Source organism: Nycticebus coucang, chromosome 17 (assembly GCF_027406575.1).
Source record: "Nycticebus coucang isolate mNycCou1 chromosome 17, mNycCou1.pri, whole genome shotgun sequence".
Lineage (NCBI taxonomy): Eukaryota > Metazoa > Chordata > Mammalia > Primates > Lorisidae > Nycticebus > Nycticebus coucang.
Genome location: NC_069796.1, coordinates 85877982 through 86962586, shown reverse-complemented (window position 1 = coordinate 86962586; position 1084605 = coordinate 85877982). Strand labels below are relative to the sequence as shown.

The 1084605-nt window shown below is 49.4% G+C and overlaps 7 protein-coding genes, 1 long non-coding RNA gene and 3 pseudogenes across 22 annotated transcripts; 5 read left to right on the top strand and 6 right to left on the bottom strand.

Annotated features, from left to right (window-relative positions):
- The first annotated feature begins 6356 nt into the window (after window positions 1-6356).
- Window positions 6357-9032, top strand: LOC128568725 (trafficking protein particle complex subunit 2-like; annotated as a pseudogene).
- A 270-nt stretch (window positions 9033-9302) lies between these two features.
- Window positions 9303-12492, bottom strand: CCDC96 (coiled-coil domain containing 96). The gene has a single exon (XM_053566531.1). The coding sequence runs from the start codon at window positions 12426-12428 to the stop codon at window positions 10782-10784; it is 1647 nt and encodes a 548-aa protein (XP_053422506.1). The 5' UTR covers window positions 12429-12492; the 3' UTR covers window positions 9303-10781.
- Window positions 12493-12714: 222 nt separating this feature from the next.
- TADA2B (transcriptional adaptor 2B) lies at window positions 12715-25514 on the top strand. Its single transcript, XM_053566532.1, has 2 exons — window positions 12715-13335; window positions 23093-25514. The coding sequence occupies exons 1-2, from the start codon at window positions 12715-12717 to the stop codon at window positions 24083-24085; spliced, it is 1614 nt and encodes a 537-aa protein (XP_053422507.1). The 3' UTR covers window positions 24086-25514.
- Window positions 25515-25997: 483 nt separating this feature from the next.
- GRPEL1 (GrpE like 1, mitochondrial) lies at window positions 25998-36242 on the bottom strand. Its single transcript, XM_053566533.1, has 4 exons — window positions 36100-36242; window positions 33697-33859; window positions 31868-31949; window positions 25998-30737 (listed from the first exon to the last, which is right to left on the bottom strand). The coding sequence occupies exons 1-4, from the start codon at window positions 36195-36197 to the stop codon at window positions 30391-30393; spliced, it is 690 nt and encodes a 229-aa protein (XP_053422508.1). The 5' UTR covers window positions 36198-36242; the 3' UTR covers window positions 25998-30390.
- Window positions 36243-104484: 68242 nt separating this feature from the next.
- LOC128569019 (ATP synthase subunit f, mitochondrial-like) lies at window positions 104485-104897 on the top strand (annotated as a pseudogene).
- Window positions 104898-140516: 35619 nt separating this feature from the next.
- SORCS2 (sortilin related VPS10 domain containing receptor 2) lies at window positions 140517-668940 on the top strand. 6 transcript variants are annotated; one of them, XM_053566734.1, is made up of 28 exons: window positions 140517-141007; window positions 333710-333777; window positions 447292-447391; window positions 551180-551344; window positions 562978-563051; window positions 571100-571164; window positions 573936-574054; window positions 578293-578382; window positions 588022-588201; window positions 591914-592060; window positions 598293-598395; window positions 604007-604083; window positions 609694-609785; window positions 610599-610706; window positions 616829-616949; window positions 618045-618178; window positions 619004-619132; window positions 623566-623737; window positions 630111-630297; window positions 631678-631811; window positions 632986-633109; window positions 634347-634459; window positions 635354-635479; window positions 638525-638624; window positions 639214-639316; window positions 641637-641740; window positions 644380-644435; window positions 668857-668940. In XM_053566734.1, the coding sequence occupies exons 1-28, from the start codon at window positions 140582-140584 to the stop codon at window positions 668905-668907; spliced, it is 3468 nt and encodes a 1155-aa protein (XP_053422709.1). In that variant the 5' UTR covers window positions 140517-140581; the 3' UTR covers window positions 668908-668940. The 6 variants fall into 6 exon arrangements, with proteins under 6 accessions (XP_053422709.1, XP_053422708.1, XP_053422710.1 ...); XM_053566733.1 differs by having other exon boundaries at window positions 641634-641740; XM_053566735.1 differs by lacking the exon at window positions 668857-668940 and adding an exon at window positions 645687-646831 and having other exon boundaries at window positions 641634-641740.
- Window positions 363023-364756, bottom strand: PSAPL1 (prosaposin like 1). The gene has a single exon (XM_053566741.1). It carries the CDS (start codon window positions 364739-364741, stop codon window positions 363182-363184), a length of 1560 nt encoding a protein of 519 aa, XP_053422716.1. The 5' UTR covers window positions 364742-364756; the 3' UTR covers window positions 363023-363181.
- Window positions 668941-674008: 5068 nt separating the features above from the next.
- On the bottom strand, window positions 674009-879077 carry AFAP1 (actin filament associated protein 1). 2 transcript variants are annotated; one of them, XM_053566739.1, is made up of 20 exons: window positions 878948-879077; window positions 844907-844956; window positions 805442-805540; window positions 802987-803115; window positions 799698-799795; window positions 782239-782347; window positions 759114-759325; window positions 755176-755355; window positions 739318-739413; window positions 736197-736278; window positions 728475-728624; window positions 720359-720570; window positions 715250-715395; window positions 708120-708237; window positions 704055-704306; window positions 701141-701255; window positions 697477-697641; window positions 695625-695815; window positions 683838-684002; window positions 674009-678642 (listed from the first exon to the last, which is right to left on the bottom strand). In XM_053566739.1, exons 3-20 carry the CDS (start codon window positions 805491-805493, stop codon window positions 678616-678618), a joined length of 2499 nt encoding a protein of 832 aa, XP_053422714.1. In that variant the 5' UTR covers window positions 805494-805540; window positions 844907-844956; window positions 878948-879077; the 3' UTR covers window positions 674009-678615. The 2 variants fall into 2 exon arrangements, with proteins under 2 accessions (XP_053422714.1, XP_053422715.1); XM_053566740.1 differs by lacking the exon at window positions 704055-704306.
- Window positions 879078-879302: 225 nt separating this feature from the next.
- On the top strand, window positions 879303-885288 carry LOC128568900 (uncharacterized). Its single transcript, XR_008375244.1, has 3 exons — window positions 879303-879438; window positions 881668-881775; window positions 883876-885288. It is a non-coding gene; the product is annotated as an uncharacterized LOC128568900 (long non-coding RNA).
- Window positions 885289-895371: 10083 nt separating this feature from the next.
- ABLIM2 (actin binding LIM protein family member 2) lies at window positions 895372-1080500 on the bottom strand. Of its 9 annotated transcripts, XM_053566085.1 has the most exons (22): window positions 1080386-1080500; window positions 1011958-1012116; window positions 1002710-1002893; window positions 995777-995892; window positions 989265-989391; window positions 986555-986648; window positions 969993-970080; window positions 964802-964860; window positions 958702-958779; window positions 952301-952447; window positions 950039-950071; window positions 947587-947707; window positions 945321-945419; window positions 937989-938090; window positions 937384-937437; window positions 928159-928211; window positions 927202-927343; window positions 919205-919266; window positions 912437-912491; window positions 910909-910916; window positions 910630-910710; window positions 896955-897084 (listed from the first exon to the last, which is right to left on the bottom strand). In XM_053566085.1, exons 1-22 carry the CDS (start codon window positions 1080393-1080395, stop codon window positions 896971-896973), a joined length of 1986 nt encoding a protein of 661 aa, XP_053422060.1. In that variant the 5' UTR covers window positions 1080396-1080500; the 3' UTR covers window positions 896955-896970. The 9 variants fall into 9 exon arrangements, 4 of the variants coding, with proteins under 4 accessions (XP_053422058.1, XP_053422060.1, XP_053422057.1 ...); XR_008375159.1 differs by lacking the exon at window positions 950039-950071 and adding an exon at window positions 929229-929348 and having other exon boundaries at window positions 896968-897084; window positions 910630-910916; XR_008375161.1 differs by lacking the exon at window positions 950039-950071 and having other exon boundaries at window positions 896968-897084; window positions 910630-910916; window positions 927202-927340.
- On the bottom strand, window positions 941710-945304 carry LOC128568433 (S-phase kinase-associated protein 1-like; annotated as a pseudogene).
- Window positions 1080501-1084605: the final 4105 nt, after the last annotated feature.

Here is a 1084605-nt window from a genome sequence, read left to right as displayed (position 1 = left end):
GTTTTTATGGAGGTTGGATTGTAGCGGTGCAGCCTGTGGAATCAGCACGTGCGCGCACACACACACATCCCAGAAGACTGCTCCTGTAAGAATGTTCTCCTTTGCCTCTGTCCCCTGAGCAGCTGGATCAGTCCTAAGTGCCAGTGAAGTCCCTCCTTGCACTTTTGGCTTTAGAATAAGTGTTTCCTAACCTGCTGTAGAGGTGAGGCAACATGCATCTGACAGCCCAGTCAGAACGCTCAGTATCTGGACCATCAGCGCTTTCCCATTTGAGCTGGTTTTTCCAAGGTCATTGGCGAATTTTATGTTCTAGCTTTTCCTTGGCTCATTTTGAGAACTTGTATAAGAACTTTTGCTATCCAAATTCACAGAAATGAACAGTTTTTGCAGAGAATAGCCTAAATGGCGGGCTAGTGTCTGTGGAAGCAGGTTCTGACATGCTGTAACCAGCTGGTCTTTGGGAGTGCCCGGCAGAGCAGGTTTGGGGGGGACAGTGAGCTGTGCAAGATTGCCTCAGTGTGGTCTGCACTCTACAGCCCCACAGGGAACACCCCCATGCTGATCTAGTTTCTGACTTTGAGGAGTCTTTGGCTCTTTCAATATAGCATGCAATGGGGGATGGGCTGGGGAGTAAAGCCTCACAGTGGCATTATTTTTCTAGGTTTTCTTTTTCTGCCGTACTGCTAATGACTCTTGTAGGTTCAGTAACAAGTTGCCGACCCGGGGGTCATCCTCATGCCTTCCATCCCAACTCTGAACCTCAGAGTGCCATTTGTCCTGGAATCTCCTTTCTTCCCCTTCTATTCTTAACTGACTTTCCAGGGAGGTTGCTGAGCACCATGGACACCTTTCTGCCTCAGCCTTTAAATGCTGACTCGCCTCCCTCTTGGAGGAGGCGTCCTGTCTTCACTGGAGGTCTTGGCAGCCTCCAGACCTAGCCATTTTCTGACATCTAGATGCTGAATGTAACCCAGACTGAGCTGGGCTGGGGTGGGGCGGGGGTGTGGGCCACCTGAGCCCTGTGCACTGTCGCTCCTTGCAAATGTACTTATTTTTGTTCCATGATGTGGGTGTTCGGTTCTTTAAAGATGTATATATTTTCTTACTGTACATAAAGATGTTCCTTAAGTCGTACAGAAAGAGATGCAACAAGGGGCCTGTACAGCTTGTTCAGAATGCAGTTATAAACTTTGTGTGTATTCAAAACTCAGCTCTTAGCATTTCTTGTCAAGCAGTTTGACATAGATCCTTTTAGATATGCATTAAGTCCTTAAACAGAATTCTTTGCCAATCTGGAATGTACACCACATCTGGAGTTCAGAAGAGGATTTTTTATTTTTTTGAGACAGAGTCTCAAGCTGTTACCCTGCGCCGAGGGCCGTGGCATCACAGCTCACAGCAAACTCTTGGGCTTAAGCGATTCTCCTGCCTCAGCCTCCCAAGTATCTGGGACTACAGGTGCCCGCCACAACGCCCGGCTATTTTTTGTTGTTGTTGCCATTGTCATTGTTGCTTTCTAGCTGGCCCAGTTTGGGTTTGAACCCACCAGCTTTGGTGTACGTGGCCGGCGCCCTACCCACTGAGCTACGGGCGCTCCCAGAAGAGGTTTTTATGACCTGTTCAGGGATTATATGAGGTCTTGCTAGTTCAGTGCATCCTCTTCAGAGGCCAGAAACTTCCGAGTCGCCGTCCGGGGTCACTCAGTCCCTTCCCACAGAGGCTGCCTTGGGGCATGGAGTCGTGCCTCTCTTTCTGTGTCATTGCTGAGGCCACCTGGGAACAGACGCTGCCATGCTGTGCTTGGAAAGTCTGCACATTCTACTTCAGATGCCCGTGGCTTTGGAGTCTCAGACTTCAGCCTGGGACTGTTGCGGCTTGTGCGCGAAGGCGAGCACTGTGTCTCCGCAGTCACTGAGCTCTCCTGTAGAAACACTGTTCTTTCACAAGGGACTTTTTAACTGCTCAGTTTTTGACTATTTTAAATAGTTTGCTGAAAACTTATAACACTTGCTACATATCATGTTTTAATTGGCTTGTACAGTTAACCTTTTATTTAGTAAAGTATCTAGGACTTTTTTGGATTGTAAATAATGTGGTTTTATTAAATAAAAGTCATATAAAATTGTTACTTATGTTCACTGTAGTTTGATTTAAAGTTGGAATTCTTGGCTGGGTGAGGTGGCTCACACCTCTAATCCCAGCACTTGGGAGGCTGAGGCGGGTGGATTGCCTGAGCTCACATGTCCAAGACCAGCCTGACCCAGAACAAGACCCTGTCTCTAAAAAATAACTGGGCATTGTGGCAGGCCCCTATAGTCCCAGCTACTTGGGAGGCTGAGGCAAGAGAATTGCTTAAACCTAAGAGTTTGAGGTTGTTGTGAGCTGTGATGCCACAGCACTCTACTGAAGGTGAAAAAGTGAGACCCTGTCTCAAAAAAAAAAGTTGGAATTCTCATTTGGAAGCATGATGAAAATTTGACTTGAGCATTTTGCTATTTGAGTATTTGAAAATCCACTTACTAGGCTTATTAAACAAGAAGATGGTGCAGTTATGGTATTTTAGTCAAGGAGTTCAAGAGTTGGGTGCACCCCTTCCAGACTGGGTTGGAGCCCCAACCCTGCCATGTCTCTTCAGCCTGGCCCCACCCCAGTGCCTACCACACACACTCCTGAGCCTGCTGCACCTCTTTTAGCATGCAGTTGGCGCTTACTCTGTACCAGTCCTTGGACCAAGGGCTCTTCACATTCCTTTAGGAACCTTCTCAGAAGCCTGTGAATCCGGTAGTGAGGACTCTGTTCCCCAGCAGCCAGTAAGGTGACATGTGCTGCCTGTGGGGTACAGTCAGTGTGCTCTGGCTGTGAGGGTGGAGAAGCCATGAGGCCATTTGGAAGCAGGCAGAGCAACTGTTCACAGGTGTGCTTACCCAGCCTGGAGGCTCGGACGGAAGAGCACACCCAAGTCCCAGCTACAGCGTGTAGAGCCCTTGGGGCAGCTTTCTCTTTTGTCCCCTCGTCCACCAGGAGAATCCCTCCTTGTTCACCAGGACTCTTCTCCTGAGCAGACGCAGCTGCTCCTCCATCTCTGGACCTCTACGGACTGCTGGGAGCTTTCTGTTCTGCCGCAATCGTTGGCTTCCCCACCCTGTCCTGCCGGAGACAGGCATTTTTGTGTATGTCCTGGACCCCTGCAGGATGCAGAAACAGTGCCTGCCTTCCCTCTGGGGGTCCTGTTAGGTATTTCTTCACCCCTGCAGGGCGTGGGCCTAGAGGACAGACCACAGGGGCTAACAGTTGGTAGCAGTCACATTTGCTGCAGGCTGGCTTGCTGCACCAGCCACACCAGGTGCTAGACTGAGTTGCTGTCCACGAATCATCTCGCTTAATCTCCATAGCAACTCTGTGGAAAAAGTCATTATTGTCCTGATTTCAAAGATGTGACACAGAGGAGTGATTTGGTTAGGCTCCTACAGCCATTTATTGGCAATGGTGGGGCTCAGACTGACACCTGTGACCCCCTTCCCCCACTAAGCCCTTGTTCAGAAATACATTCTTGTGCTGAGTATAGTAGCTCACGCCTGTAATCTTAGCACTCTGGGAGGCCAAGGCAGGTGGATTGCCTGAGCTCAGGAGTTTGACACCAGCCTGAGCAAGATCAAGACCCCGTCTCTACTAAAAATAGAAAAATTTGCCAGGTGTCTTGGTGGGTGCCTCTAGTGCCAGCTACTTGTGAAGCAGCTAAAGCAAGAAGATGGCTTGAGCCCAGGAGTTTGAGGTAACTTTGAGCTGCGATGGCATTATGGCACTCTACCCAGGGTGACACAGTGAGACTGACTCAAAAAAAAAAACCTTCTCAAGAAGATACACTTGCTCTAGGACCTCTGGTTCCTCTAGGTCTGACCGTGATTCCAGCGGCAGGGTCTGAGCTGTTGGTCATCAGGCAGACGAGGGGCAGGGCCTGCCCAGGAATGGGAAGCCTCAGAGCTAAGGGCCAGTCCTCAGATGGGACCATGTTAAGATGCAGGGTTCCCAGGGAAATTGGTAGGTCTGCTCTGCCCTCAGTGGACCACACCACGGCTGTCTCCCGGAACTAACTGCCAAAGCTTTATTTCCTAGGATACTTGAGCCATGTGGGGTTCTGTGTGGAGTGAGGGGAATGGCCTTCTCCGTAAACATTAAAATGAGTTACTTATGGATTTGAAAGCATCACTCTGGTCTTCAGATTCTCGTGAATTATTTTACGGGCAGGCACCCCATAAAATTTGTCTTAAACATTATTCCTTTAGCTTCTTGCCCCTGCTTTTGGAACTCATGGTAGAAATGGCTCCAATGAAAAATAAACCCAAGTTTAAGGTGCATTTTGGTTGGAAGTAAGACCAGGACCCTAGAGCTAAATCTCCTTGACAACTATTGCCATTTAGTGTTTTTTTGTTTTGTTTGTTTGTTTTTTGAGACAGAGTCTCACTTTGTTGCCCTTGGTAGAGTGCTGTAGCATCATAGCTCACAGCAACCTCAAACTCCCCAGTTTAAGAGATCCTTTTGCTTCAGCCTCTTGAGTAGCTGGAACTATAGGTGCCTGCCATGAAACTGGCTAGTTTTTCTATTTTTAGTAGAGATGAGGGTCTTGATCTTGCTTAGGCTGGTCTCGAGCTCCCAAGCTCAGGCAATCCCCCTGAGCCTCCCAGAGTTAAGGGATTATAGGCATGAACCACCACACCCGACCTGACATTTTCAATTCTTATCAAAAAAAATTTTTTTTTTTTTTTTTTTTTGTAGAGACAGAGTCTCACTCTACCGCCCTTGGGTAGAGTGCCGTGGCGTCACACGGCTCACAGCAACCTCTAACTCTCGGGCTTACGCGATTCTCTTGCCTCAGCCTCCCGAGTAGCTGGGACTACAGGCGCCCGCCACAACGCCCGGCTATTTTTTTTTTTGTTGCAGTTTGGCCGGGGCCGGGTTTGAACCCACCACCCTCGGCATATGGGGCCGGCGCCCTACTCACTGAGCCACAGGCGCCGCCCCGCTTATCAAAAAATTTTTTAAAAGATCTAGCTTCAAGCCGGGCGTGGTGGCTCATGCCTGTAATAGTAGCACTTGGGGAGACCGAGGCAGGTGGATTGCTTGAGCTCACAAGTTTGAGACCAGCCTGAGTAAACACAAGACCTCATCTCTACTAAAAATAGAAAAACTGAGGCAAGAGAATCTCTTGAGCCCAGGAGTTGGAGGTTGCTGTGAGCTACGATGCTACTGTCCAGGTGGTAGCTTGAGATTCTGTCTCAAAAAAATAATAAAAAAATAAAAGGTCTAGGTTCAAATAACATCTCATTAAAAATGTATTCAGTGCCAACATTTTCAGGGCGCTGTACTTTTTGACAAGGACATGAAAAGGCAGGCTTTGCTTTTAGGACTTATAAAATCACCTTAGTCTAAGAGGTTTCTAGTTCAACCCTTGGGGCCCCTGAAGGCAATCCCTGCTGGAGTTAGCAGTGACTTCCAGCTGCTGTGCTTTCTGGCTCTGCCTGCAACCCTACCTTCCTGCCATTTCCCCAGTTGGTTCAGCTTCTTGAGAGATCTTTTTGCCTGTAATTATTTTTGAATTCAACATAAGACTTAGTGCCTAACACATAATAGGAATTCAAGTTAACACCTGTTATCAGAAAATGAACTAGATTGGCATTGCATTAATGTATTAATCCAACAAATGTACTGAGTACCATTTATGTGCCAGGCGATGTGCTGGCTGCTAGGGAGAGTTATGAACCAACCGTCTTTGCCTCCTGCAGACTTTGTCTCATTGGGGTACAGAGATCTAAATACAGATAATAGTCCTTAAGCAGTCAATCAAAGACTAAATGAGGCTGCATACAAGCCTCTGTGGGGACACACACAGGAGCACTTCAGTAAGAATTTGGGATAGACAATGCTTTCAGGTCTGTGGAATTCTTCCTCAGAAGTAATGGATCTGAAGAAACAGTTTGTAAATGTGTTGCTATTTCATGATTAAGTGCTCTCCTATAATTAGAAAGAACCTGCTGGGAGGCAACGGTGGATGGATCACCTGAGCTCAGGAGATCAAGACCAGCCTGAGCAAAGCAAGATCCCATCTCTACTAAAAAATAGAAAAATTAGCTGGGTGTTGTGGTGGGCCCCTGCAGAACCAGCTGCTTGGGAGCCTGAGGCAAGAGGATCTCTTGAGCCCAAGAGTTTGAGATTGCTGTGAGCTGTGACGCTACTGCACTCAACCCCGGGGAAACTGAGTGAGATTCTGTTTCAAAAAAAAAAAAAGAGTTGAGATTGAGGTGCTGGCTTCCTGGACCTACTCGAGCAGCAACTGTTCATGCAGCGCTGTGAACTCCTGTGATAATTAACCAAGAATAGCTTTGTTTGTACAACCTCACTCCTGAAGAATAAAATGGCTTTTGCTGAGTTTTCTTTTCATGTGCCAAGTCTGAAGGAGCTTGCTGGAGTTGTGCAGAAAGGACTAAAAGATAACTTTGCAGGTGTCCAGGTCTCTGTAGTTGATTGCCTTGACTTGACGAAGGAACCATTTACCTTTCCATACAAGGTCGTCCTCCTCCCCTCAAGGGCTTGGTACAACCTGGCATGCCAACAAGCCGGGTGCTGTTTAGCCGAGAGCTGGAGGCACGGGAAGCTCGGAGAGGAAGCTGGACCTAGAGTCTGAGACACCCTACTCTTGACCCTGCGAACATACCCGCCCCTGGCTTCTCATGGAGACTCCCCTCTCCTTTATTTAACTGTATTTAACACTGAGAAGAACAGACTTTCTGCAGAAAAACTTGGGGGAAGCTGCCTTGATAAATGGCGAGAAGCTAGAATTCCCTTTGGAAAACTTTGCTTCCATTGATTGTAACAAGCAAGGACTATAAGGAAGGGGTCAGGGGTCTCTCACCCAGGCTGATTAGCTAAAGACCTCCCAAGACCCCCCGGGACGGTTCTGAGGGGAACCCTGACTTCTGTATGCTTCCTCCCCAGAATGTTGAATAAAGGGAATTAAAATTAGGGATGTGCTTTAAAAAGTTACAATAAATGAAACTGAAGCTGCAGAGTGCGGGTCTCTACAGCATGAATGGACTGGGCGTTGCCATTGTCTGCGTCTCGCTACAGGAGGCATATTTTGAAGACAATGTCTGGAAGCTTCTACTTTGTAATTGTTGGCCACTATGATAATCCAGTTTTAGAAAGTGTGTTTTTGCCAGCTGGGAAAGCGGAATCCAGAGACAACCACCATCATCTAAACCAGCTCATAGCTCATACTCTCGACCTGGTAGATGAGAACATACGGCTGTCAAACGTGTAGTTAAAGACTGTGGACAAGTTCAACCAGTGGTTTGTGTCTGTGTTTGTCACTGACAGGCATGTGAGATTTATCATGCTTCATGACATGAGGCAAGAAGAAGGAATGAACTTCTGTGATTTACATGTCTATAAGGTTTGCAATGAATCCATTTTATGAACCCAGTTCTCCTATTCAATCAAGCGCATTTGACAGAAAAGTTTAGTTCCTTTTAAACACTTTCTAAGCTGAATGCAGAAAAACTTCAAAACAATGTTGCAACAATGGGTATACTCAGGAATGTGTACATTGTAAGTAACTTGATTAAATAGCCCAGAAAACGTTTTTTAAAAAATTACAATAAATGGCATTTCATATGCATATGTTAAAAGAAAAAAAAGAGGTCAGGTGCAGTGGCTCATGCCTGTAATCCTAGCACTCTGGGAGACCAAGGCAGGTGGATCGGTTGAGCTCTGGAGTTCACTTGCCTGAGCAAGACTGAGACCCTGTCTACTAAAAATAGAAAAATTAGCTGAGGGTTGTGGTAGGCTCCTATAGTCCCAGCTACTTGGGAGGCTGAGGCAAGAGGATTGCTGGAGCCCAAGAGTTTGAGGTTGCTGTGAGCTGTGATGCCATGGAACTCTACCCAGGGCAATAGAGTGAGACTCTGTCTCAAAAAAACAAAAATAAAAAAACAAAAAACACGTTAGGAAGTAATCAGAGGATTGGCTTCTAGTCAGTCATAACATCTTCAGCATACAGAACTATAATCTGAAAGAACATTGGTAACTTACTATGAAATCATTTACATAGGACACTGATGATTTGCTTTGTAGCTTAAAGCAATGCTAACTTCATCAAACTTCTTTATGTCTTTGTGCTCTGAGAGATCTGCTTGTTTCTAGGTTCAGTGCTAGTGTGGGAGTGTTTGATTGGATCTAGGTAATTGCTGATTAAAAATCATCTGAAAATCATCTTTTATTTCTGTGATTCTCCCATTAGTGAGCCATAGAGATAAAGGATGCTCTGCCTTTGAAGCCTCCTACAGAAGAGCCAGTGGGCTTGTTCTGCTTTTATTAAAGTTTGAGACACAAAGCAAACCAATTTCTACTTGCCAGGTACTGCTTCACTTTGGCCTTGATGAACAGGAGAGAGGAAAGACTAAAATTGTAGAGTAAGGAAGAGAATGGAAGCTAGAAGCCAAAGCTTTTTCTTTTATTCCCCTCACTTTTACATTTGTGTGGTTTGATATAAAAGAGTGTATTCAAGCCATGGTAATTAGAAAAATAATTTTATTCAACCTTCTTTGGCATCAAAGGGAACACATACTTTAGAAAACAAAATCATGTCATCAAAAGATTCTCACAGCCAACTGAGTCACCTGCCCAGAGTGGAGTTTCTACCATTTTTTTAGAGGTATCTAGTACCAAAAAATATATCATCTTTCTAATGATCCTCTTAAGTTTAGGAATAGAATACTTTGAATCCCAAATCTGCACCTCGTAAAATTCAGCCTAGGAAATCAAACCAAGCCCCTGGCTCCAAGGTGATTACTGATACTGTGCTAAGGAAATAGACCTATCAATTATTTTTTACCCTAACACAAGGAATAATGCCATTTTAATAATTGATACAGGCCTTTTCCTTCATGGCAGCAGTGGAGGACTCTTCATCTATGGCAAACGTATTCACTCTGTAAACCTACATCTAGCTCTTGTTCTGTAAACCTACCATTCTTTCCCAGTAAACTGTTTCATGCTTGCCTTGCTTTATTGGGTCTTGTCATTCTTTGGCCAAGAACACACGAAGAACCAAGTACATAGGCAACTGCCTGAACCCCAACACCCCAACTGTTTATGGGCTCAGAATCTGGAAGCAAGACCATCTGCCCTCATGTCCAGGGTCTTCCCACAGGTGGAGCTGAAGAATGAAGAGGCAAAGAGTCTGCAGCAAGAGCAAGATCAGTATCTGATCTTTCTACACTGGTACGCAGCAGCTGATCAGCAGCTGATCTAGGAGGAGTCACTGCACAGGGAGCGCCTGCTACAGACTCAGGCCCTGGAAGAGCTGCAGGCACAATGGCAGCTGAGATAGCCCACCAGGAGTTGGAGGAGACCCAGGAGTGCCTGGAAGTCACTAGGTAGCAGAATGAACAGCTGCAGGCCTAGCTGAGTCTAATGGCTGACCTTGGAAAGGGAGATGGATTGGACATAGATGGACAAAAGGAGTCCCATGAAGGAGGGAGTAAAGGAGGTGCCTGAGATCAAAGGAGTAGAGGAGGAGGAAGGGAGAAGGAGTAATATTTTGTATATTTGGGGGCAGGACCATTCCCTGTGTCATACCGGAGGTTGGAGTTGGCAAATGGGGAGGAGGTCTGGAGCTATGATGACCTTTAAAAAAAAGGGGGAGGAGGTTCTAATGATTTTTGTAGAGCTGGTAAACTTATTTATTGATGTCATAGTAGAGTTGAAGGTTGAAGATGATAGAGCTCCTGTTTATCTTCTTATTTCCACATAAATGGATTTAGGCATAAAAAATTTGACACAGAGTGAATTCTTAAGCATAATAAGAGTCCTACTGTTGAGATCTAAAAATATCCAGGTCAACTAGAAGGCTGTGGCCCCAGGCCCTGGAAGAGCTGCAGCAATAAAAAGCTGTGGTCACCTCTACAATCCCAGCAGCCACCATTCCATGTATTTTGCACTTGGCAAAACAATATAGCTGTCACGTTTTCACTGGAAAACAAAATTTCATTTTTTGTGGGGGATACAGATCAATATGTTTCTTCAGAAGATCCAAGAAAACATTTAATTAGAATTGAAGACTGTCATTGAGCCAGAAACAAATCTTAATTCTTGGTAGCCTGAGCTTCCTTTCATTGAAAAAGGAAAGATGAAGGAACATCCGTTCCTTTTCCTGTTTATCATTTCTCCTCTTTTCTGGATATTTTTTGTTACCCCAGAAGCTAGTGCTATTTACATATAAAACAATTTCAGCTTAAGACTAATCTAGAGAATTATTGAGCTTCTAATTGAAACAGGAATTCAAGGCTACACAGTTTAATAATTCCAAAGTTTAATAATTAGCTTAATGCACATGAATATTTTTGTACACTATCCATTGCTTGAACTTTCAAACCCTTCTAACACATGGAAAAGCGACAGTGCTCCTTAGTTTTGTTATCAAAACTATGGAATCGCTCAGATATAAAGACTTTGAAAGCTTTTTGTGAGAAGTCAGTTATGTTAAATAACCCGTTTGTTTTCTCTGGACCTATTTTGCTTAGTCCTATATAAAACTCATTGCTGACCTAATTTTATGCTCAGCACTAATTTGGAAGCTAAATAATTATGAGGGAAATATAAAATATAACTCTACCCCAAATATCAGAGGCCTTTTAAAGAACGGCAAGAAAAAAAAAAGGGAAAATAGGAGCTAAAAGACAACATATGCTGAGAGTGAGAATGTTTTGCTGACTCTTCTTACTGTATCAAGAGGGGAGAAAGGCTTTGGCTTCCCTTATCTTCTGCCTCACACCTCTGCAGGACAGAGTGAGCCCGGCATGATGGCGCTTCAGGGACTCCAGGCGCTGGCTGAGCAATTCTGTCTTTTCCACCTTTTCTTCCAAATCTTGAAGGAGGGAGTCCTTGCCCAGAAGCCCACACTTCTGATTTAGCTTGATGTTGTCAACCCGCAGGCTGTCTCGGGCTTGCTTTGTCTTGGTCAAGATGTCCCTTCCTAGGGCTACCTGAGCCTCAATTTCCAGAAGCTGTGTCTTTTTGCATGCATTCTCCATATCCATAAAGTGCAACTTCTCCTTCACGTGGGTTATTATTTGCACATTGTTGGTCACTTTGTTGCGCAGTTTTAAAAGTTCCTCATTTCGTTCCTCAACTTTCTCATTGAAGGTCTGGTTCTCAATCTTAAGCTGTTCAAAATCAATGAGGAGCAGACCCTCAGACAAGTCCTCCTGTGCCCTCATCCTGGTTTCAAAATGCGCCACGCTCTGCTTCAGCTGCACGTTCTCCAGCCGCACAGAGCTCATCTCCTTCTCCTTCTTATCCTCCAACGCCTGGATCTGCTCCACCTCCCTCAGAGCGGCCTGGCGCCCGCCTCGCATCCGACAGCTGCCCATGGCTTGCATCACTACTTGCTTCTTCAGCGCCTGAAAGCTTCGCCACTCCTTCTCCACCCTAGTGACCTTCTCCTGGCACTGCTGCTTCATCTGGGCCAGCTCCTGGTGGTACCACTGCAGGTCATCCGCCTGTTGCTTCTTCAGCTCCTCCAGCACCGCCAGATAGCGCAAGTACGATTGCTCCTTCTCGGGGGCCTCGGTCTCCACGCCCTTATCCGGCAAATCAGTGGCTTCCAGGCCCTTTTTCTTGCGCAGCGCCTCGCAGATCCTGTGCTGCAGGTGTACGTTGTAGCGCTGGTAGCGGTTCCGGTCCACCAGCAGGGAGCGGTATTGCTCCAGGAGCTCGCTGCGCAGCTGCTGCTCCTGCTGCTTCTGGACCTCCTCCGACCACTCGAGATCCTCATCCTCCACATCCAGATACTTCCCCTCCTCTTTCGCCCCGCGGCCTGCCCGACCTTTCATTTCATTTTCCTCACTCACTCTCGGCTCCTGTTCCTCCTCCCGCTCCAGCCTCCCTTCCTCGTCCCCCTTCAGGGCTGGCACAGCCTCTTCCTCGCCAGTCGTGGTCAGCGGCGTGGCGAACCGGGCTCGGGGTTCCTTCTTCCCCTCCGCTGCCTCCTCCTCCAGCTCCACTGCCTCCTCCGGTTCCTCGGGGCCCGCCTCGGATACTGGCGTGGCTGGATCTTCAGCCCTCGCCTCGACCGGCTCTTCGGGCTCGTATTCGGGCTCGGACGGCCATCCCGGCTCTCCAGGCCCCTCCTCGCCCGCAGCCTCCGCGGCTGCCGGCCCAGTCGAGGTCTCGGCCTGCTCGTCCGCGGCGGCGCCTCCCCCCACAGCCTCTACCTCCGCCTCCTCTTCGGGCTCAGGCTCCGGCTGGAGCTCGGGCTCCGACTCTGCGGGTTCAGCAAGGAGGCTATGTCTCGACTTGGTCTCGGAGAACAGGCTTTCCACATCTCCATCGTCCTCTATCAAGTCCCCGCTGTGCTCCGACTGGCTGTCCATCTTCCACCGGCTCCGCCAGGGCCGCGGATCCGGGTTGCAGACGGTTAGGTTTCCCGGGGCAACCAAGGGCCCACGCGGTGGATCCGCTGATTGGCCAGGCGTCAGGCCGACGCCCTGCCCCTCAACCGCCTACTCTGGCAACATCCGACCAATGGGAGGCCGCTAGCGGGCGACGGGCAGGATTGATTGGAGGCGGGGTTGGGCGGTCCCCGTAAGGGGCGTGGTGAGCACGCCAGGCTTCCTGCCAGCCCAACTCCCATCCCCAGGCCTGGGGCGGGGCGTCTTGATGTTCTGGGAAAGGCGGTGGCAGCCGGCGCAGGGGGCGCGCAGGCGCAGAGCGGCGGGCCTGGCGTCCGCGCGGTGGCGCGCGCGGAGCGCCTGCGCGATGCGGCGGGGCGACGACGGCGGCGGCGGCGGTGGTAGCCGGGCCGGGCCGGATGGCGCCTGCGTGCTGAGGCGGGACGCGGCCCGGCTGGCTGGCTCCGGCGGCGCCTGGGCGGGGGCCGCGGTGGCGGCAGCCGCGGCGGCAAGCGGCAGTTGCTCGTGCGCGGCGGCGGCGGCGGCGAGCCCTGCGGGCGGCGGGGCGCTGACGGCCGGGGGCGCGGCGGCGGCGGCGGCGGGCGGCGAGCGGGGGAAGATGGCGGAGCTCGGTAAGAAGTATTGCGTGTACTGCCTGGCCGAGGTGAGCCCGCTGCGCTTCCGCTGCACCGAGTGCCAGGACATCGAGCTGTGCCCCGAGTGCTTCTCGGCCGGCGCCGAGATCGGCCACCACCGCCGCTACCACGGCTACCAGCTGGTGGACGGCGGGCGCTTCACGCTCTGGGGGCCCGAGGCCGAGGGCGGCTGGACCAGCCGCGAGGAGCAGCTGCTGCTGGACGCCATCGAGCAGTTCGGCTTCGGAAACTGGGTGAGCGGCGGCGCGGACGGGAGCCGGGCCGGGCCCTGCCTCGGGCACCCGCCCCGGGCAGACCGCCGGTGCCCTGAGACGCGTAGCAAGGTTCTTCTCGCTTAATAAAGTACATAAGCAGCACATGACTAGCTCGTTCGATCCACGCCCCAGAAGGTCTCAGAAGGTCCCAGAAGCAGAGTGTGTGAACATTGCCAATTTACAGTCGGGGCCCACGCTCAGGTTCAGTGACGCCAGCAAAGCCGGCGTGAACTGGGCGGTCTGACAGCAGAGCCCTGCCCCAACCTTGCGGACACCTGTGATAGGTGTGTCCCCAGTATAGGCTTTGCACAGGACCCGTGTCTCACCTGAGTTCGTGGACACACGCCGGCAGACTTCACCTGCAGCTGTGTGAGCACTGAGGGAAGAGTCGGTTTCTCCCGCAGCACAGTGGCTTGGCTCAGGGTCTGGGACGCTTATTTTGTGCTCAGGACCTATTTGCTTTCTGTGGTTGTCTGCCTATGCCATGTGGTCTGCCAGTGTACACACACGTTCTTTGTGGGTAGCCGTGCCTGGTTTATTCTTGAGTCTCCACAACACCCCAGACATTGTATGGTGAGTGGTCAGTAAATAATGAACAAAGGCGCCTGGGCTGGGAGGCATTGATCCTGGGTGTGTATCTCTGCAGATGTCTCTGTGAGAGTGAGAGCTGAGAGCTGGGCGGCATTCACTTTGGCTAGCAAGATTGTGTGCTCAGCTCCCGTCCTTGATTGAGAAAATTGGTTGTTCTTCTTTAGGTGGTTTCTAAGCAGCTTTCTTCCATTCTGGAAGAGGAAGCTTTCATCTCTGTGAGAAAGGAAAGATCTCTAGCTGTGTTCCCACTTGTAACCACCAAGGATAGGTAGCCATCGTCAGGCATTTGTTTTTTTAAATTTTCTTATTATTTTTAGAAACAGGGTCTCACTCTGTCACCTAGGCTGGAGTGCAATAGTGTGATCATAGCTCACTGCAGCCTGTAACTGAGCTTGAGCTCAAATCATCCTCCTGCCCCAGCCTCCTGAGTAGCTGGGACTATAGGTACATGCTACCACGGCTGGCTAATTAAGAAAAACATTTTTTTAGAAATGGGTCTCAATGTGTTTACCAGGCTGGTCTCAAACTCCTGGCCTCAAATGATCCTATGTCCTAAGCCTGGAAAAGTGCTACATCTTCAGGTGTTCTAAGAAGTAGGGAAGTGAGGTACAAACCCAGTGCCCGAACCTTGCCTACCTCTTTCCTGCTTCTCCTGCTCCCACCACTCCTATAGAACCACCTCTCTTGTGATACCGTCTCTGCTTTTTCCCAAACCTGTGGCGCTTTTATGTCCTTTTGCTTTCTTTCCCTAAAGTAAGCCCTTCTCTAGGGACCATTCTGTATCCCCATTGAAGCCCTGGAATCTTTATCCTATCAACTCCTTAGAGAAGATGCTGCTTTAGAAATCCTTTACCTAATTGCCACCCACATTGTGATCACCCACTAAAAACTGCATCCCATTCTGTCCTTCCATGCTGTTTATTGATGGAATAATAAGCATCTGTTCTGTGTAGAGTCCAGCGTGGTGAAAGAGGAAAGAGAAGTGTCGTGTTCACTTGGGCCTGGGCCTGGAGCCCTTCTCTTAGCTCCAGTCTTCCATGTCAGGCTACTTCCCCACATCCTCCTGATTTCATGGCCATCTCGGCCATCTCAGACCACTTTACTCACAGGACTTGGGCTGCAGACAGCCAGCCAGCTTTGGTTCCTTCCTCCATGTCCAACTTAACAGCCCTTTCTTCTATGCCCAGAACTAACCGCTGTTTGTGATCTTACTCCAGGCTGATGTTTATGTCTTGTCATGACTTACATCTGGGACCTCCTAACTGGTCTCCCTGCTTCATTCTTATCCCACAGTCATCATAGTCATCTGTAAAAGCATAAGTCTCTTCACATCAGCCTTCAGTGGCTTTCAGGCCTCTCTGGTTAAACATCCCAGTGTACGGGCCTTACGGTGTGTTGATTAATGAAGTTTCACCTGTTACTTCCTATGATTGCTTTTTATTTGTTCTGTCTGCAGTGCCCTCCCACCAAATCATGTTTCAGGCTTGATGTTTCTGCTTAGGTATCAGTGCCTCAGAGATCCCTCCCCTTTCCTACATCAGCGCTTATCTCTGCAGAGCTGATGTGGCCAAGAGCATTGCAGAGTGGCAGACGCTGTGTTAAGCTCTTTGTGTATATCTCCTGAGATCTCCCCGATGGTCCGAGGCAGTAGGCTTTGGACGGAATAGTTTGGACTCAGACTCTGCACTCCTAACTAACTATACTTGATCTACCTGTCCCTCTATATCAGTGTGAGAAATACGTAGAACATACGACCCAAGAACTAAAACACGGTGTATTGGAGGAAGCTTCAGGCTGGAAGGGGGGCTGGGGCTCTGTTGTAGAATAATGCTTCTCAAACTTTGATGTACACACAAATCATCTGGGGAGCTTGTTAAAAATACAGGTTCTGACTCACAGCTGTCAACATGTATGTCTCTTAGTTGTTGGAAGACAAAGTCAAAGAGGAAGGGCTCAGGGCTTGGGTGCTGTCAGGGCCTTCTCCCTGCTGAACCTATGGTTGGTTGAGGGCGTGGCCTGAGCTGCTGCGTTGCTAGCCAAGCCTCAAGGGTTGTCCATGTTGCTGGCCCACACTGCATGCCAAGTGGTGAGGCTGTGTTGTTTCCTTAACTGTGCTATCAGGCTAGTTGGTTTACCCCTCTGGACTTGATTTTCCCTCATCTGAGTCTTTTCTACAGCTCTGTGATGTGTGGCCCTCTTCTGAGCCTGTACATAGATGTGTGCACGGACCTAGTGGGTCTCATTTATGACGTCTTTAGCCTGGGCAGGTTGGGGGCGAGGTTATTCCATATATACCTTACCATCCAGTAGGGTTCTTATTCTTAGTTTACAGTGGAGAACAGCTACTAAGCAACTCATCCATATGCCATGGCTTTTCATATGGTAGAGCCAGAGTTGATTTTGTCTCATTCCAAAGACTGGGCCTTAACCCCTCCATGTAAGAGCATTAGTGATGTGGGTCAGAGGCTGGAGGTGTGTAGAAGGGCCTGCCCTGCCTAGTTCTATAGAGATTAGTGTGGGGGAGGTGCACGGAGTGAGGCTGGGCCCAGGTTTCATTGGGCTCGGGTGTTGTATGTGGACAGAGGCAGCGTAGGGATCAGAGACAGTGCTGCAAAGGAAGATGAGTCCTGATTTCAGATGGTAAGTGATGACAAGCGTCCTATGGGTTTCATAGTGATCACACTTTGCACTAGCCTGAGTTGTGGGGTCCAAAGGTTGTGTAGCTGAGGAGTGGTGACAGAGGCCAGGAGCATTTGGGGACCAGCGTGGCCAGTTTCTGGTGCAGCATGCCTCCATGTTGTTTGGTAGCGAGTGGCAGCGAGGACAGGTGAAGGGACTTTCGCTGCATGGGGAGGAGTTGGCCTGCAGACCCACCATCAGATCGACAAGGGTGTTGAGCATTCCTAGGCTGTTTGAGGCAGATTCTCTACTTGACTAGACAGAAGATAGAGATCTGGCCAGAACACACAGACACAAACATAAATCCCGAAGTAAAATATTTGAAGGCAGTTTGAAATTGGTGGAAGAGCCATTGGTGGAAGAGATATTGACTGACTGCCAAAAAATTGCACTGCCCTGAGGAGGCCACGTGAGGGAGGCCAAAGATTTTGTGCAAATGGTCTTCAGGGGGCCTTAAAGGGAGCGGGGCTCAGGCTAGCTCTTGAGGCTTTGAACTAAGTAAATGCATGAAGTTCCCTGTATATGTCTAGGGCCTGTGCAGGTGTGCCTACATTCAGGCTGCCTGCTGGGGCAGGTGGGATGACAGTAGGTACTCAGAAGGCTGCAAAATACCAGGCTTGTAGGTGGTTGTGTGCATTCGTTCACTCATTCCACTAGCATCGACTCAGGGCCTGTGCTCCGTCACCTGGCAAGGTGAGGTGTGGGCAAGTGGGGCTCGGGATGTTCTGTGGAGGGAAGGACAGGAGACACTGTCCTGGTGGAAGGAGAGCATGGGGGAAGGAGGGGTCTGTGTTCTAGGAATCTGGTATGTTCTGGGGCCTGGAGCCAGCTTTCCTGGAGTGAAGGACTGGAGTTGGGAGCACCCCCAGTGAGGTGGTCAAGGAAGCTTGTGTGGAGTCCCATTTTGAAAGCCTTGAGCACCAAGCACGAGGACACAACTGGGGTTTCAAAGCCAGTTCAGACTCTGCCTGCTGGGTGCCAGGCCCCGAGTGGGTGTTTTGACACATACTCTCTTGCTGTACCCTACCCCCAACCCTGAGGCAGAGGCTCCCCCTTTTTACAAATGAGAAAACAACTGTGGAACTGTGGGTGGTGCAGGAACACAGCAGAGCTAGAATTTGAATCCAAGTCTTTTTTTTTTTTTTTTTTTTTTTTTTGAGACAGAGCCTCAAGCTGTTGCCCTGGGTAGAGTGCTGTGGCATCACAGCTCACAGCAACCTCCAACTCCTGGGCTTAAGCGATTCTCCTGCCTCCGCCTCCCAAGTAGCTGGGACTACAGGCACCTGCCACAACACCCAGCTATTTTTTGGTTGGAGCCATCATTGTTGTTTGGCAGGCCCAGGCTGGATTTGAACCCGCCAGCTCAGGTGTATGTGGCTGGCGCCTTAGCCGCTTGAGCCACAGGCGCTGAGCCAGAATCCAAATCTTTTGACTCCATGCCTAGAGTTGTCTGTGTCATTGGTTCACCTGAGACCACACCAGGGAACCAGGTGAAGGTGTTTGGAAACCAAAAGAGTTCCCACTCCTTCCCACCAGAGTAGAGGCTTTCTTTGTGTTGGTGGGAATGAGTAAGTTCCACCCCTTGAACATCTGGGGGAGGGAGGAGAAGACTTAGGAATTGCTGTTAAGGATGGGCAGGATGAGGGGAAGCCTGCGTTCCCAGATGGCAGCACAGGGTGTGTGGAATTGGGACCCGGCATCAGGACACCTGGCAGGGCTCCCAGCAGGGTGTGATCAGCTCAAGTCAAGCCTTCTGAGGGTGCTAGTCAGCAGGCTGAGTGGGGCCTGAGAACTTTCATTTTTAACAATTTCCCAGGTCATGCTGATGCTGCTGGGCCCAGGGACCCACTGTGAGAACCACTGAAGTAGAATAGCGAGACATGTCACTTTAAAAAATGTTTAGGTTATTAAAAAAAATTATTAACGTTTACTCTGGTAAAATATACATAACATAAAATTTACCATTTTAATCCTTTTTAAGTGTACAGTTTGGGGGCATTAAGTATATTCATATTGTGTGGCCATCACCACCTTGCATTTCCAGAACTTTCCCATCTTCCCAAACTGAAGCTTTGTCCCCATTCAACACTAACCCCCCAGCCCCTGGTACCAACCAGTCTACTCCTGCCTATATGAATCTGATAACTACGGACCTCACAGAAGTGCAGTCCTACGGGTTTTGTCCTTTTGTGACTGGCTTAATGAGCATCATGTCCTCAAGGCCCATCAAGTTGTAGCATGTGTCAGAATTTCATTTTCAAGGCTGAGTAACATCCCATTGTAGAGCCAGAGCACATCTTGTTTCTCCATTTGTCCATCAGTGGACACTGCTGTCTTGAATACTGCTGCTGTGAACATGGGTATGCAAATTTCTCTTAAAGGTCTTGCTTTCAGTTGTTTTGGGTAAATACCTAGAAGCAAAATTGCTGGATCAAATTCTATGTGTAATTTTTGAGGACCTGCCACGTTGTTTTCCACAGTGAAATTGCCACTCTTGTCTTCTCTTTCACAGGCAGCCTTATTTGGCTTTAGTCACCTTGAGCGCTGATGACAACTCTGTAAGCTGGTGAGGTCTCTGAGTGAGTTTAGAGAGGAGGGTGCGGACCCAGAGCTGAGGCTTACAAGGCTTCCCTTGTAAGAGGCCAGGAGCAGTGGCCAGGGAAGGTCTGACACCCTGGAAGGACAGGAGGCAAAGCCAGTATGAGTCCCAGACCTCTGGTGTCAGTGCCTTGTGTGAGGCCACAGGTTGGAGCACTGGAGCAATTTCCTGAAGTTCCGGGATGGGGGGTGGGGAGGAGAGGGCCAGAAGGGTGGCAGGAGGGAGGGGACAGGGCTGCCCCCGTGCCCTCATCTGTCCTTCCACTTTAAAGGTGAAGAATGTGGCTGGAAGAGAGAAGAGCTGTGTCCAGAGTCCCACTGTGTCACGGTGGCTGAGCTAGTGTGCCACCCCTGGAGGGTTGCTAGCATACAAGCCCTTCTTTGCCTTGCTTGTCAGCTGCAGGTGGCCCTGGCTGGCCAATGTCTGTGGTGGCATCAGAGCAATTCACTTGTGGAAGGTGACAGCAGGACCCAGCAAGCCTTGTCAAGCTTGGTCACTTGTATAGGAGCCCATACTTGGGAGAAGAAGCTGTGCACGGCACTCCCAGCGGAGGTGGTGTCTGGGTGGCAGGGCCCTCCCAGGTCTCTTTTGTGAACTTTGGAGTGGCTGGATTGGCAACATGTCAGGAACCAACAGGAAGTAGGATCCTGAACTCAGACCCTGACCTCTGGGGAGGGGACGCATGGAAGCTATCTTCTGCCTCGCTCTGTTCCTCCTGGCTCTATAGGTGCCACTGGTGTGCCTAGTGGTGCCTTAAAGGATGTGCTGTCACAGCACCTTCCCTCATAGGCCTGGGGAGCTGCCTTCTGCTGCTCCTGTCCCTTTGAGCCTCCTTCACTTGAAAGAGAAGGAGCTGGCCCCCACACTGCCCAGGGAAGAAGCCCAGCTGGGTAAGCCTAGTCCTTGGCTGCTGGGTGAGGAGGGACAGCAGAGCTTCCCAAGGGGCAGCAGGGGCCTGTGGTGCTGGCGTGCTACAGATGGGGACAGGAGCTATTGGGAGGCCCATGGATCTGGCAGCCTTCGTCCCTGCATTTAACCCTGTGTCCCGGAGGGCAGGAGTAGCCTGATCTGGGTGCTCCCAAACGTGTGCTTGGTCCATAAAGCCAAGGCCATAGCAAGCATGTGATGATGGCATGACTTTTGGGCCAGACTTGCTGGGAGCACCAGGGCTTAGCACTCACTGGCCTGTGCTTTTGGTGGTTGCCCAGCCTGAGGTTTAGTCTTCTTGTCTATAAAATGTGGGTCATCATAACCCTGCTGCCAGGTGGGGAGTGCCATGAGGTGAGGAGTGTAGATGCACCTGCCTGTTACTATATTTATCCCAACAAAATCTGCAAGAGGATGGATCAAAGGTCGGGAAGCAGGAGAAGCCTTGAGGATGGCAGGTGAGGTGGTAGCAGTGTGATCCAGCCCTGGAGGTTATCAAAGGCTTCTTGGAGGAGGCGACCTGGTCTCGAGGGATAAATACAGGTTGTGGGGGTGAAGCTACAGAGTTGGGTACGCGGAACCGCTAACACAGGTGTTGAAACCATGCTGTTCCTGGGCCCTGGCCTTCTCACCTGGGACCCTCACATGGAGAGGCCCTCCTGGCAGGACACAGCTCACAAGCTAGGAAGGCCTGCCGAGGAATGGGGCTGACCTGATGGAGCAGGCTGCCCAGGCTTTCCCAGTTCAAGACCAGTCAAACTGAAAAAAGTATTTTGGAGGATGACAGTGTTACTGACATTAAAATTTGTCAAGGAAGATTGTTAAAGAAAAATCTCAGCAAGTGAGAAGACTTGAGGCCTCTTCCTGTCAGTCTTAACTGGCTTGATAGACCAGGGCCACCGCCAGGGGCCTGGTCACTCACCTTGTCACGGGGCTCAGTTACCTTGTCACCTTGGATAAGAAGCCTGGTACCTCCAGGCCTCCAGTGCCTATCTCAGAAGTACCCAGAAACTGGAATCTGAATCCAGAGTATTTGTGTCAGGCCCTCCGCCAGCCTTGGACAGAAGCTGGCGCTGAGGCTAGAAAAGGTGCTCAGGCCAGGTCCAGTTGCTGCTGGCTGCCCACCTTGGGTGGGAGAGGCATAGACCAGAGGGCTGGGCCACACATTTCCTCACAGATGGGAAGGTTCAGCAAGGACTTTCCTACTTGACCTGACAACCTTCAAAAGGACGATGCCAAGACTTTTTCTATTAGATAGTAGTGGCTACAGTCTCCATCCCAGAGTTCAGTATAGATCATGGGCCAGGAAGGATTGATCATGATCTGGCAGCCTGGATCTCCTCCCCCTAAGGTGGGGTGGGGGGAGAATGAGACTGGTGGCTGCAGCATGGGGGTGGGGGCCACTGTTTCCACCCTCCCTGTGGAGAGCCCACTGCAGTGCCGGAAGCCCTTTCACACCCAGCGAGGCAGGGGGTCGCCCTGGTCCTTCAGTCTCCTCTACTGGTGAGGATCAGAGACTTGGTGCGGCCAGCCTGGGTTACACAGAGGGGTGGTAGGTGCTGGAGGGACTTGCGATTTGGTATGGTATTACGTTTTGTTTCGAACCAAATGCTTTCTGGGAAACTAAAATGAATAGATTTGATGCGAACAGTAATGTTTTGAAAAGAAAAAATCCTCATCCCTGTAAGAGCAGAATGTATTTTTAGTGCTAACCTTTACTTTTCTCCTCATGATTCTCAAAAAGACCCCACAGTTAGGTCTTGGTACTCCCTTGACCACACCCATGACACTTTAGTCACACCCATGACATTCCCAGGACTAGTGGGAATGGTCCCAGCACTGGCTCCAGGAGTATGTCGAGGAAGCCCAGCTTCTAGTCTGTCTTCAGCCTGAGTAGACTGACTGACCCCAGGGTCCCAGGTGGGCTTTGGTGCTGCAGAGACAGGGCTGGCCTTGCGGGCTCCACACCCTGGCAGGAGGGTAGAAGGCGTGCTGGGGGCTGTGCGGCAGGAGGGTGGCGGGGGAGTGAGTGCACAGTTTGGGCAGTTACTTTCTGAAGTGGCTTTAGCGGTTGACTTTGAGGAAGAGGCCTCTTGGCAGAAGGAAAAGGTTGAGGGAGTTATACAGTTTCCTCCCACTAATAAACTTCGTATTTATGGCTTACCCTCTTGTAGGAATGATGAATGCTTTCAGTCTGTGGCAGATTCTCAGTGAACTTCTTAACTGTGGAAGGCATAAGAATTGAAGGCCTTCTCCCTAGAAAAGCCATGGGCCAGTCACCTGCAGTCACTGCCGAGGAGAGGGACAAGCTAGCCCTTCCATAGCACAGAGGCTGGAGTGGATGCATGGCCAGGACAGGTGTCCAAGACACGTCCTGGCCCTTTCTGTTTTGGGAGGCACAGCGGGATGGGGTCCCTTCTTGTAGTTGGCTCTGAGTCCTGGACCCGGTCTTGCCATGTGCCCTTGGACAAGTTCATTTTCTAGTCTGGGCATGAGAAACGTTAGGGCATTCCTTTCCTGTGCTTGCTTATGTCCTGTGACTTTCAGGATAAGATGGCCTGAGAACGTGGAGCAGGTGACAGGGCAGCTGGCAGGAGGTGGGCGCTGCTGGTTCCATTGAAGGAACGAGGACAAAGCGTGGATCTCAGATGGGATTCTGGTCTCAACTCTGCCACCAGCTTGTCCCACGACCTTGGGCAGGCTCACACCTCTCACAGACAAAATCAGGGCAGGTTCCTTCAACTTTGCCATCTCTGCTGAACTAAGCGCCAGGGAGAATGTGTAACTAAACGTCCTTTGGGAGGGAGGATAATGGCTTTGGTAGAAAGTCCACTAACTGGGTAAACCTTTGCGAAAATGTTCATACAGTTTGTATGAAACTTAAGTATGACTTAAGTAGACTCTGATTTTGGAAATAACTTGTGACCTTTGTCATTATAGGAAGATATGGCTGCTCACGTTGGTGCTTCCCGGACTCCCCAAGAAGTGATGGAACATTACGTGAGCATGTACATCCACGGCAACCTGGGCAAAGCCTGCATTCCTGACACAATCCCCAACCGGGTGACAGACCACACCTGCCCCAGTGGAGGCCCCCTCTCGCCCAGCCTCACCACCCCGTTGCCTCCCCTGGACATTTCCGTGGCCGAGCAGCAGCAGCTGGGCTACATGCCCCTGCGGGACGACTATGAGATTGAGTATGACCAGGATGCCGAGACACTTATCAGCGGGCTCTCGGTGAACTATGACGACGACGACGTGGAGATCGAGCTCAAGCGTGCCCACGTGGACATGTATGTGCGGAAGCTGAAGGAGCGACAGCGACGGAAAAACATTGCCCGCGACTACAACCTGGTGCCAGCCTTTCTGGGGAAGGACAAGAAGGAAAAGGAGAAGATGCTGAAGCGCAAGATCACGAAGGAGGAGAAAGAGCTGCGCCTGAAGCTGAGGCCACTCTACCAGTTCATGTCCTGTAAGGAGTTCGATGACTTGTTTGAAAACATGCACAAAGAAAAAATGCTCCGAGCCAAAATCAGAGAACTGCAGCGCTATCGGCGGAATGGAATCACTAAGATGGAGGAGTCGGCAGAGTATGAGGCGGCACGCCACAAACGGGAGAAGAGGAAGGAGAACAAAAACCTAGCAGGTTCCAAACGGGGCAAGGAGGACGGTAAAGACGGAGAGTTCGCTGCCATTGAGAACCTCCCGGGTTTCGAGCTCCTGTCAGACCGGGAGAAGGTGCTCTGCAGCTCTTTAAATCTGAGTCCAGCCCGTTACGTAACTGTGAAAACTATTATAATTAAAGATCACCTCCAGAAACGACAAGGAATCCCCTCCAAAAGTCGCCTTCCTAGTTATTTGGACAAAGTCCTAAAGAAAAGAATTTTGAATTTCCTCACAGAGAGTGGCTGGATATCCAGGGACTCGTCCTGAGGCCGGAACAGCTCGGGAGCCACGGTGACCTGGGGGTGCTTCCCCCATTGTTAACTCTTTTTTTAAACAAATTGAGTTCTTTTTTTAAGATAAAAGTTCTTTTCCTGGTCCTCTGAAAGCAGCAATAGTAACAATCTTATGTTGGATCATGGGGGAAAGAAATGTGTCTATTTTAACTTAATCCTTAAAGTAATACTTAAAGATGATTGCCCTTTACCTGGTCGGTTTGGAGAGTATTATGAGATTGGATAATTTACTTTTATTTTGTGAGTGTTTTTTCCCTTTGGGTACAAAAACGATTGTGCTATGGGTAACAGAAGCATGGTTTTCCGCTGGACTGCCAAGCCATCAGCGCTTTCCTGGTGACACAGCTCTTCTCAGGCAGGGCTGCTGGAGGCTCCCCTTCTCTGAGCCCTTGTGAGCCCAGCTGACCCGGCATGGCCCCGGGCACACAGCACTTTATGTGGAGGCAGGTCAGGCACAGACTCCACTGTGTAGAAGGTGAAGAAAGTGGGGCCAGAGAACAACAGGAGGACATTTCCATGGAAACTTGAGGAAGAATTTGTGGTTCAACATAATGACCAAATCACTTTGCACTTAACTGTTGGCAGCAGCAGTCTGTGGTCCCCAGATCCCCAAACTGAGCCTTGCTTCATTCTGTTCTGGGTAAAGCCTGTAGATTCACTTGGTAAGAGCAGTTCCCCACCCCACCCCACCCCCACCCCCGGGGCAGGCTCCTTCAGTGTGGCCATGTCCCTTCTGAGCAGGAAAGCAAGCTAGTGGTAGGGACAGGCCTTCTGGGGGCTGGGGACTGCTGCTGTTCGTATGTGCAGTGCGTTTGACTTGGAAGAGCCCATTCAAGGCTGACAGTTCTGAATTCACAGTTGCAAGCAATCTTTTTGTGGAAAGTACAAGCGCACTCGTCAGTCACCAGGCCGGGGCAGTTCTGACCAGCGTCCTGAGCCTTGCTTCTAGCTTGCATGCGGCTTCTGTATGCTGTCCTGAATCAGACTCCAATGGCTTCTTCCCAGTCCTCTCAGTTTTTCTCTGGGGCTTTCTTTCAAGGATGTACACGGTACCTTCTTCCTGAAACTTGAGGAAGTCAATTTTGTCTTCCGGCTGCTCAGGGTTCTCCCGTCTAAGACCCTGCTTTATGGAGAGTCTGTGGAGTGACAGGGTCCCCAGCACCCCCTTCTTCCAGGAGCTGTCTTGCCTCTCTTGCCCCCATAGGTACCAAGAGACTGTTTACCTCCCACAGTGTTTGGGCTTGAAGTTACATTAAAGTGAAGTTATTTGAAAGAAAAAAAAAAAAAAACCTCATCATTTCCAAGGATAACTTAAATACTGTGCCTTTTCCTTTCTTTTTACATCCTTCTCTCCCCTAGGGTAAATTTTTCAGCATTAAATAAAACAGTTCAAATATATTGTATATGGCTTAGTTGTAAAATGCACCGCATGCTGGCAGAAGCACTCCCTATTAACTGAGTCCAGAACTCTTGACGATACAAAATACTAAGCAGTGGTATGACTCCTGAGGGCCACTTCCACATCACCCCTGCAGGACAAATATGATTGGCAGAAAGCTGATACTGTCTACCACTGAACATAATGGAGATGGTGCTAAGTTTTTACAGTCATCTTGGCCAGTCATTCTCTTGAGTGGGTTTCCTGGCCCTGCATCAGTGTCGCCCCCAGGAACTTGTTAGAAGGTTAGACACTCAGGCCTACCCAGTCTCTGGAGTCAGAAATTTTGGGGGTGGAAACCAGAGAACTGTTTTTACAAGCCCTCCAGTTGATGAGATGCAGTCTCAAGTTTGACAACCACTGGCTTCAGCTATTCTGGTGTCTCATTCCTTGATTTAACACCAGAATCCTAATTTGATGAGGTTTTAAATTTAGTCTTATTTTTATAAAAAAACAATTGCCAGACTTATATTAAGCTTGAGGAGCAGAAAATCCCTGTAAATGTGTATGGCCCAGGCCAAGAGCTCTCAAATGAAAAACTTTGTGGTGAAGCAGGTTTTTAGTATGTATTTTTTTGATGGTATGAAGAATTTATTTAGGCTTGACTGTTTTAAAACACCATAATGAATGTATAATTAATTTATGTTAAAGTATTAACACTTTGTTACAAGGGAAAGGTAATTTTATGATCGGCTGCCTCTTAAGTCTCTTAACTCCAGCTGTCACTGTCACAATAGTGTTTACTTCTGCTGGTAGCTCAGAGCTGCTACATTTTTACATTTAAATTACCTATCATAATCCCATGGAATTAGGTCTTTTTTAAAAAATTGAAGCAACTCCTTGAGTCAAAAAGTTGGGTAATTTTCTTCAGCTGTTTGAAATAATGCTCACTGGATGGCCAACATTCCAAGAATGTATTAAAAACCGGAACTCTGACTACCATTTTTATTATCCTTTTACATATTAAACAAGTTGAGAATGAAATGGTGTTACTGCTTGCTTCTTGCCACTAGTTCCTGGAAGCTGTTTTTCAGAGCACACAGATCTGGATGTGAGCCAGTGCTCTCACAACAGGCAACTGTCATGTGACACGGTCCATTCTGACACTTCTGTATCAAACCAGTTTTCACAACTGTTTCAAACCAGTTTTATTAGGCAGCAACCCTTTCATGTCAGCCCTTCTCCCTGAAAGTAACAACATATCCAGAGAAAGACCAGTCTTCCCTGGAGCCAGGCTGATTTTCAGATGCCTCAGGTCTGTTGTAATGTCGATTAGACTATCCACATGTACAACTTACCCATTTTGCCAAGTAGGCAAAATCCAGACTAGAATGCAACAGAACAGATCTTTAACTTACAGTATAAACATGTACATAATTAAAAGAGGTTTTCCTGTAACAAGTTTAGTGTCCCTAATCTGAAATGCTCCAAAATCTGAAAGTTTTGAGCTCCAACCTGATACTCAAAGGAAAGACTTGTTGGAGCATTTTGGAATCAGGGTTTAAGGGTGCTCAACCAGTAAGTTTAACTAACAAATAGTCTTCTCAATGATGGACCACCTACATGAACATGGTTCCATGAGATTGTAATACCTGGTTTTCACTGTACCTTTTTTTTTTTTTTTGAGACAGAGCATCAAGCTGTCACCCTGGGTAGAGTGCCGTGGCATCACAGCTCACAGCAACCTCCAACTCCTGGGCTCAAGCGATTCTCCTGCCTCCACCTCCCAAGTAGCTGGGATTATAGGTGTCTGCTACAATACCCAGCTATTTTTTGGTTGCAGCCATCACTGTTTGGCGGGCCCGGGCTGGATTTGAACCTGTCAGCTCAGGTGTATGTGGCTGGCGCCTTAGCTGCTTGAGCCACAGGCGCCAAGCCATTTAAATTTTTCTTTTCTTTTTTTTGTTAGAAACAGTCTCACTTTATCACCCTTGGTAGAGTGCTATGACATCACAGCTCACAGCAACCTCCAACTCTTGGGTTTAGGCGATTCTCTTTCCTCAGCCTCCTGAGTAGCTGGGATTATAGGTGCCTGCCACTATGCCTGGCTATTCACTGTACCTTTTCCATGTTTAGACACATTACAACTCACCATCGTGTTCCGTAATAGTTTTTTCTTTTTTTGTAGAGACAGAGTCTCACTTTCTGGCCCTCGGTAGAGTGCCGTGGCCTCACACAGCTCACAGCAACCTCCAACTCCTGGGCTTAAGCAATTCTCTTGCCTCAGCCTCCTGAGTAGCTGGGACTGCAGGCGCCCGCCACAACGCCTGGCTATTTTTTGGTTGCAGTTAAGCTGGGCCAGGTTTGAACCCGCCACCCTCGGTATATGGGGCCCGTGTCCTACCGACTGAGGCACAGGTGCCGCCCCCACCATGTGTTCCAAACGCCTACAGTATTCAGCACTATAGTGCAGCCTAGGAGTGATGCTTGCACAGTAAAAAAAATGCCTGATAACACATTTCTCTGAATCCCTATTAAGTGCACATTTGACTATTCCAAAACCAAAATTCAAAACTCTGGTCCCAAGCATTTCAGATAATACCCAACCTATAGTAATGACCAGATTGAAACTTCCAGTGAAGAAATTCTTTGCCATGTTTAAGCTATACTGTCTCTAGGTTATTAAGTTTAGTGCTTTTTTAGCAATTGTAGTTCTAGACGAAAAGGGGATTGTACACAAAGAAGTTAGTATGAAAATTTACTTTTCTTAAATTCAGCCTTCATTTTACAGATAAGTTCCAGAGAGGTAAGTGATGTACTCACTGCTACACACCACAGAAACTCCCAGGCATGTTTTCTCAAATATGCCATGCTGGGCGGCACCTGTGGCTCAAGGAGTAGGGTGCCGGCTCCCTATACCAGAGGTGGTGGGTTCAAACCCAGCCCCAGCCAAAAACTATAAATAAATAAAAATAAAAGAGATTAGATCTAAAAAAAAAAAAATACACCATGCTGCCTTTAGTTCAGGGCTTAGTTTTTTTAATAGTTGTGGTCTCATTCTTACCCAGGCTGGACTTGAGCTCCTGAGCTCCAGTAATCCTCCTGCCTCAGCCTCGAGTAGCTGGGACCACAATGGGGTGTATTTTTGACCAAATAATGCAAGGAAGCTTAAAAGGAGAAAAATATTTGAAATTTTAATTATGGGACTATACATCTTCCAAAATTGTAAGTACATGGATCACAATGAAAGTTTTAAGACAGACTGTTTGCTCCATGATTTCACTTCTAAGATGCAGAGTCACTGTGCCCTTTCTCTGTATTTTTTTTTTTTGCAGTTTTTGCTCGGGGCTGGGTTTGAACCCGCCACCTCCAGCATATGGGGCTGGCGCCCTACTCTTTTGAGCCACATGCGCCGCCACTGTGCCCTTTCTCTCTCTTTTTTTTTTTTTTTACTGTGCCCTTTCTCATTCACCCGTGTAGGGTTCAACTTGCTTGGGCTTGTTGGTGTTGCTGGGAAGGCTTCAATTTGTTTCTGTCTGTGGAACTCGATGTTTCTTGATTTTCGTGTATCTCAAAACTTTTGTAATGACCCATGTAAAGTAAGTTGACTGTGCCCATCTTTTCTGGGCAGTAAACAGTATTGCCCTTCAATCCTGGAAGTACCTCTTTAGAAGCAAAGGTAGTAGGTTTTTTTTTCTTATTTAGAAGATACTTCCATCACTCAACTTTTCTCCCAAGCCCTAGATATTAAGGTAAATGAGAAATAGAGGTCCTTTGGCTAGAGAGTCCTACAGTCACCTTTTACAAATCGTGTATACTCCCGCTATGGTTCCTGAGTGTTTTCAGCCCCCCATGTGTTTTGTGTTCTTACTCTGACGGGCTGCAGGGCCGCACGTTCACCTGCAGCACTGGCCCAGGCACGTGCCAGCCAGGGGCTGCATGAGGGGAGAACCTCCCTCTGGGTATGTCAAGCCGGCAGCTTCAAGGCTGGGACAGAGAGAACGGGAAGGCTGAGCCATGTTTGCCTCAGTGCCTCAAAGGTCTCCCTCCCCAGGGGACACAAAATTGTTAACAGAAAGTAGGAAAGTAAACATTAGGGCTTTAATCCTCTTAAATAAAAATTTTAAACAACATTTAAGACGTGTTAAGACATTGAACACGCATTCCACTTATTTTGAGAAAGTCCATCTTACTAGGGAGGATACCTTGAGGTGGTTAGTAACTAGCTGATTATAGACTTAAATATTTCAACATTTAGATGAACAACACAGAGAAAAAGGAATTAATTCTGTCAAACTCAATTACTGGCAAAATAAAGGTGGTAAGAACTGTTGAAGTACATGTGTTTACATATATCTGGAGAAAAGGTAGAGGTCCGTCATGTCTAGCAGCTAGGTGGTGAATGATTATAAATGAACTCACATCCTTCACCAGGGTCATATTTTTTTTTAGCAAGAAAAATGTCTCAACTCCAATGTACAGTGGGCTACGTGTGCCAGTAACAATGTGACAGTGAGCACAGAAGACACACAGTGCAGACTGGTGTGTCCAGGAAGCCAAACAGCGGAATTCCTGAAGACCTTTTATTTGTTCAAAATACCGTGCCTTTCCCAGAGTGTGAGCGGAGACACCGTTCTTCCCATGAGTCTGGAGGCCCTGCAGTCTCCCACTGGTGCTCTTCTGTAAGCTCGTGGAACTAACAATCAGGGAACAGACTCCTGAATTAGAGTTCATTAACACAATGGTGCAACTGGCTTAATTTTCTCTTTAGCCACTGGCTACTTAAGCTTTCCAACAGGGTTTGGGAAAAAGTCAAATTATTCATAGATGAGAAAAGTTAAACCAGCTTTTAAAAAGTTATAGCAAGTGATTTAAAAAAACCAAAACCCTGCAATAGGCAGCTAAGCTTCCTTCACCACCCCCACCAAGGCGGGTCTCAGGGTGCGCCCATGCAGCTTGTACCCCACCTTGTTAACTAGTGCCACTGTGCCTGGCTCCTTCCCCTCAACTGGAGTGTGGAACAAAGCCTCGTGTTCATAAGGGTCGAACTTGGCTCCAACAGGATTCAACTTGAGTAAGCCATGCTTTGTGAACACCTTCTGAATCTGGACTTCAGTCATTACGAGGCCCTCGTAGAGGTTCTTCAGGTGAGGGTTATCGTCTTTGATTTCTTCTTTTGGGACACACTGTGTTGCCTTCTCCAAAATGTCTGCAACCTCCAGTAAGTCCTTACAGAAGGCCTGGATGCCTAGATAGAAGTTAAGAAGATGATATGCATTCTGTATCGACTGCACGGGCTGACCCAACACTGGGAGCACTGCTTACTTCATACACGGGTTGTTAAATAACTTGTTAAATCATTCTTTTGCTGTAGAGTTTCAATTTCTTGATAATTAAAAACTTAATAAAACCTCCAAAAGCCTTTTCTGGGACAAGACCTAGAATTTACTAAAATGTGGATGAAATGAAGCACAGGAAGAGGGGAAAATACCCTTGAAGCATCTGGTCAAAGATATCAAGTAAGCAATAGGATATATGGGACTAGGACTCTGGGCAAACATCTGAGCTGGACGCAGAGACCCATACTCCAATGCCCACTAAATCCAGGAGAGCGCCCAAGTCACCCAAGGAGCACAGCAAGAGAGAAGAGGCCTGGTACCACATCCTCAAAAACCCCAGCATTCTGAGGTCAGACAGGTACGAAGCCAACAAAGGGTATTAGCAGAGAGGAGGAATGAGGAGGAAATCGAGCTGAACTCTCAGGAAAACAGTGTTTCAGGAGGGCTTTGTTACCTGCGCTGCATGTGGCGATGGGTAAGATATGGGCCTTGTCTCCACCCGTCCTGGGGCAAAGCATTTACCCTTTCACTTGAGCCTTGGGTTCCTCTTCTGTACCACCTGACTGCTGCGATGATCCCCAGTGAAAACTCAAAAGCTATCCTACGTCCAACAAATAGCACTCAATGCCACTGCCATTACTTACTAGCTCTAAATGAGAGGCAAGTCAGTAAGCCCAGTGATCTCAACTATAAAATGGGAAGGACAGCAACAAAAATATCCAAAGGTGACAATGTAGTGGCATGCTGGGAATTCTGAAGGGCTCTGCCTCTGGGATAGCTGGGGGGATGGGCTTGGGAGGCAAACTCACACCAAGGTGTCTGTTCAGGGTGCAGTAAACCCACTCACTACGAACAGGCTCACCTTAAACAGTTCTCAGCATCAGTCCTGACTGAATACTTTCTGTTCCTCCACACACCTTTATGCTAACCCATTTTAAAAAACAGGAGGGAGTCCAATCGCCACCCTCCTTCCCCTCCATCTAGTCCTTTGACATCCACACATACACGCATCCTTCCCCCACATCACACCCATAGTCACCATATAACTTTGCCTCCTCCACCAACTTCTGGCTCCTCTGCCTCAAGTTCTCAGTATCCGCCAAAGCTCGCTTGTATTTTTCCTAAAAGAAAAAAAGGAAAAATAGAGATTTCTGTGAATAAAACATGGAACAAATTTGAAAGTAAGGCCGATTCGAAAATGATTACTTGACAAGCTCCAAGTCGAAATACAAATAACGTCTACTATTATTTTTGGAATTTGGACTAAGTGCAGCTTAAGAAGAATAATTTATGCCTGTGCTTTCCTGGGGTTCTCATGATCTTGTCACAGCTGAGAACCATTAATTTCCCCAGTATAATGTCCAACTTAAGGGAATCCTGGAACCCTAGTTAGGGGCAGACCCATTTCAAGAATCCATACCTTGGAGGAAAGGTTAGGAGGATGATGCACATGTGTGGCATGGTTTAGGCCTCTTTTCCATCAAAGAGACAAAACTCCCTGAACAACCTTTTGGTATTTTTAGTGTTGCCTAGAGGGTGACTCAGTTTAAACATTCATTGCCAAGAACCATCTGAGTTCTGGTATCTTCCGATTTCTCACTACTGTTCTGTGAACTCATCTTCTGAGCTTTTCTAACATTTACTAAACTACACTGTGGGGGCCTCTACACTGCACTTATTTTTAGTCTTTGGGCAACTACAAGGCACCAGCAAGAGCTCCAAGTCCAGGTGGTAGTGGTTCAAACTCTAGCTCTGCCAGAATTACGGTAAGGATTAATACACAAGCTTAGAACAGTCTCCCACACGAGAGAGTTTTGAGAGTTTTATTATTCTTAAATCCTCAAAGCATTTGATTTGAGCCATGTATGCTCTTTATATGGAGTAATAAACCATATTACTATCTAGAAGAAGTTTATAAAACTTCTACTTACCTATGAGGGAACCACATAACCACACTCCTGCCCTGAACTCTGAACTCTTGCACTTAGAATTTTATGATTCCAACTATATTATGTGCTACTCATTTGTAAAGACCATTTTAAATCTTTTTAAAATTTATTTTATTTATTTATTTATTTATTGAGGCTTGACAAAGCCTCAAGCTGTCGCCCTGGGTAGAGTGCTATGACATCACAGCTCACAGCAACCTCCAACTCCTGGGCTTAAGCGATTCTCTTGCCTCAGCCTCCCAAGTAGCTGGGACCACAGATGCCCGCCACAACACCAGGCTATTTTTTTGGTTGCAGCCGTCATTGTTGTTTGGCGGGCCAGGCTGGATTCAAACCCGCCAGCTCAAGCTTAGCCACTTGAGCCACAGGCACCGAGCCAAGACCATTTTAAATCTTAATATAAGTATAGTGGCCGACTATGGTGGCTCATACCTGTGATCTTAGTACTTTAGGAGACGGAGCGGGTAGGACTGCTGAAGGCCAGGAGATCAAAACCAGCCTGAGCAAGACCCTCTCACTACAAGACACAGAAAAGAACCAGGTGTGGTGGCATGTGCCTACAGTTCCAGCTACTCAGGAGGCTGAGGCAGGAGGACTGCTTTAGCCCAGAAGTTTGAGGTTACAGTGTATTATGATCATGCCACTGTACTCGGGCCTGGGCAGAGTGAGACTCAAAAACAAACAAACAAACAACAACAAAACAAAACAAAACAAACTGTGGAAAGACCGTTCGTATGCCAGTGCCACATCATCGAGTCTTAGTTCTTGCTTTGGCAGTAACTTCCTATTGAGCCTGCTGCAGGCCATGGACAAACAACTGACCACCTCTGGCTTTGGTCTGTCATCAGTGAAACTTGGAACCTTTATGTGGCCCCTGGGAGAACTACACAGGGCATGCACATCCCACCAAAGCCCTCACCGTGGTCTCCTTCAGCTGCTCTTCTAACTTGACCTTCTCTTCTACGAGAATCTTCTCTGTAGAAGGAGGCTCTGTCTTCTGTTCACCTTGACCCACGTCTTCTTCTAAGTTCTGCCCATTGTTCTTTTGTTTTGTGGCTGTACACAACAACCGAGGAGAGGATCTAAAGAAAAGGCCACACATTAGAAAGTAAGCCTTTGGTTTTTTGCTTGTTAAAGTCAGATGTATAACTTGAGAAATCTGGGATGATTCCAAACTATTTGCTATTGACTTGTTAGGAAAAAAAGATCCAACAATGGCAGATTATATATGAAGTGACTTTAGAGATAGAGTCAACTCAGACCTTGCCATGGACTTAATGGAGTAGCTACTTGTAGAAGTTGAGGCCCTCTGCTGATGCCAAAGATGGATGGATCAGACACCTTGCCCACGTGGCTCTTACCATCATGCTAAAAAGGGAAGATAACTACACACAAAGAACTGTAATTTGGGGTTTAAAGGTAATAAAAGAGGAAACCAAATGTTTTAGGAGGTGGAATAAGAGGATATACCTGGCTTTGGGAAAGGATCTGTAGGACAGGGAACAGTTACACACGTGGAGTCTGGTATGGACAGGAGAGATGTGCTTTAGGAAGAGGAAACTGCTTGGGTGATAGCATGGAGATAGGAAAGAGGGAGGCACGTACAATCTGATCCCCAAATGAAAAAGGTTAAGTGATAAGCCCAAGGTCAAAAATCCATTAGTGAATGACAGTATAAAATCTCACAAACCCAGACTTCTTCAGGACCAGTAGAGCCCTTTTTCATTATGCCATAGTCCAATCTGCGAATAAACTACATTCAATTTCCCTCCCAGACTGAAAGGTTACTGTGAGAACTATGACTACCATTCAGCTTTCTTGCCTCCCCCTAGTTGAGCACCTTCCAAAGACCACAACTTCAGAGATGCTGACTTAGCATTTTCTGGCAATTAATTCCAAATACAAAACTACCAATGACTTCTGTCAAAAATCTTCTTACTCAAGTATTCCAAGTGAGGTCACTACTTTTACCTCCTATGTTGTTTTTTGTTTTGTTTTTTGACACAGAGCCTCAAGCTGTCGTCCTGGGTAAGTAGAGTGCGGTTGCATCACAGCTCACAGCAACGTCCAACTCCTGGGCCCAAGCAATTCTCTTGCCTCAGCCACCCAAGTAGCTGGGACTACAGGCACCCACCACAACACTCAGCCATTTTTTGGTTGTAGTTGTCAATGCTGTTTGGCAGGCCCCCGCTAGATTCAAACCTGCCAACTCTGGTGTATGTGGCTGGTGCCTTAGCCTCTTGAGCTACAGGCGCCAAGCCTGTTTTGTTTTTTAATATTAATGTATCTTAACAAAGCTGGCACTCACCCTTAATCACCTCTATAAGTGACTTTGACCTGGCTGCCTGGTTTCCTCATCCAAGTGAATTCTCCTCTTAAGGAAAAAGACCAGAACCTGACCACACTCCGCCCGGTTTCTCCCCAATGTTGGCCCCCAGTAGCTTCTCTAATCAATAATTCAGTCCTAAACAACTCCTCTGACAGAGAAGATGCTAAATATTTGCCATGGTAACTTCAGAGGTACAACTTTCAAAAAGCAGAAGCCACAGGTTAGAAGAAAAAAAGAATCATTGACTCTTGTGACCCTAAGCTGTAGAGTGTGCACTTGTCTAAATAAACTCCTCTCGCCCAAGGCAGGGCGGGCTCTATTGCTCTTTTGACCCCAGACGGCAGAGAAGGTGTTACTGGAGGAGGAATATGAACAGAACTTTCTGGAGTTCCTCTCTGGCCCCAGCCTTGAGCTGCGCGTTGCAGGTCGGAAATGAGTCAGTCACTGTAACTGGGGCGCACCCGGCCGGGTTCTGTCCCGTCGTGTGACCTCGGGCAAGTCTCGGGCTTGCTGGATTTTCTTCTACCACTTTAGTTGAGGCGGCCTCTGTACCCGTGAGCATGTGTGCCGAGGACGTAGGTAGCGGACGTGAGTGTGAGGTGTCGCCGCAGACGCTCGGCCACACGCACACGTGGGCCAACGTCCTTCCCGCTCCTCCCCGCGCTGCGGCCACCCTGCCCGCCCGACCACCGCGCACGGAGGCTCGCGCTTCCCGGCGCAAGCTGCGATTCTCGCCCTCTCCCGGGCCGCGTGCGGGCGCGGAGCAGGTCTAGCGAGGTGGCCCTCGCTCCGCACCGGGCCCCACGGGTCCAGGGATGCCCAGCTCCGGGGCTGAAGCCCCCAGCGGGATGCTCCGCACCGGAGAGCTGAGGGTCCGGGGATGCTTAACTCGGGGCCTGAAGCCGGGACGGTGGCTCCCAGGGCTGGGAAAGGCGCGACGCGGAGGCAACCCCGAGGAGCCTTGCTCCCCTAGGGAAGCGAGGTGCCCCTTACCTGAGGGACAGCGTCAAAGCCGGGAGAGTGCGCCGCGCTAGCCTCACGCACTGAGCCGCCATGACTGCTGCGGCAGTCACTGCGCACGCACCGGGCATGCGCGTTGACGGCTGCCCCTTCTTCCCCGCCCCACTACTTCACCGCAGCCAGTCCGTGAACAGCTTTACTGTGATGAACAGGCAGTAGTCACCAATAGTTACGGGGCACGGGGTCTGAGGCGTCCTGGAGCCCCAGAAGGAGAGAAGGTGAAAGGTGAACTGCACGGTGGGAGGAGCCGCTCCCCGGGCGCCCGGGGCGGGGTCGGCAGGAACCAATGGGAAGGAAGCGTGCGAGCCCCGGGCGGCCGCGAGGGGCCGCCGGGGAGGGACGTGGGGCCGGTGTTGTCTGTGGTCTCCGCTCTGGGTTTCGCGTTTCCGGTTTTCCGTCTCCTGATTCACAGTCACAGGCACGGACCTCTGGGTCTCTCACTGCTCCCACTGCTCGTAGAGTAGACGTGACCGGTCAGCTCCGGGCTGTCCTCGCTCTCCGCCAGGCGCCGGCGCTCTGTTTGCCTAATGACAGTGAAGTCAGGCTGATGCAAAAAGCGATCAAAAGGGTGGTCGCAGGTGTGCAAGAAAATAGCGGTTAAAACAACCGCCTTGGCGCTGGCTGCCCTTTGTGAAGGAGGGGAGGGACAGGGGTCTCCACCTCTACCAGTGAGTTTTATTTCCTTTTATTTTTAGAGGACGGGTCTTGCTCTATTGCAGAGGTACTATCATAGCTCACTGCGGCCTTGATCTTCTGGGGCGATCCTCCTACTTCAGTCTCCCAAGTAGCTGGACTACAGATGTGCACCACCATGCCCAAATACATTTTCCATTTTTTTTAGAGGGTGGGATCTCGCTATGTTGAACTCCTGCGCTCTAGCGATTTTCCTGTCTCTGCTTCTCAAGGTGCTGGGATTACAGGCCTGAGTCACGGAGCCCGGTCTACCAGTGAGTTTTAGTAAAACAAGATGCAGGAAGCAAGTGTGACTAAATGTTAGTTTTGATACGGAATGATGAGATCGTGGGTGTTTGTTTTGTACTTTTCTATCGCCTTCAATTTAATTAAAACACAGAAACCCCCCAAATAAGAACATCATATAGGTAAACTTGGGGACACAATTAAGGCTTCTAAATTTAGATGTTTTTTAAAATCTGAATAGAGGTGATACTATAGCACATGTCCATATGCACAAGGATAAGTGCTGGAAAAAGAGGTGCCTCTTGTTCTTATATAATTTGTGCTGTCCTTCTGCTGGGTCTGCACTGTAACCCTGACTGCCTGGATCCCGGGGCTGAATACTGTAGCCTGTCCCCAGATCCCAGGTCTGGAATCCTGTGGCTTCCACTAGGTTCCCAGGGCTGGAGCCTGTGGCCTCCAAAGTTGAGTACTGCCTACTGTGTTGAGTTTGTGAGGACCAAACCTTTATTATTCTGCTGTGCTCCCCTTAATATCATTCATTAAAGTAGGGCTGCTTGACCACCTACTGTTTGCCAGGTACTGTGTCACCTGCAGAAGGGGGCAAACTTAGCCAAATCCAGAATGTGGGAGGGTTTATAGGACAAATGATACTGTTTGTTAATTAATAATTAATTTTTAATTAATTCAAGCCTGGAGAGAAAATAATTAATTTTTAATTAATTCAAGCCTGGAGAGAAAAATGGAACTGTTAAAGAATAAACGAGCTTAAAGATATGATTGAATTGACTGTGCAGAACTTAATTGGATCATGATAGACAAACCAACTTTTTTTTTTATTAAATCATAGCTGTGTACATTAATGCGATCATGGGGCACCATACACTGGTTTATAGACCATTTGACACATTTTCATCACACTGGTTAACATAGCCTTCCTGGCATTTTCTTAGTTATTGTGTTAAGACATTTACATTCCACATTTACTAAGTTTCACATATACCCTTGTAAGATGCATGGCAGGTGTAATCCCACCAATCCCCCTCCCTCCGCCACCCTCCCCTCCTTTTCCCCCTTCCCCCTATTCTTAGGTTACAACTGGGTTATAGCTTTCATGTGAAAGCCATAAATTAGTTTCATAGTAGGGCTGATAAACCAACTTTTAAAAATGCATTTGTGAGGCCACAGGGGAAATTTGAATGTAAACTAGGTATTAGATGATAATTGGGAGTTGTTGATATTTTGGTTAGGAAGTGATAATGGGTTGGTGTGGATGTAAAAATGTCCCAATTGTTAGAGATGCAAACACAAGTGTTTACAATAAATTGCCACAATGTCTGGAATTCACCTTATAAATACTCCAGTAAAAAAAGAAAAAATGAGGATAAGGGAAACACAGTGGCAAATGTTGATAGTGTTTGAAGCTAAGTGGTGAATATTGTGGGCATTATTACTATTTTCTCTTCCTTTGAATATGTTTGAAATATTCTGAAATAAAACAATATCTCATATTTCTCATTGGCTCTGACCAAATCACATAACTGCTTTCCACCTTGATCTACTTGCTGTAAAACTAGGATGTTATCATTTGTTGGGAGATTTAAAAGAGAAAAAAATGTACATTTTTTTTGGGATGGGCATCATGTAGCATCTTGTAGCTCAGAGACCGATGAACAGATTTATAGCTGCTGTGTCTCAAGACAGACAAGCACAGGTCTCTGAGCCAGATGTCATGTTGGGAACCTCAAACCACCCAGGCACAATGCCATGCCCTATATCTGAAGCCAAAGGATTGGATTTTTCAGATCTGCCAGGAAAGGCCTGCCCCCTGGTGGCCACATCAGGAACAGCTCCAAAGAGACTGCAGCTCTTGGGAACCTACCTGCTCAGGTACTTCCCTGAGGTTTGAAACTTTACCGCAGTGCAGGGAGTCTCTGCGTGGAGGTGGGGCTGCTTGCACGAAGACCCCTGGATCAGACATCTGAGCTTGTGGCCAGCAATGGGTATGGGTGGTGCAGGTGGGGGTTGGGAGTTCAGGAAGAACAAACTGAACAGCATGTTATGCTCCCAACAAGGATGTGGTGGTATTTAAAAAGGAAAAATATCCTCAGAAGAAGATCATGCAGATGGTTCGCCAGCATGTGGACTGTGGCTGTGAGTCTCGTAACAGCCGAGTGCCACCTGGGCGCCAGGTTCTGTGCTGGGTGCCTCAAAAGTGCCTTCTTGTGGATTAGGAGGGAACCAGGGAACATGGCCCCAGGTGACATGACTTGAACAAGGTCATGGAGGTCATGGTGGGTGAGACAAGGCAGAACGTTTGTGAATTTCTCCTGATGGATTCCAGAATCTGTGTCTGCCCACCCGGAATGCCTGCTGCCATGAGCTGTGGTGTTATATCCCCTCAGCAGGCTAATGCATTTTCATGCTTTTATTTAACTTATAATAGATAAGCAAATTAGAAAGATATGAGTATGATGTGTGTGGCAGACAGAATTCTAAAGATGGGCCTGAGACTACCCCAGATTATTCAATCAAACACTAACACAGGTGCTGATATGCAGAAGCTTGGAAGATTTGGCCTTAAGATTAGAGATTATCCGATGTGCTTGATCTTGTGAGCCCCTTAATAGCAGATAGTTTTCTCCAGCTGGCAGCAGAAAGCAAGGTCAGATGATTGAAAGCATGAGAAAGGCTGGAATTACCATTGCTGGTTTCAGTGTGGGAGGGGTCAGTTGAGAAGGTGTTTGGGTGACTTCTGGGAGCAGAGGGTGGTCTCCTGAGGACAGTTGGCTGGGAGCTGGGGACCTCAGGCCTGTGGCTGCCAGGAGTTGGACTCTGCCAGTCACCTGACAGAGCCTCTGGGTAAGCCCAGCCTGACCAACACCTTGACTTTGATCTTGTGACACCTGGAGGGGAGAACTCAGTTCAATGCACTGAAGGCACATAGCAGTCCTGGGAGGCAAGCATTATTTCTACTCTCCCACTTTAGTTTGGACTTCGGGACACAGAATAGATTCACCATAAAACTTGGTTCCCGTTATGGTCTACTTCTGTGTGTTCGTTGAGGTGCTACATCGGGCCCCTTGGGGCAGAGGAACTGAGGCTCCCAGCCTAAGAGACATCCCTGGAGAATGGAGCCTAACAGGCTGGTGGAAAATTCATTGCTGCTCCCCCAGGCACACTCACTGGCTCCAAAGTGAAAATGATATTCTTGGTAGGAAAAATACCAGCAGAGGGGGCCACGGACGTTCAAGTTGAAATAACTTTCTGCAAAAAGAGCCAGGCTTCATGAGAGGTGGCTTAATTGGGATAATCAGTTGCAAAGGGAATGAGCAAATGTAGTTAATTAACAGCCATTTTCCTGTGAGCATTTGAACAAGCGATGTAGCCATCTGGATCTGTATCCAGGTGCAACTCAGGTGCCTGCTCTGGGCATGGTCATCTCTTCCCTAATGCGGCCAGGGCAGCCAGAGAGGTGGGTGTGAGGGGGGGCCCTTGGCTGACCGGAAGGACAGCACAGGAGCAGGGAGATGAATCCCTGGGATCCCAAGGAGAGCTTCTTAGAAAGCCTGTGGAGAAGTAATTTGGATCAAAAGCTGATTAAATTGTTCCTTACGAGCCCACTGTCATTTGAACCCTCCTGTGTGTCAGTTGAATCAGTCATTAGGCAAAAAAAAGAAGAGAAGCCCTGTGGGTGAGGATTGGCAGGAGGGAACATTTCTCATTATAAACGTAATGGATGTTTGTTATGGAAATATTAGAAACTGTGAATGGCAGGGTCTTAAGAATATTAGCCTCCCCGCTTCTGTGTTCCTTTCTTTTGCCCATGTAGGACTCTGTCTCCTTGACTATGTCCTTGACTGATCCCAAACTCAGAGCAGGAGCCAAAGGAATCCTGACTTTATGGTCCCAAAGTCTGTGATGCTGAGGGATATTGGGTCTCTCTGAATCTTGGTCTCTCAGTCTTTGGACTAATGACACTTGCGTTACTGTGAAAAGCAAGTGGCCTGGTTGCGCTTTCCTCCAGGTAGCGATCAGTTTCAGCAATGTTGGCTTTCACTACTGAGGGGATGCAGGCACTGGTGCCCCAGGGATCTGCTGTGTACGGCACCTTCTCAGTCCTACGGAGCACTTCCAGATCCATCCCAATGTTGAAAATCCAACTACAAATTAGCTTCATTTGCTAAGGGTGAATTGCACTGGTCTTCTGTCACTTAATCACTGACGGCCCTCACCAAAATAAGTCCTGAAACCACACTTGAGGCAGGCATCACAACCCCACTGACCGGCAAGGGAGTGAGTGGGCCAGGTCCCAGACCCTGTGCTCTTCCCAGAGTACACTTGTCCGTCTGGTGTCGTCGTAATATCCTGATGCCCACAGTGCTCCTATTTTATGGTCTTCAGTCAAGACCCCGAGGCCCAGATCCTCAGCCAGAGCTGCAGGCGGCCCCACACCCAGTGCCAACACTACCTGTGGGCAGGAGGGAAGTCAGGCAGAGGCATGAGTGGCCACACATTGATGTGTTGTGACAGAGACCAGGACTGATGGAGGTCAGTCCACCCACAAACATACAGGGCTGCTGTTGCTAAACGTTTGCAGTTAATCTTGCTTGAGGTAATGAAAGTAACTTCAGCAACAACAATGGTGCAAATGAAAAGAGCAGCCTCCATGCTTCAAGCTGGCTTTGTGTGCTGGGATCTCAGCTGGCAGAAGGTGGGTGGAGGGCTTCATTCTGTTCATGAGGAGTGGATGGAGCGTCAGCAAGGTTAGTGAATGGATGAATGTCTCACGGGACAGAATGGAAAGAGATGGGGTGAGAATGGTATCTGACCTACTGCCCACGGCTGATCGGGTTTATTAGAAAGACCAGCTTTGGCGTCTGTGGCTCAAGCGGCTAAGGTGCCAGCCACATACACCTGAGCTGGCGGGTTCGAATCCAGCCCGCCCGCCAAACAACAAGGACGGCTGCAACAAAAAAATAGCCAGGCGTTGTGGTGGGCGCCTGTAGTCCCAGCTACTTGGGAGGAGAAGACAGGAGAATCACTTGAGCCCAGGAGTTGGAGGTGCTGTGAGCTGTGATGCCATGTCACTCTACCCATGGCAACAGCTTGAGGCTCTGTCTCAAAAAACAAAACAAAAAAAAGAAAGAAAGAAAGACCAGCTACATGCAGGCCAGGATAAAATCCTCTGCATTATTTAAAAAAAATTATTTTAATTGTAAATAAATTGTAATAAATGAATATCCTCTTGCTAAAATTCAAATGTAGAATGAAAGTCCCCATTGCTTACAGTAGCCACAGAGCTCAGCTACTTTTAAAGGTTGCTATGTAGCCTTCCACCTAAGTTCCCAGGTGTTCACATAGTGTGCACATATGTATGCACATACATACGGATAGCTAGCTAGCTTTGTTTTATAAAGATGGCATCCTATTATTTCAATGTTCTCTAATATTTTGAAAAACTTTTCCTGCAGTTTTTTTTTTTTTTTTGGCCCAGGCCGGGTTTGGAATATGGGGCCAGTGCCCTACTCACTGAGCCACAGGCACCACCCCAAAACTTTTCATACCAATAAATACACTCTTTACTAGCAACTATAAATTTAACCATTTCCCTATTGATAAACATATTTAGGTTGTTTCCCATTTTTTGCCATTAAAACCAAATTTTCTCCAGGTGTGGTGGCTTATACCTGTAATCCCAACACTTTGGGAGGCTGAGGCAGGAGGACTTTTTGAGGTCAGTAGTTAGAGACCAGCTTGGGTAACCAGTATATCAAGACACCATCTCTAAAGAAAATTTAAAACTTTAGCCAGGCATGATGATGTGTGCCTAAAGTCCCCCCTAGTTGGGAGACTGAGATGAGAGGATGACTCGAGCCCAGGAAATTTGAGGCTGCTAATGGTCTCTGCCTGCTGTAAAGAAGCAAAATCACACCATTGCCCTCTATCCCAGAGAACAGAGCGATACCCCGTCTCTAAAACAAAACCAAATTTCTTCATTCTCTTTTTCTCTTCCAGGTAAATTTAGGATTGGCCTCTCAGTGCTGTGAACATTCATTAGAATTCTGACTTTGATGGGATTAAATGTATAGATTAATTGGGGGAGTACTGGAATTTTTTTTTTTTTTTTTTGAGATAGAGTCTCAAGCTGTCACCCTGGCTAGAATGCTGTGGTGTGGTAGCTCATAGCAACCTCCAACTCGGGCTCAAGTGATTCTCTTGCCTCAGTTTTTCTATTTTTAGTAGAGACAGGGTTTTGCTTTTGCTCGCTTTTGCTCAGGGTGGTCTTGAACTCATGAGCTCAAGCAATCCACCCACCTCAGCCTCCCAGAGTGCTAGGACTACAGGCGCCCAGCCTGGAATCTTTTTTTTTTTTTATTTTTTGCTACAGAGCCTCAAGCTGTCGTCCTGGGTAGAGTGCCATAGCATCACAGCAACCTCAAACTCCTGGGCTCAAGTGATTGCCTCTGCCTCTCAAGTAGCTGGGACTACAGGTGCCCATCACAATGCCCAGCTATTTTTGGTTGCAGCTGTTGTTTGGCAGATTGTTTGGCAGGCCTGGGCTGGATTCGAACTCACCAGCTCAGGTGTATGTATGTGGCTGGCACCTTAGCCGCTTGAGCCACAGGTGCCGAGCCTGGAATCTTTTTTTTTATTGTTTGAGATTCATTGAGGGTACAAAGAATTAGGTTGTACTGATTGAATTTCTTAGGTAAAGTCCCTCTTATGATTGTGTCCCGCCTCCAAGAGATGTGCCATACAGCAGGACCTCCCATCCTCCTCCCTCCCCTACCCCCGCCTTGTATTAGCTCATCTACTGCCTTCCCATTAGACTTGAGTACCTTGGGTTTTTGCTTCTCCATTCTTGTGATGCTTTCCTAAGAATAATGTGTTCCAACTCACTAGGTTAATCAAAAGATATAAAGTCTCCATTTTTTTTAGTGACTGAATAATATTCCATGGTATACATAGAAAAATGATATCATTCTCATTTTATTCAGATCTTAAAAGTTTTTTTTATTTTTATTTATTTATTTATTTATTTATTTATTTATTGCAGTTTTTGGCCAGGGCTGGGTTTGAACCCGCCACTTCCAGTATATGGGGCGGGCGCCGTATTTCTTAGAGCCACAGGCGCCGCCCCCTTAAAAGTTTTTTAGATTTTGTTGTCTTCTTTTAGATTTTGTTGTCTTCTTGCCTATATTTTTCTTTAGAGATGTCCTTGGTATCATACAGGATTTGTGGCTTTTGTGGACAGACTGCTTTAGTACATTTCAAATTGGCTGTTGCTGGTGTGGAGGGACCCTTTCAGGGTTCACATCTGACCTCAGCTCTGGTCCCCTTATGTAAAGGTGGCCCCTGCATCTTGACCCTCTGTTGTTTGCTGCTTCTTCTTTTCTTTTTTTTTTTTATATTGTTGGGGATTCATTGAGGGTACAGTGAGCCAGGTTACACTGGTTGAATTTGTTAGGTAAAGTCCCTCTTGCAATCATGTCTTGCCCCTCCAGAAGGTGTGGCACACACCAAGGCCCCACCCCCCTTCCTCCTTCTTTCTCTCTCTGCTTTTCCTTCCCCCACCCATGACCTTCATTGTCATTAATTGTCCTCATATCAAAATTGAGTACATAGGATTCATGCTTCTCCATTCTTGTGATGCTTTACTAAGAATAATGTCTTCCACTTCTGTTTGCTTCTTTGCAGCAGGCAGAGACCATTCGCTCAAGGTCTGCTAGCACCAAACCCAAGTTTTTACACACCCAGTTCCTTTTAAATATAGCCCAAAGAAGCATTATTGTTAGTCATTGAGAACCCGTCTGCTTTGCACAACCCATCCCCGCCCCATCAAACTGTACCCAATACCTGCTAGCCACAGATAAGACAAACCCTAGGGCTATCTAAGACCTCAACCAGCTGCTCCCTGCTAGAGGTCCCTGAACCTGGGGCTCACAGAGGCAGGTCAGCCCTTCTAGCCAGGGTCCCTGTGCCCTCTGCTCCTTCTGGGTGTGATGTGGCCCAGTCTCTGGAAAGCTCCCCCCAACACCCCATCTGAAGCAGTCCAAGTAGAGCCTGGTCCATGCCACCACCACCTTGTGGTCGTATCTTTTTCCTCGATCAACCCTGAAGTTCCCAGACTCACTGGACCTTACTGAATTCTCTTACTGTTTCAAATTGTTTTCAGCTGATTGATATTATTTTCAACTAACTGTGTAGTCTTCCTTTCTGTTATTTACACCTCATTTCACTCTCTTGTCTTATGGCGTCAGCCTTGACTTCGTGTTGTTTTGGCAGTGATGCTGGCCAGCCAGTCACCACAAGGTGATTGAAGGTTTTGCTATGTAGAGTGACGCTTGCTTCAGCCTCCCGGTATTTTAAGGGTGATCTGTTCGACACACATCCAAGACACCTCCCTTCCTGTCACCTACGTGACCACGGCTGTACTCCAGACCCCCAGCCTACCCCACCTAGGTGAACGCACTGTGCTCTTTTCTCCTCCCTACACTTGAATGGCCTCTCCCTCCCAATCTGTTCTCCACAAAGCAGCTTAGCTGTCTAGCAGAGTAAGAAACCAGATCGTGGCTCTTTTTTGATCAAAACCTGCCAGTGTCTTTGCATCACATCAAGAATAAACCTGTATTCCTTTTAGCAAAGACCCTCACAGTGTGGCTGCAGGCTGGGCTCCCCAGGGGGTGCCGAGAAGGAGGTGGGATTCATGGTATTGAGAAGGTTCCTAGGAGCTGGAGGGTGTTAGGGCAGAGTGAGAAGGGCAACGCTTCTGCCAGCCTGGGTTGGGCTCTTGAGTGAGGCCGGGTCAGAGTGCCCCTGCGACTGAGGGGCTGGGGCACTGTCCCCACTTTCTGGTCACCCAATTTAAGCTGCTTTGGAGATGGTGTGCTGTGCTTACAGCTGAGGCAGTTGCATGCTCCTCATTGCCTCTACATTTCATTTCTTCCTGCACTTAATTTCCCTTTTGCTGTAGTGCAATAGCAATGCCTCTCCAGATGAGAGGTCAGCGAGTGTTTTCTATAAAGGGCAGAGGGTTAGGCCAAGGACCTCTGCACACCTCTGCTGTTGTAGCACAAAAGCGGCCATGAGAGTGAACCAGCATGGCTGTGTTCCAGCAAGGCTCCCTTCACGAACAGGTGGTGCTCCTTTTTGACGGTGGGCTGGATTTTGCTGCACCCTGCCCTAGATTTCTGTTTTCATTACTTCTTCCAAATGTTTAGTTCATTTTCCTCAGATTCCTGCTTCTAGGCTGGGTCCCTGGATCCTCCAAGGGCCGCTCAGTGTTGGCGGGAGCCCCCTGCTGGACCTTGGCTTCCCCCTTTCCCAGCAGCTGGAGCTCTTTCCTCCCTGGTTGGTTCTGTCTGCAGTGCAGGTTTTTAGGCATCATTCCCCCTTACGCCTCCGCACGCCTGCAGGGTGGAGAGCTTTTCCTGCAGCTGCTCTGCGTGCGGACTGCTCAGGAGGTCCCACCGGCTGTCTCTCTCTCGGTGTGGTTGGGACATACAGAGTGAGGCAGAGCACACGGGGTTTCCAGTGTGGTCGCTTTGCTCTGTGACTCTGTCACCTCTGATTCCACTGACAGCTGCTGCTCCTGCACAGGCTGCTCAGACAGCAGCACAAGTCAGCGCCGCCTTTCCAAAAAGAATCCCGCCTGTCTGCAGGGAGGGGCTTACACACGTGCATTGCCACCTCCTGACATGCACACAGAGGAAATGCTCAGAAAAGGGACAGAAGTACGTTTCATGATCAGTAAAGCAAAGATGTGACACAGTCAGCCGTCACCGAGTTTACATGGGAGAACACACAGAAAGCCCTGGGTGAGATATTGTAGAAGGTGTGGGATAAAATGTTATTTCTACACCATAAATCCAATGATGTAAAAGAGCCTGGAAGAAAAAACACCCCAAAGTCACCAGTGGCAATGTGCAGATGATGGCCTTGGGGCAGATTTTTCTTTTCTTTTTTGGACTTTGCTATTTTGTCTGTTTTTATTTATAATGGGCATACATTAACTTTTTAAAAAAAGTTTTATCCGATTTTATTTTATTTTTTAGGTTTTCCCAACAACTTTCAACAGTAAAATACTTTATCTGAACTTTAGTTGAAAAAAAAAAAAAAAGTCAGGACAACTTAGAGGTTGAACAGTAAGAGACCAAGACCAGAAGTTTTATTTAGACTTTTAAGAGCCTCTGAGAACCAGATTTTATTTTGGAATGAAAAGTTGTTTTAATACATAATACATGCACATGAGTAAAAAGAATTTAAACCACATAAAGTGACATTTGGAGACAGTGCCCGTCTCCAACTCCCCCACATGGCAACTGCTCCCAAGGTTTCCCATGGGTGTCTGCGGAGATGTTTTATCCATTGGCAGTCATGTAAGTGTACACAGCACTCACATTTTTTCAAAAATGTTGCATTTTATCCATGTTCTTCTGTTCCTCTTTTCTTGTACGTAACTGCTACACCCAAGATGGACCATGTCTGTGCAGACAGATCTGCTTAGGCTTTTCACTGTGGTGATCTGTTACCTTGATGTATCATAATTTATGTAATCGAATCCCCACATGGGTACATTGAAATACTTATAATCTTTTAATTTTTTCAATGTATTTTTCTCTTCTTTTGAAAGGTTCATATACTAAATACAAATGTTTCTAATATTTTGCAGAAATATGAACACAGAGGCATATATAGACGCATTTAAATTACTAGATGATACAGAATTGTTCTAATCACTTCTAACAATCTGTAATATAGAAAGATGAAAATAAAAGGGAGCCTGGGCAGCACCTGTGGCTCAAAGGGGAAGGGCACCAGTCCCATCTGCCGGAGGTGGTGGGTTCAAAACCCAACCCCGGCCAAAAACCACAAAAAATAAAAAAATAAAATGAAGCCTTCCTCAGGGTGGGGTCATTGTCCTTTCAAGAAATGATTCTGGGTGAACCAGATATTTATATGGGAATGACTTACCCTGATCTCTACCTATTGTTCTAATCACTTCAAACAATCTGTAATATATAAAGTCGAAATAAAAGGAAGCCTTCCTCAGGGTGGGGTCATGGTCTTTTCAAAAAATGATTCTGGGTGAACCAGATATTTATATGGGAATGACTTCCCCGATCTCTACCTCACCCCATACATAAAAATTCCATTCTGTATGCCTTGCAGATCTCAGTGTGGAAGGTGGGAAAAAATAAAGGTTTTAGAGGAAAATGCAAGAGGACATCTTTGTGACCTTGGAGCAAAAAAAGATTTCCTAAAACAGGCTTGGTGCCTGTGGCTCAAGTGGCTAAGTCTCCAGCCACATACACCTGAGCTGGCAGGTTCAAATCCAGCCCGGGCCTGCCAAACAACAATGATGGCTGCAACCAAAAAATAGCCGGGCATTGGGGCGGGTGCCTGTAGTCCCAGCTACTTGGGAGGAAGAGGCAGGAGAATCTCTTGAGCCCAGGGGTTGGAGGTTGCTGTGAGCTGTGATGCCATAGCACTCTACCCAGGGTGACAGCTTGAGGTTCTGTCTCAAAAAAAAAAAAATTTCCTAAAACAGTACTCAAAAAATGCTGAGCGTAAAGTAAGAAATTGATGAATTGGACCGTATAGAAACGAAGAACTTTTGTTCATCAAAAGATACCATTAAGAGAGCATGAAGGGGGTGGCGCCTGTGGCTCAAAGGGGTAGGGCGCCGACCCCATATGCCAGAGGTGGTGGGTTCAAACCCAGCCCTGGCCAAAAACTGAAAAAAAAAAAAAAGAGAGAGAGCATGAAGGAAACCCTCAGAGGGACAGTTGCAAGATGTGTATATATATATATATATATATATATATATATATATGTATATATATAATCCGTATATATCTGTGTGTGTGTGTATATATACACACATTCCCAAAATGACTTGTATATAGAAAATACAGAGAACTAGAGCAAATTAAGGACAAGACAGATGAGCCTATGGAGAGATTGAGATACTTCACCAAAGAGGATTAGCCAAATTATCAATGATCATGAAGAAAGTGAACAGTCTTACTGGTTATTAGGAAATTGGGAATTAAAGCCACGTCTGATGTTCACTACCGCCCCCCCATGCCTGAAGTGAGAAAGACAGCAAATTTCTTTTTTTTTTTTTTTCTGTGGCATTCTTTTTTTTTTTTTTATTGTTGGGGATTCATTGAGGGTACAATAAGCCAGTTACACTGATTGCAATTGTTAGGGAAAGTCCCTCTTGCAATCATGTCTTGCCCCCATAAAATGTGACACACACTAAGGCCCCACCCCCCTCCCTCCATCCCTCTTTCTGCTTCCCCCCCCATAACCTTAATTGTCATTAATTGTCCTCATATCAAGATTGAGTACATAGGATTCATGCTTCTCCATTTTTGTGATGCTTTACTAAGAATAATGGAAAGACAGCAAATTTCAAAAGTGAGTGAGCATGTTTGTGGTGGTTTCAAGTTGTTAGGTTTTGGGGTGATTTGTTATGCAGCAATAACTTGCTAACATGTTTAGTTATTTGGAAAGGGTACATTTTGGGAGACAGATTTTTAGAGCAGTTTAGTCTTTTCCATCAATACATGGTGAAAAATGAAAGCAATGATCTAATTTGACCAAGGTGATAATAACTCTATTTGGAATTTTTCAGCCAAAGTTTATGATGTCCCTTTTATTTTGATTGAATTTCTTCATAATGGTCCAGATCCCCATTTCACTTGGTGGGGACGACTCAGTCTTGATCTCCAAATTTCCTTCCAGCTCTGGAAAACTCTCTGGCAATTCTAGACCATCACCTCTCTGATGTTGCTGGGTCCAAATATAAGAAAGGAAAGAGAGGGCGGCGCCTGTGGCTCAGTCGGTAGGGCGCCAGCCCCATATACCGAGGGTGGCGGGTTCAAACCCGGCCCCGGCTGAACTGCAACCAAAAAAATAGCCGAGCGTTGTGGCGGGCGCCTGTAGTCCCAGCTGCCCAGGAGGCTGAGGCAAGAGAATCACTTCAGCCCAGGAGTTGGAGGTTGCTGTGAGCTGTGTGATGCCACGGCACTCTACTCAGGGCCATAAAGTGAAACTCTGTCTCTACAAAAAAAAAAAAAAAAAGAAAGAGATTTCATCCGAGAAAATGCTTGCACGCAAGAGAACACAACTCTAGCATGTCATAAAGACTTGAGCCTGACCTTTAAAACCTATTATCAGGGTATCCACAGAGTGCTGTGATAAACTAAACACTCACCCAACGTAGCTGAGCAGGCTTCAGAAACCCACACCACATTGCTTCTCCCAACTCTGCCCTTTACTAAGACTGTTCCTCCTCAAACTGCATAATGTCCTAGCACCTTTCAGCTGGAAAAATCCCCCTTCCTCAAACCTCCTCAACATAATGACACAGACATCCTTAAAAGGAAAATTCCGACAGTACGGGCAGGCACTTGCCCTTGAGCTTGGCTTTTCCTTACCGTACTTCTTTCCAGGTGGCAGCCAGTTGGGCGAACACTGTTTTGGAAAGTGCAAAGCCACCTCGGCCCACAATTATAATAATTCTAGGCATGGGAAAGGAGCAATCCTTGCCCAGAAGGGCGAGTTTTCAGGAGTTTTCCAGCCTCCAAATGGTGCATGGCCTCAGGGCAGCGGGCAGAGAGGGGAGCACCCTGGCACGGGCACTGCTTAGTCTCCACAGCCTTGTGAGGATTTTCACCTCTGTTGTCAAACCCAGGAGGCAATGCTCCTGCAAGTGCCGGTGTGTGGGCAGGGCCACTGTGCCTGCTGGCACCCCAGACCTCCCACAGTGTCTCCGGGGCTTATACTCCCACAGAGGTTTCCTTCTTGCCCATGTTTGTGCTCGAGCATCAGCTCCCCCGGGGGCAGAGAAGGACAAGCTCTTGCTGGCTCTTCTCCTGTGTGTGGCCACTCTGCAGCCTGGGTGCAGAGGCCGAGGAGCCCCTTCCCTGCACCTCTCTCTCTGTCTCCGTGTGAATGTGTATATTCGTGTCTTACCACAATCCTAGTGTTATTTTTATTTTTCAAATATAATCAATGTCTGATTTTCCTCTGATTTTTTTGTTGCCTATTTTTCACTTCAGGATACTTTTTTCAACGGTAGTCTTTTTTTTGAGAGAGAGTCTCACTCTGTCACCCGGGGCAGAGGGCCGTGGTGTTATCACAGCTCATAGCAACCTCCATCTCTTGGGCTCAAGTGATCCTCTTGGCTCAGCCTCCTGAGTAGCTGGGACTGCAGGCGCCGCCCCGGAAAGCGTGCTGGCGCGTTCACCAGCGGGTTCTTGGGGGATCAAAGAACGAAAGATAAACCACTAATGAACGCAGAGCCACAAAAACAGACTAGAACGGGTGACTGTCCCTTGTGAGAAAAGAGCCAGAAAAAAGAAAATCTGCTTGCCACCCTCACGGGCAATCCATCCATCCACGTTCCTTCCAGGGAGGCATTTCGAGCCACACCAGGGTGTACCCTGGCCAGAGACTTTCAGTTGACACACTCTGCTGAGCAGACAGGACAACCAGGAGACAGGACAATCAGGAGCAGACAGGACAACCAAAGAAAGTACAGGCCACCTTAGAGTGTTTAGAGTTTACGGAAAGACATAAATAAGCTCTACAAAAGTTAACACAAGGCTTAACAGTAGCGGGGTTGCAGAAACAGCTCACTAGTCCTTACTCAAATTTTTACTTCTTTTTGGCAAGTCTTTTTTTTAATTATTAAATCATAGCTGTGTACATTAATGCAGTCATGGGGCACCATACATTGGTTTTATAGACCATTTGATACATTTTCATCACACTGGTTAACATAGCCTTCCTGGCATTTTCTTAGTTATTGTGTTAAGACATTTACATTCTACATTTACTAAGTTTCACATGTACCCTTGTAAGATGCACCGCGGGTGTAATCCCACCAATCACCCTCCCTCTGCCCCCGTCCCCCTCCCTCCCCTCCCTCTCAACCTTCCCCATGTTCTTAGGTTGTAACTGGGTTATAGCTTTCATATGAAAGCTATAAATTAGTTTCATAGTAGGGCTGAGTACATTGGATACTTTTTCTTCCATTCTTGAGATACTTTACTAAGAAGAATATGTTCCAGCTCCATCCATGTAAACATGAAAGAGGTAAAGTCTCCGTCTTTCTTTAAGTCTGCATAATATTCCATGGTGTACATATACCACAATTTATTAATCCATTCGTGGATCGATGGGCACTTGGGCTTCTTCCATGACTTAGCAATTATGAATTGGGCTGCAATAAACATTCAAATTTCTACTTCTTAAATACCCAAAGCTACCCTTTTTTCAATGTGATATTCTTTCTTAATTTGCATAGTTCAAAGCAAAGATCCCATTAACCCTTAATGTACGTAGCTCAGTGACCTGTTACAACACTCTACTTCAAGAGTTAATCTCCTAAATCAGTCCACCTGAACTACTCAGGATAGGCATCTTTAGGGTGGGAGCTAAATTTACAAAACAGTAAGAATGGGAGACAGGGGGTGAAGGTCAGGTAGGACCTCAACTGACCAGGCCAGCTGTGTCATGTCTGCCCCAGCCTGACAGACTCCGTCTTTTCTCACTACATGTGCTTTCACCTTGGTGCCAGATCAACCTCTGTTGTTGTATCCGTCTCAGACAGAACATCATTTACTCTGCAAGAAAAACGACTTCCCTGCCTTCTCACAGCCCCTCTCAGTCTACACAGGCGGGCCTGCCCTGCTGTCTCAGACCCTAAGCTTGTTTTGCTAATTCTAACTATTTTCCTCAGGGTTGCTCTCTGCTTTACAGAGTTCCTCTGTATAGTAGACAGGGGCTGCTTTTTGCTTTGTGGGGAAGAGACACCTTCCCCACAAACCAGCTAGTCAATAGCAGTGTTGCTGAGCATTTATTCCAGCTGAATTCCATCTGATTCAGGGCATGTGAGCACATTCTAACAGCCGTCTCAAACTGGATTTGTAAGCCTGCGCGTAGAATTCCTTAAGTCCACCCACACTTTTTTTTTTTTTTTTTGAGACAGAGTCTCACTATGTCACCCTCGGTGGAGTGCTGTGGCATCACAGCTCACAGCAACCTCGAATTCTTGGGCTTAAGAGATTCTCTTGCTCAGTCTCCCAAATAGCTGGGACTACAGGCACCCACCACAACACTGGCTATTTTTTTTGTTGTAGTTGTCATTGTTGTTTTCAGCAGGCTTGGGCCAGGTTTGAACCCACCAGCCCTGGTGTATGTGGCTGGTGCCCTACCCACTGAGCTTGGGCGCTGAGCCAACCCACACTTCTTGAGAGTTTCCTTGCTTAGAATCATCAGGCTGGTATGATTTTGAGCCTCTGCCTCCCTGACTGACCTGAAGATGGAGTGAGTAGCTGTGCAGAGACCATTAGTCAGGAAGGTCACCTGTCAACTGGGTCTGTTCCCCACAAAACAGGTTTGAGTTTCCGGGAGGTTGTTAGAAATCAATGAGAGAATTGTTTTCCTCTAATTAATTGGATAATTGGGTGAGATCAACATGCAGGGTACTGAAGATTTTTGACAGTCAAAAATACCTTTTTTCTGATTTTTTTTTTCTTTTAGAGATAGTCTTACTCTGTCACCCTCAGTAGAGTGCTGTGGTGTCACAGCTCACAGCAACCTCCAGCTCTTGGGCTTAGGCGATTCTCTTGCTTCAGCCTCCCAGGTAGCTGGGACTACAGGCCCCCGTCACAATGTCCGGCTATTTCTTTGTTGCAGTTTGGCCAGGGCCAGGTTTGAACCCGTCACCCTCGGTGTATGGGGCCGGTGCCCTACTCACTGAGCCACAGGTGCGCCCCTTTTTTCTGATTTTTGATGAGCAATTCTCCTCCAAAAGAATTGAAAACAGGGACTCAGACAGACACCCGTGCGCCAATGTCCCCGGCAGCATTAGCCAGGAGGAAACAACTCAAATGTCAATGGATGGATGAACGGATGAACAAAATGTGTTGTAAACATTCCATTTTTGAGCCTTAAAATGGAATGAAATTCTGACACAGGCTACAACATGAATGCAGCTTGAGGACTTTATGCTTAGTGACATAAACCAGCACAAAAGGGCAAATGTTGTACGCTTTCACTTATATGACATGTCCGGAATAGGCACATCCGTAGACAAGGAAAGCAGACCGGTGGTTCCCAGGGGCTGGGTGGGGGCAGGGGGCCAAGCTTCCTTTTGGGAAGATGAACGGTTCAGGAGGTGGATGGCGGCGGCGGTGCAGTGATGTGAAGGTACTTAATGCTGCATAAACATTTGTGTGTGTGAAGAAAATGGCCAGACGATTTTCCAAAGCAGCTGTAGCGTTTTACATTCCCTCTGACAGGGTATGAGAATTCTGATTTCTCCACATCTTCACCAACACTATTGTCACCTCACTTTTTTTTTTTGTAGAGACAGAGTCTCACTGTACCGCCCTCGGTAGAGTGCCGTGGCCTCACACAGCTCACAGCAACCTCCAACTCCTGGGCTTAGGCGATTCTCTTGCCTCAGCCTCCCGAGCAGCTGGGACTACAGGCGCCCGCCACAACGCCCGGCTATTTTTGTTGCAGTTTGGCCGGGGCTGGGTTTGAACCCGCCACCCTTGGTATATGGGGCCAGCGCCCTACTCACTGAGCCACAGGCGCCGCCCCTTTATGTGACTTTGATTCTAGCCATTCTAGTGGGAGTGAAGTCAGGGGAAGTCATGTGAAGTCATTTTTCACTGTGGTATTGATTTGCATTTCCCGATGACCAACGATGTCTGTTGTCTCTTTACATGCTTTTTGGCTGTGTAATTTTTGGGAAGGTCTGCTTAGATCCTTTGTCCATTTTTAAATTGGGCTATTTGTCCTTTTATTTATTTATTTATTATTTTTTGAGACAGTCTCACTATGTCAACCTAGGTAGACTGCCGTGGAGTCACAGCTCACAGCAACCTCCAACTCCTGGGCTCAAGTGATTCTTTTGCCTCAGCCTCCCGAGTAGCTGGGACTACAGGCACCCGCCACAACGCCTGGCTACTTTTTTTTTTGGTTGTAGTTGTCATTGTTGTTTGCAGGCCCGGGCTGGATTCAAACCCGCCAGCTCAGGTGTATGTGGCTGGCACCTTAGCTGCTTGAACCACAGGCGCTGAGCCTATTTGCCCTTTTATTATTGAGTTACATGTGTACTTTATATATTCTGGGTAAAAATTCTTTATCAGATATATGATTTGTCATTTTACTTTCTTGATAGTGTCCTTTGAAGCACAAATGTTTTGAATTTGATGAAATCCCATTTACCTATCTTTTTCTTTTGTTGCTCATCTGTTTGGTGTTAAAGCTAAGAAGTCTGCCAAATTTGAGGTCATCACAGTGTACCCAAGGACAGAACTGGCCCCTGTGTGTGTCAGTTTTAACAATCTGGAGATGAACCAGGCTTCAAGGGAAGCTGAGAGATCAGCTATGGGGTGCACACCCCCTGAGGGCCTGTAGGCTGGAGATGAGGGGAAGGGATCCACAGCAGGGGGAGGCTATTGCCCTGTGGAGGCTTCAGGTGAACTGGGCAAGGAGGGGTCTTTCTGAACCTTGCAGACAGGCGGCTGTCTGCCCTTCCCTGGTGGGGTTTCCATCATTGCACAAGGAAGACCCTCTTTGTGGGTCCTCACCTTCCCTCTTCCAAAACTTCAGGGCACTGCAGAGAATATGGGCTGAAACAGCAGCATGTTAGCTGTGGAGAGCGATGCTCCCCACTTTGTCACAGCCCTGTCTTGCTTACTCGTGGTGGCACTTTCTCCTTCTGGGCCTTTTCTTTCTCCTTTCCTGTCTTCAGACACCTGACCTTAACCCTAACCTGAGTCCTTTCTTCTCCTCATCGTAGAGGGCTTTTTTCCCTTAGACAGTACTGGTCTCCACGCCTACCCAGCACCTCTCTGCTCTGGTCGGGATCTGGATTCCGGTCCCAGTCCTGAGCCCTGCCCCCAGGTCGCCACCTCCTTTCTGAGCCCCGCCCCCAGATCTCCAACTCCTTCTTGAGCCCCGCCCCCAGGCCTTCACACTCCCTCCTGAGCCCCGCCCCCAGGTCGCCACCTCTCTCCTGAGCCCCGCCCCCAGGTCGCCACCCTCTCCCATGAGCCCCGCCCCCAGGCCTCCACCCTCCCTCCTGAGCCCCGCCCCCAGGTCTCCACCTCCCTCTAGCCCCGCCCCATGTCTCCACCTCCCTCCTTAGCCCTGTCCCCATGTCTCCACCTCCCTCCTGAGCCCCGCCCCAGGTCTCCACCTCCCTCCTTAGCCCTGCCCCCATGTCTCCACCTCCCTTCTGAGCCCCGCCCCAGGTCTCCACCTCCCTCTTGAGCACCAGGTCTCCACCTGTCCAAGCCCCACCCCCAGGTTTCTGCCCGGTTCTGAGCCTCTCTGTCCCGGTCTCTGCTCCCAGGTCTCTGCCCCTGGCCCCAGCTCAGCCCCCAGGTCTCTGACCCATCCCCAGCCCTGCCTCCAGGTCTCCTCCCCCCCATTCCTAGTCCCGCCCTAGGTCTCTGTCCCTCTACCCTGAGCCCCTGAGGCATCCTGCAGGACCCTGGGCTGCTGGCCACATGCAGAATTTAGGGAGTTCTTCGAGCTGAGGACTCAGGGTGTCAGGCTGCCTGGCCACTTTTACTCTATTTGTAAAGTGGACTCAGGCTTGATGTTGACCATATCTTGAAATGCTGGAATTCGTGTCTTTGGTGACATTCTCTTTCTGGGTGCCGCTCCTGGACATCCAAGCTATATTTATAGCTGCCATGAACACTGGCTGGGCATACCACCCTCTGGCCCACGCAAATCCTCAGAACAGAGGGAGAAAGCTGTGGGTGGGGAGTCTGGGGACCTCGTCTCCTGTCCAGGCCTGTCCCTAACTCACTGTGCCATGAGGGTGAGGTCTTTCCTGGACCCCAGCTTTTCATGCCTGGGTTACATGGTGGGTCCGTTTGGCTCTTGACAAAGTTGAGTATAAGCTCCTCTAGTTTCCTCATCTGGTCTCTGCTCAGATGACAGGGCCCTGGGCTTCTGTCCTCCCAAACCCAGCATCAAATTCCTTCTGGTAGTGTCCTCTGCCACTGGGGAGGAGTTCCTCCAGTGCTCACCTCCGGCCCCTCCTTCTGATATCTGCCATCAAGAGCCCCGCATTTCCTCGCCCCGGGGTCACAGGTACCTGCCACACTGGGGAGGTCTGGGGTCAGTTTGCCTAACACTGGCATCCATGTCAGGAATCTCACTGGCCTGCAGACAGGAACTACATTTTTCAAAATCAGTTTCCCAGCAATGAAGGAGGCGCTTTTCCTGATCTCTCCCCTGTTCAGAGCATGGGAGGGGTGCCATCAGCTGGGCCTTCCATGTACCTGATCAGATGTTTCCTTTTACCATCTCTGGATGAAGCTCACATCCTCATGCACCACTGACCTCCAGCCTCGGCCTCCTGCCTGAGCCCCTGACAACCACACTAGGCGTCTGCAGACTCTCTGTTCCATGATGCACGAGGCCTTTGAAGATGCTGTGACTCACCTGAAACATCTCTTCCCGCCCCCTGAACACCCTGGCCCGAGCTTCCTTTGCCTGGCTAATAGCTATCTTTTGATTCAAGTCCCAACCTGGCTGCCACCTCCGCCGGGAAGCATTCCCAGATTTCCCAAACTGTTTTAGGTGTCTCCTCTGTGCCATGGCCATACTGGGAGGTTTTCACTTTTGCCTACACTGAGCACAATGGCCTTTCTGGGCTACTGGGTGGAACTGCGGTGACTCAGAGCTGCAGGTTTCTCTCTGGGAAGTCTGAAGAAACTGTTTCTCCCTCCTGTTCTTCCCTGTCCCCCTCGACCCCCGGGGTTCATTTCTTCTCCTACATTCTATCAATTGCCCACATGCTGTGATAACAACAGAGGCCTCCTTCAGAGCTCCAGACACTGTCCCCCAGCCCAGCCTTTTCTCTGGGCCCTCTCTGCCACCCATCCCTCCACACAAGCCTTGAATTATTGGACAGGTCAGGACCATTTGCTGGATTTCTGGCTCCATCTGGAAGCGAGTGTAGCTCTGAGGTGATCAGTGTGGCTGGGTGCGGTCCAGTGCTGAGGCAGCGCATTCAGGGCAGCCTGGAGCCACCCACCCGTTTCCCCAGACTCTGCAAAGAGTTCAGCCAAGGAAACAATTTAAGTATGTCTCCCCTACAAAAAAGTAAATATGTCTACCTAACTTTTCTTTGTTCCAGCAAATATCTTGCACACACTATTTATGTTTTGAATAAAAAAATCAATGCAACAAATTGCATTCAATATGCTCCTTAGCTGAAAAAGATGGAATTCTTTTTGTTCCTGTATTTTTATTCCCGACGGCAGGAAAGGCACCTCACAGTAGATAAATGCTCATTACCATAATGCATGGTGGTGTCTGGGGATTTGCTTTCAGAAAGCTGAGGAGGAGCAGGAATTTTGACTGCTTTGTGCCACTGGTGGAAATATTTGTACCCCTTGTGTCATGAGTGTTTTGAGTGAAAAATGTGAATATATGCCTGGAATTCCTCTCCCTGGGGCTCTGTGTTCAGACAGGGTGAGAGGTAACTCTGTGGAGGCTGGTGGAGCAGCAGGGGCCAGGGCTGAAGTAGAACCCCCCCTCCCAAACACCTCCTGCAGGGGGCTGGCATCAGAAACTAGGGACCCCGCTGTGTGACTTGAACAAGACCCCTCACTCTGGCCAGGGACTTCACACTAATGGACCAAGGAAGCTGGAGAAGATGATGATCAAACGTATATCGCCCCCACTCCAGCTCAGTGTTTCCCCTCATGTGTGACCCCCCAAACACCCCTGTCCCCACTCTTGGTTGGCCTGGTTCTTTCAAGACCCTCGTTCATACTCTGAGCTGGGGGCCCCACACCATTCTCTGGCCCAGCCCTCCTCAGGGCTTAGTGGGCACTGAGGTGGCCATCTGACCCATCACCCAGTGCCCAGTGTGGGGCTCCCTGCTGTGGCAGGGCACGTACCCCTGCCCCCGCTGTAGCTCGGAGTGGCTTTTCTTTTCTCTTGTCCCCTCTCTGTTCCCGAAGAAGGCTAGGAGGATTGCATCCCCTAATATGTAATGTCCATCCAGCTCTCTAAGGCCCGGATGGCACAATGGATCTGGCTGCTCCTGTGATGGGAACCTGAGGGGCTGGCATAGGCTCTAGGGAGGCAGGAGGAGGGGCCACTGTCCCAGGGCAGAGGACATCATGGAAAGGCACCTGTGGCCTTGGCTCAGGGCACTCCTAGGGATGGGTGTCCCAGGGAGGGAAATGGCTACTTGATGCTATGCACAGACTCTGCCTTTCCCAGCTGGCCTCTGCTGCCTCTTAATGCCGGCCCCTCATGGACTGTATTGAGCTCAAAGTCTGGGTTCCCTGCGCCCTACTAATCAGATGGCTGCAGACGCCTCAAACATAGGCAATCAAATGCCTACAAGGCTGTGGCGGCTGGTTAAAGCATGAGCCAAGCTTGGACCTCAGCTCTGTGCCTCACAAATGTGCAACTTGGGCAAACTGTTTAACTAGTCTGGGGCCTCAGTGTTCTCATCTGCACAGGGGGAGGAATGGCTCCTCCCTGCTAGACTGGAGGGGTGCCTGACATGAATTGCTTTGCACTGTGCTGAGAATGAGAATGAAAATTTCACCATCACTTGGAGGCCCAGGCCTGCGGCCAGGGGAGTGTTTCCCCCCCACCCACCATGTGCAGGCCTGTGCCTGGGAGGGCATGAAGTTCCCACTGCCCTTCTCACTGGGCACCTCCCAGGCCCAGGCTACCTGGGGTTCCACCTGTGCCCTTCTCAGTGGTCCCTGAGTCTGCCTCTGTCCCTTTCCCCCAGGAGCGGCTGAGTCAGTGTTCCACATTTCAGAACCCAGGGCAATTTAAAGTGGGTGGAATCCACTGAACAAGAGCAGTTATTTTTCTGTATTATTAGTTTCCAAATCCTTAGTCTTTAGTGAATTTTTCTGCCCAATACCATCACCTGGGATTTGCCGGGGCAGCAGGAAGACACCTTGTTTGGGCATGTCCCTTGAGGATGTGGCATGAGTGGACAGATGCTTACTGGCAAAATTTAGGACTGTAATGTAGCAAACTTCCAATTTTTAAAAATCACGTAAAGAGAGAGTGTCTTTTTCGGGCTACTTAGGCTGTGGGGTGGAGGGCTCCATCTGAAAAGTCCTCAGATACGCCGACAGCACCTGCATCTCTTCCAGATCCCCATTTTTCACGTGTACAGTGGCTGCCAGTACCTGGGACTTAGCCTGCCCCATGGGTAGCCCAGAACCAGTGCTGACACCCGCTCAGCCAGCATGCACGGAGGGCTGCTCTGGGCTGGAGGGGCAGGAGGACAGCCCTGTCCTGCCCTCAGGTGCTCACTGCCTGTGAGTGAGACCATCAGACAGGAAGCATCACATTGAATTAACTTAGTGAAAGCTGGCTTTGGAGTAGGAAGGGACGAGTGCACAGAGCTGCCTCCTCGTGGTGTGCAGCCTTTTGTTTGGCTGAGTGTGGCTGAGGCTCGCTGTCAGGGCCCTATGGCAGTAGGGGGATAGAGGTGGGAGGTGCAGCCAGGAGGGCTGGACCCTGGATGGGGCAAAGAGAGAGAAAGACCCAAGTCCTGGATGATGGTGTGGCCAAGAGTCCTTTATTAGGGATAGACTTGGAAGAGCCTTGTCATGGTGCAGCAGTGAACAGTTCTCCCCAAATCCTGACTCTCCTCAAATCCCTGCCCCATGACCTTGGCAATGCCTGGCCTTCTGATGCTGGCCAGTATGGCAGGAGTGGAGGGTGATACTTCTCCTACCTTACTGGACTAGCCAGTTCTCATGTCTTTGAAGACAACTAACAGCTGTGTTCCAGCTGGCCACCTCTGCCCCAGAGCTCGCTAGTAGAGTGGAGGGTGGGCACCCTCACTTTCCTGGCCTGCAATAGGCCTTGGACCATGTGTCCTGAGGAAATGGGGAGGCTGAGGGAATCATAGGTCTTGGAAGCAGAGAGTTGGCCACGGCCCCATACCCAGAGGAGGCCTAGGCGAGGGCCCAGGGCTCCTGCCCCCAGGATCCTAGCTTCACAGCCATAGGATGGACATCTCCTAACCCTGTCCCACCAGTAGCCATCTGTTGTGGCTGAACTGTGTCCCCACAAATTCCTATATGGAAACCCTAACCCCCAGCACCTCAGAATGTGACTGTCCTTGGAATTAGACTTTATTTATTTATTTATTTATTTTATTAAATCATAGCTGTGTACATTAATATGATCATGGGGCACCATACACTTGGTTCATAGATCGTTTGACACATTTTCATCACACTAGTTAACATAGCTTTCATAGCATTTTCTCAGTTATTTTGCTAAGAACTTTAAGTAAAACCAGGTCCTCTGGGTGGCCCTGGTCCAATCTGCTAGGTGTCCTTATAAGAAGAGGAGATGAGGACATTGACCCCCCCCAGAGGGACGATCATGTGAGTACAGGGAGAAGGTGGCCATCTGCAGGCCAAGGAGAGACTTCAGAGGAACCAGCCCTGCCAACGCCTTGGTCTTAGAATTGTGAGAGTAAGTTTCTGTTGTTTAAGACTCTCAGTCTGTGGCTCTTTGTTATGACCACTCAAGTGGACTGACATACCCTCTCCTCACAAGGAGGCATCTAAGGACAATTCTGAGAGCAAGGTCTCCCTGAGACTGAGCTGATTGCATCTGCCTGAGCCCCGGTCACCAGCCATGGCTCAGCCCTGATGCCACTAGAATGGAGAATGTCGTGCTGGGTCCCCCATAAGTTGAACCCACCTGCGGAAAAGGCTGCTGAGCACCATGTGGGGCAGCCAGAGGAGGAGAGGGAACTTTGTCTGAGGCATTAGATCTGTGCTTGGAGTAGGACTTCTCTTTCTTTCTTATTTTTGTGAAGGTTTTATTTTCACATATTTATTTTTATGTTGTCATTTATTTTGCAAAAGTATCAAAACAGCTGCTCATTTTTAATTGGTTAAAAAGAGCTATCAGTTGGAAAATGAACATTCCATGGCAAGAATGCAGGCAGGGTCCTTCCCAGCGCCTCCCCGGGTGTACAGGCATGCCCCACTCTGGCGGGCTTGCCCTGGACTTGCAGGCTTCCCCACACTGTTCTGCTGGCCCAGGGGATGTTTCACTTGCCATGACAAATATAGATTGTCTGTTATTGAGCTCTGTAATTATTAATACCAAATCTGGGCTGGAGGCCCCACATGCTCTGAGCCCTAAGCTCTTGCATGCTGGCTGAGGCAAAGATGTAAACAAAGGCACTGAGGGGCCCCGGCAAGGGGGGTACTCTGGGAAGGAAGGACGTGGCATTTGCCAAAATCCCGAGGGTGACGACACTATTTGGGAGATTTAATGAGATTAGAAACATGAAGTCAGAAAAGTGATAACACTGGTGAATGCTGCCTGACTTGTAGGGATGTCTGTGATATATTATTAAGGGGGAGACATCCAGTTGCCTCATAATTAAATTAATGACTTTTTCCAGTGAAGAAACATCATATAATCTCCCTCCACATGGGGCATTTTCTCATATGAGCTTGCAAGGGCCAGGAGCTGATGAGGAGACTGGAGAACAGGCCGTAACATCAGTCACACTAGGGAGATGGGATGGATGTAGGGTCTGGGGAGGGTAAACTTTGCCCTCACTCATCGTTGTATGGTTTGGATTCAATGTCAGGCAAGCATGTCAGGCAAGTTATAAGTTTACGCTTATAACTTGAGAAACATCAAATAAAGGATAATGTACATTGAAGGGGAAAAAGATGAAAAGAAGATATTAATATAAACCAGAGAGGTGAAGGCATATGCAGACCTCGTGAGGTGGCCTGGAGATGAAGTTCAGCTGACATGGGGGTGCACTGGAGGTGAAGACATGTCACTGAGATGCTTAGAGGCTCAGAGAGGTAAAGAGGAAGTGATGTGAGGACAGTGTGGCGGTGACATTGAGGTGACACGGTGGCAGTTTGGACGTGACATGGAGGTGACACAGTGGCAGGGTAGAGGAGACATGGAGGTGACATCATGGGAGTGTGACCCGATGGCAGTGTGGAGGTGACATGGAGATGACAGAATGGCAGTGTGGAGGTGACGTGGAGGTAACAAGGTGGCACTGTGGAGGTGACATGGTGATAGTGTTGAGGTGACATGGAGGTGACATGAGGTAGTGTGGAGGTGACATGGAGGTAACAAGTGTCAGTGACATGAGGTGACACGATGCCAGTCTGGAGGTGATGTGGAGGAGACACAGTGGCACTATGGAGGTGACATGACGTTGACACTGTGGCCATGTGGAGGTGATGTGGAGGTGACATGTGGCAGTGTGGAGGTGACATTAAGGTAACATGAGGCACTGTGGTGACATGGAGGTGACACGGTGGCAGTGTGGAGGTGACATGGAGGTGACATCGTGACAGTATAGAGGTGACATGGAAGTGTCACACTGGCTGTGTGGAGGTGACATGGAAGTGTCACAGTGGCTGTGTGGAGGTGACATGGTATCAGTGTGGAGGTGACATGATGGCATCGTGGAGATGACACGGTGGTGACATGGTGGAGAGTCTGTTGGTGACATGGACATTCCACAGTGATAGTCTGGAGGTGACATGGAGGTAACATGATGGCAGAGTGGTGACATGGAGGTGACATGGAGGTGGCACTGTGGCACTATCGAGGTGACATGGCTGTGACATGTGGTAGTATGGAGGTGACATGGAGGTGACACATGTCAGTGGTGGTGACATGATGACAGTGTGGAGGTGACATGGAGGTTACACGATGGCATTGTGGAATTGACATGGAAGTGACATCATGGCAGTGTGGAGGTGACATGGTGACAGCATGGAGGTGACACAGAGGTGACAGAGGTGACATGTTGGTGGTATGCAGGTGATGTGAGGCAGTGTTGGGGGTGATGTACAGAGGGGGGGCCCATAGTGCCGCGTGGCCTACCCTAGGGTGCTGGACTGCCTGTCTGCTGCTGTGGGACTTGGGTCAGTACATGGGACGGCTGGACTTCCCTCCAGCTGTGGGAGAAGTCACGGAACAGGTTTGCCAGAGCTCCAGGGGTGCAGAGCTGAATCTTGGTGGGTTTCCTCATTTCTGGGAGGAGAGCCATTGGCACAATGTTACTGGGGACCCAGTGACATCAATCAGCTTCCCTGCCCCTCACTGCCTCAGAGGGTGCACCTCAGGCTCAGTTACCGGAAAGGACTTCTCTGGTGGTGTCTAGGGCAGGGGGAAAGGGCACCAGTGTTGGGGTTTGACGGACTCAGTTTTCACCCGCTCACTTTTAGAGTGGGAAAAGGGCAACTCACTTTTCCCACTCTACCCCCAGGCCTCTACTTCCTCACCTAAAAACTGTGGGGAGATGCGGGTTCATAGCCCTGTGCGGGCTCATGGGGGTGCTCAGTAGATAGCAGGGGTCGTGGTGGTGAATACTTCTCTGGAAAGGGCAGATTACTGGAGCAAAGACACAGAATTTCCAGAAACACACACACTACCCTAGGGTGCTGGACTGCCTGTCTACTGCTGTGGGACTTGGGTCAGTACATGGGATGGCTGGATTTCCCTCCAGCTGTGTGAGAAGTCACGGAACAGGTTTGCTGGTCAGGGTGCCAAGGACATGCAGTTAGCTGTCCTCTGATCTGAGCCTGGCCGCCAGCCAGGCGTGGGATGTTAGTCACGCCACTTGGCTTTTCTGAGCTCTGTGAGATGAAGTATTACAAACTCAACACTTCATTGGCCAGGTGTAAGACTGTAAGGCATGGTGGAGACTGTGGCCGCCTGGGTGGAGACTGCAGATCTGTGCAAAGGTGAGACTGATGAGCAGCCTGTGTGTGCATGCAGGGGTGTGGCCACACCTTGTGTCAAAGGGATTAAATCCTCCTGCACGGGCCTGAAATCCTGCTGTACCCCTGTCACCTTGGGTTCCCCTGCCTCTGGCCAGCAGGGCCCTCTGGAATCTGCCTCAGTACCAAGTCTGAGTCCATTTCAACTGGTTGGGGCTGGGGCTGTCCCAATTGTTAACTAGTTTTGATTTCACTCCTGACAAAAGGCACTTACAGTAACATGTCTTTAAAAAATATGGTTCTGACCAAGCGAAACATAGCTCAGTCTTGATTGGCTCTTGGTTGGGATTTCCAGTGTTGGGGTGAGGGGGACAATGATGATGGGTCTGGGACGCCATCTGGCTGAGTGACAAAAGGTATAAACCCTGCCCTTTCTCCCCAGGGACATCCTTAAACATAACAAGCAGGTCATGGTGCCCTGGCTTTGCTCTCAGTGTGAAATGCCCATTTCCTTTTGCCTTACTATGTCCTCTATGATTGGGTCTGACGCTGCCCCCTCCCGGAAGCCTTTTTTTTGGTAGTTTTTGGCCGGGGCTGGGTTTGAGCCCTCCACCTCCGGCATATGCGGCCAGCGCCCCACTCCTTTGAGCCACAGGCGCCGCCCCAGGAAGCCTTTTTTGACAACATAGGGGTTGGGTGCTTTCTGGGCCTCCGTACAATGCAGTATTTCTCTCTGTCATGGCCCTGTCAACCGTTATTAATCTCATGTCTTTGTCTTTCTGTTTCTCCTGGACTTTCTTGATGGTGGTGCCCAGTGCAGAGGAAGAGCTTTGTAATAAATGGTTGTTGAGAGAATGAACAGAGGATAGGGGGATGGATGGGTGGATGTATGGATAAATTGATGGGTGGGTGGATGAATAGATGGATAGATGGATGGATGGGTGAATATATGGATAGATTATGGATGGGTAGATGGATGGATATATGGATAGGTGGGTGGGCAGACAGAGGAGGCAGGGTTGTATGGGCAGGTGGGTAGAAGGATGCTTGAGTCCAGCACATTTTGTTGGCAAGTTTCTGTGGGATGTGCTTTCCAGCCTCACGTTTACACTCCCTCTGGTGGAGCTATCCCACCCTTCTTCCACTTTGCCCCTCTCTTTCTTTGAATGTCCAAGTCCTGATCCCTTGGGAGCTTTCCTGGCAGCCTCAAGTCCTGCCCATCATCTTTTCCAGGCGCCTGTAGGGATTTTATATCTCGTGGCTCTTCTGCAGTCCCAACTTCTCAGGGCAGGCTCACAGTCCCCCGCTAGACTCCCGCACACTTCTAGCGCCTAAATTTGGTGACTTCCTGAGTCTGGAGGAGGCAGTACAGATGGCGGGAAGAGGCCAACTTGGTTACTTTATTTGAAACAGATTCTGTCCTTTCCCTGTCATGTGGCCTCGGACAAATCACTTACTGCTCTGAGCCTCTGTTTCCTCATCTGCAAAATGGAGTGAGCTTGCAGTTCTGTGAGAAACAGACGCTGAGCACAGTTCTGTGACAGAGAGACAGGCAGCCCTGTGAGGTTGCCCTTCCCCAGAGCAGAGGGAACTGGGGCTTTCTAAAGCTAGAGTCTTCTTTGGAAAGTTCACCTCACCCCGTCATCTCCAGGATATGCTGCAAGAGAGGCACTGCAGCAGTGACCACTTGGGTGGTGCTGTCACTTAGCCTCCGTACTTGGAGGGCCAACAGTTTCTGAGGGTTTATAACCCTGCATGTTATAGGAATCAATCAGGGTTGTACTCTTTCAGCACTGAGAGGAAGTCACTCAGGAAAGCAAGAAGTGAGCCCTGGTCAATCCCTGAGGAGCAAGGTCCTGCCCAGACACTGAGGATGGCTGCTGGCCCCCCTCGGGGAAGATGCTGAGGGACCCAGAGAGGCCTGGTGTCCATGCGTGAGTGATAACCTGCTGGGAGGTGGCCTTCTCTTGTGATTGTCCCTGATGTGAACAAATAGTGTGTGTGCCACGTCTGGGGACTTAGAGTGGACTCTGTGGGGTCTGGGAAAGGGCTGTTTCCCCTGGATGTGGGGCAGGGATCAACTATTCCAGAGAGCAGCTCCCCTCTCTCCTGAAGAGGTGCGTGTGAGCTGTGGAAGCCGGAAGGAGAAGGACAGGCCCTAAGGAAGTGTGGGAAGCCTGGAGGAGGAGAGGAGGGGTGAAGACTTGGGCCGAGGGCAGGCTGGGTGTCAGAGCCCCCTCCTCTGGTTGCAGCGTGCACAGGGCTGGGGCAGGGATTGTAGTCACTGAGTCTGAGGTGACCCTCAGCAGGTAAAGTAGAAAAAAGCAGAAAATAAGTGCTTATTTTTGCTGAGTACTAGGTTTGAACCTGCGGAAGTTTATGTTTCTCCTGTAACAAAAAGTCCGGAGGGTGCCGCCCCCAGACAGGGTTGGGCTGCTGCACAATGCCATCAGGACCTAGGCTGTGGTATCTCCGGACATCACATCCATGTCCCAGGCAGGCAGATAGAGGACAGGAAAAGGCCTTTTTCCTGGAGGTCTTTGCTTTTGTGGTTAGGAAGGAAAGGGCCCAGCAGACTTTCCCTTACACCTCATTGGTTAACAACCGATCATATGCCCGCCCTCTAACCAATCAGGGTCTGAACTGCATGGTTGCCAGGACTGGTGTGGACCAATCAGAATTCAACCCCCTTTCACTGGGCGTGAGACTGAACCTTCCTGGAGATCTAGGGAACTAGATAGTGTAGGGTTTGGGAAGCTAGATGGGAGGTGGACACTGGGGAGGCAAAGGACAGTGATCTGCTCTGGTCAAAGTGCATGAATAGGGTTGGAGGTGTAAATAAGGCTTCCAACCTGTTCGGGTAGAAGCTGGTTTTCACATACCCCCCCACCCTCTATTAAACCATCTGTGTGGGTGGCATCCCTCGTTTGCACACCTCCACTGTCTGGGCTTGGAGGCTGAGCCTGTCAGAAGGTTTTTCCTTGGACTGAGCTGAAATCTGGCTCCCTCGGGCCCACTTCTCAGTGATGGGGCACTCTCCTCATCATGGTGATCTTTCATGTGGCAGATGCCATGGCCTTCTCTGGGGGAAGATCCTGACTTCTCCCACTGCTCCCTGCAGCCCCATCCTGGCAAACATGAGCTGAGCAGGAAGGCAGGGGATGCTGGGATGGCCAGGCCATGGCTGGGAACAAGAGCCCTGAGCTCACAGCCCAGCTTCTGCTCTCACATGCTTGATGGGCAGCATCACCCATGCACCTGGCAGGTCACAGTCCCTGGACCTGGTGGAAAGCAGGCAGCATGGAAACCAGGCCTGGAATGTTCTAAGCACACTCCAGACTCTGGTCAAGATGCATAGAGAAAGAGTTCAGATGTCAAGGCCTGAGCCAGGTCCATGGTCAGAGGTCAACCTGTCTGGCCCCTACCTTCAAGCTTTGGAGCTGTTGGTGGAGCTTCCTGCTGGCCACACTGTCTTGCTGGGACAATCTCCCCAGAGTGCCCCAGGCTTAGTGTGAGCAATTAATTAGATTCCAGGGGTCTTTAGAAGGTTCTTTCTCTCTCTCCCCTCTCTTTCTTTTCCTCTCACCTCTTTCCTTTCTCTTAATTCTATCCCTCCTCTCTCCCACCCCCATGCTATAAAAGATTCTTAACAAAAAACACCTTGAGAATTTCCAGGGCCTGAATTGAGCTGCCAAAGAAACCAAAGATTCTGGGAAACAAACCATTGGCAATGATCCTTTGGCCCGTCCAAGGAAAGTGTGAGCAAAGATTCACGCCCTCCCCTCCTGCCCCCAAACACAGAACCTGGTTTCCAGGAAGGTCCAGAGAGGGGGCACCAGGCTATTCTCACTGAGGTACTTGTGTGCCAAAGGTGGCCAGATTTTTCCTGAGATAGATGAGAAAGGGGGTGTTGCTCTGCTGGGGAGAGAATATGGCCATCAGCCATTATTTCCAGACCCTCTGCCAAGGTGTGTGCTGTTTTCCAAGGTCTGACTGCAGGGACAGGAATGGCTGCTGATGGTCAGCCAGGGAAATGACAGGACAGAGACCCCAGGATGTTGGAGAGGTGAGGAGGCTGTGTGCTTTTGCTGGTTCAGTAAAGACAAGAGCCCTGGCCACAGCCCATGTTGTGAGACACTGTGCTACAGGGAGACTTTGAGGCAGGGCAGGGTCTGCCTCTTCCCTTACTTCTCGCCTTCCTCCTCCCACCTTCCTGCTGCAGAGTGGGTGGGGAGGGTCACATGCTATGGAGCGAGATAGCTCTGAGGGCCAATCTTGGCCTGCATTTCTTTGCTACCCACTGCCTCCCTGAGCCTTCGAGCTCCTCTGTGTTTGAGACCATAATACCCAACTTGGCTAAGTCGTGCTTCAATGACAAATGACTCCCTCACCTCAAACCACCGGCTTGAAGCAAAGGCTTATTTCTTGCCCAAATTCAGTGGCCTGCCTCCTGTCTTTCTCATCTTTCCAAAAGCCAAACTCAAGGTAAACCTTGGTATTTGAGCAGTTTATTTGGGAGTGTCAGTGGGAAAGTGGAGAAATGAGAGGGGAAGAGAAGGGAAGTTAAACAAGCCTGCTTTATACTGAGCAGGTGACCACTGTGGGTTGCTGGGCTCAATCCCACTGGGGGTCCACCTCGGAGCTACCCCACCTAAGTGTAAGAATTCTGGGGTAGTCCTCTCCATCCCTGCCTGAGAGCTGATTTCAGAGGTGGCAACTTCTGGCACATCCAGCCTGCCTGTGCAGAGACACAGCTGAGGACCCAGGGACGGGCAGAGGGAACTCTTAACATATTTTTACCCTTGGCCATTTTAAGTCTTTTGTCATCCACCCTTACTGCTTCATTCTGATGCTTTCCTGAAAGTTTTGCAAGCAGGTACAACAAAAAGCAAGAGATTCATAGAAAAGACTGACAATTACAGGTTTCTGATAAGATCATATCATTGCATTGGGGTTGTTCTTAGCCCTACAGCTCCCAAGCTGAAGCTGAATGACTTGGTGTAAAGTTCAGAGCCATTGCTGCGAGAGCTTGCGTAGGGGCAACATTCCTGCCTGTTGATATGTGAACCATGGATAGATTTCACCAGAATCCTGGTGACATCATCACCAACCATCAGCACCAACCCGGTGAATTTCATTAGATAAAAACTGTCATATTGGGCGATGCCTGTGGCTCAGTGGATAGGGCGGGTTCAAACCTGGCCCAGGCCAAACTGCAACAAAAAAATAGCCGTGTGTTGTGGTGGGCACCTGTAGTCCCAGCTACTTGGGAGGCTGAGGCAAGAGAATTGCCTAAGCCCAAGAGCTGGAGGTTGCTGTGAGCTGTGATGCCACCGCACTCTACCCAGGGTGATAAAGTAAGACTCTGTCTCTAAAAAAAAAAAAAACCTATCATATTGGCTTGGTGCTCATGGCTCAGTGGTTAGGGTGCTGGCAGGTTTGAACCCGGCTGGGCCTGACAAACAAAATGACAATTACAACAACAACAACAAAATAGCTGAGCATGGTGGAAGGTGCCTGTAGTCCCAGCTACTTGGGAGACTGAGGCAAGAGAATCACTTAAGCCCAAGATTTGGAGGTTGCTGTGAGCTGTGAAGCCACAACACTCTACCCAGGGCAACAGCTTGAGACTCTGTCTCCAAAAAAAAAAAAAAAAGAAAATGATGAAATGGAGAGCATAGTTTAGATATAGTCCAAGGCCACCTACCTACAGGCACATAATAAAAGTGAAGTCATCTTAATTTTCCCCAAAACACTAGCTATAATTGTAAATAAAACAAATTGTAAGCTTTATGTTCCTGTCAGCATGACTCTGTGAAATTAAACTGATCAGCCGTGGCTCACACCTGTAATCCTAGCACTCTGGGAGGCCGAGGTGGGTGCACTGCTTGAAGTCATGAGTTCAAGACCAGCCTGAGCAAGAGTGAGACCCCTGTTTCTAAAAAAAATAACCAAGCATTGTGGCAGGCACCTGTGGTCCCAGCTACTCGGGAGGCTGAGGCAAGAGAATCACTTGAGCCCAAGAGTTTGAGGTTGCTGTGAGCAGTGACACCATGGCACTCGACTGGGAGCAACAAAACGAGACTCTGTCTCAAAAAAATAAAAAATAAAAAAAAGGAAATTAAACTGATCAGCTATAGGCAAATCAGTTTTAACAGCTTTGCCAACCTTAAGAAGAAAGATAATGCAAGAACAGCTCATCACAAAAAAGGTCCCCAAACTTCATTTTATGCTTTAGGAACTGTGGGGGGACTGTGGCAAGTGGAACTTCTTACCAGTGGTTTAAAGCACAGGTCACATGCTATCCTTTCTGTATGCATAATAGGCTTCTAGACTTTCAAAATGTGACCAGATTTTTGATGGTATTGAGCATTCAGTCCCCACCTTCGTTGGTTTACCCGAAGCACATGCCGTTTTGTCTCCCGTATGGATGGGAAGCAATTGTGGTTTTTTCTTTATTGGTTGATGGGTTAAGGGGCATATAGTAGAAACTGGGGGCCTACTGCAGGGATATGGAGAACCAAGTGGAGCTTTGAAGGTCACCAGGGAGCCCTCGGATTGATCTGCCTGAGTCTGTCTGCTTCTGTCAGTCTCACAGCCTGTACCCTGGACCAGGCCACTGTCATTGCTCCCCTGTTTCTGGCACTGCTTCTGCCTGCCTCCCTTCCTCAGTCTCTCTCCTCTAATCATCTTCCATGTGGTAGCCAGAGGCATCTTTCTAAAAAGCAGATGACCTTGGTAATCCTGTGCTTAACCCCACTGGCCTTAGGACAAAGTCCCTCCACTTAGCTGTGAGTTATGGGGTGCTCCCGGCTCTGGCCCTCCTTTTCCTCTCTGACAGCCTATCTTCCTGCTTTACTTCCTAAACACCAGATGGATGGGGTAGATTTGGGCTCAGGACTTGGCACATGCTCTGTCTGAAGACTTGTGTCTACCCTTCCCTCCTCCCTCCCTGTGCCTCAGGTCTGTCTGGGTGCCTCCCTGCCACTCTCTGCCCAGGCTGCACCCAGGGCCCCTTAGTACACATGGCCATGGTGTGTCCCTCACGCGCAGGAGAGGCAGCACTGCACAGCAGCCGGGAAGGAGGGCTCTGGAGCCCAGCTGCCGGGGTTCAAAGCACAGCCACAAACTGGCTAGGCGACCTTGGCCAATTTTCAAGGTCTTCATTCCTCAGTTTCTGCTTCTATAAAGGGATCATCCTAGCCCTACCAGATGGCCAAGCTGTGCAGAGGTGAGGTGGTGGTACATGTGAGCATGTGACCTCGGACCTTGCACTTGGCATTTCTCCACGAATGCCTGGGTGGGGGCGGTGCCTGGCCTGGAGCAGGCAATCAAGGAATGTTTGCAGTCACCTTCGGTGGTATCTCTCTTCTTGCCATTAGACCACGAGCTCCCAGAAGGCAAAGGCTGTGTCTACTTATTCCTACTGGGTCACCACTGGGACCATATCACCACATGATTGCAACATTGTGCAGCTGCCTGGGAGCATAGAATCCTCTGGTGTGAGTACACCTCAATTTGTTTCTATGTTCTTGCTGATGGCTATGAACTCATACTTTTGATGACTACTTCATGATGCCTGAAAAACTAACAATTAGGGGTTTATGTACAGAGCCCCCACTGGGATCCCTGAGCTCCAGGGTCTCTTATGTCCATACTCTGCTGATATTTGTCCCCCAATCTCCTTTTTTTCTTTCCTCCCTCTCCTCCCCCCTTTCAGCCTATACAGCAGTGGTTCTGAACCTTCCTAATGCCGTGACCCTTTAATACAGTTCCTCATGTTGTGGTGACCCCCAACCATAAAAGTATTTTTGTTGCTAGTTCATAACTGTAATTTTGCTACTGTTATGAATTGTAATGTAAACATCTGATATGCAGGATGTATTTAGGCAACCCCTGTGAAAGGGTCGTTTGACCCCCAAAGGGGCTGTGACCCACAGGTTGAGAACCGCTGCTATACAGGGTGTCCATAAAGTTTATGTGAATTTCAAATAGTTGTCTATATGGCCACCCTGTATTTAAGCTCCTAGTGTTACTGTTAGGTGCTCAAGGTTCAAAGGTGAATGAGCCATGCCCTTGGCCTCATGCTATGGTCTCCTGGTAGAGTAAGCCACAAGGTCATTCCAATTAATCTTCAAACAGGGCATAAAAGGAGGGTGAAGTGCAAAGGTGACATGTAGCCAGGGGGATAGGGAGTAAGCTGGCTGACATGATCAGCAGTGCAGCTGCTAGACTGCTGAGTCTGGGGACCAAGACCTGGGATTCTGGTCAAATTCATTACTTTCTAGTTGGATAATGACCTAAATCTCATGAACACCCCATCCTTATCTCTAAAATGGGCTGATATGTACCTGCTAGGTTTGTTTTGAAGACTAAATGGCCATGTAAGATCTTTGTAAATAATAAAAACATGTACAGATTTTTGCTTTACTGACTCCTGCCATCTCATGTGAATGAATGTTCCTGTTTAAGTGTTTCTTTTAAATTATAAGACTAAAACACAAGTATTGAAAAAAGTTGGGGTGGAGACAAGATGGCTGACTAAAGCCAGCTTTCCACAGAGGCTCCTGTCCAGAAGGAGAGTTAAAGGACAGAAATTTAGCAAGTAACCTGGTGGATTAGAGCTGCACTAAGAGAGAAGGTTGAAGAATGCACATCAACCCCGCTGAGGCGAGCTGCGACCCCAAGGATACAAACAAAAGGTACAAAATCATCACCAAGTGGATGGGAGTCCCCTCACCCATGAGAACGGCTCAGAGTACCCTACAAACAAATGAGCAGAGTTCAAAGGTCCTCCCACTATACTCCATGGGAGAGACTCTCTAAAAACTGGACCTACCTCCCCTACTAGGGTGTCATGGCGCTCTCCTGCCAGGCATAAAACTGTATAAAACTGTATATATTCTCTACCTGCAATGCTGAGCTCCCAGAACTCCCTTCCACTCTCACTCTGAGCTCTGGAGGCCTGTTCCCCCAGGAGTCCAGATTCTTGGGTGATTTCTTGAGGGGTGTGGACAGGGCCTGGACTGCAGCTGCTCAGTGCTGATTCTGTGGTAGGGGAGTGAGGAGAGGATGGTCGGCTAAGAGGGAACCACACTGGAGCGGCAGTGCCCCAAGGCACAGAGCAGCAGCTGTTTTTGACAACAATAGGGCTCACCCCTGGATATTCTGAAGTCACACCCCCTGTCTCTCTGGGCAACCAGAGGAGGCTGGGCATCTTCTCAGGTGGCAACCATTGTGGAACAGATCGGGGATGGAAATGCAGGCCCTGCCAGTAAAGGGTTTGCCTGAGGCAGTACTGGCCTGGGTGGAGCGCAGGGACTAGAAAACACACACGCAGAGGAGGGAAATTCCCAGGGTGGGGCTGACCCAGAAGACCGCTTTACTGAGCCTAAGATGCACCTGGCCCCAGGGGACCATCAGCTTAAACAAAGGAGGGCAGGCAGAGGCTGGATCTGACAGGTAACCGTGCTGTGAATACAAACTACAGTGGCACAGACAGGGCCTGAGGCACACATTCTGGGAACTCAAAACAGCTTCTCTTCTGCAGGGAAATTTAGCAGGGACAGAAATAAATTCCCGCAAAGTTGTTGTATTGTCAGTAACATTGATCAGGGGCAGGGCTGGAACTGAGTGAACACCCCCAGCCTCCATCAAGTGCCCGAGGTTGTCAGGCCTCACCTCCCCCTGCTGGATAGAGGCAGAGCCCAGCAGCCTGGCTGAGCAGACATAGATTTCCTTGTGATTCAGGCAGGTGCAACCCCTTGGAGTATCTGCTCATTAGAGGCAACTGGGTCACAGCCCTGTGGGATTATCAGTGACTGGGTGTGACAGAGGTGCAAGGTGGGGAAGGAGGCATCAACCTTCCCAGACTAGTCTATTTGCTGGGTGGGTCCTCCTGACTTCACGGAGCACTGAAGCAAGTCATATTTGAGTTGTCAGCAGACCCCTGAGATCTAGTTGCCAGAGACCTTTTAAACTCTCCCACCTGAGACAGATGCTGACTGAGGCAATTGATTTGGACCTTTTGAACTGAGCCAGTCGCCCGAGGACTATCCAAGTGGTGCCCTGGGTGTGCGGTTGTAGGAAGGTTTGATTTTTCATTCCAATTGTTACCTGTGGGGGATGGGGTGACTTAATTGCTGGTATTTCTCCACAGCTGAGACTTCAACCCAGAGTAACTGTTTCACTAGGGTCGGACAGAGACCAGCTGAAAATAAGACAGAACCACTTAGCCCCACCACACCAAACAGGTCCCCAGTTTCTCAGGCCGTAGCATTGTACGGGTCCTCGACAAAGATCCAGGGGAAAAGTCAAATGGTGTAAAATAATCATGGGGCAGAATCAGTGGAAAAACTCTGGTAACATGAATAATGAGAGTAGATCAACCCCCTCCAAAGAAACACATGGCAGATACAACTGAAGATCCCATTAATAAACAGCTGGCCGAGATGTCAGAGATCGAATTCAGAATTTGGATTGCAAACAAGATTAATAGAATGGAGGAAAATTTGGAATTAGAAATTCGAGGAGAAATTCAAAAGTTGTCTCAAGAATTCAACGAATTTAAAGACAAAGCCACCAAAGATTTTGACACACTGGAGCAAGAATTTGCAGCCCTCAAAGATCTGAAGAATACAGTAGAATCCCTCAGTAACAGAGTGGAGCAAGCAGAAGAAAGGATTTCTGACATTGAAGACAAAGCTTTTGAACGCTTCCAAACTCTCAAAGAGGAAGAGAAATGGAGAGCAAAAATGGATCATTCTCTCAGAGAGCTCTGGGATAATTCAAAGAAGGCTAATATCTGCCTCATTGATATCCCTGAAAGTGATGAAGTGGTTTCCCAAGGCACAGAGGCCCTTCTCCAAGAAATTATGAAAGAGAATTTACCAGACATGCCAAGAGATTCTGAAATTCAGATACCAGACAGTTTCAGAACCCCAGCACAACTCAACCCGAATAAGACATCTCCCAGACATATCATAATTAACTTCACTAAAGTTAATATGAAGGAGAAAATTCTGAAAGCAGCCAGACGTAAGAAATCCATTAGCTACACAGGGAAGAATATTAGAATGACTGCAGATCTCTCTGCTGAAACTTTTCAAGCCAGAAGAGGTGGTCATTGAATTTTAATCTCCTAAAACAAAATAACTTTCAAGCCTGGATCCTGGATCCAGCTAAACTGAGTTTCATTTATGATGGAGAAATTAAATACTTTAATGACATTCATATGTTGAAGAAATTTGCCATAACCAAACCAGCTCTTCAGGATATTCTCAGACCTATCCTCCATAATGACCAACTCAATCCTATACCACAAAAGTAAACTCACTCAGAAACTTCGGATCAAACTCCAATTTCCACACTGGCAAAAGGATTAAAAAAGTCCACTGGACTTTCGAAAAACTTGATACCCAAAATTTTACCAGACTTATCAATATTCTCCATTAATGTGAATGGCTTAAATTGTCCTCTAAAGAGGCACAGGTTGGCTGACTGGATACAAAAACTCAGGCCAGATATTTGCTGCATACAAGAATCACATCTTACCTTAAAAGATAAATATAGATATAGACTCAGGGTGAAAGGATGGTCATCCCTATTTCAGGCAAATGGTAATCAGAAAAAAGCAGGTGTGGCAATTCTATTTGCAGACACAATAGGCTTTAAACCAACAAAAGTAAGGAAGGATAAGAATGGTCACTTCATATTCGTTAAGGGTAATACTCAATATGATGAGATTTCAATTATGAATATTTATGCACCCAACCAGAATATGCGTCAATTTATAAGAGAAACTCTAACAGACATGAGCAACTTGATTTCCTCCAGCTCCATAATAGTTGGAGATTTCAACGCTCCTTTGGCAGTGCTGGACAGATCCTCCAATAAGAAGCTGAGCAAAGAAATTTTAGATTTAAACCTAACCATCCAACATTTGGATTTAGCAGACATCTACAGAACATTTCATCCCAACAAAACTGAATACACATAGTTCTCATCAGCCCATGGAACATACTCCAAAATCAATCACATTTTTGGTCACAAGTCTAACCTCAGTAAATTTAAAGGAATAGAAATTATTCCTTGCATCTTACTCGGACCACCATGGAATAAAAGTTGAACTCAGTAACAACAGGAATCTGCATACTCATACAAAAACATGGAAGTTAAATAACCTTATGCTGAATGATAGCTGGGTCAGAGATGAGATTTGAAATCTCATCTCTGAGATTGGAAGGAAATTGCCAAATTTTTGGAACAAAACAACAATGAAGACATGAATTATCAGAACCTCTGGGATACTGCAAAGCCAGTCCTAAGAGGGAAATTTATAGTACAGTAAGCCTTCCTCAAGAGAACGGAAAGAGAGGAAGTTAACAACTTAATGGGACAGCTCAAGCAACTGGAAAAGGAAGAACATTCCAACCCCAAACCAGTAGAAGAAAAGAAATAACCGTTTTGAGCAGAACTAAATGAAATTGAAAACAAAAGAATTATACAACAGAGGGTGGCACCTATGGCTCAAAGGAGTAGGGCACTGGCCCCGTATGCCAGAGGTGGTGGGTTCAAACCCAGCCCCGGCCAAAAAACTGCAAAAAAAAAAAAAAATTATACAACAGATCAATAAATCAAAAAATTGGTTTTTTGAAAAGGTCAATAAAATAGATAAACCTTTGGCTAACCTAACTAGGAAAAAAAGAGTAAAATCTCTAATTTCATCAATCAGAAATGACAAAGACGAGATAACAACAGACTCTCAGAAATTAAAAAAATCCTTAATGAATATTATAAGAAAATTTATTCTCAGAAATATGAAAATCTGAAGGAAATTGACCAATACTTGGAAGCATGTCACCTTCCAAGACTTAGCCAATATCAAGTTCTGAAATAGCATCAACCATACAAAATCTCCCTAAAAAGAAAAGCCCGGGACCAGATGGCTTCATGTCAGAATTCAGAAAAAATGTTGAACCACATTCGCGTTGATGAAATAAAATGTGGAAGGGCTCTCTCTCAACCTCAAGGGTTGCTGCTGCCAACATTGCACTCTCTGCAAATGCAGAAACATCTAGAAGACTTTGGTCTTCAGTGTGTGGATACAGATGTCTGCCAGCTCTTCAGGGCAGGAGGGCCCTCCCGTTCCTCTTCTACGTGCCCTCCACTGGCCGTGCCGGCTGCAGACTCCTCAAAAGTCCCCACTGCGGGTGGATGGAGGGTGCCTACGACCCTCAGACTGAGCACCAGGGCTGCTGGCTTGCGGTTTATGAGAAGCTTCCACACCCTGGTCTGTGACGTGGAAATAATTATGAGCTGTGGTGAGGCTTAAACAAAAATAACATTGATGAGACCTAGAAAGACAAAGCCATCGTGGGGTAATCCAATCTCTTTTGATTTTTCTCTCACCCCCTCTTCCAGCGGGGGTTGGGTGGCAGGACCCTAGAGGGGGTTTTTGCAGAGCTGCTGCTGTGGGGGCTTTTTCTTGGCTTCTGCAAAAACCTAAACTCATTGGAAAGATGTTAGATGCCTGGTCGCCTGGACCTGACCTGGGCCTGGCAGCACAGGTGCAGCTGGGTGGAGGGGTTTGATCAGGAGATTAGGGTCAGGGTGGTAGACGGCTTAGACATGGGAGCCTGGCCAGGGGGACGGGGGGTGGGGGGTGGGGTCACACAGGAGGTTCCTCCTGAGAATAGAGGTAGGTGGCGGTGCCAATTCCTGAGCTGTGTGGGGAAGGGAGGAACAAGGCTTCCATTTTTGAGGTGCACATGCCAAGCTCTAATACCCAGTGGGAACTAAAGGGAGGCAACAGCCTGATTGTCTAATGACAACCTTTATTTATGGCCTCTCTGCCGTTGCTAGGCAAGGCCCCACGTGTGTGGGTGCAGAAACCCGTTATTTATTCCTGACAATCCACCCCCAAGTATCTTCCTCTCTCAAATAGTTTGTAAGCTCAGAAGCGGTGCGGCCCTGCTTCCGGTGCTGGAACAAAACAGCCCAAAGCCCGAATAGAGTGAGAGGGGAGTGACAGCAAACACGAGCAGAAACAAGGCTCATGTTCTCTGGAAGACTGCGAGGGGCGCTCCACGGAGCGGACCAGTGGCCAGGGGCTGCCTGGGGACCAGCGCTAAGGAGGAGGGACAGGCCATGGGTGGAGGGGGCCTGGAGGGCTTGAGCCAGGGAGGTGGCAGGGCCTGGATGGGGAAGAACTTGGCTCTGCCGTCCTAGTTTAGAGTTCATATTTTCATCATTCTGGTGAAGGAGAAATTGGAAGTGTTGACCCTAAATCAAAAAACAGAACCCAGATGGCCTTGAGCTCTGCACTGGCTTACGGAGTTTTTTGAAAGTTTAACTTTGCAATAATTTTAGAAGAGCTAATATCAGCCTCTCCTAACGTTAACATCAAATTTCCTTTTTTGGATAATTATTTAGAATATTAAATAGGTAATATAGGTACATGGTACAAAGTTAAAAGTGCACAGAAGTTGCACACGGGGCAGCCGGTTGGCCTCCCTCGTGGCTTGCCCCAGCCACTGAGGTCTCTGAAGGAAGGGGGAGGTCGCAGTTTGGGGACTCCAGCTCACTATGGCCACCAGCCCACTGCCTCCTGACCTGAGTTGGAAATAGGCCCCCAGTGGAATCTGAATTCTAGATAAACAACAACTACTTTTTATTGTAAGTATATCCCAAATAATACTTGGGACATATTTATGCTAAAAATTATTTGTGTATCTAAAATTCAAATTTAACTGGTTATCTTTTTTTTTTTTTGCAGTTTTGGGGTGAACCCCAGTTTTGGGGTGAACCCCAGTTGAACCCAGGGCTGGGTTTGAACCCGCCACCTCTGGCATATGGGGCTGGCGCCCTACTCCTTTGAGCCACAGGCACCACCCATTAACTGGTTATCTTGTATTTTTATTTGTGGAATCTGGCCATCCTGTTGAGGAGAGGGAGAGATCTGTGAGAGGGAGATTCAGCTCTGAGGATAAAAACCGAATCCCCAACCAGAGCTGGAGTATGTCAACTGCTTTCGGGATGCATTCATGTCATTTTTATTTATATTATGTAAACTGTCTCTGCACATCTTTATTTTCCATTCATTCATTCATTTATTTATTCAACACAAAGCACCTACTCTGTGACGGCCGAGTTTTCATAAACCAGCAGCACCCTCTCTGTCACTTGTTAGCCCTGAGACCTGGACCCCTGGGTCTCCATCACTGCTGTGTGGCCAATGTTTTGAGCAGGGTCCTGGACCTAACAGGCTTTTAATAATTATTTGTTGTATGAAAGACTCTGAAAATGTGTACCACAAATCAACAAATTCACGTGAGACTCAGCATCTGGGGGGCATGTCGCGTCCGGGCATTTCCTGTACTTGAATCATTTTATAGGAATAGTTCCAGGGAGATGTGTCCACGCTAGAGTGTGTCTGGCAATGATTCCTCGTGATGACAGCTCAGTTTCCCTTTTGCCCAGAGGATTCCAGGGTGGCTTCTTGGCCAGAGCTGTTTGTTGTCAAGGGGGCTCTCTAAGCCCTGGGTTCTCCCCTCCACCCTTCCTCCCTAAAGTCAATGGTCTCAAGAGGGCATCATGCAGGGCTATTGGCCTCTGCCTGCAAGTTGGGGTCCTGGATTTAAAGGAAAGCTCTGACCTGTACTTTGCAAAGTGTGGGGGTGCATACGGAAAGGTAGGTGGGGAGGGGAGCCAGCACAGCTTTCCTCTGCATGTGTGCAGACTGTGTGACTTTGGGCAGGACAGGGACCCTGTTTCCATGCTTGTAAGATGTGCCAGATGAAGGGTGATAACAGAGGTGACCAGCATCCCCATGGGGTGCCATGAGGCTCACTTGGAAAGCACCTTCTCTGCTGAGCTGTGCTCTCCGCAGAGACTTGGCAGCGCAAGCATCCGGCTCACGGCCTTTCAGACTTGGAGCTGCTGAAATGTGTGCGTGGCAAGGTGTTCAGAGGAAATAAGAATTTGGCAGGTACGGGGCTCAGTGGGATTTTTATGGGGTGTCTCCTGCTTTGGGGCCCCTACCTGCACCTTCTGCAGATCAGTGAGGCCCCGTCCCAAGCCTTCCATCTGGCTGGTGCCTCCTCCCAGACTCTAGGGATCAGAGCTGAAAGCAGTGAGCAGCCAGCCTCAGGCCTCGATACAGCTGCACCCGGGAGGCTGTGGCTGTTGTCTTCCCGGAAAAGCGGACGGGCTCTGTGGTGAGGCTGACAGTCTGGCTTCAGGAACAGAATGCCTGAAGATGACAGAATCCATCTCCCTTAGGGCCCCACCCCAGGGAGACACACATGAATCGGCTCCCTGTGTCTTTCTGACATCCTTGAGTCTTGGGGACTGCTTGCCTCCGGGTGGAGGGTGTTGTGCGCGTGTGGTATGGTGAGTGTGGTGTATACCGTTTGCCTGGATGTGACGAGTGCAGTGTGTATAGTGCGGTGTGTGGTGTGTGTATGTGTGGTAAGTGTGTCTGAATGTGGTGTGTGTGTGATGTGTGAATGTGCTGATTGTGTTGTTTGTTGTGTGAGTGTGGTGAGTGAGTGTTGTGTGAGGAGTGTTGTCAGTGTGATGTGTGTGGTTAGTGTAGAGCAGAGCGTATGAGTATGTGGTGTGTGGTGAATGTGTGTATGGTGCGTATCAGTGTGGTGTGAGTGTGAGTGTGCTGTGTGTGAGTACTAGGGGTGTCTTTTCTGGGCTGGGACCTGTGTAGGTGCAGGGTGGGGATTGGGCGGGGCTGAGCACCAGTGACCTGTGCAGTCAGGACGGTGGGGTCTCCACGGGCACCTGGGACAGTTTCAGGCCAGGACCTTGTTTGGGTCTTGCGTGAGGAGTAGTCAGGCGGGGGGCTCGCTCCATCTCCTGGGGACAGAGTGCAGGGGCAGGCCCCGTGGCCCTGATGGTAGGGGCACGTTGTGCAGACCTGGGAGAAAATAACTGCTGAGTATGGGCTGCTGTCTCACAGGCTGCTGTGTGGCCACGCGACCACTGAAAACTCCTAACAAGGTGGCTTCCGAGGCAGAGGTTTTGACAAAGGCTGCAGAATTAACACCTGGGAGGATTAAATTAAGAAAGAGCCTCAACCAACAGCCTTAACACACGTGCTTACTGCCTGCACATTGCAGGGAATCGATTTTGGAATTTCTAAAAAGGAAATGTTTCCCCTAGTAGCAGCCTCAGGGCAAGTACCTCCTCCTGGGACTTGGTGTTCATACACCAAGGTGCTTTCTTTCTTTCTTTCTTTTTTTTTTTTTTGTGTTGCAGTTTTTGGCCTGGGCTGGGTTTGAACCCACCACCTCCGTCCAGCATATGGGGCTAGCACCCTACTCCTTTGAGCCACAGGCGCTGCTCTCAAGGTGCTTTCTTAATGTTGGCTAGCTAAAAGGTGGAGCTGGGATTTGAAGCGTTGTCTCCTGATTCAAGCAGTGTTTGTTGCAGGCCACTAAGTGGACATGTGTACAAGTGCCGGGGTGGTGCTTGCACACAGTGGGTGCTTTTTCAAAGTTGACCAGCCTGAAGGTGGAGCTGGGATTCGAAGCATCATCTGATTCAAGAAGGGCTGGGTGTGGGCCGCCAAGCAGGCGTGTGTGGAAGTGCCTGGGTGGTGTTCCCACACAGTAGGCGCGCAGGGCAGTTCCTTTCCTTCTCTTTATTTGGTAGTTCCCTCCAGAAAGGAGTATCTTTAGAGCCCCGTTTCTCCAAGCCTTTGCCCCTGCGCTGTGGCTGCACCCTCCCTCCCTGGATGCACCATTCCCTGTGAAGGCCCAGAGGCTCAGAGCAGAGGGTATGAAGGAGGTTGCCAAAAATGCAGGCTTGAAACTGGAGATGTTTTTTTCAAGAAGAGGAAGAATTTAAAAATCTCAGCCTAAGAGTTTTCTTGCAAGAAGAAAAAAAGTGAGTACTGATGTTTCTGTAGCTTCTCTGCAGCTCCCCTTCCCAGGAATGGTCTTTCCCTACTGAAGACACCCCAGCCCTCCTGGGCTTCCTAGGCTCAGCTCAGACACCACCTCCTCTGTGGAGCCTCTGTGCCCTCTGTGCTTTCACGGCCAGGGGCAAGCCCACGGACTGAACTGAGATGCAGGCCTACATGGGCCTGGCAGGTCCCCAGTGGGCCTGGGCCTCAGCTTCCTCCCTGCGTGGTGGGAGGGTGAGGGTTGCACTTACTTGGGGGTCACTGAGAGGGCAGAGCAGCGTCTATCCTTAGTTGGGCCTGGCCCAGGGTGGCAGCGGGAATTAGTGTTTGTCACTATCCATGGGTTTTGATAGAAACCTCACCTTTTGTGACCATCCTAGGTTGAAGAAGGGGCTTGTTAGGAGTGCAGCTCAGTGGTTTCCTGGCTGGCTCCCTCAACAGCACTTGGCAAAGTGGGCAGTGCACGAACTCTGAATCCCACCCCATGGATCCCCTGGGACTCTGGCTAATTTGACATTTCTCCCTGTAGGGGCCAAGCTTCCTCTTGGCTCTCTGAAGGTTTGCTGAAAAATCACTGACAAGATGCAGAATAATTAGAGAAAAGGCATAAAAAAATTATTTAACGTGTATACATGGGAACCTTCAGAACAAAGACCCAAAGATATAGAGGAAATTGTCCATTCTTTTTTTTTGTAGAGACAGAGTCTCACTGTACCGCCCTCGGGTAGAGTGCCTTGGCGTCACCCGGCTCACAGCAACCTCCAGCTCTTGGGCTTACGTGATTCTTTTGCCTCAGCCTCCCGAGCAGCTGGGACTACAGGCGCCCGCCACAACGCCCGGCTATTTTTTTGTTGCAGTTTGGCCGGGGCTGGGTTTGAACCCACCACCCTCAGCATATGGGGCCAGCAGCGCCCTACTCACTGAGCCACAGGCACCGCCCCAAATTGTCCATTCTTATGCTTAGGTTCAACAAAGTATGGGCAGCTGTGTAGAAGTATGATTGGAAAAAAAGGGTGTGATCTGATGTTTGTAGGGGGAGACCCAGCAAGGCCAGGCGTGATCTGATGTTTGTAGGGGGAGACCCAGCAAGGCCAGGCGTGATCTGATGTTTGTAGGGGGAGACCCAGCAAGGCCTGTGTGTCTAGATTGTTCTTCGCCGCTCTGAGCAGCATCTTTCCTTCTTGGTGGCAGGCAGGGTTGGTCACAGAATTTCTCCGTGGCCAGTTTTTACACAGAATAGTGTAGGTTTTATGGCTGGCTTTCGAGAAAAGGGGTTTGGCTTTTATGATCTGTCATAGGGAAGAGGGATTCTAGTTTCTAGGGCTACCCTCAGGGGAGAATGGAATTGAGAGACAGAGGGCAGGAGGTCTGAGAAAAACTTTTGCTTCTGAGACTCCGAAGAAGCCTTCATTTTGGGGTGCTGTTTTCTGAGCCCCCAACACCCCACAGCTCTCTGAGATTTCTTCAGATTGCTTGATCAGGTGCAGACACTCATCATCACCTGGCAAAGGCTTGACGTAAATTGATGCAGCTTAAAAAACAAATGCCATTTATCAGCCTTGGCAGCTGTGAGACAAGGCAGCCTTGATGCAAGTGACCTGGTCCTGGGTTTTCAGGGTTCCAGAGTCATTTTGCTGCCGGTGTGCAGGTTTCTCCCTCAGAGAGGTGGGGAGGCCATGGGCAGGATAAGACCTGGGTGCGGCCTTGTTAATGAAAGGGGGGAAGCAGGAGAGGCTTGGAAAGACCTGGGTTTGGGTCTGTCTGAATTCCCATTATGCCCTGGCCAGCCATGGGCCCTGGGAAAGTTTCTCTCCTGATCTGCACCCCAGGTCTCCTTTGTGGGAAGAGAGAATATCCTCTCCCTGGGAAGGAGCTGTGTGGTTTGGACAAGGCAGTGTGCTGAGCTGACTGGTCTACCAAGGTGAACAGAAGAGGTTGGAGCCTCTCTGCAGGGGCCCTACTTATGTGTCCAGGAAAACTCCTTAAAATGTAAACTTCAGCAGGTGACCCTGGGTCAAAATCTTGTGACTTAAAGAATAAAGTCAAAACTCTTTTGTGTGGTATTCAAGCCCTGCCAGCATGTGGCCTCTGCTGTCTTCTGGCTCTGTGCCCTGGGCTCCCCATCTTTTCTCCATCCAACCCTAAGCAGAGCTGCCAGGCCACACCCATACTCAAGAACTTTCAGCAGCTCCCTATTGCCTGAGAAGCAATAAAGCATCAACACAAAGAGCTTGAGCTTTGGAGGCCTAATCTTGGCTCAAGCTCCTTAGTAACTGAATGGCCTTGGACAAGTTTTTATCTTCTCTGTTCTTTGGTTTTCCTTTCTGTACAAAGAGGGTAAGGACACCTACCTTGGGCAGCGCCTGTGGTTCAGTGTGTAGGGCGCCGGCCCCGTATACTGAGGGTGGTGGGTTCAAACCCGACCCCGGCCAAAGTGCAACAAAAAAAAATAGCTGGGCATTATGGCAGGTGCCTGTAGTTCCAGCTACTTGAGAGGCTGAGGCAAGAGAGCTGCCTAAGCCCAAGAGCTGGAGAGTCTAGATGCCATGGCACTCTACCGAGGGTGACAAAGTGAGACTCTGTCTCTAAAAAAAAAAAAAAAAACCAACTCAAATGAACACCTACCTCACAGGGTTGCTGGGGGATAGGGTGAGTTAGCGTCAGGCAAGGCCATGGGGCAGCTGGCACACAGTGTGTGCAGGTGCTTTGACTTCCTGGGGCCTGTACCCCTCAGCCTCATTCCTCCACCGTCCCCTCACACTCTGGACAGGGGCAAGGACTGCCCTGCCCCACCCCCTGGCACCTGCTGTCCCCACTGCTCAGAAGCCTTGTGCTCCCCTTTTCTTGAGCTGCCTCACCCCGAGCAGCCCCTTCAAGGACTCAACCAGGAGTTCTTTCCCCAGGAAGCATCCTGGTCCTGCCTGTGGCTGTGCGTCTCCAGCCCTCGGGCCAGCGGCCACAGTGCTCAGGCCCTATGGACGGGCCAGTGCTCTTTGCTCATCTGTACCTCACAGACCTGGGCACCATAGGTGCGGGCTGGGTCCTATTCATTTTTACCTTCTCTGCTGCCAGGTACAGAGCCTGACCTGGGCTGGGACGTGGAGGGGTCTGGGGGCTGAGCGGCTTTCCAACCCTCAAATCTTCTATGTTGAGTCCCTGCACCTGTCTCCCTAGCCTGGATCCCTGTCCTGGTTTTTAGGGGGACCTCTGAGGGTGAATGTTTCTGGGCACCCCCAGCTATATTGGTGCCCGTGGCCAGAGATTCTGGCTGGGAACACATGGGGAGCCTTGGGCTCAGCACCCAGAGGGCTGGGTGTGTTCTTGGGGCTGGGACTCCGTGTGCTGTCCTGAGCTGCATTGTGGGAGCTGTTGTCCTCCCTAAAATCTGTGACTGTGAGCATCTGTTGTTATCATTAGGCCATTTTGGCACAGGTGAGGATTGTACTAGAAAGGACATTTGTCTGTATATTGTTGGCTCCACAAAACAGCCACTAGGACCAGAGTATGTCTGTTTCACTGTGTCCTCACATTGCCAGTGCCTGGCACGTTGTGGGTGCTCATTAATGAATGGATGACTAGGCAAAATGGCTGAGTCACCCAAGGGTGGGGCCAGGACCCAGTGTGTGTTTCCCACATGGTGTCTGGGCTCAGGGGCAGGAATGCAGTCGGTTCCTGGCTGCTTTGGGGGCTGCAGTGTCTGGATCCCTGGCACATCCCCCCTCCCCTCAGATGCCACATACTATGCTGGGTTTGCCACTTCAGGGCCAGTCCCTGCTTTACTGGGGCCTGCGGTTGTGCCTGTAGCTGAGTCTCTCAGAGACAGGGCCCTGGCCCTAGGCGGGACTGCTCCAGTCTGGGTCACGTCGCCTGTGTCCCCCTGCAGGCCTGGTGGCCTGGTATAGTGCTGGGAGCCCCGGCAGGAGGGGGATGGCTGCCCACTTGTCGCTGTGTCTGTTTCTCTGAGGGCCCCTCCTTCCTGGGCTCCAGCACTTTATTTACAGCTGACTCAAGGGACTGGCTCCATCGGTCTGGTTTTGCTCCATGTATCAGCCACTCCTGACAAGGCCGATCATGGCCTCCTGGGTCTCCTCTCCCCCTGCCTTCTGCATGCAGCTTCATTTCCTCTCTGCCTTCCCTTCCCAGCCTTTATTTTATTTTATTTTATTAATTGAAACAGTCTCACTTTGTCGCCCTCAGTAGAGTGCTCTGGTGTCACAGCTCACAGCAACCTCAAACTCTTGGGCTCAAGCGATTCTCTTGCCTCAGCCTCCCAAGTAGCTGGGACTACAGGTACCTGCCACAACGCCCAGCTATTTTTAGAGATGAGGTCTCACTCTGGCTCAGGCTGGACTCGAACCCATAAGCTCAGGCAATCCACCTGCCTCAGCTTCCCAGAGTGCTAGGATTACAGGTGTGAGCTGCCATGCCTGGCAATTTTAGAGGGAGGAAGTAGGACACAGAAGGTAAGGAAACTTATTTATTAAGCATTTCTGAAAGGCAAAAGTCACAGTGGCCTCTAGGGGGCTCCTCCTGCACCATTTCCATCACCTGCCTCCTCTACCAGCAGTTCTATAAGGAGGGTGTGAGCCCTGTTCACAGAGCAGAAACAGAGGTCAAGGCACAGTGAGGATTCGAACCCAGGCAGCCTGGCCCCAAGTCTGTGCTCTTCAGCTTCTGCCTCTCTGCTCAGCTGCTGTGTTATTACCAGAGAGAGGCCACAGTGAGGGGACAAAAGGACAGAGCCTTTTGTCCACTCGTGCATCCAACAAAGGCTTCTGAGTCCCTGGGCGCTGGGAACCCAGAGATGATAACCACCGCAATGGCTGTTGGAAACATTTTGTTTGCCTTGGTTCATTTAATGTTCCATAGTAAAACACGAATACATTGGGTACTTTTATTAACTCCATTGTACAAATAAGGAAACAGAGCAGAGGTAGTGAAGAAAATGGGGCAGACAGGATCTGGGCCCCGCTGTGTCCTGCCTTGGAGACCTTCACAGTCCAGCTGGACAGACAGGAAGAATCCCCTTGTCACCACACAGGGCCTTCGGGTCCCAGGAAACACTGAGGTGTCTGGACACACAGGAGGCGTGGAGGCCCAAGGGTGCTTGTTCTCCGCCAGTCACCCCGACCCCACACTCGGGCAGTGAGGTTCACCAGCCTGCTCAGGATGCTGGGGACACTGTGCGAATGGGCACGGCCCCTGCCCTTTGGGGGCTCTTCTGGCAACAAGGGGTGGCAGGAAGGTCCAGCTGCTCACGACCTGGTACCGAGGCCCAGAAGAGCTTGCAGTCCTCCATCATGCCGAGGGCCACCTGGTCCAGGGTGGGGTTGGGGCGGGGAGCCACGTGCCCCTTCTGTTGAGAATGTGAGTGTTTTAGTAGTGGATCCTGGCATTGGGATGTGGCAGCCCAGTGTCCTGCTGTCTGGGGAGTTCCTGTCCTACCGTTCCCTTTCACTCCATGGCATGGATCTCCTTCTGTCCCTGGCCTCATCTGGTAGGATGCAACTTTGTGGTTGGAAACCTGGTTTCACTGAGCCACTAACCATCTCTCTTTAGTGCTCATGTGGTTTCGACACTGTGCCCCTTGTTACCCTCTGCACACTCCTGGGCCTTTGACTTGTAGAGAAGGGCCGAGAGAAAGAGCCTACTGCAGACAGGGAGTGGAAGGGAAGAGTGAGGGGCAGGGGGCTCTGTGCCTCTGGGTATGTACCTTAACCTCTCTGTGCATCAGGGCTCAGGGATGGAGAAACCTACGGTGGGGAGCTGTGGCCACTATACGAAATATCCAACCTCTCGGTGACCGAGAACCTTAGTTTTCTTTTTCTTTTTTATTTATTTATTTATTTTTTATTAACATTAAATCATAGCTGTGTACATTAATGCGATCATGGGGCACCATACACTGGTTTTATAGGCCGTTTGACACATTTTCATCACACTGATTAACATAGCCTTCCTGGCATTTTCTTAGTTATTGTGTTAAGACATTTATATTCTACATTTACTAAGTTTCACATGTACCCTTGCAAGATGCACTGCAGGTGTAATCCCACCAATCACCCTCCCTCTGCCCATCCTCCCCGCTCCCTCTCCCCCTTCCCCATATTCTTAGGTTATAACTGGGTTATAGCTTTCATGTGAAAGCCATAAATTAGTTTCATGGTAGGGCTGAGTACACTGGATACTTTTTCTTCCATTCTTGATACTAAGAAGAATATGTTCCAGCTCCATCCATGTAAACATGAAAGAGGTAAAGTCTTCATCTTTCTTTAAGGCTGAATAATATTCCATGGTGTACCTATACCACAATTTATTAATCCATTCGTGGATCGATGGGCACTTGGGCTTTTTCCATGACTTAGCAATTATGAATAGGGCTGCAATAAACATTCTGGTGCAATATCTTTGTTGTAAAGTGATTTTTGGTCTTCTGGATGCTGGATATTATTAAAAGCTTTTTCTGCATATACCTAGTAGAGGAATTGTAGGATCGAATGGCAGGTGTATTTTTAGATCCCTCAGTGATCTCCAAACATCTTTCCAAAAGGAACGTATTAGTGTGCATTCCCACCAGCAGTGCAGAAGTGTTCCCTTTTCTCCACAACCACGCCAAAATCTCTGGTTTTGAAATTTTGTGATGTGGGCTAATCTTACTGGAGTTAGATGATATCTCAAGGTAGTTTTGATTTGCATTTCTCTGATGATTAAAGATTCTGAGCATTTTTTCATATGTCTGTAGGCCGTGCACCTGTCTTCTTCAGAGAAGTTTCTCATCAAGTCCCTTGCCCAGCCTGCGATGGGATCACTTGATCTTTCCTTGCTAATACATTTGAGTTCTCTGTGGATTCTGGTTATTAAACCTTTGTTGGAGACATAACCTGCAAATATCTCCTCCCATTCTGAGGGCTGTCTGCTTGCTTTACTTACTGTGTTCTTGGCTGTGCAGAAGCTTTTTAGAGAACCTGAGTTTTTATCTTTAGGGCCACACTGTCCCCAGCCTAGTTTAGCTCCTTGCTAGGGAACATATTTTCCTATGTATCACACACATTCCACTGGGCACACAGGATGCTGTGCCCTCTGTGACATCTCCAAGACACAGGAAACCTTTTGGGGGTGATGGAAACGTTCTCTATCCTGATCGGGGTGGCGTTTCCATGATGGCATGTATTTGTTAAAACTCACAGAACTATACACTAAAAAGGTGAATTTAACCAGATATGTATTGTATATCTGTTAAGAAAATTTCTCCATCTATTTATTAGATTTATTTCTAATTAATATTTTTTGTTGATATTAATTGGTAGCTCTTTAAAATTCCATTTTCTGTTTGTTTCTTCTCTGTGTATAAAAATGTAATTGACTTTTTAATATAGAGATTAAATCCAAAAACCTCTCTGAATCCTCTTAGTAATTCTAATAATTTGATTGTAGATTTCTTTTAGTTTTCTGTGTAGACATGTTATTTGTGATCAATGAGAATTTGTTTATTGTAATTCTTTGTCTTGCCCTATTTCACTGGGTAGAACCTCTAGTGCAGTGTTAAATAAAAGCAGTGAGAGTGGACTTCTCATCTTTTTTTTTTTTTGAGACAGAGCCTCAAGCTGTCGCCCTGGGTAGAGTGCTGTGGCATCACAGCTCACAGCAACCTCCAACTCCTGGGCTCAAGTGATTCTCCTGCCTCCACCTCCCAAGTAGCTGGGACCACAGGCGCCCGCCACAGCACCCATCTAGTTTTTAGTTGCAGCCGTTGTTGTTGTTTGGCGGGCTCAGGCTGGATTCCAACCCCCCAGCTCAGATGTATATGGCTAGTGCCTTTTGAACCACAGGCGCCGAGCCTGGACTTCTCATCTTGATCTTTGTTAGAGGGAATACCTGTGAAGTTTCCTCCTAGGAAAGATTGCATTTGTTGGAGGTTTGGTACATGTACTATTTTTTCAAGGTAAGAAAACATCATTCCAGGCCTCCTTGGGGTGACGTCAGAGAACCCTCTGCCACCTCTGTCAGCAGCTGCCCCTGGCATGTCATCACAGGGCACCAGGGCCTGGTTCCCAACCAGGAAGAGTGCAGGGGCAGCCCCCAAGTTGATGGCTGTCGGCTTCCGGGTATATGAGCTGCCCCCCTACTCCGGCGGAAATCCCATCTCCACACTGAATAGTTTCTCACATTGCAACTGCCTGTTCATTTGTCAGCTTTCCTCCCGGTTTCTCCCCATACATCAGCCCCGCCATGCAATTTCCCAGCCCGCCCGTCCCTCTGCTCCGTGGATCCCGGTGCTGGCGCTGTTCCCCCTCTGGCTGCCCAGGCTGGCTTTCCTAATCTCCCCTCATAAATCACAATCTCAGCTACTCATTGTATTTGTCTCTTGGAGCGATCTTGGCTTCTCTCCTGTGGGTAACAGTGCGTGTCCCCTTTTCCTACCCACAGTGGAGACTGATTTCTTTTTCTGTGTGCACAGAGATGGGAACTGTCATGCTGCGCGCCTGGACGTGTCCAAGGAGTTGGAAGTCAGCGGGTGCAGGGCTCCGTCCCCAACACGCTGCTCCCAGGCTTCCTTAGTGCTCAGGGGCCTCATGTGTTGGTGCCTGATTGCTCTGCTTGGTCAAGGCTGTGCCTCCAGACAGCCATAGATGATGAAGGATGGTGTGGACGCTGCCACTCCACCCTTGGCCTTGCTCTGCTCACCTTGACGGGTCTCACTGTCTCTCCTTGATAGCTCTCCCCTCTGTGGCATCCACCCTATGCCCCTGCCCAGGTACACACCGTCTCCTACCTGGATCTGTGGAGCTGCTTCCTTCCTTGTCAGCCATTCACTCTGTGTGCGCCTGTCACACTTTAGCTAGAGTGACTCAATCACAGGCAAGGCTGACCCTGCCATGTCTGTTAATAACCTCATTATGTTCAGGAGGGCCCAGGTCCATGGCCTGGCTACGAAGGGCTATCCTGGTCACATTCACAGGCACGATCCAGTCCTGGGTTCTGAGTGTGTTCCTGTCCTCTCTCTGGGCTCTGGACCTGTGTGTATGCATAATGCTTCCTTTCCTGGGTCCTGGTTCCAGCTTGTAATAAAATAACAGCAGCGGTGACAGATTGCTGACATCCATTGCCCTCTTCCACTGGGTTGGGAGCTGAGCTAAGTGAGTGCTTGACATTTGTCATCTCATGTCACTGTCACCGAGGTCATGTGGGATTGCTATAACTTTGAGCCCCATTTTCCAGGTGGGGGGAAACTGAGGCTCAGAAAGTTTAAGTGAATTGACCTAGGTCTTATAGCTAGTGTGGGAAAGCTGAGATTTTAAATCGGGTCTGTCTGAATCCTGGATCTGACTTCTTTTTTTTTTTTTTTTTTATTGTTGGGGATTCATTGAGGGTACAATAAGCCAGGTTACACTGATTTCATTTGTTAGGTAAAGTCCCCCTCGCAATCATGTCTTGCCCCCAGAAGGTGTAGCACACACCAAGGCCCCACCCCCTCTCTCCTTCCCTCTGCCCACCAACCCAGGAATGGATTAACAAGCTGTGGAATATGTACACCATGGAATACTATTCAGCCATTAAAAGAAATGGAGACTTTACATCCTTCGTATTAACCTGGATGGACGTGGAAGACATTATTTTTAGTAAAGCATCTCAAGAATGGAGAAGCATGAATCCTATGTACTCAATTTTGATATGAGGACAATTAATGACAATTAAGGTCATGGGGGTGGGGGAGGGAAAAGCATGGATCTGCCTTCTTAACTGGTGTTTGGAGACTTCCCTGATCTGGAGGGCCTGCTCAGTGCCCCTTTGGGCTTCTCTCTGTCACATTTGAACCTGAGAGGTCAAAGACCAAAAATAAAAGATGATTCCAAAACATGAACAAAAGTAAATGGAGTCCAGGTTCTATGTGGGCAACATTGGCTTTTATTTCCACCCAGGTGAGCTAAGCTAGAAAAAGAGGTCAGCACGTGGGTTAAGGTGGATGGTAGTTTTAAGGGGTTGGAAGGGAGAGGGTGGGCATATTCTCTCTTCCCTGGGTGGGACATCCTATTTGGGTGGGTCGATTCTATTTGACTCTATCATCCCTGTCTTTTTAGTCTATTGTAAGGAGGCGGGATGATGGACACGGTATCTCTTTGACTGCTTCCTAGAGGATGAGGGGTGGCATGGACTACCTGTAAGGAAAAAAGGAAAATGGAACATGGGAGAAGAAAAGGGGTGGTGTTTACAGGAATGTTCTTGGGCTTTCAGTTCAAACTGGTTGATATCCAGGCAGGGTGAGGATATGAGCAGTTGTTTTCTGGGTGACTGCCTGGTCAATAAATCAAGAGATGAGATGGAGAATTACTGGTCTGAAACTGAGAATGAGAAAAATCATAATTAGTGACCTTAACATAGGAAATAACCAAGGAGGCCATGATTCCAGCACCAGGAGGGTAGAGTAGCCTGAGGGTGCAGTAATTACCAGTATTTCCCACTACCAAGATCTGTTTGTTTTAGAGGACCTTTATAAGATGGCAGTGTGGAAAAAGCTGTTCCTGTTTATTAGAAAAGAAATCGGCTTACCTTCCACTAGCAAAAATACCTGGAGTTTAAATTTTGTGATTGTCCAGAGGACATCCTGATTTTCTGGGAATCAGTCTTTCACAGCTAGGTTCAAGAGGTCGGAAATTTTTGCTAGTTCCTGAGAGTGACTGAGAAACTAGATCTTCAGAACGAGCTGGGCAGTCAGATTTCCAGTGAGGACCTCTGCAGGCTGGACATGGCTTGCAGGGAGGATTTGGATTTGGGCACTGCTTTGCCAAGTGTCCCGGCCTACTACATTTAAAACAGAGTCCTGGGGGAGATTTTCTTTTTTCTGGACTGCCTAGAGGAGGGAATCTGTGACCATTCACCTAATCTTTGACAGTAATTATGAAGATCAGTGAGAATTGAGAAGTCAAATGTGCAGTTTTCAGGCCATCGAGAGCCATTGTCTAGTCTATATAGGCCAAGCAGTCTTACAGAAAAAGATGAGACGTTTAGCTTTAAGGTCAGGATAGAGCCTCAGACGCTTGAATGAGTTAAAGGCAGCTTAAAGATGAAGAAGGGGGAATCCGTGACTGAGTGGTCCTCATATTGGAAACCGGAGGTAAGAAATAAATGAAGTTAAAATGAAAAGGTAAAGAGAGGCTTGGTGCCCATAGCACAGTGGTTACTTGCCAGCCATATTCACCGAGGTTGGTGGGTTCAAAACTGGCTGGGGCCTGCTAAATAACAATGATAACTATAACAAAAAATAGCTGGGTGTTGTGGTGGGTGCCTGTAGTCCCAGCTACTTAGGAGGCTAAGGCAAGAGAATCACTTGAGCCCAAGAGTTTGAAGTTGCTGTGAGCTTGTGACACCATGGCACTCTGCCGGGGGGTGCCGAGAATGACATAGTGAGACTTCCTCTCAAAAAAAAAAAAAAAAAGGGCGGCGCCTGTGGCTCAGTTGGTAAGGCGCCGGCCCCATATACCGAGGGTGGCGGGTTCAAACCCGGCCCCGGCTGAATTGCAACCAAAAAAATAGCCGGGCATTGTGGCAGGTGCCCGTAGTCCCAGCTACTCGGGAGACTGAGGCAAGAGAATCACTTAAGCCCAGGAGCTGGAGGTTGCTGTGAGCTGTGTGATGCCACGGCACTCTACCCAGGGCCATAAAGTGAGACCCTGTCTCTACAAAAAAAAAAAAAAAAAAAAAATGTAAAGAGAGCCTTTGAGGAGGAGGAAGGAGGTGGGTGAGGGCTGGGGTCAGGGAGGTTATTAGACCTCTGCATGTGAAACCAGCTGGAGGAAAGTGGCCCAGGCCTGCGGAAGGGCATCCCCACACACGAAGCACTGGACGGCTGGGGTCAGGGAGGTACTAGGCCTCTGCTGTGAAACTAGCTAGAAAAAGCTAGGCTGGGGTTAACCAGCGGGAAGAGTGGCCCAGGCCCACAGGAAGGTGTCCCTAAACATGAGGCATTGGACAGGCGAGCCTGATTCGCCGGGGTTAGGCACAGACCAGCAGGATTTAAAAAAAAAAAACTGAGAGAGGGGCTATATACAACTTACAAGCTTAAGAGCCCCAGAGATGGAGGGAGAGGGAAAGAGAAGTTAAAAAGGTTCAGAAAGGGGTTCTAGATAAAGGCTCACCTCACCAATAAATAGATGAATTTTGGATGGGGGTCAGAGGGGTTCCCCATTTCCCTTTCTCTCGTCGGAATCAGAGTCCCTTTTGTTGGATCCAATAGGGTGTATTTTGGCCCCCCAAGGGAGCTTCTCTCCGATCCAAGTCATGGCACCAAAATGAGAGGTCAAAGACTGAAAATAAAAGATTACTCTGAAATGTGAATGAAAGGAAATGGAGTCCAGGTTCTATGTGGGCAACATCGGACTTTATTTCCACCTGGGTGCGGGTGAGCTGGGCTCAAGCAGGAAGTCAGCATGTGGGTTAAGGTGGATGGGAGTTTTAAAGAATTAGAAGGGTTGGGGTAGGCATATTCACTCTTTCCAGGGTGGGACATCGTATTTGGGTGGGTCAATTCTATTTGGGTGGGTTGGTTCTGTTACAGAGTGCGAGATTTTAAAGGACCATCAGAGACATCAATTAATTAAAACCAATTTTAGGAGTCTTTATTAGACTGGCCAACTGATTGTCCCCCTACATGGAGACAGAGGGAACAGCCCAGGTTGTGAGAAGGGAAGGGTTTATTTATTTATTTATTTTTGAGACAGAGCCTCAAGCTGTCGCTCTGGGTAGAGTACTGTGGCATCACAGCTCACAGCAACCTTCAACTCCTGGGCTCAAGCAATTCTCCTGCCTCTGCCTCCCACGTAGCTGGGACTACAGGCACCCGCCACAACGCCCAGCTATTTTTTTGGTTGCAGCCATCATTGTTGTTTGGCAGGCCTTGGCTGGATTCAAACCTGCCAGCTCAGGTGTATGTGGGTGGCACCTTAGCCACTTGAGCCACAGGGGCTGAGCCGAGAAGGGAAGGGTTTATATAGGGTAAATTGTCTATACTATCAGGGGGCTACGTGCAGTCCAGCCAGCAAGCAAGCAACCGACTTTCATCATTGGTTTGTTACAGAAGCAAAAACATTACAGCACTTACAGTTACAGGAGTCACAGATCACAAGGCTGGGCAAGAAAACAATGCTACTCTGAACAATGGGTCAGGCAATAATTGCAGTGCCACACTGGCGGCTACTCTTGTTCCTGAATTTTTATTTACTTCCTTCTTTCAAGCAAGGGTAAGGGGTTTCGGGGGGTTTCCTATCCCACCTCAGTTCTATTATCGGGGTGGGTCCCTCCATTTGACTCTATCGGCACCTGCGTCTGTTCACTTCTCCTGTGAGCTCACCTGTGAGTCCTAGAGCCCCAGGACCCAGCTTCAGAGACTGGTGTGTCATCAGTGCCCAGGAGATATTTGTTTGGAGAATGAACAAGCATTGTGGGGAGCGCCGAGTAGGCTCCCAATGGCCTTGCTAAGGGAGCGTTTAGTGCATGAGTGACTGGGCCACAGGAATGCAGGGGCGTGTTGAGGGGAGCAACACGAGGGCGTGCTGCAGTAACAAAGACACCAGAGAGTCCCACTTGGGGGTTCTGCTGTGACCCTCCTAGTTGGTTCTCCCCCAAGTAGTGACTCCGGCCTGGGGCCTCTCATGACAAACTGCCACCATTTCCCAGAGGATGAGGGATGGAGATAGGCCAGGAGCGTGGATGGAGTGTTCTCTGGCCAGGCCCGGCAGTGGGGTGGCTCCATCTCTCCCCAATGTACTGGCCAGACCCAGGACCACAGCCTTACCTGACTACAAGGCCAGCTGCTGCTCTTGTCTGTGCCTGGGCAGGGGAGAGATGGTGTTGGTGGCCTTGGACAATCTCATGACACGGAGAATGTTTGAGCTGCTGGCTCAAGCTTCTGTCAAAGGGTGTCCAGTTATGTCCCTGAATATAACTGGGGTATTCCCACCTTGCTGAGCAAATTGAGATGCTCAGTGCTATGAGCTGAATTGTGTCTTCTCCAAGCCCCCCCCACCGAAATTCTTATATTGAAGCTCTAACCCTCAGGACTTCAGAATGAGACTGTATTTGGAGACAGGTTCCTTAAAGGGGGTGACTAAGGTAAAATGAGATCTTTCGGGGGGCCCTGCTCCATTCTGCCTGGTGTCTTCACAGAAAGAGGAGATTAGAACGCAGAGACGCCAAGGATGTGTGTGCACAGACAAAAGAGCCTGTGAACACACAGCAAGCCCAGGAGAGGCCTTGAGGAACCAGCCTGGCCACACCTTGGTCTTGGGTGTCTGGACTCTAGGACTTGAGAAAGGAATTTCTGCTTTTTAAACCACCCAGTCTGTGGTACTTTGTTATGGCAGCCCAGGCAGGCAAATGCAGTGTCAGGGGGAGGATCAGCAGCTCTTCCCTCACCCCCAGGGTGTGCAGAGAGGCTGAGCAACCTTCTAGGGACCCTGGGCTGGAGCCCCCCGACTGCTGACCGTGTCTGGCACATTTTCTGTAGCTGGAGATGCAGGGCCAGACCCCCTCACCAGCACCAGGCTCTTGGGCCTGGCTGAGGCTGTTCAGGGTTGCTGTCATGTCTAGTGGAGGGTGCAGTTGTGGATCCGCCATCTCCCTATTGGGAAAGCTAATGCCACGTCCAAGGTCACAGTCGGCTCATGTGCATGCTGCTGAGGCATTTCTGGGCCTTTCTGGAGCTGGTCAAGATTCCTGACTATGGTGTGGAAGACAGCTTCTCTGGGTGGGGGAGGAATCTCCCAAGAACACAGCCAGCTGTGGGGGAGCGGCCTGGGAAGCATGGGGCCCTCTAAGCCTCTATTCAGCTGCCGTGCATCACACTGATACAGGGTTCCCCCACTCAGGGCTGGACAGGAGACCCCAGTTTCCTAGGCCTGGGCAATTTCATGAAGGGAAAGCCCTGCCCTTTTACCCCCAGCTGGAGGGACTGCATTCATTCATTTGTTAATATGCTGGTTAACATTGAAAATGTGTCTCTTCATCTACCAAATCCTGGGCCAAAGTAACTCTCAAGCACTGATAACCCTGGACACAGAACCCAGGCAGAGACTTCCCACTTGGGTCTTTCCCTTTGCCAGAAGCACTGGTGCTTTTTATTCCTTCTATATTCCTTTCTTTCCTCCTTTTTTTTTTTTTTTATTGTTGGGGATTCATTGAGGGTAAACAGAACCAGATTACATTGATTGCTTTTGTTAGAAAAGGACCCTCTTATATTTGTGTCTCGCCCCCCAAAAGTGAACAACACCCCTTGACCCCTCACCCCCCTTCCCTTTCTCTGCTCTCCCCATCCCCCATCCCCACTGTGAGGACTTAATTGTCCTCATATCAGAATTGAGTACATAGGATTCTTATTTCTCCATTCTTGTGATGCTTTACTAAGAATAATGTCTTCCTCTTCCATCCAGGTTAATACAAAGGAAGTAAAGTCCCCATCTTTTTTGTGGCTGAATAGTATTCATTGGTGTACGTATACCACAGCCTGTTAATCCATTCCTGGGTTGGTGGGTATTTAGGCTGTTTCCACATCTTGGTGATTGTAAATTGAGCTGCTTTTGTATTCCTTTCTGTCTAATAAATCCTAGCTTACCACTGATTTGTGGTCTGTGGGTTCATCCTTCAAATGCTGGGACCAGGGACCTACAGCAGAAAGAAATTTGGGTAACAACGTCAGTCTGGTTCTCCGCACCTGGGGGCTGCCCAGGCTGCTGTGTAAACCTATTCGTTCATGTTTGAATCTATTCACTGCGAGTGCCAGCACACAGTAGGAGCACAAGTTTGCTGGACCAGCATGTGAGTTAACACCTCCGTGGGCTGGGCTGCCTGTTACTGTTCTGGTCTCTCTGGGGCATCGAGCTGGGCAAGCTGAGCATGGAAATTCAGTTAGCTGCAGAGTCCTGGAGTGCTGCGTGGGCAGCCAGTTAGGAGCAGGCCTTCTCACTGAGGTGAGCCTCGGTGGAGGAGGGAGGCTGGCTGTCGGCAGCAGAGCCTGTCTTTGCTGGGGACTGCTGTGCACCGGAGAAAATGCAGGCAAGAAATGAAACCCCAAGAGGCCTTGGGGTTGGTTCAACAGCAGGAGAGAGCACACTAAAGAGTAAACTGACAGAAAGGAGGAGAAAGACAAGAAGACTGTGTGACCCCAAGCCAGGGGCTCCACCCTCGTTCCTCCTGATAAGAAAGACCCCTGGAAACATTTGCCGTTGCCAAAGAAATGTGTGAGTCTCCGCAGGCTATGTCCTGTGGTTCTCAGCAGCTAAGCACACAATGGGGAAATTGGAGACCACAAGATTTACGCCTTGGCTTGGGGCCCGGGAATTGCCCACGTGCTGAGCTCTGGCCATGCCCTGGGTGTTTCTGAGAGCTGCACGGGGAGGTGGGGGGGGGGGCTTGCAACCCAGCAGGGCGGGGCCCAGTGGCACCGATGGCCACTCCAGGAACAAGGGTTGGCTGGATTCGCTCCCACCCAGGCCACACGGTGCCACTCTCAAAGGTGAGTTCAGCAGGGCTGTGGATGGATGAGGTGGTCTCTTCATACCCCATGCAAAGTGTGGACGCTAATTGGAGACAGATTTGCAGGTTCCCTGGGCCTCTCCCAGCATGCTGTTCCACTGGGCTGTGCCTCTGCCATCTATAGCTCCAGGGGCAGCAGCTTTGAGGCTGGTGCTGGGATCCCTCCCGGATCTGGATGTGCAGTTGGCAGTCTCTCTCCCTGGCGCCATGGTCTTTGGGCCCCAGCAGGGCACAGACAATCCATCAGAGGGTGTTTTAGTTTCCTCTGGTTTGGAGGCCAGAGTCCAAAATCAAGTCATCTGCAGGGCCATTCCTGTGAGGGGGTCAGAGGGAGAGTCTGTCTCCTGCCTCCCTCTGGGCTTCCTGTGTCACAAATTCTCCAAGATGTTTGCTGGCCTGAGGCTTCATGGCTCCAGTCTGCCTCCATCTGCACGTGGCCTTTTCCTCCACGTCTTGTCTCAAATCTTCCTTTCCTCTCTTTCATTTGAACACCAGTTACTGGATTTAGGGACCATCTAGGATGATCTCATCAAGAGATCCCTAATTATATCTGCGAAGACCCTATTTCCAGATGAGGTTATCATCTCCTGAAGGGTTTGACTGAAAGGGACTGAGGAAGGCACCTGTTACAGAGATACAGCGGTAGAGTAAAGGCTCCACCTAGCAGGGGAGGCGCCAGGCCAAGGGCAGGAGGCTGTGACCCAGAGCAGGTGATACCGTGGATAGAAGGGGAGCTGTCTGGGCACTGACAGCAGATCATACATAGCAGCAGGGTGGGGGGAGGGACAGTGGTTGGAATAAACCCCCCACCCCACCTTCTGGCTCTAGCCTCCCATTTGCTGAGACCACCTGGATGCCAGAGGGCATGGGAGGTGGGGATGGGGCCCTTGGAGGTCAGCCTCCCAGACCAGCAGAAGAGTGGGGTGTGGCAGAAGGGAGGATTAACCAGCAGAGGCCTGAGAGGTGGAGGAGAGGAAAGGGGTAGGGTCCCACTAGCACTAGAGACCCAGGCAGCTATCCTTGGTCATTGTCACTGACTCCCTGCCTCCCTCCTCTCCTCCCATAACCACAGTTGGACTCAGAGGATAAGTCACCAGTCCAGGACAAGACAGATGACTAAGGGCCCAAGAGATGGCCTGGGGGTGACAGGCTTCCACCCCTAGTACCATGGGGGTCTGAGCTGAGTTCTGACCAAGGGTGACGAGGAGCCAGGGACAGCAGCACTCAGGCTGTGTTCTGTGCCCCGAGGGGGACCACATGGGTGAAGGACACAGGAGGAGACAGAGCAGCCAGTCCTCCCGGTCAGCTCGACTCGGACAGCAGCTGAGTGCATTGTCTGTTGTCTTATTCAGCCTTCACTGAGCTCTCCGAGGTCACTGCCCTCTGGGAAGATGATGTGACTACAGGTCTTTCTGGGGCAGGGCTTAAGGTTGTAAGGAGATGTCAGGGTGTAGCTGAGGAGGCTGCCAGGGGAGGGGTAACGGTTAGAACAAGACTCTGGAAGTAAAGTTGGAAATTACCTTGTCCAGCTCCTGAAATTGACATCTGCCAGCAAACCTGAGTCTTCACCAACCTTCCCCCTCCCAGCCATGTCTTTTCTCGATATTCAGACAAAGTGGAGGGTCATGAAGTATTTTTATTTCTGTGGCATCTCATGATAAGGAATTGAAATATTGCATTCAACTAACCCTGTCCCAACAGATGTTAACCATATGGGAAAATCTTTTATCCCCAGATTTTATTTAAAAGTTGCATGCCTTTTGTAAGGAATGTAAACATCACATGGGTATATATTTTTAAAAAAATAGAAAAAAAAATAGCCAAGCACGGCGGCAGAACCTGGAGTCCCAGCTACTCAGGAGGCTGAGGCAGGGTGATTGATTACTTGAACCCAGGAGTTTGAGGCCGCAGTGAGCTAGGCTGATGCCATGGCTCTCTAGCCTGGGGCAACAGAATGAGACTCTGTCTCAAATAAATAAAAAAAAGAAAATACGTGTACATGTAGAAAAGTACACACATCATACCCGTATAGCTAGAAGGGTTTCCACTAAATTTTCTAACCTGTGTAATCAGCATCCAGATGGAGAAACAGAACTTTACCTGCACCACAAGGACCCCCTTGCTCCCCTTCCCCAAACTGCCTGTTCTGCAGAGGGTGGGTATTAGTGTGTTTCTGGTTTGGGGCTGCTATGCCTGATATTTGCACATGGCTTTCAGTGAACATGTGTGTGCACGCAAGTTACATCCATGTCAGTGGCACGGTAAGGTACAGCTCCTGTGCTTACTTGTTTTCACGAAGTTGTTTTTGCAGCTTTATTCCTATTATTCTAGGAATATCTTCTCTGCTGCCTCTGGTTCTTCCTTTGGACCCTGTAGTCTAACCCACCTCGGACCCTGGAAAGGATGCTCAGGCTGCCTCCAACTTCCACCACCCTGAACAGCCCTGCAGGGGCAGGTGCACACAGTCCCCAGCGGTTCATGTGAGAAGTTCTCTGGCAGGTGTGGCCAGGGGTGGAGTGTGCCTTGCTAATCCTTGACACTTTGGCTGCTTAACATGGATTCCAGAGGCTTCTGCAACCAGCACCCTTGGCAGCGTCCCTACACTGGGCTGGCTGTGAGCGGGGTCTAGCCATACCACAAGAGTGGAACAGAGCTTGTCCTTCAGCTGAAGAACCCCATGTCCTAGAGAGAGGTGCCAACAAGGAGGCTGGGCATCCCCAGGCCTCACCCAGGGTGAAGAACCCTCCCCAGCTATGGCGTGGCTTTGTCCCAGATGCATATCCAGACCCAGGTCTAGTTGTACGCAGGTCACAGCCATGTCTCGCTATATCTAGGTATCCGGCTGGACCCTCAGGAGCATTTTAGCGGGGACTAGAGGGCCTGTTTTTGGATTTCCTTTTGGTTATTTCTCACTTTATCAGCAGTTTCCTTCATTGCTTCCATCATTTCCTTCATTGTTTTCATCATCTGTATTCTAAATTCCCTTTCTGTCACTTCTAACATTTCTTTATAGGTGGAATCCTCTGCAGTAGCTACCTCATGGTCCGTTGGTGGGGGTTTCTCTGGACTGTTTTTTCATGTTGCCAGGATTTTTCTGCTGACTCTTTCTCATGAGTGATTTCTTTTATCTGTTTTCTTGCCCTAATTTTCCTTTCACTTCCTCTTGCTCTTTAAATTGCTGTGCCTCTGGACTAGGGTTTCAATAAGTCCTTTTGGTACAGGACCAGAAGGATGAGAAAGTTTAAGAACAAGAAGGGAAAAAAGAAAAAAAAAAGAAGAGAAAAGAAAAAAGAGAAAGGAGAGGGGGTGGGTAAAAGGGAATATTGACAAAAAGAAGAGAGGCACAGAAAGTGGGAGACAGAGCAATATAGGTGTACAGTAGGGTACTTTGACCCAACTTTAAAAACTCCCAACCTCTGGGGGTGCTGGGTTGTTCCCTTGAGGTCAGCAGCTCTTTGTCAGCCTGTTCAGGCACAGTACCCCACCTCCACCAAGTAGAGAGTAAAGACAAAAATGCTATGAATCAAACCAAAACAAGCAAACAGAAAACTTTATAGGATAAAATTGGGGTAAGACCCAAATAATAGGGGTAGAAACAGTAGCAAAAATGAAATTCTAATTGTGGAAAAAGGCACCAATGGAAAATTGTATTTAAATTAGAAAAATGAAGAAAGAAAAGAAAGAAAAAAAAAGAGAAGAAAAATCTATAGGGAAAAGGTTGAAATTTAGAAACAAAACAACAACAAAAAGCAAATAAAAAACCAAAACCCAAAACAAAGCAGTATATATATATATATATCTTGCTGAATATTGTCTGGGCAACAGGTGATCTTATGGGGTATGAGATGTTAATCACAATGCTGATACACCTGAACCAGATGGAGACTGGAGGCCTCTGCTGATTTCTCAAACCCCGCAGGGTGGAGAGCTTAAATCTCTCCTGAGCCTTCCTAAAAGGCACTTTAAACTGCTAACCTTGGCTAAGCAGAAGCTTTCCCAGGAAAGCACTTGTTACTGGGATCACTCCTGAAGTGGCTGTCCACTTACCCAGTGTGCCAAAACTGGTCTCACTGTATGCCCCTGAGGGCTAAGGCTGTAAGGCATCTCAGTCCCTGCCTTTAGGCTGCTCAGTCACTAGATTACTCGTTCCCACCTGATCCTTGCTCTGGGACCCTGAGGGCGGAAGTTGCCGGGGCAGTTCTCCCACAATGGCTCCGCCCGGCCCACAGCCGAACACTATTAGCTCCATCTGGCTCAGCAGCTCAGTCTGGGGCTCTAGACAACACTTAAAGTCCTCTGCACTCTTGCCCAAGTTCTCCCAAGTTAGTTCAACTGAGTGCCAAGTCCAAAAAAACCAAAGCAGCTCACAGGTAAGGCCTTTCCAGTTTACAATCTCACTGCCGCTGTACTTACAGCTGCCGGCAGGATTAGACCCAACAGACACACACAACCACTTGCCAGTTTTCCACTGCTTTTGTCCTCCTCCTGGGGTCCAGAAGTTTCTCTCTGACTCCCCCTCACTTCAAAGAGGATTGCAGTGAGTCTGTCCAGGGTATAACCAGAGTCTCATGCACCAGAGCTAGATAGGAATGGGGACTCCATCCCTCTCTAATTAACTTGCTATGGCTTCCACCTTGTTTTCTGATAAGTGCCCCAGTGTTTCTCCTCATGCAGCCGAGATTTAACAACTTTAATATTTCACTGCAGTGGTTCTCTCTCAAGTATATACATACATGCACAGGGAAATCCATATAGAACATATATGTATACATACACACAGGACACATATACAGAGAATATGTTTGTGTGTGCATATATTACCAATAAAATACACACATTTTTCTGTTTTCTGAACGATTTGAGAGTAAATTGCAGGCTTCATGATACTTCATCCCTAAATGCTTCAGCCTGCATCTGCGTAATCACAACACAGTTGTGTAGTTGGAGTTCTCCAGAGAAACAGAACCACTAGAGGGAGATTTATAACATAGAGGGTGTGCGTCCCAGATCTGCGAGTGGGCTGGCAGGCAGAGGCCCTGCAGATGAAGTGTAAAGGTGTCTGCTGAGGGCCGGGAGGCAGATTCTGTTGTATTAGTCAGGTCTTGGCCTGATTGGGTGAGGTTTGATGTGGTGGGCAGTCACCCATTTAAATGTAATCTCACCCTCAAGCATCCTCCAACTTTACTTGTAAAATTAACTATCATGATGACCAGACCTCCGAGATGGCGTCAGCAGTGTCAGTGAAGGAGAAGAAACTCGTGGATGTCAAACTAGGGGAGCTGCCAAGTTGGATTTTGATGTGGGATTTCACGCCTAACGGCATTGTTGGAGCCTGTCAAAGAGGTTACTACTGGTATTACAACGAGTACATCAACGTGAAGAGGGGAGCATCGGTGGTATTACTATGGTGCTGGCAGCTTACGTGCTTTTCAGCTACTGTCTTTCTTACAAGGAGCTCAAACATGAGCGGCTATATAAGTACCACTGAAGAGGAGCCCATGGGGGGTGCCTTCTGCACTCATGACCTTGGCCTCCTTGGCCCAGCACCTTCTGTGAGGAACTCAATCATAATCAAATCTTTTTACATCCTAGTGAGAATTAACCTCCAAATAAAAGATGACTGGTAATGTGAAAAAAAATTAACTATCATGACAATGATCGTGCTCAAGGAATGGAACATTAATACAATATCACTACAATAGAAAACAAATTTCTATTCAGATTTCCTCAGTTATCCCAATAATATTCTTTATGGTTTTTTTTTTTTTTCAAAAACAGATTGAGTCAAGGATTACACATTGTATTTGATTGTCATTGTTCCTCATCTCCTTTAATCTAGAATAGCTATCCCTCTTTAAAAACTTTTGTAACATTGACAATGATGCTTTAGAAGAATTTGAGCTACTTGTTTTACAGATCACTGGCCGTTTGCTCTTTAACAGATCCTGGTTAAATATCTCTGTTGGTGAGGCCAAGTTCACTGACCTGGTCAGAGTGGTATCTGCATGTTTCCTTGGTAATGAGTCAGTCATCTCTGAGTTGCTGCTTTTAGCCTGCATAAGTAGCCTTCTCCCGGGGTTTTAGTGTCTCTCTGGTCCTTGCTTCAGTCAGTTACTAGAACAATGGCTGCAAGACGCTGATGTTCTGATTATATTGTTCTGTCTAAGTATTTATATTACCCTGTCTATGTTTAATGGTGGCCATTCTTCTGTAAAGTCTCCTCTTCCCCAGTGTATGGGTTCTTTCTCTCTCCCAATGTGCTATAATCCATTACTGTCATTATTTTTTTTCTGTTCTAATTACCCCAGATTTGGCAGGTGGGAGCCCCCTCCTGTCCTTCTGACATCATTTTCTGAATTCCTTATTAATTACTCTTTATCATACAGCACAATGTTCTAGATCCATACAGTATTGATCTTGCCCCTGACCCAGAATCAGCCATTTTTCCTAGTTTTGGTTCCTTCCAGTGGTAAGATGAGTTTTAGAAACCAGGGTCTTGGTATTAGGTAAGCTCACGCGTCAAAAGGTTTTAAGCTAAAGCGGCTGATCCATTACTGACTGACCTCTCCTTCTCACACAAAAGCACTGGAATGAGAGCAAATGGATTTGGCCACTCTCAATAGTGTTATCTGTCAGGCCGAGACCCCCAAGGGGGGACCCTTCTCCTTCCTGGGGTATCGTCCTTCTGAAAGCTGATTCCTTTGACCTGATGGAAATGCTGCTGGATTAAGCACAGTCTAATCCTTCCTTGGAGTGGGGGTGGGTCATTTTCCACGCTTTCTTTCTGGTGCATGGTGGGGAGTGGGGGGACAGAAATTGTCCTTGGGAAGGTTGCAGTTCTAATTACACCCCCACTTGGGGCCTCTGGAGGCATCCAAGACTCCCAGGCCACCTGGCCACAGCTTGTCTCTGTCCCTGGGGCAGGACCACTCCTTCTTATTGGGGGAAAAAAGAGTGTATGTGAAACAAATTTTCTGAAAACTCAAGGAAAGAACAATTCTCTCTGTGTCTGGGTTGAACTAGTTTTGTTTCCAAGTTCTAGGACCTTTTCCAGACTCATCTGGGCCAGAGAAAGCATTTTCAAAAGCAAAGAACTTGGCTCGGTGCCTGTAGCACAGTGGTTATGGCATCTGCCAAATACACCAACGGTGGCGGGTTCGAACCTGACCCCAGCCAGCTCAACAACTGCAACAAAAAAATAGCTGGGTGTTGTGGCAGTTGCCTGTAGTCCCAACTACTTGGGAGGCTGAGGCAAGGGAATCACTTAAGCCCAAGAGTTTGAGGTTGCTGTGAGCTGTGATGCCACAGCACTCTACTGAGGGTGACATAGTGAAACTGTCTCAAAAAAAAAAAAAGGCAAAGAACTAAAATGGAAAGGTGCAGGATTTGAAATGAGGAGACTTGTCTCTGTGACGCACTTGCTGTCCTGGTTGCCTGAGTTTCTCCAGGTCTGAGCTGGGAGGCACAGCACGGTGGGCTGCAGAGATGCTCATGTTCAGACCATTGCTCTGTCACTCACTGCAACCCCATACAAGCCTGTAGAGCCTCAGCTTTCCCGCTTCGTGGTTTTGATGATGATGGTCTTAACAAGCATGAGGCTTGGTGAGAGAGTTATAGGAGAGAATAACTGGGAAAGGGCATATCTAGAATATGGCACATGGTTTGTAATTAATAAATAATGCCCACAAAAGTGCCAAGTGGGTAATGACTGTGAAACTTAAAGTGTTCCATAATTATGAAATCTGTTAATTTCTAAATAAAACTCGGGGATCTATAGGAGTCTACCACTAATGCTGGCACCTAGGAAACCCTAGCTCAGCCCTTAGGGGGCTCTCACTCAGGATGTGGCTCCTGCCTGCTGCCCTTTCAGTGCAGAAAGAACACGGCAAGCTTCTGTTCCTATCGGAGCGGGACTAGCCTTCCCAAGACAACTAGACAACTAGAAAAACAGAACAGCAATAACACTGGAAACTTCTATGTGGAGGTGTGAGGGAAGAAACAAGATTGCAAGGAAACAGTGAGGTGGGACCCAGAGTAGTTGGGGGCAGAATTTGGCTCTACTGTGACCCTGACAGCATCGTGTGGTGAAGGGTCAGGAGCTGAGTCGGGGCCGTGGTATGCTGAACCCTAAGCTTGTGATATTTGGAAACTGTGAATGTTTCCTCAACTTTGCAGATGTGATTAGGATCCCGAGATGGAAGGAATATCTTGGCTTGACTGTGTGAGCTCCATATGTAGTAACAAGTGTCCTTATAAGAGGAGGCAGAGGGAGATTCGGCACAGAAGGCACAGGCCATGTGACCACTGGCATACGATGCAACTGTGCTGGCTTTGAACATGGAGGAAGGCCCTCATGCCAAGGAACATGGGCAGCCCCTAGAAGCTGGAAAAGGACAGGGAATGAATTCTCTCCTGGAGCCTCCAGGAGTGCAGCCCTGCAGACACCTTAGTTTCAGCCCAGTGAGGCTGATTTTGAATTTCTGACTTCCAGAACTGCAAGAAAATAAATAAGTGTTGCTTTACACCACCAAGTTGCAGTAATTTGTTTCTGTAGCCACGGGCAAGGGACACAAGGACCTAGCAAGGAAACATATCCTGGTAAACCTGCCTCAAGTTAAGACCCCAGGGGCTGCATTGTAAAAGTAAGGGGGAGCCACAGTACACAGACTTTCACAGATGCGTCCTTGAACCTGTAGTGAGTCATCCCGGGTAGCTGGTGTGCCAGACAACTGGCAGATGCACATGTAAATTCTCTCTGGACAGAGGTATAACACCAGGCCAATTGCTCAGACCAGAAGATTGGAGTTGTCCTTGAGTGTTATCTTCCTCCCACACCCCACAGTCAACCTATCAGAGCAGCCCGTTCACTCTATCCTCTGAATATGTCCAGAATGCCTCTTCTACTCTCTCCTTTTCCTGATAATCCCACCATGATTCAAACCATTACTTGCTGACATCTGGATACCGAAACAACCTCCTCTCTGGCCTCCCTGCCTCCACCATCACCTCCTTCTAGTCTATTTTCAACTCCGCAACCAAAGGGATCTTTTGAAAACTGTCAGACCCTGTCACCCTGCTGTCAAAGACCTCATTGTTTATGGTGTTTTGTTATTAGTGGCTCCAATGGACCAAGGTGTCTTCCTGGAACCTGCCTAAAAATGGCCCCACCTCCCTCAGACTGAAAGCTGCAGTCCTCCTGCCGGTCGCCAGGCCTGCGTGGCCCCCGCTGCTTCCTCTCTGACTGCAGTTCCTCTGTCCCTCCTAACTCACTTGCTCGTTCCTGCCCCAGTGGCCTCCTGGCTAGTCCTGGAAATCACCAGGGGAGGCCGTTAGTTAGGTTGTTCCGTTCCTGCATTATCCACACTATTAGTTTTCTATGGCTTGGTGACAAACTGCCACAAGTTTAGCAGCTTAACACACCACAGTCTGTGCAGGTGGGGCCTGGTGTGGGTTCTCTGCTCAGGGTCTTGATGGCGCTTCCAGCAAACTTCCGGTGTCTCCACCTTGGAGCAACCCCATCCCCTCTGGACTCCTTGTTATTGTTTAAGACATTTTGAGTTGAGATTTAAGTATGTGCTCTCAAAGTCTTCCTAAGTCACAAAGTGCAGCTCAGAGAGGTTCAGACACTTGATCCAGGGTACACAGCCAGCAGCGAGAAAGTGGCCAAGGTTTGAACTCAAGGCTAAAACTCTTTCACATAACAGTGAAGAATAGCATATCAGTCAGCTAGGGCTCTGTGACAGGACCACAGGGGTAGCCCATACAACAGAAATGTGTCATCTCCTAGTCTGGAGGCCTGAAGTTCAAGAGCAATGTCTTGGCAGATTTGATTCCTTCTGAGGGCTGTTGAAGATAAACAAAGCTGGACACTAAAGTGGCATGAATGATTTTATTTTATTTTATTGTTATTTTTTGAGACAGAGTCTCAGTCTGTCACTCTGTGTCGAATGCCATGGTGTCAGCCTAGCTCACAGCAACCTCTAACTCCTGGGCTCAAGTGATCCTCTTGCCTCAGCCGCCCACGTAGCTGGGACTATGGGCACCTATCACAACACCCAGTAAATTTTTCTGTTTTTGGTAGAGATGAGATCTTGCTCTTGCTCAGGCTGGTCTCCAACTCCTGAGCTCAGGAAATCCACCCACCTTGGTCTCCCAAAGTGCTAGGATTAAAGGTGTGAGCCACTGTGTCCAGCCAACATGAACAGATTTTAATCCAGAATGGCCATTGTAATAGGGAAGAGAGTCCAGTGTGAATTAAATTCAACTTTGGTTTGAACAGAGGAGATTAGGAGTTTTAAAAGGGGATGGGCCAGGTAGGTGAGCAGGGCCCAGCAGATTCAGGGAAGGGAAAGCTCAGCAAAGGTCAGGGGTGGAGGATCCCTGTGAGACCTATGTGGGTTTGCTGCCTGTTGCTTACTGAAGTCAGGGTCCTGCCCTCCCCCTAGGCTGAGAGCTGGGGCCCTATCAGCAGGTATTGGGTGGAACAAACAGCAGGTCCTTTGGTGGCTTTGGGTTTCTCTGGCCTTTAATCCTAGCACTCTGGGAGAGAGAAACCCAAGGCTGCCACTTGAAGGGGGCCAGGGTCATCCTACGGATGTCACCTTGAACTGTCAGAATCATGCTGGTGTTTATTTTTTTTTTTTGCAGTTTTTGGCCAGAGCTGGGTTTGAACCCGCCACCTCTGGCATATGGGGCCAGCGCCCTACTCCTTTGAGCCACAGGCACTGCCCCATGCTGGGGTTTATGTCTTTGTATGCCAAGCTCAAGGTTTCTCAAGAGAAGGCTTCAGAGGAGCCTGGCTGGGGTTTGATCAACGAGAGACTCTTTCTGTGCCCAACCCTGCCTTCTGTTCCGTGTTGGCAATCCTCGGTGTCCCTTGTCTTGTAAAGCATCACCCCAATCTCCACCTTCATTTTCACATGGCTTCTTCCTGGGTGCTTGTCTCTGGGTCAGGTTTCTCTATTTTCTAAGAACACCAGTCCTTTTTTTAAAATTTTTATCTTTTTTACATATACATGTGTTTATTAGGTTTCCACTTTTTGCCTTCACAGAATTAAAAAGACTTAAGATTTAATAACAATAACAATGTTTAAGATAAGGACTAGAAACAAAAACCTCGTAAAGAACAAACGAAGATAAATACATTCAGAAAAGAAATCAGATGATTGCTGCATCGAAATATTAAGCAATAATAATTATAATGCAAAGAACGTAACATTCACATTGTCAGATAAGAGTTTGTCTATTATAGAATGCTTGACTCTGAGGTTCAGTATAGAGTCATCAGTTAACTTCTTCTTTTTTTTAAAGTCTCAAAAAATAGACAACTAATATTTATAAATAAAAGTAAAAGATAATTTCAAAAAACAGATCATGCTAAATCTTACAGACAATAGAAAAAGAAGAAATACTTCAAAATCATTCTACTTAATCTGGATACACCTGATATTAAAATTGGAGAAAATATATTATTATAAAGGGGAAATTACAAACATATTTCACTTATAAATGAGGATGCAGTATCCTGTGCCCTAAACAACATATTAACAAGTTGAATTAAAAGTGAATGTTTAAGTAATGTACTTTGGTCAAAATTAAATCCAATTTATGTGAGAATTAGTCACTATTTTCTTTTCTTTTTTTTTCTTTTCCCTCACCCCCTCCCTCCTTCTCTGTCTGGTCTCCCCTTCCCCCATGCCCCACCATGTCATTAATTGTCCTCATATCAAAGTCGAATACATAGGATTCATACTTCTCCATTCCTGTGATGCTTCACTAAGAATAATGTGTTCCACCTCCATCCAGGTTAGTACAAATGCTTCAAAATCTCCATTTTTTTAATGGTTGAATAATATTCCATGGTATACAGCTTACCAATCCATTCCTGTGTTGAAGGACATTTAGGCTGTTTCTGCATTTTAGCAATTATAAATTGGGCTGCGATAAACAGCCTAGTACAAGTGTCTTTATAATAAAAGTTTTTTTTTTTTCCCTTCTGGATAGATGCCCAGTAATGGGATTACAGGATCAAATGGGGGGAGGCACCTGTGGCTCAAAGGAGTAGGGTGCTGGCCCCATATGCCAGAGGTGGTGGGTTCAAACCCAGCCCTGGCCAAAAACCGTGGGAAAAATAAAAAAAGGATCAAATGGGAGGTCTAGCTTGAGGTCTTTGAGGTTTCTCCAAACTTCCTTCCAAAAAGGTTCTGTTAGTTTGCAGTCCCACCAGCAGTGTAAAAGTGTTCCCTTCTCTCCACATTCGAGAACACCAGTCTCGTTGGATTAGAGCCCACCCTGCCCTAGTCTGACCCTGTCTTAACTGATTACACCTGCAACAAACCTATTTCCAAATAAGGTACCATTGCCAGACACCGGGGTTAGGATTCAGCATTTGGATTTGGCGGGGGGGGACACAATTCAATCCACGACAGGCAGTCACTATTGTTGTGTGAAAGTTGCGTGGTGCGGTGCTGCAGAGATTAAGACCTGCAATGAAATTGTATGGCAGATAAGAAAGGCTGTAGCTCTCTCATGGCATGCAGCAACTTTATTTCTTCCACCAAAGCTTATATAGGCACAACTAATCAATAAACAGATGACTTAAACCTTAGCCCCAGGCCTCTCACTGCCTAGCACCTACGGGTCTATGGAATAACCACTCCACTAACATTATATAAAGCTCTTCTTATGCCAAGTAATCAAAAAACAAAACCACAAAACAAGCTTCTGTGGGAATAAGCTGTTTGAATGCTTGACCTTTAACAGACCATCTGGAGGCAGTCATTCGTCTTTAGGGAGTAGTCTGGAAATTCCTGAGATATCCAGGTATCTGCCTGCAGGCCTGCCCCCATGAAGCCAGGCCTTTAATCACTTCTACACGACCAGGCCTTTAGCCACATATGGAATTCTATCCAGGTTTTTTTCCTTTCTAACTCACAAAAGACTTCAAACCTGCCTTCACAACATGGAACTATTTAAAGGATTATTTATAGGCTTTTCACCTATATACTGTTATCAACCTCACGGCTTCATTTGTATTTCTGCCCCACCATCCACCTCTGTGAAGCCTGGGAACCAAGGCTATGTTGGTTTCACAACAAGGGAATGGAGGGAGAGGGTGGGCCAGTTGCCTACCATGCTGGGGGCAGGTCTGACACTTAGGGAACACAAAACACATTGAGACGGCCCTGAGGTCTTAACACATGGGGTGGTTTGTCCAGAACATGGATTCCCTTCTGGGAAAACTGGATATCCACAGGCAGAAAAATGAAACTAGACTCCCATTTCTACCTGGGGCTGAAACTAGGAAACTACTAGAAAACATGGGGGAAAATCTTCATGATATTGGTCTGGGCAAGGAATTTTTGGATAAGAACTCAAAAGCACAGTTAATGAAAGCAAAAATACTTTGAGCCAGTTTTGTACAGCAAGGGAAATTATCAACCAACAGAGTAGAGGGACAGCCCACAGAATGAGAGGAAATATTTGCAAACTATGAATCTAAAAAGAGAGTAATATCGAGAATGTATAAGGAACCTAAACAACTCAATAGCAAAAAAGCAAATAATTCAATTAAAAATGGGTGAATGACTTGAATAAACATTTCTCAAAAGAAAACATACAATGGCCAACAGAGACAGGAACAAATGCTCAACATCAGTAATTATGAGAGAAATGCAAATCAAAATCATGATCAGATATCATCTCACTCCAGGTAGAATGGCTACTATCAAAAAGACAAAAAATAGCAGATGTTGGAATGCATGGAGAGAAAAGTGAACTATTATACACTGTTGGTGGGGTTTATAGGTTAGTGCGACCAGTACAGAAAACAGTATGGAGGTTCCTCAAAAGACTAAAAATACAACTGGAATATGATCCAGCATCCCCACTACTGGGCATTTATCCAAAGGGAAGGAAATCAGTATTTACCTCTCAAACATGAGAGATATTTACACGCTCATGTTTGTTGTAGTACTATTCGTAATAGCCAAGATGTGGAATCAGCCTTAGTCTTCATCAAATGATGAATGAATAAGGAAAATGTGATCTTTATACACAAGGCTATACTGCTCCGCTATGAAAAAGAATAAAATCCTGTCAACCGTGGCCATGTGGATGAACCTAGTGGACATTATGTTTGTGAAGTGAGAAGGCACAGGGAGATAAATACTGCAGAGTCTCACTCACGGGGGAAGTGAGAAAGCTCATGTCATGAAAGTTCAGAGTGGCATGGTGGTTACAGGGGTGGGGAGTGGGCAGGGGGAGGATGATGAGGAGAGATTGGTCAGTGGGTACTAAATTTCAGTTAGATAGGAGCAAGAATTTCTGGTGTTCTAGCACAGTAGGGCGAACAGTATGGTATGTATTTCAAAATAACTGGAAGAGAGGAATCTCAATTATCTTACCACAAGAAATTATAAGCATACGAGATGATGGATATGCCAAATACCCTGATTTGATCATTACATCTATGTATTGAAATATCACACTGTACCCCAATAATTATGTGTCAATTAAAAACAGAGAAAAGAACATGGATTCTCTAATGTCCAGGAACCAACACTTGAGGGGCTTGGGCCGGGGAGAACCTGGCCATGTTTCTCGGGCTTAGAGCTGGTCTCGGTCCAGGCTGCTCCTAGGATTTCCTTCCCAGTTTTCTCCCTTTCCCAGAGTGGACTTGGGAAGCTGCTTGCTGCTGGTTTGCCTCCAGTGCACTCCCTTCATATCTGGATGTGGTTTGGAGTGGCCAGGGCTGAGCGCCTGTCCCAGATTTGCTGTGTGTCCTTGGGCAAGTCAATTCATCTGTGAAGTGGGGACAGTGGGGCACCAGCCTTTTAGGGCTTTTAGATGACTTTTGGTAAAGTTGACAAAGACCTGGCCCAGAGATGGCACCAGCAGTGACCAGCTGGTGAACACTTGAAACCATGCTCTGGAGATGGAAGTTCAACCTTCCATTCTCTACTGAAACTTGCCTTCTGTGGGTGCCTCCACTTGGGAAGGCAGCATGCCCTTCTCCAGGGCAGTCCACGGGACACATGCCCTGATCTAGCAGTCCCATCTGAAGTCCTCCTCCTCCTGGGAGATGTGGGCTACAGGGCCTGCTCTGGGGGCTCCTACAGGAGAGCCCTGTCACAGGTAGAATGGCCTGGGGCCACCTGGTGTACATGATAGGGCTATGTTCATGAGATGGGATTCTCTATGAGTGGGAGGCTGTGGGACACTCCTGGAGACTGCAGAGGTGAGCCTCAGAGACAGGCCACAGAATGGGAGAAGCTGACTGCATGATGGTCACATTGCAGGCAAAGCTGAGCCCTGGGTTTAGATGCGGATGTGTGAGTCCAGCCAGGCAAGGCAGCAGTGGACTCAGAGTCAGGGTTAAGAGCAGGAAGGGCGTCATGATACCGCTGGGGGCCTGTGATGTTCTGCTTGTTGACCTGGGGGACTGCTGTGGGCAAAAGCTTTATGATCGTGATGACGCTGGGCATTTCTGTTTCACGTACCTTTTTTTTTTCATTTTAGAGATTCATTTTTATTTATTTTTTGCACATGTTGAAATACACAGTACCCCATACACACAGCAGTTCATCCATCTATTAATCCACTGGTCCATCTGTCCGTCCAGACATCCATACTTTCTTTCTGAATTCACACATTCTGACTACTTATTAAGGAAGGAGATGAATTTATTCAGTTTTAATATAAGTAGAGGTATTCTGAGACTAAAATGTTGTATTTATAATTTATTCTTGCCTTTTCTTTCCCAAATGTATGCTAATCATACATTTCTTTTTTTGGGGGGGCTTTCTGATTTTTATTTATTTGTTTATTCACACCAAGGCCCAACCCCCCCCCTCTGCTCTTCCTTTCCCCACCTCCCTCCTTCTTTCTCTCTCTGCTCTCCCCTTCCCCCACCCCCACCATGACCTTAATTGTCATTAATTGTCCTCATATCAAAATTGAGTACATAGGATTCATGCTTCTCCATTCTTGTGATGCTTTACTAAGAATAATGTCTTCCACGTCCATCCAGGTGAATACGAAGGATGTAAAGTCTCCATTTTTTTTAATGGCTGAATAGTATTCCATGGTATACATATACCACAGCTGGTTAATCCATTCCTGGGTTGGTGGGCATTTAGGCTGTTTCCACATTTTGGCGATTGTAAATTGAGCTGCAATAAACAGTTTAGTTCAAGTGTCCTTATGATAAAAGGATTTTTTCCTTTCTGGGTAGATGCCCAGTAATGGGATTGCAGGATCAAGTGGGAGGTCTAGCTTGAGTGCTTTGAGGTTTCTCCATACTTCCTTCCAGAAAGGTTGTACTAGTTTGTAGTCCCACCAGCAGTGTGAAAGTGTTCCCTTCTCTCCACATCCAGACTATGAACTATTGGCTCTGTGCCCATAGAAAGGCAACTTTTCACCATATTCTGTCTTGTATTTCATTCAAAATTCACAAAGTACAAGACAGAATATGGTGAAAAGTTGCCTTTCTACCTTACGTCTTTTGCTTCCCGTGAGTAACCTATCCCAGAAGCAGTGAACATTACTAGCCTTTGTATTCTTGTGGAGAATTCTTACATTCTTCTGTGCCCGTACAAACAAACACAGATGCATTCATTACATGGCATATCTTATACTATTATGTATCTTACTTGCTTTTTTCCTTTAACAATAGTTCATAGTCTTTTTTTTTGAGACGGAGTTTCACTGTGTTGCCCTCTGTAGAGTGCTGTGGTGTTGCCACTCACAGCAAACCTCCAAATCTTGGGCTTAAGTGATTCTCTTGCCTCAGCCTCCCAAGTAGCTGGGACTACAGGTGCCCGCCACAATGCCTGGTTGTTTTTTGTTGCAGTTGTCGTCGTCGTTTTGGCTGGCCTGGGCTGGGTTCAAACCCACCAGCTCAGTGTATGTGGCTGGCACTGTAACCACTGCACTATGGGCACTGAGCCAGTAGTTCATAGTCTTTTAAAAAATGCTCCTTCTCCTTAAAGCTGTATAGGAATGTGTCATAAACTCTTGGGTTGTTTCAGACTTTATATGACATTAAAAAAATACGTTTGATGCCAGCCAACATATCATTTGAACATATTTACACATTTCAAGTGCTCAGTATGCCCCTAGTGGCTAGTGGCTCCCATATTGGACAGCACAGGGCCAGGCTTTTGTCAGAGGGTGAGGGGCGCTGGGATCTCAAGGTTTGCTGTTTACTCATTCAGCCTCGGCCTCCATTGGCTCTTTTTAGATGTTGATCTTCCGTCTATTTCCTGCCTAATGGGGTGCACTGGACAAGGCTGTGAAAATAAAGAGCCTGGTAACCTAGAGTGTGGAGGAGGCTGGAGCGGTCTGAACCCGTGCACTTGCATTCCTTACTGTTCTTGTTGGGGACCAGGATCCTGAAGGTCCTTTTGTCCCAGTTAAATATGTCAGTGGCTGATTTTCTTGCACCTCTTTCTGATGATGCCATGCCCTTGTGGTCTGCCACTCTGCAGTGTCCCTCTGAGCCTCTGGCTTTGCAGAAGAGCCCATCGATCCATGAATGGATTAATAAATTGTGGTATATGTACACCATGGAATATTATGCAGCCTTAAAGAAAGATGGAGACTTTACCTCGTTCATGTTTACATGGATGGAGCTGGAACATACTCTTCTTCGTAAAGTATCTCAAGAACGGAAGGCCCCTCCTTTTGCCCCCTTTAGGCCTAGAGTAGTGACATTACCAGCTGCTCACCCTGGAGAGCTTTACCTACCGGAGGCCTGTACGGAATCCTCCCCTGACCCTATTGCAGCTCCTTTGAGTGAAGCCCCTGTGCAGCATCTCACACACCTCCCGGAATTACCCAGAGCCCAGCGTGGTGCTCGCTTTAGAGAGGAGGTGTTTAGCCAGTGTTCCCTGAAGAATCCACAATTTTCAAAGGGTCTGAAGCCCTTGGATTACAGCATTTTATAAGTGCAAAGTTATATGATTATTCATATGTTATTTATTCAGGGAGTCTTGGAATTGCTGCCGACACAAGCTCCCAGGCTTTTGGGGGTCTCATTTGTTTTCTGTAATGAAAGCAAATGCCCTTTGTGGTCTGGCTTGTGTTTTCTTTACCTGTGTTTTTCTGTACCATTGACATTGGGTGGTGGTGGTGGGGGTTCTGCCTGAAGATAAGGAAGCCTAGAAAAACAAGGGAGGGGTAGTGAGGCCTCCTTTGGCGTCCCAGGATGTGTGGGTTGGGGCTACCCTGGGCATTAGTCTGGGAGTTGACGCTTCTATGTGAGAAGGGCATGAGCTGGTGATTGAGCTGGGGAAGGTACAGACTCTAGAGAGCTCTTTCCAGAGGGCAATGGGGCAGCCTCTCCCTGCCTCAAGGGCCTGCAGTGACTCCCCAGAGCCTGTAGGAGAGGATTTGAAGCCCTTCCAAGCCCTGCCCCAGCCCACCTCTCCAGCCCCACTCCCACTGCACAGCTCCCTCCTTGAATTATTGATAGCTTCCTAAATCTATTACCTTGTTTCCACCTTTGTGCCTTTGTCATGCTGTGGGCCCTGCCTATGATGGTGCAACCTGCAAACAAACCAATCTCAATGGAAAGACAAATGTCAAGGGTAAGAAACTGAAAACCTCACTTTTTTTGTGGGTGAGTGAGAGCCTCCACTGGGAAGCTGCTGATCCTGGGACCCGAGTTCCAGGAGGAAGGGCGATGCCTGGCTCTTGGTGGTCCTGGCTCTTCCCCCACCCCTCCCTGTTGACCCAGTTGCCTTCTTGGTGGTCCCGACACTGGTGAGAACCTGTGGCTTTGGCGCCAGATGGCTGTGGCATTCGGTTCAGCTCTGTCACTTGCTAGCAGTGGGGCTCTGTGTCAGTCCCTCTTGGAGTCTCGGTTTCTTCGTTTGTGATGTGATGGTGCTAACGCCTGCCACACACGGCCCAAGAGGTGACCTGTGAAAAGATGAGACCAGCACATTAGAACACACACCCTAAATGGCCTTGCCTGTGATTTTAGGGCAGGGGTTCAGCGGCAGCATTCCTCTCCTTGGTCTGCCTTGGGGCAGACATTGGGTCCGGGACTTGTTCTGCAGAGTTATAATAGGATCCTTGACCCAGAGGTTGGCATGTGAGCAAATGACAGGCCTTGGACTTCAGGCCCCTCACATCCTCCATCACCTCCCAGAGGCCCTGTCTCCAAATACAATCACATTGGAGGTTGGGGCTTCAGCAAATAAATTTGGAGAGCACACACCTACTCAGTCCACAGCAGAGCAAAGCCGCAGGCCTGGTCCATTTGTCTCCAGGCCTCTCAGAGCACCATGAAATCAGTTTTCATGAGTATTTGAAATTTGCTGATTTTACCAGATGAGATCAGCCACAGGGAAACCCTAATCCCCTCCTCCCCTGCTACCCTGTCCTGCTGATCTCCAGCATGGTTGAGGGGAATTGCACACTGCAAAAGATCTGTGCTTTGGAGAGGATAAAACGCCCTCTAAATGTACGTTATTGTTATTTGTATTATGGGCATCAGAGCAAAACAGCCTGTTCAAAAGAGCTAATTTAGTTAGATCAGAAATAAGTGCTACTTGAGTGGAGAATTCATTCTCCTTTGCAATATTTTCTTTTGGGTATAAACCTAGAAAAGGGCTTTTAAAATATTTTTAGTATAAATGTATTTCAATCATATGATCAGTCACCTCTTAGCACTTACTTAACAGGATTGCCACGTGATTACTGAACTTGAACTTGCCTTGACAGCTCAGCAATCCTTTCCCGTCATACCATATTTGATGTCACCTGTTTGAAAAGGGAGTAGGGAACATTTCCCATGACTCTGCATGGAAAATCAGCTGTCCAGCCCCTGGGTGGGTGGGGGGGCTCTCCACCACAGACCTGACCTCTACACAGAACTGGGAATGACTCTGGTGGGGGCTTCGCATCAGGGCTCTGTGAGAGTTCCCCCTCTGTCCTCTTCATGACCCTCCCCACAGTTACACAAGGTGCTGGAAATCCCACTATTCAACACGAAACCCCGGGCCTCCTATTAAAGTCCAAGGTCTCTGGAAGGCCAAGCACCTTGCACCAGGACTGATATAAACACTACCCAAAGCTGCTGACATCTCCTGAGCCCACTTTAAATCCAGTATAACCTCATCGTGAGATCCTTAACAGAATTACATCTGCAAAGTGCCTATTTCCAAATAAGGTCACATTCACAGGCATGAAGGGCTAAGATGTGGACATATCTTTCTGGGAGACAGAAGTCAGCCCACTGCAGATCTCCAGCCCCTAGACCAGCCCTCAAGATCTGGTGGGTAAGTCAGGCCCCCTAATTGGTAGCCAAGACAGAGAAGGTGTGCGCCCATGAGTAGAGCGTGGGATCCTTAAGGCTGCGAGGCAGAGTTAGGGGAAGCCCCATCACAGGGCGAGGGGGAGCACAGACACCTTCATGGCTGCACAGAGACCTCTGTCTCTCTGTCCTCGGGTGAAGGTGATGAGGTCACCCAGGGCTGGGGAAAAGCGTGAGAGCCCCGAGCTCCCACAGGTCAAGGTGAGGGGGTCGGCAGTGTGGGCTTGACTCCAACAGTTAGTGGTCTGTGTGACTGGGCACACCACACGCAATGACTTCAGGCCTTACTCTTCTCATCTGTAAAATGGGATGATGACAATAGCACCCAGCTCACATGGATGTGAGGGCTGACAAGGGGAAGGAAGGGAGCTGGAGATGCACAGGGACCTCTCAGCCACCCTCAGCTGCCGGCACACAGCACACAGCACAGACGCTCAAGGGATGACAGTTGAACGAGAAAAGCCTGAAGCAGGTTCCTTTCCTTTTAAAAAACAGTTTTTTGAGGGTATAATTTATACGCCCTGAAACTCACCATTTTAAGTGCCTCTATAGTTTTGTGCACGCTTCGCACAATCCAGTTTTAGGCCGTACCCTTCACCCCCCCTTGTACCCTTGTTGTCCCTTCCCATTCCCAGCCCAGCCCGAGGCAACCACTGACCTGCTTTCTGTGTCTGCAAATTGATCTTTTCTGGACATTTCAAATAAATGGAAGCACACAAAATGTAGTATTTTGTGGCTGGGTTTCTTTCACTTGGCAGAATTTTTTGAGGTTCATCCACGTGGTAGTGTGTTTTGGTCGTTTGTTTCTCTCTTTTTCTTTTTTCGATAGATAGAATTTCACTGTGTATGTCTGCCCCATGTTGCTTACCACTGCACTCCTCAGCTGGGCAACATTCGGATTGTTTCCCGTTCTGGGCTATTGTGATAAATACTGCCCTGAGCATTCACATCCAAGTCTCTGTGTGGACGGATGTGTGTTTTATTTCTTCTGGGTAGATTCTTAGGAGTGGAACTGCTCTCCCATCTGGTAACGTGGGTACTATTAATCACCACCCCATTTTATAGATGAGAGTAAGCCTCAAGATACTGAGAACGTTAACTAAAGTGCACGTTCACTTTCTAAGGAAACTACTGTTTTTTTTCTCAAAGTGGCTGTGCCATTGTACATTCCCACCAGGTATGTGTCAAGTTCTAGTTTCTTCTATCTATCTATCTATCTATCTATCTATCTATCTATCTATCTATCTATCTATCTATATCTATCTATCTATCTATCTATCTATCTATCTATCTATCTATCTATCTATCTATCTATCTATCTATCTATCTATTTTTTAAGACAGAGCCTCAAGCTGTCACCATGGGTAGAGTGCCATAGCATCACAGCTCATGGCAACCTCCAACTCTTGGGCTCAAGCAACTCTCCTGCCTCCACCTCCCAAGCAGCTGGGACCACAGGCGCCCACCACAATGCCCGGCTATTCTTTGGTTGCAGCCGTCATTGTTGTTTGGCAGGCTCGGGCTGGATTCAAACCCGCCAGCTCAGGTGTATGTGGCTGGCACCTTAGCTGCTTGAGCCACAGGCATCAAGCCTCTATCTTCTTTATTATAGTCACTTTAGTGGGTGTGTGGTAGTTTTGGTTTGCACTGCCCCAATGAGTAACAATTCTGAGCATCACTTCATATTCTTTTTCTTTTTTTATTGTTAAATCATAGCTGTGTACATTTGTGCAATCAAGGGGGACAATGTGCTGGTTTCATATACAATCTGAAATATTCTCATCAAACTGTTCAACGTAGCCTTCATGGCATTTTCTTAGTTATTGTATGTAGACATTTGTATTCTGCATTTAGTAAGTTTCACCTGTACCCATTTTAAGATGCACTGTAGATGTGGCCCCACCCATTATCCTCCCTCCACCCTAACCTCCCCCCTCCCTTCTCCTTCCTTGGCCCTTTCCCCATACTCTTGTGCTATAGTTGGGTTATAGCCTTCATGTGAAAGCTATAAATTAGCTTCATAGTAGGGCTGAGTACATTGGATACTTTTTCTTCCATTCCCGAGATACTTTGCTAAGAAGAATATGTTCCAGCTCCATCCATGTAAACATGAAAGAGGTAAAGTCTCCATCTTTATTTAAGGCTGCATAATATTCCATGGTGTACATGTACCACAATTTGCTAGTCCATTCGTGGCTCGATAGGCACTTGGGCTTCTTCCATGACTTAGCAATTATGAATTGGGCTGCAATAAACATTCTGGTACAGATATCTTTGTTATATTGTGATTTTTGGTCTTCTGGGTATAAACCTAGTAAAGGAATCATAGGATCAAATGGCAGGTCTATTTTTAAGTCTCTAAGTATTCTCCAAACATCCTTCCAGAAGGAACGTATTAGTGTGCATTCCCATCAGCAGTGTAGAAGTGTGCCCTTTTCTCCACATCCACGCCAACATCTCTGGTCTTGGGATTTTGTTATGTGGGCTACTCTTTCTAGGGTTAGGTGATATCTCAAAGGAGTTTTGATTTGCATTTCTCTGGTGATTAAGGATGATGAGCTTTTTTTCATGTGTCTGTAGATCCTGCATCTATCTTCTTTAGAGAAGTTTCTCTTCAAGTCCTTTGCCCACCCTGAGATGGGATCACATGTTCTTTTCTTGCTAATACGTTTGAGTTCTCTGTGGATTCTGGTTATTAAACCTTTATCAGAGGTATAACCTGCAAATATTTTCTCCCATTCTGAGGGCTGTCTGCTTGCTTTACTTACTATGTTCTTGGCTGTGCAGAAGCTTTTTAGTTTGATCAGGTCCCAGTAGTGTATTTTTGATACTGCTTCAATTGCCTGGGGAGTCCTCCTCATAAAATATTCACCCAGGTCGATTCCTTCAAGAGTTTTCCCTGCACTTTCTTCAAGTATTTTTATAGTTTCATGCCTTAAGTTTAAATCCTTTATCCAGTGAGAGTCTATCTTAGTTAATGGTGAAAGGTGTGGGTCCAGTTTCAGTCTTCTGCAGGTTGCCAGCCTGTTCACCCAGCACTGTTTGTTAAATAGGGAATGTTTTTCCCACTGAATGTTTTTAATTGGCTTGTCAAAGATCAAATAACGGTAAGTAGCTGGATTTATCTCTTGGTTCTCTATTCTGTTCCAGACATCTACTTCTCTGTTTTTGTGCCAGTACCATGCTGTTTTGATCACTATCAATTTATAGTACAGTCTCAGTTCTGGTAGCGTGATTTCTCCTGCTTTTTTTTAATGTTGAGTAATGTTTTGGCTATTCAAGGTTTTTTCTGATTCCATATAAAACGAAGTATTATTTTTCCAAGATCTTTAAAATATGACAATGGAGCTTTAATAGGAATTGCATTAAAATTATATATTGCTTTGGGTAGTATAGACATTTTAACAATGTTGATTCTTCCCAGCCATGAGCATGGTATGTTTTTCCATTTGTTAACATCTTCAGCTATTTCTTTTCTTAAAGTTTCATAGTTCTCTTTGTAGAGATCTTCCATGTCCTTTGTTAGTTATACTCCCAAATATTTCATCTTCTTTGGCACTACTGTGAAAGGAATAGAGTCTTTGACTGTTTTTCGGCTTGGTTATTGTTGGTGTATATAAAGGCTACTGATTTATGGGTCTTGATTTTGTAGCCTGAGACATTGCTGTATTCCTTGATCACTTCTAAAAGTTTTGTAGTAGAATCCCTAGTGTTTTCTAGATATAAGATCATATCATCTGCAAAGAGTGAAAGTTTGATCTCTTCTGACCCTATGTGGATACCCTTGATCGCCGTTTCTTCCCTAATTGCAATGGCTAAAATTTCCATTACAATCTTCAGGAGCAATGGAGACAATGGGCAACCATGCCTGGTTCCTGATCTAAGTGGAAATGATTTCAATTTAACTCCATTCAATACGATATTGGCTGTGGGTTTGCTGTAGATGGCCTCTATTAGTTTAAGAAATGTCCCTTCTCTACCAATTTTCTTAAGTGTTCTGATCATGAAGGGATGCTGGATATTATCAAAAGGTTTTTTTGCATCAATTGAAAGAATCATATGGTCCTTATTTTTTATTTTGTTTATGTGCTGAATTACATATATAGATTTATGTATATTGAACCAGCCTTGAGACCCTGGGATAAATCCCACTTGGTCATGGTGTATAATTTTTTTGATGTGTTGTTGGATTCTGTTTGTTAGGTTTTTATTGAGTATTTTAGCATCAATATTAATTAGTGATATTGGTCTATAATTTTCTTTTCTTGTTGGGTCTTTCCGTGGTTTGGGGATCAAGGTGATGTTTGCTTTACAGAATGTGTTGGGTAATATTCCTTCTTTTTCTTTATTTTGGAAGAGGTTTAGTAATATAGGTACTAGTTCTTCTTTAAAGGTTTGGTAGAATTCTGACGTAAAGCCATCTGGCCCTGGGCTTTTCTTTTTAGGGAGATTTTGTATAGTTGATGCTATTTCAGAACTTGACATAGGCCTGTTCAACATTTCCACTTCATTCTGGCTAAGTTTTGGTAGGTGGTGTACTTCCAGGTATTGGTCGATTTCTTTCGGATTTTCATATTTCTGAAAGTAGAGTGTCTTGTAGTATTTGTTAAGGATTTTTTTAATTTCTGAGGGGTCTGTTGTTATTTCATCATTACCATTTCTGATTGATGAAATTAGAGATTTTACTCTTTTTTTTTCCTGGTTAGGTTGGCCAAAGGTTTATCTATTTTATTGGTCTTTTCAAAAAACCAACTTTTGGATTTATTGATCTGTTGTGTAATTCTTTTGTTTTCAATTTCATTTAATTCTGTTCTGATTTTGGTTATTTCTTTTCTTCTGCTGGGTTTGAGGTTGGAATGTTCTTCCTTCTCCAGTTGCTTGAGATGTCCCATGAAGTTATTAACTTCCTCTCTTTCCGTTTTCTTTAGGAAGGTTTGCAGTGCTATAAATTTCCCTCTTAGGACTGCCTTTGCAATATCACAGAGGTTCTGGTAATTCATGTCTTGATTGTTGTTTTGTTCCAAAAATTTGGTGATTTCCTTCTTAATCTCATCTATAACCCATCTATCCTTCAACATAAGGTTGTTTAGTTTCCATGTTTTTGTATGGGTCTGCAGGTTCCTGTTGTTATTGAGTTCAACTTTTATTCCATGATAGTCTGAGAAGATGCAAGGAATAACTTCTATTTTTTTAAATTTGCTGAGGTTAGGTTTGTGGCCTAGGATGTGGTCAATTTTGGAGTATGTTCCATGGGTTGATGAGAAGAATGTATATTCAGTTTTGTTGGGATGAAATGTTCTGTAGATATCTGTTCGGTCCAGATGTTGAATGATTAAGTTTAAATCTAAAATTTCTTTGCTTAGCTTCTTTTTGGAGGATCTATCCAGCACTGCTAAAGGAGTGTTAAAATCTCCAACTACTATGGAACTGGAGGAGATCAAGTTGCTCATGTCTGTTAGAGTTTCTCTTATAAATTGAAGTGCGTTCTGGTTGGGTGCAGAAATATTAATAATTGAAATCTCATCATATTGAGTATTACCTTTAACAAATAAGAAGTGTCCATCCTTATCCTTTCTTATTTCGGTTGGTTTAAAGCCTATCACGTCTGTGAATAAGATCGCAATGCCTGCTTTTTTTCTGCTTTCCATTTGCCTGGAGTATAGATGACCATCCCTTCACCTTGAGTGTAAATTTGTCTTTTAATGTAAGATGCGATTCTTGTATGCAGCAGATATCTGGCTTGAGTTTTTGTATCCAGTCAGCCAACCCATGCCTCTTTAGAGGACAATTTAAACCATTCACATTAATTGAGAATATTGATAAGCCTTTCCAGAGTCCAGTGGACATTTTTAATCCTTTTGCGACTGTGGAAGTTGGAATTTGATCAAAATTTTCTGGGTGGGTTTACTTTTGTCGTGCAGGATTACGCTGGTCTTTATGGAGGATAGGTCTGAGAATATCCTGGAGAGCTGTTTTAGTTATGGCAAATTTCTTCAACATGTGAATGTCATTGAAGTATTTAATTTCTTCATCATAAATGAAACTCAGTTTAGTTGGGTACAGGATCCTGGGTTGAAAGTTATTTTGTTTAAGAGATTAAAAGTTGATGACCGTCCTCTTCTAGCTTGAAAGGTTTCAGTAGAGAGATCTGCAGTTATTCTAATATTCTTCCCCTTGTAGGTGATGGTTTTCTTTCGTCTGGCTGCTTTCAGAATTTTCTCCTTCATATTAACTTTAGTGAAATTGATTATGATGTGTCTGGGGGATGTCTTATTTGGGTTGAGTCGTGCTGGAGTTCTGAAACTGTTATCTAAATTTCAGAATCTCTTGGCATGTGTGGGAAGTTCTCCTTCATAATCTCCTGGAGAAGAGACTCTGTGCTTGTGAAGCCACTTCATCGCTTTCTGGGATCCCTATAAGATGAATATTGGTTTTCTTCGAATTATCCCAGAGCTCTCTGAGAGAGTGATCTGTTTTTGCCCTCCATTTCTCTTCCTCTTTGCGAGTTTGGGAGTGTTCGAAAGCTTTGTCTTCAATGTCAGAGAGCCTTTCTTCTGCTTGCTCCATTCTGTTATTGAGGGATTCTACTGTGTTTCTCAGATCTTTGAGGGCTGCTACTTCTTGTCCCAATGTGTCAAAATCTTTGGTCATTTGGTCTTTGAATTCGTTAAATTCTTGTGATATCTTTTGGGTTATTGCTTGGAATTCTAATTCGATCTTATTTGCTATCCAGATTCTGAATTCAATTTCTGACATCTCTGCTATTTGTTTGTGCATGGGATCTTGTGCTGTGTCTGCCCCATTGTTCCTTGGGGGAGTTGATCTACTGTGGTTATTCATATTGCCAGAGTTTTTCTGTTGATTTCGCCTCATGATTGTTTTTCACCGTTGCCTCTGGCCATCCTCAGAGTTGGGGAAGTGTCTCTTGAAGATTAGACCCCAGTGGGATCACGCTATTGTTGCTGGATCTTTGTAGGGAATGACTCTGTGTAGTTCCTCTGGGGCTGCCCCAGCCAGGGAGTTCTGGTTGTGGAAACAGCTCTGGAGTGTGACACACCCGGATCCAGCAACAGGGCGGGTGGTGGTGGTGGTGGTGCTCATGGTTCTGGGATTGCCTGGTGCCCAGTGACTTTGGCACAGAGAGTCGAAGGCCCCAGAAGTCTCTGGCCAGAAGAAGGGCTCCATGCAGCAGCATGGAGGGTCTGGAGGGCACACAACTACCAGAGTCCCTGGCCAGATGAGCAGGCCAGTGTGGAGGCAAGGAGGGTACAGGAGGGAGGACGCTGGGTATGCAGCTCCAGGATGGGAGGCCCAGTGGGCGCAGTTCAAGGGTTGGGGGTCACAGTGCAGCTCTTTCCGAGTCCAGGTGGGCGCCAATCATAGTCGCGGCACTGGTCACAGCCCTTATGGACGTCCAGGCGGGTGCCCATCGCTGTTGCGGCGCAGCTGAGAAGTTTAGCAGTGGGGCTGTCCTCAGGCATGGCTGGATACCTGGTTCTTCTCCTTGAAGGTCTGCTTTCTCTGGGTAGGCTCCATTCTCAGAAAGGCTCTCCTGATGTAACCATGAGATGACTATAGCAGTTCAACCACATACATCCAGGATTAAGCCCTAGGTAAAGTGTGTTTATATTCTTAATAGTCATTTACATATGTTTATCTATGCAATTCTTTTGTTTATGTTTAAATTTTTTGTTTGTTTTTTTTTGGTCTTCTTAAGTTTTAAGAGTTCTTTATATATTCTGGGTACAAGTCTGTCCTTTCCCCAGTTAATTGTTTTGGCACTTTTGTCAAAAATGAATTATCCTTAAATATTTATAATTCTGTTACAATTCTCTTCCATTGATGCCTACATCTGGCTTTCTGTGAATGCACTCTCTTGATGATTAAGACTTAATAGTAAGTTAATATTAAATTTGAAGTCAGGTAGTGTAAGTTTTCTAACTTTGTTCTTTTAAAAATTGTGTTGGGAATTCTAGGTCCTTTGATTTTTCCATGTAAAATTTAAGATCATCTTATTAACATCTACAAACAAGTCTACTAGGATTTAATAGAGATGGCATTGGTTTGTAGGTCAGGAGAATTGACATCTTGACAATATTGAGTCTTCCAATCTGTGAACATAGAATGTTTCTCCATTTATTCAAATCATCTTTAATTTCATCAAGGTTTGGTAGATTTCAATGTAGGTCTTATACTTATTTTGTTAAATTTATTCCTAAGAATTTTTTTCTTTTTTGCTATTGTAAATGGAATTGTTTTCTTAACTTTATTTTTGGATTATTTGTTGCTAGAATATAGAAATACAATTGGCTTGTGTATATTATCTTTATATCATACAATCCTACTGAATTTCTTTTTTTTTTTTAATTTGGCCGGGGCTGGGTTTGAACCCACCACCTCCGGCATATGGGACCGGCGCCCTACCCGCTGAGCCACAGGCACCGCCCCATACAATCCTACAGGACTTATTTATTCTATGAGGTTTTTTAACGGATCCTGGAATTTTCCATATAAGAGATCATGTCGTCTGTAAACAAAAATACGTATAGTTTAACTTCTTCATTTTGAATCTTGATGCTTTTGATTATTTATTTCACTGTACTGCCCTAGTTAGAACCTCTAGTACTATGCTGAATTAAGGTAGTGAGAGTGGACATCTTTATCTTGTTCCCTTACTCCTGATCTTATGGGGAAAGCTTTTGGTCTAGTCCTTTTGGTGTGATGTTAGCTATGGATATGTTTGTGGATTCCTTAACCGGGCTGAGAAAGTTCTCTTCTATTCCTAGTTTGTTGAGAGTTGTTTTTTTTTAATCACAGATGACCACTGAATTCTTTCAAATGCTTTCTGAGGTTTTCCCCTCTTTGTTGTATTAGTAATAATATGGTGTATTACATTAATCGTAATTTGGATGTTAGATTAGGCTTGTACTCCTTGGATAAATCCCACTTGGTCATGGTGTATAGTTCTTTTCACATGTTTCTAGATTCAGCCAATATTTTGTTAAGGATTTTAGCATTTGTTTAACGAAGGGTAGTGGTCCGCAATTTTTCTTTTCTTGTGATGTCTTTGTCTGGCTTCAGTGTTAGGGTAATACTGGCTTCAAAGAATGAGTTGGAAAGTGTTTTCTCTGCTTCATTTTCTGAAAGTTTGGGAAGGATTGGTATTATTTCTTTGTTGGTAAAATTCATCAGTGAAGCCATTTGAATCCTGGCTTTTTATTATGGAAAGATTTTTTTTTTATTATTGTGGAAAGATGTTTAATTATTAACTAAATTATTTAGTTGCAAGTTTTATATTTCATCATTAGTCAGGTTTCATAATTTGTGCATTTCCAAGAATGCGTCCATTTATCTAAGCAGCCTAATTTGTTCACATGATGTTGTTAATTTGTACATTTTCTTTTTATGGTTTATCTAGCTAAGATTTTGTCCATTTGTGATCTTTTTAAAAGTCCACCTTTCAGTTTCATTGATTTTCTCTATTGCTTTTCTGTTGTCTATTTCAGTGATTGTTGTTCTAATCTTTCCTTTTTCCTTTCTTCTGCTTGCTTTTTATTTATTTAAGACAGAGTCTCACTATTTCCCCCTTTGTAGAGTGCTGTGGTGTCACAGCTCACAGTAACCTCAAACTCTTGGGTTTAAGCGATTCTCTTGCCTCAGCCTCCCAAGCAGCTGGGATTACAGGCACCTGCCACGTCTGGCTCTTGTTTTTGTTGTTGTAGTTGTCATTGTTGTTTAGCAGGTCTGGGCCTGGTTTGAACCTACCAGTCCGGTGTATGTGGCTGGCACCCTAACCACTGAACTACAGGCACCGAGCTCCTTCTGCTTGATTTTTAAACAAAGGTTTTCTATTCTTTTTGTAGCTTCTTTAATAGAAGCTTAGGATATTTAAGACCTTGCTTTTTTTTCTGATCTAGACATGGAAAGGTATAAATTCCCCTCTAAGCACTGTTTAGCTGAATCCCATATATTTTCATATATTGTGGGGACTTTTTCATCTACTTCAAAACATCTTCTAATTTCTCTTGTAATTTCTTCTTTGACACTTAAGTTATTTAGAAGTGTGTTGTTCAATTTTGATATATTGGGGCTTTCCCAATTTTGATATATTGGGGCTTTCCCAAATTTCTATCTAAATTAAATATCTAATCTAAATTAATCTATCTAAATTAAATATCTAATTTAATTCCACTGTGTTTGGAGACCATGTGTATGTTTATTGAGCCTCATTTTAAGGCTCAGCATATGCTCTATCCTGGAGTGTCTTTAAGTCTTCGATATCTTTGCTGATTTTTAAAACTTAATCATTCGATCAGTTATTGAAAGTGAAATATTACATCTCCAACTATTGTCTATTTCTTTTAAAATTCTATTGTTTTTCTTCCTCATGTATTTTTTGTGTGTGTTTTTTTGTTTTTTGGCTGGAGCTGGGTTTGATCCTACCACCTCTGGTATATAGGGCCGGTGCCCCACTCCTTGAGCCACAGGTGCCGCCCTTTCCTCAGGTATTTTAAAGCATCATTATTAGGGGTGTGAACATTTATACTGTCTTATCTTTCAGGTATATTGACTTTTATTATTATGATATGCCCCTCTTTGTCTCTAGTGATATTTCTTATATTAAAGTTTATTTTGTTTTATATATTATTTATTTTTAGAAAGAGTCTCACTCTGTTACCCCAGGCATTAGCGTAGCTCACAGCAACCTCAAACTCTTCAGCTCAAGCAATCCTCTTTACTCAGCCTCCTGACTAGGTGGGGCTACAGGTGCCCAACACAACACCTGGATAATTTTTCTATTTTTAGTAGAGATAGGGTCTTGCTCCTTCTCAGGCCGGTCTCCAAACTTCTGAACTCAAGAGAGCCTCTTATGTTGGCCTCCCAGAGTGCTAGGATTGCAGGTGGCCACCAGGCCTGGCCAGCTCCCTGTGGTTACTGTATTCTAGTATATCACTGTTATATCCTTTTACTTTTAACCTATTTATGTCTTTGGATCTAAGATAATATATAGTTGTATGTTGCCTATTTATTCATTTCAGCAATCTCTGCTTTTTTGTTTGAGTGTTTAGAATGTTCACATTTAATGTAATTTATATTATATTCACTTAAATTTACCATTTTGCTGTCTTTCATGTCTCCTGTTTGTTGTTGTTTTGTTCCTTTTTTACTTCTTTACTGCTTTCTTTTGTGTTGCATAAATATTTTTAGCGTCCATTTTAATTATTCTTTTTTTAAAAAACCTTATATCTTAAGTGATTTTTTTTTTGAAAGAGAGAGTCTCATTTTATTGCCCTTGGTAGAGTGCTGTGGCATCACAGCTCACAGCAACCTCCAACTCCTGGGCTTAGGCGATTCTCCTACTTCAGCTTCCCGAGTAGCTGGGACTACAGGTGCCTGCCAGAATGCCTGGCTGTTTTTTTGTTGCAGTTTGGCCAGGGCTGGGTTAGAACCCACCACCCTCAGTATATGGGGCCGGCATCCTACCCACTGAGCCACAGGTACCTCCCTTAAGTGATTTTCTTAGTGGTTGCTTTAGGGAATATAAAATACTTTTAATTTGTCACATGCTATTTCAGATTGATACCCCGTTTCCCCGAAAATAAGACATCCTCCGAAAATAAGACCTACTTACAGGAAAGATAAGATGTCCCCTGAAAATAAGACCTAGCGCATCTAAGAGACTGTCTTATTTTCGGGGAAACAGGGTACTAACTTTTGACCAAATACAGGAAGTTTTCTTCAATATAGTTTTATTTCTTCCCTCTCTTTGTACTTTTATTGTCACATACATATTATCTATATATCTTTTTGTATTATAAACCCAGGAATGTACTATTACAATTATCGCTATGTCTTTTACAGAATTTTGGAGAACATATTTACAGAGCATTTTATATTAACCTTAATGTTTACCATTTCTAATGCTTTTTGTTTCTTCCTATAGATTTAGGTTACTATCCATCTGCTATAATTTCCTTTCAGCTTGATGAGTTTCCTTAGGTATTTCTTATAAGGCAAGTTGGCTAGCAATGAATTTCATTAATGTTTGTTTATCTAGGAATGTCTATATTTCACTTTTATTGTTGGAGGATAGTTTTGTTGGGTATAAAATTCTTGGTTGCCAGATTCTTTTTTTTTTTTTTCTTTTAGTTCCACCACTTTCTGCTGTTTTTTCTCCCTGATGAGAATTCAGCTGTTAATCATTTTGTTCCCCAATACTTGGTGAATTGTTTTTCTCTTGCTTCTTTTGTGATTTTCTCTTTGTTTTATAACCATTTGATCATGATGTGTCTAGGTGTATACCTTTTAAAAAATTTAACCTACTTGGGGTTTGTTGCATTTCTTGGATGTTTAGAATCAAGTGTTTCATCAGTTGTGGGAACTTTTTGGTGACTGTTTTTCCATTTGTGTTTTTAGTTCCCTTTTCTCTTTCCTCTCCTCCATAACTCCCATTATATATATGTTAATGTGCTTGATGTTCTACAAGTCACTGAGCCTCTGTTTATTTTTCTTCTGTTCTCTCTGTTGTCCATAAGGAATATATTTATTGCCCTATATTCAAGTTCACTGATTCTTCTATCTTAAATCCATCATTGAACTCCTCTAGTGATTTTTTTTTTCATATTGTATTCTTCAACTCTAGAATTTCCATTTGGTTTTTAAAATATTATTTCTTTCTTTTATTCAGAATCTATATTTATTGATTTTTTATTGGCGAGCTTTCCATTAATACCTTGATCATAGTTATAATAGCTTTTTGAAGTTTTTCACTACCAAATCCAACTTCTAGAGACCCTCAGAGGCTGCTCTTCTCTCCCTATACCCCCTGGAGAATAGGTCATATTTTGCTGTTTCTTTGCATTTCTCATATTTTTTATTATTAATTGGATATTTTAGATAATATGTTATCTCAAGTCTGGATCTCCCTTAAGAAGGCTGTTGCTCTTTTTACTTGTTCATTTGTTTTGTAACTTGCCTGGGATATATCTAGGAAATCTGTTTCCCTTGCTATGTGTAGCTGCTCATGCTCAGATTTAAAAAGAAAATTTCTAATTTTTAAGTCTTCTTTTTGTGCTCCTTGTCTGCACAACATATAGGTTAGCCAGAGATTATTCTTAAACACCTCAACCTAATACAAATTCTATATTCTAGAATTCTACACTCAAACACCTCAACCTAATAAGAATTCTATACCTCACCAAAATATATAGGTTAGATCAGAGGTTATTTTCAAACACCTCAACCTAATAAGAATTCTGTATTCACTCTGTCAATGACTTGTGAGTAGAGGAGCACATTCAACATTCAGGCATTTTTCAAGTCTGCTCAGCTTGTACTTTTCACTAGGCCTCTCTGTTGCCTGTGTGTATGCACATGACCTTGGGTCAGCTCGGAGTCATGGCTGGCTTTGATACTTTCCAGTCTCTTTTATGCACGGATGAAGCCTCAGCCATTCCATATAGCTTCTCAGATTATCACTCCCAATGACCATGCCAGGGACATGAGCATCACTCACTGCTCCAAATTGTGTATTTCCCCCTTCAACTCATGGCCTTTCCCACCTTAAAGAATCTCTAAGTCTTTCTTGCTAGGAGGGCAGTATGGGGGCAGCCTAGGGCCAGAATCCAGTAGACCAGCACTATTTCCACCTGAAGTTCAACATTTTTCAAGCATAAATACTTTTCAGATTGGTACATGCTGTCAGATAGTTACCAGAGAAATGGAAATGGTTGATTTTTGTAAATTCTGTGCAACTTTATAATTAACTATGGGGAGAGAATTTGCTAATCTCCTCACTTGGCCATAAACTGGGAATCTAGAAATGTATTTCTGACTGAGAAGTGTGGTGGGCAGAGATATCCTTGGATGGATAGGATAGGGGCCAAGTGGTTGGATATGAGGCCGTAAAAGTTATCTGGAGATGGATCATGAGACCTTATTTGGCACAGGAGAAAAATAGCAGCACCCATGGAGACAGGGGTTTTCTTAAGTTCTCAAATGTCACTTGATGGAGAGATGACACTGAAATCTAGATCTTCTGACTCCCATCCATGGCTCCATAAATATGATGGTGAACAAAAACTGACACATTCCCAGGGCTCATGACTCTTACAGTCTCAGAGTAGAGACATTTTGGTCTCAGGAAGGGGCAAGGGCCAGTTTTAAGAAATAGTCCATGCTTATCTATTAGTGTTGAGTAAAGCGGGAACCATTTCCAAGGAAAACAGTAAGTTTTAATTAACCCCCAAGCTGAAATCTCTCAAAGCATGATATTCAACCAAAATATTATTTGTTAAAAAAAATTTAAGTGTGTAAAGCATTTAAATGAAAAGAAGTCAATTTCATGTTCAATAGTTTGATAGCAAAAGTCTTGATTTCTGAAATGAACCTGAAAGGCAAGAATACTGTGAAGTTTCTTTCAAAATGCCTATTAAACTAAAAGGCTTTCAAAACGTCTTCTCCAGAGAATCTGTAATTATGAGGCCCCTAGCCCTACATGGTGGAGCATTATGGAGCACCATAGTATTTAAACACTTGCCAATTGCTTTTAGCTGCCTATGTGGTGCCAAGCACCATATGGCAACTGAAAAATTCAGCAAAAAATCTGGATGCCTTGTCTATATGACAACAAATAATCAGATATTTGGAAACAAAAGATTTTTGACTAAATCTTGAGTCATCCTCTGGAGATTTCTAAATACAACCTCAGAGGAATTTATGGTGTTATATATTTTATCTCATCCTTCTCTGGTTTCTTCCTGGGTGATCTCATTCAACAATCATGCCCAGATCTATGTCCCAAGCCCTTATTCTCTCCTGGTTACCATTTCCAAAGACTTTCTAAGCTTCCCGTCTAGCATGGCAGTGACAGCTAGGACTTGCCAAATGTCCCAGGCTCCCTTGTAGGTAGACAGAGGCCAGGAACCTGGGTTTAGCCAATGGGCTGTGAGTGAAGGAGTGACTTCTCGGTCCCATCCTTACAAAACATCCTGTGAGTTTTTGGCTTTCTTTTTTACTGTCATGTGGCCTTGGAGTCTGCTTGTTCCAGATGGCAAAGCTTCACCTGATTTTGGAGTAGCGTCATACTTAGTGAATGAGTGAAATGAATTTTTTTCTCAGTGGGTTCCACCACAGAGATTTGGGGTTAGTTTGTTACTGCAGCCCAGCCTAGCCTATGCAGACTCATACCTGCAGGATGTCCCACAGATACTTCAGAAGCCACATGTTCAAGGTTGTGCCAGGTACCTCCTTCTTCAGATTTGTTCCCAGCCTAGGCAATGGCATCATTGTTCCCCCCAACACCAGATTCTCTCTTGTCTCCTCCCTCTTCTGCGCAAGCAGAGGTTCTGGGGACCCACCTCCAGCTCTTCTTCTTTACCCTTCCTCTTCTTCAGATCTCACCACCTCTCACTTGGGCCAGTGTCATGGGCTCCACCTGACTCCCATGTCTCTCTTCCCTCCAGTTTCCTGAAGCTGCCAGAATTAACTTTTGGAAACACAAGTCTGACTATGTCATTCTTTTTCTTGAAAACCCCAGAAGGTTCTCTTTGACCTAAGAATAAAGCACAGATGCACCCAAGATCTGTAGCGCCTGTGCCAGCTCCTGTGCCCAGCTCACTTCTGCTGCTCTGCCCCACACAGAGGCAATGCTTTCTACTCCCTATGTGGACCATGCACCTCTGTGCACGTTGCACTCGCTGTTTCACTTCAACTGGGTCCTGACTCATCATTTAGTGCCTGCTCAAATGTACTTTTCCCTGATGACAACACCTTAAGCAGAATAAATTCTTCCCTCTTTCTTCCACCATACTCAGCACATATTTCCATAATGGCTGTCTTCTCTAGGGTGTTACTAGCTGTTAAGCAGAAATAGACTAGAGAACTACAGGGTCAAAAAGTGGGGGGTGAAATGGAATTAATCAAAGTCAAAAAGATTTTTTTTTAAATTGAGCTTCTTTGCCAGCATGGAAGTCTTTTCAGTCCTTAATAAGCAAATGTCACATGACTACGGGAAGGTCATCTTTTCTAACGGGATCCATTTCTGCAAAGTACCTCCTAAAGCCAATGTTCTTTGGAAGTCCTGATGTAGTCCACCTCATTTGACAAGGGGAGAAACAGGCCTGGAGTGCACAGCTGGGAGTGGCCATGTAGAGACAACTGCTGTCATTGGAGAAGCGTGCTTGCTGGGGTTCCCTCTTCTGGCAGAGGGTGGCACCCTCTCAGGGCCACTGGCCGACCTGGCAGGTGTGGGACTCATTGCTTGGCCCCCACCTTGGGAATGCACACTGTCATTCAGCTGGGCATTGGGGAACTGGAGTGAAGACTTCAGATCGGACAGTCATGGACCATCACATAGTTGAGGTGTGGGTGATACAGATAGGGCTGGCTGTGGGCTATTTTTCTTTGCCCCATGGGAAGGTCCACTGTGCAGCATGCCTCTCAGCCATGCATTCCAGTGTTCTTTTGGGCATTACACAAAGTAACCTATGAGGCAGGTGCTATTAGCATTCTCACTGAATATTGGGGAAACCAAGGCACAAAGCCGTCCAATGATTTGCCCATTTTCCTGCAGGGCCAAGACTTGAGTTTAGGTGCTCTGTCCCAATCACCATTGCAAGTTCATGTTCTCCAAAGAAATATTACATACTGTGATGGATACTTTCAATGACAGACCAACCCCCTCTCAGCAGGTGTCCCTGCCCTCACTACTCCCTCTGCTATGGTTTGGGTGATGGTGTCCTCCCCGAAATTCATGTTGAAACTTAATCCCCAAAGCAACAGTATTAAGATGTGTGGGGAGCAAAGCCTGCAGATGCCCCTGGTTGGCTGTGGGGCTTGAGTAAGTCTGTCTATCCTTTGGGGCTGTGCCTCAGTTTCTTCTTCTATAAAAAGGAGGTGATGAGCCCCACCCCTGTCACATACTGACGTGACAGAGGGACCTCTTGTGACCCGGCATGAGGAGGGAGAGTTGACCTGAGTGGAAAGGTGGGAAGGGAAGAAGAGGGGCACGCACAAAGAGGAGAGACAGGAGGGTGTCACGAGGACTGACGCAGCCGATGGCTGCAGCCAGTGCCTGAACGCAGAAACAGATTTATTTATATAGTCTCTTAACAAGGTTACATAAATCTTAACACATGGGGTCGAAATCATCCTTCAAGAGGAAAACTTGTGTGCTTGTCGATACCAAGGAAAGTATGCCTGGGCTCCGTGACTTCTGGCAGGTGGAAAGAATGTTGGTAAAGGAGGAGAAGCAGCTGGTAGTCATTCCCTGCACACCGCTCCAGGCTGTAGGGGCCCTGCTGCCCACAGCCCGCTCCCCACACACCCCCACATCATGGTGGGGGCTAGCGAGCTAACTCTGCACAGCATCTAGGGCAGAGATGGCACATGCCTGGTGCCCTGGGAGGCAGCACCATCTCTGACCAAGTGCCAACCCCAGAGCCTGGTGCCCCTCAGTGGATGCTGGATCAACTGGCGAAGCCCCAGTTCTCACTGCCCTGCCAAGCATGGTAAGTGCTCAGTGGTAATTATGATCATTACTGTTACTATTTCCTGGAACTATTACTGTCATTGTTACCTGGCAGGGTCACCTGAAGGTTGTCCTCTGAGCAGCCTTCCTCCCTTCGCCCCAGACAGTGGCTCTCCCCTTGCTGGGGCTCCCAGGTACCTTTCCTGGAGCACCTGTTTCCTTAACGTCACGGTCTGTTCACCTGTGTGCCTCCCCTACCCGGCTGTGAGGTCCCCAAGAGCAGTGACCAGGTGTGACTCAGTCTGGAGTCTAGTGCCCTGTATGGAGCTGGGGCTGTCCACAGATAAGATCCCCATGCTGTGAAGAATCATTAGGTTTTTCCACTCCATAGAGTGCTTCATATTTATCTGATGCCCCCTGCGTGTTGGTTGCTGAACTCAAGCATTGGCATGTGGCTTCCTCTGGCAGTGTCTGCAGAGGCCTCACAAACAGCTCCCCCATGAGGCCAGTCGTCATGCCCCACGCCTGTTGTGCCCCCTCACTGGGCACTGCCAACACCCCCCTGCAGTCTCTGGCCCATTCTTTCCGCAGGGCACTTCAGACATGATGCCTGGAGGGGTCAGCCAGCTATCTATGTTTTTCCATGTCTTTTTCTTGCAGCCATGTCCCCAAGTTCCTGATGTGGGTCACTAAGGACAGTGAGTGCAAGAGCTGTGGGAGGCACCTTGGCATAGCTCACCGATCCTTGTAGGCTTCTTTCCTTTAATGTTGCCTTGCCAGAGCTCCCAGCCACTGCCAGCTCTCAGCCTCTCTGGACCTTGGGAGGGGTAGCTTTCTAAGTGGCTTCCAGCACTTATCCTTACAGCTACCAGAATGATGGCTGTAAAAATGCCCATCATCTCAGTCCCTTGCTTAAACACCCCTGTGACTTACTATCCAACTGTGAATACAAATCAGGCCTCTAGCCGCCTGCTCCTCCCCGAATGCACCAGCCCTCTGAGCCGGGGTTGCTGCTCAGGGCTCTTCCCTCTGCTTAGATGCTCTTCCCTGCACTGAATGTTACCTGCCCCTGGGGCTGGCCCACAGAGGGGGTGAGCATTCTTCATCAGGTGACTGCTTCATTCTCTTCTGGGCACTTGCTATTTGCCCAAATGACTTTTCCTCAGCGTCTGTCTGCCCCACCAGGACAGAGGCTCCTAGTGAGTGGGGGCCTTGCCTGTCTCTGTCACCTTTGTGTCCCTGTGCCCTGTAGAATTTGTGACCTGAGTGATGGGGGAGGGTCACAGTGTCTCTGAGCTCTGGATTCACAGAAGGGACAAATCAGTCCCACTCTTCCCTATGTGTAGCCTCATTATTGCAAAGGCAGAGATTGTTTTGGAATGTTTCCTAAGGAGGTGTCATACCACCTGCATTCTAGCTCTGGACCTTCTCCCCAATTTGTTAGGGACTTAAGTGACTGATGTGAGCCTTTGTTTGAGCCAGGGTGGGGGAGGGTTGAGGTGGCAGCTTATTCTACCTCCCTGCCTAGTCAGTCAGCCACAGAGATGCAAAGTGGCAGAGAGCCCATACACAGATGACAGCAACTCAGGTGGTGCCAAGAGTGCCCCTTTGGGGTCAGAAAACCTGGGGTGGAATCTGGCCTTGAGGTGGTACTGGCCAGGTAACCTTGGGCAGTCACTGAACTTCTCTGAGTCTGTTTCTTCATTTGGGGACAATTATACCTGCTTCGCAACCTGGCCAGGAGAATTAAATCTGATAACCTACAAAGCAACCCTCCTCCCACCTAGGGGTGCGCCCAGCAAGTAGTTGGTGCTCAATAATTGTCACAGTCAAGTTTCTCGAGGATAGTACTTAGAGGCCTTCTTTTACTTCAACTTCAAACCAAACCAGACCAAAGCAGCACACACTGGAACAGACCCTAGAGGCTGTGCAGTGCCCCTCATTTCACAGTTGGAAGCTCGGGAGTTGGGGAATGCCCTGTGGCTATTGGTGTCCCAGCTGGGGCTGGCCCACCTCTTCTCTGCAGCCTTCTCTTGGCCCCCCACTTTGCCTTGCCCACCCCCCCAAAGCCTCACACTGATGCTGCTGTGTTCTCCTCTGCTCCCTGCACTAGACCAGATGTTCCCCCACAGCTGCATACTGTCCCTTCCTTCTTCCCACCCTTGAGTTTGAACCTGACAGGTTTGGAATTTACACACTGGAGGAGCTGAGGTCGTGTTCCGAGGAGGGAGGGCTCTTAGACATCTGGACAAACCTTCTCCTTCCCCCACCCCTGGTGCTGGGCACAGGGTGAGCCCTGGTAGCCAATGCTTAAGTTCTGGCATGTGATTTCCTGGTGAGGGTGCTGGGTGCCTCTTTAGGGGCCAAAGGGAACTCCCAATACCCCACTTTCCCCAAACATTTGAGGCTTTGCTGTTCTGCTCTGTTAAGTTCTCTTTCTCTCTGGAGCAAAGAGAACCTGCTGGGAAGGATGCTGTGACAGGGACCCTGACCCTGAAGCTGTCTATCTGACACAGGGCCCTTGGAGTGGCGGGGGGCAGGAGGTGAAGGGTAGGGTGGCCCTGGCCTGGTAGAGCTCAACACCAACGCTAACCCTGCCTTGCCTCCGGCAATCTTCTACCCTGTCTGTTCTGACTTGGCCCACATGTGATGGGGGGGTGGTGTGGGGGTGAGATAGGTGGTTCTTGTTATGGAGATTGAACTACAGCAGTCACAGGGCCTTTGTGTGGGGGGGTACTTTCAGTGCTCTTAGCCTCAGTTTCCATGTTCTTCACTGTGGTCTTCTAGAGAGGTCCCCTATCTCCTCTGAACATTCCCCCACCTGGGCAGCTGTCCTGTTTAGGGGCTGCCCCCTTGGTGGCCCCGGGTTAGAAGATGAAGCCACCGTCTGCGTAGCCTAAAAGCCAGAGGCTTGGCTTGGGGTAGGTCCCCCTGAGTCCACCTGGGGGCCTTTGCACACTCTTCACCTCCTGGAAAGTGTCCAGGACCTTATGGCCCTCAATCCCTCCCCATGGCCATCTCTTCAGAGGCCCCTAGAAGAGGACACTTTATAAATCTGTCTGGCTCTTGGAGTTACTCTGTCTACTTGGGTGTGATCTGTCTCCCTCCCAGAGGGTCAGCTCCACACGGGACCCGGCTGTTGCTCACTCTGCACCCCGGCGCCTGGGACTAGAGCCGGCCCAGAGCTGGTGCTCGGTAAATACCGGAAGAAAAGGAGGGAGGATGAAGGAGCGGAGCGGGCAGGATAGGGACCGGTGCCGTTGGAGGAGGGGCCCCGCTCCTGGACCCGGTTGGCCACCAGCCCTGCGTTTGGGCTCGCGCGGCCGGCCGGCAGGTGGCGGTGCGCCCTCGGCTGCGCGGCGGCGGCTGTGGCGGCGAAGCCCGAGTCCCCTCCTCCCGCCGGCGCCCTCCCCTCTCCGGCTCCTTTCTGCGCGCTCTCTCTCGGCTCCCCAGCGCCCTTCGCTCCCCCGGCCGCGGTTTCCCTCACCCGCGCCGCCTGCCGCCGCCCCTCGGCGACCATGGCGCACCGGCGGCTCCTGCGCGCCCCCAAGGGCCCCGGTCCCGCTGCCCGAGCCCCGAGCCCCGGGGCGCCGCCGCCGCCGCTCTCGCCGCGCTCGCGGCCGCTCCTGCTGCTGCTGCTGCTGCTGGCCGCCTGCAGGGCGGCGGAGCCCGGCCGCCTGGGTCCCCGCGCCCGGCTGACCCGCCTGCCACGCAGCCCGCCCGTGGGGTGCGCGGAGCCCGGTGGCGGCGAGGAGCCCAGCGCCCTGGGTCCCGCTCCGGGTCCCGGAGAGGACGGCGCCCCTGCCACGGGCAAGGCGCGCTGGACGCGGGCGGCACCGGTGGCTTCGCGGGCGCAGGTCTCGCTCATCAGCACGTCGTTCGTGCTCAAGGGGGACGCGACGCACAACCAGGCGATGGTGCACTGGACGGGCGAGAACAGCAGCGTAAGTGACCTGCTCGCGCTCCCCGCAGCCCCTGCCTGGGACACCTCGCGACACCCCGGGGGGCTGCCACGGTCTCCCACTTTTGGACTTCCCCGTGGTCGTCCTGGGCGTTTTTTGGTGACTTGGGGACGCGGGTCATCTCAGCGGCGGCTTCCAGTCACTGGTTACTGGGGGAAGAGGTCCTCAGATACGTAATGAGAGGACCTCTCTCACCTCTGGGGACATTTCCACAGATTTTTGGATTCTGAGCCGCCTCGCGGACTACCCAGATGGCCTCTGGGTCACGGTTAATAGGGAGGTCCCCGGGGGCTTCCAGAGCTCTGCCACCTCGGGACGCTCCCAGGTCCGTGAGGACCGCCCCAGACTCTGCCGGCTCCCCTGAGGGTCGTGTCCTAGGATTTCTGGCTCCAGGGTCCACCCACCCTTGTCTACTAGGGACCTTGCCGGTGGCGCCTCCGCAGGCTCTGGGACTTCCAGACCTCCTCCGTGTCCTGTTCTAGGACTCTTGATTCCAGGGTTACCCTTCTTCCCGGAATCCATAGTGTGGCCCATGGCTTCCTGGGCCCCCCCATCCGCGTGCCCCCGGGTTCATCCCCAAGCTGTGCTCCCCGCGGAGCTCCTGCGAGGCTCCAAACTGCCTGCCCTCCCCCACATTCCTGCTACTTTGGCTTCACTCCCACCTGGAAGTTTGCCACCCCCTCCCTCGTAGCTACCTCTGTGAGGGACCTCTCGGCCCTTCAGCCTCCAGCCTGTGCTTCTTACCCGGGGCGGAGTCTGCCCATCCTTTGGTGGTGTCCCCAGGACTCAGGGATCCCCGCTTATCCTGCTTGTGCCTGGGAAAGGGCCAGTGGTCACTCTGGTGACCCCAGGTGTGTTCTCTTCAGCTTTGCAGGTTTGGGAGAAGGGTTGAGGTGGAGAGATGGCTCCTGGAGTCCCTGGGTGGGGTGGGGGGGCACGTTGGCATAGTGAAGGGAGATGGGAACTCCTCACACCCCAGGCATGGCTGTCCACTCTGGTTGCCTCTGGTGGCTGACACCCACCTCCTCTCCTTGCTTCCCAAAGTTCTGCCGAGGCAGCATGGAGCCAGGGTCCCTGAAGGCATTGGTAGTGGCACATGTAGGTGGGAATCACTGGCTTCTGCAGCCAGGAAAGGAGGTCACGTGAGCTGGTCACTCACCCTTCTTCTTGATCTTGATGTGGCCTGGGGTAGTCCAGGGGGCTGTGGTCTGTGCTGGAGGAGGAGTAGGGAGGGAATGTGTTGAGGCAGGGGCAGCCCTGAATGGACTTGCAGTCAAGAGCTCCAGGTCCTGCTGACACCCTCCCCAAACAGCTGGCAGCTACCAGGGTGCAGGTGCTAGGTCTCTGGACTCTGGTCATCGCTGGCATCTGCAGTCAGGCTAGCAGCCTCAGAGGGCAGAGTTGGTGCCCTGGGCAAAGCCAGCCAGAGAGGGCAATCAGGGTGCTGATGGGGGGTTTTCCAGAATGCAGCCGTGCCCCTCCCTGGATGAGCCCTGGAGGTGCCCGCCCCATCTGCATCTTGAGAGAGGGCTGGACACTAGGTGTGTAGCCAGGCCTCACTTCAGCACTGCCTGGTACCATAAGCTGGAACTCAGGCTGAAAGGTAGCCTGAAAACCAAGAACTCAACGGAGCAAATACAGTAAACACAGTAAAAGTAAATCCTGTGGAACCAGAAGTATCTAACCCCCCCACCCGCATCTGCCAAGGTCATCGTTTCAGCAGCTTATTCTCACCTTTTGTCACTAGCTTCATGAGGAGGGGGTCAGAGAAGAGACAGAGATTCCAGGGTGGAGGAGCCCCAGGAGACAGGGCTGGCTGCTTTCAGGAGGGGCTGACACCCAGTCCGACCCTGTTCACGGCATGGGGAGGCTTCCCAGGGAGAGCTGAGGAGGGGCTTGGGCCCACATGCTGAGGCACGGGGGCTGGGGACTGCCAGAGGAGCCTACCTGGCTTTGGTCCTTGAGGCAGTGACAGGGTTGAGTGACTCCTCTGTGCCTGGGTGGGCCTGCATCCTGGCTGCAGGCAGATGCACACTGGGGAGGAGGATTGTGAGTGGGTGGTGGGAGTATGGGCCCATGTGGACTTCTCTTTAGTAGGGGGTGGACAGTCCAGGAACTGGAGAGGAGCATTGAGAGATGTGTGCTCTGGCCAGTGGGAACCGAGGGACAGGGATGAGGTGTGGCATGTTGGGCACAGCCTGGCATTAGCAAACCCTCAGGAGGTAGGAGCCAGGACCACCCCGTGCCTGTTGGTGAGTGTGGCATTGGAGAAGGGTTCAGCAAGGAAAGACTAGCCCAGGCATTCAGCTTTAAAACCTTGGTGCTGCTGTCTGCCACATACCCCGTTCTCCAGCCTGGACAGTTGGGGAGACTGGAGTTCTTTCTGGGTAATTTGGTTTTCCCATGGTAGGGGAGCAGGGAATGCCATAGAAATTTCGTCTTGCCTGCGGAAAACTCAAGCAGTGCAGAGAGAGGTTGCTACCAACAGCTAACCGAGAAAAACTGTTTCTTTCTTTCTTTTTTTTTTAATGCTGTTTTCTCTGTGCTTATTGCATGCATAGCATTGTTTTCTTGGCACACAAAGTTCCTGAGAAATACACTTTACTCCCTCTTTGCAGGGGCCAAAGATTTTACCCAGCCGTTGGCAGTTGGTTTCCTTCTGGCTTGAAAACTCCCATCTCTGAAAGCTGTACAGAAAGAAACAAACTTGAGGCTGATTCGCTGAATGGAGGCTTTTATAAAAATGTCTTTACTGGGCAGCGTCTGTGGCTCAAAGGAGTAGGGTGCCGGCCCCATATGCCGAAGGTGACAGGTTCAAACCCGGCCTGGGCCAAAAACTGCAAAACAAAAAAAGTCTTTCCTCTGACTTGCTCACTGCCCTCTGTAGACATGGTCAACATGAGTAGAGAGAATGTTTACTATGTCAGGTGTTCTTCAAAAATGTTTTAAAAAAGCATTTGATGAGGGGGCTAGACTTTTTACAGTGGCACTTGAGAGCATCCCATGAAAAGGAACCGTAGGATTCAAGCTGGCTGGAGACAGGGCTGCTGGAGCTCTGTGAACACATGTGGGTTTTCCTTCCAATGGCTTGAGTTTTCCTGCTCCCGTGGAGATATGGAAGGGGACTTGCTTGGAAGTTCAAATGCTGCCTCCCAGTCTGATGTTGAGAAGCAAATTCTTTACATTCTTTTTTTTTTTTTTTTGGTAGAGACAGTCTCATCCTATGGCCCTCGGTAGAGTGCCGTGGCCTCACACAGCTCACAGCAGCCTCCAACTCCTGGGCTTAAGCGATTCTCTTGCCTCAGCCTCCCGAGTAGCTGGGACTACAGGCGCCCGCCACAATGCCCAGCTATTTTTTGGTTGCAGTTCAGCCGGGGCTGGGTTTGAACCCGCCACCCTCGGTATATGGGGCCGGCGCCCTACCGACTGAGCCACAGGTGCCTCCCCGAGAAGCAAATTCTTATGTGTAAATTAATGTTTCACTGAAACCAAACAGTATTACTTTTTGATGGATCCAGAATGGACTGTGTGCAGACGTCGCCAGTTTTTCTGTGTCCTGTGCTGCCCTCAGAGGCAGTGTTCTTTGCAGGTGGATTAATATCACCTAGAGCTGGGCTCTGCTTCTCTAGTTGTGGTTTCATGTTACCCCCATGGGAATGTGTTTCTGGGAAATCCTTTGCTTATTGCATGCTTATTGCATAGCTCACCTGGGCTCCTGCCCTCATGGCACTTGAACTTTAATTCTCATGCATTCTTTGACATGAACATGAGCTTCCAGCAGCCAGGCCCAGTTTGTTCACCCCTGTCACTGTCCTCCACCAGCTCAATACCTCCCCTTTCCCTTGCTTCTTCTCCCACCGCATTTTCCCAGTCTGCTCTGTGCTGTGTGTGCCTGCCTTGTAGGGAAAGATGATGGGAGTTGCGTGCAGAGATCAATCTGAGCAGATCGCCTACACTCTGCTCCCTGTCTCCATGAACTTGATATTTGTGCATATTTCATAGGTACCCAGAGAACTAGAGGTGCAAATCAGAAGAGCTTCTGAAACTTGTTTCTCTGAGTTAAAAGGTCAAGAACAGGCCATGCATGGAAATTTCTTCTATTACAACACCCATAGGTTCTCCCTGAGTTGTGTGGGAATTCAGTTATGACACCTGCCAGACGTCAAGCTCCTTAAGGGCAGGTGTATACCTTTGCTGGGGCTGCCATGACAAAGCCCCACAGACTAGGTGGCTTAAACAAAAGGAATGTATTTTTTCACAGTCCTCGAGGCCGGAAGGTGTCAGCTGGGCTTGTTTTTTCCAAGGCCTCCCTCCTTGGCTTACAGATGGCCACCTTCTCCCTATGTCCTCACGTGGTTGTCCCTTTGTGTGGTCTGTGTCCTAATCTCCTCTTGTAAGATACCAGTCATTTGGGATCAGGGCCCGTCCCATAAAAAAAATTACTTCTTTTTACCTTAATTACCTTTGTGAAGACCCTGTCTCCAACTACAGTCACGTTCTGAGGTACTGGGGGTTATGACTTCAACATATTGGTTTTTGCAGGGATACAGTTCAGCCCCTAATGGTGGGTCTGAGTTAAAAGGTCAAGAGTCTCAGTTACCGCTGCATTCCCAGAGCTTAGCCTAGCGGAGATCAGAGGAGTCCACTGGGAGAAAAGAGATGGACAGGAACAGATAGGAAACGAAGAGGTGGTGTCATCTTATCCTGATGACACTCATGGGAAATCAGGGAAGACTGCATGGAAGAGGTGGCATCAGGGCTGGCCTAGGCATGGATGGAGTATATGGGAGATGGAGAACATTCCAGAAGGGGAAACAGCTTGAGCAAGTGCTGGTAGATAAAACTTTAAAGGTTCATATGTGTTATATAAAGAGACTGTGAATGTATGGTGCGTAGAGAGAGAAAAGAGGAAAAAAGTTTGGAAAAAATATGTCAGTTGGTTCCTGATAGACCCCCAAACATGAGGCTGAAGAGTCCAATATGGCAGTGTGGAGAGGTGGATATTCCAATTAAGCTTCAGAGCCAGCTTGCCTGGGTTTGTGTCCTGGCCCTGCCCTTCTCAGGCTCTGGGACCTTGGCAAATGAACTAAATTCTCTGGACCTAACTCTTGAAAATGGGAAAAGCGAAGGCTCATAGATTTGCTGTGCAGGTTAAATAAGCTATTCCATACAATGCTCAGATAAGAGCCTGGTTTGTAGTAAGAGCTCAAGAATGATGTCAAGGTAGAGTCTGATTCAGAAAGAGTTGTGGAGGCCGTGTGAAGGGTGGGGTTGGTGAGGGCTGTGGGGGTGAGACCTCTGGACAGAGGCTCAGGGAAGAGGCTGTTGCAGTGGTGAGGCTCAGACTGGGGCGGTGGAGTGGCCTGTGGGAGGGGAGAGTGGGTCTGAGAGGTGTCTGGGTGAGGACACACAGCACGTGGCCACCTGGGCTCTGCAGGGCTCTCTTCTTCCTGAGTGGTGCTGGGTGTTGAGGCCTTAGGTCAGCCTCCAGTGTGCAGAGACCATTTGTGTTCTTAAAATGAACGGGTCCAAATCTAAGAGGAAGCTGATTTCTAGTCTTGCATGGATGGCTGTGGTTTTGTGATGTGACATCAGCGCCTTCCTTCCAATTTGGAGGTGAGCTTGGCGGCTCCATAGTCTAGGCTTTGCATTTAAGTCTGCTGATCTTGTGCATGACTTTGGAATTTCTCTAGTGTTTGGGGTAGAGACTAGATTGGCGTCTGCGTGGGAGGAAGAGGGAGTATTTCCAGGCTGTGTGGCTGGTCAGCCTGTTGTAGGTGGCAGCCTCTGTCCAGATGAAGTTCCTCTCTGTCATGGCAGCCATCACCAAGGGTGTCCAGCAGCCACCTCGGGAAGGATGGAGGCAGTTAGAGGCCCAGGGAGGTATGTGGCCACCAGTGCTGAGTGCCCGTCACACTTGCTGTCAGGAGCTGGCCGCTGGCCTTGTAAGCCCTCTGGGACCCTGGGAGAAAGAATGACACAGGAGCTGGGGAAGCCATGTGGCAGCACAGGCAGCAGCAAAAGGGGACATGGATAGGGCTGCCAGAGTCGGGGAAGTCTCAGCATGCAAGGCCAGCAGTTGCCACCCCACAGCCAGGGTGACCAAGGTCTTCTGCCACTCACTCCAACCCCTCACCGTACAGTGTCAGTGCTGGGAAAGGCCACAGGTAGGTTGAGAGCCCCCAGGGAGAAGTAGAGGTTATTGGATCCAGAACTAGAAGCCTCCACATAACTTCACATTAGTCCCCAAATCCTCTGCCTTTTACAGGGGTTGGAGGGGGGTGAGAAGCAGTCGGCAGGCCTCACTTTGTAGACACCTGCCTGAGGGCCGTGGGATGTACTTTGTAGAAATCAGGAGAGGCTGTCTCTTTGACTTAGGACCTGGTTTGGTGGTCGTGTGCTGGGTGGGAGCCCTGGGGCAGTGAGAAGGGTTCTGGAGCCATTAGGATGGTTTCCTTTCCTTGAAGCATTTGTGGTCCAAAGGAGGCAGAGAGCTCTGCGGCCTGCACTTCCCATGGAGTGAGGTGGGCAGGTGTGGAGGCATAGATGGGGGAGGGGATGGTGGGAAGGGACAGTTCATTTCAACCGGGGAGGGGTCTGGATTACTAGGAATGGGTTAGAGGGGGAGGAAGATGAGGAGGCTGGGGAGTGGGGAGCAGCTGAGATGCCCAGGGTGGAAGGGTAGTCGTGGGGGAGGGCCAGTGCCTGTGCAGAGAGGCAGGGCTTTCTGAGGGGCTCCTGTCCCTGCATCTCCTGCAGGAGGCCCAGGGAGGCTTTTGCCTGTGGACTGGCCAGCACCCAGCCATCTTCCTGGCCTTGGTGGGACATCTCTGCTCTGGGGACTGGAAACCACCTTCATTTGTCTTCTTATCCAAGTTCAACAGGTGAGGTCTTACCTGTGGGTTTAGGTTCTCTTGCTTTCTCTCCCCCACATTCCATTCTGTCCTCCTCAAATGCTGATCTATTCATGTCACTTCTGTGGACCCCGAGAGGCCTGCGAACACCCTCTCCCACCCTCTGACATTGGCTTGCCAGACCTAAAAGAGCCCTTCCCTGCCGAGTCCTTGCCTGGGTGACATATTGCCTAGGAGAGGGGCTGACACTCCAGGGAAGTGGGAGCAGGGGAGGTTGGGGCTAGAAGCCCGTCCCTTTGGTATACCTTGGAGGAGTCTCAGTGTCTGGGCAGACCTGGGGATGGCTGCACTGTCTTCAGCAACCCCAGACACAGGGGTGTGGGGCTCTGCCACACGAGGCCCGTGCTGCTCTGGAGGTCCTATGCCCACCTTGCTGGACATGCTCAAAATGAGCATTGATGTCTGTGATCCAGGTCACTGCAGGGGTGGGAAGCTGGGCCGCTGGGGGTTGGCTCAGTAGTTCAGAGTTGCTGGCCCTAGTCAGACCCCAGTCAAGTGTGCTCTGTGTTACTGCTCTTGGCCCCTGGCTCTGACCCCGTGCATACCTCCTTGACTCCCCTCAATACCCGCTCTGCCCCCTCTCCTAACTTTCCCTTCTTCCCACCCACCGAAACCTGGGCTTTCTCTTTCTCCAGCACTTAGCTGGAAGCTGACCCTCCTGTGTGCCTGTTCTTTCTGGCTTGCTGGCCACTTGTGAACCCACTCTACCTTAGGCCTCAGTTTCCCCATCTGTAAAATAAGTGGAAGGACCAGACTCCAAGGTCACTTATCAACCCCAATGTTGTATGTTTTTAGTGTACACTGGTTAATTTATTTGTATTTTACTTATATAAATGGAAACTAGGAATGAAGCAGAAGCAGCCTTGGGAAGCATACTGGGGGCCTTTAGCTTTGGGTGGGAAGCTGGACCATCAGGGGTTGGCTCAGGAGTCCAGAGTTGCTGGCCCCGGTCAAGTAGGGATGCTGGAACCTCACTGCTATGCCCCACCCCCCTTTCTTTGCAGTTTTTGACCGGGGCTGGGTTTGAACCCACCACCTCTGGTGTATAGGGCCAGCGCCCTACTCCTTTGAGCTACAGGTGCCACCCCCTCACTGCTACCTCTTTAGGTGATAATGAGGAGAGGTGGGTTTTCATGCCGGCTGAGCACCAGGCTCTGCTGGTCTCACACTGCATCTGCTGTTTGCTCTTGGAGGTGGACTGAACTCTCTGACACTCTGTTTCCTGGTCTGTCAAATGAAGATAATTCATCCTGGCATGTCAGATCAGCATGGGGCACCCCACGGCCGGGCCTGGCTAGCAGAGCCACCAGTGTCCAGCTTCATCTTGCGGTTTTTGAAAAGCATCAACATTTTCATTCTCTTCTTACTACGAGCTCAAGATCTGGCTCAGAGTAGCTGTCTGACTCAGCTATGAATATTGTTTATGGAGCCTTGCTTGCGTGCTCAGCACTGTCAGGTGCCCAGGACACACTGGTGAACAAAAGCAAACTTGGCTTCCACCCTGGTGAAAATTCGGTCTTGATGGATTCAACTCAGAGCCTTCTTGGGGTGAGTCTTCTCTGGGAAGGTCTCGGAAGACTTCCTGGGGGAGGTGAAGATGGCAGAGTGCTGGGCTGAGAGGAGGGCTGGGCAGGGAGACTGTTAGGGCTGAAGGAGGGGTGCGGCGCCTGGGATGCTGCCTAGCTCACTGGCAGGGAAAGGACACATCTGTAGATCAAGAAGCCTGGCTTGAAGGCATAAAGGCAGCCCTGTGAATAGAGCTCCTGAACACATTTCACAAATCCACTTTTACTTTAATAAAGGGGCTATTTAATTTGTAGTTGCAGGAAGGTTCCTGAGAGTATTTTAAAGAGGTCATAAATTAGCCTTATTCTTTGGCACACCTCTTCAGATTAGAATGCAGCCCAGCGCCCATACAGGCCTTGCAAAGCATTGCTGTTGCTTTATTTTATGATTATTTTTCAAAGTCAGGCTAAGACTTGTGAGGATGAAGCCAGAGGGCCTGGAGCTGGAGTGGACTGGAAAGTCAGCTAGAGCATTGCAGAGGATCCTGGCGCCTTTCCATGGTAGGAAGAAACCATGGAGGAGCTTATATGTTGCCTTCTGCTTTTGGGGGGCTCTTTACCTTTCTTTTTTTCAGACCCCAAACAATGGGTTACTGATATGTTGTTACCAATGGCCCACTTCATCCTTGGTCCTCCTCAGTCCCCCGTTTGGAAGGGTGCTCTGTGGATAGCACAGGGACGCCCAGGAAACCATCTGGTGCTGCCCACATCCTCCCCTGGGGAAGCCCCTAGGACAGCACCCCTAAATCTGCACCTCCTGTTTCTGCTGTGGGACTCACTGGGAAGTCTCGTCCTGGATGTGAGACTGGATTCTGGGAGTAAAACAAGTGCAGCCCTAGTTCTTTGTTACTTTCTGTTGAAGTGATTCGGGGATGGGTGGACAGCAGGCGCGAGAGGGCCCTGCACCACAGTCCTGCAACTCTGCAGGTCCCCACAAGGGCAGACCACCCTTGACCTGACTGGACATGCCTGGCGAGGTTGTAAAACTCAGGCTTAGGCATTTGTTCATGGCTGATTGATACACAGCCCACTGAGGGCAGCAGCTGTCTTTTCTCTTCAGCCCTGTGACTCAGGGACACTGTCACTGACCGCATATTATGCATTGGTCATCCTCTTCTTCCAGTGAAGTGCCATTTGTCATTTTAAAAACTGAGTAGTGATACTTGAGTGGTTTCTCTCATTGGAAAACTGGAGGGGGGAGTGGAATTAAAACTCTAGTGTTCTTTTGAGATGGAAAAGTTCCTTCTCATTTTGCATTTCTGTAGCAGTCAGTTACTGTGTTTGCCCAGAAAATTACAATCATTTAATTAGTTTCTTCTCACACCAGCTCAAAGATCTTAAAATAACAGCACTCTCCTTGCTTAGTAATTTTCTTGCAAAAGCAGATGATTTCCTGCAATGCTGAGCTCGCCTTGACTCAGAGGGAACGCATTTCTTGCAGGGCGCCATTTCCTGATGCTTGGAGATAAATTAAGTTCAAATTAAAGTAAGAAAAGAGCCAGGCAGAGTGCGGCTGCTCCTATTCAGATCAATTTTAATTCAGAAAGAGTTCTTTATGAGGTTCCTTTGCTGGGCGTATTTCTGAAGCATCGGAAGTAGAGATACCATCTCCCAGGCCTCAGCCAGGGAGATCCGTCAGCTAGGATTCCCGCCAGCTTCTGTCTGATGTAATTTTACCTTGTAATAATAACTCCTCACTATTTACACAGTGCTTCTCATTAGTAATAATAAAGTTAATGATCACAGCCCCCCACCCAGGTGCTATGCCAACCGCGTCACACGCATTACCTCATTGGGTTCTGGAAAGATACCTATAAAGTAGATAACCATTATTATATTCATTTTACAGATAAGGACACTAAGGTTCAGAGCTGGGAGAGGACTTGCCCCCAGTCACACAGCTCGTAGGGGTCCGAGACGTGATCTGAATTCCTTCGCTCTTGAGTTCTTTTTTTAGAAAAACGTTTTTTCTATATTTTTATTTTAACCGTTTCTGATCCTGTGTTGGGCCTCTTCTGACAAAATGTTTCTTTTTGTTTGTCAACAGAAATAAGCAAAAACATTTCAGTTATCTTATGTAACCTAAAACAGGTAATAAAATCATCAGGTGAGTTCATATTTATGTTTTTCTCTTTTAAAATTGTAGTATAATTACAGGTAATCCACTGACCTCTTCCTCCCACCCCTGCCAAAAAATAAGAGCTGGGGAGTATTTGGGTGGCAGACAAATTGTTTGGAAAGGGTTAAAAGTTGTGGTAAAATATGTGTAACATAAAATTTACCATTTCAACTCTTTTTAACTGTACCGTTCTGGGGGCATCAAATACATCTGTGTTGTACAGACATCACTACCAACTTTCTCATCTTCCCAAACCGAGGCTCTGTCCCCGTGAAGCACTAACTCCTCAGTTGTCTCCCCAGCTCCTGGCACCTCTGGTTTTACCGTCTGTCCTTATGAGTCTGATTACTTTAGGGACCTCACATCAGTGGAATCCTATAGGGTTTGTCCTTTTGTGATAGGCTTATTTCACTCAGCAAGGTGTCCTCAAGGCCAACCCTGTGTCAGTATTTCCCTCCTTTTTATGGCTGAATAATACTCCTCTGTATGAACAAGACACATCTTGTTTGTGATGGAAGCTGGGTGTTTCTACCTTCACAGCTAGTAGAATAGTGCTGCCGTGAACCTGGGTGTGCAAATATCTGAGTCCCGGCTTCAAATCCTTTTGGTTGTATACTCAGAAGTGAGATTGCTGGATCTGATAGCAACTCTGGGTTAGGTTTTTTAATTGAGCCTGAGGTTTGAACCACAACAGCAGTCACTCTTGAGTCTGTCTTGGGTTTGCCTGCTTGCTGGTCAGTAGCAGGGTTGTAATCCTCAAAGAAATCCCCTGCCTGTGTTTGTTGAAGAAATATTCAGGGTGTTAAAGACACTCCTGCCTTTGGTGTGGCAAGATTTTGTGATAGGAGTCATTGTTTTGAGACAGAGTCTCATAATTGTCTCATTATGTTATGGGCCGTGGCATCACAGCTCACAGCAACCTCAAACTCTTGGGCTTAAGTCATTCTCTTGCCTCAGCCTCCCAAGTAGCTGGGACTACAGGTGCCTGCCACAACGCCCGGTTATTATTTTTTTTTGTTGCAGTTGTCATTGTCGTTTAGCAGGCCCAGGCCGGGTTTGAACCCTCCACCCATAGAAGCACTATGTAAATAGTGAAGAGTTATTATTACAAGGTAAAATATGTATGTGGCCAGTGCTACTGTGCTATGGGCGCTGAGCCGGGAGTCATTTTTGTTTCTGTTTTGTTCTGATAACCCCTGGATTCTGCCACTTAAGACCCAAGGGAGGGGCTGTATCTCTGAGCCCAGGAAATTCAGATCCATCAACCTGGGAAAGTCAGAAATTGGTCTGGTGTTGTGCCAGGGGTGAAAAAGGCAATCTTCCCAGAAGGCGTTGTCCAGAGCTACCGCTCTTGCTAAGGGCAACAGTTTGCATTCCAAGTTCAAGCCCATTTCTCCTTCTCCCCTGCTTTTAGGCACTTTTCCCAATTGACTACCTCATTGACTGGTTAAGTAATTCAATTTTCACTCTGTAAAAATAAAGCACTCAATAAAAAACCCTACGTTTTCCTCAATTTATTCCCATCAATGCTGCTTAACTCTGGCCAAGTTTATTTTCCGATTTATCGTTTGAATGTTGGGTGGGGCTTTGGAGCATGTATTTTGATTCCTGCCATGAGTGAGTGCCTAGCCATGATTTGAGGTGGCTGCTGTGTGCCTGCCCGGGTGTTAGGCACTTTGGGTGGCCCCAGGATGCATACCCAGGGATTTCCTGGTTCTAGGAACCTGACTTGGCCTAGTGTTCTCAGCTCTGTCTATGCCTTAGACCCCTGCCTACCCCAAACCTGAAGAAGTCCAGGGAACTTTCTCAGGATGTGCATTTTATAATTAGCATGGAACAAAATACGTAAGTTAAAATGAAACAAATTCTATGGGAATGAAATTATCAAAATAGTAAAACTGACTTCTTTAGTAACACACCCACAGGAGCTCGCAGCAGTTGTGATAACTACCATATTGCTGAGGTTGTGATGAATGGAAATGATATTTTGAGATCAACAACTGTGATTTGCCCTGAAAATATCTGTGATTTCTGTTGGAGACACCAGGTACTAATGATACTATTTCGACTTGTTGCCTACCTCATAATGGAAGGAAATATATAATTTCAGTCGCTTCTCCATCCAAGCTCTGGAAGAACTGGCAGAGAGAATCACACGTGTCCAGACATAACAGTAATGTGAAGTAGGACGTGGCCAGTGGGAGGTAAGGGGGCCAGGTGGACCCTGTGGGAGGGGCTCATCTTTCCTGCCACCCCCAGCCCCTGCCTCCAGCGACCCCAGCTTTCCAAGGCTGCAGCTCTTCCCTGGCCTCCCTCAGCCACTTGCTCTACGTGTAGCCTTGGAAGCTCTTTAAGGCACTAATTAATCTCCACCCAGTGCAGCGAAGGGAGAAGAGAGCTGCCAGAGGGATGGGGAGATTTTCTTCCTTCCTGGGAGGAGTCCTTGTCAGAGAGGAGAGCAGTCTGGTAGCTGCTGATTCACGGCTATGGCTGTGCAGCCAGGTCATAGTGCTGCTGGTACCTCCTGCTGTCGGGGCCACTGCCTTTTGGGTTAGCCAAGAGCCAGGGTACTAAGCAGTGAGAAAGCTTCAGTTCCAAAATTAAGTCAGGGCATTTCAATAGCATTCTCACTGATCCAGCTTCATCACAAAAAACAAAATAAAACAAAAGACTCAGGGGATGGGTTTGCTTAGCTGTCAACAAAGACAAATGGAGGTAGGTTTAAATGTGGAAGAGCTTTCCCAGGAGAGAACAGGTCTGGAGAACTTGGGGAAGGTAGGTTTTCTGGTGCAAGTGGCTCATGGAGCATCATTCATCTGCTCACTCGGCCAGCCGTCAGCTCACTGCTGTGCCGCGCTGCGCATCTGCTCTGGGCTGGCTAATGAGGAAAATAATCTGTGTCTGATGACTCAGGGACTCTCTGTGAGGGGAGTCCCTGAAAATGACCTTTGTCCATGCTGGGGCCTCACCTTCATTCTGTGTCTGTGAACGTCTTTCCTTTGAACTCACATCAATGTGTCACTTTTTGAAAGATTTTTTTAAAAGTCTGTGGCTGGGGTGCAGCGCCCTTTCTCTGTCCACATGGCCTGGGCTGGCCTGCTGTAGGAGCCCACCCTTGTGTCTAGCCAGGGGATGTGCTGGGGATGCGGCGTCTGCCATGGCCAGATGGTCTGGGCTTCTGGAGGTGGGTGCAGCCAGGGTGCAGCAAGTCTGAGCTGGGCTGTCCTGTCTTGGGTCGCCTCATCTGCACAAGGCTCCCCCTCTTCCCTCTTTCCCACTGGGATTAAGATGCAGTGAGGGCGGGAAGGTGGTGTAAGCAACAGTGGGGGGTGACGCACGTCTCCCATGAGATCTTAGGAGTGAACTTTTTGGAATCCTAGGGAATATAGCACAGTCACCCATAATCAAAATTTGCCTTCTTTCTTTAAGGGGATTTTATGTGGTTACATTTTCTTCCCATTTCCTGAATAGTTTGCTAAAGGAAAACAAAGTATTTCATGAAACATTCGGCTCCTTGAGTTTACTTTTTTAAAAAACGTATTTCTCGTTGACATCTGGCTTTTCACAAGTTTCCTGATGTGATTTACTGCCTGGAATGCTCACCTCTTAAGATCAAGTCGGAATTTCTTTCCGTCCTGCCCGCGGCTAAGCAGAGGCCCAGGCAGTGGAAGGAAATACAAAACCGGGGACTTCTGGGGCTTGTCTACGGGCAGGCGGGGTGCTTTGGGGTGGCGTCTCCCAGGATTTCACCTCCTGCCTGCAGCTTCCCTTGGCCTGGGGTCTGGAGCCATCCTGGCCCAGCCAAGGCAATGATAACAGCTGGGGATACAGGTGGCTGCACCCACCTCCCTGGCCTGGCCGCCTCACTTCTCTGGCATGTGGAGAAAGAGGTTGGTGCCACTCTGACTTCTGAGCTGAGGGAAAGGAGGGGCTGAGGCTGTCCACATGGAAAGGAAACTTATTGGACCCAGGTGCTTAGCCTGAGCCAGGCACATGGTATTCCCAAATGGCCTCTGGTGGGCACTGCCCACTGAAGAGGTGGGAGATTGTTGTTAGGTAGGGCCTTGGCAGGAGGGGGAAGTGGGCAGGGCTGGTCTTCTGCCCTCTGCCCACCTCCTTTCTTTGCAGACACATTTCCTCAGACCCCTGTGTGCCGGGCTTTGTTCTGGGCGTATTGGCATTCAAGAGAAAGATCCACCCCAGGTGTCAGGACTCTTGGTCTTATAGAGAGGTGGGCCAGGGTACCAGCAATGGGGACATGGAGCAGGCAGCCCATCATACAAGTATTCATGAGCCTCCTGCTGGCCAGAGCCCGCCCACCCTGGCCACTTCCTCTCCAGGCAGCCTCTCCCCTGGATGGTCCCTCCCTTAAGCCACCAGAGACTGAACTGTCATTTCCAAGGACCCCAAGCCTTAGCTTCCTCCTCCAGTTAGGACCTGTGGCTCCCTGCACCTCTGCCCCTGCAGGCACTGCCCACTGGTGAGCCAGGCCTCTGTAGATCTCTCTGGTTTAAGATGCCTCTTGGGGGCATGTTTGGAATAGGGAAGGGACATGGCCAGATGGCTGCCTCGATTTACCCTTTACTTAAACAGTCAACGACCTGCGAATTTTGAGATCAATTCCAACTTGGTTCTCGTTGTTTTCCTAGCTCACCTCCATGCTGTGGGGTCAGCTCGGTCAGAAGAAGGCAGAAGATCAGGCCGAGTCTGCAGGAGCTTGTCCCAAATTTGTATTTGCCACAGAGAGCATCTTGGAGAGGTGCTCTTGGAGTGGCAGATTCAGTTATTTGGCCATGAGTTATGGCTCTAGGCCAGACTCTGCCACGTAGAAGGGGAGACATATGTGGCTGGGACAAAGTATGGTCCCTGCCTGCATGAGGTGACAGCCTCGTGGGGAAGAGGGGCCAATGCTGACCCAGGGACACAAGGGCAGGGCCAGGTGGGAGGGATGCTCTGAAGGAAATGTACAGGTCATGGGGTCTCTATGGGGGTCAGGGAAGGTCTCTTGGAGAGGGAGGTGGCAGTGTCCTGAAGAATGATGTCGTCAGCTGTGTGCAGAGCTGTGGCAGGGATGGGGATGTTCATCATTATTGCCACGCCCTGTTTCCTGTGCACCCATGCTGTGAGCCCACTCATTTCCTCTGCCTGGTGAGGACCCATGTCCCTACTCTTGACATTGTAGTGCCAGGAAGTTGGCTTGCAGGGGGCCAGCTGGTGACTGTCCCAACTTTGCTGCTAATGGCTGCCTGCCCTTAGGCTAGTTGCCTGACATCCCTGGGTCAAGTCTTCCCCTGTAAATTGGGGTGTAAGGTGTTCCCCTCATGAGGGTGCTGTGACTGTGAGCTGATACAGTGTAGGTAAAGCGTCAGTACCCTGCTGACACCAGTGCCTGTCCCTTCTCTAATTCTAGGAAGGGGTCCAAGGATCCATCACCTATGGACCCTTGATGGTTATTTCTCAGCCTAGAATAAGGGAGGCTTTGTGGAGAGGCAAGGGGGGTTCAGGAGTGGAGCAGGGAGGGACATGCCCTGGGTGTGGTGGAACCAGCCCCTGCTGCTCCTTTGAGCATCTGATGGTTCATAGCGGGACTGAGTCATAGCTGCAAGTGCACTTGTGCAAGAAATTTTGCATTTCTGCATTTTAAATTCCATCTTTAGATTCTTCATTCTACTGTAGGAAGCAAACATTTTCTCTGAAAGTCTCTGGTTGGGGAAATTTGGAAAAGCTTCTCAGATATGGTGGTAGGAGAGAGGAGAGGAGGGAGGGAGGGCATCCTGGTGGGTGGCAGTTACAGCAGTGGTAGAGGCCAGGGGAGGGTTAGGGAGGGGCAGGGAGGTGCCGGAGGGGGCATCCACAGGGCACAGGCCGGAGGTGACACTGGGACAGTCACTCCTGACATTGGTAAGACACTTTTTTATTTTTATTTTTTAATTTTTTTTTTATGTCAGCTTTTATTTTTTTTGTGGTTTTTGGCCGAGGCTGGGTTTGAACCCACCACCTCCAGCATATGGGACTGGCGCCCTATCCCTTTGAGCCACAGGCGCCACCCTTATTTTTTAATTTTTTTATTATTAAATATAACTGTGTACATTAGTGCAATCAAGGGGGACAATGTGCTGGTTTCATATACAATCTGAAATATTCTTTTTTTTTTTTTAGTATAATAAGATATTTTTGAGACAGAGGGACTTTATTCAGATAATTTTTGTTGCAGCATATTGTTATAATTTTTCTATTTTATTATCAGTTATTGTTAATCTCCTACTGTAACTTATAAATTAAATTTTATCATAGGTGTGTATGTATAGGAAAAAACATAGTACGTATAGGGTGTGATACCGTCCATGGTTTCAGACATCCACTAGGAAACTCAATATGAATCCCCTGAGCATAAAGGGGGGCTACCTTAAATACAAATGCAAGAGTAAAGTGTGAAGTGCTTGCTGTATTAGCAGAAGGGATGTTAATGGCTTTAGAAGTAATACAGAAGAGGTAGGAAGAGCCTCCTCCCTACCTCAAGAGGAAAGTGGAGACACCAAACTGGAGGCGGAATTAATTAAAGTCATTTTGCTTTTGCTTCTTACTTCGCTCATCCTTTGGTCTTAGGTGGTAGAAACTCCAGGGAGTAGTTTAGATGCAGCAGGTTGAAATATAGTGGTAGTTCCAGAGTATATGAGCTTACAGTTTGGATTTCCCAAATATAATTGATATATGTGTTTTATTAATCAGTTTATTCTGGTGGCAGAAAGATGTCTAACAATAAGAAAAAAACAAAAACAAACCAAAAAGAAGTTTTGACCTCTGTGATTGGCAGAGTCAAGGGTAAAATGGGTCAGGTATTAATGGACCAAGTTGCTTAGATAATCTCAGCAGAAATTTCCTTATCTTTTGGCTCTGCTTTCCTGTACATTGACTTGACTTTTAGGCAGACTTTCTCCAGGTGGTGGGAATTATGTTTAGCTTGAATCTTCTGTGACCCATACAGCCTCCTATCTAAAAGGTTAGAGAACCTTCAGTCTTAGCATCTTTACCTAAGAAGTCTCTGGGAGGTACCCTGACTGCCTACTTTGTGGACCAATTACAAGGGACAAAGGATGACTGATGAGCCTCCTTTCATCAGTCATCCTTTGAAGGATGGAGCAGTTTCTCAGTGAAAAGTTGCATGGGGAAGGGAGAAATCAGTGTTGTTACAGACTTGGAGTAACTCATTGTGGCTTGATTTATGCCAATAAGCAGAAGTATTTGTTCCTTGACTTTCAGGTTATACGTAGTAAGACCTTTGACATAGGTGAAAGGGTAGAGGGCTGCATTTGGGGATGCTACACATCTTAGATATGAATTATCCTGTCTCCTAGGCATTTTCCATCGTAAATGAGTCCTCTTATGAGAACATGTTGCTACTTGTCACACTAGTTCTATCTATGACCATTAACAAATTTGACACTCACAATGATCATTTGCTAAGGAAGAGAGTGAAGGCTATATGTTGTATGTTCAGTAGAACTTCAGAATTCTATTGGTTTTCTTTCATTCATATTTTTTAGGATTCTTAGCATTTGCGCACGCGTGCACACAGACACACACCCTGCTTTTTTTCTGGGCGATTCAGAAGCATAGAGAATTACATCTACTCATGTTCAATACCAATCTAAGACCTGGTGACATGAGTTTAAGAAACAAATCTAGTTCTTGCTTCAGAAGGGAAAAAACACTCAGAGGGGAGTACAAGAGGTTCAAAGTCGAGGCAGACGACCAAAGCCTTAATAACGGACAGGACTGGAAGGGTGGGGAGAACTTTAAGCCTCTCAGACAATGACAAGTTTAGTAACTGTGGCAAGTTTACAGACTCAGGGTGTTTTAGGTAATTTGCATATATATGAAAGAATGGGAGACAGAGACAATGACTGGGAAATCGTGACTCGGAAGATACACGAGCAGTATGGACAGATAAATCTTGGACAGCAGACGTACTGCATAGGCTTGAACTGAGAGTAGAGACTGCCTTAAGCGAAGTGTTGAGCTGGATTCAGGAGGTGCAGGGAAGAAGGCTGTAATCAGTTCAAAGTGTCGTCCATGGCTTTGCATGTGGCAGCAGATACACAACCCCAGTGAGTCTCCCAAGGACATTTTGTTGAATGCTCTAAGAAGATATTCAGAACTGTGAACTGTTTTGGTGTCTTTGGACTTGGCACTCAGTTGAACTGCCTTGGGGAGAGCCTGAGTGGGAGTGCGGAGAACTTTGGCCGTTGTCTAGGGCCCCAGTCTGAGCAGCTGAGCCAGACGGAGCTAATAGTGTTTGGCTGTGGGCAACAGGGAGCCATTGTGAGTGATCTGCCCCCAATCTGAAATATTCTTATCAAACTGTTCAATGTAGCCTTCATGGCATTTTCTTAGTTATTGTAGGTAGACATTTGTATTCTGCCTTTAGTAAGTTTCACCTGTACCCATTCTAAGATGCACCATAGATGTGGCCCCACCTTTTACCCTCCCTCCACCCTAACCTCCCCACTCCCTTCCCCTTCCTTGGCCCTTTCCTCGTAGTCTTGTGCTATAGTTGGGTTATAGCCTTCATGTGAAAGCCATAAATTAGCTTCATAGTAGGGCTGAGTACATTGGGTACTTTTTCTTCCATTCCTGAGATACTTTGCTAAGAAGAATATGTTCCACCTCCACCCATGTAAACATGAAAGAGGTAAAGTCTCCATCTTTCTTTAAGGCTGCATAGTATTCCATGGTATACATGTACCACAATCTGCTAGTCCATTCGTGGGTCGATGGGCACTTGGGCTTCTTCCATGACTTAGCAATTATGAATTGGGCTGCAATAAACATTCTGGTACGGATGTCTTTGCTATGTTGTGATTTTTGGTGGTAAGACACCTTTTAAACAACACGGATTGTCCATGTGAAATTCCATTTGGGATACACACATGCTGACAGACCACTGAGAAGGAAGCAGGTGTGACAAGGTGGGGCCACTTTCAGATCCCGGGGTCTGAGGAGTGGCTCTGACTCCTGGCTGGCTAATCCTTAATCCCTTTTATTTTCTCTCCACCTGGGAGCAAGTGTAATGGAAATTTTTTTTGTAGTAGTGGAAGCAGATAATGAATGTTATCTGGTGTCTGTTTCTGCAGAATTCTATCAGGAAGGTTCCCAGTTGCCTGTGTGGAGAAATCCCCTTTGGTAGGCTGAATTTCCATGGCTGCCCTGTCCCGGATTCCTGATGACCCATGGGGAGAGGGATTCTTGTGAAAAGACTAGATGGGGGGCATGGAGGCTTCAGGGGAAGTATCTCTGCCAGTTTCTGGATCTGGGAAGTTGCCTCCTTTCATTTGGCCCTGGGTTCTCCTCTCTTCCTGGCCCCTACCAGGAAGTGTCACCATACAGCTCAGCAAGTGCTTGTGCTCTGGCCGGTTGGTCAGATGGTCCCAGTTAGGTTACAGTTACAGGGAGGCAGGGCACTGGTTCCCGTTCCCTGTGTTTCCCTCTGCAGTGCTGCCCGAGCACACAGCGGGTGTGGTAAGTAGGACTCTGGGTGACAAGTCACAGAAACTCAACTCCCATTAGCTTGTGTGAAAAAGGGGAAGTCAGAGACTCACAGTTCAGGCGTGGCTGGTTCCAGGGGCTCAAGTGCTGGCACCGGGCTTGTTCCCCAGTCTGTCACCATCCCCAGGCTCTGCTTCACTGTCGGCTCCCTTCGTAGGCAGCCTTCCCTCCGTATTGGGCCCCAGAGAGGCTGCAGGGAGCTGCTGTTACGTATGCCATTGCTTCCCAGGAGCCTCGGGTCACATGCCCACCTGGAACCCCTCATGTTGCCCGGAGGGCTGACATGAGCAGCCCTGGGACCACGTGGAGAGACTGGGGAGGAGTAAGACAGCTTGTAAACAGCACAGATCGTCCTGTATGAAATTCCACTGGGGACATACACGTGCTGACAGACTGTGGAGAAGGAAGCAGTTGTGACAAGGGGGGACCACCTTGAGCTGCAGGGGGTGTGAGGAGTGTCTTAAGAGCTGTTAGTGGAAGAAGAGAGCCCAGACCGTGGGACCCTGCTGGGACTGAGTGTCTTTGCTGGCTTTTTCATTAGCAAAGGTGGCAGACCTCTGGGCAGTGCGAAACCAGTCCCTCCCTTCTGCTTTTATCATTTGCCGTCTGGTGAACCCCCAGTCCTCAGCTCTGCTTAAGACCACATCTGCAGCCGCGTAGCTCATTAGTAAGTGAGACCCCTGGCGTGGGGCCCCTCATGCGTGGGCCATGGCACCTGCTGCACGGGTGCCTGTGTGCCTGGATTCATGGCAGTGAAGGTTGTGGGATGAGGTACAGGGGGAGAAGAGGCCCTGGCAGGGGAGGGTGTGTCCTGGTGCCTGGGCAGAGCTGAAGGCAGCCCTAGTAGCCGGTGCTGTGAACTGAAGGTGGCCAGGGAAACGGTGCAGTCACTGACCATGGCTGTCATTGCCCTGGACATGGAGGTGCCCTGTGCTCAGAGGTGTTTGGTGTTGGTTTGAGACTTTCAGTGCTCTTGAGTGAGCTGCTCCAATCTCAACCCCCCAAATCAGGGAATGTCTGGGGAGTCTTGGGGCCTGGCTGGAGGTCTCATTTACAAATGAAAAAGCTGGGGAAGGGGCAGTGGGTTGAACAGAGTGCGCCCTCTGAGAGTGGCAGAGCTGGGTCTCATGTCTCTGTGTTCTCAGGCCAACGCCCTTTCTGGGTTGAGACCTAGCGAGCCCGAAGCACCCTCCCTTGGAAAGGCTCTTGGATATTATGGAGCCACCTTGGCTGCAGTGGACTCAACCACGTGTGCCCTGGAGCTGGGCTGGGCTAGAACAGACCTTCTGGGGCTTCTGTTTCAGGTCTCTGGACCTGGGCAGTGAAGTTTCCCACAGCAAGTGAGCTGGGCTTTTCCTGCCAGGAGTCACCGGGAGGTTTGTCTCAGCCTCTAGCCCTGGATGTTGGAGTGCTCAGGCAGCCAGTGCTCGAAGGGGTCCTAGGGGAAAGGCGAGTTACAGAGGGCCTCTGTCTCCCTCTGCTTACAGTTGCTCCTGTCAGGGGACAGCTGGTGGGCAGGGGGCTGCGGTGTACACGGGCCACGTTCTCAGACTTTCCAGACTTCAGAACCAAATAAATTTCTATTCTTTATGAATTGCCCAGTCTGTGGTATTCTGCCACAGTGACAAAACATGGATAGCCACAGAAGCTCTCTGGGCAGATTCATTCATCAGGTGCCATGGCACCTACTGTGTGCAGGAGGATTGCTAAAGAGAAGTCCTGGGACAAACTCACAGGATCTCAGACTTCCCAGGGTGCCCAGGGGTCACCATTTTCCATCTGGGATACCTCAAGTGATGGGAGGCTCACCCATTGTCGAGACAGCACATTTGAGCATGTCTGGTCCCTGCTGACAGCAGGTGGTGTCATCCTGGGGTTGAGGCTGCAGTGAGATTATGAAGCTGTTTTTCTGGTGGACGGGAAGGATGACTGTCTTTGCCGTTGGGTTTCCCAGCCTTGAGTCTGTTCTACTCATGATCTTCAGGGATAGTGCAGTTGGGGTGGTACCAGATTCTGCTGTGGCTCCAGCTTTGTCTTCATGTGGTGGTATTAGAAGGCATAAGTGAGGGAGCGATCCACTTGCCTTGTCCCTGGGCACAATGAGGGCCACCAGCTAGCAGTGGCCACCCAGCCCAGAACTGCATCAGCAGGTGGGCGGAGCAGTGGGCCTTTTATTCAAGGCCATATGTCCCTGTTTTAGCCTCCTGTGGTGCTATGACCACCTACACACATTTGGTGCCTTGAAGCGACACAGCTTTATTCTCTTGTGGTTCTGGAGGCCCCAAGTCCAAAATCGGTCTATTCGGGCTAAAGTCACAGTGTTGGCAGGGCCAGTTCCTTCTGGGAGATTCCCTGTCCTCGCCTTTCAGCTTCTAGAGGTGCCCACGTTCATCAGCTTGGGCACTTCCTCGCAGCCCTTCAGCCTTTGCCTCTGTATTCTCCATCCCTTCCCTGACTCTGCCTCTCCTGCCTCTCTGTACAAGGACTCTGGCGATGACAGTAGGGCCACTCAGATAATCCATCTCCAAAGCCCAGTCGCATCTGCAAAGTTCCTGTAAGATGATCTATAATGGGTTCTGGGATCTGGATTTGGGCACCTTAGGGGCACCAGGAGACCCTGTCCCCACCCTTCAGCGGCAAAGCCAAAGAGATGGGTGGCTGTGATTCCTATGATTTCCCTCCTAGGGTCTCTTCTGAGCCCGCTGTCCGTGCTGCACTTGCCCTGCTTTGCGGAGGCTCTGGGCTGACCCCACTTCTTAGCTTCAAATCCTTGGGAGGCTTCTCAGGCCTGCCCAGGAGCAGTTCTGGCCTTTCACCTGCAGCAGGTCCCCCTGCACCTGTCACTCCCTCAGCCTGGCCTGGAACCTTCCTTCTCGCCTCCCAGGCACTGGCCTCCCTGCCCCTGCCCCTCCAGAGCCCTCATGCTGTGGCCTGCGGTCCCGCACCCTTGCCCGGCTTCCACAGACTCGGTGGCCTCTGTGGGGCCCCGGGACCCTGCAGCTTGTTGGTCATGGCCCTCGGGCATCGTGGGTGCTCAGAGCATGTCTGTGAGTAGATGAGTGAGTGCCACGTCCCCATCCAGCGCCCATCACCCTGTGGCTTTCCTGCTGCACTTAGGTTGAAGTCCACACTCTTTCTCTGACTCGTCTCACCCAGCTGACCTCACCTCACGGCATCTCCTGCCCCCGCCCCTGTGCACTCTGCCATGCTATGATCTTGCAGTTTCTGGAACATGCCAGGCCATTCCTACCTCAGAGCCCAGGCCTGGGTGACACCCTCTGCCTGCCATGCACAGCTGGCTCCTACTCACTTTGGGGACTTCCCCACAAGGTCGTCCGGGGTCACCTGGCCTCTGCGTTCTTCCTCTGCACCGCCCTGTGTCCACCGCCTCAGCCGTGTTCTGCACTTTGGGCTTAGTGCCATCTTGTCTACTCTGCACGCTTGTGTGAGTCTCTGTCAGAAATGACAGTTTTCTGAAGGCAGGGACAGCGTCAGACTGCAGGGTGACATAAGCAGGGACAGCATCAGACTGCAGGGTGACACTGAATTTGAGGTGTCCCATGGGACCACCTGTGCTGCTGTGACTTGGCTTCAGCATATCTGTTTCCTGGTCCCCACCCCAGGAATTTGACTGAACTGGTCAGGCCTGAGGCACCACCTTTGAGAACCTCTGTCATGGTCTGGGAATCTGGAAGGGATGTGGACGGGCCTGCAGGGCAGACGGAACCTGGATGTGGAGGAGGACAGAGCCAGCCAGCTGGACTGCACCCTCTGAGGCCCTTGAACATGTGCCCCTTGTGTTCCTCCATGCCAGGCTCAGGAGAGAAAGTGAAACTCAGGGTGACAACTCCATGTCCTTGTGAAAATAAAGGAGTGTTTGGTTCACTCAGTTTAAGAAGATAGGTTTGTGTAATGCATTTCAGAACTAGAGCCACCACAAGTGTCTACTTTAAAGCAACAGCGACTCCCTGACCACTCAGAGCAGGGGCCTTAGCTGGATAGGAATTGGGCTGGGCTTAGATTCCAAGGGCTTCCTGGTCTGTGTGATAGGTTGGTGGCAGGTGGTGCTGACATGGGTGGCTTTTCTGTCCCAGGGAGTGAGGTGAGCCCTATGTGGCCCTGGGGGGAGCTCACCCAGCTCCTGTCTGATTCTACTCTGTACCCTGGCATCTGATTCAAGGTGTGGGGTACAGTAGGACCTCAGGAATAGCTGAGGGAGAGGAGTGAGTGGGTGAAGGCAGAGGGAGAGGCAAGATGCTATTTTCCTAATTCTTTTTTTTTTTTGAGACAGAGTCTCAAGCTGTCGCCCTGGGTAGAGTGCCGTGGTGTCATCATAGCTCACAGCAGCCTCCAACTCTTGGGCTCAAATGATCCTCTTACCTTAGTTTTTTCTATTTTTTAATAGAGACAGAGGGCCTCCCTTTTTGCTCAGGCTGGTCTTGAACTCGTGAGCTCAAGCAATCCACCTGCCTTGGCTTCCCAGAGTGCTACAATTATAGACATGAGCTACCATGCCTGGCCATTTTCTTAATTCTTGAACCCAAGCAGGGCCAGATGGAACCAGGGCCACATCAGATTTTCAAACCGATTTTCTGGAAACATCTACTTAGCATTTGTTTAGATGGCTAGGGTTGATTCAGGCAAGGGGCATGGCTTCTGCCTGGCTCAGGGGGAGTGGGGTTGATTGATACTCCCCCACATCTGGAAAGTTTCGTGTGTAGAGACCTGGACAAAGTGTTCTGTGTGTGATAGAGCAGCTAGCCTGGGTGCTTCCTGCCTGTCCTGGCCCCTTCCCTGGGCCTAGCTTGCTCACCGAGCAGTGGGGAGTAACTTGGGGGTGAGTTAATGTGCAATTTCCGACACTGCACATTTTCATTCCTGTTATGTCTCCAAGCTGCTATAGAAAGTAAGTGATTAATTAAGCAGCACCCACACAGGTTTTTAAAAAAACGAATGATTTTTCAAAACAAAGTCAAGCCCCAGTGATTTGTCAGAGAGAGAAAAAAACTTTAATAAGCAGGATGCTGTTTAATAAATCATAATTATTTATGTGGGCGAACGTGTCAGCTCAGTCAGCTCAGTGGAGGTGTCCAACTTTGTCCTTCATACTTATGGGGCTGGCCACACCCCTGGGGGTTGACCAGATGTCCCAAAGTTCTGGTGGTCAAAGTCTTGTGTAATAATATTATTTAAATATTATTACCTTTTTTGTTTTTCCCTGAGTTTCTGAACTGATGCCCTTAAGGAGTGATTCCCAAACTTTGTGTCAGAACCTCCTGGGGACTTGTCATGAATGCAGAGAGAGGGACCCACCTCAGATGTGTGGGTGTCCGTAGTTGGGTCCAGGGCCTGCAGTTGCCCGAGCTCTCCGAGTGTCTGCTGCACACCTCCATGAGAGAGCCCTTTCTCCGGCAGTAGCGGGGTCAGAGAACGTTCCCCATGGCTGAGATTGCCCGTGGTGCCCTTCCTATTCAAGGTGTGTGAGAGCTGGAGCCAACATAGGTGCAGGTGAGGGTTGCCACAAGTCACACGGAACAGAACCATTGCAATGCAGCAAGGTCGGGTGGAGCAGTTGTTTGGCAAAACTCACCAGCACCTACTGTGTGCTGGGCCCATGTGGGGGTGGGGGTCACAGAGAAGAAAAGCCCCTCTCCTTCCAGAAGCCTGACCTGCAGTGACCAGATGGACGAGGTGACACTTAGCAGGCTGCTGGTGCAGTGGAGGGCAGCTCTTTTGGTGGCAGGTTCAGGCAGGCTTCCTGGAAGAGGAGGCACTTCACTGAGACTTGGAGGAGTGAATAAGGTTAAGCGTGAATTTATATAGGGCCCCCCTGAGTGCCTGGCCCCGTCGCAGGAGGGAAGGATTTTCAACAAGGCCCAGGTCCCTGCTTTCATAGCGTTTTATCTGTCAGCAGGGGAGAGGACACAAAACTACGAGCAGGGAAATAAGTTCAAATGCTGCCAAGTGCTGTGGAGAAAATCAGGCAAAGACTAGGTGCCGCCACCCAGAGCTGGGGTGAGGGCACCTCTGGGCTCAGGAGGGAAATGAGCAGGGCGCGTCTGGAAGACAGAAAGAGGCGGAGCTTCCTGTGGCCCTGCTCCCAGGTCTGGACCCCAAAGAGGTGGAGACCTGTGTCCACATACTCACCAGTCCGTGAATGGTCCCTACAGCAGAGTTCATAGCAGCCAAAAGCTGGAAACAGCCAGAGTAAACCAAACATGGGCTGTCCTTACCATGGGACATCATTTAGCCATCTCCAGAAAGGAGGCACTGACATTGCTACAACAGGACGAACCTGGGAAAGGTTGCGCTCAGTGAAAGAAGAGAGACACTGTGTGGCTCCACTCCCATGGTTGTGCAGGGCAGAGACAGCCACAGACACAGAAAGCAGATTAGTGGCTGCTTCAGACAGGGAGCAGTGGGGGCTGGGGGTTGACAGCTAACGGGTACAGGGATTTGGTGGTGGCTGTGGGGCTCTGTGAATATACCGGCAGCCACTGCTGTCCCTCTTGTGTGGGTGCGCTGTGTGGTGTGTGAATGAGATCTCATCAGAGCTGCTGCAAAGCAGGGCAGGAGGAAGCTGCTGCCCTGGGTACCGCAGGCTGTGGCTGGAGAGAGCTGTGGGACCGGGGGGCAGGTGCTGGCAGAGCAGGGCTGTGGGGGTCTGCATGGGGTGGGGGTCGGGCATGGCATAGCAGCTGTGGTATCCCCAGGGTGGTCGTGGGGTGGCCTGGGAAGGCTTTCTGCAGAGAAACTGCAAAAAGGCTGGGAGATCATTCCTTTTCTCTTTGCTTCACCTCGACTGCAAAGGTTTCTTTGGGCAGGCGCTGGGTTGGGTCCTAGCTGGACCCCAGGACACCAAAATCCCAGAATTCCTGAGTCTGGAATTTACTGAGACTTATACTTTATTAAAAACCAACAACCAGCCAAGCAACAAAAAACCCAGACTCATGTTCTGATGAAGGTTGTAACCTGTGCTCATTTTAGACCTTGCAAGAACCTGAGAAAAAAGAAGCTTGAGAGGACCCACAGTCCTGTACCTTAGAGATACTAACATCCAACCTTTTGAGACATTCCCTTCCCATTCTTCTTCTGTGCAAAGATCAGGACCTTAATACACACACACAGAGTTTTGAGTTCTTGTGAGCCTAACATTATATCGTAAGCATTTTCCTGCCTTGGTAAAAAGCCTTTGGAAATACTATCCTTTTTTGCTCTGTTGCTGTGTCCTTGGAATGATGCTCATTTTTAAATTATAAGCATTACACTGACATGCATTAGTTTAATTAATATCCTTGGATTTAAATCTTTACCCATATGTGTCTGGTGGTTTCCAACAACCAACTGGCTGATAAGGAGTCACCAGGTCAAAGGTCACAAGTAGTGCCTGTCCTAGGCACCCATGCAGCTATTTTCCAGAAATATCCAGCAATGTGCCCCCTGATCACAGGATGGCTAGTGTGATTCACCTTTAAGTGCAGGTGCCACAGGCCCCTCCTAGTCCCTTCTGGGGAAAGGCTGGGCTTGGGAAGAGCTTCTTGGAGGATGTATAGCCTGGCCCTTGGCCCACACTGGTGCAATCTTATTTATTTTTTATTTTGTTTTTGGTTTTATACTGTGTTTATTCAGTGTTTGCTACTGATGGCAGCATGGCTTGTTCTTTTCAGACTCTTAGCCCCTAGAACCTACAGTTTGCTTCTGTTATTCACTATGGGTGGCATGTGCTGGTGCTGTGATTAGATTGTCACTCTTGCCATCATGAGACCTGCAGAATGTTCCTAACTCCTTCAACGTAGTGGCTGTCCGGGGGTGGCTTCCTTTGACTGCAGGAACTTCTTAATTGTGGGGATGTTGCTGATACGTATTTTAAATGCCTTTCGCAAAGGGAAGTCAGAAAGAACAGAAGCATCCAGTTCTTCCACCATTAAAATAGCTCCCAGCAATAGTACATCTGCCCAGCTGAATTTGCTGCCAATGAGAAAATCTCCGTGGTCTTTCAAAATCTTTTCAAAGACGGGCAAGTAGCGGGTTTTAGCTTTCTTCACCACTAAAGCGAAGGCCTCCTCTTTTTCTTTAGGGGGTTTGAAGGAGGCCATTGCTACCATCATCGTCAGATCCAGGGTGCCATCTGCGTATATGTCGATCCTGACTCTCTCTCCTTCAGGTCCTTCCCATAGAGGTCATGCTTAGCAGCGAGGTAGCTGAGGATGACTCCAGTCTGTGTCAGCCCCATTCCATCAATTTCAACCAAAGGCACTTGGCCGAAAAGCAGGCGTCCATCTTTCTGCAGCTTTTCACATTGTTCTCTTGTTTCAAGAAATTCTTCTTCAAACTCCATTGCAGCTGTAGCCAGCAGCCAGCAGACGGACTCCATCCTGCCCCTGCCATGGAAGTAGTAGAGCTTGGGTTTGGCCGACATGACTTCTGGCTTGGGGTTTTCTTATCTTTTCCAGGCTGTGTCTCAGGGACGTTGTAGCAGGGGATTCCACTGGTGCAATCTTGACATTGGAACCTTGGCATCTTATACGGGAGGCAGGGGCTGAGGGTCCAGAGCTGAGAGTCCCCCATAGAATCAGCAGAACCAGGATATCCTCCTCCCAGGTACCCCAACTCCAGCCTGTAGCTTCAACATGGACGTGACCTTCCGTAGGCACATCTGGGGCTTCTGCCTCCCAGGAGTCCGTGTAGTGGTTTCTGCTGGGCAAGTCCCGCAGCTGTGACTGGTGGTGTTAGTGGCCGTTCCTCTGGGAATGGCAGCAGCCTGGATGTGACTCTGTGATTTCAGGGTAATAGCCCTCACTCCTCCCACCCCTACTTCTATGTCTGCTGGTGTTTTATTGAAAGATTAAAAAGGAAGTCCAGGAATCTTCCATTCATGAGTACATTTATTTCTTGCAAAGCCTTCAAGCTGTCTCTTCTGTGTTTGGAAGTGTTCTAAGTGCCGGTAGCAAGCTGGCCTCGTTCCATTGAGCAGTGACCTGTGTTTCAGGAGCCATTTGCTGGCCAGCACCTGGGTCCAGCAAGTATCCTCTTCACAATGGGGCTCTTTTGTCACTTCTGCAGGATTACTGCCAGGGTTCCAGCGGTCCTCTGAACACCCACATACCCACATGCCCATGAAGCCTGGCTCGTGAGTGCGGGGCTGTGACATCTAACTTGCTGGTGGTCCCGCCCCATATCTTGGAAGGAAGTTTTGTGGAGCCCAAGAGTTTCCGTTAGTAGGTCCCTAGTTTCCACAGATTAACTAAACTGAATCTGCTGGGTCAGTACAAGGCTAGTGGAATGTTCTGTGGGGGATGGTGAGGCAGGATGGACTTGGGCACCTCTGCTCCACCATTATCACCACTTGTTCTTACAGACCTGCTGGAGGGTGGGTGACCCTGGCAGCGTGGAGTGGGTGCTGGGCTTTCTCTCGCCATGTGTCTGGGTCACCACGTGGCCTTGGACAGGTGGAGCTCTTTAACTTTCAGCCTCCTGATTATGATGCTTATTGAAAAAAGATCAGGGTCCTTTGAGAAAGGGCTTTGCACCAGACCAGAGAGAGCCATCCTTGGGCCCACTCTGTGCAGAAGACCCCTTCAGAAGGCTTGTGGGAAGGTGGGGTATGTGCAGGTGGAGGGCTATGGGGATGTCCTTGGATCTTAGCTGTTGCCGCAGGCTGTGGCATGAGGGACTCAGGTATCCCCTGTCACTTGGGGATACCAGTGACAGGGCAGATCAAAGCTCCAGGGGTGATAAGTGTGGCCTGGCAAACCCAGGGGGCTTTTCCCCTTTCCCCTACAACCAGCTCTTGTTGCGCCAGGCTGCGTGGTAGAGCTTTATGTGATGAACTGATGGATCCTCACTGCAACCCTGGGTGGCATGTGCCGCTTTTGCTCCCTTTGCAGATGGCAGAAACAAGGCACAGAGAAGTTAAGTACCTTGCACAAGGTTACACAGCTTGGACATGTCCACCCCTGGAATTGAACCTGGTGCTGCTTCATTCTGGAGTGGCATCGGAGGTGGTAACTCAGAGCTTCTGATTTCTCGTTGGTTCAATCTGGGATCACTGATACCTGCCAGGCACAGAGTAGGAACTCAAGGGCTGTTTGAGTTTATTAATTGTGTCAGCAAATTAGCATAGATGTTCAAAGAGAGTGTGGCTGTTGGCAGGCCAGGGGTCCCTCCTGGCAGAAGAAGCCCGTGAGGGGCTGGTGTGCGGGTTTGTGGGATCCCTGCCAGCACCACTGGCTGGATGCTGATCCAGACCCACCTGCTGGAAGGCTGGAAGCTCCCGAGAAGCTTAGCTCTGGCTAGGTGGTTTGGGAACCTTGCAGGGCTGAGCCCCAGGGGGTGGCCCTGGGAGAACGGCTGAGTCGGGCTGGAGAAGTCAGGTCTGACAACATTTAATTTTCTCCTCTAAATCTGCCTCCTCTAGCTTCATCCTTCTGAAGTGCAAAGACGCATGTACCATTAAGGCACCAAAGAGAACGTGGAATGACTTTTTAATAATTTGTGATTAGTGTGAGGGGTGAGGGGAGGCGGAGCTGGGCTGGCAGTGCCGGGAAGCCACAGCAGCAGGCATCGGCAAGTCTTCTTCTCGGCAAGTCTTCTTCTCTGTTCCCAAGCACCACACCTTTGGGTATCTTCCTTTGGTCAGCTTTTTTTTTCTGCCCATACCTCCCGATCCACAGTGGTCCATGGAGGGTGGAGGCAGATGTCTAACCTTAGGGAGGGTTTTAGTTTCCTGTGAACCCCTGTTTTCCTTCCCCTTTGGGGACAGTCCTGAGGCTGTGGTCCTCTCTCACTAGCTTGCTAGGGGCCAAGGGGTTCTGGGGACCTTAAGCTTCATTATGAATTGTCTTAGTCAATGGCATGTTTTTCTGGGTCAAGACATTTGACATCTTTGCCTTAGTATAAACAGACGGGGTGTTCTCCACCTTATGGGGAGCGATGCAGGAATGTTATGTGCCATCAAATACCTCGCAGGGTGGAGGGAGGAGGAGAATACTGTTCTATTTTACAAAATGTTGGCTGACTCCTATTCATCCTTCAAAACCCTAATGAGATATTGCCTCCTCCATGTAGACTTTTCTGATTCCCCAGACAGAGACAGTTACTCTCCTCATTCCAATGGTACTTTGCTGCATACAACAATTTTATCATAATTTTATCACCATAATTTTATGGTGAGCATTATTCAACCATAATTATGGTTCCGGATGTTTGCATGTAGCCCACGAGACTGTGAACTTGGGCTGGCCGGGGCCAGTCCTCTTTGTTCTGCACACCCATCCCTGCACTGGGCTCAGAGTGGACCGTATCATTTGGATTGAGAGGAATACTGATAACAGAATTTTGCCACATACAAAGCATGACAGAAGTGTTCGTTGTTTTATCTTAGTTTCTTCTCCAACTCCTCTGGCTTCTTCTGAGCCCGGGTGTTAGGGCCAGTCCTGTGTGACAGGAGCAGTCGTGGGAAGGGGCAGGACCTCGTCCTGGCACCCTGTGGTTCAGGCACAGCCCAGGGGCTGGGGCAGTCTCAGCTTGAGCTCCTGCACGTGGCTGCAGCCAGACAAGGCCACCAGCCATTTCATTCTTCATGTGCCCCTATGTATTCTTTGCTGTGGACCAGTTTGAGTTTCCTCCCAGCATGGTGGCTGTGGAGCAGCTGGGCTGCTGATGTGAGGCCTCAGAGTATAGCAGCGAGGGGGTTTCTGCAGGGAAGCCATAGAGCCACTGACAACCTACCAGAAGCCTGTCTAGGTTGCAGGGTGGGGAACATAGGCCCCATCTCTCGACTGGAGCAACATCAAAGCATTTGAGCTGCCGCAGTGAGGAGATGTGGCTCTTCCACAGCCCAGAGACCTCTGCTATCCAGTGCTGGCTCTCCACACTGTGGGGAGGTCAGGAGGCTGCAGTGTCACCGTGTAAGGCCTCTACCTGGGCAGGCACTGCTGAAAGGCAGCATCACCGACTTCCCCTGAGGCTGAGGCTTGGAGAGGCCGTGTGGCCAGTCTGTGGTCACTGAGCCCCAAGAGCAGCTCAGTGAACTGCTCAGGGAACCTGGGCACTCTGACTCCCAAGCCTGGCTTTGTTGACCTTTGAGTATCCTTCCTGCGGAGGGGTTGGGCCAGGGGCTGGTGCAGCCCTGTGCAGTAGAGCTATGCCCCACAGCTGGCACCCGGGCAGCTCTGTTTGCTCAGGGGTTAAGTCCAGACGTCTGTGACAGGCCCAGCGGGGAAGTTGACTAGGGGATTTATTCCTAACAGGTGGAGGGCGGAGGGGTTCTTCTTTCCAGGCACACTGACAGCCTGTTAGATGCCATGCAAGACAAAGAAAAGTGTGGCCCCTTCCCCCGAGACCCACTAATTCAGACCTCCATCTGTCCCCAGCTTTCATGGGCCACATCTGCTTAGAGTCACAGGTTAGGTTGAGACCCAGCAGCACTGTGGTGGAATACGGTGGAGCTGTCACTGGGCAGACGCAGTCACACCCAGGCTGGGAGGGTGTCTCCCGGGTTACGAGCTCACAGGCAGGACCTGCTCTGTTTTAGGGGGCACACCTGCTTCCCAGACCACATCCTCAAAGGCAACCAGGAAATTGCAGGGTGTGGTGTTTTTTTCTGTTTTTGTTTCTCATTTCTGGGTCTCCTTCCTGCCAAGATTGAAGGTGTCATAACTGAAGGACTCTTGCTAGCAGCTAAGTTCACTGATACACTGGCTGTAGCTGAAAGGGAGTTGGGTCTTGAGCATGTGGCCACCATGGTGGAGGGTGTGTGCACACCTGAGAATTTTGCAGGTATGGCCCCACCTGCTGGCGTGCACACACACACTCTCAGTGGGGAGGCTCTGGTGGCCAGGCCTCGACTTGAGCACTTCTGGGATAGAACCCAGACGCAGCCGTGCTTCTGGCCTCTTGGGATTTAGAAGGCAGGCTGTGGCCCAGTGTTACCCCACAAAGTCTCGAGGCCTCCCCAGGGTGTCTGCTTCTCTTCAGGGCCCTACGCTGTCACACTGGCTCTGTGTTAGCTGTGACAAACTCCACTTGTCCTCAATTTCTCTAGAAGGGTCTCGTGGGTGAGGCGGGCTTTCCTGAGGTTTGGTGGGAGGTGGCGAGGGCCTGTTGCATCCCCTCGGTGCAGGCATACCCAGACCTAGTGCCTTACTCCTCCTCTGTGGGGAATCCCTCCAGCCGCTGTGCCCCAGGAAGCCCCAGCCTCCTGCTGTCTGGCTGCCTCCTCCTTCCTTGCCTTTCTCCCCATTCTGTTTCCTTTCCCCAGGCCCTGGCAGTGTCCTTAGGCAGAGCAGTCCACCCCCTTCCTGTAGCTTTGGGGTCTACTGGCCTCATCTTCCCAAACCTGCATGTGGAGGGGTTTTCCCAGACCAAGGTAGGCCCCCTCCAGGGTGGGTGCGTGTGGGATCGTGGGTGGAAGTTCAGCATCTTCTTCCCTGGGGTGTACTGTCCAGCCGGGAGGCAGGGTGGGCGGGGAGCTGGTATTTATTTGCCATGGTATCTGTTTGCTCATATGGCTGTAACAAAGGACCGCAAGCTGGGGGGCCCCAAACAGCAGAGATTTCTTTCCTCATGGTTCTGGAGGCCAGAAGTCCAAGGTCAAGTGCTGGCAGGTAGATGGTGCCTTTTCTGTGAGTCTTCATCTGGTCACCTCTCCGGGTGTGACTATGTCCTAATCTCTTCTTATAAGGACACGACCTCATTTTACCTTAATGTCCTCTCTAAGGTCCTGTCTCCAAATACAGCCACTCTCTGAGGTGTAGGGGTTAGTCTCGTAACGGTCACCTGCTGTGTGCCAGGCGCTGTGGGGAAACACGCACCTCAGTGCTGACATTCGGAGTTTCGGTGTCCGTGGACATTGGTTTTTGTTCTCTCGCCATCACCTGCTGATTCTGTGACTTGGTGAGGTCCTTGCATTCTCCATCCTCTTCTTTTGACGATGGGCTGTTCACCCCCGCCCCACCCCACCCCCAGCACAGAGCAGCAGTGAGAATTGTGTGAGGGCATGGTCAGGGCAGAACCAAGAAGGTTGCTGCCATGGTGTCCAGCTGCTGGGGAGCTGAGGCCACTGTGATGCCCTGTGGTCGGGGCGCAGGGCCTGTGGCTCTGTCCAGCCATGCTATCGTCACCATGGCCAGAGTTATGGGGCTTGGTGGCAGATACTACCTCTTTGGGTCCTCCAACAGTGAGACCCACAGCTATCACCCAAACCAGGGGAGTCCCCCATGTCTCTTGCATGGGCTTGGCAGACAGGCTAGTGCCCTAGAGACCAGATGGAGGCCTGGCCCTGTTGATCTGGTCAGGGATGGAATGACCCAAGTATGTGGCCAGGCTGCCCCGTGCTGGCCCCAGGCTCCAGTGTGAGACCTATACCTTGCTGCTCTGCTTACAGACTTGTCTGCATGGGAGTGCCCGGATTCTGTGGCCCATTTGGTTTTGTCGCTCTTGCCCCCCCCCCGCTCCAGCCCCATGCCAGGTCCACCTGCAGATACACCATAGTTGACAACAGGGGGTAAGTGTGGCACCTTGAGGAGTGGGCAGAGAGCGGTCAAGCAGGGTGTGGGTGTGCAGGACTCTCTGGGGTGGGGATGAGGCTGGAGGAGGCTGGTGGGATGGTGGTGGACTGAGGTGCATGGATTTCTGTGGCCCTCTGCTCACAGGTCTGTGGCTTCTAGCATCAGCTCCCCTGGGCACCATGAGAGAAGCTGACCCTCCACCCTGTCTTGCACTTTGATGAGCCCTGACGGTGACGGGTGGCACTTCAAAGCTAGAGAAGGAGCTCTTGGAGGATGGCATGCCCCTAGAGAGGGTGGCGTTGGTTCACTGTCCTGCACAGCCTGGGTGCGGTGTGGAGAAGGATCGGAGGGCAGAGGTATATAGGCCTTGGGGTCCTCTGAGGGCTGCGGGCACAGCCTGGGAGCCTGGGGGGTACTGGGCTCCGGTAGGTTGTTGAGGGAAGGGATCAATGAGCGTCTGGCAGTGTGAGGATGAGAGGAGAGGGACACGCAGTCGCCCCGCAGCTTCTGCTGGGGCCCCTGCAGGACCCGTCCCCATGAGCTCCTCTCTGGGTGCCGCCTGTTCTCCTGGGGACTGACACCACAGAGTGCTGGTTAGGGAGTGAGGCTGGGCGTGCGACCTCATTATGTCACCCCCCACGGCAGCCCGGGATAGCGGATTTATTCTTTTCATCATTTCTACAGCCCCCCAGGGTTCTGGGCCCGAGCTCTTAATTTGCTTCCCTGCCAAGCCTCGTGGTCCGTGACCTTTAGACTCCACGCTGCTCCGACATTTCAATCTGAGCCCTCAGTGCTGGGGCTTTGCATAATGTGGGGGGCTCCGCCTGCGCCAGCTGCTGCCATTCCAGTGGGACGGCGCCACGCTGCGCAGATGCCCGCCCCTCCCCCACCCCACTGGCAGCCACCCTGGCCCCCTTCCCCGGGTGGGCAAGGATGCTGTGGGGCCCCCTCCGTGGGCAGGGATACCATGGGAGCCCTGTAGACAGGGACAGTGCGGGCTCCCTTCCATGGGTGGGGGTGCTGTAGGGCACCCCCATGGGCAGAGAGCCCGTTAAGTTCACGTTCAATTCAGCTTACTCCACAGACTGTCAGCCACCAGACTGTCAGGGGCTGTGCAAAGCACTGGGAATCTCCTGCCCTGGGGGGCAGTTGGTCCCATGGGGACAGTCCTGCATGGTCAGAGGCATGGCGTCAGTGTGATGGGAGCAGAAATAGGCACAGCCATCACCAAAGCGCATGCTACTCTGGGCCAGGTTGCGCCACGAGGTCTCTGTGATTCAGGTCAGTTGGAGCAGGAGTCTTACTCCTGAGCCCCACACTTAACTGTGGCCTCCCTGGGAGAGGGTGATGAGCTAGAGCCAGGTGTGGCCCCCCACACCCCATGGAGGTGAGGCTTGGGAGAAGGCGGAGGAGAGACCTGCCCAGGAGCTGGGGAGGTGGCCCAAGGACCCCATACCTGCTGTGGACTAGACCTGCAGAGGCCACGGAGGGGATAGGAGCCCAGTGAGCACAATGAGGGGTAACCATGACAGTGTACTCTGGCCACCATGGAGCACCTTCTCCGCGGCAACTGCAAGGCTTCAGCACACCCTGTGCTGTCCATAGCAGCCCACAGGCTGAGATACCATTTCCATCCAGCATTGCTGCCAGGGGGGTGGGCAGGAGGGGGCCAGCATGCAGATGCAGGAATGATGGTGGCAGCTACTGCCCGGTAGAGCCCTTCTCCAAGTCCCCAGACAGTGCTGGTGAGGATACTGAAGACTCCTTGGTGCCCAAGAGCCTGGCTCTGCACCGTCCTCCTTGCGTCTGAGTCCTGTTCCTGGCTGTGCTCAGCTGGGGCTTGGGCAAGTTCATGGTCCCGTGTGCCTCAGTTTTCCTCATCTGTAAAATGGGGGTCATGGTACATATGCCAGAGGTTGGTAATCAGAGTTCTGGGACTCATGCCCCTGTACACTGTCCCACTTCCTTCTTAGACTTCAGCGTCCTTATCTCATCTATATAATGAAGCTTTTGGGCCTGGGGGGCAGGATGAAAAGAGGTGGGAGAGGACCACATCCCTTGAGCCCCTCCAGTGGGTAGGGGCTGTGAGCCAGTGGCCATGCAGCTTTACAGCCCTGGGCACGGGGAAGGCCACCCCCCTGAGCCCCCGAGCCCTGCAGCCCCATCTCACAGGTACTGGGGCTATTGGGGTGAGGACTTAGATCTATAGCCAAGAAGATGACCCAGGATTTGTCTTGTCAAGGTGGCAGGTTTTTCCATCATCCTTAAATGTATTGATTCTTTGGATAGCTTGACCTGATTTCAAGACGCCTGGGATGGAGCTGCCTGAGGCTGAGCGTGACAATGCCGGCCTGGCTGTTGCAGGGACACTGGCTTCTCCACCCTATCTGCCAGCTGGCTGTAGAAAGAGGGGCACTGCATCCCCCCACAAGTTGACAGCCATCACCACTTTAGTGGTTAATTTTTTTTAGGAAGAAAGTATCACTTAGAATTATATTGTTTGCTGTTGGAGGGTTTTTGGTCCAAAGACATGTAGGATCACCTTGCAGCCTATTCACCCAGGATGGTGGCCTCTCTGGGGAGCTGATGTGGCAGAGCAGTCTGGGAGGGTGGGCTGAAGCTCCTGCCCTTGGGCCTCTGGAGCTCGGAGGAGACTGGGTTCATGTTCCATATCTGGGCACTGAGAGCCTAGGTGGCTCCTTCAGCCGTCCCGGGTCAGTCTGCTTGGTTGGTTCCTCTGGCATACAGCAGGGACTGGGCCCGTGTTCAATGACCTCTGTTGTCCTCAGGCACCATCAGTGGGGCTGTGTGAGGGCAGGTGCTCAAGCTCTGCACCCTGAGGGCAGGGGACATGCGCAGGGACCGTGACTGTGGGGACTGGGGACTGGGGAAGGCTCTCAGAGGAGCCAGGGTCTGGGTGGGACCTGGAGGCTCAGGGAGGGTTTGGCAGTGGGGCTTAGCCTGGGGTAGGCAAAAGAGGAGTGAGTTAGACTCTGAATAGCACTGAGGTCCAGAGCCGAGTGCTAGGGTCTGTGGCAGGACCTGTAGCCCCTGTGGGTCCTGACAAGAGGCTCTGTCTGGCATCCTCCAGCGACTTCACCTCCCTAAGCCTCAATTCCTTGCCGGAGTTTGGTCCATAGTAGGCCGGCTGGAGTATCCATCCATCCATGGACGGTGAATGCATGGCATTGTGTAGGCTCACGAGAGGCTCCCAGCGTGGGGTGCCCCCGCCTGTGTCTGTTATCTTCCCAGCTGGAAGCGGAAGCTAGGCATAGCCTCTGCCAGGCGCTTCCTTCCCAGGCAGACTCTCCCTCCTTTCCCAGAATAATCAACTCAAAGCTCAGAGATGTGCAGCCACTGGCCTGAGGTCACATACGGAGTCCACCCCTGGTCCCCCTGGCCTTGGCTGTGGACCACCCGTTTCTTAGGCAGTGTCTCTGGAGACTTGGAGCAGCACAGGGTGGTCTGCCTCCCACTGGGGGCAGCTGAGGGACAGCTTCTTGGAGAGGGTGGTGGTGAGCCCCCGTGAGAGTCCCCGGTGCAGTTGGCTCTGTCTGGCTGCCTGAGTGGACATTAGAGGTCAGGCCATGACTGGGAGCAGGGGCTGACTATGCTGCCTGGGGTCTGTCAGTGCGCACTCCAATCAGCATTGAGTGGGCAGAGGAGGAGCAGGGGAGTTCTGGCCCTGGGTGCTGCAAAACTGAGATGCCTCATCTGGGTCCCAGGGCAAGGTCTTGTGGCAGGCGACCTTGCTAGCAGTATGATTCAAATTACAGACAGGTGTGAGCCCCTATGAAGCGCCAGGTGTAAGTATCGCCAAGTCCTAAAAGTGTATTTAGTACATTCATGAATCTTTATTAGGTGCTGAGGGTGGAGCGGAAATCAAAACAGCTAAAGACCCCAGCCCCCCACTGGCATTCCAACAGGGAGGATGTGCCCAACACCGAGTGAGCTCATACCTGTGAACGCTCGGCTGTGTGAGGACGCGTGCATTCCTCTGGGCGTACACGCGCTCACACTTACATGCATATGTATGCGTGTGTGTATAGTGTGTTCATCTGGGAGGAGTGGCAGGCCTGGGTCCTTGGCCAGCCATCAGGAGACGCTGGCTTCTGTGGCTGGTGTGCACAATCTTGGGCATCTATTTTTAGCCCCTAACAGAGGTGCAGGAGGGATTTGGGGAAGCAAGTCCAGCCGAGAATGGAAATAGAAATGTGAGGTTTCTGACAAGTGGCAGGTGACGTGGGCAATTTTCATCTTCTTCTTTAGTAAATCTAACTTTAACAAAATTGATTGCAATAAAAATAGATGGCCTTTTCAAAATACCCAGTGCAAGCTCCTCATCCCAGGGATTTCTGTTTAAAACAATCTTTATCTTGTAATTTGAAGAGAGGCTTTATTCATCTAGTGGCTTCCTGGTCTGTGTCCTTTGTTCTCATTTTAAAGAGACCCCTTTGGCTGCTGGCCTCAGATGTCCACAGTGACCCACAGCAGTTCCTCCTAAGAGTACCCTGCTCACATCCATCCTGATATAGTTGTACCCAAGGAACAACTAGAATGAACCCTGGATTCCAGGATTGGGGTATCAATCTGGAATTTAGTACTTTTATTTTGTGTGTGTGTATTTATTTAGCAAATTTTATTGAGCACCTACTATGGACCAGGTATTGTGCTTGGTGCCAGGAATGTCTTAGTGAGGAAAGCAGACATAGATTTTATGTCTGGGAGTATCCAGTCTGACATTATCAGTCCCTCTGGGCCTCTACTATCTGTCTGTAAAGTGGGAATAATAATACCTGACTTGGACAGACTATTAGGAGTGTTTATATCTGCTCCTGAGTCAAAAAGCTCTTTGGAACCAGCAGAATGATGGGCCCACGGAGGGAAATTTTGTTTTCTCTTTTTCCTTTACGTGCTCCATTGTGGATGTTTTGTGGAGTTTGATTTCTCTAAGATTTTTAACACAATTCATCTGAAATGTGTGGGCTTTTTCCCCTTTGATTCTAAATCATAGAACTAGCAAGTGAAAGAGCATGGTGCCAGCATGTTCAGGAGTTTTAAAAATACTGATGGATTGTGGGCCAAGGGTATTGACGTGTCTGTGAAATGCATTTTCTTTCAGAAACAACATTCTTTCTGGCGCACCGGCAGAAGAAAGACAGAATTCTCTTCCATTTCTGATTGGGATGAAGAGGCTACGTCTGCAGAGGCAAAATGAAATTAGTATAATATGACTGTTCGATGAACCAGAAGTACTCAAAAGAATAAACAATGATTTTATTAATTTTGGATGCCAGTGCTTGAGGAAACACAGATTTAATTAGATTTAATTAGAAGAGACTGTGGAGGTGGGGGGGTTTTGTGTGGCATCTAGAGGGTGACTCTGCATACTGCATGAGGCTTGAGGTGCTGGTGATATCCTTTGCTGTGTATATTGTCAAATTCAGACCAAGTCTATCCTTTTTTGAGTCATCTGGGTATATTGCCCATGTTGCTGGTAGGCAGGGCTCTTAGACCCTTGCTTAGGAAGAGGCCTCAAGTCAGACAGTTGTCCCATTGACCACTGGGTGGCGCTGTCATCCAAAAGCGGCTTGGTTGCTCTCAGGCACGGGAGGGGCTGTGTGTGTCCACGTGTGTGTGCAATATACCTGCACGTGTGTTTGCACACATGTGGGGTCAACAGGCAGGGTGGAAGCTGGGCCTGGACCAGTCTCACGTGATCGTGTTTGTGTTAATGAGTGGCGTGATTAGGAGAGCTGCTGTCGTGGCCTGTGTCTAGATTTGCATCCCGTGTCTAGATTTGAATCCAGCTGCCCCCGTCACTAGCTCAATGGGCCTGTTTCTTGTCTCTGCCCACTCTCTGGAGTCTGTGGCTGACACCACTTCCCTCCCCCCATTGTCCCACCCCCCCCATTGTCCCACCCCCTGACCCCCATCCCAGATACGGCTGCAAGTGCTCCTGGGGGGAGCCCTCTGAGGTCAGTCTTGCCCATGTGGCCACACTCCTCTCAACCTCCCTGTGCTGCTGTTGCTGCTGCGGCTGCTGCCACCACCCTGCACGCTCACTGCACCCTCCTCACCCTACCTCATCCCTGGCATGTGCCACGCCTGCTCCTGTTGTTTGGAGCTGTAGGCATAGACCATGTCCTCACTGTGTTTAGCAAGGAGCAGGGTCCATGTCCTCGCTGTGTTTAGCAAGGAGCAGGTTCCTCCACCTCTGTGGCTCTTCCCCTTGCTTGCCAGAGAGGCCCTTTCGATGTTCCTGTCCTCTTTTCCTTCCTTTCCCTGCTTGGCCCTCTGCCCCTCTGCTCTTTGCGCCCGGTGTGCCCAGGTTTAAGGCACCTCTGCTCATGCTCACTCTCGGGGGCTTGCACATGGGTGTATTGGCAGCTTCTGGGCTTCTGTAGAAAGGCAGGGCCCCCCCAGCAACCAGGGCTCCAGGGCAGGGTGTGGCTGGGAGGTGCCCTAACCTCCTCTGGGTGAGAGAAACCCTCTGCCAAGAACAGGGCCCTGCTGGTGTAAGGAGCTGCTTGGAGCCCTCAGGACTCCTAATAAATGGTTACTCAGCTGCGCTTTCTCTCCCCCCCTTCTCGATTATTTTCCTGGAGGGCTTCAGTTTTCTTGAATTTTCCTGACGCTCATGCTTTCCCCTGGATGCTGACCCTGAGTCTTGGGCCTGGGGAAGGGACTGGAGAGGACTAGTTTGTCCATAAAAACCACCCTCTAGATAGGGGCTGGGGCCAGACTCACACTTGGCACCTGGGACCAGCTCCTTGTGGGCCAGTCCCTTCCTGTGGAGTAGAAAGCAGAGGTTCTGGCTGAAAGTTCTGAAAAGATCACTTTTGCCCTTTTGGATGTTAAGGGAGGGAATGAAAGAGAAAAGAAACAACTCTTTGATTTCTTCGCCTTTGAAGATAAAAGCCCAAGAATTTGTTAAAGAGAGTGAAGGCTCCTGTGCTGCCTCAATCTGTCTGGCTGAAAGTGCTCTGGGGAGTAAGGATGCTGTTCCCCAATGGGGGGATGGGGGATGGAGGGTGGGGGTTGGGGTTGTCTGTTTTGGAAGCCAGGCCCTGAGCATCCCGGTAGCTTCTCTTGCCTTTGGGACTCATTGTCCTCACCTGGACAAGAAGCTCTGCTTTCTGCAGAAAGGAATCTGGCTTCCTTGCTGTGGATGTGGGTTCCAACCCCACTGCCCCAGAGGAGGTGGCCTCAGGGCATGGCCCCAGTCCAGTCTGGGTGCCCCACCTGCTCTGGAAATAGGGCAGAGAAGAGAAGGCCACTAAGCTTCCTTCTAATCAGGTTTTACTTTCGTAAAAAATGTTTTACCAGCAAATTACCTCGATGAGACCTTCCTGGGGAATCGTAATTTGTTTGATACATAACGTGGAGCCATCCAGGGTGTCAGTTGGAATGAAAGATACACTCTAATTTGTGGGGAGCTCTGAGGCTGGAGGGATGGTAATTAGAAGTGATTATCTTCTGATTCTGCCGAATAACTTCCTCTCCTTGTCATGGCGGGCACTGAGCAGCGGCGGGAAGGCCTGGTCCTGGCTGGCCTGAGGTCTGGCTGCCCTGTGAGCTCCAACCTGCTCTTGTTTCCTAGCCCGGCTACTTTGTTGTTGAGAGGGGCTGTCTTTGGAAGTGGCCTTCACTTCCCAGCCTTGGGTCCTGCGAGGATCCAAAGCCGAAACTTCTAAAGCTGTTCCTGAAGGGGCAGCGAGAGTGACCACAGTGGGGGTGGGGGTGGGTGGGTGGGGTAGGGACTGGCTCTGTGCCCTGTGTGGTCCCCAGCGCACCTCCATGGGACATCTAGGTTGACCCTCCTTTTTTGTTGCCTGATAAAACACAGGGTGCTCAGTTACATTTGAGTTTCAGATAAATAGCCAAAAATTTTTTAGTATGAGTATGTCCCAAACATTATATGGGTTTACTTATGCTAAAAAATTATTTATTGTTTATTTGAACTTAAAATTCAAATACTGCAGGGGACAAATACTAAAAATTATTTGTTGTTTAGTTGAAATACAGATTCAGATATTTCATGGATATACTAAAAATGGCTGTTTGTTAATTCAAAGTTCAAAGGCATACACCAGCGGTGCATCTTACAAGGGTATATGTGAAATTTGGTAAATGGTCTGTGAAGCTAGTGAATGCCGCCCCATGATTATATCAATGCACACAGCTATGATTTAATAAAAAAAAAAAAATCTAAAAAAAAACCCTGCAATATCCCTGGAATCTATATAATGTGAAGACTGATGAAGCAGGATGCCCTCTCATGCTGTAAAATGTCACCTAAATCAAGATCACATTGCAATGTAGAAAGATATTATTTTATAAATCCATTCTGTTTTAATTAAAATCTATTATAGATGAAAAAAAAAACAAAACCCTGCAATATATGTGAAGTGCAATAAAACAAAGCATAATAATAAAAAAAAGGTTCAAAGGCATACATTACAGCAGGGTATACTTATCCTATAAAGTTGTTATGTTTTTTATCTGAAATCCAAATTTAACTGTGTGTCCTGTGATTTTATTTGCTAAATCTGTAGGCCTACTCTTAGTGATTCGGGATTTCAGCTTGTTCTGTAACTGTCTGGGTCTCCATGTTTCCTCTGGGTGATGGGTCCTGACAGTCCTGGCTGTGCTGACTTCCCAGGATGGAAGAAGGCCGCGAGGCCCCATGAGCTGGCACACTCAGGACTGTGGGTCCCCACACATGTCACTACTGGGAAACTTCTTAGCTCACCCTAAAAGTCCCCCTCTTCCTGTCCTGTACCAGCCCTGTTGGCCTCAGAGCTCTTTCCAGAGGCCCCTGTTTCATGCCACCTCCTGGACATGGCTGGTGGGCCCACAGCACCTGGTTTTGCAAGGTCCTGGCTTCACCCTTGAGGCTGCTCCTTGTGTCCCTGTTGGGCCCTGGTCAGTACCATGGATAAGGGAGTGGACGCTGGGCCCTGCTCTAAGGGGTCCCAGACAGGCCACTTTTATATGAATTGTCCTCACCTGGAAAGGGGACTGCAGGGCTGACTGTGTCCCTGTTCGCTTGGATTTTCAGTCAACATGTGTTTCCCGGGCACTCTTCTCTGCCGGGCCCTGGGACGAGCATAGTAGTGACTAGGCAGAGAAGGCAGCCTGTTGTGAGAAACAAAAATGTATGTGGAGACGCACTGAGAACTCACTGTCTTCCGCACTCAACACCATCCTGCAGTTCCCCGCTCACTGTGGGTTTTGTCTTAGTTTCCATTTGACATTCTGGGTGAGTGACTGGGAATATTCCATGTTCCTTTGCCAGAAGTGCTAAGCAGGGACTGAAAGAGCAGGTGGGTGTGTGAGTGCACGCCTCTGTGCGCGTTTGTGCCGTGTCTCTGGGAGCAGGTGTGTGTGTGAGTGCACGCCTCTCTGCGCGTTTGTGCCGTGTCTCCGGGAGCAGGTGTGTGTGTGAGTGCACGCCTCTCTGCGCGTTTGTGCCGTGTCTCCGGGAGCAGGTGGGTGTGTGAGTGCACGCCTCTCTGCGTGTTTGTGCCGTGTCTCCGGGAGCAGGTGGGTGTGTGAGTGCACGCCTCTCTGCGCGTTTGTGCCGTGTCTCCGGGAGCAGGTGTGTGTGTGAGTGCACGCCTCTCTGCGCGTTTGTGCCGTGTCTCCGGGAGCAGGTGTGTGTGTGAGTGCACGCCTCTCTGCGCGTTTGTGCCGTGTCTCCGGGAGCAGGTGGGTGTGTGAGTGCACGCCTCTGTGCGCGGTTGTGCCGTGTCTCCGGGAGCAGGTGGGTGTGTGAGTGCACGCCTCTCTGCGCGTTTGTGCCGTGTCTCCGGGAGCAGGTGTGTGAGTGCACGCCTCTCTGCGTGTTTGTACCGTGTCTCTGGGAGCAGGTGTGTGTGTGAGTGCACGCCTCTCTGCGTGTTTGTACCGTGTCTCCGGGAGCAGGTGTGTGTGTGAGTGCACGCCTCTCTGCGTGTTTGTACCGTGTCTCCGGGAGTAGGTGGGTGTGTGAGTGCACGCCTCTCTGCGTGTTTGTGCCGTGTCTCCGGGAGCAGGTGGGTGTGTGAGTGCACTCCTCTCTGCGTGTTTGTGCCGTGTCTCTGGGAGCAGGTGAGTGTGTGATTGCACGCCTCTCTGCGTGTTTGTGCCGTGTCTCTGGGAGCAGGTGAGTGTGTGATTGCACGCCTCTCTGCGTGTTTGTACCGTGTCTCTGGGAGCAGGTGGGTGGGTGAGTGCACGCCTCTCTGCGTGTTTGTACCGTGTCTCTGGGAGCAGGTGGGTGCGTGAGTGCACGCCTCTCTGCGCGTTTGTGCCGTGTCTCTGGGAGCAGGTGGGTGTGTGATTGCACGCCTTTCTGTGTGTTTGTGCCGTGTCTCCGGGAGCAGGTGTGTGTGTGAGTGCACGCCTCTCTGCGTGTTTGTGCCGTGTTCTGGGAGCAGGTGGGTGTGTGAGTGCACTCTTCTGTGTGTGTTAGTGCTGTGTCACATAGCTTGATACAGCCGCTCCATGGGCTGTGTAGTGGGCAGTGTTGAGTGTATACTCTTCTGCGGAGAGTACGTGGCACTCCGTTGTTAGGTCACCTTGGTTCAGCCAGGCTTTCTGCCCTACCTCTGTGGTTGCTCCTTATGAAAGTGGAACCTCTGGAGCCTTCCAGTCCCCTGTTGTCTGAGTCAAGCCCTGACTCTTTAGCCCAATGTGCATTGTGCTTCCCGACCCTGTGTCTTCCTCGTCTTTTCTGCCCTGGCCAGTCTATTGGGCTTTTATGTCTTCTCTTCTCTTTCTGGGATGAATTTCTCCCTTCATCCTGCTGCCCGAAGTCTCCTTGTGCTTTAGACCCGGTTGAGCTCCTGGAGGAAGATTTTCCTAGCCCTTGCAAAATGCCTTTCCCCTCCCCATTTCAGACTCCGCTGCCATGATTTCCTGCAGGACTTGGTCAGCCTGTGCTAGTTAGCTGTAAACACATCTGTGAGCACCCCAGTCCATCACCTCAGTGGGCAGGGATCATACCTCATCACTCCCAAGCTGCCCCTACAGTCACCTGGGAGATGCTGGCTAGTTGGGGTGCCCAGGGAGCTGCTGTGTGCTGGCAGTGGCAAGTGAGTGTCCAGGAGATGGTCAGCCCTGTCCTCCCTGAGAGCATCGCATCATTGACTGCAGTTCCCCCACCTGAGCTCTTACCCCAGGGGTTGCTCCTCAGGCATTTTATGTTCACGGCCCTGGTACCAGCTGTGGGGATTGCCCTCTGTTTTGTGTGCTTTAGAACACCTTTCTGAGCTGTAGAAATTGGCAGGGGCTGGGTTTTGGATGAAGGTCTTGGATTTGGGGCAAAGGTGAGGCTAGGGTTGAGGCCAAGGGAGAGAACAGGTGTGATTTGTTTGCTGTGTCTAAGGGCACCCTATGTTTGATTTGCCAGGAGATCCCACAGGGGCTGGCATACAGTTGTGCTCATGGCTGTAACTTACTACATGGTTGTGCAAAGCACAACCAGCAAAGGGAAACATTCATGGAGTGAAGTGAGGAGAAAACCAGATGTGAGCTTCCAGAATCCTCTCTGAGTGGAGCGACGTGGCACATGCTTAATTCCTGCAGCATCTAATGACAATGGCACCTGTGACATGTTGTCTACCAGCAGGGAAGCCCAGCGGGGACTCAGTGTCTAGGGTGTGTACTGGAGGCTGGTCACATGGGCACCCTCTGTCTGACGTATCCAAACTCCAGGTCCCCAGAAAGCAGGCAGGTGCTCAGTGCGAGCCATATTGTTTGCACAGATAGTGGAGGCATGGGGAGCCTCTCTGACCAGTTGGGGTGGTGGGAATCCTCCCAGACCCAAGTTCCCAGACACTGGGTGAGCAGTAGGCGTCCCTGAGGAGGGCCAGCAGCCTGCGTGTCAGCAGATCACCCAGGAGCAGAGCCCAGGTCTTAAGCCACGTTCTGCCTTCAAACGCACCTTTTTCTAGCATAGAAGAAGCCTAGCCAATCGATGGTGGGAGCTGGGGTGCACTGGGTGGGCCAGCAGGAAAGCACCCTGTTTTTGCTGTTGAGTCGTCATTTTGCTGTGCAGCTGAGTCACCTGGGCTCCAGGCACCTCTGTTTATCCTTGACTTGGGTTGGCCTCTTCCTCATGAACAGGGAGCAGACCCCCCGTTCTGCCTTGTGAAGCACACAGAGAGGGGTGGCTCTCCCAGGAACAGGGGGTCCTCTCCTCCTGGCCTTCAGAACCTACCAGCTCTCCATCCTTAGAGCGGACCATGCCCTGGTTGGCTGAGCCCCAGCAGCACTGCAAAGCTCCTCTGGCCGGAAGGAGTTTGTGGGGGTGGGGGGAGGGGAGTGTTTCTCCAATTCATTCACCCACCCGGTGTAGTTATTCATCCCCAGAATCATCCCGAAGGTTCATGTACAGCCCCTTGCAGCATCCCTGTATTTCCCTGCTGACGACAGCCTGCCCAGTGTTAGGGGACATGTTTCCTCCAGGAGTGGATGGCACTCCGTCCTCAGAGTGACGCCGCCGCTGCTCCCTGCCTGCCCCTCGAGCCCACTGTTGCATATTAAGTGGGGTGCCAGGCAGGCCTGCCAAGGCCTTTTCAGGGCCCTGCGTTCTCAGGAGTGATGAAAAGTGTGAAGCAGGCGTGGTGTGGGTTGGGCCTTGGCACTGTACCCCGGGTTCCAAGGGCCAAGGGCTCTGTTGAACCACCCTGGGAAAATCGTGGGCTCCGGCAGACTGCACTCTGTGCTGTACCTGCTCATCACTGCCCACTGCCCAAACCCCTATAGACCCCCGAAACAATTAGGGAAAATCCTTTTTAGGCAATTAGGAAAAGGCCATTGCAGCCAAAGCAGGCTCCCTCACCAGTTTTTGTTCTGGCCAGAGAGAGAACAGAGGGCTTTGGAACGTTGGTGAGGGGCCGTGTGCTTTAACATGCAAGTCAGCAGGGCCCTGGAGGCCGCCCAGCCGTGCCCTTCACCCTGCCGGGGCTGGGTGGGAGGCAGCGGGGAAGGGAGGAGGAAGCCATGGGAACCCCAGGTGGTAGCCCGCCTGGGCAAGGCTCTTGGGGCAGCAGATATGGGTGCGGCCGGGAGAGTAGGGGAGGACCCGGCCACCTCTCCCCTTCCCTCTGGAATTCTATGGGGGTCTAAAAGCAAGCCCCTTCTGATTCAAACCACCTGCCATCACCGGTAAAGTGGTTACCAGCTGGTAGCCTCCATACACAAGGTCTTTTTGGCTAGAAAATGGGCAACATCACAGTGGAAACCCGGGGTGGTGTGGAAAGTGCTTGTCCTTGCCGGACTCAGGGCTTATAAATGTGACTTCAGCATTTTTTTTTTTTTTTTTGTAGAGACAGAGTCTCACTTTATGGCCCTCGGTAGAGTGCCGTGGCCTCACACAGCTCACAGCAACCTCCAACTCCTGGGCCTAAGCGATTCTCCTGCCTCAGCCTCCTGAGCAGCTGGGAGCACAGGCGCCGGCCACAACGCCCGGCTATTTTTTGGTTGCAGTTTGGCCGGGGCCGGGTTTGAACCCGCCACCCTCAGTATATGGGGCCGGCGCCTTACCGACTAAGCCACAGGCGCCGCCCGACTTCAGCATTTTTGTCACTGCTGTGTGTTGAGGTTCTGGCGCTCCTCTGACACCATTGCAGGACCAATGTGGGGCTTTTGTCATAAATGAATCAATTAGCACTGCCTGGTGCTGTTTCCCTCTGAAATAACTCAGGCTTCAGACCCCTGAAGACCTGGGCTCAGCTCTGGTTCTCCCCAGATGCACGGCCTCAGTTTAAGCTCCAGAGACTCATTTTCTCCATCTGGCAATGTTAGTCCCTCCCGTGCAGGGCCGAGGTGAGGATTGCAGATGTGCACAGGTGTTTAGAGAGGCCTGGCACAGACGTTACTGTGGCTGCTGTTGCTGCTGTGGTTGGTGTGGTTATTTCCCTGCACTGCCGGGGCCAGAACAGAGCCTGAAGTGGGGCCGGCTGTCAGGGAGTGTGGAACTGAAACGCGGGCCCTTTGCTGGCTGGACATAAGCTCCTGAAGGAGGGTAGGACCACCCCCGTTTTACAAATTAGGAAGCTGACTTTCAGAGCTGTCTGGAAACTCATATTGGGCCCCACAGCTGGGCTTCAGGTGCTTTTTAATGAGATGATGCATGCAACGGACTGTCAGTGTGTGCCACCAGACTGTGTGTCACCCGTTTTTCAACAAACGAACCAGCAAACTGTTATTGCCATGGCTATTGCTACCGCGGATGTAAAAGGCTCCCCAATTTAGCTGCCAAAAATGATGTGTGAGAAGCACATGGTTAAAGACTTCTAAGACCTGAAGATGAGGGTGATAGCCCTATCATCATTGGGATGGGGAGGGTGACAGGGCACTGTGTGTGGGTCCTGACACCCAGTATCCATGCTGGCAAGTACTACATTCCTTCATCTGATGTGTCACAAAACTTAGATACTGCTTCCGGAGAGGCCAAAAGGGCCGGCACAGTGCCCAGGACTGGGGCAGGGGCCCCCACTGGACGCTACCAAGTGGAGCAGGCTGGCGGGTGATTGTATCCATTTTATAGATGAGTAAAATGAGCCCTTTCTAATCCTAGCAGGGATGCTGGGGTTGAGGGTTAGTTGAGCCCTGTGATTCTGACTCATACCTCAGCTTTCTGAGCAGTTCACAGGAATGCCCTGTTTCAGGGGACAGAATGTCGTGCTGGGCATGGATGACAGTAGCTGGCTTTGTGTTTCAGGCTGCCTAATAGTCTCCTGGGTGCATTTGTTCCTCTTGCTGCTTGGTTCTGTCAGTCGGGAGGGGATTGTGCCAAATCCCTGGGTATCCAGGAATTCCTAAAGACTCCATTTCAGGGGAATTTCCCTGTGCAGCCTGGCAGTAATTCCTTACTATGTAGTTTCAGTTCTAGGTGGGTCCTGGCTAGCAGCCATGGCCATACCAAAAATACCAGTATAAAGTGTCAGATGGTTCTGTGGCCGGGCCCTCTGTGCCCTAGCACCTGCCCCCAGGATTCTGGGTACCTAGCCACCTCCATGCAGGGCCCCCGTCCTCTTTTGCTCATTGGCCAAGCACACTTGGCTCCCTCCAGAGTGTTGTTAAGAAACAACCCCGCAGATCTGGCTCAAAAGAACCCACAGACTTCAGCAGAAGCTCAAAGCCAAAGTGCTCTTGCCTAGGGTTGGTGTTTCATGCCCATGAAGGCCTTTGGTGCTCTGATCCCAAGAGGCAATGATGGGAAGTCAGGCAGCAGGGGGCTGGACTGGCCGTGGGAGGGAGAGAGGGTTGGCATCTCCACACTCTGGGGTCCACGTGGAGTGTGTTTGCTGCCTGGATGAGAAGTGCTCATTATGGGGAGTCAACGTGAAGTTTGGATGTTGGACGTGCACTCTGATGAAGTTTGGATGTTGGACGTGCACTCTGATGAAGTTTGGATGTTGGACATGCACTCTGATGAAGGTGATGGCTATGTCTCCTGCCTTGCCCTGTCCACCTGCTCGGTCCTCTCATCCTTCAGGCTCTGCCCTCTTGTCTCCCTCTCCAGGGAGCCTTCCTGGGTGCCCCCATGGGAAGTGGGTCCCCCTCCCTCCTGACCCTTTCTCCTTTGCCTCCCTGAAGCTGGGGGCACAAAGCAGGTGCCAGGGAAGTGTCAGCAGACCAAGCCAAAGTGAGAACCTTGCTTGGAAAGCTAGCAAAGGTGTTTGGTGAGGGGAGCAGGAGCCTGCCCTGGTCCCGTTAGGCCTTTGTATGTTCCCAGTTGCTTCCTAAGCCCACTGGTCACTACTGGGACCCCAGGTATGGGAGGCAGGAGGAGGGGGCAGTGTGGCCTGAACACACAGACAGGAAGACTTCTGTACCCACCGTGATTTTTCTCTCAGTGCAGACTGACGTGGCTGAGTAAGAATTACATACTGTAAATGAACATTTCTGTCTTTAATGTTTTTTTTTTCCTTTTTGTGTGTTTATTGGAAGCTTTATTGTTTCTGAGTAATCAAATCCATTATCTGGTTTTCAGTGGAATACTTAGCGAAAATTATTGGAATGAATAAACAATGCCATATTTGTACCCAAACATTCCTTTAAAATATAATGAAAAACATTTCTTCAACACTTGCACTGTTTTGGTTGTTTGGCCAACCATAAACAGTGTCATAAAACAAAACAAAGAAGCAAATTTGTTAGTCTCCACAGAGAGCTTTCCCATGTATTTTCTTGGAGGATTTGGGATATAAACACAGTGTTAGGTGAGCCGGAGGGATTGGCTGAGCAACCTGCTCTTTGTATGGATGTCAAAGCCAAGGCTCGGGGAGAGCGGGAGCTGCGGAGCCAGGGTGTGGCCCAGAGGGACCCAGGTGGGCCCTGGTGAGGGTCTTGAGCTCCTCTTCTTTAAAGGGAGGATAGTGATGATAACTGGGAACCCACCATGGAGGACCATTGCAGGTGTATATGAGGTGGTCGGGAGGAGTGCTTTGTACCCCAAAGGGCTCAAGCTATCGCTGGTATCTTTTACCCAAATCCTAAGAGGGTACAATGCCATATTCTCATCAATGGGCTTCCCACTCAAGTTACTTAAGAAGCCAAACTCCTCACTCCATGTGGGATATGAAGAGGCCCCCTGTAGGTGGGGGAGCCCTGGGAAGGAGTGTCAGGAGACCAGGGTGTTGTGCTCTCCTGAGACTTGACCGCATTACCCACACAGCCCCAGGAGGCCATGAGCTCTGTAAATGCATTGGCCAAGTCTGAGCTCAGATCCCAGCTTAGCTGCTGGCCATATGGCAAGTAAGCCCCTCGATTCCAGGCTGCTCTCTGTAAAATGGGGTGAGTCCACGATTGCATGGATCTCAGCAGGGCCCAGTGGAGAAGTTGAACGTGGAGGATGTTTGGTTATCTGGGTATTATTCTACATATTAGTTAAGGGTGCAGGCAACACCTTCTCTGGCGATATACCCCGTAATGTGGGGCTCTGGTGTGGATTCAGATGTTGTAATGGCAGCACAGCCCTAACTGTGTGACTTTGGGAAAGTTACTTAATCTCTCTGGGCCTCTAATTCCTATCCTTGAAGGTTTCCTGTAAGAATTGGGGACAGCATCCATGAAGCACCTGGCCTGTGGAAAGCATTCTGTAAATGGTAGCGATCTTCGCTATCACTAGCTGTATGATCTTGGTCTGGGTTACGGGCTTGTTTTGCTCTTAGTTTTCTCATCTCTGAAAAGACAGTTGATTTTTGTTTTTGTTCTTTAATTTTATTACTCGTTCCAGGTACACCCCTCCCCCCATTTTTTTTTTTTTTTAGTACTTATAATATTTGAAGTCCTGTACTTGAATTAAACTTGCAAAAATAACTCATCCCCTAATGGGAGGAGATGGAGACCTCTGTTTGTTTGTGGTCTTCCTGAGAAAGTCCAGTGTGTGAGGATAACTCGCGGGGGTGGGACTCCTGAGAGCTTGGGTCTGGGACTGCAGGGGTGGTGACTTGGTAGGCCTTCTGGGTTTTCACCATCTCCTGAAACATTGTGGACCCCTTGATTATAAGTCATTTTGGCAGTTGGGGTTATGTGGCTTGCATCAGTCAGGATATCTACTATAGATAGTGTCAGGGTGGGACCTCATAGCACGAGATGAGGAAGAATTCTCGACACAAAGATTAGGATAGGTTTGTAGAAAAAGTTTATTTTCCTTCTTTAAGGGAGAGGAGGACATGGCACAAGAGAAAGAAAGGAGATAGTGCTGGCCAAAAGGGTAAGGGGTTTGGAGTTTTTATGGGGATAAAGAAAAAGAAAAAAAGTGATTGCTGCGGGCTGATAACAGGAGATGGCTGTGAAGTGGTTTATCTGTTTTTTTTTTTTTTCTCTCTTTTTTTCTCTTCTCTGTGAGGCTGGCTCATTCATCTCCTTGGAAGGTTGACTGGTGGGAACTGTGGGTCTAATCTTCTTCTATTCGCTCAAGTTCTTTTCTAGTGCTGTGAAAACAACTCTCAAATAAAACCATTTAATCCACAGGTGGTTAATCACACACATGGGAAGTTGTCCTCTTTCTTTCTGTTAGTTTGTTTTTTTCTGTTAGATCGTTTATTAGCAAGGTGGTCCTTTCAGACAGTGCTGCAGTAACAAACAGCCCCAAATCTCTGGGTGCAAACAGTGGCTGATTGACCGAATCCTCCTGCATGGTTCACGCTTGCTTGGGATCAGATGGGGGATGAGGCTGGAGTGCTCTGAGGGTTCAGTTCTGCTGCATGTCCAAGGTGGCTTCTTCACTTACATTTGGGTATGGGCTGGAGTGGCTGGAACACCTTGGGACTGGCTTGTGTCTCTGTCACGCAGCCTTTTCGTGTGATGAGGAAATAAAGGTGGAGAAGGGAAGTAACATGCTCAAGGCCTCATAGGAAGTATGGGGTGGGGCCTGATTTGAACCTAGAATGCCCTCCCTTGCTGCATTATAGACATGTGCAGTGGAGATTACAATAAAAAAAGTAACAGGACCAAATATTTCTCATCTCTAGTAGGAGCTGGATTTATCCACTGGCATGTCTACATGTCCCCTCAGTAGGGTCCATGATGTGCACAATTGTGCCCTCAGCAGGCTGGGGCAGGAATGAGTCTCATGTAGGAAAAGGGAGTGAAGGTCTGCTTCAGCCCAGCAATTATCCTAACACCTGGGTCTCTTTGTCTTTGAAGGTTTCTTTTCTGTACTGTTCCATATATAATTAAAAAAAAAAAAACAACAAAAACCCGACAGATCCTTGTTAACGGGAAACATGCTGGCTCTTCTGGTGTGGTTGCAAGTGAGCCAGCTTATTCCAGAGACATTTCATTGTGAGTATTAATAAAAACAACATGCATTTTTGTGTGTTTCCATAGAGATTTCCCAAGATTTATGTCCTCGAGACATATCTTTGGATCCTGTGGAATAATTACCTTCTAAACGTCCCCTGATACTCTGCAGGTCTCCCTGGCTGAGAGGCAGATGTTCCGGATATTTGTGTATGAAATAAACAAAAGGATAGGCTGAGCCAGTCCTGGGGTCTTTCATGTACTTGAGGAGTGCAAGGTGTCTGGATACAAAGAGGCAAGGCTGGGGAATAGCTGGGAAGGCAGCTCTTTTGCATCTGTAGTTGGGGCTGTTTGAAAGCAGGTGTAGGTCTGCCAAGAACAGTGGGTTCCCTTTCAATTTGCTGCTTAATGGAAGAAACTCGGGCTTTCTCTTAAAGCAAAAAGAACGGGCCTTTTAATATGGACTTGTTGCCTAGACTGCCATGGTACTAAGGCAGGCTGGCCAGTGGGCTGAGAGCCGGCAGCCATAGGCAGCCTGGAATTTTGGTGAGGACACTGGAGTGGGAGTTAGGAGTGCAGAGTTCTTGTCCCTGTTAGCCCCCAAGAGACTGACTGACGTAGGCTAAGACAGACCTCCTTGGACTCCAGTATCCTTATCTATAAAATGGGTGTTTAGGGTGCAGAAGCCCAATTCAAAGTAACATAAGAAAAAAAGAGGACCGTGTGACTGGGGATAGAGTTGTAGCTTCAGGGATGGCTTGATCCAGGAGCTCAACCAATGTCTCCCAACTCTGTCTCTTTCTCTTGCTCTATCTCTGGGCTCTGCCAAGTAAAGGGATTTGTTCTGGAGTTGGTGAAGAGTCTTTATAAAATTTTAATAGGGCATTGAACAAATAAGTTTTTTTTAATAAAAGACTAAAAATATGCATGCCTGTGTTAACAACAGGGAGGGAGGGTTGGGGTAGTAAGTCTAATTTTTGCCTTGTCTGGTTGTTAAAGTATCTCATGTCATGGTGTATAGGAGGGTTTGTTGTGATGACAAGAAAGTTCTGGATCAAGATGACTGGCATTCTGATCTTAGCTATATATAGTACTTTCACAACTTCTGTGGCACTGGGTGGAAGAACTCCCCTCCCCAAGCCCCAGCATCCTTTTGCTTAAAAGGGTAAAATATACTCACTCTTCCAGTGCCTTGATGGGGAGTTGTGAACACCTGCGGAAGTAACTTAGTGTTGTGCCTGGGATGTGGCAAGAGTCCCCACCATTGACCCTCTCCCTTACATCTACACCCTTCAAAGCTCCAGCTGCCTCTGGATTTCAGTCCAGCCCCTTGCTCTGGGTTGCAATTAGCCACTGCTGGTTTAACTGGTTAGGGGTATGCTTGTTTCACACTAGAAGCTAACAGGTGCTGGCATAGTGGCTTCCGTTTCAGGCTTCTTCTGCCTTCCTGCTCTGCTGGTATCACCATGTGGCTTCGATCCTTATGTTCACAAGACAGCTGCTATACCTCTAGCCATCACATCTGGATTCCAGGCAGGACAAACGGGGTGGAGAAGTGAGGAGTCTTCCTAGGAGAGGGCCTAGGTCCTTTAAAAAGCTATCCCAGAATCCCTGCCCAGTGACTTTTGCTCATGTCTTATTGGTCAGAGCGGGATCACATGGCTACCTCTAGTGCAATGGAGTCCAGGAAGGTAGGCATTTCAGCTGAGCTCATTGCCTTTGGGACAGAATCGGGACAGGGTGGCAGGAAGGAAAGAGAGAGCGGGTAGTGGGTAGCTCACCTGCTGAGAGCAGAGGGCTGATAATAACACCAGCCAGTATTTATCAAGTGCGACCCTCTGGCTGCACCATCTCTGAGCATAATGTACTGGTCACCTTGGGGAAGGCTGTGGGTTGCTGTCTCCCTGCCCCCAGCAGCACCATCCCCAGTAGAGAGCCCCTCACCCCCTCCCTGAGCCATGTTTGAGAGCTAAGACCCCCCTAGCATCTGGGAGCCCCTTACACTCATGGTGTTGGGTAGCTGGCCCGAGAGGCCTGAGGCTAGACAGAGAGAGGGCAGAGGCTCCCTGGCAGAGGGTGTTACCCAAGGAAAGGGTCTGTGGTGGGAAGCTGGGGGAAGGTAAAAAAACTGACCCAGGTGGCCAGAAGAGGAGGGTGCACAGAGGGTGGGGGTGGGATGGGCCAGGGGCAGGCCAGAGCCAGCTGTGAGAGTCCAGGGGGCCCCCGTCAGGAGGCTGCTCCTCCTCATCCCTGCCCCTTTTTGTGCTATGTTCCTATTTTGGTTGAGCTTCTTTTCTTCATGAAATGGATATTACTTTTATAATGAGAAAGCATACAGAAATTTTATTTTTTGAAATGTTTCTCCAAATGTCTTTGTGTGCCAGGCAGCTCCTTTTTTCTCTACAAGCTCTCATGGTCACCAAACCCAGAGTGACTGTACAACGGGTCACCCAAACCAGGACACTCCTGCGAGTGGCCGGGGCCGGTGACTGATTGCTGTGTGGCTGACAGTGTGAACAGGACCGTTGCAGACACAAAGGTCCTTCCTAACCTGGACCCCAGATAATGGAGGTTTCTAAAGATTATTATGGACAGAAATCTTCTGCCACCTGGGCAGGCCTGGTCCCTTGCTGATGATAATCCAAAATGGTTACTGTATTTCGTTTAGAAGAATTTGAAGCAGTCAGTTGAATGGAAGATCCCCCGGGCAGCTGGCTGGTCACATAGCATTATTTCTGTTGGCCAGATGGAGCCTTGGGAAATACACGACTGGTCCCAGGGCAGCGCCAGGACCCCCGCACTGTCCTTTGTGCTGGCTTCTCCCAGTCTGAGTTGCATGTGGCGCTCAGGAGTTCGTGACAATCATAAGTGTCTTCAAGCTTTCCCGAGCAGCAAGGCAGCTGTCCTATCTCAAACTCCCCTGTCCCCAGGAGCCCTTTGCTGCAGAGCCAATCTGAGCCTTCTAAGAGCAGGGAATCCAGGGCAGTTCTGGGGTCCAGGGTCCCGCAATTCTCTCCTGAACCCGTGGCTCGGTGTCTGCTTTCTCCAGGCCCCTACAGTGGCACACAGTGTTCAGTTTATGCTTAGCAGGGCCACAGGCTGTTCTGCCCTTATCAGGGATCCACAGCTCATCCCAGGAACCCAGGAGTAAGCTACAGAAGTGGGGGGCATTTCCTGTAGGGCATCAGTTCTCAACCCGTGAGTCGTGACCCACAGGAACTGTATTAAAGGGTCGCAGCGACCCATAGGACCTGTGTTAAAGGGCCGCAGCGTTAGGAAGGCTGAGAAGAACTGCTGTAGGGCTCGCGGGAGCCCCCTTCTAGGCCTTCCTGGGGACCTCCACTGTATGCCAGAGGTTGAGTAGATGAGGGAGACACAGGGAGCCTGTGTTGGGGGGTGGCAAGGGCCCCTCCCCACAGAAGTAGTACACACCCCAAACCCACCGCCCCTAGAAGTCACTGGATCCCGTGAATTGTACTAGCCTCTTCCTATAGCCTGGCATTCGTGAGCATGTGTGTGAGAGTGTGTGAGCATGAGAGAGTGTGAGCATGTGTGTGAGTGTGTGACCAGGGCCCAAGGCGGCTTTGCGTTTAGGTTAAGCGTGAGGGGCAGGGTGACGTCCAGGGTCTTGGGGATTCTGTGGAACAGGGTGCGGATGTCCTGAGCAGTGATGGCCATGTGAGTTTGGACTGTGACTGGGCCTCCCTGGACCTTAGGCTTTGTGATGTGGGGATGGCAGTGAGAGGCACCTGGTAGAGGTGATGAGAAGGGTGTTTCTCAGACCTCCAGTGCATGCCCTGGTGGGGAGAACGCAGATCTGAAGCCACAGGTTCCCACTGTCTTGCCTTGAGTGTCCAGGACCACTGATGCTGCCTCTGCAGACCAAGTGCAGATGGCTGGGGAGAGCAGGGGAGGGAGTGTCTGCCATGAGCATGGGTGTGAGCATGAGTGTGAGCATGTGAGTGTGAACATGTGTGTGAGCATGTGAGCATGTGAAAGTGTGAGCATGTGTGTGAGCATGAGAGAGTGAGCATGTGAGAGTGTGAGCATGTGTGTGAGTGTGTGAGCATGTGAGAGTGAGTGTGAGCATGAGAAAGTGTGAGAGTGTGAGCATGTGTGTGAGTGTGTGAGCATGCAAGAGTGTGAGAGTGTGAGCATGTGTGTGAGTGTGAGCATGAGAGTGTGAGCATGTAAGAGCATGAGTGTGAGGGTGAGCATGTGTGTGAGTGTGAGAGAGTGAACACGAGTGTGAACATGAGTGTGAGCATGTGAAAGTGAGCATGTGTGTGAGCATGAGTGTGAGAGACAGTGAGCATGTGTGTGAGAGTGAACATGAGAGAGTGTGAGCATGAGTGAGTGAGCATGAGAGTGTGAGTGTGTGAGCATGAGAGTGTGTGAGTGTGAGCATGTGTGTGTGTGTGTGAGCATGAGAGTGAGAGTGTGAGCATGAGCGTGAGAGATGGTGAGCATGTGTGTGAGAGAGTGAACATGAGAGTGTGAGCGAGCATGAGAGTGTGAGTGTGAGCATGTGTGTGAGAATGTGTGAACATGAGAGTGTGAGAATGTGAGCATGAGAGAGTGTGAGCATGTGTGTGTGTGAGCATGAGAGTGTGAGTGTGAGCATGTGTGTGAGTGTATGAGCATGAGTGTGAGTGTGAGCATGAGAGAGTGAGCGTGTGTGAGTGTGTGAGCATGAGAGTGTGAGTGTGAGCATGTGAGAGTGTGAGCATGTGTGTGTGAGCATGAGAGTGTGAGCGTGACAATGTGAGAGACTATGAGCATGTGTGTGTGAGTGAGCATGAGAGAGTGTGTGTGAGTGTGAGAGTGAACATGAGAGTGTGAGCATATGTGTGTGTGAGTGAACATGAGAGAGTGAGCATGAGTGTGAGCATGTGTGTGTGTGAGCATGAGAGTGTGAGCATGTGTGTGAGTGTGAGCGCAAGAGTGTGAGACTGTGAGCATGTGTGTGAGCGTGAGCATGTGGGAGAGTGAGCATGAGTGTAAGCATGAGAGAGTGTGAGTATGGGAGTGTGTGTGAGCATATGAGAGCGTGTGAGTGAATGCATCTGCATGAGCATGTGAAAGTGAGAGTGAGTGTACATGTGTGTGATAGTGTGTATATGGGGGTGTGAGTATCTGTACGTGTATGAGTATGTGAGTTGTGTGAGAGTGACTGGGTGTGAGCATAGGAGAGTGTGTGTGTTCATGTGTGTAAGCATGTGTGTGTCCATATGTGAGCATATGAGAGCATGTAGGTGAGAGAGTGTGAGTGTGACCATGTGTGAGCATGAGTGAGTGTATATGTGAGAGTCTGGTAGTGTGTGTATGCGTGTCTGTGTATGAGTGTGTACATGTGTGAGCGTGAGTGAGTGAAAGCGTGAGTATACGTGAGTGACTGAAAGCGTGAGTATACGTGAAAGCGTGTGTATATAGGTGTATGTGGGTGTGTGTAAGAGTGTCACGGATTGTGGAAGGCAGGAATTGGCCCCTCCGTCCACCCGCACATGTGCGCTGAGAGAGTCAGGCCAGGTCCCTGCCGGGTGGAGCTGGCGGCCCCAGCAGGAGGAAGCAAGCTGTTCTTAGCCTGACAAGTGCTGCAGGAGAGTTCAGTGCATGCATAATCAGGGAGAGCTTCCTGGAGGAGGCAGCTTTTAGTTCTGACCTACAGGGAGATTCTTGTCCATCTTCATACTGTTCCACAGTTCCTGGCAGACCAGAGAGCACAGTACAAATTGGCTAAGTGAACAGAACTGAAATGAATTGGATTGTCAGGAAGGTCACAAGAGGTTGCTGGACAGAGAGGAAAGTGGGAGGCAGGATTGGGAGATGGCATTGGGGAGGGGATGCTGGGGTGGGAGGCCAGGATGAAGTGCCAGCCCCTCTGAGCAGGCTGCCTGAGCCCTGAAGCCCTTTACCTGACACCTTCTCCCAATCCCTTCGCTGCTCAGGAGGAGGCCGGAGTTTCCCTGTCAAGAGGTTTTTTGGCCTGGTCCTCCCAGGCATGGGTCAGAGGCAGGTGGGGGCTGGCCTGTCTTCATGGAGCTGAGAGATGGCCTGTTTCTTTGTGACCAACACAGCCTGTGGTGCTGCTTGGTGCTGCCCATCTGACATCTGTGGGTGGCTGCCCGGGAGAGCATTCACCAGCAAGCTGTGCAGTGTGGCCAGGGGAGCTGGGCCCAGCCTCACTGGGACTGGTGCTGTCTCTCTGGGCCTGGGCTTGTCCAAGGACTGCAAACTCAGATCTCTTCTGGTTCCAGGCAGGCTGAGCACATGTCAGAGAAACAGAGGAGCAAGCACAGTGTTCCAGGGAGATGCCAGAGAGAGTGGGGGCAACCTGGCGGCCGGGCAGGCCTCTGCCAGTCGGAGGGGGCTGCTCTTTCTTGGCTCCAGTGGGAGCAGGAACGAGGTACTATTGACTTGTGTCGCCAGATCTTTTGATTTTCTTAGAGAATCTGAAAATCTGTATTCCATGGGGGCTCTTCTGGTTTTAAATATTGATGATCAGTTATACATTTAAAAAACCCTGGAAACAAAACCCCATGTTTGACAAATAAAACCCATCTGTTGCCCTAACCCTAACCCTCCTATGGAAGTTTGTGGACTGTGGGCAGGAACTCTGAAGTGTGGGGATATATTCATTCATTTGTTCATTTATTCATTCACTGACTGCCCACTAATGCTGGGTCTGGGGGATTATGGTGCTGAACCAGAAGTGGACTGTGCCGTATGGTAGGAGTCTGGTGGGAGAGAGATGAGACGTAAAATCCTCAAATCAATGGTGCAAAGAGAACATGGTTGCCGTGAGCAGGGAGAAGGCTGAGGCACTGGCAGTCGGGGATCAGGGAGGCTCCCCTTCATCTGTGTCTTGCGCGATGGGGGCCCAGGATTGCAGGGGTGCTGGGAGAGAGAGAGCACCAGGATGAGTGTATAGTGGGGGTTCTATTGGGGAATGGTGGACATTCAGTCTGGCCAGAGATGAGTGGGGGGCTGGGGTCCCATGGATCCATGGTGCTGGAGCTGAGGCCTGGACCTCTGGGCTGAGTTTGATCTTCATGTCCGGGTACGGCTGGTGAGTTCTCTCCCTGGATATGACCACATCCATCATCAGAAGCAATTGTGGACCAGCTGGGCCTTTGGGGCCTGGCACGCTGAGAGACTCACATCAGAACACGCGGGGCAGGGAGAGGGAACACTTCTGTGCAGAAGAACCCCCAATAATGTTTGTAGATGCTCTGCTGCAGGGAGGGGCAGCGTAACTGCCCGCCCCATAAGTGTGGGCTGAGGGAACGTACTACCTTCCAAAGAGGACAGTGTGGAAATTGGAGGGAAAGGTAGCTTCACAGTGGAGAGACCTGACTGACACCACCTCAGCCAGGTGAGCAAGGCCAGCACCTGTGGTGACGGGTCCTGGTGGCAGGATGTGACGAGGATGCACTTGCCTCTGCACTCTCCTCCAAACACCCACCGTCCCCTCAGCCTGATCAGGAGAAGAGCATGAGACAAATCCCGACTCAGGGACAGTGTACGAGCCCCTGAGCAGCCCTGCTCAAAGCTGTCAAGGTCATCGACACCAGGAAAGTGTGAGAAACTGTCACAACCAAGAGGTGCCCAGGGAGATGGAATGTCCTGGGTGGGCTCCTGGGACAGGAGAGGACCTTAGGTAAAAACTAAGGAAATCTGACTTTACTAAGGAAAGGGTGGAAAATAGTTAATAATAATGCATCGGTCTTGATTTCTTAGCTGTGACACAGGTCCTATACTGATGTGAGACGCTAATAATAGTATGTGAGGACTCTCTGGACTGTCTTTGCAACTTTCCTGTAAATCTAAACTGCTCTACAATGGAACGTTTATTTAAAACAAAACATCCCAAATCAGTCCCTTTCAAAGTGATTTCCTGGTTGCAGGGCAAAGCAAACCCCCTCTGTACCAGAGCCCTTCACCTGTGCTGTGCAGCCCCCAGGGATGGCCGTGGGGCATGGTGCCCTCCTGCCCGGGGCCGTCTGCTCTCTCTCCCTCTATCCCCCGCCTCCCTCATAGACACAGACATGCCCAAGTGCCTTCTCTGTCTTGATCAGGGTTCTCAACAGAGGCCACACTGTGCTTGTCACAGTGTTGTGTGGGGGTGCTCCTGGCGTCTGGTGGGTGGAGACAGGTTGCCACGGCACATTCTCCAGTGCAACCCACGACTAGGAATTGCCTGGGTCAGAATGTCAGTCATGCTGAAATGATGGATGCTTGTTCTGGAAGGATCCCATGGGGCAGAGGTGGGCCTTGCTGGGTAGTACCTAACACTACCATTGCACCCAGGGGAAAAGCTAACAGGCTTATGGAGTATTTAACATGTGCCAGGCCTTATGGTGGATATATTCACTTAACCATCACACCCCCCTCACGGGGGCAGGCATTGTTATTTATGCTCATACACAGTTGAGGAAACAGAGGCACAGAGTAGTTAAGCAACTTACCTTAAGGCGCACAGCTAGCAAATGGCTGAGCTGAGGTTTGAACCCAGGAAGTCTGGTTTTAGAAGCCATGGTCATAGCTAGGGTACCAGGAGGATGCTGTGAATACCTGCTGCCTATCTGCAGTGAGGTGGGCCAGGGGAAGGGTCTATACTGCGAGAGAACAACATGGAGGGCAGGGTCTACACCAGGGGGCTTTGCTTGGTGCCACTGACCAGATGTTAGACATGTTTCATGGTGACACTTGGCATTTGCTGGTGGTGAATGGACACCAGCCCCCGCCAGGACCCTGTGGACATGGGTGTCAGTGGTAGAGACACAGGAGGTCATTAATTTACGGCTCCTGGGCATTTACTGGTGATGTGAGAGGCTCAGTGGGAACTTCTCAGTGTTTCTAGAAGAGAACAGGTTTTGCTATTTTAACATCTGGGGGACCTGTGGGGTGGGAGAGAGAGAAGGGATATTATTAGAATGTGCGAATCTTGGCTGGGCTCCCTCCGGCCTTGGACCGGGCGGCTGGCCAGAGGAGAGAAGTGATATTTCATGCAGATTAGTCATCTCCCTGGTCCTTTGCAAGCCAGCATGCAGCCACTTCTGGGAGGGAGGGCTGCAATCTGTGTTCAGGTCCTTGTGCCCTGGGCCAGCGATGCCCACCAGTAAGAACCTTAGACTGGGAGAGGGGGCTGGTTTGGCTTAGTGCTGTCATTGGAGAGGGGTGCATGAGTGCTTGGTGACCCAGCCCCTCTGTGTGTGGGGACAACTCCTAGAGTTCTCAGAGGAACCAAGGCAAGTGTGGACCTGAAGAGGCCACCGGGTTGGGAAGCCCCCTCCCCATCTTGGTGGTTATGGAGTGGCTCTGAGCAGGGAGGCCTGGGCTTGTGTCCTGCAGCCACATGGACAGGGAGTGTGAACTTAGACAAGTCCCTTATCCCCCACACTTCAGGTCTGTCACCTGTAAAGCAAGGTAACCATGAAAGATGTGGATGTGTGGGTGGGGAACTGCACCCCACCCCCCCGTGCCCTAGGGGTGAGTCCGTGGCTGCCTTGCCCCAGGGCTCCCTGTTCCTGGCCTCCTGCTGGAGTCAGCCAGTGGGAGGGAGGCATGGACAGGAGATGGGAGGAGAGAGGCTGGGGCATTTCTTCCCAGGGGTTGTCCTCACCCTCTCTCACTCCTTCAGTGTTGGTGTGGCGATGGCTCCTGGCGGTGCCAAGGAGCTTCTGTGTCTCTTGCTGGCTCTTTGGTGCTGCCCACACCTCTGTGAATTGTCCTTTCTTTAAATGCTTCTCCACTGATGCTGTGGTGTCCTGTGCCGACCCTGGCCGGCACAGAGGTGTCATCTCATTCGGTCCTCACCACAGTCTAGTGCAGAAGTCTGGGGAGTTAAGTGACATGCCCGGGGCACTAGAGCCAGGCCGCCTGACTCAGGATGGCCTTAGAACCCACATTCCCAAGCTTGAGAATTAGTAGGTGCCGAGCTCCTCAGGTCGAGGCATGAAGGGTGTACCCAAAGCGTGGGTGCTGTTTGAGGGTGCTTTTCCCAGTGAGGTCACCGGGCTCACCCTGTTAAGAGAGGCATCCTGGGTGGTGGGCCCAGCGGCCACCCGTGGTGCAGGCCGCCCCCACCAGAAGTGGCTGCATGCCCCCGGGGGTGGTTGGAGCCCTGCACTGTCCTGCATTTCCCAGGTCTCTCCTAGTCAGTATCTCAGTCATTCTTCATGCCCCTCAGGGCTCATGGCATCTTCCCCATTTTACAGATGGGGACCTGAGACTCAGAAAAGAGAAGCCAGTTCCCTGCACGGCTGAGGACAGAGGGGAGAGTGGAGATTTCTTCTCATGCAGGGCTGACTCCAAAGCCTGTTTGCGGGGCCACCTAGACTGTTGGGCAGGACAGGGTTTCCCATGGCAGGGGATGAGGGTTATTTGGGCTAAAGATAGAAAGAAGTCCCTGCATCTGTGCTGCTGCTGCCTGTGCCCCCGCCCTGCCCCCAGAGGGCCCTGGCGGCGGAGGGTGGGATGGAGCCGCCTTCTGCCTTTTACCTTCTAGAACTCAGAGCAGGAGTGAGGGCCCCATATGTGGGAAATTTCTTTTCTCAGCAGGCACAAGGTGACCTGGCTGACACCCTGGAGGCCCAGGACCTCCAGGCTAACTGAATCTCCCCCCACAATGAGGAGATGAAGAGATGAGAAGTTGACTTTCCTTCCAGGGCCACTCTAAGAGGGCTGCCCTGAGGTTTATCACAGGAGGGCCAGAGGGGCCACACCAGCTCTGCTTGTGTTTCTCTATCTGCCCCCAAGCCTCCTCCCATATCCCTGCTCTCAGGAATGCTGAGCAACAGATGCTGTGATTGATCCATCAACGGATTGATTGAGGGATGGTTCAGTAGTCACTCAACAAACATGCCACTTGCTTTACTGAGCCTGGCCGTGAGCCTGGAGGATGGCTCTCCATCTATCTGAGCCTCAGTGTCCCCACCTGTGGAAGGGCTCACAGGTAAGGAAGGGAGTCAGTGACCTTGGCCGTGAGTCTGGAGGATGGCTCCTCCCTCTCTGAGCCTCAGTGTCCCCACCTGTGGAAGGGCTCACAGGTAAGGAAGGGAGTCAGTGACCTTGGCCATGAGCCTGGAGGATGGCTCCTCCCTCTCTGAACCTCAGTGTCCCCACCTGTGGAAGGGCTCACAGGTAAGGAAGGGAGTCAGTGACCTTGGCCGTGAGTCTGGAGGATGGCTCCTCCCTTTCTGAGCCTCAGTGTCCCCACCTGTGGAAGGGCTCACAGGTAAGGAAGGGAGTCAGTGACCTTGGCCATGAGCCTGGAGGATGGCTCCTCCCTCTCTGAACCTCAGTGTCCCCACCTGTGGAAGGGCTCACAGGTAAGGAAGGGAGTCAGTGACCTTGGCCATGAGCCTGGAGGATGGCTCCTCCCTCTCTGAGCCTCAGTGTCCCCACCTGTGGAAGGGCTCACAGGTAAGGGAGTCACACCATGTCTTCCTGGCTTTCCTTGCGATATCCCCAGCAGTTGTTTGTGGAATGAATGAATGACTGGGTGGGTAGATGGGAGATATGATGATTACCACCCCAAGTGATCAGGGGCTGTTCTGGAGGTGACACAGTAACATAGTAACCCTAAACCAGGCAGAAGAGATCTGTGTGTGCTGAGTGGGGGGGAGCTGGGGGTGCAGCTTCAGGAGGAGAAAGTCAGCCCCAGCTCAGGATGGTGGGGAAGGCAGGGCCAGACAGGAGGTGGCCTTTCAGCAGTGTGGAATTGCACTCTCTGCCCAGGCAGCAGGAAAACTGGCCGTTTGGTTTGGTTGGAGCAGATACAGGGTGGGGTGTGGGGCAGCAGGAACTGGTTACAGGACCAAGGTTAGAGCATGATGTGGCTTCAGAGGGACGATGAGAGACCAAATTGGATGATGCCACAAGTCTGTGCCTGACTGGGCTCCCATCTCTGTGTCTGGGAGTGGAAAACAGGGTGACACAATATATCAGATCCCCCAGGGCCTCTGTGTACCCGGACAGGCCTCTTATCTGGAAAAAAAGCTAAAGGAAAACAGAACTTGCCCCAGAATTCCCAAGAACTGACATCCATTCTCTTCATGTCTCTATAACTAGGCTGTGGGTGCCTCACGGGCTGGCACCCCGAGCTCCCTTCCACCCCATGCAGCCTCCAGGAAGCCTCCCTGGATTAGGTGCTAGACCTTGCCTCTGAACTCCTTCAGCCTCTTTCTCTGCTCATCCAGCACTGCCTATGAGCTTCTTGTTACCCCCTTACACTGTGGATCCCATAGAGGAGGCTGTGGGGTGGCCTGTCATGGTGTTGACTGTGTCCAGCCCAGACCCAGAATGTGGCCCCCCAGCAGGGCACCTCTGAGCTAGGCTGCTGTTCATTTCTGGGCCCATCAAGGGTTTTCTAGGATTAATAACTGGGTGCCCTTCCCACCCTCCAGGGAGGCCGGCCTCAGGTGTGACCCTCACTTCATGTCAGTTGTGTGGTGTTGGGGCCAAGCTGGCTGGGTCTGCTGGGAGGTGGAGCTTCCTGACTCGACTCAGCCATGACCGCTTTGTCTTTGGACAGCAAGTATGTGCTTGGATTCTGAACTAGGTTGTGTGAACCAAGTACCTTCCATCAGTGCTGGCTGGAAGCTCAGTTGTCGGCCTGCATATTCTCTGCTGTAAGTAGAAAGGGGGGCCTCCTCATGACAGACATCCTGCAGGCTGGGGAGACGCAGGGAGACAACCTTCAGGGGTTCCTGTTTCTTTTCGTGGATTTGAGGGGGGTCAGCAGGTCTGGGGGCTCCAGTAGACTTGAGGGAATGGGGAGAGAAGGGGGTAGGGGAGTGTCCCACGGCCTCAGCTTCCACACCAGTCTTTAAAGCCTCCAATAGTACCATGGCAAAGAAATGTATTCATGTACCAGAGTGTTCCCAAACTTACTTGTTCAGCAATCCTTGTTTTTTGTTGTTCTTGCTGCTGATGTTTTTTCCCTTACGGTACCTGTTAACATCATAGGATGCTGTTCTGGAAAGGCCTTCTTGCAGAATGGAGTCCCAATTTATCATCCCTGCCGGTTCCGTCTGCAGGTGCCGGGCCCTGTGACTGGGCACCAGCCTGGGTGTTCACTTGCATTCTGTCCCCTTATAACCTTAGCCAGTGTCACCTGCTCTGTCATCTAACATGATATTTTTACAGCCAGGCATTTGATCCACTCTGCAGAGGCCAGGGGGGCTGGTGATTACCTCATAGAGGATTTTAGGTGGTGGAATTTGGAGACTGCTCAAAAAGAGAAGAGACAGGTCTCCTGAGGCAGCCCAGGCAGGGCTCTGTGATGGCTATAAATGTGTCATATTTAGCTTTCTGGCCAGGCAGACTGTGTTGCTTCATTAGTAAATGTGCTATTTGTCAGCCACAGCTTGCGTGGCCAAGGCACGAGATTGTATTTATTGAATGCAAATCGTGCCACGGACATTATTTCTCTGCCTTGCTGACTACCCCTTCTTCTCTGTCCCAGATTTATGAAACATATGGATCTTCTCTTTAAACAATCCCTCAAAAGCTCTGACTTGCAAATTAGTTCCTTGAATGATCAACTGTACATATTCTGCATTTAATAAATTCGGTTATTAAGGAAGCAGCAATTGATTATTCAATTACAGCAGATTGGGAGTCGGCTCCTCAGCAAGCTGCCTGAGACTCAGGGGTGAGTAGTAAAAATGGAGAAAACACCCCTGGACGGGCCTTTGCCACAGTGCTCCTCAGGGGTGGGGGAGGTGCAGGGGCTGTGCCTGGCTGGGGTCCCTGCCGCCTCCTGGCTTAGTGAGGAGTTAGTGAGCCAACTGACTGAGGGTTCCTTCATTTGATTTGTGTGGATTGAGGAATTTGCATTATGTATGAAATGCAATCTGCATTCTATTCCAACAAAACCCTGAACAATATTGATAAATACATTGTATGTGTATACCAAATAGATTTGAGTGAGCCTGGGGGGTCTTGGGAGAGGAGGGGTGTGTGAGGAAATTAGCTTTATTGTGTTTGTAGAGTGGGAAGGAGATGATGAAAATTTAAAAAGGCGGCTGCAGAAGTGCTGGATCGGACCCATGCACCCACAGTGCGCAGAGGGCCTCCTCCTGTAGGCAGCTGTCTCTGCATGGGGGACAGGAGTGATGGGACAGACACTGGCCCCATCCTCCCAGAGCTTCTAGTGTGGTGTAAGGGACACCCAACAAGAAGCAAGTTGACAAGTGCACCCCAGTTCACTGCTGTAGCAGCAGGTTCTGCTGAGGGAATGCGTAGGCTGTGCCAGGAGGGAAGGTGGCTGGGGACACTTTGGTAAGGGGTCAAGCAGGATCTGGGGTAGAGGGAGGCTGAGCGCTGTGGCTATCCTTCCTAGGGCTCTTGCCAGGGCCACTGGGTGCCACACCCCCGGCAGTGACCCCTGCCTACATATCCTGTGTCTCCTGTACCTTCAGCCAGGACCTGGCCCCCTGCTTTCCCTTGTCCTGGCTGATTCTGGGAAGGAGGAGAGAGTTGGGACATGGCCCAGAAGTCTTCAGGGAGGTCACTGCAGAGCTCAGACTTCCTTACCCAGGTTCCAGGAGCTCCTGGGGTCCTGCCACTGAGGTCACTGTCCCACCTGGCTCCCAGGACTCATCCTGACTGTGTATCTACCAGCTACTCCCAGAACCTGCAGAGGGAAGACAGGTGCTCTGGCACCAGAGACCTGGATGAAACTGGAATCATGTCACCCCAGGGAGCCTTGGTGTCCCTGTCTGTGAAATGGGCTCAGTAACACTCATGCCCCTTCCCCTATGGGGGAAATGCACATGTGCAAAGCACTCAGACTAAGTTCAGTGCTCGGTGGATGTCTGTGAGCATTATCAGCAGGAGAACTTTCAGTCATTGCTGAAACCTGTAGCGGGGCCACATGGCCTAAGGGAAGAAAATCACACCAAGGGCTGGGAGGCGGGAGAGAGCAGGAGCGCCACCCCCTTGGCTGCGGGGCCTTGGGGAGTCACTTCTCTTCCTTGGCTTCCCTGAACTCACCCTGTGACAAAGCCCAGGACTGGTGAGGGTCTTGTCACAGAGAGATTGTGGTTCTGTGACACTGGGGTACAGGCTGGACGTGATACCGGGCTGAGTGTTTGTCATCACCTGCCCCATTGTCCTGGGGAGAAGTCATGTGGATTTGGAGTCTGCTGCGTGGGTGAACTTGCTGTGGGAGTCACTTTTGCTCCTTCCTGGCTGACAGGTGCTCCTGCACTTGGTCAGGAGGCCTCACTGGGCAGCTGATTTCAGCTGAGCCCATGGTTTCTGTTGACCATGTTGCCGGGTTACTGTGATGTGGGGCTCCCATCAAGGCCGGTGACCATCCTGGGGCTGGCTGCAGGGCAGGACACTTCCTCTGTGCTGGGCTCGTGGGGATGGCAGGATTCTAGAGTGGACACTGGCCTCATAGCATCCCTGAGAAAGCTGGGGCTGGGAAGGGAGTTCATGGCTGGTCCATTTGTAGGGCCTGCGGGGACCCTCTCGCCTCTCGGGCCTCATTCCCAGTGTTGGTCGTGGAGGTCAGTGAGCTGGTGGAGAACTTCACTCATCACTCATTTATTCATTCTCTTTATGGGTCCTGAGGCCCATTTATGGGTAAGAGCCAGGCCAAGTGCAGGGTTCTGAGGTCATGGAGGATCCTACCCTTGGACGGAGGGAGAGGAGCAGACAAGTAAGAGAGTATGACACCACACAGGGTCACTGTGCTGAGGTTCAGGGAGGTAGAGGAGGCTTCAGGACTCAGAGGTAGAACCACCAAGTCCTCTGCCCAGGGAGACGTGATGCCAGTCATTAGGAGGCAGGTATTTCTCCAGCAGAGCAGAGAGGGAACTGACCTGGCTCCCATATCACCCGCGTCCCGCAGTCGTCTGGGTGCCCAGGTGCCCGTGTGGGAAGTGAGTGGGCTGGATGCTCACCCTGAGGCTCTGCCCTCTCAGACTTGTCCAGGGCCATGGAGGGAGTGATCGCAGCTGGGGGTACCAGTCCCCCTGGGCTGGACCTGGCCTCGGGTGTCCCCTAAAGCACCAAGCTGCCTCGGCTGTCAGAGTGCTGGGATTACAGGTGTGAGTCACTGCACCCGGCCATCCGTGTGTCCCTTATTGAGACACCCATCACTGGTGTTAGGGCCCACCTGGCTAACACAGGACGATGTCATCTGTGGCTCATTAATCACATCTGCAAGGATCCTTTGTCCCAATGAAGCCACATTCCCAAGGGCTGGGTATTAGGATGTGGACATCTCTTTCTGGGGGCCACCATTCAGCCTACTGCAGGGCCTCCTCCTCCACTGGTTCTTTTCTCACTTTGCAGCCCCCAAGTTCATCCCAGGACCAGGGCTGAGGCTGCAGTTGCTCTCACAGACTCCTTGTGCTCTTCTCTTCCCTCTCTACTCCCAGCCTGTTCCTCTACTCGCTCCCTTCTCTCCCCGTCCCCCCTTCTCTCCACGTCCCTCCTTCTCTCCCCATCCCCCTTCCCTCCCCAAAATCCCTTCTCTCCCCGTACACCCTCCTCTCCCCGTCCCCCCCTCTTTCCCCGTCCCCCCCTCCCCGTACCCCCTTCTCTCCCCGTACCCCTCCCCCTCCCCGTACCCTCCTCTCTCCCCATCCCCCCCTCTCTCCCCGTCCCCCCCTCTCTCCCCGTACTCTCCTCTCTCCCCATCCCCCCCTCTCTCCCCGTACCCCCTCTCTCCCCGTACCCCTCCTCTCTCCCCGTACCCCTCCTCTCTCCCCGTACCCCCCTCTCTCCCCGTCCCCTCCTCTCTCCCCGTCCCCCCTTCTATAAGCTGTAGTCTGACTCTTGACTATCCCCCTTTTGCTGGAGCCCCAGGGTCCCACTGCTGTAGAGCAAGCACCTTTTCGTGTCTCTCATGATTTGGGTCCAGCTCACCCCAAATCATGAGCTCTCTGGGCCCCCAGCTCACAGGCAGGCCTGGTGGGGCATCTGGTTTTACAGCACAAGGTGGGGGAAGACTCTGGATTCCCCAGTGAGTGTCTGTCTCTTTCTGCCTGAGACCTGGCCTCCATTCTGGGAATGTCTGCAAGTTACGTGGAGACTGAAGCAGTCTCGTTCCTGCTCTCCTTCCTTCAGGAGATCTCCTTGAGCACCTTCCAAGTGCTGTGTCCTGTGCACTGAGCCTTCCCAGTGTGATCTCAGGTCATCTCTCTGGGTCTCTGAAGATGACTTGGAAATAGCAGTTACCGCCCCAAGGGGCACTAGAGACCCCTCTTTGGCATCTCTCCCGACTAGCAGCTGTGATTCATTCATTCATTCACTAAACAAGCACTCACTGTGCTGCTGCTGTGTGGCAGGTGGTTTCCCAGGTCCAGGAGATGAACTGGACCCAGCTGTGCCCTCACCCCTGCTCCAAGGCCACCACATGTCCCATGTGCCTCCCCCAGGAGGCTTCCTCTGATTGCCCAGCACTCATGGGAACTCTGCTTCCCACTCTGTGGCTCTGGCCATGTTCTGTTTCTGCAGGCCCAGCATTGCTATGCTGAGCCTAAAATGCCAGAGCCAGGTTGCTGGGCTCAAGTCCTGGCTCAGCCACTTGTTGCAGTCACAACCTCCTGTGAGAATCACTTGCCTCTGTGGACTGTGGCCCTTCACAGTAGCAGACTTGCTGGCTGTCGTGAAGGTGTAGTGGAAGCAGCTGTGGCAGGCTGGTGCCATGGGGAGGGAGTGGCTGGTGTCGGTGCCAGGCTGGGGCCCGATCTACCTCTGCAGCCATGATGAGCCACTCCATAGTTTCTCAGTAAGTGTTTATTGAATGAATGATTGACTCAAACTTCCTAATTCAGCTGGAGCATCATTACCACAGACAGAGTGATTTCTAAAAATGAGTAGGCATTTATTTTCTCCTAAGCCTTTTAAAAACTTTGTTATATTCTGACATTACTGTGGCTCCTACCCCCTACTTTCCCTGAGAGCAGTGTATTAAATTTGTAGATGCTAACTTTCAGTTGTTTGCACAAAACACCTGTGTAATCAGGGACAGAGCCTGGGGGTCCTGGGAGACATGCCGTGGTGGTAGAGCTTGCAGGTTGTCATAGCTCGAGGGGCAGGTTCCAGGAGGCAGGAGGTGACCCCAGCCTAGGGGGTCAGCCTGGGCTCTAGGCAAGAGGCCCAGGGGAGGGACTTCCAGAAGCCAAAGGACCCGGGGCCTGGTGGCTGTCTGAGGGCACGCCGAGGTTGAGGGCAAGAGGTGGAGGAGTTCTGTGGGCAGCTGTCAGCATCAACGCCATGGGCGTCACCTCTGCCAGGACCTGTGCTGGGTTGGGTGAGAGCTCCAGGGCTGCTGGCCTGGGGGAGCTCATGCCCCAGGGCAGGGTGAGGACCGGTGAAACCAGACTGCTGGTGGTGTCCTAGGAGGATGGTTCTGTCATTCTCAGAAACAGTAAAGATCCCGAGTAGGTAAGACAGGTAATGACCATCTCAAGGGGAAACTTGGGGGCTGTGGAGGGGCCTATTGTGATGGGGGTGGTTGTGCAGGGGTGTGCTGACCTCATGGTGTGTGCAGTGGGTTCACTGGTATACCCCAGAGAGAGCCGGTCAGCTCCCTAGCACCAATGGATCAGACCTTATTTGGAAACAAGATCTCAGGATGAGATCACCTTGTATTTAGGGACCCTAAACCCAATGACTGGCGTGCTCATCAGGGAGTGGAGATGTGTGATGTGGGGACACACAGCGGGGAAGCCACGTGAGGGCAGGGGCAGAGACTGGAGCCATGCATCTGCAGACCACGGAGCCTCAGAGAAATGGAACCTGCTAACACCATGATTTCAGCCCATGATACTGATTTGGAACTTCTGGTCGCCAGAACCATGAGGAAAATAAAAGTTTGGTTGTTCTAAGCCACCTACTGTGTGGTAATTTGTTGGGCAGCATGAGGAAACGATATATGTGGATTTTAAATCTCATCCGGAGACATCTGTGATGCTTGGGCTGTCTACCTGGGAGCAGGGTCGCTGAGCAGGCTGCTCTGGGAGCTGAGAGCACAGCGTGGGCGTGTGCTCTGCGAGCTCCAGAAATAAACCCGAATGGCAGCTCCCTCCTGGCTCCTGGCTGTGTTCACCCCTCCAGGGGCAGCTGAGCTGGTTTGGTTTATGCTCCAGCACAAGGCGCCCTGGAAGCCACCTGTGATGATCCTTCTATCCTTCCGTCTGTGCCACCTGGTTGCAATCTGGCTTGGAGTTGGGCATATGGGACAGTGGGACCCTTTCTGAGGGAGCCGGTTGGGGACTGCCCCAATGTTAACAGGTTCCACCCCCACATCTCTGAGAAGTTGGATGTTTTAAAAGTCACGTCTGGAGACTAATTGTTGCTAAGAAAATTGTTGCTTAGAACACTTAACCTAAAATTAAAATGTGCCTCTTAACTAAAAAAAGATCCTTCCTGGATCCATCAGTTCCTCTTAAAACCACTGTCAAGGAGGTGAAGACCAAAATAGTTTCCTTTTTGTGAAGTGTTTAGCAAATGTAAAACAAATAGAAAGAAATTTCAGGACTTGAAAGACATTAAGAAAAAAAAAGATTTTATTTTGTGAGCTAGAATCATGTACCCCTACCAGGGAGGGAGGTTTGTGCTTAGAGAGAGACCCAGCCCCACTGTGCTGACCCCCACCCAGGTGCCCTGGACACCCTGTCAGACTCTGAAGGGGACCAGATGGCTGTGTATGACGATTGGGTCCTTGCCACTACTCAGTCATTCAGTCACACCTATGCTCGACACTGTCATCACATAGGGCAGACACACAAAGAGTAAAGCACAGCTCTTGCTAAGGGATTGGAACATTTCATGATGACAAGAGGCTACACTCCCACACCCCCAATGATAAGTCCCCTGTGGGAAGCTCCATTATGGAGATGGGTGGCGCTGGACAACCTCCCAGCTGGCCTTCTCCCCCTGCCTGCAGCAGCAGATGGAGGGTACCGGTCAAACCTCAGTCACTGCTCCAGGGCTGTCAACCCTCTGCTCTGAGCCCTCCCATTACTCCCCAGTGCTCTCAGAGAAAGAGGCAAATGTTCCCAGTGGCCCACAAGGCCCGCAGGATCCTCAGCCTCACCTACTGCTCCTCTCCTCCCTCCCTGCCTCCCAACTGAGTTGGCCTCTGCACTGCTCCTTGAACCTGCCACCTGACCCAGCCTCAGGCCTTTGGCCTTGCTGTTCTCCTGACTGGAATGTCCTTTCCCCACATGGCCATAAGCCTCCCCACCCCCCACCTCTTTCAGGTCAATACTTTCACAGAATGGCCTCCCTGGCTACTCTTGTCTAAAATGCCAGCACCCTTGGCCCTTTATCATGCTTTTGCCTGATGGTATTTTACTCCAGAGCACTTTCAGCTAAAATACTGTTGACTTAATCATCCTGCTCATGTTGTGGCTGTCTTATAAAATGCAAACTCCGTGAGGGCAGGACTCTGCCTGATTTGTTTTCTGGGACAGAGTTTGCCACGTTGTAGGAGCTGAAGAAATGATTGCACAAGTGAGTAGCTTGAGGTCTTGAAGGAATAACAAGAGTTTCCCAGGTGGAGAAGAGCTGTGAGTATAGCATGTGCAAAGGGCCTGTGGCAGGAGAGAGTGTTCAGGCAACAGGGAGGGTGGGGGGACAGAGGATGCAGGTTCCAAGAGATGATGGGCTCTGGATGTTTGCTAAGGAGTCTTGACCTCACCTAGAGACAATAAGGGTGTCCCTGGGCAGATGAGTAGGGGAAGCGTGTGTGCTCTTGTGCATCTGTGGGAGAAGGTGGATAGGCTTGAAAGAGGAGGTGCCTTGGATGATGTGCCACAGTCATCTTTGGTGAATTTGATTAAACATTAAGCACAATTTCTTACCTTTGTACACATCCATCTTAAGAGACTCTGTCCTCATTTCTATGAGATAGCATGAAAAGCCTATGATGAGTTTCTCTGGACTAGGAGAGGTACGATGCAACTATAAAAAGACGTGCAATCTTCACCTTGGTGTATTTAAAAATTTCAAAGACCCTATTTCATCCAATTTAAAAACTCTTTAAGATGCATTTCTAGGCTGCATTATTATTTTATTCACCACTAAGGAATGACATTGATTATAAGCCACTTCTGATTTTAGAGACCTTAAAATGTGGAAAAAAATGCAGGTCTTAGAATAAATGAAATATGTAATAATGGAATGTGCAGATACAGGGTGCAGCATGCCACTTTCTTTTGTAAATGCATCCAGTCAAATTTATGTTCTGGGGACTACATGAAACAGGCCTATCATAAATCAGTTGGCACATGCCCATGCAGGCTTCCTTGGGGTGGAATCTTCTGGTGCATTCCAGAGAGCTGGCCTGGGAAGCATCTTGCAGAGAGGAGTCACCGCAGCAGCATGAATGGGGCTTGGAGATTTCCAGGGGACAGACAGTTTGAAAAGGAGTAATACCATATGTAGCCCAGTGCAGCCTGCAGTAATCGCAATCAGATCCTGCGCTTTGGGGTATAAGCTGAACTCCCGCAGAGGCAGATGGAATGTTTCTGCAAATAGAAGCCTACAAAAGCTTCCAGAGTGTTTTCACTCCAATTTCCTCTGCTGGCCCAGGCTCTCCAAGACCTCCTTTGCTCTGTAATCACTTCTGCTCACTCCTGAGGGGTGACAGTCCCCCCTAGTGAGCTTTGGACCAACATGGCAAAGTTCGGGGATTTGGCCATGGAGCAAGACACAACAGGGTCCATTTCCAGGGATGAGGGGCTAGCAGGCTCTCTGTGGGTCTTAGTGGGCTTTAGAACTTGAGCTTTCAGAGATGGAGAGGGACCTCTTGTTTTCAGTGGCATCTGGCTAGCCTCTTCTGATGAGATCTCCCGACAACCTTTGCAAATATTTAGGAGGACACGAAACAGACCCAGGTACACAATAGTGAAAAATACAGGTTGTGATAAAACACAAATATAGTCTAGCAAGGGGGAGGGGTGAGGAGGAAGTGGGGAGGGGTGGGGGAAGGGGATTAGTGGGAGGAGGGAGGGCATTTGATGGGATCTTACCTAGAGTACCATGCGAGAGTATTTAGCAGCCACCCCACCCCATGAGGGGGTCTCCTACTACTTGAACTTTACCTTGAGATCAGGTAACCTAAACACTTGTTCCCTGATGTTAATTTGAAATTTAAGAAAAAGAGAAAAATGCAGGTTAGTTGGCAATATTGCTCGAATCAGGGAGAAAGAACATCTCAATGCAAGGCTGACAATGGTCAAAGGAGAGAAGGAAAAAGGGTCCTTTTTTGCCTCCTCATGAGGAAGCACCTCAGTCCTTCTCTCATCTTTGTCCTCCCCTGCCTTGGACAGTCTTGGAATCCAGCAGAAGGCCACATGTCCAGTCTGGTCTCCGCTTCCTCTAGTTTGGTTCCCCGGAAGCAGACCCTGAGAGGAGAAGGTGTGTGGATGCATGTCGCTCACTCAGAGGGCTGGGGGACGGCTGGGAGGGGCCATCGGTGCAGTGTGCCTTGTCAAACTGGAGACTCTGGGAGACAGCGGGGACATTCAGCAGGGTTGTCTCACTGAAGAAGAAGCTGTGCTTACCCGTCACTGTTGGAAGGATGCTTCCAGAACACTTTGTCTCTGGCACTGGAGAGAGGGAGGGAAACACACACCCAGCTGTACCTAGTAAGTGGCATCAGCACGTGGGGTGTGTGTCAAGGGCTGAGGGGTCCGCTAAGTATCCTTCCATCTTTGCGTGTCCTCTCAGAAACGGAAGCTTTCAGAAAAGAGTGGGGCAGGCCAGGGGTCTCTGGAAGCAGTGCAGCCTACAGAAGACAGAGGCCTGGAGAGGGCTTTCAGCAGATGTGGCTTCAGTGTGAATTTGAATCTGGATGTCGGGGATAAAAGCTGGCTCCATCCTTTGCAAGCTGTGTGGCCTTGGGCGCTGTCCTGGCCTCCCTGAACCTCACCCTGCCCATCTGTCTGCCAGTGGAGCTGGGGGCTCTGCTTCCTTCCCAGGTTGGTGGAGAAGGCTGAATGCATTTAGTGCCTTGAGCACGTGGTTCAGAGGTGAGCTCCTTAGGTGGGTGGGGGATACTCCAGGGACCATGTAGGGATGTCCAACATGGAGCCAAGCTGTAGCCTGCACACCTCCCCCCCAGGCAGGACAGAAGCTCAGATGCTGCCTGTGCCGTGGATGCTGTGTGTGAACATCCCTCTGGCCTGGATTTTATTAACTTGAAAATATTCCCTCCCCTGGTCTTCACCTTCTCTCTTCTCTTCCTGGCATCTAGTTGCGGCCCAGCGAGCCTGAAAACAGACCCAGTTGGCCAGAAATTAGACTGGGTGCCCCTTGTACCACAGGTGGTTGCTGTGAAATACTGACATATGAACCTTAGGTGCACTGGGTTTGACTTGTTGGGATAGGGCTCCACATCGTTTCTCTATCATGGGCGAGGGAGGACGTTCATGTGTCCACTCACTCACTCTAAAATGATGAGCGCATGGTGTGTGCACAGCCTGCTCCCTGTGGCCCTGGTGCTGCACACATTGGTGTCCTCCAGAGGGAGGGTGTCCGGCCGGCCCCGAGAAGATGCTCCTAACCTCTCACCGAACGCTGAGGTGCGCTCTGCGGGGTTGTTGGGTGTAACCAGATGGTGGGTGGACCAGCCCTGGCATGTGCACGTGCCCAGGAAACACCAGGTCCCCAAAGCTGACACCTTTTAGTGCCAACACGTCTCTTTTCTTTCTTTTGATGATGTTTCATGAGAATCTTTCCAAAATGCATCATGTAATTTTCTGGGAGTAAATTTTGTGGTTGCCAAGTGTGTCCGCCATGTCCTCTCGTCTGTGAAGTGGGGACGGGAATCTGGTGTGTGGGCTGTAGAGAGCTTTCGAAGGATAGTATAGTAGTTGGACCCAACAAGCACAGGGTCTGCTAGGAAACAAATTGCAGTGGGTGTAATTGTTATATTTCTCCATGACTCAGGGTCACAGTCAGGAGCACGTAGACTGACTGAGCCACAGGCACAAGGGTTCTGACCACAGGTGCTTTCCTGTATGCAGATTAAGCCAGTCAAGTATGACAGGTGCTTGACCATTCACTGCGTACCCGTCATGGCAGGCTCAGGGCTGGGCCTGGGATCACTTGATCTCTGCCCTGGGATGTTGCTGGGCCACCTGGGCTGCATAAGGGGGCCGCGTGGCCCAAGCTGCCAGGCCTTGGGTGGTCATGGGTGCACGTTCCAGTCCTGTCCTGTAGACTCAGCCTTGAGCCGTCATTTCCCCTCCCTGCTGTTTGTGTATCTGCCTCTGGAAACCTGTCCTCTGGCCATTTCATGATTCTGTTACACTCTGATCTAGATGCCCAATTTCTAAACTCACTAGTGTCCTAAGCAAACTAAATCCTTTCTGAGTGAGGGACTGAGGCAGGTCTTCAGTAATGTGGTTGTATAAACTTCCATGTGGAACATTGTGACGTAATTGTGCTTCTTTCCAGGGTCTGACTGTCCTGTCCTGTCTCTCTCATTCATTCATCAACCTTATACTGAGCACTTGCTCTGGGATTCCCGGTCCCTGTGGCAAGAATGCAAGATCGAGAGCCTAACTCGAGGTTTGGATGGTGTGAGGCGCCAGATTAAAACTCTTTTCATACCACATAATGGGAGGTAGTGCAGGTGTTTCTAAGTGAGATGAGCAGCTCCTGTTCCAAGTTCCCTTCCAGCTTCCAGCCCCTCTTGGAGCCTCTGCAACTCCACAAAGCCCTGGGGAGGTGCCGGGAGCTGTTGCCACATACGTCCCATTTTGCTGGGCAGTGCGAGTGTAATCTTCTGGAGAGCTGCAGAGATTCTGGGAATCATGGAACATAATTGCTGCTCCTTGGAAAGGCAGCTACCTGTGTCCTATGCCAGGGAAGGCCTGGGACCCTCATCTCATGTTGCCCCCACCCACAGACAAGGCGAGTGAGCCCCCAGCACCAGCTAGGGGCAGGCATCCCTTTCATTGTCTGGAACAGGCTTTATGTCCGTCTATTCTGTTCAGCCCCTGAACCCAAACCATCTCCTCTGGGGGGCCCTGCCTCTGGCAAGGGGTGGCAGCCCCTTTGCTGGACCCTTACTAACTCTCCTCTCCCTAGGCCCCGGGAGAGGCCCTGGGAACTCAGGTGGGCCTGGTTTTCAGTCCATGGAACTTTGCCCCCAGGGAGATTCCTAAAACCATTTTCCTGCTTGGAATCTTCCAGCCTATGCTGGACTCCAGATGAAAACCAAGCTCCTGATTACAGCTTAGAAGGTGGGCCAGAGCTGACCTCATCTCTGTCTGCTTCTTCCTCTGGAACTTTCTTTCCAGCCACACCCAGTGGAAGAGAACTTCCATCCATCACGTGCCAGAGCCTGTGCTAAGAGTTGATGTGCATGGATACGATCCCCACGGTGGTAAAACTGAGGCACAGAGGGGCTAAATAACCCGTCCAAGGTCATGCAGCCCATAAGTGGTAGGACCAGGATTGGAAGGGAAGTCATGTGGTTTTGAATCCTGTGACCAGGGGCTGTACTGTCCACACTGGAATGACCACGTGGCTGTTTCCTGCTTTGGGCCTTTAAACTTCTCAGTCAAGGCTGTTTCCTGCTTTGGGCCCTAGGACAAGGGGACTCTTCAGGAGGCTTTCCCTGGCCCCAAGGCCTGTAAGGGTCTCTCTGGGACTCTCTTCCCTCAGTATGGAGGATGGGTGGATGGTGGATGGTGGATGGTGGATGGGTAGGTGAGGATCCATTTTTGCTTCCAGAAGCCCAGTGTGAACTTTCCTGCCGTGAGTTGGGAGGCAAGGGCCAAAAGCACGGAGGAGGGGAAAGAAGGCAGGGCAGAGGGCAGGCCTGTGCACACAGACCTCCCACTGAGAGACAGGACTGGAAGCCAAAGGTTTCTGTGAGCCTGGCTGCACATGCCTGTCACTGCCCCTGTCTCCCATCTGTCACGTGGTAGAAGACACCAAGCAGTTGAGGAAACCTGCCCTGCAGAGACAGTCAGGAGTCCTGGGGAGAATGTGGAGCTTCAGGGATGAGAAGGATCCTTTGGGTTTTGAAATTTGTGGGGCAAGCCAAGGTCTTATGATCTGCCCACAGAAACTGTTGATATGCTTGAAGGTCGGAGGAGAGGTGTCAATGCCACTCTCTTCTGCTCCGAGGTTCTGGAATCAAAGACAGTCCCCACACCCCCACCTGCCCTCCACACCTCCATGTACCCTTCCCACCTGGGAACCCCACTGCACAGATCAGAGCAGATGCCGGGGTAGGGACTCACCTCCCCCAGGGAGGCTGGACCGTGCCCAAGCTGGTGTCATGTCGAGGCCAGCAGGACCTCACAGCCCAGTCTCTTGCCCTCCACTCCTCTTGGCCTTCCTGGCACCAGTAAATGAATCCTTTTCTGGAGCAGAGTTTTTTACCCCAAATTCTTTCCTTTCATTAGATTATTCTTTGCTCTGGCAGGTGGACTGATTGCTGTGAGCGAAGCTCCACCCACCAGGAGGTAGGCTGGGGCCTGTCCAACCCTCCCCGCCCCCATTCTAATGTCAGCCCCATCCTGGGCTGAGGGGGCTGAGGGAGGTAAGGCTTGGAGTGTGCAATGGCTTTGCCTGAGGCCACCTGTAAATAAATGTTACCGCAGGACCTGACCATGGCCAGCTTTCCCCCAACCCCTCTGTGGCAGTACTTCCTCCTTCCTCTGACCTTGTACAGCGCGATCAGGGTTGCTTCATGTCCTGGGTCATATTCATTCTCACTGCAGTCTCTGGGATCTCCACACAGCCCCATTTTATAGGTGGAGAGACTGAGGCTTTCTCACTGAGAGTCTCTCAGTTTATCCTGAGATCTCTGGCCCCTGCGGCCTCAGATCTACCATCTTCCTCTGCTGAGGGCAGGTGTCCTGGCAGAGGCCCCGTCCACAGCTCCGGATGCAGTCAGGTGCCCTCTGGGCAGGTCCCAGCCACTGCCAGGTGGGATGGCTGCACCTGGGTGGTGCGCCCTGGGACTCTTGAAGGCAGCCTCTCACCCAGCTGGCCCTCCTGCAGAATGCTTGGTCCAGCAGTCCCTCTGGGTCCTGTATCTCCTGATCCGTGGGCTGAGAGTACCTGGTGGGAGGTTCTGTAGCTCTGAAGCCTTTGGGGGAAGTGGATAGAGAGAGGCAGGAAGGGGCAAGGGTGTGTCTAAGCACACCTTGGCTCACCTCCTCCACTCCTTATCTGTAGTCGGCCTGGTTGTTAAGCCTGAGTGACAGATAAAGAAACTGAGGCACAAAGAGGTACAGAACTTGCTGAAGTTGGCAGAGCAGCGGCGGAGCCAGTGCCCTCTCTGTTACCTACATGGCCCTGGGCCATGATAGCAAGTGTGGCCGTGACAGCCTGTGAGCTCCCACCTTGTAGAAGGGCCCGTGAGGGCATCTTGGACCTCGCACAGGCAGCCTGCCCTCCTGTGAACAGCTGAGAATGAGTTCACTGAGCGAGACAGGGGTCTTGGCAATGAGGCACTTTTTAGGGGTCACAGGGTTTTGCCTCTGGTTTTAAAGTTGGGTAGGGGTTCCGAGGAGGGCAATTTTTTTTTTTTTTTTTTTGTAGAGACAGAGTCTCACTTTACCGCCTTCCGTAGAGTGCCATGATGTCACAGGACTCACAGCAACCTCTAGCTCTTGGGCTTCCACGATTCTCCTGCCTCAGCCTCCCGAGCAGCTGGGATTACAGGTGCCTGCCACAACGCCCAGCTATTTTTTGGTTGCAGTTCAGCCGGGGCTGGGTATGAACTCGCCACGAGGAGGGCAATTTTTAAGTGGCAGGAACCACTTAAAATGAATCAGCATCCATTTAGCCCTCCCTTCCCAAAGGTCTGCCTGTCAGATGATGTTTTCATAAGGGCAAGGTAGGAAGGTCCCAGCATACATTCGTTTCATAGATCCAGTGACATCCCTCCTGCCCTTTCCTCAACAAGAATTACCCAGGCTGCTGACATGTGGACCAGGCACACTCCTCATGACAGGGCAGGGACCTCCAGAGCACAGAGCACACCTTGATTTATGCTCTTCCTTTGCTTTTCAAGCAAAATGAATCCATGCAGTTGCAGGTAAAGGAGACCCTGATGGCTGGCTTACCTGAAAGGGATCTAACGCAGGAATCACCTGCTCCCAAAACCCTTGGGAAGGCTTGAGGAGCAAGCTGAAGCCTGGCTCCGTAAGAGCTGGCCACAGCCCGGAAGCTAGAAACTGGCAAGTCTCCATCTACAGAACCTCCATCTACACCTTGCCTGGCACCACCCTGGAAGACAAACACTTCATACACAGCCTCTTTCTCTACCTAAATTAAGTTTTTCTCAAGTACTTCAGTTTGGAGAACTGAAATCACAGCTGTGATCCTAGCTGTCTGCGAAGGAGCCCTAGATGTACAGTTTAAATGTTCTTCTTTATCAGTGTCCTCTCCCCGCCCCCTTTTGGGTGTTATTCAAAAATAAGAAGTGAGGAGGCTTATCAAGATATGAAAACAGCAAAGGAATAAAGGAATAAAATAAAATCAGCAAAGAAATAAAAGAAAAAATCAGAGGGAGCTAGGGACAGACTCAGTACATAAAATGTTTGCTGTGTTGGTAAAGGTCGGCCGCAGATTGGGCTCTGAGCTTCCTAGGATCAAAGCAAAGAGGGAAAGATGAATAGATAAAAGGAAATCAGTGACTCATTTTCTGAGCTGAATGGTGATATCAGGGGTGAGTCCACGTCCTTGCAGTAAATGCAACCATCAGTTTCATTTAGCTATTACTGAAAATGACTCAAAATGCATTGTGGTGGCTTCATCCCCAAACCTAGTTCACAGGGGTTTCTCTGCCAGAAGCCAAGATAGCCAGTTCAGGGTCACCCTTCTCTGCATTTTGAAGGGATGATGTGGGCTCAGCATGTAACTCGGGGAGTGCAGGAGGAGTCAGGGTGTCATCTTTCCAGTCCCAAGTCACAGGAAAGTTGGCAGAGGGAGGGGAGAGCCCTCACTGACCTGGTGTGTTTGGGGAAATAATTGAAAGGATCATTTTGTAGACTCAAAACCTTGTTGTGGGTGACATTTGTATTTACAGATAATAAGACAAACCAAACATAAAAATTTGGGGAGAGGCTCGGCGCCTGTGGCTCAAGCGGCTAAGGGGCCAGCCACGTACAACTGAGCGGGCGGGTTCAACCAAACAACCGGGCCCACCAAACAACAATGACGGCTGTAACAAAAAAAAAAAAAAAAGAAAAGAAATAGCTGGGCGTTGTGGCAGGCACCTATAGTCCCAGCTACTTGGGAGGCAGAGGCAAAAGAATCGTTTGAGCCCAGGAGCTGGAGGTTGCTGTGAGCTGTGATGCCACGGCCCTCTACCCAAAGTGACAGCTTGAGGGTCTATCTCAAAAAAAAAAAAAAAAAATTGGGGAGGGAAATGTGTGTCTCTGGATGCCCTCCGCCATTAATCCACCTTGTTACATTTTTTCAACTCTCAGCCAAATGCACACTCACCAGTGAGGAGACCCACTGGTCTCCTTGCAGTTACAGCCCCACTCCCAGCTGACTTTAAATTTCAAACCTCAAACCTTTTTTGCCAAAAACTCAGAGTTCAGATCAGATGGCTGTCTGCTGTGGCTCCTGACACCTTTGGAATGTTCGTGGAATTATGAAGTTATCAGTCTGGTATTCAAGTCTTTCCGCCTTCTTTTTCAGTGGCATCACTCATATCCCCGAGGACAAAAGAGTCCAAACTCAGGCACAGCAAGCAGACAGCCCGGCTGGCCATCCCTCTGCTGCAGCTTCATCCCAGGCACCCACAGAAAGGGAGGAAGTCACCCGGGTGTATCTCTGCCCCTCTAAGAAGGGGACACTGGCTATTGGTGTTTTTATCAGCCCTTTAAAAAAAAAAATCTGTGTTCTTGAGAGTGGGGGGTGATGGACTGGACCAAACTCAAGCTTTGAAAAATGCCAGGGCTTTGAAACTGTGGTGACATTTCCAGAATGTATGTGTTCGAGTGTGTTTAATTCTTATGAATTGTGGCAGAATGGACATTTGCGGGGCGCTCCTCTTGTCCTTCTTAGGGCAGGGTAACACAGTCATGGTTTACTCAGGAGAGGAGATGCTGCTTACCATTCTGGGAGGGCCTGTGTTTAGATGTGATTTTTGGGTCTGGATTCCCGTGGCAGTGCATGTGGAAATGTGCAAGTGTGTCGGGAGGATGGGTCCTGGAATCCAGCCCATAACCTCTCCGTGCCTCAGTTTCCCTTTTGCAGTATGCAGAGATGACTAATACTGACCAAGGAATGAACACACTGCAACGGGCGAATGAATGAAGTAACCCAAGTTCAGAGCCTGGTGCTCACTGAGTGTTCAGGAAGTGCCATTATCCAGCACACAGTAGGTATCTGACCAGTGCCGCAGCGAGGAACGAATGCGTGAATACGTAATTGAACTTCTTGTTCCTCTGCCCAAAGAGTCTGGTGTCAGAACTTAATTAGTTAAGCGTAAACCACAGAACAGCCATGCTGTAAATGCAAGTCAGTCGTTGAAATGTGTCCTGTCCAGATCTCTGATGTCTGCAGCACGGCCTTGTAAAAGGAGATGTATAGTAAAAACCCAGCAGAAAACTACCGGAGGCCTCCAGTGTGCTCCATCTGCTCAAAACTCTCTTTCCTTATCAGTCTTGCTGATGGAATCAGAGCATGGGGTCACTCTTGTGACAGCTAGCACCCGGCTATTGAGATCAGGCTGCTGTTTCAGGTAACAATAATTCTCTCTTGGGCGGACCCTTTTGCCGGCTGTTGCTTGTCACCTGATGGCAGCTGGCATGTTGACAAACAGCTCTCCTTGCTTTGGAGCCCTCTTGTTCAGGTCTTGGACGTCCAGCCTCTCCAGCCAGTGAACTCACCGTGGTCTGAGGTCACCCCCTGTGCTTTGGGGACTGTCTCCTCTCCTGTCCCCTTCCCCCCATCTGCCTTCTGCACAAGGCCTTCCTCTGGGCTGAGAGAAGCTGGAGAGTAGTGGCTAGGAGCCACTGGTGGCATCTCAGCACGCCCAGCCCCCGAAAGTGCCTACTTAGCCGCTCTGCCCCATGAGGTTCCTGAGAGGAGAGGACATGCAAGACCCCACCTTTGCTCCCCGCTCACTCTCATTGCAGGCCTGGCTTCAGTGCTCCCGCCTTCCTGCATAGCCGTTGCTGATGGGAAGATGCTGCCAGCCTGGCTGCTGCTGTCTCTCGGGTCTGTGGAGTGTGTTTAAATAGCAACACGCAATTATTCAGGGAATATTTGAAAGGGCTGAGAGGTTTGCTATAGCTATAGACATATTTTAAAACAGAATCTCCCTCTCCACCCCATAGGCCTGGCCCAGAGCAGGTGGAGCTGGGAGTCACATCGGGGTGGGCTGGCCCTAAGGCCTCTGCTCTCAACCCCTAGTCTTGTAGGGCCTTCTGCAAACCCACTTACTAAGGTGTGTGTCCCTGCCAGGACAGCCGGGGAGGGAGGGTTCAAGTATCTGGGTGAGAGGTCCCGGGAGAGAGGAGATGGGGCAGGGCTGGGACGTGGGGAGCCTCGAGGAATAGTTTCAGGCTTCTGTTGATACTGGGGGCCACTGAAGGACTCGGGTGGAGGGAACAAGGGCTCCTTTGCACTTCCAGGAATCTGATTTTATAGGCCTTTTCGCTGGTAGGCGTGGTGGGGATCACCAGAGATGCCGGATATTTGGTGCTGCAGTAGCATCTAAGCTGGGAAGACAGAGGTGAGAGATTTCAGGCCATCTCAGGTCAAGCCTCGCACCCCTCCCCCATGTGGCCTGTGAACAGCCCTAGGAGGGGGGCGAAAAGTGACTCCTCCTGGCTGTTTTCATCTGGGACAAGGCAGCAGGGGCTCCTACCAAGGACAGACCTATAATTCCCACCCAACTGTTTCTTTTCTCTGGGCCCATGAAGTGTGGAGAGGAAGAGTGAAGACTTGGGGCCAGACGACCCTGTGTTCAAGCCTGGCTCTGTTGCCCACCAGCTGTGTGACCTTGGCCATCTTCATCATCCTCCCTGAGCCTGTTTTCACAGGGGTGGTGTTTTGAGGATGAAAAGGGTAAAATATACGTAGCATTCAGTGCAGTGCCTGCACATAGTAGGTGCTCAAGAAATGGTTGCCATTTGCTGTGTGGGAACAGAGGACTTTCTCTTTGCATGGACCCTGGGGGAGCCTGAGGTTATGATCCAGCAGTGGAATGTTGATCAGTTCACCTGGTAGTGCGTGCTCCAGGAGGTAGGGACAGCGTTTGACACAGGAGCACCCAGGGGCCATGTTTCCTATCCACTCATCTCCTTAGAGATCACACAACCTGTTAATAGCAGAGATAGTTCTAGAAACTAGGTCCTCTGGTTCCTGGCTATATCAGTTAACTGAGGATGTCGAAACAAATTGGTAAAAACTGGGGGGCTTAAAGCAGAAGAAATTTATTTCCTCACAGGTCAGAAGTCTGCAGTCGAGGGTTTGTGTGGCTGCACTCCCTCCGGTGGCTCTAGGGTAGATCCTGCCTGCCTCTCCCTGCTCCTGCACGCCAGGCGTCCTTGGCTTGTGGCCCCATCACTCCTTTCTCTGTCTGCACAGCCTCCTCCTCTGTGTGTCTCTTGTAAGGACACTTGCCACCCGGATAACCTGGGATGGTCTCCTCATCTTGAGATCCTTCATTTAATTATAGCTGAAAAGACCTTTCATCCCAATACAGTCTTATCCCAGCTGTGGGCGTTCGGATGTGGGCGTGTTGTTTTGGGCGCTGCCGTTCAGCCCACCCCACTGCCCACGATCTCACATTGGACCAGAGCTCAGAGGGGGCCTGGCCAGCTGCAGTGGTCAGTGGATTTTAATTTTCTATTGAAAGCACAGTTTTCTTTCCCAGGAGATGCGGGGGCCTCCACCAGCAGAGGCAGGAGCCCCACCCTTCCCCACGCTTTCTGCTGTGTTTGGCAGCAGTCCCCCAACTATGTGACAGCTGACAGAGGGGCCAGAGGGAGCAGCTGGGGCTGGAGGAGGTGCCTGTGCGTCCAGGGGGATTCTCTAAGGGTCCTTCCTTCCTCACTGGGGGACCAGTCTGCTGGCAGAAGCTTCCAGAACACTCTGAGCTGAGTCAATTCTGTTTTTCTCTGAGTCTGGCTTAGGCTGTAAAGTCCCAAGGATACAGGGAGTGTGGGTCTGCAGGCTGAGAGCAAGCTAGAGATGTTCCCACTGTGGTGGTGGGTTTCTGAGATGTGCAGTGCAGCCCTGATTTAGGGGCCTGGCATGAGGCCAGCAGCCTGGGGCTGCAGCACAGCACAGCACAGGGGTCTGGGCTGGGACCAGTTCCACCATCAGTCATCACCATGGCCAGGCACTGTGCTCCGTGCCCCATTGAGAGCCAGCTGCCCTGCCAGAGGCTCTCTGCCTGCCTCCCATCCATCCTCCCAGCTTCCCTTCGTGCTGGGTGTGACTGATGTCCCCTGCCCTGCTGCTGCGCTTTTCAACAATTTCCTAGTGTCACCAGCTGGGTTGCTGGGGCCAGGCTTGTCTTCCCTGCATGACTTGGCCCCTCAGTCTTCTCTCGTGAGAAGTGAGGCAGCGGGGATGATGGACGTGGGTGCCTTGCTAGGGGAGGCGCTGCGAGGGAACAGGCCTGTGTGGGGGCAGCTGACCAGCCTGGGGTGGCTCTGGGGACAGGGAGGGAGCTGCCCACTGAGGCCAGGACAGAGAGGTGTGGAGAAGGCAGCTGGAGCCCTGAAGTTGGAGAAGCCATCTTCCTACGCTGCTGCTTTTCTTCTCCCCGGGTACCGCGGGGCCTGGTCAGGGTTGCAGGCTGGTCTGGCCTGGGGCTGGGGCATAGAGTCCAGGACTAGGAGGTGATGTGGAGGCCACTCGATCCTGGGCCACTGCCTACATTTTACTGAGGAAGGACACAGGCCCAGGGAGGGATGTGCTCATGATTGCAAAGGTCTGAAACAGAGCCAGGACTCGAACCCTGGTCTGTTGCCTTCCCTACACTGACTCAGAGACTGAGTGTTCACGGACCTTGATTGGCTGGGGCAGAGTGGGCCTGCATAGAGCAGGTAATAATTTAGGCAGACTGGGAGGGCCTCAGGTCCCAGACTGCAGAGGTTGGGCATTGCTCCTCCGGCGATAGGAGCCTAGGGTAGTTATGAGAGGAGAGTGTCTTGAGTGAGCTTCTGGTAAGTGAATCTGGCGACTGACAATGGGTCTGATTGAGAAGATGCCAGGCAGTGGAGGCAGAGAGGCCTCAGCCCCAGGAGCCGCCTCCTCCAGGAAGCCTTCCTTTCTCTCCTCTGGGTTTCTGTTGCTCCCTTTGCTCCCTGAGTCACAACTTCCTGTTCTTACTTTATCTGTGCACCCCCAAGACAGGATTTGGGGTTCCTTTGGGCCTCCTGCCTTGCCCAGTGGTGGATGTAACGTTTCCTTAATGATTGATCAACTGGAAAGAAAAGGAGGCTATGAATGCGAGTGACTTTGGGCAGGGGGCCGCCAGGCTTTGGTGGCTAACTGGACACCCTGGGAAGAGTCTGAGGCCCCCAGGCAGCTATACCCTGACCCTTCCAATCCTTCCCTCTGTGAGATCCTTGGTGGGCTCTCAGAATAGGAGTTAAACTCCGTAGTGGGAAGATGTCAGGGGGCGGTGGTGGTGCTGGGGCAACTTGCCATTCGCCATGGCACCCGGGTTGGACAGGTGGGGACCCAGGGACTTTTCTCTTTTGGAGGTGGGAACCCCTACTCCATGGCTGTTTGCACTTAGCAGGAGGGAGGCTGCAGACTCAGGCGGGGATCCCTTCCACCATCCTCGGGAGAGAAAGTCTGATTTTACAAGTTTAGAGTTCATCCAACAGATTGTCTTTTTATTTCAAGAAACATACTATAATCCTAGTATTGACTGCTTTTAATTTGACACTTGACTGAGAGAAAAAAAAATAGCTGCTTAGTAATTCTGGAGTATCGATCTAGTGGTGGGTGTGGGTCTGTGGTCCTCCCGTCTGAGGGATAAAAGGCCAAGGACATAGATGAGTTTTTTTAAGGTGGTTTTTACTTTGAAGGAAAGGCTGTTTCTTCTGCTATTTAAAAAATGTTTTCTCGTTTGGAGGGAAATATTTAAGCCCCCATATAAGGGCTGATCGAAGCCTCCTGCGAGCCTTTCCTGCCTGCTTTGTTCAGCTTCCCTGGGCGTGGGGGGTGGGAGAGCAGGTTGCTGGGCGGCTAATCCAGCCTGAGAGGGCAGGGGTTGGGGGGGGGGAGGCTGTTATGAAAACCAGTTCTTGCCCTTCAGCTTCATCTGATGATCTCAGACAGCACTGTCTGGGGCTCTGACGCAGCGCTTAGGCATTCAAGAGTGGGACTGCGGTAATGCACGAGTTCGGTTAATCTGTGGAGAAGCTCTGTGACGGAGCCAGGATGTCACCATCATCCCCAGGAGGAAGGAACCAACCTGACTGTGAGAACATGAACTGTCCGCTGCAGGTGTGCAAGGGGCTTACTGCAGGGCTCAGGACCTGAGAGCAGGGTGCCCTGCTGGGGACATGGAGACCCCATTTGCCTCCTTGATGGTGAAGCTCCTTTTTTTCTGGAGACCGCAGAGGCAGAGAGGAGAGACAGGGCCTCTGTGTCACTCTGTAGGGGCCGCCGTCAGCATGTCCGCAGACTGGGCGGCTCAAGCAGTAGAGACTGGTTTCTCCCAGTTCTAGGGCTGAAGTCTGAGGTCAAGGTACAGAGGAACTGGTGTGTGACGAGGGTGTTCTGGGGGCTTGCAGATGCTGCCTTCTCGAAGCATTTTCACATGACAGAGAGAGAGAGAGACCTGTCCCTCCATCCCTCTTCTCACAAAGGCCATGGTCCTCTCAGATGAGGGCCCTGCTCCTGTGACATCATTTAACCTTAATCACCTTTCTCACAGCCTCTCTACAGACACAGTCACATTAGGGGTTAGGGTTTCAGGATGTGAGTCTCGTGGAGACACAATTCAGTCCATAGTAGGATCCTTGGCCTGAGCCCTTCTTGCCTGAGGTGGCTGCCGCCCCAACCCAGGTGCCTCCTCCTCCAGGAAGCCTTCCCTCCTCCCCTCTGGTTTCCATGGGGTTTGCTGGGCTGCCCTGGCTAGCAGCCTTGTGTTGACTCTATTGGCCAAAGGGTTCTTCCTCTCTGGGCTTAGCACTGAGGTTAGATGTGGGGAAGCTGACAGTGCAAAAACACCTGTTCAGATCGGCCAGGTGATGAACAGATGCCTCTCACCCAGGAAACCCGGACGCAACTTGGGAAGCAGCCGTGGAGCATTTGTGCGCTCTTGGTGTAAGCAGTTGAGCTGCCTTCCCTCTGGGCCTTTGCAGAGGCAGGTCTCTCTCCCTGGAAGGCCTCTGTTCCCTTCTTTGTCTGCTCCATTACTTCTCCTTGGGACTCAGCCTGCTGTTTCCTCCTCCTGGAGCCTTCCTGGGGCTCCTAGCTCAGAGCCCGCTGTATCATCCTTGATGTCACCTATCTGTGCTCAGTCCCTTGCAGACCAGGCCTGGCTGCCATCCTCCATTGTTCTGCAGTGCCTGCTACCCTGCTTGGCACCAAGAGGATGCTCACTAAATATTTGTTGATGAGTGAAGCCTCCTGGTGGTGCCTGGAACAGTGCTGCATGCCTGGTGGGCACGTGATAAATGTTTGATGAATTGAATTCATTGAAGTCAGCAACGGGGATCAGCGGCAACTGCTCAAAAGACGGAGCCGCAGTTAATAAAGCCCTCCCAGACCTGGACATGAGTAAAATACCACAATTTATGTAAAGCTTTTCATTATAACTCTGTGGGGAGTTTCCTCCGGTATTAGCATTTTTTAGACTCTTCTATCAGCGGAACTTCAAGGATAAATGCTGAGAGCTGTAGAGGCGGTACAGATGAACAAACACGGGCTATTTGCACATCCCAAATAGAGATGGCGGCGGCCGGCGGCCTGTCCTCCCCCAGTGCTAGGGGGCCCTGCCTTCTTCATGCCTTCAAAGGACCCCATTGCCATGGTCACCTGGAGCTACACTGATTGCAGCTGGGGGACAAGGACAAATATCACCCCCCAACTGCCAGAAAAGCAGCCCTCAGAGTGGACCCAGCACTTCCAGGCTTCTGGGGGAGGGCACCCCTGGGGAGGGTGCAGGCTGCCAGGTCTCTGCCTCTAAGTGTCTCTGCCCCAGGGCCGGGGTGGGGACTGCAGGCAACTATGGGACCCAGGCTGAGGGGCGGCCAAGGCTGACCTCAGGATGGACAGGTCCACTCCACGTGGCCCAGCACTTGTGCTGTGGAGATGTCTGGGGTTTGCTGGGAAGTGGACAAGCCTCTTGTCCTCAATTGCCACTGGCATCGGGATCAGCAGGACCACAGACCTGCAGCTTCAGGGAATAAGCACAAATATTAAACCTCTCCTCAGATCCCCCCTTCCCCAAGCCTTTTGAAGCGCCTGGTTTTCCTCTCTCACTGTGCCGTTTGTGTAAGCTTGCTGTGGAAAGGCAGGAAAGTGCAGACACTTAGAGAAGCGAACAATTTTCTTTTCATCCCTATGCCTCGAGGTTACCATCTTGACATTTCTTTTTCTTCCAACTGTTTCTTATTTCAGAGGTTAGAGGGGTGTGTGTCACGTTTCCTGGCACATGAATTTTGGCATCAAACTTGGGCCAGACTTTTAAGTTGTCAAAGGTGTTTTTAAATTGGGGTTTGGGTAGGGGATTTTGGCCGGCACCCACCTCATGGGCTGTGGTTGGGTCAGCTTCAAGCTTCCAGCACGGGGTGCGGCGCAGGGCCAGCAGGCGCTCAGTGGGGAGAGGCTTGTGTTTGTTACTGCGGCTGCTTAGATGGCAAGCGGTGCTGCCTGGCATGGGGGGACTGTGTGCAGAGCCACTCCTGCTTCCAAGTTTCTTTGAGCCTTAACATTCTTATGAACTTGGACTCGTGTTTCTAAGTATCTGTGTTTGCCTTAGTATTCTGAATGTGGTCTCTCACCTCCCCATAGCATGGAGTAAAATGGTTAATGGCGAGAAGGTTTCGTGCTCACCCTGCAGCCTTGGGGGAACCACTTGATGTCCCCCGAGCCTCGGTTTCCATATCTATAAGATAGCTCTCTGAGTAGTGACCTGCCCTCAGGTCCCCTGCCATTTTAGGACTCCACTATCACTAGCCACGAGCATGGGAGGGCAGGCTCACAGGGGACCACATGGCATGCTTAGGGCTGCTTTTTGCTGTGCTATTTACAACTCCTTTGACTTGCAGGGAAACCTAGTTCATTTCTCACTTCTGGTATTTGGTTTTCTCTCTTCTCTGCTGCCAAAAGAATTCTCCCTTTATTTCATCAGGTCTTTGCAACTTCTGAGCTCACCTTCCCAGGGGGAAGAGCAGGAGGGCTGGGCCCTGGAGTGAGGAGAATGGGCATCGGGTATCCCACAGGACTCAGTTTCCTCATCTGAAAAGTGGGCGTGTGGAGCAGTGTTCACCTGCAGGGTCAGTCAGAGGAAGAAAATGCTGGGAAAGGCTTTTGGAAACCAGATGGCTGTGGACAAACAGGGGCTTGTCCCTCAGCTCTTCCCAGTGTTGCCCCTTGTTGCCGTCCTCACCCTGGCGCTCACTTGCTGCTGGGCCTGTCCTGCTCTCAGCTTCTGGAGGGCAGGGTCAGCTTCTCTGCCTCTGAGTCACTTAGTTCCATGTGTCCAGGAGTCCCCTGGCCCCACATACCCATTGCCTAGGTGAGGAAGCTGAGGCCTGGGAAGGAGGAGGACTTGCTGTGAGCCACAGTGATGGCGGGAGAGTGGACACTTGAGCCCAGACCTTCAGACCTCCAGACCTTCAGGCCAGTGTTCCTCCCACCCCCTCACCTCTGTGTGCACGCACATGTATGTGCATATGTGCTGGGGCGTGGGCCAGCTGGCAGGGCCAGCTTTCTTGGCTTGTTGACTGGAGTGACTGTACAAGGCCACATTCATTCATCCAATGCGTGTAGGTTGACAGCCTCCTGTGCTCCAGGCACGGCTGGGAGATGATGAGGAACCAGGCAGACCCGGTCCCCGCCTGCTTGGCCGGGGAAGCTGACGTTAATGAATGAATTCCATGGTTCTTTATTTGATTGACCCAACTGTCATAATGGCAAGGAGACTGTGCTAGGAGAATGTTCCACCCAGCGTTGGGCAGGCCAATGGGAGATGGTGGAGTGTTCCAGGTAGAAGGAACAGTGTGTGCAAAGGTCTTGAGGTGGGAGAGACCTTGGTTATTCAAGGGAGAGCCACTCAGGAAGAGGCAGAACATAGTCTCAGAGAAGGCAGGCCACGTCACTGGTGAGAGGGGGTTAGCTCAGCAGCAGTAGAAATTGAGGAGAGGGTTTAACAGCAGGATGGAGGATAATCAGTTTCGCCTTCCAAAGGAGCTCTGTGGCTGCAGGGTGCAGACAGGTGCGGTAGAGCCTGGGGAGGCCTGAGCCTGGTCGTGAGGTTGCCTCTGCCATCCAGTGCTGATACTTAGGCAGATGCTGGGGACTGCATGGAGGCCGTGGACTGCGCTGGGGACTGCATGGAGGCCGTGGACTGCACGGAGGCCATGGATCTGGAGAGAGTGGATGGAGTAGAGAGACGTCCACTCAGACACCACTCATAGGGCCTGTGTGGGCTGGTGGTGTGGGAAGACTCCTGGGTTCCTGGCTCGAATGCCAGGTAGATGGTATTGTCCTTCCCAGGAAAGAAAGATCATGTGGCATTTTAGGACCCAGGCTCACGGGATCGGGCCAGCGCTTCTACAGCTGCAGGGATGCCTTAGTATGAGCATTGGTGGCCTGTGGACTGGGTACCAGGGTCATGGCCACCTGCAGGGGGCCTGAGGCCTGAGTGACTCTTGAGAAGGGAGAAACCAAGACAGGTGGCCAGGATGGTGCCAGCTAATCCTAGGGGCCTGTCCCTGCTTTGTCCTGCCACCACGTGATTCTCACCAGAGCCCAAAGAACGCCTTGTTAGATTTCATCTTTATGGATGAGGAAGCTGATGTGCACAAGGAAGGTCGCTTGTGTTGTCCAAGGTCACATAACTTGTGAATGACACAGCTTGTTCCCATTGAGTGGCACAGGTCTCACGGGGCCGAGGCAGGGGTAGCAGGAGACGGCATGGGGGATGGTGCTCCTTGCTGTGAGCGCTGTCTGGAGAGGGTCCCCTGAGGCTAGCCTGGGACTCTCACGGGAAACCAGACCTGTCCACAGTCAGTGTGCTCCGGGGACCTTGGCTGGGCCTGCCCAGGTTGTATTTCTTTGTGGTTCTCCTGTATTTATTTGCTCTGTTACCATCCGATGCAGCTAGTAAAAGGGAGAGGTGACCTAGATGGCTGTCTAGGAGCTGAGAGAAAGGGTCTCTGTCTCTGGGAACATCTGTGTGCCACCCGATGGCCTCCAGCTGGAATGGCTGGCGCAGGGAAGCCTGGGCCAGGGTCCTGGGTCGAGAATTGCCTACAGTTCCTGGGGAAGTTGCCTCGGTGCCCTTAATGATGATGCTGGCACAGAGCCCATGCCCTGCCGTGAATTTTGGCAGTGTGCTGAATTTTTTTTTCCAGAAAGCACTTATTAATTAAAAGAGAAAAATAATGCTTGCTCCTTAGAAAATACAGAAAAGCCGAATGAAGAAAGATGGCCTGTGATGGCCCCTGCAGATGCTCTCTGTCTGTGTCCTTCCTGTCTTTCTGGTTGAGGCGGCTGTGACTGTAGAAATGGGGGTTGTTCCTGACCTGTGTCCGTCTTAACACGTGTCCTGCGCATTCTCCACGTGCCCCCGGAGTCCCTGCGGACACGGCTTTTAATAGAAGTCTAAATTTCCATGGAGTGGATATTCTAAAATTTATTTGATGATTCTTTGCTGTTGGTTATTTTCAGCTCCCCACGAGTATAAAGTATCATTTATAGAGTTTAAGGTTCCTTCCTGGGGAGAGATTCCTAGAAGTGGAGCCACTTGTCAAAGGTGAAGAACAGTTTTGGGGCATCGGTGTAAAGCCAACCTCTTGCTTTTTATAGAGGGGGACGGCATAGATGGGTGGCTCTGCTAGGGACTAGATTAGAGTCAAGCTGGTGGAGTCAAGGATCAGATTCTACAACAGGCAGCCCCAATACTGAGGCGTCTTGGTGGTGCTAAGGGGTGGCTACTGACAGAGGAGATGAGACACCCCCTGTGGTCACAGCAGGGCACACGCACGTTAGCTCATTTCAAGTAAGTGTTCCTCTCTCGTTAGCACTTTTTGAAATTTAATTTTGATTTTTTTATTTAATCATAACTGTGTACATTACTACTTTTTTTTTTGTAGAGACAGAGTCTCACTTTATCACTCTTTGGTAGAGTGCTGTGGCATCACAGCTCACAGCAACCTCTAACTCCTGGGCTCAGGTGATTCTCTTGCCTCAGCCTCCAGAGTAAACTGGGACTACAAGTGCCTGCCACAACACCTGGCTATTTTTTTTGTTGTTGTTGCAGTTTGGCCAGGGCTGTGTTTGAACCTGCCATCCTCAGTATATGGGGCTGGCGCCCTACACACTGAGCCACAGGCACCGCCCACATTACTGCATTTTACAAGAAAGATGTCTGCACAAAAATGTTTGCAGCCCAGTTCCTAATTGCCATGGAAGCAGCTCAAGTGCCCGTTGACCCATGAAAATGGATTAACAAACTGTGGTATATGTATACCGTGGAATATTATGCAGCCATAAAAAGACGGAGACTTTACCTCTTTCATGTTTACATGGCTGGAGCTGGAACATATTCTTCTTAGTAAAGTATCTCAGGAATGGAAGAAAAAGTACCCAGTATCCAGTGCACTCAGTAGTATTGTGAAACCAATACATAATTGTTGGAACTTTTGGTGTTGACTTCTCTGTTGAGTCTTAGTTGTGGGGACATCCTTGTGACCCTGTGCAGCATGGCTTACTGAGGTTTCTCCTTTCTGCAGAGGTGTGGCAGCGTATCTAGACTATCACTGCTGACTTTCCTTTTTATTTCTGTTCTGTTCCTTGAGACTCTCCATAGCTGTAGGGTAGGGTTCTGCTCCTATCAGGCATGACTGTGGCTAAAGTCACTTCAGAGGTTGAGGAAGGGGTGGCTTGGGTTAATTTGAAGTCTCATTAGCCGAGAGGTTCTGAGCATTATATGCGTCACCAGTAAATGGCAGTTTAAGAGTCCACAATGAAATAGTGTTGGTGGTGGGGAAGAGGACTTTGGTGGGCAAATATGTCCAGGGTGGGAAGGCATGGCCCAGGCTGCAGTGGAGACTGCTTTATCAGAGCTCACACAAGCTTATAGCCTCAGGCCACCCTCAGTCTCCCCATCTGAGCAGTGGGGCAACGGTCTCCGTCCTCCCCCAGAGAACTGAGATGGTTAGGAGCATGCAGGGCTCCTGTAGGATATGGTGTAAAACTGGAGTCAACTCGTGTCTGGGGGACAGATGTGAGAACTGAGTGTCTTCTTGTGTAATCAGGACAGGAGCTGGGAGGCAAATTAGTGGAGGTAGGTTAGGACCAGATTCCAAGGGTCTAGAGTGCCAAGGTAAGGGTATGAATTTTATCATCTAGGTAACTGGGAGCTATTGATGGATTTTGGACAGAGATGTCTGAATTCCACCGTAGATGTCAAAGAAGCTGTCATAGAGAGGATTCATTTTCATTCCTCAGAAGCTTATTACAGAAAAATAAAGCCTACCCTGTTTCCTTGTTATTTATTTTCTAAACCATCCCAGTTCTTCGAGCTTTCTGGTTGTCTGGATTTTGGATGATTGGGACTTGTTTTGGTTGTAATAGTCAAGCCAAGTTAATATGAAGGATGTAAAGTCTCCATTTTTTTTTAATGGCTGAATAGTATTCCATGGTATACATATACCACAGCTTGTTAATCCTTCGTATTAACCTGGATGGAAGTGGAAGACATTATTCATAGTAAAGCATCACAAGAATGGAGAAGCATGAATCCTATGTACTCAATTTTGATATGAGGACAATTAATGACAATTAAGGTTATGGGGGGGAAGCAGAAAGAGGGACGGAGGGAGGGGGGTGGGGCCTTGTGTGTGTCACACTTTATGGGGGCAAGACATGATTGCAAGAGGGACTTTACCTAACAATTGCAATCAGTGTAATCTGGCTTATTGTACCCTCAATGAATCCCCAACAATAGAAAAAAAAAATAGTCAAGCCATCCTGGACAATGTTGTCTGGAGCCCCCCAGTCCTCCTGTAAACCCCTCGAGGGCCACAACCAGGGCTTCCCCCAGGATGGGGACGTGGAGTGTAGCACCTGCTGTTCCATTTCACCTGTGAAGTGTGTTTCTCATCATGTGGGGCTGTGCTTGTGCGCCTTCAGGCAGGACCAAGGTCATTGCCTTGATTCAAGGCCTGCTTCATGCTAGGTACCACCTTATTCCATCCTGGGCTTGGACTCTGCTGGGGCGTTGATGACTCTGAGGCCCATGACTGGCCCTCCCACTCTGGTCAGCATGAGCAGAGTGGCCTGTGGGCTGTCTCTCTGCCTTCTCCTTTCGTTGGTTCCTGGTTCACTCACTTGTCTGCTCCTTCCTTTGGTGGGTGTCTCCTGCTGTGAGCCACCCGGTGGGAGCATTGAGGGTGTGGTACAGGGTCAGCCCTAGAAGGACGTATACTGAGTTGAGTTGGAGGAGTGGGCGAGCGCGAGTATAATGGTGGAGTGCCGCTGTATGCCACATGGAGCACACGCCTGCCACTTCACATCTGCAGACCACCCCTGAGGCAGGTGCCGGATGCAGTCTCCATTTCACAGATGGGGAAACTGAGGTTTCAGCAGGTAAAAACTGTGCCCAAGGGCCTGTCACTGGTCAGTCTGAATCTGGAGCCCTGTGTACTCCTGACCAGCTGGGTTCTCTGGGGGAGGACTGAGACTGCGCCCCACTGCTCAGGTGGGGAGACTTAGGCTGGCCTGAGGCTACCAGCTTGTGTGAGCTCTGACAGAGCAGTCTCCACTGCAGTCTGGGCCGTGCCTCCCCACACTGGACTTCTGGAATTGGGATCATGGAGACTCAGCTCATCAGAGTGGCCCCTCCCCCTCCTTCTTCTCTCTCCCGTCTTCCCCTGGAGGAGGCTCCATTCTGGCTGCCCACACAATGAGGCAATTGTGAACGCAGCCCCACTGAAGCCCAGGGACATTGTGGAGGCCTGATTTTCATGAATAATCGGACTCCCGGCCAGGATTGCAGTGGGCAGCAACCTGAGCTCAGCTGGCCGGCCAGACGGTTTGGTTCGTGGTTTTGTCTCAGGATGAAGAACTCTTGGCTGGGTGCCCCCTTGCTTGGGGTGTGGGGTAGAGAGACAGGGCTGGGCAGTGGAGCCTGGTGGGCAGGGTGTGGGAGTGGTTGGTCAGGGGTCTGTGGATGGGAAGTGTGGCAGGACTGGACTCGCTGCACCTCAAGTAAATGTCCATGCTTTTGGGCCTGTGCCACACAGTTATGGTGTGGACAGGACAATACCCTCTGCCTCATGGCCACTGTAGGGAGTGGTGGACATGCCTAGTGTTGAAGTTGCATCACCACCCCATTCAAGGAGGTGCTTCCTGGGGCTGAGCCTCAGTTTTCTCACCATTGAATAGAGGTTCTCTCACCTCCCACACTAGGCCGTGCTACAGATTCGCTGAGATGATGGATGCAACACGCCCAGCACGCAGTAGGTGCTCAACTGCGATAATGCAACTCGACCAGTCTTCCCGTGGCCAGCCCTGATGGAGGAGAGAGTCCCAGGGGCTCCCTGAGCGTGGCTTGTCAGAGCCAGGTGTCCTGAGCAGAGCCCTGTGGGGACCATCTCCTGGTTATGCTGCCAACACGGTGTCCGTGTTGGGGGCCACAGAAGCGATGCCCTTCTCAGGACCAGGGACCTGGATGGCACAGCCCTGTTTCTCCCTCTGGGCTGCAGTGACACCTGCTGGCCACCCCAGGCTGACCTCATTTCTGTGGCTCCTTGGTGTGCTCCTCAAGTAGCCCCAGCTCTGGGCCACCCATGACAACACCTGCTGAGCCCCCTGTTCTTGAAGCCTCTGGGAGCTAGAAATTTCTTTTCCTCTGGGTGGACACCATGGATCTGTTTTTCTGTCTGGTGGCATCAATGACAAGTCTTGTGTTGGCTGCACATTTGTGCTGCTAGCCAGATTTTATGGCCAAGATCAGGCTTGCTGATAACAAGTTTTGCCTCCTTCCCAAAGGCTCTGAGGTGGGACCTGGGGGCCTGGGAACTTGGCCCAAATCTGGAGCAGGGCAGCCTGGATGGCGAGGGCCCTGGCCTTCTACCAGACCTCACCTTTCTACCTGCTGCCCCACTGCACCAAGGACACTGGTCTCATCCCTGGCCGAGGCCACTGTGCAACTGTGAGGTGCTGATAGAGGGCTGATGGTAAGGGCCTTGGGTAGGTAACTGAATCTCTTAGAGCCTCAGTTTCCTTCTCTGTCAAATGGGAATCATAATAGTCCCAACTATTCAGAACTGTGGGGAAGGGTGAGGGAGCTTGTGAATGCTGATCCAGCACCAGACCTGCTCCTTGGAGGTCAACAGCAGAAAACACATTGTTTCTAGAAAGACTACTCCCCTTCCCCCCATGTGGCTTTCCTCCATCACCAGCTATTGGGGATGGGAGGGGCATGGGAGCTGCTACTCCTCAGCCTCCAGTGGGTAAGGTCCATGCCCAGCCTGGCAATCCAAAGTGCCCAGGCCAGCTTTGTGGCCACTCCTCCCCAAACATGAGCATCATCCAGCTTTGTGGACGTTCGTGAGAGCTGACACCTGGAACACCCGAGCCCCACTACTGTCTGTCTTCAAGACTCAGCTGACCTGTCCTTCCCCTGGACACTTGCGGGCTCCCAATCTGCATTTCTACTCCACTTCCCTTCCTGGAGGGCAGAGGTTCTTTCTGAGTCACTCAGCATCCCTAGAGCCCCTCCCAGGGCTCAGCGGCTGAGGGAAGAATCAGGGAAAAGCCCCCAGAACCCGGCTGGAAGGAGGCACCACGCTGCTCTGCCTCTCCCCATCAGCAGGGCTGCAGCCTAGTTCCTCCATGGATGCCACTTTCGTGTTTGGCCTGCTGGCCCTGCCCCTCCCCTAGCCGACCAGCCGGCCCCCACCCAGGGATCTTGCTGGGTGGGAGATCAGGGAGCTCTGGCGGAGGAGGGGAGATCTGACTCTGTTCCTTTTGCCCTCGATAGGCTAGGCCCCGGGCATGCCTGCCCCAGGCCGAGCGTCCCCTCTGAAGTGGTGGGACAGTGGTGCTAATGACCATCAGACCCCTTCCTGCTCCCGTGCTCAAGGGCTTACTCTTCCACATCTTAGTCTGAGGGTCCTATAGGATGAGGATCTTGTAGTCCCAAGCCTAAGATGGAAAAGCTATGTGTAGAGGGAGTTGGAGATGTCCTGTGTGATTCCGAGAGCAAGGCTGGCCCAGATATAAGACAGCACCCTGAGACCCCTGATCCCACTTGGGGGCTGATACCTCCCAGTGCTCAGGAGCCTGGGTTCTGTGCTGGAGGGTCTGGAGAGTCTGTGGGTCCATGAGAATGAGCCCACCTGGGACCCTATACTTCTGTGTGCCTTAGGCCTGGACTTGCATCCATGGCCTGAAACCTCTTCTCCTGGCTTGTCCTCCTGGGGTGGGCTGCATGGCCAGGGTATACACTTGGAGGCCTGTGGGCTGGCCAAGTGTGGCTGCAGGGTTAGGGGACAGAGAGGGATGGAGCTTGGCCATGGAGGCTGTGTCCATACGCATGCACGCAAGGTCCCTTGGGGTCTGGGATGGGCCCATGGTGGGGTAGAGAAAGGAGCTTTTTGGCGACATGCATCTGTGTTCATCCTGGGCTGTACATTTGTTAGGAGGCAGGGGTGAGTTCGTAGGTACGGAGGCAGGGGTGAGCACAGGTAGTATACAGCAGGGATGGATGAGGAAAGGGTGAGGGATTGGAGAGGGAGTCGTGGGAGATTAGAGGGTCAGTCTGGTCTCTCTCCTTGGGTCTTACTTTGGCTTATTGGATAAATTCAAGAGGCCAGGGTGCCCTGAAATCATGAGCAATGACGCAGACTCTTCTGGGCAGGAGACCAGGAACTTTCTCCAGCTTCTGACAGATCAGTGACCCAGATGAGGGTGAGAACCACTGGCCGGGGTACTCTGCCAGTTTTGGGGTGGGGTTCTTTGTGGACAGTGTGATTCTCAGGGTCACTGGTGGTTATGAGGGACACAGGTCTCCCTCCCTGCCCAGCCGATTTCCAGCTTCAGCATTAGCCTTGCTGTGGGCGTCACGGGGAGGAAGGAAGCAGGTTGGCTCCCAGTAGTGACAGGGAGGGGGCTAAAGGTGTGAGCCTTAGGTCTCTGGGTCCAGGCTGAGCCCAGGCCTGGTGCTCAGCTCTGTCCTGCCTGTGTCCTTTGACTCCTTGTGCTGCTCCCAGCACCCTGCCAAAGGGACTGTGGTGGAGTCAGTGCAGATGTGGTTTCCTAGGCCAGGCCCCATGCATACAAGTGTGTGCCCGCCTCTGGGATGAGGCTAGGGGAAGATAACTTAAAGTAACCCAGCACTGTAGAGTTGTGCAAATTGCAGGATTAGTGGGGCATTAGTGGGAGGCCTCACAAAAGGGCCATCAAGGGGGGGCCCCTGCCGCTCCCTCCTGGGTCCCCCAGCCATACCAGCTGGGTGTATAAAGCTAGAGGGTAGCCGTGAGACAGACTGGCGGAAAGTGCTGCGAGGCTGCTGAACAGGGTGCAGTGTAGCCATGGGCAGCCTAGTAGGAGCTGGGGACTCCCTGGCAGCTGGAAGGCAGGAGAGGTGAGGCGGTAGACAGGCGTGGAATGTGTCTGAGTGCAGGGCATTCCTGCCCTAATGAGAAGTTGGTGCTGCCAATCAGGCGTGGCCCCGGATCCCAATAAACTCTGCTGCTTGTTCTCCCCTTAGAAATATTCCCTGAAATGCTCTGCATCTTAGCATCGCCAACTTCCTCTTGGTATGGATTGCTGGGCCTCAAATAAATCTCTTGGAGACCATCTGGTCTGGAACATCACAGAGCAGCTGGAGATAACATTTTCCCCTTTCTTTTAAAAAACAAAGGAAAAGCACCCCCATGTCTGGGAAGTGAAAGCATGTTAGATCCTGGGGGATTTTCTGCTTGGTTGGTTTCTGTTGTTCTTTCTTCTTAAAAGTGTATGGAGAAGGATCTGAGGGTCTTAGTTCCACAAGGCTGTGCCCACCTGAATTGTCTTATCATCTGAAAACAAGTGGCTGGGGATACCACGGTTCAGGGCTGCTTCTCATGGGTACCCCCCAATCCAGCATCCTACCCCATTCTCCTGGGACCCAGCTGGGCTGGTCTGGCTGCTTATGAGGCACTTCTGCTCCTTGGGACGTTAAGCTTACCCCACCCACCTGGGCGTGTGTTCTTATCTCGCCGTCCAGCTAGCACACAGCCAGAAAGCTGGCACTGACCGTGGCTCATCCTCCCAATTCCTCCTAGACACTGAACCCTACACTGGTTCCAGTTGCTCTGAGCTGAGGCAGGAGCCCAGGGCTGGTGCAGCTGCCAAATTCTAGAGCCCCTGCCCAGCTCTGATGGGCAAGAATCAGGGTCTGGTCAAACTAGTTTTTAGCCCCTGGGGACTGATAAGACAGCATGAATCTGGCAGAATCAGGGCAAGGGAGGTGGCATTGGCCGCTGAGAACTGAAAGATGGGAAAGGCATCTCTCTGCCCTTTGTAGCCATGCTAACACTGGTGAGCGTGGAGAGCAAAGTCACTGCTGGGGAGCTCCTTGGGGGTCTTGGAAGAGGGAGGTCTGGAGAGGGGAAGGAGGGTCCTGGCCAAGGCATGGAACAGGAAGCATTTTGGACAGAGGGTGGGCGCTTGCCTGGGGGCCCAGCAAGGCCCAGGGTGAAGAGAGCAAGCCGAGAGTTTCTCTGAATCCCCTGCCCAGCCTTGAAGAGAAACCGTCCTTTGCCTCTGGCTTCTGTAGCACTCTCACCAAAGCCTGCTGAGTCTCTCCCGCCTCTGCCTTCCAGCAGTGTGATGACGGTGGCTCTGGTCCATCTGCCGCAGGCACCGGTCTGAGGACCCTCACGAGCTGACACCACAGTCTTATGAGCCTTTGGAGTGGGTACTATTGTTGTGTCCATTTTGCAGATGAAGAAACTGGGGCACAGAGAAGGGAAAGAACTTGCCCATCTTTGAACTCTGGTGCCCATGTCAAGCCACAGTAGCCTGGGGGGAGCCTCTCTTTGCCTCCTCCTCATCTCCGGGCCTGGCCTGGTTTCTCTCTGCAGCAAGTCTTGACCTAAAGTGGGGGCCTTGAGTAGCTCACATGGAAGAGCCATGTTTGAGTGTGTCTGGGTACTGGCCCCCAGGGCTTCTGCAGGGGCCCGCTGGCTGCCCAGCTGTGCCCTCTTCTGCACCCTTGCCCAGGCAGCGTCCTCCACCCGATGCCCCTTTCCTGTCCTCCCGTCCTCTTTTCTACCGGGTTCGGCTCTCTGGGATGTACTCTCTGACTCCTCTGGTGGAGTCGGCTTTTCACTTTTCTGTCGGGCCCAGCCTCAGTCTTTAAGACTCAGTTTAGCATCTCCTCTGTGGTCCTGCCATCTCCGTTCCTCTGCCCGGCCCTGGATGGCCTGAGTCCTTCTCTGCCCGGGTTAGGCACCATCTGGCTGCTGCTTCACACAGTCCAGAGCTTGGCATTCAGCCCTGTGCTCACTTCCCTCATTCATCCCACCAGTGTATGTTTAGTACTGCTGTGTGCCAAGCGTTGTGCTGGGCATCAGATGCGCAGCAGCCATCAAAACGGAAAACCTCCCACTCTCACGGAGCTTACGTTCTAGCGGGGGAGCCACCGGGGAAGTGTGGAAATGCAGCCCCCCTTAGTGCGTGCCGATAGCCAGCATGGTCTGTGATTCCACGCACCGGGCAGGGCTGGGCTGCACACCGATAGCGCACACAGCTCTCAGCAGCTGGTCTCTGTGCACCAGAGAACTGAGTCCAGGGCTCAGGGGCAGACTGACACCTGAGGTGGGCTCCCACATTGGGGAGCCTGGTGAGGTGGAGCACACTGGTGAGGTGGAGCACGCTGGACTCTCAAGGCCCAGGCTGGCCCTCCCTACTTCACACAGTTCTCTGCATTAACTCAACTCCCCACATCCACGGTTGTGAATCCTGGGGCCCAGCAGAAAATGCATTTCCTGAAACCATCAAAATGAAGTGAAAATGGTCCATTTCCCTTCTTTTCCCATTAGACATGCTGCCCTCCAAAATGGTTTCTCTGGATTGCATCCTTCTTCAGTTGAAAGGATGTGGTTAACACCTAGAATCCTTTTTCCTGCAGGGTTCTTTCCCAGGCAAATACAATGCACAGAGAATCCCATCTGTGGCTGGGGGACTTATCCTTCTCTCCTCCTATGCCCTCTATAAAAAAACCAATGTCCCCTGCAGTCACCTCTGGGCCACCTAGGGACCATCAGGCAGCATCTTATCCTCTGGAGCACTGGGGGAGTGGAGAGATGGCTTACAAGCTTCTCCAGGAAGAAAGTGCCTCCAAAGTGCTCACCTGTGCTATGTGTACCTGCAGCCCTCCCTTCTCAGCTTAGTGCTTAATGAGAAGAATTTTGTTTTCTTCACTAGTTCTTGTGTCTGGTCTTCTCCCCATGGCCCGACTGTGAGCCCTCCATGGGCAGGCACCACCTCATGTTCCTTGTGGGGCAGTCATTTGCCAGGATACCAGGTGTAGATGAGAGTCAGATACAGTTCCTGCCCTCAGAAAGCTTGGGTATTGCTGGAGAAATGACGTGTACATGGATGGTCACTCAGAAGAAAAGCCAAGATCATTATCAGGCCTCCATGCTGGTGTGAGGCCTGACAAGCACACTCCTGCCTCAGGGCCTCTGCACATGCCATTTCATCTGCCCAGAGCACCCTTCCTGCAGCCAGATGTCTGTCTGGCTCTCTTTCCTCTGCCAGGTGCTGCAAGTTCCCCACTTCTCAGTGAGCCCCCCACCCTGGGATGCCCATTGAAAATCGCAGCCCAGGGTGACTTTCTGCTCTGCCTGCTGCCTGCCCCTTCTTGGTTCTGTTTTTCTCCCTGATGTTGTCACCGTTGGACCCCACCATGTATTCCACCTCTCTCCTTTGTTTGCCCCAGTAGATGGAAGCTCACTTTGTCCATTTTCTTTGCTATTGTACCCCCAGCTTCTAGAACAGTGTCTGGCAGGCAATCAGTAAACACACCGTTTGTGCATGTATGTAGGTACATGTATGCCTAGATTGTTTTAGGCTCTGAGGATCTTGCAAAGCATTTTATAGTGTCAGTAAACATATGAATATCATCTGATGAGCACCTCAACGTTTCCCTAATCACATGTCCCTAGCTGTGAGAGGGCACAGCCAAGTAGGAATCTTACCTTTAAGCCTCCGTGGAAGGTCTCTGTGTGCCTGGGACACTGTGTTCATGGTAGGATGTTAATGTGGCAGGTGCTCTGGGCCTCTGTGTGCACAAAACAGAGCTCAGCTGGGGCAATAAAAAGCAAATCTAATTTGATTTTCCAAAATTAGTGCCCCCAGAGGACCTTTTAAAAAAGGAGCTGGCATGGGGTCAAGGGAAAAAAAAAAAAAGACTGCCACAGGGCGCAGGGGAGGAGAGTCAATTCCTGAGGGAAACCCAGTATCTGAATCAGTGAGGCGTTCCCAGCTTCATTAAGTAAAAGATGGCAACTTGTTAATTGTGTTGGGAACTCAGATTTGAAGCAGTTGTTAATGGATGTTATCTGTTGGTGACTGTGACCATGAATGCTTTTTAAAAATGCTTTCTCTAGTTCTTCCTTTGCTGAAAAGAAAGCGATCTCTTCACTTTTTGTTATTTTGAAATTCCTCTCCGCCTCTTTCTAATTCTTGAAATACATTAGGTGTGAATTGGCCTTATCTTAGATACAATCACATTGTCTAGGTGAATTCTTGTTCTTTATTCTTTATACTGTTGTTTTTTTTGCAGTTTTTTTTGCCAGGGCTGGGTTTTTGAACCCACCACCTCCGGTATATGGGGCCGATGCCCTACTCCTTTGAGCCACAGGCACCGCCTTATAGAGGTTTTTTTTTTTTATCTAAGCTCAAGAGACCTAGTGATTAAAGGAAGAGGTCATGTTGGCACTTGGTAGTGGTCTCAGCACCCGGCAAAACCTTTCTGGGAACCGAAGGTGTCTTGGCTAATTTTTGGTTGCAGTTCAGCCGAGGCTGGGTTTGAGGGTCTGCTCTTTTGGTGAATTGCCTAGCAGACTGCTCTCCATTTCTAGGGCCAGCACACAGTAGGTGCTCAGTGATCATTTGCTGAGTCATGAATGGAGGGAAACACTTTGCAGGGCCCATCAGAGCATGGGGTGCAGCCCTCAGTAGGTCCGCATCCAGCTCCTACAGACTTACCACCCCTGCAGGTGACGGTGATGTTTGATGTGGGCTTGTTCTGAGAGGGTTGTGAGAGAAGGGATGTCCGAGGCAGGGGAAGACCAAGGGGGTCACCAGAACTGTCTGCCCTGTACCAAGCCCTGTACATGGGTGATTTTGTAGGACCCTCCCAAGAACTGGACGTGGCAGGGGCTGTCGTCAGCCTCAGTGTACAGGTGGAAAAGTGAGGCCGAGTCGGCCTCAGTGTACAGGTGGAAAAGTGAGGCCGAGTCGGCCTCAGTGTACAGGTGGAAAAGTGAGGCCGAGTCGGCCTCAGTGTACAGGTGGAAAAGTGAGGCCGAGTCGGCCTCAGTGTACAGGTGGAAAAGTGAGGCCGAGTCGGCCTCAGTGTGCAGGTGGAAAAGTGAGGCCGAGTCGGCCTCAGTGTGCAGGTGGAAAAGTGAGGCCGAGTCGGCCTCAGTGTGCAGGTGGAAAAGTGAGGCCGAGTCGGCCTCAGTGTGCAGGTGGAAAAGTGAGGCCGAGTCGGCCTCAGTGTGCAGGTGGAAAAGTGAGGCCGAGTCGGCCTCAGTGTGCAGGTGGAAAAGTGAGGCCGAGTCGGCCTCAGTGTGCAGGTGGAAAAGTGAGGCCGAGTCGGCCTCAGTGTGCAGGTGGAAAAGTGAGGCCGAGTCGGCCTCAGTGTGCAGGTGGAAAAGTGAGGCTGAGTTTCTTTCCTGAGACTTTGTATCATTCATCCACACTCTAGAGCAAGAGCCCAGACCTTGACTTTTTTGTATTTTTATTTTGGCCTTATATTCTCGTCTAGGAGTGGGGGATGAGTAAAAACCAGGAGGCAACACCTGTAGCTCAATGGGTAGGGCACTGGCCACTTACACCCAGGCTGGTGGGCTCGAACCCAGCCAGGGCCTGCTAAACAACAATGACCACCACCACCACAACAAAATAGCTGGGCGTTGTGGCGGGTGTCTATAGTCCTAGCTATTTGAGAGGCTGTGGCAAGAGAATCACTTAAGCCCAAGAGTCTGAGGTTGCTGTGAGCTATGATGCCACAGCACTCTATCGAGGGCGACATAATGAGACTCTGTCTCAAAAACAAACAACGACGACAACAAAAAGGCAGTAAGGAAATAGTCGCCAGTAGACAGAGATGGGTCTGTTGGCCTCAAACCCCTCTTTCCCGCTAGCAGCAGGGGCAGGTGCTGGTTAAAGCATTTGGGGGAGATGTCCTTCCTCTGTCCTTCCCTCCATCTGTCCTTCCCTCTTCCTGTCTGCTCTTCCTTCCCTCTTCTGTCTCTCCCTACTTTTCTTCCTTTATGCATTTTTCACTGACATGTACTTGGCATCTCTACCAGGGGCTGCGTGTAGGAGAATCCTTGAGTCCAGGCCTCCTTCCTGTCCTCCAGGACTGTGAGAGCTCGGAAGAGTCTGATACATCAGTCCCCTCATAGCCTTTGTTTCTTCCTCCAGGAGCTGTGTGAGGGAGAGCAGGGTCAGGCTCCGGAAGGGCAGCACAGCTGGGGCAAGACTTGGTGGCCGTGTGAGCTGGTGTGTGCAGAGGTCAGTGGGGCCGCCTCGGCCTGCAGGAAGGGTCCCAGCTGCGAAGCTGAGCGTAGCTCATTGCTTCCTATTTCCTCTTCGCTTCTACAAGGACCACACAGTGCTGTTGTCAGATCTTTCAAATGTCCTGTGGCTGGGACATCTTTAGGGTGGTAATGCTGCCCAGGCTTCATGCTAGAGGCACCCAGATTCCTGCTCTGGAGAGCACCTGGCTAGGATAGTGCAGGCCTTGCTGGCTGGCATCCCTCACTCAGGCCAGTGGACCAGTCTTATTTGTCCTGTTTCTATTTTAACTTTTTTTCTCAGAACATTTTTCCGATAGAATACAATTCTGCTAGGCAGGGATGCTTGCCTAGTTCTGAAAATAAAGATGCGACCCGCCCTCACCCACCCTCCCACGTGGCTTCCTGCTGACTGTGGGGTCCCAGCTGACTGTGTTCCTTCATCTGTTCCCTGGAGTGGCACAGCAGGTGGTGGACAAGATTGGGGGGGGACACACTTTTTAGAGAAATGCTAGCTGCTGTAATGCCCCCCAACATCTCCGGGCCTTAGTGCAATAGAAATTTCTTTCTTGCTCATGTAAATGGCCCAGAGCTGGTGTTCAGCTGGCGGCTTCCACGGGTGGTCCAGGGCCCTGGGCTCCACCCTCCCCAGGCCCTAGTGGTTCTTCTAGAGCCATTTAGTGGGCAGTGGAAGTGAGGTGTACACAGTTGTGTGGAGGTGTCTGGGGCCTGGGTTTGCTGCAGTCCCATCCCCCGTGGGGCCTGCAGATGCTGCCCGCCGCAGCTGACCTAGTCACAGGTACACAGACAGGTTGGGGGAGGGGGAGCAGGAGACCAGCCAGAGATGACAGCTGAGCTTGGGCACGTCTCTGGTGCAGAATGGCAGAGGGCTCTCAGGGCAACTTGGGTGCCTCCCTGTCTGCGGTCACTCCCTACCCACGGAGACTCCTGGGTTTGCCATGAAGCGGGGAGAAGCTGGAGACCAGCTGGATCCTGGCTCTCGTTCCTGTCACGTACTCCTTGAGAATGGGTATATCCTTCGCTGACTGCCTGTGGGCAGGGGCACGGGGAAGGAGTGGGGGGTCACTGGCTGGGTCAGTGCCATGGGCTCCAGGATGGGTATGGGTGGGGGAGACCCCAGGGCAGGCCTGTGGATGGTCTGGGGGGAGAGGGAGGAAGGCTTCTGGAAGGAAGGCCAGAATTCTGGGTTCTGGGGGATGGACAGGTGGCAGGAGGCTGTGAGGGAGCCGGAAGCAGAGGAAGGGGAGCAGGAGGAGGAGGGGGGTTTGGTCCCACTGCATCTGAGGGCACAAGGGGCGACTTCCAGGGGTCAGTGGGATGGAGCTGTAGGGGCCCCTAAGATGGGGCAGGGGCTGGGCTGGGTGACCTTTCTGACAGAGCACTGAGAGTTAGTTCTCACAAAGGGTCTTCCCGCTGCCATGTATTCTAGTGTTGTTTGGTGCCCGAGAGAGGCTGAAGGGTTGCACTGTCCAGCTCCCTGGTTTCTTGAGACGTCCGGTTCTCAGGGGACCTGCTTGTCTCTCCAGAGGCTGGGAGAGACTAAGTACCTGCTTTGCCTGGACAAGAAGCCTGTGGTGGACAATCCTGAAGATGACATCAGCCGCACGTCCCCCCAACCATTCTCTTCCCCTTCCCTTCCCCTCCCCCACGGTGACTTTCAGAGCTGCACAAAGGCATTGCTGTGCCTGGGAAGGGCTGCTCACGGGTCCTGGGAGGAGATTCCTGCATGACTGACTTCTCTTTCACTTCCAAGTTCCTTCCATAACTAATTCATCTGGAAAAGAAGAAAACCCCTTGGATGTGGGCAACGTCCTGTCCCTTCTCTTGCACAATGCCCATCGTGTGTCCCGGCTAGGGGAGTGTTTCCCTCATTTTATAGATGAGGAAACAGAGGTTCTGAGCAGTGAAGTGAAATCGGGGCTGGGGCGGCAGAGACAGGCGTGGACTCAGACCAGGACTCGGCCTCCAGAAGGAAATGGTTGAGGATGGGTGCAGACAGCTGTGCTGTAAACACCGAGGGAAGAGAACAGAGCTTCAGTGGGGTGTGTTTGTGTGCTTGAGTGTGTGTATGTGTGTGTGCATGTGTGCTGTGTGGTGCATGTGTGCATGTGTGTGCTGTGTGTATACTGTGTGTGTGCTGTGTATACTGTGTGTGTGCTGTCTGTATACTGTGTGTGTGCAGTGTGTGCTGTGTGTATACTGTGTGTTTGCTGTGTGTGTGCTGTCTGTTTACTGTGTGTGTGCAGTGTGTGTGCTGTGTGTATACTGTGTGTTTGCTGTGTGTGTGCTGTCTGTATACTGTGTGTGTGCAGCGTGTATACTGTGTGTTTGCTGTGTGTGTGCGGTGTGTGTGCTGTGTGTATACTGTGTTTGCTGTGTGTGTGCTGTCTGTATACAGTGTGTGTGCAGTGTGTGTGCTGTGTGTATACTGTGTGTTTGCTGTGTGTGTGCTGTGTGTATACTGTGTCTGTGCTGTGTGTGTGCTGTCTGTATACTGTGTGTGTGCAGTGTGTGTGCTGTGTGTATACTGTGTGTTTGCTGTGTGTGTGCTGTCTGTATACTGTGTGTGTGCAGTGTGTGTGCTGTGTGTGTGCTGTCTGTATACTGTTTGTGTGCAGTGTGTGTACTATGTGTATACTGTGTGTTTGCTGTGTGTGTGCTGTCTGTATACTGTGTGTGTGCAGTGTGTGTGCTGTGTGTGTGCTGTCTGTATACTGTTTGTGTGCAGTGTGTGTGCTGTGTGTATACTGTGTGTGTGCTGTCTGTATACTGTGTGTGTACAGTGTGTGTGCTGTGTGTTTGCTGTGTGTGTGCTGTGTGTATACTGTGTGTTTGCTGTGTGTATACTGTATGTGTGCTGTCTGTATACTGTGTGTGTGCAGTGTGTATACTGTGTTTGCTGTGTGTGTGCTGTGTGTGTGCGGTGTGTATACTGTGTGTGTGCTGTCTGTATACTGTGTGTGTGCAGTGTGTATACTGTGTGTTTGCTGTGCGTGTGCTGTGTGTGTGCGGTGTGTGTGCTGTGTGTGTGCTGTCTGTATACTGTGTGTGTGCAGTGTGTATACTGTGTGTTTGCTGTATGTGTGCTGTGTGTATACTGTGTGTTTGCTGTGTGTGTGCTGTCTGTATACTGTTTGTGTGCAGTGTGTGTACTATGTGTATACTGTGAGTGTGCTGTGTGTGTGCTGTGTGTATATGCTGTGTGTGTGCTGTGTGTATACTGTGTGTGTGCTGTGTGTATACTGTGTGTGTGCTGTGTGTGTACTGTGTGTGTAATGTGTGTGTGCTGTGTGTATACCGTGTGTACTGTGTGTGTGCTGTGTGTGTACTGTGTGTGTAGTGTGTGTGCTTTGTGTATACTGTGTGTGTGCTGTGTGTGTACTGTGTGTGTGCTGTGTGTATACTGTGTGTGTGCTGTGTGTGTGCTGTGTGTATACTGTGTGTGTACTGTGTGTGTGCTGTGTGTGTGCTGTGTGTGTACTGTGTGTGTGCTGTATGTATACTGTGTGTGTAATGTGTGTGTGCTGTGTGTGTGCTGTATGTACACTGTGTGTGTAATGTGTGTGTGCTGTGTGTATACTGTGTGTGTGCTGTGTGTGTACTGTGTGTGTGCTGTGTGTATACTGTGTGTGTACTGTGTGTGTGGTGTGTGTGCTGTGTGTATACTGTGTGTGTGCTGTGTGTGTTCTGTGTGTGTACTGTGTGTGTGCTGTATGTATACTGTGTGTGTAATGTGTGTGTGCTGTGTGTATACTGTGTGTGCTGTGTGTGTGCTGTGTGTGTACTGTGTGTGTGCTGTGTGTGTACTGTGTGTGTACTGTGTGTGTGGTGTGTGTGCTGTGTGTATACTGTGTGTGTGCTGTGTGTATACTGTGTGTGTGCTATGTGTGTGCTGTGTGTATACTGTGTGCTGTGTGTGTGTTGTATGTATACTGTGTGTGTAATGAGTGTGTGCTGTGTGCTGTATGTATACTGTGTGTGTAATGTGTGTGTGCTGTGTGTATGTGTATGTACTGTGTGTGTGCTGTGTGTGTACTGTGTGTGTGCTGTGTGTATACTGTGTGTGTACTGTGTGTGTGGTGTGTGTGCTGTGTGTATACTGTGTGTGCACTGTGTGTGCGCTGTGTGTGTGCTGTATGTATACTGTGTGTGTACTGTGTGTGTGCTGTGTGTATACTGTGTGTGTGCTGTGTGTGTGCTGTGTGTTTGCGGTGTGTGTACTGTGTGCTGTATGTATACTGTATGTGTAATGTGTGTGTGCTGTGTGTGTACTGTGTGTGTAAAGTGTGTGTGCTGTGTGTGTAATGTGTGTGTGCTGTATGTATACTGTGTGTAATGTGTGTGTGCTGTGTGTGTACTGTGTGTGTGCTTTATGTATACTGTGTGTGTAATGTGTGTGTGCTGTGTGCTGTATGTATACTGTGTGTGTAATGTGTGTGTGCTGTGTGTACTGTGTGTGTGCTGTGTGTATACTGTGTGTGTACTGTGTGTGTGGTGTGTGTGCTGTGTGTACACTGTGTGTGTGCTGTGTGTGTGCTGTGCGTGTGCTGTGCGTGTGCTGTATGTGTGCTGTGTGTACTGTATGTGTGCTGTGTGTGTGCTGTGTGTACTGTCCGTGTGCTGTATGTGTGCTGTGTGTACCATGTGTGTGCTGTGTGTGTGTTTGTACTGTGTTTGTGCTGTGCTGTGTGCTGTGTGTACTATGCGTGTACTGTGTGTGTGCTGTGTGTATGCTATGTGTGTGGTGTGCATGTGTGGCTCGGGCCTTGGCCTTGTGCCCTTTGTCATTTTTCAGAAGCCACCCTCGGCTTTCTATAGCCTCTGTGTTCATGCTGTTGGTGCTGTTGGTGCTCCGAGGCAGGGGTGTTGTAGGAGCCCCTGCCCCTTTCCTCCACCCCCCTCTCAGTGCTCTCTCCACTTAGGCTCTGTTAGGACTCAGCCCCCCTCTCCAGGACAGAGGTCAGTTCTTGGCCGGCCTCACCATGGTGGGCCGCCATCCCTGCTCAGCCCCCCACAGCTTTCCCTGCTGGCTACCACTGGGGGGAGAAAGCAAGGTGGAGCCCCACCCACCTGAGGTGGGAGCTGCAGCTCCTGCCTGGGTTCTGTGTTTGGAGCGGCACCTGCTACAGGCAAAGGCCTTGCTCTATGCTGGCCTGTCCATGAGACCTGCCCCTTCTTGGGTTTCCAGCACGTTCTGGCTAACAGAGACAACCACTCAGTCGGGGTTTGTTTTGCGGACAGGCCAGTAACCTTGGGAACAACTTGGTTGCTAAAGGTACCCACTGACCACCTGGACTCCGGCTCTGTGCCTGCCTCTCTTCATGCCCCTTGCTCCCCACCACCCTGTCCTGTCTCTGCTCTTCTCTGCCTCCTCAGGACAAAGCCACAATCCCGGCCCACACACCACAGCTGTGGCCACCCTCAGCCTGGTGCTGCACCTGCCATGCCAAGACCCCCTCCCCAGGGCCCTCTGCCCCTGGTAGGAGTCTTGAGGCCCAGCGGTAGATGCTCATGGAGCTTTTCCGGAGCCCTGGGAAGAATTCTCCTTCCCTCTCCCTCCCCCAGGCTGGATCTGCCTGCTGGAGCACAGGTGTCTGAGTCCAGTCCCCTGTGTGCAGGCTGGGAGGGTTGCTAGCACCAGGTGGTTCTAAATCATCAGGTGCACTTTGGCGTCACTGTGGCATCCCCTGGGCTGTAGGTGTTTTTCTATTGTGTGACAATGTGAAAGGAGCCCCAGAGAGGTTCAGTGACTCACTCCAGGTCACCAGTGAGTAGGAGAGTGCCGGTGACAAAGTTTAGGGCTGCTGACTTCTGATTTGGTTTCCTAGCAACGCAGGACTCAGGGATCCAGAACTCTTTTTATGCACCGGAAAAATCACACAGGAGCGGTGGCCCTCCTGGCAGCCAAATAGGCCTTGAGCAAGTCTGGGAACACCAGGGCTTCTTCCTTACAGCATGTGCTCATCAGAAGGCAGTTTGGACCTGGGCACAGGGGCCTGGCTTCATGCTGACATTAGCCAACACAGGATGGGAGCGTGACACAAGCCTTCCACACATGCGTGTGCTTCAGCTTGCTGCAAACAGTTTTGAGACCTGTTTCATCAGGTCAAAAGTTTCATCTTTTATAGTGCTCTGAAACAGAGATGCAAGCAGTGGGAATTGAATTCGATTTGGCCGATGGTTGTTACGCACCTTCTCTCTTCTGGGCTTGGCTTGGCTGCCAGGGTGAGGGTGGGGTGCAGGGAAGCAGACATGTAGTTCAGCTGTGTGTTTGTGTAGCTCCCAGGCTCAGAGAGAAGGACCAAGGCCTGGGTTGCCTGCCACGAGAGGAGCTGTCCACCGAGCACTGTGCTCTCCAGGGCTTGCCCAGGGGCCTGGGCTGTCATGTTTAATCCTCTCCACAACTGACAACAGCTCATTGCTATTTAGAAATGAGAAAACTTGGGCGGCGCCTGTGGCTCAAGGAGTAGGGCACTGGTCCCATATGCCAGAGGTAGCGGGTTCAAACCCAGCCCCGGCCAAGAACCAAAAAAAAAAAAAAAAAAGTAGAAATGAGAAAACCGAGACACAGAGAGGTTAAGACAGTTGTCCAAGGTCACAGAGCCCTGGGTGCACAGGCCCAGAGGTGCATGTCCATTAGAGAAGTGTCCCTACCACATTGATTGGCTTTAAAAATGGCATTTATTAAATGTATTTGCAGAACAATAAAGTATCAGCTTTCTCTCTAACAATGGTTTGTTGACCAGTGGACCTGCGAGGCCCTCTCTGAAGAGAGCAGCTGAAATTCTGGAAACACCAACGCACGGGACTTGCCAGCCTGACTTACTTTTACCCCAGGCTGGGGCAGAAGGCAGATGCTAGCTGGAAGTGAACGGGATGTCGTCCGTGGCCTCCACGACGGATGTGAATTTCTTCTCTCCTGGTCCATGAGGATTTTAGGCTGCAGAGAAAGATAGAACTCTTTTATCACAAATCTAGGCAAATCCAAAACTGGTCCTGTGAATGAGTAATGTGGCTTAGTGTATTCCATAGAATGATGCTCATCCTCAGCTGCAGCAAAATGCCAGGTTTGGGCAGGGTTTAAAAGGAACAGTTTACTGAGGCATATATATATATGTGTATATATATATATTTTCATTTTTTAAAATTAAATCCTAGCTGTGTACATTAATGCAATCATGGGTACAATGTGCTGGTTTTATACACAATTTGAACTGTTTTCATCAAACTGGTTAACACAGCCTTCACGGCATTTTCTTCATTATTGTGTTAAGACATTTATGGTCTACACCTAGTATATTTCACACATAACCTTGTAAGATGCACCGTAGGTGTGTTCCCACCAATTACTTTCCCGTTTACTGAGGTATATTGATGTACAATAAATTGCACGTGTTCAAAGCAAATGAAGTGATGAGTTTCAACAGATGTGTCTACCTGGGAGAAGCTATCACCGCCACAGGGAGCGTACACATCCCCTCAAAAGTCTGCCTGTGACCCTTTACTGTCCCTTCCTCCCCGCCTTCCCCCAGCTCCTTCCCAGATGCTGTCACCGTAGACGAGTTGGCCTTCCCTAGTGTTCCTATCAGTAAAATCCTGTGGTGTGCACGCCTCCTAGTCTGCCGCCTTCTACTCAGCACTGTTATTTTGAGATTGATCTGTGTTGTCACATGGATCAATCAGGACTTCATTCCTTTTTATTTTATTGCTCGGATAGACCACAATTTGTTTATCCGTTTGCTTGCTGATGGACGTTTGGGTTGTTGCTAGGCTTTGGCAGTTCCCGATGAAGCTGACATGAACACTTTTTTGCAAGTCTTTGTGGGAACATGTGTCTTCATTTCCAGAAATGGAAAGGCTGGACCAGGTTAGGGATATGTTTCATAAGTTTAGCTTTTAAAAAAACTTCTAAACCAATCATTTTACACCACTACCGGCAGTGGCTGGGAATTCCAGGTCCTTCAAGTCCTTGTCAACACTTGGTACAGTCATGCTTTAAATTTTAGGCCCTAACGGGTGTGGAGTGTTATCTCATTATGGTTTTGGATGTTCATTTTCCTGATGACTAATGATGTCAAGACTCTTTGTTTAAGCGGTGAAGTGTCTATTGGAATCCTTTGTCCACTTTAGGAATTGTGGTGCTTGTCATTGTTGCTGTTTTGAGAGTTCTTTGTCCATGGCCCACCCTTCATCAGAAGCTCGTCCTGCACCACACGTGTGCCCTGGAAATCTTTCTCCCAGTCTGCAGCTTGTCTTTCTCATTCTGTCATAGCATTTTTTGAAGAGCACAAGTATTTAATTTTGATGCAGTGCAATTTATCTATTTTCTTGCTTATGTATTGTGCTTTTGGTGTAGGCTAAGAAATCTTTTCCTCGTACTCAGGCACTGATCGGTGCTGAGCCAGATAGTTGAGAAGTTCCCATGCTGGCCTGCTGATTTCTTCCCCAGCTGGGGATGTGGGTTTTCCCTGGGACCCCTCTGATGCCTTAGCTCTCTTTCCCTTGTCTTCTTCCCATCCCCATTCTCATCTCGCCTTCCCATCTCTAGTCTGGACCTGCCTCAGGTGTCAGCAAGAGTCAGGCCAGCTTCCTGAGTCTCTTGGTCCTCAGCATGGGTCACCATCCTCCACCCTCACTCCCACGTCCTGGGCTGGTCCTCCTTCCTGTGCTGTGAGGCTGGATGTTTGTGTAGCCAGGTTGTGCAGAGAGGGTTCCCATCTGTTGTTACCTTGGGGTTCCTCAACTTTGCCAAGTGCCCAGGGACACGATGGGGCTAAGGTGCGGCCCCTGCTTGCAGGTGTGCACGGCTCTCATGGTGGTCTCTGAGCTGGCCTCTCTGCAGCTCAGGGGTCTTTGCTTAGTAACGGGAAGCATGTACTGCATAGTTGGGTGTCATGAGACTCCTGGTGACAGCAGAAGGTCCTGTGGGTCTCTAGGCTTCCACGCAGAGTTGGAGTCAGCTGAGTACTGGACGTCTCTCACAGTTGGGCTCTGGGGGCCTGTGAACCCTTCCCAGGCCTTGATTGCTGTGCATGCTGCTGGGCATAACCTGCTAGGGCTGGAGTCCCATGAGAACCTCTAGGGGCAGCCTGCTTATGGTTCCCTGCTATGGGCAGGGCACAGACAGTGGGAGTACAGGCTGGTCCATTTCACTCGAGGAAATGAGCTACCTTGGTGATGGATTCCATTTTTGACACATTAACTGAGCAACAACATGTACAAAAGCAATGTTGGATTCTCATGCATCATTCATCAAGTTGTTAGGAAATTGTAGAGAGCTTGCTGAGTGCCAGGCCCTGGGGATTCCCGCCTGTGAAAGGCGGACCTCCCTCTGGAGCGCTCACCCCTTGGCGGAAGACAGGCCCAGGAGAGGGACATGCAGGTGCCAAGCTGCCTTGGGTTGCGGGAGGACATGGGAGAGGAGGGGAAGAGGAGGTGGGGTTGCTGGACAGGGAGCTGTGTTCCAGGCAGCAGGAACTGGGTTAAGATGGGGAAGGAGAAGGGGCTGAGCCTGGGGATACTCAGAGAGACCCCTGTGGCTTGCATCGAGGATTGTAGAAGTGGACTAGGAGAAACTGGCCTGGACACCAGCTCTTTTCCAGAAGCTTCTGTGGTCTTGCTTATTCCTTAGGGATGGACTGAACACTGGCTTCGCTGCCTCTTGTCCCCATTGTCTGGTCCAACAGTAAAGCTGTCCCGGAGATGGATCTCATGGTGTCACTCTCCTGCCCCCAATCCTTCAATGGCTCCCCAGTGCTGTGAGATCAGCTTGCACCTCTGTGACTCGGCCTGTCCTGTTTTCAGCCATGTCCCCTCCTGGGCATCACTGCTCCCTTAGCTTGGGAGCCCTCTTCTTCCTCCCCAGCTGGCAAAATCTAGTGTGTGTTTCCAAAGCCACCTCTGTGGGGCTCCCTGGGCCCTCCCAGGAGCTGAGTCCCATCTCTGGCTCTCCAGCAGTGAGCATACGCACCCATTCCCTAGGCTAGCTATGCCCACCTACCCACCTGCCTCAGCCTCCCAACCTCAGCTATGACTGTGTGTCCCCTCCAAAATTCACATGTTGGTGAATCAGGAAGAATTGTGCCCCATCCCCCAGCATGATGGTGTTCGTGGGATCTTTAGGGGTGGTTGTGTGATGTGCTGGAGCCCTCATCATGGGATTGGTGCCCTTTTAAGGAGAGACACAGAGACATGGTCTCTCTGCTGTGTGAGGATGCAAACCCAGGAGAGGCCCTCACAGCCACTGGGTCTGTCACCGCCTTAATCTTGGCCATCCATAACTGTGAGAAGTCAGGTCTGCTGCCTGGGCCGCAGGCTGTGCTGCTTTTGTTACAGCAGCTGAGCTGATGAACTCAGGTAGCCCCTGGAGGGCAGGAATGACGGCCTTCCATCTCCTGCAGACCCCAGAGCCTACCATGCAGCAGGTGTGCAGATGCAGGAGTGACATTTGAGGGATACACCTGGCTGGCAGCTGGGATCTTTTCCAGGAAGCTTCCAGAAACTCCTCCAGAAGCAGAAGCCCTCCAAGTCCCTGTTTTGTGGCGCTTTCAGGAGTGTATCTGCCTTGCCTTCTCTACCTGGAGTCGGACCCTCGCTGCAGCTGTGCTGAGTGGTGAGGGGGGTGCCAGCTGCTCAGTGGCCTGCAGGGCTGGAGGGGAGGCTGGGCGTGGTGACCTTATGACCACACTCCCTTCTGCAGCAATACCTGGAGAATGTGGCTCGGTATTTACATGGCCCTTTCTCTAGTGTTTCTAAGAAACTTAATGGATTTTCTTAATACACCCTGATTCATCATTAAGAAATGTTGAGCGGAGAGTGAGCAGGCCCTAGGCCCTGTCATTTAGCTTTGTGGTGACCACATGGGGCTGGTGTGGAAGCCACAGGTATGAGCTGGTGCCCTCTTCCACCACAGTGGAAGGTCCTGGGCTTGGAGGGAGCCTCCCCGGGCTCAAACCCAGCCTCTGCCGGCCCCTGGCTGTGTGACGATGGCTGGGCATTCTCCCCATTTGTGGAATGTCAGGTCTAACCATGACCCAGTTGTTTAAAGTTTACAAGATCATGTGTTTTAGGTGCCGGCGGGTTGCGGTGTTCACTCCTGTTTCTGTCATGCTCTTCACATTCAGGGATGTGGCCAGGGCACACAGAGCGTGGCCCACATAGATCCAAGCAGCAGCACTTTCTGCCCGTCTGTTCTAGTCAGGCCAGGACTGGTTGGTACAGGAGAAGAGAGGGACCTCCAGGTGCAAGGGCGGAGAAGAGACAGCAGAGGAACCCGGTGACTCCACGGAGGCATGTCGCCTCTCCCCTGCCCGGTTCTGTGCTGTGCCCTCCTTCCTCCCTGGAGGCTCCTCCCCCGTGTCTCCCACGGCAAGTTTTACACGTGTAGCTCAAATGTCACTCCTTCTGGGAAGCCTTCCTTTCTCCCTGTGAGGACTCCTTTGTCTCTGAAGGCCTGTGGCTCTCAGCTGCTTCTACCCTCGGCTCTGTTATTTATGCACATTTCTGTCCCCAGTGACTAACTGCAGACCCTGAATCTCCCCCTCTCTGTCTTCCTGCTAATGGACGGGGGACCCTGGCAGCCAGCCAGCCAGCCTGCCATCGTCCATCACCACCCACCCGCCCACTCATCCCTCTTTTTGTCCTCCCATCCTTCCTTTCCCCCACTTATCCATTCCTTTATTTTTCTGTCCTCCTCTCATCCATCTCTCCATCCATCCTTCACGGTGTCCCTCCTTTCTTGCTTCTTTCCCGCCCTCTGTCCTTTTCATAACTCATCCTCCATCCGTTGAGCACCTCTGTGTCCCAGCACGGTGCTAGGACATAGCCCAGATACGGAACGACTTCATGTAGTAGCTTCCGTCAAGTGCTGCTGTAGCCAGCGTAGCCCCATACCCAGGTCAGAGGGTCTGGGATAAATAAGTGGATGTAAACTATGGCTTAGAACGGCTCCTAGCAGGTGCTGTCAGCAGAGCTGACTCTCGGTATCCTCATTAGTACTTGCGACGTGACCCTGGACAAGTATCCGACCTTCCTGAACCTCTATATGTATTGAATGAGATAATGAGTATAAAGTGCTCAGCTTAGAAAATGTTAACTCTTATTATCAGCTATTAAGGGTGACAGGGTGAATTATGGGAGAGCCCTGACATACTCTGTTCATTCAAGATTAAACAGACCAAAAGCTGAGTTCTTGTACAGTTTCCAGCTGTTCTGAATGTGTTCCCAGGAGTGCTGGTCCCCAGAGCCCCTTGGAGCCATCACGGCTAGATAAGAGACACATGGCCAACTCCTGAGGCATGGAGTTGAGACCCTGGGGCTGAAGACCACCTTTGGGTCCCTGAGCTTTTGCAGGAAGGAGCCTGCATCTCTGTGGTTTCTGTTTTTGTCCAGACCCAGCACCCCGAAGGCAGGCAGACCTCCACAGTCCCTTCACACAAGCCCCCAGGGGCAGGAGGGTGTGGAGACCCCTGTCACCCTTCTTAAGCGGCCACAGAATCAGAGACCCTTAGAGGCATAGAGCAGAGCTTCAGGGCCTGCAGGCCCATAGGAGACAGTGTTGGGAGGTCATTAGTTTGCTTATTCAACAGTGTGTACCTGGTGTGGTGCTGGGGGCTAGGGACCCACAGTGACAATGGTGACAATATGGAGTGCCCGATGCATGAGGGCTTGGGGGGCCTGGATGAGGCACCAACCTGGGGGCCAAGGGAGGGGCCTCTAGGCCATGACCTGATGAGGACATGCGTGCGAGGGTGCATCACACTGTCTGCTCCACAGGAGATGTCTCCAGTGCAGACACACGCCTTGCTCTGTGCCTGGCGCAGTGACTGGTGTGTGGAGAGTGGACCACAGCCTGCTGTGATGCTCTGGGTGTGTCTGCTGTGCCCTCCACCTCGTGCTCTGGCTCCCATGCCTGGTAGATGCTTGTGGTTTAGCGTGGCAGCCCCTGCCCCTCTGAATTAGCCTTCCTCCTCTCCTGGGGTGTGCGGTGCCTCTGTGGCTCAGTCTCTCTCCCTGGCAAGCTGTAGGAACCGTGACTTCCTCACTTCTGTTTTTTACGGCTGAGGCTCAGGACCTGGGGGCTCACATCTCCCTTTGTCTTAAGCTGTGATGCAGTGACCTGTGAATTTCCCCGTGTAGTTTCTGGGGTCCTGGGAGCATTATCTGAAGGCAAGAAGGGGTCACAGAGAGGCACAGGCCACCTGTTCGCCCCCTTCACCTCCAAGGCCCAGGAGAACCTGGAGTGGTGGCACAGGACCAGCCTATTTTATTTTGTAGTTTTTGGCCGGGGCTGGGTTTGAACCCGCCACTTCCGGTATATGGGGTCGGTGCCCTACTCCTTTGAGCCACAGGCCCCGCTCCAGGGCCAGCCCATTAAATGTTGAGCAAGACTCAGGTGTTTTGGGCTGAATCGTGCCCCTGCCATTCATAGGTTGAACCCTAACCCCCAGCACCTCGGAATGTGACTGTAGGTAGAGTCATGGCCTTTAAAGAGGTAATTAAATTAAAACCAGCTCATGGGGGTGGACCCTAATCCAATCTGCCCGATGTCCTCATTAGACGAGAGGGTGAGGGCATAGACACACACCGAGCGATGACCACGTGAGGACACAGCGAGAATGTGGCTGTCTGCAGTCCAAGCACAGAGGCCTCAGGGAAACAAACGAGCCCTGCCCACACCTAGATCTTGGACTTTGGCCTCCCCAACTCTGAGGCAATCAATTTCTCTTCTGTAAGCTGCCCAGTCTGTGGGACTTTGGTGTGGCAGCCTCAGCGAATGAACATTCCAGGGCTCCCGAAGCCACTGCTCTCTGATGACAGCTGGGCCAGAGGCACAGTTTACTGGGGACCAGAGTGGGACCTTTGGGAGCAGCTGTTGTTGGAAGTCCTGACTGCACGCTCTGCTTACCTTGCTTCTAAAAGCCCTACCTAACCTAACACACCAACTCCGCATGGCAACCCTACGAGGGACATACTGTGATTCTCTCCATCTCACATGTGAAAACCGAAGCACAGAGGGGTTAGGTCACTTGCCCAAGGCTACCCAGTAGTCGACAGGAAAGCCAGGATTGTAGCCCACTACCCAGGTTCTGCGCTGCCTCCCACCCCACCAGAACCCCTGAGTTCAAGACCACCTGGCCTTGACACCACTCACCTGGTCTGATGCCCCCACATTGCTGGGTGGACCCTCCTGTGGCAAAGCTGCCCTGCTTGCAGGTAACACTTGCCTTGCATGCCTTAGGGTGGGTCCGGGGGGTATCCTGACCCCACCTTGTGAGCTGCCACAGGACGCTGGATCAGGAGGAGGGACCTGACACCTAGTTCCGAGTGTGGATCCTGCAGGTGGGTGCTCTGCAGAGTTGGTTCTGAGGCTGTAGGAGAGCCTCATCACCTTCAGAACATGCTTCTGGAGTCCTATAAGTAGTGATGCAGGTGAAATGTACATTTCTCTGCCTCAGCTGGTTTTGGATGAGCCTGGGCTCAGGCAGGGGAGGTACCTGGTGGAGAGGAGGTTGCTGGCATCCTGGGGGTACCCCGTGTGGGGCCCATAAACCCAGCCCAAGTCATCTTGCTGCCAGCAGCAGCTTGGTGGGAGCCTCAGCCTGGGCCTGGGTGATCATTATTTATAAGTTTCTAAACATTATGCAGCTTTCCTGTCTGTCATTCAAGCTGGTTTGCTCAAGAGGCAAGGTCATGGCTGTGTGGAATGACTTGCACTATCCAGAGAGAGAAAACACCCAGAGCTTCCTCCCATTTCAGCCCTGATGGAAAGTTAACATTTCTGTCCTGACACATCTTTGATGTTCTAGAACCTCTGGCTGCAGTTATTTGGCACTTTATGCCTGTACATGACCCAGTAGCCTAGGTTGGCATAAACGACCAATGAATCCACGTACAGAAGGCGGGGGACTGGTCACTCATTCAGCAAGTATTTATTAAGCATCTACTATGTACCAGACATTGCTAGGCCTGGGGAGGACACAGCAGTGAATTAATCAAAAAATTGCTGTCCTCATGGAGCTAGTATTCTGGGGGTCAGGGAGGCAGGTGGTAAACAGATAAGAATAATAAATGTATACTTGGTTACATGACAAGAGCCTGGAAGGGAATTAACTCCTTTAGAAGCAGTGTGGGTATGGTCCAGGCATGAGGACAGGTGGAGGCAGGGCATGAGGACAGGTGGGGGTAGGGCATGAGGACAGGTGGGATGGGGGATGAGGATAGGTTAGAAAAGGACAGTGGGGTTGGGGCTATGAAGATAGGTGGGGGTGGGCCAATAAGGACAGGTGAGGGCAGGTCATGAGGACAGGTGGGATGGGGGATGAGGACAGTGGGGGCAGGGATTGAGGGCAGTGGAGGCAGGGCATGAGGACAGGTGGGGGCGGGGCATGAGGATAGTGGGGGCGGGGCATGAGGACAGGTGGGATGGGGGATGAGGACAGTGGGGGCAGGGCATGAGGACAGGTGGGGGTAGGGATTGAGGGCAGTGGAGGCAGGGCATGAGGACAGGTGGGATGGGGGATGAGGACAGTGGGGGCAGGGCATGAGGACAGGTGGGGGTAGGGATTGAGGGCAGTGGAGGCAGGGCATGAGGACAGGTGGGATGGGGGATGAGGACAGTGGGGGCAGGGCATGAGGACAGGTGGGGGTAGGGATTGAGGGCAGTGGAGGCAGGGCATGAGGACAGGTGGGGGCGGGGCAGGGAGTCAGGAGAGTTAGGGAGGAGGTGGAGGGCCGGGCAGGTGTCCTGTGATCCTCGTAGTGTTTGTGAGCTAATGTTTTTGCCACTCAGCATCTCAGTTCCCAAAGCATGCATACCACTTTGCAAGTGAGAAAAGAGCGTGCACCCAGCTGGTGCATGGCAGAGTCTAGATTCAAACCCTGCTCTGGCAGGACCCCGTCCAGCTCCCTTTCTCTTGCACTAGGGCTTCCAGGGGCTGGGATGGAGGTGTTCCCTGTGAGTGTATTGACAATGCCAGATGGCATGTGGGCACAGGCCTGGCCCTTCTCTCACTCCTGCTGACTCTGGCACCCGTGCCTGTATGCGCCTGGCATTCTCCATACGGACAGAATGGAGCCCTCTGCCAGGATTTTGGAGCAGCTGCTCCCAGCCAGCAGGAGCCCTGGGAGTCACTTTCTTCTCGCCTGCTGGATCACTGAGGTGTGAGTGAATGTTCGTCTCTCCCCCCACAGCATCACTCACCCTTCCTCAGCTTTTCTGTGGAGCTGAATTTCAGTCCAGAGGGAGGCTTTGTTTGGCCTTGCAGTCAACAGTGGGAAGGGGAGAAAGCTGTTTGGGAGGGCAGGCTGAGGAACAGAAACGTCTAGCAACGGTCTGGAGGCAGACAATGAGTACATGTTTATAAAACTGCAGGCTGTATGGCAAAGCTGGGGCCGGGGATGAAACAGCCACAGTTCCCCTTCCAAGCACTGCGTGCTACCCACTGGCTGCTAATCTTGCATGTATACTTTGGTCTCTCATGGTCCTGTTGGTAGGTATCTACATTTTCCCAACAGGGAAACTGAGGCTCAGGGAGGTATGTCACTGAAGGCCGTCCTGCCAAGAGGTGGCCGAGCTGGGTTCTGGACTCTGCTCATCTGGTTCCAAGGTGCTGGTGCTTAAATGTTGGGTGGGGATGTCTGGTATATGGCCCCTCCACCCCATAGGGTGAAGGCCCTATGTCAGGTGGCAGAAACTTGACGGGACCCCATCCTGCCCGCAGGGCCCCACATTCCTCACCTTGAAGCCCTAGTTTACCCCTGGGCGAACACCAGCTCTCACTGTAAGAACCTGGGTAACTCACTTTACCTTTCCGTGCCCAATTTTGTTGGTAAAATGTTTGTAGAAACTACCCCTTGGGTAGTGGAAAGGATTAAATGAGATACATCATTAGTTCAGCAACCGGTGCATGACGTGTTTTACTCAATAGCAACAATTATTAAGCTGTTCCCCACAGAGCTTCTTATCCACCAGCTCACCTTTTCTTCCTTCCCTCCAGATTTATTGAGATAGAATTTACATACCAAAAAAGTACTGTTTTAGGTGTACAATACTATTAATTTCGACAGCTTATATAGAGTAATAACTCCACAGTTGAGACCTCAAGGGAGTCTGTCCCTGCTCAGATGACCCTGTGTGCCTCTGCAGCCTTTTTCTCCTGCCGTCTCCATCCCTGACAACAGCTGGTTTGGTTTTTGTCTCTATAATAGTTTTTTTTGCCCCAAATGCCGCATCAGTGGAATCATACAGCATGCAGCCTTTTGAGCCTGGCTTCTGTCTCTTAGCATGATGCATTTGATTGATCTGCGTCACCCCACGTATTACTAGTTTGTTCCTTTTCCCTGCCGAGGAGCATTTCGTTGTATGGATAAAACATGGTTTGTGTTTTTACATTTACCATTTGGGTCGGTTTGGGTGATTATAAATGAGGTTTTTTTTTTTTTAACATGTCTTATAATTTTTGCTTGATTGCTGGCCATGGTGCGTAGAAGAGATATCAATGTTATGTCTGGAAGTGGACCTGCTGCTTCTTTCATCAGGTTCTTAGAGCGGTGGGTTCAACCACTCTAGCCAGGAATTTAGCTAGATTTGTCTTTTGTTGCCTAAGGATCAATTTGGACCCTCAGACTTGTCTCATCTGGCTTAGATGGCATTTTTAAGCATTAAAAATGCAAGCAATTTAACCTAAAGTCTGGAATTCTGACTTCTCTTGCAAATAAAAGTTTTGCTAACCTTGGAGGCCCTGTGTTCCCACATGCCAGCACTGGGCTTGTACAGACTTGTGACTCCCCCACCTCCTCTGTGCTGGCTGCAGGCTCTCCTCTCTATGCTCCCCCCATCCCCTGCTTTCTTCCTTTATGTTATTCGGTATCTAGATACTGAATGATATTTAAGGTAATCTTTTCAAAAAGACAGCAAAATGTATGTATCACTTAAAAATAGATTTCCATCTCAGAGCTCAGCATTAAACCAATAATCGATGAGTTTTACGTAGGCTTTTAGAGAACTAAGCTCCGGGGAGCACTTTTTTAAATATAGTGGTGGTTCAAAAGTAGGCTCACTCCTCTTGATAGCGCACATTGCATCAGTGACTGTGAGCCTTCTTCCCTCCAGAGATGTGGCCTCAAGCATGGACAGTGGATACCCATAGAGGAGAAGTCTAGAAAGGATGGACATAGAAAAGGCCAGGTTTTCTCATGTCCACCTGTGTGATATTACCTTTGGGAACATTCACATTTGACATTTTACTCTGAGGATGCAGATTTCTGAGTCTGTTGCCAGATGGTTGTGTGACAGCTGACGTGCGCCAGACGGCTGCTGGTGAGGGATTTGGAAACGTAAACACATCCACACGTTTAGACAAGCTGCTGTTTCTGGGTGGAAGGGCAGGGCTCCAGGACACTTTGATGCTGTTGGCCAGAGTCCCTTTGAACACATTGGAGGTGGAGCCCCTCGCAGCACTGTCCGCTGTCCATGGAAGGTTGGGGAAAGGTCAGGGGTGACATGAGAGTGTGATTTGAGAATAGGTTGCAGGTATTCTGTCCTTCACCTTCACTTGGTTCATGAGTTCACTTGAGGAAGGTGTCGGGGCTCTTGTTGGTACTGAGGATGTAGCAGTGACCTACTTTTATGGAGCGGACATCCTCCCAGGGAAATGGATAGCACCGAAGGAGACAAGCTGGGGGACAGGGTAGTTCTCAGGGCACACATGCTGTGAAGGCCACGAGGCAGAGCCAGGACTGAAGAGAGACAGGCTGGGTGAGGAGGGTGACAGGCGAGTGCTTCTAGATGGTGCTGTTGAGCCACGTGGGGGAAGAACATTCAAGGCAGGGGAACAGTTGGGGCAAAGGCTGTGAGGTGGGAATGGGCTTTGTGTATGTCACAGCGCCCAAGAGAGTGTGGGGTTAGCCAGAACCGGAGCCTGAGGAGGGCTCAGGTCACATAGGTCCCAAGGGCTAGAGGGGGAGGCATTCAATTTTATTTTAACTCTGAGGTGAGTTTGTGGGGGAGGTGATGTGGCAGGCGGCTCTGCTGGCCCTGTTTGCTCTAAAGCAGTCAGCCCAGTCGGCTTGTTCCTGCTGAGCTTCCCCTGAACTGTGAGACCCAGTGAGTGCCGTTCATATTGGGCTCTGCAGACTGGGGGTTGCTTGACTTGAGTGGCTGAGAGGTGGGCCGAGCCCCCAGCCCCTGATGGCCAGGGACCTGGAGACGCACTGCTTGTCCTCAGGGACAGGGGTGGACTTGGGCGCACAGGCCTGACATGGGGGCAGAGAGGGCAGTTCAATGGCCACACCTCCCCTGTCCTTGGCCCCAGTAGCTGCTGTCCCCTCTGCACACGAAGTGCTGCCTTCTGTCGTCTCCCTGCCTGGCCCGCCACACCCAGATCTGGTGGACCTGCAGTCCTCTTGGTTTCACGGCACTGATGTCTGGGATGTGCCCGATTCTCAAAGCGTGGTGAGCTGCTCTGGGGAGGCCTAGTTTGCCACATCTCGGTTTCAGCATGGCCTCGGCAGGACACTGTCCCCGCACTTGCTGGCCTGCAGGCTAAGAGGTGCCTATGACCATGAGGAGGCTGTGTTCAGAATCCTACAGGCATGGCTCTGAGGCGGAGGGCAGTAGGATGGCTGGGAGCATTGGGGGGCTGCTTTGAGGGCCGTTATCAGCTTACCCACTCACTTTCTGGGGTCCCTCCAATCACAAGCAGGCCCACTGCCATGTGGTTGGGGGAGAGAGTGTCGTTTGGGGCCAGCTTCATCCTGCCTCATCCGTCCTGGTGCCAGGCCTGGGTTTGCTACTTGAGGTTAATTCAACCCCAGACAGGTGTTGGCTCCATCTCCAGATAAGGAGGTGTGGAGGCTGGGGAACAGGTCGGGGGGGATTTTCACCTTGGCCCCTCCCTCTGAACAAAGGTACTTGAGGAGTGGCTTCAACATCTGCCAGCTGGTAGCACATGTCACCTCGGGAGCCTCTGTGTCTGCATTTGTAAAACAGGCTTGTAAACGGGCTTGGCTGAGGTTTCAATCGGATGATGTGGGCCAAGGCACCTCTCGTGGTACCCAGCATATCATCAGTCCCTGGGAAATGAATAAATGAATGAATGAATGAAAGCAGTCAAGAAGGGACAGCTGGAGAAACTGGCTGTCTTCAGCTCTGGAAGGAGAAATTCGGGGAATATGCTATTGGCCTCACACATCTTTAGGGCTCCAGGGGAGAAAGGCTACTGGGTAGCCCAGAGGCAGAGTTTGGGCTGGGGGCAGCTCCACTCTGTAGATGTGGACTGGGCTTTTCTGTGAGATAGTGAGCTCCCTGTTCCTGGGGGGATGCCCAAAGCTCCGGAAGGTCCCTAGCCAGAGCTTTTCCAGGAGCATTCCTTCTCAGATGGGATCAAATGACCACTGAACTTTCCTGCAGACTGAGCTCTGGGACCTGCCCCTGGGGCTTCTTTGTTCCTCAGACATGGAGATACTCCTTATCACCCTACAAGCATCTATTGAGCACCCACTGTGGGCTAGGTGTCACCCTCAGAGGGCTTGTCATGGGAGGTGGGGAGAAGTGACCATGCAGTGGGGTCTGTGCAGGGGCAGAGGGGTCCCAGAGAGTGGGGGTCCCAAACCCCTGAGGGGAGGATGCAGGAAGGAGCAGCAAGTGCTCTTCCTGGGAGGCGGATTTCATGGGATGGGAAACATGGAAGGGTGTGTCTGAGAGAAGGATCATCATTCACAGAGGCTCAGAGGCAGGTGATGAGATGTTTTCTGGAGCCTCTGGAGCAGAATTAGACTGCATTTCAAAGTGAAATGGGAGCTGGGAGGCCCCAGGAGTATGTCAGCTACAGGCCAGCAGAGGCATCAGGATTTGGTTCTCAGAGTGCTTCCTTTGTGACACTGGGCAAACCGGTTCCTCCTTGCCTCAGTTTCCTTACTTGTAACATAGAGACAGCAGTGCCCCCACTGTTGGGACTGTGGGCACACAGCATCTGCCAGAGCCAGTGACGCCATTGCCTGTGGCCACCCATTTGCCTTCCCTTCTGCCTGCCCGAGTTTGGAGCATCCCTCTGCTGGCCACGTGGATGCAACCTTGCTCAGGTCTGTTTGCTTGGGCAGACCTGTCACTTGAGCTGAGCACGGGGGGCTCTTTGTGCAGGTGGATCTGGAGCTGCTGCTACACACCTGAGGGTGCCAGGCACAGCAGGGACCTGCTCCCAGGCTGGGTGCAGACACAGACCTCCCAGCCCAGCTGGAGGGTCCTGGCTCTGAGACACAATGCCAGTGGGCTCGAGTGCAAGTGGGGTGGGCCAAGGAACAGGGTGCAGAATTCATGCTGGGCCGTGGGGCTCCCTGAACTCTTGGGTTTGGCACTGGAGGCTTTGGGGCTTCGGATGCCCACAATCATTTCTGTGTCTTCTCTGGTCACCACAGCCTCCTCTGCAGGGTGGGAGGCCTCAGATGTTGGCAGAACACAGGACTGGCCCCAAGTCAAGTGTCCATATGCTCTGAGACACCAGGACTGGGGCTATGTGGTGGACAGTTCTGCCTTCAGCACAGAAACCATGGTTCTCAGCACTTGGCATCTGCTTCCTGGACAGGAAAGTCAGCCATCCAGAGCATGTGGACTTGTGGCTCTTGGAGCCTAAACCTGGACTGTGTCTATAGGATCATTGTTTAGCTCCTCTCCTGGGTTTTACATATGAAGAAACTGAGGCAGATGGGGGAGGGAGAGATTGAGTCACCCTTGTTTGTGAGACCCTCCTGGTCTCTTCCAGTCCCAGGCAACCCCTGAGGGAGAACCGTTCTCCCCATTGCACAGGAAGGCCAGGTCAGGGCCTCCCAGGGTGCGTCCCACCATGCTCCCCTGCACCCAGACCCCCTACTGGTGCCCGCACACCCCAGTGCCCCCTCCGTGAACCCACACCCATGAGCCTGATCTACTGTCCCAGCAGGTGCTCCCCACCGCACAGCCAGGGCACCACAGCAGGCTGGGTGGTCAGGAGCCAGTGAAGACAGCCTTATTGCCAGGGCCTGATGTCCTTGTCATGCTTGTCACCCTCCCAAACTTGGGATAGCAGAGAGATTGGAGGCACCATGCACTGGGCCCTGGCCAGAGGCCAAGCAAGCTTCCGCAGGCCCTATGTGGGGGCAGGAAGTACTGCTGGCCGGAGGTGGAGGACAGGGCAGCTTGGGGGCCCAGGAGGGGCTGGCCAGGGGCCAGAGTGCCCTCGCTGGTGAACAGCCCCATTGATGGGCAGGCGGCAAGCAAGCAGGACACAGCAGCCAGCCTCTTCTGCTGCCTCTGGGCCCCCCCAGCAAAGGACCTCTGGCCTCAGCCCCTGCTCACAGCTGCCTAGCAAGTCCTCCCAGGGCCATGCCCACTGTCCCATCTGATCTGCCTCATCAGAGACCTGGCAGGCCTGCAGGGTCAGGCGGAGGCTGCTGGAGCAAAGGGCCACCATTCGGGTGGCTTAAAACAACAGACATTTGTTCTCTCACAGTTCTAGAAGCAGAATTCTAAAGACAACGGAGTTGGGCTACCTCCTGGGCGTCCCAGGGTCAGAAGGCAGCAGCGGGAAGACCCTTCCAGGCCATCCCTGGGGTCCCCTGGCTCCAGTCTCTCTCTCTATCTCCACATGGCCTTCTCACTGTGTCTATGTGTATAAATCTCCCACTCCTTCCTGTATAGACACTGGGGTTGGATTCAGGCCACCCTAACACAGCATGAGCTCATCTTAACTCTGTTACATCTGCAGAGACTCTATTTCCAAAGGTCACATTTGGGGGTCCTGGGGGTACGTGTTTTCTGAGGAAAACAGTGTGGGGTACACTATTTACCCCACACTGCCTCCTGGCCCAGGTCCTAGCTTACCTGTCCCCTCTACGGCAGCTTTCCCTACCCCAGAAAGCGCCCCTGCTCTAGAATCATCCTGGCTTTGCTCTCATGCCTCCTCCAGGCCTTGGGCCCAGTAGTCCCTCCCTAGGATGTCTCCTCTTCCTCATCCAAGGCATTAGATGCCTCTTGGTGTCCCTCTCTGGACCAAGGGCACCTGAAGTGGGGAACCCCACCGTGACATGATTCACTAACTTTCCTCTCCTCCTAATCTTAGGGGTTGAGAACCTACTGTGTGCCGGATGTGATCCTAGGCTTTTAACACGTGTTCATCATTGAATCCTCATGGCCTCTCTGGAGTCTGATACTAGGGTCATTCTCATTTTACTGATAAACAAACTGAGCCTCTTGAAGTTAAAATCACTTGCCCAGGGCTTTGTAGCTGGGGTTGAGGCTCAGATCTGTGCTGGTCTATTTAGTGAGAGATCCTTGTGGTCTGTCTTAGGACAAGTCCTGAGCAGCGCGTGTGGAATTCATTCATTCAGAAAATGCTTCTTGAGCACCTTCTGAGCGCTCTGCCTTAGGACCCAGTGGGCCACAAGTAACCCTGCCCTCAGGGACGCCTCGTCTCGGGAAAGCAAGACCAGTGCTTCCCTGTTAACCACGCTGAGAGGGGCCCTAGGGACCATATCCTGCTCCTACCACCCACCCTTCTGTGGCCTTGGCAGGGCACACCCCTCAGGACCTCAGTTTCCCCACATGTAGACAGAGTCATATTAACCAGCTGATCTCTGCAGGCCCTTCCTGCCTGAGAAGGAGCATTCTGCATGTGGCATCCATATGCTTAGCAGGGGGAACAGCTAGCTCAGTGGAGGGCCTGGGTCTGCACCCTGGGATACCCCGACAGGCCAGCTTTGGCTGACAACAGCACTCAGGTGAGGGCCATTCTCCCTGAGTTCAAGCACACTTGGGACCCTCATACAGGAAGGCCAAGCTGGATGCAACAGTGGCTTTTGGGTCCCTGCTGGCCTGTGTCCCTAGCTCTGGGACAGAATCAGGAGGCCTTTTCCAAGTCCGGTGACTCAGAGCTCCCAAGCAGGGAGCACAGGGTCAGCTTCCTCCACTCAATGGGGGCTTTGAGAGGCCCTCAGAGGTCCCACTTGTGGCTGGGATCCCAGGGCCTGCAAAGGCAAGTTGTGGGGCTGCCCACACGGGCAGAGTTAACGCTTGGTTTACCTGGGCAGAGCCTCCCAGGCCAGGCATTGTGGAAGCGCAGACGAGCTCCAGGAAGAACCAAGTGTAGAAAACTCTTTGCCCCCACCAAAGACGCCTCCTGGCTCAGCCATGCCAAGCTGTGTGAGGAGGGTTTGGTGTCTGCATTGCTGGTCATCCCTGCCGCTGAGGTGTCACCTGAGCCGCTGGACACGGCCCCCACTGAGCGCACAGCAGTTGTGGGCGTTCACGTCAGGTTTTCTTTTATCCGAGTTCTGTGAAATGCACTTTAGTAGAGAAACCTGAAGCAGAGCATATGTGTGTCCTGTGGCTGCCATGACAAATGACAACACGCTTAGTGGCATTAAACAGCACAAGTGTGCAGAAGGCTTAAAATGGCTACGGTTTAACACTTTTTGACTTTACAATGGCGTGAAAGTCAGATGCTTTCAGTATAAACTGTGCCTCGAGGTTGTACCTATACAACCACTCTGGGTTTCACTCCTAATACCGTATTCGGGGAATTAACACGAGATAGTCATTGCTTCATTTGAAAACAGGCTGTCAGCTGGGTGATTTTTCCCAACTGTGGGGTAAGTAAGAGTTCTGAGCTCATCTGGCTCAGCGAGGCTAAGCTGTGGTGTTTGGTAGATCAGGTGTACTAAATACAGTGTCCAGGAAATGTTATTTTCAACTTCTGAAGGACTCACTGGGGCATAACCCCATCACAAGTCTGGAAGCGTCTGTGTTACCTTAGACTTCTGAAGGCCAGACGTCTCAAGTGAGTCTGCGGGACTAAAGTCAGGGGGTGGCAGGGCTGTTTCCTTCTGGAGGCTCCATGGGAGAAGCTGATCTTCTGCCTTCTGTAGTTTCTCAAGATGCTGCGTCCTGCCCCGCTGCCCGCTGTGTCCCCACCCATCCCTCACATCACTCCAGACTCCAGCTTCCATCATCATCATGTCCTGTTTCCTCCTCAGCAGTTCAATCTCCCTTCACCTCCTGCTCCTTAAGGACACTTGTGATTGCATTTAGGGCCATCTGGATAATCCGGGATAATCTCCCCATCTCAAAACCCTTAACATAATCACTCTGCAAAAGCACTTTTGTCCTGTGAGGTGATGTTCACAGGTTTATGGGGTTAGGACGTGGACATCTTTAGGGGGCCACAGAGAGCCGCTTGGTACATTTCAGGTCAGGGCAACTGTGCCCAAAGACATCTGCCTTCTGGCTGGAGGATGGGATCTGGTTGACCACAGTTTCTCCTGTCCACATCCCTTACCCACAGAGCATCAGAATTAGAAACACCCAAGTCCACCCGTCTGACTGATGGGGACACAGCAAGTCAGTGTGATGATGGGGCTTGTACATAGCTCTGCTGGCTCCTTCTCCTTGGCTTGGTACCCTGGAATTTGGAGGTGTAAGTTGAAATGAAAGATGAAAGTGACAGTGCTGTAACAGGGAGCGGTGTGCAGTGTCTCCTGCACTGGCACTGGCCTTGGAACTTGGCACCTGCCCTGAGAAGCAGAAGGGTTCCTTTTGCTCACATGATTACAGAAACTTAGCTGTAGAGGGAAGGGACATTCCTGAGGCCTCCCGGCAGCCCACACAAACCAGGCTTCTCCCAACACGTTCATCCCACAGGCATGGGCTCAGAGCCACCCAGGACTGGGTGCTGTTCCCAGTGCTAGGGAAGGTCTGTGATCTGAGCAAGGCTCACTCTCCCTGTCCGCGAGGCACTCTCACTCCAATGAAGGAGATAGACAGTGGGAACCAAGGCCAAGAGGGTGGGAAGATCCCTAAGTGAGGGAATGGCAGATGCAAAGGCCTGGGAGAGTCCGTGCTCGGCGTGACCCAGGGCCAGGGGGCCGGTGGGGAGAGAGGGTGAGGAGAGGCTAGGCACACAGTGGGGGCCTTGCCCACATGTCGGTGGCCAGGGTTGGAGACTGCTGGGGCTCAGCCTGCAGTTGGTGTGACATGAGCCTGTCTACACTTCTTGGGCCTGGGCTGGAGCACATTTTGGGCAGGGTAGTCAGGGTCCTGCTCTTTTAGTCTCAGCCACCCGGCAGGGTGATGCTCAGCTGAAGCAGCTTAGGGCTGGGATCCAGCCAGGCAGAGGTGTGTGTGGGTGGCAGGATCCACAGGGAAGAGATCATGGACCTGGGGGCCCTTAGGAGACCCTGGTAGAGATGACGCCTCAGTCCAACCACAGGTGGGAGGAAAGGGCTTTGGAGCCAGAGTAGGTCAGGGACTGACTTAAAAATCCAGTGAGAAGGGGGATGGAAGGGCCTGTAAGATCCTGCCTAGCCGTAGGGCTCAGATTCTGATACACCCACAACTCCCTAGGGATCTTGTTAAAATGCAGGTTTTGATTCAGTGGGTCGGGGTGAAGCTGGAGCGTCTGTGTCTCTAACGAGTTCCCAGGTGACCAGTGAAGCTGGTGCTGGGCACCGTGAGAGGCAGAGGGCCTGACTTCAATCCTTCCCCTCCTGTGAGCCTCTCTGGATCCCGCAGGGCAGATGGTGGGAGCCCTATGTGACAGATGGGGACACTGAGGCACCAAGAAGTGGAGGGGATTGCCCGAGATGTGAGACTGGGTGGGGCTGGGGCTTGAGTCCGGCCGGGCCTGTCTCCAATGTCCACCCTCTGGCAGGCCATCTCGAGGGCGGGAACCGCCAGACAAGCCTCTTCTCTGGAGTGAGATTGGGGATGTGGCTTTTAAATGAGGGAGCATTCATAGCCCTGCCATGGCTTAGAGGAGAGAACAGCGAGCCCCACATTTAATGTGCACCTACTGTGTGCCAGGCACCCCCTTCATCCTTGCTACAAGACAGCATCCTTTCTCCCCTCCTGTGCTCAGAGCTCAGGAAGGGCCTGTTAACCCTGATTTGGGGTCTCCCAGCAGGGCTGGGAGGACCCAGACATACCTGCTGGGTGTGGGATGCTTTGCTACACATGAGCACAGTGTCCATAGGCCTTATCCGTGTTTAGCTCTGAGGTTTGCTCCCCAAGAAGCAGCCCCCAAGGGCATGCTCGGGCCCCTGCAGGTTGTGGGTATTTCCAGGTAGAGGCACCATTTCCCAGTGGTGCATGGGTCAACCAGCTCTCATGTTAAACCCACCTCTGCTTCAGCTCAGAGGAGGGTGGAAGATTCAGGTGGAGCCTCAAGAAATTGCACCCCCTCCTCTATGACTCCCCCTCAGCACTGGCCTGGTTAACACTCAGGCATGTTGAAGGAAGATTTCAGCCCCTAGTATGTCTAGAAGGACGTGTAGGGGATCCCACTCTGAAGGACTTGAACTTACCCACCGGAGAGGCTGATCATACCACATGTAGAGTTGGAGCCTTCAAACCCAAACCGACTTCCAAAATCACACACTGTAAACCTTTCTGGGTTTCCTGTGGACAACACAACCTCTGACCTCTGCCTGGAGCAGAAGGTCCTGGCTGCTGAGGAGGGGGCAGAGTGTGGGGGAGGCAGAGGAGGACGGCCTTTTGTGTGGCCCTTGGACCAGACCAGTTTCCACATCAGTAAAATGAGTCACATCTCACTGGTGGTGTTGCACAGAGGGTCGACGTGCACATTCCACCTGGAAAGCAGCCACAGAGAGCAGGGGCTCGGGCAGAGGCCTTGTTCATAGGTGTCCAGCGCACTGGCTGTGGTCATGTTGGCAGGACAGGCAGCACAGGGGACTGGATGGTGAGGCTGCATGGACAGGCGTCCTGGGCAGCTTGTCCCCCTTGCTAAGGGCTCCTGTTTCCCCTTGGCTTTGGGTTTAGAAGGAGCAGCTAGGCCAGGACGTGGTGCCACCCCTGCCTCTGGGATTGGGTGTCACTCCCTCTGGCCAGGGCTGGAGTTATTTCAATAGCTGGGTTCCCCTTCTGACCTTTGCCTTCTCTTTAATCTGAAACCAGAGGAAATCACCAGCTGCTGGCCTCAGGGCCCTCTCCAGTTACCAATTAAGTTGCTGAAGGTGTTAAGTATGTTCCGATGTACGGTGCCAGTTTCCTGAGGCGCCGGCTGGTGTTCCAGCCCAGATGGAAAGTCCTCTGTGGTAGAGGCTGCTGGGACCTTGCCAGGGGCTGGGTGGAAGCCCACATGACTGCACAGGGCCCGGCATACTGTAGGGGCTGGGTGGGGAGACCTCCTGGTCCAGCCTGTGAGCTCCGTGATGGGCAGACGGAGAGGCCCATGTCACCAGGTGCCCAGGGCCTTGCGTAGTCCCCCTAGGACATGTCCTTTCTTCCCTAAGAGCCTGATCCAGCCCAAGCCGGGACTACCTCAGGCTGAGCTGGTGGTTTCCAGCCACCTGAAAGCAATAAGGAAGCAGCTTCCAGGTGAACTACCTTAACGTGAACTTGTGTCTAGTTAGTGCTCCTTTCCATCAGAACATTCCTCCTGGCCTCACTGGGCTGGAGGCCTTGCAGGGAGGCAGGAAGTGGCAGGCGTGGCCATGGTCTCCCTTCTCCCATCTCTACCCTGCGATCGCCCTCCTATGCAGTTGGGGCAGCCTCCTCAGACCAGAGCCTACCGGACTCTGTCCAGCTGCATGGACATGTGTGGCTCTTTGTCCACACTGGGCTCTCCCCTGAGGCCCCCTGACCCCTCTCCTGAGGAGCCCACTGGGCAGCACAAGGGAAGTACCAGGGTGCAGAATTTTAGGGGTGCTCCCTAGGTCTGTCCCATGAAGGGCTAGGGTCGACGGGGGGGTGGTCTCCTGCAGCTGCCAACCCTGGGCTTCCTTTGTCCCAGCCTTTGGTCACCTGAAATCCCTTGTATTCTATCCCCATGGCCAGTCACCATACCTGTCCCTGCTCCCCAGGGACTCAGCCAACACCACTGCCCCCAGAGCCCTCTTGACCCTCATGACAGACCCGTGAGCTCTGTGAGGGCCAGGCCTGGGCGGCTGTGCCTGCTGCTGGGTCCTCAGGCCCAGCACAGAGTAGGTATTCATAAATATTTGTCAGATGGGTGGGTGTCAGCCTCACTGCTGAGCCTTTATTTGTGGATAATTAGGAGCCCTTCGTGACACAGGTCCTGGGCTTAGGTAAGTAGTGCCACCTGGACCTCCTCAACTCTTATGGGAGCAACGGGTTCAAAGCTGAGGAAAGTGTACAAGGCATGGGGACACAGTGCAGTGGATGTGGCCCCCGCCTCTTCACCGTCCAGCCCACGGCAGTCTACCATGGCTGGGTGCTGGTGGTGCCTTGGACCAAGTTCCCAGGCCCAGAGAGGGAGGGACCATCCTTCTGGCCAACTGGGGAAGGCTTCATGGAAGAGACGACATTGGAATAGGTCTTGTAGGACAAGCAGGAGGGGGCTGGTAGGGTGGGAACCCTTGGCAGACAGACCAGCAAGTGTCTCAGCCTTGGATGTTTTCTGGGAGCAGAGAAGTGTTCTGTGGCTGGAGGTTGGCAGACGGGGTGGGCAGGGAGAGAAATAAAGCTAAGGAGATGTACTGAGATGCCATCTGCCAGGAGGCCAAGGGCTTTGAACCTGATCTTGGAGACAGTAGGGAGTCGTGGAGTGTCTTACATAGACGGCATCTATAGCCCTTCAGCTCTGACTCTGCGGCACCCAGCCCAGAGCTGGCAGATTGTGCCAAGGTCAGACCCAAGTGTATGCTAGGAATCCTGCAAGTTGTTCTCATTCCAGGCACAGCCCTAGCTCTATGTCCTTTCCGTTTTAGCCTCTGCAAGTCCCAACAACAGGGCAAGAAATGTCTTGTTTTTAGTTGTTTTTGTACAGGTCTCTAGTTAGTCTGGGAAACAAAAAAAAGAAAGTGTTTTTGTTCCCGACCCTCTCTTGGGAGTAAAGGGAATTTTAGGGGGAAGGAGGCTGCTTTGATAACCCAAACATTTTGCAGAGAACCAAAACATGAGAAAGAAATTCCTTCAGGCTGGTCAGACCCCACACGTGCTGAGACCTGACTCCCGGGGGTGGGGGGAAGCACCCCCCTCAGGCCCTGCCTCTTCTCACCCCAACCCTGCCCTTCCATCCTGCTCTCCCCATCTCCTGTCTTGTGCTCTGGTACACACCAGGCTGAATGTTTCTGGAGGGCAACTGTGGTCTTGCTGGAGGTGGGCCAAGGTGGTTTTCCAGGACTGTTTACTAGCAGCTGTGGTTCTTAACAGCAGGCATGCAGCCCCGTCTGGCTTCCTAAGCCCACTCGCTCTTCACCCTGGAGTGTTTCCCATATGAGGCTGGGGCTCAGGGAGCAGGTTCCCTGCTGGGGGTGCTGAGATTGGAACGGGGACTGAGCACTAGCACTTGTGCCCCAATGAAAGATGCCTGGCTGGTGTGGAGTGGGGGTGGTGAGGGGCAGGGCCTGGGCGGGGCCTCAGCTGCCAGGGAACTTGGGTGCCAACCTGGCTCATGTCTCTGCTCTGCCCCCTCCTGGCCGGGACTTGGTGACTGCGCCTGGCTCCCCATTTGTGACTTGGGGGGCCGTGATAATGCACCTTCTCTGTAGGGGTGAGCGCACGGGCTCACTTTCGCACCTCACCTCACCTCTCCGACTGACAATAGCTTGGTTCCATGTCCAACGTGTGGGGAGCAAGGCCTCCCACCCCTAGTCCTCGTCAATTATCCCTGGAGGAGATGGGCCCACTTCCTTCCCACGGCAGAGACTGGAAGAGCCTGGCATGGCCCCACCTACCTTTTTGTGAATTCTCTTGTTGGGGTTTCAGGAAGCCGCCTGCTCTGTTGAAGGGTGGTGATAGCATCTAGGGGTAATTCAGTGACTCTGGGAATGGGTATCCAGTGCTTTGGTCAGCATGGGAGTGGGCAGCCTTGGCCTGGGCCAAAGTTAATGTAAGCAGGTGGATGACGGGCTTTTGTCCCCAAGGACAGGGTCTTCAGGGTTTTGAGACTTCCTCCTAGAATCTCTGTGGAATTGCCAAGAGCATCTCGAGTGAGCCAGGCCTCAGGTGCAATCCTGAAACCATGGTGGGCAGTAGCTTCCAGAGTGTATAGGAACTTTGCGTTTTGGGCTCGGGGCTGAGTTGGCAGAGTCCATGTCCTCATGGAACTGGGGACAGACAGACCTGAATCTGAGTCCAGGTTCTGGGAGCCCTTGGACCGATAGCTGAGCTGCTCTAAACTCTTGTTTGCAACGGAGAAGCAGGAATCATAACTTTCCCTTCAGAACATAGTTGAGAGGCTTTATTGAGATGAATTAAATCAAAGGGCTGGGCGTACGCTAGGAGTTTAATACATAATTGTGGCTAAGAAGAGAGGGCTGGCTTTGTTTGATAAGGTCCAGTTCTGTACATCAGAGCACGTGCTGTGTCTCCTGGCCTGGAGACTCCTCTGGGGCAGACATCTAGTCTAGGCTTGCAGAGGGATTTCAGAGTTAATCTGTGCATGGGCTTGTGTCCTCATCCACCTGTGGGGGTTTATTAAGCCCCTGCTGGGCCTTGTGGTGAGAGTGCTGATGACTCTGACCCAGAGAGCTGTATCCCAGCTTGTCTGGAATGCGCAGCCTGGTGGTGGAGAGAGACACTAAGCAAAAGGTTGCACAGGTGACGAGAGTGGTCAGTGCTTTGAGGAAGGATAGGATGCCGGGAGAGGGTATGGGAGTGGTCAGGAAGGCCTTCCCAAGAAGGGGACCTCACCTGGCAGAGGTGAAGACAAAGAGCAGGTAGGGTGCACCTGCGGATGGCCCAGGGAAGAAGGGCCATCAGGAGGTGGGGTGGCTGGTGAGGTGGTGGTGGCAGGCCACATGGGCTTCATGACCACATAGGGGTGTGGACTTTGAAGATGCTGAGGAGCCCTGAAGGGCACCTGCGGGACGGGCTGGCTTTGCTCCCTAGCTGCAGCGTGGAGAGTCTTTTCCAGGGGCTGAAGCCTAGTAGAAGGCGGGAGTCCCAGCCACCCTCAATCAGTGCGTCAGTGAGGGCATCACTCCTCAGTAGAGTTTGGGTGGCCCCCTGTGAGCCAGCCCTGGGCCTCCACTGCTATCTTTCCTTCCCGTCACCCTGACTCCTGTGGGTTTCCAGAGCAAGCGTGCCCTGCCGTGTCTGCATTTGCCTGTCCTGTTGCTGTGCCTAAAATGCCCTTCCCTTCCCTGTGAGCCCAGGGCTCCCCTGCTGACCCCCCCTGCCCTCTCTATGTTGTCAGGTTTATGGGTCCCTGCAGATGGCCTCTGTGTCTCCCATTACCTGGGAGTTGGGTCCTGGCTGGGTTTTGAACTCATTGGTTCCAGTACAAGTTAGTGCCTAGAAGATCTTAGTTGAATGAGTGGACAAGCAGGTGGCACGCTGGGCTGCCCACCCCATGCCGAGCAGAGCTCGTGGACAATGAGGTGATCTGTTTCGATTCCCCTGCACTGCTAGGGGAGCTGAGGTCCAGAGTCACCCAGCAGAGCCAGGAGGGGAGTGTGGGGGCTCTGGGACTCGGGGTGCAATGCTCTTTCTGGGTGCTCTCCTGCCACTCCCTCTACCCCAGCTCCTATCTCCACCCATCAGCTGCTACATAAATGCTAATGCTCTCATTTATTCTTCAAAAATTAATTTAAAAATAGTTTATGCGGTGCTTCCATTATAGTTGTAAATCGTTTAATTAATCCCAAGTGGGAGGACACCAGACATCTGCCGTAATTGGTTGCAATTCCTTGGCCCACAAGGCCTGTTTCAAAGCTGTTCTCCCAGGCGTGGAGAGCTCTGTGGGCTGCAGTACCTTGGAGGCATGTGGCTCATGCCTGGGCCATGAGGCTATCGCTACACCAGGGAGCTGTTGGTCTGCGCAGTCATCCTGAGAATACTCACAAACTCCAGACCCAGGTTCTGCAGGACTGAGTCAGCCGGGAGCACCTGCCCCTCTCAGACAGGTGGGCCCCTCCATCTTGACTGGAGTTCATGTTCACATCTGTGAGACTAGCACCCTGGCCTGTTCGAGGGGCTTCCCAGCAGGTTCCCAGTGTAACTCTGATGCCTTCTGTATAACACTAGGGGTCAGTGACATGGTGCCACCTGCCATGTTGCTGTAGCCTGGATTTGAGCTGAGGGTTGAGTCTGGGGAGAAAATCATCCAGCCCCTGGGACACTACCCTTTCTCTCCTTCCCTTCCCATATGTCCTGCAAACAGGGACCAAACTTTTCTATTGGAGAAGCGAGTGGGAGAGGAGGCATGGGGTGACTGTCACCTGACCCCAGGTCGTGTGCAGGAACACAGGCTCCTGACCATAGCGTGATGGGTGTGTCGTATCAGACACTAGGGCTGCATGACAAAGTACCCCATGTTCTGTGGCTTGAGTAACACTTTTATTCTTGGACTGTTCTGGAGGCCACAAGTCTGGGATCAAAGACTCAGCAAGGTCAGCTGGTTCCTTCTGGGCTGTAAGGGAGAACGTGCCCCAGGCCTCTCTGACCTTCTGTGAGTGCCAGAATCCTGGGTGTTCCTGGGCTTGTGGAAGCATCACCTGACCTCTGCCTTCACTGTCCCACAGTTCTCTGCCTGTGTGTCTATTTTCCCCTTTGTCTAGGGACACTGGTCATGTTGGGTTAGGGCACCCTGGTGACCTCATTGCAGCCTGATCCCTTCTGTCTCCTTCTGTTCTGACCCTGTCTCCAAATTTGGATGTGTCCTGAAGTTCTGGGGTTAGGACTTCAACATAGGAATTTGTAGGAAATAATTCAACCATTAAGAGGGAGACAGCCAAGAACCAGCTCAGATATTTTCACAGTTGCAAGTTCCAGGGTGGGGAGGTCTTGGGAGGAATGTCCTGAGGCTGAGAAGATGCCAGGTAGAGCCCTGACCCAAGGCTGAGCCCGAGCAGCCTGGCTACGTTGCTTCACAGCGACTTGCCTCCCTGTTCAGGTAAGGACCCGCGGCTCTAACCTAAACAGCCACTCACTAAGGGCCTGCCGTGCTGGGCCCTGTGCTGGGCCGGCCAGGCTGCCTCTGCAGACCCAGAGGACCCTACAGGATGGGCGTCCTTACCTTCATCCTACAGATGTGGGGCTCAGGTCGAGAGAGGCGGATTTTCACCATCCGAGGTGGCACAGTTAGAAGGAGGCTGAGCCAGGACTCGATCCCGGGCTCTTCCCACCACATGAGGTTTGCTTCGTGTGATGGAGTGTGAATGTGTCACCTGGCGTCAGTGTGGGTTGGCATGGGCTGGGGCCAGAGTTGTCCCTAGGACGTGAGCTATTCAGTCTGACAAGCGGGATAGTCCAGGAAGGCAGGGACGGCCTGGGCAGAGCTCCCGAGCCTCCAGTGTTTGTGCAGATTCCCATACTGAAGGACGCTGTTCCTCCTCCTGGAAGGCACCTCCCCTGTGGCTTCGTGAATAAGTGCTGGTGCTGTGGGCCCCACAGGGCCTCCCCTGCCCGCTGGTCTGAGGCCACCTCCTTCTGAGGAAATAACTTTTAATACTCCTCCGGAGCCTTGCTCTTGGGCACGTCCTAACGCACACAGCTATGGGTGGAAACTTCCAGAGCTCTGTCTGCAGGGCCCTGTTCCTTGCCAGCAGTCAAGACCAGGGTGAAAAAGAATGTGTCAGTCAACAGGAAGCAGGGGGTCCCAAAGGCATTTAGTGATATCTGCTGTCCCTTCCTGAGGTTGGACCCACTGGGAAATAAGACAAGTGCCAATTGTTAGAGACCAAAGATCAGCTTTATAATGGGCTCTTGGGCCTGGGAGAGGGTGGCTTGAAGTCTGCTGCCAAGAGGAACTGCTTCTCCCTCACCTCTGAACCCCATCACCAGCCAAGCTGGACAGTCATGGCCCTCAGCCCTACTGCACAGCCAGAGCAGCTGCAACAAGTCCTGCCTGCAGGTCACAGCTCTGAGCCGCAGAGGAAGCGTGAGCAAGTGAGGAGCAAGAGCATTCACATCTCGTGAAGGAAAGTGCAGTCGTGTACACCTGGATGGGCCGGCTTCCTGACAGTTGAGTCTCAGCCTCTGGCTCCCTGCCTGGCACGAGGTCTGTGTGCCGGAGATGTTTGCTGATGGCACGTCAGTGGTGTGGAGTCCCCGCGGAGAGCGTGTGTGGGAGGCTGGTGCACCTTCCTCACAGACAGCTCTGTTCCAGTCTCGAGGCCTTTGCACTGGCTGCTCCTTCCTCCAGAAGGGCCCTTCCTCGTGGCTGGTCGCAAGTTCCCCACTCCTCCTCCAGGACGCTTTCCTGATCCCACAGAGGACTCAGTTCTCGCCACCCTGAACCGGTGTTGCACTACCCTTCTCCCGGTCTTGCGTTGGCCTTTTGTCTTTTAGTGTCTTTTAGTGTTTGGTCTTTCTAGCTGCGTTCCGAGCTCTCTGGGCTGGGGCTCATTCATCTACTGAGAGGCCCAGCACACAGTAGGTGCCCATGTGCTAGTGGGGTGATCAACGGCAGCGCTGACTGTTGTCTGAAGTGTGAGCCCCTAGACGCTGGTTCCCAAGGGCCTGCAACGTGATGTCGTTCAATCTTCATGGGAGCTTTTCTTTTTTATTGTTGTGAAATTCACATAGCATACGATTAATCATTTTGAAGTGTACCTTCAGTGGCATTTAGTACATTCACAGTGCTGTGCAGCCACCACCTACATCCATCTAGTTCCAAAACATTGCCATCTCCCCAGAAGGAAACCCACACTCATTAAGTACTCCCTTCCTGGCTCCCTCCCCAGCCTCTGGCGACTGCTGTCTGCTTTCTGTCTCCCTGGATTCGCCTGGTCTAGATATTTGACCTGAATGGAATCGTATCCTGTGTGGCCTTTTGCATTTGGTTTCTTCTACTGCAGACAGGGAAGAGGTGCTTTCCATCTGGGGGTGGGGGTTAGGAAAGGCCTTGTCTGCTCCTGGGCTGAGCACCCACAGCAACTCTGGGAATGGAGGGTCGCAGCACTCATGGGGGCCAGTAGCAGCTGCCAGTCCTGTTCTGGCCCTCTGTTTGCAGAGAGCTACCTCCGGGTCACTGTTCAAGGGGCCTATTTCCTGGCCAAGCCTCTCTTGTCCTTGAAGTTCCGGGTCCGAGTGTTGCCACCTTGGATTTTGAAAGCAGTTTTTCAGGGCTTGGGGTGGGCAGGGCCAAGCAGTCATCAGAATGAGGTGATGGCGGTTTTGGCAGGGACCCCGGGGACCCAGCCCACTCAGCACTCTTGAGCTAAGCAGCGGGAAGGAAGCCAGGGTAATGAAGTGTCTCCTAAAAGGGTCATATAAAATAATTTCCCTTAAAGAATGGCCTGAGAGGGGTAATTGGCTGCTGACTTGGGCAGTCATTATAACGGCTGTTAACCCTCAGGACTGTGGGCAGGCAGACGGGACTAATTTGATATCTCCAGTTGTAAATGGCAGCTACCTTGAAGGTGGTGGTGCCTGCTTCTCTGGCCAAGGTCTCTGCCCAGGCTGAGTGGCCCTCAGGGGTGGACGCTGCAACCAGGTCTGCAGCGTGTGCACGAGGCCCTGTTTATGGTCATCGAAACTGTGGCATGAAGAAGGCGTCCAGGTATGCCTCTCTGCTTCACGTGCGACTGTGCTGGCCACTCTCAGGTGTTCTGTGAGCTTCAGAAGGATTCACAAAGCTTGGGGTCTTCTCTGCCACTGCTCCTGAGTGTCGCAGTGATGCTAAAGAAAGCTCCTGGGACTTTGGAAGGAGGTGGGTTTGGGTTCCTTCTGGTCTGATCACCAACTCAGCTGACCAATGCTATGCAAAGTGACATGTCAGGGGAGCCTCAGCTTAAGGTGGGCACTGTTGTCCCCATGCCTGGAACAGGTAGGGCAGGGCTGGTCTGGTGCATGGGGAGTGTGCAGCCTGGTGTCTGGCCTGGGAAGGGTGCTGATGAGTGAGTCTCTCCCCTTGAGCGTCCTGGCCCTTCTGGGGAGAGACTTGGCTAAGCAGCAGGCTGCAAAGCTCAGAGAAAGGGCTCAATCTCTGAGGGAGACACCGGCTTCAATGTTCCCCATGGCTACTTTCCACCTGGGTGACCCTGGGATTTCTTTTTCGTTTTCTTTTTCTTTTTTTTTAAATAATAACCATTTATTGAGCACTTAGGGTGTGTCAGACACTGACACGTAAGCATGCCTCCTTCAAGTCTGTGAAGGAGGCATGTATTCACGGGGAAAAGACCATGTGATAAAAAAAAGTACCCAAGTTAAAGGAAAGTGCTCCACTAGGGATCATAACCTTACTCCACATTATTTTCTCTCTACCTTGCCCTGTAACCTCAAGCATGTCACTTCTATAGAGTAGGACATTTGGACTTCATCATTGATTCTCAAACTTTAGTATCCTTGTGAATTACCTGGGCAGCTTGTAACAATGGCTGTGGCCTCACCCTCAGATTTATTCAATCTGATTCTTAGAGGGCAAGGAGACAGAAATAGTTTTGTTTTTTTGGTAACATGCTCTACTGTTGGCGATACATGTGATTCTTTTTGTTGTTGTTGAGACAGAATCTCACTTTCTTGGCACAGGCACATTGCCATGGCATCATAGCTCACAGTAACCTCAAACTCTTTTTTTTATTGTTAAATCATAGCTGTGTACATTAATGTGATCATGGGGCACCATACACTGGTTTTATAGACCGTTTGACACATTTTCATCTCACTGGTTAACATAGCCTTCCTGGCATTTTCTTAGTTATTGTGTTAAGACATTTATATTCTACATTTACTAAGTTTCACCTGTACCCTTGTAAGATGCACCGCAGGTGTAATCCCACCAATTACCCTCTCTCCGCCCATCCTTCCCCCTTCTTCCCCTCTGCCTCCCCCTTCCCCATATTCTTAGGTTGTAACTGGGTTATAGCTTTCATATGAAAGCCATAAATTAGTTTCATAGCAGGGCTGAGTACATTGGATATTTTAATTCTAAGCAAATACCAAAGGCAGAACTAGGTTCTGGTTATAGTATTATAATTGGTAAGCCTCTTCAATGTCAGCATTTCACTGGTACAGGCTAAGCCTCGGTTTCCCCACATCTGCAAAGATAACAATGATGACTCTGCCTACCTGCAGGTTGTTGTGAAAATCAAAATGAGCATATGGATAGAAAGTACTACATGTAACATTTGGTGTCTTTATGTTTTTATTCTTCTTTTTCTGAATTAATTTTGTATTCCTTGGTTCTCCTCACATTTTTTCTCATCACTTTTTATTTTTTTATTATTAAATCATAGCTGTGTACATTAATGCAATCATGGGGCACCATAAACTGGTTTTATAGACCGTTTTACACATTTTCATCACACTGCTTAACAAAGCCTTCCTGGCATTTCCTTAGTTATTGTGTTAAGACATTTATATTTTACATTTACTAAGTTTCACATGTAACCTTGTAAGATGCACTGCAGGTGTAATCCCACCTATCCCCCTCCCGTCACCCATGTCCCCCCTCCCTCCCCTCCCTCTCCCCATTCCCCATATTCTTAGGTTATAACTGGGTTATAGCTTTCATGTGAAAGCCATAAATTCGTTTCATAGTAGGGCTGAGTACATTGGATACTTTTTCTTCCATTCTTGAGATACTTTACTAAGAAGAATATGTTCCAGCTCCATCCATGTAAACATGAAAGAGCTAAAGTCTCCATCTTTCTTTAAGGCTGCATAATATTCCATGGTGCATATACCACAATTTATTAATCCATTCGTGGATTGATGGGCACTTGGGCTTTTTCCATGACTTAGCAATTATGAATTGGGCTGCAATAAACATTCTGGTACAAATATCTTTGTTATGATGTGATTTTTGGTCTTCTAGGTATATACCTAGTAGATGAATTATAGGATTGAATGGCAGATCTATTTTTAGATCTCTAAGTGTTCTCCAAACATCTTTCCAAAAGGAATGTATTAATTTGCATTCCCACCAGCAGTGTAGAAGTGTTCCCTTTTCTCCACGACCCTGGGATTTCTTAACCTGCCTGCCTCAGTTTTCCCATCTGAAAGCAGGCCTTAGTAAAGGTCAGGAGGAGGCATGGTGCTGGACAGTGCAGGTGACAGCACCCCCCTTCTGGGTTGTTGGAGGATTAGGTGCATCACTGAGCAGCCCGAGACAAGTACTCAGGAATGGTGGCTGTGCTCCATACAAAGCACCTTGCCTTGTGCTACTTGTGGCCCTGCGGGGAAGGTTGCCAGGCCTTGTCAGAGGGGACCCCAGGTTTGCAGATGCTGTGACTGGCCCAAGGCCCGCAGTGGGGAGGTGGTGGTGCTGGCATGCTCCAGGTGGGTGTGCTGTGTCTTTCCAAGGGTGGTGGGGGTTTTAGTCAGCTTCCCGGACATGGTACAGATCAAAGTCATGCCAGCATGTTTACAAGTGAATACTGACGTAGAGGTTGGGAGGTGGATCCTGACACCGTGCCCATGCACAGGAAGACAGGCACACGAGTTCACAGTCATTTTGACGTAATTAATCATTAAGCCAAATGCCCTTGGCTCCCACGCTGCCCCCACCCAGCACAGGCCTGCGATTTAAAGTATAAGTGAGCTCTCTGTCTGCTGAGGCCAAGGCACCGAGTCCTCTATGCAGATGCCAAACAGTCATCCAGACAGGGAGGGCCGTGGGTCCCCAGGAGGCAAGGTCTAGTTTATCCCACAGAAACTTCCAGAAATGAAGGAAAACCAGGCGACCTGCCCTGAACCCCAGGCTTTCACTGCAGCAGCTGGCTAGAAGGGATGAGCTTAGACACAGTCAGGGGGCCCATATGACACCCCTTCCCCAGGGGCTAGGGCAGCAAGGAAGCAGGAAGGATGGGTAGGGATGAGCACACACACCACGTTGAGGGGCAGAAACCTGCCTTTAGACAGCCGAGTCCTGTCTGGACTGCGACAGGAGGTGGGGAGGGAAGCCAGGCAGGTCGCTGGTTTTGGAAACAAGGGCTGACTGGCGAAGCTAACACTCTTCAGGTACACTCCCCGTGCTCTCTGCACGCTGACTCACTGTTTATCCTCACAACAGACAACAGTCAGGAGGACTGTGCATGAGGCGCCTAGCCCAGCGGAATCCAAGGCAGCAGGGACGCTCTGGGCTATGCCTTCTAGCTCCTGACCCTTCCACTGTCGACACTGTGGGACGTGGGCAGCCCAGTGGCCCTGGCCTTCTTCTGTGGGCCCCTCTAGGGTGCTCCTGGCTCTCAAGACAGGCGTGGGAAAGCCGCAGCCTGGTCCCCTCCCATTCCCGGCTGAGAGAGTAGGGGCATTTGCCATGGGTTTCTGTCCAGGGATTTGGATGTATGTGGTGGGGCAGGGGTGGGAATTTTATATTGTGATAAAAATGCAACTCTTAACTGTGCTGGGCCCTGATTTTCAAAGCAAAACTTGGACACTTGTTCTAGATGGGAGGGACTGTGGCATTTATTTCTTCTTGGTGTCTGCCACGAAGTCTTAAAACTTTATAATGCTGTGGAAAGACTGGCTTGTGCTGTATTTGTACAACCAATATTCAGTTTAGAAAATATAGGTGAGATGTGATTTAAGGACAGCTAGAGAGCTTTAACTTGCCTCTTTGATGAGAATCATGTGAATAAGAATAAAAGGCACCTACTGTGTGCCAGGCATTCTGCTGGGTCTTTTAATTCCTGTTTTAGTCTCATGACAGTCCAGGGAGGAAGGGACACCTGTATCTCTTTGCAGAGGAGGAACTTGAGGCCCAGGGAGGTTTCCTGATGATCACGCAGCACGTAAGTGGCAGAGCTGAAAAGCTCACCTGAGTGCTTTCAAGTCCCACATGTATTTTCTCCTTCCTTTCCCTGAAAGGTGAGGACTGCGGTTCTGTGTAGACATTTTCCTCCCAGATCAAAACACCGTGTGTTTAAAACCACCGTATCTGGAAATGGAAAATTCTGCAGTAACTACCTTTAAGGCAAATTAACCTTGATAAGATCTTTAATGTCATGTATTAGACTATTTTCCCTTAGTAACGCATTCAAACTGTCAGACTCGCTATCATCGCACAATTAATGAGATTACACACGATGTAAATTCAATTCATTATTACAATGTCTGCACTAATAGACTCGCGATTAATACCCGCAAAACATGCTGGTTCAAAAGGACAACTTTTTGTGAATTGTGTGAAATGAACAGGCAGAGGGAACCACAGTTCTGACGGATGGAAGTGAGGATGATTTCTGCCATTGTCTAATGACTTACTAAGATTAGCAGTAAAGACTGAGCTGCCTAAGAATGTCCTGTGTGTTGGGCCAAGGAGCTGGAGAAGCCAATATGAGACAAGCCATCCTGTGACTGCCTCCCTGGGTTGCCCCCGGAACTCTCCAGGAAATTACTCCCCATTAACTCCAGATCCGCCAGGGGCGTTGTTTTTCCAGCACTGCAGGCTTTCTGGCAAGAATGATGAAACTGGAGCTCAGTCAGAGGAAGCATATAGTGTGAGAGGACTGCTCTGTGAACTTGAAGAACAGTAAAAATAACCGATTTCTCGAGTTCTTAGGCTGTGTCAGGCACAGCGATTAGGCGCTATTTATTCGTGTGCATTTACTCGCCCTCACCGTGGCCTGGCTACTGGCATCAATCCCTCCTGTACAGATGAAGACACCAAAGGTGGAGGGTGCTGACTAGCTTGCCTGAGACCATATGGGCTAGTTGGGGCCAAATTCTAATCCCATGTCTTTAACATTTGTGTTTTTCTACATTTTTACCATTGGAAAACAAACTATTACTACATGAGAGGCCTCCCTTTGTTGGAATCGTATTTGGAATACTGTGGCAGCTTGCTCCTTGGTTATAGCCTGAGAAGGTGGCGAGGCATCCCCCTGCATGCTTATATGTGACATTGGTCTGCTGCTACTGAGGGAGAACTTGATGTCATTGAATACCTGCTTCATACCCCAGTTACTAACTGTGGTGCTTCCAATGCTCTTGTATCCTTAATCCTCACGGCACAGTGTTGGGTGGGCACCGTGTCCACAAGGAAGCTGAGGACCAGGGGTGGCATGATGACTAGTTTCTGGGATTTGAGCTCTGGGCTAACTTACTGTGACACTCAGCCTTCTCCACCCTGCCACGGGGAGCAGAGGGCCCTTCTGCCTCAGTGATGACTCTGGACCACTACAGGCCAGCCCTGCAGAAGTCTCAGTGTTTATTTCAAACATCCTGATGGGGGTCTTTGCAAACATACCTGCATCTCTCTGTGTGTTTTACAAACACATTGTCATTTTCTTTGGTGGCACAGCAGTGAGGGTATCCCCTCATTTCTCCTTCCTCTCTCAGCAGGGTTTCTGGAGCTGTGTCATGGTTGCTGTGCTGGACTCAAGTGGTACAGCCTGAGCCAGACTTGACCCTGCCCTCATGCAGCTCCAAGCCTGGACAGAGGGAGGACAAGGGTGTGGTGGAGTGGGAAGAGCCTGGTAGAGCAGGGATGCTCCCAGGGCCAGGCAGAGGGCTCTCAGTGGATGCAAGGGCCCTTGTGGCTGGAGCACAGGGCTTGGAGGTGGGTGTGGGCAGTGAGAGAAGGGATTGAAGGTTGGTCGAGGGTGGGGCCCTGGGGCCCAGTTATTGAGCAAGACTCTAGGCTTTATCCTCAGGCCCTGGGGAGGCCCAGAAGGTTACAAGGTCATGGGCCATGGGTGCCTGCCCTCTCAGGCTTGTGTCCTTGGCTGACCCACCTCCTGAGTGTTTGCCTGTGAGGGCTTGGAAGAGGTGGACAGACCTCAAGCTGGGAGACATGGGGCTCACTCACTCTATGGGTGGCCTTTGGGACACACCTGTGCCCAGGGTATTGTGGAAGTCCAGGCCTGGCCTTTCTTTGGTGTTCTTTGCTGGGCTGGAGAACCACTGAACTGGACACTGTTGTTCCTTTAAAGCCCAGCTGTGACCGTCACTCCACGTGGTAATAAAGCCCCCGGGAACTGCATTTCTAAATGAGGGGGTAAAATGATGCTACCAGCCTGTGTGCCCAGGGCGGACGCTGACCTGTTGTGCTCCTTTTTTTCCAGCCACTGAGCAGTTTTAGCCCCCCACTTCCCCACCCCCCGCCTGGAACACATTAGGAGCTCATTTTGCACGAGGCCCATATTGGTACCAGGAAATAGCTGGCATATTTCCAAAAAGGGTCTTCAAGCCTATGTACAAAAGATGGCACCCACAGCAAAAGTGCAGTGGAGGGTAATGTCCATATCAGTGTTACAAACGGATGTGACTCTGTCTTGTTTTGAGATTACACCCCCACTCCTTACTCTGGTGACTGAGGAAGCCCACTGTGTGGGAATTTCTCTGAAGACACCCATGAAAACAGCACACTCAGGCACTTACGGTGTTGAGGAGACAATTTCAGCATCCCACGGTGGGGCTGTACTTAATCAACTCCCTCATTATGAATGAAGTTGAATAAATATCATTATTTTGAAGATGAACATGGACGAGAGCTGAGCAATGAGTAGACAGCTGTGGTCTGAGCCTGCAGGTGGGAATGGGTAGGACATAGGATGCCCTGCATGGGAAATTTGACCTCTGCTAGGTGGGTTACTCTCAGAGGGCAGTGTGACTGGGCCTGCGCTTCTAAGCACAGGGCTGAGGTGTGTTAGCTGCCGGGTGGACTCAGCAGTCTGTGAGGCGTGACCATGAACCCTGGGAGGTGGCAGGCTAGATGTGGGCCTGCTCCCGGGTGGTGGCCAAGACTGTGGGAAGGTGGGCTTGAACAATTTTCACCAGTGACACTTGACAGCCCTTCTTTTCTGCTTCACTAATAAAATACTGTTGGCCATAATTGCTTTTTTAATTGACTGTGATTTCAGTGCTATGAATTGTGGGTCACTCTGGAGTGTGCCCCAGCGGGGGGTGGGGAGGTCCCTTCATCTGTGTCCTCTCTTGAGGCCTTTCATTCCTTGCACGGGGTGCAAAGGGGTCCATGCAAGCTTGGCTTCCCTGACCTGTTGTCTGACTGAAACAGGGGAGCTGGTGTGCTTGGCCTGATGTTTACAGTTGGGGGCATCCATGCTGTCCTGCTGAGCTCACAGTTATGTGCTCACCTGCCCCCTGGACCAGGCTGCCAGCAAGGTGAGTGGACCCTGAGCAAGGCATGGACTCCCACCCCTGAGGCCTGTACGCCCTGCAGCCACCTGCCCCTCAGCCCCTCAGCCCCTTGCCTGTTGGTTGGCGGGTGCCCCCCGCCGTCTGCTGCCTGTGTCACCATCACCCGCAGCATAACTGTGAGCACAGGGACCGTGCATTTGCTGTTGTCTGACAGATCTTCGTGGAACGGCACAATAGAGACCAGCTTGGCATAGAACCTTGTCATCAGCTGGCACTGTGGGCTGTCATCTTGCTAATCACGACCCCTGTGGACAGCGCTGTTCTTCCTCTGGCCCTTCCCACACAGCAGGCACTCCCTGCCCTCTGCTCCCTCCTGTCTCTGCTCTGTCCGCCATCTGCACATTCTCCAGCTGTGCTTCCCGTCTCTCCTCTCCGCATGCCGCCCCTTCTTTCTGCCCTTGGCTTACCTGTCTTTTCTTATCTCTTTTTGTCTGTCCTTGTTTAATGGGTTCTGGGTGATAGTTCTCTGGCCTTGCTGAATCAATGTCTGTGGGCCCGCAGAGGGAGGGGGCAGCTCGTGCTCCTCTGAGAAGTCAGAAAGGCTCCTGTCTATACTTCCATCCTTCTCTCTCAGCCTTTTTCCTGTTTAACCACCTACCCACCCACCATCCATCTGTCCATCATGTACTCACCTACCACCCACCACCCAAATATCTGCATTCATCCACCTGCCACCCACCCAGCTGTTCACCCACCCAGCACATCTACCATCGCACTTACCTATCCATCCATCCATCAATCCATCCATCCATTCATCCTTCCACCCGCTTACCCACCCACCCATCTATCTATTTATTTATTTATCCATCCATCATCCATACATCCAGTTAGCCACCCCCATATATCTATTTATTCATCCATCAATCCATCCATCCACTTACCCATCTATCCATCAATCCATCCATCCATCCATCCATCCATCCATTCATCCATCCATCCACCCACTTACCCACCCACCCATCCATCTATTTATTCATCCATCCATCCATCCATCCATCCATCCACCCACTTACCCACCCACCCATCCATCTATTTATCCATCCATCCACCCACCCACTTCCTCGCCCACCCATCCATCTATTTATTTATCCATCCATCCATCCACCCACCCACTTACTCACCCACCCATCCATCTATTTATTTATCCATCCATCCATCCATCCATCCATCCACTTATCCATCCATCCATCCACCCACCCACTTACTCACCCACCCATTTATGTATCCATTCATCTATATATCCATCCTTCCATCCATTCATCTACCAATTTACCCACCCACCCATCTATTTGTTAATCTATCCTTCCATCCATCCACCCATTCCCCCACCCTTCCACCCAACATGTTCTGAGCTCTTGCACTGTAATAGGTGCTTGAGACACAGTGATAGATGGGCTTACTTCTTATTCTGGGCTCATGGAAACCTCTGTGTATCTATTTTTCAAAATTCTGATCACTGTAAATTGTGAAATATTTTGTGCATCTCTGTCCCCCTCATCAGATTGTACTTGGGCCAGGTCCCACTTATCTCCTTACCCTCAGTGCCAAGAACTGAACTTGGTGTCCTCACCCTCAGTACCAAGAACTGACCCAGCAGTTCTCCACCTGTGGGTTATGACCCCTTTGGGGGTCGAACAACCCTCTCACAGGGTCGCCTAGGACCATTCTGCATATCAGATATTTACATTATGCTTCATAACAGTAGCAAAATTACAGTTAAGAAGTAGCAGTGAAAATAATTTTGTGTTTGGGGGTCACCACAACATGAGGAACTGTATTAGTCGTAGCATTAGGAAGGTTGAGAACCACTGAACCAGCCTATTGTAGGTTTCCAGTAAGGTCTGGTCTGGATGAATGAGTGAGGTAATGACCCAGTTCAGTTTTACAAATGAGGGTGTGAGCTCAGAGGTGAGCAGGGCTTAGCTGGGGCTACACAGTGGGTTTGGGGTAAGGGCAGGACTCACCCCAGTCTCCCAGATCCTATTCCTGTGCTTTCTCCCCCATCTTGCTCTCTCTCTTAAATTGTGAGCTGGAGTTGGGTGAGGGCTGTGGGGGTGGTCATTTTGGGGTTAGTCTCAGGGATGGAGTCTGAGCTCCTAGCAGGTGCCTCGTGGGCTCTGACAGGGTGAGATGGACATGGCGCCGGGTACATACAAATCAGCCCCAGCCTCAGCATTGCCCACTGAGGGAGCCCACATGGCTTCACATCTTTTTGGGACCCCTGCAGCCGCACACCCCCTCCAGTTTGAATGGTAGGGAGGGGTGGTCAGGGAGGGGCAGGATGGACATTGCTATAGGCCAGGGACTCTGTATGCTTCAAAAATAAAACTTTGGTATAGCCAGGGTATAACTGGATAACTTTGTCATCATGATGCATGTTGGGGGCTCTCCCCCCTGCAGGTGGCCGGACCTCACAATCTCAGTGGCTTGCAGCCTTTGAATATAGTTGGTCTCCGGGTTATGTTCTGTAGGTGAATTTTTATGTAAGTAGGAAAAGGTACATTTGCCTAGTATCTGTAATAACCTCTGTTAGTAAGTATGAGTTGTATGTAAGTAAGGTGGATGTTTGTAATTCGGGGCTTGCTTGTATAACTTTTATTTCCGGATTAGGAAATTGAGGCTCAGAGAGGGGCGTCTCCTTTCAATCTGAAGTCACGTCTCCTGACTCTAGAGGTCGTCACCACATTCTGACATAGAGGGAGTGGGGAGTGGATAGATTTGGCCACCACAGATGGGGGCCAAGAGCACAGGACCCAGAGGGTGCCGCAGCCATGTTGGTCTTTTGGTCATCTGAGCAGGGACAGCCCCACCATGGGCAGCAAGGAGGTGCCTGAGGTGGCCAGCTACATGGGATGCTGGAACCCAAGGGGCTGGGAGGGCTTCTCCCAGGGCCCCGAATGAATTCCACTGCCAGCCTGGGCTCCAGGTGGGCCCCAGTCAGCTGTTAAGAGTACCTGGTGTCCAAGCTGGGTCCAGAGTTAGAAGCAGCCAGCCAGCCAGGGGTGGGAGGCTTGGCCTGGCATATGAACCCCTGTGTGAGGTCCTGGAGAGGCATGCAGTGGGGACTGGGATGATGAGGCCTGCTACCGAGCAGATGCTCTGTAAATCGCTGAGGCCGCTGGAGCAGGACATGGGCCTGCCCATGTACCTGTCATCTCCATGAGGTTGCCTGCTGAGAGCCTTCTCTTTCTCCAGTAGCAGTGGGGAAACTGAGAGCCCCTCCCTGCCTTTGGGAAGGCAGCCCTGGCTGTTTTTTCTTCCCTTTGGTGGGGTTTGTGAGGGTTGGCTGGGGGAGGGAGGGACATGGAACCCGGCAGGGTGGTGGCATTTCTTCTGCTTTGGGCAATTTACGTCTGATTCTTGTGTTATTTTAACAGGACTTTTGTTAATGAATTTTTTATTAGCAGGGAGGCCTCATGCTGCTGAGGGGTCTCCTTGGGAAAGCCTAATGATTTCATCAGATAAATATTTAAATCCTGATGCAGCCAATCAGAGCTTTTTGGCAAGAAGTACCTCTGTGTCCCTGCTGATGTCCCCTTGAAGTGTGCACAGGTTTTACCTGCACCTCCTCGCCCTTTCTCTGTCCGACTCTGGAAATTCTGGCTCCCAGGGTCCACGTCTCCAATCTCTGGTGAAAGCACAGTCTGGGTATGGCTTGGCGCCCTGTTGTTAGCTTGAGTCAAGGCCTCTTTCCTCTGTTTCATTCTCTGCGTGGGCTGGGCCCCATGCTGTGCCATTGCAGTGACTTTGGGAAGAGCCTCTGATCCCTGTGTATCCCGCCCTGTTCCACAGTCCCTCAGGAGCCAGAGAACAGAGCCTGCCTGTCTCATGCCCCAGGGCCCTGCAGGCTGGCCAGGGCAGCATCAGAGAGGGCCTGATGGGGGCAGGAGGCATGCACCTCGATTTGAGCACTGACTTTGGCCATATCACCCATGAGAAGGCCAAGAAGACCTGGTTTCCATTCATGTAACCTCTGCAAAGGCATCAGAGTGCATCTGGGAGCTTTTTACAAACCAGAGCAGGGAGGAATACACACTTATCAAATACAACAGCTCTGCTAACATGGCTTGGAAAAGTGAGAGGGGACAGAGAGCATGTGTGGAGGACAGCATGGAGGCATCTCTGAAACTGGGGGCCGGTTCCTACTGCATGACTCTCATTGGGGCTCTGGGTTGGAGGTCTGAACCCAGAAGTAAGTGTGACCCAGACTTGACCTCCACCATCTACCAAAGCATTGATTTCCGCTTTGTATATGATAGGTTTATGGATGATGATAATTTGGCACTTCTTGTATTTCATCAGATATCATGTGGCTTTTATCAATGTCTAGTTTGTCCTGATCCCACCTTTTATTTCCAAACAATATGAAGTGATAGAAGAACACACATATACTTGAGGAAAAAAACCCACATTGTACGGACGACACTCAGTCTTTTGTGTATGTTGGTCCAGCTAATGATGTTTTTGTTTGTTTGCATAATTCTGGATTTGGAGAAGGAGCCCTAGGCTCCGTGGGAGGAGCCTCAGTGAGCCCCCCACCACCTGCCACCCTAGGCCATAACCCCAGGGCCTCCTCACCACCCTCCTTCTCAGCCTAACTCTTAGCTTAAACCCTCTGTGCCCCTCTGGGTTTATCTGGAGCTCTCTCCAGGCTCCAGATATATCCCTTTGGCTTAAGGCAATCTTAGAATCTCTTGGGACAAGTCCCCCCCATGCACAATCTTTATTGGTCACAGGAGGCTAACTGATCTAACAAACGATCTCCCCAAAGGAAACAGCTTAACACTATCAATGTTTATATTTTTGTTCATTCAGTCAACGAGAATGGAGGAGCTTGATGGGGTAGGACTCCTGCAGGCAGTGTGGTGACCCTGGTGACTTCACTTCATGGTTCTGCCATCCCCTGGGGCCTCAGAATCCTTCGTTTCATCTGTATGGGCTGGGAAAAAAGTGGAGGGCTTTAGAGCCTTGTAACAGGGAGTGAAAGATTGATAGATGTCCGCTGTAATACCCAGGATCTGGCCCTCAGAGAACTTGGAACCTCAGGGCTAAATGTTGAAAATGTGAACTTGATTTTGGGCAAGACATGATTGCAAGAGGGACTTTACCTAACAAATGCAATCAGTGTAACCTGGCTTATTGTACCCTCAATGAATCCCCAACAATAATAAAAAAAAAAGGTTAAAAAAAAAAAAAAAAGAAAATGTGAACTTGACTTCAAGGGCAGCTGGGAAATGTAGTCTTGCTTTGAGCCCAAGAAGAAAAGGAACTGGCCTTTGAATGTACAGCATTTCTTTGCTTCTACGCTGTTCTTCCTACCCAAGTGAGCTCAAGTGAGATTGAGAAATCCAGGGGCTACTGGGCTGTAGGTCAGCTGGTCAGAAGGAGATCTCTTCCTGCCTCTCCCTCCCCTCTGACCTGTCTTCCACCTTTCCCCTGGTTTCTGGGGTCCAGCCACTCTGGCCTTCTTTGTGTCCTCCGAGCCATCCAAGCTTGGTGCTGCCTCTGGGCCTTTGCACTTGCCGTTCTGCCTGCCTGGAATACTGTTTTCCAGGCTTCCAGGGCTGGGTCCTTCCTACAGGTCTAGATTATCACCCCTTTAAAGAGGCAGCCCATGCAGACCCCAGGGCCACTCGTCCACAAAGGTTTCCCACTTCTCGGCTATATTTTTTCCCCATAATTTATCACCATCTGACACTATATCATAAAAACATTTTGCTTATGTATTTGGCTTGTTTTCTGTCTTAGCCCCTATCTGAGTCAGTTCAGGCTCTATGAGAAAATGCAGACTGAGGTAGCCTAAACGCCACCTGTTAAGCTATACCTGTTAAACAACGGACTATTTCTCACAGTTCTGGAGGCTGGAAGTCCAGGTGACGTCTGGTTTCTGGTAAGGGCTCTCTTTCTGGCCTGTCTTATCTTCGTAAACTCATATGGCTTTTGCTCAGTGCCTATGTGTGCAGAGAGAGCTCTCTCTCTCTTCCGGTAACAGCATCAGTCCCACCATGAGGATCTCCATGCCCTCACCTCCAAATCCCATCACAATGGGGTACAGGCTTTACCACAAGGATAGGGTTGAGGTACAAAGACAATCAGTCTGTAGCGTAAGTCCCCTGAGGGCTGGGAGGCTATCTGTCCTGCTCAGAGCTGTGTCTTGAGGGCTTAACAGGCACCTGGCAGGTAGTGAGTTTTTGTGGTTGAGGAAGGGGTGACCCCAGGGTCTCTGAAGAGCCCCTGTCCTGCTGATGGGGCCCAGCTCATAAGGTAACCAGCAGACAGTTTAAACCTGTCCTGTGGTCATCTGGTCTCATCTCCCCAGTGAACTGAGAAGAAGGTGCTCTGAACCCCATTTTTGAAATGAGGAAAGTATGGTACAGAGGGGCTAGAGCTGGCCTTGAATCCAGACCTCATCCCCAGGGTTTGGATGGAGAATCACAGCGCCCAGAGATTGACTTAGACATCTCCAGTGGTGTGTCTCTGACACCTGCCCCTATGACCGGGGAAGGGCCAGCTTAGCCCTACCATCAAGGCTCAGCCTTTGGCCTTATGTTTGAAAAACCCAATTAAAAAATAATAGAACATGACCAGACTGACATGACTACCAGTTCCTAATCCAAGTTGTGAAAAGGTGGATTTGTATGATTAAGGAAGAGAGCAGATGACGGATTCTTAGGTGCTGACAATTGGTCTCAAACTGTAGCTGAAAGGGAAATTGGCAGAATGGCCCCCACAGTTGGTTAACAGAGCAGTCTGGCGAATGTTAAACTCTGGGGAGTGGGAACTTCTGCTAATGTACAGAAGTTAAGGAGGTGCTGATTGCGCACTTCAAGTGTTAATTAATAACTGCTAATCTTCAATAGTGCTAACTGAGTGATAATTTTGTCCTTTCAAGGTGATTTAACCTTTCCTAAGCCCAGGGTTTTAGGAGGATTATTTGAAATAATACAAGTTCTTTGAGGGGAAGAGAGAGAAGTCATATTCCTCTCTTGCTATGGAAAGAGAGTTTCATTTTGGTGTGACTCCTGCAACACACTTGCTCAGGGTTGTGGCCTGGCCGAGGAGAGGGGTAGAGATATCTTTTTTTTTTTTGAGACAGAGTCTTACTATGTTGCTGTGGGTAGAGCGCCGTGGTGTCACAGCTCACAGCAACCTTAAACTCTTGGGCTTAAGCAATTCTCTTGCCTCAGCGGCTATTTTTTATTGTATTTGTCATTGTTGTTTAGCTGGCCTGGGCTGGGTTTGAACCCGCCAGCCTTGGTGTATATGGCCAGTGCCGTAACCACTGTGCACACTCCCCGCCCTTCTGCCTGTCCAGACAAGTGCAGGTTAAAAGCCAAAGAGGAATGCTGTTCCCCTGCTGAGAAGCATTTAAAAGTGGGCCACCGGGATTCCGCTCCCTCCACACAAGCTTTTTGCTGAAAATATTTGTGCACTCTGCTCTTAAGGTGGGGAGGGCTCAGGTTTCTAAGGGCAGGCAGAGGGAGGAAGAGTCACAGGGAGAACAATTTGGGATCTGCCCAGAGCAAGTGTGTGGCCGTAGTGTGGCTAAGCCAGCTGCTTTGGCCTGGTTCAGAAGAGGGGCCACTGATGGATATTTACCAGGTACCCCCTGCCCCCTACCTGGCACTTGTCAGGCACTTTGCTTACGGCATCTCTGATCCTCACCGTCGCCTCTTGGGTTGCTAGTGTAGCAAGCTTACCTCCATTTTACTGATGAGGAAATGAGGGCTCAGAGAGGTTAACCTGAGTACCCAAAGTCACAATTCTGAGAAGCTTCTTGTTGTGATGATTATAATTATGCCATTTTACAAAAGAGAAAAATGAGATGCAGGGGGCCCAGCCCGGTGAGCCCCTGCGGCTGGTCATTCTTTGCAACGTTGACTCTTGATTTAATTCTCAGCTTCTTTTTAAGTATTGAAGCTCTCTCGGTTGACTCATGGCCTCTGAGTAGCTCTTCCATTTGTTAAGTTATGGAAGTGGATCTCAGCTGGACCATTGCTGAGTGTAGGGATAAGGTTGAGAACGGTGAAATTAATTTTTCTGAAAGCAGTTTTTGGAATGTATTGAGGTTTTTGTCATGGGCAATTTGGGGGGAATATCCCATGGACAATATAAATTTTTCATAATATTGTTTAAGTCTTTCTGGTCCTTATCTATTTTTCCTTCATCTGTCCAGACCCGCAGAGCAGGAACTTAAAGGGCTCCACTACTAACGCCCTCTGTTTCTTACTGGCATCCCTCCCAGTTTCTGCTTAATGAGTGTTGATGCCCTGTTGACGTGGTAACAAAATATTCTTTTTTTTTTTGGAGACAGAGTCTCACTTTGTCACCCTGGGTAGAGTACTGTGGCATCAGAGCTCACAGCAACCTCAAACTCTTGGGCTCAAGTGATTCTCTTGCCTCAGGCTCCAGATAGCTAGGACTATAGGCACCCACCACAACGCCTGGCTATTTTTAGAGATGGGGTCTTGCTCTGGTGCAGGCTGGTCTCAAACCCATGAGCTCAGGCAATCCACCCACCTTAGCCTCCCAGACTGCTAGGATTACAGGCATGAGCCACCGTGCCCGGCCCTGTGACAAAATATTCTTAACTGTTGCATTTTCCTTGTAAGTTCCACCCTTAGCATATGATCCTTGAGTGTGGCCTTTTGACTGAATCCAAATACATGTCTATGAAATACATTTATGCAGTAGCTACTAGCTGCCAGACCTTGGGCCATACAGAATGATTATTTTTCTGTATATTATAACCATAGGTGCTCACTAAAGATTATTTTTAACATACACAAAAGTATGCAAAATATTGTTAGATGCCTCTTATGTCCTGGTACCTTGTCACAATGCTACAAGATAGATGTTGTCAACTCTGGGGGTTGGTCCGAGACTCAGAGAAGTCAAGTGGCTTTTTCAGTCTCAGTATCCAGGACCTGGCAGGGTTGATGTGGCCCAGGGATGCAGGAAGGCCTTTTGAGGCAGGACTGGGCTAGTTTGAGCATCACAGCCCTGGGGCTGCTCTTCTGCACACTTGTCCTTGCTCTCTGCAAGTTTGTTTGTCATCCCTGTGGAGCAGGACGGTCCTCATGGTGCCAGCATTTCTCGTGGGAGGTCAGTGCAGGACAGAAGTGCAAACTCGAGGCCTGTAGCCCACCTGGGGATCACATGCTGCGTGTTAGTTACATGGGGCGCTTCAAGCCTTTTAAAATGAGTTCCTATTTTAGTCTGCTGGGACTGCCATGAGAAAGTCCCACAGCCTGGGTGGTAGAGGCTATAGAAATGAATCTTCTCAGTTCTGGAGGCTGGAAGTCCTGGATCGAGGTGTCGGCAGGACTGGGTTTCCCGAGGCCTCTGTCCTTGGCTTGTAGTGTCATCTTCTCCCTGTGTCCCCACATGCTTGTCCCCCTGTGTGTGTCTGTGTCCCCATCTCCTCTTCTTATAAGGAAACTGGCCAGGTACGATCAGGGCCACACCCCTATGACATCGTGTTACCTGGAAAGACGCTCTCTCCAAATACAGTCACATTCTGAGGTGGGGGGTTTAGAACTTCAACATATAAAGTTTGCAGGGACACGACACAATTCAACCCTGAATAGTTACCAACTTTTAAAAATTAGTAGTTTTGCTCATGAACTTGGACTTTAGGATTCTAAAACTGGGAGGTCCAGCTATGTTGTGCATCACCTTCCGTGGCAACAGTCAGATGGCCCGTGTCCCAGACCCAGATGCATTTCTGCTGATGGCCTTTGGAGCAGTGATTGAGGATGCAGGCTCTGGGGTCTGGTAGATCTGGACTCGAATCCTGGCTGTCCCATGACCCAGGGGGTGATCTGCAGCAAGTTACAGAACCCTGGGAGGCTCCAGAGTTGTATCCATCAAGTCCCATAATCTCCACCCACAGGGTTGTGGTGGGGACCACATCCACTGAGGCTTGGTGAGCAGAGAATTGTGCCTGGCACACAGTAAGCACTTGGTGGGCTGTTGTTATTACTGACAATAACACCATCTCTAGTCCCCAGGCAGGAGCCAAAGCTCAGAGGTGAGAGTTCCCTACTGCAGGCGCACTCGTCAGAATGCCATTTTTATCCCATGGTGGCTGGCACGCACAAATGCCAGCTTCTGCAAAGCTGGGTAATTTATTTCTAGGAAAAGCCACACAGTAAGTGTGCCCAGGGAAGCTGCTGTTTGTTTAATTGGCTTTGTGTAAGCAGGGGCCATGGCAGGATCTAAAAATACTCCGGCCCACTTCCTTGTCGGCACTCTTGCATCCAAAGAGCCCTCAAGCTTCTAAAGACCCGCTGGAGGTCCCGACAGCTGGCAGCAACTGCATTTTGTCTTTGACCTTTGCCAGCCACAGTTTGAGCATCCTTCTGCGAGGATGAATTTATTTTTCTACTGAATGTGTTCCATTTGGTGGCTGTAGGCATTGATGTAACTGGGATTAAAATCAGGTCAACAGGATTGGAAATAAATAGCACTTTAACCTGAAGAATACAAATGGGTTCCCAAAGGGCAGCCTCTGCCAAGAAGCGGCTCTTCTGATGTAAGGATGGTATCCCCAAGTGACTGGCACTGCAGAGGTGGCCAAGAGACGGGAGAGGAGGGCCTGGGATAAGGGACGGTCCTGCTGTCACCTATCACTGGGAAAGGGGCCAAACAGTAACATTAAGAGAGCAGTGGCAGTGGAGATCTTGTGCGAGCTCATGTGGCAACAGGCATTGTTTCAGTTAATCCTTATAGTATTTTATGGTTTTAACTGATGCCCCACAAGGTGGATAATTATCTTTTTAACATGCTGCCATTGATCGAATATTAAATACCACGGAGCTGTCTCCCCTGTGCCTGACAGAATACTAGGCAATTCTTCTCTGCATGAACTTTCTACAGCCTTCATAATATTACTGTAGTATTGTTGAGGTCACAGAAATAAAATATTCATTTTACAGATAAGTAAACTGAGACTCAGAGAGGGGAGGTGACGTGTCCCAGATTTCACAGCGGGACAGGAGCAAGGAATGCCTGCCACAAAGCCACTCTCCCTCTTGCTGGCTGAGCACAGCACCCTGGCATGTGCAGCCGTTAGTGACAAGAGCTTGGCCCAGCAAGGTTGTCCCGTGCAGGGACAGCCCCCCTTTGAGTTCTAGCCCAGGCTCCTGGGAGTTCTGTGCTATGCTGGGTCCCTGAATGGCCTCCTGGCCCCTTCATCCTGCATCTTTCTACTCTAACTTGGAGATGAGGCCAGGTCTAGGCCCACGCTGGTTCCTGCCCTGTCCCCTCTCCCATCGTCCTTGAGTCTGGGCTGCTTTTGGATCAGTTTGCAATTCCCAGCTCCCTGGAGCTTCTGTGACAGACACGTGGCTTTGAGGAGCTGCTTCCGTTTCTTTCTGCCTTGCGTTTTTATGAAGCTCTTGGCAGTGGCCTCCTTCCCCCACACCACCTATACACCATCAGTAGCTTCATTATTTAGTGAATAAAATACATAATTTGGAAGTAACTTCATTATGCTTAATTGTACCGCATAGACGCCAAGTGGATTTTAAAAATGATGATTGCTTATGAGTTTCCCCGTGGAAGTATTGTCAACACTGTCAATACAGTGAGTTTGGAAATGAGCCTGTGCGCCCCCCCCATGACTGTTCCCCATTGATGTTGCCCCTCGCCAAGAAGGAGCGAGGCAGGGCGGTGGGAGCCGAGTTGGTGTTAGCCCATTCCTCAGAAAGTGAATGACTAGCACTGTTGCCCAATTAGCAGCCCTTCCTCGAGGGACGCACGACTCGGTAGCCAGCCCGGGGCAGAGACAGAGCATCTGTGCACCTGACACAGGCTGGACGATGCAATAGCCGCAGCAGGCCCTGCCTCTGTTATCATCATCCCGGAGTCAGTGGTTATGAATAACATTATTTCATAAAGGGAGAAGCAGAACCTGACTCCAACACAGTCGGAGGCATGGCCAGGTGGAGAAAGGGCTGCTGAGGAGCTGAGGGGGCTAGAGCCCCTGCTGCAGGCAGCTGGAAGGCTTTTATTAAACTGAACTTCACACAGCAGCTGAGGAGGGAAAGGGAACAGAAGAGCTAATGTCAGAACCAGATGCCAGGTCCTCCAGGTGCTCGGAGATGCTTCTGAGGGTAGCCCCAGGTGGACACAGAGCAGAGCTGGAAGCTGGGCCCTGGGCCTTATCTTAGGAGGGGGCCTGCTCCCATCTCTCCCTGGGCCTTATCCTGGGAGGGGGCCTGCTCCCATCTCTCCCTGGGCCTTATCCTAGGAGGGGGCCTGCTCCCATCTCTCCCTGGGCCTTATCCTAGGAGGGGGCCTGCTCCCATCTCTCCCTGGGCCTTATCCTAGGAGGGGGCCTGCTCCCATCTCTTCCTGGGCCTTATCCTAGGAGGGGGCCTGCTCACATCTCTCTGCTAAGCAGCGCTCTCTCACCTGTCTGAGAGGTGAGGGGCAGTCAGAAGGATAGCAAAGTTGGAGCCAGGAAGCCTGGATTTTTCCACTAGGACCAGCTCTGCCATCTTGGGCTAGGGAGACTGCACATGGAAGGACGGAGGGAACAGCCTCTGCCAAGCCAGGAAGCTGTGAGAGCACAAGATGGCAAGATGAGATTTGAGGTGAAGCAAGCTCATACCTCAGATCTTTATAATTGTTGGTCACCTTCCAAATGCCCACCTGAGTCACGGGAAGTCTGGAGTCCTGGCTATTCATAGATGAGTGGTAAGGCTTGCAAAGCCTTGTATGCTGGAGCCCTACACACCATATCCCACCTCACCCTTGTACTCTGCCAGGTAAATAATTTTACCTACCTAGTGCAGGATCTCAGACCCTGACCCCAGGCCCTGGAAAAGCCACTGCTAGCATTTTCTGCTTTATTTGGCTTTTCAAGAGGAATCCATTGATAGATGCTCACTGAACTGGTTTTATGTGCCCCAGGCCATGTCCTAGGCTTTGGGGATAAGTGTGTCTGTGCTAGGGACCCAAAGCCACAGGAGGAGGTCCCTGTCCCTGAGGAGCTGTAGTTCCAGGTGGAAGGTGACCAAGGAGGCTAACCTCACCCGTGGCCACCACCACCACCACTTCCATCACCACCATCATCGCTACCACCACCAAGGCCACCATCACTGCCACCATCCCCATCAACATAATCTGTGAAGCCTTATGCACAGGCTCGGGATTAGAAGTGAGGTCCATCCCAGGTCTTGCTGGCAGAGGTGCCCAGCAGCCCTGGGAGGTCTGAGGTAAACTGAATTTGTTCTCGTTTAGATTTCTTTCCACTTGGGATGTTCTGGGTTGTTTTTGGACAGGGAAAAACACTTGTCTTTGGAGTAACATTCTGTTCTTGTTTCCCTCGATGTGATAAAAGCAGTGTGACTGACACTTTCTCTCTGGTCTGGATACAGAGTTCTTGGAAATCACAACTTGTCAACAAGTGTGCTGTCAGGTGGTGGCAGGCTGCTGCCAGGCCACAGGGGGCTCCTGGTGGTGCGGGCTGCCTCTTTCTCCTTGTTGGGACAACGCATAGAGCTTTAGGATTTAGCCAAGGGTCAGGAGCACAGAAGGCTGCCTAGCAATGACATTCCTCTCTCGTTGAGAATGGTGTTTGTTTAATCCCTTCTACAAAACAGAGTGAACAGCAGGGGTAGAGAGCTGACATTGGCTTGGTACGAGCGGTTGGTCGTGGGGCCTTCCTGTCAGCCTAGCTCTCTGGGGCTCTATTTCACGCAGATGAAACTTCAGTCCCCAGCACTAGGGGCCTTACCTGAGTCTCATGGTGCACAATGACAGGCCTGGTTCACAGAGCTTTCATGACCACTGTAGTTTTCAAGCTTCTGCTGCACGCAAGGCCCTGTGCAGGAATGTGTCAAGTCAGCCTTCCTAGTTTAGATTCCAGCTCCACCATGTCCCTGCAGGGACTGGATCTTGTCAGCAGGGTGGGAATGAGGTCAGCCTGTCTCGTAGAATGGCTGTCAGGTTCAGGTGGGTGAATTCACGCCTGTGCTGAGCACAGTGGCCAAAACACTGCACATGCCTGTTACCTTTGGCTATGGTTTGTGTGGTTGTGGTGGAAGTTAGAGACTAGGTGGGGGCTGGGCGGTTGGGGCTTTGCCAGCTGTGATAGCAGCAGTGAGGGGCTGTGCAGGGGCTGCAGGGGTTGCAGCAGTGAGAAAAGAGGAAGGAGGGACCCAGGTGTCCCTGGGAGGACCAGGGAGAGGTGGCTGCAGTGGTCTAGGTGAGAGGGGCCCAGGGGTGAAGGCTCTGCTAGGTGATGTCTGCATAGCTGGAGGGAAGTGACGGGTGGTGGTGGAGGTGGTTTGGGGAATTGGGGAGGGTCCAGAATTCAGGGGTAACTTGGGTGGGAGAGAGTGTGGGACAAGGGACTCCATCCATTCCCTGGGGCATCTGGATGGATGGGTGCAGGCTGAGAAGAGGCTCAGGACAAGGGCCAGGTTTGAGGTGTCTGGTGCCCTCAGGAGTACAATTTCCGATGCGGTGGTTCGTGGTGCTGCCTGTCTGGCATGGGGCATGGGTGCAGAGTCCTGGGCAGTGTGGGAACCCTATGTGCAGGCTTCACGCCCGCTGGAGCCTGCCATGCCTGTAGTCTAAGATCCCGATTCCTGCCAGGGCCACACTAATGATAATAAATGACATGCGTGTCATTTTGCTAAGACTTCCCAGGAGAGAAAACTAATCACCTTCTTTGCAGAGCATCAAATACACTCACAGGCAACCCTGTCTGCCCCACTTGACAGGGACCAAAGAAGCCACGGCCATGCCAGGGCTGTTCCCACCTACGTAGAGACAGAACACCCAACAGAACAAGTGCGGGAGACCGTCACTGTGGTTTGGCATTTCCAGGTACAGGAAGTGGGCTCCCTGTCCTTGTTTTTGTCACAGTGACATGCATCAGCACAGGCACCTCCACTCTGTGCCAAGGAGAAACGCAGCAGGGGCCGGGTGACAGCAGAGTGGGTGGCACAGACTCCCCGAGCATCCCTGCCACCCTCCTCCCCAGCGTCTCTGTCACCTCGCAGAGGAGGAAAGAAAGGCTGCCATCCCTCCTTTCTTTCTCTCCTTCTTGACTTCCTTCCTCCCTCTCTCCCCAGTTCCTTTCCCCTCTCTCCCCCCATCCCTTTATCCTACCCGGCTCCCTTTTCAGACCTATGAGCACGGTTGAGAGCCACCTGGGCTTACAGTGCTGCTGGGCAGGTGTCTCCCCTCAGCCTGGCTCAGCGTGGTGTGGGGTGGCCAGCCACCTCCCTGCAACCTTATCCTCTCCTGTTCTCGCCTCCTCCTCCATCCTCTGTCTCTTCCTTCTTCCCTCCTCCCTCTCCCTCTCCTCCAGGTTCACCCCCCCCACTCTCTCCTTCTCCTCCAGCCTCTCCCCTCCCCTCCCCCTCCTCTAGATTCATCCCTCCTCTTCCCCTCCCCTCCCCAGGCCTCCCCTTCCCCGTCCAGTCTTGCTGGCTCCTTCTCTCTTCTTGCTGACTGTTTCCTCTGCCTGGAATGCGCTTCCTCCAGAGAGCCTTGTGACAGCTCCCAGTCTTCCTTCAGGTCTAGCTCCTTGACCGTGGGATGGACTGTGTGCTCACCAAGGGTATGTTGTCGGCTTCACCTGAGGACACAGTTCCAGGGTCTGTGTGCTTTGTCCTGTGTCCCCAACACAAGCTGGAGACAGAGTGGGTTCTCAGGAAATAGCTGTTGAATGAAGGCATCTCTTCACTGGCTTGTTCATTCGTTTATTCTCTCCGGTGTACTGAGCACCTTCCCCGAGAGGCCAGGCTGGAAGCAATCTTACAAGGATGGATGCCGTTTAGTGCAGCCAGGTTTCTAAACCAGCTGCCACAGCAGGTGCTAAGCCCTTTTCTGGCAGCAGCAGATGTTAGAATAGCCCCCAGGTCTGCACTTTGAGGAGCAGCAACAATCTTGAACGTGTGCGGAGAACAATGAACTATTAAACGCACAGGCAAACACAGTGGGGAAATGCAGTGTGTTGGACCCTGACAGCCTGGGCTTGAGTTTCAGCTCTGCCAGTTGCTGTGTGACTGTGGGCAAGTTACTTAACCTCTCTGAGTGTCCAGTTCCTATGTATAAAGTAGGAAAGATCCTGTCTATGCTACAGCGTTGCTGGGAATACTAAGTTGATGACTTCTTTCGAGGTGGCTCACACACGACAGTGGACAGCGCTCAACAGAGAATGCTGGTCACTGGTGTGCCCACAGCACACACCCCGATAGCTCCTCCTGCTTTGGTGACTGGTTTTCAGACCGAGCATCTGCAGTGGTGGGGTTTGCTCCCATGGAGAGCTGCTGCCAGGCCCTGGCATTCTGTGCACACAGGAGCTGGTGTTGGCTCTGACTCTGCGAGGAAATTGCTTATTATGGGGCTGTGAAAACGTGCATTGAATTCACGCAGTTTATTTTTAAATAAATTTGGGGAAATGAGGAAACAAAAAGAGGTAATTTAAAAAGAGCGTTCTGATGGATGTGTTACTTAGTTCAGTGTAAGCATTTCACATTTTGTATTGAAGCAGTCCCTGAACCCCATAAATGCATCAATGTACAAAGTAATGATTTAATAAAAAATAAACAAAAAGGAAAAAAAAAATAAAAAGAGCGTTCTCCAAGCATAATGAAGATTTTGGCAGGGGCCCCAAACCTGACCCCAAATCCCAGCTCAGGGGCACAAGATAGTCACAGACGCCCCACCCTCCACTGCCCCTGGTCTGGGACTGTGCGTCAGCTGGATTTTCACCTTTGCCTCTGAATGCTTGAGCTGCCCGTGCTCCTAGGTCCTCATTGCTGGGCTTCACGAAGACTTAGGGGATTGGAGAACTGCTTAAATACCATAGAATCCTGCTTTCTACGGAGGGCTCGTGACCATCATCATGCATGGGGTAGGGTATAGGGAGGGGCGTGAACATGCGGGGGGCTCCTTTCCAAGTCAGGGCAGAGTTCAGGTGCACCTTCCGGGCTTGGTCCTGGTCATGCCCCCAGGAGCAGCCCTTAGAAAGGCCTATCCTATTGCAAGCCACCACCTGGTCTCTGCATGGGCTGAGGCATGTCCCCAGGTGTTTGGTCCCTGGAAGCAGCTTTTGAATGTAACATTGGCCAAGAGTCTCATGAAAACAGTTTGTAAGTGGGTGCCCATTGTGAGCTGCCTCTGTCTGCTGCATGGATGAGGAAACTGAGGCACAGAGAGCAGCCTTGGTCGCTAAACTGCACTCCACCTGCTCTAGAGTCTTGCTTTGTGTGTAAGTGGGGATGTCTGCTTATGAGATCGTACTTAAAATTTCTCCAAGATGGAGAATTTGGATTGGAGTGATTGGACTCTGAAACTCTGCCGCAGCAGGTTTTGGGGCCCCCAGCATTACTGAGTGAATCCACATCAGCTTACTGGTCTGGGGGGTTCCTGGCCACCCCTATGCCTCTGTGCCTCCTTCTCCATTCCCACTTTATAGATAGGAACTGGACACTCAGAGAGGTTAAGTAACTTGCCCACAGCTACACAGCAAGGAAACAGATTGCTGTGTGGATGGCACCAGCCTGTCCATCTTCAGCCTCCTACCCTGTCCACTCTGCAGAGCAGCCCCCCTGCCCTGGCACAGGTCCTCCACCCGCTCAGTCTGTGGGCTCTTCCTGGGGAGGTGGGAGGTTTTCCCTAAGAGGTAACCCTTGGACGAGGTCACTAGGCTGGGTGGGGCACTCAGGCTCCCTGACCTGCAGCCCTAGCTCTGTGCACAGCACCTGCAGGGCCGCCAGACAGGCAGGATTTCTGCAGTTTTCCTTCTGTTTGGATGTCTGAGCCTGGGCAGAGGGAGAGGAGTGCTGGGCCCCAGTCCCCTACTCTGAGTGTCTGGCTCGGCTCTGTCAGAATGAGCAGAAGCAGACGTTTGTATTCAGACGACAGCCCCATCCCTCTGGGATTATCATCTTTATAGTTCTTGATAATTAGTTGTAGCAAAGCTGAGAATAGAATTAACAACTCCAGCAAGACTTTATTTAAAATTAGGGCCCTTGACAGCTTGGATGACTAATTTTTTATTGAAAAGTTATACATCAACACTATCAATGCTTTTCCAAAGAGAAATAAGGCCACCACCCCCATTACAGGGCTCCTTCCCTCCTGGGCTGTCCGGCTGTGAGCAGGTGCTGTTGCCTTTGGCCAGGTATGGACTGAAGTCTGGCACCATCTCCTGCCATCCATTCACCACGCTGCCTGCTGCAGCTTCTCCCCACACTGCCACCCAGTCCCCACTGCCATCCTCTGTGCCTTGGTCCTGTGTGATGTTTCCCATGGAGGGGCTGGGGTCCCCTCTGGCTGAGCTCTGTTGCCACCTGGTCCCTGCCTCTACATGCTGGCCTGTGGCTTCCTCTCCTTGTTGTCTTTCTCCACCTGCCCCACAGGTGCCCCCTTTGCCCCCAGGTAATAGCTCCCACTGACTCTATGATACTTGCTCAAGGGGGCCCTTCCTCTAGGAACTTGCCCTGGACCTCAGTCTAACATGGGGCCCTCTGCTGGGCCTCAAAGCTCAGTCTTGTATCTTTCTCCCTGCTCTGACAGCTCCTGGAGGGCAAGGCCTGGGTCTTGAGTGCCAGGGAGGAGCCAGGTATTTGTTGAGTGGGTGAAGAGTGCTTCCTGGGAGAACCAGAGCCCAGGACATATGTCCAGAGGTGGGAGAGTGGGTCCACAGTGTCCCCTGTGACCCTTCAGCGGGATTCCTGTGGAGGGCCAGGTAGATTATTCCTGCAGACATACAGCTGCAGATTGAAGAGCATTGAGGTCCCCATTCTAGTGGGATGCCCTATGCCCAGGACAGGGGCACATCAGCCACTATTTCCAATCAAGAGCACGTCTAATGTGGCTCCACTGGGCCCTCCTTGAGAACCGCACCACACTTCCCTGGTTTCCATGGCGATGTCAGTTTCCCATTCGACTGCTCCTCAGAGGGATTATAAATTCATTATTTCATACTTAGGGCTTGCGCTCCTCCTTGTTCTGTTTCCAGATTTCCTTGTCTTGGTAGGACTCTATTCATTTATTATCTGACAAAGAAAGAAATGAATTGAGTCAGAACCTAGGTTCTTTCTTTCTCCCTGGGGCCCAAGGATTGCTGTGTCCACAGAAGAGCCAGTGCACCATGAGACACTGGCAGCTTGGATTTCCCTGAGGTGCGGCCTGAGCTCTGGAGCTGTAGCTTTTAATTACTTGTAGATGAGCTGAGCTGTCACGTAGCCACCTACACACAGACCACAGGAGCCATGTGGAGGAGGGGCGGGTGCCGACAGCTGAGCTTTGGTGACAGCTCCCCGTAGGTCCCTTACGTAGCCGCACGCCTAGGCTCACAGCAGAGAATGCTGTGAACTTCACCTCTTTGAGCCTCAGTTTCCATATCTGTGAACTGGCGGTGACAACAGCTCCCAGCTTAACTGTTGTGATGGTTACACAAGATGACAGAAACAGGGCACCCACCCCCTGGTGGCTTCTAGAAGGACCACCTGCCATTTCCTGGCAGGGATTTTGGCAGGGGAGTGAGGAGAGGTACCCAGTCCTGGCAAGTGGCCAAAGTGGATAGGACAGAATTAGGGCAGTGCTGATGGCCTGGGTTGAGAGGGTGAACCAGGCAGGAATTTGGGATATTCAGTGTAGAAATAGTGAAAGGATTCCTTTCACTGTGGACCTTGGTGTGAATCAGTTTGCTTTTGATTTGGACACCCCAGAAACAAAAAGATGAGCAGAGGTCTGTGAATCTGGTGTTTGTCAGTTGGGTGTTTGTAAGTTTGTGGTTGATTGCAATAATGTTAGTTTTTTTTTTTTTGTGGCTTATTATTTTTTTTTTTATTGTTGGGGAGTCATTGAAGGCACAATAAGCCAGGTTACACTGATTACATTTGTTAGGTAAAGTCCCTCTTGCAATCATGTCTTGCCCCCAGAAGGTGTGGCAAAATTCAGGTTTATAGAGGTATAAATGACATGCAGTCAAATTCCCTTTTAAGTATATTGTTCAATAAGCTTTGATAAATGGAACCAAGAACCCCAATGGAGATGATGCACATTTAGGTTACCCACTCAAGTTCCTTCGTGGGCATCTCTGCCCTCACCCATAGACCCTGGAAAGCCCTGGATCTGTTTTCCATGTGACACTGTTACCTTTTCCAGGATGTCATCTAAACGGAATCATACAGTGTAGGTGACCGTTTGAATCCGGCTTCTCTCACTGGACATAATTTTGTGGAGGCCCATTTGTGCTCCTGTGTGTATCAGGACTAGGTTCCTCTTTAGGGCCCAATCATCTTCCATTGTGTGGTTGAGGCAGATGTTGCTTATCTGTTCACCAGTCGAAGGCCTCTTGGTTGTTTCCATTTTGGTCCTATCACAGAAAAGGTGCTGTGACGTTTGCGTCCAGGTCTCTGCACGATGCGTACTTCCATTTTCCTTAGATGGATACCTAGCAGTGAGATGGCTGGACCATCCAAGTGCATATTTAACTTAATTAAATTTAATTAAATTAAATTTAACTTAATTTAACTTCCAAGTTGTTTCCAAAGTGACCATTCCATTTTACGTTCCTATCCCTAATTTATGAGAGTTCCTTGCTGACATGGCATTATAAACTTTAACATTTTAGCCATTCTAGTAAGTGTGTAGTGAATCGTGCTGTGACTTAATTTGCTTTTTCCTAATAACTAATGACATGGAGCATCTTCAGGTGTATTTATTTGCCATCTGTTTTCTTTGGTAAAGTGAATATTCAAATTTGGGGGCCTGTTTTTGCATAAAATGCAATTGTTTTATTGAATTGTGACAGCTTTTTATATATTCTGGATACACACCCTTTACAGCAGTGGTCTCAACTTTCCAAAGGCCATGCTCTTTACTACAGTTCCTGTGGGTCGTGACCCACAGTTGAGAACCTCTGCTTTACTAGATGTGCACTCTGCAAAGATTTTCTCCAAGTCTATGGCTTGTATTTTCCATTTTTTAACAGGGTCATTAGAGTGTAAGTTTTTAATACTGATGAATCTAATTTATCTATGTATTTTTATAGTGATATGCCTTTATGTCTTATCTAAAAACCTCTGACTAACCCAAAGTCACCAAGCTTTTCTTTCTTGTTTTCTGCAAGTTTTATTGCCAGCTACACGTTTATGTCTAGAAGTTGCAAAGTACACATTTATGTCTAAATTCATTTCAGGTTGACTTTTGTCTATGTAGCAAGGCCAAAATTGAGATTCTTTTTTGCCAAGAGATGTGCCCTTGATCAATACCACCGGTGAACAACTCTATAATGACTGACTTTAAAGGAACAGAAAGAGAGATGGGAGGATTTATTAGAGGAGGGATTGAGTTGGCCCAGCAAGGCATGTGGTATGGAAATGTTCTTCTTTCAAGTAAGAGAAGAGTAAAGGCATGCAAAACTGACCTGGGATGGCCTCTAGCTCTGAACACGGCAAGCGCAATTTAGGCAGATTTTTCCCATGATGGTGGAAATCAGTTGCCCCTGGAGCCCTGGGCCTCGGCTTCTCACTTGCCCACTTTCTACCTATCCGTACACACAATCCACCATGACTCACCTTTGTCCATACCATGGCCAGACCCTGTGCCTTCCCTTCCTAAAGCCAGGGCTGATTTCTTGGGGACTGCCAAGGGCTGGGCACCAATCACTGAGCAGCCCACACGTTTGCAGGTGGCCCTGGCAGTGTCTGTGACACTTCACTGACAGGGACACTGGCTCAGCTTCCCATGTGTCACTTGGCTCTGCAGCTGCCTGGCTCGTTCCTGCATCTCCACCTGGGTAGACAGTGGGTGAGAGAGACCTTTCTGCTGCAGGTGGCTGAGCTGGGCACACAGTCAAGAACAGGATCTTGTGGGCAGGGCTTGGAGCTGGAGTCAGAGCTCACTTCTACAATGGGGATTTGCCCCTTGGGGTGGGATCTTGTTCCAGACAACTCAACATCTGGATCCTCAATGGGAGATATTTGAGCAAATCCCTTGCGTGCTGCGGCTCCTGGTGCAGAGATGAGGGACGGGGATGTGGGATAAGCTGCGGTGCCCTAGGGGAGGAAGGGGCTTGTCTGAGTCCCTGGTAGCACTATGTCCAGGTTGTCCCCAGTTCTGCTTTCCCCCCTAACCCCCTACTCTGAGAAGGGGCAGTCAGCCTCAGATGGGACTCCTACCTCCTTGAGTCAAGAGTGGGAATGAAGAATTATTCTATCATTCAGTGCCTCATTCAAATGCTAAGTGGGAAATTCTAGAATCATTAAGAACAGCTCCATGGGCCAGTCTCTGGGCATGAAAATGCTCATGTTGTCATCTCCGGTGTCGGCTGAGAGATCTCAGTTCTTTGGGCCTTGCAGCATCTCAGGGCCATTGGCAGGTGGCCACTTCCACTTCCAAGACGTAGGAAGCCAGGTCTGGTGCGGCTGGGGAGCCAGTGAAAAGCCTTTTCTCAGATGTGCCCAGTCACGTGAGCGACCCGCTGGACCCCACTATCTGGCCTTGCAGGAGGGTCCTCTGAGGTCAGGCCGAGCTACACAGGACCAGCCAGGGCTGGCGTCACAGAGGTGGTCATAGCAGCTGCAAACAAACCACAAAGCTCCCCAGAGTGTGCGTGTGTTGCTGCAGCAGACAGCCGCCTGACTGACACCTGTGAGAAGTGACTCTGAGGATCACAGGCTGCTGGAACTGGTGTGTCTGCAGGTACGAACAGGGACAAGGGTCTCAAGTAGGTGCCGAGTGGATGTAGCTCCTCCGTCTTCATCGTTCAATCCCCTTTCCCTGTCACAGAGACACGTGTCCTTCTGGCCTGTGTTCTGTATGTCGGCTCGCATGTCCGTGTGGGTTTAAGTGCAGGTGTGCACATGTGCATTTTTTAGGAGTTACAATGACGTGATCATGACCAACATTCCAATTTAATTTAATGGGTATTTAACAGGTATTTGTCACTGAGTACCAGCTCTGCGTGAGAGCTGGGGATAGGATGATGGTTTGTGCCCATGAAACTTACAGTCTCATGTAGGAAATAGACATATAAACGTGCATTTTGGTATGATGTGGGACTACAGTGAAGACTTACTGAGTATGTACCGCCAAGTATTTTTCCATGCCGTACTGTGCCGTGAATTTTTTCTCAGGTCATTGTTTGTCTTTTTCCCCCATGATTTGTTTGATGATTGAATTAAATGACCAGGCTGTAGTTTATGCAGCCATTCTGCAAGAGGGGTTGTTTCTGGCTTGTTATAAATAAATAGTGCAGATGAGCACATAGAGACAGCTTTGTATGTTGACAGGCGGATGTGTTAACAGAACTGGGATGTGACGGTGATGACAGGATCAGACCTTCTGCCAGAAGGGTCTGATTCTGGTGGAAAGGATCTCGTGATGCCACAGAGCTGCACTCTCAGCTGGGTCTCAGTAGACATTTATCACTTCAGCTTCCCATCTGAAGGCCAGGACCACGTCGTGATGCATGTTCAAATAGTTCTGCCAAATTTGCTCCATCATTAACTTTCAATCACTGTTAATTTTAGACAGGGCTCTTAATTCAAGTTTTTTTGTCTTTGTCAAGTTGATGGAAATGGCTCTGCTTTTAGCCCTGATGTGATGGCGGTGGGGCACTCCTTCACCCAGCATGGCAGAATGCCCTCTACCGCAGCTGGTAATGAAATGCCAAGCTTGTGATTTAGCAAAATCAGCCTGGGAAGTTTACAGGGGGAGCCTGACTTGACAGGTCTGTTTTATAACAAGTTGCACTCATGAAGGGAGGCTTCCATTTAATATACTTAAGGTACCATTCAGCCATATGTTTAGGTCCCAGTGGAATCATTTTTCCATCTTCACCCTTCAAAGGAAGATACATTGAATTCACACGAGGGAGATCTTTTAAGTTAGATTTCAGAAACAAAGATCTTGTTTTGCGTGTCCAGACACTTAACCCTTCCACCATTTTCTTGCCAAATGAGTTGCAATAGACTCCACTTTTCATGAAGAAGGTTCTTTTCCCTCAGCCTTTAGTTATAATTATACTAACTTGAACTAGTTAGGAGACACGAGGTCCATGTTTATTTGTTGCAGGTATATTTATATCAACTATAAATGGGAGGGATGGTGACTCTTTATGACCATGAAAATGATCATAAAGCAACCTTGAGTGAAACTGATGCCTGTTGAAATTTGTTCTGTTGCTGTTTTTCTAATATGTTTTATTGAGGGGGGGGTCCATTCGGATAGTTTAATGCACCTTATGGGATGCCTTCCCTTCCCATTGTGAAGAGCTTTGTATACAGCCTTCCCAATCACCATGACCCATGGTCTACCCTACCCACCTCACTCAGACAGCCACGGGTAGCTGAGAGTTAACCCAGGTCTGTCCCATTCTGGACTCTCAGGTCAGAAAGAATGACCACCTTTCCTCTTCTTGCCCTATTGTCTGACAAAGGCACATGCCATTCTTGACATTTTTAATTGACCTTGCCTGACAGGCAGCATAAGAGAGCCTCTGAAGGCTCCAATATCATATGCACCTCGGCCTTTGTTTTATCTGTGGAATTTTGCATGCTGATCACCTGCACATAGACAGACGTGTACGGTGATTGTGAAGTTCTATCTCCTCCTAGATCCTGTGCTTGGGAGGAGCATGAGGAGGCCAGGCAGGAGGGAGGCACATTCGAGCAGGGGTTAGTTTTCCATGCGGACTTTCTTTACTAAGGAGGATTCTTTCGGAAATTGCTTATGTGCTGTGGTTCACTCCTTAATCTATTGGTTTGCAGCGAGACCTGGGGCATCCTGAGCCTTGGGTGGGCAGGAAAGAGGGAAGATTGCTGTTGGGTTAGAGGCCACAGGAGCAGTTGCAGCCTGTGTGGTCCCCCCTGGCGGAGGTGGGATGGATGGGTAGGAGCCAGGGAGACATGTCTGGCTAAATACAGGAAGGGACTTCAGGAGGTGGGGAGCGCCCCATCCTATGAGGTGAACAAATCCAAAGGGCACTTAGCTGCGGTTATGGCAATGCATGGCTGAAGCTTCCTGGGTTTTAGCCAGGGTTAATGTGATACTCCTTTGCCCGCTGAACATTCTTCACAATGGGCATGCAGCTATGGTGATGTCTGGTTTGCAGATAGAATGCCCACGGAGCAGAGAGATGGCAACTTGCCCATAGCTGGAATGAGGCAGAAACTTGTAGACCCTGAGAGTGCTTCTTCGAAGCGGAGTCGAGGGACTCACCAGAAATGTGTTGCTTTGTTTGTAGGATTTGTGCTGAGAGCTCTACGACAGAGCTTTCAGACTGCTGTATGCTTGCAGAATGTGCAGAAGACAGCTGTAGAAACTTGCTTCTTAGAAATCGCCAAATGTTATTTTTAAAATGCTTTTCTTAAAATACTTAGTCTCAGACATTAAGAGAGTGAATGTGATGATTTTTTGCCTCCTGGTCCAAGGCTGCCCCCTCCTCATTCTGCTTGCCCAGCTGGGGAGGGGATTGAGGGAGTCACAGCCCTCGCAGATTCCTGAGCAATGACCATCTCCAGAGACAGAGTGAGCACTCAGTAGTGTCCAGGGAAGCAGCCACTTGGAGACTGTCCTCTAGGGGAGCAGGCAGACATTTGGAGACAGTCTTGGTCATGGCTGCTCGTCACAGGGCACCGTTGTCAGAGAAGCATCTAGCACCAGCCCTGGGTCTGGGACTTGGCTTGAGCCTCCATACAAGCCTGGCTCTGTCTGAGTGGATCTTGCCTGGAACCTGTGAGTTCTTTGAACAAGTAGCATTCACAGAGGACACGCTTTTGTTGTTCACCCTGGTGTTGTACAGAAGTTGAAGGTGCTGTGTCTTGTGAACAATCTCACTGATGTTTCCTGCCACATTGGAGTTGGGTTTGGCAGGTAGTGAGCTCCATGTCCCTAGACTTACTGAGGAGGTGGGGAGGCTAGAGAGGAAGCTGATACAGGGATTCTGAATTCAGAGAAGCAGGTTGTTTTCCATAGTGAGGAACTTCTGCTGTTGGGGAGGGGACAGGATGGAAGGATCACCCTTGAAACCCAGGGACAGGATATCAGTCTTGGTTCCATTGTCCCTTGCTGACAGTAAGGAGAGCAGCTAGACCTGTGGCTGGCACGCCTTTGACACCTCTCTGATTCCTTCTTTTTTTTTGTAGAGACAGAGTCTCACTGTACCGCCCTCGGGTAGAGTGCCGTGGCGTCACATGGCTCACAGCAACCTCTAACTCTTGGGCTTACCTGATTCTCTTGCCTCAGCCTCCCGAGCAGCTGGGACTACAGGCACCCGCGACAACGCCCGGCTATTTTTTTGTTGCAGTGTGGCCGGGGCCGGGTTTGAACCCGCCACCCTCGGCATATGGGGCCGGCGCCCTACTCACTGAGCCACAGGCGCTGCCCCCTTCTTTTTTTTTTGAGACAGAGCCTCAAGCTGTTGCCCTGGTTAGAGTGCTATGGCATTACAGCTCGCAGCAACCTCAAACTCCTGGGCTCAAGCGAGTCTCCTGTCGCTGCCTCCCAAGTAGCTGGGACTACAGGCGCCTGCCACAATGCCCGGCTATTTTTTGGTTGCAGCCATCATTGCTGTTTGGCGGGCTGGGCTGGATTTGAACCCGCCAGCTCAGGTGTATGTGGTTGGCACCTTAGCCGCTTGAGCCACAGGCGCTGAGCCTCTGATTCCTTCTTAATAAAGTCAGGATAGACCTTCGACTCTGAGTTTGTCTTAGGCAAACTCTGCTGTTTATTTATGTACTTGTCACCTATGTATGACTGGTAATGCTTGTTTTTCCATCTAATGATGTGAAGTTTCCTACTTAGGTAAAAGAAATGGGTGACTTAGTAATGAAAGCTACATAAGGGCTCCTCCCTATGGGTGATTCTGGTGCAGGTGTCTTAAGATGGTCCCTGAAGGATCAGATACTGGGTTCCTTGAGCTGTTTGGTCACCTGACATGACAGTGATTCCTGGCTGTGTTTGGAGGGGCTGGCCTCTTTGACAAGCATGCCCAGCTTGGAGAGCGTTAGTGGGACACCGGGAGCACAGAGCTGGAGGCCATGGTCCCAGGAGTGGAGCACATGCGCCCTGCGGCTGTATAGCATCAGAGGCCCCCCCCAGGTAGCTGCACCTGAAAGTCCTCTCTCCTTAGGAAGCCACTTTCCCAAAGCCCTCTTCTTCCTTCTCTCTGGTGAAGGCTGCAGGCCTCGAGGGTGGTGTCCCTGTGGAAGATAGGCGGGTATGAGGAAGAGAAGGCACTAGTCACCGGCTCTCTCAGAGTATGATTTACCCCCTCTTTGAAAGAACATCCCAGAACATTGGGCACTTCTCATCTTAAGCCTCCCAGATGTCCTCTGGGAGGGGCAGGGTCATTCTGGAGACCCATCCCCACCACTGACATCCCAGTGCACAAACCCTGGCCTACAGCCACATGAAGCCTGTAGGCCCACTGGGTGCAGGACAAACCCTGGCCTGCAGCCACGTGAAGTCTATAGGCCCACTGTGTGTGGGACCAGCAAGCCCAATCCCGAGGCCCTGGGAGGGTGCATTGAAGGGGGAGATGGGCTGCAGTTGTAAACCATCAAGGGAGGCATACTGAGCCGGGGTGATGGGAGCAAAGCCTGTCCTTCCCTGTGCCAGGACTGTGCCAGGGACCTAGGCTCTACAAGCCAGCAGATAAGCCCAACCTCAAGAGTAAACAGGTGGGGGACAGGAGCTTGGATGCAAGGAAGGATGTGGGCCAGGTCCAAAGACAGGGCTCCTAGGGAAAGTTCAGGTCCCAGGGCTCCATGGCCTCCCAAAGGACTTAAAGGGCAGGTGACATCACTTGTGGGTTGGGCAGGCATTTTGGATTGGGACTTGGGGGGACAGCCCCTCAGGAGGGTAAACCTGATGGTGCAGGAGCTGAGCAGGATACCCTGGGGATCTTGGCCCTGTAGGTCTTGATGTGGGGACAAGGTTTGGACTTCAGCCTCTGGACATCTGGGGATGCTGATCATATTTGAGTCTAGGGATGATGTCTTCACATTCCTTACAGGAATCTGTATGGCATTACTGGTTGTAAAGTGAGTTCCAAAGTGATACCTCCAGGCTGGCCCTCAGATTTAATGGCTTTGTGAAGTACAGTGACCAGGCCCTTCCAGAGAGATCCCCAAGACTAGGCAAGATCCCCAAGTTGAAGTGGAAACCAGTTGCCCTCTCTGTGCCAAGAAACTGGATCAGGCTTATCTGCCCGTGAGACCGGTTGGATCTCAGACTGGCCTGTAAACTCTGAAATGGGGGACAGGGGAGGTTTACACCGGTGTTGTTCTTAACAGGGTCTGTGCAGTAAGAAAATGTAAAAGGCCCTGTCTTGGGTAAGGGATGGTGGCCGGATTGTGGGGAGATTGCAGGTCTGGGTGAGGGAGGTGCTATCCATGGTGGAGGAGAGAAGAGGGACCCAGAGCTGGGTGTAGGCCCTGGGGTGCTCGGGCCTACATCTCCTGCAGGCACAGTCTCTGTGCCAGGGTCTGTGAGACATTGACAGACACTCAAAACTAATTTTGTTTACAATCAGAAGAAAAAAAGGAACGTTAAGGTCAAGAAAATATTTTTTATATATAGTGTGTGAAGATAATCTTTTTTTCCCACAAATGCAACCATAAAATATAATTTTTAATTTTCTTTAATTGAGGAAGGGATACCTAGAGCCCTCATGCACCCCAGGTGGCTAAGGGGCTGACTCCCACATAGGGCTGATGTGGCTTTGTGGATGGCCTCTTCTACAGAGGGGCTCCTAGTCCCCCTGCCTTCCTGCTAGTCCCGAGACAGATTTTTGGGGTCGACACCCTGCCTGGGATCCCTGGAACCAAGGGACATTGTTCAGGGGCGGCCATGGCCCACATCTGGGCTTTCCCAGTAGAAGGCAGCCAACAACTCCCTCCACTGCCTTCCCCTCCCCCTGCAAACAGCAGCCTCACCTCCTTTGCGCCCGCACCTCTGTCTGACGCACGGCGCTGTTTCCAAAGGGAAATTCTTAGACATAATGAACATATGGTTGTCTGGCTGGGTCTGAGTAAGGATGGAGAGACATGGGAGCCAAGGGAGGGATTTCTGTCTTAAAAACAGGATCAGCAGTTCCCACCTACCTCCAGGAGATGTCCCGGGCACCTTCATGTTGAAAACAGCTCAGCACTAACAACATCAAGGCTTAGCCAATTACCTTTTATTGCCATAAATAGATCTGAAAACTGCCAGCCCTTCCAGGTAGAAGCACAGGAGCATCCATTTGAATAGCATTGTCAAAAAAAAAAAAAAAAGCCCCCAAAGTATCTTGTAATTTCATTAATAATTTTACTTACAGTAACTATTAAAAAGGAGTGATGGATGAAATTAAAATTGAATCAAGACATGAGAAATGGAGAGTAAATATTAATAATATTTTCAAAGGATAGCTGGGCTGGAAAAGTCTACCAAGACCCACCTATTAAAATACACATTATTATCCCTTAAACACATTTGATGTAAAAATGCAATTTTCCACAGATCAGTAACGTTCGTACATTTATTTTCTGCTGACTGATTTTGATTTATAGGGTCCTTTCCAAGCTTAGTTCTCAGCTCTCTTTTTTAAAACCTCGAGTTTCATGCCTGGGAAAAGGGTGTGATTGATGGAGGGCTGGGCTCTGCCTGTTCTCTGGATAGCATGGCCTGAAGGGGGGCCCAACATCTTCCTGAGGCAGAAAGCTACAGTGGGGATGGAGGGACTCTGGGGAGCTGGGCTGCTGGCAGTGGAAGGGGCAGCTCCTCCTCCTCTCTGAGGCCAGCTTTCTAGGTGAATGGGTCAAGAAAAGGACACCTTACTTTGGAGGCAGCAGAGCCTGGTGGAGACTCAAGCCCTTCTAGTTCCTAGCTGTGTCCCTTTTGACAAGCTGAGCCTCAGTGAGCCCATCTGTAACATGGGCCAATGCCTGCATCAGTTTGCTCAGACTGCTGTAACAAAGCACCACAAAGTGGTCAACTTCACAGGAATTTATTGTCTCCCCATTCTGAAGGCAGCAGGCAGGGCTGGTTCCTTCTGAGGCTCTGAGGGAGTGTCTGCTCCAGGCCCCCTCCTGGCTTTCGTGGCTTCCAGAAATCCTGGTGTCCGCGGTTTGTGGCTGCATCACTCCACTCTCCACCTCTGTCTGCATGTGGCCATCCCCTCTGTGTGTCTTTTATAAGAACATCTGTCATTGGATTTAGGACCTAACCAGGAAGAGCCCATCTCAAGACCCTAAACTTAATTATATTTGAAAAGACTCATTCAAATGAGGTCACATTCATAGGTTCTGGTTGGATATGTCTTTTCTGGGAGGGGGTACCATTCAACCCATGTTACCTGGGGTCTGTGGGACCCCAGGGAAAGTACCAACCTTGGCTGGAGGTGTGGAGTGGGCCTCAGAAGTCTCCCAGACAGAGGGTGCCTGTGGTGAGTCCCTGGGCGAGGTGGGCTTCGGCGGTGAGGGGAGGGCAGAGGGAGGAGCCTGACTGCCCGGTAGAAAGAAGGCAGGCGAGTGGCACAGCCCTGTGGGCACAGAGCTGCCAGGGCATGTTCCAAAGCGACAGCCGTCCCCACACCTGGCTGGATTATCATGGTCATGTCTGCACGGTGACTTTGCTGACTACCTGCTGCAGGGGTGAGGGCAGGAGACTCCACGGGGAAGGGGGACCAGGAAAGGGTCCCTGTGTGCTCCCGAGGAGTCAGTAGGTCATCCTTCTGCTCCAAGCCACGTCTGGGTGGTGTTTTTCAGGCTTTACGGATAAATCATGCTCAATGTAGCTTTTTGGTCAGATGAGGGCTCTCAGAGGAGTGGTGAAATATGCCACAGCAAGATCTGAAATTGGAGCCATAAAACATTCTTGTGCAAAGCCGGCGGAAGGCCTAACAGGGACCTGGCCTGCAGCTGGGCATTTCGCTGCACGGACTCAGCAGTGGGGGCAGCAGGGGCATTTGTCTGATGGCCCCCTTTGGTGGCTTACAGGCTGGTTCCCAGGGCAGGACCCTCGAAGGCCAAGGGGAGGCAGGCAGGGCTGGGTGTCTCCGGGCTGGCCCAACGCAGGTATCAGCCCAGGGAGATGGGCCTTAGTGCTTGTTTATTAGGTGTGTCTGGAGGCTGAGGCTTGGGATGTGACTGTGGTCACAGCGGGAAGCTCACTTTGCCACTACCTGGGCCATCTCTCTGGACCAAGGGCTCTCCTCCTCCCGGCAGTCCCTACAGAGGCTGCTCTTTGGCACTTCAGGTGTACGGTGAGGCCTGGCCCTCCGCTTCTGGGCCACGTGAGCTGGGCAGGCACCTCCCTCTCTGTCCCTCGGCTTCCCCATGAGGAACAAATGGGTCCCAGGGATGTGGCTGTGGGAGGATTAAATGAGGTTAGGCCTGTAAAGTGCTCACATGTGGCCCAGGGCAGAGTGGCTTAATACCGCTTCACTGAGATGGTGGCAAGGTGAAGGAGGCCTTCGGGGGCCAGTGTTCACGTGACACACACCTTCCTGTCCACACGGTATCTACTGTAGTCAGAGTTCACCCCTCAGCTGCATCTGCTCCCAGGGACGGTCAGGCTGGCTGTGTAAGGGAACCTGGGTTTGGGGGTCACACTGACTCTGCAAATGTCTACCTTGGGGACTCTGGGCAACGAGTGTCTTTGAAACTTAAGGCAAACTCCCTGTGAACACAACAGGGGCTGGAGGGTGTCCCCAACCTAGCCCCATCCAAGATCCTTCCTTGGGACAATAGCCCCTCGACCTTCCCAACCTCTCCCAGAGATGAGTGGACAAGGTCATGGGCTCAAGGCCACAGGTCACACGAGCTGTTCCTCTCTCTTGCTCTAATTCCTTTTTCATATCTTATATCCTGGCCTATCTTGGGTCCTCAAGTGCCAGGGACACCTGAGTAGACCCCCTCGTGGGAAGGGAGCCCACCGTTCCATTCCTGCTCTTCCGGCAGGTCCATGCGATGGCCTTGGTCTTCACCGTGGGGGATCCAGCTTCTGCCACTTCTGGGGCCCTTCTGGGCAGGTGTGTCCTGAGCGCCACAGGGGGTGAGGGCTTAGCGTATTCTCAGCTGCTCCCGGACCTGACTAGTGTCTTTCAAGTTGCTCTCTCTTTTTTAATCACAACTTTTAAATTTGAAAATAAAGCAGTAAAAGGAGGTTGCGGAAGTATTGCAGAGTCCCCACATGTGCTTCCCCCAGCCTCCCCCCCCCGCCATTACTTCACAAAAACATAGTGCGTTGTTGAAACCAGGAAACTGACCCCAAACCCGCTTGGCAGAGAGCTGGCAGCTCTGCGTCTTGTTGGGAGGGAGGCTCTGTATGCGCCTTCCTCTCCCCATTTCTCCCAGGAAAGAGGGCAGGCGTGCTGCTGCCCCAGATCCTTCTCAGATACCCCCTCTCCTCTCCTCCCCTGATGCCACCGTCTTGGCGACAGCTGCTGAAGTGAGGGGCCTTGCTAGCACCAAGTCTTTTGCCTTGCCAAGACTGTCCTTGTCCTCCCTGCTCCTGGCTGGCACCAGGGCAACCTTCCCTCCTTTCTTGAGCAAAGTGGGTGTGGTGGGGAGGAAAGGAGGCTGCACAGGGGCATCCAGTGAGATGGAGTCAGGTCCAACTTGGGACACACTGGGGGCCCCATCTAATGTTCCTACAGTTGAGCTGGTGCTGGGTCCCCTCTGACAAGCAGAGTGGCCAGATGAGGTCACAGCTTTGAGGAAAGAAAGAGATTCTATTTTGGACCCTGGTAACTCAGAGCATGGCATCACTGGGTGAGGCCTGTGCCTCCTCCTCTGAAGACATCAGCCCCTGCCATGCTCTCACTCTCGCCATCTAGAAAGCGAGGGGCTCTCATTTGTCAGGTCCTTCTCCGTCTCAGGTGTGGTACAGGCCCTCCGCTCATGCATCACACTTCATCCAGCCACTGGTGGAGGCAGGATCCCTACCCCCCCAGCACTGCAGACAGTGCCAGAGCAGGGGCAGGCCGTGGAGCAGTGAGCAGCCTGGGCTGGAGACACCTCAGAAGGCTTCCTGGAGGAGCTGGCCCCAAGGTGGGCCCAGGATGGTCTCTGTGTATGCATGCGTGCCTGTGTGTGCATTCATATGTGTGCACTTGGGCCACTTCGTTCCCACATGGAGAGGACACACTCCAGCTCCCCAGCTCTGGCCTTGGCATGTCATCTCCTGGTCCAGCCCTTGATGCTGCCAAGGGAGCAGAACTTGCCACCAAGACAACCCCAAACTCACTTAAGATCGTGTTTCTCAAGTGGCTTTCAATGGGGGAGAAAAGAAACAGGCATTTATTGAGCACCCACTGAAGGCGTCTATCAGGATCTAGTCTTTTCCTTGCCCTGTTCCAGCCCCATCGGTATGAAAATGAGCATCTTTCTCGAGTTTTGGAGGCCAGAAGGGAGGAAGGCCAGACACAAGGGCTGGTGGACCTCAGCCTCACACATTTCACTGACCACACATTGGAGTGGCTCTGTTGCCTGCAGCACATGTATGTATGCACACACGTGTACACACACAAACATACATGTATGCGTGCATGCACCGGCACATGCGTGCAGAGGCACACACACGCATTCACACACATACACAGACACGGAAATGTACACATAGACATACACATATATGCACACATATACATGTTCACACATACACATGCACACACAGGCACACACCCATGTGCACACAGAGAGACGTGTCCATACAAGCACACACATGCACACAGGTATACGTGCTCTCACCCATACCCACAAGCATACACAGCCCTGATGCCTGAGGCTGGGAGACGGCAACGTCACATCTGCAGAAGTCTGTTCCGGGTTGCTTTGCCTCCTGTCCCCCAACCGCAGCAGCTGCAGTGACTCAGAGGGACAAACTAAATCCCAGTGACCAAGTCAGCACAGACACCCCTTAGCCTCCTCTTGCTGGAATCTAAACGTTTCCTCAGAAAGATTGCCCTGGATGGTTTCCGACAGATAAGAAAAGTCACCCGTATTCCTGGGCCTGCTGACGAGATGGGGGGAATGTGGGCTTCGGACGGAGGCATCTCTTTCATTTTATTTAAAGATCTTTTGGATTAAGCAATACAGCCCATGGTTCAAAATGTTGTGAAGAGGAAAATGTCCCTGGTTAAAATCTCCTTTCCTCTTGTCGTCCCTCCTCACCTCCCCCCACCTGAAGACAACCCGTTACAGTGTTTCCCGAGTTCCCTTCCAGCGTTCTATCACGATCCCTCAGGACACAGGGATATGGACCCTTACCCAACCTCATTTTTTAAACTGAGATACAATTCGTGCAACACAAAATTCACCATTTTAGCCATTTTAAGGTGGCCTAGCCCCCTCCCATTTGTTAACACTGACGTGGGCAGCACAGTTCTTCCCCTCCCGACCTCTGCCCCGCTTGTGGAGGCCTTCCCGGGGTGGGCCCAGGCTCGCCCTTCCTCTTCTCTGCAACTGCACCCCATGCCCTTGTGTGGTGATTTTGCCGGGCCCTGGTGGTGGGTGTGGGGGTTATTTCTGGTCTTCAGCTGTTACAGTGTTGGGGTGCATGGCTTTGGGCGCCCGTCCTCTCACAGGCACAAGGACATCCGTAGAGTCACACCCTGGAAGCAGGATTGCCAGGCCAAAGGGTAAATGGGCTTGCGCTTGGCCGGCTGTCCAGCATTGGCTCCCTCTGTAGGTGGGTCACTAGTACCTCCAGCAGCCCTGGGTGTGAGGGGCTTGGGAAGAGTCTCCTTCATGAGCAAGTTTCGTTCTTGCCGGTCCCACTTGTAGCTCTTCCCTGGGTCCTGGCCCGGGAGCTTGTGTGGTAAGGATTCACCCATGGCAGGGTGCGGATCTGACTTGGAGCTTGAATTTTGCCAAGTCCTGCTCAATCCCCTGGTAGGGTGAGGACTCTGAGGCCCAGAGTGGCCAAGTGACTTGGGCTACATCAGCAAGCTGAGTCCAAGGCTGCAGGCAGGGTGGCTGGCCCTGGCCTCACTGATGGGGTTTCTTACACATTCCAGGAGCCAACATCTGTGCCTAGACAAGTGGACAGTTGGAGTTGGGGTGGGGATGGGCCTCCCCGGGAGCTGGCATTGGCATTTCTGAGTCCATGTGCAGCTGATTAACTTGCTTGACAATTGTCAACCCCTGGCTAGGCTCGGGAGATAGCGATGACCAAAGCCCACGTAGCTCCTCCCCTCCTGGAGCGCACAGGGTGGTCAGGGAAAGCTTCCAGGAGGAAGCCCCCTTAGAATGAGCAGGAGGGAGGCAGTGTGGATGGGTGGAGGGTGAAAACACAGGGATCCCCACATGTAAAGGCCTGTGGGTGACAGGGCTGTGACAGTGAACTTGTGGCTGGGGATGGGGTGCAAATTTGGATTCAGGATCCCCGAGGGAGGGTCAGGGCAGTGAGGATGGAAGGAAGCAGGCTCTTGAGGCACAGGCAGCCCCAGCTTCCTGCCGAGTTTAGCAGATGAGTCACACAGGTCCGGGCTGGAGCCTGACCGGGGAGCTGCCTTTTTGGGTGCTCCCAGGAAGCCTAGGCCATATGGCAGTGATGAGGAGGCCCTGGGTTCCGTCAGGCCCAAGCTCTGTCCTGTGACTTGGGGCCATCAGGGCCTCCTAGGACAACCCTAAGTTTTCTGTTTGCTGATGAGATGTCAATTTGGGAGTTCACTACTAACGCTAAGTTCTTGTTGGCTTTTTATTACTCTTGTTATTATTTTCTGCCACATCCTTATTGATTGATAACCGAATTGGGCCTGAGTATGTCTTCTTTCTGATTATTCTTGGGAAGCAAGCAGGTGTAAGGCTGCTTCAAGATCATTTCCCACTGGCTATTTTGAGGGTTCAGGGCCATAAATTGTAGGTAATCAGAAGGTATCTTGTTTCTTGTCCTTCCATTTGAGGAGGCAGTGGCTGTGAGCAGCTGCATAACAGACCTAGTGGATATGAGGCTTGGGCAGGTGGTCCCTTGTGCAGGGCCAGGGTCAAACCACTCACACAAGCTCAGCGTGCGTCTCTCTGGGAAGAGCTTGTACATTAAGCCTTCACTGTGCTGCTAAATCAGTAACAGAGGAAAGGGACTCAGGGTGCCACAAGGTTCACCATGAACGTCCCCTCAGGGTGATAATGGAATAGCTGACTCCTGCTTGAGTGCCCATTAAGTTTGAGGAAGGATTCTGTGCACTAGCCCATAAAAATGGCATTTTGAAAACTCCTAAGATATATCACTAGGTTATTTGAAAGTCAACACTTTTCATGATATTTGAGGGTCCTTGGAACCATGGACTCTGTATTTTGGAAGGGGGAAGCTCCTTTATTTTACAGATGGGGAAACTGAGTCCCCCGTGAGTTTAGAAATGTGTCAGTGGCCACTCAGGGAATGAGGGAGGAGCTTAGCTTTGGCATCCGTGCTCTGATTTCTGGTGTAAGTCTGTGTGGATAGATGAGAAAGGGGTGGACGTACACTTTAGCAGTCTTCTGAGGGCGCAGGGGAAGTAGCTCAACTTCATAGACAGGGAAACCGTGGCACAGAGGGCTCAGCTAACCCGCGTAGGGCCATGGCACCCGTCACAACCTCTGTTTTATTTGAATTCATCTGAGAAGTGCCTGCTGTACCTGATAAGGGTTAATACTGGACTCCCATTAATGCTATTTGCAGGTAAGGATGTTAAGGACTTTGCTATTGGCCCCGCTCTGTGTCAGCCCCCTTTATGCCCCTGAGGGCCCTCAGCTGGCTGGCTGGCTGTGGCTCCCTCCTACTGCAGAGCTATTATCACCAGCCCCTTTCAGGAGCTTGACAGCTCATCGAGGGCAGACCAGTCTCCCATATATCCGTGTGAGCCTGGGATTGAATTGTACCACGGGCCAGGCGTGGCTGTGGCGACTGAGGTGGGGCAGGGTTACTCTTTATTCTCAGAGGTAGTGCCCTCAGCTGCCCCTCTTTGAGGGAGGAAACCCTTCCCTGAAATAAAACCAGAGGCTGTGGGTACATCCCTGGGCCCTGGATGGGGACCAGGATGTGTTCCTACTGAAGCCCCTGCCCGCTCTCATCCTCGCTTTCCCTGTTTTCAAAGTGTTGAATGAAGGGCTGTCCATGTCCCTGGAGCTCTGCCGTGAGTCTGACTCCGGCTTCCTCCCAGTCCCCACCTGGACCCACCCTCTGCTCTCACCCGGGCGGTGGGGTGCCCAACAGAGTGGGTGAGGATGGGGTGTCCAGTAGACACGCGCCCTCTACACATTATAGTGGGAGAAGCCCAGAGACATGAGCTATCAGAGCAGCAGTTCCCGTCCCCCCTCACCCCCCCCCCCACTGGCCAGCAGCATCATTTACAGAGTCCAGGAAAACACAGGGCCCTGGTTCAAACATTTTCAATAATTTCAAGACAGTGACAGCAGAGCATGATAATGACCTCAGGGTGCCCGGAACCCTCCAAGTTGGGAACACCTTGTGTGGGCTCTCCCTGGGGCAAGGGGTGATGGATGGGCCTCCCCTGAGGGAGGGTTGATGGTGTCAGAGCTGTGGGTCTCTAGTACAGGGTGTGTTCCTCACTGTTAGGGTGTCAGAAGGAGTGGGCAGCCCAGGTTTGCGGCTCTGCAGAGAATGCCCAGACATCAGGAGTTGGCTGGGACAGGGTGGGAAAGGCAGGTTCTGTCTGTGCCTTCTCTGCGTCAGCTGCTCATTTGTTTTCTCTGGGGTTTACCTACACACTCATTCATTCACTCGGCTAAGATTGATCAACATTCCTCTGCTCCGGGGATCTGGGGCAAAGTGGACTGAGTCCCAGGCTCCACGGAGCTAATAGGTCAGCTCCCTCCGAGGGTGGTGGGGTTGGGAAGTTTAGGGTCTGGCCTCTTTGGCTGGCATCCTGGGTTGGCCTTTCGGGGTGGACGGCTGCTGGGCCATGCCTATAGGTGGCACGTGAAGAGAAGCTGAGCACCTGCGTGCCACGTGCCCAGAAGGCAGATGTCAGCGAGGGTTGGGGAGCAGTGGATAGCAAACCCGTGAATGCCCTGGACCTGGGCACCAGAGCTTCTAGCTCTGCTGTGTGCAGTACCAAGTGGGTCACGCAGTAGCTCTGTGCCTCAGTTTCCCCAGCAGTGACCCAGGAGCAATACGAGGGCCCTCCCTGTCGGGCTGGACTGAGTCAGGGTTGGACGCTGAGAACGTGCTGAGTCTGAACAGAGTTGGTACCCAGCACCCCAGCTCCCCCAGGAGCCCATTTCTCATGTTGGTAAAATGGAGAGAGATCCTTTCATTGGCATCCCCAGGCCAGAAGGACCTGAAGTGAGAAGGTGAGAGATAGGTGACATGTGAGTCCAGAGGGGCTGTGGCAGTAAGGAGTGACCTCTGCGGCCTGTCCTTCTGTGGGCAGTGGTAGCTCTTTCTTCCTTGTCCTCTGCTTGAATGTTCTCAGCCCTCTGGGAAGGATTCCTACGGGCTGTGGCTCAGGTGGCCTGTGGGTGAGAGGAAACTCCTGGCATCAGCTGGACCTGGCAGCCCTGATGAACGTTCCTCATGTTTTCCTCACTCAGATCAAAGCACCCCAAAGCTATGGTAACACCAGCGAGTGGGAAAACTGTTCCTGGGGTATTTCATTTCCAAAGCTGTTAGCTGAGGACCCAGAAGGCCATGTCATAATTTTTAGTTCTTTGAAAACACTTTTAATAGAAGTTTCTTCTGAAAACACAGGCTTTCAACTTGGCAGTGGAGACCCCGAGCTTGAAGTCAAATTGCTTGGGATCAAATTCCAGCTCTGCCACTTACTGAATGTGTAGTTTTTGGCAAAATAAGTGCTTTCTGCTTTAGTTACTTCATCTGTAAAACAGGGATACTACCTCTCAGGGCTCCCTGGGCTTTGCAGGAGTCGGTGTGGGTGACTGCCGGGCACAGAGCCCAGCACAGGGCTAGCCGTGGGTGTCCTGACTAGGGGTGCTTCTTCTGGCTTATGGCTTAGAGCCACTTCTTGCTTGCTACTGAATGGCCAGTCTTAACCATCACATCATCACACTTCAGGAAGCTGAGCCATGTCAGGTTGCAGGGTTTGCTAGGGAGTGCAGAGTCAGGCATGGAACCTGGGTAGTCATCTCATCCCAAATGGGGGCTTTCTAGTTGCCATCTGCAGAGTAACGGACTGAGGGCTGCTTTGCTATTTGGCCTTTCTAGCACCGGCCCTTCTTGAGCAACCTTCTTGTTTTGGCCCTGGGCAAGGACAGCCCCATAGGATCCCAAGCCCCATTTAGCTTAGCTGGTTAGGGTAGAGCCAGTAGAGAGACTCTCTTCCCAGCAGGAAGAGGTGGGGGTGTCCTCTCAATGGAAGGGGGGTGACTTGTGAATGGAGGCCAGAGTGTGGTGGGGGTGGGGGGTGAGGGTGGAGGGGCCCCTGTCCAGCCTCACTGTACGGTGGTCCCTCTGGAAGCCTCCAGGATTTCTTGCAGTGAGCAGCTTGAGTGCTTGTTCCATGGCAATGGCCGCACCCAGCACATAAGGGATGTAAGACAAAACAAGCTCCCACCTTCAAAGGCCTTGTCCTCCACTGGAGAAAACAGACCCTGGAAGCTGTGCAGGGGCAGGAGAATGCTCGGGTCTGGGGGGATTACAGAGGGGGCACTGAGCTCAGGGTGGGGGCTCTGGGAAGCGTCTTGGAGGCAGTGTGCATGGGGCTGAGGTCGGGATGAGCATTCCAGGATGACGAGGAGCTTGTGCAAAGGCTCAGAAAAGCTGGGGTTAGAATGGGGGAAAGGCTCTGGAGGAGCTTCTCCCCTGCCACGAGAAGTAGGGGGAGACTCCTGTTGGTTGCATGAGATGGAGCTCAGCCTTCCAGAAGAGCAGGAAGGTGCCCTGTCAGGGGGAGCCCCCTCCCTCAGGGTGAGCCCCCGATGCCCTCTGGGTGACCCCTGCCCTCTAGGGGTGAGCCCCTCTTCCAGTGAGGCTCCCTGCCCCCTGGGTGAGTCCCCCACCCTCTGAGTGAGCCCCTTGTCCTCAGGGTGAGCCCTCCACCGTCTGGGTGAGGTCCCCCTCCCCATAAGCCCCCCTGCCCTCAGGTTGAGCTCCCTTCCTGAGGGTGAGCCCCCTACCCTCCAGTGAGTCCCCTCATCCTCGAGCTCATCCTGGATGGGGCCTGATCAAACAGATTTTGAGGTCCCTTCCAGCTGCCACACTCTGGCTCCACCAAATCCTCCGTGTGCAGAGTGAGACCATACAAAATATAAATATGTTGAAATCGATTATCTTGTCAGTCTCCTCCCTCCTCAGAGGGTGCTGCCTCCGATGTGGGCAGGCTGTAAGCTGGAGGGAGGAAAAAACCGCTTTGTTCCTAGGCAAGGCACAGCCAGTCTCTCCTCAACAGTCTCCCCTCGGTCTACAAGGCCTCAGGTTGTTTTTAAAAATCGTCCCTGCCTCTAAGATGCATACTGTCCCATCTCTGGTGATGTCCCCCCTCCTCTCTTCACTGCTCTAATCACAGCAGCCAAGCCGCTGGCTGTGGACGCGATGCCCCTGAGGACCTCACGGGGAAAGCTCTGATCTCTGGGAGGGAAAGAAACACTGGGAATGACCAGTGTGGTGACCCCAAACTAACCAGGCTAACAGCTATGCTGGCAACTTGAGGCTGTACCCATTCTACCTCCCGGGGGTCCCCTGGTGACTGGCGTGTTGGGAGCAGCTAACAGGGACTGTCAGTGGGGAAGTGAAATTTGATGTACGTGAGAACACAGTGGCCGGTGCAATAATCGGGGATAAATCTCCTTTTCCCACCATGGCTGGTGAATCTTCATTTCCTTTTTATTTGTTTATGTTCATAACATTGTTCTGAAGAACATTTGGGTAGCTCTTAAGCACATTTATTTTCATTTTTATAAATACTTGCATTTTCTGCCCAGGCCTGAAGCACAGACAGCCTTGTGAGGTGGGGCCTGCTGTGTGTGGGGGAGACACAGCAGCGGGCGGGGGAGGCACAGCAGCGGGCGGGCCAGCCCCAGTGGTGCTCCCTCTCCCTTCCCCACCCACTGTCATTGCTCCGCCGTCAGCCACCACTCCATGACAAGTAATGACAGACAGACTGCAGGGGCCTGCTCTGGTCTTGGGCGGCAGCCACGGCAGCTGTTTCCAGCTGGTTTGGGGCACTGTGTGACGTGATGGTGGGGACAGAGCCCCAAAGTCATTCTGAATAGGATGAGCAGGTTTTCAGAGCAGAGACAAACAAGCCCGAGTCTTTGTGATCTGGAGCCTCCCGGGACCCCCGAATGAGAAATGGCCCTGGGCTGCTGAATTTGAGAGACCCCAAACTCTGGCAGGGAGTGATGTCATCCTCTCTTTAAGAACCTTGAAACCCACTGATTTCTGCTTTTTTCTTTCTGTTTACACCACAGGTGATCTTGATCCTGACCAAGTACTACCATGCAGACATGGGGAAGGTTCTGGAAAGTTCTCTGTGGCGGTAAGTCAAGTCTGAGGGTGGGCCTTTCTCTGCACCTTTTCGAGGCTCTCCGCTGAGGACCAAGATCCAAGTGCCCGGCTGCCATGGCCGCTGTGAGTTGGTGGCCTCATAGCTTTTCTTTGGCTAGAAAATGCATAAAGGAAACGTTGAAAGCAGATTAAGAATTTCGGCAGTGGGTACAAACAGCGCTGGAAAGCAGACAACTGCTCAGAAAGTGTCTTGGCCCTCTTTTCTTTTTTTTTTTCTCCCTAGAGGAGGAGGGTTTGCATTGTGAATCCAGGTCAGTGCACAATTTCCCTTTGCTTGTGCTCTGAACTTCACACGCAGCTCCCCGAGTCCACCAGAGGCTCTGATTATCCTCATTGTTTGGACGGTTTTCTTTCTTCTGGGCTAAAGAAGAGCTTGGTAAATAAATAACCCACTGAGGATGGCAGACATCTCTTTATGCGTAAAATGTGAATTCGGCTCCAGAACGTTAGATGGTCGCTTTGATGTGCCAAATGATATGAGAGAGCAGGAGGCTTTGAGAAGCCATTTTGGTCATTATGTTCTCAGTATTTACATCTGCTCACCCTGGAAGGGGGGCGTCAGTTCCCAGCCTCTCGGGCTATAGTTTCAAAGCTTTTTTCCCACTAGAATTCTGTCCAACATGTGTTCTCAAGTAATAGTTAATTCATTTAATTCATTTTTCTATTTGAAATCCATTAAGAAAACATATATACTTGCTGATCAGAACGTTAAGTTGATTTATTTTTGGTTTTTGGCTTTGCTTTTAGCAAAGGGGTTTGATGATTCAGTCTGTTGGGTCTAATGGAGGGATTTCTGTGACACTTTGGGAAGTCACTGAAATGGGTGCTTTCTTTGTGAGGTAAAGAATAGTGTCGCTGGGAGCCTGCTGGCACCGGGAGCCTGCTGGCCTCCTCACCTGTGGTGCTAATGAGGCCAAGATTAGAGATTAAGACACTTCCCTGAGTTTTCCTTGCCCCCCCTGTACCCCGCAGTGGAGGTGCCTGCCCTTGCCAGGTCCCGGTGCCTCTCAGGTCCACCAGCCTCCTCCAGTTCCATTGTCACCATCAGAAGATGGGGTCAGTGGTGGGTCACATCTCTACGTAGAGGACAGATGTTTTCCTGCGATGACCCCCACCATTATTGTATGTGCTGGAGGGCGCTTTCAAAAGATCTCTCGATTGCAGTGTGGGGCGAGGCAGCTCACTGTTTCCAAAAAGAGCAGGATGTAGTTCACAGGTCCCAGGAAGCCTGCTCACTGCTCCTGGAGAGTTGTATTCCAGGGCTGTTTCCAGGGGAGGGCCTCCCTGCTAGGTAGCTGGCCCAAGGAGGGCTCCCCTGGCTACATAGTGGGTAGGTAAGGCTTCTGTTCCTCCACGCAGACCTCCTCAGCCCCCTCATTTGCCAAGCGAGTTAAGCACTCTGGGTACCAGCACTCTGTGACTACTCACTGATACGTCCCCGAACACCTTCCTCAGAGAGTTCCAGAATCCTGGTCTCCTCCACTCACTGCAGCCTCTGGAAACGGGGGAAATGAGAATATCCTAATTTGTCTGAACAGGGCCTGGTCCTTCTTGGCACAGTCTGCAGCTGCTGGGCGCAGTTTGTACTGGCTGCGGGTCCTTGTGGGGGTGGTAGGGGTCTGTCCCACCCTACCCCGATCTCCACCACCCCCAGTGTGGGGCCAAGGACAGTATTCTTCAGAAGCAGGTGGGAAGCTGAGAGGCCAAACCCCTGACCCAGGTGATGCTCCCAGGGTGGGGCTCCTCCCATGAGAACCTCCGGAGGTGTTGCGGTAACTGGGCAATGAAATACCCCTGAGGGGGCATACCCAGGACAAAATGAGGAGGGAGCAGACATCCCTAGATCTGTACATGGTCTAAATTTAGTCTTTTTCCAAAGCAAATCAACAGATTTTAATTTCCCATGTTTCTTTCTCATCACTGTCTCTCTACCAGACATTTCTTTGCCTTTATTAAAAATACGTGCAAAAACATTAGTCATTTCAAGAAAGTTCACCCACATCCCTACCTGTGGGTATGTTTACTTTCTTTGTTATCTCTGTTTGCTGACATATTTATATAGATTAAAGACATGGAATAAAGTTTGGTATGATTTTTTTCACATATAAAGTATGTTTCCAGTTCGTCTGTGTAGAAGCGTGGTCTGCGTCATTTCTTTTGTGGCTGTGACCTGGCACCCGGAGTTGGCACACTCTGATATTTAGCCATCCTGTGCTGAGGCTGCTGCGGAAGAGTTAGGCCTGCAGCTTTGCTCACTGTGCTCCCTGGGATGAATCTGTTCTGTTATGGAGCTGGAGAGTGTGAACAGACTTACAGCTGGCCTGCTGGAGGCTCACATTGTTTTTCAGGAGGAATGTGCCCTATCCTGGCTGCTTTTGGTCTTACAACGTCCCTAAAACATGCTGATTTAATGTGAGTGGGGGTGGAGGGCAGCCTAGGGGCCTGCACTGTTGTTTTAATTTGCATCCCTTTATTTCCCAGTGAGCAGGGACAGTTTATCACATTTCCTCTTTTGAACATTATGGACTCTTGCTTGCTCTCTCCTGGGGTGGCTGGCTTCCAGAGGCTGACAGATGCCACTGGTTTATCTTCTGGATGCTGCCCTGACCCTTTGTCTTCATGTGAGGCGCCAGCGGATCGGGGGTTTATGGTGCGCTGTGTTGGGGAGCACGTATGCAACGGGGTTATTAAAGACACACTCATTGAATGCTCACTGAGCCTCCTAAGAATTCCCCTGTGTAATCACAATAAATACATTTTTAATGACAGGTATGGTATTTACATTCTAGAAATGGCCCTCTGAAACCTAAGCCGAATGAGTTTTTAATTGTCCTGAGGTTGCTGGTTCCCATGCCAGCAGGGCCTCCCTCCCGGCTTCAATGGTGATTCAATGCTCTGCCCCTTCCTTCTTGTGGTGGCGGTGGGGGTCTTCTGCTCAGTCTCAGGCCCCTTTCAATCAGTGTAATAGGCTGGGGGTGGGGAGGGGAGGAAGACCCTCCCTCAGGAAAGCCCAGGGTAACAGTGGGGATTTGAAATGCACAGAGCCAGGCTTTCCCTCATGCCCCTCCCATGGGAGCAGATGAATGTATGGGTGGATGAATGGATGGATTGATGAACAGCACTGTGGTTTGGGAAATATTGCTGGGACTCTTTATTTTATGAGGTCATTCCGGGAGATGCTATGGAATCTAGGAGCACAGACTTGGCTTTGATGCCAGAGCAAGAGGGCTCTGGGAGTGATGGGAGCCAGAAAGGAAGCTGATTATGGCCCACCCTCCCATGCCCTGCCTCTCTACTTGCGGCAAGGCTGCTGGGCAAAGTGGATTTGAAATAGAGGGTGTAGCCCCACAGTCCTGAGCCAGGGTAGCATTAGAGCTGTGCCAACCCCACTGTCTCACCAGCATATTTGACCTTGAGCAGGACCCTCAGTCAGGGACAACCTCTGGAGTATTGCGGGTGGGATGGATCTCAGGTTTTCTCTCAGAGTGACTTGGTTGAATCTTATCCTTCTTGTTAGGAATGGAAGGTGATTCTGTTTCTTCTGTCTTCAGTTTGATTATGAAATCTTAACCTATTCAGAACAATGGAGAATGTAGAATAACGTGCCTGGGTGCCCATGCAACAGAGCCGAGGTAGTGCTCACAAAACAATCCAGCATGTCCTGCCCTCCTTGGTGGCTCTTGCCGTTAGTCTGGGGACATGTGATGGGTCTGGGCCAGTGGGCAGGGAGTGGAAACATGTGGGCTGAGCCCCTGAAACTCAGGGCTTCTATTTGCCATAGCAGAGCCTAGTCCAGCTCAATGTCTGGCCTCCAGGCATAACCAACATTATTTTTTCCCATGTTGGGATCCCTTTAGAGCAGAGGTTCTCAACCCGTGGGTTGTGACCCACAGGAACTGTATTAAAGGGCTGCAGCATTAGGAAGGTTGAGAACCACCGCCTTAGAGACATACACTGTAATGGGTTCTGCTGAAAAGCGTAACTCCCTCCTATGTCTACTGGCCCCACCCCTCCACCTACCTAGAAGTAGCCTTTATGTTGAATTTGGTGGGAAACATCCCCCTTTTATATTAAAAATGTAATATATAAATCATAATTGAGGTAGACACACACACACACATATATAGTGTCTGTAGTCAATATGTTCTGCTGGTCAGCTTGTTTTGAAGATTGATAAGATGGACATCATGTTGCCTTTTGAAATTTGGTTTGTATTCCCAGCTTTGCTTTGGTAATTGGTCCACATGTGCCCTGGATGACTTACCTATTTCCTTGCTGTGGGAGTCTTAGGGGGTTTTATCCTGAGACTCTGCTGTTCTGAGCGAGGTCTCCTGAGCATTCATGACCACGTCTGGGGGCAGATGCCTGGCTGGAGCGGAGAGCGTGCTCAGCCTCCTTTTTCTCTACCCATTGCCAGTTTATTTGGGGGTGTCACGCTGTGCTGCTCCACACCTTTGGAGTCATCATGCTTCCTGTGTCTGCACTCAAGGGCACATGAGATTGGAGCTCAACTCGTTTCGCATCCCCCTGATTGCTGGTGAGATTAAACACATTTTCCTATGATTCGCGACTATTTACGTCTTCTCTTCCATGATTTGCCTGTTCATAGCTTGTCCCCATCTTTTCACATTGGGTTGCTTAACTTTTCCTCAACTCCTACCTCCTCATTGTGAAAAGCCCAAGTCATTTCCAGGGCCCTTCATTTTAGGCCATGTGTCTGCTGAATGCACCTTGTGCTCTAAACATGCGCCATTCATTCTTTCCCAACACCATCTAAGAAGGATTCCTCCTAAGAAGGTTTTACTGTGCTAATTTATGTCTCAAAGAGTGATCCTTATAATAGTAATTCTGTGGGGAGTGTATTAGTCAGCTATTATGACAATAATGCTGTGTAACAAGCATTTGGGCACACAGTAAGCATTTATTCTCTTGCCCTTGGCTTCCCTGGGGCTTGATTGCTTTGGGGAGAGCTTGGCTGGGTGGTCTGACTTCTGGATGGTGGCCGTCATCTGTTCCATATGTGTTTGTTCTGGGATCCAAGATCATAGGAACAGGACAGAGGCCACCCAAGTATGTTCTTCTCATGCAAGACATGAAGCTCAAGAGCCAAGTCCACATGTGCTGGGGTTCCATTGGCCAAAGCAGGTCTTATTGTCCAGCCAACATCAGTGGGGCAGGGCAGGGGTAGAGTCCCAGGAGGTGGTGGTGGGAGGGAATGTTTACGGAGTGATAATTTACAGTATTACAGGCACTCAGAGTTGTTTCCAGAAAATACATATTTTGTGGTCATATTTGATAAATATACTTAGGTTGAAGAAAGTAATCAGATATCATTATAGTAGGACTGACCAAGGTCTTGGATACACCGGTGCATATTATGCCTCTCTAGGAGAAAGTTATTCCGCATTTCTCAGCCTCAACTGATCACTTAATCTTTAATTTTTGTTTTACTTTATTTAAATATTACTTATTTTCAAATTTTAATTTAGCTTAACTTAGTTCAAATGGTGTTTATTTTTGTTTTACTTTTATTTGCAAATTTTAATACGTAAGTATTACTTTAGTCTATTTTTGTTATGCTAAGCATTGCCTGGGATTGGGTTTCTACAGGACACACTTTGGGAAACTCTGGAGTCATCACGCTTCCTGTGTCTTCTGTTTTATAGATGATCTATTTCAGAGGAGCTGGCATTTGAGATTTTCAAATCACTTCTGTTTACCTACGATATTAAGGTGTTATTATACCATTCTGTTTATAATCAGATTTAGTTATATTTTCCTATAGTATCTTCCTCCCTCTGTCTCTTGTTTTGTTTTTAAACAATTTTTTATTGATGCGTAGTAGAATGCATATTGATGCACCTAGTTTCAGGGTACACATAACAAGTGAATACATTCATATAATTTGTAAAGATCAAATTAGTGTACTTGGGATATCCATCACCTTAAATATTTGTCTTTTCTTCACGCCAGAAACGTTTGAATTATTCTCTTCTAGCAATTTTGGACAGCACAATAGATTATTATTAACTACAGTCACCCTACTGATGTGGCTAGTGCTGGAGCTTACTTCATCTATCAAATTCTATATTTGGGCCCATTAATCAACTTCTCTTTATCCCTCCCTCTCCTCTCCTTCCCTACCCTCTGCTAACCACCAACCTACTTTCTATCTCTGTGAAATCTACTTTTTCAGCTCTCATTTGTAAGTGAGAACATGTGATATTTGTCTTTCTATGCTTGGCTTATTTCACTTGACATAATTACTTCCAGATCCATCCATGTGACTGCAAATGACAGAATTTCATTCTTCTTTACAGCTGAATACAATTTAATTTTGTATATTTACATTCGCTTTATCCATTGCCTTGTTGATGGGCACTTAGGTTGATTCCGTATTTTGGTTATTGTGTATAGCGCTGCACTAACGTAAGAAGTCAGGTATCTTTGGGGATATTGTTTTTTCCTTTCTTTTGGATACATAGTCTGTAGCTAGTAGTGGCATTGCTGAGTCATAGGGTAGTCTTCTTTTAAGTTTTTGAGGAATTCGCATAGTATTCTCCATAGTGATTGTACTAAATTGAATTCCTATCAACAATGCATGAGGGTCCCCCTTTTCCACATCCACCCTGGCATCTGTCATTGCCTTTTTGATGACAGTCATTTTAACTGGGCTGAGATTATTATCTCATTGGAGTTCTGATTTGCATTTCTCTGATCATTAGTGATGTCAAGCATATTTTCATCTACCTATTGGCCATTTGCATATCTTACTTTGAGCAATATTTATTTAGATGCTTCACCCATTTTTAATGGGATTTTATTTTATTTTATTTTTTGCTACTGAATTGTTTGAGCTCCTTATATATTCTGATTATTCATCCCTTGTCAGATAGGTGGTTTGCAGTAATTTTCTCCCATTCTGTGAGTTGTCTCTTTACCTTGTTGGTTATTTCCTTTGCTGTGCAGAAGTTTTTAGCTTGATGTAATCCTATTTTTCTATTGTTGCTTTGGTTGCTGTGCTTTAGCAGTCTTATATAAAAATAACTTTGCCCATGCCAATGTTCCAGTGTATTTCCCTAATGTTTTCTCCTAGGAGTTTCATAATTTCAGGTCTTAGATTTAAACTTTTAATCCAGGTTGATTTGGTTTTTGTGTACGGTACTAGGGGTCTAGTTTCATTCTTCTGCAGATAGTTATCTGTTTTTCCAGCACCATTTATTGAAGAGACTGTCATTTCCTCCTTTGTATACTCTTGGAGGCTTAATTGAAGATAAAGTTGGTTATAAATGTGTGAATTTATACCAAGATTCTCTATGCTGTTCTTTTAGACTATGTGTCTGTTTTTAGGCCAGTACCATGCTGGTTGGCTGCTATAGCTCTGTAGTAAATTTTAAAGTCAGGTCGCGTGATGCCTCCAACTTCGTCCTTAATTTAGCTCATGTTTGCTTTGGCTATTCTGGGTCTTTTTTGGTTCCATATAAATTTTAGGATTTTTTTTCTATTTCTGCATAGAATGTCATTGGTATTTTGATAGACATTGCATTGAATCCATAAATTGCTCTGGATGGTATTGCCATTTTAATAATATTACTTCTTCTAATCCTGAGCATGGAAACTCTTCCAACTTTTTTGTGTCCCCTTCAATTTCTTTTATCAGTGTTTTATAGTTTTCCTTCTTTACATCTTTCACTTTTTTGGTGAAATTGTTTCCTAGATATTTTATATTCTTTGTATCTATTATAAATGGGATTGCTTTCTTGATTTCTTTTTCAAATTGTTTGCTGTTGGCATGTACAAATGCTACTATTTTTTTGTAGGTTGTTTTGTATGCTACAACTTAATGAATTCACCTATTAGTCTGTAGGCGTTCCTAAGTATAAAATCATGTTGTCTGCACACAAGGCTAATTTGACTTCTTCCTTTGGAATTCAGATGCCCTCTTATTTTTTTCTCTTGCCTAATTGCTGTGGCTAGGATTTCTAGTACTGTGTTGAATAAAAATTGTAAAAGTAGGCATGCTTATCTTGTTCCAGATCATAGAGTGAAGGGTTTCAATTTTTCTCCCTTCAGTACACTATTAGCTGTGAATTTGTCACGTATGGCTTTTATTATTTTGAAGTATGTTCCTTCTCTACCAAGTAGTATGAGGACTTTTATCATAAAGTGATATTGGATTTTATTGACAGCTTTTTCTGCATCTACTGAGATGATTATATGGTTTTTGTTTTGATTTTACAAATGTGATGTATCATGTTATTGATTTGCATATTTTGAACATCCTTGCATCTTGGGATGAACCCACTTGATGATGGCAAATGATCATTTTAATGCATTGTTGAGTTCGGTTTGTCAATATTTTGTTGAGGCTTTTGACACCAATAATCATCAGTGATGTTGGCCTGTAGTTTTGTTTTTTGTTGTTCTGTCCTTGTCTAGTTTGGGTATCAGGATAAAGCTGGCCTTGTAGAATGAGTTTGGAAGTATTAATTATTCTTCAATTTTTTGAAGACTTTGAGTAGAATTGGTGTTAGCCCTTATTTAAAGTTTTGGTTGAATTCGTAAGTGAAGCCACCAAGCCCTGAGCTTTCCTTTGATAGAAAACTTTTTATTATGAATTTGATCCTGTCACTCATTATTGGTTTATTGAGGTTGTCTATTTCTTCATGGTACAATCTTGGTAGGTTGTATATGTCCAGAAATTTATCTATTTCTTCTGAGTTTTCTAATTTGTTGGCTCATAGTTGTTCTTAACAGTCTCTAGTGATTTTTGGTATTTCTGTGGTCTCTGTTGTTATATCTTCCTTTTCATTTTTGATTTTATTTATTTGGGTCTTTTTTTTTTTTCTTAATTGATCTAAAAGTTTGACAATTTTTCTTATCTTTTCAAAGAACCAACTTTTCATTTCATTGTTCTTCATAATTTTTTAAAATCTTAATTGCATTTATTTTTGCTCTGATCTTTGTTAATCCTTTCTTTCTACTAATTTTGGATTTGGCTTTTATATAAAGTTTTTCTCCGTTTTTATTGAGATATTTATTCCTGTCAACTTCTCTCTTGGGACTGCTTTTTCCTGGATCCCATAGATTTTGGTATGTTGTATTTACATTTTCATTTGTTTCAAGAAATTCTAAAATTTCTTTCTTTATTTCTTCATCAACCCACCTATCATTTAGGAGCGTATTTAATTTCCTTGTATTTTTGAGGTTTCTGAGGTTCCTTTTATTATTAATTTCTAGTTTTATTCCATTGTGGTAAAGAAAGGTATTTGATATGATTTCTACTTTTAAAAATTTGTTCACTTTTTTTTTTTTTTTGCCTAAAATATGGTCTATTCTGGAGACTGTTCCATGTGCTGATGAAAAGAATGTGTATTTTGTAGCAGTTCAGTGAAATGTTCTGTGAATGTGAGTTAGGCCTGATAGGTCTACTGTATAATTTAACTCCAGTGTTTCTTTGTTGATTTCCTGTCTCGATGATCTATCCATTACTGAGTCTCCCACTGTTCTTGTATTGCAGTTAGTATCTAGGTATATTAATGCTTATTTTATGTACTTGGGTATTCCAGTGTTGGGTGCATAGAAATTTATTATATCTTCTTGCTGAGTTAACCCATTTATCATTATATAAAAACCTTCTTTGTCTCCTTATAGTCTTTGATTTGTAGTCTATCTATATAACTACTCTTGTTCATATTTTTTGGTTTCAAGTTGCATGAATCCCTTTTATACTCCTTAACTTTCAGTCTATGTATGTCTTTATGGGTGAAGTGGGTTTCTTATAGACAATATATAGTTGAGATTTGTTTGTTAACCATTCATCCACTCTATGTCTTTTAATTAGAGAATGGGATTCTATTATTATTATAAAGAACTTACTACTGCTATTTTGTCTCTTGTTTTCTATATTTTAGTAACTCCTCCTTTTATTTCTTCCCTCCTTACTATATTCCTTTGTAGCTAAGTGATTTTTTTCTGCGTGTATGTTTAAATTCGTCACTTTTTAAAGTAAATCTATTATAGATTTTTGTATTGTGGTTACTATAAGGCTCGTAAAAATCATCCTATAGATATAACAAGTTATTTTAAAGAGATGGCAACTTATCTTAGTTAACAAAGAATAGAAACAAATAAAAAACAAAAGCTTTAACTCCATCTTCCTTACATTTTAATTTTAGTCATCTCAATTTACATATTTATCTCTTAACAGGTTTCTGTAGCTGTTATTGTTTTTCATTAGGCTTGCCTTTTGGGCTTCATGCTAGAGAAATGAGTGGATTTTATACCACAATTATCATATTAGAGTAATCTCAGTTTGTTCATGTATTTAATTTTGCCAGTGAATTCTATATCTTCAAATGTTTGCTTTAGTTTTGGAATACTAGTGTTCTTTTCTTTTTTTTGCAGTTTTTGGCTGGGGCTGGGTTTGAACCCGCCACCTATGGCATATGGGGCCGGCGCCCTACTCCTTGAGCCACAGGCGCCGCCCTCTAGTGTTATTTTCTTTCAGATTCTCGTAAGGTGAGTCTGGTGGTGGTGATTCTCTCATCTTTTGTTTGGGAAAGACTTTATATCTATTTCATACTTTAAGGATAACGTTCGGATGCAATATTCTTGGCTGCCTATTTTTTTTTTTTTTCCAACACTTGGAAAGTGCCCTTCCATTCCCTCCTTCTGGCTTTATAGTTTTAGGAGAGAAGTCTGTTGCCAAATGGATTAGAGCTCCTTTATGTTCTTTGCTTCTTTTCTCTTGCTGCTTTTAGGATTCTCTCTTTGTTTCTGATCTTTGAGAATTTAGATTATAATATGCCCCAGGGTACCCTTATTTGGGTCAAATCTTCTTGTGTTCTCTGACCTTCCTGTACTAGGATACTTATTGATATATATATTTCAAGTTTTGGAAGTATTTTTGTTATTATTTTCTTTTAACAAACTCTCTCCTTCTCTTAATCAACTCTCTGTTTTTACTTCAGTATTTTGAGGTAATTTTTTGTACCTAGTAAGCGATCGTCATTCTTTTTCATTCTTTGTTCCTTTTTCTCCTCCTACTATGTATTATCAAATAGTCTGTCTTCAGGTTCACCAATTATTTCCGTTGCTTGATCCATTCTGCTGTTAAGAGCTTCTAATAACTTTTTCAGTTCCACGAATGTATTTCTCAGTTCCAAGATTCACGTTGGATTTTTAAAAAAATATTTAAATCTTCTTGTTAAATTTCCGAATTTCTTTACTGTGTTATTTTGGAGACTACTGGGTTTCCTCAAGACTTTAGTTTTGAATTCTTTGTCAGAGAGCTCATGTATAACTGCCTTGTTAGGGTCGGTTGCTGGTTCTTTGCTTTGCCTGTTTGGGAAGATCATGGTTCCTTGTTTGCTCTTATTTCATGTGGATGTATATCTATGTCTTTTCCTTGAAGGATTAGTTAGTTATTCCAGTTTTCTTGTCTTGTTGTGTATTTTATTGGATATATTTGGTTGGAGGTTCTTCACTATTAGGTAATTGCCCCCTTTTTGTCTCTAGATGGCACCTTAAGCACAGGTTCACTTTGGTTCACTGGTAGAGGGTTGGAGAACACCTCTCTCTGAGTGGGTGAGGTCCCGGAGGGGATAGTCTGGCATGTGGGAGGGTTGTCTAGGGGTTCGTGCCCAGCAGACCTGTGGAGTATGATGCTGAATGGCCATTCTTACTTGGCATCTCTTTTGACTGAGCTCTCAGGGCTCAGGAAGGTAATCCTCCCTTCCTGCCTTGTGTCTGCCTCTCCTCAGGGATGTTTTTCCCTTTAGGTCTTTGAGAAGCTTCCCATGGATTAAGGAAGGTTCAGGACTTGTATCAGAGAAACCAATAGGATAGGGAAGCTGGTTGTCACCTCAATCTTACTTTTTCCAGTGTAGAAATCATGAGTTGGGGGAAATTTTTCTGTGGATTTGGTGCCAAGCAGAATGGGGAGAGATGTCATGGATGTGGAAGTCCAAGTTTCTTACCATCTACTCTGATTTTTTTCACTTTTCCATGACCCCAGAAACTGTCTCATCTTTATATTTGCATTTTGGAATATTGCTGGAGATAATCTTAGCATTGTAGATTTGTTTTTGGCTTTCTGTGGGCAGGAGTGAAGACATTTTGGAACCTGAAGTCCCCTTGTGTTTTTTTTTTTTTTTATCTTATTTAAGGTTGGACTTTTAGCATTCTATGATGTGAATGCAGAAGCTGAGGAATTTCATACATGACAGCAAAGAGTGATGAAAGACCTCTTGACATTTGCTGATACAAGGAAGGATCAAAGTCCTCTAAAGAGGCACACAGTGGCCTGGGAGGATGTCACCACTGCTTGATGGTCCTGGAATGGACAGAATGCTGGGCAGAGCATTTTGCCACCGTGACCATGCCCAGGGCTCACAGCATATCTCTCAGAGGCCCCTAATGTTAGAGCAAACAAAGACTATTGTGCTGATGGGGTCCTTACCAGCAGATAATGCTGAGTGTTTGTGGCCATAGTTTTCAGATGATAAAATTAGAGATAATATGTACACTTGGCCCTTTGGTCATCCAGAAATAGGGGCACTTGAGAGAGAAACAGTTGTACACTGTAATGGGAGCTCTACCTGCAGGCTAATGACAGGTGCTGCAAGTCTTCTGCAACTTCAGACAGACCTTGGTTTCAATTCTGGCTCTCTTGCTTCCCTTCTTGGTGACCTCCTGCACCTCCTCTGTAAAGTGAGCTCAACCACTCAGACTTCGATGCAGACCTTGTGGTCACCAGGAAGACGACAGTAGATAATGTGTGCCCAGTGCTTGGCACTTAGTAGGTGTCAGAGGTCTGCTTTCTTCCTTCCTTCATTACTTTAAAATGTCCCTTTGGTCTTTCACCTAGCGGCATTTTCATTCCCTTGACCAGCCTCTCTCTGTGTTTGCTTTAACATCACCATGGAGATCTGAGTTTGATTTAAACAAGACTTGGAGGAGATAGGGATCGGCAAAGAAACCCTGACTTAAAAGTTTTGGGGGTTTGAGTCTGTTCAACAAATAATCCAGTGTGAACCAACAGTTTAATGAGGCCTTGAGGTGCCTGCAGAATGCTCTGGACAGGATCTGGGGTGACCAAGAGGTCCTGGGAATTTGAGCAAATTCCTCAGCGTTCTCAGGCCCCTCCATTGGCTACTTGGCTCCATCTTGACTTCAATATCTGCCTTTCCTTGGGTCCTGGCTCCACGAGCACATTTGTCACTAATGATAATTTCTCTGACTACTGAGCCTCTTGTCTTCCATTTTTCCTCTCTTCCCTTTCCCCTCCCTTTCCCCCAGCTGTCTATCTCATCAGCCATCAATGTTTTCTTCCTTCTTTTCATTCCTCTCTCTTCTCTCACTTCTACCCTCCTTTCCCATTTTTACTCCTTCTTTCCTCCTTTCCCTTCCTTTATCCATCCATCATTCATCTATCTATTAATCTACCCAGACATTATCCATCCATCATCCATTCTTCATCCATTCCCCAATCCATCTACCAGCCATCATCTACCCATCATTCATTTATCCACCGGTCTATGCATCAGCCAGCCAGCTAGCTCTAGGTTGAAGTCATCTATGGTAACTGACACCCAAGACTCAGAGTTTAGTAAGAGATACAGGTAAGGAAACGTCACATAACAGTGACCTGTGAGCCACACTATGATAGGGCTGAGAGAACCAGGGAAACACCAGAAACCTCCACTCCACTGGAGCAGAGGAGGTGGTAGTCAGGGGAGATTTCCTGAAAGAAGATTTGCTCCTGGACTCCAGGCACCATAGCCATTTTTCTCTTTCAGGTGGCTCTACCTTCACAGGGCCTTCCATGCTATTGTAGCCATTGTGGCTCTTCACCTCCAGTCCAGTTCGCCCCCACTATTGTTAGCATCCATCCTGCCAAGCTCTGTTAAATCTGTGCAGCAGATGCCAGAAACCCCCTAATCCTGGGCTATGTTATAGAAGTGCAGCTGCTGGTGGGAACATCCTGCCCTTCTCTGTTGTGGTTGGGCCTCAGTCCCAGCTTCTGCTGCAGGTCCTGTCCTGAGAGTCATAGCCCACCTGTGCTCGCCTGGTGTCATATGCTCTCTGCATGTTCTCTTCCCTTCTCCTGGGCCCTGCAGGCCAGAATGGCCACCCCCTCGCACTGGATGAGTCTCAGGGAAAAAGCACTTGAAAGTGGGAAGAGGCCTCTGGGCTGTTTTGAGCAAGCCCACAGCTGCTGCCCCAACCAGAGAGTTGGTTCTGAATTTAGTTTCCTGACAGTTTGCAGGGTATCTGGCATCTTGCCCTGCTGGGATGACAGCTCTGCCCACGCAGGTGACCCTATGCATCACAAACTCATAGCCAATTCCCAGTCCATATGATACTCTTAGATGCTTTTTTGAGAAATGGAGGACAGATGCTCAGTGGGGAGGGGAGGCTGTGAATGTTGAGGTGACCATCTGATTCCTGGGCCTATGCTTAGTCAAGAGGCCCACCATTGGTCCTTTCCCTCCTTAGTTCTGACACACCCCTTCCCCATGGTGGGCTGGGGGGTCCTCCCTGCAGCTCTGCTCCTCCTGTGGGGCCTCAGTAGCCTCTTAAGAACCTTCCCCACGCCCTCTGTCCCTTTATTCAGATGTCCCCTCCCTCTGGGAGCCCTTCTCAATTGCCCTATCCCTCCCCACCATGGTTGGGCTGGGTCCTGCTCTGGGCTCCCCCAGGGGCCAGATTATTCCCACTGGAGGGGTGTCTCTAAGTCTCTAGAGTCAGGTTTCCTGCGTTCCTTGGAACTGACCTAAGCTGAATCAACACCCATGAGGCACTGGTTATGAATTTCAGCAACAAATCTCCTCTCAGTTCCACAAAACAGGACACCGTGTAATGCCATTCAAACTTTTAAAGGGAGTCTTCATAGATATTGCCAAATTTTTCTCCAGAAAAATTCTTCCTCAAAAAATACTTTATTTTTACATATTATAATTACAACCCATGATCATCATAGGAATTTTGGAAAGTCTAAAATAAATAAGGCATAAAAATAATCCCCTGGGTTAACCCCACCTCGTGAGATTAAAACTATTAATGTTTCAGATGAATATTCTCACTAGTCTTTTTAAGATGCAAATATATACATGTTTTATAAATTTTGAATCTCAACTGAATTATGTATTAAACATTTTCTTATGCTCCTACACACTTTCACAACCACTATTTTTAATGGCTATATAATATACTCTCACATGAAGGAGGTATTATTTACTGCACCAAGCCCTCATTTTTAGAAGTATGAATCATTTGCAGTTTTCACTAATGTGAAGATATAAGGGAAGCTATGGTGAATGTCCTGGTATGAACATTCTTCCTACATCTTCGATTATTTTCTTAGGATAAATTCTGAAATGTGGACTTTCTGTCCTGCACATCACAATACAGGGCATTGGGGTTTCTGATGTGTGTTCAGGCAAGGGGAGGGTTTGTCTCTGAGGCTGTTATTGATGTTACCATGGAACGGAGAAATTAAAGAGCCATTAGGTAGGAGGAAATAAGATAAAGGCGAGATTTACCTCCTTTCCTGGCATAAATGAATCTCTAGCTAAAGGAAAGCTTGACAAGACAAAGATATGCTTGTTGCTCTATTAATCCTATTAATCCTAGGCCTCTGACCCTGACCACCCTAAGGCCTGGTCATTTACCACTTGCTTGCGAGGGTCCTGGAAAGCATCAGGCATTGTTCTAGACATCAAAGATTCAGGAGGAACAGAACATGGGTTCTGCCATCAAGGATCTCACCAGCCAGCAAGAGAACAGACAATCCAAGATGGTGCCCTGTGTGTGTGCAGTGAGATGTGGCTGAGCCCCTGAGGCTGTGGGGGCCCAGTCCTACTCCAGGGCATGCTGGGGCCTCAGCAGTAGGTTCTGAGGGATGAATAGAATTCTCCAGGCAGGGAAGGCAGGTGGAGCAGGGGAAGGCAGTATAGCCAGTGAGAGCAGCAGGGCCATGAGCCATGCCTGGGAAATGCTCAGGGCTTGGGAGCCCCTGTGGTGAACAGCCAGGCTGGCACATGAGGAGCATTCATTTTCTGTCACTGCGGTAACAAATTACCACCAACTTAGTGACTTAAAGCAATGCAAATTTATCACCTTGCAGTTCTGGAGGTCAGATTCTGACTGGGTCTCGCTAGTGTCGATTGGACTGTGCTCCTTTCCTGTGGCTCTAGGGAAAGAATCCATTTTCTCACCCTTTCCGGCTCCTGGAGTTGGAATGTCAGGGCCACCAGCCATCCTTGTTCACAGGCCTTTCCTCCCTCTTTAAAGCTAGCAATTTCCCTTCCCTCCCACCCCTCCCTGACCACAATGGGAAAAGGCTCTTCCTTTTAAGGACCCATGTGATGACATTGGGCCCATCTGGATAATCTGGGATAATCTTCTTATTTCAAGGTCCTTAACTTAATCACATCTGCGAAATCCCTTCTGCCATGTCAGGTGACACATAGAAGGTCCAGGCATTAGGATATGGATGTGCGCCCAGGGTCACTGTCTGGTGGAGCACATAGGGCATCGAGGCAACAGAGGCGATGGCCAGAGGCGGTCTCTCCCTTGAAGGCCTGACTGGGGGCACTGAGATTCAACACAAGACATTAATACACATTTTTATTATGTGTACAATTGTATAAACCTTTCTTGAGCATCTCCTCTGTACTGGGTGTTTTGCCAGGTCTTAAGATTGGCCATGAATGGGATACCAACCTTGGCAAAGAGGAGGGATGGCAACCCAACATCCAGGTTTTCAGAACCCACAGAAGACAGTAACTGGGCACTTCAGAGGAGGTGATGTCTGAACTGGACTTTGAAGGATGAATAGGAGTTTTCCAGGCAGACAAAGTAGAGGAAGAGCAACCTAGACAGAGGAAACATCACATGTTATAAAAAACCACAGAGGCATGAAGAAGCCTGATGTGGAGGGAATCCTAAGAAGCTTGAAGTGGCTAAAGTGTGAGGTGGGAAGAAGATGGTTGAGGAGTCTTCTGGTGAGTCCATCATGTATTGGATCCAGGAGGCCTCCTGTTCCAGCCCACGCAGTCTGGACTCTATTCTGTAGGTTACGGAGAGCTATGCATAGAATTTAAACAAGTTGAGTTTGTGGATTAGGGCGAACACTTGGCTTCAGTGTTTGGAGGGGACAGCAAGGAGGAAATTGCAGGGTTTAGGAGGTGATGTTTAAGCCAACTGGCAAAGCAGAAGTGGAATTTGATAGGATGCTTGGCCCATAAAGCCTGATCCCTTCTTGCTCTTCAGGATGCAGTTGAATGTAAAGCACTATCCCTTGTGTCCTGGGAGGGACTGAGTCGGGGGCAGGGCTTGGAGTTCTACATCTCCTGCTCCCATTCAAATCTTGTGTGCCGCACCTCCACCTTCACCTACGGTGTGCAGAAGAGCAGAGCTAGGTCTTCTGCCCTTTGCATTAATGTTACTGGAGATTTATTGCATTTGAATCGAACTCCCTGAGTGGGAAACATATGAAAAAATTGTCTTTGTTTTCTATTATGAAATAAACCTCACTTGAGTGTACTCTGAAGGATGGGGCCATAAACCTGTTTACAGGTCAGGCAGCGTCCAGGGACTGTGCTGGTGGCCACTGGCACTGAGGGGTGACTGTGGCTTTGGCTCTCAGTGCTGCCAGCGTCTGCTGGGTGCAGGGAGCAGTCGCTCTGTTCCTCTCAGCCCTGGTGTCCCCATCTACAAATGGGAGCTGATGGGGTAGGGGGGACTATTGTTGATAAAGTTTGCTTAGCATGGGGCCCGAGATATGTGGCTCTTTTTATTATACTAGGAATGTTATTTTGTGTGGGGGTAAAAGCCAGTGTTTGTTCTAGTGTGGGAGATGGATGTCCCAGCTCTGCTATGTGTGAGGGACCTTGGGCAAGTCACTGGCTATTTCTATGCCTGTTTCTCTCTGAAATGGGTCTCTTTTCTCCCAGAAGTCTGCTGAGGTGGGGTGAGGGTGCTTTGCAAGGTCTGCAGCAATTGTGGGGCCCTCTTTCCCTACAGTAGGGCCCTTGACTTCTGTCGCTCCTCCTGACCTGCTGGGCCCAAGACACATGTGTCAAGCGTGCCAGTGGGAAGGCAGCTCAGGGTCCTCAGAGCATCCCCAGACCCTTCCTGTGCATTTTTGCCTGGCCCGGTCAGCCCATCACCTTCCCTGAGCTTTGGGTACCCACTGTGCAGGCTGCAGCTGCTGTGGCAGAAGCCCTGGGGGAGATTCAGGGGGGTTGGCATCCATGGGGTTCTGGTGCCTCTCGTCAGACCTCACCCCTGGTGCCGGCCCGCCCACCTGCCCCCCCTGCCAGCTGGAGCCCACGCAGGGTGCTCAATCCCACACGAAGCTGAAGCAGGTTCTGGACTTGGCATTGAGCCACCTGCAGCCTCTCCACCCGCCATCGCAAGGACGGCAGGGTGCCCAGCGCTTGCTCACCAGCAGATGTTTGCCATCACTTGTGTTTGGTTTTGTTGTCTTTCTTGGAGACGGAGCCCTGGGCTCTGTTCCCAGTTCTCTCTTCTGTGCTTGGGGACCCTGCCGCTGCTTTGCTCCTTCCTTGCCCACACAGTATTTGGATTTAAATTCTGTTTGGGTCCCCAGTGAAAGCTGCTGGCCAAAGGCACGCGGGAGGCTATGGGCTCTCTAGTGTGTTCATGTCACACATTTCCCAAGGGTCGCTGTTCTCACGGTTTCTCCTGAGAGAGGTGAATTAGAGTAGGCTTTCAGACCAGGAGATCTGAATGCTGGCCCTGGCTCTGCCTTTTACTAGCTGTGCTTCCCTCTCTGACCTTGGGCTACCCCATCTATAAAATGGGTCCAATAAGGTTATGTATGTAAAATATAAAACCCAGTGCCTGGCTTCTAGCAAGTGTCAGGAAATGCTGGCTGTAATTACCCATTATCATTCTGTAGGCAACATTGCTGTCCTTGGTGATGGTAGAGAGAGGGGGAGGGTTATTAACCCAGGATGAAGCTCTTCCTGCAGTGGATATGTGTCTTCAGAGCCACAGGCCCAGCATGGGACAGTGAGTGACTGTGCCACAGCCCGGCCCCCTTCTGTCACCATGCTGGCTTTTGCTGGATGGCTGCCATGCCCTCCCCATCTCCCCTAATCTCTCTGACTTCATGTTGGCCTCCTCCAGTCTGGGGGGCTCTTATAAAGGTATCATTTATGATGGTATCACTGTGGCCTCCCGCTGCCCTGGGAGTGAGAATGAGAGATTTGCATGAGAGGGTGGCCATCAGGGGGTGAGGGGGCTGCGGTGAGGTCTACTCTTCCCTTGGTTGATGTTGAGCCAGTTGCTTTTCCCACCTCCCGACCCCAGACTCCTTTGTGAACTGTTGTGGGGAGGGGATTGGACCAGGCTGGCATAGTCCAACCTGGCCGGTGCCACCGTCTGTAACTTTTCCTCCTTGGGCCCTGCATCTCGGAAGATTAAGTCCTTGTGATCATGCACGTGGATCCCCCCAGCTCACTATGGTCATACACACTTGGGGGCTTAACCCTTCATCATCCTCCTTGTCTTGGGTGCTACATCACCTCTGGGACCCCAGACCTGGCCACCTGGGCCCCTTACTCTCAGAGCACCCTGCTTAGGCCATACCCTCCCTGTGCCCCTATAGCTTACATCCCCGTCTAGGTTCCCAATGCCCTGTCCCAGACTGTCCCAGAAGCTGGACCTCCTCTTCATTCCCATAGCACCTCTGTCTCTGGTTTGGATGCCGCCTCTCAACTCTCCCATCCTCTCCCTTCCCAGGAGTCCACCCAGCCACTGAAGTAGACTTTCTAAGAGCAAAAGAGATTTCATGGCTTCCCATCACACTAGAAGGCCTTCAGGGGACTGCCAGGTTATACCCTCAGCCCCTAGCCACTTCTCCAAAGACCCTGATCCTCACTTGCTCCAGCCCCCCAGCCTTCTACCCCTCTCTTCACCTCCCTGCCTTCTCCCAGCTCATCCCTCCCATGGAAGCCTGCCCCTTCCAAGCCAGTTCTGAGCCCTCAGGGTCCAGCTGAACATCACCTCCTGAGGGCCACTGTCCCTGCCATTCTGTGGTACAGGGTCCTTCCCCTTCAGTGCTGTGGATCCAGGCTATTTTATCTTTGTGAAATTTATCATAACCTCTCAGTATTTAAACGTACCATCTATGATATTATTTAATAGAGTTTCTTTTTCAAACATTGTTATTGGTATTGCTTGTCTCTCTCTGACTTGTCTGGCCGCCCCATTAGGCAGCAGGCTTCAGGGAGCAGAGTCTTGACTGCGTGGTGCACACTTGTATCTCAGGGCTGAGGACAGGGCCTGGAACACAGTCGGGGCCCCACCTTGGAGTGGAAAGCACAGAGACTGGTGTTTTGTTTGGCCTGAGATGCTGGCCTGTGACTGCTCTTGGGGAACAGGTCAGTGTCACGTCTGGGACCAGCCCTCACCCTCACCCAGCACCTTGTTTGGGTCAGAACTCAGGGTTGTCTCAGGAGTGAAAGGCTTTCTTGAATTCCAGAGGTTTAGAAACAGTGGCGTGTGCTGGTAAATGTGTTTAACAACCAACAACCCTGATTTGTAGTGCTGCCCATTTCCGTGGTGTAAATTTTCCCACCGTAGGGGCCAGTTTTGAGCGCCAAAGTGGGACGGATCACTGAACACAGAGCTGGGGGAGATGTGCAATGCTGCCTCACAGTGGCCAGAGTGAGCTGGTGCCAACACACCATTGTTAGGAAGACCCCCACGTGCTCTGGCTCTCTAGGACTCTAGCCGTCTGGGAGGATGCTTCTGGCCCTGCAGAACAAATAGGATGTTGACAGATTTCCCCAGGAACCCCAACCCCTGGCCTGTCCCCCAGCCCCTCACATTTTCCCTAGGTGTGTGCGAGGAGGAGGCAGGTGCGGGCGGTGCTGGGCCTGCAGTGGGGGCTCCATTATTGTTAGCTCCCCAGTGATTCTGGGCAAGTTCCACACTCCTCCTGAGCCTCTGCTGGACAGTGGAGTGATCATTGTGTCTCCCGTCAGGAGCCCCCGTGGCAGCAGGGCGAGGGGCATTCTGTGTGTCAGACATGTCTGAGTCCTCCCTCCCAGGCAGCCACCATGGAAGGTCACTCAGCCTGTGTGTGTCATGGCCAGCGCTAAAATGAGGATTTGAGAGACAATCGGGGCCTCTCAGAGTGCAGGCACTCTGCTCCTGGGACTCTGCAGAGTGTGGTGCCTAGCTGGGGGGCATGGATCCTGGCCCTTGGGTGATCTTGCCCCTTCTGTGGGTCTCCTGAGCTCTGGGGAGCATGCTGTGTCTGTGCAGCTCAAGGTGGTGCCAGATTCCCAAGGCTGCGCATGACCCTCCCTCCTGCTTTCTTCATCATCTCACATTCCAGGGTGTCAGATTTTCCTAAACTAGAATCAACTAGGAATGGCACAGCAATGAAAGGGCCTCTCGTTTTCAGTTTTGCTGCAGGCCCCAAATTCCTGTCCCTTGATGTCTGTGAAATGATCCTGTGCTCCGGAGTCTCCCCAAACTGGCCTGGGGACCCTTTGGCAAGCACCTGCTGTCTCCATGGTCTCCCTGTTGAGATGAGATGACCCAGATAAAGGGCACCAGCCAGAGAAGAGGCCTGCCCCTCCTGCTGTCTGCATGGTTTGCTTTCCCTGGGTCCCGGCGAATGCCAGCCTGAGAAACTGGTCTGGGTGCGGTGAAACTGCTCTACTCCCACTGTCCTAAATACATGACGGGGGCCCAGGCAATACCTGTCTGCTCCAGGATCAGGAGCCTGATACAGAGTGGGTCTGCTCAGGATTCAGAAACATGCAAAGCTTCTGAGCTATTTGATAGTAAATCAAATTTGTTTTGCTGTGGGACATTGGCCCAGACCCATGTAGGGGCATGTTTGCTTTGACCTGCAGAGGACTGAAACATAATGTCATCAAGTTGTCAGTGTTGGGGAGTTGCAAGGTCTCCTGTAAGCAGCTCGGGCTCTGACCTTGCTAGAGAAACAGGGGAAGGGTGGCAGTGGACCATCATCCTTACAGGGAGCCCACATTGGGTCTGCTGGGAGGGGCCAGGCTCTGCCAATCCACACACCCAGGCCCTGGGGTATTTAGTTTGTGCCCCATTCTAGTCCAGCCTCTTCTGCTTCAGAAGGGAAACTGAGGCACAGAGGTGTCATGTCCAGTCCAGGAGAGTTGGTTTTTCCCTGAGGGTCTCAGCAGGAATGTAGCTTGCTGTTCATCACCATGTTTCACCTATGGAGAGTCCCGCTGACAGCGCTGGAGACCTGGAGGGGAAGATGGCATGGGAGGGACCCCTGAGACATCTTTGCTCACATTCGGGCATGAGTCACCAGACCCCAGGGGTGGCTGGTGGCCCCAAGCCAGGGGGAACCTGGGATGGCTTTGCCTGACTTGCTGGATGGGATACTGTCCAGCCCCACAAGGGGCTTTCCTGGCACATCACCTGAGGAGCCAACCTGATGTGTCTGCATATTGTAGGCGCCATGTCCTGGAGGGAAACTAAGAAATACAGCAGAGACAAGGAGACACCTCTCCCCGCCATCTCTCTCCCACCCTCGGTGAGAAAGCAATGGTAAAGTGACAGAGAAAGTCAATTCCCCACTGACCCTTACTCTGGGGACTGTGGGATTTCCCCTGTCTACTTGTGATTTAGGTGGCTGCACCAGACAGGCACTTACAGCACTGCCCGGGATAGTCCGTAAGTGGACATCTGGCTGACAGGCTCTTCCAGATCAATCTGGACACAGCCAGGAGGGATGAATGCAGCACCAAGGTCTCCCTCCTGCCCTCTTGGCAGTGACCTAAGAGTGAATTTCCAGGCCTCTCCTGCTGTAGGAAACTCAGGGAGGGGTTGGTGTCAGGTCATCAGCTGGAATCATACAAGAATCGGGTGTCTTACATGACCGAGCACTGGGCTGTGTCCCACTTGGTTTTGCCTCATTTAATCCCCAAACAGATCCCACTGGTAAAGTTACCTTTATTATCCACATTTACTTGGGGGGAAACTGAGGTTAAGTAGACTTGCTCAAGGTTGTTAAGTAACTTGCCCAAGGTCATACAGGTCATGGGCAGCAAAGCAGGTTTCACTGTGCCTGTCTGCACAGCCTGTCTGTCCTGCTCTGCTACATGGCTTCCTAGGTTCTCTTGCCAGTTCCAGAAATGTCCATTTGTGCTGCATTATCTGGCCTGGCCCCAAATAGCAGTGGGGGCACATTTTGGGGCAGGCGGCCCTGAGGACAGCCTTCCTGGGGAGCCAAGGAGGCTGGGCCTCTCCAGACAAGGAAGATTGCAATGGGGCCGAGAGCCCGCGGAGTGGGGCTATTTCTGACCGGACGTGTTGGGTGTGCGTGAGCGTCCAGGACTTGCCTGCTTTCAGCCAGGTCTCTCTGGTCTGGAGCCAGGATGTGGAGAGGGCCAGGTATCCTGGGAAAGTTCTGGCCCAGCTAGAGCCTTAAGAATGGTGCTGAGGGTGACTATCTCCAGCCTGAGACACATGGAACATGACTTAGGGGCCTGTTAGAGGAAGAGCAGACCCTTCATGGAGGGGCTCAGGCTCCTGGGATCTTCGTTGATTTTCACCCAGCTCTTGCCCTAGAGCCTGACTGTAATCTAAGCCTGGCTTTGGGGCCCCAGGCAAATCTCTGGGATATAGAGATTTGGACATAGGGGACTCAAGTCAAGGGTCTGCCTCCTGCCCCACTCTACTCTTTAGACCCCCACAGGGACAGGGGGGCCAGAGCTCCTCACTTGGGGGCCAAGGAGCTCCATACTGTTTTTGACAGGTGACTGTCCTTCAGGGGCAGAGGTGGGAGGGCTGGGATGTGGGGAGAGAGGGGAGGGGGCGTGCTCACCCAGGGCCTGCTGCCAGGGCTCTTTGTGGAGGTCGCAAGTCCCTGTGTACACCCAGCTCAGTCCTGTGGTTAGCGATGGGTCCTGGGGATGCAGCCCATCTGCCCATGGCTTCACCAGGCCCCAGAGGATACCCTTGTGCACAGTGGCCTCCCAGGTGCCTCCTGAGCTGAGTGGGACTGATTCATTTCATTTACTGAGAGATGGGCTCCCTTTTCCACACCAGGAACCAGCCATGTCTCTGGCTGCAGGGTGGTATTGGCATGGTGGGCTCTGCCTACAAAGTGCTTCCAGAGAGAGGTTTTGGCAGGAGGTGATGGCTTCATGAGAGCCAGGGTCCAGCACTCACGGAGCCTGCTCTGTGCTGGACTCTGACCTAGGAAAAGGGGATGGCAGAGGCATAATTGGTGCCCTCCTGGAGCTTAGATTCCATGAGCAGGCCACAGACAAGATAAGGAAGGAAAATCAGCAGCGTGGCTGCAGGGACAAAGGCAAGCAAGGGGTGGTGATAGACAGTGGCCAGCAGGGGCTAGAAAGGCGCTCTTGGGGAAGTTATATGAGGGAAGTTCCCAAGCGGCCTGAGCCCCAGAGGGGACAAAAGAGCAGATCCAGGCCAAGCAAGGCTCTGGGGGTGGGGGGATGGGTTGCATCCTCATCAGGTGGCTCAGGTCATGGGGGGGTGGGGGTGGGCAGGGTGCTTAGTCTGACAGTGTGAGATCTGCCAGGGGGTCTATCATCTCTGTCAGCTTTTAGGCCAAGGGGGCTGGCTTTACCAAAGCTTCTGACCAGGATCTGACTGAGTTTGCCAGAGTCGCTGTGGCTGCTGTGATGAGAGTAGATTGGGGGCTGCCTAGGGACCCTAGGAAGCTGCCTCTGCACTAATCCCCTGGAGCCGAGGGGCCATAACAAAGCCTGTCCACTCATAGGATTCACTTTCATTGCAACCTTGTAACTGTGCTCCTGGGCAGGTGCATGGGGCTGCTGTGATCATTTTACAGACCAGTAAACTAAGGCTAAGGAATGGTAATATAAAGGCTTGTCCAGCGGTGGCAGAGTTGGGACTGACCAGCCCTAACTTTTGACTTTGCGCACAATTGCCTGGATAACCGCCTCTGGGTGAGTGCTTGTGTGAAGTGGTTGGCCTCCATGCACACCCCATGCCCTGAGCCTGGTGGGAGACTGCCTGGCTGTCACAGGCTGTGATGCAGCCTGGCTGAGGCAGCACAGGCGTCCCAGGTGCTACTTTGTCTCCCCCTTGCCCCATGGAGATGTTGGCAGGGAGGCAATGCTGGGTGCCTGTTGCCTCTGCGCTCTCCCATGGCCTGTGCTTTCCACAGAGGTCCCCAGATGTGTTTTGTGGGCTTTCCCACCAAAAGGGGATTTGATGTGAAAAAGTTAAGAAGACAGCAGCAGGGAATGGTTCAGGCGCTCTGGGAAAGTTAATCAGCAGTAGCAGACCTAGAAATCTCAGTGTATCTTAAGAGGGAGATTTGTAAACATCTAACAATGAAAATGCATTTTAAGAGAGAGGGACGGAGGGAGGGGGGTGGGGCCTTGGTGTGTGTCACACTTTATGGGGGCAAGACATGATTGCAAGAGGGACTTTACCTAACAATTGCAATCAGTGTAACCTGGCTTATTGTACCCTCAATGAATCCCCAACAATAAAAAAAAATAAAAATAAAAATAAACAGCCATTGAAAAATTCAAGGAAAAATAGTAATGTGACAATAAGACTTATTTCCAGTTGGTTGCATTACAGCTAATTTTTGCTTATCTGCATTCTGTGTAAAAAAAACTCATAATCAATTTTATTATAAGAAAATGAAAATTTAAAAAAGCAAATAACGAACTTACTAAAGGCAGAATACAAATGTCTACATACAATAACTAAGAAAATGCCATGAAGGCTACGTTGAACGGTTTGATGAGAATATTTCAGATTGTATATGAAACCAGCACATTGTACCCCTTGATGGCACTAATGTACACAGCTATGATTTAACAATAATTTAAAAAATTAAAAAAAAAAAAAGAGTTCAGCTAGAGAAACAGAAAAAAAGACAGCTAGCTGTGTGGTGGGAGCATGTGGCTGTGACAGCCCCTCCTTCATTCTGTCCAGGGCCCTGCCCACATAACATCTTCAGTCCTGCTGAAGACCGTGGGAGGTGGAGATCGCCTCGTTTAGAAGTGGGAAAACTGAGGCCAAGGCCACAGAGTAGGACTTGAACTTGGGCCTCTTGGCCCTGGAACCTGCTGCCTCCTGGACGCATCTTCCACTGGCTGGGTGGCCATGGGCAAGCTACCTAACCTCTCTGGTCTTAGTGTCAACCTCTGTGGAATAAATAGGAATGTTTCCTGCCTCACAGTGGCTGGGGAGGGTCCGTGAGTGAAGCTGGCAGAACTTAGGAACCCTGAGGCACACAGCCCTCAGGTGTGCGGGGAAGCTCAGCCAGGCTTGTTCCTCATCAAAAGGGACAGGATTTGAATTTGGTTCCTGGAAATCATATGGAAAGTAAAGGGAGGAGAAAGAAGGGGCATCTTAGGTCTTCCCTGTCAGGTGCTTCCTGGGCTCAGGACTCACATTCCCTCTTTTGGAGTGGCTGTCCACGCTGACCGCTCTTCCAGATCTTCCAGGAGAGCCTTATATAAATTCTTTACCAAAAAATAAAAAGGGGAGTACCATTGGGTATATCTGCATCTGGTTCAGATTTTGTATCCATATATTACTTCTAAGAAAAGCATCGAGCAGACAAAAGCCAAACAGCCAGACCCTTCTCCTCCCTGCCCCAAGGCCTGTCATACCCAGATTTGGATGAAAAAGCATGAGGGTCCCCATTTGTTGATTTTCTGGAGCATCCCAGGCCTCCACCTTGCACTGTCCTGTCTGCCTGAAGGCACAGGTATCTCTCCACGTGGGGGACCCAGGCGGAAGCCCCCAGAGCCCCCACCCCCCAAGGCAGAGTGCTCCCTGGTGGCATGCTCACGACTTCTGGAGATCCATATTTGATGTATCTCTTGGATTCCAGCTCAAACTCTTCGGCCCAGTGGGGCTGGCTGCCCTTCTTCTGGGCTGCGCTTGCCCTCTCACAGGCATTCGCTGAGCGCCTACACATGGGGCTTGGCCAGTGGTGACATGAGGGACGGGAGGTGAGAAGGCTCTGCTTCAGGCCTGTGTGGCTCTGCTGGGGGGGGCCAACAAGAGAGAAGAGACAGGCCCCTCTGCTGGGGGTGCAAGGTGCTCAGGACTTAAGTCCCCAGTCGGCCTCTTGCACGGAGCTGGGCCTATGGGTCATTGCCAGGCGCACCAGGGTGTGTTCATCACAGATAACCAGCAGGGGAGCAGGGGGCGATGAGTGCAGACAGTGGGTCTGAGAGAGCAGCTGGCACCAGGCCTGGGGGGGCTTGTACACACCCTGCCCTGACTGTCACTGTCGCAGCTCTGGGTGGGGGGAGAGTGGGCTCAGGGTCAAAGGGGCTACAGAAATAGGCCCCCTGGGAAATGTGGCACTCGCCCCTCCCAGCCTCACTCAGACCAACCTTGAGTGGCCAGTGGCATCTTGGGGGAAGTTTCAGGTCACATCACACACACCTGTCAGCAAGTGTCCCCCCTTGACTCACAGCCAGGCCAGAGGAGGCTTGTAGTTCCATCTGGGAGCTGGGGGTGGTGTGCTGGGTAGGGACACCTAGGGGCAAGCAGGCTGAGGATCTCCTGGGCTATTTCATAGTGGGTGGCACCAAGCCCAATAAGGCGTCTGTGTTGTGGAGCTGGATATGAGGCTGCCTTACTGTGGCCATATCTAGGCCAAGTGGGCTGCCGCGACCACCTGCCCACGTTCTCACCGCGCAGAGGCTGACCAGTGGGCCAGGCCTGCCCAGCCAGCCACATCCAGCACTGAGAAGCCCAGAGACTCAGGCCAAGTGCATCTGTGTTTCTGGGAGATAGCTCAGGGCTCAGGACATTTACCTAAGAGCTCAGGGGTGGCCTTTTGGAAAAGAGCACCCACCCACATCTCTGCCAGCCAGACCTGGACCATCCTCTTGTTTGAGAGGAGAATTCATCTAAATGGACTTCACTAAAAAAAAAAATAAATAAATAAAATAAAATAAATAAATGGACTTCACTGACCCAGGCCTTACATGCAATGGTGGCTTTAACCACAGGGACCCGTGTGTGTGTACGTGTGTGTCTCACAAATGCGTGAGCACCTACTGTGTGCAGGACCTGGGCTGGGCCCAGGGACAGGGCACGTATCAGGCCCAGTGGCTGTCCCTGGGGCTCACAGTGTGTCAAGGAGGAAACACAGTGTGAGAGAGAAAACCACAGTGGGGGCCTGTCCAGACGCTCCTGTTGGAGGGGCACCCAGCAAGGTGGGGACTGTTGTCACAGCTTTGAGACCAGGGTCTTCTGTGAAAGTAACGGCACAGCAGATACCATTTGGAAGATGCTTGTGGTTTATTCAACACTTGCACAGCCAGACTCACCCAGGGACCCCACAGGCCTCCTAACGTGGGTTTTTTGGGCCTAGCAAACTGATGCATGCTAGTCTCAGGGAGGAGGCATCTCTAGGTCATTTCCTCAGATTATTTCAACATCCTCATGAGGCATATGTAGTCATCCCCATTGTACAGATTAGAAAGGTGGGGCTCTGACAGATAAAGGGCCATGCTTGCCATCTCATAGCTCTGGACTACCCGTGATGCTTCACAAACCCCAGTGGCCACTATAGACCCCCTGTGGCTATTCCTGGAGGCTCTTGCCCAGCACTTTTACCCTCCTGAGTTTGAACACACCCCAGGACTTTCCTTCTACCTGTCATCAGGGCAGCTGAGAATCTGGGGTGCAAGGAGTGAGAACATCCCTTCTGTGGGCCGAGACACAGGGAGGACTGTTTTGAAACCCAGCACCTCTGGGACAATGTGGGCAAAGCCCCAGATTCCTCCCCAGCAAAGCCCAGAGACAGTGGCATCTCACCTTTGGGGGCCACCCCCAGGACCTCAAGGTTGAGAAGCTCTGGCCCAAGTGAGCCACGGTGGCAGTAGGTGAGACACCCCTGCCCCAAGCAGCTGTTGACAAGAGGGTCAGAGATGGCCCCTCTACAACCCTCCCTCGGCCTCCCACCTCTGCTCACCTCAGCCATGACCCCAGCCTGGCTCATAGAGATGGAGGGAGCACCTGAGGCTGCTGTCGGGGCCCCTTGGACCATCGGCATTGCAGCCTTGGAGAAGAGGGAAGTTTGGGCTGGGGAGAGGGCTGTGTATGTGGGCTTGTTTCAGTTCATTAAAGACATTCATAAGGGCAAAGTTGTTGAGACAGAGCTATTCGAGATCAGAAATATCTGGCTTTGCATTTCAGCTCAGTTTCTTTCCAGTCTCCCTCCTGGGAGCCTCAGTTTCTAGTCTGTGAAATGGGGATGGGGTCAGCACCCACCTCATGAGGTCTCTGTGCCGTGATGTGCAGGAGCTTGACACAGCTTGCGCCAGCAGGATCTGGGGCTCTGGCAGCCACGGTCATGCCTGCTCTCCAGCCTGGAGGGGTGTTGTTTTCCACACGTGGCTCTGGCAGTGCTGTACAGCATTGCACAGCTCAGCAGCCTCCTGGCTTGTGCACCAGAAGCTTGGGCCTGTGACACACTGGTCGGTACCCAGCAGAAGGGGCTTTGGGTCATGGCAGGCCCCCACCTTCTTGCACAGAGCTTCAGGATCCATCACGTCCTTGAGACTCTCGATGAGGACAGGCTCATACTGGGTGACAAAGTGGTTGCACTGTATCATATAGGGCAGTGGCAGGACACTGCAGCCACCCTTGAAGGCCAGGAGGATATCCCTCTTGGTGCTCTTGTGGTCTAGGTTGTGGGAGGACACGGTGAACAGCCTCTTGCACCCGTTGCAGAAGTGGCCTCGGTTCACTGTCAGGTTCATCTCAGGAGACTGCTTGGCCTCATAGGTCTCGTGGACCTCTCGGGTCAGCCTCAAGCTCCTGCACAGACGGATGGTCCTGCACAACCTTTCTGGTGTGAGTTTGGCCACGAACTCCATCAAGGCAGAGCTGTACTTGTTCACAAAAGTGATGCAGCGCTGGGCAATAGAAGAAGGCATTACTGAGCACACGTGCCGCAGGGCTTTGCTGACCTTGGCCTGGGTACGGTTACTTATGAGCCACTTGTCTAGTTGTCGGACCACACTCAGGCACAGATCACAGGTCAGGCCCATGCTCATCTGGATCTCATCCGTCTCCCTCAGCACCCCCAGTTCCAGGAGAGGCACCCCGTCTGCAGCAGCCTCGGGAGCCAGGTGGGTGGGTCTCCTCTTGTCGCATAATCTCCGCCTGTGGCAGACCACCTCTGATGGAAGACGCATCAGCACTTGATCAACGGGGACCGACAGCTGCCAGATGTATTTCTTGCAGAGGATGGTCAAGGCGGGCACCAAGGACTCACAGTGGTCCTTGATGTTTGTCTCTGTCAAGGTCGCATTGTTCCAGACAGCATCCTGGAGCCGGGAGACTAGCGGGACACAGTCTGGACATAGGACTGGCCCTGACATCCGGTGAGCAGGGTGGTCGGGGAAGCTATCGACATCGCCTGGGCTCACTGCCTCAGAGGAGTCCTCTTTAGAGAGTGGCCCTGGGCCGGCCAAGTGTCTCTGCAATGGCTCACAGATTTTAAGCGCTGTGCAGACCGTTGCCGGGGTGCTGCCTTCGTGAAGCATGCTCAAGATGGCTGAGAGGTGGGTGTTCACCATCTGTTTGCACCCGGCAGAGGCCACCTTGTTGGGAAGCCATTCACAGCTGTGCGTCAGCAAAGCCATGTTGTCAGACGCCTTGGCGTTGTGGTTCATCGTATCCATAACCGAAGCTGCCATGTCCTGGCATATGAGGCACTGCATGGACTTGGCGGGTGGAGCGTTCCAGACAGTCCTTTGGCATTGCTTCATAGCCCCACATTTTGCTGCTGCCCGCACATCCAGACACGGCCACACAGGATCCTTTACACATACCACAGGTCCCAGGGAAGGGATGGCCACGATAGCCCCCAAGAGGCTCGACAGGAGAAGCAGGGCAGGCAGCATGCTGCCTGGTGACTCACTGGCTGCTCTGGTGCCCCTGGAGGCCTGGGCTGCTGCTATAAATCCAGCTCTCTTGGCTGGTCCCAGGGGAGGCGATAAAAAGGTCACCCCACCTCCTGGCCACTCCTTCAGCCTGACTCACCCCACCTGCCCTGGGGCTTCCCTATGCAGCCTCCCTGGCCTCTGCCTCTGCACTTGCACTCGTTTGCGTGGCCTGGGTCCCCTCCTGGAGAATTTGAGACCCTGGAGGAATTTCTGCCCCCATTCTTGGTAGTACAGAAAGGCATCCTATCCTTTATTTGCTGGAAGACTGAACCAGCTCCAGAAGCTACTATTATCTAATTTGGTCTCAAGGTCATATGCCCAACCTGGATTCTGATCCCAGCTCTGGCCTGAGCTCCTAAGCCCAGTTTCTTCATTCTGGAAACTCCTGTTGAAGGCTGTGGGCTGATCCACAGTAGAGATGCACTGAGTGTTTGTTGAAAGCACACACGAAATAGGGGTTTGTTTGATTCCAGTGTCATTTGTTATCTTTTCATTAATTCTTTCTTAGTTTTTAAAATAGTTCTTAGGCAACAGTGTCCGTGCTGGGTGAGTAGACACAGGCGTTCTGTGCAGTGGATGGAGAATTCTGGAGTGGGCCCGCCTTTGGTCTACTTGCCATGTGGCTCGCTGCCCCACTGAACCCTCTCGCGGAGTGGGCAGGTCACAGACCCCTATGGCGAGGGATCCCCTTGGGCCCCTGTGTCCCTTCCTGAGTGTGAGCCCCACATGTGGGCATTCTTAGCTCAGCCTCCTGGGCTCTGGTGCCAGGAGGAACATGCTCCCAGCGAGGCAACCCAGGCAGCCCGGCCTGAGCTTGCGACAGCCTCGTCTGGGGAATGTAGACTGGGCACTTCCTACTACCTTCCTACTGAGGTGCTGGGGATGGGAATTTGGAAAATAGGATGTATCAAGATCTTTAAATGACTTCCAGGGACTATGGTTATGGTTTCAGAGGAGGGGACAGTCTCAGGGAAGAGGTAGATGACAGCAGGCTGGCTCATTGAGTTCATGTAAAAGGGCTGCAGACACGGTACCCTTATCTGGATTTGGCTCAGGCGGGTCCATGCTAACTCATCTCGCGGGCTGCTTGTGTGTTCTGCCACACATCCAGTCCATCACCTGTTGTTTATGGGACCACTTCCATCCTACAAGCAAACACCCCGATGCTGCCCTTTAGCACAGGCCTGCAGACCTCCTGCTGGTCCTGTCCTCCAGCTCCTTGCATGGAAGCCGTACCTCCCAGAGCCCAGAACATTCTCATCCTTTTACCCGTTGGGCCTAGAATAAACCCCCACTAGTTAAATGCTTCTTTGGCTCAACATTATTTTTATAAGGTCCATTGCTGTGGCTGTGGAGAGGTGTAGAGCAGACGTTTCTATTTCTGGGTAGCATTTCAGTGGGTGAATTCCTGGGGTGCCCTCACACCATGGTGGGTTCATGTATCTATTCTACCTGTGATGGGCATTTGAGCCGTTTCAGTTTGGGCTGATATGGATGACACTGCTCTGACCATTTGTGGGTATGTCTTAGGACACATACGTCTTTCCGTCTTTGCTGGTTTGTAGCGTGGGCCCGTGGGGTAGAGGCAGCCCATGTTCTGAAGTGGCCGTACCAGTCACGCTCCCTCAGCAGTGTCGGAGGAATTTTGATTGCTCCATAGCTCCATATCTGATGGAGCATGTTCCAATGCCAACAGCCATTCTCAGGAGGCACCACCTGTGTGGTGCGTCCTACGATTCAATTCAATTCTAACACTAACTACCCAACATTAGCACAGACCCTCTACATCAAGAGCTTGTTCCCACAGGACTGCTCCCTTCCAGACGCCAAGCACAAGGCCCAGGTTTCCACCTGCACTGCTGACAGAGTGACTATCCATTGGGGGTCCCACAGCCCCCTCTTCAGGTTTGGTAATTTGCTAGAATGGTTCACAGAACTCAGGAAGGTCTTTAATTCAGATTTACCAATTATGGAAACTATCACTCCGGAAGAGCCGACAGAACAGGTGCGTGGGCGAGGTCTAGTGGATGGGGCGCAAAGCTCCCATCCCCTCTCTGGGCATGCCAGCCTCCTGGCACCTCCCGTGCTCACCAACCCAGAAGCTCTTCTTACCTCCTTGTCTAAGAGTTTTAGAGAAGCTCAATCTTTGGCAGGGCTAGCTTCCCAGAGGTGTGTGCGAGGGGCTGAAAGCGCTAATCCTCTGATGGCTTGATGGAGCTCCCAATCAGCAGAAACTCAGGTATGGTCAGAGGACCTTGTTATACATAGCAAGAGATGCTCCTGTTACTCAGCAAATTCCAAGGGGATAAAACCAACTATCTGTCTTATTATACGATAGAGGGGTTATGATTTACTGTGATATTCAGAGGACAGTTGCAAAAATACCACAGGGGACACCTGTGTCCCTTTACCCAGAGGTGTTTCCCCTTTGCCTTACTGTTCCACCTGCCTCCTCCCCTTTCACGTGTTGTCTGTCCATGAACACGTACATCTGCGCATGATGTTTTATGACTTGTTGAGAGGAGATAGAGATATTATATCCCTTTACTCCAGTTACTTCAGGGCAAATTTCCTAGGGACTTAAGTAAAGTGCAGTTATGAAAATCAAAACTTGTGATATGCTTACAGTGTCATCATCGAACGTTAAGCATGTGTTCAGACTCTATAGTAGCCCAGAACTGCCCAATGTAGGCCTTGGTTCCCCAGGCCCAGCTGCAATCCATGCATACAGTGAACCAGCTTGTGGGGTACCCTCAGTCACCTTCCACCCAGAACCCCTAGGAGCCTCCCACTGGCTTCCACAGCACTGGAGGGCAGGCCAGTTATTTCACAGAACACCCCCATCTGGTGCCGCCTCGTGGCCACATCTGAATCACGCGCTCTTGGCGGGAGAAGGAGCTGTGTCCTCCGTGCATTGTATCGGGAGGTGCTCAAAGTTGGCGTACCCAGTGCTGGTGCTGCTGGGTCACTTGGATAAGCTCTGCCAATTTCCTCCTCTCTAAAGTTACTGTTTTCCCATAATAATTAGTGAGTAATATTTAGAAAGATATTTTGAGATGTGCAAGTACCCTATTCCTCAGCGAACGCTCACCCACGTGTCTGAGCGTCCACTCACTGACCTCATCTTCCTTCTAGACTGATTCGTTCTTATTCTTCTGTAAAAAGAGAATTTTATCTTTCCCTCCTTCCCTCTCCTCTTCCTCTCTTTCCTTTTATTTTCCCCCCTCTCTTTCTATTTCTTTTTTTTTAGCATTTATTCCCACAAGAGCTGGTGTTTATTTTTATTATTTTTTTTATTAAATCATGGCTGTGTACATGAATACAATCATGGGGTACCATGCGCTGGTTTTATAGACCATTTGAAATATTTTCTTCACACTGGCTAGCATAGCCTCCCTGGCATTTTCTTAGTCACTGTGTTAAGACATTTATATTCTACATTTAGTAAGTTTCGCATGTACCCTTGTAAGATGCACCGTGGGTGTGGTCCCACCAACTACCTTCCCTCCACCCAGGCTCCCTCTCCCTTTTCCCCTGTCCCCATATTCTTAGGCTATAATTGGGTCATCGCTCTCATAGTCTCTTTCTATTTCTTAAAGAAAGACTCACATTTTTATTTTGTTCTTTTTTTACTTTAGTATTTAACATGTTTAAAATAGTACGTAATGGGTTACGATCCACGGTTACCATTAATTGTGTTTGATACTTACAGTGTATGGCTGTGACCTCTGGGAGCCCCCTCGGATTGTGCCATGTCTTTACGTCACGTCCCTGTCATTCTCTGAGCTCTTCTGGACTTTCTGGTACGACCATTGTTCCGGGATCATCTTGTGCTTTCCTCGAACCGCCCTGGAAACAGGCAGTTCTTCAAGGAAAGTGGTTATTCAGACACTGAGGTCTGGACACCCCGTGTGCTCAGTGCTGCTGCGTTTGATTATTTCCAGGCAGTGAAAACCTTCTTTCTTGCTGATATGGAGTAAAAGAAGGAGGAAGGAAGGTGTGTGTGTAGAGAAATATAGACACATCCCGTCATAGTCCTAGACCAAACGTGTGTGCACATGTACGTGTGTGCACATACATGTGCATAAGATATCATCCATCCATGTGCTCAAGACCCTGAGTTCACACGTTCGCTTCCAGCTTTCTCCCTTGTAATACTGCAAGTCTCCCCAACGGGGAGAAGCCTGCCCCCATCACCCTTTACTCGTAGCCGAAACCTAAACTACAAACAAGTGCTAATCCATACCATGCTTATTGCTCTTTATTCTGTGAGATAACATGTACATATGGCAGAATGCGTACATCTTAGCCGTGCAGCTCAGTGAGTTCCGGGAACTTCGTGCACTTGGTAGGTCACATCCCCGTCACCATGCGGTGGACCCCCTGCTCCGTCTGGTTGCTCGTCAGTGACAGCAGCCCTGTCCCTGCGTTCCCGCCCTGTGGATTTATCTCGTCTGTCCTTGGTGAAGTTGAATGCGTGGTGGCAGATGTCCCTGCCCCACCATGCCTGCTTCTCTCCCTCGACACTGCAGGATGCCCTGTGGTTCCCTGGGGCTGTGCGCAGTCAGTTCACCTCCTGGGCAGCAGGCTGTCCCACGGCCACACAAAATCCTGTGAGGCCCCGGCGGTTGGCACTGGGTAGTTTCCAGTGCGGAGAATTCAAACCAAGTCCCTGTGAACTTCTTGGTGACGCCTGGTGGTGTCCAGGATGGCGTGCCTGTGGGGGTGTGCCTGGGGGGGTAGGGACTATGGGCGTGTGGGAGGGGCGTGTTGAGCAGACCCCACAGGACCTTATCAGAGTGGCAGCAGCAGCCACCGCCACCTCACTGTGTTGCCGGGGCTTCTCACGGCTCTGATTTCAACGTTCAACCCTTCCAGAAATGCAGAAAATCTACAATTTAACAAACGGTAGCAGTTGCTGTATATATATATATATATATATATATATATATATTTAAATTCCATTTGTTTCTAAAGGTTCCCTGAGAGTTGTTTACCTTCTCCCTGAGTAAAGACAAGTCTGACCACCGTGGGGCTTAGAGGGTAGGAGGAGGCCACTTTGTTGGGGGACCTCCAAGCTGGACCTGGAGCCTGGAACAAGGGTGGAAGAGGGGATGCCTTCTCCCCCAAAACAGTGTTCTCTGGGGGCCAGAGCTTGCTTGTGGCTTGCTCCAAGGGGGAGCATCTTCAAGGGAGGCTGTGGGGCCGAGCAAGGGGGAGAGATTCCTCCCCTCCTACTCCAGGGAGTTGCTCCTGTTCTCGCCCCCGTGTCACTGTGGGTCCTGGGGCCCTGCCGGGCAGGAGAGAAGGGGTCTCCCTGTGTGTCCAGTGCCCTTGCTATGTTCCTACTGCACTGGTTGGCAGGGCTAGGGCACTAAAGCTGCCTGCTTCCCGCCCCTGCCTACTGCCGGAGTTTGGGACCGCGGACGGCACCACCTTGTCTGTCCTTCCACCGTCCGCCTGGCCTCTGACCAGCCCCACCTCCCTCTCTGCCCACCCCCATGCTCTCTCCTCCCCTGCCTTCCTGTCTTCTGGGTGCCACTCCTGTCCCCTGCCTGGGACCCACCTACACTGCCTGTGCTGTGGGCCCCTCACTCTGCAGGTGTTTGCCAGGCCCCAGTCAGGAGCTTCTCCCCTCCCTACTCTGGCAGAGAAGAAGGCAGATGAAGTGAGGGTGTTTGGGTGAACGTCTAAACACGGAGCAACCGCCGGCTGCCAGGTGGTCACAGATCTGTGGTCTGAGAGGCAGTGGGGGAGAGGGGACGATCTCTGGGAAGGGGGTGCTCAGTGCCAGGACAGAGTAGGGGGCACAGCAGTGACAAAGTGCAGAGCTGGGTGCGTGTGGCCATCTGCACAGCAGCGAGGAGACAGTAGGTGAGGCTGGAGGACCCTCTTAGCCCCAAGGGAAGGCCAACGTGGGATGCATCAAACATGGCCTTCGTGAGGGCTGGAAAGAGCCAGGTGAGCCCAGGGTCAGGGGTTCTCCCGGGAGAGCCCCTGCCCACAGAGAGCCTGGGAGGGGTGGGGCCAGTGAGGTCAGGTGAGGGTAGTGGGCACTGAGTGGGCTGTAGGGGCTGTACCTGAGCTCAGGGGCGTGGTGCACAGGACAGCTGGGCAGGGGCAGCAGAGCCTCACTGTAGTGAGAGACTGGTCCAGGGAGTCCCCAGTCGCAGACCCCCAGTTGGATGGGGGTATAGATCTCACCGACAAACCCCAGAGAAGAGATGGGCCTGGGAGTGGGCCGAGCCCAGACCCCTGTGGACAGGTCAGTTCATTGGGTCCCCTCCTGTCAAACAGAAACCTGTTGCTCCTGGGGAAGAGGGAAGGTGGTGTCTCCTGGGAAGGCCTGTGTCACACATGAGCACTGTGGTGAGGAGGACGGGTCACCTCACTCTTCCTTGGGGCCTCTCAGCACCTCCTGCCCAGCTGACCCTGACACCCCTACCTGAGACTGCCCAGCCGCAGAGACCTGGTTCTTTCCAATAGGCCTGCTCGCCTCATGGTGACAGCAGAGCAAGGGGCTGTCCCGTCAGCCACGCCCCAACACCGCCCCCAGCAGGTGCCCTTGGCACCCATCCTGTGAACAATGGGTACAAGACATGGGAGTTTCCTCTGGTTGGTGAAATAGGGTGACTTGAAACAACAGAAATCCTTCTCTCATAGTTCTGGAGGCCCGAGGTCCGAAATGAAGATGTCAGCAGGGCCGAGCTTCCTCCTTGCCCCCTCCCAGGTTGCGGGGTGGTTTCTGGCAACCCCCGCTGTGCCTGAGCTTGCAGAGACATCTCTGTAATTTCTGCCTTTTTGCTATGTAGTTTTTTTCTTTGTGTGTCTTTGTGACCCTGTGTCCAAATTTCCTTCTTATCAGGATGCCAGTCATTGGATTGAGGGCTCACCCTAATTAGGTCTGACCTCATTTAAACTAATTATGTCTCCAAACATCCTGTCTCCAAATAGGGTCACATGATAGGTGCCAGGGCTGGGACTTCAACATAACTTTTGGCAGTGGAGGTAGGGCTTAGCAGGGGCTAGATCTGTTTTTCAGATCCAGCCTTGGCCCTGAGAAGTGTGGAGGTGGGGAGGTCCCCCTGCAGGAGGGAGTGTCCAGGGCCACAGCCAGGCTCTTGGGTGTCTGTGCAGCACTGGGGACTCTCCAGGTGCTGCCCACTGGCTGTAATGCCTGTTAGCATGTGGCCAGTCCTGTGGGATTGGAGCCTCAGCTCCCTAGGGCCACACACACCTGAGAGGCAGGCAGCTTTGGGAGGTAGAACCCCAGTTCCTTAGTTCCTACAACTTACAAACCTTAGAGGCCCCCAAACTTCCAGCCACAGTGGTTCCAGATCTGAGCTCTTAGACCAGGAAGGTGCAAAGGCCTGGGGTGTGTGGGGATAATTCCTGAATCCCGCAGAAGACACAAAGCTCAGGTGCTGAGACTCAGGACTTGCGGACCTGGAGGCCATACCTCCAGATCCAGAGACCTCCTCTCCTGGGGTCTCAACATCTTGGCATTGCAGGGACAAGCATAGGATGCTGACAATCCTGGGGGTGACCTGGGCTCCCTCCCTCCAGAGTCTGGAATTCCTCCAGGCACACCTGAACGCTCCCACAGAGTCCTCTCCTGCAGCTGGGCCAGGCTGCAGCTGCTGGACAATCAACACTCAGGCCCCTCTCACCCACCTACCCACCCTCAGAAGCACATTGAGCAACCTGGGAGAGCCGCACCCACAGGGAAAGCAGGTTGTCTCCTCCTCGTGGGTGAGGGGAGAAGGCTTTTGAAATGGGCAGAGTCTCTTTTATGCTGTTAGAAGAAGGAAAATAGACCCGGTGCAGTGGCTCATGCCTATAATCCTAGCCCTCTGGGAGGGTGAGGAAGGAGGACAGCTTGAACCCAGGAGTTGAGGTTGCTGTGAGCGAGGCTGACATCACCGCACTCTCGCCTGGGCAACAGAGTGAGACCCTGTCCCAAAAAATTTTTTAAAGGGGAAGAGGGAAGATAGACAGATCCTAAAAGCAAATAGCTTGTACCTTGTCTATTTTGCCTAATTTTCATGCGAGTATTCAGCAGTTATTTATGTAGCGCCTACTATGTGCTGAAGGCTGATCCAGGGGCTGGGATATATGAGTTAACAAAACAGAAGCCCTGAGCTGCTGGAACTTACATTCTAGGGGAGGAAGAAGAAATTAAACAGGCAATATATTAAGTGTTATAATATGGAAGAAAGTAGTAAGTGAGTTAGAGAGAAAATATTTAAGTTGTAACAGAGTTGTGGGGGTCGGGAGTGTGCGTGATCAGGGAAGGCCTCAGGGATTCAACAATATTTAGGTGAAAACTTAGAGACCTTCTGGGAAAAGCAGGTGAGTGTCTTTGCGTGACAAGACCAAGCAGCAAGACCAGCCTGTGCAAAGGTCTTGTGGCAGGTGAGGCCAGGAGACTCGGGCAGAGTGAAGCAGAGCAGGGGCAGTAGCCAAGGTCAGAGGGACTGTGTGCAGGAGAGTATGGCCATCCCTCTGAGGGCAGTGGGGAGCCCCAGGGCTTTGAGCAGAGGATGGACTGGATTAGATAGTGCCTTCCAAATGATCCATGTGGCACAAGGCTGGAGGCGGGAGGTCAGTGGGAGGGGCTCGAGGCAATGAGTGTGGTGATCCAGGCGAGAGGTGACAGCAAGTGGGGCGGCCAGGTGGCAGTTGTGGACTCCACACTTGTTTGGAGTTGGAGCAGTGGCTCTCAACTTTCCTAATGCTGCGCACGACCCTTTAACACAGTTCCTCATGTTGTGGTGATCAACCGTAAAATTATTTTCATTACTACTTCAGAGATCATCGCCTCTCGATTCGAGGGCTCGAGGGTTGAGACCCAGGTGTGGGCTGGGTGGTTCCATTTGAAGCCGGGCAGAAGCCTGTCCCAGCCTCTCTCCTGGCCATCCTTGGCGAGCCTTGTCTTGTGGACAGGGCACTTTAGTTGGCTTTGCCACGGGGCCTTCTCCGTGGGGGCAACAGTACCCAGATTTCCCCTTCTGATAAGGACCCCAGTCACATAGGATCAGCACCCACTCGATGCCAGTCTAACCTTATCTTAAGTAAGGACAGCTGCAGCAGCCCTATTCCCAAGGGAGGATTGTGGGGGTTAGGTTGTCAGTATGAATTGGGGGACACAGTTCTGCCCATAAAGTCACTGTTGCCATATATTTGTGAATATTTAGGGTACGCTCAGAATTATTCTGATTCAGTCAGAAATGCTGGGGACCCTGCTCAGGGTCAGTCCTGCAGCTGCCTTCCCTGAGCCCTGGGGAGAAATTGAACCCCGCTTCTCCCCCGATTTAGCAGTCCAGGGCTAAGGGAGGCACCCATGAGCATGGGGCCATTTTTCCTTTGCACCCCTGTGCCTGGAACGGAAGGGGTGCACCCTAGTGTCAGTGCTGACCATCCAGCACCACGTTACCAGGGACCATTGTGGCAATCACAAAGGCATTCTTGTGGGGCTAACCAAGGATATGGCATTCAGGGCCAGTGTCGGGTGGGCACCATTTCCCATTGTGGAAACTGAGGCATGACCTAGGTCGTGGTGGCTGATTGCAGCCAGGCTGTCCCTGTAGCCTGACCCACCTCCTCCCCCTGCTGAGCTGTGACACTGCCAGGGTCAGCTTTCTCCAGAAAGGAGGAACTCAGTGAAGCCATCTAACTTTACTGATACATACTTTTCTTAGTTGGTCCTACCTCAGAAGAGGCTGTGTCTGTGGTGGCAGTTAAGTGTCCTCATAATTCTTGTGATGAGGTCACCAGACGCAGAGGGCATCTCTGGCCAGGGGACCTGGGAGCAGATCACTCCCCCCGAGCATCTGGAGCCTGGGCAAGCTGCCTTGTGCCTAGGTGCTTTCCTTTATCTTGAAATTGCCTTATCCAGCAGTTCCTGGTGAGGGTTTAAAGAGTAAGAACATTCAGATCAGTGGTAAACTTTCAATATAGCACTGTTCCCATTTTATAGATGAGGCCACTGAGGCTAAGGGAAGATACAGACTAAATTAAGACCTCAGATTAAATAAATAACCATTATTTCTCTTTGGTTTGTAATCCCAATCTGCAAAGTGTTCTATTTTGCATGGAGGGATAGACGCAAACTCTACAAATAAATTCACCCACACGTTGGGAACACACACGTCACAACTTGGCTATCAGAGCATCAGGATCTTCCAGACTTGCCAGCCACAGGGACAGCTCAGGGCAGGAACCCGACTTTCTTGAGTCCTGCCAGGAGGATGTAACTACCCGCCAGAGACAGAGCCTAGCATTTGACAACTGCAATCGAGAAATAATTACCCCACGGGAAACGATGTAATGGACCCCTGTACATCCGTGCATGTTAGACAGATGTTAACGTTTGTGTATGTGTTTCAGATTCTCCAAAGCAGTGGAACACTGCAGACACAGCAGAGGCATTTCCTCCTCGTCCTCCCTCCCAGACATGACCTGCGTGCCGGCTGACAGGCCCAATTCCCATCCATGTTTTTTTGGTTTTGCTACATCTGCCTGTGTCCATAAGCAGTGGATGTCATGGCATCCTGCGTGGCTCCACGCTGTGGATCTGTCTGAGGCTCATGCTGTGTTTATAGGAGGGATCCCTGCTAAGAGGGGGGTGTCACTCTGTGAATAACCCACAGTTGTTCTGTCTCCCTTCTGAGTCACAGTTGTGTTTTGTCCCCCACTGTTTCACTGGGCTGCTCAGCCCCACAGGGAAGGCCCTGGTGCGTGTGAGTGAGTGGGTGATGCTGGCTCGGGTCTGGTGCTCTGGAAGTGGACTGCTGGTCAGAGAATGGACTCTCCTGAGTCCTTAGGTGTGGCCAAGTTGTGCTTCAGAGCCCTGTGCCAGCCGGACGGAGAGGATTAGACTTTATGGTCACAGATTCAGAGGAAGAGTTTTACCTGGCCCTCTTCTCTCCCCCTCCCTCCCAGTACCCTCCCAATAGCCCAGGGTACACGGCACAGACCAACCAGGGGACGGAGGCACAAAGCCTTGCTTTACTATCTACTCATGAGTGTTGTACTTCTGTCCCCTGGCCTGGAAGACAGGAGGTGAAAAGTCCCTTTTCATGGGATGACTGTGACCCATATTGCTCACACAGGTGACCTGTCTGGCTAGAGCTTGGGTGCAGCTGGTGCTCAGTATAAGCTGGGGGCTGTCATTTCTTTGTCTGTGGAGTCATTGACTCACAGATCTCTTCCCTGAGCCTTTCCCAGTCATGTGGGGCCAGGCTCCATGCTGGGCCTTCCCCTGTGTCCCCTGCCTGCTGGCCCCGGGGGCAGGCTTATTAGAAGATAGATGGTATATTGCCTCCAGCCTATCTGGCCAAGAAAATTACAAACTTTTCCAGGAATCCAATGGTCTTCCCCCACCCGGAAGCTCCAGCAGGCAAGTGTTCCTCCACATCCACTTCCCTGGGAAGTCTGTGAGAAAGGCGTCCGGTGCCAGGCGGGAGAGGAGGGTTGGGGGAGCATCTGGAAATGTTTGGTCCTTGAAATTAAATAAGTTGTCTTTCCTCTTTACCCTCAAGCTACCCAAGGAGCTGGGACCCTGGCAGGGGCAGGGCAGCTGTGTCCTCCTGTCCCTGGTCAGGGTCTCTAGCAAAGTGGCCGAGGATGGATGTGGGCAGTGCCTCCTGGATCTGGGCTCCACAGACCTTGTGTGGCCTCTGCATGTTGCCTCCATCTGGAGCCTCAGTTTCCCCACCTGTGCCTGGGAGAACAAACAGGAGGGTCTTTAAGGGCACCTGCCTCTGAGGTCTGCCTGATGGATGGCCCTGGGCTCCTGGGGGTCATGCTGGGTGTGACCCTTGAAACCAGGGAAATCTTCTGGCTTATTGGGTTGGAGGGAACAGCCGCAGGCCCTGATCTCCAGCCCTTTCCTGGGCCCTGAGACCACACCCCCAGCAGTTGTTAGCCATGATGCAGCATCTGCCGGTGAGGTCTCCCCTTCTCATGCTTGCTCAGAAGCTGTCCGGGTGACTGTGACCTGCACAGCAAGGCCTCCCCACCCCCACATGCTGTGCAGGACTCGCCACAGCTGTGGTCCTTTGTGGAGTGATGTTTCTGTACCTGTCTTTCTTATCCGTGTCCAGCTGCCCCACCTCTCCTGTGTTGAGGTCCAGCGCCTGGAGGGGGCCAACCACCACCAAATGAATGAGTGAGTTCAAGGGAGAGCAAGGGAGTGAATGAGTAAATGTTGAATAAATAAGTGAGTTAATGAATGAGTGAGCTGGTGAATAAATGTGTGAGTGAATTAACGAGTGCCTTAGTGATGAATGAATGAATATAGTTCTTCAGCAGAAGCAGCAACTGGGACTGGCTGCTGGGAAGCCCTGCCACATACCAGATGGGGGCCCTGAGACCCACCACTGCCCTCGCAGGCCCTATTCTTTCTTGCTCCTGATGCTTATACACCCCCCTTTTCTGCACCTGCAGAGCTTTGACCCAGCTGAGACCTCACCCACACTCCCTGGGGACACAGGGACGTGACAGCACTGTCTTCCCAGGACAAGAGAGATTGCCTTGAAGTGCTCACCTGAGTTCATGCTTGGCCGAGCACTGGAGGCCCTTCCCAGTGGGACCCTGGAACCCTCCTGCTCTGTGCCGGGCTGCTCTGGCTATACAAGCCCTGCCTTCTAGTAGCCCTTGGGTCTTCTCCTCGACATGCTACACACTGCACCACTGGGCCTGGCTCCAACTCTGCCTTCCACCTGGAAAGTTCTTCTGATCCCCCTGATCTCTGTCTGCAAAAGTCTATAATGATTTTCAAGGTTCAGCCCAAGTGTCACTCCCCACTCCAGCCTTCTGCTAGTTCACTTGCCTACCTCCAAAACAGATGACCACGTCCCCTCGAGGACAGGGACATGTCATGGCCCTCTCTTTTTTTTTTTTTTTTTTTTGTAGAGACCGAGTCTCACTGTACCGCCCTCAGGTAGAGTGCCGTGGCGTCACACGGCTCACAGCAACCTCTTAACTCTTGGGCTTACGCGATTCTCTTGCCTCAGCCTCCCGAGCAGCTGCAGCTGGGACTACAGGCACCCGCCACAACGCCCGGCTATCTTTTTTGGTTGCAGTTTGGCCGGGGCTGGGTTTGAACCCGCCACCCTCGGCATATGGGGCTGGCGCCCTACTCACTGAGCCACAGGCGCCGCCCGTCATGGCCCTCTCTTTACCCCCAATCCTAGCAACTGGCTAACTTGTTCTGTATCTCAGTTTCCCTTTCTGTAAAATGGATTAATAACAGGACCTACCTCATGGTAATGCCAGAGGATGACGTGAGCTGCATGTGTAGATGATCAGAGGGCCTGACATGCCGTAAGCGTTTGGACGTGTTAGCGTCAGCCGCTGTATCAGTTTGCTCAGCTTCCACACCAAAATGCCACGAACTAGGGGAGTTAGAAAATGGAAATTCTCTTTTCTTTTTTTCACAATTTAGGAGCTGAAAGTCCAAGATCAAGGTGTCAGTAGGGCAGGTTGTGTCTATGTCCTGATCTCCTTTTCTCATAAGGGCACCAGTCACACTGGATCAGGGCCCACCCCCGTGACCGCCTGTAACCTTAACTACCTTTTTAAGAGTCCTATCTTCAAATATAGTCACACTGGGTGTAAGAGCTTCCGCATGGGAATTTCAGGGGGACACAATTCAGCCCATAACCGGAGCTCACTCATGTTTGGGGAGAGAATGAATGAATGAAATTATGCAAAGGAGGCCCTGCCTTTCTGCTCAGGGAAATCATAAATGCTCCAAGGAGCTGGGCTCTGTTTCACATTCAGGGTAAGCTGCAAATCTGCCATTGGGTACATTTTTTTCCATACTCTGTTTCTTGCCTGTAAGTGTGAGGGGGTACTTGGAAGCATTTTCCCCCAGGAATTTGGCTTCTGTGACCAGCTCTGTGTCCATCTGGGATCAGGCTGGTGAAGCAGGAAGGAGGCTTCTGTGTGTATGAAGAGAAGGGATCCGAGCCTGGCTTTGCTGAGAGCAGAGAGCCCTGCTGTTTAGTGGCCGTGAGGCTGAGCTCCTCAGGCCCAGTCCTCTTTCCTGCTTGTCACCTAGCAGGGTGGGGGGCACCCTCTTGCATCAGTTGGCATGCCTAAGGTGCGTAGGCTCGGGGACTGGCAGACCTGGTCTGCGTGCCACCCTGGCCTTTGGTAGCTGCTGACCTGGAGCATGTTGTGTCTCTGCCCTTTCACCCCCAGAAGCAGGGTTGCTATGAGGGGTGAATAGAGGAGGTCGATGTGGGCGTGGCACTGCTGAGAGTGTAAGCCTTGTGCAGGTGGCACCTCCTGCCCATCCCTGCTCCCTGGCACCCAGACTTCTCAGGACCAGCACAGAGCAGGTATTCAGAATGTGTGTTGACTGATTGATGGAGTGGATAACACATAGCAGTTTGTCAGGCAGGTTCCCTGATGCACTTTAGTCTTTCCTGAAGGGCATCTTGCACCCCTTAGGCTCAGCCCGAATTCCTGACTGTCATCTCTACATAGATCAATATGGGGTGACATTATTTGCAAAAGGGTACATAGCCAGGCCTGGAGGCAGAGGCCCTGGTCACGGGTGAGGAGGGATGACAGCCTCCTGGACCCAAGTGCCTTTCAGGCGGGGAGCTGTATGTCCCAGTGAGCCCCGAGAGCTGACAGATGTGATCTGAGGCCAGAGGTCCTGACTTCGTACCAGAGATTGCGTCTTTCGTGTTTCTGCCTGGGCTTGTTAGCTTCTTAGGTTTTGGGGGAGAGGCCAGGAAGGGAAACTAGAAAGTCCTCAGGTTTTTCTTTGCGCCTCTGGAGATGCCAGCAGGGCTGCAGGTCAGGAACCTCGGCATGACTGGCCTGGGAGGACGCTAAAGGGCAGGGGCTTCTGGCCTGCAGCTTCTGGGAGTGTCTTGGGGAAATGTTACCCCCAAACAAAACTGCCCGTTGGTTTGGCATTCACTCTCCTGAGGGGCACAGAGTGACAGAGTAACTCAGAGTAATGAGTAACAGAGCACTTGGGAGGAAAATTTGAGGGATGGAAGATCATTCCAAGAAGAGAGAAGATAGATGATCACATTGACAGCACAGAGCCTGGGAAAGCATCTGCGGGGCTTGGTGTTGCTTCCGCAGGTACCAAGGAGGCGCTGAACGCTGCTGAGCCTGAGAGGGCGGCGTGCAGCAGTGTGGGGCGCCGAGAGCCAGTCTCACATGCCCGCACTAGCAGCTGTCTGGCTGTGCTCCCCTGAGCTCTTTGGGGGCTTCTGAGCAGAGAAGGATTTGGGGAAGCCAGGCCAAATCCCTGCTCCCCTTTTGTCTTCACCCCCCAGGGCAGGCAGCCTCTATTTTTTTTTTGCAGTTTTTGGCCGGGGTCAGGCTTGAACCCACCACTCCAGCATATGGGGCCGGCGCCCTACTCTTTTGAGCCCAGGCGTCACCCAACAGCCTCAGTTTTGTATTCTACTTCTCATACATCATGCTTCTAGGTGAGAATTTACTTTGGATGAAGTTGCCTACTGCATAAGACTTGTTAAAGCCCTTTGTCCGAGTGAGATTGGTGTGGCATGACTTAATTTTCGTATATTCACTCATTGCATCGAACTCACCAAGTGTCCTTTCTCTAGGAGATTTGCTGGACAGTACTGGGGTCTCAGATGACCCAGACAAGGTTCTGGCTGGGAGAAGCCCATGCTCATTAGGGGCAGTTCCAGGGCTCAGACTGAACTGAGGCAAGCCCACGCATCATGGTGGCGGGTGGGGGGGGTCAATAGGTGTTGCCCCCAGAAATCAGAGGAGGCTTCTTGGTGGATGTGATGGTTGATGACGCCCTAAAGGGTAACCAGGAGTTTGCCTGTGACCAGGAAGAAAGGGCATAACTGGCCAGGGCTGCATGTGCAAAGGTCTGTGTGCCTTCTGGGAAGGCCCCAGGCTCAGGCCAGGTCAAGTTCAGGGTCAGAGTTGGGGGTGGAAGGGGGTGCATGGGGGATCGGCGAGAGGCCTGCCAGGCTCCTAGGATATGAGGCAAAGCCCGACACCTTTCCCTGGTGCCGCCCCAATGGGTTAGGTGGCACACTTTTCCTGATTTTTGTTTTGAAATGTACTTGCTTCGAAGTGTCACCCCAAAAGGCTTCCAGTGAAGACTGTGGGTTTGGACTCTCTGGGCCACCAGGGGCTGAGCTGGGTCCTCCTAGCCCCACTGTGGGACACTGGCGAGTCCCTGTACCCCTCTGAGCCTGTTTCCTCACCTACAGGACGGGGTGTTCCTATGCAGGCCCAGGTGTTGCATGGAGGAAGTGTCTCCCTCAACTCCAAGCACATAGTAGGCCCTCAGATACCAGGGAAAATAGTGAGGGGCAAGCACAGAGAGGAGGTGGCATTGGGAGTGAGGGCTTGAGTCCAAGCCCTGGGTTTGAGTTCCTCTGTGCCTCAGTTTCCTCATCTGTAAAATGGGCTCCACTGTTTGAGTTCTTCTCTGCAGGGAAGCTGTGAGAGGTGAGAGGTAACACGTGTGGTGGGGCTGCCCGTGTGGCCAGTGAGGCTTGAGATGACAGCGTGGTGATGCCTGGCCCCCGGCTCAGGCAGCAGCCTTTCTGCGAGCCCATTTTCCCAGGCAGCACCCTGCCCCAGCCTGGGGGGTCCGGCTCACTGTTTCTCTGTGTCTGTCCTCAGGGGCACTTCCCAGCAGGGCCTCTCTGAGCAGCGACAGGGCAGGACAGTCTGGGGATACTCAGGGACATGGCCTGATCGGGTCCAGGGGCCTTGAGGTTGTGTGAAGACCGCCCAGTCACACCAAGGGCACTTGCCGTATTGTTCACGTCTGGGCAGGCAGCCTCTGCCCCCAGTCAGCGGGGATGGGGGGAGCCAAGGCGCAGCTGGGTGCATAGGAAGAGCAGGCTGAGGGGAGACAAACTCCCTGCTTCTTACTGGGGCCTCCCCTGCAGAGCAAGCCTGGTAGGTGAGGGGTGTTGAGGGTGGGCGTGTGCCACAGATCCCAGTGTGACCCCGCCATCCTCGATCTCTCAGCTGGTGCTCAGTGACGTTTGGGAGAGGCAGGGGAAGAGCAGACCAAGGGGGCATGAGCATCCCCCATGCCAGTAAGTCAAATCCTGAGCTGGCCCCGCGGGAATGAGGCAGTGGCATATTGGGGCCCCCACTCGGAGGTGTGTAGTGCCCCAAGCACCAGAAAACACTGTCTACACAACTGCCGTGCTCCTGTCGCGGCCCACCTGGGTGCTAACCAGCCTGACCTCATGTGACCTACCCTGCAGGGTCCCTGTGCACTGTGTGAGGTGCCAGCGCCCCCTGTACAGCTGCCCTGTGGTCAGAAGCTTTCCCTGTGGCTGTGCCTGGCCTGTGTTGCCCCTTGTGGCCAAAGCCTGGGAACTGAGCTTGCAGGAATTACACGCCAAGAGCTGTGTAATTGAGATTTGGCAAGATTAGCTCCTGGTAAGTAGCAGTTGGTGGGCAAGGTAACATGACTTGGCTGGATGCTCGGATCTGGGGCGTAAGTCGACACATCCCCTACTGGTCCCAGGGGCTCACTTTTCAGCAGTCACCTGACAGCAGGATGTTGCCCTTTCACATCTGCAGCTGTGACCTTGTTGTGAACTTGCAGTCACCTTCCCAAGGCCTGGACAGCACAGCCAGTATACCCAGCCTGTTCAAATTTGTCATGCCCCATGCTTGAGACAGGTGCCATGTTTCCCACAGGATTTGATTTCTCTTCTCTCCCTTTCTATCAGCCAGTATAGCTGGCCTGTTCAGATCTGTCATGGTCCCATGCTTGAGACAGGTGTCACACTTCCCATAGGATTTGATTTCTCTCCTCTCTCTTTTTATCAACCACTGGCCCCTTCTTGCCACTGGCAGCCTGGAGGAGCATCAGAGATGCCCAGGCTGAAGGCAGATCTAAAGTTTGCTGGAATCTTCTTCAAGATGCCCTGCCTCAAACGTCAGAAGAAATGAGAGAGAGAGGGATGTCAGGACTCAGGAAGTGGCAATTCAATCAGTGGTACAGCTCTTTCCCTAAATTAAATTATTCCTCATTTCCTGGTCCTTAATAAAATAATTACTGCCTTTGCTTTCCCCTTGTACTGTAAAGGGACTTGCTGTGATCTCTGAATGAGAAAGAGGCTGTGGATCCCTCCCAGCCCCTGGTGTAGGAGCCTCTGCCACCCTCTTTCCTCTGTCCAACCTGTGATGACCTCGACTGCCAGGCTGGCCATGACGGGGACAGGTAGGGACTTTCACTGATGATGCACACACACTGATGTATGTTCCCCTGTGCTAGGGTTGCATTTTCCCTTTCCTTTCTTTCTTTCGTTCTTTCTTTTTTTAGAGACAGAGTCTCCCTCTGTCACACTGGTTAGAGTGCCATGGCATCATCACACCTCCCAGCAACCTCAAACTCTTAGGCTGCTGAGACTATAAGTACCTGCCACAATGCCCAGGTATTTTTTTCTATTTTTACTAAGACAGGGTCTCACTCTTGCTTAGGTTAGTCTCGAACTCCTGAGCTCAAGCAATCCACCCACCTCCTCCTCCCAAAGTGCTAGGATTACAGGTGTGAGCCACTCTGCCCATCCCTGTGCTGGGATTTTCATGTACATGACAAGACCATGTCCCAAATAGAAATGCATAAAGGGGCTCAGCGCCTGTAGTACAGTGGTTATGGCGCCAGCCACATACACCGAAGGTGGCGGGTTCGAACTTGACCTGGGCCAGCTAACCAACAATGACAACTGCAACAAAAAATAGCCAGGTGTTGTGGTGGGCACCTGTAGTCCCAGCTATTTGGGAGGCTGAGGCAAGAGAATCGCTTACGCCCAAGAGTTTGAGGTTGCTGTGAGCTGTCATGCCACACGGCACTCTACCGAGGGCGACATAATGAGATTCTATTCCCCCACCCCCTCAAAATACACAAAGGATAAGACTAAAAATATGAAATGGAAATTGGTATTTCTGCACACTCAGAGGCTCATATCAACAACCTGCTGCTGGTGCCATTGAGCGACCCAGTGACAGGGGTCCCCTACTCTCAAGCTCCCCATGGCCTGCTGGTGTCCTCTGGGGACAAAGCCAAAGTCCAGGGCAGAGAATTCTGGGTACATCACCTCTGACCCCAACACCAGCTACCCAAAATGTGGTCTGGGAACCTGCAGCATAGGCCTTGTCCCGCCTCGTCCACTGGGAATCTGCATTTTCACGATCCTCCCCCAGGGTCCCTGGGACCCCTCTGGGAAGCACGGCTCCACATGCCGCAGTCCGCCTGATGTGCTGTGGCAGCTGGACATGGCTCCACATCAGACCTGCCTGTCTCTGTGCCCAAAGCCCTGAGGAATAAAGTTGACTTGTGAGAAAAGCCATAGTGTGAGTGTCGGGGAGGGGGTGCCCAGGGAGTCACCAGGAGCGGGAGCACCCAGATAGCTGAGGGCCTGTGGTGTGTTCTGTCGCTCCCTCTGGGAGCCTCACCACCTTCACGAGGGCTGGCCTTGGTGCCGGCTCCTCAGTGAGGGGCTTTCCACTTTCCACAGGGACAGCAAATGGGGACGATGTAGGGTCAGGTTGGGGCTTACCCCTCCCAGCTCCCTCACCTCAGAGTCAGGATGTGAGCAGACCTGTGAGGTTCATGAGCCTCAGTTCCTCCATCTGTAGGATGCGGAGAAGGGCAGCATCATGATCCGAAGCTGGGCTCCAGGTGACTGAGAACGGTGGCATTGGTTCCGTGCTTCTTGCAGCCAGGCAGTAGGTCAGGGGCCCCCGATGAGTAGAAAGCCGGTAAAAATAGGCAGTGCCCTAAGTGCCCTCTGAGGCAGTGGGCACCTCCTGGCTCTGCAGCCTGGTCTCTCCCGTCCCTGTGTACCATGGAGGGACACATGTTCTTGGCACATGTGTTGTCATCTGTTTCCAGAGTACCCTCTGCTGCTCAGAGTGACCTTCTCCCCAGGCGGAGCATCTTGCTTACCCTGGTCTCCTCACTGCCCGGCTCCCAGTCGGATGTTCATAAGGAAGCCCGGCCACAACCTGGCGTCGGCTTTGGGTAGCACGTGGCCGGGGCCGGGTACGGATGTGTTGCGTGAATGAATAATAACTACGTGTTGTGAATGCTCCTATCTGCTGGAAACGCTTCTAAGTGCTTGTCACACAACCCTCCCCCCAGCCCTTCCAGGCAGTTCCTGTTGGTGTCACTCCCGTGTACAGGTGAGGAAACTGAGTCACCAGCAGTGTAGAACCCAGGGATTCAGGGACCTGAAATGCAGCTCTGACCATTGCAGCAGGGAGCCTTTCTGAGTGAATGATTCGAGGGCCACACGGGGTGCTCTGAGGAACCCAATTTCCAGTTAACAGGATTTGCTGCATAGCCTGTTAATGGAAATACAATGGGGCTGTGATGGCAGAGAGACCCAGTTTTTAGAGCTGGACATAATCCAGCTGTTTGACGTTGGGATGGGGGGGTGGTTCCTTGGCTTCCCTTGTGCTGAACTCACATATTTTGCATGGGGGATTTAAAAGGAGACATACCAGGGCAGAGTAGGTACTTAATAAGTGTTTCCTTCCCAGAGTGGAGGTGTTTTATTTGTTGGGTATCCTTAGGGGTGGGGGTAGGGAAGCACCCATCCACGGCCTCCGGGGACAAACTCGGTTCCACTTGGAAAAGGCCTTCCACATCCTTCTTAAAGCAATATATGCTGGAGGCTGGAAAGCGATTCGTTATTTAACTTTAGGAGAAAAAAATAAGATCAGTGATTTGTGCTTATTGAATTTGGAGATAGTGAGGAGGAAAGTTGGGCAGGCTAGGGGGTGGTGCCGCGCTCATCCCTGCTCCAGAACACTGCATGGTGCATACTAATGACCCTAATTAGTTTTTCCGTGGGAGCCCTGCACTGCCTGCATACTGATGCACACCAGACTGGCATGCAATTGGTTTCCCAGTCATCACACTGGGAATGTAGATGCAGCAGCAGAGACAGGGATGGAGTTGGCTGGTGATTTCAAACAGGCAACTCTGAGCACCCACGCTGGTGAGCCCTGGGAAATGGCCGAGGTATCTCATTTCTTTGTTTCTTTAGAACTGTGAGCCACAGTATTAATTAACTCATGCACTCGAGAAGCATGTATTGGGCTGTCACTCTGGTCTGGAAGTGAGCTGAGATCTGGGGATGCCACAGTGAACCAGATACGTCTGTACAGTCTGCAACTTTCTAGTCTAGAGGAGCAAAATGAGACAGCTGGTGTCACTGCCAGGTGGTATTGTAGTGCTGGCTGCAGCCTGCACAACCTGCCAACCACCCATGAGGGAGTCTCGAAGTCTAGCTGGGGAAGCCAGAGAAGTCTCCAAGAGGGTGGAAGAGATAGGGTATTTTGTGATGGGCTTTGAGGGACAAATAGAAGTTCACTAAGGAAAAAGAGAGCTCTATATGAGAAGGTACAGCCTGAGCTCAGGATGCCCTGTGGGAGGGTCTGTGATCTATTCAGGGAAATGGGAGAAGTGGGTGGTGGAGTGTCCCTTGGATAGGGTGTGGGGAGAAATAAATAGGAAGTCTCAAATGCCATACTAACTAGTTTGGGCTGAGTCCCAAGGGGAAGGGAGCCACGGAGGGATTTAAAGCAGAGGAGGGCACACGATCAGATTTATGGTCTAGGAAGGTGTGTGCTGTATGAAGAACAGATTATTTTATGGTGAGTTACGCCTATCCAAAGGTGAAGAGAGATAGGACTCAGGGAGCCACATGCTTGAGAATGCCAAGCAACAATGTTCTGCGACCATTTCCATTTGGATCAGTGAAAAACTAAAAATGGACCAAAAGCAGAGCACCTTAGCGTATCCTCAATGTTCCCTATAATCCAGACTTTCTGAAATTCTGGCACTGTGGGATGTGCTTGTGTGTGCTGTGCACCAGGAGCAGAGCCTGGCATGGAGCAGGAGGCCAGGAAACTTAAACGGGAAGAAGAAAGTTTGCCTGTGGTGCCTTCCTTTTAAACGCTGCCAGTGACAGCCATGGCCCCACCAGTGCAGCCCAGCACCCCCTGCTTGAGGGCCAGGTTGCATGGTACCTGGATCTGGGTACCAGGATCTGGGTGCTCTGCCAAGTTATTTTACCTCCATAGAAAATGAGGGTGAGAGAAATAACTTCTTGGCAGGATTTTTGTAGCTGTGAAATGAAGACAGTTACTGGCTTTCCCTGTGGTGGCTCTGAATGAGAGCAGCCTATGGGGTGCTGGCACGCCTGTGGCCCAGAGTGAGGCAGGCAGCCCTGGGGTTGGAGGCCTCTGCTCAGTGGAAATGTTCTCCTACATTTAGCCCTGAAGAGTTGTCAGAGCGTAAATATTTAATCTCACTGCTTGCAATTCTCCTCTGCGCTGCTATACTTTTTTCTTTTTAATTTAGCAGAACAGTACAATTCTTGTGGGTTTCCTTACAATGTGAGATGTGTAGCATTCTGGCTTCATTCCAGTTGTCTCGGGACACGCTCCTCCGCAGTGGTGGCAAGAGAAAGGGACAGGCTTCCCTCTGCACGGCGCTGTAAGGAGCCAAGGTACTGGAGTTGTCTCGTTTCTGCTGATTTTGATGTTTATAGTACCATGTCTCCTATTTCCAGGGGCTTGTGCTAGAGATATACATTCACATTTTTAAAAGTTTGTTCTTTTCTCCTTTGTAAAAATACATAGTTGTTATAGAAAACATAAAAGATACTGAGAAGAAAATAATTTTTACACATGATCCTGTTCACCAAAGATAATAAGGCTTCACCTTTTCTAATAGTTATGCATTTTTACATTTTATCTCTGCCAAGATTGTAAACAGAAAATGAGTGGAAAAATAGGCATTGTTCATAGTAGCTACCATTTCTGAGGATTGGGCTAAGTGTTGACAAGGCTACTTTGCAATAACCATGGGAAGTAGGTTTTCTAATTATTACCATTTTGCTGATGAGGAAACTGAGATTTAGGGAGGCCAAAAGCCTGTGTAAGAGCAGCAGGCCAGGGCTGGAACACAGGGTGCCAGCTTGGTAGAAGTTAAAAGAAAAACTGCACCAAATCTCACAACTTGAAGAGCTGCTATCAACATGTTGATACATATTCATTTTTCCAAATATTTTCCACCCGAAGGAATAGGAATCAAAACATTCTCTTTAAGTGGTTTTCTGGTATTAACAAACGTCCCTAAACCAAAAGGTGTCTCCTGGTCTTGTCCCAGTCTCATGTGGCCTTCAGGGTGGGCGGAGAATCCTACTCAGCTCCCTCTGGTCACTCAGGGACCCAGGCTCTTTCTACCTTGTGGCTCTGCCCAGCTTCAGATCTCTAAGGCCCTGGAGTGGGGTGAGAAGAGGTAGAGGGATTACACCGGGGCAGGTGTCAGGGGCCAATCCAGAGTAGCGCCCATCGTTTCTACTCACATTCCACTGACCAAAACTCAGCCACCTGTCTGACTTCACTTAGAAGAGGCTGGGAAATATAGTCTTAGGGGTGGAAAGCATCAGCTTACTAAACAGTTCTGGAAACTAAACTGTCTAACACATGCACCCACCCACCCATTACCATGTCCAAACCACTAATCCCTCTGGCTACTGGTGGAAAACACTTCAGAGGGAGTGATTCTGGGAACACAGGGGCCCTTTAGGTCCCTCTAGGAGCCAACCATGTTGGCTCAGGTTGAGAGCAGGTGAGAGCTGGTGAAATGTGAACCAGGGGAACCAGAGCAGGAGAAGAAGGGAGATTTAGGACATTGAAGAGACACAACCAGGGATGGACCCTGTATATATAGGGTAAGGGAGAGGGAGAATCCAGACAGACTGCTATGTTTCTGGCTGGGGTGATTCTCTGAGACACAAAGGCCCTTGGAATGGAACCTGGCTGGATGCCGTCACCTGATTTCTCTTTGCCACGTGCCTGATTGTAGCTTAGCTGGGGAAGGATCTGAACACTCACTGCTGCCTTTCTCTTTGGAGATACGTGGGGCTCGTGTGTGTATATGTGGCTCTATGGCACAGAGCAGCCCGAGTGTAGGCAGAGACTTCGGAGGAGGATCCTGAAGCATCACTGTGTCTCCCTCCAGCATCCAGTGGCTCTGCCTCTGTGCAGCCTGGCTCCTGCCTAGTGCTTGATGGCTGTAGTTCTTCTGGCCAGAGCAGGTCACAGACTGTCCCCTATACCTTAGGAAGACAACTTGGGAGATTAGTGAGGCCTGTATGCTATCCTCAAAGCTGCTGAATGCGGCATGCCCCTTCTCCCAGTGCCCCACCCCGGTGGGCGGTTGTCAGGATGGCTGACAGCTGGGTAAGTGTAGCACCCTGAAACTGCTGGGCTATTGCTCTGCTCTTTCCTCAGGCCCCTAAGATGAGGAACCCACAGTAGCCAGGGCTACAGAGTACTTTTGGGAGAGACCCCTCATCTCATGAATGTTGCAGCTCAGGCCAGGAGCAGGTGGCATCTACTCCAGAAGTCAGCTTTGGGACTGGAGCTGTGTCTCCTGGGTCTGGAGAACTGCCTCCTTGGGCATGCCAGGCAGGCTTGAATCACCCAGACACACCTCTGAGGAGCTGGGGTTCTTGTCACCTTCAAGGGGGGGACATCACCTGACCCAGGGCCACCGTGATGATGATGGCCCTGAGTACAAGGGTACTGGGCAGTTGCCACCTACTCTCTTTTCTAACCCCAAGACCAACCTAGGCCCCAAGGTGGGTTCCTCTGTGGGGGGGGGGCATGCTGGAGGGAGACACAATCTGTGGGTTCTTGAACTCTTAGGCTCAAGTGGTTCTCCCATCTTGGCCTGGAGAAGTATTAGGATTACAGGCCTGAGCGACTGTATCTGGCCCAAACTATTTTATTTAGAGAAGTACTCTGAAAAAAGCTGTATGTATAAGCATCAGGGCTTGGAGTTACACTTTGGATGCAGTGGGGGCACTTGGGAAAAGTTATTGGATGCGTTAGACATGGAGTGAATGGATGGACGGATGAACATGGTGCAGGAGCAGAGCCGCACATTTCTTCTGCCCTAGCCTCTCCTTTCTCTAGAGCAGTGGTTCTCAACCTTCCTAATGCCGTGATGTATTTTCATTGTTACAAAGGGGTTGTGACCCACGGATTGAGAACCGCTGCTCTTGAGAGGGTTGAAGTGCACTCTCAAGTACCAAGTGTTCTATGAGATCCTAACCGTCTCTTCCATCTGTCAACAGAGTCTCATTGTCAGCATTGAGGGAGGAGTAGACTGTTGAAAGCCAAGGCTCCTCCTGACATTCAGGGTCTGGGTATAAACCTTGCATCTGATCTTCCCCTTCCTAGTCAAAGCAAGGATTAGAGTAGTTCTAATCCTACTCTACCAGTTGGTGGCTGTGTGACCTCAGGGAAGTTGTAGGACCTCTCAGAACAACAATGCTTTTATTGTAAAACAGAAAAAATAAAGAGCAGCACTCTGAAGGGTTGTTGTGAGGGTAGATGGTGATGATATTGACAGTGACAATAATGAAAGTCACAGCAAAGGACTAGAAATAGAATGACAGGGTTCACTTGTGTGGTTAATCTCACAGGCAAAGGTTCTTTCTCTCAGAAATTTGGTTCTGGGGCACCTGTGGCTCAAGGAGTAGGGCGCCAGCTCCATATACTGGAGGTGGCGCGTTCAAACCCGGCCCCAGCCAAAAACTGCAAAAAAAAAGAAATTTGGTTCTTGGGGCGCCCACGGGCTGGTTTGGTGCAGACCCGACTCTGAGTGGTTCATTTCCCTTCCCTTAGGCTCCCTGGGTGGCCGAGGGTGGAAGGTAACACATCAGAACCTCCAAAAGAAGTCCTTTGTATCCACACAGACCCAGCTTTCAGAACTCCAGTCAAGCCTGTAGCTTCCTTCCAAGTCTCAGCCGAACTGACTCCCAGTCCCAGCTGCAGGTGTGGCTCTTGGGAGGCTCACCATTACACAGCTGGGACCCCACCCAGAGAGTCTGATTAAATTGGGTTGCAGAGGGCCCCCTATGGCTAAGAATTCTCCCCAGGAGATTCCAATCTGCAGCCAAGGCTGAGAATCCCTGCAAAGAATTTTATTCTTTCTCATCGCGGGGCTGTTTAAAACACCCCCGCCCCCCTGCCTGGCATCTGGTGGGGAAGTGAACAGAGCTCTGAGATCAGTGGCATAGCTAGGATCTCCTCAGAGTTTGTCACCAGAGAGGGGGACACAGTTGTTTCATGTTCAGCCCTCTCAAAAAGAAACAAAAGTAAAGATCAGAGGCTCAAAGAATGTACTGAAGTCACAGAGCCAGTGGGTCCAGTGTCCCTCAGGCAGGTTTGTGGCCAAGGGAAAAACTTTCCCTCTTCTTGAGCCTTTTCTGAGGTCGAAACAGAAATATGGGACTGGGTATGTTTGGGGTGGTATGGCCATAGACTCCTCAAGGCTTTTCTAACAGATGAGGAAATGGGGCTCAGATTTTTCTCAGTGCCCAGGACCACACAGCAAGTTATTATATCTGTCAACTCACCCAACATCCACCCATCCATCCACCCTTCCATCTCCCATCTAACCATCCTCCTACCCGCTCATCCTGCCATCCATCCATCTATCCATCTTTCTATCCATCCATCCATCCATCCATCCATCCATCCATCCATCCATCCATCCATCCATTTTTCTATCCATCCATTCATCCTCCCATCCATCCATCCATTCATTCATCCTCCCATCTTCCCATCCTATCATCCTCCTATTCATCATCCATCCTCCCATCTGTCCGTCTATCTCCTCATCCTTCCATCCATCCATCCACCCTTCCATCCATCTTCCCATTCTTCCATCTTCCTATTCTCCCATCCATCCAGGTGGGATGTGGATAGACAAAGTCCCGCATGGCAGCCTTAACTTCCAGGCAGGTCAGCTCTGTCCCAGGGACAAGGAGAGCATAAGAGCTGCTCTTGAGGGAAAGCCTGGTAGCTGCTATGATGATCTGGGGAGAGAGGATTGGGATGCTCAGGATGGGGTCCTGAGGATGGACTTAGTGGAGAAACAGCCAAGCCTGAGTGTGGGAGTGGATACAGTCCCTGCTCCCACCCAGCCTGTGTAGGGCTCACAGGCCCATGTGGGCCGAGGAGGTGATGAGAGGTTCCACAGCAGGTGATGAGAGGTTCCACAGCAGGTGGAGCAGGTATGGGGCCTCTTCAAGGAAGGAGACATCTGAATTGTGCCCGGATGAGGGTGGAGGACACTGGAAGGACCACAGGGAAGAGCTTTCCAGGAGGGAGCACAGCAAGGTGGAAGCCACGGGGTGGGGGTGTCCAGGGGCACCTTCTGTGGGCCAGGCCTGCAGAGGCAGAAAGATGGAGACAGGTGAGCAGGGCCACTGACCCCCGTACAGAGCCAGCCAGGCCCTCCCCACTGCCCCTGGGCTCCTGCACCTTCTGATGCCATCGCTGGATTTCGCAAAGTGCATTTCTGATGTCAGAGGGCAATGTGGTGGCCTTGTCCCTTCAGGAGGAGACAGTGTCTCTGTGCTTCCCTGTGATTATCTTTCCAATTAAACCCCAGATATTGCCAACATTTTCCTGATTCTACTTATGAATTCATAAGAAAAGCCTTCAGACCTGCAGCTGCTGTCTCGGCCCTAATTTGTTCTAAATGAGGATTGTAAATGACATGACATGGGCCGGGCAGCTGGGCCACTTCCCCTCCACTCCAGGGAAGGTTCCTGGAGCTCATCACTGTGTAACCTCCCCCAGAAACCCAAGGGAGCTGGAGCCAGGGCCTGTCTCCTGCGGGTGGAGCCCAGGCCCCTGGTGAAGGCCCGTTCTGGGAGCGGCATGTGTAAGAGGTAGGTTCTCGGTGTCGTGGACCCTGCTGGTGATTGGGCTCTTTCCTCTGGGCCTGGAAATACATCCACTGTGGGGGTGTTGTTTGTGGATCACAGCATTCAGTGTGTTCCGGCAGAATCATCCCTGGGGGAGTGGCCTTTGCACAGGCCTTTCTGAGGTCTTCACTGTACCAGCCCAGGTCTAAGCATCACAGTGTCACTCCCACATCCCTTCCAAGGGCTATAGTTTAGTGGGTTAGAACTGGCCTCCCTCTAGAGGAAGACCTGGGATCCAGTTCAGCTTGCTGGTCACCTAGATCCTGGCCCCTGTCCCCTCTGAGATGTGGTGTCACCATCTACACTACACCATCTAGGATGAGTGCCCCCTTCACGGGGTTGCTGTGAAGACTGGCCTGTACCCTCAGACCCCCAGGGATGCTTTGTACTGGCAGATCTTTTTCCCTGGCACTGGCCTCTGCTGGCTGCTAGAGCACTGAGAGGCCTTAGACACAAGGACCTTTGGAGGACAGGCAGGCCCAGGAAGTGTGGGACCAAGGGGCTGACCTGTGGCTGGCTGCACATGGGAACTTTCTCCACCTGCTGGGCTGGGAAGATGCAGGGCAGGCTTCTGGAAGGAGGCAGAGGCTCAGTGGGAGTTCACTGGATGGGGAAGCACAGAGAAATGGAAGGCCAAGCTGGCGGGCGGCATGCGTCCCACCTGGGGGGATGCCAGGTGGCATGGGACATCCAGAGAGCTCACACTTGGTCAGAGCAGGTGATATGAGCCAGGCAGGTTGTGGCATGTGGGAGAGCAGATCAAACCCAAGCGCGTGGCTGCTGCCCTCCAGGGCTGTCCTGGGAAGGAGGGAACAAAGACCTCTCCCTCCTGATGTCCCCAACTTGTTTTCACACGGGAAGATACGGGAGGGCAGACTCAAGCTGAAAGGGGGTCTGGTTACATTTTGCTGGCCCCATCCCACTGAAATGGGGCTCCATGGAAGCTGGTCCCTGCTTGAGGGGCCTCATTATGTTTTTAATTAACTTCCCACTGTGAGGTGCCCCTACTCTAGAACCTGATCTGATAGGGGTGAGGGTGGAATTAATTGAATAAACGTCATCAGTTCAGAGGATGAAGAAGAAATCTTTGACCCCACTGGATGGGGACAAAGTATGCATCATAGAAAGAATTCCTAACTCTTGAGACCATTACTTCAATTACATATTTTATTTTATTGATTCGTTAAGCAAAAAATGGCATTGAGCCCCTGGCATGTGCAGTTTTATAAGCTAGACAGAGTAGAATCTGCTAAATAAAACCTCAGGCCCAGGGTGTCAGCTGACCTTCCTTGCAGACATCGATTATTAATTTTTGTGATATTAAAGCATCAGATGAAGGCATATTATTAGAAAGACAAATGCTAATGACTAAACATGAGCAACAGCTTCCAGAACTAATGTCCCATCAATACAACATCAACAGACAAGTGTTTGCTAAATTGAATGTACGGGCCTGGGTCTACAGTCAGGAGCCTCTGGGGTGGATCCTGCCACGTGCTGGGGTGTCGAGAGGAGGGGCGAGGGAACATGTGTGCCCCACGGAGCCCACAGCCCAGCAGGTGACTTGGGTGCCCACAGGGAAAGTGGCATGCAGGGACCTGCCTTTTGGAGAGCCTGCCTCCCAGCACAGGGTGGCTCGCGTCAGGCTTGGGTGGCAGGCAATCCAGGCAGAGGCAGCAACAGCTGTGAGAGTTCAGAGTCAGGATGCCCATGGAAACTTCTAGCAGCTTGGCAAGCAGAAGCCTAAGGGTCATGGTATTGGAATGGGTCTGCAAACGTAAGAGCCCCAAGTGCCAGGCACAAAAGCATCGGCCTCACTCTGGAGGCTCCTGTCTGGGAGGCTGTGGCGTGGTGGGGATTGAGGGCAGGTCCTGGCATGAGAACACCAGGGACCCAGAGGCTGGAGCAGCCACTGCCAGGAGGAACTGAAGAGGCCTGGGCTTTAGTGGCATCTGGGGGAGGTGGGGCTCCCCACGTCTACTCTGGCTTCTTCTGACTGACATGTTCTGCACACAGAACCGGGGTGGGGGCGAGTTCAAAAACAGCCAAGAGTGATGTCATGAACTATTTGGAAATAAAAACTTCATCCAGTACCTCCACCGCGCCTAGGGTCAGCTGTGCTAACACCGTCGGTGTCTGTCCACTGTGCACTGAAGGCCCCCTCCAGACTGGAGGCTCCATGGCTGTTTGCTCACCCCAGAGTCTCTGGAGCACCCAGAGTCTGGCTCTCAGTGGTCAGTCAATGGGTGCTGGATAAATGAGTTAATGAATGACTGTGGGGAGGTGCGGGGGTTGAAAATGAGTCAGAGGCAATGTCGCTAAAGGGAGAGTAACAGCACAGACAGCGGGTAGGGCCCCTCTGTGGTCAGCCCCAGGCCTGCATGGCGCCCGCCACCCCCACCTTCTCCTCCCAGACGCTCATGGCAACTGGTCAGGCTGACAGGCATTCCTTCAAACTTGGAAAGCTCTTATGCAAACTTCAAAACCCCGCTCTTTCTTTGTTGGACAGATCTGTGCTGGGTCATGCATACAAATGCACACAGAGCCTGCTCCTAGCTCTGACCGTGGTCTGTGGTTCGGTGTCTGGCCTGGACCTTCAGAGAATAGCTAGTCCAGTGGCTGAGTCTTCTCAAGACTAGGCCAGGCCCTGTCACCTGTCAATACTGAGAGGAAGGGCACCGATTCCTGGGCCTGAGAAGAACGTGGGTGGTGCTTGCGTGTAAAGCAGTCAGTGGATTCATGAGGCCCCCACGTTATCAAGGGTGATCTTCTTAAAGTCCTCCGAGTACCAGTGTGCATCACACCTACAAAACACCTCTATGGCAGGGCCTCCGTGGGTGTTTGGTTGTATATCCAGGGACTGTGGCCAGGCCAGGTTGACTCATAAAACTGTCACCTTTCTCTTCCAACACAGCAGTGGGGACCTGGGCCTTCCCGTTATGAAAATGTCCCAGTCCGGCAGCACTCGGACAGTGGGGTGTGCCTTGAGTCCCCACTCTCCAGCTGCCAGCTCTCCTCGGCTGCCCTGCCCTCAACAGGATTGCTGCCCAGCACCCACTCCCTGCTCTCACCCTGCCTCTTTCTTCCCTGACCCAGGTCACACTTGACAGTCTAGTCCAGGATATCTGCCGCTTATCTGTGTCCCTTACTAGAAGGGTAAGTCTTCCTTGAAAAGTAAGCTCAGAATCTCTTTACAGCTGGCTCAGGGACACCTGCTGAGCTCTATGGTGCCCAAGAAAATTCTGTAAAAATGCTCTGAACTTGCCTCTCTTTTATGTCATCCCCAGGGTCCCGCTGGTGACAGAACCAGGCTCTCACCACTGACCCATCAATGAGCGTGATTATGTAGAAATAGCACACAGGGGACTCAGCTGGGTGCAAGCTTCTGGCTGTCCTCTCTGGGTGGACTTACTTGGATGGCATTTAATTCTCTGAGTAACCTACTAACCTAACTAACCTTCCCTAGTTACCCACTAGGGAAGCTGACTTTAGCCTTGGTGTCCAGGCTTTTTACTGGACACTTTCATATGGCTGACCCTCCGTATGGTTCCCCCTAGCTGCCAGCCTCCAGAGGTCAAGCTGATACCATGCTGACAAGTCCTATTGTCAGCATAGACAACCTGAATGGTCCAAGACGCCCAGGTAAATAGACACTCTTATCAGGCAGGACATTCCGAGGCTTAGAGGTCACCTTCCAGAAGCCAATCAAGGGCCAAACCTGTCTTTGGAATGTGCAGAGTTAGACAGCCTGGACACGCAGCATTAGCTTGTTCTGTGCATCGCTGCCCAGTAATAGTGCTTGGTGCTAGCACCTGTCTCCTACCACATACGCTTAGCCTGGCAGGGCTCGACCCTCAGTCCTCACCTAGAACCCCAAGAGCTCTGACCCACCCTGGCAATGCTCACATCATGTGGGACAGGTGCCTTCTCTCCCTGTGAGCCCTCTGGGATGGGCCTTACAGGCTGAGCCCTGCAACCTGGAGAGACCCACACGGTTCTAGGACATAGATACTCCAAACCGAATGTCAGTGTCGGGTGGAGGTGAGTCCGACAGTCTGCAGGGGCCTAGGTACATGCAGGCAGAGTCAGTCCCTCCTTCTGAACAACTGTTCGGCACCCATATGTGAATCATACTGGTGCTAGGACTGTGCACAAGACAGAGACAGCCTAGGCCTCAAGGGGCGCGGTGACCAATCCAGCCACCATTTGTCTCCTGGCAGAGGTTGTGGAAGAAGCTCAGGGGCCACATAGGTGCCTGGGGGGCAGCATGGTGTAACTGAGTCTAAATGATGAGCTGAAACCCCCCTCGGACCTGGGGCCTGGGAATGACGTGAGACAGGCTCCCGGGGCTCAACACACGGTGGGATTGTGGACTCTGCCCCTTGAGATGTTAAGCCTGAGAGTCAGAAGCAGACATGGGCTGTGTGCAGAAAGGATGGGTGATGGTGGGGTTGAGAGAGACCTGTGGCTCAGTTAGATTAGAGATGGAGACAGAGAGTTCGAATTCAAACCCTTCTGGCCACCCCCACACAAACACCTTGCGCCCACACGGCCAACGCAGCAGTGCATAAACCATGGCCGGGGGCAAAGGGGCAGGGGATGAATTCAGACTCACTGCAGCTGGGGAGACCCAGCTCTGAGGCAGGGCTGTGTGTGGGGTGTGCAGGCTGTGCCCCAGGCAGGGGGCTGGCTAGAGGGAGGTGGGAGGGAACCTAGGCCTTGCCCTGCAATCAGGCTGTGCGGCATCCATGGACCTCTCCCTCCATAGACTGAGGAAAACAACGCTGCCTGGTGCAGTTAGAATGAGATGGTGCCAACCTCAGTGGGCATCGCAGGGTGGTGTGGAGAGCGTGGGTGATATTGTGGCTGTTGCAACCCTACTTGGAGGCGTGAGGCGGGCTCTGAGCATGCGGACACTGCCCTTCTCACACCCAGCTCCCACATTGCCAGGGCACTGGCTCGTAGCTGCAGAGCCTCGGAGAGGCAGGAGTTTGGGTCAGGAGCCCCCTGCAGCGTGGCCTCCCTGTGTGGGATTGCAGTTGTGTCATTTCATGGTGAACGTTGGAGTACAGAAAAAAATGCTGAACGAGAGAAAGGCCTGCAGGGATGAGAGGAGAGATTGGAGGCGCTGGTGTCCTGACAGCTTCTCCTCTTTGTTCCTGTGACACTTCTTTGAAGAGAGGCTGCCCCATTCCCCACTAAGCAACCCCCAGAGGCACTTGGGGGGCCCTGCCTGGGCAGCCCTGCCAGCCAAGCCTTAGCCAAACCTGCTGCTCTCTTTATTCCATACTCGAGTGGAGTCGGCTGACTGTCCTAGGGGACAGGATGGCAGGAAAGGGCTAGTGCACAAATGTCCACACCTCTGAGAGAGAGAATGTGATCTTCATTTACTCACAGGATGAATATTCTGCTGGTTTAGCTCAAAACACAGACAGCTTCCGCTGCACGGGGACCTCACAGCCCCATGAGGCAACTAGGGCACGAGATTGGCCGCTGGGCAGGGGTGGACTCTGTCATCGGTGAGGCAAAAAGCTTGGCAGTGGGGATTCTGCAGAGACCTCGTGTGGAGGTCGAGGAGGGTCCCAGGGAGGCTGGGGTGGATTCGGGACACTTAGACACGTGTTGGGGCAGTATGAGGACAGCATCCAGCAGGGATCACAGGCCCTGTGCAGGTGGAATGGCAGCCAGAGGCCCGGAGCAGTAGGGAAGCTGAGAGGGATGGCCTTGACAGTGACCCTGACCACGATCACAGCCTTTGTGATTAGGACCCGCCTGTGAGCCCACTGGGGCAGCAGCTCAGGCTCCGTCTATCAGTATTTAAATGTTAACTTTGGGCTATAGTCCAGGGGCTTCCCTAGAACCTTAAAGGAAGGTTCTCCCAGGCCTCAATGGTAGGGAAATGGCTGCCAAAAACTTAAGTCTTTGTGGGAAGACGGTGGGCGCCCTGGGCCAGACAGAGAAGGGTTTGCCCAGTAAGGATCAGGCATGGCGGTGACGGGGCACAAGTGTCACGTGGCTGTGGTGGGCTGTTTTGGTGGATCATTCTGTTTCTCCTTGTAACTGTTCAGCCCTCCTTCCTGCTGAGGACACCTGGGGCTGTCCCCTGGGCTTAAGAGGCTCCCTCCAAAATCCAGGTCTGCCCAGAACCTCAGAAAGTGACCTTATTTGGAAATAGGGTCACTGTAGATGTACTTAAGGTAAAGTCACGCTGGAGGAGGGGAGGCCCTAAATCCAGTGACTCATAAGAAGAGGAGAGATACAGAGACACAGAGGGGAGAAGGCTGCGGGACAAAGGGGGCAGAGCTTGGGGGATGCAGCTGCAAGTGCAGGAACACGGCAGCTCGTAGAGGCCAGGAGAGGCAGGAGGATCCTCCGTGGAGTCCTTGGACAGCGGGGCCTGCCAGCACCTTGGTTTTGGACTTCTGTCTCCTAAATGTGAGAGGAGAAATGTCTGCTGTTTATAAGCCACCCAGTGTGTGGTGCTTTGTCACACCAGCCTGAACAGACACAGGTAAGCGCTCGCTGTGTGCCGGGTCCCAGGCCAGCTTCGCTCCAGGTAGCCTCTCTTGTGAGGGGCTTCCCACACCCCTTGAGTGAGTGTCACTGCCTTACTATACACCCTCTCTGGAAACTGAGGTCAGAAGAGTTGGAATCATGTTTACTTAGAAAGTAGCAGATCCAGAATTCAAACCTGTTTCTCAGAAGCCCAGGAAGTCTTATATCTACAAAGATTGTTTTCCAAGCATTTAAGTGTTTTTACCTTTCTTGGCTTTCCTAGTGTTTCCTAGAAAACAGTGCAATAAAAATCAACATATGATGAGAGGCCTCTTAGAATTATCCCTCCCAAAGGCTCTGTAATGTACTCTCACAAACCCCGCCACCTCGCAGGCAGATCACTGCTAAATCCCAATATATTTTCCGAGATGATTGATAGGTGGTGAGAATCACATCTCCGCATTCCCACGAAGGCTGCTCTGTCTGTCACCCGACTTACACATTTCCATATTTCTCAAGTCAGGAAACCAAAGTGACCTGCACACTATCAAGTTTATCTCCGTCATATTTTATGAATTCTCTTTGTAACGGAGTGGAGCTGGGCTGCAGCGGCCTATAGGATCAAGGCGAGGTTGCTGTGGGCAGGAACATTGTCACCGGGAAGCCAGGCTTTAGTGCTGTTTGTGGAACAAAAGGAGTGTGGGATTACAAGGATACAAAAAACTTTGGCCAGGAAGTGCTGCTGATGGTGTGGAAATCCCAGGAATGTGAAATCCTCGGCCCTTGTGGAGCTCTGCGTGTGTTTTCCCTGCTTTTTAACTTCCTCTGCTGGGACCCCAATTTAAAAGGAAAAACCATAATGATTCTGTCTTTAAATTAGAGAATTCTGAGCTGGAAGGGCCTTTACAAATTAAATGATTAGTGTCCCCACCTAAGGCCATCTTCACAACCCCCAGCTGCCTCTCTGCTGGCCCCTGCAGCCTTCTTCCTCCCTCCCCCATTTGCATGTCGTGTGGCCTGGCTGCAAGCCCGCCCCGCCCTCCACTCCCTACAGGTGTCAGGACCCTATCTAGTTGGTTTCTGCAGGGGCACCAGGCCTGTTCAAGCTCAGGGAGTTTGTTGAATAGACACTTGTGTGAGTCCCACTACACATGGGCATGTACTCCCACTTGTCTGCTCATGTTCAGGGCCCTACAGCCCTCCTGAGGCCACAAGCAGCTCTTAGTCCCCTGGTTACATCACAGTCTAGTCTGATCCTGCATGTCCCTCCCATCTCTTGACAGCTGTGTCTTATTGTCACGTGAACCCCAAGTTACCAGGAGCATGCTGCTTTGAGTAGGACAGGCCCCAGACAGGACACCTAAGCTATCCCAGCCAAGAGGCCCTGGAGCCACCTCCATGGTGTCCCCATCCCATCGGGGCCACTCTGGCTCTGCTGAGGCCACCTCACCTACAGCAGGTTGGCTCTGCCGGCCTGTCCTCACTGCAGGCCCCAGGTCACTCTGCCTACCTCCTGTCTTCCTCCCGGCCTGCAGGAAGCCACCTCCTCCCATGTGTCCCTGACAGCTCTTCCTTCCTTCTAACGATGGAAAATCCCAAGTTTTCCAGGTCGGGGACTCACTGGCCTCAGTTGTACTCTGGCAGGGTGGGTGCAGTGCCCCACTAGAAGTACACGAAGCAGCTTTGAGGGCTGGGAGATCCTGTAAGAGTCCAGGGGCAGGAAGAGGAGATGGGAGAGGTGCTGGGTCAGAAGTCACCTGGGAGGGAAAGGGCTGGCTCTGGGATCAGCGACCCTCCCACTCCCTTAATTCTCACCACCGCCCCACCCAGCTGTGGGGAAGAGAGTGCCTTTCCCCATCAGGGCCACCTCACCTTCATGGCCACCGTCCTATAGCCATGCTGTTACCAGGTCCTGCAGGCAGACCCAGCCATTACCCACAGCATGGCCTTGGGGTTGCCATCTATGGGAGGAAGCGTTTGGACGTCCTTCCACTGATGCCCCTCGTGCCCTTGACACCAGGCACTAGGACCCCTGCTCCGGAAGCCCCATGCAGTCTGAGGGGCTCTGTCTTGGCCCTGCCCTTGCTGGCCCAGCCCGAGGGCCACCCACAGCCAGCTGGGTCCCCATGTGCTGCTCCTGGTGCTCACACAGGCCTGCAAAGCCAGGCGGCCAGCTGCAAGGGTCTTCCCATCTCCACTGCATGTGGGGCTGGGCTGAGCTCTGCTCATGGGGGATTCCATTAAGTGCCCTCAGCACCCAGGCCTGCCAGGACCTGAGGCCAAGTTGTTCCCTCTGCCCCAGTTGAGAGCATGGGCAACATTGAGCCCCATGGTCATTTTCCGTGGCTGCCATAGCAGTGTACCTCGAACTTGATGGCTTAAACCAACAGCAATTTATTCTTACCGTTCCGGTGTCCAGAAGTCAAGATGTCCACAGGGCTGTGCCCTCCTTAAGCTTCCAGAGGAAGATATTTCCTGGCTTCCTCTGGTTTCTGGGGTTTCTGGGAGTGACAGGTGTTTGTGGGCTACCTTCCCGTGACTGCCTTCTCCTGCGTCCTCGCCTCTCTGTCTCCTGTGAGGACAAACATCACTAGATTTAGGGCCTGCTAAGATCATCAGGATGAGCTCATCACTAAGATGCTTAAGTACATCTGCAAAGACATGTTTTCCACATAAGGTCACATTCTGAAGTTCCAATGGGAATGTGGACAGATCTTTTGGGGAGAGGATCCCTGTTCAGCCTCCTACCAGCCCCAAGAGGCTGAGGCTGCAGGCTGTGTCCAGGGGCTCCCTGCCCCAGTGCACCCCCAGCTCATGCCTCCCCACAAAGCCTCACTGTCCTCCCTCCCAGACTCACCCTCCTCGTGTGGGCCTGGGGACCACAGCAGGGCCCCTCCCCAAACCAAGAAGCCCACTGACATAGCACAGCTGGGGGTCCTTTTCCTGGTAATAAATTAAAGTTCTATTTCCCCACACTGTTACCTTCACTCCATCCGCTTAATCACCGGTGGGATCCTGGCGTGGGCCGTGTTTACCCTAGATCTCCTGCTGGGGAGAGGCACAGAGTGTTCTTGAACCCAGGACCCAGACCAGCACATGCCCTCGGCCTCTTCCCGGCTGCCCCGAGAATCACCTCCACCACCAATACCTGGTGGTGGCTTGTTGGCTACAATGTGAACTGTGTGCAAAAATATGAAAATGAAGGTATTTTTCTGTCTCCTTTGCCTCTACTGGAGAAACCAGGGTGCACACAGCGGCCTCTGCACCTTTGCCGTCTGGGGATTGCCAGCCGAGAGGAAGCCGTGTGCTAATACCCACTGCCGCTAGCCTGGCAGAACAGCAATGGGCTGTGTTGTGGGCCGCAGCTTCCCCCAACCCAGGCTGCTGGGCTGTCTTCTTTTCTGCATTCTCTTTCTCTCAATTAAGCCCCAGCAGCTACGGCACCGAGGGGTTCTGGCTGTGCGCCGTCTATGCTTTAATTAGGGGTCACTGCGAATGGTATTATTTCCCAGGCTTGCCGTGATTCTATTAAAATTTCCCTTTGTAGACCCTAGGCATAGCCTGATTCTGCAAAGGAGCAAAGGAACAAAGGAAACAGAAATCCGGGGCAGAGCTTCGTGCTCACCAGCAAGTTAGATGCTTCTTCCTTGTCATCGCCCGCAGCAGCCTGGTAGGGAGATGGCGGACAGGCTCTGGGGAGGTGATCTAGGTCCCTGGGTGCTGTGCTGAGATTCTGAAATTGGCACGGTCCTAGCAGCCAGGAGTGTGGTGATGAGTTAGCAGTTGGTCTGCCATGGTCTCAGGTGAGGGCTGAGGGCCAGCTGTTGGCCTTCACCAGGCAAGTCCTTCAGTTTAGGCCATCCTTTCTGCTGTCACCCGGGGATCATTTCCAGCCCTCAAAGCTCAGCAAGACTCATAGCAGTGGCCACAGCTATGCAGTCTGTGGTGAAGGCCCCACACCTGGCATAGAGAGAACTTTGAACCGGGTCCTAAAGCTCTGATTGGGACCCCAGGGGTTATCCTCAGCCTTAGAAGTGGGTAAATCGAGCCAGAAAAAAGGGGCAAATGTCCTCATGGGCCCTGCTCTGCTGCTACATGAGCACAGATGCCCCCACCTATACAGACTTGCTGTGGGATTTTCCGGAAGCATTCATACCCACAATCTCTTCAAGGCTCCCAGACAGGATTGGCTTCCATCCCTTCAGTGGAGAACATCTGCGAGGTGAGGGGACAGCCAGGGGCTAAGCCAAGACAAGGCATGTGCCTGTCCCTGGGCTGCAGAGGACATAGCATCTCCGCTCCATTGTACAGAATCTAGTGAAAGCTGATTGCTCCCCACTTGTCTGTCTTCAGAGCACCTAGATGAGCTGAGGTCCTTGCACCTTAAATGCATTGATAAGCCGGCTTCATAAATGAGCCGAAAATCAAACTTCTCAGGCAGATCAATTCTGCATTTGCCATTTGGTGTGCCCACATTTGCTCTCAATACGGTCATTGGTCCCTGGCTTCATTCCTCTATTCATGAATTCAGCATTTAACAATCATCTGTGGGGAGCCTCTTGTGTGGTGGGCACTTGGCTAGGGCTGGGCGTGACTACCTGGGCCAACATTCCAGTTCGGGAGGTGGGTACCAGTCAAATCCAGACAACAAGGCAGAGCCTCCAAGCCGTGAAAAGCCACATCTGGAAGCTGGCTCCTCGGGCCTCTCACCTGGCCCCTTTGCTGCTCTCTCTAGACACTGCTCTGCAGACAGGGAGCTGGGCTGGGTGCACAGGGTCACCCACTCCGAGGTCTTCCTCCTCCAGTTCCTTCCACCCTTTCAGACGCTGCCATTTCTCAGCACCCTACATTTATCATCATCATTTGCGGCTGCAGAATTGCTGGTGCCTACCTGAATCAATTTCTCCCTCCCCGACTCCCTCTCCCGGGCTCATAGGTCCTTGAGTTCCCCACCATTGCTGGTGTCCAGACAGCATTTACAACTTAGAAGGAGTCTCCTGAATGTGTGAATTTTTCAAAATCTCCCACTCCTCTCTGTGGCAAACAATCCATGTACTGTGTCACTAGCCTTCCTGGCCTTGCAGAGATTGTCTGGTGTTTAGATGTCGGTTATTTTAAGCTGTCCCCAGACAGTGTCCTGCTGTAAATAAGGCCACAAGAAGTCTGTTATTTCAGCTTTGAAAATGCCATCTGCACCTGACAGTCAGGTTATATAGTTCTGAATCAAAATAATCGCACATAATTTAGGTAAACGCTGCATTTCTGATATTCACAGACAGTCTGTGTTTCAGAAAACACAAATGTCTGATCAAATCACACACAAAAGCCTTGTTCATCAGGAAAATGCTGGGTGTTGTTCCATTCCAGGTGTGACTGGGGCTCCCCAGGGCTAAGTGCCTGCAGCTGGGTTAGCAATGCCAGGGCCCCAGAGCCCTGAGATCTCCAGCTAAGCCGATAGCTATTTCTGGATGTCAGGCTCAGTTCTCAGTTAAAGGTGAAGGTTTGAAATAGGAAAGTGGCCTCATGTCCCAGGTCTGGAAAGATCTGCTGCCAGGGCTGACGGAAGTGGGCAGGATCAGAGGCCTGGAGGTCTAGGGGCCCAGCAGCCAGCACAGCAGCCGGGGTGCAGGCAGCAGTTAGTGGCTCTGGCTGGCAGGGGAGGGCGCTGCTGCTGTAGAGGGGCCTGGAGGCCTCACTCTGCTGCCTGTCCTCTGAGCCTCACCTGCCTCTGGCAGCTGGTGGAGCTGCTTCTTCCCTCCGATTCCCGGTGCTGTGGGAAAGACTCAGCCCGGGAAGCTCCTGACTCTGCCAGGGCCAGTGGGCATCAAAGAGTATCTCCCTCGGCCAGGCCTGGGCTGGTCTAGGGGTGAGGCTTTGCGGGCAGTCCCCCTCATGGGAATGCTTTCGGTCCCCAGGAAGATTTTGTCTTTTAGGGCATTTGTCCTGGGGAACACTCCGGCACCCCAGAGTCACAACTGTGTGGGTCCAGCTATGGAGTTCAGAAGGAAGGGGAGGACCCACAGGGGTGAGCATAACAGATGTGCAGGGAAGACAGGACGTCTGTCTGACTCTGCAGACACTGTAGTGCCCTGTCCCATGCCTATCTGTCCCGCCCAGTCGGGGGCTCCAGCGAGATGGGGGACGCGCTTGCCAGTGTGTACCCAGGCTGCGCCGGCAGGCCCCTCTCTGACTTCTCTTGGGGAGTCCCCACCGTGTCCCGCCCTGTTTCCTCTGTGCTCTTGGCGACACATGAGCCCAGGCCTCGGTGTCCTCCAGAGGGTACCCGGCACATGACAAAGGCCCCATGTGGGCTGGCTGTGGATCTTATGAGCCCCTCCGTTTGAGGTCCCGCCCCTCCACTCATTCCCCACACTGTGAGCTTCCTGATATTTTCACTGCTTTCCCTTTGCCCTCCGTTGGGGTATAAACCACTCCCCCAAGATCTCTTGCTGTCTCTCTCGTCTCTGTCCTCCAATTCTAAATTCCCCCCCAACCCCAAGCCTCTTCCAAGTCCTCTGAGCACAGGGCACTGACTTTCCCTTCCAGGCCTTGACAGAAGCTGTTCCCTTTGCCCTCTTGCCTGAGTATCCTGGACTCACTCTCTAGGCCCTCAGAGCTCCCCTCCTTCAGGAGGCTGTCTGTCCATATGCTGGGTAGACCTAAGGCTGCACCAGTCGGGGGTGCCCCTGCTCCTACAAGCAGCAACCCCATCACAGAGCTGCCCTGTCCCCAGGACCTATGAGAATGTGCCCTCTCTCACTTGGGTTAGTGCAATGGCTGTGTTTTTCACATTGGCATCCCCAGATCCTCTGGCATTAGTAAGGGGTAGAGCATACAGTAGGTGCTCATTTCATGCTTACTGGTTGAATATATGCAGAAACTATAGCTATGATCTTTCTGGATTTGACTCTTTCTAATATTAATGGTGTGAACTAGGGCAGATCACTTAACCCCTGGGCTTCCGTATTCTAATCTGTAGTGGGGTCTAAAAGTGGACGCTGGTGGTTACTAAAACTTTATCACGTCTGTGTGCCTCTGGGTCCTCCTATGCAGCAGCCTGTACACCCTTCACCACCACAGTTAAGGCAGCACTATTTTTATAGAGTCCTATTTGTTGGGTAAGGGAGGCTGAGGAGGGGTCCCATCAGCCGGTTAGGTCTGGAGTGGTGGCCTCAGAGGAGGCTCCCCTGCTGCCCAGCACAGTGCCTGGGCATGGTGAGGCAGGTGGGTGTTGGCCACGGCCATTTCCAGCCAGTCCTAGGCCTCTTGTGGATATAGCTTCTGGGGGGGGCGGGGCTGGGCAAGGCTGGGGCTCAGGCAGGTAGGTTTGTGGCAGGCAGGGCCTCTCCCAACTCCCTTTTCTGGTCCCTCTATTCCTGAGGACACTTGGAAGGAGCTGAGAGAGAGGTGTAGGCTCCTGTCCTCAGCCGGCCCTGACAGCCCTGCCCTGTGTCCAGAGCAGAGCCAGGTGACTTCCACAATCTGTATATAAGTTATTTGTTCCAATAGAGCCCCAGTTCTCACTCCGTACCCCGTCTAGCCCCTGGTGACCTTCCATTCTCTGTTTCTGTAGGCGTGACTTGTTTTAGATTCCATATGTAAGTGAGATCACATTTCCTGCCCCTGGTTTATTTCACTCAGCAAAATGTCCTCCAGGTCCATCTGTGTTGCTGCAAATGATGGGGTTTCCTTCTTTCTAAAGTCCAACTAGCATTCTGTCATGGGTATGCTGGTCAGTGACCACTGATGGTCACTTAGGATGACCCACATCGTGGCTGTTGTGAATGAGGAGCAGGGAACATAGGCGTACAGGTGTTTTTTCCGTGGACTGTTTTCATTTCCTTTGGGGCAATTGCTGGATCTTATAATTCTATTTTTAATTTTTTGAGGAACCTCCATACTGTTTTCCATGATGATTGTAATTCTGTAAAATAATTAACCAGTCCTTCCCCCAGCCCTTTGGAAACTGGTTTCTCACAAGAAGGCCTGAAGGAAATGGTTTTTAAAATATAAATGAATGTTTTGTTTGATATTGAAGTTTTTAGAAAAGCTTTCTTCATAGTGCAGCTGGGCTTCCAGGAGACATAGCAGGAGGGAAGAAAGGGGCCCTTCCCTGAGCACCTGCCAAGGGCCTGACCCAAGAGCAGGCCTGGTCTGCTCATTTCCGGCATTTCCTTAGGAAACCAATGCCAACTACAGTAACAAATGAGCCCCCCCCCCCACAAGATATAATCCTCCAAAGGCAGAATGAGTTCATCTCCCACTCCATAAAGTCTCCCTAGGAGCCTGTCTTGCACACAGTGATGCAGGGAACCAGGTTCCTTCCATCTGGGGCAAGGAGCATCCCCAGATCCTCTGGCATTAGCAAGGGGTAGAGCATACAGTAGGTGCTCATTTCATGCTTACTGGTTGAATATATGCAGAAAGAAACGATCTTTCTGGATTTGATTCTTTCTAATATTAATGGTGTGAACTAGGGCAGGTCACTTAACCTCCTGCCTTCTGAGGCCACCTGCCCACTTGGACTGAGCTGGTAGAGGGCAAAGAAGGTGGGGAGTTTCTGGTGGGGGGCTTTGGGGCCTGGCCGGGAAGTGGCACATACCATCTCTGCCCATTTCACCCAGAGCAGGACCTATCCAGTCCCAGGGCCTAGTTCAATGGCATTTCAAAAATGCAGTCACCATGGCAGCTCAGAGAAAAAAGAAACAGGCCGGTGAATGCTACTCAGTCTCAGCCACATTTGCTAATTACATCTATGGAAATGGGAAGAGGTTGTTGGAGGGGCAGGTCATCTTCCCAAGGCCTGGATCTGACCTTGTGTGCCTAACCCTGGTGTCACAACAGCCACCTGTGACTGTGGGTTTCTCTGTGAGCACTTCAGAGTCAAAATCTTGGAGTCACAAGTCAGCTCCCTACTCACCTCCTTGGGCCTCCGTTTCCCCTATTAGAAAACACCTGCTTGTTGCCCAGACACCCTGAAGTAGCCCTCACCATGCTGTGCCCAGTGGGCCTGCGAGGGAGAGGTCCTCACTATACTGGAGTGGTGTGTGTACCTGTCTGTGTGTGTTCCAGGAGGGCCAGCCCCCAAGGGTGGGACAGGGAACCCGGGGGCAGTGTTTGGGAAGTGGACACCACAGGACACTGCTGCCCAGCCTGAACAGGTCTATCCAAGTATTGTTTTTAAACAGACTTCTTTTTATGATTTTCATGGGAATAAGTGTCAATTATGCAAAATTTAAATGGTGTGATACTCTCCTCCGAGATAAACCAGCCCTGTAGGTTAACATCTGGCGTATTATGTTCAATATTCACACGTAGACCTCCAGGCCTCTACACACACACGTGTGCACACACACTTACATGCTGACTAATTCCTGGAGTATGCCTCCAGAGCTGACCACCTCCCTATACTGATCACCTCCTCAAATTAACTTAGTTTCATAGACCAGACATGCACCATATGTACTCAAGGGAGGTTCCTTAAGGTGGCCACCTCCATATGTTGACCACTTTGTTACACTCCCTTGAGTGGTCAGCTTACAGAGGTTCCATTGTCTCTCCATAATTGAGACCTTATCTCAAATATAGTTTTGCATCCTTCTCTTCAATGGCGTTATTTCCCACGGGATGGCAAACTTCTATAAGCTGCATCCTCACAAGTGATATATAGAGAGGAGGCAGGCTCCTGGGTGTGGCTTCAGGTAAGGACACTATTCCCATGAGTCTGGGGTCCTACCCTCATGACCTCATCTAACCCTAATCACCTGTCAAAGGCCCCACCTCCAAATACCATCACACTGGGGGTTAGGGCTTCAGCATATGATTTCTGGGGCCTACACACAGACATTCCGTCCATGATAGCAGGGAATGACTTTGGACATCATCAGCCCTTGCTTTCTGCCTGGACTATTAAGCCACATCCTTGGAAGTGCAGTGGTTGGTTGAAGGGCTGTCATCACATCTGCAATTTTGGACTTCTGCAATAAGGATCAGGGCATCTGGACCTGGAGCTTTGGAACTAGCTTGGGACCTCTACCCTGAAGTGGAGGTGGCTGCTGAATGTGTAGGAGCTGGCGAATGCAGCCTATTTCCCTGGTGATGGATTTGCCCACCTGTTGGCCCACCTGTTGGCAGAGCAGAGATGTTGTTAATATGGCACTTTCTCCTGGTTCTTTGGGTAGGCTGGCTTTAGCAAGGAAGGGGAGAGAGAGATTGAGAGGGGCCCATTGGCCTTGAAATTAATTGCTCTACTCTAGCAAAAAGGCATGTCAGCAATGTTTGGTACGGAGGTAGCCTTAGAAACCACGTAACTCCAGCCTCAGCATCACTGTGACCTTGACTACTCAATAAGGTGAATTTACTCAGGACTCTGCCTCTCCCCAGATCTGTACCAGCTCAGGCTCTAGAGTTGGATTTGGACCTACAGAGGTTGCAGGAGCAGGCAGCAGAGGACTGCAGAGTCAGCCTGCCGGGGCCCTGAGGTCATCTACCTCTTTCCAGCTGTATGACACAGCCCACATTGGTTTGAAGGCGCTCCCCTTACAAGTCATATAGGGCAAACCCACCAGCCTGAGCAGAGAAGGAAAAGCCCGTGGGCATGGAAGTCAGAAAGGCTGCAGCAGGTGCAGGCAGTGGGACCCTTGCGGGCTGATGCCCACAGTTGCCTGTAAAGGTTCTGCTTAATCTACAAGTGCCCGGGAAGACCTGGGTTCAGACCTCTCCCCTAACACTGTGCATTCTCCAGCACTTCTCCTACTTGCTCTGGGCCCGGTTCCTTGTGCATCAGTGATAATGGTGATCCTCCCCAGGGCACTGCTGTGAATTCAAATGTTTGTTCCCAGGGAAGGCCCATGAGGTCCATGACGCATACTCTTCCCTGGACCCCAAGCCCAAGACCTTTTTATTTGTCATATAAGTAAGAAGTTGTCCCAAGCTTATGGGCCCATGGTAGCTCCCAGCTGGGAGGGTCTGGCAGACCATGGAAGTCAGCCACCTCATTGTGCACGTGGGGAAACTCAGGCTCAGGAGGGAAAGAAGTCGTCTCAAAGCACAGGATCTCTTACCTCTGCAATCCTGAGGCCAGGGCCTCCGTGCGGCACAGCCCGGGCCCTTTGCACATCTCCCTCACCTTCCTCACTACGTCTGTGCTGCACAGCAGCCCACAGACCAGCGCATGGGACCCCCTCCCTTCTGGGGGAGGAGCTGCAGCCCGAGAGCCTGGGTTCTTTACCTGGGCCACCTGGGATTCAGGGCAGAGCAAGAATGTTAGGAATTTTGCCTGAGTGAGGACTGAACGTGTACAGAGGGCAGAGGGATTAGGCCAGGTTCCCAGGGGCTGAAAGGCCCAGTGTGGTCGCCAGTGGCAACGTCTCACAGAGGAGACAGGGCAGGGCAGGAATGTGGAACTTCTCAAGAGTGTACCTGTCTCGTCTCTAGAAGCTTCCTCTGCTGCCTTGAGGAGGCCAAAGCAGTTGGGCACACGATGCTGACCTGGCCACCTGTTTGTCACCTGTGTCTCACAAGACCCTCCAGGAAGTCCACAGAGCCCTCTTGTCCCCCCGAACACTCACCAGGAGCCCAGAGGAGCAAGCTTTGAGCCAGGCTGCCCAGGCTGGGGAGAAAGGAAAACGTGTATCTGGGGCTGACACTTGCCACCACTCCACCCAGCCCCCAGAATTAGAAACTTCTGGAAAGCTACTGGAACCCCTGTACCCCTTCCCTGTCCCCTGGCTCAGGGCGGTGAGCCAGTGGTGCTCTGGGCAGAGGCTGTAAAATTAGCAACTTAATTTTGGTTGTCAGGAAATCAGTTGAGGGAAAAATGTGTTTTCAAGGGATTAGTTTTCTTATAAACCAGCATGATAAAAATAAAGAGAAAGGACGCTTTCTAAATTTATATCAGGGATTCATTATTCATGGGCCACATTTGAAAAGGCCAAGGCTGCAGAAAGGAGCCAGCATGAACAGAAAGGCCACGGCTGAATGGAGGCGTCTTCGCCAGGGAGCCCAAGCAGAAGGAAGTGACAGAGACAGAGGACCTTCTGACCATGAGAAGGGCAAGGGTGGGACATCACAGCATGTGTCATGACTTCGGGCACAGCTCCGCTCCATCAGAGAGGACAGAGTTGCCTCTCCAGCAAGACCTACTTCTATGCATCAGTAACTCAGTGCCCCCACCCCAGGGGTTAGGGTTATACAATTACCTAGCACCGTACTAGGAGGGCAAAATAAAACCATGTGGCAGCTCTTGTGCTTACACATGGGACCTAATTCCCTGTAAGCAACAGTGAATGGATAGTGCTCATTTTTCAGAAGGGGATACTGAGGGTCAGAGTGCTGAAGAGAGAGAAAGAATGTCACGTGGATGGTGTCGGTGGCTGAGGCCTCGGGCTTGAAGATCCACTTCCCTCTCTTTCCCCTACCTCACTACTCTCTAGCTTGCCCTTGTCTTTGGCTCAGGCTGTGAGTGTGTTTAAGGACAGGACACAGGAATGGGGGAGAAGACATGCTGTGTGCCTCTCCCGGGAGGGTGTCCAGCCTTCCCCACAGCACAATGGAGGAGGTGCTATGGTCCCATGAGGAGCCTGAGAGTCTGGGAGCTGAGGCATCCTGCCAGAGCAGTGTGACTTCTGAGTTCAGGACTCCTCCCTCACCTGCCCTGGCACCCAGTGGAGGCTGAGGCTGTCTGGTGCCTTTTTGGCAGGAGCCTACTAACTTCCCAGCAAGAAACGGGCCCCCTAGAGACTCATTGCCCAGCTGGATCAGGCAAGTTACACTATCACCCCCAAAGGCTCCAAAGTGAGGATGTCCCCCTGTCCCCGCCATGTGTCAGGCACCAGCTCTGTGCCTGGCCCTGCCCTGAGTACCCCAGCACCTGTTGCTTGCTTTGTCTCTGCACAAGCCACGGAGGGAGATGCTGTCACGACTCCCACTGCACAGGTGGGGAAACTGAGGATCTGCAAGGGCAAGTGACTTGCCTGAGGTCCCAGCCTTGGGGGAGAACTGGAGCTAGACCCAGACACCATCCTCTTTCCAGAAAATCCATTGCTTAAAATGCAGAAGCCAGAGGAACTTTGTAGAAAGGGCAGGTTCACATACATAGGAGAAGGAACATTTTTAAGAAACGGTTTTTCACTGTGATTCATCTGCGGTTTGACTCAGCCTAGCTGGGGGCTCCCCTGTTTGAGCAATGTCCATGTACCCACATTTCCAGTAGCTGTACCTCCGCCAGTGGGTGGGCTGTGTGTGGTGTCCTGGAAAGGGAAGCGTGGGTCTCCTCCAAGTCTGGGGGCATCAGCCCCTGACACCCAGGGCTCAGTGGTTCTGGGATATGTGTGACCCAGGCACCTGCCTTCATGGAGATAGGGGTTGCCACTCGGTGTTACAAGTGACAGGTGAGGCCCAGGGCAAGAGCCTGGCCAGGGGCTGTGCTCCTCAATAATGTAAATAACAAAGAGAAGAGTTGCAATCATGGAGCGGGGCGGGATGCCAGCTACAACTCCTTGTGGGGGGACAAAGCTCCTTCAGCTCTGTAATGACATTGGGGACCCATGTGTGCTGAGATCTCAGCCCCGCCCTAGCTCTGGAAGGTGTGCAGAGAATACACCTTGCCAAGTCCGCCAGGCAGCCGGGTGAGGCCCTGCCCCCCAGGGACTGGGGCCTGACAGGCAGGTGGTCAGGTGGGGCTGCCTGCCTCCTTGCTCTGAGCCACCAACTCCAGGGAAATAAGTAATGTTGACAAAAGATGACAAGAGGAACAGAGAGATAGCCCAACAAAGCACCTGTGAGGAGGGGTCAGGGCTGGCTTGGGGTGGGGATGCCCTCCCTCTGCTGGTGTCCCCAGGAGGACAGAGAGCATTGCGGTGCCCTGGAGGGACGGGTACCCAGGGATCCCTGAGCACTGTGCCGCTGGGCATGGCCTGGCTTCCTGGAGGGCCTCCTCAGCTGGGGGTTCCAGGGGAGGCCACGGGAGACGTTCATAGGAGAGGGGCAGCACAGCAGAGACAGGGAGAGGGATGTGGCACAGGAGACCTGTGTGAGTGTGTGTGTGTGAGAGTGTGCACGTGTAACTGTGTATGAGAGCATGCATGTAGCATGAGAGTCTGTGTGCTTGAGCATGTGCGTGTGTGAGTGTTAGGCATGTGTGTGGTGTGTGTGTTTGCATGAGTGAGGGAATATAGTGTATGTGGGAGTGTGTATGTGCATGTGTGTTTGAGTGTGTGCATGAGTGTGTGTGTGTATGGGTGGGTAAATGTAGGATGTGTGTGGATGTGTGTGTGTCTATGAGTGGGTGAATGCAGCACTTGAGTACGTGTATGCGAGCATGTGTGTGTGCGTGTGCCACCCCCAGGAGCAGCGTGTCTGCAGTGTGCACCCTGGGAGGTGATGGGGGGCATGCAGGGAAGCCGGACTCAAATGTGGAGTCTCATCCTGGAGGCCCTAGGGAGGTATGGATGGAGCTTGAGAAGGGAAGGACAAGGGCAGAATTCTGCTTTTCCCAAGGATCGTATGAGAGTGCATGTAGGAGAGGTCCCAGGGACGCCACTGCAGGGACCTCAGTTGGGAGGCAGCCCCAGGGGTGGAGGGGCCTGGTCAGGGGAGATAGTCACAGGGTGGACTGAATAGGGTCATTTCAGGAGGAGGGTGGCAGGTGGGATGTTGGGACTTGGCACCAGCTTGGGTTAGGGTGCAGGTGTGGGGGACAGGCTGCAGGACTGAGGGCTGTTCTCCAAGATGAGAAACATACACAAGGACATAGGCCGTCAGAACCTCCTGGGTCGTGGCTATGAGGGAGGGGAGCTTTGGTCATGAGGCAGCCTGGGAGTGGCTGGGCTTCTTGTCCCCTTTCACAGGCAGGAACATCAGAAGGGAAGGAATAGCCTCGAGAATGTCTCTGGTGCTCAAGTTCCATCTGTCCATCAAAACAGAGCATGGGCACGGTGACAGCCAGAAGTCAAACCAGGCAAGGAGTTCCAGGGAAGCCAGTGCAAGGACTCACAGTGCTCAGCACCACTGTCTGAGGAGTACGTCTCCCTGGTGGAGGGAAGAGAATTCTGTGGTCATGGTGGCCCTCATGGGGAGGATTAATGATTCTTAACCCTGAGCTGGGCCGTGACCTCTGTCCTCAAGGGGATAATTTGTGGGAATGCAAAGGCCATCAAAAGGCAGAGATTGGGATGTTCAGGGGTCTGATTAGAGTGGCTACTGCCATTTATAAAAGGGAGCCCCATGGACTTGGTTGGCCTGACTATGGACCTTATTACACAAACCTTTGCTTTGTCTCCTCCCCAGGATCTCCCTGTCCCTGCCCATCACCCCCACCTCCAGGTCTGTCTAAGGACAGTACATGGGAATGCACAGACTGTAAGTGACTTGCTCAAGGCCATGAGGCCAGAATTGGGAAGGCTGGAATTTGAAACCAGGTCTCATGACTGTCCATCTGCCAGTGTGACATTGGCACTCAGAAACTGCTGTGCAGGGAGAAAGGATGCTGGCCTGCACTCCATAGCACACCCACTGAAGTACTTCACAGCCAAATTTATTTCTTGTTGCAACAATCAAGGGAAAAAAGAAAATTATAAAACCATTAGGATGTCAGTGACCCAGGGAAAGTGGGAACAATTTAAATGCTATTTCACTTCTTTTAAGGTTCAGGCTACCCTCTTATATCTCTGTACATTTATTGGATGAGTTTTACCCGATTTTGTTTCAAAATTCAACAGTCCTACTTGAGAGGCTGAGGCAAGAGAATCGCCTAAGCCCAAGAGCTGGAGGTTGCTGTGAGCTGTGATGCCACACACTCTACCGAGGCCCCAAAGTGAGACTCTGTCTCTAAAAAAAAATTAAAAAAAAAAAAAAATTCAACAGTCAAGCAGAGCAGAGAGGCCCTACCTATAATAGCATCCTGACACCTGATCACGGGTGCATAGTTCTCTGTTTGTGAGCCCAAATTCATCTGAGGAGCTGGGAAGATTTAAAAATTTATCTTTATGTGTAAGCATATATCTGTCATCTTTTTAGAGCCGCAAATAGAGAAAATATTACTTGACAGAGCTGTGAAAATTCAAACTCAAAAGGGGGAAAATATACACACAGACATATGTCACCCACATTCTTGGTCTTAGAATTCCTGGCCTTTTTAAAGAAAGACAGTGCCTGTTTAGAAATAGGGTGACAGAGTTTTGTACAAAGTTTTGTTATCTCTTAGAAATATGAGGGTGGCAGTGAACTTGACTCACCTCTGGTCCATACAGATTTTTTAAATTATTTTCTTTATTAAGTCATATGCACATAGATTATGAATACATTTATGCATATGCGGGGTACAATGTGTTGATTTTTTTAATACAATCTAACGTGCTCACATCAAACCAATCAACATAGCTTTTGCCCGATTTACTTGATTATTGTGTTAAGACATTTATGTTCTACACTTGACAGATTTGACTTGTACCCTTGCAAGATGCTCCATAGGTGTGGTCCCGCCTTTTACCCTCCCTCCATCAAACCTTCCCCTCCCCCCCTTCCCACTCCATTTCTGTCCTTCATCCTGGGCTACTGTTGTGTTCTATCTTTCATAAGAAAGTGTGGGTAAATATAAATTGGTTTCATAGAAATACTGAGTACATTGGATACTTTTTCCTCCATTCTTGAGCTACTTTACTCAGGAGGATATGTTCCAGGTCCCTCCCTGTAAACATAAAAGAGGTCAAGTCTCCATCTTTTTTTAAGGCTGCGTAGTATATGATATATATAAGCATACAGATTATTTAGCCCCAACCACATGGAGATGAGACTGAGACGGAGATAGGGATGGAAATATAGGAGGAACAGGAGCCGGAGCAGGGACAGAGAAGCAGAAATATCCACGGAAGCGGCAGCAGCCGAGAGGGATGCAGGCGCAGCCACAGGGAGAGCGGCAGGCACAGAGGGGATGCAGGCGGAGGGCAGTGCCGCTGGGGACAGGTGCGGCTGCGGACACCAGTGCGGACAGACACAGCTGTGTGTTCTCCAGGGGCAACAGGCCCGGAATGGATGTTAGTGACTCGTGACTCGTGCGTTCAAGTAAGGAGATCGGCTGGCCCCGGGGCGTGCTGGGTTCCACCTTTCAGTATTTCTTATTTCGGCAGCATGGGCTACACACAAAGGGTAAGTGGGCTCTTGGTTGGTGGTTCAGAGTTCTGAATCTGAGGCCTGAGCTCAACCCTGCAGGAGGAAGGCTTCCCTCTGCCAGCCCCTCCCTGTTTGACGTGACCTTGGATGGATACCTCCTGTCACCGCAGGCCAGAAGCAAGAGGAGGAGCTGGGGCTCACCACCCCACCTGGCACCTCACAGTCCCCACCCTGTCATCTCACTGCTGTCCAGGTGCCAGGGCAGGGGCAGGGCCTTTGCCACAGCTCACAGCCTGCACTCTTGGGGGTATAGCCCTCAGGGAGTCCTGGGACTGGTGGAGGGGGGTGTCCGACTCCCAGCACGAGGCTCTTGCTGCCAGATGTACAATAGGAATGAGTTTTTGGCAGCTGTCATCATAATTCAACCCCCAACTGCCTTTGCCCAGAGGACCCAAGTGTGGCAGGAGAGAATACGTGTAGCATCAGAACTCAGCTGGGCCTGTCCACCCAACTGGGACTTTGCGAGGACCAAGAGTGGAGGGGGTGGGGATGTGGGAATCCCTGCTGGACACTGGGTGCTGAGCACCGCACAGGCTCCCCTGATGCCGATCCGTTCATTCCATCTTAGTAAAAATCCTTAAACAGTGGTCATTTCCTAAGCCTGGAAGCTACACTAAGGAGCGCAGTAGCAGCTGACATCGCTCAGCTCACTGGGGCTGTGACAGGCTTTGAATCCACAGCCACCTGACTCCTGGCCCCAGGGCCTGGCTTCATGGGCACGCGTGTGCCCCAGTGGTTGCTCAGGTCTCTCGTTCAGAGGGTTGACCTTTGTCATTGCTCTACGGACACTATCTTAGAGTTCCTGAAACGTTTGAACTACGGACACTATCTTAGAGTTCCTGAAACGTTTGAACAAGTGGACTGAGTTTTCCTTCTGCCCTGGGCCGCACACATGATGCAGCCAGTCCTGCCTCACCCTGTAATGCTTCCTTCACAAGCTGCCGTCTCTTGCTCTGGTCTAGCTGGAGCTGACTGTCAGGGACTGGGAAAGAGTGGTGGTGGGGGGTGGCTAGGGACCCGTTTGATGGCCCTCGGAGCTAGCGTGCCCTGCAAATATGACATGAATGATCGTTCCTAAACTGGAAAAATTCCACCCAGAGCCAATCGAGGGGCTGAAAGGTCTGCCTCCTGCCGGTAAAGCAAATAGGATTCAAAAAGATGGGAACCTGGAGCTAAGTGGGATGGGGAGCAGGACAGCACAGCCACGGCCAACACTGGAGGAGTCAGATGCACTGAGAAAGAGCTGTCTGGTGTGAAAGGGGCTGTCGGGTTTCCCTTCTTTGTGGCCTACTTAGTTTAAAAGCCAGGTCCGGCGTCCTCTGTAAGAAACCCTTCGTCACATGGTGTGGGGTGGGCACATCCACCCTGGCGGCAGGGAGAACCATGGAGGGTCCCACACCCGCTGGGTACAGGCCCTCCCTTCACCACGTGGAATGGGATGGGGACGTCCACTCTGGGCATCTGGGAGAACCATGAGGGTCCCACGCCCACTGGGTGTAGGCCCTTCCTTCATCACGTGGTGTGGGATGGGGACATCTGCCCTTGTGGCAGGGAGAACCACAGGGGGTCCTGCACCCAGCGGGTCCTGTCCTGGGCTGGTGGCTGGCCACAGAGAGCCTCATGGAACTGCCTCCTTAACCCTGAGAAACAGGCCATGAGAACCCCAATGCCACAGAGACATCCTAGTCCACGCACCTCTGGGACGGGGCATGGCCACCTCACCCTGCCCTGCACAGGCCTCCCCTAGGCCTCCGTCTCCGGAGCCTCTGCTTGTCCCTCTGTGGCCTGTGTCTCTGAAGGCACCGCTGTCCTCAGAGTCTCCCCTCCTACCTTACGTGCTCTCCTCTCTGCCCAGATGACTGACCCGCAAGGCTAGCCCATGCCCACCTCTGTAGCTACTGACCTGGGCATCCCTGATGGGCTCTGTGACACTTGAATGATCCACTGGACTGCCCCATGTCGGTGCTGCTATGTCACTGGCACCACACCCACAAAACAGGCGGTACGCAGATCGAAAGTACAAGCTTGCAAGAGGTGCAGCTCACCAGAGGTGCCGGGGCGCCCGCTTCAAGCTACCTCCACAGTGGCTATTTATTGAAATGATACATAATGGGTGTGGGGAGTGCCCCGTAATCACATACAAGGGCTACATGCTCTTTCCCCACAGGCCCGACTCCCATCCTGAAGCATCACAAATGTTCAAGGTCCAACACCTGCTTACTAACGAGTGACCGATTTCCTTTCATTAGAGCACAAAGTTACTTGAGGGCCTATCCCCAGGCTACAAAACATCTCTAGGCCAGCCAGGAGACCGTTCTGCTCTCAGCGTTTCTCTCAAGAACCCATGACTGTTCTTATAAGCAGGGTGTTCATTCTCCTACCCTCCTACAGTCCCTCAGTCATCATGGGAGCAGCATCTGGGCTCCTCCCTCATGTGCGGTGAGAGAGGCAGCCTCGTTTCCTCACGGGGGATGGAAGAGAGGCCAGGCGTGCAGCTTGCAAGCAGGACCCCACGTGGAGAGGGGCTCCCCAAGAAATCAGGAAGGCTGTCATCAGGGAGGAGCGGGGGCTGCTCCCCTGGCCACCGGACATGTGGGAGCCCTGATGAAGGACACAGCTGAATTTAAGAGGCCATCAATTTTCCACCCTTGATGTCTCTGAACCTCAGTTTCTTCATCTGTAAAATGGAGGCCAAAATATGTGCCCACCTCTTGGGGCTGGGATCCCAGATGGCACAGGTATAAAAATACTCATTTTCCAGTGAGCACCGAGCCTCTCTCAGATCATGGGGCTCTGGAACCCAGGAAGGGGTATGTGTCTGTCTGTTGAGATCATCCCAATCACTCCTTTTAGCCATGGATGATGGCACCGACTTTGCTCTTAAATTAAGAATGAGAATTGGGGCTCAGCACCTATAGCCCAGTGGCTAGGGCACTGGCCACATACACCGAGGCTGGCACATTCAAACCCAGCCCGGGCCTGCCAAACAATGACAACTACAGCAACAACACGCACCTATAGCCCAGTGGCTAGGCCGCTGTTTAGGGTGTGGTGAAGCTGGGCATTGTGGCGGGCGCCTGTAGTCCCAGCTACTTGGGAGGCTGAGGCAAGAGAATCCCTTAAGCCCAAGAGTTTGAGGTTGCCGTGAGCTGTGACGCCATAGCACTCTATTGAGAGTGACACAGTGAGACTTTGTCTCAAAAAAAAAAAAAAGAATGAGAATTGGGCACCTTTCCAATGACATACAATCAAAGACAGCCATTTAGTCAGATAAAGGGGAATTTGTTCTTTTTTTTTTGGTTTTTTGGCCGGGGCTAGGTTTGAACCCGCCACCTCCGGCATATGGGACTGGCGCCCTACTCCTTGAGCCACAGGCGCCCCCTGGGGAATTTGTTCTTAAAAGTGCCAATTAGCAGAACCCCACCGGCTGTGTGGGGGAATAGGAGTGGGGAGGGGCTGGGATCCTCTTGCAGCACTATGCTCTGGGCACAGTCACAGACTGTCTCAAAAGAGCTGGCGTTGGGTTCCACCTGCCTGAGTCAGGCTCCTCCCAACCACCACTAGCCTTGTGCCTCCATCCCCCACTTTAGAGAGGGGATGAGCAGGGTGGCCACCGTTTAAGGTGTGGTGAGGCTTAGATGGAAACAAAAGGCCTGTCTTGTGCTTGGCTGGACATGTGGGCTGGAGAGGGGCTCTCCAAAATATTAATTCCCATGTGATTTATTCCTCATGACAGTCCTCTGGGGGGTGTCTGGGCCCCCACTTTACAGAGAAGGAAATGGGTGGCAGGATATCTGGTGACATGAGCTCAATGTCACAGCTGTGACCTGACAGGAGCTGGGTTAGACCCCAAGTCTTTACAGCCTCCCCTGCCTGGGAGCAGGGTCCCCCTCGCCAGGGTCACCCTGCACCCCAGGAATGCCACCTGCATCTCTGACCCTTGGGCCACCCCTTTGAGATGGGAGGATGGCCTCCAGCTCCCCACCGTGGAAGCTGAGCCCCCCAAATCTATGTGGTAGCAGAGCCCACTTCTCCACCTGCTGGAGTTCGGGCTGGGATGTGGCATCTGGGCCTTCATTTCCACCTGTCAGCCTGGAGGGCAGCCCCAGCCCAGGTTTGTACCCTGCCAGAGGTCCTGGACTCTATAGCATGAGCCCACTCTCAGCTTCCCACTACCCCCAACGAGCCCTAGGGAGTTTCAGACTCTGCCTCTCTGGTATCTGGAAGGGAAGGACCATGCCCCCATCAGACTGTCTGCCAGCGGGTTGAGCTCACACCTCCTCCCTCTGACGAGAGATGGCAGAACTACAGAAAGCACAGAGGATGCCAGGAAGGAAGACCTGTGAGGCCCATCGTCTGAGAGGCAGGAGCGATCCCATTTTATGGATGGGAAACTAAGGCCCAGAGGGAGGAAGTGACAGCAGATATGGCCGAGACAAAGCTAGAAGTCAGGCCCCTGGGCTCCCAGGCCAGTGCTCTTCTGACTGCCCCCTGGGCACTGGAGATTCTGCCCTGGGCAGGGGGGATTCACACTGACCAAGCTGGCAGCAGGATGAGGTAAGGCTGAGTGTGGAGGCCCCAGTGTGTCTGCCCATATCTGATGTGCACCATTAGTTGTTATGACAAGAAATGGTGAGGCCTTTCATGGCCTTCAGCTGGCCTGTCACAAGGGTGGGTCTTCTCTGTGGCTATGCTTTGTCCAACTTTCCCACTGAAACGTGCCCCTTTGTCCAGCATGACCTGTGCTCTGCTGACCAGCATGTGGCCTGGGGCAAGTAACTTCACCTCCCTGGGCTTTCTTCCCTTTCCTGAATAGTGGAGGTATCGATGCCCCCCTGGTTGGGGTTCTAGAGTGAAGGAAACGCCCCACAGAGGAGGCAGTTAGTGCCCAGAGCTTGGCACGGGAGGGCACTCAGCTCCCCTCAGCAGCCAGTGATGGGCCAGCAACAAGGCCTCCAGCAACTCGAGTCAGGAGTCAGCTCTGCCTCCTCCTTCAGGAGACTCAGTTTTATCATAGGAAAAATGGGGATAGGTGTTGCCGTGCCCTCAGAGAGCTGTAATGACGATCAGGTGGCAACAGGGGACAGCCTGGGAATTGGGCCTGGTGCGCAAGATCGGGGAACGGCACCTCACTCCTTGAGTCATCACGAGGAGTCCAGGCACAGGGCTCGCAGGGTCACACCGCATTCCAGGAAGGGTTGAGTTCCCTCTTAGGTGGGGCATTGATTTGGGGTGGGAGGCTATAGCAGCCAGCAAAGACAGTCAGGGCCATCGACAGCCCAGGATCCCCGGAAACAGAGTGTGGGAAAAGGAGTGTCTCCTGATCTGGTTAAACTGCCTCCTCCCAGGCACAGGAGGCCGTGATCTTCTGGACTTAACGAGGCCCAAACCGGTCAGCCATGGAGGCTGTTGCTTGTGGTAAACATTTGGCATCCAGCTCTGTTTGGCATAGTTAAATTCACTCCCTTGGGAACCAAAAACAATTAACTCCTTGCTTGCTGTGGTGGGGGACTTGTATTTCCAGCAGCTGCAGGCTGAATTGTTTCGCCTCTTGGCTGTCCGTCCATTCCTTTGCACACTCATCTGCTGATGCCACTGAGGTCCTACTAGGCGGTGCAGCAACGTGAACAGTGGAGCCAGCATGGCACAAACTGGCCGTGTGGTCGTGTCTGCTCCCTGCCCCCTCTGAGCCTTGGGGTGCTGTTCCTTGAAGGGTCTTTATCATGGAAACTGGAGAGCCGCTGGGACTCATGGATTGAAAAATATCTATAAAGTACATAGTCTTTGCATTGTGTGGGAACCCAATAAACATGGGATAAGACTCGATGTGGACAGGGAGGGCTTCCTGGAGGTAGAACACCTTGAAACACTTGTTAGGTGACAAATAGACACTTGTCCCCCAAAACCCAGATACAAAACTAAACAACAAACAAGCAAATGAAACGAAGCACTATAGGTAAGTACTAAAAACTTAAAATGACATTGATCTACATGTATAAACCAGTTTAGCTGGTTTTACTAGATCGCCTGACCCAATGAACCACAAGAAATCCCTTGTGATAACAGCAGGAGGTCATGACTGTTAAGTGTTTCTGAGCATTTATGGGCTTAATCCCAAATTATGGCATTTTAGACTCATATTTATTTAACTGTAGGTTTAGATGTGTCATTGTGTAGAAAATGGATAAATTCTTTTAAAGTTTATGTAGGAGGATAATTGTCCAAAAATAGAAAAGAATTTCTTTTTTTTTTTTTTTGTAGAGACAGTCTCACTGTACCGCCCTCGGTAGAGTGCCGTGGCGTCACACGGCTCACAGCAACCTCTAACTCTTGGGCTTACGCAATTCTCTTGCCTCAGCCTCCCGAGCAGCTGGGACTACAGGCGCCCGCCACAACGCCCGGCTATTTTTTTGTTGCAGTTTGGCCGGGGATGGGTTTGAACCCGCCACCCTTGGCGTATGGGGCCGGCGCCCTACTCACTGAGCCATAGGCACCGCCCTAGAAAAGAATTTCTAAAAATAGAAAAAGAAACCAGAGAAAGGAAATTTGCCTTAGAAGCCATTAAAACTTGCTGTAAAATTGCTGCCCTTGATCCCAAATGGTGCAGAGAAAGAAAAACGACTCTGCTCAGCTCGGTAATGTGCACGCTGGCAGACAATGAGAGTGAGTTTCATAATGAGAAAGGTGGCTTTTCAAATTAGTGGGGGAGTGTCAATGGCCCATTTGGGTACTTTGAGTGGGGAAAAAACATTAAGTTGTGCCCTGTCTTTGGTGAGGGAGCTGGCTGAGAACATAGAGTGTGGGTTTTCAGGTTGAGAGGAAGATTAAAGGGTTTGGGATAATTAAAAGAAAAATTGTAAAAAATATAAATATCGTAAGAAAGATTAGGAGAATATATATCACCATTCAGGCAATACAAGAAAGCCAGAATTGATAAAAGAAAATATGGACACATTTGGTATACAACACATAATTGTTTGTCATTTTAACAATATTGGCCAGGCTGGGTGGCTCACACCTGTAATCCTAGCACTTTGGGAGGTGGAAATGGGAGGATTGCTTGAGGTCAGGAATTTGGGACCAGCCCCAGCAAGAGCTATACCTTGTTTCTACTAAAAATAGAAAGATTGGCCAGGTATGGCAACAGCACTTGTCCCTGTGACTCAGGAGGCTGAGGCAAGAGGATCACTTCAGTTCTTGAGTTTGAGGTTGCAGTGAGCGGTGATGAGGCCACTGGACTCGAGCCAGGTGACAGAGCAAGACACGGTCTCAAAAACAAAAGAAAACAAGATGAACAACCCTGCCCCAGAGCCCAACATTGAGTCTCCTAATCCATGAGCATGGGACGTTCCCCCATTGGTTTGTGTCATATACAATTTCTTCTGTCCTTTTCCCACAAAGATCTTTTACATCCTTTATTCAGTGTATTTCTAGATTGGTTTTTTTTTGGGAGGGAGGGAGTAGCTATTTCTACAGATCACTATTACACTAAGCAATCTATAGATTCAATGCAACTCTTATCAAAAAATATCAATGTCATTTTTTCCCAGAATTAGAAAAAATATTCTAGGTTGGACATGGTGGCTCCGCCTGTAATCCTAGCTCTCTGAGAGGCCAGGGCAGGATGACTACTTGAGCTCAGGAGTTCCAGACCAGCCTGAGCAAGAGTGAGACCCTGTCTCTACTAAAAATAGAAAAATTATCCAGGCATGGTGGTGGTGCTTGTGGTCCCAACTACTTATGAGGCTGAGGCAGGAGGATCCCTTGAGCCCAGGAGTTCGAGGTTGCTGTGAGATAGGCTGATGCCACGGCACTCTAGCTTGGAAGACAGAGTGAGACTCTGTCTAAAAAAAAATCTAAAATTCATATGGAACAAAAAAGAGCTCAAAAAGCCAAAGTGATCCTAAGCAAATCTGGAAGCATTGCAATACTTCCAATTACGCTCGAAGGCAGTAATAACCCAAAACAGCATGGTACTGGATAAAAACAGACATATACATCTATGAAACAGAATAGAGAACCTAGAAATAAAACCCCTGACCTATAACCGACTAATCTTCAACAAAGTCAAGAAAACATACACTGAGGAAAGGACATTCTATTCAATAAATGGTGCTGGGAAAATTGGAGAGCCACAGGCCAAAGAATGAGAGTGGACCCCTGTATCTCTCCATGTACAAAAATCAACAGAAGATGAATTAATTTTGACTTAAATGTAAGACTCCAAACTATAACAATGCTAGAAGAAAACCTGGAAAATACTCTTCTGGGCGTTGGCTTAGGCAAAGAATTCATGACTGAACCTTGACGGAAAATTAAACTAAAAAGCTCTGCACAGCCAAAGAAATAACAGCATGATCAAACAACTTACAAAGTGGGAGAAAATACTTGCACACTCTGCATCCAACCAAGAACTAATATCCAGAATCCACGAGGAACTCAAATAACAACAATGAGAACCAAAAAGCCAAATAGCCCCATGAGAAAGGGCAAAGGACACGAAAGACGTTTTTGAAAAGGATGTATCACATGTTGGTCACCAAGCTCAACACCACTGATCGTCAGAGAAATGCAAATTAAAACCACAATGAGATACCACCTTACACTCGTCAGAATGGCTCTTATTAAAAAGTCAAAAAAAAAATAACATGTTGGCAAGGATACAGAAAAAGAGAACGCTTTATACACTGTTAGTGGGAATGTAAATTAATACGACCTCTATGGAAAACAGTAGGGAGATTTATCAAAAGAAAGAAAAAGAGGCCTACCATTGGATTTAGCAATTCCACTAAGGTATCTCCTCAAAGGAAAATAAATCAGTACATCAAAGAGATGCCTGTTCTCGTATGTTTATCGCAGTACAGTGCCCAGTAGCAAAGGTAAGGAATTAACATAAATGTCCGTCGGTGGAAGATGGATAAAGAAATTGCAGGATACACACAGACGCATGACCCCCCACCCCCACACACCAGGGACTGCTACTCAGCCACAAAAAGAATGAAATGATGTCTTTCGCAGCAACTGGATAGAGCGTCAGTGAAATAACTGAGAAATAGGAGGTCAGACACAGCGCGTCCTTGCTTCGTGGTGGGAGCTAAGCAGTGTGTACGCGAGCGCAGAGTAGGTGGAAGAGCAGACACCAGGGACTCAGCGGTGAGGGTCCCGGGTGAGAGGGGACAGACTGAATGGGCACTGGGCACACTCTTCAGGAGGAGGTGACCCCAGAGCCTGGACCTTACCCTCACACAACACATCCCTGTCATAATGGTGCTGCCCTTGTGCCTTTCTGTTTATACAAGTGCGATAAAGAAAACATAGACGTGATTGTTTGTAAGGGGGAAAGCTATAAATGAAAAATCTGATAGATAAAATTGGATTTATAAGAAATGCCCATGTGAGGAGTCCTGGGCTAAGACCTATGATAAACATGATACCTTTCTAGAAAGATCTTGTAGGTTTGTCGCAGAAAGATGCGAAGGGGAGTAGAGACGCTGAGGCGGGGAGTGCACGTCACAGAGAACTAGTCCCAAGGCCAGTGAACGGTGGAAAAGTGCCACCTGCCAGAGAGGGCAGGCGCTCGCACTGCAGAAGATGGCTTCCTACCGCCCTCAAAAGATGCAGGGAGAGAGAGTTTGCCTGGTATTGGTGAGCTGCAGGAAAGGGTGAGAGCTGAGCGGTGCCCTGGCATCCCTGGGGCACACACTGTCACTGTGCGTAGACAGCCAGCCAGCAATGTGTCCCAGCCCGCCAAGGCGAACACACTCTCCTCTTCCCTCCCGCCCCTGCCGTTCTCTCCAGGGCAGGGAAAGCTGTAGCACAGAGCATGTTTACAGGGATGTTTATGTCCCGAGTGCTGACAGCGCGGAAACCAAACGTGTAAAACGGGAGCCAGGTGGACACCCCAAAGCAGGGATGCACAGGTGAGCACAGCCACGCTGGGACCCTCACAGGCAAAGAGGTTCTCGGTAGACTTGGAGGGCACCGTGACGTGCTGAGTAGAAAAGCAAGGTTCTCCAGAATGGATGGTGTCATCTTGCTTAGCGTGAAACGAAACAGAAAAGCCCAGGCTGCCAGGCAGGTGTTTATGTACGCATGTGCATATGTGCAAGCTCAGAGGAAGGATGCTAGGAAAACCTCTTTACGGGGAAAACATAAGGCTGGATTTTAATAAATTTTAATAATGCACATGGGAAGAAAGGGCGGGAGTGAGGAGGAGGGAGGAAAAGGCCAGCCCCCAATCACCTCTCACCGATAGACCCATGGTGATGGTTACCTTGGGGTGGAGATTTCGGACTATTCACAAATCTCATGTTTATGCATTACTTAGGTTTTTAATGTAATTTATGGAATCAAAAATAAAGCCAGAGAACTATTTTCATTGCATTTTTAGAAAATGACTGTATCATGCATCCGTGCAAAATTGAACCCAATATTGAGAAATAGGGGCAAAAAATATCATAGAAAGAAAATAAAATGGAAAGAAAAGAAAAGAAAATGGAAAAATGTGCAAGGCTAAAACCTAGCAGGACTAAGCAGACCTTCCGGTGTGACCTGGGGAAGAGTGTGGCACAGGTGTGCGGTCTCTCTGTGAATGGGGCAGGAGGCCTCAGCAGGTGCCCCAAACACAGACAGTAACTCCATGAGTAACTGTTGGCTTTGATGAGGCAGCAATGTGAAGGTCTGAACAGGACATTAGCACCTGCTTCAAGTGCACGGAACAGAGAATCAGTCACAGACTATGGGACAGTGAGGCTGCCCAGAGATCACAACCGTGGGCATCTGCTGCCCCCTCCAGAGCAGAGGGAAAAGGGAGATGGTGACCTTCCTGCAGCTCTTGGCCAGGGCCACCCGGCAGGAGCAGAATCAGGATGGGACATGGCAGGGACACAGATGGAGACCTGCCCCGGATGCTCCCTTCCTCCAGACAGAGCATCCGGCTCAGCCCAACTGCTGGCCAATGGCTGGGCCAGGCAGCCTTCAGGGACGAGGAGTGGGGCTGGGAGGGGACAGGAGAAAGCCTGCCTGTCTCTTCTCCACAAGACATCAGCAAGCCATTCTCATCCACACTCATGAGAGGACTTCCAGGTCACTGTTGGGGCACTCTTATCATTTTCATTTTCCAGAAGAGATGAACCCCCAGGAAGAAAAAGCTTTGTGGAGTGCGGCAGGCTGCATAGAGAAGGAGAGGGGCCCGGACACCCCATCTGGGCTCTGGAAAGAAGCTGGCTGTGGCCCAGCCTCCCTCTCCTGGCCTCCACAGGGCCCTGTCCTGGGAGCTTGGTGGCCTAGGGAGCCAGGCACAGGCTCTTGCTCAGGAGGGGTTCTGATGCTGAGTGCCACCCCCCACCCTCAGCCTCTAAACCACAGACTCGGAGGGCAGCGGCTGGTGCTGTTTCAAGGACTGAGAAATTACATTTCTCTCCAAATGCCCCTTTCTTTTCTTTCTTTCTTTTTTTTTGATTGTAGAATAATCCCAGCATATCTTCTCTTTCACCCTGGACGGTGAATTTAATTTAATGGACTGAAAGTGTGCTGCTCTGAACTTTAAATGCCATGTTTATTTGCCTTAGTAGTGTGGACTTGATGCTTGAAGAAGTGTGGTAATGCCTGAGAAACAAGTTTGTTTTTTTTTTTTTTGTTTTGTTTTTTTTTTGAGACAGAGGTCTCACTATGTCACCCTCAGTAGAGTGCTGTAACATCACAGCTCACAGCAACCTCAAACTCTTGGGCTTAAGTGATTCTCTTGCCTCAACCTTCCAAGTAGCTGGGACTATAGGTGTCCACTATAATGTCTGGCTGTTTTTTTGTTTTTGTTGCAGTTGTTTAGCTGGTCTGGGCCAGGTTTGAACCCACCACCCTTGGTGTACGTGGCTGGTGCCATAACCACTGTGCTATGGACGCCGAGCTGAGAAACAGGTTTTGACTGGCTCTGATTGTGTTGGCAGCCTTGCTGTGTCCCCAGTCCCTGGTTGGAAGGGGCATGGTCACTAACGCCTTCCTTTCTGGTGGGGTCAAGCTGCAGCTGAGGTAGAGGCTCCTTCTGCTGAGTGTTCTGATGTCATGTCCCTACTCAGGCCGAGACAGGACAGGTGCCTTGCCCTCCCCAGCTGTCCACACCTCTTGTCTATGTGGTGTCCTCCAGGCTGATTCCCCCTAGTTGGGCACCCTCCCCTGTCACCTGGCTGTCAGATAAAGGAACAACTTGCTCACCAAGTGGGCCAGAACAGTGATGGTTTGAATCGGCAATGCTCCTGGCTTGGAGGAACAGGATGATTCCAGAGCCTCAGATTGCAGCCAGGTAGAGGATGTGCCCTGTACAGTCAGCGACATGCCAAGTGCAGCCCACCTCAGGGCCTTTGCATATGCCCCTCTCCATCCCAGGTACCCACATGGACTGACCTTGCTACAGTGCAGTCTGTACTCAATGTCACCTCACTGCGGAGAGCCTCTGGGCCACTCTGGATGGAGTCACACCCCTAGAAATCTTCCTCCTGCTCTTTTATTTATAGTACACTACACAGCTTGTCCTGACTTTATGAACTTTTATCATTTGACTGCCCCATAGAACATCAGCCCCCTAGGAACAGACACACTTGTGTGTGGTTACCTGAGGAGAGCTGACCAGACACTGTCCCCAGATGATGCCTTTCTATTGTGGGACGTCTGCTCTTGAGAGATCTCAGGGTAGGAGGGATTGCTGGAAAATCAGAGGAGCATGGGGAAAGATAGACAGGCTGACCAAGAAGGGTGAGGACAGAGCCACATCCATGGAGGACCCTCAGAGTCACAGCAAGATGTGTGATGTGACAACCACAGGGCTATAGACACAGGGAGATACAGAACCAGGATTAGAGGTGCATGAAGAGGGCCAGAGATCCCTGCTGGGGGAGAGGGGCAGACAGAGGGGGATGGGCGGGGCGGGGAGGATGGCAAGGTGGACTCCAGGCACGTGTCCTGGGCATGTCCTGTGATGGCCCAGCACTGCCTCCAGGTCCTGGGGACAGGTGGGGACAGGGCAGGGCCAAGGCTGGTGCAGCCAGTTTCTTCCTGTTTTTGAGAATCAGGCTCCCCCTGATGAATGACTGAGCTCATGTCCTGTGCTCCTGGAGGGCAGAGCCTTTTTAAGGCAGCTCTGTGCCCTCATCCCAAAGTCCTCCCCCAGCCGCTCTGTCTGGAATTCTGGCCCATCGGCTCTCTGCTGCCCTCCCAGACGCCCACATGGGGAAAATTCAGACAGGGTTTGGCCTGGCCCGTTTCCAGCTAAGACTGTCCTCAGGAAAGAAAACTCCTTAATAGGGAGGGGGAGGCAAACAGGGCTGACATTACCCTGGACCCCAGTCCCCCCTTTCTTTCACAGTAGGTGCTTGAGAGGCAGAGCAGGTGCTGCTGGAGACGCTCAGTGCCGTTCCGAGGAGGCAGCTACGTGAGCACCGCAGACCCATTCCTGTGCCCCGGGAAGGATGCCGCAAGCAGCACATGGGTGGTTTTTATTCTTATTTATTTATTTATTTATTTATTTATTTATTTTAGAGACAGAGTCTCACTTTGTTGCCCTTGGTAGAGTACTGTGGTGTCACAGCTCACAGCAACCTCCAGCTCTTGGGCGATTCTCTTGCCTCAGCCTCCCGAGTAGCTGGGATCACAGGCTCCGCCACAACGCCCGGCTATTTTTTGTTGCAGTTTTGCCGGGGCCGGGTTTGAAACCACTACCCTCGGTATATGAGGCCAGTGGCCTACTCACTGAGCCACAGGGGCCACCCACATTGGTGGTTTCTAGAGTTTTATTTATTTATTTATTTATTTTTTAAATTTTTTTGGCTGGGGCTGGGATGGAACCCACCACCTCCAGTATATGGGGCTGGCGCCCTACTCCTTTGAGCCACAGGCACCGCCCTTACATTGGTGGTTTTTAAATAGAAAAGTTGAGTCACATTCTGGAATGAACCCAGTATTCCACATTCTGGAATAATCCCAGTAACAGGTCTTAGACACACAGCGGTTACCTGGTAATGTGTGGTGTTGGAGCTTGGAAGGAAGGAGGGTGGGTGGACAGGCATTGAAGGAGGCAAGTGGAAAGTATCCCTAGAGGGCTGGGGTGGCCAGCTGGAAACAAACCTTGAACAGCACAAGGAGCCCTTTGCTGTCTACTGTAGAGATCTGCAGGATGGGCCTGCACCAAAACTCAGACCTCTCAGCCTCCGTCCTTGACACCTCCCTCCCTCTGGCCTTCCAAGGGCAGGACTGAGAGAAGGTCTGCTCCTTCCCCGCCCTCCCCAGCTCTACTCAGGCCCTGTTTTCTCCCCCTCCAAGTCCCTGCAGCAGGGCAGGACACCTCCTCACGCTGGACACACTGCCTGGCCCCCACTCACTCAGGTGAGACTGTTCTTTGGCAAACCCCACTAGGAGAAATGTGGAACCCTACATCGCTAGAAGCCCTGCTGGTGGGGCAGCTTCTCTTGCAAAACTGAGCGTGTCCCGTGGGCACTGTCACTCATGGACCTGGGGGCCCTGGCTGAGAGATGTCTGGGCTGGGATCCCTCTTCTTCCTTCTCTCTGGCTTTTCCCACCGGCCTCCAGGCTGCAGGTAAAGCCTGAGTCTCAGTTCCTGGAACACAGGAGGTATTCAAAGGACCATAAGCCCTGCCCTCACTGAGCGCAGAAGGGAGGGTCGCAGCCTGAAGAATCCGACAGACCTGTGCCCGCCCCGCCTTGCTACCTAGTTGCCTTGGGAGTCTGTGCAAGTCATGTGACTTCTCTGAGGCCCAATTTTCTAGGCTCTAAAATCGAACCCTGTGTACTCACAATGCAAGTGAGCACACAAGAAAAAACAGGGTGCTGCCGGTATAAGTTCCATGATATTTACAAACATTTTTGCTGTGGCGGTGTGAGATTTAGCTTCCTGCTTCACTGGCCAGTGGCTGGCAAAAGCCCCCATACTCTACCCTGCAGAGTTGGCACGCAAGGGGGAAAGCTCCCTCAAGGGGCAAAGGCAGCTTCAACTTGATTCTGGGGCTACGGGTTTGGCCTTGGGCCACATGCTGCCATCCCAGGGCTAGGAGTCCCAGCACTGGGACTGCATGTGCCGTGTGGCCCTGTGCACGTGGAGGTCTCCATGGGGCCTGTGTGAGGAGCTCAGGGGAGGCCTACCCAGTCCAGGGGAGGCAGGTCCTGCGAGTGCAGTGAGGTTCTCGGGCCATGGTGACACCACGGGCTTCCTTGGAGATGGATCCCAGCAAAACCTGATCTTCTGCAGTCCCGCCCCCCTGCTCGCCCAGTGCCTCAGAACTGGGTCTGGAACAATCAATTCTGCATGCTTGCTAAATGACAAGCCTTCTCTGGGAACAGCTTACCTCATAATTTTCAAGTGCTTAAAGGCATCTCGTCATTATTTAACTCTCAAATGGGATTTGTAAGAATTAGAGAAATACATTCTGCCACTTCCCAGTGCCTTTGGTTACTTGCCCGGAGAGCAGAGAACATTAAGTTGTCACAGGGCCTGTGAGTGGAGGGGGTGGGGGCCCTTCAAGGGGACTGTATTGGGTGGGGGCTGGATTCACCCCCATATTTTTACTGTCATTTATTGCCATGGTAGAAATTGTTTGAGTGTGGTTCATTTATTTCAGCAAAATTTTACTATCTGCCTGCTTGGTCTGGGAGCCAGGCAGACAGAGGAAGGGCCTGTGGGCAGACCCCAAAGTAGCGGGGCATGGCTCATGTCTTGCAGGGGCCAGCAGCTCCAGAGGCCACTCGGTGGGTCCAGACCCGGCCATACCTATGGCCCCCTAATGTGTTGCTGAAATTGCTGCACAGAGCAAAGTAAATGTGGACTTCCGTTAGGTGGTGCAGGCACCACTGGGTGGCCCTAGGTCATACCTAATGCAAAACCCAAAGGGACCGGACGGCGACCGGTCCTTTAGGGTGTGAATAGGTTGCTGCAGATTCCTGAAGTGGTGGGTAACCAGACACCAGCGCTCCTGACTTCTGAGGGGCAAATAGACTATAAACAAAACATATGTTGTAACAGCAGGTAGCAATGTGAGCTGTGAGTAAAGTCATCAGAACCTGTGGTAGGTAGACAGTTCTAGTGGGGGCAGGGCAGTTTTGGTCAGAGTGGCCCAGGGCTCTGTCCTCAGTGAAAAGACACTGGCATGAAGTGAGGGGTCTTTCCAGGGCTATCTGGGAAGGAGAACAGCATGTGCAAAGGCCCTGAGGCAGAACCTGCACCCAGGCCATGTTTCCGGCCATACGCCTGACAATGCCTAACTCTTTAATCAGCACCCCGTAACAACACACATATAGTATTGCCAACCAAGGGAGCTCATGTGAACCTTGGTGTCGTGGTTTCTACTGCACATCAGTCACGTAGGTGTGACTGACCGGTCACCTTGTGTGGCTGACCTTCAGACTCCAGCTCTTCCAGGGGACAAATTGATGCCAGGTGGCACAGTCTGGGCCCATCCTGCTGTTGGCTGTCAGACTATCCAGGTGGCCCATGGCTTTCGTAAACTCTTACTCTTATCAGGCAGGACTTCCCAAGGGCATTGAGGTCACCCACTAGGAATGGTCAAGGGTCAGGTCTTTTTCTGAAATGTGCAGGGTGTAGACAACCCAGGCCTGCTGTGATGACCCCTCACTTGCCCAACACCTTCGACTACTTCTGTGGGGAAGTGGGGCAGGGGAGGAGGCAGGGATCCAGCACATCCTGGCTGTCCCTAAACTGAGAGATTCTCTTTTCTAAGCCCTGGTGACAACTCTGGGCAGGAGGTATGGTTCTCCCCATTGTACAGATGGACGTCTGAGGTCCAGGAGTGGAGTGACCAGCTCAAGGTCACACAGTCTGACACCACACCCCTGGATGGGAGCATGGGCCATGGCTGCAGACTGTTCTCTTGGAATAATGCTAACCATGGAGGCGTCCAGTAGGACACTGGGTCAAGGGAAGATGTGGCTTCTCCAGGCTTTTCCAACTTCTGGACTACAAAGGATGCTAGAATGGTCAGAGGGCTCTGCTGGCTGACCTGAGCTGAGCAGTGGCCCTCTCAGAGCTGAGGGCCCCCAGGGCCTGGCCAGGTGAGGGTGGAGCTTCCTCTTCTGCGGTTGAGGAGAAGGATGCCCAGACACCTGGGACCGTGGGCCAAGTGCTGCTGCAAACTGCCTGTGCTCTGCAGACACGAGCCTTCATTTATTTGTTGTTTCTGTCTCCAAAACATTCACCTGATTAAATTCTGGTGCTTTCAAGGTGTAAGGGGGTCAGTCTGTATGCCAAAGACAGCCTGGAGCAGCCCAGGCAAACACTGACCTTGCACCCAGGAGACCACAGTCAAAGTCGCTCATTGGGCTGCTCAGCTGCTGTGTGACCTTCTAGCTTGACTCTGCTTCATGGAAGGGGTGTGGCAGTGGCTTGGGGTATCTCAAGGGTCCTCCTGGGCTCTCACAGAGGGGTCTGGGTTCTGAGAGTTTGTGTGGATGTCGGCAATCCCTGTGTGGGTGGGAGCTGGGTGGTTCATGCTCACCTGCAGTCATTCAGCCCGCATTTATCAGCACTCACAACACTAGGCACTGGCCCGGGAGTTGGGCAGAGAGTGGTCAGACGCAGCCCTGGCATTCCAGGAGCTCTCAGGTGGATTGAGAGAGTGGAAAATGCTCTTGTCATGAAGCAGCATCACAGGTTGTTGGGAGGGGGCGTTCAGAAGAGCAGCAGGAAGACCCACCAGGGATTTGGGGGCACCTTCCCGAGCCCTGCAGCAGTCCTCTGCCCCCTGAGCCTGGCCTCCCTTCTACCTGGCCTGCTGCTGTTAGTGACTCCAGTTCCCCTGAAGGTGCTAGTGCCCTGTGCTGGTCACTCAGAAGGTGACATGCAGGATGTGGCTGGAGAGGGATCTGGCGTGGGCTGAGGAAAAGAGAGCGTGGGGCTCTGGCTGATGTGTCTGCAGGTTTTATCACTTGGAAAACACAGACCCAGGTGGTCATGTCCCTGGGGGCAGGGATGGTGCTTATTTGGCTCCAAGGAGCTCGCTGTCCTTCCTGTGGTACTGACAGGCCTGGGAAGCACAGTACTCTGGGAGTGTAGGGACACTGCTCCTGGGATGATAGCATGCCCCCCCTTGAGGAGCAGGGCCACACTCATGCCGTGCAGCTGAACCTTGATGGGAGCCTTGGCCTTCTTCTCAGGTGGTCCTGGCTCTCTGTGGAATCTCCACTCACTGCCACGTTTGCAGGAGCAGGTTGGAGAAGCCTCCTTCCCCTTTGGGGGCTGTATGTAGGGTCTCAAGAGACAGACTTCAGTGTGGAACTTGGCACACGCAGGGTTAAGATGACTTGCCACTGCACAGGTGTTACCACTGCCACCTGACCTCACCTGCTTCTTTAACAGCTTCTTTTTAAAGACTCTAAGGACACAGTATGGAGGTGACTTTGGGGGCCATTGCCTTAGCTGGTCAGTCATCATCAGCTCAGCCTTTGTTTTATATTCCATAACTTTTGCCACTGAAAACTCCCAACCGGGTCTTCCCAATTTCACGACTCAAAGCATTTTTCTGACCTTTTCCTGGGATGGAAGGTTGTTTGTGCTAATTGTGTCTTATTTCCAAATGAATTTTCATTTTTTGTATCAAAATCATCTTCAGAATGTTTAAAATAGAACACCCCTCCTGAGCACTCAGGTCTCTTCCCCTCATGTCTTACACATTTTTTTCCTCTTCTTTAAAAACATTCAATGCATCATTCTGGCCGCCTTTAGCAGAAACCGAATATAGTCAACAGTTACTTAGGAAATCAATTTAGAGTGTCAGCTCCTATAATTTGGGAATTGGCATGGGGAAAGGTTATCATTTTGTTCCAGGATACCCTCAGAATGAAGAAGGACTCTCGTTTTTAAAATACTGAGTTTGTAAGAGTTTCTTGGATCTATACTTTTTTTTTTAAAAGTGGTACAGAGGCTGAGAGCAATATGCTGAGGACCCCTGGGCCTGGGACTGGACCCTAGGAAATAATCCAGGCTGGGGAGGCGTCAAACAGATGAAGGTGTTTTTCCTGGAGGACACTGCTGCTTGCTGCTGGGTGTAGCAACGAACAGAAAGTGGATTTCCAAGTGCACATCAGGTAGCAACCACAATGGTTGTAGGAAGGACTTTTAGAAATTCACCCTAAGGGATGACCCCTCAGTAATGCCACATGCCTGGATAGGACGTTACACAAGCGGGAAATGCTGCCCTTTTGGTGTTAAAGTCAGTTTTGCCCTCATGTTGTCATTGCGCTGCTGTGCCGGGTGCTGTCATAAGGATGAGAGGACCAGGCCTAGACAGGAACAGGGAGAAGTGGGCATGGCCCCGGGTGCAGGTGGAGCTTCTTGTTCTGTTGTAGCTGATTTCCATCGTCCTTATTCCATTATTTTAAAATCATTTCAAGAAGAATCGAGATGTGTCTGCATGCCAGGAAGGAAATTTTTGTACGTGGAGTGCTAAGTTTCAGAAATTTTCCCGAAATAGATTCCAGGTCCCAAGGATAGGTTAACTCCTGAGGCTTTACTCCCAAGTCCCGTCTCTGGCCTCTGACTTGGCAGCTCACACGTGCCCTGCTCCGCTTCAGCCAGGCCTGCTCCAGCTTGGCCCTCTCCGCTCCTGCCGTCGGCCTGGCCTGCTTCTCTTCTGCAGGCTTTCTTTCCACGTGAGGCACTTGCTGGATGGGGAAGCGTACAGTTGTGTGCTGTTACGGGTCAGGGAGCTTCCAGCTAATCCCATTTTTTTTTAATTTATTATTTTTTTTATTGAATCATAATTCTATACATTGATATGATCATGGGGCATCATACACTCACTTCATAGACCATTTGACACATTTTTGTCACAATGGTTAACATAGCCTTTCCGGCGTTATCTCAGTTATAAATTGTGGTATCTGTACACCATGGAATACTATGCAGCCTTAAAGAAAGATGGAGACTTTACCAGCTAATCCCGTTTGTGTTGTTACCTGTTTGGGTCTTACTCTGTTTGGGTGCTTCCTATTTAAAATGACACCCTGGGCTTTAGGATGGCCTGCCATCCTCCCACGTAGGTTGGCTCCCCGAGACAATGTGCAGGTCAGTGTGACTCACATGAGGCAGCAGGAGAGAGAGGTGACTGGCCTGGCCTGTTTGTAGGAGATGCTCCTGTGTCCTGCCTAACCAGATCCAACATGACAGCACGGCCCGTGCACATCCTCGTTCTGCCAGAGACTTACCTCTCCCGGGCCGTAAATTCAGCCCATCAGATGGAGTGTCCCCCAGTGAACCCAGAGGTCACAGGCCATGTCCTGGCTCACGCAAGGTTTGCTTTTATTGAGCCGAGCATGCTGTCAAGTGCACGTGGCCTCTCCCCTGCAGCTCCTGTCCCTGCGCCTGCTGTGGCTGCTGGCCCTGGCTTGCAGGCCCTGCCTTCTCCCAGCTGGTGGCATGGGGCTGGAGGGTGGCTCCCAGACCATCTTGATTCTTATAAGTGTGCCCAGTGGAGGGCTGTGAGAGAAGCCAGAGAGGCAGGAATATCTGCTGTAGGTTGATAGGGCCCCACGTGCTAAGGAGAGCGGTAGGCACTTCTACCCCTGCTAGGAGAGGGACTGGGGCACTTCCAGGGACCCAAGCCTCATTCAGCCTGGATGGTTATAAATAGATTCTAGCAACTCTGGCAGTTGGGACTAGAGCCATAGCAAAGATCCCACCTTGAGTCATGTTAAACCCCCCAGACATAAAACCGGGCAGCACCACGGGCCACAGAGCTGGAGCTCCAGAGAAGGGGCATGGTTTGGACCCTGAGTTGGGGGGGGTCTACTTTGTCCTTTCTGACCCAGCACAAACGCTTCACCCAGGGTGCTTCAGTCCCCTTGTTTGCACAGGAAAAGCCATCCGTTGGGACGGGATTAAGTGAAGCCGCCCGCCCTGTGTCTGGTAGAGACCCAGGTAACGCTGTGCCTCTTTGCCTTCCTGGCTCTGCTGTCTGTATCTCCAGAGACGCGGCCTCCATCTAGAACTTCTGCCCCGACTCCTTCACTGCTGCTCTTGGGGAACTTCCTGCAGCACCCCAGCCATCGTCAGGCCCTCTCCTCCCCTCCCAGGGCCTGCAGCCACTCTCCCAGCTCTCCCCAGGTAACCCAGGCACACGCGGGGGCTCTCGCTATGCTCACACAGCACCCCAGGCCTGTGGGAGTCGTTTTCAGGCTGCACATCAGTGGCCTGTGTCTTGTTGTCAGCCCTGCAGGACCAGGGGCTCTCCCGGGTGGGGGGATATTCTGCTCCACAGCAGCCCTGGGACATATCACTTACTGGGGGACACAGATGCAGCCGGGTCAGGCTCTTTGAGGCTCCCTGCTCAGCCAGCTTTCATCCCTTCAGTGCTGGCCCATGAGGAGGTCTGGGGGCAGCCTCCCGGAGGAGAACCTGGGATTGAGGGGTACGTGGGGCTTGGCGCAGGCCTGCCGGCTAACTGGTATGGGTGACTTCACAACCTGAGCAACTCGAGCAGCCCTGGGACCACTGGTGCAGGAATTCCCTGCCCACCCACGCTGCACGGCTGGTCTAGTCCAAAGCCTGGCGCAGTGTGCACAGGAGAGATATGTTGAAAGGAACTCTAGCACCAATGGGCTCACTCATCACAGGAGCTGATAGAGAGGCATTGAAGAGGATCGAATCCTCATCGGGCATAAATGGAATGTCCCTGGTCAGGAGCCAGCTGCTTTTCTGTGTGTCTGAGCTGAGGTCCTGCGCCAATTTCCATCCCTGAAGTGTTAGTAAAGGTACAGGCAGGGGCAATCGAGGTCTCTGGGATGAGGCTTAGCCCAACTGCAGCTCCCAACCCTGATGCCAGTGGTTGTAGAACCCCCGCAAAGCCCCAGCAGGGGGCTGAATCCATGAGGCTTTGAGGAGGGATGCAGGGAGTGGGCACAGCCCCCTGGGTGGCTATGCTCCCGGGAGTTCAGGTGCCCTTTCAGTCCGTATGGGTCACTGCCTGGGCTCAGTGCGGGCTGAGATAGATGGAAATAATGTGGCTCCTGTGTTGCCACAGGCTGAGGTCAGTGTTGGTCCCTGGCAGGCTAGAGAGCGTTGGAGTTGTCCAGGATGTATCAGTTGGGTGCTGTGCCCCCCAACCCCTTTGGAGCCTTCTACTATGCACAGCACTAAGTTTTCAATATGCCTTGCACCTCAGTTTCCTTACCTGTGAAATGGGAAGGCAAGCCCCTGTCCTGATGTGGTCATGATGTCTTGGTGCAGTTACCTTCACGCCGTCCTGTTGCAGGTGTCCAGGGCACAGTGGGCTCCGCCTTCATTAACCCGTCCCCACGAGGCCTTTCCCACTGGAGACCACCTGACCTCTTGTCTTTTGTCTCCGTCGGGTGTGTGTTTGATCCTGTCACTGTTGCCACCTCGTGTGTGGGAGACTTGCCTGGTGCTGGCTCCCCTGCCCCTGAAGCCGTGTGCCCCTCCGTGTGTCTCCCTCTTCCCTGTTCGTCCACCTCACCGGCCCCACCCACCTTCACACACAACATCTCAAGCTGCGCCTGGAATTTCCTTGTGTGGGTTCACTCGTGAGGTGCTGTGTCACCTCCTTCCTTTTCCTCACTGATCCTGGAGGTTTGATTAGAACGTCCAGGCAGCAGATCGAAGCCTCCTCTTTGCAGGTTGTTCTGTGGGCTGTTGGTTCCCTGAATGCCAAAGTCATCTGTGTAAAGTCAGGGTCAGCATCAGTCCTTCCTCATTTCACGTCACACCGTGCCTGACCAATCTGGAGCATGAGCAAAGCTCTGCTGGGAAAACACATCTTCAACATGAGATGTCTCCACTGAGGCCAGGGTCCTGGTCCCTCTGGGCGAGTCCCTTTCCTGTGGGCGCCAGTTTCCACACACGTAAGGAGCAGGTGTTAATACCTACCTCCAGGGTGGTTATGGGGTCTACACAAGGGGCTTTCCAAGCTGTTAAATGCAGAACAGGTACCAGCACTCAGAATCATAAACCTAACACACGTCCACACACAGCTGGACCTTCAAGCCCAGAGTGGCCCGCAGCGTAGCAGTATGACAATCTGGGCACAGCTCAGCTTCCCTCAGGCGGCCTTTGCCCATGACTTCACGCTGACCCCGTGCTGGTTCTGCACACAACTTTTGAATCCTCAGGACGGGCATATGAGGTCGGTATCATTAACCCTTTTGCAGATGGAGAAACTGAGTCTCAAAGAGGTGCAGGCCTTGCCCATGGCGAGGGTGTGAAGATGGCCTTATTGGGAGGGAGCAGTCGCCTCCCAGGTGGTGGTGACCTTGTCACACTTGTGTGGCCTCCAAGGCAGCAGTGGGAGTTGGCTGGGAGAGCAGGGGCTGCTCACTCTGAGGAGGGTGGGCCCTGCACACAGGTCTCTGCCAACGGGTAATTACAGAGTAGGAAAATGGCGTAATTAAATCATTTTTAAAGTGAATATGTACTAACACTCAGCAATTAAGCAGCAGATTTGCAAATAGCAATTTTCCAACTGCGCTTGCCTTCCGTATTTCTATTTGCCCATTTTTAGACTCCGCTTTTTAAAATTTTTAATTTGAAAAATGTAGATTAAAATGATTGCTTTTCTAGTTGCTGGACGCCATAAAAAAATCTTAAAGATGGTATGGGTACTGACTGCCGGTCAGGGCATCTGGGGAGAGCCAGGCAGAGGAAGGAGACGCTCAGTGAGAGCTGTCCTCCTCGCTCCTCCCTCCCTCTTCCCTTTCTCCTCCCCCTCCTCCCTCCCTTCTCCCTCCTCCCTCCCCCTCCCTACTCTTCCCTCCTCTTCCTCTCTTCTCCCTCTCCCCTCCTCCCTCCCCCCTCCCTACTCTTCCCTCCTCTTCCTCTCTTCTCCCTCTCCCCTCCTCCCTCCCCCCTCCCTACTCTTCCCTCCTCTTCCTCTCTTCTCCCTCTCCCCTCCTCCCTCCCCCTCCCTACTCTTCCCTCCTCCCTCCCCCTCCCTACTCTTCCCTCCTCTTCCTCTCTTCTCCCTCTCCCCTCCTCCCTCCCCCTCCCTACTCTTCCCTCCTCTTCCTCTCTTCTCCCTCCCTCCTCCTCCCTCCACCTCTCTCTACTCTTCCCTCCTCTTCCTCTCTTCTCCCTCTCCCCTCCTCCCTCCCCCTCCCTACTCTTCCCTCCTCCCTCCCCCTCCCTACTCTTCCCTCCTCTTCCTCTCTTCTCCCTCCCTCCCCCTCCCTCCCCCTCCCTACTCTTCCCTCCTCTTCCTCTCTTCTCCCTCCCTCCTCCTCCCTCCACCTCTCTCTACTCTTCCCTCCTCTTCCTCTCTTCTCCCTCTCCCCTCCTCCCTCCCCCCTCCCTACTCTTCCCTCCTTTTCCTCTCTTCTCCCTCCCTCCCCCTCCCTCCCCCTCCCTACTCTTCCCTCCTCTTCCTCTCTTCTCCCTCCCTCCTCCTCCCTCCACCTCTCTCTACTCTTCCCTCCTCTTCCTCTCTTCTCCCTCTCCCCTCCTCCCTCCCCCCTCCCTACTCTTCCCTCCTTTTCCTCTCTTCTCCCTCCCTCCCCCTCCCTCCCCCTCCCTACTCTTCCCTCCTCTTCCTCTCTTCTCCTTCCCTCCTCCTCCATACTCCCTTTCTTTCTTCTGGACGAGACAAACTCCCATCCTGCGATGTTGATGCTGTCCCAATATTCAAGAGCGAATTTCAGGGGCAGGTTCAGGGTCACTAGGACAACTTAGAAAGGTGTATAAGAGCGAGAGCTACTAGAGCCAGAGCTCAGACACCATCCAATCCAATCCCCACATTTTCATTTCTTTTTTTTTTTTTTTTTTGTAGAGACAGAGTCTCACTGCACCGCCCTCGGGTAGAGTGCCGTGGCATCACACGGCTCACAGCAACCTCTAACTCTTGGGCTTACGCGATTCTCTTGCCTCAGCCTCCCGAGCAGCTGGGACTACAGGCGCCCGCCACAACGCCCGGCTATTTTTTGGTTGCAGTTTGGCCGGGGCTGGGTTTGAACCTGCCACCCTCGGCATATGGGGCCGGCGCCCTACTCACTGAGCCACAGGCGCCGCCCCAATCCCCACATTTTCAATGGGAACCTGTGCCCAGAGAGAGAACTCTGCTTGCCTGAGGCCACGCAGCCTCCGGGTCTGACACCTGGACCATCTCCAGAGGAATCCCACAAGCCTTTTTGAGTGCCAGCTGGTGCATGGCTGGTGGAATCTTGGGTGATCTTGGTGATGGCTGTCCTTGCTATGACCAGGTGATCTGCATGAGCTTTGGGAGGAGGTGGCTTAGGTTTGGGGTGGGTCCAGGGGTCCTGCGTTCTGCCTGACTGACCATCTGGGTGGCTGAGATGTGTCACCTTCTATCTCTTAGACTCATTCACAACTTTAAGCTACTCCCTTTTCCTGTCCACTTCCACGTCTAGGGTCCACTGACAAGCAGGGGAGACCCCAACACAGGCCAGCAGAAGTGCCCCTCAGCCCCCATCACACTGTGGACTGCTATCCTGTCTTCTCAGCGCCCCTGCCTGGCTAGCCACTGTCACACAGTCAGGGTGTGGACCCCTGGCTGCCTCCAGTGCCTAGCACTGGGCCTGACATCCAGAAGACCCTCAGTCCACATTGGGGGAACCATTGGCCATCACTAAGGTCACCCTAGCCCCTCACAGGTCCACTGTGCTATGTGTAGCCTACCTGCCCCAAACCCATGTGCCTAAATCCCACTGTGCCCTTCAGCGGTCCCTTCCTCCTTGGACCCTCGCGGCTTCCCACTGAGTCAGGGGACCCTGCACACCTGGGCTGTGCATCTGGTTCTGCCTTTCTCCATTCATTCACAGAAAAATGGGAGCTCCCCAGGGCTAGGGGCAGATTTAAATAAGACTTAGGCAAGTAAGGAGCTAATTCGGAGTCTTCCTTATATACAATAGGTGCCCAATAAATGCAACTGCCTGTAGAGAGTGGAACAGGATAACCTAGAATCCGTGTCCACCAAGACTGTCCAAGGTGACTTTGTTGGAAGCAGGGTCTTTGCAGACATCTCTACAAATCTTTCTGGATTGAGGGAGGACCCTAAGTCAAATGTGGAGACAAAGGCAGGGATCAGAGTGATGCGGCCACAAGCCAAGGACCACCTGGAGCCACCAGGAGATGGAAGGAGGCAGCAGGGTCCTCCCTGAGAGCCTCTGGAGGAAGCATGGCCCTGTCACACTTCAACCTTGGACTCTGACCCCAGCACCGTAGGGGAACAAGCACCCAGTCTGTAAAGTGGGCAGGGCAGCCTAACTCACCACTGCCACTCCACTCTCACCCTGCCCTGCCTCAGTTTCCCCTTCTCAGCACTCGTTACCTTGTCTGGCCAAGTCTTATTGCTTGTACTGCATTGAAAACACTTAGTAGACCACAGGGGCTAGTGTGTGGGTTTTGAAAATGAAGGAAGACACTATGTGGAGTTTAAAGTAATGGTCGGCTGAGAAGCATCGTTCCCTGGTTCTTTCTCTGGAAATGGAGGGCAGCAGCCCCTCTTACCCGCATCCCCTCCCCACCCCCAGCCTCTGTGTGACTCTGTGCCTGAGGGCTGCCACCACTCTCGGGTTTTCTAGCCACAATCCAAGGTCTGAACACTTCTTCCGACAGCCTCGCCCTTGGAGAACAAGCTGCAGAGATAAATGCGCTCCCAGAAGCGGCGAGGCCACCCAGCACCCGAGTGGCATGTCCCCTGCAGGCCTGGCCTGCACAGAGACTCTTCACCTTCTGGAGACTGGTGCTCAGGTGGACACTCCCGCCTCGGCAGTGCAGGGAGGGGTGCGGACCACACAGAGCTGCCCTGGCAATAAATCTCCATGAGGCGGGTATGAACATGGCTAGACTCGTTTACTTATTCGAGAAACAGTTGGAGGAAATGAGGAGGCGAGAAATGGACACATGAGCTGCTCACCAGGCGCACGCCGTCTAGATGAGGGTCTTCCCACAGGGACAGATGCCCTTGGCGCCAGTGTGAGGGATTCTAGGAGGACAGATGACTTGTAGGTGCCTGGAAGTTAAGGTGTGTGGCCACAGCCTGTCATACTGGGGGAACTCAGGGAGCCCTCAGAGGGGAAACTGAGGCTGAGACCCTACATGCTGCCCAGGGAGCACAGCAGAACAGTAGCAGTGTGGGAATGCCAGCCCAGGTGCCCTACCTTGCACTTCCGCAGGGCCTGTCCTGGTCGCCATGTCCCCAGTAGTGCCCCACGTGAAGGTATCGCACATCCTCCTGGTCCCCCAGTTAGCATCCCTCTCCACCACCTCCCTTAACCTGACACCACCAGGCCCTGGTTGTGCCGACTACCCCTCCTGGGCCTGCGTCCTGTCCTTCCTTTTGCTCTTGCTCCATCATCCACCCCCCCGGCAGCCACGGCTGTTCCTGGAACAGGGGCAGTGACGAGCCCTGCCACCACGCTGTGTCCTGCAATCCAGACGCTGTCTAGACACATGCCCTGTGTCTCTCTGGGTACCCACTGGCACACGCACCTGTCCGCCAGGGCCCTGCACACACCCATGGGAGGCCACTCACTGCTGCGGTGCATTGTCCAGCCTGGCCCATCCATTAGGGTAGAACTTGAGCTGAATGTGTGATTTTTAATGTCCCTGTGTCCACATTAAAAGGTAAAGAGAAACAGGTGACATGGAAAGAATGGAGGTCCTTCAATGCGTGGTGCTAAGGGAGCAGAGCCGCTCTGAAAAGGCCACACACGACAGGGTTCCAACTCCATGACATGCTGGACAAGGCAGACCATGTGGACAGTGGAGAGACCGGTGGTTGCCAGAGAAGCAGAGGGGCAGAGGAGCGGGGGGCAGTGACACTGCTCTGTGTGATGCTGCAGTGGGGCACCTGGCCTCATGCTGTTTTCTGAGTGCAGAGTGGACACAGCAACCCTAGACTCTGAAGTAGACTGTCGACGCAGGTGAGGATGGCGTGTCGGTGTGGCTTCCCCATTGGGACAGGTGCACCACTGCGGTGGGGGCGGGGTGTACAGCAACTCTGTCTTTCTGCTCCATTTTGCTGTGAACCTGAAAGCGCTTTCAGAAATAAAGCCTATTAACTTAAACAAAGAACAAGGAAATTAAATTTAATAATAGATTTTAATTAACTCAATATATCCAAGATATTATGCCAACATATTATCAATATAAAAATTGTAATGAAATATTTTACAGTTTTCTCCTTAGTCTTTGAAATCAGTGTAAGTTATACAGTCTCCATTCGGATGTGTTCATCCCGAGTGCCGTACAACAGGGCAGGCCCAGCGCTCTCAGGCCCTGGGGACCATCTCCGCTGGGGAGTTATGTCACCTCGGTGTCACTTTTGTTTTCAGGACGTGCCCCTTAGCATCACTGCTTGCCACTGCTACATCTGTACATGCTCGTCCTCGAGTCCTTCTCTGTCCCCCGGTGCCCCACCAGCTAGCCTGTCGCCCATGAGTGTGGGGACAGTGCCTGTCCTGCTCACCGCGGGCGGGTCCCCAGCCTCTGTGCAGCCCTGTGAATGCATGGAACGGGGGAATGGACTTGGATTCCCAGGCCTTAACTGTGGACTGGAAGCACAGAAGAGCCAAACAAACCACAATCAGCGAGGGAGTGGATGAACTTGGGTCTGCCCTTGGGTCTAATGGACATCGGAAGGACTGGACCTTGTGGGAAGAGGGAGTTTCTGAGGCCTCTGCAGCTGGCAGCGGTGATGCCTGTGGTTTACACTGACCCTCCTTTCCTGTCCCCCAGTCCCTGCACCTGCAGCGCTGTCCACCTGAGCACTGTGCTGCCTCATGGGGCTACCATACAGAGTGCCACAGACTGGGGCTTAAAACAAAGAAATTTCTTCTTTCATGGTGCTGGCAGTCATATTTCTGAGACTGGTTCCATCCAGAGGCTCTGAGGGAGACTGTTCCCTCTCTCTGTAGCTGGCAGTTGCCACAGTCCTTGGTGTCCCTTGTTGTTACTACTCTAGCCTCCGCCTTCCTCTTCATGTGGTGTGCTCCCTATGTGTCTGTGACCCTGTTTCCAAATAAAGTCACACTCACAGGTCCCAGGTGGAGGTGAACTTGAGGCACTACTCAGACCTGCCCAGCCTCCCTTTCAGGCTGTGCCCAAATGCCACTTTGATCGAGGTCCTTCCTGTCCCTCTTCCTCTGTGACACAGAGATGCCACCACTCCCCACTCCCACTCCCCCAAGGCTGTATGAGGCTGTATGTTCTTCTCCCAGCCTCAACCTGTCGATGCTGTCACTGCTGTTTTGCTTATCAGCCGTCTGCCTCCCACTAGGCAAGGGCCTGGACAGACAGCAGGGCCTTTGTCCACTGGCTCCCTGCGTTGGGCTGCACCAGGCGGGAGCCCTTGAGCAAGCAAGTGTGAGCAGGTGGCTCGGGGTGAGGGGCCTGTGGTGGGCGGGACTGGAGGGGAGGGCTGGCTGGGAAGCCTGTGGGAGGCAGTGGTGGAGGCGGGTCTCAGTGGCTCCGCCCGGTGGGCAGGGAGGGGCCCAGAGCAGACTTCAGCTGCGTCAGGTCTAAACACAGCTGCTCATTCCTGCGGGGGCTCTGGAACTTCCTGGGCGTCTGGAACAGATTAATCCTCTGCTAATGGACCTCTTTTTCCCCCCTTCCCAGAGAAAATCAATTCTCTGAGGTTTGGAGAGTAAGTGCTGGCTAATTACACTTCCACTGGTGTTTTGTTCCCCCCAGCCTCCTCCTCTCTGGGGTCACCAGGCCCCACTGGACATCCTGCGAGTCATTGGCCTAGGAGCTGCTCTTGGTCCTGGCCTCAGACGGAAACAGCAGCACCGGGGACTTGTGGCCACAGGGCCCCCAGGCCCTTAGGTGATGAATGACCCATTTTTCTGAAGCCTCAGTTTCACTTAAAGATGTAGGGAGGAAGTGTCTCCCTGTAGAAACCACCAAGGATGTACTATGGGAGGGAATTTAAAAACTCCTGGTGGGGGTGGGGGAAGGCTGTTCACTTTTATGCTGAAGCCCCCCAGGACTACACACTGGGCAGGTCTGAGAAGCTCTGACCCCACAGTCGGCCACACAGCGAGGCAGCTTGGAGCCAAGGTACTAGGGTCTGAGGCGGGGCCCTGGCACCGCCCTCCAGCCCACCTTCTCACCCTCACGGCGGGGGGAGGGGTCTCTGAATGGCCTCCTGAGCTCAGCTTCCCCTGTGAATCTCAGCAGCAATTAGATATAGAGGTGTCCTGCGTGCACTCGGTATACAGCAGGAGCTCAATAGCTGTGTGTTTAGTCCCTATTCCTTTCCCCTCCTTGGGTCTATCTCCGGACCACATATTGACAGCTAGGATGGGACGAGAGCACATCCCCGAGGATCTGGCTATTCCTTGCAACCCCGGCGCTTTCTAACAGGTGGTAGTAAGAGGCCTTGGCTTCAGGTCTTCTGGGTGTACAATTAATTCTGTATCCTGATGTGTCCGTGGCCTCCAAACAACAGATGGGATGTTACTTTTGACAGCTTCACTCTCTCTCATCACTGGTGGGGCAGGGTGAGCTGCTGAGTTGAGAGCCTGGTCCCAGCAAGTGCAGGCAATGGGCCAGCTCAGTGCTGTGGCACCTGACCCTTGTCCCCTACTGTCCGGTGCTGGAAGTGGCAGTCAAGGTGGAGGGTGGGGCTCCCTGGAGGAGCTCAGGGTGCACAGAGGGTAAGAGACAGCAGGAAAGCCATCATGATGCCTGGCATAGTTGGTAAGTATTCTGGCAGCAAATAAGGATGCCAACCTGGCATCAGATGGGCCAGCGTTCAAATCCTGGGCCCACCACTTATTAGCTGAGTGATTTCAGGCAGGGAACTGTGCCCTCTGAGCCTCCTGCTGATCATCTGTGAGAGAGACATGGTGACCTGGCCACGCCAGTACATAGGAGGCACTGAAAACAGAGCACTGTTTCCTCACCTGTTCTTGGGGGAGCCCATGCTACACTCAGGGAATCTGGGGTGCTCTGCCTGTACTCACTGGCATAGGGCAGGTTCTGGATACCGTATGCCTTGACCAGTGCTCTCCTTGGAAGGCAAGTTGCTAATGGCTGTTGTCTGTTCCCCCTAGGTCCTCAGATTTTGGGACATCCTATACCAAGCTCACCCTCCAGCCTGGTGTCACTACTGTCATCGACAACTTCTACATTTGCCCGACCAATAAGAGAAAGGTAGGTGCTGGGGCAGGTGGGCAGGGCTCAGGCTCCGGCTCACATAGCCCTCCCTGCGTTGGGCTGCTTGCTGCAGAGCTGGGACTCCGCTGCCCAGCCTGGCCGGGTTCCTGCTTTGAGACTATGGTCCAGAGTGTGGGGTCCAGAGTGTGGGGTGTGAGTGTGGGGAGCACCCCGCTCTTTCCAGCCAAGCTCCCCAACTCTGCCTTACATCATCTGATAACTATACTTTAAACAGTGGCCAGACCCCTGGAGGAGGGAGGCACTGCTCCATCACCTGGGGTGTGGTGTCGCCTCTCTCCTGGAAGCCACGTCCTTCAGGGCACAGCGTCAGAGTCAGCGGGCCCTGGGGCAGGGAGAGAGCCTGCTCGTTCGGTTTGGCATCCTGGAAAGGCAGCACCCAGGAGGCTTGTTCTTCTGAAGGGCTTTCGTTTATTCAGTTTGATTTGGTTTTGATTTTTCCTCTGGTCTGAGGGGTGTTTTCCTGACTTTGCTCTCTGGCTGGCTGTAGGAAATATTTCACTATCCAAAGCAGATAACTTTGTTGTGTTTTTTCCTCTCCTTGACTTTGACTGAGAAGCTTTCTGAGGGGAAAAACTAGAATGCAGAGGTGGGGAGAGCTGCCTTGGGGTGGCGGTGGGGGGCAGGTGCCTACCTGGAAGTGTGTGTCCAAGCAGAGGGCTGGCCCTGCTCTTTCTCCCTCAGAGCTTCACAGGCCTGTTCTTACTCATCCCATGACTGCTCCAGGAACAGAGTGTCATAACCCCATTTTCCAGGCAGAAAATTGAGCAGAGGGAGGTGAGAGTGGCCCACTGGAAGTGGCAGGGAACTGGGAAAGGGCACCCCCTGACTTCTCTACTAGAGAGTCAGGGCCTTCTCCTGGGCCTGAGTCTGGCACCCCAGTGCTCTAGCTCTGTGACTGAGTAAGCTCTGACCTCTCCTCATGGGAGGAGTGGTGGTAACAGCGTCCTCATTGTTGTGTTGATGGAATTAATGCAATGCACAGGTCCAGTGTACCTGTGAGTAGACTTTATCCTTAGCAAGAAACTCAGAAGCCTCCTCGCTAACCACCTGAGACTGTAGGGTCACGGGTGGTTCCAGGGTGACCAGTCCTCGCTATGTAGCCCGGCAAGCTATGTCTTTCAGAGGGACAGACCTGGCCCAGTAAGTGAAGACCCTGACAGGTGACTGTGCTGGGCATGGGGGGCATTGCCCTGGCCCTGCCCACTAGCACAGGTCTGGGCCTGGCTGGTTGCTGGCTGTTGGCCCAGCTGCCCACACCTCCATGCTTAGAGAACAAATCAGTTATCAGAGATGGGAACAAAGCCAGCAGTTTGTTACCTGACTAACCAGGTGGCAGCCTCCACTTCTGCCTCTGAGCACGAAGCTTCTCCTCTGTGTGCGGAGGTGTGACAGGCTGCCTGCTGAGTGCGGATGGAGACAGAGGTCAGGGAGGTCAGGAGTGTGTCAGACACCAAGGGGAGCGGAGGGCCTAACTCCTGGGCTACGGGCCCCACAGTTTGTCCACTCGTGACACACCTGTGGGCAAGTTCCTCACTCCCTCGTGCCTCAGTTTCCTTGTCTATAAAGCAGGGCCTTGATAATGGAATAAAGGGTGACCTGAGTTAATATACATTTAGTACTTAAAGGCTGGTGGACAGTTTGATAGAGGTCTTGCCGTGGGTAGGAGCTTGGCTTGATTTGGTTTTAAGTGCATTTAGGGGCAGAAGAGCCACAGTCACAGTTACAGAAAGAACTAATATGAGACCAGGAACAGGGCAAGGTGCAGGGTCTGGTTGGGCAGAGGGGAAGACTTGAGGGGCCCAGTATGGTCTTCTCATACTGGAAGGGTGGTCTTGGGGAGACAGCAGCCCCTGTGGACTACAGGGCGGAGGCCAGGTGTGATTCCTCTCCACCCCTCAGCCCTACACGGCCCTGAGCATGCAGACGGAACTCAGGAAGTACAGACACAATGGGCTGGGCTGAGGCTGGGCTGGGATCCTTCCATGAAAGAGATTTCAATGCAGTATAAAGCAAACTGGCCTTCCATCATTGCATTCATTGATCTATTTTTCATAGTTTGTTGGTCCTTCAGCCACCCTGGTGATGACTCATGCTGTGCCAGGCCCTCTTCTGTGAGCTGAGATCTATCCTCCTGTGTTCTACGGTGAGCTGGGGCCTACCCTGGGTACCACTTCCATTGCCCAGAGCAGGAAATTCAGCTGGTAGAAAGAAAAAAAAGCAGTCATGATGCTTTGTACTTGGCCTTGTACAGGGATCAGAGCCAGGTCTGCCAGGCTCTGAGGCACCCATTGTCCTATTCTGGGCTTTCCAGGCACCCCTGCTACAGAGCAGAAGGGAGCCAGTGGTGCTGCCTGGGTCTGTATGGGCACAGCTGCAGTCTCACAGCTGCCGAGCTGAGTGACTCTGGGCAGATCCCACCCCTCTCTGGGCCTCAGTTTCCCTGTCCCTGAGAGGAGCAGCTGAAGGCTCTCTAGACCCCCTCCTGGCTCTGACATCCCAGCCCCTCTTGGTCTCCTTCCAGGGAGACCCTGTGGGAAGAGCAGGAATGAATGGGAATGAGACGCCAGCAAGCAGAATCCCCACCCGGCTCCGTCTACCACTGTGCCTCCGTGTCACCTTGCTGTCTGACACAGCTTGGACCTGGTCTCCAAGTCCACGTTGGCACCTGCACCCATCCATGCAGCACATGGGTAGATGTCCAGTCTGTGTAGAGGTCCTACTATGTCCAGTCTGCGTGCTGGGTGCTGCAGAGGAAACCCTTTGTCCACTCCTACAGACAAGAGATACAGATTAAGTACCCACTAGGTATCTGCTCCCTTGCTGGGCACTGAGGAACAGAAATGAATCTTCTAGAACCTCTAAGAAACTGCGCCTCCCCTGTTGTGGGAAGAATAGGAAAAGGGTTGACTGACGTCATCAGGGTTTAGCCAGAAGAGAATCGACCCCAGCAGACTCTGACTTGGGAAAAGAGCTCTTCATTTGTATTTGCGGGGGGCCTGTGTGAGAGCGCACCTCCCTCTGCGGCTGTGTCTCCGAGTTACTGGGTAATGGATGGGTTTTGCAGGAAGATGTGAATACTATTAAGAGTCCATTTAATAACAATTACAGGCTGAGCAGCGCTTTATAGCTTCTTGGAGACCACTTTCCAACTTGTCTTACGAAATGAATTCCTTTTCATCTTTGTCTTGCTTGGAGTACAAGAACACCCGGCCTGATGTCAGGGCAGGCCATTCTACCATTGTTGTGGCATGAACTGTGGCCCTGGGGGCCCAGACAGTCCCCAGGAGCCCTGTGCAGCTCTGTGCTGCCTGCAAGTCCCATATCAGCTTGGTTCTGACAGCGCCTGTCCCTGTGGTCGGCCTAAGAACCCTTTGGCCCGGGGATGATGTGAAAACACAGCCCCAAGGAGCTGGCCAGGGCACGGAAGTACTTTTAAGTATCATGTTTGACATTAAAAATTTATGTGAATTTTCCTCTTACTCCATTATTTATTGTGTTGGTTTGAATACTAAAATCACACATGCGCACGGATGCACATACATTTTCACCAAAAAGGTTGATGCCAAACGGATGACCCAGGAAAATGCCATGTGCTGGGAGCTGCTGCCCACCCGCCACCATTTCGGGCCCTCCATCTGTCCACTCATACACTCATCCATCTACCACCCATCCACTCATTAGTCCATCAGCCATTCACTCATTCATCCATCTGTCCATCTCCTCATTCATTCAGCCAATACCTATCCTGTGGCCTTCCGTACTGCCCCGACACCTTTGAGGTGACATCCAGGTGAGAGATGATGAATCTGGACCTGGCTGGGTAGTGATAGGATTACCCAATGCCCTGACCTTCTGACGTGAGGAGTGGGTGAAGGGGTGCTGTTCCCTGAGATGGGAAGTTGACTAGAAGGAGCACAAAGGGCCCAGGATGGGACGTGCAGAGTCCACAGGCCTGGGTCATCCAGGGGCGACACTCGTGGGCTCAGATTCATCAAGGCCGGCGGTGGGAGAGCTGCATGTGCTACTGGGGATGTTCTTTCCAGCCTGGGACAGACCTCCTCTGCCTGTTCCATCCTTAACTTGCTGCTCAGCCTCAACACAAAAGAGGAGGCAGTAGGCCTAGGTATTGAACCTTGTGGCAGGGAAGGTGGGGGTCCCTGGAAGGCGCCTGTCATCCTCAGGCCTCCCTCACACTTTGGCTTAGGGTATGGCGAGGTCCCCCAGCTCTGTTACTGGGAGGGGTGAGAGTCCCATGGAGGGATGGGAAATAGAGCTGGGGCTAAATGGGCCATCCCTCCCAGCAAGCGATGTTCACTATTCCTCCTGATAGCCAGGTGTCCTCTCCTGTCCGGGAGAAAAGTGGCTAAATTAAACCCGTTGGTGTACAGAGCTTTTGTCTCAGAAATAAGTGTGCCCCCTTGAAACTCCAGCCTAATGCATGGAAAATTATTCCCTCTTAAAGTCAGTAAGTTACTACAGGAGGGAAGGAGAAAAGGGAAAAATGCCCCCAGCTTCTCAGAAAACAGGCATCCTGGGCCTCCTGCCTCTGGAACTAGTAAATGTAGAGAGAGACTCCAGATTTAATCTCCTCTGAAGAGAGTGCAGAACCTAAGAGCCCAAAGAGACCAGAGCTAGAAAATGAAATCCAGAGTATAAAGGCCACGCGGCATCTCTGGGGCTACCCACACATGTCTGCGGGAACGCAGGGCCTTTTCCAAAGAGCTCCAGGGACCCCGCTGGCTGGAGACTTCCCACGTGCCAGGCACTGAGCTCAGTGGCTCTGTACCAGTGTCCCTCCTTCAGGCCTGGACCTGAGAGTGACTGGGAGCTGCTCGAGGGAATAAGCAGCACTCCCCAAGACTGTGACTATGGCCGCCATATTAGAGACAAGAAAATAGGCTGGTGGAGGCTCACTGGCCAGCCCAAGGTCTCAAGCCATCAAGGGACTGCGTAGCAAGTGGGATTTGGACTCACAACTGTCTGGAGCCCAAACCCAGACCCAACACCCAGCCCCCCACATCAGCAGACTCTTAGCTAACCCCACAAGCCTTGGGAAGCCAAGGCCTGAACTTGGCAATGTCTCCTCCTGGTCTTTCCTTTTCTCCCACTCCCCAGGTGCCCACATCACTCAGCCTGCCCAGAGGGAGGCCTGTGCTGGGGGCCTTCTTTCTCTTCCCATCTGGCCCCCACTTCCCTGCCCAGCTGTGGCCTGTTCAGTATTGCAGGTGGTCTCCATTGAAGAAGCCCCAGCCATCTCAGCAAATGGTCTATAGTAAATGGCACTGTCCCTTAGGTGACAGGTTTATTCTCTTATGTCTGAGAGCAGCTGAGTGGACTGGCACAAGGTCAATTGCTGTCCTGGCATAAGGTCAGCTACTCTGTCCTGACACTGGCAGGAGCCTCCCACAAGAGCACGCATGTCCAGATTCTGACTCCCCACAGCGTGACTGCTCAGCTTCCCCATTGAGTCAGAAGCTGTATTTAAGGAAGCTTCTTCCTATAGGCTGGGTTTGCGGTAGCCTGAATTTTATCCCCCTTCCTTTCAAAAACACCTCTTCAGAAAATAGTGGTGAATCAATGCTTTTATCCCTTGTGCAGTAGAGGTTTTTACAAAGCTTGAAGCATCATTGCCTGGTAAAAATAGTTTAAATCTAAGTGTGATTTCTGCAGTTGGGGATCCCCAGATTGAGGGAGGCCCTGGCTAGGCCAAGGAGGTTTCCGGGCTTTGCTGCCTTTTTGTTTTTCGGCATTAGCACCTGTTTTCTGGTGCTCAAGAATACCACTCCAAGACCACAAGACCCACTCGTGCCCAGACCATTAAAACTGGTCTTCTCCACGCCTTTGTCCCACAGAGGAGCTACAGTTATGTAGGGACACAGGGTGGACACCCGGCATGGGCGTGCATTGCCCTCCAGACCTCGTCCCTCTGCATTCTTGCAAGTCCTCCTGCTTCACCTGGGTACCTCTCCTTTGCACCCCCAGCTCATACTACCTTCTCTCTCTCTCTTTCTTTTAAATTAAATCTTAGCTGTGTACATTAATGTAATCATGGGATACAGTGTGCTGGTTTTATAGACCATTTGAAATATTTTCATCACACTGGTTAACATAGCCTTCATCGCATTTTCTTAGTTACTGTGTTAAGACATTTATATTCTACATTTAGTGAATTTCACATGTACCCTTTTAAGATGCACCGTAGGTGTGATCCCACCAATTACCCTCCCTCCACCCATCCTCCCCCTCCCCTCCCTTCCCCTCTCTTTCCCCTTCTTCTTGGGCTATAATTGGGTTATAGCTTTCATATGAAAGCTATAAATTGGTTTCATAATAGGGCTGAGTACATTGGGTACTTTTCCTTCCATTCCTGAAGATACTTTTCTAAGAAGAATATGTTCCAGCTCCATCCATGTAAACATGAAAGAGGTAAAGTCTCATCTTTTTCTAAGGTTGCATAATATTCCATGGTGTACATATACCACAATTTATTAATCCATTCATGGGTTGATGGGCATTTGGGCTTCTTCCATGACTTAGCAATTATGAATTGGGCTGCAATAAACATTCTGGTGCAATATCTTTGTTATAAAGTGAGTTTTGGTCTTCTGGATGCTGGATATTATCAAAAGCTTTTTCTGCATATACCTAGTAGAGGAATTGTAGGATCGAATGGCAGGTGTATTTTTAGATCCCTCAGTGATCTCCAAACATCTTTCCAAAAGGAACGTATTAGTGTGCATTCCCACCAGCAGTGCAGAAGTGTTCCCTTTTCTCCACATCCACGCCAACATCTCTGGTTTTGAAATTTTGTGATGTGGGCTAATCTTACTGGAGTTAGATGATATCTCAAAGTAGTTTTGATTTGCATTTCTCTGATGATTAAAGATGGTGAGCATTTTTTCATGTGTCTGTAGGCCATGTGCCTGTTTTCTTCAGAGAAGTTTCTCTTCAAGTCCCTTTGCACCCTCAGATGGGATCACTTGTTCTTTTCTTCTTATATGTTTGACTTCTCTGTGGATTCTGGTTATTAAACCTTTATTGGAGACATAACCTGCAAATATCTTCTCCCATTCTGAGGGCTGTCTGCTTGCTTTACTCACTATGTTCTTGGCTGTGCAGAAGCTTTTTAGTTCGATCAAATCCCAGTAATGTATTTTTGGTGTTGCTTCAATTGCCCAGGGGGTCTTCCTCATAAAATATTCGCTTAGGCCGATTTCTTCAAGTGTTTTCCCTGTACTTGCTTCTAGTATTTTTATAGTTTCATGTCTTAAGTTTAAATCTTTAATCCAGTGAGAGTCTATCTTAGTTAATGGTGAAAGGTGTGGGTCCAGTTTCAGTCTTCTACAGGTTGCCAGCCAGTTCACCCAGCACCATTTATAAATAGGGAATCTTTTCCCCACTGAATGTTTTTAATTGGTTTATCAAAGATCAAATAGTGGTAAGTAGCTGGATTCATCTCTTGGTTCTATATTCTTTTCCATACATCTTTCTCTCTGTTTTTGTGCCAATACCATGCAGTTTTGATCACTATCAATTTATAGTATAGTCTGAGGTCTGGTAGCGTGATTCCTCCTGCTTTGTTTTTATTGCTGAGTGATGTCTTGGCTATTAGAGGTTTTTTTTCTGATTCCATATAAAACGAAGTATTATTTTTTCAGATCTTTAAAGCATGACAGTGGAGCTTTAATAGGGATTGCATTAAAATTGTATATTGCTTTGGGTAATATGGACATTTTAACGATGTTGATTCTTCCCAGCCATGAGCATGGTATGTTTTTCCATTTGTTAACATCTTCAGCTATTTCTTTTCTTAGAGTTTCATAGTTCTCTTTATAGAGATCTTTCACGTCCTTCATTATGTAAACTCCCAAATATTTCATCTTCTTTGGCACTACTGTGAATGGAATAGAGTCCTTGACTGTTTTTTCAGCTTGACTATTATTGGTATATATAAAGGCTACAGATTTATGAGTGTTGATTTTGTAACCTGAGACATTGCTGTATTCCTTGATTACTTCTAAGAGTTTTATAGTAGAATCCCTGGTGTTTTCCAGATACACAATCATATCATCTGCAAAGAGTGAAAGTTTGATCTCTTCTGACCCCTATATGGACACCCTTGATCGCCTTTTCTTCCCTAAATGCGATGGCTAAAACTTTCATTACAATGTTAAAGAGCAGAGGAGACAATGGGCAACCTTGCGTGGTTCCCAATCTGAATGGAAATGATTTCAATTTATCTCCATTCAATACGATATTGGCTGTGGGTTTATTGTAGATGGCCTTAATCAGTCTAAGAAATCTCTTTTTTATACCAATTTTCTTAAGTGTTGTGATCATGAAGCGATGCTGGATATTATCAAAAGCTTTTTCAGCATCAATTGAGAGAATCATATAGTCTTTGTTTTTTAATTTGTTTATGTGATGAATTATATTTATAGATTTGCGTATATTGAACCAGTCTTGAGACCCTGGGATAAAACCCACTTGGTCATGGTGTATAATTTGATGTGTTGCTGGGATCTTGTTGAATATTTTTGCATCAATATTCATTAGTAATATTGGTCTAAAATTTTCTTTTCTTGTTGGATCTTTTCCTGGTTTTGGGATCTAGGTGATGTTTGCTTCATAGAACATGTTGGGTAGTATTCCTTCTTTTTCTATGTTTTGGAAAAGGTTAAGTAATATAGTTACTAGTTACTCTTTAAAGGTTTGGTAGAATTCTGATGTGAAGCCATCGGTCCTGGGCTTTTCTTTTTAGGGAAATTTTGTATAGTTGATGCTATTTCAGAACTTGATATAGGCCTGTTCAACATTTCCACTTCATTCTGGCTAAGTCTAGGAAGGGGATGTGCTTCCAAGTATTGGTCTATTTCCTTCAGATTTTTGTATTTCTGAGACTAGAGTTTCTTGTAACATTCATTAAGGATTTTTTGAATTTCTGAGGAGTCTTTTGTTATTTCATGTTTGCCATTTCTGATTGATGAAATTAGAGATTTTACTCTTTCCTTTCCTGGCCAAAGGAGTATCTATTTTATTGACCTTTTCAAAAAAACCAACTTTTAGATTTACTCATCTTTTGTATAATCCTTTTGTTTTCAATTTCATTTAATTCTGCTCTAATTTTGGTTATTTCTTTTCTTCTCCTGGGTTTGGGACTGTAATGTTCTTGCTTTTCCAGTTGCTTGAGCTGTCCCATTAAGTTGTTAACTTCCTCTCTTTCCATTCTCTTGAGGAAGGCTTGCAGTGCTATAAATTTCCTTCTTAGGACTGCTTTTGTGGTATCCTAGAAGTTCTGGTAATTCATGTCTTCATTATCATTTTGTTCTAAAAATTTGGTAATTTCCTTCTTAATCTCATCTATGACCCAGCTATCATTCAGCATAAAGTTATTTCGCTTCCATATTTTTGTATGAATATGCAATTTCCTGTTGTTACTGAATTCAACTTTTATTCCACGATGGTCCGAGAAGATGCGAGGAATAATTTCTATTCTTTTAAATTTGCTGAGGTTAGACTTGTGACCTAAAATGTGATCAATTTTGGAGTATGTTCCGTGGGCTCACGAGAAGAATGTGTATTCAGTTTTGTTAGGATGAAATGTTCTGTAGATATCTGTTAAATCCAATTGTTGAATGGTTAATTTTAAGTCTAAAATTTCTTTGCTCAGCTTCTTATTGGAGGATCTATCCAACACTGCCAAAGGAGCTGGAGGAAATCAAATTGCTCATGCCTGTTAGAGTCTCTCTTATAAATTGTGGCGCATTCTGGTTGGGTGCATAAATGTTAATAATTGAAATCTCATCATGTTGGCACACTGCCTTTTCTTGTCAGCTGACTCCGGGGCCTCCTCATTGTCACCATAGCCCTCCCTAACCTGCTTCCCTTCATGGCCCAAACCCAGCTGGGGCCACCTAATTCCCCACAGCCTTCTGGGAAATCCAAGCCGCCTTCCCTGGCTGCCACCTCTCACACCTGTCTCAGCGCCCACAGGCCTGCCCATGCCCACAGGCCACTTGTCCATCAGAGGCAGGCTCCCTTCTAGCTTGAGCCACCCATGTTCCTCCCTCTCCAGGACACAATTTGCCCCCCACAAACCCATTCTCCCTGGTCAGCTCCTGTTTATCCCATTGCACCTCCTTGAGATGTCTCCTAGGCCCACTCACCTCTTTCCTGAACCCCAGATCAGCTCTGGACCCTAAGAGACTCAGACCAGTTTGCAGTGGCACGCACATGTGTCTGCTGCTTGGAGTCTGTGCTCCTTACCCCATCGGAAGTCCCCCCAGGGCAGGAACTCTGTCCCTTTTGCCTTTATGTCTACCCAGCACCTGGCACCATGCCTAGAACACCATTCTAAACAATGAATGTATACACGAACTAACTAGCAAAAAAGCAATCACTGAAGAAACTTAATCCAAACATGTGTTGCCCCATGTGCCCAAAATGCCGACATCAACTGTATTCCACTCTGGGCAGTTGGCTTACTTCCTCCCTCTGCTGAACCAGGCAAACACGGATCTGGGAGGAATCAGGGAAGGCAGGAGAAGCTCTGGGCGCCATCCACCTGTGTGGACGGAGAGGCCATCTGCTGGCACTGCCACTGGGGAGTTTCCTCTAACGCTCTGGGCCCCATCCACCTGTGTGGACGGAGAGGCCATCTGCTGGCACTGCCACTGGGGAGTTTCCTCTAACACTCTGGGCCCCATCCACCTGTGTGGACGGAGAGGCCATTGGCTGGCACTGCCACTGGGGAGTTTCCTCTAATGCTCCAGGCCCCATCCATCTATGTGGACGGAGAGGCCATCAGCTGGCACTGCCACTGGGGAGTTTCCTCTAATGCTCCGGGCCCCATCCACCTGTGTGGATGGAGAGGCCATCAGCTGGCACTGCCACTGGTGAGTTTCCTCTAATGTTCCAGGCCCCGTCCACCTGTGTGGACGGAGAGGCCATCGGCTGGCACTGCCACTGGGGAGTTTCCTCTAATGCTCCAGGCCCCATCCATCCATGTGGACAGGGAGGCATTGGCTGGCACTGCCACTGGGGAGTTTCCTCTAATGCTCCAGGCCCCATCCATCCATGTGGACGGGGAGGCATCGGCTGGCACTGCCACTGGGGAGTTTCCTCTAACACTCTGGGCCCCATCCACCTGTGTGGACGGGGAGGCATCGGCTGGCACTGCCACTGGGGAGTTTCCTCTAATGCTCCAGGCCCCATCCATCTATGTGGACGGGGAGGCATCGGCTGGCACTGCCACTGGTGAGTGCCCTCTAATGTTCCAGGCCCCATCCACCTGTGTGGACGGAGAGGCCATCGCTGGCACTGCCACTGGGGAGTTTCCTCTAATGCTCCAGGCCCCATCCATCCATGTGGACGGGGAGGCATCGGCTGGCACTGCCACTGGGGAGTTTCCTCTAACACTCTGGGCCCCATCCACCTGTGTGGACGGGGAGGCATTGACTGGTACTGCCACTGGGGAGTTTCCTCTAATGCTCCAGGCCCCATCCATCTATGTGGACGGAGAGGCCATCAGCTGGCACTGCCACTGGTGAGTTTCCTCTAATGTTCCAGGCCCCATCCATCCATGTGGACGGGGAGGCATCGGCTGGCACTGCCACTGGGGAGTTTCCTCTAATGCTCTAGGCTCCATCCATCCATGTGGACGGGGAGGCATCGGCTGGCACTGCCACTGGGGAGTTTCCTCTAATGCTCCAGGCCCCATCCATCTATGTGGACGGAGAGGCCATCAGCTGGCACTGCCACTGGTGAGTTTCCTCTAATGTTCCAGGCCCCATCCATCCATGTGGACGGGGAGGCATCGGCTGGCACTGCCACTGGGGAGTTTCCTCTAATGCTCTAGGCTCCATCCATCCATGTGGACGGGGAGGCATCGGCTGGCACTGCCACTGGGGAGTTTCCTCTAATGCTCCAGGCCCCATCCATCTATGTGGACGGAGAGGCCATCAGCTGGCACTGCCACTGGTGAGTTTCCTCTAATGTTCCAGGCCCCATCCATCCATGTGGACGGGGAGGCATCGGCTGGCACTGCCACTGGGGAGTTTCCTCTAATGCTCTAGGCTCCATCCATCCATGTGGACGGGGAGGCATCGGCTGGCACTGCCACTGGGGAGTTTCCTCTAATGCTCCAGGCCCCATCCATCCATGTGGACGGGGAGGCATCGGCTGGCACTGCCACTGGGGAGTTTCCTCTAATGCTCCAGGCCCCATCCACCTGTGTGGACGGGGAGGCATCGGCTGGCACTGCCACTGGGGAGTTTCCTCTAATGCTCTAGGCTCCATCCATCCATGTGGACGGGGAGGCATCGGCTGGCACTGCCACTGGGGAGTTTCCTCTAATGCTCCAGGCTCCATCCATCCATGTGGACGGGGAGGCATCGGCTGGCACTGCCACTGGGGAGTTTCCTCTAATGCTCTAGGCTCCATCCATCCATGTGGACGGGGAGGCATCGGCTGGCACTGCCACTGGGGAGTTTCCTCTAATGCTCCAGGCTCCATCCATCCATGTGGACGGGGAGGCATCGGCTGGCACTGCCACTGGGGAGTTTCCTCTAATGCTCCAGGCTCCATCCATCCATGTGGACGGGGAGGCATCGGCTGGCACTGCCACTGGGGAGTTTCCTCTAATGCTCTAGGCTCCATCCATCCATGTGGACAGGGAGGCATCGGCTGGCACTGCCACTGGGGAGTTTCCTCTAATGCTCCAGGCTCCATCCATCCATGTGGACGGGGAGGCATCGGCTGGCACTGCCACTGGGGAGTTTCCTCTAATGCTCTAGGCTCCATCCATCCATGTGGACGGGGAGGCATCGGCTGGCACTGCCACTGGGGAGTTTCCTCTAATGCTCCAGGCTCCATCCATCCATGTGGACGGGGAGGCATCGGCTGGCACTGCCACTGGGGAGTTTCCTCTAATGCTCCAGGCCCCATCCATCCATGTGGACGGGGAGGCATCGGCTGGCACTGCCACTGGGGAGTTTCCTCTAATGCTCTAGGCTCCATCCATCCATGTGGACGGGGAGGCATCGGCTGGCACTGCCACTGGGGAGTTTCCTCTAATGCTCTAGGCTCCATCCATCCATGTGGACGGGGAGGCATCGGCTGGCACTGCCACTGGGGAGTTTCCTCTAATGCTCCAGGCTCCATCCATCCATGTGGACGGGGAGGCATCGGCTGGCACTGCCACTGGGGAGTTTCCTCTAATGCTCCAGGCTCCATCCATCCATGTGGACGGGGAGGCATCGGCTGGCACTGCCACTGGGGAGTTTCCTCTAATGCTCCAGGCTCCATCCATCCATGTGGACGGGGAGGCATCGGCTGGCACTGCCACTGGGGAGTTTCCTCTAATGCTCCAGGCTCCATCCATCCATGTGGACGGGGAGGCATCGGCTGGCACTGCCACTGGGGAGTTTCCTCTAATGCTCCAGGCTCCATCCATCCATGTGGACGGGGAGGCATCGGCTGGCACTGCCACTGGGGAGTTTCCTCTAATGCTCCAGGCTCCATCCATCCATGTGGATGGGGAGGCATCGGCTGGCACTGCCACTGGGGAGTTTCCTCTAATGCTCTAGGCTCCATCCATCCATGTGGACGGGGAGGCATCGGCTGGCACTGCCACTGGGGAGTTTCCTCTAATGCTCCAGGCTCCATCCATCCATGTGGACGGGGAGGCATCGGCTGGCACTGCCACTGGGGAGTTTCCTCTAATGCTCCAGGCTCCATCCATCCATGTGGATGGGGAGGCATCGGCTGGCACTGCCACTGGGGAGTTTCCTCTAATGCTCTAGGCTCCATCCATCCATGTGGACGGGGAGGCATCGGCTGGCACTGCCACTGGGGAGTTTCCTCTAATGCTCTAGGCTCCATCCATCCATGTGGACGGGGAGGCATCGGCTGGCACTGCCACTGGGGAGTTTCCTCTAATGCTCCAGGCTCCATCCATCCATGTGGACGGGGAGGCATCGGCTGGCACTGCCACTGGGGAGTTTCCTCTAATGCTCCAGGCTCCATCCATCCATGTGGACGGGGAGGCATCGGCTGGCACTGCCACTGGGGAGTTTCCTCTAATGCTCCAGGCTCCATCCATCCATGTGGACGGGGAGGCATCGGCTGGCACTGCCACTGGGGAGTTTCCTCTAATGCTCCAGGCTCCATCCATCCATGTGGACGGGGAGGCATCGGCTGGCACTGCCACTGGGGAGTTTCCTCTAACCCTGCTGTTAAAAATTGCACTTCCTTCTCCAGTTCTCAAACTCCCTCTTCCTGCTTCTTTCAGCTCCATAGCTGGTGTATAGATTTGAAGCTTCGAAAGGGAACTCTTCTGGCTCAGCTTCCAGTCAGCCTTCTTCCCCCTGAAGATGCCCCAGGCTTGGCTGTATTCTATGTGCTGGCTCTTAGCAGGGATACAGTGTGGGTGCTGAAGGCGCTGGGGTGGGAAGTGGGTTCCTTCCCCAGAGGCCCATGACCCCAGGCCAGAGCCTGGGGCAGAGCCAGAGCCACTAGTCACTGTCACCTAAGAGGTGGTTGCCTTTACCTGTACCTGCGGGCTGTGGGGTCAGCTTTCTCAGATCATGGGATCTCTCTAGAACTTGTGTCCTTGTAGGGACATGGATGCTTTCTGCATGGAAAGGGAAACGTTCCATAATGCTAGTGAAGGGCCCCGCATTGGCTGTAGCACCCACCAGGTGATCAGCTAATGCTTCTGGCTTTCTGGGCCTGCCCACAGCCAGGGCACATGGAGAGCTCTCCCTAAGCATACTCAAGCCTCTCCTGAATGAGTTTGAAGTCCTTGGGGACCAAGAGTCTTATCCATCTTTTCCCCCAGGACCCAATGAGAGGGACCTCAGGATGGCATTGGAATTGACTGGAACAAAATGCATCAGCTCCTGGTGCCAGAGAGCTTGCAAAAGCCGGCCCTGGACAGTGGGATCAGCTTAGAGAGAAAGGAGATCAGCACCAGTGTTTGCTTCCAAACTGGAATGAATCCAGCGTTGCTAAAACATGAATCTGCAGGTGGACAATCTAAGCAGGGCCGGGGGAAGGCTGGAGGCAAATGGAAATAGCAACTCCTTTTCATGCCCACTGGGAGCCACGGGCTTTTGTTGTGTGTGCGTGTTTGTATTTCAGGCAGCTCAGTTGAGGCTGAAAATGTTTTATCACCAACCACAGTTGCCTCCCTTGCTGTGAACTGCTGTACAACAGTGCTGTGGGCGGGGGCAAGGGTGCTTGCGAGGACTGGGGGCCCTGGGTTCTGGGTCTGTCCCCTCCTGATCTTGGTAGCAGCTTTCTGTAAAGGAAGTCCTATCTCCGGGCCTCAAGTTTCTGCACCTACAGAAGGAAATGGAGGCTTCTGGGACTTCAAGGCCCTGGGCACCTCTGCTCTGTGTAGTTGTGATTAAAGTACTCTTGGTGGCAGTTGAGGGGCTTTGGTGGCAATCAACAGAAACCAGCGCCGCCCAGCAATAGCAGGACAGGGTCATCTTGGAAAGACGCTGGGTAGAACTTCAAACAAGTAGGTGTCTGGGGTACTGGGCTGGCAAAGAGCAGGATGCACACAGGCTCTAGGGTCTTCGAGTTGCACAGCTGTGGTGACAAAGCACCCCAGCAGCCGCCCACCCTATGTCCCCCAATGGGTCATGAACTTGCCCCTTCTGAAGGCAGGAGCCTCAATGGATTATTCCAACAGGACCTTCCACCATGAAGGGATTGTTATTTTTCAAGAGGAAAATGGGCTGGTTTTCCCAAATAAAGAGAGAGTGTGTGCTCAGGGACATGTGTCCCATCACTACACAGGGCGTGGGGGAACAACACGTCCAGGGCTCTGAGCCCCTGTCTGGCCTCTAAGATGCTCGGCTGGTTTCTTGGTCTCTGTTCCCCACCCAGGGCCATGAGTTGGCTGAGCTGTGCTTTCACACAGAGCTTCTTTGGTGTAGACCTCACATTGCAAGGCTGGGCTTTCTTTATGGACTAAGAATCATCAGGACTGTGGATGACTCATCCTGGTCTTTCCCATTCAGGATTGGTCCAAGGAAGGACAGATTTTTTTTTTGAGACAGAGTCTCACTATGTCACCCTCAGTAGACTGCTGTGGCATCACAGTTCACAGCAACTTCAAACTCTTAGGCTTAAGAGATTCTCTTGCCTCAACCTCCCAAGTAGCTGGGACTACAGGTGCCTGCCACAATGACTGGCTATTGTTGTTGTTGTTGTCATTGTTGTTTAGTAGGCCTGGGCTGGGTTCAAATCCACCAGCCCCAGTATATGTGGCCGGCTTCCTAACCATTGATCTATGGGCACCGAGCCGGGAAGGATACTTTGTTCCTGGAAATTTCACTCAACCCCTTGATTGCCTGTAGCTTGCATGGCAAAATATGCAGGGGCTGTTTTTATTTTTCTTTTATGTGATTGAAATCCTTAAGGAAAAATAACTTTGACATCACCGGTCTCACTTTCTCTTCATACTCTTGCCTCCTTCACACCCTAAAAAGGGGGTTGTTTTTATAAGTGTGATTCTGTTGGGCAGGTTTCCTGCGTCCCTGCTCTGACTCAGTGGGTGCTCCTTTGCATTCCCATAGAAATAAGGACCAGTGAAGGGCCTGCCATTGAGGAACTCAAAGTCCCAGGAAAAGATAGATGAGAAAATCCTGGGCAGAGGGCAGCTGAGGCCTGTGTCCTGCAAAGAGACCTTGACCCCACCTGAAACAGAGAAGGTGACGCCCTGAGCCAAGGCTATTGGCCTGGACAGCATGAGGGAGCCCACCTGTGTAGGGACAGGCCCTCAGCATCACTGTGACAGCTTCACTATCTCGCTGTCCTGTTCTGCTGTCATGGGCTGGGGTCAGGGCACATGCCCAGCTGTCTTACCCAGAGCCCTCACTGGCTGTCCTTTCAGCAGAGAACATCAGGCAGTCAGGTAGGCTTTGAGCTCGACTCTTATGTTCCTTAAAAACATCTATTAGCGCCTCCCGGGCTGGGAGTGAAAGGCAATTGACTAGGTATAGGAATACACTGTAATATACAAATAATACCACTGTGTAATTACTTGGGTATAAGAGAGCAATTACGCGGGTAATTATGCCTTGTCATTGGCAGTGCTGCCTGCTCTGCGGATTGTGGCATCCTTAATGGTGGCAGGCGTAGGAACTGTGCTCTGTGCGGGTCATAAACAGACACCTAAGTACTCAGCCGTGAGATGAATTCTAATCGTGATGTAATTAGAGAGCAATTAAGTAGTTGTTTATCCCCCATCAATTGACCATTACGTGTCTTCCAAAGTCCTATTATACCTTTAACAAAATGTGGCCCTCTCCCTCACTGACAGGGAAATAAATATCTATTCCAAGGAGAAAGGTGTGCTCCTTGGAGTGAGATGGGACATGGGCATCTCTGATGGCGTTGGACTGGGATATCTCTGACCTCAGTGTCAATCAGCTATTTTCTTTTGTCATGGCTGCAAGATAAAGATTCCCAGGAAAAAGCATGGGACACCATGGGGCACCATTGCTTTCATGGGGAAAGATGATGACCCTTTCCTGAGATCTGCAGCTGGACATTGAGGGCTGCCTAGGGGGCGGCCCTGACTTCTCTTACCACACACAGTCAGGCCCTGCCCCATGCTTCTTTGAGTTCCCTCCTGACTGACTGTGAAGACAGAGCAAAAGATGAATCACCCTGGGTAGAAACTCTCAGGGCAGAGCAGGCCTGTCCCTCTACAGGAAGCAGAGACAGTGCTCCATCAACACCCAATGGCTGCACCCAGTGGGGTGGCTCTCGCACTGGTGCCTGCTGCTCCCAGGGGCAGCTGGCTGGCTTTTCCTTTCTGCCCTCCTGTCTCCCCACTCTGACACCCCCATGAAGCCCAGTGTTTGTACATTGTGTAAAGTGAGAACTGGGGGTGGACCTCTGGAGACAAGTTGTGCTTTGCGATGTGTGGTCCTCACAGGAGTAGAGTTAGTGTGGATGAAAGATGGAAGGTCAGGGAAATGGACAGAAAGGAGAAACAGCCCCTGGAGAGCAAGACAGGACAAAAAGGGAACTGGGGGGAACAAAGAGAAATCCTGCAGCCAGGAAAGGGTCAGTGGCAGAACTAGACACCATCTGGAAGCATGAAAGTACAGCTCCTGCAGGAAAAATGAATCCATGAGGTGAGGACAGACAGAAGCAGTTATCTCAGATGAAAGGGTTCCCGATGGCGGGGTGACTGGAAGAAGGAAGATGCTGGCAAGGTGGGCGAGGAAGCTGGCCTGAGAACCACAGGCGTTCCCAAGCTAGCGCCGGAGCAACTGGACCAGGAACAGCAGAGAAGTGTGCAGTAGATGGTGGAGGATTCCCAAGTGAAGCAGCTGTCATCAAGCTGTGACTCACATTGTGATTCTTTTCTTTAATTATGAGGAGGAAAATAACTTGTAATTTTTTCTCAAGAAAGAAAAAAATATATATATATACACAAAAGGTTAAAAATAAGACCACTAAAAACGTATTTTCAGTATTGAATTTCAAAATAATAAAATAGATTTCAGTGTCTGCAGGTTGGTAGGGAAAAGGTCTGACCTCAGAATTTTATACCCAACTAGGCTGTCCCCTCTGGGTAGAGACAAAGCATCTTCAGAGCAGAAAGTCACCTGCTATGTCCCCAGGGACCTGTCTTGAAAGGAAATTGGCCGGAAGACGTGCTCTGCCAGGAGGCAGAAGGATGGGCCTCAGTGCTCGGGAAGGTGGAGCTAGCCCAGGTGAGGACAGAGGCCGGGTGAGGACGAGGTTCAGCTGCAACAGTTGTCAGAATGGATAGAATCCAAGCACGTGTATCAAAATATTTCTTCAGAAAGGACAAACTATGGTCTCCAACCTGGTATGTGTCAACAAAAGGTATGATGTTGGGAAGGGGAGGAGGAGGGTGAAGGCGCTAGACCCCTTTCCTGACACAAGCAGGGTCAGAGGTGCCACTTCATTCTTTATGTTAGTCACTGGAAGTGTGAGTTATGAGCACTTTTGAAAGACTTCAAACAATTTTCCATTGACTCCAACCAGGAGGTTTTCACGTTCCTGGAGAAGAGAAAGCCTGGGGAGAGCCCAGGGCGGAGATACAGATCACAGGAAACAGCAAGGAAGCCTCACATTTATGAAACCAGGTAATAAAAATAAGGCCCCAACTTCATCAATGGCCATAGGTAGCTGTTACTTCCTTACCCTTGATCTCCTGAGTGACCAAGACACCTTCTGGAAAGGACAGGGCAGGGAGGAAGGGGCCACAGGAGAGATCACGCCTGCTGGGGCCTCCCCAGCGACACTCCTGACGTTGGAGGGTTGATGCATAGGCGCCTGCAAGTGCTTTGCACACAGAAATGTCAGAGTTGTTTATTGTGGTTAACAGGTAGGGCCTCCCAGGGCATACAGATCACATCAGCTAATGACATCATGATATGTTTTGAGGGACTCTGAGTAGGACCCCCTGGCCTGTCTCTGTGTCCTCTCTATGCCAGCCCCCTTAGATCCCACCCAGCTCCCCAGCCCTCCAAGAATATCTTTCCCACGTGATGGCCCTGAGACTAGACATGCCACCATTAAGGTCTATAGGCCCCCAGTGAATTCAGCAAACACTTTGAAGTATTTGGAGGTAGAATATTTGGAGTGTGGGGCGGCAGAAAGATGGAGAGATGCTGCCTTGTGCTCAGGGCACCTTCAGTACCTGTCAGGGCTGCACCAAGATTCTTGCACAGTAACATGAGTGCCGGCGTTGAGATCTGCAGAGTGCAGTGTGAGCCCCGAGGAAGGATGTGCCCCAAGAGAAACACTGTGTGAGCTGAGACTTGGAGAGCTGGGGCAGGAAGGGCCCTGTGAGCAAAGGTGGTGGCTCAGAACATAAAGGTGTTTTGGAACACTCACCTCTGGGACTTGAGAGCAGGTTCCCCAGGGGCTGAAGCTGCAGGGCAGAGGAGCCGAGGGGCTGAGGCTGAGGCCAGTGCCGAGTCCTCATGGCCTTATCCTTTCTGGAATCAGCTGTTCAGCCTGGCCACTCACTGAGCAAAGTGCACAAGGTCAGGACAAGCACTGTCCAGAGAGGTGTCCTTGTTCAGGCCTTTTGCTGGAGACCAGAGATCAGGTCTAAAGTACACAAACAACCTCCAAAGACCCTCAAGGGTGAACACTCCCACTGTGTGAAAGTGACGGTAATTGCATGAGACGGACCATTCCAGAACCTTGGGCTATGTGAGCAGGTCACTATTAAACTGTCTTGTTTTAATGGCCACGTTCCCACAGGGCAGTTAGGTACAATCACTCCTGAAATTGCCTGCCAACAACTTACATCAGGCGGCATCCTCATGGCACGTCCCAGCAGGGACATTTCCAAAGACACCCCCAGCTACAGCCCCTTCCCATCCTCGTAGGCCCATGCAGCCCACATCCGACCACTCAGATGCTCCTCCCCACCCAATACCGAAGGCTGGAGTGAAGCACCATTTCTTTATTCCTGAGAATATTCAGTGTCAGGAAAGGGAGGAAAGAAAACTGCCCATGATCGCTCTCATTTCCTGAGGGAAATAGACATTGATTAAAAAGCAAACAAATGAAGCAAATGGCAAACCTTGGTTGGGTGCAGGAAACTCACCAAGTGTCAGGACACAAACAGCTTTAGAAGGTGCTCTAGAAGAGGGTCCTGGGGAGTAGGGTGAACTAAGGGGAGAGCCCCCGAGAGGTGTGTATAAGAAAGGCATGTAGGTGGCATCAAGATGCCCATTGGCACAGGGTACCTGATGGGGGGAGGGTGTCAGCATCCCTCCAGCTCCTCCGTAGTACCTGACTCCTCAGGGGAATGAGAAGTGGATAGAGGGTTTTAAACAGAGAACATCACTAGTAGGGTTTTGTTTTCAGTGATCCTCTAGGGTAGGGGACCCAGCTGGAGACCCGGACTGTGGGGTTGGGTCTTGGCAGTAGGGAGAATGGGGTTCCTCCCTCCCTTCTTGAATTGGGAGATGCTAGAGGAGGAGGATTGTGTGGGGACAGCAATGAGTTTCAGCCGGGACCCTGGGTCCAGAGTGCCTTGAGGTATCTGAGCAGGGAACTGTGTGTGGATATAAGTAAGGGCTCCAGCCAGGGACTGGGATGGAAGCACCCACACAGCCCTCGTGGGCGGGGACCCCACCCTGACGGGGTGGGCAGAGTAAGAAGACAAGGAGAGCTGGACCTTTTACTGTGAGAAGACAGAGGAGACCATGACCCAGTCCTGGACTGGTGGAAAATCTGCACAAAGTTTAATTTTCGTAAGTGTAAAAGTATGGAGGTGTTCAAGAACAGGTAGTGAAGAATATGGGGGTCTCCAAGAACAGGTAGTGACACAGGTAGGGTCCAGAGTTTCTGTCCATTTACCCCTCCACCCGCCCATCTACTCATCCATCTTCTATTCACCTACCCACCTGTCTGTCCAGCCATCCACTCATTCACTCAGTCCCTTCACTCACTTCACCTGTACCAGGCACACCGTTCGACATACTACGAATAATGCAAAAAACACACACAAGGAGGGCAGTTGTCAGATGCTTCCCAAGGGGATACGGAAGAGTAGACAGGTGGGTCTGCCTTTGTCATTCATTCCCAGAAAGCGCCTGAGGTCTTTGCCTTTTCCAGTGATCTTAGCTTCATCACCCAGGTGGTGGTACATGCGGGAGGTGGCAAATGGTCTCTGTCTCTCAGCGTTAATTATGTCATCTGTAAACTTGGGCTGGTGACACTACTCTGCCTTCTGGCTATTGCATGATCCACACAATATGGAGATAAGGGGAGACTTAGAAGACTACCGGGTGCTCCTCAGGCTGCAGTGTCCTGGCGATGCAAGGATTCATCCTCTTTATCACACTTACTAAGTAGATAGAGATGAATAACCAGCCACGGAGACTGGGAATTGGATTAGCTGCCCCGGGCTAGATTCTATTATCATAATGATGATCATTTGTTCATCCCATAGATATTTATTTACCCAGTGCTTTCCTGTGTCCAACACCCCTAAAAAAGAATCTCTCCCATGTGTGAGCTGTTCGACGAAGCACCTTGTTTTCCAAATGCTGCTGAGAAGAGCACCCAGGGAGCCCCCAGGACTCCTGAAAGCTCACAGTGTGCTCTGAGACTCAGCCCACCAGCCTGCTCGATGCCTTGGAAATTTGGGAGAGACCTTCCCAAACGGTCCTTTAGGTGTATATCCGTGGCCTGCCAGCTGGATCAAAGGCAGAAGGGCTGGACAGAGGCCATGGCCTGAATTCTAGGGACACGTAATGGTCCTCACATGAATTCATGTCCATGTGGGTTAGGAGCCTGGGAAAAATGCTGTCTGCCAAGCACACAGATGTGGCTTCTAATTAACTTTATTGATCTGTTTGTTTTATTGGTGGCCAGGGCGGGAAGCTTCCGGCAGACAGTCTGGGGTTTGGCAATCTTTATTTACTCACGTCCTGGGAGGAGCCATGGAGCACACACCATGCTGGGGAGGAGGAGGAGGAGGAGTAGAGCGGCAGGTGGACTGAGTTTCACCTGGAAGGTGATTCCTGAGGAAGTCTTTGGCTGGGGACTGTGCTGTCACGTGCACAGGGTGGCAGTGGGGTCTGTGTTGCTTCTCCTGAGGCCGTGGGCAGGTGACTCAGGATGTCATCCTGGAGAATGATTGGGAAGAGCTTGGGAGAGAGCACACTGTCCATCCAGGACGGTGCTGGGCACACTGTATGCACCCAGAGAACACTCCTGGCTCCCCAGGTCCCAGGTGGTAAAGCAGTGGGAGGGCTCTGGGCAGGCGCAGCTTAGCCACCAGCCTGCATTAGAGGGAGCGACCTATTTGCTTGGCATTTTATTTTTTGGGGGGCATTGATCCTTGTGACACTGTACAGTGTGGCTCCCCTTAGCATGCTATTGATCTGAGAGCTGGACGCTCATTTCCCTATTGACGGAGGCTTCTGGGAGTTCAAACACAGCCTTAGAAGTTAGGGAAATTGAGGTTGGCCAGCAAGACACGAGGAGGCATTCTAGGGGTGGCTGCAGGAACAAGAAGGGCTGGCTGCCATATTGCAGGACAGCAGTTAACAGGTGGGTGGGGGGGATCACTTCAACTTGAATCCTGTCCCTCTGGCACTGTGTCTTCAGATGACTGCCCCTCCCCAAAGCCTTAGGAAATCAAGTTGGGCAGCTGGGTCTCATTCATCCCTGGGTCTGCAGAGCCCTCACCACAGTGAGGGCTTCATGACCTTCTGTTCACACCCACCCAGTTTTTTCTTTTTTAAATTGTCCCACAGGGCCACCATGGCTTGGGAATTAGAGCATCACATGGCTATTGAGTCTAAGGTCCAGGTGGTACCCCAGGCCCCGGCAGGAACCAAAGACTAATGCAGACACAGAGGGGAGGTGCTCCGAGTCTGGTCCAGCATGGGAAGCTCCTAAAGTTAGGTTTGTTCATTTGTCCACTCGTCCATCCCTCCGATATTTCTGGAGGACTGACTTGCTCTGTGCAAGGCACGGTGGATTATGAGACGGGTGACTTAGCTCCTACCTCATGGCGTTGACCACCTAATGTGAGGGCAGTCGTTGAGAGAACAACCATCCAATTGGTGATAATATGCCATTGGTTTTCATTAGTTGCCACTAACTCTGAATTGTACTTTATTCCCCCTGTGGCACGTGGGGAAGAAGAGCCCTCTGCAGCACTTGCCTGGTCTGCAGGGAGCGGAAGAGAGGTGCTACCCTGAGAAGTGGCATGTGAGCTGCGGTCAGCAGCAGGCACATGGAGAGATGAAGCCGCCATGTGCCACTGAGTGTGGCCAGAGAGGTGGCCACACAGATGAGCAGGGGCAGTGGCCTGGGTGTGTCTGGGAGGAGGCAGGTGTGAAGGCAGACTCTGGTGGTGAGAAGTGGCAAATGCTTTCTGTGAGAGGCCAAAGAGCAAACGCTTTCAGCTTTAGGGGCCACATGCCAAATCTGGTGCAGAGTCTGCTTTGTTTCCATTTTGGTTTGTATAATAGTTATAATATGCTCGGTGTCCCCAGTGACACCATTCATAGGGAGAATGGGAAATGGTGGCTAAATGTACTTTTATTTATAAAACATTCACAAAATATTCTCTACGTGTTGGCCACTTCTTTGTAAAATTTTGTAATGAATATTGTGTAACCAAAGGTACGTTCAGCTACAATTTCCTGTTTCCCCTGTGTACGGTGAGGTGGGGGACACCCTGTATAACTTGCATTGGTGTTCTGTGCCTGTCCTAACAAAGTACCCCAAACCTGGTGCCTTAAAATAACAGCAATTCCTCCTCACTCAGTTCTGGAGACCAGAAGTCTATAATCAAGGTGCCAGGAGAGTGTGTGCTCTGAGGGCCGGCGGGGCGTCCATCCTCACCTCGCCCAGCACCTGAGGGCTGCTACCATCCTTGGCTTCTGTGGTTCAGGGCTGCAGGGCTCCAGCCCTCTTCTGTCCTGGGTGTGTGTGTGTGTGTTCGCAAACACCCAACTTCCCCCCTTTTTGTAAGGACACAATCGCTGGGTGCAGGGCCCGGCCTACTCCACTCTGATCTTATTTTCATTATAGTCACATCTGCAAAGACCCTATTCCCCAAAGAGGTCCCATTCTGAGGTTCTGGGTAGATATCAATTTAAGGGGGGTTGTCACTATTTAACCCAATATATAATGCTTTAAAAATGTGGGAAGAGATTCTTCGTTCCCCAGACACACAGAATGTGTTCTGCGGGCAGGGCCTGCCCACCTCGGGTCCTTGCTCTGCCTTGGCTGGAAGTGAGGGAGGACACCACAGGTGAGCAGGAGAGGGAGAGGGGCCCAGACTGGCCATGCCCGGGGGCGCAGAGCCCTTCTCTCGCTCTCTCTGAGGACTCTGCCTGCGTGCCAGCATGGGCCAGGGCCTGCTCTGGGTCCTGCAAATGCCCAGCAACATCACGGGCAACAGTCCCTCCTGGAGACGTTGTCCTTTGTTTCCGTCTTACTGCAAATAAAACTGAGGAGTGGTAAATGATTTGCACAGGTTAGTCTGTGCAATACCCAATTTCTCCAGCTGCCAGAGCTGCCCACTATCCTCATACCAAACAGGAGTCTTTGAGGGATTATTTTCCCTGCGACTTGGACTTTACCCCTTTTCTCAAGGTAGTCACTCTGGTTGAAGAAGCCGAGCATGATCCCAGAACCCTGGGATTTGGACGGGAACACTCTCCCTGACTAGATTCTGTCCTCCTGTGCGTACATGCCTGCCTTGACAGGAGACTCACTGCCTCTAAGGCACAGCTTGGCCGGAGAGCTCTGTGCTGTAGGTTCTAGATTGCACAGAGTTTATTTCCTCCCTGCACACAAGCAGGGAATCGTACTTGTTTATCTGATGTGAACATACTGTTCTAGAATCCAAACCCAGCCCAGTTATTTATTTAACTGTTGTGAACATGGAGGGCCTCTTTGCTTTTGACTATCACTAAGCAACGTAAGTGGGAACAATTTGGCTAAAATGTAAACAGCCTAATTCCAGTAAAATGGTACTCGTTAGAAATTACTTTATGAAACATAAAATGTCAGGTTAATTTATTTGATAACATGTTCCCCCTTTGCTATTTTCACATCGGGTGTTTTTGCATCAGCACAAAAGAAACCTGCCAGAGAAACTGCAGGAGGTATTAGCTTAAGCTTGGGAGGGTGATTCTCAGTGGGAATGGAGAAACCACGTCTCCCTGCTTTGCTGAAGACTTGGGGCTTGGGTATGGCCAGCCGTAAGGCTGCAGATGTGGCTTCAAACCTGCCGCTCTGCTCTCCTACTTCCAGGCCATTTGCCCATCTGTGACACAGACGTGCTTTCTGTCTGCTTAAGGCACACGTATCTGAGGCTCTGGGGCAGGTCCTTGTTTGCTTCTCTTCCAGCTTCTGATAATTTGCCAGCAACCCTTGGCTTTCCTTCTCTTCGTCTTCACATGGCGTTCTCCCTGTGTGTGTCTGATTTCCCCTTCCTGACACCGGTCGTATTGAATGAGGTAGTGACCCACTAGTACCCCAGTGACCTCGTCTTAACTCAATCACCTCTGTAAAGACTCTCTCCCCAGATACGTTACCTTCTGAGAGAGAGGAGGCTACGGCTCCCACCTGTGAGTTTGGATGCATGGGTCATAGTGTCTTGGTCCTAGAGAGTGGTGTCCCCAGTGCACATACAAAGAAACCAGATCTGGGCAAGGCAAGGACACTGTTGAGCTGGCCAGTTGGGAGGTGGCCCCTGGGCTGGGCTTTAAACCCAGTCTCTGTCCCGGCCTTGATCCTGGCCTTGTTTCCACAGTGGTGTCTCTGCCCAAAAGATCTGTGGAAGGGAAGCCCCATGCAGCTGTTACCATTACAATATTATAAACGTTTCCTTCTAGAAAAAAAGAAGAAAATGGTCCCAATAATTAAGCAAAAATACCTCACTTTCCAGGCAGTTGTCTGGCTGATTTTGAGTGTGGCCTGCCTGGACAGTCTGCACAGATAAGCCTGCTTCTCCTGTACTCAGTAGCAGGAGTCAGACAGGCCTGGCAAGTTAATTTCCCTCCTCTGCTGTGCCTCTTCGTGTTACCATTAGGGCTTATTTGTGAGCTGCCTCGAGCCCAAGGTGCCAGAGGGACGGAGGCCAGGGGCCACTTGACATTTCTGGGTTCTGGGGGACCCTGCTTGCTCAGCCTGCCTCTGTGTCCTCTGACGGAGGATCGATGAGACATGATTTTAAAAATAAATAATCAGTCCCTGAAGAAATACAGTTTTCCAACCGTTTCCTGGACCAGCCCTGATCTGCCCTCCTCCCAGGCTGAGAAGCGGGAGGGTTGTGCGTCCCTCAGAATATGAAAGGTGTGGGAGGAGGAGGATGGAGACGGTGATCCTGTGATGCTGGTCCGATCGGATGACAGTGGAACAGTGGAAGGATGAAGCTGAAGATGCTGGGAAAGATAATGAGGGTGATGAAGATGGTGAAGGCGATGAGGATGATACAACGGTAATGACGCTGAAGATGATCACGATAAAGAAGACGAGGGTGACGTAATGAAGGTGAAAATGATGATGCGATGATGATGTCACAGTAATGATGATATTGGTGATTCTGCTGCTGCTACAGATGAAGACGATGTGAGGGTGGCCAACACAGTTGCTATTTTCTGAGGTTTTGCTGCGTGCCACATCACTTTCTTATTTTTTACCACCACTCTGCTGAGGTCACACAGCAATGAAGTCATCCATACCAGTCGCTGTGACAGACAACCCCCATCTCAGGCATTCAACACACACAAGATTATTTCTCACTCGGGGCTCCAAGGCCTGATGGCAGCCCTCCCTCAGCTTGCAGGAGGCACCCTTCCCTTGGTTAGGAAGCGACTAGCATTGCCCTCACTCACAGCCAATTGGCTGAGCTCGTCCCTGTGTGACTCAGCTCAAGGGAGGCTGAGAAGTGCAGAGGGGCATGCAGGTATCTGCTGAGTGCCAACTTTCTCTGCCATCAGAAGGGACCTGAGCTCAGATTCAAACATAGATGTGCTGACTCCTGTACTCATATTTATCTTATGTTTATTTCTCAAGTACATTTTTAAATCATTTTATATTTTATAACGGTTTTATACTTACGGAAAAGTAGTGACAATAGCACAGATAATCCCTGTGTGCGCTGTATCCAGTTTCCCCTCTTAGCATCTGACATTAGTATGGCACCTTTATTAAAAGTCCATGCTTTATTCAGATTTCTTTAGTTTCTACCTAACATCCTTTCCTGTCCCAAGATCCCTTCCGGGATATCACATCTCCCTGGGCTGCTCTCAGCCGTGACAGTTTTGCAGGCTTTCTTTGGTTCTCATGACCTTGATGCTTTGGTGGAGGGCTGCTCAGGGGGTTTGTAGGCTGTTCCTTAGTTGGGTTTTGTCTCCTGCTCTGCAGATCAGGGTGGGGGACTGTGGTGCTTGAGCGGAAGCGGTAGAGGTGAGTGCTGTCCTTGTCAAGGGCACACACCGTCAAGGGGACACACTGTCCAGGGCACACACTATCAAGGGCACACACTATCAAGGGCACACACTGTCAGGGGCACACATTGTCAAAGGGACACACTGTCAAGGGGACACACTGTCAGGGGCACACACTGTCAAGGGGACACACTGTCAAGGGCACACACTGTCAAGGGGACACACTGTCAAGGGCACACACTGTCAGGGGCACACACTGTCAAGGGGACACACTGTCAGGGGCACACACTGTCAGGGGCACACACTGTCAAGGGGAAACACTGTCAGGGGCACACACTGTCAGGAGCACACACTGTCAAGGGGACACACTGTCAAGGGCACACACTGTCAAGGGGACACACTGTCAGGGGCACACACTGTCAGGGGCACACACTGTCAAGGGGACACACTGTCAAGGGGACACACTGTCAGGGGCACACACTGTCAAGGGCACACACTGTCAGGGGCACACACTGTCAGGGGCACACACTGTCAAGGGGACACACTGTCAGGGGCACACACTGTCAAGGGGCACACTGTCAGGGGCGCACACTGTCAGGGGCACACACTGTCAAGGGGACACACTGTCAGGGGCACACACTGTCAGGAGCACACACTGTCAAGGGGACACACTGTCAGGGGCACACACTGTCAGGGGCACACACTGTCAAGGGGACACACTGTCAGGGGCACACACTGTCAAGGGGACACACTGTCAAGGGGACACACTGTCAGGGGCACACACTGTCAAGGGGACACACTGTCAGGGGCACACACTGTCAAGGGCACACACTGTCAAGGGGACACACTGTCAAGGGGACACACTGTCAAGGGCACACACTGTCAAGGGGACACACTGTCAAGGGCACACACTGTCAGGGGCACACACTGTCAAGGGGACACACTGTCAGGGGCACACACTGTCAAGGGGACACACTGTCAGGGGCACACACTGTCAAGGGCACACACTGTCAAGGGCACACACTGTCAGGGGCACACACTGTCAAGGGCACACTGTCAGGGGCACACACTGTCAAGGGCACACACTGTCAGGGGCACACACTGTCAAGGGGACACACACTGTCAAGGGGACACACACTGTCAAGGGGACACACTGTCAAGGGCACACACTGTGAAGGGGACACACTGTCAGGGGCACACACTGTCAAGGGGACACACTGTCAAGGGGACACACTGTCAAGGGCACACACTGTCAAGGGCACACACTGTCAGGGGCACACACTGTCAAGGGGACACACTGTCAGGGGCACACACTGTCAAGGGCACACTGTCAGGGGCACACACTGTCAAGGGGACACACTGTCAGGGGCACACACTGTCAAGGGCACACTGTCAGGGGCACACACTGTCAAGGGGACACACTGTCAGGGGCACACACTGTCAAGGGGACATACTGTCAAGGGGACACACTGTCAAGGTCATGCACCATCATGGGAGCCTTCACTGCAGGCTCTGGCCTTGTTCACCTGGCTGAGGTGGTGTCTAACGGGTTTCTCCACCATGAAACTACTCTTGTTTTTCTTTTATTCCCCTTGCATACTCTTTGGAAAGAAGTTACTGTGTGCAGCCCATACTTACGGAACTATGTCTCCCAGCAACTTGAGAGAAGAGTATTCACATAAATTATTTGGAGTCTTCTGCATGGGAGAATTGCCTCTCCTCCCATTTATTTATTTATTCCATCAGTTCTATGAGGATGGACTCATGGATATTTATTTTATCCTTTTGGCTATAATCCAGTAGCCCTTTATTTGTTTTATTGTTCAAATTATCTCGGCTTTGATCCTTGGCAGCTCTTTCAGTTGGCTCCTGTGCCCTTTGGTATACTCCTATCACGGTGATTTTTATTTTATTTTTGAGAACTTCCTCACTTTCTGCCACTACAAGATGCTCCAGGCTCATCTTATATATTTCCTGCCAAGTCCCAGAATCAACCATTTCTCCAAGGAGCTCTGGCTCCTTTCATTAGAAGGTCGTTAGAAACCAAGACCAGAGTGCCAGGCAGTCCTCCTGCCTCTCCCCACCATCCCAGGGCTCCCCCAGCCTCTCACCTCACAGTCCCCTTAGTGGCACGATTTTTTCACAGTTCCCCTGAGCCTCATTAAAAAAATTCCAAAACCCTAAAAGTTCCACTTATTCAACAATTAAATCAAAACAAATGAATAGATATATATGTCCTAATGACACTGTAGTCACCTTTTAAAAATGATACACATTAATTGAAAGGAAAAATCGTATTTTTATTTCATTCCTTACCATTGCTCATTGATGAGACAGACAATTGTGGTGCCCTTCACATCCTCCCAAACCTTGGGCTCTGACCCCATGGAGCCCTCATTTCCTGTCCCACGTTGATTTGGTTTTTAATCATAGTGACTTCCTCAAACCCAACTTTGTAAAGATTTGGTATCACCAGGAGAGACGTGCCATGATCTAAGGCAGAAACTGAACAACCCCAAATTGACGGTTGGTGTAGGACCCAAGAAATGTTGACCATCAGTACGTTTTCCTTAAAAATTTCAAATGCCCCACTGCATTCCTGTGCATGGACTATGGTACTTTTGTCCACAGTTTGGGAATCGCGATGCTGAATAGTAGAAGTCTATTGCTCTTCCAGAGGCGCAGGAGGGGATTCTGCTGAAAGAGCTGGTCTGGCTCACCTCTGCTCCGAGGAGTCAACACTGAGCATGCAGCCAGACGTTGTCACCATCCCTCACGTGCTTAGAACCACCTTTGGGGCGTATGAGAGCAGCTTGCAGAGGCTGGACTCTGCCTTGGCTCAGAACTCACACCGCACACACCTTGCATCTGTGCAGCTTCCTGCCATCCTGCTGGGGAGCTTGTGTTTCTTATTAACGTCTGTATCCTAGGTCTCTGGTGAGCTGGAAGGTCCCAGGAAACTGCTTAGGTTTCCAGAGTGTTTTTGTGGACCATGCCCACCTCCAGGTGGGAGTGATTACAGGAGGAAGTCACAAATCGGAGGCCCATGTCCTCTGTGCATACTGCGTACGTCCTCAGGCACAGGTGGGCAGGATGGCCCTTTCCACAAAGTCGCCTTAGCACCTACCCGGACAAGGGGCAGCCTGGGGCACAGATGGGATCACGCTTCTGTGTCCCGTGTTGTTCTGCTGCAACATGGAGCCAGAGGACAGACCGGCTTTGGCAGTGATTCTTTGGTGTCCCTAAAACTGGCATCTGGGAGAAACTGTAAACCGAAGACTGGGCATCTCAGGTGCTTTCTGGGCTGAGCCCTACCTGTCCCACCTTCGGCAGGTATGACGGTCCCTTCTGCAGGGTGGAGGTGTCCAGGATCTCCTGTGCTGGGAAGGGGAGGAAAGAGACTGCTTGGGAATTGTGGTCTGTCCCTGAAAGAGCCAGTGCTGTGCAGGGCTAGTTTGTAGAAACATATTTGTTTCCTGCTGTACACCCCTGCAAACATGGCGTGTGTGTGCTGTGTACACACAGGTAAAGTCCGTTCTGTATGTATAGAATGCACACACACAGCAGCCCCAGAGTAGGATCTTCTGTGCTGATGAACCTGTCACAACATTGAGGAGCATCTGTGCATGTGTTCTCTGCACACGTGCGAGTTCTCCATGTATACATGGGTTCTCTGCACATGTGTGCATTCTTCATGCGTACAAGTGTTTTCTGCATACATGTGAGTTCTCCACATGTACATGTGTTCTCTGCACAGTCATGCATTCTCCACATGTATGTGTGTTCTCTGCACATGTGCAAGTTCTCCACTTGTACATGTATTCTCTGCACACGTGTGAGTTCTCCACATGTACATGTGTTCTCTGCACATGTGTGCCTTCTCCATGTGTACATGTGTTCTCTGCACACATGTGTTCTCCATGTGTACGTGTTCTCTGCACATGTGTGTGTTCTCCATGTGTACATGTGTTCTCTGCACACATGCAAGTTCTCCACTTGTACATGTATTCTCTGCACACGTGTGAGTTCTCTACATGTACTTGTGTTCTCTGCACGTGTTTGTTCTCCATGTGTACATGTGTTCTCTGCACATGCATGCATTCTCTACATGTATGAGTGTTCTCTGCACGCATGTGTGTTTTCCATGTGTACATGTGTTCTCCATGTGTATGTATGTGTTCTCTACATGTACATGTGTTCTCCACATGTATGTGCATTCTATGCACACATGTGTGTTCTCCACGTGTACGTGTGTGTTCTCCATGTGTACATGTGTTCTCTGCACACGTGTGTGTTCTCCATGTGTACATGTTCTCTGCACATGTGTGTGTTCTCCATGTGTACATGTGTTCTCTGCACACATGTACATTTTCCATGTGTATGTGCATCTGCACGCATGTGTTCTCCACGTGTACATGTGTTCTCCATGTGTACGTATGTGTTCTGTACATGTACATGTGTTCTCCACATGTATGTGCATTCTCTGCACACATGTGTGTTCTCCATGTGTACGTGTGTTCTCTGCACACGTGTGTTCTCCACGTGTATGTGTGTGTTCTCCATGTGTATGTGTTGTCTGTCCACGTGTGTGTTCTCCATGTGTACATGTGTTCTCCAGTGTCCATGCATTCTCCACGTGTATGTGGATTCTCTGCACATGCATGTTCTCCATATGTATGTGCATTCTCTACACATCTAATACACTATTTCTAAGATCTGCGTGTGCAAGATACTCCCTTTTTGTGGATCTTTTTAAAGCCTTTTTGAGGTTCATTTTAATGTTTCTGACATCCCCACACCATGAGGGAGGAAAGACTCTTCGGTCTGTGCTGGGGATGCTGGGGAAAGTGTCCTCTCCCTGGGTCCCAGGAGGTTTCTTAAAGACTGTCTTGAGGTCTGCTTAACTGCACCTCACTGTCCTCAGCCCAAATAAATGGTCCTCTGGCAGTCACTGGATGGATTTGGCTGCTCTGGAACTTCCTTTTTCCTCCACCCTGATGGATGCAGCTTTTAAAGACCGTGGGTGATCTGTTAGTGGCTGGATAAGGTGCTTTGTTCTCCAGCTCTGCAAAGCAGGAGGAGAGCTCCCAGTCTATTCCAAACAGAGGGGTGCAATCCTCCACTACAGAAGATGAGACCAGCGGCCCCCCAAATCTGACCCTAGCCTAAGTGCTAATTGTGCAGCCTAAGGTGTTATTGAGAGAGGAGAGGGGACTCATTATTCTGGGTTTCAGTGACTGCAGAGGGAAAGAGAGGGAGCAATGAATTACAAAGGGCCTGTTTTTAAAAAAAGAAAAGGCCTGTTTTCCCCAGAATTATGATTTATGGGCCCATGAAACAGTAGCCAGTGGAGCCCAAGGACTGGTGGGCAGATGAGCACATGTCCCTGCTTTGTGCCAGACACAGCACAGTCAGGATGGGGATCTCTCACTGGGACTTCCTGATACTCAGACCCTCTGACTCTCCCCACACAGAGGCTGCTCCCGAGCTGCTGAGCTGGCCTGGACACCAGTCCACCCAACTCAGGGGTGCCCCTTTGTAGGCTGCTGCACCCTAGCAGCAGGTGAGCCCTTCCACACCCCTTGCCCCTTCACATTTTCAAATGGAGTGAACCTATTCTTGTACCTGCAGATCAGCCCTCTGCACAGGGGCTGCTGGAAACTGTGAGCTGGGGGACACATGGGGTAGGGCTGCCCGGAGAGGCCACATGATTTGGAAAGTGCTTTGGCACTGACTCTGGCCTCTGGCCTCCATGATCCATGCCAGGCCCCTTCTTCCATGTCCCTCACCAGACCCGTATGTCCCCAGGAGCCTCCAGCGTGGATACAGGGGTCAGGGCAGAGGGTTTCATTGGGCCAAAGCCAGAGCCCAGCACCCAAATGTCAGCAAGGTGGAGGAGGGGTCATCAGTGACAGGAAAACTGAAACCCTGACAGGTGTGACTTTGAGTCTATTGTTGACGCTGTCTGCCCAGCTGCGGGCTTTGCTGTCCTACCCGTTCTCCCAAGGAAGTCTGGGGAGATTTCCAAGGTAAAGCTGGGTGGCCGCTTTCCACAGAAATCCCCATTTACAGCTTTGATGAGAACCTTGCCATGCGGTCCCCATGTCCTAAGCCAGAGTGTCCCATATTTATAACAAATCTGTTAGTGCAGACACCTGCCTGGACACCTCTGGTGTGTGACAATGCTCTCTGTGTGTCCCCTCTGGGCCAAGTCTCAGGTCAGGTGCTATGGACACAGGCCGGCCAGTGCAGTCAAACGAGGAGAGGTCTGTGCTGGCTGGACAAGGCTGGACCCTATGCCAGGGGAAGAGTGGGGAAAGGGCATTCTAGTGCAGGCCTGACGGGGCATCACCTGGATGGGCCTGGGGAGGGGAACGTGAGCTCATTCCCCTGGTGTGCAGTGATCATGGCTCTGGGCCAGGCCCCGTGCAGGTGGGGAGACTCCAAGAGGTGATGTGAGGGACACACAGAGACCGACTAGGGCAGTCAGCAAGACTCCCAGCAAGAAAAGAAGGAAGGCTTCCTGGAGGAGGTGGCAATGAGTGAGGAGAGGGGGTCAGAGTGAGCAAGGGAGCCTGGGGGAGAAGACTGAAGCTGAAAGGGCAGAAGCCCCAAGACGCGGGGGTATCTGTGCCAGCAGAGCGTGTCATGAGGAGGACAGGTCAGGGCAGGCAGCGTCCAGGCCTCAGCCCCAAGGGAGGTCACATTGTTAAATTATGAACATCACTCAACTTTAATAATGATGATTAGCATCGATAATGGAAAGAAACAAATCTATCCCGTCAACACATCCAGCTGGTTAACTTCCTGGGACCTGTTGACCCAGTATGGTGATGGAGCTGATATTTAATCTTGGCAGAGTACGAGAGTCTCTCAGTGTTACCCACACAACTCAATAAAGATGCCTTGTGAGCAGACTACCCTCAGATGCTGGGCTCCATCCAGCCACTGGGCACCGGGGAGGACCTGGCAGTCAGCGTTTTGCATGTTTAAAAGCAGACCTGTCATTGAGATGCTGGGCCTGCACGAGCTCCCCATGACCCTCAGAACATGCTCGGGCCCCGCCCACCCAGTCTCCACCCTGCTCTCAGCCCCATTTTCAAAGCTCTGCTTTCTGGCAGACTGGAGCCCCTCTTCCCCACTTCCAGGCAGCCCTTCTGGGTGTGGGCCTGCGCCTTCCTTTGTGGGGCCAATTGCATGTTCTATCATGTGGTGGGACAGTGAGAAACTTTCCTGCCTCCTCCTCCAGCCTGTCTGCTCCCTGCTGGTCTGGTTTAGTTTTGTCCCCAAAGTGGCTCCTGTGACCACTGGTGGGATGGGCTAATGGCAGAGGAGGCCTCCCGTGACATGGGCTCTGAGCTGTGCTTGAGCAGCGGGTTCTGAGAACACAGGAAAGAGGCCCCACATCCTGGAGATTCTTACTTCCAGGCCTCCTTGGCCACGTGGGCAGTGTCCTCGGGTTTCCCCTGGAGTATGGGCTGCTCTCGGAGAAGGTATTCCTAAGAGGAGACAGCCTAGCAAGGAACGTCCCGGGAGGACCTCCCTGGAGCAGAGGCGGACCTCCCTCCCACCATGCACAGCCCTTCCTGGCCTGGCCTTCACCAACAGCTACGCCCCTCCCCGCTACCACCTGCTCATGGAACAAGTGAGCAGGGGCCTGGCCACCCCCTGCAGGCTGGTGTGCACCAATGTGGGCCTCAAGAATAGAAGGGGGCAAGGGGCGCTCGCGGCCATTCCCTGGCCTGGGCAGTGCTCCTGGGGCCCTGCAGTGACTGCCCGGGGCTGTGGCTGGCTGTGCACCCTGTCTGCTTCCCTCATCAGAAGGAGACTTCTCCAGGGTATAGGGCAGGGCTGGGGGTTGGCTCCTCTGGGTCCTGTGAATGGTACATGAGTGAACTTGTGACTATGGCACTGAAGTCCTTCCCCATCTCCTACCCTGTCCCCTGCTATCCCCACCACGAAGGGATTTCCATACTAGGAAGGGTTCCACCCTACCAGGGTCTGGCCCAAAGGGCACCCCAGAAACCCACGAGATGACAGTGGTAGGTGGGAGCAGATGAACATGTGGGAGCCGGGTTCCTCGCTGGGGGAAGGTGAGTGAGGGGGAGAGAAGTGATGTCAGCGCCTTCCCTTGCTGCTTGAGGTATTTCATCTTCCTTTAATAACTACAGATCTGAGAGGCAAAGCTACTGAGATTGTGCCTGTGTTCAGGTGGGAAAGGCCACAAGCTTGGAGGGGCTAGATGCCTGACCCAGGGCTCACAGGAAGGGAAGATGGGCCCAGTGAGAGAGGAAGGCTGGCCAGAATGCCTCACACTCAGCTGGACACATTGACCAGGAGGGACTGGGCTGGGGCACTGCTGTGGCCTTGCGGGGGGCCCTTTCCTGGTGACCTAGAAGCTAGAGTTCTGTGTCCAAAGAGGCCTAGAGAATCTCAGCCTGGCCCAGGGCTGCCCATCAGGTACGTGGAGGGCAGCTGCTGGCAGTGGATCAAAGCATTCTCATCTCTCTGCCATCCTGGGCTCTGTCAAACCCAGTGGACATCCTGTTCTTAAAAATCCTGTGTTGCCTGTGAGCTGGGGTCTTCCCCAGGCCCAGCACACAAGGGGCAGGGCAGTAGCACAGGTCTCCTAAAGCTGGGGCCCCAGACCTTTTCATTCACTTGCTGAATTGCTAAAAAATACAGGGCATATGCTCCTGGTGTCTATTTGTTTATGTATATGTGATATTCATGTGCTATTCTAGTGGTATGTTATATTCTTTATAAACATACACATCATTTCACACATTTGAATGGATGAGCTCAAGATGAAATGAATCATTTCGGTCTAAATTTTCTGTGAATCTTTTTGTTGGCATTGAAGTTTCAATATCAATAGTACTTTAGTGAGAGCAACAAGGTGCCTGAAACCCATTATGATACAGCAAACTTGTTCTAGTGCTTGAAGTTCATGGCCTTTAAAAGTGAGCAGCATCCTGCCCACACACATGCAGATGTGTGGGGAAGGAAGGCATTCCTGACATCACTCTCTGAATCACGAGTCTCATTTTTTAAGCCCATCCAACAGATCTGCAAAATTTTATACTGAAGTTCTGCTGGTCCCTCTTCATCAATTGTTGAGCGATTCTCTTACACAATCACTGGAAGGTGCCACACATTAAATATTTTTAATATTTGAACAAAAAAAGTACGGAATCCCTTTGGAAGTTTTAAAAGTGCTAAGAAAAATTTTATTTCCAAGGTTTTAAAGACTGCTTGCTTGAGAGACTTTATAACATTTAAAATTATCTTTTTTTTTTTTTTATTTTGTAGAGACAAAGTCTCACTTTGGCCCTCGGTAGAGTGCCGTGGCCTCACACAGCTCACAGCAACCTCCAACTCCTGGGCTTAAGCGATTCTCTTGCCTCAGCCTCCCAAGTAGCTGGGACTACAGGCACCTGCCACAACGCCCGGCTATTTTTTGGTTGCAGTTTGGCCGGGGTTGGGTTTAAACCCGCCACCCTCAGTATATAGGGCCGGCGCCTTACTGACTGAGCCACAGGCGCCGCCCATTTAAAATTATCTTAATGCTAATTCATAACATAAAAATACTTCCAAACATTACATTTGGAACATTAAAAAATATTTCCAAATATTAAAAACATTATTTCCAATCTTCCACTAAAAAAAATATTTCCAAACACACATTTTTATTTATTTTTATTTTTTTAGAGCAGAGTCTTACTATGTCACCCTTGATAGAGTGTTGTGGCATCAGAGCTCACAGCAACCTCAAACTCTTGGGCTTAAGCGATTCTCTTGCCTCAGCCTCCTGAGTAGCTGGGACTACAGGCGCCTGTCACAATGCCCGGCTATTTTTTTTGCTGTAGTTGCCATTGTTATTTGGCAGGCCCAGGCTGGGTTTGAACCCGCCAGTCCCCATGTATGTGGCTGGTGTCCCAGCCGCTGAGCTACAGGGACTGAACCCAAACACATATTTTTTTTTTGCAGTTTTTGACTGGGTCTGGGTTTGAACCCGCCACCTCCGGCATATGGGGCTGGCATCCTACTCCTTTGAGCCACAGGCGCCACCCTCCAAACACACATTTTTAAAGTACTCCCTTCCTTTCCTAAATCCCTTTGGAAAGGAGAGATTTTTTTCCTCACTTATTATTCAAGTAGCTCTCGATCTTGAAGGGGCAAGTTGCATGCATTGATTCCTTTTGAAAATGTAAGCTGAGCAGTGTACAAGTGATAACAGCTTGCCTGTAATTCCCATTTGGAACTTGTATCTTTTGGTAAAAGAAAAATGCATAATTCACCTTTGAGTTCAACAGCTCTTAAAAGTATCTTGTTTATGAGATGTTCATCCTACTTCAAGCCAGTACGTAAGATCTCCATGGCTGTGCCCCATCTCAATACCAAAGTCTTCTATTGAAAAATGTTGTCTTTATAAAGTTAGCCAGGGGCATCCTTGTGCACATAAATATTGACAAATCTCAGCTGCAAGACATTGGTTACCGTGTGACAATGTGGTCAATTACCGTGTGACCGTGCAGGTAGAAGTTGCCAGTGTCCATCTGATTACTAAGTAAAAGTGAAGCCAAGTTCTTTCTCATTTTTTGGATAAAATAGAGGCACAAATAGAGTTCTACTGGTTTCCAACTGTGCCCTGCTTTAAAGAATTAGAGGACAAGGGAGGGAACATGAGGACAGTCTCCCTACAATGCAGAGCAGTGGAAGCCGAGGCCAGCACCCCGGCCAGCCACTCAGCTCTCAGCCTCCTTTGGGCAAACAGTGGGTCCAGGGGCTTCGGGCCTCTGCCTCCTTAGCTTCACGGACTCCCGTACATGGGGTGGACTGGCCCGAAGGCTGGCCCCTGGTGCTGATGCCCCACCCTGCCCAGCACTTCAGCCCAGAGCTCGCCAGGCCTCACTCCTTCACCCATTACTGTCTCTGAACGTCACCATCTCAGAAGTCTGTCTCTGTGCCCACTGTCCAAACAATACCCCTCTTCTTCCCCCGTTTCTCTTGAACCCTTTAACGTTGCTTTATTTTCTGCCAACCACTAGCTGTTCTGGAAATTATCTTACTTATATTCACTGGTTCTCAGCTGAGGCTTGAGCATCAGCAGGGGAAGGCTTAGTGCTGTGTCAGTGAGGCTCCAGTGCCAGGACTGCAGTGCGCCACACTCCCAGGTGACATGCAGCAAGGGTATGGGTCCTGTCTTAGCCCCACAGGGTAACCTTGACACCTGGCTTCCCCATCACAGAGAGGATTGCTGGAAAGGGAGGTCCTCCCTGAGAACAGCAGCCAAGTGCATTTCTCTTTTACGTAGAGAACAAGGAGCTACTCGTATCCATATCTTGGAGAGTGACGAAATCCTCTTCCAGCTCTCCTGAACCCCTGCCTTGCCTGTTGTGACACTGCTTGCCATCCCTGCTACATGTGTGTTATACAGGATGCCAGGGCAGGAAGCAGGTGGGACCGTGTCTCATTAACAGAGGGAGCGGGGACAGCAAGAGGGATAAGGAGAAGGAAGGGCGGGAGAGGGAGGATGCTCACTGTTGAGGAAGCAGAGTGACAGTCAGTGTAAAATCACCAGCGTAGGTCCTTTCAGATCAGCCCCGTCGGCTAGACAATGACGTAGCACACTGACTGAGTCCATGGAGATGACTATCATCTGAAAGATGCCAGCATGCTGTGCTGTCCCCAGGGATGCCTTGAATAAAGGCCCCAGTCAAAAAGGAGTTCATGGCAGGGTGAGTTGGCTCATAGTAATCCCTGCACTTTGGGAGGCCAAGGTGGAAGGATCACTTGAGGCCAGGAGTTAGAAGCTGTAATGAGCTATGACTGAGCCATTAGACTTTAGCCCAGGTAACAGAGCAAGACCTTTCTCTAATTTTTTTTTTTTTAATTTAAAGACTTTCACGTTTACTAGCTTATCTTAACTTCACGTGGCCCCTTCTCCAGTGGAGAATTTGCCATCTCCTAACTCCTAGACCATTCTGTGTGCACATTAGATGCCCAAGAGCCCATTGGTTCAACCTTTACTGAAGGGGATGGTCCAATATATTCAGAAGATGAATGGAGGTCCCTGTTGGGATGAAATTTAATACAGATCCTGAGGCTGGTGGCAGGAAACCTGGGGCTCCACATGGCCATGCTGAGCTTCATGGCCAGAGCGTGGGCAGGTGACATATCCCCAGAGCCCAGCCTCAGCCTGTTCACTCCTCACGTGAGACGCTGGGAGACAGTCTCTCATCAAACTTCATTCATCCTCCTCCTATACCAGCTCAGCTCCATAGACATATCATTTGAGCCACCCATGTAATTTCAATGTTTTACTTGCCACACTCAAAAAGTGAGTATATTTTATTTAACCCAATATACCCAGGTTATCATTGTGATATAAAAATTATTGAGATCTTTTACATTCTTTGTTTCATACTAAGCCTCTAAAATCTAGTGTATAATTCATATGTATAGTACATCTCAATTCAGCAGCTAATTTTTTATTGGGACTTAATATAACTTTAGATTTCATAAAACTGACAGTTGAAAGAGGAGATTCACACGCCCACGTTGTTCCAAAGACGCTCAAGTTTTGCAATAACAGAATTAGATATCAGTTTTTAAATTACATTTAAATTGATGAAAATTAAACTTAAATTTTAGTTCCTCAGTCATACCTCACGTGCTCAATGACTGTGTGTGGCTGGGAGCCCCCAGAAGGGACAGTGCACTTTTCTGCCCTCCTTCATCCATGGCTGTGGGAGTGACTAGTGTGTTTACCCATTAAAATCCAAGAGGTTACCGGACACTGTTGTTTTTTTCTTTCCCAAGTTGGATCAAGCAGAAATTTTGTGTCTGGCTGGTGTGTAGTGGGCTAAGGAAGGTAAATTATCTGATGTTTCTGTTTCTGTTCAGTAATTTGACAAATGAATCATCTGAGTTCATAATTAAGAAATTAGCTTCTTGAAAAGCTCTATTGGTTTATGAATTGATGAAGTTGAGACTGTCAGATTTCTGGGGGGAAGTTACATCTCAGTGAACAAACAAGATTTGAATGACACACACAGCTGTGTGTTAGGACGTGCCACGTCGGGAAGGATAATGCAAAGCTCCAACATCAGAATGTTCTTCTCAGAAAGCGGGATGAATTAGCATGCTGGTGAGAAGGTTCAATACCACTAACATCCTCCTTGTTGACCAAAGCTATGTGCTCAGCTGAAATGCTGTTCTAGTGAAGGACAACCATGTTTCCTGGCCCCACGAGTCACTGGGAGGAAGAGGTGGACTTTATAAAGTCAAAAGTCAGTAGGGTTGTAACTGGGTTATAGCTTTCATGTGAAGGTCCTACATTAGTTTCATGCGAATCCTAGTAAATGTGGAATGTAAAGGTCTTAGCAAAATAACTAAGAAAATGCTACAAAAGCTATGTTAACTAATGTGATGAAAATGTGTCAAACGATCTATGAACCAAGTGTATGGTGCCCCACGATCATACTAATGTACACAGCTATGGTTTAATAAAAATAAATAAATAAGTCAGTAGGGATCTACTAATGAGCAGTTTCATTCTAAACATATGAGCATTCTTCCAGTAACCATGTTTAGAAGACCATTTTGAAAATGAGCTGATTTCATCAACTAGTAGAATCTCTTTTTTAACAACAGGAAAGAGCAAATCCAATAACAGCAGCTGATGAGCACCTCATAGGTGCCGAGCTCTGTGAGCCTGAGAAGGGGGCAGATTCACCCCGTGCGTGTCTTGCTACAAATGGTGATGTTTGTGCTAGGTTTTGAGGGATGAATAGGAGTTGGCTAGGAAAGGGCCTGAAGAGGTTGTGCTCAAAGTTCATGAGAAGTGGTGAGAGAGGAACAACGTGTAAGGTGTGGACTTTGAGAGGTAGTGAGGGAGAGCAGAATGTGGAAGATGGAGGTCAGCGAGAAAGTTCTTGGAACACTAAGGTGAGGGTTGGGAATCTGTTGTAGAGAGCTGAGAGCAGCCAACTGACATGGCTACAGGGACCAGGCTGATGACGTGAATAACCAGCTGTGGTCAGCCTCCCGGGACTGTGCGTGCCCCACTGGAGGGACAGCAGCAACCCAGCTCTATTCAACTTGTACTTTATGGGAATGGGGCCTGGTTGTCACAATCTTCTGTGATTTCAAGAGAAATTAGCTTTATGGACACTTGTACGAAATTTCACAATTGTGATCTTGTGAGGGCGTATGTGGTGTTTGGGGCAGCCTATCTGTAAGTTCCTTAGAACTCAGTGAGGAGAGATTTAGACCGAGGCCTGATAGAATGGGGTTCCTGTTCCAGACAGATGCCAGCTACTGAGACAAGGAGGAGGGGGCAGCTAGAGGTGGGTCCTGCTCAGGGTGATCGTCCAGAGCAGGAAGGGGAGAGGGGAGGGGACTGATGGAAGTAAAGACAGATGCTTCAGACCAGGCACATCTCCCTGCATCCACTCCCTGTGGGGAGACAGGCGAAGCCAGGCGGTGCTCTGGTTCGGATGTGGTTTGTTTCAGCCAAAACTCGTGCCAGAATTTGATCCCCAGTGTGCCAGCGTTGGGGGTAAGGCCTATGTTTGTGTGATGGGGCTAATCCTTCATGGAGAAGTTAATCCTTTCTCTTGGGATTGTGCTGGTTACCGTGAGAACAGGTCGGTCCATTTGGTGTTTGGTCTTCTTGGACACAACCATTTCTTCTTCCATTTTGCAGCATGAGACCGTCACTATCTGAGCTGCCCAATCTTGGGCTTTCAAGCCACCAGAATTGTGAGCCATATAAACCTGTTTTCTTCATCCATTACCCAGTCTTAGGTATTCTTCTCTAGCAACACAAAATGAAGTAAGGCAGGTGGGCAGAGAGATAAAGTTAGGAGGGCACACGGGGGCAGTCAGGAGGGTATACAGATGAAGGGCTCTCAACGCAAAGTAATTTGAAAGTTGTCCTGATAAACTGCTAGCAGCTCATGTCTGCCCCTGTGAATTACAACCAAATTATCCATTAAAATTACTTCCACTTAATTTGTCCTGCTAAGCCTGAGCCAGTTGACGAGTTTCCTTAGTTTTGATCATATGCCTGAGCCGGTTGATGAGTTTCCTTAGTTTTGATCATATGCTCAGGGGGACATTTACTTCCTTTACACGTGAAGTGTGGCTGAAGGCAGACGGAGCTGAGAATGAGTGCTGGGTGCTCCCAGAGCTGGGCAGGCCCCCTGGGCTCTGGCTCCAGTTTCCTGATGGGCTTAGCCCCATGCTGGCTTAATGGCCTTGATAGGACACATAACTGCTTTGAGACTTTTTCCCTACCTATAAAATGGGACAAGTGAAGTAATTGATCTTATAGTTTCTCCCAGGTTGGAATCCTACTCAATTTCATACTTTCTTACATTTCTATTGACTGGATACAAACACACTTCACCTCTAAGTTTACTTCTCTCTGCATCTGAAGTCTGCTGGGCTATCGACTTTCTGTGATTCCAACTCCACTTGTCTCCGCCTCTCCCAGCCTAGAAGGAACACACCAGTGAATGGGCCCATGCTCATCATTTTGTTTCAACATTTATAGAACCTGAACATGTCTACAAATCCCTGAAAACTCACCAGCCCCAGGCTCAGACCCCACAGGGCTTCCCCTAGATCTGGATAAACCAGATCTTAAATAAAGAATGCTCTTTATCTGTTGTTAATTTTTTACCCACCCATGAATAATGATACATGCATAAGTTTAATCTTTATTTGTATTATTGTTATTTTTATTTTATCTTATAATATTAGCTGAGTATCTATACAATTCTATGCACTTGTCAAGGCCACACCCACCCATACCCAAATGTGTGCATGTGTGTGTGTGTGTGTGTGTGTGTGATCTCATCATATTCTCACCACATTTAGAGGTGGTGTTAGTATTTCTGTGGTTTAGCTGAGCAAACTGAGAACCTTTCCCAAGGTTCCACAACCATCAAGTGGAGAGACCAGGACTAGAACTCTATTCTCGATGCTCTGACCTCTGGCTGCTCTCCTGGATCCTACTTGTCTTTGGGGGCCTGCTTCAAAGCTTTCCTGAGGCCACAGGCCCTGGACGACATGGAATCAAGCGTCTTCTCATATGCTACAACTTCACATTGGTTCTCAACCGAATGCGTGACTTTTGCTGAGCCCTTGTTCTTCCCTGGGCCTTGTCTGAAGCATTAAATGTTCAGAGGTGATGAGCTGCCTCCTGTGTTGGAGAACTCTCCTTCCATGGGGGAGACAAACCTGTGCACAGCTGGGTTTCCTAGAATATGAAGACACAAAGTGATAAGAGATCATAGATACAGAAAGAAACCTGCCAGGAGAGATCAGGGAAGGCTGCCTGGAATAGGAGGGAGGTAGCTATGCTCACAGTTAGAGCTGAGTCTGATCGGTTCATGGGGGAGTAGAATGAATCCAGGCAGAGGGAGGGATGTGAGCTGAGGCGGGGAAGTGGGACATGCTCAGAGTCGGCAATTAGATGTGTTTAAGTTTATGAGGCTATATGGATTGTAAATGGGTGTTTGGTTAAACCAGTCACCAGTGTTTGGTTATGTGTAGCCAAAACCCAGGCTTCATGTAAATCTCTTCCAACTCATGGCATGCAGGTTTAACTTGTCATTTTCTACACAGACAATGTGATACTTTGATTAGCTAGTAGAAATTGCTTTGCATAGTTGCCCACTTTTTTATAGGTTATTTTGTGGCCTTTTAAAATTCCTCCCACAGAAAGTATCAGGGAGGTACTGACAGTCTTTAATATCTACCATTTGGGAGCTATTTGGTCAGTGGGGCTGTCCTTGGGGAGATGTGGGAAGAGGTGGATAGCATCTGGGGAAGGGAGCCAGGCACAGTAAGAGCCGACATCCCGAGCCCTTGAGTAGGGAGAAATTTCCAGCACGTGAAAGGTAGAGACTCGTCAGAAAGTTCATCTGAATTTTAGAAGGAGCAAAGCAATGAGGGGTAAGATTCTGACAAAAGCTTACTGGGGGGCTGCCCCCAAAGTAAAATAGCTATATCCTGGGTTGTATATTCCTTGATTTATATGTGTTTTCTAAAATCCTTACAATGATCTTATAAAGAAGACATGATCTTATGCTTTTCCGTTGAGGAAATTGAGACTCAGAGAAGAAAAGTGACTTGCCCAAGCTGGTGTGGTAGTGCACACTTGTAGTCCTAGCTCCTCAGGAGTCTGAGGCAGGAGGATCGCTGGGAGCCCAGGAGTTTGAGGTTTCTGTGAACTACGATGATGCTGCTACACTTCAGCCTGGGTGATAAGAAGGGAGGCCCTGTCTCAAGAAGAAAGAGAAGTGATTTGTCCAAGATTATCAAACTAGACAAGATGGACCTAAGAATTAAACCCTGATCTTTCTGATACAAAAAATGTCATATATCCTCAATTTTTAAAAATGCCGCAATAAATTTTTTAATGGAAAAGGAAAAAGAACATTAAGAATGTGCAGAGAAATACGAATGCTAATATAAATTCTAATCAACATATGAAAGCTTGACTTCACTCTTAATGAAAAGCAAGTCAAACAACTAAATCTATTTTTTACGTCTTACACGGGCAAAAAGGTAGATAACAACCGTAATAAAAATAATGCATTTGGAAATGGGCTTGATTCTGCTTACCTTACTGTATATGTTGTTTAAAAAAAAAAAAAAGTTAGTGCCCTTTTAGATCACAGACAATAGCAGACCCTGTCCTGAAGAAAAAACAAGGCATCTGTCATCCATGTGGCTGGGGTAGAGGACCTTCCTGCTGCTGTGAGCATGGGCGGCCCACCCAGGCCATTTGAGGGCAGGAGCTGCTGTGCAGACAGAAACCTTGGCTGCCCTGGACGCTGTCCATGGTGCTGACCTGGTTAAGCCATACTGGTCACCTGGTTGGTGTCCATGAAAGTTCCAGCCCAGTCCTCTCGTGCCCAGTATGAACTCCTGATGCCAAAAACCTGTGAAGTTTAAGTCCTGTATTCTGTCTCTATAGTAGGCGTCCTCAAACTACGGCCCGTGGGCCACATGAAGTGGTGTGATTTTATTTGTTCCCGTTTTGTTTTTTACTTCAAAATAAGATACGTGCAGTGTGCATAGGAATTTGTTCATAGTTGTTTTTTTTTTTTAAACTATAGTCCGGCCCTCCAACGGTCTGAGGGACAGTGAACTGGCTCCTTGTTAAAAAAGTTTGAGGACCTCTGCTCTATAGGAATGCTTGCTCATTATAGGCAACTCAAACACTGAAAAATAATATCACTTTCCTGCACATCTACCACCTAGAGCTGATCTCTTAATGTTTCAATATATTTCCTTCTTATCTTTTCCTATGAATATTATGTAGTTTAGACATTTTTATGGTCTGCATTTTTATCATACAAATATCTCCCCAATTATTAGGAATGCTTCGTAAGCATCATTTTAATAGCTTTACAATAGTCTGTGATTTAGATAACAATTTAGCCATTTCGTGGTTACCTACAATATATTGGAGACATGGTATGTTCTGAGCATGGTATTAATATTATGTTATTTCCAGACATTCATTCCAATGTGCAAAAGAACTTAGAAATGAAGTTGTTGTTGTTCCCAGCTTTACAGATGTTGAACCTGAAGCTCAGAGGGGGTAAATAAACTGTGCTGTCACACAGCACAGGAAGAGGCAGAGCTGGCTTCAAATCAGTGGCTGTCTGATGACAAAGGCCATGATCTCACCACTGCACTGCCTGCCAGAGTCCTTGATGTAAAATGATTAGCTAAATCATGATTATATCACAGTTCATTTGCACATCACTAGGTAGTTGGACATGTATATGAATTTACATTGTCAAATGCACGGGAATTGTCCTGATGAAAATATCAGAGAGAAGATCAAGATTGGGAGGCCCCTGAGGCACAATGGATGTGTTCACCTTCTTCTATGATTACGCCACATCCAGCAAGAGGCTCTAGGCCAGGCATCCTCACGCTTTTTAAACAGGGGGCCAGTTCACTGTCCCTCAGACCGTTGGAGGGCTGGACTATAGTTTAAAAGAAAAAACTATGAACACATTCCTATGCACACTGCACATATCTTATTTTGAAGTCAAAAAAACAAAACGGGAACAAACACAATCACACCGCCTCATGTGGCCCGCGGGCCGCAGTTTGAGGACCCCTGGTCCAGGCTCTAAAGGAGTGCCTCCTTCTGCCTGGGCCAGCCAATTCCCTTAGCAACAGCTGCCATGATTTCAGCCTAGCAACAGTCCAACTTGCCCCCTTGACCACAGGCACCATGGCATACGTCACTGCCCTCTCTGCTGATTGGCTCTTCTTGGGTCAGGTCCCTGCCCATCATGGGCTCATTCCTTGAACATGGGTCTTTGCCTTCCTGGGACCTGGCATATAGTAGGTGTTCAGTACACATTTACTGACATTAAGATGGTTGGCTCTATATTCCTGGGGACTTTGGTAAACTGGCTTAAACTCAACTCCAGAAAATTTTCCAGAAAAGGTCCTGCCCAAGTGAGCCTGTGACAACAGCTACCTCCTTGGGGAGATGTGGGGGGCAGAAAGGTTCCATGTTACTTGACTTTCTGACCCCCAAACCCCAGAAAAGGCAGGATTTGCTCTGGGTAAGACCTTAAGGATCATGTATTCCAACCCTGTCTCCACTCTTTAGAAGAGAACTCTGGGGCTAAAACAGAGGACTTATTGTACCCAAGTCATAATAGTGAAGTAGGGCTACAACCCAGGTTCATCCTCAAATATGGGCTCTTTATACCCCCACCAAGCTCAAAGTGGTTCAGTTTTATTCCCAGCTTTAGTGCAGAACAGACAGCAGGTCTGCAGTCAGGAAGACACAGCTTCTGCCTCTGCTGTGCTATGTCTTATATACAACATTTACCTGATGATGTCTTAATTTCTTCATCTGTAAAATGGGATTAATAAGACCCAGTCCCCACGGCTAGACATTTGAATCACCGAGAGGGTGTGTGTGGACGTATCTTGCAGACTCTAACATGAGAATGCTTTGTATTGCAACAGTCTCTTCAACGTCATTCATAATCCATATTTGGCTCCAAACACAGAGTCTGTCATGTAGCAGGTGTTCCATAAAGGCTGGTTCAATAAGCTATAATTATTAATAGTAACAAATAATTGTTATGGGTAAGAAAAGAAGTGCAAGCACATGGGAATCTCAGTTGCCTCTGAGTTGGAGCAGGGAGGAACTGGGGCATTAGGAATCCTGGAGACCCACTTTCCTGACCGCAACTGGGCTTGTGTCCAGCATTGGTCATGCATTCAAACTGGAAAGAACAAATTTAAGAAAAAAGTGCTTCTGTGCCATGGTGAGCTGAAGGCACAGGTGCTTAAGAGACATTTAGGCCCAGAAAGGAACTTGGCCACTCTGCAGTGAGACCCTTCCACCTTACAGGGACAAGCTGAGGCCTGGGAATGCAAGGGACTCACCCAAGGCTATGCCATGACAGAAATGGGGACACAGGTGTTTCTGGGTGACGAGTAGTCCCTCTACCACTCTTGCTCCACGACGCCAGGCTGCCATGTGGTGGATAAACAGGTGGAGACATGGTGGCGCCTCTTCCTCCCTTCCCGACACACAGGCACCGCTCAGCTGGAGGCAGCGGAGGCTGGACCTGCTGAGGTTTGCAGGCACAACTCCAAGAGCGCCATAACTCTGCCGCCCTGGATAGACTGTGTGTGAGATTTCCAAAGTGAAATAAATGCTCCCATTACCCAGCTGAACTGAGAATATGGATGTCATGAGTCTAATTATGTGGGCTCTGTTTATAGACTCCGTCGCTAGGCTCTGGGGGATGTCAAAATAGAGCAAGCACGTCACAAAACATGAAGGGGGCGAGGCCGCATGTGTTGTGAGTGTTTTGTTGCGGTTGCTGGTTTGGATGCATTTCCCCACGTGCTCGTGCTGAGACGGAAAGAAACGGCACCACGGCATGGCCCTCGTGTGATGTGCGACAGAGATTGCTCTGTTGAATGGACAGGAGGGAGAGAAGGAGGGAGGAAAGGTCTGCGAGAACTGTAAAAAACGGATGTGCGATTTCCTCTCTGGGCTTTACTTTGTGCGGTGGGAAATGACATAGTGGGCTGGGAGGGCACTTGCATTTCCCGAAACTGGTCCATGGGGGGCTTGGGCGCGCTCAGGAAGAGTAAGTCTGGCTGCTGCCTCTTCGCATCAGCCCTGATGTGGTCTGCATTCCTGTGCCACCGCCCCGACACCATCCAGACGCCCAGGGAATGGTTTGGGCTGGAGCCAGGAGGGGAGCACAATAACCAGAGCCTGCCAGGAAACGGAAACACTGTGACCATCAGGAATGTGGCACATCCTGAGAGCTTTGGGGGCTCTCGGGAGGCAAAGGGCGGCCTTTTCCTCTGCATCCGGTGGCTTGTTCCTCCTTCATTTCTGGAATGCCGCTTGTGACCCTGCGTTGCTGAAACTGCAGAGTGATCTCGAGAATATCAAGGGGCAGGAATTTATTCCTTCCACCTCTTCCAGGTGTTGTAGCTACAACTTACAGATCAGAGACATTCAATTAGCAGCTTGTCATCATGGCTCTTTTGTGTTCATGAACTAACCGCACCATTTCCCTTGTTTTCTCATCACGTTCAATGCGGTTGTTAAAGTGACTTTTTATGTGAATGATTTCGAAGCTCACAGTGGCTTTTATTTGTTTTTTGTTTTTTGCAGTTTTGGCCGGGGTCGGGTTTGAACCCATACATGGGGCCAGTGCCCTACTCCTTGAGCCACAGGCACCGCCCTGATTTCTTTTTTCTCCTTATAGTTAAATACTTTTATTTGGGTAGGACTGATGTTTGGCTTCTATTTGGAGAGGACTAAGGTGCAGACTTTGTCTTTAGACACATTGAGTCGCTGCAGTCTGAAGCCTTCTCTCTTTCTCTTTGATGTCTGCTCCGTTCTAATTGCTCTGGCTTTTCCGCTCAGAACACTGATGATTTGGGGTGAGGATGCTCTCATCTTTAAGGCCATTTTTTCCTCCAATTAATTTTATTTATTTTCCTTTGTTACCTTGCGGGAGAGTTTCACAAGCATGCCTGTCTAATTAATCCCTGGTTCTTTTTCATATGTTTTAATTCTGCCTTAAATGACAATTCCAATTCTACTCTTACCTGGATAGTTTTCTTTCCATCTTCTCTCTCTGAAGGGTCATGACTTCTCCGTCCTCCTTAGGAGCCCAGCCAGGAATTTACACTTTCTACCAGTTGCAGAGGCAAGTCCTATTCTGAGATGACATCTTTCTCTGAGTCTTTAGTATGCCTTGAAAATTGGCTGGGGTGTTCCTTCGTAAGTGCCATGACGTTTTTTTCCTTTTCTTTCCTAATTAACCCATCTATGAAAAAGGAGAACATTACTATAACAGAGGAGATGGGGTTTTCTCGGCCACACTGGCTGTGCAGCTGGGTTCTGGTGCACTCCTGGTCACACAGCTCCTGGGGAGTAGCCTCAGATGTTAGTGCCCCATTACGGGGTAGCCATAGCTCTTCTCCTTGATGAGTGTTATCCTCTCCGGTCCAAAGAATTCATGAAAACTTCCAAGGTGTTGTCTTCCTTCTCCAAGTATGGGACGGGCTCCTTACCATTTCGCCCCAGCTTCTGTTGCCTATTTATGGAGAGTTTCAGCAGCAGAGAGGGTCTGACAGCAGCAGGGAGGATCTTGGAGCATGGAGCAGGGCTTGTTAGAGCAGACCCTGCAGTAGGGGGGATGTGCCACATTCCTGATGGTCCAGGCCTGGGTCTGGCCCAGGGAGCAGAGCATGAGAAGAAGCTTCCCTTCTGATGGACCAGGCAGGACTGTTGTGTCTCAGACGTGGGCACTACCCACGGGCTTCTCCACTTAACTGTCTTGGCATCTCTGTCCATGAGTGTTCCCCCTGAGCTGTGGCAGCAGGTGGGCAGTTTGCAGTGTGTCCAGCCTGGTTTCCATACTGCAGTAAAGCTCACGGTTTTCTGCACTGTTGTGGGCACATTGGGGCAATGTCGGGGAGGTGCTTCTGGATCCCTGGTTCAAGTGCAGTTCTAAAAGGGGAATCTTTGGATAGAGATGTCAAGGTGGCCCTTCCTGCACAGCAGACCCAAGCCCTAGGAGCACAGAGCCTCCCTGCATGGCAGTTGCATCAGGGAGGGTGTGGCCAACCCCATGCCCTGTAGGGACCAGGCGGGGCTGCTCTGCTCTAGACGGCATGTAGGGGTGGGGTGGGCGGGAGCTCCCCATCAGCAGAAGAGCTCAAGCAGAATGTGAGCCACATGGGCAGTGGTCTGGGAAGGTGGCTCCTGGGGTGCAGGCCCCCTCCATACATGCCCAGCCTACACTCTCGAGGCCAGGCTCCTTCCCCACAGCTGGAATGCAAAGAGAGAGAAAAATCAATCTTTTCCCCTCCAGGAGCTAATAATCGAGCTAGGACTCATTGTCCTCAAAGACACAAATATCCTGCGCATCTGAAAGTGTCTTAGAGGATCCGAGACCCTGTCCACCCACAGGCTCTGAAAACTGTCACAGAGCACAGTGGCCTTTGGGTGTGGCTGGGAATGCGGGGGTCTGCACAGCCCTCTGTGACACCCACGAATGGTGATGGGACCCCTGTGAACTGGGGGGGCTGGCCACATTCCTGATCCCATTTCTCCGTATGAGACTCTCTGAGACTGTGACTCAGAGATTGGCAGTCACATGTAACCGGCCAGACAGGGCCTGAAACCCAAGAATGTATAATTCTCAGGCTATTGCTCTTTCTCCTGCAAAAAAAAAAAAAAGAGAGAAAGACGTAAGCCCAGCTGCTCTCCTGCGGGCCGAGGCATCCCCGAGCTTCCTTCCATGCAATCTTAGACATGCCCAGACGTCCGGGGAGTAGGGCTTGCTCAGGGACAGCCATGATGCTTACTTGACAGATTTGAGTAAAGTGTTGTTTGAAATGCAACAGTTTGCTATTTTCTGTGGACTTGCACTGTTCCTCCCCATAGCAGGTGGTGGGGTTCCTGTGGTGGGTGAGGCCAGACTCTGGGAACCCTGGTCCTGTGGGGTAGAGCTGTATGGAGAGGCTCGAGGACACAGCACAGCAGCCACCTTCTCCAGAGAGCTGTGGCTCTGCCATTCCCCAGCTGAGTGAGCTCAGCAAGCCACTCCATCGCTCTGTGCCTCGGTTTCCTCATCTGTAAAATGAAGATGATGCTGGCTCCTGCCACTCAGGGTTGTGATGGGGACGAAGTTGTTCATCCTTAGAGCAAAGCTCAAACACCTCCAGTACCTCACATGTGTTGGCTGGTTTACTGTTACCAGGAGAAATTGCAACAGTCACCCCAAATCACCCAACATGAGGGCAGAATTCTGCTCCCCAGCTATGCTGAGCACACAGGATGGCCCCCTTCCCCCCAGCCATGCACCATTCTCCACAGGGGAGGCTGGCAGTACAGGTCCCCCCCCTTCCTGTGCTGGTTTCTCTGCTAATGCCACCACACCAGCCAGAGAGCTCAGAGCTAACATCCACACTGCAGAGTGAGTCAGGAGCAGGGCAAGCCAGGCCTCTTAGAGAACCAAGAGGCACTGCAGACTCAGACTTCCCTTCCTCCAGAGCCTCGCTCAAGCCGGAGCTCCTCTCCAGAAGGGTGAGAGTTGCAATAGAAGCAGGGGAGTAGTTTGCCTAGCGTTGCCTGAAAGTGCAGGTCTGAGGTCTCTCTTCTCAGAAAAGCCTCCTTGACTGTGGAGAAGGACCCCACTGCAGACCCAGGCTGCAGACTCATGGTGGAGTGCTGGTGTGCTGGGGTGGGGGGCCTGCCCCCGGGAGGCTGACCCCTCCGCCCTGCCCAGCCTCCCGGCCAGTCCTTCTGCCACAGAGAGATGGATTTCTCCTTCCCATCCCCCCCAGGTCACAGCAGACTAGGTGACAGTGGTGTGTGCTCAGCACAGGCGGCTGGAGGGCAGCTGTCCAGTCCTGTTCACAAAAGCTCCAGTGTAGATGATTGTGGATTCTCTCAGGTGGAGGTAAGTAGTTTACGGCGCATCCGTGTGAGGACAGCTCATCCCAAAGCTGAAAATTGTGTTTGCAAGAACACTGGAGACTACAGAAATATACCTGACGGAAGAAGCTGGTCACTGGAGACAGGCTGACCTGGCTCCTGGTTTTCTGGAAACGAAATATATGTGCAAGGAAAAAGATACAGGGATTGCCTCAGGATATGGCTATGCCTCACTTTTATTTCTCCCTGCATCCTCCCTGTGATGTCAAAAATTATTATGTATTTCCTTTTTTTGTTTGTTTAAGAGACAGAGTCTCACTTTGTCACCCTCAGTAGAGTGATAGGGCGTCACAGCTCACAGCAACCTCCAACTCCTGGGCTTAGGTGATTCTCTTGCCTCAGCCTCCCGAGTAGCTGGGACTACAGGCGCCCGCCACAACGCCCGGCTATTTTTTGTTGTTGTTGCCGTTTGACCAGGGCCGGGTTTGAACCTGCCACCCTTGGTATATGGGGCTGGCACCCTGCTCGCTGAGCCACAGGTGCCGTCCATTATGTATTTCTTTTCATTAGAAAGAGAAGATTGGACCCACATCAACGTCATTCTCCGTATATAGGATGCTTTTTGTTCTTGACATAAAACTCACATAACATAAAATGAATCGTCCTTCAGTGCACAATCCACTAGTAGTTGGAGCACTTGCCACGTGTGTCACCTTCCCTTGTATTTAGTTCCAAAACATTGCCATCTCCTGGGAGACCAGCACCCTGGATGTGTCAGGAACTGCCAGGCCCCTGGATGCCGCTGCTCAGCTTCCCAGTTATATGGATTTGCCTGTTCTCCCCAGGGCAGACGATAGATGGATTTCTATGACCTGGGCTTTGTGTGCAGCCTCCTTCACTTCACAGAACGTCTTAGAGGTTCCCTGGAATCAGAGTATGTGTTCTCAATCCCTGCTGTGACTGCGTTATGTTCCGTCGTACACATAAGACCACATTTGTTTGTCTGTTCATCAGTTGATGGGCATTTTGGTTGTTTCCACTGTTTTACTATTATGAATAGTGTTCTTTGAACACATGTGCACATGTATTTGTTTGAGTACCTATTTTCGGTTCTTTGAAGATTTGCTGTGGATTGAGTTGTGTCTGTCCAAAATTTTGTATACTGAAGCCCCAAGCCCTCATCTGACTGTATTAGGAGGTAGGACCTGTAAGGGGGTGATTAAGGTTTAATGAGTTCATAGGGTAGAGGCTGATCTGATGGAATTAATGTCCTTTAAGAAGAAACATCTGAGAGCTCACCTTCTCTTTCCACCTGGGAGGATACCACGAGAAGGTGGCTGTGTACAAGCTGGGGAGAGAGACCTGCCCAGGACTGGTGCCCTGCGGGAACCTTGGTCTCACACCTCTGGTCTTCAGAATTGTGAGAAAATAGACATCTGTGGTTTAAGCCACCTGGACCATGGTTCTTTGTGGTGGCGGCCCGAGCTGACTAGGACAGGCACTTCCCTCAGGTGCACATTATTCTTAAAAGGCCGTCCTTGGAGGAGTGGAAGGAGCCTCACTGTGCTATGGGGCCTCTGTCACTGGTGCTGCTCGCTGGTGCTTACCTGGACCCCCTCTGAACACTCACAGGAACACATCCGTCCTCAGGACAGCCCTAGGAGGGCTTATTATCCCTACTTGATTATTCCTATTCCAAGATGACATAACTGAGGCCCAGGAATGTTAAGTGACTCACCTAACCTCATTAAGCCAATACACAGCAGAGGTAAGCCTTTAACCCTAGGCCCGCTGGCTCCAGGACCTGTGCTCTTCCTTCCACAGGACACTCTGTTTGGGGCTATAAAACTAGATGGTACATGCAGGGGAGGGACAGAGAAGCAGACTTCAGCTGACAATTAAGAACCACCTCTTAGGAGCTACAGTAGGACTTCTCTGGTTGGTAGTGAGTTCCCCGTCATAAGAAGCATGTAAACAGAGGCTGGACAACCAATAGAAAGAAGGTGATTGCCGTGCATCCAGTCTGGGAGGTCTTTCAGCTGTCTGACGTGGGGTTCTCAGTCCTGGGGCCAGTCTGAATTAGAAGAGCAGGGAGTTGAACATTTGTAGGTAACGTTTGGCCACCTGAATCCTGCCCTGAGCCACAAACTTGCTGCCACTCTGCCTGGTTGCTCCATGACCTTGGCTGAGCCTGAGTGTCCTCTTCTGATGATTGGGAGCCATGGTATGCAAAGAGCCAAGTTGGTTCACTCGATGACCCCACAGACCTGCCATCCCCATCCTGGGGATACGGTGAGACAGACCAGACCACGGCCCCACCCTCAGGAGTTTATGCTCTACTGGGCTGTTGTCAGGATCAGGGATGAGACTAGCTAGAGGCCAGTCTGGAGCAGGTGCTTGGTTCCTGGGGGTGCAATGATTAGGCCCAGAGCAGGCCTAGGGTCCAGCAGCCGAAAAGGCCCATACTGCCTGAAGTCACCTCTCCAGGGAGCCTCCCACTCCCAACACTCACAGTGGCATCTTTACCACCCAGGGGAGAGGGTGGAGACCGTGGCTGCCATGAAAATCTGAGCTGGCCTGTCAGGGAATTTGTCCTGTCACCTCCTCCTTCCTACCTCAGGTCTGGCTGCAGGGGCTCCTCCGAGCCAGGCCCTCCGTGCTGCAGCTCCCCCTCTCCAGAGTGCCTTGTTCTTAGGCTGGCCCATATCAGGGATTTTTTTTCTTTTTTGCAATCAATTTGTCATCTTAGTAGCAACAACAACAAAAAGATGGATTGCTTTTCTGTAATAGCAGGATTTACTTTATCAGGCCTTTACAATCAATTTTTCCAACTGTAAAAAGTGGTCCCACCAGGTTTACAGAGCCCCTGGGGACAGTTTTTTGTCTGTTTGACAGCCCACCATGCCTTGGTCCTCCAGTCCCCAGGGGGCCCCAGAGAAAGGCGCTCAGCAGGCATAAAGGAGAGAAACGGTGCCCTGTCTGCGGCCCTCTGAATAAGAAAACGGCTCGTTAGCGGGAATGTCTTCTGTGGTTGGCAAAATCCTTTCTTTTCTCTGAGCCGCCAAACCGCATTGAGATCCCATTTCTCAAGTGTCACATTGGAGTTGACAGTGGGCTGTGAGATGTCTCAGGTGACGCTGCCCTTGACTGCTTCTGGGGGTTTTTTATGAGGAGGAAAGGCTGTATTTTAACTTAGCCTCTGGGTAGGTGGTCCCTAGTGAATGCAAACCCCCACATTTGTCCTGGCTAACCGGACTTAGGGCCTGAGGGGCTGCCTGGATCCCTGCACATTTGAAGAAGACCAGAGAAGCTGCTAGGTCATGTAAGATTGGCTTTGACCGCATTCCAGAGAAATTGTTTGGGTTTGCCTTGCCCACAGATGGACAGTGGTAGCTGGGTACATGTCCTTATAAAGGCATTCTGTATCATTCTCGGAAAATCGGAGTTGGACATGGCTTCAGGAAGAAACTATTTGGAGTTCCTGTCATGGAGGAGAAAGAGGGCTGCTAGAAAGTCATTCATTCATTCATTCATTCATTCTTCCATTCACTCATGCAGTGCAGTGAATGCTTACACGACAGTATGGGAAAGAGTTTTTGGTATATTTTGCTTTTTTGTTTTTGTTCTGTTCTGTTTCTGAGCATGGAGTGGGTGGCTACTAATTGAGCCTAGACTGGGACACTTCACAGAGGACATGGAAATCGACTCGGTTTTCTAGGGGTTGTTGGCAATTCAAAGAAAAGTGGACGAGCCCCATGGGCCCCAGGAACAGCCCGTCCAAAAACACAGAGGCCTGAAAGCGTGTGGCTCGTCTGGGAAATGCTGAGCTTCTCTGTAATGCTGGTGTGCAGAAGACGTGGGAGAAAGTGGTCCCGCAGGGTGCGGCTGGATTGTGAATTTGGGCTCTTCCTGGTAGGAGCTAGCGAATTCTATCTGGGAGGTCAGTTAGGAGACCATTGCAATAACCCAGAGGGGGAAGACAACTCTAACAGTGAGGCTGGAGAAGAGAGGTCAGATTGGAGAGAGAAACGGGGCCCAGAGCACACAGTATCTGGTGACTGTTTGTATTAGTAATGACAGGAGCAGTCAGAGGAGTGGTAATAAAAACTGACATGTACGGGTGTGTCCCCTTGGGCTGAGCACCATTCTGTGCACCTTGCATACAGTGATACTCATGATGACATTTGCAGTAGGAACTATTTTTATCCCCATTTTATAGAGGAGGAAACTGAGGCTCAGAGAAGTTAAGTAATGTGCCTATCACAGAGCTGCAAAGTGGCAGAGCTGAATGTGAACCCAACGTCTGGGTCTGTCTGATGTCTAGAGCAGCAGTATGTGGAGATGGGGTGGGTCTGTGTGTACCCCAGGAGCTTTGCCTCTGACTGCCCTGCCTGGCTAGGGAGTGATGGGTTGCTGAGGAGCAGAGAGACACAAAAGAGAAAGAGCTGGGGGCAACATTTATAGAAGAAAGCTGGGAGTGGGAATGGCTATTTATTGCTGCTTCAAAGGGCCATCTCTTAAAGCCTGAGCAGAACAGAAGGAAGGCAAGTGTGTGCTGGGGTCACATATGCCCTGCCAGGGAGCCAGCCTCGCTTATGAAGTAAAAACATCAAACTGAAAACATGACCTTCTCCGGCAATTTGTCCCAACATTAAATAATGACTAATTTGAATTTAAATATGTGGTGGAAAATTATGCTCCGATCCCTTCTCCTGGAAAGGATGCGGGGCGTTTGATTGCTGAATGAGTCATGCATATTCATAACTGTGCTTTCATCTTACCAACTGGGCTCTCTTTGTTATTTGCTAACTTTAAGAAGCAAAGGACAGCTGAAGACTGGGAAGTTAGCAGTGGATCATTGGGTCCTCTCCCAGGGCCGCATGGGAAGAAATTCCTCCAGGCAGGAAGGAGCTTTGGCTTGAGATTTGGAGAGTAGACTTCCCCTCCTGGGAGCTGGGCTGGGGTTTTCCCACATTTGAGCCTGAAAAGTGCTGTGGGTGGGAAAACTGAGGCTGAGAAACAGAGAGTGGCAAGGTCACAGGGCTAATAGGAACCGGGCTGGGTCTCCCTGCCCCTTCGGGACCGCCATTTTTTTCCTAAGATTCGTAAATCTCACCAAGTGCCTACTGAGGGCTGGCTCAGGGACACCCCAGGATGTTTGCAGAAGTAAGTAAGTGAATTGACTTGATCTTAATCAGGCTGTAAGCCTCGATTTTTCAGTCTACAGGGAGAAGTTAGCCCAGATGTACTAAAGGCTGTGCCACTTTCATATCCAACAGTTTAGGAGCACTCCATCAACCTGCAAGTAAGCAGCAGCTGTTTGGATGTTGGTTCCGTAATTATGTAGCACTGTGGTAGTCTACTTTGGGGAGCCCACCTGTGGTGGGTTGAATAATGCCCCACCCCAGAAGTCCATGTTCTTATCCCTGGAACCCCTGTTCTTATGTCCCCTGACCCGGCAGAGGATCGTCCTGGGTTTTCCCAGGGACCCAACTGAATCATGTGGAGAGCAAAGAACATTTCTGGGCTTCCCTTAGAGGGAGTCGTGACTTTAGAAGAAGGTCAGAGAGATGAAATGCTGTTGGCTTTGAGAATAGAGGAAATGGACCACAAGCCAAGGGGTGTGAGGAACTCTGGTGGCCTCAGAGGGGTGGAGAATTCAGGTAAAGGCTTCTCCCTGGAGACTTCAGAAGGAACCAGCCCGGCCAACACCTGGATTTTAGCCCAGTGAGACCTGTGCCAGATTCTGGCTTCTAAATTATAAGAGGATAAATTTGTCTTATGTTAAGCCTCTAAGTTTGTGGTCCTATGTTATAGAAGCAATAGAAAAGCTATACAGGGCTGGGTGTGGTGGCTCACAACTGTAATCCCAGCACTTTGGGGGGCCAGTTGGGGAGCTTGCTTGAGACTGGGAGTTTGAGACCAGCCTGAGTAATGTAGGTGAGACTCCATCTGTACAAAAAAAAAAAAAAATTAAAATTAGCAGATATATTGGCTCACCCCTGTAGTCCCAGCTACTCAGGAAATTGAGGCAGGAGGAGTGTTTGTGCTCAGGAGTTTGAGACTGGAGTGAGCCATGATGATACCACTGTATTCCAGCCTGGGCAATAGAGTGAGACCCTATCTCTAAAAGTACAAAAAAAAAAAAAAAAAAAAAATGAAAGAAAGAAAAGAAAACCAAAACACCACCATATTTATATAAGGATGAGCTTTCTTGTCTTCAAAATACAGAAAATCTCTTCTTTGCAGGATTACTGGCAGATTTAAATCAGGACGTGGATTGCAGCCCCTCCTTACAGCATGCTGTGTTGTATCCACGCCCACATGTCGTCCCTTCTGTTGGGGACACTGATGCTCACAGAGCCTCGAACACAAGGATGGAGTAAGCCCGCCCTTCCCGCCTTCTTCTTCCCTCCTTCCAGTCTCCTGTTTCCTTTTGAACAGGCATTTCAACAATCCTATCAGTTCAGCATTTTGTAGCCCGTGTACACAGAGAGCTGGAGGCCCAGGGCAGGGGGGTGGGATAGGACCAGAACTGGGCCTGCAGCCCTGTAAGGTCGGCGTCCCCCAGCTCCATCAGGCTATCTGGGTTGGATGGGGCTGCTTAGAGGGATCTTGAGGGAAGGGGTGGTGCCCACAGGCTGGGTGGGGGGGGGTCAAGGTCAGCCTGACCTACTAAATGGGAATCTGTGTTTGTGGCCTTGGAAGAGCCAATACTCATCCTCACTTGGGCCCCTGCTGGGCACCTGCAGGGTTCGCCTCCACACCTGTCTTAGGCTCTTACCAGCAAGGCTTTGGAATTCCAGCCCAGGAGGATTACGGATGAAGGAGGGGAGAGTGTCAGCTTTGAAGGAAATCCTGACCCTTCTCCAAAACCCCATGGGGCCCTGCCGGGCTTTCTAAAGCTCCTCATGGCCCCAAAGGAGCCTGGTGGAGGCCTCCACCCACCAGTGGGCTGTTGCAGGGCACCCCGCAGGAGGCCTGTTTTCCTGCACACTTGGCTGCCCTTCCCTCTGCTGCACCCGTGTTTATCTGAGATTATGCCTCTCTGTGCTTGTGTGTCAGCCTCCAGGGGACATTCAGGACCTCCTCAAAGGATTATGTGGGGCCATTTCAACCAGCCAACAGAAAATCCCAATAGGTTGTGGATGAGAAAAAAAAAACCCTGTTTAAATCGGCAGAGCAACTGGGAGGAGGTGAGGCTTTCATTCCAGAGGCTTTTAAGCTCTGCGTGCAGCCTGGGCTTCCCTTCTTCATAGTTGAAAAGATATGCTTCTGGTCCAGGCCTCGCACATGCGTGGGACAAAGCCTCTTTCATGTCATTCAGGCCTCTGTTGTTTACAGCAGCCTTTGCTGTTCGTTATTTTTGTGGGCTCCACCAGCTACCCACTTTCATCCACATCTGCTGTGCTAAAAAAAAAGAAGAAAAAATGTGCAGGCTACATGGGGACATAACTGCTGTGTCTGGAGGCAAACAGGCCAATTCCACAACTCGCCTGCAGCCCTGTGACTACAGCAGTGGGCTGAGTGTCCTTATTTGTAAAATGGGAGAAATAACCAGCGGAAGACATTCCTAGCTCTCACCAGCATCCAGTTCTCCTGTCTTTCTGGCTACATGGGCAACTGTATGCCCCAGGCACGGTCATGTGGCTTGTTCTGCCCTTAATATGGAGTGGGGGGGAAGTGATGAAAGTCACTTCCAGGCCAGGACCATGAGAAGCCCAAATGCAGATCTGTCCTCATATCAACAACTGAGAAGGCCAAGGGCTTCAGACCACAGAGCCTCTGTTACTCTGGATCCCAGAATGGCTGTGTGGAGCAGAGGGTATGTCAACCCACTCTAAACAAACAGGGGTGGGACAGACATGTTTGTGGTGGTGGGTTGCTGGGACTTTGAGGTGAATTTGCAGCAAACCTAGCCTATCCTTCCTAAAATGTAGTCTCTATCTCATATATTACAAAGATTGTTGAAGGAATGAATAAATGAATGGATGACATAAAACCACCAGACAGAATGCCTGGCTCACAGGAGGTGCAGAGTTAATGCTAATAATGCCTCTGCTTGAAGGTAAATGCCAGTGAGGGGCAGCTTGGGTTAGCTATGACCATATAACAAAGCACAAATGCGTTACTGTCTCAACCCACACAACCTATGGGTTTATGGAGCCCAGCCAAGAGGCTCTTGCTTGGGGTCTGACGTGTGGTTATAGTCGGAGGTTGGCTGGGGCTGCTGCCATCAGAAGGTTTGACTGGGGTGGTCACTCCAGGTTGGTCACTCCCGTGGCTGGCTGTCAATGCTGACAGCTGGCTGGGGGCTCACCTGGAGCTCACCTGGGGCCCCGCACACCTCTGCATGGCCCCTGAATATAACTTGGTGTCTGGGTTCTGGAGGGAGGTTTCTGAGCATCTATCCAGAAAGGCTCAGGTAGAATTGGAAGGCTCCTTGGGAGTGACCCAGCCCCCGGAATCCTGGGACATCCTTTTGCAACAGCCCTTTGGCCCAGGAAGTCACAAAGACCAGCATAGAATCATGACTATAGAATCAGACCAGCATAGAAATAGATTCCATTTTTAGTGAAGAGCAACCAGTTTATATTTCAGCAGGGCAGGTGGGGCAGGAGGTATAGTTGCAGGTGTCACCAGAAGCCAGTCTGCCACAGGTGCCTGCAACCAAAGGGCAAAACACCTGCTGATGTCATAGTATATGGACTCCTTGTCCAGGTGGGGCCCAAAGGGATGTAGGTGTCCTGGTCCCCTTCCAAGGCTCCCCTTCCCTCCACCATCATCACACCTGGCCAAGTCTTAGTGATGACTGTGTCCTGGGTGACAGCACTGCTGCCTGGAGCCCAGCTGAAACCTGGCTAAATGTTGGCGGTGCCCACACGGGGAAAGGTGGGTGGGGAAAGGAGAGCAGGATGTTTCGCCCGGGTGGGGAAAGGAGAGCAGGATGTTGGTGGTTATAGGCAGGGATGCCACTTGCCAATTAGCACAGGAGCATTGGAAATGAGCAATGTAACTTATTTTACAGGAATTTCCCAATTTTAAATGAATGATATTGTCATTATGGTTAGACTTGTCAATGGCAGCCATCCCTCTGCCCCTCCCGGGAGCCGCTGTAGAACAGACGCCACTTGGAGACTCGTAACCCATGAACCAAGTGCTCTCGTTATGGGGCATAGAGACCACCTGGGCATTTATTGAAGTCCATCCTGAAAGCCCCTCCTCAGAGGCTGTTTTAGGCAGTTCACTTATTCAGCATCTCTTGAGCAGGTCTGTCTGCCTGACCCAGGCTAAGATCTGGTGATACCAAAATGAAAACTCTCAAATCCTGTCCTCATCTCTAGGAAAATCAGTGGAAGGTGCACAGAGACTAACAGGGTGAGTTGTGGAGAGCTGTTTCCTCGGGGAAGTGCTCTGGCCCAGAGCCTCAGTGCCCCTGTGTGTAAGATGAGTACCCTCAGCTGCTGTGGGGTCCTCTGTCATGACAGCATGTCACCTGCAGCAGTGTCTGCACATGGCTAGAGCGGGAAGTTGATGGGAATCCTTTTTCAGAAATTACAAAGTGAGGGGTGGTCTTCCCTTCTTCCTTTGCCCACACACCTTGGCCAGCAGGCAGCTGTGCCCAGGCAAGAGCAGACCCCACGGTCCACTTGAAGCCCCGGGTGGACCTTCTCCCCTCCCCAGCTCTGTCCTGCCTACGCTGGGGCGGGCTTGACGTCAGAGGTCTGTAGCATGGGCCCACTGCAGACAGGCTGCCTAGGGCTACGTCCTGGGTCCTAGGCTCTGGGCCTGTTACCCCCTTTGCTTCTTTCCCTCCATCCCTAATTTAGGAAGCACCCCATTTGGGGTACACCAGCTCCACGTGGGTGGGGAGGAGGAACAAAAGAGTCCTGAGTGTGTGGCCAGGAGGATGGCATCTGAGTTCACGTCGCTTATTAGCTGTTTGTCACCAGGCCATGGTACCTGCGAGCCTCAGTTCCCTCCTCTGCAAAAGCACCATAATGGCAGTGGCAACTGTACTGAGCTGTTCTGAGCATTCAGAGAGGGAACGTGAACTGTCTTTACTCTCAACACTTACGACACCAGAACATCTCTTCCAACCCTGCTCTCTCAGCCTCTCCCACAGCAGCAGGTGTCTCACGGCTCAGTTCAGTTCTGACTCTGTCTGCCTGGAGTTGGCATCAGACCCCACAGGCCAGAGGGCCCAGACCTGCGTGACAACCCCCACTGCAGGCCCAGGTGTCACTGGTGCTTCTGACCAACTAGGTACCTATCCAGGGTTCCCACAGCATCCTGCCCATGTTCAAGAACTTGCTACCCAGAACTTGAAGGGCAATTTACTTACTGTCACTGGTTTCTTATAAAGCGTACAACTCAGGAACAGCCGCATGGAAGAGGTACACAGGGCATGACGTGGGGAGGGGCACAGGGCTGCTATACCTCTACAGGGGCACCAGCCACCCTCAAACACACCCACATGTTCACCAACTCCAAACCCATCATTTCGGGGTGTCGTGGAGGTTCCACGTCCAGCCCATCCCAGCGTAGGCAGGACAGAGCTGGGGAGGAGAGAAGGCCCATCCAGGGCTTCAAGTGGACCACAGGGTCTGCTCTTGCCTGGGCACAACTGCCTGCTGGCCAAGGTGTGTGGGTGAAAGGAGAAGGGAAGTAAGTATAGGCGGGTACCTTGCTGGCCATTGGTGATTATCTCACTCTCCCCTCCCCAGAGTTGGGGTTGTGGCTGAAAGCTCTAAAACTCTAATCCTTTCTTGGTCTTGTTGGCTGTCTAAGGACACCCCTACACATCAGTCATTGCATTACCATACAAAGACAGGGTAACTCTGGAGGCCCCAAGGGTCTTAGGAGCTGTGTGGCAGGAGGTGAGGGCAAAGCCCAGACACTTACATCTTCTTTTGCCTGGCGCACAAGCAGGCACAGACTCCAGCACATACTAAGTGTTGAGTCCAGATTTGTGGCCGTGAGTCTGGGTAGGGTTAGTGGGTCTGTGTGACTCTAGTGTTGAGGCCCTTGAATATGTTTCCCAAGCACTCGCCAGGTGCCAGGCCCCACTGTGGACAAGCCCAGCAGACTCTACCCTTGGCGGGGTACTTGCTGGGTCTTGCATCTGCATACCCCTGGCCCTGTGGGGAATGCGAGCATGCCTGACAATGCCCTCTTGTGTCTCCCCATCCTGTGTTGCTGCTGCAGAACCCCGCAGCCAGGCAGTATGGTTTTAATTGGCATGAGGCAGGCTCATCCTGGCAGATGTGACACAGCAGCCATCGCGTGTTTTGATCTGGTGTCGGCTACTATTGGGAGACATCAGACAACTCCACAAAGGGTTTGGCAGAAATAATTATACCATAGAATAGATTTGCGAGCCTTGTGTAGATGTGTGCAATGCAGGATGTTCAAAAACAGGGAAGAGAATTTGAAGCATTCTAGGGGGGATTCGTAATGGCCAGCGTCTGGGGGGATTTGTAATGGTCAGCCCAGTTGGCATGGTAGATGGTGTGGTGAACAGCCCCTGTCTGCAAGGAGAGCTTCATTTTCTGGTGAAGTGCAGACTGTGGGCCTTTGCCTCATGTTGCTTTTTATAGGGACTCGCTAGACCTGAATGTCAGATTCTGTCTGCAAAGTGCCCTTCGGGTGCCAAGACTTGGTTCTTCGACTCAGGGAAAATGCTGTTTAATTAGCAGGTTCAAAAGATACCCAATTATGAGTCAAATTGGGCTGGAAGAAACTGTTCTTCCAAATTTTCTCTCCCTTTGTGCTGAAACCCATTTCCAGTCCCCTCAGACAAGCTTATTAATTTCTTTTAATGTAATTTGAAAAGGATGTTCCAGGAGGAGCCCATGTTCTTCTGGAAATCAGTTGAGAGATGTGTTTGCGTCAGTAGCTCTTGACTGGGCAGGGTGGAGGTTTCCCCATGGAGTGCCTGGGGCTCTGCTCCATCTGCTGGGCACCTGCCCCGAGTCCACACTGAGCAGAGGTCTCTCACCTTTACACCCCTGGGATCTGGGGCCGGGGAGGGTCCTTGGACGACTCTCAGTGAGAAGGCTGAGCAGCCCTCAGCGAAGGGACACCGCAGCAGCCTCATGCAGATGATGAGGTCTCTGCAGAAGGACACCCTGGGGATGCGAGAAGAGTTAGGGCTCAGAAGCAAGAGACGACATGAAGCCTGAGACAGTGATGAGATGGTGAGTGTGGCACCACACTGTGCCTGGGGCTGGTTTCCTCTGTCAAACAAAAAATAAGACCCCCCAAACCTAGGTAAGGAAAGACTTGATTTGAAAAAAGACTTTTGCAATAGGGGAGGGGCTGTGTCATGGGGGAGAGGCTACTATGTTGGGAAAGGGGCTAGTGTCTTAGGGGAGGGGCTAGAGTGATGGAGGGGCTACTGCTCAGCTGGGGCTATGCCATGGGGGAGGGGCTGCTGCCACAGGGAGCGCTGACTGTGAGATCTGTAGGCAGCTGGAAGGTCAGGCAGGAAGGGGCTTTCGTTGATGGACTGGCCCATCCTGTGGTGAGTTGATTCTCGGGAGGCCGTGAAGCAGGGTGGTCTCCTTCCCTGTGGGGAAGTTTGGTTGGGTTAGTAGATCAGCATCCAGCAGGCAGTACGGAGAAAAGTCACACTAATCACCTGGGGGACAGAGGGGGGTCATCCACAAGGTGCAAGTCCATGGAGAGGAGCTTCTCTGCAGGAAGCTTTTCTCCAGAACATACAAGGGAGAGTGGGGGTGATTTAACTATTGCTGTTTCCAGGAACACAAAGCTTAGGTAAAGTTCAGCATTGTCCTTGGTCTTGGTTAAGTTGGTTTCTGTTGTGGTCCAGAAGGAACATCTGCAGCATCTTCACCTGAAGCTTCCATGGACATGTTTTTCAACCCCCTCAGACAAGGTTCTGTGCTACTGAGAGGGAGGGGCTCCTAAGGGGCTCAGCACCTTGCAACCAAAACAATGTGGGCACCCACCCAAGCCACCGTCTTCATATCCAACCTCTCCCGTTGATGTAAGAGTTGATCAGTTCTCCCCTCCCTCTAGTGTGATTGTGTGCACAGTGGCCTGACACAAGCCTGGCACAAGCTCAATGTACAACAATATTGGGTGGGTGGATGGATAGATGGATGGATGAATTGATGGATGGGTGGATGGGTGGATGAATGGGTGGATGAATGGACAGATGGGTGGATGAATGGATGAATGGATAGATGGGTGGATGAATGGATGGATGGGTGAATGGATGGATAGCTGGGTGGTTAAGTGGACAGATGGGTGGATGGATGGATGAATGGGTGGATGGGTGGATGGATGGTGGGTGGATGTATAAATGGATGGATGGATGGGTGAATGGATGGTGGATGGATGGATAGATGGACAGGTGGGTGTGTGGGTGGATGGGTACTGAGGTAGACGGATGGATAGATGGATGGCTGGCTGGCTGGCTGGATAGCTGGGTGGATGAATGGATGGATGGGTGGATGGATAGATAGCTGGGTAGTTAAGTGGACAGATGGGTAGATGGATGGATGGATAGCTGGATTGGTGGATAGGTGGTTGGGTAGATAGATGGGTAGGTGGGTGAATGGATGGTGGATGGGTTAATAGATGGACAGGTGGGTGAGGGGTGGATGGGTGGTGGATAGATGGATAGATGGATGGATGGATGGATAGCTGGGTGGATGAATGGATGGATGGGTGGATGGATAGATAGCTGGGTGGTTAAGTGGACAGATGGGTAGATGGATGGATGGATAGCTGGACTGGTGGATAGGTGGTTGGGTAGATAGATGGGTAGGTGGGTGAATGGATGGTGGATGGGTTAATAGATGGACAGGTGGGTGAGGGGTGGATGGGTGGTGGATAGATGGATAGATGGATGGATGATGGATGGTGGATGCATGAGTGGATGGAAGGATAGATGTGCAAAGGAAGCACCCACTGTGCAGGGTGCAGGCAGGCTGTGTGATGGGATACAGGGAAGGTCATAGGAAGAGAGGGGAAGGTCAATGTTAATATGCCCCTCACTGGTGCTGTCCTGGCATAGAAATGTTCTTCTTATTAAGCTTTGCCCATGAAAACCTTATGCAATGGTTTCAGTCTTCTAATAGACACAAAATTCTTAAAATTTCAAAGTGGAGTCTGAATGCCACAATAAGTCCATGGTAATGTGGTAGTGGTGGGGGTGGGGGCTGACTTCCCTCCAGGTCAGTGGTTCTCAACCTTCCTAATGCCATGGCCCTTTAATACAGTTCCTGTGGGTCGCGACAGGTTGAGAACCCCGGCTCTAGGTGGTGCTCATGTTGAGCTCTCCATGACCCACAGTCGAGGTGTCCCTGCTGCCCCCATGAAGCCCCCACAACATGGTGAGGGGCTTCCCTTGGCTGCAGCCCACCTGTTGGTTTGCTTTTGCATAGTACAGACTGACGCTCTTGCAAGTGACACAATCACAGCATGGGCTCTTGAGAGAGCCAGCCTGGGAGCAGAGGAGTAACAAGAAGTCGCGTGCACAAGTGGAGCCTTGTTGAGGGCCTTCCTCCAGCCATACAAGGGCTGTTAAGTCAAGAGGGGCAAGGCCTCCCTTCTGCAGAGACATTCTCACAGCTCGCCTAAGGTCTGTATGGCCCTAGCATCACCAAGAGGAGTCATCCCCAGTCCAGAATATAAGAAAACACCCCTTGTCCTTCAGCTCCTCGGCCCCCCACGTAAGCTGGGGCTGGATGCAGATTGGCGTGGCCTCCTCTGTGGCAAACATGAGGATCTAAGGGACAGCCAGGAGCTTAGCACAAATGCTTCTGTGGTAGCCTCAGAAATAACACCATCCACACTCCAGCCTGCTGCCCTCCAGTTGAGTGTTGATCCTGGAAGACAGAGAAGGTGCTGTCAAATAGAGACAGGTGGCCGCTAGGGCCTTCTAAAGAGAAGCTGGATAACCCCAGGCCCCTCATGGGCCAAGAAGAGATCAGCTCTGCCTGATCTCCCTCAGGCCACAGATCCCTTGGCCACCCTCTACCCTGCAAATTGCACGCATCTTCTGTGGCCTGGTTGCATCCTGGCATCTCTCGCTGTGACTCTGGCACAGCCCTGGGGCAGGACCTGCCTCCCTGTGTCTCCTGGAAGAAGAGGAGGAAGAGCTATGGGAGGTGAAAGGCAGGGCAGGGGGTCTGGGCGTGGAGCAGGCAGAATCTTTGCTGCAGAGCTCAGACTTCACTAAGAGTGGGGTGAAGGCTGTCCGGGGTTTAAGTCCTGGAGGGTCTTGTATAACCTGCTTTCTCAGTGTCTGACTTGGTTGAAGGTTGCAGTTTCCCCTTGGCTGCTGTCACAGATGACCATAAGCTCATTGGTCTGAAACAACACACATTTATGATCTTATCGCTCTGGAAGTCTCATGTCCAAAATGGGTGTCCTAGGGCTAAAATCTAGTTGTCCCCAAGGCCGTGCACCCTTGGACTCGGTTTTCCCCCTTTTCCAGCCTCCAAAGTTTCATTCGTTAGCCTGTGGCCCCTTCCCCATGTTGAAAGCCAGCAGCCCAGGGTCCTCAACTCCTCTGCAGCTTCAGCCCCTGCTTCTCCCATCACATCTTCTCTGACCAACCTTTCCTCCCTCTTACGCAGACTGTGGTGATGTTATCAGGACACCTGGCTAACCCAAGATAACCACCCGTCTCACCAGCCTTGGCTTAGGCACATCTGCCAAAACCCTTCTGCCCTGTGAGCTAACAAATCACGGGTTCTAGGGATTAGGGCAGGAACATCCTTAGGAGGCTGTTATTCGTACCTCTAGCATGGTGGCAGGTGTGATACACGTCCTTCGAAATCAGCAGAAACCTGCGTTCTGACGTAGTGTGTCCTGTGTTATCCCGAATGTCCCAGTGTGTTCTCAGTCATTGGTCAGAATGCCCCCAATATACCATTGAAGATATTTGCACCAGATTGTTCATTGCAGCTCAATTCATAGTCGCCAAGTCATGGAAGAAGCCCAAGTGCCCATCGACCCATGAATGGATTAATAAATTGTGGTATACGTATACCATGGAATATTATGCAGCAGTAAAAAAATGGAGACTTTACCTCTTTTATGTTTACATGGATGGAGCTGGAAAATATTCTTCTTAGTAAAGTATCTCAGGAATGGAAAAAAAAAGTATCCCATGTACTCAGTACTACTGTGAAACCAATTTATCATCACTCACACTTGCATATGAAAAATGAAACACAACTTTAGCCTAGGATGAAAGAGGGAAGGGGAGGGAGAGGGGAGGGGGTGGGAGGGATCGTAGGGGGATAGTAGGGGGACCACAACTATGGAGCACATTGCAAGTACAAGTTGGATCTATCATGTGTAGAACACAAATGTCCTAATGCTATAATCAGGTAAATAAGGTGAAAGCTATGTTGATTAGTATGATGTAAGCACTCCAATTTGTACAAATAATCAACACACTGAAAATGGAATAAATGTATTTATGGTCTATGTACAAAAGACTTAATAAAAAAAATATCAACAAGTCAAACTTGTTGAGACTGTTGTTCAAATCTTCTGTACTCTCATGGGTTTTTGCCCACTTGACCGTGAATTGCTGAGAGAGGTGTTAAAATTTTTTTGGGGGGGAGACAGAGTCTCATTATGTTGCCGTCAGTAGAGTGCTGTGGTGTCACAGCTCACAGCAACCTGAAACTCTTGGGCTTAAGCGATTCTCTTGTCTCAGCCTCCCAAGTAGCTGGGACTACAGGCACCAGCCACAAAGCCCAGCTATTTTTTTTTTTTTTTGGTAGTTGTTATTATTTAGCTGCCTGGGCCGGGTTCGAACCCACCAGACTCGGTGTATGTGGCCGGCGCCCTAACCACTGGGCTACAAGTGCTAAGCCTAAATTTTTATATTGAATAGAAGATTTGTCCATTTTTTCCTGCTTGTAGTTCTGTCAACTCTGAATTTATTTTGAAGCTGTAATTTAGGAGCACACAAGATTAAAATGTTGTATGGTATAGCTTTCTTATAAATTTAACCTTTTATGATTATATTAGCAACCTTTTATCTCTCCAGCAATGACTTTGCCTTAAAATATCTTTTGTATGATACTTATGGAGAAAAACTAGCTTACTTTGATTAGTTTCTGCCTAGTACAACTTTTCCTATCTTTTTAATTTTAATAGTCCTCTATCTTTGTATCTTAGACTTTGTCCTTACTAACAGTCAGACTTTAAAAATCTACTCTAAGCAGTTTGTAATTCACACAGGATATTTAAACCATCTAGAATGGTTGTCATTCCTGATTATAATTGTGTTTGTTATGTTTTTGCCACCTTAATTTTGCTTTCTATTTGTGCAACTTTTTAACCTATACTTTTTCTTGCTTCCTTTTTGACTGGTTTTCTTACTCTATTTTTCTCCATATTACTTTGAAATTTATATCCTTTATCGAAGAATTTTTAACTTACTGGTTGAAGTTTGACATTAATCAATATCTTCCTCTTCCTCTTAACTAATTCTAAGACCTCCCTTACAATATTTTAACTCCACACTTGATCTAAGCCAGGAGGCTATTTTAACTCCAGACAATCTCCCTTGACGCATACACTGTTTTGTGGAGGATTTTAGCTGCATTTTGTTTTTCAGTCCCTTAAAGTAAGCATCATTATCATTGACTTGTAAATTGATGTTTATTTATATAACTCATATACTTACTAATATCTTTTCTCTCTGTTCCTCCTTGTATACAGACGTCCTTCTGTGTCAATTTGCTTTAGCTTTTGGAGTTGATTATACTGAGCTCCTAAAACGGTAAACGCTCTCAGTTATTATTATTTTTTTTAATTTAATTTAATTTTTTTTTTATTGTTGGGGATTCATTGAGGGCGCCCTCAGTTATGGTTTGTGGACCATCCGTCTTTCTCTCTGGCTGCTCTCAGGATTTTCTCTTTGACTTTGGCATGCTGCGGTTTTACAAAGACGGTTTTAGTTTTTGTTTTTCTGCTCGGCATTTGTTTAGCTTTCAGAATCCTCTCAAGATTGGGCTCTGTCTAGACAACAGCGCTAGTTCTGGGGAGGGCTGAGCCATGCTCCCCAGAGCCCCCTCTGTTGCCTACTCCCCTCGTTCCTCTCCACTCTCCTCTGGGAGCCCACATTCTCTCTCACGGCCCCTCTTCCTCATACGTCTTTTCATTTTCTGTCCTGTAATTATTGGTTATTCTTCAACTGTATCATAGAACTCACTAATTCTCTCTAGCTTCCTTTTTTGTTCAGCCTTCATTATTATATATTTCATTTTTAGAAATAACATTGGGCTCTTTTTCAAATCTGTTTATTTTATAGTCTTTTGATTCCCACTCCTATTTTATTCACATCTCTGATTTCTTTAAACATATTGAACATAATTATCTAGTAATGCTAATATTTAAAATCTTTGAGAGTCTAAGTGATTCCTCTTTCTGTTGTTTTTGTGGTTCTCACATCTGCAGCTTCATTTCTCAGCATACTGCGTCATTTCTAATAGTGAGGTCATGTTTGCTGAAACCTTATGCACAGGAACCCTCTGAGGTCTGGGCCACACCTGGGAGCAGCACCCCCAGGATTGCTGTACAGTGAATTCTCAGCCCGGTGTTTTCAGACCACACGTAGAGTTAGAAGAAGGCCGCTTACAGGGAACGGATATGTGAGAGATCATTTTATTTTTAATACATAAACACTTATTGGATTTTAACATAGGCTTTAGGCAGAGGACTTTATAATGGGCTTCCCTCCCTGGATTTGCCCCCTGACTCCCACACCCCTGCAACCATCAAAACAGAGGTCCAGTTTCTCTAGACGAATTGAGATTCAGTTCATCCATGAATAATATAAAACCCCAAACCATAGTGGTTTCCTCAAAATAGAAGCTTTTTTCTCTCTCAGCATTAAGAAATCTGAAGGTGGTCAGTGCAGGACTGGTTGGATGTCCCTCAGAGGGAGGGATCCAGGCTTTTTCTTTATACTTCACTTTGCACGGCTTCTGTTTCCAACACGGTTCAGAATGGCTGCAGCTATGCCAGCCATTGTCCACATATCCCAGTTATTCATAAGGATGAAAAGGGATGAAGTGTACTGTCATTTTAAGACTACTTCCCAGTTGCCTTGCAGAGAACTTTTTGCTCACTTTCTTGGGTCAAACTTGGCAATATGGTCACCCTGAGCTTCAGGGAAGGCCAGGAAGTGTAGTCTCTATTCTGTATAGCTGTGTATCCAGCTGAAAATTGAGAGCTCTATTGTTGAAGAAGAGGAGGAGGAGGATGGGTGTTTGGGCAACTATCTTCCTACCACCGTAGGGTATGGCAGCTATGTAGAGGGGATGCTGGCTCAGGGCTGGCTCACCTCTCTGGATTTCCACAATTCCCTTGAGTTTTGGCCTTTAGACATTCTACTTTCTTTCTAGTTCAACTTCTTGCACTTCAAAATATTTTAAGATATATTTAATCAAGCTTTGTTGCCATTTCCTGTGGGAAGGATTTGTGTGTTATTTAATCTACCACGTTGCCAGAAAGTGGACATTCCCCCAGGTAGACTTTCTGGGGTAACTTGTGGTTTCACATCTGTTCAGTTCCACTCCCCACACATCTATCAAACACACGTGCTGGTCAGGACTGATCCCGGGATGGGGTGGGGGCACTGCAGGACTACTGAGCCCCTCTCAGGTGGACGCTGCTGACCACAGGTGACCAGCAGAGAACAGCCCATGAAACCCAGGAGTCATCATCCAAAAGGCAATCTGGGTGGGATGCTCTGGGCCCTGTACCAGTGAAGCCACAGCTGCTGAGAGGCCATGCATGGGAAACACATGGGGTTCAGGAGAACCTCCAGAATGTTGGGGGCACTTGGGCCAGAGAGAGGGGTGCTGGCTACCAAGAAGCAACACTCTGAACACTCTGGCCCAGGTGAAAGAGTAGGAATGGGGCTTCCTTTAGTTCCAGGCTATTACATTTGAGTGAATACACTTCCATTCCCATGAACCATCTCTTCTGTCAAGAGATAATTCACTCTATAATTCACTTTTGAAAATTGAGTTTCAATGCCTTGGATGGGAAGATCTTCCTTTCCAAGTCTTTAAAGGTGAGCTGCAGGAGAGTTACTGCTGTGATGAGCTACTTTAAATAACAATTTGCTCTTTATGACCTGTTTGAGAATAGAGGCTTGAGTTTTCGTTGAGCGATGGAGAGTATCCATTCAAATCCATTTGACTGTGGATTGCGTTTTTTAAATATTTATTAAATGATTGTCTCTGTGGCCTTGAGACTCCAACAGTTTAATTCAACTCTTGAAACAATTCCATAGCATTCTAGCTTCTCCTTCTGATGTCTTGCTCTTGGCTTTTTGCTGGGAATGGTCACCTTCCGGATATTAAGGGTTCACTTGCTCCTCTCAGTAGCTTCCAGAACACCCCCTCCCCCCCACCCCCCACCCCAGGCTTCTAAGAACAGGGAACTCCCACACCACCTCCAGAACAGGGGTGTGTCCTGTGCCCCAAGGGCCGCCTGGTGGGTTCTGGATGAACTTGCCCCCTCAGGGTCTGCACTGTCTGCCTCCTACAGAGCAGGGTACACGTGGTGATGCTGTTGGGAAATGGGGTGAAGCTGTGACAGGTGAACCCAAGGATAGCATCTGTGGACACGTAATTAGAGCTGCCAGCGTCTGCACAGACTCTATCAAAATGCTGCCGGGTCCCTCGACTTCATTCCTGAATAAACAGGGAGGGGAGGGGTGCAGCTATTTCTGTGTCTGGCAACTTGTGAGTCATACACTTCAGATTAAGCTTTTCCTTTGAAGCTATTTCACTGTGAGCCTTTAGCTTAGAGCCAGAGAGGCCCAAGACCAGGATCCATTTTTCTGCCACCTGTTTACTGACATAAAACCCTGCTGATGGATGTTGGCTTTTAGTATTTTTATTGACTTTATAGTCTGGCTGTAGACTTACGTACGCCATGAAGCTGTGGGTTCCCATCTTTGAAACTGATCTTTCTGCATTTCTGGGTTTATTATTCATCTCTCGTTGGTTTTTCCATAATAAAGAAATCCTGTGTGCAGCATTTACATTTTTGGGTCTGGGATGGCTACCCCACAAAGCCGTTTTTGCAGACTTGCTCTGACCCGGAGGCCCGTGCTCTGAACGTCAGGAGCCTTGTGAAGTGGACAGGTCACTGCGGAGACCTCTTATCTGACATCCTGTCCCTCCATCTGCATCCAACCCACATCACTATTCCTCCATGGAGCCATCTGTCAGTCCGCTGTGACCTCCTGCCCAGCCTGCTCAGGTGTTCAGTGCTCAGCAATATGTGGGTGAGCTCACCTCCTCCTTGCAACAACCTGAATGAATAACAATGTTGTCCGTCTCGCAGCCAAAGTCACTTCGACTCTCTCCATGGGGATCTCTGAGCTGCGTAGATCCCATATTTGTCCTGCCAATTAGGAGTCAGTGTCGAAACCAAATGTTTCCAAGATTACCTGGCTGATGGCAAGCTGCAGAGCTGGGTGCCCTCATCCCCCCAGGGCTGCCCCTGCCACACCAGAGATTCTTAGCATCTCCAAAGTCACACAGTCCAGGCTTGGCCCTGATAGTTTTGGGGTTCCCCCATGCTTTGGTTTAGATTCTCACAGAAACAGACCCTAACATGAGGATCCAAGGGCAAGTAGCTTGTGTAGGACGTGATTCCCAGGGGGTGGCGGGGCAGTGACTAGTGAGAGAAAGGAAGGGAGCCTGTACAGCGTCCCCCGGCCAGCACTGGATCCCACAGGGAGCCCCTGGGGACACCTCTACTGTGGGGTGGGAGGTGGACATTTACATGGAATTGCCCTCTGTCACTTCCCATCTACCATGTCCCCCTGGCAGGGCACCGTCCCGGCAGACAGAAGCGGGGCCAGCAGCAAACTGAAATGATGGGCTCAGTGCCTCTCCTCTGAGAAGACTGCCCTGACTGCGGGTCATATGTCATGTGATGTAGTCCTTTTCATGGCTCTGTAACTGCCTGGAACACCCTTGTTCTTATCATGGCCCAGTTCACTGATGCAGAACTCAAGCTCTGCACGTCAGGAGGCATCTCTGCCATTTATTTTCTAAGCCCCCACTGCCCAGGACGGTACCCGATGTGTAGTGGTCACTCAGAAATAACAGATGAGGCTCAGCGCCTGTGGCTCAAGCAGCTAAGGCACCAGCCACATACACCTGAGCTGGCGGGTTCAAATCCAGCCCGGGCCGCCAAACAACAATGACGGCTGCAACCAAAAAATAGCCGGGCGTTGTGGCGGGCCCAGGAATTAGAGGTTGCTGTGAGCTGTGATGCCAACGCACTCTACCCAGGGCAAAAGCTTGAGGCTCTGTCTCAAAAAAAAAAAAAAAAGAAAAGAAAAGAAAGAAATAACAGATGAGCAGATGCCTACATCTCTCCTGACCAGATGAGGAAAGCCGGCACCCTGAGGGGCTTTGCAGAAGATGCTGTTTAAGATGCTGGCCAGGCAGGGACAGGGCGCCAGGAGCAGCCAGGGCTCAGAGGTGCCTGCTGGCAGTGTGACGGCCTGGGCCTGACACTGGGGTCCGTGTTGACCTGTGGGGTGCCCCTGACCACTGGTGTCTGTGCCACAGGCTATTCCCCTGAGCCTCTGGTCTGTGCCAGATTCTGCCTGAGGCTGGGGCAGTATTTGTTACACGCTGACCCTCAGGGAGTCTCCACTCAAAGGGAGACATTCACATGTGAGCACCCAGAGGACCAGGAAAATGCCCCAGCTGAGCCCTGATCATCCTTCCCCAAACCATCTATCAAATAACTGCTGGGCCAGGCCTGAGAGGGCCAAGAGGGCTAAGCATGGGTCTCAGGCACTAAAAGCGTTAACATTCAGATTTCCAGGGGCTGGTGAAGGGCTAAGACAGTGGTCTCAACCTGTGAGTCGCGACCCACAGGAACTATATTAAAGGTTGCGGCATAAGGAAGGTTGAAAACCACTGGGCTAAGGGCACAGGCCTGGAAGTCAGACTCTGTACTTTCTTGCCACATGAACTTGGGCCCAGTTCAAGTTCAGTTGCCCCTCTGAACTCTGTTATCTGTCCTTTTCAATGGAAGTAACAATCCTTGCCTCCCAGGGTTTTGTAGGAATAAATTAGTTAAACTCTTTTAGCCTTACACACCGTGAGTTCTAAACCAGTGACGGTTTCTTTCGGCTCTCGTCTCTTCCTAATTGCTCTGTGCCTACACAGAGGCGAGGGCCTGGTGATAAATGGAGCTCTAGTTCTGATGGCAGGAGGTGTGCCCTGAGTGTTCGGAGAGGGGCGTGAAGTGCCAAAAACCACAGTAATGAAGATTAATCTTATTTTAAGGCACTATTTTTTTACATTCAAAATTAATTCAAAGTCTGTGATGAACAAAGTATCGACATTTGAAATCAAGTCAGCCTGTCGTTTTATGTCCCTGCATCACAGAGCTCTGGGAACAGTCTCAGCCCCTAAGCTTTGTGTCTCCCAGGGTGGCCAGGGGCAGGGCTTGGGGGGTCAGAGAGCAGACTGGCTGTGGGGGCTTTACATACAGTTGCGGTTTTGATTATGCTTTTATTATCTTTTTTACTTAGTTCAAAGCCTAGATGGGTATTTGGATAGGTGTCCTGAGTGTGTTTCCTTCAGCCTCAGGCAGGGCCCTGGGGCAGGGAGGGGAGAGGGAAGGGTTGCCCAACCTGCACATTCTACCCTGGGACTGGGGGCTTGCTTGTAACAAATACACCCTGGAGTGTTCTCTGGGATCAGACGTCACAGGTTCAGCCTGAGTGGCAAAATCAGAGAAGATCCCAGAACCCAGACCATGTGGTTTTTCCATTCCATGACTCCTGTCCGGGCCGAGTCCCAGCAGCTGTTAGCAGCTCTGCTTTACCACAGTGGCCGTGGGTGCGGGGGGTGCTGGTTTACACTTCCCTTTGTTCTGCCTGGTTTTGTTTTCCAAGTCAAGCGGTAGCCACTAGCCGAGCGAGGCCAGCTTAAGCCTCTATCCAGCCTTTGGTCACAGGAGCTGGTGGCACCATATACATACTCAACACAGCTGACACAGATCCAGGAGGTCTTCACAGAATGAGAACTCAAAAACACAGCAGCCATTCCTCATCTACAGAGTGCACCCGACCTGGGTGGGAACCGGTGGGAGGGAACGTGGGCAAAGCTGGCTGGGGGACCTCAGCCCACCTGCCTTCAGGTAGGCACCATCCTGGGCCTCACTGAGGAGAACCCGAGCGAGAGCCTGGGGCTGGCCCCTGCTGCACCAGAGTCCCACTGGTCAGGCTCCTAGAGCATCTACTGTGTGCCTCCCCCTGCCTGCCCCGTGAGGCAGGAGCTGGAGCCTAGGGGACTGTGCCGTCCTGGTTCTCAGGAGTCCCCCCCACCTGTCCCTCCAGCATCCCTCTGCCCAGCCCAGAAAAAGGAAGCACAATCCACTCACACAAAAGCATCGGAGGACTCAGTAGGAATTGTGTTCTGCTACTGGAACAAACTAGAGGGGGCTTAAATAAGTCGTGGTTTATCTTTTTCTCAGACCAGAGTTATCAGTTGACCAGTCAAGCAAGTTAGGAGCGGCCTAGAGTGAGGAGCTAGGACTGCGGGAATTCTGTCATGAGTACGGAGGAGGGACGCTGCTGAGGCTTCAGCCCTTCTCACGGTGACCCTGCACTAAGGGGGCTCTGAGTCCCGTTTTCCAACGAGGAAACTGAGGCACAGTGAGGTGAAGTGACTATGCGCCTGGTGACCCCTGGGAAGAGCCCTGCTACCCACTTCTGTCTGGGTGGGAGGAGGAGCAGAGACCCCCTGGCTAGAAGAGGAATGTGTGGGATACCAGTGGCTCTCTGGGCTTGGCTGGGCCTGGGGCAGGACTCCCAGCTAAGGAGTGGCTGAGTGAAAGGGAGGCAGGGCTCCAGCCTGTGAGGCCACCTCCACCCCTCTGTGGATGTGACCTAGACAGGGTCAGTCAGGCTCCCCAGGAGCAAGGCAGGGACGGTGAGCCTGGTCAGCAGTGGTCTGTATCCACCCTCTGTAGGTCAACCCTGTTCCAACCCAGTTCTGCCCCCACCCACTCCTGCCCTGCTTAGAGCCCCCCTGGCAGTCCTCATAGATGCCCCCAAACTGAGCTTCCCAAAAAGCCTCCAGGTAGGTGCCAGCACATTTGAAACCTCCCATTGGCCTTTCTTGGAAACCCCGCCCTGTATTTTGAGGGTCTTTCCTCCTCTGGGAGTATTAAAATGTCCTTTCTTTTATAAATTGGGGGTTGAAGGAGCTGATTTTTTTCTTTTAATAAGCTCCTCTGTGAAAATAAAAGGCGGCAGCCTAGTGTGTGATTCTAAATGGAAAGAGTTGGACCATGAAGTCTCAAAGCCTAGGGACAGGGTCCCCTCTCCCGCCCTGTAGTCCTACACATGTGGCAGGTGCCTGTGGAGCAGGAAGACAGCAAGGGACAACAGAAGACCAGGATCATCCCTAGGCCCAGGGAGCTGCTCAGGGTCCATAAAGTCTCAATTCATGCACCCCACTTGCACCGAAGATGAAGGCTTCCAAAATTTAGCCCACCCTGGGGCAACATGACTCACTGGGCAACGGCACTGGGGGATGTCCTATTTCTAGGGCTGGGCTGGAACAGAACCTGAGCTATTCTAGCCAGGGCCCCCTTATCTCAGGATGTTGCATTTCCAGCACATTCTAAAGTTCTAGTTGAGAACTACCAGGGAGGAAGGAGGGTAGGGAGATTGGGTTGATCCAAGGCCACCCAGAGAGGGGTCCTGCAATGCACTGCGCCCTTCACAATGCCAGGTCACCGCTGTCAGCCCCTCTGCCTCCACCACCTTCCTGGGAAAGTCTAATCTTTCAGACTGAGCTCTGTTGTCGCCCCCTCCAGGAAGCCTTCCTGGTACTCCCTGCTGACTTAGACACTCTTCTTCTGGGCTCTCCCCTGGCCAGCCCCTGTGGTTTCTTCTCTGTGCCCTTCCCAATGCCAGGTCACCGCTGTCGGCCCCTCTGCCTCCACCACCTTCCTGGGAAAGTCTAATCTTTCAGACTGAGCTCTGTTGTCGCCCCCTCCAGGAAGCCTTCCTGGTACTCCCTGCTGACTTAGACACTCCTCTTCTGGGCTCTCCCCTGGCCAGCCCTGTGGTTTCTCCTCCTCAGCCCTCTCCCCACTATGCTGTAAAGGTCTTTCCTTCTGTGGATTATGAGCTTCCCAGACTGCAGAGAATATGTCCTGTTCTGTGTTCTCAGCCCAGGGCCTGGCTTGTCAATGACCAGAGTGGAAGGTCAGGACCAGAGCAATAGCAAGGGTGCATGTGGGCTCCAGAGAATGGACCAGGAGCTGTTCAAGTCACCCCGCTGTGACTTGGGGGTTAGGGACAGGATTTTGGCAGTGAGGAGGGCTGAGCGTAGGACAAAGGGCTCTGCTGCTCACCCTCATGCTGACCATGTCTCTTGTGCAGCACTGGTCAGTCCCCCTCTCACCCACCTGATCAGATGGGGTCTGTTCAACCCCCCACACAAATGCTTTCTGCCTTGCACTGCCTATTTTATTTTTAACTAAAGCAGCCTGGCATCTTATTTTCCTTCATTACTTGGTAATTGTGCTCAGGACGGAAACCTCCAGTGAATTTTTGACCATAATCATGGGCAGGCCTGTTTTTCAATCAAGAGGTTGATGATTAGCCCACTAACTCCTCTCTACAGACCATCTCCTTGGGGCCCCCAGACTAATTACTGCAAGATGTGCTAAGTAAAGTTCACAGTGTCAGGGAATTTGGGGGAAATCTTACCAGCTCTGAAATTACTGAATGTCCAATGCTTTCAGAAGATGCAATCAGCCGTGGTTGGGAGGAGAAATTGTTGGAGAACGAGTCCTTAGGAGTTGTGCCCACACTTCCTCCCACTACCCCGTCCTATCTGTGCACTCCCCACACGTGAGGTGGATGGTACCAAGCTGCCAATTAAATGACACTAGTGAGGTTTGTAGGGTTCAAGCTTCCCTGTTTCCTTATTTCTATGGGGCCACTGTCCTCTGTCGAGGTCCTCGGTCCACCCCTGGGTCTGCACACACCTCCCGGTCACTCCAGTAGTACCTGCAACAAGGCTGTCCCTCGCTTAGTGCACAACACAGTTTCAGAGCCTGAACTGCCTCCAGTCCCATGCTGGGCTGGGACGCAAGGGAAGATCAGATCTGCTTTTGTCTCAGGAATCCGTGGAGCCAGAACTGAAGCCTTTTCACCTGGGGCAGAGGGAGAGGTCCTTGCGTGCCTTAAATGCAGGCAGAGTTGGGAGGGTGCAGACCTGGTGCAGACCGTTCTAAGCAGCTGGTGCATTAATGCCATCGGACCCTCAAAGGGTTCAGACCAGAAAAGGTCAGGAGTGGCTGATCTAACAAAGGGGCCACTTAGTGAACAGGTGAGCGTCCAACAAGGTTGGGGCTGCTGCTAGTGGTGCTCTGGGACCTGGGGTGGCCCAGAAGAGCAGTCCCTGGCCCTGTGGAGTAAGGAGGGAAGGGGGTGGAGAAGGCAGGTAGAGGTTTGCGGGCAGTGACTCCTGTGTCATGCGTGACTTGGTGCTGGGGGCGTTCAGATGTGCGGTTTCATTCATTCACTCGGGTTGGTGTTGGCAGCGTTTCTAGGCATTATCCCACCCGCACATGGGGTCACACGAGGACCCGAGAAAGGAGGAGGAGGGAGGCTGTGGCTGCCCATCTGGTACCATAGAACTAATCAGGACGGCCTGTACCTCCACGGAGCGCGGTGCCCACACATCGGAATGGGTGCTCACTTGCCTGCTGCTGGGGTTGTGGGAAACAAAGACACACACAGGGTAAGTGACAGTCTTTACCCAAGGACTCCCAGATTGTGGGAACCATGACCTCAGTGCTTTGAAAGGAACATGGTGTGGAGCTGGTGCTTCTCAGCATTCTCTAGGGTGCTGATGAAGCTACAACTTGGAAGTCAGGGAAATCCAAGGAGCTTGGGCCGAGGAGATGGATGGACCAGCTTCACGTCCCAGCTGAGATGAGGGGAGGTGGGCAGTTGTGGGGCCTCCCAGTAGTTGGCTCCTCCCACCCTATCAGGCCTTAGGGAAGCCAGCCGTGCAGCACCCCGGGAGTGTGGGTGCCGTGCCTGCCCAGGAGGTGCTCGGGGGGACCTCTGCTTTGCCATCCATCCTCATGATGCATCCATTCATGTGAACACCTGGGACAGAAACATACCCACTGCACCTGCCATCAGGGTCCCGGAAGGTGAGCCCTGTGACCCTGGGGCACTCGCGGTTTTATCTACTGTCCAGCATGTCAGGGTCCATTTCTCTATGATTCCAAGCCGAAAGAGGCAGGTACACCTTTCAATGATCAGGAAAAAATTTAAAGGTTGAAAAAAGTGGATTAATATTCCTTCACGACATAAGAGCATGACATGAAATTCAATTTCGGTGTCTGTACACCAAGTCTTCCTGGCACACGGCCCTGACGCTGGCTACTTTACACATTACCTCAGGCCGCCTTGGCGCTGTTGGAACAGAGGCCGCCGGCCTGCAAAGCTGCAGGGTTTTTCTCTAGGGAGAGGGTTTGGGGGAGGACGATGGCCCCACACTGTGCCGGGCTCTGGGCTCTGCTCTGGGTCCCGCCTTTCATTTGATGCATCGGGGAACACCGTGTGTGGACCGAAGAGGACACAGGGAGAGGACACGGCAGGTCTGCACGCGCTCCCTGGGCAGGGGAGGGGCCGAGGGCCGACAGGCCAGAGCTCAGGAGCTGCTACAGGTCGAGTAGAGTGTCACCAGCCAGGATGTTGGCGTTTTGTCCTGAAAACAGTGAGATCACCCAGACAGGGCACAACAGGAATCCCAGACGATTTTAGAGAGGCCACATGGGTGGAAGAAGGCGGCTGGGTCTGGAGAGGAGGACAGAGCATGGAGGCAGCATGGGGCAGCTTGCCCAGGTGGCCCTAGGACACCCTCCCTCTGTACATGGTGGGCACCTGGGCTGTGCCCTTGGCTGCCTGCTCCTCCATCCACGGCTGGGGGTGGGTCTGGTAATTTTCATCTCCTCAAGGGAATGCTACTGCCTGAGTCATTACCAGTGTCCGCAGTGGGCCACTACATAGCCCCTCAGGAGCTTCTGCCTAAACCCTGAGCACCAGCCTGCCTGCCTCCTGCCTGCCCCCTGCAAGGCAGTCCCACGTTCCTGCCTCCACTCCCTTCCAAGGGCCTGGTGCGCAGGCAGGAGGCACACCAGTGAGAACCCTCCAGTTGCCTAGCAAATTCCAGCCTGCCCAGCACTTGCTTGTGAGTCCAACATATCCTTTAGTCCCAGCTCCAGGCACCCTCTGGACAAGGGAGATGCTAGCTAAGGCCTGGCACGTAGCTTGCCCCTCGTATGGCTCCACCTTAGCTAAGGCCTGGCACGTAGCTTGCCCCTCCTATGGCTCCACCTTAGGGGGATGTGGGAGGGAGGAAAGGAGAAGAGAGGAGGGCCTTGGACATGGCCAGCAGCACAGTCTGACGTCACCTAGCCATAGGCCTCTTCCTTTGGTCCCACCAGTATCTCAGGGCCCCAGACCTGTAAACCTGTAGCTGCCAGCTGGTCTCTGAAGGCATCCTAGGCCGGGTCTGCTGCCTCAGACAGAGGCCTTCCTGGTTCCCAGTGAGAAATTAAAGTATATTTACTGACACTCTACCTCTGCACACACAAAAATGCAAGGGGACCTCAGTGAGTGTCCAAATGACCCAATGATAGACACAGAACAGTGGGCAGGAACGAGGAGAGAGGCAGCAGGCACTGGGCAGGGGGCTCCACGCAGGCCCAGTGATTCTCCTGTGCTGGCCCTTAGAGCATCTGGTGGCCTGAGCTCCAGAAAGCCACCAGCATGCAGGGATCCAGGGCCCCTCCCCACAGTGGTAGTAAGTAAGCGTCCACTCACTGGAGTGAAATGAGTCATGTCCAGCAACTAAAGGACACTCTGGCCCCCGTGTTGATGATAACTCCAGGGTTAGCTTAGGAGAAGGGGGTTCATTTGAAAACTGGCATAGTTTGCCAGGAGTGACTCTGGTAAATTCTACATGTGGAAGTGGCTCCAGCTCTGGAGAACTGGGCCCCTCTGATTCCATACCCGTTCACTGACTTCTGGTGAAGCTGTTACTCAGTGCCCAGTTGTGAGGCCCTGGCTGGCTGGCTTAGGCCAATTCACTCATCTACCAATCCATCCTTCCATCTGTCATCCATCCACCATCCATCCGCTATCCACCATGCACCCATCCACCCATCCACTCACCAATCCCTCCATCCATTTATCTACCCATTCACCACCCATCCATCCATACACCCATCTGTCCACCTACCCATCCATCCACCCAGCCATCCACTCACCAATCCCTCCATCCATTTATCCACCCATTCACCACCCATCCATCCATACACTCCTCCATTCACCCACCCATTCATCCATCCATCAATCCATCTATTCATCCACTCACCCTCCCATCCATTCTTTTATTTATGGATCCATCCTCCATCTACCCATCAGGGGCAGGGAACATGAAGCCTTCTATTTTAATAAAGCCCTTTTTTGTATTAATACATTTTTAGTTTTCTTTTATATTTTTATTTCTAAAGCATATCTAGATTTGTTCTATAAAATTTGGATTCAATCAAAAGACCGCACTTGAGGATCCAGTAGGCCACAGATTCCCCACCCTCTTCTCATCTGTCCATCCATCTCTGTTCACCATTCATCCATCTGCTCATCCATCCAGCCCTTCATCCACACACCCTCCTGCACTCCATGCCAATTTTTCAGAGATTCACCTGGCACCACCGTAGGATCCATGTGGATCCAGGGGTACAACAGTGAACAGTGAATACAAGAGAGACAAGGACCCGCCCATCTGGACCTTCAGCTTAAAGTGAGAGCCACCACATGCGATTGGGCAGGCTATAAACTGCACAGGGGCAGTTGGCAGAGGACAGACAGGGCTGTGTCCTAGAGCGGGCTGCGTTGGGCTGGAGAAAGGGAACCCTTTTCCTGGTATAAAGGGATAAACCATTCCCCAGAAATGTGCCTGGGAGGCTACTTCTACCCAAGGCACCTTCCTAAGTGAAGGTACGTCATGGATCGGGTGAGCAACAGCCATTTGGCACCCTGGGGCAGTCTGTATGGGAGGCAGCTGTGGGATTGCACCCTAGGCCCTCCTCTGGGCGGCCAGGTCAGGCTCTCCTCTGGGCAGCCAGGTCAGGCCCTCCTCCGGGTGGCCAGGTGTCTTGTGCACGCTCCCTGATTTTGTACCTACCAAAATCACTTCCTTCCACAGTTACTTTCCCAGACTCTGATTCCCCCTGCAAGGGACACCTCCAGAAAGCCTCCTTACCCTGGGGCAGGTGGCTCCTCTGTTCCCCCCCAGACTTGACTTTCCCCCTCGTAAGGTTCATCACACGTTGAAGACAGTAAAGGGCTACTGCCGGCCCCATGGCTGACTGGAGGTGACCGACAGGCTCTGAATCTGCTTCAGAGGCTCATGTCCTTCGTAAGGTTGCCAGATTAAACAACAACAAAACACATTTTACAAGACATACAATTAATTTGAATTGCATATGATCAACAAATTATTTTTATCACATGACCCCAATATGCATGTATTGCATACTTACACAACAATGAGTGGTGTTTGGGACAGGCTTCTACTCAAAAGTTATTCATTTATTGAAAATTCCAATGTAACTGGTTATCCTATATTTCCTAACTGGGAAGGGACTCCAGCCTCTAGGACAGGCTTCCAGGATGGAGCGGAGCCTCCCTGGGTGCCAAAACCACTGTAGCTGGAGTCATCTCACTGGGCCCGACAATCACAATCCCTTCATCTGGAGGCTTCATTGGCCCTCCCTGTCCAGGAGCAGAGAGATGCCCCCTCTGAGTGTCCCCATGCACACGCACACACTCACATACATGCACACATGTCCACACATGGACACACTTGCGCACACATCTGCACACGCACACACATGCATGCAAATCACTTATGTGCACACACCCTCCAGAGCCCGAGCCTCCAGACTTCCCGCCATCCTAGTGAGGCCATCGTGTCCTTGTCAAAATTCCCTCCAAGGCCAGCTCCCACCATGGGGACCCACACAGACCAGGTCCTCAGGAGCCCCAATCTCTGTGCGTTGGTTGGGTCACACCAGGCCCAAAGTGAATGCAATAAAGTGGCCTCCGCTCTGGCTGGAAGTGTTTTCTGCCTAATTTAAAAAATACATTGTAATAGAAATCACAAAACAGAACCACTTGGCTATTACAGAGACATGCTTTATACTCATAACTTAAAGAGCTTGTTTTAAAAACTGACTGTAAAACCATTTAATTACTTGGTTTTAAAACCAACCATGTGGAAATGATGTTCCCTCGATGTACATTTTGGAGGTGATTTCTGGCAAAGAGAACTCTGTAATGGTACATGTTGTTCCAGGCTCCCTGGGGCTTCCTGACTTTTACATAGCCCATGTGGTCCCTGATCTGCCCTCGTGGCCATTCTGAGCCTGGCAGAGCCCCAGCAGGTGGGTGATCGGTCACCCCTCTCCCCACATCAAAGGTGAGGAGCCTAGGGCCCAGAAGCATGAATCTCATGGTGCGTCACCCAGGAGCTAGTCAGGAGTCAGGCCAGGACAACAGTTCTGAGCACTGTGCGTACCAACGCTGCAGTCTCCTGCCCACCACCCACCCACCCTCCATCCAAGTGCCACTGATCTATAAATTAATTCACTGACTGGCTCATTGTCAGTAAACCTCCCCTCCCATTCCCCCATCCATTCATACGTGTGTACATATGCTCAAGTCACTTAATTACTCATTCACCCACCCATTTCTGTGCAATCAATCTAACTAGCATTCATCTAACCATTGATTTTTCATCAATATATCTATCCAGCTACTCGTAGATATATACACCTTCCCATCCTTCCATCTGTCCACCCACCCATCCATCCAACAAGACTTGCCCTACGTCTACTTGCGGGCATGTGGGTTGTGACTAGAACACATTTTCTGTCCTCAGCCTGCTGAGTCTCTTAACCACTGTCCTGAGGAAGAATAAGCTTTAAAGGGGAGGTGTGTGTAGACTGCTGTGGAACCGTGACAGGAGATTGGGCACCAGCACGGAGCCGGGAGTGTTTCCTAGTGGAGGAGATATGTGAGGTGGCCTGTCAAGGAGGGGTAGGAGTTGGCCATGTGGAAGAAAGAAAGGACATTTTAAGCAGCACTTTTAGTTCTGAAGTTCAAGATCTGAAGTCACAATTGCCAGCACCAGTGGGTCCTCCAAGCATCTGATGTTTTTAGTTGGCAGTTATGAGCATACGATCTTTTCTGTGACGTGGTGTCTTTGATGTTAGCCCAAGTCCTGCACATGTGCTGTATGTCTCTGGGCAAGGTGGTTAACCTTTCTGGGCTCCATGAAGCTCTCTCCCTTGTCTAGGGTCAGTTGTGAGGAGATGAGATTCATGCACACTCAGCACCTGGCAAATAGATGCCTGTCCATAAGTAGCAGCTTCCCTTTAAGTGAGTGTCAGTTGGCAATAGCCAGGTGCGGCTGATGCACTCAGCACAGGGCTGATGGCGAAGGTCCCAGTTTGGGGAATCCCAACATTTTCTTCCACCTGGGCCAGGCTCTTGGGGGCGTTTTTTTTGGGAAATCTTATCCAGTAAATCCAAAAGGTGGGCGTGTCCTTCCGAAAGTCTGGGAGCATGGCCTCCTGGGCATTTCCCTCAGAATGGCCCAGGAGCTCTGGCAGTAAAACTTCACTCCAATCTGGTCACCTCCTCAGCCCACATGTGGGGACACCAGGGGCAATCTCCACATGGGGAGGGTCTCCCATCCTGGTGTCAGTATTGAGCAGCCAGAGGTCCCAGCTCAGCCCCCATGGCCTGTGGGCCCTGGAGAAGGGGCCTTCCTCGGAGGCTAGTGTCCCCATGGAGGCCGGACTGTGTGATGTGCTTTCCCTGTCCCAGTCCTCATTCAGGAGCCACCATGGGTTTCTCTGCCTTCTACCCCAAGGGTTCCAGAGGCTCTGCCACGAGCAAATGTGAGGCCTATGCTCATGTGTTGTAATGCCCAGGGGGGACGGCTGCTTCGGGAGCGTACCTGTGTGCACACCTGGACAGGTGTCTGTGGGCCTGGGTTGAGACATCAGGGTGTGCTGCGTGAGAAAGACGGTCTTAGGACACATCCCGTCAGCCCCCACTCTGCCCCATCCCCAGGCACTAGGTCTCTCCATCTCGAGAAACACAGCAGCACCCCATCTTCCTCCTCCTCCTCCTCGTCTGGCCCGGGGACCACTGGGAACTTACCCCACCCCTGGCACCTATTTTGCTGCTGAAGATTTTGACCCTGTCAGAGAACAAGAAGGGACTGCCTGGTTTTCCAGACCAGCCCCCACCCTTCCACTGGCCTCTCCCACAGTATTTGATATTTTGTTTGGTCTTAAATACAGAGACACAGTTGGGCCCTGCTGAGAGTAAAGTGTCTTGCTTTGTTGCACAGACAGGGTCTTGTGTGTAGAAGCTCATCTGTGACTCTCTTTTAGCCTTTGGGGGACCCGGATGACATCATTCCTTCTTGCAGCCCATGATGTGGGGTTCTACCCAGGCGTGTGCCAGACCCTGAGGATACCAAGACTCTGGCCTTTGCCCCCACATCCACTGGGCATTGTCAGGACCACTTTGGGAGGGCATGACTCCCAGCAAAGGGCTCCCGGCGGCAGAAGCAATTTTCTGGGAAAGGGGGCAGCTGAGTTGTCAGCAGCCAGCATGGACAGTTGAGGGGTCTGGGAGTCTGGAGTGGCCACAGTGCCAGGCTGGAGGCTGATGCTGTCATCAAGGTAGTGGGCATTTGTTACTCAATGCCCAAGACAAAGCGAGTGTGTGTTCTCCCCAGGGGTTGGCCTGTAGGTCAGCAGGACAGGAGCTCTTTGCCCTCTCCCTATGGGCTAGAAGCTGAAGTGTAGACCTGGAGGTTAGTACATAGAGGGCCAGAGCCGAGGGTCCCTGTGTTAGGGTTCTCGCTCCTGATCATTATCTCTAACCTGGGCAGGTGGGCAAGCTCCACAGTCGTCCTGCTCCTTTGACCGCAGGTTAGCCCTGAGTACCCCCATAGCCCCTGAGAGGTCCCTGCAACTGCTCCTCTCCTACCTGCCCCCTGCCAGGGTCCATCCGCCACCAAGACACCCTGGGCGGCAGGGGCTGGGTGAGATGGGCCCTGAGACCCACAGCTGGTGGCAGTGAGGAGGGGACTCCCAGAATGTTTTTTAGTGGGTGTCATGTGAGCCCTGGTCAGCATGGCCAGCCAGGCCCTGTCAGCGGGGGTGTGGGCAGCCTGCCCAGCTGGAGCCTGACCTGTGGACGGCACTCAGTTACCAGGAGCAGAGGAGTGTGTCCGGGGCTCTCCTGAGACCTTCATTCACACTCCTTCCTCATGTGGCAAATGCGTGTGTGTTTGTGCATGTGTGAGTGTGTGTATGTGGTGAGGGGTGGTTGTGACCAGATGAAATCTAAGGCGGTAAAACTTTTTTTAAAAGAACACAAAACCCTTTTGCCAAATGAAATCTTACACAGAAACCGAATGAATAAATCAAATCAAAGGCAGTTTGGGGGCTGAGGGCAGACTGGGGGCTTAGAGCACTGTCCCCTGGGCTTCTCTGTGCCAGCTCAGCCTCATATGAACTGGGCAACCTCTGTGCAAAGTATCAACCTCTCTGAAAAGTGGGGGCAGTAACAGGAGGTGGCAGCGAGTGGACAGACATAAAACCCTCAGAGCGGTGTCTGGCACGAGCAGGTGCCCACGGGTGCTGCTATTCCTGCCTCTGCTGTTGTTGCTGTGACTGTAATTACTATTGCTGGCTTGAGCAACTCTACACATTGTCACATCTGCTTATCACAACAACCCTGTGAGCTATCAGGGATGCTGTGTGATTCTAATGGCATTCTGATCTGAATAGGGCCCAAAGATACCCACGTCCTGCCCCAGAGCACAGCGCCTGGTCACTGGATGGACCCGAGGGAGAGATGCTCACAGAGCCAAGAAAGCCAGACCCCTGGGCTCCTCACCAGGCCCTCACCCTAACCTGAAACTCGGGTGGGAGGAAGAGACCTCAGAGAGGGAAGCAAGGAGGAGCGTGGCCCAGTTCTTCTCAAAGGATGGAATCAAGGCTCCCAGGGGAGCCACTGTATGTGCATAGTCAGAATTCAGGGTGGGTCACCTGGGTTCCAAAGACTTTTCTTCTGTGTTTTGCAGAGTTGAGCTTGTTATAACAAAACACTCACATTGTTGGTGAGGTAGGGAGCCCCTCATCCCTGGAGGCATACACACAGAGAGGGAAGAGCGCTATTGCAGTGGTTCTAACATCAGAAAACGCTCTGGCCTGCTTGGACCCCCCGCCAGCTCTGAGACTCTGAGTTTCCACTTGCCTCTCATTGTCAAATGCCTGAGCCCTCTGTGGGGTTCACAGCTGCTCATACACACACTTCCTGGGTGTCCCCAAGTCTTGAGTGGCAGGAGGATGCTGGCCCAGCCCTCCCACCCCACTGCGCTCTTCCTTCTGCACCTGTAGAAGGGCATGACCAGACCCCCTGCCGTGCCCTGGGTGCAGGTCCCTGGAGGCTTCATGGTGGACAGTACCCATCCTTCCCGATCCAGAAACATCAAAGCTGAAGGTTCTCACTGGAAACCACAGCCCTGGTTCACACTGGCCTTCACATGGCTGTTGACAGCCCTTGGGAAATCTACCTCCTTCCCCAAGAACTTTAATTAAATCATCATTCATTTGCAGTGGGAAGGATGAGAAGAAATTGACAAAACAGACCATTAGCCTTCCCTTTATTGCTGGGTATTTGTTCAGTTCACCTACCACTTATGAAGCCTCTGCTCCGGGGTCAGCCCTGGGCCAGAGCCCATGGCCAGCCCCTGCCACTGAGGAATAGAAACTCTGGGACTTGCCAGTGTCTGACAGCACATGGTTAGAAAGGATGAGAAAGGGCACCATCGCCCACCCCATTCCTTCCTGGGACCAGAAGAACCAGCACTCCCCCACTGACAATCAGGGGTGCCAGGGACCTGCATCTCTGACAATCAGAGACACCAGTGCCCTGCCTTTGACAAGCAGGAGCATTTTCTTTTTTTTATTTATTTCTTTTTTTTTTTTCTTTGAGATACAGTCTCAAGCTGTTGCCCTGGGTAGAGTGCCGTGGTGTCATAGCTCACAGCAACCTCAAACTCTTGGGTTCAAGTCATTCTTGCCTCAGTGTTTTTATTTTTGATAGAGACTGGGTCTTGCTTTTACTCAGGCTGGTCTCGAACTCGTCAGCTCAAGCAATCCATCCACCTCGGCCTCCCAGAGTACTAGGATTACAGGCATGAGCCACCGCACCCGGCCAAGCAGGGGCACTTTCTAACCTTGCTGTGTCTGGGTTCTCAGTGGCCCCACCCTGGGCCTGCACCCTCTGGCTATGGCTTCCCCAGCACCGTGCTCTCTGTCCTTTTCCCACCTCTCTGCCTGCTGCTTCTCATCTCTCTTCAGCACCAAGGAAGGCTCTGGGCCTCTCTGGTTCACTGCTCCCCCACTCCAGGGGGTGTCTAGTCCTGCCTCTTCCATAGTCTTTACATGTCTGTGGCCCCCTCCTCCCCATCCCTGGCCTCCTTGTCCCCTTCCCGTCCCTCCTTCTGCTCTCCTGCCAAAGCCCCGTTTGACAAGGTGATGTCCACCAGGGCTCTCATTGTCAAATGCCTGAGCCCTCTGTGGGGTTCATAGCCACCCATACACACACACTTCTTTGGTCATTACCCGTCTCTCCGCTAGACGGTGTGCTCCATGAACCAGCTTGCGCCTCTGCCCCAGCCCAGTTACCACCATGGGCCTGAGGCCAAGAGCAAGGGACGTGCTGTGTGTCCCTTCCCCACCTCTGCAGTGTGGTGGGAGGGTTCTGACCGCCTTGCTCATCTCCTGGCCCCAGCTCAGCAACCCTGAGTACTTGTGTGGTTACTGTCCTCTCTGGGGTTCACTTGCTTGGGACCATTAAACAGGCCTAATAATAGTAACCACCTCATCAGCAGATTGTTGGAAATATATACAAAGCATTTAGTCCAGGTTGTGGCATGTAGGAAGTGCTAAACAAATGTTACGTGAGGTCACTTCATCGGCAGCACTGCTGTCTGGACGCGATAGTGAAGGGTTCCATTCACACAAACCAGGATTTGAGCTGGTGTCAGCTGCAGACCCCACTGGAGCCACTCCCGAGGCAGCAAGTGTCCTCACCTGGATGTGAGGAGGGTGCAGTGCGGGCTCTTTCAGCCCTGTTTGCACTTGATTCTATGAGAGCAGAATGCCAGTGGTGCCTAAATGGAGAACCGTGACCATGACCATGACCATTCAATGTGGTCCTCGACACAATGTTAGGCTCTAGACATCCACCTCAGGGGAAAGTGATGAGAATGGCCTCTAGTTGAAGCCACTGGAACATTTTCACCGACTTGGCCAGCAGCAGCAATGATGTCTTGGTTTTTAATCTCAAATATTTGAAGAGAAAGCCTTAGGAGATTCCACAGTCATTTCTGTCCTCTTTACTCAGGAGGCCACGTCCAGGCTGTTGAAAAGGCATAACAAAAAAGTACCGAGACGCATTCCCTCGCCTTCCCCTGTTCAATTAGGAGGCAGATAAATGAACAAATTGTTCACAGATCTAATCATACATAGTTAATGCAACTGTCCTGATAAAAGACAATCTTCGAAAACACAGTCACTCTGGAGAATTAGCCATCGCTGCACCCTGACCGAGCAAACGGGCTTTGTAGCATCATCTGCAAAATGTCAGACAGCCAGACAGAACGCAATTAAACCATATTTGCTCTAAAGCCTCAGCATAAAGCCCCTTAAGAGAACTGAGATCACCCATAAGCTCTGAGGAGGGGGATGGTGGGAGCCTCCCATTTTATAAATACCACAGACAAGATCAGTAATAAATTAGGTCTGTGCAATATTGCTGATGGGTTATTTTTATAGGTCCTGAAGTATATTAACCTTATTTAGTGAATATTGATCAGACACATGATTTTCCAAGTCAGCCTCATGGCCAAAGGGAGGAGGTTTACCTCTCTCTTAAATTTACAAATGTTCTTGGGGACATTTTCTGGTGTTTCAGTAATTGTCATTAAAACCGAACCAGCTGGGCGGCGCCTGTGGCTCAGTGAGTAGGGCGCCGGCCCCATATGCCGAGGGTGGCGGGTTCAAACCCAGCCCCGGCCAAACTGCAACAAAAAAAAAAAAAATAGCCAGGCGTTGTGGCGGGCGCCTGTAGTCCCAGCTGCTCGGGAGGCTGAGGCAAGAGAATCGCGTAAGCCCAAGAGTTAGAGGTTGCTGTGAGCCGTGTGACGCCACGGCACTCTACCCAAGGGCGGTACAGTGAGACTCTGTCTCTACAAAAAAAAAAAAAAAAACCGAACCAGCTCTTTCCTCACTCTCCGTTCTGTGATCGTGCTGGAGTGGATGATTACTAAATCCTCCCCCTTCCCACTGAGAAAGTCCGGCTATCCCTGGGGACAGAGGTGCTGGTCAGTTCAAGTCTGGACACAGAGGCAGGATGAGGGCTAGCAGAGGGAAGCAGCCTTGTGCCAGCGTCGAGGCTCATAGGTCGTGCAGTCTTGAGCAGGAACCTCTGCAAGCTTTTGTTTGTTTGTCTGTAAAAGAGAGACAAGAGCATCTCCCATGTGTAGCTGTTGTGAAAATAAAATGAGGATCCACTGCCTAGCACCAAGCCAGGCACACACTGGGTGCCTCATGCCTTGCACTCTAAGTCTGTGCAGAGATGAGCTGGGAGCCAGAAGCCACCATCACCTGTGCCACGGGGGTGGGCTCAGGAGCTGGACTGCATGGTGATGATTGAGCTGGCGACTAAAACGTGCATTGGGCTCAAAGTACACAGCCCTCCCCTCCTTGTGAATTCTTGTGTTCAGTCCCCAGAGAACTTTCAGTGGGTGGAGAGAAGGAAGGGGGGAAGGGAGGAAGGGAGAAAATGAGGGATGGAGGGAAAAGGAAGGGAGGTGGATTCAAGGTATTCATAACTAGCAGTTTATAGATTACCTAGAAGTAAATCTTAATAAAATAAAATTGTCTAGCTGACATACATTCTTAGGCCTTTGCTCACAAGCGTATTCCTCTTTTATGAATGTATGTTATTTACTGGGTATCTTCCTGATTATAAACTTTAACACCTTCATTTAAAGATATCAATTTACAAAAATGTGCTTAGTCATTCCACAAATATTCACTGGGTACCTCGCTCAGGCAGCAACACAGTATATACTAAAAATAGAACCAGAGAGAAAGAACCAAGACCATCATCTTATCTCCGCAAAACAGGGCTTTTAATGCCCTGATCTGTTTCATTCTATCTTTTTCTACATATTTGTGTGTATAAATGTATATCCCTTGATATATAAGATACACACCTGTATCTGTGTCTCCGGTGTATTTGTGTTGGCGTGTACCTATTCACGTAAACATGTAGTAACTACCTAATTCTTTTTTTTGTTTGTAGAACTTCCTACTGTCTGAAATTATCATATTCCTTCGTTCATTTTACTACGTGTCTCTTCCACTCTGATGGAATCCCCATGGGAGGGCGATTTTGTCCTGTCCTGTTCACGATTGTATCCCCAGCACCGTACACAGTAGATACGTGCCGACCTAATGACGGAAGAATGCAAATCCATGCACGGCACCTCCCCCCTCCCCATGTCCTTGGGGATAACAGCTTGCCTCACTGTTCTCCTTTATGGGTTTGTTAAAATCCCCTCAGCTGAGGAGAGAACAGTGGGAGCTCCCCTGACTCGCCCCACTGAGAAGGGCCGGCTATAACTAGGGACAGAGGGGCAGCACCAGCCACGCCACCTGCCGTCAGCCAGCAAAGCAGTGTGCATGAGTTAGCGTGCCTCAGAGGCAAAGGGGGCCCCCCTCCCGTTTCAATATATTTCATAGGAATTAAGTGAAGTACCAAAAGGTCTCTCCAACCCAGCCCTACCCCAATTCCTATTTCACCAAGAGGTTCTATGAACATTTTATTTGGGGAATGATGCTCTTGCTAACTCATGATATGCCTCTTAGTTGAAGAGCCACTAGAGATGTCTTAGCAGAACTCCTGGTCTTGGTAGATAAGAGCTGAAAAGTCTCCAGACCTTTGGAAGGGTCGAGCCAAAAATGTTTTCTGAATAGAAAGTGCTAGAAGGCAGGCCAGCTGTCAGGCAGCATGAGAGAGGGAGCTGAGATCAGGCCACTGCCTGGGTGACATTGCTCTAGGTGCAGGCACAAGTCGGGGCTTGATCAGAAACCACGGCAGGCACGTGGAGCAGGAGAGTTTAACGCAGGGAACTGGAGGCTTCCTTACACGGTAGGAAGAGAGAGGCCAATGCAAATATCAGGAGGTCACGAGCGCAGGAACCTCAGAAAACAGCTGCCAATTCTCTCTGCCCCCACTACACGCAAGCACTGGTCCCCGGAGGAAGCTGAAGACCGTGGCAGAGCCCCGGCACAGAGACGCTGTGGGAGAACGCGGTGTCTCTGCTCTCACACCTGTGAGCTCGTGTGTGAAGGCAGCCTGTTGGCAGCCTCTGGGGGAGCTGGAGGAATGTGGCCTCAGGCTCCAGTTCTGAGGCTTTGAATGGGGCTCAGAAGGGCTGAGGCAGCCGGAACATCAGCACACAGAGCAGGATGTCCCTCCTTGACATGTTAAATATGTCCTCTCCACGGTGCTCAGCCCGAGCATCTATCGTATGCCTGGCGGGGCCTGGGAATCAGCAATAAACAAGGCAGCCTGTTCCCTGAGAGTGTGGCCGGGGTGGTGGTGGGGGTCTGGACCGTGAGTGGACACAATAACGTAAGAGGAGGGGCCTGGAGAGCTGGTGCTTAACGGGGACAGAGCTGCAGCTTGGGACGACAGACAGGTCCTGGGTGGTGACGATGGCAGCACAACAGCCCCAACTCTATGTGCTAGAGGGACAAAGGGCAGGGCGTTATGTTGTGTCTGCCGTGCTGCAGTAAAAACATAATGTAGAAGGAAGCTTCTAGAGAGTATCAGTTACTGCTTTTAAGACAATGAAAGAGTGACTTTGAGTCAGGGCTATTGTGTGCTCAGGAGAGGCCTCTGAGAGAGGCTGGGAGCTGACAGCTGCGAGTCTAGAGCATCCAGTCATTTGAAATTTACTCTCCCGGCCATTGAGAAATTTCCAATGTTTCATCACCAAAAAATAAGTGAGGTGATGGATATGTTAAGTAGCTTGATTTAATCATTCCACATTGTATCAAGTAGTGCAATTGGACCCCCCAAATGTATACAATTATGATTTGTCCATTAAAAATAATATTAATACAAATTAAAATAAAAATGATTTTTAAAAAATGTTTACAAAGAAGGAGCTGGTCACACAACCTTTGGGCAGGGGCCCTCCAGAGCCAGAACGCAGAGCGAGGCTGGGCGTTGGCTCACTCCTGCAATCCTAACATTCTGGGAGGCCGAGATGGGTGGATTGCCTGAGCTCACAGGTTCGAGACCAGCCTTAGCAAGAGGGAGACACCATCTCTAAAAAAAAAAAAATAGCTGGGCGGAGGGTGCCTGTAGTCCCAGCTACTCAGGAGGCTGAGGCTAGAGAATTGCTTGAGCCCAAGAGTTGGAGGTTTCTGTGAGCTATGATGCCACCACACTCTACTGAGGGTGACAAAGTGAGACTCTATCTCAAACAAAACAAAACAACAGAGGGAGAGGGCCCGGGATAGGGACAAGGGGCACAGACGGGAGATAGCCAGGTGGGGCTGCTGCAGTGAGTGGGGAGGGGAGGAAGGCAGGTGGCAGATTGTAGGGGAGGAGGAGGGTGGGAGGGGAGGAATAGGGTAGGCGGGTGGGGACAGGTGGAGGGCCAGAAGCCAGGGATCCCTCTCCTGTCTCCCCTCAGTCTCCTCTCTGTAGGGTCCCTCTGGTCTGTCCCAGCCCAGTCCTTTTTCTTACTTTGCGCCATCCCTGGCTGGGCTGATCCGCTCCCAGGACCTCAGCCAGGCATCTGTACATGGACCTCCCAGCACCCACCAGCAGCACAGATTTCCTCACGGAGCCCCGTCCCCCTCCCTCAACCAGGTACCTCTCAGGAGCCTCAGCAGCTCCCTAAACCAGCCCTTCCTCCTGTGTCCCTGCCTCTGTGAAGGCACCGCCAGCCACCCTTTGGCCCAAGCCCAAAACTTAGCGGGCTCCACATTTGTCCATTTTATTTCTCACTCACCAAATCCACTGATACAGCTTTGAAATGTACTTGGCATCTGCCCTCTGCTCTCCAGTCCCACCACCTCTGCCCGAGGCCAGGTCACCAGGTTATCTCACCTTTGAACCACCTGGGCATCCTCATCGGCCCCCAACCTCTGGTATGCCCCCTAGGCCTACCCTGTCACAGTTAAGGAGAGGTGAGGCCTCTTCATGACAGGGTGTGGAGTGCCTGGGCGTCCAGGACGGCTGGAACTCAGGCGACGCAGAGGCCATGTCGCAGGTGAGGTTGAGAGAGAAGCTTCACTACCAGGAGCTCTGAAGGGCTCCAGCAGGGGATCCCGCAGGTTTTCAATTTACGTAAACCCAGATCACACCTGACCTCTCCCAGAACAGATCTTTGTTGCTTTTTTTTTTTTGGCCGGGGCTAGGTTTGAAACTACCACCTCTGGCATATGGGACCGGCGCCCTACTCCTTGAGCCACAGGCGCCGCCCAGATCTTTGTTGCTTAAAGGAAGCAGCAAAGAGAATGAATAGCACTCCTATTTCCATGACACTTCCAAAGCTGTTGCCTAATGGGGAACCTCACCACAGAATTTAAAGCTGGGGGCAGGATGTGTGGAAAGCCACATCTCAGTTGGACTCCGCATCTTGGACCTCTGCCTCACTCAGGGCACCCAAAGGACCATCCTGGGGACAATTTGCTCGTGAACCCCAGAGAGCCAACCCAAGTGTGTGCTCAGTATCCCAGCAAGAGCATTCATTCGAGAGCAGAGCCGCCCTGGGAGGCCTGAGTTCTCAGTGACTCACCAGGCATGCGGAAGGCTGTCTGGGCACATCCTAATTTCAGCTCTGGGGGTGGATGCTGTGGGGTTGTTCGCTTCCACTGTTTCCCTCTTTCCGCATCAGTATCCCTCACTAAGCACATCTGTCTGGCCAGGAATAGACAGGCGATTGGATTTTAAATATAAAGGTAAATCCGGATGACACCAGTCCTGGGGGCTGTGATGGGGGGACCTTTTAGGGCTAAACTTAGCAAAGGTCAAACTAAAAAAAAAATGCTCCTGGAATAGAGAGTTCTGAATAGAAACCAGCGATCTGTGGAGCAAGGCGTGCCGCCAGAGCTCCAGCCCAGGCGGGAAATCATCTCTGGGCGCTGTTTGTTTTCCTTCTCTTTTAACTTGCAGAGTTGAGAGTCAGGGTTTGATGGGCTCTGCTGTGAGGCCGCCTGGGACACTGGCACCACCTTTTGGAGGAGATGGGATGGAAGCCTTGCCATGGGAGGATAACATGGGCCAGACGAGGGTCCTTGTCAGCGTCCAGTGGGCCAAGAGAGGCCACAGCTGGTTCTGACATGACTTAGTCACAGGGGTGGTTCAGACAAATGAGTCCAAGCTGGAGTCCAGGTAGGACACAGACAGGGGAGCCAAGGAAGTGTGGGTTTCTTTTGAACAGCTAGAGAAAGGTGTCCAAGGCTCTGGCTTAGGAGAACCCTTGGCCTAGTGAAGAGAGGATGGCAGGTTCAGCCGGCGTATCTCAGGGTCTGCCCTCCATCTGCCTGGGGTGTGCTTCCGCACAGGACAGGCCTGTCCCCTGCCCATGAGCTGCACCTCATCTTCTGCAGAAACATCTTGACAGCTTCTCCTACTCTGCCAGCCTGGCAAGGGGCCCTCCTGACTGGGGGCTCATGTGATTGATGCACCCTCCCCTGTGTGCTGTGACCCACCAGAGGCAGAGATCCCTGTATCCAGGGCTCAGTAAGTACATGCCGAACCAGGAGATTAATGCTCTTAAAGAATGAGACAAGGGAACAAAAGGGAAGAAGGGAGGGGGGCACTTCCCCTCCGAGCCTTACCTTCCTCTTCACATGGTCAGAAATCCAGCCCAGAAGCTCTAGATGGACCCTGCAGATTTTTGGCTGCTATTTCCAGTCTTTGGCTATGGGAGGGATCTTTCTAGATGCTTCCAAGTCCATTGCATCAGTTTATGTTAGCTTCCTGATGGGCAGATGTGGTGACACTTTGGTGGTGTTGTTTGTCCTGTGATGCAACTGGGCCGTTAAGGGAGAGAAGGGTGGTGGTGTGATCCCCGCAGGGCCCGCAGGCGCTCTAAGCCTCAGCTTTCCCATCTGAGAAAATGGGGATGATTAAACCTTCGTAGAAGGGGTACTGTGAATATGTAAAAAGATAACTGATTCACCTGACCCAGCAAATTGCGTAGCCATTCCTGAGACTTATACTTCCAATGGATTGTCTGGTAGTGAAATGGATCTGTCAAACGCTTCCTTCAACATGTTCCAGCGCGTTGCCTCTGATTCCTAAACACCCAGCCTCGTGGGCACCCAGAACCTAATGCAGGTACCATATGTTCCCCCCGGAATAGTGAGCATTAAAAATACGCTGCTGAAAATAGAGGCCGGTTCCCAATTTGGAATAACAATCTGCCAGCTCCGCCTGGCGCGGTGCTAATTGATTTGTTTTCTTTGCTCCGATAATCCTCTCCTGTCAGCACTTTCTTCTTCCCCATCTTCCCTGGCTCACCCTTCCAACTCTGCAGCCAAAAATAGTGCCCATCCAGATCGCTGGGCCCCTGGCCGGAAGCAAGTCCCAGGCCTTCTTCCTTCTCCTGAGGGCGTGGGCAGGGCAGGGCAGGCCCAGGCTGTGAGGGAGAAACGCCCCCACTCAAGGGGTCTGAATAATGCCAACACCCAGACCCTGAGGTCACAGCACCTACTGGTGCCAGGCCCTGAGCTCTGTGCTGGGGAGATGGTAGTGAGGAAGACTTGGGCACCACCAAGCTGCCAGCCTCCCAGCCTAGAGGGGACGCAGACCTGTCATGAGAATACCAGGACCAGGGCTGTGGAGCATGTGTGCAGAAGATTCTAGGAGGGGGACAGGGAAAGGAGTGGAATGCCTCAGAGAGGACTTCCTGGAGGAGGTGACCTTGAAGAACAGAGAAGACTTCCTGGAGGAGGTGATCTTGAAGAACAAGGTTCTTGGTTCCACCATTGGATAACAAGGAAAGCATATCCCTTCATCCAAACAAGCTAAGCTCCTACAAAGATGGACCCCCAAAATAACTGAGAGACCTTCAGGTTGGTCATATTTGTCCACACTATGAAAGAAGCTATTTTGATTTTATCACACATGCAGTTTGTGTCATTTTGAAATTTAAGGTTTTATTCTGAATTGCTAGTGGTAGGTTGGGGGTGTCTGTATACCACCAAGCGTTCTATCCATCGAGGGAACAGGACACACGCAGGTGGTTGGTATACAAATGGTCTCGGCCAACTGGAAGAGCACAAGGAGCTTGGCATGGCTGATGCCAGGAGCCCTAGGGTTAGGGAGGTAAGGGTGGATGAGGGACAGGGCAGGGCCCCGCACCCACATGCTTTCGGTCATGCTGTCCTCTGCCTAGAGAGGCCTGCCGCTCGAATTTCCATCCATTCTTCAAAAATTATCTGGATGTCACCTCTTCCTTGAAGGCCTCCTACTTGGCTTGGTACTTGCCCTGCACCTAGATGTTATATTCCTCTTCTCTGTTCTCACAAATCCCTCTTGTACCTAAATCCTTGCTTGGACTATATTCATAGTTCTGTACTATGGAAGAATGAATGAGAGAATGAATGAATGAGTCTTTCCTGGTGTGTGAAACTTCAAGCGGTGAAGTGGAATGAGTGAATTCATTTTTAAAATGAATTTTGCTTTGCAAGCCACCTACATATTCATAAGGATGTTTTCCTCCTATAGGGGAAAAGTTAACAAACAGTTTCCTTCAGAGTCACACACCGAGATGCAACCACTCATTCACCCATTCCTGCTTGCATTCATTTCTGCATCCTTTGGGCATGTCGGGCCCATGATAGTCGCTAGAGGTAAAAAAAAAAAAAAAAAAAAAGATAGTGGAAAATAGTTGCATTATAAGAACATTTTGAAAAACGCATTCTGGAAAAAGTGCTTTGATGAGGGGAAGTTGGGCTTCCCAGATGGAGCCCAGTGTGTGGGTTGCTGCCCTCAGGTGAAGCACCAGTGTTTCATGGATACCAAATGGACCATGTGTGAGACATTTTGGAGGCTTGCTTCCTTTTTCCTGGTTACCCAGGTGATCTACATGCACCGTAGAACATCGAGAGGGAGAAGGATGATGGGACATGTCCAAGGGCCACAGGGCTACACCAAAGGAACTCCCAGTGGCCAGAGCTGGAGCTGGTTGAGCAATAAGAACAGTGTTGAATTACAACTCAAAATATAAAATAAATATTAATGAGTTCGTAGGGCTATAAATAAATGATTGGATAAGTAAATAACGGGGAAGAAGAGACAAAGCTCACGTGTGGAAGAATTCTAAGCAATTTATGTAGCTGCTGCATCTGCAGGGAGGGGCGCGACTCCTCCCCGCTGGGTGTGGGCTGAGCACAGCGACTTCTTTCCAAAGAGGACAGTAGGGAGAGGGAGGAAAAGGGGGAGGGGGATCCTGACAGACACCACCCTGGCCAGGTGGCTACGGCCAACACCAGCTGCCGTAAGTCCTGTGACCAGTGTGCGCCCCTCAATAGGATGAGATGACCGTCCTGCCCAATGTACCTTCCTCCTGAGAACCCACAGCGAGTGAGAGGTAGTCTACAGAGTCCCTGGCCAGTCCTGCTCGACATGGCCAGGGTCATCAAACACCAGGAAAGTCTGAAAACTGTCACAGCCAAGAGGAGCCAGGCGAGATGTGAGAACTAAATGTCACGTCACATCCTGGGTGGGATCCTGGCATGGCGAAAAGAAAGACTGATGAAATCGGACCCAAGTGTGGTGTTTTGACAGTGCTAACATGCTGATGCTGGCTTCTTAGCTGTGACAAATATCCTGTGCCAATGTAAGATATTAATAATGGGGAAACTGGCTGGGTGGTCTATGGGAACTCTTTGCTCTTTGGACGTTCTTTGCAACTTTTCTGTGAAATTAGAAGTTCATTTAAAATAAACATGGCCCCTGTAATAAGGCTGATAGAGCCAAAGGAAGAGACCACCCTCCATGAAACGTGGAGGGTGGTTCCCTGTGTCCTGGCCTGGAGGAGGGATACACCCCACTGAGGGTGTGGCTGAGATCATAGCGCACACAGAAGGCAGGAAGGCTGGAAGGGAGGCCAGTCCTGAAGGGCTCTAAGGAGCTACCTGTGGAGCTTGGACGTGTCCCTGGTTTTGAGAGGAACCATGAAGGATTCGCGGGTGTGTCTCCGTGTGGGGAACAGATTGTCAGAGTGAGGCTGCAGGCATGGAGGCCAGTGTTCAGCTGACCACGGGCTGCTCCTGGCCCTGCCCTCCCCATCATGAAGGGGAAGGCGAGCAAAGTGGCTCTGGGACCTACCCACACCTGCCTGGCTGGCCCAGGCCCAGTGACCCTCTCTGGCCCAAGAGAAAAGTATTCTAGGCTCCCTGTTAGGGTGGGAAATAATAGGATGGGTTGAGAAAGAATTCTTGACACAAATATTAGGATAGAAAGAAATAAATAAAATTATTTTACTTCCCAAGGGAGGCAAAGGGCACGGCACAAAAAAGAGAGGGAAGAGCTGGGCTCTAGGGTAAGGGGCTTGGGGGTTTTAGGGGGACAAAGGGAAAAGAAAAAGTAGTTACTGTTGCCAGCAAAAGTCAGAAATGGTTGTGTTCGCTTTCCTTTTTTTTCTTTCACTTCTCCGGGAGAAGAAGGGTTTAGGGTCCTCAGAGCATGGTCTGGCAAATGTGGGAGGGAACGGTCATCCCTGCTGTCCGCTTGGGCACTCTTCAAGTGCTGTGAAAAAACTCATAAAGCGCAGGTGGTTAATCAGACAAAGGGCCCGTTAGGTGCTGTGATCTTTTTCTTCAAAGGGGCAATTATGTCTTGTGAGTTTTCTCTTTTTTTCCTATTAGATAGTTTATTTTTCTCCATTAGATAGTTTTTAGTAATATCATCCTTTCACTCCCCCTTTCCTCCATCCGTGGTGGAGACACAGGCCCACCATGGCAACGCACCCTGACATGACCCTGGAGCTGCCCTCCTGACCTGAGAGGTTCAGGACAATGTGTCCTGTGTGGACTTGGCCAGATGGATGAGAAGCTAAAATGCAGGAACCCAAAGGAAGGAGGCTCAGGCTGGCCTCCCTAGCCTGACCTGGCCACGCAGCTGTGGGTCACCACGTGTCACTGGTAGAGCACAGCTGGGGCCTGTGGTGACTCCCCACCGGTGTCTTTTGCAGAAACAGGTGCACGGGATGGAGCTGTCCATTCTCTCTTTTTGGGCACCTTGTCTGCCAATTTCAAAACAAAATGGTCTGGGGCCAACATAGAAGTGTCTGGGTCTCCTATTATTCCAAACGCAGCAATACAGCATCTCAAATCTGACCAAGACACCAAATCCAGCCTGGATGAGGTGGTGGGTGGCCTCCTGAACGATCAGCTCCTGCGCAGACTCCTTTGTCTTCACTGGTACAAGTAGGAGATATGAAAATCCATGCATACCCCTCCGTCCCTGCCTCTCACCTCCCTTCCTGCTCAATCAGATCCTAATTGGCAGAGCTCTCCCCTGGCCTTCTGTGCTTCCCTTGGCTTCCATCACAAAGGCCCACAAACTGGGGGCTGGAAACAGCAGACATCTGTCCTTTCTGGTCTGGAGGAGGAGTCCAGAATGTCAGCAGGGCTGGCTCCTTCTGAGGCTTAGAGGATGACCTGTTCTGTACCTTATCTGGCTTCTGGGGTTGCAGCAGTCCATGGCGATCACGGCTTGTGGCTTCGTTCCCATCTCTCCAATCTCTGCCTTGCCCTTGTGGTACCTTCCATCTGAGTCTCTATGGGCTCTTCTTCTTGTAAGGACCCCAGTCATTGGCACCAGGGTCCTCCTCAAATCGAGGATGGCCTCATCTTCAGACCCTCAGCTCCATCTTCAAAGACCCTCTTTCAAATAAGGTCACAGTCATAGGCACGTGGGTGGGATGTTGACACGTCTTTTGGGGGTACCATGTAATTCACTTCAGCCCCTCCACAGCCTTTCAGACCTAACTCTTGGCCCCTTCTCCAGCCCCATTGGCTCCACCCCTTTAGGCTCCCATATCAGCCCCTTACTCCTACCCCTGAGGTCCCAGATCAGCCCTGCCTGGTTCTGCCTTCTCCTGTCTTGAAGTCAGCCCAGGCTGCTGCCCTCCTCTGGCCCTCTCCAGTCTTCTCTCTCCCACTGTCTTCCTTGTAGCATCTTCCTCCCTTCTTCCCTCCTTCCCTCTTCCCTCCTCCCAGCCATCCTTCTTCTGGTTGCTCCAGACAGCTATGCCTACTTCAAGGCATCGGTCATCCCTGAAACAGTATTTCACACACAGTCGCCAATATGCTCAAGTCTTCTCATCCCCCTTCCAGAATGGCTTCTTAATTATGGCAGAGACCTTGAACCTCATATTTACGGCTAGCCTCACCATCCTAACAGTGTCCCGCTCCCGAGCACTCCATGAATGAATGAGTGAATGACTGACCGTGGTTGGCGCTGAGCCCATTCTGTGCCCCCCATGTGTGGAGGGCTTCATGAGCCTCATGTCCTCTCTCTTTCAGATCATCCTGCTGAGCTCTTCACTCAGCGACCGTGACCAGAGCCTCTTCCTCAGCACCGATGAAGGCGCCACCTTCCAGAAGCAGCTCATCCCCTTCTTTGTGGAGACTCTGATTTTCCACCCCAAGGAGGAGGACAAGGTCCTGGCCTACACCAAGGACAGCAAGGTAAGAGGAGCAGGGCTGTATACTGGGCCCCCAGGGGCAAGCACCCCGGGATTGATGTCACATTGAAAGAGCCTCATTCAAGTAGGACCCAGAGCCCTGGGCTGGCCTAGGGCAAGGTCCCTGGGCTGCGGGCACTGGACTCCATGATGGCCCTACTCCTTGAAACCCACATGAGGTCATGGGTTAGCCGTTAGGAATTGCACCCTCTTGGGTGTGTGTGACTGTGGGAACTGGGGCAGCGTGAGAGGCACACAGGAGGCGTGAGGACAGCGTAAGGAGCACACCCTCCACACCCAGAATATTCCACCAGGCCACGCCAGGCCTTTTCCAGACTGGGATGCTCTTCCACCTCACCAGGAACCGTGACTTGCTCTCCAGATCCCAAATCAGCAACTTCTCCTCTGGGAGCCGTGTCCAGCAGGGCCCTGCCCATGGGGTGGGTGTGGAGACTGGAGCAGAGAGCACTTGGCCAGACGTGGGCAGCCCTGGGGCCGGCAAGGGGTGGGAGAGCACCCAGGGCTGTCCTCAGTGCAGAGCAGGGCTTCCTTGGTCCTGACGGCTGGGAGTGGCCAGCAGAAGCCACTGCTGCTAACGCAGTGGGAAACAGCCTTTCTTAGTCTCCTGTAGATGCAACAGCAAGTGACCACAGGCTCATTGGCCTAGAGTAATAGACATTTATCCTCTCACAGTTCTGGAGGGTAGAAATTCAAAATCAGTTTCACTGGGTCAGATGTCAGCAGGGCCGCTTCCTCCAGGGGCTCTAGGGAAGGATCCATCTTGCTTTCTAGTTTCCAACAGATGCCAGCAGCCCTTGGGCTGTGGCTGCATCACTCCAAACTGCCAGAGAAAGCTGTAAACATGGTGTTGAAGCTCGTAGCCCTGCAGGCAGCTCCTGTACCCACTGGAATTCACGGCATCCAACATGCAACCTCTGCTCGCCCTGACTTAGGAGGACTCTTCCCCTTCCCACACCCTACCCGTTGCTATGACAGCACCTTTTACCTTTTCTTTAACATAGATAAATGCAAACGTAGTTTTACTTAGGGCTAGAGGACCATGAGAGTTTCTTTTTCTTTTTCCCATGTGGTCATCTTTATTATTCTGAAGTTGTATTAAAAAGTAAACATATTTATTGAATCTGACTCATTCATTAAGCCCTGTGCAAACACTCCTCTTCTAGGAAGTCTTCCCTAATTGCCTGTCCAAAGGTGTCTTCTCTCTCCTACTAAGTTTTTGGAAGGCAGTCCTGGCTTCAGATTAATTTCTCACAGTGTTGGGAAGCAGAAAAGATTCTTGATGGAGAGTAAAATAAAATAAAATAAAATGAACAAGTGAGTCTAAGACTTAGAAGTAAGTCTGCCTGGGGCTCTGCCAGCGAGCAGATCTGAGGGCCGAGCATAGGGAAAGCAGGCTGGTGAGTTTCGTGTCAGTGGCCCCAGGGAGCTGGGCACAAAGGGATTTCCAGGCTCTTTCTCCTATTGCTCTCTGGAGCCCGATGAAGTTTGCTGAGCCTTGAAACAAACGCTTATTAGGCTCTCACTCGGGAGGGCTGTCTGGGCTCCAAAGACGGTGGCCTCAGAGTATCCCAAATCATGATAGTGCAGTAAAGAAAGCATTGTGAGAAAACTGGGCTGTTGGAGGTAAGGAAGGAGGATGGCCTGTTTGCCAGAGGCAGGGGCAGGCATCTGGGAGACAGGAGGAAGGGAGGGAAAGGCAGGCAGGTCTTTGGTGTGGTAGAAATCTGAGAATCCCTATGAACAGAGTATTGGTGCCATCCTGTTGACACTCTGGGCTGGGCATGTGAGTGCACGTGATGTACTCCAAGTGCTGTGTGGTTTGCTCTGCCCCCTAAGCCTCTGTCCCCCGTTGTGAGAATAGCATGTCCCTAGAATAGAGTCAGGTAGGGGCCTGAACCCACAGTAGTCAGGAGTCATGTCCAACCAATCTCAGAAAGTCCTTCAGAGCCAGAAACAAGAAGCCGTGCCTATTATTTTGGGGCCCTGGAGTTTGGGAGCTGTACATGATTCAGTATTACTGTGGCAGGGACCTACCTAATACACCAGATTTGTTGGAGTCAAAAGCTGGAGTTGTTCCACCACACCACTCTGCTTCTCGGGAATTAGAAAGCTTTGAAAAACTGTACAGCCCCCCAAAACTAAAGCCCTGCTGTCATTGTTATTAATGTCCTCAAATTCCTCATTCCTTTTACAACTGCAACTAAGCCTTTTTTTCCCTTTTTTTCTTTCCTTATAGTCACAGAAAAGAACCAAGGCAAATAACCAAGATTTCAGCTCCATTAATTTTTCAGGGCACCATAAATTAAAGAGCAATTGCAATGTAGTCCATTTCTGTGAGAAAATAAGTCTCTGTGATTGTGCTTTAGACTAATTACATGGAAGGCTAAATAGTGCTATTAATACCCAGAAGTACATGCTGTCCCCAAGGAAGGTGCCAGAGTAAAGAGGCAGCCCATGAGTACAGGGATGCATTAGCAAGGACCAGACCTTGGCAAGGAGGCTGGGTCCTGTCACCAGCTGTGGCTTGGTCCAGCCTGGAATCTCCATTTGGAGGCCTCTGATCTGGATGATTCCTAGTGGCAGAAATTCATTTTTCATTTATTCATCTAACAAAATTGCCATCCATCCATCCATCTACTCATGGATCCATCCATCCATCCATGCATGAATCCATCCATCCATCTATCTACTCATGCATCCATCCATCCATCCATCCATCCATCCATCCATGCATCCATCCATCCATCTACTCATGCATCTATCCATCCATCCATGCATCCATCCATCCATCTACTCATGCATCCATCCATCCATCCATCCATGCATCCATCCATCCATCCACTCATGCATCCATCCATCCATCCATCCATGTATCCATCCATCCATCTACTCATGCATGCATCCATCCATCCATGCATCCATCCATCCATCCACTCATGCATCCATCCATCCATCCATCCATCTACCATCTATCTCCCCACCCCCATCATCCATCCATTTGTCCATCCATCCATTCACCCACCCATGAATGCATGGACCATCCATTCATCTGTCAATCCATTAAATTATCCACCTACCTATCCACTCATTCACCATCCATCCATCACCCACCATCTCCATCTATCTCCCCATCTCGCCATCATTCATCCATCTATCCAACCATCCATTCTCAATCTGTCCTTCCAACAAATAGTTTCACCCAGGTACTTAAGATTAAAATAGTTAAAAAAAAAACCCAAACCTGGACACTGTCCCTGCTCTAAAGGAGCTTACTCCATGTGTGTGTCTGGTGCAGAAAATAATAAAACCATAGCAGAACTACATAGTTACACACTGTCAACAGTGCTGGGAAGACTATGGAACAGAGGCCCAGGGTGGTCTGGGCAGGCACAGAGAAGGCTCCTGACCTGGATGGCTCTCATTTGCCCTGCCGATCTATGTGGGCCCTTTGCCCACCCTTCTCTGGCCCTGGGCCTGACTGTGGAGATATATCCTCCCTCTCTGGTCCTGGGACTGACCTGTGTAGATGAATCCTCAGATTTCCGCCCTCTGGTTTCTGGTTGGAGAGGGTAGGGAGAAAGGGAGGCTGGTGGTTTCCTCCTGTCCTCTGATTGCTCGGCCACAGCTTGACAGGGCTCAGTTGCTCTAGCCAGGCCCAGGTCTCCCACTGGGACCTTCCCTGGACTATGGAGCCTCTGATTGGTCAAAGGTGGGAGGCTCAACAAGGCCTGTCAAGAGATATCCATGCCCTGATCCTTAGGACCTGGGGCCATGACCTTATAGGGCAAGAAAGGATTCTGCATTTGTGATGATTAAGATCTTTTGATGTGAAGATTGTCCTGGAATATCTGGATGGGCCCTAAATGCACCTGAATCCTTATGCAGGGAGGGGCAGGAGGAGACTTCTCTCTCTCTCTCTCTCTCTCTCACCCACACACACATGCATGCTCACACTCACACACCCCAGTATGAAGATGGAGCAAAGAGACATCTGAAGGTGCTGCAATTAGGGAAGACTTCCTAGAAGAGGAGTGTTTGCACAGGGCTTAATGAATGAGTCAGATTCAATAAATATGTTTACTTTTTAATACAACTTCAGAATAATGAAGATGACCACATGGGAAAAGGAAAAAGAAACTCTCACGGTCCTCTAGCCCTAAGTAAAACTGTGTTTGCATTTATCTATGTTAAAGAAAAGGTAAAAGGTGCTGTCATAGCAATGGGCGGGCTGTGGGAAGGGGAAGAGTCCTCCTAAGTCAGGGCGAGCAGAGGTTGCATGTTGGATGCCGTGAATTCCAGTGGGTACAGGAGCTGCCTGCAGGGCTACGAGCTTCAACACCATGTTTACAGCTTTCTCTGACCTCAGACTTCAGAACTGAGAAGAAATTGAGCTTCTCTCAAGTAATAGAACAATTTTCTGAGCAGTGAGAATCTTTCACCTCAGCATGTGTTCATTTTTGCTCTAAGCACTTGTGTCTGCCAGTGCTCAGGACAGGAACCATATACCACTCTGGATATTCTCAGCAGAAGAGGGAAGAGTTGGTGCTTTCCAAATTATTGGTGGAGCTAGAGAGAGGGTTTCAGGCCCAATTATGCTTCTCAGAAGCCAGCAACAATGACCAACCAGAGGCCTTCTGCCTCTGCCCATCAGGAAGGTGGGGCACCAGGAACACACTGGACTTAACTGAGGTTAAGAACACATGGTTTGGTGTGGCTGAAGTCACCAAGGCTGCAGCCCCCGCGGCCTGACAACAGCCGCAAAGCCAGTGAGTGGGCACTGGGATGCAAAGTCCAGCTCCATCAGTGCTTCTCCACCCTCCAGAGCTAGAGGGTGGGTTGATACAGCAGCATGTCCTTGTGACCTTGCTGGCCAGTACGAATGGCCCAAGGGAGCAGGAAACGGCCTCTGCTTCACTTCCACTGTCCACACCGGCCACAAGTGCATCCACCTGACCTGGAACTCTAGCTGCAAGGGAGTCTGGGAAATGTTGGGTTTTAGCTTTCCAGCTTCTGCAGTACGATGAGGTGCCTTGGTGCAAGGGAGGAAAGAACACTAAGTCCCACCAATCTTGTTCAACTGTCACCAAAAGCCCAGGGCAGACTGACAGCACCTTCACTAACCGTGAGACTAGCCAACACATGCTTCTGAGCATGCCCTTCCCCAGACTCACCCTGCTTCTTGACCTGCCTTTCCCGCCCTGCTCCCACTGCTTCTCCTTCATCTTTACATCTGAGTAGCAGCATTCCAGCCGTGCTACACCTGCTCCTTTCTGGAGATTCCAGTAGGGTAATTCAATTAACTCTTCACGGGACACCTCTGTGTAGGTTTCTGCCTCAATAACTGGAATGTCCCTGATGTATTTATTCTTGTTTACTTACTGGTGTTTGTCTTTTAGTAAGCAGAAATGTTCTATTTCTGCAGCAATTGATGGTGGATAATAAAATCACCTCCCGTGAGAGTGAATTGGAAAGGCTTCATAAAGCTCTGGTTAGGCATTGTAAACACAAGTACATGAGTGGTGACAATGATAATGCCATCCATTAATGTGGAGGTTTTATAGCCTGGCTCGCAGAAACAGATGACTCCAACTTGTTTTGATTCACCTATTGACTGAGGTAGAAGAGTCACTCAGATGACCCAGAGAGAGGGCAGAGGTGACCGGTTATCCTTCTCAGAGTGGGGGTGACTCCTCAGCCATTGGTATAGAACCTTGAGTACAGGTCTACGAAGGTGGAACTGCTGCTGTCAAGAATGCTGTGTGACCTTGAGTAACGAACTTCACGTCTCTGAGTTTCAGTTTTTCTAGCTGTAAAAAGGGAAAATTGCCCATCTTATGGATGTGTCAGCGAGTGTCTGGGTATGTGCGTGTATGTGCATATTAAATGAGGCAGCATTTGACCAGCAAAGACCAGTGCCTGGCTCCATAAAAGGCTACCCTGCTGCCAGGTGCCCTCATGGAGGCCCAGACAGAAAATTAGTACGACCAGAGGCTGGAGCATGGGTGCTTATTAAGCGTCTCCTCCACGCTATGCACTGTTCCTAGGCTCAGTAAGGCAGAGGGGTTCCTTGCCCTCATGAACCTTATGTTCTAGGGCATGAAAGGTTCTAAAGGGGTGCTTTTTTAAAATTAAAGGTGAACATTTCTTACTACACACCCTAGAGCAGGTGGTGGCAAACAATGGCCTGCCCCCTATTATTGTAAATGAAGCTGGGTCAGCGCATGGCCAGGCCCACCAATGAACTGTTGGCTCTGGCTTCTTTACTACCCCAAAGGCAGAGAGGTGAGCAGTTGCCACCAAGACCACATGGCCCATGAAGCCCAAACTAAGATGTATTCATTCATTCAGTAAACGTGGAACCCTGGGCTAGCACTGGTGACAGAGGTGAGCAGGCCAGGCAGGCTGTGAGCAGTATGTGATTTAGCAGAGACACAGGAAATAAAACTCCCAAGACATGGAAGAAAGTAAGCAAATGTCTCAGAGGGCCACCAGCTCCCTGGGCCAGGGAGAGGATCTAAGGACGCAGGCGGCTTAGCTGAGCCTGGGACTAGGAAGACTCACAAGGCAGAGGTGCTGGGAGGTTGGCATCTGCTACGGGCTGAATCCCCTCGAAATTCTTACATTGAAATTCTAACCCCTTAAACCTCCGAACATGACCACACTTGGAGATAAAGCCTTTAAATAAATGTGAGGTCATTAGGGTGACCCCAATCTAATCGGACTGGTGTTTACAAAAGAAGAGGTGATTAGGGCACAGACCAACCTAGAGAGACAACCACATGAGGACACAGAGAGAGGACGGCCACCCACCTACAAGCCAAGCAGGAAGAAACCATCTTAGACTTCTGGCCTCAGAACAAATTTCTGTTATTTAAGGTCCCCTAGTCTGGGGCACTTGACTGTGATGGCCCTGGCGGACTAACGTGACATTCCTTACAGAGAAAACACCAGGGCGAAATACATACTGTGTCTGGGGATCAGGGTGCCTCCTTTCGGGGAGTGTGTGACTTATGCTACACTGAGGGAGGTTTGGGGGGGTCCAGAACAGTCTCTCAGTGCTGTGACTGTCAGGCCAGGAGACTTGGACTCGCCCCTGCAGAGACACAGAGCTGGGGGATGAAGCTGCCCTGCAGGACGGGAGATAGCCAGGGAGGGCAGGAGGGGGAACTGTCCCGGGCATCAGGAGCAGCGCGTGCAGAGCCCTAAGGCCAGAAAGAGCAACAAAAAGGATTCAAATGGCAGCAAAATGTTTCATGTCCCAGGAGCCTAGTGAGCGAGAGAGCTGAGGAGAGGCGTCCCTTCTAAGTGGCCAGGTTTGGAGGGTGATGATTTAGCTGGGTGGAAGACGGACCAAGCCAGACACAGACTCTCAGCCTGTCTTTGCAGTCATGGGAACATAGTGGGTGGCTTAGCAAAGATGACTCCCAAGCTTGTTTGAGAAAAAGGGACACTGGCCAGGCTCGGTAGCACAGCTGGAGCTGAGGTCGAGAGGTTGGCTGGAGCCTTCCTTCTTTTTGAGGGCCCATGATGGAAACACTCTGGGAGGCTGAGGCAGGTGGATCACCTGAGCAACTGCCAGGTACAGTGGCTCACACCTGTAATTTTAGCACTTTGGGAGGCCAAGGCATCAGGATCACTTGAGTTCGGGAGTTTGAGAGCAGCCTGGACAATAGCGAGACCCCAACTCTACAAAAATAATTTTTTTTTAATTGACCAGTCATGTTAGTGCTCACCTGCAGTCCCAGCTACTGGGGAGGCTGAGGCAGGAGGATCACCTAAGCCCAGGAATTTGAGGTTGCTTTGAGCTAACTTGATGCCACTACACTCTAGCTGGGGCAACAGAGTAGGACTCTGTATCCAAGAAAAAGGGAGGGTGCAACTTTAAACTGAGTCATCTGAAGCGTGGTGACCTATTGGACATGGCAGTGGGGACCCAGTGAGGCCAGAAGGTGAGGGGTAATTGGCACTGGGCAGGGCTGGGGGGCTTCCAGGAAGATGTGGGTACACCTGCCATGCAGAGCACAGGGCTGCACAGGCACACCTGAGCTGCTTCTCTTCTGAGAGTCCGCAATCCTTTGATCAACAGCAGTGGTGGTGGCAGTGGCCACAGCACCAAATAACAATATCCATGTCCTTAATGGCTCCTCATAACTTAGTGTCCATGACAAGGACACACTGGAATAGACAAGGAACCCACTACAAAGAACAAGTAGTGCGGGCCCTGAGACCAGCACGGGTGTTCTGCCGTCCCAGCAGCCACCATTGTGCTGATTGCACCCATTTTGCTGACCAAGAACCTGGGTTTGCTGGAGCTGAGGTCGAGGGGTTAGCTGGAGCCTTCCTTCTTTTTGAGGGCCCATGATGGAAATTGTTCCACTTAACTGATCCTTTCTAGAGACATGTGGATCACAGAAGGAATAAAGAAACAGACATTCAAATCACAGATAGTTGAAGTCCAGGTTTGGACAGGGGCAGCCCTGGGCAAATCACTCAACTGCTGTTAGCGGCCACCCTCTTTCTACAAAATAGATTTTAACAACTGTCCACTTCCTAGAGACATGGAGAGGGCGAGCTGAGAGGTGAAGGGCTTGGCATGAGCCTGTGCCCAGCATGGATCCTGCTATTACGGCCACTTTCTCAGGAGTGATAATGACACAAGGGTGACCACTGCCCGACAGAGCCTGGAGGATCCTGCAGTATTGCATCATGGCAGGAATCCAGACGCTTGTTTTGAGAAGTGGAGAAATAGACTTAGAACAGCTTTGGAACACATGGGAGGCCAGTGAACGCTAATAGGAGCCAGGCCTGCTGGGGCCCCAAGATCACTCCCTTTTAAAAGGTTACAGCTGGGGACGTCGTTATATAGCTGAGGAAACTGAAAGAAGGAAATGACAGGGGTGGTTGTGACATGGAGGCAGAGACCATGCCTGGCAGACCCCGTATCCTCCTCCCTGCAGCCACCCTTCCCCCCTCGCTGGGTCAGCCACACCCACTGCCAAAGGCACCAGCAGAGCCCTGGCTGGTGCTGTCTCGGTAATAAAACAGAGTTCCATGCATGTAAGTGGGATTTATTTGTGGGTCGTTTGTGGATCCAAAGAATTCACTAAAGCCCACACCCACCTGTTCTTGGGAGTGCAATGGAGGCTTTATTGTGTCAGTAACACCCCCTTCCAAGAGGGGAAACTGGTAAAGTACCCTATGAAATTACACAAATTCAAGCCAAATTGAATCCGGACATCAGTCATAGAGTCACTGAAACTTACTGAGATGCAAATGAAAACTCTGAGTAGAAGGGAAATGAAAAGGAAGGGGAAAGGTGGCAACAGAGATGTCCCCTGTTCCCAAGACAGAGGAGGAAGAGGTGGGTTGTGGAGTTGCCATGGCAGGTAGGTGCTAGGCTACTGACACAGGGGACCCAGTTGAATCCTCCTGACTTTCTGAGTGAAGACTGTCACCCCATTTTACAGCTTAGAGAAACTAAGGCTGGCCCGGGTGCTGGGATGGGAGCCCAGGTCCAGCAGGCTCCAGGGCCCCTGGTTTCCTGGCCTCGCTATTTGAGAGACGGGCCTGGTCACTCTGTAGAGAGAGGGGAGGCCAGACTGCCTCACCCAGCAGGGCCCTACACCACAGCAGACAGAGGTCCTTCCCAGCGAGAGGAGCCTTCGCCACCTGCTTACAGCTCTTCCCTGACTCCCACCCTGAAAAAGGAGGCCAGAGCTCTGCCCCATCCTCCAGCGTCCAGCCTGCTCGTGACACATGCCCTGATACTGTCTGAGGCCCAGCACCCTGCACCCAGACCCTTTGTGTGCTGGGCACTCTCAGCACCTCCTGCGTAGGGGCTATGCTTGGTTATTCCCTCCACCTGAAATGGCCTCTGCCTTCCTCTAGCTGCAGATGCTCCACAGCCCTCAGATGTCAGCCAGACGCCAGGCAGCAGTCGCCATCCATCAGGAAATCAGGAACCCACACTGATATTTCATTCAGAGGAAGTTAGTTACAAAGGCATTGGAAAGGACAAAGGAGCAGCAGGGAAGGGAGGCCCACTCCAGAAGTGGCCATGGGCAGCAGATACCACCCCTACGTGGAGAGGGAAGGGAGTAGCATGGCCCTTGCTCAGGACCCTCGGACTTGTCTGGCTTGGCTCTCCTGGACCAGATGACACTTAGAGTCCACCCTGCCCTTGGCCCCCGGGGTGGCAGCTGCCATGGAGTCAGTGTTCTGGACAGCACAAGCAGAGCTGCACCTGCTCTGGTCTTTCCCCACCCACTGCAAGGTTCGTGGCAGACCTCCCCCCCCACAACAAAACACAGAGCAACAAGACAAAAGCAAAAAAATTAATGTGATAAAAGTTGCATATGATCCAGAGTCTTCAGAAATGAAGACCCAAAGAGGACGCCTGTATTTTTCTGATTAGGTTTGATGAAGCGGGGACCGTCACGTGGAAGTGCGATGGGAGAACGAGGGTGTATGACCTGATGGGAATGTACTAGGGGGTGGCTTAGAGAGGCGCTTGGCTCAGGTTTCCCTGGGCCTCCCCGAGTGGCAGTCCCTCCCTCCAGGTGTGGGAAAGGACAGCTGCCACATGAGGGTCTTCCAGGAGAAAGGAGGGGGGAGGTCATAGGATGCCCTCCTAGACCTAGGCCTGCTTCAGGGGGGAGGGCGGGGGGAGGAAAGAGTGGGCTTCACGCTTCTGCAGTTTGCTCAGTTTCCCTATTTTGGAGTAGGGTTCCCTGCACTCCATCCCCAGGTTCTCATTAGGCCTGGGTATGGCACAGGGGAGGGCGTCACAGAGATGCCCCTCCCACCACTCGCCCTCATCTCAGGTCCCCATGGACCGTTTCATTGAGGAGGGTAAGGCCCTGTCCAACAGGCCATTATGGGGAGGGGGGCAGTGTTAGGTCTCCCCCTGTGGTATTCCCCAAACTCACTCTCTTGATCAAGGTCTTGTCTCTACCTGGGACCCCCAGGCTAGAGCCCTACGTGTGAACCCAAGGACCCCTGGCCCTGTCCCATCCTCCCAATTCTGGGGCATAGACCATCAGGCCCACTCACCCTCTCAGGATCTGCCCAGCTGCCCAGGCAGGCCTGCCCCTGAGTCCTGTCCTTTCTTCACGGAGCTGCTGTCCCTGGCTGAGTGCAGTCCTGGCCTCCTCGGGGCTCTCTGCCTTACCCCATGGCAGCTGGGGTCTCTGAGATGCCCTCCTGACCACAGCCCTCTGTACACACCACTCCCTCCCCCATTTTCTCCTAGACACCGCCATACGCACAGGTACTGTCTGACCACAGCCCTCTGTACACACCCTCCCGCTTCTCCTAGACACCCCCATACACACAGGTATTGTAATGCCTCTGCCATACATCAAGGCTCAGACGCTTCTTCTGGGAGGACCCCTGAAGAACCAGCTGGCCTGGGGGTGGGAGTGGCTCCTCCCCACGGATCTTCAGACTCTTATGGGTTGGTCTGTACCCACAGCATGGTCACAGGCCCTATGTTTCTGTTGGATGAGACTGGCCCACCGCCTGGGGAATTTAGCATAGCGGGGAGGTCACTCTCTAGGCAATGACTGTTCCTAAAGGCATGACCAAACCTCTGTTTCTCTTTCTTCTGTCCTAAAGCTATACATGTCATCAGACCTGGGGAAGAAGTGGACACTTCTGCAGGAGCGAGTGACCAAAGACCATGTGTTCTGGTGAGAGCACTCCCCACGGGGACTGCGAGAGCCCAAGGGCATGGTCAGCCCCCACGGGCCAGCAGCCCGTTTTCTCTTCCAAGCCACCCCCCAGCTCGCGGGTCCCACCACATCCTGCATTTCTCCCAACCCCTTTACCCTCTGCATCCAGGGGACCTCCAGAGCTGTTCTTCCTGCTCCAGGGATTAGTGTCCCTTGGGCCACCTTTGTAACCTTTGCACACAGCTGGGTCCTCCTCAGTTGAAAGAGGTGCTGATATGCAAAAGCCTGGCACAACACACTTCCCTCCTCCTACCCAGGTCCTGGCCCAGCCCCTGAAAAGCCGCCCCTAGGGGTGGTTCTGCCCTTTGGTACAACCTCTTCACCCCCTCCCCACCTTGATGATGCCTGGGCTCCTCCCACTGCCCAGCCTGTCACCCTGCTGGGGCACCCCAGATGTGCTCCCCGCCCAGCCTACGGGACAGGGTATAGGTACAGGGAGTCTCTACCCCAGGCAAAGGCCAACCTGCATTCAGAGCCACCAGTGACAGTTCTTCCTTTGGAGTGGCCTCTGTCTCATGTGCACCAGTGAGGAGACTCTGCTTTCCCTGAGCAGTATTTGTTGGAGGCGTAGTTGAGGATGGTGGAGGACCAGCACTTGCTGAGGTCCCAGGCAGCAGCAGGCTCGGAGCCCACGTTTGCTCACGTCCCACGGTGGCCACCACGTGCACTGTCCTGGCTAACCTGCTTTCTGAGATGTATGCAGTTATCTGGGAGTTCTCCCCACGACCTCTGTCTTACACATTCACACATACACACCCAGCCCTGCTCTTTTCCTTTCTTATCTCATTTGTGTAAAAAGCTATTGCACGGGCCTTGCACACCAGCCACAGCCCTGTCTCTCCAGCAGGGAAGACTGCTGACAGGGCTCCCTCCCTCCCCCACTTCACATCCAACTTCAAGCCAAGCCCAGCCGGGGACTAGCTCCTGTGACACCTACAGGCTGAAGGAAATCTTTGTGTCTCCTCTGGAACCGTGGCTCTGACACATGTGCTTTTGCTCATGGGGAAACCTGATGGCCGTGTCTTCATGGGGTGCCCACGAAGGGTCCAGCTCCTTCCTCAGAAACCAGAGTGCTGCCATCAATCACTGGCCTTGTCACTGCAGTCAGCTGCCAGGAGCCAGAGCTCCTAGTGAGGGGATGCTCCGGCCCCCAAGGGCTCACCAGAGGTGGCGAGCAGGGCAAGGAGGTGAGATTTGGGAGCCATGTCCGTCTGAGGAATTGGCGGAGTTCAGTGGCCCAGCCCTGGCCGGGCTCACAGAGGCCCCTCCAGGCAGAGAGAGAAAGCGGCCCACAGATGCTAAAAGGGCAATTGGCCATAATTCAAATATGTTATTATCTCAGACAAATCAAATTATTTCTTCCCCCAAGTTTCTCAAATTGCTCAGAGTTGTTATGTGTAAGAGATAATCGTACCAGACGCTTGGCCACCAGGGCCCCCCGGATCTCTCCTGGAATGTGGTGACAGCCGCGGTGATGGGGCTCCCCTGTTGTAAGCAGTGAATAGTGCTGTTTTGACAGCATTTCCAAAGAGCTCTTTGTCCTTGAACTGACAGTGGGAATTGCCAAAGCCCCGTGTTCTGTCTGAAGCTAGGACTCATTTGCGAAGTTGTACAAGCACGCTCTTGACAGTGGGCTTACCAGGGTGGGCAGGGGCAGCTTGAGCTGCTCTTTGCTGCTTGCTGCCTACTGGGCCCACACGTGCACTTGCCCTCACCCTCCCCTTAGTCTCTCCATGGCCCAGAACAAAATTGTAACAGCAGCCACCCCACGGCTGCCACATTTTGAATGCTAACCAGCCACCAGGCCGTGGGTGGAGAGTTTAAATGCATCGGAATCCCCACAGCAGCCCATGATTGTCTTCCCCTCACATTACAGAGGGGGAAACAGAGGCTCGGAGGGACAGAGCACTTGTTCTAAGTCACCCTGCCTCTAAGCAGCAGCCCTGTGCAGTGATCCTCGTCTGACTGTGCCCGGCAGGCTTACCATGGACCACTTTGCCCTGTGGTCTGGCTGCCTGCCCTTCACCTGGGGCTCCCGTGTCCATTTCCCCACTCGGCCTCATGCTCACCCACAGAAAAGCCTCCTCCTCCCTCTCCCAGCAGCCCCGTGCCTGCCCCAGGGGTCACTTGGGAGGGCCAGGGCCTCTGTCAGGAAAAGGAGTGGTCTTCCCACCACAGTCAGAGCTGTTCCCACCAGAGCTGCCCTCTGCATAATTGGGGTTCCCATCAATCCCTCATCCTAGAGCTCTGCCCTTCCTCCAGGGCTGCTTGCCTGCTATCCAAGCACAGTTCCCAGCGTGAGACTACCTTTGGAGATCTCAGCCAACAGGAAGACCTTCCTGTCTCAGGAGCCATTTCCTACAGGGAACTGGGCTCAGCCGGGAGGTAATAAATGCAGCCTCATGTGGTCTTCCCGAGCTCCCTGGGACAGGCACGAAGCATAGGCCTCCTGTGCACCTGTGCTCACCCACAGCCTGGCAGGCACATGGGGAGACGGCCCTTGAAAGTGGTCAGAGCAGGAGACCGAGGTATTACCTTTATGGGGTGAAAGGTGGGAGAGTGAGTGAGTGATGCATGAGTGAGTGGGTGGGTGGATGAGTGGGTAATGAATGAGCAAGTGTGTAAATCAGTGGGTGAATGAACAAGTGAGTGATGAAAGAGTGAGTGTGAATGAGGGCGTGAGCTGGGGGACAGGCCAGGTGTCAGTAGCCCACTTTAGGGATGATGGATTATCAGGCTGAAATTCCATCTGCCTGGCTGAGGGCCTCCTGGTAAAGGGAACAATGTCGGTCTTTATTCAGAAGAGAGAAGTGTCAAGCAGGAGACCTCCCTTCCAGGGAGCTTATCAATGGTCTATTCACAGAAGCCTAAATCAACACTCCACCTGCAGTTGAGAGCTCTTTACCTAAAGCCAGAGTGATTGATGCTGGCACTCCAGGGTTTGAAATCTAAATGGACTTTGGGAAGTTGGCTCCCACCACACTGTATATCCACGGGTGCCTGCGTGGCTCAGATCCTCTTATGGAATTCTTATGGAACTCCCCTGTCCCTCTGGCTTCATAGGGGGCCACCTCAGTGAACCAAGTACCTGTAAGAGGTGAAGCAAATGGGGACTCTGGGCCAAGCAGGTGGGGAAAGATGTTGAGACTGTCAAGGGGGTAGGGCCATGGGGCCAGGCACTCTGCCTGGGACATCTCGGAGGCCTGCGCTTGGGCTACGAGGAGGCATCTGCCCTGGGCACTCAGTAACTGGTGACCCAAGATGCAACTTCCTCATCCTCAGGCTCCGTTTGCTCTTAGGCAGAGTCCTGAGAAGATCTGGGTAAGTCATCTTTAGTAGTTACATTGGCTGGAAAGAATATGGTAAGGAACATGGCCAGCTTATCAGAGCCATGACTTCTGGGTAGTCCTGTTAGGAAGAGCCTAAAGCAGATGGAAGTTTTCAGTGTAAGGAAAGGAAAGCATCAGATAGACACATGGGTGCAATAAAATCTGGGAGGTTGTGCTTGGTTTGGGAAACCCTGGCTGTGATCCCAGCCAAGTTTCCTTTCATTCCAAAAATATACACTCCCCTTCTGGATGCCAGGCCCCATGCCAGATGAAGGCTGGACTCGTCCCTACCCTCCCTGGTAGACCAACCCATGGAGCTATGACCCTAGCACACATCTGTTCTTCTCAGGCCTGTGTACAGGACACCAGAGGCTTAGAGCCTTGCAGAAACCTGCTGAGACAGGTGTATCACACCATCCTGCAGGCATGGACCCTGGACTCAGGGAGGTATTGTGACGGCTCACAACCCCCATGGCACAGGGATGACAGAGCTAGAAAGGGAGCTCGGCCAGTCCAAGCCCAGATTGGAGGCCCTCTCTCAAACCAGGCCCCTCCTAGTGTCCCCATGCAGCCTCGGACTGTACACTCTGAAGGTAGGACACTCAGCTGGTTTGTCACGCATGCTCTGGGCCACCTGGCTGGACACACACGTTAGCTGAGTTGGACTCATGTCTTTGAAGGTACTTTGTAAACTGTGGGGCTCAAAGCTGATAGGAGTTGTCATAAGTGCCATTCAGGTCCCTAGCACAATGGGGCAGTCCTCCACCATCACTTGCCAGGTGGCCTATATCCACTTGGCCTTGAGGACATAGGGATGAAAGAGGCAGGATGGTCAGTGCCCTTCATCCGTCTTCCAGGAAGTGAGTGAACACAGTTCTGGAGACAGCCCAGGCCACAGTAGGAGGGATGCTTAGAGAGCTACCCTGAGTATCCCAGCCAGAAGACTACTTCATGTACCTCAAGAGCACGCCCACCTGTCCCTAGGTGAACCTTTCCAAGGGGATGGCGTTAAATGCCACCTACATCCAGACATGAGTGTCCAATGACCACTTGGTCACTCAGGCAGACTGATGGAAACTCTAGATCTCCCAAGTCTGCTCCCCACTTCTCTTCCTCCCCCTGCTCAGGAACAAACGCCAGGAAGAAAGGAAGGGAGGGAGGAAGGAAGACCCCCGGTTTCAGTGGCATAAAAGACAAATGCCTTCAGCTTTCGCAGCCTCACTGTTTTTATCTATGAAATGGAGTCTCCATTCCACCCCACAGTCCCATGATGGAAATAAGGAATCTGAAGTTCAACGTGCAGAACGACTCTTCTTTTCACCTTCCTGCCCTTCTTTTTACACCTCATTCATTCATCCAAAAGCACATAATGTGTGCTTGTACTTTATGTGCTATGCACACATGCCATAGTCAATAAGACTCTAACCTCCCCAAGAACTGGTTCCCACCCACGCATGAAGGAAGAGCCAATCTTACACTGCAAGGATGCGAGAGGACCACCTCCTGTCCCTACCTTATCCCCTGCCTGTGAGGTGAGGGGCTGTTCAATAACAGATCCTGCCTCCTGAGCCCTGACATGACCAGCCCACATGGCTTCTCAGCAACCTGGGTTCTAAAGAGTTTAGGCCTGGGACAAATGTTTGCGGACCTTCTTATAGACTGTGAGACTAGGGAGGGCAGGGACTGCCAAGTGCTCTCTATATATCTAGCTCAGTCCTAGAGTAAGTAGTAGGTGATCAGTAAATGGACATATGGATGGATACGTGCATACATGGGTGGATGGGTGAATGGTGCATAGGTGGATGGTGGATGGATGGATAGCTGGGTGGTTAAGTAGACAGATGGGTAGATGGATGGATGGATGGATGGATGGATGGATGGATGGATGGGTAGATAGATGGGTAGGTGGGTGGATGGATAAATGGATGGATGGATTGGTGGATGGATGGATAGATGGACATGTAGGTGAGTGGGTGGATGGGTGGATAGATGTGTGGATGGATGGATGGATGGATGGATGGATAGCTGGGTGGTTAAGTGGACAGATGGGTAGGTGGATGGATGGATAGCTGGATGGGTGGATAGATGTGTGGATGGATGGATGGATGGATGGATGGATGGATGGATGATGGATAGCTGGGTGGTTAAGTGGACAGATGGGTAGATGGATGGATGGATAGCTGGATGGGTGGATAGGTGGATGGGTAGATAGATGGGTAGGTGGGTGGATGGATAAATGGATGAATGGATTGGTGGATGGATGGATAGATGGACATGTAGGTGAGTGGGTGGATGGGTGGATAGATGTGTGGATGGATGGATCGATGGATGGATAGCTGGGTGGTTAAGTGGACAGATGGGTAGATGGATGGATGGATAGCTGGATGGGTGGATAAATGCGTGGATGGATGATGGATGATGGATGGATGGATGGTGGATGGATGGATGGATGGATGGATGGATAGCTGGGTGGTTTAGTGGACAGATGGGTAGATGGATGGATGGATAGCTGGATGGGTGGATAGATGCATGGATGGATGATGGATGATGGATGGGTAGATGAATGCACGGAGGAATGGATTAGTCATGCAGGCATCCGTGGATGAATGGATGGATTCATGGATAGACAGATGGATTCCAGGGTCATGGATGGATACATGCATGGATGGATGTGTGCATGCATAAATGCATGGATTGGTGTGTCCAGGGATAGACGGATGGCTGTGTGGATAGATGAACATATGGATGGATAGATGGGGCAGGTGGTGGACAGGTTGTTAGGTGTCATGTAGCCTCCCCACTAGCCTGTGCGCTCCTAGAGGGCAGAGGCTATACCTTGTTCATCTCTGCGCCCTCACCCCCAATGCACAGTGAGCACTCTGCAGGTTTGTATCATGCACACAGCAGGTGGACAGGCACATGGCCTAGTGGAGGTGGCATCCAGCACATCCAATGGAGCCCCCTCATGGGCAGTTACGCTCCCAGAGGGACTGGGTGGAGTGGGTGGCTCACCCTCGCCAGCGAGGCTTTTAGACGCATTAACCCTGAACGGTGGCCTTTGCCTTGTCATTACTGGCTCTTGAGTGCTGGCAGGAGAGGTGCCACAAAAATCCAAGGCAGAATGGGTTCCAGTGTAATTACTGGAACAGCCAGAGGAGAATGTCCAAGAGAGGTTTCCACCTCCAGCCAGCCCCATGCAGGTTGGTAGCCTGTGAGAACGGAGGGGAGAGCCTAGGACAAAGCGGGCATGGCAGTGTGGACTCCACTGAGACCTGGACAGCGGGCAGGGCCCCAGGATGCAGGCCTCCCCATCCACTATCCCTTCACTGCACTATTTTTGTGTACCACACTGCACAGCCAGGAAGCAACCTGTGTGATGAAAGATTGTTAGTTTGGGAACTGTAGGACCTGGGTTGTAGGTCTTTGGTCAATTAGCTGTGTACCCTTAGATATGTATTTTCACCCCTCTGAGCTTTGGTTTCCTCATCTGCAAAATGGGTGGAACCAAACCACCTGGGCTTATTCTGCACTAAGTTAGGCCAGGCAACTAGAGTGCCTCAGATGTTTCCTGCACCTGAGTTCTTGCCACCGAACGTCACTCTTGCACTTGCATGGGTTCAGGGGATGTTCTGTGTGAAGTAGAGATTCTTAGGAATTGGCCCTGCCCCCAAGGACTCAAGCTTCCGGACCCCTAAATGGCTCCGCCCAGCAGGACAGCGCCAAGGCCAAGGGGGAGAGGAGGCAGGCGGTGAGAGGGAACTCAGCCCCCATCCTGACCCAAGAGCCTCTGAAGCAGCCACTGTGCCTCCTTTCTCTCTGTCCCCACGGGCCACTTGGCTCTTGGAGACATCTGTGGAGCTCAGCCAGTTGGCAGAACTACCCCGGCCTCTATCCCCACTTCTCTACCCTGGGAGTACACCTGCTTAGAGGCAGAGTCTGCGAGCACACAGGCCTACTGGACTCCTCCATGGGGAGAAATCCTTGCCTGTGAACAGGGCAGTGTGCAGGGTCTGAGGGACCATGTCTCAGCCCTGGGCCACCAGGGCTTTGTCACCCCAGCAAGTCACAGAACCTTCCTGGCCTGTGAATGCACAGGAGGGCACCTGCCTCGAAATGTACAGGCCAACCTGGGGAGGGGACACACTGTCCAGTGCTCTGGGAGGAGGTGTGCTCCTCTCCCAAGAGCCTTCACCCCCAGGAGGACTGGAGCGAGTCCCTGGGGGTAGCACGGAGCTGCTCAATGCGGGGAGACCACTGAGCAGTGGGCTAAGAGGCAGAGCAGGGGTCCGGAGACAGGTCCTGGCTCACATCCTGGTCAGCCACTTAGAGCTGTGGGACTGTGTATCAGTTTGTACCTCTGAGTCTCAGTTTCTTTATTTACAGAACTAGGGTGGCAGCTCCAGGCCTGTCTGCCTCCTGAGATGCTTTTGATGATCAAAAACAAACAAAAGCTGTGAAGGAGAAAGTCTTTCATAAACAGTATCGTGACTGGAAGGACGCCAGCTTCACCATAAGGGAGAAGCAGAGGCTCCGTCTGCCCCAGGAGCAGAGGCTCATGGGGAGACGGTGTCCCCAGGACCCACAGAGCAAAAGTGGCCATGTGGCCCCCGGGGGTGCAGGAGCTGCCATGGGTAGAGCAGCTCTATTCCCAGCATCAACCTCGGTCTTCTCTTCCAGGGCTGTGTCTGGAGTGGACACCGACCCTGACTTGGTCCACATGGAGGCCCAGGACGTTGGAGGAGGTGAGCCTAGCAGGGTGTGGGCACCAGGTGTCCCTGAGTCCCCTTGTTTCCAGCATGGCTTGGCAGTGCTATGTTCAATCGTGCGTCCTCGCAGCTTGCGCTGTGAAGCTGACCTCACTGTATTAGGATGTAGCATAATTTTAAATGTGCTTATTTTCCAGCCGGGGATATTGAAGTCAAGGGCTCTGCTCCAGGGGAAAAACCTATTAAGAGGTCAATTTGTCCTGGTCCCGCCCACCCCTGAGGGCTTCCCACTCACCCCGCCCCCACCCTGGCTTGCTGGGCACATAGAGGGGCATGGGAGGGACAGGGGCCTGGGCACACTGACCCAGCCAGCTGGTGTCACATAGAGCCCAGGGCCTGTGCTGGGAGGATGGAAGGTGCAGTGATAAGTGGGAGGCGTCTCCTGCACAGAATGTCCTCTGTGAGGGCCAGACCTGTGACAGGCAGGGTCCAGTCTTATTAGCAGAGAAGTGCTGGTATCTGTGTCCAGCCACTGGCCTACTGTGGGATCCTGGGCAACCTACCTCAGTCTGCTCAGCTAAAAAATGGGATAATGGTAGTAAATGAGTGAACTCACGTCATTCAGCATGGGGCCGTCCCGGGAGGGGACAGAACCTGCTGGAGGGTGACAGCCACTCACCATGTCTAAACCTCGGCTCTTTCTTTACTGGGCCCTGCCATGCTGCTGGTAGGTGGGGCTGCTGGTAGGTGGGGCTGCTGGTCTTATAGTTTCCATTTTGATAACCAGGAGAACAAAGCTCAGAGAGGGTCCAGGTTTGTCTGGGGTCACAGAGAGGGTCCAGGTTTGTCTGGGGTCACAGGCATACCTGGGTATGCCCCCATCCTCCCCACACACCTCCGGAGACTTCACCAAATTCAGAATCCCTGGGCCTCACAAGCAGTGTGAGAGCAACCCCCAGTCTCTAGTGATACCTCGGCCTCCCACCAGCACGATGAATAGGTCCCAACCCTGAATAAGGGACGTCCGCTTCCTCCCAGCAGTTCCCGTAGCTGCCCCAAGAGAGGAAGGGCCTCTTCCCAGCGGCTGCAACCCCTGCGTGAGGGGCCCCAGGACTGACTTGCCAAGGAGTGGGGCCTCCTCTAAAACTGGAAACCCCCTTCCCTGGCCTCCCCAGCTCAGGAGTCCCATGGGCATAAAGTCTGGTCAAGCATGGTGGCCCAGCACTCAGGGCCTGGGGTCCCTCCACCTCTCCCCTCTGGTCAGCCTGGCCCACTCAGGCCATTCCCTAGTTGAGCTCACAGCTCCCCTCGCCCCTGCTGGGAATGCTCTCCACCCCCACCTTCCCTTCCTGGGTTCCTTCCCATTGTTCCCGCCCACCTACCAGGCCCTGCTCTGGGCTCCCCCATCTCAGCTCAGCATGGTCCCTGGGACCTGGAGCCCTTGGAGCATTGGGTGGGGCTATGGATTCACCTCTGTGTCCCCAGCAGGGCTGCTAAACAAATGAATAAGCTCTGAGCCAGGTGCAAGAGCCACCACCTCCTGTAGACCCATGGTGCAAAATGTCACAAAATAACACGTGCCAGAGACTCAAAGACCCTCCTACCCTCCCTCCACCAAGTGACTGTGGCCAGTCTGCCCCTCTCCAGAGCAGCAGCTGGCACAGGCCCCTGGTGCCAATTGTTCATCCCAGTAACTCCATCCAGGCAGCTTCATCGGGCCCCACAGAAATAGACCCAGGATATAGGTCAGGACTTTGTACCCAGCACACAACTTTCGTACATCTTGTCAGCACTGGGCCTGGAAGAGTGAGCGCCTGACCACGGTGGGGTGAGTGAGTGCAGCCTGGATGTGTGAGTGGGTGAGTCTGTGGGTGCTGGCTCAGTCTGGCCCTGGGCGAGGCTCTCCACCAGGTCTTCAGCCAGGCAGGTCCACTATGGGAAATAAAGGCTTTGAGCATGGGGGTGACCAGCCACTTAACTAGAACATGGGCATGGTACGGGAGGGACTTGGAAGTGGCATGGTCATGACCAACGTCATGCCTGTTGGGTGCCACTGTCTGGCAGGCTCCTCCTGACATCCTGAGGGTAGGTATATCCCATTGTGAGGTGGAGGAACCAGAAGCTGAGCCCGCCCCACTGTAAACTGCAGAGTCAGAATCAGAGTGCACGTGCTCCTGGCCCCTAAGCCCCTGCCTCTAACCACTCTTCACATTGCCAGGCCACCAAAAGGTGCTGTGGGCTCAGTGTCCTTCCTTTGGTCTCCTAGGCTTTGGTCCCTGTGATTAAACTGGAAAGAAGAGCTTCCTTAAGGCACCGGAGCTCCAGCCCCACCCTGTCAATGAGTCAGAGCACCCAAAAAGCTGGGGAAACAGAAGCACTTACTGTAAACACAGCAGCCAGCAGGCAAAACCCGCATTTGATTTTGCTCAGCTGTAAATATCTAGGGAAAGGGCAGAAGCATTTGCTTAAAGTTAGAGGGGGAAGGACCATGTGAGTCCCCACCCATCTCTGACCCTGATCAGGAACTCCAGGAGCGTGTAGGAGCCGGCCATGTGAGGGCACTCTGAGCTGCCCGCACTGACCCTCCCTCTGATGGTGGTCACCAACCCCTGCCTGAGGTCAGAGGACTCATCTCAGAGTGCACCTGGCCCAGGGCGGCCCCGCTCAGCAGCGGATTTTGTCACAGGGTCAGCCCTTTAAAATCCAGATCCACAAAGCCCAGCGGAGGTGTTGGAGTGCCTTGTCTGAGGCTGTGTCCGAGCCGCTCTGCGGCTGCAGCTTGAAGGGGCTGGGCTTCTATCCTGCAGGCTTTCGGTACATCACCTGCCAGATCCACAACTGCTCTGAGAAGGCGCTGATGGCCCCCTTTGCAGACCCCATTGACCACGGCTCTCTGACCGTGCAGGACGATTACATCTTCTTTAAGGTGAGATTGCTTCTGGGGCTTCTGGAAATTGGCAAGGGGTGACATGGTGTCTCAGCACTCGGGGGAAATGGAGTCTCTCAGAAGGGAAGCGGTAGAATTGCTATTTTACTTTCAAGTGTGCGTTGGCAGGAGGTATCCCCACAGCCCCCACTCACCAGCGCTGCGGCTCAGGGCTGCTGCCAGCTCCACCTCCCCTCTGCCAGCACCTTCCCCACCGCAGGGGACCCAAACCTGAGTCCATTTAGTGGAACTGCCCCCAGCACCCACGTGGTCTGAGCCAATTTCTTGATTACCTCTGTGGAGGAGGGTTCACCCCCCTCCCAAGACAGCCTGGCCCTTTCCTGGAGTGCTCAAGGCATTAGCTCCTTCTGGCCCCCAGATTGCTTCCTCTGGCTCCCATCGGCGGGTCCCTGCTCTGTCTTCTGGGACCTGTGAGATAAATCCAAATTCCCCACTGAGAAAGCCCCTCGAGAGTGGCTGCTGGGCGCTGCCTCCCCAAAGGCCCTCAGTGGTCCCCAACTTCCTTACCCGCTCCTCTCTCCATACTTGGCATGTGCCCAGTTAAAGGCTGGACCAGGCAGTGGGCATCCCAGCCCCCATTAAGCTGGCCAGACTGAGGCTCTTACCAGCTCCCAGCCCTGACCTGTGGCCCTGCCCGTGTCCAGCCCCTCTGCATCTGCCTGTGTTTCCTGCACCCGGATGCCTGTACTCCCTACCCCCCACTGCCTAATTCCTGCTCCTTTTCTAAAATACAATCACCCACCACCTCCTCCAGGAAGTCTTGCCTGACCTCTGCCTCCACCTCAGGCCCACAGGCTGCCTCCTCGGAGCATCCCCAGCCCGGTGCCTTCCCTGTCACAGCCCAGGCCCTGTGTGTGATTCTTCATTGTTGACTCCTGTTGGCCCTGCACCCGATGCAGGCAGTCTGGGGCTTGTTCAGGTCTGCACTCCCTACCTGTTCCAAGTACCCACTGAGCATCAGAGCAAAGACTGTTGGCTCCGCCGGGGACCATGTGCCATGCAGAATGGTTTCTAGACATTAGATGGTCTGGCCTGTCAGATCCTCCAGGCTGAGACCCCAGGAGCACACCCCGGGCTGAGGAGATGGGGTCACCCCTCCGTTCAGTGAGAGGGAACAACTCTAACAACATCAGGCTCAATGCTCAGCCTGTGGCATGGCCATGGGGGCCACTGGGTCTGTCTGGTCATGTCCTGGTTTTTATCTTTCTCAACAACTGCAAGGAAAAGCTCTTCCACCCTGGGCATCCTTCCGCCCTGGTCCTCAGCAGACCCAGAAGCCTGGGCTGAGCTGCGGAAGCCTCGCCCTCCCAGCCCTGCCTCCCCACTAATGCATGGGAAGTGAGTCTGAGTGTCAGGGCCTGTGAAACTGCCCAGCAGGGGCAGGGCTGGGGGTCCAGGGACTGCTGCTCTGTGGCAGCAAGGACCTGTGGCCTCTGTGATTCTGAGACCCATTGTGCCTCCGTCCTAAAGGGAGTTTCTGTCTCTGGGAACAGATATTGGTGCTGGGTAGCCCTGCTGTATCTATCTTAGAGGGGAGATACTCCATGGTCACCTCGTCCATCCTCCCGGCCTCTGTGACAGCGTGTCTCTCAAGCCCCTTCTCTGTAACAGATGCCCATAAACAAATGGCCGTATCATGGGCTTTCATGTATTTGTATCAGCCCCATTTTACTGAAGATGAAACTGAGGCTCAGTAAAACTAATTGCCTTACCCGTTGACCCTCCAGCTTTCTCTGCTCCTAACTGGGCAGTTCCCCTTCTGAGGCCAGTGGCCCCCAGATGTGAAGCGGGGACCTGCCTCTTCTCTCCTGTTCTTGAGCTGGAGTGGGAGGCCCCCAGTCACCTTCTGATGGGAACAGCAGGTTCCTCTTTTGTCCTTTGCCCACAGCCACATGTTCTGTCTTCCTTGGCAGAAAGGGCACTGGCTCGGGAGTCAGCAGAGAGTCCAGCCCCTCCACCAATAAGCTGGTCACCCTAGGCAAGCCCGGAGCCCCCTCCCTGCCCTGGGACAGGCAGGCCCAGAGAGGAGGTAGCCACTGCCTGTGTGAAGATTCAGCAGGACACTGGTCTAGCAGAGGTGCTTAGGCCCTTCCAAAAGCCACTGAGGGCCTGGGGAGGTCCTAGCATTGGACACAGCCATGTCCTATCCACAAGTCCTGGAGTCAAAGTGCTGAGCGGCCCTCACTTGGCCAGCTCAGCCAGCTCCTTTGCTGAAGCTGCTCAGAGGGAGAGTGGCCCCATCTGGAAGGAGCATTTCATCAGAGCCGGACCCACCTCTGGGCCCGTTTACTAATCTGTACAAAAGGTGTGACGGCCCCTTTCCACCAGGAAGGCCTCCAGCAGGGGTCAGCTGCGCTTACTCCTGGGGATAGCCCCTGCCAGATCCCGCAGGTGACACTGCTCGGGTTAAACGTCCCAGCCTTGCTCTCACCAGTTGATTGCTGCCCCATTGGCTGGGACAGAGGCTTCAGGTTGGTCATTCTGGGAAGGCGATGGCATAAAAAAGACGTGAGTAGCTCACACGTTCAAGGGTTTTCTCATGTTCAGGATATTCCTGGAGGGCCTCTCCAGCTCTGTTCACCAGGCAGAGTCACATGTGCGTCACGGCCAGCAGCGCAGGCGGATGGCTCCAGGGTACTGGCCTGAGCCCCACCCCCACGGCCTATGGACGTGGAGGGCATGGGTTCCCCAAGGCCTCATTCCTTCTCTGTGCCCCACAGAAGGCCTTGTCCTTCACACCAGCTGCTGACAGGGGAGCGGGGCACCCCCTCACCTGCTAAGCATCTGCTCAGGCTCCCCAGTGCCCTCTGCAGAGACACAAATATCTGGAAGGAGGTAGGTCAAGCCTGGTCTTGCCCTGCCCCCTCCCTGGAGCTCATCTGATACCAGATGTGGCTCTGAGATGGGGCAGAGGCTTCTCCCAGCCACTGTCCCCCGCATCCCCCTGAACCCCTAAGCAGCAGCACTGCCACCTCCAGGAAGCCTGCGGGCCCCCCGCACTGCAGGAGCTCTGTCTCTGAGCTCTCAGGTCCCCCGTGTGTCCAGCATCACAGCACTGCTTGCGTGGGAGCCACAGAGGGCCAGGCCACCCCCAGACCTCACAATCCCTCCCTTCACAGGTGGAATTTTCCAGAGAGACTTTGTCACAAACAGCATGCAGTTGGCCCCTGCTGTGTATTTTGCTGGTGTGCAACAGTCACCGCTGCAACACCCTTGTGAGTCCTACGGGGAATCAACGTCCCAGATGCTAGTTCCTACCCCCACTCATCAGATGGGCTCTGACACTGTCATCCCATTTTACTCGCCAAGGCCCTGTGGCTTATATGTATGTAAGGGCCAGAGCTAGAATCTGAACCCAGACCGCATCTGTGCTCTTAAGCACTGCACCACGTTGCCAGTGCACACTAATGCATGCGCCCACACACAGGACACACACGTGCACACACGTGTTCCTGTATGATCCGCACACATGTCCACATGACGCACGTGGAGAACACACGCGAAAGGCAGTCTCACTCACAGCACACCCACACACACATAGTGAGACTTGGCAGCTGCAGGCAACTGTCCCCTCGGAGCCTCCACCCTCTCCCCTCCCTCTAGCCAGCGCCTACTCCTTCCCCTGTCCTACCATCTTCCCTTGTCCCCTGAAGAGCAGGAGCCCCTCTCCTCCTGGCTCTTCTACTGTCTAGGAGACAAGTTGTTCGAGCTCTGTGCCACTGTTTCCCCTGTTTCTTATGGGATCAAATGAACTGCCCAGGCCAAAGCCCCCTGGCCACACAGCAGTGCTCAGGAAGTGTTATCTCTGGCTTTGCTTATGATACCTAGTGGTTTGGTGGTACTTTTTGTGACTTGTGACTTTAATTTATCTTTGGCCTGTCTCCTCTTCCACCCAGTAGCTCATCAAAGTGCCCTTTTAAAAAGGTCTGGGCAACCGAACTTTCTCCATCGTATTCCCTAACTTGGATGTAGGGGAATCCTGAGAGCACGGGAAAGTGGTTAGTTCTAACTGTAGGAAGTGGAGGACGACTTCCGGAGGAAAGGCCTTTAATATGGGGCTTTGAAAGATGAATAGGAGTCTGTCCAGTTCAAGCAGAAGAGGTAAAAGTTAAAGGGCATCTTCATCAGCTGACTGCAATGGGTAGGGTTTCATTCATGAGAATCTGACTTGACAGGAAGGGAAGCCCCTTTAAAATGTGTTTCTTTCCTCCTGTTAGGCAACGTCAGCAAATCGGACCAAATACTATGTCTCCTATCGTCGCAATGAATTTGTGCTGATGAAGCTGCCGAAGTATGCATTGCCAAAGGTAGGAGTGGCTGCCCGCGCAGCCTGGCCCTGTGGCCAGATCCCACGCCTATGGGTGTGGAGGTGCTCGGTGGCCCCGGGTCAGAAGGGCCCAGGACAAGTGTGGCCATACTCCTCCGAACGCTCTCCCCCCACACCCTCCATTCCAGCCAATGCAGCCCCTTCCAGCCTCCACCTGTTTTAGGGCCTCTGCCAAGCCCTGCCCTTTGCCTGGTTTGTCTTTCACCAGAATCTCGCACATATCATTTCAGGAGAAGTGTCGCTCACCACTGCCCCTCCAAGCTGGTTTGGGCTTTAGTTTTCTGTTCTCATCCCACCCTTCTTCCTGATGCCCAGGGTGCTGGGGACCCCTGCTTCTGCCCCTGTCTCCTTCTCTTGCCAGGGGTAGGGACAATTTCTGTTTCTGTTTCATGCACCTCTGCATTCCAGCTACCTGGTATGGTGCCTGGCACACAGTGGGTGTTTAATTAATGTTATGTCCTTCCCCTAGCCTGGGCAAGGGGGATCTTAAGAGAGATCTGCCCTAGCCCTGCCCCTGGCCCTGCCTTTGAGCTCCATCCTCCTGACTCTGCTCATGTGTTACTCCCACTTGACAGAGGTGGGTGATAGAAGTTCAGAGAGACTAAAGGAGCCTGTTTGAGATCACACAGCCAGTTAGAAACAAAAGCAGGTCTCAAACCCAGGCCTGGGGGAGTCAGCCCCGCCTCATGCCACATTCCCTGCCAGGGAACATTCCAAGGCTGTGCTTTGCACATCGCTATCCTACATGCGTAATTTAGAAACACAGACTGAGCCACCCCTGCCTGCACACCTATTTATTGAGCACCGACTATAACCTAGAAACTGTGCTGTGAGGTGATGCTACAGCTGAGGATGGGGGCGGGGGTGCTGCTCCTGTAGGGTGTTGAGATAGAGAACAGCAGAAGATCAAGGAGACGGAACGTCTACGAAATAATCGCCAGCTGTGATTGTGCTGTGAAGGGGACGAGAGGCGGAGAGTAATGGAGGACACGTGTGCGCGTATGCGTGGAGTGTGACTGGTTTAGTGTGTACGTATCCTAGAGGGGACATTTCATCTGAAGCCCAAAGGGAATAGAGTGGCTTTGGGAAGGGTAGGGGAGAAGCAGTTCCGTGGAGGGCTGAACATGAGCAAAGCCTTCGGGGGCAGTGTGGGTGGAGGAGAGGACAGCACTGCACTGGTCCTCCAAGCCCGTGGACTGTGGATTGTTGTAAAGTCCTTGGCACGTGAGCTTCTGTGCCGTCACCAGCAGAGCTCTCCTGAACCAGAGATAGGAAAAGTCCAGGAGGCCTTCTTAAAACTTCTACTAAAAAACAAAAAGGAAAAGAAAAAAAAGAAATGGAACAAACTTTCTATATTAACTTCGGGCTTGGCGGAGCAGATTGAAAGCTAATGGTTTCATTTCAGGCGAAGGGAGTTGGCATCCCAGGGAAAAGGGACTGTTTTAGACGCATGTGAGAGGCTTTCCCTCAGCCTTAGGGACTGTGGCATCAGGACCCTCCTGCGTTGCAGAGGGAGGTGCAGAGCTGGGAGTTGGTCCTTCCTGTCCCCCTCTGGTAATGGGCATGGGAATAGCTGGACCAGAGGTCAGATTGTTTCCTCACTAGAGCCTATGGCTGCAAGTCAGGATGTCTGCGACTCTGAGTAATGGCTTCCCTGTCTGCAGACGTGTTGTCACTGTGTGTTTTCTCAAAGTCGGCAGTGAGCTTTGTAGGAGGCGTCATGGGAGCCGACAGCAGTGTGCATCTCCCCCAAGCTTCCTTCTCCCCCCATTTCTATGGACACTGGAGGTCATTGAAAAGAATCGTGAAGCTCTAATAAAAGGTTCGTCCCAGTGTCATAGTTGGGCAACAGAAATGACAGACACAGCTTCATGTCATTCAGTCTACAGGGAAGACCAGGGAGGGGTCCAGAGCAGGTGGTATTTGCAATGCCTCTGAGGGTCCTAGCTCAGGGTCCATGCCCAGGACCAGTGACAGGCAGTTGGGGACGATGTGAGAGTTGGATTGCTGTCCAGGAAACAGGGACCCCAGACCCCTGTGGGGTCTCTTGGACCACAGCTTGTGCTGCTGAGAGCTTCACCCAGTTCAGGAGAGCACCCCAACCCAGGGTTGCTCTTCATCAACCTGCAGGACTGGCTGATGGAGTTTCCTAATCAGATTTTGTTGTTTACGGTGAATTTGTAACTCTTGCTTGTTTCCCACCCCTAAGCCATCCCCAACTTTTTTTCTTTTTCTTTTTCTTTCTTTTTTTTTTTTTTTGGAGAGACAGAGTCTCACTGTACCGCCCTCGGGTACAGTGCCGTGGCGTCACACGGCTCATAGCAACCTCTAACTCTTGGGCTTACGCGATTCTCTTGCCTCAGCCTCCCGAGCAGCTGGGACTACAGGCGCCCGCCACAAGGCCCGGCTATTTTTTTGTTGCAGTTTGGCCGGGGCTGGGTTTGAACCTGCCACCCTTGGCATATGGGGCCGGCGCCCTACTCACTGAGCCACAGGCGCCGCCCTTCTTTTTCTTTTTTTAATTGCCTAAGCAACATCGTGAAAACAATAGAAATTGAAGCTGTAGGGGGCTCCCCCACAACCCTCCCTCTCTCATCTGTTCTGTCTCTGTTTATGTCCCTACCCTGCAGCCCTTGGTCATGTGCCAAGGTGACTTTCCTGTAGCCTAATCACAAGCAGGTACTCCCTGTGCAGCCTGCTCTCACAGGACCGTGCCGCCTGAGACCTAGAATGATACGTGATATCCGGCCTCAATGCCTCCGAACTTTCAGTTGAGAAGCCTGTACCTTGTCTGGTTAAGCCATGCTCTTCTTATTTGAACATTTGGGTTGTTTCCATTTTTCATAATTATAAACAGTGCTGCAATGAATATATTTGTGCCTGCAGGTATTTTTAACTTAGTTAAAGTCTTGGAAGAACTTTGAGACAAAGGATATAAATATTTGTGTAGCTTAGTTGCTTTCTAGAAGAGTCCCACCCTCCCACCGACAAAGTTAGAGCAGATCAGTTTCAACACAGCTTTATCAGAGTTTGTGTTTTATCATTTTTTTTTCTATTTTTCTTCTGTGTGATAGGATATAAATGATACCATTCTGGTGTTTAAATTTACCTATCTGTGAAAACTATGAAGGGTAAACAACATTTCTTATATTTAGTGGTATCCTTGGCTCGAATTGTTTACTTATAATGATTTTATCTAAAAAGGTTTCTTGACAGAGGGAAAATATAGGTCAAATCTATAAACACAAGAGAAGAAAAATCTAAATAATTATCAGTTATATCAAAACGTGCATAAGAATGGTAAATGCAAACTTAAAGTAAAATATTCCTGTATTTGGAAGAAATGTATTTAAAGTAAATTAGTATTCACAAACCGTAAGAATAAAGGAGGAAGTGACACCAGGGAATATGGCAGAGGAGGAAATCTCCCCACCTAGACAGCAATCCAATTGCAGACTCTGTCCCCTGCAACTATTCTGGAACTCTGAAGTCTATTCAAAGTCTTGCAGTGAAGGCCTAGATGGTATATCAAGGTTAATTTTGACATCACAGCTCCTGTAGGTGTCTAAAAAAATTATAGCTCTTGGCCTGGTGAAGGCTGCCCACCCCCACCCCTCATGCTGTGACAGGCACGTGTGCTGTATTTCTGGGGCAGCCTGTGCACAGCTTGCAGGAGCCAGGTGGGCAGTGAGAGCCTCATCCTGCAAGTACTGGGGTCTGTGCTGTGATTTCTGATTGCTGTGATCTGATTGTGGAGGTGGAGACACCCAGATGGGCAGCTGTCATCACAATCATCACAACCTGAAGGGGCTTCCAGGGGATTTAATGGACTGGAGCCTATTTTTCCCCCTTTTAGTTCCCCCTGCAGGAGCCAGACATTTAGGGACTAGTGCCTTAAAAGCAACCACATAGAGTAGAACCTCTGCAAGTTGACCACCCAAAGGACTGTAACACTCAAAATAAGGGGGTAGTCACCATAAGGAACTTCCATCAAGTACATGTGTAATTAGGCAACTTCAGAAGGTGGTCAGGGAAGGGAGGTGGTCAACCGTGGAGGTTCTGCTGGACGTGGAGAACTGAGAAAGCGACCAGGCAGGCCAAGGGGAAGTGCAGCTCAGAAAAGACCTCAGACCTTAAATTTACAGGTCAGGCGACCCTGGGTACAGAGACAACCTACAGCAATCAGAAATCAAAGCAGGAAAGGGCAAACTCTGCAGAAAGGGGGCAATCGAATTCTCAGAGTTACTATAGAATTGGACATTAGATTAAAACGTTCAGTTTTTAATATAAAAGAAGTTATGAGGCACACACACAGAAAACAGGAAGGTAGGATGCATTCCAAGAAAAAAAAAATCAACAGAAACCTTCCCTGAGAAAGACCAGGTGTCAGACCTACTAGAGAACACTGTAATGCGCAGTCTCAAAGGTGATCAAAGAACTAAAGAGAAACATGGACAGAACAAGAAAATCATATGTGGACAAAATGGAAATGGTAATAAAGTGATGAGAAACATAAAAAGGAACCGAAAAGAAATTCTAGAGCCCGGCAGCACCTGTAGCTCAGTGAGAAGGGCATCGGTCCCATATGCCAAGGGTGGCAGGTTCAAACCTGACCCCGGCCAAACAGCAACAACAACAAAAAATAGCCAGGCTTTGTGGCAGATGCCTGTAGTCCCAGCTACTCGGGAGGCTGAGGCAAGAGAATCGCCTAAGCCCAAGAGCTGGAGGTTGCTGTGAGCTGTGATGCCATAGCACTCTACTGAGGGTGACAAAGTGAGACAGTGTCTGTACAAAAAAAAAAAAAAGAAAGAAATTCTAGAGCCCAAAAAGAAGAATTGAAAAGTTCATGAGAGGGATTCAAAAGCAGATTTGAAAGTCAGAAGAAAGAATCAGGGACCTTAAAGTTAAGGCAATTGAAATTATCAAGTCAAGGAAACAGAGAGGAAAAAAAAAGTTTCGTATTAACCTGGATGGAAGTGGAAGACATTATTCTTAGTAAAGCATCACAAGAATGGAGAAGCATGAATCCTATGTACTCAATTTTGATATGAGGACAATTAATGACAATTAAGATCATGGAGGGGGGAGGAAAAGCAGAGAGAGGGAAGGAGGGAGAGGGGTGGGGCCTTGGTGTGTGCCACACCTTCTGGGGACAAGACATGATTGCAAGAGGGACTTTACCTAACAAATGCAATCAGTGTAACCTGGCTTATTGTACCCTTAACGAATCCCCAACAATAAAGAAAAAAAAAAAGATCAAATAAAAGTGAATAGAGTCTAAGGGACCTTTTGGATGTTGTCAGGCAGATCAACATATGCATTGTGGTGATTCCAGAAGGAAAAGAAGAGAGATAGGCCAGAGAGATCATTTGAATAAATGATCGCTAAAAATTTCCCCAAATTGATTAAGGATATGAATATAAGTATCTAAAACTTAACAAACCCCAATCAGAATAAACACAGGGAGACCCACACCAAGACACGCAGTCAACCTGTGAAATGACAGAGACAAAGAGAGAATCTTGAAAGCCACAAGAGAGAAGTGACTTGTCACATATAAGCAATAGTAAGATTATCAACAGACTGCTCATCGGGAGCCCTGAAGGCCAGCACGCTGTGAGCTGACAAATTCAAAGTGCCAAAAGCATTTTGACATCGCAGCTCCTGTAGCTGTCCAAAAGGGCGTGCCATGAATTCTATATAAACATCTATGCAGAAATTTCCCCCGTCATGTCTACTACGAATGTTTTTAAACTTTTCCAAAATTGCTCCTTCAAAATGTACTCTCTGCAACTAACAGAACAATATGTATGTATTATAATGCAATGTAGTATAAATATAATATATGATCTTATGATACAATATAATATACAGTCTTCTATACATGGATAATACCATTTCCCCCCGCTTGCCTCTTTATTCCTCCTTTCCTTGCCTGCCTTGTTTCCTTTGGGAAACTCGTGGAGACGTCTGCCCCTTCAGTCTAGTTTACCTAACACCAAACTTTAGCTGGTACCTTGTTTGCCACTGAAAGGCTGCATTTCCCAGCTTCCCTTGCAGCTACATGTGGTCATGTTCTAGCATCTGGCCAATGAGCTGCGAATGGAATTGCCCTGTGCAACTCCGTAGAGCCCTTTATTAAAAGGCTCCTTTCTTCCCCTCCTCTCTGTTGCCTCACATGTCAGTATGATGCTTGAGTGCCAGCACTCATCTTAGACCATGAGGACAAGGGCCAAATCCTGGGACAGGGAGTGGTGACCTGGAAAGACCCTCTGTCCTGGTGACTTTGTGGCACATCCACTGGAATGTCTACTTCCAGATTCCCTTTACATAGGAGAGAAATGAGCTTCTATCTTATTTCAGTTGCCTTTTTTTGTTCTTGTTTTGTTTTGGGTTTTTTTGCAAACTTAGTTTGACCTGGTGACAAATACTGGCAACCTTGGTGTTTCCTTCCACATATTTCTCCAGCCATACAATGATATACAATCACATATACAGACGATATGATTGTATATCTGGAAAACACCAGGGATTCCATTCTACTACAAAACTCTTAGAAGTGATCAAAGAATACAGCAATGTCTCAGGATACAAAATCAACAGCCATAAATCTGTAGCCTTTAGATACCAACAATAGCCAAGCTGAAAAAACAATCGAGGACTCTATTCCATTTACAGTAGTGCCAAAGAAGATGAAATATTTGGAAGTTTATCTAACAAAGGACATGAAAGATCTCTATAAAGAGAACTATGAAACTCTAAGAAAAGAATTAACTGAAGATGTTAACAAATGGAAAAACATACCATGCTCATGGCTTGGAAAAATCAACATTGTTAAAATGTCTATACTACCCAAAGCAATATACAATTTTAATGCAATCCCTATTAAAGCTCCATTGTCATACTTTAAAGATCTCGAAAAAATAATACATCATTTTATATGGAGTCAGAAAAAAACTCAAATAGCCAAGACATTACTCAGAAATAAAAACAAAGCAGGAGAAATCACTCTACCAGACCTCAGACTGTACTATAAATCCATAGTGATCAAAACAGCATGGTACTGGCACAAAAACAGAGAGGTAGATGTCTGGAACAGAATAGAGAACCAAGAGATGAATCCGTATGTGTAAATGTTTCTTACGTCTTTTGTTTAAAAATGATGCCAAAAAAGTTTCTGTTTCTTATCTCAAATAAATAGGAAAAAAAAGTAACAATAAGCAAAAACTTCCTATTATTTGTAACTCTATAATCAGCAAGTATTTTTTTTTTTAAGAGACAGAGTTTCACTTTGTTGCCCTCAGTAGAGTGCTGTGGTGTCACAGCTCACAGCAACCTCCAGCTCTTGGGCTTAGGTGGTTCTCTTGCCTCAGCCTCCTGAGTAGCTGGGACCATAGGCACCGGCCATAATGCCCAGCTATTTTTTGTTGCAGTTTGGCCGGGGCTGGGGTTGAACCTGCCACTCCCAGTACATGGGGTTGGTGCCCTATTCACTGATACACATATATATACACAAAATAAGGGAATTGGGCGTCTGTACCCCCATCTTTATTGCAGCACGAGTCACAGTAGTCAAGATATGGAATCAGCCTCTTGTCCATCAATGGATAAAGAAATGGTGACTTATAGACACAGTGGAATATTACACGGCCACAACAGAGAAGGAAATCTTGCCATTTGCAACAACATGGGTGGAACAGAAGAACGTTATACGAAGTGAGAAAAGCCAAGCACAGAAAGACAGGTCTCCCATGTTCTCACTCACAAGTGGAAGCTGAATATTAAACCTGTTACTTCTGGAAGCAGACAGTAGATGGATGGTTACCAGAGGCTGGGGAGGGGGGCAGGGAGAGGGGATAAAGTGGGGATGGTTGATGAGTGCAGAAATACAGGGGATAATTAGGTGGACTGAAAATCTAGGTAACTATCATCAACAGTGAGGGTGTGCTTTAAGAGTGGAATTGGAATGTTCCTAAATACCTGGGGTGATGGACGCCTCAGTCACCCTGATGGGATTGATTCGTATCGCATGCCAGTGAAAATTTAAAAAGGTCTTTAGGATGGCAGTGAAAGTAACTTTGAGACACTTTATACATTTTTCTTGGTTTCCTAGATTTTCAAAACCACTTCCGCAGTGTATTTACCCGGGCACAGAGGAAACGTAGTCAAAATGAATGAATTAATGCAATAATTGTAAATCCTGAACATGGGTTATGCAGGTGATGCCAGTCAGCCCTTCTCCCCAACCTCCCAGTCAGTTGCCCATTCAGGGCAACCTGACTGCAGGGTCCGAGTCTCTGCATGGCGTGGACCAGCAGACAGGCCCACCCTGGTGGGGCAGCAGAATTACCGATAAATGGGGGCAGAGTGCCGAGGCAGGAGAGAAGAGCAGTGACAAGCCTGCTGGCTGTAGGCACCTCACTCACACATGTCACTCTGTCATCCCATCACACAGATGGGACCCACCCACCAAGCCCTGGTCCTCTCCTGTGTTCCTTGCTCGGCTGTGTGAGTCTTGGTTCCAGTTGTTTCTGTGTGTTGGATCATGTTTACAGACAGAGGCCCCATCCCTCTCTGAGGGGTGCATGGTCAGTGCTTCCCAACATCACACCTCTTCTGGAGCCCTTCAAGGCTGCGTAGCACAGGGGACAGGCAGGCAGTGAGAGGCAGGGTCCAGCCTGAGCGCCCAGGAGTCCAGCCCTGAGCAACCTGCCGGGAAGCTGCTCACTCACCCCCTGCTGACGACCACACTCCACCCGGCAGAGTAGGGACTTGGTCTGTTACGTCACAGAAAAATGATGATCCTTCCCTGAGCTGAGCAAGTGTAGAGTGAGACCATCCCAGACTGCCCCAGCCAGGCGGCCGGCAGTGTCCTCAGCTCCTGTATTTTCACAGCTATATTGTCAGAAGGGCAATACAAGTTCCCAGGTGATGGAAGGCAAAGTCATAGAGGCTGCAGGAGAAAAGCTCATGACGGCTTACAAGTGGTCCTGTTTGGATGCCACTCCACGTGGCTCCCACACAGCTAGGGGACAGAAGGAAACAAGAAGCCAAGGTGATCCTGGGGCCAGAGCTGCCTTGGGGCTGGCACAGACAACGGTGGCCAGACTGCAGCTTGAGTATCAGATTGTATACCCACCACCTGGGGCCTGAAGCTCGAGTATATTGATCCAAGACTTTCTCCCTGCCTGACACTCGTTGCAAAAGGGTAAGGACAATGTCTGATTCCCCGCAATATCCCAGTGCCTAAAATGAGCCTGGCATATCATAGGTGCCTAACAAATATGTGGGGAATGAGTGAAGGAGCTGATGGCTCCCCGACATTGTTGATGGGGGTACCCAGCTCTCACCCGAGTCACTCTGACCATCCCATCTGGGGGTGCGTGGAGGAAGAATGCCTCCTCCCACTGCTAGTCAGGGGGACAGATGCCCAGTGACAGACCAGGAGGAGGAGGTGCCCCAGCCACCTTCCCACACTGGGTACAGAGGGTCCCAGCGTCAGCCCCATTTTAGAGGTGTGCAAATGGAGGCCCAGGGAGGTAGCATAACTCTGTCGCCAGCTCCCTGTTGCTCCCTCTGCCACCTGTCTCTGACCCTGCACCCGCCCCTGTCCCCCCAGGACCTGCAAATCATCAGCACAGACGAGAACCAGGTGTTCGTGGCAGTGCAGGAGTGGTACCAGGTGGACACCTACAACCTGTACCAGTCGGACGCGCGTGGCGTGCGCTACGCGCTGGTGCTGCAGAACGTGCGCAGCTCGCGGCAGGCTGAGGAGAGCGTGGTCATCGATATCCTCGAGGTGCGCCCGCTGGGCGTGGGCGTGAGCATGGGCCAGGTCTGCTGGATCTGCCTCTCTCTCCAGTCCCTCATGCTATGGCTCTGCCTGCAAACATCTTCTCTGAAAGGCCAGATGTGTCCAGCTCTGCAGGCCAAGAGGACATTCTGTGGGTGCTTTTAGAGTGAGAAAGAAAACAAGCTCTTCCCAGGGCCCTGCCGCTGAGCGCCCCAGGCACAACACCACCTCTTTTCCGCTCAAACTTCACCCACATCCTGTCACACACCTGGCAACCCTGCCTGGACCAAGCTACTCACAGGCCATCTCCTTTGTTCTTATTGACACAATAGCCAGGGTGGGAGACCCTTGAGCCCATTTACAAGTCAGGAGACTGAGGATGCCCAGGCAGACCTGGACATAAGCAGGAAACCCAGAACCAGCCCAGGTCTGTCTGCTCCAAACTGGGCCCTAACTCTGGGGACCCCCTCCCATTCACCCCCAAGTTCTTCCTGAGTGTCCTTCCTTGGGAAGTCCCCAGGTGGGAGGGATGCCCTCCTACACCATTGGGCAGCAGGAAGGTGATAGGTATTGAGAAGGGACAAGCCGAGTTCCTTGCTGTCACCTGGTGGCCACTTGTCCCTGCCACAGCAGGGGAGGGTGTCTCACGGGTGGCCAGCGGAGCCTTCGGCAGACATTGAGGTTGGCTTGTGAGTAGAAGGCACCTCCCAGACAGAGCAGCAGGGCTTCAGCATTCCTCTCTCCCCTGTCAGGAGCAGCACGGCACAACTGTCCCCGGGAAAGTAATGAATGGAGTCGTGTGTTTACAACACGAGCCCATTTGTCAGGTCACTTCCCCAGCTGGACAATTGCTGCTTGCTGAAAGCTACCCTGCATGTGGCCCTTCTGCCTGAGGCAAGGACCCCTCTCCACCCAAAGACCCTGTCCTGCAGAGCCTCTGAGGAGGACCCGCAGGTCACAGACAGGCTCTGGGAGGCCCCTGTCCTACTGGAAGACAGAGGAAAAGTGCCAGGGCCGGGGACCTCAGACAGGGACACAGGCAGGGATTCTGTGTCCAGCGTCACAGAGCAGGAAGATGGTGCCCAAGTACCTGGGGACACGTATGGGGCGACTGGCCAACTGGGGCAGGAGTCGAGGATTCTCCCTGGAGAGGGGTACAGACACTGAGTTGAGGCTGAGCTGGTGAGGAAGCAGAGCAGCCCCAGTGTGTGCACCAAGACCACCAGGGGAGAGAAAATGAGCAAACAGAAGAGGTTCCTAATGGCCCAGTCCCAAGGTAGCACTGCTCCCCACTAGTTAGATGACCTCACAAGTGACGTCACTTCTCTGTGATCCCTCAAACAGAGATCAGGGCTGGTGGTTACAGGCCCAACTGTAGAGCTAAAAACCTGGGTTCACGTCCATGTTCTGATATTTGTTTGCTGTGTGTCCTTAGGCAAGTTACTTAACCTCTCTGTGTTTCCCCATGTGAAACGGGGATGGTGGTAGTACCTTCTTCCCAGAGTTGCTGCGAGGATTTCTATTAAGCAGGTGGAACAGCATGACGTTGCGTTCCCAGCTCTGACCTTTTCTGACCTTTAGGTGTAATGTGTGGGGAGTGCCTCGCTTGGCACCTGGCCCTAGAGATCCCCTGTGTGCAGCCAGTATTGTTACTTTCATGGTTACTGTCCACCCAACAGCACGTCCAGGAAAAACAATTGTTCCAGATGTCACCGGCAAGTGCCACCTCAGAAGCCCTGCACTTTAAAGTGCCTGTGGGGCATACTCGGGTACAAGGCAAGACAGAAAACTTCCCTCGGGCTCCTCTCCGAGCTTCAGCTTGGGTTAAGAGTGGGTTCTCAGGGGACACAGCCTTGTCCCCTGCCCCTGAGAAGTCCTGGCCACAGTTAGGAGGCAGGCATTGCCATGGCTGAATGGTGTTCCCCAAGAGGTATGCCCACATCCCAGTACCCAGGCCCTGCCATGGACCTCATTTGGAAAAGGGATCTTTGCAGCATAATTAAGTGAAAGACTCAAGGCGAAAGGATCCTGGTGGGCCCCCACTCCATTCCTAACGAAAGTGCTAGGGACAGAAGAGGAGACGCAGACATGGAGAGGGAGGCAGAGCAGAGAGGAGGGCGTGAGCCAAGGAAGGCCTGGAGCCCAGGAGCCGGGCGAGGTGGGAGAGCCCTCCCCAGAGCCTGCAGAGGGAGCTGAGACACCTGGATCTTAGACTCGGTCTCCAGGCAAATAAATTTTTCTTGTTTTAGGCCACCCGATTGGTGGTGACTTTTCACAGCAGCCACAGACAATGAATATAGCCATAAAGTGGGCAGTTGTACAACTGCGTCACTACTCAGAGCTGACGCTCAGCCGGTCAGGCCCACATCAGGCCCACCGGGGACTCGTCTGCATCCACTGGCCTGCCTGGGACGGAGGTGCCCGTGTTATCTGCTGCCGAGTGTCTTCACAGGGACCTAGCTGAGATAGAAAATAGCAATTGCCAAATAAAGCAAATCAGGGGCATCAGCACTCTGCCTGCCCTTAGGATGTTGGGAAGGCGGCTAGACCGAGCACTAGCAGGGCAGAGGCCCCTCCGGTGCTGTCCCTGTATGGCCTTCTCCTGCCTTGCTGGGGTTTTAGGAGGTTGTGACACACAAAGCCTGTCTGAGTGTCCCCTGCCACCATGGGCCTTTCTTTATCTCCCGCACAAGGGGGTGCCCAGTCATGGGGTGGGCTTGTGACGGGTCCACAGTCATGTACAGAGGGGCCCATCAAACAGTTTATAGCCAAACACACACACTTTCACACACACCACAATGGTCTTCTACACACACATGCTCACACTAACACACATTCATACTTGTCCTGTACACACACATACTCACATGCACAAGCACACACATGCTTACACATACTCACACTTGTCATAAAGCCACACTTGTCCTTTATGGCTTTATGGTTGTCACCTTTCACAACCACACAAGCACACACATACTTGTCCTACACACATGCTAACACTTACACACTTGTCCTCCACATACACACTCACAATCACACACTCGCACTTGCCCTGCACACACACACACACACACATACACATACACACGTGTGCACACACATTCACTGCTCCCCTGGTTTCCCACAAAGGGAGAAGAGTGTTGAGAGAGTGAGGTTGGCCCTGAGTGATGAGGACAAAATGGAGCCCCCGTCCAGGCAGGCTATGCTGGGGTCAGCATGACCCTCCATCCTTTGCACTTGGTATTTGGTGTGGGGACTGAGCTGAGGGCATCCTCCAAGGAAAGCCCAGAGGCAATCCTATTGGTCCAGGCCTGTAGGTTCAGAATCCAGTAGAAACATGTGACACAGAGGATTCTGAGCTCTGAGTCAGGAGTTCTGGGAGAGGATGGGGTGACAAAAGACACAGGCATGTCAGGGGCCCCAGGTGCTTGGCCTCCATAGTTTAGTGTCTGTATCTGGGAGGACAGCTCAGAGTTATGACTCTCACTCAGGCTGAGAACCAGATAGAACGAGCTTCCTGGGGAATCTGGGTCCAGAGTCTGATTCTCACCCCTCTGAGCCTCACTTGCCTCTAGAATATGCCTCAGCTGCAGGCCTTGTGAGGGTAAAATGAGACCAGGTATGCAGAACACTTAGCCTGGGGCTGGAGCATGATGGACACTCAGTCACCAGAGCTCACCAGGGTAGAGTTACCATCCTTCTTGTATTTTTGTCCCAGGTCAGAGGGGTGAAAGGAGTCTTTCTAGCAAACCAAAAAATTGACGGGAAGGTGACGACACTTATAACCTACAACAAGGGCCGTGACTGGGATTACCTGCAACCACCCAGCATGGACATGAATGGAAAACCCACCAACTGTAAGCCTGTAAGTACCTCTGCTCACATCACACGCTTCCTGTTGGGTGGACACAGATGTTACTACAGTAATCCAGAAAATCAGAGGTGCTGATGTCTGAGACACATAAACCACTTACTCCTGCTGGGCCTGGTGGAGAGGGTCAAGTGGAACTCCTTGTTTACAGAGAGATAAGCAGAAGTCAGAGAGGGAAATGCATCAGTGCCAGTACATTTCTGGGTAACAAACCACCCCAAAACACAATCACTCCAGATCTGAGGATGGGCTTAGCTGGGTGGTTCTACTAATCTTGGCTGGGCTCAGTTGGGTGGTTCTACTGATCTTGGCTGGGCTTAGCTGGGTAGTTCTACTGATCTTGACTGGGCTTACCTGGGTGGTTCTGCTAATCTTGACTGGGATCAGCTGGATGGTTCTACTGATCTTGTCTGGGCTTAGTTGGGTAGTTCTACTGATCTTGACTGGGCTCAGCTGGATGGTTCTACTGATCTTGGCTGGGCTTACCTGGGTGGTTCTGCTAATCTTGCCTGGGCTCAGCTGGGTGGTTCTACTGATCTTGGCTGGGCTTACCTGGGTGGTTCTGCTAATCTTGACTGGGCTCAGCTGGGTGGTTCTACTGATCTTGGCTGGGCTCAGCTGGGTGGTTCTGCTAATCTTGGGTGGGCTCAGCTGGGTGGTTCTACTGATGTTGGCTGGGCTTAGCTGGATAGTTCTACTGATCTTGACTGGGCTTACCTGGGTGGTTCTGCTAATCTTGACTGGGATCAGCTGGGTGGTTCTACTGATCTTGGCTGGGCTCAGCTGGGTGGTTCTACTGATCATGGCTGGGCTTACCTGGGTGGTTCTGCTAATCTTGGCTGGGCTTACTCGCATGTCTGGGAGTTGACTGCTCTAGACTGGTCTCAGCTCTGTACACCTTGCATCCTCCTCTTGGGACCAGACCAGTTCTCATGATGACATCAGAGGTGCGAGGGGATAAGCACATTCCAAGCCTCTATGTTTTACCTGATAAATTGTAGTAGCCAACATCAAGGCACATGGAGTAAGGGGTAAGGAGTGGATATTTGTTTGTAATTGCCACCAAAAGCAATGCACTGTTATAGTTAGTGGCAGAGCTGGGTCGAAGCCCAAGTGTTGTGAGCTCCAAAGTGGACACTGCTATTCTGAGGCTACCTTTCTACCTGAATACAAATGTGGACCACCTGAGTCCCTTGGCTGCCCAGAGAGAGGAGAGTGGGAGGGATTTCCCAAAGTAGCTTGTACTCCTCCAAGCTCTTGCATGGCTACCAGGGACCTGGCTGTCACACAGGGCCATGCTTGTGAGGATGGAAAGATGGAGCTCTAAGGGGCATGTCTCAAGTGAGCAGTCAGTGACCAGCAGCTGCAAGGCAGGAAAGGGCCAAGTGGGCCATGGGAGTTTGACCAGGCTTCTCACTCCTTCTCTCCACCCCGTAGTGTCTCATGTGGGTCTTCCCAAGGGCTCTCTCCTTACATACTACAGGGGGCTCAGAACCACCAGCATCCTGGACCCTTCCCAAGGGTTGGGCCTCTTGGACTGGGGGAAGGCTCCAGAACTGGAGCTACACAAAGCTACAGTGTCAACTTTTCCACTGACTGCATGATCTTGTCCAAGTCAACCAATGCCTCTGGGCCTCTGATGAAGAGGGGGAAAGATGATAAAAATCTTCTGTTCCATTGTGGTGAGCAACAAATGAAGTAATGCAGGGATAGGTTTATCTCTGGCTCAGAGCAATCTCCTAGGAATACTTGAAAGCTCTACCCATGTGTCCCCTCACTGAGAAGTCCTTACTAGACATATTTGCTTCTCTCTCTGTCTCCCACTATCATCTATAAGCCTCTCAAAGGTAGGAACTGTACACTAGGGGCCCCCGAATCCATCCATAATTCTGCCTCCGTTTCCTCATGTGCAAAATAGAAATAACAACAGTGCCTGTTTTACAGGGTTATTCGTTCAACAAATACACATGAGCACTTGCTGTCTGCTGGGGGCTGCTCTGGATTTTCAGAACACACCAGTAAACTTAACAGAAAATCAGAAAATCGTGCTGTGTGCCCCTGGCCCCCAACAGCCCCAGTGTTGGTCGACGGGGTTCACTGCAGTGAAAGATGGTCAGAGTAGCCCTGAGAGCAAAGGCAGCACCCTACCTGCCCCCCGACCTGGGCAGGGACAGCCCCTTGCTCTGACCCAGGCCTGAGCTCTCACTGAGCTCACCTCTGAGGCATCTGTGCTCACCCCTGCACAAATCCCCTCCCGCTGATCACGGAGGCTGATAACACCTGTTGACCTGCACAGAGAATTAATTACCTGCCATTTGTAAAACCCTTCCGAGAACAGAACTGCTGTGAAAGGGCTAATTTTTGTATCATCACCGGCAACATTAAGCCATATTAATCTGTCAAAGCAAGTTTTTGCTAAGAATAGATTCTCGTCTGCAATTATGCAGCTCAGTGAGGAGATAACCTCTGCAAGATTTATGTCCCAACCTTTCAATAATGAAGATGGTAGTGAACTGGTGAGTGTGCGGCCCCCGGCAGACATGCTGAGAGCACAGAGGAAATGCAGGACAGAGTGTGCAGAGCCCACATGGACACAGGTCACACAAAATTAAAGCCTCAGAGGCCCAGGGAGCTGGTCATCCTGTGTGTGCAGCTGCGGCATCTCGAAAGGGTAAATGAGGGCTCAGCCACGCTCAGCCACACACAGGGTCTGCTCCAGCTGTGTCCTCACGGCCACTCGCCCTCTCAATGAACAGGTCAAACTGCATTGGAAGGTTTCTTTTTTTTTTTTTTTTTTGCAGTTTTTGGCTGGGGCTTGGCCTGAACCCACCACCTTCGGCATATAGGGCCGACACCCTACTCCTTGAGCCACAGGTGCCGCCCCAGAAGGTTTATTTCTTATTATAAAAGTGATTCCTGTAGAATCCTTAGAAAATAAGAAATACATCTATATATTTAAAAAGGGAAATGAGGTCCAACTGTAGTCACATCACCCAGAAATAACAATAACTAGGTGTTTTTCTTTGCAGTCTTTTAGCTCATACATACATGTGTTAAAAGGTCGCCATTGGGAGCTAATACGGATGTGATTTTCCAACCTTCTATTTTTCTCTTAACTCTGGGTCATGAATCTTTTCCAAGCCTGTTCAACCAGCTCCCTGTCTGGGGACCTCCTTCCAGCAATGGCCAAAGGAAGAGACTTTTTTTTTTAACCAATGAGGGGTAGGACAAGATCTGTTTCAGGATGATCCATCCTCATTGGAAGATGGTTTTGAATTTGTTTTCATCTCAAATTTGGAATAAAACCCCATTCATTCTACAGCCTATAGTAACTCTTCTTAGACACAGGGCTGAGGCAGGAGCTGGGCATCCAGGTGGACTGACAGTGTGGCTCCTTGTCCACTGTCCATCTGATAGGTTTGATAATTTTCTGGACACTTTGCACACCTCTTAAAGCAGAAAGGGCAGAGAAGGAGGAGTCTCGGGACCGTGTGGGCCTCCCTTCCAAGTTCTAAAGTAGCTGGATCAGGACTGGGCCATGACCCATGGCTGCATTCATGCAGGGTGGCCTCAGAGGAACTCTCATTTCTGCCAGTATGCACTGAGGGGCACTCTGGAGCCTTTGGTGCCAGCTGTCCCATGCCCTTTGCAGGTATCTGAGTGCCTGCGGGTCAGCACCTCCCCATCTGCCTGACTTGCTTTTCCCTACATCATGCTTGGGAAGCATGTGTGGGCCTCATTGGACACCAGCAGAGCACCCACCGCCACTCCACATGCTAGAGCAGTGGTTCTCAACCTTCCTAATGCTGCAATATATTTCCATTGTTAAAAAGGGGTCATGACCCACAGGTTGAGAACCGCTGTCCTAGAGGGAAGACATGTGTGGGGCCATCAGCAGGCCCCAAGGGGAACATAAAGGGGACTGCAGGGCTGCCTGCATTTGCCAGTGCCCTGTGGGCCACAGCTGACCACAGAGACCCTGAGGAGTGTTCCACCTCTGGCCCAACAAGCAACCTGGGCAGACCAGCAGTGACGAGGGCAGGAGGAGGCATCCAGGGCCTGTGAGCCATGCCCCCTAACTTGGGTCTGCCCACTGCACACTCAGAAAGTGATCTGCACACTCCAAAGTGATCTCTTTGGAGAGTAGCCAAGGTTGACAGAGACCAGCCTGTGAGCCCGGGCCCCTGCAGACCCCACCTGACCCCTCCAGGTCTGAGCTGTGATGGAGACACCTGCTGAGGCTCCTTCTCTGGCCTGGAGTCTCCTTCTACAGTGTGGACCCAACCCCACCTACCCAGATCACAGGGCTCTGTTTTCCGCACGCCCCTCATTTATACCTAGTCTGTCCAGGTGGGCTGGACACTTGACTGAACTGTCCTACCAAAACTACTCACTCATTGATCAGCCTTCTGGTCCTAGAAATCAGGAGCCTCTGTTGGAGCAGATGATGCGGTTAAAGCCCACAGGTCTTCAGTAGGGCCAGTCTCTCCCTGTTCATCCCAAGGGGAGGGCTGTCCTGGGATGACACAGTGACCAGCCTTCCCACCACTGGGGTCCACCTTCTTCAGCATGGGGCCCTGAAATGTACAGTTCAATGATTTTTAGTATATTCACAGAGCTGTGCAACCATCACCGCAGTCCCTTTTAGAACATTTTCATCACCCAAAAGAACCCTAAATCTTTAGCTGTCACCCCTTGTCTTCCCCCACCCCCCGCGCCTGGCAACCCCATCTTTGTGTCCCCATGCATTTCTCTGCTCCAGGTGCTGAGTGTGAATGGAATCATGCGGGATATAGTACAATTAATACATTTTTTAAAACCTCCGTGCAGACCAATGAAGCCTGTCCATCAATTAGGGACATTGCCTGGAGGTGTCTGATCCAGATCAATATCCAATTTACTGAAAAGTTTAGTTTTTAATTTAGGGTAATCTGTATAAAACATAGTTTGGGGGGGCAAAGGAAAAATGCTATTAAAACATCAAATAAAGAGAGAGAATGTCCCTTGCATTGAGCAGGTTCTATAATGTACTGGGATCTGCAGTGGCCCCCTCAGGATGTGGACAGCAGGGACCACGGTCTTCGTTTTGCAGATGAGGAAACTGAGGCCCATAAGTGCCCAGAAAATTGGTGGCAAAAAAAGTTAAAATTTGGATCTCCGGGTTCCCAGTTCTAGGGTATTTCCAAACTGGAGCTTTTTACCTAGAAAAAAAAATAATAAAAGAAGGTAAAGAAAATGTTTACCTTTCCTATAGCTAAGAAGTTAGGCAGTACCTTGTTTGGGGGAGGGCTGGACACATACTCTTCCCCCAGAATCAATGCCGTGTTCGTCCAATAATCCTGTGAAGCAGAGATATTGCCCCAGCCCAGAGAAAGATACCAAGAGCCATGAAGAGGAGGTACAAGGATTGCAGGCCCTGCCCTTTCTGTGACCAGGCCTGAGGACTGCCCTTTTCACTTGTCCTGTAGGATTCCCTGATCTGGGGAAACTGGAAAGGCTGACCCAGGTTGTCACCCTGCAAACCCATTTGGCATCCATGGGTTAGATGGAGTCTCTGGGGGAAGTCCTATGTCATCAAGTGGGCTTGGTCACCAGACTTCTGAGACCCAGCGTCTCAGGCACAGAGAGGGAAGAGAGGAAGTGGGGTCATCAGAGCAAGCCCCCTGCAGCTCTAGCACACTAGCTTGCCTCCATCTCCCAAGGTGGGGAGAGTCCAGAGTATCCAGGGTTGATATAGTCACGTAAGAGGCTCCAATAAAGGTTCCAGATGGCTGGATGGGAGTGTAAGCCTGGGCTGTGCAGACTCCAGGAATCATGCCCTGAGGCCCAGCGCTGCACATCATAGGACCATGTGGGGAAACCCACCTACCAGGACCAGCGAGACCTCCCTGGAAGGAGCCCACCTGCACAGGAGCACAACACCAGGTGCTGTGGGGGCGCTGATCTATACCAGAGACCCCAGAAATCCTCCTGGGTGCCTCACACATTCCCCTCCACTTCCCAGGCCATTGAGCAAAACATCTGCGGAAGCTATCTTTGTCCTCCTGCGCTTTGCCTTGTGGTCAACCTCCAGGCCTCTTCCCACCCTCCATCCACTCTTCCAAGACACTCTCAGCCCTGTCTTCTTACCCAAAAGCCAAGGGGTAGGGCAGAAAACTCAGGCCTAGTTTTCCTATGGACACCCCTACCCCAGCGCTAACCGTTGCTTCTTCTCTCCTCCTTACAGCCAGATTGCCACCTGCACCTGCACCTGCGCTGGGCAGACAACCCCTATGTCTCAGGCACTGTGCACACCAAGGACACTGCCCCAGGCCTCATCATGGGTGCAGGTAGGTGGCAGCCATCACAGCCAGTTGGCAAGTGCTATACAGCTTCAAAGTAGCTTCAACCTTGAAGGCGAACATTGACGGCCACAGGCCTAGGGCCATGGTGTGTTCATGAGGGGCAGTGCCACCCCATCTCCAGGAATTTCAACGCTCATGACAAATTCTGAAGAGCAAATGCACGCCACAGAGTGGGCCTGTGATATGTGTTGGCCGAATAGAAGGACGGGCAGATAGAAGGTGGATGGATGGAGGTATGACAGGACGATGGATGGATGATGGACGAGTGGACGGATGATTGTGTCATGACTGACATTTATTGGTCCCTGAGGAAAGTTCTAGTTTAGTGGGAGAGAGAGGCATATATAAAACTATCATCTTTTACAAAACCAGTATTATAGTTTGCATATGTGTATGTCTCCCCCACTAAACTAGAACCTTCTTCAAAGATGATTGTGTGCTGATTGAATAATACCATATTTATTTGATCTATAGGAGTCATTCAAAATACAAAGTAGGGCCACCTGTCTGAGGTCACTGGGGTGGCACAGGTGAGACCTTGCATAACCACCTTTCAGATGGGGTAGGTGACAGGGAGGCAATATCCACTGGCCCATCACAGAGCAGGGACAACACAGACATGGGTCCAGAGCTCACAGCCCTGGGAACACAGGGCCCTGTTCCTAGTTAGCCCCAGTGCCATCTGCAGCCTGGAGGGGATGGCTATGTGTCTAAGGGCCAAGGACTAGCTGGACACCACATCTAACCCTTCACCTTGTTCAGCACCAAGTCTGGGGCCTGGTCCAGGGTGGGTCCTCAAGGGCTCTTGATGAATGAGTGTATGAACACATGTTGAAATGGCAGGTAATGGTCTCCTGGGCAGAAGAGAGAACAAATGAACCAGAGTGCACAGATTGGCTGTGGGGCAAAGACCCCATAAATGACCATAGAGACCTTGCCTGTCAGGACAAGGCGTGCTGACGTTACCCTGGAGAGTGTGGGGCTTGACAGAAGGGAAGTGACCCAACTGTTAGGAGAGAGGTTCACAAATAGAACACCTTCAATTTCTGGGGTTCCTGGGCATACTCCCCATGCTGGGGTCCTTCCTAATCCCCACCAGCCAGGCTGGAAGCATCTGTCTGCCTGGACATGCATTGACCAATGAAAACTCTGCACATCTGTATGGACGTCAATGAAGTCGTTCACAGGAAAAAAACCCTAACTCTGTAAAATAATTTAATGAGGTTTATTCTGAGCTGAATATCTGTTACCGTGGCCCGGAGCCATACCCAAGAAGCCAGGATCAAGTGGTACCATAGCGGTTGGGTTTCAATTCAGCTTCATACATTTCACGGAGACAAGAATTACACATAAAGTCATAAATCTAGCCCCAAAAGGCAGGACATCTCAAGTGGGGTTTACAGTTATAGGTAGGCTTAATGATTCTTTGATTTGTAGTTGGTTAAAGAAATGAAGCTTTGTCTGAAGGCTTGGAATGTTTTAAGTCAGGATAAAGAAGCCTGTTCATCAGAGACAATACCCCAGACACACACCTAGATTCAAGTGATCTGTTAAGTAAATTGAGGATCTGCCGGTGTGGTTCAAGCTCTGTCCTGCATGGCCTTGGGCCTAGTAATTAGCTACAAGGTACATCTCCAAGCAGGGAGGGGCATGATGAGGCACGTGTGACCTCCCCTCTCATGGTCCACACTCAGCATCAGGGTATTTCTGGAACCCGTCAGGATCCACCCTCACACAGGCTCCCCATCCACATTGGGCACCACCAATCTCATAGACTTGGTTTGTGGAGACTCTTAAAATGCATTGTCTTGATTGGCTGAAACATCAAATTTTTGACTAGATAGAAAAAGGAGCAATTTCATAATTTTATATGTTTCTACTGCTCAAAGGCCTTGAAGGCCCAGAATGCACGTTTGGACCCCAGGATTCCACCATGCATTCCAGAATTGTGGGTGAGTCCCACAGCATCCCACCTCATTCTGCACCCACAGCCTCCCTGCTTCCCACTGTCCCTGCAAGGACAGAGTGCCACATTTCTATTTTATTCTGCCTCATTTTAATCTTGGGCAGAGCTTTCCTCTCAGGTGGAGCCATCTGTGCAATGGGGGCCAAGTGATGTGTAAATTTTTTACATCCTCCTATGCAGCCCTGAGTGCTGCTGAGAGCAGAAGGGAAGGTCCCTCGGTGGGGGCTGGAAATCTAAGCAGCAGTGGGAACTGGCTGCACACTCACCTGCCTTATGTGGCCGCCTGCCGTGGCATAGGCCCTGGGGCCACATGACTGCACCCCTGGAGGCAGCTGGGAGTGACGGCTACGTGTTTCCTAGGGTCATTCCTCTGCCATCCTCAGAGGTGGGCGGGTGAAATCTACAAGTCCCAGGCTCTGCATCAGCCTTCTCTGAGCCTTAGTCTCCTTGTCTATAAAAGGAGAAGACAAAACCTCCACTATTAGGGTGAGGTTGGGATGTGGTAGAAGGCATCAACCAGGCATGTTCCCCAGTCCTTTCATTTGAACTAGTGCTGGACAGTCCCCTGTACAGGGCACCCTGCCAGGGTCCTGGAGATGCAGAGAGATGAGGCTCTTCTCCTTGGGACAGAGGGACAGCAACCCCAGGGCAAGGCGGCCTGTGATATGGGCACTCCATTCTGTTCTAGGGTTTGGGTTAGAACTGCCAGGCCAGCTGGCATCTGCCAAGCTAACCTGTAGGGAGTGTATTCCAGGCTGAGGGCATAAGAGTGCAGGGCGTGGCGGGTGGGAGAGAGCAGGGCTGGGGGGCAGAGCAATGCTGAGGTGTGAACAGACATAGGTTGTCCGCAGGTCCAGCCTGAGAGGCCAGGCCTGCAGAGGGATCCAGAGAGTGGAACCCGGAATCCAGTCAGGAGGAGAAAGGGATAGATTCAAGAAGCAAAGACAAGAACTGTCCCAGGCGTGTCAGGGGGAGAGGTTGGCTCCCCTCCCACGGTGACTGAGGACTCTGAATTCCTCCTCTTTGTCCTTTCTTCCTCTCCGTAGACTAGGACTGGGGTCCTTGTGAAAGTAGCACCTCCTGCTCCACAGCCTTCCAGGGCTCCCTCTTGCCTGTCTGGATCTGCACCCAGCACTTCTCACCACGCCTTGGCCGGGCTTCTGAGTCCCAGCCCTGCTCATGTGCATCCCCCAGGAAGCTGAAGGCTGCAGAGCAGGTGTCCCAAACACCTGTGCCTGCTGGGATCCCCCAAGAGTCTCTGGGGCTCATCCCACAGGATCCCAGCCCTGTCACAAGCAGGCTCGACAAGCCCCCATGAGCAAGAAACAGTGGTTAACACAGGACGCTGTAACCAGTTCTTGCTCTGACTTCTCCCAGCTCTCTAGCTGGGACAGGCCTCTCTGACCCTCAGTTTCTTCATCTATGAAATTGGTAGAAGCTGGGTACCCCTATCCCCACCCCCAGGGGATAGGAGGGACAGTCACAGCCACTGCTACCTCTGCATGCTGGGGGGACAGGTGGGTTTTATTTTGCTGATTTGCTCTGTTCTTGCTGCAGGGGAAGAGAAGGATGGAGGGGAGTATGCTCTCCTTTAGTGAGCTCTTATTGTATACCAAACTCAGTCAGCATTAGGAGGGGCAGAGAGCCTGAGGGAGACACCCAAGGAGCAATGGGGCAGGGACATGGTGGGGAAGTGACTCCTTTCATCACCACCACCCCCCCCCCAGGCCTCAGGTTCCCACTGTGAGGGTGTCAGCCTCAGTGTCTGTGAACTCCCCACCATCCCCCCTGCCGGTTAGGTGACTGGCAGCCTGACAGCTTTGGCAGAGGGAGCAGAGAAACAGACGGTGCTCTTACAAGGCAGACATCTGCACCACCAACATCACACACGGCATGTGTGCTGGCTGCACTGCACTGTCTTGGCAGCATCCGCCCGCTGCACGCCTCCGCACAGGATGCAGGAATCTGGAATAACAGGATAACAGGCACCCTTTCCTTCTCTCTTCCCTACCCACTTATCCCATTCATTCACTCACTCACTTCATTCATTTCATTCATTCAGCAGCCATTTCTCAGCACTCAGACCCATAGAAGAGAGGTATAGAGGTACCCAGATTCCACCTCTGCCCTTCGGTCTGCCTGTCTATCAGGCTCCCACCAGCTCCAGGCCTTTGCCCAGGCATGCCCTTTGCCCTTCCCTTGGCCAGCTCATATTTATCTCCCACAGCTCTGCTCAGAGGTCACTGCCTGCCCAAGCCTCTCCTTGATGACTGTCCTTCACACGTCCACTGTCCTGGTTCTGAGCAGTTGCAAACCTTCTCCCTGGCTCCCCTGCCAGAGTGAAAGCCCTGGGGCAGTACTGGGGTTCACTCAGCCCAGAATCCCCAGAGCTCAGCACAGAGCTGAGCAGAGAGCAGCCTCTCAGGAAATGCTAATGAATAAACATGGGGATGAATACGTGCCTGGAGCTAATTAAGAGATAAATGGGTGGGTGGAGAGATGGTAGGTTGGATGAATAATAGACTAATAAAAGATGGTGAGTGGATGGGTGGGTGGATGGATGGATGGACTTCATAAAAGAAGGCAGACACCCAAACACTCTAACACTGTAACACATCTATTTAAGGACAATCCATTTCCTCTGGAATTTTCCAATGGCTGTCTAAACCTGAGTCTGGGTAAAATACTTCTGAGAATGCCACCTAGATAGGGCTTCAAATGGCAGGGGATAGGCAAGTCTCTCAGGGCAGGGTCTCCGGGGGCTCAAGAGCAGCTTCAGTGTCATCATCAGAGGTCCTCGTTATCCTTGAGGCCTGCAGGACCTTTGATCAAGACCATCCCAGGATGCCGTTTGGGCCCAGCGCTGCAGGCTGCCATGTCTTTCCCAAGCTTGTGCTCATTCATGTGGCTGCTATTCTTTCTACAGAAGCCCGTTTGGGCCTAGTTTCCTCACCTGTGAGATGCTGTTGGCTTGGATACTGGACAGGAATCCTTCCCATCTGACACCACCAGAGTTAAGTCTGAGCCCCTCAGAGTGGCCTTCAAGGCTGATGACCAGCCCAGCCAGCCTGGTGTAGGTGTTCAAGTGAACTCACACCAAGGCAGAGCCTCCTGGCTGAGTTTGGTGCGTTGAATGCCCACCTCTCTGTCCTCCCAAACATCCACTCAGCAGATAGCATCTGCTGGGGGTCCCCCTGCCCTTTCCTGGGCCTGCGTCTCGGTGTCCCTGCAACAGCCTCCAGGGAGCTACCTATAAACCCAAACTCAGCTGTGTCCTTCCCTGGTTAAGGCTTGACAGGGTGTGCCCTGCCTGCTCTGGCCACCACTCCATGCTTCTTATTCTTGGACTACACATGTGGGTTCCCTGAAGCACCTGAGCTCTGCCTATACCTGGCCCTTGCTGGAGCCACCTGAGCTCTGCCTGTATCTGGCCCTTGCTTCGCCATCTTTGGGTAGGTTGGGCCTTTACTGCACAGACCAGGACCGGGGCCCACATATGGCAGACACAGGAGGTCTGTGGTGACAGGTGTAGACCCAGGGCACTGGGGATTTTTCTAGGCTCAGACCTTGGTATAGGGGAAAGGCTGGCTGATCCTAAGAGCAAGGCTGCCCCTTTTTCTTTTGGACCAGGTAACCTGGGCTCACAGCTGGTGGAGTATAAAGAAGAAATGTACATCACGTCCGACTGCGGGCTCACCTGGCGGCAGGTAAGGTGGCAGGAAGGTGCCTGGCGCCCCCCGACCCAGTCAGGCCAGGACTCCCAGGATGTGCATCTGTGAATCACCCCTCCCTTCTGGAAGCTTCAAGGGATGGGCCCTGAACCATGTGGCTGGAGCCCAGGGCAGCCTGTCCCAGACTGTGCCATGTTGGAAAAGCAAGTCCCGGCGGGCAGCTCCAACTGGCCAGGGGCTCTCTGGATGGCCCCTGATGGGGAATTTCAGACCTAGGAGACAACTTCATAGTGGAATTTGTCACTGTGACTGTGTGAGAAAGAGCATAAATGCCACAGGACAGAAGGGGATTGGGGTCCTGCTGGGGTGTCACGCAGAGGCCCTGAGGCTTGGCCCTTTCAGGATCCCGGAGATCAGGAGGTGGGGCCGGGATGATGCTAGGTTTCTGGCAGGGACAGCAGGTTTGGGGGTGTGGTGAGCCCGGGTGGACATCCGGGAGTAACAATCTGATGAAGCAGCGTGGCCCGAGAAGAGAAAGAAAGGGAAGGAAGCCAGAAAAGGAAGAAAGCCCTATGTAGGCAGCTACCGGCCAGCTTCCTGGGTGCTCCGGGCACTACATGGAGCTCGGGCACACAGGCTGGAGGGGACGGAGTGGAGACAGACAGTGGAGCTGGGGGGACAGACGCAGACTGGAGGGGACGGGGTGGAGACGGACAGTGGAGCTGGGGGGACAGAGGCAGGCTGTTTGTGCAGTCAGGGTGGATCCAAACGGGTCATCGGCCACAGGAGAGGGCCTTGCCTCACTCCACGTTGGCATGGTGTCTCTTTCCTGGGGGGGGGGAGGGCAGGAGGCAGAGTGATCGTTTCTCTTTTCCTTCTTTAAACGCTTAAGAATATGACCTACACTTTCCTGTATGCCCCCCTTTCCAGGCAAGATAAGTTTTGTTTTCAGGTTGGTTTTTTATTAATATGCTCCTGAGTACCCCAGGAACATCCCCTCTCCCAGGCGACATGGACAAATATGTTAATCGCATGGGGAAGTTCACCTGTGGACCGAGTGTAAGGCCTTGACATTTTTTTAAAAAATATGCAAGAAACAAGAAATTTTGAAAAGGGCAAAAGGGATTTGTTGTATTTTAATATTTCTATTTCACAAAAACTGGTGAAACATGTCTAAAGTTTCTTAAAGGTCACCATCTGTCCATTGATTAGAGAAGTCCTCCCCTTACTAAACGGACAGGGGTGACATTGAAGAGGTTTTCTAATTGTATAAAAACGGACTGTGAGACATTCATCGAGGTCACTTTTGCCAAGCCATTTGCTTAGTTTTCAAACTTGGGCATGTCAGGATTAAATAAGTGCTGAGCTAGGGCTGGGCCTCGGCAGGGTGCCGGCAGTGTATGTGCAAGGAGGGGGTTTTGGAGTTTGTTGGTGATTGGCTGGGGAAGGGCAGAGGGCACAAAGGTGGAGGACAGACCAGACAGGGACAAAGGGCGCAGAGGTAAGACAGATGAGGGCTGAGCCCAGTCTCCCGGGCTTCACCCTCGTGGCCAGATGGCTGGGCATGCGGATGAGATGTCTGGGAGCAGAGCTCAGTACGGATCACCAGTGACAGAGTGTGTCTTGTTTAATCGACATAACCTTTTAAAAACATGAGCTCCCTGGGGTGATGATTTTTTAAAGTCAGAAAACATTCCAGGAGTCCCTGGCTGGAGCTCCGCATGTGAGAAGGCAGGGCCATGGGGAAATGGGAAGGGGAGAGCAGGCTTGGTGGGAGTCAACCAGGGCACAGAAAAGCATAGCGATGGGCGTTTCTGGGAGTCTGAGGAGCCTGCAGACCCACCGGCGGGGATGGGAAGCCCTGAAGCCCACTTTGTCCAGCATCCCCAGCCACTAAGAGCAGATGTGGATTCTTCTGGGGTCCCCCGGGTGAGCCGAGGCATCCCAGCAGCCTTCCCTGGGCAGTCCGGGCCCACAGCCTCCTGCCTTTGCAGGCGGAAGGCTGGAGGCAGGGGCTCTCTGAGTGTCCCAGCATGGAGCCTGGTTGTACACGTGCCAGCGTGACCCTGGGTGAAACTCCAAAACACTCAGACTCTGGGAATCCACTTTCTCTTCACCACACCTGGGGTTCAGCACCTTGGAGACCCCAAGCAGCAGATTAGCCCCCAAATCTGTCTCAAAGGGTAGGGAATCGGGGCCGGTGGGGGCAGGTCTGCTCTGCTTCCCGCTGCTTTCCTGACAGCCTCACAGCCTGACATTGGCCACCCTGGGGTCCTGTGTCCCTCTTGGTGAGGCAGCCTAGCTTCCCTGCAGTATTCCAAGACAAGGAGCTTGCGATTTCCCGGGTGAGAAGCCTCTTGCATTAAAATCGTTTCCCTCCTGAATCGTCCCAGGAGCCTCCAACGGGCCTCTAACCCTTCTTCCCCATCTCTCCCAACACCGGAGGACTGTCTCCAAAAGGAGTGCATTCTTATCTCTCTCAGTAAGCCTTGGGCGTCACACAGGCCTCTAAGTGGCTTGGCTGAATTGAGGGTCACCTCCTGCTCCCTGGACCCACCTGCTCTCAGTGGCCTCCAGGCGTTGCACCTGCTGCCCACTGCCCACACCTGTAATGTGTTTGCCCTCCCAAGATTCACCAGGCTCGCCCTGCCCTGAGAATGCCTCCCTGGCTGCCTGCTAACCGAGTCTGGAGTTTCCTTGAACTACCACATCATTTGTTCTCCAAACATTTTTGGGCCCCTGCACTGTGACAGAACCCAGGCTGAATACAGGGCCCTGCTCTCTAGTTACTGGTTCCCAGTGGGTGAGTTGCTGTGTGGGGACCATCTGCCTCCTTGGGGTCTGTCCTTGTTCTCAGGCTATGAATTCCTAAGGGCCAGTCCTCTGTCTGGACCTGTGTCTGTCCCAGCACTCCCAATAGAGAGGGCCTGGAATACTGGGTCTGCTGGATGGGTGGATGGATGGGGAGAATTGTGGGACATTCTTCCTCACAGTACCCTAAACTCTGTGCCTCTGACACCCTAAAATCTTCAGGCTGTTACCTCCCTTGTCCAGGTCAGTGTGACCTTAGTATGCTGATGGCAACACTTTCCTGAGCACCTAGTTAGGCCAGAGGACTCTGCACCCACTGACCCCTCTGCCCCCACACAGACAGGGCTGTGGACTGTGTATGGTGGGGGACACGTGCTTCCAGGTACATCTGGGGAATACCCACATTCAAGCTTAGAGCCCCATGCAGCCTGCCACCTCATCATTCAGCAGACTCAGTCCTGTTCCCATGAATGTCCCCTGCTTGAGGGGGCAGCAGGCTGGGGCTGGGGCCATTATCAGCTGTGTGGCCTCACGCTAGTCACTGTGTGTCTCTGATCCTTGGCCTGTGGATCCTCTGGAAAATGGGGGAAATAACCTCAGGGCAGGAGGGCCATGGGTGTGCCACAGAAGCTGTCTGGTGGCCCGTCTGCCTCTCCCTTCCCAATCCTGTGTTTAGCTCATATATCTCCAAGTCCTTCTGAGCTACACTGGCCCACATTTCTGCAGGGCATCTGGAGCCGGCCCTCACCTGCCCCACTGCACACATGTCAAGTGCCCACCTAGGTCCTGGGGGTCTTTGGGGGATCAGCCCCCCCTCAGCAGGGAGGGGCTCAGTTATGGCTGGTCTTGGTGGTCCCTTTCTCTGACATTTGCCTGACCTGACATCCTCCCACTCTAAACAGGAAGAGAGTGAGGGAGGGGAGGAAGGAGGGCTCTGGGACACACATGCTCACTCTCAGCGATTTTTTATAAGGGGTCTTTCTTCTTTACTCAAGCCAGAAGTGTGTCCTAAAGAATTCCTTTGAGCAGAGGGAAATGCCAGCAAGGCTGACAGCAGGTGGAATACCTGAGGAAGAGCTCTGCAGGCGGGGGAACAGCATGTGCAAAGGGCCTGAGGTGTGCTCAGGGAAGGGAGACCAGAGTGCCTGCTGGGGGAGAGGGCAGCTCCTCCTACGGGGCCCTGAGGCCATGGGAGGATTTGGACTTGATTCTAAGGGCCAAGTGGGGAGGGGGCATTGGACATTTCCCGTGGCGTTGAAGGGCATGCAGGTGATGAGACCTGCCAGACCAGACAGCAGGGCTGAGGCTTGGCTGGAGGCACCCGCCCAGCCCTGTTGAGGTTTGATGTGTCACATGGGGGCTCTGCTTCGCGTCCTCTCCAGTGCCTCCTGCTGGCTCCTGGAAAATCCAACATTCAAACAAAGACAGCTTCCCAGTGGAGGGGCAGAGAGAGGATGCCATCTGATAGTTGTTTCTTCTTACAGTTTCCCCATTAGCATTCCCAGCTGTCCCAGAGCCATCTCCCTGGAGCCTGGGACCTTTCCTGGCTCACCCTGTAGGAAAGTGCAGCCTGGTTGGATCGCATCTGGCAGGAAGCAACCAGCCAAGCCCATTCATTTATTCCTGCCTCACCTGGCACCAAGTGTGTCCCTGGCTCAGAAGCTCTGCAGCCACTGCCCTCCCCGAGCCCAGGAGCCAGCTCAGGTGGACTTGCCCGCAGTCCTCACTGCCTGCCAGAAGGCTCAGCCAGGCCCTTTCTGCAGAGGTCTCCTGAGACTCTGAGTGATTGGCCCTGGGGGAGGGGCTGGCAGGAGAGGGAACCAGGTGGCTCTCATCCGTCTCTTGGGCTTCTCTGTGTCCCTGCTGCAGGACAACAGGCCTGGGACTCTGATCAGATGAGGGTGGGAGGCTGAAGGGGGCCATGTCCAGGGTGATGTGGAGACAGCATTGCCTCTCGCCAGGCAGTACTAGAAACACGTGCTCACCCCCTACACATGCATGTTCACGGTGTGACGTAGGAGCCACACTGGCTCTGCCCATAACCAGCTGTGAGGCTTTGGCACAGCCTCATCACTGCCAGCCTCAGCTTCCTCGTCTGTAAAGTGGGGCCACACTCAGGGTGTCCACAGACCAGTGACATCTCCTCCTGCTCTTGTGAGCTCTATCCAGGCTGGTCAGCCTTTCTAACCTTAGGACTTTGTGGACATTCAGTCATTCATTTATTTGCTATTCATTCATTCACTTATTCATTCCATACATACTCCCGGGGCACCCACATGCGCCAAAGCTGAGCTAAGCTCTGCTGGGCACAGAGAGTGTGCTGCCCGGCTACTGCCTTAAGCAGCTTCCTGGCTGGAAGGGATGATGTCAGATTAGTGTAGGATGTATTGGGGCAGCCAGAAGAAGCAGCTCCCTACCCAGGCTGGCATCAAGGAGGGCTTCCTGCAGGAGATGATCCTCAGGCTGAGTCTTCACGTCAAATTGAAGTTTGCTCTTACTATGATGTTTATCTTAAACGTTTCTCTAAATTCCATGGTTTCTTTCTTGCCCCCTCCATGTTGGCATGTCTGCTTGAGTTTTCACATGCAGTGTTCATTTGGGATTTTCTCCCTCACATCAGTGATCTAGAAATTGTCCTCTGTCCTTGGTGGGCCCTGTTGTAGAGCCCATGTAGGGTGGGAAAGCTCAGGGATGGCTGGGGAGTGTGGGGACTCTCAGATAGCCCTTGCCTCAGGACATGGCTCTATGTTGATGACTCTGCTCCCCAGGAGTGACCTTGATCCAGAAAGACCTCTGGGCTGCTGCCCTCAGAGTGCCGCCCACTCTCTCCTGCAGGTGTTCGAGGAGGAACACCACATCCTCTACCTGGACCATGCCGGCGTGATCGTGGCCATTAAAGACACTTCCATCCCCTTGAAGATCCTCAAGTAACGTCATGGGGCGGGGGGTGGGGGTGTGTGGCAGGGTGTGGAGGTCATTTTTGTGTCTGGGAGTCCTCTCAGAATATTGCCCAGAGTGGCCTCCCCACGAGGCCACAGGACAACCTGCTAAACCCTAGCAACAGGGATAGCAGCAAACCCTCCTGTGGGGGGGGATCATACAGGTGGACTTTGTCCTGCCCCCAGGAGGTAAGCAAATGGAATGGTCTAGTAAGACAGAGGGAGGCTTGGGGCTATCGGCCAAGAGGAGGGGGGAAGCAGAAGGGACACCCCAGAGGAGGGACTTTTAAGCATCAACAGGAATTAGTTACATGGAGGACCTGGGGCCAGGTCACCCAGAAGCCAGCAGCCCGTGCCTGGCTAAAAGTGGGGTTGACAATGGCACTAGATGTCTGAAAGCCTTTATGGGGAACTGAGGGCAGGTATGAACTTGGGACTGGAAGGCAGAGCTGGAGCAGTTGCCAGGAAGCCAGAATCACTTTAGTCTGAAAAAGAGCAATACTGGTCCCATCATCGGCCTGGCACCTGCTGGACTGGACTCAGGGCTTGTGTGGGCCCATCCATGGAATACAAAGTGTCTTTAAGGTACTGAGATAACATACTCGGATATCTCCTAGCACTGGCGAGGTGGTTGCTGCAGCCCCTGCCCAAGAAGGCGAGGTTGGGGGTCTGGCTGCAGATGCTGGGCTGGTGCAAGAGACAGAGAGACAGAGGGAGGGCAGTGGAAGGCACGGTGCCCAGTGGGCAGAGAGGACCTGACACGGGAGCACTCACGCCCACCCTGGGCACCTCCTCTCACAGGTTCAGCCTGGATGAGGGCCTCACATGGAGCACCCATAACTTCACCAGCACCTCGGTGTTCGTGGATGGGCTGCTGGGCGAGCCAGGGGACGAGACTCTGGTTATGACGTAAGTGCTGGGGGCTGGGGCGGGCGGCAGGTCAGAGCCCAGCCCAGGAAAGCACTGCTGGGACCCACAGGCCTTTGCTGCTGCCGGGTGGGTGTAGACACAGGCCCCAGCTCTGTCTTCACACGGGCCCCACTCAGGGGGAGGCAGGCTCTCACTGCCCACTGCCTCCTCACATCCCGGCCATTGGGGAGGTAGACACTGTGTTCCCATTCAGGGATCTCCACCACCTGCCAAGGCTCACGGCCACTCTCGACCACGATTGTGACTCTGTTGCACCTCTCAGGTTGATCAGTCTTATTAGTAATATTACCTGCTGGCACTTTTCTTAGCCATATGCACAGATGAGGGCCTGAGACCCAGGCAGGCCAGCACAGCACGGAACCGGCTGTGACCTGCCCAGCACCCTGGCCTAGGGTCTGAGGGTGCAGCACCGGCCCAGCTTCTATCTCCAGCCTGTCCATGTGTGTCCAGCCCCACCATGGGTCAAATGCCACAGGAGGCACCAGGAGGATGAAGGGGCTTTGGAAACCCCAGCTGCTCAGAGCCACCCTGGCCCGTCATGGGTGACGACACCCACCCATGAGGTTTGCCCACAGCCCTGTGGCCACACTGGGGGAGAGAAGTTACTTCCTCAGAATCACACTTGGCTGGGCGCCTTTCGCCTGCATGGTGACAAGCAGAGCTGACCACGGGCTGGCAAGGCCTGAACCTCTGCATTTCAGACAGCTCGGATGCTGCCACGGCAGTCCCGCATTGTGCAGCTTACAGGGTTTCTGAGTGCCCTTCTTGCCTCTATCAACAATGCCTGTGGCAGCTTGAATGGTGCCCCCCAGATTCATGTCTGCCTGGAATCTACAGTGGGACCTCATCTGGAAATAGGGTCTTTGTAGAGGTCACCGATTTAAGATGAGGTCTGGGGAGCAGGGGCCCTAAACAAGGGATGGTGTCCTTCTAAGGAGAGGAGACATGGTGACACAGATGTGAGGAGATGATTGTGTGAAGACAGAGCCAAGGAACACCTGGGGCGGGAAGAGGCAGGGAGGCTTCCCAGAGCCCCAGAGGGAGCAGCACGGGCCTGCCGATGGTCAGTGTAGGGCTCGCAGCCTACAGAGCTGCAAGAGACACACACTGTGTCCTGATCCTCCAGTTATGGTCGTCGGTCTCAGCAGCCCTAGGAAACTCCAACACTGGCCCTGACTCTTTCCTCCACGACTGCTCAACTCAGGGCCTGTGAGGAGGGTGGGCCTGGATGCCTGGACTTCAGACAGCTTGTTCTCTGCTCTATCCCTCCTGGAACAACAGGCCCTGCCCCACCTGCTCTCTGCCAGTGTGTCCCCTTGTTTATGGAAGAGCCCAAATGAACATGGTCCCTGAGATCCCCTAATTGCTGGGACTGGGGCCAGGGTTGGGAGCTCAGCTTTGGAAAACCTGCTCCCACGGACTCTGCCACTTTCATGGTTGTAGCCGTCTTTCCCCTGAGACAGCTCTTCTGTTTGTCAACTGAGAAAACCACAGCCCCAAGAAGGGAGGTGCCCCGGCCAAGGTCACAGGACCAGGGGTGGCAGAGTCCAGCTCTGATGGGCACCCCCGAGGCTGGCTCTGCAGGCCCCGTCAAGGGTGTGCCCTGCCCTTGCCTGTTGTCCCAGGTGCATGCAGCAGGTGCCCACCGTGTGCCAGGGATGCTGGGAGCACGTGGGCACAGGGCACTCTCCAGGCCTGGCTGTGGGGACTTGGCCTCACTCATGGGAGAGAACCAGCTTGTCTCCAGCTCCTGGCCAGGAGTCCGGGCCTGGATATTGGGTTTGGCAGCAAGAGGCCTCCAGGAACATCAAGAGAGCAATTCCAGCCGAGCCAGTGTGAGCAGCAGGGGATTCAAAGTCCAGTAGGGCAGAAGGACGTGGGATCACTGAGGATGGGCTGCCCTCAGGATGCTCAGGACAACTGAGTTTCTACTGGCCTTCAGTTCAGACCCATTCCCAGAAAGGCTTTCCTGCAGCAGGACTGGCGGCCTCCCCACCACAGCTACCGTGGGCCTCATCCCTGTCTGGTGGGCTCTCAGGCACCGCAAGATGCTGGCGCCTGTGCCTTCCCTGGGGCCTTCCCTGCTCAGTTCTTCTGTGTGGCCCCAGGCCTGGCATGAAATCGGTGCTGGCTCCACATGGTTTGAACAAACATGGGAGATGTGCAAGCGAGGACTGGCCCAGGGCAGAGGGTGGACATCAGAGCAGACTGACCTCACACTCGGGAGTGGCCAAGGAGGTGGCCTGGCTGGTGAGTGGTGGGGCTGGGTAACCCCCACAGAACCAGCAACCCTGAGAACAAGGCTGGGGAGGAGTCCAGTCTGTAGCTATACAAGGTGGAAATTAGCAGGTGTGAAGAGTTACGGGAGGCCTCCAGGCAGAGCGAGTGTCAGCACTCTGGAATCGATGAATCCTCTCCCTTTCCTGAAGCTTCAGCCTCCTAGTCTGTCACACAGAGACTATAACCCCACTGCCAGGTCGCCTAGGATGAGCCCAGGACACTTGCTCCCCTGTGATGCTCCTGCGTGTCCTGCTTCCTGGGTGACCAGCAGGAGCACCCTGGTTAGACTCCCACCTACAAGAGGTGTCACCTCCACCTGCCACATGGGGCTGCGGGCGGATGCTGAGCCTAGCTCTGCTTCCCTCCAGGAAACCCAGGCAGGGTCCCAAGAAGGCGAGGGTCCCTCACTGCTCTAACCATGCATCCAGCTCACCCTGGAGGTGCAGGTCGGTCCCACCGGCCTCCAGACGGGTAACCACATGTGTTTGTGTTCTCAATGGTGCCCACTGGGGCAGCATGCCCCTACCCTCCTCCAGTCCAAAGACTGGCTATCCCTAGCTGGGCACTTCCCTCCCCCTCTTCCTGTGTGGGGAGGGAAGTGACCCGCTGTGACCAGGGCCGTGATGAGGCTTTGCTGATTACCTCCTGCCTGTCGTGGGGCTGTCTTCCTATCTCATCTTGTTCTCATAAGAAATTTCTACGGAATGACTTGAGTCCCTATTTCTGGAGGTGCTAATATCTCTCTAAGATCTTTGATCTGAGGGAGGGGTGGGAAGGGGCCCAGCCAGGGACCTGGGGAGGGTCGAGAATCCTGTCTTATAAAGCCAGGTGGGGGAATAATCACCCTTCTTGGTCTCTAAGTGCCCTGGGCTATGCAGTCTACCTGCATGCTCAACTCCTGCTCTGCTCTGGCCCTGGGTGTGTTAAATCATTCCTGACTTTAGACAGCCACTGTCCTCTTCCAGCTGCCAGAGGCTCTGGGGCAGGAGCGGACAGCCCCTCCTTTTTGGGAAGCTGCTGTAAGCTGTGCTGGCATGTTTCCAGAGTGGTGTTGAGGAAAGAAGTGGTTGCACCTCAGCAGCCCAGCTGTGTGACGTTTGGGGTGCAGAGGGTGGGCTCCACCTCACGTAGCTGAGCTGTTTTCTGAATCCAGAGCCGAAGAGCAGAGGGGACAGTGACCTTTGCCCGTGAAGGTGGCCCCTGCCCTTCTGCCCCGCCTGAATGGGAGCCTTCTACCCCAGAGCAGTGAACAGGAGCATCTTGTCAGGACATCAGCCCTGCATCCCGACTGTCACCAGGGCAGAACGGGCTTTGGCCCCAATGATAGCCCAGCTTTCATCAATCCCCACAGATGAGCAATTTTACCCCCAGAAGGATAATGGCAGAATTCACAGCCAGGTGCTCTAACCTTTTAAGTCTTTTTGAAAAGCATGAGAACAGTTTCTGGAGCGTTGCATCTTCAAACATCTTCAATTCAGATGTCAAAAGAGGGGACAAGTGATACATTTGCAGCCCTGTGCAGGAGCTGCCCCTGCTTCCTGGCCCTGCTTCCCTCGTCACCGCTCGCTGTGGCCCGTGGCCTGTGGCCTCCCTGCCTCCCCCACTGGCTCAGTCATGGGCTGGGGGCCCGGGGACTCGCCCTGCCCCACACAGGAGTGGCTGTTTAAGAGCAGCAGATTCCTGGCCCAGCCCCCACAGCTCAGCCCATTTTTTCCTTATTAACTGCAAAGTAATAGATGGGCTCCCTTTGAAGCCTTCTTCCCTAAAGAAGACAGAATTAACTAGATGTCAGATGTTTCTCACAGCATCAGCACAGGTTTTAGTTCTGTACGAGGCAGGACTTTGGAGACAAGGAAGAGATTAACTAGTGAACCAAGCCAGGGCCCTTCTCTGCCCAAGCTGGGGCCACAGGGAAGGCTGTGCGCATGGGGCCCATTGGGGACAGAAACAAGCAGAAAACCCATCTGAATGGCAGGCGCTTTGGGGCCAGGGCTACCCCCAGGCCCACAGATTCCCCTGGTGGAAATGGTGCCTGTAAGGACGGCTGGATAAGGCAGAGTAGAGGCCAGGCCGCGGGGACGTCTCCCTGTCCTTGGTGGACTGTGGTCACCAGCCGCTGGGAGCATTCCCAGCCTGACACTCACACCCTCTTCCTTGCTGCTCTGACAGAAAGACCAGGCAGGCTTCTGACTCCCAAAGGGAGAGAAAAGCCACCCAGACTGGCAACTCCAGAACAAGGGCAGCTGGGCTGGACTGAGGGGCCAGCAATGACCGGGCAGGAATGTAATCATGAGCATGTGCAGTGGAAGCGGCCCAGCTGCACCTGCCCAGAGCCCACTTACATCAGGACAGGGCAGTGGGGGCCACAGTGGGAGCCCAGCCCACCCTTCAGAGGCTTGGGGTTTGATTTGTGAAATAAGGAGAATCCTTTCTACCTTGTGAGATGGTTCTGGGGAGTGGGGTGATGTGCATGTATGTGTATACATGTGTTGTGTCTGTGTGTGTGAAGCTCCCTGTCCAGAACATCACTAGTCCAACCTCAATCCTGAAAGGCTAATCTTACTGTCCCTATATTAAAGCCGAGGAAACTGAGGTACAGAGGGAGATAGACTTGCCCAAGGTCACAAATAAAGTAAACAAGGTTCCAAGGCCTCTCTGACCCAGGGGCGGCTTGTGGAACCAAACCTCAGACATTCAGGTGCAGCCATCATATCCCCAAGAGTAAATTTCAAGACCTTTCTCAACACCACCCCAGAACAGGAGTTGAGTGCACTCAGATCATGATTGGCCACCCCAAAGATCCAGCCCCTGTTGGAGGTGCTCAGACAGAGACCAAGACCAGAGCCGATATATCACCTCCCCCACCAAGACGCTTGACCTCTGATAATATGGCTGGAACACTGCAAGCTGGACTGGAGAAGGACCAGGAAAGAGCACGTTGGGTGCCTCTCTGGGGGTTGTCTGCAGAGCCCAAGCACAAGGTTCGGGGGATTAAGTGGAAGCCCTCAGACAGTGGCCCTCACTGAAGGGGAAAGATCTGGGTATACTCAGCAGATGACTGCTGACCGCCAAGGAGGGGTGAAGAAACAGCACAAACCGTGCAACTTAACCTTGCCCTGGCTCTCCCATCTGTAGCATGGGGTGGACTCGCCTCACAGGGTCATGTGTAGCTTGCATCCTGCACGCCGCTGGGCTCTCCAGATGGCTGCCTCCCTGGTCTCCCTCCATTGCTTCCCCTACCCACCAAGGCCAAGAGCAACAGGTTGAGATATGGCCCTCCTCACCTGCCTGCTCCCAGCTGAGCCAGATGACTCATTGTCCCTTTGGAAGGCCAGTTTTGCTTGGGAGCGAGCGCTCACTGGCCCAACAATAGGAAGCTGGGTTTCTGTGGCACAGAACCCACACATGGTCAGGCTGAAGGGCAGGGGAGAAGCCAGATGGCACCAGTCTCAGCCTGATCACGAATCATTCTACAAAACATAATGCAAGGATCAGCATGTGGAGTGGGGAAGGGCCCCGGTGGTGGCTAGGAGGCCAGGGCTTCCAACCTGGCTGTTGGCCCTGTTCCCCATGCCTCAGGGAGCAAGCAAGCGGAGTCAGATGGATGAGCCACACCACTGTAATTGACAGGCCGGAGATCACTGCTGCCAAGGCCTGCCAGAGCTGCAGGAAGCCAGGTGCAGTGCCTGGCAACACATTCTAGCAAGGACGGGCAGGGTGTCCCTGTGCCCATGGTGAGTTTGGAGGGAAGGTGGCTTGCACAGCTGACTGGGCCAAACCAAGGTGGCTGTCTCTCGCCTTCTCCATTCACCCCTCTGCAGCGTCTTTGGGCACATCAGCTTCCGCTCAGACTGGGAGCTTGTCAAGGTGGACTTCCGGCCCGCGTTCTCCAGGCAGTGCAGTGAGGAAGACTACAGCTCCTGGGACCTCACCAACCTCCAGGTGGGAGCCGGGAGGTGGCAGGGACAAGGCAGGCAGGGCACAAGTGTGGGCCCAGCGCTGCCTGCTACACTTTCCCCTGACAGGCCAGGGTAATCTCTCCTCCTCCAAAAAGTCCTCATGGAATCACTCCCACCTTCTGAGGAGGAGTGAATAAGGCTCATGAAAACCTCCCTCTTCAGCTCCAGCCAGACTGTGATTGGGGGGTGGGGGTGGTGCCTGTGGCTCAAAGGAGTAGGGCGCCAGCCCCATATGCCAGAGGTGGTGGGTTCAAACCCAGCCCCGGCCAAAAACTGCAAAAAAAAAAAAAAAGAATGGCTCAATGGCACTTGTTAAAGCACAGTACAGGTATAGGGACCACTGCAGTCGGGGGGGTGGGGGGGGAAATTGGGCTCAACTCAAACTCAAGAGGGAATTGCTAGCTAAGGAGTAGGGTGGGGTCGGGATGGGAAGTCACTGCGAGGAAGCATCTGAGGTGAGGGGGATTAGGGAAGAGTTGAACTCACGGCATCCTTGCCACGGGTAGGCCGGGCTGTCCAGATAGCACCTAGGGATGGGGATGAGGACCCCAGTCAGATATGGAGGTCAGGTGCTCACCAAAATGGCTGGGTGGGGCTTGTAACTAAAACTGAATCTTATGAGCAAGTACACAGGCAGGCCTGGAAGATTCAGGAGTCTGGCTCAAGCTCAGCCACACCAGGCCTGGTGCCTGTTACCATCCAGCAACTGTTGCAGGGACAGGGGTGGAACCTGTTCTGATCCTCCCCCGAGGATCTAATCTGTGCACATGAGCTCACAGGGCCTGTGTCCTCAGGGCCTGAGGAGCCACATTGGGGCACTTAACTGGGGCTGCACTCCCAGCTACTACGTGACCCCTTGGGGCCCAGCCAGAGCTGTACACAGGTTTGTGGGTTGGAATAGGAAGGAGGCCTCAGCTTGACCTCCTATAAGCTACTTCCCTTTCTGGGCCTCAGTTTCCCCATCTGCCCCAACTGCTGCCTGAGGCCTTTTCAGGGATAAGCAGATCAGCAGTACAAGCCAATGTGGAGCAGTCACCCCTTCTCAGGCCAAGTCCTCATTCTGACGTTCCTGCTGCAGGGCGACCACTGCATCATGGGCCAGCAGAGAAGCTTCCGGAAAAGAAAGCCCATGTCCTGGTGCATCAAGGGGAAGAGCTTCACATCAGCGCTCACGTCCCGCGTGTGTGAGTGTCAGGACTCTGACTTCCTCTGGTGAGCATTCAGCTCCTCCCCACAAGGCCTCACAGGGCTACTTGAACCTGCCCACAACATGGCAGCTGCTTCCCCAGGGCCAGGGAGGAGGCAGTTCCTGTCCTAATTTGGGCTCGGAGCCACACACCATCACTTCCACTTTGTTCTTCTAGAAGCAGGTTGCTAAGTCCAGCTCACACTTGAGAAAGGAAGGTTAAAGAACTTGACGTATTTTTAAAACTGCCACAGTGGCCTACTCAGAGCAGGAGGAATAAGTGAGGGATAGCCCAGGGCGTGCTGGGGGCAAGGTGTGCCCACCCCAGCCCTTCTGCATCCAGGGGTTCTATTGACAGCCCTGATCTGTCCCCTGCATTCCTCAAAAGCCACCTGTGGCTGCCTAGTACCCACGGGACAATGTGGCTCATAAGGCCACTGCTTCACCTGCCTTGCCTCCCTAACCCACCCTTCCATCCTGCTCCTGACATTCTCCCTCCCTGCACCAGCACTGACCGGGCCAGTCTCTGCCCACAGTTCCTCTCCCCTCACTTGCCCTGCCTCTCTCTGCTCATCCTTTGAGATTTTTCTTAGCTCCTCCTGGAAGCCCTACAGGTTCCTCTGAGCTCCCAGCATCCCATTGTCACTCTGGAATGTGGCTATCAGTTTTCAGGCCTGTCTCCCCTCCTGAAACAGGGTATTGGATTTTCTCTGTGTTCCCACAGATGGGTACATGGTAGGCCCTTGGCGTGCGGTTTCCTTTGCGGCCCCCAGCCCCAGACTTCACTCCCATGCTGGCTGGCTTCCATCCTCACTGCCTGTTACTTACCCACTGTCCTTTCCTCCTGCCAGTGACTACGGATTTGAGCGCTCCCCCTCCTCAGAGTCCGAAGGCAACAAGTGCTCTGCTAACTTCTGGTTTAACCCGTTGTCCCCGCCTGAGGACTGTGCCTTGGGCCAGACCTACACCAGCAGCCTGGGGTGAGTGTGGGGTGGGGCCTCTCCTGAATCCAGGGGCAGAGCTGCAGTGCACCCCAAACCCACTTCTGGCTGCCGCCTGCTGCTCCCAAGGGGAGTCAGGGAAAAACAAGTCAGGCTGAGTGTGTCCTGTGCTCAAGACACAAAATCTGGCCATAGTCCTCATGTGTCCTACCATAGGCCCCAGTGAACAAACTTGGCTCTCAAGGCAGAGGAGCCCACAGAGCTCTGCCATCTGTGCGCATGTGAGCAAGCATCAGAGAGAAGCTGCCTTGAATTCGCTCTGAAAAGGTCTAAGGTGTCCCAGGGTTCATACCTGCAGCAGAGCTAAGCCCCCGGGAGAAGCGTATACTCCCCTCTCCTGCTGAGCCACTGCAATGCCAGGACCCTTCCCTACATATCAACACTCAGTGATCTGGGCCCTTAGTTGGGTGCTGGAGGTGCTTAAGCTTCCTGTAGGTTTTGCCTTAAATGGCATTTCCTTCAGGAAACCCTCCCTGACTGCCCACCCTGACCCCCAAGATTACTCTGTCATCATGTAAAACCTAGTTAGTGTTGTCACTCACATAACCATCCTTCCTGGTGACTGTAAGCACCATGACCCATGGGAGGGGTTTCTTCTGTCGGAGGGGTGATGAATGCAAGCCATGCCCTAGGGGACAGCGCTCACAGGTGTGAACAGTCACAACCCTACCTCCACCATGTCCTGGGGTGAGACAGATAGTGTTAGGATCCACTACAGTGCTCACTGGTGTGAACAGTCACAACCCTATCTCCACCATGTCCTGGGGTGAGACAGATAGTGTTAGGATCCACTATAGTGCTCACAGGTGTGAACAGTCACAACCCTTCCACCACCAGGTGCTGGGGTGAGACAGATAGTGTTAGGATCCACTACAGTGCTCACTGGTGTGAACAGTCACAACCCTTCCTCCACCACGTCCTGGGGTGACACAGATAGTGTTAGGATCCATTCCAGCACTCACTGGTGTGAACAGTCACAACCCTTCCTCCACCATGTGCTGGGGTGACACAGATAGTGTTAGGATCCACTACAGCGCTCATAGGCATGAACAGTCACAACCCTTCCTCCACCAGGTGCTGGGGTGGCACAGATAGTGTGAGGATCCACTACAGTGCTCACAGGTGTGAATAGTCACAACCCTACCTCCACCATGTCCTGGGGTGAGACAGATAGTGTTAGGATCCACTACAGCACTCACAGGCGTGAACAGTCACAACCCTTCCTCCACTATGTGCTGGGGTAAGACAGATAGTGTTAGGATCCACTACAGTGCTCACAGGTGTGAACAGTCACAACCCTTCCTCCACCACGTCCTGGGGTGACACAGATAGTGTTAGGATCCACTACAGCGCTCACAGGTGTGAACAGTCACAACCCTTCCTCCACCACGTCCTGGGGTGACACAGATAGTGTTAGGATCCACTACAGCGCTCACAGGTGTGAACAGTCACAACCCTTCCTCCACCACGTCCTGGGGTGACACAGATAGTGTTAGGATCCACTATAGTGCTCACAGGTGTGAACAGTCACAACCCTTCCTCCACCATGTGCTGGGGTGACACAGATAGTGTTAGGATCCACTACAGCGCTCACTGGTGTGAATAGTCAAAACCTTACTCCACCATGTGTTGGGGTGAAACAGATAGTGTTAGGATCCACTACAGCACTCACAGGTGTGAACAGTCACAACCCTTCCTCCACCATATGCTGGGGTGAGACAGATAGTGTTAGGATCCACTACAGCGCTCACAGGCGTGAACAGTCACAACCATTCCTCCACCAGGTGCTGGGGTGAGACAGACAGTGTTAGGATCCACTACAGCGCTCACAGGTGTGAACAGTCACAACCCTTCCTCCACCATACGCTGGGATGAGACAGATAGTGTCCACTACAGCACTCACAGGCGTGAACAGTCACAACCCTTCCTCCACCAGATGCTAGGGTGAGACAGATAGTGTTAGGATCCACTACAGCGCTCACAGGTGTGAACAGTCACAACCCTTCCACCACCATGTCCTGGGGAGATACAGATAGTGTTAGTATCCACTACAGCACTCACAGGTGAACAGTCACAACCCTTCCTCCACCATGTGCTGGGGTGACACAGATAGTGTTAGGATCCACTGCAGCACTCACAGGTGTGAACAGTCACAACCCTTCCTCCACCATGTGCTGGGGAGATACAGATAGTGTTAGGATCCACTACAGCACTCACAGGTGTGAACCTTCACAACCCTTCCTCCACCATGTGCTGAGGTGAGACAGATAGTGTTAGTATCCACTACAGCGCTCACAGGCGTGAACAGTCACAACCCTTCCTCCACCATGTGTTGGGGTGAGACAGATAGTGTTAGGATCCACTACAGCACTCACAGGTGTGAACAGTCACAACCCTTCCTCCACCATGTGCTGGGGAGATACAGATAGTGTTAGGATCCACTGCAGCACTCACTGGTGTGAACAGTCACAACCCTTCCTCCACCATGTGCTAGGGAGATACAGATAGTGTTAGGATCCACTGCAGCACTCATAGGTGTGAACAGTCACAGCCCTTCCTCCACCATGTCCTGGGGTGACACAGATAGTGTTAGGATCCACTACAGCACTCACAGGTGTGAACCTTCACAACCCTTCCTCCACCATGTGCTGAGGTGAGACAGATGGTGTTAGGATCCACTACAGCGCTCACAGGCGTGAACAGTCACAACCCTTCCTCCACCATACGCTGGGGTGAGACAGATAGTTGTAGGATCCACTACAGCACTCACAGGTGTGAACAGTCACAACCCTTCCTCCACCATGTGCTGAGGTGAGACAGATAGTGTCAGGATCCACTACAGCACTCACAGGTGTGAACAGTCACAACCCTTCCTCCACCGTGTGCTGAGGTGAGACAGATAGTGTCAGGATCCACTACAGCACTCACAGGTGTGAACAGTCACAACCCTTCCTCCACCATGTGCTGGGGTGAGACAGTGTTAGGATCCACTACAGTGCTCACAGGTGTGAACAGTCACAACCCTTCCTCCACCATGTGCTGGGGTGAGACAGATAGTGTTAGGATCCACTATTTCACTTCTGAGCGACCCAGTCCACAGAGTCCTTGCTGATTCACCATGCAGGTTTCAACTAGCTGGGCTCAATGGTATTGTTCGTGCAGTATTTACATTTTTTGTTTTCTGTGTACTCAAAACTTTCATAATGACCCATGGTAATAAATTGTTAGGTATGTAAGGACTGTGAACCTCAGCTTCCGGAGGTCCCAGACATGCTCCATTTGTATGTCCCAATTTCCCCATTTCTCTCTGCGGAAGTTTTCAGGGAAGAAGGGAAAACCCCTTGGGCTTATTCAAAAATCCCTATTACTTTTCCTAGGAACCTGAAGAAACAGGAATCAGTCCCCAAAATTGTAGGCTTTGACCTCAGCAGTATATCTCCTGCCATCCACCCCCCAGTCCAGTCATTCATCCATCACCATCTATGTGTCTATTTATGCATCAGCCAACTTTTCATCCATCCATCATTCATCATCCATCTACCCTCCATCTATCCGTTTATCCGTCCCCTGATCCATTCGTCATTCACTCATCCATATACCCATCTATGTTTTCATTCACCTTCCACCTATCTATTATCCATCCATCCATCCGTCTAGCCATCTTCATTCCATCTATCTACTCTCCACTCATCTACCATCCATCCATCTTTCCATTCATCCATCTGTTTATCTATCCATCCATGTGTCTGTTTATCCATCTGTTTCCTTCCATCCATCCATCCATTCATCCATCTATCCATCCATGTATCGATCTGCCCATCTATCCATCCATCTGCCCATTCATCCATCCATTCATGTAGGTATCCATCTGTCCATCCATCCGTTCACCCTATTTATCTGTCCATCATATATTATTCATCTCTCCATCCCCTCCTATCTATTTATTATCCATGCATCCATCCATTCCTCTATCCATCCATCCATTCATCTATTATCTCTCTACCCATGAATCCATCCATCCATCCACCCATCTATCCATGTATCTATCCACCATCTATCCTTCTATCCACTCATCCATCTGTCTGTTTATCTATGTATCTACCCACACACATATATATATCCATCCATCCACCCATCTATCCATCCATCTATTTATCTATGTATCCATCCATCCATCCATCCATCCATCTGTATCTATCTATCCACCTACCCTTCCATTCATTAATTTGTCAAGTGGGTGCAGTGGCCTCTCCTGCATACCCTCCAGGGCTTGGCAAGCAGGGACTCATGTCTGAGGGGTCAGAGCCAGAACCTATATCAAGGACAATGGAGTTCATTTCATATCATGTACACAGGGATGTGCTGAGAGTGGGTGGCCCTTAGAGAAGTGTATTTTCTTTCAAACTCCCCAGGTATCGGAAGGCAGTGTCCAACGTGTGCAAGGGTGGTGTGGACCTGCAGCAGAACTCAGTTCAGCTCCAGTGCCCCCTCATGCCACCCCGGGGCCTGCAGATCAGCATCCACGGTGATGCAGTGGCCGTGCGACCTGGAGAGGATGTCCTGTTCATTGTGCGGCAGGAGCAGGCGAGTGGGCACTGTCTGCAGGGTGGGCAGAGAGGATGGGCATGGAGGGCTGCTCCCTCCTCCTACAAGCAACTTTGGGTGTCACTGTGGGGAGCAGCCTGCTCCAGACAGCAGGAGGTAAGGGCAGGATAGAAATCTGCTTCCCAGGATCAGAACAACACCTACAAGTAAAGCAGATGCAGCAGAAAGCGGACTCAGGCGTCGGGGAGAATGTCAGCGTGCGCCAGGCAGAGTCAGAGGTCCGTGTGGCTTCACACATCGCAAGCTGTGTGTGTTCGCTGGGCTGTGGCGTAAGATTTACTCATTCTGGTGGGCGGCAATAGGATTTCTAAAAACCTCTCATTATATTGATTTAGTTAATTTGGAATCGTAAGAAAAGCAGACATTAAAAACACCTATTACTTATAATTACACAACCGAAGATAAATCCTGTGTGTGTGTATAGAGATATAAATACACGTATACACACACATAAATAGAGATACAAATTTCCTCCCAGTCTCCCAGTCTTTCTTTTTATCTTTAGAACAAGTGTGACATTTCTCTTGATTTTAAAAATAATGTATGTTCATTGTAGAACATTTTGAAAACACACAAAAAATATCAGGAATATAAATATCACCAAAAATCTTGGTCCTCCATGATAACAACTATTTATATTTTGAATTTCCTTCTAGTCTTTTTAAACTAATTTGTGGCATGCTTATTTCTCTGATTATAGAATTAACTAGTTCTTATTGTAGAAAATGCAGAAACAAAAACTAGAAACACCTACAAACATGCAAAAAATTCAAAACTGCAGAAAGGTACAAAAGGAGAGTCCAGTGCCCCTGTTTGCAGATCCCTTAGAGCTCAGGCTGGGACTCAGCTCCCTCCCAGCACACAGCTATGCTGGGCATTCAGATCTTTGGCTAACAAATATGGGGAAGAGGGCGGCGCCTGTGGCTCAGTTGGTAAGGCGCCGGCCTCATATACCGAGGGTGGCGGGTTCAAACCCGGCCCCGGCTGAACTGCAACCAAAAAATAGCTGGGCGTTGTGGCGGGCGCCTGTAGTCCCAGCTACTCGGGAGGCTGAGGCAAGAGAATCGCTTAAGCCCAGGAGTTGGAGGTTGCTGTGAGCTGTGTGAGGCCACGGCACTCTACCCAGGGCAATAAAGTGAGACTCTGTCTCTACAAAAAAAAAAAAAAAACAAATATGGGGAAGGTAGCAAGTGTGGCTTCATAACTATGTATGTTTTATTTAAATGTCCTTAAAAATATGGTGCTGGCCAGGCACGGTGGCTCATGCCTAGAATTCCAGTATTCTAGGAGGCCATGGCAGGAGGATCCCTTGAGCCCAGGAGTTCTAGACCAGCCTGGGCAACATGATGAACCTCCATGTCTTCTAGAAAAAAAAAAAAAAAAGAAAAATTAACCAGGCATGATGGTAGGTAGTTGTAGTCCCAGCTACTCAGGAGGCTGAGGCAGAAGATTGCTTGAGTCCAGGAGTTGGAGGTTGCAGTGAGCTAAGATGACGCCTCTGTACTCCAGCTGGGGAGACAGAGCAAGACAGACACTGTCAAAAAAAAAAAGGCATTATGATATTACAAGCAACTATCTAGTTCAAAACAAGATAAAAAAGAAAGATTTTTAACAATATGTCAGAAAGGTGGGGTGGGATGAGGATGGCAAAGGTCTTTGGAATTGAACAGCAGGGAGGTTGGTCTGGTGCAAACAGGGAGACCAAGGCAGAGGGACACACAGCTGGACCTGCCGAGTGCCTCTGTGTCGGGCACTACGTCCTTACTTTTTGCACAACCTCAACCAGTGCGGCAAGCTCTTGTCAGCCTGCTCAGTGCTGGGAAAACCCAGGCTCAGACACGTGAAGTCGCTCTCCCAAGGCCATGCAGGAACCAGTCCCAGGCCTTGGGACTCTGAGTAGACAGAGACTGGGTCTGGGGTCCCTAGACCTGAGGCATGGGGGCAGCCCTGGGCAGGGGTGGAGCCCGTCTGTTCATAGAAGCATCTCAGGGTACCAGAAGGACAGGGCCCCCTGCCCAGACTGCGGCCACCTGGACCCTCAGAGGTGACCGCTCTGTAGCGCCTACTGACTTCCAGGTAAGATAGACCTCTGCTGCCCCCTAGAGCCTGGAATCTGAGCAACTCAGTCACTTCTCCAGATTTGTCCTAACAGGAATCCAGGTGAGGCAAGCTGCCAGCCCTGGTGGCCCCACCTGCCCAGGGGGGCCAGGACCATTGCTTGGGGCTGCTCTGTAGGCCTGGGCTGGGGTTTGCAGAGGTAAAGAGAGAGAAGCAGCTTTTGTCAGGGAGGGCTCCCAAGGCACCCGGTATCTGAAGAGGCTACTGTTTCTCTAGGGAAGGTGTATGGGAATGTGGGATGTGGGGTAGACACACACTCACTGGTGCAAGTCACACAAACATGTTCTGACACACATGCTCATACACTCACATGTTCACACATACTCATTCACACTCTCATACACAGTTCTGCACACTCACAGACACATTTGAACACTTATACACTCGCACATAGGCTAAGCTAGGTTTGGAAATAGTACTGGATTTGGGAGAGGACAAGATTTGCAGCTATCTTGTCTGCAAATAAGATCTGATAGGGTATCCAGAAATGGACCTATATAAATAGGCCTAATTTTTGTATATAGGTACGCTGAAAGAAGGATGCCATTTTTATATAACAAAAATGAACCTCGACCTAAACCTCACACCCTGATAAAAAATCAATTCAAAATGAATCACAGAGTCAAATGTAAAGTGTAAAAAATCATAAAACTCTTAGAAAAACTATAGGGGAAAATATTCAGGTTCTAGGACTAGGAAAACGGTCCTTAGATTTGACACTAAAAGCAGGGTGCATAAAAGGAAAATTCGACATATTTGGGTTTCATTACACCTTTGCTCTGTGACACACCTCTGTCAAGAAGATAAAGGGCAAGCAACAGAGGGGAAGAAAATATTTGCAGACCACATATCCAACGAGGACTAGTAACTAGAACGTATAACGATCTCTCAGAACTCCACAGTAGGCAACAAAGCACCCAGCCAGACAATGGGCCAGAGACCTGAAGAGACATTTCACCCAAGAGGGTGTGGGGGACGGGCATCCCGCCGGCCCCTTTCAGCTCTCAGTGGCGTCTTTGTCTGGATCTAGAAACCAAACTGACGCCAGGCAGATGAAAAAGAGAAAAACACACACGTTTTATGAATTTCACATGTGCTGGGGCCTTCAGGAGACTGTCAAGTCAGAGGTGACCCAAGTAAGATGCTTCTGTACTTTTCAGACAAAGAACGATGTATTTGAAAGCAGATGTTAGGACAAGGAAAATCTGGCTAGGGGCAGTAACATTTTCTAGGGCGTTTACTAGGAGATAGAGCGGGGTGTGGAGCAGGGGGAGGATAAGGGGCATTCCATTAAGTGTGTTTATCTGGGTCCAGCACAGCTCCCAGTCTCTGGGGCTAAGGGCTGTATCCCCACCCTGACTCAGGGTGGCCGGCCCTCCCAGTGGAATCTTTAGCGCTTGCTGCCTGTAGGAAGACAGGTCAGCTCACCCTTTTTTTTTTTTGAGACAGAGCCTCAAGCTGTCACCCTAGGTAGAGTGCTGTGGCATCACAGCTCACAGCAACCTCCAACTCCTGGGCTCAAGCGATTCTCCTGCCTCCACCTCCCAAGTAGCTGGGACTACAGGTGCCCACCACAATGCCTTTTGGTTGCAGCCATCATTGTTGTTTGGCAGGCCCGGGCCCAGCTCAGGTGTATGTGGCTAGCACCTTAGCCACTTGAGCCACAGGTGCCGAGCCCAGCTCACCCTTTCTGAAACTACAATTTCACCATGGTTTTCAACCAGAAATAATCAATATTCTAATCCAGCATAGTTTGCAAGGGCCCCTCCTTCACTCCTTCAAGGATGTACAGGTGGCAAATAAGCACATGGAAAGCTGTTCTGCATCATTAGCCAGCAGGGGATTGCACATTAAAACCACAGTTAAACCTCACTGCGCACCTATCAAAAAGGCTAACATAAAAAATAGTGACAACACTAAATGCTGGTGAGGATGCAGGGAAACTGGCTCACTCACACATGCTGGGGGAAATGGAAAATGGCCATTTGGAAACTAAACATGGAACTCCCACATGACCCAGCAATTGCATTCGTGGGCATTTGTCCCAGAGAAATAAAGACCAATGCTTACGTAAAAACATGTCTGACTGTGTTCATAGCAGTTTTATTGGTAAAGGCCAGAAAGCACAAATAACCCAAATGTCCTACGGGGAGTGAATGTTTAAATAAACCCTGGTACACCTGTACCATGGATGTTGCTCGGTGGACATGCAGTAAGCTGGATAATGCTCAAGTGAATTGTTCTGAGTGAAAAAGCCACTTCTGTGACTGCATACTCCATACTCCCTCCCTCTGAGTCCACCTATGGAACATCCTTTACATGGCAACACTCCAGATTAGTGGGTGCCATGGGGTCAGAGGCTGATGAGGGGAGGTGGGTGAGTCTATAAGGACCACAGGAGAGATCCTACAGACTTAAATTGTTTTGTGTCTTGATTGTATGAATTAATTGTCATTGTTTTGTAAGATGTTAGCCACGGGGTGGGGGTGGGGGGAGCTCCATAAAGGGTATGTAGGAGCTGCCTATGTTATTCCTTACAACTTTGTGCGGACGTATCCTTATCAACGAATAAAACATGTAATTTTTTTCAAAAGCCCTCAGTAATGCATGCATATAAGTAGAGCTGAATGAAATATACCGCGGTATTGAGGTCAGTTTGGTCGTTTCTTTTTCTTTGCTTTGCTCTTTGTATTTTCTGTCCTTTCTATGTGGAGAATGTGCTATTTTTGTGCTTGTTTTAACCAAGTAAAATGTTTAAGGAGTTAAATGTGCCTAGAGTCCTCACACCGGTGGCTAGACTGTGGGTCCTGACTCCTCCCGCTGCCCAGCTGCAGCACAGGAGACCCCTCCCTCCATGTCGAGCCCGCCCCTTACTCCCCACCCTGTGAGGCTGCCCTTAAAGAGGGTGGGCAATGGGCAGGGCCTCCTGAGTCCTGGGCTTCTGACAGCATCAGCCTCAGGCTTCTAATAGCAGAATGGAGATAAGCAGCGCCAGTGTGTACTGGGCTCTGGGCCTGCCACAGCAAATGCCCTCAGGCTGGGTGTCTTGAGACAGCACGAGGCTATGAGGAGAACCAACTCTTACCTTGTCTGGGCCTTGGCGGCTCCAGGTACTCCTTGGTTTGGAGCAGCAGTATAACTCCAGGCTCCTCTGGGTTCACCCGGCCTCCTCCCTGCATCTCAAGCTCCACCCCCAGCCCACCCCACCTCACCCCTGTCAAGACACTGCTCATAGGATTCAGAGCCTGATCTACTTCAGGATGAACTCTTGTGTGAACTGATTACAGCCGCAAAGACCCTGTTTCCAAATGAGGTCGCATTCTGAGAGTCCCAGTGGGCATGAACTTGGAGAGATACCACTTAACCAGTTATGCCCTATTGTGGAGAAAGTTAAATGAATATAATTACGTAAAAATAGGCTACCAATTTTTGTGATTTGACCCTGTTACATTCTTACTCACTAGGAAATGATTTCATGGGTATTCCTTATTTGGCGGGGGATCAGTAGCAGAAACAGACAGAGGGAGGAAGAGAGAGAGAAGACCGTAATGATATAAGAACTCTTTCCTGACGTAGAGTTCAAGACGTTATTGTTTGCTTCACTCAATTTCCCTTGACTCTGAGGAAGACATGGTTATTGGAAGGATAACACTCATGGTGATAAAGCAGCTGCGTGGGTGATCAGATGCCCCTGGGCCGGCCTCTGGTGGGACCTCCCCTAGGCACAGAGCCCACCGTGCACGAGCCTCGTTCCTGGCACCCTAGGAACACCAGTGGCACAGAAGGGAGACTGTTTAAGGGTCTCCAAATGTGTGCATCTTCCCAGTTGCGATGCTGAACCATTTATAATATGAGAGGCCTCTTCTTACATCTTGGCCCCATGTCTGGCACAGGCCTCAGTGGGTCTCCTGGGGCCTTCACCCCATCCCCCAAACTTCTCTCTGATGTCATCTGCAGGCCCTTGACTTGCCCTCTCTGCCACTGGGTTATTGTTCTAAAATGCAACCTTTCTGTGCCCCGCCCCGCCAATCAACCCCCTCCTGGGCTGCCTGCATCAGCCTCGTACTCCAGGCTAGAATCTCATAGGTGGAACCAAGTCTGGTCCCCTGTGGGTCCCCAAAGCTGAGAAATTTGAAGAAAGGAGGGAGCAGATTCATGTGTGAGGGAATAAGCCACTGCCAGCCCCTCAGTTTAAAGGGCCACTCGTGAGTGGCCATGTGATGTTTCCCTACAGGGTGATGTCCTAACCACCAAGTACCAGGTGGACCTTGGGGACGGCTTCAAGGCTATGTATGTGAACCTCACACTGACTGGAGAGCCTATCCGGCACCGCTATGAGAGCCCCGGCATCTACAGTGTATCTGTCAGGGCAGAGAATATGGCTGGGCATGATGAGGCAGTGCTCTTTGTCCAGGTCAACTGTAAGTCCACCACCCTCCTAAAACCCCCTTTGGAGTTTCTCCCTGTGACAGAAAGAACCTGGTTCCTAGGGAAGTACGGGGAGTCTCTTGGGGCAGGGAGGTAAGCAGGCTGGACTCAACTTGCTCCACTGATGATCTGTATAATAGGACGATGGTGATGGTTATGGTAGTGATAGTGGTGATGTTGGTGATGTTGGTGATGGTGACGATGATGGTGATGTCGGTAATGGTGGCAATGATGATGATGATACTAACATCGGTGATGGTGGTGGTGGTGATGATGATGGTGGTAGTGATGGTGGTGATGGTGATGGTGGTAATGTTGGTGATGGTGATAATGTTGGTGATGGTGGTGATATTGGTGATGGTGAAGATGGTGGTAATGGTGGTGATGTTGGTGATGGTGATGGGGATGGTGGTGATGGTGATGAGGGTGGTGATGATGGTGATGTTGGTGATGGCAGTGATGGTGGTGATGTTGGTGATGGTGGTGATGGTGATGATGTTGGTGATGGTAATGATGGTGGTGATGATGGTAGTGATGGTGGTGATGGTGGTGATGTTGGTGATGGTGGTGATGGTGATGATGTTGGTGATGGTAATGATGGTGGTGATGATGGTAGTAATGGTGGTGATGGTGGTAATGATGGTGGTGATGGTGGTGATGGTAATGATGGTGGTGATAGTGGTGATGTTGATGATGGTGATGATTTTGGTGATGGTAATGATGGTGGTGATGATGGTAATGTTGGTGATGGTAATGATGGTGGTGATGGTGATGATGTTGGTGATGGTAATGATGGTGGTGATGATGGTGGTGATGGTGGTGATGCTAATGATGGTGGTGATGTTGGTGATGTTGGTGATGATGTTGGTGATGGTAATGATGGTGGTGATGATGGTGGTGATGATGGTAGTGATGTTGCTGATGATGGTGGTGATGGTGATGATGGTGGTGATGTTGGTGATGATGTTGGTGATGCTAATGATGGTGGTGATGTTGGTGATGGTGGTGATGTTGGTGATGATGTTGGTGATGCTAATGATGGTGGTGATATTGGTGATGGTGATGTTGGTGATGATGTTGGTGATGGTAATGATGGTGGTGATGATGGTGGTGATGGTGGTGATGTTGCTGATGGTGGTGATGATGGTAGTGATGGTGATGATGGTGGTGATGGTGATGATGGTGATGTTGGTGATGGTGATGTTGACAAGGATGATGGTGGTTACAGTGATGATGTTGGTGATGGTGACAGTTATGACAGGGGTGATGGTGGCAGCAGTGGTAGCAATGATAGTAACGGTGACAGTAACCAGTTTCTGAAATTCCCTGTGCCCTGATACCTTCTAACTTTGGCCTTTGTGGGTCCCCTACAGCCCCCCTGCAGGCCCTCTACCTAGAGGTGGTTCCTGTTATTGGCATCAACCAGGAGGTGAACCTCACAGCTGTGCTGCTGCCTCTGAACCCCAACCTCACTGTCTTCTACTGGTGGATAGGCCACAGTTTGCAGGTACACTGGCCCAGCCCCATCTGGCCCTTGTTCCCACAGGCCCCATTTGGGTGCAAAGTGGGGGTGGGGCACAGCCCTAGGTATTCAGCAGAAGACATGGTGTAGAATGCACTCCCTATCCTGGGGCCCCACCCTGGGGGCCTCTTTGGGAAGCTTAGAGAGACGCACCCTGTCCCTCCTTGACTTAGCATCCACCCTGGGCATCTGCTTGTGGTCCATCTGTTCCATGGGCACAGGATGAATGAGACCAGACCCCACCTTTTCTGGGAAAGAGATGGAAACAGTGATTGGCCAGAGTTAGGGTGTGACAGATGTCATAGGAGTGGGCAGGTAAGGTGAGTGAGAGCTCCAGGGAAGGGGAGGCCATTTTAGGTGGAGGATACAGGGAAGCTCATGGAAGAGGAGCTCACTGGGGCTGGACCAGACCTCAGTGGCCTCACTCAGAGCCCTGGGTTGTACCTTGTAAGCAGTAGGGAACCATGGACAGTTCTGGAGCTGGAGCAAGCCCAAGTGAGCAGAATGCCCGGAGGGAGGGCTAGGCTACTCATCCTCAGGCTAGGAGCCTCAAGACCAGAGAGCAGTCTCCTCACTCATTCAGCAAACAGCAGCCCTGTAGCCCAAGCAGAAAGCACCTCACAGCAGCCGCAGGCCCAAACAGGGCCCAGGAGGGGGAGGGCTGTAGGCTCTGGATTGTGCTTGGGGATGAGAAGGGTTGTGGTGGGAGCACGAGCTTAATCACTTCTGGCCAAGCACTCCGTGATATCTCTTCATCTGGCAGGGCCTCTGTCTCCCCAGCTATACCACCTCCTATTCTAAGTATGCACCAACCCCTCCTCTATAGCTGGGGTCCTGAGCTGGTGCTGTGTGGCAAAGATGAAAGCGTCCAGCTCATCAACAGTGGGGTAGGAAGATGACAGGGGACAGGGCAGTGAGGCCTCCAAAAATGCTTACACAGGGGAGGCCTGAGCAGCCATCTGGAAGAAAAAGGCACCAGGGGACTTATGTCCGTACTGTGTGGGCCTAGAACCAAGGTCCCCTTGGCGGCCCCTGCAGAGCACCTGTGATGCAAGCAGGGCAGTGTTTGCAGAGTGGTCTTGGCAGCAGACCTTGAGCCCACATCCCTGTCACCCACTGTACCTCCAGGCCAGGCCCTGACCCCACCTGTGCCCTGCAGCCCCTCCTGTCCCTAGATAATTCTGTGACGACACGGTTTCCAGACATGGGCGAGGTGCGTGTGACAGTGCAGGCTGCCTGTGGGAACTCAGTGCTGCAGGACTCCAGGGTCATCCGCGTGCTGGGTGAGTCCTTCCCAGGGGTCAGGCCCCGTGGGATGCATAAACTGTGGATGTCCTGGCCACCCCAGTGTGGCTCATGGGTGGGGAGGGGGGTGCTGACTAAATACGCACAACCCCAGCTATGTGGCCCCTCTGGCCACATTTCCCCTTCAGTAAAATAAACACTGACAGCTCCCATGTCCTGTGGCACTTATGGGATGACACACAACTGAGGAGATTGCTGAGTGACTTGACAAGGTTGCTCAGCAGCCATGATTACAGGAGAGAGAGAGAATGCCCTTCCACCGGCCTGCAGAGACCCCAGCTCTGAGTCTGTGCCCTGGACTCCCTGGACTCCCTGGACTCCGTGTACCTCCTCATGGGAGGCTTTTACAACATAAAATCAGTCCCAAGACCAGAGGACCCCCAGCACACTCTTGCCCCATCACCACACCTTGAAACCTCACTTTGCTTTAAGAGTAGTCCCCACTATGGGCAGCAGCTGTCAGTTAAATATTTAGCAGACAGTTTATGGGGATGGGGCTGCCCCTGAGGACTGTTCGCAACTGGAGGAGGTGCCTTGCCGGTTACTCCATCCACCACTGGGCCAGGACCTGTGCAGTAATCATCCTATCCCCACTGCACAAGGAAGGTTTGCAGTTCACAAAGATCTTGTCTCTTGAGCCTCTCGGCCCTGCAAAGCCTCTCCCCACTTTATAGGTGAGGCAACTGAGACTCAGGAAGTAAACGGAGAGGTGACAGTTTAGCTCTGAGGTTCTTGGTGACTCTAGAATCAAAGCTAGCCACAGAGCCTGAAAAAACGTGGCAGAAGAAGATGAGGCCTCCTCTGGTATCTAGGGACACAGTCCGGTGGGGGACCAGAGGGACAAGAGGCTGCCCTGTGGGGTGTGTTCTTCCCTGTTAAGAGGACAGATACCACGGAGCAGCTCAGCACATGCCAGGCCCCCCTTCCGAGGTCAGTGTGGCTGTCCTCATCATTGTCACTGTCATTGCCATTCTGCTGTTGTTAGATGGCAGCAGTGACGTGGGCCCTGACGAGCCAGCCCCATAGTGGCTGACACCAGGAAGGGAGATTGTTTTTTGCAAACAGGATCATACTTCTCTGTGACCTGCTGGTGGGTGGCAAGATCGGACCCTGGGCACCATGCTGGACCATCCAGGGCATGTGGCTGCCCTTCCTGGAGGGATCAGAGCCAGCTGGGCAGGACTCGTCAGCTCTCCCATCTCTGCCTCTTTCCAGATCAGTTTCAGGTTGTGCCCCTGCAGTTTTCCAAGGACCTAGACGCTAACAACCCCAACACGCCTGAGTGGAGGGAAGACGTGGGCCTGGTGGTCACCCGGCTGCTCTCCAAGGTGCCCAACACAGCTGGAGCCAGAGAACCCTGAGGGCCCTGGGCTGGGTGGTGCTGCAGGCAGGATGCTCTCGCCTTCTGGCTGGCTGGGGAAGAAACCCTGCACATCGCTTGGGGCTCTGCTCTGCTCAGGGACTTACAGATGGAGTCACTCATAGGGGATGGGGTGGTGGGCACAGAAACAGAGATAAAATGTGATCATTCCCCTCAGGGAGCTCATAGAAGGTTGAGGGAGTGGCAGAAGAAACCCAAGGCCTCTGGCTCTCTAATGAGAGAAATACCAGTCCCCTAGGGCCATCCATTGTCATCTCAAGCTGAGGCCCTCTCTGGCCATGTTGTCTCTCATCCTGTAAACAATGCTGGTAAAATTGTCCTGGGTGCTGAAGGGTGAATAAGAGTTTGCCAGGTGAAAGCAAATAGAGTGGGACTTTTAGGAGGCAGAGGGACCCCCCATGAGCAGTGTCTTATGGGTTGAAGAAGTAGCATGTGGCCGTGGATGTGTCTGGGGTGGCGGAGAGTGCAGTGAGAGGTGACTGGAGTCAGTGGCACTGGGTGAAGGGCCTGGAATGTCATAGTAAGGATCCCTGCGCCACCCCACCATCTGCAAGGACATTAGTGAGGGATGGCCTCGCTCATTTTGGCCACAGTATAAAGACTGGACTGCACAAGGCAGGGCTGGCCAAGGGGAAGCTGCTGTGGGTGGTAAGGGGCTGGATTCCAGATGACTGAAGGGCCAAGAGCCTGGGTGCAGGAGGTGGCACAGGAGTCAGGAATGGCTTGCAGGACAGATGACCAGGACTTGGACAGGCCAAGAGGGTAGGGAGGGTGCTTCTGGGAGCCCTGGTATGGAGACAAGAAAGACAGGAGGATCAATGTGGCTTGTCTGTCCCTCTAGGAAACCAATGTCCCCGAGGAGCTGCTGGTGACTGTGGTGAAGCCAGGGCTGCCCACCTTGGCTGACTTGTATGTGCTCCTGCCCCCTCCCAGGCCCACCAGGAAGAGAAGCCTCACAAGTGACAAGGTATGTCCTGTGGACACTGGACTCCTGCATCCTTCCGGCATAGCAGGGCTTGGTGTTATCAAAGCAACAGGGACATCTCAATGGCTCATCACATTAAGACTTATTCTTACCACATCATGATCCACTCAGGGCACTGGCCCTCCTTTGCCTTGTGGCCACACCGTGGAAGTCAGTGGGAAAGGGGTAGGGGCCCGACAAATGTGTTCATGTCCTCTCCTGTGTCATTGGCCAGAGCTGATCACATGGCCCCAACCTGCCTGCAAGGGGTGCTGGGAAAAGTGGGTGAGTGCCATGTGGGAGGACACCAGGGGCATGATTTCAGGACAGAGCAGAACTCAGCTCTCATGCAGTGAGCAGATGTCTTTCTTGCATAGGACAACTTCCAAAAAATAGCCATCACGGAGAGGTAGGAGGCCAAGTGACAAGTGTGGGGAGAGGACTCAAAGGGTGGATTCCACTCAAAGGTGGAATAATCCCTTCACACTCACTAGGATGGCTAAATAAAAAAGTAGACAATCCCAAGTGTTAACAAGGAAGTAGAAAACTCAGCATGTCACTCACTGCAGGCAGGAACAGTGCAGCCACTGTGAAGAACAGTCTGGCTGCTCCTCAACCTGAAGTTAGCAAATGACCCTACAGTTCCCTTCTAGTTTCATCCCAGAGGCATGAAACATCATCCATAGCAAAACTTAAAATGGACATTCATAGCAGCCTTATTCATCATAGTAAAAAAGTGGACACAACCGAGATGTTCAGCTGATGAATGGATGAACCAAACGTGGCCTATCCTTCCAGGGGACCATTTGACCACAAAAAGGAATGAAGTGCTGAAACCTGCTATGGCATGGATGAACCTTGAACCTTATCATGTGATAAGCGAATAAAGCCAGTGACAAAAGACTGTATTTTATATGATTCCATTTATATGAAATGTGCAGAAGAGGCCAATCAACAGAGGCAGAAACAGATGAGTGGCCGCCATGTGCCAGGGGGTCGGGATGGGGAAGTGACTGCTAATTGGTAGGGAGCTTCTTTTGGAAGTGGGGAAAGTGTTCAGGAATTAGATGTGATAAAGCTAGCACATTTTGGGAACTTATTAAAAAGCATTGAATTAATTAAATGATATACTTTAAAAGAAAAAAATTTATATCAATTTCTAAAAAATAAATCTCACAGAGCCTCTGGACTAGTCATGGAGACCCATGCTCACTCAGGTGATCTGGAAAGAGTCCAGCACCAAGGCAAGGGGTGCACACACTCTAGAACCCCCATGGATGTCAGTGTCCCATTTCAGACAAGAGCAGTGAGGCTTGTGAGCACCACCACCAAGAAGAACCAAGGGCGTAAAAAATCCAGTAGGATTTCTATACATTAATAGCAAACTGTTTAAGAAAGAACTCAAGAAAACGAGCCCATTTACAATCGTATCCAAAAAATAAAAAAAAAAAAGTCCTTAGGAATAAATTTAACCAAGGAGATGAATGACCTAGACACTGAAAACTACAAGTATGTAACATTAATTTGAAGAAGACATCAATAAATGGAAAGATATCCTGTGTTCGTGGATCGAAAGAATTGACATTATACTGCCCAAAGTAATCTACAGATTGAAAGCAATCCCCAACAAAATTCCAATGACATTGTCCACAAAAATATCCTAAAATTCGTATGGAATGATGAAAGACCTGGAATAGCCAAAGCAATCTTGAGCAAAATGAAAAAAGCTGGAGGCATCACACACCTGATATCAAAATACACTGCAAAGCTATAGTTATCAAAACAGCATGGTTCTGGTATAAAAAGAGAAACTTAGACCAAAGGAGCAAAATAGACAGCCCAGTAATAATGCCACACATGTACAGTCAGTTGATTTTAGATAAAGGTGTCAAGAATACACAATGGGAAAAAGAAAATCTCTTCAATAAATGTGCTGGAGAAACTAAATATTCATATACGTGTATTCTCACACCATATACGTGGTACAAAAATCAACTGAAAATAAGATAAAGACTTAAACATAAGACCTGAAACTACAGAACTACTAGAAGAAAATATCGGAGAAAATGACGTGACACCCATCTGTGCAATGATGTTTTGGATATGACCCCCAAAGCATAGTGACCAAAGTAAAAATAGGCAAATGGGGTAATGTCCAACTGCAAAGCTGTATGCAGCCAAGGCAACAATCAACAGAGGGAAGAGACAACTGAGAATGTGAAGAAATAATTTCAAACCATACATCTGACAAGGGGTTAACATCAAAAATATGTAAGGAACTCAAACAACTCAATAGCAAAGTAGCTAAAAAGTAGACAAAGAACCTGGCTAGACATTTCTCTAAAGAAAATACACAAATGGGTATATGAAAAAGTGCTAAATGTCTCTAATCATCAGAGATGCAAATTAAAACCACAATGAGATGCCCCTCATGCCTGTCAGAATGGCTGTTATCAAAGAGATGACAAGTGTGGGAAGAGCCAGTTGTGTTTGTTGGGCCACACAGACCCTGGAGGAGGGTGCCCACAGGGTGGGTGCCGTCTGGCCACCACCCTCTCCAGCCTTAGATGCCCCTCTGCCCCGATTCCCACCCCATAGTCCGGCAGCACCTCCTGGGATAGCCCTCTCTCAGGCAGGGGGCCTGATTCACCTGCCTGCTCTATCATGTCCTTTTCTTGGTCTTCTACCTCCAGGAAGCCTTCCCTGACCACCACCTAGAGCGCCCCTGCATTTCCCCAGATTTATACACTCCAGGGCCTGTGCCTCTCTTTCACCTGTTCCCTACTAAAACACAAGTTCTTTGAGGACAAGGCCACATCTGGGCAACCTTTATGCCCCATCAGTGGTTCTTGATGAAAGTTGGCTGGTGGATCATTATTCCTATTTCACAAATAAGGACACTGAGGCTCCAAGAGGCTACGTGGCCCACTCCTAGCCCCCTGGCTCCAGAGGGACTGCACAGGACTCCAGCTGCTCTGCCCAGCTCTCCTTGAGCCCCTCTGGTGGATCCCAGAGGATTCCTCCCCACTGTCCCCTCTGTGCTTTCAGAGACTCATGGCCATCCGGCAGGTGCTGAAGGCACAAAAGATCAGCTTCCTCCTACGGGGTGGAGTCCGGGTCCTGGTGGCTCTGAGGGACACAGGCACAGGTAAGAGGCTGGGAGCTCTCCTACTTCTCCTGCAGGATGGGAGAGTGTGGGTTCAGGCCCCTGGGGTGAAGCACGTCCCTCTTCCCCATCTGCTAGTGTCTTCCTGGTGGGCACGCGCCTCCAAGGAAGCTCATCTGTCCCCCACCGGTCAGAGCCAGGGCCTGGCTCTCCCCTCACAGATGCACAGGTCCTCTTGGGTATTACTTCCCCTTTAAAGCAGGAATCTTAAAAAAAATAAAAATAAAAAAATAAAGCAGGAATCTTTGCTGCCCCAAAAGCTGAAGAGCTTTTTTCTTCTCTGTGAAGATATCATGACCATTAGGAAATCTGGCAGGTACACCCCCACACCCTCATAAAAATAGAAAGGGAGTCTGTCCACACTTCAGAAGGACCCAGCACAGTAGGAATTGGGCTGAGGGGCAGGAGACCCTCCAAGGCCATGGAGTAGGAGCTCCTTGGTCTTTTATGACCTGTCAGCCCCACCAGGAGAGGCCAGCCGCTGGTGTGAAACATCCTTCCATCCAAGGGGACAAGGGCTGGGCTGGGGCCAGGGCCCAGGGCTGTCTGCTAATGGCTGCTTTGCCTGCAGAGTCTCAGCAGCTGGGAGGAGGCGGCGGCTACTGGGCAGTGGTGGTACTCTTCACCATCGGGCTCTTCGCGGTGGGAGCGTTCATCCTCTACAAGTTCAAAAGGCAAGGCCCCGTCGCTGCCCTCATTGCTGGGTTGTCATGGTGGGGCTATAGGCAGGCCAGGCCCAGCTCATGCAGTCAGATCTGGAAGGGCCTTACTCCAGGGCCTGGGTAGGAGGTGGTGTGAGTTTGTTCTATGATGGGCTCTATCGCCTGCGCATTCCCAGGAGAAACAGCCACCACATACCATCTACCCAGCACCTATGTCCTCCACTCTGCCTGGGACTTCCCAGCCATCACCTCATGCAGCCTCACCCATCCTCATTCTCACAGGAAGAGCACTGTCCATTTCACAGATGAAGAAACCAAGGCTCAGAGACATCAAGTAACTTGCCTGAGGTCACACAGCTGACCGTCAATGAAGCTGGGATCTGACCCAGGCTCAGCCCCGTCCTGTGCTTCTTTGGCCCCATCCAGCCCTCCCCTGATGAGCGGGCTTGAGAGCTGTGGCATTTCATACCGGGACGTTCACCCAGAGGGGACTTCAGAATGTCCAGAAGGGGCTGCCCAGGGGTACCCTGGGTGGGAGCAGGCAGGGCTCCTGCTGAGCCTAGTGGGTAGCAAGAATGGTATGTATTTATTGAGAGGCTTTGACACCCATCTTCCCTTCTGAGCCTGGTCTTTAGCTCTAAAGTGGGCTTAGCACACTCCCCCCCCCCCCCCCGAAGGATGCACCACACTCCAGGGGCTGGTCAGTCTGAGCTCTCCTGGACTCTGGACCTGGGAATGGGTGAAAATGACCAAGTAGTGTCACCAGATTCCTTTCCTGCAAATGCAGCTTCTAGACGTGACCTTGCCATTGCTGGTTTGGCTGCAGAGGCCTCAGTCTCCCTGGTGGTGTCACCTGAGGATGGTGAAGGATAAGGCTCACCCTTTCTTCAGTGCTTGTTTGGAGCCAAGGGCCCTTCCCCCCAGCCCCACCTCACCTCTCTAACCCACTATGATATAGGCACCTCTGGTCTTATATGAGTTATATGTGCACACACTCCCACACCACGCTGTGCTGGCCAGGTGCTACGAGCACAGTGGGAGCTGGGGACACATCTGGCCCAGCTTGTTACCTAGCTGGTAACTCTGCTCCAACCGAAAGGGCATCCTGAGGTGCTCAGATCATGTAGTGTGCACCTGACCTAAACTGGAAAACCCAGAACTTCCCTGAGGAGGTGATTTCTGGTGAGGATTCTGGATGAGTAGGAGTTCACGGGGCAAAAAAGTTAGAGCAGGGTCCAAGCTGTGGCCTTTGCTGGTTTCCAAACTCGCAAAGACACTGGATGCCTGACCAGTCCCCTGGGGATTTCACAGGCACTAAATTCAAATCAAACTCAGCATCCACCCCCACCAAAGCCCCTCCTGAACAAAGGGCATATCCCCCAACAGGTGCCCAGGCCAGAAAGGACCCTTCCTTTCCATCTGCTCCCCTCCCGTGACTCTGATGGCAGCTGAAAGTGGGGTTTATCATAGCAAGAAAGCAGCAGGGGTGGCCTCTGCCCAGCCTTTCTGGCACTAAAGCCAGCACCCCTTATCTTGCTCCCCCCAAAAAGAAGCAACTTAGAGCTGGTGCTGACAGACCTGGGCTGTGCCTCCAGCACTGGCTCTGGGTTCTGAGTTTATCAGGCCAAGGCCTTTCTTGCCTCCACCCCTTGAGCAGTGGGGACCTCAGATCCATGATGCACATACTTGATCCTTTGGTCAAACAGAACTAGTCACAGGCCAGCCCTCCCCATCCTCCCATCATAATCTTCAGAGCTGCAGTGATCAGCCTCATCTGAGGACGTTCTTCTGTGCCAGGGAGCCTCCATCCCCTCAGCTGTGAAATGGGACCACTACTCCCTTCTGGGTTTAGACTGGATTAACTGAGGAAGGCCCTGCACCTGGTCCTCAGTGAAGGCAGAGGGGCTGTGCCCACATCTCCCCTTCCTCTGGGGCCTGGAGAGGAAGGGAATTGAGAACATCGTGATCCAGGAAGCCTGGACAGGGCTCAGCAAGCAACATGTGGGAATGTGGGCACCAACCCAGTCGGCAACGTCACCAGGCAATTGGGAGGAAAGGAGAATAGTGTCTCTTCCCTGCAGCCTGCCCTTGGTCCAGTTCTGAAGGGAGATGGACAAGCAGACAGTGATACCCTTGTGGTCAGGGCGGAGGGAATCGCGGGGCTGAGGGAGCACGCATGAGGAAGGGCTTTCTCGGGGAGGTGTCTTTGCATGAAGACGGGAGGCAGGAGACAGATTCCCGTGCGTTGTCTGTACCAGGCGCCATACTTGGAGTGGTCAGGGCAGGCCTGGGCAGCCCCGCTGAGTTGAGCATTCTCACCCCTGTCCAGCAGGAAACGCCCAGGCAGGACTGTGTACGCCCAGATGCGTAATGAGAAGGAACAGGAAATGACAAGCCCCGTGGGTCACGGCGAGGACGTCCAGAGCGTCATCCAGGGTGAGGGGTTTGTAGATGACCATCTCGACTCACAGATTCTAGGTAACGCCCGCCCAGAAGCCCACCCCCGACCTTCCTGCGAGCCGTCCCACCCTGCGGAGCGCTCTGGGCCTGTTGCATCCCTTCCATCTGATGGGGGTAACAGGATCCCCCAGGGTTGTGTGAAGGGACTAAATCAGGGACCTTGTGCAGTTGAGGGCAATAACTAAACAGCCCTGAGCAGCCCCCATCGAGCAGGGAAAGGGTGGAATCAGGGCTGGCTTCCCTGAGGATATTAGAGGCCTTTTCCCTGTAGCCAACTGAGCTGTTCACCAGCAATGATAACTTAGCATCTCACACAAGGACACACAGTACAGTGCTTTACAGTTTACACAGCATTCTCATTGGCATGATCACATTTACTTCTGGCCATGCCCAAAGGGCACAGTACAGTCAGGTCACCCATGACAGCACAACAAGCCACCCTCTTCGGTGGCCATCAGTTATGGCCATTTTCTCTCATGCTTTCTGGGGATCGACTCAGCCAGCTGGGTGGTTCTTTCTCAGGGAGGCTCATGAAGCTGCAGTTGATGGCTAGGGTTGTAATCATCTCAGAGACTTTCTCACTCAGATTTCTGACAGCTGGGTAGTCAGCTGACCCCTCACCTGGGGCTACTCCAGAGCACCTGCACGTGGCCTCTCCATGTGGCTTGGGCTTCCTCACCATGTGGCAACCGAGTTCTGAGAGCAAATGGAGAGAGAGCAGCGGCCAGCAGGAGAGTCCGGCCCTGTCACTTACGTCTTGCTCTGTCAGTCTGCTCATGTTCAAGGGGAGGAAGCACAGACCCCACTCTTGGAGGGGGAAAGGCCAGGCCACACCCTATAAGAAGCATAATAGGTAGCTCTTCCTCTCAACAAGTGGGGAGACAGGCCTGGAAGGTTCTGGAACTTGCTGGCAGAGCCAGGGCACCAGCCCTGCTCCTGCATCAGGCAGCACAGCCATTGGCCAGGCTGTATGGGGCACCTTCCACGATGGTCTCACCTCAGCAGCCCAGGAGGCAGGCTCTTGTCTAGAGATGAGGAAATCAAGGCACGGAGAGCTGAACTGTCCCTTCCCAGGGCCACAGCTGGTGGAGGCAGACCTGGCACTTCCACACAGGCAGCCACCAGAGCCCAACCTTTCCCCTGAGTTTCTCTCCTATGCCTGGATTTGGGTTAACACCAGCTCCCACCACTCAAAGTACAGTACGCATGAGAGATACCCATCACAACCCCTGCCATCATCGTTATCCAGCTTTAAAAATCACTCATATCTCATACCTGTTAAGTCCTGAAGAAGTCACTGTCCTTAAGTTTAAAAGTATTGAAAGGAAGGCTCAAAGGGGTGAGCTGCTCACCCAGGGCGGCACGGCTGACTGGTGGCTGACTTTGACCCCAAGGCTATGACCTTTGCTCTCTCCTGGGAGCCGTCAGGGAACTGAACCGGCGGTGGTCACTCCTTCTCCTGCCCTCTCCGGCCATTCTGGGGGCCCCTGGCTGTTTGCACAGTGGCGATTGCCTCCATATCCACAGGCCCAGGGTACTCCTCACAGGTGATGCATCATGTTTAAGAATCACAACGCAACCCCTGAGCACTCGCCGGGCTCTGCTCAGGGCTGTCCAGACATGATCTGAGCCCTGTGAGGCAGACACTGGCAGGGTATCCATTTTACAGACAAGAAAGTTGAGGTCCTCACCATAGCTGACCGGGGTGCAGCCAGCCTGTGTGTCCACCTCTGGAACCCCCAGGCTGAGGGTACCCAGGGACTCCTACCGCAAGCCTGTCCCTTGCTAGGGCAGGAGCTAGGCTCAGGGTGCCCCCTTCATGCAGGCGATGTCACCACCCCCACGAGAAGGAGGCAGCACAGCCCTGGGAGGACCCGACCTTCCCGAGGGGAGAGGGAGATAGGTGGCTTCTCAGCCTCTGATAGCTACTCGAATTGGTGCCTCTAAAGAATAGTAACAGTGTAGTAATAATGTAATAGGTTGCTTTAATCAGTCCCTAGTATGTAGCCAGCGTCGCCCAAGTGCTGTGGATGTATTTTCTGATGCAACTCCATGACAGTCCTTTGTAGGGGTGTCATTGTCACCCCTTGAGCTTGCCAAGCCCAGACTCAGCCCCCAGCCGACCCCCCAGGATGTCCACTCCTGATAGCCCTACCAGCTGTGCCTTCGTAACCCCCTCCTGGTTGGCCGCGGATGTCACTGTGCCCCCTCTCTCCACTCACGCCTCTCATGACTCACCACGTCACACCCTGCAGTGCCCACTGCCAGGATGGGCTGAAGCCTCAGCCCGTCCCGCATCCCCTTGCTGCCAGTGCCGGGGTTCCCTGTGCAGGTCAGTGGTCTCAGTGGGGGGCCGGCAGGGCCTCACCTCACAGGCCCTCTGCATCCACTGCTCACAATAGCACTGGGAGACCCCACTCCTCAGTCACCCCCTGCACCTGGCTCCGGTTGAGGGGCCCCCAGAATGCCCCTGCCCACTGGCTAAGGCCACTACTATGTCCTGAGAGACCCATCTCCCTGCACTGGCTGAGGCCACTGCTGTGTCCCGTGCGGCCCTGTCTCCCTGTACCCGAGCCCAGAGTGTATGTTCACAGTGCGTCTCTCCTGGTTCCTAGGCAACCACTCTGGCGTGGTCCTGAGCATCAACTCCCGCGAGATGCACAGCTATCTGGTGAGCTGATGTGGCCAGGCCCACCCAGCACACTCCTCTCCCGTCGTTTCACTCCTGTGGAGGGACAGAGCCACCAGCGAAGCCGGCGGCTGGACCGACATCCCCTCAGAGACCTGCCGAAAGCCCCCTCCTCCAGCTGTCCCCAAGCCAGGCGACAGGCACTCCTCCCTCTGATCAATCCAAGTCCACCTACAGGACCCCTGGGGCGTGGGCAACCCCTGCCCCTCTAGGGCACCAGGCTCACCTTAGGGACAGCAGGCCCATCCCAAGTGGCTCTGTCCCGGACCCCACACAGGCTGCTCCGGCTGCCCCACATGTGTCGCCCGGCCTGAGGCCTGGCCTCACTTCTCCTGCCTGAGGTTGGTTAGTACCGGAGCCTGGGCAGGGAGCCGGCCTTGTGCCCCTGCTGCGAGCACCACCACCCGCTCAGACACTTGGCACTGCAGCATCTGTCCCTGCAGGGCATCACAGCCCTTCTGGACTATGCTTCCCTAGTCCCTCAGCCGTCCCTCTGTGGAAGGGCTTGCACCTCTCCAGAGCCCAAGGCCTTGAGTCAGGCACGCCCCTCACCACCTCCAGGCCCTCTGTTGTGGTGCCTGTTAAATGTAAATACCTCTATGGGTGGCTGATTGCAGGGGTGGGGGGGTTCAGCTTTCTGTTTCTGAGGCTGGTGGTAGCCACCTGGGTGCTCCATCAGAGCCCCCATCTCTGGAGCCCCCTTTCCAGAAGGCCCAGGGTTCCCAGGGGCCCAGTAGCTTGGCCTGGTTTTCCCCTAGGGATGGGGGGAGAGGCAGTGCAGGGCCCCAACCTGCAGGTCCTCATGCCGCCAGCAGGGCGTGGCCCCAGGACTTTTCTGAAATAGCTGCCTCCTGCCGGGCCTGAGCTCTGGAAGGAGCCTGAAGCCCCCATTAGGGTGGGCGGGCAGCCCCAGGATGCACTTCCTTACAGACCAGGAGGGGTTAGGAAGGCCCAGCTGGAAGGGCTGTCTGGAGCACGCCTCTCATTTTGAAGAGGGGGAAACTGAGGCCCAGGGAGGGGGAGGATGGCAGTAGAGGTGTTCCAGGAACCAGGCCTGTACTCCCCAGCACAGTGCCAGGTCCACTCCTTCAGTTCTCCTAGAATCAGGGATGCTAGTGTATGACTAGTCAAGTGAAAGGGGGGTGTTCACATTTTGCCTTGAAACAGGAAGTCAGTATCCCCTCCCCCTCCCCCCTCCCTGTCCCCTCCCTTGCTCCCCTCCCCCTCCTGCAGTGGCTGTGGCCTCTCTGTGGAAGGTGAGAACACTGGAGTCCAGGCTAGTGACTCACGGGTGGAGGGATCTGAATGAAGACACAGATGCTGTCCTACGCACCATGTCAGAGCTGAGGAGGGCCTAACCCATTGTCCCTAGAAGAGAAACATGACCTGTTATGGGGGTGCCCAGGATGAGCCCTTGCACCCATGACACTCTATCGTGGTTGAGTGAGTGACCCATGCGGTCCAGGTGGGGATTCCAGGACTGTAGGAACTGAGGGAGTCGCTCCAGCCACACAGCCAGGTGGTGGAACTGTCCCAGCTGGCCCCAAATCTCTCTCTCCCCTCTGCCTGCCCACCCGCTGGATCTCCTGGACCACCCTCCCTAGAGGTCACCTTATAAGTTATCCTCAAGGTCCTGGGGACAGAGGATCTGGGGATATGAAGCTGGCAGAGCCAGTGCCAGTGAGGGGCTGTGACTCTCTAGGACCTTTGCCACATTCCCCACTCACTCATAGTCTCCAAAGACACCTTTGCAGAGACCTGCACCCTCCTGGCCACCCTATCCAGCACCTGTTCCCCAGCCAGCTACTGACTACAAGCATTAGACACACAGGGACAGAATGCAGCACAGCAGCACAGTCTAGGTCCAAGGTCCATGGGCAGCACAGAACCCCCAGAGTCAGCCTTCCCACCCTCTTTAGCTCACCAGTGCCTGCGGTAACCAACTGTAGGTCTTTGACCTTCCTTGGCCACTCAAGTTAATCCTTTCAAATGTTGGGGTAGGGTTTTTTCCCTTAGTTATTTGTGGTTTTCTTATATTTTATGTTATTATTTCTATTAAGAACATTTTGGGCGTGTGGACCCAAGAACCTGGGAATCTGATGTCATCTGATATAACCTAATACGTTCCCACCGTCATAACTGCATAGATTGATACATAGGCCTATGACTTTACCTGGTGATAAATTTGAAGTTCCATGGATGTGGTGTTCAGGTATATGCACAGGCTCCTGGAAATACAAGGTGACCGGCTGCTGCAGCCTGTCCCATTTGACCAGGTCATGCACACACAGGTATATGCACATAACAGAAGTGATGTGTTCTTTCTTATTTTTCCTTTTTAAAAATCAATAAATCATTTGTGATGCTTTTAACTAAGATTAAATTAACATGATCAGCTTTTCCTTTTTTATGAAGCTATTTCTCAACATTTACCTAAAAGCGCACACACACACAGGCCTCTAGAATTGTGGTTCTTGAAGCAACGTAGCCAAGGACCCAAGAAAGTAACAAGGCAGCGGCTCCTGACACTTTGGGGGCAGGTTGCAAATGACATTAACCTTCAAGGTTAACTCTCTCACACACCTGCTCTGCAGGGCAGCATGGGTCTCCCAGTTTGCTAGGAGAGAAGCAGAGCCCTGAGGCCGAGGCCAGGCGTGGTGTGGCACAGCCCAGTCCCCTGCAGATGAGCCTTATCGTATCTCTGCAATGCTGTTTGCAGAAGGCCTGGACCCCTCAATCCCTAGCCTCAAAAAACAAACAAAAAGATGAGAAAAAAAAAAAAACTGTTTACTGTCCCTGGTGGCTGTCTGCTGCTTTTCTGAAATTTCAACTGTTACATCTGGTGAAGAACCATCTTACTTTCTTCCTGTGGTCCTATGTGGTTGGAGGCAGAGATGGATGAGGGTATTTTTCAGATGTGTGCTGTGTTTGCTAAGTGGTCCCCAACACATTCCCAGAGTGGAGTGAGGCTTCAGTTGCCAGTGGGCTGTTTGGGGGGTGAGAGCCGGGAGGTGCTGAGAGTGGAGGCCTGCCTGTGAGAAGGCCTATCCCTCACCACCCTTTCTCTCATAGATGGAGAGTTTGCACATGAAACTCTTCTAAGTGAGCTAAGGAAACAGACATTCTTTCCTCAGCCCAGTGAACTGACTTGAGCAGGAGTCAGTTTGGGGCGGGTCTCAGGGTCGGAGAGGTGGGCGAGAGCCACCCCCCGCAAGTGCACGCGCCTCCTTCTCTAGGCTGGATACCTTCTTGTGGAGTAAAAACAGTGGTTTTCAATGTCAGTGTCCTCAAAACTTCTTGGCAGATCTCTTCCTGCCTCTTTGAACTTGTGCCAGGCCCTGGGCTGGTCACTGAGCCCCGGGAGCAGTGAATGACTCAGACCAGGAGCCTGAGCCTCAGGGGAGACCCAGCCAGGAGGAGGCAGATGATGACCGCACAGTTCGGCCAGGGACCCAGGGCCTCCCCAGCCTGGGATCGGCACTGGAAATCCACGTGAGAAGGGGGATGGGCATGCAAAGGCCAGCGAGGGCGTGTTTTTGTGTGAATGAGAGTGAGGGCTGGGCACAGACTGTGCACTTGGGAGAACTTCAGCATTTGACTGTTTTATCTCCCTTATTCCAACTGCCGGGACTCAGGCAAGATGTGCGAATTCTTCAACCAAGCCGACTGACAATTTTAATTCCCACTTCAGTGTGCCGGGCTCTGTGGAGTGTCCTCTCCCTGGGAAAAGGCTAATGAGTGTGATAAAGTGCTTCTCGGCCCCACGTTAATGTGTCTGGAGCCTATGCTGTGTGACCCTGTGTGACTGGTGGCAGGAAGCCGACGGGATGCAGGACAGCCAGGCATGTGTCCAGGTGACCACCACAAAAGCCTGCCCCTCGGGCTCTGCGTGTCTAGCCTGAGCTTCTCCTTGACGGGGCAGGTCTGAGCTCCCCAGTTTATAGGGAGGAGAACGAGGCATCACCAGGTAGTTGCAAGGGGGCCATTCTTTGTAGCTGAATTGTGAGGCATAGTTCTAGCTAAACCCCAAATCCCAGGTAGCCTTGAATTTGGTGTCCAGAGTCATTTAGGTAACAGTAATCTCAAAAGCACAGACAGAAATGTGCATCATGGGCAAACTGTATTAAGAATACAAAAGCACTTAGAGCAGAGGTCTGTTGTCATTGTTCCTTTGTTTCGATTGGTGAAGATGACGTTGGTAACGGAGGAAACACAGGCTCTTCCCAGGGGCCTCCTTCCCGCAGGCGAGCCTGGCGACTCTCAGGAGTGGGAGCACTCTGTGTTGCAGCATTCTCAATCCGTTTCCAAGGCTCACCTGAGACCCCTCCGGAGGATACTCCAGCAGCTCCTGCACCAGCTCGCAAGGAAGGCTGCACCCCCAGAAGCTCTGTGGGTGGACACTGCTCCTGAGGCTGGTGTCAAGACTGGCACCCATCTCATGGGGATTGGTACAGTCAAGGTAGATGGCCCTTCCCAGGAGGTGAGAAAGAAGAAAGTGGCCCTTGGCATCTGGAGCCACCAGGCACTCGCAGCTGGGTGGGCCTGGGCCTTCTCTGATCCAATACAGACAATGTCACCTGTCACTGAGCACCCTCATCAGACAAGGCTGCTCTGTGACCATGACAGAGAGAGACAGAAACGAGACCACTGCACAACCATGTCTGAGTACAGACCAGACGTGAACGCTGCCCAAGGGCCCACGGTGACCAGACGCCACATCCTGGCTGAGAAGAGCGAGGTGACTTTAGCCTCCCTGAGGTGCCCCTCCCCCTACATCAGACCGACCAGCAGCGCAGTAGGACTCATCTCCCAACAGCACCGCTAGAGCCCAGCTGGCCTCCAGCCTCCCCAGAGTGTAGCCAGCCTCCCCCAGCCTCCCCCAGAGTCCAGCTGGCCTCTTCCAGCCTCCCCCAGAACCAAGCCAACCTCCTCCAGCCTTCCCCAGAGCCCAGCCGGCCTCCTCCAGCCTCCCCAGAGCCCAGCCAACCTCCTCCACCCTCCCCCAGAGCCAAGCCAACCTCCTCCAGCCTCCCCCAGAGCCAAGCCAACCTCCTCCAGCCTCCCCAGAGCCAAGCCAACCTCCTCTAGCCTCCTCCAGGGTCCTCCCCCACCCAAACCCAACCACACCCTATAGCTCTGCTCACCGAGATGCCTGGGGGGTCCCAGGGTGCATATTCCCCTCAATGCAGAGAGACGACCTGACTGTTCGGCCATAGATGTTCCCCTGAGGTCTTCATCTGGGGACCTAAAGGGTCTTTGTTTTAAAGTGGAGACCATGGCACTGGGCAGGGATCATCCCCTGCATGTGAGCAGCAGCAGGCCTGCTGGGCAGGAGCAGCAGGATGGACCGGGGCTGGCCTCGGCACAGCTGCAACGCAAGCTGGCAGGGCACATCCACCCTTATGGGGGCTGTGGGGGGTCTATGGCATCTCCCCTGCCCCAGCACACCCAAATTTCTTTAGGCAGGACAACACTGCATGAACCTTGGGCTGCTAGAAGGAACACCGTGTGCTATTGTTTCCAATGGTACTCAGTGGCCGTGGCCTGTCACAGCTGCTCCCGGCCTCTCTGGGCCTGGCCTGAGCCCCCTCTCCACAGCCTATAGCCTGCACGGCAGGGAACTTTGCAGTCACTGAGTCTGACTTGTCAATTCCTGGCTCTCAGCAGCACCAGCCCAGGCATTTTAACAGCATGTGCCCCAAATCCATTGGCATCTGCATGATGTTATAATTTGATTGTTAATCACAGGTGACACTAACCTGGCAGACAGTAGTCCTGTTCCTGTTCTAAGATGTGTCCTGGCTCGGGGCTGGGAGGACAGTGTCAGCCACATAGTCTGCAGTTTACTCACCTTATTACAGCCCAAATGTTCAGCTCTGTGAAGAATCCAGCTCACGCCTGGGCTTCAGAGGCACCAGAGTGGCTGTGACAGTCAACACCGTGCTGATGGCAGTGAAATGACAGGCTCGTTTAGTCTCTGCCATCAGCCAAGCCCAGGGTGGGGCACTCTCCATAAACCCTCCTGATGGCAACTCTGTAAACCGATGCCACCACCCCATTCTGAGGTTCACAAGGAATCAGGAGGCAGGATTCAGGTGGACATCTCCACATCCTTGAGCCACCCCCAGAGCCTCTGCTGGCATGAGTGGGGAGGCCAGCGGTGGGCACCCTGTCAAGAGCAGGTCAGGCAGAAAAGGGACATGATCTGATGGACCCTTCAAAGTTCCCCTGGGTGTCAAGAGGGTAAGCTGGTGACCAGGGAGGACCTTCATCTGAGATGCTGTCCTGGGCACTTTCTCAGACTGGGGACGAATTGAAGATGGAGATGGCAGAACTCAGGATTGGCTTGAAAGAGAGATGGCGTAGGGCCTCAAAACCAGAGTGGTCGTTCTTGAGATACTTTACAAAGGAGAATATTCTTGAATTTCTCTAACAAATGCAAACAATAGAACCTAATTGTATATATCCTTACAGTAACAACAAAACAAAACAAAACCAGGGTACCTGTGGGCCATCCAGGAGAAGCATCCCCATAGTAACTCCCAGCTTGGCCCTCAGCAGGGACAGGCCTGAGCTGGGAAGGGGCAGAGACGTGGTGGGGAGAACGACGTGGCGTCAGGGGGGAAGTACAGTGGCACTGCGGGACAGAGGGGTGACTGTGCGGCTGTAGGTGGGAAGCCGATGACCTGGCCAGACGCAGATCTTCAGGGGAGTCCGAGGACAGACTCCTACCCTGAGGTGAGGGAGAGGACAGCCTATCTGCAGGATTGATTGGGCTGTCTAGACAGGTCTTGTGACTCAGGAGCAGAGAAGTGGGGCAGTAGCCGGGATATGAGGTTGGGGGATGTTTTGTGCAGGTGGAACAGAGCAGAAAGACGTGGAGAGACAGAGGTGTGGGAGGGAAAGGAGGCTGCGTCCCAGAGCATGTCCTGGAGGGAGCGTGGGGCAGAGCCACCCAGGAGCCAAGGGGCTGGGCCCAGCTGGAAGCAGGGACCTCGTCCCTTGAGCAGGTGCCCTCAGAAGTACCTAGACTAGTAGCTTCTCTTCTAGTTGTCCTCAGGAAAGTATGAGGTAAGGTCATCACTGACAGAGAGATGGAGGAGGGACTGAGGAACAAGGAGATGTGAAATTCTCACCAGGGAGAGGAAGGAAATGGATCCACTAAGGACAGTAATAAAATTGCCAGCAGGGTGAGGGCCCACTGGAGATTTGGGTCACAGAGTTTTAATGGCACATAACTGCCACATGAGTTGTATTTAACTCATGATTTGAGCCTAGGGCCTCTTGAAGAACTGGGCTAGGCAGGAGGGTCCATAGTGGACCTGTGCCCTGTGAAATATCTGCTTGTTTTCACTGTCAATTGAAACATACATATATAACTCATGCACAGCAAACAATAAACAAATAACAAAATTTTCATTGAATTAGAATCATTTTGTTTTTTTTTTTTTTTTTTTTTTTTTTTTTAGAATCATTTTGTTTTTGAAGTGTTTATTCTACTTTTGTAATAAAACATCATGGCCCCTAGGGAAAAAAAATTTTCTTTTTCTAGTGTAGCAATGTGTGACTAGAAGCCATTCCCTGTTGCTCTATTTCTCCCAGCCTGAGAAACAGGGGCAGGTAAGTGTCCTCAGGTCACAAAATGGCTGCAGTAACTCCAGACTCAGTGTCTTCCTCTCATAAAGTCTAGAAGCCCTGATCAGGTGGCATGGCCATCCCGGAGGGAATCCCTGCAGCTCACTGTCTTAGTCTTTTTTTTTTTAATAGTCCTGTTTTATGTTTTAAGCCCTGTGTGATTTTTTTTGTTGTTGTTATTGTTGGGGATTCATTGAGGGTACAAGTCCCTCTTATAATTGTGTCAGGTGTGTCCCACACTGAGACCCCACTCCCTTTCCTCCTTCTCTCCCTCTCTCTCTCTCTGCTCTCTCCTTCCCCCACCCTCCACCTTGTACTAGGTCATTAATTGTCCTCATATCAAAATTGAGTGCATAGGATTCATGCTTCTCCATTCTTGTGATGTTTTACTAAGAATAATGTCTTCCATTTCCATACAGGTTAATACAAAGGATGTAAAGTCTCCATTTTTTTTAATGGCTGAATAGTATTCCATGGTATTCATATACCACAGCTTGTTAATCCATTCCTGGGTTAGTGGGCATTTAGACTGTTTCCACACTTTGGCAATTGTAAATTGCACTGCAATAAACAGTCTGGTGCAAGTGTCTTATAATAAAAGGATTTTTTTTTCCTTCTGGGTAGATGCCCAGTAATGGGATTGCAGGATCAAATGGGAGGTCTAGCTTGAGTACTTTGAGATTTCTCCATACTTCCTTCCAAAAAGGTTGTATTAGTTTGCAGTCCCACCAGCAGTGTAAAAGTGTTCCCTTCTCTCCACATCCACGCCAGCATCTGCAGTTTTGAGATTTTGTGATATGGGCCATTCTTGCTGGAGTTAGATGGTATCTCAGGGTGGTTTTCATTTGCATTTCTCTAATAATTAGGGATGATGAGCATTTTTTCATATGTTTGCTAGCCCTTCGTCCGTCTTCTTTAGAGAAGGTTCTATTCATGTCTCTTGTCCGTGGGATTGCTGGTTTTTTCATGTGGATTAATTTGAGTTCTCTATGGATCCTAGTTACCAAGATTTTGTCTGATTCAAAATATGCAAATATCCTTTCCCATTGTGTAGGTTGGCTGTTTGCTTTGGTGGTTGTCACCTTAGCTGTACAGAAGCTTTTAAGTTTAATTAAGTCCCATTTGTTTATTATTGTTGTTGTTGCAATTGCCATGGCAATCTTCTTCATGAAGTCTTTCCCCAGGCCAATATCTTCCAGTGTTTTTCCTATGCTTGCTTTGAGGATTTTTATCATTTTGTACCTTAAATTTAAGTCCTTTATCCATCTTGAATTAATTTTTGTGAGTGGAGAAAGGTGCAGGTCCAGTTTCAGTCTTTTACATGTGGATATCCAGTTCTCCCAGCACCATTTGTTGAATAGGGATTCTTTCCCCCAGTGTATGTACTTGTTTGGTTTATTGAAAATTAGGTGGTTGTTAGGAAAGTTCATTTCCTGGTTTTCTATTCAATTCCAAGTGTCTATGTCTCTATTTTTGTGCCAGTACCATGCTGTCTTGACCACTATGGCTTTGTAGTACAATCTAAAATCTGGTATGCTGATGGCCCTGGCTTTGTTTTTATTACTAAGAACTGCCTTAGCTATATGGGATTCTTTCAGGTTCCATACAAAATGAAGAATCATTTTTTCCAAGTCTTGAAAGTAGAATGTTGTATTTTAATAGGGATGGCATTTATTGCTTTGGGAAGTATAGACATTTTCACAATGTTGATTCTTCCCATCCATGAGCATGGTATGTTCTTCCATTTGTTAATATCCTCTGCTATTTCCTAGGGTTTCATAATTTTCTTTATAGAGGTCCTTCACCTCTTTTTTAAGGAATATTTCTAGGTATTTCATTTTCTTTAAAGCTAAGGTGAAGGGAGTTGTGTCCTTAATTAGCCTCTAATCTTGGCTGTTACTGGTGTATACAAAGGCTACTGACTTGTAGACATTGATTTTATATCCTGAGACATTACTGTATTTTTTGATGACTTTTAGGAGTCTTGGGGTTCTCTAAGTATAAGATCATATCATCAGCAAAGAGGGAGAGTTTGACCTTCTGTGCTCCCATTTGGATGCCCTTGATTTCCTTGTCTTGCCTAATTGTATTGGCTAGAACTTCCAGCACTATCTTGAATAGTAATGGTGACAGAGGACAACCTTGTCTGGTTCCAGTTCTAAGTGGAAAAGCTTTCAGTTTTACTTAATTCAGTAAAATATTAGCTGTGGGTTTGTCATAGATAGCTTCAATCAGTTTCAGAAATGTACCACCTATTCCTATTCTCTTCAGTGTTCTAATTAGAAAAGGATGCTAGATTTTATCAAATGCTTTTTCTGCATCTGTTGAGAGGATCATTTGGTCTTTGTTTTTGCTTCTATTGATATGGTGAATAACGTTTATGGACCTGTGTATGTTAAACCAGCCTTGCATCCCTGGGGTGAAACCTACTTGATCATGATGTATGCCTTTTTTGATGATGAACTATAATCTATTAGCTAGGATTTTGTTGAGAATTTTTGCATCTATATTCATTAGTGAAATTGGTCTGAAGTTCTCGTTTTTAGTTGGGTTTTTCCAGGTTTTGGCATCAGGGTGATGTTTGCTTCGTGGAACATGTTAGGGGAAGATTCCCTCCTCCTCAGTTTTTTGGAATAATTTCTTCAGTATGGGAATAAGCTCTTCTTTGAATGTTTGCTAGAATTCTGGTGTGAAGCCATCAGACCAGGGCATTTTTTTTTGTTAGGAGATATTTTTTTTTTTTTATTCAATACTAATTTTATAATGTCATTTTTTTTATTGTTAAATCATAGCTGTGTACATTAGTGCAGTCAAGGGGCACAATGTGCTGGTTTCATATACAATCTGAAATATTCTCATCAAACTGTTCAAAGTAGCCTTCATGGCATTTTCTTAGTTATTGTATATAGACATTTATATTCTGCATTTAGTAAGTTTCACCTGTACCCATTCTAAAATGCACCGTGGGTGTGGCCCCACCCGTTAGGCTGCCTCCACCCTAACCTCCCCACTTCCTTCCCCTCCCTTGGCCCTTTCCCATAGTCTTGTGCTATAGTTGGGTTATAGCCTTCATGTGAAAGCTATAAATTAGCTTCATAGTAGGGCTGAGTACATTGGATACTTTTTCTTCCATTCCTGAGATACTTTGCTAAGAAGAAAATGTTCCAGCTCCATCCATGTAAACATGAAAGAGGTAAAGTCTCCATCTTTCTTTAAGGCTGCATAATATTCCATGGTGTACATGTACCACAATTTGCTAGTCCATTCGTGGGTCAATGGGCACTTGGGCTTCTTCCATGACTTAGCAATTATGAATTGGGCTGTAATAAACATTCTGGTGCAGATGTCTTTGTCATATTGTGATTTTTGGTCTTCTGGGTATAAACCTAGTAAAGGAATTGTAGGATTGAATGGCAGGTCTATTTTTAGATCTCTAAGTGTTCTCCAAACATCCTTCCAAAAGGAACATATTGTGTGCATTCCCACCAGCAGTGTAGAAGTGTGCCCTTTTCTCCACATCCATGCCAACATCTCTGGTTTTGGGATTTTGTTATGTGGGCTACTCTTACTGGGGTTAGGTGATATCTCAAAGTAGTTTTGATTTGCATTTCTCTGATGATTAAGGATGATACTTTCCATTGTATCTTTAAGTTTCCTAATTGACTGCTTCAGTTCCTTCAGCTGTGCCATATCCTTTCTATATTCTTCATATTGTTCATGTTTTATTTGATTCTGTTTTTGGATATCCTTTTGGCTATTTTCCACTTTATTAGCAGTTTCCTTCATTGTTTCCATCATTTCTTTCATTGTTTTCAACATGTGTATTCTAAATTCCCTTTCTGTCATTTCTAACATTTCTTTATAGGTGGAATCATCTGCAGTAGCTACCTCACGGTCCCTTGGCAGGGTTGTTCTGGATTGGTTCTTCATGTTGCCTGGAGTTTTCTGCTGATTCTTCCTCATGAGTGATTTATTTTATCTGTTTCCTTGCCCAAATTTTCCTTTCACTTCTTCTTGCTCTTTAACTTCTCTTGCCTGTGGACTAAGGTTTTGATGAGTCCTTTTGGTACAGGACCAGAAGGATAAGAAGGTTGAAGAGCAAGAAGGGATAAAAGAAAGAAAAAGAAAGAATGAACGAAAAGAAAATAGAGAAAGGAGAGGGTGTGGGTAAAAGGGAATATTGACAAAAAGAAGAGAGGCACAGAAAGAGGGAGACAGAGCAATATAGGTGTAGAGTGGGGTACTTTGACCCAACCTTCAAAAAAACCCCAACCTCTGGGGGTGCCAGGTTGGGTGGTTCCCTTGAGGTCAGCAGCTCTTTGCTAACCTGACCAGACAGAGTATCCCAGCTCCACCAAGTAGAGAGGAAAGAAAAAAATGCTATTAATCAAGCCAAAACAATCAAACAGAAAACTTTACAGGATAGAATTGGGTGAAAAAACAAATAATAGGGGTAGATAGCAAAAATGAAGTTCTAGTTATTGAAAAAGGCAGCAATGGGAAATTGTAATTAAACTAGAAAAATTGAAAAAGAAAAAATCTGTATGGACAAGTTTGAAATTAAAAAACAAAACAACAACATCAAAATAAACAAAGAACAAATAAACAAAAAACCCAATAAAAACAAAGCAGTATATGTATCTTGTTGAATATTGTCTGAGCAATAGGTGGTCTTCTGGGGTATGAGATGTTAATCACAGTGCTGATATGACTGGAAGCCTCTGCTGATTTCTCAAACCCCACCGGGTAGACACCCTGAATCTGTCTTCAGCCCTCTTAAAAGGCACTTTAAACTTCTAAACTTGCTAAGCAGAAGCTTTCCCAGGAAAGTGCTTGTCGCTGGAATCACTACTGAAGTTTCTATCCACTTACTCAGTGTGCCAAAATCGGTCTCACTCTGCCCCTGAGGGTTAGGACTGTAAGGCGGCTCAGTCCCCACTTTTAGGCTGCTCAGTCACTAGGTTACCAGCTCCTGCCGGTCCTTGCTCTGCAACCCTGAGGGCGGACCTTGCTGGGGCAGTTCTCTCCCATTGGCTCCCTGCAGCCCACAGCCAAACACCATTAGCTCCGTCAGGCTCAGTGGCTCAGTCTGGGGCCCTAGACAATGCCCAAAGTTCTCCGCACTCCTGCTCAAGCTCTTCCCGAAGGCAGTTCAACTGAGTGCCAAGTCCAAAAACACCAAAACAGTTCACAGGTAAGGCCTTTCTGGTTTGCAGTCTCACTGCCACTGTACTTACAGTTGTCGGCGGGATTAGACCAATTGAACACATGCGACCACTTGCCAGTTTTGCACTGTTTTTGTCCTCCTCTTGGGGTCCAGAAGTCTCTTATGACTCCCTGTATCCTCGAAGGGATGATTATAGGCAGATCCCACCAGCCAGAGGTGCCTGGAGTCTTATCTCCCCAGATTCACAGTGCCCAGATACAAGGAAGCTGTTACTCGGCCGCCATCTTGCTCTCTCACCCACCGCTGAAAGTTTTTAATTGGATTGTCAAAGATCAAATAATGGTAAGTAGCTGGGTTCATCTTTGGTTCTCTATTCTGTTCCAGGCATCTACTTCTCTGTTTTTGTGCCAGTACCATGCTGTTTTGATCACTATTGATTTATAGTACAGTCTAAGGTCTGGTAGCGTGATTCCTCCTGCTTTGTTTTTATTGCTGAGTAATGTTTCGGCTATTCGAGGTTTTTTCTGATTCCACACAAAATGAAGTATTATTTTTTTAAGATCTTTAAAATATGACAATGGAGCTTTAATAGGAATTGCATTAAAATTTTATATTGCTTTGAGTAGTATAGACATTTTAACAATGTTGATTCTTTCCAGCCATGAGCATGGTATGTATTTCCATTTGTTAACATCTTCAGCTATTTCTTTTCTTAAAGTTTCATAGTTCTCTTTATAGAGATCTTTCACATCCTTTGTTAGGAATACTCCCAAATATTTCATCTTCTTTGGTGCTACTATGAAAGAAATAGAGTCCTGGACTGTTTTTTCGGCTTGGTTATTGTTGGTATATATAAAGGCTACAGATTTATGGGTGTTGATTTTGTATCCTGAGACATTGCTGTATTCCTTGATCACTTCTAAAAGTTTTGTAGTAGAGTCCCTAGTGTTTTCCAGTTATATGATCATATCATCTGCAAAGAGTGAAAGTTTGATCTCTTCTGACCCTATGTGGATACCCTTGATCGCCTTTTCTTCCCTAATTGCAAAGGCTAAAACTTTCATTATAATGTTAAAGAGCAATGGGACAATGGGCAACCTTGCCTGGTTCCTGATCTAAGTGGAAATGATTTCAATTTAACTCCATTCAATATGATATTGGCTGTGGGTTTGCTGTAGAAGGCCTCTATTAGTTTAAGGAATGTTTCTTCTATACCAATTTTCTTAAGCGTTCTGATCATGAAGGGATGCTGGATATTATCAAAAGCTTTTTCTGCGTCAATTGAGAGAATCATATGGTCTTTATTTTTTAGTTTGTTTATGTGCTGAATTACATTGATAGATTTATGTATATTGAACCAGCCTTGAGACTCTGGGATAAATCCCACTTGGTCATGGTGTATAATTTTCTTGATGTGTTGTTGGATTCTGTTCATTAGGATCTTATTGAATATTTTTGCATCAATATTCATTAGTGATATTGGTCTATAACTTTTTTTTATTGTTGGGTCTTTCCCTGGTTTAGGGATCAGGGTGATGTTTGCTTTGTAGAATGTGTTGGGTAATATTCCTTCTTTTTCTGTATTTTGGAAGAGGTTTAGTAGTATAGGTACTAGTTCTTCTTTAAAGGTTTGGCAGAATTCTGATGTAAAGCCATCTGGTCCCGGGCTTTTCATTTTAGGGAGATTTTGTATAGTTGATGCTATTTTAGAACTTGATATAGGCCTCTTCAACATTTCCACTTTATTCTGGCTAAGTCTTGATAGGAGGCATACTTCCAAGTATGGGTTGATTTCTTTCAGATTTTCATATTTCTGAGAGTAAAGTTTCTTGTAATATTTGTTAAGGATTTTTTGAATTTCTCTGGGGTCTGTTATTTCATCGTTACCATTTCTGATTGATGAAACTAGAGATTTTACTCTTTTTTTCCTGGTTAGGTTAGCCAAAGGTTTATCTATTTTATTGATCTTTACAAAAAACCAGCTTTTGGATTTATTGATCTGTTGTATAATTCTTTTGTTTTCAATTTCATTTAATTCTGCTCTGATTTTGCTTATTTCTCTTCTTCTGCTGGGTTTGGGGTTGGAATGTTCTTCCTTCTCCAGTTGCTTGAGATGTCCCATTAAGTTATTAACCTCCTCTCTTTCCGTTTTTTTGAGGAAGGCTTGCAGTGCTATAAATTTCCCTCCTATGGCTGCCTTTGCAGTATCCCAGAGGTTCTGATAATTCATGTCTTCATTGTTGTTTTGTTCCAAAAATTTGGTGATTTTCTTCTTAATCTCGTCTATAACCCATATATTCTTCAGCATAAGGTTATTTAGCTTCCATGTTTTTGTATGGGTATGCAGATTCCTGTTGTTATTGAGTTCGACTTTTATTCCATGATGGTCTGAGAACATGGAAGGAATAATTTCTATTTTTTTAAATTTGCTGAGGTTAGATTTGTGGTCTAGGATGTGGTGGATTTTGGAGTATGTTCTGTGGGCATATGAGAAGAATGTGTATTCAGTTTTGTTGGGATGAAATAGTCTGTAGATGTCTGTTAAGTCCAGATATTGAATGGTTAAGTTTAAATCTAAATTTCTTTGCTTAGCTTCGTTTTGGAGGATCTATCCAGCACTGCTAAAGTGATGTTAAAATCTCCAACTACTATGGAACTGGAGGAAATCAAGTTGCTCATGTCTGTTAGTTACTCTTATAAATTGAGGTGAATTCTGGTTGGGTGCATAAATATTAATAATTGAAATCTCATCATATTGAGTATTACCTTTAACAAATATGAAGTGTCCATCCTTATCCTTCCTTATTTCAGTTGGTTTAAAGCTTATTGCATCTGCAAATAGGATTGCAATGCCTGCTTTTTTCTGCTTTCCATTTGCCTGGAGTATAGATGACTGTCCCTTCACCTTGAGTCTATATTTGTCTTTTAATGTAAGATGAGATTCTTGTATGCAGCAGATATCTGGCTTGAGTTTTTGTATCCAGTCAGCCAACCTGTGCCTCTTTAGAGGACAATTTAAACCATTCACAGTAATTGAGAATGTTGATAAGCCTTTTGAGAGTCCGGTGGACATTTTTAATCCTTTTTTGACTGTGGAAGTTGGAATTTGATCAAAATTTTTTGGGTGGATTTACTTTTGTGGTGGAGGATTACGCTGGTCTTTATGGAGGATAGGTCTGAGGATATCCTGGAGAGCTGTTTTAGTTATAGCAAATTTCTTCAACATGTGAATGTCATTAAAGTATTTAATTTCTCAGTCATAAATGAAACTCAGTTTAGCTGGGTACAGGATCCTGGGTTGAAAGTTATTTTGTTTTAGGAGATTAAAAGTTGATGACCATCCTCTTCTAGCTTGAAAGGTTTCAGCAGAGATATCTGCAGTTATTCTAATATTCTTGCCCTTGTAGGTGATGGTTTCCTTTCATCTGGCTGGTTTCAGAATTTTCTCTTTCATATTAACTTCAGTGAAATTGATTATGATGTGTCTGGGGGATGTCTTATTCGGGTTGAGTTGTGCTGGAGTTCTGAAATGTCTGCTATCTGAAGTTCAGAATCTCTCAGCATGTCTGAAAAGTTCTCCTTCATAATCTCATATAGAAGAGACTCTGTGCCTTGTGAAGCCACTTCATCGCTTTCAGGGATCCTATAAGATGAATATTGGTTTTCTTTAAATTATCCTAGAGCTCTCTGAGAGAGTGATCTGCTTTTGCCCTCCATTTCTCTTCCTCTTTGAGAGTTTGGGAGTGTTAGAAAGCTTTGTCTTCAATGTCAGAAAACCTTTCTTCTGCTTGCTCCATTCTGTTACTGAGGGATTCTACTGTGTTTCTCAGATCTTTGAGGGCTGTAACTTCTTGTCTCAATGTGTCAAAATCTTTGGTCATTTGGTCTTTGAAATCGTTGAATTCTTGAGATATCTTTTGGGTTACTTCTTGGAATTCTAATTCGATCTTATTTGCTATCCAGATTCTGAATTTGATTCCGACATCTCAACTATTTGTTTGTGCATGGGATCTTGTGCTGTAGCTGCCCCATTGATCCTTGAGGGAGTTGATCTACTCTGACTATTCATATTGCCAGAATTTTCCCATTGATTTTGCCTCATGATTGTTTTTTTACCATTGCCTCTGGCTGTCCTCAGAGTTGGGGAGGTGTCTCTTCAAGATTAGACCCCAGTGGTATCACTCTATTGTTGCTTGATCTTTGTAGGGAGTGACCTTGTGTAGTTCTTCTGGGGCTTCCCCTGCCAGGGCATTCTGGTTGTGAGAGCAGCTCTGGAGTGTGACACACCTGGATCCAGCAAAAGGTCCAGAGGTGGTGCACACGGTTCTGGGAGTGCCTGGCACCCAGTGACTTTGGCACAGAGAGCCCAAGCCTCCAGCAGTCTCTAGCCAGGAGAAGGGCTCCATGCCGAGGCAGGGAGGGGTCCAGGGGGCACATGGCTACCAGAGTCCCTGGCCAGACAAGCGGCCAGTGTGGAGGCAGGGAGGGTACAGGAGGAAGGACGCAGTGTTGTGGGGCTCCAGGAGTTTCTGGTCAGGGTGTGCGGAGGCCCGGCGGGCGCAGGTCTCAGGTCACAGCACAGCTCTTACTGAGGTCTTGGCATGCGGCTATCGCGGGTTGCGGCACAGCTCTTCCCAAGGTCCAGGTGCACCTGTTGGGAGATTTTTTTGTTGTTTGTTTGATCACAGGGCTTGAAATTGGTCTGTTCAGGAGATCTATTTCTTCTTTGCTAAGTCTAGGGAGAGGGTGCAATTCCAAATATTGATCCATTTCTTTCCAATTGTCAAATTTCTTGGCATAGAGTTTCTGGTAGTATTCAGAGATAATCTCTTGTATCTCTGTGGCATCAGTTGTTATTTCTCCTTTATCATTTCTGATTGAGGTTACTAGAGATTGCACTTTTCTATTTCTAGTTAGTCTGGCCAACGGTTTACCTATCTTATTTATTTTTTCAAAAAACCAACTCCTTGTTTCATTAATTTTCTGAATTATTCTTTTGTTTTCAATTTCATTGTTCTCTGATTTAATTGTGGATATTTCTTTTCTTCTGCTGGGTTTAGGCTTAGATTGTTCTTCTTTTTCCAATTCCATCAGATGGCTTGTGAATTTGTTGATGCACTCTCTTTCTGTTTTTCAAATGTAGGCTTCTAAAGAGATTAATTTTCCTCTCAGGACTGCTTTTACTATATCTCATCAGTTTTGGTAGCTTGTGTCTTCATTGTTGTTATGCTCAAGGAAGTTAATGATTTCCTCTTTTATTTCTTCCCCATACCCAACTGTCATTCAGCCTAAGGGTGTTTATTTCCATGCCTTTATGTGGGGTTGAACATTTTTGTTGGAGTTGAGTTCTACCGTTAGTGCCTTGTGGTCTGAGAAGATACAGGTAAAATTTCAATTCTTTTGATTCTGGTGAGGTTTGTTTTGTGTCCTAGTATATGATCAATTTTGGAGAATGTCCCATGGGCCTATGAGAAGAATGTATATTCTTTATCTTTGGAATGGAATGTTCTATATGCATCTATCAAGCACAGTTGTTCTAGGGTCTCATTTAAGTCTCTTATATCCTTATTTAATTTCTGTTTAGAGGATCCATCCAGCTCTGTAAGAGGAGTGTTAAAGTCCCCTGTTATTATGGTATTATAGGATATCACATTGCTCAGACTAGTTAAAGTCTGTTTCAAGAATCTAGGAGCATTTAAGTTGGATGCATAAATATTTAGAATTGAAAGATCTTCTTGTATTTTTCCCTTGACCCAATATGAAGTGTCCATCTTTTTCTTTTTTTACTTTAGTTGCTTTAAATCCACTTGTATCTAAAAATAATGTTACCACTCTTCTTTTCTTCTGAATTCCCTTTGCCTGAAAAATTATCTTCTAACCCTTAACTCTTGACTTTTAATTTGTCTTTTGAGGCTAGGTGTGTTTCCTGCAGACAGCAAATAGATGGCTTGTAGTTTTTAATCCAATCAGCCAGTCTATACCTCTTCAGTGGGGAATTTAAGCCATTAACATTTATTGAGATAATTGATAAGTGTGGTAGCATTCTATTCATCTTATTTTGTGAAAGTCCATTGCTTAATTTTGTCTTTTGCATCAATGTGGAAGCTAGGTTCTGTCCTTTAATTTCTGGGTGCTTACTTTGCTGGTGGTCCATTGTGATGGTCAGTGTGTAGAACAGGTTAAAGTATTTCCTGTAGAGCTGATCTTATTGTGGCAAATTTCCTCAATGTTTGCATATCAGTAAAAGATTTTATTTCTCTGTCAAGTAAAGCTCAGCTTAGGAAGATATAGAATTCTGGGCTGGAAATTGTTTTGTTCAAGTAGATTAAAGGTAGATGACCATTGTCTTCTTGCTTGAAAAGTTTCATTAGAGAAGTCTGCGGTCACCCTGATGGATTTGCCCCTGTGGGTTAATTCGCCCTTACTCCTGGAAGCTTGCAGAATCTTTTCTTTTGTCTTTACTTTGGACAGGTTCACCACAATGTATCTTGGAGAAGCTCTATTTGAGTTGAGGTGACCTGGGGTCTGATATCCCTCTGAAAGGAGTGTATCAGAATCTTTGGGAAATTTTCATCTATAATATTCTCTAGTATGGCTTCCATTACCATGGGGCATTCTTCTTCCCTTTCTGGGATACCTATAACTCGTTTGTTTGAACACTTCATAAAGTCCCATAATTCTGTCAGTGAACGTTCTACTTTCTCTCTCTTCTTTTCTGTCTCTATAACTATCTGCGTTATCTCAAGTGCTTTGTCCTCTACCTCTGAGGTTCTTTCTTCTGCATGGTCTGATCTGTTATTGATACTTTCTATTGCATCTTAAAGTTCCCTAAATGACTGCTTCAATTCCTTCAGCTCTCCTATATCCTTTGTATATACTTCATATCATTCATCTCTTATTTGATTCTGTTTTTGGATTTCCATTTGGTTATTTTCCTCTTTCTCAGCAATTTCCTTAATTGTTTTCATCATCTGTATTTTAAATTCCCCTTCCATCATTTCTAACATTTCTTATAAGTGGAATCCTCTGCAGTAGCTACCTCATGGTCCCTTGGGTGGGTGGGTGGGGGGGCTCTGGACTGTTTTTTCATGTCACCAGGATTTTTCTGATGATTCTTCCTCATGAGTGTTTTGTTTTATCTTTTTCCTTGCCCTAATTTTCCTTTCACTTCCTCTTGCTCTTTATGTTACCATGCCTCTGGCCTAAGGTTTCGATGAGTCCTTTCAGTACAGGACCAAATGGATGAGAAGATTGAGGAGCAAGAAGGGAAAAACAATTAAAGAAAAAAAAAGAAAAAAGAGAAAGGAGAGGAGTGAGTAAAAGGGAATATTGACAAAAAGAAGAGAGGCACGGAAAGAGGGAGAGAGGAATAATAAAGGTGTACAGTAGGGTACTTTGACCCACCTGGGTTGGGTGGTTCCTGGAGATTAGCATCTCTTTGCCAGCCTGTTAAATATAGTACCCCACCTCCACTAAATAGAGAGGAAAGTCAAAAATACTATAAACCAAACCAAACAAACAGAAAATCTTACAGGATAAAATTGGAGGAAAAATCAAATAACAGGGGCAGAAATACTAGCAGAGATGAAGTTCTTGTTATTAAGGAAGGCAACAATGGAAAATTAAAATGAAGAAACAAAACAAAAAGAAACATCTAAATTATATTTACATTCGAAAAATGAAGAAACAAAACAAAAAGGTTGAAATTTTTTTAAAAAAGAACAAAGCAGTATATATATATATATATATATATATATATATATATATATATATATATCTTGCTGAATATTGTCTGAGCAACAGGTGATCGTCTGGGGTATGAGATGTTAATCACAATGCTGATACAGCTGTATGAGATTGGAGACTTCAGGCCTCTGCTAATTTCTCAAACCCCACAGGGTTGAGAGCCTAATCTCTCCTCAGCCCACTTAAAAGGCACTTTAAACGGTTAACCTTGGCTAAGCAGAAGCTTTCCCAGGAAAGCTCTTGTTGCTGGGATCATGCCTGAAGTGGCTGCCCACTTATCCAGTGTGCTAAAACCAGTCTCAATCTATGCCCCTGAGGGCTGAGGCTGCAAGGCAGCCCTGCTACTGCCAAACACTGAAATCTCTGCTCTTCACCAGTGTCTCAGTCCCAGGCTTTGGTGCTGCTCAGTCACTAGTTCACGTGCCCAAGGTCTCCCAGCCCAAGCTCACTCTGCAACCCTGAGGATGGAGTCTTCAGGGGCAGTTCTCCCACAATGTCTGTGCACATGGCCCACAGCCGAACACTATTAGCTCCCTTCTGGCTCAGCAGCTCAGTCCAGGACCCTAGACAATGCTTAAAGTCATCTGCAGTCTTGCCCAAGTTCTCCCAAGGTAGTTCAACTGAGTGCCCAAGTCCAAAAAAAAAAAAAAAAACAAAACAGCCCACAGAGAAGCCCTTCCCTGTTTGCAATCTCCCTGCTGCTGGAATTACAGCTGTGGCAGCCACGGCCTCAGACTGAACAAAAAGAACCATTTGCTAGTTCTCCACTGCTTTTGTCCTTCTCCTGGGGTCCAGAAGTCTCTCACTGTCTTCCTGTGTCCCCAAAGGGATGTTTCTGGACAGAGCCCACAAGCCAGAGATGCCTGGAGTCTTCTCTCCCCAGTCTCACCGTGCCAGTTGCAAAGAAGCTGTTACTCGGCCACCATCTTGCTCCCTCTCCACTGTCTTAGTCTTAAACACATGCTCCCCACCACCCCCTAAGCCAGAGGTAAAGTCTCACCCATGGCCACTGGCGCTTCCAAACAGACATTAAAAAGGCCAAAGCGGCCAGAGTACTAACAAATAGCCACCACATGTCCCAGCGTTTGGAACAAGGAACAACCCCAGAATGTGCCCAGTGATGTGGGAATAAAGGCCCAGGCTGCTCGTGTTGAATGTTAGACCGTGGGGTCTGGGACAACCCACCTCGATTCAATTCTGGAGGCAGAGCTGAGGCTGGAAACCTGAGATTTGACTGGGGGCTGTGCACATCAGGCCTCCTTCAAGATCAGTGTAGAAAAGAAGGATTCTGTCAGCACCTAAGAATGCAGGATGCCACTCATGAACAGGAAAATGCCAGGTCTGGAGGGAGCTCTCCCCGTCAGGGATACATAACCAGAACAAAAAACCACCACAGCACTGGGGAGGGTGGGAGTGGGGCTGAGAAAACAATCCTCTAGTCTAAGACAGTTGGATGGATGCCCTGTAGGTTCAGAGAAAAGGCATATTGTATGGATAAGAATTTATTAAAGGAAGCTGGATAGAATTTTTTAGAAATTGCATGCATTTGGTCTTGATGTATAATGCAAGAAAACATGCCCTCTGCGAAACCAGATAGTCCAAGTCTGCAGGCCGGCGGACAGCAGCACCACTGAAGGAGGATGAGTTGGGAAAGTCAAAACCTATGAGCAGAATTAAAATTTGCATACAAGATAAAGAGCCGACGGAGGACGAGGCAAAACTGTGTCACCCCTGAAGAGGACAAATTAAATTTCTAAAAATAGGAAAGGAATGAGGAGTCGAGTAAATAAAAAATATGGAAGAGACTGAGAGACCCACATAAAATATCGGGATCCCTTGGGAATACACGGACGCAACCGGAGCTGGAAAACACCTGCGTCTGCAGATCAAAGAGGCTGACAAACTTCTGAACTGGAGAAAGATGTACAAAATCCTACACATGTCCAAGCAGGATAAACAGAATACTTAAGGGGGAACAGGTGTAGCTGAAGTTTTGCGCAGTTCTGAACGCAGGAGACAACTGCAGAGGGATCTTTATGAACACACTTGGCTCAGCTTCATTGTAGGCATTATTCATTCGGATAGGAAACAGAAGGATACTGTTAGATTTGTAAGTATTCAAACATGTATGATGCACCCACCTTTTGTGAAAGAAGGAGATTCAAAGTTGTCCTCATCAATTCAAAAGGAGTGATTTGAAAGCAAACCTTCCAAGAACGGGTAGTTGGGGGGTTATAAAAATTGTAGCAGCATCAATACCACTAAGTAATATTCCTCTAACTAAATATGAAAGTAAAATAGAGTAAAAAGTTTAAAATACCCAAAACATACGGTTTGGTATATTTTTGAGACAACTACAAGATGAGATTTTGGTAATTAACTTGGCCCCATGTAGTTTCTGTTTTTGCTGTGTGACCAGCAGCCCCCCCAGGATCGGCCAGCATTGCGGGGCGCCTGCTCACTGCACAGCTCCCCAGGGCGCCTTGTCTCCTGTCAACTCAGCACGGCTGATGTCTCCTCTTAATGAAAAGGAGAAGAGAGTTATATTTCCCAGAACCAAGGCTCTCTCCCTTGCTTCAGAAGAATCCTCTAAATAAAAGGTACTGATGTGGATTCTGACAGCAGACTGGAGGGAGAGGTGGTTATTCATGGGAGGCAGTCATAGGCGGATGTGTGGCTGGGAGCAGAGCTGAAGCAGCTCCCAGGGAAGCCTTTGTGAGCCATTTGTTTTGCTGTCATGGGCTGAGGAAGCTGCTGAGAGACCCTCTCTTAGCGCCCAGGGTTTTCATGGCTACCATACTGACCTTGGCTCCACTGGCCCTCTCCGAGATTGCCCAGGCCTCTGATTCCCCTTATTAAGTCTTCCCTCGCTTAGAACATCTAGAGCAGCTTCTGTGTTCCTGACATCTTTCTGGACGTAGGATCAGCATGGACCTCGCCCTGAGGACGAGCCGTAAAGGTGCACGGCTATTCCTGCCAGATGAAGGCAACTTGCTTCCGGCATCTTTACTCATCGGTAGAGAATAAAAAGGCATTTGCTAGGCGATCTGCACACCGGGCACCGGGAGCTGTGTTTACTTCAAATAAATTTACTGCATCTGAAATGGCAGCTCCCATCATCACAATCAGCACTTTCTGAATTCACAAGCCTGATCTTTCACCCAAGGAAAAGAGTGACTGGACGGAGATGTGGAAGGAGTGACTGGCCCTGCCTCCTTCAGGGCTTGGATGGTGGCACTGGTCTCTGGGATTTTCGTGATGATGAAATATTGCTCTTATTTACTGTTTTAATAGGAGGAGGACTTTTCAGGGGCCTCTGAGTTGGCCCTTCCCACTCATTTTCCAATGGGGAACCCAGTCTGGGAACTCTGCCTGTTGCCACGTGTGTGTCCCACCTCCACACCCAGGCCTGATGAGAGTAATCACAGTGGGTTCAGTCACACACCAGACCCACTGTAACACGGACAGGGACCGAAACTTCATCAGTAACCTGATCTCCACAAGCCCTTGCTCTGGCTGGTGGGGCACAATGGTACTGTTGATCCCGAGGAATTTGTCTGAGGTCAGAGTCAGTGTCCCTTAATCCCCTCAAGATGTGAGAAGTTTTCCTTCCTCAGCGCACAATTACTCCAGTAAGCATCTTTGGAGACGTTTAGGAGGAAGTCTTTATTATAAATCTACGCCAAGACCAGGTTATCAGGGGGATACAACCCCCCTGCATTCCTGGGGCCCTGGATCTGTGCCCTCGCCCAGGTCTGGGAATTAGTAAGGATCCTGACTATTGTGGTGGCTCAGGTGGGGTCTCTCTAATCACCAGACCAAGAGTGTGTTTGTTTCTCTGTTTATTTTTTACAGAGTAAGACTTCAGTGGACTGTCCAACTCCTAGGGAGACCACAATCAATTAGTCACCATGGAACAACTCTGTGGGCACAACCGTTAGGATCTCTGCTGAGACCCGGTCTCACCCTACACTAACCAGGCTTCGTCTCTAGAAATGAGGGGCTGCCCTCTGGAGTCTCCTGCTCCAGGACCATACTTCCCCCATGGAATGCAAGGATCTAGTTTGGGTGGTGACAGCTCTCATTCTCAGCTCTGATTTTGGAAGAAGCAGTCACCACAGAGCTTTCCAAGCAAGAATCCTGTATCAATGAACTTCCTCCTTGTTGAAGGGAAATGTCCTCTGGATCACCCAAGTTCACTGGACAGAGAGGGTGGGAATGTAGCGAGCATGTCATAGCACACTCCCGGCCAGGGGTTTCCACCTTGTGTGTCCAGGGAGGATCTTCCACTCTCTAGCCTGCCACAGCTAGAAACCTAGAGCCCTTCTTTATTGCATTTTCACAATTTATAATTGCCCATCTATGAGTGGGGCCACTTGTTATCCCCTCCGTCACCCCCTCATTGGACTGCTGCGTCCTGCTGTTCCCGCAAGGCAAGCGCTGGTACTTGTTTTCTCGGGGCCTCTCCAGCACTTCACACATAGTAGGTACTCAGAATATTCCCGATGAACACATGAATGAACGATCAGCTGGAGAAAATGAGGAGTGTTTATACTGAAAAGATCACACACAGAGAAACAATTCCAGCTCAGTTAAAGCCTGATGGACGTCACAGGAGATTGCATGGCTCTGTGAGCTCCCCGCCGCTTGATGAGTCTCAAATGACCATTTAACCCTGGGCTGGTTGAGCAGATGGCAAGAAGCACTCAGCCCACCCTGAGAGAGGATCAGGTGTGATTATTGGTTGGTGCTGTTGTTAGAGTTTGTGAGCAGCTTCTCTGAAATAGGCTGGTGCCTGGCAGCAAAGACACAGAAACAGGTAGCTCAGCCTGCTCCAAAGAGCTCCCGGCCCAGTGGGAATGGGAAGCGGACTTGGAACCGTCTGGAATGCAGTAACAGTCACAGTGGAAAGGCTCTCCCGAGGCGTCCATCCCAGACGGGGTCTGTAGCCAGGTATTGGCTGGTGGTGGGAGCAGCACATCTGCGCAGAGTGGAAGGACACACCTGTGCCACACACCTGGGATGGCACAGGAGTGTCCTGGGAACGCTGACTCGAGTCAAAGAGCAAGGGAAGAGGATGACGTGACCAGTGCCAACAGTGCACAAACGTGTCCTCGTCCTTCCTCCACAGCAACATCGGCCAGCAGTCACCATGTCCACTGCAGGGAGAGCGTCAGAGAGCCCCATGATGGGCAGGAGGGAGGAGTGTCAGGCCGAGAGGAAGAGGAGGAGCTTGGGAGGATGGGTGAGGGGGGGTGTCAGGGCAGGCCCTGGCTGATCACACTCCACCAACTATCTCTTTAAGGCTGATAGCACCTGGGCTGCTCCTCCCCAAGGTGCCTCTTCTTTATAGATGGATGCAAAGGCCCAGGGTCACAACAGGAGAGGCAATCCTGGTAAGGCAGCGAGTCCTTACCCACCATGAGAGCAAAGGACAGCTTTCTCAGAGGCATGTGGCCAAAATGGTCAGTAGGACAGTCCTCAGGTGTCTAGATTTGCAGAGGGGGCAGGTGTGGGAGGTGAAAGGCTAGGAGGTGAAGCCAGACCAGTGGACACAGCTGTGGACGTGCACTTTGTCCCGAATGAATCAGTTGCATCCAGGGGCCTGGCATGATTTGTGCTTTAGAATCACCCAGGCCTTCTCCACGGAGGGTGGGTCAGATGAGGGACCAGGCGGCCTGAGCCCAGGAAGAGACAGAGTCCGGAGTGACTTGGAAGGAGGATGTGCTGGACCAGGACCAGCCAGCTGGGAGGAGGAGGAGGATGCTGCCGCGTCCAGGTCTGGGCCCAGGTCTAGGCCCAAATGGGGGTGGCAGGGAGGACTGCAGGGGCCGGGGTTGGGGAGTGGAAGTGGGATGAGGAGTGCTGCTCTAAGCTGTGTGACGAGAGGAGAGCAGGGCGTCTGGTGAGATCTTCCACAGCACCTGCAGACAACAGCCTGGAAGTGAAGAAAGAGGCAGGGCAGCCCTGCCCTCTCCAGACCTTCCCGGTCTCCGGCCACAGATGCACTCAGGTTGCAGTTGGTGAGGAGGTTTTATTGCAAAGCTCCAGCCAGGAATGGAGCAAACAAACCAAAGCTGAGCACCACATAGCCCAGGTCCCCGGGGGCTGGCCCTCAGCAGGCACAGGCCTCCCCCCGGCTTCCCTTGGTCCCTCTCCTCTCTCCACTGCCTGCTGCTCCCTGCTCTTGGCGTGGCCTGCGGCTGTTGTCCAGCTCCCCTGCTCCTATCCTCCTGTGGACTGCATCTTGATGGCAGAAACCCGGTTTATCCCCCGCAGGAGAGGTCATGCCTCAGGTGGAGATGACTTCCCACAGCATGAGTCAGGTGCCAGCATTGTGCTGGGTTGTCACACAGCTGTCAGCTGTCAGCTCTCACAGCCTGCAAGTCACTGCTCTGCCACTGTGACTTGGCAGGGGGGCAAATAAACCAAGCAAATAAACCAAGGGGGCAAATAAACCAACCTGGGATTCAAACCTGAGCCTGGGCGACACCAAGGCCAACTGCCCTTCCCAGGGACTGGGCATGTTAGGACTGAGTCTAATTACCATTCAGGGAAGGTGAGGCAACAGATCAGGAGACAACTGTCACTCATAAGATAGTTCGTTACGGTCCTCAGGAGGACGGGCCATGCCAGGCCACATGGGGAAGCGTGGTCAGGAGGTGGAGGCGGCAGGGGAAATGCGGGCAGGAGCCCTTGTTGTGGTTTCTGCAGGGTGGGGACAGCTGGCTCGGGACTGGACAGCTCAAACCATCTCAGAGCTCTGGGCCCTGGGGCTGTCTAGTTGCCTGGTGCTGGCCTGGGGTGACCAGAACAGTGTGTAGTGTCCTGGAGTATGACAGCCCTGGAGCCCCACGGAAGCCAGTTGGTGTGGGCTCCAGATAGTCCCCCCCCAGGGTCAGGAAGGTCTCAAACACAACAGCACTGGGAAAAGAGCCCTGCAGGGTGCCAGGGCAGCCTCTCAAGTCAGAGAGGCCCGCAGCCAGCTCAGCTCTGCCCCCGCCCACTGCCCCTGGTGAGAATTCCAGAGGCACCAACCTCCCTGTGTTCACCACCGGCTTAGACTAAGCCGCAGGTTCAGGAGGTCAGCAGACCTGACCACTTCACCCACGGGGTCTTCATCCTGCTGTTTCCTACCTGACTTTTTGACTAATTGGTCACTTTGTATAGCTCCGTGGTTAGGGCTGACCACATACACAGAGGCAGGCAGGTTTGAACCCAGCCCCAATCTGCTAAACAATGACAACTGCAACAACAACAAAAAATATCCAAGTGTTGTGGCGGGCACTAGTTGGGAGGCTGAGGTGAGAGACTCGCTTAAGCCCAAGAGTTAGAGGTTGCTGTGAGCTGTGATGCCACTGCACTCTACTGAGGGTGACATAATGAGACTGCCTCAAAAATAATGAAAAGAAAAGAAAGAAAAGATAGCCACTTTTAACAGGGTCGTAAAGTTGATGAAGTTTCCATCATAAAATTTTGGGATCACAGCATCAGCTAATGTTTCCTATGCTTCCTATTACGGAGCTCGCCCCTGATTTGTGTTCCACAGGTTACCTGTCACCCAGAATTGTAACTCACATGACAAATATCCCTAAGTACTCTCTGTGGTTTTCAAAATTAAAGCCAAGGGTTCTGGCGTCCTCTTGCTAAATTTTAAAAGCATTCAAGAGGCACTTTAATATGGCAGCCCACCAGGACATGGCCTGTGTTCAAAGACCAAGAAGGAGCATAATTGCAAAACAGGTCACTAAGTTTCCACCGGCTCTCTCTGCGGGAAAGATCACCCGCCAAGGACCGATTACCATGTGGCAGGGGAGGCTCTGCCTTCTCCGTACTCCAGCGTAGCCTTGGAGTACGCTGTTCTGAGTGCAACGGGGTCAGCCCAGGGCACTGGGAAAATGATTTCTCTGTCACCACAGATGATCTGGAGATCTGATCACCCCTCCCAACCTTGATGCCGTTGCGGGTCACCCTTCACTGTCTGAATGCAGCCTGCACCACACCAACACAGCCAATACTATGCAGAGAGAACAAGGCTGCAGGTACCGCTGGGTCACCTGCCACTCAGGCTGCTGCCTGTGCAAGCATTTTAAGCAAGTCGGGCTCCAGGCTAGTTCTGGGGGAGAAAGTGAGCCCTCTCGGGGTTGCCTTCTCTATCAGTCATCCATGTGGACAGGTGCACCTGAGGCAGCCCTGGACACCTGTTGAGCCTCTTCCCATTTCCATCTCCTTCCCGTGCTGACATCCCAGCCACACATGCTGCCAGCCTGAGCCCATCCTCCAGCATCCATGGCACTGTTCCCACTGCTTCCCCAGGAATGTCCCCCCTTGCTTCTTGCTTCTGTCCTTGCTGGACCCCTATTTACACCGTGATCCAGCTCAAATAGCCCTGCCCTCTGCAAAGCACTACCCAGTGGCCTCTAGCCAGCTGTTCACTCTTCTGTACATAGGCCTCCCCTCCAAGGGCAGCTCAGTGCTGCCGTCTGTGCACACACGTTCCTGCCCAGTGCACACCTGAGGCAGCAGTCGCATCTGATCCCTTCCAATGTCCTAAGTTCCACTTCTTGGCCTGGCACAAAGCCCGGTGCTTGGCAGGTGTGCAAATATTTCCTGAATTTTCAGGTTTGTGGACTAAAAGCCACATTTTGAAAAATAACCGTGGTTCCTGCATCCTCACAGCCTTCCACGTTCTCCCCTGCTACTTCTGAGCCCTGTCTCCCCTCCCTGTCAAGAGGCTGGTGTCAGCACAAGACCCTCCCTCCCCCTCAGCTGCAAGGAAACCCTCTAGGAACCCAGTGACTTCTCTACCACACACCAGAGTCAGCCACCACCAGGCGGCGCTGTAGAGTACAGTTTTATTAATAATACACAAATGGGTCACGCCAAAGGGCGCCAGTCTACGGGTTACACCGTGTAAAACAGTAGCAAAAACTAGTAAAGCAGAAAATTCGTGTGAAGTGGCTACAAAATGGGCAGATGGACTGAGCACTAGTATTTCCATTCTAAGTTTCTTTTCATAAAATTTTACTTTATGAATTAAATACATTGAGAAACACAGTGAAAATATATTTACAGTCATTTAAAATGGGCATTCAACAACATATTTAATTTAAAAAAATCTTTCCTGCTTGCCTGTTTCTTTCAAAGAGCATTTTAAATACGACTTTAGCTTTTAAAAAATACAATAAGGAAATAATTACATTCTTAATATGAAAACATTTTACAACTTATAGCCATGGTCAATTAATGCTGAATATCTATAATTTAAAAGTTGATGTTAAAATTTAAAGTGAATATTTCCTTTCTCATTAGAAAATCAAATAAAAAAAAAGCATCTTATTAAAAACACCTTTGGCCCCTAAGCATTATGATCTGAAGATCCTGTTTTGAAAACATCTCCCATGGCTACAACTGAAAATACCTGATAATACCTGTACACGGTAAAGGGGAGCTCTCCTGGAAGATGTAACTGGAAACAGTCCTACACTGTGAGTAACAGGACACATCTGAAGCCAAACATTTCCTAGGTGTAAAGTTTTCCTTCCTTTAAACATGGTTAAGTTGGCCTGCTGCGGCTTGGGTGTTCAGAAATAGAGGTGGTTTTGTTTTTCCCATGATGGTGGGCCAGGTATTCTGACAACATGAAAATTTTATTTATTTTTAGTTACTTCACAGTATGAACTCAGCCCACTACAGGGATGATAAGAAGATGTAACAAGAACAATGTAACTATACCCTTTAAAACTACGTCATGAATTTGAAATCGTTTTTCCTATTAAAGTATTATTTTAGAAAGGGAAAAAGGAAGGCGAGAGTTTAACATTTAAATGTTGCCATGACCTTTACATAAATTGAAGAACATCTTGTCTGCTGACGCTGATACCAGAGAAACTTCTGTGTTAGGCTCCGGGAGAGGCTATTTATAAGGATTGACATCTGCTTGGTGGCAAGGCCCAGCTGTGAGTGCAGGGTGTCAGCCCCATGTCTGCTGGGGCACAGGTGCAGGCTGCAGGTGAAGGCGTGTCCCTTTTCTCTGGGAGAGAGGCCCTGCACATCCCTGGGGGATCTCTAATAACATGAGTTAGGTGCAAGAACAGAGGATGTTGCCTGGTCTGTGGGCAAAGCTTACGTGCCCCCGAGAGTGGGTTAGCAGGGTTAATATTCTCTTCTGGAAAGGTAAGGTGTGACCATCGACAAGTAAGAACTGCCCACATCCCCTACCCACAGCCTCAGCTCCCAAACTGTCCTTTGGGAACCTGTGCACAAACTCCAAATTGTGGCCACAATGATGTCGAGTCTGAAACTCCCTCCCAGAATGGCCAACAGAGCAGAGGACATACCTCTTTTGAAACAGGCTTTTCAAAAACTGACAAATCTCCCCCCTATCAGAGTAGTTTAGCTATTTGGAAATAGCCAAAAATAACCTAGAGATAAGTAAGGGGAGCAGGCCTGGCAACCCCAAGGCACAGGCACAGAGGGGACATGATTGGTCTTGTCCCAAGGGCCCTGGAAGGGCTCTGTGGATGGCAGGGGATCTGGACCTGGGACAATTTGGCAGCTCCTCGATGGCTGCCCAGAAGTGGTGCCCCTGCCCCTGGGTGCCGGGTGAGGGAGCTACTGGCTTCTCTGGTGTAGACAGAACCCCCCTACATGAGGCCTCTCAGAATCTGGGCAGAGGTAATGTGACGGTCCATACCTGTACCCAAGTTGGGGGACCAAAGCAAGCCCTTTTACTATCAGAGTTGTTTGTATGAAAAAGGTTGGTTAGTGAATTAAAAACACTACAAAAATATAAAAAGGAGGGGATTTTGAAGGTTGATGACACCTTACAAAAATACAGCCAGAAGCAGAACCCTGAGGAATGACACTGTGGCTCAAGGTTACAATAGAAAGGCCCAGGACCTGCAGAGGTTGGCCCCTCACCCAACTGTCCTCCATCGGCCCCACCCACGCAGCCCACAGAGGGGACATGATGGGTCTTGTCCTCCTGAGTCATGAGTGACACTGCAAAGTAACCTGACCCTCACCGAAGGGGCCAGCGTGCCTTTCTCCACCCCGCCCGGCTTCCTGACAAAATGACAACAGTTGTACTCGTGGCTGCTCTAGAAACAAGGGGTTGCTTGTTTCTGGGGCACATTTCGGGAGGGTAATAAAATGAGATCACTGCCAGAATTCTGACGTGATATCTCGTGTGTCTATTATGTACAGATATAAATTAAAAGCTACATTCATTGAACATATACAAATAAATAACTTATTTTGAAGCAAATGCTTTAAACAAACTTTCTGATCAAATCTAAAAATGTCAAGGGGAACATATATGACAACAGGCCTTCTCCTTCCACAGAGCCCATTTAAAATGGGCCACAGAACATAACAGGATTCGTTGGATTTCGCCGTCCTCTTTAACAGGTTTATGGCTGTGAAAATGATTTACAAACATGGGGTTCTAAAACAAAATATGTGTGCTGGGAGTCTGGCCCCAGCTAGCTGTGTTCCTGGGCAAGATACCCCCCAAACTGCAGGGGCTCCATCTTCAGAGTGACCACGGTGGCCGGGCAGTGGCAGAGGTCCGCGTGCTGTGCTTTTGGCCCACGTTCTGCCAGCTGTCTGAACCCACCTGTGTTGGGCCAGGACCGAGAATCCCGGCCGGTTGTAGTTTCCCTCCTTAATAACAGTTCTCCTGGGGGAAAGACGGCTGCCAAACTGAACAGCCCAAGAGTCTTAATTCGGGAAATTTGATTTGACCTGAGGGCAGCAAAATATATGGTAGATCAAACTGTTTTCCCTTTTCAAAAAATTAGTTTCATATGATACAAAGCAGTCACAGCTTCCTATGATGAAAAGACAAGTCCCTACTGGGGCAGGGTCCCTCCGGGCAAGAGCAGGGGGTGGACCTTGACGTGTCTGGGAAGCTTCTGCCCCTGCCGTCCCCACTGGAGTTCCTAGAGGGAAGCCAACGCAGTGAGCGCTGGGGCAATGGGTCTGGGTACTGAAGTGGGAAGGAAGGAGCTTCAGAGGGAGAATGCCAGTTGATAGCTCATGAGTCCAAAATGGTCCTGGCAGATGGCTTTGCAATAAATTCAAGTTTTAGGTGGACTTAAGCTAAGCAGCTTCCATTCTTGCTGTAAAATGTTCTTACACACTGGAGACTACTTTCCTGCACTCATAAGTAAAATCAAATATGGCCCCAGGAGGGCTTGAGTGCCATGATATTAAGCATTAATCCTACTGGTAAAGGCCTGCGGACCAGAGGGCTGGCCCTAGGATGTGCTCTGGGGGGAACCTGCGGAGACTGTTTTCTTGCCACCTCTTCCTATATTTGATAAGAAGACTATTCTAGACGGTGGGTGAAAGGTTTGTGTCAGGAGCAGCATCACTAAGGTCCAACATGGTCCCCATACTTTTATTTCCTCATGGGTGACTGCATTTTCCCATAAAAAAGAGTTCCTGACAGCCAGAGTTCCCGGAGACCAAAAAATTAATATGATTCTTAGACCTGTGGGTAGAAACCAGCCATGAACTCGGTTTTTCTATCTAAGCCTTAGGCATTGAACTCTCCCAGAAATATTGCACAGAAGGTGAGCAAGAGAACCACGGAAAAGGCCCCGCCTATGCCTGCCTTACTCAGGAGAGAACAGCAGGGCCAAGCCCACTGCCCTGTTCATGGCTTAATTTGGAAACTGGAGGGAGGGGCTGGGGAGGGGTGACAAGCCCTCAAAGGCCCTCCTCTTGCTCCAAGATGTCATAGTTCTATACCTGGGTAAGTTCCAGAACTTGCTCCATTTTCAAAGGACTGCTCCAACCCCATACCTCAGTGGGTGCCCCGTAAGTGGACCAGGAGCCTCTCCCTGCCGGGAGCAGGTCCTGCCAGCTCTGGAGTGGCCCAGGTCGGGGTGAAGTATGACAAGCTCTCTGCTGCCTTTCAAGAGCAGCACAAATAATTAATAAGATACAGAATCTGGGAAAATTCTTAGATCTAAGTGTGACACACAAAACAAAGAGACTTTTTTAAAAAAATAGGTTAAAAACAATGGCAGCTTTTCATGTCCTGGTGACAAAAGCATCTGTCTAAAAAAAAAAAAAAAAAAAAAATTAAAGGGTAAAAGCTGCTTCACAGCGTGGTTTCCTCACTCCCTCCGGTGAGGAGAGGGACGGACGCGAGCCCTGGCCCTCCAGGCAGCCGTGCGCTGTGCTACCTGTCACTCACCCCCACACCCAGAGCACCGGGGTCTGGCTCTTCCACGGACCCATCCGTCTTTAGCCGGGGCCGGGTTGAAAGTAGGCAGAGCAATCATTTCACTGGCTAGAGAGATGTGACTTCTCCACCTGGCGCAGGTTGCTTTTACAATACCTTTTCATCCCTTTTGTTTTTGTTTTTTAACGAAGTTGGAAACCAAGTCCTACGAGTACTTTTTAAAAGGGCACCAATATACAGTAGAAGGAATACACGTGAGCCGGGGGCAGGTGCTGGTATCGGAACTCAAATGGCAAGGCCTCCAAGGTCACGCCGCTGCAGGGCAGCCTGGGCAGAGCTTCCTGCAGTCACAGGGGCGAGGACATTGGGTGAGGTGAGCCGTCCCTGGCTGAGGCTGACACCGTGGTGCCTATTCCTTACGTCCCGTTCTTCAGTTCCCATTCCTAGAGAAAAGGAGAGTGGTGTAAAGCCAAACAGCAAGGTGTTAGCTGAGACAGTCATGCCACGCCCCACTAACGCCAGGTGCTTGGCTACTGCAGAAAACAGCATGGCAGTTCTCAAAAAATTGGGCTCACAATTCATTACCATGTGACCGAGCAATTCCAATTCCAGGTATTGACCCAAAAGCAGGGTTGCAAGCAGGTATCTGTGCAGCCACATTCACATCAGCACTATTCATACTGAATATGAAGAACCACCCAAAGGTCCAGTGATGGATGGCAGATAGTATGAAACGTGAGCACGTACAGTAGAATCTTATTCAGCCTGAAAAAGGAAGCAAGTCCTCGCCCAGGCTACAACATGGATGAAGCTGAAGGTCATTTGTGTTCATGAAACAAGCCAGTCACAGAAGAGTAAATCCTGCATGACTCCGCCCACATGAGGTCCTGGGAGGAGTCACACTCATGACTCCGCCCACGTGTGGTCCTGGGAGGGGTCACACTCATGACTCTACCCACGTGTGGTCCTGGGAGGGGTCACACTCATGACTCTACCCACGTGTGGTCCTGGGAGGAGTCACACTCATGACTCCACCCACACACAGTCCCCGGAGGAGTCATGCTCATGACTCCAGCCACACGTGGTCCTTGGAGGAGTCGCGCTCATGACTCCGCCCACACGCGGTCCTGGGAAGAGTCGAGCTCATGACTCCGCCCACACACGGTCCGGAGGAGTCACGCTCACAGAGACAGGAAGCAGAATGGGGGGTGCCTGGCTGGGGGTGACAAGTGAATTGGTGTTTAATGGTGCAGAGCTACAGTTCAGGAAGAAGAGAGTGGTAGTGATGGAGATACAATGTGAATGTGCTTAATGCCCCTGAATATACACTTAGAAATGATGAAGACAGTACATTTTATGTTTATCACAATAGACAAGTGCTTTTAAATAAAAGTGTGGGTGCTTATATCTAATCAACGTAACAGCTGATGAGCACCATCCACAGGCCTGAGTGTTGCCTCTGGTCTCCATACCACCACTAGGAGGCAGATGGTGAGTGCTAGGGCCGGGCACTGCACTAAGCTGGGACCAAAGCTGGGACACAAACCCATCTGCTCCACAGCAAGGCCAACCTGCCTCCACGGGGCCACACTGCGCTCTCCACACTTGGTCCTCTGACGGGTGCCACACCACCCCTCGTTCCCTGGCCGACTCCGATGCACCCCAACAACGAGGCTCCAGGGTCCTCTCCCCTGGGCAGCCAGTACCACCCCCAGGAGGACATGGCACCATCTTGTGCGCTATTATATCTCCGTGTTCCTCAGCACGCTCAGCCATGGTGATTTACTTGTCACTCCCTCCTGGAGACGTGCCCTGGCAGTGAGGGCTCCTCTTCCTCCTCCCCAGCTGCCCATCTCAGGATCCGCAGCACCAAGGACAACTGCACAGAAGATGTAGGAGCCTGGGTCCCGCCCGGTCTGTGGAGCTATGTTGATTTGAAGTGTGGTTTTGCCAGAGATTTAGCCCCAGGAGACAGAGGCAGAAGAGCAGAGGGTTGTCAGAGCGGTGGCAGACACTGTGCGAAACAAGGCCCATCCTTTCCCTCTGCTCGGTAGCTCAGGAGCAAAGGGCACAGGTGTTAGAGCCAGGCCTCTGGGACTCAGCTGCTATCAGACCTTGGAGAGGCCACTTAATCTCTCTGAACCTTAGAACAATGTGAGTCCTACCAAGGACTTTAAAATTACAAAGCACTGTGAAGACTACAGTAGAAAATGTGTGTGGCAGTCCCCAGCATGGGGGGGACACCACAGGTCTGGCCTCCACATGGGGTGCCCCCCTCTGTGCACATTGACCCTGCACAACGCAGAGCCCTAGTCTGTGCAGATGTCTGACTCCCACTGTGCTTCTGGGTCACGGGCCAGCTGCACATCTCTGTGTGCTGTATACCTTTTCTAGAATCAAAAGCTCAAGATTGATTTAAATGTATGGCATCAGCAAACTCAGAAGCAGAAACCAACACCCAAACTGAGCTACCCTAATTGATAACAAGAACATGCATGAGGTCCTCTCCGGCACTTGGCCCGAGTGTCCTGCAAAGAGAGGACAGCCCGCCTCACACCTTCCCACCCTGCCACAGCCTCCCTGAGACATCTGCATGGGTCACTATGAATAGAGGTGTTCAGAGGACAATGCCTTGGGGTCAGCACTGATGGGCAGTGGAGGTTTCAGAGAGAGGACAGGCTTCCATGTTATCTGCAGATGCCACCAAGTATGTTTAGGAAATAAGCCTGGCAAACCGAGGAACATTTCAGAGGAGAGGTCACATTGGCTACAGAGCTGGGAGTGACAGGATGAGAACTCATGAGCACTCCCAAACTTGAGCAGGTGTGCATGTCACTAGAGGAGGGGCACGAAGCCATTGGGGCAGCCCAGCACCTGTCCTCCAGCCCAGGCACCTGTGAAGCAGGACCACAATCCCCACACCTGTGTCTTTCCCAGATGGAGGGAAGAGGAACAGTTTGACTTTGGGCACTGTGGTCCATCCAGAGCCTTCTGAACTAGGAAACCAAGTGATATGTGGTGAAAAGTCATGTGAGCTCCTAAAGAGCACCTTCACCAAAGCTAGAAGGGATGTCAGCAATGCTGTGCCTGGATAACACTTCCCACAGCACCCTCGGAGTAAGTCAGACTCCCCAGTCCCTGGATGACACTTCCCACAGCACCCTCGGAGTAAGTCAGACTCCCCGGTCCCTGGATAACACTTCCCACAGCACCCTCGGAGTAAGTCAGACTCCCTGGTCCCTGGATAACACTTCCCACAGCACCTTCCCACAGCACCCTCGAAGTAAGTCAGACTCCCTGGTCCCTGGATAACACTTCCCACAGCACCCTTGGAGTAAGTCAGACTCCCTGGTCCCTGCATAACACTTCCCACAGCACCCTCAGAATGTCAGACTCCCCAGTCCCTGGATAACACTTCCCACAGCACCCTCGGAGTAAGTCAGACTCCCCAGTCCCTGGATAACACTTCCCACAGCACCCTCGAAATAAGTCAGACTCCCTGGTCCCTGGATAACACTTCCCACAGCACCCTCGGAGTAAGTCAGACTCCCTGGTCCCTGCATAACACTTCCCACAGCACCCTGAGAATGTCAGACTCCCCAGTCCCTGGATAACACTTCCCACAGCACCCTTGGAGTAAGTCAGACTCCCCGGTCCCTGGATAACACTTCCCACAGCACCCTCGCAGTAAGTCAGACTCCCCGGTCCCTGGATAACACTTCCCACAGCACCCTCGCAGTAAGTCAGACTCTCTGGTCCCTGGATAACACTTCCCACAGCATCCTCGGAGTAAGTCAGACTCCCTGGTCCTGAGGTTGCGTGGTAGGTGAGACCGTGTCCATGATGCCCCCCAGATGCACTAACATGCACAGGGCCAAAGGCCACGTCCCATGACCACCTCCAGCCATGGGTCCCTTGTCCCTGTTCCCACAAGTCCTAGGAAACCCTGCTCGATCCCATTTCTTCAGTGAGATGGTGCCCAAGATTCCTGGTTGGCTGGACGAGCACTGCTTCCACAGTGTTTTCTGGGACTGTGGGCATAGACAGCTATTTCCCTCCAAGAACCTGGACAGGCCTGGATGGCTGGCGGGAATGCGTGGCAGGGGTGGAGAAGTGCTGGGGCCTCTGTGCAGTGAGCACATCCTGAGAACCGAGTCACATAATTCTAAGTCCAATTTCCTTGACGGTAAAGAAACTAAGTAAATGAAATACTTTTACTGTGCTTCTTACCTGCAAGTCAGAAGAGATTTTTTATTGGGCAGCTCCAGTCTAAATACCCTCTAGGCAATTCATATTCCTCCACCAACAAGCCCAGCAGTCGCACTAGCAGGATGCCCAGAAGTGCCAATGGTGCACTGATGCCTCCTTCTCCACACTCACTGGTGTGCAGCTCTGGATGCACCTGCTCTGAGAACAGTGACCTGGCCTGCTGCAGGATGCCATGTCCTCAGGGCCCTCCTGCGAACAGCCCGGGGCATGCAGCCAGGGGCTCACACTCATGTCTGACCTCACACTAGTCCACCCTTCAGGAAGTGTGTGTTCCCACCAGCCTGGACTGGCTTCCCGAGAGAAGTAATGCTAGAGAAAGCAATGCTGGCAATCAGAGCAGCTGTCCAGATGGCACGGGGAAGGTGTCCATCCTTCACAGTAATCAGAATGCACAGAGTTGACCTGATCATGTCTCTGAACCTAGTATGATTTTTACGCGGAGCACACTCTCGGCTGCTGTGGTCAAGACTTGCTTGCTTTGATCAACTAGAAACTGCATATAAAGTATTTCTGAGATTTTTAAGTTTAGCAATACAAGTTGACATTGGCTAATCCTGCAAGGAGACTGGAATACACACCAGCACGGAGTGAAGAGCTGGGGGGTTGGGGAGAACAGAGAAGAGCTCATTCCTGGACCTTGTTATCGTTGCTTTTCTGTTTTACGAAATCATAGTATACAGGCTAGCAATGTATTAATTAGTAACCTAATACATCCAAGTGCTCCATGGTCACTTGGCCCAATCTCTGCATCACCAGTAAGAAAACAAGTCCAAACCAGCCCCAGATCCTGCCCATTCCTGAGATGAAACCCGGGGGCTGCTGGCTTTCCCGATGCTAACCTGAGCACTCTGACAAGTGAGGTTTGCATCTTTGCTGCCTATGAGGATCCAGCGCCTAAAGGAGGGTCCAACGTGAAACAGGCTGAATGTGAGCAGAGGACAAACTTGGCCCTATCACCACCCCCAGAAGCCTGAGCACCTAAGGTGCCTGCGGAATCTTCCTACAGCAGCAGGCAGCGCCGGCAGGGTCTGGGCCGACCTTGGCCTCGCACAGCACACAACCGCAGGGTCTAAGGCCCATGGGGGTCTGGGCCGACCTTGGCCTCGCGCAGCACGCAACCGCAAGGTCTAAGGCCCATGGGGGTCTGGGCCGACCTTGGCCTCGCGCAGCACACAACCAGAGGATCTAAGGCCCATGGGGGTCTGGGCCGACCTTGGCCTCGCGCAGCACGCAACCGCAGGGTCTAAGGCCCATGGGGGTCTGGGCCGACCTTGGCCTCGCGCAGCATGCAACCGCAGGATCTAGGGCCCATGGGGGTCTGGGCCGACCTTGGCCTCATGCAGCATGCACCCATGGGGTTTGGGCCTACCTTGGCCTTGCGCAGCACATGCCCACGGCAGGGGGAGCTGCCCGGCGCCGGCTGGCTCCTCTTCAGAACAGCTGCGCTATTCACTGGCATGGGGCCCTCTGTATCACTGGTGTCACAGCTGGAGATGGGCGAGTTCTCTGGAGTCCGATGACGGAACACTGGGGACTGTAGATAGAGGGGGAGAACCCTGTGTGAGGAATGGCTTCCAGGCTACCAAAGTTTTCCAGCAGAACAATGGTATATTTTCAAGAAGAAATGGGTTTTAGAAATGAGCAAAAATAACAAGGATAACCACGTAGTCAGTGCCTCATTCTCAGAGCACCTTTCGAGCCCACTTTACAGACAGGAAAGCTGAGGCTCAGAGAAGGCTGACGGGCTGCACATGGCTGGGAAGTGAGGGAGGGATTCTTCTCCCAGCCTTCTGCATTGGAAGTTGGGCTCTTCCACTCACGTTGTGAGGCCTCTGAGTTGTCCCCCTGGGTGGTACTCTGTACCGGTCAGAGCTTTCCACAGGTTGGCTGCCCTGAGGTGCCCAGGCAGCAAAGCCATCAGAGGTGGGCCCAGCACCAGCTCCCAGAACCCAGCACCCTGTGTAGCTTGCTGGAGCGCAGGCGCTGATTCCACTGAGGATCCCTGACTGCTCACAGTACAGTTCACATGCGCCAAAGGAAGAGGCTTTCTGGAAAGCTTAAAATAGAACAAAATGTGTCCTCAGTTGCCAAGGTCCCATCTTTGGCTCTTCCAAACTGCTTTTTGGGAAAAATGTCCATGGTCTGCTGTACTTGCTCAAATGGGTCTCCAAGGAATAAACTCTTCCTATCACTATTGCCAAAATGTTGGGCAGTGCCTGTGGCTCAAAGGAGTATGGCACCAGCCCCATATACCGGAGGTGGTGGGTTCAAACCCAGCCCTGGCCAAAAACTGCAAAAAAAAAAAAAAAAAAAAAAGTGTAATGTAAATAATATCACTCAGGGCATACAGAATATCATTTTAGGAGACATGGTTCAATTACCATTAAAGTGGGCAACTTGGGGTCCCCGGGTGGGGGAGGGGGTTACTGGCCACAGATCCCCAAGTAGCCATCTTCTACCTACATTCCAGACATCCTAGGAAATAATTTTAAGAGACAGCATTGACTGAAGGGGTTGGGGTGTGGTGGGCAGTGGACAGGGCAGCTCTGGACATCCATCTCTGGGAGAGACCAGGAAAGTGGCATGTGACCTACACCAGGGAGGGTCCACCTAACAGGCCACCCTTCTGAGGATGAGGCCTGGGTGGTACTAATGTGGGATGCTCCCCAGATGCTGGACACGTAGAGAGATCCTTGGGAGAGAGGAAGCCCCAGAGCACCCTGGGCTAGGATGGGGGAGCTGAGGCAGCCTCCAAGGATACGTCAAGGAAAGCCCTATGGGGGAACCGGGGGCTGGCAGAGGGACCAGAGGGAGCCTGGAGAATGTAGGGTCGGTCACTGCAGACAACACCGTGGCCATCTGGGCCAAAGGAGCTGGGGATGGGAGAACTGTGAGGACTAAAGAGCCCCCTGCATATGAAAAAATGCTCATCATCCTTAATCATCAGAGAAATGCAAATCAAAACTACCTTGAGATATCATCTAACTCCAGTAAGATTAGCCCATATCACAAAATCCCAAGACCAGAGATGTTGGCGTGGATGTGGAGAAAAGGGAACACTTCTGCACTGCTGGTGGGAATGTAAGAATTAATACATTCCTTTTGGAAAGATGTTTGGAGAACACTTAGAGATCTAAAAATAGATCTGCCATTCAATCCTGTAATTCCTCTACTAGGTATATACCCAGAAGACCAAAAATCACATCATAACAAACATATTTGTACCGAATGTTTATTGCAGCCTAATTCATAATTGCTAAGTCATGGAAAAAGCCCAAGTGCCCATCGATCCACGAATGGGTTAATAAATTGTGGTATATGTATACCATGGAATATTATGCAGCCTTAAAGAAATATGGAGACTTTACCTCTTTCATGTTTACATGGATGGAGCTGGAACATAGTCTTCTTAGTAAAGTATCTCAAGAATGGAGGAAAAAGTATCCAATGTACTCAGCACTACTATGAAGCTAATTTATGGCTTTCATATGAAAGCTATAACCCAGTTATAACCTAAGGATATGGGGAAGGGGAAGGAGGGGGGAGGATGGGCAAGAAGGAAGGTGATTGGTGGGATTACACCTACGGTGCATCTTACAAGGGTACATGTGAAACTTAGTAAATGTAGAATATAAATGTCTTAACACAATAACTAAGAAAATGCCAGGAAGGCTATGTTAACCAGTGTGATGAAAATGTGTCAAACGGTCTATAAAACCAATGTATGGTGCCCCATGACCGCGTTAATGTACACAGCTATGATTTAATAATAAAAAAAAAAAAAGAAAAAGATTTGAAGTCCCCCAAGATCAGGAGTAGGGAATGAGATGGCTGGCTGGTGGGCCAGGGCCTAGCTCACCCATTCCCTTTCCCCAGGAAACAGGGAGGGGAAGGGAGGCTAAGCAGGGGACACACGGGATGAGGCCTTGAAGAACAGACACAAGATGAGGTTTTGCTGATTTCATGGTGCACACACAGGCAGGATAACGTCAGGCTGACCCCATTTGGTGCTAAAAATGGTTTTGTATCTAGCTATTGTTTTTCTTAACTAAGTAACCACAAGTGCCATACATGTCGCGGAGTACGTGCTGGTCATGGAGTCCTGCGGCTTGCTGGCTGCATCATCCAACCTATGAAAGCTGTGCATTAACCCTGGTGGGAGCTGCTCTCCCCTGATCTCTCTGAGACTTGTGGAGACAGCCAGCCGGCCAGTCTAAATAAAGGCTCCTTATTGGTAAAAATAAATAAATAAAGAGCCCCCTGGGCTTGGAGGCTAGAGGCCACCTTGATGAACACAGGCACTGAGGGGCTGGGGCTCAGCCTGTGGAGACATCATGAGTGGGCCAAGTGTGTGCAGAAACACAGCTGAGAGCAGCCACAGTGGGAGCAGGTGTGAGGACAAGAGCTTTGTTTTTAAGGATGGAACAAACCAGAGGAACTTTGAATTCTTTGAAGGAAGCACATAGAGAGGAAAGCAAGTCGAAGATATAGGACAAGGATCCTGACAGATGTCTGGAAGCCAGCAGAGGGACATCCAGACTTCGCCTGGACCCTGGCTACAGCCAGGGATGCCTGAGGACAGTGACGGGCAGTGCCTCCGACCATGCCTTCCCCTCTGCCACGCCCATGTACAGACCATGCCTTCCCCTCTGCCACGCCCATGTACAGACCATGCCTTCCCCTCTGCCACGCCCATGTACAGACCATGCCTTCCCCTCTGCCACGCCCATGTACAGACCATGCCTTCCCCTCTGCCACGCCCATGTAGGACAAGAGGCTTGTGGGGGGGGGCACCTGTCCTCCTGCCTCAGGTCACCACAGGCAACAGTCACAAGGGAAGACCACCCCACCCCCACACCAGAGATGTTCCCAGCCATTGCCACTCTGCAACCATAGCTGACCTTGTCCTCTTTCCGTCAGACACTGAGAGGCCCAGGACACAGTCCTCAGATTCTGCTCCCCATTGTTGCACCCAGCCCTCCCTGACCCTGCTTTACAGCTCTGCAGCGCCCTGGTGACATCTGACATAAATGCATTCAACTGGCTGTCTCCCCTCACCAGAACGTGAGCTTCACAAAACACGCATTTGCAACCCCTGTGGCCACAGCCCTGGGCCGAGAGGTATTTCTGGCACACAGAGGGAACACGGCACATGCATACACACACACACACAAACACCTTTGCATATATAATATATATCGTATTTAGTATATAAATAATTAATAAATTATTGTATAATTTCTACATAATTATAGTGTCTATGAGATAGTAATATATAATTATACATAAGATAATAGCAGTAAAATTCTGTAACTAGCTGTGGAATGAATGGTCCAAGGAATACGTGAGCACGTGAATGAATGAACACACACACGTCGGGGGCACTATGCGAGGGCTTCTGCACACATTAGCTTATGCAGCAGGCAGTTTCTTTATCTCCATTAAGAAAATTAAGAAAATGGAGATAAAGAGACTGGAAAGATAGTGGGAAAAACTGGAGCCTCGTGAAGTTAAGTAACTTTAACCCCTGGCCTATGTGACCCCAGAGCCTGTTCTCATAAACACTCCACCCTGCTGTGGCTGAAAAGGCTACAGCAGAGCTGGTGAAAGTGTCGCAGTGGCCACAGAACTAGCTCTGCTAAGCAACCCGCCGGCTGTCTTCTCTAAGTCAGGGGGGTGTTTGCTGAGGAGGAGACTGGAGTCTGGGGAAAACGAAGTGATGAGGAGGAACTCATCCAGGTTCAGCGCTCTGCCCTGTGGCCTGGAAAGGACCCAGAACAAGAGCCCTCAGTGGGGAGAGATTAAAGATGGCGGCCGAGTAACAGCTTCTCTGCAACTGGGAACAGCGAGTCTGGGGAGACAAGACTCCAGGCATCGCTGGCTGGTGGGATCGGCCTACAATCATCCCTTTGAGGATACAGGGAGCCAGCAAGGGACTTCTGGACCCCAAGAGGAGGACAAAAACAGTGGAAAACTGGCAAGTGGTTGCGTGTGTTCGATTGACCTAATCACGCCGGCAACCGTAAGTACAAGCAGCAGTGAGACTGCAAACCGGAAAGGCCCTACCTGTGAACTGTTTCGGTGTTTTTGGACTTGGCACTCAGTTGAACTGCCTTGGGGAGAGCTTGAGCAGGAGTGTGGAGAACTTTGGGCATTGTCTGGGGCCCCAGACTGAGCCACTGACCTGGGCGCAGGGAGCCATTGTGAAAGAACTGCCCCGGCAAGCTCCGCCCTCAGGGTCTCAGAGCAAGGATTGGGCAGGTCAAAGTAACCTACTGACTGAGCAGCCTAAAGGCAGGGACTGAGCTGCCTTACAGCCTTAATCCTTAGGGGCAGAGTGAGACGGTTTTGGCACACTGGAGCCTTGGGCTGTTGCCCTGGGTAGAGTGCCGTGAAGTCACAGCTCATAGCAACCTCAAACTCCTGGGCTTGGTGCCGCCCAGACCTCCATAAGAGCTGTGCAGTGACCCCTGATCGGCGATCCACAACCACCGGGCCTCCGCATTCCTTGACCAGGAACTGCAGGAGCCACGCAACTCTGTGCCCTCCCCTCCTGTGTCCTCCCAGCTTCCACACTAGTCTGTTCATCTGGACAGGGACTCTGGTAGCTGCATGCCCTTTGGAGCCCTCCCTGCCTCTGCGCAGAGCTCTTCTCCTGGCCAGAGACTGCTGGAGCCTTGGGCTTTCTGTGGCAAAGTCACTGGGCGCCTGGCACTCCCAGAACTGTGCGCACCACCCCCAGCCCTGTTGCTGGATCCGGGTGTGTCACAAACCGGAGCTGCTTCCACAACCAGAACTCCCTGGCTAGAGCAGCCCCAGAGGAACTACACAGGGTCACACCCTACAAAGATCCAGCAACAATAGAGTGATCCTGCTGGGGTCTAATCTTGGAGAGACAACCTCCCCAACTCTGAGGACAGCCAGAGGCAACGGCGAAAAACAATCATGAGGCGAAATCAACAGAAAAACTCTGGCAATATGAATAATCAGAGTAGATCAACTCCCCCAAGGATAAATGGGGTAGAAACAGCACAAGACCCCATGCATGAACAAATAGCTGAGATGTCAGAAATTGAATTCAGGATCTGGATAGCAAATAAGATCGAATTAGAATTTCAAAAGTTATCTCAAGAATTCAACAGATTCAAAGACCAAATTACCAAAGACTTCGACACATTGAGACAAGAAGCTGCATCCCTCAAAGATCTGAGAAACACATTAGAATCCCTTAGTAACAGAATAGAGCAAGCAGAAGAAAGGATTTCTGACATTGAAGACAAAGCTTTTGAATGCTCCCAAACCCTCAAATAAGAAGAGAAATGGAGAGCAAAAACAGACCACTCTCTCAGAGAGCTCTCGGATAATTTGAAGAAAATCAATATTCGTCTTATAGGGATCCCCGAAAGTGACGAAGTGGCTTCACAAGGCACAGAGTCTCTTCTCCATGAGATTATGAAGGAGAACTTTCCAGACATGTCAAGAGATTTTGAAATGCAGATAGCAGACAGTTTCAGAACTCCAGCACAACTCAACCCAAATAAGACATCCCCCAGACACATCATAATCAATTTCACTAAAGTTAATATGAAGGAGAAAATTCTGAAAGCAGCCAGACGAAAGAAAACCATCACCTACAAGGGCAAGAATATTAGAATAACTGCAGATATCTCTGCTGAAACCTTTCAAGCTAGAAGAGGATGGTCATTGACTTTTAATCTCCTAAAACAAAATAACTTTCAACCCAGGATCCTGTACCCAGCTAAACTGAGCTTCATTTATGACGGAGAAATTAAATACTTCAATGACATTCACATGTTGAAGAAATTTGCCACAACTAAACCAGCTCTCCAGGACATTCTTAGACCTATCCTCCATAAACACCAGCATAATTCTCTACCATAAAAGTAAACCCACCCAAAAAATTTTTGATCAAATTCCAACTTCCACAGTCGCAAAAGGATTAAAAATGTCCACCGGTCTCTCAAAAGGCTTATCAATACTCTCAATTAACGTCAAAGGTTTAAATTGTCCTCTAAAGAGCATAGGTTGGCGGACTGGATACAAAAACTCAAGCCAGATATCTGCTGCATCCAAGAATCACATCTTACATTACAAGACAGATATAGACTCAAGGTGAAGGGATGGTCATCTATGTTCCAGGCAAATGGAAAGCAGAAAAAAGCAGGCGTTGCAATCCTGTTCGCAGACGCAATAGGCTTTAAACCAACCAAAATAATTAAGTATAAGGATGGATACTTCATATTTGTTAAAGGTATTACTCAATATGATGAGATCTCAATTATTAATATTTATGCACCCAACCACAACGCACCTCAATTTATAAGAGAAAGTCTAACAGACATGAGCAACTCGATTTCCTCCAGTTCCATAGTAGTTGGAGATTTTAACACACCTTTAGCAGTCCTGGATAGATCCTCCAAAAAGAAGCTAAGCAAAGAAATTTTAGATTTAAACTCAACCATTCAACATCTGGACTTAACAGACATCTACAGAACATTTCATCCCAACAAAACTGAATACACATTCTTCTCATCAGCCCATGGAACATACTCCAAAATCGACCACATCCTAGGCCACAAATCTAACCTCAGAAAATTAAAAAAAAAAAAATTATTCCTTGCATCTTCTCAGACCATCATGGAATAAAAGTTGAACTAAATAACAATAGGAACCTGCATACCCATACAAAAACATGGAAGCTAAACAACCTTATGCTGAAGGATACATGGGTTATAGACGAGATTAAGAAGGAAATCACCAACTTTTTGGAACAAAACAACAATCAAGACACGAATTACCAGACCCTCTGGGATACTGCAAAGGCAGTCCTAAGAGGGAAATTTATAGCACTGCAAGCCTTCCTCAAGAAAATGGAAAGAGAGGGAGTCAATAACTTAATGGAACATCTCAAGCAACTGGAGAAAGAAGAACACTTCAACCCCAAACGCAGCAGAAGAAAAGAAATAACCAAAATCAGAGCAGAATTAAATGTAATTGAAAACAAAAGAACTATACAACAGATCAATAAATCCAAAAGCTGGCTTTTTGAAAAGATCAATAAAATAGATAAACCTTTGGCCAACCTAACCAGGAAAAAAAGAGTAAAATCTCTAATTTCATCAATCAGAAATGGTAATGATGAAATAACAACAGACCCCTCAGAAATTCAAAAAATCCTTAACGAATACTATAAGAAACTCTACTCTCACAAATATGAAAATCTGAAAGAAATCAACCAATACCTGGAAGCACGCCACCTACCAAGACTTAGCCAGAACGAAGTGGAAATGTTGTACAGGCCTATATCAAGTTCTGAAATAGCATCAACTATACAAAATCTCCCTAAAAAGAAAAGCCCGGGACCAGATGGCTTTACGTCAGAATTCTACCAAACATTTAAAGAAGAACTAGTACCTATACTACTAAACCTCTTCCAAAATACAGAAAAAGAAGGAATATTACCCAGCACATTCTACAAAGCAAACATCACCTTGATCTCCAAACCAGGGAAAGACCCAACAAGAAAAGAAAATTATAGACCAATATCACTAATGAATATAGAGGCTAAAATACTCAATAAGATCCTAACAAACAGAATCCAACAACACATCAAAAAAATTATACACCATGACCAAGTCAGATTTATCCCAGGGTCTCAAGGCTGGTTCAATATATGTAAATCTATAAATATAATTCAACACATAAACAAACTTAAAAATAAAGACCATATGATTCTTTCAATTGATACAGAAAAAGCTTTTGATAATATCCAGCATCCCTTCATGATCAGAGCACTTAAGAAAATTGGTATAGAAGGGACATTTCTTAAACTAATAGAGGCCATCTACAGCAAACCCACAGCCAATATCGTATTGTATGGAGTGAAATTGAAATCATTTCCACTTAGATCAGGAACCAGGCAAGGTTGCCCATTGTCTCCATTGCTCTTTAACATTGTAACGGAAGTTTTAGCCTTTGCAATTAGGGAAGAAAAGGCGATCAAGGGTATCCACATAGGGTCAGAAGAGATCAAACTTTCACTCTTCACAGATGATATGATCGTATATCTGGAAAACACTAGGGATTCTACTACAAAACTTTTAGAAGTGATCAAGGAATATAGCAATGTCTCAGGCTACAAAATCAACACCCATAAATCTGTAGCCTTTATATATACCAACAATAACCAAGCCGAACAAACAGTCAAGGACTCTATTCCTTTCACATTAGTGCCAAAGAAGATGAAATATTTGGGAGTATACCTAACAAAGGACGTGAAAGATCTCTATAAAGAGAACTATGAAACTCTAAGAAAAGAAATAGCCGAAGATGTTAACAGATGGAAAAACATACCATGCTCATGGCTGGGAAGAATGAACATTGTTAAAATGTCCATACTGCCCAAAGCAATATATAATTTTAATGCAATTCCTATTAAAGCTCCATTGTCATACTTTAAAGATCTTGAAAAAATAATACTTCGTTTTATATGGAATCAGAAAAAACCTCGAATAGCCAAAACATTACTGAGCAATAAAAACAAAGCAGGAGGAATCACGCTACCAGACCTGAGACTGTACTATAAATCCATAGTGATCAAAACAGCATGGTACTGGCACAAAAGCAGAGAAGTAGATGTCTGGAACAGAATAGAGAACCAAGAGATGGATCCAGCTACTTACCGTTATTTGATCTTTGACAAGCCAATTAAAAACATTCAGTGGGGAAAAGATTCCCTATTTAACAAATGGTGCTGGGTAAACTGGCTAGCAATCTGTAGAAGATTGAGACTGGACCCACACCTTTCACCATTAAATAAGATAGATTCTCACTGGATAAAAGATTTAAACTTAAGACATAAAACTATAAGAATACTTGAAGAAAGTGCAGGGAAAACTCTTGAAGGAATCGGCCTGGGTGAATATTTTATGAGGAGGACTCCCCAGGCAATTGAAGCAGTATCAAAAATACACTACTGGGACCTGATCAAACTAAAAAGCTTCTGCACAGCCAAGAACATAGTAAGTAAAGCAAGCAGACAGCCCTCAGAATGGGAGAAAAGAGAACTCAAACGTATTAGCAAGAAAAGAACATGTGGTCCATCTCAGGGTGGGCAAGAGACTTGAAGAGAAACTTCTCTAAAGAAGACAGACCCATGATCTACAAACACATGAAAAAAAGCTCATCATCCTTAATCATCAGAGAAATGCAAATCAAAACTACTTTGATATATCACCTAACCCCAGTAAGAGTAGCCCACATAACAAAATCCCAAAACCAGAGATGTTGGCGTGGAGAAAAAGGCACACTTCTACACTGCTGGTGGGAATGCACACTAATATGTTCCTTCTGGAAGGACGTTTGGTGAATACTTAGAGACCTAAAAATAGACCTGCCATTCGATCCTATGATTCCTTTACTAGGTATATACCGAGAAGACCAAAAATCACAATATGACAAAGACATCTGTACCAGAATGTTTATTGCAGCCCAATTCATAATTGCTAAGTCATGGAAGAAGCCCAAGTGCCCACCGACCCACGAATGGACTAGCAAATTGTGGTACATGTATACCATGGAATATTATGCAGCCTTAAAGAAAGATGGAGACTTTACCTCTTTCATGTTTACATGGATGGAGCTGGAACATAGTCTTCTTAGCAAAGTATCTCAGGAATGGAAGAAAAAGTACCCAATGTACTCAGCCCTACTATGAAGCTAAAGTATAGCTTTCACATGAAGACTATAACCCAACTATAGCACAAGACTATGGGGAAAGGGCCAAGGAAGGGGAAGGGAGAGGGGAGGTTTTGGTGGAGGGAGGGTAATGGGTGGGGCCACATCTATGGTGCATCTTAGAATGGGTACAGGCGATTGCACTAATGTACACAGCTATGATTTAACAATAATAAAAAAAAAAAGAGCCCTCAGGATGCTGACAGTGTGAGGACAGTGTGTCCTGCCATTTTTGGCTGAAGGAGGAACAGAAACCAGGCCGTCCTTCACCAGCTGTCAGGTCTTGCAGGTGAGGTGACTTCTCTGGGCCTCAGTGCCCCATTTGTAAAATGGAAGCAGTAACATCTGACTTGCGAGACTGTTGATTGAACAGAATAATCAATCAAAAAGACAATGTGGGTTGTAGGTGATCATTAGCTGAACGAGAGGGCAGAGGAGACTCCAAGAGAGTGATTTTCAACTGGTGAGCTGCAAGAGGAAATTAGGTGTGCTGTGAACACTTTTTTTTTTTTTTTATAGAGACAGAGTCTCACTTTACTGCCCTTGGTAGAGTGCCATGATGTCACATGGCTCACAGCAACCTCCAGCTCTTGGGCTTACGTGATTCTCTTGCCTCAGCCTCCCAAGTAGCTGGGACTACAGGTGTCTGCCACAACACCTGGCTATTTTTTTGTTGCAGTTTGGCCGGGGCCAGGTTTGAACCCTCCACCCTCGGTATATGGGGCCAGCGCCCTACTCTCTGAGCCACAGGCGCCACCCTGCTGTGAACACTTTTAAAGGCCATTAGTTATTTTCAAAATAAGTTTGAAGCACAATAAGTATATTCTTTTTTTTATGCTTTTTTTAATCAAGATAACCTGAGTGTGCCACAGTGTGCTGTGAGATAGAGAAGGCTGAAAAACACTGCTCTAAAGTGATGATTCACGTTGGACAGATGATGTCCCTTTGTCCTGCTGGATCCTAGAGGACACGGACTGTTCAATCATGTCAGTTTCCCCAGCACCTGGCTTAATTCTTAGTCCACATTAGAGACTGTATGAAATGTGCTACATCAAATTAAATTTTCTATCTAATTAATTTGCATCAAATTAGGCCTAGTTCAAAAGAAACACAAAAACTGGACCTGTTATAATCAGGTTGTGCAAAGGAGAAAGAAATAGACTTGGCGTTTTCATCGTGGCTTAAGAATTTCAATGAAAGAGACAAGACGACTTAACGTTGAGCACCTGGCCCTGGATACAGAAAGCGAGTGAAGCGGGCGTGAACCCACCCTGCGTTGTGCGTGCTGAGGGACAGTGTGCCGGCTGTCAGGGGGCCTTTAGCGCCTTCTCTGGGTGCTTGTGCCCTCCTGTCACCCAGGGCCTTGCCGGCCTCTGAAGTAAGCAGATCGGATGCTTACCTGTGGACTTGACACCCCTGACTTAGGCTCAATGGCCAGCCCCAGGGTGACACCGCCCGCCAGGGCCTTCTTCAGGCTCTCCTTGACCTCGGTGAGCTCCAACTCCAGGTTGACACGCTCCGACTCCTTCTGCCGACACTCCTCCTCCAGCCTCTTCAACTTGTCCTCCAGGACCCCCTGGGTCTTCCTGCCTGGAACCGCAGAGGGACACGCTGCTCCAACACCAGGCACAGACTCTCAGAGTAAGAGGGGAAAGGACACCTGCCCCTCACAGGGTTTCTGGAAAGTGTCTCAGGGGGAGCTCCCCTGAGGCAGGTCCTTCCTGCAAACTGAAGCCCAGCTGTTCTTCACAGGACCAGAGACCTTCTCCACCTACCTGTCTTCACTGCAGCTTCAAGGACACAAGCAGGAAACAGGACGCCCTGATTCTTACAAATACCAAATCTTGGGTCTGGACCTCAATGCACTCGCTTGAAAATGTGGAACTGAAACTGGATGTTTCCAAAGGTGTCACTGCCCTAACAAGTCTGACGGTTGTTCTGTCCTGATGCCTCCACCAGTTACTGAGTCATCTTATATGACAAACAGCAACATGGCTTGCTTCCCTGTGGGGCACAGTGGCTTTATTTACTTCATTTGAGATCTGTTACAGTGACCTCAGATGACAAGTACTGTGCCCACTGGACAGATGAGAGAACTGATCTCCAGAGGGGAACGGACTGTGTTGGGGCCCAGGCTGGTGCTGGCCAGCACTCAAGTTGTCTTTCTCAAGACCAGAACCTTCCCTCCTGCATGTCTCTACCCTGCGGGCTTGGGGAACAGGAGGAGGGAATGCTGCTGCCTGGCTAAGCTCAATGCCCCATCCCATTCTTGGACTTCTCCCTCTCCCAGGGGCCCCCATCCCACCCCAGCTTCAGTCGCATCCTGCCCACTCCTACAGGGTCAGCCTGACTCACTCAGCACACAACTGTCCTCCCACCCCGAAGCCCCATCAGCTCCTCCCTCCAGCTGTAGTCAGGAAAGGCTTGAGCTGCAATTAACTCCTTGCCGTGCACGAGCTGACTCTCTTTAACCCCCAGTCCCAGCAGCATCTGCACTGCACCTTCTCTCACCCCCAGGGTGCAAAAAACCCTAAATGTAAAGACTAAGATCTGCCCCAACTGACACAGTACACATGTGAGCAATTCCACCCCAGTGTCAGGAACTAAACGCCCAGTTCCTGTTGGGAAGAATCAAGAAGTTGGACCCAACATACTGTTCTAACTCTCAACTCAGTTTCCCAAATAACTGTGCCTTTTTTTACTCTTAGTCTCTCCCAGGGGGGTTGGATTCTACTAAACTGGCTTCTTCCCTGATGAATTCCAAGACTCAGACACTGCCTTGCTCTCACCTGCCCCTTCTCAGGGGAGAGAGGGCTACTTCTCCCCGTGAAGAGACCTCTTCTCTTGCCTGGATTTCTGAACATTACTTATCTGTGTGGGCTGCCCTGCTGACGAGAAATCCTACTGATTCATCTGATACAGTGCCCAGAATCTACTGAGACCCGCGGACACAGGAGTCATCCTGTAGATGATCTCTGTGGTCAGCACCTGAAGCTGGATGGAGTCCCCAGCCTCCCTGCTGCCTCAGTGGGCAGCCTGAGGGTCAGGCCTCGGCCTCAATTCAAATACACTGGCACCTGCCCTGGGCTTATCAGCAATGCTTGCAGACCCAGAGAAACACTATGTGGACTAATGTCCTCTTACTAAATAAAACCACAGCCTGAGCAAGTCCCAGATCCTTTGGGCAAAGCAGGATGAAATATATAATCAACACAGTCACCTTGGGCCAGTCAGAACCGAAACTTTCATACCAGCATTCACTTCAATGGCCGCTCTAAGGTCTTTCCTTTCTTTTCGGAGCTGGGCCAGTCTGTTCCTCAGGGCTTCTTTCCTCCTGAGCAGCTCCTCTTCTTTGGTCTGCAACCTCTTGGCATCTGCTTCTACCCGGTTCTTGCCATACTTGTACTGGTCGGCATCTTCAAAAGAAAAAACAGCAGCCATGGAAACTCAGCTTTAATCAGCAGATAACGGGGTAATTTGTAAAGTCTGTTTATTAATCAGACAACTCAGGAAAATAAACTCAAAGCCAGTGATTTGGCTAATTCAACAAGAAAAAACAGGACTGGTTTGAACCAAGCAGAAAAGTGACTAATTCTAATTCTCTGATATTCACTGAATCAATCATTTTTAAAAGAGAATATTAGGAAATGCCTTTCATTTCCTTTCCTTTGAGGCATGCAACTTATAATTAATCTTCAACAAGGCTGAAAGTGAACATTCTATAATTTGAAAAGACAGGAATCTACTATTATCAAAAATAATGTCTTGGGTTTACACAGTTTTCTGGATTTTTCAAAACACCTCCATGGCATGGCACTGTCTGCTCCTTACAACTATGTGGTCTGTTCTGCTCAACCTGCATGCTGCATGCCGGCATGAGAGCAGCCCCTGGAAGGGGATGAACACACAGGAAATACCTGCTGAGTAAATAAACGAAAAAGGAATAAACAAAGAGGCGAGACAGAAGAGTATCTGGAGCCTGTCTATGGACGACACCTGCCACTTGTAGCTGCACGGCCTTCAACAAGGCCCTTAATTTCCTTGTGCCTCAGTTTCCTCATCTGTGAAATGGACATAAGAGCAGGTAGTTCCTGGGGTTGTTACAAGGAGTAAATTGATTATTTATAAAGCACTTTGGACAAACACAAAAATAAGCACGATACAAATGCTTGCTTAATAAAATGAATAAACAAATGAATGAAAAGGAAACTAGTTTTAGAAAATTTAGAGACTTGGGCAACATCCTAGCACCCTGACCCTGTGCTCTCCTCCTGTTGCTTTGCTGGCTTCTCTGTGATAGAAAGTCAGGGAAGAACACTTTGGAAAAATACATTAAAGAAATGAAGATTCTAACAAATCTCTGATCAAGGATCACCAATTTTGAAGCTTCAACTGTCTCCCAACTGCTGGTAACAATCCCTCTCACCTGACTCAAAGCCTCTATGCTTCACGCACACCTTACTATTTCATATCTCGCCTGTCTGACTCCCTCACTAGACTAGACACTGCTTTGGGGTAGCAGTCATGGAGGGCAACATAATGGCTGATAATAAAAACACTGGACTCAGAAAAGTGGCTGTAAGCCACGCAGCACCCCTTCCTTGCTAAATGATTCTGGGAAAGCAATCAATCACCCTAAAACCTCAGCTTCACCCTCCATACAGCAGAAGTAAGGAGGACTACCTTGTGGTTTTTAAAAAGTTAGTTCTATGCACCTTAAAGAAACCTAACCAAATGATCTGATGCCTGTAGCGGCCACTCCCTACCAGGTGTCTCCACGATCAGTGATGACAGACGCCCCAGAGCCTGTCCACGCGAGACATGATGGAGCCATTTCCAGCACCTGGATTTGCCAATTCTTGCAGTGTACGCCATCATGATTTCAATAAAACATTGCACTTATGAAGGCACGCAGAAAGCTATCACCCTCCAATCAATTTTCCCCTCACCAAACAGAAACCCCCAAAAGCTACTAAAAGGACTGGCAGACTGAGGACGACCAATTACAATGTGCTCGTGCCTCAGGTAATGATGTCCTCTGCAAACTGGGCCAAGTCCAAACTTCACAAATCTACACATTTGTTTCTAAACTAAGGTGTTTCCCGAACAAAAGCATGTGCAATAACCTAGGAATTTCCACACCTTTTGGTCCCCATGCAATAAATCCTGTACAATCTATAAGGCAAGGGGCTAGATTCAGGAAAAACACAGACTGCAATTATTTACCTCTTTCGTTGTCATGAGATGTCACCAAAGGTAATAAAAATTCCCTACAGAAGGTCTCATAAAATTAAGGAATAAATCATCCAGGAAATAAAACAAGCTCAAGGCACGGAGAGGGAAATACTGTGGCAGCCGACACTTTACGCGATTCAGCTCCTGCCTTACAAAGCTTTCCGGGCACCGCTCATTCCTTTCCCCCCACTCTCCCGTCCCCAGACAAACCTCACTAAAAAGTGAGTATGAATACCTCCAAACACATCAGCGAGATAAGACAAAGTAAGTCAGCGACTTAAATAAATGATAGGAGGATTTGGCCTGACTGGCTGCCAACCTACCTACTTGAATCATATATCTGGGTAGAACAGAGATGTAAGATTAGTAAAGAACACACGAGTTTCCCTGGGGCAGAAGCAGCACAGGGCTGCTCACCAGTTCCGAGGCTTGTCCAGGTAAATGGCCACAAAGCTAGGCTTTGTTTCTCAGTAAGCCACAGGGCAGACGGGTGTCAGCCTCTGTCCCCTTCACACCTGCTGCAGAGGTGACCAGCGGGAGCCTGCCAGCCTCGTCTCCATCTCCACTAACACACAGACTGGTCTACCAGTTGCATTAATCTACATCTGAACAGTTCTAGGATAAATCCCAAGTGACGACAGCATGTAACCACACGAAGCTCAGTATTTGCTTCTAAATCCCATCTTCCTCCTCTGGGAAACCTTTCCAGACAAGCCTGAGGGAACCTGGAGTTCCTGAGCCTTGTAATGCCCACGCTGCAGTCCTTACCTTGGCTTATGTGCACGTGTGACTCTCTGCTGGACAAGAGCCACTTGCTGGCCACTGCTCTCTAGATTACCCTTACACTCTGGAAACAAGCAGAGTGCCCTGACAGAGTGACCGCTGCCTGGCTAGATGGCTGATCAGACATCCGACATGATGATTGCTAAGCAAATATAAACACACAGAGACAGCAGTTTCTCCCTGGGTGTACCTGTCTGCGCTAAGCGAGGGGGCCCAGCGTCCAGCAGTTGTGCCTCTCCTGTCTTGCCCTTCTCTGGCCAATCTATTTCCAGCTAGATTTGCCAGCTCTGAGCCCACACGGGAGCCACTTAACCACTTGGAAATTCTTTTCTCGTTTGCACAGTGAGGCGGATGGTGATGTCTCCCCTTATGAAGCGGCCATGGGAAATAAACGGGGAGGGAGCAATGGCGGCGTGCTGTAGATTGTACCTGCTGCAGGATTAATGATTCCTATAAACCCTGCATTACTCCAGTGCTTTTAGGAACATGTCTCACCTCAACCATTTCGATCGCCGCTTCCGCAGAAGCCACTTGTCTATGTCTAACAGATACAAAGGCTGAGTTTAAAATGTCTACACGACTTCAACAGCAGATGAGGGACACAAACCAAAGTGCCCCAACACAGAGCCCGGGGCCACCTGGAGCTGCACGTCCCGAATCAGTCCCACAGCTAACAAACCAGCTCGGGCTTCCTTCCAAATGCAACAATCATAAAGTTGGTTTAAAATCATCGCCTTCGTCAACCTCGCCGAAGAGGAAGAATGACAGACAGAGCCTCTGCTGCCAGCTCTCTAACAGTCCTCCAAATTGGTACTCCCTCGTGAGCAGGCCCAGAAAGCCCCAGCTTTGCAAACTGCACTTAAAACCAGAAAGCACGAAATGTAAGGATAAACTCACTGGAAGCTGTCCGTTTCACACCGGCCGCTGAATCTGCTTTTTTTGGCTGACTGCTCAGAGTCTTCCCTTTTCCTGTGACCCCGTTTGATGCCACTGGGGGCTTTTTGCTCTTCAACTGTTGAAATAAACATATAAGAAAATTAAAATCAAAATAAAAGGAAAAGTCTTTTTTTTTTTCTTGTAGTAATTTCTTTCAGTCTGTCTTTTTTGTTTTGTTTTGTTTTTGAGACAGAGTCTCACTATGTCGCCCTCGGTAGAGGCCTGTGGCGTCACAGCTCACAGCAACCTCAAACTCTTGGGCTTAAGTGATTCTCCTGCCTCAGCCTCCCAAGCAGCTGGGACCACAGGTGCCCGCCACAACACCTGCCCATTTTTGTCTGTAGTTGCCATTGTTGTTTGGCAGGCCTGGGCTGGGTTTGAACCTGCCAGCTCTGGTGTATGTGGCTGGCACGTTGGCCGCTGAGCTACAAGAGCCGAGCCAGTCTCTGACTTTTTAACTAGAGCCTAGCACAGATGACAAAAATATGAAGGTAAAAGAAAGCAACGTGGTTTACAAACTTTGAACTATTGTGACTTTCCTGGCTTGCCTAAGAAGTATCGAGCATCAAGAATCAAAATTAAATGAGGCTGGCCACGCACCGTGGCTCACGCCTGTAATCCTAGCCTGAGCAAGAGTGAGAGCCTGTCTCTACAGATATTAGGGGAAACAAAACAAAACAAAGCAAAACAAAACAAAACAAACAAAACAAAAAAACCAACTAGCCAGGCATTGTGGTGGGCACCTCTAGTCGGACTACTTGGAAGGCTGAGGCAGGAGATCTCTTGAGCGCCGGAGTTGGAGGTTGCTGTGAGCTAGGCTGATGAAAGGACACTCTAGCCTGAGTGACAAAGAGACACTTGGTCTCAAAAAAAGAAAAAAAATAAAATAAATAAGGCTCTCTGGCATGTCTTTGGCCTCAATGCTGCAGAAGTCACATGTTTCTACTGGGAGATCACAAATGCTAACCACGGAACTGGCACAGGCAGCTGCTTCCTGTTGCTCCCCAGGCTTTCACACTGAGTGCCACGCTGCAGGGAAAGTACCTGCCTCTGACTCAGGGAGGGGACACAGAAGAGCGAATGATCTGGAAACTAAATCCTAATAACCACAGGTTTAACAAAAACTAAATAGTACCCCTACTTCCTTGATTGCTGCAAGCCAACAAATGCTGTATTTTGTTATATTATGTGTAATAAATTCAGCTTGATAGCAAAGGCTAACTCTTGCTCTCCAAGTCCAAGTTAGCTCCAGCCCAGCACAGTATATTTCCTTTCATGGAGGGCTGCGGTTTGGGGGAGGCAAACGGATCTGGCTTCAAATTCCAGCTCCATTATTTAGAGATGCTAAGCAAGTCATTAAGCTTTCTGAGCCTCCGTGTGTTCATTTAAAAATGAAAAGATACTGATACCTCCTCACAATGTCCCTGAAAAGATTAAATGACCTACCATACACAATACAGCACACGGCACAGACCACATATACATATACAACACACTGAACACCCCACACACACATACAGCACACGGCACAGACCACACACACATACGACACACGGAACACCCCACACACGCATACAGCACACGGCACAGACCACACACATATACGACACACTGAACACCCCACACACACATACAGCACACGGCACAGACCACACACACATACGACACACGGAACACCCCACACACACATACAGCACACGGCACAGACCACACACATATACGACATACGGAACACCCCACACACATATACAACACACGGCACAGACCACACACACATACGACACACGGAACACCCCACACACACATACAGCACACGGCACAGACCACACACATATACAACACATGGAACACCCCACACACACATACAGCACACGGCACAGACCACACACACATACGACACACGGAACACCCCCCACACACATACAGCTCACGGCCTCTTGTGAGTGTTCAGTGAGTCTAAGTTCTCTCCATTAAATACTAGCTTCCCGCTGAAGTGCCCAGATGAGGACAGGAAACCTAACCGTCATATGCAACTGAACATGCAACATTGTTCCCTATTCAAACAAAAGCAAAAAGCAAAACAAAGAGGAACAGCAATAAAATAAAACCCCCAAACGTATCTCTGTATCAAATGATTCCCAGCTAATCTGGAGATAGCCCAAATGTATAAAAATGGCACATGTAACTGCATGCTTTTTACCGAAGGGGTCTCTTATTCCAATAAAGGGACAGATGATTACATGGATACACACTCACTTAGTAAATGAAACACACACCCTACCAGGCGCTCCTAAAACCCCCAGAGGCCAGGGACCCGCTCCCCCCCACCCCAAAAGACATCAGACTCTCTAGGGATGCCACCTGAGCGACTGTTGTTTAAAAATCAAAACAAACAAAAACCTTCACATTTGATTTCTGATGAAGCTCGTCTTTTGGGAGGTGCTGTTCTAAGTCACTACTACCTGGAACTCTAGGATCTTACCTGGTTCATGATTTTATTAAGATTACCCAAAGAATGGAGAAAAAAAAGAAAAAACTTAAAACACACCCTTTTGCTGTATATTAGCATTCCTACATGAAGTATTGCCCTTGTTCTTTTTAAAATCTTTGCCTTTAGTTGAGATAATTCACAAAATTTACTGGGGAATTTTTCAAGGATAGAAAGAGAGCCAGATGCAGACAAAGAAACACCATACTTAGACAAACTATGAACTAGTTAGGAATATTTTGTCAGTTCCTTGCTGGCCAAATTGCCAATTATATTCTATTTGAGGGAAAAATTACGCTTTGCTTTTGCTGAGTCCTGTTTAGTATGTGTTACAGAAGTGTGACTTAGAAAGATGATTCTAGGATACCATAGAAGGAGATGCTGTACCTGGGAGCCGGGCCCGAGAGACGCCCTCCCCACAGAAGAGGTATTAGTAACAGACGGAGCGGAGGCAGGGTGTTTGTAATGGTTAGAGGACAGCTTGTCAGCAGACAGCCTAGAAGCCTTCCTGTCAGCAGGAGAGTAGCGGGCAAAGATTTTTGGAGACGGCAAGTTATCGTACAGGCCTGCGTTATCATAGAGCACCTCTTCTCCCAAGCCTCTGCTACAGGACGCAGGAAAGCCGTCTTCCGGTTCCCACTGCAACACACACAGCTTTGTCGTTAGTGACTTGGACACAGAAAACAGCAGATTTTAGCATAAAGAGATATCAGTTAGCATAGCATTTAGTGAAGCATCAGCACCCCCAGACCCCTAGTTGTTATCAATGAAACACCCACACCACACATATGGGCACGCAGGCAAGTGACCGACTCAAAAGGATCTCACTTTGGAGGCCTTAAGGAAAAGTTACTTTTTTCCCCTTAAATTGTTCCCAGGGCTGTTGGCTTATGAAGTTTTTGTTTTGTTCTGTTTGATAAAGCAGAAAAAACAAAAGCAAACCCTGATTTGACATTTCCTACTCCGGAGAAGCAGAGTTGGGAAGCTCCCCAACCCAGGACATGGAGGTGAAGTGAGGAAGGGACACTGGCTCTGTAAGAGACACGGGACGTCTCGGCAACGCAATTTCACTTTGCGGCACTTCCTGTGTTCTGGCCGACAGGGGCTCTTTAACCTTCTCGTGATCTTAGGAGGTAGGAGGGAACGGAGGCAGAGATGGGTCAAGCGGCTGCTAAGAGGCAGAGCTGGACTTCAGGGCTGTGCTCATTCCCACACATGATGCTGCCCCTGAGTCTCAGGCTTTCCTGGGGACAATGACCCCTCCATATTGTCTCCCCTTCACCCCTCCACTGCACACAAGCTAATGATCTAAGTCCCAGGGCGACTGTCCGCATGCATCCCTCTGTGCCACACTTTCCATGCCAAGGAAGAAAATGCCACGACCAAAACACAGTCCGTAAAGGAAGACATGGAATCATTACAGAAAACAGGATGCTTCCAAATCTAATTGACACCGTGGCATTATTTTAGTGGAAAACCTGTAATGAAAAACTAAAATAGCTACATGCCATTTCATGTGACAGAGGAATTTGAAAACATGAACATTAAAGTATAAATTCAAACCCAAACTGATAACCACAGCCAGAACCCGTCAAGGTTTAAAGGTCTTTATAAGGTGCCTTGCATCACAACAAAGGCGACAGGAGTTCTTACACTCATTTTACCCTGTTTTTATAGTCTTCTGGCAGAGGTCCTTTCAGCCAGACTATAATTATAGCCTTTTGTTTTAAAAATAGAAAACATTTTTAATTCCACAGTAGGAGTGTTTTTATTCCTTGCAATCGCTTCACTATGCCTATTTTGTGCTGCTGGGGACTGATCTACCATCTAAAAATAACGGTACCCGCAGATACGCTTGGATGTGCGAGTTCCGTAATGACAACCTAGCATGTATTCATCCCAAGTGATTAAAATGGTCTAGACTAGACTATCATTTTCCTAAAATACCCAGGACTGAGTCACATGGAAGACTTAGAAAACACAAGGGACCTCACAGAAGTTTCTAGATTAAAAAGTGTGGTAGGCCACTTTCATCCTGGATTAACCATCAGGGAAACAATGAACGGGTACAAACTGCTAAAATGACAGATGTCGGTCATAAAGTACAAACTTTATAAAACCTTGAGTCTCTCCAAAAAGACACATTACCTGGTAACAGGTCCGGCATCTAGAAAAGCAGTTTAAGGAAGGGTCTGCACAGAGAAAGCCCTTAACAAGCAAAACAGCATGAATATGCACATGGACATTATGTCCTAAAAGCCTCCCCTGCCAGCCCAGCCACACTCAGAGACAATTCCCAAACACAAAGCCCTCTGAGGACAGCAGGTTTATTTCTAAAACTCCTAAAGCAAACTCATTCCTGGGGTAGCCGGACCAGGGTGATCAAAGCCTGAACTGTGTGAGCCGGGTGTGTGTGTGTGTTGGGGGGGGAGGTTGTGTGCAGTCCCTGGGCTCCCCAGGCCATGCAGCTCACACCACGTGTCCAGGGTTAGGGATGTGCTCGGAGAAACACCATGGAGGAGCAAGGATGCTGGCGGGGAGGGCCAGGGAAAGGATTATGTGCCATCTTTCCAAAATAATTGAAGGCTAAGATCAAAGGCTCAGATCATTTCCAAGATGAGTTTGGTAACTTGAGACTAAAACCACAGACAAGACCAGTCCGTAGAGAGATGACAGTCAAGACACAGAGTACACAGAGGCCAGAAGAGCTGGGTCCCACCTGGACAGTGGCATTGGCCAGAATCCTGGGCAGTGACTATGTGGAAAGACCTGCTCTGCACTGGCCGCCACACTGCTGTCCCTAGGTGGGCAGAACCTGCCCGAGCCTCCTGCAGGGACTGAGGGCTGTGGCCATGGTGAGCACAGCAGTTCCTCAAATGCGAGGGACCCGGAGAGGGGACAAGGAAGAGACTGACTGGACCCAAAACCCTTAATGGGGGATGTGACTGGACGGATCTAGGATGGGGTATAAAGGCGGCTGTGGCTGCTCCCTGACGCCTGTCCCAATGAGGCATCCACGAGCCGCCATTACCCTGCCCAAACCCGAGGCAGCTCTCCCCTCATTGCCTCACTCCTACTAGACTGGGGGGGACAAATAATATCTCATCCCTGTAATTTTTAATCCCTAGCACAGAGCCTGGCCACTAGGAGTCACCAGCAAATAAGGCAAGGAAGAGACTGGCAAAGAGTGGAGAAGGCGGGGAAGGGGAGGTCCCTTTAGAACCAAGCGGGGGCCCCTGGCAGGAATCCAGGGAGGGCCCCGAGGGGCAGGAGGGAGCACATACGAGCAGAAGGTCCACAGATGGATCCCCAGTTCCCAGACGCACCATATCACTCCTCGCTCTGGACACACTCATCACCTCTGAGGCAGCACAATGACCTCCTTTCCAGTCTGTTTATAATCACACTCCAGGAGTCTTTAACCTGTTGCTGCCATGGGCAGGTGTGGTTTTGTGATGCTGAGTAACAAACAGCTAATTTTGATAGCATCCATTAAAATAGGGGAGAAAAGTGAATCTGTAAGGAAATAGTCTAAAATGTCTTCAATGGCTGAAAAAAATAATAATAAACACACTCTGTGCCCACCTTCGTAAAACATAGGCACCAATTTTACACCCACCCGATACTGGGAGACAAGAGCAGGCCTCTCTCATCGGGCTGCTTGTCCGTTCAGGCCCCATCTCCGCAGTGCTGGGTGAGAGCAGCCGCTCAGTAAGCACAGTTGGATGAACAGTGGGGGACATGGCAGAATACACACTTATCGACAAGGTCTGCTAATCATACATGAGACACAAAATGCTGGGAGCACATTTAAAACTCCTAAGGCCAAACGTGGAGACTAGCTTGATACAAAGAGCTGCAACTAAACGTACAGATTCATCTGTACTAAACGTACGTACAGTTTACGTACACATATAAAATATGCCGAGCTGGCCGTCAGGGGCCCCAGTTACTCCAAAGCAATGAGGGAAGCTACTTTGAGTTTGAAATACAGTCATTACTCACTGTTCCTTCCCGATGGTGATTTTTCAGCATGTTTATCATATCTAGAAATTAACTGTTCATCAACATCTTACACTGTGTTACATTTTGACTTATCCAATTATCTGAGTTATTAGTTACTCTACTATGCCATTCTTTGGTCAATATTTTAACATATACTGATGTTTAATTAATGGCATTGACATTAAACGACAAACCATCTACTAGGGTCAAATCACCCATGTGTTCAAATGTTAAGATGAGCCGTATCTTCAAGCCAGCAATGGTATGAAAAAGTCAGAAACAGAAGATGAGAGAGGAGAGATGGAGTTTTCCTCTTGCTTCAAAGCACTTTTTCAGAAGTCTTATGTCATTTAGACTGAAGCCAGGGCACTAAATTACAGAATTTTCCAGATAGTCTTGCCTTCAAACAAAACCAACTGCTTTGCCCTAGAAAAGCGGCACACTCACCGAGCCATTGATGCAGGGGACATCGTCGTAATGCAGCGCTGTCCCGCTGGGGTGTGCGTAGCCATTGGAGGTCCCCCCTAGATATGGGTTGGTAGATACGACACGCCTGTTCATGAAGCTGAAAGAAAGGACGTAAGTTAAAATCCAAAACCTGACTGTTTTTTCCTCCAATCAACAAGTCTTCAGCTCTGACTTTAAGTCCAAGGCTGTGTCAGAGGCCATGGGGGCAGAAATGGGATGTTAGGCTGCAGAGACTGGACACACCCCTTGCCCATCAGACAAGGACACCCTACCCCCTGCAGAGTGGCAGCAAGGCCTGGGGACGCGTTTGACAGCTACGTAAGGCAAGGCCTGCAAACAGCGAGCTTTCAATAGAAACCAACGATTTGGATTATCATCAGTTCTTAACAGTGGCCAGCTCCTCTCACAGCCTGATTTTGTAATAAAGTTTTATTGGAACATGTTTCTTTTATGAGTTTGTTAACTCTAAAGGGGACTGTATGGCTAGCAAGGCTGAAATATTTACTGTTTGGCTTTTTTTTTTTTGCAGTTTTGGCTGGGGCCGGGCTTGAACCCACTACCCTACTCCTTCAGCCACAGGCACCCCCCTCCCCCACCCATTTGGCTTTTTGTTGAAAAACCTCCTGGACCCCTGCCCTAGAAGCTCTTTAGAACATTTGCACGACAAGTATTTATAGAGTTCTTAGGTTCATTCAGCATCACAGCCACATGAGTACAACTCACCTTCACCTCTTCCCTCCACTTCCCTCAGTTTTGGAGACAGCTGCTGACAGTGGCTGCAGAAACCCTTCAGAATGTGTGATATTATGATACAATAACAAATGTATGCTTTGGTCTTTGTCCCAAATTCCTGGCCAGTGCTCCTAACACCTTGGGATCTCCTAAATGATAAGGCCTTACACATTAAAGATCACCTTTTATTAATTTATAACAAGCCCCTTTCAACCACATTAAAGGTCATATCAATGAGGTGACCTGCCAAAGAAACCAGCCATGTGATGACAGGGTTGGAACTTTCAGTTCCATAAAAACCCTCCCTTAAACACATTGACTCTTTTTAATTGATATAGGAATTCTTCCTTTGCTTAAGAAAAATTCATGGAATTATTCTGTACTTATGATACATAAAAGTATAAGTAAGAAAAGAAATCATTTAGAACTGGGTGTGGTGGCTGAGACCTATAATCCTTGCATTCTGGGAGGCTGAGGCAGGCGGATTGCTTGAACTCAGGAGTTCAAGATCAGCCTGAGCGAGAGTGAGACCGTGTCTCCACTAAACATAGAAAATAACCAGGTGTAGTGGCAGGTGCCTGTAGTCCCCAGCTACTCAGGAGGCTGAGGCAGGAGGATCGCTTCAGCCTAAGAGTTTGGGATGGTTGTGAGCTATGATGCCATGGCCCTCTAACCTGGGCAACAGTGTGAGATTCTGTCTTAAAAACAACAAAAAAAAAGCACAGCAAAACTTAAAAACTGAGTTCTCCAATAACAGATTCTGATTTTAAAAAAATATATATATATTTAAGGTTTTCTAACTGAAATATTTTGGAGGCATGGGGTAATCATGTAGAGTTGCTGTCTGTGAGAGGCCGTAAAGCGATGAACCAACCAAGCCCAACCACGTGGACCACTCCCTCCCCTGCACCTGGCACACGCTCGGATGCACAGATTCTGGGATGCCCCAGAACAGACGACGTTGGGACAGGGTGCCTGGAAAGGTGCGCACCTGCTTCCTCACAGGGAGGAGACTCAGGGAGCCTAAGATTTAGAGGCCCCAGATGCACAGAAGGTCCTAGGTAGAGGGGAGGAGCCAGCCACTGGTCAGCCCTCCCCTCATACAGAAGGACCTGCGGCCGGTGAGCAAAACAATTCTTCTAGGCCCAGAGACGGGGTGAGGCTAAGACTAAAAGTTAGGGCTCTGGCTCGGTGCTCCTTCTGACTTTTAGCCAAACCTACAAGTGGAAATGCGGTAAGAGGCGATGTGCCACTTGTTAAACCAGAAGCATTAGAAAATCATAGGAAATATATTTTAAAATACTCTCCTAGGCACCTGGATGAGAGGATGACGAGGAGGAGCACTTCCTGCCAGGTGTTCCCTGCCCTCGGCCACACGAGCCATGGTCATTACCATCACCATCCTCCCTTAGTTCTGATGGGTCACGAACTAAGCATGACTCGGGAGGCATCTCAGGAGAAAACTGCAATATTTTCTTATATTCTATAATCTACATATTTCATTTATTTTTTATTTTTTTGAGATAGATTCTCACTCTGTCATCCTGGCATCATAGCTCACAACAGCCTCAAGCTTTTGGGCTCAACTGATCCTCTTGTCTCAGCCTCCCAAGTAGCTGGGACTACAGACACCTGCCACAACGCCCAGCTATATTTTTGGGATGTATATATTTTGAGATGGGGGGGGGTCTCACTCTTGCTCAGGCTTATCTAGAGCTCCTGGAGCTCAAGTGATCCTCCTGTCTCAACCTCCCAGAGTGCTAGGATTATATAACTCATTCAAAAATATGCTCTCAGGAGAATACGTTTCAATAGTTTGTTATTAAAGTTTCTATATAAATCACCTTACCTGGGAGAGTTTACATCACTTATTTTTCCTTTTCCTTTCCTCTTTCCAAAACATGTTTTCTAACCAAGACATATTCCATGCACAGATAATTCTCCCAAAAACCTTGAGAAGATTCACTGGCTGCCAATTTATATAAAAGCAAAAATACTTAGTTTAATCTTAGAATATTTATCACACTGGCAAGCTGCCGTATTCTGAACATTGTTTATTTGTTAAATCTCATCTCTCAAGTTTTACAGGAATGTTTGGCTAGAACACTTAAGAACGAAAATAAGGTTTCTTGCCTACTGACACTGCTTATACTTACTTTAATGAAGCAGAAAAGATTCTTGCAGTCATAAATTCAGCATGTGCACATTTTTAGTGAATAATTTTTCAAAACCAAAATTTATATTCCTTTCTCAAAATGTGACCTTCCTGCATTTGGTTTAGATTAACATTCCACTCTATATTTATAAAGTAAAAGTGAAACTATGTTCTAGGGGAAATACTTTAATTCAGCATTTCTCTTAAATGTGGGTGTAAGTTTTTTTTATTATTTTTTTTATTAAATCATAGCTGTGTACATTAGTATGATCATGGGGCACCATACACTTGGTTCATAGACTGTTTGACACATTTTCATCACACTAGTTAACATAGTTTTCCTGGCATTTTCTTAGTTATTTTGCTAAGACCTTTATATTCCACATTTACTAAGATTCACATATACCCTTGTAAGATGCACTGCAGGTGTAATCCCATTAATCCCCCTCCCTCCGCCTACCTCCCCCCTCCCTCCCCTCCCTTTCCCCCTTCTCCCTATGCAGCCTTAAAGAAAGATGGAGACTTTACCTCTTTCATGTTTACATGGATGGAGCTGGAACATATTCTTCTTAGTAAAGTGTCTCAAGAATGGAAGAAAAAGTACCCAATGTACTCACCCTTATTATGAAACTAATGTAGGACCTTCACATGGGTGTAAGTTTGCCAATTACAATTGAAATTACATGTGTACTTAGGATAGGCTTTTTTGGAAATTTAATAAATTCTAAACAAGTACAGTAAATATCCATGAACACTTTTAGGTCAATCTAGTTGTACAGATTTTGCAAAATTAGATTAACAGATATTATAGTTCTTAAAAAAGTTACGGTAGGCCAGGCGTGGGCCTCGCACTGTGGGAAGTGGAGGCAGAGGCAGATGGATCGCCTGAATTCAGGAGTTCCGGACCAGCCTGAGCAAGAGTGAGACCTATCTCTATTAAAAATAAAAAACTAGACAGGCATTGTAGTGGCACCTGTAGCTACTCGGGAGGCTGAAGCAAGAGGATCCCTTGAGCCCAAGAGTTTGAGGTTGCTGTGAGTTATGACGCCACGGCACTCTACCCAGGGCGACTGAGGGAGACTCGGTGTCAAAAAAAAAAAAAAATGTAAATGTGCTTTATTTATTGCATAAGACTTAATAAACAGAAGAATTATTGTAATTTACCTACATTTTGCTGATTAGAAAGAATGCAATTAAACAACTATGGGCATCAACAGAACAGTCAGTACTTAGCAACACTGGTATAAAAATACTAGTGGTATGAAAAGTTTGCTCAAACCTCAGAAAACCTCTAGAAAAGAAGTATATAAGACTAATGCATTTTGTCAAGGCTACTGACCTTAGTTGGGACCTTCATGATGGCTTGATTCCTAGCCTGGGCCAAAGTTATCTTTATTTTGAGAAAACCGATTTCTTAGTGCCAGAATGTCACAGACAAGCATTAAATAAATGTTCATTCCCCATTCAAGACACAAACCAAGACCGCTCTGATGCCACATCGACACATTTGTGTGGAAAACCGAGACGGTGATGGTCACATCAGTCAGCCAAGTAACGGTGCCAACATTTGAATCTATTTTTTTTTTTTTGCAGCCCTAACAAGTTTATTTCTTTTTTATTATTATTATTATTAAATCATAGCTGTGTACATTAATGCAATCGTAGGGTACAATGTGCTGGTTTTATATACAATTTGAAATACTTTTCATCTAACTGGTTAACATAGCCTTCACGGTATTTTCTTAGTTATTGTTAAGACATTTATATTCTACACTTAGTAAATTTCACATGTACCCCATTTGAATCTATTTTCCTCGTACTTGAAAGGCTCTGTGGTCTGAGCCAGCACTGGGGGGGGGGAGGGTCTGTTGCTTTGGATAAACAAACCAACAATTTCTGGTGTATGTTTTGTCTCAATACCCTCCCTCGGCCCCAAATCCAGAGTTTCCAAGGATGATATGAATATGAGCAGGACTCAAGGGATCAAAGATATCAGAGACGGAAGAAGTTTCAGACACCACCTCTCCTAACACACTTTCTACGTGAAGCAGCAAAGGCACCAACAGGTTACGAATGACTTGTGTCAACGTTTCCAATTAGCAAATGCCAACCACAGCAAGACCCAAACTAAGAGAAGTGTTCCAAGATCTTCCGTATTCGAAATGAAACCTGAGACATTTGTTCATTTTTGTTTACTTAATAATAAATCCATAATATTTCAACATAAATATTTTTATGAAAATCGTTTTCTAAAACAAAAAACTATTAGTGAGACAAGTGGCATTGCTTTACATGTTTGTAAACCTAATTATTCTCTGGCTGAGCAGAGCTCGCTGGACCCTCACCCTGCGGTCAGTCTGTAACACACGTTCTTCTGACTGTGGATGTAAAGACAGGTAAGCAGCTGGAAAACTCAGGCATATTTTAATAGCTTTTTCAGATAGTTGTAGACATTCTTCTTTGATACTATACCGAAACTCAGCAAACAGTAGTTTCTTAGCTATAATATAGAATGTGAAATCACATCAGTGAACTTACATTAAAACCCCTTAGTTTATCTTGCCTTTGGAATGGCTCTTTCACTCAGACCTACCCTTCTGTCAATTTTTTAAGTGTTGACACATTTCATTACACAACATTAAAAAAAAAAACAAAAACCACTCACTGATAATACTACAGATCTCAGCAGAAGACTTGTGGGTGTTGGGAAGCTGGCAAGCTCATGGTGGTGGGCATGAATTTTCCAAAATTCTAATTTCCAAGTGAAAACTCAAATACATCAAAGGCAACAAATATTGCCAATTATCTGCCTAGAGATGATGCCTATGGTAGCTAATTTTCAAGAAAACGTCTACAAATATGTAAGTGCGAATAACCATAGTTTGCCTATCGGTTGTTTTTTCAAGTAAAAATTAAAAAATAATTTTTTTTAAAGGCAGCTAGTTCTGTTAGCAACTCAGGACACTGCCAGCATCTCACATACAGGTGGGTTTTTACAGCCACCTAGGACATCACACAGAATGTAAAAAGACATGGACTTAAAAGATTTAATAAAAGTATTTACTATTTGGCCTTTTAAAGAAAAGTAATAATCTTTACTGGTTCAGCAAGGACATCTTAGGAGAACCCAGCCTTTTCTTTTAATGTTGCGAACGCACAGCCGTGATAAACACAATTGCTAACGCAGTGGGGTGGCACTGCCATTTGTGTGAAGGTCTCAGCTGATTATCCCCAACACACATGTCAAAACAGCAAAAAAAAACATGCTTTAATATTATTACGAAAATAGTTTTGAGCTTGTAGGCTACCTGGAAGAGTCCTGAATACCTCCAGGGGTCTATGGGCCACACTGAGAACTAGCTGTAAATATCTTGGCCATCCTTATTTTAAAGAAGTATTCACAGGTCAAAGGGGCATTTTTATACACAAAAGCATTTTTTTTTTATGACAATTTCACTTTACAAAGCATTTAACTGATGACTTTGGAAACTCAGTACTCATTATAGCAACATGTAGAATCACTTTTGCTTCACAGACCTGTTCCTCTGATACAGGGTAGGCAAGATACAGGCCAAATCGGGCCTATTTGCATACAAAGTTTTATTGGAAGGTCAGGTGCGGTGGCTCATGCCTGTAATCCTAGCACAGGATACAGGCATGGCAGGCCACGGTGGGGTGTATGCCTGAGCTTAGGAGTTTAAGACCAGCCTGAGCAAGAGTGAGACCCTGTCTCTAAACCTAGCCAGGCAATGTGGTGGGCACCTATGGTCCCAGCTACTACAGAGGCTGAGGCAAGAAGATCACTTGAGCCCAAGAGACTGAGGTGCTGTGAGCTATGACACCACAGCACTCTACCCAGGGCAACAAAGTGAGACCCTGTCTCAAAAAATAAATAAAAATAAATAAAGTTTTATTGGAACACAGCCATGCCCACCAGTTTACGTGCTGTCTCTGGCTGCAATAGCAGAGCAGAGTGGTTATAAATAGGGAACGCTTGGTCCTGGTCCAACAAGTTTGCCATCCCTGTTCTAACAGAAAACCCAGAAAGCTGACATGACAAAAATATTTCAGCAAAATTTAGACTAACATAATACAAAAGAGAGAGTTGTTACTATTTTTTTTTTTTTTGAGACTATATACTCACAGAAAAACTGAGCTAAAAAATTAAAGAAAAGATAAAGTTATTTAACTTTGGTGCCATTCACAGGGCCCTGGGCCTTACCAAAAAGTCTGTTTAGCTGTCTGGATGACACTTGCAGACATCTCCACGTCTATGTAGTCGTAGTGCAGAGCGCCCGGGTCTGTGGACGACCCCGTCTCAGCTAGTAAGATTCCAATCCACCTGCCCATGTCTTCAGAAGAAGATGCCTGTTGAAGTGGGGAGGAAAAGACAAAAAGTTATTTAACTAAAGACAAAAAGTTTTAACATTTTCATAAACATGTTACTAAAGAGACTGTACAATAGGAAAAGCAATGAAACATGAAGCACAGAAGAACAAACAAGGAAGAAGATGAGGTCTGAGTAACAGGGTTAAAAGCGAGTTCCAACTGGGCCCTCATGGAGGAGGTTGCATAATGAACATACCAAGGGGAATGAAAATCCGAGGTCCTAAAACACCTTCCAGGTGTTTGGGGGGAAGGCATTTAGGGTATAAGACAAGAAAATCAATGGGATTAATTACGTTCCAGCACAAGGAAGTTGGTTAGAAAGCTTCATTAATCTGGGAACAAAATCTGGCCATAAAAAGGAGTGCACTCCAACTGTCACTGGCCTACCTTAGAGACACAGTCAAGATCTGGGCCCTTATTGGTCTAAACTTTATTAATCTAAACTTTTTAAACCAGTAGCCTCTAAATAGGCCTTTAATAGTCATTCTGTTTCTCTTAATTAGATAGTATAAAAATTAACTTATTTTTATATCGATTACATTTCTATAGTGTAACCATGTTTTGTACACACTATTTCTTAAAATGTTTGAAATTCCCTCCAATTTGACCTGCTTAATTTGCAAGTCCGGAATATATATTATGTTCACTGAAGTTTTAAACCATCCTTGTTAAGTGATTTATAAAATCAGTTATATATTTTTTTTTTAACTTTTTTTTTTTTTTTTTTGGTAGAGACAGGGTCTCACTTTTATGGCCCTCGGTAGAGTGCCGTGGCCTCACATAGCTCACAGCAACCTCCAACTCCTGGACTTAAGCGATTCTCTTGCCTCAGCCTCCCGAGTAGCTGGGACTACAGGCGCCCGCCACAACATCCGGCTATTTTTTGGTTGCAGTTTGGCCGGGGCCGGGTTTGAACCCGTCACCCTCGGCATATGGGGCTGATGCCTTACCGACTGAGCCACAGGAGCCGCCCTAAAATCAGTTATATTTTTAATGGCATTTGAAATATGTAAATAAATTTGATTAACCAAGCAGGCGTGTCCAACCTCTCCCCATTTCTGCTGCACAGTGGAAGAAGAGTTTGTCTTGGGACACACATTAAACACACAAACACTAATGAAAGCTGACTAGCTGGGCGGTGCTTGTGGCTCAAAGGAGTAGGGCGCTGGCCCCATATACTGGAAGTGATGGGTTCAAACCCGGCCCGGGCCAAAAACTGCAAAAAAAAAAAAAGCTGACTAGCAACAAAAAGGTCCATGCTTTTCTCTATTACTGACACCAGAGATAAGGAAAACACTCCTCAAATAATCAGAATGAGGTACACAGGCCTGAAGATTGACCAAAGTTTAGGAGAAATTAAGCTATCAAACTTAGGAGTTAACTGAATGTGGAACAAAAAATAAATTTTATTTTTTATAAAAATTTCTAATTTTTTAAATAAAGATCTGTCAATTGAGCTTACAGCACAAAGATAATTAGGGTTTAGAATTATAACCTGACAGAGTCAACACTGCTCAGAGTGTAAGTAAATATTCCATGCCACACATAAAAGCTTCTCTCGAGGAAGAGCCATTCACAAAGAAAAGGCTATTTTTTGGTATGCTATTAAAATTGGCTAGTGATATTTTCCACACAAAAATTATTCCTAAACAGCACCAAATAAGACCATTAGGACAAACTGAAGGGATACCAAGTATGTGCCTTGCCCAGAGTAAGGATGTAACTAATGTTTGCTAAATTAAGATAAACTAATTTAAATACTTGGATTAATAAAAATCACAAGTGGGTTTTCTTCATAGATCTTTTGTCCTTCCCAAAACAAAATCTGTATCAAAAGTGAATCCACAATTCATTTCTGTATCTATGTTATATAAATTGTTATAATTTCATCAAAGCATTAAGAAAAGTATTTTAATACAATTAATATCTAAATGTGATTGCTATTACTAGAGTTTAGTAATTGCTTTCTTCATAGTTTATTGTATAAGAAATTTCCTTAAAGGCTTTTTAAAAATAATCTTCTGGTATTGGACTAGAATTAGAGGCAACAGTTGTGCTCACAGACGTGTGTGGGTGTATGGATGATGTGTGTATATTTATGAGCATATACCATATATATAACATATAAATGTCCATGTCACGTGCATGTGTATCATACGTACACACACATCTGTTTTTTTTTGCTTGTGTACTGAAAAGACACAGAAGCGATGGCACCCCCAGAAGAGAACACACTGGCTCCCAGAGCCCGGTATGTAAATACCAGATCCTCCACTAGGGGGAACCAGCGCACTTTGGAGAAACAGCTGACTGCCTGAGACAGGGAAAGCTCAAATGGGCCTTGGGAAGCTCACTATGCCCCAACAGGAGGAAAGTAATCAAAGTACGATGGGAACCACCATCGCTGTATTACAGGGACACAAAGGATACAAGAGCCCGCCCAAAGGGGCTCCTACTGGCCAAATATGGGATCATTTGACCAAAAAAAAATCATGATAGTAAGAGATTCTAATTACTGATTAATGATAATCTGTGAATCCCTGCTGGTACACACATATTTAATGAACGATTAATTAAATCTGAGGGAAGGAAAACCATCCTCACAGTAGATGCCAACAATAAATGCAGAAGGAATAATAGAATTAGAAAAGCACCATTTAGCAACTGCCATTACAATGACTGTGTCAGGCAAGAGTTGTTAATGGACACCAAAATTAGAGGGTAAATTTGTGAGTAATACCAGGATAGTCACATAGTCTCAAAGTATCTCCCCACATGATACTTATCAAAGATAAAGGGGAAATGCAATAAATTTACAGGGAGGAAATCTCACCCAAAGGATGAAAATTATCACTGACAGAGAAACAAACTGATGCTGTGTACTTCCAGGCGACCCACGGTGAGGCACGCTGCCCCTTTGTGGGGATCCAGACTTCCAGACTTCCATGCGACCCACTGTGAGGCACGCTGCCGCTTCCTGGGGCTCCAGACTTCCATGAGACCCACTGTGAGGCATGCTGAGCTTCCTAGGGCTCCAGACTTCCATGAGACCCACTGTGAGGCACGCTGCCCCTTCCTGGGGCTCCAGACTTCCATGCGACCCACAGTGAGGCATGCTGAGCTTCCTAGGGCTCCAGACTTCCATGAGACCCACTGTGAGGCACGCTGCCCCTTCCTGGGGCTCCAGACTTCCATGCGACCCACAGTGAGGCATGCTGAGCTTCCTAGGGCTCCAGACTTCCATGAGACCCACTGTGAGGCACGCTGCCCCTTCCTGGGGCTCCAGACTTCCATGCAACCCACAGTGAGGCATGCTGCTGCTTCCTGGGGCTCCCATTGAGGCCTAGGAGATGCCCGTGTGCAGAGAGAGCAGATGTGCCCAGGCCGGGAACCTTCTAAAAGGCAACTGGTCTATACCTTTCCTAAATGCCAATGCCATGAAACCAAAGGCCTCACCTCTGCCCACCTCCCCATCCAGCCCAACACCTCCCTCTTCACTGCCACATCCAGCACAGGCCAACCCTGCCTCCTCCCTTTCCTTGCAAGCCCCCTCAGATCTGCTGCCAGAGCTCTACACTGTCACATCAAGAGTACACTTTCTTCATTTAAGTCTTCAGCTTTTCCCCACTGCCACCCACAGCTTTCAGCCCATACACACTGAGTCTAGCCCACACTCATGTTCCACAGATGGGTGCAGAAGTCATTGGAACAAAAGACCTGGCTGTGACCAAAGTCAGTGGCAGGGCTCTGCCTGGAGCCTGCTCTCCGACCCCACTGGGCCTGGCCCTCTCTGTCATATCATGCTCTGCAAAATCCCCTTATCCCACACTACCAGATTCTTGGGTCCTACAGGAAGAATGTATTGTTTGTTTGCCTTTGTTTTGCCCCCAACAAAAAAGAGAAAATGGTTTCTGTGAAACAATTCCCTGGAATAAACTCTTCTGTGTGAATTCAGGATCTTCAAGGTGCCTCCATGGACAGTCTTGACTTGGTCTCAGCCCCAGGCTCACTCTCCTCTGTGTGGGGTCGTGACACGGTCATTTAGAATTCGGCTGTGCATCGAATTAATGGAGGCCACACATCAGCCCGTTCCATCACACCGATCCATCCCTGTTTTTATTGACTCTGCAACGTGAGTACATTCAGGAGTACTCTGGAAATCCCACAGCCTGACATCTGTGTACGTGTGTGTATGTGTGTGTATCTCCACGTCTCAATTATAACAATGCCAAGTAGGGGACAAAGGGGAAAGGTCCAAATTAATACTCAGTAGAAAGCAAATGAAAAGAAGATGAAAAACAAAATTTAAAAACATTCAAAACTCAAAGTTTTGAGAATGTAGCTATTACTTTTGTCCTTTTATGCTTTAGTGAACCAGAAGTTCTAAAGCAACGGTCAACAGTAATAATGATAATCATAATAATAAAATGCATATACAGCCAAAGGTTTCTTTTAGTCTCCGTGTAATTGGGCTCACTGGCCACTGTCAATAAGGAAATTGGCTGCTCCATAAATGTCCATTCCAACTGCAAGGAAATCAAGAACATTACAGAGGAAACATTCACCACCTCTTTCACAGCTGGGGGAAAGAGTTTTATTGAAAATTTTAAAGCAAGTTATTTCCTGAGTATTTTTAAACAGCTATCTACTCCATGAGACTGGGTATTTCATTTCCGTCCAAACGTGTGCAAAGAAGAAATAACGCAAGGAGACAAACAAATCGGATGTGTACACTTTGATAAAAACCCACGTGTCTCAGAACGAGGAGCTGATGGAAGAAGAAAAGCAGAAGGCAGCAGAATGGGCTGTGAGGGGAAGGGAATGAACCGAACGTGCCCTCAGGAAGACGGAAGGGATTTGGACAGAGGAGTCGGATCTGGCTTTTGGAAGGAAAATCGCCACATGCATTTCCACTGAGTAAGGCCCAGGGCCAGTACTGTACCTCTAACACTGCAACCTCCTGGCCATTGCGAAGCAGTCGGAACGTCAGCGGGTGCTTGGAATCCAAGCCTGGGATCACCTCACAGCCTCGGAGGGGGATTGAAACAATGTGGGTCTTCAGATCCGTCCTGTCCTTGTGGAAAATGAGCTTGTTATCTTTCACTCTGCACCAGCGCTCCCGCCAGCGGCTATTGGAGAGCACATTGAGATAGCCTGCGAGGAGACAAATGTCACGCCTTCAACCTCCTAAGACACGAAGAGGTGGAAAGACACTTAGGGTCTCGCCAAAGCCCAGTCAAGGGAGCATGTACAAAACAAATCCCACACACAGCAAAGTCTTCAAGGCAAATTCACATAAAGAAGAAGAGCCGCTCCTACAACAGAATTTCCACACAAGTTTTGGGGGGAGGCTTTTCAAAACACAACACAGACCATACCAGAGCCTCCTAACTGAACATGTACTAAGAACCAAATGTCCAATGTTGATGTGGAATCCTGGAGGTCGCCTGGAGAAAGCGAAAAGTTACGAAGCCCTGGAGTCTTGTATGGCCAGAAGGAAATGGGGGCAAGAAAGCTGCCTCCGGATAACTGAAAAAGGATCTAGATTTATTCTTAGTAGTTGCAAATGATACACGTAGGGCAAAAGTCACAAGAAGACAGATTTTGGCTTAACATGAGGGGAAAAAAACTATCTTAAAATGAAAACTTTCCAAGAAATAGGAGTTCTTGAGATGTGGCAAATTCCCCAGCACTGAAGTATTCCACAAGTGGTGATAAAAGCTCCTTGGTATGAGATTCCTACCCAGAGGCCGAGGACACACCCCGTGGCCTTTCTGTCCTTGAGATGTCTGACTGGTAAATGTCTGACCTGCTCAAATAAAATCTAAACTCTTGAGTCTGAAAGTACGTGAAATTTTGTTATTCATACCTCTGGTATGGTACAGTATCTTCAGTATATCACAGAGATAGCCACGTGTGATGGAATGACAGGAATTATTATCTTCATTTTTAAAAAAGAGATTATCTTCTCAAACATAGGAAATGGACAAATTTCAGTTGTTAAAAACAAAAAAATGCATTTTTTTTTCTAGAAATAACAGGGAATGAAAAATAGATATCACAGGTAGCTGTAACTTCCATATGAAGCTGTAACCTTTATAATGCTAGTGAATTACTGCCCCCTTCAAGATTTAGAAAGTGCATTAAATAGCATATCAAATGTTGACTAGCAGGATCAAAAGAAATAAAACAAGGATTTCTGACTTAAGTCATTCAGCTACTTGCTCGATCCACACATGCACACACACTCCTGGCTTTAAAATGTTAAGAAATAAAACAAAATACATGCTTTCCAATTTTGATTTTTTAAAGTGCCTTTCCAAAAGGGTTTTTGGGAGATGCTTTCTAGTTCTTTTATGTTCTAAGTCTTCTATCCCTTATTAGCAATGGATAAATGCTATGAAGACCAAAAGGAAAAAAAAAAAAAAAAGAGGAATGTCCAGGACCCAGCACCATGCTTTATATATTGCTTATTTTTGCTTCATGAATTTACTAGGTACATGCTTTTCAAGTTTAAGTTCTCATCTGGCTGAATGCAACATCATCTCCACCAACATACACTAAACAAAAGCCCCTGCAACTCCTGGAAGGAACACCGTCTTCCGGGGCTGAAGCTGCAGCGTCCTTGAAGAACAACCAGGGAAGGGAAGGCCCACGGGCTGTGGCACAGCGCCCTCTTGTGTTCAGAGAACAACCTGAACTCACGGCACCACCTGGGGTGTCAGCGTGGAAGCCCCTTATTATTCTGTACATTTAGGAGGGACAGGGAAGGTGAAGAGAGCTCCAGAATCCAAGTCAGAAAGCGTCTTGGAGGGTTCACTTCATGAAGGAGGAAGTTTGCCCCCAGATAAGAGAAGTGTCTTTCCAAGGCCAAGAGCTAAGCTAGACTTGAAGCCCTCTTTATAGTTAAAGATAGCCAAAAAAGAGTGAACACGGCAGTGGGCCTCACACTACGATTTCCATTCTGTAATATGCTTTTCCAATATATTTATTCTTTAAAAATAAAAAAGGAATCTCTACTTAAAAACATAGTCAAATACAATATCTGAACATCTGACTAATGGCTGTGAGAACTATTTGCTATCTATAACCTTGATGTCATCTATAAGTAATCAATTTTACTGAAAGCCCACTTGTATAGAATTCTACATGACGACCGACAACTCCATCAATCCTAAGCATTTTATGAGCATGAGTCCACAAACATGAAGGTACATTGAAAAGGAAATGCAAGGCAAGAGCTCCTGTCAACTAACTCAATCATAAGGTTGGCACACCTGAAAATGACTTCTAAAACGCAGCAGTAAGCTGCAGGGTGTATCAGACATAGAATGAAAGCAGCAGAGGGAAACAGCATGTGATCTGGAATGGCCAGTCCCACGGTGTCTCCCACTAGGCCTGGAGAAGGAGAGGAAGAAACTGAAACTGGAAACCTCAGTGACCTCAAAGACAAAGAATGTCAGACACCAGTTGCAGCAGCTGGGCCTAGAGCAGAAGGCAGCATGTTGATTAAGGAATTTAAGCCATAAGTAGAAGGCAGTCGAAGGCCACGTGGCGTCTCCGCCTTCTCATCAACAGTGAGGACACTTCTGTGAATTCCATGGGCCCTTCTGATTACAGGGGTCCTCAGTGGGCACAGCTGTCTCCCAGGCTCAATCCCACGGCCCAGGAGGGCTGGTTCCTGAGTGTGCCCCGACCAAACACAGGCTGCAGCCCCAGTGTTTTCTTCCCTCACAGAATCTGGTCCAAAGTCACCAGATGCTATGAATTTCTTGACATTTCAGTCACAAAAGGAATGACTGTATCATTCACATTTTAGTTGGTGTGTGACTTCATATGAAAATACCATAATTTAAAACATTTCAAAAAAACTTCACCCAGGATAACAGTGCTGTCTACAGCAACAGCCCCACAGCCACGTGTCCACATTTGGCAACCAGCTGCCCTGCACACCACAGTCCCACACTTTCACAAAAAGGAGGGACCAAAGTTCCCACTTTCTGGGTGGAAGTCACGGACAGAACAAGCAGGAAGAGGCAGATGACCTCGTCTGAGGAATCCAGGTTCAGACGGATTCCTCTTCCACATTCCGATGTTCTCCTAGTCCAACACCCTTAGCGTTAGTCTGGCTGACGAAGTCAGGGCAGACCTGGTCCCCAAATCATCCCAAGTATTTAAGCTGGAGGGCACAACCTCCGCCAGTGGGTGGTGCCAGAGCACAGACAGGACCTGGAGGCTGCGAGCATCTCAGGCTCACCCCAGACATCTCCACCACTGCCCAACAAGGAAGCACCATGTACACTTGAATTTTTATTTTGAATCCTACTTATCATATTAGCGGAGGATGTTACTGTATCTTAAAAATTTGGGAATTTCAGTGTAATGTTTTTAACTTTTTCCTGCTCTGAATCCTAAAGAAAGAATGCTGTTTCTTGCAATGCTGTGGCAAGAGTGCATGAGGTTTCATTGGCACGATAAAATTAACTTTACAGGGCTAACATTAAGCAAACAAAAAATACAGACAGAGGGGGAACAGATATAAACCCTCCATCAGCTGCTCTGGTCTTGGTGCCAGGCAGCTCTTGGATTCAGGCAGCTGCGGGAGAGCAGGCAGAGGCAGCCTCTCAGAAGTGGGGCCAAGTTTCCATTTATTTATTCTCTTTAGAAAGGGAAATGATAGTGTCTGCTGAGAGGCTACTGTGCATTGGTTACATGTGTCCAAGACACTCAACACTTTTTTTTTTTTTTTTGTAGAGACAGAGTCTCATTGTACCACCCTCGGTAGAGTGCCGTGGCGTCACACGGCTCACAGCAACCTCTAACTCTTGGGCTTACGCGATTCTCTTGCCTCAGCCTCCCGAGTAGCTGGGACTACAGGCGCCCGCCACAATGCCCGGCTACTTTTTTTGTTGCGGTTTGGCTGGGGCTGGGTTTGAACCCGCCACCCTTGGCATATGGGGCCGGTGCCCCACTAACTGAGCCACAGGTGCCGCCCCGACACTCAACACTTTTGAGAGGCATTTTATCCCGATTGTGATGTCTCAGCTTGGATGCATCTGTGTGTAGTCGGCTAAGAAGAGAGGGCCTGCAAAAGTACGTCTGGGTAGCAGTATTTGGAGACACCAAATGTCAAGATGCTGCCAGCAACTGGCCACGGCCCTACCAATGTCAATGCCCTCCCCCCCCGCAGTGTGTCCCCTCCTCGGCAGAGGAGTCAGAGAGTTTGCACAGCAGCACCCCCAAGACAGAGGCCCTTGCACCAAGGATGCTCTCCTCCCCTTAGGTGCGGCATCATCCAAGTTTTGTGGAGGTGGATTATGACAGAGTGACAAGTATACAACTTCTTGTTTGCCTACTAAAAAATTCTGTCTTGAAAGCATCGTAAAGTCACCAAAAATTACAGCTAGAAGGGACCCTAGAAACATTCAGTAGGGCCTATGGACTCTGCTTGGACGCCCCAGACTCCACGAACCCCTCTGTTCTTGCACCCTGGGATTGTTCCTTTCTCTCAACTTCTTCATTTTTCGGCGACTCATCTGACACTGTGTCTTTGTGGCCTTGGGCAGGCCTGGTATGCTTAGTTTTCTTTCTTTCTTCTTTTTTTTTTCTTTTTTTTAAATAAAAAGCTGAACAAATAGGTAACAGGGACCATTCACTGAGCATAAATTATGGGCTAGGCATTCAGCTCATGTATTTTATCTTCAATTTTTAAAAAGCCAAAGAATTTAAGTATTTAGCCCATATCATAGATAAGGAATATAAGGCTCCCAATTTGCATAAAAAAATCTGTATTTGGCAAGTATTTCCTGGGTTGCTTTTATCTGCCAGGCTCTGTGCTGGGTGCTGTGGACACAACAGGTGAGCAAATCAGACCCTATTCTTAATCAAGTAACTTAGGAGAAGTTGGAAAAGTGGAGTGGAGACAAGATTGTCAGAGGCCCTGAATTGGGCAACAAAGGAAACATTTTTGAGTTTTCAGCATGATGTGATTAGTCTACAGTTTCCAAGATCCCTGCTGGTGGCCTGGGAGGTACAGAGAGAAGAACAGGGTGGACTGGTGAAGAGGCGAGTGACAGGGTAGGGAAGCGAGGCCAGCACAGAAACGCACCTCCTGACAGCGGTAACTTGATTGGTGAAGTGACAACAATTCCAGGATGTATAAGTCCTGGAGAAGGGCAAATAAAAGACCCTATTAGGTTAGGGTTCTTTGCACCCATCTCCAATCACATCATCCACAAACCTACATGGCATGTGTCGCACTAAATGCATCGCTCAAAAGGCCTATCAAGAGGTACACGCCGTCTGGCAGCTACAACTGGTGCTGCTGGCTGGGGGTTGGCCCGGCGGCCAGGCTGCTGTCCTTGTGCCCCTCCTGAACCCGGGAAAGAATCTGCAGGGGCCTCCCCACCCCCATCTCCATGAGGATGGCTCTCCATCCAGCATTCAGGTGTACAGCTGACCAGGCTGCACTGCTCAAAAGCACTAGGGTTCAGATGCTACACTCACTGGCCCCCAGGAGCTCTGCTGTCTGCCCACTGGCATGGTGCTTCTGGCCATCCAGCTCCACACCAGCCTCCTGGGAGCAGCAGCTGTGGAGACTCAACTTGGCAGCTTGAGCTCTTGGGCCTTTATCCAGTTACTTTGTTCTGTCTGGAACTTTGCAGCTGTACTAAAATAATTGAATATGGTCACTGTTCCCCTTTTATTTTTCTAAGGGCTCTTCCACCTTCCCCATGCCCCAGCCAAGAACTAAATGACAGTTTTAAAGTCTTGAGGACAGAGAATATTCTCTTAACAGAGGCAAAAGCTGTCCATTAAGCAATTTGACAGAAATACTCATGTGTATAATCAGATATGCAGATACACTATTCCTGCTCTCTGAGCGAGCAAGTGTGCTTCCAAGAAAGTGCCTGACAACGGGATTTACTGGGGTGTCTAATCATCAACACAGGTAAACTGTTTGTGAGGAGTCACAGAAGGGGTAAGTTCTTTGGAGAAGAATGATCTGCAGATGGTGAGTGCGTCAGGTCAGGCGGGCCCTGCTTTCAGCTCGCTTTGTGGCTCAGGGTGAGTTATGCACCTTCCTGAGCTCCACTGTGCTCCTCCATGAAAGGGAGGGTTTGGACCACAGTCTCTGAGCTGCCTGTCATATTAATGCTTAATTGTTTTTTATGAAAGAATTTCTATTTCCTCCACTGACCTACAACAACTCATAAAACAAAAACAAAACTATATGTATAGTTCAGTTTTTGTTGGATAGGTCCTTCTTTCCACCTGTGGCCTCAGATCCTATCTTGACTCAAGGGTTGACATAAGGGGGGACAATCCCACCCGACCGTGTGCTCCAGGAAGAGGTCAACAGGGACCTGCGCAGAGACACCAGCACACCCAGCTTCCCCTTCTGTGTTACGGCTATTTGCTCTGAAGGAACCCCAGCAAGGTAGCCACTATCTCAGTTCCTACCTGATATTTAGGGGAAAAACCCAGTGTAGCAGAAAGAACAGCATCAACTGGTCTTCTCCTGTGACCCACCTCCACTCGACCAGGCTCCAAGGCCATGGCTGTCACCAGCCTTCCCTCACTCAGCCCACAGCAGGCCGTTCCCCGAGGCTGTCTGGGCAACCTGAGTGTGTTCACCTGGAGTCAATACTGGGCAGCATCCTGGAAACGCACCCTGAGGGCCACAAGGGAGCCTGAGCTCACCCTGCCTTCCCCTTGGTCGGGATGTCTCACCTGTCCTCACCCCACTCTACGCTACTCCCCACCACACGGGCTTCAAGTATTTTCCTTTTGGCGTGAGCTCTTGCTGCCAGGGCATCATTTCTGCTGAATAAATTTGTCTTTGTGTTTAGGCAGTCTCGGGCAGGAACTAAATCATGTATCTCTTGGGATGCCTAAAATAAGACCCCAGGCCTAGAACACAATGGATGTGCAATGGGGTGGGCTGTGGGGACAGGACGACTATATACACAAAATGGATTATGGATTCACAGCTAGGGGAAGCCACACGCACAGCAAGGGTGGCCCAGGAAGCGGGCACAGCGGTTCACACCTGTGATTCCCGCACTTTGGGAGGCCAAAGGGGGAAACACTGCTTGAGCCCAGGAGTTTGAGGCTGCAGGGAGCTATGACTGCACCACTACACTCTGGCCTGGGTGACAGGGCAATACTATGTCTCCAAAAAGTTAATTAATTAAAAAAATAGTACACAAAGAAAATTATAGCCTATTCTTGATTTTTTTTAAAAAAGTTAAGTATCCATCTTTCAGCTTATAAAGTTTTCCTCTCCTTAAAAGGTTTGCATGGTTCTTCTAAATTGGTTGCCTAGAAAACACTGCATAGATAAACTCTCACCCACTTAGGCTGCATTCCTAAGGAAATAGGAGGTTCCTGATATTCTCCTCGCCTTGTGTTCCTACCAGTATCACTGGATCACAGCTGGTTTGTGCACGTTTATTTCTACGCTTACTGGTTTTGGACTTTCCTTCTGCTACCAGACTGGAGGCCATGGGAGGGCAAGGCTGTCTTGGTCCCCTCAGGACGCTATGTGATTAACACAGTCCCTGACCAATGGCAGCTGCTCAAATAATACTGACCAGGGAGAGGGTCAGTCATCAGATTGGATTTAAAAACGTTGAGTTTGAGGATGGCAACATCCTAAGAGAGTTTGGTTTTATTACTTTAGCCCAAGAGAAAGAGTTAATCTTAATTCCGTGAAGGTTTTCCTGCTTTCTACTCCCTCCCCCCATCACCAAAGGCACGCACATGTTCTAGTTAAAAACACTTCCAATGAATACAGGAGAACTTTACAGGATCAAAGAGAAAAAAATTTTTTTATCTTGAGAGAACCTTAGAAATCATCTCAAACCCCTGCAAAGTCTTTTACTAATAAGAGACAAACATGTAGAAATGTAATACATCCCCACAATTGGAATGATCACAAAAGTCCAATGCTCAAGTTAATGAACCTCAGATGAACTCGAGACAGACGCAACTGCAGGAGAGAAGAAAAACACACTTTGTGAGCACAAGTCATTTCTGGTAAATGTTCGTCTTACCACAAGTAGGAACATCTTCCTCAGCTGAAGAAGTCTGCTCGTCTGTGGATGGCTTTTTCTTTCCCAGACCAATGATCTTGGTAATTTTTTTCCCAGTAACTTTAGATACGGTTCCCTTGGTGTCTGATTTGGAACTTTTCTTCCTCTTCACTGTCAAGAATCAAAAAAAAAGCATGTTTTCATTGCAGATGTTAATTGAAAAAAAATGAAAACAAAGCCTCAGTTGCAGCCCGTTTCTTCTTTCTCTTAACTTCTACCTACTGAGTACTTCAAGTGCCTGCCAGAGCGGGCTTGCTCCAGGCACTGGGGGTGCCGGCAGAGAGCAGGGCTGATCTTAGGAAGCTGTGTCCTAGAGCGAGCTGGGACACACACTGGCACGCACACGTGCTTGCACACACAAAGGAAGCCCGGACCAGGGCTGTGTGGGAGAGAGGTTGGCACGCCAGAGAAAGCCTGCCCAGGGCTGACTTTAAGCTGACTGCTAAATTAACAAGGACCTAGCCTTGCACATCTCAGAGAGAACTGTCTAATCAAGGACGTTAGCTGACACAAAAGCTGTCACACTGGAAAAAAGCCCAAAGTGTCTGAGGCACAGAAAAAAAAAAAAAAAAACAGTGCAGCTAATACTTAGCAGGGGAAGGTCACAGGGAGAGAGAAAGGGAACCTGGGTCTCCCTAGAACCCCCTGCTTACCTACAGACACTCACTGGACTCTGCCCCAGCCAGAACTATCACACAGCAGCCTGCATTTCAGGCCATCACACTCTGCTTAGCCTGGGCAGTGCTAGATCAGCAACTGTTCATATTAACACTTTATGTTATTAATAAATAAACATATTTATTAATATGTTTAAATATTAAACATTAATATTTGTGTTAATAAAACACAAACTTTCTGCATAAAAATGATGTCTGGCTTCCCTTGAAAAACTGAAAAATCTGGCAGCTCTGGACCACATTTGGGCAATGGTGGGAGGACCAGAGCAGCAGTGTCCACACAGATGGGTCACCAAGCCACAACACAGGGCAACTCTGGTCACGTCCCACCATCCGCCACCAGAGGCCAGGGTCAGTGCCACTGGCACACTGCATCTGCCCCATCAGTCACTAGCACACTCTCCCCAACCCCAGGGCAGAATTACAGGGGACTACATGTGAGCAGGCACCCCAAACCGAGTGCCAAGATCCTCTGGCCAGAAAGCAGCTCTCAGGAAAGGTGAACTGTTTGCTCGTCTCCATCTCCTGGGGGTCATAATGTGCCTGGTGCTAGAGCTCCTTCCTGAGGCTTCCCCGAGGCCTGAGCCAGGAGGTGGCTCTGAGACCAGCTCTGCTACGACACTGTGAACGCCGGTGGGGGCTGGGGGGAGGACTGAGACCCACAGTGTGGAGACCAAAACAACTTCTGGAAACCATGAACCCTTCAAAAGTAAAGGAAGTCAGGGATTCCTTCCCCCCACCACCCCATGAAGGAATGAACACACACACAGTAATCACACAGAGTAGCTTCAGAGAAAGGGCACCCATGGGTACAACCTGAGAAGCGGATTGCTAAATTAACAAGGACCTAGTTAATTTAAACAGACCTGCGGGCCTGTTCCTAACCTTCCCTCCACATGTGCGCTCCCACACACTCCCCCACCTACCCCGTCTGTCTCCCTCTGTTAAGGAGCAGGGAAGAAGTCCTCCACCTGTCTCAGCCACGTCGGCCACGCCCCGGCAGGCGATGCTGGCAGAACTCCATGTCTCCCTTTCTCGTGCCTCGCCCTCCACTGAACACCTCCCTTCAGGGCTCCTACACCCCAGGATCGCAGCCTCCTAAGACCAGACTGCACATGCACAGAAGGAAGCCCACCTGAAGGCCAGGGAGGGGCGGCCACTTCAAGCCAGGCAGACAGCCCTCACCAGAGACCAACCCCAATGGCACCTTGACCTTGGACTTTCAGGCTTCAGAATGGTAAGGAAATAGCTTTGTGTTGTTTCAGAACGGTAAGGAAATAGCTTTGTGTTGTTTCAGCCACCCAACCTGTGGTATGTTATGGCAGCTGAGCTGACTAATAGGACAGAGTCTCAGCATTTTTGTGTTATGTTACACAAATCAGATTAAGGCCTTGTGTGATATCAGAAACAAAGGACAGAGGAATGCCACCCCGCCCTTCCTTCTTCTCTCCCAACACGCACATACCCTCTTCTAAAATAAAGCTCTGAGAATCAAGAATCTGTTCACCCCCTCCGTCTGAAGACACAGCTGCCCCAGCCACCACCAGATGGAGAGGTCTGCAGTTGGCAAAGCTATGACATTTGGACTTTGGTCCAACTAAACCAAGACAGAAAGCAACAGTGGGAAGCCCCCTCCTCTGAATGTTCGAGAGGTCTGAGGGCCATCTCCCACCCGGCCCCCTCAGCTGAGACGCCCAGGAGCCCAGGCACCCTGTGGAAGGTGAGCGGGGCACCCCCAACCCCTGCAGACGAGGCATCATGGCATCAAGCTGGGGTTTGTGATTTACTCCCAATTACACCGAGATTGGCTCCTGCTGGCAAAGTGCTTGCTGGAGCCTGACTACCAAGAAAGGAGATAATAATTAAGACTCATAATTCCTTAAATATACCCTGATGAATTTTTTTCAAAAGCAAAAGTCAGGTAATACTTGGAAGGAAAAGTGAAAGTAGGTAGGAAAAAGAGGAAAAAACCAGCAAGAACATCTTAATGCTATTTATCAAATGAAAGGCAGGAATTAGGCTTGGCACCCATAGCTCAGTGAGTAGAGCGCCAGCCACATACACCAAGGCAGGCGGGTTTGAGCCCAGCCTGGGCCTGCTAAACAACAATGACAACTGCAACCAAAAAATAGCCGGGCATTGTGGCGGGCACCTATGGTCCCAGCTACTTGGGAGGCTGAGGCAAGAGAATCATTTAAGCCCAAAAGTTTGAGGTTGCTGTGAGCTATGACACCACAGGACTCTACTGAGGGCAACATAATGAGACTCTGTCTCAAAAAAAAAAAAAAAAAAAAAAGTAAAGAAAAGAAAAAGGAATTAGCTCTTCAAACAGAATTCTGAAAAGAAACTAAAACCTGAGACCCTCAACTCACTGCAGTTACAGCAGAAGAGCTGGTGAGTCTGGACGACATGTGCTGTCCGTGCCACGTTGGTGGTGGGGTTAGTGACACAGACCAGTGGAGCCAGGCGAATACTGAGCACTCTCTAAGAATACCAGTACCACAGACCCAGACAGTTTCCTACTGTCCTATAGAAAAGGGAATCTGATGCATTTGGTAGGCAGGTGGGAGAAATAGGAGTCAATATCATCAGGACATTTATTCGGTGATTCTACCAACAGACCCACCAACAAATGATTACACCTTAGAGGCATGACGTGCTGGTAAGGGGCCATCACAGCGTCCACGGGGACAGTTCCAGGACCTAATTCTCCTTCCTCATGTCAGCTGCAGCACCACCAGGGTGCTTACCAATTCACCCAGAGCATGCTGCGTTCACTTACTAGACACTAGCATACCTCCTTGAAAGAAGACATAAAAATCTTAGAGTCCCTCCCTGTGGCTCTGACCACATGGAGTCTGGACTGTTTCCATCTTTGGTTGAGATTCCAGCACTTAGAAAAATTCTGACTCTTAGAAAAAGCTGTACAAGTTCAATATTTGCTCTATTTAGCCGGCAGAGTTTTCACTGAGTCACGTCATGGCTGAGATAAAAGGAGCTTAACTGAAAATTTTCAACAACAATTTAGTCCAAAGTGAGCAGCGAGAATAAAAGCCCAGATAAATGTATTTAAAGCTTTAACTTCCTTCAGTAACTATTTATTCAGGGTCTACTATAAGCAAAGTCCATGTCTGGCAAAAAGAAGGTGTCTGAACCAAGGTCACCTTTCAATTCCAAAGTATAGACAGTTGTTCTGGTTAAAAGGAAACAGAAAAATTTTAAATATGAACATACTCACTTACATGTATATCTAGACACATATATTATTCTGGAGAACCAAACTTTACAGAGATACACTGGGAGAAGAATCAACAAAGAAGAAAACAGAGTAACCCAACTAACACCTCAACTTGTAAGCAGGAACACTGAGATTGTGTATTATTTCACGGCAAAACTTAAAGATAGCTTTCCTGGTTTTGACTGCACATAATGTGTACCTTGTGGAAAACAAACAGTATACTTTCTGCTCAATAACTTCCGATGGGTAGAACTAAAATTACACTCAGATAGGACTGACTTAGAAAACCACCTATGAACAAGGGCGGGGTCATGACCTTTGAGAATGAACCTTATACTGTCAAAACAGTCCAGATTATGTGAGTTCCAAGATTCTTCATGGCTTGGACTGCTCCTTGGTTTAAGGTGACTTCATCACAGAGGTAGGAAACACTTGCTTTACTCTAACATAAAGGGCAGGTGGCTCTGGGTGGCCAGATTATGCACCTGAGCAGCTGAGGTCACAGATTCTATGAACACATAGGTGGTTTGGGTTTACTTAGGGAAAACTGCCTCAAATCACACCCCTCACTACAGTCCACATGCAGTTAGGGAAATCAAAAGTCTAGTCGCAGACAGGGAGATGTGTGCAAAACACATCTGGTAAAGGATTTGTATTCAGAACATACAACTCGCAAAACTCATTAACAATCCAATAAAATACAGGCAAAAGATCTGAACAGACATTTCACCAAAGGAGATACACTGATGGCAACTAACCACATCAAAAATGTTCCACGTTGTTAGTCATTATAGAAATTAAAACTGCAATTACATCTGGGTACACACCTATTAAAGTGGGTAAAATTACAAGCAGAAAACAAAAATGATAATACCAAGGCTGGTGAGAAAGTGTATGACCAAGCAATCCCACTCTTAGATATTTACTCAAGAGAAATCAAAATATACGTCCACGCAAAAATCGGTCTTTGAAAAACTCGATAGATTTTTAAACAACCTGCCCCAAAGTGGAAACAGCGCAAAAGTCCTTCAGTTGGTGAGTGGACAAAATAACCATGGAGATCCACAATGGAATAATGCTCGGCAGCAGAAAAGAGCAAACTGCTGACACCGGGCACAACATGGCCCAGTCACCAACACTGCAGGAAGGAAGCCAGACCACAAGCCCACACGAAGGGAAACACAGGCACAGCCTATCCTGGGGAGCCTATCGAGGGAGCCTATCACAGGGAGCCTATCACAGGGAGCCTGTCACTGGGAGCCTATCAAGGGGAGTCCAGCAAAGGGAGCCTATCAAGGGGAACCTATCACAGGGAGCCTATCACGGGGAGCCTATCACAGAGAGCCTATCGAGGGGAGCTTATCACGGGGAGCCCAGCAAGGGGAGCCTATCACGGGGAACCTATCACGAGGAGCCTATCATGGGGAGCCTATCAAGGGGAGCCTATCACAGGGAACCTATCACAAGGAGCCTATCACGGGAAGCCTATCACAGGAAGCCTATCACTGGGAGCCTATCACGGGGAACCTATCACAGGGAGCCTATCACGGGGAGCCTATCACGGGGAGCCTATCACTGGGAGCCTATCATGGGGAGCCTATCACGGGGAGCCTATCACGGGGAGCCTATCACGGGAAGCCTATCACAGGGAGCCTATCACGGGAAGCCTATCACGGGGAGCCTATCACGGGGAGCCTATCACTGGGAGCCTATCACGGGGAGCCTATCACAGGGAACCTATCACAGGGAGCCTATCACGGGGAGCCTATCACGGGGAGCCTATCACTGGGAGCCTATCACGGGGAACCTATCACTGGGAACCTATCACGGGGAGCCTATCACGGGGAACCTATCACGGGGATTGGCGGGATCTCACCTAAAGCGCACAATGTGAGGGTTCAGCATGCCCCCTGAGTGAAGGACTCCACTACAACTCAAACTTTATCTTAGAAGTGGAAACAATGTAACCCAAACATTGTACCCTCATATCAATCTGAAATTAAAAAAAAAAAAAAAAGCCTACACATTACCAGATTCCACTTCTTGACATTCTGGTAAAGGGCAGGTGGGGCCCAGGCCTGGAGCAAAGGTAGAGGCAACACAAAGGGGCCCAGGGGGCTCTGGGGTGACAGAAATGTTCTGCATCCTCTTGGTGACAGCTGTGCACCTGTGTTTCTCAAAACTCATGGAACTGTATGCCAAAAGGGTGGCTTTTACTGTATGTAATATACCCCTCTCTATAATGCTGAGTTTAAAGAAATAAGAGACTTCAAATATTTACACACCCATGTTCACAGCAGCCGTGTGCACACTAGCCACCCAAGTGTCTACCGACAGATGGACGGATAAACAAAATGCGGTACGTACACGTAACAGAATTCCCTTCCTGTTTCAGGCAGAGTAACACTGACCTTTACTTCAACATGGATGGGCCTTGAGGACATTATGTTAAGTGAAATTAACCAGTCACAAAAAAGACCGATCCTATAAGATTGTGTGAGGTCCCTAGAGCTGTCAGATTCATAGCCACAGGAAGCAGAATAGTGGGTACCAGGAGTCAGGGGAGGGCACGGGGAGTTAGTGTTTCACGAGGCAGAGCTTCAGTTTTGCAAAACAAAAATGGGTGTCTTTTCTGGAGACAATGGTGGTAACAGTGACAGAACAACAATATAAATGTACTGATGCACTGAACTGAACATAGACAAAAGGCTAAAGTGGTAAATTTTATAATACATATATTGTATCATGATTTTTAAAAATGTTAAAGGCAAGCAAAATGAAGACATTTTCAGAAAAAAGAAAAGACTTCAGGTTGGGTGTGGTGGCTACAGCCTGTAATCCTAGCACTTTGGGAGGCCAAGGCAGGAGACTGCTTGACCCTGAGAGTTCAAGACCAGCCTAAACAATAGAGAAACCTCATTTCTACAAAAAAAAAATTTAAAAAAAAAAAAAAATTAGCTGAGTGTTGTGGCACATGCTGGTAGTCCCAGCTACTCAGAAGACTAAGACACAAGAATCCCTGAACTCAGGAGTTTGAGGTTGTAGTGAGCTGTGATGGTACCACTGTGCTCTAGCCCCAGCAATGGCGCCAGACCTTATCTTAAAAAGAAAAGGGAAAAGGAATGGGAACGGGAAAGGGAAAGACTAGACTTGACTTCATAAATCTGTACGTCTGGCCTCCTCATTTTAAAGGTGGGGAAACAGAGGCTCATCAAGAGAAAAAATTTGCTCGAGATTCTATGGCTAAGCAAAGGTAGAGCTCAAACAAGAATGCGGGTTCCCATCTCATTGCCCGAAGCTCTTTTCACTGGAAGTCAGGTCTCAGCCAGTTTCCAGCTGCTTCCCACTGCAAACCTGTCTCAGCTGTAACTCAAGTGAAGAAATAACCTGCTATGAGTCATATGTTTAAAATACCCCCAGGGCACATATAAAGACAACAGGAAGCCACCTGGGCCAAGGCGTGGCAAGATGGAAAAGTAGATACCCAGGCTGACACTAACCAGAGGGTTTTCCTGCATTCCTGCTGGTGTCATCTACCATGATGCCACCACACAACCGGGTCACCAGGACATTTGTTTTCCTGCATTCTACCATGATGCCACCACACAACCATGTCACCAGGACATTTGTTTTCCTGCATTCTACCATGATGACAACCACACAACTGGGTTACCCAGGTCATTTTCACATAATCAGATTTTATACACCTGGCTGTAATTTTTATTTTTATTGTTTAGTTTATATATTTTTGGCATAAGCAGAACTCACCTTGCTCCTTTCCATTACACATAGTAATTCCGTTTTCTACAACACCTTCCCCATCTGAGCTGGGTCTCTCCAAAGACAGTTTCTGTAGGAAGAGAAAGGATTAAGTTACTCTTTTTTTTTTTTTTCTTAAGAGACAGAGTCTCACTTTGTCACCATGGTAGAGTGCTGCAGCATCACAGCTCACAGCAACCTCCAGTTCTTGGGCTTAGGTGATTCTCTTGCCTCAGCCTCCCGAGTAGCTGGGACTACAGGCACCTGCCACAACTTCTTGTTGCAGTTTGGCGGGGGCCGGGTTCGAGCCCGCTACCCTCGGTATATGGGGCCGGCGCCCTACTTACTGAGCCACAGACACCGCCCAGGATTAAGTTATTCTTACAATGGCCACACTGGCGAAGTGCTATGCAATGGATCAATTAAAAGTTATCTCAAGGGGAAAGAAAACGTGGGCCAAATTCACAACGATCCAGTAGTTAGGGCTTAACCATAACAGAGACTGCTGGTTAGGTTGCTATGAAAGCTTTAAAAACATCCTAAAAACAAACAGCTCACTGAGGTTATATTACACTAACACATGTATTGTCCCATGCCGATTTCATTCAAATCACTTTTTCTTATAAATAAGTTTGAAAAAAATATTATGATTACAAAACATATTTCCCACAGCAAGCCTTATGCCTGCAGAAATAAAAATCCCATCATCATTTAATTTTTTTCTTTCATTCACCAATAATTGGGTGTCAAGGATTTGCTTATAACAAAAACACTTAGAAAATACACAGGGAGGCAAGGTCACTATCCAAACTCTCAAAGTGGGCTAGAATACTTGTCCTTATTTCTGTCCAAATGTCTGGGTTTAATGAGCACAAGTAGGATTCTGTGCTGGGATCTGGATGAGACACAGTGTTTACAGCTGGACTCCTTCCACTCTTGGGGGGACCTGTGGGGAATGGCCTCCACATGTCCTCCTCAGACTGTCTGCTTTATGCCCCAGTGGCTCAGAGACTGGCCACCAGTGAAACACATAGACAAACCCCAGGGCACAAAAGAATATGCATGTTCAACTCAGAACACAAGGACCAGGCAATCTTGGCCAAGGACAGCAGACAGGTGTCTGTGATCCTGCAAGAACTGCAGGGAAAGAGTCAGTGCCATTGGTGGGAAGCCAAGTTGCAGGGGTCCGATGACCTTGAGCCTGCAGGACGCATCCCGCGGGACCCAGGGCAGCAGGTCTGGCCCGGTGCTAACAGTGCCACCTCAGAAACCACAGATAAGCAGAGGAGAGTCGCCAACACTGATGTGAGTGTGTGAAAGAGGAACTCAACTTGGAGGCAACGGGATGGGAAATGAAATGGGACCAACCTTTTGGGAAAGCAATTTGATTAGCCACATGAATCAAATTCTTAAAAAAGGAAAGAGTTCTTATTCTCTGATCTAGTAATTCAGCTTTCAGTAATCTAGTCTCAGGTAACAGACACAGAAACAGCAAAGATTTATGCGAAAGCTGTCAAGTACTATTTTATTTTAGATGTCCTAAAAAAAGGAAAAAAAAATAGGCTAATCCAGGGGAGAGAGTATTTGCGTAAGTGATAGTAGAGTCATATACATTTGATATTAAGTTGATGAAAATGCAAAAATGCATGTTGCTTGTTGTGGGTTTTTTAAAACCTTGAAATTTTCTAATAATAAATAGGTAAGCAAAAAAAAAAAAAAAAAAAACAGTATGAGAAATTTTACGGATAAGCTTACCCAAACCTGTAAAAGACGTCCTCTCTCAACCCTCTGCCTTTTTTTGTCTATCCTTGCGGTAGTTAGTGTTTTACAGAGAAGCAGAGCTGCTGGGTAGGGTGTGTGTGGATATGTGTAGAAAGAGATTATAAGGATTTGGCTCACGTGATTATACAGGACACAAAGGGAAAAGTGGTTAGAAAGATGGAGAGTGTGAAAAGGAGCTACCTCCTCTACGGGGGAGACTTAAAATGACTTTTTTAATCATTTATGTTTCTCTGAATTTTCTGCAGTGAGCAAGTATTGTGCTAATAATTAGGGAAAAAAGGGCTGTTCTGTCCTAATATCAGGATGAGGACTGTGATGGTTAACTTATGTGTTAACTTGAAGTGTGTTTCTGAATGAGATTAACATTTAAATCAGTGAATCTTGAGTAAACAGACTGCCTTCCTTAGGTGAGTCTCACCCAATTAGTTGAAGGCCTGAATAAAAACAGAATGCTGGCCTCCCCTCACAAGAAGGAGATCTCAGGAAGTGCCCTGAGGCCCCGTGTGCACCGCCAGCTCCCCCGGTCTCTGCCTGCTGGCCCGCAGCAGATTTGGGGCTTACACCCTCCATCATCATATGAGCCAATCCCTTATGAGACATCCCTTCCTGCATGTGTACACAAGGCATCAACTCTGTTCCTCTGGGAACTCTGACTAATAATACAAGGGTAGTCAAAGAAAGAGCTGTGTGTTTATGGGCAGCGGGTAACAGAAGATGGCTCAGAAAGCTCCCGCGACACAAGCTCCCAGCAGAAGCTCTCACAGCAGGACGCCAGGGGTCTAAGGAAATGGCATCAGTCGGGTAAAGACAAATAAAGCACAAGCAGAGCGGGGTGTGTGCCCAACTGTGATGGTTCTACGCATTCTAGCAAGAGGGGTACTCAGACGACAGGCCACCCCTCCAGCTGCCAGGCTCTTCCTGTGCCTCCCAGGAAGCAAAATGAGTGTGCTACGGGCGGGGGGTGTGCAAACTGGTCTGCTGGAAATGAGCCTTTGGGAAGGTACATTTATGAAGCACCTGCTGTATCCTGAGAGTCAACACACTTGCATTCAGACGTTAGCCTTGCCATTTAATAGCTATGTGACTTTGAATAGGCCTTTCACACCTTTAAATCCATTTCTTCATCTATAGCTGGGAATAATAAAACTAATAACAAAGTCTGTGAAATGACTTACTCAAGTTTAGTACAAAGTTGGCAATGAAATGGGTGGAAAGCAGAATTACATTTCTTTTTTCTTTTTGTCTTTTCCAACTGGAAGTGCTGAAATTCCCAGAGAATGTTATTAGCACTTTGAAGAAGACCTGAATTAATGGCAAGGTCACTATCCCAGGAAGAACATGCCCTTACCTTCTCTAGTTCCGCCTTGTGCACTGGGGAGCTGGGTGGAGGGAGGCATTCTGGATCCACAGGCCCACTGCAGCCACTGTAGGCTTCTCTGATCACCTGTGAAAAGTGTACACATGTTGTGAGAATGCCCGAAGGCAAAGATACTGAAACCAGGTCCCAACCCATGAGGTGAACAGATGGAGGCATATGACGTGGTGGAGAAATTCACAGGATCAAAAACACCTGGCTCTGAATTCTCTCATCTCACTCACCATGTGTCTATCCAGTGCTGGAACTGACCTATAGGAACAATGCTTTTGAGATTCCTGCTCAGGCAGAGTTTTAATCCATGTAATTTAGACATCACCACCAATAAGTGTCACCAAAAAAGGAAATGTGAGACAGAAGTGCTGTAAAGAATAAAAGATGGTGCTTTAACAAAAAGGTGGATAGCTACTTAGATCAAGAGACCTGAGAGGCCTTACTAGAATGACATTTGAGGGTCCAGACAGATGAAGAGCTGAGGGAAAGGGTCCTTGGGCCAAGAACAGCTGGTGCAAATGCCCTGTGGCTGCCATGTGGGCAGGAGGGCATGGGAGGAAGAGGTAAGAGATGAGGTGGGATGGCCAGCGGAAGACAGGTCATGTGGTGCCCCCAGGCCCGAGAGGGAGAGACCCTGAGGGCCCTTCAAGGAGGGGGGGATCCAAAAGCTCGCTAACAGGGCCTACTGCGGGGTGTAACCCTGGCTTTCACCTTGGGAAAGCCAAATGCTCAGCACTTAACCTCCTCTGCAGCACAGTGTAGATCCAACAGCACGTGCCTTCTGAAGGCGAAATGCTTGAGACAGACCCTAAAACAGAAGGAGCACCAATTGTGGGAAGGTCCTAGAAAGCTCCTGGGAAGAAAGGGTAGCTCTGGTACAGAAGAGCAAGCACAGGGCCATCGGTCAGAGGCCATCTCTGTGGCCATTGAGACACAACATGGGCTAGAGCAGATGTTGGGGTCGGGGACTGTAGGGAATTCAGGGCTCCTGGAGGGGGGATCACCAGGCATTGCTGATGGATCAGACTTGGGGCTGAGAGAAAGGAGCCAACTTCAAGATGACTCCGGGATCTCTGTTCTTGGCACCTGGGCAGAGGAAGACGGCAGTGAAGGAGGTGGTGTGCATGTCTATGTTCAAACCTCTGTCGCTGCTGTCCCTGCTAACACCACTGTTACTGTGAGCACCTCACAGCTTACGTTAAGAGCTCAGAAAATGAATCCGGGCTAGACTTAGGGGGACTTTTCAGCCTATAGGTCATGATTCTGGGCACACACAGTCACCCACTTGTTTTCTCAATCACTCCAGAGCTCAAATAATATCCAGGCATCATGCTGGTCGCCAAGCATACGTAGCAAGTGAGACAGATGAGGGACCAGCGCCTGTGACACTCAATTTCTTATAACTGCAAAGTTAGCAGGAAAATTGTTCAAAATATCTTCAATGCTTTTTCGGACCTAAGCTGCAATTTGCGTTAAACCCAAGCTCCATCTGGGCAAAAAGGAAATGCCAAAGTCCGAGATGCAGTAATTTTGCAACTTGACCTCCACAGACATGGCCAAATGCACTCAGCTTGCACTGAATCGAAGCCCGTAACTGACAAAAGACCAGGATGGTGTTTCCAGCCATTCTGCTGCTCAGCTATTTTATGGAAAAATAATGAGGTGATGTCCACTGGAAAAGAAAACAAGGAAATGAAAGAAGAACCCCAGAGAGCAAGGGGCAACGCTGTCTCCTTGATAACTCTGAGTTAACAACTCTGAGTGCGGAAGCTTGACCAAATGTGACACTCAGCCCGGAGACCTGTGCCTCCTGAATGGACCACATCTCTCTTTATTTCTCTCACTTTCATGCTGATTCACTCCTGCTTTTCTGTCTTTACTCCCTCACCTGCCCCAATGTGATTATTAACTCTTCTATCGACCAAGCAAATCTTTATTTGATTTGAAGGAAAGACTTCGTTTTTTCTCTAGCGCAGTGATTTTCAACTGGAGTGTCGTAAGAGGATCTTGGGTATGCTGATGAAATTTTTCAAGATCATTAATTAAATTATTTTCAAAGAAGTTCAAAGCACAGTTAAGTATATTCCTTTTTTTGCTCTTTTTTTGATCAACATAATTTAAGTGAGCCGTGGAAGTTTAACTACAGGTCCAAGAGTTCCAGGAGTTAGAAAAAAGGGTAGAAAAACACTGTTTTAGGGAATTAGTGTTAGTACAATAGAAAACTCCTGACCTTCTGTGGGAAAGAGACCCAGGTTTAATCCCCAGTTCCACCACTTGCTACATTATGTGAAACTACACGGTTTAGTCTCTGAGCTCATCAATAACACTTACAAGGTAACACCTAAGGGGGTCACTGTAAAAACCAAATGATGAAACAAATGTGAAGTACTCAGCCCTTTTCCCTACCCATAACAGGCATTAGTAAACCAAAACTCTTTCCCCACAATTATAGTGTTAAAAAACAAAAATGCATTTCATCTATATAAATAAAGCTGAACTTGACTTCACTTTATTCCATACAATAGCCCACATAGTCTGGTCCTCTCTGGCAAAAGCTTTTCATTCAAAAAACAGCCTTCTTTCTTGTTTTTGTTGTTGTTATTCAGAGAAGAATCAACAAAGCACTCTGCAGTACTACCCCAATCACCCCCAGCAGCGCTAGGGTGCGTGTGGGGAGCATCTAGGTGTATGGCATCTTCTCTGAGCTAAAGGGGTCACCTTCTGACTCCCAGGTAAGCCGGCTCTGGCCTCCCCAGGGGGTGGACACGGTGCAGCCACCCCTCCACACCTGCTCAGAGATGGGCTCGAGTCCATCTGTCAGAAGAGTCACACAGGGCTGTTTTCCCAGCTGTGCTCACGCTGACAGAAGGGGCTAAGCCTCACTTATGCCAGCGTTACTAAAAGAACTTTGATTAAATGATTTTTTAAAAATGATGAAATGAAGAAATACATTGAGATTTTCTATGAAGGAAAAATAAATATATAAATGAGAAACAATAGGAAAGAAACAAGGCATCATTAAAATAAGAGCCTCATGATGATGTTTCCCCAGTCCTCAGGACTGGTTTCTGAAATCCTCAGCAGGGGAGGAAAGTGTTTTCTAAAAATAAAAGGGCAAATCAATAAAAGCTGTCTGGAATATGCACATTCATCCTTCCACAGCCCACCCCGCCCTAACAAACGGCCCTGGCTAACCTCTCCAGCTGTGCTGGTCAGAGAAGTTTCCCACCCCTCTTCCCCATCGCATCAGGTGCAGGGTTTCCAGCAGTCAGCCCAGCAGTTGATCCAGGAGAGCTGACTCAGGTAAGTGCCCTTTTGAGAAGCCTTTCCTGATAAACCCGACGGCATAATCTAAATGCTTAGATTATTGCACATAGACAAATGATACACTCTTATTCTCTAATTATTAATTTTCCTCCAAGCTAGAATTCAAATTTCTTCTGGAGAGTATCAGTGTTTCCCACAGGGCTAGGGAGGATGGTACACAGCAGACCAGGGCAGAGCAGATGCCAACCAGCTCAGGTGACCAAGCATGGTGAGATTATTTATGTTCCCCTAGACCATGGTTCTCCACCTTCCTAATGCTGTGAACCTTTAATACAGTCCAAAGGGGTCACGGCCCACAGGTTGAGAACCACTGCCCTAAACAAGAAGTACACCCAGGGTGTGAAGAAAGGCTCTGTCAAAAAGACCAATTAGCATGAACCAGTCTTTATTTCCACAGATTTTCTCAATGAATTGCAGAGATCAGCAGAAACTGTGTTTCTGCTCTGGATTTCTATTGATTCCCAAATTATATCATTCGGAAGTCATAAATAAAAGGCTTATCACTCAAAATCTTTCAATAGCTACAAAAGAGGTTTTCATATCACTATACAACGTCTGACCATTACGTTTATGAACTTGCCACTGTGCCCATAAGTTGGTGGCACTGTACAAACAACTCAGTTCATAACCTCAGTATACAAGTATCTCTCAGCTGTGTTTGTGTCAATGGTTGGCAGCACTGAACAGACAACTCAGTTCATAACCTCAGTATACAAGTATCTCTCAGCTGTGTTTGTGTCAATGGTTGGCAGCACTGAACAGACAACTCAGTTCATAACCTCAGTATACAAGTATCTCTCAGCTGTGTTTGTGTCCATGTGTGGTGGTGTCTTGCTGAGTGGTGTTCATTATTGTTGTTTCATGTTTTTGTATGCCATCGTGAGAATATTGGAGCTTGAATTAGAGCAACGAACAAACATCCATACATTTGTTAAACTTGGCAAGAGTGAAAGTGAAATCAGGGACATAATGTGGGGATAATGTCATGAAGAGAACAACAGGGTACAAAAGGATTAAACATTTTTCTAAGAGGAGAGACCATGTCATTGGTGAAGAACATTCAGGGCAGCCAACAGTAAGAAGAACTGGTACACACATGGCATAAATTCACATAGCTGCGCGTCATAATCGATGGCTGACGGAGAGAAGCATAGTGAACCAAGTAAACATCGGTAGAGAAAGTTAGGAAAATATTAACTGAAAATCTTGGGCAACAACTCATGGCTATTGCATCATAACAATGCACCAGCTCACATGGCACTGTCTGTGAGGGAGTTTTTAGCCAGCAAAAAAATAGCTGTTTTGAACCACTCTCCTTACTCACCTGATCTGGCCTCCATGGACTGTTTTATTTACCCAAAAAATAAATGGAAATATTGAAAGGAAGACATTTTGATGACATTCAGGATATCAAGGATAGGTAATATAACAACAGCTCTAATGGCCATTCCAGAAAAAGAGTTCCAAAATTGCTCTGAAGGATGAACCTCACACTGGCATCTGTGTGTAGCTTCCCAAGAGGAGCAACTTCAAAAATGCCCCGTAGCTATATTCAGCAGTGAGGTATATAGTACTTTTTCTAGGATGAATTTGCAAACTTAATTGTCAGAACTTCTATTTAAACAGTCATGTTGTATGAGAGGTTCAATATATATTTAAGAAAACTAGATCCAAATTCAGAATCACAAATCCTCCAAAAAACAAATTGTTATATATTTTGTGGTAGTTTTGTTTGCTTTAACTTAAGCCCTCAACTCAAGAAACACAATCTCGGCACATTTTTTAAGGAAACCTAACCACCCCGTTTCTGGGAACATTGGCTCTTGTCTTCTGTTTGACCCCTACACAACAGCTCATTTTCAACATCTGTACACACACACACACAGACACACACGTCAGTTAATTTTGGCAAGAGCTGCTGGTAATGGAAGTTGCAGGCAGAAAGGAGAAATAAATTTGGCAAAAATTCTTAAAGAAGTTTGTGCAAAGTCAGGCACTGGTTAAACACGCCCTTGTGTTTTCCATACTTGACAACAAAGGGTGTATGTGACTTCATTAAAAGATTTTTTTTATTTGTTACACTAAATCTGTGTTTCAAAATACTGAGTCTGCATCATCAGTTTAAAACAATGGGGATAAGACCAACTCATATTAATCACGGACTTGGTATTTGTTTTACAAAACAATTCATAGTAGAGTTGCTAAAGCTATATTATAGGAATCCTAAGGGGTAATATGAATAATATCATTCACATTTGACCTTTATTTATTATAATTTTAAGAGTGTATTTATGTCATTTTTTATTCTACCTCTTTGATAATTCTGATAATTATTTTTTCCATTTGATAGATAAATGGGAAAGAGTTTGTTGACCCAAATATCATATTGTCTTAAATGTATTCCAGGAATATATCCTAGATTTCCAGACTTTCACTTACTTTTCTATTATTCTAATATACTACTCTCCAGCTAAGTGAGCTCTTTCATTTGTTATTTAAAAAAAACTACTTCAATCATAAAGATTTGGCCTTTATGAGGTAAAATAAAAAGCAACCATGATAGCATTGAGTTATTTCACATAAAACTATCACTACAAAGTTCTAATTCATTTGATTAAAAAAAGAACATTTAAACATGACAGCTAAAGACTATGATCTACATTTGAGAAACCAAGATGAGAGGACTCCTGAGGCCGGGAGTTTGAGACCAGCTTAGGAAACATGGTGACACTCTATCTATATAAAAAATTTTAAAACTGAGCCAAGCATGATGGTGTGCTCCGGCAGTCCCAGCTAATCAGGAGACTGAGGCAGGAGGATCACCTGAGCTCAGGAGTTCGAGACAAAAGCAAGACCACATCTCTACAAAAAAACAAAAAATGTATCCAGATGGAGGGGCACCTGCCTGTACTCCCAGCTAGGCAGGAGGCTGAGGTGAGAGGATTGTTTGAACCCAGGAGTTTAGGCTGCAGTGAGCTATTATCTCACCAATATACTTCTGCCAAGGTGACAGAGTGAGCCCCTGTTTTTAAAAAGAAAACTGGTCTACAAACATATAGAGACCAATTCACCAAACTGTAAACTATGTGGGTCATTATAAAGGTTTTACGATATAATAAAATAGAGAAATATAAAATCTGTGTAGACAGAAATGAAGCCCCGCCCCCAGCAACACCTATGAGCCGAGTGAGTTGAAACTCGCCCAGGTGAATCAGCAAGAACGTGTTTCTTGGAAGTGACATAATGAGCCTTCACACGGTCTGTCTTCACTCTTTCATCCTAACCCACATATATATCCTTTACAAGTAGACAGGGAACATTTACCAAAACTGATTCCATGGTGAACAATACATCAAGTCTACACATTTCTAAGATGTAAAATCATACAAAGTTCTATGACTACGAGAAAATTATAAATCAAAAACAATTTAAAAAATCACCCAACATTTGGAATGTAAGCAATATATTCCTAAATGAACCACTAATCAAAGAAGGAATCACAGCAGAAACTAGAAAATATTTTGAACTGAATAATAACAAAAGCACAAAATATCAAAACTTATAGTATGTAATCAAAACTATGCTTAGAAGGAAACATAAAGTTTTAAATGCATGTATAAGAAAAGGAAAAAAAGATTTAAAAAAAGTCAATGATCTAAGCATACATTTCAAGAAGTTGAGATAATTATAGCAAGTTTAAAAAGTAGAAGTAAAATAATAAAGAGGAGAAATGAATAAAGCAGAAAACAACCATATTACAGAAAAAAATCCAAAGAACTACATCTGTCTTCTTTTTTTAGAGAACTAATAATACCAATAAACTTCTGTCAAGACTGATGAAGAAAAAAAGCCAGCACGGAGTACTCTTGACTTCGGACTGCCTTACAGAAAGGCGTGGGAGACCGGCACTTTATCCTGACAAACAGAACAGGCCGCCAAGCTATAAGGAGAGGGAAAAAAATGGTATTTTTTTGAACCCATCCAAGCAATGAGGATACACGTTTGGAAACCTAAACAAACTAAACCCTAAAAGTGGTGTCTCCTCCACAGAAAAGGAGTGACCACAGTACCCCTCGTCACTGGCAGGATGGGGCCAGAGGGGAATCCACTTCAGAGGGGTCAGGGGAGAAGCCAGCCAAAGATTAACAGCCACGTGTGGGCTGGTCTGTGACTTTACAACATAAGAACCTATGCTGAGTGGGCAACCCTTCCCCCAGGGCTTTACTGAGTGTGGAGGAACAGCAAAGATGCAGAACCGAGCTGGACAGGCCCAGCACCTCTCCCAAGCAGCTGCTGTGCAAAGGAACACAGGGGACAAGCAAGGCCCCTCCAGGGGGTCCAGGCTCCCCAGAGTACCAAACAGCCAACCTCAACAGCCAGAGACAGAGTACAAGGCTGAGAGATTTCTCCCAAGGCACAAAGAGACAGAGGCAAGACGCAGAACAAAGAGAACACCTGGGCAAGCCAGAAAGCAGGGTGTCAGGCCCAATCCAGAGACAGCACCCAAAAGAGACCCCGGCTTTCCCCAAAGGGCTCAGAGCTCAAGCCACAGCGCTTCTGCAGGCAGAAGTGAAGCGAACCCCAGAGAAGCTGCAGCAGAGTGCTAACCCTCCTGACCACAGATGGGCTGGACACAGGTCACCCACAAGCAGCACGGCAGAGGGAGGGTCACACCCTGCTCTGGAGGGACCATGACTCACTCGGTCTCCACTGCCCCTTTACACAGATATATGGAATATAATACAAATTCCTGAGACACATTCAACAGAAGCAGTCCCGGAGATGGACCAGATGCTGGAATTATGAGAGATGCTAAAGAAACTACCACAGACACGTGAGACTAGGTATTGACAGCTAGACAACACAGAGAAATGGGGATTTCAACAGAGATGGGAACTGAGAGGTGTACATGGCGGCACCCAGAGATGAGGCCACAGCAGAGAGATTCTGGGCAGGTTTACTGAAGGGGAAGGTGACCGGCCTGGACAGTGCAGAGATGGCGTCTGTGCCCAAGGGGCAGTGAGAGACCCCTTTTCTACAGGGCTACAGGCAGTGGTGAATTTCACAGCTTGCCCAGAAGGTTAGGGTCCTTTGGCACAAACTACGGGGAGTGGGGCTAACCAGATTCTTTGTGTCTTTGTCTTAGGAGGGGGCTGTGTTAGCCGTCCAAACAGGAACTATAAAAGGAAGAAAAGAAATGCCACAAATGAAAAATGGATGCGAGGAAAGAAGAATTCACTAGATAGGCGTAACAGCACCAGGACACAGAGGGGAAGGGATGGGTAAACCTGAGGACAGGTAAACACAGAGCATCCGGCCAACCAGACTCAATAGCAGAGTGATGGAAAACAGAACAATATCCAGAATCTAAGGGGACGTATCAGAGGACCTAACGTATGCGCAAATGGAATTTCAAAAGGAGAGGAAAGGGGGGAAAATGAGGCAGAAAAGAATGTTTGAAGAGAAAATGGCCAAAAACATTCCGCACGCAAGGGAAGACATCAATCTCGAACCCAAGGAGCTCAACAGACACCAAGAAAGATAAAAACTACACACCTCGCAGGTAACTGCTGAAAACCAAAGAAAAAGGCAAATCTTAAAAGGAACCAATGAAAAAAAATGACACTTCACACTCAGAGGAACAACTCACATAGATGACAAATCGTCAAAAGTGAGAGACAGGAGATCTCTAAACAGCCAAAGCAGGAATGATTTATTTCCATAAGATCTTCTCTGCAAGAAATGCTTTTTTTATTTTTAAATTTATTAGGAATGTCTTTGGGGTAAAGGAAAATGAAATTGGATGGAGGCCCAACTCTTAAGGAAGGAGTGAAAAACACCCAGAGGCTCAATGGATAGAAAAGGTTCACTCATGCCTATGACACATGGCTCTTCCCTGAGAACTCTGGCAAAACCAGTGACCCTTTGATGGCACATGAAAGTCACTTTGAAAGCTCTTTTCACCTGTTTATCTAGCACTGCTTGGAACCCACCCAGTGTCAGCCCCAGCACTGCCCAGCCTGATGGGGAAGGAAGGTATCTCAGGCTGGTTTTAATCTGCACTTTTAGTAGTTTTATAGGGTTTAAGAGCCTACTGTTGTATCGGTATTTCTGCGAAATGTCTGTTTACAACCTTTGCAGTGTACACCCTGATCAATACCATGACCAGGGCCTCTTGGGTAGCCTCGTTAGGAGAGGAAGGCAGAGTCTTCGACAGTACAGTCCATTTCCTTCACATAACTATTTAAGATAGTTGTTTCAGGGCGTGTAGTACTTTATTAGAGATGGCAGTACAGTACAGTAACAACAGTAACAGGAGCTTAGACGTATAGACACGCTCCCTGCACATCACGTGCTGGTCTAAATGCTTCCAATCTTGGTATTATTTCATCCTCAAAACAACTCTGAAAAGCAGATGCTACCATTATCCACACACAGATGAGAAAAGCCGAGGCTCTCAGAAGTTATGTAGTTTGCCTAAGGCTTGCAGGTGTAGCTGCAGGAACTCAAATCACAACCCAAAGCCTCTGGCGCCAGTGTGATGCTCCAGCTGTACGATTGCACACAATGCTAGCTCTCAAGTCCTTTTTCTGGCTGTTTTGTATTTATCACACTGAAGTTCTGAAGCAACTATAAAAATCAAATAAAAGTGTATTTCAAATGATTTTGGAATTCTATTTCCCTCAACGGCCTATCTGACTACAAAAATAGGTATTTGCTCTTGTGTCCTACCTCTTTGGTGAAGCCTTCTCTTACTAGAAAATGCACAGGCTGAACAAGAATAGCGATAACCAAACCTGTGTCGTTTCAATCATCTGAGAACTCTTTATAAATAGATTTATAGGCAGAGAGTACAGCAAATGATGTAAACAGACAGGTCATAGAAATACTAATACAACTGTAGGCTCTTCAACCCTACAGAGATACTCAGTGTCATTCTTAATAAGAGAAATGCAGATTAAAACTAGCCTGAGACCCTTCTTCCCCATCTGGCTGGAAAAAATTCAGAAGTTTGCTAACACATGCTACTGGCAAGCCTGGAGGAGGAAAAGGCACTCTGGAAGATTGTTGGTGGGAGGGAAGATTGGAAAACCTGCTATGAAGAGCGATTTGGCTGTATATCCATAGTATGAATGCCTTCACTAAGCAATTATAGACTAGCAAAAGTACAAAGTGATATATGCACAGGATTATTTAATATGAAATTGTCTATCCTATCCTATCAAAAGATTGAAAACAACCCAATGTCCGTTAATAGGAGAGAGATTTTAAGTATAGTCTATTTATACAATGAAATACTATGTACTAATTTTTAAAAGAGAGAGAAAGTGCTTTATTCTGTAAATTGCAAAGATCTCCAAGATACTTTGTCTTGATGAAAAAAACAAAGTGTTGAATGCTATGTCTTTTCCATGGGGAGTTGAGGGGAATGGAATTGCCATTTCTATTTATCTGCATCTGTGTGAAGAAACTCTGAGAGGAAGCATACCAAGAACGGCTGCCGTCCTACGCTGCTTGGAGACGGACAGAAAGCAATCTGATAACACCTCGTGACGCTGGCAATTCCAGTGTCAGGTACCCACATACCCGTCCCAGAGAAGTCACAACATGGGACACGGGAGAGATGGCTCACAACGCACGAGACCATGGGACACAGGAAAGATGGCTCACAGCGCATGAGACCACGGGACACGGGCGAGACAGCTCACAGCGCACGAGACCACGGGACACGGGAGAGACGGCTCACAGCGCACGAGACCACTGATGCAGGAGAGATGGCTCACAGAGCATGAGACCACGGGACACGGGAGAGACGGCTCACAGCGCACGAGACCACTGATGCAGGAGAGATGGCTCACAGAGCATGAGACCACGGGACACGGGAGAGACGGCTCACAGCGCACGAGACCACTGATGCAGGAGAGATGGCTCACAGAGCATGAGACCACGGGACATGGGAGAGATGGCTCACAACGCACGAGAGCACGGGACACGGGAGAGATGGCTCACAACGCACGGAACACGGGAGAGACGGCTCACAGTGCACAAGACCATGGGACACGGGAGAGACGGCTCACAGCGCATGAGACCACGGGACACGGGCGAGACAGCTCACAGCGCACGAGACCACGGGACACGGGAGAGACGGCTCACAGCGCACGAGACCACGGGACCACGAGACACAGGAGAGACGGCTCACAGCGCACGAGACCATGGGACACGGAAGAGACGACTCACAACGCACGAGACCACAGGACGCGGGAGAGACAGCTCACAATGCACAAGACCATGGGACGCGGGAGAGATGGCTCACAACGCACGAGACCACGGGACATGGGACAGACAGCTCACAGCGCACGAGACCACGGGACAACGGGACACAGGAGAGACGGCTCACAGCGCACGAGACCACTGACGCGGGAGAGACAGCTCACAGCGCATGAGACCACGGGACATGGGAGAGACAGCTCACAGCGCACGAGACCATGGAACCACGAGACACGGGAGAGACGGCTCACAGCACATGAGACCACGGGACACGGGAGAGACAGCTCACAGCGCACGAGACCACGGAACCATGAGACACGGGAGAGACGGCTCACAGCGCACGAGACCACTGACGCAGGAGAGATGGCTCACAGAGCATGAGACCACGGGACATGGGAGAGATGGCTCACAACGCACGAGAGCACGGGACACGGGAGAGATGGCTCACAATGCACGGAACATGGGAGAGACAGCTCACAGTGCACGAGACCACTGACGCAGGAGAGACAGCTCACAGCTCATGAGACCACGGGACACGGGAGAGACGGCTCACAGCGCACGAGACCACTGATGCAGGAGAGATGGCTCACAGAGCATGAGACCACGGGACATGGGAGAGATGGCTCACAACGCACGAGAGCACGGGACACGGGAGAGATGCCTCACAATGCACGGAACACAGGAGAGACGGCTCACAGTGCACAAGACCATGGGACACGGGAGAGACGGCTCACAGCGCTACTGCCTGGGGCAGTGAGAAGGTGTGGACGCACCTGTGGCCAGCAACAGGAGCATGGATATAAAATAGTTCTGAGTGACAACAAAACCCTGTAGGATACATTGTACCAGCAGCCATTTACATGGAAATTGTAAAACATGAAAAAATATTATTTATCATTCATGGCTGTGTACATATATAAGTGAAAGCATTTTTTAAAAAAGCACACCCAGACAGTGATAAAGACCAAATTCAGATGAAAGTTACCTTTGAGAAGGGACAGAGAATTTAATATGGGAGGCATGTTTCAATTCTATCTGTAGCATTTTAGATTTTAAAAAGATATAAAGGAAAAAGAGAGAGTGAGAGAAAAAAAAAATAGGAATCTTAGGTCCCAAATGAATCTGAATCAATGGGAACCTATATTTTTAATGTATTCATTCCTTTTTCCCAGACATTTAAAAGCATCGATATGCCTAGTCCTGCACTAAATATTATGAATAAAAACATGAATTCAACTGGGTCCTTGCCCTTAGAGTGTTTATAATCCGATGAGATATAAGACTGGTAAGGTCGGTTGCTAGAAACAAAAACATTATTTTTTACTTTAAAGAACACGGACTCACTTGTTTCACATGTTTTAAATAAACTGCAAAGAATTGGAAATCACCAAATTATTGCCAGTGATTTTTAGTCTTTAAAACATTCTAAGTAATACAGTAATACCTGAATTTTCAATGCCTTTGGATTCTTGCATAGAATAAAATGGATGCTTTGGGAAAAAAAAGTAGTATTTTTTAAATTTCCAGGTGATCTAATGACAGCATCTGGAAGAAACTAAACAAGACCAACTCAGAGCTCTGCTAGCCTAAATTAAAATTCTATAACTGATTGATTGAAACTAATTTTTTCAACTGACCATCATTTTTTTTTTGTAGAGACAGAGTCTCACCGTACCGCCCTTGGGTAGAGTGCCGTGGTGTCACACAGCTCACAGCAACCTCTAACTCTTGGGCTTACACGATTCTCTTGCCTCAGCCTCCCGAGCAGCTGGGACTACAGGTGCACGCCACAACGCCCGGCTATTTTTCTGTTGCAGTTTGGCCGGGGCTGGGTCCGAACCCGCCACCCTCGGCATATGGGGCCAGCGCCCTACTCACTGAGCCACAGGCGCCGCCCCCTGACCATTATTTTTAATCCAAGTTTCTTAGGTTCTTATACTGTCACCTGTAATGGAAATAACAGCACAGACTCTATTTAGAGCAATTCATCAATTTAAACTCCTGAGAAAAAGATAATTTACCATGTTTTATTTATTGTCGTCTAAGTAATGTCAGCAAATGCTAAAAAAAAATCTTGTAATTAATTTCCATTCATAAATGGAGTCATCGTTCTATAGTTAGCTAAGTGCCTCTGATCCATAAGCATCTGGCATCTGGTGAAACGAGATACAAGATTATTTCACTCCATCAGCATCTCACATCTTGAAAAAGTTTGTTTGTAATGAGCGTTTGTCAGCTGCACTGCCAGCTCCACACCAATGCCCAGTGGCCTTTCGGATGACTTCATACCAGACCAATGCCAGCAAGAAGGGAGCTATTCTTCAGTATACACGAGATATTATTTAACAAGCTGTAAGGAGGGAAAAGGAGGAAAGCTGAAGTTGCAGGATGGCCTTTCTTGGTTCTCCACTGAAGAACAGTAAAGCGGGATGGGTACCAAGTGAAGAAAATGAAATCATCAAGAAAGCTGCACACTGACTTCATAACTTCATTCCCTCCTTATTGAAGGGATAGTGCGGAAATCACAGATGTGAGGACTAGAAAACAGAGACAACAGCAAACTGTCAGACAGCCTGACATGACAACACTGAGAGCTGCAGCCTGAGAAATCGGACGGACTCCCAGGTCCATCACTTGCTGATCAAAGCCAGCCTCACTGCACCTGACCTCAGTCTCTTGACCGTCAAATGAAACTTCTAATGAAAGCAGGTTTCTCAGGGGCCTGAGGATTACAAGATAATGACAGTGGGAAGGTCCTCTGTAAACTTACAGGGCTCCAGTGACACTGGTAACAGAGGGGTTGATATGTAACATATTAAAGTTCTGTGTCTGCTATAAACTCAACAGTAGAAATTCCTGATCACGGGACTTCCAGGAGGCTCACCCAGAGGAAAAAAATGTTCTCCTTAATCTCCCACACAATACAGATACAAGGAGAGCCACAGCCACTCCCTGACAAACTAAACAAGACAACATCCTTGTGTTCTGAGCAGCTGACAGACACAGTGATGGCAAGCACTGTTATCATCATGTAATCCGACCTTTATAATTTCCCGGGAACAAGAGGGAAATGAGAATTTCAGTGAATACTTAATGAATACTCACACGTTATAGGAGCCACTGTTACAAAATGTTTCACCAGGTTTTCCCACCCCATCCTGGCCCTCTTTTCACAATAGGTACCAGCAGACAGTGATGGTTCAGATGGTTTAGACCAGTGGTTCTCCACCTTCCTAATGCCACGAACCTTTAATACAGTCCAAAGGGGTCACGGCCCACAGGTTGAGAACCACTGGTTTAGACCAATCATCTTGATGAAGACAATTAGGAAAGCAAGATAAAATATATTAATACAAATCTCCTTCTCAGAAGCCTAAAGAAGCTACTTGGCTCATGAGTAATTACTGGAATAAGCTGGAAATCCAAAGAGAGAGGCTGGCAGCTTGCATTGCCTCTACCACTCCAGGGGGGCAGCTGAGGGCAAGAGAGGAAGGATTGAAAGCTCGAGTCTAGGGCTCCAAAGATGGGCTCCCTGCCAAAACACCCACAATCAGGATAGAGGCCACAAGGAATAAATCTCAGAGTTAAGAACGCAATAAAACAAACGTAAGTTTACCTCCGAATGGACTGCAGGTAACCCAGTTCTGGAGCACTAACACCCCAAGCACATGGCTGAGTCAAGGAAAACAACCCCTGGCAGAGGAAAGCACCGTTCCAAGAATCACTTGATTCCCGTGGGGACAACTGAACACCCACATGAAAAAATGAAGATGGACCCCTATTTCATACTATATGCAAAAACTAAATCGAAATGGACCACAAACCGAGATTTAAGGGCTAATTCTGCAGATCTCTCAGAAGAAAATACAGGTGTAAATCTTCCAGACCTCATATTAGGCAATGGTTTCTTACATATGACACAAAAAGCAATATAAAGGAATGAACTGTGGACACCTGCTCCAAGACAGATGAACCCTGGAAACCCCAGATGCTCAGAAAGATGCCAGTCCCAACAGGCCACTCACATGAGATGCGGAAAACAGGCAAATCTGGAGACAAGAGTTAAAGTGAAACACATGGGTTTCTGATTTGCCTCCAAGTAATCAGAATATTCAGCTATGAAAGACAAAACTATTTAGCTTAATCCATCTTTCTTATGCTTAAAAAATATGAATTAAAACAAAAATAGATCTCCAGAAGGGATCTGGAATTGAAAATGGCTCAGAAACTCAGACAACCTACCTTCAGCCACTGCTCGGCCTGCTCCTTGCTCTGGACGGCGAGAACAAGTGGGTCCGTGCCTTGCTGAGTGATTTTCAACTCGTGTTTCTTCTTTTTGCTGTCTTTTGGGATGTACGTAATGTTACAGCCTTGGAGGGGCAGTTCCATCTGAGGCTGCTGGTCCTTGGAACTCTTATAGCACTGCAGTCAACACAACAAATCAATTTACATTATAGGGAAGTTCAAGCAGAATACTGGAAAACTCCAGCACAACACAAATATGAACACTGACAAGACATCCAAAGGTCTGATCGCATAGTAGAGCAACTGGGAAGCAGGTCTGCGGATAAACAAGCTTCACACACACAAAATGCTACTTCCTACTGACACTTTCCTCCAAGTGCAGGAAGATAAAATTTATTCTTTAATTTAGCAAAAGTTTACTGATCATCTAGGACGTGATTCAGCAAGAAGCAATTTTATCAGAGTACCCACCCCAGGGCTATCTGTGCATAGAAGGAGCAAGTTCTAGGAGGAGATAAAAAAAAGTACAGGTGACTGGTGGTGACCTGTGGGAAAACAGACTGGAAATATATTTATAAATAAAAGTATATAAAATATATTTATATTTTCACAAATAATACATAAAATATGTCATAAGATTTATCGCAACTACACAGATGTAACGTAGGGACAATAATTCAGACACTTTATAAACTATGTTGCGCCTATCTGCCTATCATATCTCTATCTCCTTTCTGAAAGACAGACAAATTATTTTAAAATTATAAACATCAATACAGATTATACAAAAATGTCTGCAAATGTCTGCTTTCCAGGTGACTAGAGGATCCAGAATCCATGCTGCTCCACTTACATGACTGATCCTCGCTAAAGATTTCAACTGACAAGGTTACAACTGAGGTTCGGTTCACATTGCCCTTATTAATGTCTATCTGTAAAACCTAGAAGCCAATCACCCAAAGGTTCCTCCCACCCTGTTTTGTTTGATTGTATTAGGGCCAAAAGCATTCATGGAAAGACAGTCTCAGAGGTCAGGTACCTAGGTGCTAGCTCTGTTACTAATTCAATATGGATCCCAGGAAGCTTTGTTAAGCTTTCTGAGCCCTTTTCCTCACTTCATAAAATACATTTGGCTGTGGCTGTTATTACTTTATTAAGTTATGTTGAATTATCAGTAACAATACATCTGCTGCCAAGTCCTGGCTGTTGACGTCCTGAGGCGCGTCACTTCTCATTTCATCAGCACAGCTGTCTATTCTGCAGACTGGGAAACCGAGGTGCAGCTGGCAGGTACCCTGCCCAAAGCCAGGAACCTGCACAGTGGCAGACCCAGGACTCCAACCAACTCTGCACAGGGCAAAGCCTGCGTTCTCGACTCTAAACCACTCACTGATGAAGGAATAAAGGGACACCTATTTTCAAAAATTATTTCTAGAGTCTTTTCCTGTGCTATAGCTCTGACTCCATGATGCTTGAGCTGCACAGATAAGGAATCTGTGCCCCCCATTTTTAAAAATTTAACTGATGTATGCCCTGTTTAAAAAGGAAGAAAAAAAGTCCATCAAAACTAGCCTCAAACTGTCGTGAATGTTTACCATTTACCAGATTTTTTTGCATTCTGAATAAGTGCAAAGAAAAGATAACAAGGAAACAATATAGTGGGAGGAACCAGAAAGGGATTTTTTAAATTTTAAATTGTTTATTTAAACCTTTAAAAATGGCATAATAATTGTATATATCTATGGAGTGCACAGTGATGTTTCAATATCCCTAATACAGAGTGATCAGAGCAGGGGAATTAGCACAAACATCATCTCAGACATTTGACATTGCAGAAAAGGAATTTTATAGCTTATATTTTTCCTTAAGTTAATGCTCACAATAGACACTGACAAACTACAATCTGGAGGTCCCGGCAGGCGGGGAGCCCCAGGATGTGGGTAGCATGCGGGGAGGGAGCACCCTTAAGACAACACCCTTAAGACAACGCCTTAAGGGGTGGGGGGAGGGAGACGGGCAAAGAAAGGAGCCTGCAAAGCAGCTCAGGTGGCCCAGGAGACACTCCCAGAGCTCTAGAGCCCTAAGTCCTCCTCGGAGGCCCAGGAGTCCCCTTTACACTCTGGCACGGGCTGCAGAACCCTGGTGCAGGAGATGACCTCGGGGCCCAGGGTCCCTCTTCAAGGGACACAGCCGCCTGAGTGGGTGCAGCAGCTTTCCCTGCAAGTGAGGGGCTGTGTCCTACAATCCTGAAGAGAGTCTGGGCACATCACAGTACCCACTCCAGACCACCCTGGCACAGGAGTAAGTTCTAGAAAGAGACACAAATAAGCTATTGATGGTGGATCCCTGCAGGAAGACAGACTGGGAACATGACTTTTTGTTTTCTCTTTATGGTTTCCTGTACTGTTTAAGTGAAAGCCTTTGCTTCCGTTACTGTTGGGGGTTATTTTTATGTCAATAGGGGTCATCTGAACAGTTGGATCACAGGTCTTTTCTGAAAGGAAAAAAGCTTCATAATAAAAATAACTAACAGTGATTCTCATTTTATTGAAGACAGTGCTTTCACCCACTTTTCTGTTGATTTCTTCTTAAATACTTACAACTACTCTAAATGGCAGGTGTTATCATCCTGGTTTTGAAGAACGGAAAGCTGGCAAGAGACCCAACTGAAGAAACAGTGGAGATGCGGAAGAAGGCAAATGGCAGCCAGGAGGGCCCCAAACTGTGGACCCCACACCCACAAGACTTCCCTCACTGCACTCCAGGACTTCTCTTTTAGATGGGAGTTGACTGTGTATTTTTAAAATATTTATATAATAAATCCACATCTTGCAGCCATTATGTCAGATTATAAATAAGGACCATATTAACCTTCTTTCTTCCCCCATTCTTTAAAATTCCCCATGGCATCATTTTTGGCATACTCTAAATTTAGGAGAAATTCAGGCCACACATGTGGAAAAAATATGTACTCTTACCGTTTTTAAAAACTGAACAAAAACATTAATTAAAAAACGTACAATGTCCTAAGAACTTAGTACAGTAAGATTCCCACAATTCATAGGTGAAACTGGGGTGGGGGTGGGGGGCGCGGAAGTCTCCACTAAAGAGGGATGTACAAAAACATAAATTCTGTGTTTAGTGATATAATTCTGTTTTAGTGATATTAATCTTGAACAATTATATTCCCCAAGGTTACTCTGAAGCAAAAAAAAAGGCAAAAACATACATACTCTCAAGTTCATAATTCCAATAATCACTCATGGTTTCTAAAGGAAGGAAGGAAAGAGTAGGAAGGGAGGGAAGGAGGCAGAGAGGGGAGAGGCGGGGAGGAGGGGAGGGAAGGAAAGGAGGAGGCACCCTATCCCCAAAGGCTCCTGTTCCTTCCCACAGTCCCCACTGGAGTGACACCTGTGGCAAAAGGGTCCCCGTTTTCCCCATCCCTTGCTCCTCTTCCTGTTCTGACTCTTGGATTAAAAAAAGAAGGCTTGGCCCTAAGCTTTCCAAAAGAGTTTCCTTTCCTGTACACTCCCCCTCCAAACCTCCTAAGGCCTGCCTGCCCCACGCCTATGACCTGGCTTTGAGAAATTCACTGACTCACTACAAATGAGAAAATTCATCTTGCAACTTCTGGCAAGTTAAAACATTGTGCATTTCCACTGACACAAACCACAGACACTGCCCCCAAATGGGAATGATTTTGTCCTCTGGCTGCTTCTGGAGCTGGAAAAACCAACAGCAGGAACAAGGCAACCTCGGCCCAGGCTCACTGACGGCTCCTGACGGATGCCGGCTCTCGGCTCCTCGCTGAGATCCAAGAGCTGCCCCCTCCCAGTGGCTGATGTTAACACCAACGGGGTGTAAGTTGCATCATGTTAGATCACCAGCAAAATTTACCAATTTTACAAAAGTGCAACCTATTCCTAATGGTTTACCAGGAGTTTGGTGTCCTTGACGACGCAGAGTAGCTTGGTCCACTGGCCGAAGCGCTTCTTTCGCAGCAGGAAGGCACAGATTTTGGCGTCCTTTACCAGGTCCATTGAGGCCTCCTCCGACGGCCACTGGTGCCGAGTTTTCTTCCCTTTTCCATCTTCCTCCTCTTCATCATACGATTCATAAGAGCTACTCATGGCATCCGAATCATAATCTGTTAAAAATAAACAGACCAAGGTAAAAGGCACAATGTTGAAGTTTGCCTATTGGGCTTAAGGGCACATCATTATATTTTTAATAAACGAGTAAGAGACTGATCCATTTGCTGGGTGGGTCCTCCTGACTTCACGGAGCACCAGAGCAAGTCATATCTGAGTTGTCACCAGATCCCTGCGATCCACTTGCCAGAGACCTTAACTCTCCGACCTGAGACAGGTGCTGACTGAAACAACTGATTTGGATCTTTTGAACTGAGCCAATCGCCTGAGGACTATTCAAGTGGTGCCCCAGGTATGTGGTTGTAGGAAGGTTTGATTTTCCTTTTCCAATTGTTGCCTGTGGGGGGGCGGGGTGACTTAATTGCTGGTATTTCTCCACAGCTGAGACTTCAACCTAGAGTAACTGTTTCACTAGGGTCAGCCAGAGACCAGCTGAAAACAAGACAGAGCCACTTAGCCCCACCATACCAAACAGGTCCTCAGTTTCTCAGGCCATAGCACTGTACGGGTCCTCGACAAAGCTCCAGGGGAAAAGTCAAACGGTGTAAAATAAACATGGGGCGGAATCAGTGGAAAAACTCTGGTAACATGAATAACCAGAATAGATCAACCCCCCCAAGGAAAGATATGGCAGATATAACTGAAGATCCCATTCATAAACAGCTGGCCGAGATGTCAAAAATCGAATTCAGAATTTGGATTACAAACAAGATTAATAGAATGAGGAAAATTTGGAATTAGAAATTCGAGGAGCAATTCAAAAGTCCGAATTAGAAATTCGAGGAGAAATTCAAACGTTGTCTCAAGCATTTAACGAATTTAAAGACAAAACCACCAAAGATTTTGACACACGGAAGCAAGAATTTGCAGCCCTCAAAAATCTGAAACATACAGTACAATCCCTCAGTAACAGAGTGGAGCAAGCAGAAGAAAGGATTTCTGACATTGAAGACAAAGCCTTTGAATGCTCCCAAACTCTCAAAAAGGAAGAGAAATGGAGAGCAAAAATGGATCATTCCCTCAGAGAGCTCTGGGATAATTTGAAGAAGGCTAATATTCACCTCATTGGAATCCCTGAAAGTGATGAAGTGGCCTCGCAAGACACAGAGGCCCTTCTCCATGAAATCATGAAAGAGAATTTTCCAGACATGCCTAGAGATTCTGAAATTCAGATAACAGACAGCTTCAGAACCCCAGCATGACTCAATCCCAATAAGACATCCCCCAGGCATATCATAATTAACTTCACTAAAGTTCATGAGGGAGAAAATTCTGAAAGCAGCCAGACGTAAGAAATCCACCTACAAAGGGAAGAATATTAGAATGACTGCAGATCTCTCTGCCGAAACTTTTCAAGCCAGAAGAGGGTGGTCATCGACTTTTAATCTCCTAAAGCAAAGTAACTTTCAACCCCGGATCCTGTATCCAGCTAAACTGAATTACATTTATGATGGAGAAATTAAATACTTTAATGATATTCATATGTTGAAGAAATTTGCCATAACCAACCAGCTCTTCAGGATATTCTCAGACCTATCCTCCATAATCACCAGCCCTATCCGCTACCACAAAAGTAAACTCACTCAGAAACTTTTGATCAAACTCCAACTTCCACAGTAGCGAAAGGATTAAAAACGTCCACTGGACTTTCAAAAAACTCAATACCCCAAATTTTACCAGACTTATCAATATTCTCCATTAATGTGAATGGCTTAAACTGTCCTCTAAAAAGGAGCAGGTTAGCTGACTGGATACAAAAATTCAGGCCAGATATTTGCTGCATACAAGAGTCACATTTTACCTTAAAAGACAAATATAGACTCAGGGTGAAAGGATGGTCGTCCATATTTCGGGCAAATGGTAATCAGAAAAAAGCAGGTGTTGCAATTCTATTTGCAGACACAATAGGCTTTAAACCAACAAAAGTAAGGAAGGATAAGAATGGTCACTTCATATTTGCTAAGGGTAATACTCAATATGATGAGTTTCAATTATGAATATTTATGCACCCAACCAGAATGCACCTCAATTTATAAGAGAAACTCTAACAGACATGAGCAACCTGATTTCCTCCACCTCCATAATAGTCGGAGATTTCAACACTCCTTTGGCAGTGTTGGATCGATACTCCAATAAGAAGCTGAGCAACGAAATTTTAGATTTAAACCTAATCATCCAAAATTTGGATTTAGCAGACATCTACAGAACATGTCATCCCAACAAAACTGAATACACATACTTCTCATCGGCCCACAGAACATACTCCAAAATCGATCACATCTTAGGTCACAAGTCTAACCTCAGTACATTTAAAGGAATAGAAATTATTCCTTGCATCTTCTTGGACCACCATGGAATAAAAGTTGAACTCAGTAACACCAGGAATCTGCATACTCATACAAAAACATGGAAGTTAAATAACCTTATGCTGAGTGATAGCTGGGACAGAGATGAGATTAAAAAGGAAATTGCCAAATTTTTGGAACAAAACAACAATGAAGACACGAATTATCAGAACCTCTGGGATATCGCAAAGGCAGTCCCAAGAGGCAAATTTATAGCACTGCAAGCCTTCCTCAAAAGAATGGAAAGAGAGGAAGTTAACAAACTAATGGGACATCTCAAGCAACTGGAAAAGGAAGAACATTCCAACCCCAAACCCAGTAGAAGAAAATAAATAACCAAAATTACAGTAGAATTAAATGAAATTGAAAACAAAAGACTTATACAACAGATCGATAAATCAAAAAGTTGGTTTTTTTAAAAGGTCAATAAAATAGGTAAACCTTTGGCTAATCTAACCAGGAAAAAAAGAGTAAAATCTCCAATTTCATCAATCAGAAACAACAAAGATGAAATAACAACAGACTCCTCAGAAATTCAAAAAATTCTTAATGAATATTACAAGAAACTTTATTCTCAGAAATAGGAAAATCTGAAGGAAATTGACCAATACTTAGAAGCACGTCACCTTCCAAGACTTAGCCAGAATCAAGTGGAAATGTTGAACAGGCCAATATCAAGTTCTGAAATAGCATCAACCATACAAAATCTCCCTAAAAAGAAAAGCCCAGGACCAGATGGCTTCACGTCAGAATTCTACCAAACCTTTAAAGAGGAACTAGTACCTATATTACTCAACCTGTTCCAAAATGTAGAAAAAGAAGGAAGACTACCCAACACGTTCTATGAAGCAAACATCACCCTGATCCCCAAACCAGGGAAAGACTTAACAAGAAAAGAAAATTATAGACCAATATCACTAATGAATATAGATGCAAAAATATTCAACAAGATCCTACTAAACAGAATCCAGCAACACATCAAACAAATTATACATCATGACCAAGTTGGTTTTATCCCAGGGTCTCAAGGCTGGTTCAATATACATAAATCTATAAGTACAATACATCACATAAATAAATTAAAAAACAAAGACCATATGATTCTCTCAACTGATGCAGAAAAAGCTTTTGATAATATCCAGCATCCCTTCATGATCAGAACACTCAAGAAAATTGGTATAGAAGGGACATTTCTTAAACTGATAAGAGTCCATCTACAGCAAACCCACGGCCAGTATCGTATTGAATGGAGTTAAATTGAAATCATTTCCACTCAGATCAGGAACCAGACAAGGCTGCCCATTGTCTCCAATGCTCTTTAACATTGTAATGGAAGTTTTAGCCGTCACAATTAGGGAAGAAAAAGCGATCAAGGGTATCCATATAGGGTCAGAAGAGATCAAACTTTCACTCTTCACAGATGATATGATTGTATATGTGGAAAACATCAGGGATTCTACTACAAAACACTTAGAAGTGATCAAGGAATACAGCGATGTCTCAGGTTACAAAATCAACACTCATAAATCAGTAGCCTTTATATATACCTACAATAGTCAAGCTGAAAAAACAGTTAAGGACTCCATTCCTTTCACAGTAGTGCCAAAGAAGATGAAATATCTGGGAGTAAACAAAATAAAAAATAATAAATAAACGAGTAATTCAATGCGGAAGGGACGTAAGCTCTTCAAGAGAAAAAAATAACTTTAACATGCTGGCAATAGAAACTCGATGAAAAGTTCTAAACTAAAATGACTACAAATTCTGTGCTTATGAAAACTATTTCTGGACTATTCAGTATGGATCAGACACTATGCTGCTGGCATCCGACCACCTACCGGCTGGACCAGTACTACCCTCATTCCACGGGGCCTTCTGCCACTTGGAGCTCTGTCCCACAAAGGTCCTTTGCCCTGCCATGTCCACGTCTCTATGTCAAAGCCCTTTTGAGTCTGCAGGATCCTCTCCTAACATTTAAGATGTGACAAAAGGCCGCCTCTCTCCTCTGTCCCATCCTTGCAATTGTCACAGCCCTTTGCGCCTCTCTTCTGAGTTCTCACCTCATTCCGCAGCAGACTAGTGTTTCTTGTAGCTTCCCAAACACATCACGGTCTTTCTTGTCTCAGGGTCCTTGCCCAAGCTGTTCATCCCCTCACCCTCTTGCCTTTCCTGATAAATGCTCTTAGCTTATAGGCATTAATTTACTGACACTTCCTCTGGCAAACCCTCCCTGAGTCACCAAACCTGAATGCTACAGACTAAACTGTGCCCTCCCCCACTAAATTCATGTGCTGAAACTCTAACCTCAGTGTCACTGCATTTGAAGATAGGGCTTTTAGAGGGAAGCAAGGTTAAAGGAGGTCATAAAGGGTAAGGTCTTAATCCCATAGGTAACCTTATAAGAAAAAGAAGAGAGAGCGAGAGATAGATCTTTCTCTCTCCCCCCACACAAAGACTCAGGACTCAGTCATCTACTCACACCAGAATCCCGGCTATGCCCTGAGCTTGGATTCTCAGCCTTCAGAACTGGGAGAAAATGCATTTCGTTCTTTAAGCCAGCGGCCCGTTTGTGGTACCTTGTGGCAGCCTCGGCAGATGGACAGAAATGCCCTTCCTGCATGTCTCCACCTGCCCAGCACAAAACTGATCACAGCGCACTCCCGGGCTGTGAGCCCACTGAGGAAAAGGACTGTTTTGTTGGATGTGATTTCCCCAGAAGCTAACAAAATTCCTGGCACATGGCAAGCACAAAATCGGTTGTAGAAGAAAGAACAGTCATAATAAACTTAAACTGTACCTGTAAAGCCCTTAGAAGAATGGCTGGCACACTGGACAGATTTAATAAATGCCAGTGACTGTCATTAATGTTATTATTGCTTCCAGCCATGCTGGATGACAAGCTCCTCCAGACAGTGCCTGATTCATCTTTGAATTCCTCTCAAGCCCCAGAATCATCTGGAACATATTCACTTTTCGAAACACACTTGAAGAACGAACGCCTAGAGATGAGTGAATGGCAGATAAGGGAACGATGGCTGAGGGAGGGAGGCGCTTGCACAATCTGGCCGCAGCCCAGAAGCCACAGCCATCCTGCAGAAGAGAGCTCACACTTTCCTCCCTGGAAACTGGAGCTGAGAGTGTACGCAGTAATCATGTTTGTATTAGTTTCCTTACAAAGATTCAATACTAAGGGAGGGAAGAAAGCTTAAGCTAAATTTTCAATAATGAAAAAGTCCAGACATGATTTTAAGTGAGGACTGAGGAGATGGAAGAGACCCTTGGCAACAACACTGAGAAGGAGCGGGGATGGGAAGCTGAGAGGGGACCCCACGGGATGCCAGGAGGGGCTGACTCAGGAGCTGCACAGGGAACAGATCCAGGGTCTTGGTCACAGGTCACAGGGACAGTGAATGAGGGAGAATGGCCTAGAGTCTCCTCTGTGCTGCGTCCCACAAACCTTCCACCAGGCAGGCCGGTTCCCCCCACCATCCACCCCCACACCATGTCACCATTTCACAGGGCAGCCACAGGTGGCTGTTTAAATTTTAATTTTGATTAAAGTCAAAGCAAATTAAGCACCTAGTCCCTCAGTGGCACTCATATTTCCAGTGGCTCCCTGGAAAGTGCAGGTAAAGGGGAGCCCCATGGCTGCTGGAGTTCTACTGGACGGAGGGAGAGGACTGCGAGACTCTCATCTAGGGCAACACACATTACTGCAGAGATAGGGACGAGCACGGCACAGGAAGGACACGGAGAAGATTGAAGAGAAGAGGTCACCTGGAGTTAGACCATGAAGTGAGTCGTTGCCGACCGGACAGAGCTGGACAGCCTCACACGCACACCACGGAGGCACCGCCATGAGTGCCACAAAAGCCAGGCAAGTGGCTCCCTGTGAGGGTCAGTGAGGGCTGAGCTGAGGACGGGGCGGGGCTTCCGCTGACAGTGTTCCATTCCTGACCCAGGCAGCGGTTATACCAATGTCTTGCTTTATGATAGGTCATTGAGCATATATTCGTATCTTACGCACTTACTGCTTAATACATTACGTTTTACAATAAAAGGTTTCTAAAAGTTTAGCATGGCTAAAACAGAGGGTGAATGGGGGCAAGTGATGGGACATAGAACAGAGAAGGTGGGTGGAGGCCAGACTGTGCCCGTTATGTGCAGTGCTGGGACCCGAGGTCCACTGAGGGGAGTGAGAGGAACGAGGGTCACAATCATATTCTTATTTCGGAAGGGTGGCTTGGAGGACCATAGGGCTCAGCTCATTCTCTGAAAGATCAAGTTTAGGAAATAATGAACAAATGAAGAAAAGATCTAATGAATACATTAGTTATAAATGGGAGCACTACCTTTGATTTCACTCATCCTACAAATAAGTAACGAGCACTCATTATATGCCAGGCAGCATTGTTTTGCACACAGATGTATATCCAGGTGCTGGACCAAGCTGTGAGAAGACAGAGGCCTGCCTGAAACGTATCAAGCGCCGTCACGCCCACTGTCCCACAGGCTCTCCTAGACACCAGGAACGGCGGTGCAGGTCCACAACTCTTATTCAGAGAAAATGAAGAACAATGCTCAAAGACTGAGAAATTCATCTAAGACCACAACCGCAGTGGATGACCACACTGAAGTGTGAGTCCAGGTCATTTGGCTTTAAACTAAAAAAGTGAACTATGTCCCTTGTAGCCCTGTTCATCCGTTCATCCTGTTCATTCTGCAACTATGAAAAAGACAGTAAGTTTGCTCTCTTGCCTTCTTCTCAGAGCAAACCTGACAGATTGATTTTTAGAAAAACTTAGGCCCACTTAGCAGGAAGCAAAGAACATCCAGGAATAACTATCAGCACTGACAGGATACTAGACACTGTGAGAAGCATCCCCGGCTGCTGCCCAACATAGAGAACCGAGTCTCTCGACTGAACTCGCTCAGCACTGGGCGCGGCCCCCAGAAGACGAATTGCCCTGAGCCCTAGGCCAAGGCTCCTCCTAAGAAAGACCCACAATGGGGAGGAGGCAAAGAACTCCGACGCCCTCCAATCCTGTATAAAGGGGCACAGGTATTCAGAGAGAGATGAGTGGGAGGGTTTCCACTTGAGGGCAGGCAGCAAGGAAGGGGGTTACACAGCACTGGGCCCTGGGATGCAGGCGTCTACACTTTGTGCAGAGCAAGGCGGGAGCCCAAAGCCAACAACAGAACTGTGAGGACTCTGTGTTGGAAGGATGATGCTGACTAGGAAACACCCTTTATCTTAGCCAGGACTCTTCAGAGAGATGGAATGAATAGACAGACAAGGGATTTATTAGGGGAATGGGTGAGGCTGCCTATGGAGGCAGAGAAGTCCCACAACAGGCTGTCTGCATGCCGGAGAGACTGGCACGGAGGCCGTAAGGTTCAGTCCAAGTCCATAACCTCAGAACCAGGAAGCTGATGATGCAATTCTCAATCTGAGACGAGGCCTGAAACCCCAGGGGAGGGAGGCCATGATGTGGGACAAGTCCTGGAGTCCCAAGGCTGGACAAGTGAGAGGTGGCCTGTCACTCTGCCTGTCCTCTGCTTTTGTTCCGCTCGGCTGGCTGACGGCTGGCACCATCCACACCGAGGACACTCCTCTCTGGTCCACTCAGACTCACATGTTAATCTCCTCCAGCAACACCCTCACACCCACGCCCCAAATGTTTTACTCCCCTCTGGGTATTCCTCGATGTAACCAAGTCAACACCCAAAACTAACCATCACACTCTCCGCACCAGAAACTAGTTCCGAGGGCAGAAATTGTTATCGTAGTGCAGTTCTGACAGAATTAAAGAAAGTGCCAATAAACTATTACTTTTAAATATAAAATGCTCATTCCGGGGGGGGGGGGGGAAGGAACTGCATAAAAGCAACAGCAACACTGCATGCATCGTGAGCCCGGGCTGGGAGCCAGAATCCCGCCTCGATAAGGTGGCTGTGCTATCACGGCCTTCCAGAGGACCACGCTTTCTCTCCACTCGAATTACATGAGAGCTTATCTTTCAGAGCCATACGTGCGACAGACAAAGAATGAGGGCTGAGTGGGCGTAGGTGCCCTGTCCATGACATGTCCTCACAAGGAAGCCGGAGGCCAAAAGGACCCTGCTGTGTCCTTTTGCCATATTGGCTGTGATAAGGCAAAGGCCTCCCTGTTGGTTTCTGACCTCACTTTTCAGAGATGGGTGAACGCTGAGCAGAGATGGCTCCTGGGGCAAGCAGCTGTGTCATTCCTTCCCTTGCATTTCAAGAGTTCTGAGCACAAAGCTCAGCACAGTTTGGGGCATGTCACAACAAAAACTGAACAAAGTAAGGAGTCAGGAGAGCTCAGCCATCCATATGTTCAGCAGGTGTCTGCAGAGCTCTTCTCACATGCCAGATGCCAACAGCCACACCTCATACCCTCTCTGGCTCTACAGTCTAGGGGGGAAGAAGGGGGTGACACAGGGAAGAATCACAGTGAATGGGAAGATGTCCAAATGAAAGACATTGTGAAATGCAGGCAAGTTCTGGAGATGTCCCTCTGGGTTTCAACACTGACTCATAACAACAATGGTGCTCTAACCTGCAGCTAGTGACTCAGGTTCACAGAGGGCTTTCCCCGCCCTCCCCGCTACCAACTCACCTGCTCCACCACGCTCTGCAGAAGAAGGCAGGCAAGGATCTGGAAGAGAGCGGCTGGTTGCTGAGCGAGGGGGTGGGGGGAGGGATTGGTGGGTGGGATGGGGGAGCTACAAAGCCTTATGAGCCAATGAGGACTTTGGCTTTCACATTTGAGGGGGATCAAAAGCCACTGGGCGGGTCCGAGTAAATAAGAGATCTGATTTACATTTTCAAACAGCCTGTCTAAGCTCTGATTCTCACTCTAGAGGAATACAGTAAATCACTCAATCTCCTTGAGACACAGTGTCTTGAAGTTAATCTTGTCTCTCTCAGAGTTGCTGTGAAGGTCCAGTGAAGGGACAGTGACACCCCTTGTGAGCCTGAGAACAGCAGAAGCAGGTGTGAAGCACCAGTCACCTTGTGCCCCAATACCAGGGCCTGGAGGAGTTTAATGACCTCCAGACGCCAGCTATATCACCCGGTGTTTTTCATTTAGACACAAGCACATCCCCATCAAACCAGAAATGACATTTCAACCAACCCCTGGAGGAGGAAGAGGGACGACAACAAGAAGACAGGATACTAGAATGCTGGAAACAAAAATGAAGTCTAGATCTGAAAGGAAGCAAACCAGTAAGACCCATCGCGAGTTGGCCTGAACTCCGCTTCCCCTCCCTGTGTGGTCTGGGTGAGGTCCACCACCAGACAGCGTGTGAGGCCTGGGAGGAAGGAGCAAGCAGCAGGCCTTCTCCCTGGGGCCACCGAGCTGGTGTGAAGCAGCAACTGGACTTGGAGCCCCAGCTGCTGTAGGAGCTCCCCATCTCGCACCTTGGAGCCCTGGGACAGGAACACACAGAACTCCACAGGCAAAAGCACCTGTGTCATGGAGTTGGAGGAAGTCAGATACAGATGTGTTGCAGTTTGTCCTCAGGGACTTCAGTTTCTCCTTCATCTTCCCCTCTGGAGGTCAGCTTTTCTCCCAGATTGCCAGACCCACCAGACATGCAGGCAACGGCCATCCATAGACTTCAGCAGCTCTCAGAATTGTGCGAGGGCTAATTCCAAGAATAAGACTTCCATTCCATATCATGGTAGTCCTGCTTCTCTAAGCAAACCCTAACTGTTCCGGAAATTGGCAATGAAAGCCTCTGGCAGGCTCGTCCCGGTGAAACTCAGGGCAGGCCTTTGAGATCTGGGGGCACAGCCCCTCTTGTCCTCTGAAGACAACTTTTGCTTTTAGGAAACTGCTTTCTGCTGCCGATGCCCTGGCAGAGACTGGATGCCTTGCACAGGACACCAAGTTCAGGTGAACTCAAGCTGTCCCCCGGGAGCACTTGACCATCAAGTCAAAGCAGTCTGTGTGACCGCAGGCTGTCCGAGTCCCTGGCCCCTGTTCCTGCCACACTGTCCTATCACTCAACATCAATGCACAAGCATGGCCTAATGGTTTGGTTGACAGTCAAGACTTGATAGGAACATGATTAAAATACTCACAGCAAACAACTGGTCTGCAGAAGACCTGTGAGCAGACCTCTCAAACAGGCACATGATGTGAATATCCCTGTACCAGGAGAAAGCTTAGCAAAGAGCAACTGCAGCAGAAGAGGGTCTCAGCACTCAGGTGAACGACACGACCCCTGCACGCACATGACTGGGTCTATATGCCCTGACCTCTTGTCCAGATGTGCTCATGCACAGGTGGCTGTGGTGGCAGGTCCCATGCTCAGCAGCATGGACCTCCGCTCATGAAGACTCGCCTGCCTCCAGGCACTTCTGAGCACCCCACCTGCAACACGAGTGACTGACCCTGACTCCCAGGCCCCGGCCCAGGGCCCCTCACCCCACTCCTTGGGATATCAGTGCACCACCTGGCAGCAGATAGTCATCACCAGTCTGCTCCATCATGAGATCATAGAAGTAAACCTGCCCTCTGGGTCCACGGTGCTCCTGCCCAGAGCACAGCCTTACAGAAGCCCTGGTCACCATCACGATGCCACACAGCACTGCCTCTGACCAAGGAACACATTTCACAACAAATGAAGCACAAGGAGGATTTATGCTCAGGAAATTCACTGCTCTTGCCACATTCCTCACAATCCTGAAGGAGGTGACCCAGCAGGCTGGTATAATAGTTTTCTGAATATCCAGCTATATGCTAGCCAACTAGTTCCAGCTTGTGAGTAATATCCTCTAGACCAGCGGTTCTCAACCTGTGGGGGTCGAACAACCCTTTCACAGGGGTCGCCTATTATCAGATATTTACATTACGATTCATAAAGTAGCAAAAATCACAGTTATTGAAGTAGCAACAAAAATAATTTTATAGTTGGGGGTCAGCACAACATAAAGAACTGTATTAAAGGGTTGTGGCATTAGGAAGGTCGAGAAGCACTGCTCTAGACTATCTCCAAGAAATGCAGTTGGACTTGGTGGGCCAGCTTCTGCCACTGCCAGGATTCACAAGTCTGGGCATCAAAGGCTGAGTGCTCAGGGCTCCTCTCACTACTGCCCCTGATGATCCATCAACAAAAATCTTTAATTCCCTCCCTAAAATGTTGGACTCTGCTGGGCTAAAGCAGGATACAGTGATGGTTAAGCTATAAGTGGAAACTGCCACCAGGCCAAGGTGGCTCCTTGTGTCAGAATACCAACAGGCAAAGAAAGCAGTTACTGCGCTGGCTGGGAGGACTGATCCTACCTAAGAAGAAGTGGGTCCCACATACCAGGGACAGAAGAAAAATCTGGAACCTAGAAGGTCCTCCCATCCCCCTCTGATTAACGTTGATGAAAAATTACAACCACCTAATCACTACAGGAGGTCCTGCTCATGGCTCAGACTTTTCAGAAAAGGAAGGTGGGTCACCCCCCAATAAGAAACCATGATCAGGACAAGAGGCAAGATAGCTGATTGAAGCCAGCTTTCAGCAGAGGCTCCCATCTAGAGGCAGAAATAATGGCCAGAACCAATCCAAAAAAGTGGAAGATCGGGAGCTGCGCTGAGAGAGAGGATTGATAAGTTCCCATCACCCCTGCTGAGGCAAGCAGGGACTCCAAGGAAACAAATTTCAGGTACAAAACCCATCCCAAAGAAGACAGGAATCCTTCCCCTCCCCACCCCCTCAGGAGAGTGGCTTGAGGCAGCAGTGAATAGAGGACCTTTTGTTTCACCAAAGGGGAGAGAACGACTGAGGGCCAGGACTCCTCCCACAGAGAGATACCGCTGCAAGCCCAGGCAGTCTCTTGCCTGGGCCAAAAGTTGAACTAATATTCTCCCTACCATCCTGACCTCCCAATCCACCCCTCCCCCCCTCTCCTGGAGATCTGGAAGACTACCCCCTGCAGAATCTGGAGTGTCTGACAGATATTTGCTAGGACAGGGCATCTCATGGGCTGTGGGGCAGTTGTGCTGAAACTATAACTTTAATAGAGGTGGGTAGTGACAAGGGGAGAGAGACTTGCCCCATGTTGGAAAGAGCATAGTGTGGGACCTGCACCACTGACCACTGGGGACTGCGGCAGCAACCGTCAGCATCCCACCAGCTTCTGCTACCCACGGCCAGCAGCCCGTGGCTCTGCCCTCTGGCTCCCCACCCAGCTCCTGCGACCCATGTCCTATGGACAGTGGCAACACCCTCCAGCTCCCCACCTGACACCTGAGACCTGCGCACAGCAGTACCCCAGACCCACGGCACCCCACACACACCCCAACAGTGGCAGCACTACCCTTGACAGTGGTGTTGGCTCCACGGTCCCACCCACTGGGTTCAAATTTCAGAAAGACACTTCCCCAATTCTGTGGAACGTGGAGGGAACCTGACCTGACCTTCAGAGGTTCCAGAGTGGAGTGTGGCCAAGGCAGAGGCGTGGTCTCTGAGGGACAGAACCATACTCCTCTACAGTAACCCCCGGCTGGGTACAGACGCAGGTGGAACACTCCCCAGTTTCCAATGATCACTGGAGGGAATCAGGTCTGAGCTAGTCCTACCTACAAGTCACACAGTGAGACGGACTGGTCAGGAAGGCATTGTCTCCTCTTTGACTTAGGTGCAAATCCCTGGTGTACCTGAGTATTAGAGAGAGCTGGGCTGCAGCCCTGTGGGGTAACCAGTGACTGGGGGTGAGGGTGATGCACCCCCCTGGAATAATTCTTTTGCTGGGTGGGCCTTTCTGACTCCATGGACCACTGGAGCAAGTCACATGTGAGCTGCCAGTGGACCCCTGCTGTCCAGTTGCTGGAGACCTTTTGAACTCTCCCACTTGATCTGTGTTTGTGCTCACCAGGACAACTGGTTTGGAACTCTTGATCTGGGACGATCACTCGGGGCTCTCCAAGGTTATATACTGGTTGTGTTCTAGAGGGAGGATCTGATTCTCCTCTCCTAGTTATTGCCAGTGGGGGGCAAGGTGTCTTGTATTTCTCCACAGCTGAAATTTCAACCCAAAGTCACTGATCCACTATGATTGGTCAGAGTCTAGCTAAATACAAGACAGACCTGCCTAGCTCCATCATACCAGGTGGGGCCCCACAGTCTCAGGCTGTAGTACTGAATGGGACCTTGGTAAAGCCATAGGGGAAGAGCCACAGTCACCAGTCCCAGAACACTGGTAAAAGGCTGATTAATTACACCTCCAGGAGCCCTCATTTAACTCCACCTTACAAGCCTCTCTAAACAAATGGTGAAAAATAACTATGGGGCGGAATCAGTGGAAAAACTTGGGCAACATGAATAACCAGAGTAGATCAACTCCTCCAAGGTACGACAAAGGAGATGCAACAGAAGAGCCTAATCATAAACAATGGCTGAGATGTCAGAAATTTAATTCAGAATTTGGATAGCAAATAAGATTAACAGAATTGAGGTAAAATTGGAATTAGAAGTTCAAGGAGCAATTCAAAAGCTGGCTCAAGAATTCAATGAATTCAAAGACAAAATCACCAAAAATTTAGACAAACTGAAGCAAGAATTTGCATCCCTCAAAGACCTGAGAAATACAGTAGATGGAGCATGCAGAAGAAAGGATCTTTGACATTGAAGACAAAGCTTTTGAATGCTCCCAAAGAAATGGAGAGCAAAGACAGATAATTCCCTGATAGAGTTGTGGAACCACCCCAAAAAGCAAACATTCGCCTTATTGGAATTCCTGGAGGTGATGAGAATGATCTGAAAGGCACAGATACTCTACTCCAAGAGATTTTAGGGGAAAACTTTCCAAACATGATAAGAGATCCTAAAAGTCAGATAGCAGACAGTTTCAGAACCCTAGCATGACTCAATCCAAATAAAGCATCCCTTAGACACACTGTAATTAACTTTGCGAAAGTTACTACAAAAGAGAAAATCCTGCAAGCAGCTAGGTGTAAGAAAATCATAACCTACAATGGGAAGAAAATTAGAATGACTGCAGATCTCTCTGCTGAAACTTTTCAGCCAGAAGAGGATGGTCATCAACCTTCAATCTCCTAAAACAAAACAACTTTCAGCCCAGGATCCTGTATCCAGCTAAACTGAGTTTCGTTTATGATTGAGAAGTCAAATACTTTAATAACATTCACACGTTGAGGAAATTTGCCATAACTAAACCAGCTCTTCAGGATACTCTCAGGCCCATCCTCCATAATGACCACCACAATGCTTTACCACCAAAGTAAACTCACTCAGAAACTATTGATCAAAACCCAACTTCCACAGTGACAGAAGGATTAAAAATGTCCATTGGTCTTTCGAAAAACTTGACACCCAAAATACCACCAGGCTTATCAATATTCTTAATAAACATGAATGGTTTAAATTGTCCACTAAAGAGGCACAGGTTGGCTGACTGGATACAAAACCTCAAGCCAGATATCTGCTGCATACAAGAATCTCATCCTTAAAGGATAAATATAGACCCAGGGTGAAGGGATGGACAACTATAATTCAGGCAAATGGAAAACAGAAAAAAGCAAGGGTTGCAATTTTATTTGCAGATACATTAGGCTTCAAACCAACAAAGGTAAGGAAAGACAAGATGGTCACTTCATGTTTGTTAAGGGAAACACTCAACATGATGAGGTATTAATTATTAACATTTATGCACCCAACCAAAATGCTCCTCAATTTATAAGCAAGGCCCTAACAGACATGAACAATTTGATATCTTCCAGCACCATAATAGTCAGAGATTTTAACACCCCTTTGGCAGTGTTGGACAGATCCTCCAAGAAGAAACTAAGCAAAGAAATTCTAGACTTAAACTTCACCATACGACAATTAAATTTAATAGATATCTACAGTCTAACCTCAGCAAATTTAAAAAAATAGAAATTATTCCTAGTATTTTCTCAGATCATCACGGAATAAAAGTTGAACTCACCAATAGCAGAAATCTGCATACTCATACAAAGACATGGAAACTAAATAACCTTATGCTAAAAGACAGCTAGGTCATAGATGAGATTAAGAAGGAAATTACCAAGGTTTTGGAACAGAATGATAATGAAGATATGAATTATCAGAACCTCTGGGATACTGCAAAGGCAGTGCTAAGAGGGAAATTTATAGTGCTATAAACCTTCCTTAAGAGAATTTAAAGAGAGGAAGTCAACAACTTAATGGGACATCTCAAACAACTGAATAAAGGAAGAACACTCCATCCCCAAACCCGGCAGGAGCAAAGAAATAAATAAAATTAGAGCTGAACTAAATGAAATTGAGAACAAAAGAATTATTCAAAAGATCAATGAATCAAAAAGTTGGTTTTTTGAAAAGTTTAATAAAATTGATAAATCCTTAGCTAGCTAAAATCCCTAATTATATCAATCAGAAATGACAAAGGTGAAATAACAACAGATACCTCAGAAATTCAAAAAATTCTTAATGACTATTACAAAAAAACTCTATTCTCAGAAATATGAAAATCTGAAAGAAATTGACCAATACTTGGAAGCACGTCACCTCCTAGACTTACCCAGAAAGAATTAGAAATGTTGAACAGACCTGTATCAAGTACTGAAATAGCATCAACTATAAGAAATCTTCCAAAAAAAAAAAAGAGTCTGGGACCAGACGGCTTTACATCAGAATTCTACAAAACCTTTAATGAGGAACTGGTACCTATATTACATAACCTTTACCAAAGCATACAAAAAGAAGGAATACTTCCCAACACATTCAATGAAGCAAATATCACCCTGATTCCCAAACCAGGAAAAGGCCCAACAAGAAAAGAAAATTATAGACCAATGCCTTTAAAGAATACAGATGGGGTGGCGCCTGTGGCTCAGTGGGTAGGGCACCGGTCCCATATACCAAGGGTGGCGGGTTCAAACCCAGCCCTGGTCAAACTGCAACAAAAAAATAGCCGGGCGTTGTGGCGGGCTCCTGTAGTCCCAGCTACTTGGGAGGCTGAGGCAAGAGAATTGCCTAAGCCCAAGGATTTGGAGGTTGCTGTGAGCTGTGTGATGCTACGGCACTCTACCCAGGGCGATAAGGTTAGACTCTGTCTCTAAAAAAAAAAAAAAAAAGAATATAGATGAAAAAATGTTCAGTAAGATTCTAGCAAACACAATCCAGCAATAGGGTGGTGCCTGTGGCTCAGTGAATAGGGCTGTGGCCCCATACACCAAGGGTGGCAGGTTCAAACCTGGCCTTGGCCAAACTGAAACAAAAAAAAAAAATAGCCGGGCATTGTGTCAGGGGCCTGTGGTCCCAGCTACTTGGGAGGCTTAGACAAAAGAATGGCCTAAGCCCAGGAGTTGGAGATTACTGTGAGCTGTGTGATGCCACAGCACTCTACCAAGGGCGATAAAGTGAGACTCTGTCTGTACAAAAAGAAAAAAAAAAAACAGAATCCAGCAATACATCAAACAAATTATACACCATGACCACATTGGTTTTATCCCAGGGTCTCAAGGATGGTTCAATATACGTAAATCTATAAATATAATACATCACATAAACAAAATAAAAAAGAAAGACCATATGATTCTCTCAATCAATGCAGAAAAAGCTTTTGATAATATCCAGCATCCTTTTATGATCAGAACACTTAAGAAAAAGGGTATAGAAGGCAAATTTCTTAAACTGATAGAGGCCATCTACAGCAAACCCACAGCCAATATCGTGTTGAATGGAGTAAAACTGAAATCATTTCCACTGAGGTCGGGAACCAGGCAAGGTTGCCCATTGTCTCCACTGCTTTTTAACATTGTAATGGAAGTCTTAGCCATTGCAATCAGGCAAGAAAAGGTGATCAAGAGTATCCATATGGGGTCAGAGGAGATCAAACTTGCACTCTTTGCAGATGATATGATTGTATATCTGGAAAACTCCAGGGATTCTACTACAAAACTCTTAGAAGTGATCAAAATATACAGCAATGTCTCAGGCTACGAAATCAACACCTATAAATCTGTAGCCTTTATATATACCAACAATAGCCAAGCTGAAAAAACAGTCAAGGACTCTATTCCTTTCACAGTAGTGCCAAAGAAGATGAAATATCTGGGAGTTGACCTAACAAATAATATGAAAGATTTTATAAAGAGAACTATGAAACTCTGAGAAAAGAAATAGCTGAAGATGTTAACAAATGGAAAAACATACCATGCTCATGGCTGGGAAGAATCAACATTGTTAAAATGTCCATATTACCTAAAGCAATATATAATTTTAATGCAATCCCTATTAAAGCACCACTGTCATACTTTAAGGACCTCGAAAAAATAATACTTTGCTTTATATGGAATCAGAAAAAAACTCACATAGCCAAGACATTACTCAGAAATAAAAACAAAGCAGGAGGAATCATGGTACCAGACCTCAGACTGTACTATAAATCGATAGTGATCAAAACAGCATGGTACTGGCACAAAAACAGAGAGGTAGATGTATGGAACAGAATAGAGAATCAAGAGATGAATCCAGCTACTTACCGTTATTTAATCTTTGACAAGCCAATTAAAAACATTCAGTGGAGAAAAGATTCCCTATTTAACAAATGGTACTGGGTAAACTGGCTGGCAACCTGTAGAAGACTGAAACTGGACCCACACCTTTCACCATTAACTAAGATAGACTCTCACTGGATTAAAGATTTAAACTTAAGACATGAAACTAAAAATACTAGAAGAGAGTACAGGGAAAACACTTGAAGAAATCGGCCTGGGAGATTATTATATGAGGAGGACTCCCCAGGCAATTGAAGGAACACCAAACATACATTACCGGGATCTCATCAAACTCAAAAGCTTCTGCACAGCCAAGAACACAGTAAGTAAAGCAAGCAGACAGCCCTCAGAATGGGAGAAGACATTTGCAGGTTACGTCTCCGACAAATGTTTAATAACCAGAATCCACAGAGAACTCGAATGTATTAGCAAGAAAAGAACAAGGGATCCCATCTCAGGCTGGGCAAGGGATTTGAAGAGAAACTTCTCTGAAGAAGACAGGCACACGGCCTACAGACATATGAAAAAATGCTCATCATCCTTAATCTTCAGAGAAATGCAAATCAAAATCACTTTGAGATGTCATCTAACTCCAGTAAAATTAGCCCATATCACAAAATCCCAGAACGATATATGTTGGCGTGGATGTGGAGAAAAGGGAACACTTCTGCACTGCTGGTGGGAATGCAAACAAAAATATTCCTTTGGAAAGATGTTTGGAGATCACTTAGGGATCACAAATAGACCAGACATTCAATCCTATAATTCATCTAGTAGGTATATATCCAGAAGACCAAAAATCACATTATAACAAAGATATCTGCACCAGAATATTTGCCACAGCCCAATTCATAATTGCTAAGTCATGGAAGAAGCCCAAGTGCCCATCAACCCATGAATAGATTAACAAATTGTGGTATATGTACACCATGGAATATTATGCAGCCTTAAAGAAAGATGGAAACTTTACCTCTTTCATGTTTACATGGATGGAGCTGGAACATATTCTTCTTAGTAAAGTATCTCAAGAATGGAAGAAAAAGTATCCAATGTACTCAGCCCTACTATGAAACTAATTTAGGGCTCTCACATGAAAGCTATAACCCAGTTACAACCTAAAAATAGGGGGAAGGAGGAAAGGGAGGCGAGGGAGGGGGAAGGTGGGTAGAGGGAAGGGGATTGGTGGGATTACACCAGCAGTGCATCTTACAAGGGTATATGTGAAACTTGGTAAATGGTCTGTGAAGCTAGTGAATGATGCCCCATGATTATATCAAGGTACACAGCTATGATTTAATAAAAAAAAAAAAGAAAGAAAGAAAGAAAGAAACATATACAGTATTTAGGGAAGGAAGAATGGATCACTTTTGAGATTGGCAATTAGGAAGACTGGAAACTAAAATTTAGGAATGGACAGTTACCCCTCACAGAGCTCTCTTGTTAAAGGACTGGTGAGAAAGAAAGGAGGTTTGATGTTGGTTGCGCATAATTTAAAGCATTAGCGTCAATTTAAAGCATGGTATTTGCACCCAATAAAAGCAAACCTAAATGTGCAACTAAAAAAAAAAATACTAAGAAAATGCCAGGAAGGCTATGTTAACCAGTGCGATGAAAATAAGTTAAATGGTATATAAGACCAGTGTATGGTGCCCCATGATTGCATTAATGTACACAGCTATGATTTAAAAATAAATAAATAAATAAGAAAATAAATAAAAATAGCCACAGAAAACCATAAAAAAAAAAAAAAAGGAACCATGGTCAACCAAGGGGTTTGCCAGGAAGATGGGATGGGCAGCAGAGGAAGTTTTTATATCACCACTGACCAGCTGTATATCAATGACTGAACTTGTCCTTACTTGGAAGTGGATGTATCTGTATATGTAGATCCTAACTCCCTGTTCCCTCTCCCACGCCCCTACCATCTAACTTAAGAGGTGCTGACAGTAGCCAGCCTTGTATCTCAGAACTTAAGTTACAGATTCCAAAAGAGAATGGGTGTCACCCATTGGGTGGATAAAGGGACTTTGTATCCTCTTTGGGGAGCTGGGGAGTTTTTCATCACATGGTCAATAGCTAAACCACATTAGTCTTAGGCATGATTTTGCTCTTGTCTTTATTTGGAAACTCAGTGTGGTTAAACGAGGTGTGCGTGGATGCCAAATTGACACAAGATAAACTGTGACGGTATTCTACCCTACAAACTTCGCAAGCCTGGAATTACATCTCCCCAAATTCCCTTCCTTAGATGATTCTGGGTTAGGGTGATCACAGGAAAAATTCGGGAGTGGTATGGAAAGCAGAGAGTAAAGAGCAGCCTGTACACTCCGAAGGTCAGTGTGGGGTTGCAGGTGCTACTGCAGGTCACGTGGGCTGTGGCTCACCTGCTGGCCCACCTTGCTGGCACAAGCTCCCACAGGCCTCTTCCCTTGAACTCTCTGAGTCCTGGGCCAGGCAGATGCACAGCTCTGAGATGCAGGTTCCAGCTGCTCCTGCTGGTCACCTGTGCAGCAGGGACTCCTTTTTGTCCTCCTCTCTCCAGTCCCCATCTACCATTCTCTCCAGGCTTCTTCACTGGATCCACAACCACATATGGCCTCATTCCTTCAACAAACCCTCCACTCCATGACACTCACAGAGAGTCTGCCTCTCTGAAGATACTGTAACTGACAGGCTCCACAAAACTGTGCAAAATTCATCTCTAACTGAAGCTAGTGAAACCCTGCACTGAGCTGACAAGTCCACTCATTGCTGCTGTCCCTCAATGGAGGGGTGACTATGTCCTCGAGCCATTACCTGAGAGCTCAGCAGACATTTGATCAGAGAAGCCACAGTTGCTGTGTTTCGGACTCCATGCCTCCCAGGCACCAGTTCTCCTGTCCCTCTTTCTTCTAGAACCAGTGGCACCACTCAAGAGGGCACAACACATCGGCCATGTAGAATTTTTCAGAATGAAAACTACTGGTGGCCCCCCCAAAGTCAAATGAAATCACTCTAAGTTTTGAGCCTGGAAAGTACATTAGGAGAAGGAGGGGGAAAAAAGAGGAGGAAGGCCAGAGACCAAAGCTCCAAATGCTAGGAAATACCCTTAACAAAAAAAACACATATTTGTCTTTACTTTACCCATTGCCATTAAAAAGAAAGGAACCCGCACGTGCCTGTGGTCCCAGCTACTTGGGAGGCTGAGGCAAGAGAATTGCTTAAGCCCAAGAGTTGGAGGTTGCTATGAGCTGTGATGTCACAGCACTCTACCCGGGGTGAACATAGTGAGACTCTATCTCAAAAAAAAAAAAAAAAGAAGAAAAAGAAAGGAACCCAATGAAGTTTTTATATCAAGACATTTAATTTTGTTCTTTTCTATTAATCTTCTATCTGCCTAGCTGACACTTACAAATTATGTAAATATATTTTTCCTAAATAGTTTTCAATGTTTAAAATTTATAGCCCCCTTTGCGGAACTGCCCCTTTGCTCATACAGAATGCAACTACCTACTGACAGTGGGTTCAGTCTGTGCCAGGAATGTCCCAGAAGCTGAAGAAACAGGCAAGAGTAAGCTAGAAAAGGCCCTCATCCTCCAGGGTACAGAGTCTGTCCAGTCCTTCTTCACACTCAGACAAACGTGCCAATGGAAAAATCTACCACAATCTCCTCTACAATCGATTTAGACTTTTCTTTGCTGGAACAACTATGCTTGTTGTTCATGGCAATCAATCCATGGAAGAGAAAGAACCAAAAACGCAAAGTCTCTACGCCAAGATTTCAGGTAACAGGAAAACAACTCCGGGATAAAGGAGACAATTTCTCTGAGAGAGCAGATGACGCTGGAGACTGTGGCAGGAAGTCAGTGGACGGTGGGCCTCTTTATTAAAATTAGCAAGCACTGTTCCCTTTCCACTTGTCCACCTTTTGTAAACAAAAGCAAGCTGGACTCCTGAAGTTGACATACACTCTGATGTTTTACTTAATCATCTTTGTGAGACAGCAGCATAGTGCCTGACACATAGTGACAGGAGAAATAAAGCCAATAACTGAAAAATAAATTCCAGAGATCGTCCTCGAGAGGGTCTCAACATCTCCATGTCATCCTTTATCTGAACTTGAAATCTGGACAGTAACAAAGAGATGCTACTGGGGCTACCAGCAAGCAACGAACTGGAGCCACGAGAAATACAACATAGGTGAAAATTTTCTGGTAGGCTGAATGCAGGCTCACGCCTATAGTCCTAACACATTGGGAGGCCAAGGCAGAGGATCACTTGAGCCCAGGCAGCACAATGAGACCCTATCTCTAAAAAAAAAAAAAAAAAAAAATTCTTTAAGTTTGTATATGAAAATCATTTTTAATTAATCTGGTCATAGTGGCAAGTGCTTGTAGTCAGCTACTCAAGAGGCTGAGGCAGGAGGATCACTCGAGCCCAGGAGTGTGAGGCTGCAGTGAGCTATGATCACACCACTGCACTCCAGCCTGGGGGACAGAGTGAGACCCTGCCTTGGGAAGGGAAGTGGAAGTGGGGAGAAGAAAAAGGAAAAAATTCTGGTAAAACCTGTCCAAAAATTGAAAAAAAGAAACAAAAGTCTATGACCAAGATGCCTGTTGTTTTGCACCTAATTATTTTCACTCCGACAGTCAGTCTGGTAGAAACCGCTCTGATAGTTCAGCAGATTAGACACAGCAAGAGGGGACATGCTCTGCTCGAAGGGTGAGGGGCAGGGCTGTGGCACCCACAGAGACATACCACAGAATATCGCCCCTCCTCTGCCAAAGGGAACGGGTTTCATTTGCTGAGGCCCGTGCCCACAGCAGCAAGGTATCGTGACCTTTGGATCATCAGGAAGACAGCCATCAGAACAAAGACCCCTGGAGGCTCTCCAGCCTCTTTCTGCCCTTGTGTTACTGACCACCTCTTTGGGCTCACAGGCTGATCAGTGCTGTATCAGGCCCCATTCCCTTCCACATCCAGAAAGGGGCCAGGCAAAGCAAGGGACCAGCTCAGCCACATGGAGCCCAGCACTCACTTGACGTGATATACTCCGGAGCTTTTCCAGGGCTCAGGGGCACAGCTTCCTCATAATAACCTTCCGGGAGAGAGGATGTTGGTAATGGTGGAGGCCCACTGTCAGGAGGCTGAGGGAAAAAAGGAAAAACAATGCAGAAATTAGCATGATCACTACAGGAAATTCTGTATTTCCAGTTAATAGGTGTGAACCTATGACAAAAAAGACTCACATTCTTCACAGAGGTTTGGAAGGCCAGTTCCTGATGTGTCCACCCAGTCCCTGCCAACTTGTGGGGCTCAGCCATCAAGCAGTAGTCTCACCAGAATGTCCCAGACACCACCTCCTGCCACCACAAACCCACGCAGGATCAGGCTGACTCACAAAGCTGTCTGACCCCTTTGCCGGGTCCAAGAGGGCTACTGAGCTCCTCTTTGTCCCCACAACACTCACCTGCACTGATACTCCCAGATGAGACAGGAGTCTTATCTTTCCTCCATAGCCACCCCCATCCCAGGCCACGAGCTCCTGCAACCCAGAACAGTTCAGAGCTGCCTCGTGTCCTTGCAGAGAAAGCGCTAGTTCACAGCGCCTGCACTAACAAATGAGGCTTGTCCATCTTGTCACCATATTCCTAACATATGCCAGAAAACTTTTTTAAAAGGCAAATCACCCATCACCTAGAAGCCACTCTCTGAAATAAAGTGGAAATGATTCTCTGGAGAAGGAATCTGCTCCTTATTGAGACCAATCATGTCACAATTTCTTGACAAATTCAGAGACTATGGCGCTCTGGTGGTGAAGCCAGAACCTTGGACTATGAAAGGGCCGGGGGCTGGCTCCACCCCTCAGAGCCAGCCAGATTCCACCTGGCCTTCCAGGTTCAGCTCAAGTTCCCTTCTTATCTCAGACGTTCCTGATGGCTCTAATCCACACCAACCTCTCCTTCCCATGAACACCTGTAGGATTTGCTGGCCACGTTTTCCCTGGTTATCTGCCAAAAGAAGTTGACAAAAGAAAGGTAAGCCAGCCTTCACAAGCTCCTGTTGTGTGCCTGGCAGTGTACAAGACACTTCCATGCTGCCACAGGGCTATCAATCAATCCATGCAGGAATCCATCAGGGTACACATCATAGATCATCTTATATTTTACAGACATGGAAACTGAGGCTCAGAATCTAAAACAACCTTCTCAAAATCAGATATCAGCAAATGAGAGAGCCGGGGATTTCCAAACACCCGGCCTGCCTGCTAAAGTCATTTTTTATATTCACATTCTCTTTCCTTTAATCTATTAATAGCGAGCAGCCATTTCACACTATATTCTGAAAACAAACTGGGAAGAGGCGTGTCACAGTGAACAGAAGAACAAGGCAGAGGCTCCAGTCTGAATGTCTACCAAGTTAAGATTTCAAGTAGAACGTTCTGATGAAAGTCCCATGAAGTCCTTTGTGGAAGACTAATCACCCACAGCACATCCAACCTATTCTCTCCTCTCACCAGAAGAACAGAGCTCAGTCAAGATCACCTGCACAATCTGCCTCTGAGTGCTGACGACAGCTCTCTCCCTTCCACCCCCGTCCTGTTCCCAGGGCTAAATACCTCCAATTTCTCTGCACACCTGCCTACACTGATTTCCTAGACAGCCATTCTGTAGTCTTATGCTGGACTACAACCAGGTCATTCATATCTTCCTAAAGAAGCAGTTCTTAAAGTGGAACCTGATCCACCAGGCTCAGCAGCAGGAAAGGACTGTACAGCAGTCCACACCCAGGTTAAAACAGTCCACACCCAGGTTAAAATCTCTGCTTGTTGCTTTTGGAAAAGAGTCATTTGATTCACTGAGTTTCTTTTATGCATGAAATGCATGGTGTTCCAACTTCCTTTTAATATGGTAAAACAGTCAAATTATTCATGTCCTGGGAAAGCATTACAAATAGTTGAGTGGAACAAATGTTTGTTAAATGGTACAACTCAGACTCCCTTCCTGCTGGCTGCGTGTAATGCAAAGGTGTGAAAGTCAAAGAGCTTCATCTCTTAAGGAATGGGATTTCTGGACAAATACAAACTCCATCAAGGGGTGCACTTTTGGCACAACCTTTTGAGGGATATGCCCTTAGATGCAACAATTCCACTTTTAGAAATATAGGCCAAAAAAGGTCAATTTGGCACATGAGGAAAAAAATATATGGGAATAATAAAAACTTATACTCAGCAAAATCTAAAAACAATCTAAATGTTCATCAGGGGAGCAATGCTTAGATATTTGTTACATCCACAGAGATTTACGAGAAGAGTTAATGTGTATAGTCATTTACTTAAAAAATCTCTATTAGATACTGTTGAATAAAAGAAGACAGGTGTACTATGATTCTTTTATATACAATCTGGGTAAATTTACCCAAACACATAGAGGTCATTCACCAAAAATGTCAGTAACAGGGACCTCCTTTTTTTATACATACCTGTATAGCTTGGATTTTCTGCATAGTATTTATCACTTTTAAAGTCACAAAAAAGAAAAAAATACCCTTCAAAAGATACTACTACTAGAAACACTCTACTGTCTATACTATTTATCCCTGAAATCTGCCCAGGAGCTTCAGACACACACGGCTGGTTAAAGGTCAAACAGGAGCATCTGAAAAGAGGAACTCTGTGTTTTCAGATCCTTTCTGATAGGAAAGAAATCACTGAATTCTCAGGGAAGACAGGTTTCCGGAAGAGATCACAGGAAACCAGAAGACAGGTAGGAAACAAGAGTGTAAAATGAGAAGAGGAAGGGAAAGAAGTGGAATGAAGGGAGAGCAAGAGGGAGGAGAGGAAAGGAGGGAGGGAGACAGGGATGGATGGAGAGAAGGAGGGAGGGAGGGAAGGAAAAGAAGGGGACAGATGACAGCCCGAGCACTATCACGTCTAGGTCCAGAGTGGTTCCTGGGTCTGCGCAACCTTCCTGGAACTCTGACTCCCGTTTCCTCACCTGTAAATGATGGTGCTGCGTCATAACGATCTCCAGTGCCCACGCCAACTCTAAGAGTCCGATTCTAGTATTCTTATAAAATTATAGGTCCAGCCAGGCACAGCGGCCCATGCCTGTAATTCCAGCAACATTGGGAAGTCTAGGCAAGAGGGGCCAGAAGTTTGAGACCAGCCTGGGCAACATAACAACCCCCTATCTCTACAAAAAATTTAAAAACTTGCCCAGCCATGGTGTTGTGCGCAGGGAGTCCCAGCTATTCAGTAGGTTGAGTAGGAGGATCACTTGAGCCCAGTTCAAGTTTACAGGGAGCTATGATGGTTCCATTGCACTGTGGCCTGGGTGACAAAGCAAGACTGAGCCTCAACTATAATTACAGGCCAAGAGGTGATAAAGCCAACTTGACCTCTTTCAAAATATTAGGGAGAGATGACTTTGAGTCTTCTCCAGACGATAAACAATGTGAGACTCTCTGGTCAAAGCAGGTCCTTCAAATGTACCTTTTTGACAGCAGCACTGCTTAACCCACCTTAAGGTCTGTAAACGTGTCCTTTACGGTCTTCCTCTGTGTCCCTCAGAGAAAAGCAGCACTTACAATAGCACAGCAACATGATTTATAAGCTTGGCTGACTTACAATACTGGCTACAATTTTAATTCTCATCTTTTAAGGGGAGAAAACCCATAAGTATTTACCTTTGCTACTTTAAGGAAAAGCCACACAGAGAATTCTTTTTCTATAATAATAACAGCAACAATAATAATAATTTACTATGTTCATGTAACTGTGTGGTATAAATACAGTAATCATTATTACCATTAATACTACAGATTGAATATTCCTTCTCCAAAATGATTAGGACCAGAAGTATTTCAGAGTTAGGATTTTTTTGGATTTTGAAATATTTGCCTTATAAACTTACCAGGTGGGCATCCCAAATCCAAAAATCCTAAATCCAAACTGCTCCAAAATATGAAAATTTCTGAGTGCCAACCTGACACTCTAAGGAAATCCTTGTTAGAGCATTTTGGATTTTCAGATTAAGAGTAATCAGCCTGATTTGCTATTTGCCTACTATGTGCCAGATGTCGTTCTGGGATATTTTATATATATTTTCTCTCAGGAAATAACACTGAGATGTCAGTATTTCGATTGTGATTTCACAAATGAGAAACCTGGGGCTCCAGAGATTAAAGGCCAGACCCAGGATCAGCCATATGCCACCCAGTCAGTGGAGAAGCAGGCGTCATTCCAAGTGGGTACTGCCAATTGAGTCAGTCCAAGTGGGTACTGCCTGCTGAGTCAGTCCAAGTGGGTACTGACGGCTGAGTCAGTCCAAGTGGGTACTGCCAACTGAGTCATTCCAAGTGGGTACTGCCTGCTAAGTCAGTCCAAGTGGGTACCGCCGCTGAGTCAGTGCAAGTGGGTACTGACGGCTGAGTCAGTCCAAGTGGGTACTGCTGGCTGAGTCAGTGTAAGTGGGTACTGCTGGCTGAGTCGGTCCAAGTGGGTACTGCCTGCTGAGTCAGTCCAAGTGGGTACTGACAACTGAGTCATTCCAAGTGGGTACTGCCTGCTAAGTCATTCCAAGTGGGTACTGCCGGCTGAGTCAGTAGTGTAAGTGGGTACTGCCTGCTGAGTCAGTCCAAGTGGGTACTGCCTGCTGAGTCAGTCCAAGTGGGTACTGCCGGCTGAGTGGGAACATGTGGAACAGTAGAGGCTGTGCCTGGGTCACCAATGCTTCCCGCAGCACCTGACACATACCAGGTGGCTGAGCAGACAGGATGGACAGAAGGAACTGACCAACCACCAAGACTGCATGGGCCCAGTCTTTCTATATCACATGGCACAACTAGATCCACTTCTTGATTAAAACCTGGCCTTCCCACGCCCTGACATCGATACTAGCACCCTGCATCTGCTGGTGCTCCTCACCCATGGCCTCTCGCCTCCCTGCTGCCGCCACTGGCTTTTCTCCTCCTACCCTGATTTATTGCTCAGTCCTTTCCATGAGAAATGCCAATAAATTATGACACCTGGTCTGAGCCGAGAAAAATGTGAGCTTAGAATTTGCACTCACTTTCTGACTTTCATTCTATATATACAGTGATGCATACAGACCCCATTTTTCTGATTACAGTGATTAAAACATTAAGAGTCAAAAATGATATCCTCTGAAATGAGAAAATCAGTGTCTAAGTTTTAATTCCATTGCATATTGGCAGAACCCTTTTCGAGCTAACATAAGCCCTTCAGCAGCACCGTGCCACATTCACACCAGGACCTGAAACTCCAGGCCCACGGTTTACTCTTTAGGGAGGTACCGCGTGCTGCTGAAGGAGACAGAGGATTGGATTAAAGTCATTCTCAATGGATAATAACATTTTATAGTTTAAACTGTTAAAATGGTTTCAATCCTAATACCAAGAATTCTGTACTTACTGTTCTTGGCAAAGTAAAAGACTTTATACAAAATCACTGATCACTGTTTAATTTGCACTCCACACAGCACTTGAGTAAACACTGGGAAAATAGTCACACATATTTTCATAAGTTTTTTCTCATTTTATTCATGCATGACAAAGAAAGATAACATGGGGGTCAGGTCATCTCCCCATCCCTTTCTGTCAGCAGGTAGGCATCCAGATGGAAGGCAAAACAGTTCATCGGGAGCGTAAACAGAATATGAATCTGGAATCCCACCACAGACTGAACGTAAGATAAAGATGCCACTGGGATTTAACATGAGCAAAACTCTGAGATTCTTGAAAGACAAGGGAAGAAAGGGGGGCAAGATGGTTCATATCCGCCAAAAGGACCATATCCTATTCCATGGGGAAATAAACGTTTTTGTTTTGAATCATGGGCTTTAGCCTCAATTCTGCAAATGGTAAAATATCTACTTTTGTCACATAATCTCAAGAGCCTCATCATTTCATCTGTCAAAGTGAGATCACAAGGCTGCTGTGAAAGCACTTTCAAAAGGATGAAAGGTAATCAGTAGACATGGGAGCAAGGGCTGATCTCCAATATCACTGGTTCAGAGACAGAGATAGAGTGGGCGGTGCTAACGGTGGGGGACAGGGGATGGGGAGTCGGTGTTTAATGGGGACAGGGTTTCAGAAGATGAAAAGTTATGGAAATGGATGGCAGTGATAGTGCCACAACAATATGAATGTACTTAATGCCCCTGAACTGTACGCTTAAAATGGTTAAAATGGTAAATTTGATGTGATGCATATTATACTACAATAAGAGAAAACTTCAATGTCACCTGCTGACGTAGAACGATGTCACTCTGAGTAAGCTCTGGCTTTAAAATATCAAAGCATTAAGTTGTGCTCTACCCCTTAAAACATGACATAAGCCCAAGTTGTTTAAGTTACTGAATAAAAACATGTCCAGAATCCCTTGCTCTGCAAAAGAAGTCTGCCTTGCTCTTTTTTCTTCTTAGTCATAAAGATCTGAGGTATTCCTGGGTTTAGCCCTAATGCTCTTCTGAAGAAGGAGGGAGAAAATAAAGCAAGAGGGCGCTGGTCGGGGTTAGACCCCTTCCGTGAAAGGGCCGCTCTCGAGCTGGGCGGCAGGCACAGCAGCCAAGGTCAACACAGATGGGCTCCATTTCCCAGGGAGCCAGGCTCGGCTCTTCAAATGCTCTCAGCACTCGCTGCATACTAAGTACAATGGGTTTGATAGCTGCACAACCCTCAGCATGAAACAAAAACAAAAATCTTTTGAAAGGCATGACTCTTTCCAGAAACATCTTTTAATAAGTATGCACATTTTGGCCTATTCCAGCCCCCCCTTGAAAAGCAAGGGAGCTAAGTAAATTGTTAACTACACTGCAGCCACACTGTGACTGCAAAGACCCAGGAGAGGCTCTAAACTCCCAAAGCCCCGGGCACATCCAAAGAGACACTAAGCCATATAGTGTGCACCACAGTTCTCATGGGACACCTGAGGCTGCCGGCACACTTATTCTGAAGGCAAAATAGTAACATGCAAATACTCCCGCTATAAAAGCATCATCAACATTGCAAAACTGACTCTTTGATGTGCTTCCTTCCTTGAGCTGTCATCAGTGTTTTCTACACAAGACATGTGAGAAACACTCACAAGAGAAACACGGCCAGCACAAGGCTCACTCCCAGGCGGGTGGGTTGCTTCAGTTCAGGGGTTCGAGACCAGCCTGAGCACGAGCCCCATCTCTATTAAAAATAGAAAAAAATAGCCAGGCATTGTGGCAGATGCCTAGAGCCCCAGCTACTTGGGAGGCTGAGGCAAGACGATCACTTGAGCCCAGGAGTTTGAGGTTGCTGTGAATTATGATGCCATAGCATTCTACCCAGAGGTCTCAAAAAAAAAAAAAAAGTGTAAGAAACAAAGAACTTCTTCCAAAGCTTAAAACTTAGATTAATTAATAGAATGTCAAGAGATTGTTAATAACTGCATAAAGCACTACTAGGCACTAAAAGAGAAAAGTCTTATTCCTTAACAGCTTTGTAACAAATAACAATGATAACATACATGCCACAATGAGGTGAAAATAAAATCCAGTAGTGGTTCTAGGCATGAGAAATAATACTTAGCTGAATTAAATCATACAGTAAATGGTTTGCCATTGCTTTAATGACATACTCTGAACTTCTCTGCAGAGTACCCCAGCCTCGCCGCAGATTCTCCCAGATCCATTATCCAGCAATGCAGGATTGCTTACGAGGCTCCCAGCACACCTGGCTCTGCTCGGGTCACACCTTCTGCCTGGCTTCACTGCCTACCCATTCCGTCTTGATGCCACTGTAAGTGAATTCTCCTAAAAGTCAATTTGCCAACAGCAAATGACCAACAGGCCAAAAGTCTATTCACCAAAGGCAAACTTAATTTACTGACTGACTGGCTTAATTGCTGAATAACGAATTCACTGAAAAACTATCAGAAAAATACCATAGACCTATCTTAGCCACACCCCACCTAACTGACTCATTGACACATGTTCTCTGCTCTCTATAAAACTCCCTTGACTGACGTCCCCGAAACGCTAAACATACACGGCCAACAGCTTCCTATTTCAAGTGCCTTCCAAACAGAACCACCTGCTAAGCTGTATATTTACTAAGAGTCAGCTTTGTTCTTTAAATTCTTATTACTATAATTATTTACTTTAATTTGCTCCTTACATAAACAAACCAATGAAAAAATGAAAGTACAAAGAAAGTTAATGATTCTCTGAGATGCTTTAGACAGGTTCAGTCAAACTGAAGGGAGACCCAGGGCAGACATCAGACTCCAGCTTATCAGCCTTTAGACTCCAGGACCTAAACCAGTGGCCCCTCTGGGGCCTAAAGCTTTTAGCCTTGAGCTGGGAGTTATATTATTGGCTTTCCTGGTTTGAAGACCTGGGACTTTAGACTGAGCATTGCTATCAGCAGCTTGCTGACAGCCAGTCATAGGACCTCTCAGCCTCCATAAACAGGCGAGCCAATTCCCCTAACAAATCCCTTCTTTTGTGTGTGTGTGTGTGTGTCTGTCTGTGTGTCCTATTGGTTCTATGTCTCTGGACAACCCTGAATGATACAGGTTTGGGACTGGGAAACCCAAACAGCATTCCTTTTCACTATATTCCTTATGACACATGGGAAGAGATTTGTGAAACTGTTCCTGCACAGAAAGGCTGTGGTAAGTTAAGAATATGAGGCTACTTCATGATGAAAGATAAAAGTTTAACCATTAATTATTACTGGTGCTGCAAAAGCAGAAAATCGCTTAATTGCACCACCCGAGCAGTAACCAGCCTTTTGAATGGACAGCATAGACTTATGAAATTTGTCGACCACAACCACTCTCCAAATACAAGTGCAGTGAGTGCTTCAAAGATCACAGAAGTGAAAACATCTACCAAAACATAGGAGAAATCTCCATGCCAAATTATTCAGCAGTGCATGACTCCTGCCCCGTCATACACAGCACAACTTACCAGTCTGTGTATTTCATTGTCCCCTCATTTCCAAAACTGGAGGTATAAACCGTGTAGAGACTTTGAGAGAGTTCTAATTTGCTTTATGCGTATTTTTACAAATCTGACTCCAGAAACTGCATTAATACCATGTTGACTATGTGTAAGTTCTGTGTATATGCATTAGAATGCTGCAACTTCTTCAATAAACTAAGAGATCTTCTTTTTGTATGTGTACGTTTATGAAAGATAAAATTTCTTGAGATCTCAGTTCTCAGGGAATTCACATGTAGTAGAGACCCACCAAGGTTTCTGAGCATGCTTGTCAGAAGACTTAGGTTGTTGGTCCCAGTATTTCAGACGGCTGCAGTTATGAAGCCGGGTACACACACCTGTCAGCCCCAGTGATCTGTGTTTATGCATTTTCCTTTTTGATCTATTTATTTATGAACCTGGTCTGTTTGCTCACGACTGTTATGCCCATGTAACTGTCATTAGCATGCCTGAGTGTTTATGCTTGCAAAGATCTTATATTATTATTGCCCACTTTACTGTATGAAGTGGCCTAGGCCATGTGTCATGTTTCTATGTTTGTCAAATAAATCCTCTTTTAAAAATGTTTTTAAAAATATGAACAAAGACACATCAACTATAAAAGGATAGAGCAGCATTCATAAAATTCTAGGGATCTAAACTCATGTCACAAAAACTGTAAATTAACAATGTAATCATAGGCTTGGTACCACAGTTTATGCCTATAATACCGGCACTTTGGGAGGCCAAAGTGGGAGCATCACCAGAGGCCAAGAGTTGAAGATCAGCACGGGTAACATAGCAAGATCTTGTCTCTACAAACAAAATTTTTAATGGGCTGGGTATAGTGGCCACACCTGTAGTCCCACCTGCTCTGCAGGAGTTAGAGGTTTCAGTGAGCTACGATAATATCACTGCACACTAATCAGGGTGACAGAGCTAGACCCTGTCTCAAAAAACAAACAAAAAGCTCAGTGTCCTCATGTGTATAGATTATGCAGAAGAGATCAGCAGTGAGTAGCCCCACACTCCAAGAACGTAGTCGTTGGCCCTCCATCAAACACAGCAGTTTTGCAGCAAGTAACAACATGGCTTAGATATCTGGGGAAAATGCTCTTGATACTCTATGTAGGAGACTTTGGGAGGGAAAAATCACCCATCAGCCAAATTGTTACTCAAAAGTTGTTCATTTAAAGTTCAGCATATGTATGCCTCTTTTTAAAATCTGCCCCTTAATCAACATTTCTGACTGACCAGTTCTGATGACACCAGTAGCAGGGCTTCTCATATACCTCACACCTGGCCAGTTTGCAGCCACAGGCAGGGACAGACCCTTGGCCAAGAAAGGTTAAGAGACAAGGAGACAAGAGAAAGTGAGAAAAGGAGGATAATGAATTAATGCGCAAGAACCTGTATTTGAAGGAAAACACACAGAAATGGACAGATGATTCAATGGTTGAAAATGGGAGAAAACACTGGGAGTACTCTGCACCTGAAACTGGCGTCCATGTGGACAGTCCCTCCCTCTGGGACATGCAGTTTGGTCAAGACCAGAGAAGCACCAGAGAAGAGTCCCTGAAATCCATATGTCCATGGGACTCTTCTGAAATAGTCTATACTCAAATATTTTAGAGCTATAAGGTATAAATAGTAGTCAAGGTCTGATTTTACAGAAGTATAGAACAGCCAGAAGGCAACCAGTCATCGTTCCCTAATTTCCTTACTGTGTAACTGGTTACTGTTTAACAGCACTCTCCCCCCTGACAGGTACAAGATTGTGACTCCCCCCACTACCTCTATAGATAGCCTTGCTATTTTAAAGCCTACGACTGGTGCCTCCATAGATAACATTGCTAGCTTAATGCCTGACTTGTGATTCTATAGATAACATTGCTTATTGGAAAGTCTAAGGACTGGTCTTTGAGTTCTTTCTCAGACTCCGCATTCCAGACGGACCCACTGACACCAACTAGATTTGTGGATAGTGTGAGAACAGATCTAACAGCCTTGAGACCCCCTGCCTCTGAAATCTCCCAACTGAGAAAATAATTTCTGTGTCCCAACCCTTTGACTTCATCACTCACTAATCAGCAGACCCAATTCCTTAACCCTTTGTTTGCCAATCACCTTAAAAAACGTAGTCCCAAAATTCTCAGGGAAACAGATGGAAGAAATTACTCCCATCTCCTTGCCTGGCGCCTGGTGAAATACAACTCTTTCACCTCTGTGACACCTGCTGTTTCAGTGTTTCGACTTCCTCATAAGCAGCAGACAATGAACCTGGTTGGGCTGTAACATTTCTAGATGCTTCTAGAAAATGCTTCTCAACCGTCAATCTCAAAACATCTTTACCAATATGAAATGTGATGATATAAGACACGGCGTATTAAGACACACCATGGGAGAGTCACAGGTTCATGACAAGCTTAGAAAGGAAAACAAAAATAAACCAGAAGATGGAGACCAAGAAATTAATGAACTACTGATTTCACAGCTAGTTATTCATCTTTCGGAGAAGTACTATATCAATGAATAGGACTGATACGTTGAATTATATACTTCTGTACTCTCAATTTCTTATTATACCTAAAAACAGCAAGTGAGACAATGAAAAGAGTAAAAAATCAAACCATAAGTTTCTATGAGAGTTAAAAAAAGAAAATGATTAAAAAGAAGTTTATAGATAAGGAGAACTATGTCATACATATGTTGGAGATTCTTTTAACTTTTTCATTTTTTGTAATTGTTTGGGATTCATTAAGGGTACAAAGAATTAGGTTACACTGATTGCATTTGTTAGGTAAAGTCCCTCGTATAATTGTGCCCTACCCCCAAGTGGCGTGCCATACACCGTGACCCCCCCAGCCCCCTCCCCTCTACCCTGCTCTCTCCTTCCCCCACCCCCAGCTTGTATTAGCTCATCCACTGCCTTCATATTAGAATTGAGTACACTGGATCCTTGCTTCTCCATTCTTGAGATGCTTTACTAAGAAGAATACATTCCAATATAAATAGGTTTCATTGAAGTACTGAGCACATTGGATACTTTTTCCTCCATTCTTGAGATACTTTACTCAGGAAATAGGTTCCAGGTCCCTCCATGTAAACATAAAAGAGGTAAAGGCTCACACTTTGTTATGAAAGATAGAACACAACTATAGCCCAGGATGAAGGAGAGAAATGGGGTGGGAAGGGATGGAGGTTTGAAGAGGGAGGGTAAAAGGCGGGACCACACCTATGGAGCATACTGCAAGGGTATAAGTCAAATCTGTCAAGTGTAGAACATAAATGTCTTAACAAAATAATCAAGTAAATGAGGTGAAAGCTATGTTGATTGGTTTGATGTAACCATGTCAGATTGTATTAAAAAAAAATCAACACATTGTACCCCACATATGCATAAATGTATTCATGATCTATGTGTATTTGACTTAATAATAAAAAGAAGAAGAATGTGTTCCAACTCCATCCAGGTTAAAACAAAAGATGTACAGTGTTTATCTTTTTAATGGCTGAAGAGTATTCCATGGTATACATATACCATGGGTTGGTGGGCATTTAGGCTGTCTCTACATTTTGGCAACTGTAAATTGAGCTGCAATAAACAGTCTAGTGCAAATGTCCTTATGATAAAATAATTATTTTTCTTCTGGATAGATGCCCAGTAATGGGATTGCAGGATCAAATGGGAGGTCTAATTTGAGTTCTTTGAGGTTTCTCCATGCTTCCTTCCAAAAAGGTTATATTAGGTTGTAGTCCCACCAGCAGTGTAAAAGTGTTCCCTTCTGTCTACATCCATGCCGGCATCTGCAGCTTTGAGACTTTGGGATGTGGGCTATTTTCAGTGAAAACAGGTGATACCTCAAGGAGGTTTTGATTTGATAAGGGAAGATGAGCATTTTTCCAAATGTTTGTTAGTCATTCATCTGTCTTCATCAGAGAAGGTTCTGTTCATATTTCTTGTCCAGTGGTAGATGGGATTATTTACTCTTTTTTGTTGATTAATTTGAGTTCTCTGTTGATTCTGGTTATCAACCCTTTGTCAGATTCATACCTTGCAAATATCTTTTCCCATTCTGAAGGCTGTCGTTTTGCTTTACTTATTGTGTCCTTAGTTGTGCAGAAGCTTTTCAGCTTAAGTCCCATTTGTTAATTTTCGTTGTCACAATGGCCGCTGTAGTCTTTTTCATAAAATTTTTCCCCAGTCTTGACATCATCAAGAGTTTTCCCCACAATTTCTTCCAAGATTTGTATTGTTTTGTGTCTTAGATTTAAGTCTTCTATCCATCTTGAGTCAGTATTTATAAGTGGTGAAAGGTGTGGGTCGAGTTTCAGTCTTCTGCATGTGTTTATCCAGTTCTCCCAGCACCATTTGTTGAATAGGGATTCTCTTCCCCACTGTATGCTTTTGTTAGGCTTATCAAAAATCAGATGGCAAGTAGAGACTGGTTTAAACTCATGGTTTTCTATTCTGTCCTATACGTCTATGTCTCTATTTTTGTGCCAATACCATGCTATTTTGATTTACTGTGGACTTATAATATAGCCTGAAGTCTGGTAGGGTAATGCCTCTGCTTTGTTTTTGTTACTGAGAATAGCCTTAGGGTGGCGCCTGTGGCTCAGTGGGTAGGGCAACAGCCCCATATACCGAACGTGGCGGGTTCAAACCCGGCCCTGGCCAAAACTGCAACAACAACAACAACAAAAAAGAATAGCCTTAGCTATACGGAGGTTTTTCTGATCAAAGTATGATGTTGGTACTTTAACAGGGATTGCATTGAATCCGTAAATTGCTTTGGATAGAATAGACATTTTGACAATGTTCATTCTTCCCAGCCTTGAGCATAGTAAGTTCTTCCATCCGTTAGTGTCTTCTGCAATTTCTTTCCTTATGGTTTCATAATTCTCTTTGAAAAGATCTTTCACCTCTTTTGTTAGGTATATTCCTAAGTACTTCATTTCCTTTGAAGCTACTGTGAAGGGAATAGTGTCCTTGATTTGCTTCTCAACTTGGCTATTATTGGCATACACAAAAGTTACTGATTTGTGGACACTGATTTTATACCCTGAGAGGTTACTATATTTCCTGATCACTTCCAGGAGTTTTGTGGTTAAGTCTCTGGGGTTCTCTAAGTATAAGATCATATCATCAGCAAAGTGGGAGAGTTTGACCTCCTCTGCTCCCATTTGGATGCCCTTTATATTCTTCTTGTGTCTGATTACATTGGCTAGAACTTTCCAGCACAATGTTGAATAACAGTGGTGATAGTGGACAACCTCTTCTGGTTCCAGTTCTAAGTGGAAAAGCTTTCAGTTTTACTGGATTACGTATAATGTTAGCTGTGGGTTTGTCATAAATGGCTTCAATTAGCTTAACTGTACCACCTATTCCTATTTTCTTAAGTGTTCTTATTAGAAAAGGATGCTGGATTTTGTCAAATGCTTTTTCTGCATCTATTGAGAGGATCATATAGTCTTTTGTTATTGCTTCTATTGATATGATTTTTTTTTATTTGACGTATTACATTTATGGACTTGAATATGTTAAATCAGCCTTGCATCCCTTGAACAAAGCCTACTTGATCATGATGTATAATGTTTTTGAGTAGCTGCCATCTATTAGCTAAGATTTTGTTGAGTATTTTTGTATCAATATTCATTAGTGAAATTGGTCTGCAGTTCTCCCTTTTAGTTGGGTCCTTTCCTGGTTTAGGAATCAGGATGATTCCTAAAAGGTGATGTTTGCTTCATAGAATGTGTTGGAAAAGATTCCTTCCTTCTCAATGTTTTGGAATAGGTTCTGCAATATAGGTGCAAGCTCATCTTTGAAGGTTTGATAGAATTCTGATATGAATCCATCTGGTCCTGGGCTTTCATTGTTGGAAGGTGTTTTTATCATTTCCGTAATATCAGTGCTTAATATTAGCCTGTTCAAGAGATCTATTTCTTCCTAGTTAAGTCTAGGAAGATGGTGTGATTCTAGGTATTGGTCCATTTCCTCCACAATATCAAATTTCTGCACACAGCTTTTGGTAGTAGTCAGAAATAATCTCTTGTATCTCTGTGGTATCAGTTGTTATCGCCCCCTTTTCATTTTTGATTGAGGTTATTAAAGATTTTACTTTTCTATTTCTGATTAATCTGGCCAATGGTTTATCAATTTTATCTTTTCAAAGAACTGACTTTTATTTTCAATTTCATCTATTTCTGATTTAATTTTGGTTATTTCTTTTCTTCTGCACGGTTTGGAATTGGATTGCTCTTCCTTAGTTTGTGGATGTGCTCTCTTTCTATTTTTTGGATGTAGGCATCTGATGCAATAAGTTTCCCTCTTAGGACTGCTTTTGCAGTGTCCCATAGGTTTTGGTAGCTTGTTTCTTCATTGTTGTTATGCTCAAGGAAGTTAATAATTTCCTTTTTAATCTCTTCCTTGACAAATATGTCCGGTCAAGGCTGACCCTTATGTCAGCATAAGGTTGTTTAATTTCCATGCCTTTGTGCAGGGATGACAGTTTTTGTTGGAGCTGAGTTCCACCTTTATTGCCTGGTGGTCTGAGAAGATGCAAGGTATAATTTCAATTCTTTTGATTCTGTTGAGGTTTGATTTGTATCCTAGGATAGGACCTATTTTGGAGAATGTTCCATGGGCCGACAAAAAGAATGCCTCATTTTTTAAAAAATATGAAATTTATATATTCAATATGCTCTCGACTGTGAAGATTAAATGTATAGAACAGAAATATTTATAATGCAAGGCACAGATATGAGCCACATATGTAACTTAAATTTTTCTAGTAGCTACATAAATTAACTAAAATGATTTTATTAATGTATCTTTAATTCACTATATCCAAAATATAATTCAACGTCTTATCAACATAATTATTAATGAGTATTTTACATCTTTTTTCTCATATTGTCTTCCAAATCCAGTGTGCATTTTACACTTAGACCTCGTCTCAATTAGAACTATCCAGGTGAGCTCAGCAGCCCCTGGAAGGTGTGGCCCCTGCACTGGACCCACAGGTAGAAAACAGACCAGAAGCCAAGATGCCAAATGGGAATCCCGGCTTTCCTGGGAAGAAGGAAACATAGAGGACTTTTTACCTACTTCTTTAGGGTTTTTTCCATATTTTCTACAATAATCTTGTTAGAAATGCATCAAAGGCCCTGTCCAGACCTAGTGAACCACTCTAACAAGATACCTGAGTGACTCGCCTGGACATCAAAGTCTGAGAAGAGCTGCTCTAAGTAGCAATGGCTTGGTGTGACTTCAATTTTAAGCACATAGCATGTGTCCTAAGCATTTGAGATATAGGGTGAACATAAAGTCTGTGTGCAATTTACTTTGCTGAACTATTTTAAATTGCACACAGACTTTATGTCCACCCTGTATATTCACTCTTTTAATCTTCACGATAATCTTGAGACACCAAGAAGTACACTGACCCCCCAAGTCCCACAAGTGAGAGGCAGAGCAGGAAAGAGAGTAGAAGCCTTGCTCTGAATTTGCACTACCCCTCAGACTCCCCAGGCTTTGGTTGAGTGAACAGACTTCAGCCCTCACAGCCTCCCCCATCTGCAAGTCACACTCTGCCTTTCCCACTTCTATGATCTTGAGCAAACCACATATCTTCACTAAGCCTCAATTTCCTTATCTGGAAAATGGGTATATACACACTTCACATGATAAGTAGTATTTTACAAGTTCTTCGTGAGGATTAAATTATAAATGAAAAAAATAACCAGCATGATCTGTGATATGTTTGTTGGTAAGTACTAATGTCTTCCTGTCCCCTGCTACAATAATTAGTGTCATGTTGGACACAGGCAGAGAGATACACGTGGTCCTGCCTCCCCACCATTCATACCCTGGCAGAGAGATAATTAGATGATTCACACCAAAAGCAAACACAGAGAATTGCTAAGGAACTGATTTTTGTCCCTGAGTAAACAAGTTGGAAAACAATAAATCCAGAAAAAGCTGAAGGGTAATGAAAAATTGTATAAGTATCTCCAAATCAAACAAAGTGACCAAAATTTTGCATTTGAATGGATAAAATCAAATAAAATACACATTCCTGGAATATGTACATATTTCTCTCTTAGAAAAAAAAAAAAACAACAACAGGTATTTAACCCCAGAAGAAGCATCACAATGAATATTAAAGTTTCAGAATAAGGTATTCAAATTCCGAGTTAGCTCAGCAACAGGACTAAATTGTCGGGCTCTACCAACATTGTTTTGCCTGCTAAACCTCTGATTTTTTTTTTTTCCAAAATATGACTTAAGAATAGATTTCTATGGGGTCTGTAGCTCCAACAATTTGAAAAGAAACACCAGCTTCCTAAGGGAAAGCTATACCCAGGGTCTACCAATTAGCTATCATCAGCTGCTTCCCGGCCCTAGAAACGACTCAAAACATTCCCTAGAGCACAGTGAGGCATCCGTCCTACGCGCACGCCTCGGCCTCATCAGGACCCCAAAGCTAGCAGAGGTGGTGGGGCTTCAACTCACCAGCCAGGGCTGAGGGATCTCCGGCAGAGGCATCTGAGGAGGGGCTGGCAGGCTGCTTGTGGTGTCTTGCTTCTGAGCATGATCTTTCACTTCAAAACCTGTGTTAACCAAACCACAGAACTGAGTAAGGAAGATGAGACTATTAGCAGCCATCATTTTCTGAGCCCCTTGTTGAAAATGTTTGCAAACGTTTGTTTTCTCTCCTTTTTACAGATGAAGAATCTATGGAAAAGAGAGGGAAGGGAGGGAGGATGGAGGAAAGGAAGAAAGAAAGAAAAGAAGGAAGAAATGAAAGAGAATGATTAACGAACAAACTGAAACAATGGAGCTGGCCCCAGAGCTCCATTCTCCTCCGTGCCTGGCTGCCTCACAAAGGCAAGTTGCTCCACCTGAACTTCTATGCTGGACAGTACTTACCTGTGCACTAAGGGGGCAGACGTGTTCCTAGGAACCAATACATTATTATTAAGTTCTCTCCCAAGTCAGCTACTGTAACAAACGTGCCTACAGATGACATGAGTGACATGAGCTGGGACACCTCGAGATACTTGTGTTCGGCTGGGAACACAAATACACGTATAAACTGTGAGGAGATGTGCTGTGGTGAGCACTAGGCCAGCAAAGGCAAAGAGGAAGGATCAAGTTTCACTTTGGGCACAACACTATTTACATGCAGAGCTCAGGGGGAGAGACCTATAAAAATAACCACTGAACAATGATCAGCCAGTAATGTGTCAAGCAAGGCCAGGAATCAAAATATGAAAACACCTAGTGCCTGACCTGCATTTCAATGGAGATGAGAATTTTGGCAAAGACCTGGAGGCAATAAAAAAAGAAATGGGCAGTGCCCATAGCTCAATGGGTAGGGCACCGGCACATACACCCAAGCTGGCGGGTTTGAATCTGGCCCGGGCCAGCTAAACAATAATGACAACTGCAACAAAAAAATAACCGGGCATTGTGGCAGGCACCTATAGTCCCAGCTACTTGGGAGGATGAGGCAAGAGCATTGCTGAAGTCCAAGAGTTTGAGGTAGCTGTGAGCTGTGATGCCACAGCGCTCTACCAAGGACAACATAGTGAGACTCTGTCTCAAAAAAAAAAAAAAGAAAAGAAATAGAAAAAAGGAAAAGAACACATGAAAACTCTACTGCTTAAAAAAGAAACAAACAAACCAACAAAAACTCACAGATGGGTTTAAAGCAAATTCAAGAGCTGAAGAAAAGGGTGGCGGCTGTGGCTTAAAGAGTAGGGTGCCAGCTCCGTATACCAGAGGTGGCGGGTTCAAACCTGACCCCAGCCAAAAACTGCAAAAAAAAAAAGAGCTGAAGAAAAAAATCATGAATTCGAAAACAACAGAAGCTGTATCTAGAAGGAATCATGGAGACACAAGGGCTCAAACTTGCTGGACAGAGGAACAGAGAATGGGCAATCGGGGTGGGATTGAAAACAGCACTCCCAAGGCACAGAGGGTTAAACACAGCGGTGTGCTCAAACCAGGAGTCTGGACCAGCTGAGGGAAGAGGAGAGGATATCTGGATGGATGTTGGGACTGCTCACTCAGAAAACAAAGTGCCTTCTCCTATGTAGAGGAGATGAGATTGCAAAGTCACACAACCTCTACTGATAAGATAATCATAAAGAGTAACAGCCAGTCTGCTTAATAAAAGCATTTATGACAATAATTGTTAATAGCTATTCAGGGACAGCACATGTCAGGCATAGTTTTGAAATATTTTATCTCATTCAACCCTCCCAACATCCCACGAGGTAGATGCTACTTAAGACTTTTTTATAGAGAAAGTGGAGCAAGACTAAGGAACTACTGCAAGGTCACGCGTTTGGTAATGGGCAGGGCCTTGCAAGTGGCCTAAGGAGCCTGGATTTTGACCACAGGCAAAGGGGGATAAACGAATAAGCATTAAGCCAGCGAAGGCAGGGAGAAGATCAAAGAGTGAGGAGGGAAGTAACGAAATTATTACAAATGTGAACATTTCATACGGACCCCAAAATACAGTCCTCACCCTGCTTTCTTTCCCAAGTGACTGGTCTCACCATGTACCGAGGTATCCACACCACCCACACTCAATCTGCTACCAGATCCTTTAGGCCGTCTTCAAGACAGGCGAGCTCTCCAGAATGCAAACAGAACTGTGTGATCCTGTGGCTCCATACACACGTACTAGAAACCAATGAATTTTATACTTTAAATGGGTGAAGTGTGTGATTTGTGAATTATATCTCAATAAAGATATTTAAAAGAAAAATTCCTACATCTCATCCAGTTATCTCCTACAGAGCCTCCAAGATTCTGATATCATAACCTCCGAGAACCACCCTTTGGCCTCCACCACTCCTGCCTCTCACAAAACTGGTGTGGACCCTGCCCATGAGCGCTCTCATGACCCTTGATACTCTCAATTTTTCTGTATTAGCCACTAAGCATAGAAGAGTTAATAAGGCAGGCCCAAGACTGCTATCTGTAGAGGAGCCTGATAGCAAGGCTGGCCTCTGGCTAGCATCGGGAACTTGGATTTCAGAAGTGCCCCCTCCACCTGGCTTATTGTACCCTCAATGAATCCCTAAAAATAAAAAAAATAAAAAAATAAAAAGTGCCCCCTCTGTTCCCCATTTGGTAAGGTTGGTTTACTTTGCCTGTACAGTTTGTCTGAATAGCCTGGTCCCTGCAAACACCCGCTTCAGGTGTCTGGAATTCCAGCATGTGCTACACAGAGGGTGCCTATGGGACCAGACCCATGTAGAAACCTTGGGCAGTGAGTTTTTACTGAGCTTCCCTGACAAAAACATCGCACACACGTTGCTGCATTTTTTATTGCTGGGAATGAAATGTGCTCCCTGTGACCTTCAGGGGAAGAAGGGAGTATAAGGAAGCCCACACATGGGCTTCTCCAGACTCTGCCGGGGTCTCTTCCCTGCTGATCAGCCAGTGGGGCCGTGTAGCCTCACCACCAACGTAATGGATCCCGGGCAGGAGTAAGTGGAACAACATGCCAAATTCTGTGAATCCTTCTAGTTAATCTCAGGATGTAGGGGTGCTCTTGAGAACCCCAACAAACTCACAATTCTGTTAGCATCTTAAAGTCTTTATCTTCCCTAGAGTCTAACACAGTACCTGGCACAAGCCTGGGCCCTCAATGAAGACCCTATGAACGAGCAAGTTCCTAAGTTAAAGAACAAATGGATATGTTTTACAAAGATGGTGGAATTAAAGATGGTTATGGAAACCAAAAGAGGCTGGAAGAATGACCAGGCGTTTGAATGAGACTCACCTTTGGAGGACTGTATCCTCAGCAGAATGTTAGTTATTACTGCCTTTTTCTCCCTGACAGTTGATGTTAGATATTCATGGTCCAGGAGTTCAAGAAAGAGGCGAAGTTCAACTATTAACTCTTCCATTGCTAAAAACAAAGGAGACAGGAAAGGTATTATCAGGCCCGTGGATCTGCAAATACCAATGCTAAGTTTTACTCAAAGTATTTCATTTTTAGCTTGATTACTGAAAATAGTACTCTAACATGAAAAACAAGTTTTCTGAGACCAGGTCAATTAAAAAATATATATATCATCTTTTAACAAATGCACTGCTCCTTCACTTTTGCTTTGAGGCAGAATAATTCAACTGGGAGAAGCTCCAAAGCCATTCTGCCAACAGATGGTGTCACAGCCCAAAGGCCTGACATCATCACTGGGTGTCAATTACATGATATTAAATTTCAGTATCAAGAAGGAAAAGGGAGTTTAAAATGCCAAATAGTTTTCAAAGAACCACTAGGGCATGGTTTCAGAAACTCAACACCCAGCTCTGTTTTTATACAGCTGGCCCCATCCCCAAGATGACTGCGAGCATGTTTGTTTATACAGTTATCATAAAGGATGCTGAATGTGGAGGAGCCTATAAAATACAAGTTCGGGTGCTGAATTCCACCATGTTTTCTCCTTCTAGGACTACAGCAGACTTGTCCTCTGATATCCATAAGGCTGCAATACTGGCTTATGTCAGAAATCTAGAAATGATGATATGAACCTCTAGGGATGTGAACTCCTCCTTTCGGAGAATCCATGAGGTCCAAACTACTTTCCTAACAGTAAGATGTTAGGTGGAAAAGCCAGGGTAAAACTACTAGTATCTTAGCAGCAATCAAAGCAATGGCATCAAACTATCCTAGTGGTCATTTTTTTCTTCCCCATACACTCACTCACAATAAAAAAAAAATAGACTACTTTCACTTAAGAGTATTCTTGAGAGAGCAATAAAAAAAATCATTGTTTTTTTAAATTTCAACCCTTGAGGGCGCACCTTTTTAACAGCCCATGTAATGACATGGGAAGTAGGCATGAAGCACTTCAACAGACAAAATACAACGTTGTCTAGAGAAAAATCCCTCATGTTATTGTTTGAGTTGATAGCTACTGGAAGCCACTTTCTACATTCAGCACCACTTTCACATGAAAGAATGAAGGATGGCTAGCAAAGTACCTCATGCCTATAATCTCAGCCCTCTGGGAGACTGTGGTGGGTGGATTGCTTGAGCTTAGGAGTTTAAAACCAGCTTGAGCAAGAGCAAGACCCCATCTCTACTAAAAATAGAAAAACTAGCCAGGCGTTGTGGTGTGCGCCTGTCCTCCCAGCTATCTGGAAGGCTGAGGCAAGAGGATCACTTGAATCCAGGAGTTTGAGGTTGCTGTGAGTTATGATGATGCCACAGGACTCTACCCAGGGCAACAGAGTGAGACTCTGCCTCAAATTTCTAAAAAAGAAAGAAAGAATAAATGATGGGCAAACTACCATATTTTAGACTTGAGTATTTAACAGTTATTCTCAAAAAACAATCGAGCTTATCACTCACTGCAAGATAAACAACTGACAGCATTTGTGGCCAATGAGAAAAGGTGATCTTCCAAGTGAAAATAATTATTTTAGAAAACTTATATCTGCCGTTGTAAGAGCTTGACAGCCTCCCAATACTAATAGACTTTTCCCAATGAGATTAAAAGTAACATTGACAAAGGTGACTTGTTTGAAACTTGTTGCATAATGTAATAGGTGGCCACTTGGAAGATCTCGCACCTCAGGGAACAATGATGTTATAAAACTGCACGTAATAAACTGGACTATTGTGACGTAACAGAGGATAGATGGTACAGCTTCAGATTCTGCATCGCAACTAACCTTTAACAAACTGCAAAGAATATCCACAATTTTCTGAAAAAGCTACTGAAAAACTCTTTTCTTTCCTAAACACCTGTATGAGGCCAGACTTTCTTCATGTACTTTCACCATGACACCTCCTCACACAATGGGGAAGGAAGGCATGTGAGAATGGGCTGTCTTCTACTATGCCAAGTACTAAGGACACTGCAAAAATATAAAACAAGGGTACTCTTCTCATTATCCTGTTTTGGTAAATGTGGTTACTTTTCATAAATATATATTATTTATGTTAACAGGTTGATTGCTAACTGATTTATTTTGAGACAAGAGTCTCGCTCTGTCACCTAGGCTGGAGTACAGTGGTATCATCTTGGCTCACTGCAACCTCCAACAATCCTCCTGCCTCAGCTTCCCAAAGTGCTCGGATTACAGGAATGAGTCACCTTGCGTGGCCAAGCGTACTGGTATTTGTTAAAGACTTAATAAATATCTTAAAAATTGCCTTTCTAAAATTCTAGTATGATAAATATCTATAGATAATATAATCACATAAGTAAAATATATTGTGATACCAAAAAGTTTGAGAGCCACTGATACATGCAAGTACTTATGTTCTTCATTCATTCATCCAAGGTCTGTCTTTTGTCAATGATGTAAGTCATGCATCTTGCCTGAGGAAAGCAAAATGAAAATAATCCACACAAGTAAAAAGTTTAAGAACTACTGTCTATAGGATTCTTTCTAAATCTACTGTTCTGTAAGTCTATCACATCCTCCAGAATTAACTGAGGCCACCCTTTTAAAATTACCAAAGCTCTCATAATTTTAGGAAAATGGGCCGTGAAATGGCAAATGAGCCAGAAGTAGACAGGCTGTGCCACCAGCCATTTACTTTTCCTTGTCAGGAAAGTCTCCCATCTATGAAATGAAGAAATTGGGCTGAGTAAGGCTTTAAGGTCCTTTTCATTATTAAAACAATTCCTTGATGAGTCTAAGTAGAAAACAATCTCATTTGTACTTTAAAAATGATGGGCTGACAGCATTATTCACAATAGCCCAAAGGCAGAAACCACCCAAATTTCCCTCCACGAATGAATCGTTAAACAAAATGGAGTACATGCTGTGTACATACAAGAGAGTATGATTTAGGCATAAAAAGGAGTAAAATTCAGATAAGTGCTAGAACTGGATGAGCCTTCAAAACATTATGATCCGTTAAATGAGCCAGACACCAAAGTACAAATTCTGCATGGTTCTGCTTCTGTGAGGTCCTCAAAGTAGCCAAATGCACGGAGACAGAAGGCAGAGCAGTGGTTACCAGGGTCGGGTGGAACAAGAATGTGGGGGTATTGTTCAGTCCATTCAGAGTCACCATTTGGGATGATGAAAATGTTGTGGAAATGGATAATAAGCACAGCACAACAACATGCATATACCTAATCATACTAAATTGTATCACTTGGGTTCCAGCTAACAGCATCAAAATTATCTGAAGAGGACCCAGAATGCACCTATCCTAACCCCTCACCTAAAACCTGAGCTCCCTTTACAGGGTTCCCACTGAGGACTCTGCACAAAGACCCCAGAGCTTGGGAGCTTCTCATGACCCTTGTCGAGCACCCACTCAGCCTACACTCCACATTTCTCTTGTGAGAGAGCAGCGCCTTCCACCCCAAGGGTAGAGTCTTGGCAGCCATCCCTAGGTTACAAGGCCCTGCGTACCGCCTCCCACTACAAGGTTATCATTAACTGGACCACCCTACCCCATGTTGGTCAATCGGATCCTCTGTATCTTTTCCCTGGGGATCAAGAAATAGGAGTCAGTTGGAATGGTCCCTTGACCTGAAGACATGGACGCGCAGAAGCCAGGAAGCAGCCCGGCAACTACATGGCATGAAGCAGGGGAGCCAGCAGAAGGGGAGGATGAAGTTGACATGACTGGAATCCATGACTGGATTCCCCAGATGATCCTGCTCTATTTTTAGTTGTGAAGCTGGGCTGCACTTGAATTCCTTGAAAAAAATATGTGTACCCTTCTAGTAAACTTTCAACTTATTTTTTATTAAGCTAAACTGTGTGGTTTTCTGTTCACCTGAAATTGCAACCCAAAGATTCTCAAAACGCAGCTCTTAGCACCTCAGAAGGCAAAACATCCCAATATCAGAGAGGTAGAAAGTTGCTAAAAAAGTATCTCCTCTGGGGGATCTTCACAGACTAAATAAACCACATTTTATACTTGACAATCCTGTCAAAGACTTAAATCTCATATCTTTTCTCCCAGTCTTCTCTAATTAAACATTCTAATTAGCTCCCCTCATTAACATCTTCCTTAATCACCAAGATCCATTCACCTTTGAGCAGCTGCACTGATAAATGGACACTTATTGACCTTCAAGTTTATAGTTGACCCTTGAACAATGTGGGTTTGAACTTTGCAGGTCCATTTATATGTGAATTTTTTTTAACCAATTGCACATCAAAAATAGACTTATTCACCAGATGCAAACCCCACACATGTAGAGGAATGGCTTTTTGTAGACACAAGTTCCACGAGACTGTGGATTTGAGTATGTGAAGACTGGTATAGGGGCAGGGGTACAATCCCCTGCGTATACTGAGAGGATTAGAATTGGGTTTAGGGGGAGGATTTTTTTGTCAAAATAGCTAGTCAGCTGGTAAAGAGCAGGTTTCGTCCTACTTTTCTCTCTGAATACTTTACAACAGCTAGCAGTAACTCCACACTGAAAGCATACACGTAATTTATTTTTTTAAAAACAGTCTTACTTTCTTGCCTCTGGAAGAGTGTCGTGGTGAGCTCAAGCAACCTTTTGCCTCAGCCTCCCAAGTAGCTGGGATAACAGGTGCCCACCGTGACACCCAGCTATTACTATTTTTTTGTTGTTGTTTAAGATAGGGTCTTGCTCTTGCTGACCTTGAACTTGTGAGCTCAAGCGATCCACCCACCTCGGCCTCCCAGAGTGCTGGAATTATAGGTGTCATACAAGTAATTTTGAATGAATGATATATAAAGTAAGATAATTAACATGTTCTGCAAATGTCTTAATGTGAAAGGCATTGTACTGGCTGTGGGGCAAGGGAAAAAGTGTTTGGGCGTTCTCACCTGTGGCCTTGCCAAGAGGGTGCCTTTTGCTCCTAGGTAGCCACAACTGTGTACAGTGAAGTCATGTTTACTAACTGCCACTTAGCACGCTGCCACTTTTGTTCCCCTGGGACTAAAGGAACACAGGATCTTTCCCCTGGGCAGATTGCAGATTGTGGACCACAGATTGTGATGAGCAACTTAACTCCCCAGCCTCCAGCAGCTAGGGCAAACCTCCCACAGAACTTAGCTCACCAGCTGCCGGTGAGCTGAATAAAGCATGTTACACCTGCCCTCTAGGCCTGAATTCCTCTCCGGTCTGGCTGAATTAGAACTCTGGCATTACACTGGGCATATACATACAATCCTTCATTTAACTCCCACAATAATGCCACAAAGATGTTACTGTCCCCATGTACAGTGGAGGAATAAGAAACTCAGTGACAAAGCTTTGTCTGTTTCTTCTCTTTAAGTGAATACTTAAACACAGCCATTACAATGGCCGGGCACTCTGCTGAGCCCTTCACACGTATGGCCACAACACTAGGAGGTAGGTGATGCTAGCCTCCCCCATTTTGCAGGTGAAGAAACTGAGGCACAGAGTGGTTGGCAAAGGTCACCAAGCCTCTCCGGTTAGTAGTTTGTTCACAGCCACACAGGTAGAACATAGCACAGTATTTTAACTCAGTTATGACATCAACAGCCCTGATTTGACCATTTCAAAATAATTCCACAGACTATTTATGCCCATTGTGTTTATAAAGGGCAACAGCATGGTCAAATAAAATTAAGAACACCAGCCCTGGAAACAATTAGGAAGATAAGTAATAAATTTCACCAGTCTACATAGTGCCTTACAGAGGACGATTATTCACCACGCAGCCAGCACCCCCGCGAACCGCCAGGCCCTTGTGCCCGGGTACAACGTCTGGCACATGGCTGTTTTCCGGCTGGTGCCCAATGATGTTCAATGTAAACCAAGCACTTGGTAAATGCACAAACTCCCACAGCTGGGAGGGAGTTTCACATGACACATAAAAGGCTCACCCGAACACCAAAGCAAGTAAGAGTAAGGAAGGAGATATTCTTACACCAACTTTCAATTTAAACCTTTTCATGTAAACTATCTTTTCCCTGAAGATCCAAGGGTAAGAACTAAAATGTGCTCTGGAGATTTCCCTATAAACAAAGCTCTCGTGAAACGTGTGTGCTTGTGTAGGGAGCAGCATCTTATTACTCTGGCCTGTAGGACCAGCGTGAGAAGCACAAGGCTCCCCTCCGCCCTCCAGAGCCACTCTCTGCCCCAGCAACCGAGCACGGCTCTGTGGAAGGCAGGCCGGCAGCAGGAGCCCAGGCATTCGGGCAGGTCTCCGCAGATGCATCCTGAAAGGGGCTTTCTCTATATGCTACCAGGCTTCCCTCCATCCTCCACCTTGCCCACAGCCTGACACGGGTGCTCTCCTTTTATCACACTGAGGTGCAACCCGTATGCACTTGCATTCCTCCAGTTCACCCCACCTGGTCTGCCTGCACAACAAATGTTCCTATTTTCCCCCATAAGGTATTGTGGCCTCTGAAGCTCCTTAAAGATAATTCCAGCTACCACTAAGTACTTACCACATACCGGGAGGTACGCTAAGTGCTTTTCACACACGATGTCTCATCTTCACAGTAACACTCGGGGACAGGCATTTTCTTTGCATTGTAACAAATGAAGAAATTGGGACTAAGAAAAGTTATATTCTTGCCTAAAGTCACCCAGTTAAAAATAAGAGCCAGAATGGGAATCAGAAACAGGAATCTTGACTTTAATTTCACTATTTTTAACACCCTAACACTGACTCTCCAAATGTTATTCACAGTGAAAGGACGCTAATTCCCCTTAGGGTATATTGCTCACCGGTTACATTCAAATAATCTCCCTCCCATGACACAGGATGGGTTATCTACACAATTACATGCTTCAAAGTCATCACTCGAATTGAGCCTAAAATTATTATTTTACCACTAGTTCTTATGTTAAAGAACAATCTTTGAATTAGAAGAAAAGCTATAGATCCGTCTGTCTCAACTTACTGGTGGAAAAAGAGGCTCCCCAGAGAACAGAAGAGACTTAATCAAAGGCAGTCTGCTCACCCTCCCATTCGTATAGCCCTGAGTGAAGTGTCTGGCCCAAGGTGGCGGGCTGAGAAAGGACTCATCTAAACAAGAGCCACCTCCACTGTTCAACACCCTCACCCTGACATATGCTATCTCAGAGATTTTCAACCAGTGTGCTGCGGCACAGATCTTAGGTGTGCTGTGAAAATGTTTAAAGATCATTAATTAAATTATTTTTGAAAGAATTTCAAAGCACAGTTAGTATATTATTTTTCTTACTCTTTTTTAATCAACATAATTTAAGTGTGCCTCAGAAGTTTAACTATAGGTTCAAGTGTGCCATGAGATTAAAAAGGCTGGAAAACACTGCGGTACCCTGTTCTAAACAGAATGGCAAAATCCATGAACACAGATTGGGGGGTCAAGGAGACAGGAGTAATTCACTAACTTCCAGAAAAATACACCCCTCCACCCCCCTTCAAATGCTCACACCAAATAAAAGATCTGGCAATAGAATTTCTTCTTCCCAAGGCAACATGGAAATTACTCGGAGGCATTTCTGGATATATTTTATGCATTTGAAAAGCAAAGCTCTCATCTCCCTATCAAGGGCTTCTCTGGACTAATCAATCATCTCTGCTTTCTCATTAGATTGTAAGAAAGAAAGGGAAAGAACAAGTCAGACCAGACAGTGCAGGAGACAAGGAACTCAGCATAGCAAACGTACTTCCTATGAAGTCAACCTTTCACTACTTACAGGAAATCTCTGGCTCAGGCTGGGCAATGCGTTATTTATTTCAACAAAATAAAAGAAATGGGACACGGTGTGTGGGACCCACAACCACTTCCTTCACTTATGTCTATGATTCCCTAGACTTGAAAATCAATGCCATTTTTTTGCCCCTCAAATTATTCTTTTTTTCTCACTACAAATTTTTTGAAAATTAAAAAAATACAGAAAAGTATAAAGAAAAAAGTCTTTTTTTTCTTATTTTCTCTCTCTCTCTTTTTTATTGTTGAGGATACAACCAGGTTACACTGATTGCATTTGTTAGGTAAAGTCCCTCTTATAATTGTGTCCAGCCCCCAAAAGGTATGTCACATACTGAGAACTCCCCACCCCTTCCTCCTTCCCTCCCTCTTCTCTTTCCTTCTCCAACCCCCCTCCCTCCTTCCCTCTCTCTGCTCTCCCCTTCCCCCGCCCCCGACCATGTACTAGGTCATTAATTGTCCTCATATCAGTACTGAAGATATAGGGTTCATGCTTCTCCATTCTTGTGATGCTTTACTAAGAATAATGTCTTCCACTTCCATACAGGTTAACACAAAGGATGTAAAGTCTCCATCTTTTTAATGGCTGAATAGTATTCCATGGTATACATATACCACAGCTTGTTAATCCATTCCTGGGTTGGTGGGCATTTAGGCTGTTTCCACATTTTGGCGATTGTAACTTGAGCTGCAATAAACAGTCTAGTGCAAGTGTCCTTATGATAAAAGGATTTTTTTCCTTCTGGGTAGATGCCCAGTAATGGGATTGCAGGATCAAATGGGAGGTCTAGCTTGAGTGCTTTGAGGTTTCTCCATACTTCCTTCCAAAAGGTTGTATTAGTTTGCAGTCCCACCAGCAGTGTAAAAATGTTCCCTTCTCCCCACATCCATGCCAACATCTGCAGCTTTGAGATTTTGTGATGCGGGCCATCCTCACTTGGGTGAGATGGTATCTCAGGGTGGTTTTGATTTGCATTTCTCTGATAATTAGGGCCTATGAGCACTTGTTCAAATGTTTGTTAGCCATTCATCTGTCTTCTTTAGAGAAAGTTCTATTCATCTCTCTTATCCATTGATATATGGGATTATTGGCTTTTTCCATGTGGATTAATTTGAGTTTTCTATAGATCCTAGCTATCAACCTTTTGTCTGATTCAAAATATGCAAATATCTTTTCCCATTGTGTAGATTGTCTATTTGCTTTGGTTTTCATCTCCCTAGCTATACAGAAGCTTTTCAGTTTAATTAAGTCCCATTTGTTTATTTTTGTTTTGTTACAATTGCCATGGAAATCTCCTTCATAAAGTCTTTCCCCAGGTCAATATTTTCAAGTGTTTTTCCTATGCTTTCTTTGAGTATTTTTATCATTTCATGCCTTAAATTTAAGTCTTTTAATCCATCTTGAATCAATTTGTCTGAGTGGAAAAAGGTGGGCGTCCAGTTTCAGTCTTTTACATGTGGATATCCAAATCTCCCAGCACCATTTATTCAAAAGGGATTCTTTCCCCCAGTGTATGTTCTTGTTGGATTTATGGAAGATTAGGTGGCTGTAAGATGTTAGTTTCATTTCCTCGTTTTCTATTCGATTCCAAATTCTGTGTCTCTATTTTTATGCCAGTACCATGCTGTTTTGACCACTATGGCCTTGTACCACAGCTTAAAGTCCGGTATCCCGATGCCCCCGGCTTTGTTTTATTACTAAAAACTGCCTTAGCTATACAGCCTTTTTTTTCTGGTTCCACACAAACTGAAGAATTTTTTCTAAGTCTTAAAAGTATGATATTGGTATTTTAATAGGGATGGCATTGAATCTGTAGATTGCTTTGGGAAGTATAGACATTTTAACAATGCTGATTCTTCCCAGACGTGAGCATGGTATGTTCTTCCATTTGTAAATATCCTCTGCTATTTCTTTTCTCAGAGTTTCATAATTTTCTTTATAGAGGTTCTTCACCTCTTTTGTTAGGTATATTCCTAGGTATTTCATTTTGTTTGAAGCTATGGTGAAGGGGGTTGTGTCCTTAACTAGCCTCTCACCTTGACTGTTACTGGTGTACACAAAGGCTACTGACTCGTGGACATTGATTTTATATTCTGAGACCTTACTGTATTTTTTGATGACTTCCAGGAGTCTTGTGGTTGAGTCTTTAGGGTTCTCTAAGTATAAGATCATGTCATCGGCAAACAGGGAGAGTTTGACCTCCTCTGCTCCCATTTGGATGCACTTTATTTCCTTGTCTTGGCTAATTGTATTGGCTGGAACTTCCAGCACTATGTTGAATAGTAAAGGTGACAGAGGACAACCTTGTCTGGTTCCAATTCTAAGGGGAAAACCTTTCAGTTTTACTCAATTCAGTAAAATATTAGCTGTGGGTTTGTCATAGATAGCTTTGATCAGTATCAGAAATGTGCCACCTATGCCTATACTCCTCAGTGTTCTAATTAGAAAAGGATGCTGGATTTTATCGAATGCTTTTTTTGCATCTACTGAAAGGATCATATGGTTTTTGCTTCTGTTAATATGGTGGATAACGTTTATGGACTTGCATATGTTAAACCAGCCTTGCATTCCTGGGATGAAACCTACTTGATCATGATGTCTGACTTTTTTCATGATGAGCTGTGCTCTATTAGCTAGGATTTTGTTGAGAATTTTTGCATCTATATTCATTAGTGAAATTGGTCTGAAATTCTCATTTTTAGTTGGGTCTTTTCCTGGTTTTGGTATGAGGGTGATGTTTGCTTCGTAGAACATGTTGGTGAAGATTCCTTCCTGCTCAATTTTTTGGAATAAGTTCTTCAGTATGAGAATAAGCTCTTCTTTGAAGGTTTGATAGAATTCTAGTGTGAAGCCATCCGGACCAGAGCATTTTTTTTTGTTGAGAGATTTTTTTATTGTTTCTTTGATTGCAGTGCTTGAAATTGGTCTGTTCAGGAGCTCTGTTTCTTCCTGGCTAAGTCTAGGGAGAGGATGTGATTCCAAATACTAATACATTTCCTTCACCTTGTCAAATTTCTGAGCATAGAATTTCTGGTAGTATTCAGAGATGATCTCTTGTATCTCTGTGGGATCCGTTGTTATTTCCCCTTTATCATTTCTGATTGAGGTTACTAGAGATTTTACTTTTCTATTTCTAGTTAGTCTGGCAAAAGGTTTATCTATTTTATTTATTTTTTCAAAAAACAAACTCCTTGTTTCATTAATTTTCTGAATGATTCTTTTGTTTTCAATTTCATTAATCTCTGATTTAATTTTGGATATTTTTTTTCTTCTACTGAGTTTAAGCTTAGATTGTTCTTTTTCCAATTCCATTAGACAGCTTGGAATTTGTTGATGTGTTCTCTTTCTGTTTTCTGGATGTGGGCATCTAAAGCGATAAATTTTCCTCTCAGGACTGTTTTTGCTATACCCCACAGGTTTTGGTATCTTGGGTCTTCATTGTGGTTATGCTCAAGGAAGTTAATGATTTCCTTTTTTATTTCATCCTGCACCCAACTGTCATTCAGCATAAGGTTGTTTAATTTCCATGCCTTTGTGTAGAGTCGAACATTTTTTGTTAGAGTTGAGTTCCACCTTTAATGCCTTGTGCTGAGAAGATACAAGGTAAAATTTCAATTCTTTTGATTCTGGCAAGGTTTTGTGTTTTTTTTTTTTTTTTTTGTCCTAGGATAAGATCAATTTTGGAGAACGTTCCATTGACCAATGAGAAAAATGTATATTCTTTAGCTTTGGGATAGAGTGTTCTATATATGCCTATCAAGCACAGTTGTTCTAGGGTCTCATTTAAGTCCCTTATATCTTTGTTTAATTTCTGTTTAGAGAATCTGTCCTGCTCTGTAAGAGGAGTCTTAAAGTCCCCTGTTATTATAGTGTAATAAGATATCATATTGCTCAGACTAATTAAGGTCTGTTTCAAGAATCTGGGAGCATTTAAGTTGGGTGCATAAATATTTAGAATTTAAATGTCTTCTTGTTTTTTTCTTTTGACCAAGATGAAGTGACCATCTTTGACTTTTTTGACTTTAGTTGCTTTAAATCCACATGTATCTGAAAATAAGATAGCAAACCCACTTTTCTTCTGAATTCAGTTTGCGTGAAAAATTGTCTTCCAACCCTTAACTCTGAGTTTTAATTTGTCTTTTGAGGCTAGGTGTGTTTCCTGCAGACAGCAAATGGATGGCTTGTGTTTTTTAATTCAATCAGCCAATCTATGCCTCTTCGGTGGGGAATTCAAGCCATTAACATTTATTGAGATAATTGATAAGTGTGGTAGCATTCTATTGATCTTATTTTGTGAAAGTCCATTGCTTGATTTTGGCTTTTGCATCATTGTAGAAGCTAGGGTCTGTCCTTTAATTTCTGGGTGCTTATTTTGGTGGTGATCCATTGTGATGGTCAGTGTGTAGAACAGGTTGAAGTATTTCCTGTAGAGGTGGTCTATTGTGGCAAATTTCCTCCATGTTTGCATATCAGTAAAAGATTTGATTTCTCTGTCAATTTTAAAGCTTGGCTTAGCTGGATATAGAATTCTGGGCTGGAAATTGTTTTTTTCAAGTAAATTAAAGGTAGAGGACCATTGTCTTCTGGCTTGAAAAGACTCATTAGAGAAATCTGCAGTCACCCTGATGGATTTGCCCCTGTAGGTCAATTGGCCCTTACTCCTGGCTGCTTGCAGAATCTTTTCTTTTGTCTTGACTTTGGACAGGTTCATTGCAATGTGTCTTGGAGAAGCTCTATTTGAGTTGAAGCGACCTGGGGTCTGATATCCCTCTGAAAGGAGGGTGTCAGAATCTTTGGTGATATTTAGGACATTTTCATTTATAATATTCTCTAGTATGGCTTCCATTCCCCTGGGGCATTCTTCTTCCCCTTCTGGGAGACCTATAACTCGTATGTTTGAATGCTTCATGAAGTCCCATAATTCTTTCAGTGAACATTCTGCTTTCTCTCTCTTTTTTTTCTGCCTCTTTAACTATCTGAGTTATCTCAAGACTTTGTCCCCTACCTCTGAGATTCTTTCTTCTGCATGGTCTAATCTGTTATTGATACCTTCTATTTCATCCTTAAGTTCTCTAATTGACTGCTTCAAGTCCTTCAGCTCTGCCATATCCTTTCTATATTCTTCATATTGTTCATCTCTTATTTGATTCTGTTTTTGGATTTCCGTTTGGTTATTTTCCTCTTTCTCAGCAATTTCCTTCATTGTTTTCATCATCTGTATTTCAAATTCCCCTCTGTCATTTCTAACATTTCTTTATAGGTGGAATCCTCTGCAGTAGCTACCTCATGTTCCCTTTAGGGGGTTGCTCTGGACCGATTTTTCATGTTGCCAGGATTTTTCTGCTTATTCTTCCTCATGAGTGTTTTCTTTTATCTGTTTCCTTGCCCTAATTTTCCTTTCACTTCCTCTTGCTCTTTAAGTTACCATGCCTCTGGCCTAAGGTTTCAATGAGTCCTTTTGGTATAGGACCAAAAGGATGAGAAGATTGAGGAGCAAGAAGGGAAAAGAGATTTTAAAAAGAGAAAGGAGACAGATTAGTAAAAGGGAATATTGACAAAAAGAAGAAAAGCACAGAAAGAGGGAGACAAGAGTGATAAAGCTGTTGGGTGGGTCCTTTGAGATCAGCAGCTCTTTGCTAGCCTGTTCAGATACAGTACCCTACCTCCACCAAATAGAGAGGAAAGACAAAAATACTATAAATCAAACCAAAACAAACAAACAGAAAATCTTACAGGATAAAATTGGAGGAAAAACCAAATCACAGGGGCAGAAACACTAGCAAAATGAAGTTCTTATTATTAAAGAAGGCAACAATGGAAAATTGTATTTACACTAGAAAAAGGAAGAAAGAAAACAAAAAGGAAAATCTAGGGGGGAATGTTGAAATTAGAAAAATCAAAACAAAAAACAAGAACAAAGCAGTATATATATCTTGCTGAATATTGTCTGGGCAACAGGTGATCTTCTGGGGTATGAGATGCTAATCACAAAGCTGGTACACTTGTACAAGATGAAGACTGGAGGCCTCTCTGACTTCTTTTCCCTCAAACCCTGCAGGGTTGAGAGCCTGAATCTCTCCTCGGGCCACATTATACTTGGCTAAGCAACGGCTTTCCAAGGAAAGCACATGTCACTGTGATCTCGCTGAAGTGGCTGCCTGATTATCACGCGCGCCAAAACCAACCTCACTCTATACCCCTCAGGGCCAAGGCTGCAAGGTAGCTCTCCTGCTGCCAAACACTGAAAGCTCCATCTTGCCTTGCATCTCAGTGGCCTTTGGCACTGCTCACAGTCACTAGATCACTCACCCAGGATCTCCCAGCCCGGGCCTTGCTCTGTGTACCTGAGGATGGAGCCTGCAGGGCAGCTGCTCTCCTACAATGGCTGCTGATAGCCCACAGCAGAACAATGATAGCTCCATTCCAGCCCAGTGGCTCATTCCTAGACCCTGGACAATGTTTAAAGTTACCTGCATTCTTGCCCAAGTTCTCCCAAGGTAATTCAACCAAGTCCCCAAGTCCTAAACAACAAAACAGCCCGTGGGGAAAGCCTTCCCTGTCTGCAATCTTGCTGTTGTTGTAGCTCCACAGCTACAGACACCACAGCTTCAGACTGAATGGACGCAATCACTTGCCACTTCTCCACTACTTCTGCCCTCCTCCTGGGGTCCAGAAATCTCTTGCTGTCTCCCTGCACCTTGAAAGGGATGTTTCTGGGCAGAGCCCACAAGCCAGAGGTACCTGGAGTCTCCTCTCCAATCTAACTGTACCCAGTTGCAAAGAAGCTTTTACTCTGCTGCCATCTTGCTCCTCCCTCGAGTCCAATGCCTTTTTGTCACAAGGGAGGAAACTGGGGTGCAGAGAACAACAACCTGCTGAGGTCACACAGTATGTGGTAAATGACCGGGTGACCATGCTCTATACCCAACTGTCTCCCTCACATACAACCTAATGAGGGTGAGGAGAATGAACCACTCTATGAACAAAAAAATAACCCAACTATCCTGTAAATACAAGAAAAAATGTCTGTTACTAGTTCTGATAAAATGCTACTAACTACCCATGAGGTCCTATTCACAAGGAATACTTTAAAGATTCATGGCACTCAGTTTGTCATGAGTGACAGACTTCACAGAAGCTGCCATGTTTGTGGTCCCCTCTGATGTCACACTTCAATAATATGTAAAATACCTAGTATGATATTACCTGCATTCTGACTTACAGTCAAGTGCTGGGGCATAACACAACAGCTGCGGTGGACTTCTCATCTACTTTATAATATTTTTTTTAACTCTAAAATAGATTATTTATTCCAAAAATCCTCTAGTTTTCTTTTTACAATGAGTATATATCCTCTCCATCTCTTGCACAATTTCCTTAAGTCTCTGTAGAAAGAGACGCAGGGTGAGAGTCTTTCTCAGTCTCCTGCTGCTGGCTGGTGCTAGGAGGTCATATGTCGATGCCCTTGACAAGGGACGTCTCCAGGGTGATGTTGAACTCTTGCAAGGCCTGCAGCGCGTGGATCAAGGAATTGACAAATGTGTGGTCTTTGATCAGTGCCACATCCGCATACGTGGCTATGTGTAGTGATGGGGCAATCAGCTAGCAGGGCAATCCAGTGGTGCAGAAGGTGATCTCTGGCTCCCATGCACACCAGCATCTGAAACTTGCCATCCTTGCCAATGTTCTGGGGAGTATTGTTGATTGCAGCAACAAATGTGTAGACGTTCCGGGCCCTTGTATGCCAGTTTTCCTCAGGGACTACTTTATTCTGCTCTTCCCATGCTGTTCTTTCCTTCAAACTTCTAACCTAGTGCAGAAACTCCCAGAACCTAGATGTCGTTAACTGTCCATTATCTATTCTAAATTAGAAAGAAGAAAAAAAAGTATCTGCTTCTTCCTAATTCTCCAACACCCTGTGCATGTCCCTAACTCTCCTGTCCACATCACCATGTCCACATCACCAACTCTAGCTGGCACTCCACCTGCTGGCCTTCCCTGGGCAAGCCTCTGCTGCCTTACTCAACTCAGAACTCCCTCCCCTGCCAGCACCCACCACCAGATAGGCCCCTGACTCCTCACCACACTGGTGAACCTGCTACTGGGCACAGCTCACATCCCACCTCTCCACCAGGATGTCCCAATCACTCTACCCCCAATGCCACACACTCTACTTCCCGGACCCATATCCTGCATCCTAGAGAGCCCAGGCTTTGCCTTCACACGAGCCGGGCTTCCAGCCCCAGCTGATTGTTCCTGGCTGTGTGGCCTTGGGGGAGTGCTTCCCCCAAATTATCTCATCCTAAAAAGCAAATGATTACTTGTATCTCAGTACTGTAATGAGGATTAAATGAGCTAGGATGCATATGGAACCAAGCAAGGCATCAATGGTAGCCATTATTAATATTATTATTATTATTATTAGCATATGCTCATCTTATTAGATTTCACTTTAAGACTTAGGGAACACGAATGCAGAAAATGAGCATTACCCACATACTTCTTATCTTCTAAAACTGTGAAGTCCTTAAATACCCGACCCCCTACTACACGAAGTCATGAAAAGTCTGTGCAACTCTATGCAAATACATTTGAAACTAGGTGAAATAGATAATTTCATAGAAAAAAAAATAAAATGCACCAAATTTCCATAGAAGAAACAGAGAAGGTTGTCAAAAACTTGTCCTTGGCTCGGCGCCTGTGGCTCAAGTGGCTAAGGCGCCAGCCGCATACACCTGAGCTGGCGGGTTCGAATCTAGCCCGGGCCCACCAAACAATAATGATGGCTGCAATCAAAAAATAGCCGGGCGTTGTGGTGGGTGCCTGTAGTCCCAGCTACTTGGGAGGCAGAGGCAAGAGAATCACTTGAGCCCAGAAGCTAGAGGTTGCTGTGAGCTGTGATGCCACAGCACTCTACCCAGGGTGACAGCTTGAGGCTCTGTCTCAAAAAAAAAAAAAAAAAACTTATCCTCACAAAAAGTAGCAAACCCAGAACGTTTTGCAGGGGAATTCTACCAAATCTCAAACACTAAGGCTATTACATAAATTATTCCAGAGAATAAAAACATATAGAAATAGCCAAATTATTTTATTTTTTTTTCTGAAGGAAATATAAAAGTAATGTGTAAACCTGATAGAGATAGCACAAAAAGAAATCCAAAGATTACTCGACTCACATGTATCACTGAAGAAGTCCTAAATACCATGAAGCAGAAACCAACACAATATATTAATACACCATTCCAGATGAGATTCATTCCAGGGATGCAAAGGTGATTAACATTAGAAAATCTACTAATACATTCACCACATTAATACATCTAAGGAGAAGATGAGGTTTGCCCCACAGATCATGAAAAGGCCTTAAACGAAATTCAATACCATTCCTAACTTTTTAATACATCAATAAAACTGAAATTGATAGGTACTTAATTCCTTAAAATACATGGACTAATACTAAAAACACATATCAAGTGACATTTTATTTAATAAGAAAATACTTCAAAGATTCCCAGTAAGGTCTGAACCAAGACAAGGAGGTCAATTTCCTCCACTACCTTTAACACTGCATTGGAAGTATTTGCCAACACAATTAGAAAAGACAAAGCAATTAGAAAGATAATAATGAAAAAAATTATTTCCATTTGCAGCAGATGTGAAAGTATACCTGGGAAAAATCCAAAAGACTCAATAATATACTAAAACAAATAATATAAATTTTATTAAAGTAGCAGATGTGCAAACAATAGCCTCTCACATGTTTATTTTATACCAAACGATAAATAGCTACAAGATATGTGGAAGACAACCCCATTTATAAAAAAATAAAAACCAAATTACTTTAAATAATTAAGCAAGTGATGTGAAAAAGTTACATCAGGACAATTTAAAACACTCCTGAAAGACAAAGAAATAAACCCAAATAAATGGAAAGGTGTTCCTTGTCTTTGGTTAAAACAACTTACATCAAAAGATGTCAATTCTCCCCAAAGGGACAAATATCTTTAACGAAATCTCCAGAAGGACACAATAAATTTAATTTTATTTCTGGCACTAGACAAATTGATTCCAAGGTTCACATGAAAAACAGGAACCCAGGGATGTCTAGGAACAACAAAAAGGAACTAGCCCTGTCATCCAGTTAGAAAGAGGACAAAGGTTCTATCATTGAAGTCATTTGAGACTCACAAGAATGGAAAAACAAGCATCCGGTGTACTCAATGCTAATATGAAGCCAGTGGACAATCTAATACATGATTAGAAAAATTCAATTCGATTCAAGCTGGGGGGAGGTGAAGGGGGGATTTCTGTGCTTCCACTTAATGGACATGGTGTAAGGGTATATGACACACCTTCTGGGTGTGGGACACAACTACAAGAGGGACTCTACCTAAAAAATGCAAATACTGTAACCTAGCTGTTTGTACCCTCACGTTAATCTGAAATAAAAAAACTTTATATCCAGGTATTTAATTGTAACAACCAGATAGATAATAGGTTAATGTGTATTTAAAAAAAGAAGTAATTTGATACTGGCACATAAGCGTCCAGTTGGATCAACACAACCGAAAGTCCAGAAATGGACCCAAACACACATGGAAATACAACATACAGTAAGGGCAGTGTCTCAAATTAATAGAAAAGATGGTCATCTTAATATTAGTTGAGGTTAGGACGACGAATAAACTGGGGGAAAAAAAGATAAAATTGAATACTTACATACACCAGAAAAAAAAAAAAACAAAGATATTTGAGAATCTAAACATAAAAAGCGAAGCCACTCAAGTCCTAGAAAAAATAAATGAAAAAAAGATTTTCTAACGACGACTTGAAATCATATAGTAAAAAGAAAAGATTGATCAGTGAGACCACACAAAACAAAGCATGAGCTCCAGGAGAAGGAGGGACTTGACTGACAGGCCCAGAGCTCAGACCCGTGGCGCACTCCCTCCACTCTGGGGAGCAACTGTGAATTCCTGGTCTGCCCGGCATCTGTGGTTTATAAATTCTGGCTCTATCCAGGCACTGGGTGATGGTCAGACCTTTCTCAAACAAAGGCAGATCCTAGAGAACTGGTTCCATGAAAGCCCATCTCATCCCTCTCGCTGCTAAATTTGAGGCTCCCATGAAGAAACAGTTTGTGAACCACAGCGGGGCCTCACACCTACCCCTTGACCTCATCCCCTCTGTTCTTTTCAGTGACGTCTCTGAATCTTAATATGAGAATCCTAACTGACTGAGCTCCTGCTTATTTTCCCACACTCATTTCTTTCTATTCTGGCTTGAGCTTCCCCCCTCAGCTCTTCCAGACAACCTCGTGTACCACCCGTGGCCCTGCCACTGGCCTTTCCACATGCTGCTGCTCAGTCTTTCCCGTCCCTAACACGCCTGCTGCTAGCAGACCCACTTTCACATGGCTACCCTTCACGGACAGACTCTGTAAGGCTCAGCTGGCTCACCGTCGTCACCACGTGCCTCCCGTCATATCCTAAGGACCAAGTGATTTGTCCATCTCTTCCACCAGCAGCAGCCAGTGTGAAGGCCCGGGTGCCATCTGACCCTCTCTACTTGGAATGCCCAGCACGACGGCTGACATGGAAGCAAGAACATGAAACTCAAATATGTTTGGCGAATTAATTCACTTTTGTGTTTCTAGTTTTACATAATAGTCAAAATTGCTGAGATTTATTTTAAAGAGAAAACCACAAAGGACCAAAATACCTCATATTGTCCTCTCGTAGTTACCATGTGGTTTGTAATGTCCTTAGAGCCTAAACACGGAAAGTGATGAAAGTCTGATCCTGACAAGTTCATTGTATCCACCTGGTCAGGGCCCTTCTCTATCTGAGAAGGTTTAGATGTGCTCTTATGGGAGACAGAAGTTGGGTGGCAATGAAACACAGTAGCCGATACTCAAACGAGGCACTTGCATATTTTCCCTTATAGGGTCACAGCTCAGACTCTTCATGCACTTTTCCAAATATTTCCGCAGGCCTCTGCAGAGAATCTAAACGGGCTGTTTCAAGCTAAAAAATTTCAGGAAAGGCAGCATAGCGTTAGGTACTGTCTTACTGGAAAGTTTCCCTCAGCTGGACTACATCTGAAATCTTGTAAAAATCAATCACATTACTCAAGTGACTGGATGACTCTGAATACAAGTCACTAGACTTTGATTTTCAGTTCCCTGATCTACAATGTGGGAATAAAAACAGTTATGTGACTGGTAAGACTTCTGTGAAGATCCAAGGGCTGCAGTAAATATAAGCCTCTGACGGAGGGGGTACTCAATCAGCAGTTTAATTTGAATGTGAAAAGAAAAGGCAAAGAAGCCCTCTACTAAACACTCTCCAGTGTCTGGACAGAGTCCGTGACCACCACTGCCCAGTTTCAACCCTGACTTGAAAGCTGAACCCTTAAAAGATTTAACAAAATCCACCGGGAAAGTCTGTGTCCTGAGAATCTTCCTTTCTGAATTATAGAGCTAGCAAGGAGTCCCTAAAGAAACTGGTATAAAAATCTACAGAACACATTCTTTCAGGAAAGCATTATGATTCCTAAAAGTCTGATTAATCCATGGACAGACCCTTCCAGACAGCCTAATAGACAATATCCTCCTATTGTTTTGTAGAAAGAAAAAAAGCAGGACCTAGATCTAAACATGTTTTTTTTAATTAATCTTAATTTTATAGGTAATCTGACATTACTACAGGACTCAGATTTCCTGATTCCTGGCCTGGGAGGAGATTACTAATATAAATGAAGCTGGTTGCCAACAAAGTTTTAAATACAATACTGAAAGTACAGTATATCCATCCCATTTACGTCAGGTTAATTTAATTCAGTAACAAGTTGTTGAACACTATGTTTTAAGACACACTCAAAATTTAAAGACAAGTGAGTCCCTGACATTCAAGGGCTCACAATTTAGTGAAGCAGACACACATTTGGATTCACAGAACAATTATTCTAAGAGAGAGTCATAAAAGGGTTTTCTTTTTTTTAATGGCATTAATGGATCTTCATTTTTGAAAAAATAATTCCAGAAGCAGCATTAAAGATGAACCCATGTAGTGAGAACCGGAGCCAGAAAGAGCACAGCCAGGCACAGCCCCTCAAGAGAAGAGAGAGCACAGTAATAATAGGAGGATGAAACGGGGAAGGCAAAGTTATGCTCTATTTTTTGAACATTTACTAAATACAATAAATTCATTGCACAAATATTCGAGCATCTAAGTGTGGGATATATAATGGGCGCTATGGAAAAAAGACATCTAGCTAGCAATTTGATGTCAAATTTTCAATATCTCTGATTTTTTTTTACTTTTACAAATCAATTAAGTTAAAGGAAATAAAAATGGGAAGCAAGTCATCTATGTAATGTTGCGAACTCTATTCACACTAAAGTAAACTCAACTGAACCAAAGAAAAGTTTATGATGTAACCATTTGCAGTGAGCATTTATGAGGCTTTAAATCATTTTTTCTATTTCTATTTCAAGGATCACTGCTACTAGCACTGGGAACTTACTCAAAATAGTCACATATGCACATATGTGGTCCGATAATTAAGTTCAAGAACTCATCCTAAATAAAGTGCTATATAATTCAGTACTGAGTATCAAGAACTATGGTGACCTTGGAGGAACTTCCCTCCAGAAGCTATGTGCCGATGCCAGCATCAAGTCTACCCTTGAAAGCAATTTAGGAAACTCTTTTTCTGGAACGGCCATCAGAGGTGTCATCACAGGAGGGCTGACAATTAAGTTTACAAACGCATCCAAGGAAAAGTGCTACATACCTCATGCTGAATGTGGCTACGGTCACCAGATGGCCAAGGAGAGTGCTTCAAAGGTGACTATCGCGATGTTCACCAATGAGGTACACAGAGCTTTTCCTCTGATGAGTTCACAAACTGCATTGTCCAACCTGGACAATTTTGTACACTTAGGGAGCAACACATGATTTTAGTATTTTCTTGGACACAGAGTAACATTTTGTCATTCTTTGGCTCAGCACTACTATCATTCATTTGTCATACTATATATTTTCCCTTCATAAAGAACAATTATTAATTACAACAACGCTTTGCTTTGAAATTTGGATTTTCAAAAATTAAATTGTCATCATTTAATTTAGCAAAGTAACTTACCATGAAGAAAGGATTTGCATTATGAGTCACATAAATGTACCAAATCACAAAATCTCAGACCAGCTGCTCCCTCCCCAGTGACTCTCCTCACTCCTTCCATTATAAACAGCGTTGACTGGCGGCACCAGGTCTCACCTATAATCCTAGTACTCTGGGAGGCCAAGCCAAGCCAAGGAGCCCAGGAGTTCGAGACCAACCTGAGCAAGAGCGAGACCCCCATCTCTACTAAAAACAGAAACTAGCCGGGCATGGTGGTGGGCACCTGTAGTCCCAGCTACTTAGGAGGTTGAAGGAGGATCACTTCAACACAGGAGCTTGAGGTTGCTGAGAGTTAGGCTGACGACATGGCACTCTAGCCTCGGGCAATGGAGTGAGACTTGGCCCCCAAAAAATAAACAGTCTAGTGACTAGTTTCCATCTGTTCTGAATGTGTGGTTAAAAGACTACTCACCAACATATCCTGAACTCCCCCTCTTACCCGGGGTCAGGAATGAGAGAGAATACATGGATACACAGGAAACAGACACCAACCGGCTCACAGGGGATGTTATGAACAGTTTTATGTCCACAAATTAAACAACTTAGGTGAAACAAACAAATTCCTTGAAAGAGGCAAATTGGAAGTAACAGACAATCTGAATAGCTCTACATTTAAGAAAATTCCAAACACAGATAGTTTCACTAATGAATGCTATCAAACATTTCAGGGATTAAACAATTCTCCACAAACTCTTAAGAAAATAACTCAGAAAAAGACATTAAGGAACCAAAACAAGCCAATATACCTCATGACACAAAAATCATTAACAAAACTTCTAACAAATTAAACAATATATAAAAAGGATAACACCTTAAGACTAAATGGGATTTATCCTTGGAATTCAAGTCTGATTTAACACTGGAAAATTTATAGGGCTAGTTCACCATATAACAGACTATAAAAGAAAAACTATATGACCATTTCAATAGAGGCAGAAAAAGCTTCTGATAAAATCCAGCATCCATTCATGATGAAAAAAGAAAATAAAAACCTTTAAGAAAATGAGGGAATCAGGTGGAATGTCTTCAAGCTAATAAAAGGCATCTACAAAAAAAAAAACCTGAAGTTTTTCAAACTCTCTCATACTTTATGTGAAAGTTTTCATCCTAAGATTGAGAATAATATCATGTTGTCAGCTCTGCTCTCACTGCAGATAGAGAATAGAATAGAAAGAGAACTTAACAGTGAACAATGACAAAGTGAATTTTAAAAATACTATTTACAATAGTGTTACCAGTGTCCAAGTGTTGGTTTTTCCAAGCTCTTAGTGTTCAGCAGGGAAGAGAATTTCAGAGTACAACACATAAGTCAAGCAAGGAAAAGCCTCATTGAAAGCAAAAGTACTCTGTCTGGGAGGAAAGCAGACAGGCTTCACAGAGCAGCTGCCCTGGGAGGAAGTGTTTGCAATCTTTTGTAGTCTTACTAATTGAGGGGAGGAATATTCAAGGCCAAAAGTTGGCTTTTACTGAGAATCTGGGCAGTAATCCCTACAATTAGGCTCCCTCTCATTTTCATATTTGATATGGTTGTCTCAGAACTCTCACGGTGATTTAAAGGCCAGAGAAATTTTAAAACCACAATGTAAATGATATTGTAATTAGCTAAAGTTCACCTATGGTAGCAATGATAACCAACTAGGCCATCAAAGCCAGCTCTCCCCTGCAGCTGTCAGCCCCTTTATTTAGCTTATGCTAAAGAGTTGTTTAACTCTTTTTTTATTAGATCATAACTGTATTGAACCTAATCTTTGAGCCCCTGCCTCTGGTCTCAACCCTGTCTTCTAACCTCTTACCATAATAATAGCATCAAAAAATATGAAATACTTCGACGTAAGTTTACAAGACATGAGCAAGTCCCGAATGCTGCAAACCATGTAACATTGTTGAGAGAAATGTGAAATGACCTAAATAAATGGATAGAGATCTTGTGTTTGATCTAGAGACCTTGTGTTTGTGGATCAAAAGAATCAACACTGTTAAGAGAATAATATACAAATTCCACATAATCCCAACCAAAATCCCAGCACTTTTGTAGACATTCAGGCTGACTTATAACAATCAAATTGTTATACTATTACCATATAGTATAACTAATACTATATACTAAATTTATATTAGTAGTATACTAATATACTACTACTAATACTATATACTAAATTTATATAGTATTACAAAAATCTTGGGACAACCAAAACAACTTTAAAAAAAAAAAAGTTAAAAGACTTATATTATGTTTTCAAAAATTACTGTAAGTCTATAGTGATAGCGACCGTGTGGTATTGGCATAAAGCTGGAAACTGGAATAGAAGAATCTAGGAATAGACCAGGGTCAGCCACTAATTTTTGTAAATAAAGTTTTATTAGAAACACAGCTATATCCTTTTGATTCGATATTATCTATGGCCTCTTCAAAAGTACAATAGCAGAGTCAAGAAATTTCAACCAAGATCTTATAGCCTAACAAACCTAAAATATTTACAACCTATCTTTTAAGAAAAAAATCTGCCGGCCCATAGAATAGATTCATACACATACAGTTGGTTCAATGGGAAAGGATCGGTAAACTTTTCAAAATGTGGTGGTGGAACTACTGAATAAAAAAAAGAAATACACATTTATTTTAGAAGGAAACTCAACCCTTACCTCACACAATATACAAAAATTAACTGGAATTAGATCACAGACCTAGATGAAAAGCTAAAACTTTAACACTGACTTTGGGTTCAGTAATGATTTCTTAAATAAGATACTAAAAAACTATGAAAGAAAAACTCCCATGAATTAGACCATGAAAATTTAAAATGTTTGTTCTTCAAAAGATGTTTTTACAAAAATGAAACCGCAAGCCATAGATTGGAAAAAATCCTTGCAAAACACATATCCAGCAAAAGACGTGTATTCAGAACATATATTTTTTCAGAAACCTCATTCACATCAGCATTAAGACAAATAACTCAATTTTTTTAAATGAGCATAAAATCTGGATGGTTCACCAAAAAAAGATATAGAAATGACAGATGAGTGCATGAAAAGATGCTCACCATCATTTGTTATTTGGAAAATGCAAATTAAAAGTAGAATGAGATCTCACTACATATCCATTAAATAGCTAACATGAAAAAAACTGACTTTTCATCCCTTTTCAGCACTTGGGATGGAGAGGAACTACAACTCTGATACACCGTTGACAGGAATGTAAAAGAATACAACTACTTCCGAGAACATTTTGACCATTTAATAAGGAGTCAAACCTACTCTCATCACTGGACACCACCATCCCACAATCCCAGATATTTTCCTTATATTCTCAACAGGGTGATGCCTCCACAAGGAGGAAGAAAACTGGTTTTAGGGCATCAAAAACAATCTTACTGTTTGTTTAAAGCAGAGACACACATAGAGAGCCCGATATATAATGTATCTGTCACATTAAAATTTATGGAGAGATGGTTTAGGTAAATATAGGGGTATTCCCAAAGGTCACCATATAAAGGAAAAATTAACACACTCATGTTTTACATTTTTATATTTATGTAACAACATGTAGAGAAATATTTTGTAAATATTTTGTGAAATGCTGTAAGTGAAGGTACATTTAGCTACCATTTCCCACTTTCCCTACGTACACAGAGTGCCCTTTGGGACACCCGGTAACGTCTAAAAGGGCTCCCTGTGGGTAGCAATGAAAAAACTATGTTCCTAATTTAAAATAAAATGAAAGGCTAAGGCAGACAAAAAGACTGTACATATTATATATTCCATTTATACAAAACTCTAGAAAGTACAAACTACTCTACAGTGAGAGAAAGCAGATCTGTGGCTGCCTGGGGACAACGGAGGAGGGAGAGGGTAGAGGAGGCAGGGACTATGGGGTGAACGGACATGTCCCCTGTCACAGCTGTGTGGACAGGGCTAGAGGTGCACACATGTTAAACTCATCGTTTGTGCTCTTTAAATACGTGAAGTATACAGTACATCACTTATACCCCAACGAAGCTACTTTTTTTTTTTTTTGGTTTTTGGCCCGGGCTAGGTTTGAACCCTCCACCTCTGGCATATGGGACCAGCGCCCTACTCCTTGAGCCACAGGAGCCGCCCCACTACTTTTTAAATTTTACAAAAATGTATCTATATAAACTCCCTCTATATTAAAAAAGATGATCGTGTGAGTACCAGGCATGTGCTATGTAGCAAAAGGACAGTACCTACCATTTGGACAGCCCCATCCTGAGCTTATTTCGGAGAGGCCATGCCATATTCCCTTTGAAACTGGAATCTCTAGAAGAGCCAGGGCTACAAATTACATATTCTGAAATCCCCAACATCACATCATATACAGAAACCCAGCCGGCCCTAATTCATCTCGTCAGAACGACCGACCACAACCTCCCAACTAGCTTCTCTGTCCTAGGCCTATGAAAGCCTCCCAGATCACAGTACACAAAGTACTCTTAGGTCCTTTATACCTTTAACAATCTTTTAGTAAGTTCTACATAAGGACCTATAGGAAATAATGGGCATAAAATGATTTTTTTTAATGAATCCTCCCAGTCTATGCAGAGAAACAGACAGAGTTATAACTAGGGCAATTATTTCTTTCCTAGATTTGCCCAGGACAATCCTGGTTTCACCTGTGATTCCAGCATAACTTCCTAGTTCAAAACACAAAATGGTGTGGCCATACATTTGCAGGACGATGAGAGCAAGGAATGGCCTTGCATGGGTAAACAAAACGTGCTGTGCACATCAGATAAAACAGCATTCAGCCTTAAAAAGGCAAAACCTTCTGACATAGGCTATAATACGGATGACGTCAAAGACATTATGCTGAGTGAAACAAGTCAGTCACGAAAGGCCAAATCCTGTGGGACTCCAGTCATATGAGCTCCCTCGGGGGCAGTCAGATTCTTAAGGACAGAAAGCAGAGAGGAGGGTCTCAGGGGCTGGGGGAGGATGTGGGGAGTTAGTGTTTCACTGGAACACAGCTTCAGTTGGGGAAAATCAAAGAATTCTAGAGACGGATGGTAGTGATGTCTGCAGAACAACGTGAGTGTATTTAATGCTACGGAACTGTACACATAGAAATGGTTAACGTGGCAAATATTTTATATATATTTGCAATTTTTAAAAATAAAATAAATGCAAAGAAAATGGCTATTTCTTCCAGCTCATAAACACAGGAGGATTCCCAAGCACTTATACAGACAATGTTTTAACCTTTGCAATAGCAAAAACCCTTGTCACTTTGGCCCCAAAACTTAAAAATGTACCACCTTCTTTCTACATTTTGCCTCATGATTCAGTAGTGTCTGACCCAGCGACTGCTCATTATTTTTAGGATGTTCCTTGTAGTTCCCTCCTCTGACCTTAGCTCAGGCTTCTGGGCTGCCCTTTACCTTCCCTACCAGTGATTCCTCTAGGTACAACTACGCCATCTCCTACTGCAAGACCTTCCCAAGCAAGGTCACTGCAGACTGAGGGCCCCTTGTCTATTATCAGGACCCTCAATGTTCTTATAAATCAACAAGATCCTTACTAGCAAAGAACAATTAAATAGTGAAAGAACAAAAAATAAAAAAACCTAGTACCGTTTCAAATAACATTAAAATATGTGAGCTACATAAGGAAAAATTTAACAAAATATGTGAAAGATGGATAAACTGACAACCATGAGATGTTAAGAAAACTTTACATAGACCTAAATAAAAAGACAGACATACCTGAGTATGTGTATTCGTACACTGGAAGAGTTAAGAGTCCACACTTCAGTGAGAGAATAATTCTCCCCCGAATTCATCTATAGACTCAACACAATCACAGTCAAGATCTCAGAAGCTACTAATATTTTGGCAAGAGGAAAAAAAAGACAAGTCATTCTAAAATATGTGAAAATAAAAAGAACTATTATTAGAATCACTATACAGTGTGGAGAAAAAAGGACACTGCTGGAGAACTTACATTACCGAGCTTCGAGGCTCACAATAAAGCTACAATAATCAATACAGGGTGGTATTGGTGTTAAGATAGATTAGTGAAGCACAGCAAAGTCCAGAAATACACCCACATAATGTATTATGGCCAACTGATTTTTAACAAAGATGCCATGACAATTCAATGGGTAAAAAATTGCCTTTGGAACAAATGGTACTGAAGAACTGGGTATCAATATATTATAGAAAAAAGAAACTAAACTTTACCCCTGTATCAAACCATATACAAAAATTACCTTAAGCAGATCAGACCTAAACATAAAAGATAAAAGAAAACAGAGGAGAAAATATGTATGATTTTGTTGGTGGGCCAAGATTTCTTAGGACACCAAAAGTACTAACATACCAGAAAAATAATAATAAATTAGACTTTTTAAAAAAATCTTTAAGAAAATGAGAAAAAAATAATTGCAATACACTTGGTCTGTCAAAGCACTTATAAGAAAATACACTGATGTTTCTTATACCCTCAATGAATCCCCCAACAATAAAAAAAAAAGAAAGAAAGAAAAAAGAAAATACACTGACATTTCAGTCACTCTGGTGGATATACAGGGGCATCTTACTGTGATTTTAATTTGCATTAACCTGGTGACTAATAACATCAGTGTCTTTTTGTGTGCTGATTGGCCATTCCTGTCTTTTTTTTTTTTCGGATGAAGTATCTGTAACTACTTTGCCCGTATGTTATTAGGTTGTCTGTATGTTCTTGGTATTCAGTGGAATATTTCTTAACAATAAAAAGAAACACGAATGAAGCAGACTACCCAAACATGTATGTAATCCAGATGAATCTCAAAAAAGTCACGCCAATGAAGTGAACACAAACCAAAAAAAGCGTACTGTGTGGCTCTATTTGGATGAAATCCTAGAACCAGCAAATGGGTCTGCAAGGACAGAAAACAGATCAGCAGTGGCCTGGTCTGGGTATGGCGCAGGCCTGACAGCCAAGGCTGGGAGTGAATTCAGTGCGGGAGCGGCACATTCTTTGTCTTCAGGGATTCTGTGAGCTGAAGACCGCACATCAGAGGTAAAGAAACCAGAGTCGGAGGAAAAAACCTAACTCATCGGCCGGGCAGGGTGTCTCACGCCTGTAATCCTAGCACTTTAGGAGGCTGAGGTGAGTGGATTGCTTGAGCTCAGAAGTTCAAGACCAGCCTGAGCAAAAGCGAGACCTCCCCCTCCCCCATCTCTACTAAAAATAGCAATGATGCCATGGCACTCTACCCAGGATGACAGCTTGAGACGGTGTCTCAAAAAAAAACCTAACTCATCAAGCAAGGAAAAGTAAAATTCAACAGAAAACACTGTATAATTTGTCTGCTAATACTGGATCTAGGTAAATGAAATTGTTTTTGATAAACAGTCTCGCTCTGTTGCCCCAGGTAGAGTACAGTGGCATCATCACAGCTCACTGCAAACTCCACTCCTGGCCTCAAGGGATCCACCTGCCTTGGCCACCGAGAGTGCCAGGATTACAGGCGTGAACCACCGCGCCCAGGCAGGAATTTTAAGAAAAGATTTTATAAACAACAGCAATAGATTCAGGGACTCGGGGCACTGGACTGGCTTAGTATATTAAGAGCTAATTCTGTTAAGCAGGATTCCTAACCACAGGCACTAACTCTTCATCCTCTTCTTCTCAAGATGCTGTTACATCTTGGTATCTGGGAATGGGTTTTTCTTCCAATCAAAAGGAAGAAAAAAAAATAAACAAAGGGCAAAGAAAAGAAAGATAGCACACACAGACGAGGTCTCAATAAAAATAAATAAAGCCAACCTTATTCTCATTTTATTGATGAGTAAATGCAGTTGAGGAGACTAGTCCATGCAGCTGGAAAGGCCACAGCAAATTTCAAACTAAACCAGTTCTGTCTTCATCCAAAGCTAAAACCATCCTGCTGTAGCACAAAACGGGCCAGGTCAGTGGAGACTTCCGGGCATCTGCAAAGCATTATACCCACGGTGTAAAACCTGTCTCCCAGAGAGCAGGCAGGGCCCAAAGGGAAGCAATGCCTTCCCAACACCCAGCCTGTGTCTCCCGTGGCTGTATGTCGCTGGCTTGGAGAGCTCAGAATTTTATACAAACGAAGACAGGGGTTGAAATACCCTCTCCGACAGCACAGCCATCACCCTACTGACTAAATTCCCTCTTTTTTTTTTTTTTTTTTGTGGTTTTTGGCCAGGGCTGGGTTTGAACCCACCACCTCTGGCATATGAGACCGGCGCCCTACTCCTTCAGCCACAGGCGCCGCCCCTAAATTCCCTCTTAATGACAAAGCCTTCTAAAGTCAGGGGAAATCTCTGAAAATGTTTTAATACTATAGTTTTAATAAATGTAGACTCTGAAGCCCAGTGAAAGGGGACTTCCAAGGGCCCTCACTAGTTAATGGCCCAGAAAGGATTAAAACTCAAGTCTTCTTGCTCCAAAGATGCTCTTCCTGGCCATCCTGCCTCTTCAATCGCAGCAGGGATGGGGCTAATTCAAGCAGGATGCAAAAGAGGCTCTGGCACCATCTCTAAACAGAGACACATCACTTACAAAACCATTCAGGCCTCTCAACACAAAAGGAAAGATCACCCTGCCAGGCTGCACCGTAGCCACCAGCTGCCTGGGCACAGCACCTGAGGTTCTTCCAATGTCCAGAGTGACAGGCTAGCTCCTGACCATAAGGACAGCAGGCTCTGTGGAGACTCCAGATTAACAGCTTTTCACAGGCCTCTAAACTCCCAAGGAGACATGGGGGAGGGGACAAGGGCTTAGAGACTGGGCATGTCTCAATTACAGGCCTTCCCTACAGCCAGCTGTGAGGGCCCATGTTCCCAACCACACTGAGAGCAGACACTTCCTGTTCAACTCATCTTTTTACACTTCCAAACGGACTACTTTATGCATCTGTCCAGCTAGTATTTTATTTCAATAGAAAGCCCATCCTAATTAAGTCATCAGAACTGTAACTTGGGAGCCAGTGAACAAAGTGAAGGGTACAGCTTCCAGGAACCTGAGAGTAATGACCTCTGAGACTTAAGATTTTCATAAACCTCCCATTCACTCTAATGCATTTTAGATCACACCCCTGGTCCCAGCCAGCTGGGATGAAATTGCAGCCCATCAGTCTAAAGCAGGTGTCCTCAAACTTTTTAAACAGGGGGGCCAATTCACTGTCCCTCAGACCGTTGGAGGGCTGGACTATAGTTTAAAAAAAACAACTATGAACAAATTCCTATGCACACTGCACATATCTTATTTTGAAGTAAAAAAACAAAACGAGAACAAATACAATCACATTGTCTCATGTGGCCCGCGGGCCTCAGTTTGAGGACCCCTGGTCTAAAGTATGGTGGGGTTGGGTGTCACACGTGAGAATGGAGGATGAAAATAAGCTTCTCAAGATGGGAGAAGGCAGAGAGAGATCAGGACACATGGCCCGAAAAAGATAAATCAGAACACGTCAACCTCAGCTTTAAATACCTCATACCACACATGAGAAAACGAAGGCACGAAGACATCAAGGCCTCTGCCCAGCCCCATTTAGCCTGGTCTTATCCCCCCAGTCAACAGCCTTTTTCACTCCACGTTAGCAGATAGCAATAGACACTTTCCATCAGGAAAATAGTGTTCAGTCATGACTCTTATAAAATGTCTGAAAAGACAAAAAAATAAAGTCTGAAAAAAACATAAAACTGCCTTTGCAGCTCTAAAGTTGTTATTATACTTTCAATGTAAAAACGCTAAAGATAAAAGAATTTTTTAATATGCTTTCTTTCTGTCCTCCAGATTGGAATACCCACCACAGGTAGGGAAACTGCAGCTTTCTGATTTCAAGACTGTTCTTTTTTAAGCACCAAAGGAGGCCAAGAAAAGTTTCATTTTTCTCTGCTGCACCCCTTTTAATAAAAGGATTTGTACCATAAAATTTGGATTCAGTCAAAAGGCTGCAGTTAAGGACCTAGAAGGCCATACGTTCCCCACTCTTGCAGGCACTTCTCAAACTTCCACGAGGACAAAACTTATCTGGGAATCTTGTTAAATGAAGATCCTGATTCACCTGACCGGGGCTGGGGCCCAAGCACCTGCATTTTTCACCAGCTCCCAAGGGACGCCAACGCTGCGGGGCTGTGGGTCACACTTGGACAAGCCCAGTCCTAAACTATACCAATCTTGAGACACCAAGGGTGAATCAAAGGATCCTTCAAGATGGAGAAACAATGCTCCTGTCTCCCCTCCCCACACACCCACAGCCCCAGTAAGTAATGGATGCCTTCAACAGAAGCATCAAGAGAGGAGTCAGCTTAAAAAGCAATCAAGAGAGGAGTCAGCTTAAAAAGCAGTGTGGTCCCAAAGTCACACCTGGCATCCGGCTGCTGTTCTCTACACGGTCAGGTTCAACAAGAACTAAAACGACTGGAGAACAGTCAGAGTTCAATCCCTGTGCAGGCTTATCCATAGCCTCATCCACATAGCCCAAATCTGGCCCAAAGCCTATTTTTGTACATAATATTTACTGGAACACAGTTGTGTCCATTCATTTGTTCATGGCCACCTGCATGCGGTAACAGCAGAGCTGAGTAGTCACAAAAGTAACCTAAAGTCTAAGTATTTACTGTCCAGTCCTTAACAGAAAATGTTTGCTCACCTCTGCTCTCGGTATTCAGGGGATTAAACTCCAACAAAGAAAACCCAAAACCCCAGGCAAAGGGTACAATTCTAACACTGAACAGTGTAGACTCAGAGGCAGATGAGGCACCTGGTAACAGGTGAAAACCAGGGTCCCAGATTCACAGTGCCAGGCCTGGCCCACTCTGTAACAGGGTCACTGTCCTCCCAGTCTGCACTACAGGGAGACAAAAAGGAGCCTGGTAGATCTGTGTGACCCACCAGCCTCCATGACTGTTTCAGCTCCTTCTATAAATCCAATTCACCATCCTTTTTTTCACTGACCCCTCTTACAAAAAGGAAGCCTGGTCAGGCTTCACAGCACACTCAGTGCCTGTCACCTGGTTGTCATGAAGGGCTGGGGCTCCTGTGTGCGACTTCCACCCAAGTCTCTTCTGACAACCAAAGAGAAACTCCTGACAGGAGACACAGGATGGAGGCTCAAACCTCAGGGCACAGCAGGGCTGGCTGGCAGGCTGATCTCGGAGGGGCTGAAGGCCGTCTGTTTCTCTGCCTCTGGCTCCCTAGCAGATGGTCCCACTGCTGTGCCTGTGAGTACAGGGGGAGGGGCGGCTGGGCACCGTGCTCTGGGTAACATATGTCAGTGTGCTAATGGGAGTAAATTGAAGGAGATGGTTGGTCTCACAGACTCGGTTGGCCAGGGTTGGAGCTGCCACACTCACAGGATGGATGAGACCCAGATTCCACTAAAACGTGATGACGGAATTGTCTGAATGCAGTGAATGAACACAGTGAACAAGCACAGACTATGTTGTCAAAGGATCTGAGCTGGAATTCTGTTCCACCGCTTGAGCAGACGTGGCCTTGAGTATACCGCTATGTTATTTTACCTCTCTCTAAAAATGAAAAGGATCAGAGGCTGGCTGACAATTTCTTTAAATATCCTTTGTGAAGACCTTAGCACAATCCTTAGCTGTAAAGAAGTCCTCAATAAATTTTGACTACTGCCATCATTGTTATCAGTGTAATTATTACTGTTAAAAGGAATACAAGCTTTTAAAGGAAGATTAAATAAAGATAATATGTAAATTGCCTACTACATAGTACTAGCACACAGTATGTGCTCAATAAATTGTAGCAATTACTTCCCAAGAGAAACCAAATCTCCTTTGTATATCTCATGAGACACCAATAAACCTAATGAGAACTGCTCTTCCAGGGATTTAATTTTTTTTAAATAATGATAATCCCAGCACAGTGGTATACTTGTAGTCCTAGCTACTTGGGAGGCTGAGGAGCAAGGATAGTGAAAGCCCAGGAATCTGAGGCCAGCCTGGGCAACATAGCAAGACCCCATCTCAAAAATTAGATAAGAGATGGCATGGTGGCTCATGCCTATAATCCTAGCACTTTGGGAGGCAGAGGTGGGTAGATCGCTTGAGCTCAGGAGTTCAAGACCAGCCTACACAAAAATAGAAAAACTAGCTGGGCATTGTGGTAGGTACCTGTAGTCCCAGCTACTCAGGAAGCTGAGGCAAGAGAATCACTTGAGCCCAAGAGTTTGAGGTTGCTGTGAGCTGTGATGCCACAGTACTCTACTAAGGGTGACAAAATGAGATTCTGTCTTATAAAAAGAAAGAAAAATTTAAAAAATAAAATAAAATAAAAACAGACTAGAATAGAATACAATAGATAAAATAAAATAAATATAATGTATTCTGCAGGGTAGATACTATTTCTCAGGAAAGTTAAGTAACTTACTCAAGACATAAGCCTAATATATAAAAGAGACCAATGTCTTCTCACAAAACAAGTTACCTCTCAAAAATATTTGCATTTTTTTTTGGTGGTGCCTGTAGCTCAGTGAGTATGGTGCCAGCCACATACACCAAAGCTGGCGGTTCAAGCCCAGCCTGGGCCTGCTGAACAACAATGACAACTACAACCAAGAAATAGCCAGACGTTGTGGCAGGCGCCTGTAGTCCCAGCTACCTGGAAGGCTGAGGCAAGAGAATTGCTTAAGCCCAAGAGTTTCAGGTTTCTGTGAGCTGTGATGCCACAGCACTCTACCCAGGGCAACATAGTGAGACTACACCTCAAAAAAAAAAAAAAAAATTGCAATTTTAGGAATTAACAGCTTAATAACCTTAGCTTTAAGAAAGAAAAAAGGGGGGCAGCGCCTGTGGCTCAGTGAGTAGGGCGCCGGCCCCATATACCGAGGGTGGCGGGTTCAAACCCGGCCCCAGCTGAATTGCAACCAAAAAATAGCCAGGTTGTGGCGGGCGCCTGTAGTCCCAGCTACTTGGGAGGCTGAGGCAGGAGAATCGCTTAAGCCCAGGAGCTGGAGGTTGCTGTGAGCTGTGTGACACCACGGCACTCTACCGAGGGCCATAAAGTGAAACTCTGTCTCTACAAAAAAAAAAAGAAAGAAAGTAAAAAGGCTACTTTCTCACTTTGCCATTTACATAGGAAAGTGTATGTTCTCCTGAAAAGTATAGGGGTTTTTTTAAGAATTAATCCATAGGGCCCCACTTCTACAGAGAAAATTTTCTTTATGATGCTTAAAACATAGTATGAGCTACCATTAAAAGATATTGTTACACACTTCAGTTTCCCAGCTAAGGGATGCTAATCTGCTCCCCGGGATAAGGATCCGCAAGTATAAGATTAAATTAAAAAATACTTCATACCATTGTGACTAAGCATCTAAAAGTAAACCTTATTTAATAAACCAAGCACCTCCAAGAAGGGGTGTGCGCCACCCCTGGTTTCCTTCTTCCCCACATTCTACCCAGCAACCTGCTCCCAGCACAGGGCCCTGAGAGCTCTGGGGAGAGCAGCACGCCTGCTGCTGAGCCCAGCTGTCAAGGCTCAGTGCTCACTTCACCCCCCCTGACATGTGGGCTCCATCACCCATTCTTCTGGAAACAGCTGCTCTTGCTTTGTCACTTACATGCCCATCTTATCTGTCTCCCCCACGCATACTCTAGCCCTTGAAGTCTGGAGTGGCCCAGGTTTGGTCTATGGATTTTTGTTCCACCTCATTATACCCATTCCCTAGGTGACGTCATCAACGTGAAGATTTTAATACCATCTAAACCAGTGTTTTTCAACCTTTTTTTATATCATGGCACACTTTTTTTTTTTGAGACAGAGTCTCACCATGTTGTCCTCGATAGAGTGCCGTTGCATCACAGCTCACAGCAACCTCCAACTCTTGGGCTTAGGCGATGTTCTTGACCTATAGTTAAACTTCCATGACACACTTAAATGACATTGCTCAAAAAAAGAGTAAAAAAAAAAAAAAAAAAAGATTATATTTACTGGGCTTTGAACTTCTTTCAAAAATGATTTAATTAATGATCTTTAAAATTTTTCAGAGCACTCCTAAGATCCTCTCATGGTGCACCAGTTGACAATCACTGATAGAGGCTCAGCGCCTATCGCTCAGCAGTGAGGGCGCCAGCCACATATACCAGAGCTGGCAGGTTCCAACCCAGCCTGGGCCTGCTAATCAACAATGACAACTACAACCAAAAAAAAAAAAAAAAACGGCCGGGTGATGTGGCGGGAGCCTATAGTCACAGCTACTTGGGAGACTGAGGCCAGAGCATCGCTTAAGCCCAAGAGTTTGAGGTTGCTGTGAGCTGTGATGCCACAGCACTCTACCGAGGGCGACATGGTGAGACTCTGTCTCAAAAAAAAAGAAAAGAAAATCACTGATGCATACAGTGATAATCTTTTTTTTTTTTTTATTGTTGGGGATTCATTGAGGGTACAGTGATAATCTTAAAAGTTTCATCCTCTGCTCTCAATGCCAGACTCCCATTTCCAACTGCCTTCCGTGGAGCAGCTGAACTCAATCTAACCTTCCTGAGAAAAGCCAAAAGAGTGAGTAATCGCGTGCGCCAGACATGCTCCTGGGACATCTGCGGAGAGTGGTGACAAAAAATAATGAAAACAAAACCTCCAGAAAGCTGATGATGTCAGAGTCAGCCCAACTTAACTGCAATGCAAACTGAGTACCAGCTCTTTGCTCCCAGTCAGTGGGAAACTGTGGAGGGACTAAAGGTGCAATTCCACAGAAACAGGGCTCAGCGGGGGACTGCGGCACCCTGATGTAAAGTCCAGGGATTCCATGGTGGAATACACCTCTCATTCACATCAAAAATGCACACAACAAACCACTAAGGAAGACCTTAATATGCTGGTGTAATTTTTGTACACACCCAGATTTGGAGTACAATAAAGAACAACCTTTTAATAGCTCTGCTTCAGAATTCTGGATGGAGTAAGTAGATTTCTATGATTTCAAAATAATAAACAATCTATCTTTCTGAATCCAGTATGGAAAAAACCCCAGCTGGTTAGGAGACAGATAATAAATCAGTTCTCAGTGGACTGCTCAGGTCCCAAATCCCAGTGTAACACATGGAACTAAAAAGCTATCAGTGACCAAACCTCTAAACACTTACCCACCTCACCATCTGCTTCTCAAGCCATGCATATTTAAAATTAATAAGACCGCTATTAGAGGTCAGAATTGGTGCTACATCTGTCTTCCTAGAACTATAGACCATCACTACCTATACAATGGCTTCTAATCAGATGTGCCTTGTTCCTTAGCCAGGAGCCTAAAGAGCTTCAGTTCCAGACAAAGAACAAAACAGAAATTGCGATGTTCTGGTTTGATTTTCTTTTCCTTTTTCTAAAGTTGCCATTTCCAAAATTCTTTCTATTGTCCCATCTGTTTATAAAATGAATGAGAAAAGTGGGAATTTAAAGGCATTAGGAAAAATGCCACTTATTCTAGGTACAAGACTTGAGAACATTATTTTTAGCTACAGGGTCTTTCCTCCACAACCTCTGACCCTGGCATGCAATTTTCTCCCTCAGTATTACACCTCCAGAGGCAGGGAAGACGGCTTTAGTTGCAGTCGGAGAGGCACTGGCAAGGGTGGCGTGGAGCAGGCCTGTGCCTCGGCCTTTACACAGGCACCTGAACATCTCTGACCAGGCGATCACCATCTTCATGTACACACATATGCAAACATCGCCTACCTGTGTGAAAAGCTCTGATAGTCCATTTCCTAAAGTGGCTGTGTATGCCAATCTTACGGCAGGACAACACTCTCTTCCACGTAATTATTTGAGGGTGATAAACCACCCCACAGCAACCTTTGTAGTCTATACTACTTCCAAGCCCTCCGCATGCACCTTTTTCCAAAAGCAGTTTCCATAAGGTAACTGAAGAAAGAAGATTAAGGCTCTTTCAGCTCATGAATTCATTCAATGAATATTAAGCCTCTATGTGCCAGGCACTGCTGATACAGCAGGGAACTTACATTTAACAATCTTGTTGGTAGAAACAATCGTATCAAAAAGCATGTTAAAGAGTGATCACTGCTACAGAGAAAAATCCAGCAGGAAAAGAGAAGAAAAAACGTCCCACCCTACAGCTTGGTGATGTGAACACTCTGAAATAGAAACCAGGAAGAGGACCCCAAAGGAAGAACATGAAAGATTAATCGTAACAAAAGCCATTGTAAGTTGACACTTTTCTTCCTGCATTATTGGCTCCTCATAAATGGCAAAAAGGGGATAGGGCGGGCATCAAAATGAAAGCCATGTTTTAGGATGGATCCAGGTTTCAGGTGTCTGACAGCCACAATCATGCACTTCGGGGGAGAAGCTCTACAAGCCATCTGGCTAACAGTCTAATGTATTTTTTAAGAAGAATTTTTAAATATGGGCACGCGTGTATGTTTATTACACAAGGCTTTGTGTCCTGCACACGTGCAAACTGTGCTAACAGATTTTTCTGTGTTTTGCTGAATCTGCCAGCTTGCCATAAACAGGCTTCTGCATCTTTTCTGGATTGTTTATAAATAGCACCAACACCCAGAAATGCAAATCAAGGCAAGCTGTCCTTTTAATTGCTGCTTCTGTGATGACAGCAAATGACAACTGGCCAAATCCATGAAAGGAGATCAGGGCTGTGAGACAGAGGCCACAAAGCTGACTGTTGTCCTATAGTATTTAAAGAAACAGAAGGGGACAGCTCTCCACACAGGACAGACATGTCCTTTGTTCTCTAGACTAATACTACTTACTGTGATATATATTTTTTGCCCTATCACATTCAAACATTTTTCATGTTTATTGCATGTCATGTAATCCCCCCAATACCTCCAACATAACAGTGCGACTGTTCCCATTTAACGGATGAGAGAAATACGGAAAGTAACTGCCCAGATGACGCAGCTAACACAACAGCCCAGTCCACAGCCAAGCCAATGCCCAAAGAACTTTCTCCATCACAACGCCTATACAGAGTTTAAGTTCTTCCCAGTGCCATGAGCAAGTCCAGTGATATGTAAACTACATATCCACTAACATTCTTTTTCCTATAAAATGTTGAAATAGTAACATTTACTATGCATTCAGCATTCAGGAGGCACCAGGCTTTGAGTTTTATCTCACTTAATTCTCATCATAACCCTTTAAGATTAGCACCATAATATCCTCATTTCACAGATGAGGAAACTGAGTCATTAAAAGATTACGTTGTCCATGGTCACACGTTATTTTGAATTTTCAAAAGTAAATCTTGCCTTAATGTGATTCAAACTTAAAAGTAATTAAGACTCACTAAATAAATAATAAAAATTCAAAATCATACTAAACAGGGAAATTGTCCCTTCACTACCATCTCTAACTCCACTGCCGTCCTCTGAGGGAGCCCATGTTAATAGAATGCTATATATTCTGCCAGAGCTCTTCCTATGCATTTAGAAATAACTACACACATACAAAAATGAGTGGGATTAAATATATTCTCATTCTGGAACTTGCTGCTTTTACTGAACAATATTAAAGAGCGTTGTATTACCTGAGGGACTTGGGGGTCTTTAGCTACCCCACACCCCAGAATCATCAGACACCTTCCATACCCCTCCAATAAACATACAGTCAAGACTTAGCTTGTGTGTACAAATACAGCTTTGAGATACCACCCCCAGACACCAGTCCCCTTTCCGCACAATGGCTCCAGGTTTCAACACATTTTCCCACCAGCGACCAGAAACAATGGGTCTCTGTGATACATGCACACAAGTCTCCAGATCCATCGCTCTACCAGGAAAGCCTTGCTGCCCAGCTGTCTGCTCCCTCAAGGTCAGCCTCAGTTACAGAGGGGTATGCCCTGCAGTCTCCCCGAAACTGAACAAGGAGGCAGGGCCTAAAACCCTGGCCCATTAGCCTAGGAGGGGACAGGAGGCACGCAGGCATGGCTAAGGGTCTGCCGGGCCTGCAGCACAGCTCACCACTCCCCCTGTCCAATCCTGAGTGTTCTGCCCTCCCGTCACTATGGTGATCCATACGACATCTCACCTTCAACACTGGCCTCTGTAGGCCCCACCTGCAGTAGCATCTGTGCTCCCCCAAAAGACACCCTTAGCACACTTTTCCTTCTTTCCTTTGTCTCCCCACTACCAACATCCCAGTTACTTTTATAATAATTTGAAATTAGTTTATATAGGTTTTGGCATGCTGAGCCTTTTATATTTCACCAGAAATACCATGAACGTGTCCTGGTGGAAATATTTACACTATTATAGCAAGCAGAAAACAGTTTGTGAAAGGCCTCTTTCTCACTTCCGCTCTCCTCCACAAAAGCAACCACTACTACCACTATCTTCCAGGGGACGTCACAAGATGTTCTCCATGGTGAATACGAATTCCAATGCACACATCAGCGCCTTTTTCTTTTTAAGAATGAATCCTGTCTGGGGACAACAGACATTACACTTTTCATGGAAACCAAAGCCTGCCTCTTAAGCACCTACCACAAACATAAGGTTTCCAGTAGATACAGTGGAATGAGTAATTCAGAGCCTTTGTCCTCTGTGATCACGATCCCAACCCATAATAATCATAAAAATATCTGGGCAAAAGGTGAAAAACTTCCATCCTTCTCAATCTCAAAGACATGAACACAAAAGTCGGTCACAAAAGAAAAAATTCAATGAACGCATCTCAAATCATTCAACCTGATGGATATTCATAAATGCAAATTAAAATGAGCTACCATCTATCAGTTATCAAATTAACAAATAAACTTTTTTTATTGTTGGAAACAGAGTTTCACTCTGTTACCCATGCTACAGTGCTTTGGCATCATAGCTCACCGCAACCTCAAACTCCTGGGCTCAAGAGATTCTCCTGCCTCAGCCTCCTGAGCAGCTGGGACTACAGATGCCCACCACAATGCCCAGCTAATTTTTTCTATTTTTAGTAGAGACAGTGATGGCCAGGAGGAGACAGGCAGACTCAGAGACAGGATTTATCACTGGAAAGCACACCAGGCACAATCACAGCAGAGGGAAAGGTAGCTGGGGCAAAACCAAGGAAACCAGGTGCGACCCTCCAGAATCCTCTTCCAGGGGGTTCCCCCATAACAGCTGCGATAGCACATGTGAAGTGTATGACCAGGGAAGCCCATTAGAGACTCAGCACCAGGATTGTTACTGGGAGCTGGTCACTCAGGCATGCTCTGTCTGGCGCATGCTGAGACTCCAGCCCCCTGGAAGGTAAACAGGGGTTCAGCATGACCCCACTATTCACAAAGACAGCTGAGGCTCAGGAGACCCCTCATCTGTCCTCAGGGCAGTGGGCACCACCAGCAGCCCAGGGTCAGCCTGGCATGCAGGCCTCTCTCAGGACACAGTGTCAGGCCTGCTGTGTGAGCCAAAATGGTAACGGTGGCTATATTCCAAGTTGTCTAAACTGAACATGTATTTCCTTCAGAATCAGAGGAAATGTTATGCTCTTTTAAAAGCTCCGATTATTTTATCTAGTTTGTAAGATATCAGTTTTCATATTTTACATAAGGAAAATATAAAAGTCTCTGATTTTAAGACGACAGACACCAGAGAATCAGCTAAAGCAAAAAAAGCAGAGTAAGAAAGTTGGTGAGGAGATGGAAAAGGGAAAAGAGCACTAAGTGAATAAAAGGTGGAAGAATCCAGATGAACACCTGATCCATGTCACTAACATTGCTAGTTCCACACCCAGCAGAACAAGCCTTTACAAACCCACTTACAGAATGGACAGACTTTCTGTGCAAGAGGGTTAGGATCAGGACCTTCATCAGCTCCACTACTTGTCCCCTGAGGACCTGCCAGAGAGAACGCTACAGTTCCCAGCTGTCAACGCGACTGAGACTCTTTTCTACCCCCACTGAATTTGAAGATCATAAAAACTTCTTACCTGTGCTTCCTTCTGATGACCCGCACCAAAGAACAGAATTTTAGATGAATCTGAAAGTTAAAAAGAAAAAAAGACTAAAAATGCGCAGACTTGGAATATAGTAGACCAGAATTCAACCCATGAGTCTACCCTATATTATTTCTACAGCTAAATTTCCTCAGCTATGAAATGGTGGTAAAATGCTACCTACCTAACAGTTATAGGGGTCACATGAAAAACATGGATGTGTAAGAATTTTGCGTAATAAGGACAAGACATTAGTATTAGAAAATCTTCACATATTCATTCAACCGTGCCTACTGGTACGAGGTGTGAGTCAACCACTACAGATGCTGTGATGAACAAGATAGACGTGTCTTCTAATGCTCCAAGGGATATGCTCCGTGATACGGAGGCAGCATTTCATCTGTAGTTTAGAGAATGACTCTGGGGCAGATTTGTGGGTATGAACTCCAAAACTACTCCTGAAGAGTTCTGTGACCGTGGGCAGGTTGTATAACTTCTCTGTGGCTCAGGTTCCTAAACTGTCATATGAGGATAATACTAGGTAATAGTAGGATTACAGTCCTCGTAAGATGTAATGAGAATTAAATGAGTTGATACCTAAAATGTCTGCAGAACCACTGTCTTGCCATTGAAAACACATTAAGTGTAGAAATAAATTCTTCTTTTTTAAACTTTAGAGATGAAGTCTGTCTCTGTTGCCCAGACTGGCCTCAAACTCGTGGGTTCAAGCAATCCTCCTACCTGAGACTCCCAAGTAGCTGGGACTATAGGTATATGATACCACACAAAGCTGTAGAGGTAATTTTTATAAAACAAGATCTGTGACTATAAAGCCATAGGAATATGTAAGTAAGAACTTAATCGATGCATGGCAAGGTTAGCAAAATTCTCCTTAAACCACATATTCGTCTCTCTTCCAGAGAAAATGTAGTAAATTTTGTTTCAAGAGTATTCATGAAGGAATCAAGGCGTTAAATCCTATATGCTGGCAGTATTAAAACAGTGCCAAATGTCCAATAAATGTGTGAAATTTAAATCAAAAATTAAGACGTTTCAAAAATACAAGGAGGTCTGAATTTTGCCAAAACGTAAAAGTATCAAGCACGTTTACATATATTATCTTATTGACTCTTGCATTAACCCACCAAGGAAAGCACAACAGCAAAGGAAGGACTTGCAGCAACCGTGTGGGACTGATCCAAAGTCAGAGCACCAGGAAGGAGGGCGAGAACAGGGCGGAAGCCAAGCCTTCCTATTGTTAACACCACCTTCTCCCCACCAACTCTGACATGCATATGCCCATCTATCTCCTAAAAGTTGAACAAAATACCATCTTAAGAGATCTGAAACAGCGAACAAGAATAGCTAAGATGAGAAATGTTCTCAGCTCTGAAAGGGCCCCTCTTTCCCCTGCAGCTGTGAAGGCCGAAACCAGGGGCCACAGGCCTAAAGCACTGTGTGTTTGGTTCCTGGCAGGTGATCTTTTGGGAGACTATCCCATAAAATTAGTGTTAGACTTCTCAAAAAGGAAGTGTGACTTTTACAGAAAAATCTACTCCATTTGGGAGACAGGTCTAATAAAACCACAAAAGGATAACACACTCATACAATAAAAAATTAAATTTATCTGTCTCAAACTGAAACCCCAAAGCCCTCTGGGCACACAGCTGCTTTTATAAGCTGAAACTTAACTGCGACCGAGAAAAAGGTCAACTTTTCTAAAAAGATTTCTTTTGCAAATGTATTAAATAAAAATTCCTTTCACTCGTCGTTTTCCAGATTTAATGCCTCTCCTGGCCTTCCTTTCACTTAGGCCACAAGCCTGGCTTCCTGCACTCCACGCTAGGCACATGATGAGCACTCAGATGAATATGGCCACACCCTCCTTCAGGGCTCACACTGGGGAAGGGGCAAGGATGTATCACAACCTTCACAGAGCAAAGAGCCTGGCGTACGTGGAGCACATCCCATGTCAGCCTGAGACTGATGGGACAGTCAACAACACGACTGTGGATACAGGCAACAGGACCTCGACACAGGTGGAGCATGCCTTCAGAGGGGCTGACACACAGTGGCATTGAGGCAGGGAAGGCCCCAAGCACAGAGGTCGGCATGGAGCCTACAGGAATGCCCACACTCAGGTTAGCCTCTAAAATGAACAGAAACCTCCCAAGAATCCCTCCCCAAACAGGAAAGGGATTTATGTCCAGAGCACTCAACCTAACGTGCAGTTACCAGAGTACAGAGCCACAATAGCAAGATGTCAAGGAAGAAACAGGGTCACCAGAAGGCTGTCAGGCTGTTCCCAGCTCTGTGGCTCATTCACTCTATGACCTCGGTGAAGGCTCTTGGCTTCATTGAGCCACAGGAAAATCAGCTGAAAAAGAGAAGAGATGAAAACTGCCCTTTTTCACGGATCTGCTGAGAGAATAAACTAAGATAATGGATCTTAAAGTCCTTTACAAACTACTAAGCAAGTGTAAGTCATTTCACCATTACTAACGTTGTAAAATTAAGGCCAGAGTTAGGAGCACAGCATTCCCTTCCTGCCCTACTCCCAACCGAGAGAAATGAAGATGAGGCCAATGCATTCAGCAGCCCCCACAGCCAGGCTCAGGGGGACTCAAAGGCACATGAACTTCCACTGTGTCCTCCCTCCAAGTGGTCATTAAATCCCTGAGAGCAGGCCAACCAACATAAAATTCCACACCCTCTTCAGATGGGCTTGCAGTCATCCCAGCTTGCAGCACAGCTGGGCCACAAAGAGGTTTCCTACCACTAGACTCAGGAGTTGGCTCTTGTGCACTCCCACAGCATAGGCCAAAGAGCACCCAAATGTCATATGATGACATTAAATATCCTGTGCTTAACCCAGAGAAATCATACAAAGCTGAAATCCCTGAAAAATGTATTCATAAAAAACATGTAGTGACTTCTGCTTCGAGTCCTTCAACATAGCCTGTAATAGTTTAGCTCCCCTCTTCCCAGCCAACTCCACTAATGCTGTGACTTTAATAATGCTTTTAAAATTAAAGGACTGTGCACCCCTCACAGCTGAAAGCTAAACAGAGACCACCAGTACTTCTCCCTGAGCTCACTAAAGATGACCATTAGCCAAAATTAGGTCATCTCTAGCGAGATGCACCAAATTAAATGTAGATGAATGATTCACAAATTACCATGTTCTTTGTCCACTCCTAAGAAAAATGGATTGAAATGAGGAATCTCAAAGTCAGAACTAAAAAATGCCTGACACCAACCCCTCTTTGTACAAATAACAGATCTAAACTCCTTCTAATGAGAGAAAACAACCTGGTTCCATGACCTAATCCACCTAATCCTTGGCCCCAAACTCCTGCAACAATGCAGAAAGCACTGTACAGCTTAAGTCTTCCTGACCCCAAAACCCCAAATCCAAAATTCTTTGCGTACCAACTGATGTTCAAAGGAAATGCTCAGTGGAGCATCTTGGATTTCTGATTTTCAGATTAAGGATGTTTAACTGTTAAGTACAATGCAAATATTTCAGGATAAAAATCCAAAATCCAAAACACTTCTGGTCCTAAGCATCTTGGATAAGGGATATTCAACCTGTATTTTCTTTCTCTAATGAAGGAAAGAAGAAAAATGAGGCCCACACAAAAGCCACTTGGTCCATACAAAAGCCACCTCAGAGTTTACTTAGCACCTATTTAAAAGTAAATGCTGCCCACAAAAACATAATAGCATGAATAGGTAAGAGTGACTTAAACTGTGTTTTGCTGTGTGGCCCCAGGTTCACGACTCACAACCTTGCTGTGCACTCCAAGTGCACAAGGGGGTGCCCCTTTAAGACTCACCACATTCTCCTATGGCCATTTGTCCATGTCTATCCACCACACCAGACTGCACACTCATAAAGGCCTGCCCAATGCCCCTAGTCTTTAAAACATTCAATAAATGATCACTAAAATATGTTCCTAAAACATTTTAAACTTGCACTAACAAAATTCTAAGTTTTGCGAATGCAGATTTCATACCATGCAGCTTAAATCTCAACTTGTGGGGTTACCCAGTGGTCTGCTAGATCACCATTTGCTAAATTTTAGTAAGCACCTACTATGTGCGAGACACTGCCAACTGCTAGGGACCAAGCAGTGACAAGACCACCATTCCTTAATCAAAAACAAGTTAGAGTCTAAAGAGGAACAGGAGGAAAATATTAGCAGGTTGATGAATACTAAGAAAGCACAGGTTGCCACTGGGAAGCATTTAGCCTTGTCTGGATAGCACACAAATAACACAGTCTGAGAGCTTCCTACAGCATAAGATCACATCCCCCGAAAGAGCTAATGAAGCTGCAATCAAATGATTCCCAATGCCAGAAGTCACTGTAAAGGAATGCACAGCCACATGCTTAGTGCAGGAAATGAAACCAAAGAAACAAAGAAAGCCCCAGGATTGCTCACCCACAGAGATTAAAATCAGCTCTTAGGGGGTAATGCTCCACTTATGAAATCCCTTGGCTACATTCAGTTGAAATTCCAGGTATTTAAGAGGTCAATATTTAAGTGGTGAATTAACTCTTACCAGTTAAGACTAAAGTCATCCGTGGTTCAAAGGCTAAAGAGATATCACCTGTGAAAAATTATTAGCTCTTAAGACGCACATTAAAAAAGGATGATGATGTGATAATGGCAACTTTACTGAGCACTTACTATGTGCTAGGCACCAAGCTAAGCACTTTCCACATGCATTTGCATTCAATCCTCAGAACAGTCCTGCAAGACAGTTATCCCACTTCACAGGTGAAAGTCAGGTTTACACAAGCTTAAGTTAGCAAAATGACACAGCTAGTTAGCAAAACCCAGGCAGCCTGACTAAAGTAATGTTTATAAACTGCCCTGCATAGTATTGCTACAAACAAATGTTCAATAAATGCCTAGAGAGAGTTCATACCCTGGAGAGTTTTCTGCCAATCAAACTAGACTCATGGTTCTGCATAATTCTCTGCCAAATCATTGTTCCACGAGGAAAGGCAGGATGAGCAGAGATCAGAATAAAATGAACTGGTAAATATACTTCACAGTCGCTTTCAGCAGGATATGACATTTATGTACTTTCCACGTTTATTTGTATAACATTCTTTTAATCACCCTAAAGTACCCAAAGCCATTCTAAGCTGATGAAAACATAAGGTGCATCTATTACCTGGAACTCCAATTCACCTTGGACGCTCTTCTCATCCTTCAGGATATACCCATATCAGAATCTTCTGAGGATTTTTTTTTTTTAACTGGCTGCCTAGGCTCCATTCCTGCAGATTGTTTCAACAGGCCTCGAGTGAGCACACATGCTTTTTTCCAAGTCTCCCCTAGATGCAGCTAGGGTTGCAACCACTGTCCCAGATGCTCTCCCACTTCAGCTCAGTTCAACAAACACTCATTGAGATTCTAAGCACTGGGGATCAGGTTGAGTAAAATAAGTCAGCTTCTACCTCCTCAAAAGGGTTTAGAGTTCTCTCTGCTTTAAGGATAAAGAAACCAATATCAGAGATTTATCTCAGACCAAACTAAATAAACCCCCCGGGTGAAAAAATAACACTCTGGTATAGGATTCCATACAAAACAACTTCCTGTACCTTCCCTGTCCGTAGCCTGGGGACTGACTCACTCTGAGCCAGGAGAATTCGGAATGAGAGAAAAAGTTGAGTCTGAGCCATTTGGCATAGTAAAGTACTCTGCCAAAGAAGCGCACAGCTCCATTTTAGACTTACTGTTTTAACAAGAATGGAAATAGGGGAAAACAGCACAATATAGAAAACAGAGCTCTTTGGGGAATCAGGTTCCAGGATGCCGGGCCTGGCTCCACCACCAACTGGCCACGGCAGCTGTCCTCTCTGTCCTCAGCATGCGTGACAGTTCAATGAGAGGCGGGAGGTGGAGAAATAGATCTTACTCCACACTCCAGAATCCAGCACACAAAGGAGTAAAAAAATAAATAAATAAATATATATATATACATATACATATATATATTATAAAGAACCTTCTGCCATCAACCGGAAAAGTAACTGAAGTACCCCTTTTCCATTTTTCAGAAACCAAAAGTGAAAGCAGAAAATTCAGTAATCACACATCTACCAGACTAATTGTGTTCACAAGGTGGGGACATCAACAAAAGAGTCCTGTCAATTGTCACTCAGACCTTCCTTCATTCACCCTACGGACAGCTGCAGTGAATACACACTTTGTGCCAAACGCCACCTCTTCCACCTAATTCCAGCTTTCACCTACTGCAAGCCTGTTATATTACGTCTTATCTAATTACTATAGAAACCTTTGCTGTAAGCAATTAGGTTACGGATGAAAATAACTGAGGAGGTTAAAACAGTTATTTAACACAGTAACTGCCATGGGAGTTGCATCTAACTTATGCTAGTTTTGAGGCCAAGGCCTCGTGAAGCATATATAACTCACACATCTCTGATCTATCTTGACCTAATAAAACACCATAGCCCCAATGAAAAAACTTTTTTTCCAGTGTGGCAGTCAATGTGTTAAAACACGGTCAGGCTGTGCTCTGGAGGCGTCCCAGCCGCGCCCTCTGCGCCTCCCTGTTCAGATTCACTCCCACTCCGCAGCCCTGAGGAGTGGACTTGCTTCCTCTTGGTTTTTTCAGCCCCTTGGCTGACCCAGCATTCCCCAGAAAGCTATCGAGTCCTGGCACCACTGTCACTGGCTATTCTGAGCCCACAAAAGCCATAAACGTACTGGACTAACACAGTCCATCTGTCTCTAACAGATCTTTGACTTGTCATGCTGGTCACTTCTGCGAGCAGATGGGTTAAGAAAGACTTTGGCAAGTTACCATGAAATGACTCGCCTCCCCTCCTCCCCCCAGCGCAGACTGACTAGCAAGCTGTGAGGACAGCTTTCTTCCCCACAACTCACTGCATTCCTGTCCCCACAGCCCTGGGAGACAATCCCACCAAATATAGGCAGGAGAGAGCTTCCTTCTGCCCACAGCGGGGTGGGGGGAAGGGGCCCTCATGGGCACTTCCAACAGCATTAAGACAAAACCAAGGGCCGCAGGACTGGGCCTCGCTCACGCTATAGGCAGGTCCAACACAGGCCCCCATCAGTGTCATTAGGCTGAACAATCAATGTCTTTTTTGAGGTTTTCATGCAATTATTCCGGAAATGCGACTTACACAGTTTCATTTCTCACGCATATGTGATGCTGTACAGATTGAAAAGCACTTTCACTGTGCATCTCATTTGCTCCTCCCAGCAGCCTGTGTGACATGTTAAGTATGTTTCATTAACTCTGTTTTTAAAGAAAATGAAACCAAAGGGTGGCACCTATAGCTCAGTGAGCAGGGCGCCGGCCCCATACACCGAGGGTGGCAGGTTCAAACCCGGCCCTGTCCAAACTGCAACAAAAAAATAGCCAGATGTTGTGGCGGGCGCCTGTAGTCCCAGCTGCTTGGGAAGCTGAGGCAAGAGAATCGCTTAAGCCCAAGAGCTGCAGGTTGCTGTGAGCTGTGACGCCACAGCACTCTACCAAGGGTGACAAAAGGAGACTCTGTCTCTAAAAAAAAAGAAGAAGAAGAAGAAAATGAAACCAAAACTTTTCCAAGGACATTGAACCAGTATTAGAATCAGGACATGAGTCCCTTTCATGATAACCAACCAATACTTCTGCCCGTATCCCACATGGGCCTAACAAGGCTCCTTACCTAATATTAAAATGTAGACAGTTTGGTTCCCTAAAGATAAGTAATAAAATTTCTAATAGGAACATACACTTATTTGGCAGGTTACATAGGATATCTTTTAAAAGTTAGTTCGTTTATGTTTTAGAAAGATCATTCCAGTGGCCACAAGGAGGATGAAGTGCGGAAAGTATTTTGTAGGAGGAATACATAGAGAAACAATTAAGTGGCTATTACAACAGTTCAAAATGCAGCGTGATGAGGTGTTAACCAGAGCTGTCCTATTAAGAATAGAGAAAAAATGCATGTGAAAGAAATGTGCAGTGAAGACCCAGGAGACACAGGATGAAAAACAGAGAAAGATGGAGCTTTCTATTTAATAGTTTGAAAGAATGAATAAGGATGTCATTCTCCAGTGCCGAGCAGCACCCACAGGACAGGTGTACCAGGGTTGGTGTAGCCGTGTAGCCATTCACTCACTAAAGCACAGCTGGGTTGTTTCCAGTTTCGGGCCTTCATGGAAAAAAAACTGCTATGAACATACAGATTTTTATGTGAGCATCGGTCTTCATTTCTATGGAATAAATGCCCACAAGGGCACATTTAGTTGTTTGTCTGTTTTTAGATAGAGTTTTGTGAACTATTTTCATTGCACGGTTCGGTTTTTAAAAACTGTCACACTGCTTTCCAGAATGGCTGTACCATTTTTCATTCCCACTAGCAATGTATGAGTGATCCAGTTTGCCTGGATCCTCACCAGCATTTGGTGTTGTCTCTGCTCTTTACTTTAACCATCCTGACAGATAGATAGTTATATTTAATTGCGCTTTTAATTTGCATCTCCCCAATGGCTAACGATGTCAAACATCTTTTCATGGCTTAATTTTATTATCTGAAATGTTTCTTTATGTCTTCTGCCTGTTTTCTAATTAGATGGTTTGATTTTATGATTGAATTTAGACAGTTCTTTAGGTATTATAGATACTAGTCCTTTATCAGAAACGCGGTTTGCAAATATTTTCTCCCAGTCTGTAGTTTATCTTTTCATTCCTTTAACAGAGTAGTTAGTAGAGCAAAAATTATTCATTTTGATGAAGTCCAAGTACAGTTTTTTGTCTACGGAGGTCTAGGTAACCAGCATTTTTTAATGGAATAAAAATAATATGCTAAAGACAGGTATTGTTTTGTGAATTTTAATTCCAATTATATACTGGACAATGGAAATTGTTCAGTCTGTATGGTAAGTTTAAATAACATATAGATCTAAGTATTCTTTCCTGAAAATTCTGATTCCTATCTAAGATACTATATGCTGTTTACATGGGCATCACAAATAAAGCCTGGACAACAACTAAAAATATGTAAGAAAAATAGTTAGCATGTATGCTTATTAATGAGGGCTTATTTCCTACCTCCTGTGTAAAAAAGATATCATTGTAAATCTCTGCGACTGGATAATGAATGCCTACCATCTTACTTCTCTGATACAGTAAAATGCGAGTCTGAAATTTACACATTCAAATATTTCACATTTCCTGAAGCCAGGGTGGTCTAATTCAAATAAATGTCTAGGGTCAATATCAAAGACACAAAAGAACTAGCTACTTCATAGCCATTCCAACCTAAGTTCAGCCTTTTTTGAATTCACATAAGAAGTCCATACACAAAGGGTGCCAAAAGAATATATACACATTTTAAGAAAGGAAAAACTGTATTTAAATTGTAATACTCGGCTCGGCGCCCGTAGCTCAGTGGTTAGGGGGCCAGTCACATGCACTGTGGCTGGTGGGTTTGAACCCAGCCCAGGCCTAATAAACAACAATTACAACTACAACAAAAAAATAGCCGGGCATTGTGGCGGGCACCTGCAGTCCTATCTACTTGGGAGGCTGAGGCAAGAGACTTGCTTAAGCCCAAGAATTTGAGGTTGCTGTGAGCTGTGATGCCATCGCACTCTACTGAGGGTGACCTAGTGAGACTCTGTCTCAAAAAAAAAATTTTTTTAATTGTAATACTCAATATATACTGAAGACAAAAGATGAATACAAGTCACGTTTGACTTCTGCAGTTACAAGAGGTGTTCAGACTGGTTACCATCAGACACTTCTGATGATGGACAACTACTGCTTGAGCAACGGTGACCGAAATATCCACTTGTATGGCTACACGTACAGTTCCACAACACCGTGCATGTCAAACTTACCACAAACGCATGCAGTTGCTAGGTGTGTGGGAGGTTCTGATGCACACTCACACCTCCACTGTCATCGTACTTCCACAATGCACTTGAACTTCAAATACCACTCAAAATGGTCTTGCACTCCTCTCACCAACGTGGTTCCGTCGTTTTCTTTGACGGTCCTGGCTGTTGCATGGTGATACCAGCATTCATTTGATTAATACCATCTTAGCATCATTGCTACAGTATTTTAATTCAACTTTGAAAAGTAATACATAGATAATGTCGCTTAAGATGTATGGACACCTTTGGCAACCCCAGTATTGACGGGGTACATCGAGATGATCCAATACAAAGGATAGTGATCAAATCAGGGTAATTAGCATATCCATCATCTCAAACATTTATCATTTCCTTGTGCTGGGAACATTCAATATCTTATGTCTAGTTATTTGAAACTGTATGTGATATCCAACACACCACTAGAACTTCCTCCTATCTAGCTGTAATTTTGCATTCTTTAACAAACCCCTCCCAATCCGCCTCTTCCCCCCACTCTTCCTAGCCTCTGGTGTCCTCTGTTTTCTACTTTTTAACTTCCATGATATCAACTTCTTTTAGCTTCCACATATGAGTAAGATCATGCGGTATTTAACTTTCTGTTCCTGGTTTATTTCACGTAACATTCCTCCAGTTCCATCCACGTAGCTGAGAATGACAGAACTCCATGCTTTTTGTGGATGAATAGCATTCCATGTGTATTTGTACCACATTTTCTCTATCCATTCAACTGCTGTTGGACACCCGGGTTAATTCCATATTTCACTGTTGTGAATACTGCTGCATTAAACATGGAGGCACAGGTGTCTTCTGACACGTTCATTCCCTCTCCTCTGGGCATACACCCAGGCATGGGGTTCTGGATTACAGGTTAGCTCCATCTGTAGTTCTGATGGACCTCCACCCTGTTCTGTATAGTGATGCACTACTTCAGACTCCCACCACCTCCGAATGAGAATTCCCTTCTCTCTGCATCCTCCTCCACACTTGTTATTTTTTGTCTTTTTTATAACAGCCATCCTTCCGGCAGTGAGAGTATATCTCACAGCAGTTTTGATTTGCATTTCCTGATGATTGGTGCTATTGGGCATGTTTTCACATATTTGTCGGCCATATGTATACCTTTTAAGAATGTCCAGGATGGGGCGATGGCTCACGCCTATAATCCTAGTACTCAGAAAGGCCAAGGTAGGTGGATTGCCTGAGCTCAGGAGCTCGACAACAGCTTAAGCAGGAGCAAGACCCTGTCTTTACTAAAAATAAAAAAGCTAGCTGGTCACGGTGGCAGGCACCTATAGTCCTAGCAACTCGGGAGGCTAAGGCAAAAGGATTGCTTGAACCCAAGAACGATGCCATGGCTCTCTATGTAGGGCAACAGAGTGAGACTCTGTCTCAAAAAAGAAGGAAGGGAGGGAGGAAGGGAGGAAGGGAGGGAGGGAGGGAGAGACAGAGAGAGAGAGAGAGAGAGAGAGAAAGAGAGAAAAGAGAGAAAAGAAAAGAAAAGAAAGGTCTGGCCAGCCTTTTGACAACCTTCAAAAGTCAAAAGGACTTAGATAACCTGTATGATTCAGAGATAATCTGTGTTTGAGTCTATTCCTTTCTAACCGTGACTGTAACTTTGGGATGTCCCCTACCCACTTTGCACTAACCTTCCTCATCATTTACTAGGGATAAATGCCTTCTACCTCACCTGAGAAGGATTACAAAAGAGAATATAGGCAAAGCCACTTCACAGTGCCTGACACGATTAAGAATAGCTGGGGTTGTAATTGAAGCTAAGTAAAAACTTTCTCACTTTCCCAGGCCCACCTGACATGTAATTAGCAAAGAATAACAAAGAAAACAAAAATAATGAAAGGAGAAACAAAAGGAAGAGGGAGGGGAGAGGGAGCAGAAGTCAACAACCCCAGAGGCCAGAGCTCACCACAGGCCTTCCCCCTAGGCAGTCAGCCCTTCCTACCAGATGGGGAGGGGCTGCTCCCTGGCAGCTTCCACTTCCATCTCCAAAGGCATTCAGAAATCAGAAACACCTTGAGATGGGCAGTATGGTTTGGATATGAGAGCTACAGACAACTTCCCCTCAAAGAAACCACAGCTGAAAAGTGACCACATAGGAGGTAAAAATGACTACAAACACTTGGTGACAATAACTGACGTCACGCCATCTGTACAGCAGACACATGCCCAAATAAAACTCGCCAAAGTAGCAGAGAAAACATATAGCAGAAATGTAATGCTGAATGCCAGGTGTACAAGTCCAATGTCATTCGGTTACAGAAATATTTACAACCCAATGACGGGGAAGCTCTAGCACCTGATCATTACTTCCACATTTCATAAAAGCTTTCCAATTGCACTGACGTGTGTCTCAACCAACAAACCTCCAGTCCCTGCTCTAACCCCTTATGGCCTAGCAGCAAACCCCCAAAACAAGTAAAAATTTTCTTCAGGAAACAGCCTGATCCATCTTAACCAACACCAAATTGACTTGCTAGGCAAGTCATTCTAGTCCCAGGGGACTCCCCGCCCTAGGATTGGGAGACAGCATGCAGACCAGAGGGACATAGGCCTGGACTTTCTAGACCACAACTCTGGGCAGTCTGAAAGTAATTATGAGCCAGAGTAAAAACCAAAACCAAACAATCTCTGAAAAGTGTGCATACAAGAGCTAGACCGAGGACCTAACTCCAATGGAAACAATGTCCGAGGTTTGTCACAGACCTCCTATCTGTGCACGCTGCTGCCCCAGCCTCCTCCTCGTACTACCAGGGGCCTGGCTGGCGCCTTTGCGGCACCTCCCCTGGACCTCTATCCCCAACACTTTCAGGGTCAGCTCTGGGGACCACATCTGACACGCTGAGTGGGCTCAGTATTTCCTAGAACTGTAAGTTGCTTGAATTTAACAAGAATTGTTATCTCTCAGGAATAGTGCTATTAGCATGAGCAAGCAATTTAGCTTCTCTCTTAAGACAGTTCTGCCACTTGTAAAATGTTAACAATATCTGTGTTCACCCATAGGGTTGTTGTGAAAAATCTTAAGACCTAATTCATGTAACCTGCGCAGCACACAGGCTCCTGCACACAGTATTGCCCAGAGAAGGTGAGTCGTCATTAGCTACCTTACCCAGCACACCAGCAGCCAAAAGGAGTCGGTGAGCTCTAAGTGTATCATCATGAAAGGACAGCCCTGAATACTGCTGGGGAGTGGGGGTTGGAAGTCGCAGAATACTGCGCATCGGGTATTCACTATTTTGTTTTTTTTAAAATGTGCACATGTATTTGTATGTGCATTGGAAAAGATATGGAAGAAAATACATCAAGTGTGAATAGTGCTTACCCAAAAACAAAGAGAAAAAACATTCACTTTTGTTTTTTGTCTTTGATACTATCTGAACTATTTTCAATGAGCATTTACCTCTTTTGTAAAGTTTTTCAAAGAAATTTTTCTGGAGAAACAAGCAGGAGAATCCAGAAAGTATAAACAGAAGATAAAATGGAAGGAGCCTCAGTGTGAAATCCAGGCTTGGTGTGCACGCTGAGCACATCTTTCCACAGACCCAGAGCACAAGCCCTCAATCTAGTCCCTTGGTCTTGGTCCCCAAGACTTAGAGATGGAAATTTTCTAAGCCATGAAATGCCTTTTTGCCTATTTCCTCCTCAGACCAGATGACAGGCAATATTGGTGAAGCCTTCCTATTTTAAATCTCTGAGGTTAATGGTCCAATGGTTTATATTAATTCTGATTAAATTTCAATGTGAAAAACTTCTTCTAGGGAACACAGACATCTAAAAAAATACCAACATATCCAATTTGTCATTTAGTATCTCTAGTAACAAGATGAGAAACTGACATTACAAATGGACAATGGTCCAGCCATATATAAAGATAGAACTCAGACATATCCTGAAGCCAGCCGGCCACACATCAGACTTGTAGGAAGGCAGGGAGCTAAAGGACGGCTCTGTAACAGTCAGCCCCAAATGCCAGGACTTCACTAATAACTGGCAGCTGCCCTAATTTCTGCCCCTCATCAATCACATGGGAGGTGCCGCTTCTGGTGAGCCGCCTCCACCACCACCCCCACGCAAGCAGCCCCCGTCAGGGCTCACCTGAGCCTTCCTCTGCCCCACCCCATGCTCCCTGCCCCTCTGTTTGCCTCCCAGACTGCCAGACGAGCATGCCCTGGCCGATCCCCGGCCACAGCAGCTCTGAGTTAGCAGCTTTTGCCTTCCTCTCTTGGATGATCTTCATTTCTTTTTTTTTTTTATTGTTGGGGATTCATTGAGGGTACAATAAGCCAGGTTACACTGATTACAATTGTTAGGCAAAGTCCCTCTTGCAATCATGTCTTGCCCCCCTAAAGTGTGACACACACCAAGGCCCCACCCCCCTCCCTCCATCCCTCTTTCTGCTTCCCCCCCATAACCTTAATTGTCATTAATTGTCCTCATATCAAAATTGAGTACATAGGATTCATGCTTCTCCATTCTTGTGATGCTTTACTAAGAATAATGTCTTCCACGTCCATCCAGGTTAATATGAAAGATGTAAAGTCTCCATTTTTTTTAATAGCTGAATAGTATTCCATGGTATACATATACCACAGCTTGTTAATCCATTCCTGGGTTGGTGGGCATTTAGGCTGTTTCCACACTTTGGCGATTGTAAATTGAGCTGCAATAAACAGTCTAGTACAAGTGTCCTTATGATGAAAGGATTTTTTTCTTTCTGGGTAGATGCCCAGTAATGGGATTGCAGGTGGATGATCTTCATTTCTATAAAGAATAAATCTTAAATATGGGGCTTCTCTCCACATGGGAGTCTGTATCATTCAGCCAAACGTGGCCGCTCCAGCAAGGAGAGATCGGCACACCCCTCAGGCCCTCTTCCCACAAAACCTGTGCACCTGAGCTGCTCACTCGTTCCCACCAACCAGAGGAATAACCACACGTCACAGCACATCATGAGTTTTGAAGGGGAATCCCCAAATTCACCAACTATTTCATTTCTTGACTTAAAATCATGTGACTTTGAACTCTCATAACGTCTCTAAGCCTCTTTCTTCATCCTCAAGAAAATGATATTTACCTGCCTGATTGTATTAAGTGGAAGGCCACCGGTCCAACAGCTCACAGATAGATGCCAGCAACCACAAGCTCCTTTTCGTTCCCATCTCACCCCTGAGAGAAACAAAATCTCTCAAGTAAAAGCCCACCTCCTGCGCATCAGTGGTACCCAGACCTAGGAGGGTTACCCTAACACAGGGAACGTTTGCATTTGTCAACTTGGGTACATGTGGCTTCTGCCACTCACATTACATGATCCGTGACTAAGAAGTGGTTTTTCAGCTGGGCGCATTGAATCCAGCTTGTCATCCCAACACTTTGGGCAGCGAAGGCAGGAGGACTGCTTGAGGCCAGAAGTTCAGGAATTGATTTTTCCACACTATCCCATAATTCTGTTTTTAGCAGACTTAGATGTGCCCAATCCTCTGACTCCCTAAGTCCTCTTTAGAATAAAATAAAAAAAAAGAAAAGGAAAACTTTAATCTGACACATCGTTATCAGCAGTAAAAACAGAAAAGGTACCTATGAGTCAAAATGGACTCTTGCCCTACCCCAACCTACCCCGTCACACACAAGGCTGTTCTGGAATATGTGGGCTGATTTTGAGAATGTTATTTGTGTTCAGACAAAGAAGGACAAAAACTTGCCCTGCTAGGTTGGAAACTGCATATATTGGCGTCCAGGAGAAAAAGCGCCGCCCATCATCTGCCCCCAGGAGAAGAGAAATCAGTGAGGCAGCCAGATCCCAGGACACTGATGGCTCTGTGTCTCTATTCTGCAGTCCAGGTCACCTAGCACAGGTAAAGCTCTTCCTTCCCTGCCCAAGTGTCCAAGGTTATACATAGGCGGTCACACGGCCTCTCCCCTTGGAGATGTCAGCCTAGCTGTCTGCCTCTTTTCTGGCAAAATTTCTCTCTTTGACATCTACTTTCCAAGAAGCTAAATCAGAGACTGGTGAATTAAAGCAGGCTTGAAAAGTCCCTCTGTTCAGTCCTCAGAGGTCCCAGCCAGGGTTTGGAACAAATCCAAGATTTAGGTTTAGGTTTAAAGGGGTAAAAAAGCCTCATGTATTCCACTTTGACAAAGCTCAAGTGAACTCCTGTTGGAGGCAAAGCCAAAGGTTTTGACATGTAATCTAGAATAATCATTACAGCATGGAGGCCAGGTTGTCTGGATTCATATCCCAACTTCAATACTTCCCTTGTGTGACCTTAAACAAGGTCTAGCCTCAGTTTCCTCACTATAAAACAGTCACAATAAAAGGGTTGCTCTAAAAATGAAATGAGTTATCACACAGAAAAGATTTAGAATAGTATCTGGCATACAGGGGATGTCAGTAAGTATGTATTGAATAAATGCATAATTGTTAGTGATTTTTAGACATATCCATATATTCGTATTGGTTTTACAATATGCAAAAACGTTTAGAATAAAAACCAACTATTAACAATGGTTACCTCTAGAGAAGGGGGAATGCAAATTTCAGCTTTTTTACCCTACATACATATTCCTGCATCACCTGAAATATTTAAACCAACACATATATACAAATTTTCTCCTGAACAGGTATGTGGACAACGTGATTTTGACTCAAAAATCTTCTGATCATGACAGAATTGTTCTGAGAAGGTAGTTTTAAAAATCAAAACTCCTTCTCTAGTCTAAGTACTCTGCACAGATTATTTATAAATGTGTTCTTTTATTCACAAGTAACTGGAGTTCTTCTAGTTATCTTTACTGTTAATTGACTTCTACCTAAACTCCATAGAAGTTAAAGTAAATATTCTTTCTGATCAAAAACATGACTTTTTTTTTAAGTTTTCTATATGGCCCATCATATGGCTGACTTTGGTTAATAGTTCACATATAGAAGAACCAAAGTGAATTTGCCCATTTCATATATCTATTCTCTCTCTTTATACATTATATTGAGATCTTCTTGTCCTAGGGGACTTATTGTCTATCTGTCCTATCCTATTGAGAGAACTGGGTTACCTGAAAGTCTCCCTCTAGACAACTGTGGACTTATTATTTCGATTATTTTCCTATGTACCTGAAACTATGTTAAGGGCTGCAAACACATTTAGGATTGTCATATATTTAACCGATGATATGCATGTGATTGGACTGGTAACTAGACTTCTATCATCACAAAATAGTTCTCTTTCTTTCTAGTAATGCTTCACCTCTTAAACGTCTTCATTACAAGATATTAGGACAATTACACCAACTTCCTTTTGCTAACATTCCATGCTACACAAATTTCTGTAACCTAATCATATGTACCCAGATACTAACATGAAATTTTAAAAAAAAATTTATGCTTTGTTAAATAAACTCTGTCATTTTAAATGACCTATATTACACAGAATGAAGACAGATACTCCAACTCTTTCCTCACTGTCACAATAAACATTTTTCAGTTAACTGTATGGTTACTTGTCAAACTAGAACACAGAGTAACAAAGCTGGTATAGGACCAAGTCCTGCTCCCCAGCCTGACACTCCTCACTCCGGGAAGGGCAATGCTATGTCACCACATTTCTCAACCAGCTCCTTTAAGCTAAATGTAAACTGCTACCAATACCACTTTAACCTGGTGACCTGAGCACTCTGTTTTAGACGACTCAATGAATTGGGAAAAAACAGTCTCTGGCTGCCCCTAGACAGTTCAAATCACACTTTAATAGATATTAAAATGTCCCCCTTTTCTAAGTTCTTTCGCTTGTGCCACAAGTACCAGTTCGCTTCCTGAGTGAAACCCACTGTTACTACCAGTGATGTTCACAGCAGGCCTTGCCCCACACTGTCTCGTTCTATCTCTCTGCCCTTCTGCAGTGGGCACAGCGTTTCCTGTCTTACATGAGAGGCTCAGAGAGGTTCAAACAACTTCTAAGATTCTGCACGGTGACCGTCAGTGGCAGAGCCAGTGTGCCCAGCCAGGTCTGGCCAGGCCTGCAGATAACCGACAGATCAGCTCCAAGGCAGAGGCTTTGGAAATCCTTCCACTATGGCACAAAGGACCATCCGCTCTAGGGAGGCCTTTTGTTCCTTAGGGTATCACATTCCAGACACAAACTGAAAGATTTTGTGCCTCATCTTTGCAAATAAAATGTCTCCAGCGCCCTGCACAGCAGCTTTCTTTGTCCTCCCCATATGAATGTGCAGCTGGCATCTCTGACGACAGGCAATAGTCACCCCCTATGCCACACCTGACTGCTGCCCAGCCAGGTGGACACACAGACACATTCTCTTATTGCCCAGCCTGCCCGGGTCTGCTAAGCAACAAAACTCCACACAGGATTTGTAGAACAGTGAAGACACACAAGTGACTGCTTTTTCTGTGTTGGTAACTTGAACTGCACAGGAAACACAGAATACGGGAAGAGCCATCCAAGTGGGGCTGGCTGGCTGGCTGGCTGGTAGGCATCTTCCGAAAGCCGAGAATGCCTCCACTGCTCAGTTCAGCTGCAGAAGCCCCACTCCTGCCTCACAGCCCAACATCCTACCTCTCAGAGGCACTCGACCTCAGCAGTCCAAGACCCTCCTGGCCACACTGTCACAGCTGTCAACTCCATGCACACTTGCCTCTCACCATGTGGACCTCTGGCTCCCCCACAGCAAGGCAACATCAGTCACTACTGAGCCAGGAGTGCAGAGCACAAACCCCTGAGATCAGCCCACAGCGCAACAGCAGAACAGCAGCAGGACTTGTTGCTCAACAGAGTCAAGAAAAGCTCTGTTATAATAATTCTTGGGCACAAAGGCCACCTTGGTGTCAGCTCTGTTATAATAGTTCTTGGGCACAACGGTCACTTTGGTGTCAGGACCTCTAGACACCAAAAAGGCACAACAAATAAAGATGCTGTGTAGATACTGTGCTGGTTAAAAGCATGAGTTTTGAAGTTAGAGTTTGAATTCCATTTATTATGTGACCCTGAGGAAGTTACTCAATGAGTCAGGCTCATATTGTCACCTGCAAAAAGATCTACCCCATAATATTGCTGAACAGATGCATAGTGTTCAGCACAGTGCCTGGGACACACTCAGGACTCAATAGAGATGGTAGCCGTGGTAAGAACGACACAGAATGCAGACTTGAGCTTTAACTTTGTTTTGGGTGAGGCATACTATGAGCGCCCAATGAAATAGCACTGATGAGCATTACTGGTAGTAACAGCAGGTTTCATATTTCATTCTTACACTTGAAACATCTTTTTGCACCATATAGTCCCCCTTATCTTAAAGACACATCTGAGCTTCTTAGGGCGGCTGCTCTTCAAGAACAGGAAAATTCAAAAAATTAACCCATTTGGAGAAAAATTTCAAGTAACCTATAGACCCAATACACAAATTTGAATAACTGGGAAGAGAGGATTTAAAAAGAAAACATCAAGCCGTACATCCTCAAGATTTATCCTGATTGGCACTGGCACTGGTACGATCACTATGCCATATATTTGGGGAAACACTTTACAGGTTTCAAATGTCATTCAAAAGTTATAGTTCTAAAGTAATTTTCGTCACATTCTTCTTTCCTCTTTGGACACCTGTCACTAATCTCCATTCATCAAACACCCTCTAGAAGGCAGTGGTTCCTACTCCATAGGTGACAGCCCCCAAACCTAGCTGTGCCTCCTCTGGAACAAGAATTCATGATTACTGATTCCTTTTCTTAATAATTGTTATGTTAGAAAATGATCAAAAAAGGAGGAGAGATTCACAAAACTACCTGTCTCCACCTAACAAGGACTGCCCCCAGCAACTCTAGGTTCCAAAATCAACTACAAGGGTGCTAGGCTGACAGAAAAAAAAGAAACATGCACAGGCTGAACTTCATAATGGCCCTACTGTCCACAATACTCAAGGTAGGCCAGGCGCAGTGGCTCATGACTGTAATGCTAACAAATCTGGGAGGCTGAAACAGGTGGATTGCCTGAGCTCAGGAGTTCCAGGCCAGCCTGAGCCAGAGCCAGACCCCACCTCTAAAAATAGCCTGGAGTTGTGGCAGACACCTGTAGTCCCAGCTACTCAGGAGGCTGAGGCAAGAGGAACACTTGAGCTCAAGCATTTGAGGTTGCTGTGAGCTGTGACGCCATGGAACTCTACCCAGGATGACAGACTAAGACTCTGTCTCAAAAAAAAAGTGTGGGGGGGGGGATGAATCCAAGACGGCGGCCGAGTAACAGACTCCCTGCAACAGGGAACGGTGAGTCTGGGGACATAAGACTCCAGGCATCTCTGGCTGGTGGGATCTGCCTATAATCATCGCTTTGAGGATACAGGGAGTCAGCAAGGGATGTCTGGACCCCAAGAGGAGGACAAAAACAGTGGGAAACTGGCAAGTGGTTGTGGGTGTTCGATCGACCTAATCCCGCCAGCAGCCGTAAGTACAAGCAGGAGTGAGACTGCAGACCGGAAAGGCCTTACCTGTGAACTGTTTCAGTGTTTTTGGACTTGGCACTCAGTTGAACTGCCCTGGGGAGAGCTTCAGCAGGAATACAGAGAAAGTTGGGCATTGTCTAGGGCCCCAGACTGAGCTGCTGAGCTGGATGGAGCTAATAGTGTTCGGCTGTGGGCCGCAGGGAGCCATTGTGAGAGAACTGCCCCGGCAAGCTCCGCCCTCAGGGTCGCAGAGCAAGGATCGGGTGAGAGCTAGTAACCTAGTGACTGAGCAGCCTAAAGGTGGGGACTGAGCTGCCTTACAGCCTTAACCCTCAGGGGCAGAGTGAGACCAGTTTTGGCACACTGGAGCCTTGGACTGTTGCCCTGGGTAGTGTCGTGGTGTCACAGCTGATAGCAACCTCAAACTCGTGGGCTAGGCGCCACCCAGACCTCCATAAGAGCTGTGCCACGACCCCGAACCGCGGCCTGTGCCACTGGGCCTCCTCATGCCCTGACCAGGAACTGTGGGAGCCACACAAACCTGCATCCTCCCTCCTGTACCCTCTCTCCCTCCACACCGGTCCGCTCATCTGGCCAGGGACTCTGCTAGCCGCGTGCCCTCCTGAGCCCTCCCTGCACCTGCGCAGAGCCCTTCTCCTGCCCAGAGACTGCTGGAGAATTGGGCTCTCTGTGCGAAAGTCACTGGGCGCCAGACACTCCCAGAACCTTGCACAACAACCTCCCACCCTGTTGCTGGATCTGAGTGTGTCACACTCCAGAGATGCTTCCACAACCAGAACTCCCTGGCTGGGGCAGCCCCACAGGAACTACACAGGGTCCCTCCCTACAAAGATCCGGAAACAATAGAGTGATCTCGCTGGGGTCTAATCTTGGAGAAACACCTCCCCAACTCTGAGGACTGCCAGAGGCAACAGAGAAAAACAATCATGAGGCAAATTCAACAGAAAAAATCTGACAATATGAATAATCAGAGTAGATCAACTCCCCCAAGGATCAATGGGACAGACATAGCACAAGATCCCATGCACAAACAAATAGCTGAGATGTAAGAAATCGAACTCAGAATCTGGATACAAATAAGATCGAATCAGAATTCCAAGCAGTAACCAAAAAGATATCTCAAGAATTCAACAAATTCAAAGACCAAATGACCAAAGATTTTCACACATTGAGACAAGAAGTTGCAGCCCTCAAAGATCTGAGAAACACAGTAGAATTCTTCAGTAACAGAATGGAGCAAGCAGAAGAAAGGATTTCTGACATTGAAGACAAAGCTTTCAAATGCTCCAAAACCCTTAAAGAAGAAAAGAAATGGAGGACAAAAACATATCACTCTCTCAGAGAGCTCTGGGATAATTCGAAGAAAATCAATATTCGTCTTATAGGGATCCCTGAAAGCAACGAAGTGGCTTCACAAAGTACAGAGTCTCTTCTCCATGATATTATGAAGTAGAACTTTCAAGACATGCCAAGATATCCTGAAATTCAGAAAGCAGACAGTTTCAGAACTCCAGCAAGAGTCAACCCAAATAAGACATCCCCCAGACACACCATAATCAACTACACTAAAGTTAATATGAAGAAGAAAATTCTGAAAGCAGCCAGATGAAAGAAAACCATCACCTACAAGGGCAAGAATATTAGAATAACTGCAGATTGCTCTGCTGAAACCTTTCAAGCTAGAAGAGGATGGTCATCAACTTTTAATCTCCTAAAACAAAATAACTTTCAACCCAGGTTCCAGTACCCAGCTAAACTGAGTTTCATTTATGAAGGAAAAATTAAATACTTCAATGACATTCACATGTTGAAGAAATTTGCCATAACTAAAACAGCTCTCCAGGATATCCTCAGACCTATCCTCCATAAAGACCAGCGTAATCCTAAGTAAACCCATCCAGAAAATTTTGATCAAATTCCAACTTCCACAGTCGCAAAAGGATTAAAAATGTCCACCGGACTCTCGAAAGGCTTATCAATATTCTCAATTAATGTGAATGGTTTAAATTGTCCTCTAAAGAGGCACAGGTTGGCGGACTGGATACAAAAACTCAAGCCAGATATCTGCTGCACACAAGAATCGCATCTTACATTAAAAGACAAATATAGACTCAAGATGAAGGGATGATCATCTATATTCCAGGCAAATGGAATGCAGAAAAAAGCAGGTGTTGCAATCCTGTTCACAGACACAATAGGCTTTAAACCAACCGAAATAAGGAAGGATAAGGATGGACACTTCAAATTTGTTAAAGGTAGTACTCAATATGATGAGATTTCAATTATTAATATTTATGCACCCAACCAGAACGCACCTCAATTTATAAGAGAAACTCAAACAGACATTAGCAACTTGATTTCCTCCAATTCCATAGTAGTTGGAGATTTTAACAACCCTTTAGCAGTGCTGGATAGATCCTCCAAAAAAGAAGAAATTTTAGATTTAAACTAAACCATTCAACATCTGGACTTAACAGACATCTACAGAACATTTCATCCCAACAAAACTAAATACACATTTTTCTCATCAGGCCACGGAACATACTCCAAAATCAACCACATCCTAGGCCACAAAATCTAACCTCAGCAAATTTTAAAAAATAGAAATTATTCCTTGCATCTTCTCAGACCATCATGGAATAAAAGTTGAACTCAATAACAACAGGAACCTGCATACCCATACAAGAACATGGAAGCCAAACAACCTTATGCTGAAGGATACATGGGTTATAGATGAGATTAAGAAGGAAATCACCAAATTTTTGGAACAAAACAACAATCAAGACACGAATTACCAGAACCTCTGGGATACTGCAAAGGCAGTCCTAAGAGGGAAATTTATAGCACTGCAAGCCTTCCTCAACAAAACGGAAAGAGAGGAAGTTAATAACTTAATGGGACATCTCAAGCAACTGGAGAAGGAAGAACACTCAAACCCCAAACCCAGCAGAAGAAAAGAAAGCCAAAATCAGAGCAGAATTAAATGAAATTGAAAACAAAAGAATTATACAACAGATCAATAAATCCAAAACCTGGTCTTTTGAAAAGATCATAAAATAGATAAACCTTTGGCCAACCTAACTAGGAAAAAAAGAGTAAAATCTCTAATTTCATCAATCAGAAATGGTAAAGATGAAATAACAACAGACCCCTCAGAAATTCAAAAAATCCTTAACAAATACTACAAGAAACTCTACTCTCAGAAATATGAAAATCTGAAAGAAATTGACCAATACCTAGAAGTACGCCACCTACCAAGTATTAGCCAGAATGAAGTGTAAATGTGGAACAGGCCTATATCAAGTCCTGAAATAGCATCAACTATACAAAATCTCCCTAAATAGAAAAGCCCAGGACCAGATGGCTTTACGTCAGAATTCTACCAAACCTTTAAAGAAGAACTAGTACCTACATTACCAAACCTCTTCCAAAATATAGAAAAAGAAGGAATATTACCCAACACATACTATGAAGCAAACATCACTTTAATCCCCAAACCAGGGAAAGACCCAATAAGAAAAGAAAATTATAGACCAATATCACTAATGAATATCGATGCTAAAATACTCAATAAGATCCTAACAAACAGAATCCAACAACACGTCAAAAAAATTATACACCACGACCACATGGGATTTATCCCCAGGTCTCAAGGCTGGTTCAATATACGTAAATCTATAAATGTAATTCAGCACATAAACAAACTAAAAAATAAGGACCATATGATTCTTTCAATTGATGCAGAAAAAGCTTTTGATAATATCCAGCATCGCTTCATGATCAGAACACTTAAGAAAATTGGTATAGAAGGGACATTTCTTAAACTGATAGAGGCCATCTACAGCAAACCCACAGCCAATATCATATTGAATGGAGTTAAACTGAAATCATTTCCACTTAGATCGGGAACCAGACAAGGTTGCCCATTGTCTCCATTGCTTTTTAACATTGTAATGGAAGTTTTAGCGATTGCAATTAGGGAAGAAAAGGCGATCAAGGGTATCCACATAGGGTCAGAAGAGATTAAACTTTCACTCTTCGCAGATGATATGATCGTATATCTGGAAAACACCAGGGATTCTACTACAAAACTTTTAGAAGTGATCAAAGAATACAGCAATGTCTCAGGCTACAAAATCAACACCAATAAATCTGTAGCCTTTGTATATACCAACAATAACCAAGCCGAAAAAGCAGTAAAGGTCTCCATTCCTTTCACAGTAGTGCCAAAGAAGATGAAATATTTGGGAGTATACCTAACAAAGGATGTGAAAGATCTCTACAAAGAGAACTATGAAACTTTAAGAAAAGAAATAGCTGAAGATGTTAACAAATGGAAAAACATACCATGCTCATGGCTGGGAAGAATCAACGTTGTTAAAATGTCTATACTACCCAAAGCAATATATAATTTTAATGAATTCCTATTAAAGCTCCATTGTCATATTCTAAAGATCTTGAAAAAAGAATACTTCGTTTTATATAGAATCAGAAAAAACCTCAAATAGCCAAAACATTACTCAGCAATAAAAACACAGCAGGAAGAATCTCACTACCAGACCTGAGACTGTACTATAAATCAATAGTTATCAAAACAGCATGGCATTGGAACAAAAACAGAGAAGTAGATGTTTGGAACAGAACAGGCAACCAGAGATGAATCCAGCTACTTACCATTATTTGATCTTTGACAAGCCAATTAAAAACATTCAATGGGGAAAAGATTCCCTATTTAACAAATGGTGCTGGGTAAACTGGCTGGCAACCTGTAGAAGATTGAAACTGGACCCACACCTTTCATCATTAACTAAGACAGACTCTCACTGGATAAAGGATTTAAACTTAAGACATGAAACTATAAAAATACTTGAAGAAAGTGCAGGGAAAACTCTTGAAGGAATCAGCCTGAGTGAATATTTGATGAGGAAGACTCCCCAGGCAATTGAAGCAGTATCAAAAATACACTACCGGGACCTGATCAAACTAAAAAGCTTCTGCACAGCCAAGAACATACTAAGTAAAGCAAGCAGACAGCCCTCAGAATGGGAGAAAATATTTGCAGGTTATACCTCTGATAAAGGTCTAATAACCAAAATCCACAGAGAACTCAAATGTATTAGCAAGAAAAGAACACGGGATCCCATCTCAGGGTGGGCAAGGGACTTGAAGAGAAACTTCTCTAAAGAAGACAGACGCACAATCTACAGACACGTGAAAAAAAAAGCTCATCATCCTTAATCATCAGAGAAATGCAAATCAAAACTACTTTGTGATATCACCTAACCCCCGTAAGAGTAGCCCACATAACAAAATCCCAAAACCACAGATGTTGGCGTGGATGTGGAGAAAAGGGCACACTTCTACACTACCGATGGGAATGCACACTAATACATTTCTTCTGGAAGGATGTTTGGAGAATACTTAGAGACCTAAAGATAGACCTCCCATTTGATCCTGTAATTCCTTTACTAGGTATATACCCAAAAATCACAATATAACAAAGACATCTGTACCAGAATGTTTACTGCAGCCCAATTCATAATTGCTAAGTCATGGAAGAAGCCCAAATGCCCATCGACCCACGAATAGACTAGCAGATTGTGGTACATGTATACCATGGAATATTATGCAGCCTTAAGGAAAGATGGAGACTTTACCTCTTTCATGTTTACATGGATGGAGCTGGAACATAGTCTTCTTAGCAAAGTATCTCAGGAATGGAAGAAAAAGTATCCAACTCAGCCCTACTATGAAGCTAAAGTATAGCTTTCACATGAAGGCTATAACCCAACTATAGCACAAGACTGAGGAAAGGGACAAGGAAGGGGAAGGGAGGGGGGAGGTCAAGGTGGAGGGGGGGTAATGGGTGCGGCCACACCTAGGGTACATATTAGAATGGGTACAGGCAAAACTTACTGAAAGGAGAATACAAATGTCTACATGCAATAACTAAGAAAATGCCATGAAGGCTACATTGAACAGTTTGATGAGAATATTTCAGATGTATATGAAACCACCACATTGTACCCCTTGATTGCACTAATGTACACAGCTATGATTTAACAATAAAAAAAGAAAAAGAAAAAAATAAAAATTCACCTTAAAAAAAAAAATACCCAAGGCAGCCAATCTTAAGTACACAAAGCAAAGAACAAAAATTAGCTACAACATGGCCATGATGAAAAAGAAATGTTTTGGGCAGCGCCTGTGGCTCGAGGAGTAGGGCGCCAGTCCCATATGCCGGAGGTGGTGGGTTCAAACCCAGCCCTGGCCAAAAAAAAAAAGAAAAAGAAATGTTTTAAACTGAGCTGTCCAAGCACAGACATATAAAGGCTACGGTCTAAACCCTCTGAGGACTAAAGGTTATTTTTTTTTTCTCCATATTACAGAGTAGATAATGGATTGAAAGGTAATATTCCCTTCACACTACAGTAGTGTCATGATACTGTTATCCAATACTTTAGGTTTCATTAAAAAGTCAAGGTGAGAAGCCATTAGAAAGTAACCCTTCCCTCCAAGATGTAAAACAAAATAAAACCAAATCTGGAGATCCATCTAGATCAGTAGTTTTCAACTGGTATGCGCTTCTCACTAGTGTGCTGTCAGAGGATCTTACATGTGACATGAAAATTTTTAAATTTTTCGTTACAATTATTTTCATTCGTTAAATTATTTTCAAAAGAAGTTCAAAGCACAGTAAGTATCTTCCTTTTTTAACTCTTTTTGTCAACATAATTTAAGTGTGCCATAGAAGTTTAACTATAGGTTCAAGTGTGCCAGGAGATTAAAAAAAAAAAAAAAGCTGAAAAACTGCTCTAGATCATAGTGACTATAGTTAATAACAAAATATGTATACTTGAACATTGCTAAGACAGGAGATTTAAATGTTCTCACCACAAATGCTAAGTATGTGAGGTAACCCATATGTTTATTAGTTTGATTTAACCATTCCCCAATGTTGTACATCATAAATGTACATAATTTTTATTTGTCAATTTAAAAATAAATTAGAATAGCTAAAAAAAAAAGATCTGATCACATCCTTGAAACAAGGATGGTATTTCTTGTCAATATTTCCAGAAACTATAAAAAGTTATTGAAACTAAAAATATGATAGCAATAAAAAATTCAAAGAAGCATCTAGAGAAAAAGTTAGGGAAATCTTCCCCAAAAGGACAACACAAAGACAAAGAACTGAAAACAGAGAAAAAAACTGCAGACATTTAGAGAAACACGTTCAGAAGGACCACCAAGTTTTTAACACAATAAATAAAAACAAGACTCACACATGGTGTTACCATCATGAAGTCTCCAAACACCAGGAATAACAAGAATCTAAAAGATTACATGGAGCAAAACACAAGCCACACACAAAGGAATGACTTTGTACATTTCCACAGTCATGTTGGAAGTTAGACATCAATTGAATAGTGATCTCAAAATTTCACAGGAAAATTATTTCTAACCCAGAATTCTATACACAACCAAACCATCAACTAAATGTAAGAGAAAAATATTCAAGCACTATACAAGATCTCAAAAGAATTATTTTTTAGGCTCGGCGCCCGTAGCACAGTGGTTACAGAACCAGGCACATACATCGAGGCTGGCGGGTTCCAACCCAGCCCAGGCCTGCCAATCAACAATGACAACTACAACAAAAAAATAGCTGAGCGTTATGGTGGGCGCCTTGTAGTCCCAGCTACTTGGGAGGCTGATGGAAGAGAATCACTTAAGCCCAAGAGTTAGAGGTTGCTATGAGCTGTGACACCACAGCATTCTATCCAGGGTGACATAGTGAGACTCTGTCTCAAAAAAAAAAAAAATTATTTTTTAGAAAGCTACGGGTGAATATGCTCAACCAAAATAAGACAGAAAACTTTAAAAGGAGGAATCCAATCCAAGAAAGCGGTGAAAGGAATCCTCAGGGTGACAAGGAAGATTAAGAGGACAACAAATGAGCAGAAGGCCTAGAAAAGGACCCATCTAGGGTAGAGCAGGAAGAAAGAGGGGTGCAGGAAAAATTACTGCACATCTGATGTATCCAGAGCAGAGTTACACCTCCCTGCCTATAAATGACAGGTATGAAGGAAACCAAGCAAAACAAACCAATTATTAACTCTAGAAAAAAGAAAAAACTATGAAAGAAAGGAAATATACAATTCAAATAGACTCAATATTTCTGTTGTAAATAATATTTATATCTTAAGTGTTGCTGCATATCTATTTAACCAAAACTTTTAAAATAATTATGATGTTTCAATTCACAGGACTTCTGAAACCAAATGCAGGGGTATTTTTTCCCCACACCAACCATTCTTTGACACCAACTGGACATCCTATGAATCAGTTCTGTTCGCATGCTCGTAGCAAGTCTCAGCCTCTGATACTTCTGACCAACCACTATCAAACCGAGATACCATCCACCCTTCCTTAGGTTCAATAATTTTGCTAAAACTCAGGGAAACGCTTCACTTATGATTACTGGTTTATCAAAAAGGATACAACTCAGGAACAGCTAAATGGAAGAGATGCACAGAGCAAGGAATGGGAGAGGGTGTGTGGGGCTTCCCTGCCCTCCCTGGGTGTGCCACCCTCCCAGCATCTCCCTGTATTCACCAACCCAGAACCTGTCCAAACCCTTTGTTTAGGGGTTTTATGGAGTTTTCATTACACAGGCTGGATTGAATCACTGGCCAATGATGACTAACTCTATCTCCAGCACCTCTGAGGAGGTTAGATGGTACAGCTGAAATTTCCACCCTGCCTTGGCCTTTCTGGGGACCAGCCCCAGTACTGAATCTGTCTTCAGGCCCCTAGCTATCAATCATCCCATTATCATACAAAAGACACTCTCATCACTCTGAGGATTCCAAGAGTCTTAGAAGCTCTCATGATAGGAATTGGGGACTAAGATCAAATGCATATGGTAACAAAAGTGTTCCTATCACCCCTATCATTCAGTAAATTACAAGGGTTTTAGGAGCTCTGGGCCAGAACCAGGCAATACAAATACTCAATGCATACAGTATTGTACTATATACTATGACACTGCATCTACTACTCTGGGAGAGCAAGAGGAAGAGGGGTAGGGTGAGTGACCTGAATCCTATTCTTCCACAGTAGAATCTCTCTCTCTCTCCCCTCCCCCAACACACACACTCTAGGGGAGAGCTGAACCATTAAAAATCATGACCTCAGCTCGGCAGCTGTAGCTCAAGTGGCTAAGGCACCAGCCACATACACTGGAGCTTGTGGGTTGGAATCCAGCCCAGGCCCACCAAACAACAATGACAACTATGACCAAAAACAGCCGGGCATTGTGGCAGGCGCCTGTAGTCCCAACTACCTGGGAGGCTAAGGCAAGAGAATCAGTTAAGCCCAAGAGTTGGAGGTTGCTGTGAGCTGTGACGCCACAGCACTCTACCCAGAGTGACAGCTTGAGACTCTGTCTCAAAAAAAAACAATGGTGACCTCTAGGGAGGAGGAATCTAGGTGGAGAAGGGTAGGGCAGGTGATTGCTATTTTTTTGCTCTATGCCTTGTAGAATTTCTGACTCTTAAAACTATGTGCCTAAAAATGGGTATTTAATTTTTAAACAAAATATGATACTTGATCAACAAGAATATCATATTAAGTGTTTATGTTCTTAAACATTTTGGAATCCGACCACTTTGAAAACATACGGAAAGCTGCTATAAATCCTTTCCCCATAAACACACATAGGCACATACACCCAAAATTTCTGCACAGGATTTCAGAGAGTTCATAAACTGCTGAAATCCAGGTAAAAAACCTTGGGATTACAGATTCTAACAATTAATTTATATCAAACCAGAGCTTGTCATTTATTGAACAGGAAAAAAAATTCTTAATGATAAACTATCAAAATACCTACTTGATCAAATGGTCTTAAAATACTTGGTTAAATATCAGTTGTTTCCATGAACACAAGATGCATCTAATTCCTGACTATTCATGAAGGTATAAAATCTGTTTATCAGACTTTGCTTCAGCCTTGAAACAATCAGATTCTCTAAAACTCAGGTGTGTGAATTTTCAGCTGTTTGCATTGTACAAAAGAAGATGGAATCACACACTTTTCACCCCATGAAGAGTCCTTCAAGTAAAACTTGACAACACAAGATCCAAAATTCTCCATATGGGTGTTTCTTTTAGTAGAGGAATTATTCTAATGACTTCTTAGCAAAATTATATAGTCAGGGCAAAACACAAAATTCAGCTCTCATCTCCATTGCTATCAGCCTCACCAACAGCTTAGCAAGGAGTCGGAGCAACAGTCTTGTCTTTGCCCAAAATTGTGATGCTTTAGTTTATGTTATCTGTTAATAGAGGGTAACAATAACCACTTCACAGGCTGCTTATAAGATCAGAAATTGTGGTAGGCGAGAGAATGGCCCCCCAAAATGACTATTCCCTAATCCCTGAAACCTGTGACTACCATATCATGTGGTAAAAGGGACTTTGCTACAGATCTCAGTTAGAAAGGCTTTCTCTGAGTGGTAAAGAAAAAATACAGAGACAAGTTAAAATCTGAGAGCTTGAGCAGGTCCTTGTCCTTGCTGGTTCCGAGCTGAAGGGACCACACAAAAAGACCAGAAAAAGGCCTCTGGGAACCAAGGGCAGCCCCAACTGACAGCCAGCAAAGGACAGGCACCTCAGTCCCACAGCTGCCAGGAACTACATTGGGCTAACAATGTGAATTACTTAGAAGCAATTCTTTCCCAGAAGCCCCAGGAAGGAGGGCAGCCTACAGAATTGTGAGATTATAAATTTGTCTTGTTTTATAAGCTGCTACATTTGTGGTAATTTGTTAGAGCATCTAGAGTATCTTCATTCAACTTTATTAATGAAAAAACAAAACCAATTTGATAGCGGGAGTGTCACGAGTAAAACATAATTACAAAGAATATTCAAGACATTACCAAAAAGTTTATTAAGGTCCCATCATAGGCACTGGTCCTTAACTCTGAGACAATACATAGCCATACAATTAAACTTTTTAAAAGCAAAAAACAAAAAAAAAAAAAAAGGAAGAAGAAAAAGAACTTCCATTTTAGGATCCACATTTTCAGAGATCTTCATTATTTATACCATTACCACCAGCAGAAATTTTCTCTGCTGTGTTTGGCTGAATTAAAGGTTTAAGGCTGGCTTGGCACCCATAGCTAAGCAGTTAGGGTGCCAGCCACACACACTGAGGCTCACAGGTTAGAACCAGCCAATCAATAATGACAACTACAACAAAAAAATAGCCAGGCGCCTGTAGTCCCAGCTACTTGGGAGGCTGAGGCAAGAGAATCGCTTATGCCCAAGAGTTTGAGGTTACTGTGAGCTACGATGCTACAGCACTCATACTGAGGACAACATAGTGAGACTCTGTCTCAAAAAAAAAAAAAAAGCTTTAAGGCTGAAAATATTATTAGAAATGATCTAGTTTAAGACTCTCAAAGGGGAGGAAACTTAAGCCAGAGAGACTGCCTTCCAGAAAAAAAGGTAAATTAATTCAAGCACCAGAAGTAGACCCAATAAATTCTAATTAACCACTCTGCACTATGCAACAAACATTAGTAAATAATAGAAAAAATTAATCTAAAAGTCCTTTGTAAAGTCAAAGAATTACAAATTTAAAATAACCTGAATACTTGGATTCATGGTATACAAAAAAAGACCTCTCATTTAGCATGATGCAGAAACTGTGCCTACCTCTATCAGAGTGTTTTTCAAGCTGTGTTATGGTTAACCACTTATTGCCCAAACCCACTCTGTCCTTGAAGACCATAAACTCCTTAAGGAGACCAGGGAAAACTTCAGAGAGAAGGTCCCACCTAAATCAAGGCTAGAAAAATGGGTCAGCAGCAGCTGAGTGACAGGAGGGTGGTGGGAGCATACTGGGAGACTGTGTGACAAGTATGGATGTAGAGTGGGACAGCTGAAGACAGCATGGTTTCATCTTGTATCTCTGTTATTTTATATATGATCTCTTGTTCAGAAAGAAGTTCAGGTTGGCTATTAGGGCTCCTGTGCCTATTGCTGTAACACAAACTATCCAGCTTGATTTTGTATTCCCTAGGTAGGACAATCATTCTTGGGATACAATAGGTGTTTTTCAAAAGTTTGATATAGAGTCTACTAGGCAGCATTAGCTGCCGTCAAGCTGCGTTAAGTTTCCCCACCCAGAGACCTCACCCCAGCTCTCCCTTCATAAATCTGACCTCTAACTGTAACTGCCTCGGCCTCAGTCCGTGGGTGTAGATTCTCCTGCTTCAAATGCATTTTCCAGCCCGCCAAATTCTTGGGAGAGTTGCCTCCACTCTCCAGGCACTGAAAGCTACAAAATTAAATCTGGCTTTCCAGATTTTTTTTTCTTCCCAATCCTAACGGAAGAAATCAAGAAGCGCGGGGCAGAGGGGCTCTGCTCCGTCCAATCAGAGGCGGCTCCGGGCTGGCCGAGCCCCACAGCCCAAGCAGGAAGCACAGCGGCCTGAAGCGCGGTCCCCGGGCGCGGTGACAGCCCGCGCTCCCGGGCCGAGCCGGCAAGGGTCAGGAAAGCGGCTGCTCCCACTCTGCGCTTTGGCAAGGGCAGTAAATTGCAGAGCGGGTCTACAGTCCGGCCACGCCAGCTGCGCCCCCAGCGCACCGCTGGGAGCACTTTGCGTGCACCGAGACCAGCACACGCGCGCGCGTTCACACACGGACACACAACACACACAGGCCCCAAGACATGCGCACGCACACAGGGACACCCCCCAACACACACACACACACGCGCGCGCGCGCGCTCTCACACACGGACTCACAACACACACGGGCCCCACATAAGTGCGCACGCACACGGACCTTCCCAAACACGCATACACGATCCCCCTACACACACGCACCCACACACAGACCCCCCCACCAACATATGCACTCACACACACGGATCCCCAACCCTCGCATGTGAACACACGGACCCGCCAACATACACGCACACACGAGCCTCCCAACATCCACACACGTGCGCAAGGGGGCGGGCCGCGCCCAAAGGGGGGTCACACCCAGATAAATCAAGGGGGGCAGGAGACCAGGACCGCACGCGCGCAGGTCCACGCTGTCACCCTCAATGACACTCGCTGAGCCAGCCACACCAGAGGAGGAGGGCGATGGAGACGGAGTCTCTGATCGCACAGTGTCCAAAACCCCCCACGCGCGAAGGTCCACACAGTCACCATCGGTGACACACAGGGAGTGGGTGACACACAGGGAGCCGGCCACACCGCAGCAGGACAGGAACGAGCCCACGAAGTCTCCATCAATCACAAACTGAACCAGTCACACGCGGGGGAGGGAGAACCAAGACAGCCCCCATGCGCAGGGTGGCCAGGCCCACGCGCGCGTCCATGCAAGGGTGCAGCAGGCGCGAAACCCCTGGTGCTACCCCGAGGCCGAAACAATGCGCGGTTGGTGCCCGACCCCGCGTCCCGTCCCGCGGGCGCCCGGGGCTGCGACCCCCCCACCGCCCCGGTCCGACCCATCTCGCCTGGTCCAGAGACCCGGTCCCGAACCCGGACCCCGCCCGACCCGGAGACCCTGGCCGCCCGCCGCCCGCCGCCCGCCGCCTCACCTCAGGCAGCCGCCTCGCCGAGGGGAGCGCAGCCTAGTAGCCCGCAGAGCCGCAGCGGCCTCAACAATGGAGCCCCGGGGCGGGGCCGCCGCCGCCGCCTCAGCCCGTCTCGGCGCTCCGGCTCCGGCTCCGGCTCCGGCTCCGGCTCCGGCTCCGGCTCCGGCTCGGGGCGCTAGGTAGCAGCCGGCACAAGACCGCGACTGGCGGGCTAGCGAGCACCACGCAGGCGCACACGTCTCCGCCCGCAGCCCCGCCCTGCGCAGCATCAGCCCAAGACCCGCCCCCCAGCCAATGGGGAGGGAGCAAGCCGAGGGGGTGGGGCCTGAGGAACAAAGGGAGGCTGGGCGGGGCTGTGCTGGGGACAGGCTTGTGGGTCCTTCTGGCAGGCCGGACTTTGGAGTTGGACCGACGCTCGCTTGGGGAAGGTCCCCCTGAACATCCGCTTAGGAGTCAGTTCAACAGGCTGTGATCATCCCAAAGCCAGAATTCAGGTTTGTCTTTGTCAGGGCAGAGGGCGAAAAACAGGCCTGCTTTACAGAAAGGGAAACTGAGGCCCAAAGAGCCAGACCACCAGCCTTCGAAGCCAATAAAGTCCCACCCATTCACCTCTTCCTGGGACGGTGCACGTCAGAAGCGGAATGGAAGCAAACTTGGTTCCTCCCTGAAGGACCAGGTACTTTTCTCCTCATTTCAGTGCACAAGAAAGGGACCAGAAGGGAACGTTGACTGTTTCCCTGTCCTGCCTCAGTGTTTGTGCTCTTGCTAGTCCGCACCTGTCACCCCCATATATCCAAGATTGGTACCGTCTTCTCTAAAACCTCTCTCCTCTCTTATTCAAGTTTCTTGCATCATATGACTCCACACTCTGAGCTTCTATCTGCTTCACTAGCTGCACCCCGGCTCTCTGCCCAAACTGTGCATGTTACGAGGCTCCTGGCTCTGGCTCATGCAAGATGCCCACTATCTGCTATGGACACTCTTTTTATTTATTTTTTTTTTTCTTTTTTTCTTACAAAGTCTCACTTTGTGGCCCTGGGTAGAGTGCCATGGCTTGCAGCAACTTCCAAACTCTTGGGCTCAAGCAATCCTCTTGCCTCAGTTTTTTTCGCTTTTGGTAGAGACCTGGGTCTCTTACTCAGGCTGGTCTCCAACTCCTGAGCTCAAACAATCCACCTGCCTTGGCTTCCCAGAATGCTGGGAATACAGGCTTGAGCCACTGCACCATGGACACTCTCATCAGGAAATTTCCTTCTCTCCCAGGCCCTGAAAACCATCCTCAAGCTCTAGTGCCTGCCAGATCCCCAGTTGGGGGCCAGGAGGCATCTCAGACTTCTTATCTCCAAAAAAGTGCTTATCAGGGCCCCAACCTGCTCACCGACATTTTTCTCCTTCCAGTAAACGGGCCCCCAAGCCTCACAGTTGCTCAAGTGAAAGTAAAATCATCTTGAGTCCTTTCCCCACCCTCTGTCACAGTCCTCGGCTTTCCCAGAGTACTCAGGGCCACCCAGTTTCAGCATCAGTTCTGTCCAAGGGGTTCTCCCCTAGTGAAGCGGGCCTCCCTAGGACAAGCAGGTGCCCCTCTGTTTCACTTACGTGCCCAGAACAGGACCTGGCACCCTGAAGGCACACCAGGATATAGTAGCATGGATGGATGAACAGATACCGTCTTGATGGTAGCTAGGTCAGACCCCATTCCATCTTTCCTCACACACACCCCTGCACTCTCACACACGCACTCTTGTGCTCTCTCTCTCTCTCATACACTCCTCTGCACTGTCACACACGTACACACACCCCTACACCCTCACACATGCATACACACTCCTACACTCTCCTCCATTCATGCACTCTCACACACACACACCTGCACTCTTACACATGCGTGCACACTCCTGCACTCTAATACATGCATGCACACCTCTTCACTCTCACACATGCATGCACACTCCTGCCCTCTCACATACACACCCCTGCATTTTCACATATGCTTGCACACTCCTACTGTCTCACACACACTCCTGCACTCTCTCACACACACCCTAGCTTTCACATATGCATGCACTCACACATACACACACACACACACACTACCGAAAGCCTGGCTCCTAATCTGATTTGCCCAAACAAATTTGCTGATGGACATGAGAAGCTTCCTTACCTGTCCCCAGCTCAGGCCCCACTGTGGTCTGGGGATGGACTCAGGGATCAAGAAAAGGAAATCTCAGTGAGTGAGAGGACATCATTCCAGGCTTTAGGCTTCTGCACAACATCCCCTGCCACCCAGTCTGCTGACACACTCTTATACCTATGCCTGGCCAACTCCTACTGACCCCTCAAGTACAACAGTGACAACACCTCAAAGTGATTCCCTGTATAAGTCCATACCCTGTATAAGTCCTCCCTCCTTGTGGGCAGGGTGGACCTACTGACACCTCTAACCAACAGAATATGGCAAAGGCAATAGGATGTCACTTTCCAGGCATGTTGCCTTAGCATGATTTCTCCACTGTGGCAGACAGAAGAGAGAGGCCCCACTTGCAGGCTCTGTAGAAGTGAGCCATCAGGCTGAGAGAGGGCCTTGGGGAGGGTGTGGGGACCCTGGCAAGGAATTTTAGAAGGTGTCAGCCAGCAAAAAACTGGGCCCTCGGTCATGCAGACCCAAGAAAACAAACTCTGCCAACACCCTTGATCAACAGATTAAAAAAAAGATTCTTCTCTAGTCAAGTCTCAGAGGAGGACTCAGCCCAGCTGACATGTCAAGTGAAGCTGGGGAGACCCTAAGCAGAAGACCCCACTAAAATGTGGTCAACCTCCTCCCAGAAACAGAGGTAAGCAATGTGTGTGTTGCTTTATGCTTCTAATTTTGTTAGAAATTTGCTATGAAACAATTTTTTAAAAAGATACAATAACATAGGTCCCCTCCCCGTTACACATACTCACAGCATCCTGAACTTCCCTCTGGCTTTCATCAAAATTATACTTATTTCTTTAAAATCTGTCTCTTGCTGCTAGAATAAAAGCCCCATGAGAACAGAAATGGAAACTGCCTTGCTCATAGCTGGGCTCCAAACATCCAGCACAGTTTTGTCCTAGGCAGTTGGTCAAATTATAGATCAACCACTGTGGGTTGGCTGGCCCAACTGCCCCTCCCAGCCCCCCTTCTCCCTGGCCATATGCCATTATAGAAACCAGAATAGTTTCTTCCCTTCCCAGACTCCCTTTCAGGTAGGGGTGGCCATGAGACTTTGTCCTGGCCAGGGAGACATAGTGGAAGGTTAGCTGAAATGTTTACACATAGTGGCAATGATGTGCTGGGGCCAGTTCAGACCAGACCATGAGAATTGATTGCCCATTGTTCAGGAATTCTGCAATTCTGTTGGTTATTAAACACATTGTTAATTAAAAATATAAAAGTATATTGGCATGTAATTAAAATATATATTTTTAAAAATAATAAATGGACAAAATTCATTATTTTCTAATTATTTTACAACAGTTTACTATTATTTGTGCCCTTGAGGATTTTACATTTACACCATGGATGTGGTAGAAATCCTAAGTAACAGTGTGCTATTGACTTTGCTTCCAACTCTGTAGTCAGCAATGCCATGTTGGTTGCATGAAATCAGAAATGACAGGACTATATATAGAAATTAGCAATTGCTAAATATTAGGACTTTCTTCCTTACTTCTCTCCTCAAAAATGCCAGTAATTGAAGATGTACCAGCATACCAGTGATTTCTAGGGATGTTTTTCCTTTCATGGAAAACGGATAGGTACAGCTGACACTGTCTTTTCCTCACCTTGAACGCACATGTGACATCTGGAGCTATGGTGGCCATCTTGCAACCATGAGGAAAAGGCAAGAGAATCAGAGAGATGCTGAACCTTGCACTACTGAGACAATGAAACAAGACCAGAAATCACTGCCTCCAAAATTTTTTATTCAGTAGGGAAAACATACCTTTTAGTTTAAACCAGGGCTAGTCAATTCTACACTTACTTACAGGATTCTTAACTGAAACAGGTAGAATGAATATTTGTTGAGCTAATAAATTAATATACAGCTTGGGTCATACTCACAACATTCCTGATCCAGGCTGTTCCTACATCCACTAGCAAATCCAGGCATCATATGATAGCTCTGCTCAGCATGAAGTTTTCTCTTAATGAAAGTGAAATTTTCTGATCTCTTGGGACCTCGGCAAATAAGTCCTACTCTTCTTTCCCACCATAGCCCTCTAATTTAAACAGAGCTTTCATTCTATGGAAAAATAAATCAAGGATTATTGATTCAAGAATTGAACTGAGTCTCTTTGTAGAAACTCCTAATGTAGTTTGACACTGTGCAGGAGTAGCTAATGGAGACTAACAGACTTTTCCAGTAATATATCTCTTGAGGGGAAAAAATATAATTATAAGCTACTTATATTCCAAAGTAAGCTTCATTTCCTTGATGCCTTTGATGCTGTCTGTGGGGTCTAAAGGGAGCGAAGATAATCTATGGCAATTGGGTACCTGTGGGAAATTCCAGGCCCAGTTTAGAATGTGATGTCAGTTTACCAGTGCAGTTTCTGTGGGGCAGAAATCCAGCTCAGCTTATCTGGGCACCTATTGCTCAAAGCCTCTCCCAAGGCTGCATTTAATCTGTGGGCTGGGACTGTGGTCTCAAGTGAAGGCTTGACAGAGGCAGAGGGGTCTATTTCCAAGCTCACTCACATGGCTATTTACTGGCCGTATTTCCTCAGCAATTGTTGGCCTCCCTCAGTTGCTTGCTATCAGCCCTACTTAGAGAAATTCACAACAAGGCTGTTGACCTCCCTCAGAACAGGTAAGTAGAAGAGAAGATGAAAGCACCTGAGATGTAAACAACAGTCTTTTGTAATCTAATACCAGGAGTGACATTATATTGTCCTTTATTCCTTAGAAACAAGTCTGTAGGTCCATCCTACATTCAAGGGAAGAGGACCACACAAAAGTGAAAATACCATAAATGGAGGTCATCTCAGAGGCTGCTTACTAGTTCCCTGCTGAAAAACAAAAGATATGTGTATGTATGTATGGGGTTTGTGTGTGTGTGTATCTTGAAAGTAGCCATAGAAAACATGCCATATTCTGGGAATTACAGATGACTTCTTGCCCTAAATAATGGAAGCTAAGAGACAACAGAATATCTTCTTTTAATGTCAAAAAAAAAAAAAAAGAAAGAAAGAAAGAAAAGAAAAGAAAATCACCTGCAAAGTCCCCAATCTCTGCCACCACTTAATGCACTGTCTTCAGTCCCCTTTATGCACATGGCATAGTATGAAAAGTAACATTTCCCAGCTGACCCCAAGCATGTCATGATCTTGCACTGCTTAGTGTCTTTACAAACATTGGTCTATCAGGTTCTTAGGGTGCTATAGTGTCTTGAAGAAAGTATGAGAATAAAAATTATCATGTTTTGAAACCCATCTCTAACATCTGTATGACCTTGGGCATATCTCACTTCTCTAAGCCTCAGTAGCCATAATGGGGAAACGTTCATAATAACCATGCTGGACTTTACTGAGAATTAAATGAGATTGCATGTGAAAATTGCCTGTCACATAGCACCTCATAGATGTAAATTCCTTCCTGCTAGCAACCTCCTACCCATTCTTCAAGATCCAGCTCAGATGTCCTCTCATCTCTGAAGCTATCTCAGCCCCCGTCTCCTGTACAATCTCAGAGCTTCTTGAACAACCCACCCTATATTATGATACTTACCACCCCACACTATCACGGTCTGTTTCCAAATCTCCGTCTTCCAGGAAACACTAAGCTCTCCCATTCATCCTTGTTTCGTTGGTGCTCACAGGTGCCTGGCTCCATATTATGTGCTTGGTGACTATGTGTAATTTGATTGGAAACAGTTGAAGGTTGAAATGATCTTATGCTGAGCACATTCATACTGTGAACTAACCAGCATCCCACCCATCCTTACCAATTTCCTTGCCTGTTATCATGACTTCCATGGCCCCTCCCTAAGGTTTGCCTCACTTGTCACCTTCACTGAACACCCTGTATAAAACAGCACCCTCTCATTACTCTTTTCTCTTATCCTGACTAATGTTTTTCCATATTATTTTTCCTCCCCCAACACATATCTTGCTCTCCCCCCAGCCCCCGAGAGAAGATAAGTTCCAGATTTTTGTGTCTTGTTCACTGTGTATCATCAGATTCAAGAAGAGTGCCTGGCATATCATAGACATTTAATAATTATTTGTCAAATTAATCCGCTAATCTCATGAAGTTGTCAAGAGGTTTGACTCTTTTGCGTCAGTGCCTTGTAGGTATTGTGCTCTTGATGCATGTCTATTTTTCTTCCTCTTCATCCTGTCTCCATTCCCTCCCTTCCTCTTTTCCATTGAGATCTGTATGCTCAGGTCTCTCCCCGTACAAGAATAGTGCCTTGCCCACACCACTACTCACATGAACAGGCCCCCACCTCCCCATTCCACCCTTCCAAGCCTCTCCTCCACCCAGACACAGGCATGCTCTTTTGTACCTCCCACAATCCTCAGTCTCTTCTGTCTGGTTTCTGCCCCTCTACTCTACACAACTCTCCTTGCCAAGTTCACTGATGGACTCGTTAGGACTAACTTCACAGGATGCACTGAGTCCTCTCTGGCCAGCTCTCACCTCACCCTTTGCTCTCTGGGACTCTTCCTCCTTTTCACACCTTGCTCCCTTGACTTCCACAGGTGAAATCCTCCTGATTCTCCTACTCTGTGCTTTGTGCATCCTCCAGCGAACCCAGAAAGGTCCAGTGTCCTTCCAGGTCCTGTTCCAAGCTGTTGGCTCTGCCCACTGTGCTCTGTCTCTCTGAGAGACCTCATGCAGTCCTAGGACTCCAGCCATGCCTCCCACACCAAGTTCTGCCCACCCCTCTCTACTCAGCCTCCAACCTGGAAGTCAGCTGTCTCCTGGGCACCTCCACATGCACAGCCTGTGGGCATATCAAACACAAAACTACAGATAGGACTTGTCACTTCTGCCCACCCAAGCTTTCTGCTTCTTCTGTATTTCCTCATTCTGTGAATAGCTGTATCATCTGCCCCATTGCCCAAGCCAGAAAGCAGGGCCCAGACCTGTGCACCGGCCTCTCCCCTGGCCTCCAATCCCTGCGAGGTCCTCTAGGTGAATCTCTTCTATGGAATCTACATCTTCTTCCCAGAATAGAAGGCTTCAGGTAGTGCAGAATGGGCTCCGAGCTTGGTGGCCCTGGGTTGGAATCCCACACCTGCACACACAAGCTATGTGACTGCAGATAAGTTACCTCCTATTTCTGAGCCTCGGTTTGCTCATCTATAAAATGGGATGCCTGTGCTGGTTCAGTTAGACATGAGGCATGACAACTCCAGGCCCCAGGCCAGACTTCTTCCCATTCTCAAAAGCAGTGACTGACTCTAGAGCAGGAATTTTCAACTGGTGTCCCACAGCACACTGGTGTGCCGTGAGAGGATCTTGGGTGGGCTGCAAAAATTTTTAAAGATCATTAATTAAATAATTTTTGAAAGACATTCAAAGCACAGGAAGCATATTCATTTTTTTATTCTTTTTTTGGATCAACATTTAAGTGTACCATGGAAGTTTAACTATGCCATGAGACTAAAAAGGTTGAAAAATGTTGGTCTAGAGGCTAAAGACATGGGCTTTAGCCTCAAAGACCCTGGGTTTGAATCCCAGCTGTGCTGCTGATTAGCTGTATGATTTCAGGCCATTGATTGAGTTTCTCAGACCCTCAGTCTGCTCATCTGTAACATGAAGACAGTAATGCCTCCTTACAAAGCTGTTCTAAGAATTAAATCATAAGATATCTGTAAAATACCCCACTGGTTTCTGGCACAGAGCAAGCGTGGAATTAAAGGCAGTTGCTAATATATGAAGATGATGGTGATGGTGATGATGACAACTGCAATGATTTCTGAGAAATCAAACATCAGTAAATAAGAACTAAAAATGGTGATACTTAACTAGCTTTGAGATGTCTCATCTCAGTGGAATGATTTTTGTTTTCATTTGCCTCCTGCCAACAAAATAATTTCTTTAAGACATTCCACTTTTCATTCTCTTCAGATTCCAATTCTATGCACAAATTATTTTTCTCCAATTACATTTTATATGAAATCCCCCCGATTTCAAATGGGACTCCTGTAATTGCTGGCAAAAAACATAATATCATGCTTAAATGCTATTTAGAACAATGATAGACATGGTTCTGCTTTTCTAACTCAGGCAGTAAATATAGGTTGAATTTATTTATGCAACTCTACTTCCCATTTATTTTAAGCAAAGTTTAATGATTTCCCAAAAGTAGATAATACAAGCACTTCCTCTAGAAACCTCTGTGAGAAACATTTCACAATAGACCAATCTCACCTATGGATGTTAAAGTAAAATTCTGAAATAAGGGCGGCGCCTGTGGCTCAGTGAGTAGGGCGCTGGCCCCATATGCCGAGGGTGGCGGGTTCAAACCCAGCCCCGGCCAAACTGCAACAAAAAAAAAAAAAAAAAAAAATAGCCGGGCCTTGTGGCGGGCACCTGTAGTCCCAGCTGCTCGGGAGGCTGAGGCAAGAGAATCACGTAAGCCCAAGAGTTAGAGGTTGCTGTGAGCCGTGTGACGCCACGGCTCTCTACCGGAGGGCGGTACAGTGAACTTCTCTGTCTCTGCCTGTCTCTACAAAAAAAAAAAAAATTCTGAAATAAAACATCAGCAAAGAAGATTCAACATTACATCCAAAAATAGAATAATAATTCTATTATTAATGTAGTATTCCATCTATTATTATATTATATATTATTCTATTATTGTATCTATTATTATACTCCATTATAATTCAAAAGAACAATAAAGCCTGACCAGGTCGAGTTTAATACTAGGAATGCAAAGATCGTTCAATATTAGAAAGTCCATTAATACATTAGATCATAGTAATAGGTCTTCTAAGGTGAAAAATTATGTAATCATATCTAAAAATTCAACATCCACTCTTTATTTTTTTAAGAATTCAATATAATGGAAATAGTTGCATATGAATGTTCCCTTAGCATGATACAATATACCATTCAAAAGCTGACAAGGACTTAAGAAGTCCTATTACTCATACACAAGTGAGACTGACAGTTAAGAAAAAAAAGGAAAAAAAGAAGTCCTTTTCTGACTCAAGGCATCTGCCCATCACCCTTGCTTCCATTTAAAATTGCACCTGGGCAGTGTGGAACAACTTTAAAGTGGCCCCACCCAATGGGTGAGGACCTCATTGGCTGAGAGCTACTCCCAAAGACGCTACCTGCCCCCTGACGCTCCACGGCTGCCCCATACACAGGCCAAAAGAGATCCCAGGGCCAGAGAAGAAGCAGGCGTATATGTAAGAAGCCTGAATATCAATCACATGGGGACAATGAGTGCCAAGGGCTGTGGCAGGTGAGACAGTGCCTCCTCAGTGGGCTTGGTGGGGTCTATATGGAAAGTGTCCTCAGTGAGGCATAGTCAGGCCACTTTAGAACACAGAGAAGGGACTGACTCACACTCTGTGCTGATGTGACTCCTGGATGTGCCCTGAAGCTTCCGGTCCTCGGGCCTCTGCCTGGAAGGCCCCTTCCCTCCCTTCCTTACTCCACCTTTCCTGGCTGACCCTGCTCACCTCTTTGGACAGTGTGCAGAGCCTTCCCGAAACTCTGCTTTGCTCCTTCCTGCTTAGGCCCCTTTCCGTGCTCCCTCCCACACTGCCATCTGGAGTTGAGATCAGTCCTCAGGGTCAGGGATGGTCTTTTTTATCTCTGCTACTAGCTAGCACCTAGCTCAGTAAATATTTGTTGATGAACTGTGTCAACCTTAAATAATGAGATTTAGAAAATATGATTAAATAGGGAGTTTGAGCACAAAGCTTGAGGATATCCACCCAGGGAAGCACCAAGTCCGAAAGAATGGGCTTAGTGTTCCAAAATGAAATGAAGGTTTCAGATACACAGGCAGAGACAGAGAAGTTCCAGCCAGATTGCATTTTCCACGCAAGACAGAGTGCATATGCCACAGTGCTTTGGTTGGGTACAGATTCTGTATGTCAAGGAAGACAAGGAGGGGTAATGGTCTGAGGGAGTCTCTGGTGCTGTTTGGTCTTGATTATTTATAAAAAAAAATGGCAGAAGTTGCAGCTGCACAGGACTCAAGTTGCACAGTCACATTTTTTTCAAGGCTCAGGATAATTTGAAGTTCTAACAGCTTTGTTTGAATTATTTTTATTTTTAATTACTTAATTTCACTACTGAGTTATCTGGGCATAACAGTTGGGGAAGGAGGAATTGTATCATGGAATTCTCAGCTGAGTATTAAAGGATGAATAGGAGTTTTCCAGATAGGGTATTCCAGACAAGAGAAGAGCCTTTGCACAGGATCCAGTGTTTGGGAGGGAGGTGATAAGATGTGGCTCAAGAAGAAAGGGCTTAAAAGGAAAGAGATAAAACAATGCTTGGGGTGGGCAGTGGCCAGATGATAGTCATGAAGGAGCTTGAACTTTAACAGTGTCAACTGAAAAATGATGAGCTTCATAGATTTGGGAAGGAAAGGTTTATTTCTCAAAAAGTATTTCAGGCTGCAAGTGGCCGTTCTGAGAGGCTGGGACACATAGCCTCATGCCAGAAGCTGGAAATGAGCACTTCCTGGGGACTGTAAAGGGAACAGGAGTTTATGCTGGGTGGAGTGGTTGAGTATATGTATTTAACAAGTTGTAGGAGGAGTTATGAATATTTATGAGAGGAGAAACATGCACATGTGCTATTCAGCTTCATGCTCCTTCATGGGACCCATGTTCAACAAACGTGACGTTAGCATGATCTGAGGGTAAAGTCCTTGGTCCTCTGACACCAAAAAGTGCATACTGTGTAGACAGGCCAGAACCACCGTATGGCCAGTAGCCTCCTATCAGGAGGGAATGCTGGTCAGTTGTGCTAAAACTACAAAAAGGAAGGGGCAGTCAGAAGGTTGGTTGCAATCAGCTTAGAGCAAGTCTTCCCACGAGCTGGCTCTAAACAGAGCTGCCTGGGGGTTAGCGAGGAAGGAAGTAGGATGAAGCGTGTCCAACCTCCCATCCCATCATGACTGGGAACTCGGATTTGGGAGGTTTTGGGGGGGTTGGGTTTGAGACAGAGTCTCACTTTGTCACAGAAGCTGCAGCTGCACATGACTTGATCTCTATAAGTGTTATAATAGAGATTCTCGGGGGGAGCTGATGGCAGGCAGGCTCGCTTACAGAGCTCACTTACTCCCTGGGTAGAGTGCTGTAGCATCATAGCTCACAGCAACCTCAAACTCTTGGGCTCAAGTGATCCTCTTGCCTCAACCTCCTGAGTAGCTGGGACCACAGGCACCAGCCACAATGCCCGGCTAGTTTTAGAGACAGGGTCTCACTCTCACTCTGGCTAGTTTTGGAGAAGGGGTCTTGCTCTTGTTCAGCCTGGTTTTGAACTCCTGAACTCAAGCAATCCACTGCCTCAGCCTCCCAGAGTGCTGGGATTACAGGCGTGAGCCACCGTGCCTGACAGAGAAGTCGGTTTTTTAGGTTCATCGTGGGTCCCCTTGGCCAAGGGAAGATCCAGGCCATTGGCTGGTCAGCTTAGAACTTTATTTCATTTCTTATTAGAGACAAAACCCATGGAGCTTCCTGCAACAGCATGGTCAAGTCCGCACTACAGATTACGGTGGGCTTCTCAGCAGAAGATGGGCTGTAGGTGCCCGAAACCAAACCTCTCACACCAAAATAAACGTCATTTATAGATTTTAAGATGGCTATTTGGAGGGATGGAAATGTAAGATTAGTTGAAAAGCTGTCTTCTTTGGGGGAGATTTGCAACCGTAGAGAGGCCTGGCTTTCTCTGAGACCTTCCCTTGTCCTCATCTAAGGAGGATTAACTGAGAGTCTGTCACCTTTAAAGGCTTAAAAGACAAACTCACCATCTGTTCTCTGTGAGGGCTGCCTCTGCGTGGCTTCATCTACACCCCAAGACCTCCTCTTCTCCCCTCTCCCATAACCTGTTCTACCAGGATCCAAGCCCATGTTCCTGTAACCTCAAGATGGTATAAAAGCATCAACCACTGTCCTTTTCTTTGAGAACTCATATTTTGTTCTGCAAGATAATGCCTGCCTCTCCAGGTCGCTCAAATTCCAATGAGAATCATTTGCAAGTGAATTTCTACATCCTTGATCCGTTCATTCTCCCTCATCACTTACTGTGCCTCAAAAGAATTGTCTACTTTCCCTTCTCCATCCTCCCCAATGGAAAAGGATATACAAAGCTCTGTACCCCCTGGGGGTTGAGGTCATCATCTGTGGTTCTCCCCTACGTTAGTAAATCTGTGTGCCATTTCTCCTATTAACCTGCCTTTGTCAGTCACTTTCAGTGAACCTTTAGAGGGTGAAGGGGAAGTTTTCCCTTGGCACCTACAAGGGACCGGCACTATATGTGTTATAATAGAGATTCTCCGGGGGAGCTGATGGCAGGTGGGCTTGCTTACAGAGCTTTCAGAAACAGTGTGCAGCCAATGAGGGGAAATTTATGAGACCTCAAATTCAGACATGAGAAAAGGAAGCCTCTATTATACATGAAACCTAGCGTGGCAACGGGCCTGGTGGTCTCTGGTGGTCACTAGGTAAGCATTGAGTCCTTTCTTGTTTGATTTGTTTGAAGTACTTTCATGCTTGGAGATGTGTCACCAGCTCTATTGCACAGACTAGAGAATCCTCAAACAAGGTGCAGGGTGACCGAGCAGCCACCCTCATGGAACACTGTTCTCTGCTGTCCAGGACACAGCTAGTCTCAGCCACACTCAGGTGGGGAGAATCCCCACCTGTCGACACAGCTGGAGCCAGGAGTCCAGCCTCAGTCCTAGTGACCTATTGGGGGAGGTGGAACCCCTCCTTGTGTGTCTGAGAGGAGGCAGCCTTGCAGGACCACTTACAGTCCCCATGTCCTCCCTGGAGGCGGTACATGAGGGGCTCCTCTGATCAGGGGGTTGGGAAGGCCTGGCTGCCACTGACCTGTTCTAAGGCTGACCTGCTTGCCAAGCCCCGCTCATGATTCTTCAAGCAGGCAAGGCGACACCTCTTGTCACAATCCTGAGTGTGCATGTGGTTCTCTCTGGGTAAATGTATCTTTCACCCATCTGTGCACTTTACATTGGGTCTCTCTGTCCCTCAGTTTCCTCATCTGTAAAGTGGAGGAAGGATCTGCCTTCTAGGATCATCTGAGGACCCCAAGTGCTCAGAGAGGAAGAGTTGATAAATGACTGCTGTGATGATTCTCTTCTCTGCCTCTTACAGTGACTGGCCCCAGGCCTGGGTGTTGGCATGGACCTGGAGACCCATCCCTGGGGCAGAATCACAGGCAAACTTTCTCCCTGTTGCAGCTGTTGGGTGGTAGTGCTTCGACTTCACCCTGCACCACCAGATTTCACCCTGGAGGGACCTGGGTCCGGACCTGGGGTGAGGATGTGGGAAGACCACCCTTGCAGTCCAACTCAGTTGTTCCAGAAGTTCTATGATTTGGGGGACTGGAGCATCAGGAAAACTGATCTGTCTCCAGGTTGTCATCCATCTCCTCATGTCCATTCTCAACTGGCTCAGAGCCCAGGAGACAGAAAGAGTGGGCTTACATGCAGCCCAAGCCATTGCAGGGCCCATCCCTTGGTTTACCCACCTTATTGTGACTCGTTTACCTCCCCTCCGTCCCTTCCTCATCCTTTCCTGACCAACTTCTCTTGGTGCCCCTTCTTTCTGCCTTGGCCCCCTGCTCTGCCTGCCTCCCATTGGCTCGGGTATCTCACCATCCACTTCCCTGAAAAAGCCTCAGGCTGGCTGGTCTATCCACAAGCAGAACAGAGTCTCTCCATGAGGCCCAGCCACTGCATGGGGAGTGTTGCTACATGGGGCCACCTCCAGGGATGAATGAGGGCTCAGCTCACCTGCAGAGGATGGTGGCCAGAGTAGCCAAGAACTCCAAACTGACTCCCATGAAGAGGGTGGAAGGCACAAGGGCTCGGACTGGGGAAGAAAAGATCTTAGTGTGGCCTCTGCTGTGGAGTTAGTGACACCTGCCAGGCCCTGGTTGTCCCTTCTGAGATGCTCAAGGGAGTTTCCCAGATCTTCTGCAGTTGGGTGGAGTCATGTGACTGGTTGGTTCTAGCCAATGGGCCAATGGGCCTCCATGACTAGAGGTGACATGTGTCATTTCTGAGCCAAATGCTGAGACCTGCCGTGGGATCTCCAGGCTCATGATGGGCTGCAACAGGCTCAGAACTTTACATTGAGGTTAAATAGAGTGGAATGCACAGTTGCCCTGGGAAGAAGGACCCAGGAAGGAGCCCCTGCAGGTTCTGACATTTCCCTGCCCCAAGTGTTCTGGGCATGCCCAACACAGGTTCCAGCTGGTGCATATTTGGAAAAATCGGTGCCTTTGACAGAGACTAAGTCTGGGATGGAGACTGAGCCAAACTTGGCAGGTCCTTCGAGCCTGGGGGCTCTGAGGCTCAGCTGCAGACACTGTGAACTCTAGGTGGCAGGCTATGCTTTGCACACCCCCACACCTGGCCAGTGCCAGGCACCAACGGAGCTCAGCACGTGAGCTCTAAATTGATCCTGCAGACTGGGCATTGAATGAACATGGCCTGCCAAGAATGACAGATTCTGGGACCTGCTGTGGAAGTTTCTTTTCTGGGTTAGGCCAGGAGAGTTTTTAATCCTCTAATGCTGCAAAAATATACTGCCACTGGCCCCATGTGGCCATTTAATTTTAACTTCAAATGAATTAAATTTAAAACTCAGTTCCCCACTCACACAAGCCGCATTTCAAGTGCTAGTGGCTGCCAAGTTGGGTAGCACAGATAGAAAACAGTTTTGTCATTATAGGAAGTGTGACTGGCCAGCACTTGGAGACCCCCTGAGGTGAGCACAAGACCCAGAGGGGCACCTTGCAAAATACTCCAGGATCATCCCCAGTTCGTAGAGTACTGAAACAAACTGTCAGCCCTCTGGGGCTTGAGCTTTGATGGAGCGACACGGTCAATAAACCGAGAAAGAAGGAACCTGATAACACTGGGCAAGCATGACCAGGCCCATGAGGAGCCCCAGGGATGGGCGGGTGTTTGTATGGTGGTGGCAGATTGTGTATATGTGGACAGGGGTTTTGGGGGGGCGAGGGGAATGGGGAACCCAAAGTACACAAGAATCATTAAATGTCATCGGAATAAGATTAGATACAACATTTAATCTCAACATGTATTCCCTTCCACCCTTGTGGGATCTCTGCCTGTATTCTTTTTCTTTCTGGGCCTTTTCCTCAGCCCTGTGCTCAGACATAACCAACTACCAGAGTTTCCAGAACCTTCCAGGCTGTATCCAGACTTCGTGCCACTGTTCCTGCTGTTCCACTTATCCAGAATGCCTTTCCCTTGTTGGCATCTGAATACTTCCATTTGGCGGAATGCAGTAGCCCACACCTACCGTCCTAGCACTCTAGGAGGCCGAAACAGGTGAATCACCTGAGCTCAGGCATCGGAGACCAGCCTGAGCAAAAGAGAGAAAAATAGAAAAACTAGCTGAGCATTGTGGTGGGTGCCTGGGGTTCCAGCTACTCAGGAGGGTGAGGCAAGGGGATCGCTTGAGCCCAAGAGTCTGAGGTTGCTGTGGGCGATATCATGGCACTCTACCCAGGGTGATAGAGTGATGCTCTGCCTCAAAAAAAAAAAAAAAAGAGGGCGGCACCTGTGGCTCAGTGAGCAGGGCGCCGGCCCCATATACCGAGGGTGGTGGGTTCAAACCCAGCCCCGGCCAAACTGCAACAAAAAATAGCCGGGCGTTGTGGCGGGCGCCTGTAGTCCCAGCTACTCGGGAGGCTGAGGCAGGAGAATCGCCTAAACCCAGGAGTTGGAGGTTGCTGTGAGCTGTGTGACACCACGGCACTCTACCGACAGCAATAAAGTGAAACTCTGTCTCTACAAAAAAAAAAAAAAAAGAATATCTCCCATTTGCCAAGACTTAGTTTGGGCAGCACCTTCTCTAGAAAGCGTGCCCTGACCTCAGGGGTGCGCTAGGGACCTGCTCGGGCCTGCTCCACAGAGCGGCCATCTGTCTTATGTTCAGCGTCTCCCCAGTGTGGGCACAGGCGGGTTTCAGGTCTCACTCACTCATCTCTGCTATCAGTCCAGCACTCGGCCCTGGGGGAGGCCAAGGAGTGCTGCAAGGCCTGTGGAAGCTGGAACACTTCCTTGCTGCCTCTAGAGGGGCATCTGTCCTCTGGGTCCCTCCCCTACGGCCTCGCCCACCCTGAACATGCAGACACTTTCCCCAGCACCGTGTGCAGCCCGGCCGCGCCGTCAGAAATCACACACGTTCATAGCAAGTGGTGTTGTGCTCTCACAGGTTATACCGCATTGCCTTTTATTGTTCCAGGCTTCCTGACATCAGACATGACATTGCACTAATGAGGAAATGGGGGTTTCCAGTTGCTCAGGCTCAGATTGCTAAATGGCAGGAAGCATATTAGGTGCTAAAAATTCCCCCTTCCTGGCCAAGCCAGGAGGGTGAGAAGCCGAGTGCAAAAGGGACTTGGTGCATTAGGGGCTCTGAGGAAGCTGAGTAAGTCCGACTCACACTCCTGGGGACATCTAGGAGCACAAAGAAGCAACACCCACTGAGGACAGTGAGCACGTCAGCGTCGTGGGGTGCAGGTACTGACTCTGCCCCACACGTCTCACAGACTTGTGTGCCTTTCCCCTGGGGAGCCCACTGCCTCTGCCATGCGGATGCCCCGCTGGCCTTGAAGACAAGAAGAGGGCAGATCTCTGCCTTTCTCTCCCCAGGAGCGTGTGGTGTCCATGTCAGTGACATGCGTGAGTGCACGGTCCCTGTGACATAGGCAGGTTTGTGTTTCAGATGACACACAACTGGTTACAGCACAAACGCTATACCAAAGCTACATCGGGCAGGAGGCTGGGTGCATGGAAATCCTTTATTCCAGGGCTTTGGCCATCGGAGGAGGATGTTTTCTCTCCCAGACTTGGAAAAATGACAGCAAGGGAAACAGTGGTGGCTACACATCACACGTATATACAAACAGCAGTATTTAGAGGGGTCTGTAAGGTTACCCCTGCATGACATGGAGGAAAAAAAGACTAGAAGACAAAGAGTCCTCTCTATGAGGACCACCCCAGGAACAGACAGAAACCACACAGCGCTGAGCGGTGAAGGAAGAATAAGGCTGGAAGCGCCCCCTTCAGAGGGCCCAAGAAATTAAACTTTTCATATATGCCATCTCACATTTAAGTAGGCTATGCTTTTTAATAAAATAAAAATTTCTATGTTAATTTAAAGTTATCATGTAGGCATCTAGGGGCAGTTTGGAAGAATGCAGTGCACAGAGGGTATGCTGGCAGGAGGTGCCCGATCAGGTTGACGTTTGTCCCTAGAGAGACCCATCAGAGCTTGGCACTGCCCAGGTGGCAGCACCCCTCTCCCTACGGGGCCTGTGAGTGCACCTGCATAGCTGGCCTGCCCTGCTCTGAGGAGCCACATGCCCCCTCAAGGTGGTATTGGTGCCCATAATCACAGTGCATGTCCTGGCCACCCCTGTACTCCACAGGCCTGGCACCAAGGCTGGGGCACCTCAAGGACACTAAGAAGCTGGGCTGTTGGCATGTTCCATCTGATCCCTGGTGACAGCTACTCTGAGGCAATGCCCTGACACCAAGCCACAGTGGGGAGGGTGGTGTGACGCTTGCCATCTCAGCCTTGAGCTATGGCAGGAGAGACACGGGCAGAAATGAGCTCCACATACCAGGGGCCCCTCCCATCCCGAGGCCCCTGGCACAGCCCCCTCAGGCGCTCACCGCCCGCCCCATTGACACGGAGAAGCCTGAGCAAGGTGCAGCGGGGGGGAAGTTTGCGTGGTTATGCCGGGGGTCCCTGTCTCCGTTCTCTACGTGCGTGGTGAGGCAGGCTGGCGACTGTCAAAACAGCAGGGCCTTCTTCTTGAGGTCGTTCCTTTTCCAGAGGGCCAGACGGTCGAACTCTTCCATGCTCATCCCAAACACTTCCTGGAATTCCTCTGGTGATAGGTGTCTCTTCAAACACAAGGACACACAGAGAGGGACAATTAGTGACTCTACAAGGTGCTGCTGGTCAGTCCTCTGCAGCTGGGCTAGACTGGTGGTGAGGATCGGGCAGCCCCTCCATGCGCCTGGGCCTCCTGGTGGTTCTCAACACCTCTGCAGTGAAAGAACCAAGCTCAGAGGAAAGTAACCCTGCTGGGGACACGCAGCGCCCAGGGTAGAGCTGGGGCCAGAACCAGCAGCTCCGGGCTCTAGCACATTGGCCATTGCTGAGCATGTGCTTCACAAAAGCCCCTCGTCTGTGCAGCATGCACCGGGCTCTGCAGGAGGGGAGCTCCAGAGATCCCACAAGGTCATGTCCTGATAGATTGTGGGCCTTGAGGCGGCTCCTGTGGCTCAGTGAGTAGGGTGCCGGCCCCATATGCCGAGGGTGGCGGGTTCAAACCCAGCCCCGGCCAAACTGCAACAAAAAAAAATAGCTGGGTGCTGTGGCGGGCGCCTGTAGTCCCAGCTGCTCTGGAGGCTGAGGCAAGAGAATCGCTTAAGCCCAAGAGCTGGAGGTTGCTGTGAGCTGTGTGATGCCATGGCACTCTACCGAGGGCCATAAAGTGAGACTCTGTCTCTACAAAAAAAAAAAAAGAATGTGGGCCTTGAGTCACACACAGACAATACTTGCACACTCTCACACATACACTCACACACATTCTCACACATACACACAGCCACTCACACTCATATACTCAAACATGCTCACACTCACACCCAGTCGTACACATACACTCTCACACTCGCACACACACTCTCACAAACACACACTCACATACTCTTAAACATACACACACTCATACATTCTCACACACATCAAACACACACTCACACTCCCATGCTCACACACTCTCACACACTACTCACACATACATACGCTCACACACTCTCACACACATACACACACACACTCACATACACACACTCATACACTCTCACACATATACACACAACCAGTCATACACATACACTCACACTCACACACATTCTCACACACACACACTCATACATATATCCACACACTCTCCCACACATATACTCACACACATTCTCACATACACACAGCCAGTCACACTCCTACTCATACACGCTTGCACTTACACCCAGTCATACACATACACTCTCACACTCACACACACTCTCACACAATACTCACACGTACATATGTTCACACTCACACACTCACACACACCCCCACTCACATACACTCATAAACTCTCACACATATACACACACCCACTCACACCCACTCACACACACACTCACATTCATATACTCACTCTCCCACACATACACTCACACATATTCTCACATATACACAGGCAGTCACACTCATACTCACATACACTTGCACTCACACCCAGTCATACACTCTCACACTCACACATATTCTCACACAATACTCACATATACATACGCTCACACACTCACACACACCCCACTCATACACTCTCACACACATCACACACTCACACACACTCATACATACACACGTTCACACCTACTCTCTCACATACACACTCTCACACACGCACTCTCACACACCTACACACACACTCACACTCATACACTCTCACACATCACACACTCACACACGCTCACACATACACATGTTCACACCTATTCTCTCTCACATACACACACTCTCACACGCACACAGTGTATCCAGCAGCCATGCCAGGGAGAGGCCCTAAACGTCTGCTGCTATCTCCAGTCTGCAGACAGGAAAAGAATCCGGTGCTTGCCAGAAATTAGCCATTTACAAGGTGTCGAGTTTGGGGTTTCTCTGTGTGCTGAGCAATCCACGACAGTCTACGGAGATTTAGACTCGCCACTTCACCCATGCCTCTCAGGACATTTAAGATGCTAAGTCTCGTCTTATGTAAGACAGCAGCACCACGCCCCTGGTACCAAATCACCATCTTCTGAATCACGGTGGAACCATCAAGACAGATGAGATCAAAGGAACTATAAAAAGAAACTCATTCCCACTGTTACCTAACAGCTACTGATTGGGGGCCCAGGATTGGACAGAGCTTACCCCAGACACCGGGGCGGCCACAGACACCAGCTCTGGTGGGGGAAGGAGGGGACTTAGCAGATGTGGAAGTGGATGAGACAAAGTCTGGAGCTGGCTGTGCGGGCAAAGTTGAGGCCCAGCACAGTGCTCAGGCTCCGACGTGGCCCTGCTTCCTGCCATCAGAGGCTCCTCCCAGTGGTCTGAGGCCAGAGGAGGGGCACAAAAGCGGCGGGGATGGGAGTGGGTGCATGGCAGGAAAATCCTTACTGAGGTGCATGGCAGGATCCCTTTCTTGCCTGTGACCATGTGTCTAAAGACGGGAGCAGCCTCCACTGGTCTCACCACGATTTGGGTTTTGCTGGCCCTGCAGCAGAGGAGGCAGACAGGGGCACGGGGAGTGGACGGCGGGTAGACAGGCACACATACTGTGGGGCGGGCGGAGGGAGGCTGGCATACGTGTGTGCTGCTCCCTGGGAGCCTCTTGAAGGATGACTCAGAGCTGGCGACTGAGTGGGAAAGGGTGGCAAAGGGAAGGACAGCAGGGCGAGGGTGTCAGAGCTGGAGATCACGGTCCTGCTGGTGATGGCCGTGGTGGTGATGGGGCCCTGGTATGGGCAGGAGCTCTCAGGGGGTTTCTGAAGTTGCTGTGAATGGTGACAGGCATTTTCCAGGAGAGGGGCACTATGACCTGGATGGTGGAGCCACCAGAGGTTCTCGGACACAGTCAGGGTTTTTTGTTTTTTTGTTTTTTGAGACAGAGTTTCACTTTGTTGCCCTTGGTAGAGTACCCTGGTATCACAGCTCCCAGCAACCTCGACTCTTGGGCTCAAGTGATTCTCTTGTCTCAGCCTCCCCAGTAGCTGAGACTACAGGTGCCTGTCACAACGCCTGGCTAATTTTAGAGATGGGGTCTCGCTCTGGCTTAGGCTGGTCTCGAACCTGAGCTCAGGCAATCCACTCACCTCAGCCTCCCAAGTGCTAGGATTACAGGCATGAGCCACTGCGTCTGGCCCCAGTCAGGGTTGACAAATAATAGCAACAGGGAGGGGCCAGGGTGTCCCAAGGGTGTGGGATGGGCTCCCATACACATGTGGCCTATCGGGCTCAGGACTTGGGAGCCAATGGTTCAAATCCCGGCCCTGGGGCTTTGTGCTGTCTCCAGGCTTAGAGCCCAGGCGGCAGTGTCCTTGGACCTCACAGGTCAGGGTCCCGTCCACCTGTCTTGGCATCCACTCATCCTTATTCGTGCAACACACTCATTTAGAGCACCTGCCTTACGGCTTCATTTGGCACCATGAGAGCCACCGGGCACAGGGCCATGGTAGGGTCATGGCACTGACATCCTACTGGTGTCGGGGGAGACAATAAGCAAATGTAAATATGTTAAATGTCATTGTATGATCCAATAAACAGAGGCGTGAGCACAGGATGATGGGCAGATGGAGGACCCCAGCAGAGTCATGTGTAGGTGGGGCAGGTGTGTGGCCTGGGCACTGCCCCCCTCAGGAGACTGGTCAGGAAGGGTCTCTTCCAACAGAGATCTTTGGCAGGAAGCCGGGATATCACAACCCCTGGAGGCACCTGTGGGGTCCTGGCTGGTACTCGGTTACGCCCCCATAGAGTGCCCAGGGGCCACTCCACACACGGGGCCCTCTGACCCCGCCAGCATAAGATATTTCCAATTCCCTCTCAGTCAGGGAACCCTGAGTGAGTACAGTAGCCAGCTTAGTGGCCAGCTTACAGGCGTTTCCCTCTGTAAGGGGCAGGGCCCTGCTGGGAGTGGGGGAGCTTCTCAAAGGGTTGCTGTATCACACAGCCCCTGCTCCTCCTTAACCCCCAGCATCAAAAACGCTTGGAGAATTGAATCCAAAACGTGGCACAGAAACCCGGGTTCTTGGACCACCAGGACATCCGAGGCATGGTGGAGTGGTGGGAAGAAAGGAGGGAGGCCAAACTAGAAGAGAAGGGACTGGCCTGAGTGTGCCACAAGGCCCCGCCCCAGCACCCAGCAATAATCAGCAGCAGCTCTGTCCTCAGGGAGCCCCCCCCCAAGGCCCGCTTGCTCTTTCCCATAGCTTATGGGGTCACAAGGTCCTGCTTGAGCTCTTGGCCAGGCTGGCTGCCCCCACCCCTCCAAGCTGGCGCTATACAAAGAGCCCTCCCACCACTGCTAAAGGAGTGGGGTAAGCAGCAGCCAGGGAAGGGCTGCAGGGGGCCCAGCTAAACTCCCACCCCTGGGGCCTATCACCAGTACCCGGTGCGTTCAGGTGTGGGATTGCTTGGTTCCACCTGAAACCTAGCCAGACAGGCTTAGTGGGGTGGGGCCTAGGAACCTGTATTCGTCACAAGGCAGCAGCTGGGTTTGGGAGCTTTCGGGCTAAAGGCAAGTCCTGGGGCTGGCAGCCTTATCTTCCTGGCTGCACTGTGAGAGCAGAATCTGGCTGCCTGCTATTCCCAAGGGCTGGGTGGGTCAAATGAGGGAATGGCCCAGCAGGAGATCTATTCATACCTCCTGGCTCCAACTGTGAAATCCTGAGGGTCACATTTCACCTGGCTGAGTTGCCCCCCCACCCTTAGGTGAGAAGGGGCCAGCTGCAGAGCTGGCATTCAAGATGAACTCATCAGGGCCAGACTCAGAGTCAGGATCCCCCGGTGACTGCTGTGGCAGGCAGGAGTGGTGGGCACATCTGACCCCAGAAGCTGGTCCCAGGTTCCTAAAGACACTGCAGGAGTGCAGCCTCACCCCCTAGGAGCCTGCCAAGGCCCAGCACAGCTGTCCCTGAGCCCCCAGGAAGGAAGCTGCCCAGGGAGGTGCCTTTGTAGAAGAGCAGGCTGGCCTCATGTTCCAGCCTCACTCCTGGAGTATACTGGTCTCTCCAATGAGCACCCTGTGGAGAGGCTGTGTGTGCAGCACGGCAGGGCCCTACATGCTTTGCCAGGGGTCTGTTTCCGCGTGCCCCCTCCAAGGCAGTGCCAGGTAAAGCCCTCAGACCCAGGAGCCATATGTGCTGGGATGCGGTCCTGGCTCCATCCCTGTCCAGCTGTGCCTCAGTTGTGATGTCTATAAAATGGGAATAAGCACACTGCTGGCTGTGTCAACTCCTGCTTACTCCTGACACCTGGGCTTGGATCAGCTCCTCCAGGAAGCCTCTCTCAACTTTACCCAATCACCCCCGCTCCCAGGGCCCTCACGCTGGAAGATGTTTAGCAGCTGGCTCTTCAGGAAACAGAGGCCTGGTGCTATAGTCTGAATGAGTGGGAGCAAATCCCAGTGTGACAGTATCAGGAGGCAGAGGCCTTGGGAGTGGGGTTAGGGCCTTAATAAAAGGTGCAGCAGACAGCAGCCTGCATCAGACTCCGAATCTGCTGGTGTCTGGATCTTGGACTTTCCAGCCTCCAGAACCATGAGAAATAAATTTCTATTATTTATAAGTTACCTAGTCTAAGGTATTTTGCTGTATAGCAGCTCAAACACAGGTGACATGTAGACTTCTGATTAGTAGCATTGACCAGTTTCCAAATGGTATAAATTTTCCCACCACGGCTAAGTGCAAGCTACCAACAGACACCACTGACCACAGAGTTGGGGCGAGACGCCAGCTGCCACTGGTGGAGAATATGACCCTGCCCACAAGGCACAACCTCAGGGGTACAGGACACAGTCAGGTGCAGGGAAGTGATTAGCATGGGATGAGTTTTGAGAATTTACTACCTTTGGTTTCAATATAATTTATTTAATTGTAAGTTTATATCATTTATTCTTCAACAGTGGCTGGGTTTAAAAACAACCAACTCTCAAACTTCCTGAAAATGTATTAAGTGGCTCTTGTGAGCCCAGAGCTGCTGGATTATTGGTCCTTCCATATGACCACCCTCGGGGCAAAGTTAGGCCCTCACCCTCCACTGGTAGGAACTGGGGAAGTGAGCGCCAACCTCACAGAGCACTGGGTTTGAGCACTTTCCTCAGCCCTCACTTCCTACCTCCCCCCTTCATGGCAGCGTCTGCAGGGCACCAGATAGAAATAAACAGACCAGCCTACCCCCACCCCACAAAGATCGCACCTCTGATGGGGAGGCATGGAACATTAGTGGTATTTCTACCAGCATCTTATAGTCAAAGGGTAGCTCTCTATGAAAAATGAATCTCTGGCTTTACTTTATAACCTGGATCAGCTGGGGCCAGGGTTCCCCAGACACATGAACTCAATAACCACCAGCTGCCAGCTACTGATAACTGTACCTCAGAGGAGCATTAGCCAGTCACCACGGGAAGGACACTGCTGTGTAGACAGCCCACACTCAGCCTTGTCCACATTGTGCTAGGGGGAGTTCAAGAAGAGTGCTCAGCGAGTTCTGCAGAGGCTGCAAACTCAGCCTCAGGCAGGGGGCATCTCCTAGGCCAGCAGGTGACAGCTCACAACTTGGAGCCCGAGCTCAAGGGTCCAGGCCCCTCCTCAGGAACCTTGCAGTCCACTGTGTGCCCCAGGCTTGTGGGCCTACAGCTCAGGCTGTCCCTTCTGTCCCTTTGGGCAGAAGTCCTGAACTTTTACTGGGCCACAAATGATTTGCAAAGTTGATGACATCTCAGCAGAAACGCCTGGACTTGTAATCATTTGGTGACCAGCACCAGGGGCTTCTGTTGACCCCTGAGGCCCTCCCAGGGACCTGAGTTAAGAATCTGAGCCCCACAGTTCTCTTGCACTGACTGAGGGCCTTCAACAACATCTGCCCCCATGTGCCCTGTGACTCTCATCCTCATTCTATGGCTTCAGGAAACCCAGGCTCAGAGAGGTTGTATGACTTGCCAAAGGTCATACAGCCAGTAGGTGTCAAAGCCAGGTCCGGGAGCCAGGCTAGGTGGCTGAGAGCTCAGCCCTTTCCTCCCTTACTTCCTGTCTCCCCTCAGGGGGCCCAGGTCCACCTCAGGTTTGCCAGGTTTGCTGTGAAGGCTACAGGAACCTACAGGGACCTGAGCTGCCTCTGCTCGAGCAGGGGTGCTTACCCTGGCCTGGCCCCAAGTCCCCAGCCTGGAGTCCCCTCCAAGGCCCTCCTAGGCATTCCACCCCACAGAGCCCAGATGTCTCCCTTAGAACATACCCTCTGAAACCTTCCTGCACACAGCCCACCCTCATAGCCCACCAGTGCAGGCTGCAGCCCTGCTCAGCCTGGGCCTCTAGGGCCAGTAAGGGGCTGCTTTTCACCTATGGGCTGGGTTCTGTGATGTACTCCACTCACCCACACTGCCTTAGGCCACACAGGGCTCCTTACAGAGGGGTCCAGGCCTTGAATATCCTCCTCTTAGAGGAGGTCCCTGCAGAGACAGTGGCCACTGACATCTGTGGGCATGTGTCTGACCTGCCTGTCCAGACAAGCTCCCCATCCACACTCCTGTGCCCTCTCCTTATCCTCTAGGGCAGTAAGGGGATGGAGGCCTAGAGGGGACAGTGATATGGCTGTCCTGTGACCCCAGGGCCTTGCCCACCATGGCCTTAGACACTTCTTCCATCACTCTCTGCTCCACAATGGGCATCCATAGGTTCTGGAACATGCCAGCTCACTATACCCTCCCTCCCTCACCAAAAGGAAGGGCAATCCATCCTGTCTGTTTGCATCTGTGAATCTACATTAGGGCTGTCACCTCTCCCACTGCTCCCCAGAACTCCTCCTGCTACTGGCCCAGCCTCTCAGACCCTCCCCCACCTGGCCTCTCTCTGGCAGTTCCTCACTCCCAGCCTATCTCCAAGCTGCACAGGCAGGTCTGCGTGGGTTTCTCTCAGCGTCTCAGCCAGGGAGGCCCCAGAGCTCTGGGTCTGGTGCAAGCCCATCCCTCACACACACCCTTGTGGCTCGGAACCCATCAGTCTGTGGGGTACACCATTCCTCTCAGACCGGTCTGATGAGTTTAAACAAAGGAGATATTCTTCCACTGCAGGGGCCTTACTTCTCCGGTGCATTCCAACAACAGGGCTCTCACTGCCTCAGCAAACTCAGGTGTGCACTTAGTCTTGGGGCCTGCAAGAAGCTGGCTCAGGAAACCACAGGACTTGGCAATGAGCTGCTCCCCTTCCCACTTCCGGCTCAGTACTAGCCTGCCAAGCATGCAGAAAGGCTTCAGAGTGTGCTTTAGGAGCTACCAACCTTGGGGGACTGACCTGGACACAGGAGTCAGAGAAGAGGCCCTTTCCCACCCACTCATTTTGCTGTCTGTGAAGGTTACGTTTTATGTGTCAGCATCCTTGGTGGTGTTTGGAATTGTGCAGAAAAATATTTGTTCAATTTTATGCCTAGCGAGGTAGTATCTAGGTTCATAAGTGGGACCTCCCGGAGAAAAAGACCTGGTGTTTAGCGCTCTCTCCAGCGAGGTAAAATGAGAGGTCTTTTGTTCCCTGCTCCCTAGCAGATAGCCTGTGGTGGGCCTCCTGCTTGGGGAAAGGGTTTCCAGCCTCTAGTCCATAGGCTTCGTACCTGTGATTTGTTTTCTTGAATGCTCTTCCTTGGAGTTACAGCTTGCTGAACTTCTTTCTTGGCTCAGCTCCCCAACTCTGGCTTTATAGAGTCAGATTCTGTCCAGCTTTTTTCCTGCTGGTCAAGAGCCTCTGCCAAGGGTGGCACCTGTGGCTCAGTGAGTAGGGGCTGGCCCCATATACCGAGGGTGGTGGTTTCAAACCCAGCCCCGGCCAAACTGCAACAAAAAAATAGCCAGGCTCTGTGGCGGGCGCCTGTAGTCCCAGCTACCCGGGAGGCTGAGGCAAGAGAATCACTTAAGTCCAAGAGTCGGAAGTTGCCATGAGCTGTGATGCCACAGCACTCTACCAAGGGTGACAAAGTAAGACTCTGTCTCTTAAAAAAAAAAGAAAAGAAAGAAAGAGCCTCTGCCAAGGGTTGCTACTAGTCAGCCATCTTCCCAGAATTCCATTTTTCCCAAATCTTGAAAGTCTGATGATGATATTTTAATGGGGATTGCATTGAATCTGTAGATTGCTTTGGGTAGTATGGACATTTTCACAATGTTGATTCTTCCCAGCCATGAGCATGGTATGTTCTTCCATTTGTTGAATATCTTCTGCTACGTCTTTAGTTAGGATTTCATAATTTTCTGTGTAGAGGTCCTTCACCTCTTTTGTTAGATCCATTCCTAGATCCTTCTTCTTCTTCTTTTTTTTTTTTTTGAAGCTACTGTGAAGGGAATTGTGTCCTTGATTAGCTTCTCATCTTGGCTGTTACTGGCATTTACAAAGGCTACTGATTTGTGGACGTTGATTTTATATCCTGTGACATTGCTGTATTTTTGGATCACTTCCAGGAGTCTTGTGGTTGGGTCTTTGGGTTCTCTGAAGTATAAGATCATATTGTCAGCAAATAGCAAGAGTTTGACCTCCTCTGCACCCATTTGGATTCCCTTTATTTCCTTCTCTTGCCTAATTGTATTGGCTAGAACTTTTAACACTATGTTGAATACTAGTGGTAATAGAGGACCACCTTGTCTAGTTCCAGTTCTGAGTGGAAAAGCTTTCAGTTTTACTCCATTCATTAAAATATTAGTTGTTGGTTTGTCATAGCTGGCTTCAGTCAGTTTAAGAAATGTGCCACCTATGCCTATACTCCTCAGTGATAGAATTCTGGTGTGAAGCCATCTGGACTGGGTTCTCTTCAGTGTTCTTATTAGAAAATGTTGCCGGATTTTATTGAATGCTTTTTCTGCATCTATTGAGAGGATCATATGGTCTTTGTTTTTGCTTCTGTTGATATGGTAAATTTCATTTATGGACTTGTGTATGTTAAACCAGCCTTTCATCCCTGGGATAAAACCTACTTGATCGTGACAAATGATTTTTTTTTAATGTGTAGTTCTAATCTATTGGCTAGGATTTTATTGAGAATTTTCATATCTATATTCATTTGTGAAATTGGTCTGAAATTCTCCTTTTTATTTGGGTCTTTTCCTGGTTTTGTTATCAGGGTGATGTTTACTTCATAGAACATGTTGGAGAAGATTCCTTCCTTCTCAATTTTTTGGAATAATTTTTGCAGTAAGGGTATAAGCTCTTCTTTGAAGGTTTGATAGAATTCTGGTGTGAAGCCATCCGGACTGGGGCATAAAAAGACCCAACAATCCCATATATCAATGGGCAAGAGAAATGAATAGAACCTTCTATAAAGAAGACAACAAATGGCTAACAAAAATGAAAAAAATGCTCATCATCCCTAATCATCAGAGAAATGCAAGTTAAAACCACCCTGAGATATCACCTATACCCAGTGAGAATGGCCCACATCACAAAGTCTCAAAGGTGCAGATGCTGGCATGGATGTGGACAGAAGGGAACACTTTTACATTGCTGGTGGGACTGCAAAATAATACAACCTTTTGGAAAGGAAGTATGGAGACTCTTCAAAGAACTCAAATTAGACCTCCCATTTGATCCTGCAATCCATCTACCCAGAAAGAAAAAAAAAATCCTTTTACCATAAGGACATTTGCCCTAGACTATTTATCACAGCTCAATTTACAATCACCAAAATGTGGAAACAACCTAAATGCCCAGCAACCCAGGAATGGATTAACAAGCTGTGGTATATGCATAACGTGGAATACTATTCAGCCACTAAAAAAGATGGAGACTTTACATCTTTTGTATTAATCTGGATGGAGGGGAACACATTCTCCTTAATAAAGCATAACCAGAATAGAGAAGCAAGAATCCAATGTACTCTATTCTAATATGAAGACAGTAGATGAATCCCAATTAAAAAAATTCTTATATTCTTTGCATTTTCCCAGACTTTTACAATAGTTATGATTTTTTATATATATATATTAAAAACAAAGCTCTTTTCCCTGAAATAAAAGCATCAGGGTTCCCTCTCTCTTTTGCCCTCTGGCTCAAGTCCCAGCTCCCAGCCCCAGGCAGGGTCCAATCAGGGGATGGGCCCCACTTGTGGTTACATTTCCAGTCCCTCCTGGCTTGGCTCAACTTGAGGAAGAGTTAGAGTCCCACCCTTGGGTGTGTTCTTGGAGATTTGAATGATTAACTCCATTAGCTAGGTGTCAGAGGGTTTTAAAAGGATACATTTACATATGTTAACCACTATGGGTTTTGCAACTTTCATTCTGTATTGTATCGAGAAAAACCCAAAATAGTAAAAAGGAAGTCATTTAAAGCACACCCCAGTCCCAGAGGGTGGCAGCTGACTTCCAACAGCTCCTGGTCCTGGGGCACCTGCTGCACCAGGGCCTGCTGGGATAGTCTCCAAGCTCATCTCTCTGGGTGAGAGCAATTAACTCCAGGGCTCACAGGAGGACAAACCCTCCCAGGAACTAAGAAGACTCAGCACATTTCTCCAGGCAGTTCCTGACCCAGGGAGCTGCTTTACCAGCCCCGAAGCACCCATTTCACCACTATGGACTTTACTCTGGACTCGAAATGGATTTGAACGCACAGTTAACAAAGACCCAGTTTCTACAGACTTGAAGAATGCTTCCCCTGAGGCCAGTTAGAATGCTGGGATGCCTGTGGCTCAAGGAGTAGGGCGCCGGTCCCATATGCCGGAGGCGGTGGGTTCAGGCCCAGCCCTGGCCAAAAAAAAAAAAAAAAAAAAAAAGAATGCTGGGATGCCTTCCACTGGCAGAGGCAGCCGAGGAGCCAGGCTTCAGGAGGAAGCAGGAGGCCCTGCTGGATTCAAGGCCTTTAGTGCTCCCCTCCTCCCACGCACTTAACCAGCTTCCCAGCTGGAGCTCTGACATCCCTGCACATCAGAACTTTCTGGTGGCCTTTCCTGTTCAGTAGGGTGAATGTCCCACTGAACTGCCAGTTTCTCAAGCAAAGGGCCCCACATATGGGGTGCTGGGTACATGCTGCGGGTCCACGGCACTGACTGGCCACCAGAGCCCAGGGTGGCCCCTCCTCCCCAGCGTCCCTCCCCTCCCTGAAGGGGCCTGCTTGTTGCCCAGTGTCCCCTTCCCCATCTTTAGGTTCCAGGTCTCAGAACTTCCTCTAGGAGCCACTGCCCAGCTCAGGCTTCTCCAGGCATGAGCATGGGCTAATCTGGCTGATTTGGGCTCAGCATTTCCTGGGTCATAAAGTTTGACTCAGGGGTGTGTCATATCACCCACCCAGAGGCCCAGACGGGGCCTTTGTAGGGACTGGGGAGAGAGGGGAGAGATGAGTCTCTTGCACTATAGACTCTGGGCCTGCGAAAGGTGAGGCAAAAAGTCTAGCTGTCAGTGGAGCTAGCACAGTGGAGGAATAGTCAAGAAAAGGAAGGAAGGAAACTGGTGCACTGGGTGCTGGACACAGCATTTAGCCCTTGATCAAGCCACAGCTGACAGGGACTTTCAGTCTTGAGAGCCAATAAATTTCCTTAAATCACTTTGGTCAGGTTCTTGTCATTTACAACAAAGAGAGTCAAAGTGGAAGCACCTCCTTCCAGGCACTGCAGCCACACCAGTGTCTTGGGGCCCATCCTCTCTGCTGCTACCCTATACGGATGGAACCCTCTTTTCCAGGTCTTGGGCAAGGGGCTCTATGCAATCTCTTGACTGCTTTCTGTACAGCTACTCACTCAAATTGATAGCAATATCCTCATCTTACAGGTGCAAAAATCAGGGCATGAGAGTGCACAGGCAGCTGGTATAGGAGAGAGGGCACCTGTGCAATGCCCCTGGTAAGGGTCCCCTTTCTGTCCAGCGACTCCCTCTTCTAACGGGGCTTCCCTGGGCCCGGAATGCTGGGGTGCTTCTCCAGGCCTCCCTCCTGGAGTGCGGAACCTGCCCCAGTGCACTGCTGAGTCCACACTCCCCCTGCTTCCTGTCCTGGCAGCAGACTGAGCCATTGCCCACTCGGGCAGGCCAGGCTGGGCCTGGCAGGGCCTGGCAGCTGGCCTTGGGGTGCAAAAGGGACTGGATGGCCCTGCCCTTCGGATGCCTTGAGATCTCTTACCCTTAGCAAAAGAGTCATTAAAAGGGAAGGACATGTTCACCAAAGGGCTCAGGAGAGGAAGTTCTACTGGTTGGATGCTGTTGACTTTAGGATGGCCGTGAGGATTAAACAGAGCCCCACACGAGGCCCTCTGTGCACATGGCAGGTGCTCAACAGAGCTGCCACTTTAGTCAGCAAATACAACCCAAACACCCACTCGGTGCTGACATCCAATTAAACACACCTGCTGTCCACAGTTCATTGGATTGTTCTAGACAGGAGAAAACGTGGTCAAGCGAGCGGAACTAGAGTGGTCTTTTCAGCCTCCGCGCTCAGAGGCAACAAGCCCGTGGAATGCGGCATCCCCAAGGCTTTTTGGTCCCCATCCAAAACCAGTGTGTCGCCTCTTTGCAAACCCACTATTGCTGCGGCCTTTGAAGCAATGTGTGTTCTTGACTCCATCCCCATGGTGGCCCCTTGGCGGGGGAGGGGGTGACTCTGACACACTGTGGGAAAGGCATCTGCAGAGACTCTTAAAAAATAACCCCCACCACTGTCCCAGCCCATTGGTACCTCCAGTCTTGTCCGGTCCACGTCTTTGGGCAGTTTCACACGGAGTCGGTTTGTTACGATGAGGGAATCATAAGGGTAGATCTGTCGAGGAGGAAGCCACAGGGTTACCTCAAGAAGCACGTGTGCCCTGGCCCCAAAGAGCTAAGCGACTGGGAATAATACATACTTGTGTTTCATCGGACACACACATTTCACAGGGAAAGCACAACAGAAAGGAACTTTTAACCTGGGCAGGTGAGGCGCGGCATGAAGTTCAGTGTGAGAGCGCGGGCCTCTTACCTTGTATTCTGTAAGAGAGAGAGCGGAGACCACGGGCAGTTTAGAAAGTGCAAGAACTCGTCTCCGGGTGACTGCCATCCCCGCCCTGGGACTGCCCCATCCCCACCCTACAGGCCAGGCACAGTCTCTGAGCAGCTGCTCTGGGCTCTACTCTCGAGCTGCAGGGGGCAGGCTCTGAAGGCCTCCAGTGGGAAGCCAAGAGCAGGGCATGGCCAGGCTGGCGGCCAGACTGGAAGCTGGACGGCACACTGTGCTTCTCGGCTGGGGCACCATCTTCCCAGTGAAAGACCCGAGACAGATGCTGGCCTCAGTTTCCCACCTACACAGTGCGCACTCCTGGGAAACATGGGGGGGGTGTTGTGGAGACTAACATCCCATCATGGTCTGACCCTCTGGTTTCTCACCATCTCATTTTCTTACTCTTTACTTCCTCTTTTTATACTCCTTCTTTTATAGGGTGAGCTTTTTACCCTAGCTTTTTTTTTTAGAGACAGAGTCTCACTTTATCGCCCTCGGTAGAATGCCATGGTGTCACACAGCTCACAGCAACCTCCAGCTCTTGGGTTTCGGCAATTCTCTTGCCTCAGCCTCCTGAGTAGCTGGGACTACAGGCGCCGACCACAATGCCCAGCAATTTTTTTTTTTTTTTTTTTGGTTGTTGTTGTTGCAGTTTGGCCAGGGCTGGGTTTGAACCCGCCACCCTCGGTATATGGGGCCAGCGCCCTACCCACTGAGCCACAGGTGCCGCCCTTCACCCTAGCTTTTAAAATGTTTTCCTTCCAGACTAAAAGCATCTTATTAAATAAATAAAATAGTGCAAATAGCAGGGCCTCCACACACATGGAACCCATGGAAGGCAGGGTCTCCCAAACCTGGGCCCCCAGCCTTCTCAGAAGGGAGACCCTGAGTTGGGGCCAGTGCCCAAGTTTCTCCACATGCCACAGGAGAACTGAGATGTGCCAGCTCTGAGGCCTGGAGACTTGGAAAGCCACTTAGAAGAAGCAGGCTGCAGTGCCTAGGTGGTCCATCATCTATGTGTGAACTAGTTCACAAGGGCCAGGCTCCCCCATTCCTGGCCAGAGTGACAAGGAGGTGAGCTCCGCCTTCTGCTGGACATTAGCACGTGACCAGGAGGCTGCTCTGGTAACACCAACCTCCCAGCAGCCCTCCACTGTGTGTAAGCTACTGCATGGCCAACAAGAATAGAGGCAGGGTCTGAGCCAGCTCCCTACCACTCACACTGGGAAGCCTTTTGTTTGTGACTTGGTTCCCCCAAGTGACGCAGACTGTCACCCGAGTCAGGAGGGGAAGTATCTCGGCAGTGCTAGAGTGGAGGTAAGTTGCTTCTTATCTGGCAGAGGTGGGAACGAGCCCACTGTCCCCTGGCCTGCCCCTTCTTGCCATGCTGGTGCCTTCTGCCAGCAGGCCCTGGCAGGGTGTGGTGGCAGTAATCAGAATGAGACTTGGGGACATTTGTTAGCAACCCCTGCCCAGGCCAGAGACCCATGGGGGTCCCCGCTCTGTGTACCTCGCATGCCCCAGCTGGCATCTGGGTCTGTTCCACATGGGGCCAGGTTGGCATTCTGGAAGAGAAAGAGAGATTGGGCGGCAAGAGGCAGGTGGAGGAGGGTGGGCGGACAGGGGCCAGGAGACGACCCCTCCTCATGGCCTTGGTCCTCACTCAGCCTGGAAAGGAGGGTGTCCACCGTAGCACAGCAACGGGGCACAGGCAACAGAGGGACGGTGGCAGCAGGGCTTGGAAGGGAAGTATCCAGGATGCCTGCACCTATGGGACTTCTGGCGTTCATGCTCGGGGGATTTGCTCATCAAACGCCTCCACGGGGAGGCCTTCGCTGACCCTGCCTATCTTACTAACTCTGACTCCTTTGGCAGCCACTCCCAGGTACCTGGGTCCCTTGCTCTGCAGCTGACATTATTGACAGTGGCAGCGCATGCAGCACCAGGCACAGTGCTTTGTGGATGCCAGCTGATGATTGGAGGGCTCCTGTCCCCCTCCTGGTGGGCTCCTGAGTTTAGCTCCTAGAACCCACTGTGCCCCGGTGCTCAGGGAGCCCCGACTCCACCCTGGACCCTCTGTCTCCTGCAAGATGCCACAGGAGAAGCCTGGGCCACTGTCTCCTGAACCAGGCCCTGTTTCATCGGAAGGCTACTCTATTCCCAGAAATGCACTGAGGCCTTAGAGACACACGTAGCTGGGTGTCTGAGACAACGTCCATCCACCCCATGAAAGCGTGGCTCTGACAGCAGCTCTGTGTGTGGCTGTTTTGAGGATTAAAGGAGCCCAGTGTCTGTAAAGCCCTGGCACAAAGCCTGGGGTATTGTAAGCACCCCTACAGAATGGCCATGCCTCTGACAATGACACGGCAGAGGTGACATTCCTGGAGACAAAGCACTGAGGGCGCCCCAGCCCTGTCTCAGATGCCATGGAATTTGCCCACACACTATCATATCAGGGCATCGTGACCATTAATGCCTGGAGCTCCCTTTCCCTGCTGCCCACCTGGAAACATCACCCACGCATCCTGCAAACATCTTTGCAGGGTCTGCCCCCTCCCCTGCCCCCCTGCTGTAAGACATGCATCCAGCTGCTGCAGCAGTTAGTCAATCCCTCTCCTGTTCCGCCCCTGCCCCATACCGGCACCTGGTGTTTGCATCATGAGCCACACTGTGGTGGTCCAGTGGCTGGTCACAGTGGACAGACCCCCTTGAAGAAAATACATTATTCATTCCCAGGACCGGGATCCCCAGCACCTACTACAGAGTCTGAAATGGGGTCAGGGCTCCTGGCCAGCGCTTCTGAAATTGGGTACAGGGATTAAATTGCAATGGAGAGAGTTCTGCAGCCAAAGGGGAGATTGCGTGTCTCGCTGATGGGTCTGTTACAGGGGAAGGTGCTTCGGCACCAGCAATGCATTAGGCGGGGAGTGAAGCACCTATTACAGAGAGCACAGGGGCAGAAGACCTCAGAGAGCACGGAGTCAAACCTGTCCATCTGAAATGGGGACACTGAGACTCAGACAAAAGCCAGACCTTCCTTTTGTCTTGACGCTGACCTCACCAGCTGGGACCAGGCTCATGAGTGGGGTAAGTTTATGAGCCAAGGGCTGGAACTTTAATTTTTTTTTTTTTTTTAAATAGTCTTGCTCTCTCACCCAGGCTGGAGTGCAGTGGTGTCATCATAGCTCACAGTAACCTCAAACTCCTGGGCTCAAGCAATCCTCCTGCCCCAGACTCCCGAGTAGCTGGGGTTGCCAGCATTCACAACACTGCTAGCTTTCCTATTGTTTACTAGAGACAGAGTCTCACACTTGCCAGGCTGGTCTCAAACTCCTGACCTCAAGCAATCCTCCCACCTCAGTCTCCCAGGATGCTAGGATTACAGGTGTGAGGCACCGTTCCCAGGCTAAATTTTTGATATTTTGTTCATCATGGAAGTTTTTGGCATTAATTCAGATTTCTAACAAAATTGCCTTGAAGTGTCTTGATGATGGTCTTTTGGTTAGCACCTCACTGGCCTCATCCAGATCCTGGCCCCAGACCCTGAGATGGAGTCCTCTCTTTGGGCTCTTGTCTCTGCCACTTCACAAGATAACTTTTGGGAGTTTCCAAGCAAAATGTTGAGACATTTTCTCAGTCTCAGACAAGCACCGCCAGGTGCACCTGTCCGTGAGTGTGGCAGCCCGGTCTGCCTGGCCTCTCTGATGGGAAGAGAAATACTGCCCCCTGGTGCTGCAGGCCTGCATCGCAAGCTGCCAAAACTCCTGGGCCACTTTGGATGGTTGGAAACTCACTTCCCAGCAGCAAAACCAGCTTCTTCTGGCGTTCCTTGCTCTTAGAAAAGAAGGAGACTCCAGGAGGGAAAGGAGACATCTTCCAGGTGGAGGAGGGAAACAGATAAGACCAGATCAGGGAAAAGCTGCGAAGTGGAAATGGGGTCAGATTGCCTCAGTGTGTGGGCTGGCAGGTGGGCCAAGAGGTCAGGGGGATACCTCAAAGGCAGCGCCACCAGGCCTATTTCTGGCTGACCCCTATAGGTCTCAGGGGAGGCACCAGAGATTTTTAAAACAACAAATTATTCACCTGTCCATTTGTCTGGCACTCAGGACGTGCTGCTGCTCTATAATACATTCCCTAATCTTCTTGGCAATCCTAGGAGGTGGGCTATTGTCACCATTTTATAGATCAGGCTCAGAGAAGTTAAGTAATTTGCCCCCCAAATACATGGGACTGTAAAAATTGGAACCCATGTGTTTTATTTTCCAAAAGTTATACTGAGATTGCTAATTGGAATTCAAATTGTGGCCATTCGCCACTGGCCACCATTATTTCCTTGCTAAACTCCACACTGGAATGTGCCATCTTATTCTCAGCTGCTGATAGGAATGTGAAAGGGGGTGGGGACTTGATTTTTAGATCACTCATATGGGAACCTGGCTACAGAGCCTATAAAAAAATTTCACAGTCATAATGCTATTTTTCCTCAAAGCAACCGCAGGAGGTAAGGATCATTTTTTTCTTAAAGACTAGGAAACAAAGACTCTGAAAATGTAAGTAATTTGCCCAAAGACAGGGCTGGATTTGAACTCAGAGCTATCTGATGCTGACATGTGGAGTCTTTCCAGGACTACAATTTGGAAATATCAAACTTCTATAATTTGTTAAAATGTTCTTTGTAGTCACACATAACAAACACTTTCAGAAATGTTTTACGAACATATGAAAAACTGATTCAAAAGACACAGTTCTTTTCATATACCTATTAAAGTTTGCTGTTTGCCATATTCAATGACTATGTACCTTTTGGTTATTTTTTTGCCATATGTCTTATTCAAGAGTCATATTTAAATCATCTGCCACACGGGTGGCGCCTGTGGCTCAGTGAGCAGGGTGCCGGCCCCATATGCCGAGGGTGGTGGGTTCAAACCCAGCCCCGACCAAACTGCAACAAAAAATAGCGGGGCGTTGTGGCGAGCGCCTGTAGTCCCAGCTGCTTGGGAGGCTGAGGCAAGAGAATTGCATAAGCCCAAGAGTTAGAGGTTGCTGCGAGCCGTGTGACGCCATGGCACTCTACCCCAGGGTGGTACAGTGAGACTCTGTCTCTACAAAAAAAAAAAAAAAAAAAAATCATCTGCCACACTTGCACTTTATTACGGGGTCTGACATTGCCATGTTGCTTACTGCATTTCTGTTTATGAATGCTAAGACTACTTTATTAACGTAGTCTTTAGGGTGAATTAGTCCCGTCTTTATACTATTAATTCTATTTATACGCCCTTTAACTTTAGCTTTTACCTTATCTGATATTAATATTACCACTTTTGCTTGCCTTATATTTGTGATTTTAGTATCTCTTTTTTTGTTTTTGTTTTTTTTTTAGGAGACAGCCTGCTGCCCAGGCCGGTCTTGAACTCCAAAGGCCAAATGATCTTCCTACCTCGCCTTCCCAAGTTGCTGGGACTACAGGTGTGTGCTGCTGAGCCTGGCTGCTTTTAGTATCTCTTTCTCATTCTTTTACTTCTAATCATTTTAAAAATAATTTTTTGAGTTAAAAAATATAATCAGTCCCTTTGCAGTTAGCATCAGGCTTTTTCAAAACAGGACTCCTTCCAGGGAGCTACCACAAGGATCTGCTGCTGGCCAGTGAGCCAGCCCTTATTAGCAAACAGGTGGCACATGCCAGCTTCATTACACCTCATCCACAGGATACCTGCAGCAGGTGGCTGTTATCTTGTTCTCTTCAGGGGTAGGTTGTGAGCACCTGCCAAGTGTCAGGAACTGTGGCCGGCTTGGTATCAAGATATTTTAATGACCTGTGGAACATATGGTGCAGGGTCAAGGGACCCTTATAATAAAATCCTCTTGGAGCAAGACTCAGGAAAGTCTTTGCCTCCCCAGATTTCCCTTCTCCCATGAGAGAGTTGGAACTGCATGGCTGGTCGTGGCTGCCTCCAGGAAGCTTGGAGTTAAACTTTGATAGCTTTTCTCATGTAATAGTCTTTTGTTTCTGATGTAATTTTCTCCTATAATTTCCTCCTCTCTTCCTTCCTGATTGGTGTTAATGGCATTTTGTTCTCACTACACGCGTCCTTTTACTTTAAGCCACCCAGAATCCTTCAGAAAGTAAAAACATACCAAGAAACAATCTAACATATGACTTCGGAGCACCTGAGGCCACTGTCAACAATGCAGGGACAAGCACTGCCAGGGGCCCTGCAGGGTGAGGGCAGTGTCTGGGTGCTGGGCATGGCTGCCCTGGAGAAGACTGGGCACCTGAAAGATCCTGATGAAAAACAAGCATCAAAGTACAGAAAAAACTTAGAATGTTAGCTAGGAAAAAACAATCCCAAAGCAAAGTCATCAATTGTATTCGCCTGTCTCCCACACCGAGCAATGTGAAAGCCAAAAATCTTCATGTGATGATAGGCTCTGTCTCTAGGGGCTCTGTCTCCAAGGCTCTCCAAGGGTGCACGAGCCCCCTGACACTCTCCTTCCACCCTTTAGGCTGCAGGATAAACACAGTCACAGAGGGTTTAGTTCTTAATTCTGCGAGGCTTAAGAGTCTGCTCTCAATAGTTCTCAGGGAATGAAATGAAGACTGTCCCTGCCAGGATGATCTGGGTCAGCAGTTCTCAAACTCCCGGGCAGTGGAGTGTCTGGGAACCGTGACCTTCTCTGCAGATGCGGGGTGCCTTAATCAGCATCGTTTTTGGTGCATTAATGACAAAAGAAAATTCCTAGAGGATGTACAGCCCAGGCTTCAATGACACGGGACTAACCGGGAAGAGAAGGCCCTTCTTTCGCTCTTCCTCTGCATATTGGAAAAGCCCCAGGACCTGGCTGGGCGGGTAGAACACCTTGCCTTGGTCCAGACCGTGAATGCTACGCTCACTGGTCCCTGAGTGAGAGAACAGCTGTTCCAAGTAGAAGAGAACATTCCCACTGCACAGGACCCCTGACCCTGAACTTAGGGACATCAGGGGTCCCGTGGACACTGGCCCAGCTTTCTTAACCCCCCTGCTTTCCCTGTGGAGGATGAAGGGTAGAGAAATCCTTTGAAGAAAATTCAAAGCAGCATGCCACATGTGTGTTCCCCGACTGGCCCATTGCGGAACGGGAGGAGTGGTTAGTGGGGGGTAGGGGTTCACTAGAATCAAACCATGCAGAGGTGCCCAGGCTGGGGGAGCTCCCAGGAGGCTGGCCCTAGGACCAGAGCACAGCAGCAGGTCAGAAGGGGCCTGAAGAAGACAGAGAACAAAGGCTGGCCTGAGAGGAAGCCCCATGGCCCCTGGAGACAGAGTCCTGTGGCCTTGACCTGGAGGACAGGATGCCCCTCGGGAGGCTGCCACTGGGTTACACACTCATTGCCAGGACTGCTCTGGTGCAACAAATGAGGAATTCTTTGGAGAAGTGAATTGCCTTCATGTACAGACCAATTTTCTCAGACTGGGCAGAGGCTAAAGGGACTCCTAGGCTGTGTGTGTGTGCGTGTGTATGTGTGCGCATGTATATGTCAAGGGGTGGGGGTTGGTACCATCAGGCCTTCCCTACCCTGGGGATCCTCACTAGAGACCTAGTGATGCTGTGGGAGGAGGGATGAAAATGAGTTAGTCTTCATAGGGGCTGACCATCTCAGGGCATTCCATGAGCCCAAGCAAACAAAGTACCCACTTCTTTGCCTGAAATGCCCCTGACCTCTCTGCAGGGACAGTCAGGCACCAAACAATCTGGGCTCATACTTAGATGTCTCAAAATTTGGAAGACTCAGGACAGGGGATAAAAATAGTCTTCAGCTAGGAGTGGCCAAAGAAAGTGTAACTGGGAGCTGATCTGGGCTCTGTGCAGTCTCAGATGATAACCCCGGGTGCTCAGGATGCGTGGTGATGGTCACAGTAACAGTGCTGGAGAGCTTATGGCAATCCAGGTGAGGGAGTGGATATCTGGCTTACACTGCCTGGTGAAATATGAGGACCTTTCAAGGTCCCTGTCAGGCTCTGCAGCACAGGAGGGGTTAGGAGGGGCTTCTTAGAGCTGGAGATGGTCCCTCTGGGTAGTCCCCTTCCTTCCTCTGGGGAGGAAGGGTGGTGCCAGGTCTGGTTTAATCCTGGTATGGAAAAAGCTGTGGTGACAGTGGCAGCCCTCAGCAGTGTCAGGCAGAGGAGGAGGGGCAGGGTCCCAGGCCTCTCCTGCTTCTGTGTAGTCAGGAAGCTGTGGGAAGTGTGCTCAGACTCACAGCCATCATTAGTACGCCGCAGGCTGGGAGGGGGCAGGTACCTACCCAGTGGTCCAAGCCATTCTTTCCGTGTCCTGGGAGAGAGTCAGATTTGGAATAGGGGGGTCCTGAAACAGACACAGCACAGCTTTGTCACGCGCGCATACGGGAGGCAGCAAGGCGGGGTGTAGCCCAGCGTGGGCTGCTGCCAAGGTCAGGTGACTTGAAAGAGACCCCCCCAGGACCAAGACCTGCCTCCTTTGTGACCTCCTGTCTCTGGGCACCAAATAAGAATCCAGGGAGGGGGAATGCCTCAAGCCTGCCCATGACATTAGGGGCTCTATGGGGCCCGAACCACAGCCCCACTGGCCCCTGTGTGCATGGACAGGCTTGGGCCTGGACACTATGTGGGACCTTAGCCAAGCTCCTCATTTTGCAGTTCAGAGAGAGCTGAGGGCAGAGTGAGAAAGGGGCCCGTCTTGGCACCCCATGGGAGAGGTAGGGCTGGAGGGAACAGGAGGCCACCAGCAACGAAATGGGGCCTGGAAACAATCTTATTTCTAAGAAAATTTTGAGGGATGTGCAGTTGGGGGATTTCATGTTACAGCCCTAACTTACAGCTTCTCCTCTGTCAAGTGGTCTGGCCCTTACTGCCCCAGCCTGTCCATCTCTCAGTCCCTGGGTTGGGGTGGGAGTTGGAGACCTCCCAATAAACCTCTTCAGTGCCATGTCGGGCGAGAGCAGAGAGGAAGCTCTGACCTTCTGCCCTGAACACCTGCCTGGCTCAGCAGTGGTAAGAGTGCATTCACTCCAGAAGAGAAGGAAATGGCAGAGACAGGCCCCTGGAGGCGCCAGGACCCCTACGCTTAGGAGATCTATACTAGGTCCCTCAATATCTGGCCTTTGGACACTTAAAGTATAGAGGCCATATCTGCTTCATCTGGGCCCAGCTCCCATCATCACAGGCCAACCATGCATAAGGCCTAATGTCAGTGCTTGCCCCTGGGAGCCACCAGGCTGCCCCGCAGGGCTTCAGAGGGTCAGCAAGGGTCCTCCAGATATGTGGCTTGGCCAACTCCTCTCACTTTACAGAAGGGGATCGAGGCCCACAGACATGCGGGCCCTTGTCTGGGGTCACCTAGCCTGGAAGGGACACCCCAGGGTGTCAGACCAGGCCTCCTGGACTCGTAGTCCTCAAAAGCGGTTCTCAACCTTCCTAATGCCATGACCCTTTAATACAGTTCCTCATGTTGTGGTGACCCCCAACCATAAAAGTATTTTTGTTGCTACTTCATAACTGTAATTTCGCTACTGTTATGAATCATAATGTAAATGTCTGATATGCAGGATGTATGTTTATTGTTATAAAGGGGTCGCAACCCACAGGTTGAGAACTGCTGCTCTAGGAAATGCCTGCTTCCCAATTGATGCTCAGAACCAGGCCTACTCTGGGATCCCAGGGACACTCCAGGTGAGACAGGAGCTCCTTCTCAGCCCAAGATATTAGAGCAGTGGTTCCCAAAGTGAGATCAGCCTCACCAGAGAACTTGTCAAAAATGTAAACTCTTAGGCCCTATCCCAGGCCTTCTGTGTCAGAATTCTGGGGCTGGGGTCCAGTGATCTGTGTTTTCACAAGATACACTAAGGTCTGGAAACAATTTCCTTCTGGCCTCAGAGACAGCAAATGTCCTCAGCTGTACCCATTCTCCACTCTTAAGCCAGTGGGTCTTCCCCTGGGTGCACACTGCAATCACCTGAGCAGCTTGCAAAATCCCAGCACCTGGGCTGCGGTCTACTGGTCTCAACATTTAGCTACTTCACATGCAGTGTGGAAGTCTTACTTTCATCAAGGTCGCTTTGCCATCCCTGCATTTTAACTACAAAGGTCTTAGCTGTTTCTTCTACACACTTTGAGCACCTCTATCAGACCATCAAATATGATTTAAGAAACTCAAGAAGAGAAAGATAGTCTGTTATATTTTATCCCCATTTTTACCTATTCTGATGCCCCTTCCCTTCTGAAGCTCAGAGCCCCTTTTTTCTTTCTTTTTCTTTTTTTTTTTTGAAACACTGTGTCACTCTCGGTAGAGTGCTGTGGCATCACAGCTCACAGCAATCTCAAACTCTTAGGCTTAAGCGATTCTCTTGCCTCAGCGCAGCGAGCGCTTATAATCCCAGTGGCTTCTGGAGGCTGAGGCAGCAGGATGCTCAAGTCTGAGGTTGCAATGAACTACAACACCATTGCACTCTGCTCAGGGCATAGGATGGGACTCTGTCTCAACAACAACAACAAAAACAAAACAAAACAAAACAAAACAAAAAAACAGCAAAGAAATAGAAAATAAGCAAGGAAATAAAAACATAATTTTCAGCCATTATTTCTTTGAATGCTTTTTGAAATCCATTCTCTTTCTGCTCTTCTTCTGGGAGTCCCATAAAACAAATACTGGCCCAGAGGTCCCTGAAGCTCTGTTGATTTTTTTCTCTGTTGTTCATATTGGATAATTTCTCTTGTTCTATCTTGCAGTTCATTGATTCTCCCCGCTATCATATATGACTTTTCTGCTATTGAATCCATCCAGAGAATTTTTTGTTTTGGTTGTTTTATTTTTCAGTTCCATAATGTTCATTTGATCCTTCTAAAAAATAACATCTATATCTTTGGTGAGAACTTTTTCTTTTTTCATTGCTTCTAAAGTTTTTCTTATTGCTTGTTGAAGCATGTTTATTATGGATGACTTAAAATCCTTGTCAGATCATTCTGACTTCTGATTCTTCCCTGTGTTGTATCGGTTGGCTGTCTTTTCTCATTCATATAGTTTAACTTCATAGTTCTTGGTGATGAGTAATTTTTCTAGTATGTGCTGGACATCTGAATTTTATGCTAGGAAAATAAATTGTTTCCCCATGCCTGAGCTCGGCCAAAACAGGCTCCCCTGTCATCCCTCTCAGAAGCCCATCCATGGCTGCCTTTGCCCTGGGCACCCTGCTGGGACTGCTGTTGGGGCCCTGAGAGTGTTCTCCTTAGGTCTGTTGTCCCCCAGGCTGGCTCATTGGAGGTCAGAGTAAGACCTCTGGACATTAAAGGTGAGGCCTCCTGTTGGTGGAGGACTATTAAATGCAACAAGAGACACAGGGCTCACCACATTGCCCTGGGATGCTTTATAATAACTGACCAGTGAGCCACCCCCTGGGTAGTGCTACATCAGGTCCCCAGTGTATGGACAGGTGGCTGACTTTGCAGCCGGGTGGCCTGAGCAGGTTTGGGCCTTTCCTGGAGCTTCAGTGCCCTTGTCTGAGGAAGGAAGGCAGCTGGAACCACCTTCAACCCTGAGTTGAACAACAGCAACAGTGAACAAGAGGCCTCTTAAATGGCCAGTCTAGAGTCCTCCCAAGGGCCAAAAAGGTGCTATATGACCTGCCACATGGGCCCTCTCACTGTTTCTCCAACATGCCACCATGACTCCACCCTGGGGTGGGGTGGGAGGAGCGCCTGCCTCTCAAATGTTGGCACTGTTCACCCCTTTGGCTACACCCCTTTCAAGTTCTGCCAGATAATGTCTCCCTCCCTGGCTATTCACTGTGTCTAAACACCATCTCCCTGCACAACACCAGCATCAAACTTTCCTGTGTCTCTCTACTCTCACTAGAATGTCAGCTCCATGGGACAGGGAATTCTGTCTATTGTGATTGCTGTCCCTAGCTCATGAAATACACATGCTCCTAGACCTGCCATGGAGTTACATAAACCCCTTGTAAATTGAAAATATAAGTTAAAAACACATTTAATACACCCAAGCTATAGAACATCAAGGCTTAGCCCAGTTCAGCCCAGCCTACCTGCCATGTGCTCAGAGCACTCCCATTAGCCTATAGCTAGATAAAACCGTCCAATACAAGCAGAGCCTATTTTATAATAAAGTGTGGAATATCTCGTGTAATTTACTGAATACTCTGGCAAGTGAGCAGCAGAATGGCTGTGTGGGTGCTCAAAGCATGGTTGATGGTTTCTTCTGAATGCATATCACCATTGTTCCATCGTAAAGTAAAAAACGTCACAAAGTGGGAGCACTGTGAGAGGGGCACCACCTGTGTTTGGTGACTGACTGTGGGCAGCTCACCCCCTCTCTTGGCCCTTGCTTTACCTGTTGTACAAGGAAGAAACGGGGCCCCTGACCAGATGCTTGCCAGTCCCATCAGATGCTCTCATGACAAATCAGGGAGTCTCTCTCTTTCAACCATGGACTAAGAAAATATGACCAGTGATTTTTTTCCCCACCTTTGAAAAATGAAAAAGTAAAAGGAGAAAAGAGAAAGGCCATTTGGGAGCCAGGCCCTGACCTCCTTCCCTCCTGCAAGTGGGAAAAGAAACCACATGGCAGAGGGGCCATCTGCTAAGCCTCCCTTCCGATGGGCACCGAGGCCAGGCCCTGGTCAGGGGTGGGGGTGTGGGGGAGAGGCCAACATGTCCTATCAGACAAGGGACTCCAAAGGGGGCCCTCACAAGGGAGGGGACATACAGAAGATGACATGAAATGCTAAAGCCACAGCCAGGTTCGCAGGCAAAGCAGCCCACACTGGAACCACCTTACGCTGCCTCTGGTGCTAATTCAGAGCTTCTCTGACTCCATCTCCAAGCTGGTCCCACCACTCTCAGCTGCCACCCTCCCACCTCCCCACGTTTACTTCACGTGCTGGGATTTGGAAGGGGGAGCCTGTCTAGGAACCACTGAGTCCTTTGGTCACTGTTTCCAGCTGGCCAGGGGGGTTGTGTTACACTGATACAACTCTGACTCCTGGGGGTGGGATGTGGGGGAACCTCAAAAGAGAGGACAGGACTCGAGGGTTAACAACGTGGGACCCTAAGCACCAGGAGGCCTGTCCACAGGGTTCAGGAGGGGCTGGGGTCGGTGAGCCCCATCCTGTAAGGCTCGAGGCCCTTTTCATGTAACAAAAAATCAGCAGCACCCCTTCCTGTGCAGAAGTCAAGTTTATCAATGACAAAAGCTACTCCACATATAGTCCAGATAATGTCCCGTGTGTAATAGAAAAGGAACTAGAAGTCATCTATAATAAATATACATTTCAACCTAAATCCCTCTGGTGTGGGGGCAGGGCTTGCTAAGAACCACTGGGTATGGCATAGGGATGCCCCGCTGGTTTGTCACTGCTGTTTAATCCAGCTTCTTAATAGGGACTGGCCAAGTCCACAACTGGCTCTCTACTGCCTGGCACCATCCCCAGCACATAACAGGTGCTCAGTATTTGGTGGAGGGATGAATGAATGACTAAATGCATCATTCAGGCCTGGGTGAGATATGCTGATGGTGTCATGGGTGGGATGAGGCTGTGACCAGGCCCCATGAGTCTGTGGGGGGGGGCCCAGGTGGGCAGATTGGGACAGGATGCACAGGTGTGCACTCCATCGGCATCTCTGCTTCTCCCAGCTCCCTGCACACTTCTCCAGCTCAGGGACTGCTCTCCACTTCTCTGTCCCCTTTGGCACCCGGCTTAGCGTCTGGCACAGAGTGGGTGCTCAATAAATACCCGTTGAATTTAATGTACATCAATTCAACAGACTTTTATTGAGTGTCCACTGTGTCAAGTGTCACAATTCTACTTTCCTTGGGTGTGCTACAGATGGACATGCCAGGGGTGTGGGCGAGTGCGCCTTGCTGTGCGTGAACGCTCCGCCCAGTAAAGGTTGTGCGCAGGTGGAGCTGGACTCAAGACTGGGGACTGCTTGGTGAGATTCAAAAGAGCTGCGAGAGCAGAGCGTGGATCACTGTGGACTACATTGCTACCCTTCCTGCCCTAGTTTGTGTGAAGCCGGCACACAGCAAGGCTCGCCTGGGCCGGGCACGACCAGCATCCTGGGTCCTCCCTGCCATTTCTACACACGTTGGAAGACAAGGTCATGTTGTCAGGACAGAAATAAAGGCACAATCATAACAGACACTGTGGGTTCCTGCTCAGAGGAACCAAAGTCAGAACACCAGGAGAAGGCGAGGGAGGAACAGAAGCACAAGCACCTTTGAAGAAGGGCCCCGCGGCACTGTCAAGGGCTTTCCCAGCGAAGTCGCGGATCCCAGCGCGGGCCGCTGGGCCCCTGAAGACCAGGCGAGCCCAGGACAGAAGCAGCCGCATTCCCACCTATGTCCTCATAGCAAGAGGTGGCGGTGACAAACAAGTCCTTGCAGCACTGTGACCGGCCAGTGGAGACACATGGCATGGCCTCCAGGCCTCTCCTGCCACCTGCCAGGCTAATGTCCACTGGGGCAGCCCAAGGTGCCCTCCTTCTGGCACTTCCAGATGAGTGGTCACACGCACGTCAGTGGCAGAAGCCAAGCCCAAGCCCGAGGGCCATGGTCTCCGGCCCAGGCTTCTCCCACACTGTGCCCCTTTCTTCCTCAGTCCTGAGCCACAGCAGGCCATAACATCCATGAGTCTGGGGGAGGTTATCAGCACAGCACCAGACTTGTGGACAAGGCCTTCCCGCCACCCAGCAAGGAAGGACTAAAAGCTAGAAATGCCACCTTGAAATTCCCCCAAACATCCTTTCTTAGTTCCCAGGGCTCATGCCTTGATGCCAGGACACTTAGCAAGGGGTGTGGGCTGCCAGGGAGGCCACTGAACTGGTTCTAGAGGAACTTTCCCACTTCCAATAACAGTGCCCTTGGGAACAAGTGGATGCAAAGCAGAGAGATCCACAGTCAGGCCCAGAGCCTCTGGCTATAGGCAAGCACTGCTCCAGTGAGGGGCAGCAAGTGCCTGGGGGCACGGAAAGGGACTGGAGGATGGGTGTATGGCTTCCAGGCCCCTCCAGGTGGGCATGCCACCATTATAGATGTCCCTCTCCCTCTGGGGACTTTTTTAGGGGCAGTGGCCTTGCCAGGCTGACCTCAGCCTGGTGCACCACCTCTACAGTCTGATATGAAGCTGCACCCCGGCAGGGGCAGAGGGGTGAGGGATGGAGACATGAGGGGCGTACACACACCGACACCGGCTTACAAAGATCATACACAGAACAATACACCTTTCTTTGCTTAAAGTTATTCTTTAACACATTATAATTTCCAAGGTTCTAGGTTTTCACTCTGTCCTCTCCCATGGAAACACTTCAGCTTTCACCCGTAACACAGTTTACAGCTTCTAGTCATGAGGATGGTGGTGACAGCTTCTGTTTACTGAGCACCCACTAAGGGCCAGGCAAAGCGGTACACACGCACAGTTTGAGTCTCTTAATGACCTAGCAAGACAGCCGGACGGAACTGGCCTGTGGTCACATGGCTGGTCAGTGGTGAGCTCAGATTTGAACTTGGGTGCATCACACTGCGAAGCCAGGATCTCTCCCTCCCCCGCTTCTTCCCACCCACATCCCCTCCTCTTCCAAGCTAAGTACCCACCTTTCCCCTGGCCCAGCATAGCCTTACCCCAGAGTCTACTTCCCAGAGATACTGAGTGAGTTTGCCTATCACCTGCTGCTGGTTTTCACCTATGATTTATAGCATCTTGAAGCAAACAACATGATCTGGAGTTTTCTCTGCATTTGAAAATCACTCCTGATTCAGTCTTTACGACACCCCTACAGTCAAGCCGACAGCACCTTCGTCCCCCTGTAAAGTCCATCACATCTCTGGCTGTCCAGTACCTTGTTCGGGACATCATGGGAGACAGGGACAATGCTGTGCCATCAACTCCAAGTCTGGACTTGCCCGCCTGGACCATGCCCACATCTGCTCTGGAGGGAAACAGGCTCTGAGCTTCCCACCCAGAAGGCTGGGGAGATGTGTTTCCTAGTGCCACCTGGGGGCCCAGGTTCTGCTTTCTCACCAGCTCTGGAGAGTCACAGGGGAGACACAGAGGTGTGGCCACCAGCAGCACACCCGCCGTGTGACGGCAGTCACAGGAAGTCACTTCCATCTGGTTTGCCCTGTTTCTCAGCCTGCTTTTTTATCATTTAACGTGCAAGGCTTAGGTTTGGGGGACCACTCAATTGGGGGGCCCTTTCACTGCAAGGCTTTATGTACACATTGCAGCTCCTGCTCAAAAGAACCACTCACGTGAATGAAAGCTGTCCCCTGGCCCTCTTTGGGGGAGCTCTCTGTCAGTCCCGCTGCTGTGGGATAAAGACTGGCTGTCCAGCTCTGGAGAGTTGGTCCTGGTGTCTGCGTCCCCCTTGAGAATCAGCCAGCTGGTCTTCTGCTGAAGAAAAAAATGTCCCGTGAATTTCAAGGTCAACTGCAATGGTGGAAACATCTCACCAGAACCTCCTATGGCTTCCTTACTTCCAACCTAAAAGCTGATGTCACCATGAGAAAACTCAAAATGTGAAACACCCAGCTTTCAGTAAAAATCCCGCCAGTTCCTGTGACCTATCCAGATGCTCTAAGACACACAAAGCACGTGGGGAAATGTGTTGTCCCATGTGACAGACAGGGTGAGTGAGGCTGGGGGAGGTCAGAGGCTCACACGGCTTCACAGACAGAGAAGGAACCAGGTGAGGCTGCCCAGGCTCTGACCACACACAAATCCGCCTTCCTGAACCACAAGTGCAGGGAGGTAGGGAGGGCGAACTCAGCCCACGGGCCAAATCCTGCCCTCTGCCTGCTTTTGTCATTACGGTGTTTCTGGGACACGGATACGTGAATTCATGCAGCATCTCCCCAGCTGCTTTCCCAGAGCTGAGCAGGTGTGTCAGACCCCATGTAGCCTGCACAACTGGAAGTATTTACTCTCCACCAACTCGTTCTACAGCAATCAAACCAAATGCCCCGATAATGTGCGTGGCCTCACTGCCTGTCGGTTGTACGCATCTCCCCAGTTACAGAACCATAACCGAGTCACACGGCTGTATAACTGGGACTTCAGCCTCCAAGTGTAACTGGAGGAAATGGGGGGGGGGGGCCGGACAGCACAACGCAAGGGAAGGGTCCTGACGTTTCAACGGGAGGAGCCTCACAAAACCGGACTTCTTTCTGAACAAGGCTGTTCTGGACGAGGTCAGCTTCCTGCATTACCTTCCTGTTATCCTGGTCGAAACTTCCATCCTCCCCCTCCAATCGCCTCGTGGCTGGAAGGGAAAGATCCATTTGTAAAGCCAAGACACTCTTTATTTTGGGTTTCTGAGTCTCAGTTTCCCACTTTACAGTTATGCTCAAAAATGAGAAAACAATCAAAAGAAAAGGTCAACGGTACAAGGACTTTCTAGGGTTAAGGATCAGGCACGCTGGAGAAGGCTGGCGTAGGAGGGTCCCCCTGGTGTGAAAAGCTAGAGAATCAGCAGCAGGTGTGTGAAGTGATGCCTAATTTCCGTTCTAACCAAACAGCCACACAGAGAAGTAGAGTTATGTTTTTAGACAGAGCTGCTTGGCCTTTTGAGGAACACAGATTCTAAAGACATTCCCAGTTGAGCTTTGAAGCAGCAGAAGGCCTCAGCCATGGAGGCCCTGCATGGTGGACACGGGCCAGGTGCTCTGTGAGCGTCACTGCCTACTCCGGCCCGAGTCTGCAGGAGGGGCCATCCCTATTTCTCAGATTGGGAGTCTGAGGCTCAGGGAGATGGCATGCCTCACCCAAGGCCACAGGTTCAAGGGCAGCAGGGGTGGAGGCGACCCAGGTGAGTCCAACATCCTCCCTGTCTGCCTCATCTCACTCCCTGCTACTGGCAAAACCCAAGGTGGTGAGGGGGCTCTGCCACTGGGAATAGCCGGGGGGTGGGGGTGGGGGCAGTAAAGAAATGACAAAATACAGCCAGAAACAAACTCAGCGCAACAGAACAAGCAAACGTTCATTTGTAACAGTTCCTTTCCCACACTATTATCTGGAGCTGAGCAATGAGGTGTCTGCCTTCTCCGTTCACCTTTCTGGGGGGCTGTCATGATTTCTAACCAAGAATGAGTGAACACATCACACAAGGGCATGCTGACAGTCCTGGCATCTGATCTAGCCGGCAAAGGCCCCGTCAGTGTCTACCACACGGCAACCCTGACCCCATGCACAGAACAATGAAACGGAAACCCATTTCCTTCCCCAGCTTGTCATGCAGGCCGAGGCCTCAGTAAAGACATGCCGAGGGGGGGCTTCTTACCTGTGGCCTGCGGCGGGCTCAGACCTGGCAGTCTTTTGGAGCACCCTGCCTCCTGCACCACCAAGGATAAGACTGATACCAGGCCAGAGAGCTTGGAAATTTGGTATTGGGCTACAGGACCTTGACGAGATAAGGCCAAAATGGAAAACTGAGCAGTGTGTTCAGCACATGCTGGCATCCTGTCACTTTCCACGGCAACCTGTCTTTCCTTCTTCCAGGAGAGACAACGATTTTCAATGTAAACATAAAAACCCCTGCTCTTTCCATTCCCAGAGGCAAATTAACCCCGAGCCTGCTCACGGAGCGCAGCAATGGAGAGACAGAGGGGGCAGGGAGCCCGCTAGGGGATGCGTGCCCGTCACAGCGGGCTCTCCTGTTGCCCAGACAACAGCCTCGAGGATGTGGCCATCCATCAGCCCTGTCTCTTAACAGCTCCCCAGCAAACCCCAGGGGCTACTTGGAACTCCAAGAGCACAGCTCCTGTTCAAGCCAGAGACGGCCCCTGGAGCCAAGTCTGTAGGCAGGAACAAGAGGACCCAAGGTGGATTGCCTCCTTTCTGCAAGTGCAAAAAGAGTTAAGTGGCTCCTACAACAGAGATCTTTGGGACAAGAAAACTCAGCCCCTGGAGTTGAGGGGCAGCCAGGGAGGACAGGTTGGCCAGGCACGTTCTGGCTGCGAGAGCTGTCTCGGGGTGCTAAAGTGCCCCCAAGTGACAAGAGGGTGTTCTGCCAGATTTAGCAATTTCCCTCTGCAAGCACTGCCAGGTGGGCACGGTTTAACCAGACCCACACCAAGAGCTTTTTGAAACCAAAGTTTACTCGTCTGCAAAACATATGACAGATTCTCTTGAGAACTAGGAGTTTGGGTTGAAAAACTCTGGCACTTTGTTATTACTGGCGCCCTGCTTTCTTAACAGCGCTGAGCCTCTATATCCTCATGTGTAAAGTGGGCAAATGATGCCTGCCCCTCCAAGTCGTGAGGCTCACAGGAAGTAACTCATGTGAATGCTGGAACGGAAGGGACAACTCAGCTTGCAGGTCTGAAAAATGAGGAGTGAACAGAGGCTAACTTTGAGGTTAATTTTTAGCACACTGTTTTAGGGTGTCAGGAAAAGACAGATCAATTTGGGGCAATCAGAGAGAGTTCAGTGTGTCTTTTGCGTCACCGCGGCAGTTCCTTCTGCGTCCTGGAATACGTGTGCCATGAGCAGCCCTCTGTGAGAGGTTGACTTCCTGCTCCCTGAATTCCTTGGGGAATCTTTGTTGGGGCATTTCAATGAAAGTAGGATTTTCCCTCTGGATACAGAACGGGCTTGCTGTTTCTCTTGCCCACACCCCACCTTATAATTCATTTATATCTGACATCCACATGTCTGCCTCCATCCCTTCAGCTACCTGTTCATTCGTTTCCATACATGTATTTCCTACCCTTCTCCGTGCCCACCCATCTACCCCCTCCTTTAACCATCCATCCATACATCCATCTCCTTTCCACCACCCACTTATTTTGATTCGCACTTATCCAGCTAGCCACTCATTCACTCACCCACTCAGCCATTCATCCCTCGCTTTGTCCACTCCAACCCCTTTCTTTGCCCACTGACATGTCTGTTCATCCATGCAGCCCTTTTTCCATCTACCCTCCCCTCCATCTGCAGTCTGTTTGCCACTGTGTCCCCTCTCCCTGTGCTGGGTGCCTACACTGTCTTAAGTATGGGGGACACAGAAAAACTCATGCATGACCCTTGTCTTTCAGAAGCTTACAGGCCAGGGAGGTGGAGGCAGGCAGGTGTATTAGGATTTGTACGTAACGAGTGCTCTGATTGGGCGAGCAAAGCCAGCACAACAGCACTCCCTGAGAGCATACATGTGATAAGCACTTACTGAATACCTACTTATTGGATAGGCTCTGTACAGCCATCTGGACAAATTATTTAAGTGTGTTAATAGATCATAATAGATGTCATGAACCTGAGATACAGATGCTAAGGTCACACAGGTAATTTGGACCTCATCTGTCTGGCCCAGAAGGCTGAGCTGGAATTGCACTGTTGTTTCCATCAGATGTGTTCATTATGGAACTTAGACTGCGTCAACACCAACTGTGTTTCCTGTGATTTGTCACACAGCCACTTCCCCGCCGTGAAGCTGACAGTAGAAGCTTCAAGGGCAAGGGCTGTGTCTGCCTGCCTTGGCACTGCCTGTGAAACCTGATGTGGTGACCTGCATACAGCAGGCGCACAGGATGTAGCACAGCAGGCCCCACCGTTTCCAAGGCAGGCCCTCGGGAAGGATGCCCTCTCTGCTGGCGTTAACCAGTCCAGAAGATCTGACCTCCAAAGCTCTCCTGATGGCATCCAGGGGAGCACCAACCAGAGCACTGCAGCCACTGAGTGGTTTTGGCTGAGATCCTTGCTGGACTTCTGCCTATAGGATGGGGCTGGCATGTGGCAGGTGCTGACCTCAGGACCTAGGGGAGGTGCTCAGGGATGTGCTGCTCAGGCCAGAGAGAGACTTCCTTTCTCTCCCAGGACCCCAAAGGGCTCTGCTAGAGGCTAAGGAACATATCCCCTTCTCTGTCCTCCACACTTGGCTTCTAAGGGGTCAACCCATCAGCACGACTTTTCATGATCTTCCCAGAATGACACCCATGTGTACAATTCACACTGAACTGGAGGTGAGACAGAATGTGTTTGGTGCATTCATGTGTATGTACACGGGTGTGCACACGTGGGTGGCGTTCAGAGCAGGAGACTGGAAATTGGAAACCTTGCTTAGCCTCCCACAACCTATCAAGTGTGGTTAAATCCACAGAATCTCAGCTCTGTGGGGTCAGGGGCCACATGTCACCCGAGCAATTGCTTCCCTCTCAGAGCCTGGCTCCTGCTCAGGGACTTTCTGCAAGTAGACCCCACAGGGGACAGGAGCAGTGCCTGGCGCTTAATGCAAACTCATGAGAACAAGATAGCGCTTCACTCACAACGCCCAAGGCAGTTCCTCTGTCCAGGGGCAGGGACGGCTCGAATATGTCACCACATCTGCTGTTTCATTTCTGAGCAAATGTGAGCTGTCAGGTGGCAGTGTGAGGGTGGAGCTTTGGCTCCTGGGAGGCAGGAGACGATTCATCTCACCACCCCACACACCTCCACCACGCCAGGCAGCCAGAGCGTCACTCCTGCAGCTGTCCCTGGTCACCCCCATGTCCCTGGCACTGGGACAGGGCCTAACACACAGTGAGTGCCTGAGAAATATTCCTGGGAGAATAAAAGTCACTTGAATCCCTCCCTGCTTAGCTCCTTCACCTATTGAGTCAGGATAGTGACTTCTGTTCACCAGGTGTTGTCAGGACTGAAAGCGACCCAGGTGCCTCCCTGCCCTCCCTGGGTCCCTCACCACCATGACCGACCCCATGTCTTCTGCACCAGAACGGGGGAGTGTGTCTCAAGCATCACACAGGCAGCTCCTTCCAAGCCCTAGAAGGAGAAGCCCTCTGGGGCATGGCTGACTTCCTACCCCCACGTCCTGGAGGAGCCTCAGCTGGAGGCGCCGCAGTGAGTGGGGGTCTCTGATCTTTCTCAGGATGCAGAGCCTGCCTGCCTTTTCCTGCCTCCCATCCCAGCAGCCCCCAAACCAAAATGAGACTCCACTGTTTGGGGTTGAAAAGGACCAAACCAAAAGAAAACTCAATCCCTCTAGAAGGGAATCCGGGAGACACCACAGGAAGAGATGGATTCCTATCTTACATCAGGGGCCAAAGCAATAATACGTGCCCCATGGCGTCACTTCTGTCTTGCTGAGGGACAGCTGCAGGAGTGACGCTCTGGCTGCCTGGCATGGTGGAGGTGTGTGGGGTGGTGAGATGAATCGTCTCCTGCCTCCCAGGAGCCAAAGCTCCACCCTCACACTGCCACCTGACAGCTCACATTTGCTCAGAAATGAAACAGCAGATGTGGTGACATGTTCGTGCCGTCCCTGCCCCTGGACAGAGGAAGTGCCTTGGGCGTTGTGAGTGAAGCACTATCTTGTGCTCATGAGTTTGCATTAAGCGCCAGGCACTGCTCCTGTCCCCTGTGGGGTCTACTTGCAGAAAGTCCCTGAGCAGGAGCCAGGCTCTGAGAGGGAAGCAATTGCTCGGGTGACATTGCCAATACAGAGGGCCATGGCCTGCTCGGTGTCTGCCTCCTGCTATAGCTGCAGGGACCAGGAGGGAATTGCCTTTCGTCAGACCTGGACTAATGAGAGTGGGGACAGCAGGAAAGGGAGGAGCTCCGGCTTGTCTGTCTGAAATAAAGACTGTCTCGGGGAACAAACCCGGGAGACACCTCAGCACTTCAGCAAGTCAAACAAGCCGCCCTCGAAAGAACCCTGCCCAGCAACGCCATCTCTGCCAATGACAACTGTCCCCAGCCCTGCTTTGGGACTCCGGAACCAACTAGCTCTGTCCAGGTGACTCATGGGAACGTCTCCTTTTGCCAATCAAAGCTTCCCCTCACTCTGCCCTCTGTGGACGCACCTGTGGCTTGCCATCACTGCATACCTTGGGGTGTAATCCTCTTTTTTAACTTTTGAATAAATTTGACATATTTGGGGATATTTTTCTCTGATTTTTTTTTTACTTAATGCTCCTAAATGTAACTTGGTTCAATACTGCAAGTGACTCTAAAGTACATGAAAATGCAAAATAAGACCACACCTACATCTGAGTTTCGGTCCTTACCTGGAGGACTCACTGGTGGCCAGGACCCCTGCTCCATCACTCCAAGACTGGCCACCTGGTCCTGCTGTGTGTCTGTTCCTGACTATCCAGGGAGCTGCTGCTCATTTCTTGACTTAACTTGTTTTCCATCTTTTCTTTTTATTTATTTATTTATTATTATTATTATTATTATTATTTTTAGTTTTTGGCCGGGGCTGGGTTTGAACCCACCACCTCCAGCATATGGGACCAGCACCCTACTCCTTTGAGCCACAGGCACCGCCCCCTCCTTTCTTTTTATTTTCTGTTCATTTTCTTTGCTTTCTTTCTCTTTTTAAAAAGCCAATAAATAATAACAAGTAGAGTGGAACTAATATAGTATAAGAAAATACTGTCAGGTCCTAAGTGCTGTAACATGACACAGCAGGGTTGGGGTCAGGGGCCAGGCACACAGGGTGTGGACGCCAGCTTGGCCACTGACTGGTCATGTTCAACCCTGGCCTCAGCTTCCTCATCTGCAATAATTTTAGCTGCAGAGGTGTCAAGGCGAAACAGTCTGTCCTCTCTGAGCTATAAGTGGCAGCCATGCACAGAATGGCAGCTGTGCCAACACCCATCATCCTGTCCTTTGCACCAAGTGTCACCCACCCTGGCCCGGCAGGCCTGGCCACCCTCAGGGCTGGAGGCCCAATATCTAGAAACAGGAATGGGATTTGGGCATCAGAAAAGAGCAGTGCTAATTAAAAAAAAAACTTTCAATGAGTTTGCAATATAGAGTGGAAAAGTAAATACATTAATTAAAAGGTTTAGGTTTTTTTAACTTGTTGACTATATTCTCGTCCACTAATTAAGCAGTCCAGTAGTTCAATGTCATAACCCACAGTTTACTTCAGGAAATTTGGGAAATGAAAACAAGGACTGCTGAAGTCTGACTTGGGCTTCCCTGTCCCCTCTGAGATTAATGAACGTTCAGTTTGCCCAGATAGGGCAGAGGGGCCGAGCGTGGGTCTTAGTCGCTTGTACACAAGCGTGCATGCTTGCACACACACCTGTGCATACACGCACACACTGTCTATAGGATATAATCTACTTGGAATGGGGGGAAATTAGTTTAAAAATACCGTTCTATGTGTGTTCTAGGAGCCAAGTGCCTACTAATCCATCCATTGTTTTTTGAGGACTCTAAGGAGCCCTGGGGAAGGGTTGAGCATCTCCCCAGATAACACCTCAATTTATGTCCAATCACATGCAAATTACAGGCCCATTTCCTTCCAGGTTGGGGACAGACTTCACTGATGTTTATCTCAGGAATGTGGCCAGGAGCTTAGCAGGGAGTAGGTGCCCAGATAAAATCTATTTCATAAAGAACTCAACGTAACAAAATTCCGGAATGACAAAAGGGTTTTGGTAATTGCTCAGGGTTTGATCCAATAGAAATTAACTTGCTTTGGGGTAGGAGAGTCAGTGACATCTACGTTTGTTTTTTAAAATCACAAAGATGATCACTGGTAATAGTAATGTCTTTGCTGGATGACTTAGTTAAAACACTTGATGTCAAAGCTCTTTGTCTTAGATCTGGCCTTTTCAGCCTCTTGGGAGCAATTTTGTAACCTGGAGTACCTGAGGGGCCACCGCCTCCTGTGTTGCGTGAAGCAGAGGGCTTATTAATAAAAGGCCAAGGAGTTAGTCCCAACTTGTGCTCCCATGAGCACAGGATATACAGCCTTCCACACAAGCCACTCTGCCTGGGAACCACGATGGAAAGACGGTCACCTGCTATGACTGCTCCTTCCTTTGGCCTCAGTTTCCCCACTTGTAACATGAGGGAACTGGCTGGGGAAATCTCTAGGGGTCTCAAGTCTAACTAGTTCACTGCATTCTGGTCCCTCCTGGAGATTCTTGTTGAAAGGCAGTGGCAAAAGTCCGAAACCCAGAAGACTTAATTCATATTTTTCCTTCTTGGGAAAAGGAAAACATGTACCAAGTACAGGGCCTATTGCCATTATGGAGAAGATTTATTTATTTATTTATTTATTTTTTATTGTAGAGACAGAGTCTCACTTTATGGCCCTGGGTAGAGTGCCGTGGCCTCACACAGCTCACAGCAACCTCCAACTCCTGGGCTTAAGCGATTCTCTTGCCTCAGCCTCCGGAGTAGCTGGGACTACAGGCGCCCACCACAACGCCCGGCTATTTTTTGGTTGCAGTTCAGCCGGGGCCGGGTTTGAACCCGCCAGCCTCGGTATATGGGGCTGGCGCCTTACCGACTGAGCCACAGGCACCACCTATGGAGAAGATTTAAAAAGTCATGTGCATATGGGCGGCGCCTGTGGCTCAAGGAGTAGGGCGCCGGTCCCATATGCCGGAGGTGGCGGGTTCAAACCCAGCCCCGGCCAAAAAAAAAAAAAAAAAGTCATGTGCATAATTAGACCACTGAGTTGTCAAAAAGTCACAGAAAGCACATGGTTTGTAAGATTTCATCTAAAAGTTTCCTCCAATTGTCAATGTAGGACGTGGCTGTTTTCTTAGGGTGCATCTGGACAAGAACATTCAATGTGGAAATCCCTTAACCTATCTCTAGCAACTTGATAATAGTCATGTGGACAGCACTTCACAGTTTAGGATGTTTCCACATCTCTACCATGTGCACAGGACTTTACAGTTTAGGACATGTTTCCATGTTTCTTATTCTATAAATTTCTCACAACCAGCCTAGGAAAAGTGTGGGACAGAGGGTCCTATTTTGCAGACGAGGAAACAGAGGCTCAGGGTAAGGAAGCAGCGTGCCCTCAGCCACCCAGAAATCCCAGGAGGAGACAGAGGAGGAGGCTCAGAGCCTGGGATTCCTGTTCCACAACCCAAGCATCTATCTGTTCCCTACATACCTGTCCCAGTGATATGGTTCAGGTAGAGTGGAGGTGGGGGATCAGAGGGCTAAGGAGGCCCTCACTGTGAAACAACTCCAGCCCCTATTTGCTTATGCAAAAAATCTCTTAACTGAAGGCAAGTTCACTCCGTCTGTCATCAGAAATTCCCAAAACACAGGACTGAAATTCTCCCTAGGGGATGAACAACTGATTCTAGTTTGTTGTCTTCCAAAGACCTGGCCTGGATCAGGTCGTGGTTCCAGAAGCCCCCACCTCTTGTCATCTTGGCTAAAGTCATTCTGCTTCCCCCAAAGCAGCACAGCTGAAGGCACCACAGCCAGGCACACCCCAAGCCCCTCTGACAGGCAGGACAGCCTCAGGTTTATAACACACAGATGTGTTCTTGCTCAGATGTACCCTTCATTGTAACTTATGAAAAGAAGCCTTTGAGGAGGCTACTGGTCAATGTGCATTTGACATGCAGACGGCCAAGGGCCTGGGTGGTGCCTTCACCACATTAATCAGCGCAGACCAAAGGATGTGATCAGACAGGCATGCGGGCAAACCAGGGCAGCGGAGGGTCCGACTGTACCATGCTGTTTGTAGATAGGGGGTTTCCTATAGATGTTATCTTTTACGCCAGTGTCTGGGAAAGAAGAAGGGGGAAAAAAAGGAGAGAATAGGAGGGTAAGCGAGCAGATTGTGCTGGTTTTTGTTCTACTGGTTTTTTTGTCAGCAACAAGCACTCACCCAGATGAATGTGCCACCCAGCAAGCAACTAACACCCAGGCCCTAGACGCCAGACCACGCTTCCCCACTCCAGATGCCACCCCATCTGAAGGGGCTGGGGAGGGGTGGGGGAGGCGAGGCGGCCAGGCCAGGCAACAAACAGGACCCTCAGGCCCTGGGCCTTGTCGCTGCTTGGCTCACATGGCCCTTCTTCTCTATTCCATTCCCAGGAGGACAAATATGTCTGCCTGGTGTTTGTGGGACTTTGGGAGAAACTCAAACACACATGCATCTGGGGATATGCACAGCCATCTGGTGGTCTTTAAAGACCCTCAGGGTCTGGGGCAGCAGTGGAGAAGCATGGTGAGTCACCTGGCAGCTGCAGAGTCCAGGCCAGACCCTGACAACAACTCAGGTGCAGCCAGATCCCTCCAGGCGACACGCCCCGCGGGCATGTCCAGGGCCTACCTGGGATATGGAAGTGTCGAGGCGCCTGCTGGTAGGTGGAGGAAGGAGGCTTGCTGTCTGACAGCACCGAGAGGCTGGGGGTGCTCCGGCCACTTTCACTGCCTCCAGACGGAAGAGCAAAACCGCAGACCAAAGGGGAAAAGGAAAAGTAGAGTAGAGTATTTCAAACATAACAGCCCATTTGCAGCACCCATCTCTCCTGCCTGGGGCAGCACCTACGCCCTTGGCCCAGGGGAGGGACCGCGGGCCCCTATCGCCAGACTGGTGCAACCTTGTTAATCCAACCTTGGGGTGAGTCAGTCAGTGCCCTGGGGCATAATGAGCTTGTTGTTCTTAGCTCCCTCTGGGGTGGTGGCCTGGGCCCTCCAGTTGAGCCCAGAGTCCTTGGGGGTGCAAACCCAGTCCTGTCTACTTCCTGCCGTGGTGGGTATATGAATCCAGCAAATTGAAAATCAGCAAAACTAAAGCTTCCCTTCCTAATTATTCTTGTATATAAAAAGATCTGTTTTCCTTGAGAATCCACAATTGGTCATTCAGAATAGGACAAAAATGCCAAAATGAATCAAAATCATCTTTAAAGGCCATTGATCAAAATTCTACCAGCTACAGCAGAATAAGAAAAGAACAGTATCCATCAGTTGCCAAGTTTCTAAACAATTTTTTGGCAAATTAAATGAAAGTGTCCTCTGAGCCTCTGACCCTGGCTCTAATTTCTTACTTCAATCATAATCGCTGTTTTTTGAACAAGGTTGGATTATCAAGTCACAAATCTAAAATGCTGAATCACCTGGGGGACCCCCCCATTTAAGGAATGGTATGACAGACAGACGCATGGGCACTGAACACATTGGATGACAAGGTTTCTGCTCATTTTGGCAAGCCCCTCTTAAGGCGCCATCCCTCTCTCCTGGCCTTGGGAATCCACGGCACCAGCTGTCAGGATGGCCAGAGGAAGGGTGTTCTTAACTTGAGAACATTCCCTTTGAGCGGCAGCCTTTCAAAGCAGCAGGACCCAAAAGTGACATCGTAAAGAATCAGAGCTTCCACGGAGGTGGGGAGCAAGCCCTGTGCTAGGCCTGCCAGTGGACAAACCAGGGACTGCCCAGTGGATTCATGAGGACAGCTCCATGGGTGCTGGCCCAGAAGGGCTCTTGCCTCACTAAATTACCAGAGGAGACAAGTTGTAATAAGGTAAGCACACTGGAAAGCGATGGGTGGACCGGGTGCAGCAGGAGGGTGCCCAGGGCAGGGTGGGGTCAGCTTGAGCAGATGCCGACTGGTGGTCTGCACAGGGCTGCAGTCACAAAGGGGATCACTGACTCCAACTTTGGGTGCTTTCTCGTGCCTGGGTGTGGGTGCTAACTTCACCTGACGATGCTGATGGCATGTCCAGTAAGCGCTGTTCCCTTAGGCACCTCCCTCCAGAACAGCAGAGAGCTTTCTGGAGTATCCCTTGACTCTAGTGGCTCCTGCATCTCTCAGTGGTACTAGGGGCCCTGAAAGGAAACCAGGGATCCCCTCTGCTGCCTGGGGCTGTGACAAGATTCATCCACGCGTGTGGCAAGGCATGGCAGAAGAGGGGTCTTAACCACTGAACTCGGGAAATCACCTGCAGTGCTGTCACTAAGCTGAGCTGCTCGCATTCCAGAAGCAAGGAACCCAAGGGGCCGTGAATGGCTCAATTCTTTCTATCTAGAATCCTGGCCCCTCATCTATCTTGGCTCTTGCCCAGTTGGCCCGGGACTCCGACACATTGCCGCCTTCTTGAGCCTCCTCGGTTCCCAGCTCATAGTACAGTATCCCCGAATTACAAACAAGATCCTGCTGACTCATGCATGTTTATCTGAGGAGGGCCCATGGCTTCCATCGGATGCCTCACCCCTGCCACCGGGGCTCTCTAAACCTGGTCCCCGGATTCTGCCACCTCGGGCCCCACCTGACACACTGCAGCCACAACCCCCTTCCATGCCCTAACCAAGGCTTCCCACTGTCCAGACCCTTCATGGGTCCAGACCAGGGCTCTGTCTCTCATGCAGGCCTTAGGAAGAACACAGCCCAGCACAGACCTCTCCTTTCTCTGTACACAAGCTGTCAGTCCCCGGTGTGGCTTCGTCAGAACAAAGGCATCGCTGGCTCTGAGCCACAGTCCCACTTGGGGTATTTGCCTGAGTTATCTTGTGGCATGGCCATGATGGCCTGTGGAATGGGTGCCAATTTGTCCGCTTTCTGCAGAGGGCACAGGGCTGGGTGGGAGCAAGGCCAGGGCCCTGTGAGATCGGCCTGGTCACTGCTCAGAGGCCAGCTTCCTCCCTGGGCCTCTGATTGTAAAAACGCTAGGCCGCTGATGTCTCTGTGGCTCCGAGAAAACCACAGGGGGGCCCAGCTATGGGAGATACACCAGCTGGGAGGGACTTCCAGCATCCTTTATTCTGAACTGGCAGCCCTGGTCCTTTTGAAAAGCCACATCCTCCTCCTCTTCCTGCTTCTCTGCCTCCACTTTCTTTTACGTAAATAAATGCTTTGCAGTTCCAGGCTGTGGAGAGAGCTCCCGCATACTCCCCAGCCAGTCTCCCCTGCGCAGTCACTGGGGCGTGCAGGCGGGATGGCGCCATCTACACCCCACACTTGATTAGGTTTCCATCAGCTTTTACCTAATGTCCTCTTTGTGTTCCAGGACCCCCCCGAGAACACCGTGTCCTATGGAGTCGTCACGTCTCCTTGGACTTCTCTTGGCTGTGACAGTCTTGCAGACCTTCTCGTTTTTGATGACGTTGGCAGTTTGGAGAGGTACTGATCAAGAATTTTGCAGAATGTCCCTGAACTAATGGTGTTACTGGGGCATGTGTTAGGGAGGAAGGTCCCAGAGGAGAAGCGCCATCTTTCGTCACGCTGTGCCCCAGCGCCTGCTGTCAGTAGGATGTAGCACTTCTGGTGGTGCCCTCACAGCCGGGGCAGTGTCCTCAGGATTGCCCACCACAGAGTTCCTCCTTCCCCTTTCCCCGAGGCGCTCTCCGGGAGGCAGTCTGCATCTGAAGCCCACGCTTAACCATACACGTGGAGTGGGACTCCCGGCCCAGCTCCCTGAGGACTGAGGAGCGACATAAATGCTTGGAACTCTGTGTGGGAGATTTGCCTCGCCTCCATTTATTTATTTATTCAATGTTGATTTTTTTTTTTTTTTTGTAGAGACAGAGTCTCACTTTATGGCCCTCGGTAGAGCACCGTGGCCTCACACAGCTCACAGCAACCTCCAACTCCTGGGCTTAAGCGATTCTCTTGCCTCAGCCTCCCGAGTAGCTGGGACTACAGGCGCCCGCCACAACGCCCGGCTATTTTTTGGTTGCAGTTTGGTGGGGGCTGGGTTTGAACCTGCCACCCTCGGTATATGCAAATGTTGATTTTTTATCAGTGGAGACTCACGTTATACTTTTGTTTATAACCCAATACCACGCTAGTCATTTTGTTGCTCAAATTGTTCCAGCTCTGGCCCCGGGAGCTCTCCCAGGTGGCTCTCGTTGAACCTTCCCAAGGGACATCAAAGCAAGACCAGCCTGCAGCTACGTGCAGCACCTTGGAAGACCCAACCAAGACGTGTGCACATGTTTGTTTGTGCAACACACTGCCACATCCCACCTGCTGAGTTGTGCACCACAACCCTCCATGGGTAGGTGGCCCAGGACCAAGACCAGGATCTCTCTTTTTTTTTTTTCCACTTTCTACAGAGAACCCACAGTTCAGTTTTATTCAGAGCAAAGGAAAAAAACTTCCATCATACTAGAAGAAAGTCAGCCATAGGTTTGGAATCTGTACTCCAACTACACAATGAGGGCAATATTCTGCTAATACCATGGATTCGCTGCTGCACCTGTCTGCCGTGTGTCTAATATGAACAATTATAAACAGGGCAGTGCAACTCGGAGTTGAAATAACCCTTACAGTGTTCCAGGGTCAGGCACAACATTTCACTTCTCTTCACGCCACTGGTTCTCGTTGCGTACCTGGGCTTCCTCCTCTTCAGTAAAGTCATTTTTTTTTTTTTTTTATGGTTTTTTTTGGCTGGGGCTGGGTTTGAACCCGCCACCTCCAGCATATGGGATCGGCGCCCTACTCCTTGAGCCACAGGCGCCGCCCAGTAAAGTCATTTTTGATATTGAAGGTCTTGCGAATCTCTCAGGAGTTACCCTCTTGATCATATTGGCGACGGTCTTGCATGTAACATCAAGCAAACCTTTGATGTCTAAGTGGTTTGCAGCCAGAATAAGTTCAAAAAGTGTTTCTTAGTCAACTTGCAGGAATTCTTGGTCCCGAACAGGGATATCGTCTGCTCGCTTTTCTGTGTTCTCATCATCCTCAGGAGGAGGAGGGTCGGCCTTGGGGTGGGTGCACCACTGAATGACCTTTTTTAATATTGCTGCGTTAACGTTTGGTAGAGGAACTGGGTCATCATTTCTTTCATCATCCAGTCCCAAATCTTCCAACATCGTCTTGATACAGACTGTTGGGCAATTTCCACATCAACTTCAAATATCTCTCCATCAGAACTCTGCAACTTAATGGAAGGCATGGCGGTCGGTCTCAAAGGACGGCCGGAGGCTGATGAGAGCTGAGGAGCGTCTACACAGTAAGATGAGAGGCAGAGGACAAGGCCACTACGGAGGATCTCTTTCTGAGCCAAGAGAGTGGACACGACAGGATGAAGAGGTGCCCATGGACACAGTGAGTGGCAGGGAAGTGGCCTTGACTTGGGGCTCACATCTGGGGGCCTCTCCACCATCCTTCTCCTGTCAGGTGGCTTGGAGAAGCCCTACCGGTCAGCAGTAGCAGCTCCCCTGGGCACCCCACACCTGCACGTCCCTGCAGCCTGCTGCTCGACAGCTGAGAGGTCAGGCTTCAACCGTGCACTGCCCCAGGAGACACCTCAGGGCTGAAACACACACTATAGCGCAATGGCCACGGCCAGCACCTCTGTGGAAGGTGCGTGTTGGTGGGAGGGTGTGCCAAGCTGGGTGGTGGAGAGGGCAGGGAGGAGGAGAGTGAGGGCTGGGTCAGGGGGGCACACCTCTCCCTGGGGACCCTCCCCCCACAGCACTGTGCAGAGGGACGTGTCCACTGACGGTGGCCATAGGCGCCAAAGGTGCCATGGGGAGTGAATGGCAGGGAAAGGCTTCGCCAGAGAGAAGATGGACTCTGGGCCCCACCTCCAGCTGAGAGGAGGGCAGGAAGCCCTTAGCACAGCTGGCCGTCAGTGTCCATAGACTGAGATGAGCTGGAGTTCACGGGCTGCTGGAAAGGACTCAGGGGAGCACTCAGGACCCAAAAGTAAATGTGACTTAAATGAACAAGGGCCCCCGGGTAGGAGTCTGACTCTGGGCTCTGTCAGTGGTTTATCTCTGAACTTCAGTCTCCTCCGGGGCACGTCCTGGAAAGAGGCTAGGGGGCTCCCAAGGTCATGGGCAGCCATGGGAGTCGGTAGGGGCAGAGACATGGGTCCTGAGTAACTCATCCCCAACACCAGGTAGGAAGGCAGAGGGCCCTGTCTGGTTTCTGAGCAAAAGGCGCTGGCAGCTGAAACAGCCAGGCAGGACCCAGGACAGAGACAGGCATCACAGGTGGCAAAACCCACCGTGGGGCTGGTGCCCGTCCCTACCCAGAGCAGACTACACAGGGTCGGTGCCATCTGGCCTCTGCAGATGACCTGGGAAGGGTGGTCAGAGCCACACTTTGGCGGGTGAGGTGGGCGCAGCCCTCCACATTCTCTTTCCCCACAAAGGCTGGAAGGAAGGGGGCTGAGGTGCTCTCTGGCCTTTCTCACGTGCCGAGGAAGGGGGACCTGGCCTGGCCTCTCCTCACCCTGGAGTGGCAGGAATTAGAGGGTGGAGACTCAGAAAGGGGCAAGGGAGGAGAGCGGTGAAGGGTCTGCTCAGGCTCCAGGCCTCTGAGGAGAGGGCAAGGACAGCCTGCCTGGGCTCTGGACTCGCCCCTTCTAGGGACCTCACGGGGAATAGCGTCACCAAAGTAGCACCACTACAGGTGGAAGGAAAGCCGGGTGACGCTTCAGCAAAGCAAGACTCAGCATCTCCTTGGGTGACGGCCATGGCATTCACTCTGGGCTTTTGAGAGTGCGTCCTCGCCATGTGACGCCCGGGGACCCTGTGGATGTGTGCGGCAAAGCCCCCCACCCTGTGAGCTGTGTTCCTGCTCTCAGAATGTGCCATTTCAGACTTTGTTCTTCTCAAATGTGTCAGGACATCCCAGCAAGGCCATGAGCTGTAGGGGCAGTCCAGGAGGTGGGGAGGATCAAGGACTCTCTTCTCAACAGACCACAGGGCCCACTCAAAACGAGTGACAGTGATGTGACAGGGAGAGCTGTGCAAGTGTGCGTGAACCTGTTTGGGGACAGTCAAGTGGTGGGAGAAACCACTGATGCCTGCTCTGCCTTCCTGCCCCGGGCAGAGCCGTTCCCACTGGGCAGCTGTGCAGTGCAGGGGACTCAGCGCATCATCCAGGAACCAGCACAGACCCTTTGCTGCTCCCTCTAACGGAGTGCGGTGCTACGGCATAGCAGTCAGCTAGGACTACGCAACCAAACACCAGTGGCGAGCTTAAACACAGGCATTCTTTTCCTCACAGTTCTGGAGATCAGAAGTCTCAGACCAACGTCTGGCAGGGTCTGGTTTCTCTTAAGGTCTCCATTCCTGGCTTGTAAACGGTCATTTTATCCTCACTCAGACTTTCCTCTTAGTGTGAGCAGAGAGAGGGTCAGCTCTGGCGTCCCTTCCTCTTTCTTCAAGGATGCCAGCCATCGGGTCAGGGCCCTACCCTGTGACCTGGTATAACCTAGTCACCCCTGTGTCCAGCACAACCACATTGCGGGTAGGGCTTCAACACAAGGATTTGGGGGACACGGTTTAGTACACGGTTTATGGGAAAGCACAGCTTGGCCATTTCCCAGTGGGATTCATGTGCAGGTGTCCAGGTGGGGATGTGGATGGTGGGTGTCTGCATCCTGGGCCCTTGGGGAAATCAAAGGCAATGACGCTTTTAGTATAAAGCCTGGAGTGGGTGCCCAGCTAGGCCTGGTCCCTTTCCCATAATGTCCCAAGCCCACCCCCTTCTTCTGTTCCCTACATAACACACTCCCTACATTCTCCTCCCAGGAACATTTACATACTGACGCACAGAGCTGGACGCACGAGACACACACAGTGAGGGGCACAGGGCGTGACACAGAGAGCTCCAGGGAAGCCATGCGGGACGCAGGACAGCGAGGACAGAGAGGCCCGGCGCGGACGCCCGCTGAGCACCCACAGCCCACAGCACTGCGCGCCTTACCTCGGAAGTAGGGGATGTAATGATGTCTGAACACGGATGTAGGGCTTGGGTGTTGGGACAGGGAGAGGCAGCTACTGGTACCAACACTCACAGTACCAGCTACGGGGCAACAGAGAGCAAGTCAGAGTCAGCTCTGGGCTGCTGGCCACAGCCAATAGTCCCAGATCCCACTCACCAGGAGACCGCTGCTTCCTCTCTCGAGGTGCGCAAGCTTTTTTGAGGCGTGGGGCCTCACCAAACAAGCCTCAGGATGAAAAGGTGGTGGCTCTGAGTGCTGCTGGGTGAGTGCCTCTGCCAGGGCTCCCAGGGAAGGATGGTCCCCCGAGCCAGGCCTTTTGCTCCACATTGGGGGTCTCCTTGGACCAAGACCCCAGGTGGAGAGCAGCTGGCCAGAGGTCAGGAAGTGGTCTGTCAACAGACAGCCTCATTGGCCTCGCCCAGCAAGATGCCAGTCCTGGCTCTGTGGCGTTCAGCCCAGGCCAAGCTTATTGACTAACAAGACCAGGTGACCTGGTACCATGGACCCTGGAACATGGCAGGCAGTTAGCCAGGGGTCACCAGGAGGAGCCCACTGCCCTTCACACTCCTGCTCAGCTGCACCCTCCCACTTTCACTCACTCACTCGCTCACTCTCATTCATTCATTCCTTCACTCACTATCTCACTTAGTGACTCACTCATTCACTCATTCACTCATACATTCAGTCATTCACTCTCACTTCAGTCATTCACTCATTCACTCACTCATTCACTCTCTGACTGCTCATTTACTCATTGACTCACTCCTCACTCATTCACTCATACATTCAGTCATTCACTCTCACTTCAGTCATTCACTCATTCACTCACTGATTCACTCATTCACTCAGATTCATTCACTCTCACTTCAGTCATTCACTCGTTCACTCACTCATTCACTCTCTCAGTCACTCACACACCCAGTCATTCGCTCATTCACTCATTCACTCACTCATTTACTCTCTGACTTGCTCATTTACTCGTGGACTCACTCCTCACTCATTCACTCTCTCAGTCACTCATTCACTCACACACTCAGTCATTCACTCAGCATTCATTCCTTCACTTACGCACATTTACTCAGAGTCAGCTCTGGGCTGACTCACTCACTCATTCACTCACTTTACACATTCATACATTCACTCATTCATCTAGTCACTCACTCATTCACTCATTATTCATTTACACATTCACTCGTTCATTCACTCAGTCATTCACTCACACACTCATGTATTCAGTCATTCCATCACTCATTCACTCTCTCCCTTGCTCACTTACTCATCAACACTTCACTTACTCTTCATTCATTCACTCTTTCACTCTCATTCACTCACTTATACATTCCTTCACTTATTCACTCACACATTCACTCACTCACTCATCCCACTTTCTCAGCATTTAGTGAGCAGAATGTACCAGGCACATTGCAAAGAGTCAATGAAAATAACTTTGCAAATGAATGAATTTTGATTTTTCCACAAAGGCTGCAAAAGTAAGAGCTGTAGTTCATGGATGTGAGGATGGGGTCATGCAGCAGCTGGCCAAGAAGGAAGCAGCTTGGAAAAATCCTTCAAAAAAGGCAGCATCTGCATGGATTATCCCTGTGTGTGGCTCTGACACACTCAGGGGGTTGAGGAGTTTCAAAGCTATAGGTGAGCAAGACACAGCTGGGTACCAGGCAGGGAATGAGGTGAAACCCTGGAGAGGACCCTCCCGAGGTACCTCCTTGCTGGCAAGGGCCAGGCAGGGGTCTTGCCAGTTTTCCCCTGAAGATGACTGTCTTTGGGGGTAACTAACACAGCAACAGGAACGAATGGATATTCAGACTCCAGTTTTCAGCCAGGGATTTTATCTTTGTAGCTCAAGTCTTCACAGACCCAAAGGCTTGGAACTGGCTGACATCTGTTGCTACCAAAACACTGGCTGGGAGGGACACCTTCCTTCCTGGACCCTCCCACTGTCACTTCACTTCCTTCCTTCCTTCTCTGCAAAGAGAATCTCACTAGTGTGAGAATACTCAGATTATGCTTCACAGGACAATTTGCCCAGCCAACAAGGCAGCAGCTGCCGCTAATTGTGCTGTCCTCTCCTGGGCCTGAGGAGTCCTTTTCTTTATGTGGCTAAATTGACCCCTTCTCACCACCCACCCACTGGCAATCCCACCCTTCTATCATGGTATAGAGAACCCACTTTATAGCAGGAAAACTAAACAGAAGTACAGCTCTGTGGGACCCATGGGGGCCAAGTACCTGGGCGGCTGTAGTGCTGAGGTGAGCGCGAAGTCGGGGTGTAGCGCCCAAGGCTGACGGAGCCAGTGGAGCTGGGGCTGGAGGTCCGGCACTGCTTGTAGGAGCGGTCATCCTGGTCCCCCTGTGGGGGAAGACATAGTTGTGGGTACCTGGACTGAGAGTGCTGCCCAACCCATGCCCCTGCCCCCACCTGCAGCTGGTGCCTGGGCTCCTGACCAGGTGGCTGAATCCCCTGTACCTACAGACCACCCGGGAGAGGCCCTCTGCTGCCCAGCGGTGGTCAGAGAACCTGGGTCCCCAGCTTTCCCAGTTCCCTCTTGGCCTGCCCTTCCCAGCATCCAGGGCTCCTTGGAGCACAGCGTGAGAACCCCTGGGACTCCCCCAGGCCTGACAGGGGTCCCTCATGCATAAGTGGGGTCCTCTAGGCGTGCTGGAAGCGCATGGAGGTAGGAAGGTGAGCCTCCCAGCCAGGAAGCCCCGTTCCGTGAGACCCACAAGCACTGACGAGGCAGACCTCATCCGAGCAGGAACGAACAGCTGTTTGGAGTGGTCAGAGTGGGTGTCAGGGAGCATCAGATGGCACCCCGGCCTGGGGAGAGTTGGCTGAGGCTACCCTGTTGCCACAGCTTGGCATGCTGACCTGGGTCATGACATGGTCCAGCCCGGACCCCTTTTGTGGGGAGGCTGTTGCTTTGCCCTCGAGCCCAGCACTACGCTGAGCAACGGGGCTCCTGTCCTGGCCCCCAGGCCCCCATCTGCTGGAGCTTACCTCCCAGGCTCAGGGCTCGGTGCTCCTAAAACTTTCCTGTGCCCGTCCATGCACTCTCAGGCCAGCCTCATGACAAGCTCCTACCTGTGCCTGCCCTGAACCCTTTGGGACTGTCCTACCCCACAGCCATGGGCATGCTCTCCAGGCCGGCCAGGGCCCTGCTGTCTTTTTCCTCTCCTACCCTGGGTTCCCTCTGCACAGCCCTAGCGGCCACCAGCCCCCAACACATGTCCTGGCTCCCTGCCCAGCATGTACTCGGGGCCTGAGCCAGCCACCTGCACATTTGGTTGTCACACTTCTATGCCCAGCTGCTGTAAGTGATGTGGGGTGGGATGGGGGACAGGATCTACCCCACAGAGCGGCCATCAGGAGTGACACACGCCCTGTGTCTGTGGGGACAGATTAAGGAGGGACGTGGAGAGACCAGGGGCTCTGCGGGAGATTCTGGTTCTTCCAGAATCTCCAGGTTGTAAGGAGCAAGGGGAAGGCCTTGGCCTGAGAGGACAAGGAGGGAAGCTACCCTAGGCCTCCACTGCTGAGGGCAGGAAGTGGGCAGGTCCTGGTGAGGGTGGCCAGGAGCCCAGGGTCAGACTGACCACCTCTGATCCAGAAGCCTGCAGGTTGCCCACGGCTGTGCAGCCTCCACTAACTAACCCTGTGCACGTGTGTGTCCAGCCTGGGGTCACGGCCCAAGAGAGGGAGCTTTGCAATGAGACCAGGCTCTTCTTTAGAGTGGGCTTGGTCTCCAGCAGACCCTTTGCCTCCTCTGGAAGGGTCTGGAAATGGAGCACACACCCCTCCCTCTGGGTTTCCTGTGCAGGTAAATGAGGAGGTGTAAAGATGCCAGGTTCCAGCCCCACATGGCAAAGGTCACTTGTACCTAGGAATTGCTACTTCAGCTGTGGTAATCACAGCTGGGGCACCGCTCCCCAGGGGCTGGTGGTTGTGTGGGAGGCCAGGTGGCCCAGTGGGGTGAGCACAGGCTCTGAGCCACATCCAGGCTGGAACCTTCCTTCACCTCAGAGCTGTGACCGTGGGGAGGTTATTTGACTTGTCTGTGCTTCAGTTCTCTACTGGTAGACTGGGGAAAAAAATCATAGAACTTACCTTAATACATACAAAATACTACAATAGTGCTGAGCACAGAGAACGTGCTCAACTGCGGCTGTGTCATGGTTCTTTATTCCTAGCCACAGCACTACCCCCATCCCAGTAGTGGGGTGGGAACATCATGCCCAGTAGATACCTGATACTCTATGCCACTGATTAATTTCGAGAAACAAGAAAAAGGAACTGGACAGCAAGTAACAAAGGCTACTGGTCAGGGAAACATGGTCTGGAGGTCCATCCTCAAGGGCCTGGACACTTCCCATGGGGGCCACTCAGAGGGGCAGGAAGAGGTCCCCAGCTTGTGCTGCCTCCCGACTCTTCCTTAGAAGAAGCTGTGCCCCAGACCACCTGCTCAGCGGGGCTGTGTCCCAGGCATGCATATTCCAGGGCTGGCAGACACATGAAGGGAGCATGCAGATGAGACAGGATTGTAAAAATAACCAAAATGCAGGTGGGCAGCCCCAACCACAGAGGGCCGGGAGCCTGGAGGCCCCTCCTGGGTGAGCGGAGTGGTTATCTTTACAACCCGGGTGGCAGCGTGAGAGGCAGGGCAGGCAGAGGGCGAGAGGTTACCTCAGTCGGCGTTGGCGAGAGCAACTGAGGTGACTGTGGACACAACACACAAAGTGGCCTGTTAGTCGGTGGCATCAGGCAGGGTGGGGGAGAAGGGAGAGTTTAGTAACTGGCCGAAGACACCGGGCACAGTGTTCATACTGCGAGACCTGCCTGTCCAAACAGGAAAAGAACCCTGCTACCAGGAACACAAAACGGGAACCCCAAACCTTCTTCTTGGGGAAGTATGGTCTCAGGCATCCAGAGCAAGAGGGACTCAGGAAATGCATTCCGTGTCACTGAGCCCGTCTCCACCCTGGCCTCCCCACGCCCTGCCTCTTGTCCTCCGAGACATATCGGTTCCAAAGGAAGGTCCCTGGTTCAGGCCTTGCGGGCAGAGCCTGCAAGCCCCTCACCTGGGTGTACTCTGGACAACATAGAAAAGGGGGCCGCAGCACCTCTGCACACACTCACAGCCCCCATGTGCTCTGCCACCTCACACAGGTGCACACAGGGGATACTTGGGGACCTCAGGGCTTGGGGTTAGGCCTGGTACCTCCCATTATGGGGGCGAGCACCACCCGTGCCGAGACTCAGTGAGGCAGTGTGGAGGCTGAGGGGCCTGGAACAAGCGGGGTGGGCAGGGATTGGGGAGAGAGCATGTGCCCCACCCAGCGGTGGAAGGAGCCCCATCCCCGGATTGTACTGTTACCATGCCAGCTACCAGGCTCTCTGGGAGGCCACGGGCTGCCCTGCACACAGCGCCCTCTGGTGTTGGAAGGCCTTGGGAAGTGATGGGACTTAGGGGTGAAACTCACTTGGACGGTCCTCAGGCCCTGGTGTTGGGGGGCCTCAGTGTTAGCATACCTAACCCAAGACACTTGGTACTGTTCACCTGCTGAGGCAGGCCCGTTAGGGACAGCTTTCCTGGCTGAGGGTGGCGTCCTAAATACCAGGTGCAGACTGTAAAAGAGCAGCGAGGCCAACCCAGGTGCCCCGGAGAGGGAGGAGGATTCCTGAGTCACAGACACAGCCCTCCCTCCCTTCCGCTCTCTGCTACAGTGGCAGGCCCTGGGTCAGGAATCATCTGTGCTCGCTCACATCAAGTAGTGTGAGCAGGGCTGAGTGAGACAACAGCCCACACGCAGCACCTCTGCACACACTCACACAGGTGCACACGTCAGGCCGCGTTTGCCTGATGCCCCGAGCTGTGGGAGGTGGGGGCCTGAACTTGCTCTCTAGACTTCCCCATGTCTTCTGGGAAGTGAACAGTTAAGGAAACAGCCAACACGCCACGTGGCCTTTTGGGGAAGAAAGGACTGGATGTGGGTGTCGGCTCTGCTGCTTACTGGCTCCGGCACCAGCACTGAGGCCAAGTTGCTGGAGCTCCCTGACTTGCTCCTGGGCCCAGTCTGGGCGAAACCGATGCTGGATGATGAAGGCCTGTGGTGGGTAGGTGCAGACAGGCCACCTCCTGCACCCCACCAGCCCGTCTCAGTATGAATGGGGCTTGCTGCTCCCACCCATGGGGCACCTGCCAGCCCTGAGCTCCTCCTCCCCTCCTGCCTGGCCCTTGGGCTCTGTCAGCAGGGCCAGGCTGGGCTCACTCCGCACCAGCCACATCAAGCTGCTGAAGTCTCAGAATAAGAAGATCCAAGGGAAAAGTATTTGAAAGAACTGAGTTTTCCTGCCTGGGGGCACCCCTGTGCCCAGGCCTCCCACCCGCCAACAGCTGAGGAAAGACAGCTCTTCCACTCAGGCAGCCACAGTGACACCGAAACTCAAGTCACCAAAAAAAAGTGGAAAACCAACAATGAATTCTACATTAAATGGAGAATAGCAGGTGTGACGTCACCAAGTGATAAAATACACCGTCCACAGGAACACCAGGAAATCACCTGTGGTCCAAACAGGTGGTCAAGTTGGCTAAAGGAATCCACAGGCCACCGCAGTGAGAGTGGGGGTGGTCAAAAGTGTCTGCGCAATGGGGAACGGAAGCATTTCATGCACTGTGAAAATAACCCAATACTTAAGAAAATTAAGAGATTTTAACTGAGCTTCTATCATTTTTCCTAAAAACCAGCATGCTTCCTCCTTTCTGCTCCATTTAAAGAGTCTTTCCAGACTCACTCCTTCAGCAAGGGGCCACAGCACACTGAGAACTACTTAAGTAGGACGTGCACAAGGTTATCTGAAGGGCTGAGCATAGCAGGAGAAGTAGGCTGTGTCCAAGTGGTCAGCACTTGGCATGTGGGAGCCTGGGCAGCGTAGGCAGGGCCGTACCTCACCGCAGCTCTGCCTGTCCCCCACGGAGTGGCTGATGTAGGGTGAATAGGAGATCATGTCGGGGCGGTCGATGTCATAGATGGCCTTGTTTTTAGGAAGGGCAGCCAAGTCCCTGTAGTCAAGGATCTCACTGCCAAGCTTTGCCTGAGAGAAAGAGCAGAGGGAGGGCGACAGTCAGACTCCATCCTGCAGGGCAGTGGCCCCCAATGCAGACCGGGGCCTGGGAATACCCCAGCTCTGGAAAAAGCAAAGGGGAGTCCCCAGAGCAGGAGGGAGCCTGGGTCCCGGAGGCCCAGCCATGGAAGAGCCATGTGGCCTTGAGGAAGCCTCAGTTTCCTCTGTGCGAAGTGGGGAAAGTGATCACAGGGCAGCGGTGAGGGCAAAGAGGTGACATTTGTGACGGAAGACAGTGGGACTCATACCCACGTACAGGCACATGTCCGTACATCTTCGTATAGTGCAGAGACCCATACATGCACACACATGTGGATTAACTGTCCTTCAGTATTTGCGGGGGTTCTGTCCCAGGACTCCCCCAGATATCATAATCCGTGGGTACTCAGGTCCCTGACACAAAGTGGTGTAACGTGTGGGCATGTAACCTCCCATATAGTTTAAACACTCCCTAGAGCAGCGGTTCTCAACCTGTGGGTCACGACCCCTTTTTAACAGTGAAAATATATTGCGGCATTAGGAAGGTTGAGAACCTCTGCTCTAGAGCTTTAGGAAGAGCTTTAGGAAGGTTTTCAACCTTCCTAATGCCGCAATGTATTTTCATTGTTAAAAAGGGGTCGTGACCCACAGGTTGAGAACCGTGGCTCTAGAGGACTGACACTAACTAATAGTGTAAAGATAAATATTGATATACTGTATTATTTTATTCATATTTTTTATTGCTTTTTTTCCAGCATATTTTCAATCTGAGATTGGTTGAATCCATCAATCCATGGATGTGAAACTCATGGATACAGAGTGAGGTGTACACACTTGCACACACATGCACATACATGTATAGGAACACACACGTGTACCATCTGTACACACATATACACTTGCACAAAGAACGTGCCTGTCTCACGCTGTGGGGACACAGACAGTGACACCTGACACACCATTGGTCCCCCCACACCAGCATACACACGCACACCCATGCTCAGGCTTCAGCACACACCCATGTAGTGACACAGGTGCTCACACATAGTCGCAGCACACTTCCTCCCTGGCACACACAGCACCTGAGCCTGCCCAGTGAGCAGGTGCCCAGGGACTCTGTGTGCGTGTGTGGGGTGTGGGTGTGTATATGAAGATGCATACAGACGTTTTCAGGCTGTGGATGAGTCTCCCTGCTGTCACAGAACTCACCTCTTTGACACCACAGCTGTCCTGTGGTGTCCTGTCCACTTCACTGAGGCTTCCTCAAGGTTACAGGTTTGCATACACACGCTCACAGCATTTCTGAGCACTCACAAGTTCATACCCACTGGGCAAAGTGTCAGACATTTGACAGGCTGGCGGGTTCACCACCTGAGTGGGCCCAGGACCGCGTCTGTCTCTCGCCCTCTGGCCCACAGAGGGCGCTCATTCGCACTTGCTGGGCGAAGGCAGGTGGGAAGAGCCCCTGCGCTGCTCAGGGGAGGTCCACCTGGCGGGCGAGCTCTGCGCTGCTCTGTGGTCCTTCCCCATGTTACCCCCCTCATCACATGCTCCGTTGGCCCGCCTGTCCCTGGGGCATTTTCCAGCCCCTGGTGGCTGTGTTGCCTACATCTAGATTCTGCATCAGCCCCTGCAGGCCTCCAGCAGCTGCCACTGTGAGCTCTTGACCCTGAGATAAGTGCTAATCTATGCCCTTCATTTGCTCACAAATCACCACAATGAGCCCATGAAGGGAACACCCGCAGTAACTCCTTTCTACAGATGTGGAAACCAGAGCCCAGAGGAGCTGAGTAACTTGCCCAGGGTCACACAGCCAGGGAGGTGTAGGCAGGAGGTGCCCAGGCTGACTCGAGCAGCCATGCTGTCACCATCCCGCTCCTTGATTCAGGTCCCGCTGCCTATAGAATGTCTCTCACTCCTGCTGTAGCACACAGCTCCCCAGCCGAAACCTTCCAGAGACGCCCTCCTTGGCTGGACAATGCAAGTCCTCACTAAGGCCCCAGACATAGCCTTCACATTCCCAGATTGTTCACCCTGTGGTGTCTCCTCCCAGTGCCCCCAATGTGCCAGGCTTAGCCTCCGCTTGTTTTCCTGTATTCTCCAGGGTCTCACAGCCCAAGTCCACCTCCTCCAGGAAGCTTTCCCTGACCACCAGGCTTCAGGGCTCCCTTGAAACATTGAACCTTTTGTGAATAGGAGCCCTGGCTGCCCTTTTGGAGACCCAGGCAGGGTTCAAGACCTAAGATCAAATTCTGAGCCTGCCATTTAGAACCATGATGATCTATCTCTTGTTGGAATCTTTTAGCTGCTTCCCTCTGCCTTCAGGGGAATCCTAACTTAGGCCCTTGCATGATCTGGTCCTTGTTTAACTGCTTATCACTGCCACTTGCCTACAGATCCCAATCACTCAGAGCCTGAGGACTTTGCACATGCAGTCCCCTCTCTGGGATGTGCTATTCCAAGCCCTCCTTCCCTGGCTCATCCTCCAACCCTTCCAGGCTCAGCTGAGGATCCTCTCCTCTAGAGTGCTTTCCCTGGAGCCTCCTCCTCGTCTTGGTTAAATTTCTTTCCTTTAAGCAAAGATGCTTTTCTTTGTAGACCTATCTGTCATCCCCCAACACTGATGGACCCACAGGGCCACAAATCATCACTGAGTTCCTCTCTCTAACTTTGAACTTCATGGCAGACTTGTCAATTGAAGGAAAGTCAACCAAGCATTTGCAGACGCTGGGTAAGCTCTCTGGGCCTTCCTTCTGTGAGTGAGATGCCTAGAGTGACATTTCACAGGTCACAGTGGAGGCCACACCCTCCCTTTCCCACTTCCATCCCCTCTCAGGAGTGATGACCAGCAGCTTTGCCTGTCCAGCCAGCTTTCTCAGCCCAGCCCCTGACAAACAGCATGCAGGGATGCCACCAGCCTTCACGCCCCCACCTCCACCCCTGCTAAGTGGCCTTGTAGATCTATTTCCTCCCATGCCAAGTCCTTGGGTAGTTGCCGTGACAATAGGCTAAGCTTTCTAATTGGCAGAAGGCCACCGGGGTGTGGAGGGAAATGCACCAGTGTTTTCTCTCTGCTTTTTTCCCTCCCATATTCCATCCAACACAATAAATAATAATATGGCCATATGTGATGTTATGATTACAATAGAATCCAGTCAATAATAATATATAATGTTATAATGCTGCTTTTATAGTGTGCATGGTGAAAAAACGTTTACAAACTAATATGTTCAAAATCACCTCATGGTGTTAAAAAAATTACATACACACACACATACAGAGAAAAGAGACCCAAAGACTGCACTCCATAACATCAGTGGCCGGCGCTCTGGCTGGCAGGATAATAAATAGTATTAATTTTATCCTTTGTGCTGATCACGATTTTTTCAAAGAAAAAAATGCAGACTGCTTTTGTGATTTAAAAAAAGGCAGCAAAACAGATTATTTCAAAAGTCCATAATCTATTGAGCTCCTACTGCATGCACATTTTGCCCGATACCGGCATGAACAAGGCGCGGCCTCTGAGGGCAGCGTGGAGCAGGCCCCTCCTGAGGCCGCAGTGTGCCTAGCCCTGCACAGCTACACACTCGGTTGGTGCAGAAGTTTCTCATTTACCAGTATCCTGCTCCTGGGCACACATCCCACCTGAAAGCTGTGCATAGCATCTGACCCATCCCTCCCGTGGGCCAGAAGACCCCTGAGAAAAGGGACACCACCTGACCTGACCACAACTGGGTCCCCAGGTCCCAGCCTGGGGCTTTGTTCTTGGCTGTGCTCATAACTATCTGACGCAAGAAGAAAGGGCCCTCTGTTTTCAGCACTGGGCAGTAGGGTCCCCTGGAGAAAACCCAATCTTTGGGGTCACAGAGACCGGGGTTCAAAGCCCCACTTTGACACTTCCTATCTCATGGCCACAGGATCACTGCAGTTCCTAAGCCCTTGGCAGATGCCAATTTGTTTTTTTAAAAAGCTCACATATGGCTCAAGGAGTAGGGTGCCTGTCCCATATGCCGGAGGTGGCAGGTTCAAACCCAGCCCTGGCCAAAAACCACACACACACACACACACACACACACACACACACACACACACAAGCTCACATTCAATGAGCAGTTACTATGTGCCATGCAGTCGACATCGACAGCTGCCACCTGTTGTGTGCCTACCCCACACCAGGGCCTGTGCTAAGTGCTTTGCAAACGCAGAGCTCAGAAAACAACTGAATAAGCAGGCTGAGGGTTTTGAAGGAAAGGCCACCGGGAGGTTAGAAGTCTCTCGCCTTCTCCTGCCCTCTCGTCTCTCCTCTATTTAATTGTCATTAAATAAGTTTATTCTGCTCTTTTCTTGCTAACCTGTCTTTTGTTACAGGAGTGTTGGCCATAACTCGCGCAATGGGTGAGGAAAGGTATCACACCGTTCCACCCTACACAAACATTACCTCATTGAAACAATAATAATCATAATTATTATTATTTATGATGATGGTGATGGTATTATGGGCTGAACTATGCCCCCTCCACAAATTCCTATGCTTATAAAGTCCTAATCCCTAGAAAATCAGAGTGTGACAGTGTTTGGAGATAGGAACTTTAAAGAGGTCATTAAGTTAACGTAAGGTCATTAGGAGGGCCCTAAGCCAAGCTGTCTGGTGTCCTCATAAGAAGAGGAGATTAGGACATGGCCGTGCACAGAGGGACGACCACATGAGGACACGGGGGGGGGGAAGGTGGCCGTCTGCAAGTCCAGGAGAGAGGCCCCGGAGAAACCTGCCTGGCCTACACGGTGATCTGGGATACCTAGGTTCTGAAACTTTGAGGCAATACATTTCCATTGTCGAAGCTGCCCAGTCTGTGATACTTTGTTCTGAAAGCCCCGGCAGGCAATCACAGGTGGCAACCACATGACAGCAGCAAGTATTTCCTAAGCTCCTCCCCTGGGCCGGGGCTGTGCTCAGAGCCTCAAAGGCAGCACCTCGACAGCTGTGCTGTGCTCTCCACAGCTCACAGATGAGCTTCTAGAGTTGCAGGTGGGGCAACGCCTTGCCCAAGGCACACAGCAAACCTGGGGACTCCAGCTACCTGTCTGAGCCTCAAAGTGCACACTCCAAAGTACCATAGCGCCCTTTATGCTCTGGGCTAGCAATGTGTCACCTTACCTAAGGACTTGTGCCCTTACTGTCAGGGCCGTCAGGATCAACGTCAGGAATGACCCAACTATCCTGAGAGATTAAGACTGGAGCAGTAGCATTCAAAAAATGGAACCCAGCTGGGCGCAGTGGCTCACGCCTGTAATCCTAGCACTCTGGGAGGCCGAGGCCAGTGGATTGCCTGAGCTCAGGAATTTGAGACCAGCCTGAGCAAGAGCAAGATCCCATGCCTACTAAAATAGAAAAACAAGCCAAGTGTTGTGGCAGATGCCTGTAGTCCCAGCTATTTGGGAGACTGAGCCCAAGAGTTTGAGGTTGCTGTGAGCTATGACACCAAGGCACTCTACCCGGGGGCAACAGAGACTCTGTCTCAAAAAAAGAAAAGATTGAACCAATCCCCATTGTGGCACAGATGCCTGAGGTCCTGGCCTCCGTCCCATCACTGCTCACTTTGGGGGTCTCGGCTAGATAAGGAATTTTGGTATTGGCATAGCAACGTCAGCAAATAGTAATAATAATAATCATCTCCCATTTCTAATCTTGCCACCTAGGAGAAATCATTGTTAACAATGTGTTAAAATTGTTTCTAATCATGTTTATACTTGTATGTGCATATGCATGTGGGTGTAGACACACACACACTCTGAAGAAAATGGGACCACATCACTTACGGCATCCTTAACACGCTTCTGCTGGGAACACATGGGGAATGCTTTGCCCATTAATATACACAGCTCTGTGCTGATGTCCACCAAGCTGGCATGTCCCTCCTGGGTGCCCGGCAAGCTCTCTATCGGCTGGGAAGGTGACGTTTTTGCACCATTATAAACAACAGCTGTGTACACACCACTTCGTGCTCTGGTCACCAGTTAATTGGGGATGAGTTCCCAGGGGAATTGCCACGTCAAACAAATATGTCCATGTTTTAGGTTTTCCGTCAGCCTCAGAAAAGCTGCGCTGGCCCCACAGCAGGTGCCCCATGATGACACTTCTCAGGAGACTGTCCAGTTTCCAGGGCCAGCTCTGCAATGGCACCAGGTCCCCTCTTGCCTCCCCACCCTCCTGCCCTGCCCGCTTTCCATAAAAAGGCACAACTTACATAAATCACGCGGCTCGGAGACCCTGAGGTGCTGGAAGCAGGTACAGAAATGATGCTCTCTGAGGAAGTTCTGGTTTCCTAAAAACGGAGGGGAGAGAAGGCGATGAAGGCGGAGAGTCGGGTTCACACCCCAACAGACGTACTCGAGAGGCTGCTCTTTTTAGTTGAGGGTTGAAGGAATTCTCAGAACAAATGCATAGGCCAGAAGGGACGGCTGGAAAGCTGTGACAACACAGGACCCGGTGGTCACAGGTGAGAGAAACAGCAAGGTGCTGTGCTGGCTGGCAGCCCCCCTGGAAGCCGCCAGCATCACATCCTGGGAATGGCCTGTTCCTCTGAGGGTGAGAGTGAGCTGGGCACACTCCAACAGCTCAGAGGTGTCACTGCCCACCTAGGAGCGTGTGCTGCGGTGTCATCCACCAGCCCCGGGTCTTGGGAATCAGTCCTGTTCCTGTCTCCACTCTTTAGGACCATCTCCAGCCTGACCCCAAAGCCCTGCCCTTCTCAGCACCGGGAGCACCTGCTGAGCTCCCCCACCAACCATTCTCACCATCGCACCTGTGGTCTCGTCCCAGCCTCCTTGCTGCCATCACACCTGCCACCTGCTTGTGCTCCCCTCAGGTGCCCACTGCCATCTGGGACACGCCTGGCCCCCTCTCCCTCCCAGGCCTGCTGTGTTCCCTGGGTTGACCGTTTTGCTGACTTCTCATACCAGGCCCCTCCCTGGTGGACGTGCTCCCCTGTGTCTCCTGTCGACTTGACGGCTTCACACCCCCTCTCCTGGTCTGCCCCTCAATGGCACCACACGACCGGCCTGGACTTCCGACGCCTCCTGCTGCCCTGTCTAAAAGGTACCCATTCCATAGGGCCGCCCAGCCTCTCAGGAGCCAAGAACCCGGCCTTCATGCCCTCTGCTGCATCCTTCTCCTTGGCTCCCCAACCTGCTGATGCACCCTGCGGCTTCTGCCTCCTCTCCTTTCCTAAGCAGGCCCCCTTCCAGGCCCCCAGTAATCCTGTCCAGCCCAGGTCAGTGGTCCATACCCATTGCAACCTCAAGAGGTGCCATGTGTCCCCCAAGACCCTCGTGTTGATGTCCTGACCCCTGGGACTTCAGAATGTGACTATAAGGAGGTAACTAAGGTAAAATGGGGTCACCAGGGGTCGCTCTAGTTCAATATGCCTTGTGTCCTTATAGAAAGAGGAGACTGGGACACAGATACACACATAGGGACAACACGTGATGTCACAGGGACAAGACACACATCTATCAGCCTTGACCTTGGACTTTTAGCTTCCTGAACCCTGAAAAGACACATTTCTATTGTGTGAGCCATCAAGCTGTGGGACCTTGCTGTGCAGCCCCCACAGGCTAACACAGGCTGCACAGCTCGAGCCCACTCCGTCCACCTCCTGCAGGTGACAGCTGGTTCCTACACCCAGCAGGCCACCAGAGGAGATGGGGGCAGGGCCAGGATCAGTCACGGGGCCACAGGGAAGAGAGTGGGACAAACCAGCAAGGCATTTGGGGTGGCACCCCGGCAAATGTGATTGAAGATTTTGTTCTGCTTCTAGAAAGGAAAGAGAAGAGGGAGGGGCATGATGTTCAGGCCTCCAGCTCTGCAGTCCCTCTGGCTCAGCTCGGCCCAGCCCCTCTCCACGCCTGGCATCTCCCACTCCTCCTTTAGGACCAGGCGTGGCTGCTGTCTCCTCCTCCTCCTCCCCCTTGAGGCCTGCCTGGCCTCCCTCAGCATGACAGTCAGGCACTGACTCAAAGATTTGTCTGTCCCCTGGAATGGGGCTTCTGAAAGCCAGTCAAGGCGAGCCCCTGAGCACACCCCAGACAGCATCACACCACATGCCATCTGCAAAGAAGGTGGGTGACTCTAAGACATGTACTGCTGTCCCTGGGGCAAGGTCACATGTTTTATAGGCCAAAAATGATCATGCCTAAATTTTGTACATTAAAAATACTCTTTGAGTTTCAGCTGCCTTCTCCGTAAAATGGAAGTACCTCCCTGAAAGTGGCTTTTTGTTTCTGAGGGCTAGATTAGAGATGAGGTGCTTAGCACTGAACAATTCTCGTGACTACTATTTCAGCTCAAGTTGGGCTTACGACACAACCTTGACAAAGAATGCCCTTCCTTTTCTGCAAAGCAGAATCACATTGGGGGTTTTAAGCAAAATGTTCCATGTTCTCCTAAGCTGAGGGCACCAAGAGCATTTACAAGAATGTCTCCCAGAAATATATTACAAACTCCCAGTGAACCCTGGCACAGATGGGTGGTTATGCTTAGGAGGAAGGGAGCTCAAGTGGGTTTCAGCATGGGCCCCGGAGGCTGGTTTGCTTGAAGTGTGTTTGAGGCAGGTCTGAATGAGAGGCTGGTGCGCTGCCACTGCCCTCCCCGGGCTCAGGTCCCAGCTCTGTGAGGAGGAGGAGGAGGAAGAGCTGCCCCAAGCTCAACGAGCAGAAGGAGGGCATTTTCCTCAGCACGAGAGGCTGGAGCTTTTTCTGACTTTCTCTCTACCCTGACTCCAATTTGCCCAAAGGAGCTTTGCAATGAAAGTCCATATCCTCGTTTTCTCCCTGGGTCCCAAACAAGAGTGCCTCAGTCAGACCCACAGAGGCAGGAGCGCTGGGAGCTCACCCAGCTCACTGGCTTCTCCAGCTTCTCCCCAGGGATGCAGCCATCCTACAACAGGGACAGGGACGCCTGATTCCCATTAAGGTAGACCCCTCTCAACTCCATGTTGAAGTCCAGGAGCTGAGGCTCAGAGAGGGCTAGTGAGTTGCCCAAGGTCACACAGCTGGGAAGAGGCGGAGCTGGACTCTGAGGCCAAAGCTTGTTCTACAACCCTTGGCTGCTGCTGAGAATTCTGGTAGGACATTCCTGGTCACATTCACCTGAAATGGCCTTGCTTTTGGCCTCCTGGGCAGTCTTGACAAGGCTGTTTCCTCCCAGCCTCACACCCACATTGACCACCAGCTCTGGCCTCTGTAAACGGGGAGGACTCACTCAGAAGGAGCAGGAGGCATCATGAGGGAGGACCAGCCTAAAGGACCAGCTGGCCAGCCCAGGATCCCTGCCCCAAAGTCACCCAGCCCCTAGCTAGGCTGAGAGCCAGTCCCTGAGGCCACCGTCATCATTCCTGGGGCTCATCTCTGGCTACCCAGCAAGCACATGCATGGCCACCTCTCCACCTCATGGCCCTGAAACCCATCACTCTCAAACACAGGACTCAGGGCCAGAACTGGGCTGGGCTGCAAGTCATAGCTCCAGGGCACTGGCTGTGATCCCCAGTCCAGCTGGGCCCTGCCCTCCGTGGCTGACAGCCCAGTACCCTGTATCTCAGAGGCTGCTGTCCACAGCTTTTTCCCCTGCCAGACAGGGCGCTGCTCTGGGTCCCAGGCACCCGGCTTCAGAACACACACAGTAGTGCTTAGCAGCTGTGGGCTGAATGACCATACAATCAAATGCCCAAGGACAAACTTGGGACAGGGCAGTTAGAACCACACCCTTGGCAGATGTCCAGGGACATCTCACAGGCAGTACTTGTCCTGGGGCGCTCCCATCCTGAGGGGGTGGGGCAGCCTTGCTGTCGGGAACACCTTCCAGGCCATGGAGACCAGTGCACCACCCGTCCTCCTCCCCACGTCCTTGCATGAATCTGGGGTGTAGGCACTGGCCTTTCTTTCTGGACAGCAACCCTGAGGCAGGGGTGGAGCTGGCTCCTCTGAAGGTCCCGAAGCCCTGAAGAGGGTCTCTGTTACCCAATTGCTGAGCACGCGCCAGACAGTGTGGCATTTCTCCTCTTGATTATTGGTAATGTGGTGGCAGTTTCAGCATTAATAATGCTGCTGCCACTTCCTGCTGCCTTCCTCAGGGGCTGATAGCCCATGGGAGCTGGCCGCAGCTGCCCGCAAGGTGGGCAGCTGTCTTCAGGGTGCACAGCCTCTGCCCCATTTCCTGACCAAAGCCAACTAGTTCTCTTTTTAAAATAATTGTTTCAAAAGCATCTGTGAACAACAGAGCCCAGGAAGTTAACTCCCTACCCATGCCCATGAGGACAAGGACCCCCTTTCTTCCCTGTCTTGGCAACATCTGGCTGTGCAGAGGGCCTCCCCCCACCCCTGGGCCAGTGAGCCGGAAGTCAGCACAGCTGGCATCAATGCTGAGGGTGGAGCTGCTGCCACCAGGCCACCAGTGCCTGGCCTCCTGCAGGCCCCAGAACCAGTGCTGCAGCTGGAGCAGGACACGCTAACCTGTCTTTGAGGGGACCCAAATGTGGCCTGTGGGTTTCCTCTTCCATCCCGTCAGTTTCAGGAGACAGGGGGTTTCCTCATGTGTGTGCAAGTGCCAGGAGCGCGATTTGACAGCCAGACCCCGACTCAGGCCCCTTCAACAGGCCTCTGTCCAGACAACGCTCAGGACCCCAGGCCTCTTCAGAGTCTCAGGCCACGGCTCACTGAGGGCAAGAAGGCCACCCTGCTTGTCACTGGGGCATGGGCAGGGGACGGTTGGGAGAATGACCTGTGGACCCCAGCAGCCACTCCTGAGGACAAAAGAATTGACAGTGTGCTACAACTTACTGCCCTCCCAGCTGTGCAAACCACGAGCAGGTTTCACTATTCTGCAGCTGAGGGAGGCAGCCGGATGCAGAGCTACCGAGAGTGTCGGGGAGTCGTGGAGCAGCCTCTGCCCAGGCCTCTGCTTCCGGGCTCCCACCGTGGTCCTGCCTGTTCCCTGCCCGACTCCTCCTGCAGCTGCCCTGGGACTTTTCCTTCACCCTCACCCCCACCTGCAGCTTGGTGTCTTAAGTGGCCGGGGCACACTGGTCAGTGAAGGAGCCACCCTCCCAGGGTTCCTGATGCCAGGGTCACACAGCTTAGCTCAGAAAATCCTGGACCTGAATTCCGTCCAGACCCTGTCAGACACTCGAACAGAGCACTTTGTGCTCTGCTGGTTCCAGTGCTGTGTCGCAACTTCTCAAACAGGAGCCCACGCTGCGGCTACAGAATGTCTGCATCACCCCGGACCCTCCACGTAGCTATTCAGTGGCCTGAATGGGGCCTAGGGACCCAGTGGGGGAGGAAGCAAGAGGTCAGGGGTCACTTCAATCCTGGGGATGAACCAGGATGTGGCCTGACCTGGGCTGTAAGGATGCCCGTGGGCCACAGACCATGAGATCTTGAGCCAGATGGGGCCCTGCCCTCTGCCCCAAGCCCTGTGGCCTGGGGCTGGCGGTGAGGGCCTGCACACAGGCGCCTGGTAAAGGGAGGCCCTCCTGCCTGACGTGCCACTCCCCTGTAGGCCTGTGGTTCCCTCCCCTGGGCTGCATTCACCTGCTAAATTCAGTTCCTTCCTTCATTTAACAAACACCAACTCTCTGCCACGTGCCAGGACTCCAGCCAGCAGGGGGGGGATTCTGGAACAAAGAGTGGACCTCATTGGGGGTATCTGGCATGATCTGATGGGGTAGGGGCTCCATGACATAGGAAGACAAAAATAGCTGGCACGGGAGGTGTGCACGGAGGATCCTAAATGTCCCTTTGCTATGGTTTGAATGTGTCCCCCACACAGCTCACGTGTTGGAAACGTGGTGGTCTTCATGGCAGTGGGAACTTAGGAGGTGGGACCTTTGCAAAGTAATGGTGCCATGCGAGGACGCCCCCTCATGACTGGATCGATGCTATTATTGCAGGAGCAGGTTGGTCATCGAGGGAGCTCAGCCCTCTTTCCCTCTCTGTCTTGCTTTGCTGTGACACCCTCTGACCCACCTGCCTGCCACTTGTCTGCCATGGGGTGGCCCTCACCAAATGCCAGCACTGCAGATAGGACTTCTCCAGCTGCAGAACAATGAGCCAAATAAACTTCTTTCTAAAAATAAATTACCCAGTCTGTGGTATTCTGTTCTACCTGCGTTATTGCTCCTCTGTCCGCCTGTGTACCCCTCCCCACCTTCTAAGCCTTGCTGCCCCCATCCTGCAGCCCATGCAGCTGGCCGATAAGCCTGCAGAAGCTGGCCAGTGTCCTCTTAATTGCATAAAGATGACACATGAACCCTGAACGATACCTCAGAGAAACTAGTACATTCCACTAACCTTGTTTTTGTCTTCAGTTCTGGCGGCTTCTCGGCAGGCCGGATGCCAGATGGAAGAACCTGTTGACAAATTCCCAAAAGGGAAGGGATTACAGTGACTTCCCATGACAGAGGGGCCTGTGCAGAGAGTCAGAGAAGGGGGCCAGTCCATGCAGGGCCACTCACTTGAATGCCACCCTCCGAGCGGTCCCTGAGGACCTCTGCATGCCAGGGTGGCACTGGGCAATGGTCACCCAGATCACGATGCCTACCCCAGCGGACTCACAGCCTGGTGTTGGCAAGAAATAAATGGGCAAATGTGCCACTGTGTGCTAACTGCTCCCAGAGGAAGAGGCACAGGGTCCTGAGGAACCTGCTGGGAGTGGGGAACAGGCATCTTACCCAGCCCAGGGCAGCCAGAGGATGCTTCTCAGAAGAGGGTGTGTGTGAGCTGGCCTCAAGCTCAGAGGGAGGGGAAGAGAGAAAAGGCTCCCTGGGCAGGAGCCCACCAAGGTAGGCTCAGCATGGAGGCACTGGCTGGGACCACCTTTGGGCACAGCTGGGATGAAGCTGGAGTGGGGACCAGCCTTGGGGAGGACTTTGAGGGTGGGGCTCCCAGCTGAGAGGAGGAGCTCTGGTGGGAAGCTGGCCTACTCCTTAGGGTGTAGGGTGGGAATTGGGCATGAGGGTCCAATGTTAGCCCAACCCTGTCACTAATTCACTATCTCTGAGGCCTCAGTTTCTTCACCTATCAGCTGTGCCCAGTCACCCACGTCAACAGCCACTATCCTCAACATAAAAAGGTCACCAGGGACCAAGTACCCCTCCATCCCTGGCATTCCACTCATCTGCTTCAACATCAACCTGCCCTGAGTCTTTGCTTTTGATCACCTAATAAGGGAGCTAATAATAATCCTGCCTCATCAGGTCACTGGGTGAATTTAATGAAACCAGTAATGATGTATTGGAAAAGTGGGTGGGGAACTGCGTGCAAATGTAGCTGCATCACATGACCATTTTCACGCAGGGAGGCTGGATGGACGGCAGCTCCCCTGCCCACCTCCCAGTCCTTCAGGACCTGGAGCACCCGCTTCTCCTCTTAAGTGCCTCTGAAGCTCAGCTGGACCCATCGCTCCCTGAGACCACACACCTGCTGCCACCAGGACTGGGTGTCTGGGTTCATCCTCTTACCTGCCACTCCCAACCCACTCGCACAGCCCCAAACGAGCCCCACAGGCCAGGCACACAGCAGGGGCTGATAGGCATGTGCAGAATCAGGAACTCATTCCATTCCCTGCTTGCAAAGCCTTCCAGGTCATATGGGTTTGATCACCACTCCTCCCTGGGAGCAGAGCTGTGTCTGTACAGAGCTCTGAGACGCTGTGACTGAAGCTTACGTGTGTGTGCGTTGGAGTGCGTATGAAACATGATTTTCTAATTTTTTTATGATTATAAAGGTAATAGATGTCCCTTATTAAAAATTACAGAAAATTACTAAGAAAGTATCAATAAGAAAATTGAAGCCATCTGTAATCTCTCACCCACTCCTTGCAGGCCGCCTTCCGGTATACATGGGCATTCTAAATGGAATGCGACCCATGTGCACATACACAGCTTAAACATCCCTTCATCGTTTCCTCACATAATTAAATATCAAAAAATGCAACTTTAAAAGCTGCTTAACATTCCATCATGTGGATGGATGTGAATTTATCTCTACTGATCTCCCTTATTTACTTGTCAGCAGCACCGCAGGGCTCCATGTCCACAGCTGCCACATTCTTCCCAGAAATGGAGTCTTGGCTCAAAGGGCAAGGACAAGTTCAGGCTCTCGAGAGTTCCGGCAATTCCCATTTTCACCCCCACCAGCTGGGTAAGGGAGCTGTTTGCTTGAGTTCTCACAAACACAGAATATCATGACTTTTTCTTTGTCAGCTCAGTGGGAAAAAGTACTATCCAGGGTCATTTTAATCTGGGCTCCAGACAGTCAGAACCCACCCATGCCCCTCCTGAATGCTGTGGGAAGGAGCCTGTGCTGGGGGTGGGGTGGAGCTGAGGCCCTGGGAAGTGCCTGCACCCATGCTTTGCAGGGCTCCTATGCAGACACTGCACCTGTCAGTAATATCTGCATGGGCCCCAATGACGCCCAGGCAGGCCAGGCAGGGGGCCTTGGGTGGGATGAGCAGGTGGGGCAGGGGCCCCATAGAGGCCACTTCATAGAGCAGAGCTTGACAGTCACCACCCCGGGCTGACAGACTGGGAACTTCAAGGCCTGGAGGGGGATGGGTCTGGCTGCAATACCCCACAGACCGTCCCAGCAGGTCCCACTTTAGAAATGAAAAGCGCCTTTGTTCCTAAGACCAGGCTACTCTGGACACAAGCTCCTATCCCAGGCAGCTGCCCCCATGCCATTTTGCATGGGCTCAGTAGGGCTGTCATCTGAGAGCACAATGGTGCTGACACTGTGGGGCCCAGCACCCCTGCCCCAGTACTCCAGTGCTGTGGAGTGGCCCAAAGGACCCCTTCACAGGCTCTCAGGCAGACTCAAGGAACAAGGGTGACACTGGGATGAGGCCATCCAATCTGACGTCACCCACGGGCTCAGCTTCAGAAAGGGAGCCCTGTCTGACACATAGCCCCCAGAGGACAGCCACATGAGGTCATCTAGCACCTGCAGGAGGCACGCTTGGCAGATGCCACAACAGTGGCTGTCTTGCCACGGGCCCAGCCTACCCCAGTCTGCCTCTGGCCTCACTGGAGACAGAAATCTTCAAAAGGAAGAAGTGGCTACAGAGAAGTCTTGCTGCCAGAGCCGTCCTCGGCTGGGTCCTGGGGATGCCTTCAGTACATTAACAGCTATCCCACCCCCACCGGCCCTGGGGTGGGGCCCTCCAGTCAGGCCCTCCTGAGAGCTCTTCTCAACTGCACCTTGATCTTGGCCTTGGTCTGAGCCATCCCCCCACTATGGTCTTAGTCCTGCCTAGCCCAGATGCAACAAGACTCCCACTAAGTCAGTTGAGCAGATTCTTGACCACCCCCACCTTTCAAGCCTAAGTCCTGGGCCTGACTTCAGCAGGAGTCCCACCATCTGCAGGTGGTTCCCTGTGTTGCTATCTCTTCTGCCCCTTGGAGATAGCGCCCCACTCTTCCTATGGTATTCGGAATTAAGCCCCATCTCTCTCCTGACTTCTGCTGCAACAGTCCCAAACTGTCTCCCTTACTGTTTTGAACAAGTGTCAGGATAATCTTCTTTACCAGGGAGGGCTCGGGAGACGGGTAAGCACCAGGCGAAGAAATTGTTGTGTGACAAAGCAGAGTGTAACTCTCCGTGCTCACATGGAGAGAGAGAGGGATGGGGTCAGAACATGCCCCCTTAACACAAATAGGAGGCCAGAGCATGGCGCCCCAAACATGCCTCCCTGGCGTAAGGATTATTTTGAATGAATTATTTGAGGAAACAGCAGACTCAGGAAAGCTTTGAAAACAGAGTCGAAGTGACCCTTCCAGGGGGAAACTGGAATCTCTGAAGGACAGCTCCTTCTTCACAGCGGGGAGAAGGACGCTGACCCCTGGCAGGGGAGAAGGAGCCCAGCAGATCCCTGACTTAGGGGGCAGGGGAGAAGGAGCCTGGCAGACCCCTGACTTAGGGCCCCAGTCTCGGCAGAGCAGGGGAGAAGGAGCCTGGCAGACCCCTGACTTAGGGCCCCAGTCTCGGCAGAGCAGGGGAGAAGGAGCCTGGCAGACCCCTGACTTAGGGCCCCAGTCTCGGCAGAACAGGGGAGAAGGAGGCCGGCAGACCCCTGACTTAGGGCCCCAGTCTCGGCAGAACAGGGGAGAAGGAGCCTGGCAGACCCCTGACTTAGGGCCCCAGTCTTGGCAGAGCAGGGGAGAAGGAGCCTGGCAGACCCCTGACTTAGGGCCCCAGTCTCGGCAGAGAAGGGGAGAAGGAGCCCAGCAGATCCCTGACTTAGGGCCCCAGTCTCGGCAGAGAAGGGGAGAAGGAGCCTGGCAGATCTCTGACTTAGGGCCCCAGTCTCCGCAGAGCAGGGGAGAAGGAGCCTGGCAGACCCCTGACTTAGGGCCCCAGTCTCGGCAGAGAAGGGGAGAAGGAGCCTGGCAGATCTCTGACTTAGGGCCCCAGTCTCCGCAGAGCAGGGGAGGAGGAGGCCGGCAGACCCCTGACTTAGGGCCCCAGTCTCGGCAGAGCAGGGGAGAAGGAGGCCGCTTCCTCTTTGAGGTTTGTTCTTGCAATGTGCTTATCTCTCTGGACTACCTCTCACCCTCAGTATACACATTTATTTTTCTCTTTGTTAATCTGTCTTTCACTACAGGTCGGGCTGTCCAAACTAAGGACTATGAAAGGTGGTGAGAAAATCATTTTTCTTTTCCTACAGCGTTCTCCTCTCCCTCCTGGCCTGCTAGTTGCCACATACATAGTAAAGAAAGAGCAGTGGCTGAATGCTGCTATTGGATTGCTAATTTAATTGTAAAATGAGAAGCAATGAGCTTAAAAAGGGTTAATCTGAAAGGAAGGGAGTGGTGCCCCTTTCTCAAGCCTTGTTTTTCCTTCAGATCTGGTAGCCCCCAGGTCGCTTCTCCTTTATTACTATTATTATTTTTAACACAGAGTGGGTTTGGGGGATTTCCTACGAAATATGTGAGAAAGTCAGCCGTTTTCCTCCGACCCCCCACCCCCACCCCAATGCTCTCCCCTTGCTCCTGGAAGACAGCTGTGGCAGCTGCCAGCATCCTCCCCGTCCCCATAGCCTCTTTCCACCTTTGTGAACAGAGTGGGTAAAGCAGGGACAGGAAACATCTAAAACTCTTAACTTGGACTCTGAGCTGGGGAGGCTTTCTAGAAGAATGCTCAAGTGACAGCAGACATAACAGACTCTATTGGTTTAAGTTTTGCAGCGGGGACCCAAGTAGCCGCCACTTCTGGGCTGGCTGATCTTTCATTCACCCCTCCGCTCTTCTCGCCCATCTCAGGCTTACTGATATCATCCCAGTGAGCGAGGCAGGGTGACAAAGCCACCCTTTGTGCTCCAGCCCTGCCTCCTCTCCGCAAGAGCCTGGGCTCTCCCCCCTGAACTGGCAGGGTGACCAGTGAGCCAACCAACCCCTGCTCAGCGCCCCCCCCTCCCCACCACCATGGACCCAGTGCACAACAGTTTCTTGCCCCAGGGGACTAAACAGTAGGTTTTTATTTTTACCTTGAAGATACATCTCTTCTCCTTCTGCGAACATCTGGCCACACCTGACACATAGTGCGCAGGAAGGGTGATAGTGTTTCTCCCCTGCCTGCAAAAGAGCACACAGCAGAGGTGTTTCCACTGAAGGTAGCTACGCCCACTCAACTGGGTACAGCACAGGTACGCAGGGGACACTGGAAGGTGTGCTACACACTGAACGGCCCGGCAACCGTTGGGACTAAAGGCCCCTGCACGAAGCCCAGACCCAGAGGGCTCAGCTGCATTTGCCAGACCAGGAGACTTGTGTCACCAGCTCCCTCCTGGGCTTATCAGGCCCCAAAGGAGAAGAATGGTCCCTGGCACATGGGTATCACCAGCAAGAGGAGAAAGAGGCAATGTTACCTCCCCAGATGGAGGGACTGCAGAAGTGGAGTGAAAAATGATTAATAATTTTCATTTTGTATCTCTGTTCAAAATGCTTAATGTGTTCAATTAACATTTTCTAATTTGTGTAACTCTCAAAATCCATTAAAGTAGATTAGAAATATTAATACTGAAATAACCTAAACAAATTCCATGCCTGGCTTGGCTTATTATTACATGAAGAAAGAAAAAAAAAAATTCACCCTTAAGAATTATGTCCAATATCACTTTGCCGTGCCCATTTTCTGACCTTAGGATAAGGCTGAGGCTAAATGTGGATGCCAGATCCCTATGTTGCTGTTTTCCCTAACTGGGGAAGAAGTTTCATAGCTACTACCTGAACTTGAAGTGGTAATGACCACTTTCCCCTTATTAGGGGTCATTCCGAGCACCTCACTTTTCTTTTCCTTGTCAACTACCACCTTCCCTAATGGTGAAAACAGGCCCATAGTGGCCCCTGGGTATCAGGAGAAAGAAGGCCTGAGGTGGCCTCTCCCACCAACCTTCAGGTCAGCTCCAAGGCCAGGGGCCCTTCTGAGCTGCATGAGGACACAGGTAGGATAGCCGCTCTATCCTACCCGTCTCAGGCCTAGGCCTTGGCTGGAGCTGTCCCCTCCACCTGAAGCACCTTGTCATGGCCTGCTCCAGGCTACCCTGAACTTCTCTGTCTCATCCCAAATGCCACCTCCTCTTGGGAGCTTTCCAGAACACTTCCCTAACTTGCACTCTCACAGGCCCATTTTCTTTCTTTTTTTTTTTTTTTACTTTATGGCCCTCGGTAGAGTGCCATGGCATCACACAGCTCACAGCAACCTCCAACTCCTGGGCTTAAGCGATTCTCTTGCCTCAGCCTCCCTCACAGGCCCATTTTCACACTGTTCAGCCACTTTATTTGGCTTGCTTTTCCCCATTAGCCAATGAGAGCTGGGAAGACATTTCAGGGCCACCAGGTGCAGGGAGCTGTCTGGATGGCAGGAAACACCACAGCATCTGGCCCCAGAGTGAGGGCAAAACAGCCACTAAAATGCTGAGCGGACAGAGCAGCTCTCTGAAGTGTAAATTAGAGATGGAGACAGCTTTGTCTTTTCAGAAGTAAAATTCACCTGAACCTTACAGAGATCATTGATGACTCCCCACATTCATAATATACACCGAGTGGACATTCCCAAGTTCACAACCCCTCCCTTGTCCACACACCCACCTCATCCAGGTGCCCCACCTCACACAGCAACTGCCTGTACCACGACTTCAAATGGCAGCCACACAAGAGAAAAAGCACATCCTCCAGAGCACATAAAGCCTGATGTCTACACAGCATGTCCACAGGTGAATCGGGAGAAATTCTGATTTTGTTGGGGACAGTATCTAAGATGATCGCCTTGAATCCCCTTTAGTGATGGTGGCCGCTGTCTCTATAGCTCATGCTAAGAAGCACTCTGCACATATGTTAACATGGTTAATCTTTTCAATAGCCCTATGAAGTATATTGTTAACTTCATCTTTCATTAGGAGGCAAAGAGAGGTGGAAGAACTTGAGTAAAGTCACACAGGAGATGGAGCTGGTGTGAGCGCCCCAGGAGTCTGGTCTTTGAGTGCAAAGTTTAAGCCCATGCCTCAGAGCTCTCAACCACCAGGGTGGCAGTCCTCCAACTCCAGAGTATGGATGGCAACCCTGGAACATGGACCCCATCCTCATAAGCACCCTGCCATGGTGTGAGTATTTATCTCCTCCAAAATTCACATTGAAATTTAATCCCAACGTGGGGCTTTTACAAGGTGATTGGGTCATGAGGCTCTGCCTTACAAATGGATTATTCACTCCTGGACTGATGGGTCATCACAAAACAGGGACGGGTGGCTCAGCTCCTCATCACATGATGCCCTGTGTCACCTCAGGACTCTGTAGAGTCCCCACCAGCACAGAGGTTCTTAACCAGATGTGCCCCTAGGCTTCCCAGCCTCCATGACTGTGAGAAATAAATTTGTCTTCTTTATAAATGACCCAGCTTCAGGAATTCTGTGATAAGCAACGGCAAACAGGCTGGCTCTCCTCAAACCTCGTGCCTGAGCAAACAAGATGGAGGATGCTGATGAGCCTAACCTTAGAAGAAGCCGTGAGCTGGGCACCAGGCACTCCCAGAACCATGCACACCACCTCCTGGCCTGTTGCTGAATCTGGGTGTGTCACACTCCGGAGCTGCTTCCACAACCAGAACTCCCTGGCTGGGGCAGCTCCAGAGGAACTACACAGGGCCACTCCCTACAAAGATCTAGCAACAATGGAGTGAACCCGCTAGGGTCTAATCTTGGAGAGGAGCCTCCCCAACTCTGAGGATGGCCAGAGGCAACCGTGAAAAACAATCATGAGGTGAAATCAACAGAAAAAACTCTGGCAATATGAATAGTCAAAGTAGATCAACACCCCCAAGGACCAATGGGACAGACACAGCACAAGATCCCATGCACAAACAAATAGCTGAGATGTCAGAAATCGAATTCAGAATCTGGATAGCAAATAAGATCAAATTAGAATTCCAAGCAGTAACCCAAAAGATATCACAAGAATTCAATGAATTGAAAGACCAAATGACCAAAGATTTTGACACATTGAGACAAGAAGTTGCAGCCCTCAAAGATCTGAGAAACACAGTAGAATCCCTCAGTAACAGAATGGAGCAAGCAGAAGAAAAGATTTCTGACATTGAAGACAAAGCTTTCGAACGCTCTCAAACTCTCAAAGAGGAAGAGAAATGGAGGGCAAAAACAGATCACTCTCTCAGAGAGCTCTGGGATAATTCGAAGAAAACCAATATTCATCTAATAGAAATCCCCAAAAGTGGTGAAGTGGCTTCACAAGGCACAGAGTCTCTTCTCCATGAGATTATGAAGGAGAACATTCCAGACAAGCCGAGAGATTCTGAAATTCAGATAGCAGACAGTTTCAGAACTCCAGCACGAGTTAATCCAAATAAGACATCCCCCAGACACATCATAATCAACTTCACTAAAGTTAATATGAAGGAGAATTCTGAAAGCAGCCAGACAAAAGAAAACCACCACCTACAAGGGCAAAAATATTAGAATAACTGCATCTTACTGCTGAAAACTTTCAAGCTAGAAGAGGATGGTCATTGACTTTTAATCTCCTAAAACAAAATAACTTTCAACCCAGGATCCTGTACCCAGCTAAACTGAGCTTCATTTATGATGGAGAAATTAAATACTTCAATGACATTGACATGTTGAAGAAATTTGCCATGACTAAACCAGCTCTCCAGGATATTCTCAGACCTATCCTCCATAAAGACCAGCGTAATCCTCCACCACAAAAGTAAACCCACCCAGAAAATTTTGATCAAATTCCAACTTCCACAGTCACAAAAGGATTAAAAATGTCCACCAGACTCTCGAAAGGCTTATCAATATTCTCAATTAATGTGAATGGTTTAAATTATCCTCTAAAGAGGTACAGGTTGGCTGACTGGATACAAAAACTCAAGCCAGATATCTGCTGCATACAAGAATCGCATCTTACATTAAAAGACAAATTTAGACTCCAGGTGAAGGGATGGTCATCTATACTCCAGGCAAATGGAATGCAGAAAAAAGGAGGCATTGCAATCCTATTCACAGATGCAATAGGCTTTAAACCAACTGAAATAAGGAAGGATAAGGATGGACACTTAATATTTGTTAAAGGCAATACTCAATATGATGAGATTTCAATTATTAATGTTTCTGCACCCAACCAGAACGCACCTCAATTTTTAAGGGAAACTCTAACAGACATGAGCAACTTGATTTCCTCCAGTTCCATAGTAGTTGGAGATTTTAACACCCCTTTAGCAGTGCTGGATAGATCCTCCAAAAAGAAGCTAAGCAAAGGAATTTTAGATTTAAACTTAAGCATTCAACATATGGACTTAACAGACATCTACAGAACATTTCATCCCAACAAAATTGAATACACATTCTTCTCATCAGTCTATGGAACATACTCCCAAATCCACCACATCCTAGGCCACAAATATCACCTCAGCAAATTAAAAAAAAAATAGAAATTATTCCTTGCATCTTCTCAGACCATCATGGAATAAAAGTTGAACTCAATAACGACAGGAACCTGCATACCCATACATAAACATGGAAGCTAAACAACCTTAGGCTGAAGGATAGATGGGTTATAGACAAGATTAAGAAGGAAATCACCAAATTTTTGGAACAAAACAACAATCAAGACACGAATTACCAGAACCTCTAGGATACTGCAAAGGCAGTCCTAAGAGGGAAATTTATAGCACTGCAAGCCTTCCTCAACAAAACAGAAAGAGAGGAAGGACATCTCAAGCAACTGGAGAAGAAAGAACACTCTAACCCCAAACCCAGCAGAAGAAAAGAAATAACCAAAATCAGAGCAGAATTAAATGAAATTGAAAACAAAAGAATTATACAACAGATCAATAAATCCAAAAGTTGGTTTTTTGAAAAGATCAATAAAATAGATAAACCTTTGGCCAACCTAACCAGGAAAAAAAGAGTAAAATCTCTAATTTCATAGATCAGAAATGGTAACAATGAAATAACAACAGACCCCTCAGAAATTCGAAAAATCCTTAACGAATACTACAAGAAACTCTACTCTCAGAAATATGAAAATCTAAAAGAAATCGACCAATACCTGGAAGTACGCCACCTACCAAGACTTAGCCAGAATGAAGTGGAAATGTTGAACAGGCCTATATCAAGTTCTGAAATAGCATCAACTATACAAAATTTCCCTAAAAAGAAAAGCCCAGGACCAGATGGCTTTACGTCAGAATTCTACCAAACCTTTAAAGAAGAACTAGTACCTATATTACTAAACCTCTTCCAAAATATAGAAAAAGAAGGAATATTACCCAACACATTCTATGAAGCAAACATCGCCTTGATCCCCAAACCAGGAAAAGACCCAACAAGAAAAGAAAATTATTGACCAATATCACTAATGAATATTGATGCTAAAATATTCAATAAGATCCTAACAAACAGAATCCAACAACACATCAAAAAAATTATACACCTTGACCAAGTGGGGTTCATCTCATGGTCTCAAGGCTGGTTCAATATATGTAAATCTATAAATGTAATTCAGCACATAAACAAAATAAAAAATAAGGACCATATGATTCAATTGATGCAGAAAAAACTTTTGATAATATCCAGCATCCCTTCATGATCAGAACACTTAAGAAAATTGGTGTAGAAGGGACATTTCTTAAACTGATAGAGGCCATCTACAGCAAACTCACAACCAATATCATATTGAATGGAGTTAAATTGAAATCATTTTCACTTAGAGTGGGAACCAGGCAAGGTTGCCCATTGTCTCCATTGCTCTTTAACATTGTAATGGAAATTTTAGCCATTGCAATTAGGGAACAAAAGCCGATCAAGGGTATTCACATAGGGTCAGAAGATGATATGATCATGTATCTGGAAAACACTAGGGATTCTACTACAAAACTTTTAGAGGTCATCAAGGAATACAGCAATGTCTCAGGCTACAAAATCAACACCCATAAATCTGTAGCCTTTTTATATACCAACAATAACCAAACTGAAAAAACAGTCAAGGACTCTATTCCTTTCACAGTAGTGCCAAAGAAGATGAAATATTTGGGAATTTACCTAACAAAGGGTGTGAAAGATCTCTATAAAGAGAACTATGAAACTTTAAGAAAAGAAATAGCTGAAGATGTTAACAAATGGAAAAACATACCATGCTCATGGCTGGGAAGAATCAACATTGTTAAAATGTCTATACTACCCAAAGCAATATATAATTTTAATGCAATTCCTATTAAAGCTCCATTGTCATATTCTAAAGATCTTGAAAAAAGAATACTTCATTTTATATGGAATCAGAAAAAACCTCGAATAGCCAAAACATTACTCAGCAATAAAAACACAGTAGGAGGAATCACGCTACCAGACCTGAGACTGTACTATAAATCGATAGTGATCAAAACAGCATGGTATTGGCACAAAAACAGAGAAGTAGATGTCTGAACAGAATAGAGAACCAAGAGATGAATCCAGCTACTTACCATTATTTGATCTTTGACAAGCCAATTAAAAACATTCAGTGGGGAAAAGATTCCCTATTTAACAAATGGTGCTGGGTGAACTGGCTGGCAACCTGTAGAAGACTGAAACTGGACCCACACCTTTCACCATTAACTAAGATAGACTCTCACTGGATAAAAGATTTAAACTTAAGACATAAAACTATAAAAATACTTGAAGAAAGTGCAGGGAAAACTCTTGAAGGAATCAGCTTGGGTGAATATTTTATGAGGAAGACTCCCCAGGCAATTGAAGCAGTATCAAAAATACACTACTGGGACCTGATCAAACTAAAAAGCTTCTGCATAGCCAAGAACATAGTAAGTAAATCAAGCAGACAGCCCTCAGAATGGGAGAAAATATTTGCAGGTTATACCTCTGATAAAGGTCTAATAATCAGAATCTACAGAGAACTCAAACGTATTAGCAAGAAAAGAACATGGGATCCTATCTCAGGATGGGCAAGGGACTTGAAGAGAAACTTCTCTAAAGAAGACAGATGTATGATCTACAAACACATGAAAAAAAGCTCATCATCCTTAATCATCAGAGAAATGCAAATCAAAACTACTTTGAGATATCACCTAACCCCAGTAAAAATAGCCCACATAACAAAATCCCAAAACCAGAGATGTTGGCGTGGATGTGGAGAAAAGGGCACACTTCTACACTGCTGGTGTGAATGCACACTAATATGTTCCTTCTGGAAGGATGTTTGGAGAATACTTAGAGACCTAAGGATAGACCTGCCATTCAATCCTGTAATTCCTTTACTAGGTTTATACCCAGAAGACCAAAAGTCACAATATAACAAAGACACCTGTACCAGAATGTTTAAAGCAGCCCAATTTATAATTGCTAAGTCATGGAAGAAGCCCAAGTGTCCATTGACCCAGGAATGGACTAGCAGATTGTGGTACATGTATACCATGGAATATTATGCAGCCTTAAAGAAAGATGGAGGCTTTACCTCTTTCATGTTTACATGGATGGAGCTGGATCATATTCTTCTTAGCAAAGTATCTCAGGAATGGAAGAAAAAGTATCCAATGTACTCAGCCCTACTATGAAGCTAAATTATAGCTTTCACATGAAGGCTATAACCCAACTATAGCACAAGTCTATGAGGAAAGGGCCAAGGGAGGGGAAGGGAGTGGGGAGGTTAGGGTAGAGGGAGAGTAATGGGTGGGGCCACACCTACGGTGCATCTTAGCATGGGTACAGGCGAAACTTACTAAAGGCAGAATACAAATGTCTACATACAGTAACTAAGAAAATGCCATGAAGGCTACGTTGAACAGTTTGATGAGAATATTTCAGATTGTATATGAAACCAGCACATTGTACCCCTTGATTGCACTAATGTACACAGCTATGATTTAACAATAAAAAAAAAAAGAAGTAGCCGTGAACAAAAGAGTACAAGCCGTGTTTTATGAAGCACAAAAGCAGGCAAAACAACCACCTGCTAGCCTGCTCTTGAGGAGTGGCCCAAAGGGGCCCACGTCGCCTCTAGAACATTGGGCATGGACTCCTTGGATTTTTTTTTTTTTGAGACAGTCTGTGTCACCTTCGGTAGAGTGCTGTGGCATCATAGCTCACAGCAACCTCAAACTTCTGGGCTTAAGTGATCCTCTTGTTTCAGCTTCCCAAGTAGCTGGGACTACAGGCACCCACCACAACCCCTCTATTTTTTTTCCTATTTTTAGTAAAGACAAAGGTCTCACTCTTGCTCAGGCTGGTTTTGAACTCCTGACCTCAAGCAATCTTCCTGCTTCAGCCTCCCAGAGTGCTAGGATTATAGGCGTGAGCCATCATGACTGGCCCCAACTATTTTTTTGTGTTTTTGGTAGAGACGAGGTTTCACTCTTGCTCAGGCTGGTCTCAAACTCCTGAGCTCAGGCGATCCACCCACCTCAGCCTCCCAGAGTGCTGGGATTACAGGCATGAGGCACTGCACCTGACTCATGGTCTCCTTCTTGATTTGAGTGTTGGTAACATGGGTATGTCCAGTTTCTAAAAATGTATAAAGTTGCATACTTATGATTTGTTCACTCCTCTGTTACAGGCCAAAAAAAGAGTTTTCCCACAAAATGGATCAAAGACTTAAACACAAGGGCGAAGACCGTAGAGCTGTTAGAAGAAAACATAGTGTTAAACCCTTGTGACCTTGGATGTAGCAATGGACTCTTAGATTTGATGCCAAATACCTGAGCAAAAGAAGAAAAAAAACAGATAAACTGGACTTCATCAAAATTAAAAACTTTGGGAGCCAGGTACAGTGGCTCACACCTGTAAGCCTAGCACTCTGGGAGCCCGAGGCTGGTGGATTACCTGAACTCAAGAGTTTAAGACCAGGGCAGTGCCTGTGGCTCAGTGAGTAGGGTGCTGGCCCCATATACCGAAGGTGGCAGGTTCAAACCCGGCCCCAGCCAAACTGCAACAAAAAATAGCCAGGCGTTGTGGTGGGCACCTGTGGTCCCAGCTACACAGGAGGCTGAGGCAAGAGAATCGCCTAAGCTCAGGAGTTGAAGGTTGCTATGAGCTGTGATGCCCCAGCATTCTACCAAGGGGGACAAAGTCAGACTCCGCCTCTTAAAAAAAAAAAAAAGTTTGAGACAAGCCTAAGTAAGACCAAGACCCCATCTCTAAAAATAGCCAGGCATTGTGGCAGGCACCTGTAGTCCCAGCTACTTGGGAGGCTGAGTCAAGAGGATCACTTGAGGCCAGGAATTTGAGGTTGCTGTGAGCTGTGACACCACTGCACTCTACTCAGGGCAACAAAGTGAGAATCTGTCAAAAAAAGGGAGAGCGAAAGGAAAAGAAAAACTTTTGGAGATCATAGGTCACTATTAGGAAAAGGAAAAGACAACATAAAGAATGGGAGAAAATATTTGTAAATCATGTATCTGATAGGGCTGTCGCAGAATATAAAGAACCTCTTCAACAAAAAAGACAAACGGCCCAATTAAGAAATGGGCAAAGGACTTGAACAGGCATTTCTTCAAAGCAAATACATAAAGGACCAGCTGGTACATGAAAAGATGGTCAACGTCATTGTCATTAATGCCAATCAAAACCTTAGGAGACACCACTTTATACCCACTAGGGTGGCTATAATTATAACAAAAAAAGGAAAAGTATCTGTGGGTATGTGGGTAAATAGGAACCCTGATACACTGGGGTGGGAATGCAAAATAATACAGCTGCTGCGGAAAACAGCTTGTCAGTTCCTCAAAACACAGAATTACCATACGATCAAGTAATTCTCCTCCTGGGCATTTCAGAAAAACAAAGAGAACAGAACAGAAGGAATGAAAACCTGTGTTCACACAAAAACCTGTACCTGGGTGTTCACAGCAGCATGTGACCAAAAGGCCCACCAACCCCAGCGTCCATCCTGGACAGTGCCGTCACGGTCAATGTGCAGAGTGGAGCATCCCATGGCCCCAGAGGGGTGGCTGCTGAGCCTGCCACAGCACAGACAGACCTTGAAGACAAGGTGTGTGCAAGCAACCAGCCACAGAGGGCCACTTGTTACGCGATCCCTTCTGCAGGAAATGTCCAGAAGAGACAAATCCACAGACAGAAACAGGTGAGTGGTTGTCAGGGGCCAGAGGGGGCTGCTCAGTGAGTGTGTGTTTTCCTTTTGTGGTGATAGAAATTTTGGAACTAGAGAGAAGTGGAAGTTGCACAACACTGTGATTGTACCAACACCATCAAATTGTACATAGTAAATCACTGATTGTGTGCTATGTGAATTTCACCTCACTGGACCAACCCTTTCTAAAGGGTTGGTCCCAGAAGGAGAGCTTCTTATTACCAACCGTCAGTCAAGCGCTGTACTAAGCACCTCAGTCACATAGTTCAAGTTCATCCTTGGGCTGGGCATTGTTTTCTATTACCATCTTCCATATGAGGCAACTGAGGTTCAGGGAGGCAAAGAGACCTTACCCAAGGCCAACATCAGGATTAGAACCAGGAGGGACTAGGAAGATACCCACGGGCTTTGGAGGCACAACGGCCACCAGCTAGAGTGAGCTCCGTAGATCCTGGGCTTGTAACATGGAACTTGCTGAAACTCAGAGCAGTATTGCCTGTAAACAGCCCTCCTCCTATACCAGAGGATGCAGAGCACCCATTGTGAGCTGTGTGCAGAGAAAGGAGCCACACACACAGCATGTGCCCAGCTGGCTGCACTGAGGAAGAGCCCAGGGTCCACTGGGCCACAGTGTGAGTCAGAGCCATGTGAGAGCCAGCACCACCTCCACACCCTCCACTGACTGCACATGGGAAGGGTGTCCTGTGCCTCGTGGCCAGTACTCAGCACCTGCTGTCCACTCATCTATAAAATATGAAAGGCAACAGCCAAACCAAATTTCAAGGGTGCTCCGTGTTCTGGAACACTGCATCATGGTAGAGAGAGAGGGCTGGGGTGCCTGTGACTCCAGGCCCTGGAGACATCAGAGGCTGTCCAGTTGACAAAAGGAACGTGCCTGCAGGTGCCCTGACCTGTCTCAGGCTCATGGCTGGAGCCACAGAGGGGACAGATTCAAGTTCAGACACTCTCTTCCTGACTACATGACATTGTCTTCAGGCTTGGGGTCCCTGTTTCTCTCTCTCGGGCTGGGGTAGGAAAATTGGGCTCTCTGAATCCGGGGGGAACTTAGCCTGAAGGTACCTGAATGGTGAAAGTCACCCCATCTCTACCCCACACTCCCTGCTGGGAGCAGATGGGTTCCAGGTAGCTAGTGATGGCTGATGGGGTCAAACTTTAAAAGTATCCTTGCTACTCACCTCACTTGTCATTGTCACTCCTTCTCTCTGACAGTGACTGGGTATCCCTGTCATCGGCACATTGGCTATATCCTGTCCTCTGAGGGCTCATCTCTGCCAGTATCCACAAAGAAGGGCTTAAAATGTCAGCACCTGGAGGCTTCCAGGTAGAGACCTGCACAGCCACTCCCGGCTCCCTGGGCAGGCAGACGTCCCGCCCTCACCCATGATGGCTCAAGATAGCTTGCGTTTAGAAAGCATAAAAGCCCATGAGATTTTGTAGCACATGGTTTTAGAAAGACACCTCACACCTTCCCCCAAGCATCTGTCATTGTCAATAAGCCAGAATAGGGCTTGTCCGGAAGCACAAATACAGCCTGTGGTAGCATGGGGCACACAGGTCCTCAGCCAGTGGCAAAGCTGCCTTGTCACCAGGAGCACCTCTCTTCCCCGCAGAGTGGAGCTGGAGCAGAGGCCCCTCCTCATGGGCAGCCCAGGGACATATCAGCCTTTCTCTGCAATGGGCCTTGCACGCCTGAGACAGGTGCTCTTTCCTCCCCAGCTCTACCCAGGAGATCCAGAGCAAAGACCTCTCTGCTCCCCGGACAACAGCCCACACCTGCCCGCCTCCCGCCTCCAGCTCCCTGTGCATTCCCTTGGTGACTCAAAGCTTTAGTTTCCTTTTTGATTTGAACTGAGTTAAGATCTTAAAGGACCTGAACTCCATGGTGCACAGAGAACATGGAATTTATGGAGAAGCAAATTGAAGCCTTGAGCAGGGGCCAGGCACCCGAGGGGCACTCAGTGGCTGACACAGGGTCCTCAAAGGCTCTTCACCCTGAGAAGAAGGGCCTAGCACCTCACTCCTGCCCTCCCCACTGTGGCCCATGTCCTCGCAGGCCTGGGAAGATGCTTCCTCCCAGCACCTGGCCTGTCCAGCCCACCCCCCTCTCTCCCTCTTCCTTACTTTCCAGCTCCACCTGGGGTGTGAGCTTCAGGCAGTGCTGCCAAGTTCTCCACTGGCCCCAGAGCCACGTCACCGCAGAAGAGCCACCCAAGAGGCCCTGAGTAAGGGAGCACAGAGCCCCTGCCTCGGCCATCCCTGGAGGACCAAAGGGGTCCCACAAGAACGAGTCTGGGAACAGCTAACCACGATCCTACCCACAGACATTCACATGCAATTCCGTGCACCAAGGCTCTAAGTCAGGTCCTGCCACAAACCCAGTGCACAGTGCTGCTGCCCGTGCGTCCAGGGGCACAGCGGAGGACACCGTGGAGCCACACGTGAGGGAAAGGGCTAGAGCTGAGCTGCATGTTTGGGTCAGGATGTGCTGAAGGAGCAGGATAGCCAGGTCGGTGGTGAGTATGGACGTGTCAGGGTGTGTGAGTGTCTGTGTGTGTTATCTGTGTGTCAGTATGTGTTACACGTGTCTGTGTGTCTGTGTGTGCATGTCTCTGGGTGTGTTGTCTGTGTGTGCAACATCTAAAAGTATGACTGCTATTTTTTTATTATTTTTTTTGAGACAGAGTCTCGCTATGGTAGAGTGCCAAGGCATCACAGCTCACAGCAACCTCAAACTCTCGGGCTTAAGTGATTCTCTTACCTCAGCCTCCCAAATAGGAGGCGCCCGCCACAACGCCCGCTATTTTTTTGTTGCAGTCGTCACTGTTGTTTTAGCAGGCCCAGGATGGATTTGAACCTGCCCCCCTTGGTGCATGAGGCCAGCGCCATAACCACTGTGCTACGGGCGCCAAGCCTAAAAGTATGACTTCTGAATGCTAACAGGAGTTAGTGTGGGTGGTGGTATTCATTATGAATATGTTTTTGTTTATTTTATGAAAACCGTATTCCTTCTGAGTGTGATTTAAAATTAATACATTTATTTTTGAGAGAGAGAGAGAAGTTGGGGGCTGGAGAAGTTGCCTTCGCCTCTATCCTTTGGAAACGCTGTATTTGTTAGGGAACATGGTTTGTTTTCTCCCAGCAGTGAGAGTCATCTGTGCTTGGGGGGTAAAATGCGTAGCTCCCAAAAGTAGACGGGAGGAAGAAAATGAACAAATCTCCTACAGTTGCATAGATGGTTTATTCCAAAATGAAGACATGTCTAATGACCCCTGACTCGGGGCAGAGTAAGCCCCTCTACTGTGGGCTTCCCTTGAGCCCACGATCCTCAGTGTAGGGGCCCTGTCACCTTCATCCCTCGAACCCAGTACCTGCCCCAGGTGGGGGGAGGTGAGTGGCTGAAGACGGGGGAAGGAAAGAAGGGAGAAAGGAGGGAGGGAGGGAAGAGAGGAGGCAGGAATTAATTAGTGGTCCCAGAGGGAGGCTGGGCTCCTCGTTACCACGGAGACAGATACTGGTACACAAGCCACACCAGGCGCTGCAGGGTTAACAGAGGACGCGGGGCTGAGAAAGGAAGCCCCACCCCTGACACACACATCCAACTCCGCAGGGAAATAAGTGGGCTCTGGAGAGAAGGTGGTCCCCGGACTGGAAGGGTTGGGCTCAGAGTCCCAGGCTACACCTACTCCCCCTTTGTCCAGCTGTGGTCAGCAGTCCAGCCTCTGGTCATACCTCTGATCCCTCTGAATTCACCGGCCACACTGCAGCCCCCAATGGGGGTGACTCCCTCCCTCTCCAGGACTGGGCAGCGCAACCTCTGCTCCCACAGTGCAGCCCCCCAGCTCCCAGGCAGGTGTGGGTGTCAGCCCCTCCCACGCCCCCAGGGGACCCCAGGGGGAGCAGGCAGAGACAAGCCAGGTACAGGGAAACACAGCAGAGGATGCTGCGCATTTAGGAGTGACCGAGAGAGAGATGAACCCCACTGTCACTGCTGCCGCATGCACACTTCACGGGCAGGCGGGCGCTGCTGGCACCCAGCATTTAAGATGGCACTGTGCCTGCTGCAAGCAGTCACAGCACAGATGAGGGTTCCTGCGGGCGGGCGTGGCAGCCTGGCGCTGGGATCTTCAGGCACAGGTGCCTAGGGGAAAGGGCTTGCACCTGACCTGCCACTGAACACCCGCCTACTGCAGTGCGGTGTCCCACCAGTCCCCATCTGCCCCTTGGAGGTGTGGGCCGGGCTTCCTACCTGCACGGTGACCTGGCACCAGAGCCCACTCCTCGGGCCTGCCGAGTGCCTGATCTCTGGAGTGTGTGCCCGTGAGGGTGGATGTGCTCCCCCTCAGCTCTCGGTCTGTCACCTGCTCTGGCAGCTCTGAGAGCCCCCTGTTGCCTGGACGGGTGCCGGCAGGCTGGGTCGAGCTTCAGGCGGTGCCACCTCAGCGGCAGCAGCTCCTTCTGCAGAGCTGGGCTGTCTCCGCCCGCGGCTCCCGCCTCGCACCCACAGTGGAGGCTGCTCAGAGCTTTGCAGAGCCCGCCGACCCAGCCCTGCTGAAGACTCGCCTCCCCAGCAGGGGCGAAAACAAAAGCATTAATCTTCTCTGGGAGGCCCTTTCTCCCCCTGCACAGGCGAGGAAGAAAACCCAGACCTGTTCTGCTCCCGCCTCTGCAGCTCCGACAGTCCCCTCCGATGAATAGAAGTGTACCGGGGGCCCTACACCCAGGCACTGTGTCCCCAATTCTGACTTGGCATTACATACCAAGGAAACCTGCATGCAGATATGAGGTTGCCCCTGCCCTCCCAATCCATCAAGGGGGCCACTGACTGCCCTGTGATGGCAAGAGAAGCCCCCCCCTTAGTCACCATGAGGCCAGCACTCAGCTGGGGGCACCTCCCAGATGGGGTCTCCCTGTCACTCTAACCACGACCGGGCTTAATGGGTATAATACAAGCCCAGGGCCCAGAGCAGCAGGGATGGGTCAGTTCAGCCCCGCCCAGGGCAGGGCCTTCCTGGTGCAGGGGCTGCTGCCATGGAAGGCAGGCTGGGCTAGGCTCACACACCCGTAAGCAGTGATGCTCTGACAATGGTGGCCCAGGGCGGACCCACTTTAGGGCATTTAGGCACAACAAGGTGATATTCTATAAAGTCAAAAATGCTAACCCATGTCTGTGTACCAGGAGAGGACAAGAGGTTTTGGGACTGCCTGGCTGCCTGGACTCAAGTCCAGCTCTGCCACCTGCTGTCAGGTGCCTGCTGGCCCAGGTGAGCGGCAGGAGGTGATGTGTGTAAGGTGTGGGGTGGGAGAACCTGCATTTGGTATTGACCTGGGTGAGCTTCAGAGTCACCTGCATTTCAGAGGAAGAGCTTATGGTACAATGAAGTATGAAAAAATAGAAAAACAGGCCTATGTATGACTCTGGAGCCTCCCACTGGGGAAATGAGGGAGGGATTTGAAAGAAGGTGGTTGGAGGTATAGGTGCACCTCTGTGCCGGCTGCCCTGGAGGTGAAGTGTAAATAGAAGAAAGCACCTTGGTGTGCACTGTTCAATTCCACCAAAGCATTCTGAACCCCCCTTAGGTGCTGTGGGAGCTGGGGAGGGAGCCCTGAGAGGCACAAGGATATTCCACCCTGTCCCTCGGTAGCAGCCAGGCAACCCCAGATCAAAGCCTTCCCAGTGCCCACCCCCTGCAGCCTCATCTACACCTGGCCTGCTCAGGAGGGGCTCCCCTGGCCCGTGAATAGCCATCACCATTCTAAGACCCTCTGGTCATCTGCCCCTTCCCCACAGTCCATCTGCCTGTCCCAGTATCCAGCCCCAGGTGGAGGAAGCTGCAGGGTGGTGTGGGCCTGTGCCTCGGGTGGGTGGGGTTTGATCCTGGGGCCGCAGGATTTATCTCAATGAACAAAGTATAGAAAAGTGCACGCATGTGTCATGTTCACACAGGGAACACGCCCACGTACCTTCCACCCAGGCCAAGAAACAGCACTGTCATATCTGGAATGCCCCCAAGTTGCCGTTTACTCTGCCTTCCAGATGACCACTCTGGGCCTCCTCTGGGGACAGTCCTGTGGAGGGGCCGTGGGCACCAGCCTCCTGGGCTCACTTCCCACCCTCCAGGTCTGAGCCCCAGTCTAGACATCAAGAGGCTGGGCCCAATTCCTCTCCGACTCCCTCAGTTTGGGAAGCGGCACAGGGTAGCACAGTGCAAGGCAGACTTCCTGGTGGAGATGGCGTTGATCAGTCCCCAGAAGGCGGAGGAAGGTATCCTGCGATGGTGCTAGGAGGAGGGCCAGGCAAAGCCCAGGTGGGGCAGGTTCTTGTACAAACACATGGGAACCTCACAGTAACTTCCAAAGCGGGTAGTAAGGCCTCCTCAGCTGGGGTGGGGGGTGGTGTTCAGGGCCACAGGCCCTCAGGGGCCTCGCTTACCTCCAGCACCCGCCCCGTGATGTACTTCTCACAACCCTCGCAGCGGATGCCAAACTTGGTGTGATAGTCAGCTTCGCAGTAGGGCAGCCCATCCCTGCAGTGAGACAGACAGTCAGGATGGGGCAGGGGTCACCCAAGGACAGAAAGGTGCTTCACCCCAGGGTCTGACAATTCTCCCCAACCAGAGGGTCTGCAACAAAGTGGGGACATGCCCCTCTCCTCCTGCTCCAGATAGCAATTTCAACAGGGAGGGTTCAGTGGGTGCTTCTAGGGCACCAGCCCCAGGGAAAAGGCCCTACAGGTCATCCCATTTTACAGACAGAGAAACTGAGGCAAGTAGAGGCAAGGCCACTTGCTCATGGGGGTGCATCTGAGAAATAAGAGATGTTTCCATAGACCTGGCTCTTCTTTCTGGTTCCTTCCATCCAGAGTTCAACATCTGGGGTATATTAGAAAAATGTGAGCCAGAAAGGGGTACAACAGGGCACCCACTTCAGGGACTGGACTCACAGATGACAAGAAGGTCAGGTGCAGGCAGGTGGGTTAGGCAGGTGTTTCCTGCTCCCAGGACACAGGGGTGGCAGAGGCCCTCTGGCCACATGTGAAGGCTCCCCAGCCTCCTGTGAGTAGGACGGCCACCGGAACGCATCTGCTCTCTCTGTGCACGTTCATGCCGTTACTGATGAGACAGTCATTCTGGGCCCTACCCGGGATCAAGCTGTCCACAAGCCGAGTCTCCACTAAATGAGCCTCGGGGAGGCGGGAATGCAAAGATTCAGAGCCTTTCATTTCCTATTAAGAAATGCATCTTACAAGGGTACATGTGAAATTTACTAGGTGTAGAATATAAATGTCTTAACACAATAACTAAGAAAATGCCGTGAAGGCTACGTTAACCAGTGTGATGAAAACATTTCAAATTGCATATAAAACCAGCACATTGTACTCATGATTGCATTAATGTACACAGCTATGACTTAATAAAAGAAAAAGAAAAGAAATCTGTGCAACAGGACAATGTCGCGTGATGAGGGAGTGGAGGTCAGAGCCCTGAGGTTTCCGGTTGGTGGGCCTTGTTCAGCAAACGGAGGTGCTGGCTGAATAGTGGTTAAGTAAACAGGCTTGAACTCAAAACGCCTCAAATGCCACATTCCAGCTGCATGACCCTGGGCTAGGCACTTAACATCTCTGAGCCTCAGCTTCTCCCTCGGTAAAATGGGAGGAGTTACAGCAAGCACTAAATAAGAGGTGGCGCCAGAGCCTGGCATGTGGCTGGCCCCTGCCCACAGGAGTGAGGCCACTGTCATTACCAACCAGGCCCAGCTGCACAGAGCAGGGCCCTGGCAACTCCAACGTATGCCCCTCCAGCACTGCCGAAGTCTCCTTGTTCTGATCTGGTTTGATTTGCACATAGCTGCCACTGTGAAGGATAGGACCCAAGCTAACTCCAGCAGGGGAGGGGCCCCGTATGGGGCTGGGGGCCCTCTCGGGCTGTGGCCTCTTTGAGAAGCCAGCTCTCAGGAGGGCGGCAGCCCTTCCTTCCACACCAGGGAGAAGATATAAACCAGGTCCTTAAAACCTACTTCCGAGGCCCCTGACCTGGGGCCCTCATTATAATCCACAAGTGAGTGCATCTGAAGCAAACCCAGGAGGTTAAAGACAACATCGCCATGGCAACATCAACGCCCTCATCCTCAGTCCCGGAACAGCTCCTGAGGCTGCTAAGGAACATGTGTGGTGAGGCTCAGCTACCAGCACTGCCTCCTGGGGGCTGGGTGCCCTGGTTTCACGTTCAATGCACCCACTCGGCTGCGGTGACAGAGGCCCGCCCCCTCCCCACCACCCCGGGAGCAAGCTCATCTGGGGTGGCAATTCGACCTAAAACGATCTCTTTGAGATAACTAGATTCCTGTGCTGTTGTGGGAAATAGCACAGAGAGGTCCACTCCAGCACTTTCTCCCAATGGTGACACCCCGCAGAGTTAGAGAACAGGGTTGACCAGGAAGTGATCGTGGGTTCCTCCAGGGACATTAGTCAGACTCAGTGTCCCAGGCACTCCGGTGCATGTGTGTGTGAATTTCATTCTTTGCAGTTTCATCACAGGACTTTTTTCAACTTGTCTAATTCCTGTGATAATTCTGATCCCTTGGGAGCATGAAGAACAAGTGTGGACTTCGGCAAAAGCTGTGGGAGTGCCTCTACCGCCCAGGAGGGAGCCCGAGGCCCTTTATAGTTCACTTGCTGAGTCACCCCTCACCTGTGCTCTTTGGGGGTGGCCTGCCCACATCCCTGATTTCCCAGGGATGCACCCAGCTCCTGACCTCAAGCTGCCCCTGTTGGAGGCCATGTTCTTCCCAGAAGGCTCCCCGCTGCCTCAGTACAACTTCACTCCTCCACCCCCCAAACCAGCCGCCATCCCAGCTGGACTGCACATCTGAGGGACACTGTGCCAGTGGGAGCTGTCCAGGGATCCCTCCACACTCCCCGGCAGAAGACAGAGCATGGTCACGGGGATTCCCTGCCAAGGACACAGGCCAGCCCCCTCTTTCTCGTGCCTGTTGTCAGCACCCGCTGATGCTGCTTTGCCTTCTGCAGACACTTTTGAGTGGCCTCGCAGGGAACAGGAGCCATGGCAGGAGCACTAGGACCGCCACCCCCAGAGGGAGGAAGCTCCAGTTGCTGGGGGCCTTGCAGCAGCACCCTCACGTACTTGCTGATGTATTCGGCATTGAGGAGCTTCCCACAGCTCTTGCACTTGAAACAGCCCAAATGCCAGTGCTTGTCCAAAGCCACCAGGGCCTGACCATTTTTGATCTCGGTGCCACAGCCACCGCAACCTGGAAGAAAGAACAGAACGCAGATGCCCTCACCATGGGTGGAGAGGTGTGGGGGACCTATGCCTGCACTCCAGGGCCTCATGGGCCACCTGGGGCACGGGAGGTGAGCTGGGGGGACAGGCACCTGCCCCCAGGAGAGGGAGAGGAAGGGCAGAGGAGACGGCAAATTGAGAGTGCCAGAAGGACCCTCTTATCCAGCAACCCACAAGAGCAGGTGGAAAACAAATTGTGAGGTTTGCTCCTGCATACATTGGGCACCCAGTGTGTGCATCCTGGGCTAGGAGCTAAAGAAACAGAGACCCCGTCTTCCAAAAGGTTAGAGTGAGCCCACAGCAGAGGTCTGTACTCAGACAGGAGTGCACTGGAGTGGGGGGCTGGCCCAGGGAGGGAAGGTCCAGGGAACCAGTGCTCTGACGACACTGGGTCTAACCGTGACCTGAGGGACCCCCCAGAGGAACATGTACTGCAGGGCAGGGGCCTGAGCCTCCAGGTCCCCTACCCGCCCACTTGGCCTCCGGGATTCCACCCTCTGCATCCAACAGCCAAGCCCACCTCTCTCTGCTGCCTTTCCCTGTTGTGGCCAGCACTCCCCACCCTGAGGCCCCATGGCTGCCCCCTTGTGCCCCGCCCCCAGCCGTGCTTACCCTGTCCGCCTGCCTCTGCATCCTGGGGACTCAGGCCTGTCCCTGCCCTGGGGAGCCGATCACCAGGGTCCCTCCAGCCCCTAAGAGGCTACAGAGGGGGCTTCACAGCCAGGGTCACATGTGCTCAAGACAGCAGGTGCCCCGCAGAGGGCGCAGCACAGGTAGGGAGAGCCAGGGAGAGTCTGGCACCTGGGCCTGCGCTTTAGAGTATGTGTGAACACACGTGTACCCATGTGCACACGCATGCAGCTATGTGTGTGTGTCACCGCAGTCTTCACATGATGTGTGTGTCTGTGGGTGAGGATGTATGTATGCAAGTGTGTGCCTGTGTGTGAGATGGTGTGTCTATGGGTGTGAGTGTGTCTGTGTGCCAGGGTGTGTGTGTGTGAGGGTGTGTCTGTGGGTGTGAGAGTGTGGCTGTGTGTGGTCTCTGTGAGGGCATGTCTGTGGATTTGTCTGTGTGTGAGAGTGTGTAGTAGATGTTGGTGTGCAGTGCGTGTGGTGTATGGCTATGTGTGCCAGGGTATGGCAAAGGCAGAGCCTTGGGACCTGGTGATGAGCAGAAACCAGGAGAGGGCGTCTGGCAGGCAGGCCCTGGTGCCCACTATCGGGCTCACCCACCAGCAGGGCCCCTGCCTGGCCCAGGTAAGCCTGCACCTGGGATAGAGAGGATGTGGCCCTGGGACCATCCTGGCCCCCACACTGGCTGGGTCACACTGAGCCTGTCCCTCCCCATGGGGCTGTGGCTGGGGCAGGCTCTCACTTGCACTTGGCCTGGCCTTGTGCCTCCCATCCTCGGTGAAAAGTGCGGGGCCAGTGAGGGGTCAGTTGTGCAGATACTGCGCTCAACGTGTGGCTCTGTTACTCTCTTTGGCAGAGATCAGAGTCATATTGTTTTTGAGAACAAAAAATGAACACCCACAAAGCTGCTGGTGGAGCTCCCTATCTCCTAGGCTTCCACATGCTCACGTTCTCTCTCCCAGGCTCTGGGAGCTGCCTGGGGGCGGTTTGCATTCTGAGATCGGGCCCTTTATTCACCTCTGTAGGCTGGGGCTCCAGAAACACTGGGTGGCAGGATGCATGACAAATGAGGACCAGGTGAGGGGCAGCCTCCAGCCCGAGTCCAGGAAGCACCAGCGCCTTCACTCCTGACCACCCCCCCAACCCCATGTCCCCATGTGAGATGAGATGGCCACTGGGCCCAGCTCTGCCCCTCAGCTCTCTCACTCACTCCTGGGACAACCACAGTAGCATTTTGTCAACTCTACGTCCTCTATGGGGGCAATCTTGCTCCCTAGGGGACATCTGGCAATGTCTGGAAACCGGAAACCCCTATGCTTGTCACAACCTGGGGAGAGGGGGTGGGGCCACCACCACCAAACACCTGGATGGTGGATGCAGGGCACCAAACACCCCACAGGGCATAGCCCCACAACCAAGAGTGATCTGGCTCCAAATGTCAACAGCACTGAGGTTGAGAACCCCCACTCTGAGCCTTGGTTTGTGTCACTGTTGGCAGGTACACCAAGGCAGCATGCCACACCAGGCTGGGTGATGACCCAAGGACAGTGGACAAATTCCAGCTCTGTTTCCCATCCACTGTGTGACCGTGGGCCAGTCATGTCACCTCTCTGGGCCCTTGTTAAATGAGGATCAGAAGAGCACCGGCCTCCTAGAGAGCCTGATAAATGTGAGAACACTGGTGGTGACAGCTCCACAGTGCATCAGCCCAGCTCTGCCAAGGTTACCTTTATTGGAGCCCAGTCCTTCCCTCTGCATGGTAACCGGGGCTGGCTCTCCACCCCCTAACTCCTACCGAACTGGGGGGCTCCCTCCCTTGCCTACGCCTGACCTTGCTCTCCCAGAGACAGGAGGGATATGGACCTCACACCTGCCCTCTTCTTCCATCGATTCGAGGCGGAAGCATCACTAAGAGAGAGCGTGAGCATGGAGATAGAAGAGCAAGGTGCAAAAAGGGATGTTGTCATGGAAACCACACTCCACACTTTCTAACACATCTGGAGCTCGGCACAGCTTTGCCTGGTTGCTGACGACAGCACAGGGTCTTATGTGGCGAAAGTGGGCAGCCAACATGTGAGCAGCAGCACACCGCCAACAGAGGTGAGGAGGCTGAGGGGGGCCCCAGGTAAGCTGTCCACTGGTCCATGCACCCCAGGCCTGGCTCTCTTCCCCAGCATGACCCTTCTAGAAACTTCCGGTTTCCTGTTTCCCCTAAAGTGCCCCCTTTTCCGGAAGACACGGTCATGGGGGTCGAGCCCCAGTACTGCCTTTAACTCTTGTGGGACCAGGACATGCAGGAAGCCCCCACAGCCCCAGGGAGAAGCTTGCAGGATGGGGGTGTGGGGCCGGACCCCCTGAAGTGCCCCAGGTTTAACCAGGGTGAAGGGAGTTGGGGAAAGACTCAGATTCTCAATCCAATCTGAGATTGGGTTTTGGAATCGAGGAATCTGATGGTGTTCCAAAACTTGAAAATGACTGAAAATTCATGAATTTGGCGTGAGATTTCGTCTGGGAGCCTTTGCTGAGCAAGAAGAGCTGAGAGCAGCTGCTGGGGAAGACGACATACGGACAAGTTCAGCTCTAGCTCACCAAGAGTTCTGGCTAGACGAGGGCTGCAGGCCCATGTCATGGGTCAAGGGCAGGGAAGGTGCTAGGGGTGCTGGGGGCTGGCTCCTCTTTTCATGGTGCAGCCCCACATGGGAGGGGGCTCGCTGGGTTTGGGAGGGAGCTTTGGGTCCTTTCACCACCCTTTTGGCACCTGGGCATACTCAAGTGAGAAGAAACCACAGGGGCTCCAAGTGCCACGGCCCAGGTGGTAAAGCTGTCACCGTCCTTGGGCTGGGACTTCAGGTCTACACATATCTTTTCTTGCCCCTCTATCCCTGACTCTGGTGGGGCCTCCCCAGGTTCCAGCTCTGGGTGGGATACCCTCATGCCAGGCCTGGCAAGGCCCTAGCCAGTGGAGCCAGCAGGTACCCAAGCCTCAGAACTGGCCACAGGGGCTTCTCAGCAGGGACAGAGCAGCCCCCAGACCAAGCCTTGTCTCTCCCACCTCCAGGCTGCCCCTCCAGGTGATCACCCACACCCCTGAAGACCCCACTCCCATATCAAAGGCCTGGAGCAAGACTACATCTTGCCACAGTGGCGAGTGCTCAGAACTCCCCCCTGGTCAACATAGCACTTGGCCTCTCCAAAGGCCACCCTGTGACTGATGCCTGGTAACCAGCTCCCAACCAGCAACGGGCTCAGAGCTAGAGAGCCAGAAGGAGCTGGAGGGGAGAAGTGGGGGCCCCATGGGGAAGAACAGAACTTCAGAGATGAGAGGACTCTGCCCAATGCAGTGGGGAGGCTTGGGCATGTAGGGTGCTGGGTGTGTTCTCCTGGAAAGGAAGCTCATGTGGCCCAGCCCGAAGCATTTCTATTTTTTTTATTTAATTTTAATTTTTTTTTTTTTTTTGTTAAATCACAGCTGTGTACATTAGTGCAATCAAGGGGTACAATGTGCTGGTTTCATATACAATCTGAACCCGAAGCATTTCTTGTTACTAAGCCATGGATGGGCTCAGGGCAGCTCAGGGCCAAGCCAGAGCTCTACGTAAATAGCCAGCCACTTCCCCAGGGAGGATAGCCCACACAGGCAGCTAACTGAGGCTACCCTGCTGCGGAAGGGCTGTGTTCTCTCACCCAGGCCCTCGTTCTCAGGACTGACTCGGCACTCCTTTGCTCTGTGACCTTCTGTGGCTCCTCTTTGCCTCCAGGAGACACTGGGAACTCTACGACATGGCTTTGGAAGTTTGCCCCATCGGGTTTCCAGTTTTCTGGTATCATTCCTTTTCTCCATCCTACACAGAAGTCCTATTGTCCCCTCACCCAGGACTAGTGGGTGTCCCCAGCACATGCCATACTTTTCCAGTCTCTGAACCCTGTTCTCACCTGCAGCGCCCTCCCTCCCATGCCCACCTACTCAGTATTTAATCTAAGTCTGAAGTGTCAGAACAACGGCCACCTCCTGGGATGGCCATTGGTTGCTGCTTTGGAGTTGAAAGGTCTTGGCCCAAACCCCAAGCACACGGAGGGTCCTGGCTAGATGAGGGCTGCAGGCCCTACACTGCCTGATGGACACTGGGCACCCACCCTGCCCACCAGACTTAGGGCACTTTGGTGCCTATAGAAGAAAAGAGCTCCCAGTTACCCAGAAGCTATTCTAGAGGCAAAAGGAGGGAAGGGTGGGAATCTGTAGACATCAACACAGGAGTCAAGGGCTGGTGATTTGTGTTAATGTTTCTAAGCACAGAAAAGGTCCTGAGCTCAGGATTCTCACCATGGGCTGGGAGTAGGAGCAGGTTACCTCTTAGACCACCAAGGGATCAGGGGAGCGTTTGTTCTTTGAAAATGCAGATTTGTTATTTATTTACTTACTTACTTTTAAAAATAAGAGATTACAAAAGATTTGATATTTTTTCTTTTGAGATAGCGTCTCACTATGTCGAACCCAGTAGAGTGCTGTGGCGTTACAGCTCACAGCAACCTCCAACTCTTGGGCTTAAGCAATTCTCTTGCCTCAGCCTCCCAAGAAGCTGGGACTACAGGTGCCTGCCACAGTGCCCAGCTATTTTTTTGGTTGTAGTTGCCATTGTTGTTTGGCAGGTCCAGGCTGAGTTTGAACCTGCCAGCTCTCATATACGTGGCTGGCGCCCTAGCCGCTGAGCTACAGGCACCAAGCCAAGATTTGATATTTTTAAATAAATTTATGTTTGGAAGGGGCTACGGCTTTTTACCAAGAATTTTTTTTAAATCTCAATGATGATTCTGGGGTCCATCATGTTTCCCTTTTTACTTTGGCTGCCAGGAAGCTCAGGACAAACTGTATAAAACTAATACTCCTTCCCCTTTTTAAATTTTGCTCTAGATTACTATTTGGTATTTATTCATAATAGTACTATTGTTTGTGAAGCAAATTCTCAAAAGTTCGATCAATCCAGGCTTGAGCTGGAGAGAAAAGTTTGAATGGAGGACTCTCCTAGCAAGCCCTGAGGCAGACTCACCACCTGGTGCTCCTGTGAGCTTTGCCTCCCCAAAGGATAGAGGCGTCTCTTCATCTCACAGAGTAAAATGATCACCAGCCCCCAGGGAGGCTGATGGTAGAGTCAGTCAAGGTAGAGACTTCAACACGGCAGACAGGTGGGAGAAACAAGGTGTTTGATACGGAGAGGAAATTAACTGCAGGCAGGGGCTGGTTCTAGAAATAAATAGAATCATCCTCTTTCCCAATACACACGGCCCTGCTTCTGGGGACACCACAGCGACCACAGCACTCAGGGTGGGCTCTGAAAATGCTGCTGTGCAGTGGCACCTGGGAGCAGCAGGCCCATGTGCTGGGCTCATCCCCAGTGCCTCATCCTCTCTCTCGTTCCCACCTTGCTGTTACTTGGCCCAATACCCACGAACCCCTGACTCTCCAGCAGGCCTTTGTTCTTTTACAGTGACAGCCTCCTGCTTTCTCATGCAGGAGGGCTACACGGGGTTGGGGCATAGCCTGTGCAAAGGCCTGGTGGCAGGACAGCCCCAGACGCTTCTGCTCCTGGCCCCCTTCCTCGTGTTTATCCGTAGCTCTTCATTGCAACCACCTCTGCTTTGAGTCCCAGATTGTCAGGCCCCGGGCCCTGCAGAGGCCACCCCACCGTGCCACTCAGCAACCCCTCCCCCAAGTGTCCACTTACTCCGGAGGCCCTGGGACAGGTGTGCACTGCTGCCCACCGACGTGGGCAGGGAGCACTTCTGGCACATACACTCCTTCCCGTTGAAGGTCACTCGGTCCCCGGGTGGAAAAGGCAGCCTGAAACAAGAGAGCCTATTAAGAGCGCTGCCCACCTTCCGGCCCTTCTCACTGTGGAGAGCCCTACCCCAAGGCCACACCCCAAGAGCCTTGCCAAGATGCTGCTTCAGGCCCAGGATGCAGGGCCTCCTTGCCAGGCACTGCCATGTCCCTGCTGCGGGATCACACGTACTCAGTCACTGACATCTGAGCCTTAGATTCCTTATCTGTATAAATTGGCAGCATCGGCAGGATCGCAGTGCTTGAGGCTGTGGTGAGGACCCACTGACGGGCAGCCAAGAGCCTGGCACACAGCAATCAGCCTGGCTGCCTGGACCACTGACCTCCCCCAACGCACCTGCCGTCTCTGCCCACACCAGGAGGCTTTGTCCATGCCAGCTCAATAATGATGGTAATAGCTACCACCGACCCAGTATCGACTGGGTGCCCGGTACCAGGCACGATGACGGACATCTTATCTAACTTTAGGACATTTGTCTAAGTTGGTCTGTGCTTCGTATTTTCTCTATAGGTGAGAAACTGAAGTTCAGAGAGGATAGTTAACTTTTCCAAAGACATACAGCTGACATGTCTGTCAGAACCAGAGTCAAACCAACACTTATCTGGCTCCAAAGGCCCGTGATTTACCTACTTAGACCTAGTCTAAGGAGACAGTGTCATGAAAAGCACATCTTGTAGATGTCAAGGGACTATATGATCAGATCCTGTCTTTAATTAAAATTCTGGTATTTTGTTCAAAATGGATTATTTTGCATTTGTTTCCATTTTTAAAACAACTGCATTAAAATATCATTTACCTTCATTACTGAGTTTTTGGCGCCCACTTAAATTCCGGATCAAAGTAAGTGCCTAGAGGGAGATTGGGTGGGGACTAGGAGAAACTGACTCCCACCCCACAGTTCTAAGGACCTCTCCCCGAGACTGAATAGCTCAGGTAGCTTTTGCCCTTCAAACCAAGGCCAGGCCTCCTGCCAACCAGGGCCAGAAGCACAGCCTGAGTCATGTCTGTCTTTGACATCTATTGCCACTGAGCTGCCGGCAGCCCACTGGGCCACTTCCTTCAAAACTCAGCCTGGCTAGAGAGCCTGGCACCTCAGTGGGCAGAACCCTGTAGAGGTGTTGGACCAGGACGTGTCCCTTAAGCCCCCTGCTTAAACGCTACCTTGGGCTTCTAGATCCTGGCACTCAATAAATAATGAATTCATTGTTGAATGAATGAATGAATAAGCAAAGGACTAAAGCTCCCCTGGGGGGGTGAGGAGCTCAGCCTACTCTTCTGTGCAGGGCTGTGCCCCACCACCCTGCTCGGATGGGCCTGCCTCCGTCGCACCGCCGACAGCCAGAGGAGCATTTCTTGAACACGCATCTGTTGGGCCTCCTCTGATAAAGCCCGGCTATTAGCCCTGCACTGTGTGGGGTTGGCATTCAGGGTTCATGCAGCAGGTGTGCTCTCTGGCTCCTAATCGGCCAGTCCCTGCTCTTGGTGACCCTTGGTCCTGGATGGTCCCGCAGTCCTCGCACCTGTCCGCTGCCTGGGGCCTGTGCAGCCTGCTGAGGCCTCGTGCCTGGTCATCTGCCTTAGTGTTGGGGTCTGCTTCTCCCATCTCAGTGTCTGGCAGCCTCTCTGCTGATGGTGGGCCTTGGGGCAGAGTGGGAGTCCCCCCATGCCTGGATGTGCTCTGAGGGAATCTCTGGTTGCATAACCCAGAGCAACTTACTCAACCTCTCTGAACTCCAGTTTCTCACGTGTAACATGGGGCCAGTAACACCTGCATCTCGGGGCTGACATCTATTCAGTCATCCACTGGGCTTGCTGCATGACAAGCTTTAGTGCACTGCTGGACCTGGGCATGGGGAGCTCCGTAAATGATAGCTGTTATCTTATTTATTCAGCTTTATTGAGGTGTATCTGGACAAATCTATACACTCATGTAACCACCAGCACAATCAAAACATAGAACATTCTGTCCACCACAGAAAGTCCCCTGTGGCTGTTTACGGTCACCCCTGCCTACAACTCCCAGACACAGGCACCATGATCTCCTCTGTCACTGAGGATTGGATTTCTCTCTTTGGGGACTGCATATTAATGGAACCGTGTTGCATGGAGTCTCCGGTGTCTAGTTCAGCAACATGTGTCTGAGATTCACCCAGGCTGCTACACATATCCATAGTTCCTTGCCTTTTATGGCTGTGGACAAACCACAGAAAAGTATTCTACCCACCTGTTGAAGGTCATTTGGGTTGTTCCCAGCTTGGGGTTGTTATACATAAAACTGTTAAAAAAAGTTTGTCAACAAATCTTTTCTGGGTACTTATGCTTTCATTTCTTTTAGGGAAATACTTAACAGTGGGATTCCTGCCAGGTGTGGTGGCTCGCACCTGTAATCCTAGCACTCTGGGAGGCCAAGGCAAGTGGATTGCTTGAGCTCAGGAGTTCAAGACCAGCCTAAGCAAGAGTGAGACCCCATCTCTACTAAAAATGGAAAAACTACCTGGGCGTTGTGGTGGGCGCCAGTAGTCCCAGCTACTTGGGAGGCTGAGGCAAGAGGATGTCTTGAGCCCAAGAGTTTGAGGTTGCTGTGAGCTATGACGCCACCATAGGAGCTGTACCAGCTTGCATTAATGACAATGTCTGAAAATTCCTTTTGCTTTATATCCTCACCAACACTTGTCATTATCCATCTTTGTGGTTTTAGCCACCCTAATGGCTGTAGAATGGCGTTTCACTGTGATTGGATCACGTTCCCCTGATGACCAGCAATGTGCAGCACTGTATTTATTGGTCATTAATATACATTCCTTAGTGAAATATCTGTTAAACTCTTTTTTAAAAAATATTGAGTGATAATAATAATAATGCAAAAAAAGTAACATTCACATTGTCAGATAAAAATATTTCTATGATGACTCTGAGGTTCAGTATGGAGTCATCAGTTAACTTCTTTTTTTCCCGAAGTCTCAAAAAATAGACAACTAATATTTATAAATAAAAATAGAAGATAATTTCAAAAAACAGATCATGCCAAATCTTACAGATAATAGAAAAAGAAGAAATACTTCAATATTATTCTACTTCATCTGGATGCACCTGATATTAAAATTAGAAAAAATATATTATTATAAAGGGAAATTACAAACATATTTCACTTATAAATGAGAATGTAATATCCTAAACAACATATTAACAAGTTGAATTAAAAATTATTGTTCAAATAATGTACTTTGGTCAAAATTAAATCCAATTTATGTGAGAATTAGTCCCTATTTTCTTTTCTTTTTTTTTCCTTTTCCTTTCCCCCACCCCCTCCCTCCTCTCTCTGTCTGCTCTCCCCTTCCCCCACCCTCACCGTGTCATTAATTGTCATTAATTGTCTTCGTATCAAAGTTGAATACATAGGATTCATGCTTCTCCATTCCTCTGATGCTTCTCTAAGAATAATGTGTTCCGCCTCCATCCAGGTTAATACAAATGCTGCAAAATCTTCATTTTTTTAAATGGCTGAATAGTATTCCATGGTATACAGATACCACAGCTTGCTGATCCATTCCTGGGTTAAGGGGCATTTGGGCTGTTTCCATATTCCATATCTGTTAAACTCTTTTGCTCATTTTTATCAGTTTGTTTTTTGTTCTGCCTCTTATTGAGTTATACAAATTCTTTGTCTATGTCGTCCTCCATCAGACGTGTGTATCCTAACTACTCCCCGCCAGCTGGGGGTTTGCTTTCGCATTGGTCCATTTTGTGTTTCCTTCAACTCAAAGACTTTCTGGAACTTTATTACAGTGCAGCTCTGCTGGCAACAAATTGTCTTAGCTTTTGTGTGTTATTTTTCTGTAACAGCTTTTAGGTTTTATTTATAATGTGCAATTTGTCAGGTTTTAGTGTGTGTTTATTGTTGTGCAACCACCACCAGAATCAATTTTATTTTTTGATTATTTATTTATTTATGTATTTATTTGAGACAGAGTGTCACCATGTTGCCCTTGGTAGAGTGACACGGGCGCAGCTCACAGCAACCTCAAACTCTTGGGCTTCCGCGATTCTCCTGCCTCAGCCTCCCAAGTAGCTGGGACTACAGGCGCCCGCCACAACGCCCGGCTATTTTTAGTTGCAGTTGTCATTGTTGTTTAGCAGGTCCAGGCTGGGCTTGAACCCGCCAGCCTCGCTGTATGTGGCCAGCACCCTACTCACTGAGCTACTGGCACCGAGCCCAAAATCAATTTTAGAACATATTTTTCACCCACAAAAGAAACCCACCCCCGTTAGCAGTCAGTCTTGCCTCCACTTTTGGAAGATTTCTTCCTTTTTTTTTTTTTTTTTGCAGTTTTTGGCCGGGGCTGGGTTTGAACCCACCACCTCTGATATACACAGCCAGCACCCTACTCCTTTGAGCCACAGGCGCCGCCCTTCCCTTTGTTTTTTTGGCTTGGCATAAAACTATTTAATAGCTGTTTTTCTTCCAGTACTTTAAAGATGTTGTTCCATTGTTTCCTGGCAGGCACAGTTCCTGATGAGAAGTCATTACTCTGTGCTTCATATTTTTTTTTTCATCTTGCTGGTTTTAAGATTTTTTTTAATCACTGATTTTCAGCAACTTGATTATGACGGATGATATGTTTCGGATGTTTGACCACTCCAAATCTCATGTCAAAATGTCAAAATCTGATCCCCAGAGTGAGAGGTAGGGCCTTGTGGGAGGAGTTTGGATCCTGGCAGGGGGAGGGATCCCCATGAATGGCTTGGTGCCCTCCCTCCATAATGAACAAGTTCTCCCTTTATTACTTCACAGGAGAGAGGTGTGTGTAAAAAAGCCCATCACAATCTCTTCTTTCCTGTCTTCCATGTGACACACCTGCTCCCCCTTCACCTTCTGCTCCCTGAAGCCCCCACCAGAAGCAGATGCTGGCGCCATGCTTCTTGTACAACCTGCAGAGCCAAGAGCCCAAAAACTCTTTTTCCAAAGAAAAGAAAAAAACTAAATTACCAAGCATGAGCTATTTCCTTTATATGGACTATAACACAAAATGGATGAATACAGTGGAGTTGGTAGGGTTTTGTTTTGTATTTATTCTGCTTGAGTTTTGTTGAAATTGTTGGATCCATGGGTTTATGGTTTTCATCAAGTCTGGAAAAATTTCAGCCATTATTTCTTCAAATATTTTTGAGCCTTCCCCCAACCTAGACAGATAGATCTATAGCTACAGATTGCCGAGGCACGCTTCGTGTTTTTAAGTCTTTTTGGTCTCTCTTTGCTCAAGTTCAAAAGGTTTCCATGGCTATGTCTGATCTTTTGCAATACCCAAGGTACTGTGAATTTCTTCCAGGGAATTTTCCATTTTAGGAATTATATTCTTCATTTCTAGAATTGGTTTCTTTTTAGATCTTCCATAACACTCCCCCACTCAGTTCATGTTTCCTTTAAATACGGAAACATACTGACAATAGCCATTTTATAGTCATTGTCTGCTCATTTCACCATTGCTATGAATCTGGATTTAGTGCTATTGACAGCTCTTCCGGCTTTGAGTCACATTTTCCACCATCTTTTTATGCCTAGTAATTTTTAATTGGATGTTATATATTATCAACCTTACAGTGTTAAATGCTGGAGTTTTTTATCTTCCTGTGAAAAGTGTTGGGCTTTGCTCTGGCAGGCAGGTGGTTTACGTGCAGGCCAACATGATCTTTCAGAGGCTTGCTTTTGTACTTTGCTAGGGCACGGTTACTGCAGCTTTCACTCTAGGGTTGCTTTAGTCTTGTTAATGTGGCAGGACCCTTTCGGTGTGCCTCTTTCATGTTCAGCAAGGAATCTCCTCTCTGGTCAGAACTCAAGTGTTTCCAAACCTTATGTCACAGCAACCCCGTCAGCGGTGCCCTATCTCATGAAGTGTCCTCTGTGTCTGTACTCAGAGCGCCCGTGTGGGTCTCTGGAGCTCGCGTCCTGTGCTTCTCTGCCTTCCCAACCTCTGAACTTGAGAGGCCGCCACGTGCTGGTGGGGCTCCCCTCCCTGCACTAGCCTTCAAGACATCGCCTCCAGTCAGAAAGCTGGGGTGATCCTAGGCTCCTTTTGCTGCCGCCTTCTCTTTGCCCTGAGCTGCCTGTACTCTGCAGTCTGGAAACAGTTGTTTCTCGTATTTTATCCAGTTTTCTAGTTGTTTATGGTGGGTAGATAAGTCCAGTTACTCCAACATAACCAGAGCCATCAATTATTATTTTTAAAATACTGGCTTATCCAGAGGTGATCTCTTGAACCAGCTGTGAGCATGTCAACCACCATCTCTAAGCTACGTCCACACAAAGATCAAACGTTCAGATAATCCCTGGGAAAACTCTGACCAAGTCACACGGCAGCGACACACAGGGACTCTCCCATCAGAAATGTCCCTTGTCATTGCCACCCCCTCTCCACAGCATCCTCTGACAAAAGGTTCCATTTCTGTCTTGGGCACATGCTGTAACGACGTAGGACTGCTTTGGAAACAACATTGAAAAAGTCCCCTGCAAGCTGGGTGTGGTGAGACAGGGAGAACAGAACAGAAAATCAACTCTGTTTTATTTTTTTTAGTCTTTGTTTTCTAGAAATGGAACATTTCCCTCGGAAGGAGTGAGTTGGATGCTGTGGAGGGGGAGGGAGGGACCAAGCACATGGGAAGGTGCCTGCTGGCCTCCTGCCCAGTCCCTCCCCAGCAGTCATGATGCTGGGCACTGGGGACCAGGGCAATCAGGCAGCCTCTGGGCAGTCCCTGTGATGCCCCACAGAATGCTAGAAGAGGGCCAGGGCTGCGGGAGGAGGGAGGCCAGGCCCCACTCACCGGCAGACTGCACACACGAAGCAGTCGGGGTGGTAGGTCTTGCCTAGTGCGGACACCACCTCGCCCTCGATGAACCGGTCACAGCTGAAGCAGCGGGTGCCGTAGAGCCGCTGATAGTCCTGGGTGCAGATGTACTCGCCCTGCCGCACGAAGAAGCCACCCTCGGCCAGGTCGCAGCCGCAAGCTGGGGAGAGGAGAGCGAGGTGGTGTTAGCAGTGGCGATGACCGTCTCTGCAGCCCCCAGTCCTAGGGGGAACCCCCTCCACACAGACGCCCCACCTGACACCGGCCTCGAGGCCTCAGCACAAAGTCTAGGGCCTCACTCAATATTTGGAGGTCCGGACTCCACAGACAGGCTTCAGCCTCTGCCCTCAGCCTGGAGTGGAATAGACTTCTGTTGTGGCAGATTTTGGAAAAGAGCAGGGCCCAGGATGAGAACCAGGCTTCCTGGAGGAGCCAGCTCCCACCCTCACTGGGTGCTCTGCAAGCCTCCTTGACCCCACCAGGTTGCCCCACGACCCCCTCCCTGGCTCAGGGGAGCTGTCTCCAGCACCAGATGTATCAGATCAGGAGGGAAGTTAAACCCCAAGGACCTGCTATGTGCCAGATCCCAGGAGAGGACAGTCGAAGTCCCTGTGGTCGGTGGCCCAGTCCCAAAATGCCTCCCACAATCTTTTAGCCTTCACATCCTCACAGACCTTGACCACGATGTGGACAAGTCCAGATGCTCCACAGGCTAGAGCCTGAGGATACCTGAGTGTCAGTCTTTATTGTCCCTTGCCCCCAGTACACACCTCCTCCCTGGAGTCACATGGAGGGGCCGAGGGAACTCTGCCAGACAGGGAATGAGGCACCCACCCTTGGGACTTCCTGCCAGCTGCTGCTGGCTCAGAGGCCCTGAGCTGGTGTCTAGGACACATGCATGTTCTCCCCATCTGCTCCCCTCCCTCCGTGGCATGTGGGAGCCACGCACAGCTTCAGAGAGAGCAGCCTGTGGCCCATACTGGCTAGCTGTGGCCTTTCCCTGCTGGAGGGACAGAGGAAGCCCCTGTAGTCTCAGCCCTCCTGACATGGCCACCTGGTCAGCCTGGGGTTCTGACAGGGCAGAGTAACTCATAACCCCCAAGCCAGAGTTTTGAAAACCTAGGTAGCCCTCCTATGCGTTAAAGCTGACACCTGAAATTTATAAACGCTGTAGTTTCTGCATAAGGTACATATGGAGACCTTTAAGTTTAATTTTTCCATTTTCCTTTTGAAAGCAGCGAGTGGATTGTTGATGACAAAGTGAGACCACCAATGTCCATGTCCATGTACAAAACTTCTTGATCAAGCTCTTGATAATCAGTTACAGCCACCACTGCAGCTGGACAGCCTTCCTTCCCAGGGCTGAGTCATCTCCACTCCTCCAAGGAGGTGTCCACTCTCCCTATGGGTTAGACACAAAGCCAGGCAGTTGACAGCCAGCCCCTCATCTAGAAAACAGGATCTGCTTCAAAGGTGTAGATGGCCACCCAGATGAGCCCCCTATGAGCTTCTGCTGGCCCACCATCCAGGATGTCATGGCTAGTCCCAAGAGGCCTCAAGCCCGCTCCAAGCTGGTGCTGAATTCACCTCAATACCCTGTCTGAGGCTGAGCAAATGCATCCCGACTCAGGAAGAACAGACTATCTGGGGTCTTACTTAGGTGAGTTATAGTAGTTTTACATAAACACCATCTATAGCAAGACAGCACCCAAGAGGTGAGAGGGCTTGTGGCACTTAAGGCTCTGGACTCAGCTAGTTTTCTATTCTTCATAAAGATGCGATGATATTAGCTATTCCTTGGAAGAGAAACGGATGGCAGTGTTTGTGATGCCCCATTAAAGTGATGTGAGTCTGTCACAGAGCCTGAGGGGAGGGAGCCGGACAGCCGCCCAGCTGGGTCCTCCTGCTCTCTGGGAGACAACCGGTCAGAGTCCAGCCGCCCTGAGCATGCTGAGGTCACTGCAAAGCAGATAAAACCTGGACTGCTGCCTCTCAGAAGAAAAAGTCCACATTCTCCAGGAATTTTCGAAATCCATATCAAAACAAGACATTGTTATTTTATTACATTTTGCAATATATCAAATTAGCAAAAACACCAGTGGGGGGACAGCAGAGCAGGTGTGGGTGGTGACAGTGAATGCTGTCTTTCAGGCACACACTGGTGTCATTTACGAGAAATAGGACAGGGTGGGGAATGGTATCACTTTCTGGAATAACCCTTGGTACTGATGCTAAAGAATGTGGAAACTGCACCTGCCCTTTGACTTATGTCCCCTCCCGGGATCTATCCCAAGGAAATGACCATGAATATCCACAGAAGTTCAGTCCAAGTATGTTCCTGCAGCAGCCCTACAGGATAGTGCCGTGAGTACACGCCGGGCTTTAGAGTCAGGCAGGCCGGATTTAACCCTACGGGATAGTGCCGTGAGTACACGCCGGGCTTTAGAGTCAGGCAGGCTGGGTTTAACCCTACGGGATAGTGCCGTGAGTACACGCCGGGCTTTAGAGTCAGGCAGGCCGGGTTTAAATCCGCACTCCCACTTCTTCCCAGCTGTGTAACCTTGGGTAAGTCACTTAACCTCTCTGAACCCTGGAGTCCTCACCTGTGAAATGAAGTTAACAATACTGAGCTCGCATGGTTGTTGTAAGAAATAAACGGGATATAAAAAGCTGATAAGAGACTGGGTGTGGGGGCTCACACCTGTAATCCTGGCACTCTGGGAGGCCAAGGTGGGCAGATTGCTTGATCTCAGGAGTGTGAGACCAGCCTGAGCAACAAAGAGACCCCTTCTCTACTAAACATGGAAAAACTAGCCAAGCATGGTGGCAGGCACCTGTAGTGTCAGCTACCCAGAAGGCTGAGGGAAGACGATCGCTTGGGCCCAGGAGTTTGAGGTTGCTGTGAGCTATGATGCCATAGCACTCTACCCAGGGTGACAAAGTAAGACTCTGTCTCAAAAAAAAAGGCGGTGCCTGTTGCTCAAAGGAGTAGGGTGCTGGCCCCATATACCAGAGGTGGCAGGTTCAAACCTGGCCCCAGCCAAAAACTGCAAAAAAAAAAAAAAAAAGCTGATTAGCTGGAAATGATTTAAATGTCTGGTAAAATGGAGGAATGATCACTAAGTTTATTGCAGGCCGTGCATTTGAAAGGAATTTGGGAAGGTGTTGACATGAATGTTGAAGAATTTATATGATGGGGAAACAGCTTACGCAGTCATGTGAAGTAATAAATTAGGATACAAAATTAGGTACACAGCATCCCCTCACATTTTAAAAAAGACTCACACAACAGAAACGATTGTAAGAATATATACCAGGACCCTGGTGATAAATACGGTGGGCAGGTTTCCGAGTCTCTCCTCTGGACTTTTCCAAGTGGTGAGCGGGGGAGGGGATACCAAGAAGCATCCTCGCCAGGAAGACAGCTCAGGTGCCGTCAAGAGCCCTAACCCCAGCCAGCGGGCCAGTCACTACAGCCCCAGGTTGGCCCAGCCTCTGTCTCAGGGCAGATGTCGTCACTTGAGACCCCTTCCTGCTGTGAGCTATCATAACTCTGCCACGTGATCCTGCCATCCCTGGGCCAGGGGTGAGGCACATCTTTCCCGAGCTTCCTTTCATCCTGGAAGCCCCTTGGCTGTTTATTGCAAATTACCCCAAGCGTCCAGAAGGGTAAGTATGCAAGCAGGTTGCAACTCTCCCTCTCACTCCCAGATGCCTAGAGCTGGTGGCTATTTATAGTCCCAGATGGACTGGCCCCATTGACAGCTCCACCCTGTTACCAAGTAACAGGTGACTCACGGCTATCCTCCCTGGACACACATCCCTCCCTCCCCACCCATTTCTTTGGCTCTTGCTAAAATCATGGACTTGCTCAGTTCCACTGCTAATCAGACCAGAAAAAGCCTGCTTCTCCGAGGTCACACTTGGTCGTGGCCTCATCTTTTCCTCGCTGCAGTGTTTCCAGGGCATTGTAAGTAGGGAGGTGACAGATCACAGTTTTTAAAAACAACATATTCCAAAAGCACAGAGCTCAGCCACCCATGAAGGGCCAAGAGAACCAGCCTCATTTTTCTAGACAGATTTTAAGCTGTTTGTAAAACGGCAACAACTTTCATTTTCCAAGGACCTACTGTGTGTTAACACTTTCACTATTTTTTTTTTTTTTTTTTGCAGTTTTTGGCTGGGGCTGGGTTTGAACCCACCACCTCCGACATACAGGACCGGCGCCCTACTCCTTTGAGCCACGGGTGCCACCTCACTTTCACCATTTTTATATGGGCCTATTTACTCCCATTTTGCAGTATGAAGACAGTGCCAGCTGAATTTTAAAATGTATCAAGAAACAGCCATCTCCTCACCCGGTTGTCCAAGGCACTGTCACCTCTGGCCTGAGTTCCAACTGCCTTGGGTTGCTTCTGCCAACTCCTGCGCTGGCCTCCCTGCCCCGGCACAGTGCCCAGCCATCCACAGAGATCTAAAACAGAGCAGGCTTCTTCTCTGGGTCCCTTGCTGGGTATCAGAGCCAAAGTCCTCCCCAGGACCCACAGGCCCCAGCTGCCTCTGCCCAAGGGATTCCTGCTATTCCCACACCTGCTTTGGGGGCTACACGCTGGCTGTTCCCTCTGGCTAGAATACTTTTCCTCCACATGGGAGAACAACCAACTCCCTCACCTCCTTCTGCACTTCAAGGCCACCTCCTCCTCCAGGTTCACCCTGACCACCCAGTTTAAAATAGTAACTCCCAACGCAGCTTTCTCTTGCTGCCTCATTCCAAATAGTTTTACTGTCTGTCTCCGGCACCAGACTGGTCTCCATGAGGACAGGATGTCTGGTTTGCTCATGGGTGTATCACAAGCACTAGAATTGTGTCTGGCACATAGTAGGTGCTTAAAAAAATGGTTGTTGGTTCAATCTTCCAGTTGGAAAAACTGGGTTAAGAAACGTGCCTAAACATGGATGGAGTTGGAACATATTCTTAGCAAAGTATCTCAAGAGTGGAAGAAAAAGTATCCAATGTACTCAGCCCTACTATGAAACTAATTTATAGCTTTTCTATGAAAGCTATAACCCAGTCATAAACTAAGAATATGGGGAAAGAGGGGGAGGATGGGTGGAGGGAGGGTGATTGGTGGGATCACACCTGCCGTGCATCTTACAAGGGTACATGTGAAACTTACTAAATGTAGACTATAAATGTCTTAACACAATAACTAAGAAAATGCCAGGAAGACTATGTTAACCAGTGTGATGAAAATATGTCAAATTGTATATAAAAGCAGTGCATGGGGCCCCATGATTGCATTAATGTACACAGCTATGATTAATTAAAAAAAAAAAAAAGAAGAAGAAGAAAGAAAGGTGCCTAAGATCCACCTGAACTGGGGGTGGCAGAAGTGGGATCTGAACCCAGACCTTCTGGTATCAAGGTCCAAGCCTGGGAAGCCAGGGACAGGAAGAAAGTTGTCATTTCTTTCACAAATTTTCCCAAGTACACTGAGGCACATCAAACAAGTGCCTGGGTAAGCAGCAACCCCATGTAAGGGAACCTCTTGAATCAGAATTAGACTGTGGTGCAATGGTCTTCCCGGCTTACAGACCTTGCCTTGGTTTGACTGGTAACATATCTACCTGAGGGTGGACATGGTTGTCAGTCACAATCCTCCCTCTCCTCCTTGCCAGTGGGGACAGCATGTGAGCTGTTTCTGGCCAATGAGTCACATTGCAAATCAACAGATGACTTCAGGAAAAGGGATCACCTCCCTGATCAGTGGGAGGACCATGTGAGGAGAGCACCCTTTGCCTCTGCACATCTCTCCCCCATCCCTTCCTAGGTTGGATGTCACCCTGTGAGGATGTGATGTTGGAGCAATGGCAGCCACCTTGAGACCATAAGGAGAGACATTGCTGCTATGCACAGGATGCTATGTGAGAGAAGGGACAGTTCATGGAAAAATGGAGAAAAAATAGGTCTTTGCTGACCCTCTTGAGTTGTTAATTTAATCAACCCTGAGGTAGGGGTGGGGGGCTACCTCCAGACTATATTAAGATGATAAACATCCATGTTGTTTAAAACATTAGGAGTTGAGGTTTTTTTAATTCCTTCAAAAGCATCCTTAGTGATTTATAAACTGCACTTTCATGAAAGCCTGGATAAAAGATTAATCTAGACCATGTGGTTCTTGTGCTTAAGCAACGCAGTCCCTTGGAAAGCTTGCAAGACACTAGCTGCTTCATTCCCTCTTCATCAGGAGAAGCACAGGGGCCACCGCCAAATCCACGGGGCCCACCAGGGTGCCAGGCGCAGAGTGACAGTCTATATCTGACGATGGAAGCGGTGGGCAGTGGGCCTGGGGGCTGGGCCTGGGTACCCACAGACTCCTGCCACTGCTTGGGGCTGTGGTCACTAATGCTTCGGGCAGCCACCACAGATGGAGTGTGAATCTCAGGCCCCGGGTCAGCGTGTGGCTGGTGAGAAAGGGATTACAGTTAACACCACATCTACTGGAGGAGACTGAAGGGACCTGCCCAAGAGGACACCGTGGGGAGAGGATCTGGGCAGGGTGGGAACTGCCAGGTGACTGGGTCACACCAGGTGACGGCAGGAGTCTAATGCCCTGCACTACATGCCTAAGGTCCATGCTGATGGAAAATCCTTTTACATAAAGTGAGCACTTCCCCTTTGTCTTTTAAAATAGGCTTTTAAAAAGAGCAATCTCCATCCATGTGAATCCTAGTAAATGTGGAATGTAAAGGTCTTAGCAAAATAACTAAGAAAATGCTACAAAAGCTATGTTAACTAATGTGATGAAAATGTGTCAAACGATCTATGAACCAAGTGTATGGTGCCCCACGATCATACTAATGTACACAGCTATGGTTTAATAAAAATAAATAAAAATAAAATAAAAAGAGCAATCTAATGGGTTTGGCTTTTCAGAAACATAGCAAATGTATCTTTATGGAGAGCTGAGAAAATTAAACCAGACAAATCCTGCAATGCCCTGGGAAGCCCTAATGAAAAGGAAGAAATGCTTCAGGCTATAGGGAAGGGAAGGCTTGAGCACAGGACGATGGCCACCCCCTCTCCTTAGGGAAGACCTCTCTGGCACTGAGCACCCCCGTTGCTCTGAAGCCTGTGGTGGGGGGACCCAGAACCAGGGAAATGTGGGTAGACAGTGATGCTAAAGCCTGTCACGGTCACACCCCAGCTCAGGCCTGTTCTACCTGTCCATGCATGTAGGGGAGCGTGCTGTTCATGTCATCATCTTCCAAAGCAGCCCCCAAAGCTGCCACCCTGGGATGTCCCTGGGTCCTCATTATGAGGACTCGGGTTGGGGTGCCTAGGAAGTCAGGGTACCGTGGGAAGTCACAGGGGGCTGAGCCAGGCTTTGGATGCACAGGGCACTCCTGGACCTGGGTGACTCTGGGGCATCAAGTGACCCTCAGTGATGTCTCTGACAGCCACCATGCCCTTGGAAAGAGCTGCAGGATTTGAGGGACAGGGCTGGGTCTACCTCAGCCCGAGGTACCCAGGGCACCCCTACCCCATCCCCCTGCCAAAAATGGGGCAGCTCATTGTCTTTCCCGAGTCACCTGTCCCTGCCACCCCATACCTGCCTGTGGGCTCCAACCTCTCTTCAGGCCCAGTGGCACCAGGGTCGCATCTGGGGTGCTTCCCTTTCTGCAGCAGAAGTTCCCTTTGCAAACCCCAGGGCCCTCCACACACAGTCTTTATACAGAGCAAGGGACAGACAGTGGACAAGTGGACGCAGAGATCCTGGAGGTGGGGTGTATCTGCTGCCCTTATCCTCCCCCTCCTCCTCTCTCCTCCACAGAAAGCAGGGAGGGGAGGCTCTGTTTGGGGACCGCAGGCTGGACCAGCCCCCAGCACCTGCCAGCCTCAGCTTCCCCTCTCTGACCAAGCCAGGCGGATTCCCTCCCACCTGGAACAGCCTCGCTTCTGACAGGCAGATTGCTACTGTCTGCAAGTTATAGCCAGATACCACTACCTCTCCACAAAGTCCTCTCTAGAGGCCTCTACACCCTTCTCTGTGGGCATTCCCCTCCTTGTCACTTGGTTTTTACTATAAACAGTCAACTTTTCAAATTGGGTTGCACACCTTACCTAACATGCTCACCTCCCTCCCCTGTTGTGTCTCCTCAGTCCTGGGGCCTGTGGAGAGGCAGGGCCAGGGGGGCCCCCTGGGACCTTTTGTGGTGCAAATGAAGTGACTTGAGGTCACTCGGTTATCTAGTCCAGACACATTTCCTAATTCTGTTTGCCCACAAAAGCATAAACCCTCATTTCACCTGGGTAGCCTGGGAAGGGGCACATCAAACCCACAGGAAAGGAGGCTAGGAGGGGGCTGCACAGCCACAGAAAGAATTTGTAGTATTGTTAATGTAATTCCTTTACAATTGCAAACTCTTTGGGTTCAGATACATCAAACTGGTCTTGTTTGCACATGAAGAAATGCTATTTTCACATATTTATAGAAAATTAAACGCAGATCCGTTTAGTAACATTTACGCACAGTGGAACATGTATTCTTTTTTTTGCAGTTTTTGGCCAGGGCTGGCCTTGAACCCCCCACCTCTGGCATATGGGGCTGGCGCCCTACTCTTTTGAGCCACAGGCACCGCCCCTGGAACATGTATTCTCTTCAGCAAGGGGAGGAAGGAAAGGCTGGAAGGAGGCGTGTGTAGGGGCCTTCTCAGAGGGTTATTTTGTTTTACTTTTTTCTTGTCCTTTTCTTGGTATTCTTTGAATTTAGTATGTTATTTACATTGTTTTTTACAATCAGAAAAAACTAAAGCGATTTCATTTGGCAGTGTTCTTGGCACACCTCTGGGTGCAGGTGGCTGGGAGTCAGCAGCCTCGTGAAGGTCTCACGTACCCCACGCTTTTGGGTTCATGTGGCTGACAATGACCTTTGCCTTCTTGGCTACGGCCCAGGTGGCCACTCTGCTCTGGCCACAGAATCGCAATTCTCCAACAATGGGTCAGCTGTACCAGCACAGCTCTGGGGGTCTGGACTTTTGCTCTGGCAGATTCCTTTATCTCACAAGTGACACAGGCTACGTGGAAAATCACAGTGTCGGATGAGAATTCTGGACTTAGAGAATTTCCCAGTCCTGACTGGAGTTTCCCTGGGACATTCTGTAGGGCGGGGAATGGCCACTGGGAGGCCTGGTGTCAGCACTGCAGGCCGGGAGACACTCACCCTTGCAGACGAAGCACTTGATGTGGAAGTACTTGCTCTGCACACGCAGCACCTCCCCCTTGCACACATTGCCACATGTGTTGCACAGGATCGCCGAGCTGGGTGGGGCCGAGCTGGGTGGCTTCTCCAGGGGGCTGTGAGCAGCCTGAGGCTGTGACACTGTAGGAACAAAAAAGCTGATTAAAGGGTGGCAAGCACCAGGCCCAGGGACGTGAGGACACAGGGCCCGGCTCTCCTAGCAAGCCCCGTACCACGTGGCACAAGCCCCACAAGGCATCAGACGGACAGGAGGTGAAGGCCACCACTGTCCCTCCTGAAGGATGACCTGATCTCTGCTGTCTAGAACCTCTGGAGTCCCAGAGGCCAGGCATCTCCCTGGTGAGCTCACAGCCCTTCCGCAGCAGGGGAGGAACAGTGTCCTCTCTGCTGCAGGTACAGTAGCCACAATCATCTTAGGAATTTGTTTCAAATTCTCTCTGGGTCCTGGAACATTGCTCTAAATATTGTTGCTGTCTCCTTAAAGCTGGCCATGATGTAAGAGGAGCTGGGCGGATGAACAAGTTGGGGCAAATGGTCACAGGGCCTGACCACAGGCTCCCAGGGACTAGACAAAGGCACATACTCCCCATACCCATGCCCCTAAAGCGTCCATAGAAACAGCACACAGGGCATGGGGGCCTGTGGCAGAGAAGCCTCAGGTCTGCCCCAGGACAGCCAGATGGGCAACAGTGACGAGCTGGTGGTCCACCTGCCACTGGGTGAGGCTCCAGGGAGCCCCTTAGCTCAGAAGCATGAGGAGTTGGCTAGATGGAGGGGGAGGCTGGGTGTGGGAGCAGAGGGCCTCGTGTGCAGGACCCATGCAGGTGAGTGGGAAGCATCGGGAAGGTGAGGGGACAGCCAATGCTCAGGCTGGGGCGAGTGACAGCCTAGAAGGACAGACGACCCCTGGAGCCTAGGGTAGGCACAGAGGGCTGGGTGGGCAGGAGGTTCTGTGGCTAGTGGTTGAGGTCGGCAGAATGACAGCCCCCAAAGATGTCCATATCCCAACCCCTGGGACCTGCGCACATGTTCTCAGACACTGCAGATATGATTAAGTTAAGAAATTCTGGAGGAAAGGTGGGAGGGGGGCGGGGACTTGGTGCATGCCACACCTTCTGGGGGCAAGACATGATTGCAAGAGGGACTTTACCTAACAAATGCAATCAGTGTAACCTGGCTTATTGTACCCTCAATGAATCCCCAACAATAAAAGAAAATAATAATAATAAAATTTAAAAAAAAATTAAAAAAAAAAAAAGAAAAGAAATTATGGAGTATCTAGCTGGGCCCAGTGTGATCACAGAGTCCTTGAAGTCAGGGAACATTTCCCAGCTGTGTCAGAGGGAGATGTGACTAATGGAAGAAGGTCAGAGGGACATCACACTGTTGGCTTTGAGGAGGGAGGAAGGGGCCATGAGCCAAGGAACGAAGGCACCGCCAGAAGCTGGGAAAGGCAAGGAAAGGATTTTCTCTCCCTCCGGAAGGAACCAGCTCAGCCAATAGCTTGTTTTAGCCCAGAGAACTATAGGATCACAGGTCTGTGTTATTTGAATCACAACAAAGTTTGGGGTCAGTTGTTACAGCAGCCAAGGAAACTGGCGCAGCGGTCAACATTTCAGATAGGCCAGAGATACAGGTGTAGGGTCCAAGGCACCCCCCCATTCTGCTGGTCACCCCTCGTTTGGGGGCAAGAGTCCCCCAGGACAGTAAGAACCACCACAAGGGCAGCTGCCCAACACACAATTTCATGTGGACCAGGCCCCATGCTGACGCTGGTGTTCACCCCTGTGATCATACTGAGACGCTGAACGCACAAATGGGCAATGGCCAGACTGGAGAGAAAGACAGAACTCAGCCCACAACCTGCAGTGACCTGCCTGAGAAACCGGCCTGCTGTCCACTGTGACCAGCCAGGAAGCCAGCCTGCTGTACGCTGGACTCACAGGGAGGCAGACAGTGTGCTCTCCTCACCCAGGGAGCCAAATGAGAACTCTGTAACCACTGGCCCCAAATGGCCTGGAAGCCACCACTTTTGGGCCCCCCCACCCACTCACTGGCATCCCTGCCCACAGATGGGGCTTCGAGCCCCAGGAAGTACAGAGGAGGACCTGGATCCTTCTGGGGACAGCAGGCCTTTCCAAGATGGATATTCTGAATAGCCCAAGTGTGGTAGAGGTATCTGTCTGGGGATGAGGGTGAGGTATCAGCCTGGAGAAGTAAGTACAGGAAAGAAAATAAATACCATGAAAAGTATTTGGCACCACCCTGGGTACCCTAGGTCCAGGTGCCAACACCAGACTGCAGTTTCGAGAAGCTCAGGATGCTAAACAGCAAAGAGGTTGACGCAGAGTCCAGCAAGGGTCCCCCCAAGCTTCCTGTGCAACCCCTGGGGTCCCGGTGACAATTATCCCTCTGGGCTAAGTATCCTTACTTGTCCCACACCTCCTTCACCCACAGCATCCTCACAGATATCACCTCGTCTAGGGTTGGTGATGGGAGGGGCAGAAAGCAGGGTTTTCTGGGATTGAATGTAAAATCCCCAAGCAGAGCAGGCGTTGGAGTTGCAGCTGGAAACCTTAGTGCCTGCTCCTGCTCATCCGCACTAGGGACCAGGTCCCCGTCAGAGGGTGCAGGGGCAGAGGCAGCAGATCTTCAGAACTGCTGGGTTCTCATCTACTGGGAACACTGGGAACAATGCACGCTCATCTCTTCACGACCTGACAGCTGTTCAGCCTACTGGAATACGGCTCAAATCCAGCGCAAGAGAACCCCCAGTGCCAAGCTCCTGGGGGCAGCATGGGCGGTGGGGCCAGACCACCCAGGATGCAGCCCTGGCTCACCTCCTTCAGGCTGTGACCTTGGCTGAGTCCCTGCAACTCTGCCTTTCTGCCCTCTGTAAGCATTGGCTGGTTTCAGGGGATGTTAGGACCCAAGGCAAAACTGTTTGCCTAGCAACCAGCCCAGCAAACAGGAAGTCCTCAGGAAACAATAGCCATCGTTATTTTCAAGAACACATGGCCTGACATCATGCGTTTCCAGACTACTGGACATATATTTGGTTCTGGGGGCAGAGCTACTGTAAGAGCAGCGATTTGCTTGGAGGATACTACCCTGCCCGCTGGGTACCACCTCCGCGGACCTGGGACTGTTGGCTATGGCGGTGGTGCTGCCCCCTGGTGACGGCAGGCAGACACCGCACCACGAAGGCGTCTGGGTGTCTGAGTCCCCCTGCAGGTTTCCCTTCCGGCTTCCTGGTACCACAGGTGGGTAGATGGTGATGCATTTGAATTATGGGCCTATTTACCTCCCCCCCAACACACACACAGGGATTCATTCTTTGCACCTGCTGCGGCTGACAAACTGTGAGGACAGGGGGAGAGGGCAGGTGGCAATGGCAAACTTGCACAACTCAGCTTGCCCCCTGCCCCTGCCCCACAGGCAACTGCATGCACAGTAGGTGCTCTGCACAGTCTCTCCTGGCACAGCAGTGGCAGAGCAGGTGCTGCCACTTTGTACTTCTGGTGAGCAGACCGAGACTGGCACAGGTGCCCTGCCAGCACAGGGCAGCACAGGGAGGGGGCCAGGGGAGCCCTGGCCTGGCCAGGCTGACCTGTGCACTGTGCCTGCTTCTGTGCTTGGGAGGCAGCAGCCACCTGCGGGAGGGAGGGGGCTTGGTGTGGCAGGGTAGGGCAGGGGCTTGAGCTAACCCCTCCAGCCTCCTCAGACTGTGCCCCAGAGGCTCCACCCCAAAGCTGAGCTGACTGTCTGGGAAGGTCAAAGAGAGCCAGTAGCCCAGAGTATTCAATTGCTGATGGAAACAGTCTTTCCAAATAATAGATTAGTCCTGAACAAAGCTGCTAAGGCACAAGGCGCCGCGCCGGCCGGCTGGCCTCTGCTCTCCTTCCTCAGCTAGCTGCTCAGGGCCAGGGATGGGCACCGACTCCCCTCCGTCCCTGGTGCCACCCTGGCTCCATGTGTAGCAGGCAGCTGGGGACAGCTTGTGGAAATGAAATGAAACCATTTCCTTCTTTTTAATAACCTTGCTGCACACTGGATTCCGTTCTAAGGGCAATGCATGTATCAACTCATCCTCATGACACTTCTATGAGGCAGCTGTGATGATGGCCCATCTCACAGGTGAGGCCACCAAGGCCGAGAGAGGTCAGCACAGGCAGCCAAACCTGAGGCTGCCAACACTACCTGGAGGCTTCCAAACACACACTCAAGCAGTGTGTGAGATTCAGGGGGCCCAGGGGGGCTTATTTTTAAAATGTCTGGTTATTCCAAATAACTCCGGGACATGAGAGGTGGAGCTGCTGGCTCCTGAGAGAAGGGCCCAGCCTGGCCAGTGCCCCATGGGCTAACCAAACTATGGCTGTCTTTTCGGAGAGCCCTCCGGAATGCAGAGGGAACCTGCATTTTGGGAAAGAGGGACTTGGCCTCTCAAGAAGCCACACCTCCAGCTGGTGTCAGATTCCAGGAGGAGGGCAGCATCTCAGGCCTGAAGGCTGGTCCCATTCCCACAAGGTTCTTACAAAGCTCGGCACAGGCCAGAACAAGGAGCAAGACCTACAGGTTGCTTGAACCAGTATGAACTGCCCTTCTTTCTTGTTTCCAGAATGACCAACGAAATGTTAATACGCCTGTTTATCATCTAAACACACATCCTACAGTGAGTTTAAACCTCAAATGTCCCTCTCTGGACAGCTCCTGTTCCCAGGATCCCCACTTCTTGGTGCCTTCCCTGAGCCCATTCATTTTTCATGGATCTATGTGCTTTGGAACCTCTGAGCCTTTGCATATGCTGTTACTTCCACGTAGAAGGCCCCTGCCTTCTCTGGACTGTCCTTTAAGAGTCACTTCCTGTGCCACTGCCTCTGTGAAGTCCTCTGTGATTTTCACCAAGCCCACAGGTGAAAAGGTCCTCCCCTTTTCTGGTTGTGTGTGGTGTGCACCTCCACGTGAGATGGAAGTGGGCTGGACAGTCCTGGCCCCTTTTCTGTAAACTGCCCCAGATCAGAAAGATCTTGGAAGGAGGAGTCAAGTGAAATTCATCTCAGTCCCCCAGAACCTGGCCCACAACCTGCCATGGATGGATTTTACATTGAAAAGAAAACTTTAGGGGAGAAAGAGAAAATGGAAAATAAATAAATAAATAAAAACAGAACTTTCAAGATGTCCTTGAGTGGCTGAACAGATAAACAAACTTGGGTACATCCAGACAATGGAATATTATTCACTAAAAAGAAACAAGCTAGCATGGGGGAACCTTGAACTCTGAGTGAGAGGGGCCAGTCTGAACTGGTGACATGCCATGTGATTCCAGCTCTGTCACATTCTGGAAAAGGCAAATGACCATGACAGTAAAGAGATCAGCAGTTACCAGGGGCTTGTGGGGGGAGGGATGAACAGGTGGAGCACAGGAGTTTGAGGACGGTGACATTGCTCTGTACAACATCATAATGGTGGGTTCATGTCATTACATATTTGTCCAAACCAGAGAATCTCCAACATCATGAGGGAGCTCTGATACAAACTGTGGACTTCAGATAATTACATATCAATATTGGCTCAATATCCGTTCATCAGTTGTAAACCAGCACACCACACCAGTGTGAGACATTAATAATGGGGGAAACCAGGGGTGGGGTTGGAGAGTGCACAGAAAGTTATCTGAACTTTCTTTCTGTAAACCAGAACTATTCTAAAAAATAAAGTCTATCAAAAAAAATAAACAAATAAAAATTTAAAAAGGAACAACCACATTCCAAGACTTAACCACAAGTGTGACTGGTTCATTTCACCACAATTTCAAGATCAGCTCTAATAACTGGGTCTAACAGGTCTCTGCTGAGATAATCACATAAAACATAATCAAGGGGTAAGATTCAAGTACGCAGGGCTGTAACTAACGCCCCTGGAAAATAAAAAACTTGTGCTGGGGAGCCGTGGCAGGAATAACAAGCATGATGGCTGGTGTCGCCGACACAGCACCTCTGCTACAAAGAGGGACGTGGCCCTCCAAGAAGTCACGGCAGCCCCCCTGCTCCCCTTCCAGGCTGGACTCCTGCTCTACCACCAGCCAGAGGGGCCTGGAGGGGCTACAACAGGGGCCGGCAAGGCCTGGCTTGGACCCACCATTGGGGCAACGGTGCAAGCTCAGGGACTTAACTGAACTCTGTGGAGCCTCCGTTTTTACATCTGTAAATTGGGGCTTGGTCTTATGAGGAATTTTGAATATCTATTGAAGTAGACAAAGCCCCTCAGGCGAATAATAGCTGTGAGTTGAGGTCCTCCCAGTCGTGCCAAGGGGGTTGGGGGGGGGGCTATTGGAAAGGGGAAAATATCACTCTGAGGTCCTCTCAAGGCCACACAGTCTAGAGCGGAGGTCCTCAGTGTTTCCTCTGAAAGGCCAGACAGTGAATATTCCAGGCTTTGCAGGCCACGCGGTCTCTGTGGCATGTATGCAGTATTCAGCTGTGCCCTGTATCTGTAGACAACGCATAAACAAATGGGAATGGCCATATTCTAATAAAACTTTATTTGTCCCATGGCCCTAGTTTTCGGCCCCTGGCCTACTGTTTAGATAGCAGCCTCACCCACCAGTTGTCCTAGGTGTGCCCTCATGTATGGGTCCACTTTGGTGGGTGGCTGGTGGGGTGCTGGTCAGGGCAGGGACTGAATGAAGGGACACCCATTCCTGGCCATGTCACCTCGGGCAGGTCACAGGGTCCCTTCAAACCTGTTTCCTCATCTATAAAATGGGGACAACTATACTCAAGACACAGGGGGGAAGAGATGAAATGTGAAACTGGTGACTCATGTGAGAGGCAGTCTTAAGACTGGGGTTGCCAAAAGGGAGCTGCTCCTTCCTGGCCTCTGGCCACAATGTTCCATGCGTGTGACAGTCTGATGGTGATCTCCAGATGATGGGGGTCCTCCACACTGACCTCCGCATGCCACGCCTCTCCCAGCTGCACCCAGTCCTGAGCTCTGAGCAGGACCACTGCAGTCCCTACCCACTGCTACTTGCGACGTCAAGGCCAGCTCTCAGCTCCCCTGTGTGTCCTGGTGGGAGAAGCTCCAGGACTTAACTGCCCTGTCCGTGTCGCTGTCTTGCTTTCTTGACCCTGATCCTCAGACCCCACGCCCTCTCTCCTGGGAGCCAGAGGCCACTTCCAGCCTGTTAACCTATATAACACTTCCACCCTCCTCTTCATCCTGCTGGGGAAAACCAAACCTGGCACTGGCATCCCGTCCTGTTCACAGAAATCCCCCAAGCTGCCATCACTCAGAGTGCCACAACCACAGGTCCCATGTTTTCCTCCAATTGTCAACCCAGGAGGCCGTCTTGAACTGGGACACGTCTTGAACCGCATGCCCTGTGGTTTTAATGTGACCTGATCACATTAAAGAGAGAAGTGCTGCAGGCCCCAGCTCGTCCCACTGCCATAGCCCTGCATTCAGCCCAGGGCCTTGCTTTCAGCACATGTCCCTGCATTCAGCACGTAGCCCTGTGTTCAGACCACAGCCCTGCATTTAGCGCCCAGCAACCAGCATGTAGCTCTGTGTTCAGACTGTAGATCTGTGTTCAGCACATGGCCCTGCATTCAGTATGTAGCTCTGTGTTCAGACCATAGCCCTGCATTCAGCGCATGGCCCTGTGTTCAGACCATAGCCCTGTGTTTAGCACATGGCCCTGTGTTCAGCACATAGCCCTGCGTTCAGACCACAGTCCTACATTCAGCCTGTGGCCCTGCGTTCAGCCCGTGGCCCTGCGTTCAGCCCATGGTGCCCTGCGTTCAGCCTGTGGCCCTGCGTTCAGCCCGTGGCCCTGCGGAGCATCTGCCCTGATCCTCTGTGGTGCTCTATGCTGTTGGAAACCCTGCAAGCCACTGTGACCACATTCAGGCCAACTGCATGCCACTGGGCTGGAGTGCATTCACCTCCAAATGTTAAGACAACGAGGATATTATTGGTTGGTACATTCATTCACTCATTCACCCAACAAATGTTAGAGGACCCACCCTGGGGCCTGAATTGGTCAGGCCCTGGGGATACTGTGTGAACAAAGCAGACAAGGCCTGGCTATGGACATTTCTCTCATTTGGTCTATTCTGTGCCCCATGGGAACAGTCCTCACTTCACAGAGAGGGTCACAGGGCTAGGTGAGGGCTCAGCCAACTTCTGGTCTGCAAATTGTGTGTTGTCTTATTCAAGAGAGGAGCAGGAGAGCTCTGGGTCCTGGAGAGACGGGGGCAGGAGGCAGGGGAGGGGCCAGGCAGGGCCAGCCCGAGGGGCATGGGAAGACCAAATCCCCTCTGTGCAGTGACCACCTTTTGCTACCGTACAGCAAGGCACCATCATTCCGTGATCCTCAAGAACGTTTTCAACTGTTGTTTCCTGTGTTTGCCATGGATCTATAGTTCATCCTTCTCTGGGGTCCAGAGTTCCCAGCTTGGCCAGAGACCAACAGCCCACGTTTGACTTGTTCTTCTTTCTTCCTGGGTTTGCTCTGGAGGTGAAATCTCCTCGATATTAGGACACAGGACCCCCTTGAATACTCATGCAGGGGAAAATTCTGGGTCAGCCCGGGATTAGAGGGTTCTCCATCCTCCAAAACAATTTCAGAGAGCTCTGCACTTGCTGTTTGTATCATGCGAATGGCTGGTTTGAGGTTTTCACATTTCCTAAGTTTACATTCTGATAATTTTGAGTATGCATTCTTTTTTTTTTTTTTTTGGTTTTTGGGCAGGGCTAGGTTTGAATCTGCCACCTCCGGCATATAGGACTGGCGCCCTACTCCTCCAGCCACAGGCGCCGCCCATTGCATTCTAAGACCGCGCTCATTCACACGCACTCCTGAGGTTCCGCTCCCCCTGCGTGGGTCCCAGCATGCACAGTTCTAGCGCTCTCTTTTGGATCTTCCCTTCCAACCATGACAACAAGCATAGAACTTGTTGCAGTTGATGTAGGGAGATGGACACATGTGTAGTCAGGAAGGGCTTCTGGGAGGAGATCACATGAGGTGGTGGCTCAGAGGGTGGGCGAAGCAACTCCTGGCACAGCAGCAGGCACACTTCCATAAAGCACAGTGCTGCTGTCCACCTCCCTTGGCCTGGACGCCCCCATGGAGCAGGGGCTGGGAATGAGGAGTCTGTCTGCCAGGGCTGAGTCCTGGGGGAGTCCACAGCTGGCCTGGCCCTGTGCTGAGGTGGGCTCAGCTGGACCTTACCTAGAGACACCACATGGCCATAAGCACCTTTTTGTGCTAGCTCTGCCCTCGGGTAAAGGGGCTTCTTTGGGCTGATTTTCTTTCTTCTTCTTCTTTTTTTTTTTTTATAGAGACCGAGTCCCCACTTTATTGCCCTTGGTAGAGTGCCGTGGTGTCCCAGCTCACAGCAACCTCTAATGCACCTCTAACTCCTGGGCTTAGGCGATTCTCTTGCATCAGGCCTCCAGAGTAACTAGGACTACAGGCACCCACCACAACGCCCAGCTATTTTTTTGTTGCAGTTTGTCTGGGGCTGGGTTTGAACCCTCCACTCTTGGTATATGGGGCTGGCGCCCTACTCACTGAGCCGCAGGCGCTGTCCTGGGCTAATTTTCTTTTTTTTTTTTCTGTAGAGACAGAGTCTCACTTTATGGCCCTCGGTAGAGTGCCGTGGCCTCACACAGCTCACAGCAACCTCCAACTCCTGGGCTTAAGCGATTCTCTTGCCTCAGCCTCCCAAGTAGCTGGGACTACAGGCGCCCGCCACAACGCCCAGCTATTTTTGGTTGCAGTTCAGCTGGGGCCGGGTTTGAACCCGCCACCCTCGGTATATGGGGCTGGCGCCCTACCGACTGAGCCACAGGCACCGCCCTCTGGGCTAATTTTCCTAAACAAGGAATTAAGAGCACAAGGCACGGGTGCTTTGCCATCTTATCCATCCTGCACAGCTGCCCTCTTGCAGATTTACCACGGCCTGTCCCCATTCCTTAGGGTCCCTTAGACTATTCACTTTGCAAGTTGTGTCTCGGTTTCTGGATGGGTCTGGGCCTCCTCACTGCCCTACCCAAGTGTGACTTGTTAGAAAATCACGCCAAATCACACGTGTGCACTTTCTTCCTAACCTACTTAAGGGCCGACTGCTAATTATAACCACAGGCTGGGACGCTGCTCTCCTGAGCCGGCCCCGTTCTCACCAAGGCCCTCACAGCCCGGGCCCAGTGACAGGCTCCGCAGGCGGCTCTCTGACTGTCCCCAGGTGGCCAGACACGGTGAACCTGCATTCGGCAAAGATGTGTTGGGTGGCTCTCTGTCAAGCGGGGAGGCAGACGCAGCCCCTGTCCCCAAGCTGCTCACAGTCATGGGCACGGGGTGGGGTGGGGGGACAGATGTGGACACAAAGACATTGACACACACAGGAAGCTCAAGGCGCCAGTGCCACCTGAACCCAGGCATGGGCGCTTTCCTCCTGAGAGACGCAACCCTCTGCTTTGATTATTGCACAAGTACGTCTGTAGGCACCCCTCGAATGCCACCCTGAGGTGACCTGGCCCTTTCCCAGGTCCCTGCCAGCATAGGCTGTGGTTTCACCCAGTTGATTCTGACTGTCCATGGCCAGATGGTGACCTCCTAAGGACATGATCAGCTCAACTCCATCTTAGGGTCCTAAGAATGGACCTAGGGCTGTGCACAAATGTCTCTAGATGGAAGTGAATGTAGGAAAATGCACCAGGCTCTCAGCCAGCCTCCACATGCCCCTCTGGGCACTGCTGTCAGCCCCAGGCCACAATCTCCTGGGATCTGACCCAGCCTGGGCCCTCAGTGCCCTGCCCAGGGCTGGCCCAGGGGGTGGGCAGTGATGGCCCCTAGGGGCAGGAACTGCCATCCTCTTGTGCCCACCTGCTGCACTGAGTGTCCTTGACGTCTGTCTCCTCTGAAGCGGCTGTGGGCCCCAGCCCGTCTGGCTCAGCCCAGTGCCTCTCATGGGGGTGGTGCTTAGTGAATAGGAAAGCCACACACATCACGTCGCATCCCGACCTTTCTGAGCACGTGTCCCCTGATGCACGCGTTTCAGCGTCTCACACTGTGTCCTTCAGGAAGTCTGTGCTCTAACTTATCCCACTGAGCCCCTCACAGGCTATCCGGACAAACCACAGTGTCATGCTATATTTTCGAAGGTGGTAACAGCAACCGGCCCTCCCGCTCTTCTGCAGTACGGCACCGTTCTTTCTCGAATTAAGTGGTACAGTATAAGACCCCTCCCCTTGAACCTGGGTGGAGTTTTGTGACTACCTTGACCAAAAGAATATGACAATATTGACACCAGTTCACTTCCAAGTCAGCTCCTAAAATGCCACTAACTTCTGCCTGGCTTTCTTAGGGTACTCATGCTGTGAGGAAGCCCAGACCTCTGTGTGAAGTGACTGCACACAGGAGCCACGTGGAGCTGTTCTGGCTGAAAGGCTGCTGAAGCCCCAGCTGATGTGTGAGTGAAGATGCCCCAGAGCATCCTGACCCCAGCTCTAGAGTCGCCTTCAGCTTTTAGGTCCTCTAAGATGAAAGCATAGACATTGGCGTGAGGACACAAGGCATCTCCCCGCAGGAGATGTGGCCCACAGGACCTGTGAGTGTAACAGAGTATTTTTTTGTATGCCACTGAGGTCTGAGTGGTTTGTTATGCAGTCAGAGAAAACCAGAATGCCGCCATAGTGATGTCCTCAGACGTCAGAACACCACTTTGCAAAGCCTCCCATCATTTACGTGAAGACTGCCTCTGAGACCAGGCAGGCACTCCCAACCTGTGGGTGGCCCATATCTTCCCTACTTCACCGCACACGCACACACACACACACTTCCATGAGAAGTCCAGGGATATACCGACCTCCGGGTTTTCCCACCTGGGGACCTTGGAGAGTCCACAGGGGTCAGTGCACGCATCTGCACCCCGTGACTGTCTGCAGACAAACTGCGAGTCTGCGTTGCATGGACAGGGACCGTGGCTTTTCCCTTCATATAGCTGCTCAGAAGATTTTTAAAAAGTGAAGGTTCATTTGGAAGTGTTACAAAATCCCCTGTTGCTTTTGTTGCCAAATATTTTCTTAAGCAATATGGATAATTTTGAATACAAATATTAGAACATGAATTAATGGAAAAAGGCTCTTCATTCTCTGAAAGGTTTGGGGACCTGTAAAGTAGATCACAGCAGCTTCCCTGCTCTGGAGAAAATGCTCAGAAAAAAATACCAGGTTTCAAATGGTTCCTGATCAAATTTCTGAAACTTGCCTACCGAGCAAAAAGTTAGGTTTTATCAGGATAGCGTTTTATGGTTTACAAATCATCCTTACGCATTTTACCTTCGATCATATAGTAACTGCCTGGTGCAGACAGGGCAGGAGTGAGGATCAGTGGGTTATACCATGTCCCCTCCCAACCTCTGCACAGGCTCACTCCAGACCTCTCCAGAGACAGCAAAATCACTCCCTCCACTACCAAAGTCCCAAGAGGAGGCACTTGCTATTTTGACCCAAGAAAGAAAATGGCCAAAGTCTGGCATGACCTTGCTTCAAATTTTCACAGCCATTCTAGGAGGTGGGATGTTTTTATGTCCATTTGGCAGAATTATAAACTGAGCTCAGAGAGGTTAACTAATCAGCCTAAAGCTACACAGCCAGTAGAGACAGAGCCAGGATTCAACCCCTGCTTTGTCTCTCTCCAGCTGCTCACCCCAGGTCTAAGTCAGTTGCAGCCAATTGACTTACAGGCACCTGCCTCCACCCACTGGCAGGCCCACCTGCCTCAGCTCCGCCCACCACAGACTCCACCCACATAACCACCTGCCGAAGCTCCACCTACCACAGGCCCACTTCAACCATACTTTCTACTCTGCAGACTTCCTTCCTGGGTCCCTGGGGTGGGACCTTACCCTGCCTGGGCTCTCCACATACCTCTGGACTCCTCTGGCCCCAGACAGATGCTCTTATGCCATGTGACTGCTTTGGTCAGTGAGGCACCAACTAGCGGCTCTGGGAGGGGTGTGTTATCTTCTGAAAAGGTTCCAGAGCTGCTCCAAATTGCTCCAAATTCAACCAGGGTGCCTAGGCTGATTAACCCCCACAGCATCCTATGGACCCAGCTGCTCACTGCAGGAAGAGACAGGATGGACTGCAGGCGAGCAGTCCCCACACCAGCAATCGATGGCAAGGCTCAGGAAATGCCAAGGGAATAATGTCCATCATTCCCTGGTCTTCATGCAAGAAACCTCCACCACAAAGTACGATGGCTCCACTATGACCAGGAAGAGGAACCACGGTTACGTATCTAAGGCTTGGGTTCTGGTCCAGGTCACTGTGGTTAGCCCTGCTATCTCCAGACCACTCGCCCTGAGCCTCACCCTGTCACCTGGACAGGAAGGGCACAGCTGTGCTGAGCACTTGGTGATGTGGTGAGGCTCAGAGGGGACAGTGAAGACTGAGGCGGGACACGGAGCCTGGTACACTGCACTCACTCAATAGGCTGTCCCCGGGTTCAGGGATCGTTGTCACTGATAAAATCCTGTCTGGGGGGCATGACAGTGCATAGGAAGGCACTCCTTGCCCATGTTCAGAGGCCCCCCAAGATGCCTCCAGGAGCTGGCCACTGGCAGACTTGTCCTATAACCTAGGTAGGCTTCTTGCCCAGTTGACCTCTAAAGTCTCAAATGTCAGAGAAGTTCTCCATTCTGACCCAGTGGGCAAAGTGTCTCCTTGAGTCCCACTGAGCTCACAAGGGGCTATTCAGAATGATGGAGGCCCAGGGGCTATTCAGGATGATGGAGGCCCCAAGACAAGCTCTCTGAGGTGACAGGATCAGGGAGGGTGGCCTTAAGCACAAGCCCATGCTGCACCCCTCTGCTTAGGCCACTCTGCTGCTCATGAACCGCCCAGGGATCTTCACAACCAACAGAACATAGCCCAGCCCCCAGTCTAGTACACCGAGCCCAGTCCCTCCTGGTTCCCTCACATCCCCCACTGCTCCGTGATCCCAGAGTTGTCCCGGACGGTCCCAGCACCAGCCTGGGCCCCTCTCCGGACAGTACTGCTACTGCTTAACTCTCCTGTGAAAACCCAGCTTGTCCTCGGAGGCACACACCAGATGCCTCCTTCCGTTGCAGATAATCATTCATCCACCGTGTGCTGTGCTGAGCTCTGCACAGGAGCCTCTGAGCACTGACTGCTCTTCATCACCACAATAGCTCTGCAAGAAAAGTGTCCTATTTTCTTGATGCAAAACTCAGCAGGTGAGGGGATGTGTGACCTGGAACGAGTCAGGTCACTTCTCTAAAATGGAAAGTGGGCCTCTGGGCTCCCCAACACCAGTGCTGGCTGGGGGCCAAGCAACCCAGACTGTCCCAGTGTTGTTACTAGTCTCAAACATGTCTCTGTGGGGTGTGGGGCTGAAGGGAGCCCTGATCCTACTTCTGCACTAAGGCCAGTTGGGGTGCTGGGTCTATAAAGTCACAACTTAGGGGACACTGCAAGGCTTTCAATTTCCTTCATATTTTACATGGTGCTGCAAACACCAAAAACGCTATTTGCTAAAAACAAAGAAAGTATCTTTTTTTGGGCCCGGGTCCTACGAGTCCTGATGTGCTTGGAACTTTTTCCAGCACAAGAGGACTCTGAGGCCCTTCTATGGGGAGCTTTCATAAGGCTGAAACCCCACTAACCCTGAGCAAACCCAGTGAGCCAGAGCAGGGTTCCAAGCCTGGGCAGGCAGGGCTCAAACTCAGGGGTGCATCCACCAGGCTACAGTGGGGTCAGTCCCAGCAGCTCCTTCTAGCAGCTCCTGAGGACAAAGTCACAGTTGGCCACAAATGGGCTCCTCTCACAAGCGACAGCCACAGACAGAGCCCTGTGTGGGGTCACCTGCAGTTCCCTAGAGCCTAAAGGAGCCTCTTCTCAGGGAGGCCAGGGAAAGGAAATGACTGAGCCGGCCACACACTCCCCTCCTCTTAGACACGGCCGTGGGGAGGAAGAAAGGCCCATCTGCAGTGGGTTGAACTCTGTGTCCTCAAACCCACATGTTGAAGACCTCAGCCCTAGGACCTCAGAAGGTGACTATATTTGGAGCCGGGACAGGTGTAATTAAGGCACAATGAGGTCATCAGAGTGGGCCTAATCCAATATGGCTGTTAAAAGGTGAAATTTGGGCACAGAAGCACACACAGAACATTGATGACATGAAAACACAGGGAGAAGTCAGCTGCCTCCAGGAAGAACGGGCCCCGCCCACACCTCGATCTCAGGTATTCTGGTCTCCAGAGCTGTAAAAGAATAAACGTCTGTTGTTTAAGCTACTGTGTCTGTGGCACTTTGTTAGGGCAGCCTTGGGACACTAATGCAAATGCTTCTCCACCTGTGACAGGGTTGTGTTCTTATAAACCCATGGTGAACTGAAGACAGTCCAAGTTGAAACTGCCTTTACAACACCAGACCGACTGAACACTGCAGCAAAGCCTGGCCTGGCCCACCTGAGATGTGCTCAACACGGGCAAAACCATCTGACATGAAGCCTATTTTTTAATAGTGTTAAATACCTCCTGTGAATACATACCACTTATTGCTAGCCCCGAAAAAGATCAAAATTCAAAACTTTTGAATTCTGGGAAGATGGCTGCCTAGTAGCAACCCTCGGCAGAGGCTCCTGACCAGAGGGAGAAAAACTGAACAGAATCGAACTCTATGAAGCCAAAAGTGGGGAGCTAAGCCAAGAAAGAAGTTTGGCAAGGGCGGCACTTGTGGCTCAGTGAGTAGGGCGCCGGTCCCATATGCCGGAGGTGGCAGGTTCAAACCCAGCCCCGGCCGAAAACCACAAAAAAAAAAAAAAAGAAAGAAATAGAAGTTCGGCAAGCTGTGACTCCAAGGAAGAGTATTCAAGGAAACAAATTACAGGTAAAAGCCTATCGACTAGTGGATGGGAGACCCCTCCCCCAAGCGGAAGACCCGACGTGGGCTCTCTGCAAGTGAACAGGGAACAAAAGACATCTCATTTTACCTCACTGGAGAGATCTGCTAAACACAGGGTCTCTTTCTCCAGGGAGGTCCTACTTATGAACCTAGACACCACCACCCCCAGGCATGAAATTGAACAAATATTTCCCCCCACAATTCCAAACTCCCAGTCTACCCTTCTCCCCTCACATGGCGGTCTGATGTTCTTCCCCCAGCACAGTGCAGAGTGTTTGGTCTTTTCCTGAGAGATCTGGGCATAGTATGGACTGCTGAAGATCAGGACAGAATCTGTGATCACTGGGGAAGAAAGAGAGTGTGGAAAGAAAGGGACACTAGGCAGGAGGAACAGCAGTCCCTTGGTTATGACTTGCCTGGCCAGTGGTGGTGTTGACACTCCGTTTGGGCTGTGTCGACACTCCGTTTGGGCTGTGTCGACACTCCGTTTGAGCTGTGTCGACACTCCGTTTGGGCTGTGTCTGGTGGAAGGCGGTGCAGAACCTCTGGTTCTGAGGGTGCCCACAAAAGGGAGAGCAGTTGCCTGGTGTGGACTGAGTTTGGTGGGCAGGGCTGGTCCCCAGCCCCAGCTTGGCGGGCATGCAGAGGCCAGAGGTGTGGTTCCCTGACTCTAACAGATGCCTTGAGCAGAGGCTTCCCGGGCGTGGACCGAGATCTGAGGGCGAGGGCGTGGTCCCCCAACTCCAACAGAGCCAGAAAGCCTCCAAGTGTGGACTGAGACCTGTAGGTGGGACATGGTCCCCTAACTCCATTGGGGCCAGCCAGCAGAGGCTTGCTGGGTATGGACTGAGTTTGGCAAGCAGGGGCATGGACCCCTGGCTGCAATTGTGCTATTGGAGACCCTTGGATCCCTCTCTGTTGAGCAGGGTTTTTACTGCCTGAGACAATTTTTTGTTTGTTTGTTTGTTTGTTTTTAAGAGACAGAGTCTCACTTTATCACCCTCAGTAGAGTGCCATGGCATCACAGCTCACAGCAACCTCCAACTCCTGGGCTTAGGCAATTCTCTTGCCTCAGCCTCCCAAGTAGCTGGGAATACAGGTGCCCGCCACAATGCCCAGCTATTTTTTTGTTGCAATTTGATTGGAGCTGGGTTTGAACCTGCCACTCTTGGTATATGGAGCTGGCACCCTACCCACTGAGCTACAGGCGCCACCTGCCTGAGATAATTTGATTGGAACTCATGTATGGGGCTGTCCACCCAGGGACACTCTGAGGTTGACCTTGGAAGTTCTGTAGTGGAAAAGAACTGAAGGGTGGGGATGGGATGCCGTAGCTGTCTGTATCTCTCCATAGCCGATATTTAAACCTAATACCGTGGCTTCTTAGGATAGGGTAGAGGTTGGCTGATATCAAAACAGAGCTACCTTGCGCTATCTCACCAAGTAGGTCTTCACAGTCTCCAGCCAAAACTCTGAAAGGGGCCTTTGTAAGGTTGTAGGAGATAAGCCACAATTACAAAGCCTAGTGCTTTGGTGAAGGGCTGATTATCTCTACTACCTGGGAACCCTAATTCAACCTTACCCAACAAGCTCCAATAAACAAACGGTGGAAAATAAACATGGTGTGGAACCAACAGAACTCTGGCAACATGAATAACCAGAGTAGATCAACCCCCCAAGGAATGAAAAAGGAGATATAACTGAAGAGGCCATGCGTAGACAAATGGCTGAAATGTCAGAAATAGAATTCAGAATACAGATGGCAAATAAGATGAATAGAATGGAAGAAAAGTTAGAAATTGAAATCCAAAGAGTAGTTCTAAAGTTGTCTCAAGAAATTAATGAATTCAAAGACCAAGTCACCAAAGATATGGATACAATGAGAAAAGAGATAGCAGAGCTGAAGGCAATGAAAAAGGTATTCAAAGAGCTCCAAGATACAGTAGAACTCTCAGTAATAGAGTTGACCAGGCAGAAGAAATCTCCGAAATTGAAGACAAAGCTTTTGAATGTTTCCAAATGCTCAAAGAGGCAGACAAATGGAGAGCAAAAACTGATCATTCCCTGAGAGAGTTGTGGGATCACTCCAAAAGATCAAACATTCACCTTAGAGAAATTTCTGAAGAAGAGGATGGTCCTAAAGGTACAGACGCTCTACTCCAAGAGATTATGGAGGAGAATTTCCCAAGCATGGCAAGAGATAAAGAAATCCAGACAGTAGACAGTTTCAGAATCCCACAAGACTCAATCCAAATAAAGCATCTCCTAGACACATTGTGATTACCTTTGCCAAAGTTAAGATGAAGGAGAAAATTCTGCAAGCAGCTGGACGTGATAAAACCATCACCGACAAAAGGAGAAATATCAGAATGACTGTAGATCTCTCAGTCAGAACATTTCAAGACATAATTGGATGGTTATTGACCTTCAATCTCCTATAAGAAAAGAATTTTTTAAATAAAAAAATTGTATTTTGGCCAGGCGTGGTGGCTCACACCTGTAATCCTAGCACCCTGGGAGGCCAAGGCGGGTGGATTGCCCTGAGCTCAGAGGTTTGAGATCAGCATCAGCCAGAGTGAGACCCTGTCTCTACAAAAAAAAAAAAGCCGGGCATTCTGGCAGGCACCTGCAGTCCCAACTATTTGGGAGTCTGAGGCAAGAGAATCGCTTAAGCCTAGGAGGTGGAGGTTGCTGTGAGCTATGACGCCATGGTACTCTATCAACGGCCACAAAGTGAGACTCTGTCTCAATAAAAAACAAAGGAAGGAAGGAAGGAAGGAAGGAAGGAAGGAAGGAAGGAAGGAAGGAAGGAAGGAAGGAAGGAAGGAAGGAAGGAAGGAGAAAATGAAAAAAACTTCAAAGAAAGATTGAAAGCCAATTGAAAGCAAAATAGAAAAAAATGTATTTACTTAGAAGCATTCAGAATGTCAACAAAACAGCTGCAATCTTTTTTTCTTTTTTTGCAATTACAGAGTGGTACTCAGTTAACAGAACAACAATTATTTCGTAGAAGCTGCATCAGAGACAACTGAAGATGAAAAAACTACCCTCTCCATGTATGACTAATTTGTGCTGTGCACCAAAAAGAATCAGCTTTACATTTCCATGCCAATTTACAACACCCATCCTGTACCAGGCAAGGTTAGTGGCTACTGAAAATACCACCGGGACAGGGCTATCTAAAGACACATTCGGTAGTGTGTTAACTATACAAAAAAAGACACTGTACAGTTTAAAAACAAATCTGACATTTCAATTTTTTTCTTTAAAAGGAGTGAGTTGTGTTCAGGGGGGTAAAATGCTTTATAAACAAGGGAAAAAAACTGTGCTAGAACCAACTTATTCATCATCTTCTTCATCTCCCTCCTCTTCATCTTCTTCCTTCTTTTTCTTGCTGTTTTCAGCCTTGACAACTCCCTTTTTCGCTGCATCAGGCTTTCCTTCAGATCAGTCTGCAGCAATATCCTTTTTGTATTTTTCCTTCAGCTTTGCAGCCTTCTTTTCATCAGGCTGCTTGTCATCCGCAGCAGTGTTACCCCACATCTCCCCCAGCTTCTTTGCAACATCACCAATGGATACGCTGGAATGTTTTCCTTTGATTTGGGGGCGATACTCAGAACAGAACAAGAAAAAGGCCAAAGGAGGCCTCTTGGGTGCATTGGGATCCTTGAACTTCTCTTTGTTTCCCCTTTAGGAGGGATGTAGGTTTTCATTTCTCCATAACGGGCCTTGTCCGCCTCTGCCGTATCTTCAGATTTTCCTTTCTCTTTAGCAGACGTGGTCTTCCACCTCTCTGAGCACTTCTTAGAAAACTCTGAGAAGTTGACTGAAGCACCTGGGTGCTGCTTCTTGTGCTCCTCCCAACAAGTTTGCACACACAAAAAATGATGATATTTTGCCTCTCGGCTTCTTAGGATCTCCTTTGCCCATATTTAGTTATTTTTCCTCAGTGAGGCACAGAGTCACCCAGTGCCCGTCCGGCTCTCACTTGCCCTGGTGCTGTCTCGATGGAGCTCAATGTACTGCAATGGCTGAGAGCTGGAGCCAGACGCAGTCTCCTCACTCCGCTCTGTCAAGAAAACAATTCTCAACACAGCATCCTGTGTCCAGCTAAACTGAATTTCATTTGTGTTAGAGAAATCAAATAATGACATAGACATGTTGAAGAAATTTGCGATAACTAAACCAGCTCTCCAGGATATTCTCAGACCCATCCTCCACAATGACCAGAACAACGCTCTACCACCAAGTAAACTCACTCAGAAATTTTTGAACAAAACCCAATTTCCACACTGCTGAAAGGATTAAAAATGTCCACTGGAGTTTCAAAAAACATGACACCCAAAAAACTACCAGGTTTATCAACTCTCTCAATTAATGTGAATAGTTTAAATGGTCCTCTAAAGATGCACAGGTTGGCTGACTGGATACATAAACTCAGACCAGATATCTGCTGTATACAAGAATCTTATCTTACCTTAAAGGATAAAAATAGACTCAGGATGGAGCGGTGCCTGTGGCTTAAAGGAGTAGAGTGCAAGCCCCATATGCCCCAGCCAAAAACGACAAAAAAAAAAAAAAAAAAAAAAATTGACTCAGGATGAAAGGATGGACATCTATAATACAGACTAATGAAAATCAGAAAAAACTAGGGATTGCAATTTTATTTGAAGATAGAATTGGCTTTTTTTTTTTCAGAAAAGGTTACTATTTATTGATTTTTATGGTGCTACAACCAATGTAGCTTTACCACCAAAGATGTATGGCCACCAGCAATGGGACGTATAACACTGCAGTATGCACACTAGATTTTACAATAACCTATGCCAGTATTCAGGATTTTTTTTATTGTTAAATCATAGCTGTGTACATTAGTGCAATCAAGGGGTACAATGTACTGGTTTCATATACAATCTGAAATATTCTCATCAAACTGTTCAACGTAGCCCTCGTGGCATTTTCTTAGTTATTGTATGTAGACATTTGTATTCTGCCTTTAGTAAGTTTCGCCTGTACCCATTCTACGATGCACCCTAGGTGTGGCCCCACCCATTACCCTCCCTCCACCCTAACCTCCCCCCTCCCTTTCCCTTCCTTGGCCCTTTCCCCATAGTCTTGTGCTATGGTTGGGTTATAGCCTTCATGTGAAAGCTATAATTTAGCTTCATAGTGGGCTGAGTACATTGGATAATTTTTCTTCCATTCCTGAGATACTTTGCTAAGAAGAATTTGTTCCAGCTCCATCCATGTAAACATGAAAGAAGTAAAGTCTCCATCTTTCTTTAAGGCTGCATAATATTCCATGGTATACATGTACCACAATATGCTAGTCCATTCATGGGTCGATGGACACTTGGGCTTCTTCCATGACTTAGCAATTATGAATTGGGCTGCAATAAACATTCTGGTACAGATGTCTTTGTTATACGGTGACTTTTGGTCTTCTGGGTATAAACCTAGTAAAGGAATTATAGGATCGAATGGCAGGTCTATCTTTAGGTCTCTAAGTATTCTCCAAACATCCTTTCAGAAGGAACGTATTAGTGTGCATTCACACCAGCAATGTAGAAGTGTGCCCTTTTCTCCACATCTACGCCAACATCCCTGGTTTGGGGATTTTGTTATGTGGGCTACTCTTACTGGGGTTAGGTGATATCTCAAAGTAGTTTTGATTTGCATTTCTATGATGATTAAGGATGATGAGCTTTTTTTCATGTGTTTGTAGATAGTGTGTCTGTCTTCTTTAGAGAAGTTTCTCTTCAAGTCCCTTGCCCAAACTGAGATGGGATCCCGTGTTCTTTTCTTGCTAATACGTTTGAGTGTTCTGTGGATTCTGGTTATTAGACATTTATCGTAGGTATAACCTGCAAATATTTTCTCCCATTCTGAGGGCTGTCTGCTTGCTTTACTTACTATGCTCTTGGCTGTGCCGAAGCTTTTTAGTTTGATCAGGTCCCAGTAGTGTATTTTTGATACTGCTTCAATTGCCTGGGGAGTCCTCCTCATAAAATATTCACCCGGGCCAATTTCTTCAAGAGTTTTCCCTGCACTTTCTTCAAGTATTTTTATAGTTTCATGTCTTAAGTTTAAATCTTTTATCCAGTGAGAGTCTATCTTAGTTAATGGTGAAAGGTGTGGGTTCAGTTTCAATCTTCTACAGGTTGCCAGCCAGTTCACCCAGCACCATTTGTTAAATAGGGAATCTTTTTCCCGCTGAATGTTTTTAATTGGCTTGTCAAAGATCAAATAACGGTAAGTAGCTGGATTCATCTCTTGGTTCTCTATTCTGTTCCAGACATCTATTTCCCTGTTTTTGTGACAATACCATGCTGTTTTGATCACTATTGATTTATAATACAGTCTCAGGTCTGGTAGCGTGATTCCTCCTGCTGTGTTTTTATTGCTGAGTAATGTTTTGGCTATTCGAGATTTTTTCTGATTCCATATAAAACAAAGTATGATTTTTTTCAAGATCTTTAAAGTATGACAATGGAGCTTTGATAGGAATTGCATTAAAATTATATATTGCTTTGGGTAGTATAGACATTTTAACAATGTTGATTCTTTCCAGCCATGAGCATGGTATGTTTTTCCATTTGTTAATATCTTCAGCTATTTCTTTTCTTAAAGTTTCATAGTTCTGTTTGTAGAGATCTTTCACGTCCTTTGTTAGGTATACTCCCAAATATTTCATCTTCTTTGGCACTACTGTGAAAGGAATAGAATCCTTGACTGTTTTTCAGCTTGGTATTGTTAGTATATATAAAGGCTACAGATTTATGGGTGTTGATTTTGTAGCCGGAGACATTGCTGTATTCCTTGATCACTTCTAAAAGTTTTGTAGTAGAATCCCTAGTGTTTTTCAGATATATGATCATATCATCTGCGAAGAGGGAAAGTTTGATCTCTTCTGACCCTATGCTGATACCCTTGATCACCTTTTCTTCCCTAATTGCAATGGCTAAAACTTCCATTACAATGTTAAAGAGCAATGGAGACAATGGGCAACCTTACCTGGTTCCTGATCTAAGTGGAAATGATTTCAATTTAACTCCATTCAATATGATATTGGCTGTGGGTTTGCTGTAGATGGCCTCTATCAGTTTAAAAAATGTCCCTTCTATACCAATTTTCTTTTTCTTTTTTTTTTTTTTGTAGAGACAGAGTCTCACTGTACTGCCCTCGGGTAGAGTGCTGTGGCATCACACAGCTCACAGCAACCTCTAACTGTTGGGCTTACGCGATTCTCTTGCCTCAGCCTCCCAAGCAGCTGGGACTACAGGCGCCTGCCACAACGCTCGGCTATTTTTTGTTGCAGTTTGGCCGGGGCTGGGTTTGAACCCACCACCCTCGGCATATGGGGCCGGCACCCTACTCACTGAGCCACAGGCGCCGCCCTATACCAATTTTCTTAAGTGGTCTGATCATGAAGGGATGCTGGATATTATCAAAAGTTTTTTCTGCATCAATTGAAAGAATCATATGGTCCTTATATTTTAGTTTGTTTATGTTCTGGATTACATTTATAGATTTACGTATATTGAACCAGCCTTGAGACCCTGGGATAAATCCCACTTGGTCATGGTGTATAACTTTTTTGATGTGTTGATGGATTCTGTTTGTTAGGATCTTATTAAGTATTTTAGCATCAATATTCATTAGTGATATTGGTCTATAATTTTCTTTTCTTGTTGGGTCTTTCCCTGGTTTGGGGATCAAGGTGATGTTTGCTTCGTAGAATGTGTTGGGTAATATTCCTTCTTTTTCTATATTTTGGAAGAGGTTTAGTAATATAGGTACTAGTTCTTCTTTAGAGGTTTGGTAGAATTCTGATGTAAAGCCATCTGGTCCTGGGCTTTTCTTTTTAGGGAGATTTTGTACAGTTGATGCTATTTCAGAACTTGATATGGGCCTGTTCAAAATTTCCACTTCATTCTGGCTAGGTCTTGGTGGGTGGTGTACTTCCAGGTATTGGTCAATTTCTTTCAGATTTTCATATTTCTGAGAGTAGAGTTTCTTGTAGTATTCGTTAAGGATTTTTTGAATTTCTGAGGGGTCTGTTATTTCATTGTTACTATTTCTGATTGATGAAATTAGAGATTTTACTCTTTTTTTCCTAGTTAGGTTGGCCAAAGGTTTATCTATTTTATTGATCTTTTCAAAAAACCAACTTTTGGATTTATTGATCTGTTGTATAGTTCTTTTGTTTTCAATTTCATTTAATTCTGCTCTGATTTTGGTTATTTCTTTTCTTCTGCTGGGTTTGGGGTTGGAGTGTGCTTCCTTCTCCAGGTGCTTAAGATGTCCCATTAAGTTATTAACTTCCTCTCTTTCCGTTTTGTTGAGGAAGGCTTGCAGTGCTATAAATTTCCCTCTTAGGACTGCCTTTGCAGTATCCCAGAGGTTCTGGTAATTCGTGTCTTGATTGTTGTTTTGTTCCAAAAATTTGGTGATTTCCTTCTTAATCTCGTCTATAACCCATCTATCCTTCAGCATAAGGTTGTTTAGCTTCCATGTTTTTGTATGGGTATGCAGGTTCTTGTTGTTATTGAGTTCAACTTTTATTCCATGATGGTCTGAGAAGATGCAAGGAATAATTTCAATTTTTTTAAATTTACTGAGTTTAGATTTGTGGCCTAGGATGTGGTGGATTTTGGAGTATGTTCCATGGGCTGATGAGAAAAATGTGTATTTAGTTTTGTTGGGATGAAATGTTCTGTAGATGTCTGTTAAGTCCAGATGTTGAATGGTTAAGTTTAAATCTAAAATTTCGTCTTTTTTGGAGGATCTATCCAGCACTGCTAAAGGGGTGTTAAAATCTCCAACTACTATGGAACTGGAGGAAATCAAGTTGCTCATGTCTGTTAGAGTTTCTCTTATAAATTGATGTGTGTTCTGGTTGGGTGCATAAATATTAATAATTGAAATCTCATCATTTTGAGTATTACCTTTAACAAATATGAAGTGTCCATCCTTATCCTTCCTTATTTTGGTTGGATTAAAGCCTATTGCATCTGTGAATAGGATCTCAATGCCTGCTTTTTTCTGCTTTCCATTTGCCTGGAGTATAGATGACCATCACTTCACCTTGAGTCTATATTTATCTTTTAATGTAAGATGTGATGGGTGGCACCTGTGGCTCAAAGAGTAGGGTGCCGGTCCCATATGCTGGAGGTGGTGGGTTCAAACCCAGCTCCGGCCAAAAAAAAAAAAAAAAAACGAAAAAAAAAAATGTAAGATGTGATTCTTGTATGCAGCAGATATATGGCTTTATTTTTTATATCCAGTCAGCCAACCTGTGCCTCTTTAGAGGACAATTTAAACCATTCACATTAATTGAGAATATTGATAAGCCTTTCGAGAGTCCAGTGGACATTTTTAATCCTTTTGTGACTGTGGAAGTTGGAATTTGATCAAAATTTTCTGGGTAGGTTTACTTTAGTGGTGGAGGATTATGCTGGTCTTTTTTTATTTATTTATTTTTTTATTTTTATTTTTTTTTATTGTTGGGGATTCATTGAGGGTACAATAAGCCAGTTACACTGATTACAATTGTTAGGTAAAGTCCCTCTTGCAATCATGTCTTGCCCCCATAAAGTGTGACACACACTAAGGCCCCACTCCCCTCCCTCCATCCCTCTTTCTGCTTCCCCCCCATAACCTTAATTGTCATTAATTGTCCTCATATCAAGATTGAGTACATAGGATTCATGCTTCTCCATTTTTGTGATGCTTTACTAAGAATTATGTCTTCCACTTCCATCCAGGATAATACGAAGGATGTAAAGTCTCCATTTTTTTTAATAGCTGAATAGTATTCCATGGTATACATATACCACAGCTTGTTAATCCATTCCTGGGTTGGTGGGCATTTAGGCTGTTTCCACATTTTGGCAATGGTAAATTGAGCTGCCATAAACAGTCTAGTACAAGTGTCCTTATGATAAAAGGATTTTTTTCCTTCTGGGTAGATGCCCAGTAATGGGATTGCAGGATCGAATGGGAGGTCTAGGTTGAGTGCTTTGAGGTTTCTCCATACTTCCTTCCAGAAAGGTTGTACTAGTTTGATTATGCTGGTCTTTATGGAGGATAGGTCTGAGGATATCCTGGAGAGCTGGTTTAGTTATGGTAAATTTCTTCAACATGTGAATATCATTGAAGTATTTAGTTTCTCTGTCATAAATGAAACTCAGTTTAGCTGCGTACCAGATTCTGGGTTGAAAGTTATTTTGTTTTAGGAGATTAAAAGTCGATGAACATCCTCTTGAATGGTTTCAGCAGAGAGATCTGCAGTTATTCTAATATTCTTGCCCTTGTAGGTGATGGTTTTCTTTTGTCTGGCCACTTTCAGAATTTTCTCCTTCATATTAACTTTAGTGAAATTGATTATGATGTGTCTGGGGGATGTCTTATTTGGGTTGAGTCATGCTGGAGTTCTGAAACTGTCTGCTATCTGAATTTCAGAATCTCTTGGCATGTCTGAAAAGTTGTCCTTCAGAATCCCATGGAGAAGAGACTCTGTGCCTTGTGAAGCCACTTTGTCAATTTCAGGGATCCCTATAAGACAAATATTGGGTTTTTTCAGAGCTCTCTGAGAGAGTGATCTGTTTTTGCCCTCCATTTCTCTTCCTCTTTGAGAGTTTGAGAGCATTCGAAAGCTTTGTCTTCAATGTCAGAAATCCTTTCTTCTGCTTGCTGCATTCTGTTACTGAGGGATTCTACTGTGTTTCTCAGATCTTTGAGGGCTACAACTTCTTGCCTCAATGTGTCAAAATCTTTGGTCATTTGGTCTTTGAATTCGTTGAATTCTTGAGATATCTTTTGAGTTACTGCTTGGAGTTCTAATTCAATCTTATTTGCTATCCAGATTCTGAATTCGATTTCTGACATCTCAGCTATTTGTTTGTGCATGGAATCTTGTGCTGTGTCTACCCCATTGATCATTGGGGGAGTTGATCTACTCTGATTATTCATATTGCCAGAGTTTTTCCTGTTGATTTTGCCTCATGATTGTTTTTCACTGTTGCCTGTGGCCATCCTCAGAGTTGGGGAGGTGTTTCACCAAGATTAGACCCCAGCGGGATCACTCTATTGTTGTTGGATCTTTGTAGGGAGTGACCCTGTGTAGTTCCTCTGGGGCTTTCCCAGCCAGGGAGTTCTGGATGTGGAAGCAGCTCTGGAGCGTGACACACCCAGATCCAGCAACAGGGTGGGAGGTTGTGGTGCAAGGTTCTGGGAGTGCCTGGCGCCCAGTGACTTTGGTACAGAGAGCCCAAGGCTCCCGCAGTCTCTGGCCAGGAGAAGGGCTCTGCACAGAGGCAGGGAGGGCTCCAGTAGGCACACGACTACCAGAGTTCCTGGCCAGATGAGCAGCTGGTGTGGAGGAAGGGAGGGTACAGGAGGGAGGACGCAGGGTTGTGCAACTGCTGCAGTTCCTGGTCAGGGCATGCGGAGGCCTGTTGGGCGTGGGTCACAGGTTGCGGGTCATGGCACAGCTCTTATGTAGGTCTGGACTGTGCCAAGCCCTGGAGTTTGAGGTTGCTATGAGCTGTGACACCACGGCACTCTACCCAGGGCAACAGCTTGAGGCTCCAGTGTGCCAAAACCGGTCTCTCTTCCCCTGATGATTAAGGCTGTAAGGCAGCTCAGTTCCCGTCTTTAGGCTGCTCAGTCACTAGGTTACTAGCTCCCAGCCAATCCTTGCTCTGTGACCCTGAGGGCGGAGCTTGCTGGGGCACTTCTCTCACAATGGCTCCCAGTGGCCCACAGCCGAACACTATTAGCTCCATCTGGCTCAGCGGCTCAGTCTGGGGCCCTAGACAATGCCCAAAGTTCTCTGCACTCCTGCTCAAGCTCTTCCCAAGGCAGTTCAACTGAGTGCCAAGTCCAAAAACACCAAAACAGTTCACAGGTAAGGTCTTTCCGGTTTGTAGTCTCACTGCTGCTTATACTTATGGCTGCCGGTGGGATTAAGTTGATCGAACACACGCAACCACTTGCCAGTTTTCCACTGTTTTTACCCTCCTCTTGGGGTCCAGAAGTCTCTTGCTGACTCCCTGGATCCTCAAAGGGACGATTATAGGCAGATCCCACCATCCAGAGATGCCTGGAGTCTTATCTCCCCAGCCTCACTGTGCCCTGTTGCAGGGAAGCTGTTACTTGGCCGCCATCTTGCTCCACCCCCTCCCCCCTACAATTGGCTGTAAACCAACAAAGATAAAGAAAGGTAAGGATGGTCGCTACATATTTGCCAAGGGAGCACCCAACATGAAGAGATTTTGATAATCAACACTTATGCACCCTACCAGAATGCTCCTCAATTTATAAAGCAAATCCTAATGGATATGAACAATTTGATATCTTCCTGCACTGTAATAGTTGGAGATTTTAACACCTCTTTGACAGTTTTAGATAGATCCTCTAAGAAGAAACTAAACAAGGAAATAATAGACTTAAACCCGACCCTAGGACAAATGGACTTAATAGACCCCTACAGAACATTTCATCATAGTAAAACTGGACATACATTCTTCTCATCAGCCCACAGATCAGCCTCCAAAATTGATCATATCTTAGGACACAAGTTGAACCTTAGCAAATTTAAAAGAATAGAAATTATTCCTTGTATCTTCTTGGGCCACCATGGAATAAAAGTTGAATTCAACAGCTGCAGGAATCTTCATAGTCAAACAAAGTCATGGAGACTAAATAACCTTAGGCTGAATGATAGCCAGGTCAAAGATGAGATTAAGAAGGAAATCACCAAATTTTGGAACAAAATGATATTGAAGACACAAATTATAAAATCCTGTGAGATACTGCAAAGGCAGTCCTAGGAGGAAAATTTATAGCATTGGAAGCCTTCATCAAGAAAACAGAAAGAGAGGAAGCCAATATCTTGATGGATCATCTGAAACAACTGGAAAAGGAAGAATATTCCAACCCCAAGCCCAGCAGAAGGAAAGAAATAACCAAAATTAGGGCAGAATTGAAGGAAATTAAAAACAAAAGAATCATTCAGAAGATCAACAAAACGAAAAGTTGGTTTTTTGAAAAAATTAATAAAATTGACAAACCTCTGGCCAACCTAACCAGAAATAGAAAAGTAAAATCTATGATATCGTCTATTAGAAACCATAAAGGTGAAATAACAACAGATACCTCAGAAATCAAAAAAATCCTCAATGTTTACTACAAAAAAACTCTATTCCCAGAAATATGAAATTCTGAAGAAAATGAACCAATACCTGGAAGCATGCCACCTTCCTAGACTCAACCAGAAAGAACTAGAAATCTTGAATAGACCGATGTCAATCACCAAAGTAGCATCAACAATATGAAATCTCCCAAAAAAGAAAAGTCCAGAACCAGATGGATTCACATCAAAAGTCTATCAAACCTTTAAGTAGTACCAATATTATACAACCTTTTCCAAAGCATAGAAAAAGAAGAAATACTTCCCAACACTTTCTTTTTTTTTTTTTGTAGAGACAGAGTCTCACTTTATGGCCCTCGGTAGAGTGCCGTGGCCTCACACAGCTCACAGCAACCTCCAACTCCTGGGCTTAAGCAATTCTCTTGCCTCAGCCTCCCGAGCAGCTGGGACTACAGGCACCCGCCACAACACCCGGCTATTTTTTGGTTGCAGTTTGGCCGGGGCCGGGTTTGAACCCGCCACCCTCGGTATATGGGGCCGGCGCCTTACCGACTGAGCCACAGGCACTGCCCTTCCCAACACTTTGTATGAAGCAAATATCACCCTGATCCCCAAACCAGGAAAGGATCAACAAAGAAAGAAAATTATAGACCAATATCATTAATTAATATCAATGCAAAAATATTCAATAAGATCTTAAGAAACAGAATTCAACAACACATCAAAAAAATTATACACTGTGATCAAGTTGGTCTTATTCCAGGGTTATAGGGTTTGTTCAACATATGCAAATCTATAAATATAATACATCACATAAATAAAATAAAAAACAAAACCATATGATTGTCTCAATTGATGTAGAAAAAGCTTTTGATAATACCCAGCATCTTTCCATGATCAGAACACTTAAGAAAATAGGCATAGAAGGGACATTTCTTAAACTGATAAAGGCCATCTACAGAAAACCCACAGCCAATATCATATTGAATGAAATAAAATTGAAAACATTTCTACTCAGCTCAGGAAGTAGACAAGGATGCCCACTTTATCCACTGCGATTCAACATAGTAATAGAAGTCTTAGCCATCGCAATCAGGCAAGAGAAGGCAATCAAGGGTATCCAAATAGGGTCAGAGGAGATCAAACTCTCACTCTTTACTGATGATATGATCCTATATCTGGAAAATCCCAGGGACTCAACTACAAAACTCTTAGAAGTGATCAAGGAATACAGCAGACTCTCAGGATACAAAATCAATACTTACAAGTCAGTACATTTATATATGTCAACAACAGTTAAGCTAAAAATATAGTCAAGGACTGTATTCCTCTTACAGTAGTGCCAAAGAAAATGAAATATCTGGAAATTTACCTGACAAAGGACGTGAAAGATCTCTATAAAAAGAATTATGAAACTCAGAGAAAAGAAATAGCTGATGATGTTAACAAATGGAAAAACATACCATGCTCATGGCTGGGAAGAACCAACATTGTTAAAATGTCCATACTACCCAAATCAATCAATAGATTTAATGTAATCCCTATTAAAGCACCATTGCCATACTTTAAAGAGCTTGAAAAAATAGTGCTTCATTTTATGTGGAATCAGGAAAAAACTTGAATAGCCAATATAATACTCAGAAATAAAAACAAATCAGGAGGTATCATGTTACCAGACTTCAGGCTATACTGTAAATCTATAGTGATCAAAACAGCATGGTACTGGCACAAAAATAGAGAGGTAGATATATGGAACAGAATAGAGAACCAAGAGATGAACCCAGCTACTTATCATCATTTGATTTTTGATAAGCCTATCAAAAACATTCAGTGGGGGAAAGACTCCCTATTTAACAAATGGTGATGGATGAACTGGCTGGTGACCTGTAGAAGACTTAACTGGACCCCTACCTTTCACCATTAACAAAAATTGATTCTCGCTGGATAAAAGATTTAAACTTAAGATATGAAACTTAAGACTAGACTATAAAAGTACCAGAAGACAGTGCAGGGAAAACACTTGAAGAAATCAGCCTGGGAGAATGTTTTATGAGGAGGACCCTGGGGAAATTGAAGCAACACCAAAAATTCATTACGGGGATCTGACCAAACTAAAAAGTTTTTGCACAGCCAAGAGCATAGTAAGTAAAGCAAACAGACAATCTTCAGAATGGGAGAAGATTTTTGCAGATTATGCTTCTGACAAAGGTCTGATAACTAGAATCCACAGAGAACTCAAACTGATCAGTAAGAAAAGAACAAAAGGAAATTTCTAAGTGGGCAAGAGACTTGAACAGAAACTTCTCTAATGAAGACAGGGGCATGGCCTACAGACACGTGAAGAACTGCTCATCATCTTTAATCATCAGAGAAATGCAAATAAAAACCACTTTATTCCAGTAAGACTAGCCCACACAACAAAATCCCAAAACTACAGATGTTGGTGTAGATGCAGAGAGAAAGGGACACGTCTACATATTCTAATACGGCCTTTTTGGAAAGAAGTTTGGAGAATACGGAAGGAACTAAAGTAGACCTACCGTTTGATCCTGCAATTCCTCTACTAGGTATATACCCAGATGATCAAAAATTATTTTACAACAAAGACATTTGCACCAGAATGTTTATTGCAGCCCTATTCATAATTGTCAAGACATGGAAACAGCCCAAGTGCCCATCGAGCCATGAATGGATTAACAAATTGTGGTATATGTACACCATGGAATACTATGCAGCCATAAAAAAGATGGAGACTTCACATCTTTTATGTTTACCTGGATGGAGCTGGAACATATTCTTCTTAGTAAAGTATCTCAAGAATGGAAAAGAAAGTATCCAATATACTCAATACTACTATGAAATCAATATATAATCACCTACACATTCATACAAATGGTAAAACATAACTCTAGTCCAGAAAGTAGAAGGGAAGAGGAGAGAGAGGGGAGGGGAATGGGGAGGCAGGCAGAGGCAGAGTATTTGGGGGGACCTCACCTAATGTTCATGATGCAATTGTACATTTCAAAACTATTAAGAGAAGAGTAGAATTGTGATGGATGTGTTACTTAGTTCAATGTAAGCATTTCACATCGTATATCAAATCAGTACACTGAACCCCATAAATGCATCAATGTACACAGTTATGATTTACTAAAAACAAGAAAAAAACAAAATTCAAAATGTTTGAAGTATGGTTTCTACTGAATGTATATGCTTTCACACTATGAAAAGTCAAAACATTGTAAGTTGAAACATCGTAAGTCAAGGCCTATCTACATAACATCTTTTAGGGAGAAGAGCCAGAGCTGGCCTCAGAGCCCAGCTGGGACTCACTCACTCGTTGCTTTTTTGGTGTTGCTCTGCTGCTTTCCAGCTGCAGAGTGTGATAATGACACCTTCTGAGGACAGCAGTGCCACAGTGCCCACGTGGGACTGGAGGTAAGTTGTGTATGGGGGTGAGGGTGTCCTTCTGGGGGGCAGAACCTGGAAGAAACAGGCTGGCAACAGTCCCAGATAATCAGTCTGACTGTGTGCTCCCCACAGACATCAGCCAGCTTCTGACATTCCCAGGACTTGTCAAGCCTCAAGTAGCCAGTCCAGGGACCCTGCCAACCACATCCAGGAGAGTATCATTTCATCGCGGGAAGAGTGTGGCCCTTCCGGACCAAGGGGCATCTGAGGATCCTATGGGTGGCATTCCAGAAGGTCAGGGCTCAGCAGGCATGTGGGCTGATCCCCTACTGTCCCATACACACAGGAAAACACCAATAGCCAGGCCGCGTGGACTGGTTTATGTCATGCAGCAAGTCCAGAGCGTGTCCCCTAATGTCACATTGTCTTAAGCCAGAGTGGCCATACAGGACCAATAAATGACCTTCTCTAGATCTCCAACAGATAGCAGATGCCCAATAAATGTTTCTTAAATCTAATGGGAACAGGAAACATGTTTAGTGACTGCAGAGCACTGTGCAGCAGGCAGAGGAGGGAGACGATTGATAATCTGAATAACAAGACCATCTTTCAGTTCCTGTGCCCGGTCAGACGCCAGGGACTGCTCTCAGCACTCTATCTGTGACCCAGGTCACAGAGCTGCAAACAGGCAAAACTGCACAGCTGGGAACTGAGCCAACACCTGCCAGGATCCCAAGACCAGCTCTCACTTTCTTCTCAGAGTCCCCCACTCTCAAAGCCACCTGCTGTAGGACACATCCTCCGTGTGGGGTCTGGGAGATGGGGGACCTGCCAATGTGCCCCCCAGCACACACTGGCCATTCCTCAGCTTCCCCCAACTCCTGCCCAGGCCTCTGAAGAGGGAGCCACAGCCTTGACCGGGAGATGCCATCCTGTTCTAAATAGGGTGTGCCCCACTCTGCCTGCACTTTCCCTATGTCCAAATGGCCCCCCAAAGCCCTTGGCTTTGAGTCCAGCAAGGATGGCCACAGAGGGTCTGAGAGGTTCCATGCCCCTCCCCAGGAGGACACCTCTGTCTCAGTCTTCTTGGGCCACTGTAACAATACCACAGACAGGTTCTGGTGAGGGCTCTCCTCCTGGCCTGCAGACAGCCGCCCTCTCACTGTTTCCTCTCAAGGCAGAGACCGAGCTATGGGCACTAATTCACCATGACAACCCCACCCTCACAACCTCATCTAAACCTGATCCCCTCCCAAAGGCCCTACCAAGAAATACTGTCACATTGCGGGTCGGGGCTTCAGTACAGGAATCTGGGGGAACACTACCATTCAGCCTGTCACACCATCTACTGTCAAGAATCCACATGGTACTTGACACTTTAGTCTGGTTATTCTTTTTTAATTTTTTTTAATTAATTAATTTATTTATTTATTTTTATTATTAAATCATAGCTGTGTACATTAACGCGATCATGGGGCACCATACACTGGTTTTATAGATCATTTGACACATTTTCATCACACTGGTTAACATAGTCTTCGTGGCATTTTCTTAGTTATTGTGTTAAGACATTTATATTCTACATTTACTAAGTTTCACATGTACCCTTGTATGATGCACCACAGGTGTAATCCCACCAATCACCCTCCCTCTGTCCATCCTCCCCCCTCCCTCCCTCTCCCCCTTCCCCATATTCTTAGGTTATAACTGGGTTATAGCTTTAATATGAAAGCCATAAATTAGTTTCATAGTAGGGCTGAGTACATTGGATACTTTTTCTTTCATTCTTGAGACACTTTACTAAGAAGAATATGTTCCAGCTCCATCCATGTAAACATGAAAGAGGTAAAGTCTCCATCTTTCCTTAAGGCTGCATAATATTCCATGTGTACATATACCACAATTTATTAATCCATTCGTGGATTGATGGGCACTTGGGCTTTTTCCATGACTTAGCAATTATGAATTGGGCTGCAATAAACATTCTGGTACAGATGTCTTTGTTATAATGTGATTTTTGGTCTTCTGGGTATATACCTAGTAGAGGAATTAGAGGATTGAATGGCAGATCTATTTTTAGATCTCTAAGTGTTCTCCAAACATCTTTCCAAAAGGAATGTATTAATTTGCATTCCCACCAGCAGTGTAGAAGTGTTCCCTTTTCTCCACATCCACGCCAACATCTCTGGTCTTGGGATTTTGTGATATGGGCTAATCTGACTGGAGTTATAGTCTAGTTATTCATTTCATTCTGTACGATTAAGAACTATCCTCCCTTGACCATTTACAGATGGACAAACAGATATTCAAAGAAGGAAAGTGACTTCCTGGGCCAGGATTGGACCCAGGTCTCTCAGGCCCTGGCTCTTCCCACCATACCACATCAGGTGGGCAAGAGGACAGGCGCAGGACAGGGGAGCAAGGGGGAGGCAAGTCCGTCTTGTACCTGAGTGGCACACGGCACCTTCCCCAGGGCTGTGCTCCCCTCCCCTGGTGTTCCTGCTCCAGAAACCTCCTTCCCACCTGCTAGTGTTTTTACAGACACATCTCCCAGCCCTGGAAGAACGGTGCCCTAGTCTGGATGGTCTTAATCCTAATCTAGGTCCTCAGTGCCTTCTTCCTGGTGGCTTCAGCCCTCATTTGGGGTCTCTAATCCCTGCCTATGCCTGCACTCCTGTCCCCCCAGGCCTTTGCAGGGAGCATGGAGATGCTGCTTCCCCGAGTCATCAAGTGGCTAAGTGGCCGAACCTGCAAAACCCACAGTAAAATGCTGCTCTACCCCAATTTTAATGTCATATCCATCCACGCTGTCTCCTTAAGGCTCCAGGACACACTGCCCCTCTATCCAGAGCAGATGGGAAGCCAAGCCCTACAAGAGACAGATTTTCTCTACAAAACGTGAACATCTAGTGATCTGTGTTGTTAAGGAGCCCTTGTCACAGAATCCTCAACGGCAGGTGCCTGGGCCATGGGGCTGGGAGGCGGGCACTGGCTAGACGGGGGATGGGGCTGTGCATGAATGCCCCGGGGCCCAGTCCTCACTCCGTCCCCAACATCTACCCTTCTCTCTCTCAGCAATGTGGCCACTGTGTGCTGCCTATGGCTGGCGCCCTCCATTTCCGAACCCAAGCCCGCCTCTCTGTGAGCAGAAAGGCTGCGAGAGCATGCAGGTCACCAGTGCTACCTGCTCACTATGCCCTGGTGACCTGTCCTGCCCAGCTTCCAGCAGAGGCACAGGACTCAGGCCACTTCTCTGGGCATCAAGGACACTTCGCCCTCTTAGAACTTCTCAACCCAGGGGAAAGATGCGTGAGCTTTCTGTTCAAAGATTTCTCATTTTCCGAGATACAAGGCGATTAAGGCCAGCAGGGCATGTGCCTCATGAAAGAGACTGGGAGTCCTGTGAAGTTACCAGCTCGTGCCTTTGCTGTAGGTGAGGGGTCCAAGGCTCAGGGATGCTCAGTAACTTGGCAAAAGCATGCAGCCTGCGCCTGGCAGGCTCTGTGTGAGGAGCTGGCTTTCTGTCTGTTTGGCCTCTGCCTCTTCAAGCTTCCTGGCCCTTCTCATCTTTGCCTCCTAATCCACTGGTCTCAGAGAGCCTGGTGTCAGGGCAAGCATTTCCGGAGTGTCTAATTAAAACTGAGTGTTCAAACAGTTGGCCTGGAGCCCAGGGAAGCTAAGCCAGCAAGTGGACGGCAGGGCCATAGTCCTGTGCATCCATCTGCCACCTGCATGACAGCGCGCACACCGCCTGCGAAACCCTGAGTTTCTGGGCGTTTTACCTGCACCCACAGGGCCCAGATCACAAACCAAAGCTTAAAAATGGAGCTAAATGTGGGAAGGCAAGACTCACTTACACCTGTCCGCAGTGACACAGTCCCAGCTCCCCCAGAGGAGACAGCCGCTGGGTGAGAGCCCTACTTATTACCTGCTGGCCATTCTACCACACATTTCTGTATGCCTCAAACAGGAAAGTTAACACACACTCACACCCCTGGAATATAATATATGATCTGATACATCCGTACATAAGGCAGAGCCTATGCCTGGCCCTAGGGTGACCTTGAACCTTTCCTTCAAAAACAATATTTTAAGCACCTCTACAAACCTACCCAGCTCTGCACAAGTGCTCAGGGTACATATTTTAAAACACCAGCTTTGTTGAGACACAACTTGCACACCATACAATCATGTATTTAAAATGTACAATTTGGGCTGAGTATGAATTATAATCCTATAATCCTAGCACTCTGAGAGGCCAAAGTGGGAGGATACCTCGAGCTCAGGAGTTCAAGACAAGCCTGAGCAATAGCAAGACTCTGTCTTGGGTGGTGCCTTGGCTCAAGGATTAGGGTGCTGGCCCCATATCCTGAGGGTGGCGGGTTCAAACCCAGTCCCAGCCAAAAACTGCAAAAAAAAAAAAAAAAAAAGACTCAGTCTGTACTAAAAATAGAAAAATTAGCAGGGTGTTGTGCCTGTAGTCCCAGCTACTCAAGAGGCTGAAGCAAGAGGATCACTTGAGCCCAGCAGTTTGAGGGTGCTATGAGTTAGGCTGATGCCACGGCTCTGTACCCAGGGTGGTAGAGTGAGACTCTGTCTCAAAAAAATAAAAATAAATAAAATATACGATTCGATATTTTTTAGCATATTCACAGAGTGGTGTGTCATTCACCATAATCAATTTTAGAAAATTCTCATCATCACTCCAAGAAGAAACCCTGTGCCCATTACGTCTCTGCCCTTTCCCCTTCTCCAGCCCCGGCAACCACTCACCTGCCTCTCTAGACTTGCCCGCCCTGAACATCTCACACAAATGGACTCACACACCACCTGCTCTTTGGCCCCCTTCACTTAGCCTAACGTGTCAGGGAGCATCTGTGGGCAGCAGTGTCTGTGCCCCGGTCCCTTCTGGACTGAATAATACTCCATTAAATAGACAGACCATGCTGTGTTTACCATTCAACAGTTGATGAACTTTGGGGCTGTTTCTGTTTTTTTGGATAATATGAATAATACTGCTACGAACATCCCTGTACAAGTTTTTGTGTGAACAGGTGTTTTCTCTTCTTTGGGGCAAGCCCCTAGGAGTGGACATGCTGGGTTATGTGGTCACTCAGAGCTTAACATTTGAAGCAGCTGCTAGACTGTCTGCCACGGTGGCCGTTCCCACCAGGGCTCTGATTTCTCCAGGTCCTCACCGCTAGCCCTGGACACTTCTGACTTTCATTCTGGCCTCCGACTCTTTCAAACCAGTGGCTAGTTTGCTGTCTTTACATGACTGAGTTATAGAAGTTGTTTATGCATATTCTAGATACAAGTCCCTTACCAGATATATAATTTGCAAATACTGTCTCCTGTTCTGTGAGCTGTGTTTTCACTTTCTTCATGATGTCTTTGGTAGCACGACTCTTTTTGATCCGATGGCATCTGATCTATCTGTGTTTTCTTGCTCACATTCTTGGATCCAAGATCATGAAGATTTACTTCCATGTTTTCGTCTGAGAGTTTTAGACCTTTTTTTTTAGTTTTAGCTCTTACTATCATTTTACATAAATAATTTTATGCAAATGAATCATATCTTCCCTACTGATATTTTTATCCCATGATGCTGTTTCTTCAGTTGTCGATTGGGAACAGCAGTGCTGATTTCACCAGGTCTGTTTAGAACTGGACTTGAGGGCCCATGCTGTTTCTCACATTGTTACTGTCCGCTCCGTGCCATCAGCATGACTGTCTCACTGGCGAAAGCACCGGGGCGAGAGAAGACGTCATGTACTCGGCTGAGCTGGGGAGACCCACCTGACCTCCAGCATGGAAATTCCATTTGGGAAACGGACATCATGACCGTTCCTTGGCTCTGGGAATTCACTAGTCTCTTTGGAAGAATCCAGCACACCGCCCAGGCCGGGGAGAGAGCTGGCTCCACGCTAGCTCTGAGGCCAGGAGGGAGAGCGCTGCTCTGGTGAGTGCGGTAGCCTTGGGGTGGCCTCAAATATTTGTTCTCTGGGAACGCACACTGAACATCTGTTATTTTTACTCATAATGCCCTGGGAAGGAAGAAGCACAATCACCCCCTTTCACAGATGGGGCCCCATAAAGCTGCGCTGTGTCTTGAGCTGGTCCCACAGTGAGGTCAGGTCAGAGTCAGGACTTGAAGCTTCATTGCTTTGGCTTCCAGGCCATGGCGGCTGTCCCAGCCTGGAGCTGCTCCCTTCAGTGAAGCTTCCTGGAGTGGAGATACTGGAGGGTGAGATACAGACCAGGGGTCCTTGTCTTGAGTGCTGAACAGACCCTGCAGGCCACAGGTGGCACCAGGAGGGAAGGCTCCAGCCACCACCCAGAGATGAGCAGCTGCTGTGCCCGGGGCCCTGCACCTGCACGGAGGGGAGCACTTCATGGTGGAGGCAGGACCTGGAGCTGCTGGCTGGAAGCCTCATCCTCGGGCTCCTCGGTGCACCCAGCCTTCTGCCTCTGGGGTCCAGGCTTGCTCTCTTCACCCCCACTTCATCCTGCTCCCCTGCCCCTGCTCTCCTCTCTGCCCGGTACCCACCTTCCTGGTTACCCTTGCCCCACATGTCACCTTGCTAGCAGGTTGGATTTGAGCTGTTTTTTGGATTTGAGCTGATTTTTGCCAGCCACATACACCTGAGCTGGTGGGTTCGAATCCACCCCGGGCCCGCCAAACAACAATGACGGCTGCAACCAAAATATAGCCGGGCATTGTGGCAGGTGCCTGTAGTCCCAGCTACTTGGGAGGCGGAGGCAGGAGAATCGCTTGAGCCCAGGAATTGAAGGTTGCTATGAGCTGTGATGCCACGGCACTCTACCCAGGGTGACAGCTTGAGGCTCTGTCTCAAAAAAAAAAAAAAAAAAAAAGAAGATATTGATTTTTATTTAAGGAGCTTGCTGGGCCTATCTCATGTGGTGACGTCTCTGTGGTGAGCGTAAAGCAGGTTCTCTTGCATGGCTGCTACCGGCGCTGGGCTGGACAGTGCTCCACTGCGGGTGCTTGGCAGTGTCCCCAACAGAGGCACGTCCTGCCAATTGTGACTATCAAAATGCCTCCAGGCCTTGCCAGATGTCCCCCGGGGAGTACGATAACCCCTGGTTGAGAGCCACTGCCCTAAGTGAAAAAACAAAAGCAGGAGGGTGCCAGGGCCAGGCACAGGGAGGCTGTGGGCCAGAGAAGGGGCTCAGACACCACAGGCAGAGGGCCTGGGGCCCAGCCACAGCTCTAGTGCCCCCCATTGCATAACACGAGACCAGACTCTTCCCTTCTCTGAGGCTCAACTTATACTTTGCAAAGCGGGGTCACCCTCCTCACCCAACAGGGCTGTCCACAGAGAAGGTCCCAGAAGCCTACACCCAGCCGGCACCCATGGTGTTGGCTCTCACAACCACCACAAACAGCAGAACTCAATTAAATGCCTCCCTTCTCATTACTCTCAACGCTGACTCAGAGAACTCCAGACTCGTAGCTAGAAGACATGTCTCCCAGAAGGTCTGGACAAAGGGGCAGTTCTGGGCCTTACCTGTCTCTCCTCCAGGCTCTCCCATGGAGCACAGACAGCTCGTGAAGGGCCAGCAGCTCTCAATCTGCAGATTGCCCAGTGGGGCAATGGGGGGAGCCTCTGTGGCTGGGTGTCTCCAGAGGCACGTGGCAGCTGCCATCCTCTGCCCGGGAGGGGCAGGCCAAGCCTTCCCAGAGATGACCCCCAGAGATGCACCTGTCTCCCAGATGTCCGGGAAGAGGAGGTGGGGGTGGATGGGGACCATTTACTGTGCCAGGGGCAGCACAGGTAAGCTCACAACTCCCCAACAGCTCCATGTGGTAGGACTCACAGCCTGCACCACCATTCTGGGGCTGTCCTAACAAAGTCCAACAGGGGCTTTGAACAGACATTGATTCTCTTGAGGTTCTGGGGCCCAGGTGTCTAAAATCCAGGTGTCGGCAGGACCACGCTCTCTCCACGGCTCGGGGGAGGATCCTTCCTGCTTCTTCCTGCAGGTGTCCCTTGGCTTGTGGCTGCGTTGCTCCAGTCTCTGCCTCTGTCTTCACACAGCCTCCTGCTTCTTTGCTGTCTCTTCTAAGGACGCCAAGTCATTGGATTTAGGGCCTGTCCTAATCCACTGTGACTGTATCTCCTCTCCTACCTTAACTATAAAGACCCAAATGAAGTCACATGCTGAGATTCCAGATGGACATAAATTCTGGGGGACCTATTTACCCCGCAACATGGCCCCAGTGTGCCAGAGAGAAAACGGAGGCTCTGGAAGTCCAGGCAACCTACCCGAGGCAGTGAACAGCAGTGCTGGGTTTCTGCCTGGGTCTGGCTAACCGTGCAACCCCCTCAGGGTCCCCTGTGCTCCTTCTGCCCCTAAGGACAGGGACAGCTTCAGCTTGAAGATCCCTAGAGGCAGAAATGCCCTCTGCACCTGTCAGCTGTGTAAGCACTGAACACTGCCTTGGACCCAGCAAGTGCCAGCAGGAGAGCCTGTGGGCACTGCCCTGGTTAATGGAGCACATGATCTGTGCAAATCGGTCATTTAGTGATCAGGCCAAGAGCCCACAATTCAGCACCTTTGGGATGACACCCTGGAACATAAGTCTCATTTCACACGAGGCCGGAGCCCTGGGTGGCCATGTCATCCCTTCAACAGCACATGGCTGGACATCTCATGCGATCCACTCTCAGGAAAGAGCTGAGAAGCAGGTGCCGGCGGCTGCGGTAACTTTCCACACCCTGCATGCCCAATGTGACTTGCATTAATCACGCTGTGTGAATCCTCAGCTGCAACCCCAGGAAGGGCACAGTGTAATTGGACAGCCCTTTGGGAAACCCAAAGGTGTGTGTGTGGGCCCATGGTACTCACAAATGGGCACAAATTATGCATCTAAAACAAAGAATTAAACCCCCCTTTGCTTATATATAGTTTCCCCATTCATTATTCTGTAGCTACCTCAGGGCTGAGACTGATGGTGACAGTGACGATGACAGCAGCCACCCAGTGAGCCTTCAGCAAGTCCTATGTGCTGCACCACACCCAATCTCACTTGTCCTGGTGAGAAAACTGGGGCACAGAGAGCCGGGGCTGGAGCCAGCTCCGATAGCACAGGAGGGGTCTGGAAATGTGGAAACACCGCATGTGATCAGTGCCTGCCTAAGGGTAACTCAGAGGGTGGTGGCAGCTCCCTAGAGGCTCAGGGGGACATTCTGCAGGAGGGAACCCTGGCAGAAATGCAGGAGCCAAGGAGCAGTTCAGTATTGTGAAGGGCAGGCCAGGCAAAGGGACAGCATGGACAAAGGAGACAGAGGCCATTTGAGGAAGGACAGGCGCCCTCAGCTACACAAAGCTGCAGCCCTAGGAGGTGGAAAGGCGGCCAGGCCTGGGCAACAGGGGCCCCATGGGAGGGCCTGGGTTCTGCCCTGAGAATAAGAGGTGGCTGCCAAAGGGCTTTGTTCAGGGGTTAGAAATTGTGGATAGCAGTTCACTCATTGACAAGCACTGCGGGGCCCAACCAGGCCCCAAAGGCAGCCAGAAATGGGACAGTTTACAAGGCCCCTTGGGAGGGGCAAGGACCCTGCGAGCTCAGACCCCTAGGAAAGATTCTCCTCCCTCTTGTGAGGCAAATCCATCATCCTCTGAAGCTGGAGTTCCCAAAGGGGAAGGAAGCAAAACATCACCCTGGGCGTCTGGGAAGGGATTTCTAGAGAGATTAACATTAGAAGCTGTAGACTTAGGCTTGGCACCCACAGCTCATTGTTAGGGTGCCAGCCATGTACACTGAGCCTGGCAGGTTCAAACACAGCCCGGGCCTGCTAAACAACAATGTAAACTGCAACAACAACAACAAAAATAGCTGGGCATTGTGGTGAACGCTTGTAGTCCCAGCTACTTGGGAGGCTGAGACAAGAGAATCACTTAAGGCCAACAGTTTGCTGTGAGCTGTGACACCACGGCACTCTGTCAGGGGTGACATAGTGAGACTCTGTCTCAAAAAAAATAAAAAAAAAAGAATCTGTAGACTTACTGCGGGCAGATTCACCCACTGTGGGCAGACCTCACCTACTTCCCCCAGGACCTGGGTGGAGCAGCCAGCAAAGGAGCAAAGACTTTCTGTCCAGGACTCACACTAGCTGCCCACTGGCTGCAGACGTGCTCCCTGGTGTATGAACACAAACCTCTAAACCTCAACACACAGGAGGAAGACAAGGTCCTTGTCCAGCCCAAGGCCACTGCAATGGACTGAATGTTTAGGTTCCATCCGGGACCCTTACGCTGGCACCCTAATCCCCAGTGATGGGACCTAGAGGCCAGACCTTTGGGAGGTGAGTAGGTCTTGTGGGTGGAATCCTCAGGATTGAGATTAGTGCCCTTAGGAGGACAGATCAGAGAGTTTGCTAGCCTTCTTGCTACCACGTGAGGACACAAAAATAGGCTATCTGCAGCCCAGAAGAGGATCCTCACCAGAACCTAACCAGCCAGTACCTTGATCTTGAACTTTCAGCCTCCAGACCTGAGAGAAGCACATGTTGGTTATGAGCCGCGCAGTCTGGGGAACTCTGTAGAGCTGCACCTAGATCACACGCTTCATCCATCTGCCCCCCCCACCTATGTCCTTGGCCCCAAATGGGGCTGCCATGCCCATCCATGCTAACCAGGGACCGAAGCTGCAATCAAAGGTCCCTGAGGACCACTTCAGTTGAGTGTGTCTGGATGCTGGGAGATGGGGGATGCTGCCTTTTAATGTTTTCCCAAATATTCCACACACATCATGTAAAATCAGAGGAAAACACTCTAAATGCTATTTTAAGAGATGGGTCACTCACACCAACTGCCCTGTATGAGGACACCACAGAGTCCAGCACCTCACTGTAGAAGGGTCAGCATGGGTGGCCTTCAGCATCAGTAGCCTCCAGTCTCATGGCTACTGAGCACCTAAGTATGGCCAGTGCAGATACAGAAGGAAATTATTAATGTTTTTATTTTATTTTAATTCATTTTCCTTGAAATGACCACTATATTGGATAGTGTGATTGGATGAGGTCATGCTGTAAGGCTGATGTTTAAAGATAGTGTTTCTAAGATTCAGTGAGAAATCCGGGACCCAGAACTTCTTATAAACTTGACACCTCACCTCACTGGGTAGGCAGCACAGACAAATGGTTGTTATCGTGTTCACAAGTTCACACACACGTGAACCCTCCCACTGACACATCTTTCAGCAGCGGCCATGGAGTGCAGGGGACATCTTTCAGATGCGGTCTCTCCTGCTGGGGTTTGGGGGAGCAATGAGATCTCAGAGTTAGGGCTGGGGGCGCCAGTGAAGACAGCTGCCCACCGCCATGTTGCACAGGGGGGTCGGGGGGGCCACCTGGAGACCATCTGTCCAGTCTTGGGCAAAGACCTTGTCAACACTCTGGGACACCTGCCGGGAAGTGAAATTCGCCACAAGACTGACATGCCAGAGAGGTGACCACAACACTCCACACACCCTAAGGTTCTACACCCAGAGCTGTGAAGCCTCAGAGCCAGCCTGCTGGTCCACCCCAAGCATGTGTTTTATTCAAAAGGCCACTCCCAATGGAAGCCCTGATGGTCTCAGCTCAGGAGAACATTCTCCAAGGCCCTGGCCTGTGGGTGTTGATGGATTACAGGGCTGGGTGCCTAGAAGCAGAGTGGCTGTGACGGCACATGGATACGGAGGCCCCCGCAGAATCTGTCATTGGTATCCACAGCACTTGAGGGCATTTTCTCTAAATTTCAGGAGGGGAGGGGTATAGAGAGAGGCTGGCCCTCTGAGGCCCTGCCCAGCCCCTTAAGGTCTCCATGGTCCAAGTCCAACGACTGCAGCGGCTAGTACAGGGGTGTGGTCACCAGTGCTGGGCACCATCCTGAGCTTTACACATGTTTGACACAGATCAAGTCACATTACTATCCCTAAATGAGGTGGCAACACTGTCATCCCACCTTATAGTCAAGCCAGGGACATAAGGGGAGATGGTCTGGCTGGAGCCCAGGACGTGCAGGACAGCAGCAGTGAGGTCCAGAGGAGCACAGCGCTGGCCCAACCTGGAGGGGGCTGTAGCGGGTGTTGGAGCTCAGCAATGAGGAGGGGTGGAAATAGCCAGACCTAGAGCCGGGAGAGAGTCCAGGCAGCACAGCAAGGACCCAAAGTCCAAATTGGCATCACTGAGCTAAAGCCAAGGCGTGGGCCAGGCCGACTATCCCCGAGGCTCTGGGGAGAATCTGCTCCTCGCCTGGCCCAGCCCCTGGAGCCTGCTGGCATTCCTCTACTTGTGGTGGCATCGCGCCAATGCTCTGTGGTCACACAGGCCTCTGCCTGTCTGTTCATCACCTCCCCACCCCCGCTGATAGCACTGGGGGGCCCATTCAGATAATCCAGGATAATCTCCCCATCTCAGCATCCTTAATGGAATCCCATCTGCAAAGAGCCTTTTATCCACATAAGGCAACATCCACAGGTTGCAGGGATTAGAACATGATAAACGGGGGGCGGGAGGTCATTTTGCAGCCTACCACATGCAGCAATAATTTAACTGATAGAAAATATAAATTTATAACAGTTTTTCCTCTTTTTTTACAAAACTATGCTTACCCTTATTTCCTGCTCTGCTATTTTTTTTTTTTTTTACTCAACTCAACTTCTTACATAACAAACGCTGCTGTGACCCACTAAACTGGTTTTGTGCCCAGGACTAGGGCCTGACCTGCAGGGCAGAAAATTCAATGCCAGCCTCTACCACTGTACCCGACACTGTGGGAAGACAACCGACAACTTCAAGAAAAGAGAGCAAAAAGCTTATTATGCATACACGGGGTGGGTGGTACTGACAGTGTCTGGGAAGACCCCCCGCCACCTCGCCCACCCCACTTGATTCTCCTAAACCCTCTGCCAGCCCCCAGGTAACAGCCTGTGCGCCAGAGAGCACAGCTGCACCTGGCCGAACTCAGGGCTCATGGGTATCCAAACGTTTTTCTGCTGGGTAGGGTGGGGGCATTTGCTAGAGAAAGGATTCACTACAGCTGTCCAGCCTGCAGGAAAAGGCTCTGATGGAACATGAGAGTGTGGCCACCCAAGGCTGCCACAGCCCCGCCTGCTCACTCATGCTCCACCCCCATGGGGCTCCCACCCTGCTCACCCTCTTCCCTGGCACACCTAGTTCCACACTTAACACAATTCTCCTGGTGACATCAGGGGTACTGGTACTTACATCTTCATTTCTGAACTCTGCTTAAATCCTGAGATGCAAGGAAGATCAAAGCCTGTAACACTGCCTCAGATGGTAGAGATTTTCAATGCAACTTTAAAGCAAGGAAGACACCAATGCTTTCTTCGGGGCCATAAATTTGAGGTTCGGAGGAATCTGAGACATTCTCCAGTCCCTGGGGAAGGGTGCCCATTGCCTGGTCCTGGCCTCTCCCAAGCACCAGATGCCTCCAACTGAATGTCCTCTAGGCACCTTACAATTGGAAGACAGAACACCTCATTCAAGACGTCCTCCTGCACCCGCCACTCCCACCCCTCAACGGTGCCACACATGACAAATCAAGGCCGTCACCCGGCCACTGCCCCTGTGCAACCCTGGCAGACCTGAGCCTGCAATAAGCCTCACCGCTCAACGGCCTGTGAGCTGGACCCAGCCACTTCACCTCCCAGAGCCTCAGTTTCCTGTCTGTAAAGTGGGGAGCCCCCTGCTTGGGTTGCCAGGAGACCAATGAGATGATGTATGGGGAATGCATGGCCCCTGGCCTGTGTGCAGAGGTAGGTAATTGGCATCTTTGTCTCCCAGCTCCTGACTGCACCAGTGTCCCATGGCCGCCATCACAAAGTACCCCCAGACTGTGCAGCTCCAACAACAGAACGTTCATTCTCTCACTGTCTGGAGGCAGAAGTCTGAGCTCAAGGGTTCTCAGGACAATGCTCCCTCTGAGACCCTGGGGAGAACCCTCCTGGCTCCTTCCCTGCTTTCCTTGGCTACAGCTGCATCACTCCAGCCCTGCCTCTGTCTTCACAGGGCCTCCCCTGTGCATATCTGCATGTCATCTAAGGACATGGTCACACGGGGTTAGGCCATTCACCCCAGTATGCCTCATCCTGACTGGTTACCCCTGCAATGACCCTATTCCAAATAATATCACATTCAGAGGTCCTGGGTTAGGACGGCAACCTAACTTTTGGGGTATGCAGCTGGACCCATAGTTCTGACTTCCCATTTCCCATTTCCCTTAGTGATCTGCAGGCTTGGGGAAGTTGGCATGAAATGTTAGCATCCCATGATGACCTGTCCCGTCCCATACAGGACACTGTCTCCTCACCCCCCGCTGCCCACCCCCCATTTCTTCTGCAGAGATGGGGGGCTCCTTTCCCACCTTCATGGGCCCCCGCATGCCTTGCCCGACTGTCCCCAGCATAGAGTGCCATCCTTGGCCAGTTGCACCAGGCCTCCCAGAATGAGACCACCCTACCTGGCTGGGACCTCTTCCCTCAGGCCCACCCCCCTGCTGCCCCAGACAGTGTCTTTGCAGACAATGTGCAGTGGGAATGTCCCTTGACACAGCAACTCTCAGATCCCCCAAGGTACCAACAGGGAGTTGGCCGTGGTGGAAACAGACCAGACGGGGTTAGTTGGGTGGATTTCCCCCGTCCACGCCCTCGAGTCCTGAGTGTCCCTAAACACCAGTGCATTTGGCCCCTGGCAGGACAGCCCATCAGGCACTAGGTACAAGAGCTGGCAGGGTGTGGGGGAGGGGACAAGAGGTAAACAAGGTAAGGCGGTGGGTAGCCAGGGAGGTTGGCATAGCCGGGAAGGCAGGGAGCAACCTTGTCAGAGGAGAGAGCTGACACCAAACTTCCAAGGCAAGACAATAGAGGTATGAGGGGTCTGAGGCTAGAGGGAGATGAGGCAGCAGGACCGTGGGGAGAGGCCAAGCGGGAGGGCTTAATGCCAGGACAAAGAATGTCAGTCAATCGCACTCGTGGGTTCTGGGCAACTCTCAGAGCAGGCTAGCAGGAAAATCAGGCAATTAGAAAGTCACCCAGTAGGGTCAGCAGTCAGAAGCCCCTCTCTTCTACCACCCCGACAACACACACCCCAGGCAGGAAGCCTGCCCTCCCACAACCCCTCCTGCTCGCCCCTGCCAGGCCCCCCGCGACAAGGCGAACCCAGGCTGAAAGCAGCAGAAGCTCCTGCCCTGCCTGCAAGACACAATCCACACCCCTCATCCACCTCCCAAATCACTAAAGACAAATAACTCAACAGAAAAGCAAGCACAGAAAGGGACCGGAAATTCAGAGGCACAAATGCCCTAGCAATGCACAAAAGTGCGCTCAGGCTCCCTGGCCCCAGGGAGGCAGGGAGTGCTCCCTTGTCCCATCACCCAGCAAATGTCACAAAGAGGGCCCCCTCCGTGTGCTGGGCTAGCAGGGGTCAGGGAACGGTATAGGTATAAATTGGGACTTCTGCTTAACAATTCCACTTCTTACAGGAGTGTCTCTCACACCTCTATTTGCACATGGGTGTGCAGAGGTATGTAGAAGAATTTCCACCTATGATAGGTGCACACAGGTGTGCTAAAATCTGAAAGCACTTGGGAACCAATGGGCCCTGCACATCCTCTGACAGGCCAGGTGCGAGGGACACAACAGCATCCAGAGGGAGGGCTCGCCTGTCCAGTGCAGAGCAGGTGACGTGCCTGCAACGGGGCAGGGCTCCTGCCTGCAACGCTAAGCCCAAACCCAGATAAGAAGAAACATGCTACAAGGCAACAGACCTGGGCTCTACAAATACGTCAGCAGCACAAAAGAGAAGCAGAAAATGGAAAAAGTAGGAAGAACATTCTAGAATAAAGGACCCTAAGGATGAACAGGTGATAACTAACTGCATTGCATGATCCTAGACTGGATCCTGGAGGATCTGCAAAGGACAGCCGGGTGTAACCGGGCCGACAAGATCGCTGACGTCACTTACACAGGCGATGTTTGCTATTGATGCGGCTACAGCATTGCTGTGATCTGCGTGTTTTTGCCCCCTGCCCCCATTCTTAGGTTGAAGTCCTCACCTGCCATGTGACGGTACTGGGAGATGAGGCCTCTGGGAGGTGATCACATCATGGAGTGGGGCTTTGAGAATGGGATTCCTACCCTTATAAAAGAGGCCCTGAGAGCTCCCCACCCTCCTCACCTGCCATGTGACGGTACTGGGAGATGAGGCCTCTGGGAGGTGATGGCATCATGGAGTGGGGCCTTGAGAATAGGATTCCTGCCCTTATAAAAGAGGCCCTGATTCTGGGCCTCTCACGATTGCAAGAGGGACTTTGCCTAACAAATGCAATCAGTGTAATCTGGTTTATTGTACCCTCAATGAATCCCCAACAATAAAAAAAAAATAAATAAATAAGGAACTGAGGTAGAAAAAAAAGAGGCCCTGAGAGCTCCCCGCCCTCCACCTCGTGAGGACACAGTGAGAGGTGCCATCTGTGACGCAGGAAGTAGGCGTAGAATCTGCTGGCACCTCTTTCTTGGACTTCCCAGCCTCCGTTATTTCCGGGAGAAATAATATCTGTTGTTACAGGCCATCCTGACTCTGGTGTCTGTTAGAGCAGCAGGAATGGACTAAGGGAGATGCTCTATGAGGAAAGTGACAAATAACATGGACTCCAGATGTGGAAAGCCCTCTGTCCCCATCCCTGGGGCCTGGCCCAGAGCCTGGCATCACAGGGGAGGCATGTCACCCACTCTGCCCTGGACAGTGAAAGAGTCCAGTTACTTCACAGGTGGTAAAGGGTAAATGAACAAAGTAGCACATGGAGACTGCTCCATGGAGGTCCTGGCGCCTGGGTCCCTGACGGCAGGGTCACCGGCCAGGGAGTGGCTGACAGGGCCATTAAAACAAAGTAGTGTGTCTGCACACCCGTGTTCACAGCAGAATTACTCATGATACCCCAAAGGTGGAAACAAGGGTCTCCAGACATATGAATGGATAAGCAAAATGCAGTCCATCAACATCACGGAATATTACTCAGCCTTAGGAAGGAGTGAAATCTCCTGTCACATGCTACTCCATGGATGAATCTTGAGGACGTCAATGCTAAGTGAAATAAGCTGTCACAAAAGGACAAATACTATATATATTATATAGTTTCACTTTTATAAGGTGCCTGGAGGAGCCAAATGCAGAGATACAGAGAGTAGTACGGTGGCAGGGACTGGGGGAGGGGATGGGGAGTTAGTTTTTCCTTTTCTTCTTTTTTTTTTTGTGTAGAGACAGAGTCTCACTTTATCACCCTCGGTAGAGTGCCGTGGCATCATAGCTCTTGGGCTCAAGCAATCCTCTTGCCTCAGCCTCCCAAGTAGCTGGGATTATAGGCGCCTGCCACAACGCCTGGCTATTTTTAGAGATGGGGTCTTGCCCTTGCTCAAGCTGGTCTCAAAGTCCCGAACTCAACCAATCCTACCCGCCTCTGCCTCCCAGAGTGCTAGGATTACAGGCATGAGCCATCATGCCTGGTTAGGAATTAGTGTTTCATGGGGATGGGGCTTCATTTTGGGACGATGAGGAAGTTCTGGAGATGGATGCCATAGAAATGCACATTAAAAAATTAAGATGGGGCTCGGAACCTGTGGCTCAAGTGGCTAAGGTGCCAGCCACATATATCTGAGCTGGTGGGTTCGAATCCAGCCCAAGCCCGCCAAACAACAATGATGGCTGCAACCAAAAAAAATAGCTGGGCGTTGTGGCGGGCACCTGTAGTCCCACCTACTTGGGAGCTGAGGCAGGAGAATTGCTTGAGCCCAGGAGTTAGAAGTTGCTGTGAGCTGTGATGCCACAGCACTCTACCCAGGGCGACAGCTTGAGGCTCTGTCTCAAAAAAAAAAAAAAAAAAATGGTTAAGATGGGAGATTTTTATGCTGTATATATAGTGCCACAATTAAAAAAACAATGTGCCAATAGATGCTATCTCTGCCCAGGGTAGAAAAACTCCAAACTAGAAAGGGAGGGGCTCTGCTGAGTTGGGGCTGGGGGCTTTGCCTGCAGTAGCCCATGTGGTTGGCTTTAGGGGTCAGTGGCCCATCGCCTGCCAAACAACAGGGGGTCTCCAGGGAATCTGACAACAATGACCACACTCTGAGTCACACTGATGGGGCTGAGGGGAGCTGAGGAAGGAAAGCAGACAGCATTTTCCAGCTCAGTGTGGCTAAATTTATATCTCCCAGCCTGGCCAGGCATCCTGCCGAGTGGCCTTGGGTCCAGCTGCAGCTTTCCAAGGTATGTGGCTGGGTTTTCCAGTTCAGGTCTCAGGAAACCCGAGGCCGTGGTGCTTTCAGATGCTTCCCAGATTCTGGGAAGCTGAATTTCTAGTCACTGCTACAGTTTGAAAGTTTGTGTTCTCTCCCCTTGGGGGCGGCACCTGTGGCTCAAGGAGTAGGGCGCCGGTCCCATATGCCAGAGGTGGCGGGTTCAAACCCAGCCCCGGCCAAAAGAGACAAAAAAAAAAAAAGAAGTGTCACGATGGACTAAAAAAATAAATAAATAAATAAAAAAAAAAAAGAAAGTTTGTGTTCTCTCCCCAAATCCACACGTTGAAATCCTAAGGTACCAGGAGGGGGGCTTTGGGCAGGTGATCAGGTTGTGAGGTGAGAACCAGAGTGCACAAGGGCCCTTCCAACCCACGAGGACACAGCGAGAAGGCTCACTGAACACCAGCCTCCAGAAACGGGAGAAGTGAGAGTCCGCTGCTTATAAGCACCCAGGCTGCGGTATTGTTTTGCAGGCTGAGCTGATCTGGACACTGCTCAGGCCCCAGGCAATCACTGGTTCTGGGGATTCCAAGCTGGGAGGGGCAGCCCCCCTCCAGGAGGCCCTGGTCAACAGTGACAGACACAAGGGCATGTGGACAAGCCAGTGTTGGACAAGTGGACAGGCAGGTCGAGCTCCTGTAGGGACAAGAGCAGGGGAGTGGCTGAGAGGGCCAGGGGGTGCCACAGGAGCATCCGCCTATAGAGCAGGTGACCGGCGGATCTGTGGGAAAGGGCATAGGGAGGTGAGGACAACTTGTACAAAGACACGGGGTGAGGAGAGGTGTGGGCCATCTCAGGGCCCTGACTGCTCAGCACCATGGGCATGAGCCATCGGGGGAGAGGATGAGAGCAGTGGCTGCGAGGGGGATTCCCCGGTCCAGCCTGATGAGCTCCTGCTCTTCAAACAGCCCCCACCAGAGGCCAAACGGTGCAGCCGCTATAAAAAACACTATGAGTATTATGTCCGCTCAAAAACTTAAGCAGAATTACCATTTGATGCAGAAATTCCACTTCTGGACATAGCCCCGAAAGAATAGGAAGCGAGTTTTGAGGAGACACGTGCACCCCCGTGCCCACGGCAGCATTGTTCACAACATCTAAAACATGCACGCAGCCCAGCGTCCCCTGATGGATGATGGACAGACAGACAGACAGAATGTGGTCTATCCACACCGCAGAATGTTATCCAGCCTTAAAAAAGTAGGAGATTCTGGCTCGGCACCTGTGGCTCAAGCAGCTAAGGCGCCAGCCACATACACCTAAGCTGGCGGGTTCGAATCCAGCCCGGCCCGCCAAACGACAATGATGGCTGCAACCAAAAAATAGCCGGGCGTTGTGGCGGGCGCCTGTAGTCCCAGCTACTTGGGAGGTGGAGGCAGGAGAATTGCTTGAGCCCAAGAGTTGAAGGTTGCTGTGATCTGTGATGCCACAGCACTCTACCCAGGGCGACAGCTTGAGGCTCTGTCTCAAAAAAAAGTAGGAGATTCTGACACAGTGCAATGCGGGTGAACCTTGAAAACATTAGGCTCAGGGAAATAAGCCAGACATGAAAGGACAAATCCAGCATGAACCCACATGTATGTGGTCCCTAAAGAAGTTAGTGTTTCATGGGGACAGAGCTTCATTTGGGGAAGAAGAGAAAGTTCTGAAGGTAGATGGTGGTGATGGCTGTACAAAATGCAAATGTGCTTTAGCCACTGAGCTATACTCTTCAAGATGGTTAACATGGTAAATCTTATGTTGTGTATATTATATCACAGTAAAATAATCAGATTTAAAAATACAAAGCAGGGTGGCACCTGTGGCTCAATGGAGTAAGGCACCGGCCCCATATGCCGAAGGTGGTGGGTTCAAACCCAGCCCTGGCAAAAAAAAAAAAAAAATACAAAGCACACTCCCCACCTGGTGTAGGAAAGAGAGAATGTAGAATCCCATCTAGTGGCCAAGAGAAATCAGGCGTGAAGGAACGTTTACTGCCGGGGGGACCTTACGAGCCCGTGCTCAGGGAGGAAGGCAAGATGTGCTTCCCACAGGCTTTTTTGCGGCAACAAGTTTGCCTACAAGGAAAAGTAGCGGGAAATATGGCAACAGCCAGCGGTGGCCCTTTCTGCATGGTGGGAGCTCACGTTCTACTTTTCTTTGCTACCTTGACTTTTCAAAAATGAATGTGTAGGCTGGGCCCAGTGGCTCACACCTATAATCCTAGCCCTCTGGGAGGCCGAGACTAGTGGCTCGCTTGAGCTCACGAGTTCGAGACCAGCCTGAGCAAAAGTGAGACTCCTATCTCTACTAAACATGGAAAAACTGAGGCAAGAGGATTGCTTGAGCCCAAAAGTTGGAGGTTGCTGTGAGCTTGATGCCATGGCACTCTAACCAAGGTGACAGGTGAGACTGTCTCAAAAAAAAAAGAACATCATGTATTCTGTCTGTGACACTGTTGAGCCCATGGTCACTACGACTACTAACTAGGATAATAATGATGGTAAAATACGAGAGAGAGCAATGGCACAGGAGAGGTTGGGGCCTCCTCTGTAAGGTCCCTCGGTGGCCACCGGACAGTAGGGACACAGACGAATGCAGAAGGAGAAAGGAGCTGCCAGGGCTTGTACAGGCTGCAAGTGTTTCCTCTCGCGCTGTGATGTGAGGGGTAAGGGCAAGGAAGTAGGAGGTAAGATGAGCCTTGAAAAGGAAGAAGTTGAATAAACACAGGTGAGGTCTGGGTGGGTGCAGAGTGTCTTCCTAAAACTCTTTTCTTCTTAAAACCATCAGCAAAGCCTGCGGCCTGTGGACACGTCTCTAAGCTCATCTCACCTGATCTCAAGCTCAGCTGGGTGTTGCCTCCTTGCTCTAGTCGAGCCCCTCCCTGCCCGGTCCCTGCCCAGTGTCCTTGTCCATCGACACATTCCTGCTGACCTGTGAGTCATCAAGGGGGTAGGCAGGCCTGGGGCTGGGGACAGACAGTGCTGAACTCAAATTGCAACTTTGCCTCTTTCTGGCTGTGTCACCTTGGTCCCCTCCCTCCGTCAACGCTACATAGTCCTGTGGGTTCGGGAATAATTCTAAGGATATCACAAACCTCCAAGTAAGTGCTCTGGGAGGCGCCCGGCCTTTGACAAACAAGCTATAATCTTACTGATTGTGTGACCTACAAATCCAGGCCCCAGATGTGACCTGAGTTAATTACCATCCCTCTTCCTCCTGGGCAAACCCCAGCCATGCATGAGGTTTTTTGTCCAGAGCTTCCCTGCAACTCGTTTTGTTCACTTGAAGCTCATGGGCACCCAGGGAAATGGCCTCTGCCAAACACACCAATGCAATTTGGGTTAAGTCATTAATACCTGAATAATTCAACTTCCATAAACAGGGAGGGCACATTGTGCTTAATATCAAGCTGAGGTTTTGCTTATTGTTTGGGGGAGGCCTGTATGCAGGTTTGCCCAGAGGAGACTTATTCATGAGAGTGACTGAATTCTAAGGAAAAGGAGAATTTGCCACATGTGCCAACTTGTCAAGCACTCCTAAGGTTCCAACTTGAAATTTCTTCCCTCCAAAACTTCTCAACATTCCATTTACTTCCGAGTGGACAGAGAATGGAGAAGTGCCTGAGCAAGACCCGCTCACTGGGGACTGGAGGGCCCCCCAGGTCCCACAGGAGCAGACAGAGGACCCGACTGCTGGTGTGAAGCGGATGAGCCACCAGGCCATGCGCAGCCCACATCCCTCCTGCTGCAGACAGCCCCTGGTACCCTTTCTGTTCAAGCTTGCTGCAGCCTCAGAGTCGATACCATGGGACAGAGAAGGTTCTATTCCTGGCATAACTAATCCTCTTTACCAGAACTGGGACAGTGAGGGCCAGGAAACTGCCAGGGTCTCAGTCTGCACAGAACCAGCCTCCCCGCTACTTGCACTGCCCGAAGGCAGACGCTCTGTCTGCCTTCCTTCACTGTCCTGACACCAAGGCCCCCAGCGCCCAGGATATGTGCTGGCAGCACACTCAACAGTGAGGTTCCCCCTGCAGGTGCAGAGGGCAGGCACCCCATCACCTGACACAGCCCAGTAGCTGAAAAGCCCCCAGATTTCACAAGATGCAGTTTAAAGCCTCAAGCAAGTGCCCCCGCACCAGCCCTCCACTCTTAAGTGAAACTATTATGAAAAGGGCTGCGCAGCGCCTGTGGCTCAGTGAGTAGGGCGCCGGCCCCATATGCCAAGGGTGGCGGGTTCAAACCCAGCCCCGGCCAAACTGCAACCGAAAAATAGCCGGGTGTTGTGGCGGGCGCCTGTAGTCCCAGCTACTCGGGAGGCTGAGGCAAGAGAATCACTTAAGCCCAGGAGTTAGAGGTTGCTGTGAGCCGTGTGACGCCACGGCACTCTACTGAGGGCGGTACAGTGAGACTCTGTCTCTACCAAAAAAAAAAAAAAAAAAAGAAAGAAAAGGGCTGTGTGTGGCCCACAAGGGCTACTGAGATCAGCTGCCCACGGGTGTCCCTGATGTGTGGCTGAGGCCCCTTGTCCGTCATGGCGGGGACCCAGGGCTTCCAGTGCAGCAACCTCATCCTTTGCCTTCCACATTCTGCCCTGCAAGGAGGTGCCACTTCCTCAGTCGAGCAGTCCCAAGGGATAGGCCCCCTCCCTGAGGACAGGAGGACAGTGCCACCTATCCCCATTGTCCCGTCAAGGTCACTGCCGCTGCTCGTCTACCAGCACTACCCACACTTTTGACCAAGAAGTGTGAGTGCTCTGAAAAGCATAAAAACACTCATGGAGGAAAGGGGATTTTTATCAGGCATAGAAGTCATTGCCCCTATTCACTTCGATTTGGAAGAACCTGGAGGGGAGACACATGGTCTACAGGAGGCGGCACTGGGTGGGGCTTTGAGAGCCAGGCAAGCTGGTGGGAACCTCCCCCAACCCGCCATTCTCACACCCCTCACTCCACCCGCACCAGCCGCATAGCCTTGGGCAAGTTGTGCCTCTGGTCTGAGCTGAGTGGCTTGGTCTGCAAATCAGGAACAGTGGTGTCCACCCAACAAGGACCTCACCACTATGCCCAGTGTTAATCAGATGTTCTATAAATGATAAGTATTTATTTTTTATTGGACAACTAGATCACTCCCTTTGCGTCCCACTCTGGTCAGTGGCCAGGGGTTCCTGAGATTGTGAGCACACACCCAGGATATATTTAGCTCTCTGCTGAGGCCAGCTGGGTGCCGGCATTCCGGCCGAGGACACCGAAACTTAGACTGGCTCCAAATTTCTCATCAGCAACTGGGGAATTTGTTACAGGGCGACTCCCCTTGTTTTATAACCATAGACTAAACTATCACCAGAGTGTATGTGAGTGCACACGCACACATGCACTCACATACATATTTTATTTTTGAACTGTTTGTCTTTTACCTTTAAAACCATTTTTAATTATGATGCATACATAATAGTTGCATACGCATGCGCTGCAGACCCCTGTACCATAACATGCTGATGTCCTCGCAGCCCTGGCTCTGTGGCAAGAGTTCAGCCTCCCAAAATAGAAAATCAGAACGCCATCACAGAGCCAGGAGTCCTGGCCGGGCGCCGGGGAGTCTGACAGCTGCTCTCTAATACAGCATCCCTGAGCCCTAGTGCTGAGCAAACCTGTCACTTGCATGTCCTTAAAATGAATAAGCAATAAAAACCTCAAACAACAAAATGTTAGGGAGAAAGGAAAAGTTGCCTGTCATCCCATCCCATTTCTTCTAGTGCACTTTTCTGCATCTTTTGCAGAGACTGTGTATAAAATTTTGCATCCTATATTTTTCATCTAGCCCCAGCCTGAACACATATATTTTATTAATGCTTCCAAATTATTTTAGTGATTGTATAACACTCCAGTTTTTATCAGTAGTTCTCAAAGTGTGGTGTAGGAACCCCTGGAGGTCCCCAAGACCCCACTCTGGGACTCAGCAGGGTCAAAACCATTTTCATAATAACACTAAGATGTGACCTCCCCTTTTCGCTCACTTTCTCGCAAGTGTACAACAGAGTTCTGCTGAGACTATGGCATGTGACATTACAACTGATGGAGTATGGAACCGCACAGCAGAGGGGCTGTCTATTCAGCCAGATATTAATGAGATTTACAAAGCTGTAAAGCTGTGCCATAGCTCTCTAAAAATGCTCTATGTTAACAAGCAAAGGGTTTGTTATTCAGTTTAGCAAATTTAAAAAAAAATTCTCTTTCAATTGCTTACACCACAAATATCGATAAACATAATCTGCATAAGCAAAAGCTCTTCAGAGTCCTTGGTAACTTTGATCCTAAGGCCCTGTAAGTTTGAGAACTGTAGCTATGGATAGGAGTCCTGTGGCCGGGCATTTACGTTGCAGAGGGAGTAACCCCCACCATCAATGCTCTCTAGGCCCAAATCCACACCTGTGATTCAGAAGAGGCTGCCAGAGCAGCATTATTCTCCCAAACGGCAGGAACATATTTAAGGCTCCATATGTTTTTTTCCATCTACATACACACTGACACTCCCAATCCACAACCTACCATGGTCTCTAGCTCAGCGAATTGTTTAAATCAACTGAGTTAAGAGTAAGATTTTTTTATCCTATGAGAAGTCATTCCCACTCTCTCAGCTACTCTAAAGAGCCCACAGGGAGAAGAAAAGACCCCAGAAACAAAACGCTCCAGGATACTGCCTGTGACTCCCTGAGAAATGGCCTCCCCTAAGACAGACCATCTGACTCTCTAGAACCTGTGAATATGAAGGATCCTGAGATGGGGAGATTGCCCTGGATTATCTGGATAGGCCCCAAATATCATCACATGTTTCTTTATCAAAAGGGAGCAGAAGGAGATTCTACACACTCTGGGAAGCCCACGTGAAGAGGGAACGAAGACAGGACCGAAGATGCTGGCCTTGGAGAATAGAGCAATGTGGCCAGGAGCCACAGAATGTGGCAGCCACGGAAGCTGGAGAGGCAGGCGCAGTTCTCTCCAAGACCCCTGGAGGGAGCTGCTCTGTACACACCTGACTTTGGCCCAGTGGTACTGACCTGGAACTTCTGATGTCCAAAACTGTGGGAGAATAATTTTCTTTTGTTTTAAGTTCCCCCAGTTTGCAGTCACTGGTTACAGCCGCCCCAAGGACACTCATACAGCCTTTTCCCAGCGTTATAGGTGTGTGTGAGCCTCCAGGTGACAGAGGGGACTGATTCCTGGGTGGACTTATGTTAACATACAAAGGGTTTATTATTCTTACTCAGTTTAACAATTTTTTGTTAAAAGCCTCTTTCAAGTTCTGACAGGAAATATCAATAAATATAATCCACATAAGCAAAGGCAGGTGACCAGATGGAGCACCCATCTTTAATGTATGAATCACCCTTCTCATCAAAAAAAGTCTGCCTTGAGGGGCCCAATATCCCAGGAGGAGGCAAGATTCAGGTCACAGCTAGAGACCCTGATTCCAGGCTCGGTGCCTGTGGCTCAAGCGGCTAAGGCGCCAGCCACACACACCTAAGCTGGCAGGTTCGAATCCAGCCCAGGCCTGCCAAACACCAATGACGGCTAAACCAAAAAATAGCTGAGCATTGTGGCAGGTGCTTGTAGTCCCAGCTACTTGGGAGGTGGAGGCAGGAGAATCACTTGAGCCCAGGAGTTGGAGGTTGCTGTGAGCTGTGATGCCACAGCACTCTACCCAGGGCAAAAAGCTTGAGGCTCTGTCTCAAAAAAAGAAAAAGAGACCCTGATTCCAAACTCTCGTGGGCTACCCTGGAAGTTCTGGTAAACAGGCAGTGAGGGGCAGTGACCAGATCACACTGGGGGTGGGGGGCGCACCTTGTCACCCAAGCCTGCCACTCATACTCTCCTTGGTGAGGGATTTGGGTGGCAGGAGGTAGGGGCAGAGGGAGGACAGGGAGACCAGCAGTGTGGGGGTAGAACAAAGCTCTCACGTAGAGGCCCTGAGCCTGGTGAAGTTGAGATGGGCCAGCTCGGCTGAAGAACCAGCTGGTGGGATGAGAGGGCTGGCAGCAGAAAGTGATCAAAACAGCAACCCGGCCCAGAGAACTCGCCCCACTGCGTCCAAAGGAGGCTCTGGGCCTAAACTGATGTGGGGTGACGGGCGGTAGAGGCCACTTAGGGTGCTGCCATGCCACGGGGCGCCAGACGGGCCTGAGGGCTCTGCAGTCAGCACTGTGCTTCTCAGCAATCCCCTAGTCCCCAAGGCCTCTGCCTGCCTGTGAAGTGGGGATCTCAGCAGTACCAGCAGGGGATTGGGTGTAAAGACTACAGGTTAATGCACAGTGTGCTGGGCCCACAGATGAGGGCATTAGCCACTCCTCTGCCAGAGGGCACAGCAGGGTCCTGAGGTGCCCACTGAGGCACACGCAGCACACGGGCTCCAAAGGCCCTCCAGGGTAACCTCAACCCTAACGTAGATGAGGAAGCCCAAACTCAGAAGGCAGAGGGGCCTGCCTGAAAGGACACCATAGCTAGGTCCTGGTTGCTGGCTCTCAATCAGACCACCCGCATCACCTCCTAGAGCTGTTCACGCACCATAAGACTCAGCTCCCCAGACACCCAGGAGAGACAGACTGTGCTGAGTCTTGGGGTTCCTGAAGACCAGGGAGACTCAGGCTGTGCCAGGACCCAGGGCCCTCAGACACCAGGGAGAGTCAGGTTGTGCTGCCAGAGCTTAGAGCAGTGCATGGTTCAGGAGCCTGCATCTCCACCCACATCTGGGGTCCAGCTGTGCTGACACTGACAACAGAGGCAGGCCTCTGACGTCCACGAGAACCATGACTAGCAGGTGTTGAAACACGGAGGTCTTGCTGGAACCCCAGCTGGCAATCTACCCAACCCCCATTGGGCATCTCCACCTCAGTTTCCTCTTTGGTAAGGTAGAGATAATAAGAACTGCTGTGCATAACATTTCCAGGCTGTGTGCAGGCCCCTCCATCAGAAGGCTGTCTGGAGCCCAAGGAATGACCCGTCTCCCCTGGGAGAGCGTGAGGCTGAGCATGGCATGGAGCCAGAGGGTCCTGGTAAATGCTGTCTTCTCTCCCTTCAGTGGGTGTCCTGGTTTGTATATTATCCACTGCCTGGTGTTCCCCAAACACATCCCTAGGCCCCAGCAGCCCAAAACAAAAGGTAGGCACAGGTCCCAAACACAGTGCTCTAAACGATGCTGTGTCCAGCCATGTGAGAAGCTCCAGAAAAATTTCCAGTTTACCAAGGTTTCTAGATTCCTCTCCCTTGGCCTCCCTGCACCCAGTGGGGCACACAGAGGAGGGCGACTGCTGGAGCAATTAGTGCAGTCACAGTGGCTCACAGCAGTGTACAAGGGCATCTGGGAGTGGAGGTCAGGGGTCTGAAGAGCACCTGCAGGGCTGGCTCCCTCCAGAGGATCCTGGGGAGAACCCTTTTCTCCTCACCTTTTCTAGCTTCTAGAGGCACCCCTGGCGTTTCCCAGAATGAGGCCCCTCCACGTTCTGAGACAGCAATAGAGGCCTCTGTCCCCCCAACCTCTGTCCTCTACCCACCCATGATCCATAGCAACTGCCCTAGAAGTCCCGAACTCAGCCATATCTGACATGTCCTCTTTATAGACACAGGGCTGGAGATTAGGATAGGGCCATCTTTGGGGCCATTATTCAGCCCCCACCACAAAAGGGGACACTGAGAGAGCAGCTGCAAAACAGCTGGGACCAGATGCAAGTCCCCTGCAGGACCAGGGGACCCCAGCTCTGTCTGTGCCCCAAGTGAGAAGAGGAGCCCTGGGAGGGACACTGTGGGAGGGAGAGGAGGACCGGATGGGGGAAGGTGGGAGAAGGTGGCAGGAAGGACGCAAGCGGGCGTCCATCAGAAGGGCTGCAGGCTGGTCACCTGCAGGCTGTCTGGAGCCCAAGGAATGACCCGTCTCCCCTGACAGAGCGTGAGGCTGAGCATGGCATGGAGCCAGAGGGTCCCGGTAAATGCTGTCTTCTCTCCCAGCATTTAGGGGCACTTCCCAAGTGGGGGGCACTTGGCACACAGCAGGTGCTCAAAAACCAGTTGTCGAGAGGACTAAAGAAACATTCTGGAACAGCTCAGAGCTCTTGGGACTGCTGACAGCTGGACACAAGGGAGGTCCACCCCAGGCTGAAGCTAGACCAAACCTAGGCTCTGAGAGAGCCCCCAGGGTGGGGGGCTTCGTGGCAATGCCTCCCTCACCTTATGGTCAGTCACCTACAGCACCCAGACCCTCTGGGCCTCCAGCTGCAGAGCGCTGCCACCCACCACTGACTCAGCCCCCATCTCCTGTGTTTCTGGGGTCACCTCTTCAGTAAGCCACCTGCACCCACTTGGGGAGCCTAAATGGAGATGGTTGTGGGGCATAGAGCTTGCACCATCAGGAAAGCATTTGAGACTGGCTGCCAAGCAGAAGGTCACCAGGATAGTCCTTGGAATTCTTCCTTTGTGGCACATCCTGCCCAACTGCAGCACCAGCAGGTCTTCTGAGGTGTTATTCTCTACATGCAACGCTGGGGACACTGAAGTCCTACAGGAGCAGAGGGCCAGAGAGAGGCCAGGCCTGGGCTCAGAGAGATGGTGGGCAGGCAGGAGGCCATGCTGAAGGGGCCCAGGTTCCACGGGTCACTCATCCCCCACCTGGATTCAACACCTCTCAGGCAAGCAGGAGGACAGAGCCAGAGGGACCAACAGGCTTTGTGCACTGCAGTGACACCAATTCCTTGGTCCACTGGCTGAAATAGTGTTGCCAGGTCACTTTTGCGACTTGTCATTCTATGAGTGAAGAAAGCTCAGCCCCAAATGTCAGGAAATGAGTGCCAGGCAGGAGGCGGGAGGCGCCCTTGCTGTTGTGCAGAGTGAGGACTGCTCAAGGGACCCGTGACCCAAAACGCCACGCCTCAAGAGGATGCTGCCACCACCACAGCCCGGGGCTGGGCGGCTCTCCGGGGCCTGCCTCTCCTGGTGCAGGTGGTGCAAACAGGACTGTGGCAAGGCCCGGCAGGGGAGAGATGGGACCAGCAAAGAGGAAGACAGCTTGGTACAGCTGCGGGTGTAGCTGGTGGAGTGTACCAAGCAGGGCGCAATTTCAGGAAGGGCATTTCTGGCTGTGACAGAGACCACCCCACCTGCTTCCTGGGGTCTGCTGTGTCCCAGAAAGGCCCCACTCACCTTCTCTGAGCCTGCCAGCCATCCCCCAAAGGGGGATTACACCTGCACTTTTCAGGTAGGGAAACTGAGGCAAAGAGCAGTTAAGAACCTGCTTGGAGGGACACACCAGCAAGTGACAATTGGGACTGGAGCTCAAAGCCACTGCACCTTCTGAGGTACCCAGGCTGCCCCCCTAACATTCAGAACTCTCCAGTCAAGGGAAAGTGGTGTGACATTACCAAATGCGTCACCCACAACAGAACCTGCTTACCACCTGTCAGGCTCATGCCCAGCCTGGAGGGAAGGCCCCCTGAGGGCAGGAAACACCAGAGCCATCTCTGAACTGAAATCAAAGAACAAGTGGCCACCACCTTCTACCGCCATGGTCCTTCCCATGGGCACAAAGGACACAGCTGCTGTCCAAGCTCGTGTCACGCCGTACCAATGCTGCTTACCTGACAGGAGATAAGAAACCTTCCTCCACACTGGGAACCTCAGCGTGACGTCAAGTGTTGTCAACACCATGAAAATGACACATGAGCAAGGCAGTGACAGTTCAGTCTCAAACACAGACATGGGGGTGCTCTCAGAAGAAAGTGGGGCACACGCTGAGGATGGCAGTAGCCCTCACTTGTATAGATGGGTGTACTGAGGCCCAGGGAGGGAAGATAACTTGTCCAAGGCCACAGAAGTCCAGGTGAGGGGCTGAGCTGTGTCAGCAAGGTGGAAAGAGCCTCTGAGGCGAGCGGGCATTGCTAGAACAGCCCTGTCAGAACCTAAGGGCTCCGGGTAAGGCCAGGAGAGCTAGGACCAAGGATCAAGGGTAGAGGAAGGCAAATGGGCCTCTCTCATGCACAAGCTCTCAAGGTGGATCACTGGGGCCATGCAATGGCCTTGGGCAGGGACCCTGTAGAAAGCAGACGAGACAGCATGAGGTCTGGGGCCAGATAGCTGGGGGTGGGTCTGGTTCTGGCCTCCTGTCTCTATGCTCCATCTGAAAAATGGGAATATGCTTCACACCTCAGGTGAGAAGCTGGTGGTTGATGGAGGACAGACAAACAGAGCCTGCTCAGCTTGGGAGAAGCACATAAGGATCCAAATCCCAGCTCTGCCATTTACAAACCATGGAGCACCGGACAATAGATGGGACCTTGCAGGCACCCCAGCAGCCCTGCGTAGTGCTGTGAGGATCCCAGGGGGAAACGTATACAGGTGTCTGGCACAGGGCCCGGCAGAGAAGTGCTCCACAAGTTTCGGCTGTTGTGACATTTAAGCCTGTCCCACCTGAGTGCTGCCCGACACCCTAGATACTCCGAGCAGCCAGCAATGGAAAACTTCCTTGAGTAAACAAAGATCGCTGGACTCAGGTTGCGAACTGAGTACCAGCCTCAGAGGTCTGCTTCTTTGGGGTTTTCTAGGGGCTGGGCAGCTATGTTGCAGGTGGAGACCTAATGCAAGCCACCTGGGCAGATGTCGTGATGGTTCCGTCGACACCTCAAGGACTATGAGCTACCACTGAGCATGGCCTGTGTTTTCCTGTCGAACAGTTTCCACTGCCTCTCTGAGCTCCTACCCTGTCTGCAGTCCCTGAAGAGACGCGGCAAAAGCAAGGACAGAGAGGTTCCAGCATGGACAGGGCTGGCGGGCAGCAGAGGGGCAGTGTGAGCTCAAGCCCTGAGTTCGGGGTAGGCCTGACTAAGTCCTACTGAGGCAGGGGCACAGCCGTGGGCTGTGGAATCCAGGCTCTGAGTCTGGGCATCTGTCCAGCATCCTAGTGTCCCAGCAGCTGCCGGTGTCAGCAACTGTGCCCGTTTAAAGGGCAGTGACAGGACAAACTCTGTCCCCAGGGTGGAGCCCTTGCTCCTATTTCCCTTCATCTGCCAGTCTTGCCAATTACTCTCACCAGCCCAGAGCACCCCACCACCCAAATGGGGCCCTGCACGTCCCGGGCGCATGACAGGCAGCTGCTCCATAAGTCAGAGTCACACTCCTTTTCCTGGGACAGTAAGATGGGACATTCCAAGAGATCATCAAACTCAAGACTTGATTCCAGATAAAACAGTATCCCCCAATTATCCCATTGACAGAAACCATAAAGAAGCAAAGGATCTTGGGTGGCCAGGTTAGGAAGCAGCCATGCACATCAAGGAAAACCAGGTCAGAGCTTGGTGGTGACCAGGCTGTGCGGAGAGTGCCCTTGCCTGGGCCACAGCGGTCCTTTCCAGATGCAAGCTCATGAGTTTCTGGGTCAGGAGGATTTGTCTTCTGCTGTGCCTCATTCAGAATGGAGTCACACAGGGAGACACAGCACCACGGCAGCTACTTGTGCTAAGCTCCTTGTTGCTGGGAGACCACTCCCCCTTCCGTACAAAGGCCCTGCAGAAAGGAGCCTCCTGGACCTCTCCCTGAGATGTGGATTTCCAAACCAATGCATGCCTTCCTCAGAGCAGGAAACAAGGCTTGTGTGCTTTTTTTTTTTTGAGACAGAGCCTCAAGCTGTCGCCCTGGGTAGAGTGTCGTGGCATCATAGCTCACAGCAACCTCAAGCTCCTGGGCTCAAGCAATTCTCCTGCCTCTGCCTCCCAAATAGCTGGGACTACAGGCACCTGCCACAACACTCGGCTATTTTTTGATTGCAGCCGTCATTGTTGTTTGGCGGGCCCAGGCTGGATTGGAACCCACCAGCTCAGGTGTATGTGGCTGGTACCTTAGCTGCTTGAGCCACAGGCGCTAAGCCAAGGCATGTGTGCTTTTTTGCACATGATTTCCATTACAAAAGGAAAGTGTACATCATGAAGAAAACATGTGGAAAGTATAAGGATGCCGATGAGGCCACCTACTGATGGCCATTGTGGACATTTGGGTGTACTTCCTTCTGGTCTTTTTTCCTTCATGGTTTTGCAGAATTGAGATCCTAATTAATATAGAATTTTACCCTCAATGGTTTTCTAACTTAAACCTATTTTCCTAAGCATTTTCTCCTAACGTTAGAAAAATTTCAAATATATAGGTAACCAGAATATCCCCCAACCCATAATTAGAATGTAAGTTCCAAAACAACATGGATTTGTGTTTGCTCTTGTTCATTGAATCCCAGGGCCTGGAGTAGTGTAGGGTCATAGTAAGCATTTAATAAATATTTGGCCCATGGTAGGCATGTCATAAATATTGGTTAGATAAACGAATGATTGAATGGCTGACATACTCTAGCACCTTTTGCTGTTAGTGGTAATGCCAAAGTGAACATCTCTGAGGCTACATCACTGCCCACTCTTGTGTTGGGTGAAGAAATATATATCTTTGCTCCACACGGAGGAACCTGCAGTGGCCTGGGGATCGGGCTCTGGCTCTGCCATATCCACTCCTTGACCCTGGATGGTTACTTTTCCTCCTTTAGACCTCAGTTTCTCCTCTGTGAGGGAGGTGGGTTAGGGATGGACCCACCCCCCACCCCCCGGTCCCTTCAAGCTCCCTGATCCTAACACAGCAGGCATCAAAACAGAAAATGTCTCACTCCTGGTCCTGCACTCCTGTTATGGGCTGAATTTTGTCCCCCCCCCCCTTTCAAATACATATGTTGAAGTTCATGTGCAGAATGTAACTGCAGAATGTGACTGCATGTGGAAATAGGACCCTAGGGAGGTCATTAAGGTGAAATGAGGTCATTAGGGTGGGCCCTAACCCAATCTGACACAGCCAGGTCGAGGGGAGCGACCATGTGAAGACGGCTATCTACCAGCCAAGGGGAGAAGCCTCAGAAGGAACCAACCCTGTCCACACCTGAATCTCAGACTTCTGGCTTCCAGAATTGTCAGAAAATAAATTTCTCCACCTGGTCTACAGAACTTTGCTATGGAAATAAGTTAATACAACCCACAAGCCCCTGACCACCGGGGACTCTAACCCACCAGGCTTGCAGCTGACCAGAAGGACACCTAAGCTCAGAGAGAGCATCGGCCTTAGTCAAGGCCTTAGTCAAGGTGGCAGAGTTGGCATCAGAACCCTCCCCCTAATCCCCAACCTCACCCCAGTCACCAGCAGACAGATGGGCAGACATACCACTCATTATCATCTGCTGGGTTCACCATATGTGGGCCAGCACTGCACACAGAGCTAAGGGCATTCCCTCCATGCAACTGAGGAAACTGGGGAAAGTGAGGCACAGGGAGACCCATAGCTAGGGCACCGAATTCAGATCCAGCCCTATCTGACACCATCTCCCTCCACCTTGCCATGGCACTATATATATATGATTCTCCTGGCCACTTGAAATTAACAGGCAACTACACAGCCTGATGTCATGCCCAAGCCATCCTGAAGGCTTTGTCAGATGAAGATGTGCCCATTGCTCCAATGGCGTAGAAGACAAAGGGAGCTTCCGGCTCAGGTGAGCTGCACAGGTTGTCTGGGGCTCTGGCCATCCGATATGGGCAGCTGAAGACTGGACCAGGGGATGCCGGGCACGCCTAGTGCTGCTAAGCTCTGGAAGGATGTCAGCCTTCAAGGGGATTGCTGCCCTTGGTGCCTTGTTGACAGTGGACGCTCCTGACCTGCCAGTTGTACACAGCAGCCGGATGTTAGAGCCCATGGGCCAGGCACAAGAGGCCACATTGCCTGCTCCCCCACCATGAGTGTGAGTGGAAATTATTGCCATGGCATCACCGGCTGGGAACAGGGATGACAGGTGTCCAGGAGAGCACATGCACTGCCAGTTCTAGAGGGATGGATTAACTCAGAGGGCTGAGGTGAACCTGACCCCCTGGCAATGCCACCCCTAGCCACCAAGGGCCTATTCCATGTGGGGCTTCTTACATGGAATATCTTGTCCCACCAGGCCACCAGTTCTACTGTTCTTACAGGTCAGGAAACCAAGCTCAGGGAGGGGCCACCAGTGCCTATAACCCGCTTGGCAGACACCATGTCACAAACCTTGGTCTCTTTGTCCCCTTCTCACGAATGTGGGAGGCAGTGCTCCTTCTGAGGGCTCCCTGTGATTACAGGGGCTACAGAGGTACCAATTGTGGTCACTGGAGCATAAAATTACCCTGCGTGCACCTAGCCATTATCCCCATCTGGTGTTCAGATAAATGTATCTGGAGGTTCCACCAAGTCTCAGGGTGACCTGCTCCCCAGCCACCCCTCCGATAACAGGTTAGCCATTTCAGAAACCCTTATCCAAAGGGTTCCACATCCGATAGCCCGCCACTGCTCTCAGCCTCTCTCTAAATGCCTTCTGCCCAGCAGTCTTTCCTTCCTGCGCTGGGAGGGGAGGGGAAGGAAAGGGGAATGTCTTCCCAGGAAGAGGGGTCCCTACAAACATGGCCCCCTCCAGGCCTACAGTCCACAAGAAGTGCTCACTAAACGCACCTTCCCTCCCCAGTCTGGTTTTCCCCAGGGAAAGCAGCTATCCCTACCGGTTTCTGCACTATGGCTAAGGGCCATACTGCAGTCTGTGGCAGACAGACTTAGAGGAAAGAGTACTGGAGTCAGGGAGTACCGGGTTCGAATCTTCCCTCCCTCCTCCCTGAACTAAGTAAGTGACTCAAGCCCTGTGACCTCAGGTTGCACCCTGAAAAATGGTCTGACAGCCCCTCCCTGCCTGGGAACGCTGGGACGAGCCCTCCGCCTGGGCCCGGCCCCAGGAGGTTTTCAGCCTCAGCCATCTTCAGGCTGCCCTCCAGAGGCTCACCTGCCAAGGCCTCCAGCTCCAGCTCTTAGTTTCCCCACTGGCACAAGGCGCGGCTGGGTTGGGTCGACGTGGGATTTTCCAGCGCCGAGTAGAGGCTGTCAGATCCCAGAGGGCGGGTGCAGAGGGAGAGGCAGGGGTGTGAGGCGCAGGGGCGAGGGGCTCGGGAAGCCATGCGCAGAGACCGGGCTGGGCCAGAGCTGACACACATGCGGGCTCCGGGTCCCCAGATGTGCGCGGAGAGACCTGGGTGCCCAGGGTCGGCCTAAAGTCCCCTATCCAGGCAGTGGGAGCTGCGCAAGGGCGGCGCCCCCCGCCGCAAAGCCCCGCCTGTCATCTCGCCTCTCTCCGGGTTAGGTCTGCGGTGGCCCGGGCCCATCGCCCGAACCCTGGGCCCCTCACCTGGACCTGGCCTCCTTCCGCAGCCTGGAGGAACCTGGATCCCAGAAGAAGCAAAGAAGGGGCGCCTTTCAGACAGCCGAGCGCAGACGCGCGTCTGACGCTGGGGTCGGCGCTCCCCAGCCGGCGCCACTGAGCTGCTCGCACCGGCGCAGGGGCAGGGAGCTTCCCGCCGACCTGTCCGGGCTGCAAAACCCTAGAGCAAAAGTTGGGTGGACCCACCGGACGATTTTCCTCGGTGTTGCAGGTGCACTGTCCAAATGCCACCAAGCCCTTGCAGCGCTGCGATCCTGCGTAGGGACCAGCGGTCCCTCAATCCCTGGCACTCACCTGCGCTCATCTTGGCAGCCGGTCGGAATCGGGGCAGTCCGGCGTTGCGGCAGCCAGACACTCGGGGCCCGCCAGGTGCCGCGCCCGCGCAATCCTCCGCCCGCCGCCCGCAGCCCGCCGCACGCGAGCCCGCCGGCTCCGCGCCGGCCAGGCAGCGCCGCCGCAGCCAAGGGCTGCAGGCCCCGCCCACACCACGCCCAATGCCACGCCCCTCCGCCTGGCCACGCCCTTCGCCGAGCCACCGGCCGGGAGCACCCTGGGAAGTGTAGGCGCCGCGCCCCCACCGCTCCACCTTTGCGCCCCAGCCGCCTGTAGGCGGACTACAAGTCCCAGCAGGTTTCGCGGCCTGCGCGTGCGCAGACGGGAGACGGCGGTCGAGGACCGTGGCAATCGCTATGAGGTTTCTGCAGAACTGTTGCTGCGGCCTGTGGGGCTGTTTGCGGGTTTCAGCGTTCTCAGGAGCCTGGGAGTCGGCGAGCGGTGCTTGATACAAACTTGATGTGGCATTTCTTGAGTCGTGGGATTGCAAGGGGCCTGATGACCTTCCGGGCCAGTCCCCCTTCTCTCCCAGTTTACCGAGAGGGAAACTAAGGCGGGAGGCGGGGCAGGCAGGATGTGCCTGCATCCTTCAGCTAGGCTTGGACATACTGGGATTCGTGTACAGGTATCTTGCCTCCTGTCCACCCCAGCCCCCAGTCGCACTGGCCCGACTGGGCCGCCTAGAGGAGGGGGCGCGTCCTACCCGAGCCCCCGACAGCAGTCCCGCCCGAGCGCCTACAGTGGCTTGCCCCCGTCGGTGACGTCAGGTGCCTTGCCTGAGCGTGGATGTCAGGGAAAGGGCAGGAGTAGGTGGCCCCCAATGTGCGCCTGCTGCGACTGAATATGGCTGCAGAGAGGCGAGCAGGAGAGAGGCTTGCACGAGCACAGAACGTGGTGCGGAGGGCCTGGCCTGGAGGAGCACTTAAGAGGCAAGATCGCGGGAACTTGGCCATGCATGGGAGAGAGGGGCCAAGGAATTATGAGCCAGAGCTATTTGGAGAAGAGGGCCCAGCACCAAAACGTGGACTCTGAATGGAATACTGAGCAGGAGCCCCTCCCTTTCCCCTAGCAGGAGCCCTTGCCTTTCCCCTAGCAGCATCCATCTACCCTAAGAGGGGCCAGGACCTGAGGCCAGGAATACAGTGGCACCCCGGGGAAAACTGAAGCATTGGGGAAGGAGCCCAGTCCCACGCATCCCTGAAACCCAGGAGGCCTGGCTGGGTGGCTGTGCCTGCAGATGCAGAACTCTGATGCCTTCCTACTGGGATCTGCCCAGAACATGAGTGCCGTGTCATGGAAGGAGCAAGAGAAGGGGCGAGGTGTCCTGCCCCCAAGCCAGGCCCCCCACGCGGTGGAAGAGAAGCAAATCCCTTCTCTTTGTGGGCACCAGGCCCATCTGTCCCCCACTGGTTGAGAGCATTTGATATGGGCAGAGGGCACAGGGTGGGTGCCCCTGTGTCTGACTGTCTTGTGGGGACCTGGCTTTTCCACCTGCTCCTGCAAGTATTTAACTAACCCTGTGCCTTGGGCTTCATTGTTAGACCATCCCATCTTTAAGGACAGTACTGAGGATCAGTGAGCTGGTGCCTGCCCTGCCCCAGTGTGAGCTGAGGTTTATAAATATCTTTGATATTATGCTATCATTATTATTATTCTGAGTGCCTAACATAGGACCAGGCACAGAGCAAGCACTCCACAAATATTTGCTGAATAAATGGAAAGAAGGAAAGAGAGATGCTGGCAGCTGGCACCTCTGGGCCGTGACTTGGGAGGCAGACCAGGCACCCATGTGACATAGAACACCCCTGCTACCACTCGGCCTCTTGAGAAGCTGCTAGACTACCCACCCCCAGCCTATATTGCTGCCTGGGAGAAGCATCACCCCCATGTGTCTCCAAAGGCTCTTAAGAGTCCCCCCCCCGGGGGGGCTGTGATTTCCTCCACACAACCTGGTGAGGATGTCAAAGAGGCCCCCATCACTCTTCCCGGCTGAGTCCCTGTGAATCAGAGGCTGGGGATTGACGGCCCCACTCCATGCTGGCCCAGAGCTCAGAATACTGTGAACCACCGCAGGCCTCCCAGTGGAGCCAATTGTCTCTATGAGCATGTACCTTCAAACTGGGCAAGGGGCTAGAGAGTCATAGCAGCTCTCAACCTGGAAGGGCCTCGGGGTCATGGAGCCCCTGCATTTTTCGACAAGGGCAGAAACCAAGACCCACAGAGGTCCTGCCCACAGTCAGCAGGTTGGTGATATGGGGGAGGGCTGAACCCAGGTCATTCTTCTTTCTTGCGTGTGTCTGCTGAGGATGGACCTCAGGAATATTTGGTTGATTTGAAAAGATTGAAGCAGACTTCAGTTCTCTGTCTACCATGCTTTAAGCCAGATGTGACCTTGGGCAACTTGCTTGCCCTTTCTGTGCCTGAGAGTTTCCTTATCCTTCAGATATTAATGAGTACCCCTTAGGGTTATTAGTTGGGTTAAAAGGGTAAATCAGCAAAATACTTCAAAGAGTGTGGCAAAAAAAAAAAAAACAGGACTCAGTAAATGACAGTTATAATTATTATTGAAACAGCCCAGGGAGAAGTGTGTGCCATCACCTCCGCTAAAGGATTGCCTTTTCTCACTGCATGTTTCATTCATTCAGCCATTCAGCAAAGATTTATTGAGCACCTTTAATGTGTGGGCATTCTAGTCCTTATGAACAAGACAGACAAGAATTTATTTCACAGTCATATGATTCATTATAGAAAAAGAATGCTTTCTGAGCAACCCGAAGGGCCTTCAAGGGGCTCATGAACACAGGGAAACCCTAGACAGGCTGGCCATCAAACCAAGGCCCTTTAGGTTCAATAAATGAGCATTTAGCAGAAGAGCTGGCCTTGGTGAGCCCAGATGCACAGGTGGGACCATGAGGCAGCAGAAGCCCCCCTCCTCTGGCCTCAGCCTATACCCCTTCCCCACCCCAGGGACTCCCCACATTGTCCTTTGCCCCCTCCCACAGGCAGGGTAGGGACCTGAGCCCTTGTTGGCTTATCAAGTGTCCCCTGGGTGCTTTCACAAATGTTTGTTGAATATAAAAAACCAAGTTCAGCCAGTCATGATGTGTCTGGGGAATGTTTTTTCTGCATGGGCTGAGCTGGGCGAGGCTTCCTAAAATATGAGTCCTGTGATCTGTGGGTAAAGACTCTTTGTTTTCATGATAAATAACTCTGTGACAAGCACTGGCACCTGTCACTACTCCACAGCCTTCAAATTGCTTCAACATTGGGGTAGTTTGTCCTGAAAATGCTCTTGTCCTTAGGAGAGCATGAACGTCCTGGAGTATAATGTAGGTTGCATGTAGCTTGGGAGGCTGTGTTGGACCCCAGGATGCGAGCTCACATGGGCGGGGACAGATGGGATCATATTAGGTTTTGTGAGGCTGAGACAGGAGGGCCAGGACAGAGAAGGGTCAGGCAGTGGTAAGCTAGAGGCTTCTTACAGGACACAGAAGAGACTTGATTTGGGGGAGGGGGTTTCATGTCTAACCCCCCTGGGATCAACTCGATGCCTCAGCTTGCACAGAGGTGGAGGGGACAAGGATGAGCATGAAAGTGCACCTGAAGAGGACCCCAGTGGCCAAGCCAGCTAAAGCAAACAGCTGGTTTCCCAGCTGCCAGCCCTGCTCTGTGCCAAACCTCCAATTTTATGTCATCTCAGAGGACCATCACCATCGCTGTCATTATCCCCATTTTACAGATGGGAAAACCGAGGCATTACCGTAAACTATGTCCAAGTTGAACAGGTTGGATGCATACCCAGGCCCTTCTGAAGAAAGAGTGGGGAACTCAGACACCAGGCTGATTGTCCTGAAACTGTCATCCTTCCAAACGGTGTTAGGGAGGTCGATGACAAGGCTAAAAGCACAAGGTGCCTGGCTGGAGGGACCTACCCCATTGGCCCCAAACTATGCCAGGTCCTGGGTTCCCCTGGCTGCTGGGGGTGCCTCTGTCTTCTCCTGGACGGTACAGGCTCACCTGCTGGGATTCTTTCCTCCCCAGCCCTGCATTCTGTGGTCTTATTGGCCACCACCATATCCCTCCACTTCCTGGAGTTTTCTTCCTGCCTGGCTCCCTCACAGACTCCAGCCCTCTCAGGCAGGGCTTCATCTGACACATCGCAGGGACTCCAGTGCATTGGG

What these genes read in the sequence shown, in the direction of transcription:
- SORCS2 (XM_053566733.1), top strand. Translation starts at nt 140,582, where the DNA reads ATGGCGCACCGGCGGCTCCTGCGCGCCCCCAAGGGCCCCGGTCCCGCT. An exon ending in CGAAGTATGCATTGCCAAAG is followed by an intron (nt 578,383 to 588,021) that starts GTAGGAGTGGCT and finishes CTGTCCCCCCAG; the next exon opens with GACCTGCAAATCATCAGCAC. An exon ending in TGGTCATCGATATCCTCGAG is followed by an intron (nt 588,202 to 591,913) that starts GTGCGCCCGCTG and finishes TTTTTGTCCCAG; the next exon opens with GTCAGAGGGGTGAAAGGAGT.
- AFAP1 (XM_053566739.1), bottom strand. Translation starts at nt 805,493, where the DNA reads ATGAATGAAGAACATAAGTACTTGCATGTATCAGTGGCTCTCAAACTT. An exon ending in AGGCCGAGCAGTGGCTGAAG is followed by an intron (nt 739,414 to 755,175) that starts GTAGGTTGTCTG and finishes CACTTTTCACAG; the next exon opens with GTGATCAGAGAAGCCTACAG. An exon ending in AGGAGGTTGCAGTGTTAGAG is followed by an intron (nt 715,396 to 720,358) that starts GTACAGTACTGG and finishes CCACTTCAACAG; the next exon opens with GCATCTTCTTCTGAAGACAT.
- GRPEL1 (XM_053566533.1), bottom strand. Translation starts at nt 36,197, where the DNA reads ATGCCCGGTGCGTGCGCAGTGACTGCCGCAGCAGTCATGGCGGCTCAG. An exon ending in AGCAGCTGAAGGAGACCACG is followed by an intron (nt 31,950 to 33,696) that starts GTGAGGGCTTTG and finishes TTTTTCTTTTAG; the next exon opens with GAAAAATACAAGCGAGCTTT. An exon ending in GGAGGAGGCAAAGTTATATG is followed by an intron (nt 30,738 to 31,867) that starts GTGACTATGGGT and finishes ACTTCTATCTAG; the next exon opens with GCATCCAGGCCTTCTGTAAG.
- ABLIM2 (XM_053566085.1), bottom strand. An exon ending in CTCCGAGCCGCGTGATTTAT is followed by an intron (nt 952,448 to 958,701) that starts GTAAGTTGTGCC and finishes TCTTTCTCTCAG; the next exon opens with GCAAAGCTTGGCAGTGAGAT. An exon ending in AGGGGACAGCTTTCATTCAC is followed by an intron (nt 919,267 to 927,201) that starts GTGAGTGGTTCT and finishes TGTCTGTTTCAG; the next exon opens with GACCCCCCTATTCCAAATCT.
- TADA2B (XM_053566532.1), top strand. Translation starts at nt 12,715, where the DNA reads ATGTTCTGGGAAAGGCGGTGGCAGCCGGCGCAGGGGGCGCGCAGGCGC. An exon ending in AGTTCGGCTTCGGAAACTGG is followed by an intron (nt 13,336 to 23,092) that starts GTGAGCGGCGGC and finishes TTGTCATTATAG; the next exon opens with GAAGATATGGCTGCTCACGT.
- PSAPL1 (XM_053566741.1), bottom strand. Translation starts at nt 364,741, where the DNA reads ATGCTGCCTGCCCTGCTTCTCCTGTCGAGCCTCTTGGGGGCTATCGTG.
- CCDC96 (XM_053566531.1), bottom strand. Translation starts at nt 12,428, where the DNA reads ATGGACAGCCAGTCGGAGCACAGCGGGGACTTGATAGAGGACGATGGA.